The sequence below is a fragment of the Orcinus orca genome, chromosome 1, assembly GCF_937001465.1.
Source record: "Orcinus orca chromosome 1, mOrcOrc1.1, whole genome shotgun sequence".
NCBI lineage: Eukaryota > Metazoa > Chordata > Mammalia > Artiodactyla > Delphinidae > Orcinus > Orcinus orca.
Window position 1 is genome coordinate 175,199,490 of NC_064559.1, and position 879,495 is coordinate 176,078,984.

An 879,495-nucleotide genomic window follows, 5' to 3' on the forward strand; every position below is an offset into this window, starting at 1 on the left:
AAGTGACCAATTTTTGGCATTCCCACTAAGACTACACTGGGATGGCATGTAGTGCTAAGAGATGCCTCTAGGTGGCGCTACTCCACTAATACACCTTATAATTTATGAAGGCGGACACGGAATTCAGCTACACACTGGTTTCTCCAGAGTCAAGAAAGATAAGGGAGTTTGGACTCATGGCAGGTCACACCCAGCATCCGTAAAAGAAACTGTTTCCATATCAGGTCTGACCAGACAAATAAGACAAGCAAGTATCATGGATGGATACTCCAATGGCTTTATTAACTCCTTCTTTCTGGGGATGGCAGGACGTTATAGCTGGAGAGATGAAAAGGAAGCCAGGAAGCTGTGGTCTCAATATGGGTCACTGAAGGGGTAGAGAGGGTGACCTGCATCTCTCGGGACCCTCTTCCCATCCACCTGGAAAGAGAAACAGATGACTCCATTAGTAGGAGCTGACATTCCAAAGACCCAGAACATCTTTTCCCAAGAATCTTACTCAACAGCCTCACCTGTGTACAGCACTATGACAGATGGCACAGACTGAGGCTAGGGCCTCAGAGAATGCCACAGGACCAAGAGCATTCCAGCACCAAACCCACAGCCTGGTACGTGGCTGACCCTGCCCCTAAGAGTTTGCAGTCTCAGCTGGGATAATGAACTCTTTATTTCCCTATGTGCAACAGGGAAACCTCTAACAAGGTTGAGAATGTCCCATTCATATCATTTACTGGGTAATTGTTATGTGTCAGGAACTGGGATCTTTTTACACATAGGAAGCTGAAGGTGGGAGAAGTTAAATAACTTGTTCTAGGTTACAAGGTATCGAGATGCAGGACTGGAACTCACAGGCTACATGCCTTATCCCTCACCCAGACTACTTCCCGGAGCTCAGTAAAGAAAAAAGAGCCCACTGTGTCCAGGACAGCAATCCTACCAACAACATCCTGTGACCAGGAAGGTTGAGGCCAGACTTAGGGCAGAATCCTGCCCCAAATCTCATATTCCCTGCCTCTGGGGGGGTGATACACACTCACCGTAAGCATGGGCACGATGAATCGCAAATTTTTATTCAGGGCATCCAGCTGCTTCATCTCCTCCAGGCTAAAAGTGAAGTCAAACACCTGGGGATGGGAGGCGGGGGCGGGTGGTCAGGAAAGCCAGTTTTGCGAGTGGAAGTTGGGATTCCAGAACAATGCCTTCTTAGCCAAACAGTCAGGGCCAGACTGTGTCCCAATGGACTAAAGAAGACAGGACAGACACATCACCAAGTACCTGGATGTTCTGAAGGATATGGGAAGGTGTGACACTCTTGGGGATGCAGCTCACTTTCCGCTGGACCTGCCACCTGAGTGGGGAATTGAGGTATAGATGAGGAAGTGGAGTCAGTACACATAAGCACTTTTTTTTCTTTTGGTCCTCCATGCAGTCTTCTCTGAGCTCCTGGAACCCCTGAGCCTCACTGGAATAGGGAACATGCCTCAGAGTGGCCTCTCCCCAGATGACACGGCAGGATTCTCAGCCCCATCCAGGCATTTGGATAAGGAACCCCTCAACCCTTGCCTCCCAACCCAGAAGCCTTCTCCCTAACCTGACTATCTTTCCCCAAGATTGCTCATACCTCAGCAAGATCTGAGCTGGAGACCGGCCATACTTTTCAGCCAGTGCCAGGACCACTGGCTCCTCAAGCAGGACAGGCTCATCAGGATCACGCCAAGCACGATCAGAGGAGCCCAGGGGGCTATAAGCAGTCACCTCCAGGCCACGTGCTCGGCAGTGGGCAATCAGCTCATTCTGAGCCATGTATGGGTGGCATTCCACCTGAGCCAAGAAACAACCTATCATCATGAGGTGGCCACAGCCAGCTTGCTGGCCCCACCCAGACATGCACATCCTGACCAACCCTGCATCGCTGACCCCCTGCTTCCCCTCAACCTGCTTTTCTCACTCTCTAGACAGTTTTCCACTATTTCATTCTCTTCCCACACTTCAATGCCCTTCCTTAAGCAGAGGATTTCTGCACCACACTTCTGACAACTTTCTAGCCATCTCTCTGAAGTAGACCCATCATCTGCTCACTCATGCTCATTTACACACACACACACACACACACACACACACACACACAGCCCCCAAACCAACTGATCTTTGCTGTGTTCACCTGCAGGACAGCTGGGCGCACAGAGGCCACACTGAGCACATCATCGATCTGCCGACTGCTGAAGTTGGACAGGCCCAGTGCCCGCACCAGCCCTTTAGCCACCAGTGCCTCCAGAGCCTTCCAGGTCTCCTTGTAGTGGGTGGAGTCATAGCGTATAGTCCCATCAGCATTCTTAGGAAAGGGGTTGTCACCCCGCCTGAGTGAAAGACGGCCCCCCCGCTGTGGGCACAAATGCCAGGCTCCTGCCTACCTGCCCGTCTAGCCATGCTACATCCCATGATCCAAGCCCAGAAAGGGTAAAGGGCCAAGAATGAGAAACAAGCATGGTTTTTCACCTTTCCAGGTCATAACCCAAGTGTTAACTCTATATGGAATGCCCATCCCCCCTCTTCTTCTTCCTAGACACATTATACCTCCTCTCCTCTGGAAAGTCTTCCTTAACTCCTTTCACCTCGGGGAGTTGCATGCCCCTGCAGCCTTCTCCAAGCACAGAGCACAGAGCTGATGGTCGGCTCCTCTCACACCCTCTGTGGGAGCTTACTCAACTGCAACCCCAGGGCCTAGGTCAGCAGAAGCTAGTACGTTTCCCAAATGTACAAAGGCAGCAGGAGGGACCACCCATGTACCCCCTAGGATACACACCATGTGAGGCTGCTCTCCTTTTTTGTAGCTAAACTGTAGCAGAAAAGGCTGAGTGTTCCTCTCCTGTTCTGCTACTGTGACTTACAAAAGGTTACTAACATGACTCTGCCAACCCCTGATTCCCTGGATGAAGACTCTGGCAAGGCTCACTCAAAGGCATAAGGCCAGTGCACCAGGTACAGGTCCAAATACTCCAGCTGGAGGTCAGCGAGTGTCTTCCGGAGGGCAGGCTCCACATCCTCAGGGTGGTGCTTCGTGTTCCACAGCTTGGAAGTCACAAACAGCTCCTCCCGAGGCACCAACTAGTACAGGGGGCAGGGTCCATAGTTAGAAGAGCCACGGGCACCCAATCTCACCCACCCTCATCTCTGGGAGAGGAATTAGAAGGAAGCTGATGCCAGATCCCTCTCGCCAGGCCTCAGCCCCAGCCTCTGAGTTTTCTCACCCCACCCCTCTGTAGCCCCAGTCCTCACCTTGCCAGGTCCCACATTCTCCTTCAGGGCCTCCCCAATCTCAGTCTCGTTGCCGTAGATAGCAGCACAGTCAATGTGGCGGTAGCCTATACTCAAGGCATACTTAATAACTGCTTTTACCTGCCAGGTGAGAAAAGCAGAAGTTTTAGCTCTGTTGGTCTGGACCAGAAACTGCCCTCCCGAGGGTCACTGATGCGGGGAGGGGGCAGGAATTTACCACTGCAGTCATCCATGCAGTGGAAGTGAGAAGATGGCTCTAGTCTCAGGGACCAGAAGTCTCTTCAGAGACCCCAAACCCTTTGTCCCCACCCCACTAACCTCCAAGGTTCCTTCCAAGCAATCTCAGCAGGGCCCAGCTAAAACAAACAATGTGTTCTCACCTAGATGTTCAGAAGGTGGATGGACACATTGACACGGGACAGAAGGCAGAAGTGTAGTCATGGAGACAGGTCCCCAGCCCTGGGGAGCTGGTTAGGGAAACATGATACACAGGTAAATAGTTCCCAGGGCAAAGCCACATGGAGAGAGAACCTTAGGAAGCCATGTAGACCAAGAGAGCTCAGGCGAGCAGAAGAGGTGAGGGGGGAGAAAATGAAGGAAGGCAGAGAAGTGAGATGGAAGCTGGGCCCAGAGTCCCCCGCCAGAAGAGAAGCAAGCAGACACCAAGGAGGAGGACAGGTCAGTCAATTTGTTAAAAACCAGACTCACACAGCATTAGGAGCAGAACCAAGGGTGCCAGGCCCCTGCCACTCAAGATCCCCATTTAGGTGTAGCTCTTACTATCCAGACATATGCCCCTCACACCTGACCCTACTCCTGCCGCTCCATACCCTTCCCCATCCCCTCCATCCCTGCCCCCAATCTTGGCCCTGGCTCTGGTTGTCACCAACTGCCTTCATCTAGCTCCTGGACTTGCCCCAGGCCATGTCAGTGCCTGCCTACAGAACCAGCCTCCTAGGCAGCTGTAGGAAGGAAAGCAAAGGTAAAAAAGGCAGAGTTCATCCAGCCACACCAGCCTAAATTCCAGAGAGAAGAGGCCATTCTCCTTGCCAGAGTCCCTCCCAAACTTCTCTAAACTCTGACTCAGATTCCAAGCACAAGGAACAAGTCCTGAGGAGATGCTCCACCCCAGGTGCAAGCTGAATCTCTACCTGTGTCAATCTAGAAAAACAGGTCTCTCCTCCTAGGCTCCCTGGGCTGGAAGGGTCTACACCAGGGGTTGCTAAACTCTAGCAGTTTTCTTTTGGTTTTTTTTGGCCCTTGAGCTAAGAATGATTTTTATATTTTTAAATAGTTACGTAAGTACATAATCACCTCCATTTTGCAAACTGTCTAACAAAATCTAAATTATTAACCACCTCGTTCTTTAAGAAAAAGTTTGCTGACCTTCAGTCTAAACAGTTGACCTAGTTATTCTTTAAACCCTAATACCTGCTGTGTGCCTACCTCTGGCCTCAAGGAACCCAGCTTGGAACAGGAGACATGATCACAGCACAGGGTGATAAGTGGCATATTAGGGGTCAGCATAAGGCCAGGCACAGAGGGGTCCCATGCCTTCACAGCAGTGCAGGTCCAGTCAGCAAAAGGGCTCCTTCCTACACTCTAGGCAGTGCTGGGCCCCTCAACCACTCCTCTGAATCAGCTGTGGAAGCCAAGTGCTCACTGCTGGTCCCTTCTTCCCTTGTTTCTTCCCACTGCCCTCCAGGCTCATCCCACCTGAGGTGAAGTATAGTCGGCGGGCGGGGGGGCTGCTAGAAAAAACACAGACACCCTCTCCTGAATAGTGCCTTTTCCCGAGCAGAGGAGCAAGAAGCCCCCCTCCTAACCTCCCATCCCTCACCTGGCCAGGCTCACTCTTCCAGGTGCCCAGTCCAATCAGGGGCATCTTCTGTCCAGTGTGCAGGATACAGGAAGCCGCCATTGCCCCCTGAAACATAGATGGGAAGAGAATGGTATGGGGTCAGTGCCGTTGCTTGGGCCCACTGATCAAGACTCCTGTAAAACAGGAAGGGGGCACAGGGGTGATAGGAGAAAAAACAGAGTCATGTGTATATGCCTATGAGCTGAGACGAGGTGCCTGGAACCACGCAAAGCCAGTAACTCCTGGACAAACACTAACGGGACCACCAGCCTGGATGCCCTTCTTCCATCAGGCTAAAGTTCTGCTTAAAGAGCTCTAAAACCTAAAAACAAAGGCGAGGTGGCTTCCCAGAAGTACCCAGCCTTAACTACATGAGGTCTCAAACCACTGTAAGACAGACAAAGGCCTTTATGAGACAAAGTGAGACCAGGTGACAGAACTGGCTCAGGAAAGGGTCCCTTTTCAAAGGATGAAATGAATGTTCCCAGGAGGTTGTCAGAACTACAGAGACTCTGAGTCCCTCTTTCAGAGGTCTGATTGGCCATGCTGCTAGGCCTGAGTACGGTCTTACAAGGGAAGTATACTATTTTTTAGATGAAAAAAACAGGCTCAGAGAGGTAAAATTATTTGCCCCAAATCAACAGCTAAGTGGCAGAGCCAACTATTCAAGGAGGAGCTGATGGTAAAGGCGGGAAAAGGCAAGTAAACACAGACCTATAAAATACATGTGCATGTACACTGTGCTACAGAAAAGCAAATGACTTCTGTAGGGCAAGAACCAGGGAATAATGACACTGGCTTTTAAGAATTAGTTGGGACAGTCCCAAGAGTCAAGGGTAAGAGTCTTTCCAGGAAGAGGAACTAGACACAGGACTTCAATGCAGCAGAAAGCAGGAAATTACAGATACATGAAAATTTCTAACTGAACGAAGCAGGTGGGTGATTGAAGCAACCCTGTTTGGAGAGCTATGAAAATCAGAAGTCTCCAAATGGGGAACTTCCCTGGTGGCGCAGTGGTTAAGAATCCTCCTGCCAATGCAGGGCACAAGGTTTCAATCCCTGGCCCAGGAAGATCCCACATGCCACAGAGCAACTAAGCCCATGCACCACAACTACTAAGCCTGCACTCTAGAGCCCGCGAGCCACAGCTACTGAAGCCCGCATGCCTAGAGCCCGTACTCCGCAACAAGAGAAGCCACCGCAGTGAGAAGCCCGCACACCACAAGGAAGAGTAGCCCCCCCACCCCCGTTCGCCGCAACAGTACAGAAAAGCCCGTGCGCAGCAACAAAAACCCAACTCAGACAAAAATAAATAAATAAGTAAATAAACTTATTAAAAAAAAAAAAGAGTATTATGGTAGAGCAGGTAACTGGACAAGTTGTAACTATAACCAACACACCAAAATTGTCTTTCCTAATACTTCTGACTCAGGAAGAATTTTATAGTCTAGCATAACCTTATGGAGACTACCCTTTCTGCTAAAACAAAAACAGAAAGAAAAACGTTCAACCTGGGCAGCAAACCACAGACCACTGAAGGCAATACTCTTCATTACCAAACTTCCCAGGGACACCAACCTGCCCAGGGATCAGGCAAACATGTCTGGACTTCACAGGAGGAACTAGCCTGCTAGCTGCTACCAGGGTCTGTGGCTGGTTTCCTGGGCTTGATCAACCCATGACCTGTTGACCTCTCCCAGATTTACCAGAACACAAGGGATGGCTCTGAAATTACACCCAGGCTGAAGAGTATGAACAAAAACCTGGCCTCAGGGGAAAAGGAAAAAACCTCATGCTTGCCTCTCCCTTTTGCTTGTGAAACTGAAAACCAAAAAGGCTAAGCCTTGAGGTGGCGGACTGGTCCCAAGGCGTGCAGGTGCCCTGTGCCTATTCAGCAGTTCCCTCCTGAAGACTGGAGTGCTCAGCCTGCCACTGAAGACTGGTCTGCAGCTCCCACTGCTCAGGCCACTGAGTGGGTAGGAACAACCACTGAGTGGTCTTAAGCTGTTCTTCCACAAACTCTTAAAATGGAAATAGGTTGACGGAAAATAAACAGTTTCTGAAAAAAAAAAAAAAGGCTAAGGCTTGGAGGGGCAGGAATCATAGAGGTAGAAACGGCAAACACAGATCTGCAAAGAACAAGAGCTCCAAAGGACAGAACAGAAGGCAGAAGACAGATGTTTTCCTCTAGGACAGGAAGTCATCCTCTACCAGCTCCTGACTTCCTCATCTTCTGCCTGGTGCCACAGCCTTTCAGCCAGCCCTGCATTAATAGGCTCTGAGCTTGTCAGCATCTGCCTAGCTGGACCTCTGGCAGAATTCAGAACCCTCATGTTATCTTGGGAGAGGTTCTAGATGGAAAAGAGAGAAAAGCTGGGTGTGTGGGGAGAGGCGGGTGAGGGTAGTACCAGGATTCAGGTTTTATTATTCCCAGGTCAGTGCCTAGGTTCCTTCTCTCTGAGGCTCAGTCTTCCTTTCTCAGAGGAGGGCTCTAGAGCTGCCTTGATACAGGAAACTTGAAAACACAGGAAGAAGAGAAAGCAGTATTCATGTGAGTGTTCCCTGGCTGGATGGGCCTTTCTTCTCTGCTCCCCATAAATATTGATGTCCCTCAGGGTTCTGTCCTCAATCCCTTCTCACTCCCTAGTCAAGCTCAAGTCTTCAGTGATCACCTTAATCACTAATTCTTCCCACCCCAGTTCTATATATTCACCTCCCTCTGGACATCTCCACCTGTATATCCTACAGATAAGTGAGACTCAACATGTCCAAAAGTATACTTATCAAGTCCAGCAACACAGCACAGATTTCAAGCTCTGGGGTGGCACAGACCTGGGCTTGAATCTCAGCTCCCCCATTCTAAAGAGATTTTTAAGCACTCTGCACAGTGCCTGACCATGTTCTTCTTTCTGTATACTCTATCTCACCAGGGACTCAAGGCCCTGGGTGACAAGTGTTAAAGCAAACCAGACAACCGGTCTACAGTATAATCCATGGGGGCCTTAAAAAAGCCCTCTAATGTATTTCAGTTTGTTTGAGGCATTTCTGAGTATTATCAGATTAGGGTTTCGACAGGTGATGGGGGGGAGTTTATCTTCTTCTTCTGGTTTCGAAGAAGCCAGGACGGAAAGCCACCTTAAATATGTAGCAGTGGCCAAGATTTGGTCTATCTGGCTGCATTAAAAATCCTGTAAATACTTGTAAATATTACAAAAGACACTGTTTGCTCTAAACTGTAATGTAAAACCTAAGATTGCAATAACACTTCCTGGACTTCTTGATGTATGTGAAAAGAATATATACTTCCTAAATCTTTATCCAGCCTATCTCTGTCCAACTCCAGGGCCACTGCTCTAGCTGTGACCACCCCTCCCAGAACCAGGGATCTCTCTGCTTCCGGTGTGTCCCCTCTCCCCACAAAGCAGTCCCCAAATCTGACCATGTGATTCCCAGGATCTCTTCCAGTAGATCGCTCCTACCCTCAGGATAACGTCCAGACTTCCTGGTAATACCCTTTATAACCTGGCTCCCACCTCCCCCATCTCTCCACCTCTTCATTTCAGACTCCATATTCCAGGCTTTGCAGAACCAGCCACCATATTTGACTCCAGGCCTCTGCACTTTCCTTCCCCAAGTCCCTTGCCTGGCTAACTGCAGGTCACCCTTCAGCTAGCAGTTTAAATTTCTGGTTCCTCCCATGTCCTGACAGTTGTGCACATCACTGCATTTGTCTGTTCATTTTTCCTCACAAATCTTGGTACTCTTTGAGGTCAGGGCCTATCATCTACCCAAACCTGTAGCTGCTAGAGTGCCTGCTCCCTCCTCCACCCCACACACAGCGGCAAATGGAGGAGATCTTGTCAGCAGGAGGGGCATTTGATAAAGTCACTGCCTCCATCACCTTCTTCCTTTACTTCTTGGATAACCTGGAAAAAAATCATCTCTGGAAAATAACAAAGCATTTACCATCATCTTCGGTAAAAAGAAAAAAAAAAAAATCCCAGTGACTCCAGGAAGGATGATACTCGGATTTTTCTTGTATTACAGATAAGAAAACTGAGACCTTGGGAAAAGTAACAGGACTGATCAGAATCATCAAGACTCTTCTAAGGGAGGTCCTGCAGCCCAGAGTATGGACAGGCTGAAGGGAGAGTTAATTTATACTAACCCCATCCGGTGAAGGTTCAGATTCCAGTCTCACTTTAACAGAGCACTGGGTAAAAAGAAAAACATGCCCTGGCTTTCCCAAACCCAAGGCAGGTGCCTAAGCAAGCAAACCCACACCCCTCCTGCCACTTATGAGAAGCGTCTCTGCAATTCCACATTAAAGCCGGAGTTCCTGAAAAAATCGTGTTGGTGGGTAGACAAAAGGAAGATGGCAACCAAAACTTACTGACAGTATGTGCCGGGAGCTTTAAGAGCTTTATCTCACTTTAACTCTTGTTACATACAGTTCTGATGTAGGAACAGATTTTACCGCTGAGAAAACTGAGGTCCAGAGAAACTGAGAACTTATCCAAGATCACTCAGCGAATAAGAGGAAGCTCAAATCAGAAACCAAGTCGGGCCGCCTCCTCAGCATTTGCTCTTCGCTCTAACCTGGGGGCGGACACATCTGTAGTGAAGGTTCGAGGCCATCTCCACTACGACAAATATGGGGCAGCAGAAGAGAAACTCACCTCGGCACGAGCACAGGACGTTAGCAGGGAAGTATGGCTTTTCAGCTCAGTCCTGTGCCCTGCTAGCGACCCAATGGGCCTCAGCTTCCGGGATTGGTGAGCAGCAAAAAACTGGCCTGAGATTGGACACCGGGACTTAAGTCTGGCGGTGATGACGAAGCTCCTCCCAGAGGAGGGGCCTGGGGCCGGGCTTTCAACATCACGCGCAGTGGTGGACCCCGCCCCTGTCCCCAGAAACAAGTTGGGGAGTGGACGCCTGAGCTGGGGGGCTGCACTATCTCTTCCTCAGGACGCTGGTGGGTGGATTGGCGGAGTCTGGGCATACTCCACAGCGCGAGTTTGGAGAACTCCCGGGTGAGTGAAGCCTGCGCCGACGGCCAAGTAAGCGGCCTCGGAGGCGGGGCCAGGGGGCGCCTCTGCCTGGCCCATATTGTGACGCGCGCCGCCGCGAGGCCGCTCTGGGCAACTTCTGCTCGTTCTGCGGCCAGAGGGAGGAGAGCCCGGCTGCCACGTGGTGACTTCTTCTGCAGTCGACTCCCGCTAAGGACTACAGGCCCCACTCTGATCTGTTCTCTTCCTTAGAGCCGAGTTGGCCAAGTTCCCTGAAAACACCTAAGCTGGTCCCATTATTTGGTCAGGCAAACTGAGGTCCAGAGAACAGCCGCAGCACAGAGGTTGACAGTAACAGGGAAGACCTTGGGACTACAGGCTTCAAGAGGTAAACGTTAGTGCTCTCTGTATCCGGACTGTGGACCCTGGCAGCGCATTTATGTTTTATGTATATTTAGGCTTTATAAACATTAATTTATTGAGTCTTCACAACAATTCTGGAAGGGGAATGTTCTTTTTTATTTTATTTACTGCAAGCCTTTTTATTGAAGTATAGCATACTGGTAAATGGAATATTGCCTGCCATATCAGGAAACAAAGGATGTCGCAATCATCAGCGATTGAAGCTGTGCAGCCGCCACCAAAGGTGAGCTAGTGAGCCCTAAGGGAATTTAGGAAGGAAACAAAGAATACCTGCCATCTAGCAGCCATCAGACTGCAGCCACTCCCTAAGGTGATCCCTGATTTCAAGATACGAAAACACAGGATACTGGCCCCAGATAGCTGAGGTGCATAGCAAAGGCATGATTTCAGTGAGCCCAGAACCCTTGCATTTTCCCATGCATAGAAAAGCGCTAAATTCCTTAACTTGGGATTTCTGGTTTTCTTTAATTAACGGTAATCTTATGACGTTCTGACTACCTGCCGTTTGTTACAAAGCTCCTATATATCCTAGCTCCCCCCTTGCCTCCTTGGAGCAGTTCTCTCAGTGTTACTTGAGATGCTGCCTTCTGGGCTTGAAGTCCTAAAAATTGCCACCAAATAAAACAACTCTAACTTTTAGTTTGTGAATATTTTTTTAATCGACAATACAGACAGAACAATGCACAAATCTTAAACGTACAACTCTGTGATTTTTTTTTTCAACATAACCACCATCCAGATGAATATACAGTGTTACCAGCACACTTGAAGCCTCCTGTGAGGAAGGTATTCAGTTCCATTTTACAGACTGTGCAGACTCAGCAAGGTTTCCCTTGCTCAGAGTCACACAGTTATTAAGTTACAGTTTTGTTTTTTGGTGGGTTTTTGTTTTTGGCTGCGTTGGGTCTTCGTTGCTGCGTGCGGGCTTTCTCTAGTTGCGGCAAGCAGGGGCTACTCTTCTTTGAGGTGCGCTGACTTCTCATTGCGGTGACTTTTCTCGTTGTGGAGCACGGGCTCTAGGCGCACGGGCTTCAGTAGTTGTGGCACACGGGCTCAGTAGTTGGGGCTCGTGGGCTCTAGAGTGCGGGCTCAGTAGTTCTGGCGCACGGGCTTAGTTGCTCTGCGGCATGTGGGATCTTCCTAGACCATGGATTGAACCCGTGTCCCCTGCATTGGCAGGCGGATTCTTAACCACTGCGCCACCAGGGAAGTCCCAAGTTACAGTTCTGAGATTTGAAATCCCGTTTGCCATTTAGGCTGAGACGTGTCTTGAATTTATGTTTTCCTTGGTGGAAGTGGGCAAGAAGCAGATTTGTCCTGGTGTAGCTCTGCCTTTTTCTCCCTTCAACTCCTCCCCCACCCATCTGTACTCCCCCAGTACCACTCTTCCCCATCTTTTTTTTTTTTTTTTTCCTTGCGGTACGCGGGCCTCTCACTGTTGTGGCCTCTCCCTTGCGGAGCACAGGCTCCGGACGCACAGGCTCAGCGGCCATGGCTCACGGGCCTAGCCGCTCTGCGGCATGTGGGATCTTTCCGGACCGGGGCACAAACCCGTGTCCCCTGCATCGGCAGGCGGACTCTCAACCACTGCGCCACCAGGGAAGCCCTTCCCCATCTTTTTTTACACCCAGATTACTCCCCACTGTCTCCGAAGTAGGAGTGGTATCCTGATGGACTAAATGTCCGATATTTCACACCATCTATCCTCATAAAGACACTCAGATTCCAGCTTATGTGATTGTTACCGAGTCCAAGCTTGCTCTGCTCACCGCACGACAGGCCAATGAATCAGAGGCGAGGTGTTGAGGCAAGGAATACCACTTTATTTGGAAAGCCAGCAGACGGAGAAGGCGTCACACTAGTGTCTCTGAAAAACCGTCCTATCTGGGCCTGGGTGACAGTTTCTTTTATAGAATCAGAGAGAGAGGGGCAGTGAGGAAGTAAAGCAAAAGGGCCATCAGTCTTGCAAAACATCTCCTGGAATGACCAACCTCCGTGAGGGGATGTGTTAGTTTCTTTTTTCTTGCAGCCACTCACAGGTGGGCATGGTTACCTGAGGCAGGCCATTTATATATGATTATAATAACAAAAGCAACGAAAAGCAAAGGTTAAAGGCAATGAAACAGATCAGACATGGAGTCTGATTTAGCTCTTCCCTGTTACCTGATCAGAATTTAGAATCTCTCAAGTTCATCTTAGCCCAGCAAAGACCATTATAAGCAGGTAGGGCAGGGGGTCCCCAGAGAAAGAGAACTGTTACCAGAAAAACTGGGTTCATCCCTTGGTGGGTGTCAAGCCAAAAGACACAACCAAGCCAAAGATCAGGAGAAGGGAGAATTTATTATTGAAACCTAGCAGGACCCTGTAGGACTCCCGGGTACAAAGCCTTTCTGTGTCCCCCATTTCTTGTTTGTAGGAAATAGGCTTCATTCAGCCTCCTTGACCTTCCCTAAGTTCCAAAGGGCAGGTTAAAACAGTTGCTAATCAGAGAAGGGAGCGAATGCAGAAACAACAGAGGAACAATCAAGAAATACTAATGCAGCCTTGGGGCAGGGTCCTGGTTCCTCCTCAAGGAATATACATAACAATATTTTTGAGATCTGCAGGAACTAAGACCCCCACCCAGGGAGAGGATAGCAACCTCAGGCTGAGCACAAGATTCCTGGAGCACTGCCTTGTTACCTCACCACCAACCAATGAGAAGAAAGCCATACACCCTGCAGCCCTCACCCCAAATTTTGCCTATAAAAAGCTTTCCCCAAAAACCATTGGGGAGTTCGGGATTTTTGAGCATGAGCCACCCATTCTCCTTGCTTGGTCTTGCAATAGACCTTTCTCTGCTTCAATGTTTGATGTTTAGGTTTATTTGGCCTCACTGTACACGGGGCACACAAACTTTTGTTCAGTCATTATTGCAACAAGTAAAGAGAACAACAGGGATCTTTCCCAAAGCAGAAAGGCAAAGGTTTTGCTGCTCCCTGACAGCAAAAATGGGAACGTTTAAGCTAAGGGCACATGCATATTCATGAAAGGGCTTGGGTGGTCAACAGAGTCCAAACTTTAGTTAATTAAAGTCACAAAAGTCAGAAAATCTCGACATCAGCATCCCTTACGTTCTAACTGATCTGGTGGTTGAGTGCTTCAGGCTAATCTTTTTTTTGTAAAACAGAACTGGAAGTCTTCTCTTTGCTGTTGTTACTCCTCTGGCCTGATAACAGTTTGTTCTTGCATAATTTTGTTCCCTTAAGATCACTAATTACTGAGACCTGTTCAAGGACAAGCACTGTGGCCAGGCTTAGATCACAAAATGGCTTAGGCCATAAAGGACCCTCCCACAATCCACAATCTTCTGCCCCATCTAATGGACTCCCTCCTGCCCACTCCTTCCCCAGATCTGAGACTTTTGCTCTTAGTTCTGGCCACTGGGATTGTTCCATGCAAGGCACAACACTAGCCTTCCAAGAGTTTTCAGAGCAATAGTCATCAAATTGGTGGTATATTGTCTTCTAAAAGAGATCAGCATGAGAACGCACCATCCCTTTTACAATCTTCCTCCTCCGTTTTAAAAGAGACAAACCTCTCAGCCAGCTCATAGGATGCATTGCCCCCGTGTGCATTGAGGCTACTAAACAAAGGAACTTTTGGAAATACTGATGACTCTAATGACTGGATCAGAAACCCTTATGCAAGTCATTTCCAATTCTTTGTTTTGAAAACTATTGGTAAAAGCTGATAGACCATTAAAAATAATTTTGCGTGGGCTTCCCTGGTGGCACAGTGGTTGAGGGTCCGCCTGCTGATGCAGGGGACATGGGTTCGTGCCCCGGTCCGGGAAGATCCCACATGCCGCGCAGCGGCTGGACCCGTGAGCCATGGCCACTGAGCCTGCGCGTCTGGAGCCTGTGCTCCGCAACGGGAGAGGCCACAACAGTGAGAGGCCCGCGTACCGCAAACATATATATATATATATATATATATATATATATATATATATATATATATATATAATTTTGCGTGATAGATTTTGTGATTTTTGGAGTGTAACTTGGAAAGAGTTAAAACAGCTAAGTGACATTGCTTTAGAAAGATTTCTATTTCCATCCACTTATTTATGTGAACAAGTTATCTCAATGCTTGTATCTATAAAAATGAAAAGTAAGAATGGAATTGAGGGACTTCCCTGGTGGTGCCGTGGTTAAGAATCAGCTAGCCAATGCAGGGGACACAGGTTCAAGCCTTGGTCCTGGAAGATCCCACATGCTGCGGAGCAACTAAGCCCTTGCGCCACAGCTACTGAGCCCGCGTGCCACAGCTACTGAAGCCTGCGTGCCTAGAGCCCGTGCTCCACAACAAGAGAAGCCACCGCAATGAGAAGCCTGTGCACCGCAACGAAGAGTAGCCCCCATTCATCACAATTAGAGAAAGCCACACACAGCAATGAAGACCCAACGCAGCCAAAAATAAATAAATATATATTAAAAAAAAAAGAATGGAATTGCTGTTGAACTCTGTTCATTCTGAAAATAAGTAATATTCATCCACAGGTACAAGAATTAAATGGAGAAAAGAAAAAAAAGAACAAAGCCCCAGTCCATCTCATTTTTATGTTTAATAAGTATCAAAACTTGTGCTGTATGTTACTTTGATCAACTGTGAAATAATAATAGTTGTAATTTTTAAAAACATGATCACAGAACTTAAAATTATATAAATTAATTTATATATTTTGACTGCAGAGAAGGATGATAACTTAAAATTTTCAAGCATAAGAATATGCTATATTAAGACAATATTCTCGAGGTGAGGTGGGAGCATTCTTTGATGTTCTGATTTAACCTCAGTCTTGGCCTCAGCTCTGTCCCTGCATCTCCATAGTGGACACTTCATATGTCCTACTCGCCCTCTTGGAGCTGGAGTACTGCCTAAATAAAATCTGTTATCTGAAGGGAAGATAGGGAAGACGCTTCTCTGAAAATTTCCCCAGCAGCTGGTGTTCCCTTCCACCAAAACAAGAAAAGCTTCTTCTGCATATTCCTCAATTTTTTGTGAACACCCAGTAGGGTTTATGGAGGAAAAGTCTGCAGAAGTTCATAGGTCTTCACGTAGAGGGAAACTGTACTTAATGAGCCTTATCTAGATGAGGCTAGCCTGATCTAGATGATAGAAAATTTTTAAATTATTTATTTTTTGGCTGCATTGGGTCTTCGTTACGGCATGTTGGCTTTCTCTAGTTGCTGCAAGCGGGGGCTACTCTTTGTTGCAGTGCGTGGGCTTTCTCATTGTGGTGGCTTCTCTTGTTGTGGAGCACGGGTTCTAGGTGCGAGAGCTCAGTGTGGCCCACGGGCTTAGTTACTCTGCAGCGTGTGAGATTTCCCGGACCAGGGATTGAACCCATGTCCCCTGCATTGGCAGGCAGATTCTTAACCACTGCACCACCAGGGAAGTTCCGGCAGGTGGATTCTTAACTACTGTGCCACCAGGGAAGTCCCTAGATGACAGGATTCTTGACCTCCAGTCTACACCTGAAATATCCTTATGTGATGTGACTTTGGAGGTTCTCCAAGGAGAGGTGAGTGGACTGTGCATACAGGAAAAAATTCATTGTTGTGGCTAGAGGGTAGAATGTGGAAGATTGGATTTTCTGGAAAAGGTCACAGCAGTATTTCTGGCTCATCTGACAGAAAATTGATAATCCCCTTTAAGAGATAGGGTCTATTTCCCCTCTCCTTGAAACTGGGAAGGATTTGTGACTGTTCATTGAAGATAATATGGTTAAACTGTGTGATTTCAGGCTAGTCTAAAAAGGCAATGCAATTTCCACTTGGCCATCCATTCCTCTCTTGGGAAATCTACCTTTGAAATCCAGTCATCATGCTGGGAAGAAGTATCCCAAACTAGCCAACATGGAGACCCCATATGGCAAAGTCTGTGTGCAGAGTACCTAATATTCTAGTTTATAGCCATTATCAACCAGTAGACCTGTGAGGGAACAAGAACTCATATATGAGTCTAGCACCTGCCTTTCATGTCATCTAGTTGAAGCTCCAGATATCATGGATGAAAGACAAACTATCACTGCTGTGCCTTATCTAAATTCATGACGCACAGAACTTTTGAGCATGATAAATGGTTATTTCACATGGCTTAGTTATGGGATAATTTGTGACTCAGTTGAAGTAACAAGGATAAACTCCTTTAGAAGCTTAATGCAGAAACTTAGTGTGTATAAATTTTTTTTTCAGCTTTATTGAAATATAATTGGCATACAACATTGTGAATAATATGTTTATTTGTTACACTTATATACAGTGGACCCTTGAACAACAAGGTTTATACGTGGATTTTCTTCAGTAAATGCATACTACAGTACAACACAATCCAAGATTGATTGAATCCGTAGATGCGGAATCACAGACAGGGAGGGCCAGTTGTGAAGTTATAAGCATATTTTTGACTGCACGAGGGTCAGTGCCCTAACCCCTGTATTGTTCGAGGATCAACTGTATTTTAAAATGATTACCATCACAGCATTAGCTAACACCTCTGTCCTGTTATATAATTACCATTTCTTTCTTTGTGGTGAGAACATTTCAGATCTATTCTTTTAGCCGCCTTCAAGTATATAATACAGTATTATTTGCTGTAACCACCATGATGTACATTAGATCCCTATAACTTGTTACTGTTACAACTAGATATTTGTACCCTTTGACCAATGTCTTCTCATTCCCCCCACACCACAGGCCCCTGGTAACCACTCCTTTACCGTCTCTTTCTCTGAACTTGGCTTTTTAAGAATTCACATGTAAGTGATACCATACCATACTGTATTTGTCTTTCTCTGCAGACCGTGTTATTTCACTTAACATAATGCCCTCAAGGTCCATCCATGTTGCAAATTGCAGGATTTTCTTCTTTCTTCATGGCTGGATAATAAGTGTGTGTGTGTGTGTGTGTGTGTGTGTGTGTGTGTGTGTGTGTATCTTTATCCATTTATTTGCTGATGACACGTGTTTTTCCATGTCTTGGCTATTGTGAATGGTGCTGCAATGAACATGAAGATGCAGATATCTCTGCAAACGAATTGACAGCAATGTATAAACTGCTCACATTTATGTATTAGGTGTTTAATTTAGTATAAGTAAATAGTACATTCAGTCAATTGAAAATTTCATTGTAAAAAAAGTTTGTCTTAAAATATTTATTTTTTTAAAGATTTTTTTGATGTGGACCATTTTTAAAGTCTTTATTGGATTTATTACAATATTGCTTCTGTTTTACGTTTTGGTTTTTTGGCCATGAGGCATGGGAATCTTAGCTCCCTGACCAGGGATCGAACCCATACCCCCTACATTGGAAGGTGAAGTCTTAACCACTGGACCACCACAGAGGTCCCTTAAAATATTTATTTTATTTATTAAAAAAATTTATTTTATTTTATTATTTATTTTTTGGTTGTGTTGGGTCTTCGTTGCTGTGCGCAGCTTTCTCTAGTTGTGGCAAGTGGGGGCGACTCTTTGTTGCAGTGTGTGGGCTTCTCATTGCGGTGGCTTCTCTTGCTGTAGAACACGGACTTTAAGTACGTGGGCTTCAGTAGTTGTGGAACGCCGGCTAGTTGTGGCTCGTGGGCTGTAGAGCACAGGCTCTGTAGTTGTGGTGCACGGGCTTAGTTGCTCCATGGCATGTGGGATCTTCCCGGACCAGGGCTCGAACCCATGTCCCCTGCATTGGCAGGCAGATTCTTAACCACTGTGCCACCAGGGAAGCCGCACATTCTGTCTGTTGAGTGTGTTTCTCCCAGGGTCTGTCCTAGGACAGCAGCTCACACTCATCATGGAGCAGACACAAATTTTAGAAATATTTAGGAGTAGAATTGGCAGCACTCAGTGATCCACTAGATGTAGGAGATTAAAAAAAAAAAAAAAACAGGGCTTCCCTGGTGGCGCAGTGGTTGAAAATCCTCCTGCCAATGCAGGGGACACGGGTTCGAGCCCTGCTCCAGGAAGATCCCACATGCCACAGAGCAACTAAGCCCGTGCGCCACAACTACTGAGCCTGTGCTCTAGAGCCCGTGAGTCACAACTACTGAGCCTGCGTGCTGCAACTACTGAAGCCCACGTGCCTAGAGCCCGTGCTCTGCAATGAAAGAAGCCACTGCAATGAGAAGCCCGCACACCGCAATGAAGAGTAGCCCCCGCTTGCTGCAACCAAGACCCAACGCAGCCAAAATTAAAATAAGTAAATAAATAAATTTTTAAAAAAAAGACTCTGTTGCTCTTAACAGAAAACCTAATTTAAGCTGGCTTTGACAGTAAAGGAAATTTATGGACTCACATAGACAGGCGTCAAGGTTGGTTTGATTCAGCAGCTCAACAATGTCATCAGGATCCCAGTTTGTTTCTGTTTCTTCTCTCTGCTTTCCAATCTCATATTCATCCTGAAGTTGACCTCCTTATGGTGGCAAAATGATTATGACACTTGTAGCCTTCATATCAGCTACCACATTCTCCAGAGCACTAACTTCTGGGAGCTCTCTCAAATGAGTGAGGGGCACTCCTTCCCTAAGACCATCAGAAACTCTCTTTAGCCTTCCAAAACCCAAACTGAGTCAGAAGATAAGAATGCAATGGCATGAAAGAAAGAGTCAGTTTCAAAAAAGTGCTAAATAGAAATTCTGGAACATCTGGAGATGTTATACAGCAGTGAAAAGGAACAGCATGAATAAATTTCCCAAATTTACTGTTGAGTGAAATAAAGCAGACAAGAAAGAGTACATATAGTGTACAATTCCATTTTTATGAAGTATAAAACCAGTAAAAACGAATCTATGGGGACTTCCCTGGTGGTGCAGTGGTTAAGAATCTGCCTGACAATGCAGGGGACACAGGTTCAAGCCCTGGTCTGGGAAGATCCCACATGCCATGAAGCAACTAAGCCCGTGCACCACAATTACTGAACCTCCATTCTAGAGCCTGCAAGCCACAACTACTGAGCCCACGCACCGCAACTACTGAAGCCTGGGTGCTCTAGGGCCCATGTTCCACAACAAGAGAAGCCGCTGCACTGAGAAGCCTGCGCACCACAATGAAGAGTAGCCCCCACTCCCCGCAACTAGAGAAAGCCTGTGTGCAGCAATGAAGGCCCAACACAGCCAAAAATAAGTTAACTAATTAATTTTTTAAAAATTTTTAAAAAAACTATGTTGTCAGAAGTCAGGATAGTGATTACCCTTGGAGATGTAGAGACTGGAAATGAGCAAGAGGCGAAGCTTGTAGGGTGATATTAATGATCTATTTCTTGATTTAATTTATAAGGATATGATAAATTTGTGAAAATTTATCAAGTTATGCACTTAATATGTACACTTTTCCATTATGTTATACTCCAATTAAAAAGTTAGAAAATATTTTCAAATTAAAAAAAATGAAAAACCTATATGTATAAGGAAAGAGATTGGATGGAAACACACCAAAATAATTGCAATAGTTGCATTTGATTAGTGGATATATAGGTTATTTTGTTTTTCTTCTGTATTTATAAAGTTTTTGAAACATAGGTCTTTTATTGAATCCAGTTGAGTACCTCTCCAGATTCACTTGGACCTACCTGCTTCCAGCCTCTCCACTCTGTAGAGAGCTAGTCACTACTGTGGACCGACCCACTTCCTGATGCAGTAGTCTGCCTCAGCTTCCCCAAGTGTGTGGACCAGACTTCTGTATTTTCTCTATTGCACCTGCTATAGCAGGAGCTGCAGCTGCTATGACACTCAGGTCCGACTTAACGAGGCCCACAGAGAATCTGGCCACTTAACACCACTTCCAGAGTAAGCTGAAGCCCTTGCTGTAATTGGGATCAATCTCCCAAGACTGCACTGAAGAGCGAGGAAACAACCTGGAAGTACAGTGGAGTTAATATCTCATACGGTATAAGGAAATTGACAAATGAGAGATAGAAGCAAAGAGCCAACAGATAGTTTTCTCTTCCTCTCTCCAGTAAACAGTTCCTAGACACCGTAACGTCATTTTATATGGTTTCTCAGTTCTATATAACTGAGTAATTAGCTGTATCTTCTTATAAAGCTGTGGCTAGCTCTGAGGCACTTCACCTTTTTTTTTTTTTGCGGTACGTGGGCCTCTCACTGTTGTGGCCTCTCCCGTTGCGGAGCACAGGCTCCAGACGCGCAGGCTCAGCGGCCATGGCTCACGGGCCCAGCCGCTCCGCGGCATGTGGGATGTGGGATCCTCCCGGACCGGGGCACGAACCCGCGCCCCCTGCATCGGCAGGCGGACTCTCAACCACTGCGCCACCAGGGAAGCCCAGCACTTCACCTTTTGTTTTCTTTCCCTTCCTTTCTGTTTTTCCCTTATTCTTGTCCTGAATATTGTTTGTAGAACCTCACAATGAAGCCTTAGCATGTAAATTTTGCTCTGAGCTCTGGTTTTCTAGGTAAAGAGGCTAGGATACAACTATATTACCTTTATAATGAGTGGAGGGAGGGAGAGAAAAAAAATTAAAAAGAGGTACCAGGGACTTCCCTGGTGTCACAGTGGTTAAGAATCCACCTGCCAATGCAGGGGACATGGGTTCAATCCCTGGTCCAGGAAGATCCCACAAGCTGTGGAGCAACTAGGCCCGTGCTCCACAGCTACTGAGCCTGCGTTCTAGAGCCCGCGTACCACAACTACTGAAGCCTGCGTGCCTAGGGTCCATGCTCCATAACAAGAGAGGCCACCGCAATGAGAAGCCCATACACCACAGCAAAGAGTGGCCCCCACTCACCACAACTAGAGAAAGCCCGGGCACAGCAATGAAGACCCAATGCAGCCAATAAATAAATAAATTAACAAATTATAAAAAGTAAGTGAGTAATGTTAGGGAAACTAAAACAAATAAGAACAACTACCATTTTATTGAGCATATGCTATCTGCCATACTCTTTATATTCATGCTTTCTAATCTCCACAGCAGAAACTTTTGGATTCGGTTGACATGAAGGTCATTGGTGACTTTGTGGAGAGCTGGCTCAGTGGAGTGGTTAATCCTGAGCCTGATTGGATGTAGGAGTGAAGAGGAGACAGACATGTGGAGAATCAGAGGGCAGACTTCTCAAGAATATAGTAAAGGGAAGGAAAGTGATGGGTTAGTGGCTTGAGAGAAAAGCAGATGGAGGAAGAGTTTTTCACTATGTGGGGAATTTGAACGTGAACATGTGCTAAGGGGAAGGGTCCAGTGGAAGAAACTGGAGCTAAGAAAAGGGAGAGAATGATGGAGGGAATCATGCTTTCAGCTAACATTTACTGGGCATTTACTAAGCACTAGTATCTTAGTCTGTTTGGGCTGCTTTGGATACCACAGACTGGGTGGTTTATAAACAGCAGAAATTTATTGCTAACCATTCTGGAGGCTGGAAGTCTGAGGTCAGGGTGCCAGCATGATCAGCGAAGGGCCCTCTTCTAGGTCACAGACTTATTGTATCCTCACAGGGCAGAAGGGTCAAGGGATCTCTCCGGAAGAGCCTCTTTTATAAGGCACTAATCCCATTCATGACGGTTCCACCCTCATGACTTATACACCTTCCAAATGCCACATGTACTAATACCATCAACTTGGGTAGTAGGATTTCAACATATTAATGGTGGGGGGGGGGTGTGTACAGAGAGGCAGACATTCAGACCATAGCACCTAGTCCTTTTTCTAGGTGCAAAAAAGGACACAAAAATGGATCAGCCTTGTCCTCTGGCTATAACATTCACAGTCCAGAGGGGCTAAAGTAGAAGAGGTGGAATGCAGGCCCAGAGATGGGTGCACAGAGGCAGCTTCATGGGATGCCAGGGGAAGAGGCTCAAACAGATGAAAAGCTGGAAAGTAGTAGGTGTCTCCTAGGAAGCAGGAGAAAATGTCCCCCTCTGGACTATTAGGTGGGAGGGACAAGTTCTCAGCCTTGCTTCACTGAGCATTTCAGCATTTGAGAGAAGTTTCTAGAATCTGAGAGGAATGTGGTCAGGTCAGAGGGATGAGGAAATGTCCTCTTCCCAAGTTTCTGAGTCTATACTGGTGTTTTATTTGCTGGCACTTCCTGCTTACTTTGGGTTGGGCTCTCTGAGAACTCAAGAACAGAGTCCAAGTTCTCAGAGGACCCATGTGCAAATCAAGGCAATAAAAGGGCCACTCTGGAAGCTTACAGCCAGCAGAAGCAGGGGCCTATGTACTTTACCTAGATGAAAGGAATCTGAGACAAGAAAGTGAGGAGAGGTCCATACCCTCCAGCCTGCCCCTCAGCAGGGCCTCTCAAACCCTTGGATCCAAACCCCTCGTCAGTGTCAGTCAAAGTTCCCGGAAAGAGAGGGAGACCTTAAATCTAGACTCACCTCCAGGTGCTCACGGCCGAGTGTCTTTTCATTCAGTAGTCATTCATTCAACTAATACTTACTGAACCCTTATTGTGTGCTAGGTATTCTGCTAGGGCGCTGGAGATACCTTAAACAAGATCTTGACTTCATGAGCTGACCCTCTAGTGACATAATAGTAGAGGGCAGGAGCACATTTAAGGAAAATCTGAATTCTTTCCAATCCATGAATGTCCCTAAAGGGCAGAATTATTTCTAAACCCTGGACAGCTCAGAACCAGCCTTCGATGTGGGATCTTCTAACAAATGGATGATACCAACTTGACAAGACCTGACTAATTTTCCCCAAGAGTGAGAATCCCTGCCTGGGGAGCTATTGGGAGTGTCCATGGATTTGTGCATGGAGGCATCGCTCTCTTTCTCAGCCCCTTGGATCCTGTGGTCCAAATCAAGAGCCTGCTGAGGGCCAGCAAGGCTGGCACCAGTCCCTGAGAACTATGCCATGCAGTCTGCTTCTTCATCATTCCAGATCCAAGCTCCAATGCCCTCATTTCCCCAGCATGTCATTGCATCTGTGCATGATTCCGCTGTACCATATTTCACTGTGAACTAAGATTGTGTGCTCTATCCTGTGTTACCCATAGAACTGGGACCATCTCTTCGAGGCCAGAGACTGGTTTAGGAAACATGCCTTAGCTACTTTTTTTTTTTTAATATTTATTTATTAAGGCTGCGCTGGGTCTTTAGTTCCCCCTGCAATGGGAGCCTGGAATCTTACCCACTGGACCACCAGGGAAGTCTCTCTCTTTTTTTTTTTTAATTAAAAAAATTTTTTTTTAATTTGGCCGCACTGCACGGCATGCGGGATCTTAGTTCCCTGACCAGGGAACCCGGACCCTGGCAGTGAAAGAGCCTAGTCCTAACAACTGGACCACCAGGGTATTCCTAGCTACCATTTTTAATAGCAAAACAATAGCTAGTATTTATTGGGCTCTTTCTATATGCATCAGGCACTGTATTGAATATTTCATATAAATTACCTTACTTAACCTCCACAACAACCCTATAAGTAGAGACCATTATCCCCCTTTTGCAGTTGAGAAGAGCCTAAATGACTTATGCAGGGTCAGACAGTAATGGAACTACTACAACCTACATCTGTGACTCCAAAGTCCTTGCTTTTTCCAGGACGCCCCTTTGCCTTTCCTAGTGGGTTATTGATCTCTGTGACCCTGAAGCCAAGAATGACATTTGGCTCATACTAAGGGCTCAGTGAATAAACGTCTGAGAATTGTTTTCACATATGGTCCATGCACTCAAGGAGTAACAAACTAGTAGGGATTAGTAGTGACTAGAGTCGGGCCTTTGTAGGTCAGTGGTTCTCAAGAGTACCACCTATGGTAGGTTCACACCCCTAGGCGCTTCTACAGGTACCATCAGCTGGAAATAGAAGTGGGCACAGAATTTCCCAACAATTATTCTGTCTTTCTTGTTGTAGGAGATTTGTGTGATGCATCAACCTGTGTGTTCTAACACTGCTGTGGAGGTCAGTAACTCACAGTATCAATCATGTACTATGATGTCTCTTTGCTTCGCTGCCCCAGGGCTTTCTTCACACTATGAAAGGCTGCTTGGCTGTGTGCACCTGCAATCTGGAAGTGTGAGGGAGTTAAGGTTTCCAGGGGAAACCCTCAAAAAATGGAAGGAAAGGGATCCTGTCCCTGTCCCTGTCCCTCCAGCCTCCCCAGCCTCCACTGGGACAATTCTGATGTGTGGTTTTTATAGTTTTTCATAAGATTCCCTAGGTGGATTTATTCCAGTTGCCCATAGTATTAAGCAGTTAATGTATTGGCTTTTTCCCCTTTTCTGTCTCATGTCCCCTCTCCCTTCCTTCTAATTCCTCGGGTCATCTCCCAAATAAATGACCAGTACCTAAGCCCTAGTCTCAGGGTCTGACTTTAGAGGGACCCCAACTAAGATACTTGCCATTTAGGTATTGCGTTTCTTTAAAAACAAATTGGTGTATTTCCTTTATAAAACTAGTACATATTTTCATTGCAACTTTTGAAAATACAAAAACAAGTAGGGCTTCCCTGGTGGCACAGTGGTTAAGAATCCGCCTGCCAATGCAGGGGACACGGGTTCGAGCCCTGGTCTGGGAAGATCCCACATGCCACGGAGCAACTAAGCCCGTGCGCCACAACTACTGAACCTGCGCTCTACAGCCCGTGAGCCACAACTACTGAGCCCACGAGCCACAACTACTGAAGCCCACGTGCCTAGAGCCCATGCTCCGCAACAAGAGAAGCCACCGCAATGAGAAGCCCACACACCGCAACGAAGAGTAGCCCCTGGGCTTCCCTGGTGGCGCAGTGGTTGGGAGTCCGCCTGCCGATGCAGGGGACTCGGGTTCGTGCCCCGGTCCGGGAGGATCCCACGTGCCGCGGAGCGGCTGTGCCCGTGAGCCATGGCCGCTGAGCCTGCACGTCCGGAGCCTGTTGCTCCGCGACGGGAGAGGTCACAGCAGTGAGAGGCCTGCGTACCGCAAAAAAAAAAAAAAAAAAAAAAAAAAGAGTAGCCGCTGCTCACCACAACTAGAGAAAGCCAGTACGCAGCAACGAAGACCCAACGCAGCCAAAAATAAATAAATAAATTAGTTTTTTAAAAAGTTAAAAAAAAACACAGGATGAATGATGCCTGCCTGCCTCCAAAGTCAAAGGGAAGAAGAACTCCTGAGTCCACCAGGATAACAAACTCCTGCTAAAACTCTAACAAACTATAATCTGTCATAGTATACCTAGGGAGCCAACTTAATTAACATCATTCTAATGACAATGATGAAAGGAATTGAAATGCTATAAATTACTATGGAAGGGAGGGAGTCATTGGGTAAGGCACCTCTGATGGAGGAATGATGGGCTTGAGAGCCCATTAGGCTTTCCTTAACTCAGAGTGAATTAGTCCTTAGAACCATTTTATTGCCTTTTCCCTAATTCCATATACATCAAAGCAAAGTTCTTAGTAATGTTTTGCTTTCTATATTTCTTAATGCCAAGAAGAGAGTGTTCTGGAGGGCAGGCAGGAACATACACATTCTTGAAAAGCAGTCTTTCCATGGTGAATTAATATGTTGATTTTCTAATTTATATATCAGTTTTTTTTTTGGCCATGCCATGGGCCATGGCATGAGGGATCTTCATCTCCCCGACCAGGGATCAAACCCACACCCGCTGTGGTTGAAGTGCGGAGTCTTAACCACTGGACTGCCAAGGAATTCCCTATATCAGTCCTTTTTGAGCTTGTAAATGATAGTAAGCTCCCCTGAGTTAGGATTCCCTAACACAAGTTGAGCTGAGGCTTAGGCCTTGGGCTGCAGTGATCAAGTAAGGTCTTGCGCAGGCATCAGGCCTGCATCCTTGGCTGCTGTGTGAGGAATAGTTAGGAAGCTCTAAGAGTAAACCACACTTGAGGTGACAGTGACTTAAAAAAGGGTGAAGATAATAAGGTGGTGAAAAGCAGTCAGATTCAGGATCCATTTTGAAGTGAGAGCTGACAGGATGGATAAGATAAGGAGTATGAGGGAGAGAGGAATAAAGGATGACTCCTGGTATTTTGACCTGAGCAACTGGGCAAATGTTGGGTCCTTTCCTAAATGGGGAAAACTGAGAAAGCGGTATGTGAGTGGTAGGGAGAAAAGAGTTCTTTTTGGACAAGTTGAATTTAAAATGTCTATAAGGCATAAAAGAGGGGAGCCAAGTAGGCTTTTAGGTATATGAGTGCAGAGCTCAGCAGTCCCATTTATATGGACTGTATAAATGATGTCTGAGGTCCTGAACCTGGAGGAGCTCACCTAGGGAATGAATGAGACATAAGAGAAACGAAGACCAAAGACTTTGTTCTGGACGGCCCTGCAAAATTCCAAAGTCAGAAAAAGAACCCAGGAAAAAAACCATAAAACAAAAGAAAAATCAGGAGAGGGAAAAATCCCAGAAGCCAAGTAGAGACAGCTTTTCAGGGAGAGAATGATCAATCAGGACAAATGCTGCCGAGAGCTCATGTAAGATGAGAAACAAGGCTTGCCTATTGGATTTGGCATAATGGCAGCCATTAAAGATCTCGACAATAGAGGCTTCATTTAAGCGGTATAGACAAAGCTTGTTTAGAGTGAATTAAAGTAATTGGAGGTGGGGACTTCCCTGGTGGCGCAGTGGTTAAGAATCCGCCTGCCAATGCAGGCAACGACGTGTTCGAGCCCTGGTCCGGGAAGATCCCACATGTCGCGGAGCAACTAAGCCCGTGCGCTACAACTATTGAAGCCTGTGCGCCTAGAGCCCGTGCTCCGCAACAAGAGAAGCCACCGCAATGAGAGGCCTGTGCACCGCAACGAAGAGTAGCCCCTGCTCACCACAACTAGAGAAAGCCCGTGTGCAGCAACAAGACCCAACACAGCCAAAAATTAATTTAAAAAATATTTAAGGGCTTTCCTGGTGGCGCAGTGGTTGAGAGTCCGCCTGACGATGCAGGGGACGCGGGTTCGTGCCGCGGTCCGGGAGGATCCCACATGCTGCGGAGAGGCTGGGCCCATGAGCCATGGCCGCTGAGCCTGCGCGTCTGGAGCCTGTGCTCCGCAACGGGAGAGGCCACAACAGTGAGAGGCCCGCATACCGCAAAAAAAATAAAAAGATAAAAAGTAAAAAGAATTGGAGGTGAAGAAGTGGACAAAGTGCATATAAGCAACCTGTTTAGGAATTTTGCTATAGTGAAATGGGATGGTAGTTGGATGTGTAATGAAGTCAAAAGTGGGATTTTTTTCCCGCCTGAATTGGCAGATACATTAGTATAGTAGATTATGTGCTGATCCAGCAGAGTGAGGAAAATTGACAATTTAGGAGAAAGAGAAGATAATTGCAGGGGCAACATCCTTGAGTAGGCGAGAGAGCATAGACTGTCTGCCTCAGACTGGAGGGCAGACTGATAGATACTTTTTTTTTGGTCCACTCTGCACGGCTTGTGGGATCTTAGTTCCCCAGCCAGGGATTTAACCTGGGCCTTCAGCAGTGAAAGCACGGAGTCCTAACTACTGGACAGCCAGGGAATTCCCCTGTCAAATACTTTTTAAAGTGATTGATGCCTCCTGATCTCCAGTATCTCATTGAATCCTCACGGTAATCCAGCATGTTGGTATTATCATCCTTATTAAATTAATTTTAATTAATTAATTAATTAATTTTGTCTGCGTTGGGTCTTCGCTGCAAGCGGGCTTTCTGTAGTTGCGGTGAGAAGGGGCTACTCTTCGTTGCAATGCTCGGGCTTCTCTTGTTGTGGAGCCCAGGTTCTAGGTGCCCGGGGTCCAGTAGTTGCAGCATGCGGGCTCAGTAGTTGTGGTGCAGTGGCTTAGTTATGCTCGAGGGCATGTGGGACCTTCCCGAACCCGGGATCGAACCAGTATCCCCTGCACTTGCAGGTGGATTCTTAACCACTGCACCACCAGGCAAGTCCTATCATTCTTATTTTAAAGTGGGGTAAATTGAGTGTCAGAGAGGCTTAGCAACTTGCTTAAAATGATAGAGTAGTGAAGACGGGATTAAGAATTTTGGCTAGGGAATTCCCCGGCAGTCCACTGGTAGGAATCCGTGCTTCCAGTGCTGGGGCCCCGGGTTCGATCCCTGGTTGGGGAACTAACATCCCGCAAGCCGCCTGGTGTGACCAAAAAAAAAAAATGTGGCTAATTTCAAAGAGAGTGTCCGTTTCACCAAGATCAACAACAGCTGTTGAATCAGTGAATGAGAATGTGCACACAAGTGTACCACTCAAGAAGCTGGATAGTAGCTGTGTACGCAGCTGTGTACAGCTGTGTCTGGAATGTCAGGCTGGGGAACTGGAAATCTCACAGACCTGAACCTCCAACCTTGAGGCTGCCCAACTAGATGGATTGTGAATCAACCAGGACAGGTGTTGTTTAGACGCAATTGTGTTTAAATCCTTGCTGTACCCCTTAGTAGCTGTGTGACCTTGGGCACATTTCCTCATGTGTGAAATAGAGATTTGAATATCTACCTTGCTGATATGTTTTGGAATTAAATGAAACAATGGATGTAAATTGCCTCACAGTATACATAGTAGGGATTTAGTGAATAGTTGTGATTGATTATTGTTTATATTCAGAGTAGACATGTTTGCAAGCTAGGCAGGGGTGACAACAGTCCCCTCCCCACCCAGTGAAGCTGCTGAAACTGCTCCCCAGACCTGAGAGAGATAGCAGGACTCCTGAATGGAAGAGGATCCTGCAGAAGGGTTGCACTCTCTTCTCTCTCTCTGTCTCTCTGACACACACCTTTGTGCACACACATTTATGTAGAGTGCTAGCTGTATTTGTATCAGGGCAGGATTCACAGTCACAAAGATCAATGCTGCAGTAAAGTGGTGGGAAGGAGGCTGCAGCCAACTGAAACCATTGGTCTGGGGCTGGAAAAGGGAGGGGAAGAGGAGGGAGTGCTGTGAGCAGGCCTGGCAAGGCGAGGGCAGAACCACGGCAGGAAGCAGACGGCCTGTCATATGGCAGTGCGGATTTCCCCTGTCAACTTCACTTCCCAATTTTACATCCTTTCACTGCACATGTGTCCCGCAGAGCCCGCCCCGTGCTAAAAGTGGGTAGAAGTGATTGATTTATTTATTCAACTGACAAATGCTTAATGATACCTACCACATGCCAGGAATTTTCTGGAAGGATTAATAGTTGTTGGTCAGGGAGCTAAACGGAGCTAGGGAAGAGCAGTCTGGGCAGAGGAACTAACATGTGTTAAGTTGTGGAGGAATGAAGTAGAATGTTACATTCCAGGAACTACATGTAGTTTGATAAAAAGAGAGCATAGAGTTCCAGGGAGAAAAGTGGTAGATGAAACTGGAGAGGTAGGATAAGTCCAGTTCATAAAGAGCCTTAGTTACCACATTAAAATGTCTGGGTTAACTGACTAACCATTTGGAAAAAAATAAAGGTTAGACTCCTACCTTGTACTAGACACAAAAGTAAATTTCAGGAGGTTTAAAGGTTTGAATTTGGAATTCCCTGGCGTTCCAGTGGTTAGGACTCAGCGCTTTCATGCTTTCACTGCAGGGACCCTTGTTCAATCCCTGGTCAGGGAACTAAGATCCTGCAAGCCGTGCAGTGCAGCCAAATAAATAAATAAACAAACAAACAAATAAATAAAGGTTTGAATATCAAAAAAATAAATTTTTTAAATGCTAAAAGAAGAAATAGGAGAATATTTGTACAATCTTGGGGTGAAGAAGGCCTTCCTTAAGTTTAAAGCAACAGTTAGAAAGTATAAAGGAGAATATTGACAGTTTTTACAGACAAAAGTGAAAATTGTGCAGCAAAAGACAACATAAACAAGATTAAAAGACAAATGACATAGTAGGAAAAGAGTCTGCAATATTTAATGGTTGAAGGGTTCAAATATTACTTTGTAAAGAACTGCTAGAGGGCTTCCCTGTTGGTGCAATGGTTGAGAGTCTGCCTGCCGATGCAGGGGACGTGGGTTCGTGCCCCGGTCCAGGAGGGTCCCACATGCTGCGGAGCGGCTGGGCCCGCGAGCCATGGCTGCTGAGTCTGCGCGTCCGGAGCCCGTGCTCCGCAACGGGAGAGGCCACTGCAATGAGAAGCCCTCGCACCGCAACGAAGAGTAGCCCCCACTCGCTGCAACTAGAGAAAGCCCGCCCGCAACAACGAAGACCCAGTGCAGCCAAAAATAAAAATAAATAAAATAAATAAATTCATAAAAAAAGAAAGAAAAATGGCTATAAAAAGGTTATTCAGGGCTTCCGTTGTGGCGAAAGGAATTAACTACTCCTACACTCAACAACGTGAATAAATTTCCCAAACTTAATGTTGAGTGAAATAAAACAGACATGAAAGAGTACATATACTGTATAATTCCATTTTTATAAAGTATAAAACCAGTAGAAACTAATCTATGGGGGCTTGCACTGGTGGCGCAGTGGTTAAGAATCCGCCTACCAATGCAGGGGACACGGGTTCGAGACTTGGTCTGGGAAGACCCCACATACCACGGAGCAACTAAGCCCGTGCGCCACAACTACTGAGCCTGCGCTCTAGAGCCCTCAAGCCACAACTACTGAAGCCGCGCTCCTGGAGCCCGTTCTCCGCAACAAGAGAAGCCACCTCAATGAGAAGCCCACGCACCGCAAGGAAGAGTGGCCCCCGCTCGCCACAACTAGAGAAAAGCCTGGGCGCAGCAACAAAGACCCAACACAACCAAAAAAAAAAAAGAGTGATACAGCCACAGGAAAAAGTAGATCTGTAACTGTTGTAGTAGAAAAGTGTCCAGGATATGTTGTTAAATGGAGGAAAAAACAGCAAACAAAAAGGAGGTCATTGAAGGCAGGTTGGGCACTAGCTGTGCTCAGTTCATTCAGATTCAAAGATCAAAGTCCTAGGGCCTCAAAAGGCCAGGGTGCCACCACCTGCTTCTGGATCAAGGTTGTGCAAGGTAAGGGAGGAGGCTGGCCATGAGCCCCAGGTGGGGATGGGCATTTCTTCTCCAGCTCTGCCACAGCCATGACAAAGCCTAGGAGCCAGATACCTGCATTGGAGCCTGCATTTCCTTCTCCAGACAGAATGTGGATGAGGGTTAAAACTCTGGGTACATTCTGGTGCCCTTCATTAGGCAAGAAGGTGACTTCTCTGAACTCTGCTAGTGCTGGACTTTGGGAATCTGATTTCCTTTTTCTCGGGAATCTAGCAGATAAGCCTTTGCTATAAGGCTGTCCTTTTAGTCATAGAACAACTATAGCCAAGGTGCTTGGTTGTGTTCTATTAGAGGAGATGTATTCGAATCCATTTCTGAGGATTAGAGGATCATAAGATTTCAGGGTCCCCAGAAATAGAAGAGTAGGCACTCAATAAATACTAATTAAGCTTCACATAAGCCTGGATTTCCAGTAAGATACTAGGAAGCAAAATAGTTTCATTAGATGAAATATTTCAGGATCTGAACATTGGACAAACCAAGCTATTATTATGTAAATGGCCAATTAGTAGCTAATTAGAACTCTGGAACTCCCTGGCCAGGCCCCATCCGGAGACCCTCTTGAAATCGATATAGTAAATCCAGCTTATAACACTTACTGATCAAAACATTTTCCAGTGAAAATCCCCACATTGGCCTTTCCCATCAAAGGTACTAGGGGCCCAATTCTTATACACTTAAAAAAAAACCTGCAGTTTTTTTTCTGGAAAGGAGGAGGACAGAATTCACAGTGCAATTCTCAGGCCCAGGTTAATTCCATATAAGTAAATCTCCCTCCTGCCTGAAGAAAACAAAACAGGAATTCGAAAAGACATATGCACACCGATATTCATCGCAGTGTTATTTACAATAGTCAAGATATGGAAGCAACCTGAGTGTCTATTGATAGCTGAATAGATAAAGAAGATGTGGTATATATATCGTGATATATGTGGTATGTATTCAATATATCATGATACATGTGAACCATAAAAATGAAATCCTGCAATTTGCAGGAACATGGATGGATCTAGAGGGTATTATGCTAAGTGAAATAAGTCAGAAAGAGAAAGACAAATACTGTATGATCTTACTTATATGTGAAATCTAAAAAATAAAACAGGGACTTCTCTGGCAGTCCACTGGTTGGGACTCTGCACTTCCACTGCAGGTTCGATCCCTGGTCGGGAAAATAAGATCCCACATGCCTGTGCAACACGGCCAAAAAATAAAGTAAAATAATAAAATAAAAGTAAAATAAAATAAAGTGAAATAAAATAAAATAAACAGATAAACAAAACAAAATGAAAACAGACTCATAGATACAGAGAACAACTGGTTTCCAGAAGGGAAGTGGGGGATGAAATAGGTGAGGAGGAATAAGAGGTACAAAGCTCCAGTTAGAAAACAAATAATCTGGGCTTCCCTGGTGGCGCAGTGGTTGAGAGTCCGCCTGCTGATGCAAGGGACACAGGTTCGTGCCCCGGTGCGGAAAAATCCCACATGCCGCGGAGCGGCTGCGCCCGTGAGCCATGGCTGCTGACTCTGCGCGTCCGGAGCCTGTGCTCCGCAACGGGAGAGGCCACAACAGTGAGAGGCCAGCGTACCGCAAAAAAAAAAAAAAAAAAGTCACAGGGATGTAATATGAAGCATAAGGAATATGCTTATTCCTTAATTATTACAGTAATATTGTAATAATTTTGTATGGGGACAGATGGTTACTAGACATCGTGGTAACCATTTCATAATGTATGCAAATGTCAAATCACTATGTAGTGCATCTGAAACGAACATAATATTTTTCATTAATTAATTAATTAATTATTTTGGCTGCATTGGGTCTTCATTGCTGCATGCAGGCTTTCTCTAGTTGTGGCGAGCGGGGGCTACTCTTCATTGCCGTGCACAGTGTTCTCATTGCGGTGGCTTCTTTTGTTGCGGAGCACGGGCTCTAGGCACGCGGGCTTCAGTAGTTGTGGTACACGAACTTAGTTGCTCTGCAGCATGCGGGATCTTCCCAGACCAGGGCTCAAACCCGTGTCCCCTGCATTGGCAGGCAGATTCTTAACCACTGCACCACTAGGGAAGTCCCCTAACATAATACTGTATATCAACGATATTTCAATTTTTTGAAAAAATATTTATTTATTTATTTGGCTGCACCAGATCTTAGTTGCGGCACGCAGTATCTTTGTTGCTGCATGCAGGATCTTCATTGCGGCATGCAGGATCTTTAGTTACAGCATGTGGGCTGTTAGTTGCGGCATGCAGGATCTAGTACCCTGACCAGGGATCGAACCTGGGACCCTGCATTGGGAGCATGGAGTCTTAGCCACTGGACCACCAGGGAAGTCCCTCCATTAAAATAAATAAATAAATAAATAAAAGTAAAGCTCTATCCTGTCAGTTTTCCAGGCCATCTTCCAGACCTGAGTGGCTATGGTTGGCTCAGTTTTAATGGAGCTGATTCATAATCCTCTCTGCCTCCAGGGAACTCAGAAAGTAATACTAAATACTTAGGAAGGCTGTTCTTTATTTTATATTTGATCTTGCTAGCCTATGGTGGAGGGGAGCAGGAACCTCAGTTCTTAAAAATGGGGAAATTGAGGGCTTCCCTGGTGGCGCAGTGGTTGAGAGTCTGCCTGCCGATGCAGGGGATACGGGTTCGTGCCCCGGTCCGGGAAGATCCCACATGCCACGGAGCGGCTGGGCCCGTGAGCCATGGCCGCTGAGCCTGCGTGTCCGGAGCCTGTGCTCCGCAACGGGAGAGGCCACAACAGTGAGAGGCCCGCGTACCGCCAAAAAAAAAAAAAAAAAAAAGGGGAAATTGAGACATTGACTAATTCAGCAAGTACCCATTCAGCAGTTTCTCTGCTCCCGACATGAATAAGGAACTTGTCATGAGTGTCCTCATGACACTCAAAGATAAGATCACCAAATGTGTGGCTAGCCACCTGAGAGCAATTCCCCTCTGCCTGAGGCATTCATGCATACTCCACATTCACTGAGCACCAGCTGCTTACAGACCATGTGCTGGATGCTGGAGATGCAGAGGTGAAGATGTGGCCCTGCCCTCAAGGAATGGCAGTCCAATGCAGTGCTTCTTAATCTGTTATCTCTTCAATGCTATGAAGTACTTAATACCACCATAACCTTGACTCACTAAGATCATGGTCCATTGGGGGAAGGGAAAAAAATTAAGAATTACAGAACGATGTGATAAGTGCTAGCTGTGATAGAAATAAGCACAAAGTATGGTGGAAATTCACAGGGAGGAATACTGAAAATCAGTTTGAGAATGGAGAGGTTGTTAGGAAAGGTATCCCAGAATGGTGACACTTTAGCCTAATTTTGAGAGACAAGCAGGAGTCAGGCAAAGAAGAGTCAGCAAACAGGATGTGGGAGATCTGTAACATCATGATATACTTAAGGATTGCACACAGTCCTTTATGGTTCGAGCACCTTGCAGTGTATGTGAGGGAGGAGAGACAAGGTGGAGAGCCTGGGTGTCAAGATATGGAACGTTACGCTGAACGCTTGCTAAGCTAAATACTGTGGGGAGATATCAGCAAGGGGGTTGGAAATCATATCACATAAGGAGCAGTTAGGGAAGTGGGGCTACTTAAATTGAAGAACTGAGAAGACAGGAGAGAAGAGTTTTGAAGAGTTTTTTAATGTGTTACTTCAGAATTAGAAAGGGCCGACTTTTATCCTGGCTTGGTAAGCCATACATGATGAGCAGTTTAGCTAGACAATTAGGTCGGTGGCCCAAACTATTCAACCATTTGGGATGGCCCTGCCTCCTATCCAGCTCTGGTCTTAGATTAGAGTTCTCAGATTCCAGTGCGCTTGTCAGATCTGCTGTTCCTCTGGGGAAGGTGGTAGGAAAGAATGTGGAGATGCCTCTAGTTGCAGAATTATGGCCTGTAGAGGGTCAAGGGAACGTGACTAATGGCTCCAGGAAAGGCGAGATCCCAGCTTGTGGTTAAAGGTGTGGTTAAGGCTAGGAATGTATCAGTGAAGACTTGCCCAGAGGTAAAGCTCTCCTTTTCCATTTGTGTGCTTTCTCAGAGACTTTTATCCTTTGCCTCCCTTTCTCTCCCATCTGTCAGTGGCAAAGTAGGCTTCAGAAGAACAAGCCAAAGAGTCATTACAATGGGTGTGAGTCTTTCTGGTCCCAACATCGTCGCTCTCCTAATTGCAGTGCTTCTAATGAGTGAGGCACTCTTTTCTGGGAGATTTGGCCAAGATGTCTAGAAGTAAAATATGAATGCATGAAAGAAGTAAAAGACTGTTTTCCCTGCTTCCAAGCAGAGAATACCCTACCAGCCAGGACAAATGGCCCAGAAGGTTAGATAGGCTGGGAGAGACCTCAAGTCATTTATCTGACTTTCTCTAACTGAGAGGTTCTCAACCTGAGGCAATTTCGTCCCCCAGGGGACATTTGGCAATGTGTTGTTGGAGGGGGTGCCACTGGCATCTCGAGGGTAGGATATTGCTAAACATCCAATTATGCACAGGACAGACACTCCCTCCAACAACTAATTATCAGACTCAAAATGTTGATGGCACTGAGGTTGAGAAATAACTGATAAATGCTTATGTTTAGAAAGATTTGGTTGTGGGGAGGATGAGGGTTTGAGCATTAGTACCTAAGGCATGAGGTGGCTAGAGGTAAAAACCAAGTTTAATTCTGTAAACATAAGGTGCAAGTGCTAGTCTAGCTTACAGCTGTACCATTGTTGATCCAGCTTGGGCACTTCCTTCCCCTTTACTGTTCTGGTCTGGATGTATCTGTGCATTCATTCCAGTTCTCCTAAAATTGGAGGGGAAGGAAGATGGAAGAAGAGAAGGAAAATCAACACTTTAGTTAGGTGTGGAAGGGTGAAAACTTGAGCCAAAAATCAAGAGTTTGATATTCTGAGCACATGCCTTATTTAATTATGAACAGCAGCTTAGTATAAAACAGGACAATGGGGCTTCCCTGATGGTGCAGTGGTTAAGAATCCACCTGCCAATGCAGGGGACACAGGTTCGTGCCCTCGTCTGGGAAGATCCCACATGCCGTGGAGCAACTAAGCCTATGCGCCACAGCTACTGAGCCTGCGCTCTAGAGCCTGCGAGCCACAACTGCTGAAACCTGCACGCCTAGAGGCGGTGCTCCGCAACAAGAGAAGCCACTGCAATGAGAAGCCCGTGCGCTGCAAGGAAGAGCAGTCCCCGCTCGCTGCAACTAGAGAAAGCCCGTGCATAGCAACGAAGACCAAATGCAGCTTAAAAAAAAAAAAATCAGGACAGTGATGGAAGAATAACAAATACCAAATCATAGTTGAATTTAAGGTTTGGAGTCTGATTGAAAATGTAGGATTGGGCAGTTTAATAAAACGAATTGCCACCTCTAGCCAGAGAAGGAAAACAACGTAACTTAGTCTCTTTTTCTAGCATTTCAACATCCTTACACAGCCACAGTCAGAATCCTAAGTTTTTCCTTTCAGATTCATCAAGGTCAGTTACCTATCTAATACCCTTCCTTTCTTCCTTCCTTCCTTCCCCTTCCTTCCATCCATCCATCCTTCCCCTTCCATCCATCCATCCTTCCTTCCTTCCTTCCTTCCTTCCGATTCTCAATTTTGTTAGGACTGGTAGTATGCCCAATTAATAGACACAGTTTCCAGCCTCCCTTACAGCTAGGAGCAGCCATGTGACATACTTAGGCAAATTCTATGTAAACTGAGGGTTTCTGGGAATGCTTTGCCTCCCCATTATAGTTCCCACATACTTCTGGCTGCCTTTTTCCTTCTCCCTGCCTGGAATATAGGTATGAAGTTGGAAGTAGAGCAGACATTTTGTGACTATAAGGTAGTTGTAAGAATAAAAGCTGCATGCTAGGGATTTGGGACGAGAAAGTTAAAACTCTGGGTTCCTGGGCTTCCCTGGTGGCGCAGTGGTTGAGAGTCCGCCTGCTGATGCAGGGGATGCGGGTTCGTGCCCCAGTCCGGGAAGATCCCACATGCCGCGGAGCGGCTGGGCCCGTGAGCCATGGCCGCTGAGCCTGCGCGTCCGGAGCACAGGCTCCGCAACCGGAGAGGCCACAACAGTGAGAGGCCCGCGTACCACACACAAAAAATAAACAGAAAAAAACAAAACAAAAAAAACTCAGGGTTCGTGATCGCAGCCTTAGACTTCCTACTTGTTAAATGGGAAAAATTAATCCCCTATTTGGTTGAGCTTGTTATTTGAGTTTAATCTGTTAGTTACAGCTGTATTCAATTCTAACAAACATCATTCTTGATAACAGTGTTTCGGTTGGTATCTGTAGGCCTTTGTGTGCCCCAAATATAATTTTATAAATTGAATTCTTTGTAAATTAAAGGATTCAAGTGTTCTTTGAGCTGTTAAATGTAATGTTTTCCTTTCAGCGATAATTTAAAAAATTAACATAATCCTATTTTGAATCATCTGAATGCGCTCATAACTGAATGCTGCCCTGGGATTTTTATTTCCATGATTGCATTTATTGTTACAATTACATTAAAGCATTTAGCTTTAATAGTTTATAGGTTTAACTTTAATGGTTTATAGGTTTAACTTTAATGGTTTATAATTTTATGACAGGCTGCTATTAGGTTAGCAAGTTCTAATGTTAAGATGATCATTGCTCTAGGACATCTGCTTTATACTCACGTTGAATTGCCTTACCTGTTGCATCTAGTTAGTTATGAAGAAGGTGTGTCAGTTAACTGTGTCTACCGCAGCAAATCAGTGGAGTGATATAACTACCGCTTAAAGCTAAGTGAGGGCCAGATGATGTCAAAAAACACTGTATGAACCAAGGTTTCATGGCTAGATTGAATAGAGAAAGGTTGTGGGAGAACTGAGTCAGCAACTCAAGGTGTTGGCAAGAATAAGTATGCAGAACCCAGGGGGTGATGAACTATAACAGTATTAGGACCATATTCATGAAGGGTATTGCTTGAATGAAACTCATCTTGCATATTACAACCGGCAATAATTCATCAGCAACAAGTGTAGTAGTGATTAACAAGAAAAACATTTTCAGGAAGCAGTATTTTACTTCCTCTTTTGAAACAGTATTTTAAATTACATGCAATGTTGCATCCTGGGGTAACCTATCAAAATATTAAGTACCCACTTAAAGCCCTCAGCAACCAGCAACTTAGTAATGGATTTTTTTTTTTTTTAATTTAAAGGATTTTAGAGAAAACTCGGTAGTAAATCTCACAGGTGGCAGCACATATACCTACAAGTTGACTCACTTCTTAACTCATTCCTTTTTTGTTTGCTTTTTTGTTACCCTTTCCCAAGTGCAATAAACTTCAATGCTGATGGTGGAGATCAAAGGAAATTATTCTGGGTAGAAACAGTCCATCTTCATGAGTGACCCTTTGCCCTCAAAATGCTGTTTTGTTTTTGTTTTTTTGTTTGTTTTTGTTAGTTTTGTTTTTTGGGTTTTTTTTTGAGTTGCCTTTAATTGTTTTTGTCCTTCCTCTTACCCTCATAGAAAATCTTTGAGGTTCTGGTCTTGGCTCACCTCTTTCCACTTTCTCAGGGATTTCATTTATTCCTACAGTTTCAAGTATCCTTGATATTACAACTGATGTCAAAAAATATAATTCATTAATTTATTTGACAAATACCTAGGGACTGGACTTCCCTGGTGGCACAGTGGTTAAGAATCCGCCTGCCAATGCAGGAGACACGGGTTCGAGCCCTGGTCGGGGAAGATCCCACATGCCATGGAGCAACTAAGCCCGTGCACCACAACTACTGAGCCTGCACTCTAGAGCCCAACGAGCCACAACTACTGAGCCCACATGCCACAACTACTAAAGCCCGTACGCCTAGAGCCCGTGCTCCGCAAAAAGAGAAGCCACCGCAATGAGAAGCCCGTGCACCGCAATGGAGAGTAGCCCCCGCTTGCCGCAACTAGAGAAAGCCTGTGCGCAGCAACGAAGACCCAATGTAGCCAAAAATAAATTACAAAACAAAACAAAACAAAACAAACCCTAGGGACTTCCCTGGTGGTCCAGCTGGTGAGACTCTTCACTCCAGCAGGGGGTCCAGGTTTGAACCCTGGTAGGGGAACTAGATCCCGCATGCATGCCACAACTAAGAAGCCTGCGTGCTTCAACTAAGAAGCCTGCATGCCACAACTAAAAGATCCTGCATGCTGCAACTAAAGATCCCTCATACCGCAACTAAAAGAAAAACCAAAAAACAAGTATCTACTGTACCTATCATGTGCCAGGAACCATGCTGATAAGTATTAGGGTAATAACTTGATGAACAGGATAGGCAGGGTCCCTGCCTTCCCACAAGCTTACACTCAAGTTTCCACATTTCCAACTTTCTTCCTATCTCCTGCTGGAATCTCAAATTCAGCATGTCCCAAACTGGACTTGTGATCTCCTCCAAAATCTGTTTCATTACATTTCTGTGAATTGCACCATCTTCATCCAATTCCCCTGGGACTCATCCTCGACTTCTTCCTCTCTTTCAATTCTCATAACTGATGCCCAGATCTTACAAACTCTGCCATCTGATCCCATCTCTCCACACTTGGCACTACTGCCTTCACTCAGGCTCTTGACCTCTTTCCCCCAATCATGGCAATAGCTTCCTTCTTGGTCTCCTTATCCTATATCTTCTTGCTCCCCTAAATCTATTTTCACTGCAGCTGCCAGAATGATAAATAATACAACCTGATGTCATTTTCCTATTGAAAACTCTTACTTTCTTTCTATACTTCCATATTCAATTTTGCCCCCTGGGATAAAATTCAAACTCCTCAGTCAAGCTTATGGGGTACATCATAACCAATCTGTGTTCTGTGTCTCTGCATTCTAGTCTTTGGCATTTACATTCTACTAATATTCAACTTTTTGTACTTCCCCAAACATATTATATTGTTTTCCACTTCTTTTGCTGTTTTCTCTGCCTGGAGCTCTTTCCACACTTTTCTTCTCCTTAACTAACTTTTTAGTGATCCTTCAAAACACCTCAATAGATGGTGTTTTATTCATCTTTGCATGTCTGGTACCTAGCAGAGAATAGGCCTCCTGTAAATAGAAGAACAATAAATATATAACTAAACCTCTGTGCTGCTGATTTTCAAATCTATATCTCCAACAGTGACCTCTGGATACATCTACCTGGATGTCTTGTGAGCATCTCAATGATGTTTTCCTCAAACCAAACTGATTATCTTCTCCTTTAAGAGAGGAGTCAGTAATAAGTTAGACTCCAGAGTTAGCCTAGCCAAACCAGGATAAGGCACAACTCCATTACAGGCTATGTAAAAAATTTAAAAAATATTTATTATTTATTTTATTTATTTATTTTGGCTGCGCCAGGTCTTAGTTGCGGCATGTGGGATCTTCGCTGTGGCATGCGGGATCTTTAGTTGTGGCATGCGGACTTCTTATTTGCATAGTGCATGCAGGACCTAGTTCCCGGACCAGGGATTGAAACTGGGCCTCCTGCACTGGGAGCTCAGAGTCTTACCCAATGGACCACCAGGGAAGTCCCAGTCTATGTAAATGTGACACCTGCATAGTGTGCAACATGATGGCTCTGCTGCCTGGGATGGCATCTGGCTCCAAAACCTATTGAAGCCAAATCCGGCCTCTGTACCCCGACACCGAATTAAAGCTTGGAGACAGAATTTTGGTTGAAGTAGAAAAGAAGAGCTTTATTGCTTTGCCAGGCAAAGAAGGCCACAGTGGGCTAATGCCCTCAAAACCTGTGTCCCAACTTGGAGAGGGTAGTGAGAAGTTTTATAGTAATGGCTCTGAGGGCATGATCAGCTTGTGGACATTCTTCTGATTGGTTGGTGGTGAGGTAAGTAGGAGTCAGCATCATCAACCTTCAAGTTCCACCTGGTCTGGGGTCTATGTGCCTGTGGGCAGCATACCATTGTTAAACTTCTCCCACCTGGAGGGGGTTTCAGCATCTGCAAAACTCAAAGACATTGTTATGTGTATCCTTTGAGGGGTAACCAGGACATTGCCCCAAGGCTGCATTATTGTTTCTCTTGATTGTTTGTTTCTCCCTTGTCTCCAATCCCCTCCCTTCCCTAATTAAAAACTGCTTGAATCTGCCCATTGGAACGCAGGGAAGGTCTTTGAGGCTGAAAGAAGGCTATTTCCTGTAATCAAAGGAATGGGGGACACAGAGAGGCTTTGTGTTCAGAAGCCCCACAGGGCCCTGCTTGGTATTACTATTAGTTGTTACTTTAGATAATTAAATTCTTTGGGCATCAGGCATCTCATCTATAAAATAGGTAGTACTCGATAAACGTTCATCATTTTTTTAAAAAAATTATTTATTTATTTATTTTTGGCTGCGTTGGGCCTTCATTGCTGCGCATGGGGCTTTCTATAGTTGCAGTGAGCAGAGGCTACTCTTCGTTGTGGTGGGCGGGTTTCTCATTGCGGTGGCTTCTCTTGTTGCAGAGCCCAGGCTCTAGGCAAGCGGGCTCTAGAGCACAGGCTCAGTTGTGGCTCACGGACTTAGTTACTCCGTGGCATGTGGGATCTTCCCGGACCAGGGCTCAAACCCGTCTCCCCTGCATTGGCAGGTGGATTCTCTTCACTGCGACACCAGGGAAGCCCTCATCACTATTTTTAACCTCAAAACTTCTCCTTCTCCAGTGTTTCCTACATCACTGGTTAGTGACATTACTCACATGGCACCAAGATATGAAACCAAGAAATCAGATTGAACTTCCTCTTTCATCTCACCCTAAATGCAATCAATCCAAAAGCCTGTGGAAATATTCTTTCTCTCCTTCTTCCCTTTCTGCTGCCAATGTCATTTTACAGTTCTGAGACTTCTCTAATCTGGACCATTGCAGTAGCCTCCCAGTTGGTCTCTTTGCCTATTGTCTCCTAGTCATTACATCGATCACACAGCTGCTAGAATCATCTTCCTAAAATGTGGTTCAAGTAGCTTAACTCCACATCTCAAAAATCTGCAATACACTCCAAAATTAATGAAGCACGTCTCCTAGGCCAGTTAGTGTGCCAGGTTCTGGTACTACAAATATAAATAAAACAGATAAAATCCTTCCCAGACTACTGGTGAACAAGGGAGGATAAAGGTCCTGTAGAAGGATAAAGTTCCCCTGCCCCCATTTCCAAAATCTTTACTGTTCTGTGAGGAAACAGATTCTATGATCACTTAATCAGACAAGTGTTCAACAGATTTCTTCTCATAATAATTGTTCTGCTATTTTGTTTTTTTATATTCCCACGAGGATTGGATGTTAATATTTCCCTGGGCCAGGATAACTCTTTTGGTTCTTAAATGAGACAAATAAGCTCAAGTGCCCAGCCCAGGGCCTGGCACATGGTAAATACAATAAATGGTAATTTTCTTCTGGCTGATGTAGGACTGTGTGTTGTTGGTTTAACCTGCTCACAGCAATAACCATCCACTATTAAGCTCTGAATGTCTGTCTCCCCTGAGTCCTCAAGAAGAAGATGAGTAATGGCCAAATAATTGTTCAGTCTCAGGCAGAGAACGAAAAAAAAAATCACTACTGTTGCATGGTAGGATGATAAATGCCAAAAAATTTTGAGATGCTCAGGCAGCATGACACAGCACTTCCCTATCTCTTATCCTGCTATAATGTCCAAGGGAGTTAGGAGGATAGTGGGGGTTGGGGGCAGAAAGGCGGACACAATACTATTTATTAAACACTCCTATTTTATATCAGGTGCTACATTGTGACGTGGGGACACAGAGATGGTTGTGACCCAAACCCTACCCTTCAGAAAGTCAGTCTAACACGGAGAGATAGACATATAAACAAGTAAAATAGCTTTAAAGTTTTCTTTTCGCTATACAGGCTACTGTTTGGGCAGAAAGGAGGGAATGGTCAATTCTGAGGATGAGTGAAAGAATTTCAGAGGAAGTAGTGCTTCAGCTGAGTCTTCAAACACGTTTTCTGTAGGTCAAATAGAGAACGGGTTCCTCATGCTTGAACAAAAGGCTGAAGGCTTAAAACAGCTACACTCTGCTCTGGGTGTTACAATATAGGAGCAAGGAAGAGTTACAGTAGTAACAATGGCTAACACTTCTAGTGTATAATAAGAACTAGGTACTGTGCTAAATAAACTACAGAGATGATTTCAACAAAGAATAGTATTCCCATTTTACAGACGAGAAAAGTAAGGTTAATGGATTAAGATTCTTTTATGAAGGCCACACATGAAATAACCATGAAGAGTTTTAACTCAGGAATACAGAGCCCCAGTTTTTATGAGCCACAAATCAGAGGGGTGAGTGAGTGACAAGATCAGATTTCAGAAAGATTTCCTCCAGCCACCGTGGAATGGATGGGATGGGAACTCATGGATAGCAGACAGAAAGCAGCAACCCCGTTAATCAGAACAATAAAAGGGAGGCTCTCTAAGCAATGAGGGTTACTGAGGATCAGCACTAGAGCAGAGGCTGCGGGAATCGGTGTAGGGGGGTAATATTTGAGAAATATTTGAAGAGATAGTTCTCAGGGCTTGGTTAGACGTGGTCTTCCGTGGGCAGCAGCTAGAACCCTTACTCTGGTTCAGGCTTTAAGGGTAAGGCGGAGGCGTTCGGGTTTGGAAGTGATCAAAAGAACGCCTCAAACCTCGGCGGCGCGGGGTGGGGGGTTGGTAGTCCGCTAGGCCGCCCCCAGCGAGAGAAATCGCTGAGTCATACTGGCGGGCCGCGTTGGGTCGGGGCGGTGCTCGGGCCAGATCCCCCCCCTTACCTCTCCCCCGTCCGCACCCCTGGCCCGCCCTGACTCTCGCGAGAGCCTTACAGGCTATAAAGGCCAGCGCCCGGCGCATGCTTTGCGTGTGTGCTTCCTGACTGTTCTTTGTGGCTTGTGAGGAGTGGTGAGTATATGGGCAGCGCGGCGTCTGCGTACCGCTACGCCCCATGTCCCCCGTTCGTCGCCTTTTACTCCTCCTCCTCCTCCCCTCCCCCTCCCCGGGGCCTGCCCAGCTCAACTGCGGTTCTTTGACGGAGAAGGTGGCCGGGCGAGGTGGCCCTCACGTTGGACCCCCTTGTGGGTGCGGGGACGTGGTTGAAACCCGAGGCTAAAGGCGGCTTGAGTATCCTCTTCCCCCGGCAACCAAAGCAGAGGGCGCTGATTGGCTTGGCGTGGCTTGGTGGTGATGGGGCTTCCTGCGGGTGTGTGTGTGTGTGGGAAGCTTCTAGAGTGGATCTGCAAACTGATTAGAAACTGAGGATACTCGTCCGTCCGTCGTGTATTAGGGGGAAAGGCTGTTCTTGGTCCTGAGCTGTGACTAGCAGTGGAGCTTCAGATATTAAGATTCCGTTCTCCGTCTTTAGTTCTCTATCTGCAGAATGGGTTTGTGGTGATCCTAAATGCCCTCTGTGAAGACTGCGCACTCTTCTGCTGGTGCTTTCTTAAGTGCTAGGGTGGGGGTGATGATGGGAGTGGCAGAGAGGGTACCTGAAGTGAGTTTTTGGGGAGTGGCTTCCTCCACAGAAGTTCAAGGGGAGATTTCCTGAAGGGAACACACCGACTAGAAGTCCAGCAGCTTCCCATCCCCCACCACTGGTTGTGCTTTAGTGGTCTTGGGGGCCCCCTGGAAAATCAGGTTTGGACAAGAAAGCCATTTATGTTAGGGTCACATCCTTGTTTGGTTGCCAAGTTGCTTTGTGCCTTGCTGGTTGGTGTTTTGGTTTGCTATTAAAGGTGTTAAGCGGTAAAGTTTGTGGCAATCGATGCTTACAATGTTTCTTTTGGTTGTGGTATTATGAAGCAAGAACTTGGGGACTTGAAAAGTTAGTTTCTTGGCGCTTTCAAACTGATGGCTTACTGGGTTAAATCTTAATTTCTTATTTTGGTCTTGACCTGGGTGAATTCAGTGTAACATTACTCTTTGGCAATAAATTGACTCTTGTTCTACTTATTATTGCCCCAGAATCTTGGCCCCGAGGTAAGAAACCCATTTTTGAAAGGACTTCTGGGCCTTAAACACAACACCTAGAATTTTGAAATAGAGCCGATGCCATAAATCTTGGTCTTGCGTCTTGAAAAAGTTGGATTGGCTTTAGGGTGTGTGCTGTCTTGGGCAAATCTACCTGGAGAAAGGTCAAAGTGTGCTTACCACATTCTGAAGGCAGATGGAGGTGCAGTCCAGGGAAGGGGCAGCATGGCAGCTTCTGGGAAGCAGGTGCTCAGTGTTTATGGCATTGTGCATTTGGCAGGTTTGAGAGTTTCCACCTCTTTCTATCTCTGCATGTGTGTAATGAAAGTACAGAAGAAAATGTAATTGTACGAATGATCGTTCAGGAACAGTAAGAGTTTACTCCAATTGATAAAGAAATTTCCATTTTAAAATGAAAACATTGTAAATCAACTGTACTCCAATAAAAGGTAAAAAAAATAAAAACAAAAATAAACTTCAGGGTCTTCCCTGGTGGCGCAGTGGTTGAGAGTCCGCCTGCTGATGTGGGGGACGCGGGTTTGTGCCCCGGTCCGGGAGGATCCCACATGCCGCGGAGCGGCTGGGCCCGAGAGCCATGGCCGCTGAGCCTGCACGTCCGGAGCCTGTGCTCGGCAATGGGAGAGGCCACAACAGTGAGAGGCCCGCGTACCGCAAAAAAAAAAAAAAAAAAAAAAAAAAAGGCTTGTTTCTAATTGACTTCCTCTTATCTTTTCCAGCTGATTGCAATATGTCTTCAGGAAATGCCAAAATTGGGCACCATGCCCCCCAGTTCAAAGCAACTGCTGTAATGCCAGATGGTCAGTTCAAAGATATCAGCCTATCTGACTACAAAGGTAAGAGTAGTTAGGTTCATTAATGTGGAATTATGTTACAATCTAGGGATGGCTTGTTCATTTTCTGTATCTCTTGTCATATTTGATTGTAAAATGATTTTTATATCTCCTGTGTCTTTAGGGTAAGAGGCTTTGTCTTTCTATTGAAGTGGTGATTATCATCAGTGAACACAGGGTAGATATCCTAAGTCCAAACTGCTTCTGGAGAAAGCACAAGCTTCATTATGTCTGGACATATATCTTTATTATTTTCCCAGTATTGCTCCTGAGTTATATTATTGGAGATATTCTCATTATCGTGTTATAAAAGGCCTTCAACAATTTAAAGTCTCAGAGCTAAAGTCTTTGGAGCTGTGAGACTGTATATTCAGTTCAGTTTAAGAAATATGCGTGTCATGATTGCTGTATTAGGCAGAGGGCTTAGGCACATTCCCTTGACTGTTTTGCCCCCAGAGAAAAATTGGTGTCACAATTAGAATAACTCTCCTTTCTGTTAAACAGTTTCAAGTAGACAGCTAGCAAGTTCTAATGAGGTTCTTTTTATTTTGCAGTCATGGAGCAGCAGGGTCTTCTGGGACAATTGAAAATAGAAATTCCTTAGAATGCAAACCTGAAACTCAGGTGTCAAGTATACCTTTCTTGATGGTGTAGCAGTTGGTTCCAAGAGTCAGCTTTTGGGTAGAACCTGTGACTAGGTTTCTTAACAAATTACACATATTGGTTGGAATGAGAGCAGATAAGTGGGGCCCTATGGAGAGAAGCTCCTCCTGGCAAACAAGGTAAGTAGCACCATAGGGAGGTGACTCTGGCTCAAGGGCAAAGGCATGAGGTTTAGGAAGAGCTATTGTGTTCCCTCCAGGGCTTGACCTGCTGTAGCTTGTTAGGCAAAGCCTCTGAGGAAGGTTGTTTTCTTCGGTGAGTGTGTTTATAGTGATTTTGGCTTTCAAAGTGAATGTCCAAAGGATCTGCTTGTTTTTGACTTTCAAACATTTGTTGCTATCTGGAAATAAGTGAATATTTGGAATTGTTCCAAATAGCTCAGCCCATTAGGTATGGTGAGAAGCTGCCCTCAGGTTGAAGATCTAGAATACTTCAATTGGTAATCAGAATGAGTTTCATAAAATTGCAACTAGAAATTCTGTTACCTACCAGGAGAAGTTTTGGAACTTTTGCCTTATAAATTTTTTTTTTGCTTGTCCTATCAGGCTTGTTTGAAACATATGTGTGGTTATTCAGGTGATCACTTAAACCTTAGCCATCAGAGACTTCCCTGGTGGTCCAGTGGTTAAGAGTCCCCCTTCCAGTGCAGGGGATGTGGGTTCAATCCCCAGTCGGGGAACTAAGATCCCACATGCCGCGGGCATGCTGTGGGGCAACTTAAGCCCGTGCGCCACAACTACAGAGCCTGCACACTACAACTAGAGTGAAGCTCGTGCACACTGCAGGGAAGATCCCTAGTGCCGCAAGGAAGACCTGCTGCAGCCTAAATAAATAAACAAATAAACAAATCTTACCCATCACATTACTGTGGTTCCTTGTGGAAGAATTGCAGAGGTTCTGACTTTCTCTTGTTGGTCTTACTGCCTTGCAGCAGAGAATGCAGCAATTCAGCTCTTTCTGGGCACTGATTATATAAGCATTGGCATTAGATTGTCCAGTAGATAATTGCGTCTTTGCTTTTTTTCTTCACTGGAGAACTTGGTGTTTGTGCTAATTTTAACTATCCAGAGATCAAAATTAGATGGAACTGTGTTTATCTGTAGTTGGCAGCTAACATGGAGGCAGGAAAATAAAGCATGGAAATGAAGAACTTTTTCTTGTGGAAGAGGTTCTGACAGTAGGTGCAAGGAATCTTCTCTGTTGAGCATCTTGGCATTTTAACAAATGTGTCTGCCATCAACTTGGAAAGGCTGCTTTTTTCCATAGGAGAATGTCTTCAGGTTTACATTCTCTATAAGGCAAGGAAGTCTGTTTCTTTCCTTTTTTTTTTTTAATACATTTATTTACTTATTTATGGCTGCGTTGGGTTTTCGTTGCTGCACGCGGGCTTTCTCTAGTTGCAGAGAGTGGGGGCTTCTCTTGTTGCCGAGCACGGGCTCTAGGCGTGTGGGCTTGAGTAGTTGTGGCACGTGGGCTTAGTTGCTCTGTGGCCTGTGGGATCTTCCCAGACCAGGGCTCAAACCCGTGTCCCCTGCATTGGCAGGTGGATTTTTAACTACTGCGCCACCAGGGAAGTCCCAGGAAGTCTATTTCAAAGGCTAACTTGGGCTTTTTTTTTTCCCCCCAGGAAAATATGTCGTGTTCTTCTTTTACCCTCTTGACTTCACCTTTGTGTGCCCCACGGAGATCATTGCTTTCAGTGATAAGGCAGAAGAATTTAAGAAACTCAACTGCCAAGTGATTGGTGCTTCTGTGGATTCTCACTTTTGTCACCTGGCATGGTAAACCTCTTGGTCCATTTGGCATGGAGATGTTTTGTTTTTCTTTTTTTTAAATTATTACTTTTTTTTTTTTTTTGGCTGCGCTGTGTGGCATGTGGGATCTTAATTCCCTGACCAGGGATGGAACCTGTGCCCCCTGCAGTGGAAGCGCAGAGTCTTAACCACTGTACCACCAGGGAAGTCCAGGCATATGGACTTTTAAATTAAGCAGCAACTGGGACTGGGAGGCTTTGGCAATAGACTTTCTCAAGTATTGATTTCTGGCTCATAGAAGGAGAACAAATGCTCTGACTTGTTGTTACTACCTGGCAGCAGAGGAAAAGCAGCTTGGATTACAGCTGAGTGTACCCTGGTGACCTTAACTGTCCTCAGCCGGTTATTTTACTGCTGGAAAAAGTTTGAAGTTTTCTGGGGAGTAAGATTAGGAATGTTGGACAGGAGAAGGAATAGTTATAGTTAATGCTTTTGCTACACAAGAGTTTGAATGAATGTGATTGTATGTGTGCTTTTTGCTGTAGGATCAACACACCCAAGAAGCAAGGAGGACTGGGACCCATGAACATTCCCTTGATATCAGACCCCAAGCACACCATTGCTCAGGACTATGGGGTCTTAAAGGCTGATGAAGGCATCTCATTCAGGTATATACCTGCTGGGGGGCTGACAGTCATCAGGAGAATTATCTGATTGGCTGAGGACCTTCTATTTGAAAGGTAGAGCCCTGATCTGTGGAGTCTTTTTTCTTATTTCATTTTTTTTCCTGTTGTATTGAGAAATAATTGATAGACATCACTGTAAGTTTAAGGTGTATGGCATGATTTCATTTCATTCTTTTATGCTGGGCCTAAGGGGAAGGCCAGTGCAAATGTGGGAGACCAGCCTATTTCCATTTCTTCTCTATTCTAAGAAAGCAATTTCTAAAACTGTACTGTCTTTCTCAAACCTTTAATACTTTTTTCCAGGGGCCTTTTTATTATTGATGATAAAGGTATCCTTCGACAGATCACCATAAATGACCTTCCTGTTGGCCGTTCTGTGGATGAGACACTGAGACTGGTTCAGGCCTTCCAGTTTACTGACAAACATGGGGAAGGTAAGTCAGTCTGCCTGGTGACAGGACAGCGGAGTGGGAAAGATGGGAGGAACAAAGTCTACCAGATAAAAGGGTGATTATGTCTCTTCAAGAAGTTGCCATCTCTGAATTATAGTGGGTTGTGGGGGTGGGGCAATGGAAAAGCCTGGGGAGGAGAATATAAAGGCTTCTTGTTCCAACCGCGTATTCCCAGCTTCTGCCCTGATCATTTAGTATCGCTCACTGCTGCAGATTCAACTTATTAAAAGAGTGTAGGAGGATCCCATAGGTGTGTTAAGGGCGAAACAAAAGGCTGGGAATCACACCTAGACATGAACCATGCCGCTCTTGACAAGTGTTTACTGGGGGGAGAGCTTAATCCCTGTAGACCATATTTGTTTCATTGGGGTAATGTCCAACCAGTTTTGGAAAATGAAATGAAAATAGGACTAAGATAACTTATCCAAAGACAGTAGGTAGAAACAGTTAATACATTTTTATCTTTTAAAAATCCATTCTGTTGGTGCAGTGTGGTTGTATTTGTAAGACTTATAATCAACAAATACCAAACTATATGTATGCTCAATATAAAAATTTTTCTAAGGAAGGAAGGGTTAGGGCTGAAGGGTTTGAGATGAAATACCAAGGTTCTTCGTTAGAAGTTTCAGGATGAAAGACGATGTTCTTGTGAGTCTGAACATGACTGAGTAGATTCAATTTACGGTTTTTATCTAGCATTTGCTAGAGTGCAGGCAGGTCTTTCTTACTGCTCTAGCCCTTCTCTCCTTATATATTCTCTCATTGCAGTGTTTTGATAAAGTCCTGAACTACTTGCTCCCAGCCTTTGAGTTTATAAGGCTGTAGCTTTTGACAGCTCCCCACTTCTGCCCAGTGTAGTTGTTGCTTGGAATGAGATAGCCTTATCCCAACTGGGTTGAGTTTTAAGAACTCGGCTCCTCCATCTGCTGCAGGTGCTGGGTATGTAGGGGGAGGGGATCTTGAACCTCACCCCCACCCCAGCTTAATATGATTGAGGGTAAGATGGTTGTGATCAAGTGCTACTGATATCAAGTGCGCAGGTGAACTTGGACAAATTTCTTGTCTTATTACATCTCATTTTCTTTCTCTAGAAGATAAGTAGTTCTGACTAGCTCTCTTAAGTCTCATTTCAGCTCTGATCTTGTGAGTTAAAGGAGGTGGAAGTTAAGAGTCTGGATTAGTGGTGTTTGTTTGGGGGACCCAAAAGTGCTAGCTTGACTAGAGTGGAAGACTAATAGGTAATGGGAATCAGAAGGCAGCGTTTGCAGAAGCATGTGTGGGCTTTACTGTGGATTAAAGGAGCAGACAGCTGCTGAGACTGCCCCCTGGTGGAGAATGAAGTTCAGTACAAAGGCGGAATGTGCTGTGGAGTGGCCAAGTCGGCCCTTTACTGGACTTTGCTGGGACCTTGCGTAGACTCTTGAACCCAAGCTTTCATGACTCTGTGAAGCTTGCTTCTTCACACTCTATTGTTCTCTGCTGCTTCCCATCCCATTAGAACAGGCACAGCTTTCTGTGCGCAGCCTTTTATGGCTTATAGTATGATAGTTCCCACTTGAGAGCATGTAAATACCAACCAGGCAGTCTATATGACGTGCTGTCATGTGTTGTTTATTTGACAAATAACCCCGCATTCCTATTTTTAAAATTGAGATATAATTGACATATAACATTATATTATTTTCAGGTGTACAACATAATGACCTTATGTTTGTATATCCTATGTTCCTATTTTTACCTAAAAATTTTTTTTGATCTTGAATTTTACACTTTTTTGCGGGGAAGGGGTCTTTAAGTGAACTACATTACATTTTAGCAGAGAGAAGGGTGGAACTGACAAATTCCATAGAGAAATTTTTTACTGAAAAAATCCTATATTCCTATTTTTAAGGACAAATAAACCAATATTTAAACACAGTATATATTCATAGTTAATGGTGGAACTGGGATCCAAATTCAAAGCCCTCCTTTTCTTAGGTAATTTCAAATGCTGAAAAAGTCATTGTTTAGGGCCTTCTGTGTTGGCGAGAGTTGTGGTACTTCAGCTGCACTTGAAAGCTGGTAAATGTGGGACTCAGCCAGTTCTTCTGGGCTCCATATTGATTCTGAAAAACCAGCACTGTTGGGTATGAGTGAAACATACAAGTGTGGATCTTTCTGTCCTGTCTTTAGTTATGGTACAGTCTTAAGTGCCAAGAGGCTTTAGTGCCAAGGAGACTAAATTGTCAAGGTCCTTCTTTCTGGTTCATTATTCCTCCTATCTTTGTATCATTTGTATTCCTGGACAGAAGAATCTTTGGTTTCCCTGCTGGCAAACTACAGGGTGGCTCTGGGTCTGGTCTCTGTTTTTATGTTGCTTTTTATTCTTGGAAGCTTGTTTATGCTTAGGACCTGTGTTCTAATCCTTTGGTGCCACTAAAGCTAATGACTGTGTCACAATCAAATGGAGATTTTGTAAAGCAGCTGGGTTTGCCATTTAGTGCTTGTTCCCTCCATACCTTGTTCCCAGACTGCTGTTTGCAGTGTCTGACATCTGAGGCTTTGACATCCTTGGACTGAAAGGGGCTTCCCCTCTCTCACCTGAGCAAGTGAGATTTTTGCTGCTCCATTACTGAACTTTGCTGACTACATGCTTCCTAGAAGACTAAACAGCAAATAGAGTAGAAAATCAGAGATTGGTTCCCTTGCCTCACTTTCCTCAGGTTTGCCCAAGGAGCATTGCTAACTTAGGATCGTTGGAAAGGTTGAAAGGTGCTTTTCTGCATAAAGTGTGCGAAAGATTCAAACTTGGACCTTTTGCTTACCAAGGTATAGCAGGCAGTTACTTAGTGAAAACAAGCAGGACCTTCTGTGGAGGTCCTGCCCCTTATTTCAGGCATTCTTGTTTGGCAGAGTTAAGGAACACTGAGAAGGAAAACTGTTTGCTGCTTTCAGATCTCTGAAGGGCTGCTAGAGGGAAGAAGCAGCTTAGTGTTAGGGTTTACACAGTCCTAGCTTTGTCATTTTTTAGCTTACATTTTTCTTGGGTATGGGGGCAAGTCACTACCTTAATCAATTTTTATTGTGGTTATATATAATTTACCTTTTTTTTTTTTTTTTGCGTTACGCGGGCCTCTCACTGTTGTGGCCTCTCCCGTTGCGGAGCACAGGCTCCGGACGCGCAGGCTCAGCGGCCATGGCTCATGGGCCCAGCCACTCTGCGGCATGTGGGATCTTCCTGGACGGGGGCACGAACCCGTGTCCCCTGCATCGGCAGGCGGACTCTCAACCACTGCGCCACCAGGGAAGCCCCTAATTTACCTTTTTGAGTGCATAATTCAGTGGCATTAATTACATTCACAGTGTTGTACATCTATCACCACTGTTTCTCTTTTTCATCATCCCAAACAGGCAGTAGTAACCATGAAGCAATAACTTACCATTCCCCTTTCCCTCCAGCCTTTGGTAAACTTCTACTTTCTGTGTCTATGAATTTGCCTATCTAGGTGTTTCATGTGAGTGAAATCATATAGTATTATCCATTTGTGTTTGGATTCTTTCACCTAGCATAATGTTTTCAAGGTTTATCCAGGCTGTAGTATGTATCAGAACATTATTATTTTTAAAGGCTGAATAATATTCCGATACACACACACACACACACACACACACACACACACACACAGAGTTATGTGTATCCATCCGTTAGCAGGTTGTTTCCACCTTTTGGCTATTGTGAATAATATTGCTAAAATATTGGTGAACTGGTGTCTGAATCCTTGTTTCCAGTTACTTTGGGGCTATATATAGGAGTAGAATTGCTGGGTCACATGGTAATTCTATGTTTAGATTCTTGAGGAACTGCCGAACTGTTTTCCACAGCACATGCACCATTTTACATTCCCACCAGCAATACCAAGGGCTCTTTACATCCTTCCCAACATTTACTTTCCTTTTTTTTTTAAAACTATAGCCATCCTAGGGGATGTGAAGTGGTATCTCATTGTAGTTTTGACTAGTGACGGCATTTTTTCATATGTTTATTTGACCATTTGTATATCTTTGGAGATATGTCTTTTTTCAAGTCCTTTGCCCATTTTTGAATTGGGTTGTCTGTTGAGCTGTGGGAGTTCTGGATTTCAATTTTGGCTATTAATCCCTTATCAGATATGATTTATAAATATTTTTTCCCATTCTGTGGGTTGTCTTCACTCCATAATGTCCTTTAATCTACAAAAGTCCTTAATGTCAATCAAGTCCAATTTACCTTATGTTTTTTACTGTTGTTTGTGTTTTCAGTATCATGTCTAAGAATACATTTCCAAATCTAAGGTCATGAAGTTTGACCACCCTGTGTTTTCTTCAAAGAGTTTATGGTATATAGGCTGTTGATCCATTTGCGAGTAAACTTTTTGTGTATGGTATGAATAGATGTCCAATTTCATTGTTCTACATGTGGAAATCCAGCTGTTCCAGCACCATCTGTTGAAGAGCATTTAAGCTTATTTTTCAAAGGTGGATTTTTGAAGCATACATAAAATTACTGAGAACATATGAATACCCACTTACCTACTACCTACTGTTAACAAAATCGTAATATTTTGCTGTACATGCTTTAGACAGATTATTTTTAGAACAAAGTATAAAGTTGAAGCTGTTACTTAATTTCTTTTTTTTTTTTTTTTTACTTAATTTCTTTAAATTTCAGTTACTCTGTGAACAAATTAGGTATCATAGTAATTAGGGCTCTGGTGAGGATTAAATTACATATTTATAGCTTTGAACTAAAAGGCTGAATGATCTCAGACTGCAGGGTAGGTTTCCTGGTGCCTGAATGTTGCTCTTTAGGGCTCACATTTGGTTTTGAGGCATCCACTTGTCCTTGGGAGGGTGGAGCTCACCACTGATCAGGTTATTAATTAGTATCCTTTCTTTTGCAGTGTGCCCAGCTGGCTGGAAGCCTGGCAGTGATACCATCAAGCCTGATGTCCAGAAGAGCAAAGAATATTTCTCTAAGCAGAAGTGAGCACTGGGCCATTTTAGGGCCAGGCTGCAGTGGGTGGCCATGAGAACAAAACCTCTTTTGTACTATTATCATGCTTAAAACACAAGACCTTGCACTCAGCCCAGATGTGGTGTGGGACAGGACAGGCCTTTCCTGCAGGGGCTGGGGAGGCCAGCCTTTCTTCCTCTGGGGGGAATGGCCTGAGCTGTATTATGGGGCAGGCAAACTGATGTGTATAGTAGTAGGTTATCGCTTTTGGTCTTTTGTAGTTTTATTAAACTTGAGCTGAGACCTTGTTGATTCTTCATTTTAGGGGGACATTAGCCTTTGAGTGTAAGAGGAATTTACTTTTTGCTTTTCCCTCTTTAGGGGAAAATGAGGTGTGAGAGTGTCTCAGAATCAGGAAATTATATTGAGGGGAAATGCAAGTACATACAGAGGATGGACCTCGAAGCAAGGTGTTTCATTTCACCATATCTGGAGAAGAGCAAGGCCTCCTACTACAGTACTGGCCAAGGCACTGCAATTTTTGCTATAGGCTGGGTTGCAGGTTAAGAGCCCAATGAGATTACTGACATTTACTTTTACACTACAGGGAGGGCTGTATGAAAACCTGAAGCTTGGCCTCTTCTGATAAATGCCTGGTACTGGTTCTGTAAAAAGATCAGAGTTAGAGGCTTCAGTACCTTTGGAACTAAAAGGGGGAGGGGGAGACAAACACAGCGCTGGTGTTCATAGGGTAGGTTTCTGTGTCAAAACACAGTGCTGAGCACCTCTTGGCTTCCCTGGGTTTCTATCCTTGATTTAAGGGTAGTTCTTATTCTCATATCATTGTCCTGAGGGAGGGTTGTCAGTGGGGCAAAGGTGGATTCCTCCTGGGCTCTTGAGGCTAGGGCAGATTCAGGACTGAGAATCCTTCTGTATATCATGTGGTGCCCTTCTAGACACCTTCCAGACACGGCTACCCCAGCCTACCTACCCCTCCAGTATTCAGACAAGCAAGAACTATGAGCGGCAGTATAGGATTCCTGGGGCCTTTAATAATAGCTTATCATATGCCAGGTACTATTTCGTATTTATTCAGTCTCCATAAGAACCCTCTGAGGCAGGTACCGTTATTTAGGGGATAGTTGCTTCTTAAGCCCTGTAACAAGTAGTAGCATCTTGAAGCACTGCAGAGAAATGGTAACAGGTAATAATCCCACATTCCAAGGCAGGTGGCAAGTCTGGATCTGCTTTGGTCTTTTGACCAAACTTCTTTAAGCCTTGTTATCTTCATTTAATATCTCTACTATAATTCTTTATCAAAAATGATCATCTTGTACACAATAAAATCTTGTCTAGCCAAATAAGTCCCAGCAGGTGCAACTGTCATAAATGAGGATCCCACAGGGGAGGGGAGGGTATCAAGGGCCAGAGGATGCAGGTGGTGAGACCCTGGGGCTGAGCCAGCCTCTGCTGGGATTCTGAGGCTTCCTGGGGATGAATGTGGTGAAATGAAGCTCTTGGGATGTAGAGCTAGGCTCCTCTGAGGTCTGGGCCAAGCCCAGTAAGGCCAAGCGTTGGGCAGGCGGAGTGGAAAAGTAGGCCTTCTGCTCTTCTGAGTAGCGCTCCCGAGGTGGCACAGCATCCCGGTAAGTCCAGTCACGCCAATGGAAGTTGAAGCGTTCAAGCAGGGTGATCCGGTCAGCTCTTGCAGGTACACAGTCGAGGGGCTTTGTGGGTGGCAGATCTGGCACCTCTATTCCTCGCAGCAGCACGACCCCTCGGATGGCAAACCAGCCCCCAAATCTGGGATGTATGCACACACCTGATATGTGCTGGGGAAAAAAGAAGACAGTCATGGAGGTCGTCTTGGCACCAAATCCAGCTACCAGCAATGCAAGCTAGGTTTGTTCACTTACTCATTCTCATTTCTCATTCTGACTCTACATGTGAGCCTCTGTCAGTCCTTGACTGGACTCCTCTATTCCCTCTCCTGGACAACTTTTTTCATGAAGTCACTGACCACAAGGAAACGTTCCTTGAGCTGAACTTCAGCTTCCCAGTCTCACCACTCTAATCACAGCTCTGCCCCCTCCATTCTATCACAAAGACTAAGAACAGACTAGTTCTCTGTGTCCCTAGGAACCAGACCCCTGACCATGGTGCATCTTTGTCCTGGATTGTACCCATCAATTCCTTTACCCAGGGGAGGTGGAAGAATGACACCTGAAATCTTTTTTTTCTTTTGGCTGTGCTTCGCGGTTTGCGGGATTCTCAGTTCCCCAACCAGGTAATGAACCCGGGCCATGGCAGTGAAACCCTGGAATCCTAAACACTAGGCCTCCAGGGAACGCCTGGGACTTGAAATCTTGAGGGATTTTCCTTTCCTTTTGTTTCTCAGCCCCTATTCATTAATATTTACCCTCTGACCTGGGTTCCCCAGGGGTCAGACTCCACATCCTGTCGTTGGTAGTAATAAGCTGCCCCTGCCACATGGGCTGCTGTCTGGGCCAGAATCTTGGGGCGCCGGTTTGGGTGTACCTCGTAGTCAGCGATGATTTCTACTTGCATCTCTGGGAGGCTCTGTGATAGAGAACAAGATGGAAGCTTTTAGCACAAGAAGAATCATGACCATGTCCAACAGAGCCTTAAGTTGTGTTAACACGGCCCTGTCCTCAGAAGTCATGTTTAAAGGGGAAACATGATCTTAAACTTGGAGTGGGGCTGGGGGCTCCAGCGTGAAGAAAGCAATATTGTGTCTAAGAGGGCCCATGTTTGAAGGGAAATACAGTCTTGTTCAGAAACCTTTATGAGGGGTGACTTGGCTCTGCCCTCCGGAGGCCCAATGTGGAGGAAGACATGGCCCAGCTTTGGGGAGACCCAGTGTATGTGTACGTGTGTATATACATGTAAAGTGTGTAGTGGGGGAGTATTCTGTCCTCAAAAGACCCCAAAGACAGCATAAAGCTTCCAGGTCTAGGGCAAAGAAAGGTGAGAGATGCGTGGGGAATGTTGGGCTTATTCCCATTTCACTTGGAGGCCAAGGGAAATCTGATCATATAGTTGTCCATCAGTGAAGGGTGAGTGAGACTGGTTTCAGACCTGGGGGGCTGCTAGAGGAGGTGGCCAAACCCGGGGTGAGAAGGCAGAATGGGGAGAGATCACATTGTCAAGGCTGGCTTTAGGATACCCTTCTGCCCGGGAAGTGGCTCCTAGCCCTAGGCAGGTCTAGATCCTGCACTAAGCTTCAAGGAGCTGGAAGCAGATGCAGGTTTTGAAGCTGGGGAAGGCTACAGCCAGCGTTGCTCACCTCTCTAACACGGCCCAGGTGGTATGCCACACACTGGTCCACAGGGTCAGTCAGTGGTTGGAGGTGGCAGCTCTGCAGGAAGGGCTTGAGGGCCCGGTCAAACATGGCAGGTGTGCTGAGTACCAGGAAGGCCAGGGTAGGTCCTGGCAGGGGCAGGTGGAAGGCTGGAGGCAGGAGTGCATTGTACCATGCCACCTGGAACAGAGAAAATTCAGGCCACACAAGAGGGCCAACTTAGGCCTTAGCCAGGCCCATACCTTAGCTTTGCATTCAAGGCTTCATGCATCTTGCCCAGCCTCCCTCTTATTCAATCAATGAAATTCTACTGATGTATGATGTGTGTTTATGGGGACGCATCTGAATCTGACATGGAGTTACAATAGAGAGGCAAAGAATCCATAAAAAACTAAGGACAAAAAAAATTGATTATATTGTGATTAGTGCAATAACAGAGCCAGTGAAGGCCCTCTGAAATTTGAAAAGGCTTGGAAGCTGAGTCTTGAAGGCTAGGAAGGAAACTTACAGGCTGACGTGGAGAGGGAGAATCTGGTATGTGTTTTAAATAGGTCCCAGCATAAAGAGGTAAAAAGTGCAAGGCATAGTTGGAGAATAGCAAATTGTCTAGTTTGACAGAAGTGAAGCATCTGTAGAGGGGAGCAGAGGGAGAGAAGCCTGGAGAGATCAGTAGGAGTAAGACTGACTGGCCTTGAATACTACCAATTTGAGGAATATGGGTCTAATTTGGTGACAGTGAGGGGCTAGCCATTGAAGATTTAAGGAGTAAACTGACATGATCAGTTTTAGATCAGTCTGGCTGCAGTGTGGAGGATGGAATGGAGGTAAAGTGACAGCAAGTAGGTTACTGCAGAAATTCAAATGATAAATAGTGGCCTGGACCAAGAGCATAGATGGGTTGAATGGAAGGAAATGGATCTGGGATAGGAGACAGATTGCTAAAGGTCTCAGTGGCTGATTGTATGTGGAGCTAGGGAGGTAAGAGAAGGAGGAGCTTAGGATGATTGGCAGGGCTGTATATGGCACTGTTCAATACCATAGCTCCCCCTATCCAGGCCTACCTGATTGCACCAGCTAGGCATCCCCACTCTTCCTCATACCTGCCATCCACCACTACTACCTCAACACCTTTATTCAAGCTCTTCCTGATATTTGGGATGTACATAACCTTCCAATCTATCTTTTCATATATAGTTCAACTCCATTTTTTCCAGGGAAGCCTCTCTGAGGCTAGATCCAACCTACTTCTTCCTCTATAATCCTCTCCCAGCACTGCTGTGTGCCACTCAGTGGAAGGGGTGGAAGTGGGCTGCCTCGTAAGCATCAGGCAAAAGGCTCAAGCTGAGTTGACTTAGCTTTGTTTCCAAGCACAGGGTTCAGTGCAGGGGACACTGGATATAGGGAAATGGACCTATGGGAACAAGGGTAGGTGGTGATGCCAGACTTCTGTGTCAGGCAAGTGTATAGTTTATATACCCAGCCCAGCACTGGTGACTGGCAACATCATGAATGTAACCTTTTATTGGTAGATGGAACAACCCAGCCAACTGTCTGCTTGCTCAACACCATGAATGCCCTTCGCTAATCAGATGACCAAAATTCTAGCCATGCAAACATTCCAGGCCTTGCCCTCCTCCCAACTCCTTCGGGAAGCTTCCAAAATGACTCTGGCCCCACAGTACCTTTCTTCCTGTAAATTACGTAGGTGACAAAGCCACAGGGTTACTGGATCATATGGTGTCTCCTATTCATCAATCCGGCATTGTATGAGGGTAAAAGGACAAACCTGCAACAGTTCTCTACCCGTTTAGCCCAAGCGCCCGTTGAGACCCTGTCCCGATACGTCAAACGAACACGGGGCTAGAAGAGCTCGGGAAAGTTCAGAGGACTCCAGGGCCTCACGCCGGTGGCACCGAAGCCAACCATACACTTCGCCCTAGCACCACAGTAGGGATAAACCAACCTGGAAGGGGTAAACCTCGAAGCCGAAAGGGCACAACGTGTCCTCAATCTTCTGCTTCAGCTCTGCTACTTGCGGCTCCATAGCGCACGCTACACGCTGAGCCTGCTGGGGAATGGAGTCTCAAGGTAACTCGGGACGTTAAGCTTTGAGGCAGCTTGGACTCCATTTCCCAAGAACTACTGGGATCGGCAGCGGGACTTCGTTGGCTCTGCGCGATGCATCCTGGGACACGTAGTTCACTCGGTCCTTAGAGACAGCCACTACAGAAGCCGAAAGACTCAGTTTCCCGGCAAGCTTCACGGTGGGGCTGTGACTGCGCGTGTTGCTTCTAGGGAAACGTAGTTCGGTAGCCTGCATCACCAGCTGTCTCCAGTAGAGGTGAACTCAGTTTCCCAAGTGGCACCGCGGAGACCAGTGCGAAGGCGGGCTTTCCCGGCCTACCGTAAGGTTTGAACCGGGCGGCGGCAGTAGTTCGGTGTGATGGCGCAAGTGTCGTGCGTCTGGAGAGGTCTCGACCAAGATTCGGTACCTTTTAACTCCCACCTGATATCTGCGTATCAGGGCATCCCGCTTTTCCACCAGTTCCCCAAGGACGTTGCTCCCCTGACTAGTCCCAGAGGCGTAGTTTTGGTCTGATACTGCATCCTTACCTTTATTATTGCATCCCCCACTCACCTCTTTAGATCTGACGTTGTGGTCTTTCCTGGGCTGTGCCTTGGGTGCCCACAGTTGGGAGAGCAAGGGCACAAGATGCCAGGGAGCCAGAGCTCTGCCGCAGGCTATGAGTAGGAGCCTGAGATGGTCTGAGCACCTCGATGCGCTTCTCAATGCTACTGACGGAAATGTGGCCAGGATTAAGGTGAGGGGGCGCCTGAGTCCCCCGCCCTCTGGTTTAGGGGCTGTGGGTTAAAGGACTGCAAGACAGAACTCATTGGCCTGTGCATTTGTTTCTTTGTAGCAAAGTCTGTATCCCCTTGGAGTCTCCACCACGGGTATTGTTCCTTTTTCTACCTATCCCTCAGCCTTTTCTCCTTCCAGAATCTGCCTTTTTCCAGTGCCTATGCCGTCCACTAGTCCTTGCAAATTCCAGCTTTTTATTTTCCTGAACAAACATTTCACCCCCCCACCCCCCCAATAGGCTTTGCACTCGTCCCTTCCTTATTCCCTCAGCAGGAGACCTGACTGGGACCTGGATTTCCCCTCATTACTTGCCTCCCCAGTCAGGAGTCCAAGCTCAACAGCCTTGGGCTCTAGAGACTCCCATTGTCCCAGAGAGACTAAGTTGGGCTGAGGCCCGTAGTGCATCTTCTCTCTGGGATGAATTTACTATTCTTCGATCCCAGCTTCGATCCCAGGCTCAGGTGAGGCATGGAATCCTAGGTGAGTATGTTTGGGGTTTGCGTGAGATGAGGATACCAGGGGTTGGGGGAGCCCCTTGCACAATAGCTCGTGTGGTTTTTCTGCCTGAGTAGGTGACTGAAGCACTAAGGCAGGCTGTGCAGGGCCTGCTGGAAGAGCGAGAGCAGCAGAAGTACCAGATCTCTGCCCTAGAAGGTATCTGATCAGTTCTTTTCTTCATATACACAGTCTCATATGTGTGAACACATTTTGTTGCACTCCTGTTGTGTGTGTGCTTGTGTCTTGATTTGCAAGTGGAGTCTCTAGGCTCATGTGTGAAGTTCTTAGAGGAGCTGATCCCCAACTTGTCCCACTACAGCATCACTAAGGTTGCTGCAGGGGGGCCCAGAGCAAAGGGTCCTTCTCCTGGAGCAACGCCTGGAGGGGCTGAGAAGGGAACTGCAGGGCCTTCGAAGCCAGGTACAGGAACAGGCGTGAGCCCAAATACAAACAGGACCACAAAAGTGCAGTGCTACCAGTGGCCTTCACCAAGAGCTGCAGAATGAGTAAGTGATGGGCAAAACCTCGCCTTCTTCAGGCCTCTGAACTCCTGGTACTCTGGTAGCCTCCTCTGGGCTTGTTAATTGGCTTTAGAATGACACTGCTGTCATTCCTGCAGGCTGCAACTGCTGTGGGAGGAGTCAGAGATTCTTTGGGAGGAATTGAAGTTGCTGCAGGACCAGCTGAGTGAGTAAAAGATTGGGGGTGGGTATGAAGTCACCTGTTCCCTTTTCTGGAAAGCCTTCTTGCTTTCCTAATAAATGACCCTAGCTCTGACTGCTTGAGCTTCCTAGAAATCTGGCCAAATATTTTGTCTTACCTCTCATGGTGTAAGTCTAGTCTCCCCAGTCAGCTTGGAAACTTCTCAGCAGCTGGACCAGAATGCTTCTGTCCTAGTTTTCAGTGCCAGAGAAGGGGAAGGAAGGAAGTTGGAGAACATCCCCCTTACATTTTCTCTCATCCACAGGCCAGCACCAGGAGCTGCTGCTGAAACAGATGACTGAGGGGCGGCAAGCTCAGGCCCACAGCTGGAAGGTAGGACCAGGATCAGACCTATCTGTTCACATCTCCCTTTGGAGGCCCCGTCCTTTCTCTGTCTATCCTGTTTTGCTGGTGGGCCAGGATACCCTCTCCTATCTCTATCTCTTTCCTTCTCTTCCCTGTGCTGACTCCACCTGCCTCCAAAGCTCTTCTTCCCAAGCCCTCTGCTCCAGGCCATGAGAAACTATCTTTGTCCACATGAGGGTTCCAAGTGTGCTGAAGAGGCTAATTGTGGGGAGGGGGAGTTGCTTCTGGAGAGGGAGAGGTTTGGTCCTACCTGGGCCCATGGTCTGGCAGATGTTGGATCAGCTGGAAAGTGGCCAGGAGGGCAAAAGTCACACCCTGGAGGCTGCCAGGACAGAGGTCCAGGATGCCCGGTGGGAACACGACCCCCTCAGGTCAGGGAGTGTGGGTGCTTGCGGTAGTGGAAGGGATTCGTCTCACAGAGACCAGGCACTAGGGACCAAAGTTCAGCTAGCTATCTTAAATTTGAAATGGGCTGGTAGGGGTGGTATGGTAGGGGTTGCAGCCCATACGGGCAGTACTGGGCATTCTTTACTTGACACAGAGTCACCGAGGTATTTCTATATATTTGGAGGATAAAGGGGGAGGGGACTGGAGTCCTAGCCTCAGGAAGGAGGACAGTTCTGTGCTGGGAGGGCCCCCTTGACCCACCATCACCATCTCTGCCTCTGATTCTTTCTCCTTTGCAGGACTTCCGTTCACGTCCTCCAGTCTAAGCTGCCCCTGGCTGCCACCTTCGCCATGTTTCTTTCTTCATCTAGCTCTGAAGTCAGTCTTCCAGACAGTAACAGTAGTTGGGAACTTTTAAGGTAGCTACGTGGGGGTAAGGCATGGATCTTGGGGAAGCTGAATCTGAATGGTGCCTGGATGCCAGCTGCCTAATTGTTTGACATTGGGTAGAATGGAGTCTCTGCCTCTTTCTTTGTGAATCCATCAACCTCCGTTGCTCCTTATCCCGAGTCAGGCCTTTATGTCCTTCCCCATCAGGGCCCACAGCCTAGGTCTGTATGTATCACAGTGCTTGCTGATGATTTGTTCTCTCTTCCCTTTCTTTCCTCTTAGATCTCCAGAGGCATACCCTTTCTAACCTGCAGCCCAGCAGCTTTCAGCTCCAGGCCCAGAGCCCTATACTTTAAGGGCCCCAAGATGCTCCTGAGTGACTGTAAGGACTTGTAAGAGCAGTAGGATGATGTCTTCTTTGCTCACCTTCCCCTCCAAGGTCCTGTTTCTGGATCCCCTTCCCCTCCCCTCTTGATCTAGCTGGTGTTTGCCCTCCCTACTGAGGTTTGTCACTGCCTGTCCAGCCTTACCCACAAGCAATAAAATGGTTTAATCCTGCCTGATGTGTTTTCTGTGAATCAGCACCCACATGGGATAGACTCAGCTGTACCTGTGACTTGACTGCTTCCTGTCACCTCTCTCTCTGAAATCCAAGTTCATAGATATTTATAACTGTATCTTCTGAGTGCAAGCCCTGTGCTCAGTGGACATTGGAAGGAAGAGCTCCCATTCTGGTGGGTAGAATGAGGTAGGACAATGCTCTGGGGCAGTACTGCTATGGGGATGCAGAGGAGGGCAAGACACTCTGGTGGGCCTTTGACCTGGCAAATAGAAGGCTTCCTCTCCTTTTTTTTCAGCTTCTGCCTCTTGAGGCTCACTCTAGCCCCTCCATATTTCTTCATCCTCAGCAGTCCAGGCTGCATTTCTGCAGCAGTCTCCTCCTTAGTGTCTCTTCTTTCAGTCTCTACCTCTAGTCCAATGGCGTTCAGGGCTTTTTGACTGTGACCTCCAGTAAGAAATACAATTTACATTGTAGCATAGTAAATATAAATGTATGTATTTATTAACTGAAACAAATTTTATGATTCAATACTATTCTTTAAATTTTTTTTTGATGACGATGAGAAACAATGCTGTATTTAATTTAATTAATTAATTAATTTATTTTTGCGGTACGCGGGCCTTTCACTGTTGTGGCCTCTCCCGTTGCGGAGCACAGGCTCTGGACGCACAGGCTCAGCGGCCGTGGCTCACAGGCCCAGCCGCTGCGCGGCATGTGAGATCTTCCCAGACTGGGGCGCGAACCCATGTCCCCTGCATCAGCAGGTGGACTCTCAACCACTGCGCCACCAGGGAAGCCCTTATTCAATACTATTCTTACTAAGAGTTATGCACTCTGATATTTCCTATTATATTTTTTAAAATGCTTTATGGCTGTTGGTTCTGATCCTTCCACCACTTGGTTGCTCTCTGGAAGTATACCTTCCTGGGTAGACTTAGGGAAGCTTTACTTTTTCCTTACCTGGGCTTTGTGTTCTAGACAGTGCAGTCCAGGGTTTCCCTAGAAGTAGCAGCATCTCACTGAGGTCTCATTAGGTCTCTTCCAGTGCTAAATACAGCCCCAAAAATAATGTCATTTATCCACCAAGTGGATGTTTATTGAGCATAATACATACCAGTCCTGGTATATATTTGTCCTAAGCTAAGATGTGCAGTGGACTCCCATCTCTTAGCTCAGTCTAGCTGGGAAGAGGAGACAGTTATCTGAAATAAAAGCATAATAAAAGGCTGGGGTGAGTAGAGCAGGAACTACTTCCTGTTTGGGGGTACATTCAAGGCCCTGGCCTAATCAGCAGACAGGTCATGAAGGGTGGGCCTTTGACACCTGAATAGCTATAAGGCAATCCTCATGTTTTCTTCCCCCTCAGCATTAGGGAGATTGATGAGAATGGAATGGTAGAGATGAGACCTGGGTCCAACAGAACCTGTTCAAAAAAACAAAACCCAAAAGTTCCCATGAAGGCTCATCTTCCTAATGAAGCAGATACAAGGAACCCCTGTCTTTTACATCTTTTACTGGGCAGGTGATATATCTGGCATAATGGCACTATTTAATCTACTTGCTACCAGTGCTCTACTTATTTATCAACTACTTTGCATCAAGGTCTGTGGAAGACAGGTTTGCAAGGGTGCCAGGGCTCCAACAGAAACATTAAATAGCAATGTGGAACAATGGTATTTGAACAGTCACCAGGTGGCAGCACATGATTTGTTGCCAGGCGAATGATACAGAAAAGGCTTGCCAAGGGGACTGGGTGATCTCTTTTCTCCCTTTAGAGATCCTGTGAGCTATCAATCTTCCTAAAACAGTGTCCTGTAAAGGCTACTCTCCTGCTAAAGAACCTCTGATAATTCTCCCAGCATAAAAAAGAAAGGACAAGTTTGGCATTTAAGCTGAACCCACATTTAACCTCTTATCTCTGCCTTCTATCTCTTACCACACATCTTTCTTAAACTTTATTGCCACCAAAAATGCACACCACCTATACTCCAACTGTTCAAATCCCACTCATCTGTCAAGACCCTTCCAACAGGAGGCAAGTCTAAAGATGGCACAAAGGAGGTCTCTAACCCCAGGGAACGTGGGTGCAGGAAGGCCATACTCCACTGTTTGCCTGCTCTTGCCCTGGAAGCTTCAATCTGCTCAGGCTCATGCCTTGATGGCATGAGGTCCAGGCGTATGGAAAGCATGAGGAAATATGTGCCTGTTGAACAGCTGAATAGCATTCTTATTCCCTAACCTGTTTTCAAGCCAGCTCAAGTGTTAACCTCCTGGAAGAAGGCTTCACCAAATCGAATCTCTTAGCTCAGAGGTATTGCTCGCTCAGCATTTATACCCATTGCTCTTACTATCTCAAGTCGCTAATAACTGTTTATTTCAGTTTTCCCTCCACACTATAGTGAGATCCTGTCCGACTCTGCGTTCATACGGCTTTTGCCTACTCAAGTCCTTATTCAGCTATATCTTCACGAAGCCAAAAGCCGCGCCAGTAGAATCCATTTTCTGTTGACTCTATCAATTACCAAGCGCTTATATGTTTGGCATTTTGATTGGCCCATTTTGTGTTTACTCTCCCGCCCTCTGAGAGGCTCCTGGGCTCGGGTTTTCCCCAGGTGTATTCCCTCCTCCTTGGTTCCGCCCTTGGTTCCGCCTTTCCCGCACACTGCCTCTTCTGTTTTTACTTCTACTTCTTTCCTACTGGTTCCCTTCGTCCTCCGGAGTTGGCGCTTTGGGCTGATGATTGGCTTTTCTGAACGCCCATTGTGTCCACCCTCATACCACGTGGCATTCCTAGTGCTAATTGGGCAATTCCACTAGCTCGTTTTTCCAGGATTAACGATTGATTGGCTGCTCTGAGGGAGGGCTTGAGAAGAGGGGCGTGACCGTTGAAACCCCGCCCCTAGCTTCCCTGCCCGCTTGGGCAGGAGTTTCAGTCGCTCGCGGCCGGGCAGCCCAGGGCTCTTCCAGCTGCGCTCTTTGGCTCGCCGGCCGGATCATTCTCCTGGCCTCGCCGAACAGGCGAGGGGAGCGGCCCCGGCTGCGGGGTCATGGCAGTAGCCTCCTCGTCCTCCGCCGCCGCTGGCCCAGCCGAGTCGCCGGCTTCTGCGCGAGGGAGCCCTACCGCCTCCGCAGGCTAAGAGCCGCTGCCGCCTCCGAGCTGTGAGGGCTACTATGCTCCCTCTTTGCCTCCGCCTCCCCCTCCCGCCCGCGCAGGCACCCCTCTGGCTGCTCAGTCCCGCCTCAGGTAACGCCAAGAGAGCGCGTGGGGCACTAACCCAGGGCACCCCGGCCCGCGTGCGCGGCTACCGCCCGCATGGGCTTAGGAGCATTGGTGCTCCGGTCTTTTAGCACTGGCAAGACTCCTTCGCTTCCCGGAGCCTCCTCTCAGCGGCTGGGGACACTCCTCGACCCCTTCCCCTACTCTTTTCACTTCCCTCAGGGTCCCGGGACGGCTTCTTACCCCTGCCCCGCGCCTTCTCCCTCCCCACCTTAGAGGCCCGGAACCCGTAGAAGTTCCTTCGTATCTGGGACTTGGTCCCCGACTCCTTCAGGCTCTTTCCCCACTTCAGAGACTCAGGACTTCTTCATTTCGTCGGAGAACTCCCGTTTCTGAGACCTCCAGCTCCACCCTGTCAGCTCGCTCAGAGATCTGGACTCCCTTACTTTTTTTCTCAAACGTAACACCCTCGAAAACACCCACTTCTACCCTCGAAAGATACTTCCCTCCCCTCAGACACTACTGACTCTTTTTTTTCACTCCTCCCCTGTCATCCCTCCTCTCCGCATCTTTCCTTTTCCCTCCTCTGCCTTTTACCCTTAACTTTGAACACTCTGGACTAAGCCAGTATTCAGATTTAGCTAGAAGTGAAACCGGGTTTGTCGAATTTAAAAACCTTTCAATGTATCCCTCTGAAAAAAACTTTGCTAAATAATTTGGACTTTATTCTGTAGGTATGGGGAGCCATTGAAGCTTTTAAGCAGGAGTTTGGTATGGTTGATTATCTCTGGTGAAAATATGGAGGAAGAATTCAAAGTGAAGAGCGTGGAGGCAGAAAGCCTAGGTAGGCAGGAAAGTAGTGTGCTAATCCAGGTCAGAGGGGAATAGTGGTAGGAAAATGAAGAGAATGGCATGCAGTTCCATGAGGTTTCAAAATAGAGTTGACTGTATGATTCCATTTATACGAAATGTCCAGAGTAGGCAAAACTAAAGAAACAGAATGTAGATTAGTGATTGCCTATGGCTGGAGTTGGGGGTACACACATGCAACAAGACCTAGGAGTAGGGTCATGGGGTATATGCACTTTAACTTCATAAGATACCAGATTGTTTTCCAAAGTGGTTGCAGCAATTTACACTCCTATAGCAGAGTATGAATGTTATCACTGCTTCATATTCTTATTAGTATTTGGTAGTATCTGACATTTAAATTTCTACCAAATTAGGGGGTATAAAAAGGTACTGTGGTCTTTATTTGCATTTCCCCAATTATTAATAATGTTGAATATCTTGTGTTTCCCAATTTGGTTTCTTCTGTGAATTGCTTAAGTCTCTTGCCCATTTTTCTACTTTGTGGGGTTTTTTCTTACTAAGTTCTAAAAGTTTTTTTTAATATACTTTGAGTACAATTAGTTACAAAAATTCTCTTCTGATCTGTAACTTGTATTTTCACTTTTGTCTTTTAATAGATAGTATTTATTATGAAAAAAATAGAGTTGAGAGAATTAGTGGGGGATTTCTAACTTGGCTGATGGGATGGATTGATAGTGTTAATTGAAATAGGGAACATAAAGAAGCAATTTTGAGGGGAGGTAATGTGATTTTGGATAAGTTTAGTTTGAGGTGTTTTTCAGGTATCATTGTGGGTAGATGGAAATTTGGGTCTGAAAACTGGGAGAAAGTTTGGAACTGAATACATATATTTGAGGGTCAACAAAGAGTATATGGGGGATGTTTAAAGCCTTAGTATGGGGTGGTAATACTGAAAGAAGAGAAGAAAAGGGCTGTGGACCAGAATGAATATCATTGTTTGAAGGGTAATAGACACTGAGAAAGAGAGGTTAAAACAGTGGGACAAGAACTAGAACAGAATGGCATTATGATAGAAGCCAAAGGAAGAAAGGGTTTCAAGAAGGGAGAGGGCGACCATCAGTGTATGATGTGGTGTATGACCAGTAGAATGAGAATTCGGAAGAAACCACTGAATTTAGTAATTAGGAGATCACTTGCTTTCTTTGAAAGACACTTTAGATAGCGTGATGGTGGGAATGATGGCAGTAGTCAGATCGTGATGGATTGAGGAGCAAATGTGAGACAGTAAAATTACTCTTTCAACAACTGTGATTATGAAGGAGAGCTGATAGTAGTGAAACACCTTTGTTGAGGTTATGCTATATGCCAGGTATCATAAAGATGCGTTATAGATCACAACAGCCTTGTTTATGTATCAGTATCCCTCTTTTACAGTTGGGAAACTATAGGCAAGAATTTGAAAAAGTCTGTCTAGCTCTGAAACCTGTGTTCTTTCCACTATGGCACATGTGTGTTTTTCTTTTTAGTATGGTAGGTTGAGGGGAAATTTTATTTAGGAGATACGTTGGGCATTTCATTCTTTGACACCAAAAGGATAGACATCGAGATGGATAATGATGTGGTAGGAGAGAAGGAAGGTGAGAGAGTTTAAAAGATGGTTTTATTTTGTTGATGTGATAAGTTATCTGTGGAGACGTCAATTATCTTTGGAGACTGAAGGAACTATGGTGAGTTTCTGGCTTGAGTATTATGGCCATGGAAATATTCAATGGAAAATGAAAGAGGAATGGATTAAGGATTCTTCTTTTAATTAATTAATTTATTTTTATTTTTGGCTGCGTTGGGTCTTCGTTGCTGCACGTGGGCTTTCTCTAGTTGCGGCGAGCGGGGACTACTCTTCATTCAGTGTGCAGGCTTCTCATTGCGGTGGCTTCTTGTTGCGGAGCACAGGCTCTAGGCATGTGGGCCCAGTAGTTGTGGCTCGCAGGCTCAGTAGTTGTGGTGCACAGGCTTAGTTGCTCTGTGGCATGTGGGATATTCCCGGACCAGGGCTCGAACCTGTGTCCCCTGCATTGGCAGGCATATTCTTAACCACTGCGCCACCAGGGAGGGAAGTCCCTGGATTAAGGATTAAATAAAAAAGATTGCTGACACATTTAAGCCAAGTTAAAGTTAGAAATATATATTTGTAGTGGGGCCCAGGAGCATGCATTTTCCACTCCAGCAGCCTAAGAGCAAGAGGGCAAAAAAGATGATTGGGTTGATCCAGAATTGGAATTTACAAGAAAGAAAGGTAGAATGGAGAGTAATTTTACATTGCTAGTGATAGTGTGGGAGGTATGATGGTATGATGCACTTTGAGCGTCAGAGCTGGGGCTGTGAGAAATAAAACCTTCTTTGGGGCTGGTGTACTTGGAAAATAAGGAGACAATCAGAAATGTGGTTGAAGACTAGGTTTTGTAAGAAAAACAGAATGAGAAAGCTGAGAGTTCAGTATAAATATAGTTTCAAGGTAAAACAAAAAACAGTGTAGGGACTTCCCTGATGGCGCAGTGGTTAAGAATCCGCCCACCAATGCAGGGGACACGTGTTCGAGCCCTGGTCTGGGAATATCCCACATGCCGCGGAGCAACTAAGTCTGTGTGCCACAACTACTGAGCCTGCACTCTAGAGCCTGCGAGCCACAACTACTGAAGCCCGCGTGCCTAGAGCCCATGCTCTGCAACACGAGAAACCACCACAATGAGAAGACTGTGCACCACAATGGACTAGCCCCCACTCGCTGCAACTATAGAAAGCCCATGTACAGCAACAAAGACCCAACGCAGCCAAAATAAATGAATGAACAAATGAATAAATAAGTAAATAAATAAACTTAAAAAAAAAAACCAGAGTGTAACTGTCTCAGTGCTGTTGAAGGGGAATAGACGCATAGATTATTGAAGTAGTGGGAGGTTAAGGGGCTATAAAGGATATTGATATGTCATCAGTATGGATGTCATAGTTGCCCACTATGAAGCGGGAAATGGAACAGAGAAGATATTGGGTCCTATATGTGGGGCTGCTCAGAACTAAGGGACCCAGAATTGAGTTGGACGTTCCTTGGCACTTGTTCAAAAGCAGTACTAGGTGGTACAGATATTTGTGTGTGAATTAATGTCGAGATCCTCAAATACTTGATGCCCTGGATGTATGATGTATTATTCTCTCAAACAGATGTCTATTTGGGATGGTCTGAAACACAGATCTTTTGTGATTTGGAATATGATAGGCCTGTTTAGCTCTGTTTAAAAGTGTACGTGCTGAGAAGCTAGACTAGGGAATCTCCAACCCAGTATCCCCAATGACATTTTGTACTTACGTTATTTGTAAAAAGTAAATTACACATTTACATATTTACATGTACTCATTCCCTGGCTTATTTAGAGTAGAAAGCTGACTTGCTTTAATGATTTTTTCTCTATGTGAAAGTGTTTATAAATATAATCTTTGTGTCGTACATTTCATCTTTTCTGCAAAATGAATGTTGTGTTGGAATTTGAAATCTATGATAAGGGCTTTTATGAGAATTTTGTCTCCTTCTGGTAAATGAAGCCCAAGTATTACATTGTATAGTGTGGGTGATGGTGAATGTTTTGGGCCAACAATGAGTATTATATGGAGATGACTTCAGTGTAGTCTCACTGGTGTTATTTCTACTGAGCACTCGGAGTGGTTGTTTCAGAGAAAGGCTTACTTGTGATAATTTTTAAATCTTACATTATTGAAAATTTCAGAAAGGCAGTGTGATATAAGGAAAAAAGTGGAAGTCCTAACTGTCATCGACCCTGTTATGATTGGCTATATGATTGTAGGCAAATTTTTTATCCTCTGAGCGTTAGGTTTTTTAAATTTAATTTTTGAATAGGTAATACATTCAAATGGTTAAATAAATAGTTGAATATTTATATATTTTATATAAACAGTGAAAGTCTCACTCCTATGCCTATTCCTCATCCACGCAGTTTCATGTCCCTTGCCCAACCACTTTTACTGGTTTCTTTACACTCCTTTAGACTTTCTTTAGGCAAACGCTTACAATTATGAATGTATTTTTTCCTACTTTTCATGCAAAAGTTAGTCCATAGTCCCCACTGTTCTGCACCTTCAACTCATTACCCCCCAAATTTTTTTTCACTTAATGTATCTTGGAGATCTTTCCAGATCAGTACATAGAGAGTTTCTGCTTTTTTTCAAAAAATCTGCACAGTATTTCATTGAATGGATGTATCATAATTTAACTAGTTCCTTATTGTTGTACATGTATGTTGCTTCTACTCTTTTGATATTATAAGCAATTCTGTAATGGAGACCCTTGAACATGTGTCATTTTACATGTGTAAAAGGATATTTGTGGGATCACTTTATAGAAAGTGGGATTTCTAAGTCAAAGGATATATGCATTTATAACTGTGAAATATGTTGCCAAATTGCTTCCCTTTGGGGTTGCTCCAAAATGTGCATTGCCTGTTCACTCACCAACATTAGCTGTATCATAGCTAATACTTACATGGTACTTACTGTGTACCAGATACTGTTCTAAGTGCTTTATATACATTACTTCATTTTATCTTAATAACATCCTTTGAGGTAGGTACTGTTATTATCTCCGTTTTTCAGATTAATAATTTGAGGAATAGAGACTTTAAGTGATTTGCCCAAATCATACAGTTACTGTGGCAGAAATTCAAACCAAGTATTCTGGCTTCAGGATTGGTGTTACTAAGATTATGTTTTACTGTTATCAAACTTGAATTTTTGCCAATCTGATAGAGAAAAATGATACCTCAGAGTAGTTTTAAATTTTAAAATATTACGTTAAGTTAAGGATCTTTTTATATTGTTTGATCACTCATGTTTCCTTTTCTGTAAACTACGTGTTTAAATTCTTTACCTGTTTTTCTTTTGAGTCATAGGCCTCTTTCCTATTTCTAAGTTTCTCTCTCTTTTTATATATGATATAAATATGTATATATATTTATTTATGTATTGATATATATGTATTTATGTGTATATATCATATATACATGTAATAAGATAAACTTTTTTGTCTGGGGTATGTATTGCAAATATTTTCCCATTTTGACATTTGTCTTCTGACTTCTTTTATTCCCATGCAGAACTTTTAGATTTTTATGTAGACAGACTTATCAATCTTGTCTTCTATGGCTTTTGGATTTTGAGTCATAGTTAGAAAGACCTTCTTCATCTCAATCATTAGTGTTTTAATCTATCCAGTGGGAACAAGAAAATAGAATTATTGTTAAGGTCAAAGTGCTTTGTGAACTGTAAACTGTAAATCATTATACAGATGAAATATGGTGTTACTTATTAATTTGTCTTCTGAACAAATTGTATAGAGGTTGTCATCTCTTCTCCTGCATTAAATGGAATAGGATGACAAATTTTTGTTTTCTGCAGTGTGGGAAACTAGGGTGGTATTGATCTTGTGGTCAGTGTTTTTCTTGGACAATTTGCATGGGATCTTTTTCAAAAGTAGGCACAGTGGAAATCCTGAAGTATTTTTGCATACTTTAGTCTTTGTTGTTCTTTGTATTAGGTATAATTGGAATCTGACTAAAAGTTCTCAAAAATTGTTTTGCTTTCACATTAGCTATGGTTGACAAATTTGCACATTATTTACTTTGCATATTGATTGTATTCTTACTGATTGGTAGGAATTTGTAATTTGGGAGGACCCCTCACTTTTTTGTGTGTGTGTGTGTAAGATTATAAAATTAATGCATGTTCATTAAGGAGGAATTGGGGAATAGAGATGATTTTCAATTATTCACATCTCCCCAAGATTCAAAGAGTTAATAGCCAATGTTAACATTTTGGACTCTCAGGATTCTTTTTGTGTATGTGTTTGCATTGTCCTTACCAACTCCCTAGGGTCTGGCATAGTGCCTGGCCCTTAGTAGGTGCTAAATAAATATTTGTTGACTGAGTGAATGAAAGAATGAATATGTTTTTACATAGGAAGTACGGAATCTCAATGTCTTACTTATTTTCATTTTTTTATCCACTGTAGATTTTGATTCATATAGTAGTATTAAAATTTGTATGCCATAATTCATTTGGAGGTGAGTAAGTTCAAGTCTAACCCTCACGGAGCTCAGAGTCCAGTGAAAGAGACAGATAAGCAACAATTAAAATACTGTGTGATAACTATAATAACAGAGCTTTGTGGAAGGCATTATCAAAACACAGAAAAAAGAGATTGAGGGGTCAGAGAACACTTCCCATATGAGATGATCACTGGAGAGCCATGTAGAAGAGGTCAAGAAGAACATGCCAGGGAGAAGGAATATTCCTTCTAGGTATTGAAGTGTGAGCAGGACTCTACAAGTAGTTCTCTATGTTTGGAGCAGATTGTGTCTGTGGGTAGAGGAATAGAGATAGATGAGGCTGGAGATGTGGGCAGGGGCCAGATAAGAAAGAGCCTTTGTATCACACATGAAAAGTTCTCAAAAGTTTACTTATTTTGGAGAATAGATTGGGAGAGGTGTGAGAGTGAAGATAGGAAGACCAAGAAGATGTTAACTGAGCACAACAGCTGGAATGAGATGAACATCACTTAAGCCAAGTTAGGAGGGGAAAGCTACACTTGAAAGGAGGGTTAGGTCTGGGGGCTAATGATTAGGCCAGTTTTAGTAGAGCAAAGTCTTTGAATGCCAAGCTAAGGAATTTTATATGCAACAAATGTCATTGAATTTTTTTTTTAATTTAAAAATTTTTAGTTTTGGCTGCGTTGGGCCTTCGTTGCTGCATGTGAGCTTTCTCTAGTTGTGGCAAGCGGGGCCGACTCTTCGTTGCGGTGTGCGGGCTTCTCATTGTGGTGGCTTCTCTTGTTGCGGAGCACGGGCTCCAGGCGCATGGGCTTCAGTAGTTGTGGCACACGGGCTCAGTAGTTGTGGTGCACGGGCTTAGTTGCTCCGCAGCATGTGGGATATCCCCAGAACAGGGATCGAACCCGTGTCTCCTGCATTGGCAGGTGGATTCTTAATCACTGCGCCACCAGGGAAGCCGCCATTGAATTTTTTTTTAACTGTCATGTGTGTTATGTGAACTGTTACAGGTTGCAGTTTGCTTCCTTCCCACTAGTCTGAAATGATGTTGAAATCTTTCATGCTTATGAAATAGTAGAGATATTATCAAAGACAATTGTATTTAAACAGAAGTGAAATTTCAGACTGGAATATGACCCTTTATTTGAAAAGTATATATGTGTATATATATTAAAGAACTATGAAAATAGGCATTGTTTGAAAATACCTTTTATAATAGTTATGTACTCTTTCCTTTGGATTCTTAAGACCAGATAACCCTGTGGCATGGTAAGGCTCTGGTCTTGTTGAAGCTTTACAAGTATAAGGAAATCACATTAAAAGTCCTCCTAAAGCTCCATAGTTACATTAGAGAATACATTTTTAACTGGAATTAGAATTTTTTTCCTGAATTTAAATCAGAAAGAAAATATTTTAAGGAAGCAAACCTGTTTCAGAAAAAAGAAATACCAGGGAGTATGCTGTAGTTAATATGAATTTGGTCGAATTACTACAGGTCAGCTTTTATGTTTGTATTTCTGTATATTAATAATTAAATGCTTTAAGAGATTCATTTTCATTATACATTGTGAAATTATGTTCAGTTTGCTATATTTATTGTCAATATAACATTATAGAAAGTTTAGAATAAGAGTAAAGAATAAGTCATACATTTTCTACCCAAAATAACATTATCACTTTGGTATAATTCCTTTATTTTTTCCAGTGCATACTTTTATACAATTATAATCATTGATTATTCAATTTTTATATTTTTGCCCCTCCCTCTTTGCACTTAACATATAAATTTCATCTCATGTAGTCTAAGCTATTGTAGTGGGAGGGATGAAAGGGTGATTTTTAGTTGTTCTAAGCTTTTTTTTTTTTTTTGCGGTACGCGGGCCTCTCACTGCTGTGGCCTCTCCCGTTGAGGAGCACAGGCTCCGAGGCGCAGGCCCAGCGGCCATGGCTCACGGGCCCAGCCGCTCCGTGGCATGTGGGATCTTCCTGGACCGGGGCACGAACCCGTGTCCCCTGCATCGGCAGGCAGACTCTCAACCACTGTGCCACTAGGGAAGCCCTGTTCTAAGCTTTTAATCTTCATTTTTTAAACAAAAGTAATGCAAGACATTGTAAAAAAACTGAACAGAAACGTATTCCATAAAAAAATGAGTCTTGGGACTTCCCTGGTGGCACAGTGGTTAAGAATCCACCTGCCAATGCAGGGGACATGGGTTTGAGCCCTGGTCCGGAAAGATCCCACATGCTGGGGAGCAACTAAGCCCATGCGCCACAACTACTGAGCCTGTGCTCTAGAGCCTGCGAACCACAACTACTGAGTCCACATGCCACAACTACTGAAGCCCGCGTGCCTAGAGCCTGTGCTCCACAACAAGAGAAGCCACTGCAATGAGAAGCCCACGCAGAGCAAGGAAGAGTAGACCCTGCTTGCCGCAACTAGAGAAAACCCGCATGCAGCAATGAAGACCCAACACAGCCAAAAATAAATTAAAAAAAAAAGTCTTTCTTATAATCACCTCTTCCACCAAGATAAAGTTTAATATATGCATTCCTTTACATTTTTTTGATATATACTAATGTTTACTATTATATTAAAAAATAAAAATACGATTGCACTATACATTCTATTTTGCCAACAGTGACACTGTCAAGTGACAATACCAATATCTTGGTATTGTCACTTGACAGTGAAACTTTGACATCTCTCCATGTTAGTATATATAGAATTTACCTCATTCTTTTTTTTTTTTTTTTTTTTTTTTTGCGGTACGCGGGCCCCTCACTGTTGTGGCCTCTCCCGCTGCGGAGCACAGGCTCCGGACGTGCAGGCTCAGCGGCCATGGCTCACGGGCCCAGCCGCTCCGCGGCATGTGGGATCTTCCCGGACCGGGGCACGAACCCGTGTCCCCTGCATCGGCAGGCGGACTCTCAACCACTGCGCCACCAGGGAAGCCCAGTAACTCACTTTTAATGGCTATAAAATATTCCCTTTAGTGGAAATAATACACTTGAGAGAGAAATAAGGTTGAAAATATTTTTTGGTGAATATTTTTTGACAATGCTTCATGTTATTAATTTTGTTTTGCCTTTTATCAGATTCCTCCTTTGACCTTTGTAATGTAAACTATAGAAGAGCCTGCCCTAACCCCAGGAATCTAACTTCCTTTTTCTCTTGATTGCTTTCTTTACCAGCCTCTGAAATAGACTTCTAAAACCACTTTATCAGAAGAGGTGAGTTGCCTATTTGACCTAAGTGGTCTTCTTAAATCAAATAGGAAAATTTATCAAAATAAAGATTAACCTGGAAATTTATTTATTTATCTATTTATTTTATTTATTTATTTTTGGCTGCATTGGGTCTTCGTTGCTGTGCGTGGGCTTTCTCTAGTTGTGGCGAGTGGGGGATACTGTTCGTTGAGGTGTGTGGGCTTCTCATTGCGGTGGCTTCTCTTGCTGTGGAGCACGGGCTCTAGGCATGCGGGCTTCAGTACTTGAGGCCCGCGGGCTCTAGAGTGCAGGCTCAGTAGTTGTGGCCCACGTGCTTAGTTGTTCCGTGGCATGTGGGATCTTCCCGGACCAGGGATTGAACCCGTGTCCCCTGCCTTGGCAGGTGGATTCTTAACCACTGGACCACTAGGGAAGTCCTATCCTGGAAATTCATAATCGTCTTAGTACTTTAGCATCTCAGCTTATTTGAATGGGCCTAATATCAATTGGTTGATCTTGTGTCAAGTTTCATGTTCCAGCATAAAAAGTTTTAGATACATTTAGTGTACTTAGAAGATCAGAAACTATGTTTTTTATATCCAGATTATGGGAAATAATAATCCTACTCAATTCTGTCCTAGTTAGACCATATATGTAATATTGTGTACTTTTTTTGCTATTGTGTTTTAGAGGAGCTTTGACAGTTTGGAGGGCAATTAAGGCTAAACTTTGAAGAAGATAACCAGGGAGCTCTTGATGCCATGTTTCATGGGAAACTTGAAAGACTTGTGTATATGTGCCCTGGAGAAAACTTGGTAACTGAAAATGTATAATAAAGAAGAAAACCAGACTTAATTTGTTGTATACTTGCAGCATCCAGAGCTAGGATTAAGGTTGGGCTGGGGAAGAGAGAGGAAAGGGAACTCATTTTTATTGAATGCTTACTGTGTGTTATGCACCCTGCCTTTTGCTTCATTTATGCATTTTTATCCTTTAATTCCTTAGTGTGTTGTCATTAATTCTCATTATAACTCAGTGAGATATAGTTAATATTTACCTCTATTTTATAAATGAGGGGGAGAAGTTAAGTAACATGCCCAAGATGATTCAGCTACTTAGCTGGAATCAATTTTTTAAACTTGTCTTGTTTAATTTATTTTGGTCACATACGTATGTTTTAAATAATATGTAACAGTGTTATTTTAGAAAATTTTTTTTCTGCTCTCATTTCATGAAATTTTATGTCTTTACATGCTTTTTCAATCTCAGTATCTTTGCCATCACTAGGTCTTTTCTGAATTATCTAGCACAGTTTGCCATGGTATATCATCTGCTCTTCCCTCTAAGCTCTGTTATTTTTTTATTCTAGCAAAATTTTTTTTAGTAGATCTTGAGATTTTTAACTTAATTGTGATGCTATTTATTTATTTATGGCTACGTTGGGTCTTCATTGCTGTGCGTGGGCTTACTCTAGTTGTCGCAAGTGGGGGCTACTCTTCGTTGCAGTGAACGGGCTTGTCATTGCTGTGGCTTCTCTTGTTGTGGAGCATGGGCTCTAGGCGTGCGGGCTTCAGTAGATGTGGAACGAGGGCTTCAGTAGTTGTGGCACTTGAGCTCCAGGAGTTGTGGCTTGAGGGCTCTAGAGCGCAGGCTCAGTATTTGTGGTGCACGGGCTTAGTTGCTCTGCGGCATGTGGGATCTTCCTGGAGCAGGGGTCGAACCCGTGTCCCCTGCATTGGTAGGCGGATTCTTTACCACTGCGCCACCAGGGAAGCCCTGGATTCTTTTTTTTTTTTTAACATCTTTATTGGAGTTATAATTGCTTTACTATAGTGTGTTAGTTTCTGCTTTATAACAAAGTGAATCAGCTATACATATAAATATATCCCCATATCTCTTCCCTCTTGCGTCTCCCTCCCTTCCACCCTCCCTATCTCACCCCTGTACGTGGTCACAAAGCCCCAAGCTGATCTCCCTATGCTATGTGGCTGCTTCCCACTAGCTATCGGTTTAACATTTGGTAGTGTATATATGTCCATGCCACTCTCTCACTTTGTCCCAGCTTACCCTTCCCCCTCCCCGTGTCCTCAAGTCCATTCTCTAATAGGTCCGCATCTTTATTCCTGTCCTGCCCCTAGGTTTTTCATGACCATTGTTTTTTTTTTTTTTAGATTCCTTATATATATGTTAGCATATGGTATTTGATTTTCTCTTTCTGACTTACTTCACTCTGTATGACAGATTCTAGGTCCATCCACCTCACTACAAATAACTCAATTTTGTTGCTTTTTATGGCTGAGTAATATTCCATTGTATATATGTGCCACATCTTCTTTATCCATTCATCTGTCGATGGACACTTAGGTTGCTTCCATGTCCTGGCTATTGTAAATAGAGCTTCAATGAACATTGTGGTACATGACTCTTTTTGAATTATGGTTTTCTCAGGGTATATGCCCAGTAGTGGGATTGCTGGGTCGTATGGTAGTTCTATTTTTAGTTTTTTAAGGAACCTCCATACTGTTGTCCATAGTGTCTGTATCAATTTATATTCCCACCAACAGTGTAAAAGGGTTCCCTTTTCTCAACACCCTCTCCAGCATTTATTGTTTGTAGATTTTTTGATGATGGCCATTCTGACTGTTGTGAGATGATATCTCATTGTAGTTTTGATTTGCATTTCTCTAATGATTAATGATGTTGAGCATTCTTTCATGTGTTTGTTGGTAATCTGTATATCTTCTTTGGAGAAATGTCTATTTAGGTCTTCTGCCCATTTTTGGATTGGGTTGTTTGTTCTTTTGATATTGAGCTTCATGAGCTACTTGTAAATTTTGGAGATTAATCCTTTGTCAGTTGCTTCATTTGCAAACATTTTCTCCCATTCTGAGGGTTGTCTTGGTTGTCTTTTCATCTTGTTTATGGTTTCCTTTGCTGTGCAAAAGCTTTGAAGTTTCATTAGGTCCCATTTGTTTATTTTTGTTTTTAGTTCCATTCCTCTAGAAAGTGGGTCAAAAAGGATTTTGCTGTGATTTATGTCATAGAGTGTTCTGCCTATGTTTTCCTCTAAGAGTTTTATAGTGCCTGGCCTTACATTTAGGTCTTTAATCCATTTTGAGTTTATTTTTGTGTATGGTGTTAGAGAGTGTTGTAATTTCATTCTTTTACATGTAGCTGTCCAGTTTTCCCAGCACCACTTATTGAAGAGGCTGTCTTTTCTCCATTGTATATTCTTGCCTCCTTTATCAAAAATAAGGTGACCATATGTGCGTGGGTTTATCTCTGGGCTTTCTGTCCTGTTCCGTTGATCTATATTTCTGTTTTTGTGTCAGTACCATACTGTCTTGATTACTGTAGCTTTGTAGTAGAGTCTGAAGTCGGGGAGCCTGATTCCTCCAGCTCCGTTTTTCTTTCTCAAGATTGCTTTGGCTATTCGGAGTCTTTTGTGTTTCCATACAAATTGTGAAATTTTTTGTTCTAGTTCTGTGAAAAATGCCAGTGGTAGTTTGATAGGGATTGCATTGAATCTGTAGATTGCTTTGGGTAGTAGAGTCATTTTCACAATGTTGATTCTTCCAATCCAAGAACATGGTATATCTCTCCATCTATTTGTATCATCTTTAATTTCTTTCATCAGTGTCTTATAGTTTTCTGCATACAGGTCTTTTGTCTTCTTAGGTAGGTTTATTCCTAGGTATTTTATTCTTTTTGTTGCAATGGTAAATGGGAGTGTTTCCTTAATTTCTCTTTCAGATTTTTCATCATTAGCGTATAGGAATGTAAGAGATTTCTGTGCATTAATTTTGTATCCTGCTACTTTACCAAATTCATTGATTAGCTCTAGTAGTTTTCTGGTAGTATCTTTAGGATTCTCTATGTATAGTATCATGCCATCTGCAAGCAGTGACAACTTTACTTCTTCTTTTCCGATTTGGATTCCTTTTATTTCTTTTTCTTCTCTGATTGCTGTGGCTAAAACTTCCAAAACAATGTTGAATAATAGTGGTGAGAGTGGGCAACCTTGTCTTGTTCCTGATCTTAGTGGAAATGGTTTCAGTTTTTAAGTATTCTTTTTTTTAATTGACAAATAGTTTATCTTTTGTTTCTGAAGCCTTTTTTGTTATTATTATGAGAAAAATGTAACAAACACCCATTTACCCATATAAGAATTGTATTTAACAATTAACATTTTGTAAGATTTACTACATCTTTTTTTTCTGATATATTTTAACACAAGTACAGACATGATATTTCACTTCTATTTCTGTGTGCAGTGCATCTCCAAAAGTAAGTCTTACACAATCTTAATATCATTATCCCACTTAAATTAATAGAACTTTCTTTTATCAGCTAATAGTATTTCTTATTAAAATTTCCCCAGCTCTCTTCTATAACTAGTTTGTTCAAATCAAGATCCAATAAAGTCTCATTATTGTATTTAGTTGTTAAACTTCTTAATTCTCCTTCAGAGTCAGAATTTGAGTATAGTACTGTGCTTTCTCTATGCTTTCCTTTCCTTGTAAAGAAAAAGCTTTGTAACGATCAGAACTTTTCAATAATAGAATAGGCATGGAGGAATTAGTGAGCTCTTTGTTAGTGGTTTGTTTCAGTAGGCTGAGTTAACTCTGGCCTCTGTAGTGTCCAATCCAGTGGACACTTTTCTTCATATTTTTTGACTGATTTGTGACATCTGATATGTTTGTCGTTACCACCTTTTTTTTTTAAAAAAATTTATTTATTTATTATTGGCTGCATTTGGTCTTAGTTGGTGTGTGCAGGCTTTTCTCTAGTTGTGGTGAGTGGGGGGCTACTCTTTGTTGTGGTGCATGGGCTTCCAATTGCGGTGGCTTCTCTTGTTGCGGAGCGCGGGCTCTAGGCACACGGGCTTCAGTAGCCATGGCTTGCCGGCTCTAGATTGCAGGCTCAGTAGTTGTGGCTCATGGGCTTCGTTGCTCCGCGGCATGTGGGATCTTCCTGGACCAGGGCTTGAACCCGTGTCCCCTGCATTGGCAGGTGGTTCCTTAACCACTGTGCCACCAGGGAAGCCCTATCGTTCCCACCTTTGACCTGTGTGACTTACTTCCTCTTGGTTTTATTCTTACCTCTGTTGTTTCTTTTTGTCCTGTATATGTTGATGTTCCCTTGGCCTCTTTTTAAAAATAAAAAATAAATAAATAAATAAATAAATAATTTGGCTGCATCGCGTCTTCTTTGCTGCACGCAGGCTTTCTCTAGTTGCGGCATGTGGGCCCTAGGGAGCACAGGCTTCAGTAGTTGAGGCATATGGGCTCAGTAGTTGAGGTGTGTGGGCTCTAGGGCTCACGGGCTTCAGTACTTGTGGCACGTGAGCTCAGTAGTTATGGCTCATGGAGTCTAGAGCACAGGCTCAGTAGTTGTGGAGCATGAGCTTAGTTACTCTGCAGTGTGTGGGATCTTCCTGGACCAGGGTTCGAACCTGTGTCCCCTGCATTGGCAGGTGGATTCTTAACCACTGCACCACCAGGGAAGTCTGCATGTATCTTTCTGAATTAGAGTTTTGTCTGCATATATGCCAAGGAGTGGGATTGCTGGATCATATGGCAACTCTATTTTTAGTTTTTAAAGGAACCTCCATACTGTTTTCCATAGTGGCTGCACCAATTTGCCTTCCCATCAACAGTGTAGGAGGGTTCCCTTTTATCCACACCCTCTTCATCACTTATTATTTGTAGACTTTTTAATCATGGCCATTCTGACCAGTGTTTTGTATTTCTCTAATAGTTAACGGTGTTGAGCACCTTTTCATTTGCCCATTGGCCATCTGTATGTCTTCTTTGGAGAAATGTGTATTTAAGTCTTCTGCCCATTTTTTGATTGGGCTGTTTTTTTTTTGTTATTGCGTTGTATGAACTGTTTGTATATTTTGGAAATTAAGCTCTCATTGGTCACATCGTGTGCAGATATTTTCTCCCAATCTGTAGGTTGTCTTTTCATTTTGTTTATGGTTTCCTTTTGCTGTGCAAAAGCTTGTAAGTTTGATTAAGTCCCATTTGTTTATTTTTGCTTTTATTTCTATTGCCTTGGGAGACTGACCTAAGAAAGTAGTGGTATAATTTATGTCAGAGAATGTTTTGCCTATGTTCTCTTCTAGGAGTTTTATGGTGTCATGGCTTATATTTAAGTCTTTAAACCATTTTGAGTTTATTTTTGTGTATGGTGTGAGAGACTGTTCTAACTTCACTGATTTCTATGCAGCTGTCCAACTTTTCCTAACATCACTTACTGAAGAGACTGTCTTCATTGTATATTCTTGCCTCCTTTGTTGAAGATTAATTGACCGTAGGTGTGTGGGTTTATTTCTGGGCTTTCTATTCTGTTCCATTAAGCATATGTCTGTTTTTGTGCCAATACCACACTGTTTTGATTACGGTAGCTTTGTACTATTGTCTGAAGTCTGGGAGGGTTTTGCCTCTTGATTTGTTTTTTCCCTCAGGATTGCTTTGGGAATTCTGGGTCTTTTATGGTTCCATATAAATTTTAGGATTATTTGTTCTAGTTATGTGAAAAATGTCATGAGTAATTGATAGGGATCACATTAAATCTGTAGATTGCTTTTGGTTTTTCCTCACCTTTAAAAATTTTTTTATTTATTCTTTTTACTTTTCAGTTTTTTTGGCTGCACCACGAGGCTTGTGGATCTTAGTTCCCCAACCAGGGATTGATCCTGGGGCACGGCAGTGAAAGCCCTGAGTCCTAACCACTGCACCGCCAGGAAATTCCCATTTTGTTCACCTTTTTAAAGTCACTTCTTTGGGACTTCCCTGATGGTCCAGCAGTTAAGACTCTGTGCTCCCAATGCAGGGGGCCTGAGTTTGATCCCTGGTCAGGGAACTAGATCCTGCATGCTGCAACTAAGCTGCAACTAAAAAAAAAAGATCCTGCATGCCACAACTAAGACCCAGCACAGCCAAATAAGTATTAAAAAAAGAAAACAAACCTTGTAATGCCCTATACCTAGTGGGAACCCAATTAACATTTGATTTTTTAACAGAGGGGATTCTTGAATTGGACAAAAGATTGGACTAGTTAACCTCTAAATGCTTTTTCAACTTTCAACCTAAGTTTCAGTTTTATGTCATGACCTAGGGCCTGGTGGATTGTAGTTACAACAGCATATAATATGCGTATCCAAAAGAGATAATAACAGTTTTAAGAACTGGCTTTTGATCTGTCTGGCACTAATATATGCCATTGTGTATACTCATGGCTAATTAAATAGGGGATGCCACTTTTTATGTTAGATTGCTTTTGGTTTGAATGGAAACTGCAACTCATTATTTCACAGCAGGATGGCAAGTTCAGCAGTGTTGCTTTTATTTTTAATTAGGCAGTCATCCTGAAATGTGTCTGTATTTGCTTTGTTGGTCCATAGAAAGGACAGCAGCTGAGCAGACTGTGATGTAGATTTGCCATGTGGTTGGTCATGATATACAGCTAATGTACTTATCGGTATTCCTGTTCAGGAAAATGGCCAGTTTTCTGGGCTACATCTTACCCGTAATGAATCCTTGTTTTATTTTGAATTAGAGAGGGGATTTTTATGATGATAGAAAGAAAACAAAGTATGATTAGGATATTAGGATATTATGTTTGCATTCTTTTTTTACTCTTTATACCCAGGGTATAAAAGTCCACTGAATTCTCAGAAATCCTTTTTTACTCACTTGTGGGACTTCATTACCAACTCTGTACACACATGATTCCATATTTGGGTGGATGTCGAAGATTATGGGTGCTGACTGACACTTTGCCACATCCTGTTACCTGTTGGTTGATAGCTGTTCAGTGCGTTACAGGATTTTATTTACATCTATGTTGTTGTGAAGTTTCATCTACTTCATTCCTGTGGAATGAAAGTGTAAGAAACAATTAATGCTGTACATTAGAATGGAAAAGAAGGGCTGATTGGGGGTTGGCATATCTTTCCTGTCAGCTTGGCATCCATTCTTTAAATAGTCTGTTTAAACCAATGCTAATTTATTTATTTAGTTAGTTTTTGGCTGCGTTGGGTCTTTGTTGCTGTGCGCGGGCGTTCTCTAGTTGCGGCGAGTGGGGGCTACTCTTCGTTGCAGTGTGTGGGCTTCTCATTGCGGTGGCTTCTCTTGTTGTGGAGCACGGGCTCTAGGCGTGCGGGCTTCAGTAGTTGTAGCACGCGGGCTCCGTAGATGTGGCTCGCGGGCTCTAGAGTGCAGGCTCAGTAGTTGTGGCGCACAGGCTTAGTTGCTCCGCGGCATGTGGGATCTTCCTGGACCAGGGCTTGAACCGGTGTCCCCTGCATTGGCGGATGGATTCTTAACCATTGCGCCACCAGGGAAGCCCAATGCTAATTTTTTGATCTATAGAAAGTGATGAAGAGACTAAAGGCTTTTGCTTCAGCGGCTGGTGGAGCTATCATCTGTGCTCTTTAGTCTCTGTTGTTAAATTAGGGTGGAGAATAGTAGTAGCTTAGTACCTAGCTAGTAAGCTGTAATTTTCCACAGAAATTTAGCTGTTTTTCTGGAGGAGACATGTCATAGTGGGAAGTATTTGGATTTGGAACTCTTGATTTGAATCCAGAGTCTGTCACTAGTTGTTTGAATTTGTTTGAATTTAATCTCTCAGTGTTTTAATTTCTTTCTCTTTAAATTGGAGATGATAACACCTACCTTAAAGAGTTGTCATAAAGGTTATCAAAAACGCAAAAACATTTGGTAGAATGCATGGCCTATGGTAAATGGTGGCTACAGTTGTTATTATTTCCATAAGCATTTCAGATGGGCGTATGGTCTACTTGGGAGTCCTAAAAGTTTCTTGATTCTCTGGAAAATGATTTGTGGAATTCCTACTTTGAAAAGATAAAATATATAATATTGGTTATAGGATATTTAGTTCACTGACATTTTGTTTTTCTTTTTGAGAGAGAAACTTTTTTTTTTTTTTTTTGCGGTACACAGGCCTCTCACTGCTGTGGCTGCGCAGGCTCAGAGGCCATGGCTCACGGGCCCAGGCGCTCCGCGGCATGTGGGATCTTCCCGGACCGGGGCACTAACCCGTGTCCCCTGCATCGGCAGGCGGACGCTCAACCACTGCGCCACCAGGGAAGCCCCACTGACTTTTTTATTGATAGCTTTTCAAATTACTTTCTCCAATCAAAGCTTTTAATTGTACTTTCTTTGGGAAAAATAAATCAATCCCAGTGTAAGTGAAAATTAGCCTTTGAAAAGACAAACCTTCCTATGCAGAAAAGAAAGGAAAAAAATTTTGAACTTTCCAGTTTATAAATATTGAAATTGAGAACAAAATTACTAAAAAATTATTTGTGTCCTTGTAAGCAACATAATTTTGGCATTTTTGAAAGACTGCTGAAGGCTGTTTCCTGGTTTAAGAACAAAACTGATTAAGCTTTTCTGACACAGTGCTTCTTAACGGGGGCACTATTGGCATTTAGGGCAAGACAGTTCTTTGTTGTGCAGGACTGTTCTGTGCATTGTAGGACATTTAGCTTCCCTGGCCACTGCCCACTAAAATGCCAATAGTGCCCACCCTACACCCCCACCATTGTGACAGTAGCTCCTCGCTGACAAGAACCTCCTTCCCCCTAAATCTTCACATGACCCTAATTAAGAACCACTGGGACTCTCACTGGGATATTTTTAGGGAAGCAGCTCACAGTATCATCAGTTTCCATTTAGGAATTCCAAGTTTTTACAAGCTTAAAATTCTTGATCAACAATGTGTAGTCTCTTGAATCAAATAGCCTCTTTACAGCAAGAGTAATTGTAGTTGTTTTTTTGTTCCACCCAAAATGTATACTTTAAAGGGCACTATTTGTATCAAAAGGTAATATTGCTTAAGTGAGCCCAAGAGAGGTAACCCAGAGTCTGAAAACAGCATAAAATCCCACAAGTTTCAAAGAATGTATTGTCTGATTTTAAAATTAGTTATTTTCAGATTTTAAAAAATAGGGTATGGTTTTAGAGTCTGTTCATACACACCTTTGCTGCCTTTTATGGCTAATTAAAATTTATCAGATTAAATTGAAAGCTATTTGTAACTTGGTTGGTTTCATTTAAAATGTGGTCATTCAGTATGCTGGCCAAGGAAGCAGAAGGCATGGTTTGGAAGTTTTCCCATGCTCAGCACTTTTCCAAAATGGATTAATAAAGTTCTTACTCCCATAAGGGGACTGTACTTTTTATCCCTCAGCTGTCTAGTAATTAGTATTGCTTTAGCATATAATAGGGGCTCTACAACTAAATATCAGTGTTTGTCATGAGTGCTTTTATATTTTAAGTTTGTGGACTTGAATAAGTAAGGCTATCCAAAAATTCTCCTAATGCTTTTGAGTTTTTAGGCTAAGATATAAATATTCCTTGGACCAAAAACTATAGTCGAACTATTGCAGAATAAAAGGTTGAGAATCTTGAGACTTGGCTTGCACAGTGGGATGCTATTTATTTGCCAAATTGTTTTCAGTTTTTTTGGGCTGAGCATACTACATAGCTGTTGTATTGGCAATAGACTTAAAAAAAAAAAGAAAACAACTGTTAAAATTCTCTTTTTATTAGGAAAATTAAATATAGGAAAGAGTACAATATAATACCACCCAGAATTAACAAATATTAGTGAAAAAAATAACAAAATTAGCAAACATACCGTTTTGTGTTTGTTATAGGTTTGTTTTTTAATAAAAGGAAACAAAACATTATTGTTATAGTTGAAATCTCCTTTATTTCCCTTCCTTATCTCATTTTTCTTCTTTCCCACCAAGGCAACTACTACAATGAATTTAGTGGCTGGCTTTCCAGTTCATGCTTTTATCTTTTTTTTTTTTCTGGCTGCGCCTTGCGGCATGTGGGATCTAAGTTCCCTGATGAGGGGTCCAACCCGAGCCCCCTGCATTGGAAGCACGGAGTCTTTTTTAAAAAATATTTTATTTTATTTATTTATTTTTGGATGCATTGGGTCTTCGTTACTGCCCGTGGGCTTTCTCTAGTTGCGGTGAGTGGGGGCTACTCTTGGTTGTGGTGCGCGGGCTTCTCATTGCAGTGGCTTCTCTTGTTGCGGAGCATGGGCTCTAGGCACGCGGGCTTCGGTAGTTGTGGCACGCAGGCTCTAGAGCGCAGGCTCAGTAGTTGTGGCGCACAGACTTAGTTGCTCTGCGGCATGTGGGATCTTCCCAGACCAGGGCTTGAACCCGTGTCCCCTGCATTGGCAGGTGGATTCTTAACTACTGCGCCACCAGGGAAGCCCAAGAAACACGGAGTCTTAACCACTGCACTGCCAGGGAAGTCCCCCTAGTTCATGCTTTTAGACATTTACTATAAATATATATCTTTATATAATAATCATAATAAGCAACAGAACTTGAATGCTTACTATTTTCCAGGCACTGTTCATTTAATCAATACCCTATGGTGATTGTAAGGATTAAATGAGTTAATACATATAAAATATTATAATGTAGGTACTAATTTATTTCCATTTTATAGATGGGGAACTGGAGATGTAGAGAGGTTTTGAAATAACTTGACCAGGTTCACATAGCTGCAAGTTACAGAGCAAGGATTTGAATATAGATTTGTTCTGAAGGCTATACCTTTAATCAGTATGCTGTCCTGCCTCTCTATAATATATGTTATTTTATATGTTTAAAAAATACATTTTTTTATTAAAATGTATCATCCTATAGGATGGTCCTACAGTTTTTTTGGTAACTTCTTAAAAATTGCTTTGAATTCAGTTTGAAAAAAAATTTATTTATTTAGGGCTGCATCGGGTCTTAGTTGTGGCACTCAGGATCTTTCATTGTGGCTCACAGGCTTCTATCTAGTTGTGGTGCACGGGCTTAGTAGCTGTGGCTCGCAGCCTCAGTAGTTGTGGCGCACCAGCTTAGTTGCCCTGCAGCATGTGGGATCTTCCTGGACCAGGGCTCGAACCCGTGTCCCCTGCATTGGCAGGCGGATTCTTAACTGCTGTGCCACCAGGGAAGCCCTACATCATCTTTTTTAAAAAATTTTTATTGGAGTATAATTGATTTACAGTGTTGTGTTAGTTTCTGCTGTACAATAAAGTGAATCAGTTATACATATACATATATCATTCTTTTTTTAGATTCTTTTCCCATATAGGTCATTACAGAGTATTGAGTAGAGCTCCCTGTGCTATACAGTAGGTCCTTATTAGTTATCTATTTTATGTATAGTAGTGTGCCTATGTTAATCCAAATCTCCCAATTTATCTCTCTCCCTCTTTACCCCCTGGTAACCATAAGGTTGTTTTCTGCTCTGTGACTCTATTTCTGTTTTGTAGATAAGTTCATTTGTACCTTTTTTTAGATTCCACATTATACCACATTGTCTTTATCCATTCATCTGTTGATGGACACTTAGGCTGCTTCCATGTCTTGGTTGTTGTAAATAGTGCTGCAGTGAACATTGGGGTGTATATATCCTTTTTTTTTCTTTTTCAAATTTTATTGAAATGTAGTTGATTTACAATGTCATGTTAGTTTCAGGTATACAGCACAGTGATTCAGTTATACATATACATATATATATATATATATGTATATATTCTTTTTCAGATTCTTTTCCCTCATAGGTTATTAAAAAATACTGAGTATAGTTCCTTGTGCTATACAGTAGGTCCTTGTTTGTTATCTAGTTTATATGTAGCAGTGTGTATCTGTTAATGCCAAGCTCCTAATTTATCCCTCCCCCCTTCCCCTTTGGTAACCATAAGTTTGTTTTCTATGTCTGTGCGTCTATTTCTGTTTTGTAAATAAGTTCATTTGTATCTCTCTCTTTTTTTAGATTCCACATATAAGTGATGTCATATGCTATTTGTCTTTGTCTGGCTTACTTCACTTAGTATGGTAATCTCTGGGTCCATCCATGTTGCTGCAAATGGCATTATTTCATTCTTTTTTTATAGCTGAGTAATATTCCATTGTATATATGTAGCACATCTTCTTTATCCATTCCTCTGTCAGTGGACATTTAGGTTGCTTCCATGTCCTGGCTATTGTATATAGTGCTGCAATGAACGTTGGGATGCATGTATCTTTTTGAATTATAGTTTTCTCTGGATATATGCCCAGGAGTGGGATTGCAGGATCATGTGGTAGTTCTGTTTTTAGTTTTTTAAGGAACCTCCCTACTGTTTTCCATAGTGGTTCTACCAATTTACATTCCCCCCAACAGTGTAGGAGGGTTTCCTTTTCTCCTGAACTTCTCTAGTATTTATTGTTTGTAGACTTTTTTTTTTTTTTTTTTTTGAGGTACGCGGGCCTCTCACTGTTGTGGCCTCTCCTGTTGCGGAGCACAGGCTCCGGACGCGCAGGCTCAGTGGCCATGGCTCACGGGCCCAGCCGCTCCGCAGCATGTGGGATCTTCCCGGACCGGGGCACGAACCCGTGTCCCCTGCATCGGCAGGCAGACTCTCAACCACTGCGCCACCAGGGAAGCCCTGTAGACTTTTTAATGATGGCCATTCTGACTGGCGTGGGGTGATACCTCACTGTAATTTTGATTTGCATTTCTCTAATAATTAGCGATATTGAGCATCTTTTCATGCGCCTGTTGGCCGTCTGTATGTCTTCTTTGGAGAAATGTCTGTTTCGGTCTTCTGCCCACTTTTTGATTTGGTTGTTTGTTTCTTTTGATATTGAGTTGCATGAGCTGTTTGTATATTTTGGAGATTAATCCCTTGGTTTGGTTGCTTTATTTTACAAATATTTTTGTACACTAAGTTGGTTGCTTTATTTTATATTTTCTCCCATTCTGTATTTTTCTAAAGTTTCTTTTTCTTTTCCATCTCTGTCCAAATTGTAATTGGCCTGGACTTCCTCTGCACTCAAATCCTGATCCTCTTTTATATGCGGATGACTAGCTTAACTCCTTACAACTCTCATAGTGGAAAAACACTGAACTAAGTAATAATGAAATGGAAAAAGCTTGAGCTTTGGTGCTGGGTGGACCTTTGTTCCAGTTCTGGTTCTACCAGGTCTGTTTCCTTAGACAAGTTACTTAACCTCCTGAGCCTACATTTGTTTTTCTGTAAAATCGGGATCATACCTGCCTTGGTGGTATATTTTGAGGATTAAATGAGAAAGTGCCTGTGAAATTCTTGGTGTTTTTTTAAAAAAGCTATTAATATTCCCCTTCCCTGCTGTAGGGGATCTTCAACTCTTAGTGTACATAAGAATCACTGGGAAACTTGGTAAAATTTCTAGGCCTCACTCCAAGAGATTCTGATTTAGTGGGTCAAGGTTGAGACCCAAGAATCTGAGTTTTAAATGAAGTCCTTGGGTAATTTTGAAGCAGATGATCAACAGACATACTTTTAGAAGTGCATTATCCTTGGTTCTAAGTCTAGCTTTGCTAGTAAATACCTTATAGCTGTGGGCACATTATTTATGCTTTCTGGTCCTTGTGTTTCCTAAAATATAAAATGAACTTCATGGTCTCTACTGGCTGTAAAATTTTAAAAATGTTGGTCTTATAATGCTAAATTTTTGATCTGGTGAGTTGTTGCCACTTTTTGGCAGAGGTTCAATAGAGATACTTAAATGTTTCATTCTTTTTTTCTTCTGTTTTTTGGTCGCGTCGGGTCTTAGTTGCGGCACGTGGGATCTTTTTTTTCTTGTGGCATGCGGGCTGTTCGTTGCGGCGTGCAGGCTTCTCTCTAGTTGTGGCATGCGGGTTCTCTCTCTAGTTGTGGCACGTGGGCTCCAGAATGCATGGGTTCTGTACTTGGCAGCATGCGGGCTCTCTTGTTGAAGCCTCAGTAGTTGTGGCACGTGGGCTTAGTTGCCCCATGTCACGTGGGACCTTAGTTCTCCGACCAGGAATTGAACCCACTTCCCCTGCACTGGAAGGCAAATTCTTTACCACTGGACCACGAGGAAAGTCTCAAATGTTTCATTCTTTAGGAACTTGGATTATTCTTCCTTCTGTGAAGAATGGTGACACTAGCTAGGCAAAAATAATTTGTTTTAAAGATACAGTTATATCTCATGGAACCTTAAGCCAGGATACAGTTAGGCCTCAGGAATCAGGGATTAGAGCACATTAGGAAAATCAAGAAGTTCTTGTCTGTGCCTTTTTTCCCTCTGCAAATTTGCCTTAATCCCTTGGCTTATTCTGCCTTCAAGCCTGCATGGTAGAAAATCGCCATGGCCAACAGCTCCTGAGTTTACATGGTTTCCATTTTAGAAAGCAGCCAGACTGAGGCTGGAATATCTTAATTCCAATTCCAAATTGCCCAGAAAGGAAATGTGATTGGTCCATATTGAGTAGAACGCTATCAACTTTGGCTACAGCAGGGTCATATTGTAAGGATATCCCTGCAAGCCCTGCTGCTAATTCTCCATGATTGGAGGTGGCAGAGGTATTCTGGGTTAGGTATTCATCACATTTATGGAAGTGTTTCACTAATTGTAGAATCACAATGTTGTATTTTGCATAGGACTCTTATAATTGATTCTTTTTAAAAAATCTTTTTCAATACTAATTTTATTTTTATTAAAAAATTTTTTATTTTAAAAATATTTTATTTATTTGGTTGCACTGGGTCTTAGTTGTGGCAGGCGGGCTCCTTAGTTGGGGCTCACGGACTCCTTAGTTGCTGCTCGCTGGCTCCTTAGTTGCGGCTTGCTGGCTTCTTAGTTGTGGCATGCATGTGGGATCTAGTTCCTTGACCAGGGATTGAACCTGGGGTCCCTGCATTGGGAGCATGGAGTCTTAACCACTGTGCCACCAGGGAAGTCCCCAGATTTTTATTTTATATTGGAGTATAGTTGATTAACAGTGTTGTGTTAGTTTCACGTGTACAGCAGAGTGATTCATTTATACATATACATGTAACTATTCTTTTTCAAATTCTTTTCCCATTTAGGTGATTACAGATTATTGAGCAGAGTTCCCTGTGCTACACAGTAGGTCCTTATTAGTTATCTGTTTTATATATAGAAGTGTGCATGTGTCAATCCCAGTCTCCCAATTTATCCTCCCCCCCATATTCCTGGTAACTGTAAGTTTGTTTTCTACATCTGTGACTCTATTTCTGTTTTGTAAGTACGTTCATTTGTACCATTTTTTTTTTAGATTCCACATGTAAGTGATATCATATGATATTTGTCTTTCTCTGACTTACTTCACTCAGTATGACAATCTCTAGATCCATCCATGTTGCTGCAAATGGCATTATTTTGTTCTTTTTTATGGCTGAGTAATATTCCATTGTACATATGTACCACATCTTCTTTATCCATTCTTCTGTCAGTGGACATTAAGGTTGCTTCCATGTCCTGGCTATTGTAAATAGTGCTGCAATGAACGTTGGGGCGCAGGTATTGTTTCAAATTATGGTTTTCTCTGGATATATGCCCAGGAGCGGGATTGCTGGATCATATCGTAGCTCTGTTTTTAGTATTTTAAGGAATCTCCATACTGTTCTCCATAGTGGGTGTACCAATTTACATTCCCACCAACAGTGTAAGAGGGTTCCCTATTCTCCACACCCTCTCCAGCATTTATTGTTTGTAGATTTTTTGATGATGGCCATTCTGACTGGTGTGAAGTGATACCTCATTGTAGTTTTGATTTGCTTTTCTCTAATAATTAGCCATGTTGAGCGTCTTTTCATGTGCCTATTGGCCATCTGTGTGTCTTCTTTGGAGAAATGTCTATTTAGGTCTTCTGCCCATTTTTTGATTGGGTTGTTTGGTTTTTTGATATTGAACTGCATGATATGTTTGTACATTTTGGAGATCAGTTGCATCATTTGCAAATATTTTCTCCCATTTTGTGGGTTGTCTTTTTGTTTTGTTTATGGTGTCCTTTGCTATGCAAAAGCTTTTGAGTTTAATTAGGTCCCAGTTGTTTATTTTTGTTTTTATTTCCATTACTCTGGGAGACAGATCGAAAAAGATATTGCAATTTATGTGAAAGAGTGTTCTGCCTGTATTTTCCTCTACCAGTTTTTTAAAAAATATTTATTTATTTGTTTGTTTGTTTAGACTGTGTTAGGTCTTAGTTGGGGCATGTGGGAACTTTAGTTGCAGCATGCAGACTTCTTAGTTGCCGCATGCACACGGCATCTAGTTCCCTGACCAGGGATTGAACCTGGGCCCCCTGCATTGGGAGCGTGGAGTCTTACCCGCTGGAGCACAGGGAAGTCTCCTCTGAGAGTTTTATAGATGCTGGGAAAACTGGACAACTACACGTAAAAAAAAAAATTAAATTAGAACATCTTTTTAACACCGTACACAAAAATAAACTTAAAATGGATTAAAGGGACTTCCCTGGTGGTCCAGTGGTAAAGAATCCACCTTACAATGCAGGGGGCACAGGTTCCATCCCTGGTCAGGGAACTAGAATCCCACATACTGCGGGACAACTAAGCCCCTCGTGCCACAACTACTGAGCTCGCGCCTCAACTAAAGTAGAGAAAACCCACATGCCACAACTAGAGAGAAGCCTGCGCGCTGCAATGAAAGATCCCGCGTGCCTCAACGAAGATCCATGCGTGCCACAACTAAGACCTGACACAACCAAAAATAAATAAATAATAAATAAATCTTTTAAAAAAAATGGATTAAAGGCCTAAATATAATTGATTCTTGTGGAAAAAGTAGATGTTGGGAGAGACAGGCTAAAAGAAAAAGTGGGTTTTTGTTTTTATTCTTAGGTGCCAGATGGGATGGAGCCTTCTGTAGTCACTTCTGCTGGACTGGGTTGTTTAATCAAGAGTGGAATTTTAAATTGCTTTTGGATATAGTTTTCTTTTAAAATTATACAATTTTATAGTATAAAATATTTGTCATCCTTGTTTTATATATTTGGACTTAATGATTTTTCAAATGAAGAGAAAATTATATGAGGCTGTGAAGGGCATTGGCAGGAGCACAGGCTTTTGAATCAGACAATCTGGCATGTTAACTTTATCTGTACCATTTGGTGACTGTATGATTGCTTGACCTCTCTGTGAAATGAACATAATCTTATATCATGGGTTATTTGAGAATCAAATGACATGACATATGCATAACTCTTACAGTATGTTTCTTAGATAATAGGTACTCAATGAATAATAGATATATCACTGCTTTTTGAAGGTAAAAGCATAAAGTGTTTTTTAGATCTGAAAATCAGGAGCTAGAATATGAAAGAGGAAATATTTTTACATTGATAGTGTTCTGTATGCCTGTATTTATTATTCGTTAATGGTTTTAATGAAATATCATTTTAATCTCTTACTTAGTGACAAGCCAGAAGAGAAGTAAAACTCAACAGAAATTTACTATGTGTGGAATTCATTCCTAAAAGAAGAAAAAAAGTGATTATTGAGACTATGGATCGGAGCAAACGGAATTCAATTGCAGGATTTCCTCCACGTGTGGAGCGTCTTGAAGATTTTGAAGGAGGTGGTGGAGGGGACGGGAACATGACCCAGGTGGGAAGAGTTTGGCCCTCTTCATATCGAGCTCTTATAAGTGCCTTTTCCAGACTGACGCGTTTAGATGACTTCACCTGTGAAAAAATAGGGTCTGGCTTCTTCTCTGAAGTGTTCAAGGTGAGTGATGCATCAGTTTTTCTTATATTGTCTTGTTGATGGTCAGTTTCACTGCAGAGTTGACAGTTGTGTTTAATTAAGACATAGGCTTTGCCTTGTCAGGGTGCTATGGATCTTGAGCAGTGTTACAAACTGTCCTCTTGAGCTATCTATTAACTTGTAAGATATTTTATTTATTTTAATTATAAAAATACTACATGCTGATCAAAAATTAAAATAATATAGGAGCCTCTTCCACTCCCCCAGAATTCTTCATCAGCCCAAATGGAAACTTTGTACCCATTAAAAAATAACTCCCTCCACTACCCTTAGCCCTGTTAATGTCTGTTCTACCTTCTGTCTCTATGAATATGTCTATTCTAGGTATCTCATATTAATGGAATTATACAATATTTGTCCTTTTATGCCTGGATGATTTCACTTAGCATAATGTCCTCAAGATTCATCCATGTTGAAGCATATATCAGAATTTCGTTTCTTTGGAATTCTCTGGCGATCCAGTGATTAGGACTTGGTGCTGTCACTGCCGGGGCTCTGATTTGATCCCTGGTCCGTGAGTTAAGATCCTGCAAGCCACACGGCAGGGCAAAAAAAAAAAAAAAAAGAATTTCATTTCATTTTATATCTGAATAATATCCCATTGTATGTATATACCACATTTTTTTTATCCGTTCACCTGCTGATGGACATTTAGGTTGTTTCCTCCTTTTGATTATTGTAAATGATGCTGCTATGAACACTGATGTACAAGTAACTGAGTCCCTGCTTTCAGTTCTTTTGGGTATTTACCTATAAGTGAAACTGATGGGTCATATAGTAATTCTGTGTTTAGCTTTTTAAAGAAATTGTGGTAAAATACACATAACATAAAATTCACTATCTTAACCATTTTTAAGTGTACAGTTTTAAGTATATTCACATTGCTGTGCAACCAATCTTCAGAACTTTTTCATCTTGCAAAACTGAAACTCTGTACCTACTAAATAATTCTTCCCTTCCCTCTCCCCGCAGCTCCTGGCAACAACCATTCTACTTTCTGTTTCTATGAGTTTGACTACTCTAGATACCCTATATAAATGAAATCATGTAGTTTTTGTCTTTTTGTGATTACCTTATTTCACTTAGTCTGTTTTACTTTTTAAGGAACCACCATACTATTTTATGTAGAGTTGTACCATTTTACATTCCCACCAGCAACGTACAACAGTTCTCATTTCTCCATATTCTTACTAACACTTGTTCTTTCTTTCTTTCTTTCTTTCTTTCTTTCTTTCTTTCTTTCTTTCTTTCTTTCTTTTTCTTTCTTTCTTTCTTTCTTTCTTTCCTCCCTCCTTCCTTCCTTCCTTCCTTCCTTCCTTCCTTCCTTTCTTTCTTTCTTTCTTTCTTTCTTTCTTTCTTTCTTTCTTTCTTTCTGATATTAGCAATTCTGGTGGATATGGAGTGATATCTCATGTGGCTTTGATTTGCATTTCTTTAATGACTAGTGATGTTGAGCATCTTTGCATTGGCCTTTTGTGTATCTTCTTTGGAAAAATATCTATTCAAGTCTTTTGTCCTTTTTTTTTTTTTTTTGTGGTATGTGGGCCTCCCACCGCTGTGACCTTTCCCGTTGCGGAGCACAGGCTCTGGACGCGCAGGCCCAGCAGCCATGTCCCACGGGCCCAGCCGCTCCGCGGCACGCGGGATCCTCCCAGACCAGGGCACGAACCCGCACCCCCCGCATCGGCAGGTGGACTCCCAACCACTGCGCCACCAGGGAAGCCTTTTTTGTCCACTTTTGAGTTCGATTTTATTTGTATGTAAGGGTCATATCCTTTATCAGATATATGATTTGAAAATATTTTCTCTTATTCTGTGGGTTGTCTTTTTACACTCTTATAGTGTCCTTTGATGCACACAAGTTTTTAATTCTGATTATGTCTAGTTTACCTAGTTTTTCTTTTGTTGCCTGTGCTTTTGGTGTCATGCCCCAAAATAACTTCCAAATCCAATATCATGATTTTCCCCAATGATTTCTTCTAAGAGTTTTATAGTTTTAGCTCTTACATTTATGTCTTTGATCCATTTAAGTTAATTTTTGTATGTAGTGAAAGGAAAGATCTAACTTCATTCATTCAATGGTGCTGAGTTTTCCCAGCACCATTTGTTGAAAAAAAACTGTTCTTTCCCCATTGAATGGTCTTGGCACCCTGTTGAAAATCAGTTGATCATATGTGCCAGTGTTGATAACGCTTTTATTTTATTTTATTTAAAAACATTTATTTAGGGACTTCCCTGGTGGCACAGTGGTTAAGAATCCGCCTGCCAATTCAGGGGACACGGGTTTGATCCCTGGTCCGGGAAGATCCCACATGCCACAGAGCAACTAAGCTCGTGTGCCACAACTGCTGAGCCTGCGCTCTAGAGCCTGTGAGCCACAACTACTGAGCCCATGTGCCACAACTACTGAAGCCCACACACCTAGAGCCCATGCTCTGCAACAAGAGAAGCCACTGCAATGAGAAGCCTGTGCACCACAACGAAGAGGAGCCCCCGCTCGCTGCAACCAAAGAAAAGCCCACGCACACAACAAAGACCCAACGCAGCCAAAAATAAAATAAATAAATAATAAAATAAATAAAAAATAAAATAAATAAATTTATAAAAAAAAGAAAGTCATTGCCATACCCAAGGTCATCTAGGTTTTCTTCTGTGTTATCTTCTAGGAGTTTTACAGTTTTGCATTTTATGTTTAGGTCTGTGATCCATTTTGAGTTAATTTTTATGAAGGTGTAAAGTCTATGTCTAGATTCATTTTTTTGCATGTGAATCTCTAGTTCTTCCAGCCGCATTTCCTGAAAAGACTATTTTTGCTCTGTTTTATTGCCTTTGCTTCTTTGTCAAAGATCAATTGACTGTATTTATGTGGATTTCTGGGCTCTGTATTCTATTCCATTCATCTATTTGTTTATTCTTTCATCAATACAACAAAGTCTTGATTACTGTAGCTTTATAATATGTTTTGAGGTCAAGTATTTGTTCTTCTTTAACACTGAGTTGGCTATTCTGGGTTTTTTGCCTCTCTATATACACTTTAGAATCAGTTTGTTGATATATACAAGATAACTTGCTGGGATTTTGGGATTGCATTGAGTCTATAGATTAAATTGGGAAAAACTGACATTTTGACAATATTGAGTCTTTTTTTTTTTTTTATATTTTATTTATTTATTTATGGCTGTGTTGGGTCTTCATTTCTGTGCGAGGGCTTTCTCTAGTTGTTGCAAGCCGGGAGCACTCTTCACTGCGGTGCGCGGGGCTCTCATTGTCGCGGCCTCTCTTGTTGCGGAGCACAGGCTCCAGACGTGCAGGCTCAGTAGTTGTGGCGCACGGGCTTAGCTGCTCCGCGGCATGTGGGATCTTCCCGGACCAGGGCTCGAACCCGTGTTCCCTGCATTGGCAGGCAGATTCTTAACCACTGCGCCACCAGGGAAGCCCGACAATATTGAGTCTTATCCATGAACATGGAATACCTCTCCGTGTATGTAGTTCTTCTTTGTTATCTTTCATCAGAGTTTTGTAGTTTTCTTCATACAGATCTTGTACATATTTTGTTAGATTTACACCCAAATATTTTATTTTGGGGGTTGCTGATGTAAATAGTAATTTGTAATTTTAAATTCTACTTATTCATTGCCTGTATATAGGAATGTAATTGGGCTTTTTTGTACTAACCTTGTATCTTGCAACCTTACTATAATTGCTTATTAATTTCAGGAGGTTTTTTAAAAATTAATTAATTAATTAATTAATTTGGCTGCCTCAGGTCTTAGTTGTGGCATGTGGGATCTTCATTGTGGCACGTGGAATCTTTTGTTGCAGCACACAGGCTTCTCTCTAGTTGTGGTGCTCAGGCTCCAGACGCGCAGGCTCAGTAGTTGTGGCTTACGGGCCTAGTTGCTCCACGGCATGTGGGATCTTCCCAGACCAGGGCTCAAACCCGTGTCCCCTGCATTGGCAGGCAGATTCTCAACCACTGCACCACCAGGGAAGCCCCGGAAGGTGGATTCTTAACCACTGGACCACCAGGGAAGTCCCTGTATGCTCTCATCATTTCTAGTGTAATTTGGTTTGATTTTCTTTTTTTTTTTTAAACATCTTTATTGGAGTATAATTGCTTTACAATGGTATGTTACTTTCTGCTTTATAACAAAGTGAATCAGCTATACATATACATATATCCCCATATCTCCTCCCTCTAGTGTCTCCCTCCCACCCTGATTTCCTTTTTAATCTAAGAATTATATAATATGAGATTTTAAAATTTCCACACAGTAAGTTTTCTTTTGGTAATTGTTTGATATTTAATTTCTAATTTTAGTGCATCGTGATCAGAGAAAATGGCTTATATGAAGTCTGCCTTTGGAGTATAATTTAGATTTTGTTTTGGTGTAATGCATGATCAGATTTTTTTGAATGCTGCAAATGTGTTTGAAACAAATATGAATTTCTATTTGTTTGCATAAAGTTCTATATATCTGTTAGATTAAGCTTTTGTATTGTGTTATTCAGATGTTATATGGCCTTCTTTATTTTAGTCTAATCTATTTCTTTGAAAAAGTTCTATTAATAGTTCCTAATGTGTTTATAGATTTCTCCTTGTGTTTCTCTCAGCGTGTTATTTGTTTACAGGCCATTTTGTGAAGTAGATATTAATAGAAATTCATGATTATTATTGGATTGTATGCTATAGATAGATTGTATATTTTATAAATGCTGGTTTTTTATTTTTATCCCACCTTATGCTTTTAGCTTTGATCTCTACTTTATCTGATATCAATATTGTGTACCTTCTTCCTCACTGTATGCATTTGTCTGTTGTTTCGGTTATTATTTTCCCAGTATGTCTTTTTCCATCTCTATTTTTATTCTGTCTGTGATAGTACATTTTTAATGTGTGTCCTGTGAAACAGTTTTATATTTAGTTTTTTTGATCCAAAATTAAATTTGCCCATAAAGAGAGAGATTGTAATCTGTTTACATTTATTGTGATTACTTCTGTCTTTATACTGAGTAAACTCTTAAATGGTAATTTAATGAGTATAGAATTTAGGACAGTAGTTATTTTCCTCAGCACTTTGAAATTACTCTTCCCCTTTTTCTTCTTCTTTTTGTAGTTCACCTCTATTTTTGCTGATAAGTTAATTCTTAGTCTGGTTGTTACCCTTTTTATTTTTCATTTATTTATGTATTTTTTTTAAAGACTATGGTTTCTTTTTTCTTTTTTTTTTTGGCTGCAGTTGGTCTTCATTACTGCATATGGGCTTTCTCTAGTTGCGGCGAGTGGGGCCTACTCTTCGTTGTGGTGCGTGGGCTTCTCATTTCAGTGGCTTCTCTTGTTGTGGAGCATGGGCACTAGGCACACAGGCCTCAGTAGTCGTGGCACATGGGCTCAGTAGTTGTGGCTCACAGGCTCTAGAGCACAGGCTCAGTAGTTGTGGCGCATGGGCTTAGTTGCTCCATGGCATGTGGGATCTTCCTGGACCAGGGATCGAACCTGTGTCCCCTGCATTGTCAGGCGGATTCTTAACCACTGTGCCACCAGGGAAGTCCCAGGGATTTTTTTTTTTATCTCTTTTTATCTCTGTACACTGCTGTATCCTCAGTGTCTAGAATTCTACTTGGCATATAGTACCCATTTTTCTACAAGGTTATTTTTCTTGTATCTTACTGATTTGTGGGACTCCTTTATATCTGTGCTATGAATTATAGATATTTTCTAAGATTGTAGTGCTTTTTAAGCTAGTTTTTAACAATTTTGCAATGTAGAAATAGTTCATTTTGTTTTTTTACTGTCTTGACTTCTGTTTCTTTTATTATTTAGAAAGGCTGTCTGCACTCCTTTGTTATAAATAACATAATTTTTTTCTAATCACTTTTATGGTATTACTACTTATGTTTAAATATTTGATCCATCTGGAATTTATTTTTTAAGATGTGTACTCAGTTCTACCAGCAACATTTAGTTTATATCAATCTTTAATATTTTTCTCACTGATTGGAAATGTCACCTTTATTCTATACTGAATTTTCCTAAGTATTTTGGTCTCTTTCTAGACTTTATTCTATTGCATTGAACTGTCTATTCATATACCAGCATTGCAGCTTTATTTTAATATCTGGTTAGTCTAGTTCTCCATCATTATTATTCCTTTTCAGAATTTTCTTGGCATTTCTTCCTTTTTTTTTTTTTTTTTGCAGTACGCGGGCCTCTCACTGTTGTGGCCTCTCGCATTGCAGAGCGCAGGCTCCGGACGCGCAGGCTCAGCAGCCATGGCTCACGGGCCTAGCCGCTCCACTGCATGTGGGATCTTCCCGGACTGGGGTACAAACCCATGTCCCCTGCATCGGCAGGCGGACTCTCAGCCACTGCGCCACCAGGGAAGCCCAACTTCCATTATATCTTATGTTTGTTGTTTGCATATGAGGACTATTAATTTTTACATATTAATTTTTGGTGCATCTAGTATGCTGAGTTTTTTAATGTTTGCAGTAGATTCACTTTGATTTTCCAGACATACAGTCATATCTGTGAATGATGATAAATTTATTTCCCATTTTTATATCTCACTTATCTTTTTCTCAGTAAATTGCATTGATCAATACTTCCTAAAATGTTAAATAATAGTGATATTTGACATCTTTGTGTTGTTCCTGACTTTAATGGGAATACTTGTAGTGTTTCCTAATTAAACATGATATGGTTTTGGGGCTGAAGTAGATATCTCTTTTTCTATTGGATCTTCAAAATCTTAACAAAAAATCTCCTGTTTTGTGAATAATTATTTTTATGCAGTATGGATATGGAATTTTTACCGTATGTCTTTTCAAAGCCTGTAGTATGATTGTTAATTTTATGTGTCAACTTGACTGGGTCAGGGGGTGCCTAGATATATGGTCAAATTTTATTCTGGGTGTGTCTGTGAGAGAAAGTTTTGGATAAGATTATCACTTGATCAGTAGCCTGAGTAAAGCAGATTGCCCTCCCTAATGTGGGCTACCCTCATCCAATCATTTGAAGGCCCATGTAGAACAGAAAGGCTGACCTTCCTATCATTAGAGGGAACTCCTCCCTGACTACTTTAGCTGGGATATCTGTATTTTCCTGCCTTCCTTTGGATTGGAACTGAAATATTGGCTCTTCTTGGGCCTTGAGCCTGCCAGCTTTTGGACTGGAACCTATACCATCGGCTCTCCTGGTTCTCAGGCCTTCAGACTCAGACTGAAATTACCAGTGGCTTTCCTGAGTCTCCAGCTTACTGACTGGAGCTCTTGAGACTTCTCAGTCTATAACTGTGTGAGCCAATTCCTTATAATAAATCTCTTTGTCTCTGTATATATTTTGTTTGTTCTGTTTCTCTGAAGAACTCTGATACATATGGTGATACATGTATTTTTCTCTTTTGCTCCCTTAGTAAAGTGAATTATATTAGTAGGTTGCCTAATAGTGAGCTATCTTTGCATTCTTGGTGTATTATTCTTTAATGAGTTGCTAACTTCTTTTTTTTTTCTTTAATTATTTTATTTATTTATTTTTGTCTGCGTTGGGTCTTTCCTGCTGTGCGTGGGCCCTCTCAAGCTGCAGCGAGCGGGGCCACTCCTCGCCGCGGTGCACGGGCCTCTCACTGCAGTGGCCTCTGCCGTTGCGGAGCAGTGGCTCCAGGTGCGTGGGCTTCAGCAGTTGTGGCACGTGGGCTCTAGCGCACAGGCTTAGTAGTTGTGGTGCACGGGCTTAGTTGCTCTGCAGCATGTGGGATCTTCCTGGACCAGGGATCGAACCTGTGTCCCCTGCATTGGCAGGTAGATTCTTAACCACTGCGCCACCAGGGAAGCCCCAGTGTGTTTATTTTTATGGTTCATGATGAATTTAGCTAGTTTGCTCTCTTAGGAAATAATTAAGATTGATGAACTAGGGCAGTGGTTCTCAACTGGGGTCAGTTTTGCCCTCCTAAGAGATACTTTGCAATGTCTGGAGATATTTTTGGTTGTCACAACTGGGCAGGGGGTGCTACTGGCATCTAGTGGGTAGAGGCCAGTGATGCTATTAACATTCTACAATGCACAGGATAGCCCTCCACAACAAAGAATTGTCTGGCCCAAAATGTTAATAGTGCTGAGGTTATAAATCCCTGGTCTAAAAGCACTAAAAAGATGAAAGTATAACATCTGTTACTGAATTTAGGAAAAATGTACTTTTAGAAACAAAACAGTTTGGATTTACATTTAAAACCATTTGTGAGCTTCAAAGAGTTTCCTTTGATTATTAATCTTTTTCACGTTTTTAAAAACTATAAAACAGATTAGGGTAATTTCATTGTTTCTAGGAAAATGACTTAGAATATTTTGGTTGTTAGTGAAACCTATTTAGGGAAGAACTGAGGTATGTGTAAGAAGAGGTGACATGAGTGTTTATAAAGTAAGGGAAAAGAAAGTAAAACCAAATGGCACAATGGCCCTAATCTCTTACCTTCTGGTAAGTGGAAAATCTATTCATCTTTACTGTAGCACTGGCTGACAACCTGTTCAGTGTTTTAAATTAAGAGTGCTTCTGGTAGGATACAGTAGAAGCCTCTTAATTTCTTTTTTTAAAAAATTAATTAATTTCTTTATTTTTTTGGCTGTGTTGGGTCTTTGCTTCTACGCGCGGGCTTTCTTTTTGGTTGCGGCGAGCGGGGGCTCCTCTTTGTTGCAGTGCGTGGGCTCTCATTTTGGTGGCTTCTCTTGTGGAGCACGGGCTCTAGGTGTGCGGGCTTCAGTAGTTGTGGCACACGGGCTTCAGTAGTTGTGGCTCGTGGGCTCTAGAGCACAGACTCAGTAGCTGTGGCGCATGGGCTTTGCTGCTCCGCGGCATGTTGGGATCTTCCCGGACCAGGGCTCGAACCCATGTTCCCTGCATTGGCAGGCGGATTCTCAACCACTGCGCCACCAGGGAAGCCCTTAATTTCTTTTTATACTAATCCTTGTTTTGTTTGGGAATATAATTGGAAGGAGAATTTCTAGGAAGATGACTTTTCCAGTCTCTTGAGATAACTGAAGTACCCCATGAGATACTAAAACACAGAATTATTTTACTATGTATTGTGAAACCTATAAAACCTGGAATCCCATTCTAGAACAAAGTATCAATGTGATTTCTTTTCTTTTTAATAAGAGCTTTACTGAGAGATAATTCATATACCTTAAAATTCTCCTTTTTTAAATACATAATTCAATGGTTTTTAGTATATTTACAAGGTTGTACATCCCTCACCACTGTCTAATTTAAAAATGTTTTTATCATCCTAAACAGAAATCCTGTACTTATTAATAGTCACTGCCCATTCCTCCCTTCCCCCATCTCCAGGCAACCACTAGTATTCTACTTCATGTCTCTATAGACTTGCTTCTTCTGGACATTTCATATAAATGGAATCATACAATATGTGACCCTTATGACTGACTTCTTTTACTTAGCATAATGTTTTTAACATTGATCCATGTTACAGCATGTATCACTATTTCATTCCTTTTTATGGCCCAGTAATATTACAATGTATAGGTAATACCACATTTTGTTTATATAGTCATTTGTTGATAGACATTTGGATTGTTCCCATCTTTTGGTTATTGCGAATAGTGCAGCTATGAATATTTGTGTACAAGTATTTGTTTGAGTACTTGTTTTCAATTATTTTGAGTATATACCTAGAAGTGGGATTACTGGGTCATATAGTAATTCCATTTTACTTTTTGAGGTACTACCAGACTATTCTCCACTGTGGCTGTTTCATTTTACATTCTACCAGCAATGTATAAGGGTTCCAGTTTCTGTAAAACTCACCAACATTTGTTATTCTATCTCTTTATTATTTAAAAATTTTTTTATTATTATGACTACCCTAGTGCATGTGAAGTAGTATCTCGTGGGTTTTTTTTTCAGATAATAATTGATTTACAATATTATATTAGTTTCAGGTATACAACATAGTGATTCAAAAGTTTTATAGATTATACTCCATGTATAGTTATTATAAAAATTGACTGTATTCTCTGTGCTGTACAATATATCCTTGTAACTTATTTTTTTGGGGTTTTTTTGTTTTGTTTTGTTTTTTTTGTGGTACGCGGGCCTCTCACTGTTGTGGCCTCTCCCGTTGTGGAGCACAGGCTCCGGACGCGCAGGGTCAGCGGCCATGGCTCACAGGCCCAGCTGCTCCGCGGCATGTGGGATCCTCCTGGACCGGGGCACGAACCCGTGTCCCCTGCATCGGCAGGCAGACTCTCAACCACTGCGCCACCAGGGAAGCCCTTGTAACTTATTTTTATACATAGTAGGTTGTACCTCTTAATCTCCTACCCCATATTGCCCCTTTCCCTTTCCCTTTCTCCATTGGTAACCACTAGTTTGTTCTCTGTATCTGTTTCTTTTTTGTTATATTCACTAGTTTTATTTTTTTTAGATTCCACATACAAGTGATAACACATAGTATTTGTCTTTTTCTGTCTGACGTATTTCACTAAGCGTGATATCCTCCAGGTTTATCCATGTTGTTGCAAATGGTAAATTTCATTGTTTTTTATGGCTGAGTAGTAATCCATTGTATATGTATGTATACCACATCTTCTTTATCCATTTGTCTGTTGATGGACACTTAGGTTGCTTCCGTATCTTGGCTATTGTAAATAATGCTGCTATGAACATGGGAGTGCATGTATTCTTTCGAATTAGTGTTATCCTTTTCTTCGGATATATACCCAGGAGTGGAATTGCTGGATCTCATAGTAGTTCTATTTTTAGTTTTTTGAGGAACCTCCATGCTGTTTTCCACAGTGGCTGTACCAATTTACATTCCCTTCAACAGTGTGCAAGTGTTCCCTTTTCTCCATTTCCTCGCCAACACTTGTTATTTGTGATCTTTTTGGTGACAGCCATTCTGACAAGTGTGAGGTGATATGTCTTTGTGGTTTTAATTTTCACTTCCCTGATCGTTAGTGATGTTAGTGATGCGCATCTTTTCATGTGCCCGTTAGCCACATTATGTCTTCTTTGGAAAAATGTCTATTCAGGTTTTCTGTCTATTTTTAAATCGGGTATTTGTTTTTTTGATGTTGAGTTGTATGAGCTGTTTACAAATGTTGTATATTAACCCCTTATCAGTCATGTCACTTGCAAATATTTTCTCATTCAGTAGATTGTCTTTTTTTTTTGGTTGCATTGGAGGTCTTGGTTGCTGCGTGCAGCCTTTCTGTAGTTGCGGTGAGCGGGGGCTACTCTTCATTGTGTGCAGGCTTCTCATTGCAGTGGCTTCTCTTTGTTGTGGAGCACGGGCTCTAAGCGTGCGGGCTTCAGCAGTTGCGGCACGTGGGCTCAGTAGTTGTGGCTCGTGGACTCTAGAGCGCAGGCCCAGTAGTTGTGTCACATGGGCCCAGTTGCTCCATGGCATGTGGTATCTTCCCGGCGCAGGGCTTGAACCCATGTCCCCTTTATTGGCAGGTGGATTCTTAACCACTGTACCACCAGGGAAATCCTTTCCCTGTTTATCTATTTTATATATAGTAGTTTGTATCTGCTAATCCCAGACTCGTAATTTATCCCTCCCCCACTAAATGAAGTGACTTACTTCACTTAGTATGATAATCTCTGGGTTCATCCATGTTGCTGCAAATGGCATAATTTTATTCCTTTTTATGGCTGAATAGTATTCCATTGTGTTTGTTTGTGTGTGTGTGTGTGTGTACATATATATATCACATCTTCTTTATGCATTCATCTGTTGATGGACATTTAGGTTGCTTCCATGTCTTGGCTATTGTAAAATGGTGGTACTATGAACATTGGGGTGCATGTATCTTTTCAAATTAGAGTTTTTTCCTTATATATATACTCAGGAGTGGGACTGCAGGATCATATGGCAACTCTATTTTTGTTTTTTTAAGGAACCCTCATACTGTTTTCCTTAGTGGCTGTAACAATTTACATTCCCACCCACAATGTAGGAGGGTTCCCTTTTCTCCACGCTCTCTCCAGCATTTGTTATTTGTAGACTTTTGGATGATGGCCATTCTGACTGGTGTGAGTTGATATCTCATTGTAGTTTTGATTTGCATTGGGCTCCATAGTTGTGTCTCACGGGCTCTAGAGCGCAGGCTCAGTAGTTTTGGTGCACGGGCTCAGTTGCTCCGTGGCATGTGAGATCTTCCCGGACCAGAGCTCGAACCCGTGTCCCCTGCATTGGCAGGCAGATTCTTAACCACTGTGCCACCAAGAAAGTCCCCTGCCCTTTTTTTTTTTTTTTGCGGTATGCGGGCCTCTCACTGTTGTGGCCTCTCCCGTTGCGGAGCACAGGCTCCGGACGCGCAGGCTCAGCGGCCATGGCTCACGGGCCCAGCCGCTCTGCGGCATGTGGGATCTTCCTGGACCGGGGAACGAACCCGTGTCCCCCGCATTGGCAGGCGGACTCTCAACCACTGTACCACCAGGGAAGCCCCCCTGCCCATTTTTAAGTTGGGTTGTTTTTGTTGAGTCGTAGGAGTTCTTTATGTAGTGTCCTTTAATGCAGAAAAGTTATTAATTTTGTTGAGATTCAATTTTTAGTTTTCCTTTTGTTGCCTGTGCTTTTGATGTCATATCCACGAAATTGTTGCCAAATTCAATGTCATGAAGATTTTCCCTAATGTTTTTTTCTAAGAATTCTGTAGTTTTAGCTCTTAAGTTTTGGTGCTTTTTTAAATGGAATTGTCTTCTTTTCTTTTCTTTTCTTTCTCTCTTACTTTCTTCCTTCCTCCCTCCCTCCCTCCCTTCCTTCCTTCCTGGGTCTTAAAAAAAGGAATATTTTATTAAAACAAAAGTTAACTACAATGAAAGGGATTTTAAAAAGAAAACTAAGAAAGTGGTGTTTTGCTTGGGAGGATTCTTTTTTTTTTTTTTTTGCGGTACGCGGGCCTCTCACTGTGTGGCCTCTCCCGTTGCGGAGCACAGGCTCCGGACGCGCAGGCTCAGCGGCCATGGCTCACGGGCCCAGCTGCTTCGCGGCATGTGGGATCTTTCTGGACCGGGGCATGAACCCGTGTCCCCTGCATTGGCAGGCGGACTCTCAACCACTGCGCCACCAGGGAAGCCCTGGGAGGATTCTTATACTCATGCAATGAGGACTCTTTCTTTTAACTTCAACAGTGGAAGTGTTGGAAGGATGCAGTGGCTGAGATCAAACTAAGAATGCCAATGTCAGGCCAAAGCCAGTTGGTGTCTTCCAGTGACAGAAGGGGATACTATAGGGAAAAACACAGGAAGAGCTGAAATCTTTTTGTCTCCTCTAGAAGAGAACTTTATGTGCTGTAAGGAGAATGCTCTAGCTACCCTGCATTCTAAGGATAGGACTTTGTTTCTAGCAGTTTTAAAAAAATATTTATTTATTTATTTGGCTGTGCCAGGTCTTAGCTGCGGCACGTGGGATCTTCATTGCCACATGCGGGATCTTTAGTTGTGGCATGTAGGCTCTTTTAGTTGCAGCATGCGGGCTCTTAGTTGCGGCGTGTGGGATCTAGTTCCCTGTTCAGGGATCGAACGCAGGCCCCCGGCATTGGGAGTGTGGAGTCTTAACCACTGGACCACCAGGGAAGTCCCTCTAGCAGTTTTGTTGTTGGGGGAATTGTCTTCTTAATTTCATTTTCAGATTGCTTATTGCTAGTGTAGAATACAATTGATTTTTATGTATTTATCTTATATCCTGTAACCTGGCTGAACTCTTCTATTAGTTCTAATAGTTTTTGTAGTGTGGATTTTTTTTTTTTTTTAGAGTTTTCTATATACAAGATCATGTTGCCTGATCAATATGAATCTTGATTGCATAGGTGATCTCTTGAGAATCAATCCCCAAACATACATTCCTTTAGAAGATTAATTGAATTTCTTTGGAATCAGCTTTTCTTGTTAACTAATACAGTTAAAATGTGTCTTCTCATATAACAAGAGGTATGGCTCCTTGTTTTTAAGCCCACCATATCAAATACTTTGTCAATTTGGAACCAGATTATATTCTAAAGGCGTTGTTGGTAATGATGTCAGTCTTGAGAGAGTGGTACTCATAGTACTGATTTGATCATCCCCCCCAAAGCCTTGTTTGTCTTACGACTCTTGGGGAGATTTTCTCCTCTCCCATATCTGGACCCTTGCAGTCTGAGTTAATTGCCCATATTCTGTGTCTTCACAGAAACCTATGTTACCTTATCATATTCTTTTGACATCATCTGTTTAAAGTGTCTTGTCATCCCACTTAGCTTTAAGCTCCATGAGAACAGGGACCATGTCCTATTTACCTTCATTTCTCCAGGATATAGCACTGTGCCTAGAATAGAGTAGGCATTCATTCATCCATCTATCCATCCATTCATTCCTTCAATGTATTGTGGTCTTTCTAAATACCAGGCACTGTGAAAAGTGCTGAGACACAGTGATGATTAAAACTTGTTAATCCTGACCTTGTGGAAATTATAATCTAATGGTAAGCAGTTACATTAAGTAATTACAAGGGTAATTGCCACATAAAGGGAAGCATAGTATATTATTTATTGTTGCATAACAAGTTTACCACCAATGCGGTGGTTTAAAAGAACACATATTATTATATCTGTTTCTGTAGTTCAAGAGTCCAGGTATGACTTAGCTGGGTGCCCTGCTTCAGAGTCTTACAAAGCTGCAATCAAGGTGTCAGCTGGGGCGGCCTTTTTACATGAGGCTCAAGTGGGGAACGATCTGCTGTTAAGCCTGCGTGGTTGTTGGCAGCATTCAATTCCTGGCATGCTGCTGAATTGAGGGCTTCTGGTCCTTGCTATGTTTCCTTCTCCATATGGCAGCTTGATTCTTCAAAGCCAGCAAACAAGAGAGTCTCCGAGCAAGATGTGGGTTAGTCTTATGTAACATCATTATATTTAGGTTGCAGTTAATGCTTCTTTAATGTTTTAATTTACATTAAAGTCACTTTTCCCATATTGAATTCGTGTGGAGTAAGTCACTGATCCTGCCAAGGGTCAGGGGGACAGAATCACATAATGGCATGACACCAGGAGGCAGAGATTATAGCGTCCAATCTGTCGCCACACACAGATTGCAGTGGGGCTACAAAAAAGCCATACGCTTAATTTGAAGAGGGATGATGGTTTTCTTGAAAAAGTGGAGTTTAAGTTGAGACCTGAAGGGTGAGTAGGCACTAGCCAAGTGAAGAAATAGGTTGGAGATGAGCATTTCTAGGAGAAGGAACAGTCTATTCATAGGCCAGTGAATGGAGTCTGAGGTGCAGTTGAGGATTTGAGAGAAGTCTAGAATGGCTAGAGCAGAAGGTCAGTGGGACATTGGTAAGAGATGTAAGCAGAGGTTTATTGTTGAGGACCTCATCATCTATAGAGGTCCTAAAAGGTAATGATTTTGGACTTTATCTTAAGAAACTTGCTTTTACTCAGGGGTGTAATATGTTCTGATGTGCATTATAAAAAATTACTGGCTGCAAATATCAAATGAATTGGAGAGGGTAAGAAGAGATTCAGTTTGGCAATGGTCCAGGTGAAAGATGTAATGTGTAACTTGTGGTGGAAGTGTTGTGTGGTAGCAATGGAGGTGGAGAAGAATGAAATGATTTGAAATACTAGACATGCTTTTTAATTTACCAATTTAAGTATGCTTGTAAAAAAAAATGGAGAGATATTTAGAAGGTATTATCTGTAGCATTTGGTGAATGATTGGATGTGATGGTGAGAGGAAAGAGGAATCAAAGATGATTTCAAGGGACTTCCCTGGTGGCGCAGTGGTTAAGAATCCTCCTGCCAATGCAGGGGACTCGTGTTCGAACCCTGGTCTGGGAAGGTCCCACATGCCGCAGAGCAACTAAGCCCGTGCACCACAACTACTGAGCCCGCATGCCACAACTACTGAAGCCTGCGCACCTAGAGCCTGTGCTCCACAACAAGGGAAGCCACCTCAATGAGAAGCCTGCACACTGCAACGAAGGGTAGCCCCCGCTCTCCGCAACTAGAGAAAGCCTGTGCACAGCAACGAAGAACCAATGCAGCCAAAAATAAATTAAATATATTAAAAAAAAAGAGAGATGATTTCAAGTATGAGCCCTGAAGGAGGAGCACATTTGATGATTTTAAATTTGGATTGGTGTGAGGTGCTTATGAGACCTATATGTGGAAATGATCCATACGCAGTTTCTTTCTTTCTCTTTCTTTTTTTTTTTTTTTTTGCGGTACGCGGGCCTCTCACTGTTGTGGCCTCTCCCGTTGCGGAGCACAGGCTCCGGATGCACAGGCTCAGCGGCCATAGCTCACGGGCCTAGCCGCTCTGCGGCATGTGGGATCTTCCTGGACCGGGGCACGAACCCGTGTCCCCTGCATCGGCAAGCGGACTCTCAACCACTGCGCCTCCAGGGGAGCCCTGCTTTTTTTTTTTTTAATATTTATTTATTTGGCTGCATCGGGTCTTAGTTGCGGCATGTGGGATCTTTGTTGCAGCATGCTGTGCCTTTCGTTGCACCATGCAGGCTTTTCTCTAGTTGTGGCGCATGGTCTCCAGAGCGTGCGGGCTCAGTAGTTGAGGCATGAGGGGTCTCTGGTTGTGGCACACGGGCTCTAGAGTGTGTGGGCTTAGTTGCCCCATGGCATGTGGGATCTTAGTTCCCCGACCAGGGATCGAACCTGCATCCCCTGCATTGGAAGGCGGATTCTTAACCCCTGGACCACCAGGAAGTCCCAATAAGCAGTTTCTTATAAAGATCTAGGGCTCAGAGAATAGCTCTTGTTTGGAAATGTAAATTTAAGAGCCATTTACATAGAGTAGCTGAAGCCAAGGATATGAATGAGATTATACAGAGGGCTTGGGACCAAGCATTGAGGAACTCCAACATTTAAGGGTTGTGTAGAGGAAGGAAGAGCTGGCAAAGGAGTCTAAATAGGACTACCAATACAGGTAAGAGAAGCAGTGTGTGTATGTGTGTATCTGTGTGTTAGAATGAGTGGAAGAGTGAGACGTGATGAAGAAATTCACACCTAAGATGAACACAGAGTTTTTGTTCATTTCACTGTACCCTGTATAACAATGCCCAACTTGTAGTGTTAGAAGGATCAAATGAAATATGTAGATCACCTTGTACAATGCCTCGTCCATCAAGCTCTTAAAATTTTTGATATTGTTATTTTCTCTATTTCAGTTTTACACAACAGTTCAAATTTGATCTTAGGTCAGCCCACTATTTTTAAATTTTATTTTATTAAATTTTTTTTATTGAAGTATAGTTGATTTACAATGTTGTGTTGGTTTCAGGTATACAGCAAAGTGATTCAGTTATACATACATTCATATTTTTTTCAGATTCTTTACCACTATAGGTTATTACAAGATATTGAATATAGTTCCCTGTGCTATATAGTAGGTCCTTGTTGTTTATCTATTTTATATATAGCAGTGTATATCTGTAGTTTGTTAATCCAAAACTCCTAATTTATCCCTCCCCCACCCCCCTTTCCCTTTGGTAACCATATGATTGTTTTCTGTGTCTGTGAGTCTGCTACTGTTTTGTAAAATAAGTTGATGTGTATCATTTTTTTTAAAGATTCCACAAATAAGTGTTATAGTATGATACTTGTTTTTCTCTGACTTGCTTCACTTAGTATGATAATCTCCAGGTCCATCCATGTGGCTGCAAATGGCATTATTTCATTCTTTTTTATCAGCCTACTACTTTTTAGATGTGATTTCAGTTTTGAAGGTTATATGAAATCAGATGCTTTCTTTTCTTACCATTAGTATCATATTTTTCATAGCATGAATGAGTGTTCCCTTCTTTATGCCTCCTATATACCGTGTACAGACTTTATCAGAGCAATGATACATTTTTGTTTACTTGTTTGCCTTTCTCTGTTAGATCAAAACTCCCTGTGTTTTTCATGTCTGTGTGTTTAGCGCAGACTGCCACATAGAGGGCACTCACTAAATATTCGTTGCATAAGAAAAAATGTATATATGTACATTATAAGAATACATTAAGAGGCAAAGTAGCTGAGAGACTGGAGCTAGGCTGCCTTGGTTTGAATCTTGACTCTACCACTTATAAACTTTCTGATCTTGGGCAAGTTACTTGACTTTTGTGCCTTGGTTTCCTCATTTGCAAAATGAAGATAATAATAGTGGTGTTGTTGAGAAGATATAATGAACTAGTATATATGAAGTACTTAGAATAATGTCTAGCACATAATACACCCTATATAAGGGCTAGTTACTATTTCTATTATATATAGTTAAGATCTGTCGAGTTCTTTGTGATAAGTACTGTGTCAAGAACTCATACACGTTATCTTTTAAAATGACTACAACAGTCCTATAAGTAGTTAGACTTCCATTATATAAATGAGGAAACTGAGGTTAAAAATATTTAGCATCTTGGGCTTCCCTGGTGGCTCAGTGGTTGAGAGTCCGCCTGCCGACATAGGGGACACAGGTTCGTGCCCCGGTCCTGGAGGATCCCACATGCCGCGGAGCGGCTGGGCCCGTGAGCCATGGCCGCTGAGCCTGCGCGTCCAGAGCCTGTGCTTCGCAACGGGAGAGGCCACAACAGTGAGAGGCCCGCGTACTGCAAAAAAAAAAAAAAATATTTAGCATCTTGCCAAATATATTACAACAAGTAAATGGAACAACTAGGATTTGAATTCCTATCTACCTAATTGATGAATGGACTATTGCATCTAATTTTGATTTGGTATACAAGAAATAGATTATTTATTAATTTGTATGTATTTATGATATTTCTGGACTATGATAGCATATATAATAAGTTTTTTATAGAGTTCAACCTGATTAAATTCATGTGGCAAGTACAATATATAACGAGGTATAAAAGATAAGACAGGGCTTCCCTGGTGGTGCAGTGGTTAAGAATCTGCCTACCAATGCAGGGGACACGGGTTTGAGCCCTGGTCTGGGAAGATCCCACATGCTGCAGAGCAGCTAAGCCCGTGAGACACAACTACTGAGCCTGAGTGCCACAACTACTGAAGCCCACGCACCTAGAGCCCGTGCTCTGCAACAAGAGAAGCCACCCACTGAGAAGCCCACGCACCACAACAAAGAGTAGCCCCTGCTTGCGGCAACTAGAGAAAAGCCCGCGGGCAGCAACAAAGACCCAATGCAGCCAAAAATTAAAAAATAAATAAATTAAAAAAAAAAAGATAAGACAAAGGCTTAGGTTCCCACTTTCTCTCCTTGGTATATTTTCTGAAATTGACAGCACTGTATCTAGAAATGCTAAGCCATAAGATTAGTAAACTTATAAACAAGAAGAGCCAGATATCTGCTGTCTGCTTGGTACTGAAAAACAGATTTTTTCACATTCATGGCTGTACATTTATTATTTAGTGCACATGGAGTTTGTCATGCAAACTTTAAATCTGTAGGGTGAACAGTTGTATATGGAAAGTAAAGGAAACATTTTAGTATGTGAATGTTATTTTGTTCTGGGATGTTTTATTTTTGTGCTTAGGAATGTAAAGGTTCTGTGTTCTCTGGTAGCCTTGTCTGCTTTGTCTGAAAAGTAAGATACTGGATCTCATTATTGCTAGTGTTGCTGCTGTGGTTTCAGTGCCCCAAGTGACTATAATTTTTTATCCTCTCAAACGATAACTTGTGAAATTTGTATGAGAGTGAATCTTCTCTTTTAAATGTTGCAATCTGAATCTACAAGTACTTGAGGATTTTTCTCAGATTGTCTATATTTTATCCTTTTTTTTTGCCATGCCACGTGGCTTGTGGGATCTCAGTTCCTCGACCAGGAATTGAACCCATGCCACAGCAGAGAAAGTCCGGAATCCTATCCACTAGGCTACCAGGGAACTCCCAGATTGTTTATATTTTATTTCACGGTTGTGTTTGTGCTTCTCTATACACCTTTCTGAGACCTCACTGTAAACAGTGTTTTCATCAGTACTGCATGTGACTCTTCTAATAAGATGCCGTGCCTGTATGTTTTAATAATTACTGTATCAGAAAAGAGTTAAGCTCTATAGTCTTAGAGGTGTATAAGGCAGCTTTTGAAGATGACTAAGAATTGGACAGTGAGGATGATGTGAGACAGTACATGTTCTACCTAAAGATGAAGGTTAGGAGAAAGCCTATTAGGTATTTCTGATGTTACCAGTTTTCAGAGTTTTTGCTCTGACTGAGATGTCAGTTTATACCAAGGCCATTTGGGGAACAAAGTAGTGAGTTCTGGGAGTGATGTGAATCACCCTCAACTCCAAAACTTCCATGAGCAAGATTTGTGTGTGTGTGTGTGTGGGGTGTGTGTGTGTGTGTGTGTGTGTGTGTCTGTTTATCTCTTCATATCAAACCAGCCGTTTCAGAATTAAACTACCCCATGTAGTTAGAGAATTAATGTAACCTTCAATATAAAGAATGGAATTAAAGGGTAATGAATGTAGAGAAAACCCTTAATTGTACCATATTACTCTGGCACGAATGCAGTGTTTTTTAGGAATTGAGCACATTTTTAATCATCAGAGAATGTTTACAATGTCAGAAACAGTTAAGGAAAAGACTATGGACAGAGAAGACTAGAGCAGCAAGGACTGAATCTTCACAGGTCCCTTTACTTGGGGAGGATGTGGAGAAAAAAGAGACAAGCAACAGTTAGAGACAGGTTCCTAAAGATCAGGGAAGCTACCAAATCTACCAAACATGAATTCCAAGGGGCTGACACCATATTACGGAGATTTACAAAAGAGAGAATAGAGAGGAAAGAACTTCCTTCCCATCTCCCACCACCTTTTAAAAAGGAGTTTAGCATTGAAAAGCCTGGGAGAAAGAGGATGATAGCAGTCCAAGGCTTCTTAGGGCTCTGCACCTTGGAAATGGTCTTTATTGCATATCCTTATTGTCTGTCAAAACTGCTTCTTGCTAAATTTCCTGTTGTTTTCCATGTTGCATTTATCTGGTTTTGCAACCTCTTTGAGCTACAGGGGGTTTCAGAGATGGAGCTGTCATGGTGAGGTTCAGTTTTTTGGGGTGAAGTGATGTGTTTTAAAGGAGATTATTTGTATCACATGTGTTCTTAAGGTTTACACACAGTAGTATATGATTGTAGTTTTGGGCCATATTCAGTACATTTACTAGTTCCTCCAGAGCTGATGTGGAAAGTTGGGCTGCTAATTAGTAAAGAATTTTGCAGATGTGTCTGTGGGGTGAGCCCAGCACTAGGTGACATCAAGGGATAATTTATCAGGTAGAAAATTTTACTTTGTGCATATTGCTATACAAAAGTATCTCCCAAGATCCTTTACCTTAATTGAAAATCCAGCTGGAAAAACAAAAACTGGAAGCACACAAGTTGTATGTACAGCTTGGATTCACTTAGTGCATAGATGTATTTCTGTAGATGATATGATATATGTGAAAGCATGTGAGAGATATTATAAAAAGCTGATGTTAGAGTATATTATTTTTGCAGTGAGGCAAGTGAGAGGGTTGGTTGCTTCCCCTTTGAGACCTCATAGCACTCTGCTGATACTTCTGTTCTAGCATGTAATAAACACTGCAGTTATTTGCTATCTTAATCATTCATTCATTTACTCAGCAAGTATTTAGTTAATGCTCATTAGGTGTAGTTCATTGAGCTAGTGCTAGGGATAGAGAAATAAATAAAATCCTGCCCTAAAAGAGCTCTTTGCTTAGGGTGGAAGACAGGAAATGTATTTAAAATACAGTATTTGCTGAAACAGAGCCTTTATCAAGAGCCTCAAATTGCTTAATAGATAGTTGCTGAGTGTGTGAAAGTATGCATAGGGTGCTAAGGGACTTAATAAGGGGCACCAGTACAAACCTTGTTTGAAGGGGTCAGAGAATGCTTCCCAGAGTTCACCCTTGAGTTTTCTTGAAGGGGAAGAAAGAGCTTGTCAGATAGACAAGCAGGGAAAGGGCATTTCAAGCATGAAGAAAAGCATTCGCAGAGGCACAGAGGAATAAGAGCGTGGAATATTTTCAGAATGGTGGGTGAAAAATTAGGTTTGGTTCAAGTCTGGTGGGTGCATGGAAAGAAATGGCAAGCCTGTGATGAGTCTAGAGAAGTAGGCAGAGACCCGAAAATGAAAAATTTCTGTAGATACATATATTTTATTAGTTTTTTTCTCTCCCAAATCAACTTTTGTTTTGTTGAACCTCTTTATTGTTTCATTTTCTATTTCATTAATTTTTTGTTTTTATCTTTATTATACTTTTTTTCCCTAGAATCTTTAGTTGAACTCTAAATTATTTATTTTGAACCTTTTACAGATCAGTTAGGATTGTCTTAGGCAGTATGCTACAGAAACCTGAACACAGTGGCTTTTTCAAATAATATATTAATTTTTTTCAGGAAATCTTGAGAAATTCCTGTGCTTTACAACTGCTTGAGGAAGTCATCAACAATCCAGGCTTCCTCTAGCTCTCTCTTTAGTGTGTGGCTTTTGTCCTTTTGGTTACAAGTTAGCTGCTCTTGATGCAAGCACCACATCTTTGCTTCAGACTAGAAAAAGGACAATTTCATCAGGAAAACATTAGCATTCCCAGAATCCCCCACCAAGCAATTCCCACTTACATCGCCTTACTAGGACTATGTCATCTGGCCACCCTAGCTGCAAGGAAGATAGCCAGATTGAATGTTTTAATTAAGCAGGATACCACCTAATTGGAGTTACGTCAGTTAAGAAAAGGGGAAAATAGATGTTGGGTAAACAATTAGTATTGCCCACTATGCTTATTTTTAATTATCTCTTTATTTTTGACTTTTAATTTTATTTCATAGTGGTCTGAGAATGTGATTCAACCATCATGATGTAGTATCCATGCATTTTGGTAAATTGTTTCACATACACTTGAAAAAAATCAACAAAACTTACCTTTGTGGGACAAGATTAGATCAAGCATGTCAGTTTTGTTATTAAAAAAACCATATCCATACTCATTTCTTGTCTGCTTAAGCTTTCAGTTTCTGAGAGGTATTTTAAAATATCCTGTGGAGATTCTGGATTTGTCAAATTTGCCTTTTATTTTGTCAGTTTTTGTTTGGTATATTATAAGGGTATGTTGTTAGATACATACAAGATCATGATTATTATTTCTTGACAAAATTATTATTATGTAGTGTGCACGCAGTGCTTTTTTCCTTAGCCCACTTGTTTTCAACCCTGTCAGGCCGAATGTTCTTTGCATTATCTGGGTTCAAATTCTGTCTCTGCCATTTACTAGGTCTCTCATTTTGAAAAAGTCATTTAATCTCCCCTTGCCTCCGTTTCCATAGCTGTAAAATGGGAAATATTAATAATACATATCTCACAGAATTATTTTGAGAATTAACTGAGTTAATACATCTAAAGCAGTTACACAGCGGAACCTAGTATGTAGCAAGTGCTATAAATTTAGGTATTACAGCAATTTTTAAAAACATAACTCTTAACTACCCTGAAATGAAATCGATAGGTAACTTTGGTAGTATTGCTTTATAATTATATAACATCGACATGATACCCTGTGTAATAAACGAAAAGTAAAAGAAAATTAAATTAGTAAAAATGATTTCAGTATACACATTTTGGGGCCTAACTATGCTAGAAGACATAGTAAAGTGGTTAGATGCTTTTACCTTCCTAAACATGACAGGTTTAGTTTTAAGAGAGGACAAAAGCCACTCCACGAAAGGGGAAAAATTAAAGAGCAGAGATGCCAGTGAATATTAGAATAAAAGTGTAATAACAGGCCAGACTTATTTGTGATATGATAAGGGAAAGAGGTAACTTCAGCTGAAATAGGAATAGCTTGCCAAGACAAACTACAGATTGATTAAGGAGAGAAAACAAGGAGGTATAATATATCTTTGCCAACTTTATCAGAGTGTTTCTTTCTAAATGTTCATTTAACTGGAATGTTCCATCAGGAAAAAAAGTTGGCAGAGTAGTCACATTGATAATTTTATTTGTGGGTAAAGCAAAAACACACTTCTTGTTTATCCATGTTGTACTTTTGTGTTGGCCGTGAGACATGTGCAATCTTAGTTCCCTGACCAGGGATCGAACCTGGGCCCCTGGCAGTGAAAGCGCCAAGTCCTAACCACTGGACCACCAGGATTCCCCACTTTTTATTTATATATTTGATTTTTTTTAATAAAGGCTAAATAAATCACCATGAATATAAAAACTACAAATGGATTCTGATACAGATGTGTTATATTGGGATTCAGAAGCAGCATTGCCATTGGTGGTCTGATCTTCTGAAATGTTGACCAGTTCTTAATGATATTCTTAACAAAACAAAAAAACAATTTTCCTCAATTTACAGGTAGTTACATTCCTAGGAAGTTCAGTATATTTTAAAACTATGCGAGATGACTTTGTTTTTATGTAAAATGGAGTTAGAATCCAAGCTTAGTTAATAATAAATATGTTCTTTATTTACATGAATGTCTGTTAAGACATTTGCATTTCATACTGGACATGGAACAATGCTTCCTTGTGCGGTATTATCCCGTACCTGCAGGATGTCTAGCATCTCAGGCCTGCGACACTCCCTGCCTCCAATCGTTGTTATAACCAAAACACTTCACCTGAAAACTTCAAAGACCCCTCTGAAGTGAGATGTTACAGCCTCCCTTGAAAACTACTGCTTTAAACTTTATTTGCCTAATACTAATGTTGCTATACCAGCTTACTGTATACTTATTGTACACTCACTGTGACTTCTTGGCTCGAAGTCCTAAGCCACTCATCTAATAGTTAATTTAATGATTAATTACTTTGTTACAGTTCTTACCTTGTTGTCCTTTTTTTGTTATTTAATTCTCCCCTTATTAGTTCTCTGCGGTGGTCAGAGGTTTATGCTTTTCTCCACTTCTAGAAAATAACCATCCCGACTCAAGTTATCCATTTAAATTCAGCAAACATTTTTTGAGCAGTCAACTACTAAATACTAGGCACTTTGCCAGAGAAGAGATTCTCAGTTTGGTTTCATACCACACTGCTAAAGGATGAAGTTATTGCATGTGATTTGTTATTTAAAATGGTTAAAGTATCAACATATGCAAATAATTTAAAACATATAAATTAGAGTTGAATTAGAGGCACCCCTATATTTACTGTCACTCATTTGCATGTTAATATGCTTACTTGAATGGAATAAAAATGGATAGAGTAGTAGCTAATGGACATAGGATTGTATATAACCTGTAATCTGCTTTTTCTATTCCAGAGTCTACCAGTGTCTGTTGATAGTTATGTAATAATTGCCATACTTTTCTTTCCTGCTTACCTTTTAACAATTTTTGCCAAAAATCTAGGTTTGTCCATATAAGAAGAAGTCCTGCTTGTCAGAATGTGTGTTTTGGGGAGGCGGGGAGCTGAATAACTATTCTGGGGATAAAGAAATGAATAAGGCAGTCTTTGCTCTTAGGCATATAGGAAATTGTTCCATATGCAGATGTAGATTCTGTGTCTCAGGGAGGAGGTAAGTTCAGGAGCTTCCTAGTTGCCACCTTGAATTGGAACTGCCCTTAGGTATATTGGGAGATAAATAGATACGTAGACTAACAGCATACAATATGCAAGTGCTGTAACAGAGATAAATAAGAACAGAGTACTAAGAAAACAGAGTGGAGCCATCCAACTTTCCTTGAAATAAAGTAAGATTTTCCCAGGGAAAGTGATGTTTCTTATATCTTGAATAATTGAAGGGAATTTGGAAGGGAGATTGGGATAGGGATCAGGGGATTGAGGATTACATCAAGGCATTGAGAATAGCATGTGTCAAGGCAAGTAAGTGTGGAGAGGGTGATACCTTTGGAAAGAATTACAAATATTAGTATGTAATAACTAAAGGTAAGGGGAGAAGATGGTGGGAATATACAGGGAGCAGAAGATGGATTAAATTTTGTTAAGGAGTTTGGACTTTATTCCCCAGGTAGTGGTGAGCTATTGAAGAATTTTAAGCTGGAGAGCAACAAGATAACTTTGCAATTTGGGGGCAAAGATTGCTGGAAGATCTGACAAACTGATGTCTCATGTTGATCTGTAAGAGCCTTCTCAACATCTAGCACAGTGCCTTGTGTATAGAAGATGATAGTATTTGCTGTTATTTGAATGTGGCTGAAAAGTCTAATGAAAGATTATCAGTTACTTCCAGTTACTTACAGGCTGCATGCACACACTTGACTGACCTTTAGTTTGTGGTTTGTTCCTTTGTTTGTAGACCTTGAAGTCATCTTTAACACTAGTTTTATTTATTTATTTATTTTTGGCTGCGTTGGGTCTTTGTTGCTGCCCGCGGGCTTTCTCTAGTTGAGGGGCTTTCTCTAGTTGAGGCGAACAGGGGCTACTCTTCGTTGTGGTGCGCGGGCTGCTTTTTTTTTTTTTTTTTTAAACATCTTTATTGGAGTATAATTGCTTTACAATGGTGTGTTAGTTTCTGCTGTATAACAAAATGAATCAGCTATACATATACATATATCCTCATATCTCCTCCCTCTTGCGTCTCCCTCCCACCCTCCCTATCCCACCCCTCTAGGTGGACACAAAGCACCGAACTGATCTCCCTGTGCTATGTGGCAGCTTCCCACTAGCTATCTGTTTTACATTTGGTATGTATATATGTCCATGCCACTCTCTCACTTCGTCCCAGCTTCCCCTTCCCCCTCCCCATGTCCTCAAGTCCATTCTCTACGTCTGTGTCTTTATTCCTTCCTGCCCCTAAGTTCTTCAGAACCATTTTTTTTAAGATTCCATATATATGTGTTAGCATATGGTATTTGTTTTTCTCTTTCTGACTTACTTCACTTTGTATGTATGGACCTTCACTCTAGGTCCATCCACCTCACTGCAAATAACTCAACTTTGTTTCTTTTTATGGCTGAGTAATATTCCATTGTATATATGTGCCACATCTTCTTTATCCATTCATCTGTTGTGGACACTTAGGTTGCTTCCATGTCCTGGCTGTTGTAAATAGAGCTGCAATGAACATTGTGGTACATAACTCTTTGAATTATGGTTTTCTCAGGGTATATGGTGCGCGGGCTTCTCATTGCAGTGGCTTTTTGTTGCGGAGCACAGGCTCTAGGCACACGGGCTTCAGTAGTTGTGGCACTTGGACTCAGCAGTTGTGGCTTTGTTGCCACGGACTTAGTTGCTCCACGGCATGTGGGATCTTCCTGGACCAGGGCTTGAACCCGTGTCCCCTGCGTTGGCAGGCGGATTCTTAACCACTGCGCCACCAGGGAAGTCCCGTGGAAACTTTTAAAATCTGTAGAAAATTGAAAGACTAATGCAATAGACGTCTGTTAAGTCCCTTCAACTAGAATCACCAATTATTAATATTTTGTTACATTGCTTTATCTCTCTGTATTTTTTCCGGCAAACCACTTGAAAGCAAATTGCAGACATCGTGACACTTAAATACTTTAGTATGTATCTTCCAAGAATATATTCTCCTACAAAGCCATAGTATCACTATTTATACCTTAGACAATTAACCTTAATTCAGTAAAATAATTTAATATACAGTCCCTATTTAAAATTTCCCTGGGAATTCCCTGGTTGTCCAGTGGTTAGGACTCAGCATTTTTACTGTTGGGGCCTGGGTTCAATCCCTGACTGGGAAGCTAAGATCCCACAAGCCTCAGGGCACAGCAAAAAAATTAAAAAAATAAATAAATAATTCCATTAAAAAATTTTTTTCCTGTTTGCCTCCAAAAAGTCTTTTACAGCTTTTTTTGACCCAGAATCCAATCAAGGTTTCATGCATTTCATTTCAGTGGTTATGACTATCAGTCTCTTTTAATGTGGAATATTCCCCCACACTTTGTCTGAAGAGTACCATCCAGTTGTATTTTAGATATTCTGAATATGTCTAATTTTTTTCTTATAATTAAATTTGAGTTAAACATTTTGGCAAGTATAATACATTGTATCAGAAGGTTGATAATGTTGCATGTCTTACTTTCGATAATGTTGCATGTCTTACTTTCGGTAATGCTAAATAAGATCCCTTGGTTAAGTGCTAGCCGCCAGACCGCTCCATTGTAAAAGTACCTTTTCCCCTTTGTAATAAATAAGCAATCTCAGGGGCATATACAGATTTGAATATTGCTGTTTTTACTTAAAATTACAAGTGTACATTTTCTATATCATCTCAAACTCACCTGATATGCTAAATTCTTATGAACATATAGTTTCTTATTTTTATTAAAAACAACACCTATTTATATGAATGTTTACTATGTGCCAAGCACTGTGTTAAGTATGTTATACACATTATTTTGTTTATCTAACATAACAACATCATTTTATCCTCCATGTGAGACAGAGACTATTATTCTCTTCATTTTACAACAGAAGACTTCAACGAGAAGTCACTCTAATCATTTAAGTGTTAAAACTTGGATTCGGTCTGCTCATCTCCAAAGCTCGAGTACTTCACCACTCTGCTATGCTCTTCTTTAGAAAGTGGATTTGAAGATCCTGTGGTAGCATCAGATGAGTTTAAAAGTCAAGGAGAGGTAGTAATTTCCTTACCTTGGTGATCCTCTCCCTTACCCTTCGCTCCTCACATCTCCTCTCCTCTTTTCTCTCCATCTCTTCTTTCTTTTCTTCCTTACCTTCCTTCTTTTTTTTTTTACCTTCCTTCTTTTATTTATAATTGTGATAAAGTATATATAACATAAAATTTACCATCCTAACCATTTTTTTTTTTTTTTCCGTACGTGGGCCTCTCACTGTTGTGGCCTCTCCCGTTGCGGAGCACAGGCTCCGGACGCGCAGGCTCAGCGGCCATGGCTCACGGGCCCAGCCGCTCGGCGGCATGTGGGATCTTCCCGGACCGGGGCACGAACCCATGTCCCCTGCATCGGCAGGCGGACTCTCAACCACTGCGCCACCAGGGAAGCCCCATCTTAACCATTTTTAAGTGTATAGTTCAGTTCACGGTTTTGTGCTATACTCTCCAGAACTCTTTTCATCTTGCAAAGCTGAAATTCTGTACCAATTAAACAGCTCCAAATTCCTCCCCTCCCCACAACCCTTAGCAACCACCATTCTACATTATTTCTGTATGAGTTTGACTACCCTAGGAACCTCATATAAGTGGAATCATACAGTATTTGTCATTTTGTGACTAACTTACTTCATGTAGCATATAATATCTTCAAGGTTCATCCGTGTTGCAGCACGTGTCAGAATTTCCTTCCTTTTTAAGGCTGAATAATATTCCATTATGGTATATACCACATTTTGTTTATCTGTTCATCTGTCGATGGATGGATTGCTTTTGCCTTTTGGCTATTGTAAATAATGCTGCTATGAACTTGGGTGTACAAATATATTTTCAAGACTCTGTTTTCAATTATTTTGGGTATATACCCAGAAGTAGAATTGCTGGATCATATGGCAATTCTATATATTAAAAAAAAAATTAAAGATATTTAAAGATATCAATCTCTTGGGAATCCTCTTAGTAGTAGTAACAATGATCTATGTGTAGAGGACAAACTTAGGCAGAAATAGGCCTTCCCTTTAATCTGAAAATCTAAGTAGATTTGAGGGCTAATTAATTTTCATGGTTTTGACAACTTGGAATGAAGATCCTCCTGCATTTAGGCAGGTTCCCTATATTCTGTGAACCTCTAAATTTGATGGTACTTTTTTCTTTATCACCTGTAGTCTGTTCTGTACTTTAAAAAAATCTATCCAAATCTGTTAATTCTTGGAGGTGTCACTGAAGTCCCATGAAGTTTTTCCCTAAGTGCATCAACATTCATATAAATACCTCTCATGCTGTATTTGATTCTTTATTCTCTTTCTTATCTGACTAGTCATATAGCTTATTGTTTGTCCCTTTCTAGATGGTAAACTCCAGAAAATTTAAGCCAAATCTTATACTACTTTTCTGTTTGCATCCTCCCCCCCAAATCTCTGCCACCAAAAAAAGAAAAACAAAGAAAAGCACCACCCCCCAAAGAAATTACCTGGATAAATAAATGATTCACTGTCCTTAGGAAGTACATTAGAAGTATCATTTAACTAACTGTTGTTGCTGTTGTTTTCACTGTGACCTTATGATGTGCCAGGCCTTCTGCAAGACAAAGACAAATACAACATAGAGCCTGGTCTCAAGATGCTTTATAGCCTAGCAAGGAGGTATTTATGTACAGAACTGTGTGGTGAGTGGTATACTGGTGTTCCGAATGTTGTTCTGAGGCAGTATAAAGAGGGATACCACAAATAGTTCCTAGAGAGAGTCAAGGAAGACTTCAGAGAGGAAGGGGATATTTGAGTGTGGCCTTCAAAGATAGGTAGAATTTGAGGGGCTAAGAAGAAAGAAGAAAAATATTTTATGCAAATGAAAGACAACTACAATGTTATGGACATGTTCATCACTTGTTTAAGGAAGTAAGGTTTTTTTTTTTTAATACATTTATTTATTTATTTATTTTTGGCTGCGTTGGGTCTTCGTTTCTGTGTGAGGGCTTTCTCTAGTTGCGGCGAGCGGGGTCCACTCACTCTTCATCGCGGTGCGCGGGCCTCTCACTGTCGCGGCCTCGCTTGTTGTGGAGCACAGGCTCCAGACGTGCAAGCTCAGTAGTTGTGGCTCACGGACCTAGTGGCTCCGCGGCATGTGGGATCTTCCCAGATCAGAGCTCGAACCCATGTCTCCTGCATTGGCAGGCAGATTCTCAACCACTGCGCCACCAGGGAAGCCTGGCAGTAAGGTTTTTTATGATTAGTTTGAAACAGATTTTTATCCCTAAATTTCACACATTATTTTAATATTAAACTTTCTTTTATTTATATATTTATTTATTTATTTGGTTGCACCGGGTCTTAGTTGCGTCAGGTGGGCTCCTTAGTTGAGGCTCCAGGGCTCCTTAGTTGCAGCTCGCAGGCTCCTTAATTGCAGCACATGGGATCCTTAGTTGTGGCAGGCGAACTCTTAGTTGCAGCATGCATTTGGGATCTAGTTCCCTGACTAGGGATCGAACCCAGGGCCCTTGCATTGGGAGCGTGGAGTCTTATCCACTGTGCCACCAGGGAAGTCCCAATATTAAACTTTCTTAAAAGCAGACTTTTTTAAAAAAAACCTCAGTGATAGTTTTCAGATGATGAAAAAAAAAAAGAGGAGTGAGTTTCAGAATGGAGAGCGCTTATTACAACACAGATGTTTTCTGTAAATAGAGTTGGAAAAATACTGTCAGTGTGTTCTTTGTATATAAATGTCTCTTTTAACTTATCCATGCAGGATCTGAAAAGGAAAGCCACTTCTCTTTCATCAATCACGAGGTACATGACAACAGAATCATTGATGCACTAGGAAGAGAGTTGGGTTCCAAATCTCACTAAGTGATCTAGAAGAGGGGAGAGACAGCCAGTGTTCTGCCTCAGTTCTTCTGTTCAGGGTTCCTGTGGCTCTGAGTGTTTTGCTTCTTCCTTCCCCTTCTTATGTCGGGCTACTCTGAAGCATTGTTTCTTTGAATTTTAAGATAAGCTGTGATGTCTGTTCTATATTAACACTAAACTTCTGGGGCTATTGTCATGTCAAAGAATTTCTGGAGATTGAAGAATTAAGTAGATTGTCATGATTTCTACTGGAATTTCCACTTGGTCAACTGGAAATAATATACTAAAACAATACTCTGAAAGTCCATAGGATGATGACATTTTTGCATAGCAAGTCCCTGTTGTGCATGATCTGAAGTGAATTTTTTTTAATCATTCTTTTTTTTTTAAATTTATTTTATTTTTGGCTGAGTTGGGTCTTTGTTGTTGCACACAGGCTTTCTCTAGTTGCGGCAAGCGGGGGCTACTTTTTGTTGCCGTGTGCAGGCTTCTCATTGCGGTGGCTTCTCTTGTTGTGGAGCACGGGCTCTAGGCACGTGGGCTTCAGTAGTTGTGGCACGTGGGCTCAGTAGTTGTGGCTTGCGGGCTGTAGGGCGCAGGCTCAGTAGTTGTGGCGCACGGGCTTAGTTGCTCTGCGGCATGTGGGATCTTCCTGGACCAGGGCTCGAACCCGTGTCCCCTGCATTGGCAGGTGGATTCTTAATCACTGCTCCACCAGGGAAACCCTGAAATGAATTTTTTTTAACCAGAAAGTAATGAGGTCCTTGGTACTTAATAACTTTCTACTGCCTCATTCATAATTCAGTAGGAAACACATATCTAAGTGAATAATTGAGCTTTTTTTGGGTAAGGCAAAATATTTTCTCTGATAGTCTCATTTTGCTACTACTGACACCACATTTAGAGGCTGAAAACATAGTTAATTTTCTTGCAAGTATTGTGTTTCTTTTTAAACCTGTTGAGTGTGCATTGAAATTATAAAATAATATTTTTATATGTAAAATAGATTGAACCTACAGAGAATGAATGTTTTAGAAGTAGACTTTGCTCTGTGCATATGGGTAATAGTGTGAGTGGTGTGGCTCATGTTTTTATATCTGACTTGAGTGTGTGTAAATAATTATAAGGTACTTTGTGTTGGGTTACTACAGTATTAGCTCCAAAGGATTCACTGCCTTCTTTCTATATTTAACATGCAATACGTTTTTTTCTTATAGATATACATTTTATGGTGCTTGGGGGAGATTTTGAGGATGTGGGTTTAGTGTCCTATAAAGACAGTTTTATAGTTCATTATGTGTTATATAAGGCTTATGCATGAATCTTTTCTGTGCACAATTAAAATTCCACAAAAGAGTCTTTTTCCTTTCAGTTTGCTAAGACTCAGCAATGTTGGCCTTAAGAAACCAGCCTAATAAATTTTCCCCATTTTTTCCTAAGGTTTTTTTTTTTATTTTAAAAACATGATTTCTTGAGGTATTATTAACAATGTGTTTCTAGCCAGTTTAATGTGAAACAATTTTGGTCTTCGATGGAATAAATCTTTGTTAATGGAAGTGAGATCCTAATGTAATCAGAGTTTATAGAAAAACATCCCTTACCATGTCTACTTTATCTAAATTGGCAGTAAAACATCTTGGCATGTTCTACACCTGGAGGCTTTGACCTCATTATATAGCTGCCGCCCTTGAGCCTCTTTTTTTGTCCCATTTTATTTTCTAGGTGCGCCACCGAGCTTCTGGCCAGGTGATGGCTCTTAAGATGAACACGTTGAGCAGTAACCGTGCAAACATGCTGAAAGAAGTGCAGCTCATGAATAGACTCTCCCATCCCAACATCCTTAGGTAATGGCTTTTCCTTCCTTCTGGGGATCAGTGAGAAAGCTGAAACATTATTGGAGACTTGTTAGAATAGTATTAAAAGCTGAAAAGAGGGATTCAAGATTTCATGCTAAATCTGTCTTGCTGGGATTTAGCTGTGCTCTAGGTCTTTTTCTAGCTACTGAGACTTAATTTTCTGGTAATTAACTGCATTTAATAGGGCAACTTGGGACTTCCCTGGTGGTCCACCGGCTAAGACTCCGCCCTCCTAATGCAGGGGACCTGGGTTTGATCCCTGGTCAGGGAACTAGATCCCACATGCTGCAACTAACAGTTCGCATGCCACAGCTAAAAATCCCGCATGCTGCAACTAAAAGATCCTGCGTGCCGCAACTAAGACCCAGCACAGCCAGATAAACAAAGCAAATAAATAAAATATTTTTAAAAAATAAAGCAACTTCCTTATGTCTCTCAAATTACTTTACTCTTAGTAGCAGCTCATTAGAACTGTTGTTACCTATTGCTGAATTGGTAATTTATCCAAGAGAGATGATTTTAGTGGTTATTTAATTTTCTTAAATTGGTTTAGGAGGAATCATAATTAAATCAGTGAAAATAAAAATAAAATTATGCCCCCAGGCAATCTACTCTTAACTGTTAGCACTCACTTGAGGAGACATAGTTTACCTTTTTAAAGGAGAATTATTCGTATGTATAATAAGGTTATATAATCATTACTTTCTAGTAATTAGTACAGTCAGCTCTCCCTATCGGCAGGTTCTGCATCCACAGATTCAACCAATCACAGCCTGAAAATATTTGGGAAAAAAATTCCAGAAAGTTCCAAAAAGCAATACTTGAATTTGCTGTGCCTAGCAACTGTTTACATTGTATTTACAACTATTTATATAACATTTACATTGTATTAGGTATTGTAAGTAATCTAGAGATGATTTAAAGTATATGGGAGTATATGCATGTGTGTAGTTATATGTGAATACTATGCCTTTTTATATAAGGAACTTGGGCATCTGTGGATTTTGGTATCCTCACAGGGTAGGGGGTGGGGTGGTCCTAGAACCAATGCCCTGCAGATACCAAGGGGTTACTGTATATGAATCTTTCTCACTCTATCTTGACTTTTTCTAAAAAATAAATTTATTTATTTTTGGCTGCATTGGGTCTTCTTTGCCGTGCACGGGCTTTCTCTAGTTGCGGCGAGTGGGGGCTACTCTTCGTTGCGGTGCGCGGGCTTCTCATGGCGGTGGCTTCTCTTGTTGCGGAGCATGGGCTCTAGGCATGCAGGCTCTAGAGCACAGGCTCAGTAGTTGTGGCGCAAGGGCTTAGTTGCTCCGCGGCATGTGGGATCTTCCCAGACCCCGGCTCTAACCTGTGTCCCCTGCATTGGCAAGAGGATTCCTAACCATTGCGCCACCAGGTAAGTCCCTATCTTGACTTTTTTTTTTTTTTTTGCCGTACGCGGGCCTCTCACTGTCGTGGCCTCTCCCACCACGGAGCACAGACTCCGGACGCTCAGGCTCAGCGGCCATGGCTCACGGGCCCAGCCGCTCCGCGGCATGTGGAATCTCCCGGACCGGGGCACGAACCCGTGTCCCCTGCATCGGCAGGCAGACTCTCAACCACTGCGCCACCAGGGAAGCCCCCTATCTTGACTTTTTAGTGAGGGGAGTATATTTCTAAATGAAACCAAATAAGAAAATTTAAGTCAATATATTATTAAAGTAGGGCATATGTGTAAGAGAGTTGGAAAAGTTAAAAGTGCAATTTACTTAGGGTTGTTTAAGGCTAATATTTATATTGGACTAAAGAGAAATCATATAACTTAAGTATGACTTACATGTGTGGTCAGTGGTAGAAAATTATGGAATTAGATTATACTGATTAATTGAAACTTTATACCTTTGTATAGAATTATTGGCTTCCTAGTCCACTACAAAAATGTTCAGCCAGTAATTTTATTTATTTATTTAAAAAATAAATTTATTTTATTTATTTTTGGCTGTGTTGGGTCCTCATTGCTGTGCGTGGGCCTTCTATAGTTGTGGTGAACTGGGGCTACTCTTTGTTTCGGTGTGTAGGCTTCTCATTGCGGTGGCTTCTCTTGTTGCGGAGCATGGGCTCTAGGCACATGGGCTTCAGTAGTTGTGGTGCGCGGGCTCAGTAGTTGTGGTTTGCGGGCTCTAGAGTGCAGGCTCAGTAGTTGTGGTGCATGGGCTTAGTTGCTCCGTGGCATGTGGGATCTTTCCGGAGCAGGGATCGAACCCGTGTCGCCTGCATTGGCAGGCAGATTCTTAACCACTGTGCCACTGGGGAAGTCCCAGTAATTTTATTATGACTTTTTTCCCTACCCACAAATCAGATTAACAATTTTTTGAGCATCTAGTATATGCCTAGTGATGTCAGACATCAAAAAGGTATACGTAAAATGGAATGTCTGCTAGCAAGGAATTTGCACTCTAATTGGAGATCTAGGACTTACATACATGAAAAGAGAACTAATAAAATCAGCCAGGATGCTACCACTTGGGTAAACTCTTAAGTCATATAGAATTTCAAAGGAGTCGGAGATCATATTAGCTTGGCAGAGTCAGCAAAGCTTTCTTGGAGGAGGTTGACTCAACCTGGAACTTGAATTTTTTTTGAAGATTTATTATTTTATTTTATTTTTGGCTGCATCGGGTCTTAGTTGCAGCACGTGGGATCTTCCTTGCAGCTCATGGGCTTCTCTCTAGTTGTGGTGCACAGGCTCCAGGACGCGTGGGCTCTGTAGTTGTGGTGCGCGGGTTCCAGAGCACGTGGGTTCTGTAGTTTGCGGCACGCAGGCTCTCTAGTTGAGGCATGCGAGCACAGTAGTTGTGGCTCACGGACTTAGTTGCCCCGTGGCATGTGGTATCTTAGTTCCCTGACCAGGGATCGAACCCTCATCCCCAGCATTATAAGGCGGATTCTTTTTTGTTGTTTGTTTTAAAGACTAGGATTTAGTTTCAGTTTAAGGAGAACACTTATTTTATTTTTTTGGCTTCATAGGGTCTTCGTTGCTGCGCGCGGGCTTTCTCTAGTTGCAGCGAGCAGGGGCTACTTTTCGTTGCGGTGTGCCGGCTTCTCATTGTGGTGGCTTATCTTGTTGCAGAGCACAGGCTGTAGGCGCACGGGCTTCAGCAGTTGTGGCACACGGGCTCTAGAGCGCAGGCTCAGTAGTTGTGGTGCATGGGCTTAGTTGCTCCGCGGCATGTGGGATCTTCCCAGACCAGGGCTCGAACCTGTGTCCCCTGCATTGGCAGGCAGATTCTTAACCACTGCATGACCAGGAAAGTCCCAAGGCGGACTCTTTACCACTGGACTACCAGGGAAGTCCCTGGAACTTGAATTTTAATAGGATTTTAGAAGATAGCGAAGAAACTCAGAAAGGAGCAAAATAATAATAATAAATAAAGCACAGAGGTAAAAGCGCAAAGCTTTTTGAGGAGTCAGTGAATTAAAAACCCATTTGGTTATGGAGGGTGCGGGCGAGGAGAAAAATAATGTTCCTGCTGTGCCAGAAACCCTTAAGAAAAAGTAAAGGAATTTTGCAGAGCTGAAGACCAAGTGCCTGAGGAAAAAGTTTGCCCAAAAGATGCTTCAAAAGGCAAGGATGAAGCTTGTCTATGAAGAAGCTAAGCGCTATCACAAAGAGTATAGGCAGATGTACAGAACTGAGATTCTAATGGCTAGGATGGTAAGAAAACCTGGCAACTTCTATGCACCTGTGGAACCCAAATTGGCATCTGTCATCAGGATCAGAGGTATCAGTGGTGTGAGCCCAAAGGTCTGAAAGATGTTACAGCTCCTTACCTTTGCCAAGTCTTCAATGGCACCTTTGTTAAGATCAACAAAGCTCCATTTAACATGCTGAGGACTGTGGAACCATATATTTAGTGGGGGTAACCGAACCTGCACTCAATAAATGAATTCAGGTGTGGTTATGGCAAAATCAACAAGAAGCAAATTGCCCTGACAGATAATACACTGATTGCCTGATCTCTTGGTAAATATGGCATTATCTACATGGAGGATCCTATTTATGAGACCTATACCATTGGAAGATGCTTCAAAGAAGCAAACAACTTCCTGTGACCCTTCAAATTATCTTCTCCGTGAGGTGGAATGAAGAAAATGACCACCCATTTTGTAGAAGGTGGAGTTGCTGGCAACAGGGAGGACCAGATCAACAGCTTGTTAGAAGGATGAACTAAGATACCTATGATGATTATTTTTGTGATCTGGTCAGTTAATTAACAATGACGACTGCTTTCAGATTGAAAAAAAATTTTTTTTGGACTAATAATAACAACGAGAAAACCACCATTTCTTGAAGTCTTTGTCGTATGCTGCATGCTTTACCTATTAAAAGATTTAATCTTCACAAGGATTCTCCCTTGAAGAAACTGAGGCCAAGAGATTATGTGTTGGCTGAGGTCTGTGACTCTGAGGTCTGGGCTCTTTCTACCATGCTTCTAGAAGAACTCTTTCTATCATGCCTCTCCTAGGGGATTTGATGGGATAGTACTGGTAGATAAACATGGAAAGGTAGAATTGGGCCAGACTGTTCAGAAGTGTTTTGCATAAAGCCAAGAATATTTTATTTTATGCTTTGTGTATTGGATTCTGAGCAGGGACTAGATGACAGAGGGTAACTGGTGGCAAATGTGGAATGGTTTAGTGTTGGGGAGACTGGTAGCCAAGAGATCAGTTAGGGGGCATCTACAATGTTTGAGAGTGGGATGAGAGTGGGATGGTTGAGTCCTGATTTGATGTTCTGCTTAGGAATTGTTTTAAAAATAAATTTATTTATTTATTTTTGGCTGCATTGGGTCTTCGTTTCTGTGCACAGGCTTTCTCTAGTTGTGGCAAGCAGGGGCTACTCTTCGTTGCAGTGCACAGGCTTCTCATTTTGGTGGCTTCTCTTGTTGTGGAGCACGGGATCTAGGCATGTGGGCTTCCGTAGTTGTGGCACATAGGCTCAGTAGTTGTGGCTTGCGGGTTCTAGAGCGTAGGCTCAGTAGTTGTGGTGCATGGGCTTAGTTGCTCTGTGGCATGTGGCATCTTCCTGGACCAGGGTTCAAACCCGTGTCCCCTGCATTGGCAGGCGGATTCTTAACCACTGCGCCACCAGGGAAGTCCCTGCTTAGGAATTCTTAAGCTGATTATATTTTCATCTTGTTTAAAAAGTAGTATTTTTATTGTCTTATTATTATTGCAGAAGGGATACATCATCACTATGGAACATTTAGAAAATAGAATTAGCAAAAACAGGAAAATAAAAATTTTCCTTAATCGCAGCATCTAGGGATCAAACTAATGTTAACGTTTGGCGTATTTCCTGCCAGTCTTTTTTATTCACCACTTTTTTTTTTATTCTCTTCACTATGAACTTGACTGGTGATTGCATGGGAAGATTGACTTTAAACAAATTTTATTCCATGACAGCAAAATTTAAAAATATAGTTGTTATAGGGACTTCCCTTGTGATCCAGTGGTTAAGACTTCGCCTTCCAGTGCAGGGGGTGCAGGTTCGATCCCTGGTTGGGGAGGTAAGATCCCACATGCCTCATGGCCAAAAAACCAAAATATGAAACAGAAGCAATATTTAACAAATTCAATAAAGACTTTAAAAATGGTCCACATCGGGGCGGCCCGGGCGCAGAGAAGAGGAGCAGCGGGACACTGAATAGGCTTCCAAAATGATGCCCACACCAGTTATCCTGTTGAAAGAGGGGACTGATAGCTCCCAAGGCATCCCCCAGCTTGTAAGTAACATCAGTGCCTGCCAGGTGATTGCTGAGGCTGTAAGAACTACCCTGGGCCCCCGTGGTATGGACAAGCTCATTGTGGATGGCCGAGGCAAAGCAACAATTTCTAATGATGGGGCCACAATTCTGAAACTCCTTGATGTTGTCCATCCTGCAGCAAAGACTTTAGTGGACATTGCCAAATCCCAAGATGCTGAGGTCGGTGATGGCACCACCTCAGTGACCCTGCTGGCTGCAGAGTTTCTGAAGCAGGTGAAACCCTATGTGGAGGAAGGTTTGCACCCACAGATCATCATCCGAGCTTTCCGCACTGCCACTCAGTTGGCGGTTAACAAGATCAAAGAGATTGCCGTCACTGTGAAGAAGGAAGATAAAGTGGAGCAGAGGAAGCTGCTAGAGAAATGTGCCGTGACTGCTCTGAGCTCCAAGCTGATCTCCCAGCAGAAAGCCTTCTTCGCTAAGATGGTGGTGGATGCGGTGATGATGCTCGATGACTTGCTGCAGCTTAAAATGATTGGAATCAAGAAGGTTCAGGGTGGAGCCCTAGAGGAGTCCCAGCTTGTAGCTGGTGTTGCATTCAAGAAGACTTTCTCTTATGCTGGGTTTGAAATGCAACCCAAAAAGTACCATAATCCAATGATTGCCCTTTTAAATGTTGAGCTCGAGCTGAAAGCTGAGAAGGATAATGCGGAAATCAGAGTCCACACAGTTGAGGATTATCAGGCAATCGTTGATGCTGAATGGAACATTCTTTATGACAAGTTAGAGAGGATCCATCACTCCGGAGCCAAAGTCGTCTTGTCCAAACTCCCCATTGGGGACGTGGCCACCCAATACTTTGCTGACAGGGACATGTTCTGTGCTGGCCGAGTGCCGGAGGAGGACCTGAAGAGGACAATGATGGCTTGCGGAGGCTCCATCCAGACCAGTGTGAACGCTCTGTCATCAGATGTTCTGGGCCGCTGCCAGGTCTTTGAAGAGACCCAGATTGGAGGCGAGAGGTACAATTTCTTCAAAGGCTGCCCCAAGGCCAAGACTTGTACTATCATTCTCCGTGGTGGCGCTGAGCAGTTTATGGAGGAGACAGAGCGGTCCCTGCACGACGCCATCATGATTGTCAGAAGGGCCATCAAGAATGATTCAGTGGTGGCTGGTGGCGGCGCCATTGAGATGGAGCTCTCCAAGTACCTGCGAGATTACTCAAGGACCATTCCAGGAAAACAGCAGCTATTGATTGGGGCCTATGCCAAGGCATTGGAAATTATCCCACGCCAGCTGTGTGACAACGCTGGCTTTGATGCCACAAACATCCTCAACAAGCTGCGGGCTCGGCACGCCCAGGGGGGCATGTGGTATGGCGTGGACATCAACAATGAGGACATTGCTGACAACTTTGAGGCCTTCGTGTGGGAGCCAGCTATGGTGCGGATCAATGCCCTGACTGCAGCCTCTGAGGCTGCGTGCCTTATTGTGTCCGTAGATGAAACCATCAAGAACCCTCGCTCCACAGTGGATGTTCCCCCAGCTGCTGGCCGGGGCCGAGGTCGTGGCCACCCCCATTGAGAGGCACCCCAGCTCTCACTGCAGGCTGCCTGCAGGCTGTGCTCACTCTGTCTTGGTGAAATGGTATTACAAGGAAGGGGTAGTATTTGGCCCACTCTCTTCTCACTGGAGGTTATTTAAATAAAACTTAAAAGACTTAGGAAAAAAAAAAAAAAAAATGGTCCACATCAAAAAAATCTAAAAAAAAATAAAAATATAATTGTTATATAAGAAGTAGAATAGTATAGTATAATGATTAAAAACAGGCTCTAGATTCTAGATTAAGCTGCCTGGATTCAAATTGTGGATCTTGGGAAAGTTACTTAACCTCTGAGATCCTTAGTTTTCCCATCTATAATGAGGTAAATTACAGTAAATCCCTCATAGAGTTGTTATTGAGGATTAATTTAGTCCATATAAAGCACCTGGCTTGTGTTAAGTGCCCAGTAAATGTTAGCTATTATTATTAGTTTCTTTTCCTCTGGCTAGTTTTTTAAATGTCTCATTGCATCCCGTCTGTCTTTTATCATTCATTCACTCACCAAGCATTTGTTGAGGGTCTGCTGCTGTTTTTTGTCTTTTTTTAAAAAATTTATTCATTTATTTATTTTGGCTGCCCTGGATCTTAGTTGCGGCACTCAGGATCTTCATTGCGGCATACAGGGTCTGTTTTTTTTTTTTTTTTTTGAAGCATGCATGAGGGATCTAGTTCCCTGACTAGGGATCGAACCCGGGCCCCCTGCATTGGGAGTGCAGAGTCTTACCCGTGGACCACCAGGGAGGTCCCTGCAGCTGTTTTTAATACATTCAAGGGTTTTCTGCTAGAGTAATGCTGTTGAATAGAATAGAACTTTCTGAAATGATGGAAATGTTCTTTATCTGTGCTGTCCAATAGCCACATGTGGCTAATGAGCATTGACGTGTGGCTAGTACAAACAACGAACTAAATTTAAATTACCCCATGAAGCTTAGTGGCTACTATATTGGACATCCTGGCCTACAGTCCATGTACATCTTTGCTCTTGTTTCACTAAATATATATGTGTTTCAGCCTAGAAACGTGGTGGTGTGATGAATACCATTCCTATTCTGATGTCACCTTGATCTACTTTCTTAGCCTATCTCTTTTGCTCAGGAATGACACACCTTTCCCTTTTATATAAAAAATCATATTCTTTGCTGTCAGCTAAGTTTTCTAATATGTAAAAGGTAGTGTTAATTCTATCTTGATCTTTACAGTGAACCAACAAATGAGATAATGTACATAAAGCCTATGGATCTGTTATAATCCACAGTAAGCATGAAAATTATTATGATTATTGTTAACCATGGTGGGTTTGCACTCTGATGGTGACTTTTTTGTTCTGCATAAGCCATCTGTCTCAAATATAGTGCAGTTAAAAGCATGGACATGGATTTCTTTTTAAAGAAGTTCTAGTTGTTTATATCTTTCATGTTTTTGTGTCTTTACTTTCACTGTATATTTTGAATACAACAAAAGGAAATTATCCTACTAGGGGCCTAGAGCAAGCAGAGTCCTCTTGGCTTTTGTTACCCAGAGGAGTACTGTAGCAGTAGAAGCATTTTTTATACTTCCCTAGGATGCCTTAAATATCAAACTATGCATACCTATGTTCCAGTCTCAAAATTCTTAGAATTTTTATTTCCTAAATGCTTTTCAAGTTGTCTTAGAAATTTATTGTTAATACTTCATATTTTTTATAATTCAAATTTTTTGTTACTGTTTGTTAGTATGGCTCTTAGTCTATTTTCAAGCTGTTAGTATAGGTTAGTTAGTTTTTATAGGTGCAAAAGCTGAGGCAGAAGTATGAACCAAAGTTTTCCCTCATACTGAGATTATGAGATTTAAATTGGGACGAATCCATCTCTTGGAACCCTAGGATTTTCACAGATATGCCTCCTCAGGGGCTTGGCCCCAGGAGGGAGGTTGCTGAGCAGCTGAGGCTTTCGGTTTCCATTTTTGCTTCATCCAGCCAGAGTAGCTTCACTTTGTATCTGTTTTATATTGAACTTCCATATAAGAATTTTGAAGAAAAGGTCTCCACTTAAAACAAAGAAAACATTGAAAATTGCTGCATTAGTGATTTTGAAGGCCTACTTGGGAAAAAAGGGTATCTGTATGACCTGCCAGATGGTTGGTATCTAATCCTCTGGGCATGGCTTGGTCCTCTGCTGCCACAGCTATTTTGTGCCCAGCAGGAGTGAGTGAGCTGAATTTTTGCAGTTTTATTTCTCTCTTTTTCTTGACCCCAACCTCCCTACTTCCTCTTTTCCTTTTATCTTTCTCCCTTCTAAGATTTCTAGTTGGAAGGAAAGGAGTGGGCCTGACGAGTCATAGAGGCAAGTAGGTGTGTATATTTTGTTTGTGTGTATGTATTTTTTTTAATACATGGATACAGTTAAGATTGGTTGTTTTATCATCAGTTGCTCTAATTTATCAGTTTAAAAAAAGAACAATGAAGTGCTTTGTTGAGTGCAGGGACTGATAGTTTGGGCCTCTTGTGAATAAGGTTGTTTATGCCAGGAAGTCCTACGCTCAAGATCTGTAACCCAATACCATGCCTTGCTCACTTCCACTCCCCAATGGCCTTTTTGAGGACCTGTACCAAGATTTGTTCTCATACCTCTTTGTTATTCTTCATGCCATGAGAAATTTAATATTTCTTTTAGACTCCTTGTTCACATTCTCATGCTTACTTTTCTTTAGGTCACATTCTGAATTTATTTTCCTATCTACCAATTTTTTTCAGAATTGTTTTAGCTCCCCATTAGAATCCATTTGCAACAATATGATTGCCATTTTGTTAAAATGAAGAATATGCTTTCAAATAACCAAATATTTGTTTGGAGCTACTCAGTCCAGCCCTGTGCTAGGTAATATCATGGTGAATAGAAGAGAAGTAGAGTGCTGTCTCCCAGACAGTCTCCTGAGGAAGCAAACTGTACATCTAGGAAACAGATTAATATCCGCTAATGCTATGAGGATACGGCAGGGTATTTTCCCAATCTCAGCTATTAAGAGAGCACTCTTTCCAGTTACCCATTATGAAAATCCCGAAGTCATCTTTGGTTATTTCTTTTATTCCTTGCTTCTAATCAGAAGCTAAGCTCTTGATTCTAAATCTTCAAAGACTTTTGCATCTGTTCCTTCCTTTATGCATCTGTCAATTCAGTCCTCTTCACTTTTGCCTGGAGTGAGTTATTTTTCCTATCTTTTTGCCCACCTTTCACTCTTCCTGATACATAGCTCTAATTGTATAGCTTATTTCTTAAAAACCTTTTGTGGCTCCCATTTATTTCAGAATTGAGTCAAAAATTCTTTATGCTGACAGCTAATGTCTGACCTGTTTTTCCAGCCTTATCTTCAACTATTCTTCTTATGCATTTAACACCACTCCATGATTTCCTAATTGTGTTCTCTTGGACAAGTTATTTGACCTCTGGGCTTTGGTTTCTCCTTTTGTTAAAAGAGGGGAATGGACCAGGTTAGAAATCACATTGAGTTAATGTTGAATAATTTTTATTTTATTTTATGTTAAAATATTTATTTATTCATTTGGATGCGCTGGGTCTTAGTTATGGCACGTGGGATCTTTGTTGCTGCATGTGGACTCTTAGTCGCGGCATGCAGTCTCAGTTGCAGCATGCATGTGGGATCTAGTTCTCTGACCAGGTATTGAACCCGGGCCCCCTGCATTGGAAGCACAGAGTCTTAACCACTGGACCACCAGAGAAGTCCTTGAATAATTTTTAAATGATCAGGTTTGAAAAATATATTATCTCAGAGTGTGTGTGTGTGTGTGTGTGTGTGTGTGTCTGCGTGTGTGCTGTTCAGAATAAATGTGAAGCATTTAAAAATGATGGATTGGGACTTCCCTGGTGGTCCAGTGGTTGAGACTCTGTGCTTCCAATGCAGGGGGCCTGGGTTTAATCCCTGGTCAGAGAACTAGATCCCACATGCCGCAACTAAAAGATTCCGCATGTTGCAACTAAAAGATCCCATGTGTTGCAACGAAGATCCCATATGCCTTAACTAAGACCCGGCTCAGCCAAATAAATAAATTTTTAAAAAGTATTTTAAATAGGGCTTCCCTGGTGGCGCAGTGGTTGAGAGTCTGCCTGCCGATGCAGGGGACATGGGTTTGTGCCCCGCTCTGGGAAGATACCACATGCCGTGGAGCAGCTGGGCCATGGCCGCTGAGCCTGCGCGTCCAGAGCCTGTGCTCCGCAACGGGAGAGGCCACAACAGTGAGAGGCCCGCGTACCGGAAAAAAAAAAAAAAAAAAAGGTATTTTAAATAAATAAATAAATAAATAAAAATGATGGATTAAGGTGCATCTTTTTGATTTTATCATTGAAATCCTAGTGAGTAACTAGGTGAAAGAGTGTCGATATAGCCCTCAAAGCAAATTCTATAATACTAGCATATTGGTAAGGGGGGGTCTTAATATTGTTTTCTCTTCTCTGTAGTAAGGTAGAAAGTCTAATGACTTAGGAATTGAGTCTAAGTTCTAATTTCATATAACCAGAAAGTTTCTGTAAAATAAAATGTGGAATAAGCTTCAGTACTGTTTATGTCATCATCTGTGGAGAGTGAAGTAGTACAACCCCAGAAAGAAGGTGATTTTAAAAAAATTTATTGAGATATAATTGACATATAATGGAAGATGATTTTTAATATAAACAATGGCTACCATTTATTGAGTATGTATTATGGACCCCCGTTGATCGTTTTCCTACCCCGCCCCCATATTTTACTTTCTAGACCTCTCCCATCTCAGCAAATGGAATTGCCATTCATCTATTATTTAGGCCAAAAACCTAGGTGTCATCCTTAATATCTTTCCTTTACACCCTACCTCAAACCTTCAGGTAGTTTAGCATTATCTGTAAAATATGCCCTGTCTGCCTACTACTTACTGCCTCCACAAGCCAGCATCCTAGCTCAGTTCCCCTCTTGCCCCATGGTAGCCAGATTGAACTTTAAAAAGGTAAATCAGATCATACCATCCCCCACTGCTGAATTTCCTTCTGTGACTTTTTGTCACCCTTCAAATGAAATCTAAACTCTGGGCTTTGATGTACAAGGCCTTAATTTGTCCTGCCTGCCTCTCTGACCTTATTTCTGATCACTCTTCCTGTAGCTTACACCATCCTAACCACCACCCTTACTGACCTTTTTGTTTCGCAAATGCACCAACCTCTTTCCTACTTCAGAGTCTTTGTACTTTCTTTTCCCATTTCCTATAGTAATGTCTTTATCCCAGAATTATTTGGCATGCTTCTTCTGAGATATCCCCTCCTCATAGAGACTTTTGTTGACTAGCCTGTCTAAAATAGCCATCCAATATCACTATTTATCCCCTCATTCTGCTTTGTCTTTATAGTTCTTATCATCTTTGAAAATATCTTATTTATTCATTTGTTTACTTATTGTTTATAGCCTCCAGGGTAGGGTGAGCTCCCTGAGGGGAGAACTTTATAATGTTCACCACTGTATTGGGTTAGCTAAAAAGTTTGTTCGGGTTTTTCCGTAACATCTTATGGAAAACCCGAATGAACTTTTTAGCCAACCCAATATTTCCAGTGCCTATAAAATAGTATCTATAGAAGCAGGTACTACATAGAAGCAAGCCAGTTTGCATCACAGAAACCTACAAAACTTAGAGTTCACCTCTGGATCTGAAGGTGGATGTCAGGCTTGGGCTGAAAATAGGACTATTGAAAGTCTTTTCAGGGATAACTGGGCCTAAAAGTCACCATCCCCATTCTTTGCAACAATCAGTTAAGTCTCACCCACCCCGACAAGAGATGAATTTTTATTTTGGGGAAAAAATTGAACCAGAATGTTAGAATGCTTAACCGACCTTCATACTAGGTAAGCATCTAAAATGACAGCAGATGGGAAAGGAACGTTATACTGAGAAGAGGGAGATGAAGGGATTGTCTGCATACTGAATGGTGAGGCTCTTGAGACTTCTAGTCCTCTTCTATCACGTGGCTCTTAAGCAGGTAGGAATCATCTGCCTCCCACCCACACCCCCACCACCTGCCAGGAAATTGGTGGATTTGGAGAAATTGAAGAGCCCCAAGTAAAAGAAGAAAACTTTAAAATGTAACTACCAAAAAACCCTCTAATTACTATCTTCTAAATATATATCCTTCCAGGAGAGGTTAGAGAAGGAGCTGCATCAATGAAACAAGAATGGTATACTATAAAATAGGAATAATTAGAGAACCACAAAGATTCTCAAAGATTCTTGGAAATTTAAAAATATAATTATTTATTTATATATGGTTCTATATGATTATTTAGTTATGGTTTTATTTAAACCATTTGACTAGAAGGCCAAGGAGATAAAGTTGAGGAAATCATCCGTTAATGGAGAAAAACCAAAGATGGAAAATAAGAGAGAAAAGATAAGAAAATTAAAGGATCAATCTAGGAAGTCTGTTTTTGACTAATACAAGAACATTTTCTACAACTGAAGAGCATGAACTTCCAAAGTGAAAGGTCCTACCAAGTGCCCAGCACAATGAATGAAAAAAAAGACCCACCCCAGAGCATATGATTATGAAATTTTAGAATATGGGCAATAAAAATAAGATTCTAAGCACTTCTATGGGCGGGGGGGAATGAGATGCCATATAAAAGACTGAAAATTAAAATGGTATCAGACTTCGCAACACCAGCTCTGGAAGCTCTACCGATGGAACAATGCTTTCTGAGAGAAAATTATTTCCTACTTAGAAGTCTATATCCAGTCAAACTACCAGTCAGGCATGAGAGTAAAGACATTTTCAGACATGCAACATTTTGAAAACTTTGCCCTTGCAAAAGCTTTTCTTTTGAAGCTTCTGGGGGATGTATCCCATCAAAAACAAGGGGGCAAACAAAACAATTAAGTAAAAATAAAAAGGAAGGTGTAAGATCTGGAAAGAAGGGTGATAGCAAGACCCAGGGTGACTGCTGGATAACAGTCTAGAGAATAAGCAGTCCAAACTGGAGTGGGAGGATCAAGAACTCTAGGAGAAATATTGGGGAGTGGGGTTTAAGGAAAGAATTCATGGATTTCCAGATGTGTTTGACATGGTGGACATTCATATTCAGAAGAATTTTACAATTCTGTTGGAGACTTTGGGAAGAATTAATGGTAGGCATATAGTAACTAAGCAAATGAAAAATTAGGCAAAACATTAAAAATTGTGCAAGAAATAAAGTGTATTCATAATATATTACTTGGCTTAGTAGTGATTATAATCAGTCATAATAATGCAAATGCTGAGTTTTTGTTTCTCCTAAATATTGATTTTACCCAAAATTGTCTTTTACCCAGTATTTGAAAGGAAGTAATTTAAGAGGGTGGAACCCTCAGCTTCCACACTGGAAAGTCAGTAGAAGGTCAGAAATAGCAGTATAAGTATGTTAGCTAGAGCTGTATTGGTAAATAGAAGAAACAGTAAAAGAATTGTTACTTACTCAGGGGAGTAGGATTCAGTGGTGATATGGGCAGCCCTGGGTTCTATTTTCATTATATACCTATTTGAAGCTTTGTAAATTATAACTGAGGAAAATTAAGTTAGGAGGCAATTGCAGTCATCTAGAGAGAGCTTGGACTATGGGTAGCAGTGTAGGTGGAAAGAAGTAATTGGATTCTGGATATTTTTGAAAGTAGAGGCAATAGAATTTCCTAATGGATTGGGTGTGGGATATTAGCACAAGGAAGCAGGAATCTAGAATGACTCTTACTTAGATTTTTGACTTGAATGACTGGGAGAATTGAATTGCCAGTAACTACATTGGGGAAGACTGAATAGGGGACAGGTTTGGGGATGGGAGATCAGGAGATATCAAGTTGACAGTTGGGTAAACAAGTCTGGAATTCAGAGGAGAGGTTCAGGATGGTTGTGTCTCTTAGTAGTTAGGGGACCTTAGGTAAGTTATATAACCTCTGTAATCTCAGTTTTCTCATCTGTGAAGTAGAGAATAATAATAGTATTACTGTACCAGGTTGATGGTGATGCCGAAAACTTGGCCTCTCTGCACTGGTGCCAAATCGAATCTCGGAGACAGAGTTTTGGGTGAAGTGGAAAGGAATAGCTTTATTGCTTTGCCAGGCAAAGGGGGACACAGCGGGCTTGTGCCCTGAAAAACTGTGTGTCCCAACCTGGGGAGATTTGATGAGTTTTATAGCAGTGGTTCAAGGGTGGGGTTGCTGATAAGGATCAGGGTGTGTACAGGGCCTGCATGCCTTTAATCTGGTCTAGGTGGTCTCCTGATGAGCTTCTTGAAGTTAATCGAACTGTGATCTTCTCTGGAATGAAGAATGCTAAGTCTTCCATTTGTTGGGGGTTTTAGTTCTGTAGAAGAGCTCAAAGATATTGTTATGTGTATCCCTTGAGGTGGAACCAGGGCCCTGCCCCAAGGCTGCACTTTGTTTTTCTCTCCTCTTTTTTTGGTTTAAAATAATTTTTTATTGCCCAGGGTATTTTTTTCTAGTGTCTTATTTTGTTTGTTTGTTTTCTTTTTTAATAACTGTAAATTCGAGCTTAGAGAAACTTGCCTTTGTCTTGAAAAACAAAACAATAAAGCTTTTATATCAATTGCTAACCTGGTCTCATTTTAAGAGAATGATGGGAGTTATCTTGCAAGAGTAAAATTTATACCATGAATGATGCAGGTCTAAGTCTGATGGTACTAAAAGGAGACAACAGCATTGTTGACAAAATTAAAAATAATCTGCTGGTGGCATTTGCAGAAAAGAAGCCCTTGCAAATATCTAAACAACAGTAAACTCTGTTAGGAAATTCTAAAGTGTTTTATGGGCCAAAAAGGGAATGAGGTTAGTAAAATGCCTCAACAGAGTTTGAATAAAATACTGGATTTGAGAATTACTGGAACTTGGATATGTAAAAATAGGTTGTAGGTTGGGTCATGCTTACAATGGTCTCAAGTTGAAATAAACTACTGTGACAGTACACCACTTCACAAGTCACACTCTTTCCCAGGGGCTCTTCTTTTCCCTCAGTAGGTACTGGCAGAAGATGTGCTTAGTCATTTTCCAGTGTAGATGCCTAGCCCCAAAGCCAAAACATGGGAGAGGAAGAGAGATGGAATGAACACCTTAAGAAATTCTTCAGAGAAAATCCCCCCTTTTTTCATGGCTCCAGTTTTCCTCATGCTTAAGGAAATGGAATGTTTAGGGTGCCTGAAGTGGAACTCCTTAGGTGGAACGTTGTCAGGTCTACTGAACCAGTCAGATACCCAGTCTACGATTTTCTTCAAAGAATTCACTTCTTTCTCTCCTTCTGCAATTTCTTTTTCTGTCTGAGAGCTGTGGTCCCTGCTGGTGTGCATTTCCACATCAAACATGATCTGCCCAACTTCTTGTGGGGAAGGACTATCTCAGTGAGAACTGCCTCTTGAACTACTCTGTCCAGATTCATGTTGTGCATCCAAAAGAATCTTTTCCATATCTCCATTGTGGATAGAGGATGAGGAGGTACATGTTCTAGCCCCCCATTTTTCCCATTGCCATTGTCATTGGCCTTGCTGCTGTTCATGGGGAGCTCCACCTCAGCTCCACGCTGAGGCCGGCTGGTTGGGGCAGAGACTGTTCACCTTCCTCACAGTTGTTGTTGTCTGGGGCCGGCGGCTGCTGTACTGAGACGACATTGTCGCAGCAGGACTGTCTGGTTCTCAGGCAGCAACACTAGACTTTGTTTCTTTTCTTTTATTTTTTTTTTAACGAATATCTTGTTTATTTATTTATTTTTTATTTTTGGCTGCATTGGGTCTTAGTTGCGGTACATGGGCTCTCTAGTTGAGGCGTGCAGGCTTAGTTGCTCCGCGGCATGTGGGAATTTAGTTCCCCAACCAGAGATCAAACCTGTGTCCCCTGCATGATTCTTTACCACTGGACCACCGCGGAAGTCCCCTGCACTTTGTTTCTTGACTGCTCCTCCCTTGTCTCTGCATCCCCTCCCTTCCCAGATTAGCAGCTGTTTGAAAGGCTTCTGTGCCAAGGAGCCCCACAAGGTCCTACTCGGTTTCACTGGGAGGATTAAATGAAATAACATACATAAAGAACTTATCATGGGACTTCCCTGGTGGTGCAGTGGTTAAGAATCAGCCTGACAGTGCAGAGAACACAGGTTCAAGCTCTGGTCCGGGAAGATCCCACATGCTGCTAGAGCAGCTAAGCCCGTGCGCCACAGCTACTGAGCCTGCCCTCTAGAGCCCGCACACCACAACTACTGAAGCACGTGCGCCTACAGCCGTGCTCCACAAGAGAAGCCACCTCACCACAGGGAAGAGTAGCCCCTGCTCACCGCAACTAGAGAAAGCCTGCACACAGCAACGAAGACCCAACGCAGTCAAAAATAAAGTAAATAAATTTATTTTTTAAAAAAAGAACTTATCACAGTGCAAGGCACTAAATCTTAGCTATTATTTTTATTACTGATGCTGCTATTATTATAATCATCTGAAGCATCATATAATAAGGCTGTATAGCATAAAGCTTAAGAGTTAAGGATCCAAACAACAATAAACAGATAGCGTATTAAGCAAAACAAAAGAGTTAAGGATCCAGTCCTGACTGCCATTTGCTAGTTGTGTGACCTGGGGGAAGCCACTTAATCTGTCTTCAGTTTCATCTGTAAAACGGAGATAGTAGTAGTACCTATTACATAATGTCTTCATAAGGATTAAATGAGGTAATTCCTATAAAGTATTTAGAACAGTGTCTGACACATTATAAGTGCTCAGTAAATGTTATCTACTATTATCATTATTTGTGAACTCCTTAAAGAAAGAACCATCATGTTTATTTCTATGGCCCCCACTTGATCCTCATTGCCTGGCACTGTGCTTAGTATATATGTGACAGGCCGTAAAAAAAATTTAAGTGTTTATCTATGGAGAGTACAAACCTTGCACTTAGTATTTACTTGATACCTGCCTGTTGTATTGAATTCGGGAAGAAATAAATCATTGGGAGAGTGTTTCAGAAGTATGCTCACATAATTTGAAGTTTGTGTTTATATTTTGCTATTTTGGTGTGAGTTTATGAGTAATTGTAGACTAAAGGATAAATTTGGGAAGGGAGAAGAAGCTTTTTCAGTGCTTGGGGAGACAATCTATATACTTGGGTTTGTGGATTTTAGTTCTCCTGAACTTCCTGGATTTTAAAAAAAAAGCATGTGGGGAACATTTAAAGTCACTGCACATATATGTATTAATAGTTCTGCCTTTGTCAGGAGGCTTGGTATTTTGCTGCTTGCATGGCAGTTTTGAGCAATGTGGTTTAAAATTTTCTATGAAATAAAGAAAATACAGAATGAATTCATTCTTAGTCTCATTTTACTTTCAGTTGTTATTCAAGATAGAGGATATTTTTCTCTCAGAAATCTAGGATGTTTTTATATTTATTAAACTGGTTTAATATTTATAAGCAAGCAGATCTAATTTAAACTTTTTATATATTTGTATTGTTTCACTAAGAAAAAGTAAAATTTGACCATGAACTTGATTTGTCCTTTTGTTATTATATATAGTGCTATTGACATGATCTAGTGATGGCTGCGGAATGTTTATTCTGCCTGTAGCTATCTTAAAATTGGACTATAAAAACCATGGAGAGGGCTTCCCTGGTGGCGCAGTGGTTGAGAGTCCGCCTGCCGATGCAGGGGACACGGGTTTGTGCCCCGGTCCGGGAAGATCCCACATGCCGCGGAACGGCTGGGCCCGTGAGCCATGGCCGCTGAGCCTGCGCGTCCGGAGCGTGTGCTCCACAACGGGAGAGGCCACAACAGTGAGAGGCCCTCGTACCGGAAAAAAAAAAAAAAACATGGAGAGAAAAGAGAAAGCCAGACTGAACCAGCTCTGCTTAGTGTCACCTGATGTGAGGCTCTGGTGGTTAATGTCTGTTCAGCTGAGTTTTCCTTATGAGTTTTCGTATCTATGACCTCGCACAACCAGTTTTCCATGATGTAATACCTCTAAAACACGTTTGAACTGCAGCAAGCCTTACCCAAGGATAAGTACTCCTTTTTTTATGGATCTAACATTCATAGCTCTTTTGGGCCTTGAGTTCTGAGCCATTTCCCTCTCTTCTCCTTTTTGAGTATTGGTAATTTTTTCTAGTCTAAGAGAGCATTGGTATCTTTGCTTTATTTGGGAGTAAGATGCAAAGCAGTTCATTTTATTTTTTTATTATTATCTTTTTTTTTATTATTATCTTTTAATTAATTAATTAATTAATTAATTTATGGCTGCGTTGGGTCTTTGTTGCTGCACGCAGGCTTTCTCTAGTTGTGGCGAGCAGGGGCTACTCTTCACCGTGGTGCGCAAGCTTCTCATTGTGGTGGCTTCTCTTGTTGCGGAGCACAGGCTCTAGGTGCGTGGGCTTCATTAGTTGTAGCACACAGGCTCAGTAGTTGTGGCTCACAGGCTCTAGAGCTCAGGCTTAGTAGTTGTGGCACACGGGTTTAGTTGCTCCGTGACACGTGGGATCTTCCTGGACCAGGGCTCGAACCTGTGTCCCCTGCGTTGGCAGGCGGATTCTCAACCACTGCGCCACCAGGGAAGCCCCACACTTTAATATTTTACTGTAGGTTTATTTCAGGCCTCTTAATTGTTTTTTTGCCAAACTTTGGAGTCAGACATTTTTCTGGAAAGACAAGTACAGGTCAGAAGAACTCTTACAATATGGATGGTGCTTTTATTGCTCAAAGTTGGCAGTAGAAAGACTTTTAAAGCTAACCAGTAAGATTTTCATTAGTTTACAGATAGATAGTTTTTTATGAATCAAAATGAAATTATTATTGAACCACAGGCCTTTTTCTTCCATACTGATTGTCACAGAACAAAGCATAGGCTTTGGAGCCTAATAGATCCAGATTCCAGTACCTTCTCTAATCTTTGTCAAGTCACTTAAATACTCAGAACCTCATTTTCCTAGATGATAAAATGGGGGTAATTTCATCTCAGGTAGTACCTATAAAACACCTAGCACAGTTTCCAGGTATATTGTAGGTGAGCAATAAGTAGTAATTTTCTTGACAGCTTTGATACAATGGCCACAGACCTCTCACTAGGTCCTGTTATGCAGAATTGAAGAGGTCCAAGTTTGACAGTAATGTCAGTGTTTTGTTTTTCAGAATGAGGATAGATAGATGTGTTTTAGACTGTAATCACACCTCTCCCTCATTCTTCTGTTTAGGTAATAAACTTTTGAGAAGGCATAACATTTAAACTTTAATGTTTAACTGTGAGCTTTATACATAACTGAGAGTTCAATAAATATTTGACCCACTGGATGTAAATGCCATGAAGGAACATAATAACATTATTATTTTCCTTATGCTTGTTTAGAAAGAGTCAAATCCCAAAGTCTATCCTAGATCTGTGAGCATTATAACATAGAATAGTGACCCATAAATTTTTCTGGTTATGTATTATTAGTTTTCTATGGCTGCTGTAGCAAATTGCCACAAACCTAATGGCTTAAAACAACATAAAAGTATTATCTTACAGTTCTGTAGGTCAGAAGTCTGATGGGTCTTACTGGGCTAAATTCAAGGAGAGCTATGTTCCTTTCTGGAGGCTCTAGGGGAGAATCTATTTTCTTACTTTCTTCAGCTTCTAGAGTCTGTTTTGCATTCCTTGGCTTGTAGTGCCCTTCCATCTTCAAAGCCAGCCAAGGCCAGTTGAGTCTTTTTCACATTGAATCCCTCTGATACTGACTCTTCTGCCTCCCTCTTCCACCTTTGAATACCTCTTGTGATTACATTGCACCCACTTTGCTAATCCAGGATAATCTCCCTAATTTAAAGCGAGCTGATTAGCAGTCTTAATTCCATCTGCAGTTTAATTTATTCTACTTGCCTACTAACATAACATATTCACAGGTTCTAGGGATTAGGACATGGACATCTTTGGATATCTTCTGTCTTCCATAGTATCCCATTAGGAAAACATTTTTGAGCACATCCCCAGGTGCTACGATCAACCCTTATTAAATATTAGTAAAACTTAATTTCTCTTTTTCATATTAAAAAAAAGTAAAAATTCTAATTTTCTTTCCATTCTTCAGTCTTGCTCATTCCCCAGTTTTGGAGACTGCTGGGTAATAGTAGGGCCTTGAAAGGTCCTGCCTTGGAATAAGATTTTTTTTTTTTTTTTTTGCGGTACGCGGGCCTCTCACTGTTGCGGCCTCTCCCGTTGCTGAGCAACAGGCAACAGGCTCCGGACACTCAGGCTCAGCGGCCATGGCTCACGGGCCCAGCCGCTCCGTGGCATGTGGGATCTTCCCGGACCGGGGCACGAACCCGTGTCCGCTGCATCGGCAGGCGGACTCTCAACCACTGCGCCACCAGGGAAGCCCTGGAATAAGAATTTTAACTTTTAATTGAATTCAGTAAATATTTACTGAGCAGTAACTATGAACAAGGCAGTATTTAAGGTATATATAGAGACACAAAAGCTTGTTTCTTACTCATGTTCCAGTCCAATGCATGTTGCGTGGAGGTTGAAGGGGAGCTCTTTTTAACCTTGGACAGGGCCTCAGTTTCCTCTACTGGGTCTTCTGCATCTGCTGGCAGACGAAGGAATAAAGTATGGAGGACAGTGTTGAGGTTTTTAATGGGACAGGCCTGGAAATAATCACTTCTGCCCCTATACCGCTGGCCAGAACTCAGTTTTAAGGTCTTAACCAACTAGGAAATGTAGTCTGCTTCAGGAGGAAAAAAGGAAGTGAACAAGTAGCCATTCCCTTCCATACATAACATCCCTGCCCTCAAGAATCCTCTGACTGAGTGGAAGAGGTGGACGTAGCTAAAACATGTAGAAGGCAGGCCTGATAAGTGTTACAATAGAAGTTTAAATGGAGTGATATGAGTGTATAGGGAAGAGAAAGATTAATTTTGATTAGAAAGGTAGACTCATTCTAGCAACAAAATGAAAGTGGAAATGGGAGAATTCAGGGCATATTTAGGAGAGGCAGGTTATATAACTGAAATGTAGAGAATGCAGGTCTATGTAATAGATAAGGTAAGAGAGGTTGGGGTCAGATCATTCAGACTCTTGAATAACACGCTAAAGAATTTGGACTTTAGCCCACAGGGACTGTGAGCTGCCACAACAATTTTTTGAGTAGCCAATAGCTTCTTAAGTGGAGGGGTTGTGTCTTAATCATTTTTATATCCTTTTTATAACTATATGGAGAGGTAGTATAACATTGTGGTTAAGAGCACAGACTTTGGGGAAAAAAAAAAAAAAAGCACAGACTTTGGGAATTCCCTAGCAGTCCAGTGGTTAAAACTCCACGCTTCCATTGCAGGGTGCGGGTTTGCCCCGTTCGGGGAACTAAGATCCCGCGTGACACGTCGTGCGGCCAAAAAAAAAGAGAGAGAGCACAGACTTTGGAACCCACTGTTTAGGTTTGACTCCTGGCTCTGCTACTTATTAGCTGTTATGACTTTGGGCAAGTTACTTAATTTCTCTGAGCCTGTTTCTTCATCTATATGATTAGGTTAATAAAAGTGTTACTTCGTTGGGTTATCGTGAGAATTAAATGAATACAACGTAGGACGTACCTGGTGGCACAGTGGTTAAGAATACGCCTGCCAATGCAGGGGACGTGGGTTCGAGCCCTGGTCCGGGAAGATCCCACGTGCCACGGAGCAACTAAGCCCGTGCGCCACAACTACTGAGCCTGTGTGCCACAACTACTGAAGTCCGCGCACCTAGAACCCGTGCTCCATAGCAAGAGAAGCCACCGCAATGAAAGCGCACAGAGGCAAAGAGTAGCTACTGCTTGCCGCAGCTAGAGAAAGCCCACGTGCAGCAACAAAGACCCAACACAGCCAAAAGTAAATAAATTTATTACAACAGTGAATATAACATAAAGTACTTAGAGCAATGCCTAGATGGTAAGCGCACTTTGAGTTAGTTGTTATCATAATTATTATGATCATTACCAGTGCCTGGCACAGAGTGGCACTCAGTAATTTTTGAGTGGTCAGAGTTGTGTTTTAAATTATCCCGCAAGTGTTTATATACTGTCATATGCCAGGCAAGGGAATGCTATTAAGAAGCTTATAGTCTAGTAGGGGAGATATAAGGCATATTATAAAACAGTTAAAGGTAGAAAATGATGATGCTATAGCAGTGTGGTGTTGATGGAGTGCCTTGGTAATTCAGAAGCATGCTCGGTCAAAAATACTTCTACTTAGAGGGAGCCAAAGTCTCTGGTCAAAGTCTAGTTTACCAGTAGTTTCAGAGTTGGGAGTTTCCTGTTGTAGTCTTACTAACTTCAGAGTAGTGATCAGCTAGCTATCCTTGGTCTACACTGAGCCTTGCCACTCAACATGTAAGTCCATAGACCAAGCAGCATTAGCATCACCTGCGAGCTTTTTAGAAATTCAGAATTTCAAGTCCCCCGCTGACCTATAGAATCTAAGTCTGCAGTTTACATGATTTCTAGGTGATCTGTTTCCACATTAAAATTTAGGAAGCACTGGTCTAAAAAAATCAAAAGCAATGTGAATGTGTGTGTAATATGAAATTAAAAATAACAAAGTTGAGTAATCTAATCACTCACTCTTAAGCATATCCATTAAGAAAGTGCTCCCTTCCCGAGCTAAGTAATTTTACCTTGCATGATTTTGGGTGGTGGTAGCGGAGAATAAGAATCAATCAGAATGTAACATTTTTTAGATCCTGTCTCTTACCAAAAGTGATTTTAAGCCTCAGCCACAGTTTAGATTTTCATTAAAGAAGCAATAAAAATTTCAGTAAAAACTTATTGTTGATTTTAAATGCTTTTCTAGGCATAAATCTCTTCCCTGTTAAGGATGAGTAATATTTCCCTTTTAAAGTATATTCTGTTTATAGCAACTGGAATGATTAACTCTGCTCAAGCTCTTCTTCCAATATAAAGCTAATGCCTGTCTCAGCTTGCCAGCTCTGTAACACCATTTTCGACATGGTGGTGGTGGGGAGGAAGTGGGGGTGAGGAGGCCTGGCAGAAAAGTTTCACATAGTGGTAGAATTGTGCGACACCACTGTGATGTGGCGATGAGAGTAGGAAGTGGGGAAGACTGTCACATGAAGCCAGTGCCTGCCTGAATGTGTCATCTGTGACATCTCTGTGGATGGTGTGGTCATAGTGACGGTGGGTCTGGGGGGAAGGGAAGCAAGGGTGTACCACACCCAAACCAAATACTTTCAGCTTCTAGGAGATCCATAACTTTAGAATGTAGCCATTGTTTTGCTAGTAGAATCCTATTGCCTAGCTTCTATATAAATATTTGATTAAATAAAGTAAACACCTCTTGGCTTTCCAGCCTTGTACCTGCCTCTAAATGTTCTTTCTTATAAAACGAGTTTACATTGTGAAGCTAATTTGGTGATTACTGCTTTTTCATTCAAGAAATGCTTGTTTAGCATCTTATGTGCAAAGCATTGTATGTCTGGCACTGTATATAGAAATAAATTAGATGAGATCTGTACTCTTAAAAACCTTTCTTATATTCCAGTCTGGAGAAGAAGTCAGAAAGGTTAAGAGAAGAATAGCTAACATTCTCTAGTGCTTATTATGTTCCAGGAGCTCAAGTTGTCTCATTTTATCTTCACAATAACCATATAGGTTAGGTAATATTAACATTGCCATTTTGCATGTGGAAAACTCTGAAATACAGAGAGGTCATCAGTAAGTGGCAGAGCCAGGATTCAAATCCAAGTAGTCTGACTCCACACCCTGGACTACTTCACTTATGCTAATGAGCAATCTTTCAAAGAAGGATGTTAGGAGTACTGGGGGGCAGGAAAAGAGAGAAAGAGTACTGATGTTTACTGAGGGCATCCTGGAGATCATTGTAGAGAAGATGAAATTTTAACTGATCCTAGAAGGATAATTTTCAGTAAGTAAATGAAGTCTTCCAGCTCAGGGAAGAGCTTTAACTTAAGTTTCCAGGTCATAAAAATCATTCATGCAGGGCTTCCCTGGTGGCGCAGTGGTTGAGGGTCCGCCTGCCGATGCAGGGGACACGGGTTCGTGCCCCGGTCTGGGAAGATCCCACATGCCACAGAGCGGCTGGGCCCGTGAGCCATGGCTGCTGAGCCTGCACGTCCAGAGCCTGTGCTCCACAACGGGAGAGGCCACAACAGTGAGAGGCCCGTGTACCGGAAAAAAAAAAAAAAAAAAAATCATTCATGCCTTTCAACAAGTCTTTACTGAGAGCTTCCTTACTGTGTGCAAGGTACTATACTAGGTGCTAGAAATACAGAGGTAAATAAAACTCTGAATCTTCCACAGTAAGGAAAGTTACAAGAGAGTAATGTGGGCAGAAGGCAGGTTATAATGAGTTTAGAAACGAAGGAAGGTTAAAGATATGTAGATAGTGTATGTAACCTTAAAGTTTGGTTACAAGTGCAAAGAGTGTATTAGGATCATATTTTAGGGAGAGGGACAAGGGAAGCATTTTTTAAGATGGGTAAATTTAAATATATTTGTAGGATAGAACCAGAGGAAAGGGAGAGACGAGTGAAGAATAAGGCTCATGGGAAAGTGTGAACTTCCAAAGATAAGCTGGAGCAAATCATGGAAAGTTTCAAGTGCTGTGGTAAGGAATTTTGACATTATTCTATAGGCAGAAGGGAACCATTGAAGGTTTATAAAGAAGGAAATGACATATTTTGTGTTTTGAAAAGGTAACTCTAATAGCCATGTAAGGGATGGCATAATTTAGAATCATTAATAATAACAAAATAAAAAACAATTAACCTTTATTTGATCATAGGCTAGACATTGCTAAACATTGTCCCTGAAATATCCATTTAACCCTCCTAACAATCCTTTAAGGTAGTGTTATTTTCAGGTCCATTTTTCTTCAGATAAGGAAATGGAGATTTATAAAGGTTAAGTAACTTGTTTTAAGTTCCCTTAGGTGGATATGGATAGATTTCTATGCTCTAGTGCAAAGGTGAGCAAACTCTTTCTGTAAAGGACTAGATAGTAAATGTTTTACTCTTTGCAAGCCATACAGTCTCTGTCACAACTATTCAACTCTGCTGTTGTAGCACAAAAGCAGCCATAGAAAATACCATGTCTGTTCCAATAAAACTATGAAAACGAGTAGTAGGCCATAGTTATTAACCACTGTTAGTGCCCATTATAGTTTAGAAAGATGTAGTGAAGGAAGAAACGTAGCTTATTGTATTTTACTTTACCTCTTTTTGCTATGGAGGAGTAATGAGAATAGAATTATCCTTAGGTAGGAATACCATTTAATCTCAGAGAAGCATCCTTTCTGTAAGAGGTTCACTAGAAACTGCTATTTTTAAAAAAATTTTATTTTTGGCTGCGTTGGGTCTTCGTTGCTGCACGCGGGCTTTCTCTAGTTGCGGTGAGCAGGGGCTACTCTTTGTTGCAGTGCACAGGCTTCTCATTGTGGTGGCTTCTCTTGTTGTGGAGCATGGGTTCTAGGCGCGTGGGCTTCAGTGGTTGCAGCACGCGGGCACAGTAGTTGTGGCATGCGGGCCCTAGAGTGCGCAGGGTTTAGTAGCTGCGGTGTGTGGACTCAGTATTTGCAGCACATGGGCTCTAGAGCGCAGGCTCAGTAGTAGTGGCGCATGGGCTTAGTTGCTTCGCAGCATGTGGGATCTTCCTGGACCAGGGATTGAAACTGTCACCCCTGCATTGGCAGGCAGATTCTTAACCACTACGCCACCAAGGAAGTCCCTAGAAACAGCTATTTATGCATACAATTTAACCACATTCTGCAAAACACCTACTTAACCTTTTATTACAATTGCTTTCCAACAGAATTACCCCTAGAATGAAAATTCTGTGAGAGAAGGGACTTTGTTTTATTACCTGTCCTGTCCCTAATGCCTTACAAATAGTGGCCATTCAATAAATAGTTGTTGAATAAATGAATGGAATACTGACTGTCATAATTCCAGTGATTGGGGAGTTGTACGAACACTTAGAGAACAGTGACCTATTTTTAAGATACCTCTACAGTAAAGAAGATGTGGTTATATATACACAATGGAATATTACTCAGCCGTAAAAAAGAATGAAACAATGCCATTTGCAGCAACATGGATGGACCTAGAGATTATCATACTAAATGAAGACAGAGAAATACAAATGTCATATGATATCGCTTATATGTGGAATGTGAAAAAAAATGTTACAAATGAACTTATATACAAAAATAGAAATAGACCCACAGACATAGAAAATAATCTTATGATTACCAAAAGAGAAGGGTGTGGGGGAAGGAGTTTGGGATTAATATATACACACTACTAAATATAAAATATAAAACCAAGAAGGACCTACTATATGGTACAGGGAACTATACTCAGTATTTTGTAATAAACTCTAAGGGAAATGAATCTGAAAAAGTATATGTATATATATGAATCACTTTACTGTACATCTGAAAGTAATACAACATTGTAAATCAGCTGTACTTCAATAAAAAAATTATTACCAAAAAAATAAAATAAAATAAAATGTCTTTATTAAGAATAAAGAAGATACCTCTACAACTGCATCTCCCCTAGATTGATTGTTTTCTCATTTATCTTGCCTGGATTTCCTTTGCTCTAGTACAGCTTCCTATCTTTTACCCAACTAGTTTGTGATGTTAACTGCAACTCTCAGATGCTCTATCTGCATAGCTTATAGACACTATACTGTGCTGGCCAGAAACATTCAGGAGTCCAGATTCAGTCTTCCAGCACTCTGTGTTACTTATGTTCATTATTCTTTAGACTTTTACCTGTCCCACATTCCTCCCCTCATTCTCTTCTGTATTAGATAGTTAGTTTCATAGTAAAGAAACTGACAGATGAATAAAGTTAAATGTCCCACTTTTACAAAGCAGGGGATGGAGGTAGGGACAAAGGATGGGGAATGGAGGGGAGAGTAGGCATATATAGAAACCAGCTTCTGCCCAGCCACCTGTGACCAAATTGGATTCTTACCTGGTCCACTTCTAAGTTATAATTATGAAAATGGCTTACATTTTTTGAACTCTTACTATGTACCAGTCACTGTGCTATGAACTTTACATTCATTATTTCATTCAGTCTTTCCAACAACCTTACGTTGTGGACATTATTATCCTATTTTACAGAGAGGGAAACTAATGCTTGCCTAGTAAAGAGTGGAGGTGGGATTTGAACCCACACCATCTAACTTCAAAGCTCTTTTAACTACTCTGTTATTTCGCTCCCTATTTATTCCCAAGCCAGAAGTAAGTTTCAGCTAGTCATTGGAACCTGCATCCTATTTTCCGTACTACCTAGATATTTCCTTGGGTTCTTTCCTTTCTCAAGTCCCCACCGTGTCTCTGGATGCACTTAGAGAAAACCAGTGGTCCAGAAACCACTTCTTGGAGAAACTCTGAAATTTCCACATTAGTAATTTTGGTTGAAGCAGCATGTCTTTAAAACTCTGCTGTGATGTTACAGCGACCAGGCATTCTCCCTCACTTTCTTTTCACTCAACAATTATTTACTGAGTGAGCAAACTATTTGCTAGGCACTGTTAGGTGCTTGAGCACAGGGAAGAATATGACCTGGACTCTGCCTTCCTGGAACTTTATGGTCCTTTCCAGCACAGTTACTGCTGTGCCTTCACTCTTACTTTAGTCAGTCTCTTCCCTTTCCTTTGCCCTTCTAAACTAGAACTTACTTGGGACCTGTGGATATTGTTAATGAGACTTCCTTCTTGACAACCCAAGCCCCAAATGTCACTGACTTTATGTCATTTATTTTCTTCTACTTTATAATCATCAGTCATAATAATTGATTTATGATTTTTATTTAAAATTATTTTTATATATAAATGTAGCCTGTTGGTTGAAAAAACTTCAAATATGACATAAGTATGTGCACTAAAAAATAAAAATCACCCTTTTCTCCCTCAGTACCATTTATTATTAATGCTTCTAGACATTTTCTATTAATATACAAAATTTTTTTTTACACAAATGGGATTTTAAAGCTCGATGTTTTCATTTAATGGTATATTTTGGGTATGTTCTCATGTCAGTGCATAAAGTTTAATTCATTCTTTTTAATGCTATATAGTATTCCAATCTATGAATAAAGCCATAAATTTTAAAAATATTTATTTATTTTTGGCTGTGTTGGGTCTTCGTTGCTGCGCATGGGCTTTCTGTAGTTGGGGCAAGCAGGGGCTACTCTTTGTTGCGGTGCGCGGGCTTCTCATCGCTGTGGCTTCTCTTGCCGTGGAGCACAGGCTCTAGGCGTGTGGGCTTTAGTAGTTGCGGTGCGTGGGCTCAGAAGTTGTGGCCTGCGGGCTCTAGAGCACAGTCTCAGTAGTTGTGGAAACACGGGCTTAGCTGCTCCGCGGCATGTGAGATCTTCCTGGACCAGGGCTCAAGCCCGTGTCCCCTTCATTGGCAGGGGCATTCTTAAACACTGCGCCACCAGAGAAGCCCTATACCATAAATATTTAACAAGTTTTTATTGGTGGGTATTTAGATTCACATACACCGGTGAAGTAGATGTCCTTTTATGTGAATTTTTGCTCACCCAAATTGAGTATACTTGTAAGATAAATTCCTAGAGGTGGAATTGTTGGAGCAATTAAAATTTTTGCTAGATGTGATCAATTAATTACCCTTTGAAAAAGTTGGGCCAAGAGCTCAACAGTGTTTCCTATCCCAGTTTCCTTACCTTCTGGACAACACTGAGCATTAGCATTCTTTTTTTTCTTTCGGCTGTGCCGCACGGCTTACGGGATCCTAATTCCCTGACCAGGGACTCAACCTAACCACTGGACCACCAGGGAATTCGCCAAGCATTATCATTCTTAATCTTTATTCATTGATAGATTTAAAAGGTAGTATCTCCTGTTTTAGTGTACATCTCTCTAATTATGAGGGAATTAGAGTACATTTTGATATTATTAGCCCTTTATTATTTTTGTGTGAGTTACACATGTACCTTTTGCTTATTTTTCTACTGGGTTCTTTTTAAAATTACATATTTAGAAGAGTTCTTTTTATGTCAAGGAAGTTGGCTCTTTGTCATCCAGCCAATGCGGGTGCTCCCAACCCGTTTGTTGTTTGTAAATTACAGACCGTCAGATTGGGTAGTTCAACCTACTTACTTTCTAGGTGAGGAAGCTGAGCCCCATAGGGTTAGTGACCTTTCTGTGTGTGTAAGCACGTAGTCAGGTAATGGCAGAGCTAAACCAGCACCAGGTTTCTTTGCTTCCAGTTTGGTGCTTGTTCCATTATACCATGCTGTTTTTAAAGGCTTACTCGCCTCCCTCTTCTACCATTGCTTTTTTTTTTGCTGTATGTGGGCCTCTCACTGTTGTGGCCTCTCCCGTTGCGGAGCACAGGCTCCGGACGTGCAGGATCAGTGGCCATGGCTCACGGGCCTAGCCGCTCTGCAGCATGTGGGATCTTCCCTGACCGGGGCACGAACCCGTGTCTCCTGCATCGGCAGGCGGACTCTCAACCACTGTGCCACCAGGGAAGTCCCTACCATTGCTTTTTACCACTAGGTCTTGCCGCAACCAGATGTTTCATGATAAACTTAGAAAGTTACAGGAGTGCTATCAAGGTTTGTTATACAGCAGGGGTCCCCAAGCCACGGGCCGAGGACCAGCACCAGTCTGCGGCATGTTAGGAACCGCACAGCAGGAGGTGAATGGCAGGCGAGCGATCCAAGCTTCATGTGCCGCGGCCCAATGCTTCCCCATTGCTCGCATTACCACCCGAACCATTCCTCCCCCACCCCACCCCACCCCACCCCCTTCCCGGGAAAATTGTCTTCCACGAAACCCATTCCTGGTGGCGAAAAGATTGGGGACCGCTGTTATACAGGAACCCAGTAGACTTCACAGGTATTGGATTGTCTCGCATGTGCAACTACACTAGTTATGTTCATGTCCTTTTCATTTGTTTAAAAAAACATCTGTTTCGTTTTGTAGGTTCATGGGTGTGTGTGTACATCAAGGACAATTGCATGCACTCACAGAGGTAAGACTTCAATGAGCGTGTTGAAGTGACTTCTTTGCCTTAGTTTCAGCATGTATGGTTCCACTGTAATTGTTACTCGCATATGTACGCAAAATATGTGTGCATTTATGGTTATGCAAAAATGGCATGTTAACAATGTTTTCTTCTGTAGCCTGGGGACAATGGCCATATCTGTTAATACTCTTGAATTCCCTAATAACACGTGGTGAGTTCTCGGGGAATGAGTGCTCAAATATTATATTGGTTCTTGCTGCCCAGATGACCCCCTCCTAAACTAAAGGATGGCATCACTTGGCTGCAAACTCTATCATGGCAACAAATTCCCAGACTACCCAGAAATTTGTGGTGTCCTGATCTAAAATTCCACTGCTGCTGCTCTAGTTTCCTGATGGAAGGAAACTACTCCTTGGAGAATTTACATCTTTATTCTCATTTCATTTTCAGCCTCTTATAGGCAGGTAAATATGTGGTAGTCATTACTCAGCCTCTGAGGACCAGAGAATCCTCTCTGGAACAAAGGCTTCCCAAATTCAGGTACTGGGTTACCAACTTCAGAATTTGCTTGGGTGCTTCTTAGAAGCACAGATTCCTGGAATACTCTAGGTTTAGTAGGTCTTCAGAGGGCCCATATGTATTCTTGAAAGCTCTTCAGATTATTCTAATGAGCATCTAAGTTTGAGAATCTATGTTCTAGAATGTTTTCACATTTCTCCTTGAGAAGTACCAAAACACAAAGTGAAGAAATTTAGGAAGGAAAATTGTTTAACAGAATTTGCAAGAGCATTGGTTTCCTGCTGGCTTGGTACCTGGTATTAATCGTTAATATCTTATCAAGGAGGGTCCCGTGTGCCTTACCCTATGTCTTTTTTCTCAATTACTGAGGATACCGGAATGTGAAGTGTGTGTAGCTATGTCCTGCCTCTTGTATGGAAGACCAAAGAAAGTGGGTTAGTGAGGTAGTGAAGAGCATGGGCTCTGTAGTATTGATTGCCTAGGTTTGAATCTCCCTGTGCTGCAGTGTTTTCACTTGTAAAACAGGAATAATGATAGTAGTACCTATCCCAGGGAATCTAGATAGGGAAGAGGACTATAGCTGGGCCCTAAAGTATTTGAATTTTAAAAGTCTGGGGTAAAAGGCAGATCGAAGAGTAGCTAGGGAGATAGGAAGAAAACCCAGGAGTGTGTTGGCCTGGAATGGAAAGGAAGGGGTTTCAAGGAGGAAGGAGTAATTATGTAATTGTGGCAAATAACTGTTGGTTAGATCATGACCTCACAGTGATATTGTGAGGATGAAATATAAAACGCTTATTTAACACAGTACCTGGCATGTAGTGATTGCTTAATACATTTTAACTATTACAGCTTTTATTAACAGTGACTAGTCCCTCCTGAACTCCTTGAATTGTCAATATTTTTCATTTGGTACTTAGTTCTGTACTACTGTTAATGTCATTAGATTTTAAAAAATTTTTACAAAGTATAACATAACAGAAAAGCACACATGAAAAGTGTGCATCTCACTAGGTTTTCACAAATGAACACACCCATAACCAGCATCCTGGATCAAGAAACATTTTCTGTGTATTTCTTTTCTCAGAAGTAAGTCTATAAATTCCTCAAAGACAAAACTCTGTCCTCTCAAGCCTTCTATCCACCAAAGCTCTGGCACTAATAAACTAATAAACACTTGTAAAAGTATTTGTTGCACTCTCTGTTTATATCACTGTTTACTGAAACGTGAGTTCATTGGAAGGGCTTGTGTGTTGGTTTTACTGACAAAGAAGAACCTGCTTTGAAATCTGTGATCATGTCTCAAGTTTAAAAGTGGGTGTAGTAGAAATGGCAGAAATGTATGATCATATGCAACATTCTTTTAGCCATGTTGCACTTAAATAATATTTTCTGTTGCTTATTAGCTTGTTTATAGCCATATACAACATACAGTAAGTGCTTTGTGAGTATATTTCCAGTATCATTAATGAGATATTGATATAGTTTATGATATTAACAATCTTTATTATGATGTTAATAGGCTGAAGGCCGTGAGGCCCAAATATCCAAATGTTCTTGCTTGTTTTCAGAAGCGGATCAGCAAAGGCCATCATGCCATAGATTTCTGGAGACTCCTAGGTTTAATTGCCTTATAATTTGACTTGACAGCACAGCTATTGGTTTCACTAAGGATCATAAAAATAAATTACTAATAACATCAAGCATACTGCTTGGAACTTGGATGATATTTAGTAAATATTTCTTGGTTGGCAGAATGCCTGCCCTCCACAGTAATGTGAGCACCATTCCTTATTTCTCTTAAAATAGTTTACCAATAATTACAGGAGACAAGCATAGCTCTTATTAATGCCTATAAAGTATTGATATTATTAAGAAGAATATTTCTCATATACAATGGTGATATAGACTTTTCTGGGCTTCAGCCATTTCCACAAGTCTTCATTGTAATTGTAGACATTAATTGAACTTGGAACAGTAAGACATTTAGGTGTGTTTTCTTTAAACTACCTATAGTAAGGATAGACTTCTAAGTTTTTAAGCAAATGAGTATTTGTTAAAGAGAAAGAAGTTGATAAAAGATCAGGTAGGGCTTCCCTGGTGGCGCAGTGGTTGAGAGTCCGCCTGCCGATGCAGGGGACACGGGTTCATGCCCTGGTCCGGGAAGATCCCACATGCCGCGGAGCGGCTGGGCCCGTGGGCCATGGCTGCTGAGCCTGCGTGTCCGGAGCCTGTGCTCCGCAACGGGGGAGGCCACAACAGTGATCAGGTAGAGGGACTTCCCTGGTGACGCAGTGGTTAAGAATCTGCCTGCCAACGCAGGGGACACGGGTTTGATCCCTGGTCTGGGGAGATACCACATGCCGCAGAGCAACTAAGCCCGTGTGTCACAACTACTGAGCCCGCGTGCCACAACTGAACCCCTGACACCTAGAGCCCATCTTCGCAACGAGAAACCACCACAATGAGAAGCCCGTGTGCTGCAACAAAGAGTAGTCCCTGCTCACCACAACTAGAGAAACCCTGTGCAGCAATGAGGACCCAAAGCAGCCAAAAATAAATAAATAAATGTTCCTTTAAAGAAAAAAAAAAAGATTAGGTGTAGAACCTTTTGAGTTTAATAAGTTGAATTAAGAATCTAAAAGTGTGTCTTTGACTCAGAAGACCTAACCTTATCTTTCATTTGGTCACGAATATCAAGGAAGTGGAAATCTTTGGCTTTTAAAGACAGAAAATATAACCGTGTGGTCAGTTAGCTATTGCTGTATAATATCCAGCCACAAAACCGTGCAGCAGTAAACATTTATTTCTGATACCTCTGCAGGTTCAGCTAAGCTGAGCTGGGCCCAGTTGGGCAGTTCTGCTGCTCTCACTTTTGCTCACTCATGCATCTGCAGGTCAGCTGGTGGTCTGCTCTAGGCTGGGCTTTGTGGGGCACTTTGCTCCAGCTGTTTCTCATTCTCTTCTGGGACCAGTGGGCTAACCTGGACATGTCCTTTTTAAGATGAAACCAGAATAGCAAGAGTATGCTAGCCCATTTGCACAAGTGCTTTTCGTGATTCTGCTTATGTTCAAGTTTGCTTGGCCAACATCCTGTTGGACAAAGCAAGTCACATGCCCGAGTCCACACTGGGAGCATACTGCAAAGTTACATGTCAAAGGACAGTGATTCAGTAAGGGGTGAAGAATTGGAACCTTTGTTTGCAATTTCCCATACCCTATAAATATCCCAGTCAGCACATCATAATTATTTGTCTTTTCTACCCTACTTGAGGGCAAAGACTTGCTCTCATTTTAAAAATTATAACTACCAGTTACTAAACTCCCACTATGGGCTAAGTGCTATGCTTGATGTTTTATATATTAGATATAATTCTCACAATTCTACAGTCCTATTTCCTCCGTTTTATAGATGAAAAAACTAAGGCTGAGAGAAATTAAATGATTTCCCCAAAGTAGGATTTAGATCCAGGTTCATCTGACTTCAAAGCCTGTACTGTTTCCATTACAACATGATGTCCTTAATTCACGTCTGTATTCTTCATAGTGCTGAGCACAGGTTCTTGTATGTGTAGCATGTGTAGTATTTGTAGAATTCGATTCTGACTAACTTTGTATATTTTGGGTTATTTGGGAAAGCTGTTTTCTGGTTACTGGATATATTAGAATGTATTTGGGTACAAGTAACAGAAAATAGTTAAATGGCCTTAAGCAACAAAAGGACATGTAAACTGGAATTCCAGCAGTTTATTAGGTTAGGGGTTGGTTTTTCAACAGCTAAATAGATGTTATCCAGAGATACCCCCCACCACCACCTCTTTCCATCTCTTTGTTCTGTGCTTACATTGTCAGCTTCACCCTAAGGTTGGCTGTCATTCATAAAAAGTGGCTGCCACCAACTTACATGCTATATGTTTTCTCTTCTATATTCAAGATGGGGGGGGGCTGTCAAAGAAAGAGAGGAGAGAGAGATGCTTCCAGACAGATTATATGACATCTCATAATGTTTTTTTGTGCTTTTTGTTTTTGTTGTTGTTTTGTTTTTATTCTTGTTTTTTAGTTTGTTAAGAAAAGCACAAAGAGGGAAATATCCTCATAATCAAACAGTTTGGGGAGCCTCTTTGTGCAGAACCTCTTAGTGCCTAGAAGATTGGGAATTTGGGGGATGAGTAGGGTATAAGGTTATGGGGCAGGGGCCTCAAGTGACAATACTCTGGTCCAGGGAGTCAGCAAAAGAATTGCTTGGCGGGTAGGATGTTTGGGGGTCTTTCTTGCCATTTCTGCCATGGAGAAACTATTCTTTTTTCCACTGTGGCAATGAGAACCACTTAGCTATAAACAGAGCAATTGCTTGGCCTCTTTACAGCGAAGTCACCTCAGCCAGGTAGATACTTGGTACTGAAAGAAATGCTCTTCCCTCATGAAGGAATGGTCAGCCCTGCAGGTGGCTGAAGAGAATTTTTTAATTCACATAGCCCTCATCCTCTTCTCACTCACCATTTCCACCCCAACTCTACACCTTCTTTCTTAAAGAAGAGTTACTTTGGAAACTCCTTGTTTCTGTGGGTTGATATGTGTTGTTTCTGAGTCGGTTTCTGTCAGACTTGTAAGAAGCCTTATATAATCAGAGAGCTTACAATGAAAGGAAACTCTGTGGGTTCAGTGACCAAACTCATGCATTATTTATAAAAATGAGCAGCCAGACCCCGATTCCAGTTTCTTGGTGTGCAGTGATATTGCCATTAGTTTTGCCTGCTGCTTTTCTTGCTTTTGTGTGACCCAGTACAGAGTATTCTCCTGGCCTTATTTACCTTGAGCCAAATGCAAAGTTGTCTGGTGCCTGCCTTGGGTTAACTTTGGCAGCATACCCATACCCTATCTTTCAAGCATGTGGCTGCTTTTCCTGTCCCTAATATATCTTTGCTTCAATTTGATATGCTACTACATGAGTAATCTTCATTAGGCATACTTTGATAATGTGATGCTTCTGTTTAAAAACTTCTGTTTAGCATTCTAGACTCTCTCTAATCGGATTTCAGAATTCAAATTGCTCCCTTTAGTTGGGTGGGTCTTTTTGCTGTCTTCTACACATGCTGGCCTTAGATATGCCTTCCAGGACCCTTGTCTCTCTTCTCCCTTCCACTTTCCAAGTTATGTCAAATCCCTCTAGTGGAACTCAGTCTCTTAAATAGGGTCTGTATAAGGCCCCATGTGGCTGGGCCCATAGTATATATAAGAAAGCTGAATTAACTCCAGTGGAAAGAGCCAAAAGTCAAAAATAGTGTGAAATGTTACATCTCAAGTCCTTTCACAATTAGAAGTTTATTTCATTTATACTTGTAAAAATAGCTAAAGCATTCCTATTAATACATGTTGGCATCTTCTTTACTTTTGAAAAAAGTAGCTTTTGTTTAACTTTTTGGTTTGGTCATTTAGTAATAAAGAAATCTCTAAATAAATTGTGGTACATATTTTCTGCCCTTATTTTTAGTAACTCCCTAAGACATTTGAGAAATAAGAATTTGCGGTTGGCAGTTTAACCCACAAATAATAGAAGAGTTCATTTAGTTTACTTTATTCTTAAAGAAGTTTTTCCCTGACTTGCTAGCTTGCCTCCAGCTCATTTAGTCATTCAAAAAAAAAAAAAAATTACTGGCTCTCACTATGTGTCCAGCACTATTCCAGGTACTGGGAATATAATAATGAACAAATAATGATCTCTACCCTCATGGAAATTACATTGTAATGAGCAGGGGGTGGGCAGAGGAGTTAGATTAAACAGGAAAACAAATTGTAATATATATGGTGTTTTGTGCTGTGGGGTTTGCAATTTTGAATATGTGATTAGGGGAAGTATCACAGAAGAGACAAAAATTAAGGAGGTAATAGAGCTACCTATGTGAATATCTGGGGAAAGAGTGTTCTAGGCAGTGGGAACAGTAAGTGCGAAGACATAGAGGCAGAAATGCCTGGTGCTGAATGTGGTCGAAGAACTCCAAAGACGGTGATGTGGCTGCAGCAGAGAGAGTAAAAAAGAATAGTAGTAGATGAAGGTAAGAGAGGAAACATGGGCCAGAGCACGTAGTGTCTTACAGACCGTTGTAAGAGTTTCAGCTTTTACTCAGGGTGAATTGAGAAGTCTTTGGAGGTTTTTGAGTAGAGTTGTGACATGATGTGACTTACCTTTTAACAGAATCACCCTGGCTACTGTGTGGTGAATAGACTGAAAAGGAGGCAAGGTTGAAAGCAGGAAGACGAGTTAAGAGAGACTATTGCAACAGAGTCCATGCAATAAATAGAGACTATGCCAAAAATAGTGAGAAATAATGGTAACTTGGACCAGAGTGGTAGCAGTGGACCTTGTGATTCTGGATCTATTTTGAAAGCAGAGAAAACAGGCTTTCCTGATGTATTCGGTGAGAGGTTTGAGAAGATGAAATAACTCAAGGATAACCAAGGTTTTTGGCCTGAGCATCTGGATAGAGTTGCTGTTAATGGAGATGGGGAAGACTACAGGAGATACAAGATGGGAAATGATCAAGAGGTCAGTTTTGAACAGGTTGAGTTTGAACCTGTTCAAGTTCAAGTTATCTCCAAGTGGAGATAACTTCATAGAGCATTGGGATTCCAGGGAGTACTCTGAATGATACCTTCCGTGTGCACATTCCTGTTTCTGTTTATCAGCTTTTTCACTAGAAAATATTTTATTGATTTAGAAGGAGGCGTTTTTCAACTGCTGTATTACTTCCCAAGTAATAATAATGAAAATCATTAAGTCATTTTTCTTATTTCAGTGTGCCAGGTCCTGCTAAGCCTCTCCCTTGGCGGTGGGGGTGGGGATAAATTAGTGTACAATCCCATGGAATATATGCTATTTTCCCCATTTTACAGGTGAGAAATCTGAGGCTCAGAGAGAAATTAATTTATCTGAGGTCTCTTAGCTAAGTAGTGGAGCTAGGATTGAGTCAAGTTCCACCTGACTGTAATCCAGTTTACTCGACTTTAAGCTCCTTGATCCTGGCTATTTTGTTCACTGCTGAATCTTCAATGGAGAGAGGGTGGTCTCCCAATATACCTCTCACACATTCCTACTATTCAAGGGCATTTCAGCATTCCTACACCTGATACCTAATTACTGTCTGTACCTTCTGTGTTTACTTGCTCTTTATGTTGGTCTTTTCTTGTTATCATGGTCACCATTGCTTGCTTATATAGTAAATTCTTAGATCAGTGATTTCCAAAGTGAATCATAAGCTTTTCTTTCCTCAACATGCTCATTTTAGCTCATTTCACCTTCTCATAGTAATTGCTTGTGTCTGTTTCCTACTCAACAAATAATTATTAAGCAGACACTTTGTGTCAACGGCCAGTTTAGGTGAACTTCAAAAAGGAGAAGTTGTTCTGTGAAGGGGCAGAAAAGTTGTTTAAAGCCTTCTGTAGTACTTGGCACAAGTAGCTACTTCATACATGTTTATTAAATGAATTACTAACTTGTAAAAGTATTAGTTGAGTGCTTAGCTTTTCTACAAATGATAGTTCTCTTTTCCTTCATCCCTGATCTCTCCCATTTTCTACATCTTCTCAGTCACCATGACCTGACCATTTTACCTCTTACTACCCTGAATGCATTTACCTTAGGCCAGTTCCTTCTGCCATTGCCATCTCTTTCACCACAACCTTCTAAACTAGTCTCCCTGTCAGTTTTATTCCTCACCTTAAATCCATACTGTCCATATTGCGAGCCAGAGTGGTCCTTTTAAAATACAGATCTCTTTTTTAACCATCTTAGCAATTTTTAAGTGTACAATTCAATAGTTAGTATTAAATATGTTTTTATTGTTGTGCAACAGATTTCTGGATCTTCTTCATCTTGCAAAATTGAAACTCTGTACTATTAAACAACTCCCCATTTCCCCCTTCCTCCAGTCCCTGGTAACCACTATTCTATTTTCTGTTTCTATGATTCTGACAATTCTAGGTACCTCAGAAAAGTGGAATCACACAGTATTTGTCTTTTTGTGACTGGCTCATTTTTCTTAGCTTAGTGTCCTAAACGTTCATCCATATTGTAACATGTGACAGGATTTCCATTCTTTTTAAGCCTGAATAATATTCCATTGTAAGTATATACATACTATATTTTACTTATCTATTCATCTGTCAATGGACATTTGGGTTGCTTTTACCTCTTGACTATTGTGAATGATACTGCTTTGAACATAGGTGTGCATATGTCTCTCTGAGACCCTGTTTTCAGTTTTTTTGCAAATATACCCAGAAGTGGAATTGCTGAATGATATAAGAGTTCTATTTTTAATTTTTTGAGGAACCACCATACTGTTTTCCATAGCTATTATACCATTTTACAGTCCCACCAATAGTGCACAAGGGTTCTAATTTCTCCACATCCTTGTCAATACTTGCTATTTCCTGGGTTTTTTTTTTTTTAATAGTTGCATTCTAATGGGTGTGAGGTGATATCTCACTGTGGTTTTCATTTGCATTTCTCCATCTCTAATTTGTTGCAGAGACTATCCTTTCCCTTTGATACATGAGGGTGTATTTCTGGGCTTTCTATTCTATTCCATTAGTCTATATGTCTGTCTTTTTGCCAACACCACAGTGTTTAATACAAATCTAATTTTGTTTTTCCCTGCATAAACCCTTCTATGGCTCCTCATTGCCCTCAGGTTAAAGTCAAAACATCTAATCCTGGTACTCATTATCTCTGTGGCCTCACTGCTCATTCTTATCTGACCTGTTGGTTCTTGTCTCAGTTGTGCACTACAGCTGTACTGAACCTCTTTCTCTTTCAGTTCCACAAATGGGATGTGACCCTTTCCACCTTCGGGTCTCTGCACCAGCTCTTCCCTCTGCCTAGGACACAATCCTTCCATCTCCCAATGGTCTGGCCAACTCCTATTTAACCTTCAGGACTCAGCTTAGATATTACTATCTCTGGGAGCCTTTTCTAATCTCCCAAGATTAGTTAGGTATCCCTCCTACACGCTCCCATGATACAATAGTATTTATCACTGACTTTAATTCACTGTTTGCTTGTGTATGTAGTTTATAAATTCCTTGAAGGCAAGGACTGTTTTGTTTGCATTGACATCCACTGGGTCCTGTATAGTGCCTGACAATGATAGCTGCTTATCATATATTTTTTTAATACCATCTTTTAAAATTTTTTAATTAAGTAATTTATTTGGGTTGTGCCAGGTTTAGTTGTGGCACGTGGGATCTTTGTTGCGGCATGCAGGATCTCTAGTTGTGGCATGTAGGATCTAGTTCCCCGACCAGGGATTGAACCTGGGCCCCCTGCATTGGGAGCACAGAGTCTTAACCACTGGACCACCAGGGAAGTCCCTTATCATATTTGTTGATTGAATGAATAAATGAATAATCAGTGGCATTTTCTGGCTCAAAAGCATTCAGTGATTTCCTCGCTGATTACAGTATAGTTTTGTAACCTTAGTTGCTTACCAGAATTGCTTAGGAGCTTTTTAGAAAGTGCAGATGCCAGGACCTCACACAAGGCCTATTGAGTTAAAGTCTTGGGTGAGGCCCAGGCATCTGTTTTTAAAAATAAATTAATAAAGTGCCATAAGTTATTTTGATGCACAGCCAGTGTTAAAACATGGAACTCAGGATTAACTCTTAGCCTGATATTCGGTCCTCTGTGCTCTAGCATCATCCTGCCTTTTTTTCTTCTAGTTCTCCTCCTCTTTAACAAGTACTCTATAACTCAGGCAAACTGGGTTTAATGTGTTTACTAAACACTGTGTGTTTTCCTGCCTCTTTATTCATATTATTTCTTCAGCCCAGAATACACTCTTTGCTTTTATCCTATAGAAATCTTCCCTCCCTTCAAGACTTGGCTCAAAGTCCACTTATTCCTCCATAAAACCTTTCCTGATTCTTTCTCTGCCACTGCTAAACCTCCCTACCTCTCCCTTATGTAGTCAAAATGTTTCCTTCCATTGACCTTCTCTTACACTTTTTTTGGCACCTCTTTTTAAACATTTTGCCATATATTAAAGTTATTTTTGCTTTAGTTTCCCTGCACGAGTGTAAGCTCCTAGAATAGAGGAGAAACCCAGGCTTCAGGGTCAAAAGACTTGGGTACAAATCCAGGTTCCACCATTACTAGTTGAATAACCATAGACAAATCTCTGGGCTTGATTTCCTCATTCATAAGAAAAGGATGACAGGGCTTCCCTGGTGGCGCAGTGGTTAAGAATCTGCCCGCCAATGCAGGGGAAACGGGTTCGAGCCGTGCTCCAGGAACATCCCACCTGCCGCGGAGCAACTAAGCCCGTGCACCACAACTACTGAAGCCTGCGCGCTCTAGAGTCTCTGCTCGGCAACAAGAGAAGCCTGCGCACTGCAACGAAGAGTAGCCCCTGCTCGCTGCAACTAGAGAAAGCCTGCGTGCAGCAACAAAGACCCAACACAGCCAAAAAATAATAATAAATAAATAGAAATAAATAAATTTATTAAAAGAAAATAAAGAAAAGGATGACAGAATGTTTCAAGATCTTGCAAAGTTCAAATGAGGTAACTGTGAAAGTGCTATGCAAAACCAGTTGCTGGCTATTATATAATGGCAGGGATAGTGTCTTACTTATCTGTATGCTCCTAATCTCCCAGCAGTACCTTGTGTTTAGGACACTCATTTATAGACATTGGCTGAATGATTGAATAGGGAGAAAGGAAGCAAACAACAAACATTTTATGTCATCTAAAAAGTGAAGTTGAGGTAAATTTTCCAATGCATTTTAGTACCTGTGTGAATGGCTGGAACTCTTGCCTCATGAATGGAGTAATTTCTAAATGGCCTCTTATGTTGTTCAATTGTAAGGCCTCTTGCATAGTCATCCTTTTCCTCTGTAACTAATTTGCTCAACAATTTCTTTTCTACCCAGATTAGCTAGTCAATCAAACGTACGTTTCTGGTACACCCAGAAGGAACAGAACCAAGCACTAACTTACAAATAAAACAACAGACATGTTACTTACCTGATAAGTCTTTAAGTCAACTAAGGTGTTTGGATGAGAAAATATTTCATTTTTTTAACCAATAATTTATTGTACTTGGCAGTATCAGGGACACTTTTTAAAAAAAATAACATTTTTCTGATTATAAAATCATAATACTTGTTAGAGAAATAGCTAATATATCTGGAATGTAAAGTTTTGCATGCATTTTCTTTTTTTCATCCTATGACAACCCTGTGAGATATAGCTATTATGATTGCTATTTTATATAAAAAGAAGCTAAGAATTAGATTAAATAATAACTGAAAAGCTGTTTTTCCATTTTTACCTACTTAACTCAATTTTCAAGTCTTAGTTAAAATTTTCACTTTACTGTAGTGGCTTTTCCCAATGATCTCCCTGCATCTAGATTGTTACTTAGATTATTATTCTCTTTGATAGCACTCTTTCCTTTTTCATTGTAGCACATTTCATAACATATAGATCTTCATTTATTTGAATGTTTGTTTATTGTCTCTCTCATATGTCAGTTCCAGTAGGACTGGGACCATGTTCTGTTTTGTTTACCACTAGCAACGAATAGGTAACAGGTCATTGAAGAGCTTGGGGTTGGTAGAGGAAATAGCAGGCTTCCTCAGGCACTGCCGTTTTATTAAGCTCAGGAAACTAAAGACCACATTCTTAGATGTTGGAAAGTTGGAGTATTGGTTAGAGGGCACCACAGTTAAGGAGGACAGTTGTGTTTAGTATGATTATTCTCTTCCCTAACTATTCTCTTCATAAAGCTAATATGGGTTACTTTGGCCCCTTGGCAAGGATGTTATAGAAGGACTTCAATTGTATGATGTGGGGCTTAGAATGGACTGCCTTTCAGATCTATCCCATCATATTATATTGTTATTCCATACCCTTGGGCATTATTTTCCTCATGAGTATGTACCTTTGAAAAAACTGTTGATCCATCCATGAGATAAGTAAGGACAATGTATATATATATATGTGCTGATACTGATACACATATATATATATACACATATATATATATGTGCTGATACAATATATATATGCTGATACTGACTAGCTTATCCTGTACATAAGGTCAAAAGTATTGATCTCAGAAATACTTTTCTGAGAATACCTAAAAGAAAAGGAGATATTCATGAAGATTAGGGAGGAGAAGAAGATTAAAAATTTGAGAGAAAGAGGCTGGATCATACAGGGCCTTATAGGCCATGGTGAGGATTTTGAATTTTGTTTTAAATACAGCAGGAAGCAGTTGAAGGATTTTAGACTGGAGAGTAGTAGGATACAATTTGCATTTTAAAATAGCACTTTGGCTGCTCTGGAGAATTGACTGTAGAGGGACGGAAGTGAGGGCAAGGAGACCAGTGAGGAGAAACGTATAGATTATATGAGAGATGTGGGTAGCTTGAACTGCGGTGGTATCTGTGAAGATTTTTAAAGATCTGTTTTCGAAATAGAAAGACAAGGTCTTGTGACTTAGGTAAGAAAGAAGAGTGAGGAATCAAATGATGCCCATTTTCGGGCTTCCCTGGTGGCGCAGTGGTTGAGAGTCCGCCTGCCGATGCAGGGGACACGTATTCGTGTCCCGGTCCGGGAAGATCCCACATGCCGCGGAGCGGCTGGGCCCGTGAGCCATGGCCGCTGAGCCTGCGCGTCCGGAGCCTGTGCTCCGCAACGGGAGAGGCCACAACAGTGAGAGGCCCGCGTACTGCAAGAAAAAAAAAAAAAAAGATGCCCATTTTCTAGGTGGGTGGTTGTTTCATTTACTGAGATGTGGAAAACTTGGAGAGTGCTGCTGGAGAACTTCCTCAGCTGTGTGTGTATTACCTGGGATTTTTTTTTTTTTTTTTTTTTTTTTTTTTTTTTTCTGTACGCGGGCCTCTCACTGTTGTGGCCTCTCCCGTTGCGGAGCACAGGTTCCAGACGCGCAGGCTCAGCGGCCACGGCTCACGGGCCTAGCTGCTACGCGGCATGTGGGATCCTCCCGGACCGGGGCACGAACCCGTGTCCCCTGCATCGGCAGGCGGACTCTCAACCACTGTGCCACCAGGGAAGCCCCCTTTTTTTTTTTTTTTAACATAACACTGTAATCGGCATAGTCTCTTCGCTACAGAAGACCAGACTCAGCATTTGAGCTTTTCAGGGATAACACATCACTACATCTTAAAGCCCTTCCTTGGGCAAGAGCTTTCTGGTCTAAAGTCTAAGGACTGAGGTAGCTGATGAGAGGTGATTCATGGAGAGTGTAGAAGGAATTTCTATATGTAGATAGATAGTTAGGGACATTTAATTTGTTCATTAATTCAATTAGTATTTATTGGGGCTTATTCTGCTAGACACTGATCTAGGAATGGCATTGAACCTCTTCTCAGTGAACTCAAGAAGTGAAGTTAATTGTGCGTTAGGACTTTCTGAATTTATTTGGAAAGGGTTTAGAATTCAGTGCTATGGTCATTCTCTGCCTTTAGTCATTTAGAAAAATGTTTTAGAATTTAGCATCCCTAGAACGCTTCTGAGTGACATGATATCCAGATCTGCTGCTTTGTTTGAATTGAGAGTTGGCCTTAGACCAGGATTGGCTGCTTCCCAGAGAGTCCAGTGGCTAATAGAGGAAAGATAATTTGGAACATGGTAAAATACAGACTTAACTTCACTCAAGATTAATCATCTGATTTTTCTCATTTACTCTCTCTCTCTCTCTCTCTCTTTTTTTTTTGGCCATGCAGTATGTAGGATCTTAGTTCCCCAACCAGGAATCGAACCCATGCCCCCTGCAGTGGAACTGCAGAGTCCTAACCACTGGACCGCCAGGGAATTACAGAGGGCACATCATTCTGACACTTGAGATGGTCTGAAACCAAAGAAAAGGCTCTCTCTTTTTCCCTACAGCTGTAGATACTTATGTATACACCAGACCTCAAGTCTGTTTTCTCTGCAGTAGAACCAGAACTGGCTGAGTCCTCTGTTCCCACCCCTTCCTTCGATAACTCCAACTAGTCTTTGTGAATTTTTGTGAACTTGCGGGTAATTAGTTACCTATCTGACCCTTAGTCTTCAGAGGAGATTTCTGCCTGTACTTGGCGTGACTATTGGGTTGGGAAGTTGTCTTCCACATAGCAAATTGGAAACCTTTCCTCCCTTTCTAACCCCCTACCTACCGTTTGCCACTAGAAGATACCATTTAAGCTTATAGTTGCCTCTAACTTTTGCTTGACTTCTTCCTTACCCAGAGACCAAGTAGTGTGTTGATATGGGCAGAAGAGGTAGAAGAAATGATTAGCTTATTTGAGGACAGTCTCCTTTGATATAAATCACCTTAATTAGAAACTTAACCTCTTTTGGTTTCCATTTTCATTTTGTCCACTGTCAAGCCCTTACTCCTGAGATCTGCTAAGGGGAGGCAGGATGTGTTGTCTTCCTTAATAGATTGCTTTGTTCACTCTGAGCCCAATCACCAGGTGAATGTCAGAGGTTCCTGTCTGAAGCTGGAGGATGTGGGGTTGTAGTAGATGTGGGGTAGCAAGCTGGAGGGAAGAATGCTTTTAAACATGACCTTAATAGCCATGTTGCTGGTAGAGATATTATGGATTTGGGGATAGGAAAGCAAGCTGGATGGAATAGTCAGGAGCCCTGGGCTGATCATAAATCATGTCTGGAACCATTGATTGCTAGTAGAGCTTTATGGGGCAAAGAAAATAGTCTTATTGTTATCTTAGTTCATTTCTTTGAGAAGATTTGTTTTACAGATTTATCTTTTAATGTTTATTTAAACAAATTTGATTTTGATTATGAGATGTTTGCTGTAAATTAAAAATCTGTGGGAAAAGCTTAGTCATTCCTTTTTTTTGTTTTTGTCTGTGTTGGGTCTTAGTTGGATCTAAGGATCTTTGTTGCGGTATGCAGGGTCTTTAGTTGTGGTGCATGGGCTGTCTAGTTGTGGCACGTGGGCTCAGTAGTTGTGGCGCGAGGGCTTAGTTGTCCTTCGGCATGTGGGATCTTAGTTCCCCGACCAGGGATCAAACCTGTGTCCCCTGCATTGGAAGGTGGATTCTTAACCACTGGACCACCAGGGATGTCCCAGTCATACTGTTTTGAATCTTGTGGGTAAACAGTCATTTTGTTGTTTATAGTAGTTTATGTGCATAGAAAAACACTCTTACTACTTCAGGTGCGTTAAACAAACATCTTTTTTTTTTTTTTTTTTTGCGATACGCGGGCCTCTCACTGTTGTGGCGTCTCCCGTTGCGGAGCACAGGCTCCGGACGTGTAGGCTCAGCGGCCCTGGCTCACGGGCCCAGCCGCTTCGTGGCACGTGGGATCTTCGCGGACCGGGGCACGAACCCGTGTCCCCTGCATCGGCAGGCAGACTCTCAACCACTGCGCCACCAGGGAAGCCCAACAAACATGTTCTTAAAGTGGTGAATGGGTTATGCTAAGTGTCTGTGGGAAGTGTGAGGAAAGAGGGGGCGATATCTTTATGGCCTCTTCTACTTGGCTTTCAGCTACTGATAAAAGAAATACCCTCTATAATTCTCAAAAGGAGATCTTAGATGTATTTTTTAAGTCCATGTGATTCTGACCATTTTAAGGAATCTGCTGACAGAGTGTCAAAGGATCCTCAAAATTTCATATTACCGAGTGGCCAAACACACTGTTTTGTATTTTGCTTTAAATTCATTGCTACCATAGTATCTGCCATATAGTAAGCATTATTAAATGTTTGTTTTGCATGATATTTATCAGAAAATTCCTCTCAAAACACACTGTTTTGTATTTTGCTTTAAATTCATTGCTACCATAGTATCTGCCATATAGTAAGCATTATTAAATGTTTGTTTTGCATGATATTTATCAGAAAATTCCTCTCAAAGCACATTTCTCTTTTTGATCTTAAGTTACATTAATGACAGAGTTGGGAGGGCTTCAGATAAAAGAGGGAACTTAAAATCTGCCTCTATTTATTTAAATGTACTTATTCATTTGTTAATTCAACAATTTATTGTTTGTGTCACTGGATACTGGGCTTACAAAGTTGAGAAAGATCTGGTCCCTGCCATCAAGGTTATAGTACAATATGATAAGCAATAGTAGAAGTACATACAGGGGGCCAAAGTGGCACAAAGTATGGGATGGGGTATCAGGAAATGGTTTCCAAAATAAGAGACTCAAGCTGGGTTTAGAAGGATGAATAAGAATTAGCAAAGCTGTGAAGGGGAAGAAGAGTATTCTGGGCAGTAAACATATATGAAGGCAGAGAGTGTGAAACATTTAAATATTCTGAAACACATTTTGGGTTCCCTTTCTCTTTGAATCAGTCCATTACTACTGACTGTTTGAGTCAGGCAGGTCCCGGTGGACCTCCTGGAGTGGAGGCTGAACCGTGGCAAACTCAGGCCTTGGCAGATGTGTGGATGTGCACTTGTAGTGGCTGTGGAACCTCGAGCTGAGAACAGGAGGCTCCTTTGGAGCATGAGCCTCCCACAGGGCGCTCTTGGGATGCCTGTCCTGGAATTACCCAGGGCAGTAACAAAGCTTTCTTTTCTTCTTTAAACCAAGCCAGCAGGATGGGATGTCTGCTAGCCTTTGTGTTTGGAGCCAACCAACAAATATACAGTGGCCAGCACAATGGCATTGTTGGGCTTCAGTGAAAACTAGGTCGGGGCCCAGGCCCTCCTCTGCAGAGGGCCCATCCAGAGAAGAGGTTTGACAAGCCACTGATTTGGCTATTTGGCATTGATGCTGGTTTCTGATGAGCTTCTGACTGACTTTTGGTATATAAGATTGTAGGATCTCTTCCCGTTGTTTCTCTCAACACATCTATTTGGAATCTCTGAGTTGCCTCTGACTCTTTTTCCTCAGTTCTCATGTCTACCATTCAGTTGCTAAATCCTTTAGATTCTACCTCTGCTTGTTCTAACTCTAGCCCAGTTTTTCATACCTATGGTAGCATTCTAAGTCAGGCGTTTGGTCGTCTCTCATCTGGACTGATGCAGTACCCTTCAAACCTCCCTCTAGCTCCTCCTCTATCCTGCTACCACCATGGGCTTTCTGAAATGTAGTTTTGGTCCTGTATTAGTTTCCTAGGGCTGCCATAACAAAGCACCACAATGTGAGTGGCTTACAAAGACAGAAATTTATTCCCTCATAGTTCTGAAAGCTAGGAGTCTGAAATCAAAGTGTTGGCAGGGTCTTGCTTTCTCTGAAGGCTCTAGGGGAAGATCCTGCCTTGCTTCTTCCTAGTCTCTCTTGGTGTTCCTTGGCTTACAGATGCATCACTCAAATCTTTGCCTCCATCGATACATGACATTCTCCTTGTATGTCTGTATCTCCTCTCCTCTTCTTGTTAAGATATTGGATTAAGGATCCACCTTACTCCAATAGGACCTCATCTTACTTGATTACATCTGCAAAGACCTTGTTTTCAAATAAGGTCACATTCACAGGTACCAGGGGTTAGGAATTGGGCCTATCTTTTTGGGAGACATAGTTCAACACACAATAGATTATATTATACCTTTACCTATAAACCTTTAGTGGTCCCCATGATCTGCTAAATTAGCTATAGATGTTTCATCTTGGTGTTCCAGAACTTCTACACTAACAATAAATATAATAATAATAGCAATAATAACAACATTGAGAACTTCCTTGGACATTGTTCTAAGCATTTTATACATTAGTTCATTAAATTTTCATAATTCTATGGATTAGGTTCTATTATTATTCCCATTTTATAGATGAATATTAAAGAGTAACCAACCCAGGGTCACACAACTAGTCAGAGGTGAGATTCAGTCCTAGGCAGTCTAACTCTGCAGTATGTGGGCTTCACCACTATAATTTACTGACCAGCTTTACTTTTTAGCTTTATCCCTTCTCCCCTACTTATACTTTACGCAGGGAAAGAAAAACAAAAAGGAATGACTACTAATCTCTGCACTTTATCTTTGTGTTCCTTTTGCATAGAATGTCTTTTTTACTCCCAACCCTACATATGGGCTTCCAGGAAACAGAACTGAATCCTCAATGAGTGATTAGCCAGGCCTATGTGGGGGAAGGTATTCTAGGTAAAGGGACCAGCAATGTGCACAAACGTGCAAGTAAGCAGGGGTCAGACCCTTATAAGCAGGAGTGAAAGACTGTGTGCCATGCTAAGGTTTGTGGATTTTATCCTAAGAGTAATAGGGCATCAGTGAATAATTTTAACAAGGGAGTGGCTTCAGGTTGGTATTTTAGAAGGTTAATCTTGGCTGTATTAAGGAAAATGGATTGGAATGAGAGCTAAGTCTGTTCAAGATGTAAGAAGGGGAAAAGAAGACTAGTTAGAAAGCTAATGGCGTAACCAAGGGGAGGGATGATGATGATTAGATATTGATAGTGGGGAGAATGAGTTGTGTACTGTCAGCTAAGCACTGTGCTAGACATACTTTGTATACCATATCTCTTTTAATTATTCCCTGCCTTTGATTAAATACCAAATCATATTGGTTCTACCTCCGAGATATCTCCAGGTATTAACCTCCTTTCCATTCTTGCTGCCATTGTCTTTCTCAGGCATTTGTTACTTCTCACCTGGATGATTCCAGTAGCCTTCTAACCGTTCTTCCAGCCTCAATTTTCTTTTTTCTTTTTTCTTTTTTTTGTGGCACGCGGGCCTCTCACTGTTGTGGCCTCTGCTGTTGGGGAGCACAGGCTCCGGACGCGCAGGCTCAGCGGCCATGGCTCACGGGCCCAGCCGCTCTGCGGCATGTGGGATCTTCCCGGACCGGGGCACGAACCCGTGTCCCCTGCATCGGCAGGTGGACTCCCAACCACTGCGCCACCAGGGAAGCCACCCAGCCTCAATTCTTGACCTTTCCATACAGTTTTTACATTACTGTTAGAATGATATTTCTGTGAAGCATGTCTGATCATTGTCCTGTATGAAAAAAAATTGTTAGTTGATTATATGTCATCTCTACTGGACTGTGAACTCGACTAGACTAGACTGTGAACTAAGGGCAGGGACTGGTCCCACTTAGTTTTATGTTTTTATGTAGTAGGTTTTCAGTGTTTGTGTAGGTGGATGGATAGAGAGATGAAGGGTCTACCTCAGGACAGCTGTGCTAATTAAGTGGCAGCAAATGATCTCTGTTAGTTGGATGGCAGCACATTTATCTGCCTTGGGTAAGTGCCTTAGCTCTAGGCTATTTGGGTAGATTCATCAAAAAGGTATAATAATTCTTACAGTTGATGTTTTCTTCAGAACCTCTCTGAATATGTCTTTGAACCACTGTTCATAGATGTTTGTTTGATTACAGATATCAGTATATTGATAATTCAAAGTTAAAAAAAAAAAAAGGTAGCCGTTTGCCTTGTTCTTCTGACTGGTTATGATTGGGTGAGGTTATGATCAGAATCAGCAAGAATTGAGAACAGGAGCCCTGGGTGTAGTGAATGTTACTTCAGGGAGAGGTAAGTATTGCCTAGTCCTGCTCCAGAATATTCTTTGTATGGGCATGTTTATGTGTCTGTCTGTGTCTGAGTGGTACCATCAGAGCCTATAGGGTGTATGTGGGAAGAACCATACTCTCAGCCTAGACAACTCTTAACTATCTTTTTAGGATCCAACCCAGGTGTTACTTTTTCTGTGAAACTTTCTAAACTCCTCAGTATCTACTTTCATACCCAAGTATTTACCTCTGCTAAAGGGTTATTAGTATTACTTACTTACCTAGGTGTCTTTCATTGAACTTCTTTAAGGTGTAAACTGAGTGTTTACATACCTACATTTACTATGTGGATGGGACTCTTCCAATCACTGGGAGATATAATGTTGATGTAAATGGATAGGTTCTTAGTCTCATATGGGGGCGACAGGAATGGGAGGAGCGCTCAATAAATCTTTGTAGAAATAACCTGAATTGATGTTCCTTTTTATTTTTGGGCCACACCGTGAGGCTTGCGGGATCTTAGTTCCCCAGCGACCAGGGATTGAACCTGGGCCCATGGCAATGAAAGTGCCCCTGAACAGCAAGGGAATTCCCTGAATTGATATTCCTGAGTGGAGAATTAAGTGTCCACTTACCCGTCCCTTTGATGATTTTCTAGGGTGTTGGCATATGATTTCTTACATACATAGTAATATTGTTTAGTCACCAAACACACATTTGTTTACTGAGTGCCTTCCAAGAAAAGAGTCTTTAATGAAATCAAGTATCAAACACAAATGAAATGGCAGAAACGCTAACATTTTATTAGACCATGAAGAGGAGAGGTTTTGGTGTAGGTATATTTGGGGAACAGTCACTTAGAGGTATTGAAGTACCTTTAACACATTTGATTGGCTGATATTATAGTTTTCTGAACTTTAAAAGAACAACAATAAAAATTGTGAAATCTTCTCTCTCTAGTAGGTATTTAAATGTGTTGCCAGTGCCTTAGGTTGTTTTGTAGAGCTCCCAAGGGAGTGGTCTGGAAGAAAATGAAAGCAAAGCAGCTGTTATCCCCAACCCGGAAAGCTGAATGTGCTGGAACAGTTGTTCTTGCCTCTGCTTCCCACAGAGGGATTTTTTCAGAGAACACACCAGCTGAGTCTGCACAGGGAGTTGCTTATAGGGAAGTGGACGTTCCGACTAATGGGCACACAGTGTAGCAACTTAGAAATCTTCCTTCTTGGCAGATCTCAAACTTCCTTTCCTCATACATGCAAAGGTCTTGAGACATTGAGAAGTTGTGGTTTCTGAGGGCCCAGAGGCTTACCAGCTCCACCAAAGTATTCACCGAAGGCAGGCAAGAGAAGTGGGTTGTAACAATAAATTCCATTTGGTTTCCCTCTCTGGATCTGGTTTGTGCTTTTTCCATCTTGCCAGGAAAAGTCAGAGCCTACTAGCCAGTGTGGTTCCTCACCTTGTCTCGCCTCTCTCCTCTGCTCTCCACCCTGTGGCTTGGTCTGTGGATTTCTCAGGCTTTCAGAGACATGACTGGACAAGAGTAATAAACATGTGTTTCTCCGAACCAGAATCAAGAGTCCTGGCTTAGCCTGGCCCACAGAGAATGCACATACAGGCTTTTCACCAGTCTTTTCTGCCTGGCCCTCAGTAGGAAGCCTGAGTAGCTCCCAAAGTCAGGCCTTCCATGTCACACTGTCACCACGCCAAACAAGTGAACCACCACTTCTTCATATCTTTTTCACTCTCAGAGCCAAAGAAATTTGTCTGCATGTTTAGCTGTCAGCTTCATTGCCCCCATATAGCTTGGAATTTGCAAGTTCAGTTTCTTTTTAGCAAATGAGCACCTCAGGCGTAAACTGTGAACAGATTCAACTAGAGTGAAGAGACGAGGGCACTATGCTAATGCTGTCGTTATACCTCGTTTTGAGATTTCCAAAGCTGGATTATCAAGCAAGATGAAGCAGATCAACAGGTTTCCCTTTTGAGAAGTTTGGCGTATTTTTAGCCATTCTCTCTGCCTTGCCAAACCTGATCCACTTCATCCAAGGATCTGAAGTGCTGCATCGTGCTGCCCCCAACTGGTTCTTTTTGGTGCTATGTTACCACATCAGAAAATCTCATTATATGGAACTTATATTTTTTTCTTAGCACTTTCATGTATTTGTATTCGATTCTTATAATAACATTGTGAGTAATGTGGATCATGGATTATCATACCTACTTTTTATGTGGGAAAACTGAAGGGTAGCCTTATTAGTTGATTTGTCCAAAGTAAAATGGCTGTTGAGGCAGACTTGGACTAAAATTCAGATTTAAAAATGTGTGTGTGTGTGTGTACATATATATATATATATATATATATATATATATATATATGTACACACACACACATATATATATATTTTTTTTCTTTTTTTTGCGGTATGTGGGCCTCTCACTGTTGTGGCCTCTCCCGCTGCGGAGCACAGGCTCCGGATGCACAGGCTCAGCAGCCATGGCTCACGGGCCCAGCCACTCCGCGGCATGTGGGATCCTCCCGGACTGGGGCACGAACCCGTGTCCCCTGCATCAGCAGGCGGACTCTCAACCACTGCGCCACCAGGGAAGCCCTACATATATATTTATTTATTTGGTTGCACTGGGTCTTAGTTGTGGCAGGCGGGCTCCTTAGTTGTGGCTCCAGGTCTCCTCAGTTGTGGCTCGCAGGCTCCTTAGTTGCAGCTCACGGACTCCTTAGCTGTGGCATGCAAACTCTTAGTTGCGGCAGGCACGTGGGATATAGTTCCTTGACCAGGGATAGAACCTGGGCCCCCTGCATTGGGAGCGTGGAGTCTTATCCACTGCGCCACCAGGGAAGTCCCTAAAATTTTTTGTCCCCAGATTTTTTGCCTTCTCTCCCATTAGGTTCCCTAGTCTTTTATAAATTCAATATCACCCCCACTCCAAAAAGGTATTAAGAGCTTAATTTTAGGCTTAGAGGAATTTTCTCCTTTTTCTCCCTTGGAAAGAGGAGGGAGATAATACATCATGTAAGGTTTGAATAAATTCATGAATTTAATCAGCAAAAAATTTTGAGCTCCTGTTCTGCATGAGGCTCTCTGTACCCAGACACCATGGCTCTCCAGTGTAATGTAGGGGTAGAGCATGAACTCTGGAGCCAGACTGCCTGAGTTGGAACCCTGGCTCTGCTGCTTAATAATTGGGTAACCTTGAGCAAGCTGCTTAACGTCTAAATGCCTTTTGTAAAATGAGAATAATAGTACACTTACCTTAGGGTTATATGAAGATTAAATGATGTAATTAATGGAAAGTTCTCAGAGTAGTGCCTGGCACAAAGCAAGTAACAAGTAAATAAATATTAGCTGCAGCTGCTGCTGCTATTTTTGTTGTTATTATTTATTATCTCTATATAAATAGGCTTATTTGCTCTTAAAAAAAAAGGGCAAAGCAGCTCTTCATGGGTATGTAGGAATGACGAACACCCAAATTTCTTGAAAGAGTACATCTTCATGTCATTTCCCCTTAGCCTTATCTCCTACTCACACCTCAATTCACTTTGATCTTACTCTGGTCTTAACCACTTTACTGTAACTGCTCTGGCCATGGTTGCCAGTGACTTCTCAGTTGCAAATTCAGTAGACACTTTTCAGGCTCATCTTACTTGATCTATAGCATTTGATACTATTGGTCATTTCCTCTTTGGAATGTTTTCCTCCTTTGTCTTCTGTGGTGACATTCTTGCTTGCTTCTTCCTCCTCTGCCTGCTCCTTTAAATGCTACAGTTGCTTGGGATTCTGGTAATTTCCCACCTTACATGTTAACCCCTGGGCAGCTCCATACATTCCTTAGCCTCAGTGACTACTTCAGCTCATTGTCGTTGCCTCCTAAATGTTAGTCTCTAGCCCAGACTTTGCTCCTAAACTTCAAACTGACTCTCTATAGGACATCTCCACATGCCCTTAAACCCAACATGTCCTACTTGAACTCACTATCTTTTAACATTGCCTCTTCTAAAAACCTGCTCCTCTCCCTGTATTCTGGATATTTAATAATGGCACCCAGGGACCAGTAGCCTGCGATCAACCTAGGAGCTTTTCATTGCCCTTATCCCCCCATCCAGCATTCATCAAGTTTTTTTTGACTTTGCCATCTAAATCTTGAATCTTGCTCTATTCCAGTGCCTCAACTATTGCCTTAACTCAGGCATTCTTCTTTCACCAGGATTATCGCAATAATCTCCTAACCTATTTTCCCTTCTCTGTATTCTCCACTCTAATCCATCTATCATACCATTGCTAAAATAATCTTTTCTTTAAAAAACAAACATGAACATGTTGCTCTTTTGCTTAAAAGGCTTATTTTGTTCCTTATAGACAGGATAAAGTCCGTATACCTTAGCAAAGCATATCAGCCTCACCCGTCTCTCCTCTCATGCACTCTGGCCATATTGAGTAAATTAGTTTCCTGAATACACCATGCTCTTCACCTATAACTTTACATATGCGGCTCCCTCTGTGTGGACTTTCTTTCCTGCTCCCCCAAGTCATCCTTTGGACTCCTTTATTTCCTTTGTGCAGCTTTCTCTGACATGCCTAGACTGAGTTAGTAACTTTATCCTCTGTGCTGCACAGTGCTGTCGTACCTGTACAAAGCCATCTTTTAGCATTTACTACATTATATTGTTTGTCTATATCCCTTAATAGATTGTGATCTTCTCAAAGGAAGGTGCAGCACCTACCATAGTGCCTGGATGCAGAATAAGCCCTCAGTAACTTCAAAAAAAAAAATACAGTCTTTATCTTCTAGGTGTCTACTCTTTAGTGGTTTCACCACCATCCTAAGCATTCCTGACAAATGGTAGCTGGGTTTTCCTTCTGTTTTGCAGTATATCAACTCTGGAAACCTGGAACAGTTGCTAGACAGTAACCTGCATTTGCCCTGGACTGTGAGGGTGAAACTGGCTTATGACATAGCAGTGGGCCTCAGCTACCTTCACTTCAAAGGCATTTTCCATCGGGACCTCACATCTAAGGTACGAAGGCTTTACATGCACTACTCTTTGAGACACTGTCTTCCATTATGAAGAAAACTGTGTTAAGAAACCAGTCATTAATGTGCTTGAGAATGATGGAGATCTCTTATAAATTCAACATTCAATCACAGAGGATACAACTTATTACTATGTACAGCTAGTCCTTAGAAAGCCAATCTCGGCTCACAGCGGGTAGGTACCTTTCATTGCTGAGTCTGGCAACACATACATCTTGAGAACCTTCACTCTTGGCTTCAGGTCCTGAATGTGTGTTGCAGGAGTAGATGGCATGAGGACACTTAAGAGGTTCTTGCCCTATAGGAGTGACAGCAGTCAAGGCAATATGGGAGCCTGTCTCTTAGTATTCTGTCCCATGGCCTCCAGCAGGAGTTCTGTGATTTTTAGTCACTTGAGTGTAGGTTTTGAAAGCCATAATGTACTGAACCATTTTCTTTCTGTGTGATTGAGTTTCTGCCATCCTGCCAGTTCCTCTTTGGCGTCAGCTGGTCTCTGTAGTATTCTCTTGCTGTCCAAATTGCTGTGTGACCAGGTTAGAAAAGAGTTGCTTTTAGAGGAAGTTGGCCATACTACAAGGCAGACACCTCAGGGCCAAGTAGCACAGGACATCACATGACAAGGCTTATATAAATAGTACTGTTTGATCATTGATATGGGAACTATAAATCATCTAATATAACTTCTGTCCAAGAGCTGATTTGAAGTCTTCTAGGGAGGTATTATAGAAGTTTTGTACCTGCCCAAGAATAGCTCTTATTTCATTCTGCACCCTCAACACAAACATATGCACACACACGCACATGCATACACATACTCCTACAGCTCTTCTGTCATGGATGAGGGGTATGGGAGCCTGTTATAAGAAAAAGTTTGCAAAGGGAACGAAAGCAGGCTGTGCTCTCAGAGCCAATAAGGCCTAGAGCAGTGAGTCCCTGGCTGCCTCACATTAGAATGGTTCTGGTGTTCCAAACAGCAGTACTGTCCCCAGGGGACCCTGGCCATTGGTTTGTGAGTACTACACAGAAAATAGCTTTGGGGAGGTGCTTGTAGGGCCCCTAGGTGTGGCAGGGCCATTTGTAGTCAGCTGCACTGTTACTAAAGGAGCAATAAGAGTGGCAGGTGGAATCTGGTGACCAGCTGAGACCTAGTTGTGAGGAGTCCTTTATCTTCATTGGTATAAGCAAGGACTGGACAGTTGGACAGCTGGGACCTGGAAGGTGGTATCATTTCCTTTCATCAGACTTTTCTCCTTCCTTAGAACGTTTTAGAAACTCAAAACTTAGAAAACTGCACTTGTTCCAGGCAAATGGGTGGGGTTGTATCAACTTAGATACTGCCTTAAGTTGGTAGTATACTCTCACCTTAGGCATGCAACTAAAATCAAATTGCTGGGACTTCCCTGGTGGCGCAGTGGTTAAGAATCCGCCTGCCAAGGCAGGGAACACAGGTTCGAGCCCTGGTCCGGAAAGATCCCACATGCCACGGAGCAACTAAGCCCGTGTGCCACAACTACTGAGCCTGCGCTCTAGAGCCCGTGAGCCACAACTACTGAGCCCTTGTGCCACAACTACTGAAGCCTGCGTGCCTAGAGCCCATGCTCTGCAACAAGAGAAGCCACCACAATGAGAAGCCCACGCACCGCAACGAAGAGTAGCCCTAGCTCATTGCAACTAGAGAAAGCCTGCGTGCAGCAACAAAGAGCCAATGCAGCCAAAAATAAATTAATTAAATTAAAATAAAAAAAATATCAAATTGTTGCTTCCTACTCAGAGAGCATCATTTCTTCTAGGTTGGAGGGAGGTCATGACCAGTTATCTGTCAGTCACACAGATATTTCCTGTACACCTACATGAGTGTCTCTGGTGCCTGGTACCATGAATGAAGGGATATTTGAAAAAGATAATTTCTGACCAGAGGTAGTCTTGTTGGAAAATAACTGAAAAATAGTTCATAGCATTTTATAATTGAGTGTTTAGCTATAGACTGTAGGTTTTCAGTCAAAGGAAAGATCACTAGGCTAGGTAGCTAGGCTTTCTGGAGGAAAGTCCTCCACTACCAATGAGTTCCTAAGAACTCATCATATTCTCTTCAGTGCCCCCAAAACACTTTGTCCCATTGTGCTAGTGTCCAAGTGTGATTCTGTCTGGGATTGTCATAGTGTATGTATTGTAAAAATGACTAACCTTTTTGGAACTATAGGGTAAGACCACTATCCTTTGGTTTTCCTAATAGGGAGTGGATATTCCCATGTCAGTTGGCTTGAGATGAGAAACTAGGAATCTAGGAGGAAGAACTCCCTGGTATCACTGGGCTTTACTTTCTTGGGTCTGAACTTTAGGGGATGGGGAGAACAAATGACTTTGCAACCTGGAGACAGGCTGGGAAGTACACTCTAGGGAATCTCAAGTTGAAGAAAAACTTCATTGCCCTTTTTATCATCTCTGAGCTTTTGGTAAGGTTTTGTCCAAATGTTTTATCTTCATAGTGTTGCAGAGATTAAGGAGAAGGTGGTGTGTCCCCACCTAGACCAGAGCAGCCCCATCCAGGAGAGCTGTGTGATGGTGACGGTGACCATAAGAATGAGAAGCCCAAGGGAGAAGTCTAAAGGGACAGAGTAGGGCTTTGAAATTTCCAAATTATCTCCTTATTGTCAACCTTGGGTCTGAGTTTGATTTCTTTAAGGACAATAAAAGGTTTACTTATATTTTAGCTTGTACACTTCCTATTATTTGATGGTTCTATTGTGTCCGTGTCCCCCACCAACACATGAGTTTCTCAAGTGCTGCTCATATTCACCTTTTTATTCCTAGCACCTAACATATAGAGCCTGTCAGAGTAGGGGCTTCCTGGCCCTCTTTCAGAGAATGTGCTTGATGGCACAGAGGCCAAAACATCTGCTTGAGAACAGTGAGACTTTGAGTCTCACACCCAGTTTTGTCCCACCTCTTTAAATGACCTCAGTGCTCTTGGGTCCTGAGTGTCCCCAGTCTATTGACCTCATAGGAGTGATCAGTCCGGGCTTTTCAGGCCAGAGCTAACAGGAAGGATTTAAAGTAGTAGGAGCATGTTCCAGGTAGGTAAACCGGGATAGAGAGAAGCACATGCCTTTTTCCAAATGATCCTGAGCCTATGGTAGCGGCAAAGAGGATCACTGGTTTCCAGTCAGAGTGCCTGTTGAAAGCAGTATTGCCTTTGTAGGATTCACACATCAGTAGTTACTGCAGTACTGTTTTCAAGAGTGAAGAGTCTGTCAGATATAGCTGTTCTGTCTAATTTTGTAATTATTGCGATGCTGATGATTTACTTAGAAGCAAGTGGGATGCAGTGTGGCTTTAAAAACATTCCGTTCTTGAGCTCCATCAAGAAGTGGCAACAGGGCTTCCCTGGTGGTGCAGTGGTTGGGGGTCCGCCTGCCGATGCAGGGGACACGGGTTCGTGCCCCGGTCTGGGAAGATCCCACATGCCGCGGAGCGGCTGGGCCCGTGAGCCATGGCCGCTGAGCCTGCATGTCCGGAGCCTGTGCTCCACAGCGGGAGAGGCCACAACGGTGAGAGGCTCGCGTACCGCAAAAAAAAAAAAAAAAAAAAAAAAAAAAGAAGTGGCAACAGCCACACACAGGCTAGGAGTGGCTGGTACAACTGTACGTGAGCCTTGGCTCTTAGGGGCAGCTGGGAGAGCAGTTTCTTTCTGCTTAATACTGTTACTGCCCAGGATCAGGCAAGCACCACTAGTCTTTTTGGATTTCCCCTAGGAGTGTGAATTATACCTCTCTTCTTGGTTGCTGGGTTTTTTGGGGGGTGGGAAACGTTTTTTGTTTTTTTTTTTTAACTCCGAAGAATCCACTCTGGCCATTCCACTAGAGTGAAAAGCCTATCTAGCTGTGGTCTTAGGCTATACCCCACAACTAGGAACAGAAAATACCAATTTTCAGAGACTGAAGAGAGCATGAATTAGAAACAAAGTTGAATGCTGGGGGGAGGTAGAGAGTGTGTATTAGGGCACCCTGTAGTCATTCTTTTAAAAAAATTTATTTACTTACTTATTTTTGGCTGTGTTGAGTCTTCATTTCTGTGCGAGGGCTTTCTCTAGTTGTGGCAAGCGGGGGCCACTCTTCATCGCGATGCGCGGGCCTCTCACTATCGCAGCCTCTCTTGTTGTGGAGCACAGGCTCCAGACGCACAGGTTCAGTAGTTGTGGCTCATGGGCCTAGTTGCTCCGCGGCATGTGGGATCTTCCCAGACCAGGGCTCGAACCCGTGTCCCCTGCATTAGCAGGCAGATTCTCAACCACTGCGCCACCAGGGAAGCCCAAGTAGCCATTTTTTATAAAGAGAACCATCAACAGCCTTTGGGAACCATTTATACTGTGCTACTAGAGGACATAGAAATTACTAGAATGCAATCTGTACCATCCATGGGCTCTTAGTCAAGTTGGAGAGACAGATATGTGAGTAGATTATTTCCCAAGAATTATAGAAAAGAGAGGGGATCACATGGTGGGATGGAGGGGAAGGGAAGGGATGGGACACATTACAGCAAACCAGATAATCTTTTGAGACTTGGACTGCCACCGTCTCTGGGACATTTAGGAGGGCAATTCAGTCTCTGATCTCTCCCTGTGGTATAAAAAGAAACTTTTAACCCTTCTTGAGATGTAGAATCAGTACTTTCTTTCTAAGTGGGTTTATGGAGTGAATTTGTTGGGGGTAAGTGGAGAGAGTTGTTGGCACATGGAAAGCCTTTTTTGTTGTTATAGAAATAACTTTAGCTTAGAGCTAACACTCACAAATGGACTTGGCATTTCTCCGCTCAGGTGGTTTTATTCAGTGCCAATACTGAATGTGCAGCTGTTCTAGGAGACCTCAGGATCTGCTCTTAGGTGTCTACTCTGGCCCAGTTCTGAAGGATTTGTGTTGGCTTCCAGAAGTGCATTCATGGCCACCTTTTGAGTCTTTTGTCAGCTCAGTCCCCATTATGGAGAGTCGAATGTATGATTAGTGTATGCCTTTTCACCTGCTTTTGAAAGAAGCTTCAGTCATCTATCCAGGCTTTCATATAACAAACTTTTGCTAAGTTCTTTCTGTGTGTCTGTGCTAGGTTAGAGATACAGAGATGAATGGGATCATTCCCTGCCCTTGATGAGGCAAACATGTAAGTCTCTCTGCTATGGTGTGATGTATTATAATAGGAGTAGGACAAAGAAGAACGGGAGCCAGGCAGCAGCAGTGCCTGGGCTCCTCTTTGAACCTGAAAAGGTCACCTGTCGCCTCACGGAAGTCTGACTGGGCCTTTCTTATGTCTGCTGCTTATTCCAGGCATACTTTTGAATAAAGCATTCTTCATCCTCTATTTAGTGGACTTTGCATCCCACACAGCCTGAAAATTAGTCTGGCTTCTTCAGAACCCCACAGTGGTCTGAGCTTCATATTTTGTACTCTGTAGTCAAATAGTCTGTACTGGGGCCATGTCCAAGTTGGGTGAGAAATGCAAGCATTACACTAGGTGCCCTTGGATTAACCAACGTTGGAGGTAGGGGCTAGCATCCCAGATGAAGGGGTCTTATTGTATTGCCTGTACAAACAGTGCTACCTTCTCCATGGGCCCTGGCCCCTTTTGCTATCTTAAGACTACATTGTTCCTGCCATGGCCTTGCTGTCTCTAGTGGAAAGCTTTTTAGCCAGTTCCTCTGGAGAGGCCAGAATCATTAGGAGGGATCTCTTTAGAATCAGGAGACCTGCATCTTTACCATTTATAGTCGTAAGCTACACTTTTCTCATCTTAAATGTAAAAATCTCAGATCTGCCCATCTGACAATGCTGTTTGAATCACTTGGATTATGTTTATGAAAAACGTTTTATAATTCGTAAGGTACCACACAGACAGAAGTAGATAATCTTTCCTTTGCCCAAGGGGCTAGGAAATATTCTCTAGGCCACTTCCTCTAGGCCACTTCCCTCTTAAGACACCCCTGCTTTGCTAAAGCTTACAGTCTATACCTTACAGTCTATAGCTATAGGAAGGGACTATAGAAACAGATACTTTCATTGTAATATCTCAAATGCTAAGGTTAGAGAGAGGAGAAGCATAGGGTGCTTTGAAAAAGGATATTTAACCCAACCTGAGGGTACAGAGAAGACTTCTTGGAGAAGGTGATTCCTGAGCTGAATCTTGAAAATTGAATTCTGCTTAGTAAGTATTGTATGTATGGAGGGGGGTTATATTCCAGACCAGACAAGACTGCATAAACAAAGGCATAGAGGCATAAACGGTCTGATGTGCAGACTGTGAAGCTGAAGTGGTAGGGGATAAGAATTGAAAAGAGAGGAGTCTGATCATATACTATCTAATTGGATTTTATCTTCTAGGTAGGAAATGAAGAACCATTGTGGCTTTTTTAAAGTAACAGCTTTTTGAGATATTACTCACATAAAATAAAATTCACCCTTGCAAGTATACATTTCAGTAGTTTTTAGTATATTCAATAATCACCACTAGCTAATTTCAAAACTTTTCATCACTCCAAAAGGAAAACCCCATGCCCTGTTCTCCTCTTCCTTTAGCATTTGGCAATCACTAATCTTTTATCAGTTTCTATGGATTTGCTTATTCTGGACATTTCATATAATGGAATCATACAATATGTCATTGCCAGCTTTTAAGTAGGGGAGTAACGCAGATTTGCATTTTACAGAGATCATACTGGCAGAAATGAGGAAGGTGGATTATGGAGATCAAGCCTGGCCCAAGCCACAGAGACCAGTTGGAATATTGCAGTATTCAGGGGAGAATGTGAACTAGGGTAATAGCAGTGGGGATGAAGAGGGAGGGACCAATTTGAAAAACATTTAGAAGCTAAAATTACTTGGAGTAAGAGTAAAAAGTCTAGGCTGAATCTCAAGTTTCTAGCTTAGCAAACTGGGTGGAAAATGGCAGTGCCAGCTGACATAAAAATGTAGCTAGAGTTTTAGTTTTGGAGGAAAAAAGATGAGTTCAGGTTTGCATGAATGGAGTTCAGTGTGAATAATCCAGGAGGAGATGTCCAGAAATAGATGAGATGTGCAGAGTTGAAGCTTGAGGATAAAGGTCAGTGCCGAGGATATACGTTTGGGAGTCATCAGCACAGAGGTGGTAATTAGAAATGTGGAATAGCCTCCACAATAGAGCACAAGCTGTAGGCCCAAGATAGAACCCTGAGACCATCATCCTCGTGGGTTAGGGCCTGCACTGGAGTGTGTGAAGGTGGAGAAGGAAATCCATAGTGTCACAGAAGCCAGGAGAGAAGAATCAAAAGGAACAAGAATAGCCTGTAACTAGCCTCTAATGGCTAGTCTGTTAGCTCCAGGACCACAACGGCTTAGTCTCTGCATGCCCAGTACTAATATGGTTCCTGAATCATATGTAAAAATGCTGAAGAAAATAATCAGCAATGTCAACAGCAGCAAGATCAAGTAATATAAGGACTGATTTTGTCTACTGAGCTTAATGCCACAGAACTCATGGGGATCCTCAGTGAGAACACTTCCAGCAGAAGCCAGTGAGGAAGGAATGGGAGATAACTAAAAACAGCAAGTGTTGCCAGCCAAACTTCACTAGCCTAGACCCCACTAAGGGCAGGCTCAGGAGTTTATTGAAAAACCCTATAGGAACTAATCTTGGTCAGAGTTGCTCTCCATTTTCCTTCTCGCCTCAGATACAGACTCCTGAAGTTTGCTCTTTTGGTTTTCAGTATCCCATCTCTGTCTTTGGCTCTAATGCCCAGCTGTTGGCTGTGGAGAAGCTTTAAGAGAGGCAGTGGTCACACTCCAGACCAGAGGCAGACCGGGCTAGGCAGGCTTGCCCCATGTTGTAGGGCCCTGATCATCCCTGCCGTAGTCATTTCTTAGCTGCTCAGAGAAGCTACTATGAAGTCACTTCCTCCTGGATGGGTGGTTTACAATGAGCGAACAAGAGGTCTCCATGAATGTGAAGATGGGGCAGAAACTGAACAGCTTTGACAAAGGCAGTATACTGTGGTCCTGTTCTGTTCCTTACTCGCTGAATCTAAGCTGAATTTAACAGGGTTGTTTCTGAGGGCTATAAAGCAAATAGTAAATCGGACTTCAGACTGAGCCTTGGAGACAGGAACCTGAGTTGCTGGTGAAAGAGGAGGAGGAGGGGAGAAAAACAAGTGACAGATCTGAGGTGCCACTGCCTCACAAGCCAGTGCCCAATAGCCTAGGCTTTGGCTGTCTAATAGACAAGCTGGCCTAGAGCCCGTCGTCTCACAGACAGTAAAGTCAGGGAGCTGGGGTGGGGGTGGCGGAGTGCTGAGCCAGTGGACTGATGGGAGGGCCAAAGCCAGGACAAGCACAAGGACGGTCCTGCTTAGAAGCCAGAGACACTTATGTCTGCCAGGAATCAAGGGTAGGAGAGGATGTAATGAAATCACATTACGTGAAATCACATTTCCCTTCCAACTCAGGGAAAGAGAGAATAGTGTGATCACATCAAAGCCAGAGTAAGGGACTAATTTGTACCTGATGTGGAGTAAGCAGGTGACTTGGCAATGCCTTGGCAACTGGACGCCAAGGCAAGGAAGGGGGAGGGCTGGTTTGGTGATATAGGGCCTTGCTGGCCCCAGAAATGTCCCTGGGAGCCAAGGATCCCTGCTCCCTGCTACCTCTGGAGGAAGGTGGGCAGAGTGAGTTGCCTCCTGAGCCAGAGTGGTGTAGGGCCATTTTGAATGCAGCTATTTGGGGAGAGTTTGTTGCTGCTTTGTGCTTATTTTCAAGTCACTTGGGTCATCCTTTCTCTGGAGACAGCAGCATTTGTTCAGTGAGCTTGTCCTGAGCCTCTCTCATGAATTGAATACTGTGAGGAAGGAAGGCCCAAACCTGAACTTGCTCCTGAGGAGCTGATGGCCTCTGATAGGCTGTAAGAGGGAATGACACAGAGGGGTTAAAGGAGTTGAGATGAGAGAGAGATGAAGGTGAGAGCTGGAGAGGTCAGGACTGGAAAGGTAAGCTTGTCTTAAAACACAAAATTTTCTGAAGTGAAAAGAATTGGAAGAACATTCCAAATGGAAGGGAACAGTATAAGCAAAGGCAAAGGTTTGAAGGGGCTGTTCAGGCTTCCCAAATCAAGCTTGTCTGTTACAAGTTTGGATGAAGATGTGTACATAGGGGCACCAAGGCATGGGGTGGTTGGTAGCTGGTTGGTTAGAGCCAGATCATGGAATTTTTTTCTTTGGCTGCATTGGGTCTCGGTTGCTCTGCATGGGCTTTCTCCAGTTGCGGCGAGCAGGGGCTACTCTTCGTTGCGGTGCACGGGCTTCTCATTGCGGTGGCTTCTCTTGTTGCGGAGCATGGGCTCTAGGTGCGTGGGCTTCAGTAGTTGCAGCACATGGGCTCAGTAGTTGCGGCTCACAGGTTTAGTTGCTCCACGGCATTTGGGATCTTCCTGGACCAGGGATTGAACCTGTGTCCCCTGCATTGGCAGGCAGATTCTTAACCACTGCGCCACCAGGGAAGTCCCAGAGGTCATGGAATTTTAACGCCAGAGAAGAGGTTGGTTGTGATCTTGTGGGCAGTGAAAGTTGGTGTAGGCTTGGGCACTTGTCCTGTGCTTACATTACTTGGCAAGATCAGACCTGGCCTTGCTTGGGTCTCTATGTTCTGAGGGAAGGATGAAGGGAGGCCAGGGGCCTGATGATAGCCTGTCTTCCTCCACTAGATTGTAAGCTCCAAGAGGACAAGGGTTTCTGTTCATTGAGGTATCTCTGACACTTAGAACCATTACTAGCACATAGAAAGTAAGATAAATATTTGTTTGGAGCATGATATAATCCTCGGGCAGCCACCAAAGATCCAGGCCTAACTCATCTCACATGGCTATCAGAGCCCCCAAGTCTGACCACAGGGGTCAGCCCAAGGGTGTGGTTTCACCAAGGAACAGAGGACAAGGTGCCCTGTGGCAGGGAGGGGTGGTGGTAAAGTCTATGGCTGGCTGGTCCCACTTCTGAGCCACATTGTCTTCTTTTTTGGGAACCCTAGAACTGCCTGATAAAGAGGGATGAGAATGGTTACTCTGCAGTGGTAGGTGACTTTGGCCTGGCTGAGAAGATCCCTGATGTCAGGTGGGTAGCCTTAATGGGTGCTGGGGTCACAGAAGGGACTGAGGCAAAGGGAAGACTCCAGCTTCCTTCTCAGCGGCCAGGACTTGGTCACAGCCCAACCTCAGCTCCCTAAATTCAGTCAATTCTAGTGTGTGCCCATCCTTGGGGGAGAGGAATTCCCAATGGTCAGATATCTCATTGCACCTGCCAGCGGCAAGCTCATTTTCCGTGTAATCTCACCCCACAGCATGGGGAGTGAGAAGCTGGCTGTGGTGGGCTCACCCTTCTGGATGGCACCCGAGGTTCTCCGAGATGAGCCCTACAATGAAAAGGTGAGTCTGGGGACCCCAAGGTCTGGTTCTCTGTAGAATCCATTCTTAGCAGAAAGTGTCCTGAGTCACACTTCATGTATGGGGTGAGGATCTACATCCTTCGTGCCAGAAACAGGGCTGGTGCCTGTCAGCTGCCTAGTGAATGAATTGAATGAAATATGGACAATAGGGCCCAGGCCTGGGCTAGTGGACATGGGGGACAGAAACCCCACCTCTCACCCCATTGAGAGGGAAACTGAGATCTCACTTCCCACCAGGCGGACGTGTTCTCTTATGGTATCATCCTCTGTGAGATCATCGCCCGCATACAGGCTGATCCAGACTATCTTCCCCGAACAGAGGTGAGCTCCAGGATGGGGATCAGTGCCACTGGGATGGGGCTGCTTTTGAGGCCATGGAATTGTTTTTTTCTTGGGTGGAGTTGCTGGAACTTAGTCTGTGGTTACTTCTCTGGGGCAGTTCCCAGACTCTCCTGAGCAGGCCAGGATGGGTGGAGGGATTAATGACCTGGCTACCAATGTCCCCTGGTCCTTCCCCACCATACCCGTCCACAGAATTTCGGGCTGGACTATGATGCTTTCCAGCACATGGTGGGAGACTGTCCCCCAGACTTTCTGCAGCTCACCTTCAACTGTTGTAATGTGAGTATCTTTTTCCTCCTGGCTTTGGTTGGGGCTGGCTGAACCCTGTTCACCTGGTTAGGACTTTAGGGAGAGGCTGCTAATTAGCCTCACAGGGACCTGTTTTTCACTGATGAGTGACAGTGCCCACATTCCTTCCTTTAGGCCTGCCAGACTCTGGTCCAGAGCCTTGGACCAAGGAAAGGAAAATTGCTTTGTATTATCCTGTCCTCAGCTTGTAGTGTAGACCTACCACCCCTTGCCTTAGATATTGATGGAGCTCCGGTCAGATTTTAGTTGGACTGTGCGTCCAGCTGGTCCAAGACCCGTGAGAAAAGCTCTTGTTAGCCTTTATTTTGTATAGCTCTGGGGTTGGACCTACCTGTTATGACTAAGGGGGTAGCTGGGCCTTGTCCAGGTAGCTTCCAGAAACATGTTAGCTGCAGAACTCAACAAAGAATAGAACCAACCAATGTGAACATACCCTTTTGGAGGGTTCTCTGCCAAACAAGGGGATAAGACATATACAGAAAGGCTGCTGAGATAGGGGAGGGTATTAGGCAATAGCATCTTCCCTGACCTTAATTTTGGGACTCACTCTTGTGGTCTGGGGCCTTCAGAAAAGATGTCTTAGATGCACATCTGAATCTTAAAAGATGCCAGACAGACTCAAATGCCATCCTTGGGATGGAAAATGGGAGGGCAGGGCTAATGGCTGGTGTGGATGACTACAGATGGACCCCAAACTACGCCCATCCTTTGTGGAGATTGGGAAGATCTTGGAGGAAATTCTGAGCCGCCTAGAGGAGGAAGAGCTGGAGAGGGACAGGAAGCTGCAGTCCACAGCCAGAGGTAAGAGATTAGACCAGACTGTCCAACCTGACCCCAAGGGAGGATATTAGGATGGTGGGGGGAGGGGGATTTCCCTCTAGGGCTGTGATTACAGGATCCCATGTCCAGAAGAAAGGCAAAGGAGCAGGGGATGACTGAAAAAGTCCTGGAGCTGTGGGCTGGCATATTGCCTCCCTTCTGAGTCTGTTTTCTCATTGGTGCAATGGGGACAACAGAACCTACTTTGCTTTCCTGAGTGGTGACACTTTGTGGTATGAAGTGCTGCTTCTATTTTTTATGACTAGTGAGAGTAACGCTGACTTGACTCACTATTCTTCAGGACTCTTGGAGAAAGGACCTGGGGTGAAGCGACTGAGCTTACTGGATGACAAGATCCCTCCCAAGTCCCCACGCCCAAGACGTACTATCTGGCTGTCTCGAAGCCAGTCAGACATCTTCTCCAGTAAGCCCCCACGTACAGTGAATGTCTTGGATCCCTACTACCAGCCACAACGAGGTGATGCTGCCCGAGCCCCCAAAATCAACCCTTTCAGTGCTCGCCAGGACCTCAAAGGTGGCAAGGTCAAGTTCTTTGACCTGCCCAGCAAGTCTGTCATCTCCTTGGTATTTGACCTCGATGCACCAGGGCCTGGAACTATGCCCATGGCTGATTGGCAGGAGCCCCTCGCCCCACCTGTTCGCCGGTGGCGTTCTTTGCCTAGTTCACCAGAGTTCTTGCATCAAGAGGCTTGTCCGTTTGTGGGCCGAGAAGAATCTCTATCTGATGGGCCCCTACCACGCCTCAGTAGTCACAAGTACAGAGTAAGGGAGATCCCACCATTCCAAGCATCTGCCCTACCAGCTGCTCCAGCCCATGAAGCCATGGACTGCTCCAGTCCCCAGGAAGAAAACGGTTTTGGGCCCAGGTCTCAGGGGGCCAGTCCATGCCTTGCAGGTGCCCCTGAGGAGATGGAGGTAGAAGAAAGGCCAAGAGACTTGGCTCCAGTCCCCTTTTCTGTCTCAGGCATAGGCCTGAAAACCCAGGGAGAGCTGGATGGGTAAGGGGCATTAATCCCCACCTCACCTTGGGGATGGACCTTCAGCTGAAGCCACAGGGCCCCCTTGCTGCAGAGCCTTGACTCTTCCCTGGGGCCCACAGAGCCGGCAGGCTAAGCCAAGCCAGGCTCAACTTTGGGGTTCCCAGTGCCCAATGGCTATGTATGAGGTGAGGCAGCAGTGAGACACCTTCCTAGTTAGGGCAAACAGCTAATACCAAGCCTCTGAAATCCAGCAAGGAGCTCTGGACCCCACCCAGACTTCCCCAGACAGGACCAGAGGACTCCTAGTTCTAGTGTGCACTGGCAGGCAGCTATTACCCCAGGTTCTTCTCCTATCCCGGGTCTGTCTCCTTTCCTTTCCTGGGGCATATAAGCTAAAATGGATGGAACCTGGAGCTGACCAGGAGACCATAAAGGGCATGGCTATTTCTCAGACCTGAAGACTGGGGTGCTTCTTGCCAGAATGTTTAAGACACTTGAATAATTGCTGTTTGCACTTACTGCACGGTCAGACCACGTCACTACACTTTCTATGCAAGGGGAGGGCAAGGCAGAGTGGTGGTCATGGCTCTCAGCTAACCTATTCAAAGATCTTTTCCAGTTGATTAATCTATTTTCATATTTATGAAGGAGTCTTAATGTTCTGCCCTATAAAACTTTCAACTTTGTGTTGGGAGTAGGGCTGGTTTTGTAGGCCCTAGGGCCTGCTCTATGTATTTGTCAACACGTGATACACCCAGTTGGTTAAATGGTTTATACGTGGACTGATTTCTTCCCTTTCTGCTACAGCCGGAGCTATGGGAAGAGTCTGTCCTTATAGAGCCGCAATAAGAAATAACCAAAGATGAAGCTGGTCAAATATTTTCATATCTTGTTTCTGTTGATTTTTTTTTTTTGAAACTTTCCCAGGACACTTTGAGATTTAAAAATGAATAAAGTCTGTGTTACAGGTGCTGGTCAGCCTTCTTACTTGTATCCTTGTTCCTCATCCTCTGGAGTAAAGGCAAAGGTCCAGGAGTGATGCAGCAGTATCTCTGCCAGGACCCTGTCCCCGTCCCCTAGTAGTTGGGAGTAGGACACTCACAGGCTAGAGGGATCCAGACCCCTCTGTTCCACCCTCAACTTCTCTTCCTGGGCCCTGAGTGCTGGGTAGAAGTTGGGTCAGCTGCTGCCCCAAGCCAGCTTCATCTTCTGGTTGTGGGCTTTGGAAGAACGGGAGAACTGGCTCTTAGCCACTGTGAGGGGGACAGCTTTGCCACTCAGGTATACCTTGTTGTGGCATTCAGGTAGCCATGGTTCAGAGTTACAGGGCTGGGGTCCTTGGCCCACTCCCACGTAGGCCATCACGTAACCTGTCATAAAGGCATCGAAACCAGCCCGATGCAATCCATCCCCAGGCACTGGGTTAGGATTGACTTGACTCTCTGGAGCTTCCGAGCTGGCCATGTCAGCTGTGTCAGGCCTTGCTGCTCTCTGCTCCATCTCCAAGTCATTTTTGTGACCTTGCTTAGAGCCAGGTTGGTTCCCAGTCTCATCCTCAGCCACCTCCTGCTCAATTTCCTCAGGCTTGAGGCCAACCCTACAGACCTGCTTGGTGGGAGGACCATCCTCGGTTTCCCCAGAAGTCTGTTTCTCAGGCAGGCCCAACAAAGACCTCCGCCGTTTCTCTCTACGTCGTCGCCGTCGCCTCTTGTCCTCCACCACAGCTTCATCAGTGTCAATGATAAGGTCAATATCATGGGACCGAGGACACTGTGGTCCCAGGGGGCACCAGCCATAGGCCTAGAGGTAGGAAAAAAGCTTAGAGAGGGGTTCCAGGCATCAAACGTCCCTCCCCCAGGAAATGGGCAGGTGCTCTCACCGAGAATTTGTCACAGATGCTGGTGGAATGAATACGGTAGGTTGCAGGGGGCATGCAGCAGCGGTAGTCAATATGGGCCCTCATGCTAGAAGGATAGCTGCAGAACTCCAGGGTGAGGTGTGGGCTGCCAGCTGCCCGCTGCTTCCCATTTTCCCGCTCACTGTAACATCGCAAGAGGGTATTGGTCCACTAGCATATAAGCTCCATGAGAGTAGGGGTTTCTGTCTGTTTTGTTCACTGCTGAACCCTCAGCACCTAAAACAGTGCCTGGCACATGATAGGTGCTCACTAAATATCTTAAGTGAATGAAATAGTCAAGCTTATACCAGGCCCCACCCCATTCTCTCAACCAGTTCCTCACCATTTCCGGAAGGCATATTCTAGGTAGGAAGCCACGAAGCGGGCGTGAAACTCAGCAGCATATTTGGTGTCATAAATGCCAGCTGGGAACATTTCACATAGGTCAGCAGTAAAGGTACCCAAGCTCTCAGGCAGGTGTGCATAGAAGTTCTGGTACAGGAACACCAAGTCTATAAGACCGTTGTGTAGTACCAGGGGCCGGCGGGCCCGGATTAGCTCCAGGAATAGTGTCCTCACTGATTGGCTCTGGCTCTCATCACCCTGGGTGGAAAGAAAGGGGTTATCAGGAAGGACAGAGTCCCCTAGGGAGCCTTGCAGGACACTTATCCCAGGGTCCCTCACCTGGAAAGCTCTCCCTTGCTTTCACCTAATTCAATGCTATTCACCAGTGTAACAGTGTTGTTTCCCCAGCTCTGTCACTAGTGATTCCCCATACTCCCTAAGAAGCAGATCCTCCCCATGCACCCAGCCTAGAGTAGTAAGAAATGAAGTCACAGAAGGGGCAGTCTCTAGGCTGGAGGCCTACCTTGTCATTGCCCTTGTGGTAGGGGATACCCTGGGCGTACTGCTGGTTGAAGTTGAAGCCATGCTGTACCAGGAACTGCACAGACTTTGGTTCTATGACATACTCTTCCATGCACAGCAGGGTCAGATTGAACACCTGGGCCAGGTATGAGTGTTCACCCTGGGAGAGGAAGAGATTCTGCTACATCCAGCCTTGGGAGAAAAAAACCTCATAGCTGATGTTCCCCAGGATCTCAACCCTCCTCCCCCCAGCCACAGACCTGGGATGCAGGTGAGATCAGCCCATACCTTGTCTGGCTGCTGCTTGAAGCAGGCGAGGCCCAGGGAGAGGATAGAACGGGTCCTGGCAGCATGACACACGGCCTTGTAACGTTCCTCGATGCACCTTGGGGTTGGGTTTGGGTGTGGCTGTGGCTGGGAGTTAGCTTCATGAAAGACCCAAACCACCCAGGACTGTGACCTCCACTACAGGGTTGAGGTCTGCCCCTCCTTCCAAGGCTAGGACTAAGGAGATCAGGGCTTATACTTACTGGTTCAGCAAACTCTTCCTGTCCCCAAGCCCACTCAGTTCCTATGGCGCAGTAAAGGGAGAGTTGTGTTAGGTCCACAGTGTCAGCCCTTTCACAACCACCTGCTCTCCCAACTCCCAACTCTCACCGTGTCCACAGCCACAAAGCTAGCCGTCTTTATGGCCAGCAGGAGGGATGGCCACATCTCCTTGAAGTTGTCACTTTGCACATCCACCACGGGAACCTGGACTACTAGCTCCTCCCCAGATTTTGTGCTTTGGCTGGCACCACCTGGGGATAAGGAGGGTGATGGATGTTAATGCTCAGGCAAGGGCCTAAGAGAAAAGATACCAAGCTAGGCCATGGCTGGGGGCAGGGGCAGTTTCCTTCAAGGCAAGAAATGGCAGCTTTCTCCTCAAGCGTATCACATATGCTTTATACACAGGCCTTGGAGTGAACAGTGTCCTGAATTTGGGGAGAGAAAGCCTGGGTCCTCCAGTGGCTTATGTGAGACTCTGGGAAAATTTCTTCCCCCTCAGCATCAAAACCTGTAAAAGAGGAAGGTAGGACTAGATGATCTGTGAGGTTCCTTTTCCTCACATCCTGCAGGAAATAGTTTGCAAGGCTTGATGATTTCGGCCCCTTTAATATCCCAAAGGCTCTATACTACTGTTCATGGCCACAAGCGGCGGCAGTAGCCAGTATGCCCCAGAGCCTGATAAATAACGCCCCAACACGTCCCACTTCCTGTGGACCACAACTCCCAACCTCCCTAACTTAACAGAGCCATGAACTCCAGACTACATCTCCCGACATGCCCCCACATGCCCTGCGCCCAAGACTCTAGGCTTTTGTAGGCGGAACTGTGGTGCACACCGGGACTTGTAGTCTCCTCGTGGCTGGTTCAGAAAGAAGGCGCTAGTCCTCTGAAACTTGAGATCGGTTTCTTAGAACTACGAGCCCGAGACCCTCCCCCCACCGGAGCGCACAGGCTTTTAAAGCGGCCCCTGGGAAGCCACTCACCGTCAGAGACGGCTGGAGCTGAGGCTGCGCCATCGTCACCGTCGGCGGCCATGACACCGAGGTCCCTCGCTTGTATAGTCAGTGTGCACGCGGGACTTCCTCTTCGTCTCCTCACTCCGCTCCTGCAGTCGGGGACGGGGCGGAGCTTCGCCCCCGGAGTCGCCGACCGGTCGGACTTCCGTTCAGACCTCCCGGGTCTGGCGCGGTGGAGCCAGCCTGGCGCGCGCTAGGAGCCTATTGGCTGGCGTGGTTCGGTTCACCGCCCGGATTGGCCGGAGCCACGCCTCCTGGAGTTCGTCTGGGAGCTGGGCGCTGGAGATCGCGCAGGAGGTAATTTTTTCTCTGCGTACAACGCAATTGGAACGTGGGCCTTCGCGTTACCCTGTCTTCATCGATTCGGCCCCGGGGTGGGGATCCCCAGAGGATGTGGCGCTGCCTGAGCTAAGCTTAAAGCACGCGTAGGAGTTATACAAAGACCGGGGAGTGTAGGGGAAGGAAGGATATTTGGGAAGGGGCAAGCTGCCAGGGAGGGTGGAGAGCTCACGGCGTTCCAGGAAGTTAAAGAAGCCGGGACGGAGACAGGAGATGAGGCTGCGGAGGTTGAGAGCGACCGGCTAGCAGGAACACTTTTGAAACAATCCGTGCGCGTGATAATAAGGATTTGAATTAAGCCTCCGGTAGGGACAGATTGTAAGTAATTAGGAGATATAGTTGACCTTGAGGGGTTTTGGACATGATTCCTGCTACCGTGAGTGTTGTCCCTACCGTAGACTAGCCCTTTCCCAAGGGCTCTGCTTCCCACCAAGGACTCTCAACCCTTTATCTCTTTGATTATTTGCTGTTTCCAGTCCATCTTCAACCTTTCTCTCGAGTCTTTTCATTATTCTGAATTGTTTGGATTTTTCCCATTCTGGAAAAAGGGGAACCTCCTTTTACTCTACCCCATCCCAAATTAGTTTAACAAGTATTATATACAATTTGCCTGGCACCGTGCTCGGCTCTGGGGACACAACAGCCAACAAAAGATACCCAGTCCTAGCTTATATGGAGTTTTACAGTTAAGTGGGGGAAGCAGACACTGATCAAAGAATCACAAATAAATATGGAATTAAAATTGGTATAAGAGCAACAATGGAGAAGTACACAAGAGGGTAAGACTGGGGGGGATCTGATTTGGACATTTAAGTCAAGACCTGAAAAATGAGTAACTGTTAGGTAAAACATAGAAGAGCTCTCCAAGCAGAGGAAATGGACTGGGTGAGGCCTCAAGGAGGACAGACACTTGGGGATTTTGAACCAACTATTTCAGGACAACATAGTTGTTCCGTAGTGAGCGAGGGGGATGGGGCTTGTTGGAGCCTACAAAACTTATATTAAGAGGATTGGCTTCTAAGAGAAATGGGTGTGACAGCCAAAGCCCTCTCCAGTGGCCTACAAGGTACTTTGTAGTCCTAGGCTCTCCACTTTCTTTACCTCTCTGACCTCATCAACTCCTCACCCCTTCCTCATTCCATTCTAACCATGCTGGCTTCCTCATTGTTCTACAAACACCAGGCAACCTCCTTAGGACCTTTGCACTAGCTTCTTAGGATTCCTTTCCCACAGGTATCCATTCACATGGCTAACTCCTTCAACTGCTTTAGGTCATTGGCCAAATATCACTTTAATAAGGCCCACCTTGACCACCTTCTTTAAAATTGCAACACTCCCACACCCCTACCCACTCATCCCCTTCACTGCTCTACTTTTCCTCTTTATGTTAGTATTTATCACCTAACATCCTATATAATTTACTGATTGTATGCGTTATTTATTTCCCATTAGACCCTAAGCTCTGGGACTTCCCTGGTGGTCCAGTGGTTAAGACTCCATGCTCCCAATGCAGGGGACACGGGTTCAATCCCCGGTCGGGGAACTAAGATTCTGCATGCCACACAGTGTGGCCAAAAAATAAAATAAACCATCTATAGACTTCAAATAATGAAATTAAAAAAAATAATAGTATAAGCTCCAGGAACCTTTGATGTTTTATTTACTGAAGTATTCCAAGTACCTAAAACTGCTCCATAAATATTTGTTTAATGAGTTAATGGGAAGCTATTGAAGGTTTTAAGTAAAAAAGTGACATGATCATGTCTTAAAAGATTGTTTTAGTCTTTAGAGAACGGATTGTAGAATGAATGATGGAAGTCAGCGAGTTTGGTTAAGGAAGATTGGCTAGGAAGTGGAGGGGGTGGGTCTCGTGGAAGGGATTGGAGGAGGGGGAGGGAGCATTCCTCCATATAATGGGATAAAGGACAAGGAAGGTGCAGATGGAGGTACGTTTGTACATTCATTCATTCTTTTCTCGGAAGGAGGAAGCAATCTCTTTTGATGAAAATGAGGTGTGAATTAAAAAGTTTGAGGAGAGAGTTTGAACCAGAGGCTCAGCAGGGACTGCAGTATAGCCAGGTGCAAGCTCTTCAGGCAGACCTTCGGAGTTTGAATCGAAAAGTTGCTTAATCACAAGCTTGTTTCCTTATAACTGAAATGAAGGTAATCCTAGAACATACCTCATGGAGTTGTCAGGAGATTGAGAAATCTGGTAAAGCACTTAGCATAGGGTCTGACATATAACACTCACTAACTGTTAGCTACTGTTCTGTTAGGCAGCCAGAACAATAAGGGAAGAGTGAAGATCAACCAGATGTGTTTTCTCATTCATTACTAATGGATAGGCGGCTATGATCTACTAAATCAGGAGATTAGGAATAAAAATAGCTCATCCCCGTGCCCGCCCTGCCTCCCCTGCCCCCCCCTCCAACCCCGCCACAGTTTGCCATCTTCTCTCGGGCAAATCTTTCCCCTCTCTGATCCTTGGTTTCTCCTTTTTTTTTTTCCCCTTTGCATTTTATGTTTTAAATCATTATCACAGAGGTTTCTCCTTTCTATAGAATGAGGGTTTGGACTAGATGATTACTAAATGCTGTTTCAGTGTAAATGTGCTACATCTCTAAGCAGATAAACCTCCTACCTACACCTGTACTCCCAGGGATACACAGGTGCTCCCGCACAGGAGGCTTTGCTCCTTGACTCAGCCCAGCCCTGGCCTCTTTATTTTGTTTATGTCTCCAAGACTATACTAATGCTGGTCCCTCTGAGGCCACTTGCAGGACCTCAGCCCTACTGGTCATACCTCAGTGCCACAGGCAGCCAAGAGCAAACCCATGAGCATCTGGGGAGTGCTTGGAGAAAAGCTAGACACTTTATATGAATGGTGTGGGGAGGGAGGTAGCTTTACCTTCTGCGGGGCCCTAAGATTCAACCTCATGGCGACTGACTACTTTGGCTGGGCCTTTCCTTTCTAGTCAGTCATGAGGAAGCCACGAGCAGCTGTGGGAAGTCGAAGTCGTTGCAGGAAGCAGGCATCCAGCCAGGAGGGAAGGGAGAAACGTGCCCTCAGCAGCAGCCAGGCCAAGCCGTCTGCACCTGACGGTGAGGAGCTTGGTCTTAGAGACTCAGGGGCTGGTTTAATTGGCCATGAAAGGGGACAGATTCAGGCTGGGAAGGGAGCATGGTATGTATCAAGGCATTAAGGAACTAATTAAGGTTCTAATTCTGACTTTCCTCTGTGGCTTTGGGATAATTGCTCTGAATAGCTGCTTTCTTACCAGTGACATGGCGTAGTAGTCTGTGCATTTCCTTCCTCACTTGGCTCTCATGGGATCAAATGAGTTTATCAACCTGTCAGTGTTTTGTAAATGGGAAGGCCCTGCACAGGTATGTATTATGCTTGGCTGAAACATGGATTTTCATTATGACCCAGAGACAAAGGAGCCAGGGGTATCACCCTGGGAAATGAAGGCCAGAAACTTGGCTAAGGCTACCCAGGGCTAGAGACTCCAGGTCCCAAGCTTAAGCAAGGGCTTGGGGGTGGGGGAAGCTTTAAGTGGAACAGACTGAAACCAGGCCACAGTGCCCCAGATTGCTGGTGCACAGCCTGTGCAAGGACGATCTCTGAGTTTTCTGAGGCTCCAGCAGGCCTGGCCAGGCAGCAGGAGGAGGTGAGATTGCAGGCCCCTGTCTCCCCGTACCATCTATTCAGAGACACAGCTGAGGTGACAGTCTTCCGGAAGAGCCTGCTGAGCTGGTATGACCGAGAGAAGCGGGACCTACCCTGGAGAAGGCGGGTAGGTGGGTGAGGGGTGGGGACGGTGGAGTGGGGGAGGCTGGTGCCCAGCCCCCTCCACACTAACTGCCCATCTGGAATTTCATTGGCAGGTGGAGGGTGAGGTGGACCTGGACAGGCGGGCATACGCTGGTGAGTACATCTCCTGAGAGCAGGGCTGCTTTGCCTGGACGCTCTCAGGTCTGGGTCTGTGGGCTAGGAGCAGGGCTGGTTAGCCGTGTCCTCATACCAACCCCTCTTCCCCAGTGTGGGTCTCAGAGGTCATGCTGCAGCAGACCCAGGTTGCCACGGTGATCGACTATTATAACCGATGGATGCAGGTGACTTCAGGGAATGAAGGGGAGGGTCACGGTCCAGACCCCAGATGACTCCTTTGGGGTGGGAATAAAGAAGGCTTCTTCCACCTCCTTCACCTTTGGCTTCATCTCTTTTTGCCTGCCTTCGGGCTGTAGAAGTGGCCAACGCTGCAGGACCTGGCCAGTGCTTCCCTGGAGGTGAGAGCCACCCTAGGGTCGGGGAATGGGGACTACTGAGGACCGACCTCTGATCCCTCTGACCTCTGACCCCACCCACAGGAGGTAAACCAGCTCTGGGCTGGCCTGGGCTATTACTCTCGAGGCCGGCGGCTACAGGAAGGAGCCCGGAAGGTAAGAGGGTGGCGGGGGGCGTGGGAGCCCCAGGGCCTCAGGTATCTTATAACCTTAAGCCTTCGCATCCCAATCAGGTGGTAGAGGAGCTAGGGGGCCACATGCCACGTACAGCAGAGACCCTGCAGTGGCTCCTGCCTGGTGTGGGGCGGTACACAGCCAGAGCCATTGCTTCCATTGCCTTTGGCCAGGTGAGCCCATAGCCCACCCCCATATTGTGTGTGCCCACCTTCCCTCCTCCCAGACCAGGCTGACTCCTGGACTCCTCTGTGCCAGGCAACCGGTGTGGTGGATGGGAACGTAGTACGGGTGCTATGCCGTGTCCGAGCCATTGGTGCTGATCCCAGCAGCACCCTTGTTTCCCAGCAGCTCTGGTAGGATATTGGAGTAATGGGGGAGATTGGGAGAGTTGTCTCCAAAGGATCTTTGGCTCACAGCAACGTTCCCTTCTTGTAGGAGCCTAGCCCAGCAGCTGGTGGAGCCAGCCCGGCCAGGAGACTTTAATCAAGCAGCCATGGAGCTGGGGGCCACAGTGTGCACCCCGCAGCGCCCGCTCTGCAGCCAGTGCCCTGTGCAGAGCCTGTGCCGGGCACGCCAGAGGGTGAGCCATCTGGGGAAGGGGCAGTCAGGGGTCCTAGGGAGTGACCCCTGCCCCGTGACATCCTGCCCTGTCTCTGACTCTCAGGTGGAGCGGGAGCAGCTCTCAGCCTCACGGAGCCCACCAGGCAGTCGTGACGTGGAGGAGTGTGGTGAGTGCTAGCCCTAGCCCTTCCCTGTACTGTCGAGGAGCTGCCTGTGGCCGCCTCATTCCATTTCATTCTACAGTCTGAGTAAGATTCTACAGAGCTGGGCCAAGGCCTGCTCTCTGGGCTTGGCACCTAAGCCCACCTGGCCTGAGTGGGGCTCTTGGATCTCTGTTCCCAGCTCCCAACACTGGACAGTGCCAGCTGTGTGCGCCTCCCACAGAGCCCTGGGACCAGACCCTGGGAGTGGCCAACTTTCCCAGAAAGGTCAGTCGCAGGCCCCCCAGGGAGGAGTGCTCTGCCACCTGTGTTCTGGAGCAGCCCAGGGCCCTTGGGGGTGCCCGAATTCTGCTGGTGCAGAGGCCCAACTCAGGTACCTTGATCCTCGGAGTGCAGGGAGGTGGCATGAGCAACAAGGAAGAAATAGAGGCATCAGTAGCTAAGGCCTAACGGGTACCTGGCTGCCCTCCCTCTCAGGTCTGCTGGCAGGACTGTGGGAGTTCCCATCTGTGACCGCAGAGCCCTCAGGGCAGCACCAGCGCAAGGCCCTGCTGCAGGAACTGCAGAGTTGGGTTGGGCCCGTCCCGGCCACCCGCCTTCGGCACCTGGGACAGGTGAGTGAGCAGAGGAGGGGCCAGGGATGATGGCTTCTGTGGCCACATCCACAGGTCTGTTTCAGCCTCTTGACACTCCCCCCAGGTGGTCCACACCTTCTCTCACATCAAGCTGACATATCAAGTATATGGTCTGGCCCTGGAAGAACAGACCCCAGTGGCCATTGTACCACCTGGAGCTCGCTGGCTGACCCGGGAGGAGTTTCACACTGCTGCTGTCTCCACCGCCATGAAAAAGGCACTACCTTTGTTGTCTTCGTTGTACTTTTTGTGTTTCCTACATGTTCTAAGTGAACCTGTTACTATGTAAGCAAACAAAAAAGCATATTTTAAACAAAGGTGCTGGGGTATGAAGTTGAGGGCTCTTTGGGGTCAGATGCCAGCCCTGCACTTTCCTCCTCTCTTCTCGTCTAGGTGTTCCGTGTATACGAGGGCCAGCAGCCAGGGACCTGCAAGGTGAGTGTCTTGGCCCTCACCCAGCCATCTCTCTCCAGGACCAAATCCACAGGTTTTCAGTGAGGCAAATGATGCACGTTTGGGTGAACAGTCTCCATGACAGACTTCCCTGGGGCGAGAGAAATAGCTCTGGACCAGACTTTACAATCTGGGTCCAGGGTAGAGAGGGGACAAGAGCAAATGATGGAGACAGTAGTGTCACAGGTGTGTGAAATGTTTGTACAAGATTTTGTGGGATATGAAGTGGGGAGCTATCATTTTTATCCAGGAGGCAAGAATCAGGAATGGCTGCTTGGAAGGAGTGGCTGGTAACCTGGGTCCTGGAAATAAATTGTTTTCTCCAGGTTTGGAAGGGGAATCAGCTGTAAAGAAGTTCTTTCCAGGCCCAAGAGTAGTGTGAGCAAAGGTGGGGTACAGTACAGTCTGCAGCGCTCAAGGAGCTGTGAGCATTTGGTTTAGTTGGAGCGGTGAGCAGGGCCTGCCCAGGCCAGTCAGGAACGTGAACGCCAGGCCACTGAAGCATTTTAGGTGGAGAGAGGAGTCATCTTTGCATCTTAGGAAGACTGCCTCAGTCTGCCTTTTTAAATTAATTAATTAATTTCTGGCTGCGTTGTGTCTTCGTTGCTGTGTTCGGGCTTTCTCTAGTTGCAGCGAGTGGGGGCTACTCTCTGTTGCGGTGCGGGCTTCTCATCGCGGTGGCTTCTCTCGTTTCGAGCACGGGCTCTAGGGCTTTAGGTGCGCGGGCTTCAGTAGTTGTGGCTCGTGGGCTCTAGAGTGCAGGCTCAGTAGTTGTGGCGCACGGGCTTAGTTGCTCCGCGGCATGTGGGATCTTCCCGGACCAGGGCTCGAACCCATGTCCCCGGCATTGGCAGGCGGATTCTTAATCACTGCGTCACCAGGGAAGTCCTCAGGCTGCCTTTTAGAGAGTTGATCGAAGAGTTAGATACTGGTAACAGGATGGAAGCTTTACAATATAAGACTAGAATCTGAGCTAGATCAGTGGTGTGGGGGGAGGGGTGGAAGGAGAGGATTCTCTGTTGCCCCCTCAGTACCTCCTTCCTTCGGCTTCTGCACAGGGTTCCAAAAGATCCCAGGTGTCCACCCTGTCCAGATGGAAAAAGCCCAGCACAGGCCAGCAAGTCCTGGATAGTTTCTTTCGGCCCCACATCCCCTGCTGATGCACCCAGCCTCAACAGTGCAACACAGTGATGCCTCTGGAAGCCCCCACCCCCTGAGAATCCTGTTTAATAAAGTGCTGATTTTTGTAGTCATTCTGGAGACTTTCCACCTTCTCCTTAGCCCCCTCACTCCTCACCTCTGAGGGACCCAGGAAGTGGTAAAGTCCTGCTTGGTCCTGACTTCCACTGCTGAGCTCCTAGCCAGCCCTGGGCAGATGGAGGAGGGGAGTGTTCTGTCCTGAGTGATCTGTCCTCCTCCAGCCCCAGAAGAGAAGAAGGCAGCTGCAGGGAGCCCCTGCCAGTGGCTGACATCCAGCGCTCTCAGTCCATGTCTCTGGTCAGCTCTGATTGGAGTTGTGTTATCACCCTAGAGCAGGTGGTTGAGCTCAGCTCTGACTCAGCCCCTCCCACCTGCAGTGGCTGGTCCCTAGGGAGAGGGGAATCACAGAGGAGGATTTGTTTTGTCTTAGACTCCTACCTCAAATAATAAACCATTTATTTAGGGATACATTACATATGCAGTGAAACAATACAGAAAAGCAGAGGGTTTTTAATCATAATATTGGGAGTGTGGTGGAGAGAAATGGGGTCAGAGAAGGACACAAGGAGGGTTCAAAAATATTGGTTATGTTCTATTTCCTAATTGTGTAATTCCTTTATTCTTTACATTTTGCATATATGTTAGATATAGACAATATGAGAAACGTTTCACAGTTTAAAAAAAAGTCCCATCTCTTTGGACCCCTGTGAGATTCAACTTCTGGCACAATGAGATGGAGGCCACACCTGGCTCCTAAAGACAAAGCCTTTCACTCCAGGCCTCTGTGGGTGTCTCTCAGTTCCAGCAGGCCCTGTGCTGGACTCCCCAGTGCTCCAGGACAGGCGGCTACACCCAGCTTCAGCCCTTCTCAGGCTTCCTGGACCCTGGCAGCTTGCTCCTGCACGGACTGCCACAGGGCCCGAATGTTGCCCTGGCCAAATCCAGTGGCCCCCTGCCTCTGAATCAGCTCCAGGAAGAAAGTGTCCTCTGCAAAGAGGGACTTGGTGAAGACCTGAAGCAGAAACTTGCCTCTGTCACCATCTAGCAAGACCCCCTGTCGGGCCAGCAGGCTAGGCTCTAGCCCTGCAGCCAGGATCTGCTTCTCCTTGCCTGGCTGCTGGTAGTAGGCCTCAGGAGGAGTCAGGAGCTGACCCCCGGCCCCTACCACACCCTCAGTGGCTTTCATGATATTTGGTGTGTATAACCCCACGTGCTGCAGTCCAGGTCCCCCGTTCCGGGCCAGGAACTGCTCCACCTGGTCCTGTCGGCTGGTGACCCCCAGCAGGGACTCGGCCAGCACGAGGGTAGGGACAGCACTACCCGTAGGGGCCTGCAGGGCGGTGAGCCTCAGCCCCCCGGGCCCGGACTCTGCTGCCACCTCCAGGCCCAGCTCCGGATCCTCACCTGGGCTCAGCGGCAGGTGGTGAAAGCCTAGACAGTCGTGGAACCAGCGCATCAGTTTTGGGGAGCTGCTGGGGGTGCAGGCCAAGGTCAGGTGGTCCACGTGGCTGACCCAGCCCGGGCCAGGTGCGGAGGGCACAGGCCTAAAGCCGGGCAGAAAGGGCCCGCAGAAGCCAGTGCGGTCCAGCAGCGTCACGCTGAGGTTGCCGGCCGGCGAGCTGATCACGGCGTAGGTGGCGGTGCCCTGCTCATCCCGCATGCTGACAGGGGGCACCGGCACGCTGCAGCCGAGCGCCGCCAGCGCCCGGGCGGCGGCGCCCGCGTCCGCCACGTCGAAGCACAGGTTCGTGGCACTGGGCACCGCATGATGCGGGTCCAGGCCGTACAGCGGCTCTGCGGGCCCCGCGCCCTCGTTCACCAAAAAGACCGCGTCGCCGCTCCGTAGAGCCAGCTGCCGCCAGCCGTCTGCTTCCCGCACCGCTAGGGGCTGGAAGCCGAAGAGGCGCTGCAGATCCCGGGCGAGGGGCAGCCCCGCCGGCACGTGGAAAGCGATATGGCACAGACGGCGGGCGGGCGCGGCCATGGCGGTCTGGATGGCGTCCCTGGCCTGTCCCTCTCCTGGGGACAATCACTTGTCCGGGACTCGGAGACTCTCAGTCCCTGGCTTGTCGTCAGAAGCCGGTGGAGTCCAATTTTGCCTGCAGACCGCGTTCCTCGATCTTTTTCGGGGAGAAGCCACAAACGGACCACTTGGGGGCTTGCGGTTCCCTCTGCCGAAACACGCCAAACTGGGGTTGCCTGGAGACCACCGAGTCTGAGCTGCGGCTCTAGAGAACCACGCGGAGCCAGTACAGGGGCGGGGCGAGAGAGGGGGGCGGAGCCAGTGACTGCCACTCTCCACCCTCTCGCTCAGCCTGTGTGGCCGAGAGTACACCGGGGACACAGGACTGACCCTTCCCATGACCTCTGGCTGGGCCTCACTCTTGGGCACTGACCTTCCCACGGCCTCTGGCTGGGCCACACACCTTTGGGCACTGAGCCTCCCATCCCCGGACCCTGGAGATCACAATAGCTGCCTTCACTAGGTTCCTACTCATGCCCCAACCTCAGAGCAAAGGGAATCAGCCCTAGTCGGGGGAAGAGTCCGAATTTTCCCTCTACAAGCACGGAATTTCTTAGCAATTTCATGTTTTAGCTTAAAATTTTTGGAGAATTTTGCTTTTAATTGCCTAATGTTCCTTTAAAACTTAAAATAGAATAAAATGCTTTAAGTTACAGATTTTCACTTTTTCCCCAAATGGTCCAGAGAAATTTATGTTATAGGAAGATAGACCATTTATATAGCTCCTAAATGCATCTCTTTTTTGGGAAATCTTTCAGCTGCACCTTTTCAACCCCACTTCTCCCTTAACATTTTTTACGCCCTTGTCCCAAACAAGATTTGGAGAAAAAAACAGTGGCTCAGGATCTGAAAGGAACAGCTGCACAGGCATCCTTTCTCACCCTCCTGACTCTGTTAGGACTAGAATAAGTCCTCTTTGCTCTTTCCAGCTTCCTGACTGGGTATTAGGCCAGAGGAGCTTTCTGGGGGCATTTCAGGCCTTGCCACTGAGAACTGTGTGAGATCACTGGATTGAGGAAATTAGGAGTCTTCTGGAACTTCACCTGGTTGCTCTTGAAGGGTTTGGAAGGGCATTCCACGAAGAGCAAATGGCATAAGCAAAAGCTCAGTGAGGAATGTGAGCCAAACCCTCAGAGGAGCAATGGAGCATAAGGTTGGGGAGACAGTTGGGATGGATGCCTGTGGTCTGAGGCAATGCAAAAGAGATTCATTTGTCAGGCAGCCTGGTGTGATGACTTACTGTTGAGTTTCATTGGCAGGAGGGAGAAGGATGTGATGAGGGGACAGGGCTTAGAAAAACACCTGGCTGGGTGTTCAGGCCTACAGCCAGGAAGGCAGTACCTGAAGCAGTGGTGAAAGGTACTTGGTGCTACTCTGCACTCCAGTGAATTGGAGAACATGGACTCCAAAAGCCAGACAGACCTGGGTTTAAAAATCTACCTCCAACACTTACTAGCACATGTATAACTTTGGGCAAATTGCTTAACTTCTGAATCTTAGTTTCGTCATCTATAAAAATGGGAATAATAATAGTACCTACTTCGTGGGATTGTTTTGATTAAATGAAATAGTATGTGGTGCAGCCTGGCAAAAGATCCAGGTTTTAGCCTGTGAACCTGGGCCTGACTGTGGGGTCAGGGCATACAAAGGGCTACTCCTCCGTAGTCCTGAGCACTGGGAAGGCACTGAGAGGGCTCTGGCTTTGGTGGTGGATTCTGGGGGAGGGGGCCCTGGGAATAGGGATCTGAGAGGGCTGGTACAGAAAAGACAATGCTCTGCCCCAGCTATCATGATTGGGGCCCCAAGGGAGCAGCTTCCAGGCCTTTGGTCCGGGAGAAGGAATTTCCACTCAAGGGCTCCAGGTATGGACAGAGGGAACAGAAACAGGACCCCTGACCAATCACTTCTGACCTGGGGGAGGGTAGATTTCTGGAAGCTAAGTGGGGGTTGTCTTAAAGAAAAGGATGGGGCTTCCCTGGTGGCGCAGTGGTTGAGAGTCCACCTGCCGATGCAGGGGACACAGGTTCGTGCCCCGGTCCGGGAAGATCCCACATGCCGCAGAGCGGCTGGGCCTGTGAGCCATGGCCACTGAGCCTGCGCGTCCGGAGCCTGTGCTCCGCAACGGGAGAGGCCACAGCAGTGAGAGGCCCGCGTACCGCAAAAAAAAAAAAAAGAAAAAAAAAGAAAAGGGTGACCTTGTCTGGGGTACACTGCCCAGCAAGGGCACTGCGCTTGACTTTGGCCCAGTGCACAGACGGCTCTGGAGACCAGTTGGGGTTAGAGAACTAGACTCTACTTCCTGAAGCCCTGCTGGCGTCTTGGCCGTGACCTCCTGGGATCAGACTGGTGTCCTCCTGCGATCAGGACCCTGCGGAACTTTCCCAAGATAGGTCCTCCGAGCCTGGCCGCGGTTGCACTCCTCCTGGAGCTATTGATAACGAGGGTGGGCGCGCAGGTCGAGACCTGAGGGAACCGGCCAATACCACTGGAGGGCGCGCGCGCGGGTCGGAGAGTTTAGGTGGTGACGCCTCTCCTATACATCCGCCTTCTACAACGACAAGGTCAGCAGAGGTGGAGGTGGGGGCTGTGGAGGGCGGAGGAGTTGAACTGTCGGAGCTCGCAGACCCGAGGCACACTCGGCCCCTACAGAAATCCTGACCCCCGCCCGCTCCCCGCTCCTTCCCCTCCCCTCTCCCCTCTCCTCCGCCCTCCCTCTCCCAGCCGCAAAGGAGGCCCCAAAGCTCACACCTTTCAGGGCCCACCCCTCCCTCCCCTCCCCTCCCCCTCCCCCTCCCCTCCCCTCCCCTCCCCTCCCCTCCCCTCCCCTCCCCCTCCCCTCCCCTTCCCCTCCCCTCCCCCTCCCCTCCCCTTCCCCTCCCCTCCCCTCCCCTTCCCCTCCCCTCCCCTTCCCCTCCCCTCCCCTCCCTTACCTCACCCCACCCCTCCCCTCCCTTACCTCACCCCGCCCCTCCCAAGTTCCCTCCTTCCTTCCTTCCCCTGAAATCCGCTCCCGGAAACTCCCGCTTTTCTGGCCGCGCCCAGCCGGAGCTCCCTCCCCATTCAGGAGGCGACCTCGGATGCTCCCTCCTTTCTGGCCTTGCCCTTGCCCTCCCTCCCCGTGATTCCGTTCTTCTCCTTGAGCCCTTGACTTTTTATAAGGAGTGACCTGGAAGACCTCAGAGAAGGTGACTTTGTGTGTTTGTGTGTGTGTGTGTGTGTGTGTGTGTGTGTGTGTGGTAAAACACACATAATATTCACCACGTTACATTTTTAAGGTACGGTTCAGTGGTATTAAGTACATTCATGTCGCGCAACCATCACTTCATCCATATGCTGAACCCTTCCTCCACAGCTGACCATGTACCCTTTAGATAGCTCGCCACTCTCCCCTCCCCCCGCCCCTGGCAACCACTGTTCTATTTTCTGTCTCTGTTATGATTTTGACTAGGTACCTCATGTAAGTGAAATCGTGCAGTGTGTGTGTGTGTGACTGGCCTGTTTCACTTAGCATAATGCCTGTAAGTTTCATCCATGTTGTAGTATATGTCAGAATTGCGAGAAGGTGACTTTTGAGTTAATTCCTGAAGGAAGTGAAGGGGCAAGAGGAACCAATGTAAAGGCCCTGAGGCAGGAATGGGGCTGGTGTATTGGAGCAAAAGTCCAGTGCAGCTGGAATAGGATAGGGAGGAGGGGGAATAGTAGCCGTAAGGCAAACTTTGGCTTTTACTCTGAACAAGATAGGAAGCCACTGGAGGTCACCTTTAAGCTGAAGGGTGACCGGATCAGACTCCACATTTCTATTGAACCTTGCTGAGTTGATAATAGGATGGAGGTAGCAAGGGCAGAATGGGGAGGCCGGTGAAGAGGCTGTTGCTTCTAACATTGTCTGGAGGACTAGGGAAGGCTTCCCAGGAGAAGCTGAGACCAGAAGTTTGAGTAGGAATTGACAAGGTGAGGGGTACCTTTATGTGTTGGAGGTTGGGAGTGAAGTGTTCCAGGTGGAGGACACGGCTTATACAAAGGTGTGGAGGTGAGAGCAAGTGTAGTTGATTGGCAGTTGTTAGTACAGTTGGCCCTTTTTTTTTAAAAAGTTTTTGGCCGCACTGCGCAGCATGCAGTTTATTAGTTCCCCTGACCAGGGATCGAACCTGCATCCCCTGCAGTGGGAGTGTGGAGTCTTAACCACTGGACTGCCAGGGAGGTCCCAGTTGACCCTTGAATAGCACGGGTTTGAACTTACATGCGGGTCCACTCATATGCAGGGTTTTTTTTCAGTAAATACATACTACAGTAGTTCATCATTCGTGGTGCGTTGAATCCGAGGATGCGGAACTGCAGGTGTGGAGAGCCGACTCTAAAGTTATATGCAGATTTTACAGGGATTTCCAACTGCACAGGGGTTGGCCCCCTAACCCTACCACCCCCCACCACGTTGTTCAAGGGTCAGCTCATTAAACCCCTAGATTGGGAGCTTCCTGGGGAAGAGATGTATTTTCATTTCCATAGGGCAGGGCCTCTACAGGCGCTCTGAAGACCTGCTGATACCACCCTCTCCTTCCCTGTCACTGTGAAGTAAGAGTGCCACCTGGGTTAGACTAACCAGGGCTCTGGGTCTCACCAACACTTACATCATCAGTGAGTTTGCTTTACTGATTTTCCTCTCTCTCCTATATATCTTCATTCTGTCCCTTTTAAGAGAGATCATCAGGTCTCTTTCATCTTAAAAAAAAACAAACCAAAAAGCCCTCCCTCTATCCTGCTTACTTCTACAACTATTTTTGTATAATTCTCCTACCCTTCACAGCCAAACTTATAAAAATAAGGATTTTTAAAAATTAAAGTATAGTTGATTTACAATATTGTGCTAGTTTCATGTGTACAGCAAAGTGATTCAGTTATATATATATATATTTTTTTTCAGATTACTTTCCTTCATAGGTTACTACAAGATATTGAATATAGTTCCCTGTGCTATATAGTAAATTCTTGTTGCTTATTTATTTTATGTATAGTAGTTTGTATCTGTTAATCCCACACTCCTAATTTATTCTCCTCCCGACCCCCGTCCCTTTCCCCTTTGATAACTATAAGTTTGTCTTCTATGTCTGTGAGTCTGTTTCTGTTTTGTATATATATATTCATTTGTGTTATATTTTAGATTCCACATATAAGTGATATATATTTGTCTTTCTCTAACTTCACTTAGTGTGATATTCTCTAGGTCCACCCATGTTGCTGCAAATGGCAATATTTCATTATTTTTATGGCTAATATTCCATTGTATATATGTATATATATATATACATATATACCACATTTTAAATAAAAGATATTTATTTATTTGGTTACACCGGGTCTTAGTTGCGGCAGGCGGGCTCCTTCGTTGCGGCTCCAGGGCTCCTTAGTTGCGGCATGCATGTGAGATCTAGTTCCCTGACCAGGGATCAAACCCGGGCCCCTGCAGTGGGAGCGCGGAGTCTTATCCACTGTGCCACCAGGGAAGTCCCATATACCACGTTTTTTTTAAATTTAACATTTTATTTCATAGAACTAACATATACAAAGTAAAAAAAAGTGTCTGAGAACAAAAAATGATTTTCCGAGTACTTTTTTCTTTCTAGTGTATCATTTATTTAATAAATATTTGTTTTACTCATACTACGTATGGGGAACTTTGCTATCTGCTAAGAACACACACACACACTTGGCATTGCCCCTACTTTTAATTTAATTATGGATAATGGCTATTTGTAATAAGAACAAAGGCTTCTATGCTTAACATACATTAACTCATTAAACAAAAATACTATAATCATGTCCACTTTGTAGTTGGGGAGACTGAGGCAAAGAAGAGTTAAATAATTTGCACGAGGCAGACAGCTGGTAAATGGAGAGGATGGAATTTCAAATCTGGCTTAGTTTTTAGTTTTTAGTCTCTTAACCATTATAGTGCATTTATTCTCTTAGCTCCCCGCCCACCGCTGGCGCCTCTCCACTTGTGGGATCTTAGTTCCCCAGCCAGGGATTGAAGCCAGGCCTACGGCAGTGAAAGTGCTTTCTTAACCACTGGACTGCCAGGGAGTTCCCTGCATGTATCTTTTTGAATTAGAGTTTTCATCTTTTCTGGATATATGCCCAGGAGTGGGACTGCTGGATCATACGGTAGCTCTATTTTTAGTTTTTTAAGGAACCTCCATACTGTTTTCCATGGAGGCTGCACCAATTCACATTCCCACCAACAGTGTAGGAGGGTTCCCTTTTCCCCACACCCTCTCCAGCATTTATTGTTTGTAGCCTTTTTGATGATTTGATTTTTGACCATTGTGAGGTGGTACCTCATTGTCATTTTGATTTGCATTTATCTAATAATTAGTGATGTTGAGTGTCTTTTCATGTGCCTGTTGACCATCTGTATGTCTTCTTTGGAGAAATGTCTATTTAGGTCTTCTGCCCATTGAAAATTAGTTTTTAAAGACATAAATTATGTAAAATTTCACTGCACATGCTTGCAATAAATATCCAAACATATAGGGACTTCTCTGGTGGTCCAGTGGCTAAGACTCCACGTTCCCAGTGCAGGGGGCCTGGGTTTGATCCCTGGTCAGGGAACGAGATCCCACATGCTTCAACTAAAAACCCCACATGCCGCAATGAAGATCCCGCGTGCTGCAACTAAGACCCGGCACAGCCAAATAAATAAATATTTTTAAAAATCCAAACATGAAAAAACATAAAATCAAAAGTAAAATTCTCCTTTGCTGACTACCCTGCAGAAATAACCACTGTGAAGAGTTTCTTGTGTATCCTTTTTAAGCATTTTCTATGCATTTATACAAGCATATATGGCTGTCCTTTTTCCTTGATGCATCCAGTCTTTTTTTTTAATTAATTTATTTTTTATTTATTTATTTTTTTGGCTGCATTGGGTCTTCGTTGCTGCACGCGGGCCCCCTCTAGCTGTGACGAGCAGGGACCACTCTTCATTGTGGTGCGTGGGCCTCTCAGTGCGGTTTCCTGTCTTGTTGCAGAGCATGGGCTCTAGGCGCGTGGGCTTCAGTAGTTGTGGCACATGGGCTTAGTAGTTGTGGCTCACGGGCTCTAGAGTGCAGGCTCAGTAGTTGTGGTACACGGGCTTAGTTGCTCCACGGCATGTGGGATCTTCCTGGACCAGGGCTTGAACCTGTGTCCCCTGCTTTGGCAGGTGGGCTCCCAACCACCGCGCCACCAGGGAAGTCCTGATGCATCCAGTCTTGATGTATCCATTTCAATACATATAAATCTAGCATGTTATTTTTTTCAATTTAATTTATTTTTTTATACAGCAGGTTCTTATTAGTTATCGATTTTATGCATTAATGTATATATGTCAATCCCAATCTCCCAATTCATCCCACCAACACCACCCCCAGCATGTTCTTTTTAACAGATATATAATATCCTGTTGTGTGGCTGTTTTATAGCTAATTTAACCAGCCCCCTGTTGAGTATGCAAATTGTGTTTCACTTTAGCTATTTATAAAATGCCACAGTAAATATCCTCTCTGTAAGTCTTTGTGCATGGGTGAAGTACATTTGTAGGCTAACTTCTTGGAAGTAGAATTGTTGGGGTAAAGGCTGTGTGTATTTTTAATTTTCATAAATTTTCATAAATTCTGCCTAATTGCCATTCAAAAAAGTTGTACCTAATTACACTCTCACTGATAACTTTGATAGTTTAGCCACATTTATTGAAAGAGTTGTCTACAGTTGCTTTCTCCACCTCTTCACCTCCTACTTACAGCACAACTCACTCTAACTTGGCTTCTCTCCACCACTTCACTTTAAAAGGATCTAAGGAGAGGTTGACCGCTCTCTCCTTTCTGAAACACTCTTGCCCTGGCTTTTATAATACCGTACTTGCCTGGTCTTCCTCTGCCCACTTGTGAATGTTGGTGCTGCTTAGGGCTTCAGTTACCATCTGCATGCAGATGACCCCCACATTATTTCCTTCTTCCTAATCTTTATCCACCTGCTTATTTGCCATCTTGATGTGCACGCATGTCCCACAGGCACCTCAGATTCAACATGCCCAACATCCTCCTCCTCTGGTGCTCCCTTCTCAGCAGCTGTTCCACTGCTGTCCAGTGGTCCTAGCCAGAAACCTGCAAGTCATTTTTGAACCTCACTGTCCCTCAACCTTCACCTCCAGTCAATCACCATGTCCCTGCCCATTCTATCTCCATAATGCCTCTCAAACTATCACATCTCTCATCATCTCCCCACACTACCCAAGTCCAGGTCCTCACTGTGTACCACCTGCACACTGCAATGACCTTCTAATTGCCCCCCTGGCTTTAGACTTACTACTCTCCAAACCAGTCTCCACCCTGTAGCCAGAGTGAGCTTTGAAAAATGCAGATCTGATTATGTTACAGTCTTGCTTAAAACCCTTCACTAAGTTCTGATTGCACTTAGGGTAAAGACAAATAAATCTCCCCTGGCTGATTAGGCCTTGGCAACCTAACTGTTGTCACCACTAACAATTGTTAGTCACCAACTGTTGTCACTACTAACCCCCTCCTTCATACTGTAATTAGTTTCTTGAATGTTTTATGCTCCTTCCCACTCAGAGTTTTTGTCTTTGATGTTCCTTCCTGCCTGGAATACTCTCTCTTTCCCTCCTGCCTTGACCTGGCAAACACCTTCTCAATAAGTAGGTCTCAGCATAAATTTAACTTGTTTGAGGATGCCTTCCAAGACCCTGAGACTTATGCCCAGTGCCTAACACAAGGGTTGGTATGTGTTGAGAGCTCAATAAATATTTACTAATGAACAAGCGAAGGCCTCAAGGGCCAGGTGGGTGATTACCAGACTGCAGTTTTTCACATGACCTCTGGGTGTCACCCTTGGCCTCAACTTAACCAGGTCTTGGCTGGGAACCCAGAAGGAAGGGCAGATTTGATGCCCAGCCTGGCCCCATCCATCCAGCAAACTGGGAAAGGTTATGGGAAGCCCAGCTACTTCCTGGGTCTGACACGTTCTCCATCTGCTGTGGGTCAGCTGGCTTGATAGGGTGACCGATCATACCAGTTTTCCCAAGACTGAACTGCCTGTGCTCCCAGGATGTGGAAATTTTAGTCGTAAATCTGGGACAATCCCAGGCAAATCAGGAGGATTGGTCACTGAACCGTGGACAGAGGGGTTGAAACCCCCACCAATGCACTAGACTAAGGTCTAGGCCCAGCAGGAGAGCTGGCTCCAACCCAGCCAAGCTCCTTGCAGCAACACCACTGGTGGGCTGACCCTGTAGCCTGGTGGTTGTAAGAATTTAGGGAGAGAAAGTATATATACTTTAAAGGAATATAAAGAGACCAACTTATGTCTGACAATGTCTACCATTTATTCAGTGCTGCTGGGCATAACATACTTATACATATCTTTTCTAATCCTCACAGAAACCCTAAGAGTACAGAAGATTGTTTTCCTTTCAGAGATTAGAAAACTGAGACTCGAGACCAGACTCAAGTAACCAGACCAAGTCACGCAGCTGTTAAGTAACATGGTGAAATTCAAACCCTTATCTGTCCGAGTACAAAGCTTCAGCTATTTTCACTGAATCTTTAGCCTGGCCATTTCCTTCCTTCTCTAGTCACCATTTGAGAGCCCCAGGAGTGTGAGTAGGAGGCAAGAGGCAGGTGTGGGTGGAAAGGGTTGAGGAAGAGGGTCTGTGATCAGGGCCTGAGTGGGGGGTAGGGGATCCACATAGCATTGACAGCTTGCCTGTCCACATCAGAGAAGTCTCTGCTGTCTTGAACTAGGTGTGGGCATAGCCTGGGGACTTCAGGGAGGCCCCTTCACAGGCTGTCATCCTGACACCAGGCTGTATATTCATCAAGAAGCCAAGGCTATGTTTCCCAGAGTCCAGGATGAACCCAACCAGGCCTTATCTGATTGCAAATGGACATCTGGACATGAGAGAGGCACAGGGGAGGGGCCATCAGGAGCTAGCCATAAACTCAAGAGATAAGTGAGGGGTGGGGGGATGATGGGTGGGGATGTGACAAGGGTCATGGTAAGTACAGTGCCTTGCCCAGAGTTTAGGCTCAGTGAGTGTTGCAATTAATGAGATAGCCAACTGCCCCTCTTTCCTAGAAATATCTGTAAGGCTGAGTTTTATTTTTGCCCAGATGGTTGTTTAGGAATTGAACTGCTTTTGAATACAAAACAAGAGTTGGTTGTGTAGAGGCATGAGCAGTGGCCTGACTTTGGTTGTGTGGAAGAATGGGCAGAGGCCTGACTAGGCTGTGCAGTGGTCAGAGCCCTGATGAACACTTATTGGTCTGGCAGCCAGATATCCACTCCACAGGAGGTGTGATAAGCCAGACTCTGGGATTCCTTTACATTAAAAGACAAAATGCAGGCATCCTTCAAGAATTTTAAGTTCTCCGGCAGGAAGGTGCTTTGGGCTGTGCTGTTTTACTTTATTTTATTGGTGATGTCCAAAGATTTTTAGGGTGCAAGATCTGTCCTGGATCATCTTGGCCTCAAACCTGCCAGCCCCTGGCACTGGTGTGGCCTGGCACCCCATGGCCAGGTTCTTCTCTGTGGCTCCACTCTGCCAGCCAAGCCATCAGATGGGTGGTACTTGAGCAAGTCTTACCCAGAGTTGGGCCATGTCTCTGCTCTTCCCTAGCTGGCTTTCCAGCTTCCACTAGAGAACTGGGCCTTGTACATTCTAGGGAAGGCTGCGGATCTGGGCGTAAAGCAGGGGCAGAGAGAAGAGAAACCTTGCTTAAGCTGCCTTGTCCACAGGATTCCTCTTTCCTTCATTCTGAAAATACCTAGTTCCAACTGTGATGAAAAGGAAGAGGAATTTGTGAAAGTTACCAATACTGTACCATCACATTGATGTGGGACCTCTTGCCAGGAGCTCATGGCAGACAGTGACCTGGTGCAGTGGAAAGCACAAGACTTTAGGGTCAGTCAGAATTGCATTCTGTTACTTTCTTGCTGGGTAACCTTGGGAAAGTTACTCAACCTCTCTGAGTCTTGATTTCCTCAATTGATAAATAGGGATAATAATAATAATGATAATGTCTACATCATATGTTTGTTTTGAGGTCTAAATTTGCTGACCAATGTATATAAAAATATAATATTTATTGAGTGCTTATTATGTGGTAGGTCATGTTTAAGTGCTTTATAAGCATAATATGAACTCACATAACCCTATGAGTTGTGTACTTCCATTGTCCGTGCTTTATAGATACAAAACTGAGACTCAAAGAGTGTGAGTAACTTGCCCACACTGGTAAATAGCAGAGCCAGGATTTGGACCCAGGCAGTCAGGCTCCAGTTCACATGTACTTAACTACCAAGCCATGATGCCATATGGAGTAGGGCTGAATAAAGAATAGCTATTATGATCATAGTAATTTAGTATTAAATGCTTTTTATATCCATGGTGTTAATTGTTAATTATTAGCATATTTGGATGCAACGTTTATCCCTTTTGTTCCTATTTCTTCCACAGCCATGGCAACAAAGGGCCTTGTGCTCACTACAGCAGAGCATCCTGTCTTTGTCCAACCCAGCCCAGAACATCAGTCTCTGCAAATAACAAAAGATGTGGCCACTCGGCCGCCTGTCGTGTACCCCCACCAGAACACTGAGAAAGGTTGAGGCCTCTCCAACTGGAACTGAACTAGGAGAGCAGCAGACAGGTACTACATATCGGCTGACTGGGAGCAGGGCTTACAAAAGAGAGGTCATGCTTAATAAACCTGATTAATTTCTTTGAGTGGCAACAATGTAATCAGACAGGAGTGAAAGGAGGGATAGTAATTTATCCTAATTCCAAAGCACAGGAGTGCAGCTAAAACCAACACACAGATTTTATGGAGATGCTGCTGGGGCCTGGAGGGTTCTGGTGGCATTCAGCCTTGGGGACAGCCAGAGGGAAACTCAGTGAGTTGCTCACAGTGACCTAGTGAAGAGGAAGCCCAGAGCAGGGACAGAGCACAACCTGCCTAAGCCATCTAACCTAGACACAAATCTGCCTGTTAATTCCCTTCCAGTGGCTTCCTGCCACCTATATATAATAATGTGGATGATAATAAAACAATGATGGCAGCATTTATTTGATATCTACTATGTGTACGGTACTATACAAAAAGGAAGCTGAGGCAGAAAGCTTAAGAAACCTACCCAGTCACATACGTATTAACACACAGCTGGGCCTCCAACCCAGTCTGCTCTCACATTCCAGTCCATTTGCAACTGTGTTTAATGATGCGTCTCTTCCATCAGACAGGAAGCCCCTCTGTAGCAGGAACTGATTCAACCTTTGCTCCTTTAGCCCTCAGCAGATGGAAATGCTGAAGCTCCTACGTCCTCTGTGCTTCTCTTTCTGAACACTCTTCCCTGGGTGAGCTCATCCTTGCTTTTGGCTTCAGGTCCCACCTCCTGGAGGAAGACTTCTAGAGAAGAGAGTCTAGAAGACTCCCTAACCTCTGACGCACCCCAGATGAGCACCCCAGTCTGAGCCCATCATATAAATTCCTTCCTTCTTGCCAGTAACTGGTTTAGGAATGGGGTTATACCCAGTGAGACTAAGAGGACACTTGCTGGGGGGCTTCTGGGAAAGGTTTTCTCACTCCTAGGAGAGAATCACTGGAAGCAACATGCCCAGTGGCTCTCTTCCTGGGAATGTTGTCAAGTCTAGATATGTCCTGGACCTACTGAAGCTGGTGTGCTCCCAAGCTGAGAATGGAGCCAACAGCAGGGATGGCAGAGTGGAGAGCTGGAAGGAGTCTTTGTCCTTGAGGGCATGAGTGCCCTGCCATCCCTGGAGGCCACCCTAATGCTGAACAAGGGAAATTAAATATTGTCGCTGCTGAAGCTATTGAGAGTGGGCTTTCTGATATTTTGTGGTAGAAAGCATCCTTACTAATATAACCAGGGCAGCATTACGACTTTTGTGGGCCCCTTCCTACAGAACAATTTCTTTCTTTTTTTTTGCGGTATGCAGGCCTCTCACTGTTGTGGCCTCTTCCGTTGCGGAGCACAGGCTCCAGACGCGCAGGCTCAGCGGCCATGGCTCACAGGCCCAGCCGCTCCGCGGCATGTGGGATCCTCCCAGACAGGGGCACGAACCCATGTCCCCTGCATCGGCAGGCGGACTCTCAACCACTGCGCCACCAGGGAAGCCCAAACAATTTCTTTTTTAATTATGTTTTATGACTGCATTGGTATAAAGATGAATATATTAATATTATCTATTAAAACATCTTTATTAAAACTTTTTTCTGGGACTTCCCTGGTGGTGCAGTGGTTGGCAATCTGCTTGCCAATGCAGGGGACACGGGTTCAAGCCCTGGTGTAGGAAGATCCCACATGCCGCGAAGCAACTAAGCCCATGTGCCACTACTACTGAGCCAGTGCTCTAGAGCCCACGAGCCACAACTACTGAGCCCACGTGCCACAACTACTGAAGCCCACGCACCTAGAGCCCGTGCTCTGCAACAAGGGCAGCCACCGCAGTGAGAAGCCTGCACACCACAACGAAGAGTAGCCCCCGCTTGCTGCAACTAGAGAAAGCCTGCGCGCAGCAATGAAGACCCAAGGCAGCCAAAAAAAAAAAAAGAAATAGAAGTGTCTTTAAAAAAATAAAATAAAATAAACTTTTTTTCTGATTTAAAGGAGATTAAAGCATTTTTTTTTTGAGGAGCCCTAAGAGTATTGGGGCACTAATAGGCCTACCCATGCCTAGTAGATAGACTGGTCCTGGATACGACTCCCAAATAGTCATGTCCAGGCCATACCTCCCTTTTGACCTTCAAACCTGCATACCCCACTGCTTATTGGATAGTTCCACTTGAGTGTCTTACCTCAAATTCAGCATACCTAAGGCTGAACACACAGTTTCTCCCACACCTTTTCTTTGTCCAGTGTTCCCTGTCTGAATGAACTATGTACTGACCAGCTAGTTGCACCAGCCAGAAACGTGGGACCTCAACTTCTGCCTCACCCTGTGTCCAATCTATCACCAAATGCTGTCACTTTCCCTCTTAAAGGGCTCTTAAAAGCATTTATTTATTTCCCTCTCCATTCCTTTTTTTTTTCTTTTATTTATTTGACCGTTCCATGTGGCATGCAGGATCTTAGATCCCCAACAGGGGATTGAACCCGTGCCCCCTGCAGTGGAAGCACAGAGTCCTAACCACTGGACCACCAGGGAAGTCCCTCCATCTACACTCCTACCTCCACTGCTATTGTCCTAATCCATGTTACCTGGATTACTGCCATGGACCCTAATGCTCTCCCTACACTCTCCCTGTAATCTTTTATCTACATGTCCTCAGAAAGAGTTTTTTCAAACTGCAAACCTGATTCCGTCATCTCCCTGGTTAAAACCTGATGGCTTCCTGTTGCTCTTATGACATAGACCCAAACCTTCAGCGAGGCCTCCGAGGCCCTGCCTAGCATAGCCCCTGCCTCATCTTACCCTTCTCTCCTCTTACTCTGGGCTTCAGCCACATGATCTTCCCTTAGCACCTCAAACGCAAAGGCTCCATCCTGCCATTGGATCTTTGCACATGCTGTTCTTCCATTTTCTAGTCCTCTCTCAGCTCAAATGTGCTTTCTCAAGGAGGCCTTCCCTGACTCCTAGGAAGGTCAAGTGTCACTATGTGGTATTGGGCAAGTTTCTTAATTGCTTGGTGCCTCTGTTTTCTCATCTGTAAAATGAAGATGATAGTAATGCCTAACTCAGGTTTGTTGTGAGGATTAAGTAAAATGCTGCATGGGAACCACCCTGAGGCCGGACTGGTGCAGTGCTCTTCTTGGACAATTGTCCTGCCCTCTGGCTAGCTTTCTAGATGAGGACAGTAGTGGAGAGACCCCGCCCCCACCTCCACTAACTCTAGTTCGTGATATTGGGGTGAGACAGACCCTAAAATGTTAGGGCTTCAAGAAAGAGCATCTACACAAGGGCACTCAAAGATTTCTGAGTGTCTTGAATGAGACCAAGGAGCTAGTTGTGCCAGGAAGTCATTGACAATGCCTGAGGTTAGGGTGGGGTGCTCAGAGAGAGGGAGACATCAAGGGAACCCTCAAAGGTCAAGGAGAGAGGAAAGGTCATTGGGAGCACACCACAGTTTTGTCAGATCTCTGAGTGGCCCAGAGCCCTGAGAATGAAGGACATTGGTTACCATGGGGTCTCTATGTTGGGTAAACCTAGGCTCCCATCCCACCCTGTCACTTGTGGGCTGGAAGATGGGGAAGTCATTTCACTTCTCCTTGCCTCAGTTTCCTTATCTATAAAATGGAGCTAATAATTTACTTTTTAGATTGATAGGAGGATTAAATGGGACTGTATTAACTTGCTTGGGCTGACATAACAAAGTAGCACAAACTGGGTCGCTTTTTATTTTTTTGCGGTACGTGGGCCTCTCACTGTTGTGGCCTCTCCCGTTGTGGAGCAGAGGCTCCGGACGCGCAGGCTCAGCGGCCATGTCTCATGGGCCCAGCCACTCCGCGGCACGCAGGATCCTCCCGGACTGGGGCACGAAACCGTGTCCCCTGCATCGGCAGGCGGACTCTCAACCACTGCGCCACCAGGGAAGCCCTGAACTGGGTGGCTTAAACAACAAATTTGTTTTCTCATAATTCTGGAGGCTAGAAGTCTGAGATCAAATTTTCTGTAGGATTGATTGCTTTTAAGGGCTCTCTCCTTGGCTTATTGATGGCCATCTTCCTCCTATGTCTTCACATGGCCTTTCCTCAGTGTGTGTCTCTGTCCTAATCTCTTCTTATAAGGACGCCAGTTATATTGGATTAGGGCTCACCCATGTGACCTCATTTTAGCTTAACTACCTCTTTAAAGACCCTATCTCCAAATACAGTCTCATTTCAAGGTACTGGGCATAAGGACTTCAGCATAGGAATTTTGGGGGCACACAACTTAGCCCATAACAGCGATGTAGACATAGGTTAAGTAACCAGCACGCAGCAAGGGCTCAGTAATGCTAACTCTTTTTTCTCTGTCATGGTAAAAGCAGACAATGGCAATGCACTCAGCCCCAGAACTCCACAGATAAATGTGGCTTTAAGCCATTTGGTGCCTGTGACTTTCCCAAACACTGGAGGCAAGGACTTGGCTCTTCCTCTCTCCTCCTTGGGCTGGGAATTTTGATAAATCACATCGTGTCCAAAAGCAATTGGGAACTCTGGGAGTTATTTTTAGTATATTGACTTAGCTAAAAAAATCTAAAACATTACACTGCCAATCACCAAAGCAATTCTACTCCGACAGTATCTGCTTGCAGCCTTTGCTAAAATGAACCTATAATTGATTTGAGTAAGGTAGCCCAAACTCAACCCACTAACTAATCAGTGTTTACCAAGTGTGAGTTTTTGTGCCAGATGCTGTGGAAGACACAAAGAAATCCAGGACACAGTCCCTGCCTCAGGACCTAGAGGCTTTGATTGGGATGTTAGCTCCTGTCTGGAAAAGAGAATAGAAAGCAGCCCCTGATGTGAGTGAAATGAAGGATCAGATAGAGTTTGATGTGCCTGTGGGACATCCAAGTGGAGCTGCCCAGGGGCCGGTTGGATGGACACCCGTGGAGCTCCAGAGGCTGGTCTGGTGATATAGGTGTGGGAGTCATTATAATAGAGATGAAGCCACGGGGAAGGGTGGTAGCTTTGAGGGATGGTATGGTACATGTGGAGAGAAGAGGGCCAAAACTAAGTCCCAGTTTCATGGGAGAGAAATCTGACTGGCCCAGCTTGAGTCCAGTCAGCTGGGGTTAAGGGGTTAGAGTCAAGTCAGATAAACATGGCTTCCAGGGCCTCAGGGCTCCAGCTGTGTAGGTGGATTGGGGAAAGGCGATTCTCAGGGAAGGCAGTTGGTGAGCTGAGTTGGCATCAAAAAGATGGTTACCAGAGAGAGCATGCACTGATGGAGTTGGCACTCACATTGAGTAAACACTCAACAAACATATGCAGAATCAGTGAGTATATTAGCAAGTCAATGAATTAATGAAGGGATGAGTAATCCTGCCACAGACTTTTTGGTAACACTATTTTTTCTTTTTTTTGGCAGTGCCACGTGGCCTGCAGGATTTTAGTGCCCTGACCAAGGATTGAACCTGGGCCCCTGGCAGTGAAACTGCCGAGTCCTAACCACTGGACCACCAGGGGACTCCCAGTAACACTATTTTTTAAAACTGATTTGCAGTTCACACACTATAAAATTTTCAGGAATTCCCTGGCGGTCCAGTGGTTAGGACTCAGCGCTTTCACTGCTGGAGGCCCGGGTTTGATCCCTGGTCGGCGAACTAAGCCATGTGGTGTGGCCCCCCCAAAAAATTAATTTTAAATTGTACAGTTCAGTGGTTTTTAGTATTACCACATATATTTGATTTCGTGCTTCCTTCCATGAGACACAGATTTGAGTAGAGTCCTCTGTGGACATAGAGTACCAGTATGACTTCATGTTTAGTTTCCCTTACACAGAAGGCAGTTTGAGGAAAGGAACCCCTTCACTTCTTTGGAGGATGCCCAAGGACAGGAGCTGGAGAAGGCCCAATGTGGGAAAGCTACAGAAGGGCAGTGAGGAGTCCCAAAGTTGCACACAGCATTATTGCACAGTGTCACTGCCCCCAACCCATCTGTGAGGCTGCAGCAGGCAGGATGTGCAACCAGATGGCCCTGGACAAGGAAATACCCATGGACAGCAAGACCTTCCTCAACAGTGGAGGCTGGGACATTCAGAGAGCATGGACGGGCTTGGAAAGAGTTCGTATTTATTCCTTTATCCCCTCTGTTGGAAGAGTAATGGACCCTCAAAGATATTCACATCCTAATCTCTGGAACCTGTGACTGTGTTCTGTTATATAACAAAGGGGAATCAAGGTTGTTAATTAGCTGATTGATTATCCTGGTGGGTCCAGTGTAATCACAAGGGTCTTTAAAAGTGGAAGATGGAGGCCAAAGAGGAATCAGAGTCAGAGAGGGAGGTGTGACAATAGAAGCAGAAGCTGAAGTGATTCTGTGTGAGAAGTGATTCAACCATCGCTGGCTTTGAAGATAGGAAGGAGCCACATGTCAAGGAATGGGGCTGCCTCTGGCAGATGGAAAAGGCAAGGAAATGGATTCTCCCCATTTCCACAGTCCTGCCAATCAGTCAGTTGATTTTAACCCCGTGAGACCCTTGTCAAACTTCTGATCTCCGGAACTGTAAGATAACAAATTTGTGTTGCTTTAAGCTACTAATTTTGTGGTAATTTGTTACAGCAGCAATAGGAAACTAACACACCCTCCTAGATAACTAAAAGGGACAACAGCAAGATTCACTTTTAGATCTTCGTTTCTTTTTATTCCTTTTGAGTAGTCTCTATTTTCTCTAAGATCTGCTCTTTTGTCCTCCTGGTCCCCATTTTCCACTCTAGGCAGAGGACCTTTTGGGATGTTGCTGAGTCCTCGATCCCAAGAACATGCCTACCCAAATCCATTTGTCCTTCCAAGGCCTGTCCCCAAATGCCACCTTCTGCTTGAAGCCCTCATCATTTTCCCCAGTGAATACGATTTCTCCCTCTCAATCTCTGCACCACACCCCTCGCTGTGACACCTCTACATTCATGACTCGACTCTTCTAGGAGTCTACAATTATTTTTCCTTTGCTATTTTAAAATGCCAGGGACTTCCCTGGCAGTTCAGTGGTTGAGACTCCACACTTCCACTGCAGGGCGGTGTGGATTTGATTCTTGGTTGGAGAACTAGGATTCTGCATGCCGCATGGTACGGCCAAAAAAGTAAAAATAAAGCCAGCCTTTGTAATCAGGGGAAGTCATGTATGGATGTCCCTCATTATCTGTGGGGGATTGGTTCCGGGACACCCCGACCTCCCCTGTGTGTACCAAAATCCATGGATGCTTAAGTCCCTTATATAAAATGGCAGAGTACAGTCAGCCCTCCAATTCCACGGATGTGGAACCCGTGGCTTTTGGGGGGCTGACTGTACTTGGTCCTCAGTTTCGAGAGAGAGCTCAGCACAAGATAAAGAACAGAGATATGTTTCCTTAGGACTCTAATTTAGCTGTTTCTTGCCCCTGCCAGCAGATGAAGTCAACCACCATGAAAAGACAACAATTAATCCCATGCTGAAGGCCAGCTAGTGGCTGATTCACTCACTGTGTTGGCTATCTCTTGTGCCCACCTCATATCCTCTTGGTCCTGTTTTGTTTTTTTTTTTGCAGTACGCGGGCCTCTCACTGTTGTGGCCTCTCCCGTTGCGGAGCACAGGCTCCGGACGCGCAGGCTCAGTGGCCATGGCTTACGGGCCCAGCCGCTCTGCGGCATGTGGGATCTTCCCGGACTGGGGCACGAACCCGTGTCCCCTGCATCGGCAGGCGGACTCTCAACAACTGCGCCACCAGGGAAGCCCCTCTTGGTCCTGTTTTGACACCATCATTGCTGGGGAAGCAGCTTCACACATGTGTCATGTAACAGCACCTCACCTAAGCTCCTCCAGGCATCTCTCTTTCCTTCTCAGGCTTCTGTAGGAACCACCTGGCACTCACACTGGTGCTTCTGGAAGTGTGAGGGTACTAACAACTCATGAGAAAACCCTTGACCCAACAGGATAGGAGTTGAAGGATAAATTCTCCCCTCCTCTGGCCTATGGGCAGACAATTTTGAGGTGGTTTTCACAGTTCTTCAGAAGGTTCCAGCACGATCAAGCCCCAGTTTCCACAGCTGTGATCAACTCAAGTATGGACCCTTGAATTAGCTTTCCCTTCTGTGTTTCCCTATCCCTAGTCACCCCCTTTGGTCCCTGGGATTACTTCCTGCAGTGAACTACTTGCCCCTGAACAGTAATCTCAGGCTGTACCTTCTGGGGGAATCCAGCCTAAGGTGTCCACCTTGTGGCTAGAGTCATAGCTGTACCACATGACTGGACTGACCAATAGGTGAACAGCCCAAAGCCATTTTGAGTGTCAGCCTTGTAGGTCTGACCCAGATACAGAGTCTGTAGGAATCACCTATCTTCATATATCACTTCATCTAGATGCAGCAGCCTCTGAGGTCCCTTTTTAAAACACATTTTAAGGACCAAGTAAGCCATCGACAATTTCAACAAAGGCAGAAAGAGCCCCAGGCTATTCCTTACTATTTTGGAATCTTCTGTATTTTATTGCATGTATCAGGTACTCAATCTAAGTAAACTGAAATACCATACCTATTACACAGTTCCCTTCACGTGTTTCCAGAGAAACGTGTTTCTATTCCTGCCTAACACAAACAGTATGGTGAAATAATAATAATACTTTTGAGTATTTATTATGTTCCAGAACGAAGTGCTTTATAAACATTATCATAGTTATTAACAACCTCCCCTTGTAATAGATACTATTATTAACGCCATTTATGGATGTGAAAATGGAGGCTCTGAGAGGTTAAGTAATTGCCTAAAGTTGTACAGCAAGTAAGTAGTAGAGCCAGGATTCAAATTCAGCATTCTGACCCCAGAGCGCAATGACAATGATCTACTGTCATGAAAAGAAAGACTACTGGAATAGATCAATGGAATAGAATTGAGCGCCCCCCAAAAACCCATACACCTGTGGTCAATTGATTTTTGACAAGGATGCCAAGAGTATTCAGTGGGGAAAAAATAGTTTTTTCAGTAAATGATGCTGGGGCAATTGAACGTCAACAGCAAAAGAATAAACTGGACCCCTAACTCTCACCATATAAAAAATTATCTCGGGCTTCCCTGGTGGCGCAGTGGTTGAGAGTCCACCTGCCGATGCAGGGGACGCGGGTTCGTGCCCCGGTCCGGGAAGATCCCACATGCCGTGGAGCGGCTGGGCCCGTGAGCCATGGCCGCTGAGCCTGCGCGTCCGGAGCCTGTGCGCCGCAACGGGAGAGGCTACAACAGTGAGAGGCCCGTGTATCGCCAAAAAAAATAAAAATAACTCAAAATGGATCAAAGACCTAAATGTAAAACTCTTAGAAGAAAATATAGTATAAATATTCTTGATGTTGGATGAGGCAATGGTTTATTGGATATGACACCAAAAGCTCAAGCAACAAAAGGGAAAAAAAACCCAGATAAATTGGACTTCATCAAAATTAAAAATTTTTGTGATTCAAATTACATTCCCAAGAAAGTGAAAAGACAGCCACAAAATGGAGAAAATGTTTGCAAATAATATATCTGATGAATCTAATGTCCAGAATAAATAAATAACTCATAACTCAAGAACAAAAAGACAAATAACCCAATTTTTTAAATGGGCAAAGGATTTTTTTCTGTGTGGAAGAAATCTAAATATATTCATAGGGCTTAAAATTTTTTTTAATTTATTTTTTAGTGTGATGCACTTTATTTCCTAGACTATTCAAATTTATTGGGGTTTGGGTCAGTTTAACATGATTATTTTTTATTATTTATTTATTTTTATTTGGCTGCACTGTGTGGCTTGTGGGATCATAGTTCCCTGACCAAGGATTGAACCTGGGCCCATCCAAGCCCTAACCACTGGACCACCAGGGAATTCCCATTACATTATTATTTTTTTATTGAAGTATAAGTATAGTTGATTTACAATATTATATTAGTAACGGGCAAAGGATTTGAATAGACATTTCTCCAAAGCAGCTCAGTATCATTAGTCATTAGGGAAATGCAAATCAAACTCACAGTGGGATACCACTTTACATCTCCTAGGATGGCTATAATAGTTTTTAAAATGGAAAATAGCAAGTGTTGATGAGGGTATGGAAAAAATTGGAACCTTCATACATTGGTGGTGGGAATATAAAATGGTGCAGCTGCTGTGGAAGACAGCAGTGTTGTAATAATAATAATTGCTATCATTTTTTGACCACTCTCCATGTGCCAGGCACTGGGCTGATTGCTTTAAATGCTTCATCTCTTTAAACCCTCAAAAAAGCCAATGAGGTTCAGTATAGGAAACAGAAACCATTCAAATGGAACAAAAAGGAACTTAATGTGGGGAATTAGATGCTTACAAAAGAGCACCTGTAGGATGAGAAAAATCTAGGATAAGCCTCAAGGAATGATCCTCAGAATACTGAAGAAGTGACTTGCCACGGAAGTTACTCTGTCACAATAAGGTAGGTGGGGAATCAGAAGGCTGTCACTGGAATCATTGAGTTTGAGAACACATAATTGTAGATGTATTCTGAGGACCAGGAAGCTGCTGTAGCTGTTGCCACAATGGCTGTTTAACTCATCAAGCTGATGACTGGTCATTGGAACAAGTAGTCCAGTTATCACCTTTGCTGCTACTATTTTTTGACCCCCACTATGCAGACTGGAACTGGAATAGTGCTGTGGTAAAACTCCATGTTACCATAACCTTGAAAACAGCCAAAAGCCTAAGTTGACTTCCATTTTATGTAAGTGCGTTAATTAATGGAACCCAATTCTCATCCAGAACCCTAGCTGCAAGGACATTTGGGAAACATAGTTATCTCTGTGGTACAGAAGGCGTGCTAGAGGGAGACAAAAATGGATTATGAGTGAAATTGACTAAATCCTGATGTATCTGCTCTTCAGGTGAAAAAATGAAAGGCTTATAAGCATCAGCTACTTTGTCCAAGGTCATGCAGTCAGTCGGTGGCAGGGTTGGGATTTGAATCCAGATCTGTTTTCCCAAGACCCATATACCTTAGAAGACTATCCTCCTGGGTTTCTGTTTGTGAGTGGGGAGTGGGAGCACTGAGACCATGGTGAATAGACACTTTCCCAGCATCCTGACTGAGCATAAACCATTGTAATAGGCACGCAGTTATCATGTGTACCCTAGAGCACATCAGAGGTGACATGTATGACGCTCTCTAGAGAGAAGGGCTCAATAATTTGTAAAGGCTATTGAAGAAACTGTGCAAAATATTTTTTTTTCTTTTCTCATTCAAAAGACAGCAGGCTTTGTGCTTTGATGCTTTGGGAGAGGTTTGGGACAAACCTTCCTGGCTTCTCTTTCCATTGAGAGAATAAGGCTGGAGGAAAGAGACGTGTCCCCCAAACTAAAAAGAGATTCTGTTGGTGTGGAGGAAGGAGAGGCCTGTGTTTTCCCCAAGTAAAAGGGCCTCTACCCTCCCCTCCAGAGGTGGCAGGACTCTGAGGGCGTGGCTGTGTGGTCATCCCAAGACTATGGGCCTAGGCATAGTCCTATACCCCAAGCAGGGCAGGAAGCAGCCGAGTGGCAGATCTGAGAGGGTTTGTGAGCTGTGCCTTCACAGAGACAAGCCATATGGGCAAGGGACTGATCACTGATAACCAGAGGGGACTTCTGGACACTTTGGCCCTGGAATCTTCATGTAACCCCACAAAGGTTACACAGGTTAAGTTTCCTACATGCCCATTAGGAAGTTGCTTTATAGAAAATAAAGAAATGTGACATCTCTTTGAGGAGACAGAGACTTACCAGTACAAAAAGGCTTTATACAGATCTACTCTCCTCCTCAGACTTCACTACAATCCCAACCCCCCCAACAACTCAGCAAAAGGAAGATTTGTATGTAACTATTTAGTAGTATTGGATCATTGCTGTTTCTTTCAAGTACTGTATGTCTCTGAAATAAAAGAATAAAAATATGCATATAATTGAAAAACAGAATGCTCTCTATCCATTTGTATAAGAGAAGGAATAATTTCATTACTTTTTTGTTTATGGGTACCGTTTTGTTACTTTTCTTTCATTTTTAAAAAATGGGGATGAAATTCATATAACGTACAATTAACCATTTTGAAGTGTCCCTTTCGGTGTCATTTAGTGCATTCACAATGTTGTAGACAACCACCTCTCTCTAGTTTCAAACATTTTTATCACTCCAGAAGACACCCATTGAGCAATCCCTCCCCATTCCTCCTTTCTTCCAGCGCCTGGCAACTACTAATTTGCTTTAATGTCTTTATAGATTTCCCATTCTGGATATTTCATATAAAATGAACCATGCAGTGTGTGCTAGTTTCTGTCTGGCTTATTTCATTTTGCATGCTTTTGAGGTTCATCCAAGTTGTAGCATGTATCAGTGCTTCATTTGTTTTTATGGATAAATTATATTCCATGGTATGGATATACCACAATTCTAAAAATCCATTCATTCACCTTTTTGGCTATTGTGAATAGTGCTGCTGTGAACCTTCATGGACAATTGTCTGTTGAAGTACTTGTTTACTTTTTCTTTTTTTTTTTAAATGTATTTTTTTTAAAGTCTTTACTGAATTTACCACAACACTGCTTCTGTTCCATGCTTTTTGGTTTTTTGGCCGTGAGGCATTCTGGTATAAAAACATTTCCAAACTGAAGGTTTTTCTGAGAAAGAGACAAAAAGCTCCAGTCCAGACAAGACATTTGCAAACACTGACACATGAAATATATAGTTCCAGTTTACATTCAGATGGCCACCCACCTCATGTACTAGTGCTGGCTACACACATTAAAAATCTTTCATGGCTATGGACATGGTGTTCTTGCTCTTCCTAGCATTCTCTGCCCAGAAGTCTCCTCTGCTCCCTTACATCAGCATCATTAAAAAGAATTGCCCATTAACATCCTCAGGTGAGTAATTGTTGCAAAAAATCGTTAGTGGCATTAACTTTAGAAAGATTGTCAAAAGTGCAGTAGGTGTAGTTCTTGACTTACTTACAACCTGTACTTTTGTACATTACACTTTGATACCTCTAAATAAAGCATTTTGAATGTTTGCACATTTGCTGATAAGTGAGCGTTTTGATCCATCACGCAACGCCAAGCAACAGTTTGGTCTTTCCATTTTTGCTGGTGCAGTAATATTTGTCCAACTTTGAATTTTTTATGTATTTTACTGGTATTTTATATAAATAGGTGGAAAATTGAAAAATGAAATTGCTGATAGTGGTGATAAAATATAAACATATTGCAATTGAGGTAAAATAGTTACCATTCAGTTAAGCTGGAAGTGCTGACTTTATTCTCATTTGGATGAGAATGTAACTCAGTTCATTTTGTGTTGATTTGGATGGAAAAATAATTAAAGAATAGGTAAAAAAATGCTGGAAATATATCATCAGATATGTAATTTGAGATTTTATATATATTTATACACATATATATTTGCACATTAAGAATAGATGTCTTTCTCTTCCTTAATAAATAGAAAGTTAAATTTTCACACATTTGATTTTTATACAAGATTTTATGAACAAATCATGTATGAAAGTAGATTATTTACTGCTTACACTTTTTCCTGGGACACCACTGATCAAAACAGGCAAGGAACCTTGAGGGGAAAGTGGGAATTTTTCAGATCCTAAAGGCACAATAATAATAATAGTAGTAGTAGTAGAGTAGTAACTCCTGTTTAAGCACTTGCTGTGTTTCAGGCTCTATGCTTGCTGTGTCACAAGTCTAATATCATTTCATTCTTACAATCCGTAGTTGAAATCCTTAGTTATTATGTAGCCTCCCATTTTATAAAGTAGCATCCTAGAGTTCATAAAATTGAAATGACTTGTCCAAAGTCACAGCCAGTATGTAGAGGGGTTTTTGATTCCAAAGCCCATGTAGTAATCACTACCTTGTTTTACTCTCCTGTTTGCTCAATAGTCAAGTTTGAACAAACCTCTTTTAAAGTCAGATTATGACCAGATGATAAAACCTGTGTGAAAAAAAAAAAACGGCGTAAGTCTCTGTGTCTTGTACGGATAGATGAAACATTTTCAGGAACAAGAAATAATAAGCTTTGTTATAACACCTCAAAATAATTTTAATAAAAGTATTGAAAAGGGAAACAACAGAACACCCAATATATTATGAGTTAATGATAGGACATTTTGCAGAAGACTGGGGCCAATGAAACATTTGCTTTGCTAACCTGCAATGTATATAGGAATGCTATAGGTAAATAGAACCAACAACACAATAAGTGATTATCAAAATATTACTGTTACGTTGCATAGTTATCTGTCTCTACCTTAAGAGTGAATCTGACGCAACATTGTAAAACAACTATACCCCAATTTAAAAAAGAAGACTGAGTCTGAATGAATGTTTGCATTCCTTTTTTCTAAATTGGCCTCTTACTTACAATGTGAAAGCAGCCCTTTTCCAAACTTATCTGGAGAAGAATTTGTAAGAAATGGAAGAACTGTGTTATTAGCTAATCGCCACTGTTGCAGCTATTCCACTTGCAGAGGCAGAAATGCAAACCCCAAATGTTGACCATATGACAACATGCCAGAAAGATTTTGAAAATGGTGTACAGACCACAGGGAGGCAGCTGGGTTTCTGACGAGCAGCATACTCCATCAAAAGCCATTTCCATTCCTTCTGGAAATACATCAATTAAAGGAGCAAAGGAACATGAGGGAGGAAAGAGCAGCATGTTCCAGTCTTGGCTAACCTTCTACTTGGAGGAGCCAATGCAAATTCTAGAAATAACAGCAGCAGAAGCAGAAACTGATGGCAGTAGTAACTCAGAATATGAGATCCATTAGATTAAGTCTGAGTCAATCTTGCTCTATTTTTCTTGAAGATCTTTTCTAGAAACAAATGCTGTTTGTATTTGACAGTTGAGAAGACATAATGAATGTATTTATTCAGTCAGTAAACATGTACCAAGTGATGGGGATGGTGATGCTTGAATGAGACTTGAAGTTGGGTAGGATGTGTGGGCCATGAAGGGGGTTGGGAGGAGTGTGGAGGCTGTTCCAGGCAGAGGGAACAGTATATGCTGAGGCACAGAGGCAGATGTTGATGTTAAAGGAATGATTTTCTCTCTGGAGCGGGAAGAAATTGATCTTCAGAAAAAAAAATCATGGCTCATTTTCACTTTCAGGAGATAGATAGCATTTCATGGCACAGATAGGTGGTTCTTTTGGTTGAGGAAAACAATGTGTGATTCTCAGGGGTGGGAAGAGGAATGGTCAGGGAGAGAGGAGGGCAGAAGAGATGAGATGAAGATGGAAAAGTTGTTCTGCCAGAGAAAGTAAGAAGTGAGGGGAATTTGGAGTTTGGGGGCAGCCTGGGGGAATTGGCCTGGACAACTTGGAGAGACTGGAACAGTAAGAAGAAATGAAAAGATGGCAAGGCCAGGTCCAAGAAAGATACTTGAGCAAAATAAAGAAGTCCTTGTGAACTGGAGAACAGGACAATCAGTGATAAGGAGAACACGAGTTCTTCCCAAGGAATATACAGAACACTGCCACAGACTTCTACATTCTGTGGGGCAGTGGCTTGAGTAATCTTTATTTGGATATTAAAGAGTAACCCCAGCAGGCAGGAGGACTCAGCGTGGTTGCCAAGTGACATCGTATTCTTAATATTTGTAAATTTTGCTGGCTTTTTCTGACTGGCAAACAATACTTTGTTTTTAAAGTTCTGCAGTTTGTGGGCTCCATTTTTTTATATTTAAAAATAATTTAGGGCTTCCCTGGTGGCGCAGTGGTTGAGAGTCCGCCTGCCAATGCAGGGGACACGGGTTCGTGCCCCGGTCCAGGAGGATCCCACATGCCGCGGAGGGGCTGGGCCCGTGAGCCATGGACGCTGAGCCCGCGCGTCCGGAGCCTGTGCTCCACAACGGGAGAGGCCACAACAGTGAGAGGCCCGCGTACCGCAAAAAAAAAAAGGAAAAAAAAATAATTTAAATTAGTGAATTTGTAATTTATGTTCTGAATTTAAAATGTTTTAAAACATAATATGTAAAATAAAATAATCTTTTGTTTTTTGGCTGCACTGCACAGCATGTGGGATCTTAATTCCCCAGCCAGAGATTGAACACATGTCCCCTGCAATGCAAGTGCAGAGTCTTAACCACTGGACCGCCAGGAAGTCCCTAAAATATAATAATCTTGAACAAATAAAATTATATACAAGTTTATGTTCTTAACCCAACAAAAAAGAATTTCATGTATTTAAAACATTTTCCCCAATGTCTGGTTAAAAAGCACCTTCTCTCTTATTTAAATATTTCTTCGGAATTTGCAAGCCTAACCTGCAGGCTGAATCAGTTCTCTGATCTAGAGGAAGGGCATTACAGGCGAAGGATGAAGCAAAATACCTGTTACTGTGTCTCTGCTTCATTAGTCCCTTAAAAGAGACTGAACCATCCAGGCTGCATGCTCCAGGGACTATAAAACAGTGTATTCTCTATGTTCTTTCGTCCTCTCCACTCCCAGTCCAACCTGTCCCTCCTGTTTGATTTGGACACACCAGCATTCACTCCCACTTCTCTGGCCCTGGACTCTTGTTCTGTCTTCAATGCCATGAAATGAGTAGGTAGAAAATGTCAAGTAGACAGAGTGTTCAGAGCTCAGAAGGGAAGTCTAGGTTGGAAACATAAATTTGAATTATTGTTATATAGCTAGTTATTAAAGATATGGGTGTGGATGAAATTGTGTAGAGAGAGAAGGTTGAATGAGAAGGGAAATGCAATAAAAAAATTTACAGTCCCAGTCAGGGAAAATGAGTCGACAATGGAGAAAGAGAAGGACTAGGTGCAGAGGTGAGAGATCAACCAGAAGAGTGTGGTGCCACAGAAAGTAAGAGAAAGTGTTTCAGGAAGGAAGCGGTGACCAGCTGAGTCATACTGCTGAGACATCTAGTAAGATGGACCCTGGAATGTGTCCATAGGACTTGAAAATGTGGAGGTTATTAGTGACCTTGGTGAGAGAAATTTTGGTGAAGTGGTGTGTGTAGAAGACAGGTTGAAGACTATCAAAAAGTGAGTAGAGGGCTTCCCTGGTGGCGCAGTGGTTGAGAGTCCACCTGCCGATGCAGGTGACACGGGTTCGTGCCCCGATCCGGGAAGATCCCACATGCCGCGGAGCGGCTGGGCCCGTGAGCCATGGCCGCTGAGCCTGCGCGTCCGGAGCCTGTGCTCCGCAACGGGAGAGGCCGCAACAGTGAGAGGCCCGCGTAGTGCAAAAAAAAAAAAAAAAAAAAAAAAAAAAAAGTGAGTAGAGGGCTTCCTTGGTGGCGCAGTGGTTAAGAATCCGCCTGCCAATGCAGGGGACACGGGTTCGATCCCTGGTCCAGGAAGATCCCACATGCTGCAGAGCAACTAAGCCCGTGCGCCACAACTACTGAGCCTGCGCTCTAGAGCCCGCGAGCCACACTTACTGAGCCCATGTGCCACAACTACTGAACCCTGTGCTTCTAGAGCCCGTGCTCCGCAATAAGCGAAGCCACTGCAGTGAGCAGCCTGTGCACCACAACGAAGGGTAGCCCCTACTCGCTGCGACTAGAGAAAGCCCGCATGCAACAATGAAGACCCAAAGCAGCCAAAAATAAATAAAATAAATAAATTTATTTTTTTAAAAAAGTGAGTAGAATGCAGAAAATTGAGAAAGTATGAGAAGATAATTCTTGAAAAAACTTGGCTGTTGAGGGGAGAAGAGAGATAGGGCAGTAGGTGGAAGGGGTATTGGATCAAGGGAGGGATTTCCTATTTTTAATGAGAGGATCCTAGCCTTTTGAGTTCTGATGGAAACAATTCAGTAAAGGATGTATTAGTTAAGATAATTTTAGCTGCCAGATAAACCTTCCCAATTACGCATAATGGCTCAAACATGATAGAAATTTATGTCTTTTTTTTTCTTTTTTTTGCTTCTTCCTCGTTCCTTGTCAGAGTTCAGGGAATGTGATACATTTTATTGATAATACAAGCTTTAAGGAGTTTTGTTTTTTGAATTTTATTTTATTTATTTTTTTATACAGCAGGTTCTTAATAGTCATCCATTTTATACACACCAGTGTATACATGTCAATCCCAATCGCCCAATTCATCACACCGCCCCCCATCCCCCCGCCGCTTTCCCCCCTTGGTGTCCATACTTTTGTTCTCTATGTCTGTGTCTCAATTTCTGCTGTGCAAACCGGTTCATCTGTACCATTTTTCTAGGTTCCACATATATGAGTTAATATATGACATTTGTTTTTCTCTTTCTGACTTACTTCACTCTGTATGACAGTCTCTAGATCCATCCACATCTCAACAAATGACCCAATTTCATTCCTTTTCATGGCCGAGTAATATTCCATTGTATATATGTACCACAACTTCTTTATCCATTCATCTGTTGATGGGCATTTAGGTTGCTTCCATGACCTGTCTATTGTAAATAGTGCTGCAATGAACAATGGGGTGCATGTGTCTTTTTGAATTATGGTTTTCTCTGGGTATATGCCCACTAGTGGGATTGCTGGGTCATATGGTAATTCCATTTTTAGTTCTTTAAGGAACCTCTGTACTGTTCTCCATAGTGGCTGTATCAATTTACATTCCCATCAACAGTGCAAGAGGGTTCCCTTTTCTCCACACCCTCTCCAGCATTTGTTGTTTGTAGATTTTTTGATGATGCCCATTCTAACTGGTGTGAGGTGATGCCTCATTGTAGTTTTGATTTGCATTTCTCTAATAATTAGTGATGTTGAGCAGCTTTTCATGTGCTTCTTGGCCATCTGTAGGTCTTCTTTGGAGAAATGTCTATTTAGGTCTTCTTCCCATTTTTGGATTGGGTTGTTTGTTTTTTTAATATTGAGCTGCATGAGCTGTTTATATATTTTGGAGATTAATCCTTTGTCCGATGATTCATTTGCAAATATTTTCTCCCATTCTGAGGGTTGTCTTTTCGTCTTGTTTATGGTTTCCTTTGCTGTGCAAAAGCTTTTAAGTTTCATTAGGTCCCATTTGTTTATTTTTGTTTTTATTTCCATTACTCTAGGAGGCAGATCAAAAAAATATCTGGCTGTGATGTATGTCAAAGAGTGTTCATCCTATGTTTTCCTCTAAGAGTTTTATAGTGCCCGGTCTTACATTTAGGTCGCTAATCCATTTTGAGTTTATTTTTGTGTGTGGTGTTAGGGAGTGTTCTAATTTCATTCTTTTACATGTAGCTGTCCAGTTATCCCAGCACCACTTATTGAAGAGACTGTCTTTTCTCCATTGTATATCCTTGCCTCCTTTGTCATAGATTAGTTGACCATAGGTGTGTGGGTTTATCTCTGGGCTTTCTATCTTGTTCCATTGATCTGTGTTTCTGTTTTTGTGCCAGTATCATATTTTCTTGATTACTGTAGCTTTGTAGTATAATATGAGGTCAGGGAGTCTGATTCCTCCAGCTCCGTTTTTTTCCCTCAAGACTGCTTTAGCTATTTGGGGTCTTTTGTGTCTCCATATAAATTTTAAGATTTTTTGTTCTGGTTCCATAAAAAAATGCCATTGGTAATTTGATAGGGATTGCATTGAATCTGTAGATTGCTTTGGGTAGTATAGTCATTTTCACAATATTGATTCTTCCAATCCAAGAACATGGTATATCTCTCCATCTGTTGGTATCATCTTTAATTTCTTTCATCAGTGTCTTACAGTTTTCTGCATACAGGTCTTTTGTCTCCCTAGGTAGGTTTATTCCTAAGTATTTTATTCTTTTTGTTGCAATAGTAAATGGGAGAGTTTCCTTAATTTCTCTTTCAGATTTTTCATCATTAGTGTATAGGAATGCAAGAGATTTCTGTGCATTAATTTTGTAACCTGCAACTTTACCAAATTCATTGATTAGCTCTAGTAGTTTTCTGGTGGCATCTTTAGGATTCTCTATGTATAGTATCATGGCATCTGCAAACAGTGACACTTTTACTTCTTCTTTTCCAATTTGTATTCCTTTTATTTCTTTTTCTTCTCTGATTGCTGTGGCTAGGACTTCCAAAACTATCTTGAATAGTGGTGAGAGTGGGCTTCCTTGTCTTGTTCCTTATCTTAGAGGAAATGCTTTCAGTTTTTCACCATTGAGAATGATGTTTGTTGTGGGTTTGTCGTATATGGCCTTTATTACGTTGAGGTAGGTTCCCTCTATGCCCACTTTCTGGAGAGTTTTTATCATAAATAGGTGTTGAATTTTGTCAAAAGCTTTTTCTGCATCTTTTGAGATGATCATATGGTTTTTATTCTTCAATTTGTTAATATGGTGTATCACACGATTGATTTGTGTATATTGAAAAATCCTTGCATCTCTGGGATAAATCCCACTTGATGATGGTGTATGATCCTTTTAATGTGCTGTTGGATTCTGTTTGCTAGCATTTTGTTGAGGATTTTTGCATCTTCATTCATCAGTGATATTGGTCTGTAATTTTCTTTTTTTGTAGTATCTTTGTCTGGCTTTTATATCAGTGTGATGGTGGCCTCATAGAATGAGTTTGGGAGTTTTCCTTCTTCTGCAATGTTTTGGAAGAGTTTGAGAAGGATGGGTGTTAGCTCTTCTCTAAATGTTTGATAGAATTCACCTGTGAAGCCATCTGGTCCTGGACTTTTTTTTTTTTAATTTTATTTTTTTTAATTTTTTTTATTTATTTTATTTTTTTATTTTTTTTTATGAAAGAAAAAGAATATTCATTTATTTTTAATGACTTATTGGAACAAATACCTATAGATATCATTATATATATGATATATAAATTAATTATACAATATATCATGTATTAATTATTAAAACATACTCTGGTAAATATTATATATTCAATATGAAACAGGAGGAAAGGGGGCAGGGCACAACCTTTAAAAGAATTACATAGCCCGAGGACACAACATAAACTGATTAGAACAAAATAGGTCCAAGATGGCGGACGAGTCTACTTCCACTAGACCTTGAGCCTCAGTATACACTCATTGTAACACATCAGCAAGCTAAGCGACACACCCACAGGTGCCACGACAGTTCCAAGGATGACCATAAAGGTCAAAAAGTGGGCGGTGGCTCAATTCCTAGAAATCCCCACCCCTTCCCCAAAATAGCTGGAATACTCCTCCCACTCATCAGCGTATGAAATTACTCACCCCTATAAAACTAACAACCCCATACCCTGGTGCTGCCCTCGCCTTCTTTTTTTTTTTTATTTTTTTTATTTTTTTTTATAGGTATACCTGGATTTAATTCTCACTTCTACCGCTTGGTAGCTGGATAGCCTTAGGCAAGTTTCATACCTCCCTGAAATTTACTTAATTCAGTCTGTAAAATGGCATAATAACTTATTATAGCATCCTTTTAGGAATTTTAAATCAGTTCTTGAAATAAAAGTACACAATATATAGACAAGTATGGATTCCTCAATAGATGTTTGACCTTTCATTTCTCCAGTATCCCACCCGCATCAAATAAAGAAAAATACTTTTTAAAATTCACGAATATTTCATTGTTGTAAAGTTAAAGCCATAAAAATAATCAAATGGCCTACTATCATACCGTTAGAAGAAAAAAAAAAAAGGTGTTCATGAGAGTTCCATATTAGAATACAAGTTTTCCTTAGGAACCTGTTTATGTATGCTATTCTGCTCTTTACAATAAATAATTAAATTTAAAAGACTTAATTCCTCACTTTTAAGACCTTATTAGTTTACAAATTACATATTGACCTATGCTAAATTTTATACCGACCCATGCTAATGAATTCAGTACAGAAAACAAAAAACACTGCACTCAAGCAAACTACATATATATATATATATATAACTTATATGAGAATTGCTACTCCAGCTTTCTTTTGGTTTCCATTTGCATGAAATACCTTTTTCCATCCCCTTACTTTCAGTCTGTATGTGTCTCTAGGTCTGAAGTGGGTCTCTTGTAGACAGCAAATATATGGGTCTTGTTTTTGTATCCATTCAGCCAATCTGTGTCTTTTGGTGGGAGCATTTAGTCCATTTACATTTAAGGTAATTATCGATATGTGTGTTCCCATTCCCATTTTCTTAATTGTTTGGGGTTTGTTATTGTAGGTCTTTTCCTTCTTTTGTGTTTCTTGCCTAGAGAAGTTCCTTTAGCAGTTGTTGTAGAGCTGGTTTGGTGGTGCTGAACTCTCTCAGCTTTTGCTTGTCTGTAAAGGTTTTAATTTCTCCATCAAATCTGAATGAGATCCTTGCTGGGTAGAGTAATCTTGGTTGCAGGTTTTTCTCCTTCAACACTTTCAATATGTCCTGCCACTCCCTTCTGGCTTGCAGAGTTTCTGCTGAAAGATCAGCTGTTAACCTTATGGGGATTCCCTTGTGTGTTATTTGTTGTTTTTCCCTTGCTGCTTTTAATATGTTTTCTTTGTATTTAATTTTTGACAGTTTGATTAATATGTGTCTTGGCGTATTTCTCCTTGGATTTATCCTGTATGGGACTCTCTGTGCTTCCTGGACTTGATTAACTATTTCCTTTCCCATATTAGGGAAGTTTTCAACTATAATCTCTTCAAATATTTTCTCAGTCCCTTTCTTTTTCTCTTCTTCTTCTGGAACCCCTATAATTCGAATGTTGGTGCGTTTAATGTTGTCCCAGAGGTCTCTGAGACTGTCCTCAGTTCTTTTCATTCTTTTTTCTTTATTCTGCTCTGCAGTAGTTATTTCCACTATTTTATCTTCCAGGTCACTTATCCGTTCTTCTGCCTCAGTTATTCTGCTATCGATCCCATCTAGAGTACTTTTAATTTCATTTATTGTGTTGTTCATCGTTGCTTGTTTCATCTTTAGTTCTTCTAGGTCCTTGTTAACTGATTCTTGCATTTTGTCCATTCTATTGTCCATTCTATCTCCAAGATTTCGGATCAACCTTACTATCATTATTCTGAATTCTTTTTCCGGTAGACTGCCTATTTCCTCTTCATTTGTTAGGTCTGGTGGGTTTTTATCTTGCTCCTTCATCTGCTGTGTGTTTTTCTGTCTTTTCATTTTGCTTATCTTACTGTGTTTGGGGTCTCCTTTTTTGCAGGCTGAAGGTTCGTAGTTCCTGTTGTTTTTTGTGTCTGTCCCCAGTGGCTAAGGTTGGTTCAGTGGGTTGTGTCGGCTTCCTGGTGGAGGGTACTAGTGCCTGTGTTCTGGTGGATGAGGCTGGATCTTGTCTTTCTGGTGGGCAGGTCCACGTCTGGTGGTGTGTTTTGGGGTGTCTGTAGACTTATTATGATTTTGGGCAGCCTCTCTGCTAATGGGTGGGGTTGTGTTCCTGTCTTGCTAGTTGTTTGGCATAGGATGTCCAGCACTGTAGCTTGCTGGTCGTTGAGTGAAGCTGGGTGCTGGCGTTGAGATGGAGATCTCTCGGAGATTTTTGCTGTTTGATATTATGTGCAGCTGGGAGGCCTCTTGTGGACCAGTGTGCTGAAGTTGGCTCTCCCACCTCAGAGGCACAGCACTGACTCCTGGCTGCAGCACCAAGAGCCTTTCATCCACAGGGCTCCTTAATTTGGGATGATTCGTTGACTATTCAGGTATTCCACAGATGCAGGGTATATCAAGTTGATTGTGGAGCTTTAATCCGCTGCTTCTGAGGCTGCTGGGAGAGATTTCCCTTTCTCTTCTTTGTTCTCACAGCTCCCAGGGGCTCAGCTTTGGATTTGGCCCCGCCTGTGCGTGTAGGTCGCCGGAGGGCGTCTGTTCTTTGCTCAGACAGGACGGGGTTAAAGGAGCCCCTGATTCGGAGGCTCTGGCTCACTCAGGCCGGGGGGTAGGGAGGGTCACGGAGTGTGGGGCGGGCCTGCAGTGGCAGAGGCCGGCGTGACGTTGCAGCCTGAGGCGCGCCGCGCGATCTCCCGGGCGAGTTGTCCCTGGATCCCGGGACCCTGGCAGTGGCGGGCTGCACAGGCTCCCCGGAAGGGCGTGTGGCTAGTGACCTGTGTTCGCACACAGGCCTCCTGGTGGCGGCAGCAGCGGCCTTAGCGTCTCATGTCTGTCTCTGGGCTCCGCACTTTTAGCCGCGGCTCGCGCCCGTCCCTGGAGCTCTCTCAAGCAGCGTTCTTAATCCCCTCTCCTCGTGCACCAGGAAACAAAGAGGGACGTAAAAGTCTCTTGCCTCTTCGGCAGGTCCAGACTTTTCCCCGGACTCTCTCCCGGCTAGCCGCGGTGCACTAACGCCCTGCAGGCTGTGTTCACGCCGCCAACCTCAGTCCTCTCCCGGCGCTCCGACAAAAGCCGGAGCCTCAGCTCCCAGTCCCGCCCGCCCCGGCGGGCGAGCAGAAAAGCCTCTCGGCTGGTGAGTTCCGGTCGGCCCGATCCTCTGCGCTGGAATCTGTCCGCTTTGCCCTCCGCACCCCTGTTGCTGTGCTCTCCTCCGCGGCTCCCAAGCTCCCCCACTCCGCCTCCCGAAGTCTCCACCCGCGAAGGGGCTTCCTAGTGTGTGGACACTTTTCCTCCTTCACAGCTCTCTCCCGCTGGTGCAGGACCCGTCCCTATCCTTTTGTCTCTGTTTAGTTTTTTCTTTTGCCCTAACCAGGTACGTGGGGGGTTCCTTGCCTTTTGGGAGGTCTGAGGTCTTCTGCCAGCGTTCAGTAGGTGCTCCGTAGGAGTTGTTCCACGCGTAGATGTATTTCTGGTGTATCTGTGGTCCTGGACTTTTTGTTGGAAGATTTTTAATCAAAGTTTCAAATTCATTACTTGTGATTGATCTGTTCATATTTTCTATTTCTTCCTGGTTCAGTCTTGGAAGCTTATACCTTTCTAAGAATTTGTCCATTTCTTCCAGGTTGTCCATTTTATTGGCATAGAGTTGCTTGTAGTAGTCTCTTAGGATGCTTCATATTTCTGCGGTCTCTCTTCTACTTCTCCTTTTTCACTTCTAATTTTATTGATTTGAGTTCTCTCCCTCTTTTTCTTGATGAGTCTCCCTAACGGTTTATCAGTTTTGTTTATCGTCTCAAAGAACCAGTTTTTAGTTTTATTGATCTTTGCTATTGTTTTCCTTGTTTCTATTTCATTTATTTCTGCTCTGATATTTATGATTTCTTTCCTTCTGCTAACTTTGGGTTTTGTTTGTTCTTCTTTCTCTAGTTCCTTTAGGTGTAAGGTTAGATTGTTTGATTGAAATTTTTCTTGTTTCTTGAGGTAGGCTTGTATAGCTATAAACTTCCCTCTTAGAACTGCTTTTGCTGCATCCCATAGGTTTTGGATCGTCGTGTTTTCATTGTCATTTGTCTCTAGGTATTTTTTGATTTCCTCTTTGATTTCTTCAGTGATCTCTTGGTTATTTAGTAACGTATTGTTTAGCCCCCATGTGTTTGTGTTTTTTTCCCTGTAACTGATTTCTAATCTCATAGCGTTGTGGTCAGAAAAGATGCTTGACATGATTTCAATTTTCTTAAATTTACTGAGGCTTGATTTGTGACCCAAGATGTGATCTACCCTGGAGAATGTTCTGTGTGCACTTGAGAAGAAATTGTAATCTGCTGTTTTTGGATGGAATGTCCTATAAATACCAATTAAATCTTTCTGGTCTATTGTGTCATTTTAAGCTTCTGTTTCCTTATTTACTTTCATTTTGGATGATCTGTCCATTGGTGTAAGTGAGGTGTTAATGTCCCCCACTATTATTGTGTTACTGTCGATATCCCCTTTTATAGCTGTTAGCAGTTGCCTTATGTATTGAGGTGCTCCTATGTTGGGTGCATATATATTTATAATTGTTGTATCTTCTTTTTGGATTGATCCCTTGATCATTATGTAGTGTCCTTCCTTGTCACTTGTAACAGTCTTTATTTTAAAGTCTATTTTATCTGACATGAGTATTGCTACTCCAGCTTCCTTTTGGTTTCCATTTGCGTGGAATATCTTTTTCCATCCCCTCACTTTCAGTCTGTATGTGTCCCTAGGCCTGAAGTGGGTCTCTTGTAGACAGCATATATATGGGTCTTGTTTTTGTATCCATTCAGCAAGCCTGTGTCTTTTGGTTGGAGCATTTAATCCATTCACGTTTAAGGTAATTATGTATATGTATGTTCCTGTGACCATTTTCTTAATTGTTTTGGGTGTGTTTTTGTATGTCCTTTTCTTCTCTTGTGTTTCCCACTTAGAGAAGTTCCTTTAGCATTTGTTGTAGAGCTGGTTTGGTGGTACTGAATTCTCTTAGCTTTTGCTTGTCTGTAAAGCTTTTGATTTCGCCGTCGAATCTGAATGAGATCCTTGCCAGGTAGAGTAATCCTGGTTGTAGGTTCTTCCCTTTCCTCCCTTTAAGTATATCATGCCACTCCCTTCTGACTTGTAGAGTTTCTGCTGAGAAATCAGCTGTTAACCTTATGGGAGTTCCCTTGTATGTTATTTGTCATTTTTCCCTTGCTGCTTTCAATAATTTTTCTTTGTCTTTAATTTTTGCCAATTTGATTACTATGTGTCTCAGTGTGTTTCACCTTGGGTTTATCCTGTATTGGACTCTCTGTGCCTCCTGGATTTGGGTGGCTATCTCCTTTCCCATGTTAGGGAAGTTTTCGACTATAATCTCTTCAAATATTTTCTCGGGTCCTTTCTCTCCCTCTTCTCCTTCTGGGACCCCTATAATGCGAATGTTGTTGTGTTTAATGTTGTCCCAGAGGTCTCTTGGGCTGTCTTCATTTCTTTTCATTCTTTTTTCTTTATTCTGTTCCGCAGCAGTGAATTCCACCATTCTGTCTTCCAGGTCACTTATCCATTCTTCTGCCTCAGTTATTCTGCTATTGATTCCTTCTAATGTAATTTTCATTTCAGTTATTGTATTGTTCATCTCTGTTTGTTTGTTCTTTAATTCTTCTAGGTCTTTGTTAACATTTCTTGCATCTTCTCGATCTTTGCCTCCACTCTTTTTCCGAGGTCCTGGATCATCTTCACTATCATTATTCTGAATGCTTTTTCTGGAAGGTTGCCTATCTCCACTTCATTTAGTTGTTTTTCTCAGGTTTCATCTTGTTCCTTCATCTGGTACATAGCGCTCTGCCTTTTCATCTTGTCTACCTTTCTGTGAATGTAGTTTTTGTTCCACAGGCTGCAGGATTGTAGCTCTTCTTGCTTCTGCTGTGTGCCCTCTGGTGGATGAGGCTATCTCTGAAGTTTATGTCTTGAAAACTTAAAATCTAAAGCATCAGATTTGCTCCAGACTGTAATTCAGGACCATGAACTCCTACATCTTGTGACTCACTCACCTTGAACAAGACTCCTATGGTTCCAAGCTTGTTTGCATCAAGCCATGAAAGGGAAAGGAGCATGAATGATATCCAAGGGATGTTTTTATGGGTCTGGCCTGGAAGTTGCAGCTATCACTTCAGCACAGATAACATCAGTCACACGGAACCATACTCCATACCTAACTGCCAGAGAGGTTGGGAAATTTAGTCTAGCTGTGTGCCCAGGAAGAGGAAGTAATGGGTTTCGTGAACAGCTAGCAGTCTCTGCTATAGAGGGAGAAGTTAAAGATGTGTGAGATGGTGTGGGGGTCGGAGGAGGGGATAATAGAAAGAGTGAGCTTTCTGAGAAAGCAAAAGAGGTAGAAACTAGGCTCGAGAGCCCATGAGGATAGATTTTTTTTCCCAGCCAGGAAAAAGGGGTAGGGTGGTCAAGGGTATTTACAAGAGAATGATCACAAAGATAGAACAAGGAGGGTGCTGATGGACAGAATGGAGCAAAGCTAATAAAGTTGGAGGTTCTGATAAGGCCAAGAATGGCTTCCATGGGGATTCTTAAATAAATAAGCTGGAATGAGAGGGTCTTGTGATGTTTGCCCTCTCAAAAATGAGATGTTTGAACAAGTTATTTAGGCAGTGATTGGATTCTGATGATGACAAGGTCCATATGTAACCATGGACGTGGGAGGCTGAGATGGAACGGAGAAAATAGTCATTGACAGTGAGGAAGTCAAGGAAACTGAGAGCCCAGGGCATTTGAAGGTTTAGCTGTGTGGGTACTGGTACTACCCAGAAGGGTAATAGGAGTTGTAAATAAGAGGAAGTCTTGAATCATATGCCAAAGTCTTTAGAGGATGGAAAATGATAGTTTTGTTGGGGGGGAGAAGATGGTGGTAAACCTGGATGAGGTGAAACTTCAAAAGCACATAATCTTTCTTTTACAAGAGGGAGAAGTAGTAAAGGTCTGGAAGTTGTACATGGTGGTGAGATGGACATTGATTTCACTTTCCAATTTTCAGTAGATGATCAATTAGAGAGGAAGCTTTGGCAGCAGGCAAGGGTTGGGGAGGGGGAGAGGGAGAGAGAGGGAGCGATGTGGTACTCCCAAGGGACTACCAGGCTTTAGTTAGGCAGAAGGTAGAGGTTCCGGTCTAAGAAAAACTTGGGAATGTAGGTATCTAAGGGAGTTTATAGGTTTCAGAATGGAAGTTCAAGAAGATACAAAGGAATGATTGGGGAGCAAGACCAGGAAGGAGTGCTGGATCAGTTGAGGGGATATAGAGAATAGGTGAGAAGGAGAGTTCCAAAGGTAGGGTGACCCTTTTGGATCAGATTCGTCCTGAGAATTCCTTGGTGAAAGAAGTACACACCGGCTGAACATAGCTGGGAGCCTTCTTGTGGTGATTTGGCAATAATACTGTGGCCCCTGCAGCTTCACATGGGGGTGCAGCACGTGGAGGGAGGTTAGACGACTCAGGGCATCTGCCCCCAGGTTCACGTGGAACAGCCACTCAGACCCAGAGCTCGACTCATGGTAGGTCCCTGCCTCTCTCACCACCCTCCTCTCACTTCATTGCTCTCTCTGCTCCAGACACTGCAGCCACCATGTAGGTCCTCCATCCTCGCATGTTCTTCTCTTCTCACAGGAGAACATGCCCTTCTCTCTGCTCTCTCTCTCTCTTTTTTTTTTGGCCTCGCGGCATGGCATGCAGGATCGTAGTTCCCTGACCAGGGATCAAACCCACACTCCCTGCAGTGGAAACACAGAGTCTTAACCACTGGACCACCAGAGAAGTCCCTCTGTGCCCTCTCTTATTCATCCTTCAGATCTTGACTAAAACATCCCTCCTTCAGGACACCCCAGGCTCCCCTATTATTCTCTCTCATCACACTGTGTACTTTTCCTTCACAGAGCTTATCACAGTTGTAATTTTGCAATTTTTTGTGTGCTCATTAAATTAAAGCCTCTCTCCTCTTCTTGTCTGTAAATTCTACGAGGATCATGTCTGTTTTATACACATGGTATTCTAGTATTTGCACATAATAGGTGTGGTGGTTTTAAAATATGTCCACAAATGCTTTGACACTCCCCTTTCAAGGCAGAAGTCTAATTTTCCTCTCTTGAATGTGGACCAGACTTAGTGACTTGCTTCTAACAAATAGAATGTGATAGAAGTGACAGTATATGACTTCTGAGGTTATAGAAAGAATATGGCTTCATCCTGGTGCTTTCTTGCTCTTGGATCACTTGCTCAGGGGGAGCCAGGGCATGCTGTGAGGTCACTCAAGAAACACTGTGGTAAGGCCCACGTGGAGAGGAACTGAGGTCTCCCACCAATAGTCAGCACCAAGTTATCAGTCATGGGAGGAAGGCATCTTGAAAGTAGATCCTCCAGCCCTGGTCAAGCCTTCAGATAGATGCAGCTCTGACCGGCATCTGACTACAACCTTATGAGAGAATCTAAGATGGAACCACTGCAACAAGTTGCTCCCTATGTGAGATAATATATGATTATTATTGGTTTAAGCATCTAAGTTCTGGGGAAATTTGTAACACAACAATAGATAACTAATATAATAGGTTTTTAATGAATACTTACTGGATGAATGAATCAGCAAATTCATGAACACCTTTGTTGTTTGTTTTCTTTTTTTTTTCTGGTTTGGCATCAATCAATAATGACAACAGTAATGATTCTAATTGGTGCCTGAAACTTCCTGTTACATCTTCTCTGTATTTCACTTTGTATATATACCTTTTCATCCTTATGAATGGGAGAAAAAAACGCAAACAAGTCAGCAAAAATACTTAACCCTTAAAGACTGCATTTATCTGAGTGATTTCAGTATAAGGAAAGATTAATTATATTTGCTCTTCCATTACACACTACCAAAGATTAGTTGGCATAAAAGTAAAGCAGACAAGGCAAAATTCTTAAGGATCTTCAAATCATGATGAAATTTTGGTCAAGAGAGGTTTTTTTTAAAAAAATAAATCTCTAGGGACTTCCCTGGTGGCACAGTGGTTAAAGACTCTGGCTCCCAATGCAGGGGGCCCAGGTTCGATCCCTGGTCAGGGAACTGGATCCCACGTGCATGCCGCAACTAAGAGTTCACACGCCACAACTAAGGAGCCAGTGAACTGCAACTAAGTAGCCAGTGAGCCACAGCCAAAGAGCCCACCTGCTGCCATTAAGACCCGGCACAACCTAATTAATTAATTTAAAAAAATCTCTACTGTAGATTTTTTTACACAGTTTTTATGTCAATAAAGTTGACTTACATGTTACTGCATGCTTTGATCAAATGTTTGCACCTTTTGGGTTTAAAAGGCCAAGTACTTAAGGGTCATTTACTATTGCAACTGCTTTGTTTTTGCCTATGTCAGCAGAACCCCCAGGATCCTTTCAGTCTCACAGAGACAGAGGGAATTTTCAAAGGGAATCTTGACCAAGTAGGATGTAACATTCATTGTTCCCTGTTATAGCCGCAGCACAAAAGCAATGGCTGGCACACAGCAGGCATTGAAAACATATTTGTTGAATAAGTGAATGAGTGAATAAATCTCTTCACTTGTCATAATGATTGAGATGTTACAAGCTGTTTCAGTTGCCTAAGTAGGCAAGAATACACAACTAATAATGCTATCTGGCAAAAACAGAGGAAGTCTGAATTATGTAGCATCAGTCTGACAAGTGCAGTGAACTACTGTGTTATTGTTTGCTCATATTTACATTTTCTTCACAAAAATATAATTTTTGTTTTACAACTGTGTGGTCAATTAGGGGTGTGGCAAATTCTGTGGACTGGCTCATTCATCATCTGTTCCAGTCTTATTACAGTGTGTCTTCCTGGAATGAAGAGACTGAAAAGTTTAAAACTACATTTCCCAGACTCCTTTGCTGCTAGGGTTCAGAATGAGACAAAGGTTCCTTCATTCAACTGCATTCACCGGGAACCTGAAAATTAACAGTTAAGAGGGAGAGTATGAGGCATCTGTTTTGCTGGTTCTGATGGTTTAGAGGGAAGAAGTTTGATCTGGACCTTGAGTAGATCCTCCAGCCCTGGTCAAGGCTTCAGATAGCAGAGGTGATGGCTCCCTAATTTGGCAGGTAACTTCCTGGTATGGAAGAGGTGGCAGGATTCCAGAGCTAGTGCCTATGAGTGGTTACTCCCTGATTCAGCAGGTGGGTCTCCTGTTTTGGTAGGAGCAGCAGCCTCCTTCACAGCCCAGTTCTGCCAGGTGCACTGGAGAACTCATCCATGATGATCAGCCTGGAGTCTGTTTCCTTAGCCCATCTAGCAACATTGTAAGCCATTTAATACCTTGCACTAAATCCCTTTCTGCCCAAGTGAATAGTTTTCTCTGCCGCTGAACCCTAACCAAAGCAAGGGGCCAAGAATTATTATACAAGTGACAAAATGACGTATTACTATGTGGATCATTAGAATATGGATGTACTTTAATATTTATGAAATACCACATACTCTACTGTCAGGAAGATCCAGTTTCAAACAAAAATATGTGCTCTTGCTCAACATCATTAATCATTAGAGAAATGCAAATCAAAACTACAATGAGATATCATCTCACACCCGTCAGAATGGCCATCATCAAAAAATCTACAAACAATAAATGCTGAAGAGGGTGTGGAGAAAAGGGAACACTCTTGCACTGCTGATGGGAATGTAAATTGATACAGCCACTATGGAGAACAGTATGGAGGTTCCTTAAAAACTAAAAATAGAATTACCATACGACCCAGCAATCCCACTACTGGGCATATACCCAGAGAAAACCATAATTCAAAAAGAGTCATGTACCAAAATGTTCATTGCAGCTCTATTTACAATAGCCAGGAGATGGAAGCAACCTAAGTGTCCATCAACAGATGAATGGATAAAGAAGATGTGGCACGTACATACAATGGAATATTACTCAGCCATATAAAGAAACGAAATTGAGTTATTTGTAGTGAGATGGATGCACCTAGAGTCTGTCATACAGAGTGAAGTAAGTCAGAAAGAGAAAAACAAATACTGTATGCTAACGCATATATATAGAATCTAAGAAAAAAAAAAAAGTCATGAAGAACCTAGGGGTAAGACGGGAATAAAGACACAGACCTACTAGAGAATGGACTTGGGGCTTCCCTGGTGGCGCAGTGGTTGAGAGTCCGCCTGCCGATTCAGGGGACGCGGGTTCGTGCCCCGGTCCGGGAAGATCCCACATGCCGCGGAGCCTGCGCGTCTGGAGCCTGTGCTCCGCATACGGGAGAGGCCAAAACAGTGAGAGGCCCGCGTACAACAACAACAACAACAACAACAAAAAAGTCATAAGCCCTTGGGAGAATGGACTTGAAGATATGGGGAGGGGGAAGGGTAAGCTGTTACAAAGTGAGAGAGTGGCATGGACATATATACATTACCAAACGTAAAATAGATAGCTAGTGGGAAGCAGCTGCATAGCACAGGGAGATCAGCTAGGTGGTTTGTGACCACCTAGAGGTGTGGGATAGGGAGGGTGGGAGGGAGGGAGATGCAAGAGGGAAGAGATGTGGGAACATATGTATATGTATAACTGATTCACTTTGTTATGAAGCAGAAACTAACACACCATTGTAAAGCAATTATACTCCAATAAAGATGTTAAAAAAATGTGTTCTTGCAACAATCTATACATTGATTTAAAAAAAAATCCTACAAAATTTGAATTCTACTGAAGAACTTTTTTGTTACTTACTAATGCTATTAGGACTGTAGTTTGCATGCTACAGAGTTCTACTGGATTTAAGCAAAAGAAAAATGAATGTATATAATGTCCTCTCCTAGAACCCAAGGGCAAGGATGCAGCTGGACCTCAGGGATGACCTGGAGCCGGTGATTGCAGTGCTATTGAAAACCCAGGAAACCCCTCTCACCAGCTCTCACCATTGTTTCTCTCTGAATATATGCTTCATTCTTTCTCTCTACTAACTTTCTGTGTATTCCAATAAACAGAGTTAAAAAAAAAAAAGCTCCATCTCCACGTATGTATCCTCCATTTAAGAGAACAGATGGACAGACTAAAACAGGAGTCTCCTAGACCTAATTCTAGAATCTTAAGGAAAGGCTATGAGTAGTCCACTTTAGTCAGGTACCCAGTGCAGCCAAGTTCACAGCTTAAGGAGGCCTTCACCTTGTTTTCCATGTAAAGGGCAGCGCTGGAGCACAACATTCTGTGGACTAGAATGTGAATGATGCCCCTTGGAGTTGTGCCGCCACCCTGAATCAATCTGCTGGAGTCTGGAGTCAGAGTCCTGTTATGAGAGCCTGGTAGTGGGTGCTCTGCTCCTGGCATCATATAGATTGTGGGGAGGGGGAGATAGATCTGGAGGAAGGGGAAGTTACCACATAAGAGGGAATTATTGGGCGCTCAGGTGACAAGCTCACTGATGTCCATTACAAGAATGATATGCTGATTTTAACTATATTAGATAAAGGGTAGGTAAACTACAGCCCACAGGCCAAATCCAGTCTGCCCCAGGTTTTTGTAAATACAGTTTTATCGGAATGCTATCATGCCTATTTATTTGCATGTTGTCTATGGCCGCTCTTTTTCTGTACTGGCAGAGTTAAGCAGTTGCAGCAGGAATCATACAGTTCACAAAGCTACAATATTTACTGTCTGGCCCCCTACAGAAAACGTTTGTTCACCCCTGTAATAGACCCCTGCTACTCAAAATGAGGTTCCCCAAGCCAGCAGTCTCAGCATCACCTGGGAGCTTGTCCGACCTTCACTTGGAACTACTGACTCAGAACCTGCTTTTTTTTTCCCCATTGAGGCATTTTATTTGCATTGTATGTATTACATCCCTAGAAAAAGAATCCCAAGATTTTCCCTCCCGTGTGTTTTCGTCTCGCTTCTTCGTGGTTCATGCTGCCGGCTAAGGTTATCAGTATAATGAAACCAAACTGACTGGATGGGAGCAGGTTATTCTGCCATTTTTCTAGATCTTTGAGGTGTATATCAAATATGGGGCTGATCTCCACACTTGTGTAACCTGCCTGTGAGGTTCACGACAATTTTCCAAGCCCTGTGATCATCAGTGTTTTCAAATTGGCCAATATAACCACGCTTCATCATCACAGCTAGAAACTGGACGATGGCTTTGGAGCACAGCCTAATAAGAACCTAGCATTTGCCTCTCTTTTTGGCATTGTTGATGCTCTTGAGAATATCAGTCAGGACATTCATGTGCATCATTATGACGGCACAGAAAGATGGCAGGCAGAACCTGCATTTTAACAAGAGCCCTAGGTGACTTGGAGGCACGTTAAGGTTTGAGAAGCACTATATTAAACTCCTCAGTGGCACAATCAATATTATTGAAACTTTTGTTTCACACAAGCCCCCTTTAACCTGTGGGACATGATGCAATCTCCCAGGCACATTAGACTAGTGTGCCACCATCTCAGGATTCGATTCAGTGAGGTTTTTTTGGACTGTGTCAGGGCAGAGTTATCATTGCAATCAGCCAGAATCAGTGCAGACAAAGGGATACCTGGCTACGGTTTGTTAGGTACCTACTCATTCATTCAATTATAACAAGTATTTATTGAGGGCACACTCTGTGCCAGGCATTGAACTACAAATGGCGAACAAATTGGCCCAGTCTCAGCCCTCACAGCTGTGAGACTTTCACATATCACCTCATTTAATTCTTCCTATAATCTGTGAGGTGGGGACTTCAATTCCCATGAGTACACTGAGGCTCAGAGAGGTTAATGACTTGCTCAAGCTCATGTGACTGGTGAGTGGCAGACCTGAAAATAGAACCTATGTCTATCTGACACCACAGTTTATGCTTTTTCCTATGTAGCACTGCTAGACATGGTTCTAGGAGATTATAATCTAAATTAGGTCTACAGCCAGAGAGCCAGTGTTCTATAGATAAGAAGCAGAGTACTCTTATCTCCCACTTCCCAGATACAGCCAAGGTGATGCTGCAAGATTGGGGAAGGCTGGAAACTAGAGGACCTTCTCTTCAAAGTGGCAGACTTGGCACCTTTATCTGTGAGAAAGACAGATGACTTTGGTTCAATTACTTCTTCCAGACACTTAGAAAGAGGGATTCACCTAAGGTCCTAGGGTAGGACAAGAATAGCACTGCCCTGGGGAGAAAAGAGTCAGGGTTAAAGCTTCCTCCTCCAAGAGACTCTCAGGATGAATCCCATTCACTGGTGTCCCGCTGCCTTTCTGACCCTCCTCTAACCTGTTCTATACATCCCCTCCACTGACCCAGCCCTTCTTCCTTGCCTTGCTTCTCCGTCATTCTGTTGTACCCTCTTGAACTTCCATTCTGAGACCTACAAATATACCTCTCCTATGTCCTTATATCCTCAACCAGAGGAGAGAGATGAGGTAGGGAGAAGGAGGTGAGAGAGGCGGGAGGGACCACAATGGAGAGAGATCTTGGGCTAGGCCCGGGTAGTGAGGGAAGGGACATGAGGTTGAGGAAGTGGCTGGATAGGGGGAGGGGGAGGGAAGTGCAGGAATGACAGGCACGGAGTAGGGTGCCGTCTGCTGGAGCAGGAGGAAGAAGGCAGTGAGAAGCCTGCAGGGATGAGCAAAAAACAACAGCAAGATTATCATCCCATCCCCATCTCAATAACAGCAACCTTGTGAGATAGGTACTATTACCAATTCTAATTTATAATTGAGGCAACTAATAACTAGATGGATTGGGTAGATGGTTCGAGATCACATGGCTGTAAGTGGTGAAAGCAGATTGAAAACAGAGGCAGGCTGGCTTCAAAATCTGTGCTCTTATCTACCATTTTATATCGTTTCACAAGGGCACCTCACGGAAAGCAGAAAGACGTGTTTCTCTTCAGATATCTCTGGTCCCGGACTAGCCTGCTTGCTTTCATTTCAAGCAGTGCATTTGCATTTTATTAATAAGCAGAAATTAAAAAACAATTACCTCAGTTTATTGTCACAACCTAAATCAAAGCACCCAGCATAAGCAATGGTTTTTTTTTTAAAAAGAAAACTGTCAAAATTTAAATATCTAAACGTAATAAATTATTGGATTTGTTTTTCTAGCTGATTTCTGGTTCACACTGAAGAAGAATTTATTCTGACACTGTTACAACTTTATGTATCTTGATTTGACCTGTATATAGGTCTCAGTTAATGGATAATACAAGGTTTCCTGGGAGGTGATGAGGATTAATCAGATCAAATGTAAGAAGGACTTCCAACCATTCAGCCCGTTCAGCAGACATGCAATGAGCAGTTCTGGTGTGCTGTGAGCAAGGAAGACAAGGAAGACCAGGGCATCAGCTCTGAGCTGTTCAAAGTGGGCCAGGCAGACCTGCCATTAGAATGGCTTCAGGATAGTATGAAGAAGCCTCCAGGAGTTGGAGCAAAGCAGGTGGAAGGAGGGAGCACAAACTGTGCCTGGGCTCGAGGGAAGGCTTTGCTGATGCTGCACAAGGAAGACCCTCTGTCTTAGTCTGTGCTCCCCTAAGTAGCCCCGGAGAAAGCACAAGGAGCTTATTTGAGGGTAATCCCAAGAAGTATGGTGAAGGGGTAGGAAAGTGAGACAGAAAAGGTAAGAAAGCCAATAAAATGTTCATTCACAAGATGGTTACAGTTATGGGCAACTAGGGCTCCATCCTGCTGGGTGCCCTTGGAGGGAATGTGTAGAATGTACCTCCAAATTGTCCCATCAAAGGATGAGGAAGCTGGGGAATTTTCCACCAACGGCCACCCCGCACTGGTTGAGGATTGCTCCTGAGGGTGCTAATTCCCTATCACCTCAGCCTGCTCCCCACATGGGCCGAGTCCTCCTGCAACAAGATAAAGCCTTCAGGCCAAGAGATGCCAGTGTGTGTAGCATGAGGCATCCTTAGTCTTCAGAAGCTGCAGGTGCCTCTGGGCTGAGCCAAGGGCACATAGATGGAGCACCCATACCTTTGGTTACACCCTCAATTAATGTTTGTTTGTTTGTTTGTAACATCTTTATTGGAGTATAATTGCTTTACAATGGTGTGTTAGTTTCTACTTTATAACAAAGTGAATCAGCTATACATATACATATGTTCCCATATCTCTTCCCTCTTGCATCTCCCTCCCACCCTCCGTATCCCACCCCTCTAGGTGGTCACAAAGCACCAAGCTGATCTCCCTGTGCTATGCGGCTGCTTCCACTAGCTAGCTATTTTACGTTTGGTTGTGTATATATGTCCATGCTACTCTCTCAGTTCGTCCCAGCTTCCCCTTCCCCCTCCCCGTGTCCTCAAGTCCATTCTTTACGTCTGCATCTTTATTCCTGTCCTGCCCCTAGGTTCATCAGAACCCTTTTTTTTTTTTTTTAGATTCCATATATATGTGTTAGCATACAGTATTTGTTTTTCTCTTTCTGACTTACTTCAATCTATATGACAGGCTCTAGGTCCATCCACCTCACTACAAATAACTCAATTTCGTTTCTTTTTATGGCTGAGTAATATTCCATTGTATGTATGTGCCACATCTTCCTTATCCATTCATCTGTCGATGGACACTTAGGTTGCTTCCATGTCCTGGCTATTGTAAATAGAGCTGCAGTGAATACTGTGGTACATGACTCTTTTTGAATTATGGTTTTCTCAGGGTATATGCCCAGTAGTGGGATTGCTGGGTCGTATGGTAGTTTTATTTTTAGTTTTCTAAGGAACCTCCATACTGTTCTCCATAGTGGCTGTATCAATTTACATTCCCACCAACAGTGCAAGAGGGTTCCCTTTTCTCTACACCCTCTCCAGCATTTACTGTTTGTAGATTTTTTTGATGATGGCCATTCTGACGGGTGTGAGATGATACCTCACTGTAGTTTTGATTTGCATTTCTGTAATCATTACTGATGTTGAGCATCCTTTCATGTGTTTGTTGGCAATCTGTATATCTTCTTGGGAGGAATATCTATGTAGGTCTTCTGCCCATTTTTGGATTTGGTTGTATGTTTTTTTTTTTTTTTTTTAACATCTTTATTGGAGTATAATTGCTTTACAATGGTATGTTAGTTTCAGCTTCACAACAAAATGAATCAGTTATATATATACATATATTCCCATATCTCTTCCCGCTTGCATCTCCCTCCCTCCCACCCTCCCTATCCCACCCCTCCAGGCAGTCACAAAGCACCGAGCTGATCTCCCTGTGCTCTGCGGCTGCTTCCCACTAGCTATCTACCTTACGTTTGGTAGTGTATATATGTCCATGCCTCTTTATCGCTTTGTCACCGTTTACCCTTCCCCCTCCCCATAGCCTCAAGTCCATTCTCTAGTAAGTCTGTGTCTTTATTCCTGTTTCACCCCTAGGTTTTTCATGTCATTTTTTTTTAATTCCATATATATGTGTTAGCATACGGTATTTGTCTCTCTCTTTCTGACTTACTTCACTCTGTATGACAGACTCTAGGTCTATCCACCTCATTACAAATAGCTCAATTTCGTCTCTTTTTATGGCTGAGTAATATTCCATTGTATATATGTGCCACATCTTCTTTATCCATTCATCCGATGATGGACACTTAGGTTGTTTCCATCTCTGGGCTATTGTAAATAGAGCTGCAATGAACATTTTGGTACATGACTCTTTTTGAATTATGGTTTCCTCAGGGTATATGCCCAGTAGTGGGATTGCTGGGTCATATGGTAGTTCTATTTGTAGCTTTTTAAGGAACCTCCATACTGTTCTCCACAGTGGCTGTGTCAATTTACATTCCCACCAACAGTGTAAGAGGGTTCCCTTTTCTCCACACCCTCTCCAGCATTTATTGTTTCTAGAGTTTTTGATGATGGTCATTCTGACTGGTGTGAGATGATATCTCATTGTAGTTTTGATTTGCATTTCTGTAATCATTACTGATGTTGAGCATCCTTTCATGTGTTTGTTGGCAATCTGTATATCTTCTTGGGAGGAATATCTATTTAGGTCTTCTGCCCATTTTTGGATTTGGTTGTATGTTTTTTTGATATTGAGCTGCATGAGCTGCTTGTAAATTTTGGAGATTAATCCTTTTTCAGTTGCTTCATTTGCAAATATTTTCTCCCATTCTGAGGGTTGTCTTTTCATCTTGTTTATGGTTTCCTTTGCTGTGCAAAAGCTTTTAAGTTTCATTAGGTCCCGTTTGTTTATTTTTGTTTTTATTTCCATTTCTCTAGGAGGTGGGTCAAAAAGGATCTTGCTTGTCACAAAGAAAGAAAACTACAGGCCAATATCACTGATGAACATAGATGCAAAAATCCTCAACAAAATACTAGCAAACAGAATCCAACAGCACATTAAACGGATCATACACCATGATCAAGTGGGGTTTATTCCAGGAATGCAAGGATTCTTCAATATACGCAAATCAATCAATGTGATACACCATATTAACAAATTGAAGGAGAAAAACCATATGATCATCTCAATAGATGCAGAAAAAGCTTTCGACAAAATTCAACACCCATTTATGATAAAAACCATGCAGAAGGTAGGCAAAGAGGGAACTTTCCTCAACATAATAAAGGCCATATATGACAAACCCACAGCCAACATCGTCCTCAATGGTGAAAAACTGAAACCATTTCCACTAAGATCAGGAACAAGACAAGGTTGCCCACTCTCACCACTATTATTCAACATAGTTTTGGAAGTTTTAGCCATAGCAATCAGAGAAGAAAAGGAAATAAAAGGAATCCAAATTGGAAAAGAAGAAGTAAAGCTCTCACTGTTTGCAGATGACATGATACTATATATAGAGAATCCTAAAGATGCTACCAGAAAACTACTAGAGCTCATCAATGACTTTGGTAAAGTAGCAGGATACAAAATTAATGCACAGAAATCTCTTGCATTCCTATACACTAATGATGAAAAATCGAAAGTGAAATTAAGAAAACACTCACATTTACCATTGCAACAAAAAGAATAAAATATCTAGGAATAAACCTACCTAAGGAGACAAAAGACCTGTATGCAGAAAATTATAAGACACTGATGAAAGAAATTAAAGATGATACAAATAGATGGAGAGATATACTATGCTCTTGGATTGGAAGTACCAACATTGTGAAAATGACTCTACTACCCAAAGCAATCTACAGATTCAATGCAATCCCTATCAAACTACCACTGGCATTTTTCACAGAACTAGAACAAAAAATTTCACAATTTGTATGGAAACACAAAAGACTCCGAATAGCCAAAGCAATCCTGAGAATGAAAAACGGAGCTGGAGGAATCAGGCTCCCTGACTTCACACTATACTACAAAGCTACAGTAATCAAGACAGTATGGTACTGGCACAAAAACAGAAATATAGATCAATGGAACAGGATAGAAAGCCCAGAGATAAACCCACGCACATATGGTCACCTTATCTTTGATAAAGGAGGCAAGAATATACAGTGGAGAAAAGACAGCCTCTTCAATAAGTGGTGCTGGGAAAACTGGACAGCTACATGTAAAAGAATGAAATTAAAACACTCCCTAACACCATACACAAAAATAAACTCAAAATGGATTAAAGACCTAAATGTAAGGCCAGACACTATCAGACTCTTAGATGAAAACATAGGCAGAACACTCTATGACATAAATCACAGCAAGATCCTTTTTGACCCACCTCCTAGAGAAATGGAAATTAAAACAAAAATAAACAAATGGGACCTAATGAAACTTAAAAGCTTTTGCACAGCAAAGGAAACCATAAATAAGACCAAAAGACAACCCTCAGAATGGGACAAAATAATTGCAAATGAAGCAACTGACAAAGGATTAATCTCCAAAATTTACAAGCAGCCCATGCAGCTCAATAACAAAAAAACAAACAACCCAATCCATAAATGGGACAAAGACCTAAATAGACATTTTTCCAAAGAAGATATACAGATTGCCAACAAACACATGAAAGAATGCTCAACATCATTAATCATTAGAGAAATGCAAATCAAAATTACAATGAGATATCATCTCACACCGGTCACAATGGCCATCATCAAAAACTCTACAAACAATAAATGCTGGAAAGGGTGTGGAGAAAAGGGAACCCTCTTGCACTGTTGGTGGGAATGCAAATTGATACAGCCACTATGGAGAACAGTATGGAGGTTCCTTAGAAAACTAAAAATAAAACTACCATATGACCCAGCAATCCCACTACTGGGCATATACCCTGAGAAAACCATAATTCAAAAAGAGTCATGTACCAAAATGTTCATTGCAGCTCTATTTACAATAACCAGGAGTCGGAAGCAGCCTAAGTGTCCATCAACAGATGAACGGATAAAGAAGAAGTGGCACATATATACAATGGAATATTACTCAGCCATAAAAAGAAACGAAATTGAGTTATTTGTAGTGAGGTAGATGGACCTAGAGTCTATCATACAGAGTTAAGTAAGTCAGAAGGAGAAAAACAAATACCGTATGCTAACACATATATATGGAATCTAAGAAAAAAAAAAAAAAGGTCATGAAGAACCTAGGGGTAAGATGGGAATAAAGACACAGACCTACTAGAGAATGGACTTGAAGGTATGGGGAGGGGGAAGGGTAAGTTGTGACAAAGTGAGAGGGGGCATGGACATATATACACTACCAAATGTAAAATAGATAGCTAGTGGGAAGCAGTCGCATAGCACAGGGAGATCAGCTCGGTGGTTTGTGACCACCTAGAGGTGTGGGATAGGGAGGGTGGGAGGGAGGGAGACGCAAGAGGGAAGAGATATGGGAACCTATGTATATGTATAACTGATTCAGTTTGTTATAAAGCAGAAACTAACACAGCATTGTAAACCAATTATACTCCAATAAAGATGTTAAAAAAAAGAAAAGGGTCTTGCTGTGATTTATGTCATAGAGTGTTCTGCCTATGTTTTCCTCTAATCAATTAATGTTTCAATGAATGAATACTGAATCAGAAAATGGAGTTGACATTTGAGCTGGGTCAAGGAATGGAAGCTGAGTGCAGTAGGGCCAGAGTGGAAAGGTAGGACAGACTGCTATAATGGAAAGACATGTTTTAAGTTCAGATGAACATGGATTTAAATCTCAGCTTTACCGTTTCCTGAGTGACCTGGAATATTACATTTAAACTCAACTTTCTCATTTGTAAAATGAGAATAACAATATCTACTTCATAAGTCTGTTGTCAGGATTAAATACAATAGTATCTGTAAAGTTACTGGCACATGGTAGGTGTTCTATACATAGTGGCCAGGATTGCAGTCGGCTGTCACAAAATGGCAGCTACAATTGTTAATCCCTGGGAGCAGGACTGATGCAAGCAAATATTTAGTTCAGGGAGCAAGTGAGCTATGTCTTGGGCATAGTGACCTGTTTAGCTTGGCTAGAGGCTGGAAATACAGGTTGAGGCCTTGCACGTCTTTTTTTTTTTTTTTTTTTTTTACATCTTTATTGGAGTATAATTGGTTTACAATGCTGTGTTAGTTTCTGCTTTATAACAAACTGAATCAGTTATACATATACATATGTTCCCATATCTCTTCCCTCTTGCGTCTCCCTCCCTCCCACCCTCCCTGTCCCAACCCTCTAGGTGGTCACAAAGCACCGAGCTGATCTCCCTGTGCTATGCGGCTGCTTCCCACTAGTTATCTATTTTACATTTGGTAGTGTGTATATGTCCATGCCACTCTCTTGCTTTGTCACAGCTTACCCTTGCACGTCTTTAAGACTTAGCTCAAATGGTACCTCCCCTTCACTTCTCACCACTGCATTCAGCCTTTGCTCCCACCACCTATTGACACTGCTCTTACTAAGGCCAACTACCCCAATTTAACAATCTATTTCAAAAGGTCCTTTCTTCCCAACTTTAACAAATTATGAAATATCACTGCATGCAAAAGACAATAGAAAATAAAATAATGATTCTCCATGTGTTCCACTATCCAGTTAAAGAAGTGAATTATTACAATACGTGAAGTCCTCCTGTATCCCTTTTTTCCTCCAATCTTCCTGCTCTTTTCCGGAGGTAACCAAATTCCTGAGTGGATTTAGTATTTAATATTCACGTGTATATTTTTATAATCTTACTACATAAGTATACCAAAGTAATGTATGGTATTATTTTACATCTATTCAAACTTCATGTAAGTGGTATCATACTATACTTATCCTTCTGCGACTTTTTTCATTCAACATTCTAGGTTTGAGATTTATCTACATTGGTGTACAGCCTCTGCTTTAGTCATTTTACTGCTGTGTAGCATCATTCTAAATGTAACTAGGGACTTACCCGGTGGTCCAGTGGTCAAGAATCCACCTTCCAATGCAGGGGACGTGGGTTCAACCCCTGGTTGGGGAAATAAGATCCCACATACCATGGGGCAACTAAGCCCACATGCCACAACTACTGAGCCCACGCGCCTCAAGTAGAGAGCGCGCGTGCTGTAAACTTCAGAGTCCACGCACCACAACTTAGGGAGAGAAAACCCACACACCACAACTAGAGAGTAGCCCTGCGCATGGCAACGGAAGGTCCTGACGCAACGAAGATCCCGTGTGCTGCAACTAAGACCCGACACAGCCCAAAATAAATAAAAAAGATTTAAAAATATACAAATGTAACTAATACTTTGAACAAGCACAACATTTGGGAGGTCACATTAAAGCAGCTTTATTTTCGTTTTCCACTGACCCCTTAAATTTATTCTACAGAGTTACTTCTTCCCTTGCTCCTAGATAAAATTTAGGGTGGGCCCCCTAAATTTTCTGATCACTCTTGGGTAGTGAAAAGTGTTCTGGTCCCTTTAGTTACAAAACACAATCTCAGAAGGCATTTGAATCTGTGTCATGCGGTGCTTTGGTGAGTTCTTTGGAGACTCACCTGCCCATAATGGAGATCTGTCACTGGCATTTCTCTGATGTGGGCAAAAACACCTTTCTCAAATCTGGACAGCTGCATGTAAATCAATGAAGTTAGAACACTCCCTCACACCAAAAATAAACTCAAAATGGCTGAAAGACTTAAACATAAGACATACACCGTAAAACTCCTAGAAGAGAACATAAGTAATACATTCTGTGATATAAATCACAGCAATGTTTTCTTAGGTCGGTCTCCCAAGGCAATAGAAATAAAAGCAAAAATAAACAAATGGGACCTAATCAAACTTATAAGCTTTTGCACAGCAAAGGAAACCATAAACAAAATGAAAAGACAACCTACAGAATGGGAGAAAATGTTTGCAAATGATGCAACTACAAGGGCTTAATTTCCAAAATATATAAACAGCTCATACAACTCAATAACAGAAAAACAAACAACCCAATCAAAAAATGGGCAGAAGACCTAAATAGACATTTCTCCAAAGACATGCAGATGGCCCATGGGCACATGAAAAAATGTTCAACACTGCTAATTATTAGAGAAATGCAAATCAAAACTACAATGAGGTACCACTTCACACCGGTCAGGATGGTCATAATTTAAAAAGTCTACAAATAATAAATGTTGGAGAGGGTGTGGAGAAAAGGGAACCCTCCTACACTGTTGGTGGGAATGTAAGTTGGTGCAGTCACTATGAAAAACAATATGAAAATTCCTTAAAAAACTAAAAATAGAGTTGCCATACGATCCAGCAATCCCACTCCTGGAGAAAATATATATCTGGAGAAAACTATAATTCAAAAAGATATGTGCACCCCAATGTTCATAGCAGCACTATTTACAACAGCCAAGACATGGAAGCAACCTAAATGTCCATTGACAGATGAATGGATAAAGAAGATGTGGTATACATACAATGGAATATTACTCAGCCATAAAAAAGAATGAAATAATGCCATCTGCAGCAACATGGATGGACCTAGAGATTATCATACTAAGTGTAGTAAGTCAGACAGAGAAAGACAAATGCCATATGATATTACTTATATGTGGAATCTAAAATATGATACAAATGAACTTATTTACAAAATAGAAACAGACTCACAGACATAGAAAACAAACTTATGGTTACCAAAGGGGAAAGGGGGTTGGGGGGATAAATTAGGAGTTTGGGATTACCAGATACAAAGTACTATATATAAAACAGATGAACAACAAGGTCCTACTATATAGGACAGGGAACTATAGTCAATATTCTGTAATAAACCATAATGGAAAAGAATATGAAAAAGTATGGCTCACACGTGCATTCTTTGCCCAGACCAACTCCTAGAGCACAGGTCCATTCTAACATGACTTCTGTACCTCTCCTCTTTCCATCTCCAATTCCCAAGCCTTTTGTTACCCTCAGTGTGGTACAAAGTAAAGAATTGAGACTGGTTTTCAAAAATCTTTTTTACAAGTCCTGCATGGTGATTCTGCATTTCACTTTGGAATGAGACTAAAACAGTTCAATTTTAACATCTGTCACATATTTGATAAAGATACTATATTTATCCAGTCTCCTGATTATCATTTAAATCATTTGCAATGTTCTACTGTCATGAATAATGCAACAAGGAATAGTCTTGACTTCTTTTATTCATATCTCACATGTACATATATATGCAATTTTATTTTGCATATATATCTAAGAGTATAGTTGCTTGACCAGAGGTATGTATATCTTAACTTTTACTAGGTATTGTCAGATTTTTCTTCTAGATGGTTTTATGAGTTTTTACTCTCTAGAGCAATGTATGAGAGTTCCAATTTCTCCACATCTTCTCCAAAACTTGCTCTTGCTAGACTTTTAGATTTTAGTCAATTTGATGATGATGAGGTTCAGGGCAGGCCACCCCCAAATATGCCACTTTGGCATAATGATTATTTTAAATTAAATTGAATTACTTAAGAAACAGCTGATGCAAAAAGGACCCTCTGGGGGACTTCCCTGGTGGTCCAGTTGTTAAGACTCTGCGCTCCCATTGTGGGGGGCCCAGGTTCGGTCCCTGGTCAGGGAACTAGGATCCCACATACTGCAACTAGAGAGCCCACACACTGCAGCTAGAGAAGCCCACGCACTGCAATGAAGACCCAGTGCAGCCAAAATAAATAAATAAATAAATAAATAAATAAATAAATAAAAAAGAAGGACACTCTGACCCTCCTTTGTATCCCTACAAACAGAAAGTAAATCTCCCAGGTGAAAGGTACCCACCCTGTACCAGGAGGTAGAGAGAAATCCTCATCATCAGCGATAGAGAATTTAGAGCCAAGAAGGCTGTATAAACAAAGCTTGTTACTTCTTTACTAAATTACTACCCCAAGACCAAACTTCTTTTTCTTGTCAATTCTTCACAAATTTATTTTTTTTCTGTTTGTTTGTTTTTGTTTTTTGTATAAAAGGTATAAAATTTACCTTCTTTGGTCATGTCTTTGGGTCCTATACTTATGAGACCTCTGTATATAAAAAATTAATTTTTTTCTCTGGTTAACTTGTCTTGTGTCAATTTAATTATTAGACCACTCAAAAGAACCAAGAGGAGTAGGGGGAAATTTTCCCCTCCCTGACAATGGTATGTTAACATATTTCACTCTTGTTTTAATTTACATTTTAATTTTCAGATTTATTCATCATTTATTTTGTGGTTAGAACTTTTGGAGTCTTATTTAAGAACTCTTACTGTACCCTGAGGTCAAAAATATTCTAGATTGACCCCTTTTTTTTTTTTTTTGGCTGCATTGGGTTTTCGTTGCTGCGTGGGCTTTCTCTAGTTGCGGCGAGCAGGGGCTACTCTTCACTGAGGTGCACGGGCTTCTCACTGCGGTGGCTTCTCTTGTTGTGGAGCAGGGCTCTAGGTGCGGGGGCTTCAGTAGTTGCAGTGCATGGGCTCAGTAGTTGTGGCATACGGGCTTAGTTGCTCCGCAGCATGTGGGATCTTCCTGGCCCAGGGGTCTAACCCGTGTCCCCTGCATTGGCGGTCAGATTCTTAACCACTGTGCCACCAGGGAAGTCCCCCAAAAGTTCTCCCATAGTTTTTTTTCGTATCAAGTCTGATCTACCTAACATTGATAGGGATCTACTTTCCCCCCATATGGGTAACTAATTGCTCCCAAAACATTTGTTGAATAATCCATCATTTTCCCCACTGATTTGTAAGGCCACCTTGCTATATATTAAGTTTCCATTTAGGTGTTGGCCTCTTTCTGGGCTTTTTATTCTATTTCCTTGTGAACATTTAAGTCCTTACCTTACTAGACTTCTTGGCATTGGATCCTACTGACACTCTCCTAAACATTACTCTCCTGACCTCAGTAATGGTTCTTGTCTTTTCTCCTTTCTCTGATTGCCATGTACATGTTGGTTTTCCCCAGGGGCAATTCTCTGTTCATGGCTTTTCTCACTCTACACCCAGGGAGAAAAATCTTTTTTGCCTAAAAGCTAATTCAAGGAAAACATGTTTACTGACTGCATTTAAAAACTACACTTTTTGTTTTGCAATAGTTTTAGATTTGCAGAAAATTTGCAAGGATTGTACAGAGACTTTTTGTAGACCTTCACCCAGTTTCCCCTACTGTTAACATCCTATGTCACCATGGTGCATTTTTTACAACGAACTAACCAACATTGGTACATTACTATTAACTAAAACACTTTATTTGGCTTTCACCTACTTTCCCCCAAAGCCCTTTTTATGTTCCATGATCCCATCCAGGATATTACATTACATTTAGTCATCATGTCCCCCTAGCCTATTCTGGCCTGTGGCAGTTTCTCATACTTTCCCGCCCTTGATAACTTTGACAGTTTTGAGAAGCACTGGCCAGGTTTTCTTGCAGAATGTCTCTCAGTTTGGGTTTGCCTGATGTTTTCTCATGGTTAGAGTGTAGTCATCGGTTTTGGGGAGAAAGGCCACAGAGGTGAAGTGCCATTCTCATCACATCATGTCAAGGGTACCTGTTTTTAACGTGACTTATCACTGATGACGTTAACCTTGACCGCCTAGCTGTGTCAGTGTTTGACAGGTTTCTTCACTGTAAAATTGTACCCCAGCCTCTACCTCCATCACCCCTTTCTAAGTGCATTTTAAAAACTCAAATGGAATGAAAAATGAAATAAATCTTCGTTCAATACCATGGAGAAAAAAATTATCATAATTTAGGTTACTCACTTTATTGACCAGAAGATTGTCACAAAGAAATTGACATTCCTTTTTATCCATTAATATTTTAATGTCTGGGCATATTTGATTTATCACTTATCCTGTTTTAACTGTACCTGTATGCTGATGACTCACAAATCTTTCCCAGTCTTGACCTCTCCCCAGATCTGCCACTTCATGTATTCAAGCTCCTGCTAAATATTTCCCCTCTGATGTCTCAGAGACACTTCAAACTCAATATACCCCAAACTGAACTTTTCATATCCCCTCCATTACTCTCCCGTCTTCTCCTTCAATGTTCTCTTGCTCAGTAAATGGCACCAAGTCTAACCATTTGCCCAAACCATAAATCCACCCTCCACCTCATAGGCTGAGTGACTTTTCTAAAACACAAACCTGTCTATAGCACCACCTCCTTAGTTATAATATTTAATCCCATTCTAGGCTTCTGTTTCCCTCTTTGGTCTCATCTCTTAGCACTCCCGGTCTGTCCTTTACCCTCCACGAATAACAAAAGGCATGTGGTTCTTTGCACAGGTCCTGAGGTTTTGTGCCTCTGTTTTTATTTAGGCTGTTACCCTGCCTAGATGAGTTCCCTCCTCCACCTCTGCCCTATATCTTCTTATCCTTCAAGACTCAGCCTAGCCATTTCCTCTTTGTAAGCCTCAAGGCATCTTACCCCATTCAGTCTCTCCCACTAGACTATGGCTCCTGAGGGTGGGGACCATATGTGATTCATCTTTGTACCCGCCTCCCTCTCAGCTCAGCATAGGGCCTGCCAATCAGACTGAAGTCGCTCAGAAAATGTTTGTGACCAAGCCGGTCTTCCATTGTGCTCCCGGGACACTTAGAACAGTCATTACCTCCTACCGTAATTATTAGTCAAAATGCCTGGTGTGCCACTGGAGGGGAGCTCCAGGAAGACAGGCTGAGTCTGATTCATCCTAAAGGCCCAGTGCATGGAATACTTAATAAGTGTCTGTTGGATGAATGCTTAGAGTAGGAACATTAAAAATTGAATTGCTATGACTCTTCAACAAAACTTCAGCCAAACCATACTAAGGGAATTTTTCTTTGTCAGGAAGGCATTACCCAATCCACTTAAGTACATAAGAAATACATAGCTAAACATGGTGTGAAAATGGCTAAATAGGTAATGTGAGCATCACTGGGTAAAAAAATTTAAAGCTAAATTATTTCTCATAAAAGTAACATTACAAAATAGGCATCAGGGCTTCCCTGGTGGCGCAGTGGCTGGGAGTCCACCTGCCGATGCAGGGGACATGGGTTTGTGCCCCGGTCCAGGAAGATCCCACGTGCCGCGGAAAGGCTGGACCCGTGAGCCATGGCCGCTGAGCCTGCGCGTCCGGAGCCTGTGCTCCACGACGGGAGGGGCACAACAGTGAGAGGCCCGCGTATGGGAAAAAAAAACAAAAACAGAAACAAAATAGGCATCAATTTCCTTTAGCCAGCTACAGTAATCCACAATAAGGTAGAATTAATCTATGCCTAAAGCATTACTCTTCAGAAAAAGTAAAAAGGTAATTGAAAAGTTGCAAAATTCAGCAACTGGAATCAGGAGTTCTCCAAGAATTAGGTCTAAAGGAGACTGAGAATCCAGCACTCAGAAAAGGAGAGGTTGGGCACGAATGGGAGGAGATGAGGGTAGGGGTGATGTAAGACTAAGTAGAAGAGAGTTTGGCAATCAGGACAGGAAGGAAATAGTTTGACGGTGGAAAGTGCCTGGCAAGTAAAATGAGAACCTGGCAAGGGCAGGACAGGTGACAAATCAATTACAACAGATCTTGCCTGCCATTGAATGGGCTTCGGAAATAAGTTGATGAGGTTTGGATTTAATAAATATTAAAATTCTAAGAACACTTAAGAACTGCCAAGGGAGGCTGTGGAACAATCATCATATGAGTAGATTTCTAAGGCTAGACTAGAACCCATCTATTATGGATGGTTTGAGACCAACACATCCATCCTGCTACCACAGAGAGAATTTAATGACCCTGCAGACCTTCTTTTCAAACTTCTGAAAGGCTGGGGTGGGCAGGGAGGAAGGTTAAATGGTGCTAACTTTCATTCTTCTGTTTTATCATGGATTCCCTGCTATGATTATTGTATTAATTCAGGTACAACTGACAAGCATTTTCTCTCTAAACAAAAGAAGAGATTTTTTTTTTTGACGAATCCTTTCCAATTTTATTTTTATTTATTTATTTTTAGTTTTTATTTTATATTGGAGTATAGTTGATTCATGATGTTGTGTTAGCTTCATGTGTACAGCAAAGTTATACATATATCTATTCTTTTTCAGATTCTTTTCCTATATGGGTAATTACAGAACTTTGAGTAGGGTTCCCTGTGATATACAGTAGGTCCTTGTTGATTATCTATTTTATATATAGTAGTGTGTATATGTTAATCCAAAACTCTTAATTTATCCCTCCCCCTGACCTTTCCCTTTGGTAACCATAAGTTTCTTTTCGAAGTCTGTGAGTCTGTTTCTGTTTTATAAATAAAATCATTTGTATCATTTTTTGGATTCCACATATAAGTGATATCATATGATATTTGTCTTTCTCTGTCTGACTTCACTTAGTATGATAATCTCTAGGTCCATCCATGTTGCTGCAAATGGCATTATTTCATTCTTTTTTATGGCTGAGTAATATTCCACTGTATATATGTAACACATCTTTTTTTTTTTTTTTTTTTTTTGCGGTACACGGACCTCTCACTGCCGTGGCCTATCCCGTTGTGGAGCACAGGCTCCGGACGCGCAGGCTCAGCGGCCATGGCTCACGGCCCCAGCTGCTCCGCGGCATGTGGGATCTTCCCGGACCGGGGCATGAACCTGTGTCCCCTGCATCAGCAGGTGGACTCTCAACTACTGTGCCACCAGGGAAGCCCTTTTTTTAAAAACATGTTTATTGGAGTATAATTGCTTTACAATGGTGTGTTAGTTTCTGCTTTATAGCAAAGTGAATCAGTTATACATATACATATGTTCCCATATCTCTTCCTTCTTGCGTCTCCCTCCCTCCCACCCTCCCTATCCCACACCTCTAGGTGGTCACAAACCACCTAGCTGATCTCCCTGTGCTATGCGGCTGCTTCCCACTAGCTAGCTATTTTACGTTTGGTAGTGTATATATGTCCATGCCACTCTCTCACTTTGTCACACCTTACCCTTCCCCCTCCCCATATCCTCAAGTCCATTCTCTAGTAGGTCTGTGCCTTTATTCCCGTCTTACCCCTAGGTACTTCATGACCTTTTTTTTTTTTGTCTTGGATTCCATATATATGTATTAGCATACAGTATTTGTTTTTCTCTTTCTGACTTACTTCACTCTGTATTACAGACTCTAGGTCCATCCACCTCACTATAAATAACTCAGTTTCGTTTCTTTTTATGGCTGAGTAATATTCCATTGTATATATGTACCACATCTTCTTTATCCATTCCTCTGTTGGTGGTATTTAGGTTGCTTTCATGTCTTAGCCATTGTAAATAGTGTTGCTATGAACATTGGGACGCATGTATCACTTATTTTTAACATCTTTATTGGAGTATAATTGCTTTACAATGGTGTGCTGGTTTCTGCTGTCTAACAAGGTGAATCAGCTCTATGTATACATATATCCCCATATCCCCTCCCTCTTGCATCTCCCTCCCACCCTCCCTATCCCACCCCTCTAGCTGGGCACAAAGCACCGAGCTGATCTCCCTGTGCGATACAGCTGCTTCCCACTAGCTATCTATTTTACATTTGGTAGTGTATATATGTCCATGTCACTCTCTTACTTCGTCCCAGCTTACCCTTCCCCCTCCCCGTGTCCTCAAGTCCATTCTCTACGTCTGCATCTTTATTACTGTCCTGCCCCTGGGTTCGTCAGAAACTTTTTTTTTTTTTTTAGATTCCATATATATGTGTTAGCATACGGTATTTGTTTTTCTCTTTCTGACTTACTTCACTCTGTATGACAGACTCTAGGTCCATCCACCTCACTACAAATAACTCAGTTTCATTTCTTTTTATGGCTGAGTAATATTCCATTGTATATATATGCCACATCTTCTTTATCCATTCATCTGTTGATGGACACTTAGGTTGCTTCCATGTCTTGGCTATTGTAAATAGAGCTGCAATGAACATTTTGGTACATGACTCTTTTGAATTATGGTTTTCTCAGGGTATATGCCCAGTAGTGGGATTGCTGGGTCATATGGTAGTTCTATTTTTAGTTTTTTAAGGAACCTCCATACTGTTCTCCATAGTGTCTCTATCAATTTGCATGTATCTTTTTGAACTACGGTTTTCTCTGGATATATGCCCAGGAGTGGGGTTGCTGGATCATATGGTAGCTCTATTTTTAGCTTTTTTAAGGAGCCTCCATACTGTTCCCTATAGTGGCTGCACCAATTTACATTCCCATCAAAAGAAAAGATTTAATTGTTGGTCTTTATTGCTGTCCACTTTTTGTATACAGTCTTTGCCCTACATTTACATACCCATAAGAGTAAAATTCCACTTGATAAGTATATTTGGAATTTGCAGTAACTTGAACAGGGGCTGGGTTAAAGTTGAACTTTGCTTAGCAAACCCTTTCCATCATGGATTAAAATTCAGATTTAAACAAAATTTGGGAGTACATAGGATCACAGGTATCCTTGAATGCTTTGAGAGCACTATTTCTTGATAGGAAACTGAGGTGATGGTTACCCTCTGCAGCAGCATTTTAGGAGAGATTGTCTGTCCCCATGTTTATCTTCCCACTAGACTCTGAACTCTACAAGGGCAGGGGCTCTGGTTTATTTGCTGGGTGTTCCCACCATTCAACCCAGGCTGGCACATAAAAGGTGTACAGTGAGTTTTCTGATAAAATCAGTCAATCAGTAGAAAACCTGCTGGGATTTGGAAGTCCTGTCTTAGGACAGGATGAGAACTATCTTATTTTAGGGAGTTTTACTAAAGTTTATATCCAGGTTCCAGCAATTACTGACAAATGTGTGATCTAGGACCTTCACTCAACCTCAGAGCCGCAGATTTCTCATCTGTAAAGTAAGGATAGTGGTAGTACCTATCGCATAGAGTTATTTTGAGGTTTCAGTGAGATAATGCAGTGTCCTATCAGATACCAAGTCTTCTATAAAGCAGGGTCTCTCTACCTCAGTGCCACTGACACGTGGGGTGGGACAATTCCTTGTTGTGGAGACTGGTCTGTGCATTGTAGGGTGTTTGGCAGCATTTCTAGCTTCTACCCTTAGATGCCAGTAGTACCCCCAACCCCCTTTATGACAGCCAAAAATGTCTCCTGATTTGCCAAATGTCTCCTGGGAGGTAAAATCACCCTTAGTTGAGAACCACTGCTATAAAGTTACAGTAATTGATGTGTAATTGGTGCAAGGATAGACAAATAGATCCATGGAACAGAAGAGAGAGATCAAAAACAGACTCCTGAATATATGGAATGTGATATACGATAGAGATGGAATTACATATCAGTGGAGAAGAGACAGACTATTTAGTAAATGGTGTTGGAGCAACTGACTGAAAAAATTTACAGTTCTATCTCATACCATTCATAAAAACTTATAGAAGAAAATAAGGGAGAATATCTTCATTATTTCAGGGTAAGAAGGATTTCTTAAACAGGACACAAAAAGCACAAAACATGAAGGAAAATATTTATATCTTTTATGTCAAAAATTATGTAGGTCAATGGCATCATAGACAAAGCGAAAATCTAAGTGGAAGAAATTATTTGTGACCTGGTATCCAACAAAAGATATGTATTTAGAATATAATGATAAAGTACCAATCAATACCTAAAGGCTGCTGTATTAGTTTCTCAGTCATGCTGTAACAAATTACCACAAACTGAGTGGCTTAAAACAACAGAAATATACCCCCATAGTTCTGGAGGCTAGAAGTCCAAAATCAAGGTGCCAGCAGCTCTGGTTCCTTCTGGAGGCTCTAAGGGAGAATTGTTCCATGTCTATTTCCCAGCTTCTGGTGGTTGCCAGCAATCCTTGGCATTTCTTGGCTTATAGCTGCATAACTCTAAACTCTGCCTTTGTTTTTACATGTTCTTCTTGTGTCTCTGTCTGTGTCTTAACACAGGCTTCTTAGGACACTAATCATTATATTTGGGGCCACCCTGATCTAGTATTACTCCATCTTAACTTGATTGCATCAGCAATGACCCTACCTCCAAATAAGGTCACATTCTTAGGTTCTGGCGGACATGGAGTATTTATTTACTTACTTGTTTATTTATTTTTGGCTGCCTTGGGTCTTCATTGCTGCGCATGGGCTTTCTCTAGTTGTGGCGATCAGGGGCTACTCTTCGTTGCGGTGCATGGGCTTCAGTAGCTGTGGCTCGTGGGCTCTAGAGTGCAGGCTCAGTAGTTGTTGTGCATGGGCTTAGTTGCTCTGCGGCATGTAGGATCTTCCCGGGCCAGGGATCGAAACTGTCTCCCCTGCATTGGCAGGAGGATTCTTTTTTCTCTTTTTAAAAAAATGTTTATTTATTTATTTTCTTATTAGTCATCCATTTTATACACATCGGTGTATACATGTCAATCCCAATTGCCAAATTCATCACACCACCACCGCCACTCCCTGCCACTTTCCCCCCTTGGTGTCCATACTTTGTTCTCTACATCTGTGTCGCAATTTCTGCTCTGCAAACCGGTTCATCTGTACCACTTTCTAGGTTCCACATATGTGCGTTATATACAATATTTGTTTTTCTCTTTCTGACTTACGTCACTCTGTATGATAGTCTATAGGTCCATCCACGTCTCTACAAATGACCCAACTTCATTGCTTTTTATGGCTGAGTAATATTCCATTGTATATATGTACTACATCTTCTTTATCCATTCATCTGTCGATGGGCATTTAGGTTGCTCCCATAACCTGTCCATTGTAAATACTGCTGCAATGAACATTGGGGTGCATGTGTCATTTTGAATTATGGTTTTCTCTGGGTATATGCCCACTAGTGGGATTGCTGGATCATATGGTAATTCCATTTTTAGTTCTTTAAGGAACCTCCATACTGTTCTCCATAGTGGCTGCATCAATTTACATTCCCACCAACAGTGCAAGAGGGTTCCCTTTTCTCCCCACCCTCTCCAGCATTTGTTGTTTGTAGATTTTCTGATGATGCTGATTCTAACTGGTGTGAGGTGATACCTCATTGTAGTTTTGATTTGCATTTCTCTAATAATTAGTGATGTTGAGCAGCTTTTCATGTGCTTCTTGGCCATCTGTAGGTCTTCTTTGGAGAAATGTCTATTTAGGTCTTCTTCCCATTTTTGGATTGGGTTGTTTGTTTTTTTAATATTGAGCTGCATGAGCTGTTTATATGTTTTGGAGATTAATCCTTTGTCCGATGATTCATTTGCAAATATTTTCTCCCATTCTGAGGGTTGTCTTTTCGTCTTGTTTATGGTTTCCTTTGCTGTGCAAAAGCTTTTAAGTTTCATTAGGTCCCATTTGTTTATTTTTGTTTTTATTCCATTACTCTAGGAGGTGGATCAAAAAAATATCTGGCTGTGATGTAATTTCTAATTTCATTCTTTTACATGTAGCTGTCCAGTTTTCCCAGCACCAAAAGACAGAAGAGACTGTCTTTTCTCCACTGTATACCCTTCCCTCCTTTGTCATAGATTAGTTGACCATAGGTGCATGGGTTTACCTTTGGGCTTTCTATCCTGTTCCATTGATCTATATTTCTCTTTTTGTGCCAGTACCATAATGTCTTGATTACTGTAGCTTTGTAGTATAGTCTGAAGTCAAGGAGTCTGATTCCTCCAGCTCCGTTTTTTTCCCTCAAGACTGCTTTGGCTATTCGGGGTCTTTTGTGTCTCCATATAGATTTTAAGATTTTTTGTTCTAGTTCCATAAAAAAATGCCATTGGTAATTTGATAGAGATTGCATTGAATCTGTAGATTGCTTTGGGTAGTATAGTCATTTTCACAATATTGATTCTTCCAATCCAAGAACATGGTATATCTCTCTATCTGTTGGCATCATCTTTTATTTCTTTCATCAGTGTCTTATAGTTTTCTGCATACAGGTCTTTTGTCTCCCTAGGTAGGTTATTCCTAGGTATTTCATTCTTTTTTGTTGCAGTGGTAAATGGGAGTGTTTCCTTAATTTCTCTTTCAGATTTTTCATCATTAGTGTGTAGGAATGCAAGAGACTTCTGTGCATTAATTTTGTAACCTGTTACTTTACCAAAATCATTGATTAGCTCTAGTAGTTTTCTGTTGGCATCTTTAGGATTCTCTATGTATAGTATCATGTCATCTGCAAACGGTGACAGTTTTACTTCTTCTTTTCCGAATTGTATTCCTTTTATTTCTTTTTCTTCCCGGATTGTCGTGGCTAGGACTTCCAAAACCAAGCTGAATAATGGTGAGAGTGGACATCCTTGTCTTGTTCCTGATCTTAGAGGAAATGCTTTCAGTTTTTCACCATTGAGAATGATGTTGGCTGTGGGTTTGTCACATATGGCCTTTATTATGTTGAGGTAGGTTCCCTCTATGCATACTTTCTGGAGAGTTTTCATCATAAATGGGTGTTGAATTTTGTCAAAAGCTTTTTCTGCATCTATTGAGATGATCATATGGTTTTTATTCTTCAACTTGTTAATATAGTGTATCACATTGATATATTGTGATCAAATATTGTGATCACATATATATCACATTGGCATATAGTTGCTTATAGTAATCTCTCATGATCCTTTGTATTTCTGTTGTAACTTCTCCTTTTCATTTCTAATTTAATTGATTTGAGTCCTCTCCCTCTTTTTCTTTTTCTTTTTTTTTTTGCGGTACACGGGCCTCTCACTGTTGTGGTCTCTCTCGTTGTGGAGCACAGGATCCAGACGCACTGGCTCAGTGGCCATGGCTCACAGGCCCAGCCACTCCACAGCATGTGGGATCCTCCCAGACCGGGGCACGAACCCGCATCCCCTGCATCGGCAGGCAGACTCTCAACCACTGCGCCACCAGGGAAGCCCTCCCTCTTTTTCTTGATGAGACTGGCTAATGGTTTACCAATTTTGTTTATCTTCTCAAAGAATCACTTTTAGTTTTATTGATCTTTGCTTTTGTTTTCTTTGTTTCTCTTTCATTTATTTCTGGTCTGATCTTTACAAGTTCTTTCCTTCTGCTAACTTTGGGTTTTGTTTGTTCTTCTTTCTCTAGTTCCTTTAGGTGTAACATTAGATTGTTTATTGCAGATTTTTCTTGAGGTAGGCTTGTATAGCTATAAACTTCCCTCTTAGACCTGCTTTTGCTGCATCCCATAAGTTTTAGATCATTGTGTTTTCATTGTCATTTTTCTCTAGATATTTTTTGATTTCCTCTTTGATTTCTTCAGTTATCTCTTGGTTACTTAGTAATGTGTTGTTTAGCTTCCATGTGTTTGTGCTTTTTACGGTTTTTTTTCCCTTTAATTGATTTCTAATCTCATAGCGTTGTGGTCAGAAAAGATGCTTGATATGATTTCAATTATCTTAAATTTACTGAGGCTTGATTTGTGACCCAAGATGTGATCTATCCTGGAGAATGTTCTGTGAGCACTTGAGAAGAAATTGTAATCTGCTGTTTTTGGATGGAAGGTCCTATAAATACCAATTAAATCTTTCTGGTCTATTGTGTCATTTTAAGCTTCTGTTTCCTTATTTATTTTCATTTTGGATGATCTGTCCATTGGTGTAAGTGAGGTGTTAAAGTCCCCCACTATTATTGTGTTACTGTCGATATCCCCTTTTATAGCTGTTAGCAGTTGCCTTATGTATTGAGGTGCTCCTATGTTGGGTGCATATATATTTATAATTGTTGTATCTTCTTTTTGGATTGATCCCTTGATCATTATGTAGTGTCCTTCCTTGTCGCTTGTAACAGTCTTTATTTTAAAGTCTATTTTATCTGACATGAGTATTGCTACTCCAGCTTCCTTTTGGTTTCCATTTGCGTGGAATATCTTTTTCCATCCCCTCACTTTCAGTCTTTATGTGTCCCTAGGCCTGAAGTGGGTCTCTTGTAGACAGCATATATATGGGTCTTGTTTTTGTATCCATTCAGCAAGCCTGTGTCTTTTGGTTGGAGCATTTAATCCATTCACATTTAAGGTAATTATGTATATGTATGTTCCTGTGACCATTTTCTTAATTGTTTTGGGTGTGTTTTTGTATGTCCTTTTCTTCTCTTGTGTTTCCCACTTAGAGAAGTTCCTTTAGCATTTGTTGTAGAGCTGGTTTGGTGGTACTGAATTCTCTTAGCTTTTGCTTGTCTGTAAAGCTTTTGATTTCGCCGTCGAATCTGAATGAGATCCTTGCCAGGTAGAGTAATCCTGGTTGTAGGTTCTTCCCTTTCCTCCCTTTAAGTATATCATGCCACTCCCTCTGGCTTGTAGAGTTTCTGCTGAGAAATCAGCTGTTAACCTTATGGGAGTTCCCTTGTATGTTGTCATTTTTCCCTTGCTGCTTTCAATAATTTTTCTTTGTCTTTAATTTTTGCCAATTTGATTACTATGTGTCTCAGTGTGTTTCACCTTGGGTTTATCCTGTATTGGACTCTCTGCGTCTCCTGGACTTGGGTGGCTATTTCTTTTCCCACGTTAGGGAAGTTTTCGACTATAATCTCTTCAAATATTTTCTCGGGTCCTTTTTCTCTCTCTTCTCCTTCTGGGACCCCTATAATGCGAATGTTTTTGCGTTAGTGTTGCCCCAGAGATTTCTTGGGCTGTCCTCATTTCTTTTCATTCTTTTTTCTTTATTCTGTTCCGCAGCAGTGAATTCCACCATTCTGTCTTCCTGGTCACTTATCCATTCTTCTGCCTCAGTTATTCTGCTATTGACTCCTTCTAGTGTAATTTTCATTTCAGTTATTGTATTGTTCATCTCTGTTTGTTTGTTCTTTAATTCTTCTAGGTCTTTGTTAAACATTTCTTGCATCTTCTCGATCTTTGTCTCCATTCTTTTTCCGAGGTCCTGGATCATCTTCACTATTATTATTCTGAATTCTTTTTCTGGAAGATTGCCTATCTCCATTTCATTTAGTTGTTTTTCTGGGGTTTTATCTTGTTCCTTCATCTGGTACATAGCCCTCTGCCTTTTCATCTTGTCTATCTTTCTGTGAATGTGGTTTTTATTCCACAGTACTGTAGCTCTTCTTGTTTCTGCTGTGTGCCCTCTGGTGCATGAAGCTATCTAAGAGGCTTGTGGAAGTTTCGTGATGGGAGGGATTAGTGGTGGGTAGAGCCAGCTGTTGCTATGGTGGGCAGAGATCAGTAAAACTTTAATCCGCTTGTCTGCTGATGGGTGAGGCTGTGTTCCCTCCCTGTTCATTGTTTGGCCTGAGGTGACCCAACACTGGAGCCTACCCGGGCTCTTTTGTGGGGCTAATGGCTGACTCTGGGAGGCCTCATGCCAAGGAGTACTTCCCAGAATTTCTGCTGCCAGTGTCCTTGTCCCTTGGTGAGCCACAGCTGCCTCTACCTCTGCAGGAGACCCTCCAACACTAGCAGGTAGGTCTGGTTCAGTCTCCTATGGGGTCACTGCTCCTTGCCCTGGGTCCCGCTGCACATACTACTTTGTGTGTGTCTTCCAAGGGTGGAGTCTCTGTTTCCCCCAGTCCTGCTGAAGTTCTGCAATCAAATCCCACTAGCCTTCAAAGTCTGATTCTCTAGGAATTCCTCCTCCCATTGCCAGACCCCCAGGTTTGGAAGCCTGACGTGTGGCTCAGAACCTTCACTCCAGTAGGTGGACTTCGCTGGTATAAGTGTTCTTCAGTTTGTGAGTCACCCACCCAGCAGCTATGGAATTTGGTTTTATTGTGATAGCACCCCTCCTAACGTCTCATTGCGGCGTCTCCTTTGTCTTTGCATATGGGGTATCATTTTGGTGAGTTCCAGTGTCTTCCTGCCGATGATTGTTCAGCAGTTATTTGTGATTCCAGTGTTCTCGAAAAAGGGAGTGAGAGCATGTCCTTCTACTCCGCCATCTTGAACGAATCTTGGCAGGTGGATTCTTAACCACTGCACCACCAGGGAAGTCCCTGGACATGGATTTTTGAAGGACACTATTCAACCCAGTACAATCTGCTCTTTGAACCCCCAAATTCACATCTGTGCCATGTGCAAAATACCTTTACCCCATCCCAACATCCCCAAAAGTCTTAACTCTTTCCAGCATCAACTCTAAGTCCCACATCTCATCATCTTAATCATCTAAATCAGGTATGGGTCAAACTCTGGGTATGCTTCACCATGGGACAAAATTCCTCTCCATCTGTGGACCTGTGAAGCTAGAAAACAAGCTTCTTCTTTCCAAATACAAGGGTAGGACAGGCATAGGATAGACACTCTTGTTCCAAAGAGGAGAAAACTGAAAGAATAAACAAGTCACTGATCTCAAGCAAGTTCAAAAACTAGCAGGACAATTTCCATTAGTTTTCAAGGCCTGAGAATCATTATTTGTGGCTCTGTCTGCCCTCTGAGCCCAAGGAGGTCTCTTCAGCTCCTGATTCTGGGTGCATCTCTCTGGCTTCTCCCTCTGTGTTCAAGGTACTGTCCTTGGAATCATTCTACCTTTTACTCGAAGGATAGCATATATTTGCAGCTGAGTAATTCTGGCAGCTCATTTCCTGCCTGTAGAACCCCTGAAGTCTGACAGCCTTCCTTCATTTCATTCTGTCTCTGTCCCCTTCAGTCCAGGTTGGCAGTACTTCTGTTGATATGACATTCTCAAAAACCTTTGTTAGTCTTCTGTGTATGTCAAGGGGATCCATGCCATTACACAAGAGGGTTCTCCACAGATCCCTCATGGATAACCCATCTGTATTCCTGGATTCTGCTGAGGTGGTTGATTTGATCTGTAAGTCACACATCTAAGCTCATCCACAACAGTGTGTCCAGCTACACCCTTGGCTCTGTTCCCAGAGTGTACATGTTATCTGAATATGCTGAAAAATTTCCAAAATCATCAAGTGTTTGTTCCTTTTTGTTTAACAGTTCTTTCCTCAATTTATTTCTTTCTGCTTACATTTTACTGTAAGCAGCAAGAAGAAATCAGGTCACACCTTCCACACTTTTTCTTGGAAATCTCTTGAGCTAAATATGCAAGTTCATTGTTTACAATTTCTACTTTCCACCCAATAGTAAAACACAATTCAGCTAAGTTATCTGTCATTTTATAACTAGGATTGCCTTTCTTCCAGGGTCTAATAACAGGTTCCTCATTTCTATCTGAGACGTCACCAGAAGTACCTTAACCTCTGTATTTCTAAAACAGTCTCTTCATGGCAATCTAGGCTTTTTCTATCCTGTGCCTCAAAATTCTTCTGCCCTCTACCCATTACCCAATTCCAAAGCCATTTCCACAATTTTAGGTATTTGTTACAGCAGCATCCCACTTCCTAGTACCAAAATCTGTATCAGTCAGTGTTCTCTAGAAACACAGAACCAAGAGGGGAGATTCTCTCTCTTCCCTCCCGTCCCCCATATATGTTACTCCCACATTAGTGGGTGTAACCTCCTTTACTTAAAGTCAACTAGTTGTAGATATTAACTACATCTACGAAATATCTTCACAGCAATACCTAGATTAGTGCTTGATTTAAAAACTGGGTGTTATAGCCTAGCCAAGTTGACATATAAAACTAACCATCACATAAACCTCGGAAAAATGGACAAATAATAAGAAGAATGGCTGATTCATAAAGGGGGAAACTGAAATAGTCAATAGCACAGTAAACTGGTACAACCACTTGGAAATCTAGTGAAGTTAAAGATTCCTGTGTAAGTCAGGAAATAGGAGCTGTATCAGAAAACAGGAACCATTCTATGTTTTCCAGGTATGAAAGGTTTAATATATGAATTAGGGGCTTATACAACCATTAGAAAAGCAGGGGAGTAAAGGTTGGAGAAACCGCTATCAAAGATCAGGAAAGTGGGGCCACATTTTATATATCCATTATTCTTCAGTAAAGCTGTTAATTAAAAAAAAATCAGGAAAATGCCACCAAAAGTCTCACCTTGAAACATCAATAATTGAGTAGTTCTCAAGAGCTTACTAGGAAGATGCTATAATTCTCAATAACCCGAGAAGCTTCTACCAATTGTCTTAGCCCGCAGCGGTGAAGCAGAAGCAGATAGTTTTCAAGAGCTCCCTGGGAAACTACTATGGCTCTCATGTCTGCCCACATATCTGCTGTAATTATCTCCAGAGAATAATGGTCTCCCCTCTTCTGCTCTCCATTTCATCTTGGAGAACTTACTATTTACATGCCTCAGACCACTAGACCCCTGGAAAATTCGTCAACATAACAGTCTCCTGAATTTTTATGTTTATTTCCCACCTTCTGGCACTCATGTGTCTTGTAAAAGCATCCAATGTATTTGATAAGCAACTTCCTGTTCATTAGGTACAGTCAGCAAGATGTCATCAAGACAGTGAATCAACTATCTATGGAAGTTGGTTAGGTGATATGGAAAGGAGATATGATCAAAGTCTCTACAGTGTAGATTATGACAGAGATTTGGAGAGTTGTCAGACTTGAGGCAAGATACTGAAGGTGTAACTGTCTCTCCCAATAAAAGTGCACTGCTCTGGTTGTGTTTGCACATGCACACACATTCATGTGTCCCTTCCCTGCCCCCATGCACACCAGAGAGAGAGAGAGAGAGAGTGAGCGCTACCTTATCTCTGACAGTTAAGTGCTCCACTTGGTCTCTGCCACTCTTATCACACATTGAATTCAGGGAGCCCATTTCAATGACAGCATCACGCACTGTCATTTCTGACTTGTAGAGAATGGACAATACAGAGCCTTTCAAGGGTGCTAGTGCTCCCCTCACCAATAGAATTTTCAGAGTCTGGGTGAAAATAGTGTCCTATATTTTTAGGACACTGCTGTAAGTGACCATTTTGCCATCTTTAAAACAGAAGTCTTATCTGTTGCCCTTTCAGACCACTTAATCTGGCTTTCATTCCTATCATTTCAATGCTCTTACTTAAGATTACCAATAACCTGGTGTTACTAAATCCAAGGAACACTTCAACCTTTAGCAGCATATAACTATTTCTGTTCCTGGCTTCCATGTTGCCATTCTCTTTTGAAGAGATGTACATCCCTTCCTTGTACATCTTGACGGTTTCTTCTCTGTCCCAAGGCTGGCTCTTCCTCCAATATTCATCCTCTAATGTTAGGGTACCTTAGGACTATTTTCTCAGCTCTTGTTTTTCCTTGCCACAGTAACCTTTCTCCTTAGGTCATCTCATACATCTCAGGTCTTTTTTTTTTTTTTTTTTGCGGTACGCGGCCCTCTCACTGTTGTGGCCTCTCCCATCGCGGAGCACAGGCTCCAGACGCGCAGGCTCAGCGGCCATGGTTCACGGGCCCCGCCGCTCAGCGGCATGTGGGATCTTCCCGGACCGGGGCACGAACCCGCGTCCCCTGCATCGGCAGGCGGACTCTCAACCACTGCGCCACCAGGGAAGCCCCATCTCAAGTCTTTACGTGGGTTGTTCTCTCTTCCTAGAATACTCTTCATTCCCTTGTTACTTGGCCAATTTCTGGTCTTCAGATGTCAGCCTAAATGTCACTGCCCCAGAGGAGATTTTCTTGATGCCTTAGGCTAGGTTAGGAACACTTTTCAAGCACTCAGTATTTCCTCTTTATAATAATTACATTTATAATTACTATTCCATGTTTCATTTCCCACTAAACTGTAAGCACCTTGAGAACAGGGGCAGTGTTAATACCTAACATAATCCCTGGCATGTGAGTGGTGCTCAATAAATATTTATAGATTATTCATAGATGAATATGGAAGTAAAGGTCAAATTTGACTTAGTTCAAATTGTTGAATAACTGTGGCTCACCCTTATTTGTTGATTAATCTATACATTACCTATAATTCATAATAACTGCTTTTTCTTGTATTCTTATATACTAAGTCTCTTTCTAGGCAGTATCTTCAATCCCATTGCTCTATTTGCATGTAATTATGCCAACATCATGCTGTTTTTAAAAAAATAAAGGTTTATTTTGGAATAATTTTAGATTTACAGAAAAGTTACAAAGAGAGTACAGGGAGTTCCCACATACCCCTCCACCTAGTTTTCCCCACTGTCAAAATCTTACATTACTGTGGTACATTTGTCAAAACTAAGAAACTAACGTTGGTACATTATGGTTAACTAAATGCTAGACTTTGATTTTCACCAGTTTTTCCATTAATGTCCTTTTTCTGTTCCAGGTCCAATCCAGGGTACCACATAGCATTTAGTTGCTATGTTTTTTCAATCTCTCTGGTCTGTGATAGTTTCTCAGTATTTCTTTGTTTCTCATGACCTTGATGGTCTTGAGGAATACTAACTAATTATTCTGTAGAATGTCCTGCAATCTGGGTTTGTCTGATGTTTTTCTCAAGATTAGACTGGGTTTATGGGCTTTTGGAAACAGTATCACAGAAGTGAAGTGCCCTTCTCATCATACTCTATCGGGGTAAATGACACTCATATGACATCTCTGATGATGTTAAGTTTCATCACTTAGTTAAGGTCAGGTTTGCCAGTTTTCTCCACTACAAAGTTACTATTTTTCCCTTTCCCTGTCCTGTCCTTTTATAGAGGGTCAGTAAGTATAGTCCACTCTCAGAGCAGAAAGGGCAGGAATTAAGCTATATGTCCTAAAGGTGGGATTTGCATTTACATAATTATTTGAAATTCTTCTGAAAGGGAGACTTATCACTGTATTAATTATAGCTTTTACCACATTTAAAGTTTCTGTGAAGGGGTAACCGTCACTCATTTTTAATTTTATATTCCTGCAGAAGATAGTCAAATTATCTTTAAATCATGTTATAATTTAAAAATTAATATGATGATTGATTAGAATTGCACTTAACAATATATTAATTGGGGAAGGACTGACATCCAGGAGTACGGTACCTGTCTCCATTTAGTCAAATCTTCCTTTAGATCTCTAGGAATTATTACGTGCTAATAACTAAGTTCTGGAAGCACATAAGCAGATATGCAAGAATCTGTTTTGTAGTTAGACACTGCAGTCCCGTGGCTTGATGGTCATTCTGAAGACGATACAAATGATGTCCAGGCCACCCCAGGGAAGAAACGTATCAGAGATATAAAGTTTGATGTTGTTACTGAATTTTGCTACATCAAAGTAAAATATACAGAAAACAAGATTATGAAACTCAGAATGAAGTTTGGGGAAAAGGCTGCCAAAAAAATGCATTCAGTGAGGTCAGGGACCAGAATTGATTCATCTTTGTATTCCCCACTCTAGCACACGCTGGCACACATGAGCACTTGCTGAATGTCTGTTGAATAAATGAACAAATCAGTGAATAAATATTCACTTACAGTCTTGGCCTTAAATTGTTGGCCACACCAAAGACGTGTTTTGATCATTGTTATGATACAGCAGCTTCCATGGATGATCCATTTTACATGCTCATATTATTTGAATGACTTGTCTGATTTTTCATTAGCGTCAAGCGTATTTCACATGCAAGTTTAAATGATGACAGAATCACTAAAAATGGCGTAAATCTAACAGCGTTAAACGTATGCTTACTACCAGCCCAACATATTGAGATATAATTCTATAGAAAATTGTGTTTAAAAAGCAGCATCTAAGATCACATCCAAACGGTTATTTTAATGATAAAACAAATCATTTGCACATGGTAACAGGCATATATTGTTTATGCTGCTTAGCATCCATTTTTTCTTTTTCTTAAGAGCACATATGTTTAGTTTTGAAGGAAACCACTTCTCACCAGTTCTCAGCCATGTGTTGGGTCCTGATAATTCAGGTCAGTCTGAACATCACCTCGCTGGCAATAGTGGTTGGCTCAGGGTTGGACAGGTAACCCAGTCGGAGCCCATTTGCTAGGGCTTGTTGAGGTGTGAGGATGTGGGATCTAGAACTTCTGCAGCTATTTTGCCACCACACTGGGAGGGCCTGGAACTTGCTAAGGTCACCATATGGAGCCTGACGATAAAGCAACACAGTGGTAGGCAGAATAGTGTAGTTGAAAGAAACTTGGTACTTACTTGGTGACTTAGTTCAAGCTGCTGGGTCAAGCCTCATATGAAACTAGACTTATCAACAACCCCTTTATTGTTTAGTCATTTGCAGGTGAAATACCTGATAGATATACAGGCAAGGACTTGAAGGGAACAGGGGAAAATGAAGAGAGTTTTCATTTGTTGGAGTGCTGAGACAGAGAAATTTTTTTCTTTCCTTGACTTCTACTAATGTTCTTTATGTGACTGACAAGGGTTTCTGGATGTTAAAAACAAAATCTTAAAAGACAAAAGGTCATAATAGGCATAGTATTATAAATGTTGTACATTTAAAATATAGCATTTACGTAAATATTATGACAGTTCTCTTAATTCTAACTATATTAAGCATGAACAAGTAGGAACAAGCAGGAGGCTCAGTGTTAGATCACATGCCCTCAGAATGAAAGCAAAGTTACACAAGTGCATATAGTGAATATATAGTTTACCAGTGGCCTTACCAGTATTCGGCCCTTTTCGAATCTTAATAGAAAAAACAAAGACTGTAAGCACTAAATTTGGGTTTGTCAGTACACTAGAAGAATAGAATGCAACTGCACAGCAAACATTTCACAAGTAACCATGCTTCATTTTGCTCTCAGATCTCTGCATCGCTGACACCTCTGCTGAACACCAACTCCAGCTCCCAGGAGTCAAGGGCTGAGCCTCGCTCTCTGGCATCCTCCTTTATGAGGTATGATCCAAAGTAGTCCCTTACCCCTTTCAGCTGTCCGAGAGCTGCATTTCAAAGATACTTTTGGTTTCTGATTACTTAGGAGAAGAGGGGGAATACAAGACAGAAGAAAGACTCCAGGGACAGAAAGCGGAGGGAAAAGTGACAAGAGCCTCTTTAAGTAGAAATGCTTAAAGTGAAGGACACTAAGAAATGACAAAAATATTTTGTCTTTATAAAGACTAAGCAGTTTATAAAAGCAACACAGGCATCTTTGAAATGTTACTGGATTTTGTTAACACTGTCTCCAAAATACAGTATATGTAAATTCAACTAACAGAAGTAACCCTAGGAGTGAAGAAAAGACAAGACCTTGTAATTTCAATTCCTCTCTTTGTATATATGGACATTAGCCAAGGTGCCTTTAGGTGTGCTCAGTAGCAAAGCCACTCTACCCACTCCAAGGGCTGTGTCTGTCTCATTTATGGCCATGATACTGGACACTTTGAGGTTACATCTTTGAGTTTGACCCATTCGGTTTGATTTGAGCACCAAAGCCTTTATCACTTCTCAATGAATTAATATTTCTATTATAATTTATGTTTAAAACTTTTAAATATTTAGGCCCTGTACAAAAACCCCACAGCAAGAACCTGCACTCTGTTTGACCTAAAACTTGACTAAAATAGTGAATGGTTTTAGTGAATCACTGAGTTTGGAAAGATTTGAAAATGTGAGTTTTTTTCTGGTTTGTTTACAGAAGTTTCATGTATTTAACAACATAATTATATCATTTAGCTCATGCCTCCCCTTAACCCCTTCAGCACCCAGACTTTCCCTCTCAAAATAGCACATAACAACACTTTAGATTTTATTCAAGTATTTGAGAAGCATTTTTTTTTTTTTTTTTTGGCGGTACGCGGGCCTCTCACTGTTGTGGCCTCTCCCGTTGTGGAGCACAGGCTCCGGACGCGCAGGCTCAGCGGCCATGGCTCACGGGCCCAGCTGCTCCGCGGCATGTGGGATCTTCCCGGACCGGGGCACGAACCCGTGTCCCCTGCATCGGCAGGCGGCCTCTCAACCGCTGCGCCACCAGGGAAGCCCGAGAAGCATTTTTTGATTGCCCATTTTGCCCAGTCCTTGACTTCTAAGTATTCACAGTCTGCTAAACGATATGGACAGGTAAACAGACAATTTCCATACAAAGCGACAGAGATAGGAGCACTATGCTCTCTTAGCCCAGGAGAGGGAAGGCTTCCCAGGCCACAGGACAGGATAGAATACATGGGAATTACCCAAGTAAGGAAGGGGAGAAGGATCTTTTGAGTCAGAAGAAGCAGCATGTACCAGACTCGAGAATTAAGTTCACAGAAATCATGGGTACTTGTTGCTAATTTAGCAAGGCCAAATCGTAGCTGGGGGAGGGGGGATAGGGTAGGTCAAGGGATAGTGACAGCACTTCACTCATTGTTTTTTAAACTGCACAAGACGCATGAATGGGTCATTAAAACAACATATTTTTTGAAAAAGGATAGAATAGAAAATATCAGAATGCTTCACATGCAATAAAGGTAACTACTGGTAAGTGAATCTGTTGTTTTATAGTTATACGTGTGTGTGTTTGTGTGTGTGTGTGTGTGTGTGTGTGTGTGTGTGTGTGTTGGGTCGCAATGTAAAATATATTTCTCACTGTGGGACATGACCAAAAAAGTTTAAAAGTCACTGTTTACAGTATAGTACATTTTATTTATAGTTTACAAGGTGCTTTTAGGTATCCCATTTTTATTACACGGCCCTGCCTCCATTTTTATTTTTATTTATTTATTTAATTTATTTATTTTTGGCTGCGTTGGGTCTTCACTGTGGTGCGCGGCCTTCTCATTGCGGTGGCTTCTCTTGTTGCGGAGCACAGGCTCTAGACGTGCAGGCTTCGGTAGTTGTGGCTTAGTTGCCCCGCGGCATGTGGGATCTTCCTGGACCAGGGCTCGAACACGTGTCCCCTACATTGGCAGGCAGATTCTTAACCACTGCACCACCAGGGAAGCCCCCTGCCTCCATTTTTATTTGCCATTTACTCATTCCTTAAATATTTATCACGTGCATATTTTATGCCCAGTGCTAGGAAACTCTCTGAGAGGAACTCACAGTCTATGGGAGACAGACAAGTAAAGAGATAATAGAGAATTCCCTGGAGGTCCAGTGGTTAGGACTCCATGCTTTCACTGCTGAGGGCCCAGGTTCAATCCCTGGTTGGGGAACTAAGATCCCGCAAGCCATGCAGCATGGCCAAAAACAAAAAAAGTAAGGAGATAATAATAACAGCTACTGTTTATCACAATCCTCAAAGTGTGTCTTGTGAACAACTGACTTTGGAATCCCCAGGGGGAAGTGCTTATTGAAACACAGGTAATGGGCTGTGCACCAGACCTGCTCCATCAGACTCTCTAGGTGAGGATCAGGGATCTGCATTTTTAATTAGAGGTTCTCAAGAAAGTCTTATACACCTTCAGTTTGAAAAAGATCCATTTCCTGAGTGTGTGCTGGAAGCCAACGTTGTGCTCAACACGTTGTGCTCAGCCACAAGGATCTTTTTTCATTTCCTTCAAAGATCCAACACCCTTGCCACACAGAGGCTTCCCACATACTGACCTTTGATCTGGAATACACTCACGCTTCCCAGGCCAATTTTAATCTGTCCAACAGGCCTTCATTTTTTGTTTGTTTGTTTATTTATTTAGGTCTCTACGCGTGGCTTGTAGAATCTTACTTCCCAGACCAGGGATCAAACCCGGGCCCCTGGCACTGAAAGTGCTGTGTCCTAACCACTGTACCGCCAGGGAATTCCTAGGCCTCAGTTTAAATGCCACTTCCTTGGGAATTGTCCCTAATCCCCTAGGCTTCAGTGGGGACTTTTGTTATATGCTTCCTGGTGGCAGATGCTGAATGGCTGCTCCCCCTTTAAAAAAGGACTATTAAGAATAAGGTCAATTGACAACCTACAGCTGTTAACTCCTTCAGTTCCACCTCAGCTTGTGAGAGTGGGTTACCGTCTTCTCTGGTAGCCCCAGCCAGTGACTAAGACTGCGGTGTAAAAGCCTGGCCATTTCCATCCACTATGGGGTCCTGTAATGTGCAGCCTTTGCTCCAGAGCTCCCCGTGGTACTGGCAAAGATTGTGACAGGTATGTATTGTGGTCCTCATGGCTACCCCTGCCCAATCCTGCTTCCTCCTTTTCCTTTTCATAGGTTTTACTCCCCAACAAAACTTTCGCCGTCCTGACTACATCTCAGCATCTACTTACTGGAGGATTCAGCTGCCACACTTGTCTTGGTGTGGCTGGAAGATAGAGACTGAAGGGGAGAGACGTGAGACCAGGCTGTAGAGGTAAGCAAAGATGGAACGGGCAGGGCTTTATAGGTCATGGTAAGTTTTTTTTTTTTAATAAATTTATTTATTTATTTATTTTTGGCTGCATTGGGTCTTCGTTGCTGTGCATGGGCTTTCTCTAGTTGTGCTCTCTAGTTGCGGCGAGTGGGGGCTACTCTTTGTTTTTTGTTTTGTTTTTTTTCCGGTACGCGGGCCTCTCACTGTTGTGGCCTCTCCCGTTGCGGAGCACAGGCTCCGGACACGCAGGCTCACCGGCCATTGCTCACGGGCCCAGCCGCTCCGCGGCATGTGGGATCCTCGCGGACCGGGGCACAAACCTGCGTCCCCTGCATCGGCAGGCGGACTCTCAACCACTGCGCCACCAGGGAAGACCGGGGGCTACTCTTTGTTGCCGTGCCCAGGCTTCTCATTGCGGTGGCTTCTTTTGTTGTGGAGCATGGGCTCTAGGCTCACAGGCTTCTGTAGTTGTGGCACACAGGCTCAGTAGTTGTGGCTCACAGGCTCTAGAGTGCAGGCTCAGTAGTTGTGGCACATGGGCTTAGTTGCTCCGCGGCATGTGGGATCTTCCCGGACCAGGGCTCGAACACATGTCCCCTGCACTGGCAGGCAGATTCTTAACCACTGCGCCACCAGGGAAGTCCAATGCTAAATATTTTTCACTTTACCGTTAGGGCAGTTGGAAGACACTGCATGTTTTTAAGCAGTCTGGGGAGGAGTGGGGAAAATCATCAAATATAAATGTAGAATTACCACTCTGGCTGTTGTGTGTAGGAAGGGCTGGAGGACTGTGAGACTGAAGACAATTGCTGGAGCCTAAGAAGAGGGGGTGGTGTCTTGGACTGGGGTGAACCAGAGATAACAAAGATTTGAGAGATATTTAAAAGGTAGAATCTCCACTATTTGGTGTTTTATTGGATGTGAGTGGTAAGGTAAAAGTCAAGGATGCCCAGACCTCTCTCTGGCTTAAGCTATTGTGTGCAGAGTGGTGCCAGATATTGAAACAGGGAGTCCTGAGGGAAGCAGATATGGGAGGAAAATCAAGAGTTCAACTTTGGAGGCGGCGCGTTCCCGGTGGCTGCGCGCTAGATTCTGGGGCCCGTGCGTCCCCGCCAGCCTTCCTCAAGGAGGGCTGGTGGCCGCCGAGACCCGTCCAGACCCTTGGTCTCCGGTGCGGCGCAGGGCGGGGCATGCCAGTTTGCCAGATACACCAGAAATACATCTACGCGTGGAACAACTCCTACGGAGCACCTACTGAACGCTGGCAGAAGACCTCAGACCTCCCAAAAGGCAAGGAACCCCCCACGTACCTGGTTAGGGCAAAAGAAAAAACTAAACAGAGACAAAAGGATAGGGACGGGTCCTGCACCAGCGGGAGAGAGCTGTGAAGGAGGAAAAGTGTCCACACACTAGGAAGCCCCTTCGCGGGTGGAGACTTCGGGAGGCGGAGTGGGGGAGCTTGGGAGCCGCGGAGGAGAGCACAGCAACAGGGGTGCGAGGCAAGAGACTTTTACGTCCCTCTTTGTTTCCTGGTGCACGAGGAGTGGGGATTAAGAACGCTGCTTGAGAGAGCTCCAGGGACGGGCGCGAGCCGCGGCTGAGAGTGCGGAGCCCAGAGACGGACATGGGACGCTAAGGCCGCTGCTGCCGCCGCCAGGAGGCCTGTGTGCGAACACAGGTCACTAGCCACACGCCCTTCCGGGGAGCCTGTGCAGCCCGCCACTGCCAGGGTCCCGGGATCCAGGGACAGCTCCCCCGGGAGAACGCACGGCGTGCCTCAGGCTGCAACGTCACGCCGGCCTCTGCCGCTGCAGGCCCGCCCCACACTCCGTGACCCTCCCTACCCCCCGGCCTGGGTGAGCCAGAGCCTCCGAATCAGCGGCTCCTTTAACCCCGTCCTGTCTGAGCAAAGAACAGACGCCCTCCGGCGACCTACACGCACAGGCGGGGCCAAATCCAAAGCTGAGCCCCTGGGAACTGTGAGAACAAAGAAGAGAAAGGGAAATCTCTCCCAGCAGCCTCAGAAGCAGCGGATTAAAGCTCCACAATCAACTTGATATACCCTGCATCTGTGGAATACCTGAATAGACAACGAATCATCCCAAATTAAGGAGCCCTGTGGATGAAAGGCTCTTGGTGCTGCAGCCAGGAGTCAGTGCTGTGCCTCTGAGGTGGGAGAGCCAACTTCAGCACACTGGTCCACAAGAGGCCTCCCAGCTGCACATAATATCAAACAGCAAAAATCTCCGAGAGATCTCCATCTCAACGCCAGCACCCAGCTTCACTCAACGACCAGCAAGCTACAGTGCTGGACATCCTATGCCAAACAACTAGCAAGACAGGAACACAACCCCACCCATTAGCAGAGAGGCTGCCCAAAATCATAATAAGTCTACAGACACCCCAAAACACACCACCAGACGTGGACCTGCCCACCAGAAAGACAAGATCCAGCCTCATCCACCAGAACACAGGCACTAGTACCCTCCACCAGGAAGCCGACACAACCCACTGAAGCAACCTTAGCCACTGGGGACAGACACAAAAAACAACAGGAACTACGAACCTTCAGCCTGCAAAAAAGGAGACCCCAAACACAGTAAGATAAGCAAAATGAAAAGACAGAAAAACACACAGCAGATGAAGGAGCAAGATAAAAACCCACCAGACCTAACAAATGAAGAGGAAATAGGCAGTCTACCGGAAAAAGAATTCAGAATAATGATAGTAAGGTTGATCCGAAATCTTGGAGATAGAATGGACAATAGAATGGACAAATTGCAAGAATCAGTTAACAAGGACCTAGAAGAACTAAAGATGAAACAAGCAACGATGAACAACACAATAAATGAAATTAAAAGTACTCTAGATGGGATCAATAGCAGAATAACTGAGGCAGAAGAACGGATAAGTGACCTGGAAGATAAAATAGTGGAAATAACTACTGCAGAGCAGAATAAAGAAAAAAGAATGAAAAGAACTGAGGACAGTCTCAGAGACCTCTGGGACAACATTAAACGCACCAACATTCGAATTATAGGGGTTCCAGAAGAAGAAGAGAAAAAGAAAGGGACTGAGAAAATATTTGAAGAGATTATAGTTGAAAACTTCCCTAATATGGGAAAGGAAATAGTTAATCAAGTCCAGGAAGCACAGAGAGTCCCATACAGGATAAATCCAAGGAGAAATACGCCAAGACACATATTAATCAAACTGTCAAAAATTAAATACAAAGAAAACATATTAAAAGCAGCAAGGGAAAAACAACAAATAACACACAAGGGAATCCCCATAAGGTTAACAGCTGATCTTTCAGCAGAAACTCTGCAAGCCAGAAGGGAGTGGCAGGACATATTGAAAGTGTTGAAGGAGAAAAACCTGCAACCAAGATTACTCTACCCAGCAAGGATCTCATTCAGATTTGATGGAGAAATTAAAACCTTTACAGACAAGCAAAAGCTGAGAGAGTTCAGCATCACCAAACCAGCTCTACAACAACTGCTAAAGGAACTTCTCTAGGCAAGAAACACAAAAGAAGGAAAGGACCTACAATAACGAACCCAAAACAATTAAGAAAATGGGAATAGGAACACACATATCGATAATTACCTTAAATGTAAATGGACTAAATGCTCCCACCAAAAGACACAGATTGGCTGAATGGATACAAAAACAAGACGCATATATTTGCTGTCTACAAGAGACCCACTTCAGACCTAGAGACACATACAGACTGAAAGTAAGGGGATGGAAAAAGGTATTTCATGCAAATGGAAACCAAAAGAAAGCTGGAGTAGCAATTCTCATATCAGACAAAATAGACTTTAAAACAAAGACTATTAGAAGAGACAAAGAAGGACACTACATAATGATCAAGGGATCGATCCAAGAGGAAGATATAACAATTGTAAATATTTATGCACCCAACATAGGTGCACCTCAATACGTAAGGCAAATACTGACAACCATAAAAGGGGAAATCGACAGTAACACATTCATAGTAGGGGACTTTAACACCCCACTTTCACCAATGGACAGATCATCCAAAATGAAAATAAATAAGGAAACACAAGCTTTAAATGATACATTAAACGAGATGGAGTTAATTGATATTTATAGGACATTCCATCCAAAAACAACAGAATACACATTTTTCTCAAGTGCTCATGGAACATTCTCCAGGATAGATCATATCTTGGGTCACAAATCAAGCCTTGGTAAATTTAAGAAAATTGAAATTGTATCAAGTATTTTTTCTGACCACAACGCCATGAGACTAGATATCAATTACAGGAAAAGATCTGTAAAAAATACAAACACATGGAGGCTAAACAATACACTACTTAATAATGAAGTGATCACTGAAGAAATCAAAGAGGAAATCAAAAAATACCTAGAAACAAATGACAATGGAGACAAAACAACCCAAAACCTGTGGGATGCAGCAAAAGCAGTTCTAAGGGGGAAGTTTATAGCAATACAAGCCCACCTTAAGAAGCAGGAAACATCTCGAATAAACAATCTAACCTTGCACCTCAAGCAATTAGAGAAAGAAGAACAAAAAAACCCCAAAGCTAGCAGAAGGAAAGAAATCATAAAAATCAGATCAGAAATAAATGAAAAAGAAATGAAGGAAACAATAGCAAAGATCAATAAAACTAAAAGCTGGTTATTTGAGAAGATAAACAAAATAGATAAACCACTAGCCAGACTGATCAAGATAAAAAGGGAGAAGACTCAAATCAATAGAATTAGAAATGAAAAAGGAGAGGTAACAACTGACACTGCAGAAATAAAAGAGATCATGAGAGATTACTACAAGCAACTCTATGCCAATAAAATGGACAATCTGGAAGAAATGGACAAATTCTTAGAAATGCACAATCTGCCAAGACTGAATCAGGAAGAAATAGAAAATATGAACAGACCAATCACAAGCACTGAAATTGAAACTGTGATTAAAAATCTTCCAACAAAGAAAAACCCAGGACCAGATGGCTTCACAGGCGAATTCTATCAAACATTTAGAGAAGAGCTAACACCTATCCTTCTCAAACTCTTCCAAAATATAGCAGAGGGAGGAACACTCCCAAACTCCTTCTACGAGGCCACCATCACCTTGATACCAAAACCAGACAAGGATGTCACAAAGAAAGAAAACTACAGGCCAATATCACTGATGAACACAGATGCAAAAATCCTCAACAAAATACTAGCAAACAGAATCCAACAGCACATTAAAAGGATCATACACCATGATCAAGTGGGGTTTATTCCAGGAATGCAAGGATTCTTCAATATACGCAAATCTATCAATGTGATAAATTATATTAACAAACTGAAGGAGAAAAACCATATGATCATCTCAATAGATGCAGAGAAAGCTTTTGACAAAATTCAACACCCATTTATGATAAAAACCCTGCAGAAAGTAGGCATAGAGGGAACTTTCCTCAACATAATAAAGGCCATATATGACAAGCCCACAGCAAACATCATCCTCAATGGTGAAAAACTGAAATCATTTCCACTAAGATCAGGAACAAGACAAGGTTGCCCACTCTCACCACTCTTATTCAACATAGTTTTGGAAGTTTTAGCCACAGCAATCAGAGAAGAAAAGGAAATAAAAGGAATCCAAATCGGAAAAGAAGAAGTAAAGCTGTCCCTGTTTGCAGATGACATGATCCTGTACATAGAGAACCCTAAAGATGCTACCAGAAAACTACTAGAGCTAATCAATGAATTTGGTAAAGTGGCAGGATACAAAATTAATGCACAGAAATCTCTGGCATTCCTATATACTAATGATGAAAAATCTGAAAGTGAAATCAAGAAAACACTCCCATTTACCATTGCAACAAAAAGAATAAAATATCTAGGAATAAACCTACCTAAGGAGACAAAAGATCTGTATGCAGAAAATTATAAGACACTGATGAAAGAAATTAAAGATGATACAAATAGATGGAGAGATATACCATGTTCTTGGATTGGAAGAATCAACATTGTGAAAATGACTCTACTACCCAAAGCAATCTATAGATTCAATGCAATCCCTATCAAACTACCACTGGCATTTCTCACAGAACTAGAACAAAAAATTTCACAATTTGTATGGAAACACAAAAGACCCCGAATAGCCAAAGCAATCTTGAGAACGAAAGAAGGAAGTGGAGGAATCAGGCTCCCACACTTCAGACTATACTACAAAGCTACAGTTATCAAGACGGTATGGTACTGGCACAAAAACAGAAAGATAGATCAATGGAACAGGATAGAAAGCCCAGAGATAAACCCACACACCTATGGTCACCTTATCTTTGACAAAGGAGGCAGAAATGTACAGTGGAGAAAGGACAGCCTATTCAATAAGTGGTGCTGGGAAAACTGGACAGCTACATGTAAAAGTATGAAATTAGATCACTCCCTAACACCATACACAAAAATAAGCTCAAAATGGATTAAAGACCTAAATGTAAGGCCAGAAACTATCAAACTCTTAGAGGAAAACATAGGCAGAACACTCTATGACATAAATCACAGCAAGGTCCTTTTTGACCCACCTCCTAGAGAAATGGAAATAAAAACAAGAGTAAACAAATGGGACCTAATGAAACTTAAAAGCTTTTGCGCAGCAAAGGAAACCATAAACAAGACGAAAAGACAACCCTCAGAATGGGAGAAAATATTTGCAAATGAAGCAACCGACAAAGGATTAATCTCCAAAATTTATAAGCAGCTCATGCAGCTTAATAACAAAAAAACAAACAACCCAATCCAAAAATGGGCAGAAGACCTAAATAGACATTTCTCCAAAGAAGATATACAGAGTGCCAACAAACACATGAAAGAATGCTCAACATCACTAATCATGAGAGAAATGCAAATCAAAACTACAATGAGATATCATCTCACACCAGTCAGAATGGCCATCATCAGAAAATCTAGAAACAATAAATGCTGGAGAGGGTGTGGAGAAAAGGGAACCCTCTTACACTGTTGGTGGGAATGTAAATTGATACAGCCACTGTGGAGAACAGTATGGAGGTTCTTAAAAAGCTACAAATAGAACTACCATATGACCCAGCAATCCCACTACTGGGCATATACCCTGAGAAAACCATAATCCAAAAAGAGTCATGTACCAAAATGTTCATTGCAGCTCTATTTACAATAGCCCAGAGATGGAAACAACCTAAGTGTCCATCATCGGATGAATGGATAAAGAAGATGTGGCACATATATACAATGGAATATTACTCAGCCATAAAAAGAGACGAAATTGAGCTATTTGTAATGAGGTGGATAGACCTAGAGTCTGTCATACAGAGTGAAGTAAGTCAGAAAGAGAGAGACAAATACCGTATGCTAACACATATATATGGAATTAAAAAAAAAATGTCATGAAAAACCTAGGGGTGAAACAGGAATAAAGACACAGACTTACTAGAGAATGGACTTGAGGCTATGGGGAGGGGGAAGGGTAAACGGTGACAAAGCGATAAAGAGGCATGGACATATATACACTACCAAACGTAAGGTAGATAGCTCGTGGGAAGCAGCCGCATAGCACAGGGAGATCAGCTCGGTGCTTTGTGACCGCCTGGAGGGGTGGGATAGGGAGGGTGGGAGGGAGGGAGATGCAAGCGGGAAGAGATATGGGAATATATGTATATATATAACTGATTCATTTTGTTGTGAAGCTGAAACTAACATACCATTGTAAAGCAATTATACTCCAATAAAGATGTTAAAAAAAAAAAAAAAAGAGTTCAACTTTGGACATGCAGAATTTCAGATGCCCATTGTACACCCAGGAGCACTATAAAGTAGAGAGTCGAATGTATGGTTTTGGAGTATGAAGGGAGATGCAGGCTGGTTATATCCATTTGGGTGATCTCAGCATATAGTTGGGAGCAAATGAGATCACCCAGGAGAGGTGCAATGTGTTGAGAGAGGTCTAAGACACTGACCTTAGAAACTCCAGCATAGAGCGTTCTGGTAGAAGACAGAGGTTAGCAGATGAGACTTAGGATAGGGAATATGGTGTCACAGAAACTTTGAGAGGTTTTTGATTAAAAGGGGATATCAAATGCTGCTGAGTGTCCAAGCAAGGTAAGGACTGAAAAATATCCTTTTGTTTTAGTGACATGGAGGTCATTCGTGGTCTTAGTAAGAGCCATTTCAATGAAGTGGTAGAGATGGAAGACAGACTGAAGTGGGCCAAAGAGTGACGGAAATGGAAGAAATTGAGACAGTAAGTGTCACAACTCTTTCAAGAAATTTGTTTCTGGAGGAGGAGGGAAAAAGGCAGTAGTTAGGGGGAAATGTGGAGATAAGGTTTTTTGTTTTTTGTTTTTAACATCTTTATTGGAATATAATTGCTTTACAATGGTGTGTTAGTTTCTGCTTTATAACAAAGTGAATCAGTTATACATATACATATGTTCCCATATCTCTTCCCTCTTGCGTCTCCCTCCCTCCCACCCTCCTTATCCCACACCTCTAGGTGGTCACAAAGCACTGACCTGATCTCCCTGTGCTATGCGGCTGCTTCCCACTAGCTATCTATTTTACATTTGGTAGTGTATATATGCCCATGCCACTCCCTCACTTTGTCACAGCTTACCCTTCCCCCTACCCATATCCTCAAGTCCATTCTCTAGTAGATCTGTGTCTTTATTCCCGTCTTACCCCTAGGTTCTTCATGAGCTTTTTTTCTTTTTTTCTTAGATTCTCTCTATATATGTTAGCATACGGTATTTGTTTTTCTCTTTCTGACTTACTTCACTCTGTATGACAGACTCTAGGTCCATCCATCTCACTACAAATAACTCAGTTTCATTTCTTTTTATGGCTGAGTATTATTCCATTGTATATATGTGCCACATCTTCTTTATCCATTCATCTGCTGATGGACACTTAGGTTGCTTCCATGTCCTGGCTATTGTAAATAGAGCTGCAATGAACATTTTGGTACATGACTCTTTTTGAATTATGGTTTTCTCAGGGTATATGCCCAGTAGTGGGATTGCTGGGTCATATAGTAGTTCTATTTTTAGTTTTTTAAGGAACCTCCATACTGTTCTCCATAGTGGCTGTATCAGTTTGCATTCCCACCAACAGTGCAAAAGTGTTCCCTTTTTGGAGATAAGGTTTTATGTTTTGCTTTGTTTTTAGGAGAGGAGAGACTTGAGTGTGGTTGAATGTTGACAGGAAGGAGCCAGCGCAGAAGATAGAGGAGAAAGTGATAATCAAAGGCACAAGATCTCTGAGAAAGTGGCATGGTGGTGGGGACAGGGCTTTAGGGCCCAGGAAGAGGGACTGACATTGGAGAGAAAAAATGTCACCCCTTTCTTTGGAACAGGAGGGAAAGAGAAAGGCGTGGATACAGATTCTGTTGAAGCTGTAGGTTCAGTGGTGGGAGGTGACTAGGGGACAGGGCAGGTGGAAGTTTGGAGGAGAGTGGAGGAAGAGGTTTGAAATCATCTTTAGATAGTGAGAAATGAGCTTTTTGATGGACTACCAGGGGTCTTATCAGGAAATGAGGCAGGCCCAGCTAATTTTTAAAACTTTTTATTATGAAAAATTTTAAGTATATACAAAGTAAACACAATCGTATAATGAGCTCAATGTAACTATCACCAGCTTCAACTATTAACATTCTACCAATCCTGTTTCATCTTTGCTTCCACCCACTCACTTCCCATTGTTGTTTGACTATTTTGCTTTTTGCAATTATTTTTAAGGCGAGATTTACAAATATTGACATGCAAAAAAGTTAATTACATAATTTTGACACGTACACCTGTATAACTCACACCTCTATAATAGTATAGAATGTTTCAATCTCCCCTCAAATCTCTATGCTCTCTTTCCTCCATCAATCCCTCCCTCTGTCCCCCAGAGGGAACCACCGTTCTGATTATTTTCACTTTAAATTAGTTTTGTCTATTCCAGAACTTCTTACAAATGGAATCATACAGTATGTACTCTTTTGTGTATAGCTTGTTTTGCTTAGCATTATGTTTGTGAGATTTATCCATGTTGGTGTATATATCAGCAGTTTGTTTCTTCATATTTCTGAACAATTTAAAAAATTGAAGTATAGTTGATTGACAAAGTTGTGTTAATTTCTGCTGTACATCAAAGTGATTCAGTTATGCATATATATACATTCTTTTTTTTTTAATATAAATTTATTTATTTATTTATTTTTGGCTGTGTTGGGTTTTCGTTTCTGTGCAAGGGCTTTCTCTAGTTGTGGCAAGCGGGGGGCCAGTCTTCATCGCGGTGCGCGGGCCTCTGACTATCGCGGCCTCTCTTGTTGAGGAGCACAGGCTCCAGACGCGCAGGCTCAGTAGTTGTGGCTCACAGGCCTAGTTGCTCCGTGGCATGTGGGATCTTCCCAGACCAGGGCTTGAACCCATGTCCCTAGCATCAGCAGGCAGACTCTCAACAACTGCGCCACCAGGGAAGCCCCTATACATTCTTTTTTATACTCTTTTCCACTATGGTTTATCACAGGATATTGAATATAGTTCCCTGGCTTTGGGTGAAATAAATAGTTTCCATAGACAGAGGCCCTGTAAGAAAGTTTTTTTCCAGTACCCTGAACTCCCTAGGGGCACCTCTGGCTGGAGCATGACTGTCCGCCTTAGAGGAGGAGAGAAACAGCGTATCAGAAGAGTTCTCGTCTCTCCTATTGTGATATCATTCATTCTGGCAAGAACCACTACACTCTGTATCTTTCTGAGACCTGAGAGAAGGGTAGTTGACTATTGTTCCCCATCCCTACCACCAACAGAGCCTCTGAAATGGGTCACTGTATTAAAATAATTTATTCCAAGGTCACACTGCATCGTTGGTCAAAAATTTACCCCTTATTTCTGTTTAAGTACACATGATAACATGACCAAAGTACATTTCAGGAAAACTGATTTCTTACCCCTCTGCATCATGCCATCTGTTGCACAAGAACTAGTTATATATCTGAAGTGTGGTTGGGCCCATTTCAGTTTTATGCTGACTTTCTATCATATTGAACTTCGAAGACTTTTTAAGTCTGTGAAGTTGAGATGGGAAACATTGTGAAAAGTTAATGTGAATGTTCTGTTTACTCATGGCTTTTATATAATTTATTCATGCTCTTTTAGGCTAGCAAAATTGTTCCCATGTTATTTTAGTATTTCTAATTAACCAAAGTGAACATCACTGGTGAGTGGCAGGGCCTATCAACTGAAGGATGTTCCTAGGAGGAAAGAGTAAGTTTATTTCTAGGTCTGAATAGGTGTTCAACGTATATTTAAAAATATTCATTCTCATGGAACTTGTGGCCACAAGCAAACTGCATTTGAGGTAACTACAAAGGAATTAGCTGACTAGATATTTTTTAGTAAGGAATTCTGATGTCCTCATGGTCAACACTCCACTCGCCATATAGGTAACATGTTGAAAGGACATCTGCACGGCTAAAAGTGAGAGAGTTGTGGTTGGAATATAAGAAGGAAAACTAATTCATAATTTAGTTATAGGTAGATGCAGGAAACTAAAGAACATGGTTAAGGTGCCCAGAAAATATGTATCCTCTAATGTGTAATTCATAGAGTGTAACATTAGCCAAAAAGAAGGTATGAACATATTCAATTCACAGATTACAGATGTACCTTTTATTCCAAAATTTTTTGATATATTCTCTGATGAATATGTTACTTGTCTATTTTTCCCTCTTCAGATCTTTTACTTTAGCCCAAGCCTACTGAAAATACATGATCATTCCTAGAAATTTCACATGACTCGATTATGTTTCTAATACTACTTCTCCCATAGCACTACTTCTCCATTTCTATTTGGACCTAAAGCAACTGCTACTTATCACTAAACATGATTGTGAGTGAATTTTAATAGGTGTCTTTTCTTTAAACTCCTCTCCCCCAAATTTTAGCCATTAGTCCAAAATCAGAGTGTTCTTCTTCAACAGGGCAACTGAGACAAATTTAAACCTATTGGGTTCCCTCTACTCAGATAAATTCCATGTCCCCTTATATTTTCAGCATTTAAAAAAGTCATACCGGGAATTCCCTGGTGGTCGAGTGGTTAGGACTCTGCGCTTCCACTGCAGAGGGCACGGGTTCCGTCTCTGGTCGGGGAACTAAGATCCCGCAAGTTGCCCAGTGCGGCCAAATAAATAAATAAATATTTTAAAAATTAAAAAATAAAAAGTCATATTGATTTGGGAAAGTGTGACGAACACTGATGGGGACGAGTGGCAAGAGTGGGTAGTATATATTAATGGCAGTGAGACACTGCTTCGTGCTGCGATCTGCTTTAGGTGGTGGTAGCAGCCCAGAAGGAAGGACCAGAGAGAATTTCCTGAGCAGTGATCAGCCTCCTACCATCCCCTTCTTCCTCTGGTAGAGGGGTGGGCAAAGCCTTAGGTAATGAAATTATTTTTTCTTAATTAAATTTTTTTTCTTTTTTTAAGCCTCTTTATTGAGTTTAATCCTCTTTATTGAGATTGACATACAGAAAGCTGTACATATTTAATGTATACAACTTGATGAGTTTGGAAATGAGTATATATCCATGAAACCATTGCTACAGTTAATGTCATAAACATATCCATCACCTCCAGATAACAGGACTCTGAGGTAACTAGCCTAGTTTTGTTTGAAAACCTGGCAATAATGTGACCAGGGACAGATGCCTTGCGTGGGGATACGCATCTTCCGTAAGGACCACCACAATCATACTTGGCTGCCGCTAAAACCATAAGTAGGATCAAATCTCAGTCTGCTCTAGGGAGTCTGGTATACAATATGACCCAGAAACGAGTAGCTAATGCATCAAATGAATTATTACAAGGTTTAGCTAATATATATAATGTAACAAATGCCTGGGAACATGTGTAGGAGTAGATTCTAAGGGTATCAGGCCAAAGAAAGCAAAATGTTAACTAGATCAGGAAGAATTCATTGATATGGGGCTGCTAGCTAGAGATTCCAGGTTTTGGGGGGTTTTTTGCTTTTGTTTTTCTAAATTTTATATATATATAGAAGCATAGTTGATTTATAATGTATCAGGTGTACAGCAAAGTGATTCAGTTATACATCTATTTTCTTTTTCAGATTCTTTTCAAGATTCCAAGTTTAATGTGTTAATTTATGCAAATGAAAGTGTCTCTAATAGCTCAGTGGATTGGTGGACTAAAATTTTGATTCATTGGTGGCCTGTGTTTAATGAGGGTAAGACACCAGAGCTTCAATGGCATGAAATAAAGAAGGAAATCCAAAGACTTTAGGAGATTAGTAGGTTGGAGTGGATTTATCATGTGCAAACTGCATACTCATCCCCCCACTATAATTCCTGAAAAGGCCTGGAAGGCACTCCTGTCACTAAGGCATTGAGAAATTAGCAAGAAGAGAAATACTAAGGCACTGAGAAATAAATTAGAGAGGTCTGTGGTTACTTTCCTTTGTGGGAAATGTATGACCATGTAAGATACTGCCATTGAGAGAACTCCCTGACTTCACCAGAAATGATATGGGCTCTCAAGTAGCAAAGGTCAAGCGACAGCACTTAACCATAAAAGACAAGTTAGGTGTGTTTACTATAGAGGGGAGCAGTAATAAGAATTCTTACCTGTAATAAGAATGCTTTGGCTCATAGGGACCTTTAGTTGTGGTTAATTGATCATGATGTCCCTTGGAGTGAAATAGATGAACAGCCTGGTCTATGTCTGGTGGTCAAAACCTGACTTTGAGTTACCACAATGGAGAGTCATGGCCTCTTATTCAGTTTCCAACCTTAAGCCAATGCACAAATGTAGAGCTCCTTAATTGAATGGGAGGGTTCTTTCCCTTCAGGAATGATTCTGCAGCATTGCTGCATGAATACATCATAAATCTCCCTCCAGGCCTTCTCCAAAGGGACCTTTATCCATTTGCTTGAGTGGGTGTGCACTGGAAAAAAAAGGAATATCCAGACCTTTCAGATGTTAATGAACACTGACTCTGAATTGATGCTAATTACTGGGGATCCAAAATGACAGCGCAGCTCACAGTGAGGGCTATTGTGGTAGGTGATAGATGGAGTCTTGGCCTAATTTAAGGTGGGACCAGTTGGTCCACAGATACATCCTATGGTTATTTCCCCAGTTCCTTAATTGGAATAAACATGTTTATGAGAATCATTGTGGTAGAAAGGCTAACCCTCTCTACCAAATTAGCAAACGAGAAGCAAACTACATACCTGTAGAAACTGTAGGTATGAGTGCCACGATCAAAGCCTCGAAACATGCTGGGATGCTGATACCTCTCACACCTGCATTTAATATACTTCTTGGCCTCTGCAGAAGTTGGATGGACTCTGGCAAATGACTGGATTTTCAGGTTGGGAGACATCATCATGAAAGAATGGGATTCTGTCTTCTGGCATGCAGTATATGCTTTGAATCAGAGACCATTATGTGGTGCTGTCGCCTTCATAACCAGAATCTAGAAATAAAGGGGTAGAAGTGGGAGTGGCTCCTCTCACAATTAATACCTAATAATCCACTAACAGGGGTTTTGCCTCCTGTCAGGATCAGTCTCTGTAGACTTTGTCAACAGAGAGTTCTGGAGGGACACTGCAAGGCCATTGGAGATAGAGACTTCATTTCCTGGTTCCAGTGAGCTGGTTTTTGACCACATGAGGAGGGCTGGTAGTGCTCATTTCAGCAGTCCTCACGGACCAGCTATGACCTGCATCCTCAGCATATTTCTCTTCCCAACCAGCAGGCTGCTCCCACTCTGCAGCTACAACCAAGCTGTACCCTACAGCAAGTTTTTCCACCACCTAGCTGGTCACTCCTGCAGACCAGATTCAGCCCACTTGCATAGTTTGGCAAGTTTCTCCGCCATCTACTGGGCCAGTCCTATGAACCAGCTCTGGTCTGCTACTTCTAGCAAGTTCCTTCACCACCTGCAGGCCTCATGTTCCTGCGGCAGCCAGATCCTCTCCAAAAAGGTCTGAGTCTTAGCTTAGGAGTGGGACTCTTCTATGGTCTTTGTTCTTTCTCAGCCTTAGAGATAATAACTGCTTTTTGTACTTTGCGACTTGTGTACCCCTCAAGTCCTCTTTTACCCTTTTAATAGTTAACCTTTTACTAATTAGTAAAAGATTATTAGTTAGTAAAATATTAAATTTTCCCTGTTCTAATTACTCGTGTGGTTTCTGTTTCCTTACTGGACTCTGACTGATAGAGAGGAAATTGAATTCTTGTGTCCAAATTAACAGCTTGAAATGGATCAGTCTTAGTCCTTTAGTGTCAAATTTTAATTGCTTGCATCTATCATCATAACTGATGTTTATTTCTATTTTTAATACCTATGTATTTGGCTCTTATGCTTCCTTGACATTTCCTTTATTTACTTTTTAGTTCTTTTATTAAACTGAACTTCCAATTCTAAAAGGATAATTTGGTGCAGAGACAATGTACTTGCTGTTTTATTTCTTTTATTAATAAAATAAAACAGCAAGAATTGCTTAATTCTTTGTCCTTAATCTGGCAAGAGCTCTCGACTAACACTGCATAGGTTCACATAATATCTCTGTCATTTACCAGCCACGTTACTTTGGGCAAGTTATTTAGCTTCCAAATCAGTTTCCTCATCTGTAAAAATACATATAAAAAATTTAGCACCTTACTGACGCATAGTAAGAACTCAATTTATGTTAGTTATTATTATTTTTCTCTACATTTCCCACCTATCTCCAGCCTCTTATCTGCCTTGGGACATTTGAAGACGAAAAATGTTTCCAGCCAAATTCGGTGGTTTGCTACAAATCCAGAAATCTTCTGGGAAAGAACTTGAACTCAGCTCATGTTTGAGTTCTGGCATATACATATCTCTCTGCAGGACAGGATTGGAGGGAAGTTCATAGAGCTTCTGAGAGAAAAACATCATGAACGAAGAAGTCTGGCCCAGGGGCCTAAACCGATTGATAAGCCCTGGAGAGTGGTGGCAGTAGTGGTTGCAGGTGTGGGGAAAGTCTGACCATAATTTAATCCAGCCCTTTCCAGCACCTTCTGGAGTGCCTGTGTGTTCTGGAAAGCAGAGGGCTGCATGGAAGAAAGTCCTGCATACTAGGGGTCCATCAGCTATGCTGAGCTTGGTCCTTGGAAGCAGGGTGTGCTCTCCTATTGAATGGGCAAGAGGAGGACCACTGGAGCTTGGGACATGGGCAGCATTGTCTGGGTAGCTTGGATGCTACGATGCAGACAGTTGACTGTGAGCAGCAAACCAATGGCAGATAGAACATACTTTTATCTTCTAATACTATATACACAATGCCTTGTATTACAGTTACTTGTGTTTACAGGTCCTCATTCCTTCCCCTCACTCAATCCTTAATAAACTAAAATCTGGTGTATGGCCCACGACAATATTGCAACTGAATCTCTTAATAATCAAATCCAATTTTTTTCTATCTTTATCCTGTGTTACCTCTTCAATGCTTGTTTGTTTGTTTTGCCTTTCCTTCTTAATTTTCATTCTTCATTTGGCTTGTATGATCCCATTCTCTGCTGCTTGTATGGCTCCACTCTCCTTTGCTTGCTTCTCCCTGTGTGTCCACCCCTTAGTTATTGGTGATCACTTGGTTTCATTCTAGTTTCTCCCTGTCTGCTCTGCTCCCCATGTACTTGCTCTGGGTGATCCCATTTCTTCTATAAGACCCCAGTTCTTACCCTAACCAAATTCTCTCTTGTCCATTTATGCCTGGATGTCTCATAAGCACCTCATGCTTAATATGTTCCTACATGAACTTGTCATCCTTTCCTTTAAATTTCCTACTCCTGAATTTTCTATTTTGGTTATTGACTTTAACTTTTATTATGAAATTCAATTTAGAAACCTGGAAAACATGTTTTTTTTAGCTGCACTGCGCAGCTTTTAGGATCTTAGTTCCCTGACCAGGGATGGAACCCAGGACCTCGGCAGTAAAAGCACAGAGCCTTAACCACTGGATTGCCAGGGAATTCCCCTGGAAAACATTTCCTACTTTATTCTCCATTAAATTGTCTTTATTGCTCCAAGTCTGCCTAGTCCACCTCCTAAATAGCTCTTAAATCTGCTTTAGTGCTCCTCTCCTTTTTAACCATTTAATTTTAACCATTTAAAATAGCTTTGGAACTGTTCTTATTGCTATTATTCTCTCTCCTCTCCACACCATTGTTCATCCTATTACCACCTTTCCCCCACTTAATATATTGATAGTCTAGTCATTTCCTACTTAAAAATCTTTGCTGGCTCCTAAGTGCCTACAAGATAAAATTTTAGCTCCTTGGAATGACTTAAATTGTCCTTTACCAGGTGGTACTAACCCTCTCATGCTCCAGTCACATAAAACTTTTTACCATGGCTTTTTCAAATCTAGATATTCATATACCTCAATTCTGGGAAATTTTCTTGAGTCATTTTATTAATGATTCCCTACCCTCTACTTTTTCTGAGATGTCTATTATTCTGATGTTGTGCCTTTTGGACTGGTCATCTGATTTTATGATCTTTTCTCTCCTACTTTTCATCTCTAACTCATTTTGCACTATTTTTAAGAGATTTCTTTAAATTTATCTATTAATATTTGGATTTTGGCTATCATGTATTTAATTTCCAAGAGGTTTTTCTTTTCTTTTTTTTTTCAATTGAGGTATAATCGACATACATTATATTAGTTTTAGGTATATTCAATATTTGTATATATTGCAAAATGATCAGCACAATAAGTCTAGTTGACATCCATCACCATACATAGTTATAGAATTTTTTTTCTTGTAATGAGAACTTTTAAGATTTATTCTTAGCAACTTTCAAATATGCAATACAGTGTTATTAACTATAATCACCATGCTGTAAATCACATCCCCATGACCTATTTGTTTTATAACTACAGAACTTTGTAACTTTTGACTCCCTCTACCCCCAAGAGGTTCCCCCCTCCCCTGAATGCTCCTTTTATTGATTTGTTTATTAATGACATCTTATTCTTGTTTTATGGATGTGTTATTTTCTCTTCTCTCTGAGGAATTTTCTTCTTTATGCAAAGACCTTATTTTCTGAGAGATGTTTTTTCTCTGGGTGTATTTGGTTGTTTTGATTTATGTCTTTCATGTTAGAGGCTTTCTTTGGAGATATGATAATTCTTGGTTGTCTGCTCATGATTACAAGTTGAAGAGCTGATTGGAAGCTTGAGCGTGAGGTGGGGCTTATTAACTTTGAGTCTCCCTGTGGACAGATCTGGACAAGCCATTTGTTGGGGAAACCTCTGATGTTAGTGCATTTAGGTCTTTCTCTTGGGATAGTCAGATTCCCCAGAGAAGAGTCTTGCATTTCCTGTCTGAGGATTAGAGGTCCTGTGGTCACCAATGTTCTGGGAGCAGTGTGGGGGATGGGCTAGAGGAGTCTCAGCATTTAGTATACAAAACATATGGTCATCTGATCTCCCTGTTTTTGCAGGGTACCCAAGTTCTTAACTGTGCCTGGCATTCCCCAATCCAGAGATCCTCATCATATCTTCTCCAGAAAAATCAGCCTCCAGGCTTTTGCTGTGGCAAAGGAGGAACAGTTATGCATTCTCATGGAATTTGGGAGAAGATCTAGGGTAGTAATCACTTCTCAAACAGCTTTTATCCAACTCTCCTTTATCCCTAGTTTCGGAAGTACTTGGTGCTGCCAGTTTTCCTTAATGCCTGCACTGTAAGGTATTAAAGAAATAGTGGTGAGGAGATATAGACTTTATTATTATTATTATTTAAAAATTTTTATTTTTGGCTGTGTTGGGTCTTCATTGCTGCACACAGGCTTTCTCTAGTTGTGGTGAATGGGGGCTACTCTTCCTTGCAGTGTGCAGGCTTCTTGTTGCGATGGCTTCTCTTGTTGCGGAGCACAGGCTCTAGGCGCAAGGGCTTCAGTAGTTGCTGCACGTGGGCTCAGTAGTTATGGCATGCAGGCTCAGTAGTTGGGCTTGCACGCTCTCGAGCGCGGGCTCAGTAATTGTGGCTCACAGGCTTAGTTACTGGGTGGCAGTTGGTATTTTCCCAGACCAGGGATCGAACCTGTGTCCCTTGCATTGGCAGGTGGATTCTTAACCACTGCACCACCAGGGAAGTCCGGAGACTTTTAAGTGTATCACATCTATTTAAAAAGTGTGATAATGAAAAGAGAGTATGAAATATAACAGGAGTTAGGGATGACTGAGGAGCCAAATGAAGGCTACTGTTCCCTTAGAATAAGAGATTTTGTACATAATTAAAAGGCAGAGTGAAAAGACCAAGGGGAGAGAGAGAAATTGAATCATCTGAAACACCTGAAAAATAGGGGAAAATTGTGGCTGGAAGATCCTAAAGAACCTAGAGAAGGTAGGTTTGAGGATATAGGCAAAGAGCTTAACCTTGGTAGGAAGCAGGATGAAAGGAAAGCAGAATGCTGTAATCTTTAGAGATGAAAAGGAGGACAGATGGAGGAAACCAGCCCAATGGCCTATTGTTTTTGGTAGAATAGGTGGATAACTCATGAGAATGGCAAATAGAGTCTTGATGAAGAAGATTTGGAATGGCTACAATGAGAAGTAGATCAGAGAATTAACCAAGTTAAAAAAATATTTTAGGGACTTCCCTGGAGGTCCAGTGGTTAAGACTCCATGTTCCCAATGCAGGGGGCCTGGGTTCTATCCCTGGTCATGGAACTAATCCTGCATGCTGCAACTAAAGATCCCACATGCCGCAACTAAAGATCCTGCATGCTGAAATGAAGATCCCACAAGTGGCAAAGAAGATCCCGTATGCTACAACTAAGACCCAGCACAGCAGCCAAATAAATAAATATTAAAAAAAAGAAACTATAATGCAGTGATTAAAGCAGGATCCTGGTTCCTCCTTAAGAGATATAAATAACAGTATCTTTGAGTTCTTCTGCAGGAACTAAAAGTCCCCAGCCCAGGTGGAGGATGGCAACTTCAGGCTGAGCATGATTCCTGGAGCACTGCCCTGTTACCTCATCACCAACCAATCAGAAGAAAGTCATACACCCTGCAACCCTCACTCCAAATTTTGCCTATAAAAAAATTTCCCCCCAAACCATCTGGGTTTTTGAGCATCAGCAACCTGTTCTCCTTGCTTGGCACTACAGTAAACCTTTCTCTGCTCTAAACGCCAATATTTTGATTTGTTTGGCCTCACTGTGCATTGGGCACATGAACTTGTGTTCAGTAACACCTTGGTAACAATAGCAGTTACGCTGGTAGTCCAAAGCAGGAACACAGCTATACACTGCAGGAGCTTTTGGCTGAATGATCAGAAGAAAAGAGATTTGGGATCTAAAACTTTTGGTTAATAATCATACCAGGCAGAAGGGAAGAGACAAGAGATAGCAAGAAGCCAGCATCCTTGTTTTTCCTGGACATAGGACTGTCTCTGCGTTCTTTAATATGATCTCTCCTTCCTTTCTTTCTCATCCCTGGATCCCTCCTTGACCTGCATTCTGTTCTCACCTGCTGGGCAGCATTTTCAGGCTGCCTTTTCAGCAAAGAGAGCCTTCACTGTTACAGAGACTATGGAGATTTCTGAAGACGCAATGCCACTACAAGCCTGTGAAAACTGAACTTGAAGTGAATAGGTGAAAACTGGGCATAGTACTTCTCTAACGGTGTTGATTCTCATCTTAGTGGCCTCTTGGATTGGCTTCTAAACAACAGCAATGGCTCCATCATTATTCAAATTGCAGTGGAATTTTAAATAACAGTGTGGTTGAGGTGATGTAAGTGTTGCTGCAGAGCAGGGGAAATTGAGTAAAAGTCTTTTATGCTCTTTGAGATATCACAACAGTTTTTTCACAGAATGTTTTGGAGGTGGTACATGGTGATTAAGGGCAAAAGCTTGGAGTCAGTCATGTGGCTTTGAGTTATAATGCACCAATGTGATCTTGGACAGGTCAGCCTCTTCAAACCTGTTTCCTCATCTGTCATAGCTGAAATAGGGTTAATCTGGTTGATACATAAGATAACATAGTGAAATGCTTAGTATTGATATATTGTGTGGCACATAGAAAGTGCTCAATAAAGGCCAGTCAGTATTATTATCATTTTAACCTGTAGCAGAATCTTAACTAAACTAACTGATCTGACTTTAACAAGGTGACTGTCTGCTTGGTTCACTTCCTATATATCTACGTGGCTGGGGGCTCCTTTAATCCACCCGTATGTTCACCTATGTTCCAGATCTCAGGACCCATTCAATTGATAGATATGGTTATATCAGAAGCCCTGGGCTAGGAGCTCATTGACTTGGGTCTAGACCATCTTGTTCCTGATCTCTTTTTGTATATGGTTCCAGTGATTATTCCTTATTCCTTTTCAGAAAGGGGCAGACCTAAGTTTTGTGTGGCCAGGAGCCTATGCAATCTTAAGAAAAAAAACACAAAATTATGAATATAAAATTAAGTACAAAAACAAGTTGAAATCACTTCAATTAAAAGTAATAATCTTTTGCCCAAGTTTTAGGCCTGAGCCAGTTTTTAGACCTGGAACCTATGGACTGAAAGGTGACTGAGTTCCCAGGAAGAAGGACCCTGCCACATCACAGCAAATATATGCAGTAATAATTCCCACAACTCATTCTTTAAAGAGACCTATGAACATTTATTTGAATAACTGTATACTGGGAAAAGAGGAATAACCAGATGTTTTGAGGAATTTTGGACACAGAGTTTGAATTCATATTGATACCCAGAGACGTGAGGTATTATCATGATCTCCATGTTACAGTGGGGACATATGGGTGTCAGGTAATCAATGGAATCCTGGACAAGTTCCTCACTACAGTGGGTCCACAGGAGACAAGGACTCATCCAGGCATTTCTAGTCATCTCCCTGGTCCTCAAATGTGTAATTGGAGTTGATATACTTGGCAGTTGGAGTATACCCCACATTGGGTCCTTGGCCTGCAGTATAAGAGTTATTCTAGTAGGAAAGGCCAAGTGGAAGCTTCTGAAAATGCTGTATGCCCATGTATCCTTAGTATGTGTGTGTGTGTGTTGGGGGGGGTGGGGGTGGATGGAGGAAATTAGTGCCACCTTTATTTTTTATTTATATATATTGCATAGAGCAGGTTCTTATTAGTTATCTAGTTTATACATATTAGTGTATATATGTCAATCCCAATCTCCCAATTCATCACACCACCACCACTCCCCTTGGTGTCCATATATTTGTTCTCTACATCTGTGTCTCTATTTCTGCCTTGCAAACCAGTTCATCTGTACCATTTTTCTAGATTCCACATATATGCGTTAGTATACGATATTTGTTTTTCTCTTTATGACTTACTTCACTCTGTATGACAGTCTCTAGGTCCTCCCACCTCACTACAAATAACTCAGTTTCGTTTCTTTTTATGGCTGAGTAATACTCCACTGTATATATGTACCACGTCTTCTTTATCCATTCGTCTGTCGATGGGCATTGAGGTTGCTTCCATGACCTGGTTATTGTAAATAGTGCTGCAGTGAACATTGGGGTGCATGTGTCTTTTTAAATTATGGTTTCCTCTGGATATATGCCCAGTAATGGATTGCTAGGTCATATGGTAGTTCTATTTTTAGTTTTTTAAGGAACTTCCATACTGTTCTCCATAGTGGCTGCGTCAATTTACATTCCCACCAACAGTGCAAGAGGGTTCCCTTTTCTCCCCACCCTCTCCAGCATTTGTTGTTTGTAGATTTTCTGATGATGCCGATTCTAACTGGTGTGAGGTGATACCTCATTGTAGTTTTGATTTGCATTTCTCTAATAATTAGTGATGTTGAGCAGCTTTTCATGTGCTTCTTGGCCATCTGTATGTCTTCTTTGGAGAAATGTCTATTTAGGTCTTCTGCCCATTTTTTGATTGGGTTGTTTGTTTTTTTAATATTGAGCTTCATGAGTTGTTTATATATTTTGGAGATTAATCCTTTGTCCGATGATTCATTTGCAAATATTTTCTCCCATTCTGAGGGCCGTCTTTTTGTCTTGTTTGTAGTTTCCTTTGCTGTGCAAAAGCTTTTAAGTTTCATAAGGCCTCATTTCTTTATTTTTGTTTTAATTTCCATTACTCTAGGAGGTGGGTCAAAAAAGATATTGCTGTGATTTATGTCATAGAGTGTTCTTCCTATGTTTTCCTCTGAGAGTTTTACAGTGTCCGGTCTTACATTTAGGTCGTTAATCCATTTTGAGTTCATTTTTTGTGTATGGTGTTAGGGAGTGTTCTAATTTTATTCTTTTACATGTAGCTGTTCCGTTTTCCCAGCACCACTTATTGAAGAGACTGTCTTTTCTCCATTGTATATCCTTGCCTCCTTTGTCATAGATTAGTTGACCGTAGGTGTGTGGGTTTATCTCTGCGCTTTCTATCCTGTTCCATTGATCTGCATTTCTGTTTTTGTGCCAGTACCATATTGTCTTGATTACTGCAGCTTGGTAGTATTGTGTGAAGTCAGGGAGCCTGGTTCCTCCAGCTCCATTTTTTTCCCTCAAGATTGCTTTTGCTGTTCGGGGTCTTTTGTGTCTCCATAAAAATTTTAAGAATTTTTTTGTTCTAGTTCTGTAAAATATGCCATTGGTATTTGATAGGGATTACATTGAATCTGTAGATTGCTTTGGGTAGTATAATCATTTCGACAAATTGATTTTTCCAATCGAAGAACATGGTATATCTCTCCATCTGTTTGTATCATTTTTGATTTCTTACATCAGTGTCTTATAGTTTTCTGAGTACAGGTCTTTTACCTCCTTAGGTAGGTTTATTCCTAGGTATTTTATTCTTTTTGTTGCAATGGTGAATGGGAGTGTTTCCTTAGTTCCTCTTTCTGATCTTTCGTTGTTAGTGTATAGGAATGCAGGAGACTTCTGTGTATTAATTTTGTATCCTGCTACTTTACCAAAATCATTGATTAGCTCTAATAGTTTTCTGGTGGCATCTTTAGGATTCTCTATGTATAGTATCGTGGCATCTGCAAACAGTGACAGTTTTACTTCTTCTTTTCCAATTTGTATTCCTTTTATTTCTTTTTCTTCTCTGATTACCGTGGCTAGGACTTCCAAAACTATGTTGAATAATACTGGTGAGAGTGGACACCCTTGTCTTGTTCCTGATCTTAGAGGAAATTCTTTCAGTTTTTCACCATTGAGAATGATGTTTGCTGTGGGTTTGTCATATATGGCCTTTATTATGTTGAAGTAGGTTCCCTCTATGCCCACTTTCTGGAGAGTTTTTACCATAAATGAGTGCTGAATTTTCTCAAATGCTTTTTCTGCATCTATTGGGATGATCATATGGTTTTTATTCTTCAATTTGTTAATATGATGTATCACACTGATTGATTTGCGTATATTGAAGAATCCCTGCATCTCTGGGATAAATCCCACTTTATCATGGTGTATGATCCTTTAAGTGCGTTGTTGGATTCTGTTTGCTAGTATTTTGTTGAGGATTTTTGCATCTATATTCATCAGTGATATTAGTCTGTAATTTTCTTTTTTTGTAGTATCTCTGTCTGGTTTTGGTATCAGGGTGATGGTGGCCTTGTAGAATGAGTTGGGAGTGTTCCTTCCTCTGCAATGTTTTGGAAGAGTTTGAGAAGGATGGGTGTTAGCTCTTCTCTAAATGTTTGATAGAATTCACCTGTGAAGCCATCTGGTCCTGGACTTTCGTTTGTTGGAAGATTTTCTTTTTTTTTTTTGTGGTACGCGGGCCTCTCACTGTTGTGGCCTCTCCCGTTGTGGAGCACAGGCTCTGGACGCGCAGGCTCAGCAGCCATGGCTCACAGGCCCAGCCACTCTGAGGCATGTGGGATCTTCCTGGACCGGGGCACGAACCCGTGTCCCCTGCATCGGCAGGTGGACTCTCAACCACTGTGCCACCAGGGAAGCCCTGTTGGAAGATTTTTAATCACAGTTTCAATTTCATTACTTGTGACTGGTCTGTTCATATTTTCTTCTTCCTGGTTCAGTCTTGGAAGGTTATACCTTTCTAGAATTTGTCCATTTCTTCCAGGTTGTCCATTTTATTGGCATAGAGTTGCTTGTAGCAGTCTCTTATGATGCCTTGTATTTCTGCAGTGTCCATTGAAACGTCTCCTTTTTCAGTTTATTGATTTGAGTGCTGTCCCTCTTTTTCTTGATGAGTTTGGCTAAATTGTTTATCTTCTCAAAGAACCAGCTTTTAGTTTTATTGATCTGTGCTATTGTTTTCTTTGTTTCTATTTCATTTATTTCTGCTCTGATCTTTATGATTTCTTTCCTTCTACTAACTTTGGGTTTTGTTTGTTCTTCTTTCTCTAGTTTCTTTAGGTGTAATGTTAGATTGCTTTATTTGAGATTTTTCTTGTTTCTTGAGGTAGGATTGTATTGCTATAAACTTCCCTCTAAGAACTGATTTTGCTGCATCCTATAGGTTTTGGATCATCGTGTTTTCATTGTCATTTGTTTCTAGGTATTTTTTTATTTCCTCTTTGATTTCTTCAGTGATCTCTTGGTTATTTAGTAACATATTGTTTAGCTTCCATGTGTTTGTGTTTTTTACAGTTTTTCCCCTGTAACATATTTCTAATCTCATAGTGTTGTGGTTGGAAAAGATGCTTGATATTATTTCAATTTTCTTAAATTTACTGAGGCTTGATTTGTGACCCAAGATGTGATCTATCCTAGAGAATGTTCTGTGTGCACTTGAGAAGAAAGTGTAATCTGCTGTTTTGGGATGGAATGTCTTATAAATATCAGTTAAATCTATGTGGTCTATTGTGTCATTTAAAGCTTGTGTTTCCTTAGTAATTTTCTGTCTGGATGATCTGTCCATTGGTGTAAGTGAGGTGTTCAAGTCCCCCACTATTACTGTGTTACTGTCAATTTCCTCTTTTATAGCTGTTAGCATTTGTCTTATGTATTGAGGTGCTCCTATGTTGGGTGCATATATATTTATAATTGTTGTATATCTTTTTGGATTGATCCCTTGATCATTATGTAGTGTCCTTCCTTCTCTCTTGTAACAGTCTTTATTTTAAAGTCTATTTTATCTGATATGAGTATTCTACTCCAGCTTTCTTTTGATTTCTGTTTGCATGGAGTATCTTTTCCTATCCCCTCACTTTCAGTCTGTATGTGTCCCTAGGTCTGAAGTGGGTCTCTTGTAGACAGTATATATATGGGTCTTGTTTTTTTTATCTATTCAGCGAGCCTGTGTCTTTTGGTTGGAGCATTTAGTCCATTGACATTTAAGGTAATTATCGATATGTATGTTCCTACTACCATTTTCTTAATTGTTTTGGGTTTGTTTTTGTAGGTCCTTTTCTTCACTTGTGTTTCCCATTTAGAGAAGTTCCTTTAGCATTTGTTGTAGAGCTGGTTTGGTGGTGCTGAATTCTCTTAGCTTCTTCTTGTCTGTAAAGCTTTTTATGTCTCTCTTGAATCTGAATGAGATCCTTGCTGGGTAGAATAGTCTTGGTTGTAGGTTCTTCCCTTTCATCACTTTAAATATATTGTGCCACTCCTTTCTGGCTTGTAGAGTTTCTGCTGAAAAATCAGCTGTTAACCTTATGGGAGTTCCTTTGTATGTTATTTGTCATTTTTCCCTTGTTGCATTTTTTTTAACGTCTTTATTGGAGTATAATTGCTTTACAATGGTGTGTTAGTTTCTGCTGTTTAACAAAGTGAATCAGCTATTCATATATATATATCCCCATATCTCTTCCCTCTTGCATCTCCCTCCCTCCCATCTTCTCTATCCCACCCTTCTAGGTGGACACAGAGCACCTAGCTGATCTCCCTGTGCTATGCCACTGCTTTCCACTAGCTATCGATTTTATATTTAGTAGTGTATATATGTCCATGCCACTCTTTCACTTTGTCCCAGCTTACCCTTTCCCCTCCCCGTATCCTCAAGTCCATTCTCTAGTAAGTCTGTGTCTTTATTACTGTCCGGCCCCTAGGTTCTTTTTTTTTTTTTTTTTGACGTGTGAAAAAAAATTTATTAATATCAACGCTAGGAAAGAAACAGCTTTGACAATTATCTCTTTAAAACACGGAAAGAGCTCCCAGTGACCAAACCTGGAACAGTTTGAACAACAAATAGTGTGGTTTTGGATTATAGAAGTTACCTTTTTGTAAGAGACACTTATATTTATACTTTGGGATAGGAGAGGGTTTCTAAAGAAGTAAGACACAACAGCACTAAACACAAGGGGAAATTTTTTTCTTTTTAAACACCTTTATTGGATATAATTGCTTTACAATGGTGTGTTAGTTTCTGCTTTGTAACAAAGTGAATCAATTATACATATACATATGTCCCCATATCTCTTCCCTCTTGCGTCTCCCTCCATCCCACCCTCCCTATCCCACCCCTCTAGGTGGTCAGAAAGCACCGAGCTCATCTCTCTGTGCTATGCGGCTGCTTCCCACTATTTTACGTTTGGTAGTGTATATATGTCCATGCCACTCTCTCACTTTGTCCCAGCTATGCTTCCCCCTCCCCAAATCCTGAAGTCCATTCTCTAGTATGTCTGTGTCTTTATTCCCATCTTGCCCATATGTTTCTCATGAGCTTTTTTTTTTTTTTTAAATTCCATATATATGTGTTACTTTATGGTATTTGTTTTTCTCCTTCTGACTTACTTCACTCTGTATGCCAGACTCTAGGTCCATCCACCTCACTACAAATAACTCAATTTCGTTTCTTTTTATGGCTGGGTAATATTCCATTGTATATATATGCCACATCTTCTTTATCCATTCATCTGTCGATGGACACTTAGGTTGCTTCCATGTCCTGGCTATTGTAAACAGAGCTGCAATGAACCTTGTGGTACATGACTTTTTTTGAATCATGCTTTTCTCAGGGTATATGCCCAGTAGTGGGATGGCTGGGTCGTATGGTAGTTCTAATTTTAGATTTTTAAGGAACCTCCATACTGTTCTCCATAGTGGTTGTATCAGTTTACATTCCCACCAACAGTGCAAGAGGGTTCCCTTTACTCCACACCTTCTCCAGCATTTATTTTTTGTAGATTTTTTTTTTTTTTTGCGGTACGCGGGCCTCTCACTGTTGTGGTCTCTCCCATTGCGGAGCACAGGCTCCGGACGTGCAGGCTCAGCAGCCATGGCTCACGGGCCCAGCCGCTCCGCGGCATGTGGGATCTTCCCAGACTGGGGGATGAACCCGCGTCCCCTGCATCGGCAGGCGGACTCTCAACCACTGCACCACCAGGGAAGCCCCTATTTTTTGTAGATGTTTTGATGATGGCCATTCTGACTGGTGTGAGGTGATACCTCATTGTAGTTTTGATTTGCATTTCTCTAATGATTAGTGACGTTGAGCATCCTTTCATGTGTTTGTTGGCCATCTGTATATCTTCTTTGGAGAAATGTCTATTCAGATCTTCTGCCCATTTATGGATTGGGTTGCTTGTTTTTTGGATATTGAGCTGCATGAGCTCTTTTGGAGATTAATCCTTTGTCAGTTGCTTCATTTGCAAATATTTTCTCCCATTCTGAGGGTTGTCTTTTCGTCTTGTTTATGGTTTCCTTTGCTGTGCAAAAGCTTTTAAGTTTCATTAGGTCCCATTTGTTTATTTTTGTTTTTATTTCCATTTCTCTAGGAGGTGGGTCAAAAAGGATCTTGCTGTGATGTATGTCATAGAGTGTTCTATGTTTTCCTCTAAGAGTTTTATAGTGTCTGACCTTACATTTAGGTCTTTAATCCATTTTGAGTTTATTTTTGTGTATGGTGTTAGGGAGTGTTCTAATTTCATACTTTTACATGTAGCTGTCCAGTTTTCCCAGCTCCACTTACTGAAGAGGCTGTCTTTTCTCCATTGTATATTCTTGCCTCCTTTATCAAATATAAGGTGACCATATGCGTGTGGGTTTATCTCTGGGCTTTCTATCCTGTTCCATTGATCTATATTTCTGTTTTTGTGCCAGTACCATGCTATCTTGATTACTGTAGCTTTGTAGTATAGTGTGAAGTCAGGGAGCCTGATTCCTCCAGCTCCATTTTTCTTTCTCAAGAATGCTTTGGCTATTCGGGGTCTATTGTTTTTCCATACAAATTGTGAAATTTTTTGTTCTAGTTCTGTGTAAAATGCCTTTGGTAGTTTGATAGGGATTGTATTGAATCTGTAGATTGCTTTGAGTAGTATAGTCATTTTCACAATGTTGGTTCTTCCAAGAACATGGTATATCTCTACACAGTTTGTATCATCATTAATTTCTTTCATCAGTGTCTTATAGTTTTCTGCATAAAGGTGTTTTGTCTCCTTAGGTAGGCTTATTCCTAGGTATTTTATTCTTTTTTGTTGCAATGGTAAATCGGAGTGTTTCCTTAGTTTCTATTTCAGATTTTTCATCATTAGTATATAGGAATGCAAGAGATTTCTGTGCATTAATTTTGTATCCTGCTACTTTACCAAATTCATTGATTAACTCTAGTAGATTTCTGGTAGCATCTTTGGGAATCTCTATGCATAGTATCATGTCATATGCATACAGTGACAGTTTTACTTCTTTTCCGATATGGATTCTTTTTATTTCTTTTTCTTCTCTGATTGCTGTGGCTAAAACTTCCAAAACTATGTTGAATAAGAGTGGTGAGAGTGGGCAACCTTGTCTTGTTCCTGATCTTAGTGGAAATGGTTTCAGTTTTTCACCATCTAGAATGATGTTGGCTGTGGGTTTGTTATATATGGCCTTTATTATGTTCAGGTAAGTTCCCTCTATGCCTACTTCCTGGAGGGTTTTTTTTAAATGGGTGTTGAATTTTGACAAAAGCTTTTTTTGCATCTTTTGAGATGATCGTATGGTTTTTCTCCTTCAGTTTGTTAATATGGTGTATCACGTTGATTGCTTTGCATATAATGAAGAGTTGCATTCCTGGGATAAACCCTACTTGATCACGGCGTATGATCGTTTTAGTGTCCTGTTGGATTTTGTTTGCTAGTATTTTGTTGAGGATTTTTGCAGCTATGTTCATCAGTGATATTGGTTGTAGTTTTCTTTTTTTGTGACGTCTTTTTCTGGTTTTGGTATCAGTGTGACGGTGGCCTCATAGAATGAGTCTGGGAGTGTTCCTCCCTCTGTTATATTTTAGAAGAGTTTGAGAAGGATAGGTGTTAGCTCTTCTCTAAATGTTTGATAGAATTTGCCTGTGAAGCCATCTGGTCCTGGGGCTTTTGTTTGTTGGAAGATTTTTAATCACAGGTTCGATTTCAGTGCTTGTGATTGGTCTGTTTATATTTTCTATTTCTTCCTGGTTCAGTCTCAGGAGGTTGTGTGTTTCTAAGAATTTGTCCATTTCTTCCAGGTTGCCCACTTTATTGGCATATAGTTGCTTATAGTAATCTCTCATGATCCTTGTATTCCTGCAGTGTCAGTTGTTACTTCTCCTTTTTCACTTCTAATTCTATTGATCTGAGTGTTCTCCCTTATTTTCTTGATGAGTCTGGCTAGTGGTTTACCAACTTTGTTCATCTTCTCAAAGAACCAGCTTTTAGTTTTATTGATCTTTGTTATCGTTTCCTTCATTTCTTTTTCATTTATTTCTAATCTGATCTTTATGATTTCTTTCCTTCTGCTAACTTTAGGGGTTTTTTGTTCTTATTTCTCTAATTGCTTTAGGTGTAAGTTTAGGTTGTTTATTTAAGATGTTTCTTGTTTCTTATGGTAGGATTGTATTGCTATGAACTTCCCTCTTAGAACTGCTTTTGCTGCATCCCATAGGATTTGGGTCTTCGTGTTTTCATTGTCATTTGTTTCTAAGTATTTTTTGATTTCCTCTTTGATTTCTTCAGTGATCTCTTGGTTATTTAGTAGTGTATTGTTTACACTCCATGTGTTTTTATTTTCTACTGATTTTTTCCTGTAATTGATATCTAGTCTCATAGTGTTGTGGTCGGAAAAGATACTTGATATGATTTCAAGTCTCTTAAATTTACCAAGGCTTGATTTGTGTACCCAAGATATGTTCTATCTGGAGAATGATCCATGGACACTTGAGAAGAAAGTGTATTCTGTTGTTTTTGGATGGGGTGTCCTGTAAGTATCCATTAAGTCCATCTTGTTTAAAATATCATTTAAAGCCTATGTTTCCTTATTTATTTTCATTTTGGATGATCTATCCATTGGTGAAAGTGGAGTGTTAAAGTCCCCTACTACGATTGTGTTACTGTCAGTTTCCCCTTTTATGGCTGTTAGCACTTGCCTTAAGTATTGAGGTGCTCCTATGTTGGGTGCATAAATACTTACAATTTTTATATCTTCTTCTTGGATTGATCCTTTGATCATTATATAGTGTCCTTCTTTGTCTCTTGTAATAGTCCTTATTTTAAAGTCTATTTTGTCTGATATGAGAATTGCTACTCCAGCTTTCTTTTGTTTTCCATTTGCATGGAATATCTTTTTCCATCCCCTCACTTTCAGTCTGTATATGTCCCTAGGTCTGAAGTGGGTCTCTTGTAGAGAGCATTTATGGGTCTTGTTTTTGTATCCATTCAGCCAGTCTATGTCTTTTGGTTGGAGCATTTAATCCATTTACATTTAAGGTAGTTATCAATATGTGTGTTCCTATTACCATTTTCTTAATTGTTTTGGTTTTGTTATTGTAGGCCTTTTCTTTCTTTTGTGTTTCCTGCCTAGAGACGTTCCTTTAGGATTTGTTTTAAAGCTGGTTTGGTGGTGCTGAATCCTCTTAGCTTTTACTTTTCTGTAAAGGTTTTAATTTCTCCGTTGAAATTGAATGTGATCTTTGCTGGGTAGAGGAATCTTTGTTGTAGGTTTTTCTCTTTTATCACTTTAAATATGTCCTGCCACTCCCTTCTGGATTGCAGAGTTTCTGCTGAACGATCAGCTGTTAATCTTATGGGGATTCCCTGGTATGTTGTTTGTTGTTTTTCCCTTGCTGCTTTTAATATTTTTATTTGTATTTAATTTTTGATAGTTTGATTAATATGTGTCTTGGTGTGTTTCTCCTTGGATTTTTCCAGTATGGGACTCTCTGTGCTTCCTGGACTTGATTGACTATTTCATTTCCCACATTAAGGAAGTTTACAACTATAATCTTTGCGAATATTTTCTCAGACGCTTTATTTTCTCTTTGTCTTCTGGGACCTATATAATTCGAATGTTTCTGCATTTCATTTTGTCCCAGAGGTCTCTGAGACTGTCCTCAATTCTTTTCATTCTTTTTTCTTTATTTTGCTCTGCCGTACTTATTTCCATTATCTTATCTTCCAGGTCACTTATCCATTCTTCTGCCTCAGTTATTCTGCTATTGATTCCCTCTAGAGAATTTTTAATTTCATTTATTGTGTTGTTCATCATTGTTTGTTTGCTCTTTATTTCTTCTAGGTCCTTGTTAAACATTTCTTGTATTTTCTCCATTCTATTTCCAAGATTTTGGATCATGTTTACTATCATTACTCTGAATTCCTTTTCAGGTAGACTGCCTATTTCCTCTTCATTTGTTTGGACTGGTGGGTTTTTACCTTGCTGCTTCAGCTGCTGTGTATTTCTCTGTCTTCTCATTTTGCCTGACTTACTGTGTTTGGGGTCTCCATTTCTCAGGCTGCAGGTTCGTAGTTCCCGTTGTTTTTGGTGTCTGCCCCCAGTGGCTCTGGTTGGTTCAGTGTGTTGTGTAGGTTTCCTGGTGGAGGGGACTGGTGCTTGTGTTCTGGTGGTTGAGGCTGGATTTTGTCTTTCTGGTGGGCCGGACGGCATCCAGTCGTGTGTTTTGAAGTGTCTGTGAACTTATAATGATTTTAGGCAGCCTCTCTTCTAATGGGTGGGGTTGTGTTCCTGTGTGCTGGTTGTTTCGCATAAGGTGCCCAGCAGTGTAGCTTGCTGGTCATTGAGTGGAGCTGGGTCTTAGCATTGAGATGGAGATCTCTGAGAGAGCTTTCGCCGTTTGATATTACATGGGGCTGTGAGGTCTCTGGTGGACCAATGTCCTGAACTCAGCTCTCCCACCTCAGAGGCTCAGGCCTGACACCTACTTGGAGCACCAAGACTCTGTCAGTCACCTGGCTCAGAAGAAGAGGGAGAAAAACAATAAATAAATAAATAAAATAAAATAAACTTATTAAAATAAAAAATTTCAAAAAATTATTTTAAAAAAGTAATAAAAGAAAGTAAGAAAGAGCAAGCAAACCAAAAAACAAATCCACCAATGGTAACAAGTGCTAAAAACTATACAAAAAAACTCAAAGAAACAAAAAAAACCACAGACAAACAGAAGCCTAGGAGAAAGGGTAAAAGCAAAGTTTTACAGACAAAATCATACAAAGAAGCATACACATACACACTCACAAAAGGAGAAAAAGGAAAAAAATATATATATTAACAAAAGAAGGAAGAGAGTAATCAAATCAATAAACAAATCTACCAGTGATAATAAGCTTTAAATACTAAACTAAGATAAACATACAACCAGAAACAAATTAGATGCAGAAAGCAAACCCCAAGTGTACAGTAGATCCCAAAGTCCAATGCCTCAATTTTGGAATGATTTGCTGTCTATTCAGGTATTCCACAGATGCAGTGTACATCAGTTTGATTGTAGAGATTTAATCCACTGCTCCTGAGGCTGCATGGAGAGATTTCCCTTTCTCTTGTTTGTTAGCACAGCTCCTGGTGTTCAGATTTGGATTTGGCCCCACCTCTGCGTGGAAGTCGCCTGAGGGCATCTTTTGGGAAATCTGAGGTCTTCTGCCAGCGTTCAGTAGGTGTTCTGTAGGAACTGTTCCACATGTAGATGTATTTTTTTTTTTTTTTTTTGCGGTACATAGGCCTCTCACTGTTGTGGCTTTTCCCGTTGCAGAGCACAGGCTCTGGATGCGCAGGCTCAGTGGCCATGGCTCATGGGCCCAGCCGCTCCGCGGCATGTGGGATCTTCCCAGACTGGGGGATGAACCCGCGTCCCCTGCATCGGCAGGCGGACTCTCAACCACTGCGCCACCAGGGAAGCCCTGTAGATGTATTTTTGATGTATTTGTGGGGAGGAAGTTGATCTCCATGTCTTACTCCTCTGCCATCTTGAAGCTATTCTCTCTCTTTTTTTTAAATAAATATATTTATTTATTTATTCTTGGCTCTTTTGGGTCTTTGTTGCTGCGTGTGGGCTCTCTCTAGCTGTGGCGAGCTGGGGCCGCTCTTCATTGCAGTGCATGGGCCTTTCATTGCGGTGGCTTCTCTTGTTGCAGAGCACAGGCTCTAGGCACTCAGGTTTCAGTAGTTGTGGCACATGGGCTCAGTAGTTGTGGCTTGCGGGCTCCAGAGTGCAGGCTCAGGAGTTGTGGTTCACAGGCTTAGCTGCTCCACGGCATGTGGGATCTTTCCAGACGAGGGCTCGAATCTGTGTCCCCTGCATTGGCAGGGGGATTCTTAACCACTGCACCACCAGGGAAGCCCAAATGTGATATAGTCTTAAGGTGGAATATTTTACAGCACTTAAAGGAATTAGACCTCTGTGTGTCAGTATGCACAGGAAAAAGAAAGTTAGCAATGTGATGGTAGGCAGCTGTAATAACATTTAATTAAATGAAATACACACAAAACAGTGTTACATATGTACACACACGTAATTTACAAATGGACTCCAAACTCAGGTTGTACTTGCTCCCAGTGATGCTATATGGAGGTGGTTAAAGTGGACTTCTGATATATTAAGTAATAATTATTAATCCTGAGTGGTGAGTATATGGGCATAGATTGTGCTATTCTTTGTGCTTTTCTATAAAGTTTAATGTCTTCCAAATAAGGAAAAATCACCTAGTTAAATCAAACTTGTAAGAATCAAACTTGACTCTTAGTAAATATATTTAGTAACATTTCTTCATATATCCCAACCTCTATTAACTATATTTTCCAGCAGTTGAGTAAATCAGAGTAATGTATTCATTGATTCAGAAAGCAAATTTTTTTTTTTTTTGGCGGTACGCGGGCCTCTCACTGTTGTGGCCTCTCCCGTTGCGGAGCACAGGCTCCGGACGTGCAGGCTCAGCGGCCATAGCTCACGGGCCCAGCCGCTTTATGGCATGTGGGATCTTCCCGGACCGGGGCACGAACCCTGTCCCCTGAATCGGCAGGCGGACTCTTAACCACTGAGCCACCAGGGAAGCCCAGCAAATGTTTTTTGAGCATCTTCCATGTGCATGCATTATGGTGAGTGTTGGGACAGGCCTTTATATAGAAATATTTTCTGCCCTTACATAGCTCATAATCTAATCAGAGAGAAAGGCATTAAAGGGATACTCATGCCCCAAATAAACTCTGATAAGTTCTAGGAAAGAAAAGATTGGGTGCCATGAAAGTCTATAATTGTGGTACCAGATTTAAGGGGCAGTAGGGATTATGCTACTTCACAATAATCCATTTAGATATTTACAGATATAAATCAATTAACAGATGTAAACATATTTATTATCTACTACACTGAATAAGCACTAGATTTGAATTACTTTTAATAAATTATACGTATAGGCATTATTACTAGCTCACTTTTACAAATGACTTGAGTCATGATTAGCGTCACACAAGTAGCAGGGGTGATTTACACCCAATTCTGACTCTACTGCCTATGCTCTTTAATTCTGAGATTACAGCAGAAGCAAACTACTTTGGCCCATGTCCATCTCCAGTAATTTACTCCCTTATCCTTATTTTATACTACACTCTAGAACTCTCTCATTTTAAAGGGAGAACGCAACTGAAGGAACTCTCAAGACAGTTGTTGGAACATTTTAACGTTTTAGAGATTAGTTTGTCAGCAAATCTGAAATAATAAATTTTCCTGACTGAGCAACATACCGTTGCTTACAACTCAGTTTTGTTTATTGAGGAGTTAGTGGTGAAGTTGCTGTATGTCAGGCAGAGGATAAATTATCGAGAAGAAAATAGACATGATCTTTGCTCTCATAGTGTTTACAGTCAGTTGGGCAGTCAGACATTACATAAATATATAAAAATATGTGTGCAACTTGTTATAATTAACATGAAGGTGTAGAAAGACTGAACCAAGTGAGGAAAACATAAAAGACCTAATTTAGACTGGAGGCAGGGGATCAGAGAACTCTACCAGAAATCACACAGAAAAGTTTTTTTTTTTCCCCCCTAGGATGCAAGGTGCTAAAACCCTTTAATATCCACGGAGGCTGCAGCCGCCGTGGCGGTGAGATCTTGGCGCCCCATTGTCCAGTCGGGGGCTGGTGCGACTTTGCCCGGCTCCGGAGGGGACCGCCGACTTTATTCTACATTGCTGTGGTGTGAGGAGAGTTTTCATCACTGGAACTTTCCGATTTTTTCCTAGTGTCTTCCTAGCGTCTTTCTGCCAGATCTTTCGCTCCGCTGTGACCGTCGCGCGTCTGGTCAATCTACAGAGGACCCCGATTTTGAGTTTTCTCTCTTCCTCCGCTCTGCAAGCCTAGCACTTCACAGCGGCTCCTCGCGTGGCTCGCGCCCGGCCGTTGCACTTGGCCACACAGTCCACTCCTCTCCCTCCAGGCGGCAGGTGGGTTGGAGGTGAGCGAGCTGCCGAGGGTCCGGCGCTCCTCGCCCTTGGCTGGCCTCTAGGTTGAGGTCGGCCCAGGGCGAGCGCTCGGTGCGCGTTTTGGGCCGTCTGCGCCTGGCGCGCGCCGCCGGCCCGCGCTCGCTCCCGTCCCTCCTCGCGCTCGCGGCGGCCCGGACGGCGCGCGCCGCCTCTCTCTCTTAGTCCGCCCCCGTCGGCCCTCGCGGAGCGCGCACCGGACCGGCCTAGGCTCCACACTCAAGCCGGCAGGCTCGCGGGTTTGCTTGCCCCGCCCCCCCCACCCCGGCGCCGCAGCTGGGCGCTTGCGCGGGGCGCGTGGCCGTGGCCAGGGTCTCCGCCGCAGCCGGTGCAGCCGCCGCTGCTGCCGCTGCCGCCGCCTCAGTCAGTCAGTCAGTCCCCAGCAATGGCGGAAGGAGGTGAGCGAGAGGAGCTGCTCTCGCCACCGCCGGTCTCTCCGGCCAAGCGCCTGTGCTCGTGGCCCAGTCCGCAGGCTCACCACCCTCGCGGTTCGCCCGGGGCGGCCGGCGGCGGGGTGGGGGGCGTCGGCGGCAGCTGCCTGCCCCTGGGGGCCCGCCCCCACCTGCAGCCCGAGTCCTTGCTGGACTGTGCCGCCAAGACGGTTGCGGAAAAGTGGGCGTACGAGCGGGTGGAGGAGCGCTTCGAGCGGATCCCGGAGCCCGTGCAGCGCCGCATCGTCTACTGGTCCTTTCCGCGGAATGAGCGGGAGATCTGCATGTACTCCAGCTTCCAGTACCGCGGCGGCCCTGGCGCCGGCTCGGCTGGTGGCGCCGCGGGGGCTTCGCCGGCCGAGGAGGGGCCGCCGCCACCCCCCGGGGCCGCCGCTCCGGCCGGCTCCGCCCCCGGGGCCGCCGCGGCGGGGGCGTCCCCGGGACTGGGCTCAGGGGCAGGAGCCGCCGGCGGCGGTGGTGGCGAGGGGCTACCGTTCCGCCGGGGCATCCGTCTGCTGGACAGCGGCTCCGTGGAGAATGTGCTGCAAGTCGGTAGGTGCTCGCTTGACTCCTCTCGGGTCCCCGGCTTCCTCTTCCGCAGGTGCCTTCTCTGTGCACAAGCCCTGGGCCAAGACCCCGGCTTTCTGCCCAACTCCTGTTCTCCGGTGAAAGGACAAACTAGTCACATAAAAAACTTTTCTTAACATTTCGTTCAGGTCCACTGCTGCTCTTTCCTCCACCAGCCCAGTGCCCGCTTTTCTTTTTGTTTGAAGAGTGAATAGATCTCTTTTTTACTCTTCATTCTACACCCCAGGCCAAGGCAAGAAGGATGGGGAGGTATGGCTTTCTGGATGTAATAATTTCTGAAATGCGTTTTTCTAATTTAAGTTTAGAGAGGAGAGAATTGTTAATGAATCTGGAGCAAGCGGTCTTGCAGGGAATGTTTGAGGGACAGGCTGTCAATCTAGTCTTCGTAGATTGAAGCTGGGTATAATTAACTTTAAAAATGGGAAAAATCAACAAAATACTGTGCATTTCAGACAATTTTAATTACCTGCTTTAATATTTCCCCTCCTGGACCAGTGATACTTGGGAATCTAGGCTGTGGACTTAACAATAACCGAAGATGGAAATGTGACAGCTTCTCTTTTCCACACTCCCACCCAAGGAAAAAAAAAAGGCACAATCTGGAGTGGGGGTGGGGTCTATCTTCCTTGTCAGACTGGGGTAAATCAAAAGCTGGTCACATTGGGTTTTTCAAATGCTTCTCATTTAACAAGTCTTCATATTTGCTTTTGTTTTATCTTTTTGTTTGTGGAAAAATGAAAAGGATTTCTTTCTCTTGTACTCCTCCAGAGCTTCTAGTCAGTTTGTTCATCTTATTAAATATACAAATACAGTAGTCCTGATTTGTGGAATGGTTAGGAAGAAAGGGAAAAAAATGACATTGTTTAACATTGACTTGCTATGTGGGAAATTAAAACACTGATTTTTTTTTTCTATTTGGACTGTTACAGCATTTTGGAAGTGCATCTTATCTTTATGCATTTTATTGTACAGTATATGCTCATATTTATTGAAAAAATATTGATTTTTGAAAGGAGTTGGAGAGAGGTTGTTTTTAGAATTAAACAAGCACAGGAACACACATACACAGGAACCCTAGACATCTAGCTGTCTTCTCCCCAGGTAAAACTGACATATTTGAAATTTTCTTTTCATTTTAAGAGTAGTACATTGTGGTGTTTCATATAAGGTAGTCTACTTCTGATTATTGAGAGTCACTGAACCCTGTGTTTCTTTTTAAAACAACATATACCACAATTTGTTTTGCAAATGTGAAGTGTAAATTTATCTAAATTTATGCTGTGTCAGAATATAGTGACAGTAAGTTGAGAAAGTTTTGTTTATTTGAGGCTAGTCCTTTGTGTGTTTGTGTGTATTTTTGAAATAATTAATTGAATAATCAGATAATTAAGGTGTACAGCTTTAATACTGAAAACATGAAAATGAATATAGGCATTTCTTTATTCGTCTGTAGACCTTATTCTTTGTATGAGTTTCTATCAGTTAACTTTTAAGATTCTTGTTTAAAATATTTTGAATTGAAAAGTGTCAATTTAAGTGGTCATTTTATAGTAAGAAATATTGGGTTTGAAAGAATTTTCAAACTTTGGGGGGCAGATGAGAGAGAGGAAGAGGTTTAAAGAGGTATATATTTTGAAAGTGACTATAATGTCAAGTTACAAATGAAATCAGATTTTGTGGGTGATCCAGGTCATGTTTAAATCAGATATTTTTCTTTTATAATAAGATAGTTGGCAAGCTTATTAGGGTGATGAGCTCTTGTATGATAGTTTTAGGGACTGGAGAAAGGACATATATAAGCATATTTTCTGACTCTTACTTTGGATTTCATAGATGAAGGTAGGAGAATGAATTAATCACTTTTAAGTAATGCTATTTGAGAACCATGAGCTGTGTAATCTTTATTTTTCTGACTTTAATTATGCTAGTAAGTGTGGAAGAGAAGGATATTCCATTCTCTATCATTCTGAGTTCTGTATCTTGGCATGAACCATCTTTTAATATGTAAAGTTAGAGACCCATCCCTCATCTCTTAAACCTAAAATGTGAGTATGTGACTTAATCTAGATGATAGGTTTTATAAAAGTATTGCCAAGAGATGAGTGAAAAAGTGATTTGTATGTAGCAAGATGGTAATCATGTTCTTCACTTTATAACTTCACTTCAAACTCAATATAATTACTCAGTGATATTAATAAAAATTCTACATATTTCCTTACTGTGTCCAAGCCATAGTTGTAACCTCAGAATTGGGAAGTTACTAAAGGCTGATACTTTAGGAAGGAAGGGATGTTAGGGTATTTCTATAACAACATCTTTTAAAGAAAAGATTCATAAGGGGATTTAAATAAGGAAAACAAGAATACCTTAAAATAAATAAATAAATTTAAAAATAAAGAGAACAGCACAACACAAAATTTGAAGGAAAAAAAATTAGACAACAACAAAAACTTGTACAAAGTGTAGGTATATTAAATTCGGTAACTTCTGATTACTTTCCACATGGAATCTGGTAATAGGGAGACATGGCCTGGTTGAAAAGCAAATGCTCTGTAGAAAACATCAGATTTGGTATCAGAACTAAAACTTTCCCAGCTTGATGTAAGCAAATGGGAGGACTAGGTTGTTATGTTCAAAGGATACATTTCTTTTCCATGACGGTACTGAATCAGAAGTATTGTTCCTTTTAAAAGGGGAAAATTGTAAATTAGTGTTTTCATGGATGTCTGTAAGTTTGAAGCTCTGTGAATAGACTTTTCTGATCTCTCAGTATTATGAGGGTAATAGAGTTCAGGTGTTTTAAGCATCTGCATTTTTAACCTGTTTAAGAAGCCCATGGAAATAGTGGTAGTATAAACTTCGGGAAAATACTTACTCAGGAATCTGCAGATGGTATAAGAATGGTACAACTATAATTTACTAATAATTTTAAGATGTTGACCCTTTTTTGCTATCCATCATATTTTAAATGGATTTCTCTGTGTTTGGTAAAACTTAAAGGAGGTTTGTGTCTTCTCAGGGAAATCTGAATTGATTGAGGGAAAAGAAGCATTAACAGTTTTTCTCTTGTATGCAGAAATATTATATTTACTTGACTATTTAGATTTTCAAAAATTGGATAAAGGCATACAGGATCCTTCAGTGCTGGTATTTCTTAATTATATAAATATCCAGAAATTATCATAGATTCTGACAGTTGAGCCCCATATTTTTAGCCTACATGTTTTCTAATAAACACATAATTTGTATGTGGATAGTCTTCAAGACTAGAGCCACAATGCTAAGTACTACTTTATGTGGAAGAAGTGTAATTACAAAGTTGATAATAATAAAAAGGTCCATTTCAGGAAGTTATCCATAGCTTAAACGTTAACTAGTAAGTTTATAATTATGAGCATGTATATATTATCAATAAACATCTATGAAATTTTTCTATAGTACAAACTTTTGTGAAATACAGCAGTAACAAGTATTACAGGTATTGATTTTTATATATAATTTGTTTTTAATCTCTGTTATTTAGGGGAACAAAAGATATCCTCATCTAAAAAGTTTTATAGCATTGTGTGTAAGTTAGAATAGATATAAAATCATAATAAAATTTCCATGTGGGGAAAAATGACTTACTTATATGTGAGATATTCCAGCAGGGAAAGCAGCTGCATACCTTTAAGGATAAGTGGTAACATTTTTTAGAGTAGAAACTTACCAAGTTTTAAAATCACATTGCTCTTTTATTTATTTTTTTTGATCAATGAATTCTCTCCTTCCTCCTCCACCACAGTGCCTCACACACACATCTTAATATTTAGTAAATGTTTGTTAATTTCCAAAATATACAAACAGCTCACTATCAAAAAAACAAAAAGCCCAGTCAAAAAATGGGCAGAAGACCTAAATAAACATTTCTCCAAAGAAGACATACAGATGGCCAACAGGCACATGAAAAGATGCTCAATATTGGTAATTATTAGAGAAATGCAAATGAAAGCTACAATGAGGTATCACCTCACACCAGTCAGAATGGCCCTAATTAAAAAGTCTACAAATAATAAATGCTGGAGAGGCTCTGAAGAGAAAGGGACCCTCTTACACTATTGGTGGGAATGTAAATTGGTGCAGCCACTATGGAGAACAGTATGGAGGTTCCTTAAAAAACTAAAAACAGAGCTGCCATATGATCCAGCAATCCCACTCCTGGGCATATATCCAGACAAAACTCTAATTCGAAAAGATACATGCACCCCTATGTCCATAGCAGCACCTTTTACAATAGCCAAGACATGGAAATAACCTAAATGTCCATTGACAGAGGAATGAATAAAGGTGTGGTACATATATACAATGGAATATTACTCAGCCATAAAAAAGAATGAAATAATGCCATTTGCAGCAACATGGATGGACCTAGAGATTATCATACTAAGTGAAGTAAGTCAGACAGAGAAAGACAAATATCATATGATTTCACTTATATGTGGAATCTGAAAAAATGATACAAATGAACTTATTTACAAAACTGAAATAGACTCACAGACATAGAAAACAAACTTACGGTTACCAAAAGGGATAGTGGGGGTTGGGGGGAGAGATAAATTAGGAGTTTGGGGTTAACATTACAGACTACTGTATATAAAGTTGGTAGACAACGAGGACCTCCTGTAATAGCACAGGGAACTATATACAATATCTTGTAATAACCTACAATGGAAGAGAATATGAAAAAGAATATATATGTTCGTGTGTATAACTGAATTGCTTTGCTGTACACTTGAAACTAACATAACATTGTAAATTAAGTATACTTTGGTAAAAAAAAGTTTGATGAATAGTGAATGTTTAGAAGTTTAAAAACAGACTTCTCAGTATTCTAAAACTAAGAGAGATACATGAATTTTTATAACGAGTGCAGTGTTAGAAGACATGGGGAAAACTCCATACTTGCGCATATAATAAGCTGATAACAGTAAGTGGTATGAACGTTGCAACAGTGTGTATCTTTTATGTTGACTGTCTGTTTTATGTGAAGAATAGTGATTTATCAGTTTCTTCAAAACTTCAGATGAATTCTTATTGAAAGTGACTTTCTCAAGGAATAGAGCTTTAGATTTTAAAGATAATGAATAAACTAAAGATAGTGGACTTTTAGAGGTTATCTTTATTTTAGGAATTAAAAAAATGTATTATTGAATGTGAATACAAAGTCTAAATTTTGAAGTGAAAGGGCCGGAAATTTACTTAAGCCTATGTGAAACAATTTCTTTGCTCTTGTTTCAGTAATGGCTATTAAAAATCAAGACACCGAGACTTCCCTGGTGGTCCAGTGGCTAAGACTCTGTGTTCCCAATGCAGGGAGCCTAGGTTCGATCCCTGGTCAGGGAACTAGATCCTACATGCCGCAACTAAAGACCCTGCATGCCACAACCAAGAAGATCCGCATGCCACAACTAAAATTCCCGCGTGCTGCAACAAAGACCTGGTGCAGCCAGATAGATAAATAAATAAATAAATAAACTATTAAAAAAAAATCAAGACATTAACCGTCAGTATCTTATGGTTGATGGCTATATATATACACACACGTGTTAAAATGTATAGCGCTGTACCCCCAAAAGTCACATTTACTGTATTATTTTAGAAAATAATTTTTAAAAATCAAGATGTTAATATGTCAGTAAATTAATGTATAAGAGAGATACTGAAAATGCTGTAGTAGTTTCCTATGGCTGCTGTAACAAACTGCCACAAACTGGGTGGCTTAAAACAACAGAAATTTACTGTCTCACAGTTCTGGAGGCTGGAAGTCTGAAATCAAGGTATCGGCAGGGTCATGCTCCCTCTGAAACCAATGGGGAAATCCTTCCTTGCCTCTTGCTAGCTTCTGGTGGTTTGCCAGGAGTCTTTGGCATTCCTTGGTATACAACTGCATAACTCCAATCTCTGCCTTCTTTGTCACAGGCGTTCTTCCTATGTATCTCTGTCTTCACATGGCCATTTTATAAGGACGTGGATTATTGGATTAGGGGCCTACACTGCTCCAGTATGAGCTCATTTTACCTAATTACATGTGCAATGACCCTATTTCCAAAAAATACATCACGTTCTGAGGTACTGGGGGTTAGGACTTCAACATACCAATTTTGGAGGACACAATTCAACTCATAACAGCTTCTCATGCTTGTTTTTTGTTGCATAACAGAGTTTCATGTGAATTTTAAACTTTTATATGTTGGATATAGCTTAAATTAGAAATCACCAAATTCACTTTATTAGGTAAGCATTATTTCAATTAATTGATTCAATTTGCATGATGATTATTTAATATTTTTAACACATGTGGGACTTTTTTGACAAATAAATGGTCATTTAAAGGTTAAACCTGTCATCCTTCTTTATAAAAAATGATGACTGTGCAATATAGCACTCAGGGTACATGCATGGATGAACAGATTACTGTGGGATTTTTTTCATGCATAGCATTTATAACTCGTGTATAGAAATAGGTAACCCTCAGTTGTCCAGAGCCTCTTCAGCATCTCCTCCTTCAGTCAGATCACCAGTGGCTTGAGTGTTCTGCCAGTTCTGCATCATCCACTGTACAAGAAGGTATGAGACCTCGCTGATAGCTTAAGGGCATAAAGATCGTAGTGCTTGAAGCTTATGGAGAAACAGGAGGACAAACTGGAGATGCTGTACAAGCTCATCCTGGTGGAAGACAAGAGCCTGAGCTGAGGGGCACCTTGTATGGACTTTCTCTGTCATATGTACAAGGAAGTTCAGCAGCTACTGAGCTAGAGCAAGTGGGTAAACAGAATAGGGTCCTAGGCCAGCTTCCAGAACGTACCCCAGGAGAGCAGAGAAATCTGGACAGTTGCATATCTTATAAGTCATGTAAGCTGACCTCAGTCTCTTTGCTGGGAGGGGGAAGTTTAAGGAGATACTTTCTTTTCTAGGCTGAAGTATCCTACCACTCTGTCGTGTCCTACTGATGGAAGGTGCCCCTAATCCCATCACTTTATCTTGCTTTTCCTGTGGTAATGCATGTAGTTTCTCAGTTCACTTTATGTGATTTGGTGTTGGGGAATTTGGAGGCACTCAGACCCTGGCAATTTTATGTGCCCCTTTGGACCAGCCTTCAAGAAGAGAGGGGCAGGCAGGAAGGAGTGGGGATCCCAGGATTACTACAGGGGGAGGGCCTGCTAATTTAGCTCTGTGTTAGCAACAGCTTCCTCTATTAGGGATAAAACATACACATGCACAAGAGCTGGGGTATAGACCATAGGTGGTGGAGAGAAAAATGATCCGTCCTTCTTGGGCCTGGAAGTCAGCAGCAACATTAGAGTGGTTGATTAGCTTTCCCTCTCTGCTTCCACTCTTCTTTCTCTCTCCTGCAATGATTGGTGATCACCCCATGGATAGAGATGCATTGTCAGAGATGAATAAGTCTGGGAACTGAGTTACAAAATAAATTAAGATCTGGGAGAGATACCAGCCTTCTTTCCAGCTGGAGAGGCCCCAACACTGAATGGTTCTGTAGGGAGTCAGATCATCAACTTGCAATACCTCACAGAGCCAGCCCATTTCCCACTCTGAGCTCCTACTGGAAACACTGCTTCTCCAAGCTGGGGGTTCTTAAGGAGAGAGGCAGAGGTGCCTGGAGCAGGTCTCTCCTGCCTGGACACCACTTGGGCTTTGGTATTGACAGAGTGGCTGACAGTTATCTTCCAACCCAAACTGGCTGGGACAGGACAAGGGCTAGCCTTGATGGTGGCCAGGCTCACCTCCTCCCAGCCTGGGATACCCCTGCTCTGGACCTCTTATTTCTCTTTATTGGTTTATTTTTCAATGCATCTTTAATTTGTAAAGAAATGAAATAAAGATATAAAAGAAAAAGAAATAGGTAACCCTGAAAGCATATGAACCATGTCTTAACCTTTTTCCAAACCCCAAGTTAATATGGTTTGGAATTGTGTTTGATATTAGAAATAGACTGCAGTCTATTCCAGATTACTTTTATGTGAATTTTCTACCTTGTGGTTTATTTATAGGGTTATTTCTTCCCTCATATAGGCAGCATGCTTCTTGGCCACTTTTAGCTTGTCATGGAGCTGGTATGCCAAGGAAATCACACTCATTTTAACATTAGGTTTAGCATTATATTATCATATGCTAAATTACTCTGATACTTTTCATAATCACATGTAGCCAACTGATTAATTTTTGGTTCTCATTATTGAGAAAAATTGTCCTCCCTCTTAGAATGTATAATGTGATATGCTGTAAATTGGTACTCAGTACGTGCTTATTGAATGAATGAGTAAACTGTTGTATAATTTAAAAAATATTTATGTAGTATGGAAATCTCTCTTCCTTGATTTATATGTAACTGGAGCCTAGGAGATATACTGGCAAGATATATAAATAAAATAAAGATGTAATTTCTGCATGTTTTTGATTTTTAAAACATATATAGATTAAAAAATACTATTGAAGGTTATTATTAACTAGTTCTTGATTCATTCATTGAACATTTAGCCACTTGTTTTGTGTAAAGCTCAGTAAATAATTGTTTACTTATTTTGAGTAGAAATCATTCCAAAATACTTTGTTTTCCCTACCTTAGAATACAAACCCAAGTTGGGCACCAAAGCCTATGCTTCTAGAACTGCATTATATTGCCGTCTGTATGTAGGTGGGAAGTTGTAAACTGAGTGGGTACTTGACCCTAAGAAATTCTCTGAAACCTGCTTTTGAGAAGCTTTTTCGGTCATTTGCTTCTTTCTCATTATAATGGAGTGATGAATGTGGTAAGCAAGGCAGTATAACATAGTTACCTTCTTTAAAAATACATTGTTGAATCAAAAGATGAAGTATCCTCTACCTAGTGGTTTTCTTACCTTAAGAACAGTTGTTTTTATATTTATTTAGTCCTTAGGGAAATGCAAATTAAAACCTAAGGAAATACTATACACACACTAGAATGTGTAAAATAAAAGACTGACACTGCCAAGTACTGACAAGGATGTGGAGCAACTAGAACTCTCTTACATTGCTGGTGGGAATGCAAAATGATACAGCCACTGTGGAAAACAGTTTCTTTTTTTAAAAAAAATTATTTATTTTATTATTTGGCTGCATTGGGTCTTTGTTGCTGTGCACGGGCTTTTCTCTGGTTGCAGGAGCACCGGCTGTAGGCGCGTGGGCTTCAGTAGTTGTGGCTCACAGGCTCTAGAGTGCAGGCTCAGTAGTTGTGGCGCAAGGGCTTAGTTACTCTGTGGCATGTGGGATCTTCCCAGAGCAGGGATCAAACCCGTGTCCCTTGCATTGGTAGGCGGATTCTTAACCACTGTGCCACCAGGGAATTCCCAGAGAACAGTTTCTTATAAAATTAATCATACTCTTAATCATAAGATTCAGCAATCTATTACTAGGTATTTACTTTGAAGAAATGAAAACATATGTTCATATAAAGATTTGTACTTGAATATTCACAACAGCTTTATTCAGAATAGCCCTAAACAGGAAACAACCCATATGTCTATGAAATGGGTGAATAGATAAAGAAATTGTTGTGTATGCATATAGTGGAATACTATTCAGCAATAAAAAAGAACAAACTGATGACCTAAAACATGGATGATTCTTAAAAGCATTATGCTAAATAAAAGAAGCCAGACCAAAAAGAGAACATACGATACAATTCCATATACATGAAATTTTAGAAAGCCTTAAGCTATAGTGACAGAAAGTAAATCAGTGGGGCATGAGGAAACTTTTTTGGGTAATGGAAATGTTCTATGTTATGATTATGGTAGTGGTTACATGGCTGTATTCATTTGTCAAAACTTAATTGTATACTTAAAATTGGTATATTTTACTGAATGTAAATTATGCCTCACAAATTGATTTTAAAGGAAAGAGTGGTGGGTTCCAATCTTGGCTTACATTAAAATCACCTGGGGAGATTTTTAAAAAAATAGTGACAAGGACTCACCCCGAATTAATTAAATAAGAATTTGTTGAGAATAAGGACTGAACTTCAGAATTTTTAAAAAGTTCCTTGGTTGTTTTATGTGCAGCCAAGGTTTGAAAACACTGTTCTAGAAAAATGATCACCTTTATTAGTGTTGTCAGTGTTTTTAAACTTATCATAGGCAGTCAAAACATTATGTAATATTTATTACACAAATGCTATGGACAACGTCAACTTTCTTTTCTACTTCAGTCTATTTTCTTTTATCTATCTTTAGGTTTATTAATGGATCTCAAGGAAAATTATTCTCTTACTACTTAAAATGTGTGTCTGTGTTTTGGAAAGGTCTTATGCAAAAGTGTATAAATTCTTACCATCAAAAGACACTTGTATAAATGTAATGCCAACATATAATTTTATTCATGTTTGTTCATTCCTCCATTCATTTATAAAACTTATATTTAACATTTTAAAATATTCTGTGCAAAATAGAATATAAATTCTGTATTTAAGGAGTATACAGTTTAGTATAGGATACATGTTAAAATAGCACTTAACACAGTGTTCTGTAATAATAGAGGTAGTTACTGTGGAGGCAAAGGGTAGAAAGTGATTAGAGAAATGAGGACAGCTGGATAAATTGCTCTATTTTAATATTTTAATTATAAGAAATTTAAAAATTATGTCTAATATTGCAATATTAGATTGAAAACACTATTTATTGCTTACAAGTTAGATTGACCCTTCATGAAATTCTTTCTATATTGGCATTTCTCTGCCCTATAATACTCTAGCCCATAGTTGATTCAAAGGGGTAACATTGGCAGGCAGGAAGATGACAAAAATACTGCAGATATTCTTTTTTTCAGAATAAATTTTATAGATTTCTGTCTTTAGAATAGCTTTGTTTTATCTTCATAGGATCCTTTTTTTCTTTTTTAAAAAAATTGTTGCTTTTTTAAGGTACAAATATGATAGAGCTAATCAGTAAAATAGATTTTGGTCCATCCATCCATTCATTATCTTGCATTCTGTAAGCAACAGGAGAATGTATTTATGCCTTTGAAAGCCTTTGGAGATAATTACATTTTTTCCTATTCATTCATGGTTTTATTGAATGCAAGCCTGCCATGTTAATACATTCAGGAAGTCAGCCTGTTTTTATTTTGCTTAAATCTATCAACACCTGGTAAACGGACATGACTGTCGAGCATCACCAACATACATTGATGTTAGTGGTATAAAATCCTTCCCCATGTTATGGTTCTTGTGAAAAAATACTTTTGCTAATCTCTTCTCTCACTCAATATTATATTATTATTTTTATTTTTAATTAAAGTATAGATGATTTAGAATTTTATATTGTTTCAGGTGCACAATACAGTGATTCAGTTTTTTATAGATTATACTCTAAATATTATTGTACTCTTTACTGTCATGTATATTTGCATTTATCTACTATATATTATATTATTACACATTATATATTATATAATATGACATATGATATATATGTGATTATATTATATATTATCACATATATGCAGGGACTATGCAGCAGGTAGCCTCAGAATTTTGGCTCCTCACTATGTCTCAGTTTCCTCAACTATAAATGGACCAGAATGATGGTCCATTTGTTTTATACTCAAAAAGAATTGTTTTGAGTATAAATTAATTAACATGTTAAGTATTTAGAACAGGGCCTAGCACTTATCAGGTATTACGTAAATATTCATTCACTATTATTCTTGTATCAAAATTGTTGAGAGTATTCCATACTTGTTACCTTTCCTTCTTTAACTTTCTTGCCACCTCTGAAGCCTTTTCAATCTGACTTTTGCTTTTGCTCACTATATTAAAATTGATCTCTTAAAGGTCACCAATGACCTCATGATTGCCAGACACGGTATCCTTTTTCCAGTCCTCATCCTTCATGACCTCTGTATAGCATTTTCTGTAGTCTTCTGAACCTTCCTGTTGAAACGTTTCTTCCTAGATTTTTGTTTTACTTCACCATTCTGGTTTTCCTTCTACCTTCCTTCTTTATTCTCTTACCCCACAAAAGTAGGATTACCTTCTTGCCCCAAGTTTTCTAATTAAGCAATCTTATTTATTTCTACAGCTTCAATAACTATTTTAAGAACATAAGTTAGTATCATATAATGTAATGGTTTCAAATTTGTTTCAAGCACCTCTACTTATTTTCAAATGAAATCTGACATAATATTCCAGTTTTTGCAGCAGAAAAATTTGAGATGTTTGGGGAATTGGGATGGGGCCCAAAACTCAGGCAGCTTGGCCAGCTTCTTCCCTTTGATCCCTGAAGCACTTCCAAATAATCTTAATCTTGGGATTTGTAGTCCGGAGATCTGCCTGAGATTTCTCATCTGAACAAGTGTTAGGATTTTTGTGAGATTCTAAAGAAACTAATATACATGAAAGTACTTTATAAATGTCACTGTGCAAATACTATGACTGTTAAGTGTACATCATTTTTTCTCCCTCTTGAATTCAAGATCAGCATGTATAGTTGCCTGCTAGATATTTCTAAATGGATACCCTAATAGCCACTCAAAGTGAATATGTCTGATAAGGGATTAATGTTCAGAATATGTAAAGAACTCCTACAACTCAACAACAAAAAGCAAACAACCTGATTAAAAAATGGTCAAAGGACTTGAATAAACACTTCTACAAGGAAGATATGCAAATGGCCAATAAGCACGTGAAAAGATGCTCAACATCACTCCCTGATTATTAGGAAAATGCAAAAAACCACAATGGGACATCATATCCATTAGGATGACTGTTATAAAGAAAAAACCCCCAGAAAATAGCAAGTGTTGGTAAGGATATCGTGAAATTGGAACCCTTGTGCATCACTAATGGGAATATAAAATGGTGCAGCTTCTGTGGAAAATGTTATGGTAGTTCCTCAAAAAACTAAACATAAAATTACTGGATCCAGCAATTCCGCTTCTGGATCTGTGGCCAAAAGAATTGAAAGCAGGAACTGGAACAGATATTTGTACACCCACATTATAGCAGCAGTAGTCACAATTGCCAAAAGGTGCAAGCAACCCAAGTGTCCAACGACAGATGGATGGATAGACAAAATTTAGTATATACATCCAATTTACTATTATTCAGCCTTAAAAAGGAAGGAAATTCTGACACTTGGTACAACATGGATGAACCTTGAGGACATTATGCTAAGTGAAGTAAGCCAGACACAAAAGGTCAAAAATTATATGATTCCACTTATATGAGCTACCTAAAATAGGCAAATTCATAAGAGACAGAAAGTAAAACAGAGGTTACCAGAGGCTGGGGGGAGAGGGGAATGGAAAGTTATTATTTAAGAGGTACACAGAGTTTTATTATGGGATAATGAAAAAGTTCTAGGGACTTCCCTGGTGGTGCAGTGGTTAAGAATCCGCCTGCCAATGCAGGGGACACAAGTTTGATCCCTGGTCCGGGAAGATCCCACATGCTGCGGAGCAGCTAAGCCTATGTGCCAAAACTACTGAGCCTGCGTTTTAGAGCCCGCGAGCCACAATTACTGAGCCTGCGTGCCACAACTACTGAAGCCCGCGCACCTAGAGCCTGTGCTTCACAACAAGAGAAGACACCGCAATGAGAAGTCCGCACACTGCAACGAAGAGTAGCCCCTGCTCGCCGCAACTAGAGAAAGCCTGTGTGCAGCAACGAAGACCCAGTGCAGCCAAAAATAAATAAAATAAAATAAATAAATTTATAAAAAAAAGAAAAAGTTCTGGAGATGGATAATGGTGATGGTTGCACAGCAGTGTGAATGTACTTAATGCCACTGAACTGTACGCTTAAAATGGGTAAAGAGTACATCTTGTTTATATTTTACCACAAGAAAAATGTTTTAAAAAAGGCTACATGTCATATGATTCAGTTTATATGAAATGTCCAGAATAGGCAAATCCTAAAGACAGAAAGTAGATTCGTGGTTTTCAGGACTTGGCGGTAGGGAAAGTAATTGCTAATGGGTATGGGGTTTCCTTTTTGGGTGATGAAATGTTCTAATATTAGATAATGGTGATGATTGCACAAATCTGTGAATATACTAAATACCACTGAATTGTACACTTTAAAAGAGTGAGTTTTGTGATATATGAATTACATCACAATAAAGCTGTTATTAAAAAAGCAAATATTCCAAATAGGAAAAAAAAAACTTCAAAGACATTCTTTTTCTTAGGAAATGAGGTCTAAATTCCTAAGCCTTATTATTAGAGACTGGGGTTCACATTTCAGTTCTGCTACTTTCTAGCTGTGTAACCTTGGATGACAAGTTACTTAACCCTTCTGTGCCTCAGTTTCTTTATCTCTAAAATGGAGACACCATCTCAGAATGTTTATATCATAGTTAAATGAGATAATGTATTCAAAGTCAACTTGGAATTTCTTACACATTGTAGCTTAGTACTATGAATATTAATTCTCTTTGTTTTAACCTTCCCTGCCTCTTAATAGTCTATACATCTGTTCTTAAAAGTGCCTTTTCCTTATCTACTTAGTTGAAATTAAACCTTCCATTTTAGTCCTATGCATTATTCAGCAGTTGTTTATTAAGTACATATTATGTGTTAGGCTCTTGTCTAGATGCTTGGAGATATGGCAGTGAATAAAAGAGAGTTCCCGCTTTCATGGAGCGTACATTTTAGTTAGGGGACAGACAGCACTTTCTACTTTCAGCTTGTGTTATAATTATTTATTATTAGGTATGATTTTCTCTTCCAGTCTGTAAGCACTTCTAGGGCAAGGACTGTATCCTACAATATATTCAGCATCCAGTACAATACCTAGTAGAATTCATAATGGACTTTTAAGAGGTCTTTGTGGAAATGAATTGAAACCATTATCTTTTTAATTTCTATGATTTTCATAATAGTGATTCCCAACACTGCTGCTTTATATTTTACTCACGTCACTTGAGGAACTTTGTTAAAATACATTCTGGGGCTCCACCCTTGTAAATTCTAGTTGACTGAAATTGGAATGGGGCTCAGGAATCTGTTTCTTTGACAAGCTCTCCAGGTTTAAATGTTTGGGATCCAGTATTCCATAGTACTTAGCACAGTGATTTACATGGAATATGCTTAGTAGATGTTGATTGAATTGCTCTATTGATTGATTTATACACTAGTTTTTTCCAAACCAGATTTGGAACTTGTGGGTCAAATTGAAAAAAAATGGATAGAGTGGTTATAGGAAAGCATTATATGAAAAAGTCATTAATCTTAGCAGCACTGCATTTGCTATTAGGAAAACCACTAATATCTATCCATTGTTCTTTTAATTTATTTATTTGAATAATTTTAAAAAATAAATTTATTTTATTAATTTATTTTTGGCTGTGTTGGGTCTTCGTTGCTGTGCATGGGCTTTCTCTAGTTGCGGCGAGCAGGAGCTGCTCTTTGTTGTGGTGCGCGGGCTTCTCATTGCGGTGGATTCTCTTGTTGCAGAGCATGGGCCCAAGGAGTGTGGGCTTCAGTAGTTGTGGTGCATGGGCTCAGTAGTTGTGGCACACGGGCTTAGTTGCTCTGTGGCATGTGGGATCTTCCCGGACCAGGGCTTGAACCCGTGTTCCCTGCATTAGTAGCAGATTCTTAACCACTGCACCACCAGGGAAGTCCCTATCCTTTGTTCTTTTTATTTCTTTATTATTTTATTTTTTATTTATTAAAAAAATTTTTTTTTACATCTTTATTGGAGTTTAATTGCTTTACAATGGTGTGTTAGTTTCTGCTTTATAACAAAGTGAATCAGTTATACATATACATATATTCCCATATCTCTTCCCTCTTGCGTCTCCCTCCCTCCCACCCTCCCTATCCCACCCCTCTAGGTGGTCACAAACCACCTAGCTGATCTCCCTGTGCTATGCGGCTGCTTCCCACTAGCTATCTATTTTACGTTTGGTAGTGTATATATGTACATGCCACTCTCTCACTTTGTCCCAGCTTACCCTTCTCCCCTCACATATCCTCAAGTCCATTCTCTAGTAGGTCTGTGTCTTTATTCCTGTCTTACCCCTAGGTTCTTCTTGACAATTTTTTTTCTTATATTCCATATATATGTGTTAGCATACAGTATTTTTCTTTCTCTTTCTGACTTACTTCACTCTGTATGACAGCCTCTAGATCCATCTACCTCACTACAAATAACTCAATTTCATTTCTTTTTATGGCTGAGTAATGTTCCATTGTATATATGTGCCACATCTTCTTTATCCATTCATCCGATGATGGACACTTAGGTTGTTTCCATCTATCTCCTGGCTATAGTAAATAGAGCTGCAATGAACATTTTGGTACATGACTTTTTTTGAATTATGGTTTTCTCAGGGTATATGCCCAGTAGTGGGATTGCTGGGTCATATGGTAGTTCTATTTTTAGTTTTTTAAGGAACCTCCATAAGTGTTCTCCATAGTGGCTGTACCAATTCACATTCCCACCAGCAGTGCAAGAGTGTTCCCTTTTCTCCACACGCTCTCCAGCGTTTATTGTTTCTAGATTTTTTGATGATGGCCATTCTGACTGGTGTGAGATGATATCTCATTGTAGTTTTGATTTGCATTTCTCTAATGATTAATGATGTTGAGCATTCTTTCATGTGTTTGTTGGCAATCTGTATATCTTCTTTGGAGAAATGTCTATTTATATCTTCTGCCCATTTTTGGATTGGGTTGTTTGTTTTTTTGTTATTGAGCTGCATGTGCTGCTTGTAAATTTTGGAGATTAATCCTTTGTCAGTTGCAAATATTTTCTCCCATTCTGAGGGTTGTCTTTTCGTCTTGTTTATGGTTTCCTTTGCTGTGCAAAAGCTTTGAAGTTTCATTAGGTCCCATTTGTTTATTTTTGTTTTTATTTCCATTTCTCTAGGAAGTGGGTCAAAAAGGATCTTGCTGTGATTTATGTCATAGAGTGTTCTGCCTATGTTTTCCTCTAAGAGTTTATAGTTTCTGGCCTTATATTTAGGTCTTTAATCCATTTTGAGCTTATTTTTGTGTATGGTGTTAGGGAGTGTTCTAATCTCATACTTTTACATGTAGCTGTCCAGTTTTCCCAGCTCCACTTATTGAAGAGGCTGTCCTTTCTCCACTGTACATTCCTGCCTCCTTTATCAAAGATAAGGTGACCATATGTGCGTGGGTTTATCTCTGGGCTTTCTATCCTGTTCCATTGATCTATCTTTCTGTTTTTGTGCCAGAACCATACTGTCTTGATTACTGTAGCTTTGTTGTATAGTCTGAAGTCAGGGAGCCTGATTCCTCCAGCTCCATTTTTCGTTCTCAAGATTGCTTTGGCTATTCGGGGTCTTTTGTGTTTCCATACAAATCGTGAAATTTTTTGTTCTAGTTCTGTGAAAAATGCCAGTGGTAGTTTGATAGGGATTGCATTGAATCTGTAGATTGCTTTGGGTAGTAGAGTCATTTTCACGATGTTGATTCTTCCAATCCAAGAACATGGTATATCTCTCCATCTATTTGTATCATCTTTAATTTCTTTCATCAGTGTATTATAATTTTTTGCATACAGGTCTTTTGTCTCCTTAGGTAGGTTTATTCCTAGATATTTTATTCTTTTTGTTGCAGTGGTAAATGGGAGTGTTTTCTTGATTTCACTTTCAGATTTTTCATCATTAGTGTATAGGAATGCCAGAGATTTCTGTGCATTAATTTTGTATCCTGCTACTTTACCAGATTCATTGATTAGCTCTAGTAGTTTTCTGGTAGCATCTTTAGGTTTCTCTATGTATAATATCATGTCATCTGCAAACAGTGACAGCTTTACTTCTTCTTTTCCGATTTAGATTCCTTTTATTTCCTTTTCTTCTCTGATTGCTGTGGCTAAAACTTCCAAAACTCTGTTGAATAAGAGTGGTGAGAGTGGGCAACCTTGCCTTGTTCCTGATCTTAGTGGATATGCTTTCAGTTTTTCCAAAAAAGGGGAAATCGACAGTAACACATTCATACTAGGGGACTTTAGCACCCCACTTTCACCAATGGACTGATCATCCAAAATGAAGATGAATAAAGAGACACAAGCTTTAAATGATACATTAAACAAGATGGACTTAATTGATATTTATAGGACATTCCATCCAAAAACAACAGAATACACATTTTTCTCAAGTGCTCATGGAACATTCTCCAGTATAGATCATATCTTGGGTCACAAATCAAGCCTTGTTAAATTTAAGAAAATTGAAATTGTATCAAGTATCTTTTCCGACCACAACGCTATGAGACTAGATATCAATTACAGGAAAAGATCTGTAAAAAATACAAACACATGGGCTTCCCTGGTGGCGCAGTGGTTGGGAGTCCGCCTGCCAATGCAGGGAACGTGAGTTCGTGCCCCGGTCTGGGAGGATCCCGTGTGCCGCGGAGCGGGTGGGCCCGTGGGCCGTGGCCACTGGGCCTGCGCGTCCGGAGCCTGTGCTCCGCAGCGGGAGAGGCTGTAGTGGTGAGAGGCCCGCGTCCCGAGGAAAAAAAAACCAAACAGACACATGGAGGCTAAACAATACACTACTTAATAATGAAGTGATCACTGAAGAAATCAAAGAGGAAATCAAAAAATATGTAGAAACAAATGACAATGGAGACACGACAACCCAAAACCTATGGGATGCAGCAAAAGCAGTTGTAAGAGGGAAGTTTATAGCAATACAATCCTACCTTAAGAAACAGGAAACATCTCAAATAAACAACCTAACCTTGCACCTAAAGCAATTAGAGAAAGAAGAACAGAACACCCCCAAAGTTAACAGAAGGAAAGAAATCATAAAGATCAGATCAGAAATAAATGAAAAAGAAATGAAGGAAACGATAGCAAAGATCAATAAAACTAAAAGCTGGTTCTTTGAGAAGATAAACAAAATTGATAAACCATTAGCCAGACTCATCAAGAAAAAAAGGGAGAAGACTCAAATCAATAGAATAAGAAATGAAAAAGGAGAAGTAACAACTGACACTGCAGAAATACAAAAGATCATGAGAGATTACTACAAGCAACTCTATGCCAATAAAATGGACAACCTGAAAGAAATGGACAAATTCTTAGAAATGCACAACCTGCCAAGACTGAATCAGGAAGAAATAGAAAATATGAACAGACCAATCACAAGCACTGAAATTGAACCTGTGATTAAAAATCTTCCAACAAACAAAAGCCCAGGACCAGATGGCTTCACAGGCAAATTCTATCAAACATTTAGAGAAGAGCTAACACCTATCCTTCTCAAACTCTTCCAAAACATAGCAGAGGGAGGAATACTCCCAAACTCATTCTATGAGGCCACCATCACCCTGATACCAAAACCAGACAAGGATGTCACAAAGGAAGAAAACTACAGGCCTATATCACTGATGAACATAGATGCAAAAATCCTCAACAAAATACTAGCAAATAGAATCCAACAGCACATTAAAAGGATCATACACCATGATCAAGTGGGGTTTATTCCAGGAATGCAAGGATTCTTCAATATACGCAAATCAATCAATGTGATACGCCGTATTAACAAATTGAAGGAGAAAAACCATATGATCATCTCAATAGATGCAGAGAAAGCTTTCGACAAAATTCAGCACCCATTTATGATAAAAACCCTCCAGAAAGTAGTCACAGAGGGAACTTTCCTCAACATAATAAAGGCCATATATGACAAACCCACAGCCAACATCATCCTTTGTGCTTTTTAAATGCTAGTTCTTAACATAGTGTGTCCAAAATGATTCTCCACATTTTAATAGGTAGTACGTTTTTGAAAAAGCACTGGAAAAGTCTGAAAGGATTTATATCAAACTTATAAATAATCTCTGTGAAGAGAAAGGGGAATAGGGATGACCAAGCGGAAATTTAATCTGTATTGTTTTAATTATTTTATAGTGAGAACCTATTTACATATTCCTTATATAATAATGTAATTAAAATAAGTTAAAGACAGTATGATTTATTCAGCTGCATTTTGGTCAGCATCTTTGTCTTTTAAGTTAACATGTGTTGGACAGATGTCATTTTACCTTTATAAACGTGATTTATTTTAGGGGTTCTTAACCTGGCACCTGTAAATGGCTTTCAGGGATCCAGGAACTCCTGAAATTATTTTCAGATTTTACAAATGCATATGGACATTTTGCAGAGAAGACAGTATATAACTTTCATTTGATACTCAAAGGGATCCGTAACTCAAATAAGTTCAGGAACCACTAATTTATGCAGAAGAATCTGCTTTATTAGATAAAAATCCTGCAATAAGTTCCTCTATTGCCTTTGAGCCTTGATATGTATAATATGGGTGGATGTGATTCATTAACCATTTTTACTCTACCCATTTCAGGTTATGAATAGGATAGTTACTTTATTTTCTTATAGGTTAACACAGATCTACTGTTTGCTATTTCTACTGAATATTTCAATTTTGTCATCTTTTATATATTCTGTTTTGCTACTTATCTAAATGCTGCTAAGTTCCTTTTTTTTTTTTGTTTTAACAGAATGATGGCTTGACATTATTGTGCCATAGACAGCTAAGTTTTAATGATTTGCACTAGCTGAAATAATATCCTGTGAGGTTACTGAATAGAGTAGATCATAGCTACCTCTTTATCGAATTTTCCTATGGAATCAGATTTTTTAGGTTATGTTTCCTGGGAAATAGACTCTGAGATGGAGATTTGCCTGCAGAAGGTTTATTGAGGAACAATACTTGTAACGGAGCGAGGGAAACAAGATTAGGAGGGCAGAGAGATTGAACCGATGCAGTTGCAACAGAGACTTTAGTCAGTCCTTTTGGGAACTCTGGAGCTTGGATGACACTTCAGAGCTGTCTGGAGTTAGATGTGGGCTGACCTGACGGCGTAACCTTGGGTGGCGTAGTTTCTTTCTGTGGAAGAGATGGAACTACACAGTTCTCCTTCCCAGTTGCAGAAGGTGCTTTAAGCAGATGGCTTTCAACTGTCAGCTGGTTCAGGGTCTGCCTCAGCTACAGAGAGCTGCTTCACCTGCGGTCACAGTCTTCTAGGGGCAGCTTGCAAACGGCTGAGCAAGGTGCGGGTATAAAGGTCTAGCTATTTTTGACAGGCAGTTCTTGCTCCAGGGAACTGTACCTGGTTGTCAGGCCTGCATTACAGTTTGACTTCTTCCTCTTCTCAGTCCTGCTTCTGTTGCCTTTCCTTCACAGGTATTGATTTCTAATAAGCATCTTGCATCCCAAATTCCCTCTCAGTGTGTGCTTTCAGAGAACGCAACCCATGATACTTTGGTTGAGGGCAGTTTGTGGAGGAGGACTTGGCTGTGAGCTACTAGCAGCCAACTCTCCTGGCAGTTAGAGGAATGAAGGCCTTGGTCTTGAAGGGAGTATCTGGTCACTGTATTCCTTGTGCCTCTTGGATTCATTTCATATAGTAATTTCACCCCATGTGGAAACAAATTCTCCAACATTCTGTTTGGTCTCTCATAAAATGTGGGGAATTTACAAGAGTGAGATTAGCAGATGAATTACAACCTCTTCCACTACAGCTAGTCTCCAGATAACAACTGATATTCACTGTCTCCCTCCACTAATTTCCAGTCTAGATTCTTGGCTAGCATCTCTTCCTGTCTAGGTGGCTTACCAGATGGGGTGACTGTCATGAGTGAGGAGTCTGAGCCTAGTTACCATGCCCTTTTTAGGTCTTGGCCACTATACTTGTTCATTTACTGTCAACATTGGGCAAGGGGGAGTATCAAGAGATGCTCCAGTGATAACCGTGATGCTAAATGTCATGTACTTCCTGATGTTACTTTTCTTTGTGTTGGTAAATCTGCTTAATTTCATAAACACCATATGTTGCTAACGTAGCACATTATATTTATGCGACATTAAAATCAGATCTATTATGTGGGTTTTAAAGATCAAATATAACCTTGTTGAATCTGCTTTATTAATGTTTCTTTGATACATTATGGGAATGATTATTGCAGAAGTTTGTAGATTTTCACCTCTTGTGTTGTCCCTTGCAAATATTATTAATATATCATCAGGATAATTAGCAACAAAAGAAGTTACTTATCCAGGGCTTCCCTGGTGGTGCAGTGGTTGAGAATCTGCCTGCTAATGCAGGGGACACGGGTTCGAGCCCTGGTCTGGGAAGATCCCACATGCTGCGGAGCAACTAGGCCCGTGAGCCACAACTACTGAGCCTGCGTGTCTGGAGCCTGTGCTCCGCAACTAGAGAGGCCGCGATAGTGAGAGGCCCGCACCCCGCGATGAAGAGTGGCCCCCGCAACTAGAGAAAGCCCGCGCACAGAAACGAAGACCCAACACAGCAAAAATAAATATAAATAAAGAAGTTACTTATCCAAAATCTTATGTTTTTACTTGTAGTATTTTAGTATAGTTTTATTTAGAACTTTAGTTAGTAGTGAGTAGTTTTTTTAGCACTTTCTCCCCATTACCTATTCACTTAGAGATTAGAACTAAAAAAATGAGAAGGAGTTGGATTGTAACTTACTGCAGTTATATAGCCATGTGATAATTATGTCATTTAGCAAACCATCAAGACAAGTTAGCATTGCTGGGAGGTTTTAGTAAGGAACCTTCCTTCTGCTCTGAAGCCAAGGCTGTTTGATGAGGCCTTGAAGGTGAGAGTGTTGGCAGTGTCCCTGAAGAGACTTAGTATTTTGGAACTGGGGGGCTCTCTTAGCAGACTTCCTTCCTTCCTTCCTTCCATCCTTCCTTCCTTCCTTCCTTCCTTCCTCCCTCCCTCCCTCCCCTCCTTCCGTTTTTGCTTAACACTTTTGGTAAGATATAATTCACATACCATACAACTCACCCATTTAAGGTGTATATTCACAGATATGGGTAGCCATCACCACAGTCAATTTTAGAACATTTTTATCATCTTAAAAGAAACCCTAGGGGACTTCCCTGATGGTCCAGTGGTAAAGAATCTGCCTTACAATGCAGGGGACGTGGGTTTGATCCCTGGTCAGGGAACTAAGATCCCACATGCTGCGGGACAACTAAGCCTGCAAGCCACAACTGCTGAGGTTGTGTACCTCAACTAGAGAGCCTGCGTGCTGCAAACTACAGAGCCCATGCTCTCTGGAACCCGTGTGCCGCAACTACAGAGCCCACGCACCCTGGAGCCTGCACGCCACAAGTAGAGAAGAAAACCTGCACGCCACAGCTAGAGAGAAGCCTGCACACCACAACGAAGAGCCCGCACGCTGCAAGGAAAGATCCCATATGCCTCAACGAAGATCCCCCGTGCCGCAACTAAGACCCGACACAGCCAAAAATAAATAAAATAAATAACTAAATAATAAATCTTAAAAAATAAAAAAAGAAACTCTATACCCTTTAATAGCACTACCCAATCCTATCATCCCCTCTAACCCTAAGCAACCACTAATTTCTGTCTCTATGCCTGTTCTGGACATTTCAGATAAATGGAATCATATAACATGTAATCTTTTGTGACTGGCTTCTTTCACTTAGCATAATTTTTCAAGGTTCATCTGTGTTGTTGCACACATCAGTACTCCATTCCTTGTTATGGCGGAATACTACTCCATTGTATGTATATACTACATTTTGTTTATCCATTCCTTAGTTGTTGGACTTTAGTGTAGTTTCCCTTTTGGTTAAGAATAATGCTGTGATGAACATTCATGTACAAACTTTTGTGTGGACATATGTTTTCATTTCTTTTGGGAATAGAATTGCTGGGTCATATGATAACTCTATGTTTAACTTTTTGAGGAACTGCCAAACTATTTTTCAAAGTGGCTACACCATTTTATAATCCCCCCAGCAATGTATAAGGGTTTCAATTTCTCTGCGTGCTTGCCAACAATTGTTATTACCTATCTTTTTTATTATTGCCATCCTAGTGGGAGTGAAGAAGTATTTCATTATGGTTGATTTTGATTTGCAATTCTCTGATGACTAATGATATTGAGCATCTTTTCATGTGCTTATTGGTCATTTATATATCTTCTTTGGAGAAATGACTATTCATATCCTTTGCCCATTTTTAAGTTGGGCTGTCTTTTTATTGCTGAGCTGTAAGTGTTCTTTATTTATTCTGGATAGTAGTCTCTTATCACATTTATGATTTGCAAACATATTCTTACACTTTGTGGACTGTCTTTTCACTTTATTGGTCATACCGTTTGAAGCACAAAAGTTTTTAGTTTTGATGAAGTACAGTTTATTTTTTTCTTTGTTGCTTGTTTTCTTGATAACATTTCTAAGGAAACATTGCCTAGCACAACAACATGAAGATTTATTCCTATGTTTTCTTCTATGAGTTTTATAGTTTTAGCTCTACTTCTGTGTTCCATTTTGAGTTGATTTTTGTATATGGTATCAGAAATGTCTTCAACTTCATTCTTTTGCATGTCACTATCCAGTTGTCCCAGCATAATTTGTTTAAATGACTATTCTTTCCCCAGTGAATGGTCTTGGCACTCTTGTTGCAAGTTAATTGAAAATTAATTAAATTTATTTCTGGACTCTCAGTTCTGTTCCATCGATCTATATGTGTGTCCTTATGTCAATATCACACTATTTTGATTTGTATTGCTCTGTAGTAAGTTTTGAAATTGGAAAGTGTGAAATTGGAAAGTGTGAGTTTTGAACTTTGTTCTTTTATTTCTTTCTTTTCCCAGCTTTACTGAGATAATTGACATAACATTATACAAGTTTAAGGTATACGATGTGATGATTTGATACATGTATATATTGTGAAGTGTTTACCACAGTAAGGTTAGTTAACACATCCTTCACCTCACATAATTACCATTTTGTTGCTTTTATGGTGAGAATGTTAAAGCCCTTTCTCACAGCAACTTTCTTTCTTTTTTTTACATCTTTATTGGAGTATAATTGCTTTACAATGATGTGTTAGTTTCTGCTTTATAACAAAGTGAATCAGCTATACATACACATATATCCCCATATCCCCTCCCTCTTGCGTTTCCCTCTCACCCTCCCTATCCCACCACTCCAGGTGGTCACAAAGCACCGAGCTGATCTCCCTGTGCTATGTGGCTGCTTCCCACTAGCTATCTATTTTACATTTGGTAGTGTATATATGTCCATGCCACTCTCTCACTTCGTCCCAGCTTACCCTTCCCCCTCCCTGTGTCCTCAAGTCCATTCTCTACGTCTGTGTAGAGAATGTCCTGCCCCTAGGTTCCTCATGTCCTTTTTTTTTTTTTTTTTAAGTTTCCATATATATGTGTTAGTGTATGGTATTTTTCTCTTTCTGACTTACTTCACTCTGTATGACAGACTCTAGGTACATCCACCTCACTATAAATAACTCAATTTTGTTTCTTTTTATGACTGAGTAATATTCAGTCATAAATATGTAATATTCATAATACTCATAAATATGAGTAATATGTACAATATTCTATTGTACATATGTGCCACATCTTCTTTATCCATTCTTTGTCCAATTGATGGACAATTAGGTTGCTTCCATGTCCTGGCTATTGTAAATAGAGCTGCAATGAACATTGTGGTACGTGCAACTTTCAAGTATATAGTACAGTATTGTTAACTATAGTCATCATGCTGCACATTCCTGGAACTTACTTACCTTATAACTGAAAGTTTGACTAACATATCCCCTTTTCCCCCACCACTCAGCCCTTGGCAACCACCATTCTATTCTCTGTTTCTATGAGTTTGATGTTTTTAGATTCCACATATAAATGAGATCACACAGTATTTGTCTTTTTCTGTCTGACTTATTTCACTTAGCATAATGCCCTCAAGGTCCATCCATGTTGTCACAAATGGCAGGATTTCCTTCTTTTTTATGACTGAATAATACACATACACAGACACATACACCCACACACACACACACACACACACACACACACACACACACCCCACATTTTCCTTATCTGTTCATCCCTTGATGGACATGTAGGTTGTTTCCATGTCTTGGCTATTATAAATAATGCTGCAGTAAACATGGGAGTGCTGATATCTCTTCGAGATAGTGATTTCACTCCTTTAAATATGTACCCAGAAGTGGGATTGCTGGATCATATGGTAGTTCAGATTTTAATTTTTTGAGGAACTTTCATATTGTTTTCCCATAGTGGCTATACCAGTTTACATTCCTGCCAACAGTGCACCATGGTTCCCTTTTCTCCACATCCTGGACAGCATTTGTTATCTCTTCTTTTGATAATAGCCATTCTAACAGGTGGGAGGTGATATCTCATTGTGGTTTTGATTTGCATTTCCCTGATGACATTGAACACCTTTTCATGTACTTGTTGGCCATTTATATGTCTTCTTTAGAAAAATGTTTATTCGAGTCCTCCACCCATTTTTTAATCAGACTGTTTGTATTTTTGCTATTGAGTTGTATTAGTTCCTTACACATTTTGGATATTAACCCCTTATCCAATATATGGTTTACAAATATTTTCTCCCATTCCATAGTTTTCCTTTTCATTTTGTTGATTATTTCTTTAGCTGTACAGAAGGTTTTTAGTTTGGTGTAGTCCCACTTGTTTATTTTTGCTTCTGTTGCTTGTGCTTTTGGTGTCATATCCAAAAAATCATTGCCAAGACTCAGGTCAAGGAGCCTTTCCCCTATATTTTCTTCTAAGAGTTTTACAGTTTTAGGTCTTAAGTTTAATTCTTTTTTTTTTAAAATTAAAAAAAAATTATTTTTTTATTTATTTTTGGCTGCGATGGGTCTTCATTGCTGTGCGTGGGCTTTCTCTAGTTGCGGCAAGCAGGGGCTACTCTTTGTTGTGGTGTGCTGGCTTCTCATTGTGGTGGCTCCTTTTGTTGCAGAGCACGGGCTCTAGGCACGCAGGCTTCAGTAGTTGTGGCACATGGGCTCCGTAGTTGTGGCTCCCAGGCTCTAGAGCACAGGCTCAGTAGTTGTGGCGCACAGGTTTAGTTGCTCTGCGGCATATGGGATCTTCCTGGACCAGGGCTCGAACCCGTGTCCCCTGCATTGGCAGGCAGATTCTTAAGTTTAATTCTTTTTGAGTTAATTTTTGTGAGTGGTATAAGATAGGGGTTCAGTTTTTCTTTTGCATGTGGATATCCAGTTTTCCCAACACCATTTATTGAAGAAACTATCAGTAAATATAAACGATTTTTCCCATTGAGTTTTCTTGGCTCCCTTGTCAGATATCAATATTAGTTGACCATATATGCATGGGTTTTTGATTTTCTGGGCTTTTGATTTCCATTGGTCAGTAGGTCTGTTTTTATGCCACTACCATATTGTTTTGATTACTATTGTTCTTCTTTTTCAAGATTGTTTTGGCTATTCTGGTTCCCTTGAGTTTCTGTACAAATTTTAGGATCAGCTTGTCAATTTTTGCAAAAAAGCCAGCTGCGATTTTGATAGGCATTGCATTGAATTTGTAGGTTAATTTGTACAAATCAGTATCGCCATTTGTATTAGTTTTCTATTGCTGCTGTAACAAGCACCACGAACTTGGTGGCTTAAAACAACACATATTTAATATCTTATAGTTCTGGTAGTCAGAAATCTGAAATGGGTCTTTCTGGGCAAAACTCAAGTTGTTGGCAGAGCTTTGTTCCATCTGGAAGTTCTAGGGGAAAATCTCTTTCCATGCCTTTTTCCAGCTTCTAGAAGCCACATCTACATTTTGTGTCTCATGGCTCCTTCCTCCATTTTCATAGCCTATCACTCCAACCTCTGCTTCCATTGTCACATTTTTCTCTCTGACTTTAAGCCCCTTGCCTCCCTCTTTTTTAAAAAATTAATTAATTAATTAATTTTTGGCTGCGTTGGGTCTTTGTTGCTGCATGTGGGCTTTGTCTAGTTGCGGTGAGCGGGGATACTCTTCATTGCAGTGTGCATGCGTCTCATTGTGGTGGCTTCTCTTGTTGCAGAGCACGGGCTCCAGGGCCTGCAGGCTTCAGTAGTTGCAGCCAGTGGGCTCAGTAGTTGTGGCTCATGGGCTCTAGGGCATGCGGGCTTCAGTAGTTATGGCACATGGGCTCAGTAGTTGCGGCTTACCGGCTCTAGAGAGCAGGCTCAGTAGTTGTGATGCATGGGCTTAGTTGCTCCTTGGCATGTGGGATCTTGCTGGACCAGGGCTCAAACCTGTGTCCCCTGCATTGACAGGCGGATTCTTAACCACTGTGCCACCAGGTCCCCTTGCCTCCCTCTTATAAAGGACCCTGTGATTACATTGGGCTCATTCATATAATCCAGGGAATCTCTATATCGCAAGAACCTTGATTTAATTACATCTGCAAAGTCTCTTTTGCCAAGTTCAGAGAATCAGGATGAGGACTTTCTTTTGGGGGGGGCATTATTTTGTCTATCATACCATTTTAACAATATCTTGGGGTATTTTCCTATTTATTACATCCTCTTTAATTTCTTTCAATAATATTTTGTAGTTTTCTAAGTACAAATTGTCTACTTGCTTGGTTGATACTCCTAAGTATTCATTTATATACTATCATAAATGGAATTGTTTTCTGAATTTCATTTCCAGACAGTTCATTTCTACTGTATTTAAATACAATTGATTTTCATATATCGATCTTGTACCTCTTTGTTGAGCTCATTTATTAGTTCTGTCAATAGAGATAATTTTTCTTCTTCCTTTCCAATCTGGAACCTGTGGTCCTTATTTTTGCAAGTCACAAAACTCAGTGTTGTTTGTGCCATAGAATGTACTGGACTAAGGGAGATTTCCTGCTTTTCATTGAACTTGGAAAGCCTTTTTAATGTGCGATTAAATTATGTTATTAGAGAATGCAATCCTAGGGAAGCAAGAGTGAAAGTAAAGGGAGTGAGACAGGAAATGAGGGAGAAGTAATATAAAGGTGTGTATAGAGCCGGTTACCATTTGGTATCAAGTGGCAACTGATTGCTCAATCTCCCTGAATTGCCTTATAGAAAAGGGATGGAGAATATCCTCTGGCTCCCATTTCGCATTTAACAAGTTCAGAACTGGGAAATATTTTGCTATTAAAGGTATATTTTGCATATCCTTCTCTAACTTTAACCATTATTGATTTTACAGTTTGGGTTGTAGGGACTGTAGGATTATAGGAATTTCGCTATTGCTGTTGCTGTTCTGCATAGCCTCCAAACTTAAATACCTTAAATTCCCTGGGTATGTGATGTGGTTTTTTTCAGTTACAAGATGAGAAAAAGGGATTGGCCATAGTTCATAGCCTTGTTATAATCTGTGACAACACTTAATGGCTGGAAGCATAAAATAAAGTAAGAACAAAGATTAAGTACATTTAAGAAAAACGTTTTTTTCTTTTTCGGTATCATATTCTTTTTTCTTTCCTATTATTTTTCTGTACTATTTATTTTCTATTTTCAAGATAGGTTTTGGGAGCATAAGGAGTCGTAGTATAGCAAAATAGCTAATTGTAAGATATAATAAAATACTTGCTCTTCCTCTTTCCTCTTCTCTCTAGTCTCTGAACCCTTAACCTTTTCTCTCTTCTGCCTTACTTTCCTGAAAAATTCAGTCCAAACCTTCGTGAAGCAAGAGAGAAAAGGAAGTTAGGCAGGGCAAGAGGGAACGAAGCAGCACCAAGTGGCAGCAGCCTAAAAGGGAGTGTTAGAGCCCAGCAACTTAGATGGCCCATAGATTATTTGGGAATCCAAAAACGTCAGACTCATAGAACCGGAGAGTAGAATGGTGGTTGCCAGGGGCTAGGGAGTGAGGGAGCAGGGAGATGTTGGTCAAGGGGTACAAACTTTCAGTTGTAAGATGAATAAGTTTTAAGGATATAATATATAGCATAATGATTATAGTTAATAATACTGTATTGTATACTGGAATTTGCTAAGAGAGTAGATCTTAAGTGTCCTTACCATACATACACATACACACACAGACACAAATGGTACTATGTGAAGTGATGGATATGTTAATTAACTTGATTGTGGTAAGCATTTCACGATGTATATGTATATTAGATCATCACATTGTATAACTTAAAAAATCGTGTTGTACAACCTAAATATATACAATTTTTATTTGTCAATCATACTTCAGTGAAGTTGGAAAAAAATTAGAAAATATTCCCCCTTCCAAAAAATTATTTGAATTGTACTTGCACCTATTTTGCAAGTTTGAGATTATTTCAAAATAAAAGGAATATATAATGATATTTAATCTCATATGAACTTTATTTAATAATGAGTGCTTCCATATTACCTATTTACTTTGAGCTGTTTAAGAGAATATTTTTTGTTTCTTAGCTTAACATTAAAGTTAAAGTTATTTGGATAATTGAGTCATTTTTAATATTTTAGTTTTTTTTGAAGACCACAGAAAAAAGCAATTGCCTTTTTTTCTATGTTTGGGAAATAAATCTACCTGTAGAAAAATAGGAAAAAAACAAAAACAAACAGAACAGCAGAAGGTGACAGTAGAAAATGTACCAGAAAAAGAAAGAGATTATCACATTAACTGTAAATGAGGTAAATTTTTGAAATGAAAAAGTGTACTTTTCAGTTTCCTGGGCATTGGGGATGTTGAATTGTAGTTAGATGCATAAACCCTAAGGGGCTAATATGCATAAAAGTCATAGGCAAGGTATAGCTGCCTCCAAGAGCAAAGTATATAATGCTTGACCCTTAGTAACTTCTCAGTTCTTTCTCTCTCATTTGTCAAACTACAGGACAGTTAAATATACCCTGATAATATAGGCAAATAGTAAACTGGGTAGAGGTGTTTGATATTTAAAATAATCCAAATATTACTAATATTACCAAGCCACCTGCCACTAAAAAAAATAATAATTCTAACCGACAATGGAACAAAACTGTCCACATTTTCACACAATTCCACCCTTCAAAAATATAAAGAAAAGTACATGGTTTTAGCTATTTAATATAAATAAGAAAAATCTTGTTTCCTTTGGCATCTTTAGAAAGTAACTAAACTACAACAAAAAGAGGTGATTGTATAAAGAAATTTATACTGAAGCAAACATATAGGGGAAAAACCCAGCAACTTGTGTTTAGTATGCAATAAAATCAACTACAAGAGTTTATTATTCACTAGGAAAGCCTTACAAGTTTTTGGAAGAACTGCCACATCTTAACATTACAATATATTTAATAATGGTTCTTTTATTGCTTCTAAGATTATTGAGAAGTCAAATGAAGTTATGCTGAATTTATGGTTCAAAACTATTTTCCAAACACTTCACCATTATAATTTAGGATAAGTAGCGCTTGAAGAAAGCAAGCCTTTTATAATATGACTTTCAATATATAGCCTTACTTTAATTAATTCTGATTCCATTACATTTTTGTTATTTTTCCATTGGCCCTGAATATTTAATAAGAACTGTGTTTCTATGTATAGAACAGCCTACACAAATCCATTTCACCCTTCATAAAATGGTCACATTAGTGTTTGAGCTTGCAAAACTAATAATTTTCAAACTTTTGAACTTAGAATGAAATGTTTAGAAAGTCTGACTATGTACAAGAGAAGGTAAAGTTTTCAATTCTCATATTATCAGAAACATCATAAAGAAAGCTAGATTTATAACACACTTCTATTCCTATGTGCATTTGAAGTATGCAGAGTAAAATACCAACACAGCTTTCATGTGTCAATAGGGGGAAATACAAGCAAGAGTGACTTTTAAAGGATCCAGGGGGCTTCCCTGGTGGCGCAGTGGTTGTGGGTCTGCCTGCCGATGCAGGGGACATGGGTTCGTGCCCCGGTCCAGGAAGATCCCACATGCCGCGGAGTGGCTGGGCCTGTGAGCCATGGCCGCTGGGCCTGCGCGTCCGGAGCCTGTGCTCCGCAACAGGAGAGGCCACAACAGTGAGAGGCCCGCGTACCGCAAAAAAAAAAAAAAAAAAAAAAAAAAACTGCAGAGAGTTGTACCTAAGAAGTTAGGTACAAGCATGCAAGTAAATTCACAGCCACAGAGGATCCATGTTAAAAACAGTTAAGGTAGCTGTGATGCAACACCAATATTTTGAATGGCCCTGACACACTCAAAATATTATCTTAATTATTCAACGAAATCCTGAAGCAAACTCTTGCTAGTCTTGGTACACTGCTAAACACTAAAGTAACATGTTCTTTCCATGGTTTTAGCTTAGCTCAAAGAATTTTTACACTATTAAATAAGAAAAAAAAGTATTTCCCCTTTTTAAATTTACAGACGTTTAGTTAGCTTTATTTACAGAGCAGGGATTTTTTTCAGTCTCCAATGGTGCCTAGAAAACATCATTAGGCAAGAATGCCAGTTTAAAAGAAATCTACGCAGAATCCTAAAAATAACAGATGTTGATGCTCCTCAAGAAGGGGCAAGCTTGACTATATCAGCAGCTCTATGTCTCAGTTACTACTCAGAAGCAATTCTGTTGCAGTCTCTACATCTCATGATGCTGAAGACAAGGCCACTATTACCGCATTCCTATCAAAGCCCATAGCACATAGATTTTCTATTTTTTTGGTGTATTCTGGACTAGAAACTGGTGCTCCAGTATACACATGTGCCCAAAGTCGAGGTGTCTATTTGAACATTTCGGAATTTTGTTTGTACTGATTTGCTACTACTGCATCTTGTGGATCATCTGGTTCTGCAGCTGCCAGTAGTGCTTGCAATGACAATAATACCGTGCGGAGAGTCATTGCTGCTGCCCATTGATCTTTCAGGATATCCAAACAAATAGCCCCTGTGATGGAACTAATATTAGGATGCCATATTTTAGTGATAAACCGGATCTTAGGGGGATTAATTGGATATGTTTCAGGTATTTTAATCTCTAGTTGATATCTTCCTCCTTCATATGGTGTGTCTGGAGGTCCTGTTATTTCTCCTCTTAATTCTGTAAAATTCTCATCTACAAGATCTACTTTAATTTGATTTTTGATTTTGTAAAGATCCTGATTTGATTAAAAGGATGTTAATATCAACAGCTCTCTGTGGTTGATGAGGGACTGTTGCCTAATTTGTCATCTTTGTACATTTCTTCTCAATTCTTGTAGAAGAGCAAGGGGATAGGATTAGGACTGCCTCTGTTCCCGACAAATATTAATGGACTGTAAGCTCTTATCCTCATAATCATACCCTTGATTTTGTCGTCACCTAAACCTGCACCTTCTCCAAACTCCAAGTTTCTCAGATTTCCAACCTCCATGGATTAAATAAATTCACTTTGGTACTCCAAACCCAGTTATTAGCTGGCTTCATCAAAACCAATATTTTAGTTTTAGTTTATGTTCATTTTAAAGGTTAAATTATCAATAGTACAAACATGTATAACTCATCATTTATTTTATTTATTAATTTTTAAAAATTTATTTATGGGCTTCCCTGGTGGCGCAGTGGTTGAGAGTCCGCCTGCCGATGCAGGGGACACGGGTTCGTGCCCCGGTCCGGGAGGATCCCACATGCCGAGGAGTGGCTGGGCCTGTGAGCCATGGCCGCTGACCCTGTGCGTCTGGAGCCTGTGCTCTGCAACGGGAGAGGCCACAACAGTGAGAGGCCCGCATACGCAAAAAAAAAAAAAAAAAATTATTTATTTATTTGGTTGTGCTGGGTCTTAGTTGCAGCTCACCGGCTCCCTTGGTGGCAGCATGTGGGTTCCTTAGTTGCGGCAGGTGGTCTCCTTAGTTGCGACTCACAGGCTCCGTAGTTGTGGTATGCATGTAGGATCTAGTTCCCTGACCAGGGATCGAACCCGGGCCCCCTCCATTGGGAGCATGGAGTCTTAACCACTGTGCCACCAGGGAAGTCCCTCATCATCATTTATTTTAAATGATACTTGGTTATTATTCAAATGATAAGCTAAAGTTTTGAGTTTTTAAAAAATTATGTCTTTCTTGGTTGTATAAACTTATAGTCTTATGATTTTTAAAGCTTTGTAAATATTGTTAATTAGTATACCAATAATATATAACTTATTTTGCATAACAGTGGCAACAATAATAGTAATAACTAATACATATATAGTGAACATTTACTATTGCTAGCTTTGTGCTAAGTGTTTAACATGTTTTAACTTATTTCATTCTTACAATAATCTTTTTGAGGTGTGTATTTTATTATTCCAATTTTACGGATGAAGACATGATTCCCACATAAGAATTTGTCCAAGGTAACACAACTAGTTAAGTGGCAGAGCTGAGGTTAGAACCAAGGCAATCTGGTACTTGTGTCCAAAATCTTAATCATTATGCTATATTCAATTATGCATAGTGAAAAATAAAATGAATAACTTAAGTCCAAAATAGTGATTGAGAAGGGCAAAACAAATCAATTAAGTGAAAACATTATATACTGAAATTATTTTTCCTTTCCTGTCCGTAAATAAGAAAATTCAGACATAGATTTTATATATAGACTATGACAAATCTTTATTGCTTTTAATAACACCCATTCTTGCCTTATACATTATATCACATCTTTAATGCATAGACTTAAAAAAAAACTAGCTGCTGCTGTACTAGAACAATAAATCTATTGTTGAGCCTAGTATATTAAATTAATATATCATGGATCTATTATATATTCCTTTTTTGTTTTTAATTTATTTTTTCCATATTGGGTCTTTGTTGCTGCGCGAGGGCCTTCTCTAGTTGCAGCGAGCAGGGGCTACCCTTTGCTGCAGTGCATGTGCTTCTCACTGCAGCGCATGTGCTTCTCACTGCCTCGGCCTCTCCCATTGCGGATCATAGACTCCAGGCACGCAGGCCTCAGTAGTTGCGGCACGCAGGCCCAGCAGCTGTGACTCGCGCGCTCTAGAGCGCAGGCTGAGTAGTGGTGGCGCACGGGCTTCATTGCTCCATGTCATGTGGGATCTTCCCGGATCAGGGCTTGAACCCATGTCCACTGCATTGGCAGGCGGATTCTTAACCACTGCCCCACCAGGGAAGTCCCTCTTTTTTTTAAAAAAAATTATTTATTTATTTGGCTGCTCCGGGTCTTAGTTGCGGCACACGGGAATTTTGTTGCCATGTGCAGGATCTTTTTAGTTGCAGCATGTGGGATCTAGTTCCTTGACCAGGGATTGAACCCAGTCCCCTGCATTGGGAGCTCAGAGTCTTAGCCACTGGACCACCAGGGAAGTCCCCCTATTATGTATTCTTACAAGATTAACTTTTTCTCCAGTAGTATAAAATGGTTGAAATTAGTGATAGTTATAATTTTTTTTTTGCGGTATGCGGGCCTCTCACTGTTGTGGCCTCTCCCGTTGTGGAGCACAGGCTCCGGACACGCAGGCTGAGCGGCCATGGCTCACGGGCCCAGCTGCTCCGTGGCATGTGGGATCTTCCCGGACTGGGGCACGAACCCGTGTCCCCTGCATCGGCAGGCGGACTCTCAACCACTTCGCCACCGGGAAGCCCGATAGTTATAATTTAAATGAAGGAAATAATTCACTTTGCAGTACAGATAGAAAAACAGAGCTTCCCTGGTGGCGCAGTGGTTAAGAATCCGCCTGACAATTCAGGGTGAATGTGTTCGAGCCCTGGTCTGGGAAGATCCCACATGCCGCGGAGCAACTAAGCCCGTGCACCACAACTACTGAGCCTGCGCTCTAGGGCCCGTGAGCGGCATATACTGAGCCCACGTACTGCAGCTACTGAAGCCCACGTGCCTAGAGCCCGTGCTTGGCAACAAGAGAAGCCACTGCAATGAGAAGCCCATGCACCACAGCAAAGAGTAGACTCTGCTTGCCGCAACTAGAGAAAGCCCGTGCGCAGCAATGAAGACCCAATGCAGCCAAAATAAATAAATAAATTTAAAAAGAAAGAAAGAAAAACAGGTGACTTCATAAATGGGGAATATATTGTTGATTTTCTTCACCTTATTTTTAATTGTCTTTATGATTTACCAGTAGCAATTTAGTTAGTTTCAGTTTTCATTACATTATGGAATTTGTTAGAAAGCAGAAGGAAGAAAAGAGGCCGAACATTTAGAAGTGTTACTGATGAGTGGTTTATAAAACTCATTTTAAGAGTGATTTACGGGAATTCCCTTGCGGTCGAGTGGTTAGGACTCTGTGCTTTCACTGCCAGGGCCTGGGTTCGATCCCTGGTTGGGGAACTAAGATCCTGCAAGCTTCACGGCCCAGCCAAAAAAAAAGAGTGATTTATATGATGGTTGTAATCTAAATATGCAGTTCATTTGCTAACTGCTCCAAACCCTGTGATCCTAGAGGTTCTGGGAAGATCATAAGGACATGCTGTGGGAGAAAAAAGTGTGCAGCAATCTTCGTAGCTCCTTTTATGGCAGAATATTTTCTCCCAGAGTTCAGCTGCAGGAGGTAATATATCTGAAGTGCTTGTTGAAGTATAAAGTTCTGTATTGATATTAGTTGTGACTTGTCTAAGGTCATGTGTGGTATATTTGCTACAGAACTGTAAGTTAGAAATTTTTTCAGTTGTCTGCAAAGTAAAATATATCATATTTTTAAAGAACATATTCATTTTAGCTCACTCCACTAAGAATATATTTGTAGTACTAATTTGGCACTGGGTTCTTCAGTTATTATAATGTTGCTTTTAATGAACATATATGCTATTTATTACAGCTGAGGTTGGCATTTTATCTCCTTTTTTGGGCAGATTAATTTTTTTGAGAGGAAAGTACAACTATTAATATTCACTCAACAAGTATGGTCAAAATAAAGTATAGGGTAGCCCCCAAACAGAATCCTGTTTGTTCATTTTTTTTTTTTTTTTTTTTGCGGTATGCGGGCCTCTCACTGTTGTGGCCTCTCCCGTTGCGGAGCACAGGCTCCGGACGCGCAGGCTCAGCAGCCATGGCTCACGGGCCCAGCCGCTCCGCGGCATGTGGGATCTTCCCAGACCGGGGCACGAACCCGTGTCCCCTGCATCGGCAGGCGGACTCTCAACCACTGCGCCACCAGGGAAGCCCTGTTTGTTCATTTTTACAACCCTTTGGGTTACATTTTGGATTTAGCATTGAATGTATCATCTTTCCTTTAATTTGAACATTACATCTGTGTACACACCTGTAAGCATTCTTATAATATAAAAAGCTGTCCCTCTGCATTTTTGGATATTATGAATTTGGGCAGATTTTAAAAAGAATTTTTAGGCTGAAAAATTCATATAATGAAATTTATGTTTCTTTAAAGCAGCAGTTGAGTGTAAAAGGTAAACGCTTACTTGAACAGTCTCATTTAAATATCTTTTACCTTTTTTGTGTTATAAAAACAACTGTAATTCCTAATTTGTAAAAATTTTCTTAAAATAATTTGCTAAGCAGTTGGTTAAATTTCTTTGAAAGTATATTTGTTGAATTATTCATAATTAACTAAAACTGGTTACAGTGATATAATGTTCCATACAGCATATAATATTCCTCACCATTTTTCTTGATAGTATTGGTTAATGTTCACTCTCAGGAAGCCCCTTAGATCATGCTTTATCTCCTTTGTACTTTTGTGATCCTTATGGGGTTATGGAATATAATAATATGACCTTCTATCTTATAAAAATAGACTGAACTATTTCTGAAAGAAGTGTAATAGTCAGCAGAGCTGCAGCAAGAGAGGCTTTCACAGGGTTGATAGGCTGTGAAACTGTTGAATGGACTTTGGTTTCAAAGACATCTGTTTTAAATTAATCTTGGTCAGATACATGCCATTGTAGACAATTCAAATGCAATTGACTTTCTGACCTTAGAACAAAGAAATACCATACAATAATTTTTTTCAGTATAAAATTAATTTTTTTGAGTCTTAGTTGCTGTGGTATAGTACTGGAGCTCACTGAAAAGACAATGGAGGAGGGTATTTGACATTTTATTGATTTTTTAAGGAAAGCTTGATTTTAGGGAATTGAAAATGTGTATGGAGGAACGTAGGCCGTTCTGGAAGCCAACATGTAGAAGTTGTTCCATTGGCAGCATTTTTCAATAACTGATATAGCAGTTAATTGTTTGAATAAATCCTTGTGTTGAAATTTCTTAGTTCTACACAATGTTCTTTGTTGTTTTTTTTTTTTTTGGCTGCACTGGGTCTTCATTACTGCACTCGGACTTTGTCTAGCTGCGGTGAATGGGGCTACTCTTCATTGCAGTGCGCAGGCTTCTCATCGTGGTGGCTTTTCTTGTTGCTGAGCACGGGCTCTAGGCACGTGGGCTTCAGTAGTTGCAACCCATGGGCTCAGTAGTTTTGGCTCACGGACTCTAGAGTGCAGTCTCAGTAGTTGTGGCGCATGGGCTTAGTTGCTCCGCGGCATGTGGGATCTTCCCGGACCAGGGCTTGAACCTGTGTTCCCTGCATTGGCAGGCGGATTCTTTTATTTTTATTTTTTTTAACATCTTTATTGGAGTATAATTGCTTTACAGTGGTGTGTAAGTTTCTGCTTTATAACAAACTGAATCAGCCATACATATACATATATCCCCATATCTCCTCCCCCTTGTGTCTCCCTTCCATCCTCCCTATCCTACCCCTCTAGGTGGTCACAAAGCACCGAGCTGACCTCCCTGTGCTATGCAGGTTCTTCCCGCTAGCTATCTATTTTACATTTGGTAGTGTATATATGTCCATGTCACTCTCTTACTTCGTCCCAGCTTACCCTTCCCCCTCCCCGTGTCCTCAAGTCCATTCTCTACGTCTGAGTCTTTATTCCCTTCTTGCCCCTAGGTCCCTCATGACCTTTTTTTTTTTTTTTTTTTAAGATTCCATATATATGTGTTAGCATATGGTGTTCTTTCTTTCTGACTTCACTCTGTATGACAGACTCTAGGTCTATCCACCTCACTAAGATAACACAATTTCGAGTCTTTTTGTGGCTGAGTAATATTCCATTGTATATATGTGCCACATCTTTTTTTGCGGGGTGGGTGCATGTATCTTTTATTTTTTTATTTTAATTTTATTTTATTTTTAAACATCTTTAATGCAGTATAATTGCTTTTCAATGGTATGTTAGTTTCTGCTTTACAACAAAGTGAATCAGTTATACATATTCATATGTCCCCATATCTCCTCCCTCTTGCGTCTCCCTCCCTCCTACCCTCCATATCCCACCCCTCTAGGTGGTCACAAAGCACCGAACTGATCTCCCTTTGCTCTACGGCCGCTTCCCACTAGGTATCTATTTTACGTTTGGTAGTGTATATATGTCCATGCCACTCTTTCACTTTTTTTTTTTTTTTTTTTTTGCGGTATGTGGGCCTCTCACTGCTGTGGCCTTTCCCGTTGTGGAGCACAGGCTCCGGATGCGCAGGCTCAGCGGCCATGACTCATGCGCCCAGCCGCTCCGCGGCATGTGGGATCTTGCCGGACTGGGGCACGAACCCATGTCCCCTGCATCAGCAGGCGGACTCTCAACCACTGCGCCACCAGGGAAACCCTCTCATTGTAGTTTTGATTTGCATTTCTCTAATGATTAGTGATGTTGAGCATTCTTTCATGTGCTTGTTGGCAATCGGTATATCTTCTTGGGAGAAATGTCTATTTAGGTCTTCTGCCCATTTTTGGATTGGGTTGGTTTTTTTTTTGATATTGAGCTGCATGAGCTGCTTGTAAAGTTTGGAGATTAATCTTTCTCAGTTGCTTCATTTGCAAATATTTTCTCCTATTCAGATGGTTGTCTTTTCATCTTATGTTTTCCTTTGCTGTGCAAAAGCTTTTAAGTTTTATTAGGTCCCATTTGTTTATTTTTGTTTTTATTTCCATGTTTCTAGGAGGTGGGTCAAAAAGGATCTTGCTGTGATTTATGTCATAGAGCGTTCTGCCTATGTTTTCCTCTAAGAGTTTGATAGTGTCTGGCCTTACATTTAGGTCTTTAATCCATTTTGAGTTTATTTTTGTGTATGGTGTTAGGGAGTGTTGTAATTTCATTCTTTTACAGGTAGCTGTCCAGTTTTCCCCGCACCACTTATTGAAGAGGCTGTCTTTTCTCCAGTGTATATTCTTGCCTCCTTTATCAAAGATAAGGTGACCATATGTTTATCTCTGGGTTTTCTATCCTGTTCCACTGATCTATATATCTGTTTTTGTGCCAGTACCATACTATCTTGATTAATGTAGCTTTGTAGTATAGTCTGACGTCCTGGAGCCTGATTCCTCCCGCTCCATTTTTCTTTCTCAAGATTGCTTTGGCTATTTGGGGTCTTATCTGTTCCCATGCAAATTGTGAAATTTTTCGTTCTAGTTCTGTTAAAATTGCCTTTGGTAGTTTGATAGGGATTGCATTGAATCTGTAGATTGCTTTCGGTAGTATAGTCATTTTCACAATGTTGATTCTTCTAATCCAGGAACATGGTATATCTCTCCATCTCTTTGTATTGTCATTAATTTCTTTCATCAGTATCTTCTCGTTTTCTGCATACAGGTCTTTTGTCTCCCTAGGTAGGTTTATTCCTAGGTGTTTTATTCTTTTTGTTGCAATGGTAAATGGGAGTGTTTCCTTAATTTCTCTTTCAGATTTTTTCATCATTACTGTATAGGAATGCAAGAGATTTCTGTGCATTAATGGTGTATCCTGCTACTTTACCAAATTCATTGATTAGCTCTGGTAGTTTTCTGATAGCATCTTCAGGATTCTCTATGTATAGTATCATGTCATCTGCAAACAGTGACAGCTTTACTTCATCTTTTCCAATTTGGATTCTTTTTATTTCTTTTTCTTCTCTGATCGCTGTGGCTAAAACTATGTTGAATAATAGTGGTGAGAGTGGACAACCTTGTCTCGTTCCTGATCTTAGTGGAAATGGTTTCAGTTTTTCACCATTGAGAACGATGTTGGCTGTGGGTTTGTCATAAATGGGCTCTATTATGTTGAGGTAAATTGCCTCTATGCCTACTTTCTGGAGGGTTTTTATCATAAATGGGTGTTGATTTTTGTCAAAAGCTTTTTCTACATCTGTTGAGATGATCTTATGGTTTTTATCCTTCAGTTAATATGGTTTATCACATTGATTGATTTGCGTATTTTGAAAAATCCTTGCATTCCTGTAATAAACCCCACTTGATCATGGTGTATGATCCTTTTAATGTGCTGTTGGATTCTGTTTGCTAGTATTTTGTTGAGGATTTTGCATCTATGTTCATTAGTGATATTGACCTGTAGTTTTCTTTCTTTGTGACATCTTTGTCTGGTTTTTGTATCAGGGTGATGATGGCCTCATAGAATGAGTTTGGGAGTGTTCCTCCCTCTGCTATATTTTGGAAGAGTTTGAGAAGGAAAGGTATTAGCTCTCCTCTAAATGTTTGATAGAATTTGCCTGTGAAGCCATCTGGTCCTGGGCTTTTGTTTGTTGGAAGATTTTTAATCACAGTCTCAATTTCAGTGCTTGTGATTGGTCTGTTTATATTTCCTATTTCTAACTGGTTCAGTCTTGGAAGGTTGTGCATTTCTAAGAATTTGTCTATTTCTTCTAGGTTGACCATTTTGTTGGCATATAGTTACTTGTAATAATCTCCCATGATCTTTTGTATTTCTGCAGTGTCAGTTGTTACTTCTTTTTCATTTCTAATTCTGTTGATTTGAGTCTTCTCCCTTTTTTCTTCTTGATGAGTCTGGCTAATGGTTTATCAATTTTGTTTATCTTCTCAAAGAACCAGCTTTTAGTTTTATTGATCTTTGCTATCATTTCCTTTATTTCTTTCTCATTTATTTCTGATGTGACCTTTATGATTTCTTTCCTTCTGCTAACTTTGGGGTTTTTTTGTTCTTCTTTCTCTAATTGCTTTAGTTGTAAGTTTAGGTTGTTTAGTTGAGATGTTTCTTGTTTTTTGAGGTAGGATTGTATTGCTATAGACTTCCCTCTAAGAACTGCTTTTGCTGCATCCCATAGGTTTTGGGTCATTGTGTTTTCATTGTCATTTGTTTCTAGGTATTTTTTGATTTCCTCTTTGATTTGTTCAGTGATCTCTTGGTTATTAAGTAGTGTATTGTTTAGCCTCCATATGTTTGGATTTTGTCCAGATTTTTTCCTGTAATTGATATCTAGTCTCATAGCATTGTGATCAGAAAGATATTTGACATGATTTCAACTTGCTTGAATTTACCAGGGTTTGCTTTGTGACCCAAGATATGATCTATCCTGGAGAATGTTCCATGAGCACTTGAGAAGAAAGTGTATTCCCTTGTTTTTGGATGGAATGTCGTATAAATATCAATTAAGTCCATCTTGTTTAATGTATCGTTTAAAGCTTGTGTCTCCTTATTTATTTTCATTTCGGATGATGTGTACATTGGTGAAAGTGGGGTGTTAAAGTCCTCTACTATGATTGTGTTACTGTTGATTTCCCCTTTCATGGCTGTTAGCATTTGCCTTATGTATTGAGGTACTCCTATGTTGGGTGCATAAATATTTACAATTTTTATATCTTCTTCTTGGATTGATCCCTTGATCATTATGTAGTGTCCTTCTTTGTCTCTTGTAATAGTCTTTAGTTTAAAGTCTATTTTGCCTGATGTGAGAATTGCTACTCCAGCTTTCTTTTGATTTCCGTTTGTATGGAATATCTTTTTCCATTCCCTCACTTTCAGTCTGTGTGTTTCCCTAGGTCTGAAGTGGGTCTCTTATAGACAGCATATATACGGGTCTTGTTTTTGTATCCCTTCAGCCAGTCTATGTCTTTTGGTTGGAGCATTTAATCCATTTACATAAGGTAATTATCAATATGTATGTTCCTATTACCCTTTTCTTAATTGTTTTGGGTTTGTTATTGTAGGTCTTTTCCTTCTCTTGTGTTTCCTGCATGGAGAAGTTCCTCTAGCATTTGTTGCAAAGCTGATTTGGTGGTGCTGAATTCTCTTAGCTTTTCCTTGTCTGTAAAAGTTTTAATTTCTCCATCAAATCTGAAAGATATCCTTGCTGGGTAGAGTCATCTTGGTTGTAGGTTTTTCCCTTTCATCACTTTAAATATATCCTGCCACTCCCTTCTGGCTTGCAGAGTTGTTGCTAAAAGATCAGCTGTTAATGGCAGGTGGATTCTTGACCACTGCGCCACCAGGGAATTGCCTACAGACTGTTAAATGTCTTTTTTTTTTAAAAAAAATGAATGTAGAGTGGATGTGAAATATATATGATCTGTGAAGAAAATGATTGCTGTATTATGCGATAAATGTAATTACTTTTCAATAATCATGTGACATAATGTAAGTGCAGTACTGTGCTATAAATATTGGCAATTCTCCAGTCATTTTTAACTTAATAAGAAATTATTTCAGGGACATTGAGTATATAACATGTCTTTTAAAAATTAAAACTGTCTTATAATTTATGTAGTTACCTATTCTTAGGACTTAAATATTTACTTCCTAAATGTGATTTGGTATGTTTTTGAGTGAGGTGTGAGGGATTATGATTAATCCCTTTACTCTTGAGGATTCAAAAAGAATTATTTCTTAAAATAGCTTTGTTTTTTAAAAAATTACATACTAGTTAATTACAAGAAAATATAAAAGTACAGCAAAAAAAGGTAAAAGTCATCTGAACATCCTTCCAGATAACTTTTCCAACAACAGAGCAAAATAAACAAATGAGACCTAATCAAACTTACAAGCTTTTGCACAGTAAAGGAAACCATAAACAAAATGAAAAGACAACCTATGGGATGGGAAAAAGTATTTGCAAATGATGTGACTGGCAAGGGCTTAACTTCCAAAATATGCAAATAGCTCATACAGCTCAATAACAGAAAAGCAAACAACCCAATCAAAAATGGGCAGAAGACCTAAATGGATATTTCTCCAAAGAAGACATAGAGATGGCCAATGACCACATGAAAAGATGCTCAAGAACGCTAATTATTAGAGAAATACAAATCAAAACTATAATGAGGTACCACCTCACACTGGTCAGAATGGCCATTATTACAAAGTCTACAAATAACAAATGCTGCAGAGGGCATGGAATAAAGGGTACCCTCCTATACTACTGTTAGGAATGTAAATTGGTACAGACACTCTGGAAAACAGTATGGAGGTTCCTCAAAAAACTAAAAATACAGTTACCATATGATCCAGCAATCCCAATCCTGTGCATATATCTAGAGAAGACTCTAATTCAAAAAGATACAAGTACCCCAAGTGTTCATAGCAGCACTATTTACAATAGCCAAGACATGGAAGCAACCTACATGTCCATTGACAGATGAATGGCTAAAGAAGATGTGGCATACACACGCATGCGCGCACACACACACACACACACACACACACAATGGAATACTACTCAGCCATAAAAAGAATGAAATAGTGCCATTTGCAACTACTTGGGTGGACCTAGAGATTATCATACTAAGTGAAATAAGTCAGAAAGAGAAGGACAGATACCATGTGATATCACTTTTATGTGGAAACTAAGATAGGACACAAATGAACTTATCTATGAAACAGAAACAGACTCACAGACATAGAGAACAGGCTTGTGGTTGCCAAGGGGGAAAGCAGGGGGAAGGGATAAATTAGGAGTATGGGATTAAAGATACAAACTACTATATGTAGGGACTTCCCTGGTGGTCCAGTGGTTAAGACTCTGTGCTCCCAATGGAGGGGGCCCAGGTTCGATCCCTTTTCAGGGAACTAGGTCTCGCATGAGCAACTAAAGATCCTGTGTGCCGCAACGAAGATCCTGCACGCCACAAGGAAATCCCGCACACGGTAACGAAGATCCCGCATGCTGCAGTAAGACCTGGCACAGCCCAATAAATATTAAAAAAACAAAAACAGCGCTTCCCTGGTGGCGCAGTGGTTGAGAGTCCGCCTGCCGATGCAGGGGATGCGTGTTCGTGGCCCGGTCTGGGATGATCCCACATGCCGCGGAGCAGCTGGGCCCGTGAGCCATGGCCGCTGAGCTTGCGCGTCCGGAGGCTGTGCTCCGCAACGGGCGAGGCCACAGCAGTGAGAGGCCCACGTACCGCAAAAAAACAAAAACAAAAAAACAGAAAAACTACTATATGTAAAATAGATAACAAGGTCCTGCTGTATGGCACAGGGAACTATATTTAATATCCTGTAATATTCCATAATGGAAAAGAATATGAAAAAGAATACATATATGTGTATAACTCAATCACTTCACTATACACTAGAAAGTAACACAACATTATAAATCAACTCTACTTCAATTAAGAAAAAAACAATTGGATTAAAAAAAAATCCTATCAACAGTGAAAAAAAGAAATTCCAAATGTGTCACTAGCTCCTTGGTCTTGATTAAGTTACTTACTTTATTTAGGCAACAACATCCTTGTCTGTAATATAGGGTCATAATACCTACCTCTTAGAATTGTTGTAAGGATATTTAATGAGAGGTTACTATATGCCCACCTCTGTGCTACATGCATTATCTCATTTCGAGGAGTAGAAGCATTCATTTCCTGGGGAAACAAATGTGGGAAGGACATTCCAAGCAGAAGGAACTAAATGTACAGCTTACAAGGTAAAAGAATGTGTGAAACAATGTGATGTTTTTGAGAAGTGATGACTATAGCACATGTGTAAAGGGAAAGCATAAGAGAGATGATGGGAATTGAAAGGAAATTTAACTTGAACCCAGATCATCAAGGGTCTGTCTTTCTAAGGAGTTTAGAATATATCCTGTAAAGCAGGTAGCACAAATTCAGTTGTTTATGGGGAGCCAGGCAGGTAAGGTACTTGAATGAATTGAAGTGGATAAGGACTGTGGTAAACTGGAAATCACAAATCACATATGCCCTGTCTTATCTAGGTGTCCTGTCCTCTGCTCCAGCACAGTTTTCTATGTGGAAATTTGGGCCTAGTGTTGCTGAATTTTCTGATTTTTTGAAGAGAAGTTACATATCCATATTTTTAATATGAAATGATATTTTCAAAGCACCTGTGTGTGTGTGGAAAAAAACCCTTCATCTTTTTTTTTTTTTTTTTTTTTTGGCGGTATGCGGGCCTCTCACTGTTGTGGCCTCTCCCGTTGCGGAGCACAGGCTCTGGACGCGCAGGCTCAGCGGCGATGGCTCACGGGCCCAGCTGCTCTGCGGCATGTGGGATCCTCCCGGACCGGGGCATGAACCCGCATCCCCTGCATCGGCAGGCAGACTCTCAACCACTGCGCCACCAGGGAAGCCCCCTTCATCTTTATTTTTCACTCAATCTGTAGGCTATCAGTTTATGGCCTCTGCTGTAGATAGATGGGAAGCCATACAAGCTTTTTAATAACAAGGGTGGTGACATGGCCAGATTTGATCTTGAGATAGATCATTCTCGCCTCAGTGTGGAGAATGGATTGGTGAGAATAAAGAATGGACGTAAAAAAAAAAAAAACAAAAAAAAGAATGGACGTAGAAGGCTATTGTAATAGATAGAAAAAGTGAGAGAAGTGGCTAGTTTAAGGCAGTGGCATAGGGCTGGAAGTGGGAGTGGGAGATGAATTGAAGAGCTCACTTCAGTGCCGTGCTTCCCAATATTTTCATTTCCACAGACCATTGTGGATTTACTGTTTGGAAAGATTTATGTCTTGCAAGTAAGACATAATAAACAACAATAACATAGTAAACAACAATAACAAATAACTAATATTATTGATCACTTACTATGTGCTAAAAGTATTCTGTGCTAAGGGCTTTATACACTTACTTAAGCCTCATAGCAGTGATATAAGATAGATAATATTACCATCTCCATTTTACAAATGAAAGGAATGAGATTTAGAAGAGTTAACTTGCTTGACTAGTAAACCAAGGGGGCAGAATTTAGATCCAGAACCTGAAATTTTTTATAGAACAAATAAATATAGGAACAATAAAGCAAGTTCTGTACTGTATAATAACAATTATAGTAATTACTAGAACTGAATTAGATTATTTATAGGAAGTTATTAGCACAACTTTTATATAAACATTACTATGTTGAAGTTTTTCTGTAAAAATGTTTTTTGGGTTAAACCTATTTTTATGTGAATTTCTGTAAGAGATGAGATACAACTAACTCTGGTGTAGATGGGATTTAGTACAATTGTATTTGCAATAGCATGTTATTTAAATTTTCCACATGCTGTAACAGATGACTTAGCACAACACAATTTGAGTTTTTCACCTTATTCTTTTCAATTTTACCTCCAGATGAATCTCATTTGATTTAGCTACTTTTAGGTTCAGCCTTATTTTGAATATGTTACTGAACTAGAATAAAAGAAAGATATATTACTCTCTTCCCAGGAGCCCTAATTCTTTACGGTTTCCACTATTGCCATGATTTTTACCATTGTGAAAATTCAAATTTGTATAGAGTTTTACAGTGTAAGAATTGCAGTTCAGCTATTTAAGGCAGCAATTGCCATATTATCATAGAACTAAAATCAGAAAAGAATGGAACTAACATTTATTGAAAACGTTTTATATGCCAGATATGTCTAAATCCATTGTCTAAATCATCACAACAACCCTATAAAGGTAAGTGGTGTCTCTGTTTTACAGATAGAAAAAAATGCCCCCAAAGTTAAATACCTTGCTCAAATTCCCACAGCTAGTTATAGGTAAAGCCAGGATTTAAATCCAAATCTATCTGATTTCAAATAGAGAAGTTCTGTAGAATTACTTAAAAACTATAAGCAACTCAGTCCATAAATACTTGTCACCTGGGATAATATTTGCCAAACATATGTTGACTAAAGATTGGCATCGAGATATATAAAGAACTCTTGCAATTCAGTAATAAGACAAGCAACCCAATATAATATGGGCAAAAGATGTAAACAAACACATCACAAAGATTATGCTATAAAAATGGTTAATAAGCACAATAAAAAGCACTCAACATTATTAGTCATCAGGGAAGTGTAAATTAAAACCACAATGAGATAGTATTACTACATTCCCACCAGAATGGCTAAAATTAAAAAGCCAAATATGGGTAAGGATGTGGAGTAATCAGAAGTCTTACACATTATTTTTGGGAATATAAAATGGTATAACCACTTTGGACAGTGGTCTACAGATACACCTACCCTATGATCAGAAATTCCACTCAAGTATTTACTCAAAATAAATGAAAGCACATTTCAAAAATGTCAACAAAGGGACTTCCCTGGTGGTCCAGTGGGTAAGACTCCGCACTACCAATGCAGGGAGCCTGGGTTTGATCCATGGTTGGGGAACTAGATCCCTCATGCATGCTGCAACTAAGAGTCCACATGCCCCAACTAAGAGTCTGTGTGGTGCAACTAAGAGTCTGCATGCTGCAACTAAAGATCCCACATGCAGCGATGAAGATCCTGCATGCCGCAACTAAGACCCGATGCAGCCAAAAAAAAAAAAAAAAGATGTCAACAAAAACCATGTACAAGAATGTTCATGGCAGCTTTAGTTGTAGTAGCCCCAAACTGGAAACAGCCTTGTTGTGCATGAACAGAAGGATGGCTAAATAAACTGTTATATTAATACAATGGACTACTACTCAGCAATAAAAAGGAGCAAACTGGGGGTGGGATGAACTGGGAGATCGGGATTGACATGTATACACTACTGTGTATAAAATAGATAACTAATGAGAATCTACTATATAGCACAAGGAACTCTGCTCAGTGCTCTGTGGTGACCTAAAAATCTAAAAAAGAGGGAATCTAAAAAAGAGGGGATATATGTGTATGTATGGCTGATTCACTTTGCTGTACAGAAATTGACACAGCAATGTAAAGCAACTATACTCCAATAAAAAAAAAATAAAGTCAGCTTTGACGGTAATTTTTTAAAAAAAGAGCAAACTACTGATATGTGCAACATGAGTACATCTCAAAAATATTATGCTATGTGAAAAAGCCTCACTCAAAAGAGAGCATGTTGTTTGATTTTATTTATTTATTATTTATTTATTTTTTAACATCTTTATTGGGGTATAATTGCTTTATAATGGTGTGTTAGTTTCTGCTTTATAACAAAGTGAATCAGTTATACATACACATATATCCTCATATCTCTTCCCTCTTGTGCCTCCCTCCCTCTCAACCTCCCTATCCCACCCCTCTAGGTGGTCACAAAGCACCGAGCTGATCTCCCTGTGCTATGTGGCTGCTTCCCACTAGCTATCTGTTTTACGTTTGGTAGTGTATATATGTCCGTGCCACTCTCTCACTTTTTCACAGCTTACCCTTCCCCCTCCCCATATCTTCAAGTCCATTCTCTAGTATGTCTGTGTCTTTATTCCCATCTTACCCCTAGGTTCTTCATGACCTTTTTTTTTTTCTTAGATTCCATATATATCTGTTAGCATACGGTATTTGTTTTTCTCTTTCTGACTTACTTCATTCTGTATGACAGACTCTAGGTCCATCCACCTCACTACAAATAACTCAATTTTGTTTCTTTTTATGGCTGAGTAATATTCCATTGTATATATGTGCCACACCTTCTTTATCCATGTTGTTTGATTTTATTATAGGAAGTTCTAAAATAGGCAAAACTAATCAATCATTAAAAAAAAATCAGAACACTGGTTGCCTCTGGAGGGGATTGAGTGGTAAGGGGCATGAGAAAACTTCCTGGGGTAATGGTAAGGTTTTATATCTTTGATTGCTTTTTAAAATTTCATTGTTCGGTGCAAGTGCATATAAGTACAATGGATTTTTGTGTATTGATCTCATAACCTTGCTGAACTTGTTTATTTTTCTCTAATAGTTTTTGTGTAGGTTCCTCAGGATTTTCTATATATAAGATCATTCCATCTGTAAATAGAGATAGTAGTTTTACTTCTTCCCTCCCAGCTTGAATGCCTTTTATTTCTTTTCTTTGCCTAGTCACCCTTTCTCAGTCACCTTTGCAGTCTGTTTCTATTCTATCCAACCTCGGTATAATTAACTGCCTCCTGGGTGTGTCCACTTACGTATCTCTTTAGATCGTCAACCTCACTATGTCCAAGACTGAACTCATTGTTTCTGTCAAAGTCTTCTTCCTCTAGAGTCCCCTGTCTTGGTAGTGACATCACATCCAACTAATTGTTTAGCCAGAAAACTGAGAATCATCCTTGACTCCTCCATTTTCCTTACCCATCATATCTAATTCACCACTAAGTCCTGATGGTCCTGCTTCCTAAATCTCTTGAATCAGTCTAAAACGTATCCTTTCTGCTACCACTACCCTTGGCCAAACTACCATCATGTCTGGCCAGGACTGTTGCACTTGCTTAACTGGTTCCTCCAGAAGCTACTCTTGACTTTCACTTACCTATTCTTCACATTTTTGTCAGCATGATCTTTCTAAAAAGACAAATGTGATCATGTCACTGCCCTACTTAAAACATTCTTAAGCCTTCCTGTTCAAGTCCAGCATGGACTGAGTCCCTGCCTGCTTGCTTCCCATTACTCTTTGAATTAAGATCAAAATACAGTCTGTGAGGCCTTGCAAGTATGGCCTCTGCCTACTTTCCCAGACATTGTTACACTGGCTTTCTTTTGCTTCCTTGAACCAGATACCTATTGAACTTTAAGTACCAAAGGGCAGGGATCATATACCAGTGTATACTCAGGGCCTGACACATGGTTAGGTCCCAGTAAATGTTAGTTGAGTAATTACAGATTATGTGCCAAGGCGGAGATGGATATGTTCATTATCTTAATTGTGATGATGGTTTCATGTATGTATGTCAAAACTTTTGTCAAACTTAATATGTCAAACGTAACCTATTGTACACTTTAAATAGGTACAGTTTATTGCATGTTAATTTTTTCTCAATAAAGCTGCTAAATAAACACCTATGTTCCTTTTTAGGGTCTTGGCACATTCTTTTTTCTTTTTTATAGATTTATTTTATTTATTTATTTGTTTGTTTGTTTGGCTGTGCTGGGTCTTCGTTGCTGTGCGCGGGCTTTCTCTAGTTGCGGCGAGCAGGGGCTACTCCTTGTTGCGGTGCGCGGGCTTCTCATTGTGGTGGTTTCTTTTGTTGCGGAGCACGGGCTCTAGGCGCGCGGGCTTCAGTAGTTGTGGCACGTGGGCTCAGTAGTTGTGGCTCGCAGGCTCTAGAGCGCAGGCACAGTAGTTGTGGCACACGGGCTTAGTTGCTCCGCGGCATGTGGGATCTTCCCGGACCAGGGCTCGAACCCGTGTCCCCTTCATTGGCAGGCGGATTCTTATCCACCGCGCCACCAGGGAAGCCCCAGCACATTCTTTTTATTTGTAATCTTCTTTTGCTCTTCTTTGCTCACCTAATTCCTACCTATTTTTTAGTCTTTGCTTAAATATATTTCTTCAGGATCTAGCTTGGAATCCCCCTTCATATCCCCCTAGATTAATTCTGCCTATTACATATCCTATCCTTCAGAGCATTTCTCATAATTATGCATAATTATGTAGTATTTGTTTAATGTCATCTTTTCACCTAAACTGTAATCTTCATGAGGATTGGGACCATGCCTTTCTTGTTCATTAACGTATGTCCTAGGGATGTATTATAGGCACTGAAATATTTGTTGACTGAATTAACAAATATGTATCCATTTATTTATTCTGCACATATCCATTGAGCCCTACCAGGAACCAGGTACTATTCTAGGTTCTGGAGTTACAGCAATGAACAAAACAAACCAAAAAAAATCTCTGCACTCATGGAATTTACATTTAAGAGTCAGGACACAGGGCTTCCCTGGTGGCGCAGTGGTTGAGAGTCCGCCTGCTGATGCAGGGGACACGGGTTCGTGCCCCAGTCTGGGAAGATCCCACATGCCACGGAGTGGCTAGGCCCGTGAGCCATGGCCGCTGAGCCTGCGCATCTGGAGCCTGTGCTCTGCAACGGGAGAGGCCACAACAGTGATAGGCCTGCATACCACCAGAAAAAAAAAGAGTCAGGACACAGACAGTTAAATAGTCAGGTGGTGATAAACACTGTGGAGAAAAATAGAGCAGGGAAGGGGAATAAGTGGTGCTGAGGCATGTGGAGAATTGTCTCATTGCTCTTAGAGACCTATAGGGATTAGAATCTGGTCATTGAGGGATGACCTAGGAGCTCTGGACTCCTTGGAGTGGTGGGGCATAAAGGGCATTATGAGATTAGTCTTGAAGGTCTCAAGGCAATTAGTGGAAGTTGTGAGTGTTGAACAATGGGAGGATCAGGAATCTTGCTAGGATCACACAGAATCCTTGGTTCCTTCTGTTCATCCTGCGAACAGTGATGTGGAAGTTTAGGTGTTGTATCTCGAGCACACAGAATACTGAATGCTTCCCTTGATTGTTGCTGATAGATTTGTAAAGTACCAACCACCAGCAAGATTCTTTGGGAAAAACAAAAACAATCTACCTGACTTTAATCTCTCCCTGCTCTCAAGGAAATCACAATCTAGTTGACAAGACGTATATGTAGAAAAATAATTATGATATAAAATAGAATATAATAAGAGTAATAGCAGAAATACAAATGTACTACAGGATTGAAGAAGGCGAGAATAATTGCAAAGGTGTAGGGGCAGAAAGGAAGCTGGAAGGTAAAACAAGGTAGAGGAAGGACAAGATTTCAACCAGCAGAAATGATAGGAAGTTGCATCTTAAGCAAATGAACGTCTCTATTTGGATGCCTTTATTCTACCCCAAACTCAGCATGTGTGTGTGTTAAGCCAGTTATTCCCCACAAACTCTGATCTTTCTCCTAATTTCCCTGTTTGTGATCATTCTCCCTAATATTCAGACTATAAATGTTATAACCACCTTTGTTTCTCTCTTCCTCTAAAATAATAACCACCACAATGACTACCATTTATTGGTTAATCGCAGTGATCCAGACTCTGCTAAATCTTTCACATACAACTGGTGTGATCTGCTTCATAAAACTCAAAGTGAAAATGCAGTCTGTGTCTTATTCTCTAACAAATTAAAGCCAACCCAAGTCCCTATATGCTATATTTAGCAGAATATCACCCTTCGCCACATAATATCTGAAATACAGGCATTTCCCTTTCCACTGTATTGTCTGAAAGCTTCAAAGGGTTTGTTCATTCTAATCAGAAGGTGTATCTGATTCCCACTTCTAAGCAGGGAGGAATCTTGGTGACTCTCAGTCTGGTATTATTGTTGTTCTTTCTTGCTAGGTGGTACAGGTGTCAAATAGTCATTTCCATCATCTGGTGCTGCTGGTCCCCAAACAGCAAAATTTCACTGGCAAAAGCTTTTGGCCAAAGCTGGTAAGCTCCTTTCAAATGATGATGATTCCGTGGAAAATTTACTGTCTCAGTGCTCCAGTTGACTTACGGTATCCCTGTTTATATACTTTTAGTTCCCAATCCTTTCAGGCATACAACACAATCCATTCTTTTATGAGACTCTGTTGTCACAGAGAAGTGCCTAGCTGAGTTTGAGTACCCTCTCAATGCAGAGCCCACAATCAATGTCTTTTTATGAGAATCCCCCATGAATTAAGCAATTTTTCCCCTACCATCCAAATGCAAAAGGCCTCTTACGAAGTTCCTCCCAGAAATTCTTGGTTTGTTTAAGCCAATTAATTCTCCCTGGTAACCGGGGATGGAGTGTGTTGTCTATCATTGAGTCTCAAGGTATTTTGCTAAACTCTAATCACTAAACAAATCTTCCAGCTTTCTTTATATTTATATAAAAAGTTAAACTACTTAAGTGACCCTTTTTAGGATAAAGGTCAGTTTCTCTCTATTAAAAAAAATTATTACCTACAATTCTTAAACGTTGAGGTGCATAAGCTCTCTTGGGTTATTACCCACAGTTGCATATTACTGGGCACCCAATTCCAGAGATTCTGATTGATTAAATTTAATGCCTGGTTATTCTGAAGCAGATGGTCTGCAGACCACCCTTGGGAAATACTGGACGCTGTCTCACACACTCTTGTACTTGATGCTACTATAATACAGAATTACTTGTCCCTGACCTCCCTCCTTCACCTCTTCCTCATGCCCTGCACATGTACATGTTCATATATCTGTTTGGATACCATCCTTTCACATCTTTCCCTCCCTGTGTATGTATTTTTGGGGGAAGAGAGGGCGTAGTATCCTCATCATTTTGCCAGACCTCTCTTCATTCTTTAAAACTATCCAGATGTCACCTTCTCTGTGACTCCCACATATAGAAAAGAAAAAAAAAAACTCCTTTCTTATGTGTTTATTTACATTACATTGTAAGTTCCTTGAGGGCAGGGACACTACAGGGTAGGAAACAAATGACATCAGGCTCTTAACTATTCTGAGAAATAAGATGGAGCCCAGAGTAAGTGATGTTGTATTTGAAACCTGAAGTTTGAATAAGAGTTAACCAGATTAAGAAGTATAAGGAGAGTATCTCAAGTAGAGAGAATAGTGTTTGCAGAGTCCTAGAGGTGAGAGAGTGACATGTTTGAGACTGAAAGAAATTTAGTAAAGTTGAAGAGTTTGGCTAGGGTTAGATCAAAGAGGGCCTTGTAAGAGTCTTAAGCCAATTAGAAAGCTAACTGCAGTTTGGAGAAAGAATTAGAATTAGGGTAAGAGTGGAGGCAGGGAGGTGGGTTTTGTAAAACTATAAGCTGTTAGAAAATAATATTTATCTGGGCTCATGGAACCCATGAAAAAAGTGGTTGGATTCTACACGTACATGAAAAGTAATGAACATGATTTGATGATTGATCTGATATTGGGAGGGTTGCTGGTAAGGCAGCAGTTGGAGACAAGGATGACTGCCAGGTTTCTGGCCTTATGGTGGTGCCATTACCAAGGTAAGGGGGCTGGAGAAGGGAGGGAAAGTATTTGGATAGTTGAGGGAAGTGCTGGGTGGGAAAGATGTTGAATTTAGTCTTTAACATGTTGAATTTGAAATATCTATGCGGCATCCAAGTGTAGATAACAAGTGGCATTTTGAAGAAAGAGGATGAGGTTTGATGCTGAGAATGGGAGAAGAAGTTGTTGAAGAAAACATAATAAGAATGCCTGACAATATTGTGAGCTCAAATAGAATTGGTGAACCTGAATTTTCAATAGAACCAGTCAATCTAAATGTGTGATTTTTTACTCATCAGTGTCTGTCAGTCAGGTATGGAGAAGGCGAATAGTTCTAGGATTAAGGTTTTGCCAGGTAGCTGTCAAATAAAGGTAGTTGAGTTTTAGGATATTGACAAAAGAGCAATTAAAATAATGGACCAAGGAATCTAAGCTGGATGATAATGATAATTTCATTTATCATTATTTATTAAGTGCTTACTGTGTACCAGGCACCTAGGAGAGGAGTGAAGAATAGGTAGAGAAAATTAAATTGATTTTTTATTTTTTTTTTAATTTTTTTTTTTTTTGCGGTACGCGGGCCTCTCACTGTTGTGGCCTCTCCCGTTGCGGAGCACAGTCTCCGGACGCGCAGGCTCAGCAGCCATGGCTCACGGGCCCAGCCGCTCCACGACATGTGGGATCCTCCCGGACCGGGGCACGAACCCGTGTCCCCTGCATCGGCAGGCGGACTCTCAACCACTGCGCCACCAGGGAAGCCCTTAAATTGATTTTTATTAGAAGCGTCATTTGTCTTTTGAGTTTATGATGTTTGGAACCATGCAAAAATGTTTTCATTTTTATGTAGTCAAATTTAACAATATTTTCTTTTATTCATCTGGATTTTGAGTTATAACTTCTCCCTACATCTGCATTATAGAGAAACCTATGCATTTTTTTTCTAGTACTTACATAGTTTCACTCTTTTACATTTAGATCTCTGATCTATTTGAAGTTTTTCTTGTATATGGTATGAAGAGTGGATATAATCTTTTTTTCAGTTGTCCCAACACCATTGATTAAAAAGTCCATCTTTGTCCTTGTGATTTGAAGTACCGCCTTTATCACATACTTGCGAATTGAGTCAGTTTCTGGACGTGCTGTTTTATTCCATTGGTCTTTCTGTGTACTGATGTGCTGGTACTATGCTGCTTTACTTTTAAAGACTTTGCAAGTTTTATATCTGGTAGTAATTTCTCCTCATAGCTTTCCTTTTTCAGTGTTTTCTTAGCTATTCTTTTGTGTCTGTTTTTCCATATGAACTATAATATCAACTTATCTAGCTCCAGAAAAAAGCTTGGTATTTTTATTTGGGTTGCATTAAATTATGTTCATTTAGGGAGCACTAAAATCTTGGTGATGTTAAGATATCCTAAGAATGAGATACATCTTTGAACAAGCACTTTTGTTCTTTCCATAGTGTTTTATGGGTTTCTTCATACATTTCTTAAGTTTATTCTGAGTATTTTGCTTTTTTTGTTGCTCTTGTAATGGAGTTTTTTCTTACCTAGTCTATTTTGTTAATTTTTTTTCAAAGAGCCAGGATTTTAATTTATTAATTTCAATAACTAATTTCTGTTCTCTACCTTATTAATTTCTGCTTTCATCTTTATTATTTACTTTACTGTGTTTTCTTTCTGTTTATTTTTTGTTCTTTTTCTAGCTTTTTGATATGGGAATTTAATTAATTTTCATTATTCTTATTGATATAGGTGTTCAGTGCTATGAATTTTTTTCTTTTGAACAGTGCTTTAAATGGATCCCATAGATTTTGATATGTAGTGTTTTGTTGTTGTTTTTAAAAATTCTCTAATTTCTGTTTGTATTTCACCTTTCACTCAAGAGTTTTTTAACAGAAGGCCTTTTCATTTTTAGGTCAAAGGGACTTTTTGTTTCTTTAATTATCTTGCTTTATCAGAGCATGTTGTTTTTAATATTGCTACTTTATGGAATTTGCTGATGTTTTCTGATCACTTTTTGTGAACATTCCATGAGCGCTTGAAAAGAAGATATATTCTCTATTATTAGAGTGTAGTGTTTTAATTATATCAGTATTTCCATAAGATCTTATTGATTATATTGTCACATTTTTCTATATCCATTCTTGTTTTTTGTTCACTTCACTTGTCTTTTACTAAGAGTGCTGTTAAAGCTTTCCACTAGTAGTGGTTTCTATCAATTTCTTATTTTATCTCCTGGTGTTTCTGCTTTATATGGGTGATTTTTGTCTTTTTTGCTGGGTAGATATAGAGATCTGTTATGTCTCCTTTTTAATTTTGGCTTTTAGCATTATAAAATATTCTTCTTTGTTTCATTTAATCATTTCCACCAGATTCTGCTTTGTCTAATATCAGGATTGCTTTTTATTTTTTCCATTTGCCTGTTATATCTTTGCTTATTTCTTTATTTTCAGTATTTCTAAATCTCTGTGTTTTAGATGTATGTAGCATAGATTTAGATTTTATTATGACCCAATTGAAAATCTTTCTCTTTCAATAAATGAATTAAGCCCATTTCCATTTATTGATGTAACTAAAATGTTTGATCTCAGTGCTGTTGTATGAGTATTTTATGTTTTAATTACTGCTGTATTATATTTCCTGGGAGTTTTTCCTATGTCTTTGTTATTCTTTTAAGATTTCTTTTGGTATATGGAAAGGTCTGTTTTTTTGTTTTAGTGATTATTTTTATGTTTATACCTTTTACCATGACCACAATCATCTTTTTTTAACTTAACCTTTTACTTTGTGGTTTGTCAGTTGTAAATGGTATCCTTTGAATCTCACAATTACCTTTACAGTAGTTAATGATCTTATTTTACTGTCTACTTTCTCTGTTCCTTTTCCTCACATAACATATAATATTTCTATACTATTTTAAGTCCTAATTTTTAAAAATATAGAAGCTTTCCCTTTTTAAAAATTGGCATGAAATTCACACAACTAAGTACCCATTTTAAAGGATACAGTTTAGTGGCATTTGATGCATCCACAGTGTGTGCAACCACCACCTTACTCTTGTTTTCAGAACTTTTTCATGAACCCAGAAGAATACCCTGTACCGATTAACTCATCTCCCCCATCCTCTGGAAACCTCTAATCTGCTCTTTGTCTCTGTGGATTTGCTCACTCTGGATATTTCATATAAGTGGAATCATACGATATGTGACCTTTTGTGTCTGTCTCCTTTCTCTTAATGTTTACGAGGTTCGTCCAGATTGTAGCATTGTGCCTTTTTATGGCTGAATAATATTACACCGTATGGATATACCACAGTTTATCTACTCATCAGTTTATGGACATTGGATTGTTTCCACCTTTCAGCCATTATGAATAATGCTGATATAAACACTTTTGTACAAGCTTCTGGATGGAAATATGTTTTCATTTCTCTTGGATATATACTTAGGAGTGGAATCGCTGGGTCATATGGTGATTGTTTTCAACTATTTAAGGAACTGCCAAATTGTTTTCTACAGCAGCCACACCATTTTACATTCCCACCAACGATGTACAGGGGTTCCTATTTCTCCACATCCTCTCATCACTTGTTATCTTCCTTTGATTTGATTATAGCTATCGTAGTGGGTATGAAGTGTTATCTCACTGTGGTTTTGATTTACATTTTCTTAATGATCGATGATGTTAAACATCTTTTCATGAGCTTGTTGGTCATTTGTATGTCTTCTTTTTTTTTTTTTTTGTGGTACGTGGGCCTCACTGTTGTGGCCTCTCCCGTAGCGGAGCACAGCCTCCAGACACGCAGGCTTAGCGGCCATGGCTCACGGGCCCAGCCACTCCGTGGCATGTGGGATCGTCCTGGACTGGGGCACGAACCCGTGTCCCCTGCATCGGCAGGTGGACTCTCAACCACTGCGCCACCAGGGAAGCCCTGTATGTCTTCTTTATGGCAGCTTTTCTATGGTAGTCTAAAAGTTATTATGTCATTAATTTGTGCTTTAAAATGATTTATATGGGAAAATGAACAAAATATTGTTTTGTAAAGAGTGTGATAGACTTGAAATAGATTTATTACAAGGATACGTGTCATTTTTCAATATAAACAAATGTTTAACTGTTTATTTTCTGTACTCCCATGTGGGCGCCCTGGATGATACACTTGTTATAAATAAATGAAAGCAAGATTTAATTCATATAGTACTGTTTTTTATGTTCTTTTATTCTTAAATTATTGATTTAATTTGGTTGCTTTAATACATTTTGTTAGGAAGGTTTCAAAAGGCTGTATAATCAGTCTCATATTTATATAGATATTGCTGTATAACATGTGACAATATGTAAAATTACTTTCACCAATGAATCATAAATATAACAATGTTATAGTGTTTATGTATGCCTTATATGAGCATAGTTACTCCATAAAGATTTATACTAAATTGTATATTTAGTTGATGACATTTATCATTAAGCCTGATAAAGCAGTGTCAGTTTTCAGTAAGTACTTATAGATTATTGTGTTTTTAACAGTTATGTATTCTGAAGAGTTTGTTTTCTTTTGTCACTCCCCTAAGCAGCTGTGACCTCGTAGTGTGTTGATATAAATTGAAGGGAGAAAAAAATTAGTATAAATATTATAGGACAAGTACTATAAAGATTACAAGAAAAAGTGTCTATTTGGTGTATTATAAAAGGTTTCAATGTCTACCTTTGAGAAACGAGGGTCTACTCAACATTACTTATCCAAGGGAGGCTATCACTGTATATCGCTTTGTCTGCTTCCTTTTAGAGAACCTCATGATGCTCTAGGATATGCAGTTAGCAAAGCTTTGGATCTCACAAAAGCTTGAATACATCTTTGATTGGTTATATATTAAAGGAAATAGCCCACAGCATGGTGCCAGACAAGTGTAGAGCCCAATCAATTTGATCCTTAAGCAGGGAGAAGAATTCTATTCATCATTAAGAGGTTAGACTGTAAAATGTTGTAATTATTTCAGCCTAAATTGGTTTAAAGCTATTTTTTTCCAATAAACCTTCTCTTCACATTTTGAGGCAAGAAGACAGTTTTCATTTTGACGACCTTTCCTACATTGCGTTTTTCTTCAAGTCCTCCCACCCTACCCTGTGGCCTACTCTGTTTGCTGTTCAAATCTGAATCATAATGTGCATCTGCAGGGATCCTGAATCATGTGACTGAGTGAAGTGTCTCTTGTCATTTATTAATGTTCTTTGAATATCTAATTTTGACATAGTATTTGGCTATATCATGAAGAAATTTGCTCCTGCTCTTGACTATTTCAGAGGTGGGTGCATATGTAGAATTTTTTTTTTTTCTTTTTCATCTATACACAATTGTTTTTGTTTTTGTTTTTTAGTCACAAAATGGAACAAAGAGCACATTGGGCCTTGACAGGGATCCTTTTACTTGAAGGACCACTCCTATAATGAATGATTTTTATTCAAGTGAATATTCATATATTTCTCTGACTCTAATTTGTATGAAATGACAGACCGCAGACCATTTTATTTGATTACAGTCCCTTCACCTTCATTATCTTTTATGTCTATTTAAACTCTGGACTTGCCATATCCATCTTGACCCTCCCCCACATCTCTGTTTTTATTTTCTTTCATTGCAATTTTCCTCTTTTCTCTTCTGTGGGCATTCACAGATTGTTTTTGGAGTTCATTAAAAAGGGAGTGTGTTGTCTGGGTAGAAAATTACATTTGCATGCTTGAGAGAGGCCTAAGGGTTTTTGTGGGGTTTGGCAAGGATCCTGGCTTCTTTTTTCTTTTGGGTGGGAGGAATGAGAAAAGGGGGTAATGATAAGAGATTTTTGGAAAGGAGAAAAGTAAGAGTTGTTGAGGTGATTTCTTTCCTTATTTTTTTCTTCCCATTTTATATATATCTAGCTCATTTTCATTTTTTTTTTCCTGCATGTATAAACCACTTGACTAACAATGGAAGAGATTAGAAGCCTTTCTTAGAACTGTTTTTGAATGCACAGTAGAGTTCTGCAAAGCAGAAACCTCTCCTATGATGGTAATTGTACATTTTCTAGTGAACCTGGCAAGTTGAAATATGTATACCTATATATTTTTTCTCCTTTTCTTTGTGGTAAATGCAGGGGGTTTTATATAGGAAAATTGTTTCTTGAATTAATATGACATTTCATTTAAACTGGTATCTACATCTAGTTACGTTTTGAATTAGGATTTCCCACTTTCAAAACATAGGTTTTTAGGTATAATATTTAGCACTTTTTGAGGTTGATAATGTTTTTTTATTAAAGGTGATGTCATTTGTTATTTAGAACTTGTCGTTTGTGCCCATTGGGATGTTAGGAAACCATGGAACATTTATAATAAAAGGACTATATTTTATAGCAATGAAAACTCAGAAGAATTTGTCTAAGTTCATAGTTAATACATGTGGGTAGTAGGACTGAGGATAGTTGTGTGGGTCAGATTGATCAGGAAACTCAGGGAGTTACGTAGTGCTGTATTGGATATTCATAGGAAAATAAGCTGATTTATTGTAGAGCTGGCCCATAGAGTTGAATTCTTTTTTTTTTAAATCTGACTGACTTATTATGTACTATAACCATTCAGCAAATATTTTTAATTGAATACTGACTCTGTTCCATAGGGATTAGGTCTAGAAAAATGAGTAAGATGTAATAGTTGTCCTTAAGGAGCTTATAGTCACTATTACTTTGTATATTTGCAACTGTGTGTGTATGATATCCATAAAGTCTGGAAATAGACACTTTTATTTTATATATACATGTTTTTAAGATCCAGGAAGCCCTTGTGAAAGGTATATTTCCCTATGTTTCCAGATTTTATGGTTACCATATGGAGAGAGAGAGAGAGAGAGAGAGAGAGAGAGAGAGAGAGAGTGTGTGTGTGTGTGTGTGTGTGTGTGTGTGTGTGTGTGTAAACAATTAGTTATAGTATAAGTGCTGGAAAAAAGCTGTATGCAAAATAATTTGAACTACATCAACTTTTCATTCTCTATTGGATGTTCCCATTAGCATATAAACATACTTTTATTTCTTGCTTCTTAAAAAATTCTCTTCTCTTAACTCTACTAAATTCTGTCAACTATTGTTCTATTTCTTTCCTATCCTGTTTACTTGTTAATTCCAATTTTTCTCTTCCCATTTTCTCTTAAACCCATTTCAGCCAGTGTTGACCATTCTATTCCAAATCTGTTCTCATCAAATTCACTGATGACCTCTACATTGCTAATTGTCATTTCTCATTCCTTGTCTCACTTGATTATCAGTAATATTTGATATAGATTACTCCCTCATCCTTGATTTTCTTCACAAGGTTTCCAGGATACCACACTCTCTTAGTTTTTCTCCTACTTCATTGGTATTTCCTTCTCAGTCTCTTTTGCTCGTTCTTCCTCTTCTTTTTTGTCGCTCAACTTTAGAAAAGTATTTTAAAAAATCACATAGTAAAAAAAAATGGACTCTTCTTTCTTTTGATGTATACAGTTCTATGAATTTTAACACATGTATAGATTTGTGTAACCAGTACCATAATCAGGGTACAGAATAATTCTATTACCCTAAAAATCTTCCTGATGTCATCCCTTTATAGTCACACATTTATCGCCTGGAAACCACTGCTGTTCTCCATCATTATAATTTTCTCTTTGAGAGAATCTCATATAAATGGAACTATACAGTATGTAACTTTTCTAGACTGGCTTCTTTTACTCAATATAATGCCTTTGATATTCCTCTAAATTGTTGCATGTATCTTTTGTTTCTTCCTCCTTGTTAATGAGTAATATCCTTTGTATGGATGTACCACAAATTGTTTATCCATTCACCTGGTGTAAAGGACATTTGAGTTGTTTCCAGTTTGAGTTGTTTTTGACAGTTGTGAGCATAACTGCTATAAACACTGATAATCAGGTTTTTGTGTAACATAAGTTTTCATTCTCTAGGGAGAAATCCCCCCCAGGAGTAGGATTTCTGGGTAACATGGGGGGTATAGGTTTATAAGAAACTGCCAAATGCTCTTCCGGAATGCCTGTACCATTTTGCATTCCCACCAGCAATGAATGAAAGTCCCAGTTGTTCTGCATCCTCTCCAGAACTTGGTATTGTCAATATTTTTTTTCTTTTTCTTGTTTTGCTTTTTGTTTGCTTGTTTTGTCATTGGCCATTCTCATAAGTGTATATCTCATTACTGTTTTAATTTGCATTTCTCTAAGGGCTAATGATGTTGAACATCTTTTCACGTGCTTACTTGTCATTTGCATGCTCTCTTTGGAGAGGTGTTCAAATCTTTTGCCTAGTTTTAAATTGGGCTCTTTGTTTTCTTATTTTGAGTTTTGACAGTTCATTATGTATTCTGGATACAAATCCGTTACTGGATATGTGCTTTGCAGGTATCTTCTCCCAGTCTTTTGCTTGTTTTTTCATCCTTTTAACAGCATCTTTGGTAGAGCAAAGGTTTTTAATATTAATAAAGTCCAACTTATCAGTTTTTTCTTTTGTGGATTGTGCTTTTACTGACATGTCTAAAAACCCTTTCATATAGAATGGGTAAACAACAGGGTCCTACTGTTTAGCACAGGGAACAATATTCAATATTTGGGGATAAACCATAATGGAAAAGAATATAAATAAGAATGTATATATGTGTATAACTGAGTCACTTTGCTGTACAGTAGAAATTAACCCAACATTGTAAATCAACTATACCTCAATAATAATAATAAAAAAACCCTTTGCCTAACCCCAGGTCACAAAGATTTTCTGCTATGTTGTATTCTAAATATTTTCTATTTTTACATTTTACATTTACTCTGTAATCCATTTTGAGTTAATTTTTGTACAAAACATGAGGTTTAGGTTATGGTTCTTTTTGGTTTTTTTTGCATGTAGATGTTCAGTGTCCAACCCTGTATGTTGAAAAGACTGTCTTTTCTCCATTGAATTGCTTTTGCATCTTTGTCAAAATCAGTTGGTCATATTTGCATGGGTCTGTTTCAAGACTCTATTCTGTTTCATTGATTTATGTGTCAATCCCTTTACTATTACCACACAGTCTTTATTACTGTAGCTTTATAGTAAGTCTTAAAATCACTTAGTGTGATTCTTCTAACTTTATTCTTATCCTTCAGAATTGTTTTAACCACTCCAGTTCCTTTTTGAATCAATATTATATTTAAAAAAATTTTGCTGGTATTTTGATGTGTATTGTATTAAGCCTATATATCAATTTTGGGAAAATTGAAATATTTACTGTGTTGAATCTTTAGTCTGTGAACACAGTATCTCTATTTATTTAGATCTTCCTGGATTTCTTTCATCACTCTTTTGTGGTTTTCAGCATACAGATTCTGTACATGTTTTTTCTTCCTCCCTCCCTCCCTCCCTCCCTCCCTCCCTCTCTCCCTCCCTCCCTCCCTCCCTTTCTCCCTCCCTTCCTTCCTTCCTCTCTTTCTCTCTCTCTCTCTTTCTTTCTTTCTTGCTGTGTTGGTTCTTCATTGCTGTGCACGGGCTTTCTCTAGTTGCGCCGAGTGGGGGCTACTCTTCTTTGCGGTGCACAGGCTTCTCATTGCAGTGGCTTCTCTTGTTGTGGAGCATGGGCTCTAGGTGCGCGGGCTTCAGTAGTTGTGTCATGCGGGCTCAGTAGTTGTGGTTCACGGGCTCTAGAGCACAGGCTCAGTAGTTGTGGTGCACGGGCTTAGTTGCTCCACGGCACGTGGGATCTTCCCAGACCAGGGCTCGAACCCATGTCCCCTGCATTGGCAGGCAGATTCTTAACCACTGTACCACCAAGGAAGTCCCCAGATTCTGTACATGTTTTGTTAGGCTTATCCATATATTTTACTTTTTCAAAGTTCTTATAACTGGATATTTTTAAAAATAAATTTATTTATTTATTTTTGGCTGCATTGGGTCTTCGTTGCTGCGTGGGGGCTTTCTCTAGCTGCAGTGAGCGGGGGCCAGTCCTCATTGCGGTGCATGGGCTTTTCATTGTGGTGACTTCTCTTATTGTGGAGCATGGGCTCTAGGCGCGTAGGCTTCAGTAGTTGTGGCATGCCCGCTCAGTAGTTGTGGCTCACGGGCTCTAGAGCACAGGCTTAGTAGTTGTGGTGTACCAGCTTAGTTGCTCTGCAGCATGTGGGATCTTCCTGGACCAGGGCTTGAACCCGTGTCCCCTGCATTGGCAGGCAGATTCTTAACCACTGTACCACCAGGGACGGACCAATATAATTGGATATTAAAAAAAATTTTATTTTCCATTTGTTTGCTAGTATAAAGAAAGTTAATTGATTTTTGTATGTTGACCTGTATCCAAGTCCTTGCTAAATATATTGGGTTGGCCAAAATGTTTGTTTGGTTTTTTCTGTTAGATGGCTCTAGTGGCTCTTAGTTGGTGAATTTTTGTGTAGCCATTTTAATATTGAAGATGGAGGAAAACGAGCAACATTTTCGGCATATTATGCTTTATTATTTCAAGAAAGGTAAAAATGTAACTGAAAAGCAAAAAAGATTTGTTCAGTGTATGGAGAAGGTGCTGTGACTGATCGAATGTGTCAAAAGTGGTTTGCGAAGTTTTGTGTTGGAGATTTCTTGCTGGACGATGCTCTATGGTTGGGTAGACCAGTTGAAGTTGATAGGGATCAAATCAAGACATTAATTGAGAACAATCAACATTATACCACACGGGAGATAGCCGACATACTCAAAATATCCAAATCAAGTGTTGAAAATCATTTGCAGCAGCTTGGTTATGTTAATCACTTTGATGTTTGGGTTCCACATAAGTTAAGTGAAAAAAACCTTCTTGACTGTGTTTCCACATGCAATTCTCTACTTAAACGTAATGAAAACGTTCTGCTTTTAAAACAAAGTGTGACGGGCGATGAAAAGTGGATACTGTACAAGAATGTGGAACGGAAGAGATCATGTGGCAAGTGAAATGAACCACCACCAACCACACCAAAGGATGGTCTTCAACCAAAGAAGGTGATGTTGTGTATATGGTGGGATTGGAAGGGAATCCTCTATTATGAGCTCCTTCCGGAAAACCAAACGATTCATTCCAACAAGTACTGCTCCTAATTAGACCAACTGAAAGCAGCACTCAACGAAAAGCATCCAGAATTAGTCAACAGAAAACGCATAATCTTCCATCAGGATAACGCAAGACCGCATGTTTTTTGATGATCAGGCAAAAACTGTTACAGCTTGGCTGGGAAATTCTGATTCATCTGCCATATTCACCAGACATTGCACCTTTAGATTTCCATTTATTTCGGTCTTTCCAAAATTCTCTTAGTGAAAAAAATTTCAGTACCCTGGAAGACTGTAAAAGGCACCTGGAACGGTTCTTTGCTCAAAAAGATAAAAGGTTTTGGGAAGATGGAATTATGAAGTTGCCTGAAAAATGGCAGAAGGTAGTGGAACAAAATGGTGAATACGTTGTTCAATAAAGTTCTTGGTGAAAATGAAAAATGTGTCTTTTATTTTTACTTAAAAACCGAAGGAACTTTTTGGCCAGCCCAGTACTTATTAGTCGAGGAGGGTTTTTTGGTAAATTCTTTGGGAGCTTCTATATAGACAATCATGTCATCTTTGAATGGTTTTATTTCTTCCTTTCCAATATATATGCTTTTTTTTCTTCCAGTTTTATTGAGATATAATTGATATACAGCACTGGATAAGTTTAAGGTGTACAGCACAATGATTTGACTTACATACATTATGAAATGATTATCACAATAAGTTTAGTGACCATTATCTTATATAGATATAAAATTAAAGAAATAGAAAAAAATTTTTGTGATGAGAACTCTCAGGACTTACTCTCTTAACAACTTTCGTATATAATACATAGCAGTGTTAATTATATTTATCGTGTTGTACATCACATCCCTAATACTTACTTATCTTATAACTGTAATTTTGTATGTTTTGACTGCCTTCATCCAGTTCCCCCTCATGACATTCCCTGCCTCTGGTAACTAAAAGTCTGATTTTTGTTTCTATGAGTTTGTTTGTATATTTGTTTGTTTCTTTTTGAAGTATAATTGACCTACAACACTACGTTAGTTCCTGTTACACAACATAGTGATTTTTTTTCTATACATTTCAAAATTATCACTATGATAAGTCTAGTTACGATATGTCACCTTATAAAGATAATATTGGTACTTAGTTACTGACTATATTCCCCACGCTGTACATTTCATACTTGAAACTCATTTATTTTGCTACTGGAAGTTTGTAGGTCTTAATTTCCCTCACTTCTCTCCCCTGCCCCAGGTAACCATCTATTCGTTCTCTGTATCTGTAACTCTGTTTCTGTTTTGTTAAAATTGTTCATTCGTTTTGTTTTTTAGATTCCACATGTAAGTGAAGTCATACAGTATTTGTCTTCCACTGTCTGACTTATTTCACTTAGCATTTCATTAGGTCCATCCATGTTGTTGCAGATGGCAAGATTTCATTCTTATTTATGAATGAGTAATATTCTATTATATATATAATATATATGATATATATATACACACACCACATCTTCTTTATCCATTCATCTATTGATGGGCCCTTGGGTTGCTTCCATATCTTGGCTATTGTAAATAATACTGAGATGAACACAGGGGTGCATAAATCTTTTCTAAGTGTTCTAGTGTTTCTGTTTTCTTAGGATAAATAACAGGAGAGGAATTGCTGGATCACATGGTAGTTCTATTTTTAATTTTTGGAGGAATCTCCATGCTGTTTTCCATAGTGGCTGCACCAATTTACATTCCCATCAGTAGTGCATGAGGGTTCCCTTTTCTCCACATCCTAGCTAACACTTCTTATTTGTTGCGTTTTTAAAAAAATTTATTTTATTTTAATTTATTTTATTTTTGGCTGCATTGGGTCTTTGTTGCCATGCGTGGGCTCTTCTCTAGTTGCAGCAAGCGGGGGCTGCTCTTCATTGTGGTGCACAGGCTTCTCACTGCGGTGGCTTCTCTTGTTGCAGAGCACGGGCTCTAGGTGCGCGGGCTTCAGTAGTTGTGGCATGCAGGCTCCAGTAGTTGTGGCACGTGGGCTCAATAATTGTGGCTTGAGGGCTCTAGAGTGCAGGCTCCATAGTTGTGGCACACGGGCTTAGTTGCTCCACGGCATGTGGGATCTTACCAGACCAGGAATTGAACCCGTGTCCCCTGCATTGGCAGGCGGATTCTTAACCACTGTGCCACCAGGGAAGCCCTATTTGTTGTCTTTTTGATAATAGCCATTTTGACAGGTGTGAGGTGATAGCTCATTACGGTTTTGATTTACATTTTCCTGATGATTAATGGTGTTGAAGATCTTTTCATGTGCTTGTTAGCCCTTTCCAATATGTATGCTTTTTATCACTTTTTCTTACCATGTTATACCAGTTAAGATTTTCCATTCTGATGATAAGAGTATACATTCTTGCCTTGTCATGGATTTTAGGAGGAAGGCATTAAATCTTTCATCATTTAGTATGATTCTAGCTGGAGAATTTTTGTAGATAATACCCTTTATCAGGTTGAGGAAATTTCCTTCTATTCCTGGTTTGCTAAGAGTTTTATTTTTTTCTATTTTTTTGTCATGAATGGATGTTGTATTTTGTCAAATGCTTTTTTTTCCTATATCAATTGATATGATCGTTTAAAGGAATCTAGACTGTTAATACAGTGGATTACATAGATTGAATTTCAAATATTGAACCAGCCATGCATTCCCAGGATAAAGCCCACTTTGTTGTGGTGTATTATTCTTCTGTATTGAATATACTAACTTTTTTTTTTTAATATACTAACATTTTGATGGGAAGGTTTGTGTCTGTGTTCATGAGGGATATTGGTCTGTAGTTTACTTCCCTTCCTCCCTTTTTCTTACCTTCCTTTCTCTGATTTTATTTGCCTTTAGTACCAAATAGTGCTGGCCTCATAAAATGAGTTTGGAAGTATTCCCCCCTTTTCTGTTATCTGGAGGAAATTATATAAAACTGGTGTTATTTCTTCTTTGAATGTTTGGAAGAATTTGCCTGTGGAACCATCTGTTCTTGGAAATTCATTTTTCAGAAGATTTTTTTAAAAAGCATCTTTCTTGGAGTATAATTGCTTTACAATGGTGTGTTAGTTTCTGCTTTATAACAGAATGAATCAGCTATACATATACATATATCCCCATATCTCCTCCCTCTTGCATCTCCTTCCCACCCTCCCTATCCCACCCCACTAGGTGGTCACAAAGCACTGAACTGATCTTCCTGTGCTATGCAGCTGCTTCCCACTAGCTATCTATTTTACATTTGGTAGTATATGTAAGTCCATGCCACTCTCACACTTCGTCCCAGCTTACCCGTCACCCTCCCCATGTCCTCAAGTCCATTTTGTAGTAACTCTGCGTCTTTATTCCCGTCCTGCCCCTAGATTTCTGTGCATTAATTTTATATCCTGCTACTTTACCAAATTCATTGATTAACTCTAGTAGTTTTCTAGTAGCATCTTTGGGATTCTCTATGTATAGTATCATGTCATCTGCAAATAGTGACAGCTTTACTTCTTCTTCTCTGATTTGGACTCCTTTTATTTCATTTTCTTCTCCAATTGCTGTGGCTAAAACTTCCAATACTATGTTGAATAATAGTGGTGAGAGTGGACAACCTTATCTCATTCCTGATCTTAGTGGAAATGGTTTCAGTTTTTCACTATTGAGAATGATGTTGGCTGTGGGTTTGTCATAAATGACCTTTATTATGTTGAGGTAAATTTCCTCTATGCCTACTTTCTGGAGGGTTTTTATCATAAATTGGTGTTAAATTTTGTCAAAAGCTTTTTCTGCATCTATTGAGATGATCATATGGTTTTTATCCTTCAATTTGTTAATATGGTGTATCACATTGATTGATTTGCATATATTGAAGAATCCTTGCATTCCTGGGATAAATCCCACTTCATCATGGTGTATGATCCTTTTAATGTGCTGTTGGATTTTGTTAGCTGGCATTTAGTTGAGGATTTCTGCATCTATGTTCATCAGTGATATTGGCCTGTAGTTTTCGTTCCTTGTGACATCTTTGTCTGGTTTTTGTATCAGAGTGATGATGGCCTCATAGAATGAGTTTGGGAGTGTTCCTCCCTCTGCTATAATTTGGAAGAGTTTGAGAAGGATAGGTGTTAGCTCTTCTCTAAATGTTTGATAGAATTTGCCTGTGAAGCCATCTGGTCCTGGGCTTCTGTTTGTTGGAAGATTTTTAATCACAGTCTCAATTTCAGTGCTTGTGATTGGTCTGTTTATATTTTCTATTTCTTCCTGATTCAGTCTTGGAAGGTTGCGCTTTTCTACCAATTTGTCCATTTCTTCCAGGTTGTCCATATTATTGGCATATAGTTGCTTGTAGTAATCTCTCATGATCCCTTGTATTTCTGCAGTGTCAGTTGTTACTTCTCCTTTTTCATTTCTAATTCTATTGAGTCTTCTCCCTTTTTTCTTGATGAGTCTGGCTAATGGTTTATCAATTTTGTTTATCTTCTCAAAGAACCAGCTTTTAGTTTTACTGATCTTTGCTAACATTTCCTTCGTTTCTTTTTCATTTATTTCTGATCTGATCTTTATGATTTCTTTCCTTCTGCTAACTTTGGGGGTTTTTTGTTCTTCTTTCTCTAATTGCTTTAGGTGTAAGATTAGGTTGTTTAGTTAAGGTGTTTCTTGTTTCTTGAGGTAGGATTGTATTGCTATAGACTTCCCTCTAAGAACTGCTTTTGCTGCATCCCATAGGTTTTGGGTCATTGTGTTTTCATTGTCATTTGTTTCTAGGTATTTTTTGATTTCCTCTTTGATTTGTTCAGTGATCTCTTGATTATTAAGTAGTGTATTGTTCAGCCTCCATGTGTTTGTATTTTTTACAGATTTTTTCCTGTAATTGATACCTAGTCTCATAGTGTTGTGGTCAGAAAAGATGCTTGATACGATTTCAATTTTCTTAAATTTACCACAGCTTGGTTTGTGACCCAAAATACGATCTGTCCTGGAGAATGTTCCATGAGCACTTGAGAAGAAAGTGTATTCCGTTGTTTTTGGATGCAACATCCTATAAATATCAATTATATCCATCTTGTTTAAAATACATTTAAAGCTTATGTTTCCTTATTTATTTTCATTTTGGATGATCTGTCCATTGGTGAAAGTGAGGGGTTGAAGTTCCCTACTATGATTGTGTTACTGTCAATTTCCTCTTTTATGGCTGTTAGCATTTGCCTTAAATATTGAGGTGCTCCTATGTTGAGTGCATAAATATTTACAATTGTTATATTTTCTTCTTGGATTGATCCATTGATCATTAAGTAGTGTCCTTTTTTGTCTCTTGTAGTAGTCTTTATTTTAAAGTCTATTTTGCTTGATGTGAGAATTGCTACTTCAGCTTTCTTTTGATTTGCATTTGCATGGAATATCTTTTTCCATCCCCTCATTTTCAGTCTGTATGTGTCCCTAGGCCTGAAGTGGGTCTCTTGTAGACAGCATATATATGGGTCTTGTTTTTGTATGCATTCAGCCAGTCTATGTCTTTTGGTTGGAGCATTTAATCCATTTACATTTAAGGTAATTATCGATGTGTATGTTCCTATTACCATTTTCTTAATTGTTTTGGGTTTGTTATTGTAGGTCTTTTCCTTCTCTTGTGTTTCCTGCGTAGAGAATTTCCTTTAGCATTTGTTGTAAAGCTTATTTGGTGGTGCTGAATTCTCTTAGCTTTTGCTTGTCTGTAAAGATTTTAATTTCTCCGCCAAATCTGAATGAGATCCTTGCTTGGTACAGTAATCTTGATCATAGGTTTTTCCCTTTCATCACTTTAAATATGTCCTGCCATTCCCTTCTGGATTGCAGAGTTTCTGCTGAAAGATCAGCTGTTAACCTTATGGGGATCCCCTTGTATATTATTTGTCATTTTTCCCTTGCTGCTTTTAATATTTTTTCTTTGTATTTAATTTTTGATAGTTTGATTACTATGTGTCTTGGCATGTTTCTCCTTGGATTTATCCTGTATGGGACTCTCTGCACTTCCTGGACTTGATTGACTCTTTCCTTTCCCATATTAGGGAAGTTTTCAACTATGATCTCTTCAGATATTTTCTCAGTCCCTTTCTTTTTCTCTTCTTCTTCTGGGACTCCTATAATTCTAATGTTGGTGCATTTAATATTGTGCCAGAGATCTCTAAGACTGTCCTCAGTCTTTTCATTCTTTTTTCTTTATTCTGCTCTGCAGTAGTGATTTCCACTATTTTATCTTCCAGGTCACTTATCCATTCTTCTCCCTTAGTTATTCTGCTATTGATTCCTTCTAGAGAATCTTTAATTTCATTTATTTTGTTGCTCATCGTTGTTTGTTTGCTCTTTAGTTCCTCTAGGTCCGTGTTAGACGTTTCTTGTATTTTCTCCATTCTATTAACAAGATTTTGGATCATGTTTACTATCATTACTCCGAATTCTTTTTCTGGTAGGCCGCCTATTTCCTCTTCATTTGTTTGGTCTGGTGGGTTTTTACCTTGCTCCTTCATCTGCTGTGTGTTTCTCTGTCTTCTCATTTTGCTTAACTTACTATGTTTGGGGTCTCCTTTTTGCAGGCTGCAGGTTCGTAGTTCCCGTTGTTTTTGGTGTCTGCCCCCAGTGGCTAAGGTTGATTCAGTGGGTTGTGTATGCTTCCTGGTGGACGGGACTAGTGCCTGTGTTCTGGTGGATGAGTCTGGATCTTGTCTTTCTGGTGGGCAGGACCACGTCCGGTGGTGTGTTTTGGGGTGTCTGTGCCCATATTATGATTTTAGGCAGCCTCTTTGCTAATGGGTGGGGTTGTGTTACTGTGTTGCTAGTTGTTTGGCATAGGGTGTCCAGCACTATAGCTTGCTGGTCGTTGAGTGGAGCTGGGTCTTTGTGTTGAGATGGAGATCTCTGAGAGAGCTTTCACTGTTTGATATTATGTGGAGCTGGGAGGTCACTGGTGGACCGATGTCCTGAACTCGGCTCTCCCACCTCAGAGATGCAGGCCTGACACCCCATCAGAGCACCAACACCCTGTCAGCCACACGGCTCAGAAGAAAAGGGAGAAAAAGAAAGAAAGAAAGAAAGAAAAAATAAAATTAAGTTATTAAGATAACAAATTTTAAATTATTAAAAATAAAAAAATTAAAAATTAATTTAAAAAGAAGAAAAAAAAGAAAGAATAGAGCAACCAAATCAATAAACAAATCCACCAATGATAACAAGCACCAATGAAAACCATACTAAAACCAAAAACGGACAGACAGAACCCTAGGACAAATGGTAAAAGCAAAGCTATACAGACAAAATCACACGAAGCATACACATACACTCACAAAAAGAGAAAAAGGAAAAAAATATATTATATATCTATATATTAAAAAAAAAGGAGGAAGAGAGCAACCAAATCAATAAACAAATCTACCCATGATAATAAACTCTAAATACTAAACTAAGAAACATATAGCCAGAAGCAAATTAGATGCAGAAATCAAACCCCAAGTCTGCAGTTGTTCCCAAAGTTCACCACCTCAATTTTGGGATGATTCGTTGTCTGTTCAGGTATTCCAGAGTTGCAGGGTACATCAAGTTGACTGTGGAGATTTCTTCCTCTGCTCCTGAGGCTGCTGGGAGAAATTTCCCTTTCTCTTCTTTGTTCGCACAGCTCCTGGGGTTCAGCTTTGGATTTGGCCCCGCCTCTGTGTGTAGGTCGCCTGAGGGCGTCTGTTCATCACTCAGACAGGAAGGACGAGGATAAAGGAGCAACTGATTCGGGGGCTCTGGCTCCCTCAGGCAGGGGGAGGGAGGGGTTCGGAATATGGGGCGAGCCTGCGGCGGCAGAGGCCAGCGTGACATTGCACCAACCTGAGGCGCGCCCAGGGAAGTTGTCCCTGGATCATGGGACCCTGCAGTGGCGGGCTGCACAGGTTACCGGGAGGGTAGGTGTGGATAGTGACCTGTGCTTGCACACAGGCTTCTTGGTGGCTGCAGCAGCAGCCTTAGCATCTCATGCCCGTCTCTGGGGTCCACGCTGATAGCCGCGGCTAGCGCCCATCTCTGGAGCTTGTTTAGGTGGTGCTCTGAATCCCCTCTTCTCGCGCACCCCACAACAATGGTCTCTTGCCTCTTACGCAGGTCCAGACATTTTCCTGGACTCCCTCCTGGCTAGCTGTGGCGCACTAGCCCCCTTCAGGCGTGTTCACGCAGCCAACACCAGTCCTCTCCCTGGGATCTGAGCCTCAGTGCCCAAACCCCACCCACCCCGGTGGGTGAGCAGATAAGCCTCTCAGCCGGTGAGTGCTGGTCGGCACTGATCCTCTGTGCGGGGAATCTCTTAGCTTTGCCCTCTGCACCCCTATTGTTGTGCTCTCCTCCATGGCTCTGAAGCTTCCCCCCCCCCCGCCCCCCGCCCACCCGCCATCTCCACCAGTGAAGGGGCTTCCTTTCCTAGTGTGTGGAAACTTTTCCTCCTTCACAGCTCCCTCCCAAAGGTGCAGGTCGCATCCCTATTCTTTAGTCTCTTTTTTTTTTTTTCTTTTGCCCTTCCCAGGTAGTGGGGAGTTTCTTGCCTTTGGGGAAATCTGAGGTCTTCTGCCAGTGTTCAGTAGGTGTTCTGTTGGAGTTGTTCCACGTGTAGATGTATTTCTGATGTATTTGTGGGGAGGAAGGTGATCTCCACATCTTACTCGTCCGCCATCTTGAAGGTCCTCTTTTATTCAGAAGATTTTTAACTGCACATTCAATTTATTTAATAACAGGACTATTGTGGTGACTTACTTACTCTTTGGAGGGTTTTGGTAGTTTGAATTTTTGTGAGATTTATTTGTTTAAGCAAATTTGTTGAACTTGTGTGTATAGAATTATCCCTAGTTATTCTTTATTCTTTTAATGGTCTGCATGGTCTGTGTTGATAATCTCCTTTATTATTACTGAAGTTGGTAGTTTGTGTCTTCTTTTTTTTCTTTATCGGTCATGGTAGAGATTTACCTTTTTTAAAAAATCTTCCAGAGAATGAGCTTTTGGCTTTGTTGATTTTTCTCTATTGTTTTTCTGTTTTCAAACTTGCCAAGAGTTTGGAGATTTTCCTTATTTTTCTATTATTTATTTCTAATTTAATCCATCATGATCCAAAAACGTACTTTGTATAATTTAATTCTTTTTTTTTTTTGGCCGTGCCACGCAGCTTGCGTAATCTTAGTTTCCTGACCAGGGATGAAACCCAGGGCCCCGGCAGTGAGAGTGCCAAGTCCTAGTCACTGGACTGGCAGGGAATTCCTTGTCTAATTTAATTCTTTAAAAAATTGTTAAGCTTTGTTTTATGACTTTGGATATGAATTATCTTTCTTTCCACATGCATTTGAAAAGAATGTGTTTTGCTGTTGTTGGGTGGTATTTTATAAATCTTAATTCCATCTGGTTGGTTGATAGTGTTGTTCAGTTGTCTATATCCTTGCCCATTCTCTCTACTAGTTCTACTTGTTACTGATAGAAGAATGTAGAAGTCTCTGATTATAATTGTGAATTTGTGTATATCTCTTCATTTTTTTGCTTGTATTTTGAAGCACTGTTGTTTGGTGAATAGACATGTAGGATGGTTATTTTCTTGGTGAGTTTACTCTTTCACTACAGAATATTCTTCATTATTGGTAGTATTTTCTTTGTCCAAAGTCTATTTTGTCTTAGGTTACTATAGCCATGCCAGGTTTATTTTGATTAGTATTTACGTAGTATATCTATTTTCTATTCTTTTACTTTTAATCTTTCTGTATGTATCCTTATATTTAAAGTGAGTCTCTTGGAGTCAGTTGGATCTTGTTTAAATCTTATGGAGAATGTTGGTAGCCTAACCTAGTTACGTTCAGGCCCCAAATTCCAACCAGGATTCTCAGGAATCATTTGACAGTGATTGCAATGTCAGTATCATTTTTAAAGCCAGTATGTGTGCCACTCAGTGACCACCTGGGACTTGGGCAGTGTTCTATTTGTTAGTTCAGTTCTCAGAGTCTTTCGTATGCTGCATGGAATCAGGTCTATACCTTTTTTGCTTGGGCTGAGCCCATGAGTTCATAAACAACTTTATGGGGTTGCTCTCCTGAGTTTCTCCATCTCTTTATTCTTCCTAGTACTTTCTGGTTATCTGGTGCTCCTCTTTTCGTTCTCCAGCCAGAAGTTTGGGGCACTAGTTAGCCTAGTGACATTATACACAGTGTTCTGCTGTATACTTCCATATCCAGGACCAAGCAGTATGAGAACAGAGAAAGGAGAAAAACAGTGGGAGTTAGTCTTACCCTCTTAGAACCACAGCTTCACCAAATACAGAAGAAGATCCTTTCTTTAGAATTTTAGCTTCTAATGATTCCCATTACCACCAGTGTTGCTGCTGCTGCCTTTACTGCCATCACTGTAGAACTGCCTGGGAGTTGGGGTGAGAGAATGGAGAAAAAAAAAGAAAAAATGAGGGATTTTCACACTCCATGTCTGAGCATTAGGAGTTTTCTTTACCACTTTGAGCCAGAACAAGAGAACTTCTCTTGGAGCTCTGTGTACACCAGTACTCACTGCTAGGTTTTTTGATGTGTTGAACTCAGGCTATAGGATACTAGAGGGAAAAAAAGGATAACTTTGAATTCTTGTCTTCCTCAAACTGCCTGCTAATAATGGCTTCTCACAATCCTCAAATACTACTTCATGCATTCAGTCTAGGTGTTTTTTTTGTTTGTTTGTTTTGTTTTTTTTGCCATACGCGGGCCTCTCACTGTTGTGGCCTCTCCCGTTGCGGAACACAGGCTCTGGATGCACAGGCCCAGCGACCGTGGCTCACGGGCCTAGCCACTCCGTGGCATGTGGGATCTTCCCGGACCGGGGCACGAACCCATGTCCCCTGCATCAGCAGGCAGACTCTCAACCACTGCGCCACCAGGGAAGCCCCAGTCTAGGCTTTAAGGCTTTCAGTAGGAGAGATAGAGTGAAGTATTACTCTCCAGAACCAACCCTGATCATTTTTTTAAACCTATTTATATTTTAAATGGTTCTTGTAAGCAGCATATCGTTGGGTCTTGCTTTTTTTAAAAATTCTTATTAGTCATCCGTTTTATACACATCACTGTATACATGTCAATCCCAATCTCCCAAATTATCACACCACCACCACCACCCCCCGCCACTTTCCCCCCTTGGTGTCCGTACGTTTGTTCTCTACATCTTTGTCTCAATTTCTGCCCTGCAAACCGGTTCATCTGTACCATTTTTCTAGGTTCCACATATATGCGTTAATATGCGATATTTGTTTTTCTCTATCTGACTTACTTCACTCCGTATTATAGTCTCTAGGTCCATCCACATCTCTACAAATGACCCAACTTCGTTGCTTTTTATGGCTGAGTAATATTCCATTGTATGTATGTACTACATCTTCTTTATCCATTCATCGTCGATGGGCATTGAGGTTGCTCCCATAACCTGTCCATTGTAAATACTGCTGCAATGAACATTGGGGTGCATGTGTCATTTTGAATTATGGTTTTCTGTGGGTATATGCCCAGTAGTGGGATTGCTGGATCATATGGTAATTCTATTTTTAGATTTTTTAGGAACCTGCATACTGTTCTCCGTAGTGGCTGTATCAATTTACATTCCCACCAACAGTGCAGGAGGGTTCCCTTTTCTCCACACCCTCTCCAGCATTTGTTGTTTGTAGATTTTCTGATGATGCCGATTCTAACTGGTGTGAAGTGATACCTCATTGTAGTTTTGATTTGCATTTCTCTAATAATTAGTGATGTTGAGCAGCTTTTCATGTGCTTCTTGGCCATCTGTATGTCTTCTTTAGAGAAATGTCTATTTAGGTCTTCTTCCCATTTTTGGATTGGGTTTTTTTTTAATATTGAGCTGCATGACCTGTTTATATATTTTGGAGATTAATCCTTTGTCCGTTGATTCGTTTGCAAATATTTTCTCCCATCCTGAGGGGTGTCTTTTCATCTTGTTTATGGTTTGCTGTGCAAAAGCTTTTAAGTTTCATTAGGTCCCATTTGTTTATTTTTGTTTTTATTTCCATTACTCTAGGAGGTGGATCAAAAAATATCTTGCTGTGATTTATGTCAAAGAGTGTTCTTCCTATGTTTTCCTCTAAGAGTTTTATAGTGTCCGGTTTTACATTTAGGTCTCTAATCCGTTTTGAGTTTATTTTTGTATATGGTGTTAGGGAGTGTTCTGATTTCATTCTTTTACATGGAGCTGTCCAGTTTTCCCAGCACAACTTATTGAAGAGGCTGTCTTTTCTCCATTTTATATCCTTGCCTCCTTTGTCATAGATTAGGTGAGCATAGGTACATGTGTTTGTCTCTGGGCTTTTTATCCTGTTCCATTGATCTATATTTCTGTTTTTGCGTCAGTACCATATTCTCTTGATTACTGTAGCTTTGTAGTATAGTCTGAAGTCAGGGAGTCTGATTCCTCCAGCTCTGTTTTTTTCCCTCAAGATTGCTTTTGCTATTCGGGGTCTTTTGTGTCTCCATACAAATTTTAAATTTTGTTCTAGTTCTGTAAAAAATGCCATTGGTAATTTGATAGGGATTGCATTGAATCTGTAGATTGCTTTGGGTAGTATAGTCATTTTCACAATATTGATTCTTCCAATCCAAGAACATGGTATATCTCTCCATCTGTTTGTGTCATCTTGGATTTCTTTCTTCAGTGTCTTATGGTTTTCTTAGTACAGGTCTTTTGCCTCCTTAGGTAGGTTTATTCCTAGGTATTTTATTCTTTTGGTTGCAATGGTGACTGAGATTATTTCCTTAATTTCTCCTTCTGATCTTTCACTGTTAGTGTGTAGGAATGCAAGAGATTTCTGTTCATTAATTTTGTATCCTGCTACTTTACCAAATTCACTGATTAGCTCTAGTAGTTTTCTGCTGGCATCTTCAGGATTCTCTATGTATAGTATCATGGCATCTGCAAACAGTGACAGTTTTACTCCTTCTTTTCCAATTTGTATTCCTTTTCTTTTTCTTCTCTGATTGCTGTGGCTAGGACTTCCAAAACTATATTGAATAATAGTGGCGAGAGTGGACACCCTTGTCTTGTTCCTGAACTCAGAGGAAATGCTTTCAGTTTTTCACCATTGAGAATGATGTTTGCTGTGGATTTGTCATATATGGCCTTTATTATGTTGGGGTAGTTTCCCTCCATGCCCAGTTTCTGGAGAGTTTTTATCATAAATGAGTGTTGACTTTTGTCAAAAGCTTTTACGGCATGTATTGGGATGATCATATGGTTTTTATTCTTCAATTTGTTAATATGGTGTATCACATTGCTTGATTTGCATATATTGAAGAATCCTTGCATCACTGGGATAAATACCACTTGATGATGGTGTATGATCCTTTTAATGTGTTGTTGGATTCTGTTTGCTAGTATTTTGTTGAGGATTTTTGCATCTATGTTCATCAGTGATATTGGTCTGTAATTTCCTTTTTTTGTAGTATCATTGTCTGGTTTTGGTATCAGGGTGATGGTGGCCTCATAGAATGAGTTTGGGAGTGTACCTTCCTCTGCAATTTTTTGGAAGAGTTTGAGAAGGATTGGTGTTAGCTCTTCTCTCAGTGTTTGATAGAATTCACCTGTGAAGCCATCTGGTCCTGGACTTTTGTTTGTTGGAAGATTTTTAATCACAGTTTCAATTTCATTACTTGTGATTGGTCTGTTCATATTTTAGATTTCTTCCTCGTTCAGTCTTGGAAGGTTATACCTTTCTAAGAATTTGTCCATTTCTTCCAGGTTGTCCATTTTATTGGCATAGAGTTGCTTGTAGCAGTCTCTTATGATGCTTTGTATTTCTGCGGTGTCTGTTGTAAGTTCCCCTTTTTCATTACTAATTTTATTGATTTGAGCCCTCTCCCTCTTTTTCTCGATGAGTCTGGGTAATGGTTTATCAATTTTATTTATCTTCTCAAAGAACCAGCTTTTAGTTTTATTGATGTTTGCTATTTTTTCTGTGTTTCTGTTTCATTTATTTCTGATCTGATCTTTATGATTTCTTTCCTTCTACTGACTTTGGGTTTTGTTTGTTCTTCTTTTCTAGTTCCTTTAGGTGTAAGGTTAGATTGTTTATTTGAGATTTTTCTTGTTTTTTGATTTAGGCTTGTATAGCTATAAACTTACCTGATAGAACTGCCTCCCATACGTTTTGGATTGTCATGTTTTCATTGTCATTTGTCTGTAGGTATGTTTTGATTTCCTCTTTGATTTCTTCAGTGATCTCTTGGTTATTTAGTAACGTATTGTTTAGCCTCCATGTGTGTATGTTTTTTACGTTTTTTTCCCTGTAATTGATTTCCAAACTCATAGCGTTGTGGTCAGAAAAGATGCTTGATATGATTTCAATTTTTTAAAATTTACTGAGGCTTGATTTGTGACCCAAGATGTGATCTATCCTGGAGAATGTTCCATGCGCACTTGAGGAGAAAGTGTAATCTGCTGTTTTTGGGTGGCATGTCCTATAAATATCAATTAAATCTGTCTGGTCTATTGTGTCATTTAAAGCTTGTGTTTCCTTATTAATTTTCTGTTTGGATGATCTGTCTATTGGTGTAAGTGAGGTGTTAAATTCCCCCACTATTATTGTGTTACTGTCAATTTCCTCTTTTATAGCTGTTAGCAGTTGCCTTATGTATTGAGGTGCTCCTATGTTGGGTGCATATATATTTATAATTGTTGTATCTTCTTTTTGGATTGATCCCTTGATCATTATGTAGTGTCCTTCCTGGTCTCTTGTAACATTCTTTATTTTAAAGTCTATTTTATCTGATATGAGTATTGCTACTCCAGCTTTCTTTTCATTTCCATTTGCATGGAATATCTTTTTCCATCCCCTCACTTTCAGTCTGTATGTGTCCCTAGGTCTGAAGTGGGTCTCTTGTAGATAGCATATATATGGGTCTTGTTTTTGTATCCATTCAACAAGCCTGTGTCTTTTGGTTGGAGCTTTTAATCCATTCACGTTTAAGGTAATTATCGATATGTATGTTCCTGTTACCATTTTCTTAATTGTTTTGGGTTTGGTTTTGTAGGTCCTTTTCTTCTCTTGTGTTTCCCACTTAGAGAAGTTCCTTTAGCATTTGTTGTAGAGCAGGTTTGGTGGTGCTGAATTCTCTTAGCTTTTGTTTGTTTGTAAAACTTTTGATTTCTCCATGGAATCTGAATGACATTCTTGCCGGGTAGAGTAATCTTGGTGGTAGGTTCTTCCCTTTCATCACTTTAAGTTATCATGCCACTCCCTTCTGGCTTGTAGAGTTTCTGCTGAGAAATCAGCTGTTAACCTTAAGGGAGTTCCCTTGTATTTTATTTGTTGTTTTTCTCCTGCTGCTTTCAATAATTTTTCTTTGTCTTTAATTTTTGCCAATTTTATTACTATGTGTCTTGGCGTGTTTCTCCTTGGGTTTATCCTGTATGGGACTCTCTGCGCTACCTGGACTTGGGTGGCTATTTTCTTTCCCATGTTAGGGAAGTTTTCAACTATAATCTCTTCAGATATTTTCTCGGGTCCTTTCTCTCTCTTCTCCTTCTGGGACCTCTATAATGCAAATGTTGTTGCGTTTAATGTTGTCCCAGAGGTCTCTTAGGCTGTCTCATGTCTTTTCATTCTTTTTTCTTTATTCCATTCCACAGCAGTGAATTCCACCCTTCTGTCTTCCAGGTCACTTATCCGTCTTCTGCCTCATTCAGTCTGCTATTGATTCCTTCTAGTGTAATTTTCATTTCAGTTATTGTATTGTTCATCTCTGTTTGTTGTTTAATTCTTCTAGGTCTTTGTTAAACATTTCTTGCATGTTCTCAATGTTTGCCTCCACTCTTCTTCCGAGGTCCTGCATCATCTTCACTGTCATTATTCTGGATTCTTTTTCTGGAAGGTTGCCTATCTCCACTTCATTTAGCTGTTTTTCTGTGGTTTTATCTTGTTCCTTCATCTGGTACATAGGCTTCTGCCTTTTCATCTTGTCTATATTTCTGTGAATGTGGTTTTTGTTCCACAGGCTGCAGGATTGTAGTTCTTGCTTCTGCTGTCTGCCCTCTGGTGGATGAGGCTATCTAAGAGGCTTGTGCAAGTTTCCTGATGGGAGGGACTGGTGGTGGGTGGAGCTGGCTGTTGCTCTGGTGGGCAGAGCTCAGTAAAACTTTAATCCACTTGACTGCTGATGGGTGGGGCTGGGTTCCCTCCCTGTTTTTTGTTTGGCCTGAGGCGACCCAACACTGAGCCTACCCAGGCTCTTTGGTGGGGTTAATGGCGGACTCTGGGAGGGCTCACGCCAGAGAGTACTTCCCAGAACTTCTGCTTCCAGTGTCCTTGTCCTCACGGTGAGACAGAGCCACCCCCCACCTCTTCAGGAGACCCTCCAACACTAGCTGGTAGATCTGGTTCAGTCTCCCCTGGGGTCACTGTTCCTTCCCTTGGGTCCCGATGCACACACTACTTTCTGTGTGCCCTGCAAGAGTGGAGTCTCTGTTTCCCCCAGTCCTGTGGATTTGCAATCAAATCCTGCTAGCCTTCAAAGTCTGGTTCTCTAGGAATTCCTCCTCCCGTTGTTGGACCCCCAGGTTTGGAAGCCTGATGTGGGGCTCAGAACCTTCACTCCAGTAGGTGGACTTCTGTTGTATAAGTGTTCTCCCAGTTTGTGAGTCACCTACCCAGCAGTTATGGGATTTGATTTTATTGTGGTTGTGCCTCTCCTACAGTCTCGTTGTGGCTTCTCCTTTGTCTTTGGATGTGGGGTATCTTTTTTTGGTGAGTTCCAGTATCTTCCTGTAGATGATTGTTCAGCAGTTAGTTGTGATTCTGGTGTTCTCGCAAGATGGAGTGAGAGCACGTCCTTCTACTCCTCCATCCTGAACCAATCTGTTTCTTGCTTTTTAATCCATCCTGATAATCTCTTCCTTTTTATTGAAATGCTTAGACCATTTTTGAAGATCATTGATGTGGTTGTGATTAAATGTATCAAATACTATTTGTTTTCTCCTTGTCCCATCTGTATTTTGTTCTCTTTTTCTTAGTTTTCAGGCTTCTTTTTGGTTTGAGTATCTTTTATGATTTCATTTTGTCTTTTTTGTTGGCATATTAGCTATAACTCTTTTTGTGCTTGTTTGAGGATGTATAGTGTATACCAAGAGTCAGCAAAGTTTTTCTGTAAAGATCCAGGTAGTAAATATTTTTCTGTAAAGGTCCAGGCAGACTGTAGTATCACTGTCACAACTATTTGACACTGTCATTGTTGCACAGAAGCAGCCAGAGACAATATGTAAATGAATGACTGTGGCTGTATTACAATAAAACTTTATTTACAAAAACAGGTGGCAGGGCAGATTAGGTCTGTGAGCTGTAGTTTGCCAGCATATGGTTATACTTTTAATTTAACACAATCTACATTCAAGTAGTACTAAACTTCATCACTTATAGTATTAGAACCTTACCACAGTATACTTCCATTTCTCCCCTACCAGCCTTTGTGCTATTGTTTTCATACAATTTACTTTTACATACGATATAAACTTTATAATACGTTGTTATTATTTTTTCTTTGAACAGTCAATTATATTTTCAGGAGATTTAAATAAAAAATTAAGTCTTTGGTTTATCTACATTGTTACAGTTTCCAGTATGCTTCATTTTTTGTATGTAAATGCAGGTTTCCATCTGATGTAATTTTCCTTCTGCCTGCAGAACTTCATTTAAAATTTCTGCTGTTGATGAATTCTTTCAGCTTTTGTAAGTCTGAAAAAGTATTTCACTTTTATTTTTGAAAGATATTTTTGTTGGGTATATAATTCTAAGTTTATTTATTTTTACTTTCAGTACTCTAAAGATGTTTCTTCATCCTCTTCTGGCGTGTACTCTTTCTGTCAAGAAATCTATGCTCATCCTTTTCTTTGTTCCTCTGGGTCTCATTAAGATTCTTTCTCTCTTTCTTTCTTTTTATAAAAGTAACAGTTTTCTTGAGATATAATTCAAATGTCATAAAAGTTACCTTTTTATCAATAAAAAGTATATAATTTAGTGGCTTTTAGTATATTCACAAAGATGCACAACTATCACTGTGAATTTTATTTGTTTATTTACTTTTTTATTTTTATTTTTATTTATTTTTGGCTGTTTTCGGTCTTTGTTGCTGTGCGCAGGCTTTCTCTAGTTGTGGCGAGCGGGGGCTACTCTTAGTTGTAGGGCTTTTCATTGTGGTGGCTTCTCTTGTTGCAGAGCATGGGCTCTAGGTCCGCAGGCTTCAGTAGTTGTGGTGTGCGGGCTCGGTAGTTGTGGCACATGGGCTTAGTTGCTCTGTGGCATGTGGAATCTTCCTGGACCAGGGCTCAAACCCAATGTCCCCTGCATTGGCAGGGTGGATTCTTAACCACTGCGCCACCAGGGCAGTCCCACCATTAATTTTATAACATTTTCATCATCCAAAAGAGAAACTCTGTGCTTATTAGCAGTTACTCCCAATACTCCCCCTCAGGCAACCACTGATCTAATATGTGTCTCTGTGGATTTGCCTTTTCTAGGCACGTCATATATATGGAATGATACAATATGTGGTTTTTTGTGACTGATTTCTTTAAGCTGGAACACTGTTTCCAAGGTTCATTCATTTTGTAGCAGAACTTCACTTCTTTTCATTGCCAAATAATGTTCCATTATATGGATTTATCACATTTGTTTATCCACTCATCAGTTGATGGACATTTAACTTGTATCTATTTCTTGGGTTTTATGAATAATGCTCATATAAAAGTTTTTGGTGGGAATGTAAATTGATACAGCCACTATGGAGAACAGTATGGAGGTTCCTTAAAAAACTAAAAATAGAACTACCATACGACCCAGCAATCCCACTACTGGGCATATACCCTGAGAAAACCATAATTCAAAAAGAGTCCTGTACCAAAATGTTCATTGCAGCTCTATTTACAATAGCCAGGACATGGAAGCAACCTAAGTGTCCATCAACAGATGAATGGATAAAGAAGATTTGGCACATATATACAATGGAATATTACTCAGCCATAAAAAGAAACGAAATTGAGTTGTTTGTAGTGAGGTGGATGGACCTAGAGTCTGTCATACAGAGTGAAGTAAGTCAGGAAGAGAAAAACAAATACCGTATGCTAACACATATATATGGAATCTAAGAAAAAAAAAGAAAAGGTCATGAAGAACCTAGGGGTAAGACAGGAATAAAGACACAGACCTACTAGAGCATGGACTTGAGGATATGGGGAGGGGGAAGGGTAAACTGTGACAAAGTGAGAGAGTGGCATGGACATATATACACTACCAAACATAAAATAGATAGCTAGCGGGAAGTAGCCACATAGCACAGGGAGATCAGCTAGGTGGTTTGTGACCACCTAGAGGGGTGGGATAGGGAAGGTGGGAGGGAGGGAGATGCAAGAGGGAAGAGATATGGGAACATATGTATATGTATAACTGATTCACTTTGTTATAAAGCAGAAACTAACACGCCATTGTAAAGCAGTTATACTCCAATAAAGATGTTAAAAAAAAGTTTTTGTGTTAACATGGTTTTTAAAAAATTAATTAATTATTTTTGACTGTGTTGGGTCTTCATTGCTGTGCGCAGGCTTTTTCTAGTTTTGGCGAGCAAGGGCTACTCTTCATTGTGGTGGGCAGGCTTCTCATTGCATGGCTTTTCTTTTTGCAGAGCACGGGCTCTAGGTGTGCAGGTTTCAGTAGTTGTGGGCACGGGCTTAGTTGTTCCACAGCATGTGGGATCTTCCTGGACCAGGGCTCGAACCCGTGTCCCCTGCGTTGGGAGGCAGATTCTTAACCACTGCGGCACCAGGCAAGTCCCTTAACATATGTTTTTATTTCTCTTGGGTAGATACCTAGGAGTGGAATTGCTGGGTCAGTATGGTAACTCTATGTTTAACATTTTCAGAAACTGCCTGTTTCTGGAACTTAACTGCACTATTTTACGTTTCCTTCAGCGTTCCAGTTTCTCCACATGCTTGTCATCACTTACTGTTGGCTCTCTTTTAATTTTAGTCATCCTAGTAGGGGTGAAAGTGGTATCTTATTGTGATTTTGATGTGCATTTTTCCAATGGCTAATGATCTTTAACATCTTTTTTTTTTTTTTTTTTGTTGGCGGTACGTGGGCCTGTCACTGTTGCAGCCTCTCCCGTTGCGGAGCACAGGCTCCGGATGCACAGGCCCAGCGGCCACGGCTCACGGGCCCAGCCGCTCCGTGGCATGTGGGATCTTCCCGGACCGGGGCACGAACCCGTGTCCCCTGCATCGGCAGGTGGACTCTCAACCACTGCACCACCAGGGAAGCCCTCTTGAACATCTTTTCATGTGCTAATTAAATATTTGTATATCTTCTTTGGAGAAACATCTAGTCACATCTTTTGCCCATTTTTAACATTGAGTTGTCTTTTTATTGTTGAGTTGTAAGAGTTCTTTATATATTCTGTGTACCAGTCCTTTATCCCTTATATGATTTACAAAAAATTCTCCCATTCTGTGTGTTGCCTTTTTATTTTCTTAATAGTATGCTTTGAAGCCAAGAAGGTTTTAATTTTGTTGAAGTCCATTTACCTATTCTTTCTTTTGTTGCTTTTGTTCTTTGTGTCATACATGTCTAAGAAAACATTGCCTAACCCAGGGTCACAGAGACTTACTCCCATGTTTTCCTTTAAGAATGTTGTAGTTTTACAGACTCAAAGACATAGAAAACAAATTTATGGTTACCAAAGGGGGAAGGGGGAGAGTTAAATTAGAAGTATGGGATTAACAGATAAAAACTACTCTACATAAAATAGGTAAGCAATAAGGTTTTACTGTATAGCACAGGGAACTATATTCAATATCTTGTAATAACCTATAATGGAAAATAATCTGAAAAAAATAAGTTACTGAATCACTTTGCTATACACCTGAAACTAACAGAATATTATAAATCAACTATACTTCAATTTAAAAAAAGGATGTTTTAGTTTTGGCTCTTGCTTTTAAGTATATGGTCTACTTTGAATTCCTTTTGGTGTATGGTATGAGGGCATAGTTCAACTTCATTCTTTTGCATGTGGATATCCAGTTTTCCCAGTGCCATTTGTAAAAAAGACTTTTTTTTCTACATTGAATGGTCTTAGCAGCCTTGTTGAAAACCAATTTACCATAAATGTAAGGGTTTATTTCTATGCTCTCAACTATATTCCATATCTATCTATCTATCTATCTATCTATCTATCTCTTTATGCTAATATCATACTGTCTTGATTACTGTAGCCAAATAGTAAATTTTGAAATTGAGAAGTATGTGTTCTCCAATTTTTTTTTTCTTAAGATTGTATTGGCTATTGGGGGTGCTTTGAATTTCTGTATGAATTTTAGAATTAGTTGATTTATCCAAAAATGACAGCTGGGATTTGGCAGGGATTGTGATGACTGTGTGGATCAATTTGGGTAGTATTGCCATCTGAACAATACAAGACATAAGCAAAAATCCATTTATGGTGCCTTTTATATTTACCTAGGCAGTTACCTTTATCAGTGTTCTTTATCTTTGTGATCATTTGAATTAATGTCTAGTGTCCTTTCATTTCAGTCTGAAGGACTTCCTTTACTATGTCTTATAGGGCAGATTTGCTAACAGTGAATTTTGGTTTTGTTTATCTGTGACTGTCTTAATTTCTCCTTTTTTTAAATGAAATTTTTATTGTGGTAAAATACACATAACAAAATCTACCATCTTAACCATTTTAAACTATACAGTTCAATGGTATTAAATATATTCATGATTTTATGCAACCATCACCACCATACATGTTCATTAAATCTTTTCGGTTTGTAAAACTGAAACTCTGTACGCATTGAACAAAGACCCCCATTTCACCCACCTCCCTAGCCCCTGGCAACCATAGTTCTACTTTTTGTCTCTATGATTTTGACTGCTGTAAGTACCTCATATAAGTGAAAATACACAGTATTTATTTTTTTATGACTCATTTTACTTAGCATTTTGTCCTCAAGGCTCATCCATGTTGTAGCACATTGCAGTCTTTCCTTCTTTTTAAAAGTTGAATAATATTCCAGTGTGTGTGTGTATGTATGTGTGTGGGTGTGTGTGTATATATATGTACATATATAATACAATATAATATAATATATATGGACACACACCACATTTTGCTTATCTATTTATTGGTCGGTAGACACTTGGGGTGCTTCCATGTTTTAGCTGTTGTGAATAATGCTGCTATGAACATGGATATACAGATACCACTTTGAGAAGTGTAATTGCTGAATAATACGGTAATTTTTTGTTGTCTATAAGACACTCATTTGAGATAGTTGATATATAATATTGTATTAGTTTTAGATGTATAACATAATGATTTGAAATATGTATGTATTGCCAAATGAGTAACTAGAATAATTTGTTAAAATCCATCACCACAGATAGTTACAAATTTTTTTTCTTGTGATGAGAACTTTTACTCTCTTAGCAGCTTTCAAATGTACAATACAATTTTGTTAACTATGGTTACCATGCTATACATTACATTCCCAGGACTTATTTATCTTATAACTGGAAGTTTATACCCTTTGACCACCTTCACCCATTTCACCCATTCCCCTTACCCCCTGCCTCTGGCAACCACCAATCTGGTCTCTGTATCTTTGAGATTTGGTTTCTTTTAGATTACACATATAATCATACAATATTTGTTTTCCCCTGAGTTATTTACCTAGCATAATGCCCTCAAGCTCCATCCATGTTGTCGCAAATGGCAGGATTTCCTCCTTTTTATAACTGAATAATGTTCCATTGTGTGTGTGTGTGTGTGTGTGTGTGTGTATCACATCTTTATCCATTCCTCCATTAACGGACACTTACTTATATCAGTGTGTTGGCTATTGTAAGTAGTGCTGCAGTGAACATGGGAGCTATCTTTGAGATAGTGGTTTCATCTTCTTTGGATGTATACCCAGAAGTGGAATAGCTGGATTGTATGGTAGTTCTATTTTAAACTTTTTGAGGAACTTCTCTACTGTTTTCCATGGCGGCTGCACCAATTTACATTCCCACCGGCAGTGCACAAGGGTTCCTTTTTCTCTGCATCCTCACCAACACTTGTTATTTCCTGTCTCTTTGTTAATAGCCATTCTAACAGGTCTCATTGTGGTTTTGATTTGTATTTCCCTGATGATTAGTGATATTGAGCACCATTTCATGTACCTGTTGTCTGTTTGTGTGTCTTTGGAAAAATGTCTATAAAGAGCCCTTGCCCATTTTTTAATCAGATTGAATTTTTCTTCTTGAGTTCTTAATATGTTTTGGGTATTAACCAGATACAAACAATTGCCTTAATCAGTTGTTTTATTATGTATTACAGAATAGTTATTTTTCTAAGTCCATCATTCCTTCTACATTTATCAGCTGGCATTCTGCAAAGAGAATGTTTCCTGATAAGTGCTGGATAGTTCCTACTAAAACATCATTGTTACTGCTAATTTTTTCCCCTTTAATTAAAAAGTTCAGATAAGGACTTGGTGTAATAGTTACCTCCAGTGGTGGCAAATGAGGTTTTTCTTTTTTTTAAAGTATCTCTATGGATGCATAGGTTTTGTTTTTTGTTTTTTTTTAATAGATATTTATTGGAGTATAATTGCTTCACAATACTGTGGTAGTTTCTGTTGCACAGCGAAGCGAATCAGCCATATGCATACACATGTCCCCATATCCCCTCCCTCTTGAGCCTCCCTCCCATTCTCCCTATCCCACCCCTCTAGGTCATCGCAAAGCACCCAGCCAATCTCCCTGTGCTACGCTGCTGCTTCCCACCAGCCAACTATTTTATATTCGGTAGTGTATATATGTTGATGCTACTCTCATTCGCCCCACCTTCACCCTCCCATCCCATGTCCTCAAGTCCATTTTCTGTGTCTACCTCTTTATTCCTGCCCTGCAACTAGGTTCCTCAGTACTTTTTTTTTTTTTTTAGATTCCATATATATGCTTTAGCATACAGTATTTGTTTTTCTCTTTCTGACTTACTTCACTCTGTGTGACAGATTCTAGGTCCAGCCACCTCACTACAAATAACTCAGTTTCGTTTCTTTTTATGGCTGAGTAATATTCCATTGTATATATGTGCCACATCTTCTTTATCCATTCATCTGTTGATGGACATTTAGGTTGGCTCCATGTCCTGGCTATTGTAAATAGTGCTGCAGTGAACATTGGGGTACATGTCTCTTTTTGAATTATGATTTTCTCAGGGTATATGCCCAGTAGTGGGATTGCTGGGTCATATGGTAGTTCTATTTTTAGTTTTTTAAGGAACCTCCATACTGTTCTCCATAGTGGTTGTATCAATTTACATTCCCATCAACAGTGCACGAGGGTTCCCTTTTCACCACACCGTTTCCAGCATTTATTGTTTCTAGAATTTTTGATAATGGCCATTCTAACTGGTGTGAGGTGATATCTCATTGTAGTTTTGATTTGCATTTCTCTAATAATTAGTGATGTTGAGCATCTTTTCATGTGCCTCTTGGCCATCTGTATGTCTTCCTTGGTGAAATGTCTATTTAGTTCTTCGGCCCATTTTTTAACTGGATTGTTTGCTTTTTTGATATTGAGCTCCAAGAGTAGTTTGTATATTTTGGAGATTAATCCTTTGTCTGTTGTTTCATTTGCAAATATTTTCTCCCATTCTGAGGGTTGTCTTTTTGTCTTGTTTATGGTTTCATTAAGTCCCATTTGTTTATTTTTGTTTTCTTTTCCATTACTCTAGGAGGTGGGTCAAAAAAGATCTTGTTGTGGTTTATGTCAGAGAGTGTTTTTCCTACGTTTTCCTGTAACAGTTTTATAGGGTCTCGTCTTACATTTAAGTCTTTAAGCCATTTGGAGTTTATTTTTGTGTATGGTGTCAGATAGTGTTCTAATTTCATTCTTTTATATGTAGCTGTCCAGTTTTCCCAGCACCATTTATTGAAAGGCTGGCTTTTCTCATTTCTATGTTCTTGCCTCCTTTGTCGTAAATTAGGTGCCCATATGTGTGTGGGTTTATCTATGGGCATTCTATCTTGTACCATTGATCTATATTTCTGTTTTTGTGCTGGTATCATACTGTCTTGATTACTGTAGCTTTGTGGTATAGTTTGAAGTCAGGGAGCTTGATTCCTCCAACTCGGTTTTTCTTTCTCAAGATTGCTTTGGCTATTCGGGGTCTTTTGTGTTTTCCTAAGATTTTAAAAATTTTTCGTTCTAATTCTGTGAAGAATGCCATTGGTAGTTTGATAGGGATTGCACTGAATCTGTAGATTGCTTTGGATAGTATGCTCATTTTCACAATGTTGATTCTTCCAATCTAAGAACATGTTATATCTCTCCATCTGTTTGTATCATCTTTAATTTCTTTCATCAGTGTCTTATAGTTTTCTGCATACAGGTGTTTTGTCTCCTTAGGTAGGTTTATTCCTAGGTATTTTATTCTTTTTGTTGCAATGGTAAATGGGGATGTTTCCTTAATTTTTCTGATTTTTCGTTGTTGGTGTATAGGAATGCAAGAGATTTCTATGCATTAATTTTGTATCCTGTAACTTTACCAAATTCATTGATTAGCTCTAGTAGTTTTCTGGTGGCATCTTTAGGATTTTCTATGTATAGTATCATGTCATCTGCAAACAGTGACAGTTTTACTTCTTCTTTTCCAATTTGTATTCCTTTTATTTCTTTTTCTTCTCTGATTGCTGTGGCTAGGACTTCCAAAACTATCTTGAATAAGGGTGGTGAGAGTGGACATCCTTGTCTTGTTCCTGATCTTAGTGGAAATGCTTTCAGTTTTTCAGTATTGAGTATGATGCTTGATGTGGGTTTGTCATATATGGCCTTTTTTATGTTGAGGTAGGTTCCCTCTATGCCCATTTTCTGGAGAGTTTTTATCATAAATGGGTGTTGAATTTTGTCAAAAGATTTTTCTGCAACAGTTTAGATGATCATATGGTTTTTATTCCTTCATTTGTTAATGTGGTGTATCACATTGATTGATTTGCATATATTGAAGAATCCTTGCATCCCTGGGACAAATCCCACTTGATCATAGTGTATGATCCTTTTAATGTGCTGTTGGATTCTGCTTGCTAGTATTTTGTTCAGGATTTTTGCATCTATGTTCATCAGTGATATTGTTCTAGAATTTTCTTTTTTTGTGGTATCTTTTTCTGATTTTGGTATCAGGGTGATGGTGGCTTCGTAGATTGAATTTGGGAGTGTTTTTCCCTCTGCAATTTTTGGAAGAGTTTGAGAAGGATGGGTGTTAGCTCTTCTCTAAATGTTTGATAGAATTCGTCTGTGAAGCCATCTGGTCCTGGACTTCTGTTTGTTGGAAGATTTTTAATTACGGTTTCAATTTCATTACTTGTGATAGTTCGTTTATATTTTCTAATTCTTCCTGGTTCGGTCTGGAAAGTTGTACCTTTCCAAGAATTTGTCCATTTCTTCGTGGTTGCCAATTTTATTGGCATTTAGTTGCTTGTAGTAGTCTCTTATGATGCTTTGTATTTCTGCAGTGTCTGTTGTCACTCCTCCTTTTTCATTTCTAATTTTATTGATTTGAGTCCTCTTCCTCTTTTTCTTGATGAGTCTGGCTAAAGGTTTATCAATTTTGTTTATCTTCTCAAAAGAACCAACTTTTAATTTTATTGATCTTTGCTATTGTTTTCTTCGTTTCTGTTTCATTTATTTCTGCTCTGATCTTTACGATTTCTTTCCTTCTACTGATTTTTGGTTTTCTTTGTTCTTCTTTCTCTAGTTGTTTTAAGTGTAGGGTTAGATTGTTTATTTGAGATTTTTCTTTTTTTTTGAGGTGAGAGTGTATTGCTATAAACTTCTGTCTTAGAACTGCTTTTGCTGCGTCCCATAGGTTTGGGTCATCATGTTTTTGTTATTTGTTTCTATGTATTTTTAAATTTCTTCTTTGATTTTTTCAGTGATCTCTTGATTATTTAGTAGGTCACTGTTTAGCCTCCATGTATTTGTGTTTTTTACAGTTTATATCCTGTAATTGATTTCCAGTCTCACAGCTGTGGTCAGAAAAGATGCTTGATACGATTTCAAGTTTCTTAAATTTTTTGAAGCTTGATTTGTTACCCAAGCTATGTTCTCTCCTGGAGAATGCTCCATGTGCACTTGAGAAGAAATTGTATTCTGCCACTTTTGGGTGGAATGTTCTATAAATATCAATTAGATCTATCTGGTCTATTGTGTCATTTAAAGGTTGTGTTTCCTTATTAATTTTCTGTCTGGATGATCTATACATTGGTGAAAGTGGGGTGTTAAAGTGCCCTACTATTATTGTGTTACTGTTGATTTCTCCTTTCATGGTTGTTGGCATTTGCCTCATGTATTGAGGTGCTCCTATGTTGGGTGCATAAACATTTAAAATTGTTATATCTTCTTGGATTGATCCTTTGATCATTATGTAGTGTCCCTCCTTATCTCTTATAACAGTCTTTATTTTAAAGTCTGTTTTATCTGATATGAATATTGCTACTCCAGCTTTCTTTTGATTTCCATTTGCATGGAATATCTTTTTCCATCTCTTCACTTTCAGTCTGTGTGTGTCCCTAGGTCTGAAGTGGGTCTCTTGTAGACAGCATATATATGGGTCTTGTTTTTGTATTCATTCAGCCAGTCTGTGTCTTTTGGTTGGGGCATTTAATCCATTTACATTCAAGGTTATTATCGATATGTATGTTCCTATTACCATTTTCTTAATTGTTTTGGGTTTGTTTTTGTGGGTCTTCTCCTTCTCTTGTGTCTCCCACTTAAAGAAGTTTCTTTAGTATTTGTTGTAAAGCTGGTTTGGTGGTGCTGATTTCTCTTGGCTTTTGCTTGTCTGAAAAGCTTTTGATTTCTCCATCAAATCTGAATGAGATCCTTGCTGGATAGTGTAATCTTGGTTGTAGGTTTTTCTCTTTCATCACCTTAAGTATATCCTGCCACTCCCTTCTGGGCTGCAGAGTTTCCACTGAAAAATCAGCTGATAACCTTATCGGGATTCCTTTGTATGTTATTTTTTTGTTTTTCCCATGCTGTTTTTAATATTTTTTCTTTGAATTTAATTTTTGTTAATTTGATTAATATGTGTCTTGGTGCATTTTTCCTAGGGTTTATGCTGGACTTGGGTGACTATTTACTTTCCCATGTTAGGGAAGTTTTCAACTATAATCTCTTCAAATATTTTCTCAGAGCCTTTCTTTTTCTCTTCTTCTTCTGGGACCCCTATAATTCGAATGTTGGTGTGTTTAATGTTGTCCCAAAAGTCTCTGAGATTGTGTTCAATTCTTTTTTCTTTATTCTGCTCTTCAGCAGTTATTTTGACCATTTTGTCTTCCAGCTCACTTATTCGTTTTTCTGCATCAGTTATTCTGTTAGTGATTCCTTCTAGTGTATTTTTCATTTCAGTTATTGTGGTGTTCATCTCTGTTTGTTCTTTAGTTCTTCTAGATCTTTGTTAAACATTTCTTGTGTTTTCTCAATTTGTGCCTCCATTCTATTTCCAAGATGATCATCTTTACTATCGTTACTCTGAATTCTTTTTCAGGTAGGTTGCCTATTTCCTCTTCATTTATTTGGTCTTGTAGGTTTTTACCTTGCTCCTTCATCTGTGACCTTTTTTTGCCATCTCATTTTTTTTTTTTTTATGAGTGGGATTGTGTTCCTGTCTTACTCGTTGTTTGGCCTGAGGCTTCCAACACTGGGGTTTGTAGCCTATTGGGTAGAGCTGGGTCTTGGTGCTGAGATGAGGAACTCTGTGAGACCTCACTCCGATGAATATTCCCTGGGGTCTGAGGTTCTCTGTTAGTCCAGTGGTTCGGACTCAGAGCTCCCACCACAGGAGCTTGAGTCCGATCCCAGTCTCGTGAACCAAGATCCCTCAAGCTGCCTGGGGTGGCAAAAATAAATAAATTTAAAAAATAACAAAGTAAAAAATAAAATTACACTAGGAAACTAATAGGTAAGTTAGGAAGAATATAAAAATGAAAATATAGATGAATCAACAACTGGAAGGTACATCAGTACCACAATAGTGAAAAAGAAGAGCAGGGAAAAGAAAGAAAAGGTGGGGGGAAGGCCTTGACTGTGGAGGGTGGGGCCTAAATAAGGGAAAGGTTTGGGTGGTGGGCGGGGCCAATGCTCAGGAACCACAGGGCTGGAAAAGTCCCTCGGGGCTGTGGGGGGTGGAGCTTAGGCTCAAGAAACAGAAGGGGCCCCGGCGTGCCCCCCATCCCTGGTCTCAGAGTGCAGGAGACCTCACCTGGGAGCCCAGCAGGCTTCCTGGGCTCAGGTGGGCAGGGCAGTCGTCCTCTGCTCCTCTCCCACTCCTCCTGGATGGCCCCTACTGCCTGCCACTCATGATCTCCCCCCCCAGGACCCACACAGTCTGGAGGGTCTTTGGAGGGCAGGGGATCAGCCTGGGAGCTCAGCAGGCTCCCTGAGCCCGAGTGGGCGGGGCAGTTGCGCTCTGCTCCTTTCCCGCTGTTCCCAGAGAGTCCCTCCTGCCTGCCTCTCCTGATTTCCCTGGCCTCAGAGGTGCCAATCCTGCCTGGCCTCCACTTCTCCTCCCCCCCTTGGTCCCCCTACATCCTACTGGTTCACTTTGGAGTTCCACCCGTCTCCTTGGGAGTCAGAGTCCCCCACCAGCAGCCAGCAGGCGCCCTAGCTGTGGGGAGACGCTAACTCTGCGTCTTCCCACACTGCCATATTGGCTCCGCCTCCTAGGGTTCGACACATAGGTTTTTAAAAATATTTTACAGTCATAGTCATTTTTCTTTTTGATATTCATATTGTCCTTTATTTGGCTAATGGAAGTCCTTTCCAGCTGGCTCTCGTCTTCTTTTAACACTTGTCTTTGAGTGCCTCCTTGATTTCAGGCAATAAAAAATGACCCAGAAAAAAATTGGCACCTTCCCTGCCTAGTCCTGGAATTCACCACGGAACTCTGCTTACTTTTGGTGAGAAATGGTTTTTAGAAACAAAGATCTAGGTGCTTTATATGCTTGTTGCCTCTGTGACATCATTTTTTCTAGGCCTTTTCACTACGCTGGGAAATAAGTTTTAAAATAATGAATTCACATTGATATTTCTAAATCATATTTAATATTACAGGTTTTTTCTTTAATTTCTCTAATTTTACATTTTATCTTTTTCTGTTTCACAGAAAAGCTTGGTTCTCAATAACATTAATATGTTTACTTGCTTACTTTATCTCCAGTATACATAAAGAGGTTTTAAAATTTTTGTACCAATATTACTTCTAACAATAAAGTTACTGTGTGAAGATTTCCATACAGTTATTTCTTTCTTTAATTTATATCCTACTACGGATAAATAGAAGGAATTCATGTTTAAAAGTTACTTACGTGACTTCCCTGGTGGCGCAGTGGTTAAGAATCTGCCTGCCAATGCAGGGGACATGGGTTCGAGCCCTGGTCCGGGAAGATCCCACATGCCACAGAGCAACTAAGCCCATGTGCCACAACTACTGAGCCTGTGCTCTAGAGCCCATGAGCCACAATTACTGAGCCCGCGTGCCACCACTACTGAGCCTGCGTGCCTAGAACCTGTGCTCTGCAACAAGAGAAGCCACCGCAATGAGAAGAATGTGCACCGCAACAGAGTAGCCCCCACTCATCGCAATTAGAGAAAGCCCACGTGCAGCAACAAAGACCAACACAGCCAAAAATAAATAAATAAATAGTCCTGTCTACTGTATTTAAAATGATAACTTACCTTCCAATTATTTTTTATCCCCAACCCTAATATTCTTTTTCCTTTTTTTTTCCCCTTGTGTAGCACCTACGATCTTCTAACATACTGCAGTTTACTTATTCATTATTTTTATTGCCATTCTTTTCCTACTAAAGTGAAAACTCCACACAGGACAAAATATTATTTCTTTAGAAATCTTTGAAAGCATCAGAAAATACCAAGGCAGGGCTTCCCTGGTGGCGCAGTGGTTAAGAATCCACCTGCCACTGCAGGGGACATGGGTTCTAGCCGTCGTCCAGGAAGATCCCACATGCCGTGGAGCAACAAAACCTGTGTGCCACAACTACTGAGCCTGCGCTCTAGAGCCCACGAGCTACAACTACTGAGCCAGCGTGCCACAACTACTGAAGCCTGTGCGCCTAGAGCCCATGCTTCACAACAAGAGAAGCCCATGCACTGCAATGAAGAGTAGCCCCTGTTCGCCGCAGCTAGAAAAAGCCTGAGTGCAGCAACAAAGACCCAATGCAGCCAAAAGTAAATAAATAAAATAAATAAATTTTTAAAAATGTTCCATCTCAAAGGTCACCAGACAAATGCAAATTTTAAAAAAAAGAATAAATTAAAAACAAAAGAAAAAACCAAGGCAGTGAGCATTTATGAGGTAGAAGATCTGGTAGAAGAAAGAAGCCAAGGGAGGTGAGCCCAACGTTTGGGGCCACTCAAGGTGATTGCTCTTTTCTAAAGTCAATGGCAAAGAGACTGAGAAGCTGAATAGAGTTTTCAGCGGTCTCATGGTACTAAAAGAACAAAAATTGAAGGGATGCCAAGGAGGAGAGGCCCTGGTAAACACCCCTGGCTTTTGACCTGAAGAGCTACACCCTAGGAGTAAGGGTAAACCAGAAATACACTAGTATTCTATGATCATAGAAGGCTGTGTAGGCTGTAAAGGGTGTATTAAACTGGGACTATTTTCTGATGTACGTGGCTTGGACTGGGATCGTAATAATTTGACCAAAGAGAAGAAGTCAGATTTATGTTATATGTTGGATGTGTGTTGGAGTTAAGAGCAGAAAGGAATTATTATAGTTATTACCAAAGGTTGATTTCCCTTTTTTGCTGAAAATGCACTATCCTCATTCTTTCTTCTCTATCTAAATCATAACAGTTTCTCAAATACTACTCTTTTCAAGAAGCACCTTACAATTACACGTCACCTTTTTCGACTTTTTTGCTCCCCAGCAAGTATCCAGTGAAATAGATCCTCTCACTGTTCTTTGAACACATCTACTCCCCCAACCCCCAGACACATACTTCCTTATGATGGACATTTTTCAGAATTATTTTAGCTGTCCAGCTGTCCACTTTAGAGGGAAATCCAAATATGTAAAGTTTTAGTTGGAGAGAATAACTGAGAATCCACTTCAGAAGCGAAAAGAGCTGGATTCTTCCTCTTCTTTCATTCCCCTGGCAGCTAGGATGAAGGGCATGACTTAGTCTTAGCCAATCAGTTGTTGCCACCTGAGAATGTGAATAGCAAGCTATAAAGTTTGTGAGGCAAACGTTGTTTTAATTTTAAGCAAATGTAGTGCATTTATATGTAACTGAATCACTTTGCTCTACAGCAGAAATTAGCACAATATTGTAAATCAACTATAGTTCAATAAAATAAATTTTTAAAAAGAAGAAAAAAACAGTAATAAGGGGACTTTTTTTAGTATAAAGATAATATATATCACAATTAGTTCTTAATTATGCATTCATGGATTGATCATTCAGTGTATGGATTAACCAGGTAATTTGTTTCTGATTTCCTTTCACCTCCCTTCTGTTGTTTACGCTTTGCTTATTTCATACCTCCAAAAGAGGTTGGGCAGGAAAACAGATCAGATGAAAATCAAAAAGATAGCAATTTTTTTCTGGTTAGCAACTGTGTTCAGAAATTTTATAAGTAAGAATATGAAACTATGACTGAGACTAGTTTTAAAAATTTCCAGTTGTTTTCAGTATTTGCTGCTTTAATATTCATTGCCTAGGTTGTTTCTTATTATAGAAGGAGGGTATTGGAATTTCAGATTAGTAAAGGAAGACATCAATGATATTCATTATATATCCTTAATTTTTAAAGTTAGAAAATACCAATGCCATATTGTTCTGAAATAAGAATAGGGTGGATTCAGGCAGTTACGAATAATATGATAGCTGTGTTTTTATATATTGCTAATAAATGGAATTTTGATTTATCTTTTCTTTTCATCCCTTCTCTATGTACTATTTTAGCTGAAGGTATTGGTTAAAAGGTTTCTCTTATTCATCTATTATCTGCCTAGGAGTTACACATAAAACCTATTTGATAGATTATTTCATTTGTTAGTATCTTACTGTCAGGGGAGAAACTCAGAAGAGCACTAATATCATAGAGAAGGTTTGCCCACCTCAATGCCACAATTTATATTACCTAGATTATCTGTTTTGCCTTTTGCTAATACTTTTATTGCTTAAAGTGTTCTCCCTTTAAAAACATGGCTAGTTTCAAACTTATTAAAAGTGGATCTTAGAAAGTACTAACATTTACTTAGGAATTTCTCCTATAGAGTGTTTGAACTTTACCTTAGATGTAAGATCCATTTAAAGAAATACTCCAACTGAACTTTCCTCTCTATTTTATTCATGTAAGGCATGGCTCTGTAGACCCTTATATAATACCTCCTTCTTTATTTTTATATATCAGTATTTTTATTTTATTACTATGATTTTTATTGAAGTATAGTTGATTTACAATGTTGTGTTAGTTTCAGGTATACAGCAAAGTGATTCAGTGTTTTTTTTATATATATATATATATATATATATATATATATATTCTTTTCCAGATTCTTTTCCATCATAGGTTATAACAAGATATTGAATATAGTTCCCTGTGCTATACAACAGATCCTTGTTGATTATCTATTTTATATATAGTAGTGTGTATCTGTTAATCCCAAACTCCTAATTTATCTCCCCCTTTCCCCTTTGGTAACCATAAGTTTGTTTTCTATGTCTGTGAGTCTATTTCTGTTTTGTAGATAAGTTCATTTGTATCATTTTTTAAGATTCCACATGTAAATGCTATCATATGATATTTGTCTTTCTCTGTCTGACTTACTTCACTTAGTGTGATCATCTCAAGGTCCATCCATGTTGCTGCAGATGGCGTTATTTCATTCTTTTTTACGGTTGAGTAATATCCCATTGTGTGTGTGTGTGTGTGTGTGTATGCCATATCTAAATGTTGATGGACATTTAGGTTGCTTTCGTGTTTTAGCTATTGTAAATAGTGCTGCTATGAACATTGGGGTGCATGTATTTTTTTGAATTAGAGTTTTCTTCTTTTCTGGATATATGCCCAGGAGTGGGATTGCTGGATCATATGGTAACTGTGTTTTTAGTTCTTTAAGAAACCTCCATACTGTTTTCCATAGTGGCTGCAGGTGGTGCCATTTCTTGAGGTGGAGAAGAATGGAGAAGGAGCAGATTTGGAGGGAAGCTGTGCCAGGAATTAGGGTTAGGAGAAGGCACAGTAGTACAGATTTGCGAAGTATGATGTGCCTGTGAGGCATCTAAGTGGTGACATCGGGTAGGCAGTTGAATATAAGGATTTCAAGTTTAGAAAAGTGTCCTAAATTATAAATGTAAATAATTGTGGAATAGCCAGTGTAAACCTGGGGCTTCAGTTTAAAACATACAGTTCAGGGCACAGTTGAATAAAACATCTCAGCATACTTGTGTACTTCATCATCAGAAAACTTCCACTCCTGTGACTTAACCTTGGCTTTACTCTGGTTTAACAAGAATTCTTACTTCTCACTCGTAGGGATGAAAAGCTAAGAAAAAGTACTGCTCTTAGTTGATCTTCTATTAGTGGGTCCCACTAGAGGCTATTTCTTTCCTGCTACCCTAGCTCAGGTTTTGCTTGCTTCCCCTCATCTTTCAGCATCCTGCTCTTTCCATTTTAAACCAAAAAGAAAGGAAATGATTTTGTTTACATATACACTGTTTTCCTGAGATTACCTTCTGCCACTTTTTCCAGTCTGGATGGAAATTCTTTCTTTCTTTTTTTTCCCCCATGTTTGCTTTATGTCCCTTTGATTTTTTTTTAACATCTTTATTGGAGTATAATTGCTTTACATTGTTGTGTTAGTTTCTGCTGTATAACAAAGTGAATCAGCTATACATATACATATATCCCCATATCCCCTCCCTCTTGCGCCTCCCTCCCACCCTTCCTGTGGAAATTCTTTCTTGAATTCTTTTCTGCCGCTTCCTGTCCTTTGAAGGCTGGAACTGTTACAAAAGCTTATTGGCATCAGACACAAAAGATTATTCATTAACTTTTCTCTAAGACCTACAGCTCCCTCCAAGCCTGATTCTAATTTTTTTTAAAGGACCCATCCCTTTCTTTCTTCTGAAGAGACATTTTAGAATACATTTGAACAGAGCATGCACAATTTTTAAACAATTGCTTTATATGCCATATTTAGTTTGAAAGTTATTTTCCCATAGAAACAGTATTGTAAATGGTGGTTTGGTTTCCCCAGCTAACTCCAAAGCCTTTTAAACTTGTGCCACAGTGGTATTTCATTTATAATTGATAATAGCTATATCCTTGTTTCTTGGGCACAGTGACACATTTCACATAAATTATTCTAGTATTGCATAGAGACAGGGCTGTACCTAAACGGCCCCAATAATTTAACTTTGTACACTAGCAGCATAGAATCATAGCCTGTACGAGCTAGAAGGGACTTTAGATATAACACAGTCCAAACTACTTATTTTATGAGGGAGAAAACTGAGATCCTTAGAAACGAAATGACTTGTCCTCAGCGGCATCTTCTTATCTCACATCACTGAAACTTGCATATGTTGATTCCTTCGGTTGGAATTTCCAGATAAACTCCTTAATATCCATCAAAATTCAGTTCTGTGAAACTTTCTGCATCAACCTTGTCTCTTTGGATATAGTGGGTCACTCTAATCTCTGTGTTGTCTCCGTACATTGTATATAACTTCTATAGCACTAGTTAGCTGCAAGTTGTGTGACCTTGTATAACTCACCAAATATCTCTGTACTTTAGTTTGTTCATCCATAAGATAATAATAATCATACATCATAATACCTCATAGGATTGATATGAAGACAAAATGAGTTAATGTATGTAAAGGGTTTATGACAGTGTCCGGTGCATAGTAAATGGATATAGCTATTATTATTATCATAATGCATTGTGATTTTTTACTTGAATACTTGTTTTACCTTCTGGCTTGTCAACTCATCAGCTCACCAAAGTCAGAAATATTATATATTACTCACTTTGTAAGCATTATATAAGTTTTTAATGAAACTTTTTACTTTGAGATGATTGTAAATTGGCATACACTTGTAAACAATAATATAAAGAAATCCCTATGCCCTTTACCTAATATCCCCCAGTAGTAAACCTTGCAAAACTATAGTACAATATCAAAACCAGGATATTGACATTGAGACAGTCAAAATTCAAAACATTTCTATCACCACAAGGATCCCGCGTATTGTCCTTTTATAGCCACACTCACTTCCTTCTCATATCCCTTTCCAAGCAACATTCTTAATCCCTGGCAACCACTGATCTATTCTCCGTTCCTATAATTTCATTATTTCAGGAATATTATAGAAAAGGAATAACATAATATGTAACTCAGCATAATTCTCAGAAAGTTCATCCAAGTTGTTGCATTTATTAATTATTACTAAAATTATTGTTGTGTTTGACAGTATGGATATACATACTAAACATGGCATGGATGCTACATGGTATGGATAAATATACTAAAGTTTAACTATTCATCCATTGAAGGACATCTGAATTATTTCTAATTCCTAGCTATTATGAATAAAGCTTCTCTGAACATTCATGGACAGGTTTTTGTGTGAACCTAAGTTTTTATTTCCCTAGGATAAATGAATGCCTAGGAGTGCAATTGCTAGATCATTCTGGACATGGTGGTTGCATGTTTAGTTTTTAGAGAAACTGCCGAACTGTACCATTTTACAGTCCTACCAACAACTTAACAGGTGATCCATTTTCTCCACAGCCTCACCAGCATTCAGTGGTATTGCTATTTTTTGTTTTACCCAGTCTGATAGGTATATAATGATATCTCATTGCAGTTTTAATTTGCATTTCCCTTATGGCATGTGATGTTGAACATCTTTTAATGTGCTTGTTTTCCATCTGGGTATGGAAAATATTCAGATATTTTTGCTGAAATATCTGTTCATGTCTTTTTCCCAGTTGATAATTGGATTTTTTTTAACAGTTGAGGTTTAAGAGTTTTTAAAAATATATTCTAAATACTAGTCGTTTGTTGGCTATGTGATTTGCAATATTTTCTCCTAATCTGTAGCTTATCTTTTTATCCTATTAACAGGTTCTTTCATAGAGCAAAGGTAATAATTTTGATTAAGTCCAATTTACAATTTTTCCTTTTATGGATTGCCCTAAGAACTCTTTGCCTAGCTCTCAATCCTGAAGATTTTATTTTTTTCTAAAAGTTTTATAGTTTTACATTCACATTTAAGTCCATGATCCATTTTGAGTTAATTTTTGTATAAGGTGTGAGGTTTAAGCCGAAGTTTATTATTATTATTTTTTGCCTGTGGATATCCAAACATATCATTTGTTAAAAAGACTTTCTTTCCCCTATTGAATTGCTTTTGCACCTTTGTGAAAAATAAGTTAGGATTAGAGCGATATTGAAGAAAACAAGGTTAATATACAAAAGTCAATTTCTTTCCTCTAGACCAGCAATGAGCAATTGGATTGAAATAAAAAATACAACACTATTTACATTAGGAAAGAAAGAGAGAAAGAAATAGAAGGAAAGAAAGAAAAAGAAAGAAAGGAAGAAAGAAAGAAAGAAAGGGGGGGAGGAAAGAAGGAAAAAAGAAAGAAAGACTTAGGCATAAATCCAAGAAAATATATACAAGATCTATATGAGGAAAATTACAAAATTCTAAAGAAGGAAATCAAAGAAGAACTAAATAAATGAAGAGAGATTTCATGTTCATGGATAAGAAGACTCAGTATAGTTAAGATGTTAATTCTTTCCAACTCTGTCTAGATTCAGTACAAGCCCAGTCAAAATCCCAGCAAGTTGCTTTGTGGATGTTGACAAACTGATTCTAAAGTTTATATGGAAAGGCAAAAGATCCAGAAATCTTTAGTTAGTGGACTGACACTACCTGACTTAAGACATACTATAAAGCTACAGCAATCAAGACAGTTTGAGGGACTTCCCTGGTGGTCCAAAGGTTAAGACTTTGCCTTCCAATGCAGGGGGTGCAGATTCGATCCCTGGTTGGGGAGCTAAGATCCCACATGCCTTGTGGCCAAAAAACCAAGACATTAAGGAAAAAAAGAAAACAGAAGCAATATTGTAACAGATTCAATAAAAGACTAAAAAAATGGTCCACATCAAAAAAAGAACTTTAAACAAAAATTGTTTTAAAAGTTTGATATTGGCAAAAGAATAGACAAACAGATCAGTGGAACAGAAGAGAGAGCTCAAAAATAGACTCACAGAAATATACTCAGCTGATCTTTGACAAAGGAGCAAAAGCAATTCAATAGAAAAAGGATAGTCTTTTCAACAATTGGTGCTGGAAAACCTGGACGTTCACATGAAAGAAATGGATATAGACAATGACCTTATACCTTTCACAAAAACTAAACCCAAGTGGATCATAGACCTAAACGTAAAATGCAAAACTATAAAACTCCTAGAAGTTACATAACAGAAAATGTAGGTGACCTTGGGTTTGGCAATGAGTTTTTAGTTATAACACCAAAAGCATGATCTATGAAAGAAAAAAATTGCTAAGATGGATGTCCTTAAATTAAAATCTTCTGTTTTGTAAAAGACACTGTTAAGAGAATGACTAACTAGATAAGCCACAGACTTGGAGAAGATATTCGCAAAAGATATACCTGATAAAGGACTATTATCCAAAAAATACAAAGAACTCTTAAAAGTGAACAGTAAGAAAACAGACAGCCCAATTAAAAAATGGGCAAAAGATCTGAACAGATACCTCATCAAAGAAGATATACAGATGGCAAATAAGCATATGAAAAGATGCTCAACATCATATGCCATAGGCAACTGCAAATTAAAGCAACAATGAGATTCTACAGCACACCTATTAGAATGGCAAACATCCAAAACACTGACAGCAACAAATGCTGATGAGGATGTGGAGCAACAGGAACTCTTATTCATTGCTGGTGGGAATGCACTTCCAACAACTTTGGAAAATGTTTTTACAAAGCAAGACATAGCTTTATCATACAATCCAGCTATTGTTTTCCTAGGTATTTATTCAAATGAGTTGAAAACTTATGTCCACATAAAAGCTAGTACAGGAATGCTTATAGCAGTTTTTTTCATAATTGCCAAATTTTGGAAGTAACCAAGATGTCCTTCGGAAGGTGAGTGGATAAATAAACTTTGGTATATCTATACGATGGACTCTTATTCAGTATAAAAATGAAATGAGCTATCAAGCCATGAAAAGACATGGAGGAACCTTAAATGCTTATTGTTAAGTGAAAGGGCCAGTCTGAAAGGCTATAGACTGTATGATTCCAAATACATGACATTCTGGAAAGGCAAATCTATAGACAGTAAAAAAAAAAAAAAAAAATCAGTGCTTGTCAGAGGCTTGGGGAGTGGTGGTGGCTGGGGAGGAAAGGGCGAATTACTGGAGCACAGGGTATATTTAGGGCAGCGAAACTACTCTTTATGATACTGTAATGATACATACATGACATGATGCATTTGTCAAACTCACAGACCTATACAACTCAAAGACTGAACCTTAATGTAAACTGTGAATTTTAAAGCATACAAATAAATATCAGTTGGTCATCATATTTGTATGGGTCTATTTCTGACTTTATCTATTCTGTTCCATTGATTTATGTGTCTATCTCTCTAATACCTCACCATCTGGATTACTATAGCTATGTAATGTCTTAAAATAGGATAGACTGTTTCTTCCCAATTTATTCTTCTTTGAAAAATTTGTTTTAACTATTCTCGTTCCTTTGCCTTTACATTAAAAGTTTAGAATAATTTTGTCTATATCCATAAAAAATCTTGCTGGGACTTTTATGGGATTTACAGTAACTGCATTTAGGGAGAATTGAAATCTTTACCGTGTTGAGTCTTCCAATCCATGAACGTGGAATCTCCCTCGATTTATTTAGGTCTTTTGTGTTTTCCTTCATCAATGCCTTGTAGTTTTCAGAATGCAAGTCCTGCACATGTTTTATTAGATTTACACCTAAGTATGTCTCTCTCTCTTTCTTTCTTTCCTTTGTTTCTTTCTTGAATTTTATTTTTCTTATAGAGCAGGTTCTTACTAGTTATCTATTTTATACATGTTAATGTATATATGTCAGTCCCAATCTCCCAATTAATCCCACCACCAACCCCCCCAGCCCCCAACGTTCCCCCCTTGGTGTCCATATGTTTGTTCTCTACATCTGTGTCTCTATTTCTGCCTTGCACACCGCTTCATCTGTACCATTTTTCTAGATTCCACATATATGCGTTATTATACGATATTTGTTTTACTCTTTCTGAGTTACTTCACTCTGTATGACAGTCTCTAGGTCCATCCACATCTCTACAAATGACCCAATTTTGTTCCTTTTTATGGCTGAGTAATACTCCATTGTATGTATGTGCCATATCTTCTTTATCCATTCATCTGTCAATGGGCATTTAGGTTGCTTCCACAACTGGCTATTGTAAATAGTGCTGCAATGAACATTGGGGTGCATGTGTCTTTTTAAGTTATGGTTTTCTCTGGGTATATGCCCAGTAGTGGGATTGCTGCGTTACATGGTAATTCTATTCTTAGTTTTTTTAAGGAACCTCCATACTGTTCTCCATAGTGGCTGCATCAATTTACATTCCCATCAACAGTGCAAGAGGGTTCCCTTTTCTCCACACCCTCTCCAGCATTTGTTGTTTGTAGATTTTCTGATGATGCCCATACTAACCAGCGTGAGATGATACCTCATTGTAGTTTTGATTTGCATTTCTCTAATAATTAGTGATGTTGAGCAGCTTTCCATGTGCCTCTTGGCCATCTGTATGTCTTTTTTGGAGAGATGTCTATTTAGATCTTCTGCCAATTTTTTGATTGGGTTCTTTGTTTTTTAATATTGAGCTGCATGAACTGTTTATACATTTTGGAGATTAATCCTTTGTCCATTGATTCATTTGCAAATATGTTCTCCCATTCTGAGGGTTGTCTTTTCATCTTGTTTATAGTTTCCTTTGATGTGCAAAAGCTTTTAAGTTTCATTAGGTCCCATTTGTTTATTTTTGTTTTTATTTCCCTTACTCTAGGAGGTGGGTCAAAAAAGATCTTGCTGTGGTTTATGTCAAAGAGTGTTCTTCCTATGTTTTCCTCTAAGAGTTTTATAGTGTCTGGTCTTACATTTAGGTCTTTAATCCATTTTGAGTTTATTTTTGTGTATGGTGTTAGGGAGTGTTGTAATTTCATTCTTTTTTTTTTTTTTTTTTTTTGCGGTACGTGGGCCCCTCACTGCTGTGGCCTCTCCCATCGCAGAGCACAGGCTCAGTGGCCATGGCTCACGGGCCCAGCCGCTCCGCGACACGCAGGATCCTCCCGGACCGGGGCACGAACCCACGTCCTCTGCATCGGCAGGTGGACTCCCAACCACTGCGCTACCAGGGAAGCCCTAATTTCATTCTTTTACACTTAGCTGTCCAGTTTTCCCAGCACCACTTATTGAAGAGACTGTCTTTTCTCCATTGTTTATCCTTCCCTCCTTCGTCATAGATTAGTTGACCATAGGTGCGTGGGTTTATCTCTGGGCTTTCTATCCAGTTCCATTGATCTATATTTCTGTTTTTGTGCCAGTACCATATTATCTTGGTTACTGTAGCTTTGTAGTATAGTGTGAAGTCAGGGAGCGTGATTCCTCCAGCTCCGTTTTTTTCCCTCAAGATTGCTTTGGCTATTCAGGGTCTTTTGTGTCTCCATACAAATTTTAAGAATTTTTTGTTCTAGTTCTGTAAAAAATGCCACTGGTAATTTGATAGGGATTGCATTGAATCTGTAGATTGCTTTGGGTAGTATAGTCATTTTCACAATATTAATTCTTCCAGTCCAAGAACATGGTATATGTCTCCATCTGTTTGTGTCATCTTTGATTTCTTTCGTCAGTGTTGTATAGTTTTCTGAGGTCTTTCACCTCCTTAGGTAGGTTTATTCCTAGGTATTTTATTCTTTTTGTTGCAGTGGTAAAGTGGAGTGTTTCCTTAGTTTCTCTTTCTGAGCTTTCATTGTTAGTGTATAGGAATTCAAGAGATTTCTGTGCATTAATTTTGTATCCTGCAACTTTACCAAATTCATTGATTAGCTCTAGTAGTTTTCTGGTGGCATCTTTAGGATTCTCTATGTATAGTATCATGTCATCTGCAAACAGTGACAGTTTTACTTCTTCTTTTCCAATTTGTATTCCTTTTATTTCTTTTTTTCCCGGATTGCCGTGGCTAGGACTTCCAAAACTATGTTGAATAATGGTGAGAGTGGACATTCTTGTCTTGTTCCTGATCTTAGAGGAAATGCTTTCAGTTTTTCACCATTGAGAATGATGTTAGCTGTGGGTTTGTCGTATATGGCCTTTATTATGTTGAGGTAGGTTTCCTCTATGCCCACTTTCTGGAGAGTTTTTATCAAAAATCGGTATTGAATTTTGTCCAAAGCTTTTTCTGCATCTATTGAGATGATCATTTGGTTTTTATTCTTCAGTTTGTTAATATGGTATATCACATTGATTGATTTGCATATATTGAAGAATCCTTGCATACTTGGGATAAATCCCACTTGATGATGGTGTATAATCCTTTTAATGCATTGTTGGATTCTGTTTGCTAGAATTTTGTTGAGGATTTTTGCATCTATAGTCATCAGTGATATTGGTCTGTAATTTTTTTTTGTAGTATCTCTGTTTGGTTTTGTTTTCAGGGTGATGGTGGCTTTGTAGAATGAGTTTGGGAGTGTTCCTTCCACAGTTTTTTGGAAGAGTTTGAGAAGGATTGGTGTTAGCTCTTCTCTAAATGTTTGATAGGATTCACCTGTGAAGCCATCTAGTCCTGGACTTTTGTTTGTTGGAAGATTTTTAATCACAGTTTCAATTTCATTACTTGTGATTGGTCTGCTTATATTTTCTGTTTCTTCCTCGTTCAGTCTTGGAAGGTTATATCTTTCTAAGAATTTGCCCATTTCTTCCAGGTTGTCCATTTTATTGGCATAGAGTTGCCTGTATTAGTCTCTTATGATGCTTTGTATTTCTGGGGTGTCCGTTGTCACTCTTTTCTCATTTCTAATTTTATTCATTTGAGTCTTCTACCTCTTTTTCTTGGGTCTGGCTAAAGGTTTATTAATTTTGGTTATCTTCTCAAAGAACCAACTTTTAGTTTTATTGATCTTTGCTATTGTTTTCTTTGTTTCTATTTCATTTATTTCTACTCTGATCTTTATGATTTCTTTCCTTCTACTAACTTTTGGTTTTGTTTGTTCTTCTTTCTCTAGTTCCTTTAGGTGTAAAGTTAGATTGTTTATTTGAGGTTTTTCTTGTTTCTTGAGGTAGGATTGTATTGCTATAAACTTCCCTCTAAGAACTGCTTTTGCTGCATCCCATAGGTTTTGGATCGTTGTGTTTTCATTGTCATTTGTCTCTAGGTATTTTTTGATTTCCTCTCTGATTTATTCAGTGATCTTTTGGTTATTTAGTAATGTATTGTTTAGCCTGCATGTGTTCGTGTTTTTTATGGTTTTTTCCCTGTTATTTATTTCTAATCTCATAGCATTGTGGTTGGAAAAGATGCTTGATATGATTTCAATGTTCTTAAATTTACCAAAGCTTGATTTGTGACCCAAGATGTGATCTATCCTGGAAAATGTTCCGTGTGCACTTGAGAAGAAAGTGTAATCTGCTGTTTTCGGATGGAATGTCCTATAAATATCAATTAAATCTATCTGGTCTACTGAGTCATTTAAAGCTTGTGTTTCCTTATTAATTTTCTTTCTGGATGATCTGTCCATTGGTGTAAGTGAGGTGTTCAAGTCTCCCACTATTACTGTGTTACTGTTGATTTTCTCTTTTATAGCTGTTAGCATTTGCCTTATATATTGAGGTGCTCCTATGTTGGGTACATATATATTTATAATTGTTATATCTTCTTCTTTTATTGATCCTTTGATTATTATGTAGTGTCCTTCCTTGTCTCTTGTAACATTCTTTATTTTAAAGTCTATTTTATCTGATACGATTATTGCTACTCAGCTCTCTTTTGATTTCCATTTGCATGGAATATTTTTTTCCATCCCCTCACTTTCAGTCTGTATGTGTCCCTAGGTCTGAAATTGGTCTCTGGTAGACAACATATATATGGGTCTTTTTTTTTTTTAATTTATTTTTGGCTGCATTAGGTCTTTGTTGCTGTGCGCGGGCTTTCTCTAGTTGTGGCGAGCGGGGGCTACTCTTCGTTGTGGTGTGCACGCTTCTCTTGTTACGGAGCACGGGCTCTAGGCATGGGGGCTTCAGTAGTTGTGGCTCACAGGCTCTAGAGCGCAGGCTCAGTAGTTGTGTTGCACAGGCTTAGCTGCTTCGCGGCATTTGGGATCTTCCCAGACCAGGGCTCGAACCCGTGTCCCCTGCAGTTGCAGGCGGATTCTTAACCACTGTGCCACCAGGGAAGTCCTATATATGGGTCTTGTTTTTGTATCCATTCAGCAGTGAGCCTGTGTCTTTTGGTTGGAGCATTTAATCCATTCACATGTAAGGTGATTATTGATATGTATGTTCCTATTACCATTTTCTTAATTATTTTTGGTTTGTTTTTGTAGGTCCTTTTTTTCTCTTGTGTTTCCCACTTAGAGAAGTTCCTTTAGCATTTGTTGTGGAGCTGGTTTGGTAGTGCTGAATTCTCTTAGCTTTTGCTTGTCTGTAGAGCATTTGATTTCTTGGCCGAATCTGAATGAGATCCTTGCTGGGTAGAGTAATCTTGGTTGGAGGTTCTCCCCTTTCATCACTTTAAATATATTGTGACACTCTCTTCTGGCTTGTAGAGTTTCTGCTGAGACATCAGCTGTTAACCTTATGAGAGTTCCCTTGTATGTTATCTGTCATTTTTCCCTTCCTCCTTTTTTTTTTTTTTCGGTACGCAGGTCTCTCACTGTTGTGACTTCTCCCGTTGCGGAGCACAGGCTCCGGACGTGCAGGCTCAGTGGCCATGGCTCATGGGCCCAGCCGCTCCGCGGCATGTGGGATCCTCCCGGACCTGGGCATGACCCCGTGTCCCCTGCATTGGCAGGCGGACTCTCAACAACTGTGCCACCAGGGAAGCCCTTCCCTTCTTCCTTTTAATAATTTTTCTTTTTCTTTAATTTTTGTCAGTTTGATTACTGTGTGTCTCAGCGTGTTTCTCCTTGGGTTTATCCTGCCTGGGACTCTCTGCACTTCCTGGACTTGGGTGGCTATTTCCTTTCCCATATTAGGGAAGTTTTCAACTATAATCTCTTCAAGAATTTTCTTGGGTCCTTTCTCTCTCTCTTCTCCTTCTGGGACCCCTATAATGTGAATGTTGATGCATTGAATGTTGTTCCAGAAGTCTCTTAGGCCCTCTTCATTTCTTTTCATTCTTTTTTCTTATTTTGTTCCACAGCAGTGAATTCCACCATTCTGTCTTCCAGGTCACTTATCTGTTCTTCTGCCTCAGTTGTTCTGCTATTGATTCCTTCTAGTGTATTTTTCATTTCAGTTATTATATTGTTCACCTCTGTTTGTTTGTTCCTTAATTCTTCTAGGTGTTTGTTCTTTAATGCTTCTAGTCTTTGTTAAACATTTCTTGCATCTTCTTGATCTTTGCCTCCATTCTTTTCCCGAGGTCCTGGATCATCTTCACTGTCGTTATTCTGAATTCTTTTTCTGGAATTTTGCCTATTTCCACTTCATTTAGTTGTTTTTCTGGGGTTTTATCTTGTTCCTTCATCTGGTACATAGTCCTCTGCCTTTTCATTTTGTCTGTCTTTCTGTGAATGTGGTTTTCGTTTCACAGGTTGCAGAACTGTAGTTCTTGCTTCTGCTCTCTGCCCTCTGGTGAATTAGGCTATCTAAGAGGCTTGTGCAAGCTTCCTGATGGGAGGGACTGGTGTTGGGTAGAGCTGGCTGTTGCTCTGGTGGGCAGAGCTCAGTAAAAGTTTAATCTGTTTGTCTGCTGATGAATGGGGCTGGGTTCCCTCCCTGTTGGTTTTTTGGCCTGAGGCGACCCAACACTGGAGCCTACCCAGCTCTTTGGTGGGGCTAATGGCAGACTCTGGGAGGGCTCACGCCAGAGAGTACTTCCCAGAACTTCTGCTTCCAGTGTCCTTGTCCCCTTGGTGAGCCACAGCCACCCCCTGCCTCTGCAGGAGACCCTCCAACACTAGCAGGTCGGTCTGGTTCAGTCTCCCCTGGGGTCACTGCTCCTTCCCCTGCATCCTGATGCACACACTACTTTGTGTGTGCCCTCCAAGAGTGGAGTCTCTGTTTCCTCCAGTCCTGTCAAAGTTCTGCAGTCAAATCCTACTAGCCTCCAAAGTCTGATTATCTGGGAATTCCTCCTTCCATTGCTAGACCCCCAGGTTGGGAAGCCTGACATAGGGCTCAGAACGTTCACTCCTGTGGGTGGACTTCTGTGGTATAATTGTTCTCCAGTTTGTGAGTCACCCATGCAGTGGTTATGGAATTTGATTTTATTGTGATTGAGCCCCTCCTCTCGTCTCATTGCGGCTTCTCCTTTGTCTTTGGATGTGGGGTATCTTTCTTGGTGAGTTCCAGTTTCTTCCTGTTGATGATTGTTCAGCAGTCAGTTTGTGATTCCCGTGCTCGTGCAAGAGGGAGTGAGTGCACATATTTCTACTCTGCCATCTTGAACCTCTTTCTTTCTTTAATTTTAATCAATACTATATTTTAAGTTTTTATTGTTCATTGCTAGTATAGAGAAATACAGTTGATTTTTTAATATTTATCATGTGTTATGTGACATTGCTGAGCTTATTTATTCACCATTGCTTTGTAGAATAAGAGTGATGAGAGCTGACATCTCTCCTTGTTCCCTATCTTAGGGGAAAGCATTCAATCTGTCACTATTAAGTATAATGTTAGCTGTAGGGTTTTTATTTTTATTTATTTATTTTGTCTGCACTGGGTCTTTGTTGCAACTCTTGGGCTTCTCTGGTTGTTGTGTGTGGGCTTAGTTGCCCTGCAGCATGTGGGATCTTAGTTCCCTGACCAGGGATTGAACCTGCATCCCCTGCATTGGAAGGCAGATTCTAAACCACTAGATCACCAGGGAAGTCCCAAGACATAGGGTTTTTGTAGATGCTCTATTTTATTGAGGAATTTCTCCTTTGTTGCTACTTTTTTTCCAAGAGTTTTTATCATGAATCTGTGTTGCATTTTGTCAAATACATTTTCTTCATCAATTGATAATGATTGTGTGATTTTTTTTTGGCCTGTTAATATGGTGGATCACATTAATTGATTTTCAGATATTGAATCATTTTCAAATATTGAATTAGCTTTGCATCTCTGGAATTAACTCTTCTTGGTCATGGTGTATAATTCTTCTTATATAGTGCAGAATTCTATGTGCTCATGTTTTGTTGAGGATTTCTGTGACATAGATACAAGAGTTATTGGTTTTTAGTTTCCTTTTTTGGTACTGTCTTTGGTTTTGGTATCAGGATAATACTAGCTTACTAAGATGATGTGTAAAGTGTTCTGTTCTCTTACATCTTCCTTATATAATAGATTGTGTAGAATTGATGTTAATTCATTTTTAAATATTTGGTAGCATTCCCCAGTAAAAACTTCTGGGCATAAAGATTTCTGTCTGGGAGTTTTAAAATTAAGAATCCAATTTTCTTAACAATTATAGGGTTATTTTAGTTATCTGTTTCATATTGGATAGCAGTTTGTGCTTTTCAAGGAGTTGGTTTTATTTCATCCATGTTGTCAAATATATGTATATAGAGTTGCTCATAGTATTCCCTTATTATCCTTTCGATGTTTGCATGGTCTGTAGTGAAAGTACCTGTTTCACTCCTTATATTGGTATTGTGTCTTCTCTGTTTTTTCTTTGTCAGTCTTGCTAGGGATTTGTCAATTCTTTTGATCTTCTCAATGAACCAGCTTTTTTTTTTTTTTTTACTGATTTTTCTGCTTTCAGTTTCATTCATTCGGCTTTTATCTTCATTATTTCCTTCCTTCTGTTTTTTGGGGGTTTATTTTTCTCTACTTTTTCTAGATTCTTGAGGTGGGAACTTACGTTAAGAGTCTTGAGCTTGTTTCTAGATAGAGGAAAGAGCCAATTGAAACAGCAAGAGTAAAGTTACCATATGAGAGAGGATATAATTGATGGAGCATCATCATTTAGGGAATGGGAGGAGATGGGATCTAGATTTCAAGTACTAATTTTGAACTAGATTGCGTAGGGACATGGGTACTTTTTTATTTATTTTTTTCACCTATGTAACAAAAATTTATGATATCTACCATGTAACCATATATCAGTACAACCGTGAACAGGACAGAGTCTTTGCCCTTATGGACCTACTAGTCTAGTGTTAGTGGTGTGATAGGAGTACCATGGTAATGGAAGTGCAGGATGCATGAAAGCACATAATAGAGACATAATAGAGACCACTGTCTTTATCTAGGACTCTGGTATAGCTTCTCAAAGGAAGTGACATTTAGCCGTGACTTGAAGAATTGGCCCAAGTTACCCAGGGAAAGGGGTGAGAGAGAGAGAATTTTCCAAGAGAAGAAATAGCTTATGTGATGGCCTGGAAGCAAGATAAAGAGTAGGGTGTTCAGGGAACTGAAAACTATTAGGTAAGCTGGAGCATTGGGTTTTAGGGAGGGAGTGATATGAGAAGATGCTAGGGAAAGGTCAGGCATTTGCAACTGTCACTTTAAGGATTTTGGATTTTGTCTTAAGGGAAAGAGGTTTTGAAAGAGACTCTTGTCACATTTTTCTTTTAGAAAGGGAGGTTGGTAGTATAGAGGGAAGCAAGACCAGAGGCAAGGAGACCGGTTAGGAGACAGTGCAGCAATCCAAGCAGGAAATAATGTCTGCCTGGACTAGGTTATTGTCAATGAGAATGGAGAGAAGAGGTCAGATTTGAGAGAGATTTGACATGCTGACTGATTGGATAATGGAAATAAGGAAAAAAGGCATCAGGAATGATTCCTACCTATAAACAAATTGAATGGATAAACAAGTTTGGGATGAAGAAGAAGATGTTTTAAGACTAAGTCTGTCTCTGTAAGTTTAAGTCTCTATGGAAAATCCAAGTGGTGATGAAGTTGGTTATATGAGTTTGGTAAATGAAACCATGGGATCGTGAGAGAGAGGTTAAGAGGAGAAGACAACTTAGGACAGAGGAATAGTAAAGGGATAGGCAGAGGAATAAGAGCCTACAGAGGAGACTGTTGAGCAGAAGCCAGTGAACAAGGATAGCTGACTATATGAGAGGAAATAATCCCAAGGGTTAAGGTAAAAGGTGACAGAGGTGGAATGGTTGGCTTTAGCTCTGAAGAGAAACATCTATTTTAATAAAAAGAAAAATGAAAAGGAGGGCTGCAGATGGAGAAAATTTATGAGCTTAGAAGCAGAAAGCTGGTGACTCTTGTTTCTTTGTGAAGTGTGAGGTAATGTCATTTGTCACAAGTGAGATAGGATGTGGGAGGTTGGAGGTTTGAGGATGGTGGAGACTGTTTGAAACAGCCCCGGGGGAGTAGGATAGAAAGCTGGATATGGAAAACATAGAATGGTATGAGGCAGAATTGACGGATTATTTGAGGTTGTAGCTATAATTAATATTTCAGGGTTAATTTGCACAGTGTGTGATTTTTGACAGCAATGTTCAGCAACTCTGAGTGGATTTAGAAAGGGCAAGCAATTAGATTCATCTAGAGTTGGAGTTTTATCAGTTTGGTAAACTAAAAGGATGGTTGTGCAAAGGAGAGCTTAGGGCAATAGAAAAGGATGGATGTGATAAAGTTAATTTTGTGCTTAGAGCAATAGGAAATGACTGTTAGCTTCTAATTTCTCTGGGAAATAGGAGGTGAGATTATCAGCTAAAAATGAGAAAACCAGTAGTTTTGAGGTTCTGAGTGAAAACTGAATTTTAATGTTTAGAAAAGAGTAAAGTGCAGTAACTGAAAGGGTGGGCCTGAGTGCTTATCTTCTGTGCTCAAATACAGGAGCATAAATGGTGGATTATGTAATCATTTCTCAGGGACTCCTGTGATCCAGTGAGCATTATCATAAGATTTGGGATAAGAACAGGGGTTTAGGGTGCTGGTGAAGTAAGGAGGACTATGAACTTGGAGAAGAAAAATGGGTGGGAGAAAATGGTCTTAACTCCAGATTCAGCTTTTCTCAGGTTATGATAGATGCTAAAGAATCGCGTCATTTCCCTGTTTAAAGTTCTTGAGTGGCTTTGTTTTGAACTATTGCTACTTTTCTTCTAGTTTCAGTTAAAATAACATCTCCTTAGGCTGTTCTTCAACTATCTAAAGAGGTTACTCTGCTCTCCTCCACTCTGTATAACCCTGAATGTAGAGCACATTGTTTCTTTTACAGAACTTATTACAGGAGGAAATTATTTTGTCTATTCATTTATTGCCTGTCTCTCTCTATTACACTATGAGCTCCATGAGGGCAGGACACTGTCTTATTTTCTACTATATTATACTATGTACCTAAAATAGTGCCTAGCACATAGTTGTGCTCAGTAAATATTTAAGTGATTAATTCATTAATTCAAGAAAATCAGTAATATTTTGCCTGAGTTTTAAATTTTTCTTATACTGAATTAGGATGTTAGTATCAAATTAAGTATCATCTACAAATTACCGGAATAGTTAGCAGTGATATAGCCACAAAATGTTTTTAAGGAATGAAATCATCTTTGACTAAACTATATTTCTTAATGGCAATACCTGTGGGGTTAGTTGTACTTTAAAGCATTTAATATAAATAAATCTTCACATGCAAGTATCATAGAGGGATATTGATTTAAAACTTTAAAATCAGTGGTTATATAGATTTACAACAAGAATTTGAAGAGATTTAATGCTGCAAGTGCAGGCAAAGGAAGATAGTAACCTGAGTATTTGAACAAATATATTACTAGTGGGGTTTTTTTTGCCAAGCAACATATAACAGTGCGAGTTACAAATTGATGGTAGCTGGGAGCCCACTGCAGAGCACTTCATACTTCTCATTCACATAAAATGTTTGATATAAGCTCTCAGTTTCATAGTTTGTGAAGGCAAATGAATTATTTTGTTGTTGTGCAGAGAGACTGTATACTTGGATAAGCTGATGAGCTGAACCATCCCTTAAAATACATTTATAGTGATCTTAGACATTTTAAAATACTTGCTTTTGTGAGTAGTATTGACTCAAAGTCCATTGCACATATCTACCTGTCTCTTGTAATTAATAGGGATGGTCCCTCAACCAGCGTTTGAATACTACTCTCCTCTACCTTCAACCAGCACTCCTACCAGTGCCCCTGTGTGACCTGCTCTTAGATACAGCGCTCAAAAAGTGTCTGTCCTAAATGATTTGCATGTGCTTTTTCATACAAGTTGGTTTAGATTGAGCTACCACTCTCTTCTATGAAAGCTACTGAGTGTTTTCTGTGATCTCTGCTGAATTTAAACCAGGCCACTTCAGTTACAGTGACCAGTCTCTATGCCAGTATGCACTCATACAACACAACCCTATTGGTTAAACTTGTGTAGGAGGTGATTGAGAATGGGATCCCTAAGTTACTTTTATAAGGTGAATTTAAGTGGACAGTCATATAACCAGGGCAAGTTTTATGGGATTTAATCCCTCTATGATACTCTGAATTATCTGCTAATGATCCCCTCTAGCAGTTGAAAGACAGTTTCAAAACCAGTGATTAGTACAAACAGCGACTACATTTCTCACTTCAATTATTGCCCAACCTTCACCTTCCCACCCCATGCACATTCTTTTGTATCATGCTCCTTCTGATTAGGATCTTAGTCATGAGGATTAGTTATCAAACTTATAAACATCCATTTTCCTGGCTTTTGAGCTTCCTTTGGCCCTCATGCAAATAAAACACAGCCTGCCTTCTGCATAGACCTTTCCTATGGATCTCTAACTACTTAATAAAATGACTTGAATTTCCTCAGTGATTCAAATGTTTTTATTAAATGTATTATCTTTGGCTTATTTAACTGTAAATATTCTTAACTATACTAAATATAACTCCTCAAAATAAAGTTCTTTTATTATGTTCCTTTTTTTTTGTTTTTGTTGTTTGGGGCGAGCCACGTGGCTTGTGGTACCTTAGTTCCCCTACCAGAGATTGAATCCGGGCCCTCGGCAGTGAAAGCACAGAGTCCTAACCACTAGACTGCCGGGGAAATTCCTGGTTCTTTGGTGTTTTGTACATATTTTTCAAACTCTCCCATCCAAAGGGGGATGTGAACCAGGGTGAGGAGCAAATGTAACATAGTATTCTAACTTACCCCTTGGAATTCATGTTGCCAAGCAGTATACCCTTGCTGACCGCAATGAATAGTGTCATCCTTTTTTTTTTTTTAGTAGTCCTAGACAGTCAAAGCTAGGAGATAACTAAGTATGTATATATGTATTTATTTATTTAAGTTCCCAAGGACACTGCTTATTATATTCAGAGGTTAGACTATTTGTTCAGTGGTTTTTCTACCATACCTTGGTGCCTTGAGTTGTATTCTGGCCTTGTCGGAGATGTTTATTCTGCAGCTTAACATTACTGAAGAGAAGCTTTGTCAGTAAATCTTGAAGTGGTTTTGTTTTGTTTGCTGTTTCCATTAGAGCCTACTATCTATACTTGCAGCTTCAGACTCTATACCTGTGTCATTAAATAAGCATTTACTAGTAAGGAGGAGAAAGGAGATAGTTCTTGAGGTGCTTCTCTGGGTAAAAAACTAATTACCATACTGATAGCTCAAGTGCCGGATATAGATTAAAATCTATGCTCTCTTGGAGAAAGATATGAGGAATTGAAACTAGTTCCTGGGACTTCCCTGGTAGTGCAGTGGTTAAGAATCCGCCTGCCAATGCAGGGGACACAGGTTCCAGCCCTGGTCCAGGAAGATCCCACATGCCGCGGAGCAACTAAGCCCGTGCGCCACAACTACTGAGCCTGCACTCTAGAGCCTGCGAGCCACAACTACTGAGCCCACATGCCACAACCACTGAAGCCTGCGCGCCTAGAGCCCATGCTCCACAACAAAGAGAAGCCACCACAATGAGAAGCCCGCGCACTGCAACGAAGAGTAGTCCCCGCTCGCCACAACTAGAGAAAGCCCACACACAACGAAGACCCAAAACAGCCAAAAATAAATAATTAAATAAATAAATTCATTTAAAAAGAAAATAGTTCCTTATTTCTAATTTTGTAAGTCATGGAAGCAGTAAAACTCATTGCTGTAGTATACAGAACTTCATTGAACAGAATGATACAGGATGAATATGTTTGGCTACAAAAAGAAAAGTCATGGAGTACAAACATGCTTTGTACAATACTTAACCAGTTGTCAGTTGAAAAGAGAGCAGAACTATGCATTCTTGTTCTACCAGTTATTGATTAAAGAGTATTGAAATATCAAACTAAATTTTTTGATTTGCCCACATCTTCTTTCACTTCTGTCAGTTTTTGCTTCATATACTTTGGAGTACTATTATTAGGTACATATACATTTATGATTTTTTTTATCTCCTGCTGTATTGATCCTTTTTGTCATTGTAAAAATGTCCCTCTTTATCTCTAGTAATACTCCTTGTCTTAAAGTCTATCTTGTTTTATACTAATATAGCGATTCCACCTTCCTTGCAATTATACGGAACAATAGGTAATAAACCCAACTTCTACCAGGCAAACTGGTTACTCTCATTATAGTGCTTTTTATGCAATTCTCCTGCCCCATGAATGGTCTTCTCCTCAACCTTCATGCAGAAGGATAATTATTTAGGTTGATTTCTTCAATGAAACTGACATCATATGATACTCTGAACTTTCATGACTCGGCACTTGCTCACCACCACATCCAGGATAGCCTAGAGAAACAGTACATTGATTGCTTGAGTCTTTTCCTCTGTACCTAGGAATACAGATGTACCACGCAAGGGAAGCCCCAGTCCTGGGGTGCCAACATTCTACCTGTATCTTTACTTCAAGGATGTATAGTGGCTTTTGAATGTTTTTCCATTATTAAGGTGAAAATTCTCCATAATTAACACCACCTTTGACTGACATCCTGAAAACAAGGTATGAATTCTCTTGGATCCCATCTATAACTTCAAGATGCTGATGGTTCTTATAATTTCTTCCTCTCTGTAGCTCATCCTGTCCCACAATGCTTGCAGATATTTTATAGATGAATATTTTTAGAAATGTGGGGAGAGCAGTTCTTTCAAAGAACTTCCAGAGCAATGGCCTACTGCCCCTTGTATATTTCTCTCACTAATTGATGTGACTGAGTCAGTTATTCTCAACCTATCACATCCAGTATGCCCATTTATGACACATATTTTATAAGGCTCCCTTTATTCTTTTAAAACTGAATTCATAGATAATATAAACTACTTATCACATAATTTCTGAAAAATAAGTATAATATCCCAACAATATGTAAAACAAAGATAATTTATAACAAGATGATATATTTCAATATATAAATGCTTGGACATCTGAAAGACATTAGAAAACATGATAAAGTATTCACATATTTGTACCTATTTATAATTTAATTCATTAGTATATTTAGCACTTACTATGTGCTAAGAATATAGCAGAGAACGAAAGAGATTTAAAAAAAAACGACAAAGCAACCCTGTACTCATGGAGCACACATTCTACTGGGGAGAGATAGATAATAAATAAGAGTAAATGAGGTGATAAGTGCTAAGGAGAAGAAGTAGCCCTAATGAGGAAGATGAATTTATAGTTAAAAATCATCCCACTAAAAATTTTGGGTGAACACAAACATTCAATCTATAGCAATACCGAAGAAAATTGAAAACACGTGTACACACAAAACCTTGTACATGGATGTTAATAGCATCATTGTTCAAAATAGCCCCAAAGTAGAAGCCACCCTAATGCCCATCAACTGATGAATAAATAAACAAAATAAGGCAAAAAAATACTGGAATATTATTTAGCAATAAAAGGAATGAAGTGGATACTGTAAGTGAAAACACAGTCCGTATAATGGGAGAGAATATTTACAAATCATACATCTGATAAAGGCTTAATATTCAGAATATATAAAGAACTCCTACAACTCAAAACAACAAACCAAAAAACAACCTAATTTTATTTATTTTGTTTCATTTTTTTATTGAAGTATGGTTGATGTACAGTATTATATTTACAGATGTACAATAAGTAAGTAAGTGATTCATAATATTTTAAGTTTCTGTTCCATTTATGGTTATTATAAAATATTAGCTATATTCCCTGTGTTATACAATATATCAAAACAACCTAATTTTAGAATGGACAAAGGATTTGAATAGACATTTGTCCAAAGATATACAAATGGTCAGTAAGCACATGAAAAGATGCTCAACATCGTTAGCCATTAGGTAAATGCAAATGAAAACCACAATGAGGTACCACTGCACACCCACTAGAATGGTAATAATAATAATAGTAGGGCTTCCCTGGTGGCGCAGTGGTTGAGAGTCCGCCTGCCGATGCAGGGGACATGGGTTCGTGCCCCAGTCCGGGAAGATCCCACATGCCGCGGAGCGGCTGGGCCCATGATCCATGGCTGCTAAGCCTGAGCGTCCGGAGCCTGTGCTCCGCAACAGGAGAGGCCACAGCAGTGAGAGGCCCGCGTACCGCAAAAAAAAAAAAAAAAAGTAATGGAAATATAAGTGTTGGTGAGTATATGAAGAAATTAGAATATTAATACATCGCTGGTGATATTATAAAATGATGCATCTGGTACGGACAACAGTTTGGCTGTTTCTCAAAAATGTTAAACATAGAATTGCCATACAACCAGCAGTTCCACTCCTAAGTATTTACCCAAAAGAATTGAAAACAGGGAATCAAATACTTGTAGGTCAGTGTTCGTGGCAGCATAGTTCACCATAACCAAAAGGTGGAAACAACCCAAATATCCATCACCTGTTGAATGGATAAAATATTGTATATTCATGCAATCAAATATTATTTACACATAAAAAGGAATGGAGTATTGATAAATGCTACAATATGGATAAACATTGAAAACATTATGCTAATTGAAATTATTATGCCAGTCACAAAAGGACAGATATTGTATGATTTCCACTTATTTGAGGTGTCTAAAATAGATAATTTCTGAAGACAGAAAGTAGAATAGAGATGACCAGTAGTTGGAGGGAGTGAGAAATGGTGAGTGATTATTTAATGGGTACGGAGTTTCTGTTTGGTATGATAAAAAGTTTTGGAAATAGGTAGCGGGGGTGGTTGAACAACATTGTGAATGTACTTAATGCCACTGAACTGTCCACTTTAAAATGATGAATTTTAAGTTATGTGAATTTTACTTCAGTTTTTAAAAAGGAATGAAGTATTATTACATATTAAAACAAGGATGGGGCTTCCCTGGTGGCGCAGTGGTTGAGAGTCCGCCTGCTGATGCAGGGGACATGGGTTCATGCCCCGGTCTGGGAGGATCCCACATGCCACGGAGCAACTAAACCCACGTGCCACAAATACTGAGCCTGCGCTCTAGAGCCCACATGCCACAACTACTGAAGCCTGCGCACCTAGAGCCCATGCTCTGCAACAAGAGATGCCACTGCAATAAGAAGCCTGCGCACCGCAATGAAGAGTAGCCCCCCCCGTCCCTGCAACTAGAGAAAGCCCACACACAGCAACGAAGATCCAATGCAGCCAAAAATTAAAAAAAAAAAAAAAGTGTGGTGTTGGTGTAAAGATATAAAAATAGATCAGAGGGCTATGGCCCAAGATGGTGGAGTAGAAAGACCCTGAGCTCACCTCCTCTTACAGGCACACCAAAATCACAACTGTTTGCAGAACAACCATTGATGAAAAAGATTGGAACTTCGCAGAAAAGATCTACAATTAAAGGTACAAAGAAGGAACTACAACAAGATGGGTAGGAGGGGCAGGTTTGTTATATAGTCAAGTCCCATACCCCCAAGTAGGTGACCCACAGATGGGAGAATAATTACAATTGCAGAGATTCTCCCAAAGGAGTGAGAGGTCTGAGCCCCACATTGGTCTCCCCAGCCTGGGGGTCCTGCAGTAGGAAGAGAAGCCCCCAGAGCATTTGGCTTTGAAGACCAGCAGGGCTTACTTTCAGGAGTTTCAGAGGTCTGGGGGGAAAAGACTTCATAAAGAGTGCATACAAAATCTCACATGCTCTGGGGCCCAGGGCAGTAGTGATAACTTGATAGAAGCCTGGGTCAGGCCCAACCTGCTGATCTTGGAGAGTCTCCCAGAGAGGCAGAAGGCAACTGCAGCTCACCGTGGGGACAAAGACACTGGTGGCAGCCATTTTGGGGAGATCCTTCTACCCTGTGGACACTGGTATGAACAAGTACCATTTTGGAATCCTCCCTCTAGCTTATTAGTACCAGGGCCTAGCCCTGCCCTGACCCAGAGGTCTGTAGGCACTCGTGCTGGGACACCTCAGGCCAAGCAACTCACTGGGCATGGACACAGCCCCACCTATCAGCAGACAGGCTGCCTTAAAACCCTCTGAGCCCTCAGCCACTTCTGGACACAGGCTCGCTCCCCACAGTTTCAAGGACCGGGCCCCACATACCAGTGGGCAGGCACCAACCTCAGAATCCCTGGCCCCCAGCCTTACCCTGCAGGGAGCTTGCTTTAGCATCAGGACAAGCCTCACCTAGCAGGGGCAGACACTAGCCACAAGAAAACCACCGTCTGTGGACCCAGTCTGCCCACTAGCAGACCAGACCCTCCCCTGGGGCTGGCTGGGCTCCAGCCCTGCGCACCAGCAACCCTGCTGTAGCCTCAGGCCCAGCTCTTCCCACTAGTAGGCATATACCAGCCACAAGAAAACTACAGCTCCACAGAATGTGGACCCAGTCCACCCACTAGCAGGACAGATCCTGCCTTGGGGCCAGTGGGGCCCTAGTTCCACCTTCTAGCAAGTCAATGCAAGCTTCAAAACACCAAGGGCCCCACAGCCAACTAACTGTGTCAGTAACCAGCACCACCCATCAGTGATCTGACATCAGGTCTGAGACCCCTGAGCCCTGCCACCAGACCCCAACACCCGGCTCTCCTGCCAGCTGGCCAGCACTAGCCCCAGGACCTAGCTTCACCCACCAGTGGGCAGGCAGTAGCCCCAGGCTCTCCTGGACCCTGACTCTGCCCACCAATAACTCAGCACTAGCCCTGGGGTTCCACAGTCAGCCACCTAGTGACCTGGTCCCACCTATCAGTGGCCAGCAGCCTCCACACAAGGCAGGACCTAGCAACCAACTGGACTAGGGTCTAACAAAGCCTACCAGACTGCCCACATAGTCAGCCCACCACAACAGAAAGACCCATGCAGCCCTCATAGGGAGAACCCCTAGAGCATATAGCTCTGGTGAAGAGAGGGGAGTGCACTGCTGGGATGCATTGGACCTGTCCTACAAAAGGCCACTTTTCCAAGGTTGGGAAACATAATTAACCTATCAGATAGATAAAAATAGAAACAGCAAGTTAGGCAAAATGAGGGGAAAGAGGAACATTTTCCAAACAAAGGAACAAGATAAAACCCCAGAAGAAGAACTAAATGGAGTGGAGATAGGCAGTCTATTTGAGAAAGAGTTAAGGATAGTGATCATAAAGAGAAGAAGAATGGATGCACAGAGCAAGAGGTTAGTTTTTAACAAAGAGAAAATATAAAGAACAACCAAACAGAGATGAAGAATGCAATAACTCAAAAGAAAAGTACATTAGAAGGAATCAACAGTAGACGAAATGATACAGAGGATCAGATCAGTGAGTTGGAAGGCAGAGTAGTAGAAATCACTGATGCTGATCAGAAAAAAGAATGAAAAGAGGACAGTTTAAGAGATCTCTGGGAAAACAAGTGCACTGATATTCACATGATAGGGCTCCAGAAGGGGAAGAGAGAGAAAGGGGCTGAGAGCATAACTGAAGACGTAATAGCTGAAGAATTCCCTAACTCGGGAAACAGACATCCAAGTCCAGAAAGCACAGAGTACCATACAGGATTAACCCAAAGAGGACCACATCAAGATACATTGTCATTAAAATGGCAAAAATTAAAGTTGAAGAGAGAATGTTAAAAGCAGCAAGGGAAGAGCAGCAAGAAACGTACAAGGGAGGTCCCATAAGGCCATGAGCTGACTTTCCAGCAGAAACCACAGGCAAGAAAGGAGTAGCACAATATATTTAAAGTGAAGAAAGGAAAAACCTACAACCAAGAATACGCTACATGGCAAGACTCTTGTTCAGATTTGATGGAGAAATCAAAAGCTTTACAGACAAGTGAAAGCTAAAAGAGTTCAGAACCACTGAACCAGCTTTACAAGAAATGTTAAAGAAACTTCTCTAAGCAAAAAGAAAACAAAAAGGTCACAAATAGAAACATGAAAATTACAAAAGGAAAAAGCTCATCTATATCTACAATAAGCAGTTAAGGGATACATAAAATAATTTGATGTAAAATATGATATCAAAAGCACTAATTGTGAGGGGAGGAGAGTACAAATGCAGGGTCATTAAAATGCATTTGAAATTAAAAGATTACTAACTTAAAATAATCATATATATATGGTACTGGCACAAAAACAGACACATAGACCAATGGAACAGAATAGAGAGCCCAGAAATAAACCCATGCACCTATGGTCAATTAATCTGTAACAAAGGAGACAAGAATATACAATAGGGATGAGACAGTCTCTTCAATAAGTGGTGCTGGGAAAATGGACAGCTACATGTAAAAAAATGAAATTAGAGTATTTTCTAACACCATATACAAAAAATAAACTCACAGTGGATTAAAGACCTAAATGTAAGCTTGGAAACCATAAAACTTCGTGAAGAAAAAATAGGCAGAACACTCTTTGACATAAGCGGTTAGCAATATTTTTTCGGATGTCTCCTAAAGCAAAGTAAATAAAAGCAAAAATAAGTAAATGGGACCTAATTAAACTTAAAACCTTTTGCATAGAAAAAAACAAAAACACTAATTCGAAAAGATACACGCACCCCAGTGTTCATAGTAGCATTATTTACAATTGCCAAAATATGGAAGCAACCAAGTGTCCATCAACAGATGATGAATAAAGATGTGGTATGTATGTGTGTGTGTATGTATACACACACACACACAATGGAATACTAATCAGCCATAAAAAAGAATGAAATTTTGCCTTTTGCCACTACATGGATGGACTTGGAGGGTATTATGTTAGGTGAAATAAGTCAGACAGAGGAAGACAAATACTGTATATCATTTATATGTGGAATCTAATAAGTAAAACAAACTAGTGATTATAACAAAAAAGTGATTATAACATCTTTTCATTTACCTTCTGGACATTTGGATATCTTCTTTGGAAAAATGTCTATTCAGTTCCTCTGCTCATTATTTAATCAGATTATTTGTGGTGGTGTTGTTGTTGAGTTGTATGAATTCTTTATATATTTTGGATATTAATGCCTCATCCAATCTATGGTTTGCATATAATTTCTTCCATTCTATAGGTTGCCTTTTCATTTTGTTGATTTTCTTTTGCTGTGCAGTTTATTAGTTTGATATAATCCCACTTGTTGATTTTTGCTTTTGCTTTTGGTGTCATATCCAAAAATTCATTGCTAAGACCAATGTCAAGGAGCATCTTCCCTATATTTCCTCTAGGAGTTTTATGGTCTCCAGTTGTACGTTTAAGTCATTTAACTCCATTTTGAGTTAGCTTTGTGAGTGGTGTAAGATAAGGATCCAGTTTCATTTTTCTGTATGTAGTTATTCAGTTTTTCCAACAACATTAATTGAAGACACTGTCGTTTCCCCATTGAGTGTTCTTGGCTCTGTTGTCAAATATTAATTGACCATATATGCCGTTGTTTATTTATGGGCTCTCTATTCTGTTCCATTGGTCTAGGGGGGTTTTTTTGTTTTGTTTTTCTAATGTCAGCACCCTACTGATTTAATTACTATAGCTTTGTAGTCAAGTTTGGAATCAGGAAATGTGATGCCTCCAGCTTTGTTCTTCTTTCTTAGGATTGCTTTGGTTATTTGGGGGATCTTTTGTGGTTCCGTACAAATTTTAGTATTGTTTGTCTTATTTATGTGAAAAATGCCATTGGAATTTTGATATGCATTGCATGAACCTATAGATGACTTTGAGTAGAATGGAAATTTAACAATACTAATACTTCTGATCCATGAACACAGGATATCTTTTCATTTGTTTGTGTTTTCAATTTGTTTAATCAGAGTCTTTTAGTTTTCATTGTATAGGTCTTTCAGCTACTTGGTTAAATTTATTCCTAAGTATTTTATTGTTTTTGATGCTCTTGTGAATGGGATATTATTCTTTATTTCTTTTTCAGGTATTTCATTGTTAATGTATAGAAATGCAACTGATTTCTGTGCATTGACTTTGTATCCTGCAACTTTACTGAATTTGTTGATTAATTCCAACAGCTTTTTTTTTTTTTTTTTTTTTGTGGTACACGGGCCTCTCACTGTTGTGACCTCTCCTGTTGCAGAGCACAGGCTCCGGACACACAGGCTCAGCGGCCATGGCTCACGGGCCCAGCCGCTCTGTGGCATGTGGGATCTTCCCGGACCAGGGCACGAACCCATGTCCCCTGCATCGGCAGGTGGACTCTCAACCACTGCACCACCAGGGAAGCCCCCTCCAACAGCTTTTTGATTGAATCTTTAGGATTTTCTTTATATAAGATCATAGCATCTGCAAACAACAGCAATTTTATTTCTTCCTTTCCAATTTGGATGCCTTCTTAAAAAAAAAAATCCTGTTTTATTGCTACAGCTAAGACTTCCAGTACCATGATGAATAAGGGTGGTGAAAATGAGCAGGCACCCTTATCTTGTTCCTGATATTAGAGAGAAACCTTTCAACCTGTGATCACTAAGTATGATGTTAGCTATGGGTTTTTCATATATGGCCTTTATTATATTGCAGTGTGTTCCTTCTATACCCAACTTGCTGAGGCTTTTTATCATGAAAGGATGTTGTACTTTGTCAAATGTTTTTTCTCCATCTATTGAGATGATTATGTGATTTTTATCTACATTCTATTAATTTGGTTTATTACATATATTGATTTGCATATATTGAACCATCCTTGCATCCTGGAGATAAATACCAGGTACTGGTGATGGTGTATTATCCTTTTAACGTGTTGTCAGATTTGTTTTGCTAATATTTTGTTGAGAATTTTTATATCTGTATTCATCAGGGAAATTGATCTGTAGTTTCTTTTCTTGTAGTGTTCTTATCTGGGTTTGGTATCAGGATAATGCTGGGCTTGCAAAATGAGACTGGGAGTGTTCCCTCCTCTTCAGTTTTTTGGAAGAGTTTGAGAAGGGTTGGTACTAATTCTTCTTTAAATGTTTGGTAGAACTAACCAGTGAAGCTATCTGATCCTGGGCTTTTCTGTGTTGGGAGGTTTTTGATTAGTGATTTAATCGCTTTACTCATTGTTGATCTGTTCACATTTTCTATTTCTTGATGATTCAGTCTGTGGGTTGTGTTTCTAGAAGTTTATCTATTTCTTCTAAGGTATCCAATTTGTTGGCATATAATTATTCACAGTAGTCTGTAATGATCCTGTGTATTTGTGTGGTATGGGCTGTAATGCCTCCTCATTCATTTCTGATTTTATTTATTTGAGTCTTTCTTTTTTTCTTAGTAAGTCTAGCTAAAGATTTGTCAATTTTGTTTATCTTTTTTTTAAAAGCTCTTAGTTTCTTTGATCTTTTCTATTATTTTTCTAGTTTCATTTCATTTATTTCCACTCTGATCTTTATTTCCTTCCTTCTGTTAACTTTGGGCTTCATTTTTTTTCTTGTTCCTTGAGGTATAAAGTTAGGTTTTTTCCTTGAGATCATTCTATTTTCTTAATACATGTATTTTATCACTGTAAAATTCACCCTAAGAACTGCTTTTGCAGCATTCTATAAGTTTTGGTGTATAATTTCATTTTCATTTGTTTCAAGGTATATTTTTATTTCTCTTTCGACCCATTGGTTGTTTAGGAGTAAGGTAGTTTCTACATACTTGTAAAATTTCTAGCTTTCCTTTTGATATTGATTTCTAGTTCCATGCCATTGTAGTCAGAATGATTTCAATCTTCTAAAATTTGCAAAGCAAAATTTGTTTTGTATCCTATCATGATCTGTCCTGGAGAATGTTCTGTATGCACTTAATGTGTATTCTGTTGCATTTTTTTTTGGGGGGGGGGCCATGCCATGGGGTATGCAGGATCTTGTTCCCCGACCATGGATTGAACCTGTGCCCCCTGCATTGAGAGTGCTGAGTCTTAACCACTGGACCACTGGGGAAGTCCCTGTATTCTGCTGCTTTTGATAGAATGTTCTATAAATGCTGTTTGGTCCATTTGGTCTAATGTATCATTCAAGTTCAGTGTTTCCTTGTTGATTTTCTGTCTGGATGATCTACTCTTTGCTGAAAGTAGGGTACTGAAGTCCCCTGGTATTATTGTATTGTTGTCTGTCTTTCCCTTTAGATCTGTTAGTATTTGCTTAACATATTTAGATACTCCAATGTTGAGTGTGTATGTATTTATGATTGTTATATCTTCTTGATGAATTGACCTCTGTATCCTTATACGATGAACTTCTTTGTCTCCTCTTACCTTTTTTGGCTCAAAGTCTGTTTTGTCTTATTTAAGTATAGCTACGCCTGCTTTCTTTTGGTTTCCACTTGCATGAAATAATTTTTCACTTTCATTTTAAGCCTATATGTGTCCTTATAGTTGAAGTGAGTCCCTCGTAGGTAGCATATAGTTGGGTCTTGTATTTTATCCATCCAGCCACTCTGTGCCTTTTGGTTGGTGAATTCAATCCATTTACATTTAGGGTAGTTATTGATATGTAAGTACTTACTAATACCATCTTATTAATTGCTTTCTGGCTGTTTTGTAGTTCCATTGTTACTTTTTTTTTTTCTCTGTTTTGTGCCTACTTTAGTAAATTTATGATTTTCCATGGTGGTATATTCTGATTTCCCTTTCTTTATCTTTTGTGAATCTACTCTAGGTTTTTGTTTTGTGGTTACCATGAGGCTTACATAAAACATCTGATAGATAAAACAGTCCATTTAAAGCTGATAGCAATGTAACTTTGATCACATATAAATGCTCCACCCTTATACTCCCCCCTTTTATACTTTTGGTATCACAATTTACCTCTTTCTGTATTGTGTATTCCTTAATAAATTATAGTAGCTATAGTTATTTTAAAAACTCTTTTCCTTTAAACTTTATGTTGTTAAGTGGCTGACATACCATCCTATTACTGTTAGTATTCTAAATCTGACTCTGTATTTACCTTTACCAGTTTGTTGTGTATTTTTGTATGTTTTTATGTTACTAATTAGTGTTTTTTCATTTCAGCTTGAAGAACTCCTTTCAGCATTTCTTGCAAGGCAAGTCTATTGCTGATGAAGTCCCTCAGCTTTTGTTTGTCTCAGGAAGTCTTTATTTCTCCTTCATTTCTGAATGATAACTTTGCTGGATAGAGTATTCTTGGCTGGCAATTTTTTTCTTTCAGTTATTTTGAATATGTCATTCCATTCTCTCCTGGCCTGTAAAGTTTCTGCTGAGAAATCATTTGATGTTCTAATGGGGATTCCTTTGTATGTTACAGTCTTCTTTCCCTTTGCTGCTTTTAGGATTCTCTTTTTGTGTTTGTTTTTTGACAGTTTCATAATGTATATTGAAGAAGGTTGTTTTGCATTGAGATAGTGAACCTAGTTGTCCAATTTTCTCCTCAAATTTGGGAAGTTCTCAGCTATTATTTCTTTAAATAAACATTCTGTCCCCATTTCTCCAGTTATTCTAATAACTGAACATTGTTGGTGTCATATGGATCACATAGGCTTTCTTTCCTCTTTTTTTCTGTTGTTCCCTTCTGACTATCCTCTAGATCACTTATTTCTATTTTCTGTTTGGTCTATTCTGCTGTAGATTCTCTATTGAATTTTTCATTGCATTCATCGGATTCTTCAGCTCCAGAATTTCTGTTTGTTTCTTTTTTATGATTTCTATCTCTTCGTTAAGTTTCTCATTTTGTTTAGGTATTGTTTTCCTGACTTCATTGAATTATCTTTTCTGTGTTTTCTTCTAGCAAATTGAGTTTCCTCAAAACAACTATTTTGAATTTTTTATCATTTAGATTGAAGAATTCTGTATCTTTGTATTCAATTATTGCAGGATTATTGTTGTCTTTTGGTGATGACATGTTTCCTTGATTCTTCAGGTTCCTTTGAGTTCTGTTGCTGCTTTCCCATTTGGAGTAGCAGACACTTCCTCAAATGTTTACTAGTTGCCTTCAGGTGGGATATACTGTTTGTTGGTCCTGTTGTATCTGGGGCTTTCTCCGACCTTGAATGGGTACACCTGTTTCACACTTCTTGCTCATTCTTGTGGCAGAATTCTTAAGCTTTTATGTCTTCTCTGATTTTTACAGCTCACAAAGCCAATTACTGGAAACCTCTCTTTTATTTTCCAGAAGGTGGTGCTACAGCTTAAGTTTGTGGTTTCTCTTGCGCACAGACCCTGGTCTCATTATCTGAGTTCATTCCACTGGATCTCACTCTCACTGGGCTCTCATTTGGGAATATGCAGAAGGAGCTAACTGCGGAGATGGGGGCTGTGAGTTTAGCACTTGGGATCTTGGGGTGCCTGTGGGCCAGGTGGGGAGATCATTAGGTGAAGTTCTCCCAGTAGCTCATGGGTGGGCAGATAGCAGGAACCATGTCCCTTTTAAGCCCTTTGATATTCTTTTTTTTGTGTGTGTGTGATACGCAGGCCTCTCACTGTTGTGGCCTCTCCCGTTGTGGAGCACAGGCTCCGGACGTGCAGCCTCAGCAGCCATAGCTCACGGGCCCAGCCGCTCCACAGCATGTGGGATCTTCCCGGACCAGGGCACAAACCCATGTCCCCTGCATCGACAGGCGGACTCTCAACCACTGCGCCACCAGGGCAGCCCCCCTTTGATATTCTTAACTGCCTCTTTCCTAGTCTCCTCCTTATCCCCAGACGTGGAGGTCCAACCTCAATACTCTGGGTACTGCTGAAGAGAAACAGGTTTCTCCAGCAGTGTCTGCACAGCTAGAGTAGCTAAGCACTCACTCATCACTGTCCCTTCCCCCTACTGTATCGCCTTGGGAGAGTGATAACACTGGCAAAGTTCTAATTACTCTCTCTGTTGCATCCAAATTTGTTTTTTGTTTTGCTTTGTTTTGTTTTTGCTCCAGTGTAGTTCTAAAATCTCCCCTCAGGAAGTCTGGACTCTGCAAACATTTTCTTATCTGTGGGTAAATTCCACATTAGCACTCTTTGGGTTTTCCCCAGCTGTAGCTAAGAGGGTCTGGGACCAGTTTGCAGAACTCATCATTGAGTTCTGTCTGCCTGTTACCTGATGCACAGGTAGGCGAGACTCCTTCCAGGTCCCTTGGGATATGATGTTGGATCTCACAACTCCCAGAGGATTTGTGGATGGATGCTGACTTTTTCTTGTTAAAAGGGGGAACAAGAAGGAGCAACATCTTATGCTACCATGATGCTGATGTCACTCTCAGGGAAAGTCTTTCGACCTTGAGTTAGGCAAAGATATCTTCAGTACATCAACAAAATCATGATCTATAAAAGAATATAGTGTTAAATTGGACTTTATCAAAATTAGAAACTTGTGCACTTTGAAAGACATGATAAAGAGAATGAAAACAATCCACGTACTGGGAGAAAATATTTGCAAATTGCATACCTAATCAAGGACTTGTATCCAGATAATAGAAAGAACACTCAACTCACTAATGAGAAAACAAACTACCCAATTATAAAATAGGCAAAATTTTGAGTAGATACTTCACCAGTGAAGGTATATGGATTGCAAATATGCACATCAAAAGATGCTCAAGTTTATAAGTTATTTGAGAAATGAAAATTAAAATCACAGTGAGATACCACTACACACCTATTAGAATGACTGAAATTAGAAAGCCTGACTATACCAGTTGCTGGCAAGAACATGGGACTCTTACATTTTGCTGGTGAGAATATAAAATACAACCACTTTGGAAAACAGTTTGGCAGTTTTTTTTTTAATAACTCCTTTCCAAAATTGCACTGGAAGTCCTAGCTAATGTAATAAGACAAGAATAGGAAAAAAAAAAAAAGCTATACAGTTGGGAAGGAGAAGTAAAACTGTCTTTATTCAGAGATGACATGATCATCTACTTAGAAAATCTGAAAGAATCAATTAGAAAAAAAACCCTCCTGTAACTAATAAGCAGTTACAGCAAGGTTGCAGGATACAAAATTAATAACCAAAGTTGATCATTGAACCTGTATACCAGCAATGAACAGTTGGAATTTGAAACTAAACACAAAGTACCATTCCCATTAGCACTCAAAAAAATGAAATACTCAGATTTAAATATAAAAAAATATGTAGGAGATCTATATGAGGACAACTATACAATTTTGATGAAAGAAATCAAAGTAGAACTAAATTAATGGGGTGATATTCCATGTTCATGGATGGGAAGAATCAATATTGTCAAGATGTCAGTTCTTTACAACTTGATCTAAGATTCAACACAATCCTAATCAAAATCTCAGTAAGTTATTTTGTGGGCATTGATGAACTGTTTATAAAGTTTATATGGAAAAGCAAAAGACCTAGAACAGCCAACACAATAATGAAAAAGAACAAAGTAAGCAACACTTATTATAAAGCTACAATGTTAAGACAGTGTAGAATTGGTTAAAGTATATAGACAGATCAGTGGAACAGGATAGAGAGCCTAGAAATAGACTCACACAAATATAGTCAACTCATCTTTGACAAAGGAGCAAAGTCAATAGAGTGGTGCAAAATAGTCTTTTCAACAAATGGTGCTGGAACAACTGGACATCCATATGCAAACAAACAAACAAACAAAACAAAACAAAAAAAACTAACATGGATATTACACCCCTCACAAAAATTAACTCAAAATGGATCATGGACCTCAGTGTAAAGTGGAAAACTATAAAAACCCTAGAAGATAATGTAGTAGAAAACCTAGGGGACCTCAGGTATGGTGATGACTTGTTAGATAGAACACCAAAAGCACAATTCATGAAAGAAAGAATTGATAAGCTGTTTTTCATTAAAATTAAAAACTTCTGCTTTGTGAAATACACTGTAAAAAGAATGAGAAGGTGAGCCACAGACTGGGAGAAAATATTTGCAAAATATTGAATGCATATTTTAAGAGAAAGAAACCAATCTGAAAAGACTACATACTATGTAATTCCACATATATGACATTCTGGAAAAGACAAATCTATGAAGACAGTAAAATGATCAGGCTTTGGGGGGGAGGGTGGGATGAACAGGCAGAACACAGAGGATTTTCAGGGAGTGAAACTACTCTGAAAATAGTAGTATGATACTATGTTATACTATAGTATGATGGTATAATGTGGATACATGTCATTACACATAGAATGTACAACACAAGAGTGAACCCTAATATGAACTGTGGGCTTTAGGTATAATGTATCAGTGTAGGCTCATCAGTTGTAACAAATTACCACTCTGGTAATTTTAATAGTGGGGGGAGGATTTTAATAGTGCAGGAAGCTTGCATATGTGAGGTAGGGTGTATAGGAGAAATTTCTGTACTTTCTGCTCCATTTTGCTGTGAACCTAAAACTGCTCTAAAAAATAAGGTCTATTTTTTAAAAAAGTTAAACAGACATCTACTGTATGATATAACCATTTTTCTTCTAGGTATTACCCAAGAGAAATGAAAGTATATATCCATACAAAAACTGCCACACAAACATTCAGAGCAGTTTTATTTGTAATAACTGAAGACTAGAAATAACCCAAATGTCTCTCAACAGATAAATGGATAAACAAAAGTGTGGTATTTCCATACAACGGAGTACGTAGTCAGCAATATAAAGGAATGAACCTTGCTGTTGATACATACATGGATGAACCTCTAAGTAACTATGCTGAGCAAAGTAGACCAGACAAAAAAGAATACATACCGTAGTGGCTCCATTTATGTAAAATTCTGGGAAATACAAGCTAATTTACAGTGACAGAAAACAGATCAGTGTTTACCTGCAATCCAAGGAGAGGTAAGGAGGAACATAAGTTAGGTACTACAAAGAGGCATGAAGAAATTTTGAGGGTAATGGATATGTTCATATCTTGATTGTGGTGATGGTTTCACAGATATTTACATGTGTCAAAACTTATCTAATTGTACCCTTTAAATATGAGCATTTTACTGTAGGTCAGTTATACCTCAGTAAAACTATTAAAAATAAACTTAAAAGTTAGGAATGTTATTAACTTACATTTTTTGAAAGACATTTGTGTTATAGAATCTGTATACTTGCATTACATATTTTTGTTCTTTAATCCTCACAGTAATCCTCTGAGGTAGTTCTTATTTCCATCTTACAGATGAGAACACTGAGGATAAGTTTAAATTAAAATGTCCAGTCCTGATCACATGCTGACTTCAGACTATACTACAAAGCTACAATAATCAAAACACTATGGCACAGCACAAAAACAGACACATAGATCAATGGAACAGGATAGAAAGCCCAGAAACAAACCCACGCACTTATGGTCAATTAATCTATGACAAAGGAGGCAAGAATATACAATGGAGAAAAGACAGTCTCTGCACTAAGCAGTGCTGGGAAAACTGGACAGCTACAAGTAAGAGAATGAAATTAGAACATTTGCTCACACCATACACAAAAATAAACTCAAAATGGATTAAAGACCTAAATGTAAGACCAGATATACTATAAAACTCCTAGAGGAAACCATAGGCAGGACACTCTTTGACATAAATCACAGCAATATTTGTTTGGATCTGTGTCCTACAGTAATGGAAACAAAAGCAAAAATAAACAAATGAGACCTAATTAAACATAAATACTTTTGTATAACAAAGGAAACCATAAACAAAACAAAAAGACAACTTTTGGAATGGGAGAAAATATTTGCAAACGATATGATTGACAAGGGCTTAATTTACAAAACATACAAACAGCTCATACAGCTCAATATCAAAAAAACAAACAACGCAATCAAAAATTAGGCAGGGACTTCCCTGGTGGCACAGTGGTTGAGAGTCCGCCTGCCGATGCAGAGGACGCAGGTTTGTGCCCCGGTCCAGGAGGATCCCACATGCCGCAGAGCGGCTGGGCCCCGTGAGCCATGGCTACTGAGCCTGTGCGTCCGGAGCCTGTGCTCTGCAATGGGAGGGGCCGCGATGGTGAGAGGCCCGCGAACCGAAAAAAAAAAAAAAAAATTAGGCAGAAGACCTAAACAGACATTTCTCCAAAGAAGACATGCAGATGGCCAACAGGCACATGAAAAGATGCTCATCATCGCTAATTATTAGAGAGAAGCAAATCAAAGCCACAGATGAGGTATCACCTCACACTGGTCAGAATGGCTGTCATCAAAAAGTCTACAAATAATAAGTGCTGAAGAGGGTGTGGAGAAAAGGGAACCCTCCTACACTGTTAGTGGGAATGTAAATTGTGGAGCCACTATGGAAAACAGTATGGAGGTTCCTTAAAAAACTAAAAATAGAGTTACCATATGATCCAGCAATCCCACTCCTGGGCATATGTCTGGAAAAGACAAAAACTCTAATTTGAAAAAATAGATACACCCCAATGTTCATAGTAGCACTATTTACAATAGCCAAGACATGTAAGCAACCTAAATGTCCATCGACAGATGAATGGATAAAGAAGATGTGGTATATATACACCATGGAATATTACTCAGCCATAAAAAAGAATGAAATAATGCCATTTGCAGCAACATGGATGGACCTAGAGGTTATTATACTAAGTGAAGTCAGACAGAGAAAGACAAATATGATATCACTTACATGTGGAATCTTAAAAAAATGATACAAATGAACATATTTACAAAACAGATTCACAGACATTGAAAACTTATGGTTATCAAAGGAAAGGAGGGAGGGATAAACTAGAAGTTTGGGATTAACGTATACATACTACTATACATAAAATAGATAAACAACAAAGACCTACTGTATAGCACAGGGAACAAATAAATTCAATGTCTTGTAATAACTATAATGGAAAAAAATCTGAAAAAGAAATATATATATGTGTGTGTGTATATATATATGTAAAACTGAATCACTTTGCTATACACCTAAAACTAACACAACATTGTAAACTATACTTCATTGTAACTATACTTCAATTTTTTTAGAAATGTCCAGTTCTGGACGGTAGAGTAGTCCTAAAATTTCAAATTTACTCAGTCAAAATTAGAGGAGTCAGGATACAAACTCAGGCCACTTTGACTTCAGAATCTGTTTTTTTCATTACACCAACTATTTTTTATTAGTAATAGAACCCTTTTTTTAAAAGATAGCATATTATATAGGACCATAGTATGTAATATCAGTAAAATAAGATCTGCTCTGGTTGAAACAGGGAACTTTCCTGCACCTCCCTCGGCAGCTCTTGAAGCACTTCCTGTGGAAGTCAAAAACTTTAGAGAAAGTAGTAAATACTAAATGAATATACTTATTGACCTACTAATTCTGGGTGAGTCACTGTTTTTTAATTAATCAAAGATTAATGAAAAGTGATAGTTGAGTAGGATCCACGTGTTGGCATAATTCTCTCTTCTCTACGAAGTTGAAAATACAAAGAGAGGAAATTAAAGAGACTATCCTCAAACTTAGTTGTGACCTTTCTTATTGACGAGGGAACTCAATTTGTGACTTTTCTGAGATTACTCAGTTAATTAGTGGCAAAGCTTGGATAAGAAATCAGATCTCCTGAATTTTACACATGATATTTTAAAAATTCATTTCAGATTAATAATAAAATGAGTTCATACAGTCTCCCTTGATTAAAATATTGAAGACCTTGAAAAAATATACTGAAAGGTATACCGACATATTTTTAGGTGATTATCATATAATTTACTTCTTACTGTGAAAAAAACTTTCTTGTTCCCTTGTTCTGCAGTAGCTGTAAGAGTGTACTAAAACAAGTGTTTAGTATTATGAAAATCACCTAACGTAGAAAAATAGTCCTCTGCGTTAATAATTTGGCATTAATTGATATCCAGTCTTATCTATAGAAGTCTTTCTACCTTGAGCAAATTCTTTATTCTTCAATTATTATTTAACAGTTTTATTTTATTGAAAAAGGAACCATAAGTTCATGATTTTTTAAAGTTTAAATCAGTCATACTGGAGACATAGTTTTTATATCAGTTCATTTTGGAAAAGTGACCTTGTAGCATTCAAGTCAAATAAACTAGTTGTCTTCTGTTTGTGAAAGTAATTCAGTTTCCATAGTGCCTTTACTCTATCTGAGAAATATAGGGGAGGAGTTTAATACTAGATTAAATATTTGTCAGTGCACTTTAGAAGTATTGTAATTTGGGGGGAAACAAAGGATGCCGAGTTACTTTTTTTTTGGCTTTTATTCTTAGTTTATTATTTTATAAGCTTCCATGTTATTTAAATGTTACAGCAAGCTGATATTTATTTTTTTCTTTTTTAAAATGTGCTTTTCCTTTTTTTTAAATTGAAGTATAGTTGATTTAGACGTACAAGTGTACAAGTACACTGTTTCAGATGTACAGCAAAGTGATTCAGATATAAATATGGAAACATTTGCAGAGGATAGAGCATGTTTTCTATCTTTAAGTGGTTTTATAATTCATTGTTTCTTTGAGATTAGGAGAATAGCTTGTTTAAAATATTGTTGAAATATATTAGCACCAAATATATACAGGACTGAAAGACTAATCTACAAATTGGACTCCACGTTTCAGCAAAAACTAAGCAAGTTTGGAAAATGAGTAGAAAAGAAAGAGGAGATGAGGTGAGGTAGCTGGCCCGGAATCATATTGCTACAGTTAGTTGCAGAAGCAGAACTAGAAGCTCCAGCTTCCAGAGACTACCGGTATTCCTTGGCTTACTTCCTCCATTTTTGGAGCCAGCAGCATTGCATCTCTCTGACCTTTTTTCCATAGTCACATCTCCCTTTCTGTCCTCTTCTGTTTCACTCTTTACTTTTAAGGACCCTTGTGATTACATTGGGCACACCTGGATAATCTCCCCATTTCAAGGTTCTTAATCACATTTACACAGTCCCTTATGCCATGTAAGGCATAGTCACAGCTTCCAGGGATTAGTAAGTGGGCATTATTTGGGGGAGGGGGGCATTATTTTACCCGTTACAATACTCATCACTATCCTATACTTGGTCTTCTTTGATGTCGCAGACACCAGTACTTTCACCTCTAATTCATTCCATTTCAGCTACCCACTTCCATCTCCATTATATGTAACTCTTCCTTTGAAATCTTAAGGTTTTAGTAATCATGGTCTCTGGCCATTACCCCCATCCTTTAGTCTTTTCATTGTTTACTCCCACTGCATGTATTGTACACTTGGTTAGAGGCACAGGGTTGTAGTGGGGAAAGGATGGACTTTCTGGAAGAAGAATTTTGAAAGGTGTCCTTAGGTTTGATCCAGGCCCTCCTATTTACAAATTATGTGGCCTTGGGAAAGTCACTTAAGTTTACTGAACCTCAAGATATTCATATGGAAAATGATACTAATTATTATGGGGTTGTTGTAAGAAGATAGATAGGTATCTAGCTCATAAAGGACACTCAGTTTAAGGGAGCTCTTATATTTCTTTCACCTTATCAAGTGCTCCATTTTATCCGTCTTGTAAAGACTTGCTGTCCAATTAAGATACATGGCCTCCTGAGAAAATACTGGATAGTCAGATGGTAACATGGTTTTATAATCTTTCCTTTAGAGTCCTAGTCGTCGGCATATTTTAGACTGTATCAGAACCACTTGAAAGGCTTATTTAAAATGCAGACTATAGGCCCCAGGCCAAGAGATTTTGAGTCAGTGTATCTGAAAAGAGCCCTAGGAATATGCATTTTATCCAACACATTCTTGAAATGCAATTAGAGTAGTGGTTTTCAGCAAACCAACCTATCTGGGGGACTTAGATGTGGTCAATGTATTTTCTTAAATTAAGTATTCTGATATTTTTTCTTTTTATCCTATTCAAAGGAACAGCTACTTAGATGTGGGGAAAGTTTAGTAAATTTTAGTCATAGATATGATGACACTAAATGAGGGCTAGTCACGCATGCGGCATGTGGGATCTTAGTTCCCTCGACCAGGAATCAAACCTGTGCCCCCTGCAGCAGAAGCGTGGAGTCTTAACCACTGGACCACCCCAGAAGTACCCTGAGGCTAGTCTTAAGGTAGAGTCCAACCTGGCTGAACAAAAAAGCAGAGCTGCCTTAATTAGGATCCAGGGTAGAGTATGTTTGATATGCAGCATGCCAGTTCTTTAGCAAGGGCTTGAGTTTTTGGTTTTTGTTTATTTTAATTGAAGTATAGTTGATTTACAATATTATGTTAGTTTCCAGTATACAACGTAGTGATTCTATATTTTATAAATTATACTCCATTTAAAATTATTATAAGATATTGACTGTATTTCCTGTGCTGTACAATATATCCTTGTAGCTTATTTATTTTATACACATTTGTTTGTACCTCTTAATCCCCTACTCCTATCTTGCCCCTTCCCTTTTCCCTCTCCCCATGGTAACCACTGGTTTGTATTCTATATGTGTGAGTCTGTTTTGTTATTTTCATTCATTTGTTTTATTGTTTAGATTCCACATGTAAGTGACAATATATGATATTTGTCTTTCTATATCTGACTTATTTCACTAACCTTCCCAGTCCATCCATGTTGTTGCAGATGGCAAAATTTCATTCTTCTTTATGGCTGAGTAATATTCCATTGTATATATTTACTACATCTTCTTTATCCATTCATCTACTGATGGACACTTAGGTTTCTTCTGTATCTTGGCTATTGTACGTAATGCTGCTATAAACATTGGGGTGCATGTATCTTTTTGAATTAGTGTTTTTGTTTTCTTTGGGTATATGCCCAGGAGTGGAATTACTGGATCATATGGTAGTTCTGTTTTTAGTTGTTGTTTTTTTTTTTGCGGTATGTGGGCCTCTCACTCTTGTGGCCTCTCCTGTTGCGGAACACAGGCTCCAGACGCGCAGGCTCAGCGGCCATGTTCACAGGCCCAGCCGCTCCGCGACATGTGGGATCTTCCCTGACCAGGGCGTGAACCCGTGTCCCCTGCATTGGCAGGTGGACTCTCAACCTCTGCGCCACCAGGGAAGCCCTGTTTTTAGTTTTTTGAGGATCCTGTTTTCCACAGTGGCTGCACCAATTTACATTCCCACTAACAGTGTTATTAGGGTTCTCTTTTCTCCCCATCCTCGCCAACATTTGTTATTTATGGTCTTTTGATGATAGCCATTCTGACAGGTGTGAGGGGATATCTCACTGTGGTTTTGATTTGCATTTCCCTGATGATTAATGATGTTGAGTGTCTTTTCATGTGCCTTTTGGCCATCTGTATGTCTTCTTTGGAAAAATTGGTATTCAGGTCTTCCGTTCCTTTTTTAATTGGGTTGTTTTTCTGTTTTGATGTTGAGATGTATGAGCTGTTTATATATGTTGGATATTAACCCTTATCAGTCATATCATTTGCAAACATTTTCTCCCATTCAGTAGCTTATCTTTTTATTTTGTTATGGTTTCCTTTGCTGTACAAAAGTTTTTAAGTTTAATCAGGTCCCATTTGTTTATTTTTGCTTTTGTCTTTTTTGCCTGGGAAGACAGATCCAAAAAAATATTGCTATGGCTTATGTCAAAGAGTGTTCTGCCTATGTTTTCTCCTAGGAGTTATATGGTTTCTGGTCTTACATTTAGGTCTTAAATCCATTCTGAGTTTATTTTTGTATATGGTGTAAGAAAATGTTCTAATTTCATTCTTTTACATGTAGCTATCCAGTTTTTCCAGCACCACTTATTGAAGAGACTGTTTTTTCCCTATTGTGAATTCTTGTCTCCTTTGTCACAGATTAATTGAACATTGGTGTCTGTGTTTATCTCTGGGCGCTCTATTCTGTTCCATTGTTCTATGTGTCTGTTTTTGTGCCAGTACCATACTGTTTTGATTACCACAGTTTTGTAGTATAGTCCCTGAAGACAGGGAGTGTGATACCTCCAGTTTTGTTCTTTTTTCTCAAGATTGCTTTGGCAATTCAGGGTCTTTTGTGGTTCCATATAAATTTTAGGATGATTTGTTCTAGTTCTGTGAAAAATGTCATGGGTATTTTGATAGAGATCTCATTAAATCTGTAGAGTGTTTTGGGTAGTATTGACATTTTAACAATATTCATTCTTCTAATCCAAGAGCAAGGAATATCTTTCCATTTCTTTGTTATTATCTTCAGTTTTCTTCATAATTGTTTTATAGTTTTCAGAGTATAGGTCTTTCACTTCCTTGGTTAAGTTTGTTCCTAGGTATTTTATTCTTTTTGATGTGATTTTGAATGGGATTATCTCCTTGTTTTCTCTTTGTGATAGTTCATTATTAGCGTATAGAAACGCAACAGATTTCTACATATTAATCTTGTGTCCTGTGACTTTACTGAATTCATTTATTAGTTCTAACAGCCTTCTGATGGATACCTTAGGGTTTTATATATAGTACCATGTCATCTGCAAATAGTGACAGTTTTACTTCTTCCCTTCCAATTTGGATGCCTTTTATTTCTTTTTCTTATCTGATTGCTGTGGCTAGGACTTCCAATACTATGTTAAATAGAAAGGGCAAGAGTGGGCATCCATACCTTATTCCTGTTTTTAGGGGAAAAGCTTTCAACTTTCCACCATTGAATATGATGTTAGTGGTGGGTTTGTCATAAATGGCCTTTACTGTGTTGAGATATGTTCCTTCTAAACCAACTTTGATGAGAGTTTTTGTCATGAATGAATATTGAATTTTGTCAAATGCCGTTTACGCATCTGTCGAGATGATCATGTGATTTTTATCCTTCCTTTTATTAATATGGTGTATCACGTTGATTGATTTGTGGTTATTGAACCATCCTGGAATAAATCCCACTTAATCATGGTATATGATTGTTTTATATAAAACAATTGTTGAACTTGGTTTGCTAATATTTTGTTGATGATTTTGGTGTCTATATTCATCAGAGATATTGTCCTGTAATTTCCTTTATTTTTGGAGTGTCTGTCTGGTTTTGGTATCAGGCTAATGGTGGCCACGAAGAATGTATTTGGGAGTGTTGCCTCCTTTGGGAGTGTTCCCTCCTCTTCAATTTTTTTGGAATAATTTGAGAAGGATAAGTATTAGCTCTTCTTTATATATTTGGTAAAATTCTGCTGTGAAGATGTCCATCCAGTCCTGGACTTTTGTTTGCTGAGAGTTTTTTGATTACTGATTCAACAAGGGCTTGAGTTCATTCTACTTCTGAGTGGCCATCCATCATCCAGAGCTCCTTCTAGCTTGCTTTCCCTAATGTCCTTCTTTTCCCCTTTACTTTACATTTTTTACTTCTATGTCTATAAGATGGAAAGGAAACAGTGCTAGACTAAATTCACATTCTCGTCCTGCCACTTACTAACTGTGTGACCCCAAGAAAGTTCTTTAATCTCTGTAAACCTTAGTTTTTTCATTTGTTAGATGAAAATAAAAATAACAGTGCAAGTACTTATTATGTTAGTTCCTTTCTTTTATTTCTTCCTTGCCTTTTTTCTTCTTTTTTCTCTTCTATATACCTCTTAACCTCTTCCCAACCTATAGTTGTGGGTAGTAGCCATCAGTTTAGTCTCCAGTTTGACTGTCATTTATCACCTCTGATTTACAGGAGACTAAAAGAACTCCATATTTAGAAGAAATCTTAGACGTCATCTAGACCATCCGCATCAGAATCAATGCTAAGAGGAGAAATTGTTCTTGTCTTCTTCACTACTGCATTCCCACAGTGCCTGGCACAGAGTAGACAGTCAATAATGTAACTTAAATGAATGAATGGGGACTTCCTGGTTGTCCAGTGGTTAATTAAGAATCCACCTTCCAATGCAGGGGCCATGGGTTTGATCCCTGGTCAGGGAACTAAGATTCCACATTGCCATGGGGCAACTAAGCCCACATGCCGCAATGAAGAGCCCGCGCGCCACAGAGAAGACCCAGTGCAGCCAAAATATTTAAAAAAATGAATGAATGAAAAAATGAACTTTATCATATGATTCAAAATCTCATTTACTAATCTAAACTTACTATATCCCCTTCAAGTGCCAGACAGTGAGATCAATGCTAGGGATTATACGGTACTCATCACTATATTTTTAACACTAAGTATTGGATCTTGCATGCAAATGATGATTGGAATTAATAAAATAGGTGGTCACATTTTCCTTAGTATTTCCAATGACAGGGAACTTTTAATCTTTCAAGGTAATCAAATAAAAAGTAACCAGCTATTTCGTTCATTCAGTCTGACATTTCAAACGGTGATGTAGTGATCCATTAGTGTCTGAGTGAAATATGAGGTTTATCCATGGTCTTCTTACAACTTCAAGACTCCCAGTCATCTGCTGGTACCCCAGAGCTGATCATAAGGAAGTCCACAGGGATCCCACATGCCACGGAGCAGCTTAGCCCACAGGCCACAACTACTGAAGCCCAAGCGCTCTAGGGCCCATGTGCCGCAACTACTGAGCCCGCGTGCTGCAACTACTGAAGCCTGCGCACCTAGAGCCCATGCTCTGTGACAAGAAAAGCCACCGCAATGAGAAGCCTGTGCACCGCAACGCAGAGTAGCCCCCGCTCGCTGCAACTAGAGAAAGCCCGCATGCAGCAACGAAGACCCCATGCAGCCAAAATTTTAAAAATAACAAATAAATAATTTTTTTTTAATTTAGAGAATGTTAAATAATGATTTAATGCAGAAGACATCTCTGACTTCTAAGGGCTTGGTCTCCAACTTGGGTTCTTAGAACAGAAAGATGAAAGATTGTAGGAAGAATGGAGCTAAAATAGCACCTATAAAACTTTATTGGTTTTATTTGCTAGATGTCTCCCTAGAGTAGACTGTGCACTCCTTAAAGGCTAGGACTGGCCAAGTGCCAGACACAAAGTATATATTTAGTGAGTGTGTGGATGATTAAGCAAGCCACCCTGATAAGATGATTAATTAAGCAAGCCACCTTGCAGTTCTTACTCTTTGTAGTGTCTCACCAAGCTTCAACTGCTATGATTCAGTTGCTGTGATGAGGAATACTTTGCTCCAATCAATAATAACAACAACACCAATAATAATGGCTAACATTTCCATAGTGCTTACTATATGCCAGGCCCTCTACTAAGTGTTTTTATATGCATTAAAACTAATTTAAGGGAATTCCCTTGTGGTCCAGTGGTTAGGACTCCACCCTCTCACTGCCGAGGGCACGGGTTCAATCCCTGGTTGGGGAACTAAGGTTCCACAAGCCATGCAGTGCGGCCAAAACGAAAAAGAAAAATAACTAATTTAATACTTATAACAACTCTATGAGGTAGTTATTAGTTTTATTCCACACTTTACAGATGAAGAAACTGAGGCACAGAAGCATAAATAATTTGCCCAGGGTCCCATAGCTAGCAAGTAGCAAGGCTGGAATACAATTTAGCCTTCCTGATTCCAGAGTCTGTCCCTTAACCACCCTTAACTACAATACTATACATGCCTCCAGTTGTGCTTTTTTGCCTTCCCAACATGCTTTCCCTTACCTTGTCTTCTGATAATGCTGTCCTTCATTCTTGTGAGGAAATCATTCCATGTGGTTCAGATAGGGTTGACCACTTCCCTTCTTACCACACATGAGGGTACGTGACAGGCCCGGCTGATTGAATACCCCACCTCCTGACTAGGATGACTGATTCAGGATTCAATCAAATGCATGTGCTTTTGACTGGTAGTGTTAATCATAAGGGTTCCACAAGTCTAAAGCAGCCAATGGGTATTTATTCCACAGTTAACAAATATTTTTTGAATGCCAAGCATTATAGGCACGTAAAATACATTAATGAATAAAGTAAAGGTCCCTTCTCTTGTGGTGGCTTACACTGTAGCAAAGGGAGACAATTATTTATGCATAATAAGTAAATTGCATAGTGTGTTAGAAAGTAAGTGCTGTAGAAAAAAGGAACAGTAGAATAGGGTTTGAAGGAATTTGGAGTGCTGGGATAGCAGTGGGGAGATGGAACATTTTCAGTATTTAATGGGGTGATCTGGTAGACCTCACTGAGAAGGTAACATTTGAGGAGACTTAAAGAAGGGAAGGATATTAGCCAAGCAGATATTTGGAGGGAACGGCTAAAACAAAGGCTTTATGGTAGGACCGTGCCTAATGTTTGAAGAGCATCAAGGACTGCAGCAGAGTAGTAAAAAAAGAAGTCGGAGAAGTAGGTGGGATCCAGATCACAGAGAGCCTGTGTAGACCGTTATAGGAATCTCAGCTTTGAATGAAATGGGAAACGATTGGAAGTTTCTGAGTAGAGGAGTGTCAAGGTCAGACATATTTTTAAAGGACTTCTCTGACTGCTGTATGGAGAATAGATTTGAAGAAGGAGTGGAAAGGTAGAACAGGTAGACCTGTTAGAAGGCTAGTGAAATAATCCAGGCTTGGACTAGAGTAGAAATAGTGGAAATGTTGAGAAATGGTCAAATTTTGGAAATATTTTATAAGTAAAACAAGTATGATTTCCTGATGGATTGGATGTAGGATGTGGAAATCAAGGATGACTGCAAGGTTTTTGGGCTGAGCAATTGGAAGGATGAAGTTTGCCATCAATTGCGATGGGAAGGCTACAGGGGAAACAAATTTTGGATTTGTTAAGTCTGAGATGTTTATTAAGACCTCCAGGTGTTTATGTGGACCTCCAAGTAGGGAGTTGGATGTACGAATCTGGAGTTTGGGAGAGAAGTCTTTATCTGAGATATAAATTTGAAAGTCATTGGCATATAGATGTTATTTAAAGCAAAGGCACTAATTGAAATAACCAAGGGAGTAAGTCTAACTAGAGAAAATGACCATGGACTGAGCCCTGGAACATTATAACATTAAGAATTGGGGACAAGAGGAGGAGTCAGCAAAGAATATTAAAGGGGGGTGGCTCAATAAGATAAAAGGAAAACCAAGACAGTGTGGGGTCCTGGAAGCCCATGAAGAAAGCATATCAAAGATGAGGAAGCTGTTAATTGTGTCAAATGTGAGATAAGGGCTGAGAAATGCCTATTTAATTTAGCAATGTGGAGGTCATTGATGACTTAGATGAAGTCATTTTTTTCACTGGAGAGGTGGGGGCCCCTGATTGGAATGGATTCAGAAAGCATGGAAGGAAAAGGATTGGGTACTATAAACAACTCTAGTCTTGCTCCAAAGGGAGCAAAGAAATGGGATGGTGGATAGCAGGGAAAGTAGAGTCAATAGGAGGTGCCTTTGTTTTTAAAGATGGGGGAAATTACATCAGGTTTTTATGTTGGTGAGAATGATCCATTCTTGCCATCATGAAAGCAGAGTCAAGACAGATTTTTTTCATGACATCATCTGAATTACTGTATCCACCCATACCTATAGTTGGAGTCACCCACTTGAACTTCCTGGTTAAATGAGTGAAGACATTTCCTTTTTTTTTTTTTTTTTTTTTACATCTTTATTGGAGTATAATTGCTTTACAATGGTATGTTAGTTTCAGCTTCACAACAAAATGAATCAGTTATATATATATACATTTCCTTTTTTGTTTAAGCAGTGTGAGTTGAATGTCTGTCACTTTCAACGAAAAGAGTCCTAAACTGCTTTTTCTTCCTGTCTTCAAGATGGTCTTCATAATATTTTTAAAGTTAATTTTTCCTGGGTTTCTATTATTATTTATATTATTTATTTGCTACCTATTACTTACATTGATATACATGCACATCTTCTTGTAAATAAAAAATGTTTTGCAGTTTTACAAATTGAAAATGAAATTATTATAGAGAAACTTGGAAAAATCAGCTGCTATCCTCTGTTTAGTTAAAACATAGTATTTTACCATGGTTTTATTTTGTATCGCTCAGTGTTTTATTTCAAAGCAAACATCCATTTAACCACTACCAGAACAAGAAATAGAATATTGTCAGCACCCTGTCTCACTCATACTGCCTCTCAGTCACTATCTCCACCCTCCACACAAATAATAACTACTACCCTGGATTTAATGGTAATCAGTTTCTTGATTTTCTTTGTTTTCCCACTTAAGCATATAACCCTAAATACTACGGTTTAAATTTGCATGGTTTTTTAAACTTTATATAGGTGTACTCAGGCAGTATACTTTTTGTCTAACTTACTTTACTCAGCATTACATTTATGAGATTCATTCATATTGTTAAATGTAGTAATACTGTCGTATAATCCACAGATATCATGAGATAGCATATTTTCAAGTCTCCAAAAATTTCTCTCAGGTGGCTTTTTGTCAATTTCCCCACCTGCCACGAGGCAACCACCGTTTTAATATTTTTCACCTTAGATTAGTTTCCCTGTTCTAGAACATCATATAAATGGGATTATGTAACGTGTCGATATTGAGCATTATATTTGTGAGATTTGTTACATTATTCTGTGTATCGGTAGTTCATTCCTTTTTAATGCCAAGTGGTATTTGATTGTATGAATATACCACAATTTATCCATTCTTCTTTGAATAATATTTGAGTTTTTTCAGACTTTTTACTGTTGTGACTGTAGCTGCTATGAACATTTTAATACAAGGGCATGTGAACTTTTTTTTATATTTCTGTTGGCTAAATACCTAGGAGTGCAATTGTTGGGTCAAAGTATACAGAGATGTAAGTAATTATTATTTTGGAATTCATCAGTTTATTTATGGTTATTCCCACTAGCATTATATCAAAGTTGCTCACTTCTTGGCCAACATTTTGTGATGGCAGTCTTTCTAATTTTAGCCATTCTAGTGAATGTGTTGTGGTATCTCATTATGGGTTTAATTTACATTTCTCTAATGACCAGTGATGTTGAGCACTTTTTCATGTGTTCATTAATCATTTCTATATCTTCCTTCGTGAAGTAGCTGTTCAAATCTTTAGCCCATTAAAAAAAAATTTATTTATTTGGCTGCGCCGGGTCTCAGTTGCCACTTGCGGGATCTTTGTTGCGGCCTGCGGGATCTAGTTCCCTGACCAGGGATTGAACCCAGACAACCTGCGTTGAGAGCGTGGAGTCTTAACTGGTGGACCATCAGGGAAGTCCCTCTTTTGCCCATTGTAAAAAGTTGGGTTGTGTGGGGTTTTTTTTAACTGTGTTTTAGGAGTTCTCTATAGATTCTGGATACAAGCCCTTTAGCAGATGTGTTTGTCAGATATTTTCTCCTTGTCTGTGTCTTGCCTGTTCATTTTCTTAGTGGCTTTTGTAGAGCAGAAAATTTGACAAAGTCTGATTTATCAGTGTTTTTCATGATTATTACTTTCTCAATAATGTTTTTATAGTTTTTCTGACAGCCTCATCTATATCTTTAGATTTATTTCTCAGTATTTGAAATTTTTATGCTGTTGTAAATGGTATTTTACAATTGCATTTTCTAATTGCTGCTCTGTCAAAATACAACTGATTTTTGTGTATTAAATTGCTATCCAGTAACCTTAAATTCATTAATTAATTATTTGTAGATTCTTTGGATTTTCTACCTCCACAATCATATCCTCTACAAATAATGCGAGCTTTTTGTTTTTCTTTCTAATCATTATACTTTTATTTTCCCTGCCTTTCTGCACTGGTTTGGACCTCCAGCCCAAAGTCAAATAAAAATGGTGCTAGTAGTATCCCTTTCTTGTTCAATTATCTTTTAAAAATAACCATCACCACCAAAAACAAACTTTCAGCATTTAGTTTGATGTTTAATGCAAGTTTTTATTGATACCCTTTATCAGATTAAGGAAGTTCCCATGTCTTCCTATTTGCTTACAGTTTTTATCATGATTACAGATTGAATTTTATCATTAGTTATTCTAAACCAAGAGGTTTTATCTGGACATTTAGTTTTCTGTGTTGCAGAATTTACTTAACTAATTTTTAAGTTGTCCTCATAAAATCTTTATTTAAACTATTCCTCCAGGTGTTGATACATGTGGATACTTAGAGTGGGCTGAAGCCTCTGACTTCTGTGGTTGAGATTTTGGTGTCTGGGGTTTTGCTCCTTCTAGGATGTTGCTCCAGCTCAGCTTATTTTTAACCAGATGTACTCCATATTACACTTTACTTGTGCCTTAGTGTAATCCAGTGAAGTAAATAGATTAGTATCATTTAATAGGACAGTATGATGGAAGGAGTAGCTCTCTGATTAGGGCTTGCCTACGATAACCCAGCTAGTGAGTGGCAGGACCCAGACTTAAATACATAGCTTTTGATTTAAAGCATGATGTACTTTCCATCATACCACAGCCACCTCTACTTGTGCCTAAGTGTTGGTTAGTTTGGAGAAAAGAGACTAGTTTAGAGACTGTTGGAGGTAGTAATCTAGATAAGTAGTAATGCGGGCCTGAACCACTAAAGTGGTTGTAAGGATTAAAAAAGGAAATGGCATGCAACTTGTATTTTTTGCCATTCCCTTTACTATTTTTCTATAACTTTTTCTCATTTCTATCATAGGAGTTTTTTACCATGTATTATAATTATCTATTTACATGTCTCTCTTTTTTTTTACATTATAATATACTCAAGGACTGTGTCTAATTTTGCATCTTTATTGCTCAACTTTAGCACATTGTTTAGAAGATGTTATTTGATTGTCTATTTGCTTGACAGAGTGAATGAATGGATAGATTATAGAACCATTTTTAGAGAACTTTGTAAACATGTAGGAGGCAAGGAAGAGAACAAGTTGTAGAACATTCGACCAAAGTTCAACACTGAATGACCAGGATGTTTTCTTTTTTCTTTTTTTTTTTTTTTTTTGCGGTACGCGGGCCTCTCACTGTTGTGGCCTCTCCCGTTGCGGAGCACAGGCTCTGGATGCGCAGGCTCAGCGGCCATGGCTCACGGGCCCAGCCGCTCTGCGGCATGTGGGATCTTCCCGGACCGGGGCGCGAACCCATGTCCCCTGCATCGGCAGGCAGACTCTCATCCACTGCGCCACCAGGGAAGCCCAGGATGTTTTCTTTAATAGGGTCTGGGGAATCAGAGGAGTATAATTCTGGGGGGAAAGATGATGAGTTCAATTTGGAACATGTTAAGTTTAAGTGACTTCCTTAGGAGATGTTCAGCAGGCAGTTGCAAATGTAGATCTGGAGCCTAGAAGATTTTTAGAGATAATCCTTTTGGGTGTTCCAGCAAAAGTAAACATTAAAATTACTTGACACTATCCTAGTTCTCACCATCGCTTCTCTTCTATAAGTAACTTTAACAGCCTCCTAACTAATCTCTCTGCTTCTGTTCCAGCCTCTCTTTCAATTCATCCTCCACATTCCTACCAGAATGATCTTCCTAAAACATAAATCTGATCATGATATTGTCTTATTAAAATAATCTTTTAGGGCTTCCCTGGTGGCACAGTGGTTAAGAGTCTGCCTGCCAATGCAGGGGACACGGGTTCGAGCCCTGGTCCAAAAAGATCCCACATGCCGCGGAGCAACTAAGCCCATGCGCCACAACTACTGACCCTACGCTCTAGAACCTGCAAGCCACAACTACTGAGCTGGCGTGCCTAGAGCCCGTGCTCTGCAACAAGAGAAGCCACCACGATGAGAAGCCCGCGCACTGCAACAAAGAGTAGCCCCTGCTCGCTGCAGCTAGAGAAAGCCCATGCACAGCAACAAACACCCAACGCAGCCAAAAATAAATTAATTAAATAAATTTATTAAAAAATATAATAAAAATAATCTTTTAATGGCTCTTCCTTGCTTTCAGAAAAGAATCAACACTCTTTACCTGTTTCCTTTATAGTCTCATCCCTCCTTACCTCTTTGGACACGTCTCTCCATCCTCTTCTTTACACTGTATCCTGGAGCCATACAAAACTGCTCGAAGTCCCATGTAGAGGCCACCATTATAGAAGAGTAGATGGTGGAGGTGGTGGTGATACTACTACTAATAGCAGTATTTTTTCAACAAATGTCAGGATTATGCCAGTCATTATTTTAAGGATTTATATATAATAATAAAATAGCTAACACTTAATATAGCACATACCATGTAGAAGCACCTTTCTAAGAGCTTAACACTTTGCCACATCAACCAGAGAAGGGTGTCTTCTTAGGTTCAGTTAAACATTCAGACTCAAGACTGTAATAGGCAAAAAAAAAAAAAAAAAAAATACTGTAATAGGCTACACTTGACATTAATCTACTCAAAAGTATATAGGACATTTCAAAACTTAACTGTAAAGCTACATGAGTCAAAATAGTGTGGTATTGGCATAAAGACAAACATGCAGACCAATGGAATAGAGTATAGATCCCAGAAATAAACCTTTGCATGTATGATCAAACAATTTTTGACAGGGGTGCCAAGACCATTCAATGGGGAAAGGACAGTCTTTTCAACAATTGGTGCTGGGAAAAATGGATGTCCACATGCAAAAGAAGGAAGTTGGACTCTTACCTAATACCATAGACAAAATTTGACTCAAAATGGATCAAAGGACCTAAATGTAAGACCTAAAACAGTAAAACTCTTAGAAGAAATCATACGACAAAAGCTTCATGGCATTGTATTTGGCAGTGATTTCTTGGATGTGACACCAAAGGCACAGGTAATAAAAGAAATTGGATTTCGTAAAAATTAAAAATTTTGTACATCAAAAGACACTATCCACAAAATAAAAAGGCAATGCACAGAATGGGAGAAAATATTTGCAAATCATATATCTGATAAGGAATTAATATCCAGAATATATAAAGAACTCCTAAAACTCAACAACAAAAGACCAAACAACTTGATTAAAAAATGGGCTAAGGACTTGATAGACATTTCTCCAAAGAAGATATACAAATAGCTAATAAGCATATGAAAAGATGCTCAACATCACTAATCATTAGGGAAATGAATGCAAATCAAAACTCTAATGAGATACCACCTCACACCCAGTAGGATGGCTATTATTAAAAAACAAGTGTTAACAAGGATGTGGAGAAATTGAAACACTCATATACTGCTGGTAGGAATGTAAAATAGTACAGCCGCTCTGGAAAATAGTATGGAATTTCGTTTAAAAAATTAAAAATAGAATTACCATATGGCCCAGCAATTCCACATCTGGGTATATACCCAAAAGAATTGAAAGTGGGGTCTCAAAGAGATATTTGTTCACCCTTGTTCATAGCAGCATCATTAGCTAAATAGCTAAAATGCATAAGCGGGACTTCCCTGGCTGTCCAGTGGTTAAGACTCTGCACTTCCACTGCAGGGAGCATGGGTTCGATCCCTGGTCAGGGAACTGAGATCCTGCATGACACAGGGCAAGGCCAAAAAAAAAAAAAAAAAAAAGCAAAAGCAACTCAAGTATCATTGATGGATAAATGGATAAGCAAAATGTGGTAATACATAAAATGGAATGTTATTCAGCCTTAAAAAGGAAGAAAATTCTACAATATGCTGTAATATGAATGAACCTTGAGGACATTATGCTAAGTGAAATAAGCCAGTCCCCAAAAGACAAATACTGTTTGATTCCATTTATATGAGGTACTTAGAGTAGTTAAGATCATAGAGACACAAAGCACAACGGCAGTTGCCAGGGGCTTGGGGGAGGGAAGAATGGAGAGTTATTGTATAATAAGTACAGAGTTTCAATTTTACAAGGTGTAACAAGTTATAAGGATGGATGGTGGTGATGTCTGCACAACAATGTAAATGTATTTAATACCATTAAACTGCACACTTAAAAATGGCTAAGATGGTATATGTCTCTTTTTGAATTATGGTTTTCTCAGGCCATATGCCCAGTAGTGGGATTGCTGGGTCATATGTACCACAGTGTTCATTGCAGCACTATTTACAATAGCCAGAACATGGAAGCAACCTAAATGTTCATCGACAGATGAATGGATAAAAGAAGATGGGACACATATATACAATGGAATATTACTCAGCCATAAAAAGAAATGAAATTGAGTTATTTGTAGTGAGGTGGGTGGACCTAGAGTCTGTCATACAGAGTGAAGTAAGTCAGAAAGAGAAAAACAAATACTGTATGTTAATGCATATATATGGAATCTAAAAAGAAAAAAATGGTACTGATGGGGACTTCCCTGGTGGCACAGTGGTTAAAAATCCACCTGCCAGGGACTTCCCTGGTGGCACAGTGGTTAAGAATCCTCCTGCCAATGGAGGGGACATGGGTTCGACCCCTGGTCCGGGAAGATGGCACATGCTGCGGAGCAACTAAGCCCACGTGCCACAACTACTGAAGCCCATGCTCAGCAACAAGAGAAGCCACCGCAACAAGCCTGTGCACTGCAACAAAGACCCAACATAGCCAAAAATTTAAAAAATAAGATAAATAAATTTTTAAAAAGTCAATAGATTGGTTTAAAAAAAAAAAGAATCCACCTGCCAATGCAGGGCACACAGGTTCGAGCCCTGGTCTGGGAAGATCCCACATGCCACGGAGCAAAAAAGCCCGTATGCCACAACTACTGAGCCTGTGCTCTAGAGCCCGCGAGCCACAACTACTGAGCCCACTTGCCACAACTACTGAAGCCCACGCGCCTAGAGCCCATGCTTCACAAGAAGAGAAGCCACCACAACAAGAAGCCTGCGCACCGCAATGAAGAATTGCCCCTGCTCTCTGCACCTAAAGAAAACCTGCGCAGCAACAAAGACCCAACACAGCCAATAAATAAATAAATAATTTTTTTTAAATGGTACTGATGAATCTAGTGTCAGGGCCGGAATAAAGACGTAGACTTAGAAAATAGACTTGAGGACACGGGGTTGGAGGGAGAAGCTGGGACGAAGTGAAAGTAGCATCAACATATATGCACTATCAAATGTAAAATAGTTAGCTAGTGGGAAGCAGCAGCATAGCACAGGGAGATCAGCTTGGTGCTTTGTGATGACCTAAAGGAGTGGGATAGGGAGGGTGTGAAGGAGGCTCAAGAGGGAGAGGATATGGAGATATATGTATGCATGTGGCTGATTCGCTTTGTTGTACAAGAGAAACTAACACAGTATTGTGAAGCATTTATACTCCAATAAAGATCTGTTTTTAAAAAATGGCTAAGACGCAGTGTTATGTGTATTTTAACACAATTTGAAAGAAAACGAAGTATATAGGATAGGATCCAAAGCTTGCAAGCAAGACAGCATCAGGCATTCTTCTTCAGTGAGAGCTTGTAGCAGTTTATAGAGCTGTCTGTACAGCAGTTCAGGAGCTAATCTTTGCCCTCATTCCTCTAGGTGATGCTCAAGTATAAAGAAATGAGATCCACATTGGACAGGTCTAGGAGGTGCCCTGCCTTAAAAGGCTCATGTCCCCAAGGAGTCAGTATCTCTTATAGCAGTTCCATAGGCATCGTGTTCAGGGTTCCCATAAAGGTTGTGCCAAGTTACAAGAGTCACCACTCCAGGGAGCCCAGAGATTTGGCATACAATTAGGTATTTATAATTCTTCCAGTTCTAACCAATCAGGTGTCATTTTTAACCATAATGTTGCTTAGGAACATAGTTGACATTTTACCTTTTCCAGGTCTTCAGGGAACACAGCTAAAATTTTAATCAAAGGTCAGGGCTTCCCTGGTGGCGCAGTGGTTGAGAGTCCACCTGCCGATGCAGGGGACACAGGTTCGTGCCCCGGTCCTGGAGGATCCCACATGCCGCGGAGCGGCTGGGCCCGTGAGCCATGGCCGCTGAGCCTGTGTGTCCGGAGCCTGTGCTCCGCAACGGGAGAGGCCACAACAGTGAGAGGCCCGCGTACCGCAAAAAAAAAAAAAAAAGGTCAAAGTCTCATCAAGAAAGGGAGTTTTGTTAACCCTTTACCCACACACATATTAACCCATTTATACCTCACTACAACAAAATAAAGTAGTTAATATTATTATCCCTTTTTACAGATAAGGAAACTGAAGTACAGAGAAGTAATGTAACTTACTCAGGGTCACACAACTATTAATAAAGATGCTAGAACATGAACCCAGGCAGTATGACTCCGGCATGTACACTCTTAATCATTGTGTTAGGCAGAATAATAGCCTTCCAAAGATGACCACCTCTCAGTCACCAGTGGTAAAGAGGAAGTAAGATTACAGAGGATTAAATTTATTCATCAGCTGACCTTGAGATGGGAAGATTATCCTGGATTATCCAGGTAGTCCCAGTGCAATCACAGTGGTCCTTATAAGTGAAAGAGGGAAGCAGGAGATACAGTGTCATATTGACACAGTGGAGGTACAGCCATTACTAATGCTAAAGATGGAGAAAGAGGCCACCAGCCAAGGAAAAGGCAAGAAAATGGATTTTCCCCTAGAGCCTCCAGAAGGGTTGCAGCCTTGCAGACACTTTGTTTTTGGCCTCACCAAGTGGCATGTGGGATCTTAGTTCCCCAGCCAGTGACCGAACCCGTGACCCCCTACAGTGGAAGCGCAGAATCTTAACCACTGGACCACCAGGGAAGTCCTGCAGACACTTTGATTTTAACCTAGCAAGACCTGTTTTGGACTTCTGACTTCTGGAACTATAAGATAATAAATTTGTGTTGTTTTAAACCACCAAGTTTATAGTAATTTGTTACAGCAGCAATAGGAAACTAATACAATCACTGTATTACTGCATCTCACATACTCTACTTCTTGCTGCCAGGCCATCCCACATTGCTGGTTTGCTTCTGCATATGACATTCTGCCTCCTTTGCCCACTTCTGGAAGCCCTTTTCCGGCCCCCTCTTCAGTCTAGATTGGTTGTTTCATCCCTGTGTTTCCATCTCACTCTATAGCACTTCTCATGTTGCATGTCAGGTAATGTAGATCTTAGCTACCTGTCCACCTCCTTTTCACGTTTCCAGATTTAACTCAAATGTCACTACTGCCTGGAAGTCTTTCCTGAACCCTAGCCCCTCAGCCTGGACTAGTTGTTCCTGCTCTGTTTTCCTTTAATACCACTTAGTGATCTTTGTCATAACATTTACTTTCTCAATTATAAATGTTTACTTGTCTGCTCTCCCACTAGACACTGTACCTTCTTATCTTAGTATCCTTGGTACCCAGCCTAGTACCTGCACATTTAAGAGCTTAAATAAAGTTTGATGAATGAATCAATGAATCAGTTATTCTATCACTTAGAATTGCCGTTGGAATATTATATTCATCCTGAGGTTGAAAATCTATTTTTTTCTTCATCAGAGTATGAAAAATAAGAAAAATAGCTCACTGTGGCTGCCATCACAAATATGGTAATAACCCTGCTGATCTGAGGTTTATCCCTTTCAGCATTCATTGCCTCAAATGATATTAAATTTTAGCACTATTTCCCTAGATAACAACCTGATTGTTTTTCTTTTTCCCTTCAGTTTTGCATGAGGAAAAAATCAAATATTTTACCTGGCATAATGTTTTGGTGTAGACTGGGATTCCACTGTACAGTCTTAGACCTTTGAGCCAAAGAAACTTCTTTGGCTCTTAGTCTTTGTGGACCGTCTAGATTTTTATCTTTTAGCTACCTCTCAGGTAAGAGTATTTCTATTCATCTTCCAGGACTCTGCACTTCCATGCCTACAAAAACATTCTACAGCCCTCTTCTTCACTGTATTCTTGGTTTTGAGAGTCCCGACATGAACCACAGAGGAACTCTTGAATATAGACCTGGGTTATATAGGAGAAAATTTCATCTAGCTTTTTTGTTTCTCCTACAGGCTTCTCAGTAAGCAACTTTGCTGACTCACAGAAGGAAGCTTTTCTTTTCCTTGATGTCTATACCTTCTGAGTTCTAATGTGCTATAATTCTGAGACTAAGCCAGAGTACATTGGACTTTAGCTCAGATCATGACTTTTATAAACAAATTTAAACTCAGTTTAAAGAAGAGAAAAATAAATTACATCACACAGAGCATAAGAACCCATAAATGCACAATTCACAATTTAGATATTCCAAAGGTGATTCAGGGAATCTTTCTAAAGAAGTATACACGAGGAGGAACATTCTGGTTAGCAGTTTTGTTCTCTGCCTTTGGGGTTGGAGCAGCAAAGGAGTTAAAAGTCATATGAGAACAGTGGGGATGGGACTTCCCTGGTGGCGCATTGGTTAAGAATCCGCCTGCCAATGCAGGAGGCACAGGTTGGAGCCCTGGTCCGGGAAGATCCCACATGCCGCGGAGCAACTAAGCCTGTGCACCACAACTACTGAGCCTGCAAGCCACAACTACTGAGCCTGTGTGCCACAACTACTGAAGCCCAGGTGCCTAGAGCCCGTGCTCCGCAACAAGAGAAGCCACTGCAATGAGAAGCCCGCGCACCGCAACGAAGAGTAGCCCCTGCTCAGCGCAACTAGAGAAAGCCCGTGCGCAGCAACAAAGACCCAATGCAGCCAAAAATAAATATAATAAATAAATAAATTTTTAAAAATTAAAGAACAAAAGAACAGTGGGTGCAAGGAAATGCTGGCCAATTGATGGGATTGTACAGTAAGAATGTAATTTTGATTCAGAAGAGTTGCTGACACTAGAGATTTTTCCAATGGAGAACTGCTCCTTGGATCCAGTGGATGATGTGAATGCATTTAGAACCCTGAGTGAAGACCTAATGAGAATGTCTTCTTTTTGATTGGTGTTTATATGGAATCAGGTTACTGTAGAATGTGGAAAAATGCTTTTCTCCAGTTTCTAAACAAAATGAAAAGCATTGTCCTAATTGAATTTGTTTTGACATCCTTGCTGCCCCACACAGGTCAAGTCTCAAGATGGAACAAAATAATAAAGCTAGAGGGTAATATGAGGCCTTGACCAAAATATCGTAAATGTTAGGAATGGTGTTCTTACTAGCACATGAAACCTTTAAATAAAGAATGTTGTATGGGATATACATTCATCTCCATATTAAAAAGACCATGTTGGAAATAAAACGTCATGGAGTTTAATAACAATGAGGATTAAGATTGCCTGAAAATTAGTCTTTTGATTGCTGTAAGAATTTGATTACAGTTCAAATGATATTTATGCATAGGCATTTTCTTTAAATCATTTGAGGTTAAGGCTCAGCTCAAAATGAGGGGGTCTTTAGATATTGGAATAAAGGAGTTAACTGCAGTTATAGTCGGAATACTAACATAATAATAACATTTTTTGAGTATTTATGGTATGCCAGACACTATTCTAAGTGCTATATATTACCTCATTTTAGTATAATTTCAGTATATTCTGATGACTTGATTCAATGTATACAGTCTCGAAGAAGTAGCCAGAAGTTTTTCCTCTTGGAAAAGGATATCTGGGTAATTTTTAATGCTTTAATATAAATCTGAATACTCTTTCGAAGACTCTCAAAAATAAACAGTTCATCACTCAATATTGTGGTTGATCAAAAACACCTATGGGTATCCTTTTCTTTTTGTGTTTTGTTTTTTAAAAAAATATATTTATTTAGCTGTGCCAGGTCTCCATTTGCGGCACGCGGGATCTTCGTTGCGGCATGCAGGATCTTTTAGTTGCGGCATGCAGGATCTTTTAGTTGCGGCATGCAGGACCCAGTTCCCTGACCAGGGATCAAACCCGGGCCCCCTGCATTGGAGTGTGGAGTCTCAACAGCTGGAGCACCAGGGAAATCCCTCCTTTTCCTTTTGAAAAACAATTTATTGTTTGATTTTTATTTTCCCCCATTGACGTAGACTACTAAATGGAGTAAAGTAATTTCTGAAATCATTTTACAATTGTATGTTGCCCTTTTCTCTGTTCAAATCAATAACCCAGGTGGTAATTATTAGCCTATAACATCCCTTTTGGCAACATGTGTACCTTGTATATGTACACATTGTTTATGCGGATAACTGCTTAAAGGGTGTAATATTTTTTCCCAATCTGTGAACTGAGGAGCGAATCTGATCTGCAGTTCTGAATAGATTGATTGTCCATCAATATACAAGACAACTTGTTCTATAAGTCTTCTGCTCCACAGAGTGGTTGGGGTAGGGGGAATGAATTTATCATGAATTTATCATTTTTAAAGTGATTATGTTTTATGCATATTAGATTTGTAAATGAATCTTCCGGACAAATCATTCCCATTTTATTTTTTCTAAATAAAATGTTTCTAAAATAACAAAAAAATAATTTAATCTTTTAAAATATACACCTAATCCCCTTAATAGAGATCCAAGTAAAAGAGTACTGGAAAACTAGGTAATGCACAGGTATCTCTAAGTGAGTACCTGGGCTTGGGAAGCCTCATTGTTCTTTAACTGTGTTGCTGGGACAGATGGAGAGCGGAGACCATTGCTTGCTGAAGCTGATGCTGAGAAGGGCCTATGGCTGCTCTTCAGAGGTTAATACAAGGAAAACCTCTTGATTTGCCAGAGGAGTCTGGGAGGGGAGCAGATGGCCACAAGAAGGGCCCTCCAGCTTACTCAGCTGCTCTGAGAAGCTTAGGGTGACCTCTCTAATACAAACAAACCAAATAGCTCTCAGGGTAATAGGGCAGCATCATTTGTATTCCCGAATAACAATACTGCTCCTCACTTTGCAATCTCTTGCACCCTCACCCAGTCTGTGGGCGCCATCTGCTTCTTGTGAACTTATATAGGTGCTGGTTCTGGCCAGTTGGGATCACTATTGAATGATAGCAAACACATTTCTCTGGGAAATATGTTCTTTACAAATTACTTTCACATGAATCTGGTAGGCATATAAGTATTACAATGTCTATTTGCATAATTAAGAAACTGAGGCAAAGAGGAATTGAGGGGTATTGGAATTAGACCTCAAGCACCCTGATTCTTTAGCTCTGTATATAACAGTGTGAGTCCACAGAGCCATTCCAGTGCTCTTGTTTAGGCAGTAGTTACCCAGCTTTTGAGTCAGGTTTTCTAGAAGGGAAATTAGTTATTTTGAGGATGTCACTTGCACTGTTTTAAGCCTTTGTGTGACTACCATTTTGCTAGGTGACAGAAAGGAAAAAGAGTGGCTGCTAGTATACTGCTTTGGCCTTCCAGGAGACAAGAATTAAGTGAGAAAGTCTAATCTATACTACATAGTTTCATCAAAACCAAATTTATTCAAGAGGAAAGCGTTCTCATTCAAAGGAGTTACCTAGTTTGTATATCTGTGTGTGTGTATGCACTTAAACTGACTATAAGAAAAATTATTCTTTTTGTAAACCACAGCTCTCCTTTTCCCTGCCATTGACTGAAACTACATTCATTTTCATGCATTAGCACCTGCTCAAGGGTCTGGTGAATCAAAAGAGCAATGAGCAAAGTGGTTTTAATTGCCCAAGCTTTACTAGAGGCTTTCTTGCACTCGGAAACACAAAAGACTTTGAATGGTGTCAGAGGGCTGTACTGAGAAGTGCTTTCCTTTAGAACTTTCAGATGATTCACTCACTGTGCTGAGACATTGTCTTGTACAGATAAATTCATAAACCTATCTTCATTCCAACTGTGAGAGCATCACAGAGCACTTGTCAGTTTCAGTTGCCTTGAACAATTGCCCAGGAAATCAGGCAAACATCAGAGTTTACTGACTTGTCATTAGAGCATCTTTGTAGAACTGTGCTTGCTAATTACTTTTATAAAATTTTGTATACATAATTTAAACTGCATAGTCATATTCCATATATTGTACTAGCTAAGAGTGCAAATCCCCACTCAACCTTTTACAGAATGTGTGCTCTTAGACAAGTTCCTTTACCTCTCTGAGCCTCAGTTTCCGCATCTGAAAAGGTGACTAATAAATAAACCTATCTTGTAGAGCTGTTGTGAGGGTTTAATTAGTTAATACATGGAAAGTATCAATACTTAGAACACTCTCTGGCACATAGTAAATATCCAGTAATTGTTAACTAATAAATTGCTCATAGTTTATATTTTAGAAAAGGGTTCGAAAATTGGCAGAAGCATAACAGCTGTCCATTTGAGGCATAAATATGAATTATGGAAAATAATCTTATGCTTCACTATTATTAACTTGTTACTTTGCTCACCATCCCAGCAAAATTGTTTAATTATTCACTGATTTTTTTAAATCATAAAATCAAGAATTTTATAAACATGCTTAATTCTCTGTGAATCATGAATGTGGATATATAAATTAAAGATTCAGTTTAGTGTTCATTTATTCATTCATCCATAAACAAATACTTATGAAACCCTTAAAATGTGCCTGAAATGAATATATAGAGGTGAAAAAGACATAACCTCTGCTTTCAAGGAGTTCACAATCTAAAGGGAAAAGGCAAATATAAAAACTATTAATTACACTGATGTCAAGTGCTGTAAGAGATATGACTGATAAAAATTGAGAGCTCAAGAAGAAGCATTTAATTCTCCAGGGAGATCAGGGAAGATTCCCCAGTGTAGGTATCATTTGAGTTGAGAATTAAAGGATAAGGAGGTGAGAAGGTCACACCTGGTATGGGGACATAGAGGCTAAGAAAACACTGCATAGTCAAGAATCTGCAAGTAGTTTAGTGTGTTTAGTGCTTTGAGAAGTGGCAGGAAGCAAGTCTGAAGAGATATAAAGAGGCCACATCATAAGTTTGAACTTCACCCTATAATCAGTGAGGAACCATTTGAAAGATTTTAAGGAAACATTTTTATAAATGTTTTTTCTATGCCAGACTCTGTGTTAAGATACCAAGACTGTGAAATGAATAGGTCACAGTTTAGTAGGAATGACATGATTTTGTTTTAGGAAGATCATTCTGCTGATGTTATGGAAGGTGGGTAGAGGGAATAAGACTTGCAGGCAGGAAGATTAGTTAATCCAAACAGGAGATTATTATGATCTTGGGCTGAGGCAGTGTTAGCGGAGTTAAAGGAGCGGCACTAGAATGGAGAGATACTTAGGAGGCAGAATCCACAGGATTTAGTGACCCTCTTGGATATGGAGCAGAGGCAGGAGCTAGGATGCATCCCAGAGCCATGGCTCCTGCCTTCTTCTCCAGCCTCATTGTATGCCCCTTTACCCCGCTCCCTGTTGGCTTTCCAATGCTGGTCTTCTTTCCGTTCTTTGAACATTCCATGTTCCTCTTGGCCTTAGCACCTCTGCATAGCCTTCTTTTCCCCTCTGCATATGTACTTTTTGTTTTCTACCTGGAGTCCTCTTTACCACTACTCTGCATTCCCCATCCTTTCACCTAGTTAATTCTGATTTATTCTATAAAATTCTGCTCAAAATGCTAAACCAGGTCAGGTCTTCCATATTATATGCTATTCTATCATTCTGTACTTCTTCACAATTAAAATTAAATAATTTTCTGTGGACTTAGTTGTTTAATATCTGTCTCGCCAGCTACACTATAAATGCCATAAAGTCAGGGATCATTTGGTCTTTTCACAGATGTATCCTTGGGACCTAACATAGTAGATCTTAAATAGTTATTAGTTTAATGAATGAATTAACCTTAAGATACTTTTTAAAAAGAGAGAAATTAACATCTTTATGTGTTTTGGCTCTTCAAATTTCTTGTAGTCTCTAAGGGGAAGACATGTGCTGTAACTTTTGGGTTACCAGATTGAATACATTTTGCATATTCTCTGCCATTTGTCCCTGTTAGGATTCCATTTTTCTATCAGTTTGGTAACTTAGTATCATAGTAGCTGACTGTATGTAAACAAAGAATGAAAATTGAATTAGTATGATTTAGCAATGTACTAATTTTTACAAAAAAAAATTTAAGGAGCAGTACCAAACATCACTCCGATTTTCCTAAGCCAGGAAAATGAAGTTGGTGTTTGGGAAACACTATAATAGAAATAAAATGTGGTTGTTAGGAGCTTAGACTCTGAAGCCGGAATGCCTGGGTTCAAATCCTAGCTCTGCCATTTACAGGCTGTGTAAACTTAGGCAAATTGAATAATTTCTCTAAGCTTCAGTTTCTTCACAAAAAATGGGGATAATAGTACTAAACACATAACATTGTGGTGAGGATTAAATGATGCAATGTTTGTAAAAGAACACATGGTAAGTGCTCAAAAACTGTTAGTGATTAAAAGTTATTTATTTTGGTTCTTTTTAGATCAAAGTAAGCAATTTGACTGTATTCAGGAAGTATATTAATTTGAAGGAAACTCTTCACAAGTTTATTTTTCCTAGTCTTTAAAGCCTAAAATGTTTCAGAATGTGAATTTATGGTCATTTTAATTTCTGTTATCATGACTATAATCGTGTAAATGATTACAAGCTGCAAATTGCATAACATCTCTGAGCCTATTCTTCATCTGTGAAATTATTATCTCTTCGGTCCTTTATTAGTTGATTCTGGGTAAAATGCTCTCTTGTGAACTAAACTGTAAGCTCCATAGGCACAAATGTTAAAGTTTCTTCATTTAATATGATTCAGTTTATCACTTTGCTGTACACCTGAAACTATCACAACATTGTTAATCAACTATACTCCAATGTAAAAAACAAAAAAACATGATTCAGTTTAGCAACTGGGGCACCAGATAGAGTTTCATATGGAGGTGATATTTGAGCAAAGCCATGAAGAACATAGGATTTCCTTATTTGGGAAAGAGACATTTTATTTATATTTTCCTCAAGTATAAAACTGGTCCTTGGTACTTTCTGTTTAGTCCAAGGTTGGGTCCAGCCCATGCCCTGGATTCCCCAGCACTGATGCTGGAAAAGAAATGTTAAGTAAACAATTTCAGTCTTTTCAATTTCCTCTTGTGCCACCGTTTAGTTTAGAAGGCAGGAGAATAAGAGCTCTTAAGCCATGAGCACTCCTGGAGTTTTTTGTGGGGGCTGCGTTGGGTCTTTGTTGCTGTGCGTGTGCTTTCTCTAGTTGCGGCAAGTGGGGGCTACTCTTCGTTGCAGTGTGTGGGCTTCTTATAGCGGTGGCTTCTCTTGTTGAAGAACATGGGCTCTAGGCGTACAGGCTTCACTAGTTGCAGCACTCGGGCTCAGTAGTTGTGGCGCACGGGCTTAGTTGCTCCACAACACATGGGATCTTCCCGGACCAGGGATCAAACCCATGTTCCCTGCACTGGCAGGCGGATTGTTAACCACTGCACCACCAGGGAAGCCCCCACTCCTGGATTTTTAACAATTTCTTGCTAATCTTGAAGTTCTCAGAGTTCTTGTTGCACATTTAAGCATGACAAGCTCTAGCAAGGACTGCCTGCAAAGAACTCAGTTATTAGGGGCCTATGAGGCCATTTCTGCACACTTTTTGCATCTTTTCCCACTCCTAAATGGTACTTGGAGCATGTTGAAGGCAAGGAAAACATGACACACTTATAGGATAACATTCTGGTAGGGGTTTACCTCATAGCAGGCATTTATAGAAGGTCATTTTTTTCCTGGAAGCTGAGACATCAGAGCCATTGTGATATGTAGTGGAGTACTGCAGTACAATTTTATTCTAAAATTTCTAAACAGTGTAGAGGCCAGGTAGGAAAGGTGCCTCAGCCACAGAACAGGAAGTTGAAATTTTTTCAAATCTTTTTCTCAGGGCAAAGCTAGCTTTGTGATTTGGGGGTGGGTTGGAGGGATGCAGTGCTTGCAAAACTAAACAGGAACTCCTTGAAAGTATATGGTGCATTCAGGGCTCACTCAGTGTTAAAGCACTTGAGGTTTTTTTTCCCCCTGTGTATGAAGTTGATAGGGCCACAAGGGGAGCAGCTGCCTGATTGACTGACTGTTTCTTCAAAAAGCCAGGTCTCTACTAGACCCACCATCCCTGACTGCTTTGCACCAAAAGACATGCTGTAAGGAAGAAGGAAATATGGGCATTTGACCTTTACGGCCTACGGGAGCCACTAGTGAAGCAAGCACATGTTGCTTCCCTATGTGCCTGACTACTCCCTCTCCCACCAGTCCATCCATTGTCATAATCATTTCAAGACTTACAACTGATAAAAAGAGACTGTTTTAAAGTCTTTGGGGCATTTTGATAAGCAGGATGATTTCACAATATATGTGTTTTCTTTTTATATTTTAAGAAAATGTGAATGAAGGATCATCACAAAGCTGATATTCAGGAAAACTTTGTCTATAAAGTAGTTGTTTTTCCCATGAGTTCTAAGCAATTTTTGTGGTTGTTTCTGTCACATTTTTTGTTAAAAGCCCACCATGTTCCAGGCACTGAGCTAGCCATTTTATGTTTTTTTCCTTATTTTACAGTTTAAGGTGTTAAGAGTCAAAGAATGTGAGAGAGCCAAATTTCTTTTTTAAAGTAAAGCCACCCAAGTGAAATAATATCAATAGATCAAGGCAATGATCATCAATGACTACTAAAACTATTAGGTGAAAAGTTGACGAGGAACTTTATAATGGATGGAGCAGGCTAACAACACCTGAACCCCGTGCTGAATTCTAACAGCACAGGAAGAAAGATCATCGGGCATGATGTGTCTCCTGATGTGATGTATTAGAAAGTATGCAACACAACCTGTGAAGGAATTTTACCAAAACTCTGAATCTGGTCAAGTCTCTCTAGAGCTAACTATTATTTTTCAGTAAATAATTGAAGGGGAAGAGGAAGGAGAAGGAACTTGTAGCTTAAGAGACATTATCAACCAAATGTAATATCTGGACCTTGTTTGTATTCTGATTAGAACAAACTTTTCCTGTTTTTTGCTCTGTTTTGGTTTTGAAGTCAGTTGTGGAAATCTGAATACTGGATATTTGATATTAAGGAATTATTAATTTTTAGTTCTTGTGGGACTTCCCTGGTGGTCCAGTGGTTAAGACTCTGTGCTTTCAATGCAGGGGGAGCAGGTTTTTGATCCCTGGTTGGGGAACTAAGATCCCACATGCTGCACGGGGTGGCACACACACACAAAAATAAGTTCTTGTCTTTTAGAAATGTATACTGAGGTATTTACTGATGAAAGGATATTTATGGGATTTACTTCAATATAATTAATTGAGGAGGATAGGGAAGGAGCTGGGAGAGGGTAAAGGTTAAACAAGTTTATCTTTGTATTGATAATTGTTGAAGCTGAGTGATGGATGTAGAGGACTCATTATACAGCGTTCCCTCTACTTCTTTGTTTGAAAATGTCCAAATAAAAGAGTTAAAAGGTAAAAAGAGCACACAGTGGATATTCAATAAATACATGCTGATTCAATAGAAATTTTTAATTTTTTATTTATTTTTTATATAATGCAATGTTTCTTTTTTTTTTAACATCTTTATTGGAGTATAATTGCTTTACAATGGTGTGTTAGTTTCTGCTTTACAACAAAATGAATCAGTTATATATATACATATGTTCCCATATCTCTTCCCTCTTGTGTCTCCCTCCCTCCCACCCTCCCTATCCCACCCCTCCAGGCAGTCACAAACCACCAGGCTGATCTCCCTGTGCTATGCGGTTGCATCCCACTAGCTATCTACCGTACGTTTGGTAGTGTATATATATCCATGCCTCTCTCTCACTTTGTCACAGCTTACCCTTCCCCCACCCCATATCTTCAAGTCCATTCTCAAGTAGGTCTGTGTCTTTATTCCTGTTTTACCCCTTTATTTATTTATTTACCCCTTTATTTATTTTTTATTTACCCCTTTATTCCTGTTTTACCCCTAGGTTCTTCATGACAAATACGGTATTTGTCTCTCTCTTTCTGACTTACTTCACTCTGTATGACAGACTGTAGGTCTATCCACCTCATTACAAATAGCTCAATTTCATTTCTTTTTATGGCTGAGTAATATTCCATTGTATATATGTGCCACATCTTCTTTATCCATTCATCCGATGATGGGCACTTAGGTTGTTTCCATCTCTGGGCTATTGTAAATAGAGCTGCAATGAACATTTTGGTACATGACTCTTTTTGAATTATGGTTTTCTCAGGGTATATGCCCAGTAGTGGGATTGCTGGGTCATATGGTGGTTCTATTTGTAGTTTTTTAAGGAACCTCCATACTGTTCTCCATAGTGGCTGTGTCAATTTACATAGCCACCAACAGTGCAAGAGGGTTCCCTTTTCTCCACACCCTCTCCAGCATTTATTGTTTCTAGATTTTTAGATGATGGCCATTCTGACTGGTGTGAGATGATATCTCATTGTAGTTTTGATTTGCATTTCTCTAATGATTAGTGATGTTGAGCATTCTTTCATGTGTTTGTTGGCAGTCTGTATATCTTTGGAGAAATGTCTATTTAGGTCTTCTGCCCATTTTTGGAGTGGGTTGTTTGTTTTTTTGTAATTAAGCTGCATGAGCTGTTTATAAATTTTGGAGATTAATCCTTTGTCAGTTGCTTCATTTGCAAATATTTTCTCCCATTCTGAGGGTTGTCTTTTGGTCTTGTTTATGGTTTCCTTTGCTGTGCAAAAGCTTTGAAGTTTCATTAAGTCCCATTTGTTTGTTTTTGGTTTTATTTCCATTTCTCTAGCAGGTGGGTCAAAAAGGATCTTGCTGTGATTTATGTCATAGAGTGTTCTGCCTATGTTTTCCTCTAAGAGTTTGATAGTTTCTGGCCTTATATTTAGGTCTTTAATCCATTTTGAGCTTATTTGTGTGTATGGTGTTAGGGAGTGTTGTAATTTCATTCTTTTACATGTAGCTGTCCAGTTTTCCCAGCACCACTTATTGAAGAGGCTGTCCTTTCTCCACTGTAGATTCCTGCCTTCTTTATCAAAGATAAGGTGGCCATATGTGCGTGGGTTTATCTCTGAGCTTTCTATCCTGTTCCATTGATCTATCTTTCTATTTTTGTGCCAGTACCATATTGTCTTGATTACTGTAGCTTTGTAGTATAGTCTGAAGTCAGGGAGCCTGATTCCTCCAGCTCCGTTTTTCGTTCTCAAGATTGCTTTGGCTATTCGGGGTCTTTTATGTTTCCATACAAATTGTGAAATTTTTTGTTCTAGTTCTGTGAACAATGCCAGTGGTAGTTTGATAGGGATTGCATTGAATCTGTAGATTGCTTTGGGTAGTAGAGTCATTTTCACAATGTTGATTCTTCCAATCCAAGAACATGGTATATCTCTCCATCTATTTGTATCATCTTTAATTTCTTTCATCAGTGTCTTATAATTTTCTGCATACAGGTCTTTTGTCTCCTTAGGTAGGTTTATTCCTAGATATTTTATTCTTTTTGTTGCAATGGTAAATGGGAGTGTTTTCTTGATTTCACTTTCAGATTTTTCATCCTTAGTGTATAGGAATGCCAGAGATTTCTGTGCATTAATTTTGAATCCTGCTACTTTACCAAATGCATTGATTAGCTCTAGTAGTTTTCTGGTAGCATCTTTAGGATTCTCTATGTATAGTATCATATCATCTGCAAATAGTGACAGCTTTACTTCTTTTTTTCCAATTTGGATTCCTTTTATATCCTTTTCTTCTCTGATTGCTGTGGCTAAAACTTCCCAAACTATGTTGAATAATAGTGGTGAGAGTAGGCAACCTTGTCTTGTTCCTGATCTTAGTGGAAATGCTTTCAGTTTTTCACCATTGAGGACAATGTTGGCTGTGGGTTTGTCATATATGGCCTTTATTATGTTGAGGAAAGTTCCCTCTATGCCTACTTTCTGGATGGTTTTTATCATAAATGGGTGTTGAATTTTGTCAAAAGCTTTCTCTACATCTATTGAGATGATCATATGGTTTTTCTACTTCAATTTGTTAATATGGTGTATCACGTTGATTGATTTGCATATATTGAAGAATCCTTGCATTCCTGGAATAAACCCCGCTTGATCATGGTGTATGATCCATTTAATGTGCTGTTGGATTCTGTTTGCTAGTATTTTATTGAGGATTTTTGCATCTATGTTCATCAGTGATATTGGCCTGTAGTTTTCTTTCTTTGTGACATCCTTGTCTAGTTTTGGTATCAGGGTGATGGTGGCCTCGTAGAAAGAGTTTGGGAGGGTTCCTCCCTCTGCTATATTTTGGAAGAGTTTGAGAAGGATAGGTGTTAGCTCTTCTCTAAATGTTTGATAGAATTCGCCGCTGAAGCCATCTGGTCCTGGGCTTTTGTTTGTTGGAAGATTTTTAATCACAGGTTCAATTTCAGTGCTTGTGATTGGTCTGTTCATATTTTCTATTTCTTCCCGATTCAGTCTTGGCAGGTTGTGCCTTTCTAAGAATTTGTCCATTTCATCCAGGTTGTCCATTTTATTGGCATAGAGTTGCTTGTAGTAATCTCTCATGATCTTTTGTATTTCTGCAGTGTCAGTTGTTACTTCTCCTTTTTCATTTCTAATTCTATTGATTTGAGTCTTCTGCCTTTTTTTCTTGATGAGTCTGGCTAGTGGTTTATCAATTTTGTTTATCTTCTCAAAGAACCAGCTTTTAGTTTTATTGATCTTTGCTATCGTTTCCTTCATTTCTTTTCATTTATTTCTGATCTGATTTTTATGATTTCTTTCCTTCTGCTAGCTTTGGAGGTTTTTTATTCTTCTTTCTCTAATTGCTTTAGGTGCAAGTTTAGGTTGTTTATTCGAGATGTTCCTGTTTCTTAAGGTAGGATTGTATTGCTATAAACTTCCCTCTGAGAACTGCTTTTGCTGCATCCCATAGATTTTGGGTTGTTGTGTCTCCATTGTCATTTGTTTCTAGGTATTTTTTTATTTTCTCTTTGATTTCTTCAGTGATCACTTCGTTATTAAGTAGTGTATTGTTTAGCCTCCATGTGTTTGTATTTTTTACAGATCTTTTCCTGTAATTGATATCTAGTCTCATAGCGTTGTGGTCGGAAAAGATACTTGATACAATTTCAGTTTTCTTAAATTTACCAAGGCTTGATTTGTGACCCAAGATATGATCTATCCTGGAGAATGTTCCATAAGCACTAGAGAAAATTGTGTATTCTGGTTTTTTTTGGATAGAATGTCCTATACATATCAATTAAGTCCATCTTGTTTAATGTATTATTTAAAGCTTGTGTTTCCTTATTTATTTTCATTTTGGATGATCTGTCCATTGGTGAAAGTGGGGTGTTAAAGTCCCCTACTATGAATGTGTTACTGTCGATTTCCCCTTTTATGGCATTTGCTGGTGGTGGTGAATCCTCTTAGCTTTTGCTTGTCTGTAAAGGTATTAATTTCTCCATCAAATCTGAATGAGATCCTTGCTGGGTAGAGTAATCTTGGTTGCAGGCTTTTCTCCTTCATCACTTTAAATATGTCCTGCCACTCCCTTCTGGCTTGCAGAGTTTCTGCTGAAAAGTCAGCTGTTAACCTTATGGGGATTCCCTTGTGTGTTATTTGTTGTTTTTCTCTTGCTGCTTTTAATATGTTTTCTTTGTATTTAATTTTTGACAGTTTGATTAATATGTCTTGGCATATTTCTCCTTGGATTTATCCTGTATGGGACTCTCTGTGCTTCCTGGACTTGATTAACTATTTCCTTTCCCATATTAGGGAAGTTTTCAACTATAATCTCTTCAAAGATTTTCTCAGTCCCTTTCTTTTTCTCTTCTTCTTCTGGAACCCCTATAATTCGAATGTTGGTGTGTTTAATGTTGTCCCAGAGGTCTTGGAGACTATCCTCAGTTCTTTTCATTCTTTTTTCTTTATTCTTCTCTGCAGTAGTTATTTCCACTATTTTATCTTCCAGGTCACTTATCCGTTCTTCTGCCTCAGTTATTCTGCTATTGATCCCATCTAGAGTATTTTTCATTTCATTTATTGTGTTGTTCATCATTGTTTGTTTCATTTTTAGTTCTTCTAGGTCCTTGTTAAATGTTTCTTGCATTTTGTCTATTCTATTTCCAAGATTTTGGATCATCTTTACTATCATTATTCTGAATTTTTTTCAGGTAGACTGCCTATTTCCTCTTCATTTGTTAGGTCTGGTGGGTTTTTACCTTGCTCCTTCATCTGCTGTGTGTTTTTCTGTCTTCTCATTTTGCTTATCTTACTGTGTTTGGGATCTCCTTTTTGCAGGCTGCAGGTTTGTAGTTCCTGTTGTTTTTGGTGTCTGTCCCCAGTGGCTAAGGTTGGTTCAGTGGGTTGTGTAGGCTTCCTGGTGGAGGGGACTAGTGCCTGTGTTCTGGTGGATGAGTGGATTTTGTCTTTCTGGTGGGCAGGTCCACGTCTGGTGGTGTGTTTGGGGTGTCTGTGGACTTATTATGATTTGGGGCAGCTCTGTGCTAATGGATGGGATTGTGTTCCTGTCTTGCTAGTTGTTTGGCATAGGATGTCCAGCACTGTAGCTTGCTGGTCGTTGAGTGAAGCTGAGTACTGGTGTTGAGATGGAGATCTCTGGGAGATTTTCGCCATTTGATATTATGTGGAGCTGGGAGGTCTCTTGTGGACCAGTGTCGTGAAGTTGGCTCTCCCACCTCAGAGGCACAGCACTAACTCCTGGCTGCAGCACCAAGAGCCTTTCATCCACACGGCTCAGAATAAAAGGGAGAAAAAGTAGAAAGAAAGAATTAGTAGAAGTAGGAAGAAAGAAAGAAAGGAGGGAGGGAGGGGGGAGGGAGGATGGAAGGAAGGAGGGAAGGAAAGAAAAAAAGAAAGAAGATAAAGTAAAATAAAACAAAGATAAAATATAATAAATTTATTAAAATAAAAAAAATTATTAAGAGAAAAATACAACAACAACAAAAAATAGACGGATAGAAAACCCTGGGACAAATGGTGGAAGCAAAGCTATACAGACAAAATCTCACACAGAAGCATACACATACACACTCACAAAAAGAGGAAAAGGGGAAAAAATCATAAATCTTGCTCTCAAAGTCCACCTTCTTAATTTGGGATGGTTCGTTGTCTATTCATGTATTCCACAGATGCAGGGTACATCAAGTTGATTGTGGAGCTTTAATCTGCTGCTTCTGAGGCTGCTGGGAGAGATTTCCCTTTCTTTTCTTTGTTCTCACAGCTCCCAGGGGCTCACTTTTGGATTTGGCCCCGCCTCTGCGTGTAGGTCGCTGGAGGGCGTCTGTTCTTCGCTCAGACAGGAAGGGGTTAAAGGAGCCGCTGATTCAGGGGCTCTGGCTCACTCAGGCCTGGGGGATGGAGGGGCACGGAGTGCGGGGCTAGCGTGCGGCGGCAGAGTCCGGCATGACGTTGCACCAGCCTGAGGCGCGCCGTGCGTTCTCCCGAGGGAGTCGTCCCTGGATCCCGGGACCCTGGCAGTGGCGGGCTGCACAGGCTCCCTGGAAGGGGGTGTGGATAGTGACCTGTGCTCGCACACAGGCTTCTTGGTGGTGGCAGCAGCAGCCTTAGCATCTCAAGCCCGTCTCTGGGGTCCGTGCTATTAGCCGTGGCTCGCGCCCTTCTCTGGAGCTCCTTTAAGCAGCGTTCTTAATCCCCTCTCCTCGCGTACCAGGAAACAAAGAGGGAAGAAAAAGTCTCTTGCCTCTTCGGTAGGTCCAGACTTTTCCCCGGACTCCCTCCCGGCTAGCCGTGGCGCACTAACCCCCTGCAGGCAGTGCTCACGCCGCCAACCCCAGTCCTCTCCCTGCGCTCCGACGGAAGCCCGAGCCTCAGCTCGCAGCCCCGCCCGCCCCGGCGGGTGAGCAGACAAGCCTCTCGGGCTGGTGAGTTACGGTCGGCACCGATCCTCTGTGCGGGAATCTCTCCGCTTTGCCCGCCGCACCGCTGTTGCTGTTGCTCTCCTCCGCGGCTCCGAAGCGTTCCCCCTTCACCACCCGCAGTCTCCGCCCGCGAAGGGGCTTCCTAGTGTGTGGAAACCTTTCCTCCTTCACAGCTCCTTCCCACTGGTGCAGGTCCCGTCCCTATCCTTTTGTCTCTGTTTATTCTTTTTTCTTTTTCCCTACCCAGGTACTTGCGGGGTTTCTTGCCTTTTGGGAGGTCTGAGGTCTTTTGCCAGCGTTCAGTAGGTGTTCTGTAGGAGTTGTTCCACGTGTAGATGTATTTCTGGTGTATCTGTGGGGAGGAAGGTGATCTCCGCGTCTTACTCTTTCCAGAAATTTTTTAAAATTAGGCTTCTACATGTTTGCTTAAATCAGATTATTGATGGCAGGTTTGCAATGGGAAAGAAATACTACATTGAACCTCTATGTAGCTTTATTCTCAGGAGTAATTAATCTTGAAAAAAGTGTTACTAGGTTATAATAAGGGAAAAAGGAACTCCCAGCAAGGAAACTTCCACGGAGCCACCCAGAACCTTCTGCCTTTCAAATGGGTTTAGGCCCGGAGCATGAGCTATACCACTGTTAATACAGCTGATGGAGCCCAAAGATTTACCTAACTCAAATGAACATGATCCCAAGAGCATCATGGACCTTAATCAAAGCCTCTAGGGAGCCATGTCTAACTAGCTTTTGAAAAATATTTTTCAGAAAGTTTCTCAGTTGTTTTAACATTGACCTGCTGTGGAGACAGATGGAATCTAAATTGATATTCAACATTTTGTCTGTAATTCCAGATTAACATAGAAGTTCAAACCATTACCAATGCTATAAAAATTGAAATTGTAGAATTTCAGTAAACATAGAAGTTATTTTCTAATAATGTTTCTAGTTTTATAGTTGTTTTACAGTTTATATAAATGTGGTATTGATTGCCATACAACACAGTATTATACAGAGGCAGTATAATGTAATAGTTCAGAGTATGGGCTTTTGAGCCAGACTGCCTGGCTGTGTATCTTGGCTTTGCCACTTACTAGCAGAATGACCTTGAGCAAGTCTCTCTGTGCTTGTTTCCTCATACATAAAATGGGAATAATAATAGTAACCAGTCAGGGTTTTCCAGAGAAACAGAATCAGTAGGAGATAACTGTATATACATATATAGTATATGTTTCCAGGCCATCAGGCTGGTAATTCTTGGTCAGAATCTGATGCTATAGTCTTAAGGCAAAATTTCTTCTTTCACAGAGAAAGCTCAGTTTTGCCTATAAGGCCTTTCAGCTGATTGAACAAGACCCACCCACATTAGTAAGGATAATTTCCTTTAGTTAAAGTCAGCTGATTGTAGATGTTAATCACATCTACAAAACACCTCCACAGCAACACCCAGATTAATTAGTATTTGATTGAATAACTGGGTTCTGTAGCCTAGTCAAATTGACACATAAAGCTTACCATTATACCTACTATCAAATTCATAAAAATTGTGAAAATTTAATGAGTTAATGCATGTAAAGTACTTAGAACAGAGCCGAACACATAGGAGGCACTCATAAAGGTTAGCTATTATTATATACTCTTTAAATCCCAAAGGTACTCTGGTTCTAGAAAAGATAATAAGATTTAGTGATAGTTACTATGAAATCATAATATATCTGTGCTAGATAGAACCTTGGAGGTCTTCTAGGCCAGCCTCTCATCTTAAAAATATGGAGGCCAAGGTCCAATCTGTTTTTTGTTTGTTTGTTTTTCCATAAATTTATTTATTTATTTATTTTTGCCTGTGTTGGGTCTTCGTTTCTGTGCGAGGGCTTTCTCTAGTTGCAGCGAGCGGGGGCCACTCTTCATCACGGTGCGCGGGCCTCTCACTGTCTCAGCCTCTCTTGTTGTGGAGGACAGGCTCCAGACGCGCAGGCTCAGTAGTTGTGGCTCACAGGCCCAGTTGCTCCACGGCATGTGGGATCCTCCCAGACCAGGGCTCGAACCCGTGTCCCCTGCATTGGCAGGGAGATTCTCAACCACTGCGCCACCAGTGAAGCCCCAGTCTGTTTTTCATAGTGCAGCCATAGTGATTTTGCTTTTTCACAGTAAGCAGTATACAGAGAAAGCCCTCAGGTGGCTTACATCTTAATAAGATACCCATAGTTTCTGTCCCAACTCTAACCAATATTCTTATTCATTTTCATGCAGGAAAGGAATGAGAGAATTGGGTTCAGAGACTGTGCTACAGGCCAAGTGCCCCCAAACAAGTAGAAATGTTTATACTCAACTTTTAGATTCAGAGGCTTGGAACCTAACGTTTTCCCACATTGGCATCATTGTCTTATTTGAAATTTTAAAGTAGTTCTTCTAGGGACTTCCCTGGTGGCACAGTGGTTAGGAATCTGCCTGCCAGTGCAGGGGATGCGGATTCTAGCCCTGGTCTGGCAAGGTCCCACATGCCACGGAGCAACTAAGTCCATGCACCATGACTACAGAACCTGCACTCTAGAGCCCGTGAGCCACAACTACTGAGCCTGCGTGCCACAACTACTGAAGCCTGTGCTCCTAGAGCCTGTGCTCCTAGAGCCCGTGCTCCACAACAAGAGAAGCCACTGCAATGAGAAGCCCACGCACCACAACGAAGAATAGCCCCCGGCTCACCGCAACTAGAGAAAGCCTGTGAGCAACAATGGAAGACCCAACACAGCCAAAAATTAATTAATTAATTTAAAATAAAAGTTAAAAAATAAAGTAGTCCTTCTATGGGGTCTCTTTTCATCAGGACTTAAGTCATTTCTCAAGAATATACTAAATACTCCTGAGGGCCTGAGGGAAATAAAAAATGTACTTTCTTAGCCCCTGATTTTCAACCACTGTGAAACTTGACCACTGGGGAAGTTGTCTCATGCCCTTGACATGAAGACCCATTAACAAAAACTGCATAAAAGCATGAATAATAAATCTTTAGGACATTTACAGTTTGACAAAGCACTTTTAAGAGCTAGGCAGAGCAAGGATTATTATCCCCACTTTATTAAAGAGGAAGCTTAGGCTCAAAGTTGTAAAGTGAGTCAGTCGCCCAAAACTACATAGTAAATAACAGATCGTGGCTGCCTAATTCGTAGTGTAATGTGCTCTCTGTTGTGTTATTCTACTGGCTATGTCCAGGGGATAGAAATCTGGAGAAGAGTTACTTCTCAACTCTGCAGAAGGTTCTCTTCCTTAGTTCTAAAGTGAAGGCAGTCTTTAGCCATACTTAATCACATTTGAATATAACTTTTCTACTTTGCTTTGAACAAATGACGATCAGTATTTTTAAATCTGCAACTAAGTTTAACTGAGAAAAAGCCTCTGTGAAGTTTTAAAAATATACCTGAAAGCTATGAAGTTAGCAAATTAATTTTGATATTTTTCTTACTCTGGAAATTAATATTAACTTTTTCAGTAATGTGCACCTTTCTTTGGATTGGACCTAAATATGCCTTTAGTAATGTTAATTTTGCTAGATTTTATGGGTATGCTTATAAATTTAGGACTTATTCTTACTTTAATTAGCCATAATTATCGAAACTTGAACTTTGGAATGTTTTTTCTCCTCATTTTTTAATTCCGCCAGGTCACGATGGTAGCTCTGAAACTAACATATGCACCTTTTATTATTTGGCAAATATTTCTCCAGCAAATATAAGATTATTTTAAATTGCTTTCCTATTCACAGTGTGGAGTGCAGTAAAACAAGAAAATCTATGAAATTAGCTTCACCTTTGTTCCTGTCTCTATACCATTTGGTATATTATATTGTAATCATTTATTTGTCTGTGGTTTTTGAGGATAAGGACTTTGTCATGGCATTTTCAGAGGTAGTGTAGTATAAGTAGAAGGAAATAAACTTTGGAGTCAGTCAGACCTGGTTCCAAATCCTAGGTCTATCACTTTCCAGCTGAGGGCCCTTGGGCAAATTTCCTTCACCTCTGAGCCTCAGTTTACATACCTTTAAAATAAGGAAAATAATACCAACTTCATAAGGTTATTATGAAAAATTATTAAATGCACCCGACACAGTTCTGCTACATAATAGGTGCTTCACGAATATTTGACATTCCTCTCCTTTTCGTGTTAGCATCCCTAGGCTAACAGGGATACTTAAAAAAAAGTTTGTTACTGGGGCTTCCCTGGTGGCGCAGTGGTTGAGAGTCCGCCTGCTGATACAGGGGACGCGGGTTCGTGCCCCGGTCCGGGAGGATCCCACACGATGCGGAGCGGCTGGGCCCGTGAGCCACGGCTGCTGGGCCTGCGCGTCCGGAGCCTGTACTCCGCAACGGGAGAGGCCGCAACAGTGAGAGGCCCGCGTACTGTTAAAAAAAAAAAAAAAGTTTGTTACTTAAAGTTTTGTTAAACCTTTGTTGAATGACTGAATGATCGTTTGAATACATATTTTGTCAAAGAAGAATCATATTTAAAGAATAAACAGTTATTATAGAATGAATTTTCTATTGAATTTAACTTTTTTCAATTTAGTTGTAACTTAAAAATGTATTCTCTCTACATTTCAAAATTATTGGTGCTGTGTGCTAGTGAGTGGAGGTTAACACTGCATAGTCTCACTGCACCAAGCTCTCTGCTTTCTGCGTCTTATGAGGCTTCTTGCCTTTTAGGTATTCCATGTGGTTACCATTTTGGAAGTGTTTGTTTTGAGGAAGAAATGTTGCCCTTATCTTCCTTGTCTTTCCTTGTGGCATTCTTTTGGTTTCTCTCGTTTATAACGCTCACCTTACTCTAGATTGTACTGACGTTATTTGTAGACTTGTCTTTGGCCACAAAGAGCTCAAAATCTACTACCGAGGTTCTTAACTTATTCAAGGATCTTGAATAATCTTTTTGAGACTATGATAAAAGGTATGAAATGTACTCCCAGAAGAATGTACATATGTACAAACAAAAGTTTTCTTATTAGTTCTGGAGGTTCATGGACTCCAGGGTAAAGACTCTTTTTCTAGATTGTGTGTTTCTTAAGAGCAATACCTGGGGGACTTACCTGGTGGTCAAGTGGGTAAGACTCCACACTTCCAGTGCAGGGGGCCCGGGTCCAATCCCCGGTCGCGGAACTAGATCCCACGTGCCTGCCGCCACTAGGAGTCCACATGCTGCAACTAAGAAGCCTGCAAGCCGCAACTAAGAGCCTGCGTGCCTCAACTAAGACCCGGCGCAGCCAAAACAGATAGAGAGATAGATAGATTTTTTTTTTTAAAAAAAAGCAATACCTGGGTTTCATTGACCTTTGACAGAGCCTACTGTGTATGTAGGAGATACTCAGCAAATAGTTTCTGAATTTATGAATTTAAATGCAAAATGAAAACCTTCAGGTTTCTTACTACAGAATCTCTAAACGTGTCTTTTTTGTTTCCTTAGGCTTCCATCTCAGTGGCACAGTAACTGAGCCGGCCACTACTTCTGAACCAGCAGTGACTTATAAAGTTGCCATCAGTTTTGATCGATGCAAAATCACTTCAGTGGCGTGTGGCTGTGGGAACAAAGACATATTCTACTGTGCCCATGTGGTAGCGCTCTCACTCTACAGGATCCGTAAACCAGACCAAGTCAAACTGCGTCTTCCTATCTCAGAAACCCTTTTCCAGATGAATAGGGACCAGCTACAAAAGTTTATTCAGTATTTAATCACGGCACACCACACTGAAGTTCTTCCTACTGCACAGAAGCTGGCAGATGAGATTCTATCCTCCAACTCCGAAATCAACCAAGTAAACGGTAATTGTACAACATTTTTGTTGCTAAAAATATATTTTGTTGCTTTATTGCATGTTTAGAGATTGGGATACATTTGCCATTGTAATCACTCAACCTTAATCAGTTCATTCTATCCAAACTATTTATTAACTCTGTTTCTTAAAGCAATCCAATTGTCCACCTCATAAAGGTTTGGCAAAAAAGGACAGAGAATGTTAGAGTTACATATTGATCTAGTTTATGGACTTCATTTGTCCTTACAATCCCTGCCCCAGGAGCCTGGGATATTCAGGAGTGAGAGAAAGCATAAAATAATTAGTGCCATTCAGTGAACTGAAATGGATATGAGAATTCCTTAACATTTCAGGAACCTGCATAGCATCAGGGTTATTCCAAAGAGCATCTGCTAGCATTGTGTTTATGAGCTATATAATGGGAGGGTTTATGGATGGAGAAAGATATTATGTTCACTTACTCATTCAACAAGGATATGTTGAGTACCTACACTGTGCAAGTGGTAGCGCTGATTGTTGAGAGCATAAAACAGACATGGTTCCTGCATTCAAATAGCTTATAATCTAGTAGAAAAGACAGCTAAGTCTGAAATAAATGCTTGCATTTATTATGAAGCCAGGTTGTAGATATTTAATCACAGGAAACCGTTGAAGAATTTTGAGAAGAGGAGCTATATGAGCCAATTTTTCATTTTGTTGGTTAGGTCCTACTATGTTCCAGGCATCATGCAAGAGATTTTATACATGTTTATATATGTTAATTCATTTAGTTTTCAAAACTACCCTGTGAGGTAGGTATTATAACCATTTCCATTTTATAAATAAGGAAATTATTTATAACCTAGGCTCACCTGATTTCAGAACTCAGGTTTTTAATGCTTCTCTATACTACCTCTCTATTTTTAGAAGAAACTTTGGTATTAGCGTGAACAAGGCAGTGAGACCAGATGAATGGCCTGTATAATACTATAGTATGTGCCAAAGGGCCTGCTTTTCCCAGTTGCCCAATAGAGCTAATCAAGTCCAACACACAGCCTCACCACTCCTCAGAAATAAGGATAGTCAGACAGGCTTCCAGGAACTCTCGCTAACTAGCCGAAATAATCTTCTGTTGTTTTATCCTCAAAGTTGTAGTGTTTACATGGTAACTGAGCTCTATTTGAGAGATACTGTTAAACAGTAACTATATATATATATATATATATATATATATATATATATATATATCTCTTCTTATCCCACATAGGGAGCCTGTTCTATTTCTCTGACCTCCTTAAGTCTAGAGTTCTTAGGGACCTGAGTTCAGCTCCAGGTCTGTAACACCACAGCTGGGTTATGGCCTACTTTCATGCATCATTCCCACTAGCTCTTTCTCAGAATTTTTGCCTATATCCAAGCTCTCTTGCCTTTTTCTTGAACTAACCACCTTGGTTGAGTGCCTGTATTGCACCTGCCTTGTTCATCACCACTGTCACCAAAGCAACCCTCTTTCCCCTTTACCACTGTGCTGAAGCAATCTTTATTCCTCGTTATACCTTCCATCTCAGCATCTTATTATATGTCTGAAATTAGTCTAAGTTGCCAGAGTGAACTTGAGATGTTATTCTCAACCTTCCCCAGGAACTACTACTTCTGTACCTGTGTTTATTCCAGACTAATATTAGCTTTCTACTCCAGGTACCCTAGTATTCCACAAGGTCTTTCTTAATATATTTCTAATAACCAGTGCTGATATAGGCAGTGATACTGAAAATGATGAGGGCGAGGAGTGGAGATATCTTAGAGGCAAGGTGGACCGGATTCAACATCCAGGTGTGTAGGATGGGTGGGGAGTGAAGAAGAGGAAGATGAGAAAAAACTCAGTTCCATAATGTCCAGCTATGATGGCTGGATTTGACAATAATGTTGCCATTCACTTAGGGAACGTAAGGGGAGGGATAAATTTAGGAGGAAGACGAATTCAGTTTAAGTTTGAGGTGCTTGTAGAACACTGAGGTGAAGATTTCTGATACAAAATTGGGTGTTGGATCTGGAGCTAAGGACAAAAGTCAGAATTTTGGAGTTATTAGCATAGAGATGATCTTTGAAGTCCTGTTTCTGTTCCCTGCTAAATCTATAAACACCTAGAACATCTTCTGTCTCCTCTCTCTCAAGCCCTACTCTTCACCAAAACAGACTTTAAAAAGCAGGAATAAAATTTCTAAAACTGCTAGCTACCTGCTTTTTTTTTTTTAATTTTGGTTGTGTTGGGTCTTCGTTGCTGCATGTGGGCTTTCTCTAGTTGCGGTGAGCAGGGGCTACTCTTTGTTGTGGTGAGTGGGCTTCTCATTGCGGTGGCTTCTCGTTGTAGAGCACGGGCTCTAGGCGGATGGGCTTCAGTAGTTGTGGCACACGGGCTCAGTAGTTGTGGCTCATGGGCTCTAGAGTGCAGTCTCAGTAGTTGTGGCGCATGGGCTTAGTTGCTCCACGGCATGTGGGATCTTCCCAGAGCAGGGCTCCAACTCATGTCCCCTGCATTGGCAGACGGATTCTTAACGACTGTGCCACCAGGGAAGCCCTAGCTACCTGCTTTTAATCCCAGGAATGGATCCAGGTATTGCTCTGCTCCTCATGTCCCTGAAAACTTTTATTAGTCCCTGTAAGTGGTTTTAGCTAGACTTTGCCTTGTCCCCTTTGGATTGGTGATTCAATTTGGACTATCTTTCCAACTGTTCATCTAGCACTGCTCCATGCTCTGTTTGTGATTTTCTCTGGTAACTCCATACCCCGAGATTCTCTGGCATATAGCATCCAGGCTAGGTCTTCAGTTGCTGTTTATCCATACAGAGAGTTTGGATACCAAGAGAAAATTATGATAACTTGAGGAGTTAGGTCAGGAACCATGTCTTACAAATTTCTGAGTCTCCATCACCAAGCATGGTACCTGGAAAATAATAAGGATTTGTTGAATGAATACAACAAATCCTTATTATTTATTGTATTCATGCATATACAGGTGAGGAAACAGGGGCCAGTGTAGGAATTAGCAAAGTAGAATGAGAAATGAGGAGAAGCTAGCAAGTAACTATAAAATTGAGTTTTAAGTATAAAATTGAGTTTTAGGAAGTAAACGGTCAACAATGTTGAATATTGTGGAAGATACAGACCAGAACTAACAAACATAGAACAGCAATTTGGGGGAAATAGAGACTATGCAGAGAGAAGAAAACCTTGAAAAATTATTATTAATATCATCATAGGAATAGAAGATATTTTAACCATGAAATAAAAACTGGATACTATAAAAAGAAATTCACAGAACAGAAAGAACTAATGAATATTACAAATATAATGGCAAAAAATATATAAAACTAAGTGATGGAAAATAAAGGTAAGGAAAGTTCCTATAGAGTAGAGCAGAAAGACAAAGAGATTTTTTTAAAAAAAGAAGATGAAGAGATGAAAAATAGGAAGAAAAAAGGCTGTTAAAAATTAAGAGAATGGGGCTTCCCTGGTGGCACAGTGGTTGAGAGTCTGCCTGCCAATGCAGGGGACATGGGTTCATGACCCGGTCCAGGAAGATCCCACATGCTGCGGAGCGGCTGGGCCCGTGAGCCATGGCCGCTGAGCCTGTGCGTCCGGAGCCTGTGCTCCGCAACGGGAGAGGCCACAACAGTGAGAGGCCCAAGTACCGCAAAAAAAGAAAAAAAAAAAATTAAGAGAATGAGTCCTGGAATTCCAATGTTTGAAAAATAGGGATTCCAGAAATAGAAAACAGAGGTAAGGAATTCATCAATAAAATAATTAAAGAATGTTTTCTAGAACAAAAACGTGTGAGTTTCCAAAGTGAAAGGATTCTACTAAATGCCCAGCAATGGGAAAAGAAGAATCTTCTGAATAAATAAGGCTGGATCAATTGGAAATTCATTCTGGGGAAAAAAAACTTGATTCCTACCTCATGCGATACAGAAAAATTAATTGCCAATGAATTGCAGACATAAACGTGAAAAGTAAAACAATAAAGCATATAGGAGATAATATGAAAAAAATATTTTCATGTTCTTGAGGTAAAAAAAAATTTAAGTAGGAGAAGATTGATAAATTGAACTACATTAAAATTTTTATACTTCCGTTTATCAAAAGGCACCATTAAGAGACTAAAAAGGCACGCAAATAGTGGGAGAAGATATTTACAATACATACAGCTGACAAAGGGCTTGTATCCTAAATACCTTAAGAACCCTTACAAATAGTAAAATGGACAGAGACACAAAAAGGCACTTGGCAAAAAGGTTATCCAAGTGGCTAATAAACATACTAAAAGGCACTTTAACTAATTAGTAATCAGGGAAATGCAAATTAAAACCACAGTGAGATTCCACTACATAGCCACCAGAACGGCTAAATTTTTTAAACTATCAGTATCAAGTATTGGTGAGTATATTGAGCAACTGGAAATAATATATTGCAGGTAGGAGTGTAAATTGTTACAGTCACTTTGGGAAACTGTTGGGTATCATCTAACTCAAGTTGAACCTGTGTGTACCCTATGACCCAGAAATTCTTCTCCTAGATGTCTACCCAATGGAAATGAGTAGCATAATATGTGAGAGCCTGAAATAGAAACAATCCTAATGTCCATCAGTAGTAGAATGGCTTAATAAATTAATACGTTCATGTAATGGAATACTATATATCAATGAAAATAAGTTGTTTTGCTAAACATAATAATATGAGTGAATCTTACAAACATGATGTTGAGTGAAATAAGCCAGACACAAAAGAATAAATGTTGTATGATTCCATTTATGTGAAGTTCAAAAACAAGTCCCTAGTGTTAGAAGTCAGGTTAGTGGTTAATTTGGGAGAAGAGGAAGGGAGACGGTGTTTGCAAAGGGGCTTCTAGGCTGCTGGTAGTATTCTATTTTCTTGACTTCAGTGATAGTTGTTATAATCACTATGTGATAATTCATCAAGCTTTACAATTAAGATTTGTGCACTTTTCATAATTCATATTTCAATTAAAATTTTTAAATTTAATTTAAAAAGCTGTGTGTGTGTGTATGTATGCATATGTGTATACACATATGTGTATGTACAGAACAAAAAGATGGGAAGAAAATACACCATGATATTAACAAGGGAACGTATGGCTGGAGGCACTATGAGTGGATTTTTATTTTCTTTATTCTTTAGTATATTTTCTATGATAAACATGTATTGTTTTTATAATTTAAAAAAGGATGTTTAAGAATGAAAGAAAAATTGATTCCACAGACTTATCAGTTCCCTCAGGACAGGTCTCACTGTTACAGTCTTAATGCTAACTTGGAGCCTCAACCCACATGATAGTTTGTTTAATAATTATTTATAAAAACATCCTTTCAGGCTTCCCTGGTGGCGCAGTGGTTGAGAGTCCTCCTGCCGATGCAGGGGACACGGGTTCGTGCCCCGGTCTGGGAAGATCCCATATGCCGCGGAGCGGCTGGGCCCGTGAGCCATGGCCGCTGAGCCTGCACGTCCGGAGCCTGTGCTCCGCAAAGGGAGAGGCCACAACAGTGAGAGGCCCGCGTACCGCCAAAAAAAAAAAAAAATCCTTTCATTTTATCTTCACTTGTTACCGTTTGTCTTATAATCCTGTGGAAATTTTCATACGAAAATGTCAAAGTATCATTTATATTGACCAAGTCCACTTTACCACTACTGAGGGTAATTAGTTTCATACTCATCTCTTTTTATAAAAAGACTAAAATGTTCTAACCAGTGAACACATATAGGGATATTTTTATCTTTTGTTTTTAACCAAAGGATCATTTTTTTTTTTAAGATTTTGCCTGGGAGTTAGTGAGAGAGCTAGAGAAGCTGGTTGTGAACTCCAGGCCTGGTTTATCTAGTTAAAATTATCTTTGCTCTTATTCGTTCATTCCTAAATGCTGTACCCTTCTCTGCTATCTGACCTTTAATGTTGCTATTTCTTAAAAATTAATCTTAAATTTTCTCCTCTTATTCTATATGATCTCTGCAGGCAATCTCAGCTACCTCCTTTACCTTAATGTCATCTATGTATTATGACTCACAGATTTACTTCTCCTATATCCAACTGACTATTCTATATCAAAGACATCCGCAAATCAACATATCCAAACATGAATTTATCTTCTTCCTCAAATTTGCACAATAAATAGCACCACCATCTAGCCACTGGATCATGATAGAACACTTTTTTTATCATAATCCACATGCATTCCAGTGCAAGACCTGTTAGTTTTACCTCTCAAGTATCTTTCATCTTTTTCCACTTCTCTCTGTTGATACTCTCATCACCCTAAATAAAACCACTGTAATCTCCCACCTAAATTGCTACTATAGCCTTCTAACTGATCTTTCCATATCCACTGTTGCTCCCTTCTATTCCATTCTCCACACAGCCATCCAAAGTAACTTTTCTATAACTACAGATTTTGTCATATCACTTCTTGTTTAAAATCCTTCAATGGCCTCCTGTTGCACTTAGGGTAAAATCCAGATTTCATACGGCCTACAAAACCTTGCATGATCTGGCTTTTGCCTTCATTTTCACATGATATTCCCTCTCCTTGGAATACTCTTCCTATCCTCTCCCCCTTGTTATAGATGTACTTAATTACCACAATGATTTATGGCTTCATGCTTTTTTGAGCAAAAACTACACACAGTATTTCCTCCACTCTCTGCCAGGCTAACTCTTATTCATTCCTCATTATTCACTTAAATGTCACTTTCTCAGGGAAAACTTATTTGAGCTTTCTTTACACACAGATATGTACCTGGGTGATTATTTGCTTGACATTCCTTTCCCCAACTAGTCTATCAGCTCCACAAGGACAGGGACTATATCTGCTTATTTAACACTGTCTATCCAGTGTTTGGCACAGGCCCCTGGCACATAGGAGGCTCTCAATAAATATTGAATAAACGGAAATGTCCTAGAAAATCCTTCTCAGGCCTTTTGGGTTTTTTCCCGCCATGCCTCAAGGCTTGCAGGATCTTAGTTCCCAGACCAGGGATCCAACACAGGCCCTCAGCAGTGAGAGCCCGAGTCTTTACCACTGGACCGCCAGGGTACTCCCATGACTTTGATTTCTTCAACAGCCACACCAGCTCCATATAGACTGTTACCTGGACGTCTCAAATACTGACTTACTCCCTTTTTTTTTCTGCAAGCACCCATTTTGGCAGCTCAGTTTCTTGTCTCCTGGATTCCTTATAGACCAGAAAACATTTACACAGTTTACCATCCTTTCTTTCCTATCAGATAAACAAACCCTTTTGAAGTTTTAGGTGAAATTTTACTGTTACTAACTCTCTAGGCTTTGCCTTATCCTAGCCTAATGTAAGGTACCTAATGCCGTGCCTGGCACATAGTAGGGGCCTAATCACTGCTTGCCGTTATTATAATTTTGAGCTCTCATTTTCAAAATCCCCTCCTGGTATTCCAGCAGTAATTGCGCTATCCCAGAAGTTTTCCATCGTGTGCACACTAGGTATTAATAAACTGCCTGATTTCTTCCACAGCTGCTGCTACTACCACCAGCTGGGCCCAAAAGATTCACCATTTGCTCCATACCCCTTCAAATCCTTAGAGGGGGTGTCACTCCACACATCCAGTCTGTTGACTAAGGCCAGCTCCCCTGGGAGACTGGGTCCTGCTCCTGATTTTTCTTTTTCTAGTTGAACCACCCAAGGGTAAGAATTGGTATTCAAACCATCTCTGCCGCTTGCTTTCGGAGCACCATTGCTATTCTTTTCTCATCAGCAAGGTACTCAGAGGCCCAGTCCTTGGTTTATACATAGTTTATCTTATTTTATCTCAGTTCCATCTCTGTAGAGCTAGTGAAAACTAGAATCAGAAGTGAGACTCTGTAATCTGCATTTTTAACAACAAACCCCAAGTGATTAACATTTGAGAATCACTGTACTGGTGAGAACTCTTGTTATTCTCACTGTGTGGAAAATGCGTTATTCTGACTTACCCTATATTCTGTGTGGTAGAATAAACCAAGAAAGGATATGGCTATTTTCAGACACACCATCCAGCTTACATTCAGGGCCTGAACCAGGTGGTAGATCACAGCAATATGAGGCTAGAGGCCAAAGTATAGCTTTGTAGTGAAGAACAAGACTTTGAAGAGAGACCAACATATAGATGCTAACTCATATACTTTCAGTCTGTTACATTACTTACCTGTATAAGCTTTAGTTGTTTTTGCTTTAAAATTAGGATAATAATACCACCTCATAGAGTTGTTAGGAGAGTTCACTGGAATATACTCAACAGATATTCATTGAGCATCTACTATGTGACAGGCACTGTTCACATGTTGCAAATATACCAGGAAATAAAACAATTTATGCCCTCAAGGAGCATTCATTCTAGCGGGGATGTGTATAAAAAGTGCTTAGACTCTGGCGTGGAGGAAGCATTCAATAAATGGCTGTTATTAACAAATATATAAGGATAAGGAGTGTATTTGTTTTTCTTTGCCACTTTCAGTTTACAGAAGAAGTATAGGATATATTATTTGCCCACCTGGAGCTTAGATCAAGGTGGTCAATAGGACATTCTATAAATATTTTGTTTGTTTGTTTGTTCATTCTATAAATATTAACTCAGTGCTGTAATGATCCAGGCACTGTGAGGTATAAAATGAGTCTGTACACTAGGCTTTAAAAACTTCAATCTAGTTGGGAATATATGAGAAGTGCACAATTCCAACGTAAAAGAAAATGCAATAGGTCTTCCAAAAGGCCAAAGTGATCTTTTTTTTTTAATATATATATATCTTTAACATCTTTATTGGAGTATAATTGCTTTACAATGGTGTGTTAGTTTCTGCTTTATAACAAAGTGAATCAGTTATACATATACATTTGTCCCCGTATCTCTTCCCTCTTGCATCTCCCTCCCTCCCACCCTCCCTATCCCACCCCTCTAGGTGGTCACAAAGCACCAAGCTGATCTCCCTGTGCTATGCAGCTGCTTCCCACTAGCTAGCTGTTTTATGTTTGATAGTGTATATATGTCCATGCCACTCTCTCACTTTCTCCCAGCTTACCCTTCCCCCTCCCCATATCCTCAAGTCCATTCTCTACTAGGTCTGCGTCTTTATTCTCGTCTTGCCCCGAGGTTCTTCATGACCTTTTTTTTTTTTAGATTCCATATATATGTGTTAGTGTACGGTATTTGTTTTTCTCTTTCTGACTTACTTCACTCTGTATGACAGACTCTAGGTCCATCCACCTCACTACAAATAACTCAATTTCGTTTCTTTTTATGGCTGAGTAATATTCCATTGTTTTTATGTGCCACATCTTCTTTATCCATTCATCTGTCGATGTACACTTAGGTTGCTTCCATGTCCTGGCTATTGTAAATAGAGCTCCAGTGAACATTGTGGTACATGACTGTTTTTGAATTATGGTTTTCTCAGGGTATATGCTCAGTAGTGGGATTGCTGGGTCATATGGTAGTTCTAGTTTTAGTTTTTTAAGGAACCTCCATACTGTTCTCGTAGTGGCTGTATCAATTTACATTCCTACCAACAGTGCAAGAGGGTTCCCTTTTCTCCACACCCTCTCCAGCATTTAATGTTGTGTAGATTTTTTGATGATGGCCATTCTGACTGGTGTGAGATGATATCTCATTGTAGTTTTGATTTGCATTTCTCTAATGATTAATGATGTTGAGCATTCTTTCATGTGTTTGTTGGCAGTCTGTATATCTTCTTTGGAGAAATGTCTGTTTAGGTCTTCTGCCCATTTTTGGATTGGGTTTTTTGTTTTTTTTAATGTTGAGCTTCATGAGCTGTTTGTATATTTTAGAGATTAATCCTTTGCCCATTGATTCATTTCCAAATATTTTCTCCCATTCTGAGTGTTGTCTTTTGGTCTTGTTTATGGTTTCCTTTGCTGTGCAAAAGCTTTTAAGTTTCATTAGGTCCCATTTGTTTATTTTTGGTTTTATTTCCATTTCTCTAGGAGGTGGGTCCAAAAGGATCTTGCTGTGATTTATGTCATAGAGTGTTCTGCCTATGTTCTCCTCTAAGAATTTGATTGTGTCTGGTCTTACATTTAGGTGTGTAATCCATTTTGAGTTTATTTTTGTGTATGGTGTTAGGGAGTGTTGTAATTTCATTCTTTTACACGTAGCTGTCCATTTTCCCAGCACCACTTATTGAAGAGGTTGTCTTTTCTCCACTGTATGTTCTTGCCTCGTTATCAAAGATAAAGTGACTATATGTGCGTGGGTTTATCTCTGGGCTTTCTATCCTGTTCCATTAATCTATATTTCTGTTTTCGTTTCAGTACCATACTATCTTTATTACTGTAGCTTTGTAGTATAGTCTGAGTCAGGGAGCCTGACTCCTCCAGCTCCGTTTTTCTTTCTCAAGATTGCTTTGGCTATTCGGGGTCTTTTGTGTTTCCATACAAATTGTGAAATTTTTTGTTCTAGTTCTGTGAAAAATGCCAGTGGTAGTTTGATAGGGATTGCATTGAATCTGTAGATTGTTTTGGGTAGTAGAGTCATTTTCACAATGTTGGTTCTTCCAATCCAAGAACATGGTGTATCTCTCCATCTATTTGTATCATCTTTAATTTCTTTCATCAGTGTCTTATAATTTTCTGCATACAGGTCTTTTATCTCCTTAGGTAGGTTTATTCCTAGATAGTTTATTCTTTTTGTTGCAGTGGTAAATGGGAGTGTTTTCTTAAGTTCACTTTCAGACTTTTTATCATTAGTATACAGGAATGCAAGAGATTTCTGTGCATTAATTTTGTATCCTGCTACTTTACCAAATTCATTGATGAGCTCTAAGAGTTTTCTGGTAGCATCTCTAGGATTCTCTATGTATAGTATCATGTCATCTGCAAACAGTGACAGCTTTACTTCTTCTTTTCCAGTTTGGATTCCTTTTATTTCTTTTTCTTCTCTGATTGCTGTGGCTAAAACTTCCAAAACTATGTTGAATAATAGTGGTGAGAGTGGGCAACCTTGTCTTGTTCCTGATCTTAGAGGAAATGGTTTCCGTTTTTCACCATTGAGGACAATGTTGGCTGTGGGTTTGTCATATATGGCCTTTATTATGTTGAGGAAAATTCCCTCTGCGCCTACTTTCTGGATGGTTTTTAATCATAAATGGATGTTGGATTTTGTCAAAAGCTTTCTCTGCATCTATTGAGATGATCATATGGTTTTTCTCCTTCAGTTTGTTAATATGGTTTATCCCAATGATTGATCTGCGTATATTGAAGAATCCTTGCATTCCTGTGGTAAACCTCACTTGATCATGGTGTATGATCCTTTTAATGTGCTGTTGGATTCTGTTTGCTAGTATTTTGTTGAGGATTTTTGCATCTATGTTCATCAGTGATATTGGCCTGTAGTTTTCTTTCTTTGTGACATCTTTGTCTGGTTTTTGTATCAGGGTGATGGTGGCCTTGTAGAATGAGTTTGGGAGTGTTCCTCCCTCTGCTATATTTTGGAAGAGTTTGAGAAGGATAGCTGTTAGCTCTTCTCTAAATGTTTGATAGAATTTGCCTGTGAAGCCATCTGGTCCTGGGCTTTTGTTTGTTGGAAGATTTTTAATCACAGTCTCAATTTCAGTGCTTGTGATTGGTCTGTTCATATTTTCTGTTTCCTCCTCGTTCAGTCTCGGACGGTTGTGCTTTTCTAAGAATTTGTCCATTTCTTCCAGGTTGTCCATTTTACAGGCATATTGTTGCTTTTAGTAATCTCTCATGATCCTTTGTATTTCTGCAGTGTCAGTTGTTACTCCTCCTTTTCCATTTCTAATTCTATCAATTTGAGTCTTCTTTTTTTTCTTGATGAGTCTGGCTAGTGGTTTACGAATTTTGTTTATCTTCTCAAAGAACCAGCTTTTAGTTTTATTGATCTTTGCTATCATTTCCTTCATTTCTTTTTCATTTATTTCTGATCTGATCTTTATAATTTCTTTCCTTCTGCTGACTTTGGGGGTTTTTTGTTCTTCTTTCTCTAATTGCTTTAGGTGTAAGGTTAGGTTGTTTATTTGAGATGTTTCTTGTTTCTTAAGGTAGGATTGCATTGCTATAAACTTCCCCCTTAGAACTGCTTTTGCTGCATCCCATAGGTTTCGGGTCTTCGTGTTTTCATTATCATTTGTTTCTAGGTATATTTTGATTTCCTGTTTGCTTTCTTCAGTGATCTCTTGGTTATTAAGTAGTGTATTGTTTAGCCTCCAGTGTTAGTATTTTTACAGGTTTTTTCCTGTAATTGATATCTAGTCTCATAGCATTGTGGTCAGAAAAGATACTTGATATGATTTCAGTTTTCTTAAATTTACCAAGGCTTGATTTGTGGCCCAAGATATGATCTATCCTGGAGAATGTTCCATGAGCACTTGAGAAGAAAGTGTATTGTGTTGTTTTTGGATGGAATGTCCTATATATATTAATTAAGTCCATGTTGTTTAATGTATCATTTAAAGCTTTTGTTACCTTATTTATTTTCATTTTGGATTATCTGTCCATTGGTGAAAGTGGGGTGTTAAAGTCCCCTACTATGTTTGTGTTACTGTCGATTTCCCCTTTTATGGCTGTTAGTATTTGCCTTATGTATTGAGGTGCTCCTATGTTGGGTGCATAAATATTTACAATTGTTATATCTTCTTCTTGGACTGACCCCTTGATCATTATGTAATGTCCTTCTTTGTCTCTTGCAATAGTCTTTGTTTTAAAGTCTGTTTTGTCTGATATGAGAATTGCTACTCCAGCTTTCTTTTGGTTTCCATTTGCATGAAATAGCTTTTTCCATCCCCTTACTTTCAGTCTGTATGTGTCTCTAGGTCTGAAGTGGGTCTCTTGTAGACAGCAAATATATGGGTCTTGTTTTTGTATCCATTCAGCCAATCTGTGTCTTTTGGTGGGAGCATTTAATCCATTTACATTTAAGGTAATTATCGATATGTATGTTCCTATTACCATTTTCTTAATTGTTTTGGGTTTGTTATTGTAGGTCTTTTCCTTCTCTTATGTTTCCTACCTAGAGAAGTTCCTTTAGCATTTGTTGTAAAGCTGGTTTGGTGGTGGTGAATCCTCTTAGCTTTTGCTTGTCTGTAAAGGTTTTAATTTCTCCATCAAATCTGAATGAGATCCTTGCTGGGTAGAGTAATCTTGATTGTAGGTTTTTCTCCTTCATCACTTTAATATGTCCTGCCACTCCCTTCTGGCTTGCAGAGTTTCTGCTGAAAGATCAGCTGTTAACCTTATGGGGATTTCCTTGTGTGTTGTTGTTTTTCCCTTGCTGCTTTTAATGTTTTTTCTTTGTATTTAATTTTTGATTGTTTGATTAATATGTGTCTTGGCGTGTTTCTCCTTGGATTTATCCTGTATGGGACTCTCTATGCTTCCTGGACTTGATTAAGTATTTCCTTTCCCATATTAGGGAAGTTTTCAACTATAATCTCTTCAAAGATTTTCTCAGTCCCTTTCTTTTTTTCTTCTTCTGGGACCCCTATAATTCGAATGTTGGTGTGTTTAATGTTGTCCCAGAGGTCTCTGAGACTGTCCTCAATTCTTTTCATTCTTTTTTCTTTATTCTGCTCTGCAGTAGTTATTTCCATTATTTTATCTTCCAGGTCACTTATCCGTTCTTCTGCCTCAGTTGTTCTGCTTTGATCCCTTTGAGACAATTTTTAATTTCATTTATTGTGTTGTTCATTATTGTTTGTTTGCCCTTTAGTTCTTCTAGGTCCTTGATAAACGTTTCTTGTATTTATTCTATTTCCAAGATTTTGGATCATCTTTACTATCATTATTCTGAATTGTTTTTCAGGTAGACTACCTATTTCCTGTTCATTTTTTAGGTCTGGTGGGTTTTTGCCTTGCACCTTCATCTGATGTGTGTTCCTCTGTCTTCTCATTTTGCTTAACTTACTGTGTTTGGGATCTCCTTTTTGCAGGCTGCAGGTTCGTAGTTCCTGTTGTTTTTGGTGTCTGTCCCCAGTGGCTAAGTTGGTTCAGTGGGTTGTGTAGGCTTCCTGGTGGAGGGGACTAGTGCCTGTGTTCTGGTGGATGAGGCTGGATCTTGTCTTTCTGGTGGGCAGGTCCACGTCTGGTGGTGTGTTTTGGGGTGTCTGTGACCTTACTATGATTTTAGGCAGCCTCTGTGCTAATGGATGGGGTTGTGTTCGTGTCTTGCTAGTTGTTTGGCCTAGGGTGTCCAGCACTGTAGTTTGCTGGTTGTTGAGTGGAGCTGGGTCTTGGTGTTGTGATGGAGATCTCTGGGAGATTTTCACCGTTTGATATTACGTGGAGCTGGGAGGTCTCTTGTGAACCAGTGTCCTGAACTTGGCTCTCCCACCTCAGAGACACAGCCCTGATGCCTGGGAGGAGCACCAAGAGCCTGTCATCTACACAGCTCAGAATAAAAGGGAGAAAAAAAAGAAAGAAAGAAAGAAGATAAAATAAAATAAAGTAAAATAAGGTAAAATAAAATTAAATAAAGTTATTAAAATAATTATTAAAATCAATTGTTTAAGTAATAAAAAAAGAAAGAAGAGAGCAACCAAACCAAAAATCAAATCCACCAATGATAACAAGTGCTATGAACTATACTAAAAAAAAAAATTTAAAAAAAAAACAACGGACAGACAGAACCCTAGGACAAATAGTAAAAGCAAAGCTATACAGACAAAATCACACACAGAAGCATACCCATACACACTCATAAAAAGAGAAAAAGGGAAAAAAGTATATATATATCATTGCTCCCAAAGTCCACCTCAATTTGGGATGATTCATTGTCTATTCAGGTATTCCACAGATGCAGGGTACATCAAGTTGATTGTGGAGATTTAATCCGCTGCTCCTGAGGCTGCTGGGAGAAATTTCCCTTTCTTTTCTTTGTTCGCACAGCTCCTGGGTTTCAGCTTTGGATTTGGACCCGCCTTGCGTGTAGGTCGCCTGAAGGCATCTGTTCTTCGCTCAGACAGGATGGGGTTAAAAGAGCAGCTGATTTCGGGGGCTCTGGCTTACTCAGGCTTGGGGGAGGGAGGGGTATGGATTCAGGGTGAGCCTGCGGTGGCAGAGGCCATCATGACATTGCAACAGCCTGAGCCGCGCCATGTGTTCTCCCGGGGAAGTTGTCCCTGGATCATGGGACCCTGGCAATGGTGGGCTGCGCAGGCTCCCAGGAGGGGAGGTGTGGATAGTGACCTGTGCTTGCACACAGGCTTCTTGGTGGCTGCAGCAGCAGCCTTAGCATCTCATGCCCGTCTCTGGGGTCCGTGCTGATAGCCGCGGCTCACGCCCATCTCTGGAGCTCCTTTAAGCAGCGCTCTTAATCCCCTCTCCTTGTGCAACAGGAAACAAAGAGGCAAGAAAAAGTGTCTAGCCTCTTCGGCAGCTCCAGACTTTTTCCCGGACTCCCTCCCACCTAGCTGTGGCGCACTAGCCCCCTTCAGGCTGTGTTCACCCAGCCAACCCCAGTCCTCTCCCTGGGATCCGACCTCCAAAGCCCAAGCCTCAGCTCCCAGTGCCCGCCCGCCCCAGTGGGTGAGCAGACAAGCCTCTCAGGCTGGTGAGTGCTGGTCGGCACCTATCTTCTGTGCGGGAATCCCTCCTCTTTGCCCTCCACACCCCTGTTGCTGCACTCTTCTCCGTGGCTCCAAAGCTTCCCCTCTCCACCACCTGCAGTCTCCACCCACGAAGGGGCTTCCAAGTGTGTGGGAACCTTTCCTCCTTCACAACTCCCTCCCACTGGTGCAGGTCCCATCCCTATTCTTTTGTGTCTGTTTTTCCTTTTTTCTTTTGCCCTACCCAGGTACATGGGGAGTTTCTTGCCCTTTGGGAGTTCCGAAGTCTTCTGCCAGCATTCAGTAGGTGTTCTGTAGGAGTTGTTCCACATGTACATGTATTTCTGATGTATTTGTGGGGAGGAAGGTGATCTCCACGTCCTACTCTTCGCCATCTTGAAGCTCCCCCCAAAAGCAATCTTGAGAAAGAAAAATGGAGCTGGCAGAATCAGGCTCCTGGACTTCAGACTACACTACAAAGCTACAGTAATCAAGACAATATGGTACTGGCACAAAAACAGAAATATAGATCAATGGAACAGGATAGAAAGCCCAGAGATAAACTCATGCACATATGGTCACCTTATTTTTAATAAAGGAGGCAAGAAGATACAGTGGAGAAAAGACAGCCTCTTCAATAAGTGGTGCTGGGAAAACTGGACAGCTACATGTAAAAGAATGAAATTACAACACTCCCTAACACCATACACAAAAATAAACTCAAAATGGTTAAAGACCTAAATGTAAGGCCAGACACTATCAAACTCTTAGAAGAAAACATAGGCAGAACACTCTATGACATAAATCACAGCAAGATCCTTTTTGACCCACTCCTAGAGAAATGGAAATAAAACCAAAAATAAACAAATGGGACCTAATGAAACTTAAAAGCTTTTGCAAAGGAAACCATAAACAAGACCAAAAGACAACCCTCAGAATGGGAGAAAACATTTGCAAATGAAGCAACTAACAAAGATTAATCTCCAAAATTTAGACACAGCTCATGCAGCTCAATATCAAAAAAAGAAACAACCCAATCCAAAAATGGGCAGAAGACCTAAATAGACGTTTCTCCAAAGAAGATATACAGATTGCCAACAAACACATGAAAGAATGCTCAACATCACTAATCATTAGAGAAATGCAAATCAAAACTACAATGAGGTATCACTTCACACTAGTCAGAATGGCCATCATCTAAAAGTCTACAAACAATAAATGCTGGAGAGGGTGTGGAGGAAAGGGAACCCTCTTGCACTGTTGGTGGGAATATAAATTGATACCGCCACTATGGAGAACATTATGAAGGTTCCTTAAAAAACTAAAAATAGAATTACCGTATGACCCAGCAATCCCACTACTGGGCATATACCCTGAGAAAACCATAATTCAAAAAGAGTCATGTACCACAATGTTCATTGCAGCTCTGTTTTCAAAAGCCAGGACATGGAAGCAACCTAAGTGTACATCGACTGATGAATGGATAAAGAAGATGTGGCACATATATACAATGGAATATTACTCAGCCATAAAAAGAAACAAAATTGAGTTATTTGTAGTGAGGTGGATGGACCTAGAGTCTGTCATACAGAGTGAAGTAAGTCAGAAAGAGAAAAACAAATACCGTACACTAACACATATATATGGAATCTAAAAAAAAAAAAAAAAGGTCATGAAGAACCTCGGGGCAAGATGGGAATAAAGATGCAGACCTACTAGAGAATGGACTTGAGGATACGGGGAGGGGGAAGGGTAAGCTGGGACAAAGTGAGAGTGTGGCATGGACATATATACACTACCAAACGTAAAATAGCTAGCTAGTGGGAAGCAGCCGCATAGCACAGGGAGATCAGCTTGGTGCTTTGTGACCGCCTAGAGAGGTGGGATAGGGAGGGTGGGAGCGAGACGCAAGAGGGAGGAGATATGGGGATATATGTATATGTATAACTGATTCACTTTGTTATAAAGTAGAAACTAACACACCACTGTAAAGCAATTATACGCCAATAAAGATGTTAAAAAATGCAACAGGTGTTTAAGAGAAGTAATTATAAAGTACTAAGAAGAGTGTTACTGCCTTTTTATGCATATGAGCATAAGATGGACATAGATTTGATGGTGGCAGTTGGGTATATAGCTAATTCAGTGAGGGGGTAAAAAAGTCCTGCCAAGTGAATTAAGCAATAGGTGAATTTTGGCAGCATTAACCTCTCTGTATACTTACTTTATGGTTTCCATTTCTCATTGCAGCCGTGACTGTAGAGCTGAGGCAGTATTGATGAGAAGTAGTGTTTTCTGGCCAAAGAACAGGTTGTGGGGAGAGGAAAGGAAGTAAAGGATAAAAGCATAAGTAAAGTCATAAGGAAATGTCATTGACTTCTGCGAATACTAAGTTTCTAGCTGAAACATAGCGTAAGTATAGGAAAGGCAAGGTTAGAAACATAGCGTAAGTATAGGAAAGACAAGGTTAGAAATGAAGGAGCCTGACCGGGGAGGGTCCTGAATGCTAGGCTGAATTTGGACTTCATTTATTAAGAATAGTTTATCACTGAATACTTCTGAGCAGGGAAGTGATATGATCAGAACTCGGTTTAGAATACTACATTTGAAGAAAAGTAGCATGTAGTAGATTCCATAAACTGGAGGCTTATAGTGTTAATTAGTATTTATAGAATAAATTAATGTGTGAGCCCTCCTGATTCCCTGGAGAATAAGATGCACTAAAAAAGCTTAGCAGGGGCTTCCCAGGTGGCACAGTGGTTAAGAATCCGCCTGCCAATGCAGGGGACACGGGTTTGAGCCTTGGTCCAGGAAGATGCCACATGCCACGGAGCAACTAAGCCCATGTGCCACCACTACTGAGCCCTGCGCTCTAGAGCCTGCGAGCCACAACTGTTGAGCCCTCGTGCCACAACTACTGAAGCCCGCACACCTAGAACCCATGCTCCACAACAAGAGAAGCCACTGCAATGAGAACCCTGCGTGCCACAACGAAGAGTAGCCCCCACTCACTGCAACTAGAGAAAGCCCATGCACAGCAATGAAGACCCAACACAGCAAAAATAAATAAATTTATTTTAAAAAGCTTAGCAGAAGAGTAGCTTTTCTCTGCAGATTTCATTTAAGCAAGCCTTTGATCTAAGAGTACAAGAAGGTTGGTAGACGTACTGATGAAATACAACATGAATTTGTAACCGACTGCATGACCACACCTATAGAATATTGACTTACAGTCTTTTGTCACTTGGAGACAGGGTTCTAAAAACTTATCATAGGACTTTGTCTTTGAGAAGATGACAGAAGAATATTCAGTTTTCATTCCACAAATATTTCCTAGGTGCTTGTCATATTACCAGCACTGTGCTATAGGTAATTCAACTGTGAGCAAGGAGCTAACAGGCTACTAGGGGAAAGGGATGCATAAATAACTAAAACTGTGTTTTAAGTGATGTTGCTGAGGTGAGCCCAGATATAAAAGATATCTTGAGTGCAAATTTGTAAAATTATATCACCATGTATATAACTCCGCCTGTGCTTCAGGGGCAAGTTTCTTCTTTTTTTTTTTTTTTTGTGGCTGCATTGGATCTTCGTTGCTGTATGCGGGCTTTCTCTAGTTGTGGTGAGCGGGGGCTACTCTTTGTTGTGGTGCGCGGGCTTCTCATTGCAGTGGCTTCTCTTGTAGCAGAGCATGGGCTCTAGGTATGTGGGCTTCAGTAGTTCTGGCTTGCGGGCTCTAGAGCACAGGCTCAGTAGTTGTGGCACACAGGCTTAGTTCCTCCGCGGCATGTGGGATCTTCCAGGACCAGGGCTCGAACCCATGTCCCCTGCATTGGCAGGCGGATTCTTAACCACTGGGCCACCAGGGAAGTCCCCAGGGGGAAGTTTCTAGAAATTTAGAAGTGTTGACACCACTTGAGAAGCTACAATTTTATAGTGAGCTTTAAAAAGAGAATTTTTTATTTTCTAAGGAAGTATTTTTTAATTTTAAAATAATATGTGTGCTTTAAGGCTTATTTGAACTTCATAGAAAAACAAAAAAGAAGAAAAAATGTCATTCTCTTAGGGAAAAAAAATACATCACTATTTTCATGTTTGTGTATTTCCTTCTGGGCTTTTTCCCCCAGGATGGTATTTGTAGACTTTGGAAGAGGATACAACTGAGAGTTTAGTGAACATGAAACTAGCATTAGCTCTCTTACATTTGTTTAGGCCCACACAATTGACAAAGCCCAGATTAAGGCAGAATACCCATCTGTTTCTGAATATATTCACAGAGGCCCCCTCCTGCTGAATGTGTAGGGTAGGAACTCAAGGGATTCATTTCATCATTCCCATTCCTCACAGGTGCCCCTGACCCCACAGCTGGGGCCAGCATTGATGATGAGAACTGTTGGCATTTGGACGAGGAACAGGTGAAAGAACAAGTGAAGCTCTTTCTCTCCCAGGGTGGTTACTATGGCTCTGGAAAGCAACTCAATTCAATGTTTGCCAAGGTAAGATATGAAAAGTTTTTTTTTTTTTTTTAAGTAAACTGGGCTCACCACACTTCTGGCTTCATGCGTTGTAGCTAGCTCACTTGACCTACCTGTACTGAATGCTTGAAAACTAACTGTGGGGAGGGGAGCTGAGCAGAGCAGACTTGAGCAGGTTGCATCCAGAGACCCCTACTGCCTCACCCTGGCAGTCCTCTTCCTTCTGCTCAGCTCTCTAAGTGAGTTAGCATTCCTGGGGGGATTAGTAATGAAGCTACCTTCCCTCTGCTTTGAACCCAAGGCTGCCCGATGAGGCTTTAAAGAGACTTAGTATTTTGGAACTGGGGACTCTCACAGCAGGCTTTCTCTCTCTTTTTTTTTCTTAACACCATTAGTGAAATATAAATCACATAGCATAAAATTCACCCATTTTAAAAAGTGTACAATTCAATGGTTTTTAATATATTCACAGATATGTACAGCTATCACCACAGTCAACTTTAAAACATTTTCATTATCTTAAAAAGAAACCCCATACCCTTTACCTATCACTCCCCTATTCCCCATGCCCCACTCCCCCAGCCCTAAGCAACCACTAATCTACTTTCTGTCTCTATAGATTTCCCTATTCTGGACTGGCTTCTTTCTCCTGGAATAGTATTTTAAAGTATTTAAAAACACATCCATGCTGTAGCATGTGTCAGTACTCCATTCCTTTTTATGGCCAAGTAATACTCCATTATATGGATACCACACTTTTTGTTTATCCATTTGTCTGTTGATGGGCATTTGGATTGTTTCCATTTTTTAGCTATTATAAATAATGCTGCTATAAACATTCTTGCACAATGTTTCTGTGTGGACATATATATTTTCATTTCTCTCTAGGCATGGAATTGATAGGCCATATGGTAGCTCTGTGTTTAATCATTTGAGGAATTTCTAGACTGATTTCCAAAGTGGCTACATCATTCTACATTCCCGCCAAACAATGTATGAGGGTTCTGATTTCTCTGTATCCTTGCCAACACTTATTATCTGGCTTTTTGATTCTAGCCATCCTTGTGAGTGTGAAGTGGTATCTCATTGCCCACAGCAGCCTTTCTTGATACATGCGAAGAACTTACATACAGAACAAGAGGCCTTCTTTTTGGCTCTTTGGATATGCTGTGCTTAGTTACTTCATCTTCTCCTCCCCCTCCTCCCCGTCTTTCTCCTCCTACTTTGTCATGATGTGCAGTCACCAACTCTTGCCCCTCCTTATGTGTCAGGTTCGAGAGATGCTGCGGATGAGAGATTCCAATGGAGCCAGGATGCTGACGCTAATAACTGAGCAGTTTATGGCTGACCCACGACTCACACTCTGGAGGCAGCAAGGAACAACCATGACAGATAAGTGCAGGCAGCTCTGGGATGAGCTAGGTAAGTCCACATATCTCAGAGAAGTGCTCTGTCTATCCTATCAGCTTGCCCCCACTTGCAATAGTGTTAGTGAACACTTGCCATCAGTCATTACATGGATCTTGCTAAGTGAACTTTAGCCCAATTGGCAGAAGATTTAGGCTCTACAGAGGCTACCCAGAGTAGTTCTGAACTCACTTGTGTTTCTTCCACAGCATTGTGCTTTGCTATTGACATCTGCATTCTGTTCCAGATGTTACCACATAGAAGCCTTTGGTGAGAGAAAACCTTTTGCCTTGGCTTCTGTTCCATGGCATTAGCCTGGCTCTCCAGATACTTACCAAACTCACTTTTCTTGCTTTCCCTGGATCTGCTTCTCTTTATCACCCCCAGACAAACCTCTTAGACATAAGGCAGTTTCCAAGACTTGGGCCTTGGACTTCCATTCTTTCTCTATACTCCTTTGAGAACTCTTTTTTTTCAATAGCATGGCTTCAGAGTTTCCTTTATGATGATCTCATCCTCATCTTCTTTCCACTTATCTGAGTTCCAGTCTCATATTAGCAACTGCCCTATGACCATTTCTCCTGAAAAAAATCTCCTGATCACCTCAAACTTGAGAAACCCAAAAATGAAATCAGGGCTTCTGTGAAAAGAGATTCCCCTGAAGCTGGCATTGGCACCACCATTTCTTACTCTACCAAACTTGTTGTCAAGCACTCATTTTTTGTTCATTCCCTACATCCAGTCACCAAATTAATTTGATTCCTTGACCTTCAGAATGCAATTTAGTGTCCGTTCACACTTTTTACTTCCCATCACCACTGATCTGGTTGAGGGCCTTGGGACTTTTTTTTGGTGGGGGGGACTTTTAGATTAAATTAGACCTGTGGCCTCCTGACTGGCTTCTCTGTTCTAGATTCTTCTCATCAAGGCCATCTTCTTTAGTCACTATTTCTCTTTATCATTCCCCTGTTCCAAGGCTAGTTTTGCAGGGCTAATACTCAGCTCCTCCCCCTGTTTGCAGAATCCTCCATACTCTGAACTCACTATCCAGTCATGGCCCCACTCTTGGATTATACTGGAAAACTTCCATATAACATATTCTAAAAGCTCTATTATAGCTTCTCCATATTCCCTCCAGCCCAGAAAGCAATGACAAACTTTCCACTCATACAAAATAGCACAAGAAAAAAACTAAAGTATAGGGGCTTCCCTGGTGGCGCAGTGGTTGAGAGTCCACCTGCCGATGCAGGGCACGCAGGTTCGTGCCCACGTCTGGGAGGGTCTGGTCTGGGAGGATCCCGCGTGCCGCGGAGCGGCTGGGCCCGTGAGCCATGGCGCTGGGCCTGCGCGACCGGAGCCTGTGCTCCGCAGCAGGAGAGGCCACAGCGGTGAGAGGCCCGCATACCACAAAAACAAAAAAAAACAACTAAAGTTTAGGATTTTAGTGAATTCCCCTGAAGCATATACATTATAGTCTTAGGGCTAAAAGCCATGGGGAATGAGGCTTAATGACTCTGGGACTATACTTGGTTACTTTGGGGCTACTGAGTGTGGGATTTTGATTTGGGTGCTAAGGCTTCTTGATATCACCTGGGGCACTAATGGCTTTGGAGTTCTCATTAATAATGAAGAGCTACATTATTGAGCGTTATATGCCAGACTCTGTGTTAAAGATTGTACACACATTGTTTCATGTAATTCTGATAACAAACCTATGAGGTAATTGTGTGTTTGTTGCAAAGAAACAGAGACAGCTCTGGTTACTTCTGGATACAGAATAAAATAAAGAATTATAGAAAACTGTCTCTCTGACACAATCACACTTTCTGAACTACAGGAATGTTGAACTATTAGTCTAAAGTTACTGGTCCAACCAGTTGTGACCAGGGTCACAATGCATGGCAAGTTGGGAACAGCTTCTTACACTCTTTCCTCAGAAGGAATTGTAGGCATGGACTTCCTTCTAGGGTAACATATCAGCTTAGGGGAGACAGATGAGCTCCAAAAAGTTACTTGTTCAAGGTCACACACTAGTAAGTGGTGGCTCTAACATCGGAACCCCAATCTGTCTGAATCCAAATCAAACATCCTTCTGCAACATCTCCCTCAATTTCACCTTGTTATGTACTATTTTCCCCCAAAGTGCATGTTTCTTAAGAATTTGAAATTAGTCTTCAGAGAGTCAGTTTCATCTGAGGCCTGAATCTCTTGGGAATAATTTCTGTGACAATCATGGGATTGTTTTGTGGATTTGGGCTTGGCCTTTGGGGCAAAGGTAGGTGAGAGGAAGTAAGCAGAGCTAGATCCCAGTGCTTTTAATGCTTTTGTCATATACTTCGGTTCATTATGAAAAGCTCTTGATTGTGATATTTTCATATCTACGAAATTGCTATATCAACCTTCCAAGAAACTCTCAGCATTCTGCAAAGACAGTGGTTCCCAAACCTCTCAAAATAACCTGGAGTACTTGTTTAAACAGATTGCTGGGCCCTGTCCCCAGAGTTTCTGATTACATAGGTTGGAGTAGGGTCTGATAATTTGCATTTCTAACCAGTTCCCTGGGGATGCTGATGCCACGGTTCCAGAGACCACATTTTGAAAAACACTGCACTAAGAGAAGCCTTATTGGGTCAGACACTAGAGCAAGTGTATTCATGCTTCCCTTAATTACTCTGAGGGTTCCTTACTGGTCACAAGGCCTACTCCTCTGGGGAGGGCCTCGACAGGGATTGTAGGAATTTAGAGGAGTGGGCTCACTACCTTCAGTTCCTGAACCAGAGATAACAGAAGCAATCAGACATGAAGTTTTCTCATCTCTCCGTGTCTGTACACATATGCCTTTTTTTTTTTTTTTTTTTGCGGTACACGGGGCTCTCACTGTTATGGCCTCTCCCGTTGCGGAGCACAGGCTCCGGACACGCAGGCTCAGCAGCCATGGCTCACGGGTCCAGCCGCTCTGCGGCATGTGGGATCTTCCTGGACCAGGGCATGAACCTGTGTTCCCTGCATCAGCAGGCGGACTCGCAACCACTGCGCCACCAGGGAAGTCCCCACATATGCTTTTAAAAATCTTTTAAAATCTATAAAGTATCTCTGCTCCCATAAAAGGCCACTCCTTACATACTTGCTCTGGTTCCTATGCCATTTCCTTTTCTCAAGAATTTTGCTCCTCAGTTACTCCTTTCTCTGGCGTCATTAATTTCTCCCTCAATACTGGATCAGTTCCATCAGCATACAGATATGCTCTAATAGTTTCAGTCTCAAAAAAACAAGTGCCTTTGATGGTCCCATCCCCCTCTAATTACTGCCCCATTTCTCTTCTTCCATTCAGAACAACACTTTTTTTTTTTTTTAACATCTTTATTGGAGTATAATTGCTTTACAATGTTTTGTTAGTTTCTGCTGTATAACAAAGTGAATCAAGCTGCACGCAGTTCCTCTAGCCCGAGGACAATGGCTGCCTGGGTCCCAGGAAGCGCAGTGCCCAACCTGAGCTTCTACTCCAGGTGGGCACCCTCACAGCCTTGTCTCTCAGGGCCCGGCTAAAGCCTGGGTTAGAGCCTTATGGAAGGTCTCTGGGCAGGGCTAGGGGGGCCTAAAGGATGTAGATTGCCACGTGGATGTGGCACAGGGGGTGCAGTCACCCTGCTTCTCTGGTTGTGTGAAGGCTGCAGAGCGTGCAGACAGACCTCCGTTGTGGCTGTTCAAGAAAGAAACCCGGGAGCACCCAGTGAATTTACGGACTAGTGAAAGTAATGGCCATTTACTGAGCACCTGTGAATCAGGTGCCACCAGGAGGCAGCACAAACTTGTTTTGGGATCTCACTCTCAGTGCCTGCAGTCATTCCGTCACTTCCTAAGGTACTGTTACCCATCTGAACCAGTACCCAGCAGCCTTCTGTTTCCCCAAGAATCTTCATGTAGAGTGTATATGTTGATAAGGAAGCATCAAAGCCAATATTTTACCAGTTTTACAAGCTACCCCCATTTTCAACCATTAGCTCAAAAAAGGAAGTAATGAGATCAAAACCATTCAGTGAGACAGACCTATCAAGGATTTTAAGGGCTTGATGGTTATTTATCAAGATCCTGGATTGAGAAATCGATGCGTGGATAAGTTTTTGACTTGATTTTTGAACAGAATATCATTCTTTCCCCCAAACGTTATCAATCATGAGGTTGGAAGAATAGAAGAAATCAGAGTATGTCACATGTAGTAAGGCCGTGTGGCTGACAGGGTCTTGGTGCTCGGGCCGGGTGTCAGGCCTGCGCCTCTGAGGTGGGAGAGCCGAGGTCATGACATTGGTCCACCAGAGACCCCCTGGCTCCACGTAATATCAAATGGCGAAAGCGCTCCCAGAGATCTCCATCTCAACACTAAGACCTGGCTCCACTCAACTATCAGCAAGCTACAGTGCTGGACACCTTATGCCAAACAACTAGCAACACAGGAACACAACCCCACAGAGAGGCTGCCTAAAATTAGCAGAGAGGCTGCCTAAAATCATAATAAGGTCAAGGACAACCCAAACACACCACGGGATGTGGTCCTGCCCACCAGAAAGACAAGATCCAGACTCATCCACCAGAATACAGGCACTAGTCCCCTCCACCAGGAGGTCTACACAACCCACTGAACCAAGCTTAGCCACTGGGGGCAGACACCAAAAACGCCGGGAACTACGAACCTGCAGCCTGCAAAAAGGAGACCCCAAACACAGTAAGTTAAGCAAAATTAGAAGACAGAGAAATGCACAGCAGATGAAGGAGCAAGGTAAAAGCCCACCAGACCAAACAAATAAAGAGGAAATACGCGGTCTACCTGAAAATGAATTCAGAGTAATTATAGTAAACATGATCCAAAATCTCGGAAATAGAATGGAGAAGATACAAGAAACGTTTAACAAGGACCTAGAAGAGATAAAGAGCAAACAAACAATGATGAACAACACAATAAATGAAATTAAAAATTCTCTACAAGGAATCAATAGCAGAATAAATGAGGCAGAAGAACAGATAAGTGACCTGGAAGATAAAATAGTGGAAATAACTACTGCAGAGCAGAATAAAGAAAAAAGAATGAAAAGAATTGAAGACAGTCTTAGAGAACTCTGGGACAACATTAAACACACCAACATTCGAATTATAGGGGTCCCAGAAGAAGAAGAGAAAAAGAAAGGGACTGAGAAAGTATTTGAAGAGATTATAGTTGAAAACTTTCCTAATATGGGAAAGGAAATAGTTAATCAGTCCAGGAAGCACAGAGAGTCCCATACAGGATAAATCCAAGGAGAAACACTCCAAGACACATATTAATCAAACTATCAAAAATTAAATACAAAGAAAAAATATTAAAAGCAGCAAGGGAAAAACAACAAATAACATACAAGGGAATCCCCATAAGGTTAACAGCTGATCTTTCAGCAGAAACTCTGCAAGCCGGAAGGGAGTGGCAAGACATATTTAAAGTGAGAAAAGGGGAAAACCTACAAACAAGGTTACTCTACCCAGTAAGAATCTCATTCAGATTCGACCGAGAAACTAAAACCTTTACAGACAAGCAAAACCTAAGACAATTCACCACCACCAAACCAGCTTTACAACAAATGCTAAAGGAACTTCTCTAGGCAGGACACACAAGAGAAGGGAAAGACCTACAATAACAAACCCAAAACAATTAAGAAAATGTTAATAGGAACATACATAACGATTACCTTAAATGTAAAAGGATTAAATGCTCCCACCAAAAGACATAGACTGGCTGAATGGATACAAAAACAAGACCCGTATATATATGCTGTCTACAAGAGACCCACTTCAGACCTAGGGACACATGCAGACTGAAAGTGAAGGGATGGAAAAAGATATTCCATGCAAATGGAAATCAAGAGGAAGCTGGAGTAGCAATTCTCATGTCAGACAAAATAGACTTGAAAATAAAGACTATTGCAAGAGACAAGGAAGGACACTACATAATGATCAAGGGATCAATCCAAGAAGAAGATATAACAGTTGTAAATATTTATGCACCCAACATAGGAGCACCTCAATACATAAGGCAAAAGCTAACAGCCATAAATGGGGAAATCAGCAGTAACACAATCATAGTAGGGGACTTTAACACCCCACTGTCAACAATGGACAGATCATCCAAAATGAAAATACATAAGGTAACACAAGCTTTATATGATACATTAAACAACATGGACTTAATTGATATTTATAGGATATTCCATCCAAACACAATACACTTTCTTCTCAAGTGCTCAGAGAACATTCTCCAGGATAGATCATATCTTGGGTCACAAATCAAGCCTTGATAATTTAAGAATATTGAAATCGTATCAAGTATCTTTTCCAACCACAATGCTATGAGACTAGATATCAATTACAGGAAAAAATCTGTAAAAAATACAAACACATGGAGGCTAAACAATACACTACTTAATAACCAAGAGATCACTGAAGAAATCAAAGCAGAAATCCAAAAATACCTAGAAACAAATGACAGTGAAAACACGAAGACCTGAAACCTATGGGATGCAGCAAAAGCAGTTCTAAGGGGGAAGTTTATAGCAATACAATCCTACCTTAAGAAACAAGAACATCTCAAATAAACAATGTAACCTTACGCCTAAAGCAATTAGAGAAAGAAGAACAACAGCAAAAAAACCCCCCAAACTTAGCAGAAGGAAAGAAATCATAAAGATCAGATCAGAAATAAATGAAAAAGAAATGAAGGAAATGATAGCAAAGATCAATAAAACTAAAAGCTGGTTCTTTGAGAAGATAAACAAAATTGGTAAACCACTAGCCAACTCATCAAGAAAAAAAGGGTGAAGACTCAAATCAATAGAATTCAAAATGAAAAAGGAGAAGTAACAACTGACACTGCAGAAATACAAAGGATCATGAGAGATTACAAGCAACAATATGCCTATAAAATGGACAACCTGGAAGAAATGGACAAATTCTTAGAAAAGCAGAACCTTCCGAGACTGAACGAGGAGGAAACAGAAAATATGAACAGACCAATCACAAGCACTGAAATTGAGACTGTGATTAAAAATCTTCCAACAAACAAAAGCCCAGGACCAGATGGCTTCACAGGCGAATTCTATCAAACATTTAGAGAAGAGCTAACACCTATCCCTCTCACACTCTTTCAAAATATAGCAGAGGGAGGAACACTCCCAAACTCATTCTATGAGGCCACCATCACCCTGATACCAAAAACAGACAAAGATGTCACAAAGAAAGAAAACTACAGGCCAATATCACTGATGAACATCGATGCAAAAGTCCTCAACAAAATACTAGCAAACAGAATCCAACAGCACATTAAAAGGATCATACACCATGATCAAGTGGGGTTTATCTCAGGAATGCAAGGATTCTTCAGTATATGCAGATCAATCATTGGGATAAACCATATTAACAAATTGAAGGAGAAAAACCATATGATCATCTCAATGGATGCAGAAAAAGCTTTTGACAAAATTCAACACCCATTTATGATAAAAACGCTCCAGAAAGTAAGCATAGAGAGAACTTACCTCAACATAATAAAGGCCGTATATGACAAACCCACAGCCAACATTGTTCTCGATGGTGAAAAACTGAAACCATTTCCTCTAAGATCAGGAACAAGACAAGATTGCCCACTCTCACCACTATTATTCAACATAGTTTTGGAAGTTTTAGCCACAGCAATCAGAGAAGAAAAAGAAATAAAAGGAATCCAAATTGGAAAAGAAAAAGTAAAGCTGTCACTGTTTGCAGATGACATGATACTATACATAGAGAATCCTAAAGTTGCTACCAGAAAACTACTAGAGCTAATCAATGAATTTGGTAGAGTAGCAGGATACAAAATTAATGCACAGAAATCTCTGGCATTCCTATACACTAATGATGAAAAATCTGAAAGTGAAATTAAGAAAACACTCCCATTTACCACTGCAACAAAAAGAATAAAATATCTAGGAATAAACCTACCTAAGGAGATAAAAGACCTGTATGCAGAAAATTATAAGACACTGATGAAAGAAATTAAAGGTGATACAGATAGATGGAGAGATACACCATGTTCTTGGATTGGAAGAATCAACATTGTGAAAATGACTCTACTACCCAAAACAATCTACAGATTCAATGCAATCCCTATCAAACTACCACTGGCATTTTTCACAGAACTAGAACAAAAAATTTCACAATTTGTATGGAAACACAAAAGACCCCGAATAGCCAAAACAATCTTGAGAACGAAAAACGGAGCTGGAGGAATCAGGCTCCCTGACTTCAAACTATACTACAGAGCTACAGTAATCAAGATAGTATGGTACTGGCACAAAAACAGAAATATAGATCAATGGAACAGGATAGAAAGCCCAGAGATAAACTCATGCACATATGGTCACCTTATTTTTGATAAAGGAGAAAAGACAGCCTCTTCAATAAGTGGTGCTGGGAAAACTGGACAGCAACATGTAAAGAATGAAATTAAAACACTCCCTAACACCATACACAAAAATAAACTCAAAATGGTTAAAGACCTAAATGTAAGGCCAGACACTACCAAACCTTAGAAGAAAACACAGGCAGAACACTCTATGACATACATCACAGCAAGATCCTTTTTGACCCACCTTCTAGAGAAATGGAAATAAAACCAAAAATAAACGGGACCTAATGAAACTTAAAAGCTTTTGCACAGCAAAGGAAACCATAAACAAGATGAAAAGACAACCCTCAGAATAGGAGAAAATATTTGCAAATGTAGCAACTGACAAAGGATTAATTTCCAAAATTTACAAGCAGCTCATGCAACTCAGTATCAAAAAATCAAACAACCCAATCCAGAAATGGGCAGAAGACCTAAATAGACATTTCTCCAAAGAAGATATACAGATTGCCAACAAACTCATGAAAGAATGCTGAACATCATTCATCATTAGAGAAATGCAAATCAAAACTACAATGAGATATCATCTCACACCGGTCAGAATGGGCATCATCAGAAATCTACAAACAATAAATGCTGGAGAGGGTGTGGAGGAAGGGGAACCCTCTTGCACTGTTGGTGGGAATATAAATTGATACAGCCACTATGGAGAACAGTATGGAGGTTCCTTAAAAAACTAAAAATAGAACTACCATACGACCCAGCAATCCCACTACTGGGCATATACCCTGAGAAAACCATAATTCAAAAAGAGTCATGTACCACAATGTTCATTGCAGCTCTGTTTACAATAGCCAGGAAATGGAAGCAACCTAAGTGTCTATCGACAGATGAATGGATAAAGAAGATGTGGCACATATAAACAATGGAATATTACTCAGCCATTAAAAAAAACGAAATTGAGTTATTTGTAGTGAGGTGGATGGACCTAGAGTCTGTCATACAGAGTGAAGTAAGTCAGAAAGAAAAACAAATACTGTATGCTAACACATATACATGGAATCTTTAAAAAAAAAGTGGTCATGAAGAACCTAGGGGCAAGACGGGAATAAGGACGCAGACCTACTAGAGAATAGACTTGAGCATACGGGGAGGGGGAAGGGTAAACTGGGACAAAGTGAGAGAGTGGCATGGACATATATACACTCCCAAACGTAAAATAGATAGCTAGTGGGAAGCAGCTGCATAGCACAGGGAGATCAGCTCGGTGCTTTGTGACCACCTAGCGCGGTGGGAGGGAGGGAGACGCAAGAGGGAAGAGATATGGGGACATAGGTATATGTATAACCGATTCACTTTGTTATAAAGCAGAAACTAGCACACCATTGTAGAGCAATTATGCTCTAATAAAGATGTAAAAATAAATAAATAAAATAGATAGCTAGTGGGAAGCAGCCGCATAGCACCGGGAGATCAGCTCAGTGCTTTGTGACCACCTAGAAGGGTGGGTGGGATAGGGAGGAGGGGAGGGGGATGCAAGAGGGAGGGGATATGGGGATATATGTATATGTATAGCTGATTCACTTTGTTATAAAGCAGAAACTAACACACCATTGTAACGCAATTATACTCCAATAAAGATGTTAAAAAAAAGTGAATCAGCTATACGTATACATATATCCCCATATCCCCTCCCTCTTGAGCCTCCCTCCCACCCTTCCTATCCCACAAAACAACACTTCTTGAAAACCTTGTCTGCAGTCACTCTTTCCATTTGCTTACCTCCAATTCTCTCCCGAGCCCACTGCAATTGAGCTTCCATTGCTCATTGTTGCCACTCTGCTGACAAGTAGCTCTTGCTACAGTCACCAGTGACTTCCATATTGCAGTGGCTACTTCTCTGTTGTTATTTTACTTGACCTCTTAGCAGTTTTCAATAAAATTGACCATACCCATCTTGAAACGTACTCTCTTAGCTTTCATAACCCCACACACCCTCCTGGGTTTCCTCCCACATTCTGGCTACTTTCTGTCACACTGCTTTGTAGGCTCCTCTTCCTTTTCTCAATCCTTCTAAATATTGAGTATTCTGCAGTACCCACTGCCCTGTCTACATTCTGTACCTAAGTGATCATATTCAGTCCCATGGCTTTAAATATAATCTAGATGTAGGCAAGTCACAGATTTATGTCTCTAGCTCTGACCTTTCTCTTGAGCTGTAGGCTCAGTGTCCAGCTTCCCACGATGTCTAAGAAACATCTCAAACGTAACATGACCATCACAGAACTCTTATTTTTCCCGCCAAAGCCTTATTTTCCCCATCTCAGTACAGGGTCGTGAGATGTATCTAGCTGCTCAAGAGGAAAATCTGAGTCATCCTAGGTTCCCTCTGTTTTCTACCTTCTACACCCAATCCAAGTCCTGTTGACCCGCACAGTTGGAAGACTGAATAAGATAATATATATAAAGTGCCTATTATAATGCGTAGCCCATAAAAAGAAATAGTCGCTATTATTTATTATTATATTTAATATATAATAATTATGTAAAATTTTAACTTCCATAGTACCTACACTTGGTTAGAGTTTTTGATGCTTTTTTTTTTAAACATCTTTATTGGAGTATAATTGCTTTACAATGGTGTGTTGGTTTCTGTTTTATAACAAAGTGAATCAGCTATACATATACATATGTCCCCATATCTCTTCCCTCTTGCATCTCCCTTCCTCTCACCCTCCCTATCCCACCGCTCTAGGTGGTCACAAAGCACCGAGCTGATCTCCCTGTGCTATGCGGTTGCTTTCCACTAGCTATCTATTTTACATTTGGTAGTGTATATATGTCCATGCCACTCTCTCACTTTGTCCCAGCTTACCCTTCCCCCTCCCTGTATCCTCAGGTGATGCTTTTTTTAAGTTGCTGGAAAATCTGCTTTTGGATCATGGTAACACAGTCCCTACATGCCTGTTACATGTAGGCACCTGCAGGATTTTTTGCCTTGTCTCTTTCTTAGAGATGCAGCAATCTCTTGAGTTTAAAACAAATCCATAATGACTTAATAAAACAGAAAACTCATTTTAAACTTACAGGTGAAAGTACTCACTTTCTAGGGATCCCCTTTTTAATATTTCAGTGCCTAGGAAATGGTAACTCCTTGATGACTGTAGTTAGTTACCTGCTTTTTTTGCCTCTTAAGCCTCTCTCAACTCACCCAATCTGTTTTCTGTTCCTGTTATCCTATTGATTTTGCCATTCATAAGGCCAAGTTTAATGGCCTCTCTTTGGTTCTCGTTATACTTACGAAGATTAAATGTGAAAATCTTTTACTTCACTATAAACAAAAAGCACATCTTAAACTGTAAAGTAAATGTTTCTTACTAATACTGACACTCTGCCTCATTAGACATTGCTAATTGGCTTGTGTGTCACTAATTTCTCCTGGTTCTTCCATCTCTCTTATCTTTCTTTCTTAATCTCTTTTGCTTATTCCTCCTTCTCCTCTGCTCATTACTTAAAAATTGGTGCTTCCTCAAAATTGTGCTCTTAGCGCTCCTCTTCCCGCATCTTAAATGATGAGGTTTTCTTATCTTTTTTGTTTGTTGGTGGGTGGGACCCTATCCCTACATTAATTTTACAAGAACCAGCAAACAGTGTAACACAGACACCATAGGAAAAGACTACAATGTGAAGAAAAAAATTTTTTTCTTGAGGTTTATACAGGCCTTTAGCACTCTTAAATTCTAAAAGTAGAGAAAGTAATTTTTATGATCTGAATATTTGTGCATCTTTCTTACTGTCACACGGTTAGAAATTTTTTACCTCCTTTACCTCCTATATATTAGGGATTTCCTGCCACCTGGTGTTCAGAAAGGACACTGTAATTGGTAGGAACTCACAGTCCCAATAGTACTAAAAGCTAACATGCTAGATGACAAAAATTTTCTACCAAAACGAAAAAACATCCAATAGACTTAATATCCAAAGAAACTAAAATGACTCATGAGAACGTCTTTGTCTTCGCTTATGTCCTTTCCCCTGTTTGGGTATATACCGTCCCTCGATCTCTCCGCCCAAACCACTCCTATTTATCTCTTGTTCTTCTTTCAAAATGAAGTAATACATGTATACAGGTTAAAATGTCAAAGAGTTCTACAAACTTTATAATAAAAAACAATATTCCTATGCCATATTCCTTCACATTGTCAGTTCCTACTTCTCAGAAAGAGCAATTTTTAATTCTTTCAGCTGCTTTTTCTAACATGCCTCCACATTTCTAAATAACTGTTCTTTCTTGATTTTTTAATTCTAGGTATTCTCTTTTTATTCCTACAATAAAAGATGAAGATTTACCTCTCTAAGGGTCACACCATTATATTCTCTCCCAAACAGACTTTCTCATTCTTTTCAATGTGGATAGGCTGAGCATGTTCCACATCTTTAAGTTCTGCTTCCTTTTTGATTCACAGTTCTGTCTTTAAATAATTTCTTTCTTCTTGCATTTTACTATAAGCAGTCAAGAGAAACCAGGCTGCTCCTTCAACACTTTGCTTAGATATTTCCTCAGCTAATTTTTTTACTCACAAGTTCTACCTTCCACAAAACGCTAGGACATGAACACCATGTCTGGATTATAAGCCTGTCACAGTTTTCTCAGAACCAAATAGGGAAAGAGGGTTGGATGGTGGGGGTAAGTGTGTCCATTTGTACAATATGTATATTTTTCTTACTCCCTCAGTTTTTCGCATGGAAACCTCACCCTCAGTTGTACACAGTATTCCCAATCCAGAGCCTCTCCGAATCTATCTTTCCAGTGAGTAAAGCTCTGGTTTTCTTCCAGGAGAGAGAATGAACAGGCACTGAGCTACCCTGAATAGAGGAGGAAGTCTGTGATCCTGAGACCTTTGACAAATTTCTAACCTGTTCCACTATATTTCAGCCCCACTTTCAGCGGGGCTCTGCAGCATGAATCAGTCTGCTGCTGGGCTTTCCTAACTGCTGATGGCGTTTTCAACTTTCTTCTGCTATGTCAGCTATCTCTCATCCACATGCCTTCCAGATTCCCAATTTTATGACTCTTCTCTTTCATCTCTCCCATTCTATGTGTCTATGTGAGTTTATGCCTGTTCTTATCCCTCTACTTTCATTTTAGTGAAGTATCAAGAGGGACTGATGATGAGCATATGTATTTAGTTAGCCATTTTTTAACTAGAATTAACTCATGTTTATTCTTCAAGGACAAACTCAAATGTTATAACTTTTCCTGACCCCATCTACAGAGTTAATTGTTCCATCATACATATTCTCATAGCATTTTATATGTGGTTATAATAGCATTTACTATGCTTTAGTATAATTATTTTTTGAGGGACTCCTAATTATAATCCCCTTAAGAACCATCATTATATAATACTATTATATTACGTAGTGTAGTTTCTTTTTCATTGTGGATTTGAAAAACTGAATTGAGCCAATATAAATGAATTTTCATCACCTCTAGTTAGTACCTGAAATTGAGGCTTAAATGGTCTTTTAAAACATTCCTGTTTGACTTTGAGGGGCCTTGAAATAGTGTCTGAATATACTGCCGTCTATGTATGTAACACCATCCCAAAGGATGTTTAACTTAAGACACTCTGCAGCCAGGCTTATTGTTAACTTGAGATTGAGAATACTTCTGTCTCAGCCACATAGCCAACTTTGAAAATAAGAAGCAGGTTTGCTTGCAAAGAAGGGTGATGTGGTCAAAGAAACAGTACTCATTGGTTATGTGGAATATGTGATACTCTGCTATAGTGACAGAGAAGATCCAAGAATGTGATAGTTTTAAGGCATCACAGCTGATCAACAGTATCAAAATCCAAGTACAAATAAACGATTTTCCCTGGAAAAGGGAAATACTAAATTCCACTCTGTGCCAAATAATATGCTAGGCCCTTTACATTATGGTCTCAGTTTTACAGTTGAGGGATTTGAAGCTCAGAAAGCCTAAGGTCAACTAAAATCCTTTTCTGAGCACCTTCCTTCTTATGCTAAATGCCCTTCCTCTGTGCTCTGTGTATCCTGAATATATCTTTATCTTAACACTTATCATATTCAAATGACACTGTGTTTATTTATCTATCTCCCCCATTGGACAGCTCCTCAAGGGTAGGAACAGGGTCTTATTCTCCAATACAAGGTCTTGAACAAGAACTCTCTCAATAAATGTTTGTTGGACTGCAGATCTGAGCTCGGAATTCAAGCCCAAATCTGTCTTGTTCATCATCACAGGCATATATCCAGATATCAAGATAGTCACTCTGCTTTAAGAAACCTTTGGGAAGGAAAAATAAGCATTTCTGAAAACTTTAGCAGATTTGGTTTGGGGGCTGGTTTTTCTTTTTTTTTTTTTTTTGCAGTGTGTGGGCCTCTCACTGTTGTGGCCTCTCCCGTTGCAGAGCACAGGCTCCGGACGCACAGGCTCGGTGGCCATGGCTCACGGGCCCAGCCGCTCCGCGGCATGTGGTACCTTCCCGGACCAGGGCACGAACCCGTGTCCCCCGCATCGGCAGGCAGACTCCCAACCACTGCACCACCAGGGAAGCCCAGGGGCTGGTTTTTTTTTAGATTTGTTTTTTTATATTGAGAAAAGCTGATATTTTGGAAACTTTTCCTACCAACAAAAAATGGAAGAAAAGAGTAAACTGAAAAATTAAGGCTTAGACATACATCAAAGGAGAGATGTCAAGAATGTGGGTTGCTTTCTTTTCCAGGGGCGTTATGGGTGTGCATCATTTTAAATCCACATTGCAAATTGGAGGAAAAATCCTGTTGGCTGCAGCAGCTGCAGAAGTGGAATGACCTGGATGTCTGTCCCCTGGAGGATGGGAACTATGGGCATGAGCTGCCCAACATCACCAACGCACTGCCCCAGAATGCCAGTCACCGTTCAGGTGAGCCAGATATCATTTTAGCGTCTTCATGCCTGGAACTCCAAAAGGTCGGAGGGTAAAGCCTGAGAACAAAGGTGGCTGGACAACTTTTGGACTGTCAGAATTGTCATCCTAAATAAGAAAAGCCTGTTCTTTTGTTTGTCTTGAAATGCCAAACCTTAAATAAGGGTGAGCTTGTATCTTTGACATTGAGGATGCTGTCCTTTTCCACATCTAGAGTATCCTTACAGTGCCCAGCATAAATTCCTAGAGGCCTCTTCATGAATCCTCTTTACCCTTCAAGTTTTTCATGACTAATGGATCTTGGCCTCAGTTGGGGTTGGTTTTAGCTCAGAAGACCTACCTCAAGGGAATGATAGAAGACCTGGGAGAAAAAAAAAAAACAACTTAAAAAAAAGTCCTGACAATTGCCTTTCTTACTTACTTTTCTCTGTTTTCCTCAAATTTTTATACAGCAGATTTCTAGGAGGGGGTCATCGTTCCGAGATATGGCTAGGACTCTTGCTCCATTTTAAGACAAATCCAGTACAGTGATATTGTACCCTCTGCCTTTTGAGCCCACTGACCAGGTATCACTGGACATCGACATTCACATCAGCTTTAGTTCATGTAACTCAGGCCATTTGCTGTTGGCAATTGATTGCTCTTTAGCCCATGGGGATCCTTTATTGGTAGATTTTTATCAGACATTGATTTTACATGTCCTCCCTTTTATTTTAAGTGATAAATCTACTGATACTTTTAACCTCTAGGAGGAAATCACTTAAATTATTGTTCTTGCTTGGTCTTCATCTGCTGTACCATAATTGATTAGCAGTGTATTTAAGGCAACCAAGGTAATGAGAGATGAAAAGCCTACAACTTTGCCACTTGAAGCTACCCTTTGCTGGCATTCATCTAACCTCCACAACACAGGAATGTATCCTTTTAGTATTGACTTTGGTTTGGCATAGAGAGAGTCACATGTGTATAAACACATGCCTCCTGTCTGGCAGTTTCTTCCTTGTCACAGTATACTGGTGACAGTATATTTGAGAATGTTGTTTCCTCTTAAGTCTTCTCAAGCTGTGGCTGATTTATCTCTCACATCTCTTTACCTTTGGGCCTGATGGAGCAATAGGCATCCTGCTTATTCTTCATTGCCATTTCTACATCATTGTCCTACCCTCCTTCCTAAAATACCCCCCAGCTTTAAAGTCAGTGCTGTTAAAATATGCTGTCTGCTGCCCTCCAGGTTTTGGTCGTTTGACCTCTGGGGCAATCCCCCTCATTCCTTGAAGATTTTTGGTTACTGGCTCACTAACACTACTCTCTGCCTCTACTTCTGTCATGATTCTTGATCATTTAAATAGCCACATAGATGGTACTTTCAGTATTCTAGTCTTTCAGTTCTTTGACCTCCTCTCTTTTAATAGTCTATCTTCTATCATAACTTAGCTATGCAACCCCAAGATCATACCCTAAAGCTTGCCATTACCAATAACTACACCTTCTTCACAATCGCAATTTCAAGCAGCTCTAATTAGCACCACCAGTCTTACTAGGTTATTTTCTCTGGTATTCCAGTTCCAGTAATTCCTTGACCCACTAGGAATTTTGATCCTATCACTTTTCCATTCTTGTGGTAGCCTCATTTTCCTGCTTATCCCGATTAGATTCCTCGGTGATTCATTATAATCACTACCTTGCATACATACTCAACCCCCTCGTTCCCTTAGTTACACTCACATAGCAAAACCCTAACCTTAGTAGTTCAGTCTAACTTTCTAGTTACTCGGTGCTCACACCCACACAGCTGAACATGGTGGAGAGAAACATGACTATGATAACTGGTCTTATCTTAAGTTTATGACCACTAATCTCAAGTGGGTCCATAGTATTGTCCAGACATCAACTACATTTCCCTAGTCTGTGCCTTCTTTCAGTCTTCTAAATTACTATTTCACACCATCTTTTCCTTAAAACTTTCTATACTTTCTCCCCATCCTCACTTTCATCCTGAAGACTTGCTTCCTGTTCACTGAGAATATAGAAGCAATCAGAAGAGAATTTCCAAAACTCTATCACCACATCTGCTTCTGTCTCTACCCATCTACTCTGCCTCTTCTGCTGTTTTTGTTTGTGCTTCTAAGTGCAAACCTTCTACTTGTTCTTGAGATCTTATTCCTTTTATCTAGGACATCACCCCAGGAACTATCTGTACTCTCTCCTGCGTCACAGGTTTTTGTGGATTATTCCTCTGAGTATACAAGCACATTGTTTTATCTTTCATCCCAAAACAAAACAAAGCAAAAAACATTCTTGTTGACCCCACATGACTCTCTGTCTACCACCTTGTTTCTCTGAGGTAGTAGAAATAAGTGGTAGAATTAAGAAAAATGCTCAGAAGAATATTATATATTTATCTTCTCTACTTCTTCTGCTCTTATTCTCTCTTCAACTCATTCCAGTCAGGATTTCATCCCTTCAGTACTGAAACATCTCTTGTACTGGTCACTAACGCTAACCATTGCTAAATCTAGTTCTCAGTCAGAATCTTACTTGACCCATCAGCAGTATTTGTCACAATCGATCACTCTCTCCTTCAAACACCTTATTTCCAAGACACTACTCTCTTGGTTCTCCTCTTCATTGGCCCCTACTTCTCAGTCTCCTTTACTGTCTCCCCACCACTTCCCAACCTAAAATGCTAGAGTACCCAGGGCTCAGTTATCAAACCACTTTTCTTTCTATATTTACTCCCCTGGTAATTGCATTGTTTTAATAATCATCTATATACTAACAACATCCAGATTTATATCTCTTGCCCAGACTTTTCCTCTCAACTCCAGATTTACATGTTCATCTACCGTTTTGATGTTTCAGCTTAGATATTAATAGGATCTCAGTAGGATTTCTTACCCCTCTAGCCCCACCCAAACCTGCTCCTGCAGTCTTCCCTGTCTCCATATATGACAAGTCTGTGTTAAAAACCTTGGAGTCATCCTTGATTCTTCTCTTTCTCATCCCAGATCTAATCCATGAGCAAATCCTATTACCTTTACCTTCAAAATATATCCAGGGTTCATTTACTCTCATCACCTCCACTGCTTATTACTCTGAACAGATTACCATCATCTTTCACAAATATTGCAGTGGCCTCCTAACTGCTTCCATCGTAAAGTCTGTTCTCAATACTGCTGCCAGTTGTTCTTTTAAAATGCAAATCAGATCATATACCTTCAATGGCTCAATGACCTCCAGTGACTTCTCATCTTTGCCTCATGGCCCAGAAGGCCCTCCATGGTCTGGTTTCCTAGTATCTCTCTGGCCTCATCTCCTATGACTTTCCTGCTTATTTACTCCATTCTAGGTACACTGGCCTCCTCACTACCCTCAAACACTCCAAATATGTTCCCACCAGTAGCACTTGCTGTTCCTTTTGCCTAGGATGCTCTTCCCTTAGTTATATCTGAGGCTTGCTCTTCAGTTCCTTCAGGTCTCTGTTCAAATGTTACCTAATTAAAAACCATGCTATATAAAACAATAACCCCCACCCAATACCAGCTTGCCTTTCTCCCTAACTTTGCTTTAGTCTCTTCCTTAGCACTCATAACCATCTTATATATTTACTATACTATACATTCATTTAACTGTCTCTCCCCATTTGAATATAAAGGTCCATGAAGCCAAGGACTTCTTATATCCTCAGTACCTAGAACAGTACCTGCCATGTAGTAGGCAGTCATTATTTGCTGACTTCATGAAATACAAAACATATTGGGAGCCTAATCCCCACTGTGGGCTGAGCAGACCCACGGTGGATTCTCAGTTTAGCAGGAGAGGGGCTCCGACTGCAGCCAGTAGAAGGGTCTTTGTGCTTCAGCTGAGGGGTGACATGAAGGAGAAGCAATTTCAGTAAATATTATCAGTGCTATTCTGATTTAATCCTCTGAGCCTGCACTCTAAGGAATACACAGGTTTCTGAAGAGATGACCAGATTCCAAGGACTTTTGCTGAGTAGATGAATATGTTCATTTCTTTCATGTTCAGTCTGAATCCTCTGACTTTCCCTCCCAGTATTTTTGCACAGGCTCAGTAGATGCACAGCTCATTTGGGCATCTTGGGAAATACCTGTATTTCAGTTCTTGATCCCAAAATAGTTTCAACTGTTCTTAGTCTGGCAGAGAGTTAAATGATCGTTTATGTTTTCATTTCCTTAAATGTCACTTCCATGAGTCCTCCTATATCCACATTTTATGATTGTATCTTCCATTTGGTCTTCCTACACACCACCCTGAAGAATTGAGCTTACTTTGTCTACTGTTTCCCTGCAGCCCTTTTCCTGAAGAGAGATGGCATGGTAGGACTCCAGTGAGAAAACAGTTTAGTCTTTTGTCAGCATCAATTTTTCTTATGGGAGAACAAGGTTGTAAGCTTGCAGACACTAGTGTGATAAAGATACCAGAATACACAGGGCTTCAGCTCTTTTTCAGCTTTTATATCCATGTCACAGAAGTACTTAGTCTGATGTGGGTCATGCTGTAAAAGAAACAGGTTATGGGTTGGCCAGGGACATTACCTAGCTGCTTCTCTGTTCCTCTGGCTTCTATAGAAGCAGTTTGTATCCTCATAATTGAGCAGCTGAGCACCACGGTCCCTCCTCTCTTTCATGTGTTTCTGGGTCCTACGAGAAACTGGTCTTCAGCCATAGATCTATGTAGAAAGGTTTTCCCATAGAGGGCACAGACACACTAAAAGCTATCCAATAAAGAAGCAACACAACGAACACCCAGACAGATGGCAGAGTGACTGCTGTCACTAACTATACACTATTCTTCTGCCATTCCTCCCACCCTGAAGAAGACACAGGAGCTAGAGCTTCAGATTACCCATCATTGAACTGCTGCATTTCTTTCTTTCCCCAGATTCTTTATCCAGACCAAGGCGGACAGTGTTCACTAGAGCCATCGAGGGCCGTGAATTGCATTGGCAGGACAGCCACTTACAGCGAATAATCAGCAGTGATGTATATATAGCTCCTGCCTGCCAGCAGGAAAGTGAGAGACTACTCTTTAATTCCCAAGGCCAGCCACTGTGGCTTGGTAAGTGTACCTGTCCTACTCTCAGAATTTCAGAGCCCTCTCTCACCTCATGCCAAGCTTGAGTGAGCCATCTGCATAGGTACCAGCAACACAACTACACTTTGGACAGTCTTCATACAGATCTTCTGGGGCCTTGACTAGGGCCTCAGGGTATTTATGTGTAGCCTGGGCGATTTGCATGTGTACAAGTGAGGTACAGTAACCTCAAATAGAGGGATTTATATTGTTTCCTAAGTTTGGGGAGGGGAAAGGAGTTAGTAAATCTGAAAGAGTACTAACAAAATCATTAGACATTAGTTCACAGGCTCTCTTAGTCAGCAGTTACTGAGCAACATTGTAATCTACTCTGAAATTACATATTTTGCTGAAAAGGCATGAACTTTGAAACTTAAATTACTCTGTACTAGTAGCTAAGGCACTATCTGCATTTGTCACCAAGCTGTCTTCCTTTCCTCATTCCTTCCGTCATCATAACAGAATAGAGCTGTTCCATTGTGAGTTTAAAGCCTCCTCTAGCTTCTGTCAGTCTGTTCTTGACTTTATTACAGAATGCCCATTCCAAACTAGACACTTTTAAAAAATACGCATTTTCTGAGTCTTAACGACAATTGCGTACATTTTTATTGTCATCTCCCAATTCCCTACCTCCATCCCTCACCCCATATCTTTGTCTTTCACAAGATCTTGCTGAATCCACCTGAAATTCCTTTTGATTATATTTCTTCTTCTCTGATCTAACACTTCTAAAACATATATATAACAAGCATGAGAAAAAATATAACCTCATTAATAAACAAAGATGCAAATCAAAACAACACTGAATTATCATGTTTCAATTGTCAAATAGTCAGAAATTTTATAAATAAAGATAATTAGGTTTTGGTAGAGGAGAGGTTACATGTAGGAGAGGTAATCTCATATACTACTGGTAGGAATGTAAATGCTTACAACATTTCAACAACATTTATCAAAAGCCTTTAAAATACATTCATAGCCCTTGATCCAGGAATTCTACCTCTAGGAATTTATCCTGAGCTATAATTAACTAAGAATATGCATAAAGTTATGGGGCTTATTAGAGCATGGATGTATAATGTACAGAGGAGAAAAATTGGAAGCAATCTAAATGTCCAACAATAGGGGATTGATGGACTTAATGGATAGTATGTATATTCAGTGGAATGATATGTAATCATTTTTAATGTTATAGAAGTGTATTTAATATGGGAAAATATTTACAATATGTTATTAAGTGGAAAAACCTAGTTACAAAACAATAATTAAAATATCCCATTTTTATTAAAATTAAATAGAAAAGTCTGGATATATATTTTTTTCATAAAATGAAATATGAAACTAGAAATAATGGTTATCTCCAATCTTTATTTTGTTTTATCTATATTTTCAAATTTTCTATAACTATTTGTATAATTTTTAATGTTATCTTAAAAGAAATCACAAAATAAACCGTAAATCTCATTATAATCACTTCCCCATTTATTATAATCACTTTTATAAGCCTTTGGTAGTCATTTCCAGGCTATCTCTAGCCACATAACCTAACTCCACACAGAACTATTTGCCGTACTCTGAAGATGTTACCTAGAATACTTTTTATGCTTTTACTTATATGCCTCTGTTTATATGTTATATATAAAGGCAACCAGGAATGCCTTTCCCTGCTTGTCTACATATTTAAAATATTACTTGCCCTACAAAGGATATAGCTCAAATATTATTTTCTTTCTGTGTATATTTCGATCATGTCATTTCTTTTCAACTGTTTTATAATGATATGTTTATGTATCATTTGTGAGCACTTTGAGGAAAGTGACCATTTCTTATTCATCTTTGTAGCTGCTTTGCCCAGCATGCTACCTGGCATTTAATAGGTTCTCAGGAAGCATAGGATTAATAAACAAATGAGGCCTTTCCCTCTATAAAGGCAGTTTGTTGCTACATTGCCTTCCTGTAGTACATGTTCACAAAGAGGTACAACATTTTATTATCCTAGTTCTTTGTCCCTTTCTACACCAAACCACTACACTGGGGCTGCAGGGTGTCTCCTTGGAGGTAGGTACGTGTGACTTATTCAACTTTCTATCCCTAAAAGGTAAGATACAATTTCTGGTACACAGTAGATGTCAGGTTGAATTTGAGGAACTGAACTGAATACAGTCTCCCTTTGTCAAGCATGAATTTTCCTGATTTGAAAATTTAACTCAATCAAAATATTTTCTTCTCATCTGGTAGAGCATGTGCCTACAGCCTGTGCTCGGGTTGATGCCCTGCGTTCCCATGGTTACCCAAAAGAGGCCCTCAGACTCACAGTGGCCATTATCAATACTCTGAGGTTGCAGCAGCAACGGCAGCTGGAAATCTACAAGCATCAGAAGAAAGGTACAGTGATCCAGAGCCATCTTAACTCCTTAGGCTGAGGCTGATGCGGACCCTCAGGGGCTGCAAGGCCTAGTACTTAATTTTCATTAAGTTTCCTGGTGTTACAGGGGCTAGGGGATTCTAGGTCGTTCTCCTTGCTGTGTGGAGTGTCTCACTTTACCTCTATGAATATCAGTTTTCTTATCTGTAAAATGGGAGTAATAATGCTGGCCTGCCTCTGTCACAGGACAGTTGAATCCACTAAGATCTGGTATGAGAAGATCTGTAAAGCTGTATCTACATATGTGTGCTGTCAGCAGGCAGCCTAAATGCACACCACATGCCTCAGAGCTGGATGATGAGCTTGTGACCAGTCTCATCAACCCAGAGCAAGACAGCGAGGGAAGCTTTACTTTGAGTTTCAGGGCCAGTGTCTGAAAGAGACTGGTGAAGAGACTAATGGAGAGACCGGGCAGGGACAGAGAGCAGTGTGTCTCTATCACTGTCTGAAACCTTGACCTGCTTGTTTCCAGAACTGTTGCAGAGAGGAACCACAACGATCACAAACCTAGAAGGCTGGGTGGGCCACCCCCTGGATCCCATTGGCTGCCTGTTTCTCACTTTGACTGAGGCCTGCCGCCTGAATGATGATGGCTATCTGGAAGTGTCAGGTACAGGGGTCAGCCCAAGGCAAGCCGAAACTGCCCTTGGGAGCTCTCTTCTCCTCCATGACAGAGGCTGTTTTACCCCTCTTGCAGCCTTTTGGTCTCTTATCCAAACTGGACCTCCCCTGAGAGGTTTTCTTGGGATTGCTCTCTTTCCCACCTTCCTTTCCCACTCTGTGGACTGGCCCTGTCCTACTCACCCATTTTACTGTGCCAGCCTCAGTCTTCCTTTGCTCCTCTCACTTCCCTACCGTGTGAATGCCTAAAGAGTAATCCAAGGGGAATAAGAAGGGCTAGGGGGATTTGAGGAGTCAGAGGCCAAGTAGTCCTCAGAGTCTGGAAGGGGGAAAAAACTTCCATCAGCAGTGTGTATACCTTGCGTAATACTCTCATGTTCCCCTTGAACATTCTCCTTTATGGTGGTTTTGTACCAAATTTACAAAACAGAAATAAAAGAGAAGTAATTTAATAAAGTCTCAAAGTAGCAAGGACTTGAGACAGAACTGATTCTTCTTTCCTTTATGCTATCACTGTATTGTATACATACATCTGTTACGGTATTTAGCACACTGCATTACAATCTGTTTACAAGTAAGTATCTCTTACTAGACTGTCAGGCCCCTGAACGCAGAAATTATGACTTATCGTTGTGATCCTAGCACTTAGGGCAGTAACTCCCATTTAATAGTCTTCCATAAATATTTACCAGATGGAGGAAGGGGAAAGGAAAGAAATTAAGACTCTGGCTTTTACACCTGTGCTCTCCTCCTGAAACTTTGAACCCAAAGGTGGACCATATAAAGTACTAATAACATAAAAGTTGCAAATGTCACAAAAGTAATAGTTTAACTGGATGGATTTGGATTTCTGTGGGTAGAGATAAAAGGGGTGGCCCCAATGCAAGGTAGGGGCTACCCTATCTTCCCTCTGATCCCCTGAAAAAGGACTCATCATCTTTGGTCTGTTTCATCTGCACAATGACACTTACATCTTGAAAACCTGAAGTTGTACTTGGGGTTTATTTACCATAGACACACACTTAGCTCCTTCCACATACCAGGCCCTGGAGATGCCTCAGGCAGTAAGATAAAGTCTCTTTCCTTTAAGGTTCTTACATTCTAGTGAAGAGACAGACACAAAAATAGTTAATTAGTGTTACATAACATTCTAGCAAAAGATTAGTATGATTGTATTCTTCCCCAGCTGGCCTAGCCAGATAATGCATTAGGAAGGAGTTAGGAATCTTTGTAACCCTGTATAACCTTTTTTCAGTATATTTGTCTTACTGTTCTGGTGTTTGACTCAGCTTCCCTGTGTTAGCTCTTGACCAAGCTGTATTCCAAAGTGTGGGGGGAAGAGAGGCAGAAAAATCCATGGGGCCTGACCTACCGAATCCGGTGCCCTGTTGTCCTCAGATATGAATGAAAGCAGAGCCCCTGTGTACCAGCATGTGCCTGTGGCTGCAGGCTGCCCAGACAGCAGTGAGTCCTACCTGTCATTGGCCATGGAAGTTGCTCTGATGGGGATGGGTCAACAGAGGGTGATGCCTGAAGGCCTCTACGCACAGGACAAGGTGTGCCGTAATGAGGAGCAGCTCCTGAGTCGACTCCAGGAGCTGCAGCTGGATGATGAGCTAGTGCAAACACTGCAGAAGCAGTGCATCTTACTCCTGGAAGGTAAGTAGAGAAGGGGCTGTTGTCACCGAGTCTTAGGCCTGTGACTCTGGGTTCACCTCTCTAACAGAGCACAGGTATAGCAACATTTTTAAAGTTAAAGTATAGTGAAGGTTCTTATGGCTAGCAAACACATGTGGGATCCTAAGGCTCAAGTCCAGGCAGACAAATAAAAGCATACAGATAAATAACTGGCTGGCTTATCTTCTTCCTGCAGGAGGCCCCTTCAGCGGTCTGGGAGAAGTCATCCACCGAGAGAGTGTTCCCATGCATACCTTTGCCAAGTATTTGTTCTCAGCTCTACTGCCTCATGATCCAGACCTGTCCTATAAATTAGCCTTACGTGCCATGAGGTGGGTAGCCCTTTCCTAGCCCAAATGCCTCCACTAAACCAGAAGTCTCAGATGTTCTTTTTCTTTGTTTATCTCACTTTCTTCTCTTTCACTCTTTCTCTATTCGATTGGACCTGCCATCAGCCTGCCCTAAAATGCTTCAGATATTTTCATACGATCTAGGATTCCTATCTGGGATGCCTCGCTGGTGACGCACTTGCTCCCTGGCTGCATTCTCAGTGAACTGTCTGAGGAAGTCTATGAATTTTTAACAGATACAGAGCACCCAAGGCCTGAGTCTCTTTGTTCTGGGCCCAGTTTGGCAGCTTCACAAGGGGTTTGAGCCTTTCCATACCTAACTGAAAAATGGTTCCCAGGCATAGGTCACCAGATACATCTGGGGAAGTAGAAGTAAGTCTTTCTATATCAAGACTTGAGAACAATGAGCTATGGGCATCCTGTTTCCAAACTAGAATACGATCCTTGGTTCAGGCAGGTGGACCTCTAGGATGCAGCAGAACATACAGAAGAAGAATTTTAGTTAGGCTCTAAGGCTGAGAAAGCTCCTCAGCTCAACCAGAAAGGACTGCTGAGGATTACTTGGCATATATTTCTTATGCTTTTAAAAATAATCTTATGGTTTTTGAACTGTCTTTCAAATCCATTTGCAGTAAGAACTATTCATCTTGAGTTCTACAAGTGCCCAGGCATTCACCTCATATAAAGTACGGTACCATAGGTTTTAAAACCTTCAAAGTTCTTCATTAACCCTTTCCTGCCCAATTCCTCCCCAGCAAAGAACAAACTGCTCTAAGGTGGCTCCAGATGGCAAGGGTCTGGGTGATAGCTTATGACTCTCCCTGGGTCTTCTAGGTTACCTGTTCTAGAAAACTCAACTTCTGCAGGCGACACTTCCCACCCTCACCATATGGTATCTGTGGTGCCCAGCCGTTACCCTCGCTGGTTCACGCTTGGACACTTGGAATCACAGCAGTGTGAACTGGCCTCCACCATGCTGACTGCTGCCAAAGGTGAGCATAGAAAGACCTAAGGCTCCAGCACCCCCAGTATGCCTGCCCAGAGAAGCTATCTGTCCTCCCCTAAGCACTTATAGTGATAGGGATCCTCACTTTGATTCCTGCTATTAGAATGAACACCTGAGTCCAAGCCAAAGTTTTGCTGTAGTTACTAATTGTAGGACTCTGAGTACAGAGAATCAGATCATCTTTAAGGTAACTTCTAAATCTAACCTTCCATATGATAAAGTCACTTTACCTTTCTAAGCCTCTGGTTTAAAAATCTATAAAATGGGGGGCTTCCCTGGTGGCGCAGTGGTTGAGAGTCCGCCTGCCGATGCAGGGGACGTGGGTTCGTGCCCCGGTCCGGGAAGATCCCACATGCCGCGGAGCGGCTGGGCCCGTGAGCCATGGCCGCTGAGCCTGCGCGTCCAGAGCCTGTGCTCCGCAACGGGAGAGGCCACAACAGTGAGAGGCCCGCTTACCGCAAAAAAAAAAAAAAAAAAAAAAATCTATAAAATGGGGATCATTGTCAATGACCTGTCAGCTTCCCAGGGCCATTGGAAGATCTACTGAAGTGATGGAGCTCCAGATCTCTTTACAGATATGAGAGTTTATGATTTTTCTAGGGCTCCTGGTCAAAAGATAAGCAGTCCAGAGTGACTCAGGCTTTTAAGCTCACATACTTCATGTTAGTTATGTAGGTTTTATCACAAAGAGAAGTGAAAATAAGCCCCTGAGAAGTTATAATAAAATACTAGCTACCATGGACTATGAATATTTTTCCAATACCAGGAAACTACATGAGTTTTTAAAAGCACTTTTTAAATTTAAAATTACTTTATGTTGTATCTTCTTATTGCAAAAAAAATGCATGCTCATTGTAGAAAAGATAAAAGATACAGATAAATCAATATAAAAATGATCAAAAAACCAATACAAAAATTAAACAAAATATGATCAGTCAGTTTACAGAAAAGAAGATACAGATGACTTTTAAACAATTAAAATGCCTGGCCTCACTGGAGAAATACAAATTAAAATTACCCTGAGGTAACATTTTTCACAAATCTTATTGGCAAAAGTAATAAATTTGACAATAGTCATCCATGTCGGAAGTGGGGGTGGCAGTGGCCTGGCATGGAGTGCCTTTTCCAAGCAGGATAAGGATGACTGCAAATCCAGGATGCTCAATGACCTCAAGCACAAGAAATAGGGAGAAAATTATACCAAGGCACATCATAATCAAATTGCTTAAAACCAGTGATAAAAGGGAAAATCTTACTTAAAAGCAACTAGAGGGAAAAAATACACATTACATAAAAAGGACAAAAGATAAGTATGAGAGCAGGTTTCTCATTAGAGGCAGTGTAAGCCAGAAGACAGTGGAGAAAAATCTTTAAAGTACTTTTTAAAAAAACTTTTGACCTAGAATTCTATACCAGTGAAAATATCTTTCAAAAACATAGGTGAAATAAATATCTTTTCCAGACAACCACAGTTGAATTAGAAATCAATAATAAAAAGATATATGGAAAATCCACCAAAGTTTTGGAAATTAAACCACACACTTCCATATAACTCATTAGACAAAGGGAAAATAACACAAGAAAATTAGAAAATATTTTAAACTGAATGAAAAAGCACAACATATAAAAATGTGTGGATTGGATCTAAAGCTTTACTTAGCAGGAAATTTTTAGCACTTAATACCTATATTTGAAAAGAAGAAAGGTTTCAAATCAGTGATCTCAGATTCTGCCTTAAGAAGCCAGAAAAGGAAGAGCAGATGAAACCTAAAGTAAGCAAAAGAAAAGAAATAATAGAGATTAGAACAGAAATCAATGAAATAAACTATAGAAAAACAGACAAAATCAATGAGACAAAAAGCTGTTTCTTTGAAAAGATAAATAAAATTGAAATCTTTGTCCAGACTGATCAAGAAAAAATGAGAAGACAAAAATTACCAATATCAAGAATGGGAAAAGTGACATCACAACAAATTCTAAAGGCATTAAAATGTTAATAAGGGAATATTATGAATAACTTTATGCTATAAATTAAACAACATAATGAAACAGACTAATTTCTTCATAGACGCAAACTACCAAAGTTCACTCAAAAATAAATAAGAATTAGCTAGGTATATACCCAAAAGAATTGAAAATATGGACTTAAACAGATTATTTGTACACCAATATTAATAGCAGCACTATTCACAGTAGCCAAAAGTTGGAAATAACTCAGGTATCCGTGAACAGGTGAATGGATAAACAAAATGGAGCATATGCACACAACGGAATATTATTTAGCCATAAAAAGGAATGAAATTCTGATATATGCTACAACATGGGTGAGCCTTGAAAACATTATGCTAAGTGAAATAAACCAGACACAGAAAGACAAACATTGTATGATTCCACTTATATGAGTTACCTAGAATAGCCACAGTGAAGAAATAGCAATAGATGCTAAGCTAGTGGTTGAACATTTGATGAGGAACAGGATATTTACATAGTTTCAAAGTATCTCTCTACAAATTTGGGATGATGAGAAAGTTCTGGAAATAGTGGTGATGGTTGCACAACAATGTGAATGTCTTTAATGTCACTGAATTGTACCCTTAAATGGTTAAAATGGTAAATTTTATTATGTATATTTTACCACAGTAAAAAGAAAAGAATTTCAAAGAAATTGAATTGGTAGTTAAAAACCTTTGAAAGAAAAGAAAGAAAATCCAGGACTAAATGGTAAATTCTACCAAACATTTAAGGAAAACATAACAATTCTGTATAAACTCTTGCAGAAAATTGAAGAGGAGGAAGTATTTCCCAGCTCAGTCTATAAAATCAGCATTATCCTCACACCAAAATCAGACAAAAAACTATTATAAAAAAGAAACTCAGAATAATATCTCTCATGAGCATAGGTGCAAAAAATCTTAATAAAAATTGTAACAGATTGAATCCAATAATGTATAAAAAAGGATAGTATATTGTAATAAGTAGGGTTTACCCCCAAGAATGCAAGGCTGGTTTAACATTCAAAAATCAATCACTGTATTTCACCATGCTAATAGAGTAAAAAAGAATACCCATATGATCATCTCAGTAATATGGAAAAAGAACCTGATAAAATCCAACATTTATTCCTAATAAAAACAGTTAAAACCCTCAACAAACTAGGAATAGAAGGGAACTTCTTCAACATGATAAAGGGCATCTATGATACAGCTACCCTTATACTTAATGGTAAAAGACTGAATGTTTTCTTCCTAACATCAAGAACAAGGCAAAGATGTTTACTTTCACCTCTTCTATTTCAATATTATACCGATGATTTTAGCCAGTACAATAAAACACTAAAAAGAAGTAAAAGCTATCCAGATTAGAAAGGAAGAAGTAAAACTGTCTTTATTCTCTGATGACATTGATTGTCTATGTAGAAAATTCTATGGAGTCTACAAAAAGCTATTAGAACTAATAATAGATTTAGCAATGTTTCAGGGTACAAGATCAATATACAAAAATCAACGGTATTTCAATATACCAGCAACAAACAATCAGAAACTGAAATTTTTAAAATTATCATTATAACATCAAGAAAACATGAAATACTTGAGAATAAACCTAGCAAAATATGTACAAGAAAATCATACAATGAAGATCGTAAAACATTGCTGAGAGAAATTAAAGAAAACCTAAATAAATGGGACATACTGCACTCATGGATTGGAAGACAGTATTATTAAGATGTTGATTCTCTACAATTTGATATATAGATTCAGTGTTATCCAAATCAAAATCCTAATAGGCTTTTTGGAGTAGAAATCGATAATCTGATTCTGAAATTCGTATGGAAATTCAAAGGACCTAGAGTAGCCAGAAACAACTTTGTGAAAGAAAAATAAAGTGGGACAACTAACACCACCTGATTTCAAGACTTATTATAAAGCTGTAGTAATCAGCAAAGGATTATTGGTGTAAAGACACACAAATAGATCACTGAAAGAAAATAGAGTCCCAATACAGATCCACATATATGTGGCCAATCTATTTCAGTAAAGGGGCAAAACCAATTCAGTTGAAGAAAATGAAGGTCTTTCAACAAGTGGTAAAACATACACAAAATTAGCTCATGATGGATCAAGGACCTAAATGTAAAAGCTAAAACAATAAAACTTTTAGAAGAAAACACAGGACAAAATCATTTTCATTTTTAGTTAGGCAAAGATTTCTTAAATACAACACTAAAAGCACAATCCATAAGAGAAAAAAATTGATAAATTCGACTTACCAAATTAAGAACTTCTGCTCTGTGAAAGTTACTATTGAGAATGAAAAGATAAGCCACAGAGGGGGAGAAATATTTGCAAATCACATATTTCATAAAGGACTTGCATCCAGAATATGTAAAGAACTCTCAAAACACAATAATAAGAAAATGAACAACCCATTTTTATTTTTTTTTCGTTTTAACATCTTTATTGGAGTATAATTGCTTTACAATGGTATGTTAGTTTCAGCTTCACAACAAAATGAATCAGTTATATATATACATATGTTCCCATATCTCTTCCCGCTTGCATCTCCCTCCCTCCCACCCTCCCTATCCCACCCCTCCAGGCGGTCACAAAGCACCGAGCTGATCTCCCTGTGCTATGCGGCTGCTTCCCACTAGCTATCTACCTTACGTTTGGTAGTGTATATATGTCCATGCCTCTCTCGCGCTTTGTCACAGTTTACCCTTCCCCCTCCCCATATCCTCAAGTGCATTCTCTAGTAAGTCTCTGTCTTTATTCCTGTTTCACCCCTAGGTTCTTCATGATACTTTTTTTTCTTAAATTCCATATATATGTGTTAGCATACGGTATTTGTCTCTCTCTTTCTGACTTACTTCACTCTGTATGACAGACTCTAGGTCTATCCACCTCATTACAAATAGCTCAATTTCGTTTCTTTTTATGGCTGAGTAATATTCCATTGTATATATGTGCCACATCTTCTTTATCCATTCATCCGATGATGGACACTTAGGTTGTTTCCATCTCCGGGCTATTGTAAACAGAGCTGCAATGAACATTTTGGTACACGACTCTTTTTGAATTATGGTTTTCTCAGGGTATATGCCCAGTAGTGGGATTGCTGGGTCATATGGTAGTTCCATTTGTAGTTTTTTAAGCAACCTCCATACTGTTCTCCACAGTGGCTGTGTCAATTTACATTCCCACCAACAGTGTAAGAGGGTTCCGTTTTCTCCACACCCTCTCCAGCATTTATTGTTTCTAGATCTTTTGATGATGGCCATTCTGACTGGTGTGAGATGATATCTCATTGTAGTTTTGATTTGCATTTCTCCAATGATTAGTGATGTTGATTCTTTCATGTGTTTGTTGGCAGTCTGTATATCTTCTTTGGAGAAATGTCTATTTAGGTCTTCTCTCCATTTTTGGATTGGATTGTTTGTTTTTTTGTTATTAAGCTGCATGAGCTGCTTATAAATTTTGGAGATTAATCCTTTGTCAGTTGCTTCATTTGCAAATATTTTCTCCCATTCTGAGGGTTGTCTTTTGGTCTTCTTTATGGTTTCCATTGCTGCGCAAAAGCTTTTAAGTTTCATTAGGTCCCATTTGTTTATTTTTGTTTTTATTTCCATTGCTCTAGGAGGTGGGTCAAAAAGGACCTTGCTGTGATTTATGCCATAGAGCGTCCTGCCTATGTTTTCCTCTATGAGTTTGATAGTTTCTGGCCTTACATTTAGGTCTTTAATCCATTTTGAGCTTATTTTTGTGTATGGTGTTAGGGAGTGATCTAATCTCATACTTTTACATGTAGCTGTCCAGTTTTCCCAGCACCACTTATTGAAGAGGCTGTCCTTTCTCCACTGTACATTCCTGCCTCCTTTATCAAAGATAAGGTGACCATATGTGTGTGGGTTTATCTCTGGGCTTTCTATCCTGTTCCATTGATGTATATTTCTATTTTTGTGCCAGAACCATACTGTCTTGATTACTGTAGCTTTGTAGTATGGTCTGAAGTCAGGAAGCCTGATTCCTCCAGCTCCGTTTTTCGTTCTCAAGGTTGCTTTGGCTTTTTGGGGTCTTTTGTGTTTCCATACAAATTGTGAAATTTTTTGTTCTTGTTCTGTGAAAAATGCCAGTGGTAGATTGATAGGGATTGCATTGAATCTGTAGATTGCTTTGGGTAGTAGAGTCATTTTCACAATGTTGATTCCTCCAATCCAAGAAAATGGTATATCTCTCCATCTATTTGTATCATCTTTAATTTCTTTCATCAGTGTCTTATAATTTTCTGCATACAGGTCTTTTGTCTCCTTAGGTAGGTTTATTCCTAGATAGTTTATTCTTTTTGTTGCAGTGGTAAATGGGAGTGTTTTCTTGATTTCACTTTCAGATTTTTCATCCTTAGTGTATAGGAATGCCAGAGATTTCTGTGCATTAATTTTGTATCCTGCTACTTTACCAAATTCATTGATTAGCTCTAGTAGTTTTCTGGTAGCATCTTTAGGATTCTCTATGTATAGTATCATATCATCTGCAAATAGTGACAGCTTTACTTCTTCTTTTCCGATTTGGATTCCTTTTATTTCCTTTTCTTCTCTGATTGCTGTGGCTAAAACTTCCAAAACTATGTTGAATAAGAATGGTGAGAGTGGGCAACTTTGTCTTGTTCCTGATCTTAGTGGAAATGCTTTCAGTTTTTCACCATTGAGGACGATGTTGGCTGTAGGTTTGTCATATATGGCCTTTATTATGTTGAGGAAAGTTCCCTCTATGCCTACTTTCTGCAGGGTTTTTATCATAAATGGGTGCTGAATTTTGTCAAAAGCTTTCTCTGCATCTGTTGAGATGATCATATGGTTTTTCTCCTTCAGTTTGTTAATATGGTGTATCACGTTGATTGATTTGCGTATATTGAAGAATCCTTGCATTCCTGGAATAAACCCCACTTGATCATGGTGTATGATCCGTTTAATGTGCTGTTGGATTCTGTTTGCTAGTATTTTGTTGAGGATTTTTGCATCTATGTTCATCAGTGCTATTGGCCTGTAGTTTTCTTTCTTTGTGACATCCTTGTCTGGTTTTGGTATCAAGGTGATGGTGGCCTCGTAGAATGAGTTGGGGAATGTTCCTCCCTCTGCTATATTTTGGAAGAGTTTGAGAAGGATAGGTGATAGCTCTTCTCTAAATGTTTGATAGAATTCGCCTGTGAAGCCATCTGGTCCTGGGCTTTTGTTTGTTGGAAGATTTTAAATCACAGTTTCAATTTCAGTGCTTGTGATTGATCTGTTCATATTTTCTATTTCTTCCTGATTCAGTCTTGGCAGGTTGTGCCTTTCTAAGAATTTGTCCCTTTCTTCCAGGTTGTCCATTTTATTGGCATAGAGTTGCTTGTAGTAATCTCTCATGATCTTTTGTACTTCTGCAGTGTCAGTTGTTACTTCTCCTTTTTCATTTCTAATTCTATTGATTTCAGTCTTCTCCCTTTTTTTCTTGATGAGTCTGGCTAATGGTTTATCAATTTTGTTTATCCTTTCAAAGAACCAGCTTTTAGTTTTATTGATCTTTGCCATAGTTTCCTTCATTTCTTTTTCATTTATTTCTGATCTAATTTTTATGATTTCTTTCCGTCTGCTAACTTTGGGGTTTTTTTGTTCTTCTTTCTCTGATTGCTTTAGGTGCAAGGTTAGGTTGTTTATTCGAGATGTTTCCTGTTTCTTAAGGTAGGATTGTATTGCTATAAACGTTCCTCTTAGAACTGCTTTTGCTGCATCCCATAGATTTGGAGTCGTCGTGTCTCCATTGTCATTTGTTTCTAGGTATTTTTTGATTTCCTCTTTGATTTCTTCAGTGATCACTTCGTTATTAAGTAGTGTATTGTTTAGCCTCCATGTGTTTGTATTTTTTACAGATCTTTCCTGTAATTGATATCTAGTCTCATAGCCTTGTGGTCGGAAAAGATACTTGATACAATTTCAATTTTCTTAAATTTACCAAGGCTTGATTTGTGACCCAAGATATGATCTATCCTGGAGAATGTTCCATGAGCACTTGAGAAAAATGTGTATTCTGTTGTTTTTGGATGGAATGTCCTATAAATATCAATTAAGTCCATCTTGTTTAATGTATCATTTAAAGCTTGTGTTTCCTTATTTATTTTCATTTTGGATGATCTGTCCATTGGTGAAAGTGGGGTGTTAAAGTCCCCTACTATGAATGTGTTACTGTCGATTTCCCCTTTTATGGCTGTTAGTATTTGCCTTATGTATTGAGGTGCTCCTATGTTGGGTGCATAAATATTTACAATTATTATATCTTCTTCTTGGATCGATCCTTTGATCATTATGTAGTGTCCTTCTTTGTCTCTTGTAATAGTCTTTATTTTAAAGTCTGTTTTGTCTGATATGAGAATTGCTACTCCAGCTTTCTTTTGGTTTCCATTTGCATGAAATACCTTTTTCCATCCCCTTACTTTCAGTCTGTATGTGTCTCGAGGTCTGAAGTGGGTCTCTTGTAGACAGCAAATATATGCGTCTTGTTTTTGTATCCATTCAGCCAGTCTGTGTCTTTTGGTTGGAGCATTTAGTCCATTTACATTTAAGGTAATTATCGATATGTATGTTCCCATTCCCATTTTCTTAATTGTTTTGGGTTCGTTATTGTAGGTCTTTTCCTTCTCTTGTGTTTCTTGCCTAGAGAAGTTCCTTTTGCAGTTGTTGTAGAGCTGGTTTGGTGGTGCTGAACTCTCTCAGCTTTTGCTTGTCTGTAAAGGTTTTAATTTCTCCATCAAATCTGAATGAGATCCTTGCTGGGTAGAGTAATCTTGGTTGCAGGTTTTTCTCCTTCATCACTTTCAATATGCCCTGCCACTCCCTTCTGGCTTGCAGAGTTTCTGCTGAAAGATCAGCTGTTAACCTTATGGGGATTCCCTTGTGTGTTATTTGTTGTTTTTCCCTTGCTGCTTTTAATATGTTTTCTTTGTATTTAATTTTTGACAGTTTGATTAATATGTGTCTTGGTGTATTTCTCCTTGGATTTATCCTGTATGGGACTCTCTGTGCTTCCTGGACTTGATTAACTATTTCCTTTCCCATATTAGGGAAGTTTTCAACTATAATCTCTTCAAAGATTTTCTCAGTCCCTTTCTTTTTCTCTTCTTCTTCTGGGACCCCTATAATTCGAATGTTGGTGTGTTTAATGTTGTCCCAGAGGTGTCTGAGACTGTCCTCAGTTCTTTTCATTCTTTTTTCTTTATTCTGCTCTGCATTAGTTATTTCCACTATTTTATCTTCCAGGTCACTTATCCGTTCTTCTGACTCAGTTATTCTGCTATTGATCCCATCTAGAGTATTTTTCATTTCATTTATTGTGTTGTTCATCATTGTTTGTTTCATCTTTAGTTCTTCTAGGTCCTTGTTAAATGTTTCTTGCATTTTGTCTATTCTATTTCCAAGATTTTGGATATCTTTACTATCATTATTCTGAATTCTTTTTCAGGTAGACTGCCTATTTCCTCTTCATTTGTTAGGTCTGGTGGGTTTTTATCTTGCTCCTTCATCTGCTGTGTGTTTTTCTGTCTTTTCATTCTGCTTACCTTACTGTGTTTGGGGTCTCCTTTTTGCAGGCTGAAGGTTCGTAGTTTCTGTTGTTTTTTGTGTCTGTCCCCAGTGGCTAAGGTTGGTTCAGTGGGTTGTGTAGGCTTCCTGGTGGAGGGTACTAGTGCCTGTGTTCTGGTGGATGAGTCTGGATCTTGTCTTTCTGGTGGGCAGGTCCACGTCTGGTGGTGTGTTTGGGGGTGTCTGTAGACTTATTATGATTTTGGGCAGCCTCTCTGCTAATGGGTGGGGTTGTGTTCCTGTCTTGCTAGTTGTTTGGCATAGGATGTCCAGCACTGTAGCTTGCTGGTCGTTGAGTGAAGCTGGGTGCTGGTGTTGAGATGGAGATCTCTGGGAGATTTTTGTCGTTTGATATTATGTGCAGCTGGGGGTCTCTTGTGGACCAGTGTTCTGAAGTTGGCTCTCCCACCTCAGAGGCACAGCACTAACTCCTGGCTGCAGCACCAAGAGCCTTTCATCCACACGGCTCAGAAGAAAAGGGAGAAAAAGTAGAAAGAATTAATAGAAGTAGAAAGAAAGAAAGGAGGGAGGGAGGGAGCAAGGAAGGAAGGAGGGAAGGAAGGAAAAAAAGAAGACAAAGTAAAATAAAATAAAGTAAGATAAAATATATGAAGTTATTAAAATAAAAAATAAGAGCAAAAAACTGGATGGATAGAACACAGAACAAATGGTGGAAGCAAAGCTATACAGACAAAATCTCACACAGAAGCATACACATACACACTCAGAAAAAGAGGAAAAGAGGAAAAAATCATAAATCTTGCTCTCAAAGTCCACCTCCTTAATTTGGGATGGTTCGTTGTCTATTCATGTATTCCACAGATGCAGGGTACATCAAGTTGATTGTGGATATTTAATCCACTTCTTCTGAGGCTGCTGGGAGAGATTTCCCTTTCTCTTCTTTGTTCTCACAGCTCCCAGGGGCTCAGTTTTGGATTTGGCCCCGCCTGTGCGTGTAGGTCCCCGGAGGGCGTCTGTTCTTTGCTCAGACAGGACGGGGTTAAAGGAGCCGCTGTTTCGAAGGCTCTGGCTCACTCAGGCCGGGGGTAGGGAGGGTCATGGAGTGTAGGGCGAGCCTGCGGCGGCAGAGGCCGGAGTGACGTTGCGCCAGCCTGAGGCGTGCCGTGCGTTCTCCCGGGGGAGTTGTCCCTGGATCCCGGGACCCTGGCAGTGGCGGGCTGCACAGGCTCCCCGGAAGGGGGTGTGGATAGTGACCTGTGTTCGCACACAGGCTTCTTGGTGGCGGCAGCAGCGGCCTTAGCGTCTCATGTCTGTCTCTGGGGTCCGCACTTTTAGCCGCGGCTCGCGCCCGTCTCTGGAGCTCCTTTAAGCAGCGTTCTTAATCCCCTCTCCTTGCGCACCAGGAAATAAAGAGGGAAGAAAAAGTCTCTTGCCTCTTCGGTAGGTCCAGACTTTTCCCCGGACTCCCTCCCGGCTAGCCGCGGTGCACTAACGCCCTGCAGGCTGTGTTCACGCCGCCAACCCCAGTCCTCTCCCGGCGCTCTGACTGAAACCCGAGCCTCAGCTCCCAGCCCCGCCCGCCCCGGCGGGTGAGCAGACAAGCCTCTTGGGCTGGTGAGTGCCGGTCGGCACCGATTCTCTGTGCGGGAATCTCTCCGCTTTGCCCTCCGCACCCCTGTTGCTGTGCTCTCCTCCGCGGCTCTGAAGCTCCCCCACCCTCTGCCACCCGCAGTCTCACCCACAAAGGGGCTTCCTAGTGTGTGGACACTTTTCCTCCTTCACAGCTCCCTCCCGCTGGTGCAGGACCCGTCCCTATCCTTTTGTCTCTGTTTATTCTTTTTTCTTTTGCCCTACCCAGGTACGTGGGGGGGTTTCTTGCCTTTTGGGAGGTCTGAGGTCATCTGCCAGCGTTCAGTAGGTGTTCTGTAGGAGTTGTTCCACGTGTAGATGTATTTCTGGTGTATCTGTGGGAAGGAAGGTGATCTCCGCATCTTACTCTTCCGCCATCTTCCCGGAAGTCCTCAACAACCCATTTTTTTAAATGGAAAAATATCTGAACAGACACTCCACCAAAGAAGATATTCTGCTGGGAAGTAAGCACATGAACATGCTCAATATCATTAGTCCTTAGGGAAATGCAAATTAAAACCACAATAAGAGAAAGGCTAAAATTTAAAAAACAAAAAGCAGCTGTAGTGAAGACTGACTGTAGGAAAGACTGGCAAGGATGAAGAGCAACTGGAGCTCTTGTACATTGCAGGTAGAAACGTATGTTGTACAACCACTTTGGTAAACCATTTGGCAGTTTCTTAAAAAGTTACATAGACACCTATGCATATGATTCTTCCATTCCACTCATAGGTATTACCCAAAAGAAGTGAAAGCATATATCCATACAAAGACTTCAACATGAACGTTCATAGTAGCTTTATTTTTAACCCAAAACTGGAAACAATCTAAATATCCATCAGCAGGTGAATGGATAAAAATTGTGATATAACCATACAGTAGAATACTACTCAGTAATGAAAAGGAACGCACTAGTAATACATACTACAACATGGATGAACCTCAAAATGATTATGCTGAGTGAAAGAAGCCAGACCAAAGGAAAACAGTGCCTATTGTATTATTCCATTTGTGTAAAATTCTAGAAATGCACACTACGGTGACAGAAAGATGATCAGCAGTTTCCTGAGAATGGGAGCTGGGACAGGTTAGGATGGAAGGGAAGAAGGCATTACCAAGGGTCCCAAGGAAACTTTGGGGCAATGGATATGTCATCAGTAACGGGTCAAGTCACAATCATATATTACCTAACAGGAAGGAATAAGAATTCAGTATCACTTCTTTTATATTACACCAAAAATACAAACCTTCATCTAATCATGAGGAAACATTAGGCATACCCATATTGAAGGACATTCTACAAAATAACCAGTCCAATCTGCAAAGGTGTCAAGGTTATGAATGTCAAGGGAAGACTCAGGAATTTTTCCAAATTGTCAAAGACTGAAGAGACATGACAAACTAAACATAACACACGATCTTGTATAAAATCTTTATATGTGTTTATACAAGATCACGTGTTGCATTAAGTTTGTCATGTCTCCTTTGGTGGTAGTAATACGTCAATATACATTTCCTGATTTTGATAGTTATGTGGCAGGTATGTAGAAGAGTGTCCTTGTTTGCCAGAAATAGACTGCAGAGTCCAAGGAGTGATTGTGTATCAAATCAGTTACTTTCAAATGGTTCGGGGGCAAGAAAATTATGATGCTTGTAGTATCCTTGAAACTTCTCTTTGAGTTTTAAATTATTTCAAAATCAAAGAAAACATTTTGATAAAACATTGTGTTTGCAAAGGTGTAGAGTGGGAGTATAGATTGATAATCCTTTGTGGAGGGCAGTTTGGCATATCTATCAAAATTACAATGTACATGTCCTTTGACCCAGCAATTTCACTTCCAGGATTTTATCTTACAAATATATTTATACAAATGTGAAATGGTATTTGTACAAAGTTATTCACTCCAACATTGTTTGCAACTGCAAAATACTTGAAACATTCTAAATAGCCATCAATAGGAGACTGATTAAATATATTACTTTAGCTCCAAAATCTCTTAACATGGAATTCCCAAACCTGAAAAACTTGGAAAATCCAAACTTTTTTCTAAGTTGACAGCAAAACCTGGCCTCAGCTGATATGAGGCATTAGTTGCTTCTCAGCACTCTTACCAGTCACAGACGTCTCTGCTGTTCACTAATATTGTTTGCCTTTTTCGTTTAGATGGTTGTTATTTTGTCAGTTTGAGTTTAATTGCCCTGTAAAAAATGCCCAGAAAATTGAAGATACTCCTGTGGGTAAGAATAAGAAGCAAAGGAAGCATCTGTCATTAACAATAGCACAGAAAATAGAGTTAGTGCAAAGTTTGATCAGGTATGTCTATGAGACATCTTACTAAAGAATAAGGTATGGGAATTAACACCACATATGACTTGAAATAATAGAAGGACAAAGAGTTGAAGTTTTACAGGGACAACAATGACCAGAACTAATGAAGAATAGAAATTTTTCAGACGGCAAAAAATGAAGATATTGACACGACCATGATTGAATGGATTCAACAATGAAGCAATGTGAATGTGCCACTGACTGGTTTGTTGTTCATGAAACAAGCTAGATTATGCCATGGAAGACTGAACCTTTATGGTGAGTATAGAATATCAGAAGATTGGCTGCATGGGACTTCCCTGGCTGTCCAGTGGCTAAGACTCCGCATTCCCAATGCAGGGGGGCCAGGTTCGATCCCTGGTCAGGGAACTAGATCCCACATGCAGCAACTAAAGATCCCGCATGCTGCAACAAAGATCCCTCATGCCGCAACTAAGACCCAGTGCAGCAAAATACGTAAATAATTTTTTTTTTTCTAAAAGAAAAGGATATTGGCTGCAGAAATTTCAGAAGCATCACGGTATAAAATATCTGGACAACTATGATGAAATAGCTTCTTTTCATGAAGAAGATGAAAATTATATTGACAGTTTGTTAAGGTAATTTTTAATGAAAACCTTAGTCTCAAATATGTATATACGGTGGATGAAACAGCTTTGTTCTGTTCTGTTTTCTTAAAAAAAATAATAACAATGATTGATGAGCAAACAAGAGGTTTTAAGGACTCTAAGCACAGGTTGAAAGTTCTGGGATGTGCCAATGCAGCAGACAGGTAAAGCTAGAAAAAGCCAACATCCACAATGGTTCAAAGTCATTCAGGGAATTCCCTGGCAGTCCAGTGGTTAGGACTCCGTGCTTTCATTGCCATGGGCCCAGGTTCGATCCCTGGTCAGGGAACTAAGATCACACAAGCTGTGCGACAGAGCCAAAAAAAAAAAAATTGTTTACGATTTATTTATTAGTATATAAACAAAAAAGCATGGGTAATCAAAGAGATAATTTCTACCTGGCTTAATAATCTGTACCAATGGCATGAGCTTATTGCACACAAGCTGGAATGGAAGAAAACTATACTCATTCCTGGACCACTGTTCCACACACATGCCTCATGAACTTCTTGTGACCAAGAAATTTTACTCCCAGGGAAGAGCAAATATAAATATTTATTTGTTTTCATACTAGATACTTCCAGCAGGTAACTCCCAAGTCTTTCTAAGAGAGTTATTGTAGAAGCTTGTTCAGGTATACCTTAATTATGCCATTTACACAGTTGCTGATACTTGATAAATATTTTGCAGAGAATTTGGCTTTTAAAGTGAAGTTGTATATGAAGATTTGAAGGGTTTTGTGTCACTAATGAGAAGATATATAGTGTCATTACTTAACACTAAAAGTTAATAGGCTAAAAGTCTAAAGTCACCAACCTTGCTACTCAAAGTGTGGTCAGCGGACAAGCAGCATAAACATGACTTGCGGGACTTTCCTGGTGGCGCAGTGGTTAAGAATCCGCCTGCCAATGCAGGGGACACGGGTTCGAGCCGTGGTCCGGGAAGATCCCACATGCCGCGGAGCAATGAAGCCCGTGTGCCACAAGTACTGAGCCTGCGCTCTAGAGCCCGCGAGCCACAACTGCTGAGCCCGTGTGCCACAGCTACTGAAGCCCATGCACCTAGAGTCTGTGCTCTGCAACAAGAGAAGCCCCTACAATGAGAAGCCCGCGCACCGCAACGAAGAGTAGCCCCCATTCGCCACAACTAGAGAAAGCCTGTGCACAGCAACGAAGACCAAACACAGCCTAAATAAATAAATAAATAAATAAAACATGACTTGGAGGGGCTTCCCTTGTGGCACAATGGTTAGGAATCCACCTGCGAGTGCAGGGGACACGGGTTCAATCCCTGGTCCGGGGAGATAACCACATGCCTCAGAGCAACTAAGCCCACACGCTGCAACTACTGAAGCCCGTGCATTCTAGCACCCACATGCCACAACTCCTGAGCCCGCGTGCTGCAACTACTGAAACCCATGCGCCTAGAACCCACGCTCCGCAACAAGAGAAGCCACTGCAATGAGAAGCCTGCACACAGCAACAAAGAGTAGCCCCCGGTCGCTGCAACTAGAGAAAGCCTGTGTGCAGCAACAAAGACCCAATGCAGCCAAAAACAAACATGACTTGGAAGCTTGTTAGAAATGCAAATGCCCAGACCCAACTAACTCTAGACCTACTGAATCAAAATCTCTGTGGGTATAGCCTAAGAATCTTATGCTTTAAAAAATTCTTCAGATGACTTTTATGCCAACTAAGGTTGTAGAAGCACTGAGTTAGAACAAGCTGACATCAAAAAAATACTGAATATTATAAGTTATATACCTGTTGTACATTCATTGCAAGATAGAAAAATTGCTAAAATAGTGTTAACCCAAATAAGCATGAGGCTAGTAATGATGACAATGATGATATGTAACACAGATGAAAAATAATCTCCATAGACAGTATGGGGGAAATGTATGAGCAGTTAATTGGCCTTGAATAACATGCATTTATCAGTGAAAAAGGGATTATTGCTGCTTACTTAATTGGAAGAGACTGCTTATATAGAAATCTATGTTAATGAGACACATTATCCTAGAAGTACACCTTTTTTAAGGCCATCTATTGTAGCTGCTTCATCATTAATCTCTATCCTGGCCCATCATTAAATATCCAACTCTAATCTTTGGTGACAATAATAGCAGTGCAGATGAAGCCTTTTGTCCAAGATCCTCAAGAAACCAGATGGAAGAAGTATTTACTGTATGCATATGTACAGATACTTAGCTTGGTTTGAGGTTTTATTGAATGTTTTCCTTAGAAATAAAAGAGTACCAAGTATTTATGGTCTGTATCACACTATTTCATTCATCAGTTTGTTACTGTATCAAAAAACTACAATACTAATTTTGCTATTTATTCTACCTAGTGTGAATATTCATACTTTCACTGCACAAATAGTAATGTGTTTAATTATGGGATGCTGCCTCAGACCTCCTGTATTATATATAATATATGCACAAATTATCTGTATATAACTTTAAAAATAATGAATTCTAAATGCATTCCACACCCAGAGGTTTTGAATAAGCAGCTGTGGACCTATACGTACATAAATGGGATACTATGCAGCCATTTAAAAGAACAAGAATCTCTTTATGTACTGATGTGGAATAATCTCTAAGATATACTGATATGTAGGGGAAAAAGACATGTAAATCTGTATATACTATGCTACCATTTGTGGATTTTTTTTAAAGGAGAGGAAACAAAGTATTTCCTTGTTATGCATAGAATATCCTGGAAGGTAAAACAAAAACTATTGGTTGTGTACCGAGTTAGAATTGGATGAATGTGGGTCAGAGGTAAGGGGGAGAAAGAATTTTTCATTATTTACCTTTTGTATCTTTTCAACATTGAACCATGTGAATATTTCCAAAATTTTAAATTATAAATGTAAAAAGAAACATCTCAAATTGAAATGCAAAAATTAAAAAAGAATGGGGGTGGGGGAACCCAGAACAGAATATCTGAGAACTGTAAGACAATTACAAAGGATATATTTTGGGTTGGCCAAATAAGATGTTATGGAAAAACCTGAATGAACTTTTTGACCAACCCAATAACATATGCAGTATATTCTGCGATACCCGAAGGAGAAGAAAGAAAAGAGCAAAGGAAATATTTGAAGTAATAATAGCTGAGAATTTTCCAAAATTAGTGACAGAAACCAGAACACAGATCCAGGAAGATCAGAGAACACCAAGTAGGATGAATACCAAAAAGTTTTCTCCTAGCCATGTCCTATTCAAACTGCAGAAAATCAAAAACCAGGAGAAAATCTTGAAAGAAGACAGAGAACAAGACAACCTTACCTATAGAGAAACAAGGATAAGAATTACATCAACTTCACTTTATAAACCATGCAAGCAAGAGGGAGTGAAGTGAAATATTTAAAATGTTGCAAGAAAAAACCACCAACCTAGAATTCAGTATCCAGACAAATTAGCCTTCAAAAGTAAAGGAGAAATAAAGACTGTCTCAGACAAAGGCTGTAGACAATAAATTGCAAGAAATCCTTCATAGGGAAGAAAAATGATAGAGCTGAAACTCAAATCTTTGTGAAGAAAGGAAGAGTGTTAGAGAAGGAATAAATAAAGGTAAAATAATCCTTTGGGTTTTTTAAAAAATTCTTAATTGAACTAATAGATAACTGCTTGTTCAAAATAATAATAGCAATGTATTGGGTTACTATAGCTTAAAGATAAATGAAAGCAATGATGTTATAGACAGAGGGAAGAATTGGGAATACTATTATAAGGTACCTTATGAAGTGGTATAGTTATTTGAAAATGGACTTAGATTAGTTGTAAATGTATACTGCCACTCTAGGGCAAACACTAAAGTAATTTTTTGAAGAAACAGAATCGTGAGAAGAGAAAATTGAATTATGTAAAATGCTCAGTTTAAAACAGAGAAGGCAGAAAAGGGGAAAGTTTTTTTTTAAAAAAAAAAAGAAAAACAAATGCAGTGAATAAAAAACAGTTACAAATATGGTAGATATTAATCCAAATATATCAGTAATCATTTTAAATGTCTTTTAAATGGTCTAAATACACCAATTAAAAGACAGATTGGAGAACTTACATAGTAAAAATTATTTCAATTTTCTTGATTTATTGTAAGTTTCTTTGTGGTAATAATCCCTCTCAGCATATTTTAATGACATATACCTAGTGACTAATCAACAAACACTAGTCTATAATAGAAACGATGGTTGACCTACTGCATTTACATGGCTCTCTGTAGGAATGCTTATGAAGTATTTATCACCAATGCCACTTGCTAGCAATTACTCGATTTTCCATGTCAGCATAATTTTAATAAATTTTCTATCCCAAAAGAGAATGATTGCTTCCTCCCCCAAGAATTTACAGTAGAATTTTTTGCCTTCTTGTTTATGGGGAAAAAAATAAAAGGAAATTTTGAGATTAAAAAAAAAAAAAAGACTGGAAAAGAAAAAGTTAATTGTCTGGTGGTTAGGACTCCATGCTTCCACTGCAGGGGGCCCAGGTTTGATCCCTGGTTGGGGAACTAAGATCCTGCAAGCCACGTGGTTCGGCCGGGCGGGAAAAAAAAACAGACAGACTGACAGTGGATTTAAAAAAAAAGAAAAGAAAAAAAAAGACCCAACTATATGTTGTCTACAAGAAACCCAGTTTAAATATAAAGACACAGATAGAGTGAAAGTAAAGGGAAGGGATCGATGACCTAAATATAAGAGCTAAAGTCATAAATTTCATAAGAGAAAACATAGGAGTAAATCTTCATGACCTTGGATATGGCAGTAGAGTCTTAGATTATGATACCAAAAGCATGAGCAGCAAAAGAAAAGAATAAATTGGACCTCATCAAAGTTAAAAACTTTTGTTCAGGGGGCTTCCCTGGTGGCGCAGTGGTTGAGAATCTGCCTGCTAATGCAGGGGACACCGGTTCGAGCCCTGGTCTGGGAGGATCCCAGATGCCGCGGAGCAGCTAGGCCCGTGAGCCACAACTACTGAGCCTGCACGTCTGGAGCCTGTGCTCCGCAACAAGAGAGGCCAGGATAGTGAGAGGCCCGCGTACCGCGATGAAGAGTGGCCCCCGCTTGCCACAGCTGGAGAAAGCGCTCGCACAGAAACGAAGACCCAACACAGCAAAAATTAATTAATTAATTAATTAAACCACATTAGAGAATGGCTGAAAACACTTTAAAAAAAAAAAAAAACTTTTGTTCATCAAAGGACATTATCAAGAAAGTGAAAAGACAACTTAAAGGATGGAAGAAAATATTTATAAATTGTATATCCGATAAGGGCTTAACATACAGAATATGTAAAGAACTACAACTCAACAACAAAACGATAAACAACTGAATTTTAAAGTGGGCAAAAGACTTGAAGAGACAGTTTTCCAGAGAAGGTACACAAATGGCTTATGAGCACATGAAAAAAAACCTCAACATCATTAGTCATTAGGGAAATGCAAATCAAGACCACAATGAGATACCACTTCACACCCACTAGAATGGCATTTTTTTGGCCATGCAGTGCAGCCTGTGGGATCTTAGTTCCCGAAGGACTGAACCCAGGTCCCCCTGCAGTGAAGCGTGGAGTCCTATGGTGAGGATGTGGAGAAATTGAAATCCTTTTACATTGCTGGTGGGAATGTAAAGTGATTCAGCTGCTGTGGAAAATAGTGTGATGATTCCTGAAATTTTTAAATAGAATTAACATATCCAATAATTCCACTCCTAGGTATATGCCCAAAAGAATTGAAAACAAGGACTCAAAACAGGTACTTTATATGCCAGTGTTCATTGCAGCATTATTCACAATAGCCAAAAGTTGGAAACAACCCAAGTGTCCATCAGCATATGAATGGATAAACAAAATATGGCATATACATACAATGGAATATTATGATTAAGTCATTAAAAAGAAATGTTCTGATAACATGCTACAACATGGGGTAACCTTGAAGACATTATGCTAAGTGAAATAATTCAGACACAAAACAAATAATTATTGTATGATTCCACATATAGGTCTAGGATAGACAAATTAATAAAGAGAGAGAGTAGAAGTTACCAGGGGCTAAAGGGAGAAACAGTGGTGAGTTACTGCTTAATGAGTACAGAGTTACTGCTTAATGAGTACAGAGTTTCTGTTTAAGATGATAAAAATATTTCGGAAATAGATGGTGCTGGTATTTATACAATGAATGATATTTCACAATGGTGAATATGATTAACACCACTCAGTTGTATACTTTAAAATAGTTAAAACAGCAAGTTTTATTTTATGTATATATATATTTTTTTTTTAACCACAGTTAATAGATAGGCAGTGTTAAAACAAGCAAATATACCCTAAGTACAAACACTGAACAGCACTGGGCTTCATTTATATCCTGTACCTTTAGGCAGATATTTAACTCTTCTGTGACTGAGTTTGTATGCTTTACCTTTCCATATATTTTGAACTAAAAACAGAGGCCAGGGCTTAAACAAATAAACCACATATATGAGGTGTTGTCAGCACTCTGGCCCCCACTTTCCATACCTTGGAGACTCACTATCAAACCAACTGCACTGAAAGCAGGAAGAGTCTGGAAAAGATATTCTCTCAGGAAAGCATGCATACTAGTTGAGGCAGTTTGTTATTTTCATCTTAAAAACTATTTCTTAACCACAGTCAGATCCCTTCAACAACAACTAAGTAAAGTATGGAGAAAGGTATACAATGTTAACACAAATCAAGAGAAAGCTGGAATGCCTATGTTAATCAAACAAAGCAGACTTCAGTACATGGGAAATTATTAGGGATAAAGAGGGGCACTACAGGGTTTCCCTGGTGGTGCAGTGGTTAAGAATCCACCTGCCAATGCAGGGGACACGGGTTCGAGCCCTGGTCCGGGAAGATCCCACATGCCACGGAGCAGCTAAGCCTGTTTGCCACAACTACTGAGCCTGAACTCTAGAGCCCGCGAGCCACAACTACTGAAGCCCGCGTGCCTAGAGTCCATGCTCCACAACAAGAGAAGCCACCGTAATGAGAAGCCTGCGCACCGCAACGAAGAGTTGCCACCACTCGCTGCAACTAGAGAAAGCCCATGCACAGCAACGAAGACCCAACGCAGCCAAAAATTAATTGATTAATTAATTAATTTTTAAAAAGAGGGGCATTACATTGTGATAAAGGGGTCAGTTCTCCAAGAAATCATAATAATCCTTAATGTATATGCATCTAACAACAAAGCATCAAAATATGTGAGGCAAAAAACTGATAGAGGGCTTCCCTGGTGGCGCAGTGGTTGGGAGTCCGCCTGCCGATGCGGGGGACACGGGTTTGTGCCCCGGTCCGGGAAGATCCCACATGCCGCAGAGCGGCTGGGCCTGTGAGCCATGGCCGCTGAGCCTGCGCATCCGGAGCCTGTGCTCCGCGACGGGAGAGGCCGTGGCGGTGAGACGCCCGCGTACCGAAAAAAAAAAACAACTGATAGAACTGCAAGGAGAAATGGACAAATCCACTGAGAATTCACAATACCTCTATCAGTAATTGGTAGATCAGGCAGGCAGAAAATCAGTAAGGTATACTTGAACTGAACAGCACCATCAATTAACTGGATCTAATTAACATTGGTAAAATACTTTCTCAAACAACAATAGAATACATATTCTTTTCAAGCTCACATGGAATGTTCACCAAGATAGACCACATTCTGGACCATAAAACACACCTCAATAAATTTAGAAGAATAGAAATCATACAAAGTATACTCTCAGGTCACAGTGGAATTAAACTAGAAATTAAGAACAGAAGGATAACTGAAAAAACTCCCCCAAAATATGGAGTTTAAAAAACACACTTCTAAGTAACACATGGATCAAGATGACGTCTTGAGAAATTTTTAAATATTTTGAACTAAATGAAAGTTAAAATGCAACTAATCAGAAATGTAGGATGCAGTGAAAGCAGTGCTTGGAGGGAAATTTTATAGCGTTAAATGCAAATGTTAGAAAAGGAATATTTGCAACCAATAATCTATTACCTCACACCTGTTAGAATGGCTATTATCAAAAAGATAAGAGATGTGGAGTGCACTGTTGGTGGGAATGTAAATTGGTATAGCCACTCTGGAAAACAGTATAGAGGTTTCTCAAAAAATTAAAAAATAGAAATACCATGTATGGTCCAGCAATCCCACATCTGGGCATATATCCAAAGGAAATGAAATCACTATCTCAAAGAGATATCTGCACTCCCATGTTAATTGCATTGCAGCATTATTCACAATAGCCAAGATTTGGAAACAATGTAAGTGTCTGTTGACAGATGAATGGATAAAGAAAATGTAGTATATATACAGACATGTACATACACACACAATGGAATATTATTCAAACATAAAAAGGAAATCCAGTCATTTGCAACTTTGAGGGCATTATGCTAAGTGAAATAAGTCAGAGAAAGACAAATGTATGATCTCACATATGTGAGAATCTAAAAAAAGCTGAACTGTAGAAACAGAGAGTAGATTGGTGGTTGACAGGGGGTAGGGGGTGGGAGAAATGGGGTGATGTTGGTCAAAGGATACAGACATCCAGTTATATGAATAAGTTCCGGGGATCTAATATGGTAACTATAGTTAACATGGTGACTATAGTTAACTGTATTGTATACTTGAAATTTGCTAAAAGAGTAGATCTTAAATGTTCCTGCCTCAATGAAAAAAAAGAAAAAGGTAACTGTAAGGTGATGAATATGTTAACTAACCTTATCGTGGTAATCATTTGCAATAAATATATCAAGTCACATTATACACCTTAAACTAAAACAATATATGTCAATTATGTCTCAATAAAGGTGAGGGGGAATAAAATAAAATAAGCTTCCACCTTAGAAAACTAGAGAAAGAAGAGCAAAGCTGGCAGGAAAAAAAAAAAAAAGATAATAAAAAAATTAGAGCAGAAGTCAATGAAACTGAAAATAGGAAAACATGAGAAAATCAAAGAAAGCGAAAGCTAGTTCTTTCTAAAGATCAATAAAACTGATAAACCTCTAGCCAGGCTAGCCAAAAAACAAAAACAAACAAATAAAAAAAGATGACATAAATTACTAATATCTTAAATGAAAAGAGGGGCCATCATTATTGATCCATGGATGTTAAAAGAATAATGAAGGAATATTATGAAAAACAGTATTCTCTAAAATTTGATATCTTAGATGATAAAACGGACCAATTCCTTGAAAAACACAATCTACCAAAACTCACACATGGAGAAATAAATAATAAATAAATAAATCTAGGCCTACATCTGTTAAAGAAATTGAATCAGTAATCTTCCAAACAGAAAGCACTTGGCCCAGATGATTTCACTGGTGAGTTCTATCAAATACTTGAAAAAAATGATACCAACTCTCTGCAGGCTCTTCCAGAAAATAGAAGCAGAGAGAACACTTCCTAACTCATCCTACGAGGCCAGCATTACCTAATACCAAAACCAGATAAAAACAGTACAAAAAAGGAGAACTACATACCAATATCACTCATGGACATAAATGCAAAAAATCCTCAACAAAATATTAGCAAACTGAATCCAACAAAGTGTGAAAAGAATTATACACCATGACCAAGTGGGATTTATTCCAGGAATGCAAGGCTGATTCAGCACTTGAAAATCAATTAATGTAATCCATTACATCCACAGGCTAAAGAAGAAAGATCATATAATTATACTAATAGACACAGGAAAAAAACATTAACAAAGGCCAACACCTATTCATAATTTTTAAAAAAACAAAACAAAACCTCTCAGCAAATTAGGAATAGAAGAGAACTTATTCAACTTTATAAAGAACATCTAGAAAGAACCTCCAGCTACCATCATACTTAATGGAGAGAACATAGATGCCTTCCCCTGAAGATCAGAAATAGGACAAGAATATCACCTCTCACCACTCCCATTCAACATTATATGGGAAGTCCTAGCTAATGAAATAAGACAAGAAAGGAAAGAAAAGGTATATAGGTTGGAAAGGAAGAAAGTAAACTGTCTTTGTTTGCAGATGACTTGATTGTCTATGTTAAATCCCAAAGAATCAAGAACAAACTGGAACTAATGACTGATTATGGTAAGGTTGCAGGATACAAGGGTAATATACAAAAGTCAATTGCTTTCCTATATACCAGCAATGAACAGTTGGAATTTTAAGTTAAAAACCACAATACCATTTACATTAGGACCCCTCAAAAAAGTACTAAGAAAAATCTAACAGAATATGTACAAGATCTATATGAGGAAAACGATAAAACTTTGAGGAAAGAAATCAAAGAAGATCTAAATGAATAGATATTCCATGTCCATAAATAGGAAGACTCAATACTGGTATTATGTCAGTGCTTCCTAACTTGATCTATAAATTCAGTAGTACAGTCTCAACCAAAATCCTAGCATTTTATTTTGTAGATATCGATAAACTCTCTTTATATGGGAAAGCAAAAGACCTAGAATAGCCAATACAATATTGAAGAACAAAGTTGGAGAACTAACACCATCTGACTTCAAGACAATATAAAGCTACAGTAATCAAATAGTGTGGTATTGGCAAAAGAATAGACAAATAGTTCAATGGAACAGAATATAGAGCTCAGAAATAGACCCACACAAATATAGTCAACTGATCTTTGACAGAGGAGAAAAGGACAGTCTTTTCAACAAATGGTACTGGAAGAACTGTACATCCATATTTAAAAAAATGAATATAGACACTGACCTTACACCTTTCACAGAAATTAATTCAAAATGTATCAGACATAAAGGTAAAACACAAAATTATAAAACTTCTAGAAGATAACACAGGAGAAAATCTAGGTGACCTTGGGTTTGGCAATAACTTTTTTTTTGGCCACGCCGTGCAGCTTGTGGGATCTTAGTTCCAGGACCAGGGATCGAACCTGGGCCCCCCGCATTGGAAGCGTGGAGTCCTAACCACTGGACCGCCAGGGAATTCCCAGCAATAACTTTTTAGATACAACACCAAAATTACAATCCATGAAAGAAAACACTGATAAGTAGGACGTCATTAAAGTTTAAAACTTATGTGAAAAACACTGAAAAGACAAGCCACAGACTGGGAGAAAATATCTGCAAAACAATATCTGATAAAGGACTTGTATCCCAAATACACAAATAACTCTTAAAACTCAACAATAAGGAAAACAAACAACTGAATTTTAAAATGCACTAAAGACCTGAACTGATGCCTTACCAAACAAGATATATAGATGGCAAACAAGCATATAAAAAGATATTCAGCATGATATGTCATTTGGGGAATGCAAATTAAAACAAAGCTAGAAACCACTACATACCTATTAGAATGGCTAAAATCCAAAACACTGACAACACCAAACACTAGTGAGGATGTGGAGCAGCAGGGACTCATTCATTCCTGGTGTGAATGCAAAAGGTCCAGCCACTTTGGAAGACAGTTTGGCAGTTTTTTTACAAAGCTGCACATAGTCTAACTATATGATTCAGCAGTCATGTTCCTAAGTATTTACCCAAATGAGTTGGAAACTTATGCCCACACAAAAACCAGCACACAAATGTTTATAGCACCTTTATTTGTAATTGCCAAGAACTGGAAGCAACCAAGATGCCCTGCAGTAGGTGAATGGATAAACAAACTGAGGTAGATCCATACAATGGGATATCATTTACCAATAAAAAGAAATGAGCTACCCTTCAATAAATGGTGCTGGGAAAACTGGAGAGCTACATGTAAAAGAATGAAATTAGAACATTCTCTAACCCTATATACAAAAATAAACTCAAAATGAATCAAAGACCTAAATGTAAGACCAGAAACCATAAAACTCCTTGAAGAAAACACTCTGACATAAATCGTAGCAATGTTTTTTTGGATCTGTATCCTAAAGCAAAGGAAATAAAAGCAATAATAAACAAATGGGACCTAATTAAACAACGCTTTTTGCACAGCAAAAGAAACCATCAACAAAATGAAAAGACTACCTACTGAATGGGAGAAAATATTTGCAAATAATATGACCAAGAAGGGGTTAAATCCAAAATATATAAACAGCTCGTATAACCTAACATCAAAAAAGCAAAACAACCTGATTAAAAGATGGGCAGAAGACCTGAACAGACATTTTTCCAAATGTCTATTTGGAATGCTCAACAGGCACTAAAAAGATGCTCAATATCATTAATCATCAGAGAAATGCAAATTAAAACCACAATGAGATAATCACCTCACAGCTGTCAGAATGGCTGTCCTCAAAAAGAACACAAATAACAAAGGTTGGCGAGGATGTGGAAAAAAGGGAACCCTCATACACTGTTGGTGGAAATGTAAATTGGTGCAGCCACTGTGGAATATGATATGGAGAGTTCTCAGAAAACTAAAAATAGAAATACGACATGACCCAGCAATTCCACTCCTGGGTATATATCCAAAAAATATTAAAACACTAATTCAAAAAGATACATGTACCCCAGTGTTCATAGCAGCGTCATTTACAATAGCCAAGAAATGGAAGCAACCTAAGTGTCCATCAACAGATGAATGGATAAAGAAGAGATGGTACACCACCTAGAGGGGTGGGATAGGGAGGGTGGGAGGGAGACCCAAGAGGGAGGGGATATGGGGATATATGTATATGTATAGCTGATTCACTTTGTTATACAGCTGAAACTAACACAACAATGTAAAGCAATTATACTCCAATAAAGATGTTAAAAAAAAAAAGGAAGAGATGGTATAGATAGATATACAATGGAATACTGCTCAGCCATAAAAAAGAACAAAATTTTGCCATTTGCAACAACATGGATGACTTGGAGGGTGTTCTACTAAGTAAATTAAGTCAGAGAAAGACAAATATTGTATGATAGCACTTTTACGTGAAATCTAAAAAAATACAACAAACTAGTGAATATAACAGAAAAGAAACAGACTCACAGATATAGAGACCAAACTTGTGGGGAATTCCCTGGTGGTCCAGTGGTTAGGCCTCCGTGCTCTCACTGACAAGGGCCTGGGTTCAGTCCCTGGTCAGGGAACTAAGATCCCACGAGCCGTGCGGTGCGACCAAAAAAAAAACAAAGTCTATTAAATGTTTTAATTGTTTTTAAAGATGATAGAAGAAAAAAAGGTAATCTCTCAATCCTGACACCCAAAGATAACTACTACTACCAAGACGGTTTTATAATAAATATTCCCAGGTATTTCCTGTTCATATATGTGTGCACACACATGCTGTACACAGACTGCTACTTATCTCTTTTATATAAAAGTAGAATCATAGGGCTTCCCTGGTGGCGCAGTGGTTGAGAGTCCACCTGCCGATGCAGGGGACGTGGGTTCATGCCCCAGTCCGGGAAGATCCCACATGCCGCGGAGTGGCTGGGCCCGTGAGCCATGGCCGCTGAGCCTGCGCGTCCGGAGCCTGTGCTCTGCAACGGGTGAGGCCACAACAGTGAGAGGCCCGCGTACCGCAAAAAAAAAAAAAAAAAAGTAGAATCATAGAATATTAACTATACACAAATTTTTTATCATTCCCCCAACAACCTTAAAAGGTTATTTTTTCCATTACTTCCATGAAGTAACCAATCTGGTAAACGGCTGAACTAGGTTCACTTCCCAATGTATTTTACTCCAAAGTCTGTGTACTCTTACCACTGCACCTCTTGGTAAAACATAAGACCTACTTTTTGTTCTATCTTTACTTCACATTTTACCCCCTCAGAAGATACACCAATCTTTCATATACCTTACTGCCATTATACAGTGACCTTCACGTCATATGGTACACATGGCATTCCTGCAATGTATTCCTTAACTCTGTGCACTCATACTTGCCTACTGCATAGGAAGTGGTGGCCCAGCTCCTTTTTGCTCCAGAGAGCTGTACTGAGGAACAAACTATGGGACTGGCATAGTTTTTTGGCAATAATGTGGCTTCCTTCTCCTGTATAAGTAGCTCTCAAAATTCAGCTGTTCTAGAAAATGACTTCTGGGACCTAAAGATCCTGAGGGAAAAGAGGGTGAGGGGTAGAGGCAGATGAAAAGGTGGAGAGAGGTGAATTCATGTGGGTGCCTGGGGAAGGAAGGAGCCTCCAGTGGGTTCAGTGGAGACAGAGCTTGACCACCCAGAAGAGATGGTGGCCTTCAGAAGCACTCAGTGCATTGATAGCCGTCAGTTCAACCAGTACCTGTTGTCCCTGTTCTTCCCTGTTCAGGGAAGCTTTAAAGAAGACCTTGTCCCTGCCCCTTCTCTCGGCACCTGTAGGAGACACTCTGAGGCTCCGCACAATCCTGGAAGCAATACAGAAGCACATCCATTCTTCCTCCCTCATCTTCAAACTGGCCCAAGATGCATTCAAGATTGCAACACCCACAGACAGTAGTACAGACAGCACCCTGCTCAACGTGGCCCTGGAGCTGGGGTTACAGGTATGGAGGACAAGCGGGCCATCCCCACTTTAGACTTCGGGCCTAGTGACAACTGGTAGAAGATAAGATCCCACGGGGACTGGAGTGGGCATGGGCCAGGACTGGTTCTTTCTCTGTCCCCAGGACACAGCTTCTAGGCTAGACCCAAGGTAAGGACTCAACATTGGCCTCTGTTTTGAAGTTACGGCCAGTTAAGCAGTGTAGCCTTAGGCTCCACAGGGTCCCCATCTTCTCCGTACCCCACCCCCATTCCTCCAAGTCAAGCAAGGTGTGGTAATAAGGGCTTTATTCATTACAGGTCATCAGAGGAGTGTTCTATCTGATTGGTAGCAGGGGTGGGGCAGAAATTAAACAAACCCATCTGTAGTTATCAGGGGAGAGATGGCTGTTTAAGGCACCAATAAATACTTGTTGCATAAATGAATGGCAAGGGGGAGTGGGGAGGGGGAGGTTATAGCAATTATGCTTAGCCAACTGGGAAGGCTGCTTTTTTGCCCAGGTGATGAGGATGACCTTATCAACCCTTAACTGGAGGCGCCGGGAGATGGTGCGGTGGTTGGTGACATGTGCTACAGAAGTGGGTGAGTCTCCCAGCTCCCTGTACCCCCAGGGGAAAGGATTCCTAGGCCCTACTCTTGGGACAGGACAACGAATTTAGAGCTCTCATATTCCTATTATTGATGGCTAGGAAAGGATGAGGCTGCTGGTAGGAGAAGATGGCCTCTGTTCAGCCTGACCAAACTCTGCCCTCACTGCTTGGACCATACCCTGCTGTCAGCAGCACTTTGACCCTCTGATCAGAGACATTCTGAGAGAGTGAATTTTCAGCCACAAGTACTCAAGTGTAGCCTTGGGAGGTAGTTGGCCCAGTGGTTTGGTCCCAGTCCCTGTCCATGATTCTGAGAAACCCCAAACAACTTGGAGGCTCGGGACCCCATCTAGAGCCCAAAGCCCCAGCACAAGACTCTACCCTGAGAGGCCCCACTTCAGCTAGAACCCCCAGGCAGATCTGCGACTCCTGCCTTGGGGCAGGCAAACCACAGGCTCTGTTGCTCCATCCTTGTGAGGGGCTTAGAGCACCTGCAGAAACCTTCAGCACTCTCACCTGGGGAAGGAAGGGATGGGAAGAGACCCCAAACAGGGTCTGGGCGTCTGGGTTGTTCCCCTTGCCCTGGTTGCCTCAGATCATCTCGAGGCTGCTGAGAAGGAGGGAGAAGTCATCTCTGCAGGCCAAGTTCTGACCCCAAACGGTAGTCTGGGCAGACCTGGATCAGGTCCCGGATGGCCACGGCTGAGCTCAGGCTCTCCCTGACAGGTGTGCAGGCCCTGGTGAGCATCCTGCAGAGCTGGTACACACTCTTCACCCCCACCGAGGCGACCAGCATTGTGGCTGCCACAGCCGTATCCCACACCACCATCCTGCGCCTCAGTCTTGACTATCCACAGCGGGAGGAGCTGGCTAGCTGTGCTCGCACGCTGGCCCTGCAGTGTGCTATGAAGGATCCACAGAGCTGCGCCCTATCGGCCCTTACGCTCTGTGAGAAGGACCACATCGCCTTTGAAGCAGCCTACCAGATTGCCATTGATGCTGCTGCTGGCGGCATGACTCACTCACAGCTGTTCACCATCGCCCGCTACATGGAGCTCCGTGGCTACCCGCTACGTGCCTTCAAGCTGGCCTCACTGGCCATGAGCCATCTCAACCTGGCCTACAACCAGGACACCCACCCGGCCATCAATGATGTGCTCTGGGCGTGTGCCCTCAGCCACTCCCTGGGCAAGAATGAGCTGGCGGCCCTGATTCCCCTGGTGGTGAAGAGTGTGCACTGTGCCACAGTGCTTTCAGACATCCTACGGCGCTGCACGGTCACTGCACCTGGCCTGGCCGGCATCCCAGGCCGCCGCAGCTCGGGAAAGCTTATGTCCACCGACAAAGCTCCCCTGCGCCAGCTGCTGGATGCCACCATCAATGCCTATATCAACACCACACACTCGCGCCTGACACACATCAGCCCTCGCCACTACGGAGAGTTCATTGAGTTTCTGAGCAAGGCCCGGGAGACCTTCCTGCTGCCGCAGGATGGCCACCTGCAGTTTGCCCAGTTCATCGACAACCTGAAACAAATCTACAAAGGCAAGAAGAAGCTGATGCTGCTGGTGCGAGAGCGCTTTGGCTGAGAGAGCAGATAGCTCGCTGCTGGGGCATCCTGCACTCCCAGGTATCATCTGGTCAGGCCAAGGACACAAACATTTGTCCACCCTGAGAGGACTCTGAGCACCTGTGGCTGAAGCCAGAGGACCACAGGGCTAAGCATGGGGAGAGTCCAACTCTAGCCAACATGCCTTGTCAAGGTTCTCACAACAGCCCACTGTTCCTGGAGGAGCTGGGCCCTGCAGACCGATCAGAAACCCCACACATGCCACCTCACGCCCCGCTATCCTGCGTGTCCTGGGCATTGGCCCTCTCTCCTTGGCAAACACAGAACACTGTTCCGTCTCAGGGATTGCTTAACCAGAGAAACAGAAGCATTTATGGTACTGTAAATACTATAGTATATGTGTTGCCAATTACATTGTAAAATTGTAACTATTTATAATTCTGGTTCTAATCTGATGGGTAGCTGTGGGTGGGAAGATAGGCTTGTTTTCTGAGGAGATTCACAACCGTTTCTCAGGTTTCCCTTGCAGAGGATATGCTATTGGCAGTGGAAGAGTGGGGGTGGCAGAGAGAAAAATGGCCATTAGAGTAAACCCCAAGTCTAGTCTATGCAGAAACCTCGGCCTGCAGATGGGCATTGACAGCCCGGTGATGGGTGAGGGGCAGGGCCCGGTCTTGACTTAGACTTTCACCTCACGAAGCCATGGGGACACAGAAGCTCTTGCTCCTGCCTCACACAGCCTCTCTCTCTGGGAGCCTGCCGAGCTCCTGAGAAACAAGGGCAGGGAGAAGGTGAAGGTCTGGGAGGCCACTGGGCTTATAATGTTCATCTTCTCTGGTCACCTTTGTGTTAGACAGCATCTGGTTTCATCTCTAATTACACTTGTGTGTGTGTGGATCTGGATGGCTACGTACGTGCATCTGTGCGCATAGATATATCTGTGCATGCCTGCATGTGCACATGTATATTTATGTGTATCTGTGTCAGGTCTGTGTCTGTGTAAAGACATGTCTGTGTACTGGATGGTGGGTTTCTGTGTGAGGGTATACACATTTGTGAACATATAAAAATACATATCTGTGTGTGTGTGTGTTGATGTTTGTCAATGCATGTGTAGTGTTTGTGTATCTAGGCACACGTAAGTGCATGTGTATAAACATGTCCGTGTCTGTGTGTAACTGTGTATATTTCCACATGTAGGTTTGTCTGTGAATTCATGTTTGAGGATCTGCCTGAATGTGTCCCTTCTCTTTTTGCCAGATCTCTCATCCCCATTTCTCTTATTCTCTCACCAGCTAAACATGTTCCTCATCTCTGGGCCTCCTTTATTCACCATTGTCTCACCAAACAAGCTTCTAAGCACTAGTCTCCCTCTGCCCTGAGTGGCTCCTTCAGTGCCACATTTCTCTTCTTACCCTGTACTTGCTTTCTTCCCCTGCCTTTCTACCTCAAGCTTCCTCTGCCTGCTTCTGTCACAGTCCCATTGGTCATTGGTTTGGAGGCTGCGGCTGGAATGCATTTCGCCTTTTCCTTTCTGACTAGTTTCTAGCTCTAGTGGGCAACCCCTGTCTTAGCCCTGGCTGACCTCCACAGCGTATCATGTTCCTGCTACCTTCCTGACCCCTCTGCTCAGCCTGGAAGAGTAATAGGAGGTAGCACAGGCATTCGGAAGAGTCATTTAGATGCCAGTGTCTTGGTGGTTACTGTTCCATGTTTTAGTTCCCCAGTAGGGGGTGGGGTGTGACAGGGAAGGGGTGGTATAGTTAGAGTGTGAACCAAGGACCTCTTTGTCTGCTTTACTTTCCTGTCTTTGACAAACTGTTTGTGTCACTTTTTTTTTCTCCACACTAACCAGTAAGTTGCATTTGCTGTTTGTGGCTACCAAAGTCTCACCGTCCAGCTACGGGCCCAACAACCTCTCAGCCCAATAGGTTGGTTTAAAAAAAAAAAAAAAAAGACAACGCCACTCCCATTTCTGTATCACAATTGCCGTTTTTTAGCAAGTGTGTGAACTCACAGTGCTTTTCTATGAATAAATCCTGGATCACAGAAAAGATCATTTTTCTAAAATCAGAAATTGTGTTCTTTCAATAAATGGGGCCCTTCTCTCTTCTCCATCACCTGGCTGGGACAGGGAGCTGGTTAGGCTATATAGCACAGTGGGTTCCTAATGGTCTAAGATGTGGAATGACAAATGAAGAATTTCCTACTGCACCACACCCCTCTCCAGAGCTCACAGGCCTGTCAGAGCCTGATCCCAGGAAGTAGGTACCACCACGAAAAGGGGAAACATCAAGATACTGAGAAAATTAGAGGGTATGCACAGAAAAGAATGCAGGGCAACTGGCCCTGTGTCCCACTCTGGTCTATACACCCTTCCCTCCCCAGACGCAAAGCCCTGTCAATTTGGCCTCATATGCTATAGGGACCCCATTTCCCTGCAAATGTCACAGCTCTAGCTCCTAGGAAGATCTGCACAGCCCCATGTAGCTCTGGGGCTTGGAGATCTGAGAGCAAAATGGTGGTAAAGGTCCTGACATTAAGTCCTACATACATATTCACTGATACCCGAGGTCCCATGACTTGTGGGAGAGGATGCAGAAAGAGGCCCAGGGAAGGAAGAGGCTAAGAAGGAACTGAGGATAAAAGCACAGATCTTTCACAAACAAAACCACACGCAAGACTCCAGCTCTGGAACTTTTATTCTCCTGGAAACAATCATCTGTGTTAGTGGTACTTCAGATAAAAGGATTACGCTCAGTTCTGTCGAAGCAGGCGTGAGTGTTTGTGCACGGCATCCACAAAGGCTCCCACATGTTCTGGGTCCATGTCAGGGTAAAGTCCGTGGCCCAGGTTGGCAATGTAGCGCCGCGGCCCAAAGTCATTCAGCATCTGCTGCACCAACTGCCCAATCTCCTCCTGGGGGGACCAACAGGGCACTGGCTACAGGGGCGGCCAGCACACCTCTGTCCTCCCTATACATAACAGTGACACACATACATGTAGGCATGCTTCTACTCAGTGTTACTCATACAGTCATTAAAAAAACTTTATCGGGTGCCTAGTATGGGCCAGGCGCTAAGAAAACACAAATGAACAAAATCAGTGAGAAGAAACTCCTGCCTTCCTAGAGTTCACATGGTATGAGTGGAGTAGAGGGGAGGGATAAACAGATAATAGAAGCACACACATAGTAATAAACACAACCATATCCAGAACCATGGGAGCGCGCAGAAACAAACACAGACACACACAGGGACCTGGCTGTTACCTCAGATGCATACAAGGCACAGGGGTCCAGGTTGCCCTGCAGGGTCACCGTCTTTCCCACGCAGTCCCTGGAAGTAGAGTCAGTGCCCTGTTCTGGTGACTGCACATATGGCAGTTGCATCCCCTCCACCGCACCTTCCATCACTCACCGGGCTTTCTCTGGGGCCACTGTCCAGTCAAGCCCAACCACCTCGTAGCCAGCCTGGGCCAGCTCCTCCAGGGCAAAATGTCCGTCCTTAGCAAAGATGATCTGGGGGAAAGGGCAAATCTCAGGCTGCCGAGGGCTTTGCTATGCCTCCTAATATAGCTCAGCTGTGCTTCTGCCCTCCAGTGGTCACTTCGGTCCATGCAGGACTTAACCTGATAGTTCCACGGGCCCACCTTCACTCATCTGATCCCCATCCTTACCATGGGCACTGGTGCCAGGCCTGCCTCCTGCAGCCCGGCTTTCACTCGCTTGGCCACATCACGGATGTACGGCAGTGCAAACTTACTGAAGAGTTGTGGGCCAAGATGCCCTGCATGGGACTCAAAGAGCTGCAATGCCTACAGTTAGAAAAGAAATGCATAACACACAAAGAGGAAGTATCTCGGGCCCCACATACAGAATGTGCCTCAGTTTTCCTTCAGTTTTCCCCAAGTGACTTCAACCCCTGAGACTACCTAAGCCTATAAGCCCAGTTCCAGTCAAAAAGGAACTGCCTTCTCCAGATCCCAGTGCTAGGTTTGGTCTTTGAATACACAGAGCATTAAGCCCCCCTGCCAGTGTCTGGGCTTAGCTGCTCCAGCCAGATCATTTCATGCCAAGCTTCTTTTGTGCCTGGTATTGAGACACCTACCCTCACAGGTATAAGGAACTGTATTGTTTCTGGTCCTGAAAGACTAAACCCCAGGGCTTCCCTGGTGGTGCAGTGGTTAAGAATCCGCCTGCCAATACAGGAGACACAGGTTCGAGCCCTGGTCTGGGAAGATCCCACATGCCGCGGAGCAACTGAGCCCGTGCACCACAACTACTGAGCCTGTGCTCTAGAGCCCGCGAGCCGCAACTACTGAGCCTGCGTGCCACAACTACTGAAGCCCACGCGCCTAGAGCCCGTGCTCTGCAACAAAAGAAGCCACCACAATGAGAAGCCCAGGCACCACAACAAAGAGTAGCCCCAGCTCGCCACAACTAGAGAAAGCCCGCGCACAGCAACAAAAACCCAACGCAGCCAAAAATAAATAAAGACGAAACCCCAGCCTATTTGTCTCTCCCTCAGGACTTACCTGGGCACCAGCAGCCACTTGTCCCACCAGATATGGGACGAGAGCATCAGTGAGGATGCGAAGCAGCTGGTGACTGGCCTGCGGTCTCTGGTAAAGCCAGCGTTTGGCCTGAGCCATGGTGCTTGAGCCGCCACCCTCAACCATATATGTCATGAGAGTCCACTGCAAAAGGCAGAAGCCAGATAGACACTTCCTTCCCTTGTCTGCACCCATACCTGCCAGAGTAATTTCTCCAAGCCCAAGTCCCTGCCCTGTTCCATATTACCGGGGCACCAGCAAAGCCAATCAGTGGCACACGCCCAGCCAGACGTTGTCGAGTGAGGGTGATGGCCTGGAACACATAGCCCAGCTCAGAGGCCACTGTTGTTGGATCCCGGAGGCGCTGTAAATCCCGCTCTTCTCTTAATGGCTCTGGGAAGCTGGGCCCTTTGCCAGGCACCATGGTCACCTCCATGCCCAGTGCCTGGTGGGTGAGAAAACGTCCAGGTTCCCAACCTGTAACTCCAGGAGGAGATCTGTTCAACCCATGCCAAGAAGGAGGAAAAGGAGAATAAAACTCAGCCAAACTCCGTCTCTTCCAGCCTGTTTTCCCCTCTGTCCCATTAGGATAAGTGCTTATCTTGAGCCTTGACTGTCTTTTCCCTTTGTTACCCATTCAAGAATCAGATTTGAGCAGGTACCTGGGGTACAACAAGGATGTCGGAGAAGATGATGGCAGCATCCAGAGGGAAGCGACGCAGTGGCTATAGGGAACAGAAGACAGATTGCTAGGTAGCGAGCTGACAGCATAAATCTCTCCCTCTTTTGTGGACCCCTCACCTGCAGAGTAAGTTCACAGCAGGTCTCTGGGGAGCGACAGGTGCTGAAAAAGTCCTGGGCAGCCCGAGTTTCCCTAAACTCTGCAGACAAAAAAGGGAAAGCAGGGCTCAGCCTTGAGGAACCTCCAGAGCCCTCCTCTGCCCCTCAAAAACTTTTCACCCTCCAGAGTTTTACCTAGACTCCGAGGCCCTGACCCTGACCTGGTAAGTAGCGGCCTGCCTGCCGCATGCACCAAACAGGAGTGTAGTCTGTTTCTTCTCCCCAGGCTGCTCGCAGAAAGGTGTCATTCTTCAGCTCCGGAAAACCCTGAGGTCTGGAGATCAGGAGCGGGTAGGGTAGGTGTCAGTAAACCAGGCTGGGGGTTGGGCAGGGCTCGGGTTCTAAAGGCGGATACAGTCCAGCACAGCTATCTATCTTCTCCAGACCAGCTACCAAGCTGTGACTCCCCGCCGATTCCGCCTCCCCTCTATCAGGTGGTGTACAGGACTAGAAGGGCCGGTGCCGGGGCCTCTACCCTACACATAGTCGCAGCTTCCCCAGGCTCAAAGCCACTGGAGGGACTGGGAGACAGTGTGTGTGCGGGGCGAGGGGGGGACGAAAGTCCAGTTAGGAGAGTTTGGGGGGTCTTTGGACCAAAAAATCTCAGGAACAAGGATACCAGTGGGCTGGTTTGGGGGCTGGAAGATCTCCAGGCTGGGGGATGGTCATGGGGGGATCAGAGATGACAGTCCGAAAAAGGGATCTTAGATGAGGATTAGGAAGTCCAGAGGTCATCTCCTAAATAAAGGTCTGGGGTACGCAGTCCAGCTAGGCGGTCTCTGGGATGAACATCTCAGGAATCCATGGTTGGAGGATTTGGGATTCCAGAGACTTGGGTTCTCCGGGGCTGGGGAAGAGGGGTATAGGGACAGATTCCTGAGCTGAAAGACTCAGGTCAGAAGCCCGTATGGCCACACTGCGTGGTGGCACAGAGAACTCACCCACACTCGTTCGCCTCCATGATAAGTTGTCAGTAAACGCGAGCACAGCCCCAGCTGTAGCCTAATTCTGAGCCTGCCCCCTGCCCAGGCTCCGCCCCTTCCTGGAATGAGCCAAGGCTGTCGCCATGTTGAAAGTCACATGATCAGACTCCAGAAACGGCTCCCGGGCTGCCCCGGCTGCTGCCCGTAGGACCCCCAGGTCTCTTCACCGTAAAGTCCTCTGTAGCGACGCAACAACAAACACCTCCCTCCCCCTCCCCCCACAAAAGAACTTCGCTGTAACTATACTTCACGTGGCGTGAGAAATTTGCTGTCCTCTGACGGCCTGGGAATCCCGGAAGACTCGTCCCAGGTCTCACTTTCACTCCCACTCTTCACGATTTTAACAATTTTATGCCTGGCCCAACCAGGCATATGGTGAATTATGGAACCAAGTTGTACAGGGAACTGAAATAATTAAATATTTATATTACCTAGAAAGAGGCGGGCACTACAATAGGTGCAGAGATTACAGTGGAGAACAAGACATTTCCTTCCTTTAAGGAGCTACAGACTGATGCGGATACAGAGAAGTCAGCAATCACAATAGTAAATGTTTTTTGTTTTGTTTTGTTTTTTGCGTACGCGGGCCTCTCACTGTTGCGGCCTCTCCCGTTGCGGAGCACAGGCTCCGGACGCGCAGGCTCAGCGTCCCTGGCTCACGGGCCCAGCCGCTCCGCGGCATGTGGGATCTTCCCAGACCAGGGCACGAACCCATGTCCCCTGCATCGGCAGGCAACTCTCAACCACTGCGCCACCAGGGAAGCCCTCAATAGTAAATGCTTTAAAGGGAAAGAGCTAGAAGCAAGTAGCAAGGGCTCCATTTAACTGGGGAAAGCAGTGGGGTATTCCAAGCAGAGGGAACGGCATGTGTAAAGAGCAGACGAAAAAGAGCAAATGGTTTAATGGGAAACAAGATCAAGCCGGTGGAATTAAAGATGCTGGAGCTGTCTACAGAGTCCAGGTCATGCAGGCCTTTGTTAAGCGCATTTGTTCACTTTATCTTGTAGTAGTGTAATAGCATACAAATAGCTTGGAGAGAAGGGAAGAGAGGCACTGTGTTCCCAACTTATTAAGGAGAAAAAAATGGAAAACTGTCATAATTACATGGGATCATTTCTTTCTTTCTTGATAACTTCAATTATTTGAAAACTATATCAAAACAAACCTTCCACCCAAGTGTCCATCAACGAACAGATAAACAAAATGTAGTGTGTGTGTGTGTGTATATACACAATGGAATATTACTCAGCCATAAACATAAATTATTCTGATACATGCTACAACATCGTTGTAACATGCTAAGTTAAATAAGACAGACACAAAAGGACAAATACTGTATGGTTCCACTTATATGAAATATCTATAATAGGCAAATTCAGAGGCAGAAAGTAGAGTAGAGTTTACCAGGGACTGGGGAGTGGGGGCAATGAGGAGTCATTGCTTAAATGGTACAGAGTTTCTTGTTTGGGGTGATGAAAAGTATTGGAAATAGATAACTATACATTTAAAAAAAACGATTAAGATTGCAAATTTTGTTATATATATTTTCCACTATTTTTTTAAATTAATGTAATATATCAAAAACCAGTGAGTAGTACACTTTAAATGGGTGAATTATAAGATGTGAGTTATATCTCAGTAAACTTTTAAAAGAAACGGGGCGGGACCAAGTTGCCTTTTCCTCCATGATTATACTTCACCCCCAGCTTCTGTTCATGTTTTTTTGCCTCCTACCTAACCACATCGGCCTTTCCTCTCGTTTGGTTCCGAATTACTGGGAGAAACTGGATAATGATCACCAGTGTCCTGGGATTAGGAGTAACCACCAGGATCAAGCCTAAATGACTCAAGACTCCTGTCAGCAGCCGAGCTGGGGAGGGGGTTATTTTCCGAAACGTGATGGGGAGCCTGAGAGGATATCTAACAGATTTTTAAAGATTCTTCTGGTTGTAGTGTGACTCACTGGGGGCACGGAGGCAAAACAGAAGGCCGGAGGATCTGAGAAATAGCTGTTGCAACTTTCTGGGCCAGATAGGATGGATGGTGGCTTGAATGGGGTAGTAGCAGTGGGGATTAAATGGTAGATGTAATGGGGTTTGGAGTGGGTAGATTGATCAGGTAGAAACTACTACTGAACTTGGGTCTGGTTGGCTGCGCGGGAGGCACAGAAACTGATAACAGGATTAAGTATTCGAGTACACAGGACAATACGGCGGGAACGTGAGGGGCGTTTAGTCCAGAACTTACGGCGAAGGCTGGCCGAAGGCGGGGCTGAAGGTGATGGGAAGCTTAGTCAGCCTTCCAGGCAGAAGCTCCTGGGGCCGGATCGCCCCTGGGCTTCTCTGGGCCACTAAGCTATGGCGGGCCCGGGCCCGGGCGCGGCGCTAGAGTCCCCGCGGCAGCTGCTGGGCCGCGTGCGCTTCCTGGCGGAGGCAGCGAACAGCCTCCGCGCTGGACGGCCGTTGCCGGCGGCGCTAGCTTTCGTGCCGCGCGAGGTGCTCTACAAGCTTTACAAGGACCCGGCGGGACCGTCGCGCGTGCTGTTGCCAGTGTGGGAGGCGGAGGGCCCGGGGCTGCGTGTGGGAGCCACGGGCCCGGCCACCTGTACCGGCTCCGGGCCCCTCCGCGCCGCCCGCGACAGCATCGAGCTCCGGCGCGGCGCCTGCGTGCGCACCACGGGCGAGGAGCTGTGCAACGGCCACGGGCTCTGGGTGAAGCTGACCAAGGTGCAAAAGACCCGGGACCAGGGAAGCCCTTGGCTGGTCCCCTCCCCTCCCCCATATTGAGCTGACATAGCGTTCAGTGCCCTTTGCCTTGGGCTGGGCTGGGCTTGCCGCCGGCAGTTCCCTGACGGCTGTCCCTGTCTGTCGCGTCCCGGCAGGAGCAGCTGGCGGAACACCTGGGCGACTGCGGGCTGGACGAAGGCTGGCTGCTGGTGTGCCGCCCGGCAGAAGGCGGGGCCCGGCTCGTACCCATCGACACTCCAGACCACCTCCAACGGCAGCAGCAGCTCTTTGGAGTGGACTACCGCCCGGTGCTCAGGTCCTGCACTGGGAGGGGCAGGACTTGCTGTCATACTGCTGTGCCCTAGTGTAGCAAAGTCCGGGTGGTGGGATCTGGAGCGGAGGCAGGGTTTACAGCAGAAAGGGGCGGGACCTGAAGGGAGCTGGGGTGGAGCTTCTGGAGGCGCAGTTTAGAGGAGCTAGAGCTCTGGAGAAGGCGCCAGGGTCTCCTGCTGCTCGCTGATGTCTCCACATCCCGTTCCCTATTCTGTGCGCACAGATGGGAACAGGTGGTGGACCTGACATACTCGCATCGCCTGGGATCAAGGCCTCAGCCGGCCGAGGCATACACAGAAGCTGTACAAAGGCTACTGTGAGTGAGCTGGGATGGGATGGGGAGGAAGGAGCTCCAGGTCTGGGCCCGACCTAATTAGGGACTTGGGGTTGCTTAGCTATGTGCCCCCGACGTGGACCTACGAGTGCGACGAGGACCTGATCCACTTCTTGTACGACCACCTGGGCAAGGAGGATGAGAACCTGGGTAGCGTGAAGCAGTATGTGGAGAGCATAGACGTTTCCTCCTACACGGTGGGTGCTGGGACTCCTCCCGCCCCAAGCAAGATGTAGTCACATCTTGCTAGATCCAGAACTCTCACCTCTAGGCCAGGGCCAAATCTGAATCCCCACAGGCCATACTCAGTCCAACCCCCCATCTTGGAAGTCATGTAGGAACCCCTAGACACCTCCACCCATACCAGATGTGCTTCTAATCCAGCTCCACTGTACTTTCTCTCGTGCTCCCTGGCCTAAAGCACACCCCCAGTGCAGGGAGTGGGGGTAAACACTGATTCCACCTCTCTGCCCCTCCCCAGGAGGAGTTCAATGTGTCCTGCCTGACAGACAGCAATGCGGACACCTACTGGGAGAGCGATGGGTCCCAGTGCCAGCACTGGGTACGGCTTACCATGAAAAAGGGCACCATTGTGAAGTGAGTGGGCTCTGAGTAGGACAGGGTGGGTGAGCCACATGCCTGTGAGTGTAAAAGACCCATGTGCACCCTCTTAACCCACAGGAAGCTACTACTCACGGTGGATACCACAGATGACAACTTTATGCCTAAGCGGGTGGTGATCTATGGGGGTGAAGGGGACAACCTGAAGAAGCTGAGTGATGTGAGCATTGACGAGTGAGTGAACTGGCCTGGGGTGGGAGGTGGGACATGATCCAAGTAGTAGGATCTGGCCCACGTTGGAAGCAAAAGTTCGAGCGAGACCCCCAGCAATCCCTGAAGCCAAGGGGTCTCCAAAGTGCCTCACGTTCATCCTCTCAGGACCCTGATCGGGGATGTCTGTGTCCTGGAGGACATGACCGTCCACCTCCCAGTCATCGAGATCCGCATCGTCGAGTGCCGAGGTGGGGCTTAAGGCCCTAAGGAGGGAAAGGGAGCCCAGTGTGTAGATCGGGGTTAGCTGGCAGTGAGTGTGGAGAGAAAGCAATGGGCTTGGAGTTGAGGTAAAGGTGATAGCTGAACTAACTAGGATCTGAAGCTTTGGGGCCCAAGCCGGGTGGAAGGTGCTGGGTAAGAGGGCTGCCTTAAAGCCATAGAAGTGCTTGGGCTCGCCTGGAAGAGGAACGGAGTTGGGACCCTCAGGCATCCCCAAACTATAGTGGTGGACACAGGAACTAGCAAAGAATATAATAATCAGAATCAGGTTATAGGAGGGGATCCCAAAGGTCCCAAGTTTCTAGGGGCTAGGGGTAACAAAAGGCTGAGGATTAAGGAGTCTTCCTCAGGTCTGAGGGCCAAAAAGGCAGCAGGTGCAGTAAGTGATCTCACTCTAACTCCTTCCTCCAGATGATGGGATTGACGTGCGTCTTCGAGGGGTCAAGATCAAGTCATCTAGACAGCGGGAACTAGGGCTGAATGCAGACCTGTTCCAGCCCACCAGTCTGGTGCGATATCCACGCCTGGAAGGCACTGATCCGGAAGTGCTATACCGCAGAGCTGTTCTCCTGCAGAGGTGGCTGTGGCCCTGGGCCAGTCAGGCCCTTCCTTGTCCCCCGTCCTGAGCCTTGTATGTCTGTGTGGAAGAGGCCCCCAAGGTCTTATACTGTAAGCTGTTCCACTTCAAGAGGCAGAGCAGTCCCTGGGCCTTGCCTTCCCCTGTCCCTGTGAGTTGGGGAGTGAGGGGGTCTCACATCCATACCAAACTCTTCAGCTGCAGTTATCTTTACCCACCCACCCCAGATTCATAAAGATCCTAGACAGCGTCCTGCACCACCTGGTACCTGCCTGGGACCACACGCTGGGCACCTTCAGTGAGATTAAGGTGAGCCTGACACATGCAGTGCTGGTCTTGGCATTGGGCACCCCCTTTCTGCTCAGGCAGTTGTTCACTATTCATCAGAGAGTTCTTAGACCTACTCTAGGCCTGGGCTTTTGCTGGGCTCTGGGAACATAGGAAGAAAGCCAGACACAAATAGTGAAAATTTCGAGTTTGGGGTGCTGTTCCCCAGAGAGCATGTGAAACATACAGAGCTCGGGGAGGAGAGATAACAGCATGGACAGGGCAGGTGGCATAAAAGGTGGACACTGGGAGTTACCAGCAGCTCAAAATGACATGAGAGAAGCCTGCCCGTAGATGTGAGTATGACATGGGGATGTGGCTGGGAGAAGGTGGATAGGAAGCAGGCCCTGGTAGCAGACGGCCCTGGGGCCAGACTTTGTTCCTGGTCAGTGGAGCCACTGGAAAGGTTTATGTAAGGAAATGACAAAGTTGGATTTTTTGTTTTAGAAAGCTCTCCCTGGTGGCCGGACTAAGGGAGAGACTGGAGGCAAGGACCAGGGATGGACTAGGCTTGAACTGGAACCATGGGATTAGGTCCAGGAATAGAGAAAGGTTCCAGGGCCTGGACAGAGGCTGACTGCCTGCTGGTCCTGGTCTGGCCACCTCTTCTCCCCAGCAAGTGAAGCAGTTCCTGCTGCTGTCACGCCAGCGGCCAGGCCTGGTGGCCCAGTGCCTGCGTGACTCAGAGAGCAGCAAGCCCAGCTTCATGCCACGCCTATACATCAACCGGCGCCTTGCCATGGAACACCGCGCCTGCCCCTTAAAGGACCCTGCCTGCAAGAACGCTGTCTTCACCCAGGTTTGGACCACCTGGGGTCAGACTGAGGGAGGGTCAGTAAGGGGCCTAGGGGGCTGGGCCAACAGGGACCTGAGCAAGGTCTTTGGGCAAGAGTGGGGCCAGGTCTTGACACAGACTTTCCCACAACTCTCTCCCCTTTCCCCTGCCCCCAGGTTTATGAAGGCCTCAAGCCCTCTGACAAGTATGAAAAGCCCCTGGACTACAGGTATGGCATGGGAGCGAGGGACCTGCTCAGGGTATACATGTACACGTGTATACCCATGCACTGCCTCTGGTCCTCTCACCATTACCCCTCTGTAGCCTCTACTCCTGGGTGGACTCTGGGCAGGTGCATCATTCTGAGCCTTGGCCCAGTGTGGTGACAGAGACCCACTCCTATTTACAGGTGGCCCATGCGCTATGACCAGTGGTGGGAGTGTAAATTCATTGCAGAAGGCATCATTGACCAAGGTGAGGCCCTGAGGGACGATAACAAGGGTCCAGCCCTACTTCGAGTGGTAGAGGCTTCTGAGATCACCAGCTAACAAGATAGGGGACTTGCTTATTACCCCATTATGGGGGCTGAGGCTCTTGTGTGCCCCAGCTGAGGGCATCTATCTGTCATTTCAGGAGGTGGTTTCCGGGATAGCCTGGCAGACATGTCAGAAGAACTGTGCCCTAGCTCGGCGGACACCCCTGTGCCTCTGCCCTTCTTTGTCCGAACGGCCAACCAGGTAATCTCCCATCCCTATCTCCCAAATAGTTTCTGCTCTTCTGTCTCTGCGAACCTCCCAAGTACCGGGCTAAGCTAGAGAGGGGGCAGAGGAGAGACTGTGTTGCCTGGGGCAGCCTCTGGACAGGCAGGGAAGGAGGAGCCATTGTATATTCAGAGGGATCATTCAGGACCCCCAGTGGAAGGTGTTCAGAGAAGTCTCTGAGTCATCTGGGGCAACAAAGTAGGGTCCATCCCATGCCGTGCTGACAGCTCTGTCTCGGGGACAGGGCAATGGCACGGGTGAGGCCCGGGATATGTATGTGCCCAACCCCTCCTGCCGAGACTTTGCCAAGTACGAGTGGATCGGACAGCTGATGGGGGCTGCCCTTCGGGGTAAGGAGTTCCTGGTGAGTAGCCTATTCTGCACCCCACCAGATTAATCCTGGCTCTTGGAAGGAAGAAGAGCCGGCCAAACCTGGGCAGCTCAGGGTGAGAAGACAGTAGTATTTGTCTCACAGGTCCTGGCTCTGCCTGGTTTCGTGTGGAAACAGCTCTCTGGTGAGGAGGTGAGCTGGAGCAAGGATTTCCCAGCTGTGGACTCTGTGCTGGTGAGTTAGGGCCTAGAACCAGTGTTTCCTCTGCCCAGCCCCCAAGGTTGCTGCTCCCCAGGGCTGTCCTGAACCTTCTCTTACCACATACATGCTCCCTCTCCAATCCCATGTACTCCAGTAGCTTCAACTACTGTCACTATTCTGGTGACCCCTACTTCCTTACCTCTAGCCCCAACCTCTCTCCTAAGCCTGGGGCTATATATGCATTTACCTGCTGGACATCTGTCCCAACAAGGCACCTCGGGATCAACACACTCTTCATCCTCTCCCCAGTCTACTGCCCTCTAGGGCTCCCTGTCTCACAGTGGCACCACCACCCACCCCTCCCCATGCCAAGCCCTTTCAGGGTCCTTCTGCACTCCTCCTTCTCGCTCACCTCCCACATTCTGTCACATCTGCCTCTGGCATCTGTCCGCTTCTTCCATCTCACTACTTTCCCTCTGGTTCAGCCACTTTCATTTCTGACCCAACCACTGACTGCAAAAGTTGTCAGTGTCCCTGTCTCCATTCTTACCCATCTGATCTCCAGCATCCAGAGTAATTCATTTCACTCTCCCTGTTTAAACCCTTCAGTAAATCCACTCTGGGCTTAGGATAAAATGCAGAGTCTGGAAAGGCCTTACATGACCCCTGTATCTCTGGACACCTGGTTAATGATCAGGCTCCAGCCAGCCAGATTCCTAAGGCCTTTTGCTCTTTCCACCTTTTTCCAAGATGTTCTCTCTCCTGACTTCCTGGTGGCCCAGCCAATTCCCAGCCATCATTTGGGTCTCAGCTTAGCTGCCACTTCCTCCAGGACACCTTCCTGATCTCCAAGCCCGGTTAGGCATTGTCTTGATGCTTTCACAGCCCTTGTACTAACCCCCTCACTGCCCTCATTGCCTGCGTGAGGACTGCCTTGCCTGGCTGCCTCTCCTGCTTCCCTGTGAGCTTCTTGAGGAAAAACAAGGACTGTCTCTACAATGAAAAGATGACCTTCCTGCCTCTCTTTAACCCCCAGGTAAAGCTCCTAGAAGTGATGGAAGGAATGGACAAGGAGACATTTGAGTTCAAATTTGGAAAGGAGCTAACGTTCACCACTGTGCTGAGTGACCAGCAGGTGGTGGAGCTGATCCCTGGGGGTACGGGCATCGTGGTGGGATTTGAGGACCGTTCCCGTTTCATCCAACTGGTGCAGAAGGCACGGCTAGAGGAGAGCAAGGAGCAGGTACTACCCAGAGGCCAGTGGAACAGAGAGCTTTGGGCTCGTTATAGCCAGAGCCCAGCCTGATAGGCCACCAGAACCCAGTCCCAAGAATTCCGGCCCCCACCATCCCTCTGCCCCACATCCCTGCTGATCAGTGAAGTACAGAGACACATTGTCTCCATGAGTGGAGGCCAAGGGTCCCCACCACACACTGAGCTGGGAGTTGTGCCCTCTTCCCCAGCCAGGCCCTTTCCCTCCTCCACAGGTGTCAGCCATGCAAGCAGGTCTGCTGAAGGTGGTGCCACAGGCTGTGCTGGACTTGCTAACGTGGCAAGAGTTGGAGAAGAAGGTGTGCGGGGACCCAGAGGTCACTGTGGATGCTCTGCGCAAGCTCAGTGAGTGTGGGGCAGGGCAGCGCAGTCCCGGGGTGGGGCTTAAGGACCTAAGAATTAATTCCATCTGGTTTTGTCCCCACCAGCCCGGTTTGAGGACTTCGAGCCATCTGACACACGGGTGCAGTATTTCTGGGAGGCACTGAACAACTTCACCAACGGTCAGTGGAAAGGGCAGAGTAATGTCTGGGTTTGGACTCCACTCCTGGGATACAGAGACAGGGCGGAAGCTGAAGAACTTCTTCCACCACCAGCACACGGGCACTGATTTCCTTCTCCTCCATCTAGAGGACCGGAGCCGCTTCCTGCGCTTTGTCACAGGCCGCAGCCGTCTGCCAGCTCGGATCTACATCTACCCGGACAAGCTGGGGTGAGTGAGGATGGGGCGGGGAGGTCCAGTCGAAAGAGGCTGTGGCTGGCCTTCTGCCCTGCCCCACAAACATATTCACGTGTCAGACCCCTGCCCTGTGCCCCTGCAATTGTTTCTGATCTTTGGTCCCTCCACGCCCCCAGCTATGAGACCACAGATGCGCTGCCTGAGTCTTCCACCTGCTCCAGCACCCTCTTCCTACCGCACTATGCCAGGTGGGTTTCCTAGGTTCCAGCCTGGGGAGTGGGGGGCGGGGGAAGGGTGGCATCCTAGGGTGGAGGAGGGCTTCAGGTACTGGGTGCAAAAGTTGGAGCCACAAAGCCCCTGGTTGTGAAGGAGGGACCTCTACGCCTGGCGCTGATCAGCTCCCTGCCCCCTGCAGTGCCAAGGTGTGTGAGGAGAAGCTCCGCTACGCTGCATACAACTGTGTGGCCATCGACACCGACATGAGCCCTTGGGAGGAGTGAGTCGGCGCCAGGGGGCAGCTGCGGGCCGGCAGGACTGCTCCTGCGCAGGTCCCACTCGGCCTCGCCTAGGAAGCCAGCGCACTCCGCCCTTGGGTGCGGTTGGAGTGGAGCAGTGGGTTGACACTGGTGGCCCAGCCCCGCAGACCCTCAAGCCCTACACGTGCTCGGGTTGCTCCCAGCATTATTTCGCATCTGTGAGAGGAATCTTCCACAAGCCCAGCACAAGCTGCCAGGCCTGAGCTACTTGAAGGGGGCCTTCTAGCTCCCCACCCCGTGGACTTTGCTTCAGGTTCCAGCTCATTTTTTTCTCTCCTTGTTCTTCTCTGGTTTCAGCCTGGACTCAAAGCTAAAAACTCAGGGGGAGAGGGGAGGATGGAGGCTCCTCCCCGAACAAGGCTCCAGGGATGGATAGGGAATGATGGCCATCCTCCTTGGTCACCTGAACCAAGAATGAAGAAACTGCTGAACACCCTCTCCCTCACATATTGGTCTTTTCCTCCTCTCCCTCCAACCCCAAGGTGTGAGTTCTGACTTTCTTTCTCCAACTAAGTCTCAACTGACAAAGTGCCACCACCATCCCTGGCTCAGAACATACATGTATCCAAGATTCAACATTAAACATACATGTATCTAACATTCATGTATTCAGCATTAAACATACATGTATTCAACATTAAACATACATGTATTCAACATTAAATCTATACTACCACTGCCACCCCGTATTCATCACTTCTGCATCACCTCCAGCCTGACTCCCTGTCTGCTGTCTTACCCCCAAGACTTTGCACAGGCTAAGGCCAGTTATGTCCTCTCTGAAATCTTCAGTAGCTCCTCTTTACTCAACTCTAAAATAAAGCCTAGACTTTAAACCTCCACCTAGGCTTTATGCACGTCCCTGCCCCAGCCCTCCCTCCCTTAAGGGCCTCCATGACACTCCATCAAAGAAGCTCTCGTACGTGGGAAAGTTGAATAAATGGATGAATTCATTCCTTCAGAGTGCGTTTATTGGGCTTCCGAGGGATGTTAAAGAAGACCGTTCCGGGACTTCAGGGTCCTGCTGGGAGCAAAGGAGATGTGTGTCAACGTGGGAGTGGTGGGGCTTCTCAATGGCAGAGATGAAATCTGGAGCTAAGCAGGGAAATAAGGCGTCCTCTGCCCAGAAGGGGGAAAGAAAGCTGGACAGGCATCTTCCGGGATGGGTGGTGTGGTGATTCAGAGGATGGGAATCCACCACCTTCAGTAACCAGGTGGGCAGAAGAATCTGACCTCCTAGAGGACAGAGCCTTGCAATGGCTGAGAGACACCCGAATCAGGATGTGACATAAGAGGAGGCAGCGGCACTGCCACCCACACCCCACCCCGCCTCCAGGTACCACACAGCTAAGGTGCAGTCTATAAGAGCTTCCGTGTGTGTAGAGTACCCCCGAGAAGTCGCGCTCTCCCATCGCTTCTCCACGCCGTCCTCTAGGGCGCGCCCTGACACTGCCCTGGTGGAAAACTCGGCCTTGGCTTTGAGCGCCTCCCCTGGGGCTGTGCGCACCCCAAAGACTGCCTCCCCGTAATTCGGAGTCTGACTCTCCAGATGAGCCTCGCCGTCAGCACTCGCCTTACGGCTCCCCGACCCCTGCGCCTTGGGTGGTCCACAGGAGACGTGCCCCCTCCTCCGGCAGCCCCTTTCCGCCCAGGGAGCTGGAGGCGCAAGAGCCCCAGAGGCCGCGACTCCCCCGCAGCTCGGCTTTCCCGCCAAGCTCCCGCCGACCCGGTGGGCGCGCCTTCCCCCTTCTCTCCTCTTCAGGGAAGGGCGTGGCCAGCACGCGCCTGCAGGAGGTAGTCCGTTTCTGTCTGGTACCGGCCACACGAGTCTTTGGTCCCTCTTTTATTTTGTAGCTTGCTCTTCATTCATTCATTCATTCATTCAGTGACTGCATGGAACAGCTGTGTCAGGCACCACACTAGGTGCAATGGATAAAACGTTGGCTAAACAGATAATTTTGGCCCTCTTGGGATTTAACCTTTAATGGAAAAGACATATATTAAACAGATAATGGCATAAACAACATTTAATAACATTTACGTAAGTGCTCCAAAGGAGAAATGAAAGCTTTCATTAAAAGACAGAACAGGATGATTCTAACCAAAGTGGCTCAGAGAAATGCTAAATCCTTAGGGAGAATAACGGTACAAAGGCCAGCTGAGAAGCATGTTAACTGGAGTGTGAAGGGAAGAAAGAGATAAGACTCCAGCCTTGGAGGCTCTTTGAGGGTTTTGCATTGAGCAGCCATGAGAGGGTTAAGCAAGGGAGTGACATGATTAGATTTGCCTTTGGCAGCTGCGTAAAGAATGAGTTGACAGGGAGAGAAACTGGAGGCAAGGAGAAACCCAAACAGGAAATAATGGTCCCTGGAACAAGGCGGATACTCATTTTAACCATTATTTTTATTGGCTGCATTGTATTACATTGTAAGGAATTTCATAACTTTTATTCATTTAAAACCCTCTACAGATGGACATTAAGGTTGTTTACAAATTTTCGTATTGAAAATTACAAATGTTATAATAAACATCCTCATGCAGGTACTTCTCTGGTGGAGCAGTGGTTAAGAATCCACCTGCCAATGCAAGGGACATGGGTTTGAGCCCTGGTCCAGGAAGATCCCACATGCCACGGAGCAACTAAGCCCATGCGCCACAACTACTGAGCCTGTGCTCTAGAGCCTGCGAACCACAACTACTGAGCCCACAAGCCACAACTACTGAAGCCCATGCGCCTAGAGCCCATGCTCCGCAACAAGAGAAGCCACCTCAATGAGAAGCCCACACACCGCAACTCGAGAAAGGCCGTGCATAGCAATGAAGACCCAACGCAGCCATAAATAAATAAATAAATGAACTAAAAAAACAAAAAACCTCATGCATTTATCCTTGCCTACCTATTTATTTTCTTAGACTAAGTTCCTAAAATCACTTCATCAATCTGCCAAATTGCCCTCTAGGAAGGATGTAACAGTTTTCACTCCCTTTATTATCTATTTCCTAAACTCTTACCAACCTTGGGCATTTAGTTTAATGTGCAGAAAAATTATATGATTTTTATTTTAATTTGCATTGCTTTGGTTATTTACTATATTGAACAATTGTTTTTCTTCTTCATGAACTACTCTTTATGTATTTTTGTCCATTTTTCTATTGTTTTCATCATTCTTTTCTTATTGATTTATAATCATCTTTGCATAGTACTAATATAAGCACAGCAAAGCACTGTGCTAGATGCTATATATATGTTATCAGCAACTCTATGAAGTTATCAGCAACTCTATATATATGTTATCAGCAACTATATATATGTTATCAGCAACTCTATGAAGTAAGTACTATTATTATGCCCATTTCCAGATGAGAAACCTAGAGCAAAGATTAATTAGTAACTTGCCCAGGGTCACGTAAGTAGTAAGGGTTGAAGCTACAATTTGGATTGTTGTCTGCCAGCTCCAAAGCCCGCTGACATGTTAACTAAGGCACTATGCCCTGTATATTAACCCCCTTGTTTTGTCAGGTGTTATAAATATGTTTTTCCAGTCTGTACTTTGCCATTTAATTTCATATATGTTCTTTCCTAATATACAAAATTTTAAATTTTTATGAATTAAAATTCTTTTTCTTTATGGAAGAAACCATATATTGGATACACACCACAGGAAGGCAATAGAGTATACTAGTTAGGAGCACATTCTCTAGAGTTAGCTTGCCTATATTCATATCCTGGCTTAACCACATGTTGACCATGGACAGTAGACAACAGCCACAGGTTTTCCAAATCCTTTGCCAGTTTCCTCAGCTTCCTTTTTTTTTTTTAACAGTAATTTTTAAAAAATATTTATTTATTTAGGCTGCACCGGGTCTTAGTTGTGGCACGCAGGATCTTCGTTGTGGCACGCACACTTCTCACTGTGGCATGCAAACTCTTAGTTGTGGCATGCATGCGGGATCTAGTTCCCTGACCAGGGATCAAACCCAGGCCCCCTGCATTGGGAGCGCAGAGTCTTACCCATTGGACCACGAGGGAAGTCCCTCAGCTTCCTTTTGTGAAGTACCTGTCCTTTACCATTGCTTTGAAATGCTGCGTTTTCACGTGCTTATCATCATTGTATGCTAAATTTTAATATATAAGAAATCTTCGTTTTGCACAGTAGTGCCAGGCTGTAAAAATGATCCTGCACTTTGAAACCATGCAAAGAGATCTTAATAATCAAGTGGGGGGAGGGGCTTCCCTAATGGCGCAGTGGTTAAGAATCCACCTGTCAATGCAGGGACACAGGTTTGATCCCTGGTCAGGAAGATCCCACATGCCGCGGAGCAACAAAGCCCATGCGCTGCAACTGCTGAGCTTGCGCTCTAGAGCCTGTGAGCCACAACTACCGAGCCCACATGCTGCAACTACTGAAGCCTGCGCACCTACAGCCCGTGCTCCACAACAAGAGAAGCCACCTCAATGAGAAGCCCGCGCACCGCAACAAAGGGTAGCCCCCGCTCACCGCAACTAGAGAAAGCCCGCACACAGCAACGAAGACCCAATGCAGCCAAAAGTAAATAAATAAATAAACAAAAAACCAAATAAATAAATAACTTTAAAAAATAATAATAATCAATGTGGGAAATTACCACTCTTCCATGACAAATGTTTTGTTAAAACATTAAAAACTCTCCTACAATTATAAATGTACAAGGAAACGAAAAACTAGTAAAACTAATAGTTATTTAGTACATTGAAATCTAAAGCATTTAGAAGATTTAAGAATTAAATTTCTTTCTTTGTAAAACACTTATCAAGAGCAGTTTGAATAGTGCTTGCCTCTTTTTTCTTGCCTTGTAATATGGAGCAAGCATCTACTCTAAGTCTTGGTGAATGGTCATACTCCTCTCTAAGTTTGGATCACCTTCCAACATTTTATTCTTTGTACTTTCAATCTCATGAAATCTCTCTGAGAATTCTTTTCATGTGAAGTTGTTGCTGACATCACTTCCTCTGGGACAACTTCATCCTTTTTGTCACAGCCACTTTCCTCATTTATGTGGATAAGCTTGCCCTCACTAAGTCCTTCTGGCTGCATATCTATACTCTTTCAAGACAAAAGTGTTAACTTCCCCATGATAAACTCCATTTATGCTCAATTTGAATTTCACTTCCAGCATTATCACTTCTCATTTATTTGCTGCACTTTCATTTTGTTGGCCAATTCTCAATTATCCTTTTTTCTTTTTAATGTCACATGGGTTTATCACTGGAAGACAAGGAAGCAACACAACTATATTCTTTGCTGTCTATGAATGAACTGAATAAGAGATGTGCAGTGACTAATTACCAACAGACTTTAAAAAGTGACATGATTGTTCATTCATGGATGCACATCCAACATGATCCAAGTTGATTCTGACAATTTGCATTTATGGAGGAGAGAATTTTTGGAGGAACTTCACCATTTTTACTGATGTCACTTGTTCCTTTTGTATCTATTTCTGAATTTATTAGATAGAAAGTTGTGGAAAAGGATTTCCCTGATGGCGCAGTGGTTAAGACTCTGTGCTCCCAATGCAGGGGGCCTGGGTTTGATCCCTGGTCGGGGAACTAGATCCCACATGCATGTCGCAACTAAGAGTTTGCATGCCACAACTAAGCTGGTGAGCTGCAACTAAGGAGTCCTCAAGCCGCAACTAAGGAGGCCTCAAACCACAACTAAGGAGCCCTCAAGCCGCAACAAAGACCTGGCACAACCAAATAAATAAATAACTAAAATATTTTTTTTAAGTTGTGGAAAGATTTAAATGAGACATAGATCACAAATTTCAATAACCTCTATAAAATTCTAAGACTTTATGCTGTCAATATGGTGTTCTCCCTCTCCCTGTCCCTCCTCCCTGCCTAACTTCTTCATATTCCCAAAGTACTTATCACCTTTTAGTATATGGTACAGTTTACTCATTTATTATTTAAACTTCCTTATAATTTATGCTGCCTCTCCCTGCTACAATGAAGGCTGGATCCTTTTTTGTTCACTAATATATTCTAAGAGCCTAAAACTATTCTTGGCACATAGTAGTCACTCAATAAATAGTTGTTCAATAAATAAATGAACTGTGGCCAATAAACCATACTTTCCAATTTAAAACCAAGGAAAATCAGCCATCTGAAAAGTTTTTCAATAAAGGAAGAAAATTTAAAAATTGATTAAATCACTTATTTTTAAAGTTGGCCCATCAGTTTAGAGCATAAATATCCAGATTCTGACCTTCAAAACCACCAACAATGAAAATTCTGTGTGCTTGAAAGGAAATATTGAATTCCTAGTTAATGAAGTTTCTTTCCAAGCTCTTTATGTAAACACTGGAGCATCATTTGGTCTCTAACTTGTCATGAATCTATTAGGAAACTGCTGGGCTTATGTACAAAAATAAAACACAAATATTTTGGGACCTGCAATTAGTTGCCAAAGTAGAGTTTCTCTTTTCACTTTTATCTTTCACTCAGCACTCTAAGAATAATAATCCCCTGCCCCACTGACAAGTCCTCAGCCAGATGGAGTAGATGAATATTGTGATGTGGCCAGTAAATTCCCAAAGAGAGATCTCTTGCAGACCGTGGGAAGAGTATTTCTGAGCCAAGGCCCAACTTTTGAAAGGTTTCTTTTGTCTCCCATAGTTTTAGAGCTTGACCTTCTTAAACTGTTTCCCCACCACATACAAACACATACACATAAATGTCCCTTAGGGAAGAAATGTGAACAGGAAACAAACATTACAGGGAATAGCCTGTATTCAATAAGCATTTATTAAATACTTCCTATGTAATTAATAATTAAAAGTAAATAATAAGAATGAGGCTAGGCATGAGGGCTAATAGTGTAGATTGACTTAGTGAAAAGTGTTCCGAAGAAGAGATGTTATCAGCGACCCAGGCCCTCAGCCCAGCTTTCCTACCACCAAATCGGAGGACAAGGGGAAATTTCTGAGAAATTTCTAATTTGTTTAATATTATTACTTAGCATGTCCCAGATCCTGTGCTGGGATCTGTGGAGAGAGAAGTAAATAAGATACAGCCTTTGTCCTTAGGGGGCTCCCAGTGTGATACAGAAGACATGAAAAAGGAGATGACAATCCTTTGTGGTGAGTGCCATAATGTAAGGACTAGAAGCAGTGGGAGCCAGCAAGAAGTCCATGAGGCAGCAGTTCTTAAGTAAGCTCCGTGGACCTCAGCGAGTTCCCAAGACCCTTTCAGGGGATCTATCAGGTCAAGGCTATTTTTTTTTTTTTTTTTTTTTTTTGCAGTACGCGGGCCTCTCACTGTTGTGGCCTCTCCCGTTGAGGAGCACAGGCTCCCGACACACAGGCTCAGCGGCCATGGCTCACGGGCCCAGCCGCTCCACGGCATGTGGGATCCTCCCAGACCGGGGCACGAACCCGTGTCCCCCGCATCGGCAGGCGGACTCTCAACCACTGCGCCACCAGGGAAGCCCCAAGGCTATTTTTATAATAATACTAAGACACTATCTGCCTCTTTCACTGCACTGATATCTGCACTGATGGTACAAAAGCAATGGTGGATAAAACTGCTGGTGTTTAGCATCAATCAAATCAGAGATACCAAACTGTATTAATAGTCACTGTATTCTTCACTGCCACACACTTGCAATAAAAATAAAAATTAAAATAAAAAATAAAGTAAGTTTCACTTAATGTCTTTGATGAGGCAATAAAATAATTTTATTAAATCTTTGTCCTTGAGTACACATCTTTTTAATATTCTATGTGATGAAACAGGAAGTACACATGTAAAACTTCTGTGCATATATGAAAGAAGTATGATAGTTGTCTCCAGAAAAGCACTTGGGCCATTGTTTGATTTTTGAACTACTGTTTTTTTCACAAAACACTATATTTACTTGAAAGAACAACTGACAAACTGTGGACAAAAGATTAACAAAAATGAGTGAAGCGGGCTTCCCTGGTGGCGCAGTGGTTGAAAGTCCGCCTGCCGATGCAGGGGACACGGGTTCGTGTCCCGGTCCGGGAAGATCCCACATGCCGCGGAGCTGCTGGGCCCGTGAGCCATGGCCGCTGAGCCTGCGTGTCCGGAGCCTGTGCTCTGCAACGGGAGAGGCCACAACAGTGAGAGGCCAGCGTACCGAAAAAAAAAAAAAAATGAGTGAAGTAAGCCAGTCACTTCAAAGAAAACCACTAACAATGATAATATTTGAGCTTTCAAGAGAAAATCAGAAGTCTGGGAAACTTGTATTTGTCATCACAAGCTTGCCAACATTCTTAAGGACTTTTCTAATGAGATTGGTGGTGATATTAACAAATGTGACTTTAAAAATATTGTATAATGAGTCAACATTGGGAAGCTCTACATAACCTAGTGAACCAGTATTTTACAAATGATCAATGCATCAAGTTGCAAAATCATGCATGGGTAAAATGCCCATTCAAAATGCAAGTATTATAACAGAGTACAAAATGGTCATTGATATAAATGATTCTACATTGCAACTAATCTTTAACAAACTACCACTTACTGAGTTTGGTGTGTAGTATCGAAGAATACCCACATTATCTGACAAAGCCTATTAAAATATCTTTCCCTTTTCCAACGGTGTATCTGTGTGAGGTCGGGTTTTCATCACCCAAAACAACTGATGAGAAAATTCAGCTGTTCTCTATTAAGCCAGACTTTAATGAGACATGCAGAAAGATGAATGAAACCATTGCATTCTTCTCACTAATTTTTTTGCTTTGGAAACATAGTTATGTTTTCATTAAAATGTTACTGTTACCATGTAATAGGTTTAATTGTTTCAATTTTTTATGAATTACTGTTTTTAAAATTTCTCAGTTTGAATTTTTAATATGATAGATATCAACAGATATAATCTATACAAACAAACGTTCTTTGGGGTTCCCAATCATTTTTTTTCCCAGAAATTTATTTTATTTATTTATTTTTGGCTGCATTGGGTCTTCGTTGCTGAGCGCGGGCTTTCTCTAGTTGTGGCAAGCAGGGGCTCCTCTTCCTTGTGGTGCATGGTCTTCTCATTGCGGTGGCTTCTCTTGTTGCAGAGCACGGGCTCTAGGCGCGTGGGCTTCAGTAGTTGCAGCATGAGGGCTCAGCAGTTGTGGCTCACGGGCTCTAGAGCACAGGCTCAGTAGTTGTGGCGCATGGGCTTAGTTGCTCCGTGGCATGTGGGATCTTCCCGGACCAGGGTTCAAACCTGTGTCCCCTGCATTGGCAGGCGATTCTTAACCACTGTGCCACCAGGGAAGCCCCCAATATTTTTTTTCAACTAATTTTTATTGGAGTATAGTTGCTTTACACCCAATAATTTTTAAGAGTGTAAAGGGTCCAGGGACCAAAACTTTTGAGAACTGCTGCCCTAAGGGAATAATTTAAAGTGAGTTTAAACTGAAGTAATCCCTCAACTACTTTCCTCAACTAGAGAAGAAAGTCCTCTAGCTCCCTGAAAAACATTTGCTAGTTTAAACATGAGCATTTAAAATGGGTGATAGGGGCTTCCCTGGTGGCGCAGTAGTTGAGAGTCCGCCTGCCGATGCAGGGGACGCGGGTTCGTGCCCGGTCTGGGAAGATCCCACGTGCCGCAGAGCGGCTGGGCCCGTGAGCCACGGCCGCTGAGCCTGCGCGTCCGGAGCCTGTGCTCCGCAACGGGAGAGGCCGCAACGGTGAGAGGCCCGCGTACCGCAAAAAAAAAAAAAAAAAAGGATGACGGAACCCTCTTGTACTGTTGGTGGGAATGTAAATTGATACAGCCACTATGGAGAACAGTATGGAGGTTCCTTAAAAAGCTAAAAATAGCATTACCACATGACCCCACAATCCCACTACTGGGCATACACCCAGAGAAAACCGTAATTCAAAAAGACACATGCACCCCAATGTTCATTGAAGCACTATTTACAATAGACAAGTCATGGAAGCAACCTAAATGCCCATCGACAGACGAATGGATAAAGAAGATGTGGTACATATATACAATGGAGTATTATTCAGCCATAAAAAGGAACGAAACTGGGTCATTTGTAGAGACGTGGATGGACCTAGAGACTGTCATACAGAGTGAAGTAAGTCAGAAAGAGAAAAACAAATATCGTATATTAACACATATATGTGGAATCTAGAAAAATGGTACAGATGAACTGGTTTGCAAGGAAGAAATAGAGACACATATGTAGAGAACAAACATATGGAAACCAAGGGGGGAAAGTGTGTGTGGGTGGTGGTGGGATGAATTGGGAGATTGGGATTGACATGTATACACTAACATGCATAAAAAAGATAACTAATAAGAACCTGCTGTATAAAAAATAAATAAAATTAAATTTTAAAAAATGGATGACAGGGTCTTCGCTGGCGGCACGGTGGTTGGGAGTCTGCCTGCCGATTCAGGGGACGCGGGTTCGTGCCCTGGTCCGGGAGGACCCCACATGCCGCGGAGCGGCTGGGCTCGTGAGCCATGGCCACTGACCCAGCGCGTCCAGAGCCTATGCTCCGCAACGGGAGAGGCCACAACAGTGAGAGGCCCGCGTACTGCAAAAAAAAAAAAAAAAAAAAAAAGGATGACAGATATGAAGTTGAATGCTGTTCTTCCTTCATAACTAGTTCTTACCTCAAAACCATGCTATAATTCCCAAGGCTTCTGCTTGCTTGGGCTAATACCAAGGAAAGAGAGAATCTTGCTGCAGAAGGAAAGGGTAGTCAAGTTTCAGGTCTCTTGTGGCCAAATCAATCACTTCACGGCTCGGTTCCCTTTTACCAACTCAGTGTTTTGAGTTAAAACAAATAATTTTCCAATAACGCATCACCAGCATTCTAAAGTGAAGGAGAGGCAGGGCAAGGATAGGCTGGTTTTATGGATGTGGCTCAGGACTTTTCCTTAGTAAGTTCTAAGCTGAGCTCCTATTCTTCTGGCTGAAAGTCTGGGGAAAATTACAAGTCCTATCTTTCTCATTGGTTGCTGTATCCCCAGCATCTAGCATCTAAGATACTGGTTGGCACATATTAAGCATGCAAAAAATATTGTTGAATGAAGTCAAACTCGTTTATTTTTATTGCAGAAATTAGACTCTGCCTCCTCACTGGCAGGGAGCTAAGGCAACTCAAGATTTAAGAGATGGATAGAAAAAGAGGAAGCTTCCAAAAGATTAAGAAATTGCAGGAATGTATGTGTGAGAGAATGACCATTGTTCCTGCTGTCTAATGTAGTTTAGGGAATTCTCTGGTGGTCCTGTGGTTAGGACTCAGTGCTTTCACTGCCCTGGCCTGGCCTCAATCCCTGGTAAGGTCCCCGCAAGCCACGCAGCAAAGAAAAAAAAAAAAGAAAAAAAAATCAGATAATGTAGCTTAACAATCTGTGTCAAAATTTACTGCTTAAAACAAATAAATATTTTATTATTATCTCTCACAACTGTTGGAGTCTAGACTCAGGTGTTTGGGTTCTTTCGTGCAGTTGTCCCTGCTTCCAGGGAGTCTGTTCTCAACACAGCAACCAAAGTGATCCTTTTAAAAACTGTTATATTGCTGCTCCTCTGCATAATTCAAGGTCCTCACAACGGCCTACAAGACCCACAGGATCTGAATTCTTCACCCTCTTCCCCATTGCCTCTCTAGCCTCCTCTGCCATCATCCACTCTCACCCTGGCTTACTTTGCTTTAGCCATATTGGTCTCCTTGCTGTTCTTTGAACTTGCCATCTCTCTTCAGGGCCTTTGCACTTGCTGGCTAGTCTTCTGGGAAGGCTCTTACCCAAGATATACATTTGACTCACTCTCTCCAAGCCACTGTGCAGTGTCACCATCTCAATGAGATCTTCCCTAATCCCACACCCCCGACCAACTGTTTTGATGGCTACAAGTGGATGTTTTCCATACCATAATAGTCTGGTTCAGAAAGCCAACGCTGAGTCGCCACATTAGACCTCACTGGACATAGAAAACCTTGGCAATCCTTGGTGAGTTCTCCACTGGCTAGCCCCAAACCGCAGCTCCCAAAGAGCTCTCTTTTCGCAGAGTGGCAGTTGAGGCCAGGTCCTAGAAGGAGAACTGCCTGAAGGAAGAGGCTATAAGTAGTTCCCCTGCCCTGTGAGGGACGCTCAATGGTCCTTGGTGATGTGTGAACGAACGAAAAGGCTCAGGCGGCCCCGCCTCCTCGCCTCCTCCCCTCCTCCCCGCCGTGCCCTTCTCGGCCGGCATCTATCACTCGGTGCTCGTTCCTTCTGCGCGGGCCTGCCCAGTTCGTCCCATCGATCTGCCCGGCCATCGCGCGCCTGCGCCTTTGGGCTGTCAGTCGGCGGCGGCGTGGGGAGCCACGCGAGCGAGCGGTTGTGGTGCGCGGGGACGTGAGGTAAAGCTGCGGCTGGTTCGCTGCCAGGCTGCGCACGAGCTGGCTGGCGGGGTGAGCCGCGCGGTGGAGGCCGCCGGGCCTTGCTGCACCGGAGGGAGGCGGGCTCCTCGAGCCTGGTTAAGGAGGGCCTGAGCGGCTGGCGGGGGTGCAGAGTCTGAGTCGCCAGCTCGAGTGCCTGCCCGACCCGGCCTCAGAGCCAAGTGCCCGAACTAGAAGGAAGCTCGGGGAGAATCCGAGCCAGCCACCTCGTGCAACAGATGGGGAAACTGAGTTTCAGGGAGGGGAAGATCTGCTAGAAGTCACAGCAAGTGAGCACTAGACCCAGGAGCAGACGCCCTGAGCACAGTGCCTAGTCCTTTACACTGAAGTCCTTCGTTCATTTATTCTGTTTTTGGTTGTTTAGGTGCAAGACAGTGAAATACAATAAGTTCTGGCTGAGAGATCAGTTATGATACGGTGTTTACCAGTTTACAAAGGGAGAAGGCAGTGAGTGCTATGACGGAGGCAGGTCTGGGATGCCATAACACCCCCTTTAAAACTTGAGTGGCTAACGCGTCTTTGCCTTCATTCCCATCACCCAGAGTCGTGGTAGTGACACTGAGACATTTGACAGGCTGCCTGGTATCATGGATGGTTATGTTCGTGATTATCACCCAGAGCCTCATTGAGAGCAGGAACCTCTGTGAACCTAGTGACCTGGGTTCTAATGTTTGAGCTTGAGTCTTACCACGGGGTTGTTGTGAGGTTTACAGATGCTCATTCCACAGAGCACTGATTGAGCGCCTAGCATCTGACGGGAGCTGTGTCAAGTACTGGGGATACAGCAGTGACAGTCAAGGAACTCAAAGGAAATAGACATTTAAATAAATGCGCAACACAGCCTGTAAAGGTAGAGATGATCTGTACATAGTAGAGTGGAAGCAATTAAGGAGGAAAGATTTACTTCTCTAGGAGGGTGGGAACGGATAGGAATGGCTTTTTAGGCAAGGTGGTTCTTGAACTGAGTCTTAAAAGTCTAATAGGTGATTAAATACTAGGCACAGGAGAAAGGGAACCTAGGAAGCAAGAATAGCAATACAGGGACCAGAATTATGGTTCAGCTGGCACAGAAGGCTTCCATGACCTATCGAATATCAAACACATAATGCTTGTCATGGGACTGACATTATTATGTGTGCTTTACATAGATTAACTCATTTAATATTTATAAATCTATGTGAAGTAGAAACTGTAATTATTCTCATCTTAGAAAATTAAGAAGACTGAGGTGGAGAAGTTATGTAGCTTGCCCTGGATCACACAGCTAATTCATGGTAGAACTAGAATTCAGACCCAGGCCGTATAGCTTGAGGGCCTGTGAACTTAACCACCAGTCTCCCCTCTAGAAACTGAGGACGCTGAGAGTTTTAAATGTCAGGCCCCTTGTTACTTCACCTGTAAGTGGCAGAACCAGAACTCAGACTCAGGTCTTTTGACCCTTAAGGGTCCAGAGCTCTTTTCAACATAACATCAGATGTTATGGGAGTTATACAGTGCCAGATTGAAGTTAAATTCCAATCTGAGGCAGTGCCTGCTGGAATTGAAATTACTACATCTTAAAGTTGTGGATGTTGGGCAAGAGCCTTCACTTTGTGCTTGGGTGTACAGGGTGTGAGTGTTGTAGATTAGATACTGATGTGAGGAGCACAGGACTGATCACAATTACGGTAAAGGTGCAACATTATTTGCCAGTTTGGTGTTAAATAATTTTTTTTCTAAACATTGAATTTCACACTTGCTTTTGAAAGGTTACATCATTGGTTGTAAGTCAAAGAGTACTTTTATTTTAAATCAATAAGGATTTGTGATTTTTTTTAACGTCTTTATTGGAGTATAATTGCTTTACAATGGCGTGTTAGTTTCTGCTGTATAACAAAGTGAATCAGCAATACATATACATATATCCTCATATTCCTCCCTCTTACATCTCCCTCCCACACTCCCTATGCCACCCCTCTAGGTGGACACAAAGCACCGAGCTGATCTCCCTGTGCTATGCGGCTGCTTCCCACTAGCTATCTATTTTACATTTGGTAGTGTATGTATGTCCATGCCACTCTCTCACTTTGTCCCAGCTTACCCTTCCTCCTCCCTGTGTCAGCTCCATTCTCTATGTCTGCGTGTTTATTCCTGTCCTGCCCTAGGTTCTTTAGAACCTTTTTTTTTTTTTTTTTTGCGGTACACGGGCCTCTCACTGTTGTAGCCTCTCCCATTGTGGAGCACAGGCTCCGGACGCGCAGGCTCAGCGGCCGTGGCTCACGGGCCCAGCCGCTCCGCGGCACCTGGGATCCTCCCGGACCGGGGCAAGAACCCGTGCCCCCTGCATCGGCAGGCGGACCCCCAACCACTGCGCCACCAGGGAAGGCCAGAACCTTTTTTTTTAGATTCTCTCTATATATGTGTTAGCATACGGTATTTGTTTTTCTCTTTCTGACTTACTTCACTCTGTATGACAGACTCTAGGTCCATCCACCTCACTACAAATAACTCAATTTCATTTTTTTTATGGCTGAGTAATATTCCATTGTATATATGTGCCACATCTTCTTTATCCATTCATCTGTCGATGGACACTTAGGTTGCTTCCATGTCCTGGCTATTGTAGGTAGAGCTGCAATGAACATTGTGGTGCATGACCCTTTTTGAATGATGGTTTTCTCAGGATATATGCCCAGTGGTGGGATTGCTGGGTCATATGGTAGCTCTACTTTTAATTTTTTAAGGAACCTCCATATTGTTCTCCATAGTGACTGTGTCACTTTACATTCCCACCAACAGTGTAAGAGGGTTCCCTTATCTCCACACCCTCTCCAGCATTTACTGTTTGTAGATTTTTTGATGATGGCCATTCTGACCGGTGTGAGGTGATATCTCATTAAAGTTTTGATTTGCATTTCTCTGATGATTAGTGATGTTGAGCATCCTTTCATGTGTTTGTTGGCAATCTGTATATCTTCTTTGGAGAAATGTCTGTTTGGGTCTTCTGCGCATTTTTGGATTGGGTTGTTTCTTTTTTTGATATTGAGCTACATGAGCTGCTTGTATATTTTGGAGATTAATCCTTTGTCAGTTGCTTCCTTTGCAAATATTTTCTCGCATTCTGAGGGTTGTCTTTTCATCTTGTTTATGGTTTCCTTTGCTGTGCAAAAGCTTTGAAGTTTCATTAGGTCCCATTTGTTTATTTTTGTTTTTATTTCCATTTCTCTAGGAGGTGGGTCAAAAAGGATCTTGCTGTGATTTATGTCAGAGAGTGTCCTGCCTGTGTTTTCCTCTAAGAGTTTTATGCTGTCTGGCCTTACATTTAGGTCTTTAATCCATTTTGAGTTTATTTTTGTGTATGGTATTAGGGAGTGTTCTAATTTCATTCTTTTACATGTAGCTGTCCAGTTCCCCCAGCACCACTTATTGAAGAGGCTGTCTTTTCTCCACTGTATATTCTTGCCTCCTTTATCAAAAATAAGATGACCATACGTGTGTGGATTTATCTCTGCGCTTTCTATCCTGTTCCATTGATCTATATTTCTATTTTTGTGCCAGTACCATACTGTCTTGATTACTGTAGCTTTGTAGTATAGTCTGAAGTCTGGGAGCCTGATTCCTCCAGCTCCGTTTTTCGTTCTCAAGATTGCTTTGGCTATTTGGGATCTTTTGTGTTTCCATACAAATTGTGAATTTTTTTGTTCTTGTTCTGTGAAAAATGTCATTGGTAGTTTGATAGGGATTGCATTGAATCTGTAGATTGCTTCGGGTAGTATAGTCATTTTCACAAAGTTGATTCTTCTAATCCAAGAACATGGTATATCTCTCCATCTGTTTGTATCATCTTTAATTTCTTTCATCAGTGTCTTATAGTTTTCTGCATACAGGTCTTTCTTTTCCTTAGGTAGGTTTATTCCTAGGTATTTCATTCTTTTTGTTGTAATGGTAAATGAGAGTGTTTCCTTAATTTCTCTTTCAGCTTTTTCATCATTTGTGTATAGAAATGCAAGAGATTTCTGTGCATTAATTTTATATCCTGCTACTTTACCAAATTTATTGATTAGCTCTAGTAGTTTTCTGGTAGCATCTTTAGGATTCTCTATGTGTAGTGTTGTGTCATCTGCAAACAGTGACAGTTTTACTTTTTCTTTTCCAAGTTGGATTCCTTTTATTTCTTTTTCTTCTTTGATTGCTGTGGCTAAAATTTCCAAACTATGTTGAATAATAGTGGTGAGAGTGGGCAACCATGTCTTGTTCCTGATCTTAGTGGAAATGATTTCAGTTTCTCACCATTGAGGATGATGTTGGCTGTGGGTTTGTCATATACGGCCTTTATTATGTTGAGGTAAGTTCCCTCTATGCCTACTTTCTGGAGGGTTTTTATCATAAATGGGTGTTGAGTTTTGTCAAAAGCTTTTTCTGTACCTATTGATATGATCATATGGTTTTTCTCCTTTAATTTGTAAATATGGCTTATCACATTGATTGATTTGCGTATACTGAAGAATCCTTGCATTCCTGGTATAAACCCCACTTGATCATGGTGTATGATCCTTTTAATGTGCTGTTGGATTCTGTTTGCTAGTATTTTGTTGAGGTTTTGATTTATGATCTTTTATTGTGCCTCTCTTCTGTGGTAGCTGCTGTAAAGAGATTTTTTTGAATGTCAAACAGGTTCATTTATTACCTTGAGTGTGAAAAAAAGGAGTTAATTTGGTTTGTTTCTGCAATTGGGCCCTGCAAATCTAGGTTAAGACACAAGCCTACCTTTGTGTTTATAGTGATATCTTTCAAGTTGGGGGTAATGAGAAAATGGGAGCAAGTGGCTAGATTACTGGAAAATCTTAACTCATTTCACACTTTTCAGAGATCTAATATGCTTGTATTTGTGCTGTTAATTCTAGTCAGAAGTTTAAAATTTTTTTCAAGGAATATGAACTCACATATCAGAAAACAAATTGGTAAACTCTTACTCCTTTAAGACTTCCATCTTTTCTAGGAAGACTTAGGTGTTACCGTCACTATACATGCCTACTGCATCTTGGATGTATCCCTGCCATGGCATTAATGATAATGTATTGTAATTTATTCTATTTGTCTTCACTTAATTGTGAGCAACTCAAGAACAAGGGCCAGATTTTTTTTTTTCTTAATTCATATCCCTCCTCCAGCCCATCTCCCCAGGTTGGAGCTGAGAGTATATATCCGTGAGTAAGAGAATAGGATAAATGTGATGTTTATACTGCAGCTAAGGAGCCTTTCTTATTCTGGTTACTGGAGTTGGAAATGATGTATTTGTCATAAGTGGATATCAATAACCTAACTAAAAATAGGATTAGTACTGTGTATGCTTTGATTTTTGTTACTTCTTTTTCTCTTGTTTTTCTCTGTGATTACAGTTTGTAAAAATGGAATTTCAAGCAGTAGTAATGGCAGTTGGAGGGGGATCTCGGATGACAGACCTGACTTCCGGTATTCCCAAACCTCTGCTTCCAGTTGGGAACAAACCTTTAATTTGGTACCCATTGAATCTGCTTGAACGTATTGGATTTGAAGGTGAGTTATGGCAATGAGATGTACTCATAAAACTTTTAGGGTGTTTGATCCCAGTGATTTGTCAGTTTTATGAGGGTGAGACAGGATGAATGAAAGAAGACTAGGACTCAATGTTGGCTGGAGACTGACCTCTTTAAATTAGGAACTCAGAAGTACTCTATCGCTGTGTGAAAAAGGTTGAGAAGATAGTGCTAAGTGTTACTTTTTTAGAGCTAGTCTCCACGGTGATCTAAGATGAACCCTGGAAGGATGTCAGACATGATATGAGGAATACAAGTGCCTCATAGTCAGTACTTACTGAGAACCTGTATGTGCCAGGTAATATATTAAGCACTAGGGTACAGAATTGAAAATATTAACTCGGACCCTGATTTCTAGAACCTTAAAGTCTATTGGAAAGATACACATGTAAACAGATTATCATCGTGAAATGTGATAAATGTTATAACAGAGGCACATTATAAGTGCTTGTTATAAGGAAGTTGCTGTTTCTACTTGAGGGATTCAGAGAAGGCTTACAGAGTAGCTGACCCTTGAATTGAGTCTTGAAAAATAGATTACCAGGCCTACCAGTGTGGAGAGAGCATTCCATACAGAAGTAATAATGTATGCAGAGAGAGTCATGATCAGCACAGCATGTTCTGGCAGCTACTTTTCATTTATTTGGCTGTAATATCAAGTGTAAGGGAGGAGGAGTAGATGTAATGAGAGAAGTAAACAGGGATCATGCTATGAAGGGCCTTGTATTGCATAATGATGAATGTAGATTTTTTTTCCTGAAAGCAGTGGGGAACCAGTGAAAGGCTTAAACCGAGGTTTAATATGGTTAAATTAGTGGGGTTTTTTTTTTTTTTTTTTTTTTTTTCTGTACGCGGGCCTGTCACTGTTGTGGCCTCTCCCGTTGCGGAGCACAGGCTCCGGACGCGCAGGCCCAGCGGCCATGGCTCACGGGCCTAGCCGCTCCGCGGCACGTGGGATCCCCCCGGACCGGGGCACGAACCCGTGTCGCCTGCATCGGCAGGCGGACTCGCCACCAGGGAAGCCCTAAATTAGTGTTTTAACTATTCTAAGTCCTTTGCATCTTTATATAAATTTTAGAATCAGCTTATCAGTTTCTACAAAAAGGGTTGCTTCAGGGCTTCCCTGGTGGCGCAGTGGTTGAGAGTCCGCCTGCCGATGCAGGGGACACGGGTTTGTACCCCGATCTGGGAAGATCCCACATGCCATGGAGCGGCTGGGCGTGTGAGCCATGGCCGCTGAGCCTGCGCGTCCGGAGCCTGTGCTCCGCAACAGAAGAGGCCACAACAGTGAGAGGCCCGCGTACAGACAAAAAAAAAAAAAAGGTTGCTTTAATTTTGATTGAGATTGAATTGAATCCATAGATCAGTAGGAAGAGAATTCACATCGTAATAATATTGAGTCTTCTGATCCAGGAGCGTGGTATATCTCTTCATTTATTTAGGTCTTTTGTAATTTCTCTCAACAGTGTTTTACAGTTTTCAGTGTATAGGACTTACACATATTTTGTTAGATTTATTTCTAAGTAGTTGATATTTTTGATGTTATCATAAATGGTAATTATTCCAGTTTCCAGTAGTTTGTTGCTAGTACATAAAAATAGTTTCTTTATGCTGACCTTGCATCCTGTAACTTTTCTAAATACACTTATTATTAATTCTTGTAGCTTTTTGTAGATTCCTTAGGATTTTCTACCGTTTGACCTTTATAGGTCAAACTGTAGACATTGACATTTATAGACATTCCACCCAGTAAAGGAGAATGCACATCCTTTTCAAGTGCTAAGAACCTTCACCAAAATAGACCATATTTTTAAAAATAAAACAGGTCTCAGTAAATTTATAAAGATTAAAATCATACAAAATATATTCTCTGACCACAGTAGAGTTAAATTAGAAATCAGTAACAGAGAGGTATCAAGAGAATCCCTAAGTATTTGGAAATTAAACCACATATTTCTACATAACCCAAAGAAGAAACCACAAGGGAAATTTTTTTTAATTTTTATTGTAGTATAGTTGATTTACAACGTTGTGTTAGTTTCAGGTGTACAGCAAAGTGAATCAGTTATACATATATCCGTTCTTTTTTTTAGATTCTTTTCCCATATAGGCCATTATAGAGAATTGAGGAGTTCCCTGTGTTATACAGTAGGTTCTTATTAGTTATCTATTTTATATATAGTAGTGTGTCTATGTCAATCCCAATCTCCCAATTTTACCCCCCCATCCCCCTGGTTTTCTACATCTGTGACTCTACTTCTGTTTTGTAACTACGTTCATTCGTACCCTGTTTTTAGATTCTACATATAAGCGATATCATATGATATTTGTCTTTCTGTGTCTGACTTCACTCAGTATGACAATCTCTAGGTCTATCTATGTTGCTGCAAATGGCATTATTTTGTTCTTTTTTATGGCTGAGTGATATTCCATTGTATATATGTACCACATCTTCTTTATCCATTCCTCTGTTGATGGACATTTAGGTTGCTTCCATGTCCTGGCTATTGTACATAGTGCTGCAGTGAACATTGGGGTGCATGTATCTTTTCAAATTATTGTTTTCTCCAAGTATATGCCTAGGAGTGGGATTGCTGGGTCATATAGTAGTTCTATTTTTAGTTTTTTTTTTGTTTTTTTTTTTTTTGTGGTACGCGGGCCTCTCACTGCTGTGGCCTCTCCCGTTGCGGAGCACAGGCTCCGGACGCGCAGGCTCAGCGGCCATGGCTCACGGGCCCAGCCGCTCCGTGGCATGTGGGATCTTCCCGGACTGGGGCATGAACCCATGTACCCTGCATCGGCAGGCAGACTCTCAACCACTGTGCCACCAGGGAAGCCCTCTTTTTAGTTTTTTAAGGAACTTCCATACTGTTCTCCATAGTGGTTGTATCAATTTACATTCCCATCAACAGTGTGGGAGGGTTCCCTTTTCCCCACACCCTCTCCAGCATCTATTGTTTGTAGATTTTTTGATGATGGCCATTCTGACCAGTGTGAGGTGATACCTCATTGTAGTTTTGATTTGCATTTCTTTAATAATTAGTGATGTTGAGCATCTTTTCATGTGCTTTTTGGCCATCTGACCACAAGGGAAATTAGAAAATATTTTGAACTTACTGAAAATAAAATTTCAGTATATTAAAATTTGAGGGATATAGCTAAAGCAATGATTAGAGAAAATTTTTTAGCATTAAGCACTCTGTTAGAAAAGAAAAAAGTGTCTCAAATTATCATCTAAGCTTCTACTTTGACAAGCTGGAAAAAGAGAAGCAAATGAAACCCAAATAAGTAGAAAAAAGGAGATAAAAATAATGAGAGCAGAAATAAATGAAATAGAAACCAAAAGTGTTAGAGAAGATCAGTAAAACCAGAAGATGGGGGGTTTTTTTGAAAAAAATCAATAAAATTATTAAATTTTAATTAGACTGATCAGAAAAAGGAGAGAAAACACAAGTTGTTAATAACAGGAATGAGAGAGGGAACATCACTACAGATCCTATAGACATTAAAAAGATAATGAGCAGGGGAGTTACCTGGTGGTCTAATGGTTAGGATTTGGTGCTTTCACTGCTGTGGCCCAGGTTCAATCCCTGGTCTGGGAACTGAGTTCCCACAGCCATGCAGTGCAGCCAAAAAAACAAACAAAAAAGATAATAAGTAAATATTGTGAACAACTTTATGGTGATAAATTTGACAACTCAGATTTTTTAAAAAATTGCTTTGGAAGCTTTATGAAGAATCAGTGTGGAGGAGTTAAGACTAGAAGCAGGGAGACAAATTAGGAGATTGTGACCAAAGTCCACACTAGCAATGAAGAGGGTCTGAGCCAAGGCATTTAGCACTAAGGATGGAGAAGAAGGACCATCTGAAAAAGTTGTTGATTAATGGGGATGGGTAGCAGAAAGAAAGGGAAGATTCCTTCTACTTTTTGCTTGGGTAACTAGGTGGGTAACTAGGTAATAGGAAAGGGAATATGGGACAAGGAACAGGTTTTTTGTTTTTTTGTTTTTCATTTCAGGTGACTTTTATTTTTTAAAATTAATTTTTATTGGAATATAGTTGCTTTACAATGTTGTGTTAGTTTCTGTTGTACAGCAAAGTGAATCAGCTGTATGTATACATATATCCCCTCTTTTTTTGGATTTCCTTCCCATTTAGGTCACCATAGAGCACTGAGTAGAGTTTCCTGTGCTATACAGTAGGTTCTCATTAGTTTTCTATTTTATGCATAGTAGTGTATATATGTCAATCCCAATTTCCCAATTCATCCCACTGCCCCCTTCCCCCCTTGGTATCCGTACGTTTGTTCTTTACATCTGTGTCTCTATTTCTGCTTTGCGTGTAAGTTCATCTGTATCATTTTTCTAGATTCCACGTATAAGCAATATTATACGACATTTGTTTTTCTCTTTCTGACTTACTTCACTCTATATGACAGTCTCTAGGTCTATCCACGTCTCTGCAAATGGCACAATTTCGTTCCTATTTATGGCTGAGTAATATTCCATTGTATGTATGTACCACATCTTCTTTAGCCGTTCCTCTGTTGATGGACATTTAGGTTGCTTCCCAAGGAACAGGTTTGAGCGAAGACAATGAGTTTGGCTTTGGCCACAATGAGTTTGAGGTGTTCTATAGTTAGATATAGCAGATCAGAATACCAGATGGAGGTGGTGCCAGATCCTGGGCCCCAGGGTTGTGATCCAGTGTTTATTCCACTCATACCTTCTTGAGATAGACCCGTGAACACTTCTTTGCAGTAGTCTGTATGACATTGACCTTAAGAGATGTGTTTTATTTTTTTAATTAAACATTTTAAAAAATATTTATTTTAATAAAATAAAAATATTTATTCGGTTGTGCTGGGTCTTAGTTGTGGCTCACAGGCTCTTTAGTTGTGGCATATGAATGTAAACTCTTAGTTGCAGCATGCATGTGGGATCTAGTTCCCTGACCAGGAGTCGAACCTGGGCCCCCTGCATTGGGAGCGCGGAGTCTTAACCACTGCGCCACCAGGGAAGTCCCAAAGAGATGTGTTTTAGAAAAGGTTTTCTTTTTAGATCTCAGTCTTACAGGTGAAGGACACATCTTAATACACTTTTAAATATACTGCTTCCCTGTAGTAAGTTCTTATGGATTTGTCATCTATAACTTTTTTTTTTTACTTTTGCTATATATCTTTAGTTATGCTTGGTGATGACCTTTTGTGGTATATAGAAAATTCCTTCTCAGTGAGGCTCAGTCAGAATTTGGAGAATGTCTCCTAAATATGGGATTCTTTAGTTGAACAGTAAACTCTATGTTCACTCTGTTCATGTTGTTTGTGATTTTAGGGAAGTTAACATAGCCCCGCTTAGCATTAGTCTCTCTCCATACGGAAGATTCCTGGTCCAATTATGAGACTGACTGTCCCGTGTTTATAGTTACTCCCTTCACTCTACCTAAAATGTCCTCTCCAACCTATGGAAGTGTCACCTTCTCTTTGAAATCACAAAGAGTTTTAATCACAAACAGTTTTAATCAGAGCATAATCATCCTCTATTTTTTCATCACACTTTGTTTTTCTATCTCAGTACCTCTCAAGGCCTGCTTTATGCTGTAGTTAGTGGCATGGGAAACTGATCTCCCTGAGAGCAGGTACTGTGTCTAATTCATCTTTGTAACATCAGCATTTTATGTACAGTATGAACTAAAATTTTTGTTGGACTTGAATTCATCATGGCCTGCCTCAGAGGCGATCCCTTCCATGAAGCCTTCCTTAATTAATCATTTCCATGTCTAATTTTTCCATATTACGTTTCTTAAGAATGGGAACCATGTTTAGTTCATTTCTGAATTCTCAGTGCCTATTTGTCCTTTACATATTAAATGTATTTGTACTTATTGGTTGAATGAGTGAGTTAATGACTGAAAGAAAGCCAAATGGGGAAAGGAAGAAAGTGAGAAGGAAAGAAGAAAGGTTAAATGATTTGAAAAAGAAAGAGGAAGAAAGAGGGAAGAAAATAGAAAAGAGAATGATTATAGTGGAAGGGGGAGATAATTGAGCACTATCTTGGAACAAGTAGTGGAAATTGTTACACTTTAGAAGTGCTAAAATCTGATCTTCAGATATCAGCAACACATGTTATATTGCAGTGGGTTACATTACCCTGCCAAAGATCCATGACAAAACCCCAAGTTTTCTGTCATTAATTGATAGCTACGTGGATAAGGTGAAGGCATCTATTACGTGGATAAGGTGAAGGCATCTATTACGTGGAAACTGCCTGTTACCGGGTTCATTGTGATCCTCAGTGAAGCACTAACGGCTGTCTGATGGAGAGTGGTGATAGCTCTTTCTTTGGAGTGAATGAAGAGTTAAAATGTGATCCTATTTGTATATGCTTTGATAAATGCTCTTCTAAATTCTTTACATCAGGAAGAAGTGGTGTGTAATGTATTAGTTAAAGCATGGGCTCTAATCATACAGACGCGAGTTTTATCTTAGATCTCGTTTACTAGTTTTAGTACCCTGAACAAAGTCACTTCATTTCTTTTACTCCAAGTTTTCTCATTTGTAACATGTGATTGCTGTAAGAATTAACTGAGAGAATGCACGTAAAATACGTTGAAAAGTCTCAATAATATTAGCTGTTATTACTAAATCTAGAAACAGACCAAATCTAATTGAAAAAGCGTAACCATTGTCTAAATGAATGAGAGTTTTTCCTTCTTTTTTTCTTTCATGCTATAGAAGTCATTGTCATTACCACCAGGGATGTCCAAAAGGCTCTATGTGCAGACTTCAAGATGAAAATGAAGCTAGATATTGTGGGTATTCCTGATGAAGCTGACATGGGAACTGCAGATTCTCTGCGCCACATATATCAGAAACTTGAGGTGAAAAACTGTTTCTTGATTTTTATTGTTCATTGAAGATAAATATCATCTTATGTTTTCCCAATGCATTGCAGTTTACAGTGCTTTTTTTCCTTAATATTTTATTTTGTTTTATTTATTTATTTATTTTGGCTCCATTGGGTCTTTGCTGCTGTGCGCAGGCTTTTCTCTAGTTGTGGCAAGCGGGGGCTACTCTTCGTTGCGGTGCAAGGGCTTCTCATTGCAGTGGCTTCTCTTGTTGCGGAGCATGGGCTTTAGGCATGTGGGCTCAGTAGCTGTGGCTCTTGGGCTCTACAGCGCAGGTTCAGTAGTTGTGGTACACAGGCTTAGTTGCTCCGCGGCATGTGGGATCTTCCAGAACTGGGGATCTAACCCATGTCCCCTGCCTTGGCAGGCGGATTCTTAACCACTGCACCACCAGGGAACTCCCTACAGTGCTTTTTAAAAAATATATTCTTGCATCACATTCTTTCTTGCCCATGTTTCAACTGCTTTTTAGTTTGGTTACTAGTGAAGATTTAGACAGTTGTTACAGTCACTAGTTTCCAATATTTTTCAGTCATAGTACATCTTTATAAAAAAATATACTTCAAATATACTTCAAAAGATTCCATTTATATAAAGTTCCTGAATAAGCAAAACTAATATATAGTAATAGAAATCAGACCAGCAGTTGACTCTGCAGATGAGGGATCGACTGGAAAGAAGTACGAAGAAACTTGCAAAAATTTCAGCTCCCCCACATGATAATATTTGAATGTTTAGTCTCCTTTGATTAAGAAATTAACACGGGTCTATGGATATGAGGGTACAGTCTCCCCAGTGGCCTGTGGCCCATAAACTGAGAAAGATCCACTGTCAGTTGTTCTCAAATTGATGTCCTTTGGAAAAAATTCATTCTGTGTGATAATGTTGCTATCTTACTTGAGTTGGGGGGCAAAATTTCTCCTACTATTTCTAGTGACTGCAAACAGATGTATTATTATTTTCAACCTACCTGTGCACTAAAGAACAAAAAATTAATGCAGATATGTACACAGCCTTTCCTTCCCTTTATTGGGGAATAGTTTACACACAGTAGAATACACGGGTATTAATTATATAGTTCAATGAGTTTTGACAATTATATATACCCAGGTTATCATTATCCAAATCTAGAACATTTTCATCACCTCTCAAAGTTCCTTTGTGCTTTATTTTAGTCAGTCCTGCACCTTTAGAGTCAACTGCTGTTCTGATTTCTATCACCATATATTAATTTTGCTTGTTCATGGACTAGGTATAAATGAAATCATATAATTTTATTCTGGTTTCTTTTGTTCATCATAATATTTTTCAAATTCATTCATATGATTGCAGGTATAACTAGTTTGTTCTTTTTTATTGCTGAGTAGTATTCCATTGAATAAATATACCACTATTTACCCATTTTTCTGTTGATGGTCATTTGGATTGTTTCTAATTTTTAGATATTATGAATAAAGCAGTTATAAATATTGTTCTGCAGGTTATAGGGTTTACTTTATTGCAAACTGCCAAATAGTTTTCTAAGTGGTTGTACATTTTACACTTCATCAGCAATGTATAAGAATTGTACTTGCTTCACATCTTCATCAACACTTGGTATTGTCAGTCTTTTTAATCTTAACCATTCTAGTGTGTGTTATGTACCACTATCTCATTGTGGGTGTTTTTTTAATAACTATGTTTATTCTTTTTTTAATGATATTTTGTTTATTTATTTTATTTATTAGTTTTGGCTGCGTTGGTTCTTCATTGCTGCATGTGGGCTTTCTGTAGTTGCGGCGAGCGGGGGCTACTCTTTGTTGCAGTGCGCAGGCTTCTCGTTGCTGTGGCTTCTCTTGTTGCAGAGCACGAGCTCTAGGCGCACGGACTTCAGTAGCTGTGGCAAGTGGGCTCAGTAGTTGTGGCTCACGGGCTCTAGAGCGCAGGCTCAGTAGTTGTGGCACAGGAGCTTAGTTGCTCTGTGGTATGTGGGATCTTCCTGGACCAGGGCTCGAACCCGTGTCCCCTGCATTGACAGGCGGATTCTTAACCACTGCGCCACCAAGGAAGCCCTCATTGTGGTTTTAATTTGCATTTCCTTGATGATAATGATACTGATCACCTTTTCATGTGATTATTAACCATTTGTATATCTTCATGGAATGTCTGTTCAAGGCATTTGCCTTTTTTTTGAGTTGTTTGCCTTGTTATTATTGATTATAGAAATTCTTTATATATTATAGGTGCAAAGCTTTTGTCAGATATGTGTTGTGAATATTTTCTGCCAGTCTGTGGCTTGCCTTTTTACATTTTTAATGGTGACTTTGATGACCAGAAGTTTCAAATGTTGATGAAATCCAGATTACTGATTTTTTCTTTTATGGTTAGTACTTTTTGTGTCCTAAGAAATCTTTGCTTACCCCAAGCTTATAAAGATATTCTTTTGTATTTACTTCTAAAAGTAAAGGTATAAAGGTTTACTTTTTTCTGTATGGATATTCAGTTGTTCCAGCATCATTTGTTAAAAAGACCTGCCTTTCCACATTGAATTGCTCTGAAGCCTTAGTTGAAAATCAGTTGACCGATTATGTGTGTGCTATTTCTTTTTTCATTTTTAAATTTATTTATTTTTGGCTGCGTTTTTTGGTCTTCATTGCAGTGTGTGAGCTTCTCATTGCGGTGGCTTCTCTTGTTTCAGAGCATGGGCTCTAGGCAAGCAGGCTTCAGTAGTTGTGGCCACAGGCTCAGTAGTTGTGGCTCATGGGCTCTAGAGCACAGGCTCAGTAGTTGTGGTGCATGGGCTTAGTTGCTCTGCAGCATGTGAGATCTTCCTGGACCAGGGATTGAACCTGTGTCCCCTGCATTGGCAGGTGGATTCTTTTTTTTTTTTTTTTTTTTTTTTGCGGTACGCGGGCCTCTCACTGTTGTGGCCTCTCCCATTGCAGAGCACAGGCTCCGGACGCGCAGGCTCAGCAGCCATGGCTCACGGGCCTAGCCGCTCCGCGGCATGTGGGATCTTCCCAGACCAGGGCACGAACCCGTGTCCCCTGCATCGGCAGGCGGACTCTCAACCACTGTGCCACCAGGGAAGCCCTGGCAGGTGGATTCTTAATCACTACGTCACCAGGAAAGTCCCTGAGTGTGCTATTTCTGTTCTCTCTACTTTGTTCCATTGGTCTTTTTGTCTCTACTTCCCGTACCACATTTAATAAAGTCTTGATTATTTTTAACTTTATAAAGTAGGTCTAGAAATCAGGTACTATAAATCTGCCAACTTTGTTCCTTTTCCTGAAGATTGCCTTGGCTATTCTAGGTCCTTTGGATTTCCTTTTCCTTAAAATTGCCTTGGTTATTCTAGGTCCTTTGCATTTCCATATAAATTTTAGAATTAATTTGCCAGTTTTTACAAAAAAAAGCTTTCTGGGATTTTGATTGGAATTGCATTGAATCTGTAGGTCAATTTGGGGAGAATTGACATCTTCATATTGAATCTTCCAATCCTTGAGCATCTATTTATTTAGATTTTCTGTAATTTCTCTCAGTAATGTTTTTATAATTTTCAGTATAGAGGTTTTGAACATCTTTCAATAATTTTATTCCTGTTTCATTTCAATGTAATGATATTGTAACTAGTATTTTTTATTCTATTTTCTAATTGTTTATTGCTTGTATATAGCCATACAACTGTTTTTTTGCATATTGACCTTGTGCCCTGTGACTTTCTTAAATTGTCGATTCTTTCGGATTTTCTATATACATCATCATGTTGCCTGCAAATAAAAACAGTATTATAATATATCTTCCTTTCTAATCTTAATGCCTTTTATTTCTTTTTATTGTCTTATTGCCCTGGCCAGGGCCTCCAGTGCAATGTATATAGGCATTTCCTTTCACTTTTTGGCCTCCTTTTTGTCTTTCTCTGCTTCTACCCAAGTAGGCTTTGGTGCTTCTGATTACAGTGGGGATTTCTAATACCATAATGTTGGGTGTGTTGTTTTCTTTAGTGCAGCTGCTGCTTTCTTTAGGGAAGATATGGGGAATTTCACTAAGATCATGAGAACTCTGTTCTTTCACAGGGATAGATGCCAGGTTTACCAAGAAGCTAAGGGTGTTTAGTGGTCTTCCCAGGAGCTGTTTTAGTTACTGTCTAACAATTTAGTATGGAGGTATAAACTAAACTCTCTGTTCCCTAATCTGTAAATCTTAGAAATGCTATTTTTGCCCTAGCCTAGAACTGGAGATCCTGGGAGTTTCATGCAAATAAGTTCCTATAACTCTTTTTTTTTTTTTTTTTCCCCTATAACTCTTAGAGCCTTGAGAAATAATAGGGCCAACTATTAATAAATAGGAGAGGGCATGAGATGAACGGGAAAGTAACTGCCAAAAGGACATTTTACTCCCAAGGCACTACCTCTTCTTATGGTTTTGATCACTTACTTCTTATTTTAGGGCTTCTCCTTATACCTAGGATCAGAATCCTCATTAAGTCATTCTGCACAGTATAATTTCTATTCCTCCCTTACCCCTTTGTTTTCACATCATTTACACAGCATCCTTTATATACAGTCCTGCCTCTGAGCTTTCTTCTCAAGCTGTGACTTTGGCTAGCAAGTCTCTGCTCTCTTTGCTCTCTCCACTTGGTTTCTCCTATACCAATGGCACCTGAAATCCTGGCTTCACATCAACTTGCATTCCAACCTGGAACAGAAAGCAGCAAAGCTAACCTGTGGAGGAACATAAATAGACGCCTGAATAGTCATTAAGAACAAAGTAAAACCTGAGCCAAAATTCAGAACCGTCTGATTGGGATCAACGTGAGCTTGTAGGAAGTACAATGGAAATACGTATAAACAGTTAAAAAAGTGAGACAGCCTGAGGAGGCAGTTTGTTAGTGTTTGCTGAAGGATGACAGGTACCTTGTTAAGGGAGAAAGTTGTACCCACAGGCTGTGCCATGGTTTAAAAGCAGTGCTACTTTGAGCCATTTATTTCTCTTCCCCTGTGCCCACAAAGCAGCGTCCTAAACATTTGGAGACTCTTTTTCAATAAGATTTTAGGTAAGATAAGAATATTCCCTTTGAGAGTTCCGAGTTTATTTGCTTTTGGTTCTTTTATCTTTACCTACTTCCTCCAGATTGAGTTCCCCAAATTTACTGTGAGGTCATCCCATGTGGCTTCTGCTTTGCTCAGAGAAAGACCACAGTAGTATATTAGCTTTATTTGGCTTCTTTGTTTAAAATATGTTTTATTGTTTTAGTTTATCATCTTTGTCATTTGCCTTGCATTTGCTAAATGTATTGCAGTCCTACTTGTATGTGGAAACTTCTGTTGTGTGTACTTATAGAATATTGGAGCTGGACATCATATCTGCTATGTTATGTTTTTTCAACATATTTCATTTGGTTTTATTCTTCTGGCACTGTTTTCTACTTCATTTTGCCTTATCTCATCCCACAATTTTGCTGATTTACTGGCTTTTCACTTTTTGTTTCAGCTGCCCAAACCTCTTTCCCTGACTTATCAAGAGAGATTATTGGCTCATTCATTCTCCCAGACCCTGGGTGAGTGAGCTCCATTATTATAAATGGTGCTGATAATATAAAAGTTCTTAGATTTTATATTTTCTTCATAATTGTGTTTCCTATTTGCTGAAGAATGATTCAGTCTTACCTATGTCTGAACTCATTCATTCGGCAAATATTTGTTCAGTCAACTAATAATAATGATTAAAATTGTTATTTAGGGGGCTTCCCTGGTGGCGCATCGGTTGAGAGTCCGCCTGCCGATGCAGGGGACACGGGTTCGTGCCCCGGTCCGGGAAGATCCCACATGCTGCGGAGCAGCTAGGCCCGTGAGCCATGGCCGCTGAGCCTGCGCGTCCGGAGCCTGTGCTCCGCAATGGGAGAGGCCACAGCAGTGAGAGGCCCGCGTACCGCAAAAAAAAAAAAAAAAAAAAAATTGTTATTTATTAAATACCAATTGTGGACCAGTTATTTTTTTAAACTTTTTTTTTTTTAATATGAAATGCTTCATGGATTTACGTGTCATCCTTGTGCAGGGGCCGTACTAACCTTCTCTGTTTCGATCCAATTTCAGTATATGTGCTGCCGAAGCAAGCACTTTTTAAAACTTTTTATTATGGAAAATTTCAAACATGTACAAAAATACATGGAGCATTACCTGTATATCTGTCACCCAGCTTCAGCAGTTATCAACCCATGGCAAATCTTATTTCATCTGTATTCCCACCCAACTTGCTCCCTCTCATGTTCTTTTGAAGGAAATCTCAGACATCATGTTATTTCATCTGTAAATATTTCAGAACATTGCTATATGAGGGCTTTTTAAAAAATAAAAATAAAAGTATAATGCCATTATACCACCTAAAAAAACAAATTAATAATTCATTAGTGGGCTTCCCTGGTGGCGCAGTGGTTGAGAGTCTGCCTGTGGATGCAGGGGATGCGGGTTCGTGTCCCGGTCCGGGAAGATCCCACATGCCGTGGAGCGGCTAGGCCCGTGAGCCATGGCCGCTGAGCCTGCGCGTCCGGAGCCTGTGCTCCGCAACAGGAGAGGCCATAACAGTGAGAGGCCCGCGTACCGCAAAATAAATAAATAAATAAATAAATAAATAAAATAATAATAATTCATTAGTATCATCAAGTATCCAATCAGTACATGAGTTTCTCGTTGCCTCATAAATAGAATTTTTAAATCTTTTTAGTGTGTTTATTAAAATCAGGAAGCAAATAAGGACTACACATTATAATTGATTAAAATATCTCTTTTAATATATAGATTTCCCCTCCATCTCTCTTTTTTTTTCCCCTTATAATTTATATGTTGAAGGAACTGGGTATTTTTCTTGTAGAGTTTCCCACAGTCTGCATTTTGCTGATTGTGACCCTGTGGTGTCATCTTTTTTTTTTTTTAATACATTTATTTATTTATTTATTTATTTATTTTTGGCTGCGTTGGGTCTCTGTTGCTGCGCAGGGCTTTCTCTAGCTGCAGTGAGTGGGGGCGGCTCTTCGTTGCAGTGCACAGGCTTCTCATTGCGGTGGCTTCTCTTGTTGCAGAGCGCGGGCTCTAGGCACGTGGGCTTTAGTAGTTGTGGCATGTGGGCTCAGTAGTTGTGGTGCAGAGGCCTAACTGCTCCAAGGCATGTGGGATCTTCCCGGACCAGGGCTCAAACCTGTGTCCCCTGCATTGGCAGGTGGATTCTTAACCACTGTGCCACCAGGGAAGCCCTGTGGTGTCATTTCAAAAGTACTCCTCTCTCTGTATTTTCTATTAATTGGTAGTTGGACCTAGAGGCTAAATTGAATTCCAGTTTGAATTTTTTTGGCAAGATGCTTTTGTAGGTGGTGGTGTCTTCTGTCTTAAGGCAAATCATTTCTAATTGTCTTTTTTTGGTGTTAGCAGCTGTTAATGATCATTACCACCAGTCCCTAGTCCTTGTCTCTCTGGTCATTTGGCTGTCTGAAGCTTATTACTAGTAGGTTCCTTAAGAAGTGGTCATGATATCAGTGCTCAACAGATTATCTGCAGCCTTTGTATTCGTAAGCCAATTTATGGGGATATAATATCCTTGACTCACATTTTTTCCTTAAATATCTTAAACGAATTCTTTCATTATCTTCTATTGTAAAGTGTTGCTGTCAAAACAGTCCAAGTGAAAATCTGCTTTTCTTTCCCTTATGAGTGAATTGGTCCTTTTATCTAGGCTCCCAAAGGAGTTTTTATTTTTCTTTAAAATCTTGTGGTTTTACTACATAATATGTCCCATTGATGTTCTGAATTTTATTTTCTAGATATGTAGTATGTCCTTTCCCTGTGAAGTTTCTGCCTTTTTTATTACTTCAGAGAAGTTTTTTAGAATTACAGTTTTAGGCATTCGTTCTGTTACATTGCTTTGGTTTTAGACTTTGGGACTCGTGTGTGTATGCTGGATCTTTGTTGCTTATATTCTCTTTCTGCTACTTTGCCTCAAATCATTTTTATCTTAAAAAAAATTTTTTTTTTAGGATTTTCTTCCTTTTTTACATTCTGTTACCCTTAAGGCAGCGGTCCCCAATCTTTTTGGCACCAGGGACCAGTTTCGTGGAAGACAGTTTTTCCATGGACCAGGGGTGGGGCGGTGGGGGATGTGGTTTCAGGATGATTCAAGCACATTACATTTATTGTGTACTTTATTTCTATTATTATTATTACACTGTGTTATACAATGAAATAGTTATACAGCTCACCGTAATGCAGAATCATGGGAGCCCTGAGCTTGTTTTCACTTGCCACTAACTGATAGGGTGTTTTTTTTTTCCTTTCCTTTTCCATTATGGTTTATTACAGGATATTGAGTATAATTCCCTGTGCTATACAGTAGGACCTTGTTATTTACCTATTTTTTTAATAGATCTTTATTGGAGTATAGTTGCTTCATAATACTGTGTTAGTTTCTGTTGCACAACAAAGTGAATCAGCCATGTGCATACACATGTCCCCATATCCCCTCCCTCTTGAGCCTCCCTCCCACTCTCCCTATCTCACCCCTCTAGATCATCACAAAGCACCGAGCTGATCTCCCTGTGCTATGCTGCTGCTTCCCACCAGCCAACTATTTTATACATTACACATTTGGTAGTGTATATATGTTGATGCTGCTCTCACTTCGCCCCAGCTTCGCCCTCCCACCCCATGTCCTCAAGTCCATTTTCTATGTCTACCTCTTTATTCCTGCCCTGCAACTAGGTTCAACTGGTAGGGTTTTGATATGAATCTGCAAGCAGTTGATTTATTATGGTCTCTGGGCAGTCAAACCTCTCTGCTAATGATAATCTGTATTTGCAGCCGCTCCCCAGTGCTCCCTAGTGTTAGCATCACCACTTCAGTTCCACCTCAGATCATCAGGCATTAGATTCTCATAAGGAGCATGCAACCTAGATACCTCACATGCACAGTTCACAGTAGGGTTTATGCTCCTATGAGAATCTAATGCTGCTGCTGATCTGACAGGAGGTGGCACTCAGGCAGTAATGCGAGCAATGGGGAGCAGCTATAAATACAGATGAAGCTTCGCTCGCTCGCTTGCCCGCCCGCTGCTCACCTCCTGCTGTGCGGCCTGGTTCCTAACAGGCCATGGACCAGGACCCCTGCCTTAAGGCATTAAGAGTTGTGTTTTATTCATTCTTGTGTTCTTCCTAGTTTAGCTGTTATTTCTGAAATGATATTTTTCTTTTACTTCTAATTCATTCTTGAGTTCTGTCATTTCATTTCTAACTTTTCTAATTCAGATTTATGTTGTTCTTTCACATTTTCTATCATTTTCTTATTTTAGATAATTTTGAAATCTTAGGCTATGAATTTAATCTGTCTTTTGAGCATGTCTTTCTGACATCTGCTTTTATGGTAGAGATGTTATTCTAACTTTTATTATTATATTTTTCAACAATAACCTTGTATAGGATTTGACTGTAATCCTTTTCTATTACTAATTTTAACCTGAAATTAGTTTTCCTAAATTTTTAGAAGGGAAAGCTGTGTCAGCATAGCTTTTCTAGCTTCATAGTTCTAGAGCCCCCTCTTTTGAGATCTTTCTCCTCTGCTTCATTATCTCCATTTTATCTGGGCTTTCTCTTTCCTTTGCACTGATTATCCCTGTGCTGCCCAGTTTGGATTCTTTTCCCAGTGATTTCTCCTCAGTGCAAGACTTCATGTTGAAAGTGAGTATTGGTTCATTAATTTCGAGAATTCATAGGGCCAAGACTACACCAGCCCCTTCAGACCTTACTGAGAATAGATAAGGGGACTGTCTTAGGAGAGTTTAATGGAAGAGTTAGTAATTGAACCTTAGTCATTTACTTCAAAGCCCATGCTCTTAACTACCATACTGTGCCATATAGTCTGGGATAAAGGTAAGAATAGAATGTATACTTTATCCTGTAGGGATACTTTGAAGGATCATTAACAGGTTGATATTTTAGAACTATTATTGCATGACTGAGGGGAGCTAGAGAGACCCTGGAAGGCTCTTGCAGTAGCCTGGTAAGAAATGAGGAAGGACAAAACCAAGTCAATGGCAGTGGTAATAGAGAGAAGGGAACAAATTGGAGAATATTTAGGAGACCTTTAAGGCTAATTAACTGGATGTGGGAGGAAAAGAAGGAGTGGTCAAGTGTGACTTCCAGGTTTCTAGCAAGAGCAACTGGTCGGATGGTGGTGACATTCACAAAGTTAGAGACTGCAGGACAAGGAATAAATTTATAGGGGTAATATGATGTGTAACTACATTTAGCTTACTAAATATACTCTGCCTTTGCAATTCCACAAATTTGGATACTTGTACATCCACCTGGAACATGTTCAATTCCCTCTATCCATACCTAAATAACTAATTCCTGATCTTCCTTAACCTGGATTTCCCCCCAAAAGCAGAGCCTGAGATAAGGGTATGTGTATGGGTAGTTTATTTTGAGAAGTGATTCTAAGGAACAGGAATGGGATTTTTTTTTTTTTTTTTTTTTCAGTACGCGGGCCTCTCACTGTTGTGGCCTCTCCCGTTGTGGAGCACAGGCTCCGGACGCGCAGGCTCAGCAGCCATGGCTCACGGGCCCAGCCGCTTCGCAGCATGTGGGATCCTCCCGGACCGGGGCACGAACCCGTGTCCCCTGCATCGGCAGGCAGACTCTCAACCACTGCGCCACCAGGGAAGCCCAGGAATGGGATTTAAAGAGTGATACAGGGAAAAAGGGAATGGCAATCTAAGTGTGTGTTATAGACTTGGTTACCACTGTGGGCAACTGAAGCTTAGCTCTGGAGACCTTCTCAGGGGCCATGTGGAATGTACCTTAGAGTAATTGCCCAAGACTTGGAAAAGAGAAGTATTTATTCACTAGCTTCCTTTACCCGTTGGTCAAAGGTTGCCCTGTGGGTATAAATGTCCTCACACTTAAAGGTTTGTATGTGTGCCAGAATGGCTGAGTGGGTTCCCACAAGTATCCCACATGGTGGTTACTGGAAATCTCAGGACAGAAAATGAGAGATGACTGGTGCACGAAGTGAAATGCTGTCAGGTTACATAGCTGATGCAAGAGAAATGTCTGGAATAAAAAGATGGACCCACAGAATGCGAGATGGGTCACAAGAGATGTCTTACTCATCTTTCAGGATTTGGCTAAAACTTTGATTGCCTCTGAAGCCTTCCTTAGCCTCCAAGTTAAAATTAATTGCCCCATCTAATTGTTCCCTAAGCACCCCTGTGTTTATCCTTATTATATAACTTTTTATATCAAACTGTATTGTAATTCCTGTTAGTTATCTGTTTCCCTCTCTTCCTATCTCTTGATAGATTGGGATAGAATTAGAGTTCAAGGGAACAATTTTCTTGTTTCAGATGAGAGAAACTGAAGGATAGTAAAGGATTAAACCAGCCACTTTAAATATTAAAGGCCATAAGGATCTAGGTGGTTGGAAACTTACCTTCACTGTAGAATCTACAGTGCTCAGCACAGAATTTGGCACTTATTACTGGTCAAAATTTAAATATTTTTGAATGGATGAATGAATGATTACTGACTGACTGACTGAATGAATGAATGGATTGATGGATAAAAAAATAAGAGTTTGGCTTCAGACTTGTTAAGAATTAGATTCAAGTAGGATATCTAGCAGGTAGTTGATAAACTTATGTAGAGTTCAGGAAGAAGATCTGAGCTAGAGATACAGGTCTAAGAGTCATCAGCTTATAAGTGATAGCTGAAGCTATGAATGTGAACCATCTTTCCCACAATAATAAGTAGAGTAAATAAAAGACGGAGTCCAGAGGGCCTTAGGAAACACCAATACTTAATAGACAGCTAGAAGAAGAGGACCCTCTGAAAGAGAGACACTCATGATCATGGATGTTTTAAAATAATAGATAGATAATAACTAACACATGTGGTTCAAATATTTAAAAAATATAGGGCTTCCCTGGTGGCGCAATGGTTGAGAGTCCGCCTGCCGAGGCAGGGGACGCGGGTTTGTGCCCCGGTCCGGGAGGATCCCACTTGCCGCGGAGCGGCTGGGCTGGTGGGCCATGGCCGCTGGACCTGCACGTCCGGGGCCTGTGCTCCGCGGCGGGAGAGGCCACAGCAGTGAGAGGCCCGCGTACCGCAAAAATAAATAAATAAATAAATAAAAATAAAAAAATATAAAAAAGTTTATGGAGAAATGTTTTCCTTTCTTCCCTATCTACCAGCCATCCAGTTCTCCTTATTAGCCAATGTTATTAGTTTCTTATACTTTGAGGGTGTTTTAGTTTAGGATGGAAGCAACTTGAACATTTTTATAAGAGAGCAAAAGAGACAATGGAGAAGTACAGAAGAAAGGAGATAAATGATGGATAAGGTTCCCAAGGAGACAAGAAGGAATTAAGGTATAGTTTTGGGCAGGAAGAAGGCTTACATCTTCCACTGAAATGAGAGGACAGGAGGGAAGAAAAGGCTCAAATGCAGATCAGGAAGGAGAGCAGGAATTAAAATAATTCACTCCTGAGGCCTCTATATTTTTGATGAAGTAGGAGGCATAGTTGTCTGTTGAGAATGTAGACAGAGGAAGGTGATGGGATTGGGACTTGTGAGTAATGAAGCTTTAGAATTGCTACTGGAAAATGGGAGAGAGCTGACCAGAGACACTGAGAAGGAGGTCTAGGCAACATCAGGGGTGTAGCTGATGTTGAAGAATATAAATTTATAGTTACTTCAGTTAACACAATTGTTGGGGGGATTTCCTTTTCTTTTTCCCCCCTTTCACCATTGCTCAGGTGTCTAGGTATGAAGAAGACATGTTTGGATTGATCAAGGATATGGGCAAGGTCAGCATTTGTACCCACTGGAGAGAGGAGAAAACTGAGGCTAGGAAGAATGAGATTTGGCTAAGGACTTAATGGACAAAGCCGTTCCTTCTTTTCTTTCTGGCATGATCTTGGCACAAACTTTCCTCCCAGAGCCAGTCCCTCCAGATTGGATCTGAGTCCTGGGTGAGAGTTTATACATTCATTCTTCTTCTGTGGGATAGCTAGTTTGCTTTCATTTCTTTCACTATGTATAGTGCTACAACGAACATCCTTGCACCGGTTTATTTGTGCTCTTGTGAATGTAGACACCTGAAGTGATGTGTGGGTTGTAAGTTATGTGCATCTCCAAGTTTACTAGATACTGGCAAATTGTTTTCCAAAGTAGTCATACTAGTCTACATTCCCACCAGTAGTATAAATAAGAGTTCTGATTTCTCTGTCTTCACTAACAACTGATGTTCTAAGATTTTTATGTTTTCAGTAATATGATGGATGTGAAATGGTACCTCGGTGTTGGGGTTTTTTTGTTTGTTTTCGTTTTTGTTTTTTGGCCATGATACGCGGCTTGTGGGATCTTAGTTCCCCAACCAGGGATTGAACCCAGGCCCCTGGCAGTGAGAGCACTGAGTGCTAACCACTGGACCGCCAGGGAATTCCCCTCACTGTTGGTTTAGTTTTGCATTTTCTTGATTACTTGAGAATTTTTTGCAAAGTATATTGGCTCTTTTCCTTTTCAATGAATTTCCTGTTCATATCATTTGCCCACTTCTTGTTTGGGTTGTTTGTCTTTTCCTTGCTAATTTGTAGTATATACTCTCTACGCTCTGTATACTAATCCTTTCCTGATTATATGGGTTGCAACTTTCCCCCCAGTGTTACCCCTCTTTTCTCTTTGTTCATATTATCTTTTGTCATACAGAAGTCTTAGCTTTTTTTTGTGGTGACCTAGATCAATCTTTTCCTTTATGGTTGGTGCTTTTTGTGTCTTACTTTTAAAGTATTAAAAATAGACTCCTGCCATCTAAAACTTTACAATTTTGCTTTTCATATTTGGATTTTTAAATTAGTATTTATATGTGCATATGATATGAAATAGATATCTATTTTTATCTTTTTCCCAAATGAAGAGTTGGTTATCCCAGCACAATTTATTGAATAATCTTTTCTTCCCCAATTTATACCAAGCTCCACATATACATGGGACTATTTCTAAGCTTTCTGTTCTGTTCCACTAGTATAGTTGTCTTTTCCTTCACTGATATCCTATTGTTTTAATTACCATAGCTTTATAGAAATTCTGTCTAGTAGGATGACTTCCCTCTACCTCACCTTATTATAATTTTTCTTTAAAGTTGTCTTGGCCACTCTTCACCTTTGACATATGAATTTTAGTATCAGCCGTGAAAAATCTTAGTATTTGATTGGAATTACAGTGATTTTTAGATTAATTTGGGAGAGTTGGCATTTTTTAATACTGAGTCTTTCTATTCCTCGAACATAATATGTCTCTCTTTATTAAGGCTATTTTTGTGTTTTTAAATAAAGTTTAATAATTTTCTATAAAAATGTCTTACACATCTTTTGTTGAATTACTAGTAGATGCTTTCTAGTGTTGTTATTGCAATGGTACTGTTTTTAAAGGTCCACACATTATATTTGGTTATGCCTTTTTAGTCTCTTTTACTCTAGAACAGTCTCCCCTCCACCTCTTTTTTTTTCTTATGCCATTGACTTATCAAATAAAACAAGTATTTGTCCTGTAGAGTCTCCCACATCTCCAGTATGTCTGATTGCTTTCTATTGATGTCATTTAACTTATTTTTGATCGATATTTTGTTTTATTTTTTTATTGAGATGTAATTGACATGCAATATTAGTTTCAGGTATACAATTACAATGATTTGATATTTGTATATATTGTGAAATGATCACCACAGTAAGTCTAGCTAACATTCATCACCATATGTAGTTACAGAATTTTTTCTCCTTGTGATGAGAACTTTTAAGATCTACTCTCGTAGCAACTTTAAAAAATGTGCAGTACAGTATCATTAACTAGTCACCATGCTGTACATTGCATTTCCATGACTTACTTATTTTATAACTAGAAGTGTGTACCTTTTGACTCCCTTCACCTATTTCACCTACCTCCCACCCCTTACCTCCGGCATCTACTAGTCTGTTCTCTGTATCTGTGAGCTTGGCTTTGTTGTTGTTGTTTTAATATTCCGTGTATAAGTGAGATCATATAGTGTTTGTCTTTCTCTGTTTGACTTATTTCACTTAGCATAATGACTTTGAGGTCCATCCATGTTATTGCACATGGCAAGATTTCACTCTTTTTTATGGCTGAATAATATTCTATTGTATTCATATACCACATTTTCTTTATCCATTCATCTGTCAGTGGACACAGGTTGTTCCATATCTTGGCAATTGTAAATAATATTTCAGTTAACACTGACTAACTTGTTTCTCTTTTTCAGCATTTTCTTGTAAACTGGGGTTTGGCTCTAACTGTTGATTAGATTCAGTTTCAAGTTTTTTGGCAGTAATACTTCATATGTATACTTCATATTTCATTATATTCAGATCTGAAATCAGGCATTTCTTTAAAAAGCCTTGATTTTGATTATGATGTCAGTCATACCTCAAAAAAGTGGTTAAAAAAAAAAAAAGCCCTGGTTTCTTTTTGTGGAACATGGTGTTTATGGACTGCAATCTGGGCTCTAGGAAAACTAGAAGCTTTTAAATTTTATTGTAATTGATTTTTCAGTTTTTCTTTTATGGTTTGTGATTTCTGTGCCTTGCTTTAGAAATTCTTCCCTATTTTAAGGTCTTAAAGATATTTTCTTATAATCTCATGTAAAAGTTTAGTCTTGCTTCTCACATTTCAGGCTCTAATTCACTTAGAATCTCTCTGTTTATTTCAGTCTTTTTAAGTATATCTCAAAGTTTTGTAAAAATCTTCATAAAAATCTTATTTATCTTTTGTTAGATTTGTTCCCAGATTGTGTTTTCATGCTCTTTCTGTTAGTATATATACTGTATATGTAAATAATATGTATATAACTTAAAGAATCAAGTAGTTCTACAAGACTTAGGGTGAAGGACAAGGGTCTCCTGCACTATCATTCCTCGTTCCTTATTTTTGCTCTTCAAGAAGCAACTGCTTTCAACTCTTCTTTTTTTCCTTCTGATAATGTCCTCAATATATATTTTTAAAATAAATTTATTTATTTTTGGCTGTGTTTGGTCTTCGTTGCTGTGTGCGGGTTTTCTCTAGTTGGGCCAGCGGGGGCTACTTGTCCTTGCCGTGCACGGGCTTCTCATTGTGGTGGCTTCTCTTGTTGTGGAGCACAGGCTCTAGGCGCGCGGGCTTCAGTAGTTGTGGCTCACGGGCTCTAGAACACAGGCTCAGTAGTTGTGGCGTTCGGGCTTAGCTGCTCCGCGGCATGTGGGATCTTCCCAGACCAGGGCTTGAACCCATATCCCCTGCACTGGCAGGTGAATTCTTAACCACCGCGCCACCAGGGAAGTCCTGTCCTCAATATTTTTAAGTATCATATTTATACTACTATTTTCTTTATTTTTTAAATTATTTAATTAATTATTATTATTTTTTTGGCTGTGTTGGATCTTCGTTGCTGCACACGGGCTTTCTCTAGTTGCGGCTAGTGAGGGCTACTCTTTGTTGTGGTGTGTGGGCTTCTCATTGCGTTGGCTTCTCTTGTTGCAGAGCACAAGCTCTAGGCGTGCAGGCTTCAGTAGTTGCAGCATACGGTCTCAGTATTTGTGGTTCGAGGGCTCCAGAGCACAGGCTCTGTAGTTGTGGCGCACAGGCTTCGTTGCTCCACGGAATGTAGGATCTTCCCGGAACAGGGCTCGAACCCGTGTCCCCTGCATTGGCAGGCGGATTCTTAACCACTGCGCCACCAGGGAAGTCCTTTTCTTTAATTTTTAGATAATATCTATTGAATTTCTAGTATGGAAAGTAAGGATTTGACTCATTTAACACTTTGTCCCTCTCTGTGAAAGCTCCCCCTTTCCTAATCTCCCAAATATAGTAGCATCATAATTTTTGTTAAATCAATTATGAGGGCTTATTTATAGCTGAGCCTTATAGTGTACGAGTATTATATTTCCCTTTTTTAAAAATCAACTTTATTGAGTTATAATTTGTATACAATAAAATACACCCATTTTAAATTGTACAGTTTGCTTTTTTTTAAATCAGGTTTATGGAGGTATAAGTTACATACATAAAATTCACCCTTTTTGGTATACTGAGTTTTTTTTAATTTTTTTAAAATTTTATTGGAGTATAGATGATCCATAATGTTGTGTTACCTTCAGGTGTACAGCAAAGTGACCCAGTCACACACACACACACATATATCCTTTCCCCTTCAGACTCCCCCACCCACCATATAGGATATCACAGAATACCAAGTAGAGTTCCCTGCGCTACACTGTATGTCCCTGTTGGTTATCTATCTTATTATATAGTAGTGTGCATGTAGTATACTGAGTTGTTTTGTTTGTTTTTTCTTTGTTTTTAATAAATTTATTTATTTTATTTATTTATTTTTGGCTGCGTTGGGTCTTCATTGCTGCACGCGGGCTCTCTCTAGTTGTGGTGAGCCGGGGCTACTCTTCGTTGCAGTGTGCGAGCTTCTCATTGTGGTGGCCTCTCGTTGCAGAGCACAGGCTCTAGGTGCACAGGCTTCAGTAGTAGTGGCACAAGGGCTCAGTAGTTGTGGCTCGCAGTCTCTAGAGCGCAGGCTCAGTAGTTGTGGCGCACGGGCTTACTTGCTCTGCGGCATGTGGGATCTTCCCAGATCAGGGCTCGAGCCCGTGTCCCCTGCATTGGCAGGTGGATTCTTAACCACTGCACCACCAGGGAAGTCCCTATACTGAGTTTTGATAAATGTACTGTGGTGGTATAACTACCACCACAATCAAGATATAGAAGAAAAGTTCTATCAATTCTTCCAAGCTCCTACTTTTTTTAAAAAATGCAGTGTTTTGTTTTTCTTAGTTATTAATTGCCTCACTTTTAAAGTTGCTTAGTTTTCTGTTTCTATTGCTCATTCATCCTCAGATCCTTTAAAAGGAACATAAATGTATCAATATGTTTAAACACATCACGTATTCTGTCAATCACTTTTGTTTTTCCTTTGAGACAACCCTCCTGGAAGCCATCCATTCTCTCTTCAGATTTCTACTGGTTGCTCTGTAGCCTGCGGCAGATCTGTCATCCTGGGACTTCTCTTCACCATCATTCTGTGAATTCCCTTCTCTCTCCTATTGGATGAGATATTGGATACCCTGGTTCCTAGATCTCACGTTTTCCTCTTTCTTGGTTTACTCCCTCATTTCAAAGGAACCCAGTCCTTATTGGCTTTTTAAAGAGAGCATAGAAGTTAAATATTTTGAGAACTCGCATGTTTGAAAATGTTTTATTCCATCCTTACTCTTGAATGATAACTTATCTTTGTATAGAATTCTAGGTGAGAAATATTCTCTTCAGAATTTTTTGTTCCAAGACCAAACAGACAAACGTCTTTGATGACTACCTGTGCTATAGGTAGATTTTTTTTTTTTTCTCCAGAGTTTACCCTTTCACTGAGGTCCCATTTATGCAGGGTCTCAGTTCAAACTCCCAGGTTTCATACCAGCTTCAAGCTACATCTTTTGGCCCAATGTAACACTTTAAAACCCCAGTTAGGGCAGCCAAGGTTTCAAATTAGTTTTTATTTCCTTCTTCAGTTCTGGCACTTGGTATTTTCCTATTCTTTCTCGTAAGTTTGAATACATTTGGAGTAATTTTTTGTTATTGTCTTATCCAAAATTCTTAGGTGTTTATAACCATTTTTGGGTTCCTAGTCCATTTTCCAACACCAGAAGTCTCTGTGCTAAACACTTTATATGCATTGTTTCATTTAATCTTCCAACTATACTCTGAGGTAGATGCCATCTTTATCCCCCCATTTTTTTGTTGTTTGGAAAGATATCCCATGTTTATGGATTAGAAAAATTAATATTGTTAAAATGTCCACACTACCCGAAGCAACGTACAGATTCAATGCCATCTCTGTCAAAGATCCAATGGCATTTTTTACAGAAATAGAAAAAAAATCCTAAAATCCATATGGAACCACAAAAGACCCCTAATAGCTAAAATGTACTTTTCCTGAATCATTTTTTTCTTCTTATGTTTTTTTCAATATCTTGTAATAACCCATAATGGAAAAGAATCTTAAGAATATGTATATATATATATATAAAATATATATATATAATATATGTATATATGAAACTGAATCTTTATCCCCATTTTACAGTTGAGAAAAGTAGGGCTCAAAGAGGTTGAATAACTCACCTAAAGTTCAGGTGGAAAGAAAGACTGTGCATTAGGTGCCAAAGTCTCGGTAAGTGCATTGAGTAATCGAGGGATTAATGGGATCATGTCTGCTAGGTACAGTCAGATGGCACTTATCTCAGTGGAAACTGAATTTTTATTCAAGAGTGCAGTAGTGGAGTGGGTTAGGGACATGGTAAAGAGTTAGAGAGTACTATGCACCCTCTAGAGGAGCATCAGGAAACACTACTTGGATCTGCTTATTGAAGAGGGAATGCTTTATGAATATCACTTTCTAATTGAGTATTGTGGGAAGAATAGGAATTTGTGATGGTGGGGTGATGAGGAGGGATAGATATTACTTGTGTGAAGGAGGTAGAATAGCTCCAGAAAAAAACATGAAAATGTTAGTAGATTTTGTTGAAGAATTACTACAAAACTGAGATATGGGAGTATTTTTAGCTCCAAATTGTGTGATCTGAAGGCCTCACCCAGTGTAAAGCATATACCTTTAAAACTTATACCCAAGTCTATATTTTTTTTTGAAATATACTAAAGAAGAAAACATGCCAATTAAATAACTTAATTGGTATTCTTTTGTCTTTCTGGGTGGCAGCCTGAATTATATCCATTTAAGGTTAATTTGATCATTTTTTAAAAAGTTGAACAATAATGGGAGAGAACAGAAAAGCAGATGAAAAATGAAATTGAGGGACTTCCCTAGTTGCTCTGTGGTTAGGAATCCGCCTGCCAGTGCAGGGGACACAGGTTCGAGCCCTGGTCTGGGAAGAGCCCACATGCCGTGGAACAACTGAGACCATGTGACACAACTACGAGCTCTAGAGCCCGCAAGCCCGTGCACCTAGAGCCTGTGCTCCGCAACAAGAGAAGCCAGCACACCGCAACAAAGAGTAGCCCCCACTCGCCGCAACTAGAGAAAAGCCCATGCGTAGCAACGAAGACTCAACGCAGCCATAAATAAATAAATAAATAAATTTATTTTAAAAAAAAAAGAAATCGAAAAGCAACAGTGACCTGCTTTGCAGTAACAGCTGATTATTCACACAAGATCTCTATCTGTAGCCAGTTGAGCACTTTTGAGGATAATGAAATTGGCTAAAGCTTTATAAATGAGTTCATTTGAGAAATTAGTTAATTTACTTCAGAACCTTAGCTTCTGTTCTTAGAGACTACTCTAAAGTAGGGAGTTAATTTATTAGCTAAATATGAGGATGTAAATTTTATTTTCCTTGGAGCTACCTAGAACGTTTGCTCTGAAGATTGCAAGGGAGATCTTTCATATTTACTGTGCGTGTCTGGCCTGGGTTTCTGATCCCCACAGCCACCTTGAAAGGTAGATGGTATTACTCTATTTTGCATTTGAGAAACCTGATACTCAGAGAGCTTAAATAACCTGCCCCAAATCCCACACCTGGTTAGGCGCTGAGCGAGAGCTAGAACCCAGTCCTGTATTCTGAAATGCATTTATTAATTTCAAATGCCTATGCTTTTTTCACTCAATTATGTTGCCTCCAAAAGACAAGTATCAGTAGTCCTCATAGTCTACTCTAACTCTAGACTCTTGGCTTTAGAAGAGGTTTAGTTGGTCTGGTATTTTTCAAAATTATATTTTCCTCTTCTTTTTGGGTCTGTGCGGTTGGTAGTTATTTTTATATATAGAACTCTTTCAAAGTATGCAACTCAGTGGTTCTTAGTATATGTAGAACTCTTTATATATATATATATATATATATATATATATATATATTTTTTTTTTTTTTTTTTTGCATTGGGCCTTAGTTGCTGTGTGTGGGCTTTCTCTAGTTGTGGCGAGCAGGGGCTACTCTTTGTTGCGGTGCACAGGCTTCTCATTGGGGTGGCTTCTCTTGTTGCAGAGCATGGGCTCTAGGCACCTGGGCTTCAGTAGTTGTGGCACATGGGCTCTAGAGTGCAGGATCAGTAGTTGTGGCACACAGGCTTAGTTGCTCCACGACATGTGGGATCTTCCCGGACCAGGGCTCAAACCCGTGTCCTCTGCATTGGCAGGCAGATTCCTAACCACTGCGCCACCAGGGAAGCCCTAGAACTCTTAAATAAATATTTTTGTGTAAAACATTTAAAAATTAGCAAATCTCCTAACAAGACTCAAGGAACTATGTTGTATCCTTGTCTTCCAAGAGTGCTGCTTTTGCTCGATGATATCTTTCTCTAAGTGGAGGGAGATTCAGTGTTGTAGGGAGACTTTCTATCCTCTCTAGACCATATGAGCAAGAAACCTGGCTCTTCTTGAGCAAGAAGATCTCTTATCTCTTGTGCAGGAAGTAAAGATGCAATCTGTGATCAGCACATAAAGCAAAGCTGGCTGACTCCTTGGACATTGAGCCTGACTTACATGAGATGCTCCTCTGATTGTCTGAAGTAAGTGGTCAATGGTGCCATTTTTGTGCTTTAGAAACAGTGTATTCCTTAGATACATGTTTTGGGAACAGGTTAGTGAAGTATATTTAAGAGGCCTCAGCAGACTAAATCTATAATGGAATTCTGTAGCCTGTGTTTAAAGCACTTATCTTATATTGCAGGTCTCATGGCTTCTCTTAGGGACTGTGGAGCTGATAATTTTCTATCAAATCTAGACAGGAATCTTTCTTTGGCATCAGGCAGACCTCATTTACCCCCTGCCTCAGTTTCACAGTGAAGAAAATAGGGATAATGATACCAACACATTAGTTTTTAAAGTCCTTTAGTTAGTTATTTAAGTCCCTTGATGTAGGAAAAAAACTATTGTCACATGTCTTATGAAACAGCTAACATGCTACAACAAAGAACAAACTATGCTGATGAAATCCCCATTGGAGAGACAGCTTATTAGAAAGACTGAGCATATGTGCTATTTTTAGGTGTTCAAAAAGCTAGGTGCAAGTTGTTTTCAGTTGAGTGCTTGATGTCTTTATCAAATTACAAATCTCTGTCATTCTTTCCTGGAACCTTTCATTTTGCCCAAGGATTTGTTTTTGGCAGATTTCTATCTGCTTGAAAAAAATGAGTACAGTTTGGTCAGGGGAAGATCTGAGAGCTTGGCCCCAACTTGCTTGAAGAGTTTTTTAAGTGGTAACTTTCCTTCTTATGACTGCTTTGGTAGGCTGTGGTTGCCTGGGAGGGCCTCAGTGTATCCTCGATGATGCCTCCGGTGAGCCTGCTGGTGGCATAGGGAAAACCCCAGGAGTTATGACAGAAAGAAGTTAAAAAGTTAGATGAGGGGGCTTCCCTGGTGGCGCAGTGGTTGAGAGTCCTCCTGCCGATGCAGGGGACACGGGTTTGTGCCCCGGTCTGGGAAGATCCCACATGCTGCGGAGTGGCTAGGTCCGTGAGCCATGGCCACTGAGCCTGTGCGTCCGAAGCCTGTGCTCCGCAATGGGAGAGGCCACAACAGTGAGAGGCCCACGTACCGCAAAAAAAAAAAAAAAAAAAAGTTAGATGAGGGAATTTTGGAACCTTTTTTTCCATTTCCCATACCCCCTCCGGGAAATCTCGATGGAACTTTTCTCTTGACTGTACTAATCTAGTATATGTGTCCACAAGCTTGAAATGCTTTCATCTTACCCTTGTTGGAACTCTGGTCTGTGGGATGGGATTTCTACAGCCCTATACCACATTTGGTAGCAAGAAAACTTCCAAGTTCTGTGTGAGCTTGATTCCTTTGAGTCTCTTTCCTTCTGTAGGGAAACTTTCCTGGAATGAGGGCTGTAGGGTAGGGGGGAAATGTGATAATTAGGATTATGATAGAAAGCCCAGGCTGTCATCACAAACTCTCTTTACCTTTGGGTGACAAGCAGCCCACATAGCTTAGGTTTTTTGAAACTCTTGGTTGGGCCACCTATCCTGCTCTGAATTATAATGTAACACCATAGCCTGACCAGTGAAATGGACCCATATGTACAATTTGTGGGAAGTCAGTAAGCATTCTGTCATCATGACCAGAGAGTTCATTTGAAGAAGGCTGTAGCTACCCAACCTTCTTTCAGCTCTTACCTTGGGTATCATCTGCTCCAGCAAGCTTTCCCTAGCTTTCTAAGACTGGATTAGCACCATTTTTCTGTAATCACACAGAGGATTTAAATTATCTGTTAAATCATCATCTCCCTGCACTAGACTGCAGAATAAGAACCATATCTGGGCCTGTCATAGAGAAGATGTTCAATATTTGTTTGGTTTTGGGTTTTTTAAAATAAATTTGTTTATTTATTTTTGCCTACGTTAGGTCTGCGTTGGGTCTTTGTTGCTGCACATGGGCTTTCTCTAGTTCCAGCAGGCGGGGGCTACTCTTCGTTGTGGTGCGTGTGCTTCTCACTGCGGTGGCTTCTCTTGTTGTGGAGTACGGACTCTAGGCACATGGGCCTCAGTAGTTGTGGCTCGCAGGCTCTAGAGCGCAGACTCAGTAGTTGTGGCTCTCAGGCTCTAGAGTGCAGGCTCAGTAGTTGTGGCGAACAAGCTTAGTTGTTCCGCGGCATGTGGGATCTTGCTGGGCCAGGGATTGAACCCCTGTCCCAGGCATTGGCAGGCAGATTCTTAACTAGTGCACCACCAGGGAAGTCCCTCAATATTTGTTTTTAATGAATGACAGATGGAGGTAAGCTCTTTGTAAACATTTGGAACAAGCTTCTTACTCCTTTCATATAGACACAGATGTTTATGTGAGTCTAAGAGTGAGTGGATGAGATTCAGTGATTGTAGACCAGAGAGATCATAACATTGGCCGTCTGGTTTTCACTTTATCTACATCCGTAAGTTCCCACGAAGCCTTACGTTTACTGACGTGGCTGGCCCTCTACCCCAAGCAGGTTATCCCAGAGGGAGGATTATTTTCTTTTATTTTATTGAAGAGGTAGGATGGCATAGTGAAAAGAATACAGACTTTCACAAAAACAGGTAGACCTGGATTCTAATTCTTGTTCCATCACTTACTAGCTATGTCACCTTTGATGATATTACAAGTCCATTCCAAGTTTGCATTTAATTCATCTATAAAATATTTGTATTTTTCATTTATTCACAAATATGTATTGAACACCTGCTATATGCCAGGTGCTATTCTAGAAATACAGTGGTAAACCAGATAAACAAGATCCCTGCCCTCATGGAGTTACTCTTTAAGGAGAGAGAGAGAGATAATAAATAAGGAAACAATAAATAAATAATTTCAGGTGATAACAAGTGCTAAGAAGAAAAATAAAGTCAGGGGACTTCCCTGGTGGTCCAGTGGCTAAGACTCTGCACTCCCAATGCAGGGGGCCCGGGTTTGATCCCTGGTCAGGGAACTAGATCCCACATGCCGCAACTAAGAGTTCGCATGCTACAACTGAAGGTCCTGCATGCCGCAACTAAAAGATCCCGCATGCCGCAACTAAAAAGAACCTGCATGCTGCAACTAAAGATCCCACATGCTGCAACTAAAAGATCCCACACACGGCAACGAAGATCCCACGTGCCGCAACTAAGACCCGGCACAGCCAAGTAAATAAATAAATAAATAAATTTTTTTAAAAAAAATGTCTGATAAGGGGTTAAAGAGTGGCAGAGGAAACAATAGCCAAGACATGGAAACAACCTAAATGTCCATCAGCAGATGAATGGGTAAATAAGATATGGTACATATATACAATGGAATACTACTCAGCCATAAAAAAGAACAAAATAATGCCATTTGCAACAACATGGATGCAACTAGAGATTATCATACTAAGTGAAGTAAGTCAGAAGGAGAAAGACATATACCAAACATATATTTCAAACTTATATGTGGAATCTAAAATATGACACAAATGAACCTATCTATGAAACAGAAACAGACTCACAGACACAGAGAACAGACTTGTGGTTACCAAGGGGGATGGGTGGTAGGGGAGGGATGGACTGGCAATTCGGGGTTAGTAGGTGTAAACTGTTACATATAAAATGGATAAACAACAAGGTCCTACCGTATAGCACAGGGAACTATATTCAATATCCTGGGATAAACCATAATGGAAAAGAATATAAACAAGAATGTATATATGTGTACACCCAGTTATGTGTATAACTGAGGCACTTTTCTGTACATCAAAAATTAACACAACATTGTAAATCAGTTATACTTCAATTAAAAAAAAAGTGGTGGAGGAAGGAGAGCTCTTTTAGACAGGAGATAATATTTGAGAAGAAACCATAATGATGTAGGGTAGTGAGCCATAAGATCTTTCCTCGCAGAGAGAATAGCAAAGACCCTGAGGTAGGAATAAGTTTAGTATGTTTGAGAAGCAGCAAGACTAGTGTGACTGGAGCACAGTAATTAAGTAGTTGAATGGTAGCATATGAGGCCTGAGAGTTGGGTAAGAACCATATCATAAAGGATCTTATAGACTGTAGTAAGAATTTGGAATTTAGATTTTATTCTCTGTTGGGAAACCTTTGGGGGATATTGAGTGACATCATGTGGTTTATGCTTTTAAAAGATTACTTCAGCTGCTTAATGGAAAATAAAACTGTACGGGCATACCTTAGAGGGTTCGGTTCCAGACTACTACAATAAAGTGAATATTGCAATGAAGTGAATTACATGAAGTTTTTGGTTTCCCAGTACACATAAAAGTTATGTTTACCCTATACTGTAGTCTATTAAATGTGCAATAGTATTATGTCTTAAAAAACAATATACAGGGGCTTCCCTGGTGGCACAGTGGTTAAGAATTTGCCTGCCAATGCAGGGGACACGGGTTCAAGCCCTGGTCCTGGAAGATCCCACATGCTGCAGAGCAACTAAGCCCATGTGCCACAGCTACTGAGCCCATGTGCAACAACTACTGAAGTCTGCGCGCCTAGAGCCCGTGCTCCACAACAAGAGAAGCCACTGCAATGAGAAGCCCGTGCACCGCAATGAAGGGTAGCCCCCGCTCGCCGCAACTAGAGAAAGCCTGCATGCAGCAACGAAGACCCAGTGCAGCCAAAAATAAATAAATAAAATAGATACAACATTAAAGAAATAAAAAATGTTAAAAAAACCCACAATGTACATACCTTAATTTTAAAAGTACTTTATTGCTGAAAAATGCTAACCATCATCTGAGCCTTCAGCAAGTCGTAATCTTTGCTGGTGGAGGGTCTTGCCTTGATGTTGGTGGCTACTGACCAATCAGAGTGATAGTTGTTGAAGGGTGGAGTCACTGCGGCAATTTCTTAAAATAAGACAACAGTGGAGTTTGCCGCATTGATTGACTTTTCCTTTCACTAGCAATTTTTCTGTTGCATGCAGTGCTACTTGACAGCATTTAACCCACAGTAGGACTTCTTTCAGAATTAGAGTCAATCCTCTCAAACTGTGCTGCTGCTTTATCAACCAAGTTTGTGTAATATTCTGAACCTTTGTTGTCATTTCAACAGTCTTCACAGCATCTCCACCAGTAGTAGAGTCCATTTCCAGAAACCATTTTCTTTGCTCATCTGTAAGAAGCAACTCCTCATCCATTAAAGTTTTATCATGAGGTTGTAGCTATTCAGTCACATCTTCAGGCTCCACTTCTAAATCTAGTTCTTTTGCTATTTCCACTATACCTGCAGTTACTTTCTCCATTGAAGTCTTGAACCCCTCAAAGTCATCCGAGAAGGTAGGAATCAGTTTCTTCCAAACTCCTGTTAATATTGATATTTTGACCTCCTCCCATGAATCACGAATGTTCTTAATGGCATCTAGCATAGTGAATCCTTTCCAGGTTTTCAATTTACTTTGCTTAAGTCCATCAGAGGAATCACTGTCTATGGCAGCTATAGCCTTACAAAATGTATTTCTTAAATAATAAGGTCAGAATGACTCCTTGATCCATGGGCTTCAGAATGGATGTTGTGTTAACAGGCATGAGAACAACATTAATCTCATACACTTCCATCAGAGCTCCTGGGTGACCAGGTGTATTATCAGTGAGCAGTAATGTTCTGAAATGAATCTTTTTTTTTTCTGAGCAGTAGATCTCAACAGTTGGCTTAAAATATTCAGTAAACCATGTTGTAAACTGATGTGTTGTCATCCAGGCTTTGTTGTTCCATTTGTAGAGCATAGGCAGAGTAGATTTAACATAATTCTTAAGGGCCCGAGGATTTCTGGAATGGTAGATGAGCATTGGCTTCAACTTAAAGCTGCATTAGCCCCTAACAAGAGTGTCAGCCTGTCCTTTGAAGCTTTGAAGCCAGACATTGACTTCTCCTCTCTAGCTATGAATGTCCTAGATGGCATCTTCTTCCAATATAAGGCTATTTCACCTACATTGAAAATCTGTTGTTTAGTGTAGCCACCTTCACTAATTATCTTAGCTAGATCTTCTGGATAACTTGCTGCTTCACCTTGTACTTTGGTGTTATGGAGACGGCTTCTTTCCTTAGACCCCATGAATGAACCTCTGTTAGCTTCAAACATTTCTTCTGAAGCTTCCTGCCCGCTCTCAGCCTTCATAGAATTGAAGAGAGTAAGGGCCTTGCTCTGGCTTAGGCTTTGGCTTAAGGGAATGTTGTGGCTGGTTGATCTTCTATCCAGATCACTAAAACTTTCTCCTTATCAGCAGTAAGGCTGTTTCACTTTCTTATTCGTGTGTTCACTGGTTTAGTACTTTTAATTTCCTTTAAGAACTTTTCCTTTGCATTCACAAGTTGGCTGTGTCACAAGAGTCCAGCTTTCAGTCTGTCTCACTTCTCGACATGCCTTCCTCACTAAGCTTAATCATTTCTAGCTTTTGATTTCAAGTGAGAAACATGCAACTCTGCCTTTCATTTGAACACTTAGAGGCCATTGTAGGATTATTAATTAATTGACCTAATTTCAATATTGTTGTGTCTCAGGGAAGTCCGAGGTAGGGGAGGGCGACCAGTTAGTAAAGCAGTCAGAAGACACACAGCATTTATCTGTTGTTTGCAATCTTAATGGATGCAGTTCATGGCACCCCCCAAAAATTACAAAAGTAACGTCAAAGATTACTGATCACTGATCACCATAACAAATATAATAATAATGAAAAAGTCAGGGCTGGAGATACAAACCTGGGGATCATCAACAAATTAAATGGTATTTAAAGCCAATGTCGGGACTTCCCCGGTGGCGCAGTGGTTAAGAATCCACCTGCCAATGCAGGGGACACGGGTTTGAGCCCTGGTCCAGGAAGATCCCACATGCCATGGAGCAGTGAAGCCTGTGCACCACAACTACTGAGCCTGTGCTCTGGAGCCCGTGAACCACAACTACTGAGCCCACGTGCCACAACTACTGAAGCCCGCGTGCCTAGAGTCCGTGCTCTACAACAAAAGAGGACACTGCAGTGAGAAGCCTGTGCACCGCAACAAAGAGTAGCCCCTGCTCATCGCAACTAGAGAAAGCCCATGCACAGCAACAAAGACCCAATGAAGCCAAAAATAAATAAATAAAATTAATTAATTAAAGCCAATGTGAAATCATCTAGGGAGTGTGTGTAGCAGAAGAAGACAAGAGGGCCTAAGTCTGAGCCCAGTATTTAGATACCACGAAGCAGAGGTGGAACAAACCAAAGTGATTAGGAAAGTATGGCCACTGAAGTAGACAGAAAAATCAGGAAATTAAGATGTCATGGAAGCTGAGTGAGGAAAGTGAATCAAGGAGGGAGTGATCAGTTGTGCCAAATACTACTGAGAAGCTGAGTAAAATGAGAGCTAAGAATTTGGCAAGATGGGTGCATTCATGACTTACACCCTTGCTGGAGTGATAGGGACAGAAGCCTCATTAGAGAGAAGGGGAGGAGGAAGAGGAAATGGACAGTGAGACAGCTGTTTTGAGAAATTTTGATATGAGGTGAGAAGAAAATTAGGATAGAATGAAATATTTTGTATCTACAAAAGAATATGTGTGATAGAAATACTCCCTTGCTTAGCTTATAAAAACGGCATTCTTTTTTTTTTTAAGATGGATATATTTTAGCATATATGTATGCTGATGGGAATGATCTCGAAGAGGAGGAAATTGATGACAGAGAAAAGAAAGCATTCAGCTATTCAATTCAACTATATTTTTCCTAGCTACAACATACTAGTCACTGTGCTGGGCTCTTGGGATGAACAGTGAATAAAACGAAGTCCCTGCCCTTAGGAAATTTATCGAGTAGATTAGAGGGAATGTGATCCAGTGTGCAAGTGGGTAGGTTTGCCTTAGATTGGGGGAGAGACAGTTAATCCATTATTACAGACAGAATATGTAATATGTAATGCATGTACATTTGTTAACTTTTTGCCACAAAGATGTTCGCTGCCTCTGTTTTCTCATTGAAATAAGAAGTGAAGCCACCAGCTAAGAGTAAGGAAGGGAGAAGATTATTGAAATTTTAAGGAAGGTTGAGAAGATATGAAATCATCTCAGAGGATGTAAGAGTTAATTTACTAGAGGGCTTGCCTGGTGGCTCAGTGGTTAAGAATCTGCCTGCCAATGCAGTGGACACGGGTTCAAGCCCTGGTCCAGGAAGATCCTATGTGCTGCAGAGCAACTAAGCCTCTGTGCCACAGCTACTGAGCCTGCGCTCTAGAGCCCGCAAGCCACAACTACTGAAGCCCACGTGTCTAGAGCCCGTGCTCCGCAACAAGAGAAGCCACCCCAATGAGAAGCCCACGTACTGCAATGAAGAGTAGCCTCCACTCGCAGCAATTAGAGAAAGCCCACGCGCAGCAACGAAGACCCAATGCAACCAAAAATTAAATAAATAAATAAATTTAAAAATAAAATAAATAAAATAAGTCTAGCAAATACTGTTATGAGTTTTTTCCACCTGTGTTCAGCTTCTTGGATTCAGGTGTAAAGTAGGTAAAGAGCTGAGATTTATCCAACATTGGAGCTTTGCCAGATGAGTACAAGGGATAGAGTGGTGAGGAAGGCAAAGATGTATATAAGGGAGTAATTATAGTGATTGACCACCATAAGCTGTGTAAGTGAGGTCAGCAGGGGAACGAGGATGTGAAAAATCAGTGTAGTGAATGAATCAAGGATCCTGTTAGAATCAGAATTGCTGGATTCAGAGTACCAAAGTAAGTGAGTTGGAAAAATAGGGGAAGGTGGTCGTCAGAGAATAGGATGTAAGCTCAGTGAGGACAGGGATTTTTGTTTTGTCCACTGCCATATCTCTAGCCCCTAAAATAGTACCTGGTCATATTAAGGGTTCAATATGTGTGTGTTTTATGAATTAATAGGATATTTTAAAATGAGACTTTGGAGATAGTGCAGTTATTGGTAATGCCAAGGAATAGGATATGACAAAATGGTTGAGTGAGGTGGAGCAAAAAATAATCAGAAGTGAGGTCAAGGAAACCTAACATAAGGATGTTGAAATTACTGAGGTAATAAAAGAAGGAATGAAAGAGAGGAAGATAGTTCTAAAGTAGTTTTTTTTAAATCTTAATAAATATTTATCAAAGTTATGTGTGCACATCATTTAAAGAGTTCAGCAGTTCAGAGTTTGTTCCTAAAAATTTTAGTCCCCTGTCACCCTCTCCCCATAGTCTTTATGATAAAGGTAATCACATTTTCTTCTTTTAGCTAATTATTTTGCCTTTTACCTTTGTATCTCTAAATAACATGCTTAAGTGGTTACTTTCTGTTTTAGACACTACTTATTGATTCCCTACTATGACAGATGAGGATTTTGCTCCTTCTAATATAGTTATATTGTAATTTTGGAAGATCAATATTTAGTGTTTGACTATGTAGTTTGACCATGTAAACTGCTGAGCCTTGTGGTCATCTACAATTTTTTTCCTTTGCCACACCATTTTTTTCCCTGCAAGGTAATAATCATAGCTTGTCTTTCCTATGCTTAGTTTTCTATGAATTTATTGATTAACCCCAACTTTTTACTGGTTGTCTAATCGTCTCTCAAGATATTTAGACTCCTCAGCTATTCTGTCAATTTCATCTTCCTAAAGAAGTCTGTCTTTCCCAGAGTAGTAGTGATTGCCTTCCATGCCTGGTGTGTGTGTAGTTATCATTCTGTCATCTCCCTTCGCCATCATGAGGATTTACTTTGCCTCTTTTCTTCAATTTCCTGGAATCCATATTTTCCTTTTTCTTGGTTTACTCCCTTGTTTTTCTGAAAAACATACTAGAGCTTCCTGACAAAATTTGTTTGGGAGCTAAATTTTTTGAGACCTTGCATGCCTGAAAAATCTCTTTATTCTACCCTCATACTTGATTGTTTGACAAGGTATAGAATTCTCAGTTGAAAAGCTGATCCTTAAGAATTTTGAAGGCATTGCTCCATTGTCTTTACCTTCCAGTGTTGTTAAGTCCTAAACTTTTGTAATTACTAATCTTTTGAATCTGATCACCTTTTTCTCTGGAAATTTGTATCATCTTCTCTTTGTCCCAAGTGTTCTGAAATTTCATGATGATGTACTTTCATGTGAATCTGTTTTATCCATGTGAGCCCTCCACTCAGTGAAACCTTTCAACTTGGATATTCATGTCCTTCAGTTTAGCGGAACTTTAAAAAATCATTTTGTTGATGATTCTTATCTATTTTTTTCTGTTGTTTTTTTTTTTTTCTGGAAACTTACTATTCTGATAATGGATCTCTTAGACTGGTATTCTAATTTTCTTATCTTTTCTCTCATATTTTCCATTTTTTTATCTTTTTGCTCAAATTTTGTGTATGGATGGAGCATGTCGACTATGAGCTTCACTGTAGGGGGTGATATGGTAATGTGGTTGGGCTCTTTCAGGGGAATCTCTTACATCTGTATCTTTAGGTTTTTTCTCTTTCTACTGGCATTCTAGGAAATGAATGAGGGTCAGGGCAGGGAGGGGAAGTGGGTGTCTCAGAATCCTGTATATATTCTTTTTTAAATCCTCCCTTTTCTCTAAGGTCCATCCCCTCTCCCTACTGCCAGCTGTGATTATGCTTCTTCCCCAGTCCAGATATCCTCTATTTTATTCTCTTCAGCTATCTACCGCGGTGGGACCTGTGCAGTAGTTGGGTTGCACAGAGTAGAAAAGAGGGATCTTTCAAAGGGCCTTTTTATTTTAACCCCTCCCTTCCCAGCGTTCTACTCATATCAATTTCTGAGCCTTTTGGGGAGTCTGGTATAAACTGAGTTGGTTCTCAGTTTTCCTACGACTGACTTAGGAGTCATTGTTTTCAATGTTGTATTCTCTCCCATTTTTCCTGTTTTTGTGCATTTATGCCCATTTAAAATATCCTGTTACTATTATTCCATTGATGTTTTGGGAAAGGGAAATACAGTTGTGCCTCTTCAATCTAACATCTTTACTTAAAACTTTCACAGTCTCTAAAGGAGAAGGGTGACAAGGGAGTTCTGTAGCTGACTGCAACGAGGAGGAGTAGGTGATTTTGTCTGTTGTCATGTGCTTCATGTCATGAACTGAGGTAATAGAGTGAGAGAAATGGCCTGGAAATGATAATGAGTAAGGAGTTTACTTACTCCATCTCTGGGCCCTTTGGTTGGAGGACAGTATGAAGGACAAAGAAAATGTCCTAAACAATTCCTTCGGTTCTTTTATAATCAAGAGTGATAGACTGTTAGGACCTTAGAATTAGACATCTAATCTAATCTTTTACCCTCCACAAGAATCTATTCCCATGGAGGTTATGCTAGGCTGTGTTTGAAAACCTCCAATGGGTATTTCTCATGAGCTTCTAGATATCAGAAAGTTTTTTGTAATGTTGAACTCCTCACTGCTTCTTGTTTGTTTTGTTTTGTTGGCCACACCATGCGGCATGCGGGATCTTAGTTCCCTGACCAGGGATCAAACCCGTGCCTCCTGTAGTGGAATCACAGAGTCTTAACCACTGGATTGCCAGGAGCACTCATCAGTGCTCCTCTTAAATTTCTACTTTTTAATCATATTCTGTCCTTGAGCAATCAAAACACACGATCTTCCTCTTCCAGTGGCAGCCTTTCAGTTATTGGGTCCCCAAGTTCTTCTCTTCTCCTGTTTAAGGATTGCTAGTTCCCATAATTTGCAGACCTGTCAGCATCCCTGTAACTTCCTCTGACCTCTGTGATTTGTCAGTGTCTCTTTCAGAATGTGATGTTCAGAAATGTGGTCTGAACAGTGCAAGTCACAGTGGTATTATTTACATTCTATGATCTGGAAGTCATTATTATAAGAGATTTATTAATTTTTTATTGAAGTATAATTAATAGACTTACAATATCATATTAGTTTCAGGTTGTACAACATAATGATTGGTATTTTTATGCATTACAAAGTGATCACAGATTTATTAATTTCAATAAAGGCAAAGTCTTATAATCATACAGTACTTTACAGTTTTCAAGTATCATACATATTATTTTGAAATACAACCTATCTTCTAGTTTTTCATTAAGCATGATTTAGTTTTAAATAGTAAGATGCCTGACGAAATTTAAATGTAACATGGGTATGTATAAAGAGGACATAGATTCGTTTAGCACCACTATTATTGTTAGGGGGGGTGTGTGTGTGTGTGTGTGTGTGTGTGTGTGTGTGTGTGTGTGTGTGTGTGTGTGTGTTTTGGAAGGCAATGTGACGGCAAAGGGGCAGATCACATAGTGTTTCTGAGCCTATTTTTTTGTCTGTAAAATGAGTTTAACTATATTGATGTTTTAGAATTACGTGAATTTAGAATTAAATGAATAAAGTATATGTAAGAGCTTTGTAAATGGTAAAATGCTGTGCAATTTTAAGTTATTTGTCTTTGCCATCAACTTAGAGGTAGCATAGCCTTAGAGAACCAGTTGAACTGACAGTAGCAGGTAGAGTGTAACTAGTTTCTGAACTGGAATCTTTATGGATTGGAATTCTAAAAGTATGTGGTTAGTCAGGCTGTTGCTAAAAAGGTGTTCAGAGACACATCCTTTAATGAATTAACTTGGATTGTTGCATTCTCTTTAACCAGAATGGTTACCTGATTCTGGATTTTTGTGCCTAACTGACTTAACTGAGAATTGCCATGCATGCCATACATGGATTATTCCTTTCGAATTAATTCAAGTTCATTTATTTATTTTAATTTATTTTTAATTGAAATATAGCTGATATAAATAGTATATGTTACAGGTGTGCAATACAGTGATTCACAATTTTTAAAGGTTATACTCTATTTATAGTTATTATAAAATATTTACTATATTCCCCATGTCGTGCAGAAAGAATTCAAGTTTAATTAAATGTGCTGAGCCTCAAAATTATACTTAGGGACTTCCCTGGTGGCGCAGTGGTTAAGACTCCATGCTCCCAATGCAGGAGGCCTGGGTTCAATCCCTGGTCAGGGAGCTAGATCCCACATGCATGCCACAACTAAGGAGCCCGTCTGCCGCAACTGACAGGGCACAACCAAATAAATAAATAAAATATTTTTAAAAAATGATACTTAACATGATTTAATCTTTCCTCATGATTCCCAAAGTGGATTAGAAACTCAGGACTTTAGGGTCACCACCATCATTAATGCCACTGAACCCAGAGCCTAGCTGTAGATAAAGAATTAAGAATAGCTTGACCCTTGTAATCATACAGTTTTATGCCATGAAGGGCTTCAGAGTTGGTACAGCCCTCTCATCGTATAGATGAGGAAACTGAGGCCCAAAGAGGGAATGACTTATCAAAGTCACATGTGGAATTAATAGGAAAAATAAACATATCTAATCTTAGAAGTTACTTTTGGGGGGTGATAAAACCTTGATTTTAGTTTCTTTTTTTTTTAACTAGTTAATTGTCTATTTCTCATATTGTTATAAACTCCCCTCTTTCACAGCCCTGTGCTGATCTTCTTCCGCGCTTTCTGGTTTCTAAGTAAACTAGACACTATTTCTATGTCATATACTTCAGGATAAAATTAATATTCAAGGGCTTCCCTGGTGGCACAGTGGTTGAGAATCTGCCTGCCAGTGCAGGGGACACAGGTTCGAACCCTGGTCTGGGAAAATCCCACATGCCGCGGAGCAACTAGGCCCATGAGCCACAACTACTGAGCCTGCACGTCTGGAGCCTGTGCCCCGCAACATGAGAGGCCGTGATAGTGAGAGGCCCGCCCACCACAATGAAGAGTGGCCCCCGCTTGCCGCAACTAGAGAAAGCCCTCGCACAGAAACGAAGACCCAACACAGCTAAAAATAAATAAATAAATAAAAATTAATATTCAAGTTACAGGCAGAAAATATGTAATGTAAGAGCATACTCTGTGGTCTGAAATGAGGCAATGATGCATTTATCTTGTGGGGTATTTGTGTCTGACATGAAGAAAAAGAATGAAATTATTTAATATAAATTCAGAATAATAAGTTATTTCAAAGCGAACGTTTGATTTGAGAGAACAAAAAGCTTTTGTTATTTCTCTATTAATGTCAGTGCATTTGGAGATTAAAATTAAATTACAGATATCTAAATCCTGGAAGGGAAGTGACCAGCATTTTTATGTAGAACTCATTTAACAGAAATTAACACATTCTCAGTTAGTTTTTAGTTTCACACAGGAAAGATGAGTAGAATTCTTCTATTTGTTCTATACTGAAGAGGAAAACTTAACGTAGGAAGGTGAATCAACTAAAAATGTTATGACTATAAGTATTGAACCTACATTTTAAAATTATAAGTGTAGCATATCACCCTCTAGCCATGCTGTCCAGGACAGCAGCATCTGATTTCTTTCCTTTCAAATATCTCTGTCTTTTCTTCTTTGGAGGCAGCAGGTTCGTTCCCTGCCTCATTACTTTAGGAAGCTGCCAAATTACCTCTGTGATCCCTGTCCTAACTCCGAACAGTCACAATATCTACAAAGGGTACTCAGCTCTGTCAGAAAGTCTGATGTTTCTAAACATCTAAAATTGGATTTTTTTGGACTTCCCTGGTGGTGCAGTGGTTAAGAATCCACTTGCCAATGCAGGGGATACAGGTTTGATCCCTGGTCCGGGAAGATGCCACATGCTGTGGAGCAACTAAGCCCATGCACCACAACTACTGAGCCTGCGCTCTAGAGCCCGCGAGCCACAACTACTGAAGCCTGCACACCTAGAGCCCATGCTCCGAAACAAGAGAAGCCACTGCAATGATAAGCCCGCGCACCACAATGAAGAGTAGCCCCCGTTCGCCACAACTAGAGAAAGCCCACTCGCAGCAACGAAGACCCAACGCAGCCAAAAGTTAAAAAAAAAAAAAAAAAAGGATTTTTTTTTGCTTGTTTAAACAAAAATGTATATTTGTTAAAATATAATTCACATAGCATACAATTCACCCATTTGAATGTACAACACACTGGTTTTTAGTATATTCACAAATACGTGTAACCATCATCATACTCAATTTTAGAACATTTTCAACACCTCAAAAAGAAGCCCCAGCCGTTTCACTATTACTCTCCCCCCCACCCCCACCCCGCACTCCCCGTTCACCTTAAACAACCACTAATCTACTTTCTGTCTCTGTAGATTTCCCTGTTCTGGACATTTCATATGATGGAATCATCCAGTATATGGACTTTCACGTCTGGCTTCTTTTCATTTAGCATGTTTTCAATGTTCATGCAAGTTACAACATCTACTTGTGGCCCTCCATATCTGTGGGTTCTACATCCACAGATTCAACCAACCATGGATCAACTATATTCAGAAAAAAATTCTGGAAAATTCTAAAAGCAAAACTTGAATTTGCCAGAGTTCCTTGTATGATTTAGATACTGATTTCTTGTTGATTTTTTTTATTGAAATATAATTACTTTACAATGTTGTGTTAGTTTCTGCTGTACAATGAAGTGAATCAGCTATATGTATACCTATATCCCCTTCCTCTTGGACCTCCCTCCCACCCCACCCCCCCTCCGTCCCACCTGTCTAGGTTGTCACAGATCACCGAGCTGAGCTTCCTGTGCTTTATAGCATGTTCCACCTAGCAGTCTATTTTACACATGGTATTGTATATATGTCAGTCCTGATCTCCCAATTCATCACACCCTCCCCTTCCCCCGCTATGTCCACACGTCCGTTCTCTACATCTGTGTCTGCATTCCTGCCCTGCAAATAGGTTCATCTGTACCATTTTTCTAGATTGCACATATATACGTTAATATATGATATTTGTTTTTCTCTTACTGGCTTACTTCCCTCTGTATGACAGACTCTAGGTCCATCCATGTCTCTACAAATGACCCAATTTTGTTCCTTTTTATGGCTGAGTAATATTCCATTGTATATATGTACCACATCTTTATCCATTAATCTGTCATTGGACATTTAGGTTGTTTCCATGTCCTGGCTGTTGTAAATAGAGCTGCAGTGAACATTGTGGTACATGACTCTTTTTGAATTATGGTTTTCTCAGGGTATATGCCCAGTAGTGGGATTGCTGGGTCGTATGGTAGTTCTCTTTTTAGTTTTTTAGGAACTTCCATACTATTCTCCACAGTGGTGGTATCAATTTACATTCCCACCAACAGTGCAAGAGGGTTCCCTTTTCTCCACACCCTCTCCAGCAATTGTCGTTTGTAGATTTTCCGATGATGGCCATTCTGACCAGCGTGAGGTGATACCTCATTGTAGTTTTGATTTGCATTTCTCTAATAATTATTGATGTTGAGCCCCTTTTCACGTGCCTCTTGGCCATCTGTATGTCTTCTTTGGTGAAATGTCTATTTAGGTCTTCTGCCCATTTTTTAATTGGGTTGTTTTTTTTTGTTTTTTTTTTTAAGAAGATATTGGGGGTAGGAGTTTATTAATTTATTTATTTACCTTTGCTCTGTTGGGTCTTAGTTTCTGTCCGAGGGCTTTCTCTATTTGTGGCAAGCGGGGGCCACTCTTCATTGCGGTGCACGGGCCTCTCACCATCGCAGCCTCTCGTTGCGGAGCACAGGCTCCAGACGCACAGGCTCAGTAGCTGTGACTCATGGGCCCAGTTGCTCCGCAGCATGTGGGATCCTCCCAGACCAGGGCTCGAACCCGTGTCCCCTGCATTGGCAGGCAGATTCTCAACCACTGCGCCACCAGGGAAGCCCGTTTGTTTGTTTTTTTGACATTGAGCTCCATGAGCTGTTTGTATATTTTGGAGATTAATCCTTTGTCTGTAGCTTCGTTTTGCAAATATATTCTCCCATTCTGAGGGTTGTCTTTTCATCTTGTTTATGGTTTCTTTTGCTGTGCAAAAGCTTTTAAGTTTCATTAGGTCCCATTTGTTTATTTTTGTTTTTCTTTTGATTACTCTAGGAGGTGGGTCAAAAAGATCTTGCTGTGGTTTATGTCACAGAGTGTTTTTCCTATGTTTTCCTCTAAGAGATTTATAGTGTCTGATCTTACATTTAGGTCTTCAATCTTTGAGTCAACTTTAAACAAGGACAAGGAGGTGACAGGAAGTGTGCCAACATTTACTGATGCTTTTGTTTGCCCGTAGCAGGTTGAACTCTGGGGATACAAAGGTAAAAGAGCTCCTTATGAAGCTCAAAGTCTAGATGGGAAAAAAATTGTAATCCAGTTTAGTGATTTGAGGTCAGTAATGGATCAGAAAAGACTTCATCTCTAGATGAGATAATATATTGGCTCTTCCCTTTCTGATAATTGTGACAAGACCAGAATCTTGATTGATGAATGTGTGGTGGGGTGGAAAGAGAGACTAGGGAATGCATTCTTGGCAGTTTACTCTAGCAAATTAACATTAACTATGTGGAGGGAGGATTGTGAGAAAGAAGGCTGAATTAGGTAGGTGGAGTCATATTTTGAAGACGCTTAATGTCATGCTAAGCAATTTGAACTCAATCCTGTGGAGTAATGATCTCCAAAATGGAGTCTTCTCAAAGCCAGAGGGTGTGCAGGATGGAGTTCCAGAGGTAGATATTAGAACATTTATAAATAAATAAATTAGAGTATCTAGTTCTTTTTAATTTTATCTCTTCTTTTAAATCTATTTTTATATATGTTATAGAAAGAGCATATTATATCATTTATAGTGACTTGTGTGTTTTGGGGTTTTCTTTATTTTTTTATTTTTGGCTGCATTGGGTCGTCATTGCTGCGTGCGGGCTTTCTCTAGTTGCGGTGAGTGGGGGCTACTCTTTGTTGCAGTGCGTGGGCTTCTCATTGTGGTGGCTTCTCTTGTTGTGGAGCACAGGTTATAGGCGTGTGGGCTTCAGTAGTTGCAGCACACGGGCTCAGTAGTTGTGGCTCACGGGCTCCAGAGCACAGGCTCAGTAGTTGTGGCGCACGGGCTTAGTTGCTCCATGGCATGTGGAATCTTCCCGGACCAGGGCTTGAACCCGTGTCCCTGCATTGGCAGACGGATTCTTATCCACTGTGCCACCAGGGAAGTCCCGATTTGTGTGTTTTTAAATAAATATTTTAAGTGAGAATAAGTGGATAAGTGTTTATCTTTTTTTTATTTTTATTTTTTGGTTTGGAGAACACTATTTTAGGGTGTCTTTAAGCAGAAAAATTAAATAAGCAGTGGAAATTGGAGTATGGATTAGAATATGGGAAAACTGCTGTGAGAAAGACCAGTTAAGAGACTGGAAAAGGGCTTCCCTGGTGGCGCAGTGGTTAAGAATCCACCTGTCAATGCAGGGGACACAGGTTCGAGCCCTGGTCCGGGAAGATCCCGCATGCTGCGGAGCAACTAAGCCCGTGCACCACAGCTACAGAGCCTGCGCTCTAGAGCCCGCAAGCCACAACTGCTGAAGCCCGTGTGCCTAGAGCCCATGCTCTGCAACAAGAGAAGCCACCACAATGAGAAGCCTGCGCACCTCAACAAAGAGTAGCCCCCGCTTGCCGCAACCAGAGAAAGCCCACACGCAGCAACGAAGACCCAAAACAGCCAAAAATAAATAATTTTTTTAAGTTAAAAAAAAAAAGACTGGAAAAATATTTTGAGGCCTGAACTAAGACAGTGCAGTGGAAATAAAAGAGGAGGACTTGGGATCAGTGAGATGTGAGGAAGGGGTACTGGGTAGGAAAGAGAAGACTTCAGCCCTAGGCTATGGCCAGCTTTCTGTCTTCAGATCCTAGATAGTGGTGACACTATAAGCTAAGGAGCAGAGGAAGGATACTTCGTTCTAAGCCTAAGGATTATCACATTTCTTATTTACATACTAAGTTGGTAATTCCTTCCTGCACCTGCTGGTCAAACCTTAGTAAAAACAAAGTGGCAGTTGGCTCTTTGCTGAACACTTTGGGGACTGCAGACTGGGAATCTTTTCCAAGTATTTCAACCAGAATTGAGCATAGTGAGGTCTCCGTTGTAGTTAGCCATCAGTAATTATTAAAGCACCAAACTACTCTTGGGGATTGGATTGGGATTGGACCACATAGGTAATGTAAATTGTGACCATTCACAGTCACACCAAGTAGCTGAATTCATTAGTTCCGTATGGGCAGGGGTGGAGTGTAGGGTGGTGATATGGATCATAGCCATTGTTTGTGGAAGTGCTGCGTGGGTAAAAGCATGGTGAAAAACTGCCCTGACAGTTTTTTTCCAGGAGAGTAAGTGTGTTTTTCTTTCTCCTTTCTGTAGGAAATTGTTTGCCAGATTGTGTTATTTATAACAATCTGTCATGGAACAGCTTCCAGGAAAAGAAAAGAGGCTAGTCCCCATAGCTCTCCCTACCTCCTACCCCAGCATTACCACCACACACACATACATCCGGTTTTGTTTTTTTCTTCTAGTTTTACTCAATGGTTTTGGCTTGATTGAAAATGTTCTTATAATGACAGATTTCTGGGCTTTGCCATGGCTTGGTAATTGGGTTTTCTAAACTTTATTTGTCTGCTTTAGCCAAGACTAATTGGCAGCAGTTTGAATTTTGAATTCCTGGGTATCTTGAATACTAAAGTGCTATCTTCTACTTTCCCTTGAAGACCTTGTATGTTTCCACTTGGTGGAAAATGCACACATTTGCTGTCCTTTAGAGCTGTGCTTTTTGCCCTTGACATTGCCCTGGTTCCTCTAGAGGAGCAGGCTTGGGATAAAGCTCACTGAGGACTGTTAGAATAGTGAATAGGGAGGTCTTTGGAGATGCCAGTTGGTCTCTGCAGAAGATGAGGCATACTGTGGTGTTAGAAAAGAACTGGTCGCCCAAAACACAAGGCAGCTGAGGGTTGGTGTGTCCCAGGAACTTTCAAGTTAAGATATACAGTTGCTTCACAGTCCAAACAGTCTATGTTTATTCATGGTTTGTGGTCACACATGATCAGAAATACTTCTGGCTCTTAACAGTTTTTCCACTTTAGTAGAAGAACATTTGCATTTCTAGAATGGGCTTTTCATTTTTAGAGTAAAAATTAAAAAATAGTCATTTAATTTTCTTCCTGTTACAACTTTTATTAAAATGTAAAGAAAAATAGATAGCATTACGAAGATGTAAGGATGATTTCATTTTCCTTTTAGACTTCAGTTTCTTCTTCCAGGATTTCTAGCTTTGGAAATGAAGTACAGTTTGTCAGCAGAGACTTTCCTTTGGAAGTGGAGTTGCAGAGAAGACGGGAATGTGTTTGGTCTCAGTGAGAGTGGTGCATTCTCTGGGAGCAGAGGCAGGAAGAGGGCCTGATGGAATAGCACCTCCATCTGTATCCCAGGCCCTGCCCTTTCAGACTGAAGCCTTTCTTTTCACGCTGAGAACAGATGGCAGCCAGACACGGGGGAGGGCTCTGTTCCTTGTGCTCCTTGGGGATTTTGCATTCAGCTTAGCAAAAAGTCATCTAAAAGCAAAGAGGTGAATGAGGCTGCAGACTGTTCACAATTATGCAGGACTTGTTTGATCTTCACTATGCTGACAGGTTTATTTTTTGCAGATATTGAATGATAACAGCATTTATTTTCCAAGACAACATTGTCACCACTTGAGAGGCATCTGCATTGGGGTTGTTTTCTTCACTGTGGAGTACACTTAATAATTAAATTTATTGTGGAACAGTCAGCTTGCAGAAATCAGTCATCTTATTAAAGAAACTTAGAAAAATAGAAAGGATTTTTTTTCTTCAACAAACTCTCATTTTCATTATAAAGAAATGGGGCAACTTCTGTACTGCTGTAAGTGACATGTCTTTAGTAAATGGTCCATACTTCCTCCTTTCTAAGCATTGTTAACAAGAAGTAGGATTCTGCAAGCTATTTCTTCCTTAGCTTGCATGTATGTGGGCTGATCTGTTAATGTTTGACAGTTCCTGGATGGTGAGCTGCAGACTTAAGGAATTTTTTTTTCCTAAGAAGATGATGTTTATAGGAACTTTTTTTTTTTTTTAGCTCAGTTAAGATCCAGAAAGAATTAAGAGAGCCTTAAGTAGAAGAGTAGAAAAAAATCCAAATTTGAACTTCTTAAACTTAAGAGGCCTTCAAAAGGAATTGTTTAAGCTACAAACAATGAGTTAGATGTAGAAAAGGAAATGACAGTTCTGGTACAGATTCTGTATTCGGAATAAGAAATTGCAGGCAGTAAGATAAGGCATTCTGATGGTTGAGTCACTTCCTGAGCAAGTATGATTCTTTGCTTTCCTAGAATGTAAGTTGAAATTATCTATATTTTCCCCCAAAGCAGGAATCTTGATTTTAAATTAAAATCTTAGAAAAGTTGGAGCCACTTACAGAAATTTCCATGTAGATATTTACTTTATTCTTAAATCTGGAATAATTTACTCCAGTGTTTTTCAGACTTTTTAAAATAGCAGAACCTGTACTGTTATGAGGATTAAATGAGTGCTTTTATACATACCTGAGGTTGTATTATAATTGTTTATTAGCTAGACTGATTTTCCAAAGAAGGGCACATTATAATATATTCATGTGTTAGTTATTTCCTAGTATTGTAGAAAAGTGACTTTAAGTTTTTTTAAATTAATTTTTATGGTATTATAGTTGCATTACTATGTTGTGTTAGTTTCTACTGTACAGTAAAATGAATCAGCTATACATATACATATATCCCCTCCTTTTTGGATTTCCTTCCCATTTAGGTCACCACATTGCATTAAGTAGAGTTCCCTGTGCTATACAGTATGTTCTCATTAGTTATCTATTTTATACATAGTATCAATAATGTGTATGTATCAATCCTAATCTTCCAATCAAAGTGAGTGCTTTAAAATAAAGTATTTCATAACCATATTGAATCATCAAACTTTGCCAAAGTGCTTTTTGAACTGTAAAGGGATGTATAAATTTAAGATCATTAACTCCATCGTCACAGAAATAGACAACGTGGTAGTTTTCATACTCTGTTCCTTAGAGCCCAGGATTCCAGAGGTGCCTCAGGGACAGCAGCAGTAAGGCGTACACAAAGGGGAGGTAGGAATTCCAGACCCTCCCCCAACACAGCTCAATTAGAACGACCCCATTTATTTTACCTGTGCTACTGCTATAAAAAAGGTTTGAGGGCAAGTGTGCAGTTTGTGTTCTTTGAAGACGTTGTAAGTTTATCCTGTGATGATTTGTGTGATCCATTGTCCTTTGTGATATTGACATTTCCCCTTCTCCATTTGACAGACAGATGTACTGGTCCTGAGCTGTGATCTGATAACAGATGTTGCCTTACATGAGGTAGTGGACCTGTTCAGAGCTCATGATGCATCGCTTGCTATGTTAATGAGAAAAGGTCAAGATGGCTTAGAACCAGTTCCAGGTCAAAAGGGGAAAAAAAAAGCAGGTAAGGAGACTAGAGTTTGATTTATTTGTTTGTTGGGTTCTTATAATTATTATTATCATTCATGTTTTCACTTAAGAAACATTTATTGAGAACTGACTCTACTATGCTAGAGGTTGATGACATAAAGTCAAATAAGACACAGTCACTGATTTGAAGAGGCTTATAACTATTGATTAGATTCTGTACCATCCAAGAGGCTTTTGTCTGCAGAGGAGCACTCAGAACTGTTTGCATTGTGTTTAAAACTCAAATAATTGAATACATATACTAAGAAACCAAAAAATCTAATTTAAAATCAATGTTTAAAAATAATTAAAATTTGGGCTTCCCTGGTGGCGCAGTGGTTGGGAGTCCGCCTGCCGATGCAGGGGACACGGGTTCCTGACCCGGTCTGGGAGGATCCTACATGCCGCGGAGCGGCTGGGCCCGTGAGCCATGGCTGCTGGGCCTGCGCGTCCGGAGCCTGTGCTCCGCGACGGGAGAGGCCACAGCAGTGAGAGGCCCGCGTACCGCAAAAAAAAAAAAATAATAAAAATAAAAATAATTAAAATTTAATTACAAATTAAATTAGATATCTTTAAGCAATTAAAATTATTATTAAAAATTTAGTATGTTTGATTCTAGTAGTGGGTTATTTTTTTTTTAATCTTCAGAGAGTTATAGTAATCTTACCAGACCAAAAAGAAAAGGAATAATACTCTAGTCCAGCCAGGGTTATAGAATTTGCGTTATTGACTTGTTATTGATTTTTAGTTAAGGCATAGTTCATGACTGCTTTTCCCAGATTATTTCAAACCTGAGTCACTGATTCTATGACTGGGCTACTTTTAATAACTGAACTTATGGGACTTCCCTGGTGGCACGGTGGTTAAGACTCTGTGCTCCCAATGCAGGGGGCCCGGGTTCGATCTCTGGTCAGGGAACTAGATCCCACATGCATGCCACAACTAAGAGTTCGCATGCCACAACTAAAGAGCCCACGTGCCACAACTAAGGAGCCAGCGAGCAGTAACTGAGGACTCTACATGCTGCAACCAAGACCTGGTGCAACCAAATAAATAAATAGTAAAAAAAACCAAAACTGAACTTATGACCAAAAAGCTTTGTTAGATCATACTTTTTATATAGGTTTTAGTTTTTCCTGGAATGATGTGTTTTTTCCCTGGAGTTTTTCCCTGGAATGATGTGTTCTTTAGGTTTTTCTTTAGGTTTTTTTTCAGAATTATGTAACCCATTGTCCTGTCATTATATATTGATGCAGTCTGTTGCAATTATTAGAAGCTATGTATGGCTTATTAGTATCTGACTATTATTAATAGAGCCACCTAGAATGTTCATTCCTAGGATTTAAGTAATGTAGTTTGTACTTTCAGCTCTCTTCTTCAGGGCGTTTGGTTAACTTGTAATTTTGGATTATAGCATTGAAACTTCTTTCTAGTTGCTTTTTCTGTTAAAGCAATCATTGGTGCAGATCAATTGTTGAATCCTCTTTCTACCTTGTTGTTATGTATGCTTCTCATGTGGATTAGTCCTTTTGTTCTTGACATAGTTTCTACTTCTGTGAGGTCTGGTTTGCTTACTCACAATTCCCTGTATTCAGCCTTTTCTACCTATACAGATAAAAACAACTGTGTATCCAGACTTTATAAACATATGTATATTTTACAAATATTAATGTTTTCTTTTTTTCACACTCCTCTACTTATAACAATTTAAAAAAATCAAATACCCTACTATAGTTACTCTTCTTGGTATTATAACTTTTTATTACATTACATATTAGCCTTTATCTCTTAAGTATCATTATAAATGTGTAGCTTTTCACAATTTTATTTTAAATTAACTGTAACTATTATCTATCTATTCATTTTTTAATGTTTCGATGCTTAGCACAGGGAGATCAGCTCGGTGCTTTGTGACCGCCTGGAGGGGTGGGATAGGGAGGGTAGGAGGGAGGGAGAGGCAAGAGGGAAGAGATATGGGAACATATGTATATGTATAACTGATTCACCTTGTTATAAAGCAGAAACTAACACACCATTGTAAAGCAATTATACTCCAATTAACTAAATAAATAAATAAATAAAATAAATAAATAAATTATGGTATACCCATTCAATGAGAAAAAAAAAATGTTTTGATGCTTAAGTTGTCACAGCGTGGTTAGTGGAAGTCCCTTTATGTTGGCTCTTCTATTCTCTTTGAAAAGGTATGATGTATACTTGTAACTTGCTGTATGGTTATAGTGTGAGTATGGAGGGCAGGGAAGCAGGAAATGGTACTGGAGAGAATACAGGGATTAGACTAAAGAGTTTGAACTTTATCCCCAAAACAGTGGGGAGTTGTTTGAGGAATTTTAAACAAGAAAATGTCATAATCAGATTTGTGTTATAGATTTTTCATTCTTAACATGAAATTTTGAACTCCTCAATATCTATATTTTGTTATGTTTGACAGCTAAGTTTCACCTAAATGAGTTTTAAATTCTTACCATGGAATGCTATGCATTTCAGTGATAAGCACTTTTTTAAAAGAATCCTGAATTTCTCATTGTGTATTTGGCGTGCCTCTTGGCTGCTCTTATGTGCCAGAACAGCCTGCAGTTCTCTCGTTCTCAGATATGGTTCAATAGTCTAGATCCCTTAGGTCCAAGTTTCCCAAATTGTGTTCTTACTGGCTTATTGGAGAATGCCTAATGGCTAGATGTTTCAGGAGCCATCGTTCTCCCTGTTGCCACTTCCTTCTCAGATTTGTAGGAGCTGTAGATACTGAGGAGGGCAGGATCAAACTTATGTTTGGATTTTTTGGACTGTTGTTTTTTTCCTGCTACAACCCTTTACACATGATGTTCTCTACCAGAAATGCTCTCCCCTTACCCACAACACATGCACTCTAAATCCAGCTTAGCCTTCAAGTTATTTGCTGAGAGAGTTCTTGCTTGACCCTCTAATATGAAATTATAGTCCCTTGTTTGCCTACATATGGCAGCCCTACTCTCTTACTCTCTCCTCTACTGGACTATAAGCTCCGTGAGAATAGGGGTCATGTCCAGTTTGTTCACTTTATCCCCAGCGTCTGGCTCAGTTATGGCCGGTGGTGACCAGTCAGTAGATATTAGTGAATGGGTTGAAGGGCCTGCCTATAAAGGTAGCTCTTATTGCCCCTGAGGTAAGAGAAAGTAAATTCAAGCCCTAGATGTTTAAATCCTAAAAATTTGAGTCTGAGCTGTAGTTAGATTCATGAGTGGGTATTATAAGAGCCTGAGTTTCAGCAATATAAGTTTAGCAAACTGACACTACATTGCCTATTAATTTTTTTTTCTTTTCTTTTCTTTTTTTTTTTTTGCCACACCACGCAGCTTGTGGGATCTTAGTTCCCCGACCAGGGATTGAACCCGTGCCCCCTGCAATGGAAGCATGTAGTCCTAAACACTGGACAGGGAATTCCCATTGCCTATTAATTCGTGTTTAGAAATGTTTTCAAGATTTTTAAATTAAACAGCTACTGCTGTAGCATGGCTGTTAAAAGCACAGGTTCTGGAGTTCAGACTGGGTGGGCTTCAACACTCAAAAACTGGTGGTCTTGGACAAATTGTCTAACTGACCTGAACTTCATTTTCTTTAGCTGTAAAATGAGACTGAATCCTTTGGGGATTTTTGTGTGAGAATTAAATGAGATGTTTGTAAAGCATGTGATCTGCTACTTGACACTATAGTTGGCCCTTTGTATCCAGGTTTCGCAATATGGATTCAACCAACCAGTTGTGTAAAGATAATTAATTTTCACTTACCATCCCTTGCTTGTTAGAAAATCCAAGATTTCCTTCTTTCTCAATTTCAGTGAGAACATAGTATGTTTATTTTGCTTAATTACAGATTAACATGTTTACTAAGGGGCTTTTTTTTTCTGGACATTCTTGTGTGCAAATGTTTAATGCTACTATGATTTTATGACACAAATTATTGACTATTATCTCTATAGTTCCACCGTGTCTCTTGGGATATATGAAATGGAAAAAGTTCTAGGAAATTATTTTTTAACGTATCCAGTTCACTGTAATATTTCTAAAACTCCTTCCTAGTTCTCAGAGTTATATACAGCTTTGGTTCAGACTAGAACTAGTATATATCAAAGTGCTTAATAATCTCAGAAGTGAAAGCTGTCACTTGATTGTCACCTCTCAATCAGCTTAGCTCCCTCTGTATTAAATGCTGGCAGGCAGTTCTGAGCCTATATTTCTTTTGCTTCAGCTTCCTTGATTTTTCTCAAAGCTCTACTGAAAAAAAAGAAAAAAAGCAAAAACCTTCTATTCCTGCTTAGGCTTCTACTTATCTTTTTTCTCTTCTTAATTCTACTCGCACTGCCCCCCCTTTTTTTTCCTAATTATATCCAACAGAAGTGACTTGAAATCCCTGCATACTCAAAACTGAAATTCTTGTGATTGAGGAAACAGTATACAGAAATAAGTTCAAATATGCTAGAAATTGTGTGTCACAATGTGACAAGTACAATAATAGGAGCATGTACAAAATACAGGGAACAGTTTAATGTCTTAGTTACAGGGAAATATGTTTTAAAGACATGATATTTGAAAAAAAGGAGTTGAGCAATTTACTTAGGTACAGATTGGGTAGTTGGTATGAAATCAGATCCCTGACTAACAAATGCATTAAATTTTGATGTAGTCATTGAATTTAGGACATACTATGTATAAAATCTATGCTAAGTCCTATATGAGAAACATAAATAATCAAGGTTTGCTCATAAGGTAAAATCCAATGAATGGGGCTAGGCAGTTTTGTTATTTACCAACTTTTATATCCATCTATGGCCTAACAGCACTTTGTGGATAGTTGTTCAATATCACATCAGTGGTAAGTGGTAGAATCAGAACTTGAACCCGTGCCTTCTAACTCCATAGCCTGGGCTTTCTACTTCTTTTTTTTTTTAATTTAGTTTTAATTTCTATCAGTGTTTTATATGCCCATAATTTTTAAAGTAATGTAATTCTCCAAGGTATAATAAATAACAACCCCCATCTTGTCTCTCTTCACCTCACTCAGAGGCAGCCACTTTCAACATTTTTAGCTAATTTTTTTCACATTTAACCCCACCTCTCAAATAACATGCTTTTGTTCGTTATGTCTTGATATTTTTAGTTTTAGGAATTATCTATTTACTTCCTACTATGAAAGTTAAAGATTTAGTTCTATTTTACCACACCTTCTGCCCCCACCACACGCATGCAAACTTCCAGTCTCCTCAGCTTCCTAATGTAGTTACTTATATTGCAGTGTTGATTAACTGAATATCTGAGGTTTACATTATTTTGAATGTATACATGGTATTCACAGCTGAACCTGTAGTATATTGTTACTTTTCTCTTTCTTCCTTTTATTTTCCTAAAAATTAATTGTCTCATTTTTTTCATTTGCTTTATTTTCTATGTATTTATTACTAATTCAGCCTTAACCCCAGTTGTGTGAGTTTCCTCTCATTACTTTCCAACACACTGTTTCCCTCAATTTCAAATTCTTAAAGATCTCTCTCCTAGATTCTGGACTAGTTGCTCTGCTGTGTAACTGTCATTTTAGGTTCACCCTTCACTCTCATATCTTGAACCTCATATTTTCCTCTTTCTTTGTTTATATCCACTTTTTTGCAGGGGGCGGCTGGGTATAAACTTCCCTTGGAAATCCTGTCCCCTCAAAATTTTGAAAGTATTATTTCAGTATCTTTTAGCTTTTCTCTTAAGTCCAACACCATTGTGATTCTTGATTCTTTTTGTATGAGACCATTTTTTTTCCTTTCTAGAAGCTTATAGGATCTTATTGTTTCTAAACTTCTAAATTTCACATTGATATGCCTTAATATAGTTTAATGTCATCCCCTGTGTTGGATGCTAATGGGCCTTTCAATCTGAAAATTCAAGTCCTCAGTTCTAAAAATTTTTTCTCAGATTAATTACCTTTAAAAAAAATTAAGTGAACTAATACGTTTCATGTTCTCTTAGACTGTAATTCTCTATTTTGTTTGCCTGTTTTATTTTCAGTGATGTATAGTTGGTTTACAATATTATATAAGTTTCAAGTATACAACATGGTGATCCACAAGTTTTAAAGATTATACTCCATTTATAGTTATTTTAAAATATTGGCTATATTCCATGTGCTGTACAATATATCCTTTTAGCTTACTTATTTTATACATAGTTCTTTGTACTTCTTAATCCCCTACCCCTATCTTGCCTCTCCACCTTCCGTCTCCCCACTGGTAACCACTAGTTTGTTGTCTATATCTGTTAGTCTATTTCTTTTTTGTTATATTTTCTTTTTTGTTTTATGTTTTAAATTCCACATGTAAGTGGTAACATACAGTGTTTGTCTTTCTCATCTGACTTATTTCACTAAGTAAGCATAATACCTTCCAGGTCCCTCCATGTTGTTACAAATGGCAAAATTTTCATTCTTTTTTGTGGCTGATTAGTATTCCATTGTGTGTGTGTGTGTGTGTGTGTGTATATATATATATATATATATATATATATACTACATCTTCTTTATTCATTTGATGGACACTTAGGTTGCTTCCATATCTTAGCTGTTATAAATAATAACTGCTATGAGCATTGGGGTGCATGTGTCTTTTCAGAAATGCAAATGAAAACCACAATGAGATGTTACCTCACATCTGTCAGAATGGCTGTCATTACAAATAACAAGCTTTGGCAAGGCTGTGAAGAAAGGGGAAACTTTGTACACTGCTGGTGGGAATGTAAACTGGTGCAGCCACTGTGGAAAACAGCATGGAGGTTCCTCAGAAAGCTAAAAATAGAACTACCATATGATTCAGCAGTTCCACTCCTGGGTATATATATCCAAATAAAATGAAAATACTAATCTTTTTTTTTTTTTAACCCACCACTCAACTCAAACTTTAAAACGTCTACCAATGTGATCTTACCAACCCTCCCAACTCACTATTGTCCCCATCTAAGGTAATTATCAACACCTTACTAAATCTTGTTTATCTTTTTTTTTTGGCTTTCCTTTATCTCAAATTTATGTATTCTAAAAATATATATTGATATATATGTATTTTTAAAATTTTATTTATTTATTTTTGGCTGTGTTGGGTCCTTGTTGCTGTGTGCAGGCTTTCTCTAGTTGCGGCGAACAGGGGCTACTCTTCATTGTGGTGCACGGACTTCTTATTGCAGTGGTTTCTCTTGCAGAGCACGAGCTCTAGGCATGCGGGCTTTAGTATTTGTGGCACGCCAGCTCAGTAGTTGTGGCTCACGGGCTCTAGAGCACAGGCTCAGTAGCTGTGGCGCACAGGCTTAGTTGCTCTGTGGCATGTGGGACCTTCCCAGACCAGGGATTGAACTCGTGTCCCCTGCACTGGCAGGCAGATTCTTAACCACTGTGCCACCAGGGAAGTCCTGATATATTTTTTAGTTGCTTCTAATTTTATTTAAAAAGATAGCATGATGGATGTAATCTACTGGGACTTAACTTTTTCCAGTATTGTATTACAGGCAGCTACAGTTTCTTCATTTTGAGTGCTATACAAAATTGCCCTGTATAAATACACTACAGTTTATTTATTCACTTTTCAAGCAATGGGGGTTTAGATTGATTCCAAATTTTTGCTGTTGTCACCAGTGCTGTTATGAACATTTATGTACATATGTTTAATGGGCACATGTAAGAGTTTCTTAATAGAATTGCTGGGTCATAGAATATAAGAATGTTCAATTTTGGGGATAATGGTAAACAGTTTTACTCTTTTCCAAAGTGTTTATATCAGTTTCCCCAACTACCAGAGATTTAAAAGAATTCGTTGCTCCATCTACTCTCCAGCACTCCGCGTTGTCAGATTCTTTGCGTCAGTTGAGCAGAAGTAAAATGGTATCTTATCTCATTGTGATCTTTGTGTACATTCCCTTGGTCTCTCGAGGTTGAATATTTGTTCACTGGTCATATTTATTTTCTCTTCTGTGAAATGCCTGTTTATATATTTTGCCTAGTTTTCAATGAGTTATTTGCACTTTTCTTACTGATTTGTATTCTTACCACTCGTTTGTCAGTTGGATATACTGCAAACATAGTTTCCCAAAAGAAAATGGGAAAACTTTTCTCACTTTCTTTAAAACGTCTTATGAACAAAAATTCTTAACTTTAATATAATCAAATATACCAGAAATTTTTTTTTTTCTTTGAGGTACGCGGGCCTCTCACTGTTGTGGCCTCTCCCGTTGCGGAGCACAGGCTCCGGACGCGCAGGCTCAGCGGCCATGGCTCACGGGCTTAGCCGCTCCGCAGCATGTGGGATCTTCCTGGACCGGGGCACGAACCTGCGTCCCCTGCATGAGCAGGCGGACTCTCAACCACTGCACCACCAGGGAAGCCCATTACCAAAATTTTAAAAGCATCTTTTGTGTCTTGAACTCCCTACTGCAAGTTCTGAACAATGTTAACTTATATTTTCTTTTTTTTTTTTAATTATTTAATTATTTATTTATTTTTGGCTGCATTGGGTCTTTGTTGTGGTGCACGGGCTTCTCATTGCGGTGGCTTCTCTTGTTGCAGAGCATGGGCTCTAGGTGCACAGGCTTCAGTAACTGTGGCTTGCGGGCTCTAGAGCGCAGGCCTCCATAGTTGTGGCACATGGGCTTAGTTGCTCCGCAGCATGTGGAATCTTCCCGGACCAGGGCTCAAACCCATGTCCCCTGCATTGGCAGGTGGATTCTTAACCACTGTGCCACCAGGGAAGTCCTTAACCTATTTTCTAATAAGAATTTTAAAGATTTATGCTTGACACATAATTCCTTGATCCAAATAGAATTGTGTCTTGTATATGGTGTGAGTTTGGCATCTAGTTTAATCTTGTTTTCCATATAGATGTCTCTTTTTCCTTCCTTCATTTATTAAATGGACTCTCCTTTCTCCAAGGAGAAAGGGTGAGAATCTTCTAGCAACACATAAGTTATGAACTTATGTAACCTAATCACAAAAGTAACATCTGATTACTTTTGCCACTTTTTGTTGGTAGAAGCAAGTAGCCAGGCCAGCCCATACTCAAGGGGAGGGGATACAGAAGGGTGTGCATGCCAGGAAGCAGTTATCATTCTTAGAGGCAGCCTGCCACAGCTGAACTCACGAGTATGTCTAGGGCCTTAGCTGTGACAGCTGAGTTTCTCTTTCCATTTAGTCTCTTATACAGGAGGCTAGCCCAGACTTGTTCACAGCAGCAGCAGCAGGTTCTAAGAGAATAAGAAAGAAGCTACAAGGTCTCTTGAGGCCTAAACTCAGAACTCACACCGTGTTACTTTCTCCGCACTCCTGTTAGTCAAAGCTAGTCACTAGGCCAGCCTAGATATAAAGGATAAGGAACTAACCTTACTAACCTCACTTCTTTTTTTTTTCTGTGGGCACTTTTTTTTCTTCAGATTTTTTTGTTGTGGTAAAAAACACGTAACATAAAATTTACCATCTCTTTTTAAACATAGTTCAGTGGTAATAAATACATTTATAATTTTGTGCACCCATCTCCACAACTCTTCTCATCTTGTAAAACTGAAACTTTATAACCATTAAATATAAATCCCCATTTCCCCCTCCTCCCAGCCCCTGGCAAATACCATCTGTTTTCTGTCTGTATGATTTTGGCTACTTTCAGTACCTTATATAAGTAGAATCATACAGTATTTGTCTTTTTGTCACTGGTTTGTTTCACTTAGTATAGTGTCCTCAAGGTTTATCTATGTTGTAGCGTATTTCAGGATTTCCTTCCTTTTTAAGGCTGAATAATATTCTCTTATGTGTATATACCACATTTTGCTTATCTATTTAATTCATAGGTGGACATTTGGGTTGCTTCTACATTTTAGCTATTTTGAGTAATGTTAAGGACATGGGTGTAAAAATATCTCGTCAAGACCTTGCTTTCAATTATTTTGGTTATATACCCAGAAGTGGAATTGTTGGATCATATGGTAATTCTGTTTTTAATTTTTTGAGGAACCACCATACTGTTTTCCACAGTGGCTACCATCTTACATTCTCGACCCTATATCTTGATGGACAAAGCTACAACAAATTTGTAACCCTTTTAAATCTACTACATAGACTGTTAGTTTTGATTTGCTAATGTTTTGTTTTGCCTGTAATTTTCCTTTGTCATATCTTTGTCTGGTTTTAGCATCAGAATCATCCTGGCCTCATAAAATGAGATGGAATTCCCCACTCCAAACATAATGCCTGTCACTGGGGTGGTGCACAAATATATTTATTAGTTGAATGAACGAATGAATAAGTAAATGACTGTAGAGGAGACAGAGAAGTAAAAAACAACTGGAAAAATATATGAATAGTTGATTATGACAGAATTTTTTAAGATGGAAGTTCATAGTTTTAACTGCCTTCTTAACCTTATTTGTGTAAATCTTTCTCTTAGGATGGACATTCTAATGTTCTTGCTCTGCTTTCCAAGTGGAATTCACTTTGTTAAAGCAGAACAGAAAGAAACCTGTCCAAGTTTCTATAATTTGTATCATATTCTGAGGTCCCAGTTACTATGGTAGCTACAAAGAAGCAAATACAAGGAGGGGGGCCTGAGAGTGAGGGAAATGTGACTGAAGTGCAACATAGCTGAAAAATTGACTTGGAAATTATTGCTCCCAGGACATTCAGTAATTCAAGGTTTTTTGTGGGCCTAAGGAGTTGGATAGGGTAAGCACTCCAAATATATCCAAAAATAACATCTCTGTGTTATTTCTTTTTAAAATGTTGCCTCATAATCAGAGCTTTGCAGACTTTGTTATATTCTCAAGTTTGCATGTAATGGATGAATTGATATGTGTCAGAGTTGCTGTGTGACATTTGAAATTCTCTGCAAAATTTAGTTTCAATTGAAATTCTCTGTAAAACTTACCTTCAAATTGGCATTATTTACCCTTCCTTCTTTGGCGTTCACTTATCTTGGTAATTAGAAAAAAACAACATGTAATTTTTTATGATAGTTTCTCCCTATTCAGATTAAAACACTGCCTGTGAGATAACCAGAGACCATCTGAAGGAATGGATGCTTTCAAGAACCTGAGCTAAACACATTATACACTTGAGTAAAGCATTTGGTTTTAGGTATATAGGCAGCTGCAGCCAACAGGGAAGCGTGTTCAGTTATATAGTAGCCATTGTCTGTCAATAGGAGGTAGACAAATTCATCTTTAGAGATAGCATTTTTCCTAGAGCTCAACTTTTAGTTTCTCCCTTTCAAATAGGTATTAAATTATTGCTTTATATGATTGTTGTGAAGATCAAATGAGAGCATGTATTTTGTTTAATTTTTTAAACTTAAACATTTTATTTAATGTTTTAGTTAATAGCACTAAATAGAGCTTTACAAATATTAACTCATTTAGTTCTAAAAATCCTGTGAGGTAGGTGTAGGCACTATTATCCCCATTTTACAGGTGAAACTGAGGAATGGAAGTTTATTATCTTGCTCAAAGAGATACAACTAATAAGTGGGATTCATACCCAGGTGGTCTAGCTTCAGAGGCTCTCTTCTTAATCCTTATGCTATGCTGCCTCTATGTGAAAATGTTCCTGTAGGGCTTCCCTGGTGGCGCATCGGTTGAGAGTCTGCCTGCCAATGCAGGGGATACGGGTTCATGCCCCTGTCTGGGAAGATCCCACATGCCGCGGAGCAGCTGGGCCTGTGAGCCATGGCCGCTGAGCCTGCGCATCCGGAGCCTGTGCTCCACAACGGGAGAAGCCACAACAGTGAGAGGCCTGCTTACCGCAAAAAAAAAAAAAAAAGAAAATGCTTTTGTAAGCTATAAATAGATACTGTATGGATGTTAGTAGCAGATTTTATTAAATGTTCAACACTACACTAGATGTTGTGGGAGATCTAAAGGAATCATAAGTCTGCCATTGAACAGTGTGTAATCTTGTTGGGGGAAAGAAATATATAACACAGAAGACAGCAATAATATGGCATCCTATAAGATCATTGTCTACCAGAGAACTCTCCACATCCCATACACAGCACAAAATCTAGTGCATAGTAGACATACAGTTAATGTTGGTTAAATGTGGATGTCCTTAAATGCTATTCCCATTTTCACAGTGAGCAAACCTAGGTTATTACTTACATTGAAACAGTTGCACTTTCTTTCTGTGCCATGCAGTGGGCTTGTGGTTCATCTACTTAATTTGGCTAAGCAGTATCTTGACTGGCCCTCATTGTTTTTTTTAACTGTTAATTTTTTGATATTTACTTGTTTAGGTTTTTTTTATTTATTTATTTTTATTTTTTGCTGCGTTGGGTCTTCGTTGCTGCATGCGGGCTTTCTCTAGTTGCAGTGAGCGGGGGCCACTCTTAGTTGCGGTGCGCGGGCCTCTCATTGCGGTGACTTCTCTTGTTGCGGAGAACAGGCTCTAGGCACGCAGGCTTCAGTAGCTGTGGCACTCGGGCTAGTAGTTGTGGCTCATGGGCTTAGTTGCTCCACGGCATGTGGGATCTTCCCAGACCAGGGCTTGAACCCATGTCTCCTGCATTGGCAGGCGGATTCTTAACCACTGCGCCACCAGGGAAGTCCCCTACTTGTTTAGTTTTGACAAATAAAAATTCTGTATTTAAGGTATACAACATGATGTTTTGACATCATATGTAGATGTTGTGAAATGAATACCACCATCAAACTAATTAACATATCCATCACCTCCTTAACTTTTAATTTTTGATAAAATTTTACATTTACAGAAGGTTACAGGAGTAGTATAAAGATCGCAGATATCCTTTACCCAGATTCCCCAAATGTTAACATTTGCTCTAGTATTCTCCCACTTTCCCTCTTATAATATATATTCAATGTATATCTAATGAATATACAATATATTATATATGTAATTATTATTTTTCCGAGCTATTTATGAGAATAATTTGCACATATGATTCCCTTTGCCTTTAATACATCAATGTGTATCTTTCCCCCACACCCCACAGTCTCTTAAAACAGAAAATTACATTGGCACCATACTTTAATCTACAGACTTTATTCAGGCTTCACCAGTTAACCTAATAATATCCTTTAGAGCAATACAAAAAAAAAATTGACTGCCCATGTTTTAAACATTGTGGTGAGTATGTGTTACATAGCACTCACTCCTGTATTTGGTTCTAAGAGCAATGTGAGCAGGTGCCCTCTCCCCTGACTTAGTCATACAGGTGGGGCAAATGGCTTTGTTTGATTTTCCTTTTTTGTGTGTGATTCAGTGGAGCAGCGTGACTTCATTGGAGTGGACAGCACAGGAAAGAGGCTGCTCTTCATGGCTAATGAAGCAGACTTGGATGAGGAGCTGGTCATTAAGGGATCCATCCTGCAGAAGTAAGCCCTGGGGTTTTTCTTTTTGGCAATTCTCCTTGTCTTAAAACAAAGTAAAACCACCCAGTGGATGGGAAAGAGGGAATGAAAACTAGATTAAACTGTGTGAAATTGACAAAAGTATGTGAATGTTTTCCCATGAGATAGGATGGAGGCTTTTCTTCACCACACAAGCTTAGCTTTTCCCTGTGTCTTTTGCTGCCAAGGTAGAATCAAATCCTGCATAGGAGTGGGGCAGAGCAGCTGTGGAGAGAACAGGGAACAGGACTGTCTTTCCAACAGTGTTATAGAACTTCCTTTTTTTTTTTAATTGTGATAAACACACAACATAAAATTTACCACCTTAACCATATTTAAGTGTACAGTTCAGTAGTGTTAAAAGTATGTTGACATTGTTGTTAAGCAGATCTCCAGAACTTCTTCATCTTGCAAACCTGAAGCTCTGTATCCATTAAACAACAACTCTCCCTTATCTGCTCTCCCCAGGCCCTGGTAACCACCATTTGGCTTTCTGTTTTTCTGAATTTGACTACTTGAAGTATCATTTATAAGTGGAATCATGCACTATTTGTCTTTTTGTCACTGGCTTATTTCACTTAATTAGTATAGTATCCTCAAGGTTTATCCACATTGTAGCATGTGTCAGAATTTCCTTCCTTTTAAGGCTGCATAAATTCCATTGTGTGTATACACCACATTTTCTCTATCTGTTCATCTATCAATGGACATTTGGGTTGCTTCCACCTCTTGGCTATTGTGAATAATGCTGCAGTGAACGTGGTTGTGCAAATATCCCTTTGACATCCTGCTTTGAATTCTTCTGGATATATATCCAGAGGTGGGATTGCTGGATTATTTGATAGTTCCTATTTTTTATTTTTTGAGGAACCTCCGTACTGTTTTCCATTTTACAATCACACCAACTGTGATGAGGATATAATTTCTTCATATCCTCATCAAAGCTTGTTATTTTCTATTTTTTTGATAGTAGCCATCCTAATGGCTGCACATAGGCAACCTCGTCACATTTTCTTCAATCAGCATTTTATTGACTGCTTGCTCAGAAGCCACTATACTCAGAGCTTTACTGCCTGATGCCAGTACATAGGAATGCTTAATAAATGTTTGGAGGCTGGATGAAATGAATGTAAGAGGAGTAAATTGCAAAAGAAATGTCTTACTGGTTGGTGGGTTTTTTCCTGCTTGTTTGTTTGTTTGTTTTGCTATCCAGCACAACAGAGGTAGGAGACATATTTCAGAGTATATATTTTAATGAAAATGAAATTAAACTCTAGCTTCAGTTGGCCCAATTACCCCTATGGATAAGAGTTCTATATTAGAGCCTTGCATAGAAACACTTGTGGATTAAAGTGGATGCTTCAGATTGCATCACAGAGCTTCCTACTACTAGTTTCTAAGTAAATGTGAAAAATAAATTAATTTTAAAAATGGCAGAAATTTCAACAGTAGCAAACACAGTAAGATAATCAAACATAATAAAGCTTAAAAATTGGTGGCCAAGGAAAGAAACAAGATTCTGGTGAGGAACAGAAAAGAATAACAGTAGGCTCCCAACTCCACCCTATCACCACTCCCCAGAAGCTATACTGATGTGTTAATGAAACCCTACAAATTCTCACTAATAGCTCCAGATCTGGAAAGAAGCAAACTGAGTACATATCTGTACATTTATCTTCTTCTGACTGAGAAGCAATGGGAACAACTGCTGGGGAATAAATGATGAAGCAGGGAGAATGAACAATGAGGTTGACTCTTTAACAGAAACAAAAGATCTAATCCTAAAAAAAATGAATAGGTGAAATAATGTGAAGCTGGAGACTGTCCTTCCATAGGAATGGGGTAACCCCTTACGTATGTGGAATGAAACAAGAATATTTAACAGAATCTCAGGAAAGAGAAATAATTGGACAATGACTCTACAGTACCTTGGTGAGTTCCCTATACCCTTTCCATCCCTCCCACTCACATCATTCCCTGAAGCCATAGAAAAGTACACAGAATACAAAATATCCAGCACTCACATGGTAGCCAGTCTCAGATACATGAGGATGAGAGATAAGAATTCATCTATAATATATCAAAATAAATAAAACAAGCATGAACAAGACCAAAAGAATCAGTGTGTCAACTGTGCAAATGTATAGCAAAAATGAAAGCAAGAAAAATGCCCTGCAAAATAACAAAAACCTGCCCTGAGAAAAACATAACTCAGTAGAATAGAAAGAATTTCCTTACAAATATACAATTCTGCCACTGCAAAACAACTTAGTAGAATATGAATTTCATAAATAAGAGTTCAGTGATGAGATGATAAAACAACAAAATGAGATAAAAGAAGATATTATAGAACTAAGAAAATAAATTGAGGACCAAATAACTTAATTACAGAATTAATTAATTAAAAAATAGCAAAGAGCAGAACTGACACCACTGAAAATCAAATTATATACATAGAGGAAAAGTTTAAGATATTCAGTAATTTAGATGAAAATGAAAATAATTGAAATTAGAATCTAATAGAAATACAAAGATGATTCAATATAGTTAACGTCTCTGAAATAGAGAACTGAACATGTGACCAAAAGATGCATTCAAAGATATAAGGGATTCTTGGTAAAGTAATTTAATTTAAGGATTTTAATATAAAGTTGTAAGGACTGGGTAAATATGACTTCTGAAACCCCACTAAGACAACAGTAAAGGGATTTTAGAAGGGTGTAAATCCAGAAGGCTAAAGAAAATGAAAAAGGAAATAGCAACAACAGAAATTGGGAAACAGAAAAGCAGGACAATTTAGCATACCTGAGAAAGCTGAATGCTAAGCCAGAAGTGGGGAAAGCTGAGATGCAAGCTGATTTGCACTATAAAACTCTCAAAAGAGTTAAGATTCAACAGCACCAAGTACATCTAGTAGTGAGGATAAAAGCAGGATTACTTCAAAGTTTGTCTAAAAAGTAGATCCTTAGATTTCCTCCCCCAAACCTCACCACTCTAGTAAGAGGCTGGAGATTTATTCTCAGAAGAGGGTAAAATAGAGGCTCTCTGGATTGGGGCACCAGGCATAGATGATGTTGGAGGTACCATGCGGAAAGTGGGGATTAAGTGAATGTATGTTCTGGGGTCTTCAGCTTCCTTCTTCCACTTAGCTCCTAAATACTAGCAGCCGGGCTTACACATGTCAAACAAGCACATTAGAAGATTCTTCTCTGTGGTAGCAGAGTCCAAAAGGAGAGACCTAAATATATAGTCATCAGGGAGTTCCCAGCAGATAACATACTTCTTGGATCTAACTACATTGAATTTCAAAGTTGACAAAGTCCACCACATGTTCAGTGCTCCCAATCACATATTTATTGTGCCAGTCTTAGAAGTTGGACCCAAAAAAAGCAAGGATTACCAGATTTAGAGGCCAGAACAAATAAACAGGCGGGGGAAAAAAACAATAATAGGAAAAAAATCAACTTGAAGGAAACAGAAATTATGCAGAGAGAAAAAAACTTCAAAAAGGTAACATTTATTATTAATATTTGAGCATCTGAGTGCCACTGTTGCAGGAGCTAGGGACACAGCAGTGAACAAAGCACACTAAAATCCTTGCCCTCATTGAGAGATGAGAGAATATTGTATTCATGAACCCAAAAGCAGGATGCTATATTTAAAAAGGAACATTTAGAGAACACGTAGTGCTGATATTAAGATGAAAAATTTAATAGAAAAGTTAGGAAATTTTTTTGGAAAAATTTTTCACAAAGCAGAATAAAACAACAAATTGATGGAAAATAGAGAAATGATAAGAAGATTAAAGGAGCAGCCAAGGAGGTCCAATATCTGAATATTAGGAGTTCCAGAAGGAAAAAACAGAGAAAATAAAGAGGGAAGAAATCATCAGTGACCTGTTACAAAAAACATTTCTCAGAATGAACGAAGCTGGGTTTCTAGACTGAAAGGAAAGTGTGCAGCAAAATGCATGAAAAGAAACATAGCAAGTTATCATTGTGAAATGTTATAACCCTGATACCAAAGAGAAAATCCTGCAAGCTTCCAGAGAAGAGGGGGGATATCATATATAAAGGAATTAAAATAACTTGCAATTTCTTAACAGCAACACTAGAAACTATAAAATAAGGGAAGAATGCTTTCAGAATTCTTAAATCTATATCTAGTCAAACTATCAAATATGAGAGTAGAGTAAGAACCTTTCAGGCATTTGCTTTCCATGCATCTGTTTCAGGAAGCTACAAGAGGATATAGAACACCAAAACCCTGGCATACACTTAGAAAGAGAAAGACATAGGCTATAGGGAAAACGAATCCCTAGGATAATGATGAAGGGAGATTCCAGGATAACACCTGTGTATCTGGGATAGATGGCAAACAGACCAGATTGGAATAGGTCAGAAAGATTTGAGAAAATTTTCTTCAAAATGTTCATATTTCTTCTGATGAAAATGATAGAATACTTGATGTGCGTCAACATTTTGAGAGGAGTTTTGAGCACTTAGTTTGGAGTTGAATTATTGATAAGTATCTAGAAAACTAAGAAATGAAAAGACAAGTAATGCCAAGGCAAACAACAAAAATGTGCAGGAGGGACTTACCTGGCTGTCCAGTGATTAGGACTCCAAGCTTCCGCTGCAGGGGACACAGGTTCAATCCCTGGTCAGGGAACAAGCTGCATGGCGCAGCCAAAAAAAAAAAAGAAAAGAAAAGAAAAAAAAATGTTCAGGAAAAAAACCATTAGTTGCTAAATGGCTCAGGTGTAACTAATGTTATATATGCATAATAATGTAATCACTGACTAGCCAAAATTATGATATAATTACTTTGGAATAATGGGAGGGAAGGTTAGTCTTTTGGAAGTATGAGGGAAGAAAAGAGAGATAAACTTCCTCTTTCATAGTTAATAGCTAATACCTAAAGCTGAAGTCATAATAACTTAAACATTGATTATTAAGCTAACCAAAATAATGAAACAATTATATTAGAAAGGTAGAGAATACAAGAAGTACAGGTGTATGTAGTGGGGGTAGGCTGGTGATGAAAGGAAGCTAAATCCTCATCTTCCATAGTGGGAAATCAACAGATAATGTCTGAATTGGAAAACCAAGAAATATCAATATTGGAATGTTATTAGAAATATGAGTAGGAATACTGAATGGATTCACTAAAAGAATTGAAATGGTGTGCTTCTGGGGGACAGAAAATAGGAAAGAAAGGGAATGGAAGACTGAAATTTTTCATTGTAAACCTTGAGAGACTATTTACCTCTTTATGTGCATATTTAACTTAAATTTTAATTTTTTAATTAAAAATAAGATATAAAATTTTCTGAATCAAGTTAAAAAATCTACAGATTTTGAGAGTATATTGTTATTGTGTTCTATGAAAATTTGGCCAGTTGTATCCTAGTAAACTTACTAAACTTATCCCTAGATAAAGAAAGAGTTCTTCAAGCGTCCAGAGACAAAAAGCTAATCACTTACATGAGAGTAAAAATTAAGTTTATCCCCAAGTTCTTCACTACATTGCATACCAGAGGAACACAATCTGTGTTTTCAGAAAAAGAAAGTGGAACTCACAAATATTATTAATAATGAAGGTATCATTCAAATATAAAAGCAATAATGGGAAGACATTCTCAAACATGAAAGGAATCAAGAATGTGGCACCTATGAGTCCTTCTTGGGGGGGGAAAAAAACAAAACTTCTTGACAATGAAGGCAGCCAAGAATTCGATCAAAATAAAGAATTTAGTGATAGAGAAGCCATGGTAGTCATAAAACAAATGGGACATTTATGTTAAAACAGAAACAAAAAACAAATAAAACATCTCTGCTGCGACAGTAACAATTCTGGAAGGTGAAAGTATGGATGATGATTATTTTTTTTCTTTGTACTTTTCTGTATTTTAAATTTTCCTCCAATTTTTTTTTTTTTTTTCCTGCGGTATGCGGGCCTCTCACTGTTGTGGCCTCTCCCATTGTGGAGCACAGGCTCTGGACACGCAGGCTCAGCGGCCATGGCTCACGGACCCAGCCGCTCCATGGCATGTGGGATCCTCCCGGACCGGGGTACGAACCTGTGTCCCCCACATCGGCAGGCGGACTCTCAACCACTGTGCCACCAGGGAAGCCCTCCAATTTAAAAAGTATTAAAAACAAGAAAAACATGTGCTACCATGGAGATTAAGCCTAAGGACCTAAAGTGAGGAGGATTCAGGGTAGTGTTATTTCTAAAGATACAGTCCAGTGAATGAAGATATTTCTGTACAGTAAGTCCCCTTCATATGAACCTTCAAGTTTCGAACTTTCAAAGATGCGAACGTGCATTCCATCAACGTCACGCGTGACTGAAATTGCAGCTTGCCCTCCGTCTCCTATTGCTGATGATCCTTCAGCTCCACCACCATCTCCTCTCCCTCCTCCAGTCAGTAACTTCTTGCCTGTTCACTCGATGCCAGCCCCTGTACACCAGCTGTTGTACTGCACTACTGTACTCTTCAAGGTACTGTACTATAAGATTTTAAAAGTTTTCTTTGTTTTTTATGTATTATTTGTGTAAAAAGTATTATAAACCTATTACAGTACAGTACTATATAGCCAATTGTGTTAGTTGGGTACCTAGGCTAACTTTGTTGGACTTGAACAAATTGGACTTATGAATTTGTCATCTTCATAAAGATGACAAATCTTTATGCTCTTGGAATGGAACTCGTTTGTGTGTAGGGGATTTACTGTATTTGACTTTGCTCTTGCTTTTGGGAAGTGGCGTTCCTGGTTTAGTAGGCATAGATGCCTGCTGGGGAGTAGTGCAGCTGGGGAGAGTCTTTACTCTTGCTGAATTAAAGCACTTTCTGCAGTGGACATGGCTAATGGCTTTTGTTGGATTGTTTATTTCTTTCTTACCCGATTGCAAAAACAAACCTAACTGAACTCCAAACCTTTCTATTCTGTTTTAATTTTGTGGTAATTTTAAAGATATATTTATAAGTTCTTTGATACATTTCCTCTGAAGAAAACTCCCCTCGAGCATGAGCTGGACTTAGGAACTTGCTGCTAGTGAATAGAGTGTGGTAGAAGTGATGGGATGTCACTGCCAAAATTAGGTTATAAAAAGACTGCAGCTTCTGTCTTTGGTGCCCACTCATGCTCTCTTGCTCTCTCTTGAATCACTTACTCTGGGGAAGTCAGCTGCTGCGTTATGACACAGCTCTAGGAAAAGGAAAGCTAGCTGCCATGTCATGAGGACATTCAGGTAGGCTATGGAGAAGCCATATGGTTAGGAACTGAGGACTGCCAGCAACCATATGAATGAGCTTAGAAGCAGGTATTCTGAGACCTGTTAACAGCCATGTTGAAAGCAGATTCTTCTCCAGTAGAGCCTTGAGATGACTGCAGTCCTGACCAACAGCTTGATTGCAACCTCATGAGAGAACCTGAGTCAGAACCACCAAGCTAAACCACTCCCCAATTCCAGAAACTGTGAGATAACAAATGTTTGTTATTTTAAGGCTCTGAGTTTGAGGTAATTTGTTCTACAATTATAGATGACCAATAAAATCCTAAGTCTCTAGGCTTTGAATCAAGAGGTTCTTAGAAACAATGAAGTTGAAAGACATCTGGGGAGGAGGAGGGGTGTTCAAATAGGATATAGTTCTTTTCCTTTCAACTTCAGTTTGCTCCCCACATATCCTTGAAGTAGGGAATGTCAGTGGCTGCATGTGGGATGCATCCTGCCTCAGCTGGATGCCTTTGCTGAGACCTTGGACACACCACTAGTTCAATCCAAAACATAAGGACAATGGACAGTCATCCTATGGTCTTACTAAACTTCAAGGGCTTTTGTTGTTTAAATATTGTCAACAAATAGTCCTATTTTTCTTTCTTGTGTTCCTAGAGAGAGAGAGAGAGGCCTGGGTTAGAATAAATTCCTGAGAAGAAGAATTACCTCTTGGCCCATGGTGTCCATTGTTACAGTGCCGAACGATAAACATTGAGATAAGCTGCCTAGGTCCCCCTTGAAGGAAGCACTCGTTACTTAGCAATAGGGAGTGTAGTCCACAGACAGCCTCTAGCTGTCACCAACTTCAGGATCTATCTCATCTGTACAGCATCACATTGGCTGAGGTCATGCCCTCGCTGGGGCAGCCTGCATCCTGTGACTGAATGAGGAAGAGGTGTAAAGGCTCGGCCATTCTGACAGGCAATACTTGCTTCAGAACTCTGCTGGATTGGCCAAGGCTTTGTAGAGCCTACATCTCAGTTTTTCCTCCACCCAATCTTGCTTCCTCCCCTTCCTTACTCAGGTGTTGATCCCTTATAAACATCTTGCTCCCTAAATTCTGTCTCATCATCACTTCTAGAGAATCCAGTCTTCAACACACAGTAACATGGTTTTCCCTGTGGTTTGCCTTGCCTGATAAAGCAAACTTACTCACTCTTGGAATGATCATTCTTTCAATTGTAGAGTAAAATTTCCTGGATGGTTTTTTTTCTCTGAAAGCACACCTGTTGCACAGGCCTCTGCATGTATAAAAACGGTGATGAATGGTATCTAATATCATTTGTGCCTCTTATAACTCCTGACTGAGAATGTACCAAAAAATGTATATCCATTCAATTAGAGTCTTTCCAGCCTCACACTCCTGTAAGCATTGATTTCTTGTCTGTCCTTCTCACAAGGCCAGCAGTTCTCAACCCTGGGGAGCATATTTTAAAATGTTGATGTACCCTAGAGATTCTTATTTAAATAGTCTGGCATAGGATGAGCGTTTTTTTTAAGTTCCTTGGGTGATTCTAATGTACCAAAGTTGAAAACTACTGTACTAGACACTCCTTTCAATTTACCAGTTTGTGGCTCTATAGTGCTGCTCTATAAATATTTGATAAAGGGATAGTTATTTGGTTTATCAGAGTGCAAAGGAATTTTCCAGCTCCCTAGGAATAAATGGAAGCAGTGATGAAAGTGGATCCAGCACCTGAAACTGCTGCTTGGAACTCTGATTCTCATTCTCCAGGGGCTACAGGTCATGTTCATAGCGGAAGGAGAGGGTTCCAGCTTAATGAGGCACATCTGCCCAACACCATAGATATGTTTGCAGGACCAAATAAATCAAATGGCAGCCCACTAGTTTTGTGATGTTGTAGTCAGGCCTAATATGTTGACATTTGAGCATTCAGGGCTGGATGATTCTAGAGAACTAAATGACTTGTCAGTTAGAAAGTACTTAGCTGACTGTCTTCCTCTAATAAGGACCCTTGTAATTACATCGAGTTCACCAGGCCACCAGGATAATCTAGGATAATCCACCCATCTCAAGATTCTTAACTTAATCACATCTGCAAATTCCCTTTTGCCATATAAGGTAACATGTTCACAGGTTCCAGGGATTAGGATGTTGACATCTTTGAGGGGCCATTATCCTGACTACCACGGTCTTCTTGGTTTTTTAACATGGTTTTCAATAGCTGTATAATCATCTGTCATATGAATATATATCATTTATTAACCGTATCTAGTATTGCTGGGCATTTAGATTGTTTCTAATTACCTGGCACTAGATTTTTTTTTGCGGTACGCGGGCCTCTCACCGTTGTGGCCTCTCCCACTGCGGAGCACAGGCTCCGGACGCGCAGGCTCAGCGGCCATGGCTCACGGGCTCAGCCGCTCCGCGGCATGTGGGATCCTCCGGACTGGGGCACGAACCCGTGTCCCCTGCATCGGCAGGCGGACTCTTAACCACTGCGCCACCAGGGAAGCCCAGATTTTTTTTTTTTTAAGTTGGGTTTATTGAGGTATCATTTACCTACAGTAAACTTTACTCTTTGTAGTACACAATTCCGTGTCTTTGAGAAAAGTAAGTACAAATACCTCATGTGTCTGTGGTCTCTGGGATGGTATCCTCTCAGGCTAGTTACCACTCAGCCTTTAGAAATGTGTTAAAAATATTGGAACTTCCCTGGCGGTCCAGTGGTTAAGGCTCTGCACTTCCAATGCAGGGGGCGCAGGTTTGATCCCTGGTCGGGGAACTAAGGTCCCACATAATGCGTGGCACAGCTAAAAAAGAAAGGGGGCGGCGGAGAGAGAGAAGGGAGGGAGGGGGAAAAGAAACAAAGAAGAAACATGTTAAGAATTTTTTTATATATAAATTTATTTTATTTCTTTTTTTATTTTTGGCTGCATTAGGTCTTCGTTGCTGCATGAGGGCTTTTCTCTAGTTGCGGCGAGCAGGGGCTACTCTTCGTTGTGGTGCGCGGGCTTCTCATTGCTTTGACTTCTCTTGTTGTGGAGCACAGGCTCTAGGCGCGCAGGCTCAGTAGTTGTGGTGCACAGGCTTAGTTGCTCCGCAGCATGTGAGATCTTCCCGGACCAGGGCTCGAACCTGTGTCCTCTGCATTGGCAGGCAGATTCTTAACCACTGTGCCACCAGGGAAGCCCACTTTAAGAGGTTTAACTGAATTCTTCTTACCTGCTTGTATGGTAGCCCTGTCTTCCTACCATGTTGTGCCATATGTGAGCCAGTGTTGATATCTCATCTCTCCTTGGAGTCTCTTATCTTTCCTTAGATTTCTCACTACTTGGTTGCCCTGTGATGAGCTCAAGAAAAGTTATGATTTTGTAGATTATTCTTTGTTGTTGTTGTTAGAATGAGAGCAACTCTCTTTCCAGCTTTATAAATCTTAGATGGAAGACAGAAGTCCTAGCATATGATTTTCCCTTTTTTTTATAACAGCTTTATTGAAATATAATTCACACAACATACATTTACCCATTTAAAGTGTGCAATTCCATGGTTTTAATATATTCACAGACTTTTGCAACCATCACCACAGTCCATTTTTAAAGCATTTTTACTACCCCCAGAAGAAACCTGGTACCCATTAAGGTACTCCCAATTTCTCCCCAGTTCTCCCCTCCTGCCCTAGGCAAGCACTAATCTACTTTCTGTGTATATATATATATATTTGCCTATTCTGAACATTTCGTAGAAATGTAATCATACAATATGTGACCTTTTGTGACTGGCTTCTTTCACTTAGCCTAATGTTTTGAAGGTTCATCTGTGTTAGCGCTTATGTCAGTACTTCATTCCTTTTTATTGTTGACTAGTATTTCATTGTGTGGATATATCACATTTGAGTTATCCATTATTTATCAGTTGATGTTGGCACTTGATTTTAAATCATCTGTGAATCACTTAGGATTCAGTGAATCACTTAGGATTCCTATCCAGAATTTTGAAGGATCCTAAAAAGAACATAAAGCATACTTATTTCCTCAGACAACTTCTGTGCATGTTAGAGAGACATGACCAACACTGTAATAGGGAAAAGTAGACACCCATTTCAATCCAACATTTGCTTGTTGGATTGAATTAGAAAAAGCTACATACATATTTCAGGCTGTTGGACTTTTTAAAAAATCATAGTTCTCAAAAAAGTGAGAAAATTTGTTTGTTACCAAATCTGGGTAGATGGTTGATTTGGAAGGTAGTGATAAGTCAGTGGACTCATTTAATTTCACATTGTTTTTTAATGTCACTTGAGTTTGGGACTACAAGCAAGCTCTAAGTCCTCAAGAGAGGTGTTCATAAATTCAAATCATATTTGTCTTCCTGATAAACTCTGGAAAAGATATTGAGTGTCTGTTATGTCTGGTGTCAGAAGCCTATAGGGTCAACTGCCATTTCATATCAAAAGAACATTTCCTGTATTCTTGTGATTGCAGTCTGAGTGCTGTCAACATATAGCTGTTTCCTAAGTATGAAGTCAAGCCACAGAGATGCTAGGATTCTCTCCTTTCACTTAGGTGGTCATGGCCATCAGAGAGAACCTGCTTTTCCTACAGCATCAGGAAAGGATGGTGATGGTAGTGGTGGTGGTGGTGGTGGTAGAGATGATGATTATGGTGATGATGATGACGATTATGATGATGATGATGACAATAGCAGCTACGGCTTTTCAAATTTTGTGCCTGGCATTGTGTTAAAGGCGTTTTTACAATAACCCTATGAAGTAGATACTATTACATGCCATTTTACAGATGAAATAAATGAAGATTAGATAGTAATAAGAAATCTCAGTGAATATTTGTTGAACGAATAAGTGGGAAATCACCTAGTGACCAGCTATGATTGAGTCTGTAATCTAGGGCTTTGGCACTCTGTGATGAATGTTAAGGTAGAGAACAAGGATTGGCAAACTTTTTCTGTAAGGGGTAAGTAGTAAATATTTTAGACTTTGTAGACCATCTGGTGTCTGTTGCATTTATTCAACGCTGCTGTTATAGCACAAAAGCATCCATAGATATGTAACAGGTGAGCATGGCTGTGTTCCAGTAAAACTTTATCTACAAAAACAGGCAGCAGGGTCATCCAACTGGCAGGCTGTAGTTTACCAGCCCCACTAGAGTTGGGTTTTTTTGGTGGTTGTTTGTTTGTTTTTCTCTCCCTCTCTATAAAGAGTATCTATGATGGGACCTTGTTAACACAGCTTGTTTCTTACAGCAGTCAGGATATAGCTGACTGGATCTGGAATTCTTTCTGTGAAAAAAGAAGCAAGGGGTTTGTTACAGATTTTTTTTCTCCTAAACCATTTATCAAAATCAAATTTTAGGAAACAGAGGAGGGTTTCTTTATATTTTAGAAGAGCTCAACATAAAGATGCAATGAAAGGGTATCTCTTAATGTATTGAAAATATCTTATTTACAGATATTTTAGAATCATAAACTGTCACAGCTAGAAGGTCATTTGGTCCAGTCCCCTATATTTCAAATAGTGATACTGAAAACCAAAGGAAAAAGGGTTTATTCCATATCATTATCTAGTTAGTGACAGATCTGGGCCTTTTCTGTTAGCTTATGCTTTCTACTTTTCAGGAACACAGTGTTCATTAGTTTCCTCCTCTTGTTAAACCACTGTTTTGGTATTTAAAGAGTTCATTAGCCTTGGTGGAATATAAGATTATGCATATAAAAGCCTAACAAATAATAGCAAACAATATCAGATTCTGAACAATTATGGCCAACAGTGTTCTAAGAACTCAGGGGAAGCATCAAACCCTAGGGGCTGAGGTGGTCAGGAAAATGTAATAGAATAATTTGGACTTGAAGGATGGATTTGGATCTGATACGGAAAGGGACATGGGAAGCTGAATCCTATGTGGGGAGAATGCTCTGAGCAAAGGTGTGGAGGCAGGGTATGCAAGACTTGTTTAGGAACAGTTTAGCCCAAATGGAAGATCCCTACTGGAGAGCACTAGGAGATAAGGCTGGGAAGTTAAGTTGGTACACAAATAGAGGGCCTTGGGCTTCACTGGTGGCACAGTGGTTAAGAATCCGCCTGCCAGTGCAGGGGACACGGGTTCAAGCCCTGGTCCGGGAAGATCCCACATGCCGCGGAGCTACTAAGCCCATGCGCCACAGCTACTGAGCCTGCACTCTAGAGCCCACGAGCCACAACTACTGAGCCCACGTTCCACAACTACTGGAGGCCACATGCCACAACTACTGGAGCCCATGTGCCACAACTACTGAAGCCCACACACCTAGAGCCTGTGCTCCGCAACAAGAGAAGCCACACAAATGAGAAGCCCACGCACCACAACTAAGAGTAGCCCCCGCTCACCACAACTAGAGAAAGCCCGCGTGCAGCAACAAAGACCCAACGCGGCCAAAAATTAATTAATTAATTAATTTTTTTAAAAAATAGAGGGCCGGGCTTCCCTGGTGGCGCACTGGTTGAGAGTCCGCCTGCCGATGCAGGGGACGTGGGTTCGTGCCCTGGTCTGGGAAGATCCCACATGCCGCGGAGCGGCTCAGCCCGTGAGCCATGGCTACTGAGCCTGCGTGTCCGGAGCCTGTGCTCCGCGACGGGAGAGGCCACGACAGTGAGAGGCCCGCGTACCGCAGGGAAAAAAAAAAAAAAAAAATAGAGGGCCTTGAATACTGGGGAATTATTAAAGATATTTTGAGGAGAGAAATAATATTTATAATTCAGGATTCTGGAAAGGTAGTCTGACAGCAGTACGCAGGATAGATTTAAGGTATAAGACCTAAAAAGAAACGCAGAGTTGCATTGCTAGATTGACAAAATTCCAAAGGGGAAAGGATTTTGTCCTTTAGAATGCAGAAAGAACTACTTGTGGTCATCTATTGTTATGAGAAACAAGGGACCTGACTCATTTATGCATCCATTAAACACTGATGTTTATGCAACATTAGATTTGGCAGGTTTAGACATAAAGTTCTTAGAAGCCAGAGTCATATGTTTCTATAATACAGCTAGAAGGTGGAAATTGTCTCCTGCTTTCTCTTTACCCTCCCTGGGAACTAGTTTATTGCTCCATGTGGTGAACCGTTAGTAAATACCATAGTCCCAGTGGTCCCTGCCAAAGAGAGCAAGGTTTGAGCATGATATGATCAAAGAAGGTGGACACAGCCAAGAGGTAAGGTGAAAATGAAGAGCAGATGGAGGTATATTTTTCCTTCATACCTATTGAGCTCAAGGCCTTGGGTAAATGCTGGGGCCATTAAGGCCAGATCTTCTACCAGTTTCCTAAGACTAGGTTGCACATTTGATTGTTGGCAGATTTTTTTCTCTCCATTCCATTCTTCTAACTTGTAATCTATCCCCCAGTGATTCAGGGTCTTTGGTGTATAGCCGTAATAGGGCAGCTGGCTGGATAAATGAGCAGTAAAAATGTTCCTCCCATTCCTATGACCCTATTCCTATGGCTCCTCCTCGCCTCAGTGAGATGGTGGGATAGTTAATTAGATTCAGATTTTCAAGCACTTTTTGAATATCAGAATACAATACTTCCTGTCTTTCTTTTCAAACTGAATTTCCAAAGGTGGGGGCTAGTTCCTGTTGGGAAGTCACCAAAGTTATATTGGAAAAGGCGTTTGTGTATATAGAGAGCCAAAAACCTCTTGTTTTATAGTTTTCTTACTTTTATAGGTATTGGTTGTAAGAGAAAAGGACAGTGATGATGGAATGTACATCCCATCTGTTTTCTCTGTTTCCAGCAGAGGAGGGAGTATTTGCTTGATTGCAAAGAGAGTGTTCTGTTTTGTTGGGCTTCAGGCATATTTGGTCCTGGAAAGTGAGATAGTGTAAGACACTTGGAATAGGAGTCCTGGGGAGCCTATGGTCAGGTACAGAGGCATTCTCCCTCTGTCATCAGACAGTACTGGTGACTTCACTCCACTGGGCCCAAATTCGTACTACCTCAGTGGATTTGGAGAAAGCACAACACCTCTGCCACATGTCGAATTGATGCATTACTGACTTGGAAAGGCATTATATGTAGTGGAAAAGAATGTTACTGATAGAAATTGTACTAGAAATTCAAGTCCAGAGAATTTAGAATTTAGTCTTGAGACAAAAGCTGTATGACGCTGAGCAAATCACTTTGCTTCTCTAAGCCTCAGTTTCCCCAGCTGAAATTGGCTTAGTTGTTCTTTAAAGCCCCCCCCCACTGCTCAGCTCTAAAATTCCCATTTCTGAAAGACATGTGTTTTTAATAACTCATAAGTAAAGGTATTTGTGCCAAATATTTAATAAGAAAATCATGTAGCCTTTCTCCAATGTTATGTTGTTTTCTTTTGAATACTAGTCAAGGGTTTTATTACTGGAAGGGTAATGAAAATATTAAAACAAGCTTCTAAACGATATCTTTTAAAATGGAATAAAATGTTCACACGTTCATCTTGGAAAAAAGACAGAAACTTAAGTCAGAGCCTCAAAGATCATGGCCAGATCTCTATTTCTGGGACTACAGATGATGAAAAATGGGTTCACATTCTTGATTATTTTCCTGATGGTGTGGAAAGTCTTGAAATACATGCTGTTTATCTATATTAGTATCCCCACTGCTACTTAACCAGCTGTAACTCCTAGAGTACTTCTCCACTTTGCAGTTCTTTGAGGGGAGGGGGGAGGAAGCTTTCCCAAGGTGTCTTGTCCAGTATAGGCACTGAAACTTTAACTGTTCTATACTTTTAACTCTTACATCTATAAAGTGACATAGATAGGGTTATTTATGTATTTATTTTTAAATTTTTACTGGTGTATAGTTGATTTACAATGTTGTGTTAGTTTCAGGTGTACCGCCAAGTGAATCAGTTATACATATACATATATCCACTCTTTTTTTTTTTAAAGATTCTTTTCCCATATAGGCCATTACAGAGTATTGAGTAGAGCTCCCTGTGCTATACAGTAGGTTCTTATTAGTTATCTATTTTATATATAGTAGTGTGTATGTGTCAGTCCCGATGTCCCAATTTATCCTACCTCCCTTATCCCCTGGTAACCATAAGTTTGTTTTCTACTTTACTTCTGTTTTGTAAATAAGTTCACTTGTACCCTTTCTTTCAGATTCCACATATAAGCAATATCATATGATATTTGTCTTTCTGTGTCTGACTTATTCGCTCAGTATGACAATCTCTAGGTCCACCCATGTTGCTGCAAATGGGATTATTTTGTTCTTTTTATGGCTGAGTAATATTCCATTGTATATATGTACCACATCTTCTTTATCCATTCCTCTGTTGATGGACATTTAGGTTGCTTCCATGTCCTGGCTCTAGTAAATAGTGCTGCAATGAACATTGGGGTGCATGTATCTTTTCAAATTATGGTTTTCTCCAGTATATGCCCAGGAGTGGGATTGCTGGGGCATATGGTAGTTCTATTTTTAGTTGTTTGTTTGTTTTTATTTTTTTGTCTGCGTTCGGTCTCCGTTGCTGCACATGGGCTTTCTCTAGTTTTGGGGAGCAGGGGTTACTCTTTGTTGTGGTGCATGGGCTTCTCATTGTGGTGACTTCTCTTGTTGCAGAGCACAGGCTCTAGGCACACGGGCTTCAGCAGTTGTGGTACAGGGGCTCAGTAGTTGTGGCTTGCGTGCTCTAGAGCGCAGGCTCAGCAGCTGTGGCGCACGGGCTTCGCTGCTCAGCGGCACGTGGGATCCTCCTGGACCAGGACTCAAACCCGTGTGCCCTGCATTGGCAGGCGGGTTCTTAACCACTGCACCACCAGGGAAGTCCCCTATTTTTAGTTTTTTGTTTTTGGGTTTTTTTTGCGGTATGTCGGCCTCTCACTGTTGTGGCCTCTCCCGTTGCAGAGCACAGGCTCCAGCCGCGCAAGCTCAACGACCATTGCTCACGGGCCCAGCCGCTCCGCGGCACGTGGGATCTTCCCGGACCGCGGCACGAACCCGTGTCCCCTGCATCGGCAGGCGGACTCTCAACCACTGTGCCACCAGGGAAGCCCCTATTTTTAGTTTTTTAAGGAACCTCCGTACTCTTCTCCATAGTGGCTGTACTAATTTACATTGCCACCAACAGTGTAGGCGGCTTCCCTTCTCTCCATACCCTCTTCAGCATTTATTGTTTGTAGAGTTTTTTGATGATGGCCATTCTGACCGTGTGAGGTGATACCTCATTGTAGTTTTCATTTGCATTTCTTTAATAATTAGTGATGTTGAGCATCTTTTCATGTGCCTTTTGGCCATCTGTATGTCTTCTTTGGAGAAATGTCTATTTAGATGTTCTGCCCATTTTTTGATTGAGTTTTTTTTTTTTTTGATATTGAGCTACATGAGCTGTTTGTATATTTTGGAGATTAATCACTTGTTGGTTGCTTTGTTTGCAAATATTTTCTCCCATTCTGAGGGTTTTGTTTATGGTAGATAGGGTTATTTATGAGAACCCCCATGTCAGTATTCTTAAGTCTCTTTTTTTTTTTTTTTTGGACTGGCTACAGAGTTCAGAGAAAAATCTTTCAGTCTCCTTTCTAGGTGGCTAAAAGCTGTGCTACCAATTCCTGATCATTTCAGGGCTTCTGCAGTACAAATCAGCTTTCCTTATGGCTGGTTTAGGATTCAGCTTTCTTAGATACGCTAAATCTCTTACCACTATCCTTTACAGTTTCTAAAATTTTGTTACTGTACTCTCCTCTCCTAATCTTTGTCCTTGGGGGTAATGCCTTCAAAAACAAAATCAAAGAACCGTTTACCGGGCTTCCCTGGTGGCACAGTGGTTAAGAATCCGCCTGCCAATGCAGGGGACACGTGTTCGAACCCTGGTCTGGGAAGATCCCACATGCTGCGGAGCAACTAAGCCCGTGTGCCACAACTACCGAGCCTGCTCTCTGGAGCCCTTGAGCCACAACTTCTGAGCCCACATGCCATAACTACTGAAGCCCACCTGCCTAGAGCCCGTGCTCCGCAACAAGAGAAGCCACCACAATGAGAAGCCCGCGCACCGCAATGAAGAGTAGCCCCCGCTCACCACAACTAGAGAATGCCTGCGCACAGCAACAAAGACCCAACGCAGCCAAAAATAAATAAATAAAATACACTTAAAAAAACAAAACAAAACAAAAACTGTTTACTGTCACTTTAATGAGCTTTCAAAAGGAATAGGGCTTACTGCCTGTGTTCAGTCTGCCATGTTTACCCAGGATCCTGTTTACTTCATTTCAGTCCCCTTATATCTTTTAGTCACTTACCACCCCTTCCTCCCGCTCTTCCTCCCTCACTCTCTCTTTCTCTTTTTTCTCTTTCTCACCCTCATTTCCTTCTTCATCTAATCTAGACCTTATATTACTTTAGGCATTTCCTTCCATATCCTCACTCATTGTTCTTTTGTTATATCTGCCCTCATAACCCTCAACTTTGGGTTACTCTTAACATTTACTTTGTCCACTCCTACATCTGTTCTATTAAAGTCTTCAGGAGAAATATCATGCAATGTTGTAGACTGGCATCACTATAAATTGACGGTCCCAATCTTGGCTGAGCCCTAAAAACCACTCGCATTCTTACACCTGTCCTGGACCACCTTTCCGCTTCACTCAGCAGCTATTATCAACCATCCACCACTCTCCTGCTTCAGAAAATGACCCTGCTTTCTCCTTCTGTGAGAGAATCCTAACTAACAGATGCTTATTTCCCCAGCATACTATCCCTTCCCATGATTTTATCTTTACTCAGACCCATCTTCAGTTCCTTTTCTGTAGCCTTAGAAGTTTCCTTTCTCCTATTTAGGACTAGACCCTTCACTTATGTCTTTTATCCCATTTTCTTATGCCTCCCGTGGAATCTTGCTTTGTCAGTTTTTTCAGCATTTTCCAGAATTTTCAACATTGCTTTCTACTATTTCTTTCTCCTACACCTGTAAACACGTTATTATAGGATAAAGTACAAATTCACAAGACCCTTAGTCATCTAACCATGCTTACTCCTCCAACCTTATGTCTTACCATTCCCCCAATACAACCTCATAGTCAACACTCCACCATATAGCTATGGAGAGTTGCTTTTTCTTCTCTGACTTATGCATTTCTTTTTACACCTCTGTCCTTTTGCTTTCATCATTCCTGGAACTCCTTCAACCGAAGTTACCCTTCCATCCCTGGCTAAATACCTGCTCTTCTTTCAAGACTCAGCTAAAATATCACTTCTCTTTGAAGCTTTTCCTGACTGTCTTTGTACTAGACAAAATTGACCCTTCTTCCTTTGTATTCTTCTATATACTATACAGATTCTAGAAAACATCTGTAACTTTTGTTGCTCTGGACTATAAGTTACATGAGGACAACAATTGTATTTTATTTGTCTTATTAACCCTAGGATCTAATACGTGCCCTAACATAAGTAGGAGCCAAATAAATTTGTTGGAAGAGGACATTAATGGAGCCAGCATGTCATCTTGTGTTTGAATGTACTCTTGGCATGGAATTTTTAAGGACAGAGCCTAGTAAGACCTTTCAGTCTTATATATTGGAGAAAGGGCTGAAACAGCATCATTCCTACCATATTCTTTTGGTCAAAGCAGTCACAAGGCCAGCCCAGACTCATGGGGTGGGAAAATAAACTTTACCTCTTAATGGGAGGAACTGCAGAGTTACTTTACAAAGAGTTGTGGGTTCAGAGAGGGGAATAATTGTGGCCGTTTTTGAAAATAATCTACCACAGTCCTAACCACCAAAGGATTTTAAGTAGGAGAATGACATGATCAAATTGCCCTTTGAAAAGGTAACTTTGGAGGTAGTGTGAAGAATGGATTGGAGTTGGGTAAGAGAGGTTGTAGCGAGACCAGGTAAGGGAGGGTATTGTAGTAATCCAGGAGAAGTAATGGTAATTTGGACTATGGCATTGACAGTGGAGACAAAGAAAAGTGGATAAATTAGAGAAGGATTTCACAGGTAAAATATGAGGACTTGGTGTGTGATTGAGCCTTGGTGCTGAGGTGTGGAAGGTTGTCAGGAATGACTCACATTTTGGTTTGAGCTACAGGATATATAGTGAGATAGGGAACACTGAGTTTGTGGAGGTGAGATCCAACGTTTGGGCTGAATTTGAGGTGTTTTTAAGGCATCCAGGTAAAGACGTCTTTTTTTTTTTTTGCCTGCACTGGGTCTTCGCTGCTGCATGCAGGCTTTCTCTAGTTTCAGCGAGCAGGGGCTACTCCTCATTGTGGCGCACAGGCCTCTCACTGTGGTGTCCTCTCTTGCTGCTGAGCACGGGCTCTAGGCATGCGGGCTTCAGTAGTCAAGGCGCGGGGGCTCAGTAATTGTGGCTCACAGGCCCTAGAGTGCAAGCTCAGTAGTTGTGATGTACGGGCCAAGTTGCTCTGTGGCATGTGTGATCCTCCCAGACCAGGGATAGAACCCGTGTCGTGGCATGTGTGACCCTCCCAGACCAGGGATAGAACCCGTGTCCCCTGCATTGGCAGGCAGACTCTCAACCACTTCGCCACTAAGGAAGCCCAAAGATGTCTTAAAGTAGGAAGCTTTATATATTGGGTTGGCCAAAAAGTTCCTTTAGCTTTTTCATAAGATGTTACAGAAAAACCCAAAGGAAATGATTCAGTACAATCCCTACCAAACTACCAATGGCATTTTTCACAGAACTAGAACAAAAAATTTCACAATTTGTATGGAAATACAAAAGACCCCAAATAGCCAAAGCAATCTTGAGAAAGAAAAGCGGAGCTGGAGGAGTCAGGCTCCCTGACTTCAGACTATACTACAAAGCTACAGTAATCAAGACAGTATGGTACTGACACAAAAACAGAAATATAGGTCAATGGAATAGGATAGAAAGCCCAGAGATAAACCCACGCACATATGGTCACATTATCTTTGACAAAGGAGGCAAGAATATACACTGGAGAAAAGACAGCCTCTTCAGTAACTGGTGCTGGGGGCTTCCCTGGTGGCACAGTGGTTGAGAATCTGCCTGCCAATGCAAGGGACATGGGTTCGAGCCCTGGTCTGGGAAGATCCCACATGGCGCGGAGCAACTGGACCCGTGAGCCACAATTACTGAGCCCGCGCGTCTGGAGCCTGTGCTTCGCAGCAAGAGAGGCCGCGATAGTGAGAGGCCTGTGCACCACGATGAAGAGTGGCCCCCGCTTGCCACAACTAGAGAAAGCCCTCGCACAGAAACGAAGACCCAACACAGCCATGAATAAATAAGTACATAATTTTAAATATATATATATATATATATATATATATATATATATATATATATATATATATATAAGATAAATAAATAAGTGGTGCTGGGAAAACTGGACAGCTACATGTAAAAGAATGAAATTAGAACACTCCCTAACACCATACACAAAAATAAACTTTAAATGGATTAAAGACCTAAATGTAAGGTCAGACACTATTAAACTCTTAGAGGAAAACATAGGCAGAACACTCCATGACATAACTCACAGCAAGGTCCTTTTTGACCCACCTCCTAGAGAAATGGAAATAAAAATAAACAAAAACTGGACCTAATGAAACTTAAAAGTTTTTGCACAGCAAAGGAAACCATAAACAAGATGAAAAGACAACCCTCAGAATGGGAGAAAATATTTGCAAACGAAGCAACTGACAAAGGATTAATCTCCAAAATATACAAGCAGCTCATGCAGCTCAGCTCAATATCAAAAAAACAAACAACCCAATCCAAAAATGGGCAGAAGACCTAAACAGACACTTCTCCAAAGAAGATATACAGATTGCCAACAAACACATGAAAAGATGCTCAACATCACTAATCATTAGAGAAACGCAAATCAAAACTACAATGAGGTATCACCTCACATAAGTCAGAATGGCCATCATCTAAAAATCTACAAACAATAAATGCTGGAGAGGGTGTGGAGATAAGGGAACCCTCTAGCACTGTTGGTGGGAATGTAAATTGATACAGCCACTATGGAGAACAGTATGGAGGTTCCTCAAAACACTAAAAGTAGAACTATCATACGACCCAGCAATCCCACTACTGGGCATATACCCTGAGAAAACCATAATTCAAAAAGGATCATGTACCACAATGTTCATTGCAGCTCTATTTACAATCGCCAGGACATGGAAGCAACCTAAGTGTCCAATGACAGATGAATGGATAAAGAAGATGTGGCACATATAAACAATGGAATATTACTCAGCCATAAAAAGAAATGAAATTGAGTTATTTGTAGCGAGGTGAATGGACCTAGAGACTGTCATACAGAGTGAAGTAAGTCAGAAAGAGAAAAACAAATACCGTATGCTAACACATATGTATGGAATCTAAAAAAACGGGGAGAAGGAAGGGTAAGCTGGGACTAAGTGAGAAAGTGGCACAGACATATATACACTACCAAATGTAAAATAGATAGCTAGTGGGAAGCAGCCGCATAGCACAGGGAGATCAGCTGGGTGCTCTGTGTCCACCTAGAGGGGGTGGGATAGGGAGGGTGGGAGATGCAAGAGGGAGGAGATATGAGGATGTGTGTATATATATATATAGCTGATTCACTTTGTTATACAGCAGAAACTAACACACCATTGTAAAGCAATTATACCCCAATAAAGGTGTTTTTAAAAAAACAAAAAAAACAAAGGAACTTTTTGGGCAACCCAGTATATACTTGGAGCTCAGAGGTTAGCACTATGCCTAAGATAAAAATTTGTAATTACTGATATATAGATGATGACTGAAGATATGGGCACGGATGAAATCTCTTTGGAAGAGCACAGAATGAGGAGGAAAGAGGGTTAGGAACAGGCTTACGCCAGCTAGAGGATCATGAGCTTCCAAAGGAATTTAAGTCAGAGAGAGAAAGAGAAAAGGAAAACCAAGAGAACGTGTGTCACAGAAGCCAGAGGAAGAAAGTAACAGTAGTGTTGAATGTGGCTGTGAGGTTTGCTAAGATGATAATTTTTAAATGATCACTGTATTTCACTAAAATGGAAGTCATTAATGACTTCATCAAAGTGGGTAGAGTGGAAGATGTTAAATGGTGACAGCATGTTGGACTATGCTCCTGAGAAATTTGGCTGTGAAGGATAGAAGTTGAACTAGAAGGAGGAGAAGGAAAGTTTGAAAAAGAGTATTTTAACTTGGGAAAAACTGAGAACGTTTTAAGGTTATATGAGCCATATTGCATGTTAGGCAGTCCCTAAGGTGGAAGTGAGGTTGGGAGGAGGTCCTCAGCATAGCTAGCTAATAGCTGCTACCCTGACTGTAGGGGGCCTGTCATACTAGGACGAACTGTATCATTCAGTAGTTTGTCCCATTCCTACCCCTTTCTTCCCACTCCCTACTGTGCATCTAACCTTGCCAACTCTCCTGGACCAACCAGGAATATTCTGAAGTACACCCAAACTCGTCAGGACCCTCCTGAAGTCTCTAATATTTGTTTCTGATGAGTCTATATCTCTTATTAGAATGTGTACTCTTCTGGACATTCAGTAAGTATTTAGTGCCTGCCATGTAGTACACTGTTCTGGACACAATGTGCTGCTATGATGATCAAGTCTCAAATCTTCCTTCCCCGAAAGAGGTGATAGATATACACAATGCAGAATAGAACGTTAGTACTATAAGTGATTTCTCCGGTAGAATTCCATAAGTATTTAGAAAGGGAAAAAAAAACCTCAGTAGATTAGGAGAATGTGGGAATTTTTTAAGGAGAAAATTACATTTGAGGCTGGAGCTTTAAGGATTTATACATGTTGGGAGTAGTGGCACACGAGTAGAGGCAGGCATTCCAGAAAGAACCACATGAGCGAAGACACAGAGAAAGGAAAGCAAAAGTAACTGAGTTACGCAGTTTCTCTGAAGCACAGAGAATAATATGAAAAGGTTTAATAAAAGCAAAGGGAAGTCTTACAGGTTTACAAACAATAAAGTGATTACTAGATTAGAGCTGTGTTTCATTCTGTATTTATATACTTAATACAGCTCAGTGCCTAGCACATCTACCACTCAAGAGAAATTTATTTACCCAACTGTTGAACCCCAAAGGGTGGGAGTGCCTGAGCAGGTTGTCTTGTAAAATCTTCCGAATATGATGTAACTCTAGCCATGCAAGAGCTGGAACCAAGGCTTGAGGGATGAACCCCTGAGTGATCCTTCACTGGGCCTTTGCCTCTCTCTATCTACGCAGCCAGCTGGGAACTGGACCTAAAGATAATGGGAATGTTGCTTCATGTTCCTTGGAGAATGAGGACTGAAAGGTGGACCTGCTGGAAGTTCATATTAGCTAGGCCAGTGGGACTGAGTGGAGTGCAAATTAATGTGTCAGTTTTCATCCTCTATACCATTCTATAGAGGATGGTAACTCTTTTTTATTAAATTCTTCAGACATAGTGGACCAGGCAGCTTGGAAGGATAATTTGGGAGAGACAACTCTCTTTCCAGGGTTTGTCTCTGAATAGGAGCCTTTTGTCAATGGAGCTATGCATATTGCTGTATCAAGCACCTCTTGGGGAAGGTGAGGGATGTTCCACGCTTCAGCAGGTTCCGGCACTCTGGGTTAAGATGACAGGGAGGGTGAGCAGCAGTGTAATCCTGCCTAGGAAGGCTTTGTTGACCTCCGTATTAATGTTAGACATGTGGTTCTCATCAGTCTATGAGGTGGTTATTTTATGTGTCAATTTGGCTATGCTCTAATACCTAGTTTTTTCAGTCAAATATTAACCTAGATGTTACTGTGAAGGTATTTTATAGATGTGGTTAATAATATCAACAATCTGTTGATTTTTTTTTTTCTTTTTTTTTTGCGGTACGTGGGCCTCTCACTGTTGTGGCCTCTCCCATTGCGGAGCACAGGCTCCAGATGCACAGGCTCAGCGGCCATGGCTCAAGGGCCCAGCCGCTCTGCGGCATGTGGGATCTTCCCGTACCGGGGCACGAACCCGTGTCCCCTACATCGGCAGGCGGACTCTCAACCACTGCGCCACCAGGGAAGCCCAACAATCTGTTGATTTTAAGTGAGGGAAATTATCCTGGTTAATCTAGATGGGTGTCATCCGTCAGTTGAAAGGCCTTTGAACCTAATCAAATCAAAGAACTAAGTCCAGATGACACAGAACCAATTCAGCAAACCCATCCTTAAGGTTCTGTTCTTCCAGGACCACTTCTGGTAGCAATTTCTGTATCAGAGAAGTAGAGCTGCTATGAGTGATATAGAATAAGGGATTATTTTGCAATTGTGGAAGTTGGTAGAGCTCTGTGTGCATGTTGTTGCTTCTGTATAGTGTTGAGCCTGAAATCGCTATCAGTCAGCTAGACCAACAGTCAGAAGGAAAGCTGGATGTAGACAAGAGCAAGAACAAACAGGAACCCACATCTGTCTCTCACCACTTTTAGCTTCATTATTGTGGGTGATCTGCAGGAGAACTGACATCCTTCACCACAGAGCTACACAGTGCTTGGCTCAGGATTCCAGAGAAGCTGAAGGAGGATATCTGGTAGGTTCTGGAGGAGCTGCAGGTCTGGGTACTGTTCTCTGCCTGCTAGGTGAGCTGGCATCTCAGTGACATACACAGGTTGCCATAATACGTAGCACCATCCATTGACCTTCAGAGCATTAAAAAATGTGTCTGCAGCTTTCCTTCTGCCTTCTAAATGTCACACAGAATATCTCTTGTAGCCATTGCTAACTCAGAACGATTCAGAGAAGAGAATTTTGCATAACATAATTCCAGATCAGCTAAGTTAATACATAAGCCAGCATACCATGTATATGTATTTCCTTAAAACAGTAACTTTCCATGGTTTTTCCATCACCTAAGAGACAAAATCCAAGCTCTTTAACATGACATCTAAGCATTGTAGGCGGCTCTCCATAATCTGGCCTCTGGCTACCCCTCCAGCTTTAACCTTTATCATTGTATCTTAGGTTTTGTTGTTTGTTTTGTTTTTCATACCTGTTTGCCTTTGTATATGCTAGTTCCTCAATCTGAAATATCCTTTTCCTGCTTTGTCTGCGTAGCAGATTTCTCCTCAGCATTCAGAACCAACCTCAGGCTATGAAACCTTATCCTATCCCTGCTCCCTTAGACAGCTCACTGCATCTTTTTCTGTTCTAGCTTCCTACACTGTTATCACATTATACATAATAGATTAACACATAGTCTTCTCTACTAGATTATGAGTTCCTAAAGGCAACGTCTGTCTATTTCAGCTGTGTGTCCCTGGTACCAAGCATGGTACTTGGCCCATGATGATGATAATAATAATAATAGTTATCATTTAATGAGTGCCTAATATATGGCAAATACCATGCAACACACTTTAAGTGCATAATTTCTGATCATCCTAATAACTCTGCAGCAAGGAGATAATATGATGGGCCTCCATGTTTGTCAAATTAATGAATATATTATCTAAGATTAAAAATTGCAGTAATTTTCCAATTTTCTCTTAAGGAAGTGGAACTTTTTCTTTAAGTAAAATCTTACATAGAAGCCTGAGATATGAAACACAGAACAGGGATTTATTCTGATTCAGGTTTCCTGTAGCAGTTCCCGAAGCAGCTCCAGAAAACTCTCCGACTCTATGAAGCACAATATTCCATTTTGTAACAAAGAAACTGACATGAAGAGAGATTATGCCATATTTAAGTGATGAAGCCAGAACTAGAATCCTGGCTCCTAGTCCAGTGCTCTTTTTACTACACCAAGCTGCCTTTCAACTTTGACTTAGCTCACTATTAAGCCAGTGATATCACAGAATACAAGTGGTCATTAGTCTCAAGATTAGAATAAAAACAGAAATCCTTAACAGGGCCTGAAACCTCTCCAGCCTCATCTTGTGCCTCTCTCCGTCTTGTTTTCTTTGTTTTAGCGGTCCTGGGCGACTTTAGTTCCACATACTCACCAGTCTACCTCAGAGTCTTGGCATGTACTATTTTCTCTGCCCAGAGTGCCCATCTCATTTTCTCCACCCCTTTCACCTGGCTAACTCCTGCTTTTCTTTCAGGTTTAAGCTTAAAGGGAAGCTTCCTGTCATCTTCCACCCTGGGCTAGGTCCCCCATTATATGCTTCCATAATACTCTGTGCTCGCCTTTCACAACTATTGCATACTTGAAATAATTGATTTTCCATTCAACTCTAAGCTTCATGCAGGGATCATGTCCATTTTGTTCACTTCTGTATCCCAAGTGCCTGGAATATAGTAGGTGTTCAATGAATATAGGCTAGGGACTGTCTCGTAGAGGAGTGAAGTGACTTTTTTCTTTTTAATTAATTAATTTATTTATTTTTGGCTGCGTTAGGTCTTCATTGCGGTATGCGGGCTTCTCATTGCGGTGGCTTCTCTTATTGCGGAGGAGGGCTCTAGGCGCGTGGGCTTCAGTAGTTGTGGCACTTGGGCTCAGTAGTTGGGGCACGCAGGCTCAGTAGTTGGGGCTCACAGGCTTAGTTGCTCCGCGGCATGTGGAATTTTCCTGGACCAGGGCTCGAACCCATGTCCCCTACATTGGCAGGTGGATTCTTAACCACTGCACCACCAGGGAAGTCCAAGTGATTTGTTTTTGACATGGACTAAAATCATTTCCGTTTTTCTCTCGGTACAATGAGGAACAGCACTTAGAACTCTTAAGAACTCTTCCAGCTCTAGCAGTCTCTGCTGCTTTGAGTCCAGGGCCTCCACTTCAATACAACTGCTTTTCTTGGAGAAGATCTGAGCACTGTAGCTCACTCTGCTGCATAGGCAGACCTTTGGTTTGGTAACTCCATATGCACTCCTAATGATCAACAATCTGTCATTCCTGCGACTTACAGTGCCAACAAGATCAAGCATTTGGGGTGGTATGGTAGGTGCCTTCCTATAAAACAGCTACCAGGTAGTTATGTAATAGGTGCTTACTCCAAAATCTGTTTCATTAGAATTATAGATAACTAGTAAGTAGCCATGCTTCATAGATCACTCTCTTTCCTCTACTTATGAGCAACCTTGGTTGTTTCAAGCACACCTTGGTCTCTAGTTTCTTTTAAATTGTAATGATTAGGCAGTAGGGAATTAGCTCTGGCTCTTCTAGTGGGAGAGAAGATGCTTCTTTGTTGGAACATGTTTAAGATTGCCAAACAAAAGAGAAGGAGATTTTCTGAAGGTCTTCAAAGAGAGAAGTTGTTTATGTTGTTGCATTGAACGCTTCAAGATGGCTAAGTTGTCATAGGAGGCTTTTATCCTCTTTGGAATTGTTGCTTCTGGTTCTTATGAGTCATTGTTTCAAGTTTCAGATATCCTGGCATCTGAATTCAGGAGGCATCCATGACATTTCCTTCACCTGTCAACATTTATATTTATGCAAAGTGAAGCGTATGTTAGAGTTAAGTTTCTTCTGTATTTTGAGTTTTTGTCCAATTGAATTTTCGTCATTCTGTTCCCATTCCTTGCTATTCTCCTGTCCCCAAATTTGGACTCGGTTTGGTTTGGAAAAAGTCATTCTGTATAGCGATATAAACTATTAGGACATACTCAGTTTAGGTTAGTGGAGGCTTTCTTTCTTCACTAGGTTGTTGTGGACTGTCTCAGCATATATGCTAGTTCTCCCACTAGGCTAGAAATCCTTGCAGTCCCATTCATAGCAGTGCTGGAAGTCTAATAGTGTGTCCACATGGAGTGTCTAGATGAATTTCACTTTTTAAACATGCAATTACCATAATCTGTTTCTTTACCTATCTGCCTTTTTCTACTCATTCTTCTAGGTAATGAGCGTTGTACTATGAGCATGGCAGGGAATAGAACTCCCAGTTGGCCTTTGCTATAACTTATGCAATGAACAGGATAAAAACAACTCAGTTTCTCCTGCACACATGATTCTGGGGAGGGAGTTTTGTCTCTATTCTACAGATTTAAAGGAAATGAGCATCTGAATCCCTTAAGATCTTTGGGGTTGGGCGTGGGGGTTATAGATCTTATTATTAACTAAAGGAACTGAGACCTTTTTTTAGAGTTATTAAGAGATTTGGGCATTTAAATTCTTAAGTTTATTCTGCTAGGGAGAAAACTGGTATGATTTTAACCATAGTAATTACTTGGTTTGGGGGGTTTGGGTGGGGTTTTTTTTCAGTATTTATCTTCTCTTTCATGGATATATTTCTTTCTTTCTGGGCTGCCTTTCTGAACTGCTTTTTTATTCCCTAGCTCTGTAATTTTACATTGTTTTGTTTTGTACGATGTTGGTGGTACACATAGCTCTGTGTTCAGTTTTCTTTGAGTTAAAGCAAAGCTGTCAGAAAATTCTTGAGTCTTCAGTCCTGCATAATCCTGAAGACTAGTGTCCATATGGCAGTCTTTCTTCCAGCTTCTCTGGAGATCTTAAACCTTTGTCCCTCACACACATTACTTCGAGTTGTTAATATGAGGAGAAAATTTGGGTAAGTAAATATTGAAATGAAACACGGGTACAGCTTGGTCTTTGAACTCCTTGACATTTAAAAGTAATTTGCCCCAAACAGGCAGCTGTTTCTCTGATAGCATTTCTTAACATCTGCTTAGAAACTTGGAAGCAGAATGATAAAGAGTTCCTCTAGGCTTGTCTTAGGTCAACACTTAGAACCCCATTCCTTAGCAAATTCCTTCTTGAATGGTACTGGTGGTTGATGAACTCCTAAATAGGGTATTCAGCAAGGGAACAAGTACAAAAGCAGGGATTTTTTTTTTTAATTACAGCCAGGCATTCTACCTTTCTTGCCTTGGATTTAGATGTGAGACTGGAACAGGGCTTCATCTATATAGAACTCCTAGGATTATATACGGAGAAAAGAAAGAAGTCGCTTGAGAGACCTTATGAGGTAATAGAAAAGCCTTAGAGTCACAAATACCTACATTTCCATCCCAGTTCTACTACTGTCTACCTCTGTGACCTACAAAACTTACTTAACCTCTCTGAGTCTATGTTTTCCTAATCTGTAAAAGGAAGATGGAGATGTTGTGAAGATGTGAAAGCACATTGCAAAATGCCTGGCACATAATAACTATTCAGCAGATGGTGGTTCCAGTCCTTCCTTCCCTTAAGTAACTAGAATCAATTAGAGTATTGGGTTAAAGTTCACACAGGGAATTCCCTGGTGGTCCAGTGGTTAGGACTCACCACTTTCACTGCAGGGTCCTGGGTTCGATCCCTAGTTGGGGAATGAGATCCCGCAAGCTGCATGGCGCAGCCAAAAAAAAAAGCTCACACATAGCAATATACTGAGAACAGATGTGAGTTGAGAGCATAGGAGAGTCCTGGGTTAATCAGTGTGCTATAGTCTGAGCCACAAGGATCATGTGCTATACATCTTGACTGACTCAAGAAGAAGTAGAAAACCTGAGTAGACCTAGAGCAATTAATGAAATCAACTTAGTAATTTAAAATCTTTCAACAAAGAAACATCTTTGAGGCTTCAAAATGTAAGGATGGCTTCTTTAGTGAATTCTATCAGACATTTTAAAAAGAAATAATACCAATCCTTCACAAAGTCTTCCAGAAAATGAAAGAAGGAATACTTCCCAACTTATTCTATGAGACCAGTATAACTCTTTGCTACCAAAGCTAGATAAAACACAAGACCGATATCCTTTATGAATATAGGTGAAAAAATCTTCAACAAAATATTAGCAAAATGAATCCAGCAACCATGTCTAAGTGAGATTTATCCTAAGGGTGCAAGATTAGTTTAATATCTGAAAAACAATTAATATACTATGTTAATAGAATAAAAGATTAAAAACTACATGATTATCTCAATAGACACAGAAAAAAACATTTTTAAAAATGCACCACCCATTCATGATAAAACCTTTCAACAAGGCTTCCCTGTTGGCACAGTGGTTAAGTATCCGCCTGCCAGTGCAGAGGACATGGGTTCGAGCCCTGGTCTGGGAAGATCCCACATGCCGTGGAGCAACTAAGCCCGTGTGCCACAACTACTGAGCCCACATGCCACAACTACTGAACCCCACACGCCTAGAGCCTGTGCTCTGCAACAAGAGAAGCCACTGCAATGAGAAGCCCATGCACTGCAACAAAGAGTAGCCCCCACTCACCACAGCTAGAGAAAGCCTGTGCATAGCAATGAAGACCCAACGCAGCCAAAAATAAAATAAGTTAGAAAAAAAAAAAAAAACTTTCAACAAACTGGGAATTGAAGGGAACTGCCTCAGCCTGATAAAGCGTATCTACAAAAAACTTACAGAATACAAAAAACTTAAATAATGTCATATTTAATAGTGAAGGACTGAATGTTTTCCCTTAAGATGGGAACAAAGCAAGAGTGGCCTCTCTGGCTTTTTCTATTTAATATTATAGCCAGTTAATTCAGGCAAGAAAAAGACATAAATGGCATTCAGATTGGAAAGGAAGAAGTACAACTACCTTTATCTGTAGACAGCATGATCCTATATGTAGAAAATCTTAAGGAATCCACAAAACTACTGGCATTAATAAGAGTTCAACAAGGTTGTAGGGTACAAGATCAATGTACAAAAGTCAATTATATTCCTATATACTGTCAATGGACAATAAAAATGAAATTATAAGAAAACAATTCCATTTATAATAGCATCAAAATGAATAAAATACTTAGGAATAAATTTAATAGAAGATCAAGACATAATACTGAAAATTACAAAACCATGCTGAGAGAAATAAAGTTTGTGGGTTTTTTTTTTTAAGTTTAAATTTTTTATTTTATATACAAAGAGCTAGCATTGTGCCTGCATAAGGTAGATGTCCTGGATGACCCATTCAAGGAAGTTCACTTAGTCCAACTTAATGAAGCTGATGTCCTTCATGTACTGGAGGAAACACTGGCAGCACATATTGAGGCCATATTTCTGGATTGTACTGTGCCGGTTTGAGCAGATGCGGCAAGAGCGAGAACCATGACCAAATTTTTTTGGATGGCTCCAGTACAGCTGCTGGTGAACCATCTTGCTTTCTCGGCTGCAATGAGGCAAAAAGGCAAGAGAAATAAAGTTTAAGTATATGGAAACACATTCCAGTGTTTCTGGATTGGAAGACTCAATATTGGGTTTTTTTTCTTTTAAGGTTAATATTTTTATTTTTTATTTTTTTATTGACATATAGTTAATTTTAGTTTCAGGTGTACAGCACAGTAATTCAGTTATATATATGTAGTATAGTTCCCTGTGCTGTACAGTAGGTCCTTATTGGTTATCTGTTTTATGTATAGCAGTGTGTATATGTTAATCCCGACTCAATATTGTTAAGATGGCATTTCTCCCCCAAACTGATCTGTAGGTTCAACACAAACCCATCAGAATCCCAGTAAAGTTTTTGTAGAAATTGACAAGTTGATCCTAAATGTTATGTGCAAATTCAGAGGACCCAGAATAACTAAAACACTTTTGAAAAAGAACAAAAAAGTTGAAGAACTCATACTTCTCCAATTCAAAACTTGCTATAAAGCTATAGTAATCAAGACAGTATGGTACTGGCAGAAGGATAGACATACAGAGCAGTGGGACAGAATTGAGAGTGCAAAAATATACCCTTACATTTATGGTCAATTGAATTTCACCAGAGATGTCAAAGCAACTTAATGAGCAAAGGATAGTATTTTACACAAATGGTGCTGGGACAATTTGATATTCACATGCAAAAAAATTAATTTAGACCCTAACCTCTCTCCATACACAAAAATGAAAATGGATTACAGACCTAATGTAAGAGCTAAAACTGTAAAAGTTTTAGAAAAAAATCTTTGTGAAATTGGGTTAGGGAAAGAATTCTTAGTTAAAATACCAATAACATAATTCATAAAAGAAGGATTGATAAATTTTATATCCTCAAAATTAAAATCACCATTCAAACCTCAAAAGACACCATTAAGAAAATAAAAACATAAGGACTGTTAGAATTCAAGGAGATGATAAACAACCCAATTTCAAAATAGGCAAAAGATTTTAATGGACACTTCACCAAAGAAAATATACAAATGGCTAATAAGAATATAAAAAGATTCTCAATATTGTTAGTCACTAAAGAAATGTAGATTTAAACAACGAGATGCTATTTTACACCCAGTAGAATGGCTGTAATAAGTTTTTTTAATATTTATTTATTTATTTTGGCTGCGCTGGGTCTTAGTTGCAGCACACAGATCTTCATTGAGGCATGTGGGATCTTTTAGTTGTGGCATGCAGACTCTTAGTTGCGGCACATATGCAGATCTAGTTCCCCGACCAGGGATCGAACCTGGGCCCCCTGTACTGGGAGTGTGGAGTCTTACCCACTGGACCACCAGGGAAGTCCCTATAATAATTTTTTAAAAAACAGAAAAGGCAATTCTATAGAGATAGGAGGCAGATTAGTGATTGTCTGAAACTGAGGGTGAGAGGGGATTTATTGGTTGCAAACAGTCATGTGAGATTTTATTTAGGTGATAGAAATGTTCTATAACTGGATTGTGGTGATAGTTGTACAGCTCTGTAAATTTTCTAAAACTCGTTCAATTGTACACCTAAAACAGGTGAATTTTATGGTATATAAATTATACATCAATAAAGCTATTTAAAAAAGACACTCCAACAAAGCAACCAGCCAAATTTAGAACACGGAGTGTTCTACAAGACAGGTGATCCGCTCTGTCTAATCATGTGGCTTGTCAGGGAAATAAGGAAGGGGAACTTTTTTTTTTTTTTTTTTTTGGCTGCGTTGGGTCTTAGTTGCTACACGCGGGCTTTCTCTGGTTGCGGCGAGCAGGGGCTACTCTTCGTTGTGGTGCGTGGGCTTCTCATTGTGGTGGCTTCTCTTGTTGCGGAGCACAGGCTCTAGGCAAGCAGGCTCTAGAGCACAGGCTCAGTAGTTGTGGCTCACGGACTTAGTTGCTCCGTGACAAGTGAGATCTTCTCGGACCAGGGCTCAAACCCATGTCCTCTGCATTGGCAGGCGGATTCTTAACCACTGTGCCACCAGGGAAGTCCCAGGAAGGGGAACTTTTTTAAAATGAAATTGCCAAATACATTGTGAGGCTTTGATTGAATCCTGATTCAGACAGACTAACTGTGAAAAGACAAATTTGAATTTGAATTTGGATTGGATATTAGATGACATTATGAAGTCGTTGATAATTTTATTAGATGTAATAATGACGTAGTGATTATATTTCAAAGTCCTTATCAGTTGGAAATGCATACTACACATACTGGAATATTCACAGTAAAATGACATTATGTCTGGAATATGCTTTAAAATACTATATTAGTTTGCTATAACAAAGCGCCATAAACTGGGTGGCCTAGAACAACAGAAGTTTATTGTCTTAACAGTTCTTGAGGCTAGAAATCTGAAATCAAGGTATTGGCAGGGTTGGTTCCTTCTGAAGTCTATGAGGGAGAATCTCTTCCACTCGTCTCTCCTAGCTTCTGGTAACCTCAGGCATCCTTGGCTTATAGATAGCATTCTCCTCGTGTCTTTATATTGTCTTCCCTCTAAGCATGTCTGTCTCTGTGTTCAGATTTCCCCTTTTTAAGGGTACTATACTAGTCATACTGCATTAGGGGCCCTCTAATGACCTAACCTTAACTTGATCATCTACAGACGTCATATTTCTAAATAAGGTCATATTCACAGGTACTATAGGTTAGGACTTCAACATCTTTTGGGGGGTACACAATTTAACCTATAATAAATACTACAGCAAAAAACTTTAAAAGATTAGAAAATGTTGATAATTGTTGAAACTACTTGATGCACACATGGGAATTTATTATGTTTTTCTCTTATTTTGTGTATGTTTGAAATTTTCCATGATAAAAATTTAAGAAATGTGTGTGTGAAAGCAGAGACTTAAATTGATATTTGTACACTCATGTTCATAGCAGCATTATTCACAATAACCAAAAAGTGGAAGCAACTCAAGTATCCATAGACAGATGAATCGATAAAGAAAATGTGGTACATATATACAATGAAATATTATCCAGAATTCAAAAGGAAGGAAATTTTAACACATGCTCCAATATAGATAAATTGTAAAGACGTTATGTTAAGTGAAATAAGCCAGTCACAAGAAGGACAAATATTGTATGCTTCCTTTTATATGAGATTCCTAGAGTAGTCAGAATCATAAAGACATAAAGTAGAATGGTGGTTGCAAGGGGCTAGGAGGAAGAAGGGAATGGGGAGTTAGTATTTAATGGATACAGAATTTCAACTGGGAAAGATGAAAAAGTGCTGGAGATGGTTGTTGGTGACAGTTGCACTACAATGTGAATGTAGTTAATGCCACAGAACTGTACACTTGAAAATGGTTAAAATAGTAAATTATACAGACCAGCTAAGGACTTTTATGGAGATACTTTAAAAGCCATTGATCTTTATTTTTTTTTTTTTTTTTTTTTTTTTCGGTACACGGGCCTCTCACTGTCGCGGCCTCTCCCGTTGCGGAGCACAGGCTCCGGACGCGCAGGCTCAGTGGCCATGGCTCACGGGCCCAGCCCCTCTGCGGCATGTGGGATCCTCCCGGACCGGGGCACGAACCCATGTCCCCTGCATCGGCAGGCGGACCCCCAACCAGTGCGCCAACAGGGAAGCCCCTAAAATAATATTATTAATAATTGTTGTAATTACTACCTATTGGTTTTGTTCCTTGCTTTAAAAATTGGTATTCCTGGGCTTCCCTGGTGGCGCAGTGGTTGAGAGTCCACCTTCCAATGCAGGGGACATGGGTTCGTGCCCCGGTCCGGGAGGATCCCACATGCCGCAGAGGGGCTGGGCCCGTGAGCCATGGCCACTGAGCCTGCGCGTCCGGAGCCTGTGCTCCGCAACGGGAGAGGCCGCGACAGTGAGAGGCCCGTGTACCGAAAAAAAAAAAAAAAAAATTGGTATTCCTGTTTTTAAGATCATAAAAAGATGCTTGATTTCCCTTAAATTTTAAATATTACAAATTAAAATTCTAAAATATACAACTTACTATTTTAAAAATAGGTCTATAAAAATAATCCTAATGGCTTATATTGTCCTAGGTTTTCTAGACTTTTAAATTTTTGTCCATTACTTTTTCTTCTTTTCTAAGATCTTTTCTTCTCCACTCTCCTTTTCTTTTTTTATAATAGACCTTTTAAAAGCATTTTTTAAATTCTTTTTATGTTAGATGAAGAGAAGGAAAAGCTTCTTAGGTAGCTTTTCGAAGATCCTGTAGACTTTGAAGATTAAAAAATTGATACCATTCCTCTGAGTTTTCATCACTGAAAGGATTCCCACAAATTTTTCATATATATATATATTTTTTATTGTAATAAGCTTTTTCTATGGTTGGCAACTTGTTTTAAATTATTTTTTTAACATAAAATTATAACTATTTCTAAATGTCTTATCATTTCCATTTACTGATTTCTTACTTTATTTTATACAAATCCAAAACATCTTCTTGGCCCAGAGCAATCAACCAGTTACCCAGATCTTGCCGGTGCCTCTTTGAGGTTTTTTAGTATTGTTTATTTTGTTTTCTTTTAAAATATCAATTCTTATTTCTAATACCATTTAAAAACAATTAAACAGGGGCTTCCCTGGTGGTACAGTGGTTAAGAATCTGCCTGCCAGTGCAGGGGACATGAGTTCAAGCCCTGTTCCAGGAAGATCCCACATGCCTCGGAGCATCTAAGCCCGTGTGCCACAACTACTGAACCTGTGCTCTAGAGCCCGCGAGCCACAACTACTGAGCCCACATGCCACAACTACTGAAGCCTGCACGCCTAGAGCCCATGCTCCACAACAAGAGAAGGCAGCACAATGAGAAGCTCACACACCGCAATGAAGAGTAGCCCCCACTCGCCACAACCAGAGAAAAGCCCGCGCGTAGCAACAAAGACCCAACACAGCCAAAAATAAAATAAAATTTATTTTAAAAATAAATAAATAAATGAGAAAAAATAAAATAAGGAAACAGCCTTTCTGGCAACTTAAATGACATTGATCTCCTGGTCCCAAGATTCACATTCAATTCAAATTTAATGCGAAAGAAAAAACATCTCTGAATTGCCCGTCTCTGTTCCTTCATTGTATTCCAGATTTGTAGCTAAATCTCTAGCCTTGATTATATCAGCTAAATTTTTGGAAAATTTTTTTAATGCAAGAACGTTCTGGTTTTACCTACTTTATGTGATGAGAGTAAAAAGCTGAAAAAAAGTTTATAAACTGTAAAATGCTATATGAATGTTAGTGCCATATGAGCTAGGGATTGGTAACAGTTTAGAAGATGATTACTCAAACTTTTAAGTTATTCCTTTCCCGGGTATATGATACAAGTTGACTTCAGCTATAAATATGAGAGTAATATATCTACTTCATGAGGTAGTTGCAAGGACGAAATAATTTAAGTAGAGTATGTTGAATGATTCAAGGAATTTGTAAACCAAGGAACTGAACAGGAGAGTTCAACTTTCCAGATTGGTTAGATCAAGGGATAGAATTATCAGGGTGTGAACTTCAGATGAAACCTGGGCACCACAAAGCAAGTAACCACATTCACATTTGCAAAATTCTATTTCCTGAAGAATTTATTAGTACTCAATACTCTCAGGAAGTTAGAATTGGGATGTATCTTCTACTTTCTTCTTCATCCTCATTGTATACATTAATTGGCTTAGTGGGATTGTGTAGGTTATGAGTGTGAGATCCGAAATCTGACTCTTCTCTTGCTCTTTTGGAAGCATTTTGTTCCCCCTTCTTCCAAAAGAGTGGAAGCCCAGGGTGGTGTATCTTAATCTATTTGATAAATTACTTCTGGGGTATCTAGATCCCATGAGAATAATTTTCCTTAAGACTATAAGCCAGTCACTTCCCTGGTGGTGCAGTGGTTGAGAAACCGCCTTTCAGTGCAGGGGACATGGGTTCGATCCCTGGTCCGGGAAGATCCCACATGCCGCGGAGCAACTAAGCCCATGCACCACAACGACTGAGCCTGTGCTCTAGAGCCCGCGAGCCACAACTACTGAGCCCACGTGCCACAGCCACTGAAGCCTGCGCGCCTAGAACCCATGCTCCACAAGAGAAGCCACTGCAATGAGAAGCCCGCGCACCACAACAAAGAGTAGCCCCCACTCGCCGCAACCAGAGAAAAACCCGCACGCAGCAATGAAGACCCAACGCAGCCAGAAATAATAAATAAATAAAATAAAATAATAAAATAAATAAATTTATAAAAAAAAAAGGCTATAAGCCAGTCAAAGCAGAGTTACACAGAGTAGAAGAAAAATGACAACCAGGCAGCTATGATCGGAATTGCCATTTTTCCACCCTACTCCTCTCCTTCAGCTATCTTTTATTTATTTTATTAAATAAAATGACCTTGAACATTATATTATAAGCATGACATTTCTTAAGGCTGAAACCAAAGATGGCAGACTAAATAGCAACTAGGCAAATGCCTTAATTTGACCTAATTTATTCAAGTCTTTGTCTATTCAACAACTATCTATTAAATATTTATTCTGTGTGAGGTACAATGCTAAGTGCTAAGACTATAAAAATAAATCTCTGCCCTCAGGGAACTTGTATTAGTCTAGTGGGAAAGAGCATAAGTAAGTAAGCTGTTACTTTACTGTATGGTAAGTTATCTAGTAGAGGTGGGCACCAAGTGTTGTGGGAACACAAATTTGGGTTGTCAGGGAAGGTTTTCTAGAGGGAGTATACCTGAGGAGAGCCCTAATGAATAATTAAGAGTAGGGACTTAGGAAGTATTCATAGAATTTTACTTCATCTTCTATGAACGTGGAGTAATACATGCCAAATACTAGAGGAAAGCATGGCTAAAGTATGGCCTGCAGGAAGTGGGGCAGTTGGAGTAGAAGCAGGAAAATGTTAGTTACAAGAATTGTGGGTAGGAATTTGTAGTAAAATAGAAGAATGACTTGTCAATGATTTGATGGCTCACCAATTTTCAATGTCTTTGGAAGCCTGAAGACCTCATAAAGTGTGAGAAAGGGCTTATATAAAGAGAAAAACTTTTCTGTGGTAGGATCAGAGCCGATATCCACCTTCTTGGTCTTCCCAGAGTGGGGTGTAGGCAGCATGTCTCTCACCCTTATAAAGTTTCTAATGCCTACTACCTAATAATAGGATAGAACTCATGTGACCCTCTTCTCTCTTATTCTTTTCGCAGGCACCCTAGAATACGTTTCCACACAGGCCTTGTGGACGCCCATCTCTACTGCTTGAAAAAATACGTTGTGGACTTCCTAATGGAAAATAAGTAAGAAGGAGGGGGATAGAGTCAAACCCATAGCACTTAAGCTACACTGTGACTTAATTAACAGTTTTAAACCTTGACAATAACCAGTTATAAATAACACAGTTTGTTATAGAAATGAATCCATGTTACAGCATACTGTTATTTCGTCGGTACCAGAGTCTCCTGCTTGTATTTTGGGGACCTGTGCTATGATAAACCAGTAATTTATTTTTATAAAACTAATAGTAACTTATGAAGCATCTTTCTGCAGTTTCAGCCTCTTTTTCCTTCATTCTGCAAGGGTGAGCCCCTCAACTCTGGGGCTATTTGTCTCCAAGCAGATGTCCTTTCCCTAGGCAATTATCCTGTAGATGGGCCCTCTTAGCAAAGGGCCAGACTCTTACCCAAGAGGAGGAAAGAAAGAAGAGCAAGTTTTCCTCCAATTTTGGAAAAGTCCTTCACATCGAATAAAGTTTCATGAATGCAGAGAAACAAAATTTGGTACTTTCCCTGATTTTGCTTTGATAACAGAACTGTGAACCTTAAATACTTCCCAGAGACTGTGTCTGGCAGATCATAGGACGTGGATTTCCAGAGAGAAAACTTCCTTTTGTGGTTGATCTCAAGGATTTTTGATAGGAAATGCAACTAGAGTCCTCAGAGGAACAGGAAGGAAAAGATTTAATAACTGCATGGTTAAGAAGAGTAGCAGCTAGTCTTCCTTGATGGCTGCTGGATAAGTTTCTGCCTTGAATGGTACTGGTAGACTGGAAGGCAATCAGGCTGGTACCACAGCAGCAAGTTCCCTCAGAACAACTGGGGAAGGGAGTCTGAGAACCTGAGTTTAAGGGCTAAGCATGCACTTAAACTCAGGAATATTAAGGGGATATATACAGGAATATTAAGGGGAAGAGGAATTGTTCCTCCATGCCCAGTATAATATTTCTTGCAGCATCCTAACCCTCACCTGCCTACAACACCTGCTAAACCACTACAGAAAGGCCCATGTAGAGCCAATGGTGAAACAAATCATCTGGACTCCTGGAAAGCTTTCCCAGGGATTATTGTTTCTCTATTTTTTCTCACCAGGACAGTATTGCCCTGCTCCTCTCTGATTTATTATTCTGTTTTTTCATTCAATCAACACATATTTATTAAGCACCTCTTATGAGTCGGGCATTGTGCTAGATCAACTGTGGGATCCATCGTGAATAAGCAGACATGGGCCCTGCCCTCATGGAACTTACAGCCTTAGCTCCACAGTGGATTGTAGAGACTTTGCTTTTTAAATAGCAAGGAAACTTGCTACCAAGATTAGAGTGATCCAGGACCCATTTTCCACATACCAGTGTAGGCTATCCATATTATAAAAATGAAGTTAACTCTTTGCCATTAAAGGTTTATTTTTTATTTATTTATTTATTTTGTATTTATTTGGTTGCTCTGGGTCTCAGTTTCAGCTCGCGGGCTCCTTAGTTGCAGCTCACCCACTCCTTAGTTGCGGCAGGAGGGCTCCTTAGTTGTGGCACGTGAACTGTTAGTTGCAGCATGCATGTGGGATCTAGTTCCCTGACCAGGGATGGAACCCAGGCCCCCTGCATTGGGAGCGTGGAGTCTTAACCACTGCGCCACCAGGGAAGTCCCTAAAGGGTTTATTTTTTATGCCCAAATGAAAATGAAGTCCTGTGAAATAGATCCTGCCCTTGACATGCTGAGAGGGGATACAATAGTGGTAGAGATCATGATTTTTTAAAAAATTCTTTTCCTATGGAAAATTTCACACAGATACAAAAGTAGAGAAAGTGATGTAATGAACTCCCATGTATCCATCACACAGCTTCAATAGTCACCAATTCATGGCCAATCTTTTTTTTTTTTTTATTTGCTACCGCCAATCTTGCTAGTGTCACACCAGATTATTTTAAAGCAAGTCATTATGATATAATTTCGTCTGTAATTATTTCAGTTGTAATTATCTATAAATATTTCAGTATATATCCCTAAAACATAAACAAATACCTCAATATTACTATCACACTTTAAAAAAAAAAATCTAACAATACTTCCTTAACACTACCAAATGGGATTGTAGCTTTTGGTGTCTGGATATGCAGACAGTTTTGCAACAAAGCTAGCCTCATCCTGGCTGCTGTAGCTCATTTGGCCACCACCAGTTAGCAGTTCCCACACCTGGCAAGTGTAGTGTTCCTTGAGGACAAGCCTAAATTTGGTGATTCTGTGGCTCCAGCACAGAAGCTCTGCCAAATGGGACTTTCCCAGAGCTTGCTGTAATAGAGAAGTATACAGAGCCTCAGCTCCACTACCTCCCCATCTCAAGCTCTGTTAAAGGGACCCTTATCTCTTCTTTGCCCTGTCTACCCTTCTCAGAGTTGTTGGGATTAAAGGCATTATATTGAAAATTGGTAAATTTCAATATAGAATTAGGAAAAGTGTAAAGGCACAGCAGGACAAATTAGAATGGTACTTGAGGGAGATTCTTTATTCCTGGCTGGAATAGTGGAGGTTATGTCTCAAAGCTTTGAGAGATGGGATTGAACAGGTTGGTGGGAGCAGTGTGTACAAGGCCTTAACAGCTGAGCAGGGAGTTACAGGTCTTTAAACAGAATAGTCCCATATGGAATGAGCAACGATTCAACCTGGCAGGGGAACATAGACTATTCCAAATGGGAAAGAGACTCTTTCAAGGTAAGTAAAAGGCATTTATAGTAATCTGACTATGAGGACTCCTTTAGGGATGGAAAGGAAAAAGTAAACCTAGGAGACATAGCTTTAAGAAAGGACTGCTTTAGCAATCCTTTGTTTCACCTATGAAAATTAACATTCTGCCCTGTATATTTTTCTAGTTGTCTACATGTTAATGTCTTCCACCCAAATTCCTTGACATTAGATACCTACCTGGATTGGTAAGGCATTCAATATATGCTTGGTGAATGGAAGGAAAGGAGATGTGGTGACAGTTTAGACAGCAGAAGTAATTTTGTACATCAGTAGTTAGAGAAGAGACGAGTATTTCTGCAGTTGACTAAGTAGAAAAGCTATAGGGAAAGCTGTGGAGAAAACAAAACCTATACTGTCTTTGACAAGAGAAGTTTAGTAAGTGAGCTGTGTGACCCTGGACAGGTGTCTACCTTTCTGTACCCCACTTTCTTCATCTGGGACACATTGTACCTGACACATGGTGGTTGTGAAAAATACTTGTAAAGAGCTTAGAGCAGTAGTTGGTGCATAGTAAGAACTTTTAATTGATCACCTACTGTGTTGCTAGATGCTAAAGATAAAAAGATGGAGTTTCTGCCTTCAAGTTGCTCACAGTTTAGGGAGAAAGGGACAGGTTAAATTATTACAATAAAATGTGCTAAGTAGTATGAGAGTATAGTAGAGTAGTATAATAGTATACTAGAAGCACAAGGGAATTTTGGGGGGATGATGGAAGTACTCTATATCTTGATTTGGAGTAGTGATTACAGTAGTATACATTTGACAAAACTCATTGAACTGTATGTTTAAAGTAGGTACATTTTATTATATGTAAGTTAACTTTATTAAAAAAATTGATTTTAAGAGTTTAAAAAATGAATTGGACTTACCACAATATTTTTAAAATTCAAAGCAACAGACATTTAATATATACCTAAATATATTCTAACTGCTGTGTTGGAGGCTGAGGATACCAAGATGAATACAAAGTCTTATAGGCCATTGTCTCTGTAACCTTGAGAAAATTACATTATGAAACGAGAAAAAAAAAAAAAAGCCAGAGATCCCCAGTCTTAGTAAATGGGAAAAGGGCACCTCAGGCAGCAGGAGTGTCATGACAGCTGGAAGATGTTCCAGCAGCAGTGGGAGGGAGGGAGGGATTGAATGGTTTTTGAGCTGAACTAACATCAGTGGTTCAGATTAACTTTAGTGGCAAAATCCATCACTAAAACTGGGCAGAAATTAATAAGGTAATGTATTTCAATATTGATTTTTAGCTTACAGTCTATCATTTCTCAGCTGGCTTAATATAGCATTCTCCTTCGTAGTCTTCTGCCTCCAGGCTCTCCCCTTTTAATCCATCCTCCACAAAACTACCAGAGGACTTTCTAAATTGCATATCTGACTGCATCATTATTTGGTGACTAGCATTGCCACGTCCCAACATTTACCAGTTGAAGTAATGCACGGGCCCAGGAGTAGTGCCTGGGGTAATAAGGATGAGGCAGGAGTTTCCTTAGGGATGCCACTGTTTGGCTTGGATGCTGATATCTTTTGCTGAATGTCTGCTAGTCTACATGTGCATTAAGGCACTTAGCTTCATCAGTATGTGATCTTAGAGCTAACTCAAGCTTTCTAAGTATCAAATAAATCTTAGAAGCCATTTTAAAAAAAAAAAAGAGGATTGGTAAGTTTGACTAATAACAAGTTTTAAAATTCTATATTGTGGGGGGAAAGTAAAACCAAATAAACATAGTGTAAAAATAAACAACAAAAGTGGGGGGAGGGGATATTTGCAATACCAGGATAGTCCAAACACTAGTTTCCTCACATTACAAAGAGCACTTTAAAATCAATAAGGAAAAGACTAATGACTCGAGAAAAATGGGTAAAAGTTATAGGTAGTTGGTTCATAGAAAAAGCTAGTACACATATGAAAAGATGCCTGCTCTTATAAATAAAAATGCACGTTAAACAGTTTTAGAATACTGTCTTTATGGCAAAGGTTTTTAAATTTTGTGATAAGCTAGTAAAGCTGTGGGGAAATTCTCTTATACTGTTTTACATAAACTTTTTGTAGGGTAGTTGATGATACCTATCAAAACTTAAAATTATATACTCTTTGACTAAGCAGTTCCTCCCCGAAGAATGCCTCCCACAGAAATATTTACTTAAGAGTATGGAAATATTCATTGCAAAATGTTCTTTGCAACATCCTTCATAACAGGGAAAAGTTATAACAATTTAAACAGGGTAATTAATTATATTATTGTGCAGCTGTTAAAAAGAATGAAGTATAACTCTGTGTGGTGATATGGAAAGATTTCCAAGATATATTTACTAAAAAAAAAGCAAGTTGCAGTATTAGCGTGTATTTTCAGTGTAATATGATTCTATTTTTTGCTTTAAAGAAATAAAAAGATATACATATATATGCTTTAGAAGTTCTTTTTATCCATTTCTGAATGCAGTATGACAGATGGATGTTCCAAAGACTGTCTTGAAAATTTTAATTCAAAAATGTCTTGGATTTTATGTCCAGAGCCAGAGCAGAGCTTAGACTGAGTATTGTTACTGTGATGCTCTTGATGCTGAGTGGTGAGCTAAAAGTTTCTCCTCTTTTATAGTGTTATCTGATCTAAGCCTAAGGAAGCTGGCCTCTTAGGAACTTTTTGTTTGGCTTAGCAGGAGTTGCTCCAAAAGGAGACCGGTCCTGTAGCGAACTGAAGCAATATGCTGGCTCTCTGAGCTGAAGCCTGGAGAGACAGGAATTTCATACCAGAATTAGTCCTTGTTTCCTTTACCACAGAAACCCAGAAAAAATTGTCTTTCTCTCCCTTTTCCTAACCTGCTAGACCTGCTAGCTGTTTAAGAGACCTAGAGGAAATTAATCTTCTTAAAAGGAAGAATTAAAGCTGAATACTTCCTTCCTGTTCAGAAAAACCCAAAGTTATAATTAATCTCTTGTAGTGTTTGAACCCAATCCATCTGTGCAGGACATACAGTCTTAGGGTTTGGGCTTCAGAGCAACAACCATGTACCAGATACTATTCTGGGTACTTTTCACACTTCATTCAGTCCTTAAAATATTTCTCTCATTTAGGTATTATCTTCATATTTATAAAAGAGGGAAATGAGGCTTAAAGTCATTTGCTTAATGTCATATAGTCAGCACCCCAACAAAATCAGCCACTGTTGATGAATTGATTGCTAGCAACATCTACCACATATCTCAGATGTCTCTGTGTTACAGACACACACACGTGCACACATACCTGGGGGGATAAGAGAGTAGTCACAGCTTCCTAGTCTTAGCTACACAGGGATGCAGAGGCGTACGGATGGGCCCCACAAACTAAAGTCAGGAATTGGGGATAGGCAGCCATGTTACAAGGTCAGAATCAGGGTGATAATTAAAGCCACACACAAGATGATGTTATAGACTGGCTAGAAACCCGTGAGTCAGCATAGGAAAGCAGAGAAAAGAAACAGAGATGAGAGACCATGGGAGATAGGCAGGAACCTTGGTTCCTTACTGTTCAGTTCAAGCATCCATATGACTTAGCTGTACTTGGTTTCCTGTCCTTAGGTGTCCTAGAGATTGCATGAAGTATCCTTTACTTAAATAACAGAACAAAATTAAGCTAAGAATCTGTGGTTTATATAACCTTCTAACCGGAGCTGTTATGTGGTAGCTGTGTACTGACATCTGAAGATGTAGATGCTACCAAGATTAAACTAGGGTAGTCTCCTCTGGATGTCTTGGTTACATTCATTTTGATCTCTGGGACTTCTGGGAAATAACTTGCTGCTGAAAAAGGGACAAAGGCCTAGCAACACATTGTATTGACTTATAGTTAACTTAAATATAAGCCCCCCAGCTGAGCCTTGCCTAAGCTATCATAGGCGACCATGGGCCAGATTATGGTAGGAAAGATAACCTTTTTAAAGAAGACTTTTAAACTGGCATAATATTTATAATTAAAGCACTCCTAGGAAGAAGAATCATATGGAACCAGAAAGTCTAAAGCCAGAAGAAAAGTTGTGTTTAGTTTGGTGAGGATTTAAAAATAATTCCTCTTTAAGTATAATGCTTAACTGGTGTGCTTGCCTTCTTTCTTCCTTCTCTGACAAATTCTTAAATATCCATTAAAGCTTACCTAGATATTACTCCTTTAGGAAGTTTTTTCTCAATTTTTTTTCCCTTCACCCCCACTTAGAATAGATACCCTTGCTCTGTGCTACCATAGTATTCTGTGCTTTATCTCCATTAGGCATGAGATCGTTCTCTCTTCTGATCTTGTATGATCTTCAATTATTACATGCATCCTATTAAACTGAATTTGCCTGTCTGTTTTTACTACTTTTTTGAACCCCTTGAGGACAAAAACCAACTCTGATTCATCTTGTGACACACAGTAGATGCTCAGTAAATATAAAGGCAGCCAAACCATCAACTTCATATGAGGGCATGGATTTACCTGTTTTGTTTCACTGTCATATCCCCACTGTCTAGAATATGCGTGGCACATTTTGGGTACTCAGTGAATAAATTCAGATGAATAAAATGTTAGTTGAATTGCCCTAAGCCTAAGCAGTCTCTCCAGCCTGTAGGATCTGAACCTGTTTTTCTTTCTCAAGACATATGCACCAACACTGAAAATTTATTCTTATAGAAGCTTTTAGTATTTTTGTGAAAAAGGGGAAAAGGATATCACAGAATACTGTATACCAAATACTTGGTTCTAAAGTCAGTACCTTTTAATCTAAAACAATTCCCTGTTTACTCTTCCAGATTATATCTGTTTTCTTTGAAGGAAAAAATAAAAAACTGAAAACAAAGCATAGGGTTAACTCAGCAATCACCTTTTCTTCCCAATTACAGCTCTGCTGAGAGAAGAGGCAAGAAAACCCAAGCCTTTAGTATTCTCCTCTGCAGACTTGAGTTCCAGGCCCTATAAAAGTAGGTTTTCTGTTCTACCTCTTTGCTAACTAATATTTTGAAGGACTGACTTGAAGTGGAAGACATTTAGAGGATTTTAATTCTCTTTTGATTTGCTTACAAAGACAGAAAAGCCAGAATGCAAAAGTAGCCAAATTTTTCCGTTTGCCGTGGACATAATTTTTAGACTTCCCCTGAAAACTTAGAGCCACAAGGAGGACCTGATCACAGATCAAGGCAAAATGCTATAAATAACAGATTTAAGCAGAACTAAACTAAAACATTTCAAATGTTGGATTTTTAATGCTAGTAATATTAATAATGCAGAAATGTATTTAGAGTTCCTTACATTTCCAAATCAGGAAAGCTCTGCTTCCTATCTCCAAAAATCAGAAGGAAAAATTATTGCCAGCTTTCTGGCCTAGAGGGATTACACTCAATCATTCACACAGTCACTCATTCGTTTATTCAAATAAATATTTATTTAGCACTGACTGAATGTTTACTGGTAGAGAGACAGTAAACAGAAAATTTTAAATCCTGTGGAAAGTGCTGTGGTTGCAGAAAACATGGGATAGTAGTTAATATGGTATAGTGGAAAGAGTCATGGGCTTTGAGATAGATGTGGAGTAAGTTTCCGCTCTGCCAGTTATAAAAGCTGTATTAACCTTAAGCAAGATAACTAACCTTTCTAAGCCTTGATTTCCTCACTTATAAAATGAGGACCATAATACCTACCATGAGGATTGCTGTAAGAATTTGAGATATGTGTATTAATTTCCTAGCACGGAACTCGCACATGATATGGATTCAAAAACAATACATACAGACCTACTAGAGAATGGACTTGAGGACACGGGGAGGGGGAAGGGTAAGCTGGGACAAAGTGAGAGAGTGGCATGGACATATATACACTACCAAATGTAAAATAGATAGCTAGTGGGAAGTAGCCACATAGCACAGGGAGATCAGCTCGGTGCTTTGTGACCACCTAGAGGGGTGGGATACGGAGGGTGGGAGGGAGGGAGATGCAAGAGGGAAGAGATATGGGGACATATGTATATGTATAACTGATTTGTTATAAAGCAGAAACTGACACACCATTGTAAAGCAATTATACTCTAATAAAGATGTTTAAAAAATACATATAATTATTGTCTTTGCTATGAGAGTACAGAAACCTACGAGTGCTACAAAAGCCTTCCAAGGAGAGATGATATTTGAGAGCAGTCTTATGGCTCCGAAAGTTTTCACAAAGTTAACACTCCCTTGTAACTACTATTCAAGTCAAAAAATAGAACATTACCCAGTTTCCAGACGCTCCCTTTAAACAACTATCCCCCCAAGACACAAAAGTAACCACTATCTTGAGCATTAAATAAATTTAAGAAGATAAGACCAGATTTATACTTTAGAAAAATCACTGTGCCTGCAACACAAGAGGGTGGATTGAAGGAAGAAGAGACATGATCAAATTGTGCTTTAGAAAGGGTGTTCTGTCTGTAATATAAAGGATAGATTTCAAGAGGTAAGACTGGAGGAAGAGAAACCAATTAAAAAAAGCTGAAGGAATCCAGGCAAATAATGACAGTGGCTTAGACTAGGCAGTAGCGGTAGAGATGGAGAGTTGACAGTTTTGAAAGATTTGGCGGATAAAATCAGCAGTGTTTGGTGACTGGTTGTATGTGAGGAGTAGAGGAAGGAGGAAGAGTCAAGATGATTACCACATTTCTGGCTTGGGTGACTAAATGAATTTCCATATCACTAAGCAAGGTAATCAGTGTTTGGGGTTGGGGGGAGCATGTTTGAGAGAAAGATGATGGGTTCAGTTTTAGACATTGTGTTTAAGGTACCTGTGGGTCATCTAAATGGTGGCAGAGTCCATCAGGCAGTTGAAAATGTGAGACTAAACTAAAGAAGAGAGGTCTTGGCTATGCGTCTACCTTTGGGAATGAGCTGCAAAGAAACCACCAAGTGATCTATCTCAGGGAGACAAATAGCATGAGAAAAATACAGGCAAAAAGAAAAATCCTGAGAAACACCACATATTTCAGGGGAAACAAAGAAAAAGGTATCAGAAATAGGAACAGGTCAAGAGACTGATGCCACAGAAAGTAAGGGGAGAATAGCCGATGACTGTGAAATTTGGAAGATTCAAAAAATATTTTTAAAATACTACCAATAATTCTACTATTGTGAGATAATTGCGAACATTTTAGTGTATTTCTTTCCATCATTTTATTTATTTTTATATATACATATACACACTTCAGATTGTGCTGTAGAAATAAGTGCTTTCTGCTTTCTTTTTAATTTTATTTATTTTTTTATAATTATCCATTTTATACATATTAGTGTATACATGTCAATCCCAATCTCCCAATTCATCACACCACCATCCCCACCCCCATGAGTCACTTTCCTCTCTTGGTGTCCATACGTTTGTTCTCTACATCTGTGTCTCTATTTCTGCCCTGCAAACTGGTTCATCTGTACCATTTTTCTAGGATCCACATATCTGCATTAATATACGATATTTGTTTTTCTCTTTCTGACTTACTTCACTCTGCATGACAGTCTCTAGATCCATCCACGTCTCTACAAATGGCCCAATTTCGTTCCTTTTTATGGCTGAGTAATATTCCATTGTATATATGTACCACATCTTCTTTATCCATTCATCTGTCGATTGACATTTAGGTTGCTTCCATTACCTGGCTATTGTAAATAGTGCTGCAGTGAACATTGGGGTGCATGTGTCTTTGAATTATGGTTTTCTCTGGGTATATGCCCAGTAGTGGAATTGCTGGGTCATATGGTAATTCTATTTTTCTTTTTTAAGGGACCTCCATATGGTTCTCCATAGTGGCTGTATCAATTTACATTCCCACCAACAGTGCAAGAGGGTTCCCTTTTCTCCACACCCTCTCCAGCATTTGTTGTTTGTAGATTTTCTGATGATGCCCATTCTAACTGGTATGAGGTGATACCTCATTGCAGTTTTGATTTGCATTTCTCTAAAAATTAGTGATGTTGAGCAGCTTTTCATGTGCTTCTTGGCCATCTGTATGTCTTCTTTAGAGAAATGTCTATTTAGGTCTTGTGCCCATTTTTTGATTGGGTTGTTTGTTTTTTTAATATTGAGCTGCATGAGCTGTTTATGTATTTCAGAGATTAATCCTTTGTTGATTTGTTTGCAAATACCTTCTCCCATTCTGAAGGTTGTCTTTTCGTCTTGTTTATGGTTTCCTTTGCTGTGCAAAAGCTTTTAAGATTCATTAGGTCCCATTTGTTAATTTTTGTTTTTATTTCCATTACTCTAGGAGGTGGATCAAAAAAGATCTTGCTGTGATTTTGTCAAAGAGTGTTCTTCCTATGTTTTCCTCTAAGGGTTTTATGGTGTCCGGTCTTACATTTAAGTCTCTAATCCATTTTGAGTTTATTTTTGTGTTTGGTGTTAGGGAGTGTTCTAATTTCATTCTTTTACATGTAGCGGTCCAGTTTCCCCAGCACCACTTATTGAAGAGACTGTCTTTTCTCCATTGTATATCCTTGCCTCCTTTGTCATAGATGAGTTGACCATAGGTGCATGGGTTTATCTCTGGGATTTCTATCCTGTTCCATTGATCTATATTTCTGTTTTTGTGCCAGTACCATATTGTCTTGATTACTGTAGCTTTGTAGTGTACTCTGAAGTCAAGGAGTCTGATGCCTCCAGCTCTGTTTTTTTCCTTCAAGACTGCTTTGGCTGTTTGGGGTCTTATGTGTCTCCATACAAATTTTAAGATTTTTTTGTTCCAGTTCTGTAAAAAATGCCATTGGTAATTTGATAGGGATTGCATTGAATCTGTAGGTTGCTTTGAGTAGTATAGTCATTTTCACAATATTGATTCTTCCAATCCAAGAACATGGTATATCTCTCCATCTGTTGGTATCATCTTTAATTTCTTTCATCAGTGTCGTATAGTTTTCTACATACAGGTCTTTTGTCTCCCTAGGTAGGTTTATTGCTAGGTATTTCATTCTTTTTGTTGCAGTGGTAAATGGGAGTGTTTCCTTAATTTCTCTTTCACTTTTTTCATCATTAGTGTATAGGAATTCAAGAGATTTCTGTGCATTAATTTTGTATCCTGCAACTTTACCAAATTCATTGATTAGCTCTAGTAGTTTTCTGGTGGCATCTTTAGGATTCTCTATGTATAGTATCATGTCATCTGCAAACAGTGACAGTTTTACTTCTTTTCCAATTTGTATTCCTTTTATTTCTTTTTCTTCTCTGATTGCTGTGGCTAGGATTTCCAAAACTATATTGAATAATAGTGGCGAGAGTGGACATTCTTGTCTTGTTCCTGATCTTAGAGGAAATGCTTTCAGTTTTTCACCATTGAGAATGATGTTGGCTGTGGGTTTGTCATATATGGCCTTTATTATGTTGAGGTAGGTTCCCTCCATGCCCACTTTCTGGAGAGTTTTTATCATAAATCGGTGTTGAATTTTGTCAAAAGCTTTTTCTGCATCTATTGAGATGATCATATAGTTTTTCTTCTTCAATTTGTTACTATGGTGTATCACATTGATTGATTTGTGTATATTGAAGAATCCTTGCATCCCTAGGATAAATACCACTTGATCATGGTGTATGATCCTTTTAAAGCATTGTTGGATTCTGTTTGCTAGAATTTTGTTGAGGATTTTTGCATCTATATTCATCAGTGATTTTGGTCTGTAATTTTCTTTTTTTTGTAGTATTTTTGTCTGGTTTTGGTCACAGGGTGATGGTGGCCTCATAGAATGAGTTTGGGAGTGTTCCTCCCTCTGCAATTTTTTGGAAGAGTTTGAGAAGGATGGGTGTTAGCTTTTCTCTAAATGTTTGATAGAATTCACCTGTGAAGCCATCTGGTCTTAGACTTCTGTTTGTTGGAAGATTTTTAATCACAGTTTCAATTTCACTACTTGTGATTGGTATGTTCATATTTTCTGTTTCTTCCCTATTCAGTCTTGGAAGGTTATACCTTTCTAAGAATTTGTCCATTTCTTCCAGGTTGTCCATTTTATTGGCATAGAGTTGCTTGTAGTAGCCTCTTAGGATGCTTTGTATTTCTGTGGTGTCTGTTGTAACTTCTCCTTTTTCATTTCTAATTTTATTGATCTGAGTCCTCTCCCTCTTTTTCTTGATGAGTGTGGCTAATGGTTTATCAACTTTATCTTCTCAAAGAAACAGCTTTTAGTTTTATTGATCTTTGCTATTGTTTCCTACATTTCTTTTTCATTTATTTCTGCTCTGTTCTTTATGATTTCTTTCCTTCTACTAACTTTGGGTTTTGTTTGTTCTTCTTTCTCTGTTTCTTTAGGTGTAAGGTTAGATTGTTTATTTGAGATCTTTCTTGTTTCTTGTGGTAGGATTGCATTGCTATAAACTTCCCTCTTAGAACTGCTTTTGCTGCATCCCATAGGTTTTGGATCATCGTGTTTTCGTTGTCATTTGTCCCTAGGTATTTTTTGATTTCCTCTTTGATTTCTTCAGTGATCTCTTCGTTATTTAGTAACATATTGGTTAGCCTCCATGTGTTTGTGTTTTTTATGTTTTTTTCCCTGTAATTGATTTCTAATCTCATAGTGTTGTGGTCAGAAAAGATGCTTGATATGATTTCAATTTTCTTAAATTTACTGAGGCTTGATTTGTGACCCAAGATGTGATCTATCCTGGAGAATGTTCCATGCGCACTTGAGAAAGAAGTGTAATCTGCTGTTTTTTTGGATGGCATGTCCTATAAATATCAACTAAATCTATCTGGTCTCTCATGTCATTTAAAGCTTGTGTTTCCTTACTAATTTTCTGTCTGGATGATCTGTCCGTTGGTGTAAGTGAGGTGTTCAAGTCCCCCACTATTACTGTGTTACTGTTGATTTCCTCTTTTATAGCTGTTAGCATTTGCCTTATGTATTGAGGTGCTTCTATGTTGGATGCATATATATTTATAATTGTTATATCTTCTTCTTGGATTGATCCCTTGATCATTATGTAGTGTCCTTCCTTGTCTCTTGTAACAGTCTTTATTTTAAAGTCTATTTTATCTGATATGAGTATTCTACTCCAGCTTTCTTTTGATTTCCGTTTGCATGGAGTATCTTTTTCCATCCCCTCACTTTCAGTCTGTGTGTGTCCCTAGGTCTGAAGTGGGTCTCTTGTAGACAGCATATATATGGGTGTTGTTTTTGTATCCATTCAGCAAGCCTGTGTCCTTTGGTTAGAGCATTTAATCCATTCACATTTAAGGTAATTATCAATATGTATGTCCCTGCTACCATTTTCTTAATTGTTTTGGGTTTGTTTTTGTAGGTCCTTTTCTTGTCTTGTGTTTCCCACTTAGAGAAGTTCCTTTAGCATTTGTTGTAGAGCTGGTTTGGTGGTGCTGAATTCTCTTAGCTTTTGCTTGTCTGTAAAGCTTTTGATTTCTCCATTGAATCTGAATGAGATTGTTGCCGGGTAGAGTAATCTTGGTTGTAGGTTCTTCCCTTTCATCACTTTAAATATGTCATGTCACTCCCTTCTGGCTTGTAGAGTTCCTGCTGGGAAATTAGCTGTTAACCTTATGGGAGTTCCCTTGTATGTTATTTGTCGTTTTTCCCTTGTTGCTTTCAATAGTTTTTCTTTGTCTTTAATTTTTGTCAATTTGATTACTATGTGTCTCAGCATGTTTCTCCTTGGGTTTATCCTGCCTGGGACTCTCTGCACTTCCTGGACTTGGGTGGCTATTTCCTTTCCTGTGTTAGGGAAGTTTTTGATTATAATCTCTTCAAATATTTTCTCTGGTCCTTTCTCTCTCTCTTCTCCTTCTGGGACCCCTATAATGCGAATGTTGTTGCACTTAATGTTGTCCCAGAGGTCTCTTGGGCTGTCTTCATTTCTTTGCAATCATTTTTCTTTATTCTGTTCTGCAGCAGTGAATTCCACCATTCTGTCTTCCAGGTCACTTATCCATTCTTCTGCCTCAGGTATTCTGCTATTGATTCCTTCTAATGTAATTTTCATTTCAGTTATTGTATTGTTCATCTCTGTTTGTTTGTTCTTTAATTCTTCTAGGTCTTTGTTAAACATTTCTTGCATCTTCTCAATCTTTGCCTCCATTCTTTCTCCGAGGTACTGGATCATCTTCACTATCATTATTCTGAATTCTTTTTCTGGAAGGTTGCCTATCTCCACTTCATTTAGTTGTTTTTCTGGGGTTTTATCTTGTTCCTTCATCTGGTACATAGCCCTCTGCCTTTTCATCTTGTCTGTCTTTCTGTGAATATGGTTTTGGTTCTACAAACTAGAGGATTGTAGTTCTTGTTGCTTCTGCTGTCTGCCCTCTCTGCTTTCTGCTTTCTTTATTCAGTATCATTTCATGAGCATTTTCCTGTGTCATTAAAAAATTCTTTGTGACCTAAAAAATTCTTTATGATCAGAGTTTTGCCTATATGCTATTCTATTACATATGTGTTTGATTGTTCTTCCATTGTTGGATATTTGGTTGTTCTCTATTTTTTAACATTTAACATTTTTGTGCAAAGATTCTTTCTTATTATCTGATTATGTTGTTTATTCAGCAAATATTTATTGAGCATGGTGTATTTTCCTTAAGATAGATTTATAGAAATAGAATTATAGGATAAGATAATATGAATGTCTTCAAGACCTTTGTTATGTATTGCCAATTACTTTTCAGAAAAGATTTTACCAGTTTATACATTGTATGAGAAGCACCCTTATCACTAATGAGAATTATTTTAAATCTGCTAACTTGTGAGAGAAATTGCATCTTTTTTTGATATTTATTTCTTTAAAATATTTTTTTATATTTTTGAACATTTATATCTATTTCCCTATTTTTTTTTTAACATCTTTATTGGGGTACAATTGCTTTACAATGGTGTGTTAGTTTCTGCTTTATAACAAAGTGAATCAGTTATACATATACATGTTCTATTTCCCTATTAAAAATATTAATCTTTTGTCCTGTATGTAACAATTATTTTGTCTTTTTTATTTGGTGGAGTTATTTGTTCGCATCTGATAGTCAATTCTGTTGTTCTCCTTTGTGATTTCTTATTTCTTAGGAGCTTATAATGTTATGACATGAGGCAGGTGTTTCTGGGAAGGCTGTGTATGAGAGGGAATGGGGAAAGTGAGGTTGCCGAGGCCCAGAACAGTGGACCCAGCTGCTGGTCTTCAGCCCCAAGGTCAGGATGCCCACAGTGCGTCATAGTGGCCTGTCCCACTTCTTGGCACAGCTTTGAGCTACCTCTAGTTTGAGTACAGTGCAGGAAGAGTAATTTTGTCCTCCATTGTGCTGCTAGGCCAACCGCATTATGAGAATTGACCTGGTTGCTGAGCCCCAGCAGAGGCAGGTGGGACCTGGCAGGAATGCTTCAGATCCTCTCCCCAGATCCTTGTCTGGTCTCCTTAAAGGGTTCTGCCTAAAAGGGCTGTGTGCCAAGGCTTGTTTGCTTGCCTCTTGCAGTGACAGTTCTGTTTGGCCTATAGTGTAAATATCATGGCTCCGAAATCCCCCAGCTGTCCATGCTTTGTCATTTCTTCAAAGGGAACTGACTTGTTTTCCACCAGAGGGGGCCAAGGAACATTTGCTACCCACACTGGTTTGGAGCATTAAAAGGGGAGAAAAAAGCTAAGAGTAAGTGTTATTTCATTCTTTGAATTTATATGGAAATTTTTAATCTCCATCAAAGGATCAGAAGAAAAAGCACATTGAAATTCAATACAAGAGCTTCCAGCTTACACAGAATTCTTCAAAGATGTTTGACTTGATCTTTTAAAAAATGACAAAAACCATGAACTGTGTAGCTCCAGGGTTCCTAATTTTGCTTACCCTCCTCAGCCTCCACCTCTGTCTTGCCTCCCTACCTACACTCCATCTGTGTGGTCCTGTGTCAGCCTGCAGAGCTTCTTTGAATAGGGGCTGGGAGAGAGGGTGGGAATTATGAAGCAGCAGTCAGGTTTATAGGGCTGCTTATACATTAACCCCTCTCTCAGGCCACATTAATCTCATCTTTCAGAGTCTTGTAACTGGTCTCTCTGTTCATTCTCCTTATTACAAGCCTATTTTCACTGCTATCAGAATTACCTTATTAAGAAATAAAACTGATCATGTCACTTTCCTGCTTAAAAACTACCACTGGCTTGTCTCAGTCCAAACTATCTAGACTGCCACAGAAGGCTTTCATGATCTGGCTCCATTGCCTCCTTAATCAACCTCATCTCCTACTCTTCTCCTTAAATCCATAATCAGGCTACTTTCCACTGGATTTTGAATTCTTTGCGGGCAGAAACAGTATATTTCCAAGGCACAGAACAGTGACTGGCATATTACTACAGTCTTATTAAATGCTAAGTTAATTAACTAGTGATTTAAAATTCTAACAAGGTCACAGTATGAGAGAGAAAACTAAAAATCATATGGTAGTCTTTCATTTCCTTTGCTAAGTATAAATCAGAAGCATACTCACTGTACTAAGGATCAGGTTCCTTCTTCCCCATTACAGATTGTTGGTCATTTAGACCCAACATCCTGGCTCGATACCCATGAGGAAGCACCATGCCTCCAGGGACCCAACGAGGCCAAATGAAAGAGAGCTCCGAAGCTCTTGACCAAGGTTGCTTACTGCTCGTATCTGAGTGATATAGTACAGGAATGTTTTTGCCTTCTGGAGGTTCTTCTACACATTGATCTTTGGTCTGATTTTCTTTCTGTAAGTGGTGTCCTAGACTCATCGGATTTCATGAAAGTAAATTGAAGTTAACTTTGTTGTGGAAATTCTTTGATAGCCATTGATAAATAAGTACAACTGTTATAATGTGAGGGAGCCCACTCTTAAGTAGAAGGGAAGTTGAAATCTGTGTAGGAAATACTTAGTCATCAGAATGATTTTTTTTTTTTTTTTTGCGGTGCGCGAGCCTCTCACTGTTGTGGCCTCTCCCATTGCGGAGCACAGGATCCAGACGCGCAGGCTCAGCGGCCATGGCTCACGGGCCCAGCCACTCCGTGGCATGTGGGATCTTTCCAGACCAGGGCACAAACCTGTGTCCCGCTGCATCGGCAGGTGGACTCTCAACCACTGCGCCACCAGGGAAGCCCCATCAGAATGAATTTTAAATTTGCGAAGTCTGAATCAAGCCAGGAGAGTAGTACTGTAGAAGCTATGAGAAAATGAAAGACAAGAAACTTAAAGAAGAGCCTAAAGTTGTAAAATTTGATAATTTGCATAAAAATAGAAGAATCACCTGTAATTCCTCTACTGTGAGGGAGTGTAGAGTAGAAATTGTGTATATAGTCTTTGAAAAGTGTTATTCAACCTGTTAGTGTCAGAAAATGTTTTAATCCATTACCATAACAGAATAAAGGAGAAAAAAAATACACTGAGCTCCATAGATGCAAGAAAAAAATTCTTTAAGTAAAAGTCAGTACCCATTCATTGATGAAAGCTCTTAGCAAGTTAGGAATAAAAGAGAAGTTCCTTAACCTGATAAAGGGTATTTATAAAACCAATAACATGTGCCAGGTATTGGCTATAAAGCATGAAGCCCAATATCTACACATAGAGGACAGTCAATAAATGGTGGCTTTGATGATAGGGAAAAAAACTGTAACAATCATCAGTCTAAATGATAAAATAGAAAAATTCCCTTTAAAATCAAGAATAAGTAAGGATGACTGAAGGACTCGCGGGGTGGCCCACTGCACTGTGTAAAGTTTTCTCCGCGGGGGGCTGGGTTCACATGGTACGTTCGGCCTCAGTGTGAGGGTCAGGACTCTGAGCGGCGGGCAGTCCTGGGGCTCCCATAGGAGTCTAGGGAGGGGCATGGGTCTGGGGCACCCCCATCACAGGCTCCAGCGTTCCTCCCCCCTTCTCGCGAGCCGCGTTTCCAGCCCTGGAGCCTCAGTCTCACCCCACTGGTTGGCCCAAAGCCTCTGTTTCCTCCTAGTTCTGGGGGCCGCCGTCCCCTCCTCAGAGTTCCCCCTCTCCCCATCCTTTCACCGGTGTGGCTTTGCCCCCAGGGGACTTTTAGTCACGTGCGGAGGCATTGTTTCTGTTGTTACAAATGGCAGGGGCTGCTAGTGGCATCTAGTGTGTGGAGGCCGCGGATGCTGCTGGACGGCCTACACCGCACTGAACAGCACGCGTGACAAAGCATTATCTATAGTGCCCGGGTTTGGAAACCCTGCTCTAGGGCCTTACAGTCTTCAAAGCCCTGGATGAACTTAAAGACAAGTTATCTCTGGAGTTCAAGTTTGAGTTGAAACCAGCCTCAAGTTTCACCTGTCCTCACTGACCCGTGGATTTCTGTATGACCAGGTGGCTTTGGAAGAACTACCAATACGTCCTGGCATTTCTCTTTACCATTGAGGAAATCAATAAGGACTCCCATCTGCTCCCCAATCTGTCCTTGGGTTTCAACCTCTACAATGCCTTTCCCAGAGACCAGAGGACCTTGGAAAGTGCCCTGTTTGGGCTCTCTGGAGGAAATTAGACTCTCCCTAACTACAACTGCCAGGGACAGAGAAAATCTGTGGCCATTGTTACAGGAATCGCGTTGGCATTTTCAGCCGAGATTGGAACAGTTCTGGAGCTCTACAGAAGCCCACAGGTCACATATGGTCCTTTTGATCCCATCCTGAGTGATAAAGACCAGTTCTCATCGCTCTATCAGATGGCCGCTACGGACAGCTCCCTGGCTCAAGGAATGATGTGGTTATTGCTGCATTTTGGCTGGACCTGGGTGGCGCTATTTGTATCTGATGATTTGAAAGGCGAGCAGTTCCTCTGGTATCTGAAAGCAGAGATGGTGAAGAAAGGTAAATGCCCTCCAGAAGCAGGACCTGCATTGATCACCTGATGGCATCTGGGGCTGCATCCGTTTCTGAGGAAAATCCAATTTACCAACAGTGCTGGAGACCACATATCCTTAGATGAAAAACAGAACCATGTGACATGATAGGATATCCAGAACGCTGTGAATTTTCCTGCTGGTCTTGGGCTGCTGGTTAAAGTAGGAGAGTTTGTCACCAATATTCCATATGGTCAAGGCCTGGTCATCAATGAAGAGTTGATAGAATGGTCTGTTGTCTTCAAAGAGGTACAGAGTCATTTCATTCTTGGAGATAGACATTAAGGAGGTATCTGAAGCATGTCCGGATATGAGACTGAGTATGCACCTCCTTAACTCGGCCCTAAATTCACATTTCACATTTAAACTTTTTTCTGTGTCATCTTACCCACATATATTCTGAGCTAATGCCTATAGAAAGAACAGGTCTCTGTATAAGCTCTTGTTTTAAATTTCAGGTGTGTCTGTTCATGCAGCGGTCAAGTGAATAAAATGAATGGAGTTATGAAGTTTAAAAAAAAAAAAGGATGACTGTTAGTGCTTCTATTCAGCGTTAGTATATTGGAGGTCTTAGCCAATATGGTAAGATAATGGAAAATAAGGATTAGAAAGGAAGAAAGAAAATTGTTGTTTACACAGTTGGTATGATTGCCAGAATCTACAGATAAAATATTAGTATTAAGATTGTTTATCAAGGCAATTGGCTACAAGATCAAAATACAGTGAATTGAGTTTCTGTTGACCAACAAGAAGAAAATAATTGTTTAAAAGGCACCATTTATAACAACAAAAAAACTAAGATACTCCAGATTAATCTTACATAAAATATGCAAGACCTTTATAGAAAATGTTTTATGTTTTTTTAAATAACTTTTTTTCAAAAGGCCAGAGCATTCTAACTTCTCATGGGTTATTGCCAGTTAATAGTCAAAGCACCATGTTAAGATACACACACATGCACACACATACAAACATGCAGGCACACACTTCGTAGATAAGTCTTGTAAAAGACTATTTTCTGCATAGATCAGGGAAAGGGCGTCTCAGACTCAGTACACTACCCTCCCACCTCCAGCCTGAAGCTGATAGAGAATGTAGATCCTCTGCTTCTCCAGAACTGCCAAATCCTTGTCATTTCTAATCTCTATCAGTCCCAAGGTGGCATGACAGGAAGGAATTTGGCTTTTCCTTGGATGCACAGTTTTTGATTCTGATTGGATCCAGATAGTCAGATTTCTCATGTTTGACCACTCTTTCTTCCTAGGTCAATCACTTCCATCCGGAGCGAACTGATTCCATACCTAGTAAGAAAACAGTTCTCCTCAGCTTCATCACAACAAGGACAGGAAGAAAAAGAAGAGGATCTAAAGAAAAAGGAGCTGAAGTCCTTAGGTCAGTGCTTGAGTTGGTGCAGTAAGGTAGGGGTCACAATACCTTTGGAAGAGTGGCTGGGCAACTTAGCCCAGCCCAAGATGCCTGTCTCAAGGCAGCAGGTTTTCATCTAGCCAAAAGTTAGGACAGGCTAGCTGACGCCACTCCCTGAGCTCTGGGTAGGCTTGCTCAAGCAAATCCTGTCACTGTGCTCTTCAGGGACAGGCTAATCATGCCTCAGGTCCATTCTCTGGTTAACAGCTCTGGTTTGGCTGTGTTCCTCTCTAGACCTTTTTGACTTTGAACTCTGTGCACCACTTCTCAGTTCCCCTATTCTCTAGGCTCTGGGGGCCCCACTCCTGACTAAACTCAGCCTCTCCTGTCAAGGGAAGAAAGGTGAAGGGCTGTATAATGACAGTCCAACCAGAGCCAACAGACTATCACCTTTCCAGGATGTAGGGACGAGGTCAGTCTTGTTTGCTCTCATATCCTTGCCTGGTCCCTGGCCCAGTCCTGGGCTCATAGTAGATGTTCCAAAAAATGTACTTATCAAAGGAATAAATGGAGACAGTGTAGCATGATGGTTAAGATATCAGGGCTTAGCATCTCAGACCTGGGTTTGAAATTTTACTCTGCCATTTATTAGCTCTATGACCTAAGGCAGGTTATTTAGTCTTCTGAGCCCCAGTTTTCTTACCATAAAATAAAAGATTTCAAATGATTGTTGTACGAGCTGAAAAACTGAGGCCCAAGTCCTGTGCTATTTCTCTCATAGCACAACTATCTGATATGATAATGGAGGCTAGCAGCATAAAGCCAACATGGCTGGTCACTAAAGCCTGGACATTTGCTTCTGCTACTCCATGGTGTACAAGAGTCATCTATTTTATTTTCCCTAGTAGTGCTTGCTTGTCAGTCAAACTTGCTTGTAGGACCTCTTTTTAAGCATTTTTATATCATACAGTATTTCAGATATACAGGAAAGCACATTGCCTCTTTTAATTTGACTTAGGCTTTCAGGTTTTAGTGGGATTTTCCCAGGGTACATGCGGCATGGGTGCATTGCGGGGGAAGAGGTTTGAGCTGTACCCTCTTTCAAAACTTGACTGATTCTGTATCCTCTCTGTCATGTCTCTCATGTACTTGCTCGGTTTGGGTTTTTGTTCTGAAGATATTTACAGTTTTATAAAAGAAGCCAATACGCTGACCTTTGCTCCCTATGATGCCTGCTGGAATGCCTGTCGAGGAGACAGCTGGGAAGATTTGTCCAGGTCACAGGTGCGCTGTTACGTCCACATCATGAAAGAGGGGCTCTGCTCTCGAGTGAGCACCCTAGGACTCTACATGGAAGCCAACAGACAGGTGAGAGGATGGGTTCAGAAGAGAAATCGTGGGAGTTCCTGTCCCAGGAACAGACTGAGCCTTTTGTCTTATTTCTTCATTAGATACACAGTGACTTGTTCAGAATCCCTCTCATTCCAAAGGTTGAACAAGACCTGGCATGTCAGGAGAAACCATTGGGGTACCCAAGTACAGCAAAAGGGGAAGTGAGGGGTCTGGTCCATAGAGGCAGAGCCTCTGTGGCTCCAAAGAAAGGCCAAGATCTCCAAGAAGGCTTAACTTCTGGCCTGTGGCTTGAACAGCCTTCTCCTGTTCTGCTCGGCATGGGGATATCTACAGCACTTCATAAACAAGCAGATAAATACTGTGTAATCATTACTGTGATGATGTAAACATAGGCACACAGAGGAAGCTTTCTTAAGGAGGCAAAGGAGCAGAGTATAGAGTAGCCAGATGGCAAAGCCTCAAGGAAGGAATGCCCATGAGAGAGAAGTGTCTGGAGGACAGCATTAGAGCATGAGGAGTCTTGCCAATCCACCCTTTTAATCCTGAGGTTTGTGAGATATGAAGAATGAGTAGCTTCTATTTAAGGGGAAGCAGTGCCCTAAAGGCAGGCCAGGTTTTAGTTAAGGCAAGGGGTGAAGAAGGGGACAGTGAAGAGGCCGAGCATGTGCAGGAGCTCTTTATTGTGTAGCAGGCACAGGAGGAAGGGAACACTGGGATTGGGATTGAATCCCTGAAGAAAACCTGACTCAAGAATCTTCAAGACCCACACCATGTGGTAGATATGGTCCCAGCCCCAGACCTCAATCTGGCCTCAACCTGGATTGGTTAAATCCAAGGGAATCCAAGCTAGAGAGTTTATGAGAAATCACAACTAGTCCAATGTTTGCTCAGGGCAGTCCTGGGTAAAGTTAGCCCCAATTTAGGGTTAAAGGTATAGAAAGCTTCCTTAATTTGACTTTGAGTTCTCTTTCTTCAATTCTATGACTTGAGTCTGTCCGACTGGTCTGAAAGCAAGTCCACAGATAGCCTGAGGCCAGAGAAGTATCCTCTGAAGTGTCAGCAGGGGCTGTGCATCAGACAGGCCTGAATGGCCTTGGCTGAAGTGTAATAGAGGAGATCCCAGGGATAGGGACTGAGGGATTAGCCTTCACATCTCCATTGTAGCCAGTCTAGCAAGGCCTCCCTCAGCTAGTGTGACTACCACACACAGTGCTCCGACCAGCATTCTGCCCATGCTGGAGAATCACAGATAGACACACTATCTGTGCCTTCCTAATGAGTCCAGAGATAAAACACTCTATACCCATAACGTTTTCAGTTTTCTCATACTGGAAAGAGAATAGTGTGAATTTCCCCTTCAGCATTTTATTTTGCCTGATGAAGAACATGGATGCCTTCTCAGGGTCTGTCCTGATTGTGGAGTTGTCTAACATTACTCCCGTCCTCACCTCATGCATGGCCACTGTGGTCCAGGAGGTGAGCAGGAACCTAGCATGACTGTGGTCAGGCCTCAGGAAACTTCTTGCTCTCTTTAGGCCTCCTCTCCCAAGTGCTGCCTGGGTATCTCGAAGGCTTGTCTCACAGCCTCCCAGCTGAGGGAGGTGGCATTACTTTCAGGGAGGAGACTCTCAGCTAGGAAACTGAGGATAAGATTATCTAGAAGCTGCTGTGTAAACAATCCCTGTCCTAGGGGAAATGCATCAGCCTGCCTCATCCAGACAGGAGGCTGTGGCTGCGAACTCCCCACATCTCTGCTGGACACAGGGTTCTACTTAAGGTGCTTTCAGGTGTTTTCTGGTCTGTCTTTAGTGACCAAACCTCTTTCCTCAAGGTGTCCAAATTGCTCCCTGTTATCTGTCCGGAAGAATCACTGGTCCATTCATCAGCCCAGATTGTCAGCAAACACCTGGTAAGTGCTAGCTTGGACAGGGCAGTTATGGGACAGTGTCTGGGTATTCTGAGGCTTGTTCTTGAGAAGCTGGTTTGGGGCTTCTCCCCAAACCAGCTTCTCCCAGCTTCTCCTCAGGTCAGTCCCTGAACCTCATTGGCCCCAGGGAAATCCCAAATTGAGTTCTGGTTATAAAATCTTACCTTCCAGCCCAGGCACTCAGGAAGATTGCCTGGACAGGTGCTGAGCCCAGCCACACAGACCCTCTAAGGAAGGTCCGATATAGTCTTTGGACTCAGACACAGGAGCTTTCCATCTCTATCCCTCTTCTTACCCTGATTTGAGCACTGTCTTCAGGAGAGCACGTCTATATACACAAGTGCAAGAGTGTGTAAGTTTGAGTTGGTCTCAGAGATATTATATGACCTTGTGGCCCTGAGAAATACTGATGATGATCCCTCTTGCTAAAGTGTCTTTGGGAAAGATCCCATTAGACCCAGCTCAAGGGATCTGGAGGGTTGGTTTGCAGTTGGTTGAGATGGGTGGACAAGTTTTTATATTTATATTTGCCTTTTGCAGGTTGGAGTTGACAGCCTCATTGGGCCAGATACACAGGTTGGAGAGAAGTCATCCATTAAGCACTCAGTCATTGGTTCATCCTGTGTCATAAGAGATAGAGTGACTGTCACCAGTTGCCTTCTCATGAACTCAGTTACCGTGGAGGAAGGGTATGTTGCCCCCTGTACCCACTTGAGGCAAGGCCCCTGGTATCTCTGGGAGGCTTTGGAGGCCAGTCCAGCCTAGGAAAGGGGTCAACTTGGGGAGAGGAAGAAAGGGGAAAGGATGAAAGAAGGAATAGTGCCTAGGCCTTGGTTTTGGCTCCATACTATTTAATGTGGTCTCTGAAAGCATTTCCATCAGTCTTCTCATACTTATGACAATTGTAGTCCTGGGAGAAGCTGCCTTCTCTTGCTTTGATATTCTACTTGATGGGATGGCCACAGCAGTGAGCCACTGGCAGGACTGGAATGACACTGTACCACTGTTTAAGGGTCACCTGCCCCTATCTCAGTATCCCACAGCAGCCCTGAAGAAAGCAGAGGCCTCGGATGAATGGACATATAAGACACTTTCCATTTTTGAGGGAGAGCTTCTCTGTTACAAGTTATAGAGAATCTTTCCGCATTTTAAGACGCTTTAGAATGCCCTAAAATCTTACTTTATGAACACCCTGAACTTGGAGTAAGACTTGAATGATGCTTAATGAGATTCTTCCTCTGTATGGACCTCAGGTTTTTTCCTTGTGTAAAATGCAAACATTAGTAGTGGAAGAGAGGAAAGATATTACCAATGGTTTTCAGACTTTTTAGAAAGGAAACTTTTTCTTAAGATAAATCGTAAGCAGAAACTCATTATTTAAAACTGGTAAAAACACAGTTGTTTGGAATACAGTGGGGAAGGGGCACTTATCCTTCCTATAGAATGTGAAAACTGATCTATAAAACAAATTTTAAAAACCACTAGGCGGGGCTTCCCTGGTGGTGCAGTGGTTGAGAGTCCACCTGCCGATGCAGGGGACACGGGTTCGTGCCCCGGTCCGGGAGGATCCCACATGCCGCGGAGCGGCTGGAGCCGTGAGCCATGGCCGCTGAGCCTGCGCGTCCGGAGCCTGTGCTCTGCAACGGGAGAGGCCACAACAGTGAGAGGCCCGCGTACCGCAAAAAAAAAAAAAAAAAAAAACCACTAGGCTAGGGGACTTCCCTGGTGGCGCAGTGGTTGAGAGTCCGCCTGCCGATGCAGGGGACATGGGTTCGTGCCCCGGTCCGGGAGGATCCCACATGCCACGGAGCGGCTGGGCCCGTGAGCCATGGCCACTGAGCCTGCACGTCCAGAGCCTGTGCTCCGCAACGGGAGAGGCCACAACAGTGAGAGGCCCGCATACTGCAAAAAAAATAAATAAATAATTTTATATATATGATAACAAAAAGGAAAACCTCAATAAAAGAATTGGAAGGTAAATTTGAAATTTCACAAAAAGTAGAACAAAAAGATAAAGAGATGGAACATAGAAGAGAAATGATAGAAAATTAGAGGACTAGTCCAGGATGTCTAACATCTGAATACGAGTTCCATAAAAAGAGAGTTGAGATAAGAAGCCTGTGTGCGAACACAGGTCACTATCCACACCCCCCTTCCGGGGAGCCTGTGCAGCCCGCCACTGCCAGGGTCCTGGGATCCAGGGACAACTCCCCCGGGAGAACGCACGGTGCGCCTCAGGCTGGCGCAACGTCACACCGGCCTCTGCCACCGCAGGCCCACCCCGCACTCCATGACCCTCCCTACCCCCCTACCCCCCCCCCCCGGCCTGAGTGAGCCAGAGCCTCTGAATCAGCGACTCCTTTAACCCCGTCCTGTCTGAGCAAAGAACAGACGCCCTCCAGCGACCTACATGCACAGGCGGGGCCAAATCCAAAGCTGAGCCCCTGGGAGCTGTGAGAACAAAGAAGAGAAAGGGAACTCTCTCCCAGCAGCCTCAGAAGCAGTGGATTAAAGCTCCACAATCAACTTGATGAACCCTGCATCTGTAGAATACATGAATAGACAACGAATCATCCCAAATTAAGGAGCCGTGTGGATGAAAGGCTCTTGGTGCTGCAGCCAGGAGTTAGTGCTGTGCCTCTGAGGTGGGAGAGCCAACTTCAGAACACTGGTCCACAAGAGGCCTCCCAGCTGCACAAAATATCAAACGGCGAAAATCTCCCAGAGATCTCCATCTCAACGCCAGCACCCAGCTTCACTCAACAACCAGCAAGCTACAGTGCTGGACATCCTATGCCAAACAACTAGCAAGACAGGAACACAACCCCACCCATTAGCAGAGAGGCTGCCCAAAATCATAATAAGTCTACAGACACCCCCAAACACACCACCAGACGTGGACCTGCCCACCAGAAAGACAAGATCCAGCCTCATCCACCAGAACACAGGCACTAGTCCCCTCCACCAGGAAGCCTACACAACCCACTGAACCAACCTTAGCCACTGGGGACAGACAGTAAAAACAACAGGAACTACGAACCTTCAGCCTGCAAAAAGGAGACCCCAAACACAGTAAGATAAGCAAAATGCAAAGACAGAAAAACACACAGCAGATGAAGGAGCAAGATAAAAACCCACCAGACCTAACAAATGAAGAGGAAATAGGCAGTCTACCTGAAAAAGAATTCAGAATAATGATAGTAAAGATGATCCAAAATCTTGTAAATAGAATAGACAAAATGCAAGAAACAGTTAACAAGGACCTAGAAGAACTAAAGATGAAACAAACAATGATGAACAACACAATAAATGAAATGAAAAATACTCTAGATGGGATCAATAGCAGAATAACTGAGGCAGAAGAACGGATAAGTGACCTGGAAGATAAAATGGTGGAAATAACTAATGCAGAGCAGAATAAAGAAAAAAGAATGAAAAGAACTGAGGACAGTCTCAGAGACCTCTGGGACAACATTAAACGCACCAACATTCGAATTATAGGGGTTCCAGAAGAAGAAGAGAAAAAGAAAGGGACTGGGAAAATATTTGAAGAGATTATAGTTGAAAACTTCCCTAATATGGGAAAGGAAATAGTTAATCAAGTCCAAGAAACACAGAGAGTCCCATACAGGATAAATCCAAGGAGAAATACGCCAAGACACATATTAATCAAACTGTCAAAAATTAAATACAAAGAAAGCATATTAAAAGCAGCAAGGGAAAAACAACAAATAACACACAAGGGAATCCCCATAAGGTTAACAGCTGATCTTTCAGCAGAAACTCTGCAAGCCAGAAGGGAGTGGCAGGACATATTGAAAGTGATGAAGGAGAAAAACCTGCAACCAAGATTACTCTACCCAGCAAGGATCTCATTCAGATTTGATGGAGAAATTAAAACCTTTACGGACAAGCAAAAGCTGAGAGAGTTCAGCACCACCAAACCAGCTCTACAACAACTGCTAAAGGAACTTCTCTAGGCAAGAAACACAAGAGAAGGAAAAGACCTACAATAACGAACCCAAAACAATTAAGAAAATGGGAATGGGAACATATATATCGATAATTACCTTAAATGTAAATGGACTAAATGCTCCCACCAAAAGACACAGATTGGCTGAATGGATACAAAAACAAGACCCGTATATCTGCTGTCTACAAGAGACCCACTTCAGACCTCGAGACACATACAGACTGAAAGTAAGGGGATGGAAAAAGGTATTTCATGCAAATGGAAACCAAAAGAAAGCTGGAGTAGCAATTCTCATATCAGACAAAATATTAGAAGAGACAAAGAAGGACACTACATAATGATCAAGGGATCGATCCAAGAGGAAGATATAATAATTGTAAATATTTATGCACCCAACATAGGAGCACCTCAATACATAAGGCAAATACTAACAGCCATAAAAGGGGAAATCGACAGTAACACATTCATAGTAGGGGACTTTAACACCCCACTTTCACCAATGGACAGATCATCCAAAATGAAAATAAATAAGGAAACACAAGCTTTAAATGATACATTAAACAAGATGGACTTAATTGATATTTATAGGACATTCCATCCAAAAACAACAGAATACACATTTTTCTCAAGTGCTCATGGAACATTCTCCAGGATAGATCATATCTTGGGTCACAAATCAAGCCTTGGTAAATTTAAGAAAATTGAAATTGTATCAAGTATCTCTTCCAACCACAACGCTATGAGACTAGATATCAATTATCTAGTCCTAGATCTAGGAAAAGATCTGTAAAAAATACAAAAATACAATACACTACTTAATAACGAAGTGATCACTGAAGAAATCAAAGAGGAAATAAAAAAATACCTAGAAACAAATGACAGTGGAGACACGACGACTCCAAATCTATGGGATGCAGCAAAAGCAGTTCTAAGAGGGAAGTTTATAGCAATAAAATCCTACCTTAAGAAACAGGAAACATCTCGAATAAACAACCTAACCTTGCACCTAAAGCAATTAGAGAAAGAAGAACAAAAAACCCCCAAAGTTAGCAGAAGGAAAGAAATAATAAAAATCAGATCAGAAATAAATGAAAAAGAAATGAAGGAAACGATAGCAAAGATCAATAAAACTAAAAGCTGGTTCTTTGAAAGGATAAACAAAATTGATAAACCATTAGCCAGACTCATCAAGAAAAAAAGGGAGAAGACTGAAATCAATAGAATTAGAAATGAAAAAGGAGAAGTAACAACTGACACTGCAGAAATACAAAAGATCATGAGAGATTACTACAAGCAACTCTATGCCAATAAAATGGACAACCTGGAAGAAATGGACAAATTCTTAGAAAGGCACAACCTGCCAAGACTGAATCAGGAAGAAATAGAAAATATGAACAGACCAATCACAAGCACTGAAATTGAAACTGTGATTAAAAATCTTCCAACAAGCAAAAGCCCAGGACCAGATGGCTTCACAGGCGAATTCTATCAAACATTTAGAGAAGAGCTATCACCTACCCTTCTCAAAGTCTTCCAAAATATAGCAGAGGGAGGAACACTCCCCAACTCATTCTACGAGGCCACCATCACCCTGATACCAAAACCAGACAAGGATGTCACAAAGAAAGAAAACTACAGGCCTATATCACTGATGAACATAGATGCAAAAATCCTCAACAAAATACTAGCAAACAGAATCCAACAGCACATTAAACGGATCATACACCATGATCAAGTGGGGTTTATTTCAGGAATGCAAAGATTCTTCAATATATGCAAATCAATCAACGTGATACACCATATTAACAAATTGAAGGAGAAAAACCATATGATCATCTCAATAGATGCAGAGAAAGCTTTTGACAAAATTCAACACCCATTTATGATAAAAACCATCCAGAAAGTAGGCATAGAGGGAACTTTCCTCAACATAATAAAGGCCATATATGACAAACCCACAGCCAACATCGTCCTCAATGGTGAAAAACTGAAAGCATTTCCACTAAGATCAGGAACAAGACAAGGTTGCCCACTCTCACCATTCTTATTCAACATAGTTTTGGAAGTTTTAGCCACAGCAATCAGAGAAGAAAAGGAAATAAAAGGAATCAAAATCAGAAAAGAAGAAGTAAAGCTGTCACTCTTTGCAGACGACATGATCCTATACATAGAGAATCCTAAAGATGCTACCAGAAAACTACTAGAGCTAATCAATGAATTTGGTAAAGTAGCAGGATTCAAAATTAATGCACAGAAATCTCTGGCATTCCTATACACTAAGGATGAAAAATCTGAAAGTAAAATCAAGAAAACACTCCCATTTACCATTGCAACAAAAAGAATAAAATATCTAGGAATAAACCTACCTAAGGAGACAAAAGACCTGTATGCAGAAAATTATAAGACACCGATGAAAGAAATTAAAGATGATACAAAGAGATGGAGAGATATACCATGTTCTTGGATTGGAAGAATCAACATTGTGAAAATGACTCTACTACCCAAAGCAATCTACAGATTCAATGCAATCCCTATCAAACTACCACTGGCATTTCTCACAGAACTAGAACAAAAAATTTCACAATTTGTATGGAAATACAAAAGACCCCGAATAGCTAAAGCAATCTTGAGAACAAAAAACGGAGCTGGAGGAATCAGGCTTCCTGACTTCAGACTATACTACAAAGCTACAGTAATCAAGACAGTATGGTACTGGCACAAAAACAGAAATATAGATCAATGGAACAGGATAGAAAGCCCAGAGATAAACCCACGCACATATGGTCACCTTATCTTTGATAAAGGAGGCAGGAATGTACAGTGGAGAAAGGACAGCCTCTTCAGTAAGTGGTGCTGGGAAAACTGGACAGCTACATGTAAAAGTATGAGATTAGATCACTCCCTAACACCATACACAAAAATAAGCTCAAAATGGATTAAAGACCTAAATGTAAGGCCAGAAACTATCAAACTCTTAGAGGAAAACCTAGGCAGGACACTCTATGACATAAATCACAGCAAGGTCCTTTTTGACCCACCTCCTAGAGCAATGGAAATAAAAACAAAAATAAACAAATGGGACCTAATGAAACTTAAAAGCTTTTGCGCAGCAAAGGAAACCATAAACAAGACCAAAAGACAACCCTCAGAATGGGAGAAAATATTTGCAAGTGAAGCAGACAAAGGATTAATCTCCAAAATTTATAAGCAGCTCATGCAGCTTAATAACAAAAAAACAAACAACCCAATCCAAAAATGGGCAGAAGACCTAAATAGACATTTCTCCAAAGAAGATATACAGACTGCCAACAAACACATGAAAGAATGCTCAACATTACTAATCATTAGAGAAATGCAAATCAAAACTACAATGAGATATCATCTCACACCAGTCAGAATGGCCATCATCAAAAAATCTAGAAACAGTAAATGCTGGAGAGGGTGTGGAGAAAAGGGAACCCTCTTACACTGTTGGTGGGAATGTAAATTGATACAGCCACTGTGGAGAACAGTATGGAGGTTCCTTAAAAAACTACAAATAGAACTACCATATGACCCAGCAATCCCAGTACTGGGCATATACCCTGAGAAAACCATAATTCAAAAAGAGTCATGTACCAAAATGTTCATTGCAGCTCTATTTACAGTAGTCCAGAGATGGAAACAACCTAAGTGTCCATCATCGGATGAATGGATAAAGAAGATGTGGCACCTATATACAATGGAATATTACTCAGCCATAAAAAGAAACGAAATTGAGCTATTTGTAATGAGGTGGATAGACCTAGAGTCTGTCATACAGAGTGAAGTAAGTCAGAAAGAGAGAGACAAATACCATATGCTAACACATATATATGGAATTTAAGGGAAAAAAATGTCATGAAAAACCTAGGGGTGAAACAGGAATAAAGACGCAGACTTAGTAGAGAATGGACTTGAGGATATGGGGAGGGGAAAGGGTAAACTGTGACAAAGCAAGAGAGAGGCATGGACATATATACACTACCAAACGTAAGGTAGATAGCTAGTGGGAAGCAGCCGCATAGCACAGGGAGATCAGCTCGGTGCTTTGTGACCGCCTGGAGGGGTGGGATAGGGAGGGTGGGAGGGAGGGAGCCACAAGCGGGAAGAGATATGGGAACATATGTATATATATAACTGATTCATTTTGTTTTGAAGCTGAAAGTAACATACCATTGTAAAGCAATTATACTCCAATAAAGATGTTAAAATGAAAAAATAAAATAAAATAAATAAATAAATAAAAAGAGAGCTGAGAAATCAGAGAAGGAATTTGTTTAAGAAGTAATATAAGAAAATATCCCAGGGCTTCCCTGTGGCGCAGTGGTTAAGAATCTGCCTGCCAATGCAGGGGACACAGGTTCGAGCCCTGGTCCGGGAAGACCCCACATGCCGTGGAGCAGCTAAGCCTGTGCACCACAACTACTGAACCTGCATTCTAGAACCTGTGAGCCACAACTAGTGAACCCACATGCCACAACTACTGAAGCCCGTGCACCTAGAGCCCGTGGTCTACAACTAGAGAAACCACCGCAATGAGAAGCCCACGCACTGCAACAAAGAGTAGCCCCCACCCGCCGCGACTAGAGAAAGCCCACACGCAGCAATGAAGACCCAATGCAGCCAAAAAATAATAAATAAAATTTAAAAAAATAAAAGAAAATGTCCCAGAACGGAAAGATACGAATTTACAGAATGAAAGGGCCTACTAAGGGTCCAGCCCAATGGTAAAAATAAACCCACATCATTGTGAAACTTCAGAACGTCAGAGACAAAGCATGCTACCAACTTACAAAGAGAAAATAATAGGTCATATACAACTAATCAGGAACCGGAATGGCTTTGGACTTACCAGTAGCAGCAATGAAAACTGGAAGATAATAGAACGATGCCTTCAAAATTCTGAAGGAAAATTAATTTCACCCTAGAATTCCATACTCAAGGTAAGTGTTAATGAAGTGTGACAGTAGAATAAAGACATTTTCAGACATGAAAAGGTGTATCCCACCAAAATGAAAAGTAAACCAAAAGGAGATAGATGAGAAACAAGAGATCCAACTCAGAATAAGGCAAAAAGAATCCATGAGGTGACAGTGAAGGCAGATCCAAGGGTGACTGCTATGCATGAAGCATAAAGGGAGCACTTAGTCCAGAGTGGAATCCGGGAAACACTTATTTAGGAAGATGAAACTGATAAAATGCCAGATATATATAAACATCTTGAAAAATTTAGACAACTGGCTAAAAGTTAGGTTTGAATTAGTAATAACGTAGAACACTAACAAAAACAAAACAGTTATTAACTCTGTTTTTTAAAAAGTTGTACAAAAAAGGAGAAGGCATCAGAGTTTGCTATGTGGCTCAACTATGAAATAGAATTAACATAGTCATAATAAACAGTGAGCATTGACCAAAATTATGCTCTAGCTGTATTGAAAGGTTGAAGGGTAGGAAGGGAAAAAGGGAGCAGTGGTGGGGAGAAAGGAAAGCTAAATCCTCATCTTCCATTGTGAGAAGTCTATTGACAATGCTTAAAACTGAAAAATTAAGATGTAATATAAGCATGTTATTATCTATAGACATGGAAGTAAATACTGAAATACTCAGCAAAAAGAAGTCAGAGTTGTCTCTGGGAAGAAGGAAATGAGTTGAGGGAACAGGGGACTACTATTATTCATAATAAAACCGCCAGAACAATTTGCTTTAAACTTCATGCATGTATAACTTTAATTGCAAAAAAAAAAAAAAAAAGCCAGAAATTTTTCTGGTACACTGCTACCAGTGGTGTGCTGATAAATTGTTAACAACCAGTTCTCCAAAGGAAAAAATAAGTGGCCTGATTTGTAGCATTTGCCAATTGCCATGATACAAAGTTTCCCCCTATGACCAGTGATATCAGTGAACACTGAGTTGGGAAGAGACGCTACCAGTCAGCTCTCCCAAGCAGGACGAGCTGGCTCCACCACAGCACTGATAATAGAAACCTGTCTCAAGTATTTCACCCTTTCATCAAACACTTCAGGACTCACTCTATGCTGAAGAATGTAGTAGGCAACTGAAGACAGAAAACTACATAAGGCTCAATCTCTTTTCTCAAGGAACTCGTAAGCTATATGCAACAAGAAGTTACAAGTGCTGTGATAGAAATCTGTATGGTCACAGAAGAGGAAAGGGTCAGAGAAGACTTAATTAAGGAAATGACCCTTGAACTGAATCTTGAAAAATGAGTAGAGCCCCCCAGGCTGGAGAAAGGAATGTTCTAGATACATCAAGAATATAAAGTGTGAGAGAGCATATCTTATTTCAGAAACGGCTCCTCATTTTGATGTTAGCTCAAATTTCACCACTTAAAAAGAGGCTGTGCTGACTATCCTCTCGGAAGTAACCTGTCCCAGCACTCCCTGTTACATCTTATCTTCTTCATTATAACATTATCACTGTCAGGCCGTATCTTGTTTACCTGTCTATCACAAGATGTTAGTTTGAGGATGGTAAGTACCTTATCTTTCCGTTTCACTGTTATATCCTGAAGGCCTACGGGAACTCAGTAAATATTTGTTATGTGAAAGAATGGTAGACGATTCATAATGACCACAATATAGAATTCAGAAACAAATGGATGTGACAGGAGACAAGGCCATATAAATGGACAAAAGCCAAATCATGGACTATCCTCTAAGGAGTTTAATGGGTAGTGGTAATTTAAGAGTTTAAAGAAAAGGAATAGCATGATTAAATTCCCATTTTATGAAGATCATTTTGGCTGTGGTGAGAAGGATGATCTGTAGAGGGTAAATATGGAGGCAGGAAGACTACTGAAATAATCCTGGTAAAATGGAAGAGGTCCTTAACTAACACAATAGCAGTGGAGATGGAGAGAAGTAACAGGGTGGTAAAAACTATAAAGCATGATGACTGCCTGGATATGTGAAGTGAAAGAGAGAGAAATTAAGGAAAATTCTTAGATTTCTTGCTGGAGCAATAAGGTTTCTGGTGTGCCAGTCACTAAGATAGAAATCAGTGGAGAAGGAGCAAGATTTGCAGGGTGGGAAGCAGAGAAATGACACATTCCATCTGTGACAAGTTGAGCTCGTGGCAGGCGGCCTGACGTGCAGCACTTGCTGTATAGGACTGGAGTTCGGGAAAGAAGCCTGTGCTTGAAGTACAGGTTGGGGGCAGTGGGCATGGAGGTGGTAACCGAATCCGTGGATACAGCTAAGACCACCCAGGAACAGTGTGTGACATTGAAAGAAAAGAAACCAAGACAAAACCTTGGAGAACATCAGTAATTTTAGACATAAGTAAAGGAATCTAAGGTGACTGACAAGAAACGAGCAAGGAAGGAATGTAAGGGGCAAGGGAGAGGACATTTGGTCGGTGAAGCCCAGGTTTCTAGTTGGGAAAACAGGGTAGATGGTGGTGTACTCACTGAGATGAGGAAGGGAGAGGGAGGAGCAGATTTGTGAGGAGATAAGGCTTGTGCGGGGCACATGGGATTGGAAGTACCTGTAGGACATCCAGGTGTGTGGAGGTAGCTGGTAGCCAGTTTGTGAGTAGAGGTTCGGAAAAGAGGTCAGACCCAGAGACCTCTTCCTGAATCACTGTGTTCTCCAACTTATTTTCCTGTCTCCATTTTTCTTTCTCTTCCAAATCCACCCTTCCAGCATGGGTCCTATGGATGAGAGCATGAGCTTTGGGGTCAGACTGCCCAGACTGAATCCTGGGTCTGTCACTTACTAGTCACTTAGGGGATTGGCTTTACCTCTTTGAGCCCGATTTTCTCATTATAAAATAGGGTAAAAACTGGGTTGCCTCATAGGTTTATTGGGAATACTAAGTGAGTTAATAGACATAAAGCACTGAGAACAGTGCTTCGCACAAAGAATGTTAGCTGTATCATTATCATCTTCTTCTTCATTACTTTATCTCATCTCACAGAGGTGACATGTTGCCAGTGTTGTCGTCCTAAAGAATATCTCTGATCATATCCATGTTCTATTCAAAAACTTTTGAAGAATCCCCATTACCTTTAGAATAAAGTTTCAGTCTTTTGGAAGAAGTTGAGAAGGATCAGTTTAAGTTCTGCTTTGTACATTTGGTAGAATTCCCCAGTGAAGCCATCTGGTCCTGGACTTTTGTTTGTAGGGAGCTTTTTTTAAATTACAGATTCTATTTCATTTCTAGTGATTAGTCTGTTTGAGTTATCTATTTCTTCTTGATTCAGTTTTAGAATAAAGTTTCAGCTTCAGAGTTTCTCATGTTTCTCATGATCTAGCTCCAACACTGGGTCCTGGAATGTTAGAATGAGTTGGGGCCTTAGAAATCATCCAGCTCAATTTCTGCATTTTTACAATGAATAGATCTTGGCAATCCAGACTTTTTTCTTATTGTTCCTGTGCTACTCCATATCCCATTCCAGATTCCTACGTAAGACTTTGAGATGTCACCATTCTCTTAAAAACCAGAACTACACTTGCCTTTATCCATTTGATCACCTGGTTCTAGAGTAGCTCATGAGGCTTTGTAACTTCCACTCTGTCTCCTCTTGCCTCAGACCTTCCAAGGGAGACAGTGCCATAACTTCCTTGTTTGCTCTAATTGGTGACCTCTCCCTCCCCTCCTGTGGGTGGGCAGACAAAGGAGCAGCTCTCTAAAGCCCACTGTTAGTGTCCTGAATTGACATGAACAGACTTGGTAAGGAAACTAAGGCTCTGTAAGGAACTCCAGCTTATTTATATGAGAGAAGTTCATAGAAAGACCTAGCACAATGTCCCAGAGTCAGTTGCTGTTTGGGGGAGGTGTAACCTTGGATAGCCTAATAAGATTTCTAGCTGGGGAAACAGTAGAGCTTTAGATGGTGGCTGCTACTATTTTTCCAACTAAAAAAGTTTAAGTGAAGCTATAGGCAGCCCATATGGGACTAATGACTAGGAAGGCCATTAGAGACTACCCAACGCTGCAAGTTAGTTTCTGGTGATAAGATAAGACATCTTGCATCCCATATGAAATTTTTCCCATTATTTTTGGGTCATTTAGTTTAGTTTTGTTTTGTCTTTAAATTTTTTTTTTGGCTGCGTTAGGTCTTCATTGCTGCACGCGTGCTTTTCTTTGGTTGCGAAGAGCGGGGGCTACTCTTCATTGTGGTGTGCAGGCTTCTCGTTGTGGTGGCTTCTCTTGTTGGGAGCACGGACTCTAGGCATGTGGGCTTCAGTAGTTGTGGCACACAGGCTCAGTAGTTGTGGCTTGTGAGCTTAGTTGCTCCGCGGCATGTGGGATCTTCCCAGACCAGGGCTTGGACCCGTGTCTCCTGCATTGGCAGGCGGATTCTTAACCACTGCGCCACCGGGGGAGCCCCGGGTCATTTAGTTTTAATTACTTACAGTAAATTTAGGAAAGGTGATTAAATTGCTCTCATGTGAGACTTGATTACCCTGATGCTATTACATCTGGACTAAATGGCACAGTAGGAGCATGAATTTGTCTAGAAAGGAGTTTCTCATATTCTTAGTCTGCTTGTTTCTGCCAGCATTGGTGAGCTGCTAAGACTTTCTGGATAGTGGCTTGGACACCCACCCAAGGTCCTCAGGGCTTAAAGGATGCTAGTAGGACTGCCTTGGGGAAGGTGTAGGCAAGACTATGCAGAGAAGCCTCCTTCCTGTCTTTCTGATTTTCTACCGTTTCCAATTTATATGACAGCTGATGTTCAGCAATCAAAAGTGTAGTGAAAACTTCATTGTCGAGGCTTCAGTGTCAATCCTGTGTTCTGCATCTTTGGTCCTCTGGTCCTGATTAACATCTCCTGCATTTCCTCCTAGTCCAAGGTGAATGACCCAAGCAGCAGTCTAGGGTAGCACCTTCACATGCAGGCAGGCTGGGGAACCAGGATTTCACCTGGATTTTCCGTGCTTTCTGCAGGCAGCAAGTGCAGCCCTCAAAGCCAAACAAGATACAGTATTGCTGCTTCTCATTGTTACCCTGAGTGTCCTCTTTACTGACACTCAACTCACTGCCCTACCCACTGAGCCCCTTACATTTCCACTCCCCTTTATCCCTGACATTCACTGTGCCTGAATTGCCTCTCTTTAGAGATCTTTACCTGTAGAAATCCTACCCATCTTCCAAGGTCCCACATGTATTCTAACTGCTTCATGCAGTTTTCTTGAATTTTCCTAGCCAGAAATTATCTCTCCCACCTCTCTGTTCCCTGTGCACCCATCACTTTACTTATGCTCATGTGACACTTACTGCATCTTTTTTTTTTTCCTCAACTAGACTGTAAATTCCTTGAATACAGAAATACTCCTCATATGTCTTTGTATCCCTTAACTCCCAATACTGTATTTTTTTTTTGGCTGCATCGGGTCTTAGTTGCAGCACACAGGATCTGTCGTTGCCTTGATGCGCGGGCCTCTTTCTAGTTGCGGCGGCGTGCAGGCCTCTCTAGTTGTGGAGTGCAGGTTTTCTCTCTCTAGTTGTGGCGTGTGGGCTTCAGGGCACATGGGCTCTGTAGTTTGTGGCACATGGGCTCTCTCATTGAGGCACGTGAGCTCAGTAGTTGCAGCACGCGGGCCTAGTTGCCCCACGACATGTGGGATCTTAGTTCCCCGACCAGGGATCGAACCTGCGTCCCCTGCATTGGAAGGCGGATTCTTTACCTCTGGACCACCAGGGAAGTCCCCCCAATACTGTACTTTTTATATACTAGATACCTTGTAAGTATTTACTGAATGAAAAATAGAGATCCCTAATTTAAGCCCTCCTACTGTAACTGACTATCTGTCAAAAGAGCCCTGTCAGCTTCTAGAAAAAGTCATGAAGTAAGTGCTTTACTCCTTCAAACTCACCAAAATGAAAACAAACAAAACCAGAAGAGGAAGCTTCATCTATAATAAAACTAGATAACTGCCATGTACCCATACACAGACTAAAGAATATCTGCCAGACGCAATGAAATTTAGGTCAGATCCAAAAAGAGCACCAAGATTTGACCAGCATAAGGAATAGGGGCATGGACGATCTAAAGGAGAAATGGCAAACACCACTTTTGCAAAATCTCAAGGCACATAGAACTGAAGGAAAAAAACATCAAGGCACATAGAAGGGAGAAAAACAGGCTGGCCTCCTACTTTTCTGTGACAACATTTAAGGCCAGAAGACAGTGAAACAACATTTAGAAAATTTGGAAGGAAAACAGTTGTGACCTAAGAATCCTATATGGTTGAAATATAAAATCATCAGAAATACTCCAAGGCTCAGGAGATTTGTCACCAATGAACCCTCTGGAAAACTCTACTCGAAGACATAATATAGCCAAGTAAGTAATGAAACAAAATACTGACAAATGGGTAGGCTGAGTATAAAAGTGAACTCCCTTAAACATAAAATTAAGTCTGTGGCAGTTAGAGTTGAAAAAAGATCATAATTGTTCAAAGAATTCTGTCCATGTTTCTTCAGTCACACTTTTGTTTTGTTTTGTTTTGTTTTGTTTTGTTTTGTTTTGTTTTGTTTTGTTTTTGCAGTACGCGGGCCTCTCACTGTTGTGGCCTCTCCCGTTGCGGAGCACAGGCTCCGGACGCGCAGGCTCAGCGGCCATGGCTCACGGGCCCAGCCGCTCCGCGGGATGTGGGATCCTCCCGGACCGGGGCACGAACCCGTGTCCCCTGCATCGGCAGGTGGACTCTCAACCACTGCGCCATCAGGGAAGCCCCAGTCATACTTTTAAAGAAACCAAATTATAAAACTTTGGCAAGATCCCCTGGACTTAAGGGACTCCTTCGGACTTTTGATTCATTCCCTACTTGTAACCATTTGCACTAAGCCCATCTTCTTAGACTACTGCAGCTTATTTCTTTTAAGATTGTTACATCTTGGGAATTCCCTGGCTGTCCAGTGGTTAGGACTCCACACTTCCACTGCCGTGGGCCTGGGTTCAATCCCTGGTCGGGTAACTAAGATCCCACAAGCCACGCGCAGCACAGCCAAAAATAATAATAATAAATTTTTAAAAATAATATTGTTACATCTTTACTTTTATTCCCCCGAGTCCTTTTTCTTAGCCTCTACTTAGGGAATATAATTAGATTTCTGAGGAGGAAGACATTTTTCACTACTAAACCTTTATATAGTAAAGGGAGGCACATAGAACTAAAAGGAAGAAATGTTCAGCCTGCTCACTGGAGCCAGTACATTTTAATCTAGAGGACCCAAGAGCGAGAGTGACCAGAGACAGGAAGAAAGTGAGATGTTTCTTCAAGTATTGTATCTCATTACATGAATTAACCTGGATAAATCTCACAAATATGATGTTGAAAAAAGCAAGTTGCAGAAGGATACATAGAGAATGATAGCATTTATATAAAATTTTTAAACTTTGCAAAAGAATACTATATATTGTCTACTAATATATGTAGTAAAAATGCTTAAGAACAGTAAATACCAGAGTCAAATAGTAGTTACCTCTGGGAGGAGAAGGAGGGAAACGTGAAATAAAGAAAAATACTTTATTTTTGTATTGTTTTTTGGTGGGTATACAGGTGTTCTGTATATTCTCTGGACTTTTGCGTATGCCTGAAATATCTCATTAAAAATAATACATGTTCTTCGTCTAGAGGAACACCTGGACCAGGGCCTCTTGGGCCAAGATTAGGAGCCTCTGGCATCTGGAGAGATACGGGCAACTCAGCCATAATCTTTGGGCTGAAGGAGACCTTTAGTCACATGCCTAAAAAGGCTACGTGTATCTCCAGTTCCTTGCTCTTTTCTCCCCAAGGTTATGAGTAAGTTTAGAAAGCGTGCCAGCTAATCCCCAGAGAAGAACCTGCTTGTCCTCAGAGTTAACTAAGAAGTTTCATGGCTCTTTACCAAACACTGCCAGTCAGCAGCTGAGGCAGAAGCCCGTGGCACCGTGGAGAGTCACTTACCACTGTGTAGGCTTGGGCACATTGCTTAGCTTCTGTAAGCCCCACTTTTATCTGTAAAGATTAGAATAAATACCACCATTCCTGCAGGTTTGCTAAAAGGATTAAGTTACATAATAAATATAAAGTGCTTTGTGTAGTGACTGAGCTGTATTAGACATTAGATTTATGTGAGTTCCCTTCTCTCCTGGAATAAACTGAAGAAAGTCCTAACTAAAGCCAGAGGAGGAATGAGAATCTGGAGGCACTCCTGCTTCCCAGGTGAGGGCTTCTTCCTCTTGTCGTATGTTATGGTATCTTGGCAGTGATCTTACAATAGGCCTCTGTTTTTCTCATGGCCTCCTCTCCACTGAAGCATTAGGGTTCTTGGGGTAGTTTCTCAAGGCCTGCAGCTTTGCTTAAAATTTGACACCACCGGGCTTCCCTGGTGGCGCAGTGGTTGAGAGTCTGCCTGCCGATGCAGGGGACACAGGTTCGTGTCCCGGTTGGGGAGGATCCTACATGCCGCGGAGCGGCTGGGCCCGTGAGCCATGGCCACTGAGCCTGCGCGTCCGGCGCCTGTGCTCCGCAACGGGAGAGGCCACAACAGTGAGAGACCCGCGTACGGCAAAAAAAAAAAAAAAAAATTTGACACCACCAAGAAGTGAGGACCAAAAGCCCATTAATCTTAGCCATCTCTGAGCAGCTTGTTAGAGAACACAGCCAGGCATCGGCACAGCAGAGTCCTTAGTACCAAGCTGAGAGTTAAAAGTAGGATTCAGAAACTAGTTCTGGCACTGGGGCCAGGTCTTTTCATGAGCTGTATAGGAAGTCACCTCCCCTCCTGCTTTAAGCACTGAGGAGAAAAGGCAAAGTCTTTACTGTGGATTGGCGACCTGGAGTGGGGCTTGTTTGATATGGTAGTGTCTGTCCTTCCCCTCCAGCCTGAGCAAACACACATACTACCTGTAAAATCCTTAACGTTGGAGTTCTTTCTGGACAAGAGGAAAGCTAAATTGGCTTAAAATTTTTCCAAAGTACCTCAGCCTTGCTAGGTGACTCGTGACTGCAACAATGATCATGGGAAACAATTGAAGAAACAAGTGGTAGAAAAGATTTCACACTCACTAAGCATTTTGTCGTCTCAAAGCCTTTCACAGATCCACTGAACAAGAGCTTCAGAAGAGCCCCCAGCTTCCCATCAATCAGCCACTTATTCCCTATCACATCTGCAGACTCTCTAGTGGTGGTTTATTTGTCTCAGAGGGAGTTAACACACAAACTGGATGAGACAAGCAATAAAGCAATATGGGGGGTTCCTGAGACCTTAATCAGACCTGTTAAACATAAGGAGAACCCAGGCTATCCATTGCTGTAGAAATCTGACCTCAGTCATTCCAGATTCTTCCTTCCAGAAATGGTTCCCACTTGTGTCCCAGATTCCAAAATAGCCATTTAGTACTCTCTAATTATGGCTGCTGGAGTTCCTGTTGGCGGTTTCGTTTGCTGACTATGTTTACCCCAGCCTAACTCCAGAGCATGCTACTACTCTTAAACGAATAAGTAGGAAGCATCCCCTTTCTCCCACTTTGAAAAAAGAAATGAGACTTTTTCAGTGACAAACTAGTAGCCAGTTGTAAGCCTGCTATGTCTCAGAAGCCTCTGTGTCTGAGGCTTTCTATACTTCCTTACTCTTCTCTTGGGGTGAATTTTTCCCTAGGAGCAGGAGTCACCCTAACCGCTGACTGGACTGCTTTTCCTCAGGCGGAGGGCAAATTGTAAAGTGCTGGAAGGTCCCTTAATGCCCACCCACTGAGTGTATCCTGAGTCTGAGCCAAAAAACAAACTAATACTAGGACTTCCCTGGTGGTCCAGTGGTTGAGACTCGCTCCACACTTCCACTGCAGGGGGCATGGGTTCGATCCCTTGTCGGGAAACTGGGATCCCACATGCCGCATGGTGTAGCCAAAAAAAACCTAAAACTGTTTCTACCCATCTCTAGCCCACACCACAGAGGTGCTGTGGCTTTGGCCTTTTGCTGCTTTCCGACAAGCTTTAACCTTCTAGAAGAATAGAGATAAAGAAGGCTCTGGAATGCCATAAAGTGCTAAAATTCCTTTTTGGCAGTTTACTAAAGTTTTGGCATTTGGGAAGAATCTTTTTCTTTTTGATATTTATTTTATTTTATTTATTTTTTGGCTGCGTCAGGTCTTAGTTGCAGTACATGGGATCTTTTGTTGTGGCGTGTGGGCTTCTCTCTAGTTGTGGCGTGCGGGTTTTCTCTCTCTAGTTGTGGTGCGTGGGCTCCAGAGCGCATGGGCTCTGTAGTTTGTGGCACATGGCTCTCTAGTTGAGGCATGCAGTCTCAGTAGCTGTGGTGCACGTGCTTAGTTGCCCCACAGCATGTGGGATCTCAGTTTCCTGACCAGGGATTGAACCCGCGTCCCCTGCATTGGAAGGTGGATTCTTTACCACTGGACCACCAGGGGAGTCCCAAGGAAGAATCTGTTTTTTTAATGGCCTGTACATGATAGTTTTAGTCCTTGGAATGGCCTCTTTTCCATCCCCCACGCCTCCTGGGTTGCTTGAGGATTTTTTTTTAGTTGGTGTTTTGTTTTGTTTAAATGGATACTCACATCCTTCCTACTCACCTCTTTCTCCCCTCCAGCTGCCCACTTCTGACTCTTTAGGGTATTAAATATTCCCTTGTTAGGATAGAGCTCCTTCCACAGAGCCATCTTGGCTCAAAAAAACAACTAGGCAGGGCTTCTCTGGTGGCATAGTGGTTAATAATCCACCTGCCAATGCAGGGAACACGGGTTCGAGCCCTGGCCTGGGAAGATCCCACATGCCGCGGAGCAACTAAGCCCGTGCGCCACAACTACTGAGTCTGTGCTCTAGAACCCGCAAGCCACAACTACTGAGCCCGCGTGCCACAACTACTGAAGCCCGCGTACCTAGAGCCCGTGCTCCACAATGAGAGAAGCCACCGCAATGAGAAGCCTGTGCACCCGTAACCAAGAGTAGCCCCCCTGCTCGCCACAACTAGGGAAAGCCTGCGTGCGCAAAGAAGACCCAACACAGACAAAAATAAATTAAAAAAAAAAACTAGGCAGTCCCAGGCTTCCTCTAGCCTTTTCTCCCCTTAATTTCTTTCTTTTTTTTTTTTTAACCTTATTTATTTATTTGGTTGTGCCAGGACTCCTTAGTAGCGGCTTGCTGGCTCCTTAGTTGTGGCATGCAAACTCTTAGTTGCGGCATGATGTGGGATCTGGTTCCCTGACCAGGAATCGAACCCAGGCCCCCTGCATTGGGAGTGTGGAGTCTTAACCACTGGACCACCAAGGAAGTCCCCCCTTAATTTCTTTGTATGGCATTATGATTAAATGTATGAATTCTGGAGTCAGGCAGACTTAGTTTTGAAACTGCTACTTGGCAGTTATGTGGTTTTAGGTAAATGGTTTAACTTCTCTTAATCTGTTACCTCATCTGTAAAATTTTGTTATTTTTACTACATCAGAGGTAAAAATGGTACTTCCAGAATGATTTAGGAATGTCCCAGATGATTTTACTGATGAAATGGCTAGATTTGTAGGTCACTCCTGTAATGTGTATAGAATATTTAGCACAGTACCTGGGCTGAGGTAGATATGCAATAAATGCTAGTGAAGATTTTCAAAAGGACTTTTCCCCCACCCACCAGTCCTCAGAAGCCAAGAAGATGCTTTTTAAACACATTCAAATGCTAAGAGCCAGTGGAGCTCCTCTTGAGAGTGTTGCTTTTATGAGTAATCTTTTATGTAGCATGGAGTTGGTTTAAAAAGCATCCTTTTTTTTCTAAACGAGTATGGTTTTGATTAACCAGGGTCTATGATGAGAGCTGTGGGGCACCCACTGTTTCCATAGCTGATCTCCTGGGAAGATTCATGGGATCTGAGCCTCCAATGAAATTTGGTATATATTCCCAGATGAGAGACAGGAACAATGGATCAGCCCAGGGACCAGGGCCAGCTTCCACCCCCAGACCAAAGGAAGAGAGATTGGATGGAATTTAGACCTCCCATTCTGGGGTGCCTAAAGAACTGAAGGCAGACTGGTTGCTCTTTTCAGGCTTTGGGGGAATATCATTATGAGCATATACAGACTCTGGTCTTCTCTAAAGCCCCGTCCTCTCCTGGCCCAGCTGTGCCATTCTGTCTTCTAATGATAAGCTTGTAGCCATTAACTGGACTGGCCAGCTAGTCCTAGCATATGGAGGAGCCAGAACCCCCAACCCATAGTGACAAGGATAGTGATGAGAGCCATGGACACTCCCTAACTTGGTTACTGTGTTACAGAAGCAACATCCAGGGCAGCGTCATCTGCAATAATGCTGTAATCGAGAAGGGAGCAGACATCAAGAACTGCCTAATTGGAAGCAGCCAGAGGATTGAAGCCAAAGGTAAACCAGAAACCAAATTACAATCACAGGTGCCATTTTTTACATATCACAGTAACACAGGTAATGCTCAGTGCTGGTGAGAACTGGGGAACAAGCATATGCATACACTTCAGGTGAGAACATAAATTGATAAAGCTATCTTAGGAGGGGATTGACATCACTGTCAAATTTTTTAACTTTGACTTTACAGTTCCATTTTTAAGAATTTATCTTGTTAGATAAGCTCATATATATTTATGCAGCCTTACTACCAAAAAATTGAAAACTTAACAGAAAGATCTGATGACCCAGATTGGCACCAATACTTTACAGTGGCTGTTAGGCATAAGAGAGAAGGGCCAGTGATCCAACAAAGGCTCTGGAACTAGCTCTGGCCTCCTGCAGTCCTTGAGTACCTCATCTGACCTGATAGTTAAGAGAGAGAGTCCCATAGATTCTTGGCCTGGAAGAAGGTTAGCAGCTTCTTCAGAAGCCATTTTCTCAGAGCCATCCTCAACTGCTTAGCGATGATGCTGTGAGCTTTACTGTTAGCGAGCTCTGCACTGTAGCTGTAGAAAGACTGTATAGTGCTAGAGAGACATGCAGACATCAGGATTTCCCTGCTGGGCTGGTCAAATTTGAATGGTCCATAATTTGGCTGAGTATTTTTAACCAAAAAGTAGACAAAGCTCACGATCAGTAAGGATGGCTCACTCCTTTTCAGATTATTCCTAAACCTAAAATAGGATGGGATAGGGGAGTTGCTGAAGGAACTAAACCCACCAATTCTGAATTGGTGTAAGCCACATCATTTTCCTTCTCCCAGTAAGTAGAGGCCTTCTTCAGTTTTTTCTCCTTCCCTTTTTAAAGTTGTGTGCTTCCCTTGCGAGCTTTAGACTCAAACAGACCCGGGTTCAGATCTCAGCTGTGCAACTCACTGGATGTGCACCAGGTTAAGTTTTTAATTTCTTGGCCTCAGACTTTTGAAACTAGAAAAATTGAGACAATAATACCTATCTTGGGGCTTCCCTGGTGGCGCAGTGGTTGAGAGAGTCCGCCTGCCGATGCGGGGGACGCGGGTTTGTGTCCTGGTCCAGGAGGGTCCCACGTGCCGCGGGGCGGCTGCGCCCGTGGGCCATAGCCCCTGGGCCTGCGCGTCCGGAGCCTGTGCTCCGCGGCAGGAGAGGCCGCAGCAGTGAGAGGCCCGCGTACCGCAAAAAAAAAAAAAAAAAAAAAAAAAAACCTATCTTGGAAGATTGTTGTGAGAATTAAATACAGTTAAATGTTTTGAGGAGTACAAACAGCTTCTGGAGCATACCAGGGGACTTAGAGCTCCATATACACACCACGCTCTTGTGCCTCTCCATGCCTTTGCACATGCCCTCTCTCTCTCTGGAATTCTTGATGACTCTGCCCAAGTGCTTTCTCTCCCTGACTCTTCCCATGATTCCCCACAGTCAAAATGAGCATTCCTTCCTCCTCTGCTCCTTTGTCAGTACCTTTATTAAAGTACATACACAAGTTATGGCTATTATTTATGAATCTACCTTCCCTACTAGACTGAGATCCTCAGGCCAAGGATTGACTTATTTCAATATGTATCCCTAGCTCTCAGAACAGGTCCTGGTTTATCGTAGATAGTGGGAAGGGGAGAGATGAGTGAATAAATTTTGGATCCATAAAGGGAAATTGGGGGCATTTCAGGGCAGAGAGTTTGGGTTCCAAGAAAGGCATTTGTGAGATAGTTGCAGTTATCATGAAATCTCTTCTGGCTTCTCTTCTAAACTTACGCTGATGAAAGAACCACATGCAACACCGATAAATGAACTGGGGAGGTGTGGCCTTGGCCTGAAACCACCCTTCAACCTTTTTCTTCACTTGAGACTAGATGCAACTCTCCTCTTCATTGCCTTTCTTCCCACATTTCAAGTGCTTTCTTCTTCTACGTGTGAGAATTGTCATTTCTAAGAGGCCTTTCCTGGGTGTCACTAGTTTACCAATAAGGTTCTTTGTTATAAGCATCATAAACTAATAACTCTGGCTGATTTAAGCTGATAAAGAATTCATTGTAAAGGTAGGTAGCTCACAGCTCTAAGAAGTTGCAGAATCAAGCTTAGAAAATGGGTTACAGCCAAGATTTACACTCCAAATCATTCTGGTGAGGACACTGCTGCCATCCTTGCTGAACACTGGTTATCACAGCTGGCAGTGCTACTCCAGCCGCCCAGCAGGTGGATTCTCTCTGGTTCCTACTTTTTTGTGTGGTGGCCCAGCCCAAGGTTTGTGGTGGCTGCATTAACAGGTCAAGCCTAGATCCTATACCCCTGCCCTAGCTGCAGGGAAGGCTGGCATTTTTAGTTCAGTTAGTAGGAGACAGACTCCACCCAGTGTCTCAGCAGAGAATCTTTGAACAGGAGTGTTGGTCAGCAGCGGTGCCCCAGCTATTGGTACTTTCTGCTGTGATCCCGTGCCAGCTGAGAGTATGAGTTTAGGTGAGAGGGCTGAGACACCAGCCTGAACTCCAGCACAGGAGGCATGGATGGTCCTGCCCTCCTAGAGTGCCACTGGCCTACAGCTATTGTTTACAGCTTTAAAATGTTCTCCAGTGCATTGTCTTTATTGGATTCTCATAAAAGCCATCTAAGGTAGGGATTCATTATTGACCCATTTGGTGAAGTGGAAACTGAGACTTTGAAAAGTTGAAATTTACCCAAGGTCATAGCTAGTACATGACAAAACTGGGTCTTCAGCCTGAACTATCGACAGCCTCCAAAAAGACCAGAAGAAGAAGCCATTCCTGGCTTGCCCAGCAGAATTTGGTCGTTGATACCCTTTTTCTCCCTTTAGTCCATCTTTCTCGGACCAATAGGAAAAATATGTTTGGCCTCCATATTATGGCTCTTACTCTCCTCAGGAACATCAGGTCTTAGTTCTTTCCCCTGCTCAGCATACCACTTCACCCAAGCCTACCCTTGGCTTGCAGAGAAACTTGTTTTTTGAGCATCTGAGGCCTGTTGGTTGTTTCTTTTTTTTTTTTTTGCAGTACACGGGCCTCTCACTGTTGTGGCCTCTCCTGTTGTGGAGCACAGGCTCCGGACACGCAAGCCCAGCAGCCATGGCTTACGGGCCCAGCCGCTCCACGGCATGTGGGATCCTCCGGGACCGGGGCACGAACCCATGTCCCCTGCACTGGCAGGCGGACTCACAACCACTGCGCCACCAGGGAAGCCCCTGTTGGTTGTTTCTTAAAAATAGGATTGAGAACACCAGCCTTTTCTCTGATTCCATGGAAGGTCTTGGAAGGGATCCCCAGAGCTTCAAAAGCAGCCGCTCAGCTGGTCTGTGGGGCTGCTTTCTTATCCCATCCCCTCCCCTGTCTCCTCACTGCATTTCTCTCCCCTGCTTTGTTCTCTCCTATTTGGGTTTATGGCCCCACACCATGTTTCTTCCACCTCCTTCTTGCTTCTTTGTCTTTGTAAATTATCTCCTGCTCAGCAAAAAGTAGAAACATCCCCTAGTGCTTTTCTTCTTTCAGTCCCTCCTGGAGCCAGGAGCTGCTTCCTTTTGTTGTTTTTACTGGCATATTTGAATGAGTGAACTCCATTTGCCACTGCCCTAGGGTGTCCCTCCTTTCTTATTTGCTGGAACCTGGAAGCTCACAGTTTCTGCTTGTTCTTCTCCCCACTTCCAGCAAAGTATTGGTGCTCCTTTCTTTTACTTTGCAAGGACCCCTCTTCATTCTGTGTGCAGAATGCATGAATGTCAACGGAATGCCAGTATTGAGGCACATCTCCCATCAGGGAACATAGGGATGTGCCAGCCAAACCCCTAGGATGTCACGGGCTGTGGCGTCTCCTGGGCTTTCTAGCTCTAACTACATGCCCTCTCCTTAACGGTCCTGAAGGAGAGATGGCCAAGGAAGTCATCTGGACTTTAAACTGGAGAACCCCAACATTTCTTGCTCTGTCCTCTATGCTAGAGAGACCAATGCGTCCAGCACAGTAATCAGTGCCTTCCTGCCACAGGTACTCCTGGCCAGTCACCTGTTCCCACTATCACTTATCTTTTTTTAAAAAATATTTATTTACTTATTTATTTTGACTGTGCCGGGTCTTAGTTGCTGCACACGGGATCTTCGCTGCGGCATGCGGGATCTTTAGTTGCAGCATGCAGGCTCATAGTTGCCACATGTGAGCTTCTTAGTTGCAGCATGCGGACTTCTTAGTTGCGGCATGCAAACTCTTAGTTGTGGCATGCATGCGGGATCTAGTTCCGTGACCAGGGATCAAACCCAGGCCCCCCGCATTGGGAGCGTGGAGTCTTACCCACTGGACCACCAGGGAAGTCCCCACTATCACTTTTCTTTGAGGCTGAGCCACATTGAGAATGCAAATTCCAAACCATCAGTGCAGCAGTCAAGACCTGTTAACTATGGATGACCCAGACAAACATCAGCTCAGGTCCTCACCAGCAAAGAGTCAGGGGATGGCAAAGTCCCCAGTCAGTCTTCCTCCCATGGAGGGATTTCAGGAAAAAACATTCATCCTCAGAAGCAATGCCATCCCCTCTCCAAATCCCAGTCATTTGCATGCCACAGAGTCACCACATCCATAGCAGTCTTCTACACCAAAAATGGGACTATCGTAACCCAGCGTAGGCCCCTCTGCCCGTTTTTAGCACTACCAGGAGAACAAGGCATTTTCTAACAATTCTGCCTTTACTCACCCCACCCAGCATGCTCAGTTAATGAGATTATCTCTGGCAAAAATCCTGGCAACCAAGTTTGACCTCCTGCTCAAGCCAACTGAAAAACCACAGCCAACAAAGTCAAAACCTGGGAAACTAATTGGACATTTCATCTGAGTCTTTTATTACTGTCAGTGAGAGAACTTGGATCTCTTCCCTGGTCCCGCAGTGATCAGTCCTTTGGCTGTGAAAGTAGACCTGATGGGTACATAGATCAAGTCCTGGCTAGCAGGAGTCCTCCCCAGCTTCCCAACAGTGCAGCTTTTCATATGTGACTTGTCATTCCCTTCTACCTCACTGGTTTTTTTCCCAACTTACTTTCCTCCCTTGTACTCTTCCCTTTAGGATCTTTCCCGACCTGATTCCAGCCCAGAACTTTTCCAGTGTGTTTATTGGAGCCTCCTTCCAGCCCTGGCCAAGCGGAACTAGTACTGCTTGTTTTTCCCCTTCAGGTTTCCTCCACCTTACTGAATCTCCATAAAAATACATCTTCCCCCAAAATGCCAGATACAGTCTTCCTCCCCTGAGTCCCAGTGATGGTGCAGGTATTTATTCGGAGCCTAGCAGAGCAGAAAAAGGTGTTGTTTGCCTCAGCCTAACCCCTCATTAACCCCTCTGGTCTGGAGCACTGAGGACCAAGAAGTGTTAATGAAACTGGCACTGTCTTCAGAACATTCCAGTGTCCCTGGAAACTAGGAAGAGACTGGGTGAAGGAAGAGCAGATGTCAGAGTCTGGTTATGAGATGATGTGGCTAACTGATGGCTACAGAGGGATAAAGGGCAAAGAGGAGCTTTTGGAGGTGCCCTGGGAAGCTAGCCAGAGAAGCGTTTCCTTTGTTCTTTTCTGGTCAGTCTTACCTCAAGGTAGAGCCTGATCGACAGTCACACTCCAGGACCAGCCCCAGCCCTAGGGAATTTAGCAGCCTGAGCAGTGTCTGGGCCTCCCTCCCATTCCTCTCACTGAAGGAAGCAGATTGCTATAAAGTATAAAAAGAACACCTCCTAGGGCAGGAGTACACAGGCCAGACCCAGCCACGTCCTGTAACTTCCATTTAATACTTATCAAGCCTCTTTACATCAATTATCTTATTGAATCCCCACAACTTCGTGAGGAAACTAAAGCCCAAAGACATGAAATAATTTGCTCAAAGTCAAATTACCAATAGAATTCAAATCTCTATGGCTCAGAGCTCTCCTATTCTGCACTGTCACCTTTTCTTCTCACATGAGATTGCCTCTGTCAAATACAATGCTGAAACAAGAAACTCTGTGAAAGGCCTAGACCTTGGTTTCTCTTCCTACTGGAGAACATTAGAGAAATAGGCCCGAAGATGCTCTAGACCCACTAGGACCTTTCCTGTAACGCACCGATGTGTCAGTTATATTCTCTTTGACAAGGGGATTGGAGGCCTTCTCCTCCATACATGCTCCTTTTCCCACTTCTCTACCCTCACATAACCCCGAGAACACACACACCTTCAACAAACAATTACTGCCTATCTTCCAGGCTCTGGGAGGCTAGGAGTGTAAAGATGAGTAAGATTTGCCTCTTGCTGTCCAGCTGCTCACAGTCTCTATTATAGAGACTCAGATGAGTAAAGAAATAAGTGCAGGGGCTTCCCTGGTGGCGCAGTGGTTGAGAGTCCGCCTGCCAATGCAGGGGACGTGGGTTCGTGCCCCAGTCCGGGAGGATCCCACATGCCGCGGAGCGGCTGGGCCCGTGAGCCATGGCCGCTGGGCCTGCGTGTCTGGAGCCTGTGCTTCGCAATGGGAGCGACCACAACAGTGAGAGGCCCGCATACCGCAAAAAAAAAAAAAAAAAAAAGAAAAAGAAATAAGTGCAGTAAAATTTCACAGGTATGATGGTAGAAGACTGTCAGGGTTAATTATGGACAGAAGAGAGAAATTGGTCAGTTCCTGGCACAAGGATCAGGAACACCATCTCAAAGGAGAGAATTTAGGCTAAATCTTAAAATTGTTGGCTATTTACCAAATATACAAAAGGGAAGAACCTCTCGAGCAAAGGAGAACCATGTAAACAGGCACCTGACGGCAAAAAACAATCTGATATGTTGGGAATTGAAAATCATTTGGAAAATCTAGAATATAGTGTGTAAGGGAGATATAGCAAGAAACAAAACTGGAAAGGTGAATAGAACAGAGGACATGTCTGAAATCTCAAAGTCTCCACAGCTTCAGTCAGAAACCCCCTTTCTACTGACAGAGCGGAAGTAGGCTCCAGGCTGTGGGCAGTATGAGCAGAACAAAACATCTCTTTACTATCAAACTTGGTCCTATCGTTAACGATCTTCATTTTGCTGCACCAAACCCTTCTGAGGCTGAAGTAGAGCCTCAGGAAAGTCAGAGTTTCTGCCTCACCTATCAGGGTCACTCTCAAGCCCCCATGTGTGGCAAGAAAGGTGTTGGACCTTTAGAAGCCAAGCTAACCCAGAAGGAATCCATTTTCAGCCAGGTGGTCAGCCTTTTCTGTCTGAGCCAATAGAACACTGAAAGCTCTCCTTCCTTCTACATCTGCTCCATACCTCCAGGGAACAAGCAGACAGCATGCTCCTGGTTTCCCCTACCCCTTCCAGACCATTGGTTCACTGCCTCCTTTCTATAGCTCTTACTCCTTGAAAGCTAACCCTCTTCTTAGCTTTCACCCCATCGTTGGTAAGCTCCCAGGGCACTCCCCTAAATATATTGAGGGTTCACAGTCTTCCCCTTTCCTCCCTCTCTTTTTCCAAACATCTTGGACAACTTAAACATATTCATCGCTGAACCATCCAGCCCCTCAGCTTCACCATTCCCTGACCTTCTCCACCAACCTTCACTCCCCTGCAACTTTAGCTCTCCACTTACATAACCATACCCTATCCCTGTCATTACCCCAAACCTCTGAAATCTTTCATGTGCCAGTAGCTGTGCTAGACACTGGGGCGTGATCATAAATCCACTGCCCCTGCCCTCAAGATTCTTACAGTGAAGTAGAGATAGAGATACACATCAGGTAGAGTGTTTTCAGAGAGCAGGAAATGGACGGTTCGGAAGGGAAGGCATCACATAGTGGAGGTGCTTGATTAGGGCATTTAGGGTGAGTAGGGAGGGAAAGAAAGACATTCTAGGCAGAGGGAACAGCATGTACTAAGGTCTAGAGCTGTAAAATAACATGGCTTCTAGGTACAAATGGAGAGTGATGGAAGATAAAGCTGAGAGGTAGGCAAAGGTCAGGTCACAGAGGGCCTTACGAGTTTGGACTTTATAAAAATAATACTGACCACTATTTGTCAAACACTCAATGATTCTTTAACTCATTGAATCCTCACAATAACCCTGTCGAGTATGGAGTATTATTTGCATGTGACATATGAGGCATCTCCCTTTCTCCTTTGAATATCTCCATCATTTAACTATTTAGTCTCTTTTCGTCTCACTATTTTCCCCCATTCCCTATCCTCTGGCCACACCACAGTTTTTCACAGGCCTCTTTCTTACATCTTTATGTCTTTGCTCACGTTGTTCTAACAGCCTGGAATGCCTTCCCCTTGATATACTGCCTAAAAAAACTCTGTCATTCTTTATGACTCAGTTCCAGTCCCCCTCCTATGTGAAGTCTCCTGAAAGCCAGGTGTATAGAGAGTCAGTCCCCTCCTCCTGTGTGGGAAGATGCTGTCTCTTCCAAAGTCCTTTCGACAAGTTGTATTCCCAAGAGCTTCTAAAGAGCAGAGCCACATAGGAGAGGCATGAATGTTTATGAACACAGAATTAGAAGTAATCGGGTTTGAAATGACATACTTTGCTGCCATTTCTTAAACAATCTTTTCTTTTTCTTTTATAGCCAAACGAGTGAATGAGGTGATCGTGGGGAATGACCAGCTCATGGAGATCTGAGTTCTGAGCAAGTCAGACTCCTTCCTCTTGGCCCCCAGAACTACAGATGTTGGCTGGCCCACCTGTTTGACTCTGTATTTATTTCCCAATAAAAGAAGGGCTCCCAAAGGCATGCTGGAGACTTAGGGAGTAGTCCCAAGCTCCACATCAAATGGGCTCCAGAGATACACAGTGTGTGTTCATGTTGTAGAAACCATCTGGAGCTGGCGTGTGGAACAGTGGCCTAGCTCTTGTACACCGAGGGTATCAGGCAGGGGCAGCAGCTGTCCAGTGGTGAAGTTCCTAGGAGGGCTACTTTCTGACTGGCTGGCCCAGCATCGTCCTTAAAAGCATCTCCCACCTGAAAGGACCTGAGGGTACTTCAGTCCCTGACCCTAATCAGGCTTTCTAGGCCCATAGGCCTAGCTGCTGTCATTGCGACCTCTGCATATGATGTTCCCTCTACAGCTGTCAATTTGGGCAGCCTGGCCCCTGAACCTCAGTCCAGGACTTACTGCTCTGCTCCCATACCTACCACACAGATTCCTGGCCCCTGACACCACGCCACCGCCAGCCTCACCTTCTAACCCCTGCCATTTACTTCCTATCCTTCCAGCCTCGGGTCAGTTTCTCCAGCTCAACTATTACACCTTGGAGACCCTAGAGCAATCAGGAGGCAGCCCCTGCCTAGCCAAGCCTATCCCCACAGGTTTTAGTGGAAGAAAGAGCAATAAAAGAAAGCCATGGTTTGAGAGAAGCCAGACCCCTTCTTACCTCCTCTTAGTGAGGTCTGCCCAACGTGGTAAGGAAGAGCCAGCAACCTATATCATCGTTGGAAATTCTTTCTGAGTCTTCTCCAACGGCACTCCTTTATACCCTAGTTACACAGACTCTCCTGCTTCAGATCATTGAGAAGTGACATTTCAGTACTCACAGCTCTTCTGGATCCCTGTGCACCTTGCCTTCACCACCCCCGCTCCCAAACACACACACTCTGCTCTTGCCTCTCCCTACATTGCTTTTACAGCCTGCAGGTGTTTGGTGGAAGATGAAAGTGGTTCCTGGGGTGAGATTTCACCTCCTAGAATTATCAAAGGAAACGTTTCTCTTGATGTGCTCACTGTGGGTTGCTGTAATTATAAAGAATGATTTGAAATACTGGTTTCTACATTGCTTCAAAAATCTGAAGTCTCTCAAGTTCATTTGAGTGATCTTGCCTGAATCTTAGTTGCTTTTATTGAACTTGTCAGAGACTAGATGAGCATTCCTACCCTGGGGGATCTCCACCTCCACCAGCCTTCTTGGTTGCTCTAGAGCTCCACATTCCTTCCACTGGTCAGGACAAGGTTCCTGAAAGTTTGTCCTAATCAGACAGGAGTTGAAATGGCCCAGCAGAGTGGTTGAAACTGATAGGACTGCAGGGGAGGTGGGAATAAAGAGCTGTGGTAGTGCCCAAGATGATCCCCTTTGGAGGTGATATTAAATCTGTGGGACTCCGATGATGCTAGAGACAGTTCTGGCCTCAATGGAAGAAGACCTGCCCTGTGGAATGTTGTTTGGCTTTGGCCAAATCACTGTCTCTCTCTGTCCCTAAGTTTCTACATCTGCAAAATGGAAAAGTTGGACTGGGTGACTTTTAAGTGACTTTCTCAGGTTTTGTCCCCTCTCAGAGCTTTCTGACCCTTGGGGTCCAGGTGGCCCAAGAGGCCAGAAGACTGCTCCTTGACCACAGAATGGGGATAGAGGTGGGTGGATTTGGAGGTAGGGTGGAGTAGGGGAAGAGAAGGGATTGATTAAACTGTCCCAGAGCCTTCCCATACCCCTTTCTGATCTTCCCCACTGAGCTCGTGGAACCCCTGACAGTAAAGTAGAGGAAAAGCCTCTCTTCTACCTTCCCTTGCACAAGCCCACGAGCAGCTCCTGCTCCAAGGAAAGGAGGGAGCTGGAGAAAACACAGGGTGGGCTTCCCTGGTGGTGCAGTGGTTAAGAGTCCGCCTGCCAGTGCAGGGGACACGGGTTCGTGCCCTAGTCTGGGAAGATCCCACATGCCGCTGAGCAACTAAGCCCACGAGCCACAACTACTGAGCCCACGTGCCACAATTGCTGAAACCCACGCGCCTAGCGCCCATGCTCCACAACAAAGAGAAGCCACCACAGTGAGAAGCCCGTGCACCACAATGAAGAGTGGCCCCCACTCGCTGCAACTAGAGAAAGCCGGCGCGCGCAGCAACGAAGACCCAATGCAGCCAAAAATAAATAAATAAGAGTTTACAAAAGAAAGAAAGAAAAAGAAGACAAGGTAAAAGTCCCCCAGGGGAAGACCTTGCTGAGTTTGAGTCCCAGCTGGGAGCAGCCCCCAGCTCAGGACACTGCTGTTATTGTCTCCAACAATTCCAGAACGGGCTGAGTGCCCAAGGTGCTTTGATTTCTCTTCTCTTTGCTCTGTTTGTCTGCCAGAAGGCAGGGACAGCTTTTGTTTCCTTTTGGCAGCATCTACAGAGGTTTGAAATGTAGTGAGCAACTGCATGTCCACTGGCCAGCTACCTCTCCATGGGACAGAAACCAGAAGAGCCAGGCAGGCAAAAGAATTGATAGAATCTGCCCTGCCTCTCTCTCCCAGTGATGCTGCATGAGGGAAGTGGAGGAGAGGGGGAAGGGGGCCTTTAATGCCAAATCAAGGAGGACTCTGGGGAGGTGTTGAGGGTTTGGGGTTTGGGGAGCTTGCCAGATCAGACACAGTTTGATGGCTACTGGTGCAAGAACCCCTCCCCCAGTAACCCATCTCCCCTACCTGCCAGCAAGAGCTCCCTGAGCCTGTAAGGGGATTGACCGCCAAGACTGCCCTCCAAGCTATTTCCAAGGCGAGAGGCTGAACTTCCCAGTTCTTCACCACGTTACTTTTGCTAGCCCACTCCCATCTGCAGTGGAAAGCGTCAGGGAAAACTCTAGCTGGATCCCAAGAGTGGTCTAGGGGTCTGCACAGCCTAGTTTAGAAGCTGTTCCTATTTCCAGAGAATTGCAAAGAGTAGACTTTTTTTAATCCACAGGCATCCCTACCCCTAAAAAGGTACATAAGCCAAGTCTTGGTATGCTGCTTTTTAAATAGTTAAATGTGTCTGAGGAAGGGGGAGAGGGGTGTGGGGAAGGACCACCCAGACAGAAGGTCTAGAAAGCTCAGCTCTGATGGAGCTGACAGGGAGATAAAGAGGCTGAGCAGGAGAACACATTCTACTAGAGGTCAGGATGACCTGTCTTCAGCCTGAGCCATCTGCCGCCACCCAGAAGGCTTGCATCAGGGGCTCTTCTGCCATGGATAAATGGGGAAATTCTGCCTTGATTCTTATCCTCTCTCCTTCCCTCACCATCAAGGTAAAAGGCCATTTTCTGATCTGTGGTTGCAGCCTCTAGCACTAGAGACTTGACAGGTGCTACTGGAATAAATCTGCCTAGAGGGAAGGGGCATACATTCCCAGGCTTGGCCCCTAAACATAATGGGTGGTAGTAGGGGGCTGCTAGGGCATCTGCTTCCCTCCTCCACATCTCAGTGTCATTGACTTTGCCTGGCCCAGTTAACAGAAGCCAGCCCAAAGCATGGTGAGTGAGTAGCTTGGGGAGTACCAGGGAAAGAAGGCCTGCCCTGGCTCCTCCCTCATGGACCCTACCCTGGTGTGTGTGTGTGTGTGTGTGTGTGTGTGTGTGTGTGTGTGTGTGTGTGTGTGTGTGTGTGTGTGTGTGTGTGTGTGTGTGTGGTGGTTTGCTTCACTTTTCCTGGCACTGTTCCTCAGCTATATATATTATCTCATTTAATCCGTAGACCCTACCCTGGGGTGTGTGTGTGTGTGTGTGTGTGTGTGTGTGTGTGTGTGTGTGTGTGTGTGTGTGTGTGGTGGTTTGCTTCACTTTTCCTGGCACTGTTCCTCAGCTATATATATTATCTCATTTAATCCTTAGAGCAATGTCAGAGATTATGTGACTTGCCCAAGATCTCATAGCCAGTAAATGAAAGATCCAGACCTTGAACCATGTCTTCTCCTTTTATTTATTTATTTATTTTGCGGTATGTGGGCCTCTCACTGTTGTGGCCTCTCCCATTGCAGAGCACAGGCTCCGGATGCGCAGGCTCAGCGGCCATGGCTCACGGGCCTAGCCGCTCTGCGGCATGTGGGATCTTCCCAGACCGGGGCACGAACCCGTGTCTCCTATATCGGCAGGCAGATGCTCAACCACTGCGCCACCAGGGAAGCCCCGTCTTTTCCTTTTAGATTCTGTCACCCTCCCACCTCTCCCATCCAGATGTTCTCACTTCTGGAAACCTCCCTGAGTATTCCAGCTCACAGTGGTTTCCCATGTGGTCTCTGTGCTCCCTCTTAGGCTGTGAACTTCTAAAAATCAGGTACTCTGCAACCCCAGAGCTTAGCAAAGTGGTGGCTCCGTAAGAGACCTTAAGGAATATTTGTCTCAATCAGTAGTGAGATTTACTCCTTGGCGATAATGAATGATTGCTTTTCTCTTTTTGTTATTCCTCGGAGAATTTCTCTGGTTTGGGCCCAAGACACATACCAAGGTCCAGTGGAAGTGTCTGTGAACCAGGTTATTCCATAGTTGAAGCAGGCTGTTTATAGAGAGAAAAGAGCAGCTTCTTCCCTCCCTGTTCCCTGGGGTCTGTGGCTTTAGCTCACCCTGGCTGAGCTCAGCTGTACTTAGGAACTCAACTTTGTTGGGGAGAAGAAAGGTCACTTTGGAGCTCAGAGCAGTCAGAGGGCACTAGGCCCTGGGTTAGAATTGTTGGAACTGCAGACCGGTTTCTCCCACCCTGGTGTTTGGACTTTACAAGGCAAGAAGTTTTCTCAGCAGGCAGGCCCTGCCCTGAAAGCATCCACAGAAGTGCCAGACTTTACCACAGTTGTTAGCAATGGTGGGCCTGCTGTGGAAACAGTCCCAAGGCCCAGGTGATTAGCAATCTATTTCTCCATGGACCTTATGTCTGAAAATCTAGCGAGAAGGAAGGAGGCCTCAAGAACTACTTACAGCAAAGCCTCTCTACCTCCAGTCCTGATGACACCCAGCCATACTCATCTTTTGCTATAGCCGCAAGAGCAATCTGGGGGCCCACACAACCTAGTTTAGAGGCTATTTCTATTTCCAGAGAATTGCTGAGGGTACACTTTCTTTATCCACAACAGGACCCTCTTCTCTATGACAGGGAGGAACAAAGTGCTATGCACATATGCTGCTTTTACTGTGTAGTCACTACTTAGCCAACACCATCACATATGTGTTAGTTCCTCCAAGGCATTTTGCTGGATGAATGTACCAATGGAAGTGGCAAACCTGCTAGGTGTTCACCCACTTGGCCTAAAGTTCCCCTTTCCCCAGAACTGAGGAGAGATCTCCAGGGAGATGATGTTAATTGACACAACTTTTCAAAAAGCAGTTTGGCAATGTGTAGCAGGAGCCATAAAAATGTTCATACTTTTTGACCAAACACCCCGACTTCTGGGAATCTGTCCTAAGGACATTCTCCAAATGATTGATACAAAGACTATGTAGTAACATGAAATGTTTGTGATGTAATCATAAACAAGTCTGGAAGAATTGACCAAGAAATTGGCCAGAGATAATAGTAGTTGTGTTAGAGTAATGAGTTTACTGGAGATTCTTTTTCTCTTTCCCAGACTTTACATGCTAGTATATTGATTTTACCCTCCTCTGCCACTCAGGGTTAATCAGTCAGGAACCTGCAGAAACAGACTCACAGGCCAGACAGTTGATGAAAGTTTAATAAAGGGACTAGTCTCTGTTTCCAGGTCACTTCCAAGACTGGTTTGTGCAACTCTCAAATGACTCACTCAACAATTTTTTTTTTTTGCAGTACGCGGGCCTCTCACTGTTGTGGCCCCTCCCATTGCGGAGCACAGGCTCCGAACAGCCGCTCTGCGTGGCATGTGGGATCTTCCCGGACCGGGGCACGAACTCGTGTCCCCTGCATCGGCAGGCGGACTCTCAACCACTGCGCCACCAGGGAAGCCCCACTCAACAATTATTGAGCACCTACTTACTCCCTAGTGAGGGAGGCAGACTTTCAAGTACATAAATTGTATCACGTGCAATAATAAATATATAAATTGAGTGTTATAAGGCGCACAAAGAAGCAATTATCCGTTAGGAGGGGTGGTGTGACTCAAGGAAGACTTCAAAGGCGGATGGTTGATGCATGTTCAGTTTTGGGTCTTTTTTTTTTTTTTTCCAGGCCACGCTGAGAGGCTTACAGTATCTTAGTTCCCCGACCAGGGATTGAACCCGTGCCCTCGGCAGTGAAAGCGCGGAGTCCTAACCACTGGACAGCCAGGGAATTCCCTCATGCTCCATTTTGAAGGCGGCCTGCCAAAACAAGAGGGCCACGTGTAAGAAGGCAGAAATATATGGAATAACATGGTGGCTTTAGGAAATTACATGTGGCTCTGCAGGGCTGTAAGGAACATGGGGTGGGTGTGAAGGAACTATGGGACGGAAGACTTTGATTAGATCCTGCAGGGCCCTGTGCTCCAAGTGGGCTTTGTGTTTTGCAGCTGTCATCAGATTCGCGTTTTAGAGAGATGACTGGCCTCAGTGGAGAGAGTGGACTGACGTGGGAGAGAATGGAGGCAGAGAGTTGTGAAAAGCAGTCTTTGGGTCTTGGTTGGGTCGGCCAGCAGATACCTTTTCTCAGCATTGGTCTCTCCTGACTTAACATTTGGCCAACGCATCGCCTCTCCGGGTTCTCCCTCCCTCCTCCTCCCCGAGGGCAGGCAGGCGGGCGGGCGGGGAAGCGAGGAGAGGGGTGGCCCTGCCTGGGTGGTCTCCTGCCCCGCCCCCCGCGGCGCCGTTGCCTAGCAACGGATCCGGCCGCGCAGCTCCGGGTAATTTGCCGGCGACTAAGCCAAAGGGAGGGCGTAGCCCCGGCCTTTCCCTTTTTCTTGGACTACAGACGCCTCCTCGGCACAGCGGTCGCCACCTCGAGCCGCGCCGGGCGTCGCGTAGCTGTTCCTGCACGCGGGAGGCACTCCGGCTCCGCGCCCCGGGCCCGCACCGCCCTGCACTCCTACAGCTCACGAACGCCACTGTACACCCGTACCCGCGGCCAAGCGGCCCCACTGAATTCCGACGCGGGACCTCGCGGTACGCGGGACCAGGCCAGCCTATGGGGGCGCCCAGATAACGCGGGTTGGGGGCGCCCAGGCCCCCCCATCCCCGCCAGCATGGCTCGGCCGCCACCCCTTGGGGAGCTGACCCCGGGCTACACACCCCCAGCTCGATCTGCAGCACCCCAGGTGAGTGGAGGGGAAGCCGGAAGAAGGGGCCGGGTCTAGAGACCCCAGGTCTGTCACTCGGCAAGGTGTGATGTCTCTTAAATGCCATGTGTTATTGGCCCTCGCCCGGGAAGGCTGTGTTGTGTGTCCGTGTCTTCTCCTGCTCTGCCCGGTGGGAGTAGGTGTGTCTATGTCCACCTCTGTCCACCTGAGAACAGGTGTGTGTATATGTATCCTATCTCAGAAAGGAATCTGTGCCTTCCTCAGGTGTATATTGGGTGGGAAGCAGGGAATGGAGTCAAATTTTTTCCAAGTTTGGGCCCGTGTCTGTTTAGGTCCTCTGTCTTGTATCCAGAAACCAAGAAGCTAGAGCTTGGTAGAGGGCGTAATAAGGAGAAAAGGGAAAGGTTTCATGTGTTGTTGCAGTAATGCCTGGCTGACCCTTCTCTTTCCATCCCAGATCCTAGCTGGGAGCCTTCAGGCTCCACTCTGGCTTCGTGCTTACTTCCAGGGCCTGCTCTTCTCTCTGGGCTGTGGGATCCAGAGACACTGTGGCAAAGTGCTCTTCCTGGGACTTTTGGCCTTTGGGGCCCTAGCATTGGGTCTCCGCGTGGCCATCATTGAAACAGACCTAGAACAGCTCTGGGTGGAAGGTGAGTTGTGGACACTGGCCATAGCTGCTTGGGTATGGTGAGAACAGGGTGAGGAGCTGGCTACTGAGTTCTAGTGGGCTTTGCGCTGGGTCTGGAGGGGGCACCTGCCTTCCAGAGCCTGGGCATCTGGGAGCCCTGCTCCCTCTCACATCCATAAATGGACATCTGCAGATGGTGGAACCCTGTGAATGGGTATATGGAACAGTTATCTGTGAGTGCGTGTGTGTTTATTTAGCATTTACTGGCAATCTTTAATATGTATTTGACTGCACTGCAGTGCTTGTAAAGGCAACTAAAACAAGACCCATCTTTCAGTAGCAAGGAAAGTAAAATATATGCTGGGATATAATATACAATATAATACAAAGCAGAAAATGATAATGTTGTATAAAAGAAGGCAGGGAGAGATCTCATCTAACTAGGAGAATCAGAAAAGTTAGAACTAGAAGGCTGGGGAAACAGTAAATCATCTGGCAGGCCTCCAGGGAGAGGTCCCATACACCGAGGTCCCCTGCAACCATTTAGTGGGAAAGTGGCACAGAATCTGTACTTTGAGGCAACAGCAGAGTCAAATGGAACCAGATCTTCACTTCCTAATGGCAGCATTAGAGTAAAATCATTTCTTAATAGTTTTGACATAACTCTCTTTTGCTGGAGCCTGGTATGGCAACCCTTTAACAGAGTCCAACTCCCCTCTGTTCTTTCCTGGGAAATTTACATTTGTGGGCTCTCCCAAACCTCCCCCAGCCCTGGCCCACACCCAAAGGCAGGGCCCAGGTTAGACTCTCACACCCTTGAGTTGTTTTAAATGCTAGCAAGCCCTAGGATCCAGAGCAGATGTTTCTTGGAGCCTGCCTGCCTATTGGGCTCCCACACCCCATCCCCACCCAACCCCCCAGCCCTCTGCAGACCCTCACATATATACACACTCTAGGTCAGCCCTGGGGTCCAGAGCAGATGTTTCTCTGTGCCTGCCTGCCCCCAGCCCCAAGACAAACGTGCGCACACGCACATGCACATAGCCCCACCCACACTGCTGCTGCCTGGGTGGTCCCAAATGACTCTTGGATTTCCTGCCACAGTAGAGGCTGTCTCCCACCTCTTCTTCCTTCTCCATTCCCCAGATCTTCCCAATCTAAACACTGCTTGAACCTCCATGTTTCCTCATCCTTTCTCCTACACTCCAGCACAGGATAGGCTAGATCCCACTGGATTTTTGCTGCTCCTTGTGCGAGGGTGATATAAGAGGGTGGTAATCAATTCCTAGGTCTTTTCTCTTTATGTCAGAATGTCACTCTGGGACTTCCCTGGTGGCGCAGTGGTTAAGAATCCGCCTGCCAACGCAGGAGACACGGGTCAAGCCCTGGTCTGGGAGGATCCCACATGCCGCGGAGCAACAAGGCCCGTGCACCACAACTACCGAGCCTGTGCTCTAGGGCCCGCGAGCCACAACTACTGAAGCCCTAGAGCCCGTGCTCTGCAACAAGAGAAGCCACTGCTATGAGAAGTGCGCACACCATAACGAAGAGTAGCCCCCTCTCAGCGCAACTAGAGAAAGCCTGTGCACAGCAACAAAGACCCAATGTAGCCAAAAATAAAAATAAATAAATTTATTTTTTAAAAAAAGACATTACTTAAAAACAAAAAAGAATATCACTCTGCCCTGTATTAGCTGGGGCTACGGGTGAGGTGAAAGCAGTGATCTTGACCTGATCTTTTCTCTGTACATCTGTCATTGAGGCTTCTTCCAACAATGCCCTAGGCAGTGAGGACTGAAGGGTATTTTCCATTCCTTTCCTGTTTTGTTAATGCAGAAAGCAAAGAAAGAAGCTAGACATTAGCTATCAGAGTTCTGGACTCTCCAGCTTTGCCGTGGTGAGATTTGGAATGTGACTTCTCCTTCCTGATCAATATTAAAGCTGAAAGACTCAGATAAATTCTCTAAAATAAAAATCACAGGGAATCCCCTGGTGGTCCAGTGGTTAGGACTCTGTGTTCTCACTGCCGAGGGCCCGGGTTTGATCCCTGGTCGGCAAACTAAGATCCCGCAAGCCAGGTGGTGTGGACAAAAAACAGAAGAAAGAAAGGAAGGAAGGAAAGAAAAGAAAAGGAAAATCACAACATGTAGCCCAATTAGTACTTACAGGAACAGTGATAGAGATGGTTTGAAACTGGAGCTGTCCCTGAAGATAAGGAACATACAGTCCTTCTGTCTGGAAGGCAGGGGACAGCCACATATCAATTGGTGGAACCACTATTCACTCAGACACCCAAGGCTGAAACCTTGAGAGTCAGCCTCAGTTCTTCTTGCTCACCTGATTGGTCACTAAATAATTAAAATTCTTCCTTCTCAGCCTCTCTCAGATCCCTCCTTTCCACACTTGCAGCTGTTGCTCTAGTTGAGGCCTGGCAGTACACTCCTGATTGTATCATTTAGCATGCTTTTAGCCACGTGAAAGAGAGAGAAAGGGAAAGAGGGAGGAAGGAAGAAGGAGGCTGATTTATTATCCCCCCCCAACAAGGAGTCTAGCAGTAGACAGTAGAGAAGTTCCAGCACGGATAATTCAGCAATCTAAGGACATCAGCAAGGACCCAGTTTCTTTCTATCTTTCTCCTCTGCCTTCTGCATGTTGGGCTTTTGTCCTCAGGCTTATCACCTCCTTCTCCCAAGGTGGCTGCTGCAGTGGTAGAAAAGGGAAGTCATCCCTGTCTTGCATCCCTTTTTGAAAGTGAGGAAAAATACACCACCTACCCCTCCCCACCATCCACCCCCACTGACTTCCCATTTGGTTATATACTTTGGCAAGAACTGTGTAGCATCTTATGCCTAAATCCTTCACTTGGCAAAGACGGTGGAATTACTGTGATTGACTTATTAGACTAATCAAGTTTCACCTCCTAAGGCTGGGGAAGGGCCCAGCTGCCCTGAATCATTAGGCCTTTCAGAGGATGGCCCAGGAAATCGAGGTCTATTAAGTGACTCATCTTTCCCCCTCACCTTCAAATCTGCCTCCGCACTGCCCTCCTGTGGTGCTTCTAAATCTGGCCAAGTCAGTCCCTGCTTAGAGCCCTTCCACCACTCTCTACTGGGTTTCGGGGAGTCTCCAAAACCAAGTTCAAGCTCCTTAGCATACTCTAGGCTGCTTATCCAGTTTTGTCTCTGCCTCACTCTTAGCAGCCCAGCAACACAGAGCCTCTTACAGTTACCTGCACACCCTTGGTCCAGAACCCCTTTCCCTGATTTCTTTCCCTGGCCAACTCCTGTGCATCATTCACAGCTCAGCTCCAGAATATATCAGGTGATGAAAAAGCCAGGTCATCTCACTTCTCTTCTTAAAACATAACATGGCTCCCATTCCACACAGAGACAGCTTGAGTCCCTACAATAGCTTCCAGGTCCTCACATGTGAAATTTCTGGACCAAAGATTATGAACATTTCTGAGGATCCTAAAACATACTGCAGTATTGCTTTCCCCCAAATATTGTACCAAATTAAACTCCTGCAGTAGGTAAGTTATAATGCATTCCTGTAAGCCAGCAATGAGTACTACCAATTCTTAAATTTTTGCTAATTTGGAAGATGATAATTCATTGCTATTTTAATTTGCATTTATTGGATTACCTATAAAGTGGACTCTTCTTCCATGCTGGCTAACCGGTTATATTCTCCCTTTTGTAAAGTTTTTCCCCCCCCCCCACAGTTCAGTGGCTTTTATTTATTTATTTATTTTAACATCTTTATTGGAGTATAATTGCTTTACAATGGTGTGTTAGTTTCTGCTTTATAACACAGTGAATCAGCTATATATATACATATGTCCCCGTATCTCTTCCCTCTTGTGCCTCCCTCCCACCCTCCCTATCCCCCCCCCTAGGTGGTCACAGAGCACCGAGCTGATCTCCCTGTGCTATGCGGCTGCTTCCCACTAGCTATCTATTTTACCTTTGGTAGTGTATATATGTCCATGCCACTCTCTCACTTCATCCCAGCTTACCCTTCCCCCTCCCCATGTCCTCAAGTCCATCCTCTACATCTGCGTCTTTATTCCTGCGTCTTTATATCCTTCCCCTAAGTTCTTCAGAGCGATTTTTTTTTTTAGATCCCATATATATGTGTTAGCATACGGTATTTGTTTTTCTCTTTCTGACTTACTTCACTCTGTATGACAGCCTCTAGGTCCATCCACCTCACTACAAATAACTCAATTTCATTTCTTTTTATGGCTGAGTGATACTCCATTGTATATATGCGCCCCTTTTGTAAAGTTTTCAACAAATGTGATGATTTTGACGTCTCCTTCCCCTGTTCCCCCTGCTTCTTCCCCACTCACTTACAGTCTCTTTTTCTCTCCAGTTCTTTCTCATTTTTCCATCATATCATTTCTCTCCCAGCAGCCATTGAATAATAACTCCATATCTGTACCTACTGTGTTCTGGACAACTTCCTAAGTACTTTGCTCACATTGATTCTAATTCTACCAAGGTAGGCATTTCTCCATTTCACAGATGAGAACATTGAGGGTCAGAGAGACTAAGTAACCTACTCAAGCACAGACCAAGCATCAGAGCCAAGACCCAAAGCCAGGTCTGTCCAGAGCCTTTGTGCCCCCCCCCGCCCCATCTCTTCTTGCCTCACAATACATCCTAGTGCATCTGTCCTCCTATCTGTCATCATCATTGTCATCGAAGACTTATCTTTTTCTCTTCCTCATTTTCTTTGAGGATTCCTTATTCTCTTTGATGACTTTTTTTTTTTTTTTTTTTTTTTTTTTTTTTTTTTTGGCCACGCAACGTGGCTTGCAGGGATCTTAGATCCCTGACCAGGGATCGAACCCATGCCCTCGGCAGTGAGAGTGCAGAGTCTCAACCACTGGACCTCCAGGGAATTCCCTTGATGCTGTATTTTAAATTGTGCTTGTCTCTTTCTCTTGCTTTCTTATTAGCTCTGTCCGGGTTCCTTCTTTCTCCCATGCCTCCTTCCCCCCTCAGCAAACTCACTTACTGTGAGGAGCCTATCTCTGCCCTCCCCTCCTGTCCCTCCTTGTGGCAGCTCTGGCCCAAGCCTGATGAAATAAACACTGCAGCACGGACCTACTGCAGAGGAGTGGGGAGTCAGGAAAGGAAGAAAAAGAGTAGGTGGAATTGCCAGCAGAGAAGGCAGGATGATGGCTGTGTGAGACTGTTGTGGGGATGGGAGGTGTGAGCATATGGGTGAATCTGTGATGGGGAGTTACCAAGGGTTTGGGGCTCGCATGAGTGAGGGGATTGTGTGCGTTTGGAAAAGAGATTGGGGAGCATGATAATCCCAGGTGGGGCTGGAGTCTCAGAGAAGCAGTCCGTTGGGCCCCAAGGGTGGCAGTGACCTACAGGAAGACGCCCCAGATGGGTTGAAGCAAGATTATGGGTCTAAGACCAGGCCAAGTCCACAAAGCCTCCGGGGTGGTTTGGCCCTGGCCCTCACCTCCCCCAAACCACAGTCAGGTCATAGCATCCCTCACAGCATCCCCACCTCCCCAGATCCCAGGTACAGAGCTGGCCTCCATGGCCAGTGCAATGCAGGACTTGATCAAGGAGATGAAGGCAGGCCTGGCGCTGGGACTCCCTGTTGTCTGAACAGAGAGACTGGTGAAAGGGATCTTTTTCCCCAGGCCCGCTTTGATGTCACCTCTGCCAGGATCCAAGAGTGCTTCCATGAGTGGAAGCAGTATGTTGGCAGCATCACACTGAAAGACCGTCTGACCCTCCCCCGCACCTGTGCCACCACAGAGCCATTATTGCCAGGCACACCCCACCCCTTTGCAGAGCAGTTTGCAAAAAAGTGTCTGTCCACTGCCTGGGACAACCTGAACTAGGAACCAGCCCCAGCGCTAGACCTGTTCTTTTAGGAGACCCTCCAAGGGCAGCCTCCCTATTGGCCCCTCTGTCCCTCCTTCTCCTCCCCACCAGAGTAGAGAGGGACTGAGTGAGGGCTCCCTTACCAGGACACCCCCAGAACCCCACCCTGGCCCAGCTCATGTTGATCTCTCGTTTTAAAGTTATTTGCTCCAAACCCAGCCAGCCGGGTTCATGCTTAAACCTTAGGTCCCACAAGAATTCCACAGAGCCACACAGATTCCAAGCAGAGGGCCGGGAGCCTGGGGGTCAGCATGGCCATCAGGGAGAAGCTTCCCCCACTTGTCCTGGGAGGCCTCTGTGGGTTAGGGTCCCATGTCCCCCAGAGCTCTGATCCACTGAGGCTCTTTCCCCCCAGCTTTCTCTCTCTGCTCTGGCAGCCGGCAGCCGGGTGAGCCAAGAGCTGCAATACACCAAGGAGAAGCTGGGGGAGGAGGCTGCGTATACCTCCCAGATGTTGATACAGACCCCGCGCCAGGAGGGGGAGAACGTCCTCACACCTGAGGCACTTGGCCTCCACCTCCAGGCAGCCCTCACTGCCAGTAAAGTGCAAGTATCACTCTATGGAAAGTGAGTCTGGCTGAGCCCCTGAGCAGCTGGGGGTGAGAGGTGCTGCAGCAGGGCTGGAGCGGGAATCCCCCTCTTCTGCTGATGTCCTGTGCCCCTGGCTATTGCAGGTCCTGGGATTTGAACAAAATCTGCTACAAGTCAGGAGTTCCCCTAATTGAAAATGGAATGATTGAGCGGGTGAGTATCCTGAGCTGTTCTCTGAGACTAGGTAGAGGTGGAGCCTTTTCTGCAGTAAGGGAGGGCTTGGAGAGACGGGGAAGGGGGAGGTGGCGTCGGGAGGTGGGGGCATTGCAGAGGGCATCCTACAAAGGTCATGGAGAAAAGAGCCCAGGGACAGGACTGATATGGCCTGGGATGTCCCTGGCAGATGATTGAGAAGCTGTTTCCCTGCGTGATCCTCACCCCCCTCGACTGCTTCTGGGAAGGAGCCAAACTCCAAGGGGGCTCTGCCTACTTGCCGTGAGTGCTGCCACAGCTGCTCCCAGGGCCCTGCTTCATCCCCTGCCAGGAACTCCCCAGCAGAAAGGAGGGTGGGAGTAAAGATGATGATCAAAAGCTCACCCAGGGCCTAATTACCTCCCAGGCCAGGGTCAGCGCACCGGCAGCCTCAGGGCTCTCTCCACATCCCCCTTCGCCTCACCTCCGAAGGAGAGGCAGACCTGTCTTATTTAGACAAAACACGAAGATCTGTAAGATCTGAACAAAGGATGGAAAAGATCCCCAGAAAGACTTTGCCAGGGAGACTTAACTAGGTGTCAGCTCAGCTGTGACCCAGGCCAGAAAGAAAACCTGTTATAAGCAGGTGCCTGTATGGTTATGTATTAGATCCAAGGATAGACGGTTTGGGAAGGAATGCAATGGGGCTTTTCTGGGCCTTTTCATTGTGTTAAGTACCATCTGTCTTGAGGTCCATCTCAGCCCCGGTATCTGTCCACAGCTCACTGCAGCAGCCTGCTGGGCTGAGCCTTGCCCACCCTCCACACAGAGGGACAGATGAGCAGCTAGGAGGAGGGTGGGCTACTACATGGGTCCCATTGCAGTGGTTTGGAGGGTGGGCATTGATCCTTGATCCTCACCAACTGTGAGCTCTCCCCTTCAGGGGCCGCCCCGACATCCAGTGGACCAACCTGGATCCAGAGCAGCTGCTGGAGGAGCTGGGCCCCTTTGCCTCCCTTGAGGGCTTCCGGGAGCTGCTAGACAAGGCACAGGTGGGCCAGGCCTACGTGGGGCGGCCCTGTCTGCACCCTGACGACCTCCACTGCCCATCTAGTGCCCCTAACCATCACAGCAGGCAGGTGGGTTCCAGCCAGGTCTGCCAGGGACAGGTTATTTTCCTTCCCTTTCCCCTCATATGTTCCCTTGTTCTAGGAGAGAGCAGACTGCTCTGTGCTCTGCCCCCCATTTCCTGGACATTGTTACCCTGGCCCCACTGTGCTAGACACCTAGAGGGTTCCATTCCCATTCAGCTCTGCTAAAGAACCCTCAAGTGGCCTATGAATCCCTTTGTCCTTTTCTAAGCCCAGAAAGGCTGGACTTCATCAAAATACACGTTTACAGGGAAACAGGACAAATTAGCTAAGCACGAGTATCATACCTAATTTCCTGAGTGTCTGTGTGGCCCTGTGTACGTGGACCTTTTTCCAAAACCACCAAAGTTATGCCAGCTCCTCTCCGCAGCCTGTCTCTAGGCCTCTGCTCCCTCTTGTGGCCTCCTCTCTGCAGGACACTAGCTGCTCCCTTACAGAGTAGGCAAGAGGCTCAGCAGAATAGCTGAGCACTCCAGGTCCACAGAGCTCCGTGGCAAGCATGGTTCCTGGAGGTTCCAGCCCAGAGACACCCAGTTATCCAAAACCAGGGCCTTGAGTAATGAGCCCCTCCGCTGTCCCCCTCCAGGCTCCCAATGTGGCTCAGGAGTTGAGCGGGGGCTGCCATGGCTTCTCCCACAAGTTCATGCACTGGCAGGAGGAACTGCTGCTGGGAGGCATGGCCAGAGACCCCCAAGGACAGCTGCTGAGGTAGGGCCTCCCCTGGGAGTTGGTAAGGGCACCCCAGGTATGGGGAGCCACACCCTGATGCCAGGCAACTCTGGCAAAAGCCCCTTGCACACCCCCTCCTGAGTGTTCAGACCAGCTCTGACCCCTACTTCTCCTGTACCCCAACCAGGGCAGAGGCCCTGCAGAGCACCTTCCTGCTGATGAGTCCCCGCCAGCTCTACGAGCACTTCCGGGGCGACTACCAGACACACGACATCGGCTGGAGCGAGGAGCAGGCCGGCACGGTGCTGCAGGCCTGGCAGCGGCGCTTCGTGCAGGTCGGCGTGGAGGCGTGCAGGTGGCGAGCGCGGCGCCCTGAGGCCGCTGCCACCTTCTGCCCCTCACACCGCCCTGTCTCTCCAGCTGGCGCAGGAGGCCCTGCCTGGGAACGCGTCCCAGCAGATCCACGCCTTCTCCTCCACCACCCTGGATGACATCCTGCACGCCTTCTCTGAAGTCAGCGCTGCCCGCGTGGTGGGAGGCTACCTGCTCATGGTGGGTCCTCCTGGCACCTTGTCCCCCACCACCGGCCCCCACCCTGGGAGGCCCTATCCAAGACTGCCCTCTCTCCCCACAGCTGGCCTACGCCTGCGTGACAATGCTGCGGTGGGACTGTGCTCAGTCCCAGGGTGCTGTGGGCCTCGCCGGGGTGCTGCTGGTGGCCCTAGCGGTGGCCTCGGGCCTCGGGCTCTGCGCCCTGCTCGGCATCGCCTTCAATGCCGCCACTACCCAGGTACATCAAGACTGCGGGGCAGACTTGGGGGCCGACGGCCCAGGCTGCCCGGTTCCTCCAGCTGCCCACCCCGTGCCCCTCCAGGTGCTGCCCTTCTTGGCACTGGGCATTGGCGTGGATGACATATTCCTGCTGGCACATGCCTTCACAGAGGCTCCACCTGGCACCCCTCTCCAGGTGAGGCCTCGTCCTCCAGCCTGGGCTCATCTGAGGCAGTGCTGCGTAGGGGCTCAGAGCCTCTTGGTTTGAGTGACCTTGGGCTGGTAATTAACCTCTCTGTGCCTCGTTTCCTCATCCGTAAACAGGGGTAATAATAGTGCTTGTGTCGTAAGGGTTGTAGTGAGGATCGGTGAGGTAATCCAAGTCGAGTACTTAGAACAGTACGATAACTATTAACTGCTGTGAGGCTCCTTCCCCCCCCATGCCGTCCTTCACGCTGCCTTGTCCTGACAGGAGCACACAGGTGAGTGTCTGCAGCGCACAGGCACCAGCGTTGCACTCACGTCCATCAACAACATGGTCGCCTTCTTCATGGCTGCCCTAGTTCCCATCCCTGCACTGCGGGCCTTCTCCTTGCAGGTGAGGCCTCACAGACGGGGCCCGGGCTCAGGGTGAGCATGGAGCCGGAGCGGGCTTCATCCAGGCTTTGTGCCCCTCCTGTCCATCCCGCAGGCGGCAGTAGTGGTTGGCTGCAACTTTGCAGCCGTGATGCTTGTCTTCCCAGCGGTCCTCAGCCTGGACCTGCACCGGCGCCACTGCCAGCGCCTTGATGTGCTCTGCTGCTTCTCTAGGTATCCCTAACCCACCAGACCATCCTTCCTTGGCCCCATCCCGTCCTGTCCCTTCAGCAGCATTTCCAGGCACAGACCCGTCACCCTCTCTCTCTGCCTCTTCCAGCCCCTGCTCTGCTCGGGTGATTCAGATTCTGCCCCAGGAGCTGGGGGATAGGACAGTACCAGTGGGCATTGCTCACCTGACTGCCACTGTTCAGGCATTTGCGCACTGTGAAGCCAGCAGCCAGCATGTGGTCACCATCCTGCCTCCCCAAGCCCACCTGGTGCCCCCACCTTCTGACCCACTGGCCTCTGAGCTCTTCAGCCCAGGAGGGTCAACACGGGACCTTCTAGGCCAGGAGGAGGGGACAAGGCAGAAGGCAGCCTGCAAGTCCCTGCCCTGCGCCCGCTGGAATCTTGCCCATTTCGCCCGCTCTCAGTTTGCACCCTTGCTGCTCCAGTCCCACACCAAGGTAAGCCTCCAGGCCCAGGCAGGTCAAGGTGAGACACAGCAGAGGCTTCTTAGGTATCTCTGGGCCCCAAGAAGGGAAGAGGGCTTCGCCCAGCATCTGAGGGCCCAAGGGTATCCCTGGGCCTCCAGCTTGGTTGCCGTTTCCCACAGGCCATGGTGCTGGTACTTTTTGGGGCTCTTCTGGGCCTGAGCCTCTATGGATCGACCTTGGTGCAGGATGGGCTGGCCCTGACAGATGTGGTGCCTCGGGGCACCAAGGAGCATGCCTTCCTGAGCGCCCAGCTCAGGTACTTCTCTCTGTACGAGGTGGCCCTGGTGACACAGGGTGGCTTTGACTACGCCCACTCCCAACGCGCCCTCTTTGATCTGCACCAGCGCTTCAGTTCCCTCAAGGCAGTGCTGCCCCCACCGGCCATGCAGGCACCCCGCACCTGGCTGCACTATTACCGCAACTGGCTACAGGGTGAGAGGCAAGGAGACCGGCAGGGAGGGCTGCGGCCAGCAGGAGCTCCCAGAGCTCCAGGCCAACCGGACCCCACCCTGTTTTCTCCCAGGAATCCAGGCTGCGTTTGACCAGGACTGGGCTTCTGGGCGCATCACCCACCACTCATACCGCAATGGCTCTGAGGATGGGGCCCTAGCCTACAAGCTGCTCATCCAGACCGGGGATGCCCAGGAGCCTCTTGATTTCAGCCAGGTTAGGAGAGGACTGGAAGGGTCAGGGAGCACCCTGGGGCTCCAGGCCCCATGGGCCCAGCCTTCAGCTCTCTCTGCCTCTGCAGCTGACCACAAGGAAGCTGGTGGACAAGGACGGGCTGATTCCACCTGAGCTCTTCTACATGGGGCTGACCGTGTGGGTGAGCAGTGACCCGCTGGGTCTGGCAGCCTCACAAGCCAACTTCTACCCCCCACCTCCCGAGTGGCTGCATGACAAGTACGACACCACCGGGGAGAACCTTCGCAGTGAGTCCCAGGGGAGCCCGCAGAGCCTAGGCCTGGGCCCACACGGGCCCTACCCTAAGGCCCTGCCCACTGCTCCCGGTGCTTACTGGCCACCCCTCCCTCTCCCTTCGTCCCCTCCCCTCCACAGTCCCGGCGGCCCAGCCTCTGGAGTTTGCCCAGTTCCCCTTTCTACTGCACGGACTCCAGAAGACTGCAGACTTCGTGGAGACCATTGAGGGGGCCCGGGCAGCGTGTGCCGAGGCAGGCCAGGCTGGGGTGCGCGCCTACCCCAGCGGCTCCCCCTTCCTCTTCTGGGAGCAGTATCTGGGCCTGCGGCGCTGCTTCCTGCTGGCAGTCTGCATCCTGCTGGTGTGCACTTTCCTCGTCTGTGCCCTGCTGCTGCTCAACCCCTGGGCAGCTTCCCTCATAGTGAGTCCTGGCAAGGGTGGGGCTGGAGAGACCCATAGCTCCCCACCCTGCCCTGCCCAGGAGCCCTGGGTGAGCCCTGCCCTCCCCAGGTACTGGTCCTGGCAGTGATGACCGTGGAGCTCTTTGGCATCATGGGTTTCCTGGGCATCAAGCTGAGCGCCATCCCCGTGGTGATCCTTGTGGCGTCTGTAGGCATTGGTGTCGAGTTCACGGTCCATGTGGCTCTGGTGAGCACAGGCACTAGGGGAGGGGTGGGCCAGCTGATTTGGTATTCAACAAATATTGATCAAGCACCTACTGTGTGCTAGGTACTATTTAAGAACTGAGGAGATAAGAGCACTACAGACGGGCTTTACCTTCAAGGAGCTTATTCTAGAGCATAGAGATAAGCAATAAACATGTAAACAAACAAATAAATAAGCAGCCATTTCAGTAGAGAGGAGGGACAAAGGCCTGACCAGAAAGGGGGGAGGACAGAATGGAAGGTGAGAAAATGAGAACCAACAATTCTTTTGGATGGATTTACAGTGAAGAGGATCAGAGAAATGGGGTGGTAGCTGGATGGCAAGATCCCACCAAGACAGAGATATTAGAACAGGCAGGCAGGCCTCTCTCACAGCCTCATGGTCTCTGGCAGGGGAGGAGCGTGGGTGGGGTGGGGGGCGTGGACCAGCTGGCAGCTCCGGCACAGAGCTGGCCAGACCCCGCAAACAGCTCCCTTCTTTCTTCCCCCATAAAAGCCTTATTATTTTTCCGCTTATAAGAATAATATATACTCCTTGGGAGACAAAAAATGTCAGCATGCTGGAAAGTACCAAGAAAGAATTAGAAATCCTCTGAAATGCCACCCCTAGAAGTTATCACTTTGGTGTCCATCCTTCTAGACCAGGGGTTGGCAAACTTTTTTCTGTAAAGGACCAGATAGTAAATATTTTAGGCTTGGCAGGCCATAGCGTCTCTGTGGCAACTCTGCCAGGGTAGCCCAAAAGCATCCATAGATGCTATGTGCACGAATGGGTGTGGCTGTGTTTCAACAAAACTTTATTTACAAAAAAACATGGGACAGACTGTAGTTTGCCAGCCTATTCTAGACATCCCTGTGTCTCACTCATCTATACAGTGTTACCTATATGGACTCGTGTTTGCGTCCTGGGCAGCTCCCAGGGACTCGGTTCACCTGGCCTTCTGTGGGCCAAGGCATGGGTGAGCCCTGGGGACACAGATGAGCTGGCCGTGGTTGGCCAAGGAGCAGCTCCAGGACCACTTTATTCCCTTAGGGCTTCCTGACCTCCCAGGGTAGCCGGAACCTCCGGGCTGCCCGGGCCCTAGAGCACACACTGGCCCCGGTGACCGATGGGGCCGTCTCCACATTGCTGGGTCTGCTCATGCTTGCTGGTTCCAACTTTGACTTCATTGTAAGGTAGGGGAGGGCTCGGGGCAAGGAGGCAGGGCTGGCCTGCACTGGCTGCAGGACCTGCCCAGACTGAGCGGCCTCACACCCCCCCAGGTACTTCTTCGTGGTGCTGACAGTACTCACACTCCTAGGCCTCCTCCATGGGCTCGTGCTGCTGCCTGTGCTGCTGTCCATCCTGGGCCCCCCACCAGAGGTGACCACCCTCCTTCTGCTCCCAGCCCAGGGGACGGGGTGGGACAGAGCCAGGGCAAAATGCCCTCAGCGGCCAACAGACAGGGCTCAACTCACAGGGACCCCTCCCCATAAGTACCACCAGCTGAAGGTGGCAGCCTCCCCCTTTGCCCAGACATCATGTCCCTACCCCTCAGCCCTCCTGACTTCTTCATGGGACCCACCTTAGCCATTTAGGTGCAGGGTTTGCCCCAGACCTCGACATCCTGTCCCTTGTCAGCTCTCATATCCTGCTGGAAGCCGCCAAAGGCCCCAGCTTCCCAACCAGGGAGGTGCTGAAGGGGGCTGCGTCCGCAGTAGCCCCTGGGCTCACTGGGGCTGGTGTCTCCCCCAAGGTGGTACAGATGTACAAGGAGAGCCCGGAGGTCCTGAGCCCACCAGCTGCACAAGGAGGAGGGCTCAGGTGGGGGGTAGCCCCCACCCTTCCCCAGAGCTTTGCCAGAGTGACTACCTCCATGACCGTGGCCCTCCGCCCACCCCCACTGCCTGGTGCCTACATCCACCCGGCCTCTGAAGAGCCTACTTGGTCCCCTGCTGCCACACCAGCTGCCAGTGGCTCCAGCAACCTCAGTTCTAGGGGACCATGTCCAGCCACCTGATGAAAGAGCAGCTGAAGCGTGGAGACCCTGTTCAGGCCACATGAAGGCACTGGGAAGCCATGGGGGGTTATTGAATGCAGGGCGGACTCCTGGAGAGCCCTGCTGCTGCTGCTGTCTGCCTCCATCTCCTCCCCGACCCAGCCATCACAGACGTCCCTGAAATCCACACTAAGCCACCACCCTCTAGGCTGTGAGCAGCCTTGCACACCCGGGTGCTCCGTGCCTGTGCCCGTGACTGGGTGGGGTGAAAGCCAGCAAGCACTTCAGGCTGCAGTGCAGCCCTGTCCCCCCTCCCACCCCGCCCTGCTGCCCCCAGCAGACCAAGCCTGAGGGATCCTCTAGCACCCTTCTCCAGTCCTGGTCCCCCACTGCTTGCTGACTTCTGGGTAGGCTCTCTGTATCCCTGCCCACTTCTTACCACATAAATTATTTATATGGAGACGTTTATTTTTGTAGTTTGTATAGATGTTAGCTATGCTGAAAGTTTTATTTTTAAAAGTGAAATATATTCTATATGAACTCATCTCAAATGACTTTGGCGCTTTGTTTTCAGATAGAGCTGTGAGTTTGCAAGTGGAGGCGTCAGGGCCACAGGTCGTGGGGCTACCCTAGTCCTTGGTGTGTTTATTCACCTGGCACGTGAAGATGATGTTCAGCCAATGTGTTGGTCATATACATGGTAACAGGGTCTGGCTGAAGTGCTTAGTACACAAGGTGATACAAATGTTTTTGATGTCAAACCCCACCGTGTGGCTTTCAGAGCCATCATAAGCCAGCCTTGTGCACCTCTCCAGACTCATCACCCACCTTCCTTTGTGAGCGGCATGGGGGGATGGGCAGAGGGACACAGCCAGGCAACAGGTGAGAGGAGAAGTGGAAGCAGATCAAGAAAGCGTCTGAGGGAATTCCCTGGCGGTCCAGTGCTTAAGACTTGGGCACTCTCATTGCTGGCCCGGGCCTGGGTTAGATCCCTGGTTGAGGAACTAAGATCCCACAAGCCATGCAGCCAAAATAAAAAAAAAAAAAGAAGGTGGCCGATTGAAACAGAGATGGGGATAGCAGGGAGGTATTTTAGGAGTTTTGTGCCCAGACCAACCTCCAAGGCAGAGGCCTCTGCAAGTCAGCAGTCAGCTTGGCGCCCCAGAGGCATCTTTGGCCAGACAGCTAGCGGATCAGTAGGGGCACTGCTGAAATTGAGGTCGCATTAGCAACCAGTGAGGCTCTGTATTTAAGCTGTTTGTTCTGTGAATGTTGAACAGGCCCACTATACAGAGGCCTGGACGATTCTGGCCACACCCCTGGGTGTAGAGTGCAGAGTCTCATCTGACGCGCGAGGTGGGGGAGGTCTTTTATTGCCCTTCTCCAATTATCCCAGGGCTCGGTCTCAACTGACACTCATACACACCCTGGGTTCCAGCCACCCACTCACCAGGAACGATCCCACCCCCAGAGTGCTGCATTCTCACACTCCACCCCACCAGGCCAAAGGCCAGAAAATCATGTTCTGACCAAAAGTGGGCAGGGAGGTGGGGGGGGAGGGCGAAGACTTCTGCAGCTGAATCAACACTAAGATGCTTGAGAAGACTTAAGAGAAGCAGGCGGTTGGCTTGGAACCTAGAGTAGGGGATGCATCCAGGATGCCCAAGGGGTGGACACTGGATTTGGAGCCAGTAGTGTTTGGGTCACTTTGGAGGGGCTTTTGGGTAGAGCAGGAGAGCTCACCAGGCTGGAATAGTGCAAAAGATGTCACTCCATCAGTGCCACTTACCAGCTGAGTGACCTGGAAAAGTCAGAGAACCTCTCTGAGCCTCAGCGTCTTCATCTGTGAAATGGGAAGATTAGAGCCTATCTTGTAGGGTACTAGTTTTTCCTTTCAGGATTTTAAATGAAATATTTATGTAAGACATCACCCGGCTTCTCATAGGTGCTATTTCTGTAGTTTGTGGGATATTAGCTATGCTGAAAGTCTGTGCTCCAACTGCATGCTTAGTGAATAACCCTGAAACATTGCCCAGTGTCCTGGTGTGGCAGCAGCTGAAGGATTCCAGCCAGTTGGAGCTGGACCACCCCAGGAATGGTCAGTTCCGGGACACTGACCACAGCCAGTCTTGGGGACAAGTCTCAGTGTTTGCAGGACAGCCCACCCTGCATGGCAGTGCACACTATTCAGCCCCGTTCATGGCTCCCCATCACTGATATCACAAGATCAAAGCCAAGCCCTTTCCAGGCCTAACTCCATCTAGCCTCTGCCATCATCCCAGCTCTCTCAGGACAGCAGCTGGCTGGATTCACACCCTCATTCAGACACACCACACTCTACTCCAGACAGACTGATTACTTTCTATGTTCCCCACCCATAACTTCACAGAGGGCATTCCCTCTGCGGAGAACACGTTTCCACCTCCCATAAACCCGAACCATCCTGCCAGATAATTTGGATGCCATCTCCTCCAGAAGGGGTGATGACCTGCCTCCTACATGGTCCCAAAGTCCCTGAGTGTCTGTGCTTGACCGTTTCTGCTTCTGTCCCTAGAACAGGGTTGGGGGCGGGTGGGGGGAGGGGTGGTCCCTGAAGGTACCGAATGGTAGGACTTAACCTCAGCCTGGGTAAGGAAGCGCCGGCTCCCGGGCGGACCTACAGCGACGAGAGAGCGCTGCAGCCCTGGGGTCCCCACGGTGCCGCCTTGCCTGGCCAGCGGCTGGTGTCGCCCAGCTGCCGGAACGGCCTGCGATTTGCATACCCATGGTGCACCACGAAAAGACAGTTTCACGCTGCTTGAGTTCCCCCCACGGGGTTTGTCCACTGTTGCAGGGGACAGTGCCTATTAGAAATCTATGGTCTGTGTAAATCCCACGCAGGGAGCGCGAACTACGCAGGAGCGGAGCAACCATAACTGAGCTGAGTGTTACGTTGTTCTGGGAGTGTTCCAAGCGGAAGCGAGTAACCATATTGTGGTTTTTCTTCAGATCGTATAGAATTTTCGCCTTTTACTGAAGATTTCCATGGAGGGAAACAGTTTTGAGAGTTTTAGTTTTTGAGGTTGCGTGTTTTAGTGGGGGTACATATTGGAGTTAAAAAAAACGAGAAGTTAATATTTGATCCTGTGTTTTAACAACTTGTCTGTAATTACCCGGGGGAATTTAGACAAAGGCTCGTGTCGGATGTTGGAGTTCCTTTCCAATTATTCCCTTCGTTTTGCGAAGTGTGCCTCTTTTACTTTTCTGCTGGTTTCTCTCCAAGGCTTCGCAGTAGGTGATGAAGTTAACGAAATAAAGGAAGGCGTGAAAAAGCACTGAACGTTTTTGGCTCGACATATAGCGACACAAATTAAGCGCAACAGTGTTCATTTCCAATCAGGCTTATTGGTTCCCTTCCCAAAAATAGCAGAGGAGGCAGTTTGGTCAGATTGTTCCCGTTCAATGCTCGCTCGATGCCAGTTTTCCGTGTAAATATACACGGTTCCTTCTCTTAAGGAGCTTAAGTTTTTGGTGAAATCAAGAACTAAAAAAACAAAAAAAATTGGGTACATAATACAGGATCTCAGTGAAAAGTGCTCTACAGCAAGAGCATTATTGAGAGGACAGGGCTAGCTAGCAAATGTGGTTCTCTTGTTCCTGGGTCTTAGATCTACCTCACGGTAGGGGAGGTTACCTAGATCTGTGGCTTTAAGTAAGTATCATCTCCTACCTGGTGTCCTCCGAATTCACAGCCATCAGCTGCTCCCACTGACTCTCACATTCAAAGTATATGCTTCACGCAACCGCATACGTTTTACTTCCTCCAGTGCTAGCAAGCTGCTCCAAGAGTTCTTGGATTCCGGCAATAGCCTCCCAGCCCCCGCCTCACTCCCTTGACCGTCTTTGTCCCAATCCTCCACACAAAGGCCAAGTAATCGTTTAAAATGTAAATCCGATCACACCACCACGTCGCTGTGTAACATGTTTTTTCTTCAGAGTGCAAACCCGCCCCGGAATATCATACATGCATTTCTTTACTTGTCTGCTCTTTCTCCTCCTAGAATGTAGGTTCTGTGAGGCAGAGACTTTACCTGATTTGTCCTCTGATAGATCCCATGACCCTAAATCAATGTCTAGCACATGAACACTCAATGAATATTTGTGTAACAAATGAATGAAGAGATTTATTTTCTAAACACATGTACTGTCCCACTACAGTCCTAAGCACTTTACAAAATTAATCTTCCTGAGAACCTAAATAGATTCTATTTTTATCTCCATTTTATAAACAAAGAAACTGAGGCATAGAAAGTTAAATAGCCTCAATCAAATCACAAAGCCAGAAAATGATGGAGCTGAGATTCAAACCCAGGCAGTCTGGCTCCAGAAGAGGCATTCTCTTCATCACTGCGCTACTTAGCGATGGGGTTCAGGACATGCTATCCTAAAATATGGCACCTCCACATATTGAGTATTTTAAGCTGAAGGAGTTTGAGAAAACAGGAAAGTCATTCTGACCTCCTCACTCCCTCAATGCCCGACACACACACACACCCCATGAAACAGGTCATAAAACTCTCAAGTGAGAGCTGCCCTTAGTATACCGAGAGGAAGGGAGCATCATCTCCAAGGACAAGGAGACTCTGAGAAGAATTCTAACGAGCAAGTCTTGCTAAATCCCCCCCCCAGATTACTACCCTTTAACCTAGCATAAAAATACTCAGGTTTAACTGTTTCTTTTGGTCTTCATTTCCTTATGAAGGCTCCCATGTCACGTAAAAACTTACATTAAATAAATTTGTAGGGACTTCCCTGGTGGTGCAGTGGTTAAGAATCCGCCTGCCAATGCAGGGGACACGGGTTCGAGCCCTAGCCTGGGAAGATCCCACATGCCGCAGAGCAACTAAGCCCGTGCGCCACAACTACTGAGGCTGCACTCTAGAGCCCGCGAGCCACAACTAGTGAGCCCTTGTGCCACAACTACTGAAGCTCGCACGCCTAGAGCCCATGCTCCACAACAAGAGAAGCCACCACAATGAGAGGCCTGAGCAACGCAACGAAGAGTAGCCCCCGCTCACCACAACTAGAGAAAGCCCGCTCGCAGCAACGAAGACCCAAAGCAGCCAAATAAAAATAAATAAATAAATTTATTTTTTAAAAACATTGTATGCTTTTCTCCTGTTAATTGTTTTTGTCAGTTTAATCTTCAGATCCAGCCAAGGACCTGAAGAGGAGCAAGGAAAACTTTTTCCTCTCAATATTACCTTTTCTTTCAGCAAAATGAATCATGCTCTACTTGGTCTGCACTGTGCTTTTCTTACCAAAAGTCATGGATTTCTTTTTTTGTTGTTTTTTAATTTTAGCTGCGCTGGGTCTTTGTTACAGCGCACGGGCTCTTCGTTGCGGCACACGGGCTTCTCGTGCAAGCTTAGTTGCTCCGCGGCATGTGGGATCTTAGTTCCCAAACAGGGGTGGCACCCGCATCCCCTGCATTGGAAGGCGGATTCTTAACCACTGGACAACCAGGGAAGTCCCAATCATGGATATTTTTTAATATCACTGTAGGAATATACCATAGTTAATTTAACCAGTCCTCTAGGTTAAACCAGTCCTCTAGGACTAGTTTGTCTTCAATTTTCATTATCCAAACAAAGTGGTACTGAGGGTAACCACATTTTCAGTCTTGAGAAATAATAGCAAATAACTATTTTTAATCCACGCACAATATATTTTTACATAAAATCCCTGATAAAGAAGAATATTTTTTTCCAATTAGGGACTTCCCTGACGGTCCAGGGTTAAGACTCCGCACTTCCACTGCAGAGGGCACGGGTTCGATCCCTGGTTGGGGAACTAAGATCCCACAAGGTGAGAGGCACAGCCAAAAAAAAAAAAAAAGTTAATTGTCCCTAATTTCACACTGATAGTATCTTTTTCTTTTTCTTTTTTTTTTTCTTTTTTTCTTTTTTTCTTTTCTTCTTTTTCTTTTTTTCTTTTCTTTTTCTTTTTTTTTTTTTGGCTGCATTGGGTCTTTGTTGCTGCACGCGGGCTTTCTCTAGTTGCGGTGAGCGGGGGCTACTCTTCGCTGCGGTGCGGGGGCTTCCCATTGTGTTGGCTTCTCTTGTTGCAGAGCACAGGCTTCAGTAGTTGTGGCTTATGGGCTCTAGAGCGCAGGCTCAGTAGTTGTGGCGCACGGGCTTAGCTGCTCCGTGGCATGTGGGATCTTCCCGGACCAGGGCTCGAACCCGTGTCCCCTGCATTGGCAGGTGGATACTTAACCACTGCTGCCACCAGGGAAGCCCCACACTGATAGTATCTTAATGGAATAAAATAATATTTAAATAAGAAAGCAAAGTCATCACTGAACATTTACAGAGCACTGATTATGTGACAGGGACTGGGGAAGTAGAAATGAATAAGGCACCACTCCAGGCCCCAGAGATCTTTCTCCAGGGAGATTCAGATCCTCAAGAAGACAAAAATGTGTAACAAATGAATGGGGAGTCTTCAATAACCAAGAAAGTAAATCCAGAGCTGGAGGACCATTGCCTTCCGGACCAGCGAATTTATGCAAAGGCAGTAGTTGAGAGAAGAGTTGCTAATGTTTGGAACCACTAGTAATTTTGAGTTCCCTAAAAGTGAAATAGATTATATTTTGTCCTGAGGGCAGTGGGAATGTTGAGGAACTTAATAAGGAGAGTAGGGCTGACAATCTTACACAAGTCTGGCAGCAGTGTGGGAAATGGTTGGGGCGGGGGGGGGGGGGTGGTCGCCGCTGGAGTGAAGGCAGGAGGATTAATAAGAGCCTGTGGCAGTGATTCCTGCCACAGATAGGACTGGCTGAACTGGGCTGAGAGAACTGAACCAACTGGAAAGATCTTGTAGGAGAGGAAAAATAATTTTCTCTCTACTCTCTGTGCTCTTGGCTGAGACCTTTGTAATAAGACATCTTAACAAGAGAAAACAAAAAAACCCAGAAGTTTATTAGCATGTATATCTCATGTATACATAGGAAATACCCAGGGGAAAATGAGTAGCTCCCTGAGGTGGCCTAAAATACCTGCTTAAATACCTCCTTCAGCTAACAACAGGAAGAAAACTGTGGGGAGGCCAGTTATAGGAAGGCCATCAGGAAAAAGCACCAAAAGCAAGGATAAGGTTTATTAAGCAGATTTCACTGACTTCACTGGAAGATTCTCCTGTGAGTTAGTCATCCTGGTACAGAGAGCGAGACACCCTTACAAATGGAGATTTCCATTCTAAAAATTTCCCTTACAAAAGGGTAACTTCTCTGTTATCAAAACTTCTCCCTTTTCTCAAAATAATCAGCTTAAAATAACCTTATGCCAAAAAGGCATATATTGGGGTGGCATATTCTGCTAACTTTCAGCCTCTTAAAAGGTAGAAGCCACGGGAGGCAGATGTGAGGAAGAGGAAAAAAGCAAGGATGAGCGGTAGACTTCTGGCTTGGGCACCCACGGAGATGAGAAACACGATGGGGGCAAAACTGGAGAAAGATGAGGGGCGAGCTCAATTTTGGATTGAGTCTGAGGTCTCTGTAGGACATTTAGAGAGAGATCGTCAGGTGGCAGGTCTGGAGTTTAAGAAGGGTCTGAGCTGAAACGATATGTGGGAATTAAATGAGTAAACAGGGTGGGCGAGAGTGCCCAAGAGCCGGCTGTAACGCCAGAGCACAGCGCGAAGGAACCCACTTCCCGGCTTCGCGAGGGCCTTGAAGCCAAGGCTCAGCCCACTGACGCGCCGCTCAAGCTCGCCCTCCCCCGGAACCTCACCCACAGCCCCTGCGCGTCTCAGACTGCCGCCCCTCCTGCGCCCCGCTAGCCGGGCATTCTGGGAGCGGAACCCCGCTCCGAGCGCGGAGCATGTTGGGAGCTGTAGTTTAGGAGAGGCCCAGAAGTCCTCGCAAGTCGTGGCATTTGGTCACTTAAAGGGCAGGTCCAGAAAGCGATGATGCTCCCGGGGCAGGGTACCCTTCCGGCGGCGGCACGGGGCGCCCCGGGCCGCATCCCCTCTCCGCAGAGCATGGCATTTCCACGCCTCTACGATCTGTTCCACCTGCAGGGGAGGCGAGTCATGGCGGAGTCACGCAATACCTACCTCAGCCCGCAGATCCTGGGCTGCGCCCCCCGCCCTTCCCCCCACGCCGCGGAGTGAATCTGAGCCTTGTTCCCCGCGTCCGTACCGGGATGAGCGGCTCCCGCCGGTTCTGCTCTTCCAGGGCGCTCAGCTCTGCCGGAGCCAGCAAGGCCAGTCTCAGCTCCCGCACCACCGGGGCCGCCACCTCGGCCGCAGGCCGCTCCAGCACCGCCTGCCGACGCCAGCGTTGAGCCCAGGCGGGCGGGGGCACCTGCCCAGCCGCCCGCTCCCCGGGTTCCTGCGTCCCGAGCCTCCTTCAGCGCCCCCACCCCGCGCTCCCCTCAGCTCCCGCTCACCGCGCCCACGCGCGCCCAGCTCCGGGCTGCCAGGACCAGCTCGGCCTCATCCACGCAGAGCTTGTCGCTGCGCAGCAGGAGCAGCAACGCGGGTGCCGACAGCTCCAGGAAACCACGGGTCCGGAGGGTCTCCTGTGGGTCCGCGATTGGGTCAGTGGGGAGCAGGATGAGGCGTGTGGGGTTGGGAGTATGAAGGTCGGGAGCTGTACCTGGCTGTGGGCCTCTATGAAAGCTACACAGCGCTCCTGCAGCGGTCCCAGGCCAAAGGATACGGCAATCTGAGAGCAGAATGAGGGAGGTCGGGTTGAGACTGGAGGGGCCATGTAGCCCGGCCCTCCATAGGGGGACCACCTGCAAGCCTGTCCAGCAACACCCACCTGCAGGGCCTCGCAAACCAGCTCCACATCCAGCACCTTCATCACAAACTGCAGGCACAGCTGGGAACAGAAACGAATGTGGGTTGTGCCCAAATGTCCCTCTTCCAAGACCCCAGCCCCAGTCCAGAAGCAGTGAGCAGGCTTGGAGCAGTAAGCCACCCAGGCTTACAGCAGCCCCAGGCCCATACAGACCTCCCAGGCCAAGGGAGGCAGGGAATCACCAGGGCCCGAGACTTGGCACACCTGGAGGAACTAGAAACTAGCAAAGCCAAGCCCAGCGACCTACCTTTTAGTACATTCCTCACTAATCAAGCTAGATAAGAGCCATGTGAAAATTCCACTCTCCCTTTCTCTCAGGACACTTAATCTTTCTCCATGTGTCCCCCTCTGGACTTGAAGACACTTCTCTTTTAACCAGAAACTTGAATTTCATCCACAACATCTCCCTCTCACCCCCCACATCCAGAAAAGCACTGGGTCATAACAATTCCACTTCTCTCAAAGCCATGCACCTCTCTCGGGCAACCACTGCCACCCCCACCCCCCCTTACTGGACTGGTAAGCCCTAATCCCTTCTACCCTTAGCTTCCAAATCCTCACTCCTTTATCTGAAACCTCATGAATTTCCACTGCCCTCTGGGTAAAAGAAGTCCAAATTCTTGAAAGTTCTGCAGGAACCAGCCCTTGGCATGCTCTCCAATCTCATATCTCCCTCTCCTCTCACACACTGAGTCCAGCCACACTAAATGTCTCACCAGCATCTTTGTACCTCTGTCTCTGTAACTAGAACGCCATCTTTCCTCTCCCCCTCTGAACAAACTCCTACCTGTTCTACCCGATCCAACACAAATGTTTCCTCCTCCAGGAAGTCTTCCCCTCCTCTCTCCCTGGTGGCGAGACTAGAGACTCTCCGTACAGTCTCAGCACCATTTGCCCTTATCTGTCACACTTCTTATGGCACTGGGTTGAGAGTTTTCTTGTGTCTGTCTCTCTTTGAAGAACAGGGATCAAGGCTAACTTATCCTGGTATCTACAGCACCATCCATAAACACCCCACATGCCCCCACAGCACACACACAGGGCACGCGCATATCCGTTTGCACACAGGCACACATAAATGCCTATCTACACAGAGATACTCATACTTCTGTCTGTACCGGTGCACGTTGCTCTCCAGGCTAGCCGGTGTGTGAGGCAGGATAGGAACTGAAGCCCATAAGAGGCGGGGGAAACGAGATGAGGCGCCACATAAACCCACCTCTCGCAGTTCCTCCAGCCCATACTCCACAGCCGCCGTCAGCACTTCCAGCACCTGCAGAGTGGGTGATTGGGGGAGTGGAAAGGAGTCTCCCCCGTCCCTCAGCCACCCCTCCTCCCACCCAGACCCCTGCCCGGTGGGCTCACGGAGTGGCGGTGCAGCTTGGCACTGTTGGTGTACAGAAACTCCAGCACTGCCAGGAAGGCCTCAGCTGGCACGGTGCTCAGCACCACAGGGCTAGGCACCCCGGGGCCCGGCTCTGAGCCCAGAAGTCGCTGGAAGAAGTTGCATCTACATGCCAACAAGCATCGGTGGGCAAACACCTCCTGCCGTTCTTGACCGACGACAAAGCGAACATCACTGTGGGAGAGAGGGGCAGAGAACCAGGAAGAGGAGGCCAGAGTCTCTGTGCAACTCTAGGCTTTGCCTTTGCCCAACTCCGTTTACTTATCTGCCCTGTAAAAGAGACAGTCCCTCCACCCGAAGGTCTGGGTCACACAGGTGTGGTTCTAATTCCACCTCCACCTTGTGGTGCCTAGGCAAGAGACTTCCTACTCATTAACTCAGCTTTCTCATCCCTGAAACGGGATGCGAATCCCAAACCCTAGGAGGTGGCTATGTTTGATCAATTGATCACTGAGGGGGCACCAGGGCTGATACAAGGTTGATCCCAATACCCCTCTCCTCCCCCCCAGCCTGTGTCTTGGGGGAAGGGAAACTCTTTTTGGCTTCTCCTCCACAGACTGCAAACTCAGCTTTTTCAGCCTCCTCCAGACAGGAGAGGGTAGGGTTGGGGGTGCAGAGTGCACCGGCTGCAAATAGACGCGTCAGTGAGGCACCATCATGAGGCCGGACCACATTTTCCATCTTCACGATCACTACCGGCCCCACCCTCTGGGCCTCTGAACAGCATAGCGGGTAGGAAGCAGGAGATGAAGCTTGAGCTTCCTGGAGCCTCCCAGTCTCCGGTCCAAGGCCTGGGGGTTCCCACTGCTCAGACCAGACTGTGATGCCCAAAGAAGTAGGGTTATAGGAGTCACCGACCCGTAGGGAGGGGCCCAGCTCTGAGGCAGGGGGAATAGAAAGCTGCATTCTAGTTCTCCTGACCAGCGTTACCCCCGTACTCTATCCCTTGGTTTCAGACAGCACAGCATCCTGGGCAGGCAGTGCGCCCCAGGCAGCACCCTTGAACTACTTCCTGTCTGCAACTCTGGCTCAGTCTCTTGAGCTTTGTTCCTCTTGTGAGTCTGCAGTTCCCAGAGCAGGGTTATCTGCTCCTCTGCCTCCCTAGGGAGGCACTCAAGTTACATTCCATTTCTCAGGGTCCTGGGGGCAGAGGGCTATTCTCTGCCAGGAGCCTAAGATCCAAAACAGGAAGGCCTTTCCCTGAGGTCACATAGCTGCTCTGAGCTCCGGTCCCCAGTGCCCCCACCTCTGGCTCTCGTAGACACTAAGCGACCAGTAGTTATCCTCTACACTTGACTTCCCCAGACTGAGTTCACCAGGGAGGAGGCTTAAGTCCTAATTCCCCACTTCCTCTGTACCCAGAGCTTCCTCAGAGTCAAGGGGCCCAGCAGAGACAGCTAGGGAAAACCCACAAACAGGGCCCCCCCTCACCTGTATAGGGGGTTGTTGACGAGGCTTCGGAGTGCTGTGGAAAAGGGCGCAGCCTCCCCGTGCACAATCAGTCCTGGGGTCTCCATGGGTGGGGTAGGGCAGGGGAGTGAGCAGGAGGAACAGCCTAGGAGGCCTGTTGTCTGCTCGTCCGTGGGAGGCGGTAGGTGGAAGGAGCAGGAGGCCTGGTTGAGCCCTAAAGCTGGTGAGGAGATAGAAAGGCCCGAGAGGGAGGGGCAAGAGCTTGGGAGGCCTGTTTGCTGAGAAGCTAAAGTTTAGGAATGAGGCAGGAGGCCCAGGTTCCTGAAGGCATCAGAGGCCAGTGGAGGAGGCCAGAGGCTTGGCCTGGGGATGGGGACTCAGGGAGGGGACCAAGAGAGGCCAAGGTAGAGCGGACTGGACTCGGGAGGAGAGGCTGGCTGTGGATGAGGCCCCAGCTGGGAGCATGCCCAGGCAGCGCTGGGGTGGGAAGCCTGTGGGTTTCCACGGAAACTAGAGCCCAGCCAGAGACGAGGCCCCGCCCAGCTCCCACAGACCCAGAGAAAACTTCAGCCCTAGAGGGGCCCTAAGCAGAGTCGGAGGGTCTTGGCACCCTGGCCCCTGCCTGTCCTGGGTTCAGAGTTCAAACTCCCTGCCCCCTCCCACCCTCCCCCCAACAGGCATACAGGGTCAAGATCGGGCTAGCCAGGCCTGGGGAACCCCCCTCAGCGGGGAAAGTCCTTGTCCCTATGGACCGTTTTCAGGGCCCAGACCTGGCTTGTTTGGGAGGTGGCAGTCCTGTTGCTCCCAGAGAGGGGTCAGGTGAGGAGGTGTCACCTCTGAAAGAGGAGTCATGATCTCTGGCATCCCTGAAATGCAACCGAACGGGGGGGTGGGGGGGGTCGGCAATCTGAGCAGTAGGGCACACAAGAGGTGTGGATAGCTGGGGACAAGCCCCAGGGCATTGAGGTCAGCAGGGTGCACTTAGGAGTGGAGTCATCACTGTTGCATCAGGTCTGTATTCGGATGGGTCTCCCTTCCCCTCCCCCAGCCCTGAATTGAGGAAGTCATCCGAGCCACACCCTAGCTAGGCACAGGGAACGGAAAACGTTTGCCCTACTTGAGGCTGACGGGGAGATGACAGGGCCGGGGGCGGGGGTGGGGGAGCTTCTTCCCGTAGGCCCAGGTCCGGATTTCTGAGGGGCCTCCCCCACAGCCTCAGGGTTTCCCCATATCCCAGGCCCTCTGAGACTTGCTGACAAGTGGAGAGCCAGTCTTCACAAGGGGTGAAATGGACAGTGGGTCAAGAGCTCTGGGGTGGGGGGACACCAATCTGACCAGAGCCCCTCTCTACATCTGCCCCTTCAGTCAGACTTGTATGCCCTTGGGCTCTAAGCTCCCGCTGATCCCTCTCCCCTGATGACTCAGTCACCTGGCACGTGCTCATAGTAGGCACACTCCCAGGTTAAGCCAGAGCCAGGACAGGAAAGAGGGAACCGGGAAGAGAGGAGTGCTTGCCCAGTAACCCATGGCAACTCCACAACAAAGGCAAGGGGCCCTTAACCTCCCACCTGCCAGCCAGGCCAGCCAGGCAAGGGCTGTTAGGAGAGAGCTTGGAGGCCAAAGGCTACAGGTGACTCAGGTGTCTGAGGAGCTTCGGGAGAAGAGGGCAGCCATCCCAGAAGTGATTCTGGAGGTAGGGCCGGAAGCCAAAAGCAGAGAGTGGAAGGACCATCCTGAGTCACCTGGCCCCAGCCGCAGCCAGCTGTAGGGATCTTTGTGCCAGCCACCGTAAGAGCAGGTAGGGGTGGAGGATGTCTGGATTCAAGACTCACAGGGCTAGAAGGATCTGTGGGGGATGAAGGAATTGGGTCTGTCTGTCCCTCCCTCTGGTCAGGGGGTGGAGGCGCCACTGTCTAGGCTGAGGCAGAGGGCAGATACATCTCCCCCTTCTCCTGCTGGTGAAGTCAGGTGGAAGGGAGAAAAGGAGGTGTACTTCGAGCTCATTTAACTAACCTCCATAGTGCCCAAGGAAAGTGGAGCTCAGGGGGCAGGGATAGCAAGATGATAGTCTGAGCAGCATCTCTCCCCTTATTGTGTCCCTAACAGCCCTTAACCCTCTAAGCACCTAGGAATCCACGCAGCCCCGCACTATTTGATTCACCTGTCCCCAAAAAAACAGGTAAGAAGGGATTAGGGGTTAAAAACTCTTATCATTAAGTAAGAGACGGGATGGTGTACAGAGACGGCCAGTGAGGGCCATCCCGTCCAAGCGTGGGTCTTCCAGCCGGCAGGTCCACGGCTGGCAGGCCTGTGCCCTCCGGTTACGAGGAGGAGGAGGCTGCCAAAGACCATGGGCTGAAACAATCACCAGCGCAGCCTCCAGGCCGTCTGCCCAGCATCGATGAGACCCGACCAGACGGCACGGGCCCGGCCTCCCGCCGTGGCTCCGTGCTAGGTCCCGCCTCGTCCTTTTCGCGCCGCAACTCGCGGGCCGGGCCAGACGCAGGTCTTCGGGGTCGGCGGCCATCCCTGGGCCCCTTGCCCCCTCTAGGCTCGTGGGTCAGCTCCTCTGGCTTACTCCTGGCGACCGCCCGCTGAGCAGCGCCCTCGTACCGCACGGAGTCGGCGCCACGGGAGCGCTGTGAGGCCGCGTACACACAGCAGGCCCTGGAAGCGGCGTTGGAGGCAGGATTGCGCGAAGCGTGCTCCTCCCACGCCGAGGCCGGGCGGCTGGCGCCGGAGCTGTGTGAGCTGGTGCACGTGCGCCTGCGCGAGCTCAGCCCGCCGCGCTACAAGCTGGTGTGCAGCGTGGTGCTGGGGCCGCGCGCCGGACAGGGCATGTGCGTGGTCAACCGCGCGCTCTAGGACTGGGCCCGCGACAGGCTGGCCACGGCCGCAGTCACCAACGCCTCCTTCTTCGCTGTGGCCACGGTCCACAGGCTCTACTGCGAGTGAGGACTCCCCCGAGTTTTGCAAAAACGGTTTATTATACCAGGAGGAGGCCCTCCCTGGGGCTCACATCCCAATAAATAAATGTCTGTCAATAAATAAAAGTGGTCCATAAATAACGCCCCCTAGCGGGGGGCTAAGGCTTAGGTTTTTCTTGGAGAAGGGGTAGGAGGCCGCCTCCAACCCCAGTAAAGCTGGTCCCTGATTCCCTGGGGGATTCGGCCCAGAGCCCCCAGTGAGGCACCAAAGGAACAGGGAGGGCCACAAAGGCAAGGGCCAGAGCCTTACAGGCACAGGCGTCAGGCCTGAGGGCTTGGGTGGTGGCCGGCCCCGCAGGTTGGGGCCTAGACTGGGCAGCGGTCCCGGAGCAGGCGCAGAGCATAGCAGAGCCGCTGCCTCAGGTCTGGGGAGCAGCCCAGCTGCTGAAGGTGGGAAGCAAGGTAAGTACAAGCACTGCGATTGCGGGCCACAAAAGTCACAAGGAGGGGCTCCCAGCCACTGAGGATCAGCTTGGTGTGGTCTCCGTAGAAGTTCACCTGTGTGCAGGAGGGTGGCACTGATCAGGGCCTAAGGCCCAGACCGTTTCCTCCCCAGCACCCTGGATCTCCCAGACCTTACCCCCAACTCCAAGAGGAGCTCTTACCTGGATGGTGCCATCACTAAAGAGCATGAGTAGGGCCTGATCAGTCTTGACCCACTGTAGCAGGAGTGGGGGGACGGGCACCTCCACCTCTTCCACACTGGGCAGATCTCCACCCTGGGAGCAGGGGCAGGTCACTTGTCTGACATGAGTCAGTCCTCTCTCCATTCATGTCTCCCTTAGAGGTTCAGCTTCTAGCTGCAGCACCCATCCCCTCCCCCACCCACCCCCAAAGGGGAACAGAAAGGGATCAGGATGTGTTCGTCCTCAACGTGCTCCACCCCAGTCCACAAACCTTCATGAGGCGCTGCTCCATGTAGGAGGCAAAATACCTCAGGACACCCAGCTGAGGCTGCAGGGCCTGAGGCACAGCACCCACAGAGAAGGAGAAGTGCTTGGTGCTGGTGGGGTCATAGTGCACAGTCCTGGAGGGGAGGAGATGGAGACAGAAGTCAGATGGAGCCCTGTACCCACGCCCCTCCCCCGAGAGACTGCAGGTCCGGGAGCCCAGGAGCACACACCAAGGTACAGCCCTGCTGAGTACAGTGGGCTGGATACAAGACACCCCAAGACACCACTTACTTTCTGTTGGCTGACAGGGCCATGTGTGTGCCATTGTTGAAGAGCACGGCCACACGGCAGCTGGACAGTTGATACCCAAAGCCAAACTTGTTGGAATAGTCAACCCACTTGCTGACCCACACCAGAGGCTCTGGCTGGGCCAGGGGAGCGGGGTTCTGTTCAGCTGTCATGGAAGAGGAAGGAATGAGGACCTGTTCCTGGCCTCCCAGTCTAAGAACTCCCACCACCATTCACATACACCAGACCCCAGCCTCACCTGGGGACATGAAGGCCAGGCAGTTTCTCAGAGCACAGAGGGCTGACTCCACCACTGTGGCCACAGTCAGACCTTCTTCAAACCCTGAAGGGAACAGGGCACTGAGAATTAGGCAATAGTCCTCAAGGTCCTAGACAGTGACTCTCCACCCACTCCTTCCCTTTGGGCCTGCTCTCAGGCCCAGCAACCTCTAGCACCCTTCACCCTCCTGGTGGCTCACCATCTCCACTGCTCGCCAGTGTCCCACGGGGCGAACTGTCCTCAAGTGCTGTCTCTACCAGGCTGACGGGGGCTGGACCTGAAGCTGCCGGAGCCTGGAGGGTTGGGTGGAGAAAGGGAGTGAGATAGGCCCCAAAATCCAAATCCTTGAGAGTCCATGGCCCGGCCCTGCCCTGGCACCCGGGGCACCCCAGGTCAGCCCTTCCTGGCTGATGAGACACAGCCAATTAAGCCACCACGAGGCTAGATGTTTCATCAGCCTCTTTTATCCCAGGCTTCCCGCAGCTCCTAGGGTGGGGGTGAGTCAGGGGAACACTGTCCACGTGAGCACCTCACCTCGGGCCTGGCACCCTGACGGCCAATGGACATCCGAGTGAGGCTGTTCACCAAACAGGAGACTTCGTCCCGCTCCTCAGGATGGTTCTTATCTGGGTGGGGCGAGAGAGAATCCTCAGAACCCTGTCCAGCCCCCCTGCTTCCCGCTAGGATGACACTGTTAGGCATCCCCACGTGCCTGTGTAATACACGCTCTCCCTGGGGACTCAGCCTCACACCCTCACATGTACTTGACAAGCCCCCTGCCGCTCTGTACCCTCAAAACCACTGACATCCCAGACTCACTCTTACTCTTCTTCCTCCCAAATAGGCTCTTGGTAACTTTGACAAACAGAATCCTAGCTGGGTTAAGGGGTGTCAGGTCTGGGACTGTCACACAGCTGCTGACAGGGAGCCGGTAGGGGGTGTAGCCCTGAAGAGAGAAGGCGTGTGAGCAGAGAAGAGCAGTGCAGGGGTCCTGTCACCTGCTCCCATTCAATCCCCTGGGAATCCGCAGACTGGACATGTCTGGGGGGCCACAAACCTTGGTAAAGAAGTTGTGGCGCAGGATCTGGTCAATTGAGGGGCGGTCTTGGGGTGAGGCTCGAAGGATGGTGGCCAGGAGCTGCCGGGCAGGCAGTGAGAGGCTGGCAGGCAGCGTGTAGTGAACCTGTTTGATGCAACGGTATGTCTCCTTCAGGTCAACTGTCTCAAAGGGGGGGCTCCCACATAGCAGTGTGTACCTGTGGGGCAGAGAAAGGGGGTCAGGAGTAAAGTGGAACATATGCCTCCCTGGGTACCCCCTGTGTGCACATGACCCTGGGACTCACATGACACAGCCCAGGGACCACACATCTGCCTCAGGGCCGTGGCCCTGTCTCTGCAGCACTTCTGGGGCCACATAGTTGGGGGTGCCACAGATGGTCCTGAAAGGGGGTAGGGAAGAGCAGAGGACAAGGTTCAGAAGCAGCCTGGCTGGCCCCTCATCCCTGCCCCCACTGTGAGTCCAGACAAAGCAGCTGCCTGTCACCAAAGGCCAGAGAACTCCTGCTTGTTCTGAGACAATGGATGCCAGGGATGGCAGCTGAGTCCCTGCCCACCCGCCTGGCCCAGCTGCTCAGCTGCTCTGCAGGACAGGGGGAGGCCCTGACCCCCAACCCAGCCCCCTCCTCCAGGGTCAACAGAGGGTCCATCACTGATCCCTTCCTCCTTCCCCCACTCCCGTCTGTCAGACACCCATACAGGCTGTCACCTCCTATGGTCTGTGCCACACACACCAACACCAGCTGTCACGTCCCCCATAAACACTCAACTACCACACATGCTATCTGTTTTACACCCAGTCTTCGTTGCCACAGCAGGTTATCGTGACACACGGGGTGTCATGTCCCACCATCCCTACACTCTCAGTCCATCTCACACATTCTTATGTCACCATCCACATTCACACAGGAGCAGTCATACACCTCCAAGAATCCTTACACCCATCTGTCTCGGGGACTAAACACACAGAGGACCCACAGCCTCTCCATCATTCCCATTCACCCGGGCTGCCACTGCCACCATCTCACACACACACACACACACACACACACACAGCCCATCATCCTTTCCCATCTATTACACAGACACATCAGGCAGTCATCGTGCCTACCACATACATATTTAGTGTCTGTCACGCACATCATCTGTGTCACACAGACTGTGGCCACCCCCCTCCTCAAACACTCACTTCTTCCTATGCTCCGGGGGCTCCAACCTGGTTGCCAGCCCAAAATCCCCCAACTTCAGTTCCATGTTCTCAGTGATGAAAAAATTTCCTGGACCGGGGTAGAGAAATGTGTCAGACGCCTTTTTCTCTGCCTCCCCAACCCCCCATCCTGTTGGCCCAGGAGTCTCACCCAGCTTGAGGTCCCGGTGCAAGATGCCTCGCTGGTGCAAGTACTTGAGTCCGGAAAGGATCTGCCGAAGGTAGTAGCGCACCTCTGGCTCCAACAGGGTGTGCCGGGCCTTCCAGATGTGGGCCAGGGACTGCAGAGAGCCACTGCCTCAGCCCCTCGTCTGCCCTCCCGGATCCTCCCTCCACTTGTGCTTGCTGAGGAAAACCAGGGCTCCAACTTTGGGTCTTAAGGTCCCCATTCCCTCCCCCACCTCCATCACCATCCCTCACCTTTCGGCTGCAGAGCTCCAGGAAAATGTATATGTTGTCAGCATCCTCGAAGTGGTGCGAGAAACGCACAATGTGGCGGTGCTGCAGGCCGCGGTGCAGCTCAATCTCGTTTAGGATCTGCAGTGGGGACGCGGGGTTGTCATCCGCAAAGGGCTCCCACGCCACTGTCCCCACCCCACCCGTCGTTTGCTGGGACTGGGTCCCGGCTCACCTTCTCGCGCTGATGCGGCTTGGTGATGCGGCTCTGCGAGATGACTTTGACCGCGTAGGCATTGCCGGTCTCTGTGTCAGTGGCCTCGTAGCAGCGGGCGAAGCCCCCCTATAAGGAGGGGGCATCAGGCAGGGCGCTCCAGGGGAGCGCCAGGGCAGGCCAGCAGAGGTTCCCGCGCCGAGGCCAAACGCCCCTGCCACGCCCCGCGCGGGCAAAGAGGCCGGCAGGGTCCCCCTCTACCCTCGCTGACACCACCCCCCAGCTCACCTTGCCCAAAAGGCGCCCTTTGAAGTAGGTGCGGCCGCTGCGCGGGTCAGTGATGAGGCGCCCAGGGTCCAGCGCCAGCGGCCCGGCCAGCACCTCCGGCTCAGGTCCCGGCATGGGACTCCCAGGAGGTCCGGGCCCGGCGGGGGGCGCTGGCAGGGCGGCAGCACGCGGGAAGGGGCGCGTGGACAGGAAGCCGGCCGCGGGCTCCATGAGGGCGGTGCGGCGCTGCGCGGGCCCGGCTAATTCTGGCTTCCGCCAGGCCGCGGCAGCGCGTGGCGCTGGCTGGATTTGCTACGCGGCGCTCGCGCCCGAGAGAGCCCAACGTTTTTATCAATGAACGCCTGCCCCCTCCCTGGCGTCTCGTCATTAAGAGCCCGCCCCCTTCCTGGAGGCGAGTCACCAAAAAGCCACGCCCTTCGTCGGGCCTTACGTCATCAAGAAGCTCCTCCTCCCACCCGTGCACCCGGAGGCCCAGCTTCCTGCTCCAGCCTTGAAGACGTAGCCATACCGCTAGTCACCATGCTGCTGGCCATCAGGATGTAGGAGCCAGCTGTGTCCCCGGTCCCCTACCTACCTGGTGACTGAGAGTCCCTCTAATGGGGGTCCTCTTTTCCCTCATCCTTGGGGGCTTATGCTGAGGTCCGAGGGGGCCTGGACATCTGGGGAATCCCCCTGGCAACTAGATGGACTAGCGTTCCAGCCTGGAGGACAGAGGCAGGGGCGACGCTCGCTTTTGCCTGAGCTCGTCACCAACACTCCCTCTTAAGTGCGCGGGAATTTGCGCGCTCTGGCACTGGCCACGCCCTTGGACAAAGCCCCCCAGGCTCAGGCCAGTGCTGCCCCCCTTAGGGCCTGAGAGGAATTGCACGCGCCTAGCTGGGCTTGCCTGGCGTGGGGAGGAGCGTGGAGGCCTGGGCTGCTATGTTGAGTTTTGGGGTCAAACAGCCTGGCATTCAAGGCTTTTGACATGAGCCAGGCCACATCTTTCGCTACCCACATCCACACCTTTGAAGGGCAGATCTCAGGTTCTGGAGGAGTGCCTATTCCCTTTCCCTGAAAACAACCACTGCCCTGGGTCAGCAGCCAGAGGCCAGAAAGTGAGGAATGGGAATTGTATTTTCTCAAATCTAGCAATAGACAATTGGGCAGGTGGTCCCCGGGCCATCTGAACCCCTAAATCTGGTCTATGCCCACCGTTCCCAGGGCCAGAGACAGAGAGATGGGGACTTTTTAAAAAATTTACTTTATTTGAAGTATAGTTGATTTACCATTTTGTGTTAATTTCTACTGTACAGCAAAGTGATTCAGTTATACATCTATATTCTTTTTCATATTTTTTCCATTATGGTTTATCACAGGATATTGAATATAGTTTCCTGTGCTCTACAGTAGGACCTTATTGTTTATCCATTCTATATATAATAGTTTGCATCTGCTAATCCCGAACTCCCAATCCATCCCTCCCCCATGCCCTCTCCCCCTTGGCCACCACAAGTCTGTTTTCTATGTCTGTGAGTCTGTTTCTGTTTCGTAGATTTTATTTGTGTCACATTTTAGATCCCACATATAAGTGATCTCATATGGTATTTGTCTTAATCTTTTTGACTTGCTTCACTTGGATTGATAATCTCTAGGTTCATCCATGTTGCTGCAAATGGCATTATTTCATTCTTTTTTATGGCTGAGTAGTATTGCACTCTATATACGTACCACGTCTTCTTCTTCCATTCATCTGTCAATGGACATTTAGGTTGTTTCCATGTCTTGGCTATTGTAAATAGTGCTGCAATGAACACTGGGGTGCATGGGTCTTTTCTTTTTTAAATTAATTAATTAATTAATTAAATTAATTTTTGGCTGCGTTGGGTCTTCGTTGCTGCACATGGGCTTTCTCTAGTTGCAGCAATCAGGGGCTACTCTTCGTTGCGGTGTGTGGGCTTCTCATCGTGGTGGCTTCTCTTGTTGTAGAGCAAGGGCTCTAGGTGCGTGGCCTTAGTTGCAGCGCGTGGGCTCAGTAGTTGTGGCGCACAGGCTTAGTTGCTCCGTGGCATGTGGGATTTCCCGGACCAGGGCTCGAACCCGTGTCCCTTGCATTGGCAGGTGGATTCTTAACCACTTCCCCACCAGGGAAGTCCCACATGTGTCTTTTCGAATTATAGTTTTCTCTGGATATATGCCCAGGAGTCGGATTGCAGGATCATATAGCAACTCTATTTTAGTTTTTCGAGGAAACTCCATACCATTTTCCATAGAGGCTGCACCAATTTACATTCCCACCAACAGTGTAGGAGGGTTCCCTTTTCTCCACAGCCTCTTACGTGATGAAAAGTGTTATTTGTAGACTTTTAAATGATGGCCATTCTGACTGGTGTGGGGTGGTAGAAAGGTGGGATCTTAACCCCTCTGAATCCCAGGATCACAGGCTTCTTCCTGGGCTTGTCCTTTCACCTCTCTGCTCACTCTGTACCATCCAATCAATTATTAACCTGTTCAGTCCTCAAAGACCTGAGAGCACCTAGTAAGTGCCAAGCACTGTGTGTATAAGATTGGTCAAGGTTGCAGCCCTCATTTAGTTTACATTCTGCTTGATGGAAACAGATAATAGGCAAGTATATAAACAAGGTAGCTGCAGGCTGTGAAAAGTGCTGTGAAGGAACTAAACATAGGAGCAACCAAAGAGCTTACTTTAGAGACAGTAGCCAGGAAATTCAACAAATATTTATTGAGTACCCAATTCCTGTCAGTTTTATCTTCCAAATATCTCTGAAATCTATGCACTTCGCTCCATCTTCCCCAAGCACCCTAATCTGGGTCACAGTCTCTCAGGTTGGGATAATTGCTACAGCACCTTGCTGGACTCCCTGCCTTTAGTCTCATCTTCATTTCAACCTCTCACCATATGGATATCCCACCCAGTCCCTCATCAGGCCCACAAGAGCCTGCTTCTCTCACCTTGCCCTCCATGACCCCTGAATGGAGAAACAAACCAGCCAGAGAGGTGGAGAAATACTAGTAGTTCAGATGAGTGAGGGGGAGAGGGGAATGGGGGTGGGCAGGAAGGCCTTAACTGCCATACTCTAGAGTTTGGTCTTTATTCTACAGGTCAGCAATTTTCTAGCAGGTTAGATGGTAGAAGTGAGGCCAGAAAAAGCAAATCCACAGGAGAAATGGGGCTGAGGCATGTATAGTTTGATAAGGCATATTTGATATTGCAATTTTTAAAATTTATTTATTTTTGGCTGTGTTGGGTCTTTGTTGCTGTGCTTTCTCTAGTTGCAGCAAGCGGGGGCTACTCTTCGTTGCGGTGCGCGGGCTTCTCATTGCGGTGGCTTCTCTTGTTGCGGAGCATGGGCTCTAACTGCGTGGGCTTCAGTAGCTGTGGCACGCAGCCTCAGTAGTTGTGGCTCGCAGGCTCTAGAGCACAGGTTCAGTAGTTGTGGCGCACGGGCTTAGTTGCTCCGCAGCATGTGGGATCTTCCCAGACCAGGGCTCGAACCCGTGTCCCCTGCATTGGCAGGCGGATTCTTAACCACTGCGCCAGCAGGGAAGTCCTGATATTGCAATTTCATATTTGGAAAATAAAGCAAAATGTCTTTGTATGAGTTTTCTAGGGTTGTCATAACAAAATACTACAGACTAGGTGGCTTAAACAACAGAAATTTATTTTCTCACACTTCTGGAGGCTGGAAGGTCAAGATCAAGGTATTGACAAGGTTGATTTCCTCTGAGGCCTCTTTCTCGGTTTGTAGATGGTGTCAGTCTCCCTCTGACTTCACATGATCTTTTTTATTTTGGAGCCCCACGGAGCCCCCCCGGAGCCCCCCCCCCCACCCTGCGCCTCGCGGCATGTGGCATCTTAGTTCCCAGACCAGGGATCGAACCCACACCTGCTGCCGTGGAAGCGCAGAGTCTTGTCTTAACCACTGGACCACCAGGGAAGTCCCACATGATCTTTTTCTGTGTGTCCTAATTGCTTCATCTCTTAAAGACATCAGTCAGATCAGATTAGGGTCTACCTCAGGACCTCATTTTAACTTGACCGTTTTAAAGGTCGTATCTCCAAATACAGTCACAATCTAAGGTACTGGGGGTTAGGAGAAGTCAAAGCTCCATCCATCTTAGGTTTTCATACAGGACTTTTTTTTTTTTTCCAGTTTTGTATTTTTTATTAGTAGGCTTTATTTTTTAGAACAGTTTTAGATTTTTCAGAAAAATTGAGCAGATAGTACAGAGAGTTGTCGTATACTTCCCCCTGCCCCTGCCCCTGCACACACAGAATTTCCCCTATTATTATCATCTCACATTAGTTGGTACATTTCTTACAAGTAACTCTTCAGTGGTTTCCCATTGCTCTGAGAATGAAATCTAGAATCCTTGCAACCGTCTATAAAGTTCCCCCTAATCAGGCCCTGCCTAACTCTCTAAACAATCTCCTCTTGTCTACTTTGCTCTAGCCAGGCCTTCTCTTTCTTCCTCACACATAATACCTGTTCTTACCTCTGGGCCATTGCACATTTATTCCCTCTGCCTGGAATACTTTCCCCCTAGTTTTTACTTATTACTCATTCATTCACATCTTTTCTGGCTTAACTCACATGTCACCACCTCAGAGAGGTCTTCCCAACGACACTACCTAAAGTTGGATTCCCTCAACAAATTAACCCATACAGGACTCTTCAACAAAGAGATTAACAAGAACAATACAAAAAACAAAAAGCAAGTTTATTAACACGTAGAGCTTATGTATACATGGGAGATATCCAGGGAAAAATGGATAACTCTCCCATGTGGCTTAGAATTTAGGCTTAAATACCATCTGAGTAGGCTTTCCTGCTGGCGCAGTGGTTAAGAATCTGCATGCCAATGCAGGGGACATGGGTTCAAGCCCTGGTCGGGGAAGATGCCACATGCTGTGGAGCAACTAAGCCCGCGAGCCACAACTACTGAGCCTACATGCCACAGCTACCGAAGCCCATGCACCTAGAGCCTGTGCTCCGCAACAAGAGAAGTCACTGCAATGAGAAGCCCGTGCACCACAACAAAGAGTAGCCCCCACTCGCTGCAACTAGAGAAAGCCTGAGCGCAGCAACGAACACCCAACACAGCCAAAAATAAAATAAATAAATTTTTTTAAAAAAGTACCATCTGAGTAGAGAAAGGGGGAGGGGAATGTAGGCCTCTTAGGGGAGAGTAAATAATTTCTAGGAAAGATGAATGGGCCCTTAGAAGAATGAATGGGAGGTATGATAGTTTATGGCAAAAGTGGCCTGGATATGATATAGAATTCTAATTTCCTCTCCCGTGATATGAGATGAAACTCCCAGGAAGGGGATTTATGACCATTGAGTTCCTTTTGGAGGCTCTGTCTTTAGGCAGTTAAGGGGAGTTCAGAGAAAGCCTCTCCCTGCATTTGTTGTTTTTCAAGTGCCTACAGCTCAAAATAATCAATATGCCAGAGTGGCATATTTTGGGGTGGCATATTCCATAACCATCACTGGCTCCTCCCCTTGGGAGGTTAACAAGGCTCCTGAGTCCTCCTCCGGGAGCCACAGCATCAGGAGGACATCCTCCTGATGCTGTAACTGGAGGGGATGGCAGCCTGTTCTGCCTCCTCCCTCAGTGTAACATATGCTGCCATTAAGGGATCTTATGCACCTGCCACATACCAGGCATGGGGCTAAGCATTTATCTTCTGGACTGCTCACAGTAACCTTATGATGTGGATGTGATTATTATCCCCATTTCACAGATGAGGAAACCGAGGCTCATGGGGCTAAGCCTCTTGCCCAAGGTCATATGCAGCTACCAAGGGGCAGAGCCAAGATCTGAACCCAAGATGTCTGACTCCACTATTCATCATTGCCTGACTTTTTCTTTTTGTTTGGCTGCGTGGTATGTGGGATCTTAGTTCCCTAACCAGGGATCGAACCCGTGCCCCCTGCAGTGGAAGCACGGAGTCCTGGACTGCCAGGACTGCCAGGAAATTCCCCTGCTTGAGTTTTCTCAGAGCCATAGTTCTCTGACCTTGCATCTGTCCTCCTATACTACTCCATGTCTCCCTGTCCCTCTTACTAGTGCCCTTTCTCCTCCCCCCAAGACTCTCACAACCCCTGCCCAAGCTGAGTTTTTTCTGACCTCTCTGGGTCTCCATCCCCCAGAGGATGCTCTCAGGCCTGCTGCTAGTTGAGCACGTATCCCACACTCCTTGCCCCTTGACAGCTCAGAGTCAGAATCTCTTGACAGTATCAGGTCACAGAGGTCAAGGGAGTCTTTCAAGAATGAAAGATACCAAGTAAGGTTAGGACTCAGGAGGGGCCTACTGGATTCAGCAATAAGGAGATCTCAGGTGTCCTTGGTGGTGGCAGAGGTGGAAGTAAAAGAGCTGGACCAAAAAGAAGAGAGATGCTAATAGCTACAGTAGCATTTCATGCTTACCAAGCGCTTTTTTTTTTTTTTTTTGCGGTACGCGGGCCTCTCCCGTTGCGGAGCGCAGGCTCAGCGGCCATGGCTCACGGGCCCAGCCGCTGTGCGGCATGTGGGATCTTCCCAGACCAGGGCACGAACCCGTGTCCCCTGCATCGGCAGGCGGACTCTCAACCACTGCGCCACCAGGGAAGCCCCCAAGCGCTTTATAAATATTAATTCATTTAACAGTCACAACGACTCTGTGAGATAGATACTATCATTTGGTTTCCCCAAGGGGAAATTAAGGACAGAGAGGTTAAACAGTTTGCTCAAGGTCAAGGTCACAAAGGTAGTTCACAGTGAAGTCCGGATTTAAAAATCTGGGCGGTCTGGCTCCAGACTCCATGCTGTAAACTGCCAAGTCATATATATATACAGCTCTTGGCTGTGAGGAGGGGAGTGGGCATTGGCGGTTAGGACTGGAAGAGAAGGAGAGGCAAGAGCCAGAGGAGGATAAAGAAGGGTGGGGAAAATGATTTACAGGTGGAGTGGTTCCCTCTCCTGGACCATAAACCAAAGGGACCTGACAGCAGCTGGGAAGGGAGATAAAGTGACCGAGGAAGGAGGGGCTGGGTGGGGCCTGGGGACTGCTCCCTCCTGGGGTGAGTCTTCAGGTTCTGTACCTTTACCCACAGCTCTGTGGGAATTCACAGCCCAGTGATCCAGAGAGTTGGTAACAGGCAGATGTGAGGGGGCCTCACATGGGGATGGGGACTGAGGTCTGAAATGCAGCCAGCTGGGCTGCCCTCAGGGAGCACTGTCAGAGAGAAGCTACCAGGACTTCAGGGCCTGAGCTCCCACAGTCCCAGGGCCTGGCTTCCCAGGTACCAGAGACTCTTTAAGTGGTAAGCAGCCCAGAATGCTCTAGAAAAGTCACAGATCAGAGCTTGGGAAGGGGCTGCATGGCCAAGATAGCTGAGGCCCCAGAGCCGGTATCTTGCCCTTCCCAGGTCAGGTCCTGGGTCTTCCAGACCTCCAGGACACACACATGGAGTCCTGTTCTTTCCACATATGGACATCTCACCTGGGCCCTGGAAGGAGAACATAACTTCTCAGGCCATGAGTTGGCTTCCAGACCTTGCTCATCCAGGGGAGGGGGACCCCTCAGGTTAAAAGATACATGCACCCCAATGTTCATTGCAGCCCTATTTACAATAGCCAAGACATGGAAGCACTGTCCATCGACAGAAGAATGGATAAAGAAGATGTATTACATACATAAATGAACGAAATAATGCCATTTGCAGCAACATGGATAGACCTAGAGATTGTCATACTGAGTGAAGTCAGACACAGAAAGACAAATATCATATGATATCACTTATACGTGGAATCTAAAAAAAGGGTACGAATGAACTTAGTTACAAAAAAGAAGTAGAGTCACAGATGTAGAAAACCAAGGGGATGGGGGGGGTAAAATTGGGAGATTGGGATTGACATAGACACTACTATATATAAAATAGATAATTAATAAGAGCCTACTGTATAACACAGGGAACTCAATTCTCTGTAATGGTCTATATGGGAAAAGAATCTAAAAAAGAGTGGATATACGTATAACTGATTCACTTTGCTGTACAGCAAAAAATAACACAATATTGTAAATCAACTATACTCCAATAAAAATTTAAAAAATAGAATAAAAAGAAAGGAAAGAAAGAGAAAAGAAAAGAAAAGCCTGCCTGGGTTCAAGTCCTCCCCAGCTTTACTGAGATGAATCAGATGCAATCCTGTCCTCAAGGGTTTCATGGGCTGGAGGGGAGATCTCTCTGTAGATGGATTATAGGCCAGTATGATTAACTTATGCAAGGATGGACCTCAAAGGAGCAGTGAAAAGGAGTGAGGCCAGAGGCTGGTGATGGCAGGTGGAAGTGGGGGGCATCTCAGAGGCCTTATACCCAGATTAAAAGCCAGGACCTGGCACTGTTTGGCTCAGGGACAGGCAGGACAGGCATCAGAGGAAAGGTCTCTGACTCTCAGTCTCTGCAGGATTGCCTGGTTCTGGGATGCAAACAGTGGATGGACCAGTAGGTGGAAACCAAAGGGAAAAGACTTGGCTTTTCATGGTAACAGCCGCCCAGGATAAATGCCTGCATGCTCCAGGCTCCAGGCATTGTTTCTCTGAATATTACCAACTGCCCTGTGAGGAAGGAGTTATTGATCCTGTTTTGCAAAGGAGGAAACTGAGGTTCAGAGAAATTAGGTATCTTGGACAAGGTTACAGAGAGCTAGAATTCAAACTCAGGTTTGTCTCTCAAGCTTGTGCTCCTAACCACCTCTCCATGCTTCCTCTCTTCAGAAAACACTTGCATTGAGAACCAGCTCACAGTGTGGGGGAAGGAGCTTCCCAGGACAGGTCAGAGGTGTGATGTAGTGGTGTTTGGCACAGTGCCTGTCACTTAGTCACTGCTCTGCGATCAGCAGCTGTTGTAACACTTAATCATGCATCTGTCTTCTCACCTGGAGCTGGGACAGTAATTCCTGTCACCCTGGCTTCAAGGACATGGTGTGAACTGTGGGGTCAATGATGATGGCATTTATGACACTCAAAGGCCAGCCCAGCCCTGCAGGCATAGGGAGACACATCCAGTTCCCAGCACCAGGGAAAGCTGGGTGACAGCCTCAATCCATCAATGATAACCTCAGTCCAGCCAAACTTTATGGGCCCAGGAGGTACTTAAGTGCTGTGGGGTGAAGGCTAGCCCAGTTCCCCTTCCTCAGCACAGGCTGCTGTCCAGAGCAGGTAAGTAGATGTGGGGTGCGGGTGAGAGTGCCCTGGGCCTTGAGAGACCAGCTATCAGCTTCGAGAGCAAGACTCCAAGGTGCATGGGTCTGGGCTAGAGTTGGATCTCCTGTCCTCAGCAGTTCAGGACCCGGTTACTCCTAGCCCTGCAAGTGGAAGAGGAGCATGGGGAAGCTTCATGCATGAGAGGGTGTAACCTCAGCTCCCCCTTGCCCTACCTCATCCTGGTTTGACCCACACACCACTGAGTCCTAGGGGGTGGGCGTGTGCTCTGTCTGCTCTGCAGCTTCCTCCCCCTTGTCTACTGACACAGGGTGAAGGCTGGGGTGGCGGGTGACCAGAGTTGAAGGAAGGTTGCCTGGGGATCTAAGGTGGGTGATGAGAAGGCAGGCTAAGGAGGTTTGCTGGGGGAGAAGGACAGCTCTGGGAGCAGCTCTTGTAACCTTCTGCCCCAGGCCCGCAGCACCATGACGGTTTCATACACCCTCAAAGTAGCGGAGGCCCGCTTCGGAGGCTTCTCCGGCCTGCTTCTCCGTTGGAGGGGAAGCATCTACAAGCTCCTCTACAAGGAGTTCCTCGTATTCATCGCCCTGTATGCTCTGCTCAGCATCACCTACCGGTGCGAGGGTGAGGGCAGGGTCTCAGGGCTGGCCTGCGGGTGACTAGGCTGCCTACCTCCCTCTAACCCAGGCCTCACCTGACATTCCCCAGGCTGTTGCTGACCCAGGAACAGAGGCTTGTGTATGCTCAGGTGGCCCGATACTGCAACCGCTCTGCAGAACTCATCCCCTTGTCCTTTGTACTAGGTAAGTTCAAAGAACCAGGGGTTCTCCCTTGTAGCCTCCTAACCATCTTTCCTTACCTTTGGGTTGGGTTGCTAGCTCTGAGGGTCAGAATTACCCCAGCGGAACCGCTTGGAGGGCAACCAGAGCAGGCTCAGCAGGCATGGGAGCTGCGTGTGGGGTCCAGGATTTCCAGAGGACTAGGCCCTGCCTATCACGTGCTGGACCCTCACTCCAAACAAGGCCCAAGCCACCTGCTGGCTTCACAACCCTCTGGGTACTGGAGGAGAACTGGAGAGAGGTGACACCTCCCTCCCGACCCCCATGTGAAGCAGGGCTCAGAGTTAACCATTGCCTGGACTTGAACCATCACTTCTCTTCTGCTTGAGGAGGTTTGCACTCTTCTTCCTCCCTGCCTGGGTTGGTACATCAGGGAGGGACCAAGAGGAAGAGGCTGTCCCCCTGACAAAGAGGCAGGGTGCTGGAGCCAATGTGTCCTTCCCCCTGCCTTGGTTCCACCTGGCCTGGACCACGCGCTCTGGGTGGGGGCAGGACACGCTGACTCCTGAGACCTCCATCTTGCCTTCCCGTCCCCCCTACCCATGATGGTGACCAGGTTTCTACGTGACCTTGGTGGTGAACCGCTGGTGGGCCCAGTACACAAGCATCCCACTGCCGGACCAGCTGATGTGCGTCATCTCGGCCAGCGTGCACGGCGTGGACCAGCGCGGCCGCCTGCTGCGCCGCACCCTTATCCGCTACGCCAACCTCGCGTCGGTACTGGTGCTGCGCTCGGTCAGCACCCGCGTGCTCAAGCGCTTCCCCACCATGGAGCACGTGGTGGACGCAGGTGCGCGGCCCACAGCCAGACGCAGGTGCCGCGCTGGGGGAGCCCTGGAGCGGGCGGGACCGGACCTGCCTCCCGGGCCTCCTGGGAGGGGAGGTTTGACCACTAGGGGGAGCTCCAGGGCCCCAAGGCGGTGAGTCCCCGGGGACAAGGATGAGTGAGTCTTCATCCCTCTCACTTCATCCCTGCAGGTTTCATGTCCCAGGAAGAGAGGAAAAAGTTTGAGAGCCTGAAATCTGACTTCAATAAGTACTGGATCCCCTGCGTCTGGTTCACCAACCTGGCGGCCCAGGCCCGGAGGGATGGGCGAATCCGTGATGACATTGCTCTCTGCCTGCTCCTGGAAGTGAGTCAGCCTAGGACCAGACCCATCTGCCCTCCTCCCCCTAGTTTTGCAAACTGGAATAATAATTTTCGTGCTTAACACTTACATGGTGCCAATTATGTACAGCACACTTTTGCAAGTGTGAGGAAGTGAGGAAACTGAGGCACAGAGTGAAAAGAAACTTGCTCAAGTCACACAGCTAGTTAGTGGAGCTGGGAATCATCCTCAGACCTGGCTCCAGGCTCTGTCCTTGCAGTTACTTTGCTAAACTGCTTTCCATCACAGTCACCCCAGCCTGACAACACCTCTGAAAGCAGAATGAGCCTCTAGACCTGGCCCAGGCCTAACGTGTGCTGGGCTCCCCTGTCCCCTCCCCATTCTTCCTTCCTCGCCTCCACTGACTTCCTCTTCCTGCTGTTCCACCAGGAGCTGAACAAGTACCGGGCCAAGTGCAGCATGCTGTTCCACTATGACTGGATCAGCATCCCCCTCGTCTACACCCAAGTAACTGCCTCTCACCTCCCCAGTCCCAGTGCCTACTGTATGTCCTGTGCTGTGTGTGACACTGAGAATTAGAGATGGTACCTGCCCTGGGGCAGTTTGGTCCAGTGAGACACTCAACAGCCACAGGCTCATCTTCAAAGCCTCCCTGGACCCCCCACTAAGATGATCCCCTCCTATCTGGTGCTGCCACACCTTGCTACATGTTTTATTATACTTATTAGATCTGCCACTGGCCCTTGGGGCAGGGGTGGCATTTCTCCCTGCCCCACTTAGCCTGGCTTCCCTTTCTCCAGGTGGTGACCATAGCAGTATACTCCTTCTTTGCCCTCTCCCTGGTTGGCCGCCAGTTCGTGGAGTCAGAGGCAGGGGCTGCGAAACCTCAGAAGCTTCTGGAGCCAGGGCCAGCCCTGGGGGACCTGGACATGTACGTGCCTCTCACCACTCTGCTGCAGTTCTTCTTCTATGCTGGCTGGCTCAAGGTGGGCACTTCGGGTGGTCAAGACATGGGCCCAGGGCCCACCCCAACTCTGGGGTTAGAAAACAGGGCTCTAAGCCCAGAAAACACTCCATCACCTGCAGGTGGCAGAACAGATCATCAATCCCTTTGGTGAGGATGATGACGACTTTGAAACCAACAAGCTTATAGACCGCAACTTGCAGGTGATTAGGGGTCTGGTGGCAGCTCACTGGCAGTCAGGCTCTCCCTCCCTGCCAGCTCTCAGCCCAGGTATGCAGGAGAGGGGGATCCTTGTGACCCGCTGCCCGCCCCAGGTGTCCCTGCTCTCCGTGGATGACATGTACCAGAACCTGCCACCTGCGGAGAAGGACCCATATTGGGATGAAGACTCGGCGCAGCCGCCCTACACTGTGGCCACTGTGGGCGAGTCACTGCGGCCTTCCTTCCTGGGTTCCACCTTCAACCTGCGGTGAGTGGCCCACGCAGGCCGAGGCAGGACCTGAGTCAGCTCATGGGCCCCAGTTCCCCACCCACCCTCCGGGGTGCCCAGGACTCGGTCCCTCCTGCCCCAGGCCCCACTCTGGGGAGCCGGTCCCCCAGCTGCCAGAGGCTCACTCACACCGCCCTCCCACCCACCTGCAGCATTAGCGACGACCCTGAGCAGAGCCTGCAGGTGGAGATGTCCCCTGGGCCAGCCCGGCCGGTGACTGCCGCGCAGACCCCGCTGCTCAGCCGCTTCCTGGGCGTAGGAGCGCCCTCGCCAGCCATCAGCCTCCGGAACTTCGGCCGCATCCGAGGAGCCCCCCGGACCCCTCACCTGCTGCGCTTCCGGGCCGAGGAGGGCGGCGACCTCGAAGCCGTGGACCGCATCGAGGAGGAGGCGTCGGGGTCAGGGGACGAGGCTCAGGAGCCCTAAGCAGAGGCAGCGAGGCCGGGCCATCTGGCTGCCTCCCCTAGGCCCTCCGGAGCTATTAGAGCAGCACTTCCATGCACCCTAAGCCGGAGCACTTAGGGACGACCCTTGAAAGGGCAGAAGAGCCTGAACCAGAGTTAGGAATGCATCCATTTTGGCTTGGGGGAGGTGAAGCTAGGATACAAGAGGCGAGGTACAGAGGACTAGAGCCAAGGGGCACAATTAATTTCCTCAGCAATGCGGGGCTAGGCCGGTTCTTGAGGGAGCATCAGTATCACTGAAGGGCTGGTTAAAGTTTTGGGTACGACTCCCAGCGTTTGATTCATTAAATCTGGGATGGGGTCAAGAATTTGCATTTCTAATAAGTTCCCAGGGAATGCTGCTGCTGCTGCCCCAGGGATCACAATTTGAGTCATACATAAAAAGATGCTTAGGATATTCCTTATTGTGATAACCTCACTCTGATGAGGGGTCAAAGTGTGTGCTGGGGTACTTTTGCTTCATCTGTCATATTCAATTTTGTTTACAATGAAAATATATTTATTACTGTGCAATTAAAATTGCTTAAAACTGAATTGGCATGCTCTGCCAATGGACTGAAGATGAGGGTTTGAGAGTCTGCCCTGAAGCTGATTCAACTGAGACGTGAGGGTAGTCATACACCACCCAGCCTAGACTTCCAGCATCTGAACCAAGCCCTTCTCTGCTCCCACCAACCAAACAGGGAAAAAGGACAGTTTAAGGGGTGAAAGCTGCAAGTCCATCCATCTCTGCGGTCGGACCACAGCACTCAGCTGATGGTAGTAAGACGGGGCATTGTGGAAAACAGCCCCACAGAGCACTATGTTAGAGTTGCTGCTAAACTGACTTTCTCTAAGATTCCTGCCTTCTAAGCTCAGCCACCACTGAAAAAATTGGCGAATGCCAAAACTGAACATTAAGGCCAAAGGAAGACAAATGCCAGAATTCAAAGGAAGGGAGGCATGAAGAGTGTAGGTAGAGGTTGTGAGGACGCGCAGCCTCCTGTTGACTGACAGGATTACAGTGCTGGCTTCTACTTTCCTGCTGGGTGACAGGGGATACTGAATTTTTCTCAGCCTTGGTCGACAAATCTATACTGTGAAGACAAAGCACCTTGTGGTCACCATTCACTCAGAAGGAACCTGAGGTGTTTTGCTGGGTCTACAGAAGAGGTAGCCTTGCTCCAGGGTAAGAATGGTCATCTATGAAGGCAGTGCAGATGGATAGTTGATGAATTCAAGGCTCTTTAGAAAAAGAACCCCTTATCCTACGGACTGACTAGAGGGTGAAGGAGGGGAGGAATAAACATCAATGCCTTGTAGAGCTCAAATTAGAAGATGAAGGCAAAGTGTTGCTGTGCCATGCCCAACACACAGCTCAGCAAACATCAGCTAATGTTCAGGTGGTAAGGGAAGATCACTGGGTGGGAAGGCCAAGGCCAGGTCTCCCCAGAGCCAATGGTAAGGTTTTAGAGGACTGGACTGACTTTTTGTCCTTAAGTTTTTGTACTAGAAAAGGGGGTTCACCTTTCCCAAACGTCTATTCACAGAAGTCTGCAATTTAGCCAAGGTGATGGACCAATTAGATTTTGTACTTCTTTAGCTCTTAAGACATGTGCTTTCCAACAACTTTAAACTGGATAAAACCTTTTTTCTTTAGAACTCATTAACTTAAGCACATATTTGAGTGCCTGGTATATTGCCATGTACTTTTCCAGGTATTGGAGATGCCACAGGAAACATATCCCTGTTCCCCTGGAGATATATTCTAATAGAGGGCAAAAAAAGACAAGCAAATAAAATGAGCAAAATTTATGCCAAATTAAGATAAGGAGAAAAAACAGGGGCAAAGGATATGGCATGGAGGGGAGTACAATTTAAAATCCTGTGATCAGGGAAGAACTCACTAGACTAACAATACAAAAACCTGGAAGGAATAAGCAATGTGGGTATATGATGGAAAGTATTCCCAACACAGGGAATAGTAAGTGAACATATGTTCAGTAAGGCCAGGATGGCAGTTACTATAGAAGGGACCACGTCCCACTGAGTTCCGTACCATCTGGTAGGAATTTTGAGATGGGATGTCCTGTAAAAAAAAATCTCATCTTGGGCTTCCCTGGTGGTGCGGTGATTGAGAGCCTGCCTGCCAATGCAGGGGACACGGGTTCGTGCCTCGGTCCAGGAAGATCCCACATGCCGTGGAGCGGCTGGGCCCGTGAGCCATGGCCGCTGAGCCTGCGCATCCAGAGTCTGTGCTCCGCAACGGGAGAGGCCACAACAGTGAGAGGCCCGCGTACCGCAAAAAAAAAAAAAAAAAAAAAAAATCATATCTTTAAAAATAATCACTGATAGCTGGGATTGCACTGGGGACAACAGAAGAGCAAGTAGGATGCAGAGATGTGACCAGAACAGTAGAGGTGGTGTTAAAGGTTGAAGCAACAAGATGTGGTGACATTAGATGTGGGAGTTATGACCCAAGGATGCCCTTAAGATTTATGTTGTCATATGAAGACCACTATTTGCTGCAGTCAAATAATTGAGAAACTGTTTGAAAAGGGAAAGCTGAAGAACGTGATCAGTTTTGAACATGGTGACCTTTAGAGTCCGATTATGATATCCAAATGCAGGTGTCAAGTAGGTCTGAGCTAGTTAGAAAGATGGAGCTTAAACCATCTTTAAAAGTTGATGACAGACAATGTAGCTAAACTGAAGACAAGAGCTGACCCTTAGAGATTCAGCAGCCATCACTAGTAATATTACATAATTTTGAGTAATGAGAGGGGAAAGGATTAGGGTTCAAAGGAAAATTAACTTCAGAAAGACATCCAAAAGCTGACAGCATACAGATTATGTCAATGTGTATAACCTGTTTAACAATGCAGAAATCTGGAACACAATTTCAAGGTTTCTAGACCATCCATGAACCTGTAATAAACCCCTAAAACCAAGGTCTGCATACAGGGTCTCTAAGAGAACCTTATAGAAGCAGCATGGTTTCAGGTTCCAATCATGGTCCAGTCAACAGCCCAATACTGTTGGGGGCCCCGTGCTGGGATGCCTCCCTCACACAGTCTCTCCTCAGCCTGCATGCCACATCCCTGATGCCACTGAAACTCAGCCTTAGGGGTGAGAAATGTTCCTCCTGCTATAGAAAGGCACATAATAGGCCTGGGCAAACGTAGGCAGGCAAAGGGAGTTGGGGCACTCTACTGTGTGCCAAACAATCAAATATTCTCAGACACAGGGCACAGAACAATAAACACCTTTATAACATGAGCTAAGATAGGAAGGAAGAGGATTTATTTGCCTTTCCGGGCCTTGATTTTCCTCAGATAGAACTCCAGCTCCTTTCCCTCTAGCACATAGCCATCTGCTCGGCCACACTGGCCTGGTCTTGAGGCGATGCAAGCTGCAAGAGAGTATGTGGTCCTTAGCAAAATGACACTGTGGGCCTACCCACACTATGTATCCCCTTAGGAGTCCATGTTGGTCCAGGTATCCTGGGGGCAGGCATGAAGCCCACTGTCTCCTCAGATATACTTTATCATCACTTAAAGTCAGTAGCAGAACTGGACAAAGTTTTCATCACTAAGACAACCCCCTAAGCCTGGACACAGACTTCTCAGAATACTCCTGAAATTCAGAGGCAAAAACCAAGCTCAGGCCTATGGGCTCCTGCCCACTATTTTCCATTTCAGCTTCAAACTAATGGGATGACCAAATATTCTGATTTGTGCTTGTGTGATGTTACCAAACTCTCTAGCCCACAGAGGGCACACCGTATCTTGGGACCCTCCCCTTTGCCAAACGCAAAAGCCATCTCACCAAGAAGCTTGCCCTGCTGGAACTGCTCCTCTAGAAGACTGCTAATTTTGGCATTCTTTTTCCTTTCATCATATTTCTTCTGAATTTTCTTTGATCGTTTTTTGTTTAAAATCTCTTCCTCCTCAGGAGTCTGAATAAAGGAAACACACATGGGTTAGTGGGGCCTCCCCAAACCCTATCTCAGGGAAGGAATGTCATAGCCTTCAACACTGCATATCCCATGCCCCTGCCACCTTCCTCAGCACTAAAAGCTTTCATCTCTCCCTTTAGTAGCAGAACTGGACAGAGTTTTCATCACAAGAAGGCTGGAATCAGGGCGGCCTCCCCTCCCCCCACAGGACGTTGGTTCCCCAAACACGCACCAGCTTGGCCCCCTTCTTGCGGCCCAGGGGCAGTGCATAGTGGGACTCGTACCACTGTCGGTACGGTGTGCTGTCAATGAGCACGATGCAGTTCTTCACCAGGGTCTTGGTACGGACCAGTTCATTGTTAGATGCATTGTAGACAACATCAATGATCCTCGTCTTGCGTGTACAACCTGCTCACAGGAGAAATTCAGAATCAAGCCATGTGAACCTAAGGTTAACTGTCCCCCACCCGCACCCTAGCAGGGCCTAAGGAGATGGGAACTCTAAGCCTTTACAGAGCCATAGGGCATAAGCTCATCTTCCACACACCCATCTTTCCAGACGTGGCTGACACCCACACATACATGGTCTCTAGATTCAGCCCCAATCCCTGAAGCTACAGGAGTTAAGAGGCAGGACAGGATGGAGAGAAAGCTCCAGAACCTCAAGGTCTTTCAACAGGAGAAATTTCAGTATCTTGGTTCAGGCCATGGACTTCCTGCTAAAAGCACTTATTGAAGCTTAGAAAAGGTTTAAGTGCTGAGTTCCCACCCACGCCTGCAGGGCCTCACTCACACTCGGAGCCCCAGGAGAAGTTCCCCACGTCCAGCCTCAAGGCCCGGTACTTCTTGTTGCCTCCCCGCACACGGACTGTGTGTATGCGGCGGGGGCCAATCTAGAAAACACAAGGAGACAGGAAGTAGGTTATCAAGGAGAAGCTAGAGAGAAGGAAGGGAACCCGAGCTGGACGGAGGTAACAGTCAGTGTAACTATGACAAGTCCTAGCATTGGCAAGTGGCACACAGGTGACCAAGACGGCCACAACCACGCCTAAGGATACTTCTTCATCACTCTAGTTACCTCCAAGAAGAAAAACCTGATTCCAAACACTGAAAATTAAGTCTCCGTGCAACAAAAATTCCAGGTTTCTGACTATCACTGAAGAGCCCACTCGCTCCAGGCGCCCTGCAGGTACCACTAGGACACAGTAGCTGTCACCATGCAATCTCTCAGTATTTACCCAACACGCAAAGGCAAGGAGGCCGCCTAGTCCCTACAGCAAATCGCAGAGCCCCACAAAGATTCAGGCGGACCGCGGAAGGCAGGTGGGAGACCTCCCGGGCGGTGAGGCCCCGCACGCACCTTAGTGTTGGCAGCGGGGCGTCCCAGCTCATACTTCCGCTTCTTGTGGTAGGGCTTTCTCTTACCCCCAGTCTTGCGGCGCTTGTGCCAGTTGTCCCGAGAGATGCCTACGTGTGGAATTGGGGCGAGGGAGTCTGAGCCAGGGAGCCCGGGGCCGGGGCCCGCCAGCCCAACGCCCCGCGCCGGCGGCCGCACGCTCAGCTCTCCAAGGTTGGCTCCCCCATAGCGCAGTCGGGAGGTCACAGCATTTCCAAGTTGTCATCACGCGCGTGCGGCCCGACCCCTTCCCGTCCCGACCCTGGCAGCCATGATGGTGCCGCTCGCGGCCCCGGTCCGTGGGGCCCCCGGAGCGGCCCAGGCGGCCCAAGCCCGAGCATCACCCTCCTCGCGGAGGCTCGCTGCCCGGGGCCCGGGCGCCCGCGCTCCCGGCTGGGCTGCGAGGCAGGATGGCGCCGGATTGAACTCGTTCCCCAGCCGCGGCCCCAAAACAGAAAACCACTCACCCATCGCTCGGCGCTGGCTGGAAAGAGAAAACGCAAAGCGTCACGGTTCCGTTTGTAAAACGTAGCCCCGCCTCTTGACGTATCTTCCGGGCGCCGCAGAGAGCGGCCTTGGGTCGGAGGGCGGGGCGCCGAGGTCTTGGACCTGAGAGGGTCGTGAGGGGGCTGCAGCCTGGCCGAGGGTCAGGCTGGGGTGCAGCAGAACCCGGCCCTGTGCGCGCCTCGCGGGGAGGTTGAGAGACCCAGGGCACAATTCGGGCGGGGCTTGCCTGGTTTTATTTACGCCTTATAAAGACCCGTTTTAGAAGCTACTGCTGTAGTCCTGGATGAGAGCTGTGAGTGCGTTGGAGAAGGGCGGAAGGCAGTAGAGGTGGAAACGAGAGGGGGACTTGGGTTTTGTTTCGAAGGGTTTGGTTTAGGGGGCGGGAGGTGTGTCAAGGATTCCGAATTCCTCACGTGACCAGTTGGATGACTATTGGTGCCACTTAGTGAGAATGGGTAGGCTGAGGTAGGAGCTGATCTGGACGTGTGCATTTTGAGCTCTTGGTGACTCCCGCACGTGGGAATGACAGGCAGATGGATGGTCATGTCTGGTCCATCCACAGAGAAGGGATCTGGACAGAAGGTGTTACTTTGGGAATCGTTGGCATATAAATGGTAACCAAAGCTACCAGAATGAACGGAACCTAGGGAGAGCGCATAAAGCAAACTTTTCTTGTAAAGGGTAAGTTAATACTGTAGCCTTTGTGGGCTGTAGGGTCTGTGTCACCACTCAGTTTTTTTTAAAATTTATTTTTGGCTGTGTTGGGTCTCCCTTGCTGCACGCGGGCTTTAGTTGCGGTGAGCGGGGGCTACTCTTTGTTGTGGTGTGCTGGCTTCTCATTGCGGTAGCTTCTCTTGTTGCGGAGCACGGGCTGGCTCTAGAGCGCAGGCTCAGTAGTTGTGGCGCACGGGCTTAGTTGCTCCGCGGCATGTGGGATCTTCCCGGATCAGGGCTCAAACCCTTGTCCCCTGCATTGGCAAGCGGATTCTTAACCACTGTGCCACCAGGGAAGTCCCTGTGCCCGCTCTCTAAATAGCAACACTCCTTTTTCTCTACCCACTCAATACTAACATTGTTTTTACATGCTCATTATCTGTCTTCCCACTAAAATATAATATGCATTAGAGTAGGAACTGTGTTGTTCACTACTGTATTTCCAACACCTAGAATAATGCCTGGCATTTAATAAGTACTCAATAAATATTTGAATGGTACTCAAATATTTGAGTAAATTATTGTTCTACTAACATTGTATTCAATGGGTTTTCCCAGTAGACTGAGGTCTTAAGAATTAGTGCACATATGTCATTCATCTCTCCATCCCCAGTCCCTTGGCACAAGAAAAAGAAAAGGGAATTGTATTGGACATAAAAAGGAGAAAGGGGGGACTTCCCTGGCGGTCCAGTGGTTAAGACTCTGTGCTTCCATTGAAGGGGGCAGGGTTTGATCCCTAGTCGGGGAGCTAAGATCCTATATGCCACTTGGTGTGGCCAAAAAAACAAACCAAACCAAAAAAACCAAAAAAAAAACAAAAAGGAGGAGGTGGATTCAAGGGGCATTTGTTTGGTGATGGGATTTTGTGATAGACTGGATTAAGAGGATGAGAGAATAGTGACATGAGGTTTCTTCCCTGGGAAAACACATTAATGGTGGGGTGACACCACCATTAATAGAGAACACAGGAGAGGCAGGTTTCTGGAAAGTTCAATCTTAGGATAAGTTTGAATTGCCTGTGGGACATATAGGTGCTAATCTTTGTATTTAAAGTAGTTGGAAAGATGAGTCTGAAGCTTGGAAGAGAATGGGACTGATAATTCCCACCCCCACCCACCATGGTCTCACTCCTCTATCCACCTAACCCAGTGGTCCACCCCATTAGCTAGTCTGTTTCACATGAGCATTTTGTTGTTGTTACTGCAGAAAAAGCTATAATCAAAACCCAGTGCTATTTCATAATACGAACACTCAAAGTAGGAATAAAAGGAAATTTATTCAATATGGAAAAGAGTAGTTTACAAAGCCACAGCAAACATCTGGCTCAGTGTTAAAGACTGAAAGATTTACTCCTGAAATCAGGAAGAAGGCCTTCACCACAGTTATTCAACAGTGTACTGGAAGTTCTACCCAGAGTCTTGAGGAAAGAAATAAAAGACATCCATGTGTGAATGGAAAAATTAAAACTGTGTTTATTCACAGATCACATCATCTTATAAAACTTCATCTTATAAAACTTCCTATAACAACAAAAAATTATTTGAGCTAGTCAACTAATTTAGCAGTTATAGGACAAAATATCAATTCACAAAAATCTGTCTTATATATATACACTAGCAATAAATAATCTGAAAACGAATTTATGAAAACAATTCCACTTTAGGACTTACCTGGTGGCACAGTGGTTAAGAATCTGCCTGCCAATAAAGGGGACACAGGTTCGAGCCCTGGTCAGGGAAGATCCCACATGCCACGGAGCAACTAAGCCTGTGCACCGCAACTACTGACCCTGCGCTCTAGAGCCCGCGAGCCACAACTACTGAAGCCCACGTGCCTAGAGCCTGTGCTCCGCAACAAGAGAAGCGACCGCAGTGAGAAGCCCGCGTACTGCAGGGAAGAGTAGCGCCTGCTCGCTGCAACTAGAGAAAGCCCGCGCGCAGCAACGAAGACCCAACACAGCCAAAAATAAATTAAAAAAAAACAGAAAAAACAAAAAATTCCATTTAAAATAATGTCAACATTAATATTTAGGAATATATTTAATCAAGTTATTAGACTTATTTTATGTATGTAAAGTTGTCTGTATGTTTGAAATTACTAGAAAGTAAATTACTTTTCAAAACACCATTCCAGAAAAGCAGAGAAAACATCAAACTTCCACATAAAGGCAAAGCCTTACCCAGATCCAATTCACCCAAAGTCTATATGTAATTTAGAGGCACTGTGGGAAGTTATATTAGGAGCCACTTTCTTCCGCATTGTGGATGACCTCAATGTGATAGAAACAGTGGGATTTTTTTTTTTTTTTTTTTGCAGTACACGGGCCTCTCACTCTTGTGGCCTCTCCCATTGCGGAGCACAGGCTCCGGACGCGCAGGCTCAGCGGCCATGGCTCACACGCCCAGCCGCTCCGCGGCATGTGGGATCTTCCCAGACCGGGGCACGAACTCGTCTCCCCTGCATCAGCAGGCGGACTCCCAGCCACTGCGCCACCAGGGAAGCCCAACAGTGGGATTTTTGAATTCCAATTTTCCACAGCATTCCACCAAAAAACTGTCATAGTCTTGGCAAATCTCCCCCACAGCTACCAAGGCCTTCAGGTACTCACTGGTCTGGTAAGGGTGGATGTAGTGCAGGAAACTGCCGGTCCTGGGGTCCCCCATTCGAGGCAGTGGAATGTATAGCTACCTGGGGTGTTCAACAACCTCGACATCTTGCAGAAGTAGGTGGCATATTGCTCACATGGAGGCGCTGTAAATGAGCTGAGTATTTTTCTGGGTTGTAGCCGCCACTGTCGTCTGCATCTGCAGATCATGAGACACTGTGGTCCGTACTTTGTCTTCTTTTAGCAGAGATGTAACCAAACACAAATTGCTGTGCCCAACGCACAGTGAAGGCAAACAATTCCAAAACGTTGGAGTTTGGAGCAGAGAAAGGTTTCTTGCAGGGCCATGCAAGATGGAAGGCTCATGCCCCAAAACCCTGAACACGAGCCTTTTTTTTTAATGTACTTGAAAGGTAAACTAATAAATGCATCTGAATCTCTGTTGGGGCAATATTCAAGATGGACTCTGGAGTTCTTGAAATCAGAGCAAGACAGTTCTCTGTGTCCCACACCATGCCCTCCAAGTCTCTGCTCTTGCTTTAGCAGAAGTCAAACAGGGGCTCTATGATGCTGTGTGATCCTGGAGAGATCCTCTCTTCTGCTGTCCTCCTAGCCAGGCCATCACTCCGTGTGCTTTGAGACCATTAACATTAATTGTCTTATGGCTTTGTCCCTATTTTCATTAGTCACCTTAAAAAAATCATCTCCCAGATTATACCTATCACCCATGCTCTAATCCTGACCTAGGTATTATATTATCGTTTTTAAACCCATCTCCCACCATTCTTCATTTTCTAAAAATCTTCTGTGTCCTGTGTTCATCAGAAAAATCCTGTATATCTTCACCCTCTTCTCTGAATGTTTCCTTTTAACATAAATCTGCTTCTTTCGGGATTTTCTCTCTTGTCAGCCTTCTCAAGTGGAGGATGACTATGCTGTTCTCTAGATGGGAGACAGGTGTGCTCCACGGTCTTCATTGCCAATTTCAGACCATTCTTACTCTATCCTCCCTAAAAACCAAACTTTGAATCTAAGACTACAACAGTCACTGCTCCTCTTTATTGAACTTACCTATAAATTCTAGTTCTCACCAATTTGTGCCTGGAAGATTTTATGTCCTGACTCACTGTCTCTTCCTCTAATAATACCCTTGGCATTTTTTTTGTGCCTACACATGAGCATCTTTACCTCCCTCAACCGTAAGCTTTCACCAGCTCCTCACCCTGTAAGTCCTTAAACCTGGGATTGGTCCAACCTCTTGTGCCTGACACCTGGGTTACAGAATGCTGCTGGTTAAAGGCACGTATATCTGCAGACTACTGCCACTAGAAATTAAGAACAATAATTGGCATTAGGCCCTGGAGGATCTTTACAATGAAAGACTTACTTGGGGAGTTCCCTGGTGGCCTAGTGTTTAGGATTCTGGGCTTTCACTGCATGGTCTGGGTTCAAACTCCAATTGGGGAACTGCCTGCGCAGCGTGGCCAAAAAAAAACTTACTTGAAGCATAAACTCTACTGGAGAAGACAAGATATTTAGACTGTAATAAATGCTATGAAGAAAATAATGTGCTGTCTTAGGGCAAACTTGAGTTAAGATGCTCTTAGATTGCTTCTCTGGGGTGACAAGATACCTGGGGTAAACTGAGACCTGAAAGAAAAAAGGAACATTTTGAAGAGCTGATGATTCCAGTCTGAAGGAACATCAAGTGTGAAAAGCCCTGAGAAGGGTGTGCACTTCTGGAATGGTGGAGTAAGGATCTTTGAAAAACCACTCCTCCAATAAAGCAACGAGAACACTGGCAAAAATCGTCAAAATCAACTTTTCCAGAACTCTGAAATTAACTAAAGACTTACAACAATCCAAGGAGCATTTATTCAAGAACAACAGCTAAAACTTTGTTCAGTGATCTTTATTGCTTTTAAATTTGCCCTAATCCCCTCCCCTTCTCCTAGCTCCACACTAGCTTTGAAAACCAGTAGCCTTCTGGCTAAGGTACTTGTGAAAAGCGGCAGCCTAACAGCAGATGGAGGGGGCAGATGGGTCTGGAGTGCCCCAAAAACCCCATCCCCAAAGAACTATCACCATTTGACCTGTCTGGCAGCTGGCTGAAAAGCTCCATTCTTAGGGCTTGTCTTTATTTGATCTCACTCAAAGCTCACTCTGTGAACAGCCCTACCCCTGGTGTTTATAAGAAAAAAAAGTCAGGGGCAACACAACTGCCTGAGGCAGGGTTATGAGTTGGGGCTGACAAGAGGCTGATAAAAAATAATAATAAAAAATATTTTTAAAAAAGGAGAAATAGGAGAATATGGGAGTTTTTAAAATTCCCACATTTTCCTGGGAATCTATAAAATCTAGACGGTCATGTGTGTATGCAGGACTGAGTACATGCCCAGTAAAGACCTGCAAAGGCCCTAATATCGGTGATATATGGCTGACCTTGAAGCTCTGCACGAGCAGGAAGTGAAGGCTGTACAGCACGAGCAAGTGGAATTTATCTTAGGTTTTCAAGGTTGGTTTAACATCTGAAAATCAATCAATGTAATATACCTTATTAATAATAAAGGGGAAAAAACACATGATCACCTCAAAACACAGAAAAAGCATTTGACAAAATCCAATATCCCTTCATGTTAAAAACACTCAACAAATTAGAGTGTTTAGAACAAATTAGAACTTCTTCACCTGATAAAGGAGCCACAGCTAACATCATAATTAATGATCAGGAACAAGACAAGGATATCCACTCTCACCACTTTTTTTTTCTTCGTCTTTATTGTTTTGGCTGTGTTGGGTCTTCCTTGTGGTGCGCGGGCTTCTCTCTAGTTGCAGTAGGTGGGCTTCTCTCTAGTTGTGGCATGCAGGTTTTCTCTCTCTAGTTGTGGTGCGCGGGCTCCAGGGTGCATGGGCTCTGTAGTTTGCGGCACGTGGGCTCTCTCGTTGAGGTGCATGAGTTCAGTAGTTGTGGTGTGTGGGCTTAGTCGCCCAACCAGGGATCGAACCGGCATCCCCTGCACTGGAAGGTGGATTCTTTACCATTGGACCACCAGGGAAGTCCCTCTCACCGCTTCTATTCAAAATTACATTGGGTGTCTTATCCAGGGAAATTAGGCAAGAAAAAGAGATAAAAGGCATCTTAATTAAAAAGGAAGAAGTCAAACTTTCTCTATTTACAGATGACATGATCCTATATAGAAAGAATCTCAAAAGAATCTACAAAAAAACTATTACGGTTAATAAATGAATTTAGCAAAGTTGCAAGGTACAATATCAACACACAATGGGGGCGGGGGGAGAGGAGATAAATTAGGAGTTTGGGATTAACATATACACACTACTGTACATAAGATAGATAAACAACAAGGACCTACTGTATAGCACAGGGAACTATATTCAATATCTTGTAATAATCTATAATGGAAAAGAATCTGAAAAAGAATATATACATATATATATAACTGAATCACTGCTGTACACCTGAAACTAATACATTGTAAATTAACTGTACTTCAATTTTTAAAAAGAGGTTAAAAAAAAGATCAAGACACAAAAATCAGTTGTGTTTCTATACACCAGCAATGAACAATCTGAAAAGGAACTTAAAAATAATTCCTTCTGCAATAGCATCCAAAAGAATAAAATACCTAGGAAATAAATTTAACCAAGGAGGTGAAAGAGTTGTACACTATAAAATATTGTTGAAAGAAATTAAAGACCTAAATAAATGGAAAGACATCTTGCATTCATGGATTGGAAGACAATATTAGGATGGCAATACCACCCAGAGTGAATGTAATCCCTATCAAAATTCCATCAGCCTTTTTTGCAGAAATGGAAAAGCTGATCCTTAAATTCATATGGAATTGCCAGTGTTCCTGAATAGCCAAAACAATATTGAAAAAGAACCAACTTGGAGGACTCACACTTTCTGATTTCAAAACTTATGGGAGTTCCCTGGTGGCCTAATGGTTGGGATTTCGCGCTTTCACAACCACGGCCCAGGTTCAATCCCTGGTCAGGGAACTGAGTTCCCACAAGCCTCGCGGCACAGCTGAAAAAAAAAAGAAAACCTTATTACAAACTACAGTAACCAACAGTGAAGTATTGGCATAAGGATAGACATATAGACCGAGGGAATAGCATTTAAAGTCTCAGAAATCAGCCCACTCATATATGTTCATTTTCTTTTTTAAAAATTTATTTTCATTATTTCTTCCAGTTTATTGAGATATAATTGATATATAGCACTGTATAAGCTTCAGTTGTACAGCATGATGATTTGATTTATATACTTATGAAGTGATTATCGCAATAAGTTTAATGAACATCATCTCATATAGATATAAGATAAATAGAAAAAATTTTTTTTCCTGTGAGAACTCTTAGGATTGACTCCCTTAACAACTTTCATGTATAACATACGGCAGTATTAACTATATTTATCATGTTGTACATCACATCCCTAGCACTTATTTATCTTATAAATGGAAGTTTTTACCTTTCGACTGCCTTCATTCAATCCCCTCCTGCCTCTGCCATCAACTGACTTTCAACAAGGTTGCCAAGACAATTCAATGGGGGAAAGAATAGTCTTTACAATAAGTGATGCTGGAAAAACTGGATCTCCACATGCAAAAGAGTAAATTTGGACCCCTACCTCATAGCAGCTACAAAAATTAACTCAAAATGGATCAATGACCTAAATATAAGAACATAAAACTCTTAGAAGAAAACATTAGAGTAAATCTTCACAGCATTGGATTTGGCATGAGATTCTTAGATATGACACCAAAAGCACAAGCAACAACAAAAATGTAAGTTAGACTTCATCGAACTTAAAAGCTGTTGTGCTTCAAAGGATACCATCAAGAAAGTGAAAAGACAACTCACAGTATGAGGGAAAATATTTGCAAATTATACATTTGATAAGGGTCCAGTATCTAGAATATATAAAGAGCTCTTACAAGTCAACAATAAAGACAATCCAACTTAAAAAATGGGCAAAGGACTTGCATATACACAAGAGAATTGAAAACATATGCTCAGACAAAAACTTGTACATGAGTATTCATAGCACAAATGGTCTGTTCATAATGCCAAAAAGTGGAAACAACCCCCAAATTCATCAAGTGAAGGATAAACAAAAAGTATAGCCATGCAATTGGAATATTATTGGGCCATAAAAAGGAGTGAATTGATACATGCTACAACATGATTCTTTAAAACATATGCTAAGTGAAGAAGCCAGACACAAAAGACCACATATTATATGATTCCATTTATATGAAATGTCAGAATAGGCAAATCCATAGTGAAGGAAAAATAGATTGGTTGTTTCCTGGGGCTGCGGGGAGAGATGAATGGGGGTGTGTATGTGGCTGCTTGAGGGTAATTTTTTTTTTTTTTTTTAATTGAGGTATAGTTGACGTGCAACAGGATTTCTTTTTGGGTCATAAAAATGTTCTGGAATTAGGGGTGATGGTTGTCCAATTAAATGAGTATACTAAAACCCACTACATTGTACACTTTAAAAGAGTGAATTTCATACTGTGAATTACACTTCAATAAATGTAAAAATTACATTTTCATTATTTTAATTAATTAATTAATTTATTTTTGTGGTACGCGGGCCTCTCACTGTTGTGGCCTCTCCCGCTGCGGAGCACAGGCTCCGGACCCGCAGGCCCAGCGGCCATGGCCCACGGGCCCAGCCATTCCACTGCACGTGGGATCTTCCCCGACCGGGGCGAGAACCTGTGTCCCCTGCATCGGCAGGCGGACTCTCAACCACTGCGCCACCAGAGAAGCCCACATTTTCATTATTTTTTAAAAAGCCCTGGCATATTCAAGAAATAAAGGCCAGTGTGGTTGGAGAACAGTGAGTGCCTAGAGAACCGTTCATTCATTCATTCAAAATATTTTGTGTGCTTGTCATATGTTCAGGATATTGTGGATACAGTATTAAAACAAAAATCTTTGTTCTTATGTGCTTAAATAGCTAGTAATTATATAGCACTTATTAAGTGTGAGACATTGTACCTATTGCTTGGTGTGTGAACTCAGTTTTCTTTTCTTTTTTTTTGGGCCACACCTCACAGCTTGCAGGATCTTAATTCCCCAACCAGGGATCCAACCCAGGCCCCTGGTAGTGAGAGCGCAGAGTCCTAACCACTGGACCACCAGGGAATTCCAAAACTCAGTTTTCATAGTAATTCTATACTGTACAAGCATTATTCCCATTTCAGAGAGCACAGAGGTTAAACAACCCACTTAAGGTTCTGCAGTCAGAGGTCGGATCCCACCCTGCACTATGGCTTGAGAAGCTGGGCTCTTAGCTTCCAAACCATTCTGCTCAAATTACATTCTCACTGGACCAATAGAGAGGAGCTGACCAGGTGGGGCCTAATAGGCCATGATAGGGCATTTAGAATTTATTCTTTGTGTTATTAAAGGGTTCCAAGCAGGGGAGAACCTATAAAGATTCTTCTGGCTGCTTGGGGAGAATGGGTCACTGGGAGTTAAGAATTCACAAAGGGGGGCAGTTAGGGAAGGTGGTCAGGTCTGGGATGGTGGCATTGGATCTTTGCAATTTAGTATACTAAAACCCACTAAATTGTACACAAAATTGTGGGTATTGGTGGCCTTGTTTTACAGATGTGGGAGAAGTTAGGTATCTGGAAGCTTTTAAGGCCTCAAGAGTTAGTGCCATTTCTGTCAAACTTCTGATTTAGCTGAATTTCTGAATCCAGGCCCTCTATTTGGTTATTTAATGGCACCTGAAACTCCTGTAATTTTCTCACCATGAGGTAGAGAATGCCCCTACTTTACAATGAAGTAACTGAGGCTGAGAGGGCTAGAACCTGGTCCATCTGACCCCACTCTTCTCTGGAGTTTCTGCAGTAGCCCACATGACCCATGCCCCACCGTGTCTCCCGGACTGAGGCCTTTCTGAAACACACATTTGGTTGTATGGCTCCCAGGCTAAAAACCTTTCAGTGGCACATTACCATTTAGATAATTCATGTTCTGTGACACGGGATCTGGAGTCTTCTAGTTCCCAAACCATACATGCCCTATTGTTTGGTTCCTCAGTCTACCTGGCAAACTTCTCATTTTTCAAGATCAAACGTGTTACCCATCAGATCCTTTCCTGTCTAGCAAGGCAAGTGCTTTCGTGTCAGTGTTGCCACAGAATCTTTTAACATGCCTTGAGCAGACTGTAAATGACAGAGCACCATCTCCTTTCTGCTTACGGCTCCTGTGCCCAGGAGAGGGCCTAGGACCTAGTCAGCATTGAACAAGGCAGAGGTTGGAGTCTTCACCATGTCACTGAAACTGCAGGTGTAGATTTGGTCTCCTGGGTAGAGTACAGAATCAGCACTACCCAGAGTTGCAGTAGGGTCCTAAGTCCCAGAAGGCTCATACACATCCCAGGCACTTCCCACATACCACTCAACAGGCTGATTTTTTTCTCTTTATTGTTAGACACAATGTATAAATACATAAAACAGAAAACAGCAGGGATCCTCTTGGGCCTCAAAAAACAGCAGGGAAGGAAGAGGTCCCGGCAACTTTTTTTCAAGTACAAAACATATTAGTGCCCTGACCAAGGGTATGGAAGGCAGGCCAGGGCCAGCAGAGCTGAACTAAAGGCTCCTTCCCTCTCCCAAGAGCCAGGACAACCCCAGTGAGCTCTCCACCAGCAGCCAGTCCACACAGGCAGAGTGCTGCCCAAGGGAAAACTACACCAGAGAGCTTTCCCCTCTTGGAGAGAAGGGCAGCACATAAGATAACTAAAAGCTCCCTCTTTCCATCCTTGTTCCCTTCATGGCTAGAACTGAGGAAAAGGAAAGTCGTGTCCCATGCACTCTGACCCCTCCCCAGCTGCCCTCGGCCCAGAGGCCCCCATACTTGGCATTTACCAAAGCTTGTCCCAGCTCAGACCTTGACTAGACCCACCAGGTGCCCAGAGTTCGCTGAGGACGGAAGGGGAGGGGAAGAGGCTGGGTGTGACACCAAACAGATCTTTATTTGTAGTCGTCAATGGGGCCGTTTCTTGCTGCTTATTTGTTTGCTGGCCTGCTCTTCTAGCTGCATGGCCAGGCGCAAGGCCTTGAGGACATCTGGAAGGAAAGGGTGGTGCACCCGGGGTTAGTGGGTCTCTCAGAGGCCTCATTCCCTCTGGCAGAGCTGCCATCACCCGCAGAAGCCCCATCCTCTGGCCGCACCCACCTTGCAGGGCTGAGAAGTGCTTGGTTTGCTGGGCCAGGGCACATTCTGCTTTATTCACAAAGGTCTCCAGGTCGTAGTCTGGCTGCTCAGCCATCTCGGAGAGCTCCAGCCAGCCTGGCCCTTCCTGCAACAACACAGCGCGAACCTTGTCAGGTCAATAATGACCAAACCAATCTAGCAAATCATTCCTAGGGCTCTACCATCTGCAATGCAGATACCCACTCCTCCAGCCATGCCCCATACCCTGCCTCCTGATCCTCTCCCAAAAATTCTCAGCTTGAATTCATCCTCTTCCCCACCCCAAACTTGTGCGTGTGCCTTATATCAAATGAATGTTATCATCTGTCTTGATGCTCAAGCCAGAAATCTCAGCAAGAACTTCTTTCACCCTGCTTGTCCCCCAATCCTACTAATTCCACCCCCGAAATGGTTCTTAAATCTCATGCCCTAATTCCAATACCATGGCCATGGTCATAGTTGGTCTAGACACCAACATCTCTCTTGAACTCTAACAATCTTCTAACTGCTCTTAACTCCTAAGTGCCTCTACTCATGCTCGCCCCACATCCCGAAACCAGCCTCTATACTGTGGCCATAGTAAGGTACCTAAAGCTCTGATGTGACCATGTCACCACTCTGCTTTACTCTCTTCAAAGGCGTCTACTGCCCTCATAACGAAGTCCAGGCCTTTGGTGTGAACCATTAAGGCCCTTTAGCATCAGGTCCCAGCTGACCTGTCCACAGCCTTGATCTCCTTCCCTCATCTGCTCACACCTTTTGCTCTGGCCAGAGTGAACCTCTCATTCTTCCTGAAAGTACCACGTCCTTTCAAACATTTGTACCCTGAGCGTGCCACGGAGAGAGGACACATGTAGGCATTTACCCTACATGTTCCCTCCTCAGTTCTAAGTGCCCCGAGCTCTCCCCTCTGCTCTGCACTCTGAAAGCCCCATTCTTAGGGACTCTCCCCCACTTGCTCTTCCACAGCAGGGATCACAGCAGTCGTAGCATCTACCACTTACTAAATGCTGACTACATGCTGGGGATGGCTGAGTGCTTTAAAAACATATCACTTAATCCTCAGGTGTAACCATCTTGTCTTGCCCATTTTGGGGATGAAGAATCTGGGGGCCCAGTGAAACTCAATGACTTTCACAAGGAAATCAGCTTATAAATAGAAGAGTCACGATTGATCAAGTCTTACTTTTGGGCCTGTTATCCATACTTCAGGTTTTTGGCCCTTGGTCTCAGCACAGGAGCTGGCATATAGAAAGTACTCACCAAACATTCACTGAACAAACAAGACAAGGTTACCCTCCAAACCCTCAGTCAGGAGCATGGGGTAGAGACACCAGCTCCAGCCAGAACGATGGAGGAAGGCCTATGTGTGCCAGGCTGGGGAAGGAGGTGCGGTAATCAGCTGCTCTAGAAGAGCAGCTGAAAAAATAAATGGAGAATTAAGAAATGCTGGTGTAGATGGCTGCCTCTTGCCACCCCAGCCAGAAGACCAGGGGAGGGGCAAAGCCCAGGTCACAGTCAAGGAATGGCACTGAGCCCGTGCTAGGATGGATATCCAGTCTCTCCCAGCCCAGGGCTAGCCCTCCACCTGTATAATCTCTTTGAGCTCTTCCATGGCCCTCTCCTCCAGCTCCCTGATCTGAGTCATGGCTTCATTGAAGCTGGACATCTGGGAAGACAGTTCCTCCTCTTCCTTGGAGAACTAAGGGGGCAAAAGCAGAGACACAACAGTGTGGCCCAGTCCCCATCTCAGGAGGCTACGTTTCTGTCTTGCCTGGCCCACCCTGCCCCTTACATTGCCTGTGCTCAGGGCCCCGTCAGAGCTGGCTTCCATCTCTTCTGTTTCCATCTGAGTTGGCTGCTCCCCACTGGGCCCACTGTGGGGGCTCAGCTCCTTGACCCTGAGAAAAGAAGAAGGTCTCAGATCCCACAGCAGCCTCCTTGGCACTCACGAGTGTGCAGCACCACTCAGATTGCGAGACTTTGAGGAGATGGACTAGCAGCTTTGCTTTGGCCTAGGAGAAGTCCCTCACTCACACTGCTCCCCACCAAAGCCTGAGGGGATCGGAAAAAACCTTGTAGCATCATATGTGAACTCCCAGGCCTCAGATTCAGCGAGTCACAGAAGAGGAGACAATGGGCACTGAGTCGCCAGAGCTTCCTCCCCGCTCTCATTGCTGTCATTCCCTCCCCCATCCTGCACCCCCTCCCCATCCCACCTGGTGTAGGTACTAGTACCTGTCTGCATATCTTAGTGTATTTAAAGTATATTCACAGGAGCTTATGCCTGGTGAGATCATGGCGATCTGCAAAAGAGGGAATGGGCACTTAAACGTCAAGGATCACAGGGTAAGGGTGCTCTCGGAGAGGCTGCCAGTAGGAGTTCTTTAGGCTGCTAATACCCACGTGGAATTGGGGGCAGAACCCATTAAGCAACCACTCTGTGCCAGGCAACTTGCCCCATGAGCCCTGCAAACTAAGGTGCCTTAAAAATTGGTCCCTGGGGACTTCCCTGGTGGCGCAGTGGTTAAGAATCCGCCTGCCAATGCCGGGGACATGGGTTTGAGCCCTGGTCCGGGAAGATCCCACATGCCACGGAGCAACTAAGCCCGTGCACCCCAACTACTGAGCCTGCGCTCTAGAGCCTGCGAGCCACAACTACTGAAGCCCGCATGCCTAGAGCCCGTGCTCTGCAACAAGAGAAGCCACTGCAATGAGAAGCCCGCGCACCACAACGAAGAGTAGCCCCCGCTCACTGCAACTAGAGAAAGCCTGTGCACAGCAACAAAGACCCAACGCGGCCACACACACACACAAAAAAATCACTCACAGTTGTGGCCCTCTATTTCCTAGGCTGGGAGCCAATGACCCCTGAGGGAAGCCACAGAAGAGACGAGGACTGCCTCTCCTGCTTCCCCAAAGGTCCTCCTTCTGAATTCTCCAGCCCCCTTTTCATCAGGTAAGGAAGGAATGACCTTCCCCAAAACAAGAGCTGCACGGACATACAATAAAGGGAGAAGACCCTTTCCTCCCCTCTTGGGTAGGCAAAGAGGAGCCTGGTGTCCAAAAGCAGGGGGTGAAGCCCAGTCAAGTTAGAGCCTAGAAACCAAGAGCACCAAGCCTCTTGCCCAGGGACAGGAGTGCACCACCTCCAAAGGGACCCTACTCACCATGCAGGTCCTTGAGTTCTCCCCAATAAAGGAGTCCCTTAGCACCTGTGTCAGCTTGCTCTCGCGGAACGGGGTGTGAGCTTTGTTCTGTCCCAGGGCCCTGATGCACTCCTGGGGCACAGCAGGGGAAGCTGAGGTCCCCTCCCTCCTCTTGAGATGCCCACTCTCTCCCTCCCTCCCCCAGCAGCCCTCCAGGCCAACCCCCTCCCCTCCAGCTGGGCTCCACTACCTTCAGAGCCAGGAGACTCTTGTTGATTTCTGCGCCCTCCATGCGGGTCTGCCGGTCAGCACTGGAAGTGTCTGCACCTCGCTCGTTCCCTGCCAGATCCACCAAAGAGAACTTGCCATGCACTCTCCCTTTGGCTCGAAGAAGAATCTGGAAACAGGCGTGGGAGCGGGAAGAGCTGGAGTTGGCAAATGTCTGCCCAGAGGTCCTGTGGCAAAGGAGGACAAAGAAGGACTATGAGCTCCCAGGGTCACCAGCCACCATGGCACCCCAGGTTCCAAAGCAGTCAGTTCTCCGGTAGCAGAGGGACACAGGTCAGGACTCTAAGATGTCTTGTGTCATCCTGTCCCACTTCTGTCCTGCCCTCCCTCCAGCTCTGGGCCTAGTGGTTTACCCTTGCAGTCAAAGTACTGGATTCTGTGTGAGGGCCTTGGCCAGACCCCAGGGCCCATAGGACATGGGGAAGCATGAGTTGCCTCTGCTGAAGGGCACACAGGGAAGGAGGGGCTGTCATGAACCACTTGCTGCAACTCAAGGGCCCTGGGGTGGGCAGCCCTCTCCCTGGGCCTCTATAAGCTGCCCAGCATCCACTGCACCACGCCTAGGGCCCTGGTAGTGCACTTCCCTACCTCTATACAGGAAGGGAGCTGTGGCCCCATCACTTCCAGCCTAGAGCACATCCAGAGCTCCTGTCTCCCACCACAGAGGGAGGGAACAGCAAGGAGAAACCCAGAGAAGCCAGGAAGCATGCCTTTGGGTAAAAGCCGGGGAATAAAGCCTGCCTTGGTCAGATTCAAGATACTTTGACTCGACCCTGATAAGTCTCGTCCTGGGTCATCGGCCCCATTGAGACCACTTAAGGCAGAGGCCTTCAGAGCCCGCACCAAGCCAGGGAAAGAGGTGCTCTATAGAAACCGCAAAGGACTCAGCGCTAGTCTGTTACCTGACCTGGCATTAGAAGGTGGCCCCTTCCCCTGGCCGGGACTCTGACCTGCAGGCACTGCCTATGTCGATCATCTTGATGACGTCATCAGCACAGCTCACCACGTGCTCCTGCAGCCCCACCACCTGCACCTGCTGCTTGCCATCCTCTAGCACACGCAGCTTGGCCTTCTTGTTGAGCAGGTCGAACAGCTGTGTCAGGCAGGGGAACAAGGCCAAGGCCATCAGGCGCCGGGCACCCCACTGACTCCTCCCTCCTTCAGGGCCGGTCCCAGCTTAGACAAGGGCTGGCAGCAGGAAAGGCAGGAGAGGCTGAGCTGGGTTATGCCAGACTAGCAGCGGACAGTCCACTTGGGAGCTGAATCAGACTGCCTCAGTTTGATGCGACCCTGCTACTTTACTAGCTATGTGAACCTGGACAAGTACTTAACCATCTAGCCTCGTTTCTCATCTGTACAATAGTGACAGTGACAGTAATACTTCCTAGTAGGATTGTGGTGATGAGCTGAGACAAGTAAAGTGCTTAGAATAGTGCTTAGCACCTAGTAACATCTTAATAAGCAACCCTAGCTATTATTATTATCTAGACCCCACTTGGGGAAGATGACTCTGCAAAAGCATAGAGGTAGAAAGATACATAGACATCTATAGAGAGAACACGAGTGTGAGAATGGGGAAGAAGAGAGTTATGAGGGAGGTGTGTGGAGGGAGGACAGGGCACACACAGGCAAACCTCCCATCTGAGAGGTGGCCCTGAGGCATATTTCTGCCATACTTGTTGAGCGTGGGTACCATCCCACCATCGGATGAAAGCTCCCACACGTTTGGGCGAAGTGGCCCAGAGGCTTGACAACCCACAGGTTGTTTGGCTTCTACAATTTCTAGCCAACCTCAAGGTTTCTGAAACTTCAGGGGCCCCAACAGCATAAACAAAGGGCTCCCTGCCAGCTACCTTCCCATTATAGATCTCGAAGAATGTCACATAGACTTCCAGGCCCAGGTTCCGGTATCGGGGCTGATTCTTCAGGAGGAAGACGTCCCGGGCTGTGGGGAGAGAGGCTGGATTAAGTAAGCAACCTGCCCTTCTGTGCCCAACCCCACTGTGGCAGAACACACTACTTACAGGCCATCGCATAGATCCCTTTCGATGCGTTCTGGGCTTTCCCACAGAGGTCTCCACCCATCGTCTGCAAAGGGAGGGGGCAGAAGACCGTGGTAAAGGGCCCTTGGCCTAGGCCAGGGCACTACTGGCTCCACCACCACAGTGGGCCACACCAAAGCTGGGAGGGGAGGCTGGACCTACTAAGGCCCCTCCTTGAACCTGGCACAGCAAAGTCATCTGGAGATGGGGCATCTGCACTGAGGGGATTTTCTGCAACAAACTCATTGTCCTCCTTTTCAGAGACCCAGAATTCCGCTATGGGTAGGCTTGCTCTCTGCCAGGCCTGAATACTCACATGAGTCTTACCACTTCCTGTCTGGCCGTATGCAAAACAGGTTGCTTTTCCCCCTTCAAAGATTGTCTGTACAAGTGGCCTTGCTGTGAACCTAGGAGAAAGGATGGGGAAGAGTGTACATCTCTCCTCAAATGTGCTCCCTGGAACATGGAGCACAAAGCAGGACTCCTGGAGGCCTCCTTCCAAGCATGAGCACACCTCTCACACAAAGTGGTCCCACCTGACCCCATCCCCACTTATAAATTTGAAATTCTCCTAGCCACCTGGGGAGAGCTGGACCGACCTGCCAGGAGCAGGCTGATGGTCCACACTCTAACTGAGCACCTCCTCTACCCTGGAGACACAAGGTGAAAGCTTGAGCTTAGCAGCCGACTTCCAGCATAAGATATGCTACAAAGATCAAAGAAACCATCTAAAGTAGGAACCTAAACTATTTTAGGCTTTGTGGGCCTAAAATAGGTCTCTTCCATATATATACATACATACATACATAAATATACATATATATTTAATGATTCTTTAAAAACACAAAATCCATTCTTAATTTGAGAGCCATATAAGAAGGGATTGCAAGCCAAATTTGGTCCATGGACTATCGTTTATCAACCTCTGGTCTAGAGCAGTGCTGTCCGATAGTAGCCACTGCCACACATGGCTATTGAGCACTGGAAATGTGGCTAGTGTAACTGAAGAACCGAATTTTTTTTGGCCACACCGCATGGCTTGCGGGATCTTAGTTCCCCAACCAGGGATCGAACCCAAGCCCCCTGCAGTGGAAGCACAGATTCTTAACCAGTGGAGTGCCAGGGAAGTTCCTGAAGAACTGAATTTTTAACTTTATTTAAACAGTCGCATGAGGCTAGTGGGTGCTGTATTGGACAGAGTAGTTGCAGAGTTTGCTGAGTCTGCTAAGCCCAGTGGGAAATGGGTGGCTGCACAGGACATAGGAAGAACCCCTAGGGCTTGCCCAGCCCAGCTTCAAAGAGTGCAATGGGTAATACCTCACTTCTGTCCACTCAAGTGCGGGCCACTAAAGCTGAAAAACGGGATGGGACAGCCCCAACAGGGCCTTCCAGGTGCTGGGAGCCAGAGCCAGCTCTGTGTCATGGCCCATCCAAAGAAAACACAAGAGGAAGCCAGGAAGGGCTTCAGGGTCAGCATGTCTGTGAGCGTGAGTGTTACCACAATGTCCCTCATTGGAAAGAGTAAAGTGTCAGGGGGAAGGAGGAGAAACAAAGAGGCAAGGGACTAACCTGTAGACGACTTCATTTGAAGCTGTTTCATCAAATGCGAAGTCAAAGCAGAATGCTTGGTTCTCCAGGTACTTTGTTAAATCCACTTTTAACTTGGGCTCATGTACCAAGAGGACACTCTTGCTAGGAACGGAAATCACATCAATTTCTTTCTTGGCCAATTCTGCAGAAGGACAGTATTTCAGGGGATGCTCCCTGGACACGGGGGAACCCACAGTCAGTCCAAAGCCTCATTCTGACTGAATAGGGCTTACCTTGTTTATTCAGCGGTCGTTTCCTAACACAAACACATATCCTGTGCTCTTCAATCTTCGAGGATGAGAAAAGACAACCAAGAGCAAAAGGTCAGAGCAATACTGAAAGAAAGCTTGTCCACAACCCGTCCAGTTCTAATCCCAAGTTTGGCTCAGGCAAGGGCCAAGATCTAACACTGGAACCCACTATGCCCATAGTTACTCTGGAGCGTAAGAAGGCAGCTCTGAATTTTCTTCCCAGTTTCCTCACTCTGCTGCCTATAGGAGGGTTCAGCATACTTTCATGATTAGTAGTAAGAATCTAGCCAACCTACTGAAGCAGGGAGGATGGGGGTGTGGGAGTTGATAAAGATCAGACTCTCCTATCCAGGCCTCACTAGCTCCAGCCCACCAAAGGGTATTAAAAAACCCCTTGAGGGTGAGTGAAGATTCCTGCACGCTCTCATTGCTTTAAGAGATGATTCTGTCTCTCACTTGTACGCCTACTCGGGAAAAGAATCTGAAAAGGAATCGTGTGTGTGTGTGTGTGTATTTACATATATATGTAGAGAGAGAGAGACTCAATCACTGTGCTGTACACCTGAAACCAACACGATGTTGAAATCAACTATGTTAAAAAAAAAAAATTGTACACCTACTCAGGAAGGAGAGGTAGAAACCCTTTGGGATTACTTACAGGATCAGTCACAGTAAGTGGATGACATTCCAAAGTAGCCCGAAATTCTTTAATCATCCGGGAAAATTCCCAGTTTGGAAAGCTGTTGTCATACTCCTGTTTGGGATAGGAGTGAAGAAAGACTGACTGCCAAGATGTTAAGTGCTCTCAGGCCTCAGTGCTAGGAACAGCAAAAACAGCTCTTCATATGCACACAGCCCTGCAGGGCTGACAAGCCCCCACACGATCTCACTGCCCCCAACTCTGGCTCTGGGCAGAGAACCCAGGAACAAAGTCTTGGGAACAAAGATTGGCAGGGGGCCTAGGCATGCACCAACCACTCTAGGAACTGGGGCAAGAGCCACTGTCCCACATCTTAGGAGACCAGCAGGCTGGGATTCCCCTGTGCCATTAACCCAACTAAAGGGAAATAATCCAAACTGGAACTCTACTGTGGCACCCCTGCATACACGCAACTAGGAAGTCGGGGGAGGCAGGCAACTGTGCCCAGCAGCCCACTGGACACTGAACTGTGTGATGTGCGTGCCCATTGGACAATCAGCAGCAAACATTCCTCATCTGAGGGCCTTCAGAAGAATATCTGAATTATTTGTTCTCTGAATCCTGATGAGAAACTAGTTAAACTTCTTGGATATCAGAACTGGAGCCTCAGAAATGCTGGGGCCAAACTGTTATCTCTGTGGCAGACAAGGTTTCAGTTAAGGATGCCTGTCCAAAAACCTTTGCCCTTGCTTCCCAAGAAAGGTACCTGAGCTCGTTTTATTCTCATTTCAGAGTTCTGGGCTCTTTTCTCTTCTCGCTTGTTCTTCATTTTTTCCATTTCCTTCACAATACAAGATTTCCTCCGAACTAGGGGGAGAAAAAAAAAGGAAGCCCTTTCTTTTACCTGTCTAGGCCAGCCTGTTCTTCTCTGGCTGTTGTGTTGAGTCCTGGGCCTTTCCCAGGACTAGGCCTTCTCTAGACCCTTGCTCTTATGTCACCATATGCATGGAGAGGAAGCAACAGCTATGACTCTTGGGATGGCCAAGCCCACAAGAGACTTGCTAATGTGGGCACTCCAGGTCTAACCCAAGCTCTCTCTATGCCTCTGTGGCATCTTCTCAAAAACCAGAAGAGGTGAGATCATCCCTGCTTGGTCTTGGTGGGCACTCTGGGCTGTTCTTTGGGTGTTGGCCAAGACTTTAGCTGTGATAGCACCTCAACTACATCAGAGGGCTCCTGCCACCTGGCAGTGACAGGGTCACCTCTTGTGAAAGATTGATTCCGTGGCCACAGGGAAACACGACCCCATGTGACAAACATGGTTTGAATTCAGGTGCCAAGGCAAGCCAGGTGTGGGACAGGCTGTAACTACCTATCCTGCACTAGGAGCAGGGCAGCAAACAGCTCAGCGTGTCTACCTGAGTTCACAGGGTTTGCAGAAGAGCTGCCTTGGACGGAGGAATGGACTTGCTCTTCCACCTCCTCGCTGACCATCGTCAATGGTATCTCAGCCACTGCAGGGCAGGAGGGCCTAGGGGGGCCGGCTGTGGGGGAACAAGAGTCATTGGAGAAGCAGGCAGGCATACGGCAGCCATGCTCATCTGAGCCCTAGCGGGTCATAGGCCAGGAGGAAGGCTACCGACTGCCAGCTCAGCAAGGGCTCAGGCTCCTACCGTGTGAGCAAAGCTCAGGCTTTTTCCTGCATCTCGGCCCACACCTTGAACCCAAGAAGTCCCTCCACAGGGGCTGACTCCTGGGGTCAAGAAATCTTAAAGAGGGTGGTCGGGGCAAAAAAAAAAAAAAAAAATCTTAAAGAGTGTGTGAGTAGCTCAGTGTGGGTTTCACCATGAAGGGAAAAGCCTTTAAAGGCCTGAACTCTTCAGGCTTGACCAAGCATGGGTTCTCAGGCCAGGCCAGGCCAGGCCTTTCTACTCATTTAGGAGAAATTTCTGACTTCAGAACCCAGGTGGTTAACAGGAGCAAGGACTGAAACCCAGGAATAATGGGAAACTGAACAACAACCAACCATATATTTTTTTAAATAAATTTATTTATTTTTATTTTATTTATTTTATTTTTGGCTGCGTTGGGTCTTCGTTGCTGCGTGCAGGCTTTTCTCTGGTTGCGGCGAGCAGGGATTACTCTTCTTTGCGGTGTGCGAGCTTCTCATTGCGGTGGCTTCTCTTGTTGTGGAGCACAGGCTCTAGGCACGCAGGCTTCAGTAGTTGTGGCTCACGGGCTTAGTTGCTCCGCGGCATGTGGGGTCTTCCAGGGCCAGGGATCAAACCCGTGTCCCCTGCGTTGGCAGGTGGATTCTTAACCACTGCGCCACCAGGGAAGCCCCAACCAACCATATTGATTCAACCCAGAAAGGTACAACCCATGGTGACTCACTACTTCCCATACCTGGTCGTGACCCTTTTGTTTGCCTTCACTTTATTAGAGCTGAATTTGATACACATTAAATGTAATGATTACAAAAATCACCTACTTTATTTACTAATAACTAGTAAAGTTGACAATTAAAAATGTTTGGGACTACCCTCTACCCTGCTGGTGCAGTGGTTAAGAATCCACCTGCCAATGCAGGCGACACGGGTTCAATCCCTGGTCAGGAAGATCCCACATGTTGCGGAGCAACTAAAGCCCGTGCACCACAACTACTGAGCCTGCGCTCTAGAGCCTGTGAGCCACAACTACTGAAGCCCGCGAGCCACAACTACTGAGCCTGCGAGCCACAACTACTGAAGCCAGCGCTCCTAGAGCCCGTGCTCCAAAACAAGAGAAGCCACCACAGTGAGAAGCTTGCGCACCGCAACGAAGAGTAACCCCCACTTGCTGCAACTAGAGAAAGCCTGCGCGCAGCAACAAAGACCCAGTGCAGCCAAAAATAAATTAAAAGAAAAAGTTTTAAAAACTCCATTTATATAAAGTCAAAAAAAAGAGAAAAAGTTAATTTATGCGATCTGAAGTCAGGACGTAGGTACCCTTGGGGGCTTAGGAACTGGGAGGGGGCCTGAGGGGGACTTTTGGGGGTGCTGGTAATGCTCTGTTTGATCTGGGTGTCAGTTACATGAGTGTGTTCACTTTGTGAACTATGTAGTCAACGATAGGTTTACTCTTCTGTATATATATTACGTTTAAATAAAGTTTAAAAAGTAAAGTGAGATGATTTCCAGACAAGGGAGCAGTGGGGCAGGAGCAGAACAATACAAAAGCCAGAGAGTGTAGGAATCCTAGGATATTCTAGAACAGGTTCAGGGCGATGTGTGAGGACCACTCCAGGGCCTCAGACAGGGAGAACAGATTCATTACTCACTGGGAACTGAAAACTGCTTGCGGGAACTTGCAGATGCAGGCAGTTCCACCTCCATATCATTCTCCTGAGTGGTGATGCGAACCTCTGGGACAGTGGACATGCGAGTGGAGCGGCCTCGGAGACCTGAAGGACCAAGGGCAGAAGCCGATCAGTGCAGCATGATCAGGAGAGCCAACAGGCATAATAGAGGGGCCGTCGGGGGTAACCCTCCAAGATTCTATACAGGAAAGGAGCCCACCAACTCCCCATTCCTTCCACCCAAGGAAAGGAAAAATTAGAAAGGCCAAGTACTAGTGACCCCAAAACTAATTTGTTACGTTCTGCAATCTGAGAGCTCCTGAGGGCTCCCACAAGAGCATCTGTCTTGAGTAAATGGAGGGACCTACAGACAATCTGAAATCATTTCTGGAGACATAGACCTAATCCCTGAAAAAAAGCATTCTTAACCTTAGCAACAGCACCTACCATCCTACAATCTTCCCATACCGCGAAACATCATGAGGTAAGTATCAGTATTCCCAACTAATGGAAGATGGCATTAAGGCACAGAAAAATTAAGCAACTTGCCCAATGCCACTCAACTAGTAAGCGTCAGAACCGGGATGTGAACCCAAGACTGCCAGATTCCAGTCTGGGCTTTTTCCACTGCTCCAAGATATTTTACAGAGCCAGGCCTGGGCCACATCTTTAGAAACCATGGGATCAGCTACATGAATTTTCTGGAATCTTAAAAGAATGCTTAACTGAGAGAAACAATTGAGTTATACTTTAATTCTTGCCAATTTCTACCCATCTATATAGTTTCTCTCCCTAAGAAAGAAATAATGCACCTATAAATAAAAGAAGTAGTGAATTTGGAAATAAAACACTGGTGTCATATAAGTAAATATCAACTTGTACTGAATTTGAGTTTCCTAAATTTGGGCTGATCTGATGGCTCTATATAATCCCTATTTTTCATAAAGAGCGTGAATTATTATAATTTTCCTATTTCTCAAAAGATCTATAATCTTGTGTTTCACTTCTACTGTTCAATATCATGCACATTCATTAAGGTTTTTTTCCATTAAAAGGAGCGGTGGCAGTATCCTTTCGTGTCATGCACGTGGAGTGGGATGGCTGCCACCCCCATCTCTCTTGCAGGCCCTTACGGTGGTATAGCCTGCAAGAGAGGGCCAGCAACACACCAGTCATGCCCAGCTGAAGCTCAAAACTGCACCACCTTTCACCTTGGGCTCCCGGGAACCTGAAGCTCCAGGCATGTCGTTTCTGGGCCCAAGGTGGCTATGTTATGTCAAGGCAGTGATACCCCCTGGACTGGGACAGGCTGTGAGGTATAGCTGGTTCTGGGTTATAAGCTGGATTATTTGGGCAGTTTGTGCCTATAGCCACTGTCACAGATGACTGTAGTCAAAGTAGGTTTATGCTGACTCCTTCTGCAGAGAAAGCCCAACCTTCTGTTGGAGTTCGAGGCATTGCTATTATCTGTCCAATCTCACCCCACCCCCAGATCACCACAGCACTGGCAACTCTACTTCTAAATGGCCCTGACCTAGCTTTTCTCACAGCCTGCCCACCACCTCACTCCAAGGCATGTTGTTCCCCCAAGGAGAGAAAATAAGCCCACAATGGCTGATTACTGCTCTGGATTCCACAGGCCAGTCAGCAAATTTCCCAAATGCACCAAGTCCCTGAGAGGTTGGCCTAAGTAAGAGCTGTAGGTTGAACTGTTGAATTCTTTCTCTTCTTTTCTTTTTTTAAAACTGCTTTAGAGGTATGATTGACATATAAAAAGCTGTAGATATTTAATGTGTACAATTTGATGGGTTTGGAGGTAGGTATACACCCATGAAACCATTATCACAATCAATGCGATAAACCTACTCATCACCTCCAAAAGTTTCCTCCTGCTCCCTTTGTTTTGTATTTTGTTTTTTCCTTTTGTGGTAAGAACACTTAACGTAAGATCTACCCTCACAGTAAATTTCTAAGTATACAATACAGTATTATTAATCATAGGCCCTATGTTGTACATTAAATCTCCAGAACTTCTTTATCTTGCATAACTGAAACTCTGTACCCTTTGACCAACACCTCTCCATTTCTTCCTCCCTGTAGGTTAGATTCTTCCTCACTGAGGAAGATGCTTGGAAGACAGGGCAGGACTCAGCCCACACAAAAGCCACCTGCTAAACTGGAGCAATGAGTCTACTTCACAGCTTCCTGAGCTCCAAGAACATCATTCCTGGCACAAACCCCATGACAGTGAACCAGTAGAAATCCATTTACCTTCCTTTGGAGCGGGAATTTTGGAGCTGACTGATCTGCGCTTTTGTTTCTGAAAAACAAAACAAACCACCACAATATATGGCTCTTATCAATTCTCAAGGGCCTATCCTGGGCCCATGTGCTGTGCTAAAGAACTAAGCAGCCCCAGAAAACAAACCAGCAAAGAGCCAACAAGCCAAATGGGGCACTGGCTGCAGTCAGGTGACAGGCACCTACCTGAACCGTTACATTCTCCTGCAGGGGCAGATTGTCCTTTGGGTGTAAAGGAAGAAGCTGTAAGATTTCTGGGTTTATTGCAGCCACATCATCAAAATCAATCTGCAAGGAGCAAGTAAAAGCTTCTGTGAACAACATAGCTTGTTCAATCCAATTGCATCTCTGCAGTCAAGGCTACCCCTAGATTCAGACTTTATAAACTTTAAGTTCCACCAAGTACTAATAGCTATAAACAAATATTTATTCCCTAGTCGTGTTTTACCATCTAGATGGATATTGCTTTCTGATTCCAAGCCAATGGTAGCTGTCAGTGATGAGAATGAGGTGAAGAGGAAGGCAGACAGGCAGGCAAACAGTCAGGAAGTCCACAGCAGATCTAGGCCACTCGGCTCCCCTACTGCTCTGTGGGGCAGTGGGGTCCTACTGGGCACAGCCCCCTGAGCACCCCTTGCTGCCTGACACCAAGGAGGAAACAAGTTCTAACTGCCCACTGATAGTCAAATGGAGGGCCCTTCAGGATCTTATGGGCAGGGACCAGTTCCTGAGAACTGCTACCTAATCCTAAATCTACCTACATTTTCTACTGGGTCCAGAAACTTCAGGCCCAGAAACTTCTTCCCCAGTCTTAGTGTCCTGCTCAGGCCTTCCCTACTTCCTGCTCATGCCTGCAATAAGGTCACAATTCTAGGTTTACATCACCAGAGTCCTGAAACCCTCTGGGGACAACTCAAACTTCACCAGCATACTTCACAGCAGGTTCAAACACACCTAAATAGTACCAACTTGATTATTTCTGTTTCAAAATGTGAAAGAGCTGAAGCATGTACTCATGCTTCACCTCCTACATATGCAACCTTTATGTATTAATCAGCTATTCAAACACTTATTAGGCATGAGTAAAGCTGTAGGGGGAAGGTATTCAAAAATGAATTAAGACATGTATCGCCCTTGCTTTCAGTGAGCTCATATGCTAGTGGGAGACAGAAGCCATGTGCACAAAGGGCTAGAAACCAAAGCAGCATGGGATAGACGAGGAGGACAGAACCACCAAATGCAAAAGCTGGCGAGTACTTCAGTAGCCAGGCTTCTATCCACTTTTCTTGGACAGCTACAGACCCTTACCCTCCCCCACTCCCCCGATTCCAATCCCTAAACTACGGAGAGCATAAACAACACAGGAGACCAAAGTTCTGACATTAACTGATCCTCACTTTGATGATTCAGGAGGAAGGAATAAGAGTGAGAGTGTGAAGGCAGCGAGACACTAGGCAGGATCATAGAGTGGGGAACTGCCCCATTTGCCCTGGCACTACTTTGGAAGGAGTGTGTAGTATAAAGAAAAAAAGTTGATTGGGATCAGATCTTGAAAAGGCTTTAATTCCTCACTAAGAAGTTTGGACTTTATTCCAAAGGCAATATTTAAGCTGGAGTGAGACCCAATAAGAGCTGTATTTCTAAACGAACAACAAAAACAAAAACAAGTCACACGGAACTGCTAATAGATGGTTGAAAGGAATTTTAGGACCTCTTGATTCAAGGACAGATAATGTAAAGAATTCAGTTCTTCTATTTCTCAGATATACCACCTAAATATATGCATACCTACCATAAGGCACGATACTAAGCAAGCCCTTTACATGTGTTATCTGTTAAGCTCCACAAAAGAGGGTCCAGGTCTGTCTTATTCACTTCTGTATCCCCAGTACCAAACACACTGGCTGGCATTTTGGAACCAGTACAAATGGATTTGTTGAATAAGTCCTCAAAACAACCCAAAATAAGTAAATATTATCATCCTCATTTTAGAAATGAGGAAGTTGAATTTTTAAGAGGGACAGAAATGTGCCTGAGAACACATTAAGTAGCGGCAGAGCCAGACTCTAGAATCCAGGTTTTCATACTCTTAGCTTGGTGACCTCTTCACCACACCACAATGCCTCTAAAACATAAATATCTTAGGCACATCCCTCCTCTTCTCAAAATCCTTCCAAGGCTCCTACTGCCTACAGAATAAAATCTTAAACAACTTACTGCCAGAGACAAAGACCCTCTAGTTTCCTTTGTTAGCCTTTTTGCTGCTGCCAAGCATCCTTGGCCTTCCTCAATGCCCGGAGCCAGCTTCTTTACCAGTCCCCATGAGGGCCATCTCACTGTTTCTGTTAAGCTTTCTGGCCCCCACAAGCCCAGCTCATCCTCAGTGAGTTTCCACCTCTGAGCTGCTCTAGCATTATTCATCTGTAGTTGCCTTCTATTATTTGGTGTTTCAGAAACATACTTTTGTCTCCCCAACTAGATTATCAATTTTGCTCCCCAAATCAATATCATAGGTAGTGTGCACTCAGAGCTAGCTTGGGTGAGCAAGGTTTTAGAATTCTGTGCAGTTTACTTTCTAGAAACACAACAGAAACTGTTGATTGCTTCAATTTAGAACAGGCCTGCCTAAATAAAATCCCAATGCATTCAAAGAGGACCATATTTAAGATTAGGGAGGACAAGTCGACATCAAAAACAAGGCTGACACAAGTTCTATTTCCACACACATCTTTTAGGTAGGAAGGTGTTAAATGTGGTACAGGCATACTCATAGAACCTACCTCTTTGCCCTTTGTGGCTCCTCCTTCTGTCCATTCCACCGAAACGCAGGATTTCTCCAAGTTCACAGTCCTTACATTGGCACTGTGAATTAAGCCTATAGTATGAAAAGATCAGAGTTACCCATCTTTTTCACTTTTAGGATCCCACAGAGACTCTTAATGTAGAGTTGGCCTGAAGGAAGGGACAGTTGACTTTCTTTCTAACCCCAGGAGACAAACCTCCTGGCACTTCACCCTTGGAATATCCCACAGTGAGGTAGGCAAGGAACAGTTCTTAAAACTGAGCTGCAGAGGATAAGGACTCATCCCTACTCAAAAGAGAGCCTACTGTGGGGTGAAGGTATGTTTGGGCAGGGGAATCACTCTAGTGCTTAGGTGAGCAGTTCCTCAACACAGCACTGAGGCTCTAGCGCCCTCAGGTTTCCCTATCTCATTCCTGACCTTTACGTCAGACCATTCTAGTGATATGGGTATTAGACCTGCCAGAGGTGAGGTAGCTGCTCAACTAAAAAAGAGAGGGCAGGATTGCAAGCTCCTGAAGAGCAGGGATCTCGTCTGTCTCGTTACCCTGAATCCCAGTATCTGACATACTGCAAGTGCACAGCGTTTATGGGAGAACAGAGGGGCCAGAAAGCCGAGGTCCCTGCAAGAGCAGGGCAGTTGCAGGGGCGAACTTTGGAGGGGAAATGAATCCAGCAACCCTGACGTCCCAGAGAGGTCCAGTGACACAAAGGAGCTCCGCTCATTCCTGGAGGACGGGGAGGAGACCCACCGCCAGTGCAGAGGCCCCTGGCCCTGGTAGAGAAGACTGACTGCCAGTGCGGAGACCTAGACCTGGGGGGTGGAGGGGAATCCCCAATAGTGATTCAGGGCCTGCTGTTTGGGGAGGGGAGGTAATCTCTGCCGTCTCAGCCCACGGGTCCCCTTGGCCTCGGGACCCCGCCCCTCACCATTACTGCGTTGTATCTTGATGGCGAGACCGGGAAACAGGCGAGCCTGAAGAAGCGACGAGTCCATGGGTAGGCAGGAGCTCCGGGAAGAGAAACGCGAAATGCCAGAAAACCACCACTCCACCAACACTGCGAAGTCTTAACGCCGCGTAAACCGCCGAAGTTTAAATCCCGCGCGCCGGCGTCCCTAAACGTCATCACGCTGTCGCCGGCCTCTCTTCCGCCAATCAGCGGCGCCCTGCGGAGCCTGTTGGGATACGTAGTCTCCGGGGCGGGGGTGGCGCCTTCCGGGGCATGGGACCGCCCACTCGTCAGACCACAGCGGAGAACGCGGGGCGTGTAGAGAGATTCGGGAGCCGTCGCGGCCGGAGGGGACAGATTACAGGCATTCAGAGGGTTGCAGTACTGCTGGGGTTCCCTAAACTGAGAAACCTCAAGATGGTGTCTCAGAGGGAGGGCTCACGGGTCCTACAGTCATGGGTTCGAATCCGAACTTCTTCAGTTGCCTGCTCAGTGACCTCGGACAAGTTACAAACTTTCCCTCTTTACGCAGTGGGGAGCATGTTTCTTCCCTCGCGGAATTACTGCTAAGTTTCAACGAGGGGCTATCATTTACAGTGAATGGAAGACCAGATTTACTAGCTTTTTATCGAGTGTCTACCACGTGGTAGGCATGGTGCAAGGCGCTGGAGATAGCAATAATGAAAGCGACACGTAGTTCTTGCCCTCGAACTAACATTTCTAACGTGAACAGGGGACAAAAAGAAGAAAATTACAAGTAAATTACGATATGTAGTAAGTGCTCTGAGGGAAACCGAGAAGTGGAATACAGAAAAATGGAGGAAGCTACTTTAGATAAAATAGTCAGGGGAGAAATCTTTGAAGTGATACTTAACCTGACTCTAGAGAACAAGGAGGAATGTCAAAATGAAGGGCAGGGAGGTGGAGAGGCTTCCAGACTAAGATCTGAGAATGATATATGCAAAGGCCCTGAGGTGGGACAGAACTTGATCTTGAAGAACTGAAAGAAGCCTGTATGGATAGAAGGCAATAGGTGAGGGGGAGAAGAATGAGATCAACGTAGCATCTTGTATCCCATAGTAGTATTATAATTTTGGCTTTTGTCCTAATGAGAAGTCATTGAAGAATTTTGAGCAGAGGAGTGACAAGATCTGAATTACATTTGATTTTATGTTTATTGGGCTTGCTGCTGTGTGGAGAACTGATTTGAAGGGGGCAGGACTGGAAGTGAGGTGACCTAGTAGGCAAGAGATTATACCGGCCTAGCCTGGGGTCATGATACTGGAAATGTAGCTAAGAGGATGGATTAAAGGTGTACCTTATTTGGGAGGTGGAAAGGTGGAGTGAATGGGTCTTGCTGATGGGTTTGTGAAAGGATTTCAGTCTAAAATGAAACAGGAGGATCTGAAATGGAGAATCTCACAAAGGTACCCTCCAAAGAATGGAACTTAGAGACTGATTTCCCATAATTACCTGGTTTACAGAAAACAGACTTATTTCCTGACCAATGAACATCCACCAAGAATTACTCCCCATCCTCAAGCCAATTAACTTAATATTTTAGGACTCTGGTCAGACTTGCTTCTGGTCCATAAACACAACTCTGCCCAAACCCTCAACGGACTTGCTTGTATCTTGCTACAGCATATGTTTCTCAAATTGCAACTCAATTTCTGGCAGTTCGAGCTTGCCTTGGTTTGCCTCTGTTTAGGTTGACAGGTTGGATACGTGGGTGAAGGAGAAGGGATAATCATGGATGACTGCTGGTTTCTGGCTAGAGCAACTGGGTGGGTGGTGGACTATTTCTTGAAATAGGAGAGTGGGGTTATGAAGGAAACAGTTGGGGGGGGGGTAGGTCAAAAGCTTCACTTTGGTCATGTTGAGTCCAAGATATATACAAGACTTCAGAGTGGAGGTGTCAGGTTAGCAGTTGGATACACGAATTAGGAGCTCAGGGAGAGATCCAGGCCAGAGATAGAGATTTGGCAGTCATTTTAGGTAGATGTATTCAGAGTCCTGGAACTAAATGAGATCTCCTAGGGAGAGAGTATAGATGGAGATGAGAAGAACCATCATGGAGCCATGGGGCATACCAGCATTTTGAGGGAGTGCAGAGGAGGAGCAAAGGAGGTGAGATTAGGGCGGTTTGAAGGGATGAGGAAAACCAGGGAGTAGAAGTAGAGGAAGGAATGAAGGAGGAAGTAACTGGAGAACTGCAGTAAGGACGGGCAAGATGAGGACATGGAAGTATCCTTTAAATTTGCTAGCACCTAAGTCATTGGTGACCTTGAGCAGTCTTGGTAAAGTATTGAAGATGAAAGTCAGAGTAGAGAGAGAAGTGGGATATTGTTTACAGATACATACATGTGCGATAAAAGAATAAAGATATGCTTGGGAATGATAAACACTAAGATTCAAGAGAGCAGTTGCCTCTGGCAGAGAGAGTAAAGTGGTAGGAGAGGGGTACTTCAACAAAATAGAATTTTGTTTTTTAACATGAATCATGTGTATACATGATGTTCATTATGTTATTTTCTGTGCCTCCTGAGTTAGGAGGGCAATATAAATTCAGACCCATCGCTACCTTTTTTGCTTTTTCCACCTGTGGGTCCAAGTAGTTGCAAACTTCCTTGCTGCTTCCCAAGGCCCTTGGGGCACTTGGGGTTTTGCAGGGGGCATTGCCAGTTCCTCAACCTTGGTCAGACCTAGTGAATTTCTCCTGGCCCTGAATGGGTGATAAAACTCCAGCCCTCATAACTTGTTTCTGATTCCAATACCCTCCTGTTATAGGAACCTGAAGTCAAGGAATTAACACCGAGTGGTCCAAAAACAGTAAAACCTATAGGAAACTCAGAGTCTCCAAAGTCGAGAATTCCTTTTGTGCCAAAAATGAAGAGAGTAGTCAGAGCAGCAAGGGGAACTGACCCAGAAGAGTCCCATGGTCTGAGAATAATGAAACCTCTAGGACTTTTGGAAACACAAAGCCATTAAATTGGGGACACTTACATGTGCCGGGGACTCCAACATATTACCATGTACATATCACAACAATAGAGAGAAAAAAAGCCCTCCCTTCCTTGAACTGGTAATAGAACAACCAGAGTCTATAAAATTGGTATGCTTTATATCAAAAAAATAGCAAGTTAAAAAAAACATTGTGAAAGGATAGAACAATATGTTTACAAAAAAGACATATATGAAAAAAACAAAAACTAGAAACACTTTAAAAGTACAGCCACTGAAATAAAAAAACCTCTGGAACTGTACTACAGTTCCCAATTAATTAAATGATTCAGTGGATGCTAGGTGAAAGGTTACTGAGTACAGGATGTTTGTATGGTGCCAGAGTATTGCTCCACAGATTATTTGTTAACAATTTGTAAAGGGAAAGCACACCTTTATATGAAAAAAAGTGGCAGTCACCATTATAGCCAAGTGATCAAACAGTATCACCAGTAGTGAGGCACCCTGACATTAAGTGTCTCCTGATAGGATACAAGATGAAGTACACAGCATCATCTAAGAGATAATGATGCCAAAAATGTGTAAGTTAAATCCAGTCCAGCCTCTAGACTTAGGTTTTATTCATTATTTTTTTCTGAACTACTTGATAGTTGTGGTAAAAAAACACAATTTAACCGAATAAATTTGAAGATCTAATTGGCGATTAGACTGGTGACTCATGAATCGGGCAGCATTCCATTTAGCAACTAGGAGGGTGCTCTAAGTGGTTGTATAAAATGGAAGGTTTTTATAGGAAGGAGGGTGGGGCAAGGGAGCTATTAGCAAAAGAGAAGAAAGGATTATTTTTAGGCCAGGACATCTTTTTGTGGGGGAAGGGACAGCAAGGGTTTTATTATACAGATTGACTCTTCTTTCTCTGGGGAATAAAGAGGGCCCATTTGGCAGATTACCTCATTGGTGCTGACTAGAAAATTCCAGACTAAGTGATTAAGATTACATTTCCAATGAAGGTTGAAACTGCCATAGGTTAGGTATTAAATCTAGGATTGGTGTCATGGGCTTTAGCACAAGTGACACCATTTTGGGCCTGTGGTTTTTCTCTTTAACTGTTGCAAACATCATGACTCTTTAGCTCTAAGTATTTCAACATGCATCTCCCAAGAATAAGACCATTCTCCCACATAATTACAGTATCATTATTATACTTAAAAAATTGAAAATAATTCCCTAAAGTCTTTTATATCTAGAAATGAGATTTGTTTTAAAATTATTCAGTAATCCAGTGGGCCAGCAGTGAGGGATGGGGAGACAGGAAATAACTGTGGCCATGAATTGATGATAGTAGACGCAGTCTAATGGAAAATGGTGTCTTTGTACTTAATGTTTATTCGTTTGAAAATTTTTTTAAAAGATTTTTTTTTTTTTTTTTTTGCTGTGGACCATTTTTAAAGTCTTTATTGAATTTGTTACAATATTGCTTCTGTTTTCTGTTTTGGTTTTTTGACCACGATGCATGTGGGATTCTAGCTCCGCAACCAGGGATCGAACTCAAACCTCCACCCCCTGCATTGGAAGGCGAAGTCTCAACCACTGGACTGAAGAGGGGTTAAGGATTTGAGAAAATATAGAGTGAAAACCGAGAAATCCATGAGAAGACGGAAGGTAGTTGGGGGCCAGTTGTGGGGAGACTGTGACTGTAGCCAGAGTTGAAGGGCGTCAGATGCCTTGAGATGGGGGTAAGACTGAGGGAGAGCTATTTCAGTTGTGCTCACCTGTGCCTCTCCCCTCCTCACCCCCACTCCTCAGGACCCTGGGTGGATCATTACCTGCCCCATTGCCTCATGAGGCTGTAAACCCAGCACTCCAGCCTGACTAGGTAGGGCTAGACCAGTAGACCTTAAACATTACCTCCCCACCTGCTTCATATCCTAGGGTCTGGGCCTTAGCCTTCCCCTAAATTCACTGACATGCCTAAAATAATAGGAACTCAAAGGGAAACATATTTGCAATGAAAAAAAACAACAAACAGAGAAACCTATATTAGATGAAGCTGAGTTAATAGACCTGGTCAAGTTTAAAATAAGTATAATAAATATCCCCAAAATATAAGGGAGGATATTGTTAACCTAAGGTAGGAACAAACAAGAAGAATCAGTTGGAAATACTGGGAATGAAAAATTTAATAGTTGAAATCCATACGTGGATTGAATAGCAGAATGGTTACAGGCAAAATGAAATGGTGAGCAATAAGATTAGGGTGAGGATTCTTCCAAACGGCATCAGGAAGGGATAAAGAAAACAAGAAAGATAGAAAACAAATGAGCTAGTTGTTTGTGACCCACACTGTTGGTGACTAATCCTACAGCCATTCTCAGCCCCCTTCTCCCTTACTTATCTCCACATTGGAGATCAAAAAAGAAGGGGCTGAAATGAGGATCATTTGCTTGTAATATGTCCTCCCCCTTTTTTCTTGCCTTGGACACGGATGTTTTGTCAGGAGCTGTGACAGCTGTCTTGCGATCATGAGGTAGGTTATAGTCATCAGATCAAAAAAATTCAACACACTCAGGACAGCCAAGTAGGAAGGCAGGAAGAGCCCAAGAAGGTTCTTGGTGGCTGAACAGTTGAACTAATGCCAGCAACCACCTACAATCCAACTCCTTGCTATGTAACTACAAACAAAAGAAAAGAAAACAAAAACCCACTTGTTTATTTATTTTTAAAAAATATTCATTTATTTATTTGGCTGGGCTGGGTCCTAGTTGTGGCGTGTGGGATCTTTTTATTTGCGGCATGCGAACTCTTAGTTGGAGTATGTGGGATCTAGTTCCCTGATCAGGGATCAAACCCGGGCCCCCTGAATTAGGAGCATGGAGTCTTAGCCACTGGACCACCAGGGAAGTCCCCCAAATTGTTTATTTAAGCCACCATTATTCATGTTTTCTTTAATCAACAACTGAAAACATACCTAACTAAAATATTCCTAACTGATGCCTTGTTCAATAATTTGAAAAAGAACTACAAAGTTGAGATTCAAAGAAATGAGAGGGGAAAAGGTAGAAATCAGTGAAAAAGAGATTTAAAGGAAGTATTTTAGGACTTCTCTGGTGGCCCAGTGGTTAAGAATCCACCTGCCAATGCAGGGGATATGGGTTCAAGCCCTGGTCGGGCAAGATCCCACATGCCGTGGAGCAACTCAGCCCGTGCGCCACAACTACTGAGCCTGCACTCTAGAGCCCGCGAGCCACAACTACTGAGCCTGTGCACCTAGAGGCTGTGCTCTGCAACAAGAGAAACCCGCGCACCACAACAAAGAGTAGCCCCCACTCTCCACAACTAGAGAAAGCCAAAAATAAATACATAAATAAATTTTAAAAAAAGAAACTACATGAAATAGTAGAAGAAAACATGAGTGTATTTTTCTTAATAATCCGTGTGTGAAGAAAGCCTTTTGAACTATAACTCAAAATCCAGAAGAGATAAAAGATTTATAAATTTGACTCCATTAAAAAACACCTGCTTGGCAAAATGAAAACCTGGGAGAGAATATTAACAACTTAACGATACATGGCAGATAAAGAACTAACGTCCTTAACACACAGAGAGCTCTTTAAAATAAAGGGAACTTTTCCTTTCTGTGATGCATGGCTGAAAGATGGCAATGCAGGTTTCCGAGAAAAATTGAGGGGAAAGAGCAAACATAAAAATGGACAAAATATATAAACAGAAAATACACACACAAAAGATACAAAAATGTGGGGCTTCCCTGGTGGCACAGTGGTTGAGAGTCTGCCTGCCGACGCAGGGGACACGGGTTTGTGCCCCGGTCCGGGAAGATCCCACATGCCGCGGAACGGCTGGGCCCGTGAGCCATGGCCGCTGAGCATGCGCGTCCAGAGCCTGTGCTCTGCAACGGGAGAGGCCGCGACAGTGAGAAGCCCGTGTACCACACACACAAGAAAAGATACAAAAATGAAAAATATACTCAACTTCACTTATAAAAAAGAGAAATGCAACTTAAAACTACACTGAGATACCATTTTTCACCATTTAGATAGGTAGAAATTTTAAAACTTTACAATATCCTGTTGACAAAGCTGTGGGAAAACAGACACCCTCATATGTTGCTGGAGGGAGCACACTTGGAAACAAACTATAGAATTTGGCAGTATTTAACTAAACTACATGTGAATTTAGACTTTGACTCAACAATTCACTTCTGAGAATTTACCCCAAAATACACACTTAGAAATATGAAAAAACATATGCACAAAGCTATTAGTTCAGTATTATCCGTAATAGCAAAATTCTGTAAACTGAAATTCCCACCTATAGGGACTGACCGAATAAATTATAGTATGTCCACACAATGCAGTACTGTGCAGCCACAAAAGAATGAGGGAGATCTCTATAAACTGACGTTGCTTGATTTCCAGGGTGTATTAAGTGAAATAAGTAAAGTGTATGTTACCTTTTATTAAAGGAAATAAAATATGTGTGATAATAATGATGATAATGGTTTTTTTCTTCAGAAAGAAACACGTAAACATAAACCAGAAACTAATGAACACAGGGGAACACAGGGTGGAGGGGATGGGGTGGAAAGGATAAGGCCAAAAGTGAGACTTCTCTTGAGTTTATGTATTTATTTATATATTTATTTGTTAAAATTTTAGGCTGCATTGGGTCTTCATTGATGCATGTGGGATTTCTCTAGTTCCGGCGGGCGGGGACTACTCTTACTGCATTGCCCAGGCTTCTCATTGCGGTGGGTTCTCTTTCTTGCAGAGCACAGGCTCTAGGCGCATGGGCTTCAATAGTGGCAGCACACGGGCTCAGTAGTTGTGGCGCATGGGCTCAGTAGTTGTGGTGCATGGGCTCAGTAGTTCTGGTGCACAGGCTGAGTTGCCCCTTGGCATGTGGGATCTTCCCGGGCCAGGGCTCGAACCCGTGTCCCCTGCATTGGCAGGTGGATTCTTAACCACTGTGCCACCAGGGACATCCCGAACCTATGACTCTTTAACACTATGTGAATTAC

The 879,495-nt window shown here is 42.1% G+C and overlaps 20 protein-coding genes, 2 long non-coding RNA genes, 6 other non-coding genes and 3 pseudogenes across 73 annotated transcripts; 14 read left to right on the forward strand and 17 right to left on the reverse strand.

The window, feature by feature from the left end:
* Window positions 1-254: 254 nt before the first annotated feature.
* On the reverse strand, window positions 255-9,950 carry AKR1A1 (aldo-keto reductase family 1 member A1). Of its 2 annotated transcripts, none has more exons than XM_012539058.3 (9): window positions 9,817-9,950; window positions 5,117-5,203; window positions 3,277-3,396; window positions 2,954-3,105; window positions 2,162-2,357; window positions 1,622-1,821; window positions 1,276-1,348; window positions 1,038-1,124; window positions 255-420 (listed from the first exon to the last, which is right to left on the reverse strand). In XM_012539058.3, exons 2-9 carry the CDS (start codon window positions 5,195-5,197, stop codon window positions 355-357), a joined length of 975 nt encoding a protein of 324 aa, XP_012394512.1. In that variant the 5' UTR covers window positions 5,198-5,203; window positions 9,817-9,950; the 3' UTR covers window positions 255-354. The 2 variants fall into 2 exon arrangements, with proteins under 2 accessions (XP_012394512.1, XP_049557161.1); XM_049701204.1 differs by lacking the exon at window positions 9,817-9,950 and adding an exon at window positions 9,615-9,634.
* Window positions 9,951-10,045: 95 nt separating this feature from the next.
* On the forward strand, window positions 10,046-55,092 carry PRDX1 (peroxiredoxin 1). Of its 4 annotated transcripts, none has more exons than XM_033416535.2 (6): window positions 10,046-10,170; window positions 46,149-46,265; window positions 48,553-48,706; window positions 49,225-49,347; window positions 49,669-49,799; window positions 54,737-55,092. In XM_033416535.2, exons 2-6 carry the CDS (start codon window positions 46,160-46,162, stop codon window positions 54,820-54,822), a joined length of 600 nt encoding a protein of 199 aa, XP_033272426.1. In that variant the 5' UTR covers window positions 10,046-10,170; window positions 46,149-46,159; the 3' UTR covers window positions 54,823-55,092. The 4 variants fall into 4 exon arrangements, with proteins under 4 accessions (XP_033272426.1, XP_049557184.1, XP_049557177.1 ...); XM_049701227.1 differs by lacking the exon at window positions 10,046-10,170 and adding an exon at window positions 10,516-10,534; XM_049701220.1 differs by lacking the exon at window positions 10,046-10,170 and adding an exon at window positions 24,444-24,462.
* Window positions 55,093-55,814: 722 nt separating this feature from the next.
* MMACHC (metabolism of cobalamin associated C) lies at window positions 55,815-60,214 on the reverse strand. 2 transcript variants are annotated; one of them, XM_004285742.4, is made up of 4 exons: window positions 60,075-60,214; window positions 58,097-58,291; window positions 57,217-57,369; window positions 55,815-56,621 (listed from the first exon to the last, which is right to left on the reverse strand). In XM_004285742.4, exons 1-4 carry the CDS (start codon window positions 60,153-60,155, stop codon window positions 56,208-56,210), a joined length of 843 nt encoding a protein of 280 aa, XP_004285790.1. In that variant the 5' UTR covers window positions 60,156-60,214; the 3' UTR covers window positions 55,815-56,207. The 2 variants fall into 2 exon arrangements, with proteins under 2 accessions (XP_004285790.1, XP_033272425.1); XM_033416534.2 differs by lacking the exon at window positions 60,075-60,214 and adding an exon at window positions 59,794-60,057.
* A 62-nt stretch (window positions 60,215-60,276) lies between these two features.
* LOC117198763 (uncharacterized) lies at window positions 60,277-63,869 on the forward strand. Of its 5 annotated transcripts, XR_007473159.1 has the most exons (8): window positions 60,430-60,599; window positions 60,758-60,933; window positions 61,033-61,066; window positions 61,245-61,628; window positions 61,792-61,978; window positions 62,092-62,159; window positions 62,440-62,507; window positions 63,600-63,869. It is a non-coding gene; the product is annotated as an uncharacterized LOC117198763 (long non-coding RNA). The 5 variants fall into 5 exon arrangements; XR_007473161.1 differs by having other exon boundaries at window positions 60,277-60,599; window positions 60,758-61,454; window positions 61,547-61,628; XR_007473160.1 differs by having other exon boundaries at window positions 60,277-60,599; window positions 60,758-61,435; window positions 61,547-61,628.
* A 2,890-nt stretch (window positions 63,870-66,759) lies between these two features.
* On the forward strand, window positions 66,760-199,371 carry TESK2 (testis associated actin remodelling kinase 2). 6 transcript variants are annotated; one of them, XM_012539063.3, is made up of 11 exons: window positions 66,773-67,123; window positions 95,512-95,823; window positions 128,953-129,074; window positions 160,420-160,468; window positions 185,321-185,467; window positions 195,516-195,598; window positions 195,825-195,909; window positions 196,167-196,250; window positions 196,464-196,550; window positions 197,264-197,381; window positions 197,701-199,371. In XM_012539063.3, exons 2-11 carry the CDS (start codon window positions 95,602-95,604, stop codon window positions 198,420-198,422), a joined length of 1,719 nt encoding a protein of 572 aa, XP_012394517.1. In that variant the 5' UTR covers window positions 66,773-67,123; window positions 95,512-95,601; the 3' UTR covers window positions 198,423-199,371. The 6 variants fall into 6 exon arrangements, with proteins under 6 accessions (XP_033272402.1, XP_033272401.1, XP_012394517.1 ...); XM_049698782.1 differs by lacking the exon at window positions 66,773-67,123 and adding an exon at window positions 67,920-67,940; XM_033416509.2 differs by lacking the exon at window positions 66,773-67,123 and adding an exon at window positions 77,212-77,250.
* LOC125961369 (60S ribosomal protein L7-like) lies at window positions 129,081-134,439 on the forward strand (annotated as a pseudogene).
* LOC117198762 (T-complex protein 1 subunit eta-like) lies at window positions 134,736-136,556 on the forward strand. 2 transcript variants are annotated; one of them, XM_049698824.1, is made up of 2 exons: window positions 135,123-135,184; window positions 135,238-136,556. In XM_049698824.1, exons 1-2 carry the CDS (start codon window positions 135,123-135,125, stop codon window positions 136,421-136,423), a joined length of 1,248 nt encoding a protein of 415 aa, XP_049554781.1. In that variant the 3' UTR covers window positions 136,424-136,556. The 2 variants fall into 2 exon arrangements, with proteins under 2 accessions (XP_033272417.2, XP_049554781.1); XM_033416526.2 differs by having other exon boundaries at window positions 134,736-136,556.
* LOC101274497 (BCL2/adenovirus E1B 19 kDa protein-interacting protein 3-like) lies at window positions 144,931-146,002 on the reverse strand (annotated as a pseudogene).
* Window positions 199,276-202,834, reverse strand: TOE1 (target of EGR1, exonuclease). Of its 2 annotated transcripts, none has more exons than XM_033416525.2 (8): window positions 202,697-202,834; window positions 201,822-202,221; window positions 201,695-201,735; window positions 201,453-201,549; window positions 201,166-201,324; window positions 200,641-200,900; window positions 200,280-200,439; window positions 199,276-200,200 (listed from the first exon to the last, which is right to left on the reverse strand). In XM_033416525.2, exons 2-8 carry the CDS (start codon window positions 201,876-201,878, stop codon window positions 199,580-199,582), a joined length of 1,395 nt encoding a protein of 464 aa, XP_033272416.1. In that variant the 5' UTR covers window positions 201,879-202,221; window positions 202,697-202,834; the 3' UTR covers window positions 199,276-199,579. The 2 variants fall into 2 exon arrangements, with proteins under 2 accessions (XP_033272416.1, XP_004285789.1); XM_004285741.3 differs by having other exon boundaries at window positions 201,822-201,964; window positions 202,697-202,827.
* A 66-nt stretch (window positions 202,835-202,900) lies between these two features.
* On the forward strand, window positions 202,901-212,201 carry MUTYH (mutY DNA glycosylase). Of its 11 annotated transcripts, none has more exons than XR_007471996.1 (16): window positions 202,901-203,026; window positions 206,044-206,170; window positions 206,717-206,865; window positions 206,957-206,996; window positions 207,111-207,184; window positions 207,317-207,358; window positions 207,440-207,511; window positions 207,589-207,702; window positions 207,788-207,885; window positions 207,968-208,112; window positions 208,197-208,260; window positions 208,436-208,627; window positions 208,732-208,868; window positions 208,923-209,174; window positions 209,283-209,324; window positions 210,401-210,494. XR_007471996.1 is itself a non-coding variant. In XM_049698810.1 (16 exons), the coding sequence occupies exons 2-16, from the start codon at window positions 206,050-206,052 to the stop codon at window positions 211,250-211,252; spliced, it is 1,539 nt and encodes a 512-aa protein (XP_049554767.1). In that variant the 5' UTR covers window positions 202,901-203,026; window positions 206,044-206,049; the 3' UTR covers window positions 211,253-212,201. The 11 variants fall into 11 exon arrangements, 10 of the variants coding, with proteins under 10 accessions (XP_049554767.1, XP_049554764.1, XP_049554774.1 ...); XM_049698810.1 differs by lacking the exon at window positions 210,401-210,494 and adding an exon at window positions 211,188-212,201 and having other exon boundaries at window positions 208,923-209,106; XM_049698807.1 differs by lacking the exon at window positions 210,401-210,494 and adding an exon at window positions 211,188-212,201 and having other exon boundaries at window positions 208,954-209,174.
* On the reverse strand, window positions 211,128-215,234 carry HPDL (4-hydroxyphenylpyruvate dioxygenase like). The gene has a single exon (XM_004285738.4). It carries the CDS (start codon window positions 212,524-212,526, stop codon window positions 211,411-211,413), a length of 1,116 nt encoding a protein of 371 aa, XP_004285786.2. The 5' UTR covers window positions 212,527-215,234; the 3' UTR covers window positions 211,128-211,410.
* A 116,328-nt stretch (window positions 215,235-331,562) lies between these two features.
* On the forward strand, window positions 331,563-592,464 carry ZSWIM5 (zinc finger SWIM-type containing 5). Its single transcript, XM_049698756.1, has 14 exons — window positions 331,563-332,309; window positions 511,337-511,693; window positions 531,603-531,751; window positions 533,002-533,152; window positions 548,294-548,473; window positions 553,382-553,558; window positions 555,812-555,958; window positions 556,471-556,608; window positions 558,018-558,278; window positions 558,493-558,628; window positions 559,481-559,638; window positions 588,072-588,235; window positions 588,735-588,816; window positions 589,551-592,464. Exons 1-14 carry the CDS (start codon window positions 331,712-331,714, stop codon window positions 590,411-590,413), a joined length of 3,561 nt encoding a protein of 1,186 aa, XP_049554713.1. The 5' UTR covers window positions 331,563-331,711; the 3' UTR covers window positions 590,414-592,464.
* LOC101269528 (ubiquitin-conjugating enzyme E2 K-like) lies at window positions 364,297-365,251 on the reverse strand (annotated as a pseudogene).
* Window positions 592,465-593,078: 614 nt separating the features above from the next.
* On the reverse strand, window positions 593,079-596,886 carry UROD (uroporphyrinogen decarboxylase). Of its 2 annotated transcripts, XM_004266291.4 has the most exons (10): window positions 596,730-596,885; window positions 595,950-596,062; window positions 595,750-595,829; window positions 595,611-595,673; window positions 595,196-595,393; window positions 594,931-595,092; window positions 594,073-594,210; window positions 593,814-593,914; window positions 593,666-593,732; window positions 593,079-593,313 (listed from the first exon to the last, which is right to left on the reverse strand). In XM_004266291.4, exons 1-10 carry the CDS (start codon window positions 596,747-596,749, stop codon window positions 593,152-593,154), a joined length of 1,104 nt encoding a protein of 367 aa, XP_004266339.1. In that variant the 5' UTR covers window positions 596,750-596,885; the 3' UTR covers window positions 593,079-593,151. The 2 variants fall into 2 exon arrangements, with proteins under 2 accessions (XP_004266339.1, XP_033277747.1); XM_033421856.1 differs by lacking the exon at window positions 595,611-595,673 and having other exon boundaries at window positions 596,730-596,886.
* A 2,167-nt stretch (window positions 596,887-599,053) lies between these two features.
* On the forward strand, window positions 599,054-607,629 carry HECTD3 (HECT domain E3 ubiquitin protein ligase 3). Its single transcript, XM_004266292.4, has 21 exons — window positions 599,054-599,497; window positions 599,653-599,813; window positions 600,054-600,146; window positions 600,226-600,361; window positions 600,646-600,761; window positions 600,846-600,959; window positions 601,104-601,186; window positions 601,629-601,794; window positions 602,022-602,103; window positions 602,738-602,920; window positions 603,073-603,125; window positions 603,306-603,370; window positions 603,530-603,633; window positions 603,902-604,021; window positions 604,133-604,222; window positions 605,226-605,432; window positions 605,677-605,806; window positions 605,890-605,964; window positions 606,092-606,173; window positions 606,317-606,388; window positions 606,556-607,629. The coding sequence occupies exons 1-21, from the start codon at window positions 599,129-599,131 to the stop codon at window positions 606,638-606,640; spliced, it is 2,586 nt and encodes an 861-aa protein (XP_004266340.1). The 5' UTR covers window positions 599,054-599,128; the 3' UTR covers window positions 606,641-607,629.
* Window positions 607,630-618,927: 11,298 nt separating this feature from the next.
* On the forward strand, window positions 618,928-789,109 carry EIF2B3 (eukaryotic translation initiation factor 2B subunit gamma). 3 transcript variants are annotated; one of them, XR_004481547.2, is made up of 13 exons: window positions 618,968-619,097; window positions 624,464-624,620; window positions 631,374-631,519; window positions 675,202-675,361; window positions 688,649-688,760; window positions 728,187-728,276; window positions 749,067-749,194; window positions 750,345-750,535; window positions 752,352-752,429; window positions 752,988-753,136; window positions 773,675-773,778; window positions 788,624-788,777; window positions 788,943-789,109. XR_004481547.2 is itself a non-coding variant. In XM_004266294.4 (12 exons), exons 2-12 carry the CDS (start codon window positions 624,473-624,475, stop codon window positions 782,392-782,394), a joined length of 1,359 nt encoding a protein of 452 aa, XP_004266342.1. In that variant the 5' UTR covers window positions 618,928-619,046; window positions 624,464-624,472; the 3' UTR covers window positions 782,395-782,561. The 3 variants fall into 3 exon arrangements, 2 of the variants coding, with proteins under 2 accessions (XP_004266342.1, XP_004266341.1); XM_004266294.4 differs by lacking the exons at window positions 788,624-788,777; window positions 788,943-789,109 and adding an exon at window positions 782,342-782,561 and having other exon boundaries at window positions 618,928-619,046; XM_004266293.4 differs by lacking the exons at window positions 788,624-788,777; window positions 788,943-789,109 and adding an exon at window positions 782,342-782,561.
* Window positions 637,538-637,644, reverse strand: LOC117200222 (U6 spliceosomal RNA). The gene has a single exon (XR_004481703.1). It is a non-coding gene; the product is annotated as a U6 spliceosomal RNA (small nuclear RNA).
* Window positions 720,734-721,015, reverse strand: LOC117200120 (40S ribosomal protein S29-like). Its single transcript, XM_033421858.1, has one exon. The coding sequence runs from the start codon at window positions 720,988-720,990 to the stop codon at window positions 720,820-720,822; it is 171 nt and encodes a 56-aa protein (XP_033277749.1). The 5' UTR covers window positions 720,991-721,015; the 3' UTR covers window positions 720,734-720,819.
* Window positions 789,110-789,312: 203 nt separating the features above from the next.
* PTCH2 (patched 2) lies at window positions 789,313-804,939 on the forward strand. Of its 14 annotated transcripts, none has more exons than XM_049698711.1 (22): window positions 789,313-789,683; window positions 790,123-790,315; window positions 796,589-796,778; window positions 796,886-796,955; window positions 797,146-797,237; window positions 797,878-798,073; window positions 798,672-798,793; window positions 798,942-799,089; window positions 799,175-799,306; window positions 799,389-799,544; window positions 799,629-799,721; window positions 799,998-800,123; window positions 800,217-800,335; window positions 800,442-800,790; window positions 800,919-801,252; window positions 801,344-801,486; window positions 801,572-801,752; window positions 801,880-802,160; window positions 802,250-802,387; window positions 803,438-803,580; window positions 803,668-803,767; window positions 804,141-804,939. In XM_049698711.1, exons 1-22 carry the CDS (start codon window positions 789,612-789,614, stop codon window positions 804,402-804,404), a joined length of 3,642 nt encoding a protein of 1,213 aa, XP_049554668.1. In that variant the 5' UTR covers window positions 789,313-789,611; the 3' UTR covers window positions 804,405-804,939. The 14 variants fall into 14 exon arrangements, 11 of the variants coding, with proteins under 11 accessions (XP_049554668.1, XP_049554676.1, XP_049554671.1 ...); XM_049698719.1 differs by having other exon boundaries at window positions 797,878-797,986; XM_049698714.1 differs by having other exon boundaries at window positions 790,174-790,315.
* A 2,412-nt stretch (window positions 804,940-807,351) lies between these two features.
* On the forward strand, window positions 807,352-807,467 carry LOC117200253 (U5 spliceosomal RNA). Its single transcript, XR_004481734.1, has one exon. It is a non-coding gene; the product is annotated as a U5 spliceosomal RNA (small nuclear RNA).
* Window positions 807,468-811,324: 3,857 nt separating this feature from the next.
* Window positions 811,325-817,173, reverse strand: BTBD19 (BTB domain containing 19). The gene is made up of 8 exons (XM_004266297.4): window positions 816,068-817,173; window positions 814,597-814,810; window positions 814,451-814,504; window positions 813,193-813,252; window positions 813,025-813,093; window positions 812,816-812,947; window positions 812,566-812,691; window positions 811,325-812,438 (listed from the first exon to the last, which is right to left on the reverse strand). Exons 1-8 carry the CDS (start codon window positions 816,151-816,153, stop codon window positions 812,304-812,306), a joined length of 876 nt encoding a protein of 291 aa, XP_004266345.1. The 5' UTR covers window positions 816,154-817,173; the 3' UTR covers window positions 811,325-812,303.
* A 1,126-nt stretch (window positions 817,174-818,299) lies between these two features.
* On the forward strand, window positions 818,300-819,099 carry DYNLT4 (dynein light chain Tctex-type 4; the record flags this gene model as incomplete). The annotated part of the gene is given in 1 exon segment (XM_033421749.2): window positions 818,300-819,099. A coding segment is annotated over 1 exon segment (702 nt), but the record flags the coding sequence as incomplete, so codon positions are not given.
* On the reverse strand, window positions 819,015-824,403 carry PLK3 (polo like kinase 3). Its single transcript, XM_004266298.3, has 15 exons — window positions 823,656-824,403; window positions 823,389-823,496; window positions 823,178-823,294; window positions 822,909-823,038; window positions 822,740-822,827; window positions 821,838-821,933; window positions 821,552-821,750; window positions 821,314-821,440; window positions 821,029-821,120; window positions 820,694-820,787; window positions 820,474-820,557; window positions 820,218-820,380; window positions 819,931-820,060; window positions 819,639-819,752; window positions 819,015-819,531 (listed from the first exon to the last, which is right to left on the reverse strand). The coding sequence occupies exons 1-15, from the start codon at window positions 823,863-823,865 to the stop codon at window positions 819,340-819,342; spliced, it is 1,944 nt and encodes a 647-aa protein (XP_004266346.1). The 5' UTR covers window positions 823,866-824,403; the 3' UTR covers window positions 819,015-819,339.
* An 8,927-nt stretch (window positions 824,404-833,330) lies between these two features.
* Window positions 833,331-836,722, forward strand: BEST4 (bestrophin 4). The gene is made up of 9 exons (XM_049697414.1): window positions 833,331-833,482; window positions 833,575-833,669; window positions 834,262-834,495; window positions 834,684-834,838; window positions 835,244-835,321; window positions 835,615-835,800; window positions 835,901-835,981; window positions 836,093-836,247; window positions 836,421-836,722. The coding sequence occupies exons 1-9, from the start codon at window positions 833,331-833,333 to the stop codon at window positions 836,692-836,694; spliced, it is 1,410 nt and encodes a 469-aa protein (XP_049553371.1). The 3' UTR covers window positions 836,695-836,722.
* Window positions 836,723-839,960: 3,238 nt separating this feature from the next.
* On the reverse strand, window positions 839,961-842,594 carry RPS8 (ribosomal protein S8). The gene is made up of 6 exons (XM_004266300.4): window positions 842,533-842,594; window positions 842,030-842,136; window positions 841,463-841,562; window positions 840,902-841,077; window positions 840,540-840,669; window positions 839,961-840,123 (listed from the first exon to the last, which is right to left on the reverse strand). Exons 1-6 carry the CDS (start codon window positions 842,534-842,536, stop codon window positions 840,014-840,016), a joined length of 627 nt encoding a protein of 208 aa, XP_004266348.1. The 5' UTR covers window positions 842,537-842,594; the 3' UTR covers window positions 839,961-840,013.
* On the reverse strand, window positions 840,240-840,308 carry LOC117200236 (small nucleolar RNA SNORD38). Its single transcript, XR_004481716.1, has one exon. It is a non-coding gene; the product is annotated as a small nucleolar RNA SNORD38 (small nucleolar RNA).
* On the reverse strand, window positions 840,774-840,841 carry LOC117200237 (small nucleolar RNA SNORD38). The gene has a single exon (XR_004481717.1). It is a non-coding gene; the product is annotated as a small nucleolar RNA SNORD38 (small nucleolar RNA).
* On the reverse strand, window positions 841,642-841,745 carry LOC117200238 (small nucleolar RNA SNORD46). Its single transcript, XR_004481718.1, has one exon. It is a non-coding gene; the product is annotated as a small nucleolar RNA SNORD46 (small nucleolar RNA).
* On the reverse strand, window positions 842,220-842,299 carry LOC117200229 (small nucleolar RNA SNORD55/SNORD39). Its single transcript, XR_004481709.1, has one exon. It is a non-coding gene; the product is annotated as a small nucleolar RNA SNORD55/SNORD39 (small nucleolar RNA).
* An 81-nt stretch (window positions 842,595-842,675) lies between the features above and the next one.
* Window positions 842,676-867,729, forward strand: LOC117200121 (uncharacterized). 2 transcript variants are annotated; one of them, XR_004481549.2, is made up of 3 exons: window positions 842,676-843,253; window positions 856,998-857,103; window positions 857,499-857,633. It is a non-coding gene; the product is annotated as an uncharacterized LOC117200121 (long non-coding RNA). The 2 variants fall into 2 exon arrangements; XR_007471468.1 differs by lacking the exon at window positions 857,499-857,633 and adding an exon at window positions 867,542-867,729 and having other exon boundaries at window positions 842,682-843,253.
* Window positions 853,356-871,657, reverse strand: KIF2C (kinesin family member 2C). 3 transcript variants are annotated; one of them, XM_004266301.4, is made up of 21 exons: window positions 871,473-871,657; window positions 870,523-870,617; window positions 867,929-868,030; window positions 867,713-867,761; window positions 865,424-865,546; window positions 863,523-863,648; window positions 862,871-862,971; window positions 862,123-862,218; window positions 861,447-861,501; window positions 861,193-861,355; window positions 859,940-860,030; window positions 859,606-859,669; window positions 859,435-859,526; window positions 858,532-858,674; window positions 857,544-857,748; window positions 857,315-857,425; window positions 856,383-856,450; window positions 855,940-856,045; window positions 855,733-855,846; window positions 854,127-854,250; window positions 853,356-854,017 (listed from the first exon to the last, which is right to left on the reverse strand). In XM_004266301.4, exons 1-21 carry the CDS (start codon window positions 871,537-871,539, stop codon window positions 853,935-853,937), a joined length of 2,178 nt encoding a protein of 725 aa, XP_004266349.1. In that variant the 5' UTR covers window positions 871,540-871,657; the 3' UTR covers window positions 853,356-853,934. The 3 variants fall into 3 exon arrangements, with proteins under 3 accessions (XP_004266349.1, XP_004266350.1, XP_033277753.1); XM_004266302.4 differs by lacking the exon at window positions 863,523-863,648 and having other exon boundaries at window positions 871,473-871,639; XM_033421862.2 differs by lacking the exons at window positions 867,713-867,761; window positions 870,523-870,617; window positions 871,473-871,657.
* Window positions 871,658-879,495: the final 7,838 nt, after the last annotated feature.

Excerpts from the sequence above, each read along its gene's own strand:
- AKR1A1 (XM_012539058.3), bottom strand. The coding sequence starts at position 5,197 with ATGGCGGCTTCCTGTATCCTGCACACTGGACAGAAGATGCCCCTGATT. Across the intron at positions 2,358-2,953 it reads CACTGGCCTTATGCCTTTGA|GCGGGGTGACAACCCCTTTC; the intron begins GTGAGCCTTGCC and ends TCTTTCACTCAG. Across the intron at positions 1,349-1,621 it reads CCAGCTCAGATCTTGCTGAG|GTGGCAGGTCCAGCGGAAAG; the intron begins GTATGAGCAATC and ends TTCCCCACTCAG.
- PRDX1 (XM_033416535.2), top strand. The coding sequence starts at position 46,160 with ATGTCTTCAGGAAATGCCAAAATTGGGCACCATGCCCCCCAGTTCAAA. Across the intron at positions 49,348-49,668 it reads GATGAAGGCATCTCATTCAG|GGGCCTTTTTATTATTGATG; the intron begins GTATATACCTGC and ends ACTTTTTTCCAG. Across the intron at positions 49,800-54,736 it reads TACTGACAAACATGGGGAAG|TGTGCCCAGCTGGCTGGAAG; the intron begins GTAAGTCAGTCT and ends TTTCTTTTGCAG.
- MMACHC (XM_004285742.4), bottom strand. The coding sequence starts at position 60,155 with ATGGAGCCGCAAGTAGCAGAGCTGAAGCAGAAGATTGAGGACACGTTG. Across the intron at positions 58,292-60,074 it reads TCGAGGTTTACCCCTTCCAG|GTGGCATGGTACAATGCACT; the intron begins GTTGGTTTATCC and ends TCTCTGTTCCAG. Across the intron at positions 57,370-58,096 it reads ACCTGGGCCGTGTTAGAGAG|AGCCTCCCAGAGATGCAAGT; the intron begins GTGAGCAACGCT and ends TCTCTATCACAG.
- TESK2 (XM_012539063.3), top strand. The coding sequence starts at position 95,602 with ATGGATCGGAGCAAACGGAATTCAATTGCAGGATTTCCTCCACGTGTG. Across the intron at positions 95,824-128,952 it reads TCTTCTCTGAAGTGTTCAAG|GTGCGCCACCGAGCTTCTGG; the intron begins GTGAGTGATGCA and ends TTTATTTTCTAG. Across the intron at positions 196,251-196,463 it reads ACTATCTTCCCCGAACAGAG|AATTTCGGGCTGGACTATGA; the intron begins GTGAGCTCCAGG and ends ACCCGTCCACAG.
- LOC117198762 (XM_033416526.2), top strand. The coding sequence starts at position 134,792 with ATGATGCCCACACCAGTTATCCTGTTGAAAGAGGGGACTGATAGCTCC.
- TOE1 (XM_004285741.3), bottom strand. The coding sequence starts at position 202,748 with ATGGCCGCCGACGGTGACGATGGCGCAGCCTCAGCTCCAGCCGTCTCT. Across the intron at positions 201,965-202,696 it reads AGCTCCAGCCGTCTCTGACG|GTGGTGCCAGCCAAAGCACA; the intron begins GTGAGTGGCTTC and ends CCTTATCCCCAG. Across the intron at positions 201,550-201,694 it reads AGGAAGAGTTTGCTGAACCA|GTGCATCGAGGAACGTTACA; the intron begins GTAAGTATAAGC and ends CCCAACCCCAAG.
- MUTYH (XM_033416514.2), top strand. The coding sequence starts at position 206,050 with ATGAGGAAGCCACGAGCAGCTGTGGGAAGTCGAAGTCGTTGCAGGAAG. Across the intron at positions 206,997-207,110 it reads GGACAGGCGGGCATACGCTG|TGTGGGTCTCAGAGGTCATG; the intron begins GTGAGTACATCT and ends CCTCTTCCCCAG. Across the intron at positions 207,703-207,787 it reads CTTCCATTGCCTTTGGCCAG|GCAACCGGTGTGGTGGATGG; the intron begins GTGAGCCCATAG and ends CCTCTGTGCCAG.
- HPDL (XM_004285738.4), bottom strand. The coding sequence starts at position 212,526 with ATGGCCGCGCCCGCCCGCCGTCTGTGCCATATCGCTTTCCACGTGCCG.
- ZSWIM5 (XM_049698756.1), top strand. The coding sequence starts at position 331,712 with ATGGCGGAAGGAGGTGAGCGAGAGGAGCTGCTCTCGCCACCGCCGGTC. Across the intron at positions 556,609-558,017 it reads TGGCTATCTGGAAGTGTCAG|ATATGAATGAAAGCAGAGCC; the intron begins GTACAGGGGTCA and ends TGTTGTCCTCAG. Across the intron at positions 558,279-558,492 it reads GTGCATCTTACTCCTGGAAG|GAGGCCCCTTCAGCGGTCTG; the intron begins GTAAGTAGAGAA and ends TTCTTCCTGCAG.
- UROD (XM_004266291.4), bottom strand. The coding sequence starts at position 596,749 with ATGGAGGCGAACGAGTGTGG. Across the intron at positions 596,063-596,729 it reads ATGGAGGCGAACGAGTGTGG|ACCTCAGGGTTTTCCGGAGC; the intron begins GTGAGTTCTCTG and ends CCTGATCTCCAG. Across the intron at positions 595,394-595,610 it reads ACATCCTTGTTGTACCCCAG|GCACTGGGCATGGAGGTGAC; the intron begins GTACCTGCTCAA and ends CTCACCCACCAG.
- HECTD3 (XM_004266292.4), top strand. The coding sequence starts at position 599,129 with ATGGCGGGCCCGGGCCCGGGCGCGGCGCTAGAGTCCCCGCGGCAGCTG. Across the intron at positions 599,498-599,652 it reads TCTGGGTGAAGCTGACCAAG|GAGCAGCTGGCGGAACACCT; the intron begins GTGCAAAAGACC and ends GCGTCCCGGCAG. Across the intron at positions 600,147-600,225 it reads GAAGCTGTACAAAGGCTACT|CTATGTGCCCCCGACGTGGA; the intron begins GTGAGTGAGCTG and ends GGGGTTGCTTAG.
- EIF2B3 (XM_004266294.4), top strand. The coding sequence starts at position 624,473 with ATGGAATTTCAAGCAGTAGTAATGGCAGTTGGAGGGGGATCTCGGATG. Across the intron at positions 688,761-728,186 it reads AAGGGATCCATCCTGCAGAA|GCACCCTAGAATACGTTTCC; the intron begins GTAAGCCCTGGG and ends TTCTTTTCGCAG. Across the intron at positions 749,195-750,344 it reads AAAGGAGCTGAAGTCCTTAG|ATATTTACAGTTTTATAAAA; the intron begins GTCAGTGCTTGA and ends TTTGTTCTGAAG.
- LOC117200120 (XM_033421858.1), bottom strand. The coding sequence starts at position 720,990 with ATGGTTCACCAGCAGCTGTACTGGAGCCATCCAAAAAAATTTGGTCAT.
- PTCH2 (XM_049698711.1), top strand. The coding sequence starts at position 789,612 with ATGGCTCGGCCGCCACCCCTTGGGGAGCTGACCCCGGGCTACACACCC. Across the intron at positions 800,124-800,216 it reads TGCGGGCCTTCTCCTTGCAG|GCGGCAGTAGTGGTTGGCTG; the intron begins GTGAGGCCTCAC and ends TCCATCCCGCAG. Across the intron at positions 803,581-803,667 it reads AACTTTGACTTCATTGTAAG|GTACTTCTTCGTGGTGCTGA; the intron begins GTAGGGGAGGGC and ends ACACCCCCCCAG.
- BTBD19 (XM_004266297.4), bottom strand. The coding sequence starts at position 816,153 with ATGGAGACCCCAGGACTGATTGTGCACGGGGAGGCTGCGCCCTTTTCC. Across the intron at positions 814,811-816,067 it reads GTCAACAACCCCCTATACAG|TGATGTTCGCTTTGTCGTCG; the intron begins GTGAGGGGGGGC and ends TCTCTCCCACAG. Across the intron at positions 814,505-814,596 it reads CCAAGCTGCACCGCCACTCC|GTGCTGGAAGTGCTGACGGC; the intron begins GTGAGCCCACCG and ends CCCACTCTGCAG.
- PLK3 (XM_004266298.3), bottom strand. The coding sequence starts at position 823,865 with ATGGAGCCCGCGGCCGGCTTCCTGTCCACGCGCCCCTTCCCGCGTGCT. Across the intron at positions 823,497-823,655 it reads AAGGGCGCCTTTTGGGCAAG|GGGGGCTTCGCCCGCTGCTA; the intron begins GTGAGCTGGGGG and ends CCCTCCTTATAG. Across the intron at positions 821,751-821,837 it reads TGGTCCCTGGGCTGTGTCAT|GTACACACTGCTATGTGGGA; the intron begins GTGAGTCCCAGG and ends TCTGCCCCACAG.
- BEST4 (XM_049697414.1), top strand. The coding sequence starts at position 833,331 with ATGACGGTTTCATACACCCTCAAAGTAGCGGAGGCCCGCTTCGGAGGC. Across the intron at positions 833,670-834,261 it reads CCCCTTGTCCTTTGTACTAG|GTTTCTACGTGACCTTGGTG; the intron begins GTAAGTTCAAAG and ends GATGGTGACCAG. Across the intron at positions 835,322-835,614 it reads TCCCCCTCGTCTACACCCAA|GTGGTGACCATAGCAGTATA; the intron begins GTAACTGCCTCT and ends CCCTTTCTCCAG.
- RPS8 (XM_004266300.4), bottom strand. Across the intron at positions 841,563-842,029 it reads GCCCCGCTGCCAACACTAAG|ATTGGCCCCCGCCGCATACA; the intron begins GTGCGTGCGGGG and ends TGTGTTTTCTAG. Across the intron at positions 840,124-840,539 it reads CCAGCAGGGCAAGCTTCTTG|CTTGCATCGCCTCAAGACCA; the intron begins GTGAGATGGCTT and ends ACTCTCTTGCAG.
- KIF2C (XM_004266301.4), bottom strand. The coding sequence starts at position 871,539 with ATGGACTCGTCGCTTCTTCAGGCTCGCCTGTTTCCCGGTCTCGCCATC. Across the intron at positions 865,547-867,712 it reads AATTCCCGCTCCAAAGGAAG|GTCTCCGAGGCCGCTCCACT; the intron begins GTAAATGGATTT and ends TTGGTCCTTCAG. Across the intron at positions 859,670-859,939 it reads CAGGAAGTGGTAAGACTCAT|ACGATGGGTGGAGACCTCTG; the intron begins GTGAGTATTCAG and ends CTCCCTTTGCAG.